The sequence below is a fragment of the Chiloscyllium punctatum genome, chromosome 26, assembly GCF_047496795.1.
Source record: "Chiloscyllium punctatum isolate Juve2018m chromosome 26, sChiPun1.3, whole genome shotgun sequence".
Taxonomy (NCBI): Eukaryota; Metazoa; Chordata; class Chondrichthyes; order Orectolobiformes; family Hemiscylliidae; genus Chiloscyllium; species Chiloscyllium punctatum.
Window position 1 is genome coordinate 39,190,732 of NC_092764.1, and position 1,153,433 is coordinate 40,344,164.

The 1,153,433-nt window shown below is 40.2% G+C and overlaps 10 protein-coding genes and 2 long non-coding RNA genes across 42 annotated transcripts; 3 read left to right on the forward strand and 9 right to left on the reverse strand.

The window, feature by feature from the left end:
- Nucleotides 1-52,883: 52,883 nt before the first annotated feature.
- znf536 (zinc finger protein 536) lies at nt 52,884-650,497 on the reverse strand. 17 transcript variants are annotated; one of them, XM_072596176.1, is made up of 8 exons: nt 650,447-650,497; nt 649,038-649,086; nt 628,423-628,539; nt 426,532-426,646; nt 353,133-355,307; nt 203,673-203,825; nt 170,395-172,047; nt 52,884-55,697 (listed from the first exon to the last, which is right to left on the reverse strand). In XM_072596176.1, exons 5-8 carry the CDS (start codon nt 355,303-355,305, stop codon nt 55,462-55,464), a joined length of 4,215 nt encoding a protein of 1,404 aa, XP_072452277.1. In that variant the 5' UTR covers nt 355,306-355,307; nt 426,532-426,646; nt 628,423-628,539; nt 649,038-649,086; nt 650,447-650,497; the 3' UTR covers nt 52,884-55,461. The 17 variants fall into 17 exon arrangements, with proteins under 17 accessions (XP_072452277.1, XP_072452285.1, XP_072452278.1 ...); XM_072596184.1 differs by lacking the exons at nt 649,038-649,086; nt 650,447-650,497 and adding exons at nt 127,942-128,017; nt 639,965-640,363; XM_072596177.1 differs by lacking the exons at nt 649,038-649,086; nt 650,447-650,497 and adding exons at nt 458,073-458,246; nt 639,965-640,361.
- Nucleotides 650,498-827,052: 176,555 nt separating this feature from the next.
- uri1 (URI1 prefoldin like chaperone) lies at nt 827,053-871,775 on the reverse strand. Its single transcript, XM_072596191.1, has 11 exons — nt 871,386-871,775; nt 863,302-863,336; nt 861,853-861,931; nt 860,293-860,428; nt 848,361-848,443; nt 846,175-846,250; nt 844,714-844,894; nt 836,171-836,444; nt 834,297-834,439; nt 833,952-834,195; nt 827,053-830,009 (listed from the first exon to the last, which is right to left on the reverse strand). The coding sequence occupies exons 1-11, from the start codon at nt 871,476-871,478 to the stop codon at nt 829,815-829,817; spliced, it is 1,539 nt and encodes a 512-aa protein (XP_072452292.1). The 5' UTR covers nt 871,479-871,775; the 3' UTR covers nt 827,053-829,814.
- Nucleotides 871,776-884,777: 13,002 nt separating this feature from the next.
- LOC140496451 (uncharacterized) lies at nt 884,778-905,077 on the forward strand. 3 transcript variants are annotated; one of them, XR_011964263.1, is made up of 4 exons: nt 884,778-885,164; nt 890,937-891,034; nt 900,762-900,919; nt 903,186-905,077. It is a non-coding gene; the product is annotated as an uncharacterized lncRNA (long non-coding RNA). The 3 variants fall into 3 exon arrangements; XR_011964265.1 differs by having other exon boundaries at nt 903,199-905,077; XR_011964264.1 differs by having other exon boundaries at nt 903,202-905,077.
- ccne1 (cyclin E1) lies at nt 903,464-912,754 on the reverse strand. Of its 2 annotated transcripts, XM_072596193.1 has the most exons (11): nt 912,213-912,754; nt 911,990-912,074; nt 911,850-911,909; nt 910,062-910,225; nt 909,807-909,942; nt 906,909-907,055; nt 906,737-906,832; nt 906,381-906,515; nt 904,495-904,606; nt 904,262-904,419; nt 903,464-903,622 (listed from the first exon to the last, which is right to left on the reverse strand). In XM_072596193.1, exons 1-11 carry the CDS (start codon nt 912,224-912,226, stop codon nt 903,479-903,481), a joined length of 1,251 nt encoding a protein of 416 aa, XP_072452294.1. In that variant the 5' UTR covers nt 912,227-912,754; the 3' UTR covers nt 903,464-903,478. The 2 variants fall into 2 exon arrangements, with proteins under 2 accessions (XP_072452294.1, XP_072452293.1); XM_072596192.1 differs by lacking the exon at nt 903,464-903,622 and having other exon boundaries at nt 904,079-904,419.
- Nucleotides 912,755-913,374: 620 nt separating this feature from the next.
- Nucleotides 913,375-940,592, forward strand: LOC140496449 (uncharacterized protein F13E9.13, mitochondrial). Its single transcript, XM_072596194.1, has 6 exons — nt 913,375-913,554; nt 913,637-913,719; nt 922,022-922,202; nt 923,448-923,598; nt 930,508-930,635; nt 933,357-940,592. The coding sequence occupies exons 1-6, from the start codon at nt 913,482-913,484 to the stop codon at nt 933,545-933,547; spliced, it is 807 nt and encodes a 268-aa protein (XP_072452295.1). The 5' UTR covers nt 913,375-913,481; the 3' UTR covers nt 933,548-940,592.
- Nucleotides 940,593-940,884: 292 nt separating this feature from the next.
- LOC140496450 (uncharacterized) lies at nt 940,885-967,343 on the reverse strand. 3 transcript variants are annotated; one of them, XM_072596198.1, is made up of 5 exons: nt 967,117-967,343; nt 966,376-966,509; nt 959,967-960,169; nt 955,108-955,228; nt 940,885-944,931 (listed from the first exon to the last, which is right to left on the reverse strand). In XM_072596198.1, the coding sequence occupies exons 3-5, from the start codon at nt 960,100-960,102 to the stop codon at nt 944,688-944,690; spliced, it is 501 nt and encodes a 166-aa protein (XP_072452299.1). In that variant the 5' UTR covers nt 960,103-960,169; nt 966,376-966,509; nt 967,117-967,343; the 3' UTR covers nt 940,885-944,687. The 3 variants fall into 3 exon arrangements, with proteins under 3 accessions (XP_072452299.1, XP_072452296.1, XP_072452297.1); XM_072596195.1 differs by having other exon boundaries at nt 966,367-966,509; XM_072596196.1 differs by lacking the exon at nt 967,117-967,343 and adding an exon at nt 966,710-966,730 and having other exon boundaries at nt 966,367-966,509.
- A 24,225-nt stretch (nt 967,344-991,568) lies between these two features.
- LOC140496453 (protein C19orf12 homolog) lies at nt 991,569-1,000,338 on the reverse strand. 2 transcript variants are annotated; one of them, XM_072596200.1, is made up of 3 exons: nt 1,000,161-1,000,338; nt 997,122-997,289; nt 991,569-992,238 (listed from the first exon to the last, which is right to left on the reverse strand). In XM_072596200.1, the coding sequence occupies exons 2-3, from the start codon at nt 997,279-997,281 to the stop codon at nt 991,973-991,975; spliced, it is 426 nt and encodes a 141-aa protein (XP_072452301.1). In that variant the 5' UTR covers nt 997,282-997,289; nt 1,000,161-1,000,338; the 3' UTR covers nt 991,569-991,972. The 2 variants fall into 2 exon arrangements, with proteins under 2 accessions (XP_072452301.1, XP_072452302.1); XM_072596201.1 differs by lacking the exon at nt 1,000,161-1,000,338 and adding an exon at nt 999,948-1,000,135.
- Nucleotides 999,608-1,002,165, forward strand: LOC140496452 (uncharacterized). Of its 2 annotated transcripts, XR_011964266.1 has the most exons (3): nt 999,608-999,762; nt 1,001,202-1,001,371; nt 1,001,837-1,002,165. XR_011964266.1 is itself a non-coding variant. In XM_072596199.1 (2 exons), exons 1-2 carry the CDS (start codon nt 1,000,558-1,000,560, stop codon nt 1,001,839-1,001,841), a joined length of 819 nt encoding a protein of 272 aa, XP_072452300.1. In that variant the 5' UTR covers nt 1,000,352-1,000,557; the 3' UTR covers nt 1,001,842-1,002,165. The 2 variants fall into 2 exon arrangements, 1 of the variants encoding a protein (XP_072452300.1); XM_072596199.1 differs by lacking the exon at nt 999,608-999,762 and having other exon boundaries at nt 1,000,352-1,001,371.
- Nucleotides 1,002,166-1,032,287: 30,122 nt separating this feature from the next.
- On the reverse strand, nt 1,032,288-1,045,263 carry plekhf1 (pleckstrin homology domain containing, family F (with FYVE domain) member 1). 5 transcript variants are annotated; one of them, XM_072596205.1, is made up of 3 exons: nt 1,045,143-1,045,263; nt 1,044,927-1,045,013; nt 1,032,288-1,034,980 (listed from the first exon to the last, which is right to left on the reverse strand). In XM_072596205.1, the coding sequence occupies exons 2-3, from the start codon at nt 1,044,985-1,044,987 to the stop codon at nt 1,034,151-1,034,153; spliced, it is 891 nt and encodes a 296-aa protein (XP_072452306.1). In that variant the 5' UTR covers nt 1,044,988-1,045,013; nt 1,045,143-1,045,263; the 3' UTR covers nt 1,032,288-1,034,150. The 5 variants fall into 5 exon arrangements, with proteins under 5 accessions (XP_072452306.1, XP_072452307.1, XP_072452304.1 ...); XM_072596206.1 differs by lacking the exon at nt 1,044,927-1,045,013 and having other exon boundaries at nt 1,045,061-1,045,263; XM_072596203.1 differs by lacking the exon at nt 1,045,143-1,045,263 and having other exon boundaries at nt 1,044,927-1,045,050.
- A 10,028-nt stretch (nt 1,045,264-1,055,291) lies between these two features.
- LOC140496455 (nucleotide-binding oligomerization domain-containing protein 1-like) lies at nt 1,055,292-1,097,338 on the reverse strand. Of its 3 annotated transcripts, none has more exons than XM_072596209.1 (14): nt 1,097,226-1,097,338; nt 1,094,304-1,094,642; nt 1,086,421-1,086,750; nt 1,084,621-1,084,731; nt 1,081,217-1,081,651; nt 1,075,889-1,076,326; nt 1,072,980-1,074,708; nt 1,069,547-1,069,633; nt 1,064,795-1,064,878; nt 1,064,579-1,064,662; nt 1,063,087-1,063,170; nt 1,061,773-1,061,856; nt 1,059,587-1,059,693; nt 1,055,292-1,056,596 (listed from the first exon to the last, which is right to left on the reverse strand). In XM_072596209.1, the coding sequence occupies exons 1-13, from the start codon at nt 1,097,254-1,097,256 to the stop codon at nt 1,059,609-1,059,611; spliced, it is 3,921 nt and encodes a 1,306-aa protein (XP_072452310.1). In that variant the 5' UTR covers nt 1,097,257-1,097,338; the 3' UTR covers nt 1,055,292-1,056,596; nt 1,059,587-1,059,608. The 3 variants fall into 3 exon arrangements, with proteins under 3 accessions (XP_072452310.1, XP_072452311.1, XP_072452309.1); XM_072596210.1 differs by lacking the exon at nt 1,097,226-1,097,338 and adding an exon at nt 1,096,518-1,096,558; XM_072596208.1 differs by lacking the exon at nt 1,097,226-1,097,338 and adding an exon at nt 1,096,350-1,096,506.
- A 9,692-nt stretch (nt 1,097,339-1,107,030) lies between these two features.
- Nucleotides 1,107,031-1,132,669, reverse strand: pop4 (POP4 homolog, ribonuclease P/MRP subunit). Of its 2 annotated transcripts, XM_072596211.1 has the most exons (7): nt 1,132,623-1,132,667; nt 1,119,065-1,119,117; nt 1,116,894-1,117,117; nt 1,115,964-1,116,041; nt 1,111,924-1,111,985; nt 1,109,037-1,109,138; nt 1,107,031-1,107,277 (listed from the first exon to the last, which is right to left on the reverse strand). In XM_072596211.1, the coding sequence occupies exons 1-7, from the start codon at nt 1,132,627-1,132,629 to the stop codon at nt 1,107,141-1,107,143; spliced, it is 663 nt and encodes a 220-aa protein (XP_072452312.1). In that variant the 5' UTR covers nt 1,132,630-1,132,667; the 3' UTR covers nt 1,107,031-1,107,140. The 2 variants fall into 2 exon arrangements, with proteins under 2 accessions (XP_072452312.1, XP_072452313.1); XM_072596212.1 differs by lacking the exon at nt 1,109,037-1,109,138 and having other exon boundaries at nt 1,132,623-1,132,669.
- Nucleotides 1,132,670-1,147,915: 15,246 nt separating this feature from the next.
- LOC140496457 (uncharacterized) lies at nt 1,147,916-1,149,803 on the reverse strand. The gene is made up of 3 exons (XR_011964267.1): nt 1,149,743-1,149,803; nt 1,149,324-1,149,440; nt 1,147,916-1,148,146 (listed from the first exon to the last, which is right to left on the reverse strand). It is a non-coding gene; the product is annotated as an uncharacterized lncRNA (long non-coding RNA).
- Nucleotides 1,149,804-1,153,433: the final 3,630 nt, after the last annotated feature.

A 1,153,433-nucleotide genomic window follows, 5' to 3' on the forward strand; every position in this document is an offset into this window, starting at 1 on the left:
ATCAGACCAAAAATACCATGACTTTAGCACCTAACATTTTCAAATACATTGGAGCTCACTCAAGTTAATTTGTGCAACATGGTAACTGTGTATTTGGAATTGGCTGTCTCAGTGGCACAGACCATTAGGCCACAGCCAGACTACTACCCACAATGATAGTCCTCTGACAGTTTATTCTGAATGAGCCAAGATATCAATCTTTTCTGATTGGGTCAAGTTTGCCCTGATCAAGCTTCCAGTGTACTCAACACAAGGATCTAAGATTGTCTCTTTAGGGAGATGACTGCTTATGTGCATAGTGAGGCAGATGCTACTGCTGTTCCTAGTTTTAAATATCTATACCCGCCTCATCAGCCTAGATGAGAAGGTATTTGAGAGAAAACTATACACTTATGTGATGGACCTACTCTGCAACATGGTGTTTTGGGAGGGATTCTGCAATTGGACCTAGCTGTTCTACAAAAATATTTCAATCAATGAGTGGTGATCAGAAAACTTTCCAATCAAACATCACTGACATCACTGCCTGTCCTTCCCCTTCTTAATCATGTGTTGTCCATGGAGTCCATTAGGGAGGATATGAACATAAATGGGCTGACAATTTTGGGCACTGAGCATGATCAGGTTAAAGCCTTCTTGTACATGAATGGTCATTATCTTCTGCTTGTGTTTGCTGTCAGCATGCACATTGATGATCATCAGTGACTAGTTCAAACTGATAGCACTAAAAGGTAAAAGATAATGTAGTCATGATAAAAAAAAAACTCCCTCTCCATTTTCGAAAGACATGTCAGCAAATGCAAATCACTTTCAATCTCAGTGTATGTGGTACAGGTCTGGTCCGTAACTCAATCCTGTGCCATTGCAAATACTTGAGTTATCATCCATTTTGTCCAGAGATTGAAAATGACTGCGTCTACAGAGATATGGTGTACACGGGGATATGGTGTACAAATTTCTGGACAAAGTCAGAAATGTCACTCTCATCTCAATGGTCACCTTTATGTGTAGGTGTAGCAAATTGTTCATTGACCCTCAGTACACAAATACCAAACATCATTTTGAACTGAGGCTCCAACAATTCCCAGTGCTGTAAAGGTTGGATCTGGCTATGTTGCCATACACTGTTATCAGTTGGACTCTGCTGTACAGCCTGCCTCTTATTTATGCAGAAAAACACTAACCACATGCCAGATAAGCAGTGGTCCACACTGTTACAATCAGAGTGAAAATGAACAGCCACTATTTAACTTTCATCTATTAACTTTGGTATCTCAGACTTTTGTGGACTGAAAATGCTTTCCAAAAGGATACTGCAAACTTAAAATGGCTGTGGCAATCAAATGACAAGTTCAGGCAACCAACATGATCAATAGAAAACTGGCTCCCTTGAACTTACATTTTGATCAAGAAATACTGAAATTCAGTGTAGCATCAAGAAATCTTGCCTTGCCAACATTTTCATGCTCACTTTACGCAGTAAGAGATAATAAATTGCCTACAACTATCCAATTTTATATAAAATAAAGACATAGATACTAGAATCACAAATAAATGGTATTTCAAAAGCAGCCTTTGAACGAAAACAAAGAGAAAGCAATGTGGACTTATAACAGAAAGGACACTGGAAGCTCTTCTCCTCTCTCTCTCAATATATCTCTGCACTAGTTGAGAAGCAACTTAAAAAATTTTAAAAAGGCAGAACCTGAAACATTAACTCTGCTTTCTCTCCACAGATGCTGCCAGACCTGCAGAGATCTTTCAGCAACTCCTGTTTTTGTTTTCAGTTTCCAGCATTTGCAGTTCTTTAGTTATTTTATTTAGAAAAGTCATTGCTCATTGAGAACTCCACTGCAAACTTCATTACTGCTGAACAAATTGGCCAACTGTCTCTCTTGAGACTGCCCATTGAGTATATACCAACCTAGCATCCCACCCAGACCCCTTCCCCACCATACCCCAGAAACCCTGCATTTCCCATGAATAAACCACTGCCCCCCCACCCCCAGCCTACATCATGAAAACTGTACATATTAAGAGTAGAAAGCTTGCCTAAACCATTGAGCTTGAAATGAAACAGATACAATTCTATCAGCAGCCTTTAAGCAAAAAAGGGACAAAACAACATGGACTGATTAGAGCAAAGATACTGGAAGCTCTTTTCTCTCTTTCTCTCAATCACAAAACCCAGTAGTGGTGAAAAAGAACTTGGAAAAATCATTGGTCACCGGGAACTCAATGGTCTACAAGCTTTGACAATGCTAAAAAAGGAAAACAGCTACAGTTGGACACAAGTCTTTTTCACTTTAAATACCCAAGGCACACTTAAGATCTGTAGCGATATTTGCTGTTACCTTTCTGTCTGTACTACACAGTCCTCCTCTCCTCTTTGTAAGCTGGTATTGAATTTGTTTTTTGTGTTATTTGTTGAAGGCAGTACGGAGTAAATCTACACTTGCTTTCATTTAAAAAGAACCTTGGAATTGGTTCTCATGTAGTTTTGATCTGGTTAATTAAATTTAATTGAAGTGTAATGAATGTGTGCTAAAAAGTAAAAATAAAAATAAATTATTACAACCAATCGAAAGTGAAAAATCAAGACCAAAAACATGACCTTGTCTCTCTTTGTCATAGCACACATAACATCCTTGAGGCTCTACTGGAAAGGAGATGGTGCATTCTATTAACTGGTTCCCTGAGAAGACTGTCAAGTCAAGTGGCAGAAAGTCTCATTGCCAGAACTTTCCCATGAACACTGCGATGTAGCTTGGCTAGTGATAAGAAGAGCCCTTCCCTTTGGATCCTTCTGAAATATCAGGAGCTTCACACACCCACATTCTGTTCTCAAGTTGGCTGAGGTTGGGAAGAGACCTTTCTCCACCAACTTATGGACTGTGGCTTTATGAAGCAGACATGGAAGAAAATGTAATGTTTCTTGTCCAGCGTCATCCCAAGCAGCTCTGTGATGCAGGATTTTGTGATTCTGAACTGCTCCAAATACAAACATGGAGATAAGCATATATGGATAGAGGACTTGTGCAAACACTTGCTCGTTACTGTGTGTTCAAAGTTGCACACTCCTAGGTCCAGAACTACATACCTAGCAATGCATAGACCATTGCCCAAGGCCGTTCATTCATCCATACATAAGATCCACATGGAGGGCTTTGAAACTGTGAAGAAAGATGATGGGCTATATGTCTGATAATAATATTGACTTTGAGTCGATTGGCTTTGATATGACTGTTGAGGGTAACAGCACTTTATGTTATGTCAACTTTGAACAATCATATAGTATAATTTTATACATTTTATAACATTGAATTTGTTTGGAAAAATTGTCTAGTATATTGACCTTGTTCCTGATTTTTACATAGCAATTGTCCATTTAACAACACATAATCTTCTGGATTGGTCAGTTTACCCTGATTTAAATTGTACACAAAATAATAGATTCCTTACAGTGTGGAAGCAAGCCATTCAGCCCATTGATTATGCACCAAGCTTATGAAAAGCATCCCACACAGACACCTCCCCCACCATACCCCAGAAACCCTGCATTCCCTATGACTAAACCACCAAGCCTATGCATCCCTGGATACTATGGGCAATTTAGCATGGCCAATCCATCTAAACTGCGCATCATTGGACTTGGGAGGAAATCCACGCACAGGAAGAATGTGCAAACTCAATAGTGGGTAGAACCGTACCTGGGTCCCCAGCACTGATGAGGCAGCAATGCTAACAACTGAGCCACCATGCCATACTCAGTAAAGTCTAGATTTTTTTCAATGATTTGATAAAATGAGCAAATTTTGCTGTGTACAGCTAAATGTGAATCCTTAATTCTCACCTGATTTACAATTGTATGTATGTGTGTTTAAATGGCTCTTTCCGTGCCATTTTGCCTGGAATATTTTGAAAAAATTACTTGTAATATACAAATCCCATTAGCTGACTTGAACCATTGTTAGGCCTGTTCTCAGGCTTCTACTGGCTCTTTCGAGGTTAAACAATTCATCGACTGGCATAAAACTGCCTCAACAGAGCTAATATTGTGATTAGATTAGATTACTTACAGTGTGGAAACAGGCCCTTCGGCCCAACAAGTCCACACCGCCCCGCTGAAGCGCAACCCACCCATACCCCTACATCTACCCCTTACCTAACACTACGGACAATTTAGCATAGCCAATTCACCTGCCCTGCACATCTTTGGAATGTGGGAGGAAACCGGAGCACCCGGAGGAAACCCACGCAGACACGGGGAGAATGTGCAAACTCCACACAGTCAGTCGCCTGAGGCGCGAATTGAACCCGGGTCTCTGGCGCTGTGAGGCAGCAGTGCTAACCACTGCGCCACCGTGATCTTCAGTCAATTTTTTCACTAACATTCTATAAATAGAACATATCTTAAAATATAATCAATTAATGCACTTATCTTTCTGATTTATTTGCTTATCTGGTGCATCTATTGGTATGTGCACATACTGAGGGACTCAGAACTTCAATTTGTTAGTTTGTTCAAAAGATCATGGGGCTTAGTCAGATAGCTCAGGTGTCTCGATGGCTATATAACCTTTTGTCTCTCTCTCTCTCTCTCTCTCTCTCTCTCTCTCTCTCCTCCCAGAGTAAAATCCTTATGGTCCTTTGTGGATTATGGCTAACTAACTTACTTCCGAAGATCAGAGATGGAGTGTCATTAAACAAGTTTTAGGGTGAAACCTGCAAAAAAATCAGTTGCATTAAATATTAATACTATTGTATTGAGAAAACCATGAGTGGGAACAACGAATAAAAATGTATGAAGGAGTTATTAGGGCAATCCTGACAAGTGTATTGGCCTGAAATGGCAATAAGCCAGATAGATTTGTGAAAACCCTGAAGACTTTAAGAAATTCTTACTGATAATCTGCAATGTAAATTCTGAAATATGGCTCAATATCAAGGCCTGAATTTTCACTCCTAACTAAATTTCTTGCACAACCAATTGAGGAAAAAATGCCCCAGGTCATTAGACTTTCATTGTAGGGGACAGGTGGTAACCAGATTCGGACTCAATATCTCCTGAAGGACTTTCAAAACAGCCACAGAGTCTGATAGGTGTGTAGGCTGGCTGTTTAAAAAGACCTGCCTTGATGCTTTGGAACTTCATCCCAAAAAGTAACCGTCCAGCCCTCACATTTTCCATGTCTAATTATTGCCAACCCATTCCTACCTCATGCCCTCAAAACCTACACGACAATTTTTGCCCTTCCACCTACACCTCATGGTACTACATGCCTCCTACTCAACATAGAGCTAATTATGCAAACTATGTCGTACCATCCACCACTCTTTTCCCTTGCTGTCCCCCATGACACCTCATCCAGAACCTATATGTGTTGAAATAGGATAAAGTTCTAAGCATCCATTGATTAATTCACTCAAAAAGTCCCATAGATAAACTGCGTTTATGACAGATGATTTTCTTCAACCCCTAACTCCCTTAAGAAAGCAAGAATTTCTATTCATAACTCCACTTCAAAGACTTTCGAAGCACTTGGAGCTATGAATCAAACCTTGACTTGGCAGGCCCCAACTTTGATAATAGATTATAGAATGAGTCACAACAAATTCTTTATACTATTCCACAGGCCTTTGTTAAGAAGTGAAATAGCAAGTATCAATTTCTTTTTTTAAAATAACAGCAAGCAGTTTTAATCTAAATTGAAGGCTGGGTGTTTTAAATTACTTTTCAGCTTGGCAGTTGCCCTGATCATTCCCTGGATAGATTGGCAATTCCCTTTATAGACCTTGCCTATTCAAATGAGTTTATACACATTCATGCCTATAGTTAACAAGTCCAAAAAGCAACTGACAATCCCAACCTCTCCCAAAGCTCTATCCTGATTCACTCAAAAAGGTACACTATCGCTCCAAGAAATTACCCAAATTCTCCAAAGAACTCTAGCTAGTTTAGACCTTTCCCTCATTTTCTCGACAAACTGTGTTTTAGACATCTTATCAGTAAAAAAAGAGAATTAATTGAAGACAGCTATGCTTTAACAGTGTGCAGGCCTCTGTGGACTAAGGTTGTGTTTGTCACAACCTACTCCTGTTCATGTTACTCTCCAGAAAAAAATGACAAGCAGGTTCAGAGTTGGCAATTCTGGGCTGTGGTACCACTTTGGCTAAGGCAGAGATCCTCTCCACCTTTATGGAAATTCAGGATATAGCATTTATTTTTTTCCAGCACAACAGAGTTGTTGATGCATCCCATCATTTCTGTCGACATCAGTTTAGTGAAAGTGTCTGCTGTCTTGTTTCCATCTTAGTAAGAAGACAGCAGAAGAATGAATGTGATTGTACAGGTCGGGGCCCATAGTGAAAACGCAACAAGGGAAGAGAAATTATTTATTTCCAGCTAACTATCTGTTTTCTAATGTGTACTTTTAAGAACTACAAATACAACATTTTGCCCTGAAGGCTTCAAGTGCCAACAGGCTACAAGGCTATATCATTTTGTGTTTTGAGTGTAAATAGGGCTGATATCCATAGAAATGGGGCACTTTTCTTTCGTCTCGCATTTTGATGACAACATTAAAATCAGTTAAGGGGCACTGGGTAGGTCACCAGTCATTTTGGCATTGCACTAACATTGTAGCCATAACTTCGATCTTAGATAAAGCACCCATAGCTGCATCGAGTTACATTTCCTTTAAACACACATTCACCTTGAATTTCTCATTAGATCTGTGGTTGCTGCACTGAATAATTTTCTACCACTATCCTCCTTTTGTCTCTTGACTCATTCCTTCAGTGCGAGAAGAAACATTGGTCACCTATTTATGACCTTGATTAAAATTCAAGTTTGAAAAGGTGCAGGTTTGCTCTATCATCTATATCTTTCCTAAATTGAAATCATGCGAAAACGCAAATGCTCCAACACTTGAAAAACAATGGTTATCCATGCATGGTAATTAAGCCTTATATGTAGAAGTTTTGTACTGATGAATCTAACAGTTAAGTAATTAATTGTTAAATTTGCTCCTAAAAGGACGCAAATGCAGCGCAAAGTCAGTTTTCAGCTCTCAGAGGATACAAATTGCTCTACAGTTAGGTTGCGCTGTCCAATTAGTGTTCTCATGTAAATTATAGATCTATACATACTAATTGGCTGTAAATCATGCACATTTTTATGCTACATAATTTCCTCTGTGAGAAGTGGTGAAAATCATGGAGCCAGAAGATACAATTGAGAGAAAATGATTTTTTATGTATAAACTTGGTCCTTATTTAGAAAGTGCCGTAAGATGTATTTTACTTTTAAATGGTATCATCTGTTTCAGTTCTTCCAAATCAGTGATGTTAAGGGGACCTTTAGAATAAGTGTCTCAGGGAGATAATTCAATGGGGGGGATTTTTGTGTGACTGCTTCTGCTGTGCAGGATGGAAGTGGTCCAATGCTGAAACAATTTCCTTTTAATATTACTATACTGTTGGTAAATGTCCAAGCATTTGGTGTAGTTTGGCAATTGAGGAGGGCTGTTAATCCAGTATATCGCATTTCAGTGGACATTGGATAGACATATGGATGAAGATAGAATAGTGTAGGATAGATAGGCTTCAGATTGGCCCTGGCAACAGCGAGGGGCATGTACTGCATTGTATTGGTCTCTGTTCTATATCTACTGTGAAGTCCAGGCATATCAGGTAAATTGGAATGTGGAAGGGAAATGTTCAGGGTATTTTTCAATAGACTATCATCTCCTATAATCTTCAGTTCATCTAAACCTTTGCTGCCCACAACAAATCTTGCTCAGCCATTGTCAAGGCTGACTTACTTTAGCTTCCTGGCCGCTGAACTCCTCCAATTTAAAATGTTCATTACATTGTTCCTTGACATTAATGCTCCTATCACTTTATATGCAACCAGTCCTACAATATCGAAGTCTACAACTGTACAAGGCATTGATGAATCAACATTTACAATGCAGCATCCAGTTTTGGACACATTACTCAATAAAAGTGATGCAGGTAACATTCACTGGGCTGATCCATGGGATGAGATAGATGGCCTTTTAAGGGAGGTCTGATTATGGGATACATAATACTCATTGAATTTTTAGAAGAACAAGAGGTGGTCTTATTGAAGCACATAAAATTTTAAAGGAGTTTGGCAGACTAGATGCTGAGAGGATATTTCCCCTCATGGGGGCATCTAGAACAATGGGTACAATTTCAAGATAAGTGGTCCCATTTTGTGCAGACTTAAGCATTTTCTTCCCTCAGAATGTCATTAGTGTTTGCATGTGCAGTGGATGCTGGGTCAATACATATATTTAAGGCTGAGTTAGACAAGATTTTAGTTGACAAGGGAGTCAAGGGTTATGAAACAGGAGAGTGGAATTAAAGCCTTACCAGATCATTGGCTGGCAGAGTAGGTTTGAGACACTGACAAATTCCTATATCTTATGCTGCTCTGTTCCTCCAACTATAGCCAAGTATGAATTCTCCATAGTTGCCCAAACATAGGCAATTGGAATTCCTTCCCTAATCTCCACTGACTCCTGTTCTACTCTCTTCTTTAAATAATATTCACATCTCTGGTGAAGATTTCAATCAGTTCTCCTCATACCTTATTTTTAGGTTCTGCATCACTTCATTTCTGACTACACCTCTATCATGAACCCAAGGACAATTTTCCACATTTAAAGCTCTTTATACATTGGAGTTATTATTATTTTAGTTGTCTATGATCCTGGACCAATTTGAAGACCCAGTACCTCTCCCATACTTCATTGCTTATGCAGTCTTTAATACAGTCCCAATTGCAGATTGAGGAATTTGTACAGTACTGTAATCGAACAGTACAAATGACAAATGTTAGCGAACTAGTAAGTTACAAAAATTGCAAAGCCAATGAATATTATTTTTATCAGATGCAATGTAGCAATGATCAGATGGATATTTGCTTGGAAATGTGGAGGAAATGACCAGAGCAGGAGGGTAGTCAGGAAATTGGATTGGCAGGTTGGCTGTTTGCTGGGATACTAAGCCAAAGCTGCAGCTGAACTGACCTGAGTGCAGAGAAGTTGTAGATTCAGATCGGGCTTTTTGGGGAGAATGGTTGATGTTTGGGGGTTAACAGATGGTCATCAGGATGTTCTGGTCATGAGACGGGATGGACTGATACTGGATCATTTTTTGGCAACTTATTAGACCTGGAGAAAGCATTGCTTCTCTTCCTGAATGGAAAGCAGTGTTCTCAAAGCATTTATAGAATCAGTCGTTCTCACCTCCTTTTTCCTGTCAGTTTTCCTCAGACCATGGATACTTGACCAACTGAATTAAAAATAGAAATAATATTAAAACAAAACCATATTGAATGATTTAAACCCAATTCCTAAGGACAGTTTCATTGCTCACACCCAATTCCACATGCACTCTTAACAGAATTGGGCACATTCAAGGCTGTGGGGTCATTTTCTAGATTTCTAGTTTTTTAATCTATCGCCCAAACCAAATTCACATATTTCTCAATGTTATAGTGAGTATGACATTAGTGGAATGTAAATAGAAGTATGCTTCATTATTTTCTTCAGAGTTAATGACAGCTATGTATCATTCTATGCAAAACTACAGGGAGAAGCCATGTCATAGCTATGAAAATTTTATCAGGAGACTTGGATCAAAACCTCAAAATAGATTACTCTCATTTTTAGAGGATACCAAATCATAGGATTCACTGAATCATTGAATGACTCCAGCACAGCATGAGGCCATTTGGCCCAGCATGGCCTTGCCAGCTCTTTGTAAGAGTTAGTCAGCTAGTCCCAGTTATCTGCCTTTTCTCTGCAAACCTGCAAATCTTTTCTTTTTCTGATAGCCAGTTCATTTTTGAAAGTCCTGATTGAAACGATCTCTACTTTCCTCCCAAGCAATACATTACAGATTCTAGCCACTCTGCACATGAAAAGGTGAACTCTGTGGTAACTGCTCAAGAACACAATATAAGTTAAACAATCATATGACAATACTAGGTGTTATAAAGGTGTAGAGGTGTACTATGTCTTTAAGAGAGTTGAAAAGCTAGCAAGGACTGATAAAGCACATTCCTGATGAAGGGCCTTTGCCCAAAACATCAATTTTCCTGTTCCTTGGATGCTGCCTGTCCCACTGTGCTTTTCCAGCACCACTCTAATCTTGACTCTAATCTCCAGCATCTGCAGTCCTCACGTTCGCCACAGAGAGTCCTTAACAAACTGAAAATATAACACTTGGTCAAAACAGCTGCAGCTGAGTTGCATGAAACAGAAACAAATTCAAATTTAGCCAATCAGTTTAACTTATGCCCCAAGATACCAAACTCCAATCAAATTTGAATTTAATATTTTTATAATATTAAAACCAATGAAACGATCCAATGTTTTGGGGTATAAAACCATACATTTTGAACAGTTGGAAGAAAGAACTGTCAAGCCACCAACAAGTACAGATTGCTGGCAGAACAGCTGTCTGAAAGGTACTTGTCTATTAGAAGTTTGTGCAGCAGAACATTGAGGCTGACCTAGAGAGAATCTATAGAGGAAAATCTACAAAGGAGAATTGACAAAGCTGACAGGTTTTGAAAGATAACTTTTTTTTTGTAAATCTTAATCAGGATTTTTTTATCAGACTAGTATTTGCAGTAGGAGGTAAAAAATAGGTTTTAGAGAAAGGAGTTGTAAATACTTGTTGATTTTAATATTCTCTGTTAGACTTAAAGAATAAAATTGTTAATTTTTACTTTAAATAATGATCTCTGGGATAATTCTTTGCCTCTCGAATTTAAACAGATTACAGTACAGGGTGAATCTTTTCTGTGTTGCTGGTTTAAATTAGCAGAGGGTTTTACCCTGTGTTGTAATGCAAGTATATAACATAGATAGGTGTAAACTATGGCTAAAGAGGGAGTTGAGAGAAACCTAGGAGCCATATTAGACTTGAAATATCCAATGAGTGCAGTAACAATTAACACAACCGATGCCAAGCTGAGCCCCAGTCAGGGAAAGCCATTCTGAAGAAGGGTTGCTGGACCTGAAATGTCAACTCTGCTTTCTGTCCACAGATGCTGCCAGGCCTGCTGAGTTTTTGCAGCGATTTCTGTTTTTGTTACTTTGAATATACTAGTGTTCCAGCCATGTCCCACTTGAACATTATGCCTTGCTAACCTAATTCAGGCACAAAGAACGCATTCAAACATTAAGGTAATTTAGCAAAGGGTGACAAAGCTGATCCGTTGATAGGAGGAAAGACTGAAAGTAACTGAAGCTGTTAAGCCTGGAAAGGCAGTGTTTGTCATAATGTTGCAGAGGTATACAATACGGTAAATGGCATAGAAAACGTAAATGCAGAAAATGCTTGATACTTTAAACTAAACTTTGAAATTAGAACAATGTGGTCCAGCTAAAGGGTGACCAGCTAATAGATTGAATAGGCTTTTGGGTTCACTACTGGAAGGGAAAAATATGGAATAATTTTTCAATTTTTTCCATATTTTTGGAATAATTTTTCAATATTTCCATAATTCTTTGCCTCTCGAATTTAAACAGATTACAGTACAGGGTGAATCTTTTCTGTGTTGCTGGTTTAAATTAGCAGAGGGTTTTACCCTGTGTTGTAATGCAAATATATAACATAGATAGGTGTAAACTATGGCTAAAGAGGGAATTATTATGGAAATATTGAAAAATTATTCCATGCTGCATTGGAGATGGGGGGAAGCACTGTGGGTTCAGTTAGCGTGCATGAACTAAGATGGGCTGAATAATATTCCACATGCACTTATGTGACAAAGGCAAGTTTTGTGCAGCCTAAAGTCAAGCAAAGAGTCAATTTACTGTTTTACAACAATTCAATTGTGCAAAAACAAAACAGCTGTCTTACTAATTTTTCAACACTTTTGAAACATGTAGCCAATGTTACATGTGTGCCAGTCAACTGAAAGTGTGGCAATTAATATATGACAAAAGCCTGTATGCCTGAAAGAAGCCGAACTGTTGCAACTGCCACTGAAACTAGTAGAATTATTTTTCCTTATTGCAGACTGTTAGCAAGGTTAGATTACACAAAAACGCAGCAGGTCAGGCAGCATCCAAGGAGTCGGAGAATCGACGTTTCGGACATAAGCCCTTCTTCATTCCTGAAGAAGGGCTTATGCCCGAAACGTCGATTCTCCTGCTCCTTGGATGCTGCCTGACCTACTGCGCTTTCCCAGCAACACATTTTTCAGCTCTGATCTCCAGCATCTGCAGTCCTCACTTTCTCCTAGATTACACAAAATACAAGGGGAACTAAATATTTGGATGCAGAACTGGGTCAAATGTGGTGGAGGGTTGCTTTTCAGACTGGAGGCCTGTGACCAGTGGTGTGCCACAAGGATCATGCTGGGTCCATTGCTTTTCGTCATTTATATAAATGTTTTGGTTGTGAACAAAGAAGGTATAGTTAGTAAGGTTGCAGATTACACCAAAATTGGAGGTGTAGTGGACAGCGTAGAAGGCTACTATTAGAATAGTTCTGGAAAATCACAGCATGTCAGGCAGCTTCTGAGGAGCAGGAAAATCGATGTTTCAGGCAAAAGCCCTTCATCAGGAATCACAATCAGGAATCAGGCTTTTGCTTAAAACATGATTTTCCTGCTCCTTGGATGCTGCCTGACCTACTGTACTCTTCCAGCACCACTCTAATCTTGACATTAATCTCCAGTATCTGCAGAACCCACCTCCACCCTGTGAAGAAGGTGACCTCAGGATATTGATTAGATGGACAAGGAGTTGCAGATGAGATAAATGAGAGGTGCCATATTTTGAAAAGGCAAACCAGGGTAGGACTTATACATTTAACAGTAAGAAGCCTTGTGGTGTAGGTTCTTAGTTCCTTGGAAGTAGTGTCCCAGGTAGATAGGGTAGTACAGAAAGCAATTGGTACTCTTGTCTTTATTGGTCAGTGCATTGAGTATTGCATTGAGGAGGTCATGTTGCAGCTGTACACGACATTGGTTAGGCCGCTTTTGAAATATTGCATGCAATTCTGGTCTCCCTGTTATAGGGAGGATGTTGTCAAACTTGAAAAAGTTTAGAAAAGATTTACAAGGATGTTTCCAGGATTAGAGGTTTTGAGCTATAGGGAGAGGCTGAATAATTTGGGCTATTTTCCCTGGAGCATCGGAGGCTCAGGGGTGACCTTACAAAGGTTTATAAAATCATGAGGGCAATGGATAGTGTAAATAAACAAGGTATTTTCCCTGCGGTGAGGGAGTCCAAAACTAGAGATCATAGGTTTAAGGTGAAAGGAAAAAAATTTAAAGAGACCTAAGGGACAACTTTTTCATGTAAAGGGTGGTGAATGTTTGGAATGAGCTGCCAAATGAAGTGGTTGAGACAGGTACAATTACAACATTTAAAGGGCATTTGGATAGATATATGAATAAGAAGGGTATAGAGGGATATGGGACAAATGCTGGAAAATGGGACAAGATTTATGTAGGATATCTGGTCAGCATGGATGAGTTGGACCGAAGGGCCTGTTTCCATGCTGGACATCTTCATGATACTTTGACTCTATAACTCAATAGTTCCTTAAATATGGAAGTGCTAATGGTTGTGCTATTGCTCCACAATGTCATGCCCTACCCATCTGCCTATATCCTATTCCACCATAAAGTATACAGGAGTATTCATTATGATCATAATGTCAGACCTTTCAGGTGGGAATATCAAGTGTTCCAATAAATCATAACAAGAAAACCAAACCTGCAGGCATCTATCAAGTGCGTAAAAATAACTTAAGTTCCCTTTCTTTGACTTGCACATAAATATCTAATCACAAACATGATTTTCTCTTTCAATGTATAAGTTTATAGTCCATGTTCACTCCTCATGCAAAGGCAACTTAATTGTTCACTGTTAGAGTATAACCATCGGAAATAACATGCTGTAAGCTTCTTAAGCAACTCAAAATTGGCATATCACTGTAAACATAAAACAGCATGTTAGCGAATAAATTATTTTTGTCCCACAGTGTTTTGTATCATATCTTATGTGGAAACTCCTGATATGTGTATAAAACTATTGTGGAAATTATTTATACACTTAACAGGAATGCACTATACCATGTAATTTTCAGACAACCTCCAGTAGAGATTGGTAATCACAACACTGCAAAATACTAAAGAGGAAGAATATAAAAAATTACTCGTAAAAATGTTGACAGTGATTTATTCCTGCAATTTTAAAAAAATCTCTGATAGTAAAAAAGCAAGCTCAAGCTTAAGCTAACAATAAAAAGAAGCTAGCTAGAATACAGGGAACAATATGAGTTGGGACATTGGACTTGGTGGTGATGTAGAATTGGTCGTCTCCCAGATTTCTGAGCAATTTGTATGTGGTGGTATGAGGAAGCTCATGTTTCAACATTTCTACCCTCCCAGTAAACTGGTTGCAGGGGGCGGAAATAACAATCTACATCTGAATGTCCCTTTTGATAAATGCCCGCCTGAAAGGTATTCTTATTTTTATCCTATTTAATTATGTCCCAGTTTCTCACTATTGCCAAATGTGTCCAGAACCCATGGTGTTATTAAAATGATATGGGGTGTGTCCATACTTCTATGGAAGATTGGATTAATTCAGAAAGGTTCTCAGGTCTGCGTGGTGGAGTGGTGAAGGTCAGAACAATGGGTTTGTTGGGTCAGGAAGTGGAGATTATTGAGTCAGAACTAGGGTTTGGTCAGAGCAGTGAGTGTCATGGACTATAAAAATGTAGTTGGTGGGGAGGGCATGAATGGTGAATTGGGGGTCAATTTAATCATTAATGATTTAATAGTTACCAGTTCTTGCAGTAGATGTTTAATCCTCTAACTTTGCTTGGGCAATTATTAAGCTTAAAGGTGACAGAACTCTCCAAATTCACCAATAATAAGAGCCTTTCTTGGAGGGTTACAGACACAGAGACATTTTCAGTGATGGATATTTCACTCAGAGTTAGACACAATGGGATTTTGGCAATGTCCATGACATGCAGCTCCAGCCTACACTGTTCCAAACAATATCTGGCCATCAGCCTATCAGGGCCATTGTTTTTGAACTTCAGTTGACTGAATGTGCATTCAGCAGGAAGCACTCCTGCTATTTAATACTGATGTGGAGGAGCCGGTGTTGGACTGGGGTGGGCAAAGCTAAAAATCACACAACATCGGGTTGTTGTGGACAGGTTTATTTGGAAGCACTAGCTTTTGGAGTGTTGCTCCTTCATCAGATGGATGCCAAGCGGAGTCATAAGACACAAAATTTATAGCAAAAGATTACAGTGTCATGCAACTGAAATGATATATTGAAAAAACCTAGATTGCTATTAAATCTTTCATCTTTTAGAATGGGTTGCAGATTTTGGTTCATTAATATGCAAATCCCAGAACTTCTTTTAAGTCACTTTCTCGAGATAACTTAAAATTTATTTTTAAAATGTGACATCTCAGCTCAGACTATGCACTAAAGATGTGAGGTTAAAGTTTGTCTGCATCCCAATCTTGAGTCAGATTGGTTCTATTTCCAAAGTTGGAACTTATAAAATATTACATGGATTGACTTCCTGCATTGATTGCCCGCAGGTTTGAGCAAAATAGAATGTTGGACTGGCTGCAGATAATTTGTTCATTTTACACTTTTTCAAAACTGAGCTTTACTCTCTTATGCTGTTAAACAATTTAATACATTGCCCTTACACTTATATCAACAAGAATTGTGGTATGAATGTGTATGTATACGAGCATGAATAAATTTGTGGTGCTGTTAGAATTTGATGGAAGCAACATTGGGCAGAATTTTCTCACCACTAAAGAGGTTAGGCCAGGAATTGTCCCCAATCCTGATGGCTGCCCCATAGCCATTTCATGCTCGGCATGAATTAGCTGGAGGTGGGCCTTTTCCTCTATGGATGTCCGATTTATCTGGCACAGCACAGTGCCACATGGAGTACTGGGACTACTCCAGGTCTCACCAAATGAAGTACTAGAAGCATGGGCCACACAGTTGATTTGAGGACCTCACAATAAGTGCCAGGAGAAAACGCTCAAACAGACCTTTCCCCAGGGCGAGATTGATTAGGTACGAGAAGTCATAGTTTGAAGATATTAGGAGGAAGGTATAAAAGAAACATCAGAGGTAGGTTCTTTACGCAGAGAGTTGTGAATGCATGGAATGCGTTGCCAGCTGTGGTGGTGGAAGCGAAGTCGTTGGGGACATTTAAGCGACAGCTGGACATGCACATGGATAGCAGTGAGTTGAGGGGTGCGTAGGTTAAGTTACTATATTTTACATTAAGATTAAGTCTTGGCACAACATCGTGGGCCTAACGGCCTGTTCTGTGCTACACTTTTCTATGTTCTATGTTCTATGTTCTAGGAGTTGAAGGACCTGAGGGTCCTGGGAGTATGGGTGGTGAGAGGAACCTGTGTAAAGACTAACTATATTTTTCAGGATAGAGACTGGAAAACTTGCAGTTTGAACACAGTGAGGTTGCATAGAGTATTCCAGGTTTTTTTTACAAATTTGAAGGTGAAAAGTGAGATTGTGTGATGTTCTCTTTTGGCTCCACAAGGTTGGAGAAGCTTGGTTTGATGCCTCTGTGAGATAAGCCTGCCTTTGGCCTGAAACGTTGACTAGCATGAGAATTTAGATTATTCAGTTTCAATTTCAAACAGATCTGAGAAGGACCAGTTGAAATCTAATCTCCTGAAAGACTACAAGCAAAGACAGGTCTTTCTCTTTCTTGCTTTCACTAATTGAAAAAAAACCACTGAAGACTCTGAAAAGGTGATAAACTTAAATCCAAGAAAAGATCAAGGTCTGACTGACCAGCTACTGAATTGGAGATCTTCAATCCCATTGTAGTTAATAGCAACACGAAAGCATTGCTAAGAACCAAATTGACTGTGAAAAGGCCACCTTTGTAGTTTGCACTCTTGGTGCACAGAATTTGTTCATTTTTACTATGTTTTTGCACACATGATATTTCTGTAGAACTGTCTGTCTTGTGCATCCTGCTTGTGAGTGATTGCATATTTGGGTCTGAGCAGGATTTAATTTAAATTTGCATAGTTGTTGTTAATAATCCATTTTGTTAAAAGAAAGCTTTATTTATAAGAAATATTTGTTTTTATTGTTTACTGACGAAACCTGATCTGAGCTTTTATAGTCTGATACAGCAAAGTCAGGCAAATCAACCATCTTAATATTTCCATTGAACCTTTTTTAAAATTCATTCATGGGGGAATAGAGTATTGCTGGCTAGACTAGCATTTATTGTCCATCTCAGATATTAGTTAACAGTCAACCGCATTGCTGTGAATCTGGAGTCACATGTAGACTAGACAAGGAAAAGATGGCAATTTCCTTCCGTGAAGGACATTAGTGAACTACATGGGATTTTCCAACAATCGACAATAGATTCAAGGTCATTATTACACTCTTAACTCCAGATTTTATTACATTTCTGATAACTCATGGACTAATGGGGCTTGATTACCTGTGTATTCCTCCTGTCAGAGTCATGTTGTTACCTCCTTGGGAAAGGGTGCTAGTGAGGGGACACACTGAATAAGTTATGCTTCCAGGAATCCCCCACCACTGACCTCTCTTGCCAGGCTAGAAATTGTGGCTGGAGAGGACATAACACCTATGGACTTCAGGCATACTAGATTTGGCCTTAACCATCTCAGAATTAAAAAAAATCAGTGGTTTAGTGAAAATCAGGGTGACAGTGATCACGTCACCGGAGAATAAAAAATTCAGTTTGTGGATGAGAAGCTCTCATCTCGGCTAACGTACTTAGTTGTTTATTTTCCTTGAAATCATAAAATCTATTGTTTATCTTAAAATCTACTTTAACCGGTTTTACTAAATCATAAGATGTAGGAGCAGAAATTGTTCATTCAGCCCATGAATCTGCTCCACTGTTGAATGAGATCATGACTGATCTGATAATTCTCAACTCCACTTCCCCCCTGTTCCCCACAACCCTTGATTCGTGCAATGATTAAAAATGTATCTCCGTCAGCCTTAATTATACTTAATGACCCCACATCTACAGTCCTCTGTGTAAGGAATTCTGCAGATTCATTCAACTCTGAGAAAGAAACTCTTTGTCACGTCTGCCCCAACTGGGTGGCTCCTTACTCTGAAATTATGCTGTATGTTCCTGGACTCTCCCACATGGGGAAATAACCCCTCCACATCTACCCTGTCAAGCTGCCGAGTTAACTTATATGTTTCAATAAGGTTTTCTCTCATTCTTACAAACTCCAATCAGTGCAAGCATAACCTTTTCAACCTTTTGCCCTAAGAAAACCCCTCCATACCTGAATTAATTTTGTGAGCTGATTCTGGACCACTTCCAATGCCAGTAAATCTTTCCTTCGACTAGGAGATCCTTAAGTTCTAAGTACTGGTTTATACAGTTTTGGTAAGACGTCCCAGTTGTATACTCTACTCCCTTTGAAATAAAGGCGAGCATATTCTATGCACTTTCCCTACATTCAGTTGGCCTACTGAGCTATCAGTGTAGACTAATTGGGCTGAAGGGCCTCTTCTGCACTGTGTGATTGTATGATTCTATGATATTGTGCTGAACCTGCATGTTAACTGTTTGTGATTCATACACAAGAACACTCAAATCTCTCTGTTCCACATTTTCTGGAGCCTTTCATCATTTAAGTAACTTGCAGCTCTTCCATATTTATTGCCAATGCGCATAAAATCATATTTTCCTGCATTATTATCTGACAAGTTTCTGCCCTTTCCACTCAACCTATCTGTACTGCTTTGTAAACTCTTTCTTTTGTCTGCAAACTTGGCAATTGCACATTCGCATTAATCATTCAAGTCATTATTACATATTTTAAATAATTGTGGCCTCGGCATTGGTCCCTAGTTACAGAATGCCATCCTAAAAATGGCTGCTTTATCACAACTTCATGTCCTTTATTCATTGGCCAATTTTCTATCCATGCCAATTTGTTATCCTAACACAATGAGCTCTTATCCTATAAGGTGCAGTACTTTACTGAACACCTTTTGGAAATCCAAATATATTACATCTACTGGCTCCCTTTTATCTATCCTGCTTCAAAAATTCAAAACAATTTTAGGCATAATTTCCCCATCATAAACCCATCTTCTCTACTTGATTATATTACAAAAATCTAAATGCTTTGCTGTTAGATTCTTTATAATGTAATTTAACACTTTCCCAATGACTGGTGCTAAGCTAACTGCTTTATAGTATAATTATTGTTTTCTTTATCTTCCCCTCTCTTCTGGCATAAGGGTGTTTGTGCGTAGACCACTCATACTTTCTTTAAAATAGGGTAATGGATACGATATGTGATGAATTTTGTATAGCTTGGCATGTCCATCTGCTTAACAGGCAGAACGAAACTGAAAAGGGCACTTAGCCATTTCATATTTTATACAAAAAGATTAAGTAATTGAAGGGTGATGAAAAGCTTGATTTAAATTACCTGCCATTTCCCTGTTCCTATTATCCATTCCCCAATCACATTATCCAAGGTCCCGCACTCCACATTAGCTTTTCAGTCATCTGCTGCTGCTTCCTTAAAAAAAAAATCCAATCATCTGGCTGACCATTAGTTTGCTCTGCTTGGTATGCCTTAGTTTTTAACTGGATACTCTCCTTGACCACAATAGTTAAATATGGGTGGTCCATCCTTATTTTTGATCAGAATAAACTTTTACTGAGCTTTGTGAAATATCTGCTTATGTGTCGGCCACCCTGACCATCCAGTGACCTTCCCCTTTGTCTATTTTCTCAACCCACACCAGAGAACCCTTTCTTCATCGCTCTGTAATTGCATTTACTTAAATTGGGGACACTGATTTGAGACTAGAGCTTCTCATCCTCAAACTGAATTTAAATTCTCCAGTGTTGTGATCGCTGATCCTTGGATGATCCTTATAAATTGGATCTCTTATTAATCCTACATCATTACACATTTCTTGACCTGCTCAATGCAATGTATTGTTGTTGTGGTTCTGTTCGCCGAGCTGGGAATTTGTGTTGCAGATGTTTTGTCCCCTGTCTAGGTGACATCCTCAGTGCTTGGGAGCCTCCTGTGAAGTGCTTCTGTGATGTTTTATCCGGCATTTATAGTGATTTGTACCTGCCGCTTCCGGTTGTCTGTTCCAGCTGTCCACTGCAGTGGCCGGTATATTGGGTCCAGGTGGATGTGTTTATTGATTGAATCTGTGGATGAATGCCATGCCTCTAGGAATTCCCTGGCTGTTCTCTGTTTGGCTTGTTCTATAATAGTAGTGTTGTCCCAGTCAAACTCATGTTACTTGTCATCTGAATGTATGGCTACTAAGGATAGCTCGTCGTGCCGTTTCGTGGCTAATTGGTGTTCATGGATGCGGATCATTAGCTGTCTTCCTGTTTGTCCTATGTAGTGTTTTGTGCAGTCCTTGCATGGGATTTTGTACACTACATTGGTTTTGCTCATGCTGGGTATCGTGTCCTTCGTCCTGGTGAGTTGTTGTCTGAGAGTGGCTGTTGGTTTGTGTGCTGTTATGAGTCCTAGTGGTCACAGTAGTCTGGTTGTCAGTTCGGAAATGCTCCTGATGTATGGTAGTGTGGCTAGTCCTTTGGGTTGCGGCATGTCCTCGTTCCGTTGTCTTTCCCTTAGGCATCTATTGATGAAATTGCGCGGGTATCCGTTTTTGGCAAATACATTGTATAGGCGTTCTTCTTCCTCTTTTTGCAGTTCTGGCGTATTGTCCTAAGAAACAATCCCTGATGCACTATACAATTTTGTCTTCCTTTGTGTTACCCTTGCTTATCTAATTTGTCCAGTCAACATGCAGATTAAAAACACATAAGACAATTATCGTGCCCTTCTTACATATCTCCATAATTTATATTTTTGTTCTACAGCAAGAAAACTCCTTGAAGGCATATAAATGATTCCTATTTGATTCACCAGCTTACTGACTCCATCAGCTAGATCAAGCAGCTATTGAAGGCTGGTACTGTGCAATGAGAAAGGACATTTTAATAATCCTGCTGTGTAGGATCTTTTGGGGAGGTGAGACCATAATAAGGTATAATTCTTCCTTAAGATGGACAGTGAATTAGTTGAATCAAAACTTAGGGTCCTAAATCTAAATAAAGGGAAATATAAGGTTATGAGGCATGAATTGGCAAAGATCGATTGGCAACTCTTACTAAAGGGGTGATGATGATAGGAAATGGGTTTTATTAAAATAATGCATGTGCGAATTACCATTATTCATTTCTGGTCTGGTGAATATTAAAGAGGAAGGGTGACTCAACCATGATTTATAAAAGAAGTTAGGGATAGTGTTAGATCCAAAAGGGGAAAAGGTGATTAAGGGGGTAAAATAGAGTATGAGGGTAAAATTTCAAGGAACATATAAAATGACTGTAGAAATGTCTCTAAATATGTGAAGAGGAAAAGAAACAAGCAAAGACAAGTGTAGATCCCCTACAGACCGAAACTGGGGAAATTTTAATGGGGATTGAAGAAATGGCTGAAGAATTGGTTCTGTCTTCACAAAAGAGGACTCAAATAACTGAAAAACTTAGGGAACCTAAAAGAAATGAAGCAAGTGGTATTAATAAGAAATGCTGTTAGGGAAATTAATGGGGTTAAAGGTCAACAAAGGCTTAATAATCTACATCCGAAAGTATTGAAGAAAGTGTTCCTGAAAATATAGGATGCATCTTACAAAATTCTATAGACCCTGGAGCAGTTTCTATTAACTGATGGGTGGCAAATGTCACCCCACTACTTAAAAAAAAGAATAAAAACAGATTGACAGACCAGTTAGCCTAACATCAGTAGTTAGGAATATACTGGAGTCTATTATGAAAGATGTGATAACAGACCACTTGGAAAGCACTAACAGAATTGGATGAAGGGTTTGTTAAAGGTAAATTGAGGGTGTAAATAGTAAAATAGATAAGGGAGAACCAGTAGAAGTGGTGTATTTCAGAATGTTTTTGATAAGGTCCCTCATAAGAGGTTGGTGGGAAAAGGTAAAGCACATGGGATTGGGGCAATGCATTGGCACGGATCAAGAATAGATTGACAGAAAGGAAACATAGAATGGGAATAATTTTTTTTCTCTACTGGATAGTTAGCAGTGACTAGTTGGTTACTACAAAAATCAGTGCTTGTGCCCAGCTATTCACAATATGTATAATATATAATTATATATAAATGATTTGAATAAGGCAACTGGTTACATCGTTTCCAAAGTTGCTGACAACACCAAATTTGGTGGGATTGTGAGGAGGATAAAAGGAGGCTTCAATATGATTTAGACAAGTTCAAAGAGCAGGCAAACACTTTGGAGTGAATAACTGAAAGGAAGAGTATTATTTGAACAGTGATATGTTGAATGTAAAAAGGGTATTGAGTGTCCTTGTATACCAGTCAGGCAGGTGCAACAGACAATTAGAAAGGCAAATAGTATATTGGCTTTCATTGCAAGAGGATCTGAGCTCAATAGTAGTTATTGCAGTTATTCATGATTTTGGAGTATTGCATGCAATTTTGGTTCCTGTATCTAAGAAAGAATGTCTTACAGGAAATGCAGTAAGCATTCACTAGGCTGATACCATGGATGGTAGGACTGTCCTACAAGGAGAGATTGGTGTGACCAGGCCTGTATTCATTAGAGTTTAGGAGGATGAGAATGGATCTGACTGGAATGTATAAAATTCTAACAGGTCTACACAGACTGGATGTAGGGAAGAAGTTTTCTCTCAATGGGGACTCTGGAACCAATGGAAATACTCTCAGAATATGTAGTAAGCCATCTGGACTGAGATGGAGAACTATGTTTACACTCAAAAGGTTGTCAACCTGTGGAATTTTCTATCACAAAAGGCTGCAGATGCCAAGTACTGAATATGTTAAAGAAAGAAATAGATATTTTTTGGATTTTGAAGGCATAAACAGTGTGTGGAGAAAAAGTAGAAAAGTAACATTGTTACAGAGGATCAGTCATGGTCATATTGAATGATGGAGCAGGTTCAAAGGGCCAAATGGCCTATTCCTGCTGCTAGTTTCTATTTACTGTATACTTATCTGGCATCTCCTCTTAGTTTCCTCTTCAAGGAAAAACAAACCTATTATTGAGTACAGGGAAGTTGCAAATCTATGCTGACTGTAACTTGGAGTAATAATTGCAAACTTATATATAGATTTACTATAGAACAGTCAAGAATTACCAAATTGTTACAGCGCAGAGGGACATCATTTTGCCTCTTGTTTCAGCACTGGACCTTCAAATAAGCAATTCACTTAATACCAAACTTCTGTCTTTTCCCCATAATCCTGCACATTGTTTCTGTTCAAAGAACAGCTTATCTGACTTTTAAAAAAGATTGTCTGAATCTGCCTACACCATAGGGAAGTGCATTGCAGACCTGAACTACTGACTGGAAAATAATATCTCCATCCTCACCTGGTCTGGTCTATGTGACTCCAGATTCACAGCAATATGATTCACTCACAATTGCCCTCTGAAATAGCTGAGTGAGCCATTCACACATATCTAATGGCTGCAAATGGCAATGAAGGTTTTTCAATAAAAACAAATCCGTAGGTCTATGACTTTTAAAAACAAAATTGTGATCACTTCCACATTAATTATCTTGGGTTTAACCTCTTTTGTATCTTGCTAAGGAGAATGACAATGTGTTTGAACAGCCTTCCCTAAATATTAGAACAGCACACAGAAGTACTGAGAGTGCCCATGGTGTTAAAATTGCTGAGGGGAAAATAAATGTTTAGATCTCTTACATTTTTTTTTACTTTTTTAGCTTTTTATTACATGGGGTGATAATTTCTACCTTTTTAATCATTGACTGTAGACAGGGCTTTCATCTAAACTGCTCTTCCCTTGCAGTCATATCATACTGTAGATAGAACATGTGCAGTTTACTGCTAATTCTTTGCATTGTTTTTTTGAACCTCATAGGTATCACCTGAATGTGGACTGTTCTGTACTATTCTGTTAATATCACAGCCAAGATAGCCTGTGGACATAGAACATCTGAAACCAATACATTCATAATGACAATGTGCAATCAGTGATTAGGTATTGTAGCTCGTGAATGCTTAGAAAGTCAACACGGGGGACTGCAAGGTCATGAATTCCCTAGTTATTCCTTTTAGCTGGCTGCATCAGAAGTTGTAGAATTCTCTAGCTAAATGTGATTCTGTACAGGCTATTGGCCTGTAATCAGTAGTCTGTAGCCAGAGATAGTTAAAATCTTCCCATTAGAGAAGGCAATGGTGCAAGTAACATTCAAAATGGAGAATTGTTCAATTTATGATTAAATCATTCAGATTTTAATCAGCTTTATGACTATATCAAAAGAAAATCTGCCGTGGGAATGTACTTTCTAAAATACAATAATGCCTTTTTGTTGGGTTATGTAATTAGTATTAAATTTTAAAATTAGAGTGGGATAGCCTACAAAATAAAATTAATCATTTTGATCACAAAAGCTGTTGTTACTAAAGTTAAATATGCTTTTTATAATACTATATTTCTGATGGGTCTTATATTCATCATTGCTGAAGTATAGAGGTCACTTTTAGCAGTATAAGTGAAGGAGGCTGTGCTTGTGCAAGTCTCTGTTCAGTTTGGCCTGACCCAAACTGCCCGTAACCTACTGAACCTTAACTTAGATCCAAATGACTAAAATTGCTGTCAGAGTCAATCATACAAGTAAATAGTGGTTGAATTTGAAGTTTTTGTCACTTCAGATCTTGTTGAACCGGAAAATCTGGCACTTTAAATGAAATCCAAATCCACGCATGGCTGCATTCAACTAGCCACATAAAGATGGTTTTTCAATCTTGGCTCTGCATTATGATCAGTCTCACCTGTACTATCATGTTTAACTGTTTCATCAGTGACTTCTTGCAGTTTGGGTAAATGCACATTGAACCAGAAAACCTATTAATTGAACTTCAATAAAATAATAGTGAACCCTAATCAATAAAACTTATACAGGCCTCCAACCACAAGATACATATGTAACTGTCAGTATTTTATGGATCTGTAAAATGCGTCATTTTGTCAATTTTAACAATTGATGTTCAAGACATTCTTTAAAACACTGGATATTGTGAATTGTAGAAACTGAGTTGGAATTTGTTGAATGAAAAATGTGCTAGTGCTGCAAATTGATCAGCGTCTTCTGTTTCAGAAGAAATACCCAAAAAATTGAATTCGACTTCCAATTTGCCCAGCTTTCCCGATAGCTTCCTAAAAGTGGTATTTAATTCTTATTCCCCCAGCAAATTTTCTTTCAAGAAACTGCTTCTTTTTTCATTGAATTTACCAAAATTGTACCCTTTTAATGAAGCAATAATTAGTAATCATTACTAATTAGTAATCTCTCTGGTATGGAAAATGATCAATTAAAATTGTGGAATTTCATTCCTCCAGGTAAAGACTAGTTGTTAGAGATTTTAAAATTGTCAGATTTTATTTTTTTTCTGTTCTCTATTTGTTTTCTTTCCCTATCTTTATATCATTTTGAATTCCTACTTTGAAATTGAACTAACTCACTATATAATTTATTCTCCTTTTAAGTCTGCCCATTGTTTAATTTTGAATCACCAAATCTCATTGGTTAAAGAAATAGACTGATGGTCCCATAATTCAGCAACGTTCTTTCTCTTATTAGTAACTCATACTTCCCGTGTCTTAACAGGGTAAAACATGTTTGAGCAGGAGTATACAGGAAAACATTTATCTAACTGCCCCACTATGTAGTTGTCATGAGACAATTGTTGCAAAAGAAGATTGGAAGAGTAAATTGCCTTTTTAAAATGAATAAATGTAACTCATATTAAAATGTGTCTGCATAACACTTAAAATTCACCTTGTTGAAACTGGACACATACCTGAAGCAACTATATATAATAGGTTTGTTTTGAAGCAGTGAAATAAAGAAATGACCACAAAAATATAAACAATATATAAACAACAAAAATATAAACAAGGTGATATTTTTGGAAAAAAAATTACAATTACGGGAATTTGGTGCTTTGAATTAAATTGCAAAAATGATGATCTTTGCACTTTATTTTACAATAGCAATAAATATTGCACTGTGTTTTTATATATTTCCTTTGTTATCTAGTGACTCTATTATTTAATGCTCATATGACGATAAATGAAACAGACTGACAGTCTCCACTTCTTTCCTTTCTACTAAGATGTCTTCTGATCGACAATAACTTTCAAAGAACAGATGGACATGAAGAGGTACAGCTTGAATAAATGCTGGAATGCTAACATGAACTGAAGGATATGTTGGCATTGATTTTCTGCTCTGGTAAAACCCAGTGCAAGAATTTAAGTACAATTCCACTCAGTTGACCAGAGGCAGGTTAATCTTACTGTAGTTTCTTGAATCACTCTGATTTTAATAATTATACTAAAATCTCAAGTTTGAATGATACTCATTGGACATTTTTCATTTGAAGAGAATTTTGAAGAGTGTATAACTTAAACACCTTCAGAAACTTAAAAATAGAAACAGAAAAAAGTGCAATCAGAGTAAAAAATAATACTTATTGTATCCAACTTTGGAACTTAAATAAAGATTGAGGAGAGAAAACATACATCTCTGTTGTTTCCAGCAATGTTTCCAGGAATGAGAAATTATAGTTAGATAATGGACAATCCGGAGAAACTGAGTTTGTTCTCCAGAAGCAGAGAAAGCTCAGTGATTAGTGAGTTTTGAACAGATAAAGCTAAGAGATTTTAACTAAAATGATTAATATCATGAAGAATTTAGTGAGCTACCTTTCCTGAAGTGTTAATAGCAGAGGGTGCAACTTTAATGTGATTGGCACAATGATCTGCACGTTTTAATGTAATAAGTAATTAGGATTTGGAATGGTAGTGGACACTGATTCACTAGTGTCCTTCACTTGATGACTGAATAGAGACTGAAAAGAGAAAAAAGATTTGATTTTGCAAAGTGTGTAAAGTGAGATTAACAGGATTGCTCTTCAGTAGAGTTGAGTAGTTTGCATGGCCTCCTTCCAGCCTGTGCTATGATTGAACAAATCTATACATTTAATTCATCTCCCTGATGAACAACTGCAACATTCATTTATATAGCATTTTTAATGGAGTAAGGCACCATGGAGTAAGTTTTGTCAAGCAAGATTTGATATGACCTACGTAAGGTGATATTGAGACAGCCAACAAGTTAATTTTTAATTTGAGTGTTTCAAAAGAGAAAAGAAAAGCAATTAGCAGATAGATGTTTAGAGGGAACTTCAGAGTTTAGAGTCTATGCTGCAGCCAAAGGTGACAATAATGGAACAAGTAAAATAGAAATTACACAAGTGTTGGAATCAGAGGAGATTGTAGAGCTGAAGGACATTAAAGAGAAACAGATTAACGAGACCATGGAAGAATGTGAAAATAAGGATCAGAATTGTAAAACTGAAAGATTGTCAGACTGGAAGTCAATGAATGCCAACCAGCACAGGGCCTAGTGAATGAACAGGACTTTGTGTGAGTTACAATATAGGATGCTAAGATTTGAATGAGCTCAAATATGGAGGGTGAAAGAATAGAGTTAACCAGAAGAGTGTTAAAATAATCACAGATAGAGATAACAAAGTCATGGATCAGGGTTTCAGTTGCAGTTGATTTGAGGCAGTGGTGAAGTTGGATATTGCTGTGGAGATGAACGCGGAAGATCTTGGTGATCACATTGATATGTGATCAGAAGGTCATCAGTGTGTCTAAAACATAACAAGATTTGTAAATGGACTAATTCCGAGTTAGATAGTTGTCAGGAAGAGGGAGGAGACTGGTAACCAAGAATTAGTTTCAGAGGTTCTGAAGAAAGGTTATTGGACTTGAAATGTTGACTTTGCTTTCTTTCCACAGATGCTGAGTTGCTCCAGCGATTTCTGTTTTTGGACCTTTTTTTTGCCTTTCCAACATTTAGTTGACAAACATTTTGCTCATCTAGTCAACTGGATATTGGATAAATTGACTGATAATTTAGCAAGAGTGGAGGTTCAAGAGAGGCAATGGTGAGTTAGAACTCAGTGTCATGGGTGCACACATGGAATCTGACACTGTTTCTTAAAGAAACCTATTATGGCAGATACCAAGGAGACGATCAATCACATGTCTGACTGCCAGCTACTGGTCACATTGCCAAAATTATATTCTTTCCTGGTGATGTTGATCTGGATATTTATGAGCGAAGCACAAATGATAAGTTATTAGAGCTTGGGGAACCCTGTCATGGTAAATTGCCATGGTTTATTAGGCTGGCACCAGTTGACCATGCTAATTCTGATATAACTACTGGACAATCCAATTAATGCTCACTTGACCGACCTGCAAACAACTTCAGGCTAACAGATTTCCCAACCCAGATTAGAGTGGTGCTGGAAAAATACAGCAGGTCAGGCAGCATCTGAGGCACAGGAAAATCGATGTTTCAGGCAAAAGCTCTCCATCAGGAATGGAGGCAGGGAGCCTCCAGGGTCCCCTCCCTGCCTCCAATCCTGATGAAGAGCTTTTGCCTGAAACGTTGATTTTCCTGCTCCTCGGATGCTGCCTGACCTGCTGTGCTTTTCCAGCACCACTCTAATCTAAACTCTGGTTTCCAGCATCTGCAGTCCTCACTTCTGCCTAGATTTCCCAGCCCAGCCTAGAATAAATCCTTGGAAAAATAAGGACTGCAGGTGCTGAAGAAAGTCAGAGTCGAAACGTGTGGCACTGGAAAAGCACAGCTGGTCAGGCAGCATCCGGAGCAGGAGAGATGATGTTTCAGACATAAGCCCTTCATCAGGAATGCTGAAGGGCTTATGCCCAAAACATTGACTCCTCTGCTTCTCAGATGCTGCCTGTCCTGCTGTGCTTTTCCAGCGCAACACTTTTTGATTCTAGAATAAATCCTTGTATGGAAATGAAAGCTGACAGTGACCTTCGCACCTAATGTCATGGTAGCAGCTACAGTAGTGGTGGGATTCAGACATGGCTGAGTACGTAGGTTAATCTTGCAACAATTGGCTTTGCATAACAAATTCCAGTGAGAGCTTCAGAAACTAAATAAGCTTGTCCCTTTAAACTTGCAACTACTTTCTGGCTGGTTGGAAACAACCATATCCTCAGCTTTATACAGAATCAAGTGATCTGACATGTAAATGATGAAAATCCAGATGTTATGATGTAATTACATTTTGACAGCTCATTTATATGATTTCATCAAAAATCTGCTGGTGTCTTCACCATCCATGAAAGAAAACCAAATGGATAAAATACGGTCATTAATATGTAATGGAACCCCACCCCATTTGTTTTTCAAAATATAATAAAATTCTTTCTTCCGTATAACATGTAAAAGTCTATAGGCTGTTTGTACAGCTTTGGCTCTTTTAAAAACATAATAATGCAATCTCTCATGTGCAAATAATTTGTTTTCACCCTGAGAGTTTGCTTTCGGACTTTGGATGATATCTTAGTCTCATTTATTTAGATTTTGCTTCCTCTAATGTTAATTTGTGGCTTTGCCAATTGTCATTGCAAATTATATTTATTCCTGGCAATAGTTTCTCCATTGATGCTGTCTATGTTGAAATTTGTCCATTTGAAGTACATTGGAGCCCAAGCACAACTCACTTGTTATATGCAAAATTTCCATGGATTCCAAGAATTTATAATAACCATTTCAGCATTTAGGTGATTCAAGGTAGTCATAATAAATTGCTGGATCATATAGTGCATCTTATCCAGGGATATTTGCTCAGATCTCCTCCATAAAATCCTGTCATTATATCTGTGGCAGCTATAGTTCAGGTGGCCATGAGATTCAAAATCCTGCATTCAAGTCTCAGTCACAGTTTTATGAGGCTGCAGTTAATGCTATTATTGGTGATTGACACTAAGTGGTGCCTATTCCTGTTCTTTCAAACCACAGTTTTAAGAGTCTCGTGGAACGTTGGTATTAGCGTCCTTACCTCTGTATAGCTTCAAGTCCCACCTCAGGATATGATGTTAACAGAGGAAGGAAAGGCTTCTCCTTTCCCCATTTCTGGACCCGTTTCTCCACCATCACGCTCTCCTCCCCCCCCACCTCCCCGACCCCCCTAACTCCACCTGCACTTGACCTAACATCCACTAACTTCCTAGGAATTGCTTCCCCTCCCGCTTCTCTGAACCCACTTCTTCTTTCCCCCTTTCCAAAGCTAGCTCCCACCCCTTCCTTACACCAGACCTGCTTCTTCAGCTTCTCCTGACAATCTCTTCACCTGCGGGAACCAATCCCCATTTCCCCTGCTTCAGATCCATTCACCCCTTCCCCTGCTGAAGGCACAATCTAAATTCAATAAAACTGGGTGTTAAAAACTAGTTTAATGGCAACAGTACCAATCCAACACATGCTTCACTAATACGCTTTAGGGTCGGAAATCTATCATCCTTACCTGGTCTGACCTACATGTGACTCCAAATCAGCAGCAATGTGGTTAATTCTTAACTGTCTTCTAAAATGGCCCAACAAGCTCAGTTGCGTCAAACTGCTACAAAGTTCTAAAGTTATAAATGAGACCAAACACACCACCCAGTATCTACCTGGGCACCAGAAATGACAATGACAAACATATTCCCATTGACCATGCTAAAGCCTTCTCACTGACACCTGGGCCTCCTGTCTAACAGTTTGACATAGTCATACTCACAAAATCATACCTTAGAGGCAATGTTCCAGTCACCACCATCACCATCCTTCAGTCAGGACAGACTCACCAGGGGTGCCGGCACAGAGCGAGGAAAAGAGTTCTTAAGAAAGAGTTGTCCTGCACATCCTCAACATTGACTTGGACTCCATGAAATCTTGTGGCACTGGGTCAAGGAAACCTCCCACTGATTATCGCCTTCTGCCCTGGCCCTGCTCAGCTGATGAATTAGTAACTCCCCCATGCTAAACAGCACTTAGAGGAAGCACTGAAGGTGACAAAGGCAGAGAATGTACTTCAGTTAAGAGACTTAAAATTCCATTACCAAGTTCAGCTCAATATCTCCACTACTGCCTGAGGATGTTTGAGTCCTAAAGAACATAACTGCTAGAATAGATCTTCAGCAAATGGTAAAGGAAAACAACAAAATTTCCAGCTTTGTTCATCGATTGAAATTTTTTTGTTCTGAATTGTTTTTCCCACAGTGACTGACTGGCAGCACTCTGAGTGAGAGAGGGGCTTCAGCTTATTAACACACAGATTCATGTTACAATAGTTTTACCCCTTTCTTTGTACATTTTTGGAAAGCCAAAACACAGTCTTTTTTAGTGTCAATGTGATCACTAATACTTTGTCACTGCACACAAAATCTGGCTTGTATTTTCTATAATGATCAAGAATAGCAACAATCTTATAGATTTTAGAAAATACAGTACACCAGGATTCCTTTAAAAATTGACAAAACATTATTAAATATTCAAAATTCTATCGTAACAGAATTAAAAACAGAAACATTTCAGGAAAAATTGTGGTTGTAATGATTTAATATTGTTTGGTAAATACTCCATTGTGCAAATTGTCCTTGTAGGATATATGATCTATTCAAAATGCCAAGGGATAAAATTAAAGTGTTCTTTCACTTGCTTGAAAAAATTTTATCTCAAGGAGTTCTCTTCCATATCAGTAGGTGTTCATTGCCACTCTAAGAACTGGACCATTATGTTAATAGCAGAGAAACAGATTACATGATCACAATGAGAGAACCTCTTCAGATATTGTGTAAAAAGTCTTTTAGTGCCTTTACTTTCTGCTTTCAATCAGAAAATCTTGAAAAGAAATGAAAAGGCCATATGTGACAAAGATATCAGTAAGAAATAGGATAGGAATAAAGCATTAAGCAACAAACTAGTCATATCTCAGTAGTTACAAAAGACAATATATTTTTAAAGTTAAAATAAAGAACAGTAGGTGCTGGAAATCAGAAACAAAATCAGAAATTGCTGAAAAAAACTTCGCAACTGGACAGAAGTCTGAAGAAGGGTCACTGGATCCAAAACACCAACTCTGTTTTCTCTCCACGGATGCTGCCAGACCTGCTGTGTTTTTCCAGCAATTTCCGATTTAGTCTTAAATAATGTCTCCTAAAATAAAGAACTAGAGTTGGTTCAAGGGAAAAGAACAAAGCTAAACCCAGGAATGTGCACTCTTCTGACCATTAGGCACAATGCAATTGTAGGTCAAAAATAGCATAATCCTTTCCCCTCTTTTCCCAAATGGAGGATTGTCAAAATTATCTTTTTACTTGTCTAGTTTCTTCCATTGATCCACTCTCATTTTTTAATTAATAGTTGATAGAAAGCATTAAGCAGAACCAAAGAAACTAAATCTAAAATGTACAACTTTAAAAGCAATTTTCCAAATATTGTGTGGTAATGTCCAAATTACTATATACATACATACATATGTATAGATTACAACATGGAAATAGCACATTTAGCTAACCAGTCCAATGTTGGCAATTACTCATTTGATGAGTGTCAGCCCTCAACTCACGCTTGCCTTTGTTCTGTTATCAAATGGACCAAATGTCAGGAATCATAGGGCTGAGCTTAAACAGAGTACTTTATTTTTAATGCATGTACTAATCAGATAATGCTTTTAACTCAACAAGGACCAAGATCTTCAGAGATCTTCAGAATGTTATGTGGAAATGCAATGAATTCCAAGTCATTTCATTAAAGCATTTTTATTTTTGTAGGAAAACCAAATATTTATCTCGATAATTTTGAAGGACTAACATATGAGGATGTGATGTAAAAATGATGACCAGGCAAAAATCAGCTCACGCTCTGGACCATCTTGATGAAACAACTTCTCCCATACCCCTGACTGCCTCCCATCACGCAAACCACCCACAGCCATATAACCTCCAGAAAAGTCAGTAAATGCAGTCCATTCTCTAGGTCATGCTTTTAATTCAAACACAGAATATGCAGCTGTACCAAAGGCTCACTGAAAATAAGTTATAAAATGACAATAGGTGCTACAAAAATATAGACTGAGAACTCAGAAACAGATGCCATAACCGAGTACTGGAGGACATCTAAATTTTCAGTACTAATTATTTTCTGATTGAAAGCAGAAATTAAAGGCACTAAAAGACTTTTTACACAATATCTGAAGAGGTTCTCTCATTGTGATCATGTAATCTGTTTCTCTGCTATTAACATAATGGTCCAGTTCTTAGAGTGGCAATGAACACCTACTGATATGGAAAAGAACTCTTTATAGTTCAAGGGATGAAAAGATTAACCACTCTGGAAATGTGCAATGCCAATATCCAACATCTCCAAGTACTTTAGAATATTCCCCTGATATTAGCAAGGTTACATTTTTGAATCCTTACAAACAATCTAAAAAAATGTGAAAAAGCCAGAACTGACAGCATTCGGATTCTAACAATGAACTGAATATGAGAACAATCCTGTCCTCTTCTTCTATAGCCATTACACAATCCAGCCAATCATGCAACCTTAATCATTCTCCTGAGGATAAATGGTGTTTCATCTGTTCTCAATGACCACTACAAGTTAGTTGAATTAAATATATGTATGTATGAAAATATTTGTGGTGCAAGCTTTACTCTAGAACCTGCAAATCCTCCCACTTCCATTCTATTTAATTATTTAGTGAGAGATCTCATTGTGGAACACACCTTCAGTTGGAGGTCACACAGTTGGGAATGGAATATTCTTTGTTGACTGGCTGTTCCTAAATTATGATATGCAGACCCCTGTAGGTGCAAAGATGTCTCCGGGGATACAAGGAAGAAATTGTCGAATAGCAGATGCTGATGTGCTCCATCACTCACATTGTCTCTCAAACAAACTGCCTTGTTTGATTACTCTTTTTTCATTATAGTTTCTTGTGAATTACATTAAGTCAGAGGCTAGAGCCTCAGTTACCTCCCTTGATGGGGTTTTTGGTGATTAAATAAAAAGCTCTTCAGGGTTAGCTGGCAGTATTTGGTCAGACCGAAATATTTTGCTAATTTGATCAGCTGCTGACTTTGTTAAATTCTTTTTAAATTAAAAAAACACTTTTAAAAAGTTACTGTTCCTATTTCTTATTGTTGTATTAGTCGGGGCATCAAGGATTATGGGCAAAACATGGGAAAGTAGGCGTGAGATCTCCAGCATCTGCAGTCCTCACTTTCTCCCCATGAGAAAGGTCAGATCAGCCGTGATCCTATTGAATCGTGGAACAGGCTCGTGGGGCCGAACAGTCTACTCCTGTTCCTAATTCTTCTGGTCTAATGGCAACTAAGAATGCTGTGAAGGTCAGATCAATACTACCTATCAGACATGGCAGTTGCTGATGAGGCAGACACAAACATACTAGTGTATTTGTTAAAGCAATATACCCAGATATTAAAGCAAACACTTTTCTTCTTGTTGAGCAGGATTTTTATTCCTTTGTAGTAACCTTTCCCCTATCTTTCAAGATGTTAATGATGACTTTTTTACTACAATGCAAGTGAGTTAAATCAAAATTGCATAATCCAAAACTTTTTTGTGGCAAAGTTGTCAGCCATTGCTATTGGCATAGCAGGAAATCTCCCAGAAGGACATACAAAGTTAAAAATCACACAACACCAGGTTATAGTCCAACAGGCTTATTTAGAAGCTCTAGCTTTTGGAGCACGGCTCCTTTATCAGATGGTTGTGGAGTACAAGATCGTAGGACATAGAATGTAAAGCAAAAGCTTACAGTGTGATGTAACCGAAATTATATCTTGAAAAAGACCTGGATTGCTTGTTTTTTTTTGAGTTGCAATCTCAGGCGATAGCACTTAAACAAGTGTACAAGTAACAGCAAATGACCAAGCAATGCCCCTGGAGTTTAATGTTTCATGCAAAATTCACCTCAAGACAAATGGTTTTATGGTATATGTAACCTTGTTTATAATTCTAATGTTAGGCTTGTACATATGTAAGATATGTGAAGATGGGGAGGCAGTGACATTAGTGGTAAAGTTACTGGCTGGCAATCCAGGAACTCAATGTTCTGGATATGGTGTGAATCTCATCATGCAAAAGGTGCAATTTAAGTTCAAGAAAATCAGGAATTTTTTTCAAAAGTGGTAGCTTCATGGCAACCATGTAACTACTATTGATTGTTGTAAAAACCCAGCTGTTTCATTAATGCCCTTTACAGAAGGACATCTGTCATCCTACCTGGTCTGGCCTTCAAGTGACTCCAGACCCACAGCAATGTCATCAACTCTTATATAATATATTTTTATTAAGAAAAAATAGATTTTTAAATATTACAACAAATACAAAACAATGCAATTCAAAACAGTACAAAAATAGTACAAAACTAAACCAAAATAATAAAAACAAATTCCCCAACACACCCTCCTATACGAATGTATAAACATATACAGAGAAGTATAAAATTTACAAAAAAACTAAAATAGCTATTTAACTAACTAAATAAATACCTAACAACAAACAAATAAATAGTAATAACTCAGCCCAGCCAAACAAAACACTCACATATTCACAGTTCCTCCTCCCTGGATATTGGACTCATGAAACACAATCGTTATGGCTATATAAAAGCCCTTGTTAGTGTGGCAGATCAATCTGTGTCCAGGTATTTCAAAAAGAGTTGCCATGTCTTGTAAAAATTCTCAGTTTTGTGGTGTACCATATTTGTGAGAAAATCCAGGGGAATATGCTCCATAACAATCTTCCGCCAACCCGACAGGCCTGGAGGGGTTTCTGATATCCAACCCAGCAAGATATTCTTAATTGCACAGAATGTAAGAAAATTGAAAAGTTTTGCCTTATACAAGTCTGCAGGAAATACAATGGGTAGGCCCAAAAGGAGCGAAATAGGGTCCTTCTCCACCCCACACCTAAAATCCTCTCCATTGCACCCACACAGCGCTCCATTATGTTTCAAGCCTGTCACAAGACCAAAGACAATGGCTAAGAGTACCCGTACAGACCTTGCACTTGGGGCATGTTGAAGATACCCCTGGTTTAAATTTTGACAAACGGTCTGGGGCTAAGTGGACCCGGTAGAGAATCTTCAACTGTAAAGCATGGGTCCTATTGCAAATTGATATCTTCCTTGCATTCTCCCAAATATCCTCCCATGCCTCCGAAGAAACTTCAACACCCAGCCTTCTTTCCCACATCTTGCAGAATCGATCAGACTCATCTGAGGTGGCACCCCCAATTGGTGATGTAGCGTACTGACAGAGAGTGTGCTCTTAGCCCTTAGTACCCCTCTTTCTTTGTCAGATTTGTAGGGATCAGTCAAAAGTGTGGTCCTTTTTTGAATAAAATCCCTAACTTGAAAAAAACGAAAGAGGTCTCTATTAGATAACTCGTACTTCCGTACTAACTGATCAAAGGACATCATTACATCTCCCTCAAATAAATCACCCATGCAAGATATACCCCTAGCTGCCCAGCTTTTAAATCCTGAATCTATCATACCTGGTTGAAAACTTGGCATACCCACTAAAGGTGTAAACAAAGATGTTTTGCCAATATTACCTTCCCTCTGCCGAATTGCCCTCCATGCTTCAACAGTATTGATGACTATTGGGTTATGGCAATATTCCCCAACTGTCCTCACCTTGTCCAAAAACAGCAAACTGGTAAGGGGCACCTTGCCTGGGAGACTTCGATATCTAGCCATATTGAAAGAGGGTCCCCACAAACCCAATCACTTATGTAGGTCAAAAGCAAGCTTAATTGGTAATTTTTAATGTCCGGAAGGTCTACTCCCCCCAGTCTGTGAGGCAACTGCAGTTTGGCTAATTTAATGAGGGACCGTTTATGGTGCCAGATAAAGGAGCTGAACCAACTGTTCAGTCTCCTGAGTGTTTGTTTATTGAAAATCAGGGGGAGCATCGGTATAGGGTATAGCCAATGAGGGAGAATATTCATCTTAATAAGCGCTATCCGACCCAACCATGAGACTGGAAGTGCCTCCCATCTTTGGAGATCTTGTTTATTTTTTTCAAATAATTGAGTAAAATTGGCTTTGAACAGCCAATCCAGAACTGGAGTAATGAATATGCCCAAATACACAAAACTCCCTGTGACCAACTAAATGGGAAACTATAGTCTCTCTCAAGAGCCAACTCTTTCGTAAGACCACCCATAGGCATTGCCTCTGATTTAGCAAAATTAATCTTAAACCCTGAAAAAGTGCCAAACATGTGAATACCTTGTATCAGGCAAGGCACTGAGACTGCTGGATTTGTCAAGAAAATTAGAACATCATCTGCATACAGCAAGATCTTATGTAATTTTGCCCCCACTTCTGGAGCTGATCTATTGAGATCCCCACAAATGGCCTCTGCCAACGGTTCAATCACCAACGTAAAAAAGTAATGGTGAAAGGGGACAGCCCTGCTGGCTGCTCCTAGAAATATTATAATTGCTTGAGCGTACCCTGTCGGTAATGACCGCAGCGAGAGGTACACTGTAGAGAACTTTTACCCATCTTATGAAAACTTCACTCAGACCAAGCTGGTCTAGAGTATAGAAAAGGTACGGCCACTCAACTCAGTCAAATGCCTTCTCTGCATCGAAAGAAATCACCAATCCCTGTATTGACTGCTGTTGTCATGCTTGAATTACGTTAAGCACCCTCCTAACATTATTGGAGGATGTGCGACCCTTTATGAAGCCCGTCTGATCCTCTTTAATAATAGAAGGTAACACAGTCTCCAGCCTTAACGCAAGAACCTTAGAAAGGATCTTAAAGTCCACATTTAAGAGCGAGATGGGCCTGTATGAAGCACAGTCTTTCGGATCCTTCCTTTTTTTTAAGGATAAGTGAAATATTGGCCTCTCTCAGAGATGATGGGAGACAAACTTGATTGTATGAATCATTAAACATATTCAGCATCGGGCCTGACAGTATACTTATAAATTCCTTATAGAATTCACTGGGAAGTCCATCAGGACCGGGCACCTTTCCACTCTGAAGCTGCCTCACAGTTTCCTGCACTTCTTGCTCTGATAATGGGGCATTGAGAAAGGACTATTGTTCTTTGGGAATCACACCCGGGAGCTTCAGATCTCTAAAAAAGGATTCCATTTTGGCCTGCCCCTCCTCACAATTCTCAGACTGATATAATTTAGAGTAGAATCTCTGGAACGCCACATTAATCTTTTTAGAATCACATGTTAGGTTCCCAGACCCTTCCCTAATTGCTGTAATGGTTTGTGGGGCACTTCTCTTTCTGACAAGGTATGCTAAGTATTTGCCTGGCTTGTCACCATGCTCGTATAACCTTTGCTTTGCAAAAGCCAGCTCCTTCTTTGTCGTCTGCATGAGCACGGAATTTAGTGTAGACCGCAGTGCTGTAATACTCTGTAGTTTGACCAACGAGGGTCTGTCAAAGTAGGCCTTCTCGGCTGCCTTCAACCGTGCTTCAAGGAGACGTCGCTGCTCACCTTTCTGCCACTTCCTACTTGTGGAATATGAAATAACTAACCCTCTGGCATAAGCTTTGGCAGTTTCCCAGAGAACAGATGAGCTATCAATCGAGCCTATGTTGATGTCTAGGAATGCCTGAAATTCCCTAGAGAAATACTCCATAAACTTGCTGTCCATGAGAATAAAGGGGTCTATTCGCTAGTACCTTGAATCCACTGTAACATCCTTAATTTTAACCATGAGGTACACTGGAGCATGATCAGAGATGGCAATATTACCAATCATACAGGATGCCACCAGATCCAGGGTTACCGCAGGGATCAGAAAAAAATCAATCTTCGTGTGACATCTGTGCAGATTGGAGAAAAACGTGAAATCCCTACCTGTTGGGTGGAGACACCTCCAGACATTCACCCACACAAACCCAATAACTGTTTAGTTTGTGCGGAGAGTATCGAGGGACCTTTAGGCGACCTGTCTACTGTGGGGTCCATGAGCCTTAGTGTCGCATGGTCCACCAAATATAAAAACTACATAAACTAAAACCACCACATTTAACAAACATACAAAATTATTAAAAATAAAAAACAACAAAAACCAGAAAACAAACCAACATATAAAGCACCAATAACGCTGAGTAGGGGAACTCACCCCCTGCCCGGAGGGGGCAACTACCCATCCTGAACTGCCCATAAATAGGCATCTAACCATCTCAACCACCTTCACTTCTCCCAGCTAGAGCCGCATCGCAAGCACAAGCTAAAAAGAATAAACACCCCATAGAATATCAATATGAATAAAACAACATTCTTTTATAAAAAAAAGGGCAATAAATACCCCACCCATCCTTTGGTATGTCCGAACTTAGAAATTTAAAATTTCCATCTTAACCACCGGCAGACATAGTTTGAACCAAATTATTATCAATAGAAGAAAAAAAAGGGAAAAACAAAGCTCCAACCAGATTTCTTCCATTTCTTTTACAGAATGATAAATGCATACCCAAGCAACAATATTTATACATACTACAATTGTTTAAATTACGTTAGTTTGTCCACAAAGTCTCTTGCCTTCTCCGATGTGTCAAAGAGATGCATGGATCCATCTAAGGTGATCCGAAGCACTGCCGGATATCTCAGGGAGTACTGAATCCCAAGCTCCTTCAATCTTTTTTTGACACCATCGTACGATTTTTGTTTCTGGATCGCCGCCGCTGAAAAGTCCTGAAAAAACATGATCTTAGACCCCTCGTAAATTAGGGCCTTTGGATCTTCCCCTGGAGTCTGGAAACCTCCATGACTCTCTCCTTATCCCGGTAATGATGGAACCGCACCAGGAAAGGACAAGGGCGTTGACCCAGACCCGACCTCTGTGCTGCGACCCGGTGAGCCCTCTCTATCTTCAATCCTCTCATGCCAGTCTCCAAATCAAGGAATTTTGGAAGCCAATCTTCAACAAATTCCACAGGCCGCTCACCTTCCTTACCCTTAGGCAGACCGACAATCCGAATGTTTTTTCTCCTGCCCCTGTTTTCAAGATCATCCACTTGGTCACGCAAATTATGAACCTGCGTCTTCAGGGTTTGGATCTCTTCCTTGAATGAACTGGTATCAGTTTCCACCACTGTGACCCTGTGCTCCACCTCATCCATCCTCTTCTCCAGGTCTCACAGCTGCTGCTCATGCTTCTGCAGCATGACAGAGACTGGACCAGCTTCTCTTCAATCTGTTTCCCCATTATCACGCAAGATTTTGAGAGCTGGTTCACCAGGCCCTGGAGAGTAATCGGCTCCAAGTCTGCTGTAGGCTGAGCTGCAGGCCCGGCCTCAGATGCTCCTCCTCCCTTTTTAGACATTTCTGGACAGCTGAAAATACAGGTAAGTCAATTTTTAAATGTTTCTTGGGACTCCACAATCTTTCCAACACCCCAAGAAATCCTGATGACCTGGGTTGGGCGGGTTAAAGGACCGGCCTGCTCCTGTTGCGATGCGAAGCTCTGCAGTGTGATCTTCTCAGATCGCCGCCATCTTAGATCCTCCCCAGATTGCTTGTTAAGTCTCTCATATTTAGAATGGGCATGTTCTTTTAGAACCAACAAGTTCATTCTAAAAGATGAGAGACATAACAAACAATCCAGGTCTTTTTCAATATATAATTTCAGCTACATCACACAGTAAAATTTTGCTATACATTCAATGTCCTATGATCTTATACTCCACAACCACCTGATGAAGGAGCAGCACTCTGAAAGCTAGTGCTTCCAACTATACCTGTTGGGCTATAATCTGGTGTTGTGCGATTTTTAACTTTGTCCACCCCAGTTCAACACTGGCATCTCCAAATCATCACAAAATGATGATCACGATAAACCAAGGTTCCAGAGTGGTAACTGAATTTGTACACATTTGTCCTTTGATCTTGCTAATTAATTGGAGTGAAGCTAGGCCACACTTGAGTGTGAAATTTACAAAGACGGTTAAGCCTGTGAGAAAGTTAAAAGGTCAACTGGAGACAAAGTACAAGTGGTGGAACAAGAGGAAAATGATGGTGTGAAGTGAAAAGCAGATATCGTGCAGGAGTGGGAGATTCCACCATTGAGTTTGTCAAGCAATTTGAAGCATAAGGTGAACATCTTGGAATAGTTCGACAAAGCTGCTTTCTCTCCAACAGGAAAGAAATGAGAAATGACAGTCCATCCTGGCATCAAAGAAATTTAGGGGAAACAAAATATTCAAAGTAACAGTTTGAACAGTATTTTCAGGTGTCTATAATGTTGAGTAAAATAGATTGCATTTTATAAAATGTAACTGGAAGAGAGTAAAGTTAATTTAGAAGGTGGATGTGTTATGGTTTGTAGGTACAGTAGATCCCAGTCCAAATTATATTGATTGCTGAGATTTTGGTTTCCTAAAACTCGTATGGATTTAGTTAGTTTCTGGAAAATTAACTGTCTGCAACCCTGCACTTTGCAGGATATGAAAATGTCATAAAATAGCAAATAAGAATGGGTGAAATAGAATTAGAATGGTGTCTTAATTATTATTGCTTGGTCTAGGTGAAACCAGCTGGATAGATTTATCCAGTGAAATGCAAACAGTTGAGTGTACCACATTTGCATATTGTTTTTAGATTAGATTACTTATAATGTGGAAACAGGCCCTTCAGCCCAACAAGTCCACACCAACCTAGACCCATTCCCCTACATCTAATACTATGGGCAATTTAGCATGGCCAATTCACCTAACCTGCACATTTTTGGATTGTGGGAGGAAACCAGAGCACCCGGAGGAAACCCACACAGACATGGGGAGAATGTGCAAACTCCACACAGGGGGGTGGGAATTGAACACAGGTCTCTGGCGCTGTGAGGCAGCAGTGCTAACCACTGTGCCACCGTGCAGCCCATTTTCTGCAGTGTCCATGCCACAGAGATATCCTGGACATTTTGGTCATATTGGAAACTGGGTACCAATCACTGGTACCTTGAAGTTGAGGTAGATAGCTGCCACTGATCCTCCTTTCTATTGTTGCCTGCCTACTTGTCAATGGTAGAAGATAAAAAAAAACTAGAGAATTAATAAGAAGAAGTGTTAGTTTTGCATAATAAGATGTTGTTTATTGCATGGTAGTAATCGATATAATTACCCCTCACTAGTGAGGCATTAATTATAACAATCAGGAACTAGAGATGCTGCATCCGTCTCCATCAGCACCTTGTGATCGCCTGCCTGATGCTTTACTCAAAGACTGTATTACATTGTTAGATTGGTACTAATGTGAACTCAACATTAACTCTTTCAGAACCATTACCTTACAAACCAATCTCAACTGATAATGGACTCAAAAATGAATTACAATCAATGTTTCCCCTAAAATGTTGTTGTGCATGGAATGTTTTTTTTCCCTTGTGTGGTCCTTTTAAACTTTAGCACTCCTGCACACATGCAGTATTCATTTATAAGAAGGTCTGCATGATACCTTCCAGGCTGATGTGCAGCTGCACATATACGTTGCAGCATTGGTTCCAATAAATGCAGTTGACTGAGTTTTGGGTTCAAAATACAAGCAAACTAAGACAGATTATCAGCCAGAGTGGTCAAGGTTTTAAAATGTTTGTCGTAACTTACCCACGTGAAAGTGGAGATCTTTCATCACTCATAGAGTTGTAAAGTCTTACAGAATAGAAACAAGCCCTTTGGCCCACCATGCCTATGCTGACCAACAAACACCAAACTGTACTAATCCCATTTACCCATGCTTGGCCCATAGCCTTCTATGCTCAGGCATTTTAAATGCTTGTCCAGATGCTTCATAAATGTTGTGAGAGTAATCTGCATCCACTACCCTCTCAGGCAACATGTTCCATATTTCTATTACCCTCTGGATGAAAAAGACTTTTCTCAGATCTCCTCTAAAGTACTTGCTCCTTACCTTAAACATGCCCTCTGGTCATAGACAAGGCTGTCTAGGGAAAGAGATTCTCACAATCTACTCTGCCTATGCCTCTCATGTTTTTGTATACCTCAATCAGATCTCTTCTCAGCCTCCTGTGTTACAGGGAAAACAAACCCAACCTATCCAGGTTCTCCTTATAACTGAGACCTTACATCCCAGGCAACATCTTCTCCAGTGAAATCACATCCTTCTGATAGTGTGGCGACCAGACCTACACTCAGTATTCCATCTGTGGCCTAACCAATGTTTTATAATGAAATCGAAATATCATTAGTGGTTTTGAGCAGAAACAACTTACAACTATCATTCAAATATCGACACATGCTTGAACCAATGCCTACATTAATGGTGAGTTATACTACGAATAAGAACATAAGAAAACAAGAAATAGAAGCAGGAATAAGCCATCTGGCCCCTTGAGCCTGCTCAGCCATTCCAAAGGGACATGGTTGATGGTCTTACATGGACTCAGCTCCAATTGCCCACCATAACCTTTAATTCCTTTACTGCTCAAAATTCATCTATCTTTGCCTTAAAAACATTTAACAAGGTAGCCTCAACTGCTTCACTGGGCAGAGAATTCCACAGATTCACAACCCTTTGGGAAGTGAAGTTCCTCCTCCGCTTAGTCCTAAATCTGGTCCCTTTTATTTTGCGGCTCTGCCCCCTAGTTCTAGTTTCACCCACGAGCGGGAAAAATTTCCCTGCTTCTCTCTTTTCTACTCCCTTTGTAATTTTATATATTTCTCCATGCTGCCCCCCCCCCCTCATTCTGTTAATTTCCAATAAGTATAGTCTCAATCTACAACATCTCTCCTTTTAAGCCAACCCTCTCAACTCCAGAACCAACCTAGTGAATCTCCTCTGCACCCTCTCCAGTGCCAATACCCTATACAGCTGCAGCATTGCCTCCCTATTTTTAAACTCCATCCCTCTAGCAATGGACAATGTTCTATTTGCCTTCTTAATTACCTGCTACATCTGCAAACCAACCTTTTATGATTCGTGCATTAGGACACCTAGATTTCTCAGCACAGCAGCATGCTGCAATTGTTCACCATTTAAATAATAATCCATTTTACTATAATTCCTAACAAAATAGATGACCTCACATTTACTAACATTGTACTCCATCTGCCAGACCCTTGCCCACTCACAACCTATCCTCGCCCCCTGCAGACTTTCAGTGTCCTTTGAACACTTTGCTCTACCATTTATCTTAGTGTAGTTATTTAAAGACATTATTTAAGTTGACTATGTGTTTTATAATTTGTACAATCATTTTTGTACACGAACTATGCATTAAAGAAATTAATTTGCAAACTTTACACTGGTTGCTTTATGTCAGCAGGTGGTGACTTTAAAGTGGGTAGGCAATAAATAACGTGAACCTCTGCACTTGATAAAGTTGTAACTGCTGATTAAGTGGTTGCAGTTAATTTAAAATAAGGGTTTGATTTTGAAATTAGAATAGTCTACATAAAGTGTCATGGAGTGAGGAAGATGTTTCACAAAAAAACAACTGAAATGTGGAGACAAGAAATAATGGAGTAGCTTATTGTCTTTAATGCTTGATGGTAATCTGAGAGAACAAGCAGCCTCCCAATTTCATTCCATTAAGGTTAAAATCATGAAAATCAAGCAAATTTTATAAAGTGCTTCCCAGAGGCTGTGACTCAGTGATGAAGCTTTGAATCAAATGCATTCTCTTACCAACACTCTCAATTCATGGACAGTGACCGTTATGATGAGTTTTGTATTGTTCCTCCCAGAGAGTAGCAGGGCAGCATAGCTGCATGGAAGATAAGAAAGCAGATGACATTTCTACTGAATAGTACAAAGTACCAAAATAAAAGCAAAGTTCTGCAGATGAAGGAGATCTGTAAGAAAAAAAACATAAAGTGCCAGAGAAGCTCAGTCAGCCTGGCGGTGTCTATTTGGAGAGAAACAATTTAAAATTTCACATTCAATTGGACTCAAAATGTTAACTTTGCTTCTCTCTTCACAAATGCTGCCAGATCTGTTCAATTTCTTCAACACTTTTTTTTTATCATTATGGTTATTAATCATTGTACCAAATGGGTAACCCACATATAAATGCCACAAAGTGTTTGTAAACTTGATTTTATACATTTCCGGGTAGAATTTTCTAACAGTAAGATAATTTTCATTCTTTATTTTCATTCAGACGAAATGTTTCATTGCACATTTTTCTTCACAGTTGCTAATGTATTTGTTGCGTGTTTCCAGTACTTTGGGTTTGATATCAGATTTGCAGGCATTTTTCTCCTTTTATCCTAACTCCATGTTTGTCTGGGTCATTTCTGAAGCAGTCAGTCAACATAGTATTAACTGCATTCCCTGCAGTCTATTCCATGTTTAGTGTGGAAAGAAATCCTTCTAATCTCCAGTCTCACTTGAAGCTCATTAATTTTGGATTTATGTCTACCAGTTTTATTTTCACAATCTTAAATTCAGTGCTGTGTTTTTGGGCAGGAGAAATCATCAAAGGTACAGTTATGATCATTACAGAAAACGTGCAAACAAAGATAGTTATGAGGGAATAACAGAGAGGTTTATCGTACTATGTGATTAGAGATCATCTGTGGTTCAAACTAATGCATATCATATGCTTATGAAAATTTGGGGACCTGTAAGTTGCTTACTGAAATGAATCAAAACCCAAAACTATCTCATTACTGTTGTCAGAGCTTGCTGAGCACAAATTGGCTGCTGACTTCCCTTATATTCATGCACTGACTACACATCAAATGTACTTTTGTTTGTTTTAGGAAATTCTGAGATTGTGAAAGATGTCACATAAATCTTTGTCAATCCATAGGAACATCTGAAATAAAGCTCATGAGAAAATTGAAACAAACCTTTCATAGAATCCCTACAATATAGAAACAGGTCATTTGCCCCAATAGGTCCACACTGACCCTCTGAAGAGTATCCCACACAGACCCATCACCCTACTCTATATTTCCCCAGACTAATGCACCTAGTCTACACACCCCTGAACACTATGGGCAATTTAGCTTGGTCAATTCACATAACCTGCACATGTTTGGACTATGGGAGGAAACCGACGCAGACACAGGGAGTATATGCAAACTCCACACAGACCATCGCCTGAGGCTAGAATCAAACCTGGGTCCCTGGTGCTGTGAGGCAGCAGTGCTAACCACTGAGCCACTGTACCACCTTATTCAGAAATTTTCTTCAGTTCCATTCCTACCCATTTGTACATAGCTCACTCAACTCCCTAAATAGCTCCTCTCCCTACACTCAAATTTCCCCAAAGATCTATAGTTGGACCCCACCTCTACCTTGTCTACAAGTTGCCCTTTGTTGACTATGTTGAAACCAAAGTCAGCTTTCACACATTATTGATGATGACTATTCCAACCTCTCTACCATTGATCTGAAGTCAGCTGTCCATTCATTTTCAAACTGCTTCCACAATACCTCACCTCGGATGAGCCACAAATCTTCCAGTTCAGCTAATTGTAAGAGCAAGAACATTGTCCTTTAATCATACCATGAGCTTCATTTCCCTGACACTGACTCTGGTTCCTCCCCATCGCTGTACAGTGGCCAATCACAGCATCAATGTTTTCATTTCCTCTCAACTGACAATTACAATTTTGCATTCAGTTCATTACTATTATAACCAACTGAAAAAAAAACTTGATTCTGCTTCTATCTCTGTCCCACCATCACCTGTAATACATGCTTTCTTCATATTCAGATGCAATTATTCCAAGACTTTCCTTTCTGGCCTCTCATTTTCCCTCCTATATACTCTTATTTAAAACTATGCTAAATCATGTGCTAAAACTGACTAGAAAAAAAGTCAGTGAATCGAGGACTAGAAAGATAACTGATACTCATTAATGTTGATGATCCCAGAAGCTAGCTAATCAACTCTGGTTTCACTAAATCTTGATGACTCAAGGATACCCAACTTGTATATTATTTTTTCTTCTTTTGTACTGGATACTATCCTATTTTAACTTTACACTTGTGCATGTGAGGGTCCAACTGATTGCATTATTGCTGTATGCTTGCTATCATGTCTTTATCACTTTTCTCAGGATTAACAGATAAAAAAATTACACTTTCTTTTCGTGTAGAAAACCTTGTGATTGTCTCTTTACTCCTTGTAGTAGAGATTAACTAACTATATTTAATGTGGAAAATGTATAGCCTGCTTCTAAAAAGGATTAAAACTTTGTTACAATCAATTGAGGCGGTAGTAAAGTGAGGAGGAAGTTTACCCCTTCTCAGTTGTTTGTAAGATTATCTATGAATCACATTTGAACTCATTCCATTCAAATTCGAGATACTTTGCCAGCCCTATATCCACTTCTGAATGCTCCATTCTTCAGATTCTGGTCTTATATGTAATGTACTCTCTTTTTGCCTCATCTCTGGTTGTAGAGCTCCCACTTAAACTAATCTTAAAAGTGATAGATCTCTTCACCTTTGGAAACTTTATCAAAATCCATCACTTGCAAGATTTTGATCATGCTTCCTAATCTCTCTCTTTCTGGTTTGGAGAAATGTTTTACACTTACTTGCAAAATAATTTACGTTTTATTTTGTGCTAAAAGTGTTATGCAAATTAAAGTTATTGCAATTGTTAGTTGACAAAGAAGAATTGTTCTTAATATTTGCTTTTTAGGTGAAAAGTTAAATCAAAGTCTTGTCTGCTTTCTCAGGTGGATATAAAATATCAAATGGCATTATTTAAAGTAGAATGGAAGCTTCTCTTTATAGTCAAGTTAATATTTGTTCCATGAACCAATAACATTATCACAGATTATAAGGTTGTTTATGCTATTGTTTGTGGGAATTATCCATGTGTAAACTGGTGGCTATGTTTTCCTGCCAAAACAGTGACTCTATTTTAATAGTACACCTTTGGAATTATTCAGCTAAGTTTATTTTGGGCTGAGGAGACAATACCATTTTTCAGTTTGGACACTTGTTGGTACCTCTGGTCTCAGGTTGTTTATGGTAAATGATGGCTCCACTTCTGCGAGAGGCAGGTAGCCAATTAGGCCCAATTAAAGTACTATTGAGAGTTGTCAGTCTCCACTCACTGCACCACATTTCCCACCAGATGAAATCCCAGCAAACGGATGGAGGTGGCTTCCCAGCAACAGACCGGGGACAGGAATATCCATTCATTCAACATTGTTGTCTTCAATCTCCACCAGCCTCCAAGTTATGATTGACAGAGGGCTAGAGCTGTAGCTGCAGGTTATTCTGTGATAGACAGCCCCTCCCCAGAGATGGCCTGCTAGCTGTGGCAACATTTAATTTTTAAATTTGCCAAAATCTTCAAAGGCAGTCTCCAGCTTGAGGAACCTCCTTTTGTTTTTTCACGAACATAGGCAGCCTTACCAGCTAAATAATTCAGCCAATGTACTCAATTGGCAATGTGCCACTTATACTTCCTGCTTCACGATCTACGTTTTGATCCAATAGAGGGCTCAAGATCCAAGGCTCATTGTTTCTGATATGGTTTAGGAAGTACTCAAGACATTAACTATACTATGTGAATGTAAGTTCTGTTTATTGATCTAATCTAAGTAACACAACAGTTTTAGAGAACTGTCGCAACAGCAGATGTCCCTTAATCATGGCCATTATCTAATGGCATACCCGGGCTTAATGCATGCTTTAACACTCTCTTTTACAGTTGCTGATTGCTTCTAAAGCTAAGCACAATTGCACTGACTAACAGGGTGTTTCTCAAACAGAGGGGAGTACAGAAAATCTCACTGCTGATACTGTTCAGACTGTTCTGAAACAGAAAGTTGGGTGCAGCACCTTTCAATCAGCTTGAAACACAGTTGGGAAGGAGACCTTGTCTGTTGCTGCCACAGATGGAGACTTCAACTGCTAACAACTCTTGTAATGCTGACCTTGTAGAAGGCTGAACTAAGAGAACAGCTGAGTGCTTCATTCATAATTCCTGTGCAGCCTGCATCCCGCAACCCTAGAGCCTCCACCTTCAAACAACACACACACCCCTGATCCCAGAGATGACCTGTTCAACCTTTTAAAATGGCCATAGCCCTTAAGCTTGAAGTAATCCTCTGAAAAGAAAAATATGGAAGATTTAGAATGGTAATCCTGAATAAACTAATAGAGCCTTTCACACATGCACTGATGTCACAATACTTAAAGTCATTATTCAGAGATTATGAAAAGCTTCACTGCTGAGGAATAGCTCTATACTAATGGGCTTCATGAGGATACTTTGACATTGCAGAAGAACTAAACCTTGAAGACCTTAGATTTCTGAAACTGGGAGCTCACATAGGCCCATTGCAACTGTAGCCATTCCCAGAAACATAAATGCACTATCACAGACTGCCTATATGAAGCTTCTACCTTTCTATCATGTTATGTCAGGAGGGATTACAACCTAGTGAGAAAGAATTGTTATTGCTATCTCTACCAATTTATTTATCATGCTACTCCTGTGGGAGTTTATAAATCTTTGCAAAGCCTGAGGGATACCAGACTTTTTTGTCCAGCTGCTCCCGCCTTGTTTGATAATGGTACGTATATGATAGATGTAGAAGGAAGGAAGACAACTTTGGTCTTTGATTTCCTGACTCAACATACATCCCCCATAGAGCACCCTTTGGATTTTTCTCAGTCAATACAAAATAGAAGCACAACCTCTGAAAAAACAGACTAAAATTTCTCAATTCATTAAAAAACCAAAGACAATCTGAGAATCATATTCATAAACATCTCTCTCCGTTTCACAGTCATCAATAACTGAATTAGTCTGTGCTTCTTATTCCTATTGGTTTTGCATGAATCAAATCTAAAGATATGTAATGCTCTGACCTTGAAATGCTATTTGATGATGTTATTGTAAATAAATAAGAAGAATGGGAAAACTTACAGTCACAATGCCTGGGAATATCAATTGTGTTCAAGGTCTATTATTAATTATTGTCTCAAGGACTAAATCAAAATCAGCTTGAAACACAGTTGGGAAGGAGACCTTAGACTATTAATAGGATTATGCATAGATCTGTGATCCAGTATCTAAGTGGATAAATCCTAACCCTCACTACCAATGGTAACTGGTGATAAGCAAGCATTGTCTGCCTTGGTTTTGATCCACTCTATCAACATCAGCAGAATATCCCAAATACTATTGAGTTCCTGGCCTTGTGAAAAATATTGGGCTTATTATTGGAACCTATTTTCTGACTCTCCAGTGCTCAAAACATCAGTAGTCTACTCTACTTCTCTTTGGTGATTGTTGTTTGAGATAGCATCTTGAACTCATGACTTTCTCCTTGAGTATTGCAATGTTTATTTGTAAAACAGAAACTACAGCTGTTTCCTTCATAATTATTTTAGTGTGAAAGAGAGCATATATGTTGAACTGAGGATAAAAATATAAAGCATAAGTTAGGATGGTGTTTCACTCAGAAGAATCTGAATCTGTGATGTATTTAGAGTGAGAACCTGAAAAGAATTATTTCCAATAGCACTAAATTCAAAACCGTGAATTTTTTTCAACTTCTTGGACTTTTTAATTAATGGAACCAACTAGTGTCCTATTCGGAATTTATAAATTCAAAACTTGTCTGAACGTGCAATACATTTTTCCTGACTTGCACAAAAGCATTGATGATACAGAGCATCATTGACTATAGCTACTGTCTGAGGAGATCTTAATTTCTGGTGAAGCAATTTGGTTCGAGATTTTCAGGCATTAGTTTTATCAACCAAGAATGATGGGCACCTGTAAACTGAGCAAATGAGAGGACAACCAAATATTAAAGAGTGTTCTGATTCATTTTGTTTTCTATGCTTTTTAAATGTGTCCCTAATTATTTTTACTGCAAGCAGTTTGCATTATTAATGTTACCCTGTATTTTGCTCTAACAATTGAAACAGATATCCATTTCATAAAACAAGTGCTATTGATTAGAATGCTGAACTTCCATTAGCTTATTTTACTCACAATGCAAAATAATATTTGTGTTTAAAGCTGTCAGCAGATGTGTTGAGCACAATTCCCAATGAGGGAAAGATTCAAAATCTGCACAGATTTAATCAGTGAGCATATAATAAAATGAAGAAGTTCAGAATTTTAAAAAATGCAATATTAGCTCCAACATAAATAATGCACAATTGTAACCATTCGCAGGGAAAACATTCAAGAAAAAATAAGAGGCAAAGATTTGTAAATCGTCCATTCTACGTAGTTTATTCATCTTGAAGCAATCCTCTTTGGGTATTTCACATTAATGCATCATATTCACACCATAATGTACAAGGTACAGTAAACATGGTGCATTCTGATAATGAGCGAGCATCACAATGTCTTTGACCGGCTGATTAATTTCAGTTGGAGGGAATGCTTGCCAACTCTCTTGACAACCAATCAGTTTGGCAGAATTAAGGGCAAACCTAACCATAGTATGGGTGACTTCCATGGAGTTGGTGTTTCCTTCCACTTTTCTAACACAACAGGATAGCAAAAACTAAAGGAGGGTAGATTATGGTGGAGAGTGCATGAAGAGTTGAACAGTTTTGTGATGCTTTTTTTTTTAGGGGGCATACTCCTTCTACAAAACCACAAATCAGAAGCCAGGAAGGAGATCAGAAGACTTACAGCGATGACCCTATCAGTACTAGCCACATACCAGCTGCAGCAAACCTGAAAGAGTCAATCTCACTCTGACTTCCTCATTTTAACTTGGATCAAAGAACCTCTGCATCTTCTATTTCTCCAATAAAAAAGAATATAACTAGGTTTGGGAACCCTCTGTGAGGAATTAAAAGTGAAATTTTCCATACCCACCACAGATTGCTAAATAATGTACTAAGACTCTGAATTTCTAACTACTTACATGGGAGGTCCCTGGATTTATATGAATAAAGTGTTAGCAAAAGTGTACACACAGGTAAAAACAATGACTGCAGATGCTGGAAACCAGATTCTGGATTAGAGTGGTGCTGGAAAAGCACAGCAGTTCAGGCAGCATCCGAGGAGCAGTAAGATCGACGTTTCGGGCAAAAGCCTTATTCTTGATGAAGGGCTTTTGCCCGAAACGTCAATCTTACTGCTCCTCGGATGCTGCCTGAACGGCTGCGCTTTTCCAGCACCACTCTAATCCTAAAATGTACACACAAACTAGTGTCAGAGCACAGCCTAAATAATCAGCATAATAGATTTCTGGAGTTCAATCATCTTTACCCTTTTAAAATTCTTCTTACTGAAACCATGTGGAACCAAAGACTCAGTGCAGGAACAAGATCTTGGACTATTATCCTTCTTGACCTACTCCAAAGTACTAAGCAGCTTGAATGCCTCTCCTAATAGGACCCCCTCCCCCACCGCCAGTCTGCATAACGACGAAAAAGGAAAGAGTATAAGAGAATGAGGATGCATGACAGAAATCAATTGGTGGGACAGCATATGTATTTGTCTTCACGTACTGGCATAAACAATTGAGGCACCCAGCCAATTTGGGAAAACTGTTTCCTCCAGTCTGCTCAGCACAGAAACTGGCATATATTTCAGACCAAGATGCAAACCAGAAAACTACGATTCATCGTTTACTGAATGCCATGAGCTGGGAAATTTGCACCAAATATATATTTTTAAAAAGTAGCTTGAAGAATTCAGACTGCTTCTGAATGGAAGTATAAGCTATTTTGGCTTTCACAGTTATGAATATTCTGAGCAGCTTCCTCAGACAGGACCCAAAGCAGTAATTTTGCAGGATTCACTCTAAAGAAAGACTTCTGAATTATACAATGGCATGTTTTAAAAGCACTATTACAAAATAACAAGACGAAATCTGCTCTTTCAGAGGTAGAGGTTTTATTGCGTAAAACACTGGATAAAACTGTACTGCTTCAAAGACATCTTGCTTCTAACAGCGGAAAGAAAACAGTCATCGCTGAAAAACAACTTTTATACTTCTATACCAGAATAAAGTTCTGTCAACTGATGTATAATAAATAATGACCAAGAATAAACTTTAAATACAAAGTCATCTACTTGTTACAAGCAAGGCAACAAAATCCTCTACTCTATTGATCTCAGATCTCCTCCAAGATAGGAACTCCTTCATTTAGGAATGTAGACAATATCATGACCAGTTTCACACACTACAGAAGTACAGAGAAATGTTGACATGTTTAGATTTGTGAAGCATGATGTTATTCAGAATCTGACAATGTATCACTGCTGCTGTCACTTGTTTGTATTACAAGTTACAAATGTTCTGGAAAGGTCTACGTCAGAGAAAAAAAAAGGGACAGTAGCACCTGACTAAATGGAATCAACGCACACGTCACAGAAAGGGAAATGTTTCCAGTGTCACAAACAGAATTATTGCCTGTCATCTGAAATGCTGAAAGACACAGAAGAATACTGAAAGATTTCAAAAGTGCAAGAATGGAATGTGTTTGCTAAGATACTGTAGGCGGCACACACTCACACATACACACGCACACACACACACACGAAAGCAAGCGACTGACACAGTCACCAAACACAGTAGTGCAGTTAATATCCTAAAGCTTACTACAGTCGTTCAGAAATGTTTAATAACATTTCGATCCCTTGCTGGGATCTTTAGAAACAGTTGCATTAAGTTTATCATCTGGATTTAAGTAAGGCAGTGAGAACTATACTAGAAAACAATAAAACCAGCTTGCTATACGCCAGATAGGTCTTAGTTAGCGACCTCAATTAAACTGTGGCTTCGGTTGGTTGACTTCCTAGTAGCCAGCATATGCAAACCTTACTTCTCTCTTAGCCTGAGATTTTATCCTTACCTCAGGTTAGTACTAAGCTTTTTTTTTTCTTATTTACACAAGTCATAGATTGCAGTTTCTGATTACTGTAAACTGCTTTAGGCAGAACAGAAGTTTTAAGGCCCTGGGATTTACTTTCTGCTCCCAGCCTACATGGAAAGATATTGACTTTTCAAGTCTGACTTATTTTTTCAGAAGACACCAATACTCATCTACCATTGGAAGAAGAAGCACCAGTTTTGCTTTTGATGAAGGAAGTAAGATTCCAAAGGCTATAAGTTTACTTGATTTCAATTTTCGGGCTGATTTTGTGTTGCTAAAAACCTTCACACATCATTTTCCTAGAATGATATTAATCACGTCATTCATCACAAGCTTCTATTTCTTTAAAAGCTTCCTATATCATGATGAAATTAAACTCTGGAGATTCGGAATTGTACAAAAGCTAAAATTCATAAAAATACACCACAAGTTCCATTGTTTCTATTTTACAAAATAAAACAAAGGAAAAAGACTGAACACTTCAACATTTTTTAAATACACACAGAGCAGGAAATTAAGGATGATTGGGCTTCTTCATCTTCTCTAATATTCAATAACATTTCAGGAAAAACCCTTTTTTTTTGTCTTTCATGTTTACAAAAATTAGCAAATTGTTGCTCCTGGGGATTCTGCTCAAGTAAAAATCATGCTGATCCTTTGCTACAAACAGCCCACTTCCCACTAGTGCCCTCTACTGTCAGACTTAACATCTCTCAGTGCTCAGTAACACTCACCCCCACCTACCCCACCCTCTTCCCCAAAATCCCCTAACTCGTCTATAATTTGATTATTGATAACCTATTTCTCCACAGAAGAAAATTCCTTTAATTAAAGAAAGAAAAAAATGCTTTCTTCACTCCACTACCAACAGATACCAAAAGAAATGGCTAACATGTTTGCATTGTGTTTTATTCTCTTCCATTGATTCATTTGGCTACAAATCGAAAAAAAATGAAGATGCAACATCCCAACCCACTTTACCATAGGTCACTACTGACCCTAGTTCACGGGCCGTCTAAGATTTCTTCTATAGTGCAGTTGCGACACCACTTGAATTGATTTTTTTCTACAAATGACAGCTCCAGTCAGACTGGCACCATGGCAGTCTACCAACACATCTCATTACTATGCTAAGCGAATGACAGCAGCTGGTGTCATATTATAAAGGTGTTTTCAACACTGAAAACACAGCCCCAGATCTTCAAGGCAATGCTAAATCATTCAGATGGTATCATTTTTCTGTTAAGAGCATTATTTTTGGACAAAGACCACTTTAAACTTTTAAATGTCCGGCTTTTAAGTAACTGATGACCTCCTCCCACCTTTTAGAACCACTTTATCCTCCCACCTGTGATGTTTCGAAGTACTTGTTGCTAGGTAACAGTTTGGCAGCCAGTTGGGAGGACTGGAAACTCTTGCTTTTATGTTCTATACTGTCGATCACAATACTGGGGTGTTTATTCTATATAGTTCACAAATTCTTTCCTTGGAATGCCATAAACATTTGCTCATTCTGAATGCATATCAAAAAAGCTCTGTAAAAACATATATTGCAAGTATTTATATTATTCCACTGTATTACTCTTGGTCCTGACTGGTTTCCACTGGCAGTTCACAAGAGCTCCCAGGTTTCACAACACTTGCTTCTTCTGAAATCCCAGGAGCTTCCGTTTCAACTCGCGAGCGCTTGAACCTGCGATCTGGGTACTGGCTGTTGTCAAAAGGCATGCGATGCACACACATAACGTGAGTCTTCAGGTTCCCCTTCTGAGAGGCACTGTATGGGCAGTATCTGCACTGGAAAGGCCTGTGACCTATAATGCAGGGAAAAATAAGAGTCTAGTTTTAGTTCTGTAGTTCAAAAGGAACATGTGGTATAATAGAGGAAGATATGAAGTCCCATAACCTATTTATAAATATACTCGAGCATGTTATTTTAGAACAATCCCTTTTTAAAAAATATTGCATTAAGTATTGCAATAAATGCATAGGAACACACACTGCGCTGTCACAAGGCTTTGAGGAGAGTGAAAGGGGCCATTTGCTGCCACACTAACTCTGCCAATGCAACTCTTAAAATCTTTCTCATTCTGATATTTCAATACACAAAATTTTGGAGTGGTGGTTATAAGGAGAAAATAAAACATTGTAAAGTTGTTTTGGGGAAAAATAAAATGCTTGTTCGTATTGTAAATAAACTCTATTGAATGGGTGCAGTTCTACTTCGTTCACATTTCTGTAGTGCACTTATAAATATTCGACAAATACGGCTTTTAACTTACATTATTGATCATGCATCTAGTGCTCCAAGACAAGTGTCTACATATATGTATATTAGCCAAGTCTGCATAAATACCTGATATGCTATCAAAATAAATAAAGATTGCACATATTGAAAATTAACCCAGTGCTATTCTGTAATATAATTTTCAACTTGAGAGTTACACATTGGCAACACCCAATTTTTGAGCTCTTCACAACCTGAATGTAATCTTTTAATTTCTACATAAAGAACAATGTTCAGTAAAAAAAAAATCAATGGATTTACAGTTAAAATGGTGAACGCGAAGCCAAAGATTGAATGATGGCTGAAAGAGTAACATCTGCACAATATTCATTTTTGATCTTCTCTGATTATGTTAACCAGAATATATGCCTTCCAGCACTTAAATTCAGAGGTATTGGTTCAGCTCCCCCTCTATTTTATTGCAAAAAAGTTGTGCAGATAATTTTGCACATATACTTCAAGCAATACAAAATCATGTTTATTGTACAATAGCCATATTAACAATATAACCTATGGTGTTAAATATTGAGAACATACCTATATTTTTATCCAAACATTAGTGACATATAACAGGAACAAGGAACCTCATTCCACTCATATGCCAACACATACGAGGTATTCTGTGTCTGCAGGCTATTTTATGTCAATCATCTTTTTAAAAAATGGTATAAAAATCCTAAAAATCTCTTTTTGGTTATATAAAAAATAAATACAAGTTTGAATTTTGAAGTTTTTCCTTTAAGTGATAGCGATGTACATCTAAGTGAAAGGCCTGCTTTGAAATACAAAGTTGTGACTCCATTGCATTATTCTATAAGAGGCTGTGCAAAATGAAAGGTGTCAGACTTTGCTTTTTTTTTGTGGCCTGATACTGAAGCCGTAGCTGAGAAATGACAGATGTCTGCAACCAGCTGCAATGAAGCATGGTAAAGTTTCAGTCTAATCCACTTACTCCACTGCAGTCATGTGAACCAAAACAAATGGGCAGCTCCTTACATTATACAAAACACTGCAGTCTACTGATACTCTCTAATGTAACATAGCTGATTCTCCATCTTCTCAAAATTCAGAAGAAAATGTTTAGCAAACCCTCATGACTTACAGCTTATGTACTGTAAAACAGTTCTTTCCTACTTGCCTTTTACGTACAATTCCTCCACCCCCAAAGAAAGGCTCCTTACATCTTCATGGAAAATTGGAACCAGAACAACAAAGGGATACTAGGGCCATCTCTTTTTAAGACTCTGCAGAATAGAATTCATTGGGTCTCTGAGCTCAGAATTGCTTTGAAATTCTTCGGTCTGCAGGAAATTCTCAATCATAAATGTCAGTGAGAACTGAGCGGCCTTTTGTAATATGACTCCATAATGTACCCGTCACAATGCTTTGTTAACACAACGCCTTCATTTTCTCTCCCATCTCCCCTGTGTGTATGTGTATGTATTTGTGTGTATCCTGCACAGTTTAAAACTAGTATGGTTCGGTGAAGTAAATTGCGAGGCTTACTTTTGAACGTATTTGTCGTGCCAGCAGTTTTTTTTAATGTATTGTGTTCTGCATGAGTTCAAGTTTCCCTCTTTTTACCCAAAATTCCCCAAGTGGAGATAAACAGAACAGTTTAACTGAATGAGCAAAGTATCACTTCCTGAGCAGCAAGTCCCCTCCACCCTGCGGCGTGTAGAGCAACAACCTTTTGAACTTTCCCTCCTCCAATCCTTGTAAGGGAAGAGTGAGGACATGAAGTCATATGGTTCTTTGTGCCAAGAGTTCAAACAGCTGTGAAACAGTGTTTTGGTACACATTCAGAAAAAAAAACTACACAGTGGATTTGGCCTGTGGCACAACTGAATAAGATTTTGTTCCTTCAGGCTAAAACAACAAGAGCAGACAGAAAGAAATCTTAAGCTTTTCCCTAAAACTTACCGCAACAACCTTTGTGAAACCACATGACTGCCCTCACACAATTTCCCTTGTGTCTCTCAGGCTACTTCTGGCAGGAAGTCAGAATTACTGTTATATAAATTCCATTTGATGCCAGCACTACCATCTGTGAGTAAAGACTGCCTTACCTATGCCGAGCTGCAAAAAAAAAACGCTCTCCCAGAGATGAGTAAAAAAAAATTTGATTAATTTGCAGAATGCTTGTGATTTGCTCATATATTATTATAACTGCTCATCAGCACATGACAAATTCCCAGCACTCTGCAAAGGAACCCATTCAGCTTCAGCAGATTTTCACCAGCACCTGACAGACTGCAGCCTCACTAATGACTTTCAGCTGCTTACAAACAGTAATTCTATCTTCAGGATAGCATGGAAAAAACTATCGAGAGAGGGGGAAAAAAAATAAAACAGCAGGATTTAGTCTATTTTATATACTCAGCTTTACATCAAACTGAGTTAACTCGTTCTGCACTGGGACCCTTGACACACCTACACAAATACTGCTTCCTTCACAACAATAAAAAGGGTATGAGGAGGTGGTGGAGAGGCAAGAGAACTGGCAATCTCGCCTTGTCCTCAGCCTTTGCAAGATGCATTAACAATGCAGCTAATACCGTCAACAGATATCTTGGTCAGTGAACAATGCTTTTTTTAAAAAAATTTTGCATGATATTTCATTTAAAAATTAATTTTGAGATAACACCCTCCCGTCGTATCAGAGGCACTGTTGAAGATGAAAGCGTTAACATGTTATTTGGAGTTTCTTCGTTTCTTTAAAAGCAATGGCGTGTATTTAAAGGCACAACGCAGTCATTGTGTGAATTCTTGAAACCGAAATGAAAAATCATTCTTCTCCATGCATATTAAACTGCCCTTCAATAAAACAGCAATACTCAAAATGCGAAATTGCCTTGTTTGAGCCACGCGCAGCTTATTACCAATCTCCTTTAAAAAGTGTTATCGCCCAAATTAAACATTAAGTGGCAGATCTAATTTAAGCCTTTTCAAACTGATGAAAAGAATTTTTGCCTGATTGTTTGTAGCTGTTTAACTTTATCTTCTTCTATGCAACACATAAACCTTGACACATCGCAGTGAATAGACCTTTTGTAATTGAACTGATTGATTGTGAGAACTTAGCACACTGTGTTTTCACTCAATATTATATGCCGTTCTGAAGAAAAAAAAGCTGTAATCATTTTTTAAACTGGATCTTCATTATATTCCATATTTTATTTATACCTGCAACCACTAAATCATGCGTGTCCATCCAGTCACTGAAGATTCTGCTATAAGAAATCAACAGCAGCTTTGTGGGCCCTGTGGATTCAATACATATAGCTTAGCTATCTCGAATCTGAAGGGCTTATTTGTCTGCTTTAATTGAAATCACTCCATTCTCGAAAGTCAGTGGAGGACTTTGGGGTGGGGGGGAGGGAGGATGGGAGAGGCCACTCCAAATAAGTTCCATTAATCAAAAAGCAGAGTCTAATGTAACTAATATTTTACAATTAGAGAAGACAAGATGGAGCTAAAAGCCATCTATCTCTCTTACACCACATGATCATCGATTCATAATCAGAAGATTGAGAGTCACAAAAAGATGCATTTACAAAAGGGGGGCTGGTCTGTGCACAAGATAATGAACAGGATGAGAAACAGCGGCTCTGTAGGCTGAGTAAAGATGACACAGTGCTTCAATGGTGACAGATGACACGGAGATGAGTACTGATACCTGACAGACAGCGAGTGATGACTGCAGTCCTTTCCCACCATTATGATCCTCAATTATCTCAGTAGGGCAAAAAACAGAGGCTCAGCCGTCATCTCACTCACAGGCTTGAAGAATATGCAATTGTGCCAGGCTGCTTGTAAGGAACACTTTTTCACAATTTTATCAGTGCTATATTGGTTCTGTAGTTTTAATGTCAGTATTCATGATCGGTGCGAGGTAGACTGGGTGCAGTACTATGTATTCCTACTCTAGCACACGGCTTGATTGCAGATAGGACTGTTTTTTTCTCACAGCACCATCTGCAGGTATAAAGACCGCGATGCTGTGCTCCTTCAGATTACACTTGCCATTCAATATTGCACAGGACACTATATAGACAGTCGACTCTGAGAATTTAATCTGCTGACTACATTTTAATGCAGAAAAGTAAAGAATCTGCTCAGCACTTTTACAAGTATGTGAATAAGTCTGAATATCTTACTCATCCCTCTCACTCAACTGCTCCTCCCACTCGCACAAGAAACAGTTTGAAAATGTGAGATCGCAGCACTTGACCTCTGATTACTCTCCTTGAAGAGAGAAATGGCATTCTCAAGCTCTCGTCCCCAGTAAGGCAATCAGAAGCTGAAGCTGATGAAGACTACTTTCCTATACTTTTGTGTATGGTAAATCAGCTATACGCAGGCTGGGATTTAAGTCCTTTCCCCAGCTGTGTGGAAGGGATTAATTTTTGAACATCTTAGCTCCTGACCACAACTTGTTATATTCCTGGCAGCCATATTTTAATGGCAGCGAATCGTGGAATTATCACAGCACAGAAAGAGGACAGTCGGCCCACTGTGGTTCGTTGAGTGAGCATTATGACTCCATGCCATTCTTCTTTCCCATTACTTTTCACACAGCTCCTTTTCATGTAATTGTCTAACACCATTTTAATGCTATCAATTGAACCTGTCTCCACCTCACTCTCAGGCAGTGCATTCCAGACCTTAACAATTCAATGGGTGAAAATGCCATTTTCTCAGCGCTTTTACTTCTTTTGTCAATTATGTTTAATTGGAACTCACCTTTTTCTCACTCATTTCACATGAGAACAGATCATTGGTGTCTTCATGATTCTGTATACCTTTCTCAGATTTACTCTCAGCCTTTCTTCTCCAAGGAAAACAATCTTAAATGCTCAAATCCATCTGTAGAACTGAAATTCTTCCTCCCTGGAACCATTCTCACAAAGCTGTTTTGCTCTCTTTCCAATGTCCTTACAACTTTCCTTAAATGTGGCACCCAGAACTGAATGCAATACTCCAGCGGAAGCCAAACTAGTGTCTTATACAAGTTCAGCATAACTTTCTTTATCTTGTCTCTATTGTATACTAATTCTGTTAATATAGTTTATTATGCATGATTAACTTTTCTCTCAGCATGTCCTGCCACCTTCAAGTCTCATGCATGTACATACCTAATCCCACAGTTCCTGTATCCCCTTCAGAACTGTTGGCCCTTCGAAGAATATTGCCTCTGGGTTCTTCCCACTAAAATTAATTACTTCAACTTTTTCCACACTGAAATTCATCTGCCACTACTTTATTAGTATTGTCAACAACAATAACTTGCATTAGATATTATTTTTATAATTAAATGTTGTAAGATGCTACAAAGGCATTTCATGAAACAGAAGTTGACCCCTGCTGCATATAACAGCAACTAAAACTTAGTCAGGGGCAGTTTTACTGAGCATCTCATGGAGGAAAAAAAGAGGTTGGTAGGCCAAGAGGTTGAGGGATCGAATTCCACAACTTAGGACATTAGCAGATGAAGGAATGCTGCTTAAGAAAGAATGATGAAACTCAGAATGCACAAGAAGTCAGTCATAGAGTTATAGTATTGATGGAGGTTACTAAGACAGGAAGGGGTGAGATGATGTAGGGACTTGGGTGCATGGATGAGAATTTTAAATTGACCCATTACCAAACCAGAAATTAATAAAGGATTGGGGTGATAAATGTGTGAAATTTTATGCCAGTTATGCTAAGAGCAGCAGAGATTGTATAGTTACTGTTTATGTAGCGTGGAAGATATGAGGCTGGATACGAAATGTTTAAGATATTCAAGATTTAGAGGCATAAATTTGAGGTGCAAATTAGATGAGGCTCAATTTTCCAAAAGATAACTGAGGTTCTACTTAGAAATTCAGAAATCATAGCCTGATGATATCTTTGGCATCTTGATGAAATATTAACTTCCTATCAGAGGGATGTGAGTATTGTATGCAGCCTGGCAATAAGACTATGGAATGAGGGTCTGACTGGCCTGTAGAGGAAAAGTGCTTATTGTAGTACTGCTTGTGTTGCAGGAGGAACCGGAGATCATCCCAGTACCTAGCATAGGTGCTAATGCTTCCCTACCTCCGGGTTCCTCACCAATTACAATGGCACCCTGCACACGATCCCTGATTACCTTCAGAGCCCATTGACTGCTGGAGATCATTCCAGAATACCACCTCCTACTGATCAGAAATCTGGCCAGGCATCAGAAGAGACTGTGGGAGTTTTTACTTCATTAAGGACCTGCTGTTAAGGTTGGCATGACATTCACCTGCCCAACTTTGAATTTACTGCCCACTACTGGTTTCACCCTCCCCATTCTCCCCAGCTTCTCCCACTATGAAAACCCAAGACCACTATTTTGTAGGAATGGAAATGTGCTGTAATATTCTACAGGTAAGGTAAATGTGACCTTTAAGACCACACTGTCATTCTCAAATCATCCAGAGTTAATTGTTGTTTGTTTTTTTGAATTCTGCAAATGGAAATGCACGTGTCAATTTTAGGCTTCAACTGAGAAACATGCAGCATTTTCAGATAGCTTTCCATCTGCAACATATTGCGAGACCTGTGTAAGAGCATTGTCTTATGTTTCATTTTTCATATTTGCTGTTAGGAGCAAAGCAATATACAGTCTAAAACTGGGAGGAATTCACCCAGAGTAGATCCTTTTACAATCCACACAAACATAAATACAAAAATATTGGACAGGTCAATAATTTCTTAAGACCAATGTCTTTCTCTAGAATTTTGAGAATTATATTTATCCAGTAATTTTGTCAGGGCTTTTCTGTGAGTCTTTTTTAACACTATTAGTATCAGGCACTATGCTTTCTGATGGAAGTTGACACTAATGGAGTTAAAAAGACATTATTTTATGTCAGGGTACAAATGTAATGCGATGGAGCATGCCCTCAGATTCATCCATGGATGTTGAATGCACTATGCAGTGCACTAATATACAAAAATACATAATAAAACATTTGCAACACATTTGCAGATAATTTTTCCTTAAGATTACAGTCGTCGATCGTTGTGTTTCATGTGTCAGGGCTGACTTCCTTTACAAATGGTCTATAGGGCCACCTTGTGGGAGTGAAAGAAATGCCAGCTACAACGCTGATGAAAACTGCTGCTGAATAATTGACTGAGGAGACAAGTTCACCCAGGGGTCACCCATCTGTAGGGTTAATACTGTTTACACAGTTGGAATCAGGTTCATCACATGCCTGGTACCAAATGTATATAATTTCCAGCTTAAACATTTAAAGTTCGTCAAATATGCCCCATCTGTAGCTTCATGACATATGAAGAAAACTGCAGTTTAGCGAGGCTTTTATTAATCTACTTAAAATGGTCTCTCCAATTAATTAGGATTAAGAGGACAAAAAGCAAAGCAGGTGTTAAGATATGAAGGCTGTCACTCCAGAGCAAGGGAACAATACAAGTAACAGAAGACTAGGCTTGAACAAAGGGCGTACCTAACAAAAAACATAGTAGAATCAAAGATAACATACAGTCAGAAAAGGGTCATAAAGGTAAGCATAAAATGAATAAGAAAAAAAATCTCTGAATTAGGCAGTGGGAAAATACTTACAAAAGAAGAGTTATGTAAATGATAAGGTACCACTAGCTTTCGAACATCTGTTTGTGTAGGATTCTGCAATTGTTTTCCACCGTCTAATCATCCCTTGATCAGAGCTTGATGAAGACTGCTGGGGAAGGGGAGATGGCAGGATTGGATTTATTGCCTAGTTGTTCAAACTTTAGCAAGGAAAATAAGATTGCTAAGGGGCCAATAGTAGTTGGGATTAGCACAATATCATTCCTGAAAATGTAGCAAGTTTTATACTATTCACTTTGATTCCTCCTCAACAATCCTAATGCCTATGTCATCTGGTGTCATTCAGTCCAATTCACTGTCATCGACTTTATTAAGTGTCTTAAAGTGATAGTATCTGACCCCCAAGTAAGTCTCCACATCACCCTGTTTTCCAATGATTTTCTGAGTCATGAAGACTGGTATAATTCCAGGATCCATCATTGTGTTATCTCTCATTGAACGGAGTCAATTGTTACATGGTGGCAGGAAGCCGTTTAGCTTGTTGAGCCGAGGCTACTTCTCTGCCAAAAACAATTAAGCTAATGCCACTCACACACTCTTTCCCTATAGCCCTACAATGTTGGTTCTTCCTGGCGCTTAACCAATACTCTTCAAAAGCCAGGATTGATCAATGACAAGGGGACAATATTTGACATTAATGCAAAATCAAAATATTGTATTTGCTTGAAATCTATAGTAAAAATATCAAATTGATCGGAATACTCAGCAAGTCAAATAGCATCTGTGAAGAGTGATCCTGAGTTCTGTTCACAAATGCTGCTTGACTTGCACAGCATTTCTAGCATTTTCTGTTTTTTATGTTTGTTCAGTATTTGGTTTAGGTGCCACTGGGTTTATAAAGAGTACAACTGGCCAGAGGAGCCAACTTGTGAACACAGCCCAGTGACTTCAGCTGGAACTGTGAATATCAACTGTGGGCAGGCAGTAACTTGGCTGTATTAACTACTTGCTGGCATTCACCATCAAACCTCATGGGTGAACTGAGAACTTGAACTGAGCTTTCAAAGGGCAACGTCCAGCTGTGAAACTGTAGCCAACAGGAGAGGAGAACATTGCCAAAGAAGAAAATGAAAACTTGATAGGATCCAATCACAGTATTGCTCATGCATTCAGGTGTTGAAGACTTAGAATAGCACAGCCAATAAAACCATGTTATCAAATGTACTCACAACCTGATATTCATATTTATGTGATACATGGTTTACACCCACATATATACCAAAATTAATATTCTTTAGTCTACAAGTGAAAGTTTCTATAAGCTGTACACAGTAAAAAAGTAGCTGGAAGGCTGGTGCAATTGATAAATTTTATATGATGTCGATACTTTGCTTTAAATTGTGTTATTGCTGGTAAAAGGGGTGAACAGTTCAGATGGAACATTTCTTGTTCAAACCACACTTTTTTTTTGTAGAACAACATTACAACAAAATGATGAATCTCTCTCTGAAGTGTTTAGAAAAACTATCTGCGCCATTATGTTGCCAGGTATGGGAGGTTTGAGTTATAAAGAGAAGCTGGATAGTCTGGGACATTTTTCACTGGAGCGTATGAGGTTAAGAGGTGACTTTAGAGAGGTTTACAAATCATAATTTGGAGATGCCAGTGTTGGACTGGGGTGTACAAAGTTAAAAATCACATGCGTACCAGATTATAGTCCAACAGGCTTAATTGGAAGCACTAGCTTTCGGACCGCTGCTCCTTCATCAGGTGATTGTGGAGGACACAATTGTAAGGCACAGAATTTAAAGCAAACCCTATAAATATAAGACCCAATGCAGCAGCGCTTCACAGGAGGCTCCAAAGCACTAAAGGTGTCACCTAGATAGGGAACAAAATGTCTGCAAATCAACTTCCCAGCTCAGCGAACATACCCATAACTATGATAAATAAATATCTATCCAGTGTAAAGAAGGAGCACTGTCCTTAAAGACGTAAGCAGGCGCTAAGCAATGCTTCAGAAAAAAGTATGTTTTTATTTGATCATGGGATGTGGACGTTGCTAGCTAGGCCAGTATTTAATCTCCAACCCTAATTACCCAGAGGCCCATTAAGGGTCAATCACATTAATGAGGATCTAGAATCACATGTAGGTCAGACTAGGTAAGGATGGCCAATATTTTCCTTAAAGGACATGAATAAAAGAGATTGGAACATTAAAAAAGCAAAGGATGGCCTAGAAATTGAAAGGAAAAAAATAGGCAAAAGAGGAAGCAAGCTAGAAATATAAAAATAGATATTTAAAATGGTAAAGAGATAATGATTGAACTTTTTTCCGATAGAAAGTGAGACCAGAGAATTAATGATGAAAAATAAGGAAATGGCAGATGAATTAAACAGGTGTTTTGTATCAATCTTCACTATAGAGGATACAAAAACATTCCAAAACAGCAGTAAATCAGGAAGTGGAAGGGAAGGGGGATCTCAGCAAAATCACAATCAGAAGTGGCACTGAGTAAATTATTGGAGCTATGGGCTAACAAATGCTTGCATCCTGATGGCCTTTGTCCCAGGGTCTTAAGAGAAGTGACTCGTCAAATAGTTGGTGCATTAGTTTCCACTCTCCCTCGATTCAGCACTTGTACAATTTGTCATTGGGAAAGTATTAGGTGCCTTTAAAGCAGGGCATTTGGATCCCAGGTAATGAAGCAGAGTCAGAACGTGGTTTTGTGAAAGGGAAAGCAACAATTGGGTGGTAAACAGGAAGCTGAGATTAGGCATAAATGGATCTTTTTCAGTTTGGCAAGATGGAATGATGGTATGGCGTTGGGATTGGTGTTGGGACCTCAACTGTTTACAATTTATCTAAATGACTTGGATGGAGGGACAAAAGGTATTTTTGCCAAATTTGCTGAAGGTAGGTAGGAAAGAAAGTTGCATAGATGACATAAAGAGACTAAAAAGAAGATAATAAATAGATTAAGTGAATGTGCAATATTCTGGCAAATTAAGTATAATGTGGGAAAATGCAAATTTGTCCATTTGCAGGAAATTTTAAAAAAAATTATCTAAATGTCAATCTCTGAGAAGTCTAAGAGATCTGCGTGCTCTTGTGTTTGAATTACAGAAGGTTAGTGTGCAGTTACAGCAAGTCACGAGGAAAGCCAATCAAATATTATCATTTATCACAAGGGGAATTGAATATGAAAGTAGAGAGGTTATTCTTCAGTTATGCAGTTATACAGACCACATCTGGAGTACTATGTACAGTATTGGTCACCTTTTTTAAGGAAGCGTGTAAGTGCTTTGGAGGCAGTTCAGAGAGGGTTTAGTATACTAATACCTGGAATGACTTGAACATGCTGGTGTTGGAGTGGGGTGGACAAAGTTAAAAATCACACAACACAGGAGCAGCACTCTGAAAGCTAATGCTTCCAAATAAACCTATTGGACTATAACCTGGTGTTGTGCGATTTTTAACTCATACCTGGAATGGGTAAGTTTTCTTATGAGAAAAAGATTGGACAGTTTGGGCTAAGATCTGCTGAAGTTTAAAAGAGTAAGAGATAACCTGATTAAAGCATATAAAATCCTGAGAGGTCTTTGCAGGATGTATATGAAGAGACTGTTCCTGGATTACTTGACCCTGAGACATTACCATCATGCAACCACCACCCTAAAAGTGAGCCCATCTGTTTGATTATGATGTATACAAGTGCAAAGCATAGTGTCATGTGATAGGTACTAGGAGAGCACAATATAATGAAATGTACCACTTGGCATAATATAAACAGATAAATAATTTTAATGATAATATGGTTGTGATTGTACCTGGTACACATGCAGACAATTTTATAGCTCCTTATTTTATGATAATAACAAAACAATGAGAATACATGATACAACAATACCAGATTTATTTTAGTTTATTTTACTATTTTTGTTATTCTGTTTTTGAGCTTTTCTGTATTGAGATCTCCCCATTACTGCTTCAATATGGACCTGACACTTTTCATCACATAGCAAGCAGGAAAGATTTTAAAGAGAAAAAATATGCATGACCTAAGCAAAATGCATGAAGTGAAAATGTACTCATTAATAATCTGATATGGTACTTGGATCTATATTATATATTTTAAGTACAATAGACATGGGAAATGGACTATTTTACAAAAGAATTTCACACAGAAAAATATCACAGATGAACTAACTAACTTCTGATTATTTTTATATCCCCTTTTGAATTAGATGCACATGTGGTTATCTGTGTAGTGTTCAACTGTTCCATGTTTTATGATGTGAATCTGGCAACCGATTTATGCTCACTGTGCTTGGTTTATTAAGCTTGCATGAAGAGTCATGGCAAAGTAAACAGTCAACACAGAAGCTACCAGAAGCTACAAGAAGCTAGAACTGGGATAAGCATACACAGACATTCTGCAATTGCAGAGATGTTTTAAAATGCTTATATATAAACTTGTTGCGCTCATAGGAACTAGTGTCAGCTCTGCACTAGGATATGTAATATATCCATAGTTGGGAAGGATATGAAACCTAATTTTAAACCACTGTTAATCTGACAGGAAGAAAAGAAGTGCTGGAACACCCAGTGACTGTTTGTTCCACCTTCTGTTTGAGGAGATTCCTTGCCTTTTCTCAAAGGTGACCTGCAATGTACAGTAGTTGGAACCAGCACATTGTTCTCCTACACTGATATGCTGCAGTCACATTAAACTGTCAGTCTTATTTTAAAAATGTAACCAAGGCAAATGAGCAAATATACAACCTTCCAAAGGTTGTATACTCGACTTTGTTTCTCTCTCCAAAGGTGCTGCCAGACTTGCTGAGTTTCTCCAGAATTCTCTGTGTTTGTAGCGTACAACCTATGTGGTCACAAAAAGCTGCAGGGAGTGGGCTACACCATCAGATACCAGTTCAATCTTCTTAAGGACAACTTTTGACTTACTAATATAAAGATCAAACATAGCTGCCAGGGAATTAATTTGCTAAATTAAGCCATTTTAATTTTTAAAAATCTTTTAAATGATCCAGACACAGGTAAATGTAATCTCCATTTTTGGTTTGTCAATAATGTGATGGAAAAGGATTGGGTATAAAGAAGGAATGTAATTGAACAAACCTTCAGTAATGTTCATGTGAACACTGCAAAGCTTGAGTGATTTTTTTTTTAACAGGCAAATTAGATTGTATGATTTCTGACTGTATAGTTACACCGACTGGAGAGAGAAAAGGTCTTTCCATATGCCAGTTACAAACATGTCCTTGCACTCAGATGGTAATTCAACCAAGGACTTTATAAGGTAATACTGAGAGCTGATTGACCGAGTGGGTCTGTAGGTTTATATGAATAATTAAAATTTGCTGCAGGGAATGATAGATTTTATGGTGAACTAATTACGAACAATAATCATTGGTTGTATTAATAGACTGTGATATTCCATGTTTGTAATGCAAATTACATACCTTTTGTAATGCATATTATGTTTTAACTTTGTAGATGATGAGTTCAGATAATTCAATCTCATAATTTTACCAAAAAGGTAGGATTTGTACATGATTAAATAGCACATTCCTGCTGCTGTCACCATGCATCTCTGTATGTCATTTGAATAATTAAGCAAGGTTACCTTCAAATAAAAACAACTGAGAGTATAAGGTTGTTACATGAACTGATACAAAAGCAATAAATGGACGTTGCTTGAATTCCAAACCAAAAGGCAGAAAATGCTGGGAATACTCAGCAGGTCTGACAGCATCTGTAGAGAGAGAAACAGGGTTAACATTTCAGGTAGATGCCACTGAATTCTGAAGAAATGCCATTGGCGTGAAACATTGAGCAGGATTTTATGGGGAACTGTGCACCCTGGCCAACTGCCCGAGCTATAAGTTTGAGGGAGGGGACGTTCACCACCGCAATGTCTGTCCTTCAACAAGTTAACTGTGGTAGGAACATTAGTTGCTTTAAGGCAAGACAGCTACCCTTATCTTGGAATGTAAACCAGCCAAAGATGGCCAGAAGTTCAGTAATTCTGTCAGTGACTGTGATAGACACAGTCTATAAAGTCAGTCCCAACAGACTGAGGAGCCCAGTGTGGAAAGCTGGCCAGTTCAAGTGGTTATGTGTATGAGGGTGGAAGGGGGAATGACCTGATTGATGAACAGAGTAGGGCCTAGTTGCCCATGGACCCAGAGGTTGCTCAAAGATGTATCTCCTCTCCCCTACCCCTTTTTCTACCACGACCTCCCCCCTCCCCTCCCCCCCCCTCCCCCCCATCCCCAATCCTGACTGACATCAGCTCACATAGCCAGAGCTTATCATCGGATCATTTTTAAAGTTACCAGCAGGTGGCAAGATGAGACCCTGAAATGCTGTCTCCTTGCCATCCCCAGAAATCCTCAGATATGTCCCGAATGACAGGGAAACGCGAAGTCTATCCCATTAACTTTGTTCTTCACAGATGCTGCCTGACCTGGTGATTATTTGCAGCGCATTTTGTTTACTTTCTGTTACACTAAACAAGATATCCAGGTAAACAGCTTGAGATTTCATTTTTCATAGTGTACAGAAAAACAACTTGCAGATAATGTCACATTAGAATCTGAATGCTAAACACAAAGCAAAAAGTAAAGTAGGAACACGACTGTCTTCCAAGTGATGCTGTTCATTTTTTATATTTTGAGTTATCAAAATAGTACTTTAACATTGGCCTCGAAGGGAAAGCACAGAATCCTGTGCTTCAAGAATGCATTAAATACCATGGCTGCATTTTAATAGTTACCTCTGAAACACTTATCATCCTGTTCATTTAGAACCTCTAGAGTTTAAATGAAATGCTTCTCAATTACAGGTGGTTACCAGTCCTTATGTCAGGATCTCTTAGTGTCACCAATGCTTTGCTTTCATTCAGAAACTTCTAATGGAATAGCAGCATGAAATAATTTGTTTCTTACCATGAAAACTAGTAGATTCTTCAGCCCTTTTAATCAGCTCTGGTCTTAAATTTTAATTATCCTAAAGATGCTATCAAAACAAACTGTGCATTACTTAAACCTGGACATAATGCACCAACATCAACAGAATAGGGAAGATGCCTTCAGTGCCCTAGGCAACAGGCAGTTGGGTAAGGTTTCCATCATAATTAATGACATCCAATTTCAAATATTATTTACAAAACATGACCTTACACTGCATTTTGTTTTAGAAAGGCATCTGCTAAGAAACCCCGGCAATGTCAATCAAAGTATTTATTCCATTCTCATAATGGCAATAAGAGACAGAGTGGAAGTGAATGTCTTTGAACTCCAAAGAAATGGTTTTAAAGAAGCATAAATAGTACATTAATTTTGCAAAAGTCTGAATAGTTCATCATTTTCTGACTATTCACCACAAAACAATATTATTCTAAACACTGCAGATGGAGGATCAAGGGAGATGGCAACTAATTTTTTTTAAACATACTTATATATTTCCACTTCAGTAAACTTCTGCTTGCTGTCAACAGGCATTTGTAAAAGAAGACAGTGTAATAACACTGCTTCACCAGTGAATTGGACACTTTCCTGCAGAATTCATCATATGTAACTCACTTAGCCCACATTTCTAGCAAGGAACAAGCTGATGCCATAAAAATTATGATAGCTACTAGCTACATCTAATTTCACCACTGTCACTGACTCAGTGCCCTTCATATGTAGCAAGAGAAAGGTGCCTCTTTATCTTATGACTGCCCTCTGGTCACTGAAGGATTTACCATCATTTTAACAGCTATGATCTGCTAGCTACTACTTCTTATACCAATTTATATTGTAACACAATTCCACCATAAATTTAAGAGAGCTTCTTTTTAACTCATTCCCTGTTGACTATTATATGTGTTTTCTTCTTGGAAAGGTTCATAGTGTCACTGATATGATCCAGACCTGAAAACAAGCTCAAAGTTGATGGCTTATCACACAGTCAGAGACAACTGGTGAAGAAATTTCGAGTACCTCAGAGGAAGTAATTCTTTAATACCTTTGTTTTGAAGTTGAGTATAAAATATATACCCTTCGTTTGCAATGACGAGTGAAAATCCAAAGACTTTGGAATAAACAATTCTCCTTCACAATTATTCATTAAAAGATCATAAATGAGTTTGGATGTATGCAGTGTGTAAAGAACAAATGGGTTGGTCTTTGAACTGGTTTGATATACCTTGATCAGCAATACAGTATTACAAGACAGGGTAAGTTTTAAGTTGCTCTGTGATATCTTTCTTTGTGCTTTTCCTATATTGAGCTGTCTAAAGCTTCACATAAAGATGAACTAATTCTGTACATTAGCAATGGTCAGAGTGTTGTTCCTACTCAACCAGAGACATCATTGTGAAAGTATATTGCACATCTCTCAATTGATTGTTGGACATTGGTCCAGAATTTGTTGGAACAGGGTTTCTCACAGCATGTCCCATATGTTAGATTATTTTCTGTTCCTTTCAGGTTGAAATTTCTTTGCATTGTAAATTTTTGGAAATGTAAAGCCAATGTGGCTTTGGTGAATGATAGCAAAGCTACCCAATCCCTTAACAAATGAGATTTACATAAAAAGAAATAGAAGATTTAGAAAAAAAATCTTAAAAAAAGGGCAAAATATGATCAAATTAGATGCAGAAATAAAAATAGGGAGGAAAGATCGGAGTAGGTGGGAGATTAAACAAAAAATACAATTTTAAATTTTTAAAAGCTTGAAGAAAATTTGTAACCTGCAGGCCTGAGACTCCATGGTTTCATCTGTTCAATTTTCTAGGCTGGAAAATTTGAGAGGCATTGATGGAACATAAGAACCCTTCCAATTATGATATTTATGTTGTTATGTAGGGTTGGTGACAATTAGCCAAGGCACATTCGCTGCTGCAGATTAGCCACTGCCTGTTCGCCACCAGCGTTTCTCCACTGGGGTCGTTTGACCTCTGGAGAGTATTCGCCACCAGGAATATATATATGTAGTGATTGTTTTCCCTCCCGCCTGTTCTTTCAAACTTCTCAGTCCCCTTTATTTATACAACAACATAATACATATTGATAAAACATGAGGTGAAATAAAAATCATTTTATTGGTTTATACATAAAAATGAGTTACAAACACTTGCGGTGGCGAAGCGTCCTCGGCGGTGAACGGGCTGTGGCTAATCGGCGGCAGCGAATGGTCCCATCCTGTGTTAGTATGTAACAGCCCTTACTTTTTATAGTGAGTTCAAAAAAATCCAGCGATTTTCTGAAACTCGTGGGGAGATTATTAACGAGCCCCCATTTTCACAAGGCTAATGATCCAAGAGGGCAAATTGTTCAGCAATTTGTGGCAGTTCACGACTTGGTGTATTTCTTCCTTGCCAATAAAGTGCTGCGCTGTTTACTCAATAATAACAAGTGCATTAAAACTTGCTGTTACTTTGCAAGCAAATCTGGGCCTTTAAAAAAATGAAATAAAGAAACAATGCCTATAGCTGGACACTACTTTGGAAATAATGCTAATCTTTATTTGTTTCCACTGGGTTATGCTTTTAAAATCCATCAATTAGTTATTTTTGTGACTTCATAATGATATTTTAGTGGTTTTAAGATCTGAAAAATAGGATGATAGGAAGAGACAGATTCTTTCTGTCTGTCTATCAACTGGCTGACTAGATATTGATCATCTTGTGAATCTTGATGGCACGAAATATAAATCACAAGTCCATTAACTTACTAACACATTCAATTATGATGCCCAGGTCACATTCACATTAAAGTCATCAACTAACTGATGTACATCTCCTGATAATGCATTTGGTCCTATAAAATTTACATTAAACATTTCTACAATGTATGTGGAGATATAGAATAAAATCCAAAGCATGTACCTAAAATCTATGTAAACAATCTGCTAAAAGTAATTCCTGTGATTTATGGTTTTGTGCATAAAATATCTCTCATACGCTGATTTTCACTGTCTCCTTTGTAATTGACTGGTCTATATTAGCGGTACATTACAAATGCAACAACTTCCTAATAGTAAATTGAGTATGGGTGTACCTGCATCATGTGACCTGCAGCAGTTGAAGGTGGTGGCTCACCACCAATTTCTCAAGATTCTAATTCTTTCAGCTGCATTTAAGAATATCTTTGCACACCTAATGGGCTCCTTCCTGTGTTCAAATCTTTGTTAAATGAATCAGTCAAACAACCTCTCTGTCCAAAGATGTTAACATCATTTGATATGTTATTTGTTACAATCCCACATTAGTTTATAATACTATATTAACCAACCACCATTATGTAATTGAGTAAAACATTAACCTTAACTGACTAAAATTAATTAAAAGATTAAAACAATTCATTAAAAACTAACTTAAAATAAACGATTAGTAAAAATAAAATAAGAAAATATTAAAACTTAAAAATAATGTAATTCCACAAATAGATGTAAAATCTGGTAATTCACTGGGCAGATAAAAAGTCGTTTAGCTGTCACTGAAAACTGCAAAAGTTCCAGAATTAAAAAAATTGTTAGCCTCAATGGCCTGGGCATAGGTTTGATGTCTATGAATGCCCAGAAGCCTCATGGGACTATTTTTTAATTCCAACCATTTTCCCCTTGCACCCATTACAAAACCAAAGTATGCAAGTTATGTGCCTCATTAAATTAATTATTTCTTGAATAAGATGTTTATACTTCTGAATGTTTTCATCCCAGGCCTTTTCCAGTGATTTATCTTCATTTTCAAATCAGATTGTGACGTCAATAATGACAATTTTCAGGTCTTTCTTAAATATTCAATCAGGCTTAAGGGACTGGTGGATATGCACTCCAATGTCCCTCTGATTTCTGGTGCTTCTCTGGGTCCTACCATTCATCGTGGGTTTTGATTTCGCTCAATTGGCTGGATAGTTGCTTTGCAAAGCAGTGTGATGCCAACAGCATGGGCTCAATTCTTGTCACTGACTGAGGTTACCATTTCCTTCTCAACCTTTCCCCTCACCTGAGTCATGGTAGCCCTCAGGTTAAATCACCACCAGTCATCTCTCTCTAATGAAAGAACAAACCTACGGTCTGGTAAGACTCTGGTGATTTGACCTTCACTATTCATCATGTCTTCTTCCCTTGCCTTATTCACCACTACTTATTGTATGTTGCACAGAATCAAATTGGGTTTCATGCTGTCATGTTTGATCCTGAAGAATAGTCAGTTTACCTCAGGGTGCCTGGAAGAGGAAAGTTTCTCAAAATCTGAATGACAGATGAAGTTAGCCCTTTCACACTGTTACTAGAGACAGGCAACATGATTGATTTTCTCTAAAAGGGGGTACTATTGTAAGTCAAGAAAATCAAGCAAATAAGTAGTATTCAATAAGAATATCACTGCTAGTGTAATGCTGGAAATGTAAGCTTTATGCTAAGTTCTGATGGGAGATCTATTAACTAGTCCCAACAGCTATTTCCATTGGGCAGAGTTGGAACCAGTCCATGCTTCAAATATTAAAATATAGTCTCCAACGTTAGATATGATTCTGTGATTGGACAGCACATGCTAAAAAATCCCAAATAAGCTAAGAATTACACTAACAATTATTTTAAGAATTTCAGTTGGACTCCCATTGTGGCTCACTTATATGTGCTTGAAGCCACATAAATTCACATACAAATTGAAAGAATATATTTGCACATCGTAAATTTGCAAATAAGCAACTGACAAAGTATTAAAATGAATGTTGGACCAAAGGCCAACAGTTTAGCTTTTGAAAGTGCAGTCAGAAGTCACCTTGAGGAGCATCTGTCCAGTGGTGGACACCATTGAAGGCAGGATTTGGAAAGAGACAGCAAGATCGTGGGAGACAATAGAAAGGTGAGATCGAAGATTGCTTTTTCTGTCATTGACATGATGTCAATGCCACATTACTTCGATGAAAAATGTTTGATTTCTGTCTTGAACGTGCTCAATGATTGAGCTTCCACAGTCCTTTGGGAGAGAGAATTCTAAAGATCTTGAATGGGGAAATTCCTCCTGGTCTCAGTATTAAGTAGCCTAGCCCTTATTAAGGGATTATGTTTTCTGGTTCTGGATTCATCAGCCAGGGGAACCATGCCATCTACATCCACCCTGTCATGCCCAGAAAGAATTTTAAAAATTCCAATCAGCACAGTCTCCAATTCTTCGAAAATCTGGAGAATACAGGTCCAGGTTCTTCAAGCTCTCCTCAGAAAACAGTTCTGCCATCCCTACATCAGTTTAGTGAACCTCCACTGCATCCTCTCTACAGCAATTACTTCCTTCCTTAGATAAAAGAACCACAATTGTACACAATACTCCAGGTGAGGCTTCACCAAGTCTTTGTGCAATTGCCTCAAGACATCTATATTTACTCAAATACCCTCATCATAGTTATAGAGTCACAGAGATGTACAGCACAGAAACAGGCCCTTCGATCCAACTCATCCATGACAACCAGATATCCCAACCCAATCTAGTCCCACCTACCAGCACCTGGCCCATATCCCTCCAAACCCATCCTATTCATATACCCATCCAGAGGCCTTTTAAAGGTTGCCATTGTACCAGTTTCCATCACTTCCTCTGGCAGCTCATTCTATGCACATACCACCCTCTGCATGAAAAAGTTGCCCCTTAGGTCTCTTTTATATCTTGCCCCTCACCCTAAACCTGTGCCCTCGAGATCTGGACTCCCCCGCCCCAGGTAAAAGATTTTGTCTATTTATCCTATCCATGCCTGTCATGATTTTGTAAACCTCTATAAAGTCACCCCTAAGCCTCTGTCACTCCATGGAAAACAGTTCTAGCCTATTCAACCTCTCCCTATGGCTCAAGTCCTCCAACCCTGGCAACATCCTTCTAAATCTTTTCTGAACATTTTCAAGTTTCACAACATCTTTCCGATAGGAAGGAACCAGAATTGCATGCAACATTTCAACAGTGGCCTAACCAATGTGCTGTACAGCCGCAGCATGATCTCTCAACTCCTGTACCCAATGCTCTGACCAATAAAGGAAAACATACCGAACGCCTTCTTCACTATCCTATCTACCAGCAACTCCACTTTCAAGGAGCTATGAACCTGCACTCCAAGGTCTCTTTGTTCAGCAACACTCCCTAGGACATTACCATTAAGTGAAGAAGTCCTGCTAAGGTTTGCTTTCCCAAAATGCAGCACCTTGCATTTATCTAAATTAAACTCCATCTGCCACTTCTAAGCCCATTTGCCCATCTGATCAAGATCCTGTTGTAATCTGAGGTAAGCTTCTTCGCTGTACACTGCACCCCCAATTTTGGTGTCATCTGCAACTTACTAACTATACCTTTTATGCTCACATCCAAACCATTTATGATGAAAAGTAGCGGACCTAGCACCGATCCTTAAGGCACTCCACTGGTCACAGGCCTCCAGTTTGAAAAGAAACCCTTCACCACCACCCTCTGTTTTCTACCTTTGAGCCAGTTCTGTATCCAAATGGCTAGCTCTCTCCGTATTCCATGAGATCTAAATTTGTTATCCAGTCTCCCATGGGAACCTTGTTGAATGCCTTCCTGAAGTCCACATAGATCACATCCACAATTCTGCCCTCATCAATCGTCTTTGTTACTTCTTCAAAAAATTTAATCAAGTTTGTGAGACATGATTTCCCATGCACAAAGCCATGTTGACTATCCCTAATTAGTCCTTGCCTTTCCAAATACATGCACATCCTGTCCCTCAGGATTCCTTCCAACAAGTTGCCCACCACCGATGTCAGGCTCACATGCCTTTAGTTCCCTGTATTGTCCTTACCACCTTTCTTAAACAGTGATGAAAGCTAAAATACCACATGCCTTCCTTAATGATTGGTGCACCTACATTTTAGTGACTTGTGAACAAGGTAAGTGAAGTCTTTTTGGGCAGCTATACTATCCACCCAGAGTACCATACAAGACAATGCACTTCACTTGATTGGCATCCCAGCTAACACCATTATCACAATTCATCTAATGCTGACACTCACTGGCAGCTGTGTGTACCATCTACAAGGTGCACTGCAACAACTCACCAAAGCTCCTCAGACAGCATTTTGAAACACATACTGTTGACATTCCTTCACTGTTGTTCGGTCAAAATCCTAAATTCCTTTGTTAACAGCATTGTGGGAGTAAGTACCCCACATGGACTGCAGTGGTTCTGTGAGAATTTTAAAATATTCCATGAGCTTACATTTGGAGAGTACAGGCCCAATTTTGTGTCACTGCTGGGGTCTGGTGTTAGGTTCAGAATGGGGTAGGGTTGGAGAGGTGTAGCATTTGGGTACAGAGTGGGGTAGGTCAGTCCCAAAAGGGAGAGGGGTGTTGGCTCTGAAGCAGGGGAATATCAAGTGCAGTGGTAGGGGAAGGAGTGTCAGGTTTGCTGACAAGGGTTAGGTCCCGAGGGAACAGGGTGTGTTGGGTCAGGGTCAGGTAATTGTAAGGAGTGTGGTGGATGTGTCGTTGGTGGGTATGTGAGATATGTTGCAGTTTATGTTTTACTTTTCCAGAGTTAATACTTACATTTCCTGTTCTCTGATTGAAATTAATATTTCATTGGGTTCCAGACGTGGAGGAAATGGTCCTTTATAAGCTTTCTCTGGCATTTCCATCAGAGCCTGTTATGATGGGTATTCCACAGGGTGCCCATGGCAACTTTCAACTATGCTTCAAAAATGATTTTCTAGCCATTGGAATGTCTGGGCAGTAGAGTACAACTCATGACTTTGATGAGAGCAATTTCTGGATTTAATGTGATGAACAATACCATTAGACCTAATCTGCATTTTGGTTAAGGACAGATCTTCATGTTGTCTGAAATTTAAAATATCAGTTAGCCAGATCACAGAAGGGAAGTTAATTCCCCTGCTTTATTGTAACTGCCACATTGCCTGATTTACAATTAGGGACAATTGAACCATATTATCAGATTTCACTGTCGGGGGATTTTTTGTGAAATTCTGTCAAACTCCACAGGAAATGTTGTTATTTTAATATCAAGGTTTAAGGTTATTTCAGACAACGGTTTAGCATACAATTTGGGCCATCTGCATTAAGGTGTTGATTGCTAATGGCAAATTGGAGCACCATGGTGTATGCTGAGATTTTCAAAAATGCTAGACACAGGTTCTCAGTCACTGGCAGCATAACGTTACCTTCCACCAACTGCCCAATCATATCATGTGAAGCTAGTAAATGAATTGGAACAGATTATTCAGCCAAGTCGACATAGTAACCATGTTTGAACATACCAACTCCCCTATTGTCCACATATGCAGCCTTCTGCACTCAATGTCGATATCAATAACTTCAGATTATAATTTGTTTGCTTTTCTTTAAAACAGCAAGCATTGATAATGGTTCTGTTGTTGTTTAAGCACCATCTACACCTTTTTTTTATTCACTTGTTCTAGTAACAACTACTTTTGCCTTGTCCAAAATGCCCTTTGCATTCTAACTTCTGCCACCTCACTCTGTCACATAATGTATTTTTTTTATTTTCCTCCCCACCTTCTCCTGTTCCCTACTTGTCTGACAAATTCTAACATCTCCAAATTCTTTTGAAATGTTATCAGTCTGAACGATTTCTGTTCCTAGGTAATGCGTGCAGGAGCAAGAGAATTCCTGGCCTTGACCTTTAGAATGCTCACTCCCCAATTCCCATTTTCCACCAGAAGGTCGGGCTGCTTTGGTCCAGGAACAACTGAAGAAGCTGCTAGTTCCTCAGCTTAGCTGAGAAAACCTGCCTTGGGATTCCAGCACTGTGGCTAAATATTTAAATAAAGGGGGAAAAAAATAAGCATTCCTTCAGCTATTCAATCATGTCGCGTGGCTATCTAAAAGTAAGGTACTGAGAACAATCCTGTTCTCACCTACTCTGATCATCACATCCTGGGTTTCAGACACCAGGAACTCCTAAATCTGATTTGGCAGCTGGTCATTTAAATTGACAACTAACTCCACAAATCACCAATATGTAAATTATAATCCAACCCCATGATATATGCCAGCTTCAGGATGTGGGACTGTTTTCAGATACTTTTTACCATTTTCACCATGACTAAGAATATTTCTGTTGTGATTAACATCTAGGCCTGACCCTTTCCCTCCTTCTCCCTCTCTCTCTCTCTATCTTTTGAGGGTGCCTGACCTGCTGAGTATTTCTAGCATTCTCTTTCTGGTAGAAGTTATTGGTTAATATAATCATCAGCATACACGTCCTCTGACACTTACACCCATTTTTAGCCCTGGTGTTTCGAGGCCAATGATCAAATCTGCAATATGACAGGTGCAAAATGTGTGGTTCTCGAAAAGCACAGCCAGTCAAGCAGCATCCAAGGAGCAGGAGAGTCAATGTTTTGAGCATAATCTCTTCAGGTCAGGCATATGTTTATGGAGCTAGTTTGTGCCTTCCCTGTCCTCACATGACTCTGGGGTAAAACATAGTTCTCAGGAATGTCCCACTGCCCTAGGAATGTCTATACTCTATGATCCTATTGGCAGTGTATGAGTCTGTGAAAAAGTACAGCAATTCTGAGTTATTGATAATGGGAATAAAATAAAGAACGATATTTGGTTTGCACACTTACATCTCATCGTCTTTGTGCTGTGTACTGGTAACTCTCCAGAATAAAATATAACTCATGGTGTTTAGTTGTACAAATATCAGACTTCACAGGTGTTATAAATGGTTAGAATTTGAATGGAAACGAGAAGTTTGTGCACTCTCCAATGAGAAAGTCCCTGGAAAATGTCACTAGTCTTATCAGGACACAGTTCGAGAGATTCCTTTTGCTTTAGTGAACACACATAGATTCATTTAATGCATAGTAAGTGGAAAGTATCACGCTTGCAATTGATTTAGGCAAACCTGTTTTTCAGGAAAGTTTTGAAAACACAAATGTAGAGGATAATCATTTCCCAGATAGCTATTGAAACTGACAGTAAAACAAACATGCACTTATCTAGTCCTCAATATATAAAAACATATCTCAATAAAATGGAGCAGCATTTATCTCTCTGAGTACTCCATGTTCCTCTTGAAATATTCATTACATTGAACTATTTCAGGTAAGCTCTCTGCCAATTTTATGATGTGCTGCTATAAAGAACTGATGGTTTGATCATACAGTTGTTGGGTGACAGCCTGAAAATCACCGTGGAGGTGCAAATTAATGGTTAAAAGTCCATTCAGGAGTCTTTATGGGAGAAGGCTCATTGACTGGTTTGATATTCTCAATTTGACTGACAGCAGGTTTATGCTCACAAATTGGCAGAAAATAGAGGTTTCTTGCCCCCATACCATCTGACTAGATGTTAAAATGGTGCCGTTGAAGATCCAAAAATTGCAGGAACAGAGACCAATGTACATGGGACATAGACGATTCCTTCTCGAACATGATTGATATAACAAGCTTGGAAGAAATCATATATAGGATCTATCGTCTACATTCATCAGAATCTGGATCCGAAACTAAAAGGAGTAGGCAGACCTAAAAAAGAAACTGTCAAGCTAAAGCAAATCGTTCAATGCAACATTATCCTATGTCATAATATCCAGAGGTAAATAACAAAAGTTTTTGGATGATCACCATTCATAGTCATACTACAACATTGCAGAAATACATGCTGCAACTTACAACTGAATCTGTTTTACATGGAAAGCTTAAAGAGCTTTACACAAGAAATCCTCTGACTATGATATATTTTCACTTACTACCGTGCAGGATGAGCTGCAGTTTAAACATTTATCTGTCACGCTACCTGCTCCCTATACTGTCTACATTTCAAAAATTTGAAATATTACAAGGTTGCATCTTGACCTGTAGCATAAGAAGATCATCATTAAAGCAAATGTATCTGAATTTGAGGATGACCCAGAAATTACAAATATTTAAATTCCTGTGTGAAAAATGTAACGAGGGCCATCCCCAATCTTAGTTTCATTGCTCTCAGTACCAGTTGTCTTAATGTATCTTGTTCCTTTATTCATTCACTGGATAATTCACTCACTAAAATAAAGTCTGTTTTCAATCTCAGAAACATACACAAAATATGTATGTTACACCAAAACTAAGGGCCACTGACACCAAAACTGGGTGTCAAAAGTAGATAGAAGATCATCCTCAATCTATCCATTAGAGAATTCATGAAAAACATTTTTATTCAGCTTGGTAAAAATCTCACTACAAGAAAGAGTAGCTCAGTCAAAGAGCAGGCATGGATGTAAACAGAGGTTAGATAAGGACACGAAGGAGAAAGGAATGGAAGGATCTGTTGATAGATTTTAGATGAAGGAATGGGTTCACCTATGGAACATAAGCTCAATTAGTTGTGTTGATTGGTTGGTTTTTGTGCTTTACGTTCTTTGTATTTTTGATGATATAAACACTGCCTGAAGCCAGCTTCGATCCAGCTTTATGACATATTTTCCTGTTCTTCTGTTGGAATGAAAGAAGAAGGGCCTGTCACAGGACCATTAATGTCCCCAAGAATGCCAGAGCTATTGTATATTACTCTTACTAACCTCTGAAAGCATTAGCAAACCTGCTGTCCATACCCTGCAGAGTACAGACAGTGAGCATTGGGAGGTAATTGCAAGTGGGACAAAGTACACTAGTGAGGAGAAACAAAATGGAAATTATAAAAACAGCTAGACATATTCTTACACAGGGATTTCTGAGAATATGCTGTAATTTACAAATTGCTAGTGAGACACAGACCATTGCACCAGTTAAAAGTGAATCAGACTGGTACATAAAAAGAAAGAAACAAAAGTATGCAGAGAAGGATTGAAAATACGGATTTGAGTAGTCAGCTCCAAAAAAGCACAGGTCTGGCTGAATGGTAACTAATATAATTTTATTTAAGTGGCACAATACAGGATGAGGAGTAATCTATTGATACAAGAACAATTTGGATTTTTCCTCACCTGTAAGATGCAGGGATTCAGAACTGTTTTTTTTTCCAAAGAAAATTGCTATAAAAGCAATATTGTCCACAGTCTGAGTCTCTAAAGTATCCTGAAATTGTTGGTTTGGCTAAGATTTTGAAGCATTCTGCATCTATCTGTTTAGAGACAGGTTATTGTCCTGTATTTGCATTGGAGCTGTCAATAGCAGAAAGTTTAAGCCAATGTATTCTGCCACTATATAGTTCTTAATCTACAAGAAATTATCTTGTTCAATTACAATATGCTGACACTGTCTGGAGAATAACCTTAAAGCAAGCCTTCAGGGACATTATTGCTTTAGTTTGACGTACTTAGAACAGTGACCATGCTGAAGAATGTTTAGTCTAACTGCAGTAGACACAAATGACACTGCTGTCTTTCAGGTCATTCAATGGTCAAATAAGTAGTTTCAGGTTAGGGTTATACGTAATGGGAAATAATGGTGAAAAATACATTATCATCACTGAAACAAGACACAAAGTATAGCTGAGCTTGAACCTCTTTCACAGAATATATTTTTGATTATGAAGAATAAGCGAGGAGCATGACAAACAATTGTTGACAGCGTTTGATGCCAATTGGTGAGTTATAGTGGAATTGTAGGGCTCCTTACAGATATTGCCCAAACAATTAGCTGAACTACCATTTGATTTGCATGTGGAATGAAGAATTTGGTACATCCAGCAATTGCTATCCTGAAAGACATGATATCATAAGTGTTTAATAGCTCATGTAAACTCTTAACAGTTAATAAAAAAGGATTGTTTCTCAGGTAGAATGTGGCTGTAGATCGTCTTGAAGTAAATACATTACCATTGAAGCTAAATTTTTAGAGGCAGCTGGTGTAAGTCAATGCCAGGTAGTTTTCTCTGAGCTGTAGATATCTTGGTTTGCTGGTGAACCGAGTGAACCCTTGTACCACCTTACACGGTTAACCAGGTCATTTCTGTCCATTAAACCAAGTGACATTAAACTAAGATGAGAAGTGACAGTTAGCTATGAAATACTGAGTACTCCTTCTGTTAGATTTCAAATGGTTATGATTAGTGGCCTGCTTGTGAGTTTGGTGAAGACTCATATATGACAAGTAACCAGAAAACACATGGCCTGCCCTGAAGCACTGTAACAGTTTTTAAGACTGGTGAGAAACTCGAGCATGCATTAGTTTCCTAAGTTGTTTCTCCAAACTATACAACTACTGTTGACGTAGACCATTACCTCAGTGGTGGGAAAGATGCTGGAGTCTATTATAAAGGATGAAATTACGACACATGTGGATAGTAGTAACAGGATAGATCAGAGTCAGCATGGATTTATGAAGGGGAAATCATGCTTGACTAATCTTCTAGAATTTTTTGAGGATGTAACTCTGAAGATGGATGAGGGCGATCCAGTAGATGTAGTGTACCTGGACTTTCAGAAAGCTTTTGATAAAGTCCCACATAGGGGGTTAGTGAGCAAAGTTAGGGCGCATGGTATTGGGGGCAAAGTACTAACTTGGATTGAAAGTTGGTTAGCTGATAGGAAACAAAGAGTAGTGAAAAACTGCTCCATTTCGGAATGGCAGGCAGTGACCAGTGGGGTACCGCAGGGATCAGTACTGGGACTGCAGCTTTTCACAATATATGTTAATGATATAGAAGATGGTATTAGCAATAACATTAGCAAATTTGCTGATGATACTAAGCTGGGTGGCAGGATGAAATGTGATGAGGATGTTAGGAGATTACAGGGTGACCTGGACAAGTTAGGTGAGTGGTCAGATGCATGGCAGATGCAGTTTAATGTGGATAAATGTATGGTTATCCACTTTGGTGGCAAGAACAGGAAGGCAAATTACTACCTAATTGGAATCAATTTAGGCAAAGGGGCAGTACAGAGAGATCTCTGTGTTCTTGTACACCAGTCAATGAAGGCAAGCATGCAGGTACAGCAGGTAGTGAAGAAGGCTAATAGCAGGTTGGCCTTCATAACAAGACGGATTGAGTATAGAAGCAAAGAGGTTCTTCTGCAGCTGTACAGGGCCCTGGTGAGACCACACCTGGAGTACTGTGTGCAGTTCTGGTCTCCAAATTTGTGGAAAGACATTCTGGCTATTGATGGAGTGCAGCGTAGGTTCACGAGGTCAATTCCTGGAATGACGGGATTACCTTACACTGAAAGAGTAGAGTGACTGGGCTTGTATACCCTTGAGTTTAGAAGACTGAGAGGGGATCTGATTGAGACATATAAGATTATTAAAGGATTGGACACTCTGGAGGCAGGAAACATGTTTCCGCTGATGGGTGAGTGCCGAACCAGAGGACACAGCTTAAAACTACAGGTTAGACCATTTAGCACAGAGATGAGGAGAAACTTCTTCACCCAGAGAGTGGTGGCTGTGTGGAATGCTCTGCCCCAGAGGGCAGTGGAGGCCCAGTCTCTGGATTCATTTAAGAAAGAGTTGGATAGAGCTCTCAAGGATTGTGGAATCAAGGGTTATGGAGATAAGGCAGGAACAGGATACTGATTAAGGATGATCAGCCATGATCATATTGAATGGTGGTGCAGGCTCGAAGGGCAGAATGGCCTACTCCTGCACCTATTGTCTATTGTCTATTACAGCAATGGAAACTTCCATTTGGGTGGTTCACTAACGTCTGGTAGGATGACTCACTGATAGGAATCATAATGCTTGAAATATTGAAATAATTCTTTCTTTATACAAAACATATCAGTTAGCTAGTATTTTCAATAATTTTGGCTTACATGTAAAACAAATACTGTGTCCTTACTCTTATTCACTTGTACCTGTTTTGAGTGATCAGATCATGTTTCTAATTCAATGCATTGTGCATTACTGATAGACAATTGCAGTTATTTGTGAGGTTTGATAATCTGTAATAAAATGCTGGGTCCTAAATATGCTCAGCTATTAGAGCTGGAGTGATATAGATGACTGCAGGTGCTGGACTGGAATCTGTGGCACATTGTCACATACAGACATGTGCTGAATGAAATCTGTGACAATACATTGGGGCAAGAATTGTTCTGGTGGTGACATTATCAACATGCTTTTCTGAATATATTAAAGATGTCATCTCAGATCTTGGCCAGTAAAATCTATAGCACCAGTGCATTTTTGTCAGTAATTATTTTTGCACAGGCTCACTGCATTAATATTAATTCTGATCTATGCAAAGTGCACTGATTTTCACAGTTAAAAATATCTGAATCATTTCAAAAGCAATTGGATGCTTTTTTGGACGAAAATCCAAGACCTTTCCAAGTGGATGAACTAAAGGAATAACAGCCACCTCAGCTATATCTAACATGTGCTCTTGTGAATAGCAGAATTTAAATTAAAATGTTCTCAGCTAAAATATGTATGGTTCTAATCATACACATTCCACTTAACTTAGACAACAACATAGAGGCCAAAATGCCACAAGCCTGCCAATCTGAATATTGCAAACACAGTCACTCAGCAGTCACACTCTCACTAACTTTCTTATGAACAGCTTTTACAATTAGAGAAAATCCAGGGGCATGATTTTATGTTCTAAGTGCTAAATGTACTTATAGCTTTAATTTGTGGCCCATGTGATCTTACTCTTAGGCAACACATGAATGTGACCTGTCAGCTGCCCACCCAATGTCACTAAAATGTGAAAGCGGGCTGGTAGATTAAAAGTACAGACAACCAGAGGCTTCCAGCTAGCATTAGTACACTTCACTGGCAAGCAGGTTAGGTATCAGCAGTGGGGCAGTGGTTGAGGCTCTTTAGACAGCATTTGGGACAGGGCAAGTTGAAGTTCTGTTAAAATAATCATAATTAAAACATATTATCATGTTTTTGAAAAGTTAATGATCTGATGATCAATTTAATAGAAATGTAGCAATTGGATGACTGGAGAACTAGTTGATTTCTTTCAGCTTTTTTTAAAGTCAGTTTTTCAGGACTGAGAACGCAAAGCAATCCTTGGATAGCGAGACCAAGCACCTGCAACTTATTAGCGGCAGCCGATGAAGAGACTATCACAGGGACTACAGTCCCTTTTGAGAATAGCATACTGCTTTGTACATTTACTGGTCCAATCGGAGGATCAGTGGGCTAGCAGCCTCGATACAAACAGCACAATTGGTATTGGGGTTGGTTTATGAAGTAAAGGGTATCTCAATTGCAAGACAACTTCAAGGACAATGTTAAGCTCATTGAGCATGATTAATGGGGGTGGCGAGGTGTCATGGGGAAGATGGGATGCAAGGTGACATTTTCCATCGATATTGTATTAGTCCTGGGGGCAGCAATTGAAGGCAGAATGCCTCACAGGAAGCCCACAAGTGGCCATAAAGGACAGCCTCCCAAGAATCTGCTGGGAGGATGGTTGGGTTCACTAAAGCAAACTCTACTGTTAACATTGAAAATTGCACAACACCAGGTTACAGTCCAATAGGTTTATTTGGAAGCAGTAGCTTTCGGAGTGCTGCTCCTTCATCAGGTGGTTTTGGAGTATAAAATCATTGGACACAGAATTTATAGCAAACGTTTACAGTGTGATGTAATTAAAATTATATATTGAAAAAGACATGGGTTGTTTGTTAAGTCTCTCATCTTTTAGAATGGGCATGTTGGTTTCAGTTATTTCATATGTAAATTCCAAAACTTTCTTAAAGTTACATTTTCAAGTGAACTTTAACAATAGGTGCTGTGTTGGCCCAGATAATACATTGAAGGTGTGAGGTGCCCTGTGTGAGGCTGTCTGTGCTCCAATGTTCAGACTGATTCTAATCTAAAAAAGGGATTTACAGAATCTTACATAGGTGTAAACAATTTTTGAGCAAAATAAAATGTAATTCTGCAAGTACAAATTCACCCCACAAACTTATATGTGTGTGTGTATCTGCGCATGTGGGTATGGGGGTGTGTGGGGTTGTGAGCGGGTACTTGTGTGAGTTTGGGAGTGTATGTGTGAATATATGATAGAGAACTTGTGTATGAGAGAGGGTCTGCGTAAGTATGTGGGTCCATAGGAGAGAGGGCGAGAGGGGGAGAGAGAGAGGGAGAGAGAGAAAGAGAGAGAGAGAGTGTGTGTGTGTATATACTGCAGTGCAGTCGGGCCAGCTGTAGTGTGACATGAATCTATTAGCCTCTGCTTGGCCACTTTACGTTGTTGCCTGTCCCAAAGTCTGCCTTGGAGTCTGGTTACACAAAGGTCTGAGGTCAAATGTTCCAGACCGCTGAAGTGCTCTCCGACTGGGAGGGAACACTCCTGTCTATTGATTGTTGTGCAGTGTCCATTCATCCATTGCCTTAGCCTCTGCTCAGTCTCACCAATCTACCATGTCTCATGGCATCCTTGCCTGCAGCGTATGAGATAGACAACGTTGGCATGTACATGGCGGGTACTCATGTGACTCGACCAACGTTGTCTATCTCATACGCTGCAGGCAAGGATGCCCTGAGACATGGTAGGTTGGTGAGACTGAGCAGAGGCTAAGGCAATGGATGAATGGACACCGCACAACAATCAATAGACAGGAGTGTTCCCTCCCAGTTGGAGAGCACTTCAGCAGTCCAGGACATTTGATCTTGGACCTTTGGGTGACCATTCTCCAAGGTGGACTTCAGGACAGGTAACAACGCAAAGTGGCCAAGCAGAGGCTAATAGCCAAGTGCGGCATCCATGGGGATGGCCCCAATCGGGACCTTGGGTTCACATCACACTATAGGTGACCCCACTGTATGACACACACACACACACACTTCTACAGATCCATATACTCACACAAACCCTCTCTCATACACAAGCTGTCTCTCATACGTTTACACTTACACTCCCACACTCACACAAGCACACTCTCACAGACTTATATTCCTTTACACTCACACTCACACATACACACACTCTCTCACAGACACTCATACCACTTCCCTCCCGCACACACCCATACTCACATGCACACGCACACACACACACACACACACGTAAGTTTGTGGGGTGAATTTTGTACTGCAGAATGACATTTTATTTTGCTCAAAAACTGCATGAATCCATGTAAGATTATGTAAATCCCTTTTTAGATTAGAATCTGTCTGAACATTGAGGCACAGACAGCCTCACACAGGGCACCTCACACCTTCAATGCATTATCTGGGTCAACTATTGTTAAAGTTCACTTGAGAATGAAAATTTAAGTAAGTTCTGGAATTTACATATGAAATTTCTGAAACCAACATGCCCATTCTAAAAGATGAGAGACTTAACAAACAATCCATGTCTTTTTCAATATATAATTTCATTTGCATCACACTGTAAACTTTTGCTATAATTTCTGTGTCCTACGATCTTATACCCCAAAACCACCTGATGAAGGAGCAGCGCTCTGAAAGCTCCAAATAAATCTATTGGAATGTAACCTGGTGTTTTGTGATTTTTAACTTTGTACACCCCAGTCCAACACTGGCACCTCCAAATCATGTCTACTGTTAAACAGTCTTGGATACTTCTCCTTAGTATCGCTGGGCTAAGAGGATGCTCCCTTTTCTTTAGGTTTTTTTTTGGTGTTCCTGGTTTGTCTTTATCATAAAGTAAGGCTTTTGACTCTCTTCAGTACTGTAACAATTTTTTTTCACACCTACACAAAATAGATTACTGAATAAAACTCTCATGTGCAGTGTCTAAATCCTCTCTCTTCACACACTTTTTCTCATCTCTCTATTCTGATTTCTTCTGATGTCAGACGAACACTGCAAGTTACACTATAGTCATTTGCATTATGCATTATACTAGACAGTGATATGTCCGCCAAAACCTCATCAAGTTCACTAATATAGCAGCATCTCACCATGCAGAAGAACAGAGAAAGTTTTTACATTTCTACCAGTTTGACTGGCAGTACACTGACAGGGTCCTATTGTGCCTCAAGTTCTGGCGAGAATCACTGGTGATTCATTACTAATTTTGCTTAGTTTTGTTGACCTTCATGAAATTTACACTTTATTTTATATTTCTCTGTCTGCACTTTAATGGTATCAGAATCTGCTACATTAAAAAGAACTCACACAATTGAAATTTCTAAAACATGTTGAGTGATAATTCACCGTGGCTGGCCATCTAATGGTGGTCCCTGTTGTTTGTTAGGCTTGCCCTTGCATGATTAAGTTCTGAAAGCCTTTGCACAACAAGTTGCTGAAAGTGAGTTGATAGAGTCATAAAGAAAGCAACAGGACATTTTGGACCTGAGCGAACTGGGATAACAACTGCATAACCAATCAGATTAAAGGTTTGTGAAATTAGCAGCATGAGGGCTGAACTGAGAATTTATTTAAATTAATATTAGGATTAATATAAAACAGAATTGATATAAAAGTTGATAAATCAGCTCGAACGCAGCGGCCACAAGAGTGGCTGCAGCAGAGACCAATGACTGAGACCCTAGGGCTCATTACACAGACTCCAAGCCTATTACATGCAGCACAGAGCCCATTACAGAGAGCCCAGAGCCCACTATAGGCAGCCAGGAGCCTGTAACTAAGACTCTAGAGCCCGTTACAGAGAGCACAGAGCCCATTACAAGCAGCCCAGGGCCCATTAGAGAGAGCTTGGAGTCTGTAACTGAGACATCAGAGCCCATTAGAGATCCCAGAATGTGTTACAGAGACCCTGGATTCGGTTACAGAGACTCGCAGGGCCCATTACAGAAAGCCCAGAGACCGTTACAGAGACCTGCGGAGCCCATTACAGAGACCCCAGAACAAACTACACAGACTCCAGAAACCCCTGAGCAAGTTACAGAGACCGCGGAGCCCATTACAGAGACCCCAGAGCACATTAAAGCGACCCTGGAGCATGTTACAGAGATCCCACAGCCCATTACAGAAACCCCGGAGCACGTTTCAGAGACCCTGGAGCATGTTACAGAAACCCCAGAGCATGTTTCAGAGACCAAGGAGCACATTACAGAAACCCCAGAGCCTGTTACAGAGACCTCGGAGCCTGTTACAGAGACCTCGGAGCCTGTTACAGAGACCTCGGAGCCTGTTACAGAGATCTCGGAGCCTGTTACAGAGACCTCGGAGCCTGTTACAGAGACCCTGGAGCCTGTTACAGAGACCTCGGAGCCTGTTACAGAGATCTCGGAGCCTGTTACAGAGACCTCGGAGCCTGTTACGGAGACCTCGGAGCCTGTTACAGAGATCTCGGAGCCTGTTACAGAGATCTCGGAGCCTGTTACAGAGACCTCGGAGCCTGTTACAGAGACCCTGGAGCCTGTTACAGAGACCCTGGAGCCTGTTACAGAGATCTTAGAGCCCGTTATAGAGACCCTGGAGCCCATTACAGAGACCCCGGAGCCCGTTACAGAGGCCCCGGAGCCCGTTACAGAGGCCCCGGAGCCCGTTACAGAGACCCCGGAGCCCGTTACAGAGGCCCCGGAGCCCGTTACAGAGACCCCGGAGCCCGTTACAGAGATCCTGGGGCCTATTACTGGGACCCCGGAGCTCATTACAGAGATCCCGGAGCCTGTTACAGAGACCCTGGAGCATGTTATAGAGATCCTGGAGCCTGTTACAGAGATCCCGGAGCCCGTTACAGAGACCCCGGAGTCCGTTACAGAGACCCTGGAGTTCGTTACAGAGATCCCGGAGCCTGTCACAGAGACTACGGAGCCCATTACAGAGACCCCGGTGCACGATACAGAGACCCCAGGGCTGTTACAGAGACCCCAGAGTCCGTTACAGAGACCCCGGAGCCCATTACAGAGACCCCAGAGTCCGTTACAGAGACCCCGGAGCCCATTAAAGAGACCCCAGAGTCCCTTACAGAGACCCCGGAGCCCATTACAGAGACCCTGAGTCCGTTACAGAGACTCCGGAGCCCGTTACAGAGACCCCAGAATCCATTACAGAAACCCCGGAGCACGTTACAGAAACCCCGGAGCCTGTTACAGAGATCCCGGGACCTATTACTGGGACCCCGGAGCTCATTACAGAGATCCCGGAGCCTGTCACAGAGACCCTAGAGCTCGTTACAGAGACCTTGGAGCCTATTACAGAGACCCCAGAGCCTGTTACAGAGAGCCCAGACCCTGTTACAGAGACCATGGAGCACATTTCAGAGACCCCGGAGCACGTTACACAGACCCTGGAGCCCATTACAGAGGTCCCGGTGTCTGTTTCAGAGACCCCGGAGCTCATTACAGAGACCCTGGAGCCCATTACAGAGGTCCCGGTGTCTGTTTCAGAGACCCCGGAGCTCATTACAGAGACCCTGGAGCCTGTTACAAAGACCCCGGAGCCCATTACAGAGAACTCGGAGCCCGTTACAGAGATCCCAGACCCTGTTACAGAGACCCCGGAGTCCGTTACAGAAATCCCGGAGCTCGTTCCAGAGACCCGAGCCTGTTACAGAGACCCCAGAGTCTGTTACAGAGACGCTGGAACACGGTACAGAGACCCCAGAGTCTGTTACAGAGACCCTGGAGCCCGTTACAGAGACCCCGGGGCCTGTTACAGAGACCCTGGAGCCCGTTACAGAGACCCCGGGGCCTGTTACAGAGACCCCAGAGTCCATTACAGAGACCCAAGAGCATGTTACAGAGATGCTGGAACACGTTACAGAGACCCCGGAGCCTGTTACAGAGACCCCGGGGCCTATTACAGAGACCCCGGAGCCCGTTACAGAGACCCCAGAGCCTCAGAGTCCATTACAAAAACCCCGGTGCACGTTACAGAGACCCCAGGGCCTGTTACAGAGACCCCGGAGCACATTACAGAGACCCCAGATCACGTTACAGAGACCCCGGATCACGTTACAGAGACCCCGGCGCCCGTTACAGAGACCCAGAGTCCGTTACAGAGACCCCGGAGCACGTTTCAGAGATTCCTGGGCCTGTTACAGAGACCCCGGAGTCTGTTACAGAGACCCCCAAGCATGTTACAGAGACCCTGGAGCACATGACAGAGACCCCGGAGCCTGTTATAGAGACCCTGGAGCATGGAACAGAGACCCTGGAGCCCGTTACAGAGACCCCAGATGTTACAGAGACCCCGGAACATGTTACAGAGACCTGGGAGCCTGTTACAGAGACCCCGGAGCCCGTTACAGGACCCCGGAGCCCATAACCGAGACCCCAGAGTCTGTAACAGATAATCCAGCCGTTATCAAGCAGTGAGTTAGAACAGCAGCAAAGGAGGAACAAGAAGAGAGTAAGATGAATCCATTGCAGTAACATCTTGCATTCTACCCAGTGTTTCAAGATGGTGCTAGAATGTGGTGACACTTTGCATATAACATGCATGTAGGAATAAATCTAAATTTAAATTCAGGTTCCAAAACATATATGAAGAAACGAAAGCGAATGAAGACAAACTCGAGAGAAAAAGATTTCGACAGATAAACAGAAAATTACATTTGAAAAATTTCCAATAATTAAAATCTGAGAGAATATGATTCCACACTGTTTTTCTGTCAGAGATCAATTTATAGTAATTAACACTTCTCATGAAGGTGGTGGCTTAGCGTTCATGTCACTTGACTAGTAATCCAGGCTCATGTTCTGGGAACATGGGTTTGAATTCTATCAGGGAAGATAGTGAAATTTTAAGATAGTTTTAAAAATCTGGAATTAAAAGCTAGTCTAATTATGAGCATGTAACCATTATTCTAAGAGCTGATCTGGTTCATTAAAGCCTGTTATGGAAGCCTGTTCGTACCTAGTCTTTGCCTGGATATTTCCTGTGTCATCAGGAGGACAGACCACAGAGGTGGCAGCAAAATGGCATATGAGAAGGAGGGAGTTGTCCTGGGAGTGCTCAACATTGAGTCTGGACCCAATGAAGTCTTATGGCAAGATGTCAAACATGGGCAAGGAAACTGCCTGCTAATTACCACCTACTGCCCCCATTACCTTGCCCAATGAATCAATGCTCTTCCAGGTTGAACATCATTTCAGGAAGCACTGAGGTTGACAAGGGAACAGAACATTTGCTGGCTGAAGGACTTCCATCCCTAACAGCAACAGTGGCTCAATAGCACCTTTAGTGATCCAGCTGGTTGAAGCACCTAGATGGTAAACTGGGTCTGCAGAAAGTGGAGAAAAGGAACCAACAAAAGAGAAACACCTACTTGCCCTCATGATCAGCAATAGATAAAATAGATACTAACCCACATTTTTTCCATGTGAGGGATTTGAAGGCTGTAAACAGCATTAAGTACTCCAAGGAATAGAGGGTAGCACTGGATAACATTAAGGATTTTAGGTCAACATCAGCTAATGTACTTAAAGAGTTTTTGTAATTTAAGTAGAAAGAGTTCTTTTTAAAGGCAGTCCCTATTTGTTCTCTTTACTGTTTTCAGACGTAAAATTACAAAATTATTGTATTTGCAGTACAGAGGAGGGTGCCCATTGTGTCTATACTGGCTTCCTCAAAGGGATTTCAAAGAGAAAAGCCTTATTCAACATCTATACCTTCTAGATCGCCAAGATGGCAGTGAAGTAGCAGTGTAGTATCTGTCCGGAGCAGATTGTCTGCTTTTACTACTTTTTTTCTTCCTTCACAGCTTTTTTTTTACTGGAATCTACTTACCTTCTGTGGAATGATTGAGCCAGCGAGGAGGATAGTGAGAGAGTATGGGTGACAGCAAGACACTGAGTCCAATGTGGAGGAGAGCAAGAGCATCCTGGCATCAGCAGTGGTTTCAAGTGTAAGAGATTGAGCCCAACGCAGAAGAGATCAAGCCCAGCACAGAGGAGATCGAAGCATTGTGGGGAGCATGTGCCCACTATGGCCAAGCACTTGAGAAGAACTCTAAAGTTGAACTTTTAATTTTATTTCTTTATTTTTCTACTTTATACTAAGAAGGACTTAATGTTAAACTTTTATATATATTTCCTTATGTTTCTACTTCGTACCTAAGATTTTGTACCTAGGTATTTTTGTACCTAAAATGGCGCCGGGAATCGTGACACTCTGTACACTTTTTACTGCACTCTTATAACCCTATACTTGAATTTACATGAAAATAACATCTAATTCTAATTTTAGATGTGACAGTATTATTAAGAGTGACATAGTCCTTGTGGAGACGAGGTCCTGTCTTCATTCTAAGGTTATCCTCCAATGTCTGAAAACAATAAAGCAGGAGCAAAAATTCAGCCCCTCAAGCTTGCTCTATCAATCTGGGTATGAAACATAATCCATTTCAATGTCATATACCTGTGCTATCCCTACTTTGTTTGATGTCATCCATTAATCTCTGTCAAGTCAATTAACCATCGAAGATGGTTGTAATTATTGAAGATCAATCATCTCAGTCCAAAGATATCACTACAGGAACACCTCAGAATTGTACTGTAAGTCTGTCATCATCAGCTGCTTCATCAATGACATTCCCTCCAACTTGAGATCAGAAGTAGGGAAGTTCGCTGATTACTGCACAACATTCAGCACCATTGTCAAGTCCTCAGATACTGCAGCAGTCTGTGTCAGTATTCAGGACAATATTCAGGCTGCAAAATTGCCAGGCAATGACCATTCCTTTAAAAGAAAGAATTGCACAATCGCTTCTTGTTCAACGTGTTATCATTGTCAAATCTCCCACTGACATCATCCTATAAGAGCAAGCTAAAGCCTGGAAGTTGCATGGTAACTCACCACTCGACTCCTCCACACCTGTCTACCATCATCAAGGCACAAGTGAGAAATATGACAAATACTCTTGCCTGAACAGGTGCAGCTCTAAACACACTCAAAAAGCTCAACACCATCCAGCTCAAAAGAACTTGCTGATTAGAAACATCAGCAATCACTCCTTCCAAACTTTATGATCTCTACTGCCTGGAAGAAGTCAGCAGAGCAGAAACATGGGAACACTTACTTAACTTGCAAATACTCCTCCAAGCAACACATACTGATTTGGAAATATCTTGCTCTTTCTCCAAAATCGCTGGGTCAAAATCCTGGAATTGCCTTTATACCTAAGGGTTCCCCTCACTCCAACAACTACAATGATACTAAAAGGCAGCTCACTGCCACCATCTTCAGGACAGTGAAGGATGGGCAGTGAAAGTCCCTTTCTTTATATTCATTTGCGGGGTATGGGTATCACTGGCTGGACCAGCACTTACTGTCCATCTCTAAATGCCCATCAAACCAAATGGCTTGCTAGGGCCATTTCAGATGGCAGTTAAGTCAACCACATTGCCTGATGTGAAGTCACATACAACATTACCGGAAATTATTTCATTGCTGTGCTATCCTGTGGGTCCATCTGCGGCAGTGGCTCCCACACTGCAGAAACCAGTACACCAGCACGGCAATTGGCAGGCATGGAACCTCCCAGCAACTACAAGGCTGCAATAACCCCATGCACATGTATGCCAGACCAGGTCAGGATGGCCAATTTCCTCCTCGAAGGGACATTAGTGGACCAGAGCTTGCAGTTAGACCAATGTTTAATTCCAGACATATTTTGAATTCAAATTTAACCATGAGTTAAAGTGGCATTCAAATCCATGACCCAAGGATATTAACCTGGGGTTCTGGATTACTAGTTCCAGTGATGTACCCATGACACCATTGCCTCCCCAGTAAGCTGAAAGAACAGTTTAACTTTGTTGTAAGTTTAGGTTGCCTCCATTACATAGTTATTGCAGTGTCACAGGGCTTAATGTATTTTAATGGGGAGGCAGACAGACAGCAAGATGCTGTTCTGAAATTAACAGGGCAATGGCGTAGGTCAAACAGCAACATTTGATTTTTCATACTTAATCTTGTACCTGAAGTTGCCATTTAGAATGATAGCAATGTCATCCTTGTTATGTTCAAAGTGTAAATTATGGTTTGATGACTTCCAGCTTTAATTTTCGTAGCATCAGTAAGATAAACAAGGGCTTTAAGAAAGAAAAGAATGCATGCACGTCCTCAGGCTCCAATTGCTTATGCTGATTTGCACTTGTTCGCTCTCATTTTGTTGTTCTATGTATGTTAATGAAATCCTCAAGAAACTTCAGTGTAAATTGCCCTTGACGATGTCAGCATAAAGAAACAATGTTAATTTCAGCACAATCTTGCTGTGAATTGGATTGAAGGAATTATTGCTGAACATATCAAAGAATCTGATGAAATGACCTATGATTTGAAGTTGGTTAACAAAGTTTGGTGGCTGTCAATTCAGTTTCCAAAACAGCAATGAACTGCTTGCTGTACAAAACTGCTATTACCCACTCCAGGAAATAGGTTGGACTGTGTTCTGTTATTACAACCTGTTCCATAGTGAATTCAAACCAATTAGTTTCAGTTTGAAAATACTTCTTTTAAATTAGTCCAACAGACAGGGTCAGACTGGAATGACCTCAACATTGCTTGAAAACTTCATTGGGTCAAGCCTATTAATATCATTGAGTAACTGAGAAGATTACATAATTTCTAAAAAAAAAGGATGGTAAAGTCGCTGTAGGTATTCATAACACTTGCAAAAAATAAATGAATGTAAGCTATACAGATGGAAGAATGTAACCTGGTAAATTAGTGTGACAATAAGCTGTGTTTCTCAGCTCCAAAAATCTTCATGAATTCCATATTTGTAAAAGTGAAGCATCACTTAAATAGTGTTATCAGTAATGTTGGAGGTTGATTAGGACTTTTGGTAATGACGTATTTTTATTTTTCTGTAAAAGCCATGATGTTTTACAACTGGTAATTAATCACACATTTAAATGCATATTTACCATATTATAAAGCTATATAATATGCAAAGTGACACTGAACTTTATGTGAAATTGTAATTTGGTTGGTCTTTGATTGTTATTGCTTTTAATTACATTAACTGGGCAAGTGATATATATGCTGTGCTTACAACAGCAGGTCAGAGGCAGGTTGGAAATTCTGTAGGAACTAACTCACCTCTTCACTCCTCAGTGTCCGTCCTCCATCAACAAGATGGAATCTTTCTCTAAATGACTACAGCTTCAACAATGCTGAATAAACCTGTCACAATTTAGAATAAATGACTCCTCTTGATCACACTCCATTTATAAATATTGACACTCAGTCCATTCATAACCCATTCACAGTGACAACAGCTTGTACCATCCATAGGGTGCAGTGTATCAACTCACCAAGGCTCCTTCGATAACATTTTTCAAACTCATGACCTTCACAATCTAGAATATCAAGAGTAACAAGTGCATGGGAATCTACCTGTGACAACTTGCCATCCTGACGTGGAACAATATTCCCATTCCTTTCTTATCACTTGGTCCTGGATATCCTTCCCTAACAGCTTAGCAGGTGCACTGATTGACGCAGTTCAATAAGATAAGCTCACCAACACCTTCTCATGGCCAAGTAGGGATCGGGAATAAAAGTTGGCCTTGTTACTGACATTTGCAGCCCAAGAATGAATAAAGTATTAATGTTTTATAACCTACTCTGGTGAGAAATCGCATCATGCTGTTTTCATTGTCTTATTAAACTGTTAATGACTTGGAACATGTGTGGTTTAAAAAATTCAGCTGCTGACTTGTGGATTTATTTTTAATTTCAATCTGTACATGTTTGAAGTTTAAATTCTGAAATTTGTAAGTGTTATTAAATGTATGCCATTTTTATCAGTTACTAAATTGTGAACAGATGTTTTGTAAAATGACGTGCAATATTACTAACAAGAACAGAATATTCCAGTTATTGTGTACAAAATGAAATTGTGCAACTTTCAATAATAAAAGAAAGGAAATGTGATTCTCCATTTCTTGTCCATGTTTTTGGAATTTTACAATTCAATATTCAAATTACGCCACACGCTTTGACCACTAGGTGTCTTACTAATACATAGAGAAAAAGAATTCAAACAAATGTACTGTGAAATAGAATATTTTGTCATTTGTTTTAGAGTTTTACTAAGATCCTACCTCAAAACAAACCTATTGGAAGATGTATAATAATAACAATAAAAATCATAATTAGTATTGTTAACATGACAGACTGGTGCTGTGGACAATGTCAATGTCAATTGCTGTCAGTCTAAATCCTGGAAGATGCTACTGGCTCCCAAAACATTTGTTCAGATACCAGTTGAATTCTATTAGCTCTTGCATTATGATGGATCCTCAGCACAACTCATCGTGATGGAAGATCCATCTGGAGGATTTGCTGTCATCATTCTTTTTCCAGTTAGTGATCTACAGGGCCTACTTGGGCTGTGTGGTAGAGGGAAACCACCTGGTATTCTGACAAGAAGAGGCTCTTGGTTTAAGTAAGGTATTGTTGATTGCAGTGTAGCAATATTGCTATAGTGTACAGCTGTAATGGAAGCTTTTCCTGTGCTTTTGTGTTCAAAATGGAGGATTCCCACCATCTGGAAGTAAAATGGATGATTCCTACCTTTTTTGTAGCTTTTCGAGATGAATCCCACACCTTGTGGCTTTCGCAAAAATTCCTTATTTCTTAAAGGATTTACGAAATGAATAGTGCTCTTCATGGTTCTACATGACAAATCCCATTTCTTTCACAGATTTCTCTAGATGATTCATGGTTTGTGTGGCACTGCTAATAATTCCTGTTGCTTTCATGGTTTTTTCACAGATGAGTTCTGCTCTATGGGGTTGAATAAATGCTTCCTACCTTTATTACAATACGAAGGCTTCTCAATTGCTCTTATATCATTTTAATTTTAGCTTTCCAATGTCCCCAATTCTGTGACCTTGTTTCAAATAGCTTCCATGGCCCTTGATTTCCTTTCTTGTAGCAATGCCTTGTGGTGTCTACTCACTATGGCTGCAACATTCAATCCAAACTGTAATTATTTCGCTTACTTTTAGTTTTCCCCAGCCTGTAAACTCTACCTTTTTTTTAAAGTTTCCCTTATTTGTCAGGGATTTCAACTTTACTCACGGAGCCTTCAGGTGAATCTCAACCTGAGGTCACTCCTCGAGATTATCAGCACCCAATGCAAGCTGTAACTAAGTGTGTCTTGTGTCCCAGCTATATGGTGTTTGTACCTTACACTAATTTCTGCGTCTGAAATTCTTTTCATGTTTCTGGCTTGTAGAATCTTGCTACAAGTTTCTCTTCTGTGTGGTTCTTGAAAGTTCTGATCTTTTAGCAGTTGTCTATTCCAGGAGCAGCCTTCCAAAAGCTGTGCCTGAGATTCTTCATACCTCCATCCCTTAATGTCTAATTGTAAGGTGAAGCAATGCCCACTCATAATGTAAATTTGCTGCCATCATCCTGTTCCCAAGTAGGGCTACAGGATGAACGTGTTTGAAGAAAAGTACTTTGTCGTCTAATGAGAAGAGATGTGGATATTAAACAGGTTTTTTTATTCATTCACAGGATGTGGGAGCCACTGGCCAGGCCAACATTTATTGCCATCTACATTGCTCTTGATCTGGAATCACATGTAGGCCAGACCAAGTAAGGATTCCTTCTTTAAAGGACATTAGTGAACCAGATGACAATAGACATTGATTTCATTGTCATCGTTAGACTCCTAAATGCAGACTTTTATTGAATACAAATTTCACCATTTGCCATGGCAGGGTTTGAACCCAGATCCCCAGAACATTACCCAGGTCTCTGGATTAATAGTCTAGCAATAATATTGGCCATCACCACCCCTATATTCATTTAATGCATGATAGCATGCCAAAGCTACATTATAAATGAATACATATAGGAAAGAGGAAGAGATGTTGGTCATTTGGCCCCTTGTGTTTGCTCCACCATTTAAGTAAGATCATAGTTTGTGCTTTGAATTTTACATTCCTATCTACTCCCAAGAACTTGTGATTCCCATGCCTAACTAGGACTTTTCAACCTTCACCTTAAAAATATTCAATGATCCCACTTTCACCACCTTCTGAAACAGAGTTGAACATACCTCTGAGAGAATGTATTTCTCTTGATCTCAGTCCTAAAAAGGTGACCCTAAATTCAAACAGCACCCCCTAGTTCTGGACTCACTCACAAGAGGAAATATCCTTTCCACGTGTATTCAGAATTATATACACCTTCAATCAAGTCTTCTAAACTTCAGTGGAAATAAGGCCAGCTATTCAAACTATCCTTATAAGATAATCCACTTATTTCAAGTATGAATCTAGTAAACCTCTATTGTACAATCTCCAATGCATTTACATCCTTTCTCATACATGTAAACTAAAACTGTGTAAAATATTCGATTCAGTCTCACCAGTGCCTTATATAACTGAAGCGTAACATCCTTATGTCCCATTAGCCTTCTTGATTACATGCTATACCTTATAGCAACTATTTGCAACTCATACACTTGAACATCTAAATCCCTCGGCAGCTTGGAATTCTGCAGGCATTCTCTGTTTACATAATATTCTGCTTTTTTTATGGTTTGTTCCAAAATGAACAACTTAACAACTTCCCACAAAACACTGTCTGCTAGAATTTTTACCAATTCATTGAACCTTTCTGTATCCATTTGCATCCCCTGATGCTTTCTTCACAACTTACATTACTACATAGCATTGTGTTGTCTGTGAAATTAGCTAACATGCCTTCACTCCCCTCAACTATGTCATTGATGTAAATTGTTAAATGTTGAGGCCCCAGCACAGACCACTGCAAGACTGCACTTGACTTATTCTCCCAATCATCCAAAGTCTCTCTGCTTCCTGCCAACCAATCTTGTTATGATAGATATTGTTACCAAGACAATGAGGGAGACCTTCAAGGTCCAAAATTGTTTTCTCCTAATGTGACATCATCATATTGGATGCTGCTTAATGTGTTCCTCAGTATTAACACTTCCAGAATCTTACACCCTTACACAATAGCTTTTAGTATAAATTTGACAAGAAATTAACATTCCTCGAAAATGCCCCTTTTAACCTTGAGATTTCATCGCTGTTTCAACAGTTTAAGGTCATAAAAAAGATTTTTAAAAACTCAATGGATAAAAATACCCAGATGATAATCTAGTCAAGAGGACAAATATTAATATCAAGCAGAGTTAGGTAGGTGAGGTAATGCCTGTGCTCAAGATAACCTGGCTATTTTCATGGAAGTCTTGTTGGAGGAATGGTTTCCCAAAGGAGAGACATTATTTGCTGCAAATATGAAGGAAAAAAAACACTCAAAATAGACTTTAGCATCCTTAGTTTGAAAAGCTGCCACGATGAAAAGAAAGTGACTCGCTTTAGTATAATGTTCTTGGCCTTTTATTTGTATGATACTTACAGAATGGAATTTCAAGTATTTTCATTGGAAGAAATTTGAAATGCTAATTCAACTCTCATTTGTTGAGGAAAAATTGATGCCTCCAGAAAAGAAGCAGTGACTTTATAAACTTTTACTGTGGGAAGTATTTTATGCACTTTGCATTGTATCTCATCATTCTGGTTATATATATAAAACTGAACAATTAAAATATGATATTTGGTTATTTAGTTTCATACCAGCTGCAGTCAAACATCTATTTTAAAACATTTAGAATGGAAATACAATAATTAATACTTGTACAATTATTATTGAGATTTATTGTGGTTATTAATACTTTCTTTCTTTTTAACCCAAAATGTGTTCAGTGCATTCAATTGCCCGGGCTTTTCTTTAAAATCATACCATACATCACATGAATTCCCAAAGCTTGAAATAGGTCTGAAAGATATCTTGTTCAAAAACTGTAGCATTCATCTTAAAAGCCAATGTGGATTCCTTTCTGTCTGTACATTCTAACAGATATTAAACTATTCCGTGAAAATTCTTAAATAAGCAAGATAGCAAAAGATAGCAAATGACTAACCATGATTAAATCAAAAAGAGACTTATTAAATGCAAAGTTTATAAAAGAAATTGGAATTTTGTTAATGACTTAAACCAAAGTTGATTTTTAAAAATTTAATCTATGCTTACCCAGTACAAACTCCAGTTTAAAGAAATCTTATTGAACTGTACATACATTATTAAATCCTTGATTTAGCCCATCACTGTGCAGTGCATACATACTTACAAGTGGTGCATTCATAATTTATGCTACTTGCGTGAATAGAACTGTTGAGATGTCTTTTAAAAAATCTCACTTAGGTTCTAAATTGAATTTAAGGACATTTATATATAGTTACATATATTTGCCCCTTTTTTTCCACTTTAACCTTTCCCACTGTTGCATCCCAGGAGGGGGACAATGAACTCTCGGTCTCCACTCTTTCTTTACAGCAACTGCATTTCTCAAGAGAGGGCACTGCATTGTTTTCATCTCAATAGACAATAGACAATAGACAATAGATGCAGGAGTAGGCCATTCAGCCCTTCGAGCCTGCACCGCCATTCAATATGATCATTCCCAATCAGTATCCTGTTCCAGCCTTATCTCCATAACCCTTGACTCCACTATCTTTAAGAGCTCTATCCAATTCTTTCTTAAATGAATCCAGAGACTGGGCCTCCACTGCCCTCTGGGGCAGAGCATTCCACACAGCCACCACTCTCTGGGTGAAGTAGTTTCTCCTCATCTCTGTCCTAAATGGTCTACCCCGTATTTTTAAGTTGTGTCCTCTGGTTCGGCACTCCCCCATCAGCGGAAATATGTTTCCTCCTGCCAGAGTGTCCAATCCTTTCATACTCCTATACGTTTCAATCAGATCCCCTCTCAGTCTTCTAAACTCAAGGGTATACAAGCCCAGTCGCTTCAGTCTTTCCGTGTAAGGCAATCCTGCCATTCCAGGAATTGACCTCGTGAACCTACGCTGCACTCCCTCAATAGCCAGAATGTCTTTCCTCAAATTTGGAGACCTCAAATCTCCAGTCCCAATGTTAGAAGAGGCAGTTCCAAGACAGCCCATCCATTGGTAGCTGGTAGGTTTGGGTGGGCAGGTAGTTTGTAAACATGTCCAATGTTATTTCTAACTGAATACTGAGCATGGTGTAAAACTGATCGCACAAGTTACTACACCATGTTTCATTGCCTGAGTCACACAAGTCCGCCCGAGAGGATACCCAGTAATAACAGGCATATCCAAACAAATATTAGCCAGTTTTCCTGCCAGGGCTGGTAAACAGTGATTGTTGGGGAAAACAATGATGCATTCTGATTTTCACAGGGCACTCTTTTAACTAGTCTCAAGATAGGCTAACTATTATTGATGGCTGGTGGAGTCTTGAATTTGGAAGGTCAATTAGAAGTCATCCAGTTTGAAAGGAGTAAGTGGGTTGTAATGGAATGTAACTAATAAAGAGGGCAATTCAAAATGGAATAGCCTCGTTGAAAAAGTAAAAGAAAATGGCTGCTGCAGCCGGGTTAAAACTGTGGGTACAGATAAGAGAATTCTTCTACAAGGTGGCCTCTGGTTGCTTCTGTTCCCAAGCTGACAGAGAGTTACAAGGTTGGCTACCAAATTGCCTTATCCTTGCATCTAAACTAGTCCCTGATGCCTATGGGAACCTTGGGTAGTTTCTAAACAACCTGGGCAAAGTTGCCATTACACACCTCATAGCATGTGGGACTGGAACCCAGGCCTCGTGACTTGGAGGTAGGGACATGACATTGTGTCACAAGACCCCTGACTGTGGGAACCTCAAATCCAACCAGAAAATTCTTGTCACCTTTTAACGTACCTGAAGTGGCTCTGAACGTACCTGATCAACTATCCTACCTCCTCAGAAATGGCCTGGTGGTAGTTTGGAGTCAGGGATCCAAGGTCAAGGATCCAGCACTAGGTATTAAACTTACAGACCTCTACAGTTCCACTCTATGCATTCTAAAACTGCTATACTTTCCACTGTTTGAATGGTCAAATCATCCAAACTGTTCTTTTAGTTTGCAATGAATAAATCCTATTCAATTTCTATGTCACACTTGAGATAATCACCTGGTCCTAGCCCCTTGTACTGAGGGGATTCTCCTTTCATTTTTATTGGGTTGCTAATGAGTAGTAAACATTTGCCAGACATCACTCAAAGTCTCCTTTAAAAGCCTTCACTCATTATTTTTCCAGTCCTTTCCCACAGCCTGTATACCCTGTCATGACAGCTTAAACATAACACAGTATTAACATTAGGAAATGGCATTCGACTTCTATTTGATCTCATAATATGTGCTGCTGAAATGATAATTACCGCAAACTGTAAAAAAAACAAAAATACATTTCAATCACCATAAGGTATTATCTCAGCTGATGAATTCTGAACCAAAAGATACATTTAAAATAGCCCCATCTGCTAGCAACAACAGTTCACAATTCTTTTCAGCTGACATAATCCAGATTGATTCGTTCAGCAGATAAAATTCAGGCCACTTCTGCCCTTTATAGAAGGAACATAATACCAGCCTTTATTCAGTAACAATGTAACATAATGGGATCGGAATGTGCAAAATGACTGGTTCTTAAATTACTGTGACACACAAGGGCCCAAGACAAGCTGTGGTTTAATGTAAAAAATCATTAGACATAAATTACTAAAGCGCTGTAGCATTAACAAGGTCAAGCCAAGGCTGTTTATGATGTTTTTCAGATGAAAACTATTTGCCCATATCTTCAGCTCTATTTCTTTTTTTACAGAAAATGCTGGGCTTCAAATAAACAAGATACTGTTACTTACAATGGCTGACATTATAGTATCAACTCTGTCTAAGAGCTAAACGACTGGGTCATGTTATGTATGGAGATCAGTCAGCAGAACATGTTTTTTGGTAATGTTTTTATCTAGATGGAATATCCTGATTTAATAGCCCCCTGATATAGGCTGTGACATGACATTTCACTTATAAGATGCTTTAGTGATGCACATTTCATGTTGGGCTTCACAGAAAAAAATGACAACCACTGTTGTCCAGTGACAAAACCACATGACAGTAAAATGCCACAGACAGGGAGTGCAGATGTATTATCGTTCTCCTATTTAGACAGAAATGACATCCTCCTATATCTCAAGGGACAATGTCACATACTAGCTAACCTTATTGTGCCAGCTGTGCAGTCAACAATATTGACATCATCAACCACTTTCTTGTAAATTTGTAGCCTATAAACTTGGGTGTATATAAAACCAGTAGATATTCATTTCAAATGCCAAAATTTGGTTCAAATACACATGAGCTTTGAAGATACCTTGAAATGTCAGTAACAATTGGATATCACAGCATTGAAGAAAAAACAAAAATATTTCTCAAGCTTGTGGAAGAAAGACATGTTATTGTGATAATTTTAAGACATGTAACAACTCAAGAGTGATAAATTCTGAGGAAAAAGTGTTCATTTAATTGTTTGGTATCACATTAATATAATTTAAAATATGAAGTCTACACTAATTTTGATATCCAGAAAGAGCTGTACCACATAATTTTATATTTTAGACATATTTAAATGAAAAATGGAATACAGTTTCATAAAAAGAATTAATTACTGGCCAGCCTCACAATGTTCTTGCAGTGCTTAAATTAAATTCTGTTGTAGTTATTCTAAAAATGTAAATTTTTCAATGGCAACATCACACAATCATTTCAATGTTAGTGTTATTTTTCAGTGGGTGATACTTTACCATTGGGGATGACAAACATCCCCCAGCATTTAACAACCTTGAACTTAGTCATTGTTTGACACAGTTATCATTTCCTATTGAGGCAGATCTGATTGGTCATCAGACTGCACCAATGTAACAAATGTCTTCATAGAAATGTCATGTTAGTTTTATCAGAGAACTCAAATTTGTCAAGCCACAGCTCATGTCTCTGTCAAATGGCATCTTTCCATAACTGGGCTTTTCTAAACTCAAATATAGTTTTGGGAAGACCGTTGTTTTGAGACATTAAGGAACAGAAAGCACCACCTAATCATTGCACTGCAACATCACAATCTATTGATTTTTCAGTTGTTATTTATAAAGACTAATTACAATAGCTTGCAATTACATCAGAGATGAAACAGCTCAGAATCTTCTCTTTTTCTGATTGCATGTACAATATAACGTCGATAGCCTACGTTTTTGAGCAATTAAGTACTAGAGTTCCTATTAGATACATTGTTGATTCTCAGGGATCATTGCTTCCCATACTCAGATAAAGTTATAGCTTATGAATTCCAGTAGACGAACTATAAATTCATTCAGTTTGCAGGCTGGCCTTGAAGGACACAATAAAAAAGCTTGTTAAATGGCTGAGAAGTCTACAACACATTAACGGATGAAATGGCGCCTGCTCTGCAAAAACGAATGTAATAAAAAGCATGTCATCTTGCCTTCTTAAGGGACTCTGAATAGAGCCCTTGTATCTAATTACTCGTACAGCAGTATGTATCACTTTCAGAGTATGAAAAGGAATCATTTTTGGTGACACACACTGAATAACTTCACTTACGTGAATGCATTTTACTTTTGGATTAACAAGATTCTGAACCTTGTTGGCTCCAGACCTCTCAGATCTACTTTTAATTTTGTCTTACTGGTAAATGGAATATCATATTCTTTTAGCTTCTGTAAAGAGGGGACAATCTAGTACACTTCCTACATATATACAATATTCATTTTCAACCAAACAGAAGATATTCTAAAAGTTACATTAGTTTAGCAAATATCAAATAATAACTAATAGTTTTCCTTTATGAACATTACATCAGCTCCAATTTAGATGTCATTGAAAAGCACTGGCTATTTGTGTAGCAATATCATCAATATATTGAAATAGAATAGGTTTATGATATTGATGTACATAGTTATCCTGTATGCTTCAACAGGAGCAGCATTTGCTGTAATACAAATGTTTCCAATAATGCATAACTCAACTCCCCATTCAAAGCCCAAATGCCTGAGGATGTTTTTTCTTAACAGTTTCAAACATAGTACATTTCACTAGTTGAGTTGAAAGCAAAATGTTCCATAGACCTGTGCCACAACTGGGATATAGAACATTGCCCTGTTAAAGTTTACTTTTTACTTAGTAAGAAGTCTTATTGCAAATGTACAATGGTCTGGTGAGACCACATCTGAATACTGTGAGCAGTTTTGATCCCATTATTCAAGGAAATATTTCATTTCATTGGAGGCAGATTAGAGAAGGTTCATGAGGATGATCCTCTGTATGGAGGATTATCTTATGAGTAAAGATTAAACAGATTGAGACTACTCATTGGTGTTTGGAAGAATAAGAATGTTCTCATTGAAATATATCAGATTCTTATAGGGCTTGATGGCTTGATAGCTTAAATGCTGCGAGGATGTTTCCCTTCATGGAAGTGCCTAAGAACCGTGTGCATAAATTCAGAATAAGAGGGAACCAATTTAAGACTGAGATGAGGAGGAATTTCTTCTCTCTGAGGATTATGAGCCATCAGAACTCCTTGCCATAGACAGCTGTGGGGACAGAGTCCTTCTGTATATTTAAGACTGACATAGAAAGACTCTTGACCAATACAGGTTATGGGGAAATGCAGAAAACAAATATGAAGGAAGTCAGATCAGCGATGGTCCGATTGAATGGTGAAGCAATCATGAAGGGATGAATGGCCTACTCCTCCTATTTCTTATGGTCTATTCATTCATGAAATGCCAACGTCATTGACAAAGTCAGAAGTTATTACAATCCAAAAATGTGCTTGAGAAGGGGTTGGTGAGCTGTATTCTTGATTCACTGCAGTTCATGTTGTGAAGGAACACAAAGTGCTGTTAAAGAGAGAATTACAGATTTTGACTCAACAACAATGAAGGAATTGCAATACAGTTCCAAGCCAGGATGGTATGGGACTTGGAGGGGAACTTGTGGTGGTGTTCCCATATGGTCACTGTCTCTGGCATTCTAGGTAACGGTGAACATGGGTTTGGATGGTACTGTCAAGAAAGATTTGATGAGTTGATGCAGTGAATTTTGTAAAAATTATACGCAGTCCAGCCACAGTGTGCTAGTGAAAAAGGGAATGAATGTTCAAGGTAGTGGATAGGATGTTGATCAAATGGGATGCTTTTATCTGGATGGTGCTGAGCTTCACATTTTGATCAAGCTGCACTCATTAAGGCAATGGAAAGATATTCTATTCTACTGTCAAATGATAATAATCACTTTCACCTCAGATCTGGAACTCCTTCATCCATGTTTGGATCAAGACTGAATTAAGGTCCTTTAGCCAAATGGCCCTTACAGCATTAGTGAACAAGTTGTTTCTGTCTAAGTGGTGCCTGATTTCACTGTCGAGAGTGTGGTGTTGGAAAAGCATAGTAGGTCAGGCAGCATCCGAACTGTTCCTTGCTGATGAGTCTGCAGGTCTCACTTTCTCCTGATTGCACTGTTGATGACTGCTTATTACAATAATGCAACATTTGACTGAGTGTGGCATCAAAGAACCCTGGCAAAAAAAACTGAAGTCAATGAGAAACAGGGGGAAAATTCTCCATTGGTTGCAGTCATACCTAGTACAAGAAAAATAGTTATGTTTGTTAAAGGCCAATCATCCTATTGTACAAGTTCCTCAGAGAGTTCAAGAAGTAAGAATTCAGAAGAATTGTCTTTACTCATGAGAAAGTGAATAGCTGCAATGCATTTAAGTGGAAGTGAGACCAGCATTTGATGAAAAAATGTATACGTGGTTACGGTGGTAGATTTAATTGAGGGAAGATGGGAGGTGGCCTCTACTGGAACATAAACAATGACATGACTAGTTGGGCAGAATGGCCTAGCTGTTTCTGTGCTGTTAATCCAATGTAATTCTTTATAATATTAATGATTAATAAATCACAGACCACATGAAGTTTCAATAAACTGCTTGAGATTCTTCAACTGAGTGATGCAAGGACTCAGATTTTCCTAAGCCATCCTGTTCTAGAATAAGAAGCATCACAGTAACAACTGCAGGATCCTAATTTATTTTTCTGTTTCTACCTGGTGTTTGTGATTTACTTCATTTTATGCTTTCAGTGGCAGCTACTTACAGTGTTCTATTGTAACTGCAGTTTAAGTAGCTCAACATATTTCAGCATAAATACCAGAGATCAGTCAGAAGGCAAACATAATCTTTTAAGAAAAATAGGAAGAAACTGCAGACACAAATAGAATCACACATCTTCCAATGGACATTCTCACATCTCGTTGTGGCCCCATGTTGCAATTTCTCTTTTCAGAGTCTGTTTGCTGAAGAATGTGGCATTGTTTAATTTTGAGACTTTCACAGCTACAATAACTATGATTCACTGTGATACGATGTTTCTGGCCAAACCTTTATAACTTGAGAATCCATTATGAAAAATTCATTTTGTATCTAATCTCTAACCTTCCTCACTTGCACATGCACCAGATGGCATTGTGTTGCACTTTGGAAGGAAATATATATAGAATATCTCACTGAGAATAAATGATAACTGGGATCCTTTCAAGCATATGAAAGACCCATAACTCATGGGCCTGCTGGGGCAAGCAAATTATGAAGGTTCCTGACAACATGTGAAAGAATTTTTATAATAGTATACTTTCAGAAAGTTTCTGTTTTGAATATGGGTTTTCCTCTGCGATGGGTTGACAAAGGAGAGGGACTGGGTTCCAAATGGATACTTGACTTGGCACTGCCAGTTCCTGCCTATAGATGGAAATCAAAATCTACTCAATGCCTTTAAGTGTAATTGAAACTTTGGGAGATTTGGGCATGATGCACAAGAATTCTAATAACAGATTTCAAATGATAATCACATGTAAGGCAAAGCCTTTTCAATTCGATTGGCCTGTCAAGCTCACTCAGACCAATGTGCTGATACTACACATAGATTCAAGTGTAAATATGCTTTGAAATATTCACACCTTAAATCACATTCCTACCCATTATCACCTTTCCCAAAATTTAAGTGCAGAACAACAGGGAGGCTGTGACTTAGATAATATCACTAGCCAAAAAATCCAGAACCTCATGTTAATGTTCTGGATCCATTGGCTTGAATCTCACTGTCGCAGATTGTGAAATTTAAATGCAATAAAACCTGGAATTAAACTAGCTAGTCTATTGACAACCATGTAACCACTGTTAATTGTTGTAAAAACCTGTCTAGTTCACCAATGTTCTTTAGGGAAGGTGATCTGGCATTCATACCTGGTCTGGCCTTCATGTGACTCCAGACCCATAACATTGTGGTTGACTCTTAAGTGCCCTCTGAAATGGCCCAGCATGCCACTCAGTTCCAGGGCAATTAGGGATGGGCAAGAAGTGCGGGTCCAGCCAGTCAAGGAGAAACAGGGGGAAAACTCATGAGAAAGTGAAGAGCTGCAATGCATTTAAGTGGAAGTGAGACCAGCATTTGGTGGTTCACATCCTGCGAATGAGTAAAAAAACTACTCCTTTCCAGTAGCTAGCAGAAGAGGCAAAGCTTCTTCAGTGCTACAGCAGTAGTCAAAGAGGTGAAAAGTATATGGATGCAAACAAAATCAAAACTAACAATGAACAAAATGATTCAAATTTGAATTTCTATTTCTCCTAACTATTCACAAGAGAAAATATGAGCAACATGCCTTCCCTAAACAGATATCAATAAAATAAAATCCATGAGATTGAAGTAAATGAGATGGTAGTCCGAGATTGGTTAAAATGAGCTTGCAGCAAATAAGTCCCTGGGGAAAGATTTATTTATCTCAGAGTGAGGGAGAAGATTATGAAACAATGAAAACCATCATTGACAGTGTCACTAGAAACTGTACATACGCAGTATGTACAGTTGCCCTTCTTAATGATTAGCTAGCCAGACACAATTAAAGATCCAATAGTCTGACTCATATTAGAGTAAAATGTTTGATCTGTTTTGGTCATTAACCAAACGTTATATCACTTGGCATTCTCCAGATACAAGGAATATCTGTACAATAATATCATGATAAATAATAGCCCATCTAAATTCAGGGGCAGAGCATGTTTGAGATTGTAGGGATTCTACCCCCTCAAAATCTTCAGTGTGGAAGCAGGCCATTTAGCCCATTGAGTCCACACCAACCCTGTGAAAAGTATCCCATCCAGGCCCATCTTGTTACTTTATCCCTGTAACTCTATATATCCCACCTAACCAACACATCCCCGGAAACTATGGGCAATTTAGCATGGCCAATCCACCTAACCTGCACATCTTTGGACTATGGAAGGGAACTGGAGCACCTGATCGCAACCCATGCAGACACAGGGAGAATGTGCAAACTCCACGCAGAGAAACACCCAGGGCTGAATTCAAACCTGAGTTCCTGGCACTATGAGGTAGCAGTGCTAGCCACTGAGCCAATGCACTACCAGCAATGTGAGTTGGAAATGCGGTTTATAAATGCTGTCTCTTTAAATTAAGGTAAATAGAGGGATGAAAGGGGTTGTGTAACCTGATCTGAATTCTGCCCTGTTGGCTCAAGCCTAACTATAATGGAATTGGAGGTCGAGGGGATAGCTAATTGGCATTTCTACTTGGATACATTGCAACGGAGACATGTTTTGTGAAGAGAAGAGTCCATAGCAAGGCATTTTGGTATCAGGTTACACGGCTTATAAAATATTTCTGAGACTCTCAAATGCACGTTAGTGTGCAAGAACTTGAGAGAGACTGAGCAGGAAAATGATAGGAACCAATCTGGCACCTGAGGCAGAGAAAATACTCACTTTCTTACTCACCATGCAAATACAGGTGGGAACCATGGTTCAGAATGAAGGATCAAAGTTCAAGCAGTTTTAAACGAGGTTAAATAATTCATCTGGCTAGAGGGAAGAACCTCCAGGAATATCTTCAAACTGAAAGTCCGTCCTGGAATTAAAATTTACCTGGCTGGGAAATTTGGAACGGTAGGCTATCCAGAGAGTAGCTTTGGTCTGGTTCTGGGAAAATGTGACCACTTATGGGACAGAATAACGTATACCTTTCACATAAGATTGCCAGTTGTATTAAAAGTCACATGGAGAATCTTTTCTGCAGTTTAAATTGCCTACTGAATAATACTTAGATTATACCTTTTAGGTTATTTGTTAACTAAGTTCAATTATCTTCTTAAAAGTTATCATGAGAAGGATAATAATGTGCAAGTGGACTGGGAAATGCCTCTGGGATGGAGCATGTAAACTGTACTCTGTTGGGGAGGTGATCTTAAATGGCAATATCACTGGACTAGTAATCTAAATGTTCTGGTGACATAGGCTCAAAGTCCAGCCATGGCAGATAGTAAAATTTTAATTCAATAAAATCTGGAACCAAAAATAACCTAACAGGGATTATATATTGTTATGAAAAATCATCTTCTTCACTAATGCGCTTTGAGAAATCTGCCACCTATACCTGATCTGGCCTAGATGTAACTCCCAAAACCATTGAAATGTGGTTGACTTTGAAAATGGCATAGTAAGACCCTTAGTTGTACCAAACCTTACAAAGCCTAAAAAATGGAATAAAACTTAAGCAACCACCTGGCATTGACTGAGACATCAGAAATGACAACAGCAAGTAGAGCCTTGAAGATCCTGCAAAAGCCTCCTCACTAAAATCCCAACACTTTGAGGGAATATTGGAAGCTGCAGCATGTAACAGTTATGGAACCATACCTTGTAAACAATGTCCCAATGATCACGATTACCAGAGGTGGGAGAAGATTGGTGTACAGTTTGGACACAAGTGAGTGGGATTCCTCAATATTGACTGTAGACACAAGAAATCTCATGGCATCAAGTGAAATCTGGTTAAAGAAACATCCTGCTGATTGCCATCTACTGACCCCTTAGCTGAAAATCAGCATTCTTCCATTTTGAATACCACTTGGAGGATGCACAGGGTGGCAAGGACACTGAACATACTCTGGGTGGAGGACTTCAATGTTCATTGCCAAGAATTGTCACGAGCACCATTACTGACCAACCTGCCTGAATCCTAAAGGAGATAGCTGTTAGACTCAGTTTGAAGCAGATGATGAAGGAAAAATGTATGTGACCTCATTCTCACTAGTCTATCTGTAGCAGATACTGTCCACAACAATATCAGTATGAGCAACCACCACACAGTCCTTGTCCCATCCTCACATTGTTGGTATCCTCCATCGTGTTTTGTGATACTGTGTTAATTGGGACAGACTTCAAACAAATCTAGCAAATCAAGACTGGGGCTCCATGAGACACTGTGAGCCATCAGCAGCAGCAGAATTGTATTTAACCTCAATCTGCAGCCTCACAGCCTGGCATAAGACCACCTCCATCATTATCATCAAATCAGGAGGACAACCCTGGTTCAATGAGGAGTGCAGGAAGGCATGCCAAAAGCAGCAGCAGATATACCTAAAGATGAGGTGTAACCTGATGAAGTTACAACACAGGGTTCCATGGATGTGAAACAGCAACAACATTTAATAGACAGGGCTAAGTTATCCCACAATCAATGGATCAGGTTTAAAATCTGAAATTGTACCACATCCAATGACAAATGGAGCTGGACAATTAATCAATTACTGGGAGGTGGAATCTCCACAAATATCCCGATCCTCAACAATGGGGGAGCCCAGCTTGGTATGGATTCAAAGATCAATGATTTGTTTCTTTCTCATTAGACTGTGAATGGTCTGTTAAAGAAAGAAACAATAGGGAGAGAAAATAACTTACATTACTCAGGATCCTAAGATGTCTCAAAGTGCTCTAAATTCAATGAATTACTTTTTGAAGTGCAGTCAGTGGATGACAAATTTTAAATAGGGAATTAAAGTAAGTGATAGTACATCAATATGCATATTAAAAGTACCTATTGCCTGTTTCAATTAAGTACTCATACACTTAGTAGTCATCAAATTCCAACTTCGCAACTAATGCAAGAGATACCACCGCCCAACATTCATCTTTGACTAGTCACTTTTCACTTATCACATGATTTAGCTTCACCTTCCACATTTCTGAACATTGTTAGAGTACCTAAATTGTGTTTGCAACATTTACACTTCAAGCCCATATCAAATATATTAATAAAATATTATTCAAAGTAGATGCTTCTTAAGGAGGTAAAGATAAATCAGAAAAGAAACTACATCATAAATAAGTGTCAGATGAACCAAAGTAAAATCTCTGATGTCCTAGACAAGTGAATTAATAAAGAACAAAATTATACATCAATGCATAGACATTAATATTCTCAGAATATATTGACAGCACTTTTGCAAACATCTAAAAATGATAGAGGATTTGTATTGCCTTGTTTAATATTCAACTTATTAAATGCATAACATTCACAATGATTTTAAGCAATAAAAAAGCATCTAGCTTGTATAACTACCAAGAATTGCAGCAAATTAAGGACAAAGGTAATCCTGTTTATGGATTAAAGGTGCTGTGGTACTGCTTAAGACAATCAAGTATTCAGACAAGGAATACATATTTGATAATGCACAGACAGCTGCATCTTTAATTCTCCATTGAACAAACAAAATGAGAAATTCAGATAGTAGTATGTGAATTGCATTTATGATTACTGTGTGTTAGTCACTCACACACCCATGGATATTCAACTACTAACTGATTGCCTTGTAAGACAGCATATCTCTTGGACTTTATGATCAATTTAAAGAAGACTGAAGTCATTGTCCAGCCCAAATATGATTATTTAGGTATAATCCCTGTGTATGCTGTTGATACAAGGTCATGGATTTATTCTGCTCTCTCAGTAGAACAATCAGTAAGATGTCACTCATTGGTCTGGCAAGGTCAGATCTGCTGAGTGACCATGTCACCAACACTGGTTAAGGTATATAATTGGCATCAAGTGCCAGGACAATCTGAATAATATGGATTGGATTATGATCCTAGCACCTTTTCTGAAGCATTCCTAAATCAGGTGTGCCTCTCAGATGATTCCATTCAACTTTATTTTAAGAAGGGTGCATTTTTAGTTGGCGCTGCAAGTCTGACTTATTTCTTCTCAAAGCAAAGGAACTTGCTAAGAATCTTGAAATTCTCGAGATAGCACTTTTAAAAGTTTCAGACACATTGATATCCTGGATATTATTAGGATTCAGGCATAACACCTTTGTACTGAACTGCTCCCACCAAAGAGGGTATGGAATTAGCATCCTGAGTTAGCATTATAGATGATTATCTGAGACAAAATAATTTCTAAATTATATGCTTGTTTCTTGGAAGATTGAACATGCAATTCATAGTCAGTTAAATACAATCAACTGAAACATTAAATAGGAAAAGACAATCTTGTTTTTAGTAGAAAACCTATTTTTAAAATTTAATTATTGTACAGGTTGTTTTGCTATAACTCACATTTCGTTAATACATATTCGTTATAATGCAATTGACAAATTGGGGACAATATTTCTAAAGCGCAAACTTTTAACACGTTTGTTGGCTGTAATGTGATTACAACACAAACACTTTGAATGTTGTTTCTAAAGCGTGATTTTTCAATAATGTGGGGTTGCACAAGAACACAATCATTGCGTTATAGAAAAACTACCTGTAATAACAAAAATGTTTAAGAAGGATGTCCATCAATTAATGAAGTCATATTTACCTTAATCCCAAGTGAATACTACAGAATTAGAGTGATAACTCTACCCCAGTTAAGGAAAGAATTATCATCACCTTATCCTTTATTTTGAGAGATGTTCAAGCAAGTTAAGCAAATCTCAAAATCCAATCTATGTTCTCGACGCATATGATGTGATTTAAATTGCATTGATTTAAATTGATGTGATTTAAAATAGCTAATTTGTGAAATATAGGGATAATATCTTAATTTTAATTAGGTTTTGCTCTTTATACTTCAAATATGGTTTTAATCATTGCTAATTTCTAAATAAGGATAGTTTGATTGTGAGCAAATTGTTACTTTCCATGTAATGGCTTGGGTCTTATTAATTCCAAGCAAGCCAAGCTGCATTTTATTTCATTAGTCAGGTATCTGTGCTATTAGATTATAACGTTATTCAAGAGTTGGTTATCTTATTCAAATTCCAGGTGATCATGGATTATGATTATTAGTATAAACTGATCAAATACTACACTGGAGTGCCCATCTTTACATTCAATTAAAAATATTTATTCCACAAAGTAGTCCTTAGTATAGCCTTTATCAGCTGCCCACTGCTTTAAAGTAGGCAAGCATTCTGTATCCAGGCCCACAAATGGTAAAATGACTTGAAAGTAGGACAGTGTGAGGGAAATGTCCTGATGGAGCTAGCCTTTTAGGCTGCCACTGGACTGTTTGTAAAAGTCTGAATTTAAATTTTGATTTTTCCTTCATAGGTGTGATTGTAGTGTTTAAAAAGCTGTGAGCACCGATGAGTTACAGACTGGATATTACTACATGGACAGGAAGCTCAAACTCTATAATGACACACTGAAGGTCACACTGATGTCTGCTGGTATTAATGCCAATGTCTGCAAAGACATAGCTACCAGAATGGCAGCATTTCCACTAGGTGACTTTCAATAAACTTGAGTTGAGTGTGCAGGTCTAGGGCATACCTGCAGGTGGACTCAGTATCATAACTGGCCAGAATTTGTCAGCCACTGACCACTGAGCTTCCTCAGAATATATAATTGATATAGGTTGAGGTTAGGAATTGGAGAGGTGAGGTCACCCTGTTAGGAGTCTTTTACAGGCCTCCTAATAGTCCTAGAATCGTTGAAGAAAGGATTGCGAAGATGATTCAGGAGAAGAGGGACAGTAATAGGATGGTTGTTATGGGAGACTTTAACTTTCCTGATATTGATTGGGAAAGCTATAGCTCAAGTTCGTTAGATGGGTCAGTGTTTGTGCAATGTGTGCAGGAGAGTTTCCTGACACAATATGTAGATAAGCCAACAAGAGGTGAGGCCATACTGGATTTGGTTCTGGGTAACGAACCAGGCCAGGTATTAGAACTAGAGGTAGGTGAGCACTTTGGGGACAGTGACCGCAATTCGGTGATTTTTACTCTAGCAATGGAGAGGGATAAGTGTGTACTACAGGGCAAGAGTTATAGCTGGGGGCAGGGAAATTATGATGCGTTGAGGCATGACTTAGGATGTGTGGATTGGAAAAGTAGATTCCAAGGCAAGAGCGTAATTGATATGTGGAACTTGTTCAAGGAGCAACTATTGAGTGTCCTTGATAAGTACGTACCTATCAGGCAGGGAGGAAAGGGTCGTGTGAGGGAGCCGTGGTTTAATAAGGAATTGGAATCCCTTGTTAAATGGAAGAGGGTGGCCTTTGTAAAGATGAGGCGTGAAGGTTCAATAGGGGCGATTGAGAGTTATAAGGTAGCCCGGAAGGACCTGAAGAGAGAGCTAAGAGCAGCAAGAAGGGGACATGAAAGGTCCTTATTTGGTAGGATTAGGGAAAACCCTAAGGCTTTCTATAGGTATGTTAGGAATAAAAGAATGACTAGGGTAGGAATAGGTCCAATCAAGGATAGTAATGGGAAGTTGCGTGTGGAGGCTGAAGAGATTGGGGAGGCACTGAATGAATACTTTTCGTCAGTATTCACTCAGGAACAGGACATTGTTGTCGATAAGAATACTGAGGCATGAATAAGTAGAATGGATGGCTTTGAGATATGTAGAGAAGAGGTGTTGGAAATTCTGGCAAGGGTGAAAATAGATAAGTCCCCTGGGCCTGATGGCATTTATCCTAGGATTCTCTGGGAAGCAAGGGAGGAGATTGCAGAGCCATTGGCCTTGATTTTTGTGTCCTCTTTGTCTACAGGAGTAGTGCCAGAGGACTGGAGGCTAGCAAACGTGGTTCCCTTGTTCAAGAAGGGGAGTAGGGATAATCCTAGTAACTATAGGCCAGTGAGTCTCACTTCTGTTATGGGCAAAGTCTTAGAGAGAATTGTAAGGGATAGGATTTATGCACATCTGGATAAGAATAATGTGATCAAGGATAGTCAGCATGGTTTTGTGAAGGGCAGGTCGTGCCTCACAAACCTTATTGAATTCTTTGAGAAGGTGACTAAGGAGGTAGATGAGGGCAAAGCGGTAGATGTGCTATATATGGATTTTAGTAAGGCGTTTGATAAGGTCCCCCATGGTAGGCTACTGCAGAAAATACAGAGATATGGCATTGAGGGTGAGTTGGAGGTTTGGATTAGGAATTGGCTGGCTGGAAGAAGACAGAGGGTAGTAGTTGATGGCAAAGGTTCATCTTGGAGTGCCGTCACTAGCGGTGTTCCGCAAGGATCTGTTTTGGGACCATTGCTGTTTGTCATTTTTATAAATGACCTGGAGGAAGGGTTAGAAGGTTGGGTGAGCAAGTTTGCGGATGATACGAAAGTCGGAGGAGTTGTAGACAGTGAGGAAGGATGTGGCAGGTTACAGCGGGATATAGAGAAGCTGCAGAGCTGGGCAGAAAGGTGGCAAATGGAGTTCAATGTAGCTAAGTGTGAGGTGATTCACTTTGGTAAGAGTAATAAAAAGATGGGGTACTGGGCTAATGGTCGGATACTTGGTAGTGTGGAAGAGCAGAGGGATCTTGTTGTCCATGTACACAGATCTCTGAAAGTTGCCACCCAGGTAAATAGTGCAGTGAAGAAGGCATATGGCGTACTGGCTTTTATTGGTAGAGGAATTGAGTTCTGGAGTCCTGAGGTCATGCTGCAGTTGTATAAGACTCTGGTGCGGCCGCATCTGGAATATTGTGTGCAGTTTTGGTCGCCATACTATAGGAAGGATGTGGAGGCACTGGAACGGGTGCAGAGGAAGTTTACCAGGATGTTGCCTGGTATGGTAGGAAGATCCTATGAGGAAAGGCTGAGGCACTTGGGGTTGTTTTCATTGGAGAAAAGAAGGTTTAGGGGTGACTTGATAGAGGTGTACAAGATGATTAGGGGGTTAGATAGGGTTGACAGTGAGAAACTTTTTCCACGTATGGAGTCAGCTATTACAAGGGGGCATAGCTTTAAATTAAGGGGGGGTAGATATAGGACTGATGTTAGGGGTAGGTTCTTCACTCAGCGAGTTGTAAGTTCATGGAATGCCCTGCCAGTAGCAGTAGCAGTAGCAGTTGGATAGGTATATGGAGGATAGTGGGTTAGTGTAGGTTAGGTGGGCTTTGATCGGCGCAACATCGAGGGCCGAAGGGCCTGTACTGCGCTGTATTCTTCTATGTTCTATGTTCTATGTTCTATGAAACACACAGCTCTTCTGGAAGGTGTGAACATAACTGTAGAAAATATATATTAACCATTCAGCTACTTCAGAAATTATAACAAATGTTTTTTTAATCTAAAAGTTCTCCAAATATTTAGCAAATTACTTTTGGAACAACAGTGCTCCTTTATGTACACCCTGTGAACATACAATTAAAATGGGGAGAATTCACTTGAAGATTGAAAGGAATTGTTTAAGAAAAGGTGTACATTTGTCTGTTTTGGTGCAACTCAGTACCTGTGACTCAAATATATAGTAAACAGCACTTAGTAGAACTTGCTTCAATATTTGTAGAGTAATAGGGATTATAATTTTATTCTAAGGAGAGCTATATGCAAAAGAGATTTACTATAGTGATGCTTCATCTTATGGAACTGAAGCCTGGATCTGTAAGGCTATAGACAGTGTTTCTCTTACAACCATCAGGGCAGGATTAAGCTCAATAAAACCCGCTGTTGTGTACTGACTTGACTGTAGGCTTCACATTACTACATGGTGGGAATAATGACCAGACCTACAGAACTGGAGGCAAGCACTAGTGCAGCCCAGTGACAGTAATACAGTATTACGAGCAAAACATAAAGTCAGCTTGGAGTTTGGAGTGCCAAAGGTGAGAGAAATACTGAAGATGAGCTCAGTGGCAGTAGGGGCCAGCTTGTGATGCACTTCAAAGTTCACCTTGGTCCCAAACTGCAGAAAGGGTAAGCCCTTACGGAAACAGAAGAAACGCTGGAGCAGGTCTAAAGCAGGGTACATGGAAGCAACAGCAAGAGTACAAATTGAGCACATTGAGCAGAGAGTTGCAGTGAACGGAAGAAGTGGGAATCTGTGCTGGAATGGGGAGGGCAAGTACACAAAGGAATAGAAAGATATCATGAAGAAATCCCATCAACAAACCCACTGCAACTGTATTTATAGAGGGTTTCAAGTGACAAGAGAGATTTTGGCAATGCGGAGAATTAAACATGAACTGCAGCAGTCTGCAGGCACCTCTACAGTACAGGAAACACACGAGTTGGATGAACACTTCCTGGGGAATGTGGAAGTCCACTTGAAGATTTTAATTCCATTGATTGCACAGCTCAATGTAAAATATTCTGGTATTAAGATATTGAGGTAACTGACAAACAAACTAATCTTAAGTTGGATAGAAGGGTAGAAAAACCTATTCTTTCAGGTGCCACTGCTTGGTTGAGGCCAAAAATCCCCAGACTATCCTCCATACAATTTAGGGAATCAAGCGGTTTTTAAATCTCTGTGAAAGGGCAGATGCATGTCACACCTTGTTACAATTACAAAAAAGGTTATGGATACAAACCAAAAATGTCTACTTATTTCATAGAATCTAGAAGAAAATGCAGAAACAGCAATTCCAGGCCCAGTTGGATGAAACAAATTTCTCTTTGTGTATAAGGATGGACCCCAACGGGGGAACAGGAACACAACTTTTTACTAGTTCAAACACCGGTGAAAACAAGTGAAGTTTCAAAAACCTCTTCTGACAGCAAAGTGACCACAAAATGTGTGCTCTTCCGGATTATGGAGTTAGAAAGAGATTTTCATTTATGCAGGATGGAGGTCTCAGTGCTCCAACAAAAATTCTGTTCCTTGAAGTTGCAGGTAGGATGGATACATAGGCAGAAGCTGATCATTTGCAATACCTCTTTATAATCTTGCACTGGCAAAATCAACATGAACTTGAAGCATTTAGAAAAGAAGTCCAGTTCTCAGAATAAGCCTGTCAAAAATATAGTTCAACAGCTATGAACAACAAATAAAATGCTACCCTTAGGAAAAGAGGTTCATTATGTCCAAATTGGATCATGCTAATATTCAATGTACAGAAATTGTCAGTCTGCATAAATGGCAGCTGGAGGCTGCACTAGAGTCTCATCAACAAGTCACGGAAACACTGTGACTCTTTTTTTAGGCAGCACCTATTGAACAAAATTATATAGTTCTGAGATAAATAGGATGCTTTGGTGAGATTTTTCATAGAGCATATGAATAAGAGAACAGAGGGACCTATAGGTTCAGAATACTGTGCCCAGTTTTGGTCACCCAGTTATAGAAAGGATATTATTAAGCTGGAGAGGGTTCAAAAGGGATTTACCAGGATGTTGCTGGATATTGAAGTTTTGAGTTATAAAGAAAGGCTCGTGAGGCTGAGACTTTTTTCACTGAAGCACAGGAGGTTGAGAGACAACTTTATTTAAGTTTGTAAAATAATGAGGGGTACAGCTGGAGTTAATAGTTGCTTTCAAGACGAAGGTGAGAGGAGAGAGATTTTAAAAATGACATGGGGGCAAATTATTTTACACAGTGGGTGGTTCACATGTGGAATGAACTTCCTGAGTAAGTGGTAGATGTGGATAGGAAAGATTTGGAGGGATATGGGCCAGGAGCAGGCAGCTGGGACTTGTTCAGTTTGGGATTATGTTCAGCATGGACTAGTTGGACTGTTTCTGTACTGTATGACTCTATGACTCTTACCAGTCTTATAGCAGAGTTAAGCTTCATAGACAGAAAAGGTAAAACTTACAGAAGATTTACAAACCTTCTAAAGTCAGCCTTCTAAAGTCTCACACAATTCTAGATCCTCAGTAATGTTAAATATCTCTGAATGGTCCAGTAAACTACTCTGTTATCTCAAACTGCTACAAAGTATACATATAAAAAAAGACTCAAATAGACCATCTGACCCAAGAACTGGAAATTATAGCAGCAAATTCAACACTGTCAACCTTGCAAAGGCCTCCTTACTAACATTTCGGGCCTCTACCTAACTTAGGAGAGCTTTTGGACTGACTCGTCAAACAACAACTTGACAAAGTCATACTCACAAAATCAAACTTTACAGACAATGTCCTGAATATCATCAACACCATCCCTGGGTTATGTCTTGTCCCACCTGACCCCCAGAAGCACTATCATTGTGCTAAGTTAGATATAATTCATACAGATCTAGCAATTGAAAGCTTGGCATCCATGAGACACTACGGGCCATCAGCAGCAGCAGAACTGTGCTCAACCACAATCTGTAATCTCATGGCTCAATGTATCCCTCACTTCATCATTACTATCAAGCAGGGTGATCAACCCTAGTTCAATGAAGAATGCAGAAGCAAATGCGAAGAGTAGCATTGAGCATGTTTATATGTGAGGTGAAAACCTAGTGAGGTTACAAGACAGAATTACTTGCATTTCAAACAGTGGAAGGAAAATGTAGTTGACAGAGCTAAGTAAGGCCACAACCAACAAATGAGATCTAACCTCTGCAGTCCTGCCACAGCCAATCATAAAAGGTTAAAGACAATCAAACAACTCAACTTGGTGGACATTCCAAAAATATCTCCATCCTCATTGATGGGGAAGCCAAGCACTTTAGTACAAAGACAAGGCTGAAGCATTTACAACAATCTTCAGCCAGAACTGCCAGTGGACAATTCATCGTGGCCTCCTCTTGAGGTCCCCAGAATCACAGACACCAGTCTTTAGCCATTCATTTCACTTGATGTGATAGCACAAAATGGCTGAAGGCACTGACACTGCAAAGGCCAAGGGCCCAGACAACATTCTAGTGTGCCAAAAATGTTTACTCCAAAATTAGCAGCACCCTTTGCCAAGTTATTCCAATACAGTTCCAACGCTGGCATCTACCTGCCAATATAGAAAAAAAATGTCCATGTAGGTAATGTACATAAAAAAAAGGGCAAATTCAATCTTGTCAGTTACTACCCCATCAATCTCTTAATCATCAGCAAAGTGTTGGAAAAGGCACTGACTATGTTATCAAGTGACACTTGCTGAACAGCAGCTTGCTCACTGATGCTCAATAAGGATTCCATCAAGGCTGATCAGCTCCTGATTTCATTACAGCTTTGGCCAAAATATAGACAGAGAAGTTGAATGAGGAGTGAGGTGAGAGTGACCTGCCCTTGATATCTGCATTTGACCAAATTATGGCATCAAGGAGCCTATAGAAACTGGACTCAACAGGAATTAAGAGGAAAGTTCTCCACTGGTTATACCTTACACAAAGAAAGATTGTCATGTCTGTTGGGAGATCAATCATCTCAGTCGCAGAATATCCACTGCTCCTCATGGTAGTGTTCCAGGTTCAAACATCTTCAATTGCTATATCATTGACTTTTTCCATCATAACTTCTGAAGTGGTGATGTATACTGATGACCACATAATGTTCAACACCATTCAGGACTCCTCAGATACTGAAGTAGCCCATGAGCATATACAGTAAGACCTGGACAATTAATGTGTGCCACAGAAGTATGAGGCAATGACCATCTTCAAAAAGTGAGAATCTAGCCATCATCCTTTGACATGCAATGGCATTGTCATCATTGAATTCCCACACTATCCAGATCCAGGGAGTTACCATTGACCAAAACCTGAAGTGGCCAACCATTTAAATACCTTGGCTATAAGAGCAGGTCAGTGAGTAACTCACCTCCTGACTGTCCAGTACGTGTCCAAAACATGCAAGGCTGAAGTGGGGAGTGTGATAGAATACACTCCACCACCCTGGATGGGTGTAGCTCCATCAACATTCAAGAAGTTTCATACTACCCAGGAAAAAGCAGCCAGCTTATTTGGCACTACATCTAATACCCATAACATTCACTCTCTTCACCACCACTGGACAATGGCAGCAATGTGAACTATTCACAAGGTACACAGCAACAAGTCACCCAGGTATCTTCGAACACACCCTCTAAACCCATGATCTCTACTACCCAGAAGGACAAGGATAGAATAGGATGGGAACATCTTTGACCTCCAACCCACACACCATCCTCACTTGGAACTATATCACTCTATGTACTATGTACTGTTGCTGAGGTAAAATCTTGAGCAGCCTCATATTGAATAGTGAGGCTGAATTTAGCATTCAGTTTGAGAGCGAGAAAGTTGGATCAGAAGCTATTGTGCCAATCTGAAATAAGGTTAATTACAAAGGAATGATGGCCAAGTTAGTTGCAGTGGCTTGAAAAAAAGTTTGGCAGAAAGAGTAGCTGAGGAACAATGGCAGATAATAAATAAAAATAGATCATGACTCACAACAGATGTTTATTCCAGACGACCAGGTTTCTAGGAAAGGGTATAAGCCAACCGCGGTTAACCAAGGAAGTTAAGGATTGCACCAAATTGAAAGGAAAACATTTAATGTGGCAAAGATTAGTGGCAAGCCAGAGGATCGGGAAAGTTTGAATAAAACAGGTAATGACAAAACAATGAATAAACTTCTAGTAAACTAGCAAATAATATTCAAAACAAATGGTCATCATGAGCTTCTTTAAATATTTAGAAAGGAAGAGGGAAGCATTTTCAGGATGGTAACCTGTAATTAGGGGAGTGTCACAGGAATCAGTGCTAGAACCACAATTATTTACTGAATATATATACATGAATGACTTGGTGGCATAAGTGAATATTGGCATGCTTACAGACAACTCAAAAATAGGACTGAAGGCAAGTACAGCAGCACAAAGAGTCTACAGAGGGATGCATGTATGTTAAACATGTGGGCAAACTCCTGGCAGATTGAATATAAAATGGAAAAATGTGAGGTATGTGAGGTTTGGCAGGAAGAGTAGAGGACCTGAATATTACTTAAATGGAGAAAGACTGCAGAAACTACATCACAGAGGGATTTGGATATCCTCTTGCAAAGATCACAGAAAAAAAACATACAAGTTGGATGAACAGGTAATAGAGAACGCAGGTGGAATGTTGGTCTTTATTTTAAAGGGAATTGAGAAGTCAGCCCTGATGAAGGGTCCTGCCCGAAATATTGACTCTCCTGCTCCTGTGATGTTGCTTTATGGGCTGTGCTTTTTCCAGCTCCACACTTTATCGAATATAAAAATAGCAATGTTTTGCTAAAACTGTACATGGGAGAAATCAGACCACATCGAGAATATAGCTAACAGTTTTGGGCTCCTTATTTAAGCAAAGATATACTAGCACTGGAGGTAAACATAGAAACACAGAAAATAGGTGTAGAAATAGGCCATTCAGCCCTTTGAGCCTGCCCCACCATTCAATCTGATCATGGCTGATCAGGCAATCTCAGATGCCCATTCCCGCCTTCTCCCCATACCCCTTGATCTCGATAGCCACAAGGGCCACATCCAGCTCCCTCTTGAATATATCTAATGAACTGTCTCCACCAGCTTCCCGTGGGAGAGAATTCCACAGGTTTACAACTTTGAGTGATGAAATTCTTCCTCATCTCAGTCCTGAATGGCCTACCCCTTATCCTTAGATAGTGATCCCTAGTTCTGGAATTCCCCAACATTAGGAACATTCTTCCCACATCTAACCTGTCCAGTCCCACCAGGACTTTGTATGTTTCAATGATCCCCTCTCATTCTTCTAAATTCCAGTGAATACAAGCCTAGTTGATCCAATCTTTCCTCATATGTCAGTCCTGCTATCCCAGGAATCGATCTGGTTAACCTTTAATGTCAATAGCAAGAATTTTCTTCCTCAGACTAGGAGACCAAAACTGCACATAATACTCAAAGTGTGACCTCACCAAACGCCTGTATAACTGTAGCAAGACATCCCTATTCTTATACTCTAATCCTCTCACTATGAAGACCAGCATGTCATTGCCTTTCCTCACGACCTGCTGCACCTGCATGTCAACCTTCAGCGACTGTTCCACGTGACAACCAGGTCTCGTTGCACCTCATCATTTCCTAAACTGCCACCCTTCAGATAATAATGTGAATTCCTGTTTTTGCTACCTCACATTTATCCACATTATATTGTATTTGACAAGTATGTGCCCACTCAGCTAATCTGTCCAAATCACCCTACAGCCTCTTAGCATCCTCCTTACAGCAAAGACTGCCATCCAGCTTAGTATTACCTGTAAATTTGGAGAAATTGCATTCAACTCGTTCATCCAAATCGTTAATGTATATTGTGAATAGCTGGGGTCCCAGCACTGAACTCTGCAGCACCCCACTCACCACTGCCTGCCCCTCTGACAAGGACCCATTTAATCCAAATGTCTGCTTCCGGTCTGCCAACCATTTCTTTATCCATGTCAACACATTACCTCAGATACCACGAGATTTAATTTTCCTTACTAACCCTTTGTGTGGGACCTTGTCAAAAGCCTTTTGAAAGTCCAGACACTGATTCACCATTGTCTACTCTATTGGTCACATTCTCAAAAAATTTCAGAAGATTAGTCAAGCATGATTTCCTTTTAGTGAAGGTAGTCAAGAGGATGTTCACTTGGCTGATAGCAGATAAAGTGGTTCTGTGTTATGCAGAGAGGTTAAGTAGATAGGACCTGTACTCATTAGAGTTCAGAAGAATGAGAGGCAATCTCATTGATATTTAGGTGGTTTGACATGGCAGAGATTATTTCCCTTTGTGGGAGAGTCTAGTGCCAAACGTCAATAATTTCAGCATAAGGGTTACCCTGATAGGACAGAGATGAGGAGCAATTTCTTCTCTCTGAGAGTAGAGAATCTGTGGAATTCTTTACCACAGAGGGCTGAAGAGAGTGTGTTATTAAGTATATCCAAAGCTGAGATAAACAGATTTTTAATCAGTTAGGGAATCAAAGCGATGGTAATAAGGCAGGAAAGTGAAGTTGAAGATTATCAGATCTCATTGAATATTGTGGAAGAACTGATGGGCTGAATGGCCTATGATCTAACAGCACTGTGGGTGAACCCATAGCCCAAAGTCTGGAGTAGTTCAGGAAGGCAGTTCATGACCATCTTCTCCAGAGTAATTACCGATAGGCAATAAATGCTAGCCTGGGCTGGAATGCCCTCATCTCATGAATGAATATAAAAAAAACACAGCAAAGAAAAACTGATGGAGTAACCTATTTGTTACAGAAATGTACAGGACTGCAGGATGATGGTGAACGATTTGTTGTGGAAAACCTTCTGTTAGTGACTACTAATCTTATTAACCAAAATGAAAATCTTGAAAGAACGAATAAATATTTGTTCATTTTCAATCCTAAGTACTTCAAAGGACTTTCCTATCAGCAGTTTATTGTTGATGATGGTGGAGCTTTACTTTCTCCAAAATGTATCATCAGCCTCAAGCCGCAGCAAATGTCAAAGTGTTAACAATACCCACAGAAAGAGAAATTCCTACCCTAGAAGTAGTGGAGAACTCTCTGTTTCCTTGCCTTTGGCACTGTCTTCAGAATGTCCTCCATTTTTCTTTTCACCTGTTAGATTCATCCCCACATCAGAGAGCAAAGCATAAGGGAAGGAAAGCAAGAATTTCAGTTTCTTGTTCTAGTTTCCAACAGGCTGTGATTATTCAAGTCACAAAGTGACTCCGTTTTTCATTGATTGATTTTCACTGCTCCCACTTTCAAGACTTCACAAGTGTCATAATTCAAGAAGCAGCATTTTTCAAAGGCTGTCTTTACAGTTTGCCAACATGTTCACCTTCTAGGGAAATGATAAGACAGCACATACATGTTACCAATCTTCCAACAGGACCAGGAGGTTGGTGACTAAGGACTCAAGCCATTGAGACCTTTGAACAGGTTGGAGGAGTGGAATGGAATAAAACATCCAATGCTCTTTGTTAAATTTGAATGGTTAAAAAGCAGGTAAAAAGAACTTGGGGGGATGCAGCTGTAGAACAAAGGGAATTATACTTGTACTCTACTCTAAGGATAGCTCATGAGCATGTACAAAAGAAGACTAGACTCAATGACATTACACTACGGACTTGTCAGTTTCCAGATAAGGTTTCCAGTTTCTTACCATCCTGTGTATGAAGTTTTAGTGAACCCTGTTTTAGTTCATTCAGAGGGGTGTGGACCTCACATTACCACAACATTAATGTGCAGGTATTAGATTATATTGGATGGCCCCAGTTGCTCATGTGAGGAAACCTTCCGCCCCCCCCCCCCTCCCCCCACCCCCCCCCCGCCCTCTCCACCCACCCCACACCACCCCACACCGCTCCACCACATCGGAAATGGTTGCTGGGCTCCAGTCCTGGCTAATGCCTGTCTCCCAGAAAGGTTACCCAAGTATCAAACCCAGGCAGCTGAGATCATTTTGAAAACAAAACATTTTGGTCTCCTTCCCCTGTCTCTCTCCAGCTCTCAACTTAGCCAGAGGAGCTGTTGATCTGAGAGAGCCGGAGGGTCTCCTATTGACCCTCCAAAAACAGTAAATGCACCCCTCATCCTTGAGAGAATGGCAAATTCACTCCTTAGCTTTTAGTTGTCTCCCTATTTCAAAATAATTGGTATGTTTATGTCTGAAATATTGCACGGAGTTGTGATCCAGACGTGCTGGTTTTCTGAATCCTGAATGTAATTTAGCTCAATATTCCAGGTCAACCTTTTGCCTGCTTTATATTCCCTTGGTCTCAAATCCCTCTAAATTTTAAAGCAAGAATCTGTTAGATAAGGAAGTAGATGTCAGCAATCCTTTACACCCAGTGCTTGAGAAATTACATTAAAATTGTGAAAAATAATGATTTTTATATGACAGGTAGTCTAAATATTCAAGGTAGCATGACAGTTATTTAAACCTGGTCATTGAATTTTAACGTGAACTCTTTGAAAATATATCATTATTAATCATTGCATTACCAATCAAGAAGGAAACACTTGCAAAATAGAATTATTGAAAACTATGAACACATTTAAATCAATCCAACAAGCATAAAATCTATCTCATCTAATGGTTTAGATCATCATTTTTGCCAACAGATTGAGAGAGATGTCATTGAGATAGAACAGGGAAAATAATGTCTAGAGTTAGCACAACAGGAGAAATAGAGTGAAGTACCTGGGTCTGAATGTAGAGAATGGGGACAGAAAAGGTTGCGACACCCTATTAGCCCTGTACAGGTATATGCCCAGTGCGGCTTTCACTGTGACACCCTCCCCTGCTGGTCCCAGCACAGTGCTATGTGTCAGATTCCAGGCTCATCTCTTTTACAAAGTTTTAGCAATGAATGAATAACAGAACAACATTTTTTAAACTGAAGTATTTCCTTGCTCTTGAACTTTTGACACTATTATGCAGCAATTCTAGGAAAAAGTCTAGAACAGAATCATATGGTAGCTTAGTTAAAATACGAGCAGGAAGTAGCTGTTGAAATAACTGCGGAAAAATGCTAAATATGAGATACTTCTGTTCACTTTGCTAGTAACAGCATTAGCCCATTAAATATGAATACCTTTATATCTGTTTTAAAATATTGGCAAAGAACTACATGAACGCTTTAATTGTTCACTAGTTCTCCTGCAGCAATTCCAGATTAACAGTTGGCTTTCACATGTCATTTGAGCAGTTAAATATTTCAAGAGCCATTCTCTCATTGGTCCATTAGGTGGTGCTCTTACTGTTTGTGGCCAATTTTACAGAACAATAAAAAAATTCTAATTTGCTAAAAGGTTATTGTGATATGTATGTAAAATGGAGCCTGTTCAGATTTGGTAATGAAACAAGACGCATTTCTACATCAACATCATCTTTTGAAATGAATCTTATTCTGGCTTAACAAAGAGGCTGAGAAACAATTTCTGGTCAGTTCAAGCTTTCTCAAATCAAAACATCACATGATAGAAAAATTACCAGAAATTATTATTTTTTAAACTATATTCTCAATATGGATAAATGATATGATTCGTTTTCAGCATATGATCCATTTCTTAGCTTGCTATTCACAATGACTGATCTTAAAGCATATCATTTTACATATTATACACAGCTAATTCTGTAAAAATATTACTGAGACACAGCTGTTGGTATCCTACTCTTAACAGCCATATGATTTAATTAGAGCATGGCATATCAGATGGTCTAAATGCTTTATGCATTAAACTAGTTTTATTAACCTGCATGGTTGTTCTGTTCCCTTTGTAAGTGTTCTGTGTTTTCAGCAAAACAAGTTGCCAAAAGTAATGTATCAAGAGAGGAATAACTCTTATTTCATACAGAAAAAGCTATAACTTTAGAAAGGTCTCAGGGTCCACAAATGATCTCTTTTCTGAGTTAACTGACTTCAACTGAAACTCTGGAAAGGTTGCTACAATTGGCTGCAGCATCTCAGAGTGGGGTGGTGATCATCACAATGAGGGGCCTCCTCACTTCTAACTAATGATCTCTGTTGGAAAGTCTACCTGTATGGTGGCTGGCTTCACAGAAATACTTGGTTATACTGATCGTCTGGTGGAAGATCGGTGGGAAATTGGAACGAGGAAATGTAAAATAAATAATACTGCCTACATGGAGATAACATTTTAATGTTATGAATATTTTCAACAGCAATTGGCTCTATTTTTAAAAATTTCTCAAACTAATGAATCCAGCTGTGATATCTTCATGTCCATGGGAAATAGTTTTAACAGCAAGTCTTCATTGTGAAACAGCAGTAGGATTGCAATGCTAATCAAACAGTGGAGCCCAGGCCCAACTCCAGAACATGGCTAATGTTTTATAAGGAGGAAAATCTGCCATCTATCTGGCCTGGTCTCATGTGACTCCACACCCACAGCAATGTCCTCTGGTAATTAGTGATGGGCAATAAATGCCGGCCCAGTGAGCGACATTTATCTCATGAATGAATAATAAACAATAGATGTTGACATTTTTAATTGCAATAGTTGATGTGAACAGTGGGTATAGGAATGGGAAAAGTCAACAAGTCTCTCCTACTTCACCCTCCCACCCAGCAAACCCGCTCCGCCGCCCAGCATCCCCATTTTCACTTGGTCATACACTATCTTGAGGTTGTTATGAACAGTGCAAGTAGGAGATTGTGATCAAATTGCCCGCCTGTGCTTTGGAGCCTGGCCCAAAAATAAGGGAGACGACTCGGGGAGAAAGAGAATTTGATAACAATTACTGTAGTAAATGTTCACAGTTGCCATGAAGATTACAAATTGTGGAAACTGTCACTATATGTAGGTTTGCTTTGATAATACAGCAAAGTTTGCTGGGTCCCTTTACCTTCTCAGATGGAACTACAGGACAATCAGTAAAGCAGAAATCAATGTCGGATTCTACAACACAGTTCAATGCTAATGCTAATTTGTGCATATTTTAAAATGGGAATGATACATATATATGTATTTATCAAGGGTACATTCTGTTGCCCTGGTTACAGCCTTACATCGTCACACAACACAGAGCAGCTGTTTCCAAATCTTATAATTAAAAAAAAGTTATAAGACAGAAAAGATGATAATTAAACTCAGCTTTTTTTCAGTCATAAGTGGCTTTTACAAATATAGCCATCAAATTATTTCCCTGTCGCAAATTTGTTAGTTTATGCTCATAAATGATTTCTGGTATGTTTCTTCTGGCTAGTGGTGTCACTGTGGCTATTTCTGTCACCACCCCTGGTGGTGATAGGTATATTTTCCAGTATGACTGCCACTTACTGAGTTAAATTATGAAAATGCTTAGGAATTGACACTGAACACACCAGTCCTGAGACAAAAAAAAATCTTGCTTTAAACCCATGGTATCCTAAACATTTAAACACAGAATTCTACTGCTTTTGCTATCACCTTCAGTGTTCAAAGCAACATGCAATCTTAGGAAATTGTTCGGAAAGACTTCACCACCTAACTTGTACGGAAGTAAAATCAATTGTACGTTGTAAACAGAGGTATGGGGGTAGAGTGATAATGCTTCCAGACCACAAATTCAGAGGCCTGGACTAATAATCAAAATGGTTAAGTTCAAATACTGCCATTGCAGTTAGGGAATCTCAATTCAACTCACTTAATTAAATCAAGAATAAAAAGCTGTTATCAGTAACGGTGACCATGAAAATTTCAGAATGTTGTGACAAAGTACCTGGTTCACTAACATCCTTTCCAATCCTTTAGGGAAGCATATCTGCCACTGCTACCCTATGTGACCTATAAGTGACTCCAGGCCCAGAGAAATATGTTGTATTGGGGAAGGTCGCACAGCATGGCTTTCTCAAGGGCAAATAGGGGATGAACATAAATGCTGGCCTTGTGAATGACACCCATAAGCTGTAGATTTTTTAAAAAAGATACCGTTGTTGTTGTACATGTCACAGAATTTCAAATGAAGGGGTTAAAACCCTCTGCTCAAAAATATGATTAACTCTCAAATGAGAGTCTTACTGGTTAGACATAAAAAAGACTTTGTAGTAATTATATTAAATAACAATTTTTGTATTAAAACAAAGTGAACTGGTAGGCTGCAAACAGTGCAGATCTCAAGTTCAATGCCTACTGCATCGATACAGCTCCTTACATAGGCTCATTGTTAGCTTAAGCTTGATCTTGTATTACGTTAAATCCCATATAAATACTACCATTATAATTTTAATCAAGGGGATATTGGCTTGATCAGACTTTGCTGACAGGATGTATTTGGGGTGAAAAAGGATATGTGCAGACTGCATTATTTCTTTCATAACATGTTTTTGTTATTGTGTTTAAAAACAAAATGGTTAATGAATTAATCAATAATGAGAGAAGGCATCTGCAGCATTTGAATTTTGTGCAACTTGATTTGTTTTTCAAGATAACATGCTTAGTGTGAAAGCAGATTCATCAATGCTGAAACTTCACTACACCTTTATGCTCATTGTTATGATTCGCTTACACTTACTCTGATATAATGATTGGATTTGCATGTGGCAAAAATCAGGAGAAATTTGTGATATGCTAGAATTTACTGGTGACAAAGGAACAAACACAAAATGCACAAAGTGCTGTGCTGTTATTGTAATTTTTAGCACAGCTGTCAACAAACACAATATGATGCTTTGGCAATGCGTTATCTAATTGAGATTTGTTTCATATAACGACAAACATCTTCTGAAAATCTGTCAAATTTCAAAAACTTGCTGACTTTCTTTCAGGGTGAGTGTAATTAATATTAGCATTACAAAGAATAAGTGTTGAGGATATTTGCATTGATTTTTGTTCAATATGTAAAGATGGAAGAACAAACATTACAAAGAAATGGATAAGCTTTCCTTTTTAAAGGAAGACATTTCCTACCCTCTGAAATGCTTATGTTGGCGTGGTCTCCTGTTGCTAAAGATCAGAATCAGATTTAAGAAAGAAGTCAATTGTCTAGTAACAACTGTTATAGTTATTGCCCTAGACTAAAATGACTATTTGCACATATATAACTTGGAAAAAAACCCAAAAGTGATCCAATCTCATCCATTGATCCTGCACAGATCTATTAGAATAAATGCTTTTAGACTAAAACAGTTCATCTAACGGCTGATGCCTTTTACCAAACACTATAATGCAAACAAACCCAGGTTCCAAGAAGTGATGACACAATGGATCCATGTCAATGTGGGTCTATGATCTGTCCTTAGGATAAGAAAGGTGTTGGTTATGTCAGTTCAGGGAACCAGAACTTCATCTTTGCTCTCTGTAGGTCACTGTGTAAAAGCAGGTCTGCGAAAGTCTAAGACATCAGCTGTTCAGCCACAGTATAAAAGCAAAAGATTGGTACTCAGCAATTGCACTCCTAAAACAAGTGTATTTTCCTGATATGATCATCGACACAAAAACATCTTAATAAAAGGTCTTGTACTGTTAAATGAGTTAAAACTTCACTTTGTATTATGTTGTGTCCAACATCAGGAATAGTATTAACTATTGTGTTTTGAAAATACAGTGCTCTCATATTTTACGAGCAACTTTTTAACAACTTGGAAGCCTTTGCAACATGACTGGGGCTAATTAGTTGCTGATTAATAGAACAGACTACCAGACCAAAGGGTGTAAGTTCACTGCTGTCCTGCATGTGTACAGTGCAGGATTACAAACAACGCCTCTATTTTGGAGAACTGCTGCCTTAAGTATTTGTCCGGCATTGATTCCCAGTTCTCTGATATACATCCCATTCTGTTTAAACTGGACAGCAGTTTCTACATCAAATAGATCAACTTCTGAACTATTCTGTTTGGTGCCAGTGTTGCCCCAATAGTTCTTAAAATAAAGCAATAATAAAATAAGGATTTGAAATAAATACCAAGGTCTCAATTTTGATGCAATCTGTCTTGGTGGGAAAGGAGTGCCTAAGTTGTTAAAATCTACATTTGCAATTTCTCAATTCAATGGCACAATTCCTCATTGACGGAACTTTGGGAAATTATGGCTAATACATCTAGAATTAGTTCACCTACTTCTTTTATATCCTGATGAAAGTGCAGTTCTCTGAAAGCTAGTACTTACAAATAAATCTGTTGGACTGTAACCTGGTGTTATGTGATTTTTAATTTTATCTCCTGGACTAACAGATCATGGAAATTTACCCATCTTTGAACCATTATATTCTTGTTACTATTTTTAATACATATATTAAATTCACAAAACTTCTCTTCTTGACATTTTTATCAATTCCCTTTTACACTTGGTATTTTTCCCCTTTCTTTCTCTGTGAAAATGGATGCCAAATCTTCAATTAACAGGTCTGTCAATTCTCTATTATCCACATACAGCAGTTTGTCTTCATCCAAATTTAATGGACCCATGTTCCCCTCAACCATTTCATACATTTCCAAGCCTTTCCACTGTTTCATTTAATGTCTTACAATTTTTTTCCATATTTTCTTTTGACACCTCTTACTTGCTGTCCCCAGACCACTTGTTTTCTATCTTTGTTTGCATTTGTGCAAGTATTTTCTCGAGTTGGGTAATGTCTACCTCTTAACTCATTTCTAGACTCTATAGGCTGAATTACCCATGTGGAGCTTTTGTCTTTTAGGGATATGTACTGACTATTTTGAATATGTTCCAAGGTTTTTAAGTTTTTCAGCTCCAGATTTCTGCAGTTAATTTATTTCTTTGCTCCATTGGTCCAGCTTTAACTAAATTAGTTTGTAAATCTCCCTTTGCCCTCTCAAAACTCTAATATAAAATATTATAGTCACTACTGGCAAAATGTTTCTGTGCCAACATGTATATTCTTGGATATTTCTAGGAGGCAGTGAGGAAGGAGGCCCCACTTCTTTGCAGTCCGAACAGCCTTTATAGCCCTTTGCAATCTTTAAAACAGGGCCTAAAGCTTGTTGAATTAGAAGGGTATGCCTTGCTAAATGTTTCCAAAGTTGCTTACTACATTTAACTTTATTTGTTGCAGGGAACATCAACCACATCTCCCAACCTTAGTGCATACCAACATCAAACAGATCACCAATACTCTTGCTGCCAGAGCAGAGCTTTGTGATGGTCAGTAACAGGCAGAATGAGAGAGACGTGGATTTGAGGTAGTGTTTGGATTTTTTGGGCATGATGAGCTGCACTCCTGTCACTGTCAGGATACCACAGAAGGTGCAAGTCCCACATGTGGACATGGATTATTCTCCCTCAAAGTTCAATCGGCTTCCAAGCTGCCTAATTCTGCAATTCTCAATTCTCAATTCTCACCCTCACTTTTCCAGGAATATTGAAACATGACTGCTGGCAAACAAAGTTGTTGTCCCCTCTCTAGTTCTACTATATTTGAATATCACAGTTATAAGGAAGCGATGGGACTACCAGGAACAGCATAGAGCCTACCATTAGCATTTTGAAGCAATCATCGGACACCTTGAAAACTCTGAAGGCTCCCTACAGTGTGAGTCAGACAAAGTGGGCTGCAGCATTGTCACGTGTGTCTTCTGCATGACTAGCAGTGTAAAGAAGATTGAATTTGAATGAGGCACCAAGACATGAAGAATACTTTAAGAACCTAAAGAGTTGGATAGGACAATGTAGTGATTGTAACAAGATCAGCCAGCTGGATTATCAAGGATCTCTGGCTGATATAAAAGGGGAATGTTAGTGATATTGCACTGCTGGAATACCTGACTCAGTGTGAGGCAGTTCTATGATTAAAGGCTATACATTTGTAAATAAAGGGTGATTGGTGATGGGATGCAGGTCTCCGAAGAGTTATTCCAGACAATTAATTGCAATGAGAAATATTGGACACACAATTTTAGAATAAGTAGAGAATCAACAAAGTCATTGAGAGAAAAATGTCTTAGGGTCTTCCTTAATCACCTTACCTGAAAAGTCAGAATGGAAAGCTCATCATTAGCAGTCCTTGTTAAACTTTCATAAGAGATTTGAAACATCTTTAAAGAAGATCAAATTAGCTCAACTCTACATCAATGATGTTCTTCTAACATGACTAAGAAGCTATAATGTAAGATCAAAGGGCTTAATATGATAGAAACATAGATTTTAATTCCAAACACCATATTGCAGAGAAGCAGTCTATCATCCATAAGGTTGTTACCAACGATGTGACTCATGGTGGGAATTTTCCGAGTGGTTTTAGTAGGGTTGGCAGGAGGCTGTTGATGGTCATGTAGAGACTCCTGAGATGTTCATGGATAAAGTTCACAGATACAAACTAATTTCAGGTGCAGCCCTCAGCAGTTTGGCGACTGTTAGGAATGATCAGGCCCAGCTGGCTTTGAAGTACCATTCTTGGTATGAGATGAAAGGGGTGTTGAAGAGGCCAGCATTTTGAGAAAGGGAAGATGGCAGTATCGTGGTTATGTTGCTGAATTAGTTATCTATGGAGCAATACCATTGCTCTGCCCCTCTTGGATTCAGGTTTCACCACAGTTTTGAGTGGAATTTAAATTATTAAATTTATAATGTAAAACTAATGTCACTCATGGTAACCTCAAATCCATTGCTGTGAAAACCCAAATGATTCACTAATGCCTGTTAGGGAAGGAAATTTGCCATCCTTTCCTAGTTTGAGCTACATGCAGACCTACAGCAATGTGGCCCTTCGAAAATGGCCCAGCAAGCCACTAAGTTCAAGGACTATTAGGAATGAGTAACAATTGCTGGCCTTGATAATGATACTTAGACCCTGTGAAAGAATGAACAAAATGTGCTGCACACTGCCGTTCCAGTGGGGATGGGGTTCAACACTTCCACTCATCTGTGGGTGATCAATTGCAAAAGACTAGCTGTCTTTAATGCTGTTATCCACTTTCTCCATCAAACTGTCCAATGTAGATATTATTCTGTTTCTCTAAACCAGTTCATAAGGTTGAGCCCAGAGTCTACAAGGCAGCCAGTTGTCCCCCTATCAAAGTTCCAAAGGCTATACCGTGTTAGATAGATTGCAAAGTGCTGGTCTGGGAGACAACATCACACAAGTGGAAACATTGCTAGGCATCTTCTGCTCTGAGACGTGTTTCTAGCTGCTGACAAGGATCTGGAGGCAACGGAAATTGGATATGAAGAAAGACAGCACTAAAGTGCTGGATACCACTCGACAAAATGCATTGTAACGCAGCTTGAAACTGGGTGTTTGTGCATTTCTTGGAGGTCATGATGGGTATTAATAATAGTCAGAAATCTGTTCATCGAACAAATAGCTCCTGATCTTGAGCTCTTGTTGCTCCAACTCTGACAGCATGGTGATGTTTGGTGTTCTACCCCTGGTCTTAAGACTTTTTTTTATCTGTCTTGTTCAGCAAAGTGAGAGATGAGAGAGTGAATATTTCCTGCAAACAAGAGTGTACATGTCAATGTTTCTGCCTAATGTGCAAATACTGATAGTGAAAACTGGAAAGAGGCAATTTGGATGAGGCAGTGTTGAATAAAATTAATTATGTGGAGTAAGGAGCTTGGAAAAAGCTGTCAAGAGAAGTTAGTGATTATGCAAAGACTCCTGAGCTTGAAGAGGAAAGCTCAGGAGCGAAAGTGTTTTTGAGAGGAACTAAGAAGATAGCATGTGTTGGTTATGTATATGAGTAATGGTATTATGTGCACCTATGCTGGGTAATGTTGGATGTGAAGGAGAGACTTGCGAGGAATTGTGAGTAAAGGGAAAGACCTGTCATTATTGTTGGTTCCATCTTTGTTGAGAGTTCTAAAGAAATAAAGAGCAGTACTCACTCTTGCTACTGTTGTTAGATCACACTTCTTGCACTGCAGCCAGGTCCTGGGGGTGATGCTCCAAAAACGGATAACTTCAGCAATCTCTCTTCATGCCTGATGGTTCTGGTATTTGCTGTTCTTCATGCATTTGGGAAAGAACTTGCTCTGACCTGTTACAGCAGCACCTCCAAGGGAGGCCTCAGAAAATTTGGCAGTTTGCCCACAACTCTTCCTCTCTCGTTTCTTGCTGCACCACTCCAATTGCAATGAGTTGCATGAGGAAATATAACCCTGCTGTAATAAGTAAATTCCTGCTTTAAATGCACATGGTGAACAGTACATTTTGAAAGTTGTCAGGTTTCCTGGTGGATCAATGAATTCAGTATGAGATTATAATGAGTCCCAGGGGTTAAATTACCTTGGGCTTATTTTTAGCTGTAGTGACTGAATTTTAGATTGACACCAAAACTTTCCTGGAGTTACAATGGGACCCAAAATTGTTAAAGTACTTAAAGAGTCCATAAGCACTGATAAAGAGAAAAAAATGGCTGATGTTTTAAGAGGAGATTTTCTGTCAAAACTGAGGTTGATTAATAGTTGTAGAACTGGACACCAGCACAAAAAAAAAGCAGGTCTAAATAGTTTTTAAAAGGCCAAAATTGATATACATTATAGAAGTATCTCGTTAAGGTTGTCACAAGGCATGAAAAATAGCATCAACCAAAATGTAATTCCAAATAGAGAGGAATGATTTGAAAACTAAAATGTGAATTAAGAAAATGGGAAAATCACCAAGAACTGAAGTTGCTAAAGTAATGTTCAGGTTGCTGAATGTTCAGGAGATTTTAAAACAAAACAGCTAGGCCTTTCAGTGGTGCCACAGAAAAGCACTTCTTCACAGAAAGGGCAAGGGAAATAGGGAACAGATATCCCCTGCCCAAAAAAACTGTTAGGTTTAGATATTCAAATGGCCAAAACTGGGAGTGATACATTTTCATTAGGTATGGGATGTGAGCACCATTTACAAGACAAGTATTTATTGAATTGAATTGAATCGTATTGAATTTATTGTCACATGTACCAAGGCTCAGTGAAAAGCTTTGACTTGCGAGCAATACAGGAGATCACAGAGTTAAGTAGCATAGATAGTAAATAATAGGTAAACAGTGGCAAAAACAAAAACACAGGTACATGTGAATGTTAAGAGTTTGTGAGTCCATTCAGTATTCTATTGCCCATCCCCACTTATGTTCCTGTGTTGTGGAAAGAACAGCAACATGATTAGAGAGATTCAAATGTGAAGCTCTGGGAAAGATGAACATGCCTTTTAGAGGAGATAAGCTTAAGGACTTTGAAGATGTCAGAGAAGTTGGAGATATGGCAACACCTTGTGGCAAGAGAGGGGTCAAGGTTGGACTTTTGAGGAAGAGGTGACAGTGAGCAGTTTTGGAAGGAAACTTGCCCTTGAACAGCAGACAGTGCCTTGCCAGATCATTCCAGAGAATAATTAAGAGTTAACATGTAGGCCAGACCAGAAAGGACAGCAGTTACCCTCCCTAAAGGACATTAGTGAAGCAAATAGGTTTTTAGAATCGTCAATGATTATTGCCATGGTCACCATTACTGAAACTAGCCTTCAATTCTAGATTTATCAATTGAATTCAAATTGAAGGTTTGAACTGATGTCACAAGAACATTATCCTGAGTTGCTGAATTACTAGTCCAGCGACTTTACCACTATACCAATATCTCCCTCAAGTCACTATTTGTTTCTCCAGAAAAAAAAGTCAAAACACAGCAAGTTAATCAGATTTGAGTTTGAACTAATTTTTCTAAGTTCTCTCTGAGAATGACAACATCTTGTCATGAAAGTGATTTCTGCTCTCTTGAACCCTTTTCCCTCTAGACCATTAGCAGATTACCTAACTTCAGTTCTTGTTCCCATGCTCGCTGAAAGTGTATATAGTTTTCTCTCCTCAAGTACTGTTGATCTTCCTTCCAAAACTGCTCACTGTCACCTCTTCCTCAAAAGTCCAACCTTGACCCCTCCCTTGCCACAAGGTGTTGCCATATCTCCAACTTCTCTGACATCTTCAAAGTCCTTAAGCTTATCTCCTCTAAAAGGCATGTTCATCTTTCCCAGAGCTTCACATTTGAATCTCTCTAATCATGTTGCTGTTCTTTCCACAACACAGGAACATAAGCAAAGACATATATTACATCACTTGTGCCGTGACTGTGGTGTACTAACTCTCTTCATGCTCTCCAATATCTCATTCAACATTGTTAACTAGACACATCATTTTCAAATGGCTCTCTTCTGCTGACTTGCTAAGTGAGATTGATCTCACATTCTTACTAATAAACTCATTAATGAAGCATCTCTCCCAGTTACTTCACTTGAATTGGTTTGACTTGGTCCACTTACCAACTTACATCAGTTCCTGGCCCTCCACAACTTCAAATACAAAATTATTATCCTTATGTTCTTGTCATGATTTCTTACCTCTGAAGGGTAGACCAGTCCTGCAGACCTCAGCACTCTCTAAAACTGGCCTCTCAGGTATCTTGAGATTCTTTCACCACATCATTTGCACTGTGCCTACAATTGTCTAGGTTCTAGTTTGACAGACTTCCTTAAACCTCTCCACCTCCTCCATCTTTAAGATGTGTCTTAAAACCTATCTCTTTGATTAATTTGTCATTACTCCCACTATTTTTACTTTAGCTTGGAATTTTTCTGAATGTATTTTTTGAAGTGTGTGGAAATGCTTTTCGTTATAATAGCACTATAGGAATGAAAGTTTCTGCCCGTTCTTAAAAACAACTATAATTTCTTCGACATCTATAGAGTAACCAGTGGATATAATATGCCTATTTATCTTTTGCCTTCTACTCAATAGGCAAATGCAATCAAATGCACATATATAAAGAACTGGTCTGTGATTTGCCTTTGCTTACAGCTTCTAAAGTAATTAATAGGTTGGTATTTTCAAAACAGTGTAGATTTACACAGCACAAAGGGATAATATTGGACCAGGTAATCTCCCACTATTATGAAAGTTCAATCATAAGCTGAAAACTATAACCAGTTAAACTATATTCAGTAAAATGTTATTCTTCTCTTTCTGATTTACCTTGTACGTACTGACTCAGTATGTGACCATATTACAGACCACAGATCTCACTAGAAATAATCAACGCACTTTGGCTCCAAATGATTGGATAGAAAAGAGGAGTATCCTATTTGTATCTCTGTGCTTTCAGTTGATCTAATCCCTCTGAATCAATAGACCCATGAATGTTTAATATATGTTGTGGTTGTGTCCATCTGTGTCCTCAGTACAACCTGAGATGGCTTGGCGATATTCACTGCCACCAATTGTTCTGAGTATTTTTCTAAGTTACTGAAGGCTGTCTGCAAGAGTCTTCAGCAGAAGAGAGGCTTCCTCTTGATGAACAAAATGACTTTATTACATAAACTTACTAGTTGCATTATATCTGAGTTACATAGTAGTCTCTTGTGAGACCATAGGCTATACTTGAGGACATGTATACATTATTCATTGGTTACACAGAATTTACCACTAAGAACAATAACTTAGAAACTCTAGAACTAGCTAACTTCTCCCAGGAACAGTGTTTCATATCCTGATAGGTGGAATTTACTTTGTGATGTCAGTTAACCAATTCATGTATTAACTGCCTTAAATGATACGGACCATCTTTTTGGATGTATTATAGTTTATAGAATGTGATGCCGGGTCAGTAGATCAAACATCTCATTGACTGGTGTACCATATCAAACACAATGCTCCATTGACCATTCACAGCTGGTAGCAAGCTGCTTGTGCTCAACTAGCCTGTGCTTACAAGCGTTAGAAAAGTATTAGATCCACTATTAGATGTGATTCTGCAATTGGAAATCATTTATTAAATAATTTGGATGGTACTAAACCAGAAACTAATGTAAGATCATTTGCATATGTGATAAGAGACAAACTTAAATGCTTGAGATCCTGTTTTATGTATGCTCAAGGAATTTATACATCCATCAAAACCTTTTTCAAAAGAAGGGATCATGGCGACAGCTAAACTCTGCTGCACCTCCATAGCAATGAGCTGACCAATCAGGATCTACTTGCCGGCTCTGGGAATTAAGATTGACAGTTAACTGCTATGGTTGTATCTCAATGCCAATAATGACCCAACAAAATCAGCAAGTTGTTTCATTTTGCATGAAATGGTGTCTCTTTTTCTTTTTTTTTACTCCCCCCATCCCGAAGTCTGTTTCTTGTGCCATAGTTCAAATAAGGTGCAAGATGAAATAAAAGGCATTTGGATGGGTACATGAATAGGAAGGGTTTGGAGGGATATGGGCCGGGTGTTGGCAGGTGGGACTAGATTGGGTTGGGATATCTGGTCAGCATGGACAGGTTGGATTGAAGGGTCTGTTTCTGTGCTGTACATCTCTATGACTGTATGACTCTATGAAAAGCTTCACTTCTGGTTTCCTTTTAGCAATGTTTAATAAACAAAGATACAGCAACTATTTCCACAGGCTTTTAAAAAGAAACAAAGTAAGTAAAATGAGTTTTGGTCCTCTCGTGTGCAGATCTCAGGAATTCATTGTGGAAAATAAAGACAACGTGGATGAGTTGGATATTCTTTTGCATCTGTCTTCATTGCGAAGCTTGTAAACGACATTCCAGAAATAATTGTGAACTGGGAAAGGGAGTGAGGATCTTAAAACAATCACCAGAGAATAAGTGCTGAAAGAAATATTGGATATAAAAACTAACAAGTCCCAATTTCTGATGGCTGTAATCATGCAGACTATAATAATTACATGGTAGAGATGGTAGATGCATTGATTTTAATTTTCCAACATACTTTGGATTCTGGAAAGGTATCATCAAATTGGAAAAAAAAGCAAATGTGACTTCTCTATTCAAGAGAGGGAGGCAAATGGAGGAAATGATAAGCCACTAACTTTACAGAAAAAATGCTGAAACCTATTAAGGAAGTTATAGTGGGGCAGTTAAATACTCATAATGCAATCTGAAACAGTTAACATTGTTTTGTGAAAACTAAATCACATTTGAGAAATTCATTCAAGTTCTTGAAGGAAGCAACCTGTGAATCAAGTGTACTTGGATAAGATACTACATCAAAGCAAAATGGGATAACATATCAACATATGTGTGTATATAAAGGATTGGCTAGCTATGAAGAAACAGAGAGTAGGCAGAAAGATTCTTTTTCAGGTCGGAAAGTTGCAGCGAAAGAGTGCCAGAGGGACTTAACGACTTACACGATATATCAATTAATTGATTGCAGGAACGAAATACACAATGACAAAGACAGATAGGAACGTAAGTTGTGAAGAGGACATCAGGCAGCTGAATTGAAATATACATAGGTTAAATGAGTGGCAAACATTTGAGTATAATGTAGAGAAAAAGAGAACATTTCCACTTTGCCAGGATGAATAAGAAAACAGGATCATAATTAAATAGTGAGCGATTGTAGAACTCTTGAGGTGCAAAGGGATTTGTTTTGTTCATTCATGGCATGTGGGGGTCATCCCTAATTCTCCTTGAATTGATGCCATTTCAAAGGAAGGCTCAGTGTCATATACATTAGGAGAAAATGAGGGCTATAGATGCTGGAGATTCAGAGTCAAAACCTGTGGCACTGGAAAAGCACAACAGGTCAGGCAGCATCTGAGGAGCAGGAGAGTCGACGTTTCTAACATAAACTCTTCATCAGGATTGTTGGGGAGGGATGGCGGGCAAGGGTCTGAGAGGTAAATAGGAGGGGGTTGGGGCTCAGGGTTAGGTAGCCAGGAATGAAATAGGTCTGATGGTGATAGGTCAGAGTGGAGGGTGGAGCGGATAGGTGGGAAGGAAGATGGATGGGTAGGACAGTTCAAGAGGGTGGTGCCAAGTTGGAGGATTGAAACTGGGAGGAAGAAAAGCTCATCTTCTGCCTTTGGATGCCCAGAGGAAGAACACTTCATAACTGCCTTGAGACCCTCCAACCACACGGGATCAATGTCGATTTCAACAGTTGTCTGATCTCCCCTCTCCACCTTATCCCAGATCCAACCCTCCAACTCGGCACCAGCCTCTTGAATGGTCCTACCTGTTCATCTTCCTTCCCATCTATTAACTTCAACCTATCACCATCACCCCCGCCCGCACATCCATCTACCTTTCGCATTCCCAGCTACCTTCCCCCAGCCCCAAACCCCTCCCATTTATCTCTCAATCCACCTTAGCTGTCACTCCACATTCCTGATGAAGAGCTTATGCTCAAAACATTGATTCTCTTGCTCCTCAGATGCTGCCTAACCATCAGTGCTTTTCCAGTGCCATAAATTTGCACTCTGTCATATACATTGCTGTGAGTCTGGAATCACATGTACGCCAGACTGGATAATGATAAAAGATTTCCTTCCCTGAAGGACACAAGTGAACTTGATTTATTTTACAACAATTGACTGTGATTACCTGGTTGCAATGAGGCTAGCTTTGTTTTATTCCAAATATAACATTGATTTGATTGCCTCTAGTTCATGAATCATAAAAAAGCTAATATGAAGGTCCAGCAAGTGACTATAAATCAAATCTATTCTTTATGCAAGAGAAATGAAATATAAAAATAAAGATATTATTCTACAGTTGTACATGGCACTGGTGAGACCACACTGAAATGCGTCACTTTGTGAGTGAGACTAGAACCAGGAGATACAGTCTAAAAATGAAGGTTCTTCCATTTAAGATGAAGATAAAGAGAATTTCTTTCTCTCAGAGAAGAGTTTTGGGTCTCCAATCACTAGAGAGCAATGGAGCCAAGTGTACTGAATATTTTAAGGTATGTAGATGATAGCATAAAATTTCAAGGTGATAGTGATATCCAAACAAGAAAAGCAGGTTATTATTTGAATGACTGTAATTTGGGAGAGGAGAATGTTCAATATGACCTTAGGTGACCTTGGGTACCAGTCACTGAAGGTAAGCGTGGAGGTGCAGCAGGCAGCAAAGAAGGCAAACTGCATTTTGGCCTTCTTTATGAGAGGAGTTGAGTACAGAAACAAGGATGTTTTGCTGAAATTATACATTGCATTAGTGTGGCCACTGCTGTAATATTGTGTACTGTTTTGGTCTTCTTATCTGAGGAGTGTTCTTACTGTAGAAGGAAGGTTTACCAAGTTGATTCCTGGGATGGCAGGACTGATATATGAGGAGGGATTGGGTCAGTCAGGATTGAATTCCCTAGAGTTTAGAACAACAAGGGAGGGGTCTCTTAGAAACCTATAAAATTCTAACAGGATTAGACAGTTTAGATTGAGAAAGGATGTTCCTCATGATGCCAGAACCAGGATTATTGTTTAAGGGGAAGGGGTAAACCATCGGGGACTGAGATGCAATGACATTTCATCACCCAGAGCACTGTGAACTTGTTGAATCCACTATCACAGAAAGTGGTTGAGGCCAAAACATTGTGTTTGCAAGAAGGAGGTAGATATAACTCTTGTGACTAAAGGGATCGAGGGAAAAGGTGGAATCAGGGCATTGAGCTCAATAGTCCACCATGATCATAATGAATGGCAAAGCAGGCTCAAGGCACATTGAATAGCCGGTTCCTGTTCCTATTATCTATGCTTCTATGTTAAGTGAGTGGGCAAAACCTGTGGCAGAAGGGTTTCAGTGGCAGAAGAATTTCAACGTCAGCAAGTTTTTGATTGATAAAGAATAGATCAGGTTAATTTCTAGATGGTATGAAGTTAAATATAGCAGAAATCCAAAAAAGACTTGAGGATTCAGGTGCATAGATCTTTAAAATGCTCAAAATAGGTGCAGAAACCAATCAAGAAATCTAATGGAATGCTGACCTTTGTATCTACAGCACTGGGGTATAAAGATGTAGAAGTTTTGCTACAGCTGTATTAAACCCTGATTAGATCCCACTTGGAGTACTGTGAGCAGATCTTCGCATTATACCTTAGGTTTGAATATATTGGCTTTGAAGTGATTATAATGTAGGTTTACAAAAATGATACCTGGTCTTTGGGGCTTCAGGTACGAGGAGACATTATACAAATTAGGCCTGTTTTCTGTAGAATGTAGAAGGTAATGGGGTGTTCTGATTGAAGCCTTCAAGAGATTAACAGGAAAAGAAAGGATAGATAAAGAAACAATTTCTATTGGTTGGAGATTCTAGAACTAGGAGACATAGTCTGAGAATTAGGGTCAGACCACTCAGGAGAGATGTTAGGGAGCACTTTGACATGCAAGGGTGGTAGATGTTTTGAAATTTATTGCACAAATAGCAGTTGATGCTAGTTCAATTTTACTTTACAATCTGAGGGATAATTCTTTTGTTAAGCAAAAGGTGTTAAGGGATCTAGGCCAAAGATAGGTTTATAGAGTTAAGCCACAATCACAGAATCCCTCCAGTGTGGCCCATCGAATCCACTCCAATCCTCTGAGGAGCATCCCACCTGGGCCCATCCCCCTACCCTTACGCTATAACCCTGCATTTCCTATGGCTAATCCCCCGAACCTGCACATTTTTGGACTGTGGGAGGAAACCAGAGAACCCGGAGGAAACCCACATAGCACGGGGAGAATGTGCAAATTCTGAATTGTCATCTGAGGCTGGAATTGAACCTGTGTTCCTGGAGCTGTGAGGCAGCAGTGCTAAGTATTGAGCCAATGTGCCACCCTTAATATCACTGAATGCTGGAACAAATTGAAGGGGCTCCTGTTCCTATGATAGATTCTTGACTAACAAGGGAGTCAAATGTTACTGACGGGGACAGGGATATAGAATTGGGGCTACAATCAGATCAACCATGGTCTCATTGAATGGCTGAGCAGGCTTGAGGAGCCAAACGGTTTATTCTTGATCATAATTTATACATTTGCATGTTCCTGCTGCCACTGATTTCACAGTGGGAGACTCACCACCTAGAAAGCCAACAAAACAAGATTTGCTGTCAGATTCAGCTGCAATAATTACCACCCATATTTTGATGCAAGGTCAATGAATGAGTCAAACAAAATCTTTTTGATAAAGTTTCAGCAGCAATGCCAGTCAACAACAAGTTATTGATTTTTACATTGTTGGTGTATTGTGACTAACAGAAGCAGGCATAACAAGGTCACACTGCGTCTGTATCAAGGTCAAAAATGCATGGTTTAGGGAATCATGTTTTTACAACATGCTTTTTATAATGTTTACATTCCCATTGACAGTACAAAATACTAGATTGGCCTGAGTTTCCCAGGACGGCAATGAATGGTTCTTCAGAAAAAGTAGGAAAATCTGTGTGTTAGGGCAGACAATTGTTCCCTGTATACATTCCTAGTGTCTTTTTATTTTGTACATCACCAAGAAATTTAGACTTAGTGAGTCCTTTATTGACAAAGGAGGGAGAAGGAAGCCCACGTGGGGCTACATATTCCTTTTCCCCAATGACAGTCTGACCCCATGGTGGAAACAATTTCTGAATCAAAAAGTGGGCTCTTCAAAAGACTTAGCTAACTTGATAGGTGTCATGTTCAACTCAAAGGAGGTGCCAGCATTTATTAAGCATAGTGGACTAACTAAACCTAATGTTACCAATCCTGATATTGAACACATCGCTAGAAGAGAATCTAAATTTACAGCTATTTATTTGGTGCCTGAAAATGGGAGTCAAAGTTCTGAACTTTGTAGAAGTTCCCCAGATTCTACATTGGCTTGACAACTTTGAGCTGTCTGAGGATATATGTATTAGGCTTCTTAAATCTGTAATTAAAGTGCCTTCTGCATGTGGCAGCATGTGTGTGTAGTTCAGGAACTAAAGGGTGAAGTTCATGGCACACAGGAATTGCAAAGCCTGACAAGCAGTAAGGAACACTAATCCAAGGAGATCGGAATATTTTCAGTGTTTGGTACACCTTGTAGACCCAGAATAAAATGTTGGCACATTGTTAACATGCACAAGGGCCCTGTCTGGATTATTTCTTCACCTCAACCTGGCTCCATGAGACAGCTGCCTGATTTTAGTGCTCTTGCTGCCAAGTGAGATATATTTGGGATTAGGTGCCTGACGCTGGGCTGTGAGATTTAAATGAGGCCCAACATCAAATCTTGTTCTGGCCTTTGGTCTGCCTAGACGAGTGTACAAAGCAGTTGTTACACTGTTATCTTGTCTGCTTGAGGCATGCCTCAAATTTCTCTGCCCATTGATTATTTGATAACTGTCACACTAAAGTTAAAGCCCTTATCTATTGAAATGAAATTAAGAAACAGATCATAGCGTCATACTGCTATTCTTCTAGTGCACTCTCCATACCCTGATGAATGCTAAAAGTGTGGCAAAAAGTTATTTTCTTCTATTTTCGTTTATTGCAGAAACAGTGCAGTCCAGCCCAAGCTACATCACAGATGTAGTCTTTGGACTTTTATCCCATCACCATCTGCACACCAGAGTACAACTGACAATAACTATTTTCAATGTTTGTTGTGCATACTGTCAACAAACACCAAGTTGTCATAATTGTGCTGAAGCAAACTATTAGACTGAAATGCAATGTGCTTTTATGACTGTTTGAAAATTATTGTATTACACTCAGGCAGCACCTATATGCAGTAAATAAATGTCTGCTTTAAGTAAAAGTAGAGTAAATCATCTTTCATTGTGTAACATTATTTTGGCATAATGTGCTGTTAGAGATGAGTCTGACTTCACAATAGAAAACAGTGCTGTGATTAAAGTTTTTTTTAGTACAAAATGATATTTCCCAGCATGTGCACACATTAGACACTAATTTAAATGGTATCTAATGTCACAGCACAGGAACTAACCTCCAAACAGCTTGTTTTGGAATGACCTCATAGAGGTTTAATAAGCTGTTTTGATTCTCCAATTTAATGAACTATTCTATTTACAATAAGCTCTAGAGTTTGTATGTTTTAATAGCAACAAATTTAAACTATAAGGATTAACAGTGGAAACAATTGGTTAAATACTACATCTAATGTTGGTCTTTTTGTTATGACTGGTACATTTCATTTTGAATTAAATGAAGTTAAAGAAAATCTTTTTGTTTTAAATTATCAAGACATAAAGAGGTAGGCCAGTTCATTGAATGACTGGTTGGAAAAGAATATGAAATAACATTTTCTGTAACAAATTGAATCCAGTCTATTGCATTACACCTCAACACCACAAGATATGGTAAAAACAATGACTTCTAATAGTTATGATTGGGACTTATTTCAATCATAGCTTTATTCAACAGAATTAGCAGCAAAGAGCCATAAGCCAATGTGTGCTGATCGTAGTTTTGTATTGTGACTCACATTAAAATAATGAGATTATTGAGATCATTGTGCAATGATTAATATATAATAAATTGCAAAAATCTAAATTTGCACAGTGAGATTCATTCACTGAGAGAAGTACAACTTCCTGCAGGTAATGCACTAATCACTATAGAATTAATCAGATCAACTTTACATGTACCTCTATGTTTAGTGCTTTTTTACCTCTGAAATATATCAAGAAGCAGAGAGTATGAGGCTCTATCAAGAGAAGACAGAGGTTTGCATTAAAAAAACACACAATGGATGAATGGAATGATATGAATTGACCTTGAATAGGCTGAGGATTATATCTTCAGTCATTTTAAACAGCAACTATTGGGCATCTTTCAGTTATTGATAATATGACAGACATTACAGTTACTCTTTATTTCAATGATTTATTTTTACATGGTTAGCAATGAAGGTACGTTATTAATAGGGTAACAATATCTCTAAAGGAGAAAGTGCGGTCTGCAGATGCTGGAGATCAAAGTCGAGAGTGGGAAAAGCACCGTAGGTTAGGCAGCATCCGAGGAGCATTCCTGAGAAGATTTTCCTGTTCCTCGGATGCTGCCTGACTTACCATGCTTTTCCAGCACCCCCACTTTCGAAGATACCAATATATCTATACAGACTGCAATAATGTGAACTTTATCATGTATACTACATGATTGCTTTGAATTAATATAGACCTAAGTAGACACCACATCACAGTCATCTGAGAGTACTGAAATGTAGAAACTTGAGTTCTGTGCCTGAAAAATGTGTTCCACCTATTTAAAAAAAAGCGCCTTACTATGAACCTTGTGTTATTAATTAAGGGAGAAATGCTCACCAGGACAACAGACTGCTCTTCTTTGAATAATATTACATGATCTTTTAATTCTCACAAAATCACTGAGACAGAGAGACAGGACATCAGTTTAGTCTTTAATAACTCCTTTGATGGTACCATCCTTTTTTTACTATTGTATGATGTGTTGGCCTAGATTACATGCTTATGTCTTGAAGTGAAGCTTAAAAATAGTTTAGGACTGTGTGTACCACCAATTGAACCAAGGTGACATTGGATTGAAGGAGGGATAAATTGGGATAAGAATTGAGTTACTCAATCTGAGATATATTGGCACAAACAAAAAAAAATCAATAGTAAATGATAAAATGTGGGATGCAATGAACATTTTGAACCATAATATACTTTGACAGTATAAACAATTCTTGACCTCATTCATGAAGCTCTCCTCTTCAATGTATTTTCCCGAGTTGCAGTAGTCATGGAGACATAACTTTGTGGCTGCCACTTGGCCACTTTTTAGAAAGTCATACTTAAACAAATACAATAATTAACAGACATAGTGGCAGCAACTTGCAGCATCTTCTAAACCTGTAACCACCACCACCTAGAAAATAAGGGCAATAATCGTTTGGGAATATTAAACCAACTTCCAAGCCACACAACATCCTGACTTGGAACTATATCATCATTTCTTCACTATTGCTGGGTCAATAGGCTCAAACTCCACTATTCAAGTCCGCAATTACTTTTGATTTATATTAAAGATATATATTAGAAGACAGACTGTGTTATGGCCAAATTTGCTAAAGGTACAAAGTTTGGTAGGAAAGGAAGTTGCAGGGAGGACACCATTTGCAGAGAAATAAAGGAAGGATAAATGATTGGACAAATATTTGGTAGATTATATACAAGTTTGAAAAATATGAAACTGCTCACATTATTGGGAAGAATAGAAACAGAATAATATTTAAATGGAGAAAGAGCGCAGAATGCTTCAGTATAGAGGGATCTAGGTATCTCTGTATGTGTATCAGAAATGTTAGTATGCAGGTACAGTAAGAAGTTAGGGAGACATATGGAATACTGGCTTTTATTGTAGGTGGCGAGAGAGCATTAAAATAGAGGAGTTTTGCTACAACCATACTAGTTACTGATGAAACGACATGTGGAGAACTGTGCATTGTTTTCATCTTGTTTAAGAAGGGATAAATTTGTGTTGGAGGCAGTTCTGAGAGCATACACCAAGTTGATTCTTCGATTGAAAAGGTTGTCTGTTAAGGAAAGTTCAAGAACATTGGACCTAATCTCTTTGGGAGTTCAGAGGATGAATGATAATCTTATTGATAGATATAAGATTTTGAGGGGGCTTGACTGCAACAGGAGACGTCCTGAACTTCTATGCTGAGGATTCTAGAATGAGTGGGCACAGTTTCAAACTAAAAGCTTTTCATTTATGATGGTGATAAAGAGAAAAAATCGTTCTTTCAAAGGGTCATTTATCATAGGATTCTCTATCCAAGAGAGCAGTGGGGACAGGGTATTAAATATATTCAAGGTTGTATTAGACAGATTTTTGATAAAGGAGTCAAGCATTATTATAAGCAGGCTGAGAATTGAAGTTATGGTTAAGCATCAGATCAATCATGACTTTACTGAATGACATGGTAAGCTTATTAGGTAAATAACCTACTCTTCAAGTTCTCCCTGCCTTGCAGCATTGTGAGTGTACTTATACGAAACCGACTGCAGTAGTTCAAGAATGAAGATCACCACTTTCTCAAGGGCAATTGGGGATAGACAAACACTAGTCTTGTAAATGGCGGTCGCATCCTATGAAAGAACATTTAAAAGTGCATTTTTTATCATCTAAAAACCGATAAACAATGAGCATTGAAGCAATGAAAGCAACAAAATGTATTAATTGTATTAAACAAGGAGATGTGAAGTTGACAGTGCATCTTTGAAACAATCACTGCAGTGTAATGTTTCATTAACCGTACACTTTAAAAAGGAATGGCTAACTTGAGTAACAAATGGAGACACAGTTTCATCCTATCTCATTGGCTTATCTACTTTGCATTTGTTTACCTTCCTTTGCTTTTTGCTTTCCATCTCTTTCTTTTTCGGTCTTTTCATTATTGTGCTGCTTTCTAAACTGATAGATAAAACAGTTCCACACTTGTAACCAAATTTTCATTCACTGTTGCTGTTGTCTGAGAAGTCATACAAAAAGTGACCTTTGAATCACCACTGGACCCATAAAGCACAATACACACCATTGTCCTGTCAAAAATTGAAGATGTTTTACATCATTACAAAATTTAATGTTCCAACTTTTCAAATGTAGTACTTTTCAAAGGCCGCATTCCAATTGAAGCTCATTAAATTCAGGCTCGAGTTTCCTGTGGTGGGGATGAGAAAGAGTTTCTCATGCTTTGTAAGTAATATGAATCACTCTTTTAAAACAGATATGGTTACATACTAGTTTTGAAAGGTACAGTAACTGCTGAGCTCTTACAAGCTGCAACACTGAGGCTTTTGTCCTTTAAAATCTCATAATTGCCTCTTGAACCATTGCACTTTAGTCACTCTGCATTTTATTTACTTATGAATAAATCAACTTTTAAATAAAATTGTTGTTTGAAAGTTCAAAGGTTACCATACGTGGTAATTGCTGGCTTAAAAATGTTCTCAGGATTAATATCAGAATTGAAAACATTATGGAGTTCAGCTACTGTTCTTACTCCTGATAACAGCAAAACATTAATATTCTGGAGCGTTAACCATATAAAGCACACTAAGTATCTAAGTTGAAAAATGCTGACATTAATAATTGATAATTGCAACAAAAGGCAAACTAGGCCAAAAGATTCAAATATAAAACAACTATGTTTAGTAGAAGGTTTCCTAAAAAAAAACTGATTTTCTTGCTGATACTGAGTTCATTTGGATTAAGGCCACATTTTTCACATCATTATTCAGTGGATAAAAAGTATAGTATGATTTTAATAATAGCTTTTGTGGATAAACATCAATAGGCAGCCTGAGTCTCTTTATTGGTTTTTTTCATATTAGTTTTGAAGTTAAAGCAAGACAAATGAAACTCTCGGAACTGGTCTAACTCATATGTATCGCCATAGCTGTGAAAAGAGGTCAGAAAATATCTGATAGGACATGCAGTGTCAGGCTATTAGCACAAAACCACTAATTACCCATCGGTCATTGTCAAATATTTTTAATACATTATTCAGCTTTAACCTACATACCATACTAATTTTCAACAATTTTATAAAAGAAACTTGTTCTGGTTTTGTTACCTTCTAAACACATGAAACACATATTGGGGGAGAAATTCAATTTACCTTTATCCTGTTTTAGCTATAAAATAGTTTCTGGGACTGCACATTTTAGGTAGCAACATTACAGAGCTGATCTCGCCTGGAAGCAAGTGGGTCAAAGTATCGGAAGTAGGCAGTTTATAAATGTTCAGAACTCCCATTTGCAATAGACATTAGGCAACTTTACAATATTTGTCGGTCCCCAATGTAAAATTGAAATCGAAATAGATGAGTTTGCACCAGACAAAGATTGCCCGAGAGCACCAGGTTTTAAGACAGTCAAACCGATGGACTTTAAAAGGACTCCTGGAGGCTGCTCAAAAAAATGGACACAAAAGTTTTGAAAAGCTGCATTTCTGCAGGATCAGTAGGAGCGCAAGTGTTCACAGGATCTTCCTGCTAGTTGGCTCAGGAGCTGTTGGGAATCTGGATCAGGACATCCCCATAGTTAACATGTTTTATTCAAATGCAGGCCAATGCAGAATTTGGTTTTGGTTTTGTGCAGCTTATTTCACACTGGAAAACATGCAAGTTGAACTTCTCCCCTGCTGTTCTTTAAAGCCATATTCTCTCTCAAGGTGAACACAGGGAAAAGTAAGCAACTGCTAATGGTTGTTATTCTTCACATACTGACAAATAGAAATTCTATTTTAAAATATTCCTTTACAAACTACAAATAATCCTTTTTTTAAAAAAAAGCTACTAGACACTGACTACAGTTTGCTGAAGGTCTAGGCAAGATGTTTTCCAGTTTAATTAGCTGCCTCAAACTGGTACTGATACACTGTCAAGGCAATGGGTGGCAGCCAATCTTAGACCCTTCTGAATGGATACTCAGGTTGCTAAGCACACAGTTTAATTAATACATAATGGAGAATTACACTGATAAAAACTGGGAATCAATTACAAATATACCATATTGACAAATGGCAAGTGTTTAACAGAAATCTGGAGGAAAATATGGCTTTAATTTCCATACATTTTATCGACTAGGTTTATATGGTAGGAAGCTCTGATTTTATAATTATGAAAGTTTTCCACTTACTCATTACAGGTTACTGGGAATAGAAGTTAGCTCAAACACATATACAGTAACTGGTTTCAAGATTTAAAATTCCAAGAAACAGATGCTGGTTCAATTTTCATAGCAGTTACCAAAAGTATTAATAAGACTTCATTTGAACTGATTTTTCAGTTGATGTGCCATTCAGACCAGAGGAAAAGCAACTGTCGATGTCTTTCAAAGTACAGGCACATCCTTCACAAATCACAACAGTAATCAGGCATTTAGTTTGTGAAGCTTCAGGCTGGTGTATTCCAAACTGCTGATAAGGAGTTTAGATGCCTGATTGTGTATTTTGAAAAGAATACAATACCCTTGAACTTTAGCACACTTAAAGAGACTTAAATAGTGGGAAAAATATATTTTTTATATCTTTTAGTGTTAGGTATTCTGCTATAGTTATAAGGCATTACCAGCAACTGTGTTCTATCCTTTTAAATTCACAAAAAATGTTATGTCTATTCTTGTACATAGAGAAATCACACCAGTCTTGCATCAGATGTGCACCTGTTCAAAGAGCACTGTCTGGTTTCTAAGCACCATGTTACCATTGCATTCAATTAGAACATTGATGTATGCACTAAAATACACACAGCAGTAAGCAGCCTTTAATACTACAGGGCTGAATGGATGGTGTGATTGATAAAATTATAATATTCCACATTGTGTTTCATTGATATGAGTTATTCAGGTGCAGGGACAACCCCAGGACTTTACAGCTTACGCATTCACAGTTTGATAACAAATATATTTTTGATTTTATTGTATAGGTTTTAGCTTTGTGACTCAGTTGGACTGCAAAATGTTACAAAATTTAAATGAAATTTAACAAAAGGACCAGAAATTGCAGGGTTTGTGATGGTGCGTTAGCGGGGTTCACCATACTTACACCTCAGAGTCTGACCGTGATGGTAGGAAGCACAAGTATAAATGAATGTGAGAATCCTGAAGTTGCCATCTGTCAGGTACTAATCATACATCACTCCCTACCCTGAACACAACTGGCTATCAGTGAAATCAATTGATCTGGTGAGAACATTCCCCTTTTTAAGTGTTACAAACCTTTGTTAGATACTGAGAAAGCTAAGCTTTGCTCAATGAGGTGCATTTCTTAAAACAATAACCTTACCAATAAATATAGCTGAGCAACTGAGTTGACCCTGAAAAAATTGTGGAATGTAGTCTCCTGTATGAATTTTTACTGGAGTTTTAAAACTCGTCATCTTTGTTTTAATTTTAAAGTCTCTTCATGCTATTTCAAACTGGCTTAACTCAGTTTGTATGTGCCAATCTTTATTTTTGTTATGAGTAAAATGCATAAATGTGTGACTGGAGTGTTAGTGCTTTTCATTTCCTAGTTGGTTAACCGAAAAATTGTTAATTTGATTGGCTCCTCGTACAGCTTAGTGACATCACTGCAGCTCCAAGTTTGGAATCCCCATTAAATTCAGCTACAAGCAACTGCACATCAAGAGAAAGGTATAGTTCTTGTCACACAGAGTGCTAGATCTGTTTGCGTAGCTTTCTTTGGAGGTTAACGGCGAGTACTGTTGGTTCGCCACTTTGCTGTTAACCACAAATTACAAGCCATTATCATCCTACTGATAACAGGCATTGTCCAGGCTTCAGTTTTGTATTTGCCATTTAAATTAGAAGACTGTGATGTTGTACTCAATTTTCATTTTCCTACTGAGTCACAGAGCTCTTTGCAGTGACATGCTTGTCTGTAGTTTCTAAATTCAAAAACTGTCATTGCAGGAGCTGCGTCCTGTCCAGGGGCCCAGGAAATTGTTCAGCACAGGGGTCTTTAACCTTAAACAAGCAGAAAATTTGCATGAGTAGAAATGTACTACTACAATTTTTTTTCCAGCATCCCTGTGGGACAATACATTGCTGTGACAGTGCAATTTTTAAATTGCCAGTCAAATATCTCAGATTAAAGGTCAAAATATTCTCAAATAAAGTAGAGAGGAATGATAAAGCACCAACAACACTTACCATCATAATTGCAGACTAAATTGCAATTGAAACATCTACATTTACAACAAAATGATATTGCATCCCATACTTGTATAATTGCAATACTCAGCATTTAGATGTCAAATGGAATTTATACAGAGCTAAAAGGAACAGGCTGCAATTCAGTTCCATGTTTGACACCTAAACAATAAAGACCCTCCTTGGAAACTGTGGATAACAATAAACTGATCTTGGTGAAAATATCCTACTCATTGACTGAGCTCATCCAATTGTAACAAAACATTGCCCTTGAATCTAAGGAAGTTCCTCTACAATATAAAGAAACTCCAGGTGTTGACAGCCACATAATTTTATGTTAAAACTAAGAATCAAATCTGCAAATTTCAGATGTTCTGGTTACAAAACCCAAATTAATCTGAAATTTTAAAATGTCTACTAATACCAAGCACAGGACATATATCCCTGAATACTTTGGTTCAATGAGCCAGGTTAGAAATAACTGTTAGAGTCATCAACTTCTTTAAAACAAAAAATGTGATTATAAAGTACAGTAGTGTTTCATAACTGGTTCTACGTCTGCTTTTGTGGTCTTCTTTAAGCTTGTGAAGACAAGCATAGATAAAGGAAATTATACAACCATCTTATTCATAGAAGCAGGTATCCCCATCACACCATCCATTGCCTCAAGTAATTCAAGAGATTTTTGGTTCCACCAGATAATTTGCAAAGCCAACCCTATATTATTTACTGCGCGTGAAGAAATGCTTCCCTTCAGCGATTCTAAATTTGTCTTTAGGGGTGGATACTAATAATTTCACCTAAATGTTGTTCTCCAATCACTAACAACCTCCATTAATTGACACCCAAACTTTCAAAGGTGACTTTAGCCAAAACTTTCCTTATCCACAAGAACTCATCTGAATCTGTACTTGTGTCGTAAATATTTCTGTAAATGAGATTGGATTTAGAAAAAAAATTCTATCTGCAATTGCTTTTGAACTTCAGATTCACTCAGAGTTTAACAGTTTAAAATTAACTTAAATCTAAAGTCATAACTAGTCCTCATAAGAATTTTCTATCATCTCTTTCAGCTTCTGTCCTCACTGATTTTACAGTACACTTTCTTCATTCCCCCCATAATCCCTTCAAATTGCAACAGCCAAAGGGAAAATTTTGCAGACGTTTTCTGGTAGCTCTGCAGGTGTGGCCAATGGGTGAGATAAAATGATCTGAAGGATCCTCCTATTGAGCTTCCACCCACATTTGGCCTGTCAGCAATTTTATACAAAACAGGAGAAGCCTTAGGCAGCTCACATGCCCTCATCACAATTAAGACCTTGCATTGCCAATTAATGACCAGGGATAGGGGGGGCCCAGAATATCACCTTGTTTGGATCTCACGTGGCAGAAATCGAGAGGCAGCTCTCCCACTAATCCGTTTATGGTCAGATGATTCACTCCCACCTTAAATTCTCCTTCCTACCTCTCACCACATGAGCCCCTTGGATGTTCCCTCTGCTCCTGGCTCTCCAGGACCCTCACACTCCTCTCCCTAGGCACAAATCAATTCTCAAAAACTTTAAATATTATTTTCCCAGTTATTAATACAAAATTAATGTTATTGTTACTGCATCTGAAATTGACAAACTCAAGTTGGTTTTGCATTGTTACAGTATCATTGGTAAGCCCTTTCTCTGACACAAAAGCTTCCAGAATGACAATGCATGTAGAAGTTATGCTAACGTGCTCACAAAATCCTTTTGCAGATGTTGAGGGAAAAAAAAAATGTTCTTCAGAAAGTTTCCTGTCTTTTCCGTATCTTATTGTGGAATCTTACTTTCAAGTCTCTTATAATCTAAGATAACTGCACTATAACTATTGCTTTAATGGAATGCCATATGTAGAATGAGTTGTATTCCCATGCATGATGCTGTAACATCTAAACAACTTGTGTAATGCCATACCAACCTATTGTGTGCATTTCCAGATCAGTATAGTCATGGTGCATTACACCATAGAGTCATACAGCACAAAAACAAACCCTTTGGTCCAAGCTGTCCATATTCATTATAATCCCAAATTAAACTAGTCCCATTTGCCTACTCCTGGATTATGTTCCTCCAAACTTTTTCTATTCATGTATCCATCCAAATGTCTTTTAAATACTGTAATTGTAGCCACATCCATACTTCAAATTTGTGGATTCATAAATAGATATGTGCTGAACTACATTATGAACACAGTTTCAATGTACCTGAGATTACACACCAGTTTTACAGCTTGAAATTTGTTTGGCATTGTAAGCTATAAATTGTCTCAGTGGCAAGGGAATATTCACAAACTACTATTTAAATGTTTGTTTAGTTACTGAACTGCGGACTTCTATTGGTTGAAGTATCAATTATTCTGTTTACAACATGCCAGTTGCTTTGTGCTCATCAGAATTGTTCAACTAATATTGCAAAATTACTATACTTCACTAAATTGTAGCAAGCACCCTTTGAATGTTGCTAGTCAGGTAAAATAGTAATGTCTATTGCAACTGATAGGCTGCTCACTACCATTCTAGAGTATACCCTTACAATTATCGTAGTGCAATAACCTTATTTTCAGTCTTTCTAAAAAAGACACAATTTAAAACCCACCCACTAGGAAACCACTCAAATTAGATCCCTGTGTACCTTATTTTCCACCCAATCAAGCTGGTTATAAGAACAGGCATGATGTAAAAATAGTGGCTTCAAACCAACTCATGTAACACACTTAACAATGTTTTGTTTATAATTACATGAGATGTTTATTGCAGAGAACCAAGATTATATTACATTAAAAATTGGGACTTTAATAAGTGATTATGATGTGAGATACTGAGCATTGTTTTCTTAGATTTAATTAGAAATGTATATTTAATCATGTGTTAATTCTATTGTCCATGTGTTTAGCTTTTCTGAGTATTACTTCATCTAAAATCAACTATTCTACATTGTAATGTTCAAAAAACTAGCACTCAATGTCCAATGTTGCGAAGTGATTTGCACCTGGATCTAGTTTTCACATTAGCCATTGCCAACAAAATGCTTTGAATCTCAAAGTGAATTCAGAGATCAACCCAGATGACTTCATTACCAGCTTTTCCAAAATGCTGCTAGTCAGTATCAGGATAATAAAATCCAGACTGTATCTGTATTACAAAAGAAAAATGCAAGTACTTCAAATTTGAAATATAAAAAGAACAGAAACTGCTAGGAACGGTCAGCAGGTCAAACTGCAAATTCTACAGAAGGATTGAAGGTTGGCCTGTTTCCTTTCTCTTTTCAGGTGCTGGTGGACTTGCTGTGGTTAAGGGTTTTGCATCTTTTGAGGTTAAGCACCTACAACAAAATTCATTTGATTACCATGACATTTTATTGAATCTATAGGTTATATTGAAATTCTGTTAACATCTAACAGAGATGCACCAGCCATGACAAAGCATTTGAGCCTATCATTATAACTTGTGTTTCTTCAGTGAAATAATTTCTGGTCATTTTAATCAAGAACATTTCAGATTTTAAAAAAAATTACATCCAATATTTATTTCCCAACAGACACATTATATGGCATTTTAACTAGCAATAAATGAATATACATCTATACCTCACAGTAACAATTGGGTCAGTTGTACTAACAAAATGTTCCTCATGTTGACTACAGGAGTATATTGCAGTATTTTGGAAGACACAAATAAATTTTGATCACTAGTCATGATAAACCACAGCAAATTGCTTTGTCCCTTTTGGTAATTTATACTACTGAAGGCTGAAATGTCATTGCACCAAAGTTACAGAGCTTGTACATCTGTGGTTTCGCACTGACAAATGCAGCTCCCATGTGCTTCACATTATACTAATTGCTCTAAAGAACCTATTAAACAACAAATCTCAATGTTCCATTTATTAATATGAAGAAGGAATTTCTTTTACTGCTTCATCCTTTTATATTATATATCCTTACAATTCCAGAACAAAATAATGAAGGGTTTTTGAGCGTGAGAAAATTCTATATAAAACACTTGAATTTAAAAAGTGCCACACTATCTGAATTACCTCCCCAACTCCAAATAAACAATCCAAGTGATAAATAAATTGAAGTAATTTGGTTACTAATACATATTACAATGATACAGCACAAATTGGGTTAATGAAGAAGGGTCTTTAATTCATGACTATCGAGCCAATTGCCTACTTGTTCAATGTTGCATTTCATTTAAACTGGATTATGGTGTGTCCTTAAAGCAAGTTATGGTTTTCTCAATAACCACATACAACTCTATAATTATCTAGGCTTTCCACAGTAAATTAGACACAGTTATCTGCCAGACATTTTCCATTCTTGTGAGAGATTTCAGGATATCTGTACCTTTATTTTTCCAGTCAGTTTTCTTTGTTTGTCTAAGTGGAACAGATGTAAACTATTGATGCCCAACCTTTGTCATTAAAGATGCAACTTGTTTCCAGTTGAAATCCTTGCAAAACAACATTTAAAGAGTCACTTTTTGTTCTTTTTGTTCTTACCAGGGTTATCATTGGTATCTCAAAATCTAATTTCTAAAACTATCGTATAATAATACGAGAGATTTTGAATCTATATTTTTAAAATAGAATTTAGGTAGGATAGTTCATGATTTTAATGCGATCATATTTATAATCACTAGTTTCCTGAACTAAACTCTCATCAATAAATCTCCAACCTAAAGCCCATGCATGTTTTTTTTTAAATCAACTCTGAAAACCTTTAAAGGTTCTGTTCACTTCAGCACAAGAACTATTCCGTGTACTAAGATTACAAATAAAAATTAATTTTTCAAAACCCTGGATTTGTGTAATCCTAAATCTGATATTGGTGAATCATGTAGGGAGTTTTTAACTGTACTGAAGTAATTGTCCAACACCAATACAGATGTTGTCCTATCACTGTTTGATCGTAAATATTAAAGTATAACATATATGCACAGTGGGGAGAAAAACGAAGAGGAATTTGAACAAAATGATCCATAGCCTGAATCAGACACTAATCAAGCTCTAAATGTATTAAATACATTGTCCCAGTAGTAGAAAGCTTTTGTGGCAGATTAGTTTGACTAACCTTTCTCTATTCACAGAATAGGAGGAGAAAGTGAGGACTGCAGATGCTGAAGATCAGAGCTGAAAATGTGTTGCTGGAAAAGCGCAGCAGGTCAGGCAGCATCCAAGGGCTCATGCCCGAAATGTCGATTCTCCTGCTCCTTGGATGCTGCCTGACCTGCTGCGCTTTTCCAGCAACACATTTTCAGCTCTATTCACAGAATCTCAGAATAAAGTCACATGGCCCACCTTGCCTGCACTGTCTCTCTGAACATTTTAACTTAATGACAATCTCTTGCCTGTTCCACAGAGCCCTGCACTTTTTCTTTCTATTTATAGAATCACAGAATTATTACTGGAGTTTTGAACTGCACTAGTAAATACATGTTTTGGAGCGCCTACTTTCTAAATAATTGTCATTGGTTAGAAGTGTAGTTAAATCATCTACTGTGAAAAAAGAATGAATAACAGCAAAAGCTAAACGACAAAAATATTCGAAGACACTGCAAGCAATGTAGAATCAATCAAGGCAATAAGGAACACAAACTAAGGCAAGCTGCAGCAGACATCTTTCATAAACATATAGAGTTTATTGGGGCAAGTAAAACATTTGTTAATGGATCGTTTTCTAAATTAATTTAAATATTAATTAAATATATTCAATTGAGTATTCAAACTATAGTTTCTCTAAGAAGTAGGCAATGCAGGCATTTGATAATAAAACACCTAATTTCATTACTTGTCATTTTATGATCTGTTTTCCTTCTAAGCATTAAATACTTCTTTTAAATATCAATTTTGTTAAGTCTGTACTGAATCTTTGGTAAAATGTATCAGTCATTAGGTTTAGTGCTAAGTTCTTGATAAGGTCTAACTTAAAGTTTAGTAAAGATTATGACGATCAAATCAGGATTAATTGAATTGATCACAGCAAGATTAACTGGATGATGCAATATTAAATATTAGAACTGACCTTTTTACAGAGGAAAGTATAAATACTAATTTTATAAATCAATATGATCACTATTTCTTCTGTAATAATAATAAAGTAAATTAAGGCATAATGATTTGCAAAATTCATTTTCACAAACTGTTTATAAACTACCAAAGTTTAGAAGGAGATCTCAATTAATTTTATGGAAATGAAAATAAAGTTAAGGAATTTAAGGGGCACTATATTATGAAATGTGCACCTGCTTGTTTTCTGTTCAGTTCAAAACAGAGTTTGTCAGTGCACTATATTGCCTTATCAATTTTGGTAAATGATTTTAATGCTGCAGCTCTTACCTGTATGTGACCTCATATGGGTCCTAAGGTGGCTGGGCTGGTTAAAGACTTTACCACATTCCTTGCATGGGAACTCATTGTGCTTGCTTTGTGTCTTCCCCAAACCTAGGCATGCATATATTGTGAAAAAATTTACAGTTAGCAGCCTTGCAGAAGAAAGATTCATTGGTGAAAGTAAACAAGATGAGGCAGAAGATCCAATGTAATTATTGGTCTTTTCATTCTCAACATTAAAGCCTCAAACTATTACTTAATTTACAAGGTTATTGGCCCCTAAGCATAAGGGGTGTCATCCACCCACTACTGCTACACCAGTCACTTTCCAGTGCAATATTAAATTACTTTTTTTTTTAGTTTCCATGACATCTCTAGATTGACTGCAAGCAATGGCTAGTCTGAATTTTAAACACTACCTCATCATCATCAGCAGCAAAAACATACTTAATAAGCACATAGTCCACAGTATGTCTGTACTTCTGTTCTGCAGATCTGTACACATTTGAGTGATTGCACTCACTGCAACAAATCATTGCATATAGGAAGCACCTGACTCAAAAAGAACTTGATTATACGTAATACTTTCATGTATAAGGCCCATCACATCATCATTTAGTCTACCAAATAAGCAATAATAAATTTAGAGACCAAAGGCACTACCAACATAAGGTTCTTGTGATGCAGTGATAATGTCCCTACCTCTGGGCCAGAAAGTCTGGCTTTAAGTCCCACTCACCCAGAGATATATACTGCATATCCTAACAGGTCATTAAAAATATTTTTAGGTACTATCTACAAAGCGGTCATGGTGAAATAGTAGTCTCCATATCTCGGAGTCAGTAGATGTAGGTTCAAGTCCCATTTGATGCAGTGGTGTATTATAGCGCATCTGAACAGGTTGTTCAAAATTGTTTGTTTTTTGGAACAGCCCACAATAAAATGAATGGAATGTTGATAGTAGCAAGATTGATTTGCCTGCTGGATCCCTTCAGCCTCATTATAAAGTGTCATACAGTCACAGAGTATGGAAACAGACCCTTCAGTCCAATGGGTCCATGTCAACCAAGTTTCCGAAACTAAGCTCGTCCTACTGGCCTGCATGTGGCCCATATCCTTCTAAACCTTTCCTAGTCATGTACTTTTCCAAATGTCTTTTAAATATTGTAACTGTACCTGCATCTATCTCTCCCTATGGCAGTTCATTCCATAGCTCTGTGAAAAAAGATGCCCCTCACGTCCCTTTTTAAACTTTCTCCACTCACCCTAAATTATGCCCCCTAGTTTTGAACTTCCCCACCCTAGGGAAAGGACCGTTGCTATTCACCTTATGTACGCCCCTTAAAATGTGCCAGCTTATGCAGCCTAAGGTTATAACTCAAACCCTCCAGTCCTGGCAACATCCTGGTAAATCGTTTCTGAACCCTCTCCAATTTAATGATATCCTTCCTAAAGCAATAAAACTCTGAATGTGGTTTGTTTACACCATAACAAAAATGATACAATTAAATATATTTTGTAGGTGTAATGCAAATTATGGTTTGCCAGGAATAATTTTAAATGGAAAGGCAAAGGATTGTTTTGCACTATCTGTAGCCTCTCCATTCAAAACGGACATTTTAAAATAACAAAATGACCGAATCAAACACAAACATTGCATGTTCTAAACAATAGCTGCCATTATAATTTGATCTAAATAGACTAGTAGCTATATGTTAATGTTAAGAAGATTAGCTGGCACTGCGAATTCACTGTTACTTTTAACTTGGAATTTATACACTTATTGTAAATAAAAAGGAAACTATCCTCAATTCATATTCTGGTATGGTCTGAAAAAAGGTTACATTTATTGGGCCACTATTTCAGTATTCACTATACGCCTGTTGAACTTAACACATTGGCTGCCATCATGTCCTACATACCAGTCTTTGAATACTATTAGATTGATAACTGCACACGCTGACAGTTAGTTATATTTCAAACTATAATTGTAAGACAATTGGCAATGAAAGTATGCTTGAGATCTATGTCTGGATTTTCTTTTAGAGTTTCACTCCCTGATGTCTGACTATTAACATAGTGGGAATGATAGAAGTAGTGCTTCCCTTATAATATCTAAAAGAGTCAAAAATAATTCAGCAGGACAAACTCCCTGCACACCATTGAAAATTAGCTATCATCTTTGTGCTCTATTTACTAAATATGAATTATGCTGTGAGAACATTATTGGTACAACTACTGGGGAGGAAAGTGTGTGTGGGTGGGGTGGGTGTTGGGAGAATGCATCACCACTGTGTTTGCTGGTGTCTGTTACATTTCTCTCTTTCCCCTCACTTCAGATCCCAGATTGGCCTCTGACGTTCTCCCCTTTCCATTCTTTAAACATGATTATGCATCTAGGAAGAATTGCAGTGTTCTTTGAATAATATAGGAAAATACAGGCCATTCTGCCCTCAAATCTGTTCTGCCATTCAGTTGGTTCATGGCTAATATTTATTGCAACACCATTTAGTTGCCTTTGTTCCATAATCTGCTGATACTAATATCTATAATGATTACCAGTAGAAATGCTCTGAAAATCTTACTTCAGTATATTTGGGACTCCAGTTGCTGGCTTACCTCTTGTGTCTATATTTGTCTAACTATACATTGATTTTTGTCCATATGAACAGTGATGCTATATAAAAGCAACATAAATTATTGCAGATATCTGGAAAATTTGGGGATTTCAATTACAATATTTATTTCTAACTGACAGATTCTAATTGCATTAATTTAATTTTAGTTCAAAGACGAAAAAGAACCAAACACTTTTTACTACTGTATCTTTGGAAAGTATGTAAAAAGAGCATTTTACTCTAAAGTAGGAAATCTGTTATGAACAGGTTTATTTAACTTTATGAAGGAGTTACAAGAAAGATTAACAATATGGAAAACTGAGATACAGAGTTAATGCATAAAAGACTGAAAATAAAATGCAAGAGAAAAGGTTCTGCCTCCAGTAAGTTTTGGAACTTATAGGCACAGGTGCAAGTGAGGCTTATGCAAGGATGCATACATCAAACTCTCCTGTTCCCAATTTTTCATTCTTTAAATCAATAACCAGGAAATTATGAACCCTACAAATAATTTGTTTCATTTATCTTTTTTCATGGGATTTGGACATACTTTAAGTAAGGTCAGCATTTGTTGCCCCATCCCATATTGTCCTTGAATTAAGTTGCTTGCTCAACCACTTCAGAAGCTGTTAAGAGTTGACCACGTTGCCTTGGGTCTGGAGTCACACATAAGCCAGTCTCGGTAAAGCTGGCAGGTTTCCTTCTCCTAAGAGCATTAGCATGCCAGATGGATTTTTATGACAATCATTTATCGTTTCATGATGATTGTTGCTGACACTAACTTTCAATTCCAGATTCATTAATTAATCAAATTTAAATTCCAACAGCAGGAACCTCCATCCAAACAGGGTATCAGCCTGGACATTCCTGTATTAGTAGCCCAGTGACATTACCACTTTGCCACCACCTCCCCATATGACTTATTCCAAGTGATTCATTCTGTTTTCTCAATTCTGCACTGTCAATGGAGTCTATTGAAACTTAGCCCAATTTTATCAAATGTATAAGATATTTTACAGGAGCTTGTAAAATCCTAAATTCCCCTTTGAATCACTGGTATTATTCCTTACTTGTGGATCAATGGAATATTGTGAACAGCTCATTTAGAAATACCATAAATTATGAAAGCTGTCAATCTGAAATATTTCTCTCTCCACCAGTACTGTCTGACCTGCTGAGTAGTTTCAGCATGTTAAGTTGTTGTTCCATTTTTCTAGCATTTGCAATATTTTGCTTGAACGGTGAAAGGCTTTTATGTGGATTCCTTGTAATCACAGGAGTCATGTTACATTTGGGATATGATATATCAGGCAATTTACAAAGCTTCAGACAGTATCATATCAAAAAAGAACTACTTGGCTTTCTTTTATATGGCATGATCACACTATGTAGTTGCATCTCAATTCCTTGATCATTTCTGGTACTTGTCTCTTGTAAATTATTGTACATTTACCCAAAGTCATACATAACAAACCTACACAGTTAATGGGCATGTTTTAATAATAAATCAAACATGCATGTATAAATTACATCAAACTGCATATAAAAGGTTAAAACACAATCATAGAATTCAGATGACTAGACATGAACTGAATGTTATACTGTATAGTGTCTATAATTTGTTGGGCATGGTTCTTACATACAGTTAATGTATATGTACAAATTACATGGTGAAATGCACCTTCTATTTCCATCTGTCCTTTCTTACATACTTTTATCTTCATGCACCTTCTTTCAGCCTCTTCGAGTGCATGATTATGTTCAGAATTTCCACTCCTCTGTTTTCAAATTACCAAATGCAGTATTTCATCAAGCTGAATGTTTTGCATCTTACAGTCAGAAAGACTTTCTTTTTAAAATAAAAGAGTAACTAGCACTTTTTCTCTATTTTTATCAGTCTTTCGCAATATGGATACATTCATTTCACCTTTGCGAGCAGCAGCAAAGTGAATGTTTGAGTGCAAGCCTAAACCCACAACTTCTGCTTTTGAGTTTGGCAAAAGTTTACGATACTAACCACATTGGTCACTGATAAACAGCAAGTCCCCTACTTCTAGAATAAGACAAGGATTTGTCTCTTTCTCAGTCCCAAATTCTCTACTGTCATGAGACATATATTTGCCCAGTAATCTAATAAAAATCTGTTCACATAATTAATGGGCCAATGTGACAGCACAGCAGGTCACTCAAACTTATCTCTGCTGCAATGTGAGTTAAGTGCCTCAGCTGTAGTAATGTCAGAGCCACTGAAGTAACAATTTCAGTTGTAGCTGACAACTACTGGAAAATGGAAAACCTTCCAATATGGCAGGCAAAATGGTCAGACATACTCGATGTGATGTGGCACACCTCCAATTAAAGTTCTGGTGGCAGACTAATGATCTGTTCCGGGAAAGTCTTTCTGGAACTTTGTCTGCCTTAAACATCATTGGACAAGCTGGGAGAAACATATATCTTGTGGTTTTACAAAAATAAAAACAGGCTTTGGGTATGAGTTCCATTGATACAAATTTAAATAGTGCAAAAACACAATGTTGGGCATGCAGAGTTAAAATTCTGGAATTCCCTATATAACAGCAATGCAGGGTCTTGTTACTTGCAGGGTAAAATGTATGAGCACTGATGCTTGTACACAAGAACCTGACTTTACAAAATTAGTAATGGCTACACAGCTGAAACATCAGAGCAAAAAGCAAGTTCATCCATTGTTCTGCCTGTTTTGAGTTTAGCAAGGCTGTGCATGCCAGGCTTAATACTTCAATTCAATTCAGCTTCACCATGTCTTTTCCTTGTCTGGTCAACTGCATAAAATCGTCACTACTTCATTAATCTGTTAAGATAAAAATCAAACTCAAATCTGCAGTCCACAATTTAGGATTCACTTTGGTCTTTGGCTAATTATTTAGATTTAATTAAATCTGTGCAAAAAACTGCAGTCAAAGTATGCCTGTATACAACAAAGCATAAGATCTATTGAAATAAGGAAGTCTTTTATTCATGTTACAACGATCACATCTCTCAAAGTGTTTCATGTGGAATTAATTATGTTGAAGTGTAGTGACTGTTGTTAAGTCAACAAAATGTAAACATGTCAAATTTATTTGGCAGCACTTCCTAAATCTATAACCTCCACCACCTAGAAAAACAGGGACAGCAAATCCATGGTAACACCACCTTCATGATCCCTTCCAATTCACAGGCCATCCTAACCTGGAAATACATCAGTGTTCCTTCATCACATTGAGTTAAAATTCTAGAACTCCCTACACAACAGCAATGCAATAGAACTTTCACCACATGGACTGCAGTAATTCAATCAGGCAGCTCATCAGCATCTTCTCCAGGCCAAAAGGGAACAGGCAATAAAGCTGACATTGCCAGTGACTCCCAAATCCCACAAATTTATTAAAAACTCAATCAATATCTTTGCCATTTCAAAGTGAAGTCTTCCTTCCTGAAAATTGAGTTGTACAGTACATAAGAAAATCCCATGAAATGGATAACAGTCAGAAAAAAACACCTTGATCTCAACAGTAAATCATTTAAAAGAAAATAATCCATAACATTTACTACACTTTTTTTTCCCCGTGTGTAGCCAGTTCTCTTCTAGGTTTGCAGAGTTTGTACATTATAGAAATAGAATTATTTTCAAGACGTGACAGATATTTAATTGGACTGCACAGTTAGTGTTAGGTTTTTTTTAGCATTTATCAGCTCTAACTCTGTTCTGGTGGAACATGTGTTACAACTAAAGACCAATTGAAAGATTATAAAATCCATAAATAAACTCCTACATCATTTTCTAGTTACTCAGTAGGAAGTAACAATATGTTGCTTCACTTGTAAAAGTATCTCTCTGTAATTGAAATATGTCCGAAGTCTTTTCACTTCCATGGGTGACTCTCTCATTAACTAAACTTTCATTCTATTTTTCTGAAACTGAAAGATTTTGTAAGCTATTAAACATTTGCTGTGAATATCTGTAAAAATTGATTGGAAACAGAATGGCTTCAATTTTGATATGCAAACTCGAGAAAAGGGCAAAGAACAATCGAAAGGAGAGTGCAACAATATTGTGAAGTTATGCTGAAATTCCATAAAGCCATGCTGTAAAGTTTTTTTTAGCTGTCTAATGGGTTCATTGCTTTTTGAAAGTTGGATTTATTTGACACCCACCTGATAAATCTGATCTCTTAGTGCTGCTGCTGCTGCTGACTGAACTATTTCCAATACCATTGAAAGCTGCCATGTTGTCTGTGCTGTAAGCTCTCAGAACAGAGAGCATGTTCATCTGCTGGTCCAGAAGCTGATGGTCATGGACATGCTCCTGTTTGACCAGTCCTGGTGGAATATCATGAGATGGCAGACGATTTAAATTGTGCCAAGGTCCACCTTGAGGTTTACCCATGGAGCTCAAAAGGTTCTGTGAAAGAGCTGCACTATGAATTGGATCTTCCTCGTCAGAACTTTCTTCATCAGAGGTCAACGGTTGGTTTATGTCTGCTAATGCATCTTGATCATCCACATCTTGATCATTTACAGACCCTGTGTCATCACTGCATGGTTGATTACCAACTTCACCAGAAGGACTCATGCTTGCAGCTCCTGCTGAAGCAAGGTTCAGTTTATTTGCAGGTGGACATATCATTTCGGATTCATGAGCTGTACTCAAAATAGGTGTTCCTGGACCACCAACATTTGAATATTTATTGAATTGTTTGTAAAAGTCTGTGACTAAAGAACTCAGGCTGGAGTCCAAGGGGTTAGCAAAAGACTTCTTGTGATCTCCCAAAGAATCACTAGATAGGCCATGTTGTGAAATCTTATCGGTGGAGGAATCAGCCTTGTCAAGTGGCTTTGCAGCTGTCACATCTTGCTTATTAACAACAGGAGAAACTGGCAGACAGGTTTTTTTTGCAACAGAGGAAGGCTCACCTTGAAGATCATTCCCATTTCCAGCAATTCCTAAAAGATTTTCCTTCCGCTTTGATTTTCCCAGGTGATTTGCTTGAAGGTGAAGAACCATTAACTCCATTGATGAAGTTGTGAAGGAACAGAATAGACACCCATGCCAAGTAATATTATCCTGAATGGTAATGGTTGCACCAGGAATTGAGGGAGAATCACGTGAAGGAGGTCTCACAGATAAATCCAATGGTTCATACTGGGATTTTTCTGCAGTTGATCTTGATTTGACAACCGCTTTTGCTGCAGATGGTTGACCTTCAGCCCTTCCTTCACAATCATCCGAGCCTACATTCTTTGTGTGTTTCTCAAGTGTTGGTTTCGAGCTAGCCTGTTTTGCACTTGTGGTTTCATTATAGACTCTTTCCATCATTTCTTTCTCTTTCTCCAAAGATCTCAGTCCAAAAGTATCAATAAAAGCTTGCAAAGACCCTTGAAAGTTGACTCCATTTCCAGCTAGACTCTGGAAAGCTCTACTCAGATCAGAAAGACTGGGAGTTTCTTCACTACACACTTCAGAAGTAGTTTTCAAATTTTCAGATTGATGCTCTGCTGTGACACCAGCTCCAAGTCCATGGCACTCTGCAGATGGAAGAACTCCTATAGGCCACGGCTGTGGGACCAAGCCACTCCTGAGGTCAGTTCCTGGCACACTTTTCGATACTCCTCTCAGTATTTCTGGTCTAATAAAAACCTGGCTTTTGTTTGCTGTCTCTTCAGAATGTTCTTGATGCGTGTGGGATTGACCCAATAAAGGACTTGTTCCATTCTGCCGCTCCCGGTGGTGGCGTTCTAAGTGATACTTCAGGGATGCTGACTGGGTTCCAGCATAGTCACAATGAGGACACTTGTACGGCTTTTCTCCTAAATAATTGAAAGAAAGTAGCAAGCTTTTATTTTTGCAGACAAATATTCCACCACAATTTGGATTCGAACTATTTCTCTAGTGTAATGAAAAAAGAGAAATCATAGTTTTAAAAAGTCTCAATGAGCTTGAACATACCAAATAATTTCAAAACCTTAAACTTTATTACATTCTATATGATATTGAAATGAATGATTTAAGACTTACAATGCAGTAAATCATGGATACAATTAGCAAACGACATGTTGTGCAAGTCATTTATCATTATTTGTAGAGCATTATTCAAGAATTAATTTAACAATTTTTAGAAAATAGTACTGGTTTAAAAAATACGTCTGTGGTTCAAAGTGTATTCAATGCTTGGTGTAAATAAAACACTTTTTTAACATGCACAATGGCTTGTGCACATTTATATCCATTTTCATTTAAATATGCAGATTTGTATTTGCACTGGTTTGATAAATGTTCAAATGAAAACAAATAAAAGGAGTATTATGCTGTGTTCATGTAGCAGGGATTTTTAGAATAATATTCTCCTGTTGTGCATATATTTCCATAATTTATCTGTTTTGAGGGTTAATATATTTCTCTCCTATGTTAGATAAAGGTCATGTACTCATCTTGCTCGACTTTTCAGCAAAACTCTTTATTTTCCTCCATTTCCTTCACAAATTACATTTTCTTTTAAATGGAATATTAAGGACAACAAGGATTTGAAATATAATCACTGCATTCCATCTATTGTGCCTTAATCAACTTCTATCAACAAGTTTCTCCTGTAGTTATAATCTCTTGTAAATCAGAAACAAAGCAAAATGGGTTGAATAGCCTCTAATTAAAACATATCCTTTCACGTTCACTAATCTGAAGCAAATGGGGCATTAGAATGCTGCCCTGGATTGAATCAGCTCAGTTAATAAGGAAACAAACTGAGGATTCCAAACTCTTCCTCAGCCAAAGGTGGTATATTATAATTTTTTTTAACCATAAGTTGTTGCATGATTTAAGTTCTGAAAGTGCTTCATGCAAAACACATAAAACTGTTCAGAACGTTTCCAATGGCTAACCAAGTTGCTATCCTATTTTTCGCAGCTTTAGCCTGCCATTCAGTACTGACAGATATAAAGCCATTCAATGTTTTGTCTTGAAATTCAATGGCACCACCTCTGCATGGTTGTAGGATCATGCATTAAGCACCAGAAGTGAGGTTCCCAACAAATTGGTAAATGTAGAAATAGAAGCCTCCAAGGCCTACAGCTGAAAATGATGTGAGGACCTTTTCATATGCACAGAGTGAGATGAAGGCCTATAAAATTGGTCTGCCCTGTACACATTTGGCAGACATTAAAGGGTCACTTCAGGATCCCAGCACCAAAGGAGAAAAACTTACCTGAATATTGAGTGATTGCACTATCTCTACTTGAACAAGGAACAAAGAAAAATTTAAGCTTATATAGCACCTTTAATATTGTGAAGTACCTCAAAAGATTTGGAGGAGAGGAACAAAGCAGAATTAGTCACAAAGCTTTTGGTACATACAACAACTGCTGGATGAGGACACAGCTTTTAAGGAGGGTTTTAAAGGAACAAAGAGTGGGATAAAAAGGCTTAGGAGTAAACTTCAGAACTCAAGTCCTAAGCAGTTGAATGCACATCCACATATGATGGAGTAGTTAAAATCAAGAGGCCAGGTTTAATTGAGAACTGAGGATGAGTGCAGGAATCTTGGAGGGCTGTGAGCTGGAGCAGATTACAGAGATAGGAAGTGGATAAGACAATGGAAGGATTTGAAAACAGAAATGAGAAACTTAAAATCACCATGTTGTTTGTTTGAGAGTTAATGTAATCAGTGAGCAGAGGGGTGATTGTTGGTGTGAGCAAGGCAACAGGTTTCTGGAAGGCCTCAATTTACTGGAAGGTAGAATATGGTGGCCATCCAGCAATGTGATGGAGCAGTAAACCTAAGGGCAACAAAGACTCGGTGAGGATTTCAGCAGTAAATATGCTGACACAGTTCTCCTTCAGCAACTCTCACCCCAACCATTATCAATTGCTTTCCCCTCTTGTAAGTACTAATTTCTTCCTGATTGCTTCCCCACCTCTCTCTGGAAATTAAAATCTTCACTGACGAGCAGCTTGGGACTAATCTGAAAGTGTCAGGAACTTGCTGGTCTCAAGTAAATGGTGACAGAGACTAAATTTTGGATGTGGGCAAGCATATTATTCCAGCACCTAAATTTGTTTCAATACACATGCATATGGAATTACTGCCCAACTTTGGCTTTGCTAGTTGGCTGACTGGTATGAAAGGTGCTGGGCCATGCAGTCTAGAAACATCAAAGGCTTGATGACAAGTTAGAGCTTAGCTCACCAATTTCAAATGGTCTAACAGTAGGAAAGCTACAAATTTTCATTCTTACATCATGTGTGGCAGCATTGGGAAAATGACTGAATCCTAAAACTCAGCACAGGAGAAACCTCCCCAAATAGTTTTTAAATAGGGAGGTTGGGGGAAGGGTACTAATTGGAGTTAGCCTTGTTACATCCAAAACAGTCTGGGAGTTGCCAAGGGGTTTCCAAGGTGTTGAGGCAGGGTACCTAAAAAGGTCCTCCATGGTGCTCTTGGACACTATTTCAGTGTTATTAAAAAAAACCTCATTACCATTTACCCATTTCAACTTACCCATGTCTCTCATGGTCCCTCAACCCTCAATATCAGACTATGTCCCTCTGTCTTATCATGCATAGCCCTATGCCAACTTAGCACCAACTCATGCCAAACTATGATCACCACTCGCCAACGTTTGAACTTACACCATCCATGCCAACTCATGGATCACCATCAGCAGACCTCAGGGGCCAGACTGAGATGAAAACAAAAGTACTCTAAGTATTCATTACATACTTCATTATGTTAAAAATAAACACTCATTGTAAAATGACAGTTAATACATTACAATTCTTTCAAGTACTTAATCCTATATAAAACTAACAATACTACAATGGTTTGATGTTGCCTTCTGAAAGATGGCTGACAAGGAAATCTGTCCATTCTTATTACCTGGCAAAAGACATTCTGAATGGATTTACAATCAACTTGTTTGGCCACATTACAAATTCACTTTCCATGGCGAACAAATCCTGGTATGGGATATAACCTGCAGCTTCTGGTTGAAGGGTAGGACACATACCAGCATGTCACAAGTCCTCTGGCCCCACATCAAAAGTATATAATCTCTTTATAACTGCTTGGAACTGTCAATCATATTGTGAATTTACTAGCATTCCACCATGTTAATGGTAAAATGTGTAATGATAGCCCTCAGACTGACATCAACAAACATCCACTGATGCTGCAAACACCTTTTTTCTCTAACTGAAACACAACAAGCCTCTTTTTAAATTTAAGGAGCAGGGATTTTGACTTCCTTGACAATTGGCAGTTTCAGACACTTTATTCGCCCTCCATGCGCATTTATGCCCCTGTATAATAATCCAAAAGGGATACCTGACCTCTCCAAAGAGTTTAAACCTTTTCCTCAAATTTATAAATCCCATAAATGGTGCTTCACAGACCTCAGATGAAAATTGTTTCAGAGTGAAGTTGGATGCACGAATAAATGTGCTGCTGCTCCATAAGCGGAGAATGTGCAAAATACATCCTGACCCCCTTCACCTCTGGCAAAAATGGTTGGCTAAGGTGTGGAACTTCTATCCTGTTTTGCTAAGGTATGGGGTCCTTTCCTCTCCATGCAAGTCTCATCTTTGATATCAGATTGCTGAGATTTGTTGAGAAAAATTTCTACTATAAAGTACAGGCTGATAGGCATTGAACGAGACCATAATCAAGGCTCTAGAGTTAACATAGAACATAGAACATAGAAAAATACAGCGCAGTACAGGCCCTTTGGCCCTCGATGTTGCGCCGATCCAAGCCCACCTAACCTACACTAGCCCAATAACCTCCATATGCTTGTCCAATGCCCGCTTAAATGACCATAAAGAGGGAGAGTCCACCACTGCTACTGGCAGGGCATTCCATGAACTCACAACCCGCTGAGTAAAAAATCTACCCCTAACATCTGTCCTATACCAACCTCCCCTTAATTTAAAGCTGTGTCCCCTAGTAACAGCTGACTCCATACACGGAAAAAGGTTCTCACTGTCAACCCTATCTAAACCCCTAATCATCTTGTACACCTCTATCAAATCTCCCCTAAACCTTCTTTTCTCCAATGAGAAAAGTCCCAAGTGCCTCAGCCTTTCCTCATACGATCTTCCTACCATGCCAGGCAACATCCTGGTAAACCTCCTCTGCACTCGTTCCAATGCCTCCACATCCTTCCTATAGTATGGCGACCAAAACTGCACACAATACTCCAGATGAGGCCGCACCAGAGTCTTATACAACTGCAACATGACCTCAGGACTCCGGAACTCAATTCCTCTACCAATAAAGCCTAGTACACCATATGCCTTCTTCACAGCACTATTTACCTGGGTGGCAACTTTCAAAGATCTGTGTACATGTACACCAAGATTCCTCTGCTCATCCACACTACCAAGTAGTCTACCATTAGCCCAGTAATCCATCTTCTTGTTACTCCTACCAAAGTGAATGACTTCACACTTAGCTACATTGAATTCCATTTGCCAACTTACTGCCCAGCTCTGCAACTTATCTATATCATGCTGTAACCTGCCACATCCTTCTTCGCTGTCCACAACTCCACCGACTTTCGTGTCATCCGCAAACTTGCTCACCCAGCCTTCAAGCCCCTCCTCCAGGTCATTTATAAAAATGACAAACAGCAATGGTCCCAAAACAGATCCTTGTGGAACACCGCTAGTAACTGCGCTCCAAGATGAACCTATACCATCAGCTACTACCCTCTGTCTCCTTCCAGCCAGCCAATTCCTAATCCAAACCTCTAATGCACCCTCAATGCCATACCTCCGTAATGTTTGCAGTAGTCTACCATGGGGTACCTTATCGAACGCCTTGCTAAAATCCATATACACCACATCCACTGCTTTACCCTCGTCCACTTCCTTGGTCACCTTCTCAAAGAATTCAATAAGGTTTGTGAGGCACGACCTGCCCTTCACAAAACCATGCTGACTATCTTTGATCACATTATTCCTATCCAGATGTTCATAAATCCTATCCCTTACAATTCTCTCTAAGACTTTGCCCACAACAGAAGTGAGACTCACTGGCCTATAGTTACTCGGGCTATCCCTGCTCCCCTTCTTGAACAAGGGGACCACATTCGCTATCCTCCAGTCTTCTGGCACTATTCCCGTAGACAACGACGACATAAAAATCAAGGCCAATGGCTCCGCTATCTCTTCCCTAGCTTCCCAGAGGATCCTAGGATAAATGCCATCAGGCCCAGTTAACGTCCAAAAGCACTCACTATTGCCCTCACAGATGATGAACTGTTACTTGGATGAGGTAGCTGAGGACAGCTGGTGCTCACTGAATATTACTTCAGTGAAAATAAAAACTCTGTTAATATAGGGTTACTATTGGTAGTAGAAATTGCTGAAGTCACCCTCTCATTAAAGCACAATCCCAGTCATCCATTGAATGGCCATTGGGAAAAAATTTAAATTACATTAAGTTCCAAAAGATGGGATTGCTAGAATCACTTCTATGGTGGATAAAGGTAGAACGTAGTTTTGATTGAGCTGAAACTGAAGGCTCAAAAAAACTGTTCTTTTTTGTGGAACTAAACTGCTGCACTGCATGTATTGTCTACAAACCAGATTTATCCTTATTATGAAAAGCATTATAATTAATCTAACACAAACTTGTGACCGTGGTATTTTTCTACTAACAAGGTTTTACATTAAGACTGCTGAATTCTGATATTTGCACGATGTACCTGATCATCTTTGATTTCCATCATCTAAATTTTCAGTTAATCAGATTCAAGTTAAATAAAATATTCCGCAACTGTGCAGGATGACTGCACTAAGTACAATAACTGACATTCACAGTATGCCAGATACAGGCTCATATCTTCCATAAGTCCAGGGTCACACAACATGGCTATATGACCTTGTGCTGATTATCATTTTTTCTTAAATGCCTGTTTTATTAGTAATGAATGAAGCATACACAAGAATGCTTTATTCATGATGAACAAAGAGGGCATTGAATAACTTATTCAATGGGCGGCTCTCAATTTTCCATTATGCAACCTTGGATTAATATCGGCATACATAACACGAGGTGTCTGCTAGTTATTAATCTTCCAGCAGGTAACATTTTAAAAAATCAGTTCTTCTTTTTGAAAAATTCTTTATGTCCCAGCAAAATTAACACTGAAAAACTACAATTGTATTATTATATATTGGATGATAAATATAAATTCCAACATTTTAAAAGTAATAATCTGAAAACTTTTTTACATTCAAAATATTCAAACTACCTTTTGAATAAAGATGAATGTACTAACTACTACATTTGTTAAAGCCTGGTTAACTATTTCATGAAATCTGTAACATAGTCTGTTCAGCTTTCATAATTAAACCTGTATTAGTTCAAATGGCACATGGCCTAGTGAGAATGTTCTGATAAGATCAAAGGTCACCCAATAGAGCCAAATGACCTAATTTTGACATCACAGTGAAGTTTGGATTTGCATTACAGAAAAAAAAACTGAAAACTGTCATGGTTTGCCCTGGTTATTTAAAGTACTTTCTTGAATATACATCATGCTGATTCAAGAGATTAGGTACATGATTTCGCTCTGACCAAATTTTTTAAATTAGTCTTGGTGCTTTATAAAATATTTTTCAACACAGATTGTCTATTACCAGAGTTACTCATTTGTGATAAATGAATTGATTTTAGAGGCTACAATATAAGCTTTATCACCAAGTGATGAGGTGTGATTTTTGATTTAAAAGAATTTTAATAATCTACAAACACCATTGTTATAATTTTATATTAATGTGTATGCATTACATTTCATCCTAATACTTTCATCATAAAATACTAATACTTTCAAATGTTGAGCTTTATTCACTCAGAAAGGCTGAAATAAATATTCTTCACAGAAAAGCTACAGTGCATTAATATAAATTGTCCACACGATTCCCCTAAGCCTATATGCTGTAAATATGAAGACTATTGCACAGCTGCTTATTGCTAAACAGTGCCTTGACTAGAAGGGGACAATCTGTGTTTCTAATTGCTGTCATTGAAGCCTAGATTCATTTTGTGACTTTCCCATTAAAATGTGAGCATTAATTTGTATAATGAAATATCACCCACTGCGGTATTCATTAGCCATGCCCTACTGTATACTTCACATTGTTAGCTAGCCAGAAACTGTAGCTAATTTCACTAATGGACATCTTCCTACTAAATCTTTGCTGGAAAATTAATATGGTAACATTACCTCTTTAACTTTTTGGAAATTTAAATTCAGTTAATTCCTTTTTGCCAGATTTGCTATAAGCTATTAATCCAGAGATAAATTCAGCTGTATTTGGGAATCTACGCCTTTAAATTGGATGGTCTGGTAGCTTGGACACAAGAACACCTGCCTCCTGACCAGATGGTCATAGGTTTAAGTCCCAGGTTCCATCTTTTATGTGAGTTTACATTTTGCCAGTCCTTGGCCAGGCTGCTGAATGGAATCCTTCAACATAGTTGGATACCATATCTCATAAGCAGCAGTACGAGGTATAATTGACCCTCCCTAGTTGTAAGTATATTACCACTCTATCAAATCCAGAGGGGCATTACTGAAAAATATTAAGCTAAAGTGTCCACAAGAAGTGAGAAATATACATAGAAACTCCATGGATGAATAGGGTTTAAAAATGGAGCTCCAGAAAATTATAAATCAATGTATGTAAGTCTTACTGAGGGAAAACGTGATTAATTGGGTATTAATTGCCAAGGGAGCTAATTGAGCTGCACCTGTTTAATAAGCTAACACTAATCTTGTTGGTTTCATTTTGTCTCTTTCATTTCTTGTATCCATTTTCTTTCATTTGTATATTCCTCTCTTCCATGAAAATAGTGATCTCTGACACATTTGTTATGGCACAAAACCTTTGGTCCTGAGGTCCTTGCTAGCTTCTCACATTTAAACATACTGATAAGTCCCAAACAGACAACTGTTTATTTGTGATTATTTGGATCAATTTTTCAAGGTAGGCTACTCTCTTTATGTTTAGTAATGGAGTTTTGAGTTTCACAAACTTATAAAAAGTCCAGATGGCTGCTCAGCCGATCTTGTACACAGCACCGCATGTGCTGTGCTCACATTAGATATGGAAATAACTTGTTCACAGCAAAACTCTACTTCTGCAACACCATACAGATAGAAGTAACTCCTGATTAGTTTAGAAATGCAGAAACAAAGATTTGAATTTTACCAAAAAGCTTCAAGTGTCAATTTCAGGTGTACCAGTTCAAACACTGCCAGCGTTGAAGACATGTTGAATTGAAAAGATAGAGAAGTGGCATAGATAACATTTCATTGCATTCTCACATTCATAAATGTATTGCTATTTTACATCACTACTTACCTGATCAACTTTCAACGTAACTGCAGCTACCTGTCCTTCTATGAAACAACATGTTGCATAACATCTTGTCATTGTTCAGGACTTACAGTGGCCTACACCCTGACTGACTTGGAAGGACAATCCTGACCAATGAATGATGAGGTCTTTGACTGATCTATGACACCTCTTGACTGACTTACCATTAATCAGCTTACTGTTAATCAGGGCAGAATGTGATCCATTTTCAAGACTGAAATGATTTTGAATCCCTGACCCTGGCTGTCTTAGCGGCCGGCTAACCATCTCCCAGCCCCTGAACTAAGGTCAGATAATAGACAATAGGTGCAGGAGTAGGCCATCCTGCCCTTCAAGCCTGGCTGATCAGCCTTAATCAGGATCCTGTTCCTGCCTTATCTCCATAACACTTGACTCCATTATCCTTGAGAGATCTATCCAACTCTTTCTTAAATGAATCCAGAGACTGGGCCTCCACTGCCCTCTGGGGCAGAGCATTCCACACAGCCACCACTCTCTGGGTGAAGAAGTTTCTCCTCATCTCTGTCCTAAATGGTCTACCCCTTATTTTTAAGCTGTGTCCTCTGGTTCGGTACTCACCCATCAGCGGAAACATGTTTCCTGCCTCCAGAGTGTCCAGTCCTTTAATAATCTTATATGTCTCAATCAGATCCCCTGTCAGTCTTCTAAACTCAAGGGTATACAAGCCCAGTCACTCCACTTTTTCAGTGTAAGGTAGTCCCGCCATTCCAGGAATTGACCTCGTGAACCTACACTGCACTCCCTCAATAGCCAGAATGTCTTTCTTCAAATTTGGAGACCAGAACTGCACACAATACTGCAGGTGTGGTCTCACCAGGGCCCTGTACAGCTGCAGAAGAACCTCTTTGCTTCAATACTCAATCCCTCTTGTTATGAAGGCCAGCATGCTATTAGCCTTCTTCACTACCTGCTGTACCTGCATGCCCCTGATTTACTATGCCAAGCCCATGACTGAAGTCAGTCCCTCTTGTTTTGATTGAAGACTACTCCCCTTACACTTTGCCATTTGGTTAAAGCACATGCAGTGTGTTTGCCACATAAATTGCTGGTACATGAGGCAGGTGTGACACTGACACAGAATAGTGCCTTAAAGCAACATGTCTACCTCCTTGACTGGTCACTGCAGGAACCATGACATGTTGTCTGGCTTTGTGTCAGTGCTAGAAAGGCAAGATGAGAAGTACCATGAGCCTGGAAGTTCTGAATGATGTCCCAATGTGCAAACAGGTCGGGTATGGCTGTGAGCACCCAAATAGATGCAAAATGAATGAGCATGAAGAGATCAAGCTAACAGTCTTGTGATGCATCCTGTTCTCTCATGAGATAGGTGCCTCTCCCTAGGTACCTGGCCACTGCAAAGCTCCCTGGATATGGTGGGAAGAATCTAGGTGTCCATGGTGTGTAACCTGAGGTATGGGGGACTACTGGCTAAGACGGAGGATGGAGAAGAAAGCAGTGAGCTGAAACAGCCAGGTACCCATGTTGACGTTCATGTCTGGAATTGTCAGCATCTATTTTCTCTCTGGCATGTGGGAAAAATTAAATTGCATATAAATGAGGTGTGATTAGGTACTGAGAAGATGTAAATGCATGCTAATAGGCCTCTCTCTACTCACCAATGAGGTTCTAATCTAGCCATTCAAACTTTGGGCGGAAAATCAGACTTTCTTTTCTCAATGTCAAGAGTCTAACTTTTGTGATCTCACCAGATTTTCTTAGTGATTTGCCAATGTCCAGGTCATTCAGGAGCTGGGAAAATACTGCCAATAGATGAATGCATAGAGTAAAAATAGTCCATTTGGCCCATTTTGACTGTGCCAACCAAAAAAGGCTGAAATCCAGCTAAATGCCATTTTCCAGTTTTTAATTCATTGGCCTATCAGTCATGATACTTCAAGTGAGTTCACCGTCAAGTATTTTATTTTTAAAGAAATGAGAAAATCTATCTGCACTACCTTTTCAGACAATAAATTTCAGAATGCCTGCATCCTCTGGATGGAAACATTTTTCCTTAACTCCCCCTCTAACTCTTCCAAATTTAGGTCTATGCTCTTGGAGTTTCCCTTGTTTACTCAGGAAAATGTTTCTTTTCCTCTTGACTGTAAGAGAGAACCCAATATCAAAATCTTTTCACAAAGCTAACATTCTCCGAGACTGGGAATATCCTCGTTAAATTTCTCTCTAACCGCATGAGGACAATAACATCTTTCCTGTTATCAAAATTTTACACAGTACCACAGCTGTAACCAAAGTAGTATTTTATAGAGTTCTAGTATAACATTGCAGCTTCCATACCAATGTCCTTCAGGGAAGTAAATTTGCCATCTTATCTGGTCTGGCCCATAAATGATTTTAGACACATAACAATGTGGTTGACTTTTAACTGCTCTCTTGCAATTAGAGATGCACAATAAATGTTGGCCTAGCCAGCAATGTCTATTAAAAAAACTCAAGGCCTTGGCTAACAATGTTTCCTGTATCATTTCTTACCTGTCCATACCTGTCTTGCTAACTTGAGGGATCTTTGGACATGCACAAGACCTCTCTGATCCTCTATACTTTTCAATATTCTGCCCATTATTGTCCATATATTATTTTATTTGCCACCTCTAAATGACCACTTTATGCATTAGATGTCACTTGTCTCTTGTGTGTCCACCTGGAAAGTTCACGGATATATTCCTACACTCTATAATTTGCTCCCTCCCAATTAATCACATGAACAAACTCCATCATTTTCAAACTTTTCAATTACATCCCCATGTTCAAGTGCTAATCGTTGACATATATGACAAAATTCAAGGGTCCTGGAATTGAGCTCAGTGGAACCTGGAAAGAGAGTACCTGTGTAATGGCTCATTGAAATAATGTGCTGGAAATAGAATCTCAAGATTCCCACAGTTATTAGAAATGCGAAAATTTGGAAAACAAATCATCAAATTGCCCAATTCTCCCTCACTGTCAAGTTCAGCTTAAAATAATAAATATTTCAGGCTTTCTGATTACCAAGAAAGCAACCATTTGTCATAATCAACCATTCAATGAGAGCATGGCTGAATTTAACATCACATTTCTGCATTTTACCCATTTCCCTTGACTCCCTTATCTGTCTATCTGAGCTTTGAATATTCACTAATGACTCAACCCGTACAACTCACTATGATAAATAATTCCACAGATTCACTACCATCTGTGAGGTGGAAATCCTCCTCATCTCTATCTTAGATGGGCAACCCCTTAATCTAAGATAATGTCCTCTGATCCTGGACTCTTCACAAGCAGAAACAACCTTTCCACATCAGTTCTTAGAAACTAATATGCCCGTTATTCTTCTACACTCCAATGGGCATATGCCCAACCTCCACAACATCTCCTCATATGAAAATCCCTCCATATCCAGGATCAATCTAGTGAACTTTCTCTGATCTATCTCAAATGCCTAAAAAAGCCAGACACAGACAACAAAATACAAGACTCACATCCATTCATCCTCTCTCATCCCGTTTACAAGTGTTATACTATTTTTAGAATCATTTTCCTGATAAAGACTTAACTTATTCCAGTTTCTTCCACATTCTGGACAAAGCATTTACTGTCATGTTCTCTCTACCAGCAATGTGAACAATCTTTATCCAATAATTAAATCAATAAGCTCCATCTGAACAATCTCACATTTTTTTAATTTACATTTTTTTAAGCAAATGCTAGTGGGTTATAGTCAGTATATAGTCACATTTCCTTGCTATCATGTGGGACATAGACTTCAAAATGTTAAGTAGCCAAAAATGTTAAATAGCCACCGAAGCCACCTTTCTAATTGTAGAACACTTCCTCTGAGGTTGGTTTAATTCCTTAAAAAAGTATTCCCGCTGGGTTCACTACTTTTTACTGAGTAGCATCAACTGCCATTTTAAAAGGTTTGATAGTCAGGAAAGGCCAACACTGGTTCATTTCTTATAGTTTCCTTCAACTGCTCATTGGCTACTTGGAGTTCTGCTAAAGTTGTTAATGGTATAGGTATAATCTGAAGATAGGCACAAGTTCCTGATAAAACTCTCACATTCCTAAAAATCTCATGATTTTCTGTTTATATTTAGGAATGTGGAATTCAATTAGAATCCACTCTTGCCATTCTTGGTAACACTTTTCCTTTTCTTATACTATGTCCTGGATAAGTTACATTTGATCTTGGGATTCACTTTTAGGGGATTTATTGCAAAGCCAACTAACTACAGTTACTTAAATGGGTGTTCTTTTTGCTTGACTTGCTCACTCCATGTGCTATAGGATATTACAATATTACCAAAATAAATTACACAGATAGTACTCCTGTTACAACCTGATTTATAATCCATTGGAATGTAGCTGTGGCATTTCCAAACCAAAATAGGTTGATTTGACACTGATATGATCCAGTTAGAAGGAAAAAGGCTTAAGATATTCTAGCTGTAGCATGTTTATCTACTTATTCCTTCACTTTTGCTTGTGAAGTCTTCAAATCTCCTGCATGACTTGACGTGATTTTGTGAATCTCACAAGAACCATGGGCATGTAATTCAAGATTGAAGGATCTTTTTGTTTTAAAAACTCTTCCATAATCAATCTTAATAGACCTCTTATCTCTTGACCATATATCAATTCAAATGGATTAATTCTAGTGGACAAATCTGGGGGAATCTCTGATTTGTCCTTTGTTCCAATTAATATCAGTATTAATGTTTCAAATCCATTATGACCTGAGGTAGAACTGAAAGTTCCAAAGAATAGTCAATTTAGACTCAATATGTTAATGCTGTTTCTCTTTCTACAGATGCTGCTAGACCTACTGAGCTTCTGTTTTATCTTTCCTTCTGTTTTCATTTCTTGCCAAATCTCCCTGTTTTCACGAACATTATGCAGTTAACTTTGTTTGTTTTGATTTCAAACTGCAGCTGATGTCCTAGAATACATACAACATAAATTTAGGCCCTTGATCAGATTGTATTTCAACTGGTTGTCCATGATGAGTAGAATATGGAGTTAATTTTTAAAATTACCTTACCTGTAATTTTTGTCAATGAAATTGCTTCTCATGTTCTGTTTTTGTTTTGGGTAATTGTCCTCCACAATCTACGAATACTCAACTGAATGGTTCTTCAAAAATTGTTGGCACTTAGATTGTCTGTTGAGGATTTCCTACTGTCTAACATGTATAACATGTTCCACAGTACTGCACTATACCCTTATGAACCCTTGAGAGGAAAAATGCCTGTTCATCGATGCTTGAGATTTCCATATTCCGACATGTACTGCCATTAGAATTTCATATGCAACTCATAAAATCTCCTTACAATATTTGGGTGGTATAACTATCTGATGAACAATCATCCATTCCTCATACACAAGTTTGTAAGGATACCCCCACCTTCTCATCAGAACTCCATTTTAAATAATAATAGCATTCTGGAATCCTTTTAGCTTCAGCTTCAGTCTGAACTGTCTGTGCTAATGTATTTACTTCCTATCTGGTTTCCCATCTCACTTAATTAAGACATACCAAACACATTCTTGACTTACCCCATGTTTAAATGATGTTTCATCTGCTCTAACTTTGCATGTGGTATACCTTTGTTCAGCCATTACTCTAGTCATCAAACACAATGGAAAACCAGCTTGTTCTTGTTTCATCTCATTAACCTCTTTTGAACTGTCTTTGATTATAGGCAAAACTATAATGTTCACTTCAGCCAAATCATTACCAGGAATAAATTAACTCTGTCTATGGGTTATTTCTTAACATCTACTCCCATTGCTCTGGACAACAAGTCACACTCCAGTTGTACCTTATACAATGAAACAGGAATATATTCTCCAGTTACCTCATGCATTAACAGTTTGGCTTTTATTTCATTTTCTAGAGGGAAAAGATATCCATCTTTTGCATACAAGTTTGAGTAGCTCCTGTGGCCTTATTATAATTACAGGTTTATCTGAACAACTTGAAAAGAAAGATGTTATTTTCCCCTTTGACAAAAACCCTTTTCTCCCTCATTTACCTTATCCACCTCATCTATATTCAAGACAGTATTTATCAACAGGAAAATAACTGCTTATTGTAATCAAACTGTTTTTTAATGAATGGATAAAGTAGACAAGTTGAATTGTTAATCTATAACTCTATAGTTTAAATGTGACCCACTTTAAAAGATTCCTTTCACACATACTGACAGGAACACAGAGAAGTGATCCAGCTGTGGTCTGACTAGTGCTATGTACAGTTCCTTGCTTTCCCTTTGAAATAGCCAACATTTCTTTTGTCTTTCTTATTACCTGCTGTACTTGGATGCTAATTTTTCTAATTCATGCATGAAGATTCCCAAATCCAATTTTTCTGCAGTTTTTTGCAGTCTCTTTCCATTTAAAGGTGTGCAGGTTAGGTGAACTGGCCATACTAAATTACCCATAGTATTAGATGCATTAGTCAGAGAGAAATGGGTCTGGGTGGGTTACTCTTCGGAGGGTTAGTGTGGACTGGTTGGGCCGAAGGGCCTGTTTCCACACTATAGGGAATCTAATCTAAAAAAGATAAGTCATGAGTATTATGGGTGGGCAAAAACAAATCATAAAAACACAGTTCAATAGCACCAGTTTGGACTCCTGACATTGATATTTTCTTTCAATTACTTTGAATTCCTTCCTACTCTTTGCACTTTTACGGATTCTGCCTTTGATTCACTGGTGGAGAATTCACCCTATTAGTTTCTCTGAAGGTGGTTTCCCCTTTTACTATCAATAGAAGATTTGCAGAGAGATGATCTTATTTGTAAGGTGAGGGAGAGTAGCTGGTTATTTGGGATTTCCTATTCCTTCTTTACAGAAGGAAGAAATGAAGAGATGGATGCTTTTTCTAAAGGCTTGACAGTTCTGCATATTATCCACGTACATGACTGTAAGCACTTGGCAGGAACTAAACAAGTGAGTGTTACATGCGGCAATCTCCTGAACCTATTACAACTGTAGGCAATTGAAAAGCCTGGCTTTGGACAAAAGACTGGCTTTGGACAGAATTGTCGCAGACACACCCAGGTGGTGTTAAATTACATGGATCTCTCCATCACTGCTCCAATAAGGCAACATTATAAGTACAACTCACAAGGAACTCCAGTAACATAGTTTTAAAGCATCTTTCCAGATTCCTTGCTTTAAAGCAGTATCTTTCCCAATTTTTATCCAATAAAATTGGTTCTCACACTATTAGGTTAGCTATTGAGTTTTTTTCGGATCCAGGTTGCTAATTTCCCTTCAATCAGCCAGTCAGACCTTGTTAGATAGCTTGCTGTATGTCTTATTTACCACTTGGCTCATGTGTTGCCACTTTTATGGAGCCATGGGATTGAACCAAAAGATCCTTCTGTATATCAATGCTCCTAAGGGTCCTGCCATTTACTGTATACTTTCCTCTTGCATTTGACCTCCCCAAATGACCTGTATCCTTTAAGAATATTCTTCACTATCTATGACTCGCCAATTTTTGTGTCATCTGCAAACGTATTAATTGAACCATCTACATTTTTGTCTAAGTCAGTTATAGTCATTATAAACAACAGAGGTCTCAGGACCTTATGGAACACCACTGGACATAGACCTCCAGTCAGAAAACACCCCAAACACAACCACCCTTTCACCAAGCCAATTTTCTATCCAATTTGCCAACTTAACATTGATCCCTTGCGACTTAGTTTTCTGGACCAGCCTACCATGAAGGAATCCGTCAAATGCTTTAATAAAGTCCATGTAGACAACATCCACTGGCCTGCCCTCATCAATCACCTTTGTCATTTCCTCAAAAAACTCAATCAAGTTTGTGAGGAAAGACCTTCCTCCATAAAGCCATGCTGATTATGCTTCTCCAATAATTTCCCTGTCAATGACGCAAGGTTCACCTGCTTACACTTTCTAATATATATAATGAAATGCCTTGGGATTCACTTTAATCTCACTTGTTAAGGACATTTCATGGCTCCTTCTGGCTGTCCTTATTTCTTGTTTAAGTTCTTTTCTGCTTCCTTTACATACCTCAATAGCCCTGTTTGATTTTAGTTTCCTAAACCTTACATATGTTCCTTTTTTCCTTTTTGATCAAACCTTCAATATCTCTTGTCATTCAAGATTCCCATATCTTGCCATCCCCACTTTTCAACCTTCCATACTGGTCCTGAACTCATGATTCCCACATGTCAGATGTGGACTTACCCTCTAAGATGTTCTCTCTCAGTACAGCTGTGACATTCTCCTTAATGCAACCCCTACCCTTTTTACATCTTTTTGTATCTCACCTGAAACATCTAAACCCTGGAACATTGAGCGGCCAGTCTTGCCCTTCTCTTGACCAAGTTTGTAATGGTTATCACAATGTGGTCCCACATACTAATCCAGGCTACAAGCTTATCTGCTGTATTCCTTGTGTTAAAGTCAATACACTTCAGACTGTCAGACCTGCCATGTCCATTAACTTGACCCTGCCTGTTCTTTCTATTAGACTTCCTATTATCAACCTACCCTGCCCCCACAGCACCTATATCATTTAATTATTGTTCCATTCTATTACTTACTGTATTGGAACAACTAGCCACTGCTGATGCAACCTGTAGTGAACTGGGGGGCTGGCACTGGTGTCATCTTTAAATGACTATGTGCAGTTAGAGAAGCACTGCTAGTCCAAAGCTGCCCTGCATAGTTTCTTACATTTGCGTCAGAAATGGCAGAAAAGGGACACTTGGTACCTTGCTTTGTGGACAGTGACCTGGTGGTCCTGGTGGATGGGTTGGTGCAAAGGTCAAATGTCCTCTTACCAAAAATTGGCAATGGAGGCCATGACACCAGACCATGCCAGCATGTTTAAGTTGCCTTCTGGGTCAGTACAGGTTAAGTTGTCTGGAGTAATGCACAGCAATGCAGAAAGAAAGCCAATGATCTTCTTCACTGTCCACGCAGTTACCACAAACATTCTGTTTAGGTTTTATATTTACTCCATCTCTGCTACTTTACCCATTACTTAGGTGAGATCTGCAAAGAGTTATACAGCACTGAAACAGACTCTTTGGTTCAACTTGTCCACACTGACCAGATATCCTAAATTAATCTAGTCCCATTTGCCAGCATTTTGCCCATATCCCTCTTAACCCTTTCTATTCATATACCCATCCAGATGTCTTTAATATGCTGTATTTGTATTCCCCTCCACCACCTTCTCTGGTAGCTTGATCTACTCAGAGCCCACCATCTATGGGAAACATTGCCTCTCAGGTACCTTCTAAATATTTTTCCTCTCACTGGAAACCTATGTCTTCTAGTTTTGGACTCCCCCACCCTTTCATGCTATCTATGCCCCTCATGATTTTATAAACCTCTACGTGTCACCCCTCAGTCTCTAATGCTCCAGGGAAAACAGCCCCAGCCTATTCAGCCTCTCCCTTTAGCCCAAACCCTCCAATCCCAACAACATTTTTGTAAAGCCTTTCTGAACCCTTTCAAGTTTAAAAACATCTTTCCTATAATAGGGAGACCAGAACTGAACTAAAGGTCATTAACAAGCAATAATCCCTATAATAGGCAATTGCTCACTGCCCAGCGAGTCTCGCTTCGACACCAAGAATTTAGTCAAAAGATATGGGTTTTATTCTAAGTTGAGATGGCAGTTGTCATATTTTTTGCTACCACCCATCTTGTTCATCTGGATAGAAAGTTTCACCGTATTTCTTAAAAAAGTTTATATTGAGTGTTCATGAATAACCTGTGTCTTTCTAAATGACTTTGTATAATGTCTCACAGAATGTCTTTTGCAATTTGCTCCTCTCTGAAGTTAGGGTGGTTAGTCTATAATTATTTGATCTAACCCTTCCTTTCTTTTTAACCACCAATATAATGTTAGCAGTCCTTCAATTTCATGTCTGTAGCCAGACTGGATTATAATATGATAGCTAATTCTTCCTCCAGTGATTTTTTGAACAGCCTGGGATACATTCAGGTTTGACTATTTATTTATTTTAAAATTCCCTCATATTTTTCTGTTGCTATGTATATCCCATCCAGTACTTTGTATTAACCTCTCTAAAGGCAATATCCATTTGTCCCTCTCTTCTGTTAAAGATTAAAACTATTCATTAAGAATGATCCTGCATTTAGTGCAATAAAGCACTGGTTCCTATTTGGTGTCATTAGATTCTACCCTTTCCTTACTCATTCACTTGCTCTTTATGTATATATAGACCATTTTTGGAGATTCCCTAATTTCACTTGTCAAAACTTTTTAATGCCTTTTCGTTGTTTTAACTTGGCTTTTTATTTTCACCTGTGCACTTTGCTCTAGGCTTTCAGCAACATTGAGTTTTTGATATCTGACATAGGGTGTTCTTTCTGGCCTTATCCTATCTTGTATTCTTGAAATCCAAGGGGTGTAGATTTGGAGGTCTCGCTCTTTGTCTTTTTGGGAATGTCACTAAACCCTCTCTATTTCCTCCTTAATTGCCTCCCACTGCCGATCCTGTTTTGGTATTCAAATAACTATTTCCTGTCCAGTTTTGGCAAGTTCTATCGCAGCTAAATGAAGTTGGCATTTCCCAAGTTTAAAGTTTCTACTTTTGTCTTTTTCCACAATTATTCTAAACCTTACTGCATTATGATCACTTTCACTAAAGTGCCCTTCCATTGATGACCCTTCATCTATCCAGATCTATTCCCTAAAACTAAATCTAGGACTATCATTTCCCCCGCAGTTCATAAAATGATCACTACATTGGTCCTCAGGAGACTGCTGGTGGACGCAATGTCAAAAGCTGAATTTCAATGAGTCATAAGATCATAGAATCCCTACAGTATGGAAAGAAGCCATTTAGCCTGCACTGACACTCAGAAGGGAATCCTACCCAGACCCTTACCTTTTTCCCGCAACCCTGCAATTACCAGAGCTAATCAAACTAGCCTGCACATCCCTGCACACTACAGCCAATTTAGCCTGGCCATTCCATTTAAGCTACACATATTTTGACTGTGGCAGGAAACCAGAGCGCTCGAAGGAAACCAGAGCAGACACAGGGAGAATGTGCACACAGGCAGTCACCCAAGGCTGGAATTGGACCTGGGTCCCTGGACTTGTGAGACCTATATCAAATTCCAATAGGACCAGACAGGGTATACATAGGAACCATGTTCCCACTGACCAGGAGTCCAGAACACAGTCTAAGGGTAAAGGTGAAATGATGAGAAATTTCTTCATCTGGAATGATGAAGCTGTAGAAATTTCTGTCACACACAACTGTTGAGATCAAAACATAGAATGTTTTCAGAAAGGAAAAAACTTTAGTTCTTATGGCTAAAAAGATTAAAGGGTATGTGGAGAAAGTGGAAACAGGGCACTAAGTTGGACAGTCGGCTGTGATCATATCAGATGCTGGAGGAGGCCTGAAGGGTGGAATGGTCTATTCCTGATCATATTTTCTTTGTTTCTATGTGCATAAGAATATACGAAGTAAGAGAAAGAATAAACTATGAAATCTCTTGATTCTACTACCCCATATAATAGAAATATCGCTGATCTTCTACCACAGCTTCACTTTTCTGCACAATCCCCATATCCTTTGTATCCCTTAGTTTCTGTCATCTCAGTCCCAAATATATTCAATATCTGAACATCCCCTGCTTTCTGGGATGGAGGTATCCAAAGATTCACAATTCTTTTAAGAGAAGGTATTTCTCCTCATCTCAGTCCTAAATGGTTGACTCCTAGTCCTGAGACTTGACTCCAAGTTTTAGATTTTGCAGCTTTAAGAAACAGCCCATTAGCTTCAAGATTCCTTACTTCCTTGAGCCATCCAGACATTTCAAAAGATTTTCTCCTACTCTTTTAAACAAAATTTTGGGGCACATTCGATTCATTCTATTTTCATAGGATAGCTCCCGCATCCACAGAATCCAGCCACAAAAACTTAAATACAGCCTCTCTAGAAAATTATGTTCTTTTTTAAGAGTCCAACAGTGTGCACTGTATTCTCAGTGTGGATTTGCCAAAGCCCTATGCCATTGAGCAAGACTTTCACACTGACAGAATAATTTTTTTTTCATGGCAGTTCTCCTTGGCTAGCTATGAATGTGCCAATCTTCATTGGATTGTGCTACTGAGGCTGGTCTGGATTAAGTATCCAGCAAAGTGTAAGTATCCAAAATGGTGGAGGATACAGTGGAAAGTCTTGCCAGTGATCCTATGAAGGATGTTTGCCTAGTTCTTCAGAGGTGCAGGAGGATCTGATATCCTGAGGGGCTGGATCTCTCCTCTACATCAACTCATTCACAAGGGCTTCCAAGTCCCCATCAGCAATGCTGTGTGCTAACTTTATTACAAAACACTTCCAATGGTCGATCCTGGCTAGAAGTAGTCCATTGCTGCAGTTTAAACATGGCACCCACATCATTTAGACTGGAAGAGCCCAGCAGCAGCAAACATTTTGCACCTGCAAGTGCACAACTCAACAAAAAGGGTATCATGGAGACCACTGCATAATTCGTGACGTGAACAGCAGATGGTTGTGTGAGAAAAATCACCAGAGCTCACGAAGGGAACCTCTCCATGAAACAGCCCAAAATTGACACTTAGTCAAAATATGGGAAGATACAGCCAAAATTTGACTCCATAGATGGTGTGAGACCTTACTTCAATTCCCTCACACATACTTACAGTGGTCTTTCCAATAGTCACTGTTTACTCCAGGGAAACTTGTTAATATCGAATCTTCCTCACCCAAAGATGTTGACGTTATTCTACTACCCTGACTATTCTTCTTCAAACTTGCCTTTAATAGATGCCAGAAGCAGCTTTCCTTTTTTTTGGAATGGTTCACAGCTGCTTCTGGCATCTATTAAAGGCAAGTTTGAAGAAGAATAGTCAGGGTAGTAGAATAACCTCAACATCTTTGGGTGAGGAAGATTCGATATTAACAAGTTTCCCTGGAGTAAACAGTGAAATGTAAAACTATTACTGAATAACCTTCCAAAGTTCTATAGTGTTTGGAAAAAGAGTCACATTGGACTCAACATGTGAATTCTGTTTCTCTCTTCACATATACCACCAGATTTGCTGAGTTTCTCCATCATTTACTACTTTTATTTTATATTTCTAAATAGCTTTTCTGGATCTAGGATTAGCAAGGAAGAAATGAGGACCAATGTGTGAGCTAGCTGATAAACCTGTGATGAAAATGATTCCAACACTAATAGCAGTTAGGGTTCCTAAAGAAACAAATTCACCTCTCTGCACATTGACCAATCTTATTTGCATTTTAACCTCAGACACTGCTTATGTTTTACCAGAAAACAAGCTCTTCAGTGTCAAAATAAAGTATTTGGATGAGAAAATTAGTAGTGATTCATGCTCACTTCAATTCAGCATTGATTTATCCAGGTAGAAATGGTGGAGATGGATCACAGTTATCATTAGAGACTAGTAAACACAACAAATTAATAAAGGAAGACAAATCAGGTAAACTATTTTAAAAATTAAGATATGATCTCTGTCAATATTTTAATTTCAAATCTTTCTTTTGAATTACGGAGACAGGACAAGTGGTACATTCAAACTTTTCTGGGTTTTTTTTCAAAAATTGTATTGTATTTCAGAGTCATAGAGTTGTACATAACAGAAACAGACCCTTTGGTCCAACTCGTCCATGATGAGCAGATATTCTAAATTAATCTTGTCCCATTTCTCAGCATTTGGCCAATATCCTTCTAAACCCTTCCTATTCATGTACCCATGCAGATGACATTCAAATGTTGTCATTGTATCTGCTTCCACTACCTTGTCTGGCTCATTCCATACACATGCAACCCTTTGCTGGAAAATATTGCCCTCCGGTCCCTTTTAAATCTTGCCCTTCTCATCTTAAACCTATGCCCTCTACCTTTGGACTCTTGCACCCTTTCACCCTATCTATGCCCCTCATGGTTTTATAAACTTCTATAAGGTCACCCTTGAGCCTCTGACAGTCCAGTGAAAATAGCCCCAGCCTATTCAATGTCTACTGATAGCTCAAACCCTCCAATCCCAACAATATCCTTGTAAATACTGTTTGCTCTCTTTCAAGTTTAATAATATTATAAAATTATCAGCTTTGTGTATGCTGCAGTGACTTAATTCAGACTCAGCATCCAATTCCAATGGATAAATTGGTTGGAACTGCCCTTGATGTAATGCCAGGCTGTTACACAATTTTATTTATAAAGGTGTATTTAAATGTGCTTGGCCTTGTGTAAAACATTTTCAGCAGATCCACAAATCGTTTTTAATTTAATCTTGTTCTGTTTTTGGTAAGGGATTTTATAAAGGCTGTGAAAAGTGATGGAGATCTCTCAGAGTAGAAAGTACCAGATGGTGCAGTGCAGGGAGCCAGTTGCTAATAGTAGGATGGAACATGTTAACTAGTAAGGGGAGATTTGTTTCTAAATCTAAGTTTATTCTGACATGCGATTGCATGCATCTCAGTTCGCAATAATTTGAAACTTCAGCTAAGACAAGTCTCACTTAATTCTGCTATTAAGTCAACAGGACAAAAATCATTGCAAATTAATAGCAGATGAATTTTACATAACTGCCGGATGAACTCCATCACCATCAGATAAACGTCAGTAATAGATGACAATTTTAATATAACTATAAGTTGGAACATGGATCAATGCTGTATCGACACAGCTCAGCAGCAGAAGCAGAATACCTGCTGTTCAGACAGATTATTAGAGATTTCAGTTGCCAAAGCTGCCTGTCCTTCCATCTAGCTTGTCCCTGCTGAGAATAAGTTTCAACTGCTCACTTAATCCAAACTGATCAGCTTACCATGGAATGATACCTGGAGTGGTTATAGGAAAATCCACACTCTCAGACCCCTACCATACTTCCATTTTTACAGAAAATCTCAAAGGATTAATACATTTCCAGTCCAAGTTTGCATCCACTATTATATTGAAACTGCTATCTCTGCAGTTTTTTTCTTACAAGGATTCTAGGTGAATTCCACTCCAATATTCCAGTCCTTCAGTCATGAGCTGGAGGAGGACTGAGGCTGATGTCTGCTCCAAAGATGAGTCAAAATAGCAATTTTACCAAAACGGAAAACAAAAAAGGTGATAGATTTGAAAAAGAGATTCTGTGAAAGTTTAAGACAAATTTAAGATTTAGAATCAAGAATAATTGGATGAGTTCATCCACTGAATTGACATGCTGCACAGATCAGAAAAACCTAGTCTAGGCTGGATTATGTGATGTCAGCCAGATTGTAGTGGAAATGCTTTAGCACCCAATGTCAAGGTAAGTAACAATGATTCTTGCTTCTGACTGCTGTTCAGTGAGCTCTGATAGGAGATGTGTAAATTAGGTGAGGTTAGTATCAGGACTAGCTATCATGCTACATGGGCAAATAACCTGCTGACAACACCTGTCAGGTCTCATGCATTAATAATAACATTTCTATTGATATGCAGAGGTGCTTTATTGTTTCAAAACAACAGAAGATGTTTCACATAATAAGTTATTTTTTGAGTGCCGAGGCTGCTGTTTTGTAGGTGAAACATCCTGTGCCAACATCATGTGTCTTTCCCATCCCCAAGTGCTTTGCAGGTTGAAATGGAAGTGTAGGCACTGCTGTTTTATAAACAAATGTGACTGCCAATGTTTTCACAGTAAAGTCCCAGACCCAGCAAATTACCAGTTACTCTCTGATGACTGTTTGGTGAAAGATAAAACAAAGTGAAAAGAAATTGTTCATGAAACACAAAGCATATCATCTTAAAGAATGAGGAAGGCTTTAAAATTTCTACATTAATTATTTTGTGAATAGAGCTAATGTAATGAGAGCCCACTTAAGAGCAAGTTTCATAAAACTACATTTTAAAAAAATTTAACAGTCCACCACATAAAATTGACTATGCATTAAACTAATTGCATTGTTCTGTTCACTCCTCATGGTTACTTAATCATTTCACATGAACTCTTTAACCCTCTTCATAAAATACTCCTTCACCACCAGTAACTACCTTGCCGACCAGCATTACAAATATACTAAAATACTGTTTTCTAAGGCCCCAAGTCACATCCAGTAGAACAGAACAGCACACCATGAACTACTTTCTTGCTGCAATTAATATTAAAGTATCTCCTCAGTTCATTTTTCTTCCCTTTTGGCAAATTAAAATTGATCTCAGAACTGCTCCATTCCACACAATACTTTCTGGTGCTGAACTAAAACCAGGGTAATTAACAATACAGGTAGAGACAGATAGATAGAGAGAGAACTAGATAGAGTGAACATGAGAGCTCCTACCTCACATATAACATACAGACATGCAGGGGTCAAAATTTCAATTCCTTCATCAGCTTTTAAAATTCATTTATGTCACTGTTGACTCAATAGTGTGGTTTATTTGGCAATTGTTTCTAAACATTTTTTTCCCTGCAAGTATTGTTAAGTAAATTGTAGCAGCCTATAATTAGCTTTCAATGACATTAATACATTCCTTTGACCACTATTTTAGCAGATGCATTAATCATTTTTTTAAAATGATTAATTTAAAAATGACTTGAACAACGAATATGGGTTGGCACACTTTGGTATTTGTTAGCATACATTATTAACAATAGATTATATGATATTATTTCATTGAGGTTTTTGTCAATCTTCTAATAAAATGCAGATATCATTCATAAAGTATTGTATAAGATTTTATTTATTTAATAACACAACTAGTGGCACAAACAAAATGTGAGGTTGATTGCAAGGTACCAGATTACACATTATAGGACAGCAGGCAACATTTCTAGGCTGGTGGGAATTTATTTGCAACTACAGTTGACTTCTTCACAATGTGTGCAAAATGCCATATTTCAAAACTTAGCAGCTCTAGATATATGACCAAAGCATTGGGGTTGTACAAAGAGAATCGGTTCAAATCCCAGCTTTCTCTGCCATTTGAACTAAGCTTATTCTCTTTGGGCAAATGTCACTTTTTCTTGGCTTGCACACTAGCTGATTTTGCTATTTTATCTGGCAGCAAATGTGCCAGCACTGTGTGGAATTGCTGGCAAACATTACAAAGTCCACAGTCATGGTTCCTTTGCCAATGCAGATAGGAGGCGAAAATTTTGGAGCAAAATTCATTTTATAATGTTGAGATCTATATTCCTATGTGTAGATATACAGCATCAGCACTTGTTGAGGTAATCTATGGTCTCTCAACATTTTTACAATTAGAGCACTAAGGCCTTTATTTAAATATTTAAATTTGCCATCTGCAAAATTCGAAGCGTTTAATGCCTGAAAAAATTAATAGCAGCAGCAGCAGAACACTAATGGAAGGACATCTGGCCCTATAATAAAAATCAGTCTCTCAGTTATCATCATTTGACACGGCTGGGATCCTGCTCCAGGAAGATGACACTGGCCATTCGCAAGAAAGGATATTCAAAAATAAATAATAATGATGTTGGCTGAGGATGGCTTCAGGTTATAATGGAACGAGCAACGGCGTTTAGCAAAGTAGGTAGTGCCTAAAGCTGACCTATTCCTGACCAAACGTCACAGGCTGAGATTTGTGCTCCACCCTCTGGGGGCGACTGGCTGGCTCCCTATCTCCATCAACAAAAGCTCACAAGACAAGCTCCAACCAGCCACTCTGACTGGTGAGTTTCTCAGTGAATCGTGAGCCTTAGTTATAAAGTTTTGTCCCACCAGAAGTCATTCAAAGTCTGGCAGCTTCTGGGTCCTACAGGCTTTAGCGGCTGAAACAGCAAGAAGGTGAGTGCCTTTCTTCCAGATTACAGGGAGAAGAGGTTCAGGCAGGTCAGAAACAAGGGCAAGAGGTTGGCCTTCAGTGCTGATGCCCTTATGCTCATCTCTGACCCCAGGTTGAGGCCAATGAAACCACCCACCCCATCTGTTGGGCAGACCACCCTGTTTTTCTCAGTGTGGAAATCAGCCAAATTTCTTACCTGCTGGGCAGTCAGGAAGTAGGATGGTGACAAATTGAAGACCAATTAACCTTAAGGGCCTTAATCACTGGCTAGTCAAGAAGGTCAGCCATAGACTTCTCACCCAATACTTGATTGCCAAAGTGGCAAAAAGGCAGGAGTAGGCAATTATCTCTCCATGTCAACCCATCCAATTATTTGTACTTCCTGTCACCTTCCTCATTGTCCTCAAGGAGTGTATAATCTTGCCCATAAATCTCAGTTCAATGCAGCCCATCATAGAGGGACACATGGTGGCTGGCACACTTAAGGATGGGAGAGGCTCAATGATGGGTCAGTCGTTCAGCAGTGGCTGAACTCCCCCACCTCCCTTTATAAAGGAGGGTAGAAGGGGTTTGAATAGGATTCCTGGATGTCAAGATTGGGTTGTCAAATAGGCCTATTATTGAGCTAACTGGCAGCCATTATCCATGAGCCCAATATGATTTAGTAGTGACTCAGGGATTAAATGGGACACAAACAGCTTTCCCATGCCTCCCATCCAGTCTCATTTGTCAGAGACCTTCTAGTTCAGAACTAGATCAGACACTCTACCTGATTGAGAAACATGGCTCTGGGAAGTCTGTTTCCACAAAGGGGAGGGGAGGTTAGTTATGGTTCTGAAAGGGTAGCCTCGCTACCCTTACTTCTGACCCCTCTGTCCTGAGCCCCTACCCCCATGAACCTGAACATTCTCTACACTGATTGAAAATACCCTCTTAGGATATTGAACAGTCTTTTCATGACTCACTCACACATCCTTTATTGGGCTGAATTTTAAAGCGGAAGAGCATGGAAGCAGGAGAGGGTTAAGACTGACAAAATTCACGATGTGTTTTAAAGCTGACTTGTGCATTTCTTTTCTGTTTGTATATGGCATGTGGGTGTCTTGAGCTGGGTCAGCATCTACTGTCCATCCATAATTGCCCTTGATAAGGTGATGATGAACTGCAATCCATGTATGTAGATACATCTACAGTGCAGTTGAATTCCACGTTTTGACCCTGTGACAGTTAAGGCACAGTGCTATATTTCCAAGCTAGGATGGTATATGGCTTTGAGGGGAACTTGCGGGTGATGGTGTTCCCATGCACCTGCTGCCATTCTCCTTCTGGGTGGTAGAATTTGAAGATATGGAAGATGCAGTTTGGTGAGTCGTTGCAAAGAATCTAGTAGTTACTAGACACCATTGTTACTGTGCATTGGCAATTAAGAGAATTAATGTTAAAGATCATATATCAGGCACGGTGGCACAGTGGTTAGCACTGCTGCCTCACAGCGCCAGAGACCTGGGTTCGATTCCCGCCTGAGGCAACTGTCTGTGTGGAGTTTGCACGTTCTCCCCGTGTCTGTGTGGGTTTCCTCCCACAGTCCAAAAATGTGCAGGTTAGGTGAATTGGCCATGTTAAATTGCCCATAGTATTCGGTGCATTAGTCAGAGGGAAATGGATCTGGGTGGGTTGCTCTTCGGAGGGTCGGTGTGGCCTTGTTGGGCCAAAGGGCCTGTTTCCATGCTGTAAGTTACTTACTTACTGTAAGTAATCTAATCTAATATGAGGTGCTAACCAGGTGATCTTCTTTATATTGGAGTTTGTTGAGTGTTGTTGAAGATGCAGCAATCTAGGCAATTGAAGAGCATTCCATCAGACACCTGACTTGTGCATTGTAGTATGGGAAAGGCTTTGGAGAGTCAGGAGATGAGATAGGAGATCCAATACATCTGCATTAGGATGAATGCCCAAAATCCCTTCAACACAAATAGGTTGCCAATTTCAATATATTAATTGGTCATGTACGTTGAAATGAGCATGGATTTTGCAAATTAACTGTGAGTCCATGGATTTCCTGGAGCTGATGAAAGCAAGCTAGGAATACAGCAGCAATTAAGGAACTGAGGACAGGACAGGGAAATATGCCAATAAGTACTGATATCTTACAGCTGCTTTCTTTGTTGGCTGCTTGTGTGAAAGGCTTTGCTCAAAATGCTTGCACTGAGAAATTGGTTTGACAGCTCTGGGGATGTGTGTATCTGATTTCCACTTTACAGCCCTGATCTATCAGATCAGCGCAACTGTCACTTATGGTGTGTGCACAAGGATGATCAGCTGAAGTCATGACAGCACCAATTGGAACATAAGCAGAAATAATCTGCTTGTTACAGATCTAGACTCAAAACATTCGCTTGCTTTCTCTCCACAGATGCTGCCTGACCCACTGTTATCTCCAGCATTGTTGTTTTCAGTCACAGCAGAAAGTTACAGCTCACGGGAGGCTAGACCTACCTTACAGGTTCTACAAGCAGAGGGTAAGATTCATTGGCCTGATGGAAATTAGTATGTCCAGAGGCTCAGAATCCTGTCAGGTAATGACAAACATTTATGTTTTGGATTGAGACCTGTTGTAAAGTGAGCTTGGTGGCCCTGTTCTCCCATTGGCTGTTACTCTCACCACTGCTCTCTAGATCCTATGTTTCTAAATCCTTCAAGAGTAAGGCTTTCTTTCTTTCTTCTTTTTTTCCTTTTTAATTGCTGTCTGCGGGCAATGTCCTTGAATTGGCTTTTGCAAAACTTACATCACAAGAGTGATTCCATTTCGAGAAAGTTCTCTTTGATTATAAAGTAGTTTGGGGTATCCTGAGGTCATGGAAGATGCTATATAAATTCAAGTCCTTTTCATTGCTTTCCTTTTGATAGATATTATTCATCTACGTTTTCATTATAAAATGCTGGCAGATGAACATAAAACACAGAACATAGAATAGTACAGCACAGGAACAGGCCCATCTGCCCACCATGTGTGCTGACCGTGATACTATTCTTAACTATACACATATTAACATAAAAATGAGACAAAATTGTACCTACTAGAGGCATCTGTAAATATGACCAGAATATGTACATTACACATTGCACAAGTCTTTGAATTAATTATTGCCAATCTCCCAAAGCATCAGATATGGATGACGAAATGTAATTTTAAGTTGAAATGGTTAAAAGAATGATGAATAGCCATACTGGGCTTTGTAGATGTAATTCTGGGCTAATTTGTGAGACAATGGTAAATATCCTCTGACATGGGAGAGCAAAAGACTCAACCCATATTTCTGATGCATTTTGGGACCCTGAGGAAGTCCTCAGTTACACTGGGAACAGATGTGCAACACTTACATGGGAAGTTCAAACTTACAGATGCTGTTTTTAACCTGCCTGGATTGCTTACTGAGACACTACTACGACAGTGGGATCAGATAGCCATAACTATAGAAATGTTTGCCATTTACACACCCTGGTTTTTACACAGATTTACTTAGATCTTTTCCCAGCAGATCTAAAACCTCCTTAGGAGCATAATTCTAAGTAAATATGCTGAAGTGCCAAAGCCTTCCAGCACCCAAGCAATTACAATCATATTCATCCCTATCCCAACACTGCTCCACATCCTCCGATAATGCTCAAGACTCACTCTTTCACCGTTACTGCTGTGAAATGCTCAACCATCTTGCAACAATGCTCACCCCTGTTAAAGTACTCAAACTCCTCACAACAATCCTTAGCCCCTCCTGACAGTACTCATTCCTGCCTGGCTCACCATCAATCCTCCTCACCTTCAGGCACTGTTCACACCCTTCAGAATCACTTTCTGGAATCTCTGGCTGCGGTGCAGTCATGTCAAAGGCATTACTATTATTGGGCAGTGCAGGTGACGAAAGGTGAGCATTATTGTGTGTGAGGAGACTGAGCATCATGGGGGTGGGGGGAGGAGGTGAGCTTTTGGGGTCTGTGTCTTGTTGGAATTGCCAGGTCCATTTAAACTATGTGTAATTCAATGAATTGAGGACCAACTTTAAGGATTGGCTCTTTAGTTTACAATAAGTAAAGAAATTCAATTTGACTGAAAATGCACTTCACTACTTGACCTTCCAACTCTGCTGTAGAATCCCTGCTGGAACGAGCACCAGAAGGTACAAATGTTCCAGGGTAAAATGACAAATGAGCAGTGTAAATCATGATCAGCTACAGGAGGGACCCTCTGCGGCTCTCAGCAGTAGATCTCGACCATAAATTCTCTCCTCGCTTTTTATTGATTTGGCATTATTTGTAGTCAATACTCTGATAATTCAAAAAGCAGAGATTGGAGCTTCTCCACAGCACAGATACTCAAGAGCTGGAAAACATATGGTGACACAGTGCCATCACTGGCAAGAGGATGCAAGAATAATGGACAGGTTTGCATGGAAAGCTTGCATTATAGCTACAGTCCGAGGAGTTCCTCATGGACTAATGACAACAGAATATCTAAAAAAAGATCTTCTTAAAAACAAATTTAGCTTTAAAAGAAATTAAGTCTGGCATGATTTATGTTTTAGTGTGGAAAGTATAAGTTTTCTGGTGACAGGTGTCACAGACAAGTTAGTGACTGGTTTTGGATGATTATCATTGACCTGAAATGTGGACACTATTCCTCTCTCACTAGATGCTGCCAGCCTTGCTGATTATTTCCAGAGTTTTCTGTGTTCATTTGTTGATCAAGTATTCGATTTACTTAATTCACAATGATGTAAACAGAAAATACTTGCATTTGTTACAAAATACTGCATGATTTATTAAAATTTAATCTCTGATTGATTAGTGGGACTGTTTCATTTATTGAAGTTGAGTCCCCAAAACTCAAAGCAGTATAATACCATTAGCTTGAGAGGATGCTCACTAAAATTGGTATTAATATTAGTTTAACCAATGTCATATGCACACAAACTAACCTCAAGTGATATTCTTTTATTTACACTAACTTAATCATGTGCTTTCTAACAAGAGTGACCTGTATGTTAGATTTGATGGATAGATTAACTACCTAGTAAACATTTAAATATAGACCCTACCAAAGTCAATCCTTGGCAAAACTATTATCTGCAAGAGAAACAGGTATCCTAAATGCCATTTAAGATTACAGATATCCTAAATGTCATTTAGGTACTATCTAAGTGGAATTTCAAGAAAGTACACGCACCTGTATGTATTCGCAGGTGAACTTTCAGATGATGGGATGTTCTGAACGATTTCCCACAGTAAGGACAATCCCTCGTGGTTGATCCAGGGGCTCGATCTCTCAGTAAAGAAGGCAGTTGTATTCCTGCAGGCCTTCCCACTTCCTCTCCTACATCTACAATGCACACAAATTAGCACCATAATTACAACAGACATTAAACTTTCTGCACTGATTTTGCTAACGCAACATAAAGTCAATCTTGTCAATAGTGCATCTTTCTGTTTCGCATTGGAAGCTGACAGAGTGCTGACAACTCACATGTTGCTTATTTTTTCACTTTTTTTAGTTTATCCCATCATCATCTTTTAGCAGCAGATGGCATATTTCATTTACATTAATAATACAAAAAAAATGGAAACAGCTGCATCAGCAGCATGCCTGATTCTGTATATTATTCAGGCTTCATAGAGCTGTGCAGGGGACTACCAGAGCAAAAGCTGAAAGTAAAACAATAGTTGCTACATGACCATCATATCAGAGGCAGTATTCACTGGTCTCATCTCACTCTAACATTGCCCTGTTTTCAGGAGTTGTATCAACTATAATTTTCAATATTTTGTTTCTGCATTTTAGCCTTCAGTTAATGGTTCCCAATTTAAAATAACCAAGTTCAAAGGTGGCTGAAGTGCACAAAACCATGAATGCAGATACTGCATTAATCAGCACTTTGTGCGATTAAAAATGATCTAACTTGGAAGAGAGATCATAGAGACAATTATTCATCAGAGGTAGGTGCCAGAAAACAATATGGGAATTATCTAAAGAACAAAGAAAATGCACATGAGAAAAACTTGAGGACAGGAAAAGAGCTTGGTGCCTATTAAAGCGTGGTACTCCTATTAACTTCTCTCGCTGAACTGTCAATAAATTCATTCTGAAAATGTGGGTGTCACTGGCTAGGCCAGCATGCATTGCCTATCCCTAATTGCCCAGAGAGCAGTTGAAAGTCAACCACATTGCTGTGGGTCTGCAGTCACATGTAGGCCAGACCAGGTAAGGAGGGCAGTTGCCTTCCATAAAGGACATTATTAATTCAGGTTTGTTTTCTCCCAACAAATAGCAATGATTTCATGGTGATCATTAGACTTTTAATTCCAGCTTTTTATTGAATTCAAATTCCACCATCTGCCATGTACAGGATTTGAAATCAGTTGCCAGAACATTACCTCAGTCTCTAGATTAATGATCTAGTGATTTACCACCAGGTCATTAACTCCCCTCCATGTCCCTAATGATTCTGAATCTTATACATTACATGGAAACTTATTCTCAATATTTTAGCAGAAGAAGTAACATTAAGCATTAGAAAACACTTCTTCAAAAAATTTTAGGTTACCCATTAATTCATTCTAGTTTACATCCTCTGAAGTGACTGGCCTGATTTGGATTGAAATTACGGTACATCAATGCCTGAAATCTGGATTAGAATTCCTTGTTTCCACCTGTAGTGTGTATCATTAGTAGAATGGGTGGAGCCAATGTGTTAACTTCTTCAGAACCATTAGTTTACACAATACCTCCCCAAGCTTTTTACCTCATAGTTGTATAAGCCATTATATAATCATCTATATAACTACATTACGTTGACCCCTATTTCACCTCTCCCCAGATCTCACAAATAGGCAGTCAGCATGTATTATAGCATTCACAGAATGTACTGTCTTCAGACTTGTTAGAGTGGTAGGTCCCTTGTTTAAATACTGTCCACCTAATTCTGATTTGTGGACCATTTCAAAACTGGAGAATTTTTTTATCTCTAGGCACCCTTCACAAAGGAAGTTGTTCTTTGTAAGTGTTGTTGCTGGTCTGTATCCTTGCAAAGTTTGTGAAGGTTTGTAGCTCAGGTTGAGGTTTAGGGTGTAGGTTTGCTCGCTGAGCTGAAGGTTTGATATCCAGACGTTTCATTACCTGGCTAGGTAACATCATCAGTGGTGACCTCCAAGTGAAGCGAAGCTGTTGTCTCCTGCTTTCTATTTACATCTTTCTCCTGGATGGGGTTCCTGGGGTTTGTGGTGATGTCATTTCCTGTTCGTTTTCTGAGGGGTTGATAGATGGCATCTAGATCTATGTGCTTGTTTATGGCGTTGTGGTTGGAGTGCCAGGCCTCTAGGAATTCTCTGGCATGTCTTTGCTTAGCCTGTCCCAGGATAGATGTGTTGTCCCAGTCGAAATGGTGTTTTTTTTCATCCTTGTGTAGGGCTATGAGGGAGAGGGGGTCGTGTCTTTTTGTGGCTAGCTGGTGTTCATATATCCTGGTGGCTAACTTTCTTCCTGTTTGTCTTACGTTGTGTTTGTGACAGTCCTTGCATGACCAACGTCATCTATAAAATTCCATGCAAGGACTGCCACAAACACAACGTAGGACAAGCAGGAAGAAAGTTAACCACCAGGATACATGAACACCAGCTAGCCACAAAAAGACACGACCCCCTCTCCCTCATAGCCCTACACACGGATGAAAAAAACCACCATTTCGACTGGGACAACACATCCATCCTGGGACAGGCTAAGCAAAGACATGCCAGAGAATTCCTGGAGGCCTGGCACTCCAACCACAACGCCATAAACAAACACATAGATCTAGATGCCATCTATCAACCCCTCAGAAAGCGAACAGGAAATGACATCACCATAAACCCCAGGCACCCCATCCAGGAGAAAGATATAAATAGAAAGCAGGAGACAACAGCTTCGCTTCACTTGGAGGTCACCACTGATGATGTTACCTAGCCAGGTAATGAAACGTCTGGATATCAAACCTACAACTCAGCGAGCAAACCTACACCCTAGGTCTGTATCCTTAGCTAGAGGACCCACAATCACCTGAATTTTCTTCCAGCAGGTTAGTTGCTCTTTTAAAATAAGTTCTTTGTTCTTATAGCATCCTGAATTTCTGGACCAGGCCACCATTTTCAAATTAGCATCAAGAATTTCTTTTTTGCAGTATGTTGGATGCATAGACTGGGCAATTTTTTCATCTTAACCATGTTCTTGATGTGTGGACATTGTCTGCTTCCATGGAATCATACACAGTTTATTTTTCTAGAGTTGTTGATTAGGCCAGACATCTTCAGTCACTCATAGTGGTTGTTTGTCTGGTGAATTAAATGTTTTCAGGCTCCCAGCTGTGCTACCTAAAGATTACTGTTTTGTGAGTTTTGAGAAGATTTGTAGCTCAGGTTGAGGTTCTGGATGTAGGTTTGCTCGTTGAGCTGGAGGGTTCATTTCCAGACATTTCATCACAAAACAACATGACCCACTCTCGCTGTGGTGATGTTATTTCCTGTTCCTTTCTTTCAGGGGGTGGTAGATGGGGTCTAACTCGATATGTTTGTTGATAGAGTTCCAGGTTGGAATGCCATGTTTCTAGGAATTCTCATGTCATTTACAAAATACCGTGCAAGAACCGTGACAAACAATACACTGGACAAACAGACAGAAAACTAGCCACCAGGATACATGAACATCAACTAGTCACAAAACGACATGACATACTCTCACTACTTTCATTACATACGGATGAGGAAGGACACCACTTTGACTGTGACAACACATTCATTCTAGAACAGGTCAAACAGAGACACGCATGAGAGTTCCTGTGGAACTCATCACCACAGGAAATGACATTACCAACCCAGAAAAACCCAGACATATAAATAGAAAGCAGGAATTATCAGCAGTGCTTCGCCCAGAGGTCCACTGAAGATCTGACCTAGTAGGGTGATGAAACATCAGGAAATGAACCCTCCAACTCAGTGAGCAAACCTACATCCACAATTACTGCTATGTCTGTAGTCAAAAACAATGACTATAACTGTCACTAGCATTAATGATTTTGTTTTAAAAGACAGGAGATTGAATATTTCCGCCAGTTCTTTGAAGTCTGTGACTTCCCCTCTGTTGACAATGTTAAGCCAATGTAACTAATCTCATTTGATGATGCTTTTTCTGTGTGGGTTCTGCTGTGAGTCTGGAGAACTAAGTCAAGTTTTCTAGTGGGTGTATTTTGAATGGTAGGTCAATAATGATTTATTCTCTCGGAGGTTGTCAATCTGCTCCAATTCTCTGATGAATTTGAGGTCAAGATCCGCTTGCAGGCTCAAAAGTGAACTTGATTAATTGCAAATAATATTTGTGCATTGCCTTCTAGTGCAACCTGCAGCATTCCTATGCTCCTGACAGTTAATCCTCCTGTACCAGGTCTGTGGTCTGTAACTTCGGTTTGTCTAACCATGATAATTGAAAAGGACAGTAACATTTGCTACAGTATCAAACGTACAATCAACAGAGCATCCACAAACAGAGCCAAATTCTGGTTCTTCCTCCTTGCCTGGACTAGATGGTTCCTTTAGGGATACCTCATCTATCTTCGCCAGGACAGGTATCTCATCAAACACAGAGATCTTTTCTCATGATGGTTAATGATCTCTGTATAGACCTATTTTAAGTGTGCGTCTACCAGTACTTCTGCTGTTTGGGAGCTGCTTCTTACTTCTGGAAGGCATCTCCTGATAGTGATCTACGGTTTTGCAAATGTGGCATTCCTTTGTGATGGCAGGGTATTAGGTCTGTGCTTGGTGTCTGTTATTCTACTGGTTTTTAGCATCTGTTATTTCTCAATGTTGAATCAGTACAAGTTCTCTGAAAGTGGAGTCACAAGTACACAGGCAGAAGAAGACTTTTTGCACACTGGCCATCATTAGTCAGGGCATTGAGTATCAAAGTTGAGAAGTTATGTTGCAGTTGTACCAGTTGTTGGTGAGGCCACATTTGAAGTATTGTGTTCAGTTTTGGTCACCTTACTGTAGGAAGGATGTTATTAAAGTAGAAAGAGTGCAGAAGAAATTTACAAGATATTGCCAGGGCTCAAGGGTCTGAGTTTTAGGGAGAGTTTGGACAAGCTAGGACTTTTTTCTTTAAAGCGTAAGAGACTAAGGTGGGATCTTACAGAGGTGTATAAGATCATGATAGGCATAGATATGGTGAATGCACTTAGTCTTTCTCCCAGTGTTGGGGAATTAAGGATTAGAGGGCATCAGTTTAAGGTTCGAGGGGATAGAATAAAAGAGAACCTGATGGGCAACTTTTTTATACAGAGGGTGATACACACACGGAATGAGCTGCCAGAGGAAGTGGTTGAGGATGGTGCATTAATAACATTTAAAAGGCATTTGGACAAATACATGGAGAGGAAAGGTTTAGAACGATATGGCGAAGTGCAGGGAAATGGGGTTAGTGTTGATGGACATTTTGGTTATCATGGACCAGTTTGAGCAGACCACCCTGTCTCTGTGCTGTAGGACTCTGTGACTCTATGCCTCTTTTCAGTATCTATACTTTCTAAAGTAAGTTGACTCTGTTACCCTCTTGAGAAGGGTTGTTATAACCATCTCAGGACCTACCGTTGAATCATTCTAGATTATGTTTTCCACATGATTAGAATAGCTTTCACCAAAGTCAAAACATTTTTGGACTGTAAGGAAGCTAACAAAGTTTTGTCAAGAATTCCAACAATAATTCCATTTCTAATGAACACTGATTCCACAGCTGCATATTCTTGATTTTTCTATTAATCAGCAGAGGTAATTAATGAAAATGTTTTAAGGATTCTCCGAGAAGCTGAATTCCTCTGTTAAATTTTATTTGTTCCTGAATTGAAATAATTTCCAGCTTTCAGGATAATCTCAAAAGTGTCTGTACTCTTTTTAACATTTTGGCTATTAATAACATTATCTACAACTAGACCCACCAACTGTAACAGTACATTTATTCATTCAATTTCAGTCTTTATGTTTAATTTTGAGGCAATGCTGCATCTTAAGAATTGTCACATCAATGAACTCCAGTCTTATATCAGTATAGTCCTTCACTGACCTTGAATCTGATTAGAAGTATTTTCTGTTTTTCATTTTTTTCTGCATGTGCTGATTAATCTTATTGTAAAATTGCGAGGGTGAACAAAACAAATAACAATGGTCCTTTTAAACTAGCAGAGGAGGCATATGGATGAAAATAGGTCATAACGGCAGGTATGAACCATTGAAATAGTTAACTTTGCTGAGTACAAACCCATGCAAACAACTCTTGGAGGGGGGGGGGGGGGGGGGGGGGGGGAGGTGTAATCAAAAGTCATTTGTATCATTTCAACAGAGGTTTAAATCTGCTGTTCTTTAAGTTTGTATTCTTGTATTCACCAATGCTATTTTAAACTGAATGATATTAGATTTTGCTGGACTCTGAATCAAAGCATTGTTAAAATATTTCCTTTATTTGGTCATCTTTTTATTTCTATTTCTGTAATACTGGATTGAATTCTTTAATAAAACTTTATGTTGGTGGCTTATCATGAAGGACTCCCCTTCCCAAACTCTCCCGTCACCTGAGATGTGGTCACCATCTCTGAGGTGTGGTCATCTCTCTCTAATGAGAGAACAGCCATATGATCCATTAGGATTATGGCAACTTTACCCTTACCTGTATTAATGGATGTTCTGTAGTAATTCCCTGATTGCAAACATTTTAAATTGGTTTCTCTATAATACCGAATCCATGTACAGCTTACTGGTTTCTCCCACCTTCCTCAGGGTTTCTAATATTTTTTCATTTTTAAAATGGCTGCCCTGTTTTTTTTAGGGTATATGCTCCATCATCACCAAGATGGAGTTTTCATGTTTCTTGTATAAAATAGGTATTTCTCACTTTTAGTCATTTAAAACACCAAGCAATTTCTTCCACATGAATGATTAAATAAAGTTATCTTGCTGTTACTTTATAAATCTTCTCACTAATTTTATTTTAATTATTGAGGCCTGGTCTTTTTACATTTCTAATTTTTGCTGACTTTTCTTCTTTGTTAGACTCTTTCAGGGGCGACGCGGTGGCTCAGTGGTTAGCACTGTGCCTCAAAGCGCCAGGGACCCAGGTTCAATTCTGGCCTTAGTCTGTGTGGAGTTTGCACATTCTACGTGGGTTAGCTCTGGTTTCTTCCCACAGGCCAGGTGAATTGGCCATACTAAATTTCCCATAGTTTTAGATGCATTCGTCAGAGGGAAATGCCAGTTTCCACACTGTGGGGAATCTAATCTAAGATTTCATTGGATTTGCTTGTTTACAGCTTAAATAAATTTTGAAGCCTTCCCAAATCTCTAGCTCTGGTCTAAATTTCTGGCCCCTTCACTATTCCTAGCAGTTGTGCTTCATTCAGGCTAATGTCCATGGTGGTGTTGCTCATTGTGAGAGGTGAGGTTTCTCTTTTACACCGACTTGAATTCCCTACATGATCATTCCAACATTTTTCATAAAGTTATTTTCTTTTCCTTTAGAGAACCTTAACATGGCCATATTTACTATTAACACCACCATGAGGTGGAGCAATGACCACATTCACACAGGAACACATCAACGTAGTGTGACATTATTGTTCAGCAATATAGTGGTAATAGCAGCTGCCTGCCACAAAGATGGTGTACGATAATCACATTAGGATTGATTATGCACAGTGAGATCTTGTTGACTTCAGTTTTCCTTCCCTCTAAGCAGCCATTTTCCCCATAGGGAACAAAATAGATGGTTCTAGGGACCAACTGGTGGTGCTACCTATGCTCCTGCTATAGACTAAATTGGCACAAGGAGCCAGGAGGGGACACAAGAGGAAGCAGCAAAGGTGGCAAGAGGACTTCTTTTGAAACTAATGAAAATGATATAATGGTGAGGCACTAATGTGTCCGTGCAGAAAACATGTTGACAACAGCAATGCATGTGCAGATATATCATCTGCTCCCAGGAGGACCAGTTCCAAAACCGTACCACCCAGATGGCCTCCTTCTTCAAGGACCGCAATTTCCCCCCAGATGTCCTTGACGATGCCCTCCACTGCATGTCTTCCACTTCCCGCTCCTTCGCCCTTGAGCCCCGTCCCTCCAACCGCCACCAGGACAAAACCCCACTGGTCCTCACCTACCACCCCACCAACCTCCATGTCCAACGTATCATCCGCCGTCATTTCCGCCACCTCCAAACGAACCCCACCATCAGGGACATATTTCCCTCCCCTCCCCTACCAGCATTCCGAAAAGACCGCTCCCTCCGTGACTCCCTCGTCATGTCCATACCCCCCACCAACCCAACATCCACTCCCAGCACTTTTCCGTGCAACTGCAAGAAATGCATAACTTGCGCCCACACCTCCCCCCTTACTTCCCTCCAAGGCCCCAAGGGACACTTCCATATCCACTACAAATTCACCTGCACCTCCACACACATCATCTATTGCATCCGCTGCACCTGATGTGGCCTCCTCTATATTGGGGAGACAGGCTGCCTACTTGCGGAACGTTTCAGAGAACACCTCTGGGACACCCGGACCAACCAACCCAACCACCCCGTAGCCCAACACTTCAACTTCCCCTCCCACTCCACCAAGGACATGCAGGTCCTTGGACTCCTCCATTGCCAGACCATGGCAACACGACGGTTGGAGGAAGAGCGCCTCGTCTTCCGCCTGGGAACCCTCCAACCACAAGGGATGAACTCAGATTTCTCCAGTTTTCTCATTTCCCCTCCCCCCACCTTGTCTCAGTCAAATCCCTCGAACTCAGCACCGCCTTCCTAACCAGCAATCTTCTTCCTGACCTCTCCGCCCCCACCCCAATCTGGCCTATCACCCTCACCTTGACCTCCCTCCACCTATCGCATTTCCAATGCCCCTCCCCCAAGTCCCTCCTCCCTACCTTTTATCTCAGCCTGCTGGACACACTTTCCTCATTCCTGAAGAAGGGCTGATGCCCGAAACGTCGATTCTCCTGTTCCTTGGATGCTGCCTGACCTGCTGCGCTTTTCCAGCAACACATTTTCAGCTCTGATCTCCAGCATCTGCAGTCCTCACTTTCTCCTCGCAGATATATCATGACCAATTGACGTGATAGCTTCATCCAAAAAAATGCCACCAGGCATTTTGGCATTCAGAGTAATCACTTCAATTTAAATTTATTTTCTGGAGCCTTTAGATGTTCTTTGCAAAGACCGTTTTACTAAGGACTCTGTATTTTCTAAGTGTGTCTGTTTTTTCTCTGTTTTCCTATCCCTCACTCTTGTCTCAGCACGTCCTTACAGCTTCTGAATGATGTTAGGTACCTGGAGTGCTGAGCTTGCCTTTTTGATGTTTCCACCACAGTTGCTGTCTCCCTCTTAGACAGTCACAGCTGAAATACAATTGCTATGCTTTCTCTGAGTGGTAATGCTGAGGTTTTTGTATTTCTTCCTCTCTTGCCAAGGGTCAGATCATCACCAGTGTTATAATATGGTATTCTTCCGGATAACCACTCTTGGCATCTTGTGATTTTTCCACTTCTGTCAGTATGTAGTCTTTAGTGTATTCTATCAATTCTATTCATTGCTATCAATTCTCATTTATCTTTGCTCTGTCTTGGGCCTATCTCTTGATAAGTGGTAGAGAATACAGTATTTAAAGAAGGGCAGTGTTAATAGATAATAAGAAAATTTACTGCATGATAGCAATAAGTACAGCTACATTTGATCAATCATAATTATTAGGACCTTGGGGAGCTGATAGAGATACATCTGTTCTCCCTGAAAACTACAGTAGAAATCCTTCTATCTCACCATAGACTGTGTAACATCAGTAGAATGACTGGAACCAATGTCACATGTTAATCGCTTCAGAACAATTATGCAACCGTTATGCAACAATTTTGATTGACAAAAATATCAACACATCAACATGAATGTGATATCAGTTTCTAAATGAGCTACTATTTTCTTTGCAATGATGAAAGCAATATGACAAAATGAAATTCTAACAATACAGCACAAAATGCTGAGAGGTTTTGAAGCTTGGTCTTCCCTAATGGTGTCTGTCTGCCTCCACTCCAGGCTTTTAATACAGTTATGCTTTCAGGCTCTTACTGCTTTACTGTGTGGTCCAGTATTTCCTCTTCAGTTCCTGTGTACCAGAGATTTAAATGTCTTATTTAGCTTTGATTTGCATGAACTGCATCATGAATTCAAGAGGACCATAAAATTCTGATCTTATTCTCTCACAATTGCTTCACTGTCACTTTGAGAATCTTAGCTTGAAACTGAGTGATGTACAGAATAGTGATGTTTGCAGCACCGGACTAAGAATTTTATGGTTCAATTAGTACATCCAATAAGCCTGAATATCAAGGGGTAAAAAAAATAGTACCTTTAAGTAACCAGATGAATAGGTTTTTTTTTATTCAATGTATTGTTGAATTTGTTATACCTTTGAATTTATACAGAAATAATAGTGCTTGCATGCATTACAACTCATGCTGTTATCCTATCCTGTCCTACATCTTTCTTTGCTAACCTGCACTTTATTTTCTGTTTCTTCAATAGTGAACTTTTGCTGCTTACTTTTATCATCTTTATCTTTAACAGCAGGAAGTTTAATTTATTTGTCTACCCAGTTGCATAATAATATTCTCACTGTTAGAAATGTCCTCTGTCTATTTTTCTCTCCCCATTCTAACACTGCCTGTAAAGTGAGCAAGCTTATACCTGAGTCCGCATGTTAGAAAAGCAGAGGTCTGAACACATATATTTGCTGAGCTCATATCTGGTACAATCTTCTGTAACACTTCTCATGAGTACCAATTATTTTCTATTTTTTATCGAATTTCTTAACCAGTTCATTTATATTTTTCCCCCTGCTGGATCACCAAAGGTTCTTAAGTGAACGCACTTTATCTAGAATGGCTTGTCAAAGACTTTCTGAAAGTCTTTATAAACAATACCGAACAGAGTTCCACAACATGTTTTATTTGCAGCAGCCCCAAAGACATTGAGAGTTTAATCAAATAAGATTTTCTCAAGCCATGCTTGCTGTTTCTTATTAATCCAACTACATTCCTCTCCAGTCTGCTCCTTAGATTGGTTTGTATAATTTTAGTAGCTAGACATGTCTGGACAAAATAGATCCCATCTTTACATATTAGTACTGTATCTATTTGCTCACCAGGACCTGGTCATTATTTTTATGACTACAGCCAGTGATCTACAAATTCCAATGAAAAGCATGGACCTCCAATATATTTCAAATAAAGTACTTAAAACATTGAATGCAAGATTATCATTAGAACATAGGAATATAGGAGTCAGCCATTCAGCCCTTCCAGTCTGTTGTGACCATAACATCTGTACTTCATTTATATTTATTCATCTTCATTCTATATAACCTTTTGATTCCCTTACCAACAAAACCCATTGATCCCAGTTTTGAACATTTCAATTGATTTTGTAGCCACAGCTTTTTAGAAAATAATTCCTACAACTCTGTGTCAAAACATAATCAATCAGTTATTTGAAGAATCACTGTCGGCATTTGGATTTCTATTGAGCTATTCCAATACACATATTCAGCTGTGAGTAAATCTTACCTGAGGGGAATCAGGGGGGAAAAAAAAAGTTTATTGATAATTAAGGAGCCTGCTTTACTTTCTAATTGCCCTTAGAGAAAACGAGAAAAATTGCTTCAGCCTATTCCCTTAGACATGAAAATCAGACAAAATATTCCCAATTTAATAGCCTTAGCTTTAGAAGAATTGAGTTTGATTCAAGCTTCATCTGTTCGTTATGGTGTAATTATTCACGGAGTTATAGAGTTTTTAGAGTATGGAAAGAGGCCCTTTGGCCCATTGTGTCTGTGCCAGTCATCAAACACCCATCTAATATAATGTTTTTTTTCAACCAACTCTTGGGCCTATAAGCTTGCAAGGTATGGCATTTAATGTGTTCATCTAAGTAGCTCTTAAATGTATTGAGGGTTTCCACCTCCAACATCTTTTTAAGCAGTGAGATCCAAGTACCCACAACCTTCTGGGTGATTTCTTATTTCTCAAATCCTCTCTAAACCTTATGCTTGTTACTTTAAAACTGTGGTCCCTGATTGTTAACTTTACAATTAGAGAACAGTTTCGCCTTATCTACCACCTCTATGCCCCTCAGAACTTTGTACACTTCAATCAGTCTCTCCTCAGCATTCTGTACTTTAGGAGGAACACACCCAGAATATCTAGTTTCTCTCTATTGCTGAATTATTCCAGCCCAGGCAACATCCTGGTGAATCACTCTGTAATCTCTGTAGTGGAATCATGTCCTTGCTATCTTATGGCAACTAGAATCATCCAAGGTACTCTAGCCATGGCCTACCTAACAAGGTTTACAACTCCATCATAACCTCCTTGCTCTTGTACTTAGTGGCTCAACTAGTAAAGACAAGTATCCCATATGGCTTCTTAACTACCTCTATCTGCCTGAGTTTCTGCCTTTAACAATCTAGGGAAATGCATGCCAAGATCCCTGTGATGTTTTGTACTTCCTAGCTCCTACCATCCCTCTCCCTACTTTGTTCATCATCACAATATATAACATGGTCAAGTCTTGTCAAAAGTCTTACTAAAGACAACTTAGAATACATCAACTCATCTGAACACCTCATTCCCTCCTCCAAAAAAAAATCAAGGGTGTAGACATGATTACACCCTTACTAAACCATGCTGACACTACATATTTAATCCCAGCCTGCCCAAGTGAAGATCAAACCTGTCCCTCAGAATTTTTTCTAAATATTCCCTACTGCTAGTATTAGACTCACTAGCCTGTAGTTTCCTGATTTATCCCTACCTCCCTTCTTAAATAATGGTATTATATTAGTTGTCCTCCAGTCCTCTGGGATCCCTCCTGCGAGCACAGAGGATTTGAAAATTAAAGTCAGAGCCGCTGCAACCTCTTCCATTACCTTCTATAGCAGCCTGGCTGTGACGATGCTGTCACTTTGAAAAGGTGGGTTTGTCCGGGATTTTTTTGAGGAGAGTTTGTAAACATGGCAGTACCAAAGTGCCTACAGGAGACTGCCCAGGTCAAAAATCAGAGGATACCTTTAGGTTTTTTTTTGAAAACAGTTATAACAATGGAAGGGGAGTGGCCAGTTCTCACAGATTAAGCTTTCCAATTTTTTTTAGCTGTAGCAGGGCAGGAGCTGTTTGGGTCCCAGAGTTGGAATTTCAGTTAAATATTTCTTAGCTACTATATTCTCTGAAATCTCTCTTGATATTGTTTCATCCTGGATTGGAGAATTGCCTGTGAGAATCTATGTCTGAATTTACCTTTTTGCCAAGGGGTCTGTTTTTTGGATGTTACATTATTGGAACAGTTAATTAGTAATAGATATTGTATCTATTATTCAGTTAGGTTTTCCAGTAAAGTTATTTTAAATTTCTCTTTCTTTTGTTTGTATTTTAACTATAGTGTTTAAATAAATTGTGTTTCGCTTCATGTAGAGTGGTTTGACCAGTTGCATCACATCTGGTACATGCAGTTCACATTTACCTTTAAAATAAGAAAAAGTTAGGGTCTGGAAACTTTCTTAAAATATTTTGAGGGGGACAGGTCTGGTCCATAACACTGGGATGCATCTCACCTGGGCCTGTAGAATTATTCACTTTCAAGCCCGCTAAAAGCACTAATATCTCCTCTCTTGCAATGTTGATTCATTCAAGTATACACAATCCCCTTTCTCGATTTCTAGACCTAGATCATCTTTTCCTATAGTCAATATAGATGCAAAGAATGCATTTAAAACATCAGAAATGTCTTCTGGATCCACAAAGGTTGACACTTTGGTCCTTATGGGCCCTACTGCCTCTCTCTGGTTATTCTCTTAACCCTAACATACTTACAAAACATATTCCTTTATGTTACCCATCAGATTTTTATCACATCCAGGAAGCAGGGAGTAAGAATAAATGAATCGTTTTCACGCTGGTAGGACATTATGAGTGTTGTGCCACAGGGGCATATTGTGGCTTCAACTCTTCACAATTGATGTAATTTATTCAGATTAAGGTTCCAAAGGTATGGTCAATACATTTACTGATGACACAAAGATAGGTAGGAAAGTAAGTTGTAAAGAGGACAATAAGGAGTCTACAAAGGGATATAGATGGTATGTGAGTGGGTAAAGTTCTAACAAATTAAATATATTGTGGAACATTGTGAAATTATTCATTTAGGCAGAAAAGAAGCAGAAAGATCTGGGTGTTTGAGTACGTGAATTGTTTTATTAGTATGCAGGTACAGCAAGAAATCCAGAAACCTAAAGAATATTCTGTTTTATTTCAACTATATTTGAATGCAAGTTTAGTGAGGGTGTGCTTCAATTTTACAGGGCACTGGTGAGACTACAACCAGAGAAATGTATGCAGGACTAGTCACTGCATTTATGGAAGGATGTAAATACATTGGAAGCAATTGAGAGAAGGTTTACTAGAGCTGGAATGAGCAGATTACTTTATGAGGAAAGGCTATATAGGTTAGGTTTTTATACTCTGGAGCTTAGAGTCAGTGATGGTTGAAACATAAAATCCTGAACAGAACTGAATGGTAGATGTGAAAAGGATGAGCCCTCTTTTTGGAGAATCTAGAACTAGGGATCATCATTTAAAAATAAGGGATCACTCACTTAAGACAGTTGAGGACAAAATGTTTCTCTCAGAGAGTTCAGAGTCTTTGGAATTCCCTCCCTGAAAAGGCAATGGATGCAAAATTGTTAAATATTTTTAAGGTTGAGGCAGATAGATAGATTCATGATTACCAAAGGATGAAAGATTTTTCAAGGATATTCAGGAATGTATCATTGAGGTTAAAATCAAATCAGCCATTATCTTACTGAATGGTAGAGAATGCTCAAAGGGCTGAGTGGCCTTTTGTTCCTTAACAAACACTGGGAATGTTGAATAAATAAAATGCAGCACCTCTGGCAGCATCTTTGGAGGGAGAAACAAATTAGATTATGAATCTGATATATTCTTCTTCAAAATTTCAGGTACCCGGGTAGTCCAGAGAATCTAATCTTTGAGATCCTGCTTTTCAATCTTCTACCTCGCTCCCTAGCTTCTCATTTAAGAACCACATCTCTCTTTCTCCTGATGTTGTCATACCAAGTGTGAACCATGACCTCTAACTGTGCACTCTCTGGCTTCAGAATGCCCAAGGCATTTCAGTGACGTCCTTGACCCTTGCCACAGGGAGGTAACACACATCCTACAGTCACATCTGGGGCCACAGAAATGTCTAGCCTGTACCCTTCACTGTTGAATCTCCTAATGTTATCATTTTCCCTCTTTCTGATGCAGCTGAGCTCTGGCTACATTGCCCAGAAGAACTGAAATGATCACCTTTTCCAACTCTGAAAATCTGTTCTTGAGTAAGATGCACTTTGGGGCTTCCCTGACTATCTGCCTATCTCCCTTCTTTTGAATGACGGTCACCTATTCCCTCTCTGACTGCACTTTGTTAAACTGCAGGGTGACATCCCATTCATTAACACGTAGCATTTTGCCCGCAACCCTATTTTAAAGATGGTACAATTTGCTTTTGTTGTCTTTAAAGCAATAGTTTTTTTGTATAGGCTTCTGTTGGCTAATGATTTATTAATGATTATTTTAAAAATGCTTTAATTTGATTAATTAAGTGTTTCATATATATATATATATATATATATATTGCAAAGCATTATAGGAGCATGGAGTAACTCAAAGACAGCTTTGTTTAATTCTTCCAAGTATAATGAAGCAGATGTATTGGCTTGTGCAGCAGAGGGAGCTCTTCTAAAGCCAAGGACAAACTGCACGAGCAGTCTGATCCCTCTTCACCTTAGCAAAAGCCAACCACCAGACTGATTTGAGCACACAGTATTGCAGCAGCCCTATTCAAACATGCTTTCTTTTTGAAACATTCTTCACTTGTTCCATTAATAGTACAGTTCCATTCTACTTTATATCATTGCAGAGGCATGGAAACCACTGTGAGTATCACTGATGCAAAGAGTCTTTTACTGGGAGAGAGCAATGACCATGCTGAAAACTCCTTGTGAGAAAGCAAAGGGGGTTTGGGGAAAAGTGAAATGAAATCTGTGAAATTACCGATTGCAAATGATTTTACATCTTTAAGTAATACGAGAGAATCACAAGGTGGAATAAAGAGCTAGGTCTCTAGTTGAGTTTCTCCAAATAATCAATTTTTTTTCAGTAAAGAAATTAGAGGAAATGTCTCCATCAAAAGCAGAAGTAGTTCTGAGGTAAGGTTCACACCACAGTGAAGGAATTCAACAGAGATAAAGGGTTCCCTCTACACTAGTTGAAGAGGAAGAACAAAATGGAATTAGATTTGCTGACTATTGAGGTTGCATTGAATGGAGGTGGGGCACTGTTCATGCAGAAGGAGTTTGCCCAAATAAAGTGCTCCTTCTGGACAAGAAGTTGAATGGAGATAAAAGGTTTCGCAGAGAAGAATGGAAAGTTCATTTGAGTTGTTCATCTGAGTCTTGTGGTATGAGTTATATTGAGGTTTGCCCATTTGGCTAGAAATGGTGCAAGTTACAGAGAACAATGAAGAATAGACCAGAAAATACTTAACTGAAGAACTGTTTAATTCACCATTGCAAGTGCACCACACAATCTGTAAAATAATATATTGTACGACAACACTAATACCAAAGTATTGACATGATAAATTCTTGATGTGTGATTTACAAAAGTGATTTGTTCTTACCCAATGAGAACATTGCACCCAAAAGCACAAAGTTTACAGGTCCATTTTGGAGGTATTGCCTTATATTTTATCTTATGATCTCATTTTTATTATTTTTAAATAGAACTTCTGAATCCTAAATCACTGCTATGAACTGAAATAAAGGAGGGGATTGGAGCTTTTAGTTTTTTTTAGCAACAGAACATAATAGAATCAAGACAGACCCATTTAACCAACTGAGCCTGACCTATCTTCCAATAAGATCATGGCTGATCAGAATACTCAAATAAACTTTTCCACACTACCTTCAAATTCCTCGAATTCCTTCGTTTGTAAAAAAATGTACTGACCTCTGATCTGAGTATAGTCAATGACTTAACATCCACAACCCTCTGTTCTAGAAATTTCCAAAGATTGACAACCCCTCTGAGTAAAAAAAGTCTTCTTAACTTGGCCTTAAATGGAAGTTTCTTGAGGCAGTGATTCATTGTACCAGATTTCCCAGCCAGTGAAAACAACCTCTCACAGCATCTGCCCTACCAAGTCCCTTAAGAATTTTGTATGTTCCAAGGAGATCACCTCTCATTCTTCCAAACTCCTCATAGAAAAAAAATCCCTCATTCCAGCTTTCACTTCAATCTTCCTTGGATTGTTTCTTTGGTAAGGAAATTGAAACTCTTGATAGTACTACAGGTGTGGTCTCACCAATACTCTATATCATTGTAGTAAGACTTTGTTACGCTAATGTACTACAAACAATTTGCATTAAACAGAAACATACCATTTGCCCTCCTAATCACTTACTGCACCTGCATGCTGAACTTCTGTGATTTGTTTCCAATAGCCAGATCCCTCTCAATTTAAAAGAAAACTGGCTTCTATTTTTCTTTCCAAGTGCATTAACTTCAATTTCTCCCGATAATATTTAATCAACCATGTTCATGCTCACCCACATAACCTGTCAACACCCCACTGCAGCCTATTTCTGTTGCTTTTAGTGCTTACTTTTCTGTCTATTTATTTCTATTTTTCATTTCCTGTTTTTTCAAGTACTCTTTACTGATGCTAATCTCCTTAAGTTATTTATTCACAGTAAACCCTTGGTTCCTCACAGTTTCGTTAAATTATAGAATGGTCACAGCTTAATAAGGCCATTTGGCCCACCATGTCTGTGCTGGATCTCTGCAAGAACAACAAAGCTAATCCCAGTTTCCTGCCTTTTTCTCCAGAGCCATATTGATCTTCTCTTTTCAGATAGATATCCAACACCCTTTCGAAAGTCATATTTGAATCTGCTTCCACCACACTCTCAGGCAGTGTATTAGAGATCTTAACCACTCATTTTCTCCTTATGTTGCCTCTGGTTCTTTTGTCATTCATCATAAATTGGTACCCCTGGTTCTTAATCCTTCTGAACCCTTTGAGGGCGGGTGGAGAATAATTTCACCCAATCTGCTCTGTCCAGACTACTCGTGATTTTAAGTACAATTCTCTTTTTGTGGAGAACAGTGCAGGTTTCACCAATCCATCCACATTACTGAAGACTCTCACCAATTAATCATTTCTGTACCCTCTGCAAAGCCTTTATGTCCAACCAAGATTGTGCTGCCCAGAAATGGACACAGTACTCTGTTTAGTACAGAGCCAGTGTTTTACAAAGGTTCACCACACCTACCATGCTGTTGTACTCTATGGTTCTATTTATAAATCACAACATCCCGTGTGCCTTATTAAGTTCTTTTTCAACCTGCTTTGCCAGTTCAGCAATTTGTGCACAGAAACCCCAACTCCTCCTATTTCTGTTTCAAAATTGATTTTCTGTATTTTGCTGTGAAGGTTGATGCAAAACATTTCTTTAATACCTCTGCTATCGCCCTGTTCCCCATTACAATTATCCCTGTCTGTCTCTAAGGGACCCACTTTTACTTTCATTAATCTCTTCCATTTCACACACTTCTGGAAGTTTTTATGTCTCTTGTAAGTTTGAACTCCCATTCTCTTATCACTTTCTCAATCACATATGTTTGAATTCTAAAATCCTCCGACTCTTAGGTTTGCTACTGTTTTGAGAACACAGAACACTCTAACCTCTCCTACTAGAAACTGGTGGACCACTATTCCTGAGGTGAATAATGAAAGGGAAAATAAGTAACAAATAAAGATGAGCAGTCAGTAATAGGAAGTCTAAAGATATAGCATTCAACACTGACGGACAGGATATTTCGGCTTTTTAAGTAAAAATAGCCATTTTTCCTTTTTTTTAAGACTGCTTTCCAAATACCAACTATAGCTCAGTAAGTTAGTAGTAATGTGCCATAAATATTTAGGACACTAGATAATAAACCAAAGTAACCTGAATGATTCACGTTATTTACCTGAAATTATCAATTGTTAGGTATTAGATAATTCCTTCTGCAAATTCAGGAAACAAGAATGTTTTTTTTCACTATACGGTATCTCAAAATTGCCTAAAAACTTATGCCAAACCAATGGCACAACCTCAACACTAAAGTGCCAAGCTAATAGTGCACATATGGCTAACTGCTGATATTTGACACAAAATATTGAGGAAATTTGCTCATGCAATTTTTCTTACAGTCAAACATGTTTTGCCTTTTATGTTGATGCTGTAAAACCCCAGTGCAACCCTCTGCTAATCATTAACTTAATTCCACCGCATACAAATTGAGAGCTCATACGTTTCCTGCATTTATGTCAATTCTGATTGCACTGTAAAACATACACCTAAAACTTTAGTTTTTTAATGTGATTTTCTTCAGCAATATTACTCTCCTTCCTTGCCGAGACTTCAAATGTTATTTTCTCTATCTCTGAATGCATCTTTTAAAAAAATAAACTTCATAGTGTGTTTTCTTTAACCTAATTTGAAGATACTTTTACTGTCTTAATTTTTGTGCTAAAGAGAAAGTTAAAGATGGAATAAGACATTAACTTGTCATCTTCCTTGAAGTCTAATTGTTTGTGCTGATTTGTTTTAAATTTTTCTTTAGCTTCTATCAGATGCCAATGGGATTCTGAGGAAATGTTGGTGTAACCTGTAAATGAGCAGACATTTTGATGCAACCTACCAGTTGTCTTGTTTCAGAAAATATCTGGCTGCAATTTCTACTCTGAATATTCCTGTTTATTTTGAGTGTTTATACTTCAAACATTACATAGTTTAGAAGTAATGGTAAACACAATGCAAACAAGGCAGGAAGTTCAAAATCACAACAATGAATAGAATAAACATATAACCTTGCTAATCCTGCCTTCCTGCCATTCTGCCAATGCCACAATGTAAGTGGCACAGACCATACCAATGGCTGGTGATCTACTGCCTCAGCTGAAGAATTACAAACTTGTTCCTTCAGATATTGAAATAGTCCAAAGATTCAGTCATTAATAAGGCACAGACAATATATAATGCAAAGAAAAACACATCTAAGATAAGCCTGTATTTATGTAATCTTTTCTCATGTTCCTATTTTTGTACATGACTTGCACCATTTTGGTGCCTTGTAATATTTTTCAGTGCACATTACACATAATCAATCAACAGTCACAGCAATAACACTACTCCTTTGTTTTATTTCTGGAAGAATAAAAGGTGCCATCTAAAACAGCCAGCGGTTTCTTCTCATCTATTAGCTGGCAAAAATAAATTTCCCTGATGAACAGTGAGATGGGTCACGTCTTTATCTCCTGCCAGCTGGCAGATCCAGGCTTTTAATATGGCTGTTCCAATTATTGTAAATGTCATTTTGTACCTTATAACTACAAATATTGACAGTTTATTGCACAATGCATGTTTGTCAGATGAAGGTCACATCATACACAATGCACTATCTTTTCTTAAAGTACATCTGACTGAAAGCAAAACGACACAATGTTTAAATGCATTGTGTGGCATTTTATCATCAATTTTAAGCATGTTCTTAAAAAAAAGAAATAAAAGAATGCATTTTTCACATTTAAGCAATTGGATGGATCAATTTTTAACTTGTGATCCTTGCTTTTACAATCACATTATTGTTGTCAGCAGAATCTGTAGTATGGAGCTGAAGAAAATTAAAAATGCACCCAGGTGGAAGTCACAACTTGTAGGTTTTTTGTAAAAGCTCAAATGGATAATATCAATAAGAATTGTGATGAAAAATAAATCAACAAATATCATCTCTTACATTAAAATATATTCTGTATCCCTTTAAGAGCACACTGGGGTGAAATGAAAGAAAGGAAAATAGTGTCATTGATATCCTTCCAATTATTGTGTTTTTTTATTAAAAACCTTCTTCTTGGTCACAGCTGATCTTTATAGGAAGTTCACATTTCTGATGTATAAATTGGTACATAGGGTAAATTGATCTTCACTAGCATTTTTGTTGAGTTTCATAATCCATAAAAACAGTGTAGTAAATTTTCAAAAGCTGTGTTGCTTTACTTGATTGATAATGGTCAGTCAGCACTTTGGAAGCCCTTGGGTTTAATAATATTCCAGTTACTGTAAATTTCCCACACATCTTGCTACAGTCTCCTCCTTCAATCATGTCTTCACTTCTTCAAAACTAGAATTGAATCTTTGGAATTTTTACGTTTTTGCCAATTAATAAAAAAATTAGCAAAGAAAGCTAGGTCATTTTAATGACTGATCTTTCCTCAAGTAAGCCTTTTTTCCATGCTGATACAAATTCCAAACCTTTTCTGTAATGAGGAATGAAGTCTCAAACATGCGACATTTTGCTCAGCCATATTTCAACATGTTTCAAAGCTTCTAATACACTAATTTGGAGGTGTAGATCAAGTAGACAGACAGTTGTGCTATATGTGTGACAAGGCTAGCATTATATCCTCATGGAATTCAACTCAGTGCAAGGTGTAACAGTGTTACCTCTCCATATCTTCCATCTCCAACATAATCCATAAAGTTGCAATGCTCTATTCTCCTCATTCTATGCCACAATTCATAGCACGAAAATGCTATACTGTCTAGAGCCTACTGTGTAATCCACAAGGTAACAATGTTATATTTTCCTCATCTGACAGAACCCTGTGTGTAGCATTGTTATTCTGTCTATTCCATACAATCTATAGTGTAACAACATTATAACCTTGCTCAAAACACAGTTCACAGAGTAACAATGCAATTCTCTGTACAACATTAAAAGTCCTTATACTGTCCCAAATCTAGACAATACATAACCAAACAATTGTTTAGTCTCTACATCCTAAACAATTCATAGCATAACAACGCCATGTTCTCCTTGTCCCATTAAAAAAACTCAAATTAGCAATACTGTACTCATCTTTTATAGCACATACTATGGTGTAATAATTTATCTTTCCCACTATACGAAATCCATAGTAAAAACGCTTTACTCAGCCTTCACAAACCAAAGTGTAAGGAGGCTATGTTCTCCTGACTTGTATCACAATCCATTGTGATTTGCTGTAGTTTCCTTATCCTATACCACAATCCAAACAATAATAGTTAATGTATCCTAATCAATCCATAGTGTAGCAATTCATACTCCACCTTTTATAAAATCGCAAGTGTAATAGTACTATATTCCTTATCCTACACAATCCATTGTGTAACAATACTGTATAAGCCTTATCTTATATCTGAAACCATATTCTAGCAATGAATCCCTCTCTGAGTCCTAAACACCAATCATAATGTTGTAATGTTATTCTTTCTACATCTTACATGATCCATAGTGTAGCACTACTATACTTTCCATATCCTATACAGTCTTCATCCTGCATACAATCCATAGGTAACAATGTTGTAATCTCACCTTTCTGCACTGCAATCAAAGGCATCATAAAGCTGCATCCTAATTACTTCTAATTCAGAATTTCCTGCACTCTGATCATACATTATTTTCACTAGTAAAAAGGAATCTTTGTCTAATCAACAATAAAAATTGAGGGAATAGAGGATCATACTATCCTAAACATGTGCCTCCAAGTAGCAAGCTTACACACCCCACTAAGAATTCAGTTCATGTATTTGAACTTCACAAAGTGTGCCTTCAGTAGATTTAACTGTATGATAATTCATCTCCAAAGCTAGGAATATGCTGTATTATTTGGATTTCATCAGTCCATCCATAACAAATGTTAGACACATTTTATTAATGAAGAAAGGACTCAGCTTATTTGCCTTCTGCCTTTTCAAACCACATCAACAAATTATATTCTTGGCACTCATGTACTCTAATATGCAAATAGTGTTAGTCTGTTGAAATAATTAGGTGCCTATTTGTGCATCTTCACAAGTCACTATCACTGAAATGGTTTAAATTTATGCTCCATCCTTTCCTACACAGTAAGCAGCTCTTAATAAAAGCCACAAGTGCTGGCAGAGTTCAGCAGCTCTGACAGTATTTGCAGAGCCAGAAAGTGTTAGCATTTTAGGTTGATGATAGCTATTCATGAATTCGAACCATTCCATTCCAGAGGCTGTCTGGACTACTGAATGTTTTCATCAGTTTGTTTTTATTTCAGATTTCCAGCTATCAAAATATTTTCCTTTTGTTTGGCAAGCTGCTTTATTAGGTGAGGCAGACAGAAAACAGCAGATATCAGGTAGATCGTATACTGTGGAATATATTTTTTTCTGTATTCTTCTATGAAATGTGGACACTACTAGCAAGACTACCATTAATTTCCTATCCCTCCAAGTACATTGGCTTGAATGCTTACTAGGCTATTTCAAAGGATGTTTAGGGACAACCACATTGCTATTTGCCATATTTGTGAGGTGTCTATGCTATAGAAACAACAGGAAAAAATAGCATCATTAATTCTTCCACATTTTATTGTGCTTTACGCCCCTTACTGCATGGCTAGCGGAACAGTGACGCTGATGATGGGTGCCGTAACTTCATCACTGCCTAATTCCAGGATCCATTACTGAAATATATTGGAGGATAAAAGGGACAACCTCTCAAAGTGTAACTTTAATTATTTTTAAAGAATCAATAACTTGATAAATAATGCCTTTTGGAAAAACAACCTCTTTAAGACACTCAATCACTTTATAACACAAAAGGTTACTGTAACATAACCAGCGGAAGTGTAGGTTTGGAACAGTGACAAACATGCAGACAGATCTTCTCTAGGACCAACAGAGAAATACCCTCTTCTTATCAAAACTAATGATTCCATGAAAATTGAAACAATCGGAAATTTTTAATCCTGAGAATCATGGAATAGAAGCACATAGAATAACTAACGAATGAACATGCAGTATTCCAAGCAGCTTAGTTCACTGGGTCCTCAGGCTAAGTCAGAAATGCAATTGAAATTTACAAAACATGACTATCCAATTCCCTTTTGAAAGTCACAGTTGAATGTCATCCACCACATACTCAGCATTCCAGATGTTAATTATTCACTGCATAAACTTTTTGTTTCCTCATGTCTCAGTTGTTTCTTTTTACTATTTGCTTGAAACTGGTGGTCCCTAGTTCTCAAACCCCTCATGATTACACATCTACCAAATCCCCTCTCAATCTTTCCCCCCCTATGGGGAAACAATTCTACCTTCTCCAGTCTGGCCACATTATTAAGATTCTGTATTCCCAGAACATATTTTATCTGGGCATACTTTAACGTCTTTGCAATCTTCCTAAATAATAATGCCCAGAATTGGGTACAACTGAGGTTGTGGACTTGCTCGCTGAGCTGGTAAGTTTGTTTGCAAATGTTTAGTCACCATACTAGATAACATCATCAGTTTGCCTCTGGTGAAGAGTTGGAGTTCTGTCTACCTTGCTGTTTATGTGTCCCAGTTTGCTGAGGTGGGTGGTACCATTTTTGGTTCTGTTTCTTAGTGGTTGGTATATGGGGTCTAACTCTACATGTTTGTTAATAGAGTTATGGCTTGAGTGTCAGGTCTCCAGGAATTCCTGTGCATGTCTTTGTTTGGCTTGTCCTAGGATGGATACGTTGTCCTAGTCAAATTGGTTTCCTTCTTTGTGTGTGTGTCATTTCTCTTGGTGCCAGGTTGGCATTCATGTACCCTGATGGCTTGCCTATGTAATGTTTGTGGCAATCTTTACATGGTATTTTGTATATAAGGAAAGATTGGTCCTGTTAGTTGTGGGTATGGGATCCTTTATACTCGTCAGTAGCTATCATAGGGTAGTTGTTGGTTTGTGGGTTACCATGATACCCAGAGGTTGGAGTAGTCTGGTCATTTGTGATAAGTCCAATTTGACAAATGTATCCAGATGTGTTGTGTCTTTCTGTTGTGGTCTGTTGTGTAGGTACCAGTGGATTATGTTTTTTGGGTAGCCATGGTTTTTGAAGACACCCTTTAGGTGTCCTTCTTTAGCTTTGCACAGCTCCAGAGTACTGCAGGGAGCTATGGCTCCTTTCGACAATGTTCTAATGCAGCTTTGATTGTAGGTGTCGGGTGGTTGCTGTTGTAGTTCTTTATATACGAGAAGGGTGGCCTTCTTGTATACGCTAGTCTGGAGCTCACCATTGGACTTGTATTCAACCAGGATGGGAAATCAGTTGTCATTCTCGTCTTGCTTGGTGAATTGTATGCCGGTAAGGATGATGTTTATGAGTTTATGGGTTTTCTTTCCAGTTGAGTGTGTTTGTTAATGACAAAGTGGATCCAAAGTTTAGGCTGGATAGTGGGAAGGGCTGTCCATTGTAGTTTTTGCTTTACAGCTTCTGCTACTAATCCTGATATCGGTGATCACATGGGTGTTCCATTAATTTGTCTGTATACCTGGCCTTTGAAAATGAAGGTACAGATCCAGTAGTCTAAGGATACTGTCCTTTCTGATGGTGTTGGTGGTGGAGGGTATCTATATCACTGGCCTGTCCAGTAGCGAGGCTAGTATTTCCTCGGCTCAGGAGATGTCTCTGGATGTAAATATTGCAGTCACGTGAAAGGAGGACATAATCTCGTCCTTATCTATTCTGGTGTTCTTGATGATGTTGAGGAGTGGATGGAGTGGGTTGAGTGTTTACCTTGTGTTTCAGTCTCCTTTGTAGTTCTTTTGCTGGTCTGTATGTTTGTGTACCTCAATACAACTCTCCAACTGAAGTTGAAACAATGCTTTACAGGTATTCACAATGACCTTTTTACCTCTGTCCCTATGATTAACCCAACATGCCATATTAATTGCTTTCTAGGCCTTCCTGGTCACATTCATGATCTGTACACATAAGCCTCATCTTTCTTTAGTCCTGTATCCCCCTTGGAACTGTATTCTACACTTTATTTTGTTTCTCATCATTCTTACCACAAAATATTTTTTTCCACATTACATTTATTTGCCATGTCTCCACTCATTCTATCCATGTCTTACAGTCATAGAGTCAAGGAAATGTACGGCATGGACCCTTCAATCCAACTCGTCCATGCCAACCAGATATCCCAACCCAATGTATTCCCAACTGTCAGCAGCTGGCACATATCCCTCCAAACCCCTCCTATTCATATACCCATCCACATGCCTTTTAAATGTTATAATTGTACCAGCCTCCACCACTTCCTCTGGCAGCTCATTCCACACGTACCACCTTCTGAGTGAAAAAGTTGCCCCTTAGGTCTCTTTTATATCTCTCCGTTTTCACCCTAAACCTATGCCCTCTAGTTCTGGACTCCCTCCTCCCCTAGGGAAAATACTTTGTCTATTTACACTATCCATGCCCCTCATGATTTTATAAACCTCTATAAGGTCACCCCTCAGCTTCCAACACTCTGGGGAAAACAACCCTAATCTATTCAACCTCTCCCTATAGCTCAAATCCTCCAACCCTGGCAACATCCTCGTAAATCTTTCAAGTTTCACAACATCTTTCTGATAGGAAGAAGACCAGAACTGCATGCAATATTCCAACAGTGGTCCAACCAATGTCCTGTACAGCCGCAACATGACCGCTCAACTTCTGTACTCAATACTCTGACCAATTAAGGTAAGCACACCAAATGCCTTCTTCACTATCCTATCTACCTGCAAATCCACTTTCAAGGGGCTATGAACCTGCACTCCAAGGTCTCTTTGTTCAGCAACACTGCCTAGGACTTTACCATTAAGTGTATAAGTCCAGCTAAGATTTGCTTTCCCAAAATGCAGCACCTCAAATTTATCGAAATTAAACTCCATCTGCCACTGCTCAACCCATTGGCCCATCTGATCAAGATCCCGTTGTAATCTGAGGTAACCTTCTTCGATGTCCACTGCACCTCCAATTTTGGTGTCATCAGCAAACTTACTAACTATACCTCTTACACTCACATCCAAATCATTTATATAAATGATGAAAAGTAGTGGACCCAGCACCGATCCTTGTGGCACTCCACTGGTCACAGGCCTCCAGTCTGAAAAACAACACTCCAATGCAATGCTCTGTCTTCTACCTTTGAGCCAGTTCTGTATCCAAATGGCTAGTTCTCCCTGTATTCCATGAGATCTAACCTTGCTCACCAGTCTCCCGTGGGGAACCTTATTGGATGCTTTACTGAAGTCCATATAGGTCACATCTACCACTCTGCCCTCATCAATCCTCTTTGCTACTTCTTCAAAAAACTCAATCAAGTTTGTGAGACAATATTTCCCATGCATAAAGCCAATTTGACTATCCCTAAACAGTCCTTGCCTTTCCAAATACATGTACAGCCTGTCCCTCAGGACTCCCTCCAACAACTTGTCCACCACCGATGTCAGGCTCACTGGTCTATAGTACCCTGGCTTGTCCTTACCACCTTTCTTAAACAGTGTCTTGTTGACCTCAATCACTGTCTATCTCAGAGTTCACAATACTTTCCAAATGTTAAGCAATCTGAAAATTTTGAAACTGTACATTGTATACCATGTCGAGCTCATTACTGTAACAGCAAAACAAAAACAGCCATATTAATATGGATTTCAGAGAATATACCTCCTTCAGTCTTAAAAAATCAACTGTTCATCACTATTCTTTGCCTCCTGTCATTCAGCTAACTTTATATCTATACTTCCATTGTCCTATTATTATGTGATCTTTGACTTTTCTAACAAATCTGTTAAGAGATATTTTATTGAGTTCCTTTTAGAAGTCCATGTACAATATATCAGCCCTCTCGTTGCCTGAACAAAAATCTCAAGTTAGTTAAACATGACTTTCTCTAACAAATACAAATCTGTTCAAATAATTAGTAAGTTTTGTGTTCCCACCATTGAGGTTAAACTAGTACGAAGTTGCTTGGCTTTCTCTTGTACCCTTTCTGACACACGATTATAGCATTTGCAATTCTCCAGTCCTGTGGTACCACCTATGTATCTATGGAGAAATGGACAATAATGGCCAATAATAGCCAGTGCTTCTGCAATTTCCGCCTTTTACTTCTATCAGTATCCTACTTGGTCACATCCAATCTGAACTTGGTGACTTATCAACATTAAGTACAAGCAGCATTTCTGATGTCTTCTCTTCATCATCTGTTAACCATTCATTGTTTCAAACACATTCTCTGTCACAAAGCAGCATCTTCTTCATAGAATTGTTACAGTGCAGAAGGAGGCCATTTGACCCACCATTTCTGCACTAACGAACTCTTTAATGAGCATTTTGTTGCATTTTCTGCCTTTCCCCCCTTAGGCCTGCATATTGTTTCTAAAATGTGTTCCTGAACCTGTCTGCACCATACTTCTATGCAGCATGGTCCATAACCCAACTACTCAATGTATGAAGAAGCTTTATCCTCACATCATATATTTATTTTGAAAATTACCATAAATCTATGTCATTCTATTCTCAATCCTTTAATGAGGAAACAATTTTTTTCTGTCCAACTACCTCATGTTTTTGAAAACTTCTGCTGAATCTCCTCTTAGCCTTCCCATCTTCAAGGAGAAAAACCATACTTCTGAAATCTATCTTCATAACTGAACATTTTCATCACTGCAACCATCCTCATAAACATTTTCTGTACTGTCTTCAATATATTCACATCCATCCTATAGTGTGGCACCACAACCGTACACAATACTCCAGCTGAGATGTAACTTGTGTCTTAAACAAGTTCAGCATAACCTCCTTGCTCCTGGACTCTATCCTCCTATTAAAAGATCCAGAATACTATATGTTTTATTAATTGCTTGCTCCACCTGTCCTGCCACGTTCAGTACACATACACCCAAGTATTTGCTCCTGTCCCTTTATTTTGTTAAGTATCCTCATGTTCTATCTGCCAAAATGTATCATCTCTCACTTCTCTGTATTAAATATCATTAACCACCTATCTGCCCACCCTTTCACTGCTTATGTGCTTTCGGAAGATTTCGGGAATCTGTTTTATGTTAACTGCTCCCTCTTTGCAACTCTAATTTTGCTTTTTTAACCTCTTCTTTGAACTTTCTGCATTCAGTTTGGTTCTCAACTGTATTTTCTACCTGACATGAGGACACATCTTTTTCTCTATCGTAATGTCTACCATTTTTTAAATTTAGGGAACTCTCAATTTGTTTGCTTCAACTTACTTGTTTGAGGAAATGTACCTCAATTGTGCCTAAAGTGTCACTTCCTTGAAGTTAACCTATTGTTCAGCAATTGTTTTTCACATCAATCTTCAATTCCAGTCTGTCTGACACTGCTCCATTCTTGCCCCAACAAAGTCAGCTCTCCCCCTGTTAATTATTCTTATTCTGGATTATCCTTTTTACATTTTCCACTGTAATCCTAAAGTGTATGGTACAATAATCCTCTAACTGGCCAACATTGTTCCCAACAATTGCATCTCTAGCAGTATCTCCTTTCTTGTTGGACTGAGCATACACCATCTGCATGAAATTCTCCTAAACTCAATCTAGAAATGCTTGTCCCTCTCTGCTTTTTACATGAATATGATCCCAGTCCATATTTGCGAAGTTAAAATCTCCTATAATAACTACTTTATGATGTTTGCACCTCTGTGTAATTTCCTTATAGATTTGATCCTCTACATCCTTTCCACTAGTTCATGGTTTATGGAAACAATGAACAATGTAATTGATGAAGACAGGTGCACAATTATCCATTCAATATCTCATCATAACTATTGCACCTTATTTTTGGTCTCTTATTTGCTCCACTCCTTGTTTTACTATTCCATTATTGATTGCCTATTGATAGGTGGCTTTGACTTTTCTCATATATTAGCTGCCAGTCTCTTTTTTTCAGGTGAAAGTGAGGACTGCAGATGCTGGAGATCAGAGTCAAGTTTAGAGTGGTGCTGGAAAAGCACAGCAGGTCAGGCAGCATCTGATGAGCAGGAAAATCGACGTTTCAGGCAGAAGCCCTTTATCAGGAATGAGATTGGAATTCTTTTAGTATATCTTTGCTTCTCCTATTTACTCTCTTTTACTTCTCCTCTGAACTCTCCATATTCACCTTGTTTTTGTACTATCCACCTGACATCTGCAGAAGAAGAAGCGTGTGATTGATTTGCTAAACAATCTGACAACCAACAGATCTAAACTCTGTCATACTGTCACATCGAGATGTCAAAGATGGTGGGCACACATATAACTAACAGAAAGAAGAGGTTCTACAAATACCACTACCTTTAATGATGGGGGAACCCAGCACATCAGGGCAAAAGGCAAAACTAAAATGTGTTTGTTTATCTTAAGCCAGAAGTGCCAAGTGAATGATCCATCTCCACTTTCTCTTGAGGTAGCCTCACAGTTGCTCATCTTCAGGTAATTCAACTTACTGTATATGGCCAAAGGCACTGGATTCTGAAAAGAATGGGCCTCGACAATATCCCAGCAATTGTCCTAAAGGTTTGTAGTCCAGAATTACATTCAATCCTAACCAAGCTTTTCCAGCTTGACATCTACTCAGCAATGTAGAAAATTACCCAGGTATGTTCTGTCCAAAAAAAAGGAAGACAAACCCAATCCTGCAAATTACTGTCCTATCAGTCTACTCTTGATCATCTGTAAAATGATGAAAGGTATAGCCGACAATGTTGTCAAAAGGCACTTATTCAGGAATAACCATTCACTGGTGCTCAGTTTGGGTTCTGCCATGGCCACCCAGCTCCTCAAATCATTACTGACTTGGTCCAAACATGATCAAGAGAGCTCATCTCCAGAGAGTAACTGCCTTAACGTCAAGACAGCATTTTACCAAGTATGGCATAAAGAGGCCCTAGCAAACTGGAACCAATGGGAATCAGGGGAAAAACACTGTAATGCTCCTCAAGTTTACTCTACTCACAAAATTCTTTCAATGCAAACAAATGCGCTCTTGAGACATCCTCGCTTATATTAGTTTTTAAAACCTCAGTTCAAGAAATACTGTCAGGTTAATTTTCCCTCACACACACAGACCAGAATCTGCATTCCACAAGTTAAAAATCCATTTTATTTTCCAGGTACATGAATGACTTTCAAATTCTGTTGTTAGAGAATTAAATTTTAATTTAAGTCATAAATTTTTGTTCCAGAATGTTTCAAGAAAAGCAAAAGATTGTGATCCATATAAACAAAATCATCTTCCTCATATGTTTTTCAAAATGATGTTGAGCCAATACAAGACTCAACGTCCCCTTGTCAATCATTGAATATTATTGAGCTGACATGTGGTCAATTTCCTTTAAAGGTAACTGACAGCTCGTTCAATCCCCATCTCATCACCTTGCAGTAAAACAGCCCCCACATTAATGTCACTGGCATTAACAACCAGTTTGAATGGCTTTTCATAATTAGCCTCGGTTAAAAGCAGTTGTCAGCACAGTTTTCAAGTTTTCATAGGCAGACTGATAGTCCTACAACTATTCACATTTTCTGCCTTTGTTCAACAAATTCATTTAAGATACAAAAACAGTGCTGAAGTTTGAGACACACTTGCAATAAAATCTAAACCTACCAACATAATTCAGAATTACATATTTTTCTAGGCATGGGAAACTCTAAAATTGCCCTCACTTCTAATTTTCTAGGTGTTAGTTGACCTTGTCCTTGTGGCTCAAATAACTTTTGCTTTGGCACCTTCAGACCCTGCCAGGTTTATCACCAAATTATCTTTTTTTTAGCCAATCAAACAGTTCGGTCAAGAGGTGTAAATGTTCATCCCGGGATTGGCCAAAAAGAACCAACTTGTCAATGTAAACAACAGTCACATGGTCCTTCATTTACTTTATTGCTTAATCATTGGAGTTTCACTCGTTTTTTTTTTCATTCCAAATTGCATGGATTTGCTTTGATGAAGTCCATCCAGTATTATAAAAGCTGATATTTCTTTTATTCTATCAGTCAACAGAAAGTACTAATATTGAGCAAGTCATTTTTTGAGACAAATCATGTGTGTCTAATTCCTTCAAAGTAGTCTTCCAATCTTGGAATATGACATGAGTCCACTCTTGGTACCACATTGACTATGATAATCTATACTGAATCTCTGTCACCAATTGGGTTTTGGCATCATCATGATAGATTAGTTCAGTAATGTCACTGTTCATCATTAATTTCTTCTCTCACTTGAGCTAAGGATGTCCTTTATGTATTCCCTCTATTACCATAACAAACACTCAGTCTGTTATCTCTGGTCTATTTCCACCAGCTGATTTATAATTGTAAATGAATTATAACAAGTACGATTATAACACGTAAGTCTATTCCAATGACTTTCTGGAAGACAAAAGATGATGCAGTCTAACTTTTTTAGCATCTTCATATTATCCAATGTGATTGCTGAAGGGTCAACTTCAGAATTTTTAATTTCTCATAAGTGCTCCAACTGTTCTGAAATTTTTATTTCACTCCGTACTTCTTTTACTATTGTCAGTATACTTTTCTCCTGACTATCAATACCCATTATAATATCTTTAACATGTCCACGTGACACATATGCTGATTTTTTCTCCTATCTGGAATACTGACTACATAATTCACATCACTGAATTTCCTCTTTTTTATTTGACAAGTTCCAATGAACTTTGCATGTAATTAGACCCCACAGACTGATAACAAGATAAATGACTTAATTTTACTGTCCCCCTTACCCATTTGAATCTATCTCCCTCTAAGGTGACTGCACTGTGCTCTCTCAGTATCAACCCTGACTTTGTAATTAAACCTACTGACAAGGGTGGTGCTATTGTAGTCTGGTGTACTGACCTCTACATTGCAGAGGCTGAGCACCAGCTCTTGGACACCTCCTTTTACTACCACCACACCCCATCCCCCCTCCCCCCCACCCTCCACCCTAGACTAGGTTCCCACCATCGAGTATCAGGCCCTTGTGTCCTTCCTGTCACCAACCTCATTTACATGTATGTTTCAAATCATACGATGCCACCAGTTGTGTAAAATTTGTGATAAGACCCAAAATGTTTGATTTGAGTGATTTCAACAAATTGCAAAATAACAAATGCTATATTAGCTGTTATATGTTGACTACTGATTGTGGATTGATGCTTAGTAAACTTGGAGTGATTTATTCATAACCATTAATACTTTACTGTAGATATTATCACTTATTGATTGCAAGAAGTGCTTTTCTAATTAACACATGTAAAAACGTTACACCAAGGATGATTAAAAATACACACAGAAACTCCCCTCAAAGGCCTAGAAATTAGCTTGCAATGCTTAAAACCTAAGGACTCAATATGATGGACAATTTATACATAATCTTTCCGTTATGGAAGTGAAATTGAACTTAGCCTCTCTACATGTTTAACAATAAGCATACCAGCTATTTTGTTGCCACTTAAATTGGCCTGCAAATGATCACAGACAAAAACAGAAATTGCTGGAAAAGCTCAGCAGGTCTGGCAGCATCTGTGGAGAGAAATTCGAGTTAACATTTTGAGTTGAGTGACCCTTCCTCACAGTTTGATTACAGTTTAGTTTGGTCAGTTTCTCCTGAGACTCATTAGCCAAAATAGAGAATCTTAAAATAGTCACTTGATCTTTGAAAAAATCTTTTAGATGTTTTTGTTGTTTTAATATCTAGTTATGGATCTATACTATCCTATATCCTATCTGTGTGAATTACACTTGTAACACAGTTTTCAGAATTTTGCTCTTCATTTAGCGTTTTCAAAATAGTGGCAATATAATTTTCTAGACTTCAGTGTCACTACTCATGTTTGAGATCAATCACAGCTCCCACGCTGTGCCACTACTATGCTATTATCATTCATATACATGTGTGGAAGTGAATAGTTTCTAACTGAATGGGGACCTATAGCTAATTAAGAACCCACAGCACTTTGGAGAGAAAAGTCTTCTCTCAGAAATGTAAATCTTGTAAGCGATTAATTCTGCAAATGTGCAGATGTAATCATTGAAGATGTCAGAGTAAGTTAAATTGGACAGGTAAGTTAGACACTCACACATACTGGGTTAGACTGCAAATTGCGGTGTAAAGTTAATAAATTTCACTATCAACAAAACACTCACTTCCTCTGATGTAAAAAAGTTAACCAAAGTTTTAATTTGATTGAAGATTACTCACATAAGAGAAAGAGATCCAACAGATTTCAGAATTTATTTGTATTAATGACCTGATAGAGATTTAAGAGATATTGTGGTCAAAATTTCTTTGTGTCTTAAACTGGGCTTTATTCCATAGAATACATGATGGAAATACTCCATCAAGCATTTGGAAAGGTATTTTATAGCAGTTGCTCAGTCATAGGTCTTGTGACAATACTATGGCTTTAAGAGGTTTATTTTGTCCTGTTGTTTTTTTATGAAGAGAAGTAGAGTCAGGGGTAGCAAGTGGTCTGTTCCAAGCCAATAAAGTTGGAATAATGGAAACAGTGTGTGGGTGGAGTTAAGCTCCCACAGAACCAGGATTTTAATTTAAATTTCAGCAGTTGCTTGGATCATGAAGCTGGATGTGGAAGCTATCATTCCTGTCTCTGTCACAGCTAAAAGTTTGGGTTCTCTTTTTGCTGCTAGAATTGCATCTGAGACAATCTATCTCTCTGAATTTGCCTTTGCCAAGGGTGTGTTTATGGGATGTTACTATAAGACTACAAGACACAGGAGCAGAAATTAGCCCATCAAACCTGCTCCACCATTCAATCATGACTGATAAGTTTCTCAATACCATTCTCCCGCTTTCTCCCCGTAACCCTTGAACCCCTTGACAATCAAGAACATATCTCTCTCCATCTTAAATATACTTAATGACCCGGCCTCCACAACATTCTGTGGCAGTGAATTCTATAGATTCACCACTCTTTGTTCTAAAGGGTCTGCCCTTTATTCTAGGGCTGTGCCAAAGGGTCCTAGTCTCTCCTACTAATGGAAACATCTTCCCAACATCCACTATATCCAGGTCATTCAGTACTCTAGGTTTCAATTAGATCCCCCTCATCCTTCTAAACTCCACTGAGTATAGACCCAGAGTCCTCAAACATTTCTCATATGTTATGCTATTCATTCCTGGGACCATCCTGGTGAATCTCCTCTGAACACGCTCCAAGGCTAGTACATCCTTCTTGAGATATGAGGCCCAAAACTGCACAATATAATCCAAATGTGGTCAGACCAGAGCCTTATAGAGCCTCAGAAGTACATCCCTGCTTTTATATTCAAGACCTCTCGAAATAAATGCATTTGCCTTCCAAACTATTGACTCAACCTGCAAGTTTGCCTTGAGAGAATCCTGGTCTAGAACACCGAAGTCTCTTTGCATTTCAGATTTCTGAATTTTCTCCCCATTTAGAAAATACACCTCTACTCTACCAAACAAAGTGCATGACCTGCCACTTTCCAATGGGCATTCCATCTGCTACTTCTTTGCCTACTCTCCTAACCTGTCCAAATACCTATGCAGCCTCCCCAACTCCTCAATGCTCCCTGGCCCTCTACTTGTCTTTATTGGAACACTTGCTTTTTAATAATTAATCTATTATTCTGTTAATTTTTCCAATAAACCTAAGTCACTCCAATTCTTCTTTCCTGTGTTTGTATTTTAACTTTACAGTAAAAATAAAGTGTTTTAAGTTTGTGGCTTTATGCGTGAGAAGTTATGTCTCACAAACTTGATTGAGTTTTTTGAAAAAGTACAAACAGCGGTGGACGTGATCTATATAGATTTCAGTAAGGTGTTCAACAAGGTTTCCCATGGGAGACTAGGTTAGATTAGATTCCCTACAATGTGGAAACAGGCCCTTTGGCCCAACCAGTCCACACCAACCCTCTGAAGAGTAACCCACCCAGACCCATTTCACTCTGACTAATGTACCTAACATTATGGGCAATTTAACATGGCCAATTCATCTGACCTGCACATCTTTGGACTGTGGGAGGAAATCGGAGCACCCAGAGGAAACCCACGCAGACATGGGGAGAACTTAGATTGCAATGTTAGGTCTCATGGAATGCAGGGAGAACTAGCCATTTGGATACAGAACTGGCTCAAAGGTAGAAGACAGAGGGTGGTGGAGGAGGGTTGTTTTTCAGACTGGAGGCCTGTGACCAATGGAGTGCCACAAGGATCAATACAGGGTTCACTGCTTTTCATCATTTTTATAAATGATTTGGATGTGAACATGGGAGGTATAGTTAGTAAGTTTGCTGATGACACCAAAATTGGAGGTGTAGTGGACAGCGAAGAAGGTTACCTCAGATTACAATGGGATCTTGATCAGAAGGGGCAATGGGCTGAGGAGTGGCAGATGGAGTTTAATTCAGATAAATATGAGATGCTGTATTTTGAGAAAGCAAATCTTAGTTGGACTTATGGTAAGGTCCTAGGGAGTGTTGCTGAACAAAGAGACCTTGAAGTACAGGTTTCATAGCTCCTTAAAAGTGGAGTTGCAGGTAGATAGGATAGTGAAGAAGGTATTTGGTATGCTTTCCTTGATTGGTCAGAGCTTTGAGTATCGGAGTTGGGAGGTCATGTTGCGGCTGTACAGGACATTGGTTAGGCCACTGTTGGAATATTGCATGCAATTCTGGTCTCCTTCCTATCGGAAAGATGTTGTGAAACTTGAAAGGGTTCACAAAAGATTTGCAAGGATGTTGCCAGGGTTGGAGGGTTTGAGCTATAGGAAGTGGCTGAATAGGCTGGGACTGTTTTCCCTGGAGCGTTGAAGGCTGAGGGGTGACCTCATAGAGGTTTATAAAATTATGAGGGGCATGGATAGAATAAATAGAACAGTCGTTTCCCTGGGGTGGGGGAGTCCAGAACTAGAGGGCATAGGTTTAGGTTGAGAAGGGAAAGATATAAAAGGGACCTAAGGAGCAACTTTTACACACAGAGGGTGGTAACGTGTATAAAATGAGCTGCTAGAGGAAGTAGTGAAAGCTGGTACAATTGCATCAGTTAAAAGGCATCTGGATGGGTATATGAATAGGAAGGGTTTGGAGGGATATGGGCCGGGATCTGGCAGGTGGGACTAGATTGGGTTGGGATATCTCGTCGGCATGGATGGGTTGGACCGAAGGGTCTGTTTCTGTGCTGTAAATTTCTATGACTCTGTGACTTTATGACCAATCGAATTACATTCACAACATAATGCCTTGCACTTGTTGTTAAAAATAAGAAAAAGTTGGTGTCTAGGCTATCTTGTTAATATATTTTGATGGGGCTATTGTCAGGATCAAAATCTCTAATTCCAGATTGTGTTAGGAGTTAAAGACAGTGAGTGGCATGTGTTGGTGCTCTCTTTTCAGGTGTCGAATTTAGTTGGTTTAATAGGGTGTGGCTTGTGTAATAATGGCTCTTTCAGAAGCTAAGAGTTTCCTGGGTGAGGAAGAAGTCACTTAGAGTGATGTACAGAAGGTACGTAAGGAACAGCTTTTGGATAAGCTGGGGTTACCTTTGTCCGAATGAAAAGGGGAGGTAATTACATCAATAGTTTGACATTTATGATTGCCAGAAATGCCACAGGAATCATTAGAAATTGCTAAAATTCAAATGTCTATATTAAAGTTTTATGTATACTGCACAATGTGATTTGTTTGTCAGCTTTTTCCACGCTTTAAGGATGGTATGAATGAATAAAACAATAAATAAAAAATAAATAAATCCATCAGGCACATTTTGCCCTGTACAAAAAAAAACATTGCTGAGTGTCCCTAATTAGCCCATGCCTCTCTAAATGTCCACTTTCATCCTGAATTATGAAAATCTATCAGCAATTAAAATAAGTTTAATTGGACTGTAATTTCCTGCTTTCTCTTTTGCTTTTTCTGAACAGGAAACAATATTTTGCCTTTGGTTTCAGAAAGTCTTTGGAAAATTATGGTTAGTGACTGTACAGTCTCCTCAGAACCTCCTTCAGAAATCTACTATATAAACTATCCACTTTGCAACTGTTCTGCTCATTGATGTTTTTAATACAATTTCCTTGTGAATAATTGTCAATAATACTCTTTTATATCATCTGCATATTTTCCAACAATTCTACTTACAACATATCCTGTAAGAATGTGAAGCAAATACTTATTCATCTTTGAACATAGGAGCAGAAGTAAGCCATGCAATAAGATCATTACTGATCTGGTTGTGATTTCAGCTTTAGTTTCTTCTCTGCATATGTAACTCTTGACTTCTTTGTCTACCACAAATCTATCCAATTCAGCCTTGAATATCTTTAAAGATCAAACTGTCCAAGGTTCTGGAAAAGCTAGTTCCACACTCTAATGACCCTGTGAAAGAAAACTATTTTCCTCATCGTGGTTTTAATTAACAAAAAGCAGATCTCTTATTATTAATCTGTGTCCCAGTTTTAGTCTCTCATCCAGGGGAAAAAGGTCTTCGGGCATCCACCCTGCTCAGTCTCCTCAAGATCTTGTTTGTTTCAGCAAGTTTGTCTCTTATTTCTTCAAACGCCAAGCAATATAGGCTAACCTATTCCAACCTTTCCTCATAGGATATGTGCGTCATCCCAGAAATGAGTTGAATAAACTTTCCCTGAATTGCTTCTAAAGCAGTTTTTTTTTTCGAAGGAGAGCAAAACTGCAAACTGTACTTCAATTGTGTTTTCACTTAGGCCTTGCACAGCTGCTGGGAAACTTTCCTATTTCAATACTCTGGTTTCTTTACAATGAACAATAATACTCTATTTACTTCCCAAATCACTTGTTGCACCTGCACGTCGTATTAACTTCACATGTTTCATGCACCACGACGCCCTTTGTACCACTAAGTTCTGCAAACTCTTTCCGTTTCTTTTATAGACTTGTGGGACATGGGCGTTGCTGACTGGCCAGCATCTATTGGCCATTGGTAGTTGCCCTTGAGAAGGTGGTGGTGAGTTGCCTTGTTGAACCAGTGCGGTCCATGTGCAGCTGGTAAATCCACAAAGCCCTTAGGGAGGGAATTCCAGGATTTTTACCCACCAACAGTGAAGGAACAGCAATATATTTCCAGGTCAGGATGGTGAATGGTTTGGAGGGGTACTGCAGGTATTGGTGTTACCTTCTGCCTTTATCCTTTTGGATAGAAGTGGTCATGGGTTAGGAAAGTGCTTTCTAAGGACCTTTGATGAATTTATGCAGTGCATATTGTAGATAGTACATAGAAAGAGAAAGAAGTGCCACTGTAAGTCAGAAACAAGAACAGAAATTGCTGGAAAAGCTTGGCAGGTCTGGAAGCATCTATGGAGAGAAATCCAAGTTAACATTTCAGGTCGAGTGACCCTTCCTCAGAAATGTTGGTAACTCGGAAAACTTTGGTTTATGTGCAGAAGATAGGGTGGAGGGAGGGGGTAATGAGTAAACGATAGGTGGGGATAGAGACCAAAGTGAGAGTACCTATTTGCTACTTCTGAGTGTTGGTGGTGGGAGAAGTAGATGTTTGTGGATATGGTGCCAATGAGGAGGGCTGCTTTATCCTGAATGGTGTCAAGCTCCTTAAGTGTCGTTGGAGCTGCATCCATCTAGACAAGTGCCTAATATTCCATCACATTTCTGACCTCTGCCTTGTAGATGGTGGACAGTGGAGTCAGGGGCCACCAATAGTTTCTGATCTGCAATTGTGGTGATTGTTTTTATATGGGGAGATTAGTTCAATTTTTGGTCAATTAACAGTGGATGATTCAGTGATGGTAACACTGATTGTCACTTATTGGAGATGGTCATTGCCTGGCATTTGTGCAGTGCAAATGTTACTTGCCACTTAACAGCTCATGCCTGGATATTGTCTAGATCTTGTTGCATATGAACATAGATTGCTTCAGTGTATGAGGAGTCACGAATGGTGTGGAATATTATGCAACCATTTGCAAACGTCCCCACTTCTGATCTTATGATGGTGGCAGGGTCATCAATGATGCAGCTGAAGATAGTTGCGCCAAGGTCACTACCTTGAAGAACTCCTGCAGAGATGTCCTGGAGCTGAGATAACTGATCCAGCAAAACAACTATCTTCCTATGTGCCAGGTATGACTTCAACTATTGGAGAGTTTGCCCCCAATTCCCTTTGATTCCAGTTTTGCTATGGTTCCTTGATGCCACACTCAGCTGAATGTGGCCTTGCTGTCAAGGGCTGTCAGTCTCACATCATCTTTCAAATTCAGCTCTTTTGTCCACGTTTGAATCAAGGCTGTAATGAGGTTGGGAGCTGAGTGGCCCAAATGGAACCCAAATGGAAGTTATTGCTGATTGATAACCCTGTTGATGACACCTTCTGTCACTATACTGATGATCAAGAAACTGATGGGGCAGTAATTGGGTCAGGTTGGATTTGTCCTGCCTTTTATGTATAGAATATACCTGGGAAATCTTCCACATTATTGAGTTGATACCAGTGTTGAAACTGCATTGAAATAGCTTGGGTAGGGAAGTGGCAAATTCTGGAGCAGAAGTATTAAATACTATTGCCTGAATGTTGTCAGACCCCATAGGTTTTGCTGTGTCCTGCACCTCCAACCATTTTGTGATATCACATGGAACGAATCAAAATGACTGAAGATTGGCATCTATAATGCTGGGGATGACTGGAGGAAGCCAAAATGGATCATCCACTTGGCACTTCTGACTGAAGATTGCTGTGAATGCTTTAGCCTTTTTTACATTGATGGGCTGGGCTCTTTTAACTTTGAGGATGGGAATGTTTGTGGAGTGTCCTCCTCCAGTGAGGTTTAATTGTTGACCATTATTCATGACTGGATGTGACAGGACTGCAGACTAGTTGACAGGTTAAATCAGATCCATTGGTTGTAGGATCTTTTAGCTTCCTGCTTATGCTGCTGGCTTACAAATAGTCCTGTTTGCTAGCTTCACCAGGTTGATGCATCATTTTTGAGTATACCCAGTGCTGCTCCTGGGCATGCCCTCCTGCATTGTCCATTTAACCAGGGTTGATCCCCTGGCTTGTTGGTCTTGGTTGAGTGAGGGAGATGCCTGGCCATAAGGTTACACATTGTGGTAGAGTACAATTCCACTGCTGTTGGTGGCTCACAATGCCTCATCAACACCTGTCTTTCATTTGCAAGATTTGTTCAAAGTCTGTCCCATTTAGCATGGTGATAGTGCTACACAACATGATGGAGGGTATTCTCAGTGTAAGGTGCAATTGCATCTCCACAAAGGACTACACAGTGATCATTCTTACTGATACTGTCGTGGACAGATGCATTCTACAGCTGGCAAATTGATGAGGATGAGATCATCACCTGCTGCAGACCCAGAGTTGATATGTCCTTTAAGATTAGATTAGATTAGATTGCTTACAGTGTGGAAACAGGCCCTTTGGCCCAACAAGTCCACACCGACCCTCCGAAGAGCAACCCACCTAGACACATTCCCCTACATTTGCCCTTTCACCTAACACTACGGGCAATTTAGCATGGCCAAACCTGCACACCTTTAGACTGTGGGAGGAAACTGGAGCACCCGGAGGAAACCCACACAGACACGGGGAGAATGTGCAAACTCCACACAGACAGTTGCCCGATGCGGGAATTGAACCCGGGTCTCTGGCGCTGTGAGGCAGCAGTGCTAACCATTGTGCCACCGTGCCACCCCCAACCAGCTCAATCAATGGTGCTGCTCTTGGGGTAGACATTGAAATCCCCCACCCAGAGTACATTTTGTGCCCTTGTCACCCTCAATGCTTCCTCCCAATGTTGTTCAACATGTAGGAGTACTTATTCATCAACCTAGGGAGGAAGGTATGTGTTAATCAACATGAGGATAAATTGTCCATTTAAATTTCACATAGCTTTTTGATTCTTCCAGACCAACTTTTCCCCACTCACATAACCTGTTTACTCCCCTTTGCACACTCTCTATGTCCTCTTACCAATGTATTTTCCTATCTATAGTGGTGCTATCAATAACTTTAATTATCAGGCATTTGGTCCCCTTATCCAAATGACTGACTGATATTGTACTTAGTTGAGGACCCAGATCCTAGTTACAGCTGAGCAATCTGAAAAGAAAACTATTTCTTCTTCCTCTCAGCTAACGAATCCTTTATTCATGCTGATGTTACCTCCTCCCACCCTGCACTATTTTGTCCTGTGTATTAACCCTTGATGTAGCATTTATTAAAGACCTTTTGGAAATCCAAATGCACCACATCTAATGATTCCCCTTTTCCACCATGGATGCTACTTTGTAAATAAAGCTCCAATAGATTGGCTAAATATGATTTTCTTTTCACAAAGCCATATTGGATTTGCCGAATTTATATTGCGATTTTCTAACTATCTTATTAAGCTTCTTTAAAAATGGATCTTAAAAGCTTCCCGATAACTAATTCAGACCAACTAGCCTATATATTTCCTGTTTTCTGTCTCCCTTCTTTCTTAAATAAATTTGTTATATTTGCTATTTTCTGGATCTTTCCAGAATCTAAAGATTTAGAAGATGATAAACAATGGATGTCAGCCAGTTTTGGGGATTTGACAGCCTTTTAGATCCTACAGAATTAGAATGAGCTTTATTATCACATGTACTTAAATGTGTTCTGTAAAATGTGTACAAGTTGCCACCTATGGCATCACCTTAAGTACAAAGGGCTGAGGTCCAGTTTTTTACAGTTCCAGTTCTTGGAAAACTCGAGAAGTAAAAATGTCCAGCATTGCAGATTTTACAAAAAAAATTATAAAATGGAGAAAATAAAAGTCCAGAACAACTGTCTTCTGACCCAATCCATGCTGGTGCCCACTGACTCATGAGACCGGGAGAGCGCTCTGGAATTATCTCGAGACAGGACGTCCATGTTGAGGCCATGCCAACAGACAGACTACCATGTACTGCCAAATACGAGCACGCTGAGATCACTACACCAGGCTGAGGGGATGCCATGAGAGGTTGACAGGACTTCACGCTGGGCCAGCAGACTGCTACATCAGCCCAAGAGACTGCCATGCTGGGCTGGGAGGCCACCACGCTGGGACCAGAGGATGCCTCATCAGGTCTGTGCTGAGACTAGGAGTTCCGAGGCTGGGAGTTCAAAAGGTCTGAGTTTTGAGGTCAAGAGCCGGGCGGTCAGAGGCTAGGAAGAGAGAAAAGGGGGGAGGAAAAGACAAAACAGAGAAAAAAAGGAACAGACAGAGCGAACGACTACTGGCCGAAGTGTCCTACTTTACTGCCATCTATACTTCCTGGAATTGTTTCTTTGATAATGTGACTGTTTTCTTCCTAACCTCGTGATTTTTAATCATCTTTAGGATTTTTTGAAGTCTTCTGTTGCTGAAGACCAATACAAAATACCTGTTGAAAACTTCTTTGTTTTCTACTTCATTTCCCCTGACTCACTCTCTAAAGCACCAAAACCAACATTAGTTACTGTGTTTCTTCCAATAGCTTTGAAATGTATTACTGTTTTTATATTACGAGTTAGCTTCAATTGTTAGCTAATTATCCTACATTCTGCTTCTGCTTTATCATCTCCAAATTGTATTCAAATAAAAGATCATCTTTTACATCTTCAAGTGGTAATAATGTTTCTATCCTTGTATCTTTTACTTAGTACATACTTATAAATCCCATAGTCATTTCTCTCTCTGTTCACTGTCAATAGTTGATTTGTACTCTGCCTTAATCTTCTTATCTACCCTTCTCTGTTTGCCTTCTCCTTCATATGCCACATAGATTTTTTCTGTGTCAGTTCAGTATGATATCAGTTATTTTAGAGCTTGACTTTTGGACCAATGGAATGTGGGTTTTGGTTTGTGTTTCTATTAAGGGAGTATATGATTAACTTCGAAGTATTTCTGTAGTAGCCATGGTGATTTATTTTGAAACACAGTATAAGAGAGATACCTCCTACAGAGTAATGGGATTTTTGCTGTTTGGAAGAGATCTATGAGTGAACAGATTGAACAGTTGTGCATTAGAAAAATTTGAATTTTTTTTTGTCTGTTGGCTCAGGGAAAACCACCACAACTTGAGGAAACTTTTGGTTTGTTTCAGATTTGCAGAAGTCTTAGCTGAAGTCGGATGTGTGAAACAATAAGAAAGGGGATAGATTGGAACCATTAAGAAACAGTCTACCTCAGTGTAAAGAATTTGTAAGATCCAGACAGAGATGTTTATTGAAAACCTTGGGGTGGTTATTTAAATCTGAGAAAGGGTAAAGCTTAATTGTATGAAGACTCAAGGGAAAAACCATCTGATACTCAAGACTGGGAATTGCAACAATCAAATTAAGTGCTATGGAATTGATACAGAAGGGAATTCTTTCTGGTATAACTACTGTAAAGGTATGTTATTGGAATTAATGGGATTGTAGTCTACCATGTGTTTCAAAATTTTTAAACTTTCATTTTATATAAATAGCTTGATGTGTCCTATTTATTTTGTCTTCTTTATTTTGCATAATAAATTTCAGTTTAATGGTTAAAACTGAATTGTAACATGTTTTTGTGGAGGACGACCTCATTAAAACAAAAAAAGAAACAAAGTCTGATCTATCAAGCCATATTTCAGTTTGAGAACTGATTTATCCAGTAACAGCATCAGCTGGGATTATAACAACATTCAGGCACCAAAGCTCCCTCCCTCTAACAGTATCTCCTGATGTAACATTCCCATTGTTAGCTATTCAACATCACGTATTCTCCAAGCAGAATGTGAAGGAAACCAGCCAACCATCTTGGAGCTCAATTTTCTCTAAAAATCTTCTTCCATTCATTTTAAATTTTCACTTAACATTGCTACCAACATTATGACACAATTCATAAACTGGAGCACTGGGAACTGTTGGAGTAGGTGGACAATCTATTTAAAGTGGCACATTGAGATGTGGTAAAGAGAACTTGGATTTCAAAATTTTTTCATGCAACAATGTCCCTTTCAGATCTTAAGGTCAATTCTGTTGTCCCAAATTAGACCATGAAACACAGCAAGCTCAATGCATAACTAGAGTGCACAGATGAGCCATTTCACCAAATCTTCCTTACTTAAATTATTTCCAGTTGCCCTCATTTTTTTTTTGTAGCTTGGATGATGCTCAGGGAGTAAAATGTTCTTAAAGGGCTGATTCCTACAATTAATTCTCCATCATTTCAAATGTAATATTTTCTCTGGTATGGCAGCTAGTTGCAATGGAAGGAGGAGTGCCATCTTGAAGAGTCAGCTTTAGAGTTATTTATTCCCAGAAATTTGGTAAACAAGTCGACTTTCTTTGAAACTGAGGAGACTTTTCCAACCAAGAGCATAATTTATCCAGCCTGTATATAACAGAGTGAGTCAATGCATTTTCTCATATCTAAATTGGTAGGTACATTAACAGCAAGAGAATTCACTTCCAACTTATTGCTACTTCCCTGAGATGTTATTTACACACCTGGTCCAGAGATAGGGGCACTACTAATGCACCACTAGACCCACTTCCTCGAATCACATATAAAGCATTCTTTCAGCTGATTGGCACTCCTATGCTCATGTTGCTTTGATAGTCTTTGTCAAGAATATGATTTAAAAGTCTTGGACAAATGTTGCAAGCTAAAGTCATCAAATTCCCTGCCAATTTTTCTATACTTAAGTTCATGGACTTACAAACATATCTGAATTTGCTATGAACCTTAGAGGAGAAAATTAAACAAAACAAGCCAGATTGTAAGAGCACAGAAGAGAGAGGTGCAAACTCCCAACAGTCACTGAGAGGAGACAATATTTTAACGTTTGGATTCAGAGGCCAAAGAGGAAATGGGAAACATGAGTAAACCCTTCCTCAATGTCAGGGCTGAAACCACTCTTCTTGTTCTTTCTGCTTCTTGACCATCCATTTATTCTCTGATGAACTGCTCCATGGCAGTAATACACACAATGCTGGATTTTCCTGTAATTACCAGGTTACTGGACTCTTGCCTGCTCATGCTGCAAGGCTGCTAGGTTTTTCAACAAGGGGGCTGAATAATGTATGTCAGGTGGGTTGGAAGTTATAATGCCACTCCTCAGAGAGGATGGGAAATTGAGAACTGCACCAGCATCCATAACACAGTAATTAAAGTGAGATGATATTATTGAGAATACTGTACATATCTGAAGAAACAAAGAACTCATAGGTCTCTGCCAGAAACAGGATTTCCCCAATCGCCAATGTATTATTAACTGAAGGATGAACTAGGGGAGGCACCTCTTGCAGAAAATCCAACAAGTGTGTCTTTCGGGCATTGAACAGGAAACTGCTGAAGCAATCAGGGTAACCTCCAGAACCCCAAAAATTGTCACGCGATGCATGATGAGATTAAGTTAAAACACTGTTCCCATTGAATATGGTATACCAACTGTAAAGAGTTTTTCATCTCTTTAATTCTTGTGCTTATTCGGTGTCAACAGCTGGCTGTGAGAGAACTCCAGACAGGAATCTCTGAAAATCATCTACATGATTGAAAAGTTCTTTGTTTAAGTTCTTGACTGAGCCATATTGCTTCTCTTAATCTTAAAGAAACATTGCTTTAAAGGGACAACTTAGTGGAATATCTCAGATATATCTATTTCACTCACATTCTTTAAACAGGTATTTTTTCTTCTAAAAGGATAAATGATGAGGTTCTATGCCATGATTACAGAAGAAAGTTTAGCAGGGAAGGAAGTGGGGGGAGGATATTAAGTGGAGGGGGCAATGTGGAAATAGGGTTGGGTTATGAGGTGATACCATCAGTTAAAAAAAATCTGAACTTGCACACAGTATGCTCTGCAGATAAGCGACAGGGAGACAGGATTGGAGACAATGAGATTGAAAACACAACAGCAAGAGAAGGCTTTCGGAAAGCATCACAACATTATTACAGTCAGAACTGATTCTTCAAAGGGAGAAATGCTGCATGCATATTTAAACAAGGATTTTTATTTGACATGATAGTTACTGCCTTAGAAGAAGAGAATAGTATTTCTTTTCCAAATTCCTCAAACGTATCACATCAGTTTCCTCTTTGCTGTCCTTTAGCTTAATTAACCTCTCTAATACTCATTCACTGATTATCAAATCTCTCATTTCACTTTTAACTAATTCAAAATTTTTATTCGTCTGAGCATCTTTTTCCTTTGTCTACATCAAAACTATGTATATGTAAACATTTCAGCCATAAGGTGGTGGTTCTTTAGCTTTGCTCATTTGACTGAGCAAAGTCCAGCAACTAAACCTGCGTTCTTCTGGTGTGTTTGGTTTATATGACTTAGTGATCAGCTTTATTATTCTAGTTGAACTGTTTCAGTATAATTAAGACAATAACATTTGCTGGACAATTTGGTAGACATGCAAGCATACCCTAAACACAAAAAACAGATCAAGCCTAACGAACTCAAGTTACACTAATTTCGGTATCATCAATCTTCCTGATTATCATTAGAGTTATGAAAGGAAACATCATCAGCCAAAACCACACTCAAGATGTTAAGTAACATCCAGATGACAGCCATTTCTGCCTCCCTCTGGACTCAATTGTCAATAATTTGATCAACAATATGCTGTTGCGGCATCATGTATGATCTGTAGCATACAATGCAGAAACTCACCATAATTGCACAAACAGCATTATCTTCCCTGCAAGCTCTACCATGGAGAGAAGAGCAATTCTGTAAGAATAGCATCTCCATGTTTCCCTCCAGGACACACACCATCCTGATTTGAATATACATGGCTTTGCACATGCCATTCAGTCAATGTCGTAGACATTACTACAGGTAGTTCTTCTATAATGCGATGGTTGCATTCTTGTGCAATCCTGTGCTATATTAAAAAACACGCTTTACAAACAGCACTTGAAGTGTTGGTGATGCAATTGTGTTACAGCCAACAAAAGTTCGCACTTCAGAAACAGTGTCTCCTATTTGTCAAATGCATTACAGCCAATTCGCGTTGAAAAAATGCACTTTGTAGCAGAATGACCTGTACTTTACACCACATGGAAGTAGCCATCATCAGGAAGACTACACTGGGAGAGGGAGGAGGCCTATCAGCAACTTTTATTGATAATTAGAGAACAGTGTTGCCAAAATTACCCTTATCGCAAGACCAAATAAAAAGAAACCATGGCAGGTACATTTTCTTTGAATTTTTGAAGAGCAATACTTAAAAGTTTCCAGTCAAGATGGCAGCAGGGGACCAGTACAGCGTGTGGATTCCTGAGCCTGGAGCTAATCTGCTCCTATTTTGTCACATTTTTAACCTTACTGACTTCCTGTGAGAGCTCAAACAACATCAAGGTGTCTGGCAGTTCAGTCAGCATCAAGGTGTCTGGCAGGTCGGAGGCAAAGTTTGTTCCTGGTGGTGGCAGAGGGAGGCATGTTTGAGACCAGTGCCTGGTGTGGGACACGACAGTTTCAGCGGTAGCTATGTTGCTAAGTTCAATCTAGCGCAGGGTCATGGCTGTGATGTCGTTGGTCGAGACAAGATGGCGGTGAAGAATGGTGACACAGTTCAGCGGCGCAGCCAAGAGACTCCAAGTTGGCTGACTGTTTCCTACCAGTGATGGTCTCAACTTCGGGGTGGAAGGCCCTAGATCCAGGTCCATGGCTAAGCTCTTACGAAGGAATGCCATATTGAACTTTTAGCCTTATTTCTTTATTTTTCTACTTTATACCCAAGATTTTGTATCTAGGTACCTTTGTACCTATGGTGGTGCTAGAGAATGGTTGCTTTGTACACTTTTCACTATAGTTCTGTACCCCTGCACTTGAGTATAAGTAACAATAAAACCTTATTCTAATATCAAGATTTCAAGCAAAACATGAAGACAAACAGTGGGAGGGTCCATGTACATCAGCAATGAGAAATGGAAAGAAAAGACTCTAAATCAGGAAAAAAATATTATGGCAAAAATGAGGGAGTGCAAAAAGATGGGAGTACTCGCGCAAGTAATCGTGAATCTGGCTCAGTGGGAAAACACATATGCAGAAAGAGGGACTGTGGACACTAAATCAAGGAGAAGATTTCATTATGTAAAATGTGTTCAGAAACATATATTTGAAAAACTCTTACCTTTCCATGAATCGATTGGATGCTGTTTAAAAAAAATCTACAAACGGTTAAAAAAGCTCAGAAAATGAAAGCTCCAGTTTACTTAGATTTTTCAATGTAATAAAAAACATGCAGCAAGTGTAAAAGAAAGGTCAGCTTAGGAGACGGCCAAACTCAATTGTTTGAAATGTAAAAATTCTGATATTGGCTGAGTGTCATGAGAGGATGTGTGGTTAACAAAAACAAAGATTAGGTTCAAGCTTCTGCTGATAAAATTATGGGAATTGGACAGCTGAATGAAGGTTGTTTGGTTATCTCATTGTAGTTAGATTTGGAGTTCCAGATCTGGATCCATATCCAATTGCCCTGACTCCTTTGGATAAAGACATATGGAAATTGTGCAGTTCAGTCTCTCACTTCGAATTGCAGAAAGCTTCCTCTTTACACAAACATTTTAGCCTTTGTCTCAACTTCAGGTCATTCCACCTGTTGCAGACAGCCTTACCTGCCTTATGCATTTTAATTGTTCATTCAAATGTTGCATTGTGTCTGCCTTTGTAACAAGAGGTTACAATTTCTTTTATGCTGCACCAAAAATGTCGTTATTCCGTACTGCTTCTGTCACAACAAAATCCAGTTCTTCCTCATTAAAATATATCTTCCTTCACTTTGACCCTTCACTAGCAGTATTGCTGTTTCTACCATGTTATTGCACTGTATGATATTTTAAGAGCTTCAGTGTCTACTCCACCTCTCTATAGTGCCTCTTTTCTCATTAGAAACAGCACCTACTCAAATAGTGGAATATAAAAATGTGCCACGTAGCGAGTCAAAAGTGCATTGATAAATGTGCACTTTGCAATACCATATGTGGCAAGATTAATATACATTCTTTTTGTAGAAAGGAGGAAACATCCCAGCTGATAAATGGATCCAACACAGTCTCATACATCTGGTGTAAGACTAACAGCAGTTCTAAACAGCAAACTTCAGTAACCCAGTTCAAGTGGACACACCTATTCAAATTTCACGACTCAGAACTTGAGGAGTTTGCTTGAATAAACAAACATTGCATTTTGCCAGAATAGTCACAGACTGATAGAATTAAAGTAAAACAGTGTTGGACTGATTTGTGGTTACTCAAAAGGGGTTTCCTTTTAGATTTAATTAAAATATAAGGATGAGGAACAAATATATTCAATAATAAGACAGTGGCAAATTGTATGCTGAATAATATAAATATAAAATACATTTGTTATATCTGCTGAACATCAAGGGAGGCTGAGAGTTTCTTGGATCATACAATCCAGAATGTCGAATAGGGTGAGAGTTCAAGGTAATAGGTGGATGAGAGAAGATGAGGATGAGGCATAGTACTGGAATCCTCACATCATGAGTCACTCTCATTCGTATTCAACATTGTAAACTCATGAGAATGATGAGTTTTGAGATTTGTTGCTCAGGTTGAGGTTCTGGATGTAGGTTTGCTCGCTGAGCTGCAAGGTTCATTTCCAGACGTTTTGTCACCCCACTAAGTAACATCTTCAGTGGGCCTCTGGGCGAAGCACTGTTGATAATTCCTGCTTTCTATTTATATGTCTGGGTTTCTTTGGGTTGGTGATGTCATTTCCTGTAGTCTGGCACTCATTCCTGAAATGTCTTTGAGGTAGGGGTGAGTGACTAAGGTTTCTGAGCACGTTTTGTCTGCTTGTTTGGGTTTGATGCTGAGAAATCTGCAGACCGTGTTCATTGGGTACCTGTTCTTTTGAGTACACTGCATAGGTGATTTTCCTCTGCTCTGCAGAGTTCCTCTGTGCTGCCGTGTGTGGTGGCTCCTTGGAATAATGTTCTGATGCAGCTTCACTTGTGGATGTTGGGGCAATTGCTTCTGTAGCTCAATATTTGGTCTGTATGTGTTGTTTTCCTGTAGATGCTAGTTTGAAGATTGGTCGTTCGCTCTACTGTGACATCTAGGAAAGGCAGTTTGTTGTTGTTTTCCTCCTCTTTAGTGAATTTTATGCCTGTAAGGGTATTATTGATGGTCTTGAAGGTTTCCTCTAATTTGCCAACCATCCAACGCAAACTTTGGGTCTGCTACGTGGATGGCACCTTTGTCATCACTAAACAAAACAAATTAGAGGAAACCTTCAAGACCATCAATAATACCCTCACTGGCAAAAAATTCACTAAAGAGGAGGAAAACAACAACAAACTGCCAATCCTAGATGTCACAGTAGAGCGAACAGCCAATGGGGAACTTCAAACCAGCGTCTACAGGAAAACAACACATAAGGACCCAATATTGAACTATAGATGCAATCACCCCAACATCCACAAGTGAAGCTGCATCAGAACATTATTTCAATGAGCCAACACACACTGCAGCACAGAGGAACGGCGCAGAGCAGAGTAAAATCACCTATACAGTGTATTCAAAAAGAACAGGTACCCAGTGAACACAATCTAGATTAGAGTGTTGTTGGAAAGGACCACAGGTCAGGCAGCATCCGAGGAGCAGGAAAATTACATACAGAGGAGGAAGGACATCACTTCGACTGGGACAACATATCCATTCTAGGACAAGCCAAACAGAGACATGCACAAGAATTCCTAGAAGCATGGCATTCCAACCGGAACTCTATCAACAAGCACACTGAGTTTGACCCCCATCTACCACCCCCTGAGAAAATGAACAGGAAATGATATCACCACAGGAAATGACATCACAATCCCAAAGAAACCCACACATATAAATAGAAAGCAGCAATTATCAACAGTGCTTTGCCCGGAGGCCTACTGAAGATGTTACCTGTTAGGGTGACAAAATGGCTGGAAATGAACTTTCCAGCTCAGTGAGCAAACCTACATCATGAGGATGATCTCACTTTGGAAAAGTGAGTCCAGGCCAAAGTGATAATAGAAAGGAAAAGCATTACTTTTCTTTGGATGGGATTGTTTGTAGCAGCAAGGGAAAGCAGTTTTATTTTAGGAAATTATATCATTCAGGGGCTAGACAAAGTTGTCTGTTGTCTTTGTTGTAAGTCGTGTCTGGTGTGCTACCACCCAGGAAGCTGGGAACAGGATATCACAGAAAGGGGGCAGAATGTTCTGACAGAGGAAGAGCATGATTTAGATGTCAGTACCAATGACATTTATGGTCACATTTCACAATTGTCTTTTGAAAGTAAGAAAAATCTGCCATCCTCACCCTGGTCTGGCTTACATGTGTCTCCAATATCACAATAATGTGATTGACAATTATCTGTCATCTGAAATGGCCTAGCAGGTGATGTGGTTGCATCAAACTGCTGCAAGTTGAAACCAGACAACCACCTGGTAACTACCAAGACAGTGAAAATGACAACAAACATGGCCTAATAGGGCCTATGAAGTTCTCCTTACTTACATCTGGGCTGCATGTGCCAAAATTGGGAACGTTGTCTATAGATGTGTCAAGCAACAGCCTAACATAGTCATACTTATAGAATCATACCTTACGAAGTCCCAGGCACTGCCATCTCCATCATATATCCTGTTTCATGGGCAGGACAACTCCTTCAGGTTGGAAGCATAATGCTATCAAGTCTAGGAAGAATTGCTCTGAAAGTCCCCAACACTAACTCTGAACCCCATGAAATCTCATGGCATCAAAAGCAAGAAAGGAAAGCTTTCTCAGCTGTTGCACTGCTACTCCTCCATGTCAAAAACCACTTGGGAGATACATAAAGGGTAGCAAAGGCACCGACTGACTTCTGGGTGGGGAACCTTAACCTTCATCACAAAGAGTGGCTTTGTAGCATCACCACTGACCAAGCTAGTCAAATCCGAAAAGACATAGCTGTTAGGCCGGGCCTGCAGTGGAAGGTGAAGGAACCCACAAGAGAAAAGTATATACTTGAACTCATCCTCACCAATCTACCTCTAGCAGATGCATCTGTCCATCACAGCATTGATGGAAATGGTCACCACACAGTTGTTGTGGGGAACAAGTTCCACCTTCACATTCTGAATGCTTTTTATCATCTATGCATAGCACTACCAACATGCTGAATGGGATGGATTTCAAGCTGATCTCATAATTCAAGACTAAACACATGTGAAATAGTAGTGCAATTGATTTTACCATAACATATACCATCATGATCTTGTATATCCCTCTCTCATCATCAGCTTCAAGCTGGGGAATCAACCCTGGTTGAAAGAAGAATGCAGGAGGACATGCCACGAACAGACCCAGGCATATCTAAAAATGGGGCATTAACCGAGTGAAGCTACAACAAGGACTTTATACATGAAGCAGCATAACCAGCATGTGATAGAGCTAAGCAATCTTGCAATTGAATGAAGCAAATCTAAGATCTGCAGTTCTGCCACATTCAGTCATGAATGGCAGTAGGCAATTTAATTAAGCAAAGGATGAATCTCCACAATGGTGGCTCGGTGGTTAGCACTGCTGTCTCCCAGCAGCAGGGATCTGGGTTTGATTCCAGCCTTGGGTAGAGTTTGCACATTCTCTTGCGTCTGTGTGGGTTTCCTCCTGGTGTTCCAGTTTTCTCCCACAGTCCAAAGACGTGCAGGTTAGGTGAATTGGCCGTGCTAAATTGCCCATTGTGTTTCGGGATGTGTAGGTTAGGTCCATAATCAGGGGTAAATGTAAGGTAGGGGGAATGGGTCTGGATGGGTTACTCTTCAGAGGGTCAATGTGGACTTGTTGGGCTGAAAGGCCTGTTTCCACACTGTAGGGTTTCTATGGCTTCTTTTTTTTAAATTTTTTTTTTCTTTTTTTACCCCCACCCTACTGCCTAACTGCAGTAGTGCTTATTTTCCCCCAGCACCCATGTTGTGTGTGTGCAGGTGTGAGACCCAGTGAGAGACACAAGGTGCACAAATCTTTATTCAGTTTCCACCACCAAAAAGAAACAATTCTATGACTTTTATTCTATGGTGAAATATCCTCATGCTCCATGGGGAGCCCAGCACAGCAGTGCAAAAACCAAGGCTGAAGCATTTGCAGACATTTTCAACAACAAATGGGAAATAGATGATCCATGTTGGCTTTCTCCGAAGGTCCCAAGCTTCACAGATGCCAGTCTTCAAATAATTTGATTCATTCCTCAATGTAAGCAACTTAGTTCACAAGCTCCAGATTAAAAGTATTTGATTAAAACCTTAAAGGATCCAGGAAGAGGCTTTTAGATTCTCAAGAAGGAGAATTAAGGCCACAGTGAAACTAAGCCTTTTGGCTAGAAAGTGAAGTAAACTCTCTCTCTCTCATGTGAGTACTGTAACGGGATGTTCTTGGGATTGATGGGATTGTACTTTACTGTTTGTCCTGAAGTATTTTAAATTTATATTATATATAAATAGTTTGGTTTATTCTATTTATCTTTTTTGTGTAATAAAATTCTGTTTTATTGTTTGACCTGAACCAGCAGCATTGTTTGTTAGTATTTCAATAGAAGACCACTTTGTTAAAACAAGAAATCATTGGAAGCATGGAATATTGCAAAGGCCTGATAACATTCTGGCAAAAGTATTGGAGACTTGTGCTTCAGAACTAACTCGAGCCAAACCGTTCCATTAATTTACAACAATACATCTACCTGACCATGTAGAGAATTGTTCAGGTGTGTCAAAAGCAGGTCACATCCAGCCTAACCGATTAATGCCCCATCAGTTGACTCTCAGTCACTAGCAGAGTTATGACAGTTGCTACCAATAGTGCTATCAAGTGGCACTTATTCAACTATAATCTAACTGGCCTCTCAGCTCCTAACCTCATTACAACCTTGGACAAAAATGAACCAAACAGCTTAACTCAAATGGAAGTAAGGGTTATTTCCTTTGACATCAAGGCAACATTTAACCAACTGTGGCATTATGGAATCCTAGCAAAATTGAATTCAGAGGGAATCAGTGGTGAACTCTACACTGGTTGGATTCACACCTTGTACAAAGAAGATAATTACAGTTTTTGGAGCTCAATCATCAAAGTCATAGGAGCTACAGGCATTCCTCAGAGTAGTGTCCTAGACAAAGCTAGATTCAGCTACTTCATTGAAGATCTTTCCTCCATCAAATGCTCAAAGTTTGAGATGTTCACTGATGCTTGCAAATATTCAGCACCATTAGTGGGCTGATTAGTGACAAGTAACATTCATGCCATGCAAGTGCCAAGCTATGACCACCTCTAACAAGTTTTGATATAAGGATTAAGATTTATATTAAGTTTAGACTTTTGTATTTAAACAGGTGGCATTTGGATTTTTTGTGTGTTTGAAGGGATTTCATGATTACCCAGTAAGTTTTTCTGTAGTCATGGTGATTTTTTCGAAAACAAATTATTAGAGAGAGGTTTTCTGGAGAGTACTGGGGTTTTGTTCACATTGAGAGAGTTTACAAGTGAGCAAATTAAACTTTCACATAAAGGTTCTGGATTTTTTGGGGGGTGAGGTGGATTTGCAAGAACACCTACAGCTTGGGGAGAAGGCTTTATAGTTTCAGTTTTGGGAAGTTTTTGGAGGAAGCTCTTGATCTGTTCAAGTTTGCTCCAGAGAATGGGAGGTAGTTTAGAACAGTTAAGAAAGAGACTACCTCAGTGTAAGGAAATTAGTTCACAAGCTCCAGATTAAAAGTATTTCATTAAACCCTTAAAGGATCCAGGAAGAGGCTTTTAGATTCTCAAGAAGGAGAATTAAGGCCATAGCGAAACTAAGCGTTTTGGTTGCAAAGTGAAGTAAACTCTCTTTCTCATGTGAGTTCTGTAAATGGGGTGTTCTTGGGATTGATGGGATTGTACTTTACTGTTTGTCCTGAAGTATTTAAATTTGTGTTATATATAAATAGTTTGATTTATTCTATTTATCTTTTTTGTGTAATAAAATTTTGTTTTATTGTTAGACCAGCAGCATTGTTTGTTTGTATTTCAATAGAAGACCACTTTGTTAAAGCTGGAAAGCATGTATGACCTATCAAGACATATTTCAGATTTGGATCTGACCTGTCCAGTAATTACATCAGCTGGGATCATAACACAAGAGAGAGAATCTAATTAGCTCCCCTTGACATTCAAAGACATTACCATTGTTGAATGTCCCACCATCAACAAAATGAGGTTTAAATTGACCAGAAAATGAATTGACATGTAAATACTATGGCTACAAGAGCAGGTCAGTAGCTGGAAATTCTGCAGCAAGTAATTCACTTCTTGACTCGACAGTCCACCATTTACAAGGCACAACTCACTAGTACGATGGAATACTTTCCTGGAGAAGTGCAGCTCCAACAAATTTCAAGAAGCTCAATAGCATTCAGGACAAAGCTGCTCACTTGATGCACTGCAATAACTCATCAAAGTGTTTGTTCAATTTGGAATTCAAAAGCATTCTATTTTGATGCACCCTTTGAAGAGTCATGCAATTGAATAAATTAAAAGAAATAGTGTCACAATTGTCTGTCACCTTTGTAAAGAGGAAACTCTACCCCACACTTGTCTGTGGCAACAGCTGATGTCCAAAGATGGCTAGTCTCTGGTAAAGGATTAAAACAAACTACTCCAGGAACATACTAGGCTTTGCCGTCCGTTGGGGTTCCCTCCACAAATGTGAAGATCCTTGCAGTGTGCAACTTACCCACAAATGGACAATTAGTCATTCAGATTGGTGACTGTCTGTCCAATCTTTCAGGTGCTGAGCATCCTCAGTGAAGATTGCACAGAGGCAGAAATATGACAGCCTTCTGACCTGGCACTCACATCCCTGAAATTCTCCCTAGTCCACTAGAATACTAAAAAACCTTTACTTCTAATCATAAGCCTGATGACTAAATGCACTATTTAATAATAAAGTAAGTTAGAAACAGATCCAAACTGCAAACAAACACAGAAAACGCTGGCGAAACTCAGTAGGTCTGGAAGCAGCTGTGAAGAGAGAAACAAAAGTTAACATTTTGAGTCCAGTTCTTCTGACCTTGAACTGAGTTCTGAAGCAGAGTCATACTGTTCTCAAAACATTAAATGTTTTCTCTCCACAGATGCTTTTTAGATCCTAATTGTATTTATTATTTTAAACCAATGTTGTTAAATTATCAAATTGTTACTCATTGTGGAATCTCCTGATTTATACTTCCACTGATATCAAATAATGGCCATCAGAATTGCAAGATCCATTTTACCTCTAGGCAGTAAGTTGAATGGTACCCTAATGGGTTTACAATTTCACTAGAGGTCGCACCATAAAATAAGTTTCTCTTTAACCGACTGATGCCTCTCAGCATAGACCTGTTATACCATTTATGTAGTTAATGGATGGACACATTTGCCACCTCACCGTTTTCATCACGAACAATCAACACAGATTGTCAATGTGGCTGATAAATATCTTATTTTCCCCTCAGTGACAGAGGAAAATACTGTCTACCTTTAAAGCATAGAAATTGTATGCAGCTTCTGTATGTCAAAACAATAATAATGATAATATGGCTTTTTGAATTGGAGTTATATTCATTCACCAATTCAGTGTTTTACATTACTTTAGGTAATCCACCAGACTGTGGAAGTGTTAGTGTCACAATAAACTGTCATCAATGTTTATCATTACACACATGGCTTTTCTTCTATTCAAGAAAGCAAAGAAAAAACTTGAATTGACATGGCACCTTTATCCTTAGGGTATCTCTAGGCACTCTGTATTCAGCAAATTTCTAGTTATGTAGTTAGGGAGTCACCTCGTGCATAACTGATTCAACACCTCATCTAAAGGACAGCATCTCTAACAGAGCCACAATCTATACCACTTTATGGTGAAGTGTCAGCCTCAATTATGTGCTTAAATGCTGAACTGTGGCTTGAACTTAAACATGTCTCACCCAAGAGGCAAGATTGAGACCAAGTGAACTAAACTCTCATGAGGCACGAACCTTCTCTTCAGCCTAAAATACATTGGAAGTTGTAGCAGAGATTCATTCTTCCAATTCCTTGATCTCCTTAAGATTCCTGAGATTTTAACCCAAAAATTATATTGGATGCTCACAAGATGCCTCCAGATGAAGCAGGACATTTATTAGGCCCGTTATACATATCTATTCAAAAAGCCTATACATTAATTCCATTGCAAAATCTCATTATTTCTTAAATTATTTCAGGAATACTGTGTCTGGAAGCTCATTCCAAATGTTGATTATTTCTGAAGAAAGTATAATTCCCAATATCAGTCCGAAAATTGTCTTTTTCAGATCAATTTAAAGTAATATTCTGGAGTAACCTTTTACAGACCATTTACTATTTTCTTTTATATAAGAGGACCCCCTTGAGCACCATCAGTATAAAAAGCCCAAGTTTCACTAATATTTCCTCCTCGCTGTAACACTCTCACTAGAGTGAGCCTCTCACTAGAGGCTCTTCTCTGCAATGTCTCCAGTACTTCAACACCTCCTTAGCTTCTCAGTAACAAGAACATTATGTGGTTTGATTATTACCTCCTCTGATTTGTGTTGTATTGTTTTGGCTACGTAGTTCAACATTCAATTGATGTTGCTAATTGCCACTTTGCATTGTCTGGATGCATTGAGTCTACTAAGACTCCTGGCTGCTTCAATTTTATTTTTAGCTGTTTCAACATTATCCATAGAACATTTATATTGTTATTATGTGACCCACTCGCAGATTTTGTTTAGTCAAAGTTGTTGTTTCTAAGCTGCCTCCTTTAATTTTGCTTGGTATTTTTGTATCACTACAAATTTGAATATAGCGATTTGATTAACTACACAGGTGCCTACAAATTATATTTTACAACATGACATCCTGCTCTAGCATATTCCTATGGACACATCAGTGCAGCATTGAGGTGCCAGAGGTTCTAATGTCAAGTAAGGCATTAATGGGGTGTATTCCAGAACGATACTGTTAATTGTAAGTTCTTCTTATTTTTAAACCTTAGCATTCGGCATGGGGAAGTGGTTACAAAATTAAAAGGGTTATGTAGCAACTGATCAGTGTTTGAAATACAAGTTACATCCCCAATATAGTTTAAGAGAAGTTTTCTTTAGCCAGCTTCACTCACAAGTGCTCTCTTTCTGCCTACCAATTAGCAAGTTCCCAAAGAAGAGCAATTGTAATATTAACAGTTTGCTATAAATATTATAAGAACAGAAGTTAAAGTTGGGTAGCAGTCGCTAGCACTACAGCCTCACAGTGCCAAGGACCTGGGTTCAAATCCAGCCTCAGGCACCTGTCTGTGTAGAGTTTGCACATTCTCCCCATGTCTGCGTGGGTTTCCTCCGAGTGCTCTGGCTTTCTCCCACAATCCAAAGATGTGCAGGTCAGGTGGATTTGCCTTGCAAAAATGCCCGATAGTGTTGGGTGCATTAGACAAAGGGAAGTGGGGCTGTGTGGAATACTCTTTGGAGAGTCGGCATGGACTTGTTGGGCTGAAAGGCCTGTTTCCACACTGCAGAAGTTCTAACCTTAAAGAAGATAATTCAGGCAACCTGGCTCTAATATTTGCATTCAAGGAACATATTTTTGTATCTTTAAACTTTTAGACAAGTTTTTATGGAAAATAAGACTGAACTTCAGAAGGTCAGAGTTTCCACACTGAATAGCAATTTATTGCATTTTGTAAAATATACAGAAGATTTGTTCTGGGCCATCATCTCAGGGTGACCCACTAATTCCAGAGTGGACCCTGACTTATTGCATCGGTCAAACATCTCAGATACAACAAAATGGCATATTTCCCCACTCACTTTATATAAATATCATGGTCACAGAACTTCTGACAGGGTTAGGGGTACCTCAACCAAATGGATGAAAATGATGAACAATATGATAGTGGGGAGAGGAAGGTGATGAGGTTTAGTAACGTTGGTTGGGTCACTGGGAGCTTCAGATCAGCAAGAGTGATTGCCTTGAATTTTGACATATAGGGGACAGCACCTTTGGTATATGATTTACAGCAGTACTTTCACAAGGTGTTTGGAATAGAGAGATAATGGAATGTTGATGACAAAGAGTTGAACCATACAGGTTTGCCTTGAGCAGGGATACATAATTAAGCAGGAGATGAAAGGTTTGTTTCCTAAGAGTGGGAAAAGTTTTGGTGTTAAGCTCTCAGAAACCTTCAATGGGTTGGCTTTCCTGACTTTGATGGCGATAAACTTGTTTTATATTTATTAGTATGTCATGAATACCTGTTCAAACACCAATCCACCAGAATCATGTTCACAGGAGCTATTTTTCAATCTGGAAACTGGTGTGTTATAAAACCCAACATTACAAACCATTCATGTACCTGGTGTTAATAAACTTGCCCAGCTTCATTACCTAAAATTAAGTCCAGGGTCACCCCTTCTCTTATAGGGCCTTTTAAGTATTGATTTAAAAGCTCTCCTGGATACATTTTAAGAATTCTTAAACCTTTCACACTATGACAACTTCAGTTAATGTTGCAGAAGTTGACATCCTCTCCTATATTTATACTTCTCTGAAATGTGCCTGCTTATCACCTCTTCTATTTCTCTTGGACTGTTGGAAGGCCTATAGTACATTCCCAGCAATGTGATTGCTCCTCATTTTGGTTTTTAAGTTCTACCCAAATGGCTTCACTCATAAAGCCTTCTAAGATATCATCCCTCTTTACTGCTGTAATTGATTCCCTGATCAATACCGCAACACCTCCTCCTCTTTATCTCCTTTGCTGTCTTGCCTGAAGACCCTATATCTTGAAATATTGAGCTGCCAATCCTACCTTTCTCTCTCAATCTTATTGTAGTGATTATATCTTACCCCCATGTTTTAATTTGTGCCCATGACTCATCTGCCTTGTTTGTCAGATTCCTTTCATTAAAATAAATACCTTAACTGACCAGCAATTTCTATGCCTTTTTGACTCTTTTGTTGAATCTTCTAATTTCAGCTGTACATCTCCCTATGCTGAACCTTCTCTCTGGATCCAACTTTCCTGCCTAGTTAGATCAAACCCTCTGAACAGCACTAGCTACTCACCTCATAAGGGTGCTGGTCCCATTCCAATATTCAGATGTGAGCCATCTGCCTTGTACAGGTCCCATCTCCCCCAAAAGAGAGGGAGCAAATTGGCTTGTATACGGCAAAGTCAAAATTAGACAGACTATGGGCATAATGAGGGTGGAAAAACAGGAGCGGTGTAATTGAGAGAGGTGGGGGCATAAAAAGCCTTTAAAACTGAATCAGGGAATACGTGATGGTCAGTGTGGGCTTTGGTATCTCAGGTTTCTGAGGAAGTTCCTTAAAAGTGGAGTAGTAGGTAGACAGGGTGGTGAAGAAAGCATTTAACACAGTTGCCTTTGTTGGGCAGAACATTTAAAATAGGAGCTGGGACGTCATGTTGCAGCTGAACAGGACATTGGTGATGTCACTTTTAGAATAGTGCATACAATTCCGACAGCCCTTCTATGGGAAGGATGGTGTTAAACTTGAGACGATGCAGAAAAGATTTACAAAGATGTTGTTGGGACTGGAAGGTTTGAGTTATAGGGAGACGTTGAATAGACTGGGGCTGTTTTCCCTGGAGCATTGGAGGCTGAGGGGTGACCTTCTAGAAGTTTATAAAATCATGAAGGTTATGGTTAAGATAAGATCTGTTTTGTCAGGTGGGACCATGAAAAAAAAACCAGACAATTGATCTTCTTAACATGTACTTCCTTTGCCTGGGCCACTCAAGAGCAATGTTACTGTACTTGCCAGACAGAGTCTCCACAATAGAGTTTGCTGCATCCTGCACTTGCTCAGTCACTGGTGAGATTTTAGAAGAAGGGGAATGAACCAGGAACATGTCACCTCAGACAAAGAAGCCTGACGGAGACATTACAGAAGCTGGCACTTATGCACTGAGGTCTGCAAAAATCCAATAGTAGCTCAAATTGAGAACGTGTGACATTCCTTGACTATTTAACACTTAGAAAGAAGCCAATTGTAATGCGTATGAGTGCCAGCTTTAAAAGACAACCACCTGATGAAGGAGCAGAACTCCAAAAGCTAGTACTTCCAAATAAACCTGTTGGACTATAACCTGGTGTTGTGTGATTTTTAGCTTTAAAATGGAATGCTTAATAAGAGAAAGTAATCCTTTACTTTGCTCTGCTGGTCAAATATTGCACATCTCTTTGTTTCCTCTGCATGAATGAATTCATGCTCAATTTGTTTGACAGAGCATGAGGGCACAGTTATGTGGGGTTACATGAGCGTGGCATTTTTATATCGCAGAGATTTATATGGGTTACACCAAGGTGAATGACCATGAAATACAACCATCTCACTTCCATTCACACACCCCAGAGGATTTCCACCTTCCAGAAGCGATATTTGAACGAGAACCTTCGTGTTCCATAGAATTCTGTACCTGAATCACATGTGTGCATTTGAGTTTCTCATGTTTTTCTCAAGAGAAAATGCAAACTGTCTGACATTATTACATTTGGAGAGAGAATATAGGAACATATTTAAAGACTTGTGCATTTAATTATAATAGTTTGGAAAGGTTGGTACCTATGTACTTAAAGTGGCTTCGGTGTTCTTTTATCTTCCTTTTCCTCACATTACCTTTGGGTGATACCTCAGCATCTAGAGCTGAGATATTTTAAGACTGATATCAGCTTTGTCACTTTGCCATAGATGAGTGCGATGGATGTCCTCTGGTAGATCAGGGCCTAGAGGCCTCTGGTCTGCTGGGACAGATGGAAACCTCTCCTGCACAAGTCAATGTGCAATTTCCTCAGCCTGAGCTGAAGGAAGCATTTGAGTCATAGAGTCATAGAGATGGACAGCATGGAAACAGACCCTTCATTCCAACCCAACTATGCTGACCAGATATCCCAACCCAATATAGTCCCACCTGCCAGCACCCAGCTGATATCCCTACAAACCCTTCCTATTGATATACCCATCCAAATGCTTTTTAAATGTTGCAATTGTACCAGTGTCCACCACATCCTCTGGCAGCTCATTCCATGCACATACCACCCACTGTGTGAAAAAGTAGCCCCTTAGGTATCTTTTGTATCTTTCCCCTCTCACCCTAAACTTATGCCCTCTAGTTCTGGACTCCCCCACCCCAGGGAAAAGACTTTGTCTATTTATCCTATCCATGCCCGTCATAATTTTGTAAACCTCGATAAGGCCACCCCTCAGCCTCCAATGCTCCAGGGAAAACAGCCCCAGCCTGTTCAGCCTCTCCTTATAGCTCAAATCCTCCAACCCTGGCAACATCCTTGTAAATCTTTTCTGAACCCTTTCAGGTTTCACAACATCTTTCCGACAGGAAGGAAACTAGAATTGCATGCAATATTCCAACAGTGGCCTAACCAATGACCTGTACAGCCACAACATGACCTCCCAACACCTGTACTCAATACTCTGACCAATAAAGGAAAGCATACCAAATGTCTTCTTCACTATCCTATCTACCTGCGACTCTACTTTCAAGGAGCTATGAACCTGAGTTCCTGGTAGAGAGGAAAGAGAGTAGCAATGTTTCTCTGGATGCCTGTCTGTCATTTCTCCTCCTTGTCAGTGTGTATTCTTTGACAAGACTGGGCACTTGGAGTGAGATCAACATCATTCAGTCATCTCTTTTTGTCCCATTGAATGAATGTCCCCATGGAATGGATAATGGAGTGAAGGTCCAAGCAGTTTGTCTGGAAGTTACGAACTGTTTTGCTGGATCTGGTAGTCCACAGCAGCTGCCATCCAGTCCATGGAGGCAGACATGCACTCCCATGCTGGAGCTAAGGTATCAGATACAACATGATGAGACTTATTTGCTCATTGTTCCAGCACCTTCATGGTTTCTGACACCTCTGTTAGATGTTCTCCCATTTGTCTTTGTATCTCCATTAGCTCATGATTAGCAAAGTCCATAGGTTCATCATCTGCAGGACCTTGATTTCCAGTAGTCCACCCTGTGAGAGTCAGAGACCTCAGCTATTTCTTCCATCTCTAACTTCAGGCCTTGTCAGTGCTGTGTTCTCCAGACATTGACTCCAAGTCGGGTCTAGATACATTACGTTTTGAGGTAGAGGTCCCTGCACTAGTGGAGGGTGGGCAGAATGTCTGGATGGTACTTCTACTGAGGGTCCTAGTTGTTCTTCCACCGTGGTGTTTGTAAGGAGCTGGGATAGAAGAGTCTGGGAGGAATGAAGCTGTTCCTCATAGTGAGTTTTGAGAAGGTTTATAGCCCAGGTTGAAGTCAACAAATACATTGAGTTAGACCCCATCTATCACCCCCTGAGAAAAGGAACAGGAAGTGACTTCACCACAGAAAATAACGTCACCACAAGAAATGACATCACCACCCCAAACATATAAATAGAAAGCAGGAATTTTCAGCATTGCTTCGCATGACGCCCACTGAAGATGTTACCTAGTAAGGTACCATAACGTCTGGAAATGAACCGCAAAGCTCAGTGAGCAAACCTACATCCAAAACTGTTCCTCATCTTTCACAGCTCTGCAACTGGGATCCTGAAGTTGGAGAGAGCAACAGAAAGCTATGTTTGTGTTGCGAGATGCCACCTTTACCAAAGGTAAAACTTCGGTACACAATGTGCAGATATGAGAAGATACTTGGAGGATTTTTGATTAAATAGCTAGACAAATCTAATTCCATACAGGCAGGCAGCCTGCTCCTTGAATGTGGTGAAGATCCAGAGATCAGGCCCTTTTTTTGGCACACTCTGCCTGGTTGTGTGCATCTTCTCCCATTGAAGGCTTGAGGCATTTAAAGACATTACCATGGGCACATCAATAATTTGCCTGCTTTGATAACTACAATGTAGATGAGAATCTGTAAAGCTGCAATTTTCTATGTGTGCTCAGTGGTTTGCCAGAATTTATAATTGAGATGGTTCTGAGTGAAGGGTGGCAGGGTATGGTGAAAGAGCTGGAATTGATAGATTTCAAGTTAGTATCATAAGATGTGTGCAAATTATATTAATCAGATGTGTTGAAGCAGAAGCCACCTTCTGTGGTAGCGTCCTTGTCCCATTCAAGTCTTTGGTGACAAGCCATGTAATGCGTAGTTTCATCTCATTGTGATGAAGGTCATTGAGCTGGTGGTGTGGGTGTTATGGGTGCCTTCATGTTTATAATTAAATGAGACCAAATGCATGATCACTGTGCTATTCTGAGTACAATCTAGGTAGGTGCAATGGACATTGATTAAACATAAGGTAAATGACAAAGGCACCTGTGGTCTGAGAGACAGTTCTGCACAGAGACACACTTACTATTGTAGGACACAACTGGAGGGGCTGAGGGTTTAGTCAACACAGGCATACTGCATTCATCCTCTGTGGCATTGTCATGCCTCCAAGTCGATTTTGCTCTGATTGCCCTAGCCACCCCCATCCACACTGCCTTCAAGAGGCAGGATGGCCTCTTGATGCTATTGCTTAGCATCCCTTTGCTCATACCTGCCTCACAGGAGCAAAGCTAGAGGATGCTCACTAAATTTCATGGTTAACTTCTGCTTCTTCGCTCCTGTCCAGGATTGGGTGGTGGTTAGGATGTAAGGTCCTCCACTTATCCTGGGCTTCAAAGAGTGCGGTTCTCTCCTATTAATATGGTTTCCTGTCAATACAATTAGGAATTTTAAGCATACATATATGTGTGATGAGCATTAAAAATCGTTATTGCACAAGAAAATATGACTTGCCCTTACCAGCCTGCCATAACACTTACCCCGGAACAGAAAATTCCACCCTGGTTGTGAGATAATTAGGAGGAGAATGATAGGGAATAATAACACGAGGGGTGTCAGGTTACAGCTGGGAAGAACAGAGTAGCTGTGTTTGTGGATGTGACTTGCAAGAGGTTGTATATTCAAGCATCGTAAGCATTTTAAGTCAGTGAAAACACATTCCAAGGCAGTGCAGTATAATAAACAAAACACCTGAGTACAGGTCAGCACTGGGAAAGAAGTGGTAAAGTATTGCAGGAAAATGAGAGATGATAGTCTCAGGAGAGGCAGAAATCAACAGCCTTGTTTTTATAAGTGGATAGGAGGGAAAGTAAAAGAGAACAAATGCTGTAAGTCTACATTAGCTCCCCCTCCCACCTGCGAAGTTTCAGAAGAGAATTTCCCAATAGAGTGCTGAGAAATCTGTCAGTTAAAAGTGTGCACCCTGTTTATGTAATAATTGCCAGCTTCAGTTGGTAATTACAGCATAAGCAAGGCTTTAACTAACTGATGCCCCCAGCTCTGTGCTGGAAAAAGCCACAAGGGAGTCCTACCCTGGAGGTACAGAAACCACAATCTCTGTTATGAGCATGAAAGACCAGAGTTTGCATTGTTTAAGCACTTTTGTTGTAGGAGTAAATTCACATAATGTTAAAACAACAACTGAAAGCGTATATCCAGCCATTCTTAGGAATATGGTTTTTACACTGTTGAGCCAGTAGGAAGGGATCAGTCATTGAATGGCATAATGTAACATGGAACCACACAGTGCAAGAAAAGCAGACATCCCCCTGGCCCCAAGGACTATAGGTAACCTGAAGTACGTAAAAAGTAATGCCCTCACAAGACCATGCCCCATTCTTCGGTATTTGTTTATCAGGACACAGGGAAGTTTCTGTCTCTTGATGAACTCCTGCTATAGTTACCTTGAATATGTAGTCATAGAGATGTACAGCATGGAAACAGACCCTTCGGTCCAACCCGTCCATGCCGACCAGATATCCCAACCCAATCTAGTCCCACCTGCCAGCACCCGGCCCATATCCCTCCAAACCCTTCCTATACATATACCCATCCAAATGCCTCTTAAATGTTGCAATTGTACCAGCCTCCACCACATCCTCTGGCAGCTCATTCCATACACGTACCACCCTCTGCGTGAAAAAGTTGCCCCTTAGGTCTCTTTTATATCTTTCCCCTCTCACCCTAAACCTATATAGTTCTGGACTCCCCGACCCCAGGGAAAAGACTTTGCCCCTCATAATTTTGTAAACCTCTATAAGGTCACCCCTCAGCCTCCGACGCTGCAGGGAAAACAGCCCCAGCCTGTTCAGCCTCTCCCTGTAGCTCAGATCCTCCAACCCTGGCAACATCCTTGTAAATCTTTTCTGAACCCTTTCAAGTTTCACAACATCTTTCCGATAGGAAGGAGACCAGAATTGCACACAATATTCCAACAGTGGCCCAACCAATGTCCTGTATAGCCACAACATGACCTCCCAACTCCTGTACTCAATACTTTGACGAATAAAGGAAAGCATACCAAACGCCTTCTTCACTATCCTATCTACCTGTGACTCCACTTTCAAGGAGCTATGAACCTGCACTCCAATGTCTTTTTGTTCAGCAACACTCCCTAGGACCTTACCATTAAGTGTATAAGTCATGCTAAGATTTGCTTTCCCAAAATGCAGCACCTCGCATTTATCTGAATTAAACTCCATCTGCCATTTCTCAGCCCATTGGCCCATCTGGTCCAGATCCTGTTGTAATCTGAGGTAACCTTCTTTGCTGTCCACTATACCTCCAATTTTGGTGTAATCTGCAAACTTGCTAACTGTACCTCTTATGCCCGCATCCAAATCATTTATGTAAATGACAAAAAGTAGAGGGCCCAGCACCGATCCTTGTGGCTCTCCACTGGTCACAGGCCTCCAGTCTGAAAAACAACCCTCCACCACCACCCTCTGTCTTCTACCTTTGTAGTGAAATAGTCATTGATTATTGGGACAAAATGTATGTGTTTAAAATTCTGCAATTATTTCAAATTTATGAATTCCTTTGTTCATGGTAATAATAAAAAAAACTCCCTGTGTTCACCTTTCAGGCTGTAATTACCCATTCCAATAGTTGTGCTGTAACATTTCTAGCAGAAGGACAATATATTTACAACATGACAAGTTTACAGAGGCAGTTTCCATTGCAATTGTGGACAGAGGAATTTATGATCGAGAAGTTGCAAGGAAGTTCACACTTACATAAAATATATGATAGATTATTAATTCATCTCTCCTGATGTTAAATGCAGTAAACTGGAGAACATGATTTGTCCGTTTTAGCTCAGACTAGCAATCCAGTGTCGGAATCAGAAAGGTATTAGTCCCACTTCAGATGGCAGGCCCAAGATTCCGTGGCATCTTGTCATCCACAAAATCCTCAACCAAACTAAAAGGTCAGTCGGAAGCCCCCCCCCAAAAGAGTGGCTTTGCCACACCCTGTTTACGTTCAGCAAGGTATTCATCAGATAAGGATGGCCTTCCCCATCTGGGCAGGACGTCCCCGCATAGAAAACTGCTGGCTAATCAAATTGGCTCGTAGCTCTGGAGTTGTCAGTCACGCTGGATTAGTGGTGGCCAGTGCAGGGACTTTAGTCAACAAGGGAAGATTCAGGAAAGTGAATTTAAAGCAAGTTTGGGTATGAACATCACCTGGGTGGCAGGTACCAACAAGGTGGTTGAGGGGGGCAGGCTTGAGACATGGGAATGTCATGGGGGTATATGTCTCCATTGGGCAGGGAGGTCCCAGCCAGAGGAGATCACTACCCTTTCTCTTTCTTGCCCAAAACCAGTCTGTTCAATTTTAACTGTCATTCATTGACTGCTTAAGGATTTTAATAGGTCTAAGGGAAAGCTGGTTGTCCAATGCCCTCACTGTTTCCAGTAGAATGGGAATGGGTTGAGAAGTGAAAAGGCGGGGGTAGGCTGCATAATGCATTTTACCAGCCTCCACCCATACCTAAACATGTGGCAGAAGACTGTAAAATCTTGTCTATGGGCACACAATCAAGACTGGTACCTTGCAACAGTACTAGAAGTATGTTAGACTGTTGGAGCTGCTGCCTTTTGGAAGAGGTGTTAATTTGATACGTCATCTGTTTAAAAGATTCCAAAGCACTGTTTATAAAAGAGTGGGAGAGTTTTCCCCAATGCCCCTACCGATATTTATTCCTCAGCCAATATTATAATCAGATTGTCTGATCAGGTTATCTCGTTGCTGTGTGTGAGAATTTTCCATGTTCAAATTGGCTTTTACACTTGTTACATTGTTACAGAGACTACACATCAAAGTATTTCATTGATTGCAAAGTGCTTTGGAATGTCCTAAGGTCATGAAAGGCAATGATAAATACAAGTTCTTTTCATCTTTTACCCCTGCCTGTTTCTTTGTTTCAAATCTTTTTTAGTCTCCCCCTTTTGTTGTGCTTCTCCTTCTCGCTGCTTCTGCTTCTCTTAAGATATTAGTCTTGGCTCAGTGATAACCTCCTTGTCTCTAAATCGAAACACAAGACTTGCTCCAGAGACCTGAGCAAATGATTATATTTCAGTGCATTACTGAAAGACAGTGTTGCAATGCTGGAGGTGTTGGAAACAAAACTGAGCTCAATACACATTGTTTTGGAACCAACATGATATCAAATGCATGCTTCACGTTTCTGTTATGAACAGCATCGAATGTCAAATTGGTAAAGACATTGGGATGTACACAACTAACAGCTGCTAGGAGTGGAGTAGGCATATTATGCTGCCAATCAACATGCAGCACTGACTTGACATTGCCATTTTGGAGCTCAATACTCCAACAAGTACTCCTGCTTAATTAAACTCTCAAAGCTGCAGGAGGTTAGCTCCAACTCCATCATTTAGAAGGATCATCATCCATTTTCAGGTGTTTTTCTGGTTTACTTCTTATAGCTGTTGGTGCAATTTTACAATTGTTTGCTGCTTTCAAGTCTTAGAATGGAATAGAATATCTTTTAGTGTCACGTGTACTTAAGTACAGAAGTAAAGGAATACAGTGAAAAGTTTACAATGTTGCCTCTTATTAAATCTACGGGCATAGTGTGGCAGGTGCTAAACGATATTGTCCTAAATTCAAGGTTTCTAGAGAACTGAGATCCTAACAGATATTATTGTACTAGAAAGCCTTTACTTTGGAATATAGCATGACTTGGACAAAGAGCAGAGAGCACATAGAACAGAACAAACTGCTTGAAGTGTGAGAAGCAAAAGGAAAACAGAGGAAGCTTGGAACACTGACACCCCTTGTTTTATGGGGTGTCTGCAAAAAACAATTTCTATGAAGAAATTACCTATAACTGTAACCAAGATTTTCCATTCACCAAAGGTGTCACATATTGTCCGCCATTGACAATCTCTCACCTGTAGTGACTGGAGTTGTCAAAATGCAAACAACAAAACCACTTAAAAACTTTCCAAACCAATTGCATAAATGTTATCATGCTATTTCCATACAAACTAATCAATTCTTTGTATTCACTTAATGCCTATCCTCTATGTCCCAGTGTTTCTACACAAGCTTTCCCAGTGGCTGCTGCATGGCTGATGAAAGGACTTTGAATCCACCAGACTGCAGATGGTCTTGTAAGAGTACGTTGAGCAATTTGAGACCTGGAAAACCAAATATCACACCACTCCGTCTTGTCATGGTCAGCAGCAATTTCAACTGCAGGTTGACTGACAAGGAACAGTAAGGACACTGCTGGAGTACATACTTAGTACACGTGACAAAATATTGTCTTCCTAGAGAGAGGACAGCTGGTTCATTTTCCATAGGGTCATTGCCAACTCCCCCAGGAGGTGCCTCAGCAATCCAAATAGGCTGTTGATTACAAATGTTTGGACCACCATGGAATTCTCAAAGGTGCTTCAAACCAGCAAGTTAGCTATGAGGATTTATCTCCCTCCCACTCTACCCCTTTGTACTGTTACCTCTGGTGGTTACCAAAAATCTATCTTTAACCGCCTCCTATTTGTCATCAACATAATCCGAACACACCAATGTCAGATTGCATACTGACGGCACCAAGCTCTAATGGAGCTCCATTTATTCCTTCATTGTCTTCAAACTGTTGTATACTTTTCTAACAAACTGTACTTGATGTACAAAGTTTAATTTTCAACTAAATATAAAGAACATCAAAGTTATGATTTTTCATGATTACCATGAAATCCATCCCCTGATGACTGACACCAACACTTTCTGTGGTATCCACGTGAGGCTGGACCAGACTTTCTCAAGCTTGATGTCATATTTGATGCAGAGATGAGTTCTAGTAGTATATCTGCAACATCTGTAAAATCACCTTTATAATGTCACTCAGTGCCATCCCAGCCTTAGCTCATCCACTGCTGAAACCTTTACTTATGACTTGGTTACCTCCAGAACTGATTATTTCAACGCCTGCCTGACTGACCTCCTGTAGTCCACCCCATAAAAACCAAATGTCATTCAAAACTCTGCAGACCACTTCCTAATTTGGACAAAGCCCGATTTACTCATCATTTCTGTGTTCACGTCCTATCTTGGCTCCAAATTTTGCATGAGCTGAAAATGTGTTGCTGGAAAAGCGCAGCAGGTCAGGCAGCATCCAAGGAACAGGAGAATCCACGTTTCGGGCATCAGCCCTTCTTCAGGAATGAGAAAAGTGTGTCCAGCAGGCTAAGATAAAAGGTAGGGAGGAGGGACTTGGGGGAGGGGCGTTGGGAATGCGATAGGTGAAGGGAGGTCAAGGTGAGGGTGATAGGCCGGAGTGAGGTGGGGGCGGAGAGGTCAGGAAGAAGATTGCAGGTTAGGAAGGCGGTGCTGAGTTCGAGGGGTTTGACTGAGACAAGGTGGGGGAGGGGAAATGAGGAAACTGGAGAAATCTGAGTTCATCCCTTGTGGTTGGAGGGTTCCCAGGCGGAAGATGAGGCGCTCTTCCTCCAACCGTCGTGTTGCCATGGTCTGGCGATGGAGGAGTCCAAGGACCTGCATGTCCTAGGTGGAGTGGGAGGGGGAGTTGAAGTGTTGGGCTACGGGGTGGTTGGGTTGGTTGGTCCGGGTATCCCAGAGGTGTTCTCTGAAATGTTCCGCAAGTAGACAGCCTGTCCTTCATTTTCAAATTCCTTAAAAGTTTTGGCCACTCGATCCGTTTAATCTCATTCACCTCTGCCACTGGTGTTCTCTGTTCTCATCTACCTGTTCTCTGCTAATTCCAACCTATTGATCCTCCCTTATTTTAATAGCTTCACCATCTGCATCTATACTTTCAATTGTCAAAACTCAGTTTTGGAATTTTTTTCAGAACCTCCCTTTGTCTCTGCTCCTTTAAGATGTCCTTAAAACTTGCTGCTTTGACTGTGCCTTTCGTCATCTGCCTCACTGTCTTGTGTAGTTCGATGTCAAATTTAGTTTGATACAGTTTCTAAGAAGCACTTTGGAACTTTATGGTAAATTAAAAGTGCTACAAAAATACAAGCTGTTGTTGTGTGAACACTGATGTCTGCAACCATGATGCCACCAATTTGAGTTTGCATGGCAACATGCTTATCATTCATAAACTCAGCCTGTGCTTTCTGGACTCAGTGCTGAGTTTTGGTGGAAACTGCTTTTACTTCAGTGGAAGTTGAAACATTGACCATCTGATGCTGTGGCATAACTGGGTGCACAAAAATAATAATGGAGTTTGGTTTGCACTTCCAGGCTAGAAAAGATGGCCACTTAGCCCTGTGCTTGCACAAGAATATTAAGTATGAATCGTTATTGGTAGGTGAGTGATTGGGAATATGGTGAATTGAGCAATGTTGAGGTTACATTTCACTAACCTTGACCATTTGTGTGAGATCACTAACTGTCCTGTGGCAAAGCAGGCTAGTTTTAAGTGGTGCTGGGAAGTTAGGAATTTGCCACCCTAGCTGAAGTGAACACCCAATGAACTTTGCTCTTAGTTTTGGCTGCACGCAGCAATTGTTCAGTTGCATGTTACATACGTTTTAATCAATAAGCATGGGTTAATTGTACACAGCAATTCCCTATCCATTTTCAGGCTGTCCAATCGAGTTTCCATTATCTGTAGGATGAGCCCAAATGAAAAAAATTCTTGCCTACATTTTGAGGTGGGCATTTTTTAGCTTCTCAGTTACAATTGGCAGCTACAGAACATATACCACCTGTCATGCCTGTTACACAGGGGATGCATTCTTACATATGATCAAGAGCAATTTTGAATTCAGTTCGATCATTCATAAAGTACATTTCAAATGGAGTACTCTATTCCCCCATTCAAAAATTTACAAGTAAGTACCTTTATACACATATTTTCAATTAGGTCACAGTTTCTATCATTGCAACCTACAAGATATTCAAAAATTATCAGAGCATATGTTGAAGTGTAAGCGAGGCAACTTCAGCTTTATGTCTGCCATGAGAGAAAAGGTCCCACATTGTCACAGGTGCTTGGCCTAGCAACAAATCTCTCAGCCAGAACAGGTAGCGTATACATTATCTCAACAATTTCAACCAACCCGACCTTTTGGTTAGAAAGCAGCAGTCCGAGTACTGGCCGAACAAACCCTTCTTCAAACATCACAGGCTGTGACTCCATTAGACAAAAACATTATTACTTAAAACCCATTGAAAACGTATTGATTTTTGTTGGTTCAGATGGTTCATTTTTACTTTATAAATGACTTCTATGAAGGATTTAATTAATTTGCTTCAGATGTTTTGAATACTTCAAATAATTTGTATCTGTTTAATTAAAGAAATGAATGACACACAAACAAAATACCTCTGAAAATTCACATTCTTTCAAAAAAAACATGAAGATTTCTTTTTTTTAACCAACGGCCATTGACCTAGTTTTCCATTGTTAAGTATAAATCTAAGTGAAGGAGTAACTTTCTGCTGGACAAACTAAGCGGATTTGCACTTCAGAAAAGCAGAACTTGAATTTCAAAGAGAAAGGAAAAATAATATAACTCAAATTTCACTGAAGTCAAACAAGCCATCTGGGAAACAAGATAAACATCAATCGACTTGCATGTCTGAGATATCACTGCAGTGCCACTTATGGCTCTACAGTCTCACAAAAAGCTCCTTTCACTCAGGGAAAAAAAAGCAGCATCATAAGTTGTTTATGTTTAAAGTCTGAAACAGATGATTTTAGTTAATGCTAAAACTGGTGACAATGTAAATTGTTTTTACTTTTGGCTAAAGCATGTAAACCCACATTGCTTCTTGAAACTGTATCTATAGACTATGTGCAGTAAGGAAACAATGAAACCTTCAATCAGCCACACCCTTTTTGTATTAATTGCAAAAGAGCAGCAGCTCTTTTCCACTGGCGCCCCTGCAATAATGCGTTGCTGCTAAATCGTTTTGTGGTTTTAATGCTGTGATTTAAAAAGCATTCCATTATTCTGATGTTTGCACATGATCTGCCAACCACTGGTAACATGTTCAAGCTTTTGTACACATAAAATATGGGAAAAAACAAAAAAATGTTAAAAATGATGACATCATTCCAAATGAGTAAGTTCTTAGAAATGCACCCTGAGGGGTTTTATTTCCTTACTCCAGAGCAACATAACACCATCCGGCTGATGTGCCGTTCTCTTGCTTTTGGAATGAAGCCATCTTTGTGAACGCCTGGTTCATGCAAGTTAATCAATTTGAGGTTTAGTTACACTGCTGAGGCTGGCATTCTGTAAATTGGTAGAAAGTAATTCTAACTTGTAAAACATATTAGCCATATAGTGGTTACCTTCAAACATTAACATATTATGTCACCATACTACCTGATTAAAAAAAACTTAACATCTTAGAAACATATTCTTCAGCAGTTGATTTATTATGTGGAACTCTAATGTAGCCCATGTACAGATGCTGGTAGCTGCACTTTTCAAATGGTTTACACAAGGGATCTTTAGCACTCAGTGGTATCACAGCAACCAATGCAGCCCAAAGAAAACATTTGATTTTTTTTAAACAGAGCATTACACATTACACTGTGGCAGGATTTTTCTGACCTGTTATGGCAAAACAGTTTAATGTCCAATATTTGGAAGATGAAATGCATGTAAAGTATGTTACATATAAGGCTTCAGAGTAAACAGGAGCACCAGATGTTCTTTGATGTTAATAATGGCATTTATTATTAATATTAATTAGACTGCATTCAGAAATACATTTGGGCCATTTCCAAGTCAATTAACCAAAACGGCATTCGGGAGATAGTCTGGGCGACATTTTAAGGCAGGTGTTCTGCAGTCCCTAAAAAGACAATTTTGGAGATTTAGAAATTGCAGTCATTGCTAACGGTACAGTTTGGTTAGTTAAGTGTTATGTCTGCACCCACAAATATAAACATTTATTCATATTTTATGCGTAAGATGATTAAATCTTCTTTGTTTTATATTTTCAGCAGAGGCAGTACCATACACTGGCACATTAACAAGCTGTACAATTATTTATCAACAACATGCTTTGGATGGTATATTTATGCTACAGTGCACTTTTCACTGCTGAAAATTAATGAACATGCCTCTCACACAACACACAAGCACCTGAGCTGCCAGAAAGATAATCCAAATTCATTTTTAATACTATACGCTTGGGTGACATCATTTTACTTCTGATTTTAAACAACCTGGTTTTAAGCCATTGATCACAGAAACTGGTATTGATAAATTACAAAAAAAGTCTTTTTCACAGGTGTTTTCAACATGTTCCTTCGACAAAAATGTCTATTTTGAAACTAAATTTGTATCTTCCAAGGTCATTCAGATATTGTTTTCTTTAAAAATTCATTCTTTGTTTGGGAGGCTTAACATTTTCAGAATGCATTCTAATTATCCCAGAGTGAAATGATACATAAAAGCCCTCTTCTGATAGACAATTCATCGATTTCTCCTGTCAGTTCTTCCAATATTTGCAGAGCTGCAGGGAAGAAACTAAGTAACTGATGATAATAGAACAAGCATACTGAAATAATAGTCAGGTTTCTAGTAAATTTACAGCCAATATGCTTCCATATAAGGACAAAAAGGAATGTTTACTTGCAATAAAATCATTGTGGACAATATAAGTAACTAGAACTGGGAGCAAGTCATGATCTATTGTGACTTATCATTCTTTCTTCAATGATTCAAACCTTCCCTATTGAGTGAACATAAAAATTGATGATCTCAAATAATCTTTGGTATTGATAAATAGGATAATTTTTGTCAGTATGTTCTGTTTTAACAAACAAACACAAACAGAGATACTAAATATCTCCAATTTAATGGTCTTAAGTCTGAGAAGAACAAGATGAGCAAAGCAGAATGTAGAAATGATCCAAAAAGAGCAGGTATCACCCCTGGTGCTAAGTAGTACCAGTAACCCTCACAAAAAAGAAATTATCCATTATAAAAATTCACAAAGTTGACTACTTAATTTGACAGCAAAAACCTACCTGCAATATGGTAAATGTTTCCTTGTACCCAATCATCAATTTTAATTGAACACTTAACCAATTTTTAAATACCTCAATTAAACCAATTTCAATGAGTGAAGATCTAGCTCATTCTTCTCACATATTCTTTACTTCTGCTGCAACAACTCTTTAACTCTAAGTAACACAAGCTCATTTACTAACAGTATATCTTTCTAGAAATGGAAACCCATTTATACTCCAGTGCAGTGTTTTGAATTTTGCATTCAATCTTTCCATAACTGTGTAAAAACACTGTCCAGGAAAAGTGGAACACAAGTTTATGCCCATGATTCCTTACCACATTAAGTGCCCAATGACAGATAGGTTGCTTAGGAGAACCATCAACCAGAAGCTGGAACCTTTGTAAGGTGGAATAAAAATGAATAGTGTGTTAGGATGCATTGGCCAAATACTTTCTTATAACAGCATGGAACAGTTTAGGAGAAGGTAGCTTTGCTATTTCCATCCTGTTGTGACTGTACCAGAAAAGCAAATATTTTCTACATTAAAAATAATCTGTTGGTTCCTGAAAATGTGACATTTACACCAAATTTGAGCTATAGAATTCTAGATTCACAAATATAGGTAAATGAAATGAAAACAAAAAGGTGTGTGTTTCTAACAAAACGCAGACATGACATATAATTTTGCACACTTATGTGTCTAGCTTTCATTCAACCTTACTGTATTACTTTAGCCAAAGCAATGAATTACTTAATTATGAACTTCTTATGTCAGTGTTACCACATTTTCCTCAACATCAATTAATTATTGACATGCCTCATGAAATGTGTCTTTTGATAGGAGCTGCATAAAACTGTCCCAAACTGCTGGGGTCCAGATTGTTAATTCCTTAGTAGAAACAAACCTTTTGCACCGTTGAAGAGAGGAAAAGGTGGATACGACAACCTAATATTCAAAATACATCTCTCTTCAGAACATCATGGGATTCATTTTGGTCTCCCAGTGGCAGATGTGAGTAACAGCTGTCCAGAGAAGTTAGCTGGGGATCCACCCTCTGATATCCTGATCCACTAATTTTTGGGTTATCCTCTAATATACATGCTTCAGGCAAGTCACCAGTGAGAAGTGCATTTTCTATAATAATCTCACCAATTCTGAGACAAGGAAATGGAAATACCTCAGTTCTTGAGGCCCTGCAGCAAATTAAAAGGGGCGATCCATTTTTGTGGCAAGAGCAAGCTTCAGAAGCAGCCTGGAGGTAAGAAGAGTTGCAACAGGCTCCAGGGTTTGCAAATTCACCTGTGGAGGTGCTGATTAAAATCAAAGGTGCCCAAGAGATCAGAATTGAATGAGGGCAGATGTTTTGGACGATTGTGAATTCAGAGGAGGTTATAGAGAAAGGCATAGAGGGATTGGAAGAGAAGTATGAGAATCATAAAGCAAAGAAGTTGCTCGCTTGGGAGCAAATGAGTCATTGAGAAGTCAATGTACGTGAATGAGAACTGCAGTGATTGGGTAACAGGACTTGGTACCAGGTAAGATGCAGGCCACAAAGCTCTGGGTGACCTCAAGTTTTATGGAGGTTAGAATATGAGAGATCATCAAGGTCTTTGCTGAGTTAGTCAAGTCTAGATATGACAAAGACATTAATGAGTGCTTTAGCAACAGATGAATTTGGGTAATGTTACAGAGTCAGAAATAGATGGTTTTGGACATGATACTTCTTTACATTTGATATTATTTCTTCACAGTTCTGTAGATTCTCAGCACTGTTGTATATGGGTTGGAAAGGGACTGAAAACATTAATACTTTATCGAGTGCAATAAAAACCACACGTTGTGATAGTGGACTTGGTCAGATTAAAGAGGAGTCTGTAAGAGACAGATCTGAGGCTTTTGTGTTTCTAACTGTCTCTGTGATAAAGTAGGCTATGGGGTGTAGGTTTCCTCACTGAGCTGTAGGTTTGATATCCAAACGTTTCATTACCTGGCTAAGTAATATCATCAGTGGCGACCTCCAAGTGAAGCGAAGCTGTTGTCTCCTGCTTCCTATTTATATGTTTGTCCTGGATGGGGTTCCTGGGGTTTGTGGTGATGTCATTTTCTGAGGGGTTGATAGATGGCATCTAGATCTATGTGTTTGTTTATGGCATTGTGGTGTTTTTTTTCATCCGTGTGTAGGGCTACGAGGGAGAGAGAGTCGTGTCTTTTTGTGGCTAGCTGGTGTTTGTGTATCCTGGTGGCTAACTTTCTTCCTGTTTGTCCTACGTAGTGTTTGTAGCAGTCCTTGCATGGAATTTTGTAGACAACATTGGTTTTGTCCATGGGTTGTACTGGGTCTTTTAAGTTTGTTAGTTTTTGTTTGAGAGTGTTGGTGGGTTTGTGTGTGACTAGGATTCTGAGGGGTCTTAGTAATCTGGCTGTCATTTCTGAAACTTCTTTGATGTATGGTAAGGTGGTTAGGGTTTCTGGCTGTGTAGGCTATATTAATAGCTGCAGTAATGCAATAAATTGTTCACTCACATGGACTCTTCTAGTTGGACCAGATATGTAGTCATTTCAATTCGCTATATCACTTCAGGCTTAAAGGAATGCACAATTAGTTCTTTCTATTGCCACTTGCCAGGACTACACACAGGTAAGCATAAAAGTTAATTTTGTTTTACATACAACTGCAAATGCTGCTTCTGCCCAATTTTAACAGGATAAGCTGGAACACAATAGCAGAGAGACAACCAGCACTGGAAGAGGTTCTGCCAATGCAAACTGAGAGGGCAACCTGGAGTCCCCACACCGAATTTAATAACATGCCCTCTTCCTTTTCTCTTACACCCTAACTCTGTTAATCATATATAAGTTGATCTCTTTAATATGACAAGTTGATGCAGTATGAACTAAGCAGATTTCACCAAACATGGCTCTTTCTGTTGGTTCTCTCTCAGCTGCAGGTTTGGTTACTGTTTTCTCCTCATCTTCTGAGGGTTTCCTATAAATTCCTCATCAAGAAGCAATTGCAATGCCAGAGATACAGTGCAGAATGTTCAATGGTGAAGTCCTCAAACTACTTCAAGAACAATTCCTGCTGTATCATAACTTCATCTTAGACAGCTGAGGATCTCTTTAAATGGTCCTTGAAATAACTAATTCAAGGTTTTGTGCAATTAATGGTTAGTCGGTAGGAGCAGGAAGTGGTATTAATTAGGGTTTTTTTTAAACGTTGCTCATTCAGGAATATAAGTGTCCAGAGCTAGGTCAGCATTTATTATACATTGTTAATTACCCTGAGTAAGGAACTGGTGAATCACCTTCTTGAACCACAGATGTTTTTCCTGTTCAACCTACACACCACTACAGCAAGTGGGGCTTGAATCCAGGCTCAGAAGTAGGGATACTATCACTGTACCACAACAACTCTCACAGTACTGTTCAGAGATCTTTTTTTAAATCAACCTGTCTCGATGTATTATGGCATCTCTGGAGCAGGTGGGACTTGAACCCAGACCTCCTGGCTCAGAGTTGGGGCACTGCCAATGTGTCATGAGAACCCCCACAGCAGTTAGGAAGGAAAAATGTGAAATGGCATCACTTGATGACACTTGGAGTTGTATATCACGAAAACAGACCCTTCAGTCCAACTCATCCATGCTGACCAGATATCCTAATTTAACCTAGTCCCATTTACCAGCATTTGGCTCATCTCCCTCTAGAACATTTCTATTCACATACTCATCCAGATGCCTTTTAAATGTTGTAATTGTACCAGCCTCCACCACTCATTCTGGCAGCTTGTCCCATAGGTACACTATCCTCTGTGTGAAAAGGATGCCCCTTAGGTCCCTTTTAAATCTTTCTCTTGGCTTGACCCTGGTTTGAATTTATACACAAGGCTCCTGTCTACCTTAGATGGGAACTATAGCCTCCAGGAAGTCCTCCCTGCAAAAATACAGACAAGTTTCAAAATCAACCGGAAATGGGTTGGATAGAAAGATATTTTAATTTCCACCTGCCATTGATCCATTTTTATGTGCAATTGTGTTGCTAAGACTAGAATGATGACCTACGCATCAAACATGCAGTGCCTCCTCAACGGCTGAGATTAGTTTAAGCTTTATTAATTTGTGGACTTATTGACAGATGGAAATTCTCAGCAAGACATCCCAACTTGTAAAGGTGGAAACCACTGACATCATCACCAGCCTCCAGTCAGCTCTCACTGAGTGACACAGATAAAGCTTGTTGTGAAAATTACAAAGCAGGCTATTCGCATCCTTCTTGTATGTGAGAACAAAGGGAGAAAGTCAGTTATAAGAAACACCTATTACGTTGGAGTTAATGCTTTTATTCCCATCTGCTCAATGTTAGGACTAATTTGGTAAATGTTGTTGGTAATACAAACCAAAAAAAAATCTATATTGATAAAGCCGTTCTCACAAGAAATTATGCATTTGGAATTTGTATGCATAATATCAAAAATTACAGAAGTCAAAATAAAAGGAGCATGATTAAATGTAAAGTTCACGTCAAGAAGAAATCAATGAATTAAGTAAGATGACATTTAATGCAGATAGATACTATCCTGTCCTGTCCAGAATTCTGTTATCATGGTATGTTGTTCTTATCTCCTCTACTGCATCTTCACACATCTGCTGCAGCTCATCATTGACCATCTGGTCATCCAACAAGGTTGGTGTTTCTATTGTACATCATTTTGCCATTTCCATCTCCAATCATGGAGTCATAGAATTGTATAGCATGGAAATAGACTCTTTGGTCCAACTCGTCCATGCTGACCAAATATCCTAAATTAATCTAGGCCAATTTGCCAGCACTTGGCTCATATCCCTCTAAACCTTTCCTATTCAAATACCCATCCAGATGCCTTTTATTTGTTATTATTGTATCAGACTCCAGCACTTTCCCTAGCAGCTTATTCCATACGCACATCACTCTCTGCATGAAAAAGTTGCCCCTTAGGTCTCTTTTAAATCTTTCTCCTCTCACCTTAAAGCTATGCCACCTAGTTTTGGACTCCCGCAATCCCAGGGAAAAATAAACCTTGACTATTCACCCTATCCATGTCCCTCATGATTTCATAAATCTCTATAAAGGTCACCTCTCAGCCTCTGACACCACAGGGAAAATAGCCTCACCCTATCCAGCCTCTCCCCATAGCTCAAACCTTCCAACCCTGGCAATGCCCTTGTAAATCTTTTCTGAACCCTGTCAAGTTTCACAACATCATTTCTACAGCAGGGAGACCTGAACTGAACACAGCGTTCCAAAAGTGCCTCACCAATGCTCTGTATTGCTGAAACATGGCTTCCCAACTCCTATACACACTGCAGTGACCGATAAGGGAAAGCATACCAAATGCCTCCTTCACTATCCAATCTACCTGTGACCTTACTTTCAAGGAACTATGAACCTGCACTCCAAGGTCTCTTTGTTCAGCAACACTCCCCAGGACCTTACCATTAAATATATAAGTCCTGCCCTGACTTGCCTTTCCAAAATCCAGCACCTCACATTTATCTAAATTAAGCTACTCCTGGGCTCATTGGCTCATCGGACCAAATTCCCATTGTACACTGAGGTAACCTTCTTCGTTGTTCACTGCACCTCCAATTTGGTGTCATCTGCAAACTTACTAACTCTGATGTTCACATCCAATTCATTTACATAAATGATGAAAAGCAGTGGACCCAAATGGTCCATACGTATACCACTCTCTGCATGAAATGCCCGAGCTGTCATATTTTCTTTTTTGGGTGCCTGTTTTCGAGATTTTGCTTACTTTTGCAATTTCAAGCATCTGTCAATTTGTCTTACGGTTGTTTTAATACAATTTTAGGCATACACCGTAACATCTGTATTTCAAAGGCCTCTTGCTCAGTGGTTAGCACTGTTGCTTCACAGGACCAGGGACCTGGGTTCAATTCCAGCCTTGGGTGTCTATCTGTGCGGAGTATGTACAATTTCCCAGTGTTTGCATTGGCTTTCTTTGGTGTTCCGTATCTTTCCATAGTCCAAAGATGTGCAGGTTAGTTGGATTGGTCATTGAAAATTGCCCCATAGTGTCCAGGGATGTGTAAGTTAGGTATGGGGATTGCAGGACTACAGAGATAGCTAAGGGTGGGGGTGGCTCTGGGTGGAATGCTCTTTGGACAGTTAGTATGGACTCAATGGGCTGAATGGCCTTCTCTCATACTGTACGAATTTATGATTCGATGATTATTTTCTTCCATAGACAATATTTGGCCAGGCTTATGAAGCATATGATACATGAAAAAGTGAAAAAAAAAGTCTCATTCCACAAGTTTTTTCCTTGTTTTAAGTTTAAGGTGTTTTTAAAATAAAAACTTTTCAGAGAGTGTGGGCATCATTAGCCAGAATTTGTTGCCCTGCCCCAAATTCCCTTGAGAAATTGGTGAAGAGTCACCTTTTTAAACTGCTCCAGTCTATGTGGTTTAGGTACACCCACCATGATGTTACAAACAGAATTCAATATTTTGACATAGTGATACAGCAACACAATTCCAAGTCAGGATCCTTTTGGGCTTGGAGATGAACTTGGAGCTAATATTGTCTCATTTGTCTGTTGCCCTTGTCTTTCTAAGTTGAGTTCATGGTTTGGAAGGAGCTGTGAAAGGAGACTTAGTGAATTTTTGCAGTGCATCTTGTAGATGACACTTCTGCCACTGTACATTGTGGTGGAATCAGTGAGTGTTGAAGGTGGTAGATGCATGCCAATCAAGCAGCTGCTTTATTCGAACTGGTTTTGAGTTTCTTGAGTAGTGTTGAAGCTGTACTCAGAGACAAGTGGAGATTACGCCATCAAACTTCTTATTTGTGCCTTGTAGATGGTGTAATAGCTTTAGGAAGTCAGGAAATGAGTTATTCACCACAAAATTCCCAGCCTCTGGCTCGCTTTTGTGGCTACATTATTTATATACCTGGTCTAGTTCAGTGTTTGTCAATGGTGACTTCTAGAATATTGATCGTAGGGGATTCAGCGATCCTGATGCCATTGAATGTCAAGGCAACATAGTTAGATTCTCTTGAGTTGGACATTGTTATTGGCTGCTGCATGCATGGCTTGTTGTTAACATATCCTTCATCTTTATGAAATTACTTCTTCTCGCTATCTCCATCCATCTCCTGACTTTGACATCGCACCTACCTTTCTTTTTAATTATCAAGTAAAATCAAACACTCACTTGTTCTATGTGACACCATCCACTTCAGTCTTAAGTCTAGTTTATTCTAATGTATTTTCACTCAATATCACTATCCTTTCTTTGGTGTTTACAGATTCACCCTCAATCCATATTCTAATCTCTTTTTTTAAATAGGAGGCAAATACATTGTGAAGAGGAAATGTGAACAAATGGTAAATTCAAAAAAGAAAGTGAAAGAATCAGGGGTTCAGATACCAAAGGGTTTTTTTTAATGCAGGAGAACACGTTTGATATCGGATCCTTATTTTTATCATTCAAAAGTAAAACTATAATGTTGAACCTCTTCAAGTTATTTGTTCACTTACACTTAGAATATTGCATTTTGTTTTGCATATTCTCTTTTGCAAATCATGTCAGGGCCACGATTGAAGCAATTCACTAAAATGATAGCAGAGATGAAATAGTTTGGACCTGGAAAGGGATTCAAGAACCTGCCATTCAATTTTAGCAAACAAGTTAAAGAGGAAATCTAATAGGTTTTTTTTTAAATCAGGGAATTTTGGCAAGACAAATGAGAGGAGAAATCTGTTTGTACTGATTTGTACTGAGGTAGTAATTAAAGAGTACACTTTTAAGATGGTCAGCAAAAAGAAATGAGTTTTTCCATATAGACCGTTATTAGAATTTGAAATACACTAGCATAAATTGAGAAAAATAGAATGCATAAGGGTTTTTAAAATGAAGAAATAGTTAAAATGTAACAATTTGTAAAAGGAAATGAAACTAGGTGATGTGCAAAATGGAGTTTCTGTGCTGTAAAATCATTTTATGTGATATTTTAATGTATGGAAAGACAAAGGAACAGGGATTAACTGTCACTAAGTACTGGTCCATTATTTATTTCAAATACAACTGTAAAATAAATGAAATTATGTAAATTAAGCCATGGCCATGCAACTTTCCATTACCAATTATAAAATCTTATTGTAGATCAACAGATCAGTGCTAAATTAAAGCTTTAGTAGATAATATTTGTTGGTCACAATAACTGCATCTATCTAACATGGACATAAAGTACAAGTTGAACAGAAGCCAAGTGTCTCTGATTCTGTTAATTAATCTGCCGTTTAGAGTGAAGAAACAGCTGTACAGGTCTCAAGGATGACATGCCAAAGGGACAATGATGTTGGGCTTATGATACTAAGAGCTCTCCAATATAAAGCAATGAGCTTGAAGTTAACTGCAGTGACACAATATACAAAAATACATTCCCGTTCCTCTCTAAAGCTCCTCTCCGATATGTTGTTGCCTCTCAAATCTGTCAAATTCTCTTTCAACTCTACATCGACCCTTCCCAGTTGGGTTTAAGGTCCTGCTATTAGTATTAAAACAGTCCTTATAGAAGTCACAAACTCCATCTTAGGTGCTTGATTGTGGCAAATTAACACCATTCATTACTCTTGACCTGTCTGCAGCCTTTGGCACAGTTGAAAACATCATCATCTCTGCTCACTTCCATTATCTAAATGAGTATGAATGCCTTGCCTTGTTCTACTCTTATCTGGCCAGTCACGCACAAATAGCGTCTCCTGTGAGGGTTACTTTTCCCCGCTTCTACACAGCCACTTATGGTACACCTCTAGGGTTTATCTTCAGATCTATATGCTGTCTATATGCAGATCTATATTCCCATCTATATGCTGTCCCTTGACTACACTGCCTGAAAACACCATCAGGTTCATATGTGTGCTGTTAACACTCAGCTGTACCTCACTGACACCTCCCTCAAAACCTCCATTGCATTCAATTCTTTTTAATGTTATCGAAATTCTGTATTCGATAAACAGAATTTCTATCCAATTAAATAATGGGAAGACTTTCTTTAGAAAGGAATGAATATCCATGCCTCTCGAACCCTCCACAAAGTTAACCCATATATCTTGTTGATGAGAGAGTTGTTGGAGTGGCCTCAAAGCAGCTGATTCTGTGGGAATTCCCTGAGAAATTGAAACCTCCGGACCACTGCCCTGTGAATGGAAGTTCCAAACATTGGAAACTTCAGAGGGTTTCAATTTAGTCAAAATTCATATTTATGCATGAAAGAGTTAAAAACCTACTCTAACTCCTGGGTAATTATTAAACTGACATCATCCTCGCCTTCCCAAATCACTTCTGACACTCCACCTCATATACCCCATCGACAACTGCAAATCTTTCTGTTACCAAACCACCCCAAATCGACCTGATTCCACAACCCATTCATCCAAATGTGCTGGACTTGATCCAATACCAATATTCCACTTCCTCTCCCTCCCTCACCACCTCGCCCTGTCAGACTGAACACCCCCTCCCCCAAATAGCCTACCCTCCTGAACCTGTTACCCCTGTCCCCCACTTTGACTGCCACCCCCACCACTGATTGTTGGACGTTGTAACCTAAAGCTATATATCATGATGGTCAAAGCTCCAATTACCTGACATTGGAATGTGATGCAAAGATTCAAAAGTTGGTACACAGCCTATTCTGGCCACAATATGAAGACACCTTCCTCAGTCATTCAGGTATGGGGTGGGACTTTAACCTGCAGCATCTGTCTCAGAGATAGGGATGCTACTATAGCACTGCAATACCTCCTTTGACTGTACATTATCTCAAGCCTATTCTGTGTTCTCCACTACAGATCTTCATAGCCAGAAGACAGCTTGTCCAAAGCCTGCAACAGGCCACTTCTGTGGTTGATGATAAGGTATGTTCAGAGGAGGAACCAGCACAGCCTTCCCTTCACCCACCAACAGCACTGAGACAGTCAGATTAGTGTTTGGGATTAGACTTGGAGTCACAGTTAGAAAACCACATTATTGACTTTCACAGTTGCTGAAGAGAGAATGCAATGGCCAAGTTTCCTGATAGTCAGAGGGACTACTGGAGACTAAGCCCTTGTAAACTAAGTCCAGCAATATACAGATGCCAGACCACTAAGATCTTGGTTACTTTCATATGATGTTCTGACTCTGATCCTGCACCATCTTCAGGAGGCGCTGGGCTAATCATCAGAGAGGAGGAGCAGTTCAAGTCATCCCCAAACAATCCGTTAGAGATGGAAAGATAGGCAGTGGGAAAACCTTCCAGAGGTGCTGCAGCTACATGCAAAGTCTCGTCAAACAGTAGAGCAGGTATCCAAACCATTAGTTTTGTCTTGGCTCTGACACGAGGGAATGTATTCATCCCTGAACAGTTTGGTGACATCAATGGAAAGCTAGGTTAAGGAAGCTAAAAATCTCACAACACTAGGTTATAGTCCAACAGGTTTATTTGGAAGCACTAGCTTTCAGAGCGCTGCTCCTTCATCAGGTAGGAGGATGAAGGAGCATCGCTCTGAGAGCTAGTGCTCCCAAACAAACCTGTTGGACTCTCACCTGGTGTTGTGTGATTTTTAATTTTGTCCACCACAGTCCAACACTGGTACCCCCACATCTAGGTTAAGGAAGACACTCGTGGCTGACAAAAATGAGCTTAGACCTACACTCTTTTACCTTGGTCATGAGATCCGCACACCACTGGTTAGGTAAGAAGGAGATGAGGCACTTCATTCTCTGTCCAGATGCCCATCTTCCTCCAGGACTCAGTGAGATGCCACTCTGAACCAACAGGGGGTAGGAGCACCAGCAAGCTCACTTGAGGGCATTATCTCGGCCATTCTAAGGTTGACTCATTTGAAACCAGAACAAGGCATTCCAGAAATTGACGCTTCACTGGAAGTGAAATGTGGGTTATTGACATCCATTTTATTGTTGAGCTTTGGAGATCAGGGCTTGTTAACATACAATGCATTTCTATCTCTGTTAAGTCAGTGAATTGGAACCTCACTGACAAGTCCCATATATTGTTCACGACATGTATACTGTGATGATGCTGCTCCTTTAAGAAGGTTATATTGTCCTTGGTGGTTTTTTTTCAGAGGGGTTGTAAAGACATAGGTTCCGATGTGTCTGGTTTGGATGGGTTTTCGGGCCAATTTGATTATAGCTAACAGATACTGCCTCAGGTAAAAGGCTTTCAAGTTAAAAAAAAACACTTGTACAATGAAAGGGGAGTGGTAGTTCCCACAGCTTAGCTTTTCTCTGGACTGGTTTAGTTTTAGCAGTCTGGATGTTCAGAGTGCTGGTCAGCTGTTAGCTGGGAATCCAAAAGAAACAGTTACATGGAAGAAGGTGTTCCATGCTGAATCTCTCTGCTACCTCTCTCTCTCCTGTAAGACCCTGTTTTTGTTTTGCCCAGGGATGTTTATGGGAAGTGTTGCAGGAATTTGGAACAGCATTGTTATGTTGGCATAGTCTGTTGGGTTTTCAGATAGGTTGTTTTTCTGTATTTTGTTCTCTTTTGCTTGTATTTCATTTGATACTCTGTAAATAAGTTCGGCTTTGTTTAAAACTGAGGGGTTTTGACTTGTTGCATCACTCCTGGAATATCCACTTACACCTGCTCAAAACAACTAGAAAAGTTAGGGTGCGGGCTACCTTCTTGAAATGTTTTAAGGGGGGTCTGGTCTGGTCCATAACAAAACCCTTTATAAGCTGTTGTCTCTGTAACTTTTGCAGTTGAGGAAATCCATTTTTGCAGCTGAATGCAAAGCTCTTAACAAGGCCTTGATAGGATTGGAGTGGCCATGGTTAAGGCATGTGTGACCCTCTCTCTCCTGAACAGCAATGCGAGTATTGCTGCATGGACTGTCATGGCTGAAGAAGGTACTTCACAACCACTTCCCTGGGGTTAAATAAGAGTTAGCAACAAATGCTGACCTTGCCAATGTCCACATCTGCAAAAGGATCAAAGAATGCATAGAGGTTTGTTCATCAAGACCTTTACTTACTCGGTGGCCAGAGGTCATGGGAGCCTGTCGGTTGGCCTGGAAAGAGTGCCAAGATATGGGTGCCAAGATAAGATAGAAATCAAGAGAATTTGCAGGGGCATCACTTTGGCTGGAATCAAGATTCAATAGACATCTCAATAAACACCTGTTACATTGTTCCATCATCCAGGCATATGCAGTTGGAGTCACACCATGCACCACCTCAGGGCCTTCTGATATTTTTGTTTCCCTTCACCGTTGTTGGAGGATGAATCCTTTTGGTGCACCAAATTATGTCGGGCACAGCAGACCACAATGATACAAGGGATTCTTTGTGGCACATCATTTATGGCTAAGACCTGAGGTAGGCTGGAGAAAGGCATCTTCAACAGTCAAACAGTCTATTCTACAGTTGCTCCTGTGGAGGTCTGAGAAGCATGTATCCTGCTCCTCCCCTGGGCATTTTCCGTGACCAGATGTATTGAGCCAGGTTTTGTGAAGACAGACTATGTCACCCTGGAGCCATCCCTGTAGTTAAATGAGGAGAACAAACAGTTGTGACCACACTAAAATGACTATGAATGCATGGGCCATGAACGTTTCATTAGAAGTGAGCAAGCACCAGCAGGATTCACCTGCAGTGGCCACAAATAAGCTTCATATTGATGGAGTGAAACTCCTTTTGGTTTATAAATGCTGCTGTGTGTGCCGAGAGAGCCCACTGCACCACTGACATGCAATCAGTTGTCCCTTCTGCACGTAAACGTCCAAATCTACAGCCAAATGCCACAGCTCTGGCTGTCTGGCTCTCAGTAGCTATGGTATATCATTTTATATCATCAGCCCTTGATGAATTCTCTAATGTGTGTGTGTGTTTGTGTGAGAGAGAGAGAGAGACTGACTGGGAGGTCACATATATGTCGCCAGTGAAATGGTGACTTAGAATTTCAAGGCAGTAGTGACTTAAGGTTACTGGCATCTTCCTGCAGGAGCTCACAAAGCTCAGTGACTGATTGCTATGACAAACCCAGATGTCTTTGACCTTGCCTCTCTGACCTTAGGTGGATAGTTACTTTGTGTGCAGTATTGCAGCACCATGCTGGCCCCGGGTTGGCAGAACACTCTCTCAGATACCTTTCATTGGCTTTTCCTCCATTAGCTCAGCTCTGCCTTCAGTGACCCTTGAGCCACCTATCATCAATCTTGATCAAGCTGTCTATCTCAAGCTGTCCCCAGCATCCTGGACATATACCCTTACATACCTGACCCCCTATCAAATATCATCCTTGAGTTCTGAGGAAGGGTCACCAGACAAGGAACGTTAACTTTCATTTCTCTTCACAGATGCTGTTAAACCAGCTGAGCTTTTCTAGCAACTTCTATTTTTGTATCATCCTTGATTTTCCCTGTATCACATTTGGCCTAATCTTGATTGTTCTTGAATCTCCCAAACTCACCTCTGATCTGGCCTCAATCACCCTTAATCTCACCTCTAACACCTTTAGCAGAGATTAAGCTACCGCCTGTTGTTCAGCTCCCTCCCTCTGTTTCCCCACAATCCTTCTTAGGCCTGTCACAACCTGACCTCTCTCCCTCAGATAGCCATGCATCAGCTTGTTTGGACAGTGAACATTTTTCCCTTTTGGGTAGCTTTGTCTTGACCTCTTAAACCAAATACCACCCGAGTTCAATGTAACCGCAAGTCCTCCTTTCTCTATAGTTCCAACAAAACCTTCCAAACAGCTTCTACTCATTCGAAATTGTGCTTGTTGCATGCCACTTTTAACTAGTCAAGAATCAAAGACACGTTTTTCTCATTTGCTGCTGACTTATTTGCAAAGGTACAATTTAATGTGGCAGCCATGAATTTTAATTAGTATGCATGACATGCTAATACATTCAAAATAGGCCCCTGCCACTTGCCATTCAGAAGCAAGATCTGTCTTTAACTCACCACCAACAGGATTTCCAATTGCACATCCCACCATTGGGAAGCTGACGTTTTGCTTTCTGCACAATTAAGTGCCCGCACCCGTCTCATTTACTACTCCCGGAAGCTTCACTAGATTGCACCCAATTTGTATTTGAACAGAAAAAGCACCCTTCTATGGTATCAGCATACACTCTGTCCTTATATGTACATATACACTTTTCCAATTACAATATTAGGGAGTGCTGGAGACAGTCAGTCACAGTTGTGGAATGAAAACTCAAGACTCAAAAAGATTTCTGTTATGTTTACTGCAATAAATAAATAAGCACTGCACGCAATTCTATGAACTGATTCTGTTTTAATTACAGAAACCATAAACATAAGATACTTATTAGCTGTACGACTTTAATGGACCATTCCTTCGTAACTAGGCTCTCAGACATTAACATTACTTGCATGCACATTAATTCTGCAAAGGACAGGAGTCTTATACACAGTCAAATAATTCCAAAATTTAATACAGAATATAAACACGAATTATGGAGCATGCCTCAAATCTGTACAAATGTCACTTTCTGTTCAGCATCATGAGGCACTAGTTTCCTTGTCATGATCATCCCCATCAGGAAACATTTTCCATCCCTTATCCTAAGAATCATGAATTAGCAAAACTGCTAATTTTTCATTATTTGTATTGTGTATTTACATGTTTTGAGACAGGATTCCTTTATAGAAACTTATAAATTGGGAATTTCAAGCACCACTCAGTTTGATCACTGTGGCCTATCAAAAGAAACATAATCTCATTTCCTAACATATTCTTCCCCTCTCCTCAAATCAGGGTGTAACCCTGGTTTAATGAGGTGATTTGAATACAAAGCTTAGAAGTTAGTTATGCTTTTGGACTCTCTCTTTAATTAAGGTATAATTTTGTTATGACACGTGGGGACATGTGACTTTGCCAACGTTGTCTATCTCATATGCTGTAGGCAAGAATGCCTGAGGCATGGTACTTTCTGAACAGAAAGAATGGTCATGTGACCTGTCCAGAATTCTGCCCAATAATAAGTCACACATCGTCCTAACTTGGAAATATATTGTCATTCCTTCAATGTCACTGGGTCAAAATCCTGCAACTTCTTCCCTAACTGTATTGTGGGTCTGCAGCAGTTCAAGAAGGCAGCTTACCATCATCTTCTCAAGGGCAATGAGGGATGGGCAATAAATGATTGTGAAATGACCACGCCTATGTCCTGTAAGTGAATAAAATAATTTAAAGGAGACTGGAAGATTCACCTAACTTGGACTGGTGTGAAGGTACCTTTAGTGTAACCATCACAGTGAAAGTCAGTTTTGGGATTAGAAGTTATCTAGTTGGGAAAGGAAATAGGTGACAGGTCCAAGGGAACAGAATATCTTTCAACTACCTCTTGGAGAATAAAATGTTCAATAATGATAAATCATAAAGTAAAACCATACTGTGTGATTTTTGGTTATGCTAATAAATCGGGAAGATTTTCTGTACTTTAGAGTATAGTTTGCCCACTGAATAGTGTTTAGGTAATAGAGTTCTAAGATGCATCTTAATTAGTTCAAAACATTAACTCTGTTTCTCACTTCACAGAAGCTGCCAGACCTCTTGGGTTTTCAGTATTCTCTGTTTTTATTTCAGTCTTGAGACAATGTTGCTTTTAGTTTGCTTGTTACAGTAAAGGTCTTAAAACTTGAAATCCTGTTGCATGATTCTTTCAATCAGACACGGGAAAAAATGACTCTCTCTCTTTAGGAGTTACATGTGTCTATGGGGATCATAACAGAGGTATTTAGATGAGCTTACAGGAGCTACAGCCACTATACTTAAACAATAGGCACCAATTTGGCAAAGTCACAACACAACATCACATATATACTGAACAGCATTTTATAGCTATGACGAAGTAATCCCACCACCAACGGATCAGATGAAAGCTCTGCAGTCCAACCCTGATTGCAGAAAGACAATTAAGCATCAAACCAAAAGCTCCACAAACACCTCCATCCTTAATAAAGGACAAGCCAGCATATAACAGGTGAAACTGCAGCCTTTGCACACATTTTCTGTTTAAAAATGTCAATTGGATGATCTCCATCAGTCTCTCCTTAAGGTCACCACCATTATAAATGCCAGTCTTTGGCCAATTTGAATCACTCCAGAAGCTATTAAAAACCAGCGAGAGAGAGAGTCTGTGTGTATGTCAGTGAGTGAGGGAGAGAGTGTGTTAGTGTGTGGGTGTGAGAGTGTGCGTGTGTGCGTGCTTAATAGAGTGTGTGTGTGAGTCTGATGGAGTATATGCCTATGAGAAGGTGTGCGCGTGGGTGTGGGTGTGTCTGTGAGCACGTGTGTATGAGGGGGGAATGTGTGATCATGTATTAAAGTGTGTGTGTATAATGTAATGGGGTCACCTACAGTGTGACATGAAGCCAAGGTCCCAATTGAGGCCATCCTCATAGGTACCGAACTTGGATATCAGCCTCTGCTCGGCAACTCTGCGTTGTTGCATATCCTGAAGATCTGAGGCTGAATGTCCCTGACCGCTGACGTGAACCCTGACTGGAGGGGACATACCAGTCCAGCAATTGTTGCGTGGTGTCCATTCATCTGTTGTCATAGTGTCTGCTTGGTCTCAGCAAAGTGCCATGCCTCGGGCATTCTTGCCTACAGCATATGAGATAGACAACATTGGCCAAGTCACATGTCCCCATATGTAATGGTGGTATCCATACGGCACTGTGACACATCTTGCAGTGGTTGCCATGACAGTGTTATTCAGTGTTGTGGTCGATGCTGTCCTTAAGGCTAGGTAGTTTGCTGCGAACAATTCTAAGTGATTAAAGACTTAACAGCAATCTAGATTTGTTCAATACATTGCATCAGTTGTTTGACACTTTGATCTTTAACTATAAATTCTGTGTCCTATGATTCTGCCCCACTAGCTACCTGATGAAGGAGCAGCACTCCGAAAGCTTATACTTCCAAATAAACCTGGTGGATTATAACCTGGTCATGTGAATTTTTTAGCTTCGTCCAACCAGTCCAATACTGGCATCCCCACATCATGTCCTTAATCAAGTTCATCCAGTACAGCTACACCAGAGGCATCTACCTGACCAATCAGAAAATTGCCCAGGTTTGTCCTGTCTACATAAAGGATAAATCCAATATGACCATTTACCACCACATTAATCTACTCTCAATCATCAGCAACTTAGAGGGCATAAAAAGGCATTAGAAAGAGTGCATAACCATAGGGACTTCAATTATATGTGTTGATTTGAGAACCTGGGCTTGTAAGGTTGAGAGGATATCTGACAGAATTGTGAAGCTGTTCTAGACAGAATAGTAAAGTATTTGTATAAGAGCCTAAACCAGAAGGCACCGGCTTAAGGTGATTAGCAAATGAAGCAATGGGACCAGAATGGGGGAAAAGTATGCAGTAGATGGCTAGGATTTGGAAATGCATTGCTTAAGAGTGATGTGGTTGCAGATTCAATTGTGGTTTTCAAAAGGGAGTTGTTTAATTATCTAAAAACAAAATGATTGCAAGCTACAGGGAAAGGGCAGGAGTGGGATTTGTTGTGTTGCTCCTGAATTGATGGCATGGATGAAACAGGCTGAATGACCTTAATCTATATTGGAGCATATTTATGGTTCTATTCTATAAGAGATGAGGTGTAATGTTGTCAGTGCTATCAAAGTCTACTCACTCTTCCAGAACCAGGTCACTGGAATTCAGTTTAGTCTCTCAGGGCCACTCAGCTCTGAACATCATTAAAATGTTGGTCCAAACATGATCCATAGATCAAACCATGAGATACTGTTCCAGCAAATTTCCAGAAGTGAGTTGAATGTAACTGTCCTTGACATCAAGGCAGTATGAAAATGGCATCAACAAGTCTGAGTAAAATTGAACCAAATAGGAACTAGGAGGAAAATCCTCCACTGAATAGAGTCATGGCAAGCACAAACAAAATATTTATGTTTGTTGAGGGTCAAACTCAGAACATCACTATGAAGTTCCTCAGACCTAACCCAGTCTATCTTTAGCTTCTTTATTAATGACCAATTGTACAGAAAGACCTGGACAATATTTAGGCTTAGGTTGATAATTAACATGTAACATTTGTGCCAAACAAGTGTGAGTAATGACCATCTTCAATACAAGGGATTCTTTGCACCACCTTTTGAAATTCAATGGCATTACTATCATCAAACTCCACCTTCAACATCTTGGGTCACCATTGATCAGAGGTCTAACTGCACAATACAGATAAATACTGTAGCGACAAGAGCAGATCAGGCACTGGCCCAGTTTCATGGCCAGTAACCCATCTCCCAATTCCCCCAAATCTTTCTTCTTCTACAATGCACAAGTCAGGAGTGTGAAGGAATGTTTCCCACTTCTTTGGATAAATACAACTCCAACAAACTCAGGATCTGAACAACATCCAAGATTAAACTATCTGCTTAATTAGTGTCCAATCCACCGACTTAACCATTCACTCACTCCAGCACTGGTGCAATGTAAGTTAACTGTGAGCCTTCTGCAAAATACTCTGCAGTCAATTGCCAAGTTTCAACAATAGCACTTTGCAAACTTGCATAGAAACAGAAGGACAGCTGGTCAATGGAAAAGAAACATCACATCCAACTTCCCATCTCAGTCATACACCATTCTGACTGGAAAGGAGTTGCCATATTTTCAACATCAAATGTCAAGTTCTTGCACCTCTCAATAGCTGAAGAAAGAGACTCACTATCATAAGGCAATCCCAGGCAATAAATTGCCAATGAGGCCAAATACTATGAACAAACAATAAAGTTACAAACAAAAGTAACAAATTATTTAAATAATTATAACCACTGTTTCTCACAAATTATTCCTCATAAATAATATGGAAGTACAATCTTCAGGAAACCTTGAAGCATATTATAGACCACATAAAGAATCTTTTGGCTCTACACAATGACCAGAAAAGAAAGATTTCTTGGAAAATAACTAACCTTTGCAGGAGTTTTCCAATACTTAGATAATAATTGTACAGAGGAATTTGTGTTGAGAAATAGGCACAAACTAACAGAAAACTGTGATTGACCAAATAAACTTTAAGTTCTAACATTCTCCAAAATATCAAACTAAATATGAACTGGACACATAGTTCACTTTTTTTAACTCTGAAGTTTACATTTTAGGTTTAGTGTTCAGATCTTGCTAAAATAAGTATTTAGAATGGAGTATTATTTTTCCCTCCTATTTAGATCATTTGATTTGTGGCCAATGTTTTTGGAGGATTACTTAAAACTCATTAACAATCACACCTTACCTTATACTCCTTTCTCATCTTTCATCTCTATTCTACATACTGTACTCACATAAACTTGATAAAAGATGGAAACTCCAACTACAACTAAGTCCTCATTAATTAACCATTTCAGCAAACAATTTCACAAGTTGAAAACCAAGCAAAGCATTTTCTGCAATGCTCGGGTAAAGATGATTTCTTGCTTATACAATTGGTTAACAATGACATAGTTGAGGTCATGGGGGAGTTTTGACATGTAAGATAAACAGCTTTGTCCAGGAACAATTAGAATTGATATTTATGCTGCTCTTTTCCGATCTTCAGGCTTAAATTAAAGAACTAAGTGAAAGAGTCTACAAATGGATAACAAATGATGATGCTTCATAACTCACCACTAGTTACATCATATCCATTTGTTTAGCTAGTCATTTGCTAAATACCGAATATTAATATAATGGTTATTTGTGAAATTGGGGTCTAACAGCTCAGGATGCTGTTCATTTCACAATAATCATTTTAACTGTGCAATAATGATGCCCAGTTGCATGGCATATGGACAATTTTTGCTCCCCTCCTTCTCTCCACATTATCTTAACAGCTGGATATTTAATAACCAGGGAGGAAGCATGAAATAGTTCGAAGATAAAATCAACCAGTAATGCTTTACTTCTGCTTTTATGTAATGCAAATTTCCGGGAAAAGAGCCTGAACTAGGAACATTTCCAGTATCTTTCAAGATTCTTGTCCAGACCAAAGAACCCCAATTTTGAACAGCCATGGAATATACCAGTTTTAAGCTATACTTAAACATTTACAAAATAGAAAAAATATCTCTGGTAGCTGATTCATTTGTACTTCTCAAGCTTCAGTTACATTAATATAAAAGGTTAAATAAAGTAGATTTGACAGCGAAGCGTAATTTGACCTCCAAAAGGACATTTTTGAAGGACATTTTTGCTATCTCATTGGTAAACAATCATAAGCATTTTCATCCTGGTCAGGGAGAGAGAGGACTAAGGAAGCAGCTATGAAAACTAAAAGATACAATGTTGGACAGTAAAATGCAGAATTCTGCAATACTTGCAAATAATGTAACACCCAGGAAACTGAAACTTTCCATAAAGTACTGCAGACAAGGTCTTTTATTGGATCAGATAGATCACTTCATTTGGTATGGCTGGAAAGTCTTTTTTCAGTTTCTTGCCAAGTGATGGGATCTTGGCAATCTGAAAAGTTATTGTGATTAAATACCATCAAGTTTTCCCAACAAAATGCATTATACAATAGTTTAAATTATCGCTCTGGAAATATTAAGTTTGGTACCTGAGTAAATGACTCACCGTTAACATCAGAAACTGCATAATGTGACAAGGATTGATATAATTCTGAAATGTGGACAGTGCTTTACCTTGCTGTTAGGTTTGGTAATACCGAGAATAAAAATGCAGTTTGAGATATGTTATGAAGGCATGTTATATTTAGTAATGCTTGTCGGACTAAATTTTTGAAGGAAATTATTTCAAGCTTTGTGGACATACCTAGAGCGGTTTTCTTAAAAGAGTTCATCAAAAGTTCACTGTGGATATTGGAGACTTTTCTAAAAAGATTTCCTAGAAATCACATGACTGGTGATAAATGCTTGCTTTCCTAGACATCCTACTAAGGCTGTTTTAATCAGTCACTGGAGAAGTTTTTGTTTGGTTCAGTTGGACAGAAGCCTGCTAAGAATAATCTGAGTTGGAGGAAAGTTTGATAAAATTAAGGCACCCAGCTGATCCCTTCCAATTCTGAAAAGCAAACCCTCTGCTTGATTTCAGAATAAAGTTGCTTGATCATTTGAAGGATCATCTCAAGATTGTATTTCCTCAGCAAGACTTAGAGACATAAAATCCTTATAGAGTGGAAAGAGGTCATTTGGCCCATCACGCCTGCACCAACTCTCCTAACAGCATCTCACTCAGACCCAGACCTCCACCCTATACAGTACCCAGTAACCCTACATTTACAATGGATAATCCACCAAGCCTGGACATCTTTGGACTGTGGGAGAAAGCCAGAGCACTCAGGGGAACCAACACAGACACAGGTAGAAAATGCAAACTCCACATAGACAGTCGCTCGACTGGAATCGAACCCAATCCCTGGCATTTGAGGCAGCAGTGTTAATCATTGATCAACCATACCAACCCCAACCAAGTAAATTAGTGACCTGACTGCAGCAGCTTGATCATCAGAACAACAGACCCTTAACATTCTACATTTTATTCTTTTACCTTCAAGAATGACCCATTGGCCAAAGTGTGCATTTTTTTTTACAGAAAACTTATCTCTGCAAAGAACTCTGATCTTTTTTTCCTCTCTTTTTCTGAACAGTATTTTCATGTGTATATGTGTGTATTTGGGGATATTTATAGAAATAACAATTTATACTCCTTTATCACTGACTCTACATATTAACCAATTATTGCATCTTTATTGAATAAGTATTTTTGATAATAAACCCATAATTGTGCTTATTTAAAATCTGATCAATGGATCTTTTTGCTTATTTACCACTGTGCCACTCAAAGAAACCATGAAATATTTGTACTATATCACGATAATCTAAATGTACAATTTGAATCTGTCTTCATTGAACTCATGAACTCAGCAAATCACACGCTTGATGACAAAATGTCTAACCAAATATTTGGTATTGCCAAGAGATCCCATTTAGGCCTAGGTCTTGCTAACATCTTTGTTGGTTATTATGAGAAGGGCACCTTCAGTGGAAAGATCACTGACCTCCTACCCTTGCACAGTTCTGATATGCAGAGGACACATATGCAATAGTTCTGCAGCAAAATCAAAGAATTTCTAAACACAGCTAAAAAAAGCTACATTCTGCACCCAGATTTACCATTCACATGGAACAGTCAAATGAGTTTCCCTTCCTCACTGTATTAGTTGAGAAATTGGAAAACAGCATTTTAACTGTTATTTACTTAAAATCTATGTCCATTGGTCAATATACACATTGGGATTCACATGATCCCATGAACTACAAATCAATCTTATTGGCAACCTTATGAGCTTGATGTTGAGTAGGGCATAACAAAACTAGTCTGTATGACAACGGATGTCTTCATAAAATCGTTGCTTGTTGTATATTTGCACAACCTCATAAATGAATCTATGCCCAAGACCTTTGGCCCTGAGCAGTGCCCAGGCTACCTGAGATTACTTGGATAAGAAACATATCTCAAAAATGTGAACAACAGGTGAAGCCAACCACCAATATGCAGAAAACTCATACTAATACGATGCTGCCATCAAGTCAAAAATATATTTACTCACCACACAAGTGAGTACTGTTATATATGAGTTCCAATGCCAATGTGATGCCAGCTATGAAGGTCATACATTCTGAAACTGGTGAATCATACCAAACAATGCATCCCACTTAATATCTGCATGGGCATAGACCACTTGTGCTCAAACAGCCCCTGTTTACAAGCCACAGAAAATGTATCCACAATTAGGTGTGATTCTGCTATTGAGAACCATTTATTGAATAATCCAGACTGTGCTAAGAAGTACTCCAGAAATGTCTATGATCATCAGTCAGACCAGCAGAATAATGCATGTGCATGAAATAGAAGCTCCATGACTAAATGCTCATGAAATGTGGGCAAAAGGAATTTATACATACATGGCACCATCTTCAAGGAAAGTGATTGTGGAGACGGTCAATCTCTGCCGCATCGTCATAGCAAAACTCTGACTGATCAGAACCTATCTACCTGGTCTGATAATATAGATTGACAATTCACTGTTCCTGCTGCATCTCCATGTCAATGAGTCCACCAATAAGTGTCCACTTTTCATTCTGTATACAAGTCTGTTTATTGTGTCTGAGTTCTGATGAGAGCAGCACTAGTCTCCTTTCAGTAAAATTAAAGTTTTGTTCGACCAAGAATTTATATAAGTTTTTCATTTAAAACCTGATACGAATAAGGGCTTTAATTGGTTATCTTAATAACTGGAAAAAGTATTTTTATTTTATGTTGCAACTTGCAAACTTGTGGGACTAGAATGACACTCCTCTAGGTTCAGTCATAAAAGATACAATTACCTGCAATGCTGGTGCAGTACTCAACAGACCTAGTCAATTTTGGCAAGATTCTCAGTGAATACCGAAAACTGGTTTGTTTGCTGCTGACTGATCTAAAAAGGTGCCAAAGTGCCATAGTTATACCCTTAGGATTTTATTGCTGGGATTTTTAAGAAGAGATCAATGATTTTCAGAAAGAGATAATGTTACCTCCTATTCAGAAAGGAATGACATATCACACTTACCCCTCAAGAAATGATGTGCCATATAACAACTGCACATTTGAGTTTTATAATCTGTTCTGCAACACTCTACCATGAAGGAAAATGACTAAACCATAAAGGCAAGTTTACCACTGCTATGACTCCGTAATACTGACATGAATATGGTACTCACAGTTCTTATAATCCACCCCAATTTATACATGCTTATAAGAAACAAAACCCATTTCAGAGATTGCCACTGATTACACTTTGACATTTAATTGGTGTCATGCTTTCAGTAAATCTCTCAATAACAATTTTGCTTTATTAAAATACAAGCCATCCTTTCTTAAAATAAAATAAGTTTCTTAAGGGAAGCATGGTAGCTATCAATTTACCAATTTGGGGCAAAACAGCTAAAATCATACATCTCCTTAGACTATTCTTTTCAATTATAGGATTAAAATACAACTAAGAAAATATATTGAAAAGAATGCTAAACTTTAAATTAACAATCTTGGATTTGAAATCCAATCTCAATTGACTTTCTGACAAAAGAGTTAAGGTTTAACCAGAGTTCAGGCAATATTCAAAGTACAGCATTTCACTGAAGAACAGAGGTATGATAGGGAGATGAAGGAAGCATTCCTTTTCAAGTTAATGGCAACAGAGATTATGAAGAAATTTGACCCATCGAAAACCCATTGGTTTAAGGAAGAAAGAAGATACATAGGTATAACAATGAGCAAACAAATAGGAAAAAGACTGTCATTTTGATGAAACATGAAGAAAGATTATATTTTAAAAGCTATAGATCTGTATCTAAATTTTTAAAATAAACTTTCCTGGATTAAAATGTGGACACCACAAATCAAGTGATGCAAGTGAACAGTAATTTCTGGAAAGTTGCAAGCAGAACAAAAGTTAGACCATCTAAGCTTAGCTGCAACTCACCATGTCCCATATAACGAACAATGGGTTGGCCAGCCACTTTGAAACTTAATTTTATTATACTTGGGGAGGTGCTAATAGTCCCAGTTATCTCCTAAGGTGAATATTGGACACCTGGCAAGCAAGTTAGAAACCAATTGTTGAAATGAAACTGACTCCGTAATGGTTGCATCACGTATCCACCAACCCTTTTGGCCTCTGGAGAGATTAGTTACAGTTTCTGGACTTCATTCCTTCAGTCTAATAACAGGGAGTGTACTATTAATATCACATCAGGCTACTAAGAATATAATTAGTGATAGCACAGCCAGACTTCAGGTCTAGCTAAACCTACCTCAAGTCTCAATCTCTTTAAAACCTGCTTTCTGGATGAAATCTTGTATCCACCGGCCAAGTGGATACGAATTTATATCACTGCACCTTCAATAACTTTAAATAGGTTTCTGCAACTTTAGCCACCTACACTTGCCCAAACAGAAAGATCAACGGAAAAGTATTTTCACTGGACTTAAAAAAAATCAGTTCACTCCTCCCTATTGCCCAAAATAGGAATTGTCTGGATTGATCCATTAAGTTGTATCGAGTTTGATTAAAATGCAGAAAGATCAGATGCAAAAAAACTGAAGGAAAGGCAAAATTCCATGGTTGTAATTTTTTTAAAGCAAATAAATATAGCACAACAATTCTCTTATGCCTACAATTAAAGCAAATGTTAAATTGTGTGACAAAGCTGTGTATAGAAAAGGAAGAATTAACTGGTGCAAACTCCACCTTCCTAAGCCTGAACATATGAAAATTGTAGCTAGGAGAACACAAATGAAAATGCTTAACGATGCAAAAAAAGAAGATTGTGTTACTTCAGATACTTATCAAGTATTAAAACCTCAGTTCATATCCAGAATGTGTAGAAGAGTTAAAATCTAAAATTGATTGGGATACTCTACCTCGAATTATTACTCTAGCCAAAAAATGGTGGATAAATATTCAAAATAAGAAATTGTTGTGGCAGTTTCAGGAGCAAGAAAGAAAAAAAGCAGGGTTCATGAGAAAGGGAATCTCGAGAGAGAGAGAATCAGTTTTCAAGCAAAAGTTGCAGGACATGAAATTAAAATCAGAAATGAGACAGATGGAATTAGTTGTATGACTATGAAATAATCAGAACCCAAAGCACTATGTCTAGAGAACCCAGAGCAGTCCATGGAGTATAAGAAAAGCAGAAGGGAACCAGAAAGGTCCTGATCAGCTACAGAAGAGGTTCCAACCATCCTCAAAGGGATGAAAAAGCCCATCATTATTTAGCACAATAGAGGGAGAGCCACCTGAGTTTGAGGAAGCTAAGTCATCATGGTTGGCACAGTGGCTCAGTGGTTAGCACTGCTGCCTCACAGCACCAGGGTCCCAAGTTTGATACCAGCCTCGGGTGACTGTATGTGGAGTTTGCATATTCTCCCCGTGTGTGCTCCGGTTTCCTCCCACAGTCCAAAGATGTGCAGGTCAGGTGAATTGGCCATTCTAAATTTCCCATAGTGTTAGGTGCATTAGTCAGAGAGGAATGGTTCTGGGTGGGTTACTTTTCGGAGGGTCGGTGTGGACTTTTTGGGCCGAAGGGCCTGTTTCCACACTGTAGGGAATCTAATCTAATCAGTTTGTTGGATTAAAAGGGTCACAATGGAGTGCACAGGAATTAAACAAGGCTAGAAAGAGCCTATCAAGTTAGAAAGGGTCAGCATTGACCTCGAGACCAGAGTCCAAAGTGGCTGGACAAACCAAACTGTTTTAGCAGAGGTCTGCAGAAGGTACAAAAGCCTGGAAGAAGTTCAGAGACTCTGATAAGAGGGCTCGAGACATGACCTAGTTTTTTGACAAATGCTGTAATCATGTTAGTAGTGTCAAAAGGGACATCACCTATAGATTTTGGAACGGATAATGGGGGTGAACCAGAAATTAGTTAACAAATGCCCTCATTGCCAAATGAAATGGGCATTAGTTCCCATACAGATAAACTGAGCAATGAGGGAGTGGTCTCACACAGTGGAAAGACCCAGTGTCCAGCAGTGAAATCTAGACTGCCCCAGGTTAGCCAGCTGTCCCAAAAGACTTGTGAGAGAATAGGAACTGTCCCACTCCCACAATAGCCAAATTTAAGAAAACATTAATCAATAAACAAGACCACATTTGAAATCACTTGAAAAGCAATTCAAGTGTTGCTGATACTCCTCAGGCATCCAAAATCAGTGTGCAGTACTTAACTGAGGGGCCATAGGGAAGCAATGGTGCTGAGATGAGTCACAGAGTTTTAAGGTGATGCAACCAAAACATGGCTGGCAGAATCACTCTTCCCAATGATAAACAGGGGCACAGAATGTTTGTAGACCTGGCCAGAACTTTTAAAAAGAAGGTAGCCCATACCCCTATTTGATCAACAAGAATTGTGGTTAAGCAAAACCCCTTTCCACCTTTAGACCGACACCAGGAAATGTCCCAAACAGAGACATAAATGCCTCCCTAATTTTAAAAGTAAAGTGCAGTCAGTTTTCCTATAACATGATGGTTGCATATTCTTATGCAACCCACATTATAGAAAAATAATTCTTTAGAAGCGGTGCTGAAAGTGTTGGATTTGTAATCGCATTATGGCCAGCATGTGTTTTAAACATTCACACTGTAGAAAACAGCATCCCCAATTGATCATCATGTTACGGTGAATTCACATTGATGAAACACATTATAACAGAACGACTCGTATCCCAAAAGCCTCCTGAGTAGGACATATGTTTGCTGAAACCTTCTTTTCAATTCTAGAGGTCTACAAGGGAAGTTTCCGAATAACAGTAAGTGAGGAAAAATAACTGGCCTCGATTTAAAATCGAAGACGACTACACTCCTATTGGATGAGCAGGATGCCTGGAAAGCCAACAAGTTTCGGATCTGAAAAAGTGAGGGAAGTTCCCAGATAGACACAAAGTTGGTGAGAAAACTGTGTCCCTCATCCAAGGAATCTTTGGGCAGTGCAATTGGACCTGGTCAGCCAAACGATGTGAAGAAAGTTTGGGGACCAACGACTCTGTAAAGTAATGGAACAGGGAATGTTAGTAATCCTTAAGTTACACTACACTTTTGAGACTGCTACAAGAGGAACTGAAGTGCAGATAAAACAGAATCCAACACAGGATCCTATTAAGTGGTGAGTATCTGCTACAACATTGACATAATTGAGGGTAGCCAAGACAAGTCAGCTGAGGAAGAACAATGAGAGGCTTTCTTAAACTCAGGTAGCTTTTCCTCTAATTTACAAAAAAACGTAAGGGATCTTTCATTTTTTTGAAGATGCTTGGGACTTATTTTTAGCTCCCTGCAACTGAAATGAACCTTTCTGATTTTTCCCAGATTCTATGGACTGCTCTGGGTTCTGTAGACACAATCAAGATTAGTGGTACTGGAAATGCACAGCAGATCAGGCAGCATCCAAGGCGCAGGAAGAAGGACATTTTGAGCAGAAGCCCTTCATCAGGAATGAGGCTGGAAGCCTCAGGGATAGAGAGATAAATTAGTGGGGGTGGAGTTTGGGAGAAGGTAGCTGGGAGTGCAATAGGTGGATGGAGGAAGGTGTAAAGGTGATAGGTTGGAGAGGAGGGTGGAGCAGATAGGTAAGAAGGTAGATTGACAGGTGGGACAGCCCATGAGGGCAGTGCTGAGCTGGAAGTTTGGAGCTGGGGTAAGGTGTGGGGAGGGGAAGTGAGGAAACCGGTGAAGTCCACATCCAGGCCCTGGGGTTGAAAGGTTCCGAGGCAGAAGATGAGGCATCTTTCCTTCAGGCATCGGGTGATGAGGGAGTGGTCGTGGAGGAGGCCCAGGACCTGCACATCCTCGGCAGAGTGGGAGGGAAGTTGAAATGTTCGGCCACGGTTAATTACTGCGGGTATCCCGGAGCTGTTCCCTGAAGTGCTCTGTGAGAAGGCATCCAGTCTCCCCAATGTAAAGGAGACCACATTGGGAGCAATGGATACAATAAATTACATTTTTGATAGTGCAGGTGAAACTTTGATGGATGTGGAAGGCTCCTTTGGGACCTTGGAGGGGATGAGGGGGGAGGAGTGGACACAGGTTTAGCAATTCCTGCGATGGCAGAGGAAGGTGCTAGGAGGGGAGGGTGGGTTGTTGGGGGGCATGGACCCAACCAGGTAGTCATGGAAGGAATGGTCTTTGCGCAAAGTGGATAGGGGTGGGGAGGGAAATATATCCCTGGTGGTGGAGTCAGTTTGGAGGTAGCGGAAATGTCAGCGGATGATGCAGTTTATGCAGAGATTGGTCAGGTGGAAGGGGAGGCCCGGGGTGTTCTGTCTTTGTTGCAGTTGGAGGGGTGAGGTTTGAGGGCGGAGGTGCGGGACATGGGATGAGTTGCATTGGAGGGCATCTTCAACCACATGGGAGGGGAAATTACGGTCTTTAAAGAAGGAGGCCATCTGTATTTCCGCCACCTCCAAATGGATAAACTGCATCATCTGCCAACATTTCCATCACCTCCAAACTGACCCCACCACCAGGGATATATTTCCATCCCCATCCCTATCTGGTTTCTGCAAAGACCATGTGGAAATGTCTTGCAGATCTATTTCACAGTAATATGGCTAATTCCCTGTGTCTCGTTTCTGATTTTAATTTAGTTTTAGTTTAATCCCTGGCTAGCAGACACTCGAATCTTAAATATGAGTACCCAATTAGTATCCCGAACAAAGAGCAATGGGAGGGTATAGCCATTCCCAGGAAATTCAAAGATATCCACATGGATCTGCTGAAATGTATCCAAACGTTTTGGTCCCCTTATTTAAGGAAAGGTATAATTTTGTTGGAGGCAGTTCAGGGAAGGTTCACTAGAATGATCTCCAGTATGGAGCCATTGTCTTATGAGCACAGGTTAACCAGATTGGGAATCTACAGATTGCAATTTAAAAGAATAAGAAGTGATTTCATTTAAGTTTATAGGATTCTTAAGGGGCTTGACAGGGTAAAAGATGAAAGGGTGGTTCCCCTCATGGGAGAGTCTAGGACCAGAGGGCATAGTTTCAGAATACTGGGCGCCAATTTAACACTGAGATGAGGGCAAATTTCTTCTCTCATAGGGTTGTGAGTCTTTGGAACTCTTTACCACAGACAGCTGTGGGGACAGTGTCCTCATGTATATCTAAGGCTCATTAAGGGAAATCAAGACTTACGTGGAAAAGGCAAGAAAGTGGACATCAGATCAGCCACGAATAGTGGAGCAGTCTTGAGGGGTTGAATGGTCTACTTCTGGTCCTATTTCTTGTGGTCTTATGGTCAAAAACAATCCATGATTTTGATGTGGAAGTGAATCTGCCCAACCAGCTGAACCCAACACACTGACAGTTGTCAGGCAGGAAATCCAAACCATATTTGTCAACAAAAGACAGTAACTGACCCTAGCCCAGCACAGTCTGAATTCCCCATTGCAAACTGGGTCTGAAAGCCACACAGATCAAATCAGCTCCGTATTTACTACTGGAAAGTAAATACAGAGACCAGCATTGACTCCTTACCTTAAGTAAATATTGGGAATTTTAAAAACAAAGAACTGCATATGCTGGAAATCAAAAACAAAACCAGAAATTGCTAGAAAAATTCAGCAGGTCTGGCAGCATCTGTGGAAAGAAAGCAGTGAAAATTTCAGGTCTGGTGATTCTTCTTCAGAATTCTTCAGATTGTGAAGACCACTCAGCCTCCATCAGCAGAACCAAGCTATCAACAAGGTACTAGCGAGTCCTCATGACTCTGTGAGCAAGATCTCAGTCTTTGTCATCCTAGCAGGTCTACACTAGGGATTAAAAATTGAATACTCCAGCAATATTTCTGAAATCGAAAATACAGGTAATAGTTGGACCCCGCTTGTGCACTGTACTTGGGTGATCTGATCATCTACAGTGCAAAAACGAAAATCATAGGTGAAGGGACATAGCAGTGTCAAGAGTAATTTTAAAAAATTAATACCATGCTTCTGCACAAAGCATAACCCTCTGTTAAACAATGTCAAGTTGTTGCATTGGAGTTTTCTCCTGCAGCCTTTTAACCTGAAAAAGAATCACTCACTTTGCAGGAAAGGATAGTGTCCACGCTGGCACCACATCATGTAAACACACAGAATATAACAGGACATTGTACCTGATAATAAAAGCAAACTACTACAATGCTGGATATCTGAAATATAAACAGAAAATATTGTGTCTGGAGAGAAAGACAAAATTAATGTTTCAAGTTGAACCACAATAGCTGTTAATGAGTTAATGAGCAAATGAACATAGAGGTGTTTACTTTTTAATTTCTGCAGGAAAACCAGTTAAAAACAATGAAATAGAATTCATTTTTGTTTTCTTTGTGCACCAGAAGAATGTCAGAAACTCCTTTAAAATCTGTAGTTTCCTGTCAAAATTTTAAAATTAAATTTGCCGGATTAAAGCATGGATACTGCCATTGAAGCAAATGGACTATGATTTCCAAGCTTAGACCACCGTCCTGGAATTTCACAGCCTTGAATTGTGTGGAAGTTGCAGTCAGACTAGCATGAGAGAATGGGTGGTACTACTGTTGAGGAGAAAGTGAGGACTGCAGATGCTGGAGATCAGAGCTGAAAATGTGTTGCTGGAAAAGTGCAGCAGGTCAGGCAGCATCCAAGGAAGAGGAGAATCGACGTTTCGGGCATAAGCCCTTCTTCAGGAATGAGGAAAGTGTGTCCAGCAGGCTAAGATAAAAGGTAGGGAGGAGGGACTTGGGGGAGGTTCCACAAAACGTTTCAGAGAACACCTCTGGGACACCCGGACCAACCAAGCCAACCACCCCGTAGCTCAACACTTCAACTCCCCCTCCCACTCCACCAAGGACAAGCAGGTCCTTGGACTCCTCCATTGCCAGACCATAGCAACACGACGGTTGGAGGAAGAGTGCCTCATCTTCCGCCTAGGAACCCTCCAAACTCAAGGGATGAACTCAGATTTCTCCAGTTTCCTCATTTCCCCTCCCCCACCTTGAATCAGTCAAATCCCTCGAACTCAGCACCACCTTCCTAACCTGCAATCTTCTTCCTGACCTCTCCGCCCCCACCCCACTCCGGCCTATCACCCTCACCTTGACCTCCTTCCACCTATCGCATTTCCAACGCCCCTCCCCCAAGTCCCTCCTCCCTACCTTTTATCTTAGCCTGCTGGACACACTTTCCTCATTCCTGAAGAAGGGCTTATGCCCAAAATGTCGATTCTCTTGTTCCTTGGATGCTGCCTGACCTGCTGCGCTTTTCCAGCAACACATTTTCAGCTCTGGTACTACTGTTCCCAGCCTATACTGAGACAGGAATGCTACTGAAATCATTATGTCTAAAGTAGTGCTGACAGCTACCCGTTTATGTAATACAATGAACAAACAGTTGATCAGGGCATTAAAACTAAAATATAACCTTCCTGATTGTTCCTAACCATTCCCGATGAAGGGCTTTTACCCGAAACATCGATTCTCCTGCTCCTCGGATACTGCCTGACCTGCTGTGCTTTTCCAGCACCACCCCCTCGACTCTCACCTCCAGCATTTGCAGTCCTCAGTTTCGCCTAAAACATAACCTTGTTTTACTTCAGGCAGTGCTTTAAGTCCAGTTATTGCCTTGCGACCCCTAGCAAGAGAGACAGGAACCAATTGTTGAGTTGATGCTTAATTTTTAATTGGGTGTGTCATATGACCAATTGTCCCTACCCATTCACTCCTGGAAAGGTTAACTGTGGCACATGGACACTATTAGTTTGCTGCTGACATTGAATCAGTAAGCTAGTTTGCAAAAATCTAGCGATCAACATGACAGCCAGACTCCAGGTGTAGCTAAACCTGCCTCAAATCTCAAATCCTCAAAACCCTATAAAGAATCCTTGTATCTGCTGGGAATGTGGACACCAACCTTACCTCATTGTGCCTTCACCAGCTTTAAAAGGAATTCTGCAAATTTAGCCGACTTCACCCACTTGAATTGGGACAACTACAGAAAAGAAATACCACCGAACATGGATCTTCAGGACTTCTCAAAAATCACATAAAAGTAGTATCCATATCTTTTTAGTTATGGATTAATCCTAATTATGAACTCTTTCCTTCTTTGTATGCTTTTGTGTGTGTATGCGTACATATTGCAATAATCATTCCAAGGTTTGACTGCATGAACAAATCAATCCCAACTGTAAAGAGAGGTTGTTGTGGGTCATTTAGAAACGGGACTTCACAAACAAAGGGTTTTGGGTGAAACATTCCCCACCTATTACAAAGCAAAAGCAAATGAAAAGGAGGTTGCTTCTGGACAGATGAGATGAAAAACAAAATAATTCAATTTATGTCTCCCTCTTGTCTGTAACAAGGTGATTAAGTGATACCTAATTATTGTATCAATCAATACAAAAAACAAAAGAACAAAAGATGCTGGAAATCTGAAACAAAAACAGAAATTATTGAAGTATCTCAGCAGATCTTGCAGCATATGTGGAGAGAAAGCAGAGTTAATGTTGAAGGTCACTGTATCTGTCGTTGTTTCAGTATGCCATTTGAGTCAGGAACTGCCCACCTATGCCAATTTATCCAGATAGTTAAGATAAAATTATATCCTGTTGCAAAGGACAATGGCAAAGCCAAACATCTAAACAGTTCATACAACCAAATACCATTCCATGTAATGAAGACTGATCTCCCTGGATGAATCTAAAAGTAGTCCAGCCAGAATAACCAAAATGAAAGATTGCAAAAGGTATGACTTTTAATTTATATGTGATCAATCTCTTCTGATGCTAACCCTTCACCAATTTGCAATATGAAAACATGACAAAGTCAACCAACTGAGATGATACCTTGCACATCACTAACAAGATGATTTAATGAGTAAAAACAATATTATTTACTGATTTCCAAATATTTCACCAAACAACCAAGAGGTGCAGAGGAGAATAGAACTGCTGTGTCATGGATGGTGGAGGCACAGGAACCAGCTGATTGTTATGGCAAATGCAGAACCAAGCCCTGAAGGGCTGGATATATTAAACACAAAAGTTCACATATCCAATGACCTCACACAAAAGGTCAAGGTCAGCGAATTCATCTTCAAGTAACACATCTCACCAACCACAACATTAGTCTCAGACTCTTCTCAAGTCAACACTACACATCTCCCACATCTCTATCGCCCATTCTGACACTGAATGCTTCAAGCTTCTCACTCTAACTCACAGTTTGCACACAGTGCTAATTATTCAATCTTGACAGACATCACCCAAACACATTGCATCACACTCATTGACATATTTCTCTCTCTCTCGTACAGGAGAGATTGGCACATAATTGGATGCAGCACATGCTAACTGGTGAGGAACAGACAGTGTTCACCATCACTGTCCACTGCTCATGGCATGGCCAACTGCAGGAGTGAAACCATAGAAAATTAAAATGTCCTTTCACACCCTATTTCCTCCCTCATCATAAATTTTACCTGATTTACAGGTTACAGATGGGGTAAATATGCACGATTTACCTTCCTCTCTTGCATCACCATTATATTATTCATGTCCCTTTTCCCATTCAGAATTGTTCCTTCAGAAAACAGGAAGTATAGAACACTGAAGTTAAATTCCATTCACTTAACTTGTAGCTGCAGAGCTACACATTACCAACAACCTCTGATGTTATATGCTGTCAACCTGCTTATTTTATATATATATAAAAAGTGTGTTTTTATGTGTGTGTACACACACGCGTATGTATACAATATGAGCAGAGATTAAACCAATTAAATCCTGCCACCTGAATATGGCTGATACCCTTTTGATAGGTTAGCCTGTTACACTTCAGGTGTACTGATGCCTGCAATGTAAATTTTGATGTAGGGCTGAATTTATGCTCTCCTTGGTTATTTTTACTTATAGGGACTTGTGGTGCAGTACTACAGTCCCTATCTCTGAGCCAGGAGATACAAATTCAAGTCCCACCTGCTCTAGAAGTGTGGCTAACACATTGGAATGGGTTGATTATAATAATTTTACAATTACAGGCAGCAATGGAGCAGCAACAGATGTGAGAGCAACAGGACATTGATGATGAAGATACATGGTCACTTGATTAACATTTGCAGTTCCAGCTCAGATACTGCATGTCATTTAGAGAAAAAAGCAGGGCAGCCTCTGCCCGTGCTGATATCAGGTATGAGTGGCTATCACCAGGGCAGGGGTTAGGCCCTTTTCAGGTACCAGTTTAGACATACTCCACCACAGAGAACTCAGTGCATATTAATCTTTTATTCCTGATGAAGGGCTTTTGCCCGAAATGTCGATTTTGCTGCTCCTTGGATGCTGCCTGAACTGCTGTGCTCTTCCAGCACCACTAATCCAGAAGCATATTATAATGAAGCAGGCTACAGAAGATGATTAATGGACATGCACAACAAACGATCCTGATGAGGGGCCTATGCCTAAAATATCGACTCTCCAGCTTCTTGGAGGCTGCCTGACCTGCTGTGCTTTTCCAGCACCACACTCTCGACTCTGATCTCCAGCATCTGCAGATCTCACTTCCTCCTATGCACAATAAAATGTTTGGTCATTCACAAGCCTGCAAGAAACCCCATGTATAATGTGAAACAGCGTAGTGGAGACTGGTACCAACTTTAAACAGGGGTTGTATGGAATGTGAAGTCAATCCTTTTCAGCATGGAAGTGGTGGCCAACTTCTTTAACACATTTGTGAATTCAGCCATGGTGCATTGTCTGTTGGCTGTTGATTGGATTCCAACTGGAGCACAAGTAGAAACCACCCAAAGTCTGGATGTTGCAGTGGAAACTCAATTAATTCAAACGTTGTTGACTCAAAGTGCTACCAACATGAATGCAGAGACCTGGACTCAACGGGGTTTCAGGGCTTCGCAGCTGAGCAAAACCTTGTCATTCAATGTGTTATTCAGATTAGTTATGTGGAAAGACTGCACAGATTGGGGTTATTTCCTGAAAGTGAGAGGAGACTGAGAGGAGATTTAAGTCAGATTTGTAAATTATTGATGGACTGAGATAGAGTAGATAGGAAAGATTTATTTCATAAAGCAGGGAGATCAATAGCCAGGAAGCATTGCACCAAAGTAAATGGTACGAGGACGGGAGGGGATCTGAGGAGGATTTTTAAATCGAGGGAGCAGTTTGGAACTCATTCTCTGAGAAGATGGCGGTGGTGGGGGGGGGGAGCGGATTAGGCTGGACAACTTGGTTGACACAGATTGTCCTGTCACCAATGGAAGGCTGCAGCCAGTGTTCTCAGCCTAGAGCTGGTAGAAACCATTCTGTAAGACCATTGATGGTCTCCCCACTGATACCTTCCACTGATCATGCTGCAAACATTGGGATATTACTGTACAGAAGCATGAAGACAGGCAAAGACAAATGGAAGACAGGCACTATGTGAATACACAGATTGATTAATATACATGTATATGCAATAGGTACATTTTGATTCATAAATTTGATTCTGAATATTTATTTCAAGTTGACTTTTATTTTTGCTTTGTGGCCTACTGTGGTTGTCAATATTAGAGGGAAATTCAGATGTGAGACTGTTAATAAATGGCAAATCTGAGTTGTATTGTTAGAATCACACATACATGAGTTTTTTTTTATGGATAGCCCAGCTGTGGGCCAGGAGTAACAATGTAGGACAGCATGGGTAAGGAGCCAGAACCATAAACCCGCATCACCACTGGCATTTTTACAGTGACTGGCAATGCCACCTTACACTGTTCTAAGCTTGTACCTGTGGGTGCAGAAGATGGCCACTTAAGCTAGGACAGTTTGTACCTTGTAACTTATGGAAAGCCTGTCCTCTCCATTTTCATCCTCCTTCTTCTAGCACCTAGCTCTATTCGGTTTGATCTCTGGTCATTCTCTCTAAATCATGCTGTATTACATGGGAAAGGTCTACTAGCACAAGCAAGTGGCTTACGCACAAACAAAAACAGAAATTGCTGGAGAAACTCAGCAGCTTTGGCAGTAGGTGTGGAGAGAAAAGAGTTAATGTTTCAAGTCCAGTGACCCTTCTTCAGAACTAGACTCAAATCATTGGCTTCGCTCTCTCGCCACATATGCTGCCAGATCTGTTGAGTTTCTCCAGTAATTTCTAGTTTTGTTTCAGATTTCCCAGCATCTGCAATTCTTTGTTTTATGTTCGGGTTTGTGCAGAAGCTTTTTAAATCAGCAACTGGCATATCACTCTTTATAGACTTTAGAAATTTTAATGAAGTTGACATTTACAAGCAGTAACCAGCAGCTAATTCATTCTAATTCTTTTGCCTTCTTCCAGCCATATAAGGCAAATCTCTCAGAAACATGAGAAGGCTGCAGGATGCACCTCTTTGACCAGAGACAATCTCCATCTCACAATGCCAAACATTTCTTTTCGATGACAGAAACTCTGATTGAGATATTCACTGATTTTTAGGAAGTCTGCAACCTGATTGCAATAATTGTTTCCCTAGCTCTATTCCTCATGATAATGCGAAGCACACTAACCTGCATCCAGGTAGAAATACTGATTAGCTGTTTTTAATTCTAATGCCTTTTCATCTTGGAACTGAATGGACAATTTATAACATAGCTGTTAACATCCAGATGGCTTTGAATTTTGGGAAATTCAGAGATTGTCAGCAATGCATCCAAACTTGTTTGTCGGAAAACAATCTATGTCTTCCTTTCATTTACAATAATTAAACCATTCAGGCTTACAGTCAGGCATATTACCTTACATTTACCGCTTTATTTAAAGACACAGTTTAAAATTTTAAAAAATCCCGTAAACTTTACAACTGGAATATAGCAGAAGCTCACTGCACACATATTGATGCCCTCACTGATATGTTATTTGACCAACTCACACTAATGTCATTTTGAACCTCTAAGGGCAGTCGTAGAGTCAAATATTCGCATTACAGACTTAAATTTTACACTGCTGAACTTTTCTCACCATCTATACATTCTCTCTGTTTAAACTGCAGATAGCTGATAAGGTACAATAAGGGCTATGTTCCTTTAATTTCTTTTATTCATTCACAGGATGTGGACATTGGACAATTAGGGATGGGCAATAAATGCTGGCCTTTCCTACAGAGGGCAGTTAACAGTCAATCACATTGCTATGGGTCTGGAGACACAGATTAATAATTCAGAGCCTTAAGATAATTATCCAAATCTCATCATGGTAGCTGGGGTATCCAAATTCAAAGAATAAAATAAAATCTAGAATTAAAAAGGAACTGCTATCACTAATTGTGACCAAAACATTGTCAGATTGTTTTCTAAAAATAAACCCTTCTGGCTCACTCAAACATTTTAGGGAAAGAAATCTGTTGTTCTTACCCAGGTAAAAACAATAACTGCAGATGCTGGAAACCAAATTCTGGATTAGTGGTGCTGGAAGAGCACAGCAGTTCAGGCAGCATCCAACGAGCAGCAAAATCGACATTTTGGGCAAAAGCCCTTCATCAGGAATAACGCTTCAGGCTCACTGCCTTTATTCCTGATGAAGGGCTTTTGCCCGAAACGTTGATTTCGCTGCTTGTTGGATGCTGCCTGAACTACTGTGCTCTTCCAGCACCACTAATCCAGAATGTTGTTCTTACCCAGTCTGGTCTATATTGGGACTGTGTGTGTGTAAATTCATCTCTGAAATGGTGTAATCAACAACTCAACTTTATCTAAGAAGTTGGCCCAGCATCACTGTCCTGAGGGATAGACAATGTATGCTGATAGTATGAAGATCGATGGTCACATTCAAATAACAACAAAAAAAACTGAAGGAGTTGAAACTGAAAATACCAGCAGGGGGAGAACTTGAGTTAATACATAGTTTATTGTATAGATCAACTTAAATCCTGAATCTGGTCCAGTACTTTCTCACTTAGGAGCTTTATGAAATCCTCATAAATAAATATAAATGCTGAAACATTTGAAACAAAAAATTCCATACTCACAACATTCAATAAGCATTAACTGTTTACTGCAGCTGGCTTGCACAAATATCTTCTTGATATTTATGTTAAGCAGAATCACATTTCTTGAGATTGACAACAGGATAGTTATTGCAAATCATAAGTGGTGAACTATTTCCATAAAAGCCAAAGCTTTTGACACAAAAATGTTGACCACTTTCAGTAGCTGCAATGACCTTTTTTTAATCAAAGCTAGTGATTTGCAATTACATGCTGAACCCCTGCCAAGTTATTTTATAGGCTTGTACCCACATCAACTTCAATGTAAGCACTTACCCCAAATGCTTAGTTGTGTACAACTCTTAGCACTGCAAAATAGCATCAGCTTCTGTAAACCTTTTGAAAACATGAGCAGCCTCAGTGTACAGAGCAGCAGTGTTGAGAAGCCACATATGGCGTTCAGCTAAAACTGCTGAACCCTGTAGAGCTGTAATATAAAGTGCATCAATGCTGTTTAGTTGCCAGCTCTCTATTATTATATACATTTGGCTATTTATACATTACATCTGTTCTTTTGTTTTACCCAAATTACAAATATTTCTCACAGTTGTCTCAATGCAGAAGAAAAAAAATGCATAAATTAAAAAGAATTAGATTAGTAAATTAAATTTACGTGCAGGTCTCGTGAGCTTTTAGTTTTAAACCAAACTAGAACACATGGTTTTTCATCGTGAGCTTTATGGTTCCAATCTGTATCCTACTTTTAATTTTTTTCATACAGACTATTCGCATGTACATTTTTTTAGAGATTTGTTTGTTACCCATTCCTACAACCTAAAGAAATTCTTTACAGGAATGGGTCAGGCATATGGCAGGAATTTAACCCAGAAAACACGTTTCTTTAAAATCTTCCAATTGCATCTCATTTGTTATTAACTATAAGATGGCACTAACTTTCATCTTTTACTTTGGCTAGCAACTACATCCCTTCTTCCCAACCCCCTGTTGCTACATGCAGACCTAGAGTTTAGCATAAAGTTTAGATGCGGCAGCTCTGAGCAGCTGGGCTCAGCTACGAGGGAATGATAATGACCTCAGAAATCTGCTGTTAGTTTGACAACAATAGGGCACTCACTAGAGTGGAAAATTGTGTTCGCTGGCTAGCTCTGCTCAGTTACTAATTGACATTGCCAAATATTTTAAGAACAATTGGAATGTAGAAGCTAAAGAAAATCTTAATCCTCATAGTTTTCAATTTTATTTTTGTCTACTTTTTCTCTGTGCTGTATTAAATGACTATCACAGAGTTGGAACATATTTTCATGTCATTATCTATCCTATGTCAATGCATTGATGCTCATTCCAAAATATTTTAAGTGTCTGGTCAATGAGTGTCCACATAAGTGGCAGAACCACGGGGCTAGGGTGCAACTATAAGGCAACAGACTGCTCCAATGTCTATAAAGATTGTGAAGCAGCTGACCAAATACACTCTGCAAATATCAATACTGTAGAAAACAAACAAAAGGCAAGCTGAAATTAAACCAATGATTACATTTCATCTAAGCTCAATTTGAAAGCTTTGCTTTCAGCAATGCACAGGCATTCCATGTGTTAAGCATGGTTGTGGTGTAGCCTAACTTGGCCTGTCAATATGGAAATGGCCTCAATTATGCAACACTGCAAAGTTAGAAGGAATAATTAATTTTTCAAAATATACTTTAGTTAATCATTACAATCTTTATTGAGATAATAATGGCTCTCAGAAATTTTTGAAAAATTATTTCAACTCATATAAAACAGTTTAGACTAGACCAGGAAACATTTTCCATTAAGTATATAATTTGAAAATTTGACCGATGTATGTTACAATTATTTCTGCGTACAATGGTGCAGTTTCAAATGTAATGCACACTGGGAGGATTTGATTTATCAGGGTTTTTTTTCCTTTTCTCTATGTCTGCAAAGTTAACTTTGACTTTGCTCTTGAAAAGAGTACAGTTCTGAACTGGAAACGTCTAAAGGAATGTTTGCAAGAAGATATTTTCTGTGAAATGTTCCTGAATTGGTTCACTATTATCAGAACATGGATTTGAGAGAAATAATCCTTTGTTGAGAACAAAACATTGGGGTGTACACTTGCAGCAGAATCAAAGATCCATTAAAGCTGCAATTATTCCTGACACCTGGGCAATCATTGCTAGAACCAAGCTTCTCATGAACTGTACAGTTTCATTAAGTTTGCATTTAGACAGAAGCAGAAATCCCAGATAATTGCTATCATAAAGTAATTAGGACCCAATTTTAGTTCACTAAAAACCCATTCACTTACACAGAGTTAAATCAGACTCTAAGTGTAAATGACAATGATATTAGAGTCATTTTATTAAAGCTATGGAGTCTATGCTCCACCTGTAAACTTGGGCAGTTGCATGGAGATGTTATAGGAGGGGTTATACATCAGATGCAATCCAATTCTCAAACTTCAGTAAATGTCTAATATACCTAACTAGGCAAAAGTATGGTATATGTACAGTATAAACATTGATTTTGGAAAGCAATGATTCAGACTGTATCTATCAATTTGATCAGTAATATTAGAAGAGTAATTGTTCTCCTTCTCAATCTCCTTTATCTCTCTGCTGAGTATCTCATACCATTTCCCATTTATGCAATCTCTCAAATCAATGGTTTTCACTTCATTCTATCTCATTTCCATTTCTCCACTCAGCTCTATTTTCTGCCTTTTCAACAAACTTCATGCCATTTATCTTCTCTCTACTTTTGTTTTCAATATTATGTTTAACCAATCTAACTGTCCCCACTTCCACAAATGCCATTCTATTCTCCTTCACAGTCTCCTGCATTCTCCATATTTTCTATTTCATCCATTAACATTGTTTTCTGTATAACTCACCCTCTTATTATCTCATTTGAATTACCTTTCACTAATTCACTCTCTCTATGCTTTTATTTTCAAACACTTCCACCCCATGTGAACTCTCTGCAACCAAGGTCTCAGTGAGTACTGTTGCTATTCACTCTATCATTGCCCTGCTGTTCTCGGAGCTCTCATCCCATTCACCTGCTCACTAACCTACTTCATATTCCATTGCCTTCACACTCTTAAATGCTTTTTCTTTCAATACCTTGCAGTATTAATCCCCTTGAGTGACTGCTCCCTGTATCTTTCTCACCTTCTACTGGCCAGCTACCATTTCAGTTTCTAGCACTGGAATAAGGTGATTACTATTTAGTTTTCATGTATGAAAATGTATGCCTTCTTGAACCCTGGACCAACCTGTGACATGTTGGTCACCTACCCTTGATGAGGTATTATGGTTCTGTGTGATTTGAGAACAACTTTGAAAGCACTTATTGCAGGGTGCAAAGGATTTTGTCCCAGACGTTGATTTAAATCATTACTGGAGAGCATATGAGCTTCAATTTTAATTCTTAATCAAATTTGATTTTAGAAAGTCAAAGGATATGCTAGTCTTTCTCATGTTTGTTCGATGATAAAAAGTTGACTCTGAGTAAACTTGCTGGGTACAAGTCCTCGTTCATAGATGAGAGTATAACTGAAGTATTCCCTTTTACAGGATGAAGTGCCAAACTACAACATGCATTTGTAATGGGATTTGCGTAACAGATAAACAGCTATATAAATTGAAGGCTTGGCCTATGGATTGTGTTATGAAGATAATTCATTACGAACATTTTTAAGGATTCACGTTTAAAGGATTGTGAGCAGTGCTTCATTTGAAAAGGCTCAGAAGATACTGGAATCTGTGTTTTTAAAAAAGTTCACTCAAAGAATATTAGCTCACTATTTTTTTAAAGATGCTTATCGGAAATCACATGGTTTTAGCTAATTGCTTAGACTTATTTGTTAGAAATCATATGCCTGGGTTTATGGCTGTCAAGGGTCAGTCTTTGTTTTGGACATTGTTTGGAGTTCAGGTTACAGCCTACTGAGAGAGAAGCTTTCCAGTTTATACTCTGCCTTTCTGAGAAAACCCTTTTGAGGGTCCATTGTAAACTACCGGATCTTCTGCAAAGCTTCTGAAAGAGTTTTCCTCCAGGTTTCTTGAATGGACTGTCTGTGAAGGCCCCAGATACGGTTGCCTGTGCTTAAAGTCATCTATCCACATGTGCTGGGATGCCAACTTAAAGTCACTTTGAACATTTGAGACCTTATTCCTTTTCTTTCCTCCAAAAATTGGCCGTTATTTGGCTACAGTGATTTTCAAAATTAATCTTGACAGAGAAAGTTCTTCATTTTCTGCTTATATGTGTGTGTAAGTGGAAGAGGTGCTTTTGTAGACAGTTAAATATTTATAATTTCAATCTCTAAATGGTGTTAATTCAATTTACATCTTTGCTAAACAAGTCTTGATCTTTAATAAATCAATATTGTTTATTAAATATGTGATTTTTAAATTGTAAACATAATATAGATAGATATAATTGGCAATATCGGTAATTGGGTAAAGTATTTAAATATACATTGTGACTCGTGGAGTAATGGAACTAGAGAGATACAGTGCACTCTTCCAACCTCAGTCATAACTGTGTCCTGTTTCTTAACACTGCAACACTCTGCAAGACAAGCACATCTTTTTGTCAAGAGTTTTACTTGGGTCCCTACATTAAGCAGGTTGAGGAAAAATAAGCAACAACCAAAGCTGCTGGAAAAACTCAGCAGGTCTGGCAGCATCTGTGAAGAGAAATCAAAGTTAACATTTCAGGTCCGGTGACCCTTCCTCAGAATTCCCAATTCTGAGGAAGGGTCACCAGACCTGAAATGTTAACTTTGATTTCTCTTCACAGATGTTGCAAGACCTGCTGAGCTTTTCCAGCAATCTCTGATTTTGTTTCTGATTTACAGCGTCTTCAGTTCTTTTGGGTTTTGAGGAGGAATAATGCAGGACAGGACTGGGGTGGCTCAGTGGTTAACACTGCTGCCTCACTGCACCAGGGACACTGGTTCGATTCTACCCACAGGCGACTGTCTGTGTAGAGTTTGCACATTCTCCTCATGCCTGTGCAGGTTTCCTCTAGGTGCTCTGGTTTCCTCCCACAGTCCAAAGATGTGCAGGTTAGATAGATTACCCATGGGAAAAATGGGGGTGTGTTTGGGTGGATGCTCTTCAGAGGATCATTGTAGTCTTGATGGGCTGAATAGCCTGTTTTCATACTATGGGATTTCAATGCACTTGGGCATCCTTAGGACTAACATGCTGTTTAAGAGTTTTACCACCATTTTGATCATGTAAGTCTTTCAAAAAGCTATTCAAGAAGTTCTAGTTCTTGAAACTACAGTTAGTGTATTAAAAGGGACACAAAGATGATAAAGATTGCATATTTATTAGGAGAATCATTGCTGTTTTCATAACAGCTCTTGCACAATTTAAGGATGGCACCTACCAAGGGTAGTGAGCTTCTGCTGATGATCTTCATGTCACTGATTAGGTCAATTCTCAACCTGCATATCTTTGGATGCAGAAGGACAGGATGTTCCTTAAGTTAGTAGGATCGAGATTTACAGGTTTTGCCTCATTTTCAATCTCATCATTAAGACATTGGAACTCAAAGCATGATGCATCTTAGTGGACAAGATATTCTCATCCGGAATGATTGGTATCAATTCTTCCAGTTCATTAAAGTAAATGTGCCCCATCTCACTTTGTGAAGAGCTTTAGACAGTCCTTGAAGTATTTTCTTTGTCCACCCCAAATCACTGGCCTTTTGAACTGTTAGAAACAGGATCTAGCAGAGGAGGAAGTTTTTGGCTACCCAAACATGATGTCCATTTCATTATTGTTAATTCTGCAGGAGTTTTAGCTGAGTGCTTGTTCAGTCTGTTTGAGAGCACTAGTATTTGTTTGATGAACCTCCTGTTGAATTTAACCAATACAGTGAAAGCATTATTGATGGAATTTCTCTTGAGATCTTAAGTATCATCCTGGCAAAACTGGAGTCAGTAGAAATCAGGGGAAATCATGTTTGCAATTTACCTGGTGAATAAAAATATATTTCTGATTATTGGAGGTCAATCATCTTAGCTACAGGACACTATTGCAGGAGTTCTACATGATAGTGTCAGGGGTTCATCTCCTACTGCTTCATGAACAATCATCTCTGTTGCATAAGGCCAGAGGCAGGGTTGTTCGCTCATTGCCACACAACAATCCATGTCATTCACAACTCCTCAGATACTGAAACATTCCATAGCCAAATGCAAAATGACCTGACAAAGTTCAGGTTTAGGTTGCTAAGTGCCATGTAACATCCATACCACAAAAGTGCCTGGCAATGACCATCTTCAACAAGAGAGATTCCAACCATGGCAGCAGTGTGTATCGTTTACAAGATCCATTGCATTGTTTCACTAAGACTCCTTAGATGGCATCTTCCAAACCTATAGCTCACTATCTGCAGGTTCCCCTCCAAACTACAAATGTGCCTGAGTTGGAACTCCGCCGACATTCCTTTACCATCAAAAGCCTTTAACTCGCTAACAAGATTATGGATATACCTACACAACATGGACTGCATGAATACCATCGCCTCTCAAGGTTAATTAGGGATGGACAATAAATGCCAGCCAAGCCAGTGATGCCAAGAGCCTATGACTGAACAAAATAAAATCCCAGTCCAAATCTCACTGCAATACAGGAGGGTAGTAACAACTATTATTCTATACACTGGGACTATTGTTGACTTGTGGAGTTCTGTTGTAAAAGCTTGCTGCCATGGTTTGTAGAAGATGAAACTGGTGCAGCTAATTTGGTTTTGGAGCTTCAGCAGCTCCACCTCTCTGCTAATTACAATGTGTACCCACACTGTGATCCAAAAGATGCAGTAAAGTACCCACACATTTTACACTATGCCTTATTGTTCATCATGTTACTCAGGAGGAGTTCCTGATATCTGCTGTTCTATCTGTGCTTCTGAGTTGTTAAATGGCAAACTGGTATTTTCTTTGTTGGGTGGCTAAGAGGTAAGCAAAGCCATTTTTAAAGCATTCGTAACTCCCATGATGTAGCTCTGGAATTGGCATATATGCAAATGAAAATTGGGTCATAGAGTTGTAGAGATGTACAGTTCGCCCATGCCGACCAGATTTCCCAACCCAATCTAGTCCCACCTGCCAGCACCCAGCCCATATCCCTCCAAACCCTTCCTATTCACATGTCTTTTAAATGTTGCAACTGTACTAGCCTTCACCACTTCCTCTGGCAGCTCATTCCATACATGTACCATTCTCTGCATGAAAAAGTTGCCCCTTAGGTCTCTTTTATATCACCCTAAACTTATGCCCTCTAGTTCCATACTCTCCCACCTCAGGGAAAAGACTTTGTCTATTTATCCTATCCATGCCCCTCATGATTTTGTAAGGTCACCCCTCAGCCTCCAACACTGCAGGGAAAACAGCCCTAGCCCATTTAACCTCTCCCTATAGCTCAAATCCTTCAACCCTGGCTACATCCCTGTAAATCTTTTCTGAACCCTTTCAGGTTTCACAACATCTTTCCGATAGGAAGAAGTCCAGCATTGCACACAATATTCCAACAGTGGCCTAACCAATGTCATGTACAGCTACAATATGACCTCTCAACTCCTGTACTCAATACTCTGACCAATAAAGGAAAGCATACCAAACGCCTTCTTCACTATCCTATCTACCTGCAACTCCAATTTCAACGAGCTATGAACCTGCACTCCAAGATCTCTTTACAGCATCAGGGTCAGGAATCATTCCAGTAATTTTCACTTGTCTTGCCCTCTAACAATTGGTAGCAAACAACACACCTTTATAAATATGGGTAGCCATATTGTACTCAGGTGAGGGAAGTTATCCTTTTCCTGTATTGTTAACATTTTTATCATTACCTCGTAGGTGTTGAGTTGGGCACGGTAGGAAGAAAGATGTGTTAGAGGAAGCGTGAAGAAAAGATGTTTAAGTATTTTTGAAAAAGATTTTAACCATTGTCTGCTAGCTCAGAGATTACTAACACTGTGCCATGTCTCCAAAACCTGATGCTGTTAAACTGGCTGTTGTCATTAGTAAGGGTTGAGAAATCCACCAATAATACATTAATAGCCTTGAGCTTAAGGGCACAGTTCTAAATCCTGCCACACTGGAAATGTGTCCCGAATTGGCAAAAAGGAAGACATCTCCAACATAACACATCTATCTGAGGTGTGGCAATCAATTAGCCTCTTCCATGGGAGACTCAAAAGTCTGATATCTGATGCAGAGGGATCTAAGGTACTTTACAGTTTTATCTGAATAATCAGCCTGATTCACTGATAGGATCCTGAGTCAATAATTGTGGGTATCAGCTTATAGTCTAATTACTAAATTGTGATTTTATCTATGCAGATTTCAATCCAGGAGCAGAGTCTCACATAATTCCTCTGTACCCAGGACATTATTTTGAACCTGTGTGACATATATTAGGAAGGCCAAATATAGAATAGACTAGTTTTGAATATTTTTGCTTCAAAAATAGAATCAAGCCCTAGAGAGAGTGCAGGTGAAAACACAAGCATAACTCTGGGGTTGAAAGAATTTTAAACTCAGCAAACAAGATTGCTTTCATTTTTAGAAATAGATCGAGTATAGTATGGATCTTCATGATGCTAAAAAGCATGAATAATACAAATATAAGAAAGTTCTGTGACTACAATACTAGCCTTATGTGAATTAAACTTGAGTTTAGGAGTCTTTTTCTTCCCCCTTGAGAGAAATAGATTATGTGAAGTAGATTTCTATCAAAGCCAGTTAAAGTTGCATCAATTAGTTCCTATAAAAGAATGTTGAATGAAGACCTGGTTGAAAGCAGGATTGAAGGTTAAAAGAAATAGTACAAACATGAATAGTTAAATGCCATATGGTTCTGTGAGGGCCTTGGCAACTGGTTCTGTGGAATGCAATTAGTCCATCTGAATAGATTGTGTTCGTAGATTGATATCCTGCAGTTTTTATTCGATTACATTCAAGTCTTACAGAAAAAAAAATCCAGAGCTTTATCTTCTCAGAGATTTTATTTTATACTATTCACAGTGTTCATAGTTAACTGTTTAATAAGTTTTGTGCTGATAAAGTTTGAAAAGGGTTGATCTTCAAATTCTCTGCCTGCAGTGGCATGAATATACATTTTAAGAATCATCTCAACATGGATGCAAACAAGGATACTTTTCTCTTTTTTGCCAATGCTATCATCGGTGTAACTAGTTCATCCAACCCTGATTTTTTTTAAATTTTGAGATTTTTTTCTGGATTAAGGATTAACTTCCAAAGCAAATTTTCTGGATTAACTTCCAAAGCAAATGTTTGGAAGTTTACTGTTTTCTAAATGCTCTGGATGAAGGTGCACCAATGGAATATAGCATCAATTTTGTGCTGTGATCACCATGCTGCAACCCTATTTATAATGTAGTGACTCAATTGTTTAGAATATTGCTTTCAATGATATTTTCCATCTCTCTTGTCATCATTATATTTTGTGTTGATATGGCTGGCTTTCATTGCAACTTGAAAATCTGTTTGAAGTCTGTTTTAAGCTTTATTTAATATGGATGCATTTTAAACTGCTTGTAAAGAGAAACAAACAATGGAGCACTGAATTAAATTGCATAGTCTAAATGAAGATGTATATATATTAAAAGTTTGCTGTATCAGAACACCCTCACCTTTTTCATGACTGTCCAAAATCACTACCCCACCTATCTCTGATTCTTTATACAATGGCGTACAGTCTTTTTAAATACTATTTAGTTTCAACAGTTTAGATTCTAAATAGTGATTGTAACATGCCCCAGCTCTGTGACATCTATATTTTTCAGCAGGAAGTTATTAGAATATTAAATAGAGACCATAATTATAGTTTCAAACTGCTCAAGGAGAATAGCGACTGAATATTTGTTGTAGAATCATAGAATTACACAATGGTTAAAGCACAAAAGAAGGCCATTTGGCCTTTCTTTCTGGCTCTCTGCATGAGTAACTCAGCTAGTCCCACTCACCCGCCCTCTCCCCATAGACCTGCAATTTTTTTCTCTCACATAATTATCTAAATAATTATCCAAATCCCTTTGAAACCCATGATTAAATCAGCCTCAACCACACACTGAGAAAGAACATTCCAGATCATAACCAATCGCTATATAAAAAATCCTCTTCCGCATTTCACATTTGGCTCTTTTGACATTTTTCTGAAATCTGTATCCTTTGGTTTTTGACCCTTATATACCTCTCTCTACTTACTCTGTTCAAACCACTCATGATTTTGAACATCTCAATCAAACTTCCTTTAAACCCACTCAAACAGCCCTGGCTTGTCCAATCTATCCTGGTAACAGATGTCCCTCGTCCATGAATCTATTATTGTAAGTCTTTTCTGGACCTTCTGCAATACTTTCACATACTTCATGAAAAGTGCGGTGCCCAGAATTAAATGCAGTACTATAGATGAGGCCAGACCAGTGTTCTGTTAAATTTTACCATAATTTCTTTACTTTTCTGCTCTTTTAGGCAGAGCTTTCCCAGACCCATAATGATGTGAGGAAAGTGAGTCAGTCGGAAAGATGTGGCAGGAAAGGAAAAATGAGATTCTCGACATTGAAGGAGAAAAGAATCTGATTTTCCACTCAAGGTTTTTAACAACTAGATGAGAATCTCACTAGCAAGCAGTGATGGGCTTATTTACGTGCATTAACATCTTATTTCACAGCCTTCTCTCATTTATATGCAAGTTGCTAATCTTCAAAGTGGCGGGAGCAACTCGATGGCAACAATTCCTGATGTGCACTGTGAAATCTTGACAGGTACCCAGCAGCTGCAAATCCATGGGTCTCCATTTTGACTGGCAATAGAAGGGTGGCATGGTGGCTCAGTGGTTAGCACTGCTGCCTCAGTGTTTTCAGCCTTGAGCAACTGTCTGTGTGGAGTTTGCACATCCTCCCCATGTCTGTGTGTGTGCTTCGGTTTCCTCCCACAATCCAGGTTAAGTGGATTAGCGATACTAAATTGCCCAGTGTCCAGGGATGTGTAGGTTTTGGTGGATTAGCTGTGAGAATGCAGGGGTACAGTTTGTGGGTCTGGGTTGAATGCTCTTCAGTGGGTCAAAAGGCCTGCTTCCACACTGTAAGGATTTTATAGTTTGCAGTTCATTGAACCTGATGGGCTACTTTGCACACAGGGATAGGCACCCACACACAAAACAGGATACATCTTGGAGCTCATAAGACTATAAGATGGAGGACTAGAATTAGATCATTCAGCCCATCAACTCTGTCCTGCCATTCAATCACGGCCAATTCTCAACCCCATTTTCCTGCCTTCTCCCATAGCCTCTGATCCCCTTACCAAACAAGAAACTATCTATTGTTCCCTTAAATACACTCAATAATTGGCCTCCACAGTCTTCTGTAGCAATGAGTTTCACAGATTAACCACCTTCTGGCTGATGAAATTCCTCCTCGAAGCTTGCTTTCTAAGTTCTCACTGACTCAGATGCTCACAGCATCTCTGCCTTTCCTTGTTTTGCCTTTTTGTGCACTGTCACCTCATTCAGAACTTACCGGCTCATAATACTGAGGCCACACTGCCCTGAAGAAGGGTCATATCAAACTCAAAACATTAACAGTGTTTTCTTCTTCATAAATGCTGCCAGATCTGCTGAGTTTCTTCAATATTTTCTGTTTTTATCAAAGTACTTCTGTCTTGACTTGTGTTTTAGCACAGACTCAAAGAAAAGTGGTCTGTGTGTTTGGCAGTAATGAATAGTCAAGGGGGTGGAGATGTTGTTGTATGGCACCACACTATGTCAAGCTCACATTCACACCATGTGGCAGAAATGTACACTGCAAGTATATTACACTTCTTTTAATCAAATAGCTACATCTCAATTTCAGGCAAAAAGTCTTCAATCAAGTGAAGGAAGACAATCATCAGTAAGCAAGTCCCACCACAATCAGAGTGTCTAATCTCAGTCCAGTGCCTCAGTCAGGATTAGTCAGCCACTTGTGTGTGGTGCGGCGGGTTTCTGAGTCAGAGGTTCAATATCATTTCAGTCCAGGGAATGGGCCATGGTGAGTCCTTCATGTCCAATACAGCTAGATTATCACTAAGTCAGCTGGGGATCAACACAGAGATCAGTCATGCATCTGGTCAAACCTCTGGTCAGAATGCAGGTTTTGGGTAGGGGGTGCAGGTGGTCACCTAGGTGAACAAGCTGAGGCTGCGACTTGTTCTGTGAAGCACAACATGCATTACCTTCCATTTTCATCTGAATCACAAATGTGCAATTGAAATTAAAAATAGCTGCCATCACACATGGAATAGCAGATTCAATGCTTTCTCTCTATCTGAGGGAATCGACTCCATTTGCGAGCAATGTGAGATCCTTCATGGGGTAATTGTGTTAATAAGACACTTAAGCAGCATGGGTTAAAAATAGCTGTAATCACAGAATTCAGCATGGGAACAGCATGCAGTGATCAACTATATTGAAGACAAGTCCGAGCCACCATCATCTGATCATATCATTAGTCATTTTAAATTAAACCTAATCATCTTTGTGAAGCATGTAATCATAGGTGACCTTTAAAGTGTCACCTGTAGGCCACAATTCACAAACACAATCCAAGGTCTTATAAGCTGCATAATGGCCTACAGCTGCTTTCCTCTCATGTTGACCTGCAACATTTGGTGACCTGCCCTTTTAATGCAATGTTACCTTTTTTTTGGTTGATATAGGGTAGGGGGAGGGGGAGTAGTAGAGTGGGGAACAATATTTCACATACATGTGAATAAGTTCTACTATGTCAAAGGTCCAAGTACAGACATCCTATGGTCTTGTTTTTAGAATCCTCCATATTCCACTGTGTTGAGGACTATAGTAAACTGTCCTCTGCTCATGATGTGATTCAAGACTGCTCACATTTGTAAACAGTGTTTGCTTTCTGATATTCTCCATGTACGTTCATTGGACCATAACTAATGGATACAGACAAAGCAGGGGCTATTATAACAAAGGTGCAGAGATAAGAAAAAGGAACATGTGAGCCAGCCAACCCAGGACCATCAATAACCTCCAGCAGATGCTAAACAGTCTCCTCATGAACAAGTTGAAGCTGAAGGTCTCCTTTAGGCAGGAAGTACAGGAGGCCCAGAGTTTATCAAGGCTCAGTTCCACAAACACCTGAGAGGATTCTGTCACTACAGAATTTGGTATCTGCTGTAGCAGGATTGGTTCAAACTGATGATTAGAAATCCCTTCCCAATAGTCATCAAGGTAAATATTTTTGCAACTGGTAATTTTCAAATATCCATTGGGGACCTACATGGGATCTCGCAGTCCTCAACCCACAAATGTATCAAAGCTATTAAGGATGCAATTTGTGTCAGATTACACTCTTCATCTTGTCTTCCTGGGGATGAGGTCAGTCCTGCAGCCTGGGCAGTAGGCTTTGCCAATGTAGCTGGCTTCCCCCAGGTACAGAGCAAGATAGACTGTACACATTTTACACTAAGAGAACCATATAATGATGTAGCTGAACTCATAAAACAGATCCATTTCATCCATGTACATGACACCTGTGATCATCAGCTCCACATCTTAGAAATCAAAGCCAAGTACCCTGGGAGCTACCAGCAAGATCAAATCTTTGATCTTTTCAGGTTCCTGTTTCATTTCAAAGGCCAGAGACACTGTTATGCAACCTCCTGACCTGAGGCTTAGTGTATGTACAATACTGCCCATTGTTCCACCAGGACCCTCACGGATTAGTCAACAGGTTTCCTGAAGATGCGATTCTGACACTTGAATCAGACTTGATGGGGAGAGGGACGTACGATATACCACACACAGTGTGTGCTGCATAATCTTAGCTGGCCCTACACAACTTGAGCAATAAAAAGGGGGATGTTGTGGATGCTGAGGATCTCTGAGAGCAGCAGCTGTCTTCTGAGCAGGAGGATGAGGCCATGGAGCAGGAGGAACATCATCTTCACTGTGACAGAGCAGTGCAGCATTGGGTGTAACAGCCCAGGCAGGACTGATTAGAAACCTGCTCCCAATAGCTATGAGTTGGGTGAAGTCATCATTCATTGACTGTAAATTTTTTGATGCTTAAAAAGCAAACACCTCCTTTTATCCCAGTAGCAAAGGTAGCTTTTTTTGTTGTCACTTCTTTACTTTTCCTGCGTTTAATACAAGTTGACATTAATAACTGTTTGACAGTTTTACAATGTGTGACGCTTCTACATTCAACAATGTCAAGATGAAATGCTATGATGGGCACTAGCAAAACAGTAATAATGCTAAGGATGTGTAGCCTCTATAGCTTCTTTATTGAAGCCTAAGCTGCTAATGACAGGTGATGATTTAAAGTATTAACGTGTTTTAAAATGTGATATTCTATTTACAATGAAACGTCATCCATGCCACTTTTCTTCCCTCTGTGTGCTGTAAAGGGCTGCTCTTAGCTGGCAGCATTTGAAATATTGCACAGTGGGGCTTTAAATACAGTGCTGCCAGCTGAATTCCAGAAGGTCTCAGCAGTGTAAAGTACTTCTGCCACAGGCACCCCCATGATAATGTGAGTGTGGTACCATTGTGGCATGGTGAAGTGAGTTATATACATCGGGAGAAATAACTCACTGAAACTTACAGGGAGACACCTTCCAGGGAATTCCTGGAAATTGTGCTTAGTTGATTTTTTGGAAAATTCAGCCTAAACTCTCCATCTATAAGGCTTGGTGTCCCACACGCCTTATTAAAAGTTTTCTCAACCTGCAAACTGTCCTGTCATTTTCAATGATTTATGTACATATATCCTCAGGTTCCCATGCTCCTGTGCACCTGAATCCTAATGGATAGACTCTATTGCTTAGGTGAATAAATAACCAGTTAGTATGTTCAGTTGAGCACACTACAGTATGGACAGCTTTACATAAGTGCTGAATCAGAAATAGACATTTAACCACAATTACTAATCGCATTTCTATAAATGTATAGCTTCTGGGACACAACTCTCAAACCTTTCTGGGTTTGTGGATGAAGAGCTAATACCAAGCAGAGGGGATATTACAGAAATAGGGGAGGTTCGAGATACCAGTAATTATTTATTTTTAGGATTTTAATAATGCAGGAAAGCAATATTTATTGTCCTTCCCTGGATGTTTTCAGCACATTTTACATCAGTATGTGCTGAGAGCCAGGAATCACAGATTCACTTTCCTCAAGGTGCATTAGTAATGTTTTTTTTAATGACAAACTTCCTCTGCCCTCCATCCCTCCCTCCCCCACCCCAATCACCTCACCACTCGTAGGCAGCTTTCTGATCATTTTCCAGCCAATGACGATCAGACTTTGTGAATTAGTAATAAGTGGCGATGTTAGCATGGTGTTATTATCATTATACTAGTGTTGCAAAGTCAAGGTTAATGTTCTAGAATCATGGTTAAAATCCCACCATGGGATTCAATCAATAAATCTGGAATGTAAACATAGTATCAGTCATGAAACTATCATAGATTGTTGTGAAAATCCATCTATTTTACTAATATCCTTTAGGGAAAGAAATTTGTGATTCTGACTTCCAAGTAATCACAGACCTATGTCAATGGACTGACTCTTAGTTGCCCTCTGAAACTGTCTACAGACAATTTGGTTTGAGAGTAGTTAAGTATAGGCCACAAATACCACTGATGCCCACATCCCATGAAAGAATTTTTAAAAATCACAACTTGCCATGACAACAACAAATAGGCTTCCTCACACAAGGCCAAAACATAATAGGATATTGAAAGGTAGTGAACAAAAGAGAGGTCCCTGTATCAGACAATTTTGAAGAACAGCGACCCACGGCAGAAACTGAACATCATTGGCTTTGACAAGACACAAAATAAGGTAAGATGAGCAATAAGGAGATTCTTGATGTCCAGAGCAAAAAAAATCTCATTTGCCAACCTCGCTCTGCAGTAACAAGGAGCCTATTTCAAAGCAGCTTCTGTTTATTTTCTTTGCTTTGGCTGTTACTGTGTAAAAGTGAAGCTTTTCAACCATTTGAAGGCTTTCCAGTATATGATTGTCCCATACTAAGCAGTGAGGAATGTTAGGCTACACAGGCCAATGGGGAAATTTCCTTAAATAAGATTCCAAGATGGGCTGAGGGTAGGGACAAGTAAGCGGTGTAGTTTTGCTGTTAGCCAGCAGTTCATTTACAAATCTGCATTTGTTTTTGTAATGAAGTGTGAGCATTTGTATTTGTAATGAAGTAACCTAAAACAAGTACTTTTCAGGACTTTTACATCTTGAAAAGTACTTGTTTTATGTTACTACCCACTACTTACAACTCCTGGCTGACAACACCTGTCCATGCGCACAGCTATACCATTGGCACTGGTAGTGAGATCCCCTGCAAGATCTAGCAGTGGTAAGTACTTCTGCCTCTGCTAAGAGGGAGGATGTGACAGGTAGATTTCATGGTGCATGAGTAAGGAGACAGGTTTACGACAGCAGCTTGCTTGTCCTCACCTAGAGAAGCCCTCCATGAAACTCAACAAAACTGGCACAGCCAACTTCTGATAAAATTCAACCGATAGACATTGAATAAGCTATCACTTAGGGTGGTGTCAGAGGAAAAGAGGCACTTGAGAGCATTACAAATATGAGGTGAGCACAAACAAGTATTGAAAGAGAAGGTGAAGTTCTTAAAGTCTATTTGCCAAAACATGATGGAGTCTGATTAAGTCAGGGGTGATCGTGATGCAGGCTTTGTTGGGAATCAAGTTCCAGATGAACTGTAAAGTGGAACGTTATGCAGAGGTAGCAATCTTGCAATCAGTTGAAAAGACATGAGCACTCTGTCTCCACTTTGCCAGATAGCCCATCACAATTTAGATTAGATTCTTTACAGTGTGGAAACAGGCCATTTAGCCCAACAAGTCCACACCGACCTTCCGAAGAGTAACCCACCCAGACCTATTCCCCTACCCGATATTTACTCGACTAATGCACCAAACACTATGGGAAATTTAACATAGCCGATTCACCTAACCTGCTCCTCTTTGGACTGTGGGAGGAAACTGGAGCACGTGAAGGAAACCCACAAGATGTGGGGGGAATGTGCAACCTCCACACAGATAGAAATCGAACCCGGGTCCCTGACGCTATGAGGCAGCAATGTTATCCACTAAGCTAACGTTCCACCACAACTATTAGATCCCTGAAAGTGGCAACACAAATGGTTAAGCTGGTAAAGAAGGCGTACAGCATGCTTGCCTTCATCCATCAGGTATTGAGTGTAAAGGTTTGTAAATCATTTTACAGCTTTATAAAACTTGAGTTAGGCCATGTTTGGAGTACTGTATGCAGATCTGGTCACCACACTGTAGGAACAATGCCTGGAATGTAATGTATTAACTATAAGGAGGTTGGACAAACACTGATTATTTTCAATAAAGCTTTGGAGGCTGAGGCCAACCTGATAGAACAAAGAACCCTACAGCACAGGAACAGGCCCTTTGGCCCTCCAAGCTTGCACTGATCCAGGTCCTCTGTCTAAATTTGCCACATTTTTTTTAAGGATCTGTATCCCTTTACTCCCTGTCCATTCATGTATCTTAAATGATGCTATTGTTCCAGCCCCTACCACCTCCGCTGGCAATGCATTCCAGGCACCCATCACCCTCTGCGTGATGAACCTTCCCCCACTCATGACCCCTAGTAATTGAGTCCTCCACTCTGGGAAAACATTTTTTGCGATTCACCATGTCTACACCTCTCATGATTCTGTAGGCCTCAATTCGGTCCCCCCTTAACCTTCTTCTTTCAAATGAAAATAATCATAAACTACCCAAATTCTCCTCATAACTTGCACCCTCTATATCAGGCAAATCCTGGTGAACCTCCTCTGCACCGTCTTCAAAGCATCCACATCCATTTGGTAATATGACAACCAGAACTGTATGCAGTATGTAGTTTTCCAAATGTGTCCGAACCAGTCTTATACAACTGTAACATGACTTGCCAACTCTTGTACTCAATACACCATCCGATGAAGGAAAGCATGCCTTCTCCCTTCTTGTCCACTCAACTGATGTGCATTGCCACCTTCAGGGAACAATGGACCTGAATACCCAGATCTCTCTGTATATCAATTTTCCCCAGGACTTTTCCATTTACTGTATAATTCTCTCTTGAATTGCATCTTCCGAAATATATCAGCTTGCATTTGTCCGGATTGAACTTTAACTGTCATTTCTCTGCCCAGTTCTCCAGTCTATCTATATTCTGCTGTATTTTCTGATAGTCCCATTCACTATTTGCTACTGCACCAATCTTAGTGTCAACTGCAAACTTGCTAATGAGGCAACCTACACCTTCTTCCAAGTCATTTATGCATATCACAAACAACAGTGGTCCCAGCATGGATCCCTGTGGGACACCACTGGTCATAGGTCTCCATTTTGAGAAACTCCCTTCCACTACTACATTGTCTCCTGTTGCCCAACCAGTTCTCTATCCATTTAGCTAGAACACCCTGGACCCTGTGCGACTTCACCTGCTTCACCAGCCTACCATGGGGAACTTTATCAAATGCCTTACTAAAGTCCATGCATATGACATCTACATCCCTTCCCTCACTAATCAACTTTGTCACCTCTTCAAAGAATTCTATTAGGTCTGTAAGACAGGACTTTTCCTGCACAAAATCAAGTTGCTGATCACTGCTAAACCTATTTTCTCCTAGGTGGGTATATATCCTATCCCTTAGTATCTTCTCCAGTAGCTTCCCTACAATTGATGTCAGGCTCACAGGTCTGTAATTCCCTGGATTATCCCTGCTACCCTTCTTAAACAAGGGGACAACATTAGCTATTCTCCAGTCCTCTGGGACGTCCCCCCCTGTTCAAGGATGCTGTTAATATATCTGTTAAAGCCCCAGCTATTTCCTCTCTTGCTTCCCTCAGTAATCCTGTGATAGATCCCATCTGGACCTGGGGACTTGTCCACCTTAAGGTCTTTTAGAATACACAACACTTCCTCCCTCCTTATGCCAACTTAACTGAGAGTAATCAAAGATTTATCCCTAATGTCAACATCCGCCATGTCCCTTTCCTTGGTGAATGCCGATGCAAAGTACTCATTAAGAATCTCATACATTTCCTCTGACTCCACGCATATCTTTCCTCCTTTGTCCTTGGTATATAAAATTATGAGAGGCATGAATAGGGTGGATAGTCTGAGTCTTTCTCCCAGGGTGGAAATATCAAACACTTTTGGGCATAGGCTTAAGGCAAGAGGGGGAAAGTTTTTAAAAAGATGTGTGATGCAAGTTTTTTTGCAAAGGAGGTATAGGTGCCTGGAATATGCTGCTAGGAGGGTCTGTTAGAACCAAATACAACAGCAATGTTTAAGAGGCACTTAGAGAAACCCATGAACAGGCAAGGAATAGAGGGATATAGACCATGTGCAGGCAGATGGGAGTGGTTTAGAATGGTATCATGATAGGTGCAGATATCGTTGTCAGAAGGGCCTTTTCCTGTGCCTTATTGTTCTATGTTCTGCTTACATATATAGAGAAAGGAGGTGAAAGCATGTAGTTTTGGCAATACGTTAGATATGAAAGCTGAAATTCAGTTTGGTGACAACGGTATACAGAGATTCAGCGTTTCTGGCTTTTACCTGGAGTGACACTGAAGGTTGATGTCATTGACACTGTTGCTGTCCCCATGTACCTACTGCTGACTGCAGCATAATTCTCACAATAAAATGTTAAAATATACCATTCTATACAAAAAAAAAATCAAGTTTCATTTTCTGTAGACATGAATGTTACTGCAGTTCCCACAGTTTTAAATAACACTGACTTTTAGGGTCAGAAGAATGGGAATTATTTTTCATCAAGATTGGCAAAGAACAAAATTGTGTCTGTGTTAGTTTATTTTAAATTAGAGTGAGACAACATAACATGATACCTAAAGCAACATGAATAAAAGTCAATTTTCTGTATTTTTATTAATAATAGTTCAAAACTGTGTAATCTAACTTTACAATACTTGAAGATTATAATTGATATGTACTAAGGATAACATCTTAATGAATCATGATAATTATGGCTACTTTACATATGCAAAGCAGGTTAATTAAAAAACTATCCTTGTGCCTATAACTCTGAAAGCACAATCCTGTCTTTATCAAACTTGAAACATATGAATATTATTGGAATGTGGATAATATACTGATGATGCATGTTAATTAGAGATAATTTCTATATTAAATTCATTAATTAGGAAATAGACTTTCTCTTGAAATGCAAAGAATTGCAAATACTATCTTTATGCTATAAAAGATAATGTTTTAATTAGTTATACTAATTAAATTAAATTTACATATGTAAATTGTGTTAATTAAGAACCTACTTTCTCTGAAACATCAAAAACTTCAAATTGTATCTCTAAAATTTTAGACATTCAATGGATATTAAAATATTTAACAGAATGAAATTACACCACATCTTAGTGCCAGACTTTGCAACTCCTATCACTTCCTAGTATTTACTTATACTACCTGTTCTATAGCTTTGAGCTTCCTGGTTCTGAAATTTTTTTTTGTTAAAGGTTTGCCATGTTTCATAACAAAATGAGTGTGGGGCAAGTTTCTCGGGATATGGTTTAAATGAGGCACATGAAACTTGAAATAGCTTACTCAATATCAGTCCTCAGTTTCTTGATAACAGCTGACAATCACTCAATCAGCTGCAGAATAAAAGGGGCAGTCATGAAAAATCTCCAAAAACGGATACGGGAAATGTGATAGGTGATTAATCCATGCCCAAACAAGGAAGGATGTGGGTGCAAATTACTGTACATAGTTCCTGAGGTTATATATTCACAGAGTCATAGAGATGTACAGCACGGAAACAGACCCTTTGGTTCAACTTGTCCATGCCGATCAGATATCCCAACCCAATCTAGTCCCACTTGCTGGCACCTGGCCCATGTCCCTCCAAACCCTTCCTATTCATATACCCATCCAAATGCCTCTTAAATGTTGCAATTGTACCAGCCTCCAACACTTCCTCTGGCAGCTCATTCCATACACGTACCACCCTCAGCGTGAAAAAGTTTATATCTTTTCCCTCTCACCCTAAACCGATGCCCTCTAGTTCTGGACTCCCCATCCCAGGAAAAAGACTTTGTCTATTTATCCTATACATTCCCCTCATGATTTTATAAGCCTCTATAAGGTCACCCCCTCAGCCTCCAATGCTCCAGGGAAAATAGCCCCAGCTTATTCAGCCTCTCCCTATAGCTCAAATCCTCCAACCCTGGCAACATTCTTGTAAATCTTTTCTGAACCCTTTCAAGTTTCACAACATCTTTCCAATAGGAAGGAGACCAGAATTACACACAATGTCAGGATCAATTCCTTCAAGATCTGTTGCACACCTTGCAAAGTTTAGAAATATTGAACAGCTGAACAAACCTCCAAACAATTCTATAAACTCATCAATGCTAAGTAGAAATAAATCTGCAACTAAACCACAAGTAGATGATAACCCCTTTAAATAATACTAATGGGATCCTGTGAGCTGCTAATTGCATGTTTGACTGTTCAAGGTTGAAATGATGATTGGTGCATTTTGGTCAAAAATGACAGTGCTGGCATTAACAGGGTTATATGTTGACTGATGTCATGATCTGTTTATTCTACATACTTATGCTCATGCTCCTTGTGCCTGTGTTAATGCCCTATCTAATATGCTAACTGGTATTGAGGTGGCAGGCAACTGGAAGCTCAGGGTCAGAATAGAGAATATTTGTGAACAGAGAATAGGTGTTCTGCAAAGTGGTCACCCAGCCCACATTTTGTTTCCCGAGTTTCTGTTTATGTTCAATCTCCAGCATCTGCTGTTTTTTGTGGTATGATCATGCCTTTAACTTGCTCAACCGAGCAGGTGACATGTACAAAATTACCAGTTTAAAACAACCAGGCTTTTTGGTATTAGATGCAAGCTTGGAGAAAAGGTAATAACATGGAGGAACTCAGCAGGTTTGGCAGCATCTGTGGGAACAAAGCAGAGTTAATGTTTACCAACTTCAACCCAAATCCCCATCACCCTCCCAACATCTTTGACTCTCCAATCCAGTAGATGTGGAGAGTTAAAGTCACCTAAGTTAGTTACCCATTCTTAAAGCAGTAGACACCAACTGATCACGATTTCCAGGTTGCAGGCTCCAGCCATCTCCTCTTCACCACAGATGTGCAATCCCTATACACTTCCATCAGGATGGTCTCAGGGCAACCCAAAATGTTCCTGAAAAAAAGGCCTGAACCATCCCCATTCACCACCACCTATCTTTGTCTGGCTGAGCTCATCCTCACTTTGAACAACTTCTCCTTTAACTCCTCTCGCTTTCTTCAGGGCAGAGAGATGGCTGTGGGTACCTGCATGGGCTCCAGTTATGTCTTTCTCTTTGTAGGGTACATGGAATATTACTATTTCCAATTCTACATAGGTCTATCTCCAGTACATCAGTGATATCATCACTGCTACTTCCTTCTCTTGTCTGGAATTGAAAAAAAAATTGATCAATTTCACTTCCAATTTCCACCCTGCTCTTACCTTCAGCTGGTTCATCTCTGATTCCGACATTCCCTTCCTCAACATCTCAGTTTCATTTCTGGGGATAGGCTGGCCACCAATGTAATCTACAACCCATCGACTCCCACAGTTACCTCATGGAGACATTTTCACACTCTGCTTCCTCTAAGAAGTCCATTACATTCTCCCAGTTTCTCTATCTCCATCACATTTCTTCTGATGATGCTATCTTGTACTGCGGGGGTCTCAGAAATGTCCACCATCTTTCTCACACGGGATTCCCCCTGCCTTAGTCAACAGGGCCCTTAACTGTATCCAGCCCATCTCCTGCACTTCTGCCCTCATCCCTTCCCTTCCCTCCCACAACAATGATAGAGTCCCCATGGTACTCACCTGCCATCCACCAGCATCCACATCCAAATCATTAGCCACTACTTCTATCACCTCCAATGGATAGCCACAACCATTCACATATTCCCCTCCCCTCCCTTATCAGCCTTCCATGGAAACTGTTTCCTTCTGGGCACTCTGGTGCACTCCTCATCTACTTTTAACTTTTCCTCACATTCCCACAGCACCTTGCCAGAAGGTGTAATATCTGCCCATTTAACTCCTCCCTACTCACTACTCAAGGCTCCAGGCATAGCTTCCACTAATTCACTTGTATTTTATTCAATTTATTCTACTGGATTTACTATTCACAATGTGGCGTCCTCTACACGGGAAAGATGAAATGTAGGCTGAGTGATCACTTTGCGGAATGCCTATGCTCTGTCTGCAAAAATTCTCTGTTCTGACCCTGAGCCTCTAGCTGCCTGCCACCTCAACACACCACCCTGTTTCCATGCCAACATTTCCAGTAAACCTCAGTACAAGCTCAAAGAACATATTTTGTTTTCCACTTGGGGACCTTGCAGGCTCTAGGACTCGACGTTGAGTTTAATAACTTCAGAGCCTAATTCCATCCTTCCATGTTTTTTACCCACCCGCACACCCGGTCCTGTTATGACATGGGTTGCTTTTAGCACAGGCACACAGTCCTCGGCCTATCTTCATATTATTTGGGTTGCATTCAGCACAGCTAAATTATTTTCTCACTCCTAGGTCTTATTATCTCTTGTTCAACTTTTCTTAGGTCCTGGCCTGCTGTCCATCATCTCCATGTTTACCTATCCTTTTCATATATCTCTTGCTCTTGAGGTCCCGTCTACATCTATCTGCTCACCTCTCCCACCCAACTTTGGCTTCAGCTTCAGCTTCAAAATATCACTTTTCCCTCGCTACTAAAAGCTCCGCTGAAGAGTCGCTGGACTCAAAACTTTAACTCTGCTTTGTTTGCCAGACCTGCTGAATTTCTCCAGCAATCCCCCTTTTGTTCCAGATCTCCAGCATCCACAATCCTTTGTTTTATGATCATGATTTTAACTTGCTTGACTGAGCAATATACATCTGCTGAAAGCCAGTCTATTTTTGCATGCACATGGAAGGGATCAGGATAGAACATTTTCCACTGTTTGATGTCACACATAGCACATGGTCTTTGGAGGCCATTCATCACAGCACAATAAAATTGCTGCAGGAGCTCCGCAGGATAGTTTCCTGGACCCAATCATCTACAGTTACTTCATAATAAGCTTTATTCCACCAGAAGGTCAGAGATGGCGATGTGCACAGATGCTTTCATACTGTTTAGCACCATTCATGACTCAGATACTGAAGCGATCTGTGCCAAATGCATAAACACATGAACAACATTAAGACTTGGGTTAATAAATGGCAAGTAACATGCATGCCACACCAGTGCCATCTCCCAACAAATAGAAAATAGCCATTACTCTGGATAGTCAACAGCATTTGACTTACTGAATTCCCTCTCATCAGCATCATTAACCAAAGACAGAACTAAACCAGTCACTTAAATATAACGTTCTGAATTTTCATTTCCAAGTCAAAAGAGCAGAGTTGATAACATTCACGGATCTTCAAACCTGATTTCAGAGAAAATGCATGAATAGGCAGACTTTTCACACCACAGGGGTTTAGTGGTAGCTGCAGCTAGGCCTGCTACCCCTAGGAAGGGTTCATAGGCAGTTGGTGCTGAGGAATGTAGGATTGAAGTATTTTTCAATATTTAACCATTTTGAGTTGATTAAGTGAGTGAATAATTAAATTATATTTAGATTAATTACAGTTAGTTGTAAAACAGTTTCTGTAAGAAGCAAGTAATATAGCCCAAGTCAACGTAAAGCCTTTGGTTTATGGCTCTATTGCCAATTAATGGCTCAGGTTAATGCAAACTGAGGCTAATATATGTGCAAATATTTTGAAGTGAGCTGCTTTTACACAAGGACACAGCTATGTTTTAAAGTGGTTAATTTTGTACATTTCAATGTGTAACATCCCTACAGATACTTGTACCATCTCACAATATTTGTTCCATTAGAATTAGGTTCTGTCATTAGTTTGCAGGCTTGCAGTTGTGTTGACTTTTATTTATGTATCAGTTGAGACATTTGTTATGATAGTAAATCATGAAGAGGTGATACTACAGCCTCCAAGCAGAAGCATACATTGTTTACTGATGTCACCTTGCAATGGCAAAGATCTATGGAGTTAGTAAGCTTTACAAAAAGGATGATCTCACGTAATGATTGATATGCCAGAATTTATCAGAAGGCAATAAGAAATGATATCAGTAAGATGACCATAACTTTTAAAGAAGCCAGTCAGAAATTGGGCAGACATTACCTAAGCAATACAAGATTGACTACAAACTATCCATGCATAAATAATCCAATTGGTCTTCAGAATGTCTCTGAATGTATAGGGGGAATGGCTAGCAAAGTCCAGTAGGTGTCCATTCTTAATGGTTTGACACACAAGAAAGGAAAACAATTAAAAGGAGAATTTCAGTCAATGCAACAACTACAAACCTGCCTCCAGTCAACTGGTGTCCCAAGATGGATCCACTAAAAAAGAATGTATTTATTAAGGATTATTTCTTTTGTACTTAATAGGTTCTGTAAAAATTGTGAAAATACACTGGGACTTGTCAAAGGCCATGATCAGGACCGGTAAACCTTTAGATTGAACTTGATGGAGCCAATCTATAAGTGTAATTGATTTGGGTCTTATAATTAAATTTAAAGTGAACCCCAGAATCTTAAGGCAAGATGTGAGAAAGGCTTGCCTCAATGATCCTGAACTTACTGGCAAAGTTGTAAAAAAAAGTAAAACGTTTTCCCCCAACTTTCAACCTTCACTTCCACACACATCCCCCATTTCCCATGTATGCCACCTCATGACCCCTACCAAAGTCTATGGCCCCTACCAAAGATTCTGCGCTGTACCTCTCCCCTCTACCCAGATCTCTGTGCTTGTAGGTCTATTGTCAAGCTATGCCTCTTACTCAATCCCTGTGGTTCTTTATAACCCCTCTGCCAGTCCATTCTAGCCTCCCCCCCCCCCACCTCATATTTCTCTCACATCCTCAATGCTAACTTAAAATGCCTATTATGAGCAGATTTTAGGACGCTTGCTGAGATAAAATAAAATACACTTCTAAAGCATTTATTGATTACTTCATGGTTTTTCTTTAAAAACCAATAAAAATACAGTGTATTTAACTCTTTAAATTATTAGTAATTTTTTAAAAAATATAAGCATTCGTATTCCTCTCCTCATTTCAAAGATTTTATCAGCACTTGGGGCTTTCAATTAATTGTGGATTGACAGGCTCCCCTCTGTGATAATGGTAAGTTGTAAAATCAGTCATGTAGCAAAAGTTCTAAAATGATAGGCCTAGGGAAGCTCTGATGATTTTACTCTGCATACAACTTTTGTCATTAAAAATCTGGAAATTTCAATTGTGATAACTTGACAATTCCAATCAGCTGGACCATTCCAATAAGCTCATCTACATTTAGGCACATTCATGTCTACTTTTAACAGCCCTAAAGGGCACTTGATCTTTCCTAAGGGCCTTGACCTCTCCCTTTAGCCCCAAGACCTCCACAAAATGTTACCTTACCTCTCTAAAAGGGTAAGCTACCTCTCCAAAGAATTCAGGCAACAACTGAATGTCTTCTTGACAATCCAGTCCTGAAAACAACATAACTGTTTGAAGGTAGCTGCACTTGTGCCGCCACTGGGATGTTTGTCCAGGTGGCAAGGTGGCACAGTGGTTAGTACTGCTGCCTTACAGTGCCAGAGACCTGGGTTCATTTCCTGCCTCAGGCAACTGCCTGTGTGGAGTTTCCACATACTCCCCGTGTCTGTGTGGGTTTCCTTCGGATGCTCTGGTTTCCTCCCACAATCCAAAAATGTGCAGGTTAGGTGCATTGGCCATGCTAAATTGCCCGTAGTGTTAGGTGCAGGGGAATGGATCTGGGTGGGTTGCTCTTTGGGCCTGTTTCCACACTGTAAGTAATCTAATCTTTAATGTGTGCAGCTGCAATTGTGAATGACAGGCACACAAAGCACAATATCCTCTATCCACCCAGTGAGAATGGTGGGTTCTTTTTCTCCAGAACTATTTTGGTTAAGCAAGGCATCCTCTCAATCTTCACCAAAATTTAAACCAATAGCTGGAAGAATTCTGTAAGGAGTAACTTACTCCTAAACTCCCCAGAATCACTCTACCACTTAAAAGGTATCAGTCAAGAGTATGATGAAATACTGTCTGGAACACTGCAACAGGTCTACGACAGAAATATTAACATGATTGCAAGATGATGCATTGAAATGCCAAGCAACCAGCAGTTCAGGACACACTTGCAGACAGCCTAAATAAAAAGTGAAAGAATTGCAGATGCTGTAAATCAGAAACAAAAAACAGAAGTTGCTGGAACAACTCAGTATGTCTGGCAGCATCTGTGGAGAGAAATCAGAGTTAACGTTTTGGGTCCGGTGACTCTTCCTCAGAACTGATGGTAGCTTGGAAATGCTGGTTTATTTACAGAAGATGGGTGGTGTGAGGGGGTAAAGAATAAACGACAGGTGGGGGATACAGCCCAGAGAGAGAGAGAGAGAGAGAGAAGAGCAGTTAGACAGAAAAAGGAGTCAATGATAATCTGGTTTGGAGAGTGAATAGTTGTTAATGGAGATCGTTAGTGGCTAACAACAGGTCGTGTGTGATGACAGACTACAGCAGTATCGCATTCGCTGCTCACAATGTAGTCTCCTCGACATTAGGGAAACAAAATGTAGACCGAGTGACCACTTTGTAAAACATCTACGTTCTGCTCGCAAAAAAGATCCTGAGCTTCTGGGTGCCTGCCACTTTAACGCACCATCCTGTTCCCTGGCCTCAGGCTTGCTGTGAAGCTCAGTGCTAGCTGAAAGAACAACACTTCTTTTTCTGCTTGGGGACCCTGCAGCCCTCCAGAATCAACATTAATTTTAGGGTTTGAACTCCCCCACGTCGTAGCCTCCTACCCCACATACCTGGCCTTGTTATCACATAGAGTAGATTAGAGTGGTGCTGGAAAAGCACAGCAGTTCAGGCAGCATCCGAGGAGCAGTAAAATCGATGTTTCGGGCAAAAGCTCTTCATCAGGAATACAGGCAGAGAACCTGAGTTCTGAGGAAGCGTCACTGGATCAGACACGTTAACTCTGATTTCTCTTCACAGATGCTGCCAGAACTGCTGAGCTTTTCCAGCAACTTCTGTTCTTGTTTGCAGACAGACTACTATTTCTGAAGTAGTGGCTTAGTTACATCGCTACACTCATTGCACAAAAGCAAATATTCAAAAGTTCAAGGAAGTCACAGATAAATGTAACACTGTTGACTGTATTACTTGCACACAGTGGATTTTAAAAATGGATAACAGTGGTATAACCTTCAAACACACTCTATGGGTGCATCGACACTGTGTGGATGACAGCAGTTCAAAGGTGTAGCTCATCATCTTCTCAAGTGCAATGAGTGCTGGGCAACAATTGTTCTCCTTGTCAGCGATGTGCTCATCCCAAAAACAAATAAATATCAATATACGCATCTTAGTCCCCGATATCACCATCAGAACAAGTGATTTAATTCAGTGTTTTAGTGGGAAGTAGTTGAACAGTCAATGCCAGTGATGGAAGATCAAAAAGGTAATCAACTCTTTTTCTACTATCCTTTTGGGACCAAGAAGAACAAGAGAGCCTGACCATCTTCTGCCCCTTTGCCATTCACATCATGGGTTCCGGCATGGTGGCTCAGTGGTTAGCATGGCTGTCTCACAGCACCAGGGACCCAGGTTCGATTCCTGCCTTGGATGACTCTCTATGTGGAGCTTGCACATTTTCCACATGTCGGCATGGGTTTCCTCCAACAACCCAAAGATGTGCAGGTCAGGTGAATTGGTCATGTTAAGTTGCCCATCGTGTTTGGTGCATTAGTCAGGGATAAGTATGGGGAATGGGTCTGGGTGGGTTACTCTTTGGAGGGTCAGTGTGGACTTGTTGGGCAGGAGGGTCTGTTTCCATTCTGTAGGGAATTGAAGCAAACTAATCCCTCTATTTTGCTGGGCAGTGACCCAATTTTGCAGCACCTCTTGCTGGGTGTGGGGAATTCATTGGTGTAACAGAACTGAGAACTAAAATACATTCGGAATCAGTTCTATGCCAGCAGGTAATCCTCTAAAACACATTTCTGCTCATCCAAAGTCAACCAACTTGCAATCAAACTCAGGATCTGAGAAATCAAGGGTGGTCATTGGACAAAGCAGGAAGTGAGGTATGGGTGTCAGCAGGTTTGTGCTCCAGAGAAATGAGAAGTCTGCCAAAGGCTAAGAACACACTGCATTCCACACTGAAAAGCTCAATCTAGAACAGGGAAAATCTTTCTAGCTGAGAAGTAAACCATAGTTCTCAGATCACCTGCAAAGTCTTCCAATCCAAGTACTACTCTCTCCATAATTCAAGCATCAATGAATGGTGGTCTGTTCCTAATTTTACTACCCAGCAGAGCCCAAGTGTATCTCAACCAGAACAGAACCCAAACTCTATGTTGTTCATCTTATTCTGTATCACAACCAAGTCACCTAGATAACCAGCCCCTTAACTAATAATTACTTACATTAATAGAATACATTATTATTATTAATCCCTGAATTAGACTTTTACTAAGTATTCAGTTTATCATAAAGCAAAACAGCAATACTTGGTGGCTTTCTGAAGTATTGTCCAATTATTACAATGGGCGATGGTATGTTACAACTCAAGTTTCTATATTTGTTAAAGGTTGACTTGTTTCAGTCTCCTTGACACAACCCTTGGGCAAGCTTCTTCAATCAGAAATCAGTTGTAATGTTTCATGTATTGCGATGTAAAATTAAATCTTGAAATGAATATTTCTATTATTTTAAAAATGAATGAAATGGTCAAACGTTGTTCAAATAGAACTTGCAGGATACTGTAGAGTGACAATGACTTTTTAACTCTACACAGACTTAACTTGAAATTTAAGAAAATCAAAGTAATGAGAAAGTGAGAAAGTCACCTGAATGGATCATTAGGCCTCAAACCTTATTATGGTGCAATAAATCACATCTAAATTTTGAATACCCAAACCAATCAGCATGGATGTTATTCAGAGTTGAGAATGTGGTGCTGGAAAAGCACAGCAGGTCAGGCAGGAATCATCAACCGAGGAGCAGGAGAATCGACGTTTCAGGCATAAGCCCTTCATCTGGATGTTATTCAGATGATCAGAAGACTTAAGTTCTCTTCACTTTAAAGTATAATTGTATTATAGCTATATCCATCTTACAAAAATAATGCATGTTTTGTGAAATGAATGAAATGTCATTGGAAGCATACCCACTCTTTCCCCACTCAAGAGTGTGCATTTTAATTTGGATCCTTTCAATGTTTGCCATTATTCGTCCATGAAGGGTAACATTATAGAGATTCATATTGGAAAGAAATTGCAACAGGGAAATTTCCCCACCTGTTCATATTTCAAGTAGTAATTCTCATCCCATGTACCGTCTATATTCCCAAAGGAGTTCCTATGCCCCAGGTAGTGCCCTTGCCTCTGAACCAGAAGTTCAGAGTTCATGATCTATTCTAGGACATGTTGACCATGGAGTGACTACTCATGAGAACGTTCCAAAAGTTGATAATCAGCTGTTAATCCTTCAAACATTTCCTCACCATTCCCCAAAGTGAAAAGGTGTGTGAATATACAAAACAAATAAACAAACAAATTTCCTATCTCCTTTTATTTCTCTTTTCCTTCTAATATCTAATCATGAGCTTTGTAACATTCTTGTTCAACATTTTCACACATATTGCTTGCAGGAATGGTTAGCAAGCAAGAGTAAAAATTTTAACTGTTCCTCCTTTTGACAATCGCACTGCACCTCCTACCCCACCAACCAATAGTCAAAGGATTCAAATTATTCCCCATTTGAGTTAAAGAAGTAGTTATCAATGCTGTCACGTGTAAAATCAACATGCTTTAACCTAGATTGAGCAATAGCATTTTTGAATTAAAACATAACTAAAATATGTAATTAGTGCAATGATTATTTAATTGATATACCACTTATAATTTGTCTGAGGAATTCCACATTTTTATTTGATGGCAATCTATATGAAAAGCCCTATCTCACAGGACTTTGTTACAAGAACTATGTTTCTCAATTGAAAAGTTGCAGCACAAGTGTGTTCTCTTGCTTACTGGTGTCATTTCACACACTCATTGGATCACACATCTTTTCCACCTAGAGAACAAATGGTTGGCTGCTGCATTGTTTCTGTATATTGTACTCACCAGTTTTAGTCAGGACTATTTTAATTACAATATTTACCCCATTTTGGTTCAATCAAGGCCACGTACTTAACAGATACTTGACTCAGAATTCACAACACAAACCACTCCGTGATGTGATAATTGCTTTTCTTTGTGTTGTTTACATGTTTTCCATCTTATTGGACTCTATGCTCAATAGCAATGTAATAAAAAATGTTTTAAAGTGACTTAAGTGTTATTAAATTCAAAACGTTAAGCAGCAAACACAACATTTATTCTATATGTCAGATGCATTCCCCAAATTAGGAAACACAAAATAGCAAAAAATTAACACGTGAACAGAGTTGAAGAACTGGTGTATTTACTTCATGGACCCATGGGAAAGTTCACTCAATAACAACAAAAACTATTCTCCACACATTTGGTAATGTATTTAACATTTTTATGGATGCACATAATGTAGTTGATATCGCTTGCTGTGGCATCAAAGCTTCAAATGAACATTCCTTCTCATAATCTCTTAGATATGGGCTTTGCTTTGTATTTAATCTGTTTACTACATATTTTCTCATCATATTTTACAAATATTGCCTATATTAAAGTTTCAGTTATTTCTTAGCTTAGTTTTCTATTGAAGTGTTACCTACTCAGACAATCGTTTATGTTCATAAAGATTCAAGAAAATTCACCTCATTATCATTAATCCGTACAAGTTGCCAGCTTGTTTACTGCCTATTTTAAACATTTTATGAGAAAAGACAAGAACAAGGAAGTCAGCTTTCAATAACAATGGAACACTTTTTGACTTCTCTCCTCACGTTGTAAGGAAGTGCAATGATATCAATACTTTGTGCTGACTTCAGGATCTCAGCTCATCACAACACATTAGTGCTATTTTTTATTATGAGAAAATGTAGCAGAAAGCCCAATCTTGTCTTGCTAATTTTAAGGATTTAATAAACACAACTTAAAAGAAATCCAACTTAAATCACTGTACTTTCCAGAAACTACAGCATAAATGAATGAATGTTTAAAACAAATACTGTAGTAGACAGCACTTCGATCAGTTTTACACTATGACCATTTTGTTTATGGAATACCCAGAAAAGGAATACACGATTTAAAAGATTTTGTTTCTGAAGTGCAAGCCAATATTAATTCTACCAACTATGTTTAATAGAAGATACTCCATACTTTTGAGCTATACCTCCCTTTTGTTAGGTCTTTAAAACTGGCTTGTAAATAATAAGTTACAAATTAGACCACTTCAACAGCAACGAGCCAGCACATTTCATGGATATTTAATCAACAGTTATAAGTATTGTAGGCATCTCTGGAATGTGCAGTGTGGATTTTACTGTTCTAACAATTTCCTTAACATTTTCTTTAAGTTTTTAATATATTGATCAATAGCAAATATAAGAATTGTGTACCAGTCCAAGGAAGAATTGAACAAAGGTGATGTATTTAGCTTAAATGTATTGTTACCCTACTATTACCTCCTCTGTCCTCATGTGATGTTTTCTTTATTTTGTGATTAGAGCAATCTGTACTGTCCTAATTAGGTCTCTTGGGTTGAATTGACATTTTTTTTGGCTGGAAATTCTCAGTGTAATATTTTCAATGAGACCTGTTGACTATACATACCACTACCAGTGCTGTCATCAGTAGAATTATTCTTATCAATACAACTAGTTATCACCCTAAATGGAATGCAGATATGACAACAGAGAAAGCATCTCTAGTTATATTTACAAATTAGCCCAAATTCCAAAAATACAAAGTGGTTTATATCACTGTTCAGGCAACATTAGCAGTAGAACAACATCAAGATCACAATGATGGAGCAAGAGGTGAAAATAGGGAGGACTTGTCACAGCACCAGGAGCAAAACCTCCTGCTAGTTAGTTATGGAGTAACATGAATGGTGAATAGAGAAAGTTTGACAAAGCAGACTATCTCACATTATGTCCCACACCACACAATGAAAATGGAATCATAGTTATTATATGTAGGGATAAGAAAATACCTCAATCAAAATAAAAACAGTTAAACTCAGAGGGTCTGGCAACATCTGTGGAAAGAGGAAAAGAGTTAACATTTCAAGTCTAGTCACTCTTCTTTGGAGACAATTTTTGAAGAGTCATATCAGACTCAAACCATTTACTCTGCTTTCCTCTCCACAGATGCTATCAGACCTGTTGAGTTTCATTGGCAGTTTCTGCTTTTATTTAAGATCTCTAATATCAACTGCACTTTTTTCTTTATCTTGAAATACAAATATTGGGGTGACGTTGACCTTTGAACAATGCAGAAGGAGCGAAAGCGGATCAATGGTTTATCTCACATCTTACCTGACTTTCTTTTCCATGAAGTCGATATAAAAGACATTTGTGCTTAGTGTAAAACAGATGGGTCATTCTCCATCATCTCTTTTGTGCCTTCACTGAAGACCAATTTTATCCCCAGTAGCTTTGATTTAATAAAACAAAGGATAGAATGCCCTAATGTTCAATTTGTTCAGAACATTTTGGTACAATGGCAAATATTGCAATGTTCCCACGCTTTATCTTCCACTGCATTACAAGCCTCTTCATTCATGATTACACATGACTTATTTAGGAAAGAAACAGTGACATAAAAAATACCCACAGTTAAATGAAAACCTGTAGTATATTCACCACATTCAACCTAACAGGTCCCTCTGTCAGTCTCTACATACTTCTCCGTGTATCTTGCAGCATATACATAAAAATACTTCTGATTTGGTTTGGTGGCTGATTTAAACCATAATATTCAGTGAAAGAAAATATATCTTCCAACTGAATCGCCTACTTTTAAATTGTAATCTGAATAGATATTGGTAATAGAAAATATACATAAAATCCATATTATGAATTATAAATGTTGCTTGTCATAAATATTCAAAAATCCAATATCTCTGAAACCAAATAGAAATCTTAACATTTATTGTACTCAGGAGAAACACACACATACCTCATAATATTCTTCAAGAAATTCAACTCCCCCATGTGTGAGATAATTGGCAATCAGTGAATTTATCTAAAATTGCAAGAGAACGGACATGGACCAGAAGTAAATGGACTACTCGGAGGAGACAATTCACTTGCAGGTAGGCCCAGGCAAGTGAGGAATTGTTTAAGATCAATTTTAAAATGGATGTGTCCACTGACAATGTGCCAGCAATTGATAAATTTTGATATTCGTAATAACATTGTCAGCAGGAAAATGTTAAGCTTGAGACTTTCAGGACATGCATTTCATTACAATTGTCATGTGACAATTACAGAACAACGTCTTTCAGCTTGACATTTTTGAAGAGTATAAAAGATAGTATGAAAACCATAATGAAGAGTAGCATATTTATGTTACCTGAAGAAGAAGGAGAAGATGGGTTTGGACTATCTTCTTGTGTATTTCCAGTTACGGAAAAGCCACCTACAGTTGTGTTATCCTCATTTATGTTGGATGATCCTGGTGTAGTTGACCTGCTAACTGATTGGGAATCTTGGTCACTTCCAGATCCACGGCGCTCATCCAAAGCAACCTGGATGGCTTCATCTCCAGGTTTCCTCGCTTTCTTATGCACTCTGGAATGCACAACAACTTGATGATAGGTACGAAATACTCTGCCACAGTCTGGGCATTCAGTTGGCTTTTCTTTCATATTTCCCTGGTTCTGTCCTAATCCAGAAATTTTATATTCCAGACCTTGATTCATTCCTTGTGTCATAAATTCCCTGCTTCCCATTAAATCATCTTTACCCAGAACTTCATTCAGGTTACTTCTTCTGGTGTTTTGAATCAGGTCACCATCTAGTTTCTGCTTTGATTTCTCTCCAGCCACAGATACAAATTCGCCTTTCTCTTTGTCAATGTTGACACTGGCATTGGTCAGATTTTCTTCCTGACCAGGGTGCAGATGCTTCTTTGGCAGCATTGCTTGCTCCATTGCCATTCCTCTTGTCACCAGCTGCCAAGCCTGGTAGCTGTTTACTGGATCAAACTCTGCCACCCTGGCTACTGCTTGCAAACGCTCCATGCAGCTAGCCTTTAAAGGAGGTGCCAGTGACAGACATCCCAGTAAGGAACGTTTTTCCCCTTCCATGACAGCACGGGTTGTGCTACTCACAGGTACTAATAGCTTTCCAAGCATTTCTTTCTCCTTCCGTGCAATTTCTGCTTTATTATAATGAAGTTGGCTTTGTTCATTTAAGCTCAGTTTATCAGGCGATAAAAAACCACTCTGTAAACAAGACACATACGCTGAATAGACGTTGGAATGGGAATCTTGCACCATATTATTTAGAGTCACAGGCACCTCTGGATCACTCTGAGTTGTGTTCTTTACAGCTAATTTGTTAAGATGCACCTTCATGTGGTTTTTGAGAAACCAGGGCTCCTTGAATCGTCGTCCACAAATCTGACAGCTATGTTCAAAAGAGTCCTTGTGCTTTCGCATGTGACCTTTCAGGAACCAGGCCTGGCTAAAGATCTGACCACAGACTTCACAGCGGAATTCATTACTGGGCTGCTCTCCATTTCCACTGGACCCTTGACCTGGCACTGATTCAGCAGTTATGTGTGCTTTCTCCACATGGCTGATCAGGTCTTCTTCTTGAGAGGCAGCAAATTCACAAAGGGTGCACTTGTAAGGTTTGTGGAGTATCCGAATATGACGGTCCAGCTCCTCGCGTTTCTTAAACTTCCCCTTGCAAAATGTGCACCTGAATCCCACAGTAGCAGCTGCTGGTTCTTCCTGTGCACTTGTAGGCTTGGGACTACATATTGTGTTAGAAACTTCAGAACCACTCAGACTGGCTGGTAAAGGCAAGTTACTGGGGTTAACAACAGCTTGATGCTGCTTCCCATCGGCTCTTGGCTGGCCCAAGCCACTTTTCATCTGTTTATCCCTCAGGATAGCCCTTTCTTCCAGCTCATGCAGAAGCCTATTTTCCTCTCTGACCCTCCCACGACCTTTTCCAAGATTCCCAAGTTTGTGAGTCCGAAGATGAATCTTCAAGTTACCTTTCTGAGCTGCTCTGTGATCACAGTAAGGGCATTTGAATGGTTTTTCTCCAGTGTGAGTGCGCATGTGGAGTGACAAAATGCTGTTAAACCGAAAGCGCTTACCACAAATGGGGCATGGGTACTTTCTAGATTTTTTTGCATCATCTTCTGTGCCATTTATCTGTGAAATTATGCCAAGGTTCTGTCCGTTTAAGAAATGCTGTAAGTCAACTCTCCCATTCAGACCCAAGTTACTGTCAATGTCTGTATTCAGCTGACTTGACAGCATGGTCATTTGGCTGTTTATTGGCTGGTTAGCTGCAGTCACATGATGCTTTTCATCCAGTGATATTGCTGCTTTGTCCTCAGGGGTCTGTCTGGTCTGGAGTTCTGGAAAGGCATGTCCCAGTTGAGTTGTCAACTGATGCAGTTTCTGGGTTATTGGATACTGGCCATTCAATACTGGTTTGCTGAGTGGGACATCAGCTTCAGGCACTGCTGAAGATACACCAAGGCACAAACTTGCTTCCTCCATTCCTAATATTGAAAACAAAAGGTTTGTGTTAAATAATTAGAGCAGCTTAACATAACAGAGAAACATTGTTGCTCCACAAAATTGCATTTTAATTTCAATAATAAAAGTCTCGATCTAACATTATACTGGCTTCACAGCTCCATTTCTGGCTTCTAACAATATGGAACAATGAACCTCTTTTATATTAATTTCACAAAGCACAGATAAAACAGCCAGGCCTTAATTTCAAACCATCAAACAAAAAATATTCAATTACGCTTCTGTAAATTCAAGTTTAACATTTGATTTCCTCCTTATTATTCTCTTGATTATTAACATTTGCAATTCTGAATAAACGATGAGCCACACTGAATGATTCCCTATTTTAGCATCTACTTTATCCAATTGTGGATCAGTTTATCATGCTTAACAAAAATGGTCTGATACTTTCTTTCCTTCGTATATCAGGACCTTAAGGTTATATTATTTCTTTCAGAGCCATACAACATATGTAAAATGCTAAAAAGAGAAGTGACTGAATTGGTGTTGTCTCATTGTCTCATTCAAAACAACTACATTTCTATAATGAAGTTAGGTTTCTCACTAAAGATTAGAGATAGTTTTGTTTTGGTTAACTAATAACTTTTAAATCTGATTGTTTTGCTGATTTATTATTGGCTCCTGTAACACATGATTATAATCATAAAATGGGTATTTTTAATTTAACTTCAAAAATACATTTTAAATTTAAAGCTGAAATATGTGAGAGCCAAGCCTTTTTAGTTTGTGATTTTTTTAAAAAAATCTCTAGACTGAAATGAGAAAGAATTGATTTAAAATCACAGTTTGAAAGGGTGTTTGCAATTTTGTAAAACAAGTAGTTGATGCCCATGGCAGGCATTGCATAACAATTGTTTGAACAAGTAGTTAACTGAAGTTTGAATTACAGATGAATTGAAGCTGAGGAAGTGTATAGATGCAGATTTGCTGCCAAAAGAGTTTGATAGGTCTATGGACTAGTGACTGGTTATCAATGAGAAAGGGCTTTTTGTTTGCCAACAAGTACATGGTTGATTCTTAGGAAACTGAACAGCTTGGAGCTAAGAATAAATTACCCCAAGAGAAAATTGTTCAGTTATTTTCCTGGACAGGAGCAGTCTCTCTGTTCTCTGTAGTCAAACCACACTGTAAACCTAAAGAAAACTATGTATCTTTCCTGCAACAAGTTGTTGCTAGCTGCGACTTTTAACTGATAAATTAAAGACCATTTATAAGGGAATCAGCCACCTTATGTCTTTTACCAACCAATGGAAGAAACAAGAGAGCCAAAGTGCTGGCTAGTGGAAGAGGCATAAGGATCCCCTTAAAAACAGACCCTGGAAACAAAGACGACTGAATTGTCTTTTCAATTTTTTTCCCCTTCATCCATTATACAGTTTACCCTGTCTGTTTGTCTGTCTATGTGCATAAGGGGAGTTTACAACACAGTTAGAATTGTAAATAGTAGTGTTATATGCCAATGGTTTATAACTGTTTACCTCTATCAAGGGCAGCACGGTGGCACAGTGATTAGCACTGCTGCCTCACAGCGCCAGAGACCCGGGTTCAATTCCCCCTCAAGCGACTCTCTGTGTGGAGTTTGCATATTCTCCCTGTGTCTGCGTGGGTTTCCTCCGGGTGCTCCGATTTCCTCCCACAATCCAAAAATGTCTAGGTTAGGTGAATTGGCCATGCTAAATTGCCCGTAGTGTTAGGTGAAGGAGTAAGTGTAGGGGAATGGGTCTGGGTGGGTTGCGCTTCGGTGGGTTGGTGTGGACTTGTTGGGCCGAAGTGCCTATTTCCACAGTGTAAGTAATCTAATCTAAGAGTCTGGTTACTAGTAATACATAGTGATTATTGCTCAGTACAGAAACCTGATCCACGCTTTCTATCGGCCTCCATTTACAAGTCAGTTAAAATGGGGAAATTTACATACTTCACAAAATCTTTAACTTTTGTGATGACTTTTAGAATAGTGGGGTTTGATTTTTGGCGTGCTGTCCCAATGAGTTGTAACAACTAAAATCGCGAATGTTTAATATTATGCAAACAGCGTAATCCTTTACAAACAGCAAGCCAGATTTCAGTGGGTACAAAGCAAATTATTTGGCACTTCACACATTTTTCTTAAACAGAGCACATTGTAATTTGAGTGATATAAACACCTCACATATGTATGGATATAACTGCTACAAAGAAAGTTAAAAGACAACAGTGCATTTTAGACTTTTTCAATTTTCAGCTATTTTAATATTGTCAGACAGACCACCTTCTGACGAAATATTTACATGAACACCATTTTTGTACTCATGTCAAAATTCCACAGAACTGTTGAATGTGACCAAGTCCTTACATGTCCTTGCTCTGAATAGTTTGGTCCACTTTAAAAAAGACCAATGACATATTAAAGGCTGCAAATATTATTACTGCACTAGACAGCTGATATTATGATAAACCTCTGTTCAGGGTCATTAAGCAGCCGAAAACATTTCAGCAAAATATAGACCAACAATTTAAGCTTGCATATTAGCCCAGAGGGTTGGGATACAGAACAAGGACATTTTATTTTCTGCCTGCTAAAATCAACATTGTGGATGTTTTGAAGTTTAAAATAACAGTGGACCACAAATATGCAGCATCTCAGTGAAGTTTATTCTGTTGCACAATATACAGCATTAAATAAGATTCAAAGTGTTTTTACTTAATTGGTAACGTGCTATGCATTCGAGAATGCTAAAGCAAAACTAGGTAAGCCTAGTTTGGCATTAAAAAAAAAGAGACTGAATGCTAAGTTTAATGCAATTATGCGTTATACATTAATCCAACTACAGCTCCTGCTTCAGATCAAATCCCACATAGTTGGCATACTATTCTGAAGATCTAATAATATTTGAGCAAAACAAAATGCTATATGAATTCAATATTAAAAAAAATCTGTTCACTTCCACACCTCATAGCCCCACTCCTTTATGCAATTGGGAAGATGAACATATGGGCTGCAAACATTAGGACAGTTCTGTCATATTGCCAGCATAATGCTCGGGTCCTAAGATGTGATGAACAGTATCAGTTTTCTCACTTAGCAGCCTGACTATAAACTGATCAAAGTTGTCACATACGTTGGTTAGTGGCTTTAAGTGTCAGCAACAATCAGACCATGAACCTACATGAGCAGCACTGAGTGTCCAACTTTTAGTTGACCATCCAATACAAATTTCCCCACTCACAGGCAAATTCATTCCATTGGAATACTCTTCCACAATGCTAACACCATGAGGACTCTGAATGATTCACTGCAATTTAAACTATGCATCCTAAAATTTGGATAGTTCCTGGTGAAAAAGATTGATTATACAAATCTTTTTCATTATAACATTATCTATTATGCATCTGTAATTAGAGGTTACAGTAATACATTACAGCAAATCACACACGACAGTTAACCCCTTGAAAACTGAAATATTTCTTAAAGTTTATTTTCTTCCATTCTAGTTTAATAAAATTTGCCTTTCTTTGACCAATTTTTCCCCTTTACTGTATCAACTTTTTGCTGGTTTTACAGAAGTTGATAATCTTCAATCCTTCACCTGAGTGAGCATGATTAATTTAGTAGCAAGTTTTATTCAAAGCACTGAGGAAGGTAAAGGAGAGAGGATGCAGGAACTGGGTGGTGCTGGGTTCAGTTTTGCCAAGTTGGAACTGAACAGAGCTTTGAAAATGATGAACAGGATTTGGATTTGGAAGACCTGCCCCTATTTCTGGGGAACACCATTGTTGTTGGAGGGGAAAGGGGCATGTTATGAGTTGCACACATGAAACTCAAATCTGCTAAGTCTTTTGAAAACAACGTAGAGTTTATCTTGACCCAGTTTCTGGTTGTCAAATGACCTACCCCATGACTTAAGGCTTAAACACTTCTGAAGGCTTCATTAACATGTGTAAGTCAAAAACTCAAGGTATGATAGATTGTAAACATGTCATTATCAGAGGACAATCACAGAGTTCTGAAGGATCCATTCTGTTAACATGCAGGTTGTTTGTGACTATAATAAGGTCCTCATGCACCTATGTGCTTTACATCCAGAGTCTGTCATGCCTCTTTCATTCTGAGGCAGCCACATTCTTGAATGAGTTAATGTTTCTGATGGGCTTAATGCTCATGTTACAATAGTTCCAATCATTCCACTATGCCAAGCACAGTCACTGCAGACGTGGAGACAGGAAGCTCTACTGTGGTTTTTAGAGGGAGCAGCTGTATCTGCACCAGCTCCCAAAGGTGCTTGGCCAAATGTAGGTACACATATTGTTATCATTCAATTAAACCTCTTGTTATCTAAGATTGGTGCTTCTTCTGTAAGTAGATGGTGAATCCTCTACAACTAATCACAAGATAAACCCAAGTAAAAGCAAAAGACAAAGGAAGATTAGTGGCAGCAAACTACTTCAAACAACCCTTAGCCAGGAGCACTTACTGGTGCAGGGGCCAAATACCACAAGGTACACAGTGGCCACAACCTTCCCAAACTAGACTCATGGTATGTGGCTGGTTACTGAGCTAAAAATACACCTAGTACAGAGGTGTCTGTTTACGAAGCCCCAATAACACTACAATACCAGCCACCTGCAAGAGAGAACCTGCATTGAGAAGGCTTTGGTTTGGAAAGATTGCATTCAGGTATCTTTAAATATCTTTGAGAAAAGACTTCAATGATACAGACTACTAGGATATCAAGGATAATGATGGCCTACTGCATAAGTGAATACAGTGAAAGAGCATTCTTATGATGAGGTGGAGGAGGATGAGGAGATACAGATGGTATTGAGACAAAGGACCACAAGAGGAACTCAAAAGGGAAGCCCCAAGTGTCCATGGTTACATCTGTACAAATGTGCATTGTCACCGAAGATACTATCTTAATACAGAGAGACAGTTCTCCCACTAGTCGTGGCTAATTTGTAGCACATTTGACAGCAAGTGCCAGACAGGCCATTGCCATTTGAGTGTGCAACAACATTAATACCATGTATCTTCCTGGAGATGCCCACTTCCAACAAGTGTGAATACCACAAGCCCCTGACAAGTAGTGGCATCACAACAGCAGAATTCCACACTCCCAGTATCATGGGGTCACCAATGTTCAGGAATTAACCTTGAGATTTCCTCTGACAGAGGGACTTGCAAGTGTATATTAAAGGCTGGACCTGGACACATCTTCATGTCATGCCTAGTCCACCATGCCAAAAGTGAGAAGCACTTGTACATATCAGTGCTGGTGACTGAAACGCAGTAACACCATGCTGTACAGGACAAAGTTGTACATGTGATCACCAAACCATCTACTTACATTGAATCTCACCCCTACAACTACTGCACAATGTGACATCTGCTACAATTAGTACAGCAACTCACCAATGAAGAGTTATCTAGACTCAAAACATTAGTTTGTTCTGTCTCCACAGATTCTGCCTGACCTGCTGTGATTTCCATCACTTTTTGTTTTCAGCAACTTCCCAAGCCTTCTTGTCAGCACATAGCCTCTGCCACTTCAATGGTCTGAACCTGTGGGAGAACTGCTGTGCCTTCATTGAGTAACTGCCTTCAATAAGCCGCTTTGAGTTGAGCTACACCAGATGGACTGATGCTTCCCCTGAAGTTTGATCAGTACAATTTTCTCAAATATATTATGCATATGCATACAATGGTGAAATAGCCTGCAAATCCATAAACCTAGTAGACAACTATCTGCATTGAAAGTCTGAGGGAGGATCAGCCCTCCATTATTGAACATGTATGACGACATCTGTCACAATTGTTTCATCATTGAGAGATGGACTGCTGACTGGAGGCTCCATTACCACAGGTAAGAACATACTGCTTTATGTTTATCCAGCAGCTTTCATTATCACTTAACTATGACAGAACACCACATCCATTGAGAAAATACAGTTTCTAAATAACATGTATGAAAAAACTAACCATTCATATTGTGATACACAACATTACTTAGACCTCATCAATGTTTGAGTTGATATAATGTCTAGTGATCACAAACACTCCTATGTAGTTCTCCCTGTATTATCTTAGAGAAGATGGAAGCAGGCTACTTACCTCTCCAGTTATAAAGCATCAAGAAGCATAGCAGATGGACCTTTTGTACAGAAATCCCTTGGTGACTTATTTGAGACTGTGGTCTCTGCATTTTTGCAGGGACAGCCATGGCGCTCAAACACATACAGCAGATGAGGGCTTGCTGGCAAAGGGGCTGGGGAACCTGTGAAAGTTGACAGTGCAGAAATGTTCTCAAAACACTTATCCTCCTGTCAGCCTTCTCAGCACGGAGTTGGCTTACAGAAGAGTAGGATGGCATCTGGTGGTCTTTCAAGCTATCATTATCCCACCAGCATGAAGTTCTGTTGTGGGTTCCTCAGGTAATCAATGGATATCAGGGTTCATAATCTGAACCATCTACTTCACTGCTATGAGTGAGACATAAACCCTTTGCAGTCATCATCATGCTGGTCTTGCATGCATGAGGCTCTCCAATGAGATGGCCATTTCCTTATGGGTGATCAAGCTCCTAAGACACGGTTGAGCTCATCAGTGTGATAGACTTTTTTCCTTCTCTGTGAGGAGTGTACACAGCTGTCTCTGACTTAGACACACCTCCACTTTCACTCTAATAAGAAATTCATGCTAAGCCTTTGGTCCACCTGATGTGCTAGCATCTATGTTGGTGGGGTGTGGAGTAGTCAGAAGTGATGGTGTGTCCTCAGACAACTCTTCCTCCTCCTGATGCCTGAAGAATAACTTGATTGAAGGTTGGGGAAAACAGGTGAATGGTGAAGGGATCAGTGTGAGACATGGCAGTAGTTAATTAAAGTTTAGACATTTTGAGAACACATACAGCTGCAGGCTCATGCCTTCAAACCTGTTATCAGAACAGTTAGCTGGCAAACCACACTTCATTTTCCACTTTGCACCATCTACTTAATAAGCTCCATCCACCTCATCTGTGTACGCATCACCCCCACCACTAAGATCAAGCTTGAATGTGTCTCTAACAATGGCTTTAAAACCTGCTTTGAGCAATTTACCATCTCTAAAGATGGAAAACTATGTGGCAGGATGAAGGATCTGCACTGATACATAAAGTTAAACATAACTTACTCCTTTCTGCTGGCACTTGCTGGAACTGCAACCATCTCCATCTCCATGTCTGGGTGGTGAAAGGCTTTGCCAATAGGGCATAACTACACTGTGGGCATTTCTTGAACAAATTCAATAGGCACCATCAAAATCTATAAGGTTGATTTTTTTTTCCAGAAATCAGCTAAATGTCAATTTTGTTAGATTTTGCAAAGGGTTTCTCCCTATGAGGTTTACTGAGATTTCTCATAAGATTTTCCCAAACTCACCTCATTACTTATACACCTCACTCCTACAGCATCCGGCTCTTGTATCCTCCACCTTGTCACAGGCAGAAAAGCTCACCACTGATACTCTCTGTAAGCTGCTCGGAGGTTCTGTGCACTTGGACCAGCATGCTGCCACACTGACTTCAGATAACAAAAGAACCACAAAGGCCTTTGCAGCAACAGAGAAATATACAATGAAAGCAGCTTATTACTGAAGGGACCTCCCCGGATTCCAGGTGCAGACACCATTCCAACAATAGTTGTGCACCAGGTGAAGCATGGTCAGTCTGGAGTTGCCCTCTATGGTTTGTGTGAATTGCCCCAGACATGTCAGATAGAGGGAAACTGGCATGGCACTTTGCAGACAGATACCTGCAGGTCCTAGTGGACAGGGTGGTGATCCATGTCTTTCAGCTTTAAGAGTATTTTCTGTTTCTCCTCATTTACCTGCTTTATGATGGCTTCTCCTACAAACATTGAGAAGTCCTGTAGATTTAATATCTACATAAATACACACATGCATATAATCTGGCCCATGATGAGAAACGCCAGCCTCCAGACTGTAGCCCACTCTCACACCTCCAAACTGGTCTGGGGTGAGAAGGTGCAACTCTAGCCCAGCCTTGTCTCCAAAGAAATAGAACAGTAAGGGGCACCTTATACTGAGGTGAATCTGCTAAATCAAGAAACCTGCTGACTCAAGTGACCTGCGTTAGTAGTGGAAATCTGGCCCAACTATTGAACATAATAATGCCCGAATTGTACCTTCAGTGGTGGTTACTGAATATTCATCAATGAAGTTAATTCAGGTCTATCTTCCTATCCCTCGCCTACGTATGTACATATACCTATACTAAACTTAGCACCTCTCTTGTCCCCTATGGAACCTGCTGACCACAGACTAGCATCCAAAAATGTGCAGGTCAGGCAAATTGGCCATGATAAATTGCATAGGGTTAGGTGCATTAGCCAGGGATAAATATAGAGTAGGGTAGGGTAGGGGAATGGGTCTGGGTGGGTTACTCTTCAGAGGGTCAGTGTGGACTTGTTGGGCTGAAGGGCCTGTTTCCACACTGTAGGGAACCTAATGAAATCTAAATTTGGGATTTTCACAGTTTGAAAAGCTTAGCTTCCCTTTGGACCTTGGACTTCTAACCTTGCTAAGAAACCGCTAAATTCATAATTTAAAGGAATCTGAATTGTAATACTGAATTTCATAAGGTATGGCCATGGCAAATTCACAGAAACTTGAATATTACACCCGATCTTGTGCACCCCAAGCTTTATCTGGAGTCTGATTAATTATTTATGGAGAACCACAGCTTTCTGTCTGAATATCTGAGTTTAAGTCATGGGACTGTTCCTCATTCAAACCAAAATAACTCATACAGATTGGTCTTACAGATTCTGAACCAAACCACTGCATGGAAATACCACTGATAGCACAACATTGTATCTCAGGTGGAGTCACCAAACCTTGCCTTTTAATAAGAGCCTCCTATTGATTTAGACAGATTTGCAGTATTTGTAGTTGAACTGCATACTATCTATATTGTTGTCGCTGAAGAAAGAAATAGTGGAGATAAGAAAATAAAAAGAGAGGCTCACGTGGTGCTTTTCACAACTACCTTACTCAAAACATTTTACAACCAAGGAAGTAAATGTAATCACAGTTTTAATGAAAAAAACTAAAGAGTACTGAAATAATACTATAAACTATACTTTTAGTTTTATGAAAAGTTGAAACTTGTTTCTCTGCAAGCAAAATATGCAATTTACATTAAGTGTACAGAACTATGTAGTTGTCTGCTTAAAAATACTTTCATTGCTACATTTTGCAGCATAACATTTGTAAATTTTCAAGGCCAGTGCTGTAGTTTTAATGATTAGAGTTTTGAAAATGAGTCCAAATTGTGCGACCAGGTTTTTCAGTAGGGGTTGCATGGAAGCCCTCAGGCAAGAGGACTAATGCTGTTTTTCCCTTTTCCTATTCTAAAGATCCTTAAATAATTGTTAATGGACACACCATTGCCATAACTGGTCAGTACTGATCATAAATTGACCCTTTCACTTTCAAATTATATTTAGCCAATGCTGCAGCAAGTCACTGGGAGCATTTTAAATTCCACCTTCTAAAAAAATTCAGTAAATATTTAAATATTATTCATTAATTATTACTTAACTAATACCACTAAACACAGCAGGTTATAAATATGTCATAAAATAAAAGCAGCTAATTAGAAAACTCACACTATGATAACTGTTATGAAAACCATTAACATTCATATTTAAAATGAGCTGGCCTATTTAGTTCAATTAAAATATCAAATTTTTAAAAAACTTCGGTTTTAAAAAAGTGCAAATTTGGATTTGGTGAGGCTTGTCCAGAAATGAAAGAATATCCACAAATTTCATATACTTCTCACGAAGTCAAATTAATTAAACTCCTGAATTCTTTTCCACTGCCCTCAGATATCAGCTTCTGTAGAGATTGGCCCACATTGTCAAATTCACTTACATCCAATTCAAAACTGTCCAATATCCATTTACACATAAGTTTTAAATGTCTTGATTTGTCCTTTGTCATTTCAATCACTTTCAAGATGCCTTAATATAACCCTATGCAAATTATATAGAAAATAAAATTAGTGTGAAATGATAGAGAAACATCCAATTAAATGAAAGTCAGATAACATTGATGAAAAGTTCTGTTCAGAATGCAGCAGTAAAACACAGAATTCTCGTTTTCACGACTGACTCTAGATATGAAAAACCACATCTTATTTTACAACAAACCTCTTCTTCTTTTATAGAGTGGCACAGGCACCAAACCAATTGTTTATAGTGTCATTGAGATGTACAGCATTGAAACAGAACCTTCAGTCTAACTCATCCGACCAGATATCCTGAATTAATCCAGTCCCATTTGCAAGCATTTGGTCCATATCCCTCTAAACACTTCCTATTCGTGTACTCATTCAGATGTCTTTTAAATGTTGTAATTGTACCAGCCTCCATTACTTCCTCTGGCAGCTCATTCCAAATACGCAGCACCGTCTGCATGAAGATGTTTCCCCAAAGGTCCCTTTTAAATCTTTCCCCCTTTACCTTAAACCTATGCCCTCCAATTTTGGACCCGCCTACCCTGGGAAAAGGACCTTCACTATTCACGCTATCCGTGTCCTTCATGATTTTATAAACTTCTATAAGGTCACCTCTCAGCCTCTGACACTCCAGGGAAAATATCTCAGCCTATTCAGCCTCTCCCTATAGCTCAAACACTCTAACCCTGACACCATCCTTGTAGATATTTTCTGAACACTTTCAAGTTTAACAATATTTTTCCTATAGCAGGAAGACTAGAATTGAATGCAGTATTCCAAAAGTGGCCTAACCAATGTCCTGTACAGCCACAACATGACATCCCAACTCTATACTCAAAGTACTGACCAATAAAGACAAGTGCACTATATACCTTCTTGACTACACTGTTTACCTATGACTGCACTTTCAAGGAACTATGAATCTGCACTCCAAGGTCTCTTTGTTCAGTGACAGCCCGAGGATCATACCATTACGGAGATATGGTTAAAGGAGGGACAGGACTGGTTGTTTAACGTTGCAGGATATCACTGTTTCAGAAGGGACAGAAAGGGAAACAAAAGAGGTGGGGGAGTTGCATTGCTAATTAGGGATCACACCACAGCTGTGTTGAGGGAGCACACATTGGAGGGATCTTGCAGTGAGGCATTATGGGTGGAGCTCAGAATACGAAGGGTGAAATCATAATGTTGGATGTTTTCTATAGACCTCCTCACAGCACACAAGAGACAGAGGAGCAGATATGTAGTCAGATATTGGAAAGGCGTGAAAAAAGCAAGGTAGTTGTGGTAGGTGACTTCAACTTTCATCTTATTGACTGGGACTCCCTTAGAGCCAGGGGCTCAGATGGAGAGTAATTTATTAGATGTATTCAGGAGGGCTTTTTGAGACAGTACGTTGACAATCCAACCAGACAGGAGGCCATATTAGGCTTAGAATTAGGGAGCGAGCCAGGACAGGTGATTGACATTTCAGTAAGAGAGCATTTTGGGCTTAGTGACCATAACTCCACAGGAATTCACGCAGTCATCTACAAGGATGAGAGTAGCCCTTGGGGAAGGGCCCTCAATTGGGCAAGAGCCAATTACATCCAAATCAGTTAGAAACTGGGGAATGTAGATTGGGAGCAGTTATTTGAGAGCAAATCTACATCTGCCATGTGGGAGACTTTTAAAGACCAGTTGATTAAAGTGCAGGACATGCATGTCCCTGCAAAACTAAAGGATAGGAATGGCAAGATTCAAGAACCATGGATAACAAGTGAAATTATAAGCTTAGCCAAAAGGGAAAAGGGAGCATTCAAAAGGTCTAGGCATCTACAAACTGATGAAGCCCTTAGGAGTGTAGAGAAAAATTAGGAGGCAACTTAAACACAGAATTAGGAAGGCTAAAAGGGGCCATGAAATGTCTTCAACAAACAGGATCAAGGAGAATCCCAAGGCTTTTTATGCATATATTAGAAGAAAGAGGGTAGCAAGGGAAAGAGAAGGACAACTTCTGGACAAAGGAGGGAAATTATGTGTGGAGCCACAGGAAGTGAGACAGATTCTTAATGAGTACTTTGTATTGGTATTCACCAAGGAGAAGGACATGATTGATGTTGAGTTCAGGGATAAAAGTGTGTGAATACTCTAGAGAATTGAAGGAGGAAGTTTTGGGTATCCTAAATTACATTAAGGTAGACAAGTTCCTTGAGCCAGATGGGATTTATCCTAGATTACTGAAAGAGGCAAGGGAAGAAATAACTGGGGCATTAGCAGACATCTTCACATCCTCTTTGACCACAGGCAAGTTCCAGAGGACTGGAGATTAGCAAATGTTGGTCCCTTGTTTAAGAAGGAAGCAAGGATTATCTAGGAAATTATAGACAAGTGAGCCTGGCATCTGTGGAGGGGAAGATCTTGGAGAAGATACAGAGGAAAAGATATATATGCACATTTGGAAGAAAATGGACTGGTTAGTGACAGATAGCATGGTTTCATACAAGGAAATCATATCTCACCAATCTGACTGAATTTTTTGAAGAGGTGACAAAGATAATTGATGAGTCATAGAGTCATAGAGATGGACAGCATGGAAACAGACCCTTCGGTCCAACCCGTCCATGCCGACCAGATATCCCAACCCAATCTAGTCCCATCTGCCAGCACCCGGCCAATATCCCTCCAAACCCTTCCTATTCATATACCAATCCAAATGCCTCTGAAATGGTGCAATTGTACCAACCTCCACCACTTCCTCTGGCAGCTCATTCCATACACATACCACTCTGTGAAAAAGTTGCCCCTTAGGTCTCTTTTATGTCTTTCCCCTCTCACCCGAAACCTATGCCCTCTAGTTCTGGACTCCACGACTCCAGGGAAAAGATTTTGCCTATTTACCCTATCCATGGCTGTCATAATTTTGTAAACCTCTAAAAGGTCACCCCTCAGCCTCCGACGTGCTCCAGGGAAAACAGCCCCAGCCTGTTCAGCGTCTCTTTATAGCTCAAATCCTCCAACCCTGGCAACACAATTGTAAATCTTTTCTGAACCCTTTCAAGTTTCACAACATCTTTCCGATAGGAAGGAAACCAGAATTGCACGCAATATTCCAACAGTGGCCTAACCAATGTCCTGTACAGCTGCAACATGACCTCCTAACTCCTGTACTCAATACTCTGATCAATAAAGAAAAGCATACCAAACGCCTTCTTCACTATCCTATCTACCTGCGATTCCACTTTCAAGGAGCTATGAACCTGCACTCCAAAGTCTCTTTGTTCAGCAACACTCCCTAGGACCTTACCACTAAGTGTATAAGTCCTGCAAAGATTTGCTTTCCCAAAATGCAGCACCTCGCATTTATCTGAATTAAACTCCATCTACCACTTCTCAGCCCATTGGCCCATCTGAGGAAAGGGCTGTGAATATAGTTTATATGGACTTTAGTAAGGCAGTTGCTAAAGTCCCACATGGCAGACTGGTACAAAAACTAAAGTCCTGTGGAATTCAGGGTGGGCTAGCTAGATAAATACAAAACATGCTTGGTCATAGAAGACAAAGGGTAGTGTTTAAGGGTGTTTTTCAGAATGAAGACCAGTAACCTATGGTGCTCCACAGGGTTCGGCCTTAGGTCCTCTGTTGTTTATAGTATATATAAATAATCTGGAGGAAAATGTACATGGTCTGATTAGTAAGTTTGCAGATGTCACAAAGATTGGTGGAGTTGCTGATAGAGCCAATGATTATAAAAGGATACAACACAATATAGATAGATTGGCGACTCAGGGACAGAAATGGCATATGGAATTTAATCCAGACAAATTTAGGTGTGAGTTATACTGTAAATGGCAGAACTCTTAGGAACATTAGCATACAGGTGGATCAGGGTGTGCAGGTCCACGGTTCCCTAAAAGTGGCAACACAGCTGGCCATGGTGATTTAGAAGGCATATGACATGCTTTCCTTCATCAGCCAGGGCATGAGTGCAAGAGTTGGCAAACAATGTTGCAGCTATATAAAACCCTTGTTAGGCCACATTTGGAGCATTGTGTGCAGTTTTGATTAACATTACCAGAAGAACGTAAAAGCTTTGGAGAAAGTACAGAGAAGGTTCATCAGGATGTTGCCTGGTCTCAAGGCATTGGCTAATAGGAAAGGGTAAATGACTATGATTGTTTTCACTGAAAAGATGGCAGCTGAGAGGAGACTAAATAGAGGTCTACAAAGTTAAGACAGGCACAGGTGGACAGTCAGAGGCTTTTTCCCAGGGTGGAAGTTTCAATTACAAGGGGGCACAGATTCAAGGTGAGAGGGGTAAAATTTAAGAGAGATGTGGTAGGGGCCAGGAATGCACCTCTAGAAAGATGGTGGAAGCAAGCACATCTGTGACATTGAAGCGGCATTTGGCCGGTTACGTGAAAAGGAGGGGTGGGGGAGGGGAATAGAGGGATATGGACCAAATAAAGGCAGATATTTTTCTCTAGTTTAGTTTGGAAATGATGATTGGCACAGACTTGGAGAGCTGAAGATCCTGTTCCTGCACTGTACTTCTCTTTTGTTCTTATTAAGTGTATAGATCCTGCCCTGATTTCCCTTACCAAAATGCAACAGCTCACATTTATCTAAATTAAACTCCATCTGCCACTCCTCGGCCCACTGGCCCATCTGATCAAAGTCCCTCCTCACACATTTATGAATTCCAATAGTAGGGCTTTTATTCTCACACTTTATCATCACAGTGCAACAGAAGATGTATCTTGAAAATAAGTCAATCACTTCATGAAAGTTTGTGCATGGGATAGATGCTTGAGGGAGCTCAACAGACATAGCCCCTCCAATGAGAAATTAATTTGAAATGTTGAAAGAGTTCATGTGTTCATGACACAACATGTGAAATCTCCAATAATAAAATATATTACATTTGAAAAAGTTGAAAAAATTGACAAGTCAGGCTTTCAAAGTAGCATGTGTGACTGAAAATATGCAATATATGATCAAAATCGAAAACTGGGACTTAGTAGTTCAACAATCACATGAAATGGATCAACTCTCTTAACTCACTGCGTGATGTAGACCCCACAGAAAATAACTACTTCTGAGCAGCAGCATATAATGGAACTATGTACAACTGAGAACAGCAAAGTACTCAACGAGACACCACACCAAAGTCCTCACAACAGTCACAACACATAACATCATTCATGACTCTTAGAACAGAGGATTTAATTTAGTGACAGATGGCACTGTGGGCAACTTTCATCATGCCAATCAATGCCAAAACAATCAAAACAAAATCTAAAAATCTGCATTGCCTTTATCTGATGAGACAAAAAAAGACAGAAATCCAAGTGAGCATTATTCTTATGAAATGTTTTCCTCTCAGTAAAATAGCATGATGCAACAAAAATAGACACTACAGTACCACATTCCATTATAGAAAGTACTGATGCATACCTTTGATCCAACAATACACATTCACAGTTGGCACAGACCCTTACTTTTCAAAAAAGATTGAAATAACAACAGAACTAAATAAATGGGGAAAGAATGTGTAAACTCTTTCTTCCAAAATGCTATCAACAGAAGGACAGACAAACTACAAGAAAGGTGATGACTCAGACAATTGAAAAAGCAACTAAACGGCACAGATACTATATTATACATGGGTATGTGAAGTGTTGGGCCTTCATAGTCTCAGCTGAAGGCTGGGACATTGCTTTAATACTAAAGAAAATAGACATGAATTCCTGGAATAGACAGAAGAATCATTGATGAAAACAGCACACAAAAAAAATGCGAGCATCTACAGGAAATATTAAATCTCACCTCCAGTAACTGTGCATAAATATTACATGTTCGTGGGAATAAAAACACATGACACAATAATCTTTTCCACTTTAGTATTGATGTACACTCCTGAATCTGATCAACATTGGTAATAACATGAAGATCAGTTGTATGTAAAGTCAGTAAATTTGTCGTATAATAATGATAACTATAATGTGAATAAACTGTGAAATAGAAATCAAGTCAAGAGATAACAAAATGCTCACTTTTCATGCACTTTGTTCAACAAAAATATTACAGAGAAATCTTCACAATTGCATTACACAGATCACTGGACCTAAATTTCTATAGAACGTTAACTCACGTGACATTAAAACAATCCACTTATACTGAGAATGTGAAGAGGAGACTGTGTCTGGAAGGAAATAGGCTTGCATTCCGGAAGTACTGGATTAGTGGTGCTGGAAGAGCACAGCAGTTCAGGCAGCATCCAACGAGCAGCGAAATCGACGTTTCGGGCAAAAGCCCTTCATCAGGAATAAAGGCAGTGAGCCCCTCATTCCGGAAGGCCAATTGGCCTTACACAACCAAACTTATTTACGATCATTTCCATAAAGCTTCCATAACTGCTGGAGTTTTACTTATCAAATCACAACATATCAGACAAATGTAATTACTAAAATTTGGAAACTGTTTTTATATTTCCAGTGGGCAATTCTCATGCACACTGAGACTGTGAAACACCCTGCTACTCATAACATGATATCCAAAAGATTTTAACACCAAGGCCTCACCCACAATGGCTAAAGACAAAAATGGTTAGAAACAAAAACACTGCAGATGCTGGAATCCAAGGTAGACAAGCAGAAGGCTGGAAGAACACTGCAAGCCAGGCAGCATCAGGAAGTGGAGAAGTCAATGTTTCGGTATAATCCTTTTTCAGGTCCTGCAGAAGGGTTACACATGAAACATTGACTTCTCCACCTCCTGATGCTGCCTGGCTTGCAGTGTTCTTCCAGCCTTCTGCTTGTCTACCTCAACCGCATATGGCCAGCCAGTTTTCCACCATCTGACTGATGGAGGAGTGTGATATACCAGGCAGTAGAAGACTATCATCAGGCAATCTGGTAAGTGTTTGGGAGATGATGTCAATGGCATTGCAGTCAGGGAGGGTGAGGAAAGCCCAAGTTGTACATCCCTGTTCTTCCCTATACACAAGAAAACAAAACAATAAACTAATTCACCCTCTGGGGCTTCTGCTGGGCCTACCATCTTGTGCCAGTTTGTCCAGGGGAGGAAACTCCTATCAATTCCCTAACACTAATGCTAGTTAAAGTGGTCAATATTATTTATCAACCTGTGCAGATATGTTGTGTGTTATGATACTCCTCTGTAGCAGGTGAGACTTGAGTCTCTGTGTTGCAGGCTTCTGGAGTTGTTTTCCATTTAAATAACATTCAGCTTTTCTATTCTTCCTGTCAAATTGCATAATCTCACATTCTCAGACATTATATTCCATCTGCCAAGATCTTGCCCATTCACTTACCCTGTCTTTATCTCTTTCCAGCTTGCTTTGCACTTATGTTTGAGTCATCTGTAAATTACGTTCACTTCCCCCAGCTAAACCATAAATACATATTGTAAATTGCAGCTCCACCACTGATCCTATGACACAGCACGAGTTACGCGTTGCCATTCTGCTTATCTCAACTCTAACTCTAATCTTCTCTTATTAACCATTTCTCTCCCCATGCTAATATACTACTCCAGTACAGGGGTTATTATCTTATTAAGTATCCTTATCTATGGCAACTTATCATAAACTTTCTGGAAATCGAAATATATTACATCCATTACCCATCATTCCATTATTTATTCTTTTGTTATTTCTTATAAATTTATCAAGCATGATTTCCCCTTCATGAAGCCACACTGACTGTTTGATTATATTATATATTTCTAAGTGCTCTGCTACCACATCTTTTATAGTAGGCTCCAACATTTCCCCAATAACAGATGTTAAGCTAACTTGCTAACCTGTGTTTGGTCTTCTTGCATCTTCGAATGAGGTTGTCACCTTAGTAGTCTTCCAAACTTCTGGGGCTTTTCCAGAATCTAAGGATCCTTGCACGATTACTACCCAGTGCATCCAATGTCACCTATCTACTTACTTTAATGTCCTAAGATCCCACCAGGACCAGGGGACATACTGATGTTTGGCCTCATTACTTTCCACAGTACGTTTTTTAGTGCTTGTGATTGTATTTATTTCCTCTTCCCCTTGATAATTTAGTATTTCTGGAATGCAAATAGTGTCTTCTACTGTGAAGACTGATGCAAAGTATTTAGTCAACTTCCCTGCCATTTGCTCCTTTCCCATTGTCATTTCCGCAATCTCATGTTGACTTGATGTCGTTCTTCCTTTTTATGTTTTTAACAAAGGTCTTGCTTTTGATGTTGATATTACTTATATTTTATTGCTTCATGTCTATTTTCTCTTTTTTGGTCAGGTTTTGATATTTTTCAAAACTTCCCCAATCCTCTGGTTTAACAATAATCTCTGTCACATTGTATATCTCTCCTCCAATTTAATGCGATCTTTAACTTTCCTGGTTAGCAAGGTTTGGCTTATCTGCTTCCTCAGATACTTCCTTCTCACTGGATACGAGGATATTGAATTCTTTCCTCATTGTTCATCAACCACTTTGTTAATAAACTGCTCCCCCCACCCCCCCCAGTTTACTCCAGGTAGTTCTGTCCTCATTTCTCTGTCATTACCTTATTTAACAGTTGTTTCCAACTGGGGTTTCTCACTCCCTGGATGAATGCTAAATTCCACCATGCAATGGTCACTTTTTCTGCGATCATTTATTAAACTTGCTTCATCTTGCATCACCAGACTCAAAATACCCCTGATCCCTGATTGAATACATAACATATTGTTCTAGGAAACTGTCCTGAAACACTGTATGACTTCTTCCTTGTGGCTACCCATGATTAATCTACTGACTTTTTAACACACTTTTTCAAAAATGTACTTTAAGTCCTCCAGAATAGTTACTGTTAAGGGTGTTTATAGTGTACTCCCACCAGTATTTTCTTCTTTGTTATTTCTTACCTTCATCCATATGTATTTTACACCATCTAATCCAAGATAACTGCTTGCTGTCATACTTATTTCATCTGATACTAACCAAGTGACTGTACCACCCTTTCTTCCTTGCATTTTGAAATAACTCTCCAAAGGTCATTATTGCATCACAAAATTGCCCTTTATTTTCAACTGCATAGTACATGACACTGACCCAGCTAGCTCAGAACTGAATACTAGAGTGCAGAACCCCTGACAATCCTATTTATATCTGTCAGCCAGAGCTCCCTGATTGGGCTGGGCTAACAGGCTAATCAGGGATCTCATGCTCTCGGAGATCGACCTGGTTGACCTCATTCCAATCACATCCATCTTTTCAGAAAGTCAGATACCCCTGAATATTTTGTTCTCTACTTTGATCTCCTTTTAACCATGCCTCTGTAATAGCTAGAAGATCATACCCATTAATCTCTATTTGTGCCATTAATTCATTTAATTTGTTCTGCATACCATGTGCATTCAAGTGAAGAATCATTAATTTTTCCTTTTTATGACTGTTTTCACCTTTGACCCTATCTGGATATTGCTATTGAAACAGATGTCCTGCAATGCCACCCATATCTTTTTACTTTGTATGTCTAAATTTCACCTCTCCCAACCTTCCCCCACTCTAGGTTGTTTAAAGTTCTCTCTACAGCCCTAGTTATTTGATTCACCAGGACACTGATCCCAGCATGTTTCAAGTGAAACCCATCCCTTTAGAAGAGTACTGGTGCCAGTGCCCCACGAACTGAAATCCATTCCATCTACACCAGTCTTTGGATCATGCATTTAATTCCTTGGCTTTACCAACTTAACTAGATGCCAGTATGCCTATAGCTTGAGTAGTAATCCAGAGATTATTACTTTGGGAGGCTCTGTTTTTCAATTGAACTCCTAAGTGTTCAAACTCTTTTACCAGAAACTTCTTTCAAGTCTTGTCACTGCTGTTAATGCCAATGTGGACAACAGCAACTGGGAGCCACCCCTCCTACTCAAACATTCCTGTTCAAATCCAACCCCAACCAGTGACACTTTTCTTTCCAAGATGCTTTCTGACGAGCATGAGTATTCCCTAAAGTTTCTGCTTTAATTTCAAGAGTAAAATTGGAACAATTCATGTGGGCGGCAGGGTGGCTCAGTGGTTAGCACTGCAGCCTCACAGCACCAGTGTCCCAGGTTCAATACCAGCCTCGGGTGGCTGTCTGTGTAGAGTTTGCACATTCTCCCTGTGTCTACGTGGGTTTCATCCGGGTGCTCCGGTTTCCTCCCAAGTTCAAAGATGTGCAGGTCAGGTGAATTGGCCACGCTAAATTACATGCTAGTGTTAGGTGCATTAGTCAGAATGAAATGGGTCTGGATGGGTTACTCTTCGGAGGGTCGGTGTGGACTTGTTTCCACAGTGTAGGGAATCTTAAAAAAAAATTCTTTATGCAAATATTGGTAGAGGTTTGTAACTCATTCCCACAAATCTCAATCACAGCTAAAACAAAAACAGAAATTGTTGGAGGAACTCAGCAGATTTGGCAGCTTCTGTGAAAAGAAAGCAGCAATTAATGCCAGATCAATTGTTAATTTTAAAGCTGAAATTGTTCTGTTATGTCTCAACATCACTGTGCTTTAAAAGAAATCTCATGACATTGTCTGAGGGTGACCTGAGGGTATAGAGGCTTTATACTTCCTTCCCCATCTCATATAGAAACATATAAGATAGGAGCGGGAGAAGGCCATTCAGCCCTTTGAGCCTGCCAGCCATTCATCCCGATCATGGCTGATCGTCCAACTCAATCACCTAATTCTGCTTTCTCCCCATAACTCTTGATATCATCCCCTACCAAGTGCTATATCTAGCCATCTCCAGGATGCATTCAATGTTTTGGCATCAAATACTTCCTACGGCAATGAATTCCACAGGTTCACAACACTTTGGGTGAAAAAATGTCTCCTCAGTGAAGAAATGTCTCCTCTCCTTGCTGTAGGAAATACTTGAAATATGACACATTACCCAAAGTAGGCTGCTGTGTTGTAACCTATGAGCTTAATATCATTTCCGGTGCTTTGATGTATGAGAATGTAATGTTTGTGCATAATAGTTGTCTGTAATGAATGTCTGTTGGATTATTCAGTGCCACAATATCCGTACTTTGTTTCTTACATTTTGGGTGATAGCATAAGCATTGCCATGTAAGATAAAATACCCTGTTGGGGGCATACTCACACCATGGTTAGCAGTGGTAGCCATGTATCAAAGGCTCCAAGACTTGGCTGGTAGATATTTGGAAAAGTAATTGAACAACAACTAAACAAAAACTTTGGACAGGAGAAAATTCAAACAAAGTGACAGTATTTTCCCCCTTTCAGCAACAATGTTTTTGATGACAGAAAGCCTACAGATAGGTAGGTAGGGCACTGACTACTATGGAAAACAATGATTTGGAGATGCCGGTGTTGGACTGGGGTGTACAAAGTTAAAAATCACACAACACCAGGTTATAGTCCAACAGGTTTAATTGGAAGCACACTAGCTTTTGGAGTGACGCTCCTTCATCAGGTGATAGTATAGGGCTCAATCATAACACAGAATTTATAGCAAAACTTTGCTAATTTTTACTGTAAATTTTTGCTATAAATTCTGTGTTATGATCAAGCCCTCCACTATCACCTGATGAAGGAGTGTCGCTCCGAAAGCTAGTGTGCTTCCAATTAAACCTGTTGGACTATAACCTGGTGTTGTGTGATTTTTAACATGGAAAATATTGTTAACATCAGAATTTTAAAACAAGTGAAAATCATAATTTTGTATTTTTTTCAGTTGCATACATTTAAATTTCTGAAAGGTTATGTTGTACAAACCTTACTGGGTCCTTTTCAGAAGTACCAGATATAGACAAGAACACCGCATTAGATGTAACATATATGAATTTTCAAAAGCCCTTTGATGAGATAACTTATAATGCATATGGAGTCAGGATAGTAGAATAGATTGAAAGATGCTACAAAAAAAAAATGTGGTTTTAAAGGGACATTTCTCAAACTGGCAGAAAGTGGCAAGTGGTGCCAGGTATCCACATTAGGATCAATGCTGCAGACCAATGAATACTTATTGGAGGAATAGATCTGAAGTCTCAATTGCCATGGGGCAGGAATGATCGTGGGGATAATTGGAAAGTTGCACACCCAAGGTTAACACTAGATACTGCCACTTCCAGGCCACTCCATTGACTTGTAGAGTTATAACATGAACTGAAAGAATCAAATGGCCTCCTTCGTTACTGTACCCATTCAATGACTTGATGAGAAGACAGCTGTCTTTGAGAAGGCAGCTCCTAACTTGGCTGCCACCTATCTTCACTGTGGCTGGCTGAAAAGATGCGCCCACCTCCTCTCCAATCAGCCTCATATTTAGACATAGGACTGTGATCCAGTATTCATCTGGATGTCAGGTTCCTGACCCATCTGTGAAAATTCATCTCATGGTGTCACAACTTGAGGGGATACTAAATTTGGGTGTTACTAATAAAATGGAAGGAAGCATCAACATGGAGAAAACATTTGCAGATTTTAGAGTGAATGAATAAATAACAGTTGGAATTCGATACAATAATATGTCTGGCAATTAACTTCAGTACAACAAATTGGTAGGAGGAGTATCCTTAAAGAACTAAATATGGTGGAGGAACAAAGAAATCTGGGAACACAGGTATTAAAATTTCTAAAAGTTCAATCGGCTGATGACAGAATAACATTTGTGAACAAAAGACTGCAGTTGACTGCTAGAGGAATAGAATCCAAAAGTAAGGAAATGTTATTCTATTTACATAGAATTGTGCTCAGGTTGCACTTGGAATACTGTGCACGGTTCTTGTATCCAAATTACAATAAAGCTGAAGAAAGTGCACAAAATATTTACAGGATGTCACTAGAATTGAGAGGATGTAGCAATCAGGCAAGAATGAGAAGACTGTTTCTTGCTATTGAAGAGATCCAATAGAGGCTGTCAAATCTTGAAGTAGTTCAATAGGATCAACAAAAATCAATTATTTCCACTTGTGGTAGTGTCCAGGAAGCATCAATATAAACAAGTTACAAATGGATCAAATCAGGAATTCTATATGAATTTCTTTAATCAGACAGTGCAATTTTTCTCATTTTCAGACTAAGTGGGAGGATGGACTTAGAGTCATAGAGTCATAGAGATATACAGCATGGAAACAGACCCTTTGGTCCAACCCGTCCATGCCGATCAGATATCCCAACACAATCTAGTCCCACCTGCCAGCACCCTGCCCACATCCCTCCAAACCCTTCCTATTCATATACCCATCCAAATGCCTCTTAAATGTTGCAGTTGTACCAGCCTCCACCACTTCCTCTGACTTGTTGGATATCTTCCCATTCCCAAGAAAACTCATCTGTTTGTGTGCCAACAGCTTGTTAACAGCTGACTGGTGAAGTTCAGCAAATAACTCAGCCTAACTCAGGCCTCACCAATGATTAGATTCCCTACAGTTTGGAAACAGGCCCCTTGGCCCAACAAGTCTACACTAACCCTCCGAAGAGTAACCCACCCAGACCCAATTCCCTCTGACTAATGCACCTAACACTATGGGCAATTTACCTGACCGGCACATCTTTGGGCTGGAAACTGGAGCACTCAGAGGAAATCCACGCAGACACGGGGAGAATGTGCAGACAGTTGTCCAAGGCCAGAATCGAACCCGGGTCCCTGGTGTTGTGAGGCAGCAGTGCTAACCACTGAGTCACCGTGCCACCAGATCCCAGTGGTATCCCAGATCCTGTAAAGTTGCTGGCCAATTAGAGGTGCATGACTTCTGGGTCCTAAAGACTATTGGTTGTGGCCGACACCTCAAGGGATCCTATAGTGAAAAGACAGATAATTTCTTTTACTTGTCACTTGGTGGAGATATTAATAATAAGAGGGGCTCAAGAGGACAATGGCAAAATCAGGAGATTGGCTTTCAGATTGGAGTACTTGGAGACCTTCTCAAACTATTCAGGCAGTTCATCGTTTCTTAACTTTTAGGAAGGCAGGTAATTGGAGAGGTGGCAAGTTGAGGCCCTGAAGTGACCATTTATTGACCACGTAAAGGTGGCAGGTCAAGGAAGACCCACCCCAATGACCTTTTCACCACAATTTCATAAATGAGATGGCAAGAAAGTTGAGAGTATCCCTCCATGGCCAAAGTACCCAATTACTTCCTCTCTTGCCACCTCACTTTTTGGGAGAGGAAAACTGTACCCAGAGAGTGCTGAAAGATGGAACCTTGAATTAATGGAGTGATTGAAGGAGACTGCATTGACACATTAAGATATCCACATGAGGGAAAAGGATTAGAGTGTGGGAACAGATTAGACTTGGAGGAGGTTCCTGTAGATTACCAACATTGATAACTGATAAGCAATAATAGATAATAAGACTTGCTGGGCTAAATGGTCTGTTTCTATGTTTTAGATTCTATGCATGTCAGGGACATGTCATGAAACAGTGACATGTAGAAAATGTATCACTCATTTCACAAATGAACTTGTTCACACCTATACTGCAGTCAGCACCACCTGGTGATTTATTTTTCATAAACCATTTGGCCCTGACATGCATCTCCCCGATCAGATGTTGATAACATGCTGTAGCATTTAGATAGGGTTACATTACACCAACCTAGCTTGGTTCATATCCTAAGTAAAATAAAAAGAAAATGAATTTATACAGTACCTTTCACTATTTTAGCAAGTCCCAAAGCATATTACAGTCAATTCATTACTTTTGATATGAAATCATTGTTGTAATGTTGGAAACACCACATCACACACTAAGCAGCTCTACAAACACCAATCAAACTTGATATTAATCAAATAATCAGTATTAGTGATTTGATAAAGGAATATGTATTGGCCACATTAGCTGGGAGAACTCCCTGTTTTCTGTTAATTCTGCTCTGGGATCTTTTACATCTATCTAGATTCCCATTTTAAACTCACACCAAAATGACAGCCCTTCTGACACTGAAGTATTCCCTCAGTTTCACACCGAAGTGTCGACATAGATTATGTGCTCAAGTCTATAAAGTGATATTTGAACTTACAACCATTTGACTTTGAGTTGAGTGCTATTGGTGAACCATTGCTGATATTATTAATATTTGTAGGACAGAGTTTTTCACTGCATACTTTACTAAGTCTCAGTTTAAATTTAAAAAATTAAATTACCATTATGTTCACTCAATTTAACAGCTTGATATTTATATTTTGTTTCAAACAATGTCTGGTATCTCAGACTTGTGATATACTCTGGGCCAAATTTTCATCTTGATGGTAAGGATCGGGAGCAATGGGATTCTTGAAATCATGATCTCACTTCCTGATGGGCAGTGCTTGATTTTGGGGGTGTGTGCTGAAATCAGGGCCATTGCTTCCTTCACGAGTGTGGAGGCACCTTTGGAGTAGAATCAATGTCTGGTAAAAGGTGTGTTCATACAGACTTGGGCCCATCTCTTGTATCATGCTGATGCAACATGAATTGAAAGGAAGATTTTGGATGAACTAATCAGAAGCAGTGGGTCAGTTGAATGAATTTTAGACTGTGAATACTTACTGTTGTGAATAATGTCACTTCTGATCAATAGCTTGTTGCCTCTGTGAGGATTGTCCCAGTATGAGGGAGCTCTCTGTCAACTCCTAACCTATAACATCACCAAATGCTGTAGGAATCTCCTGCCTATGAATCCCCAGCTCTGCGAAATCCAGTTTTGCTCTGCACTGCCCTATAAGGAAACATGATTACAGTACAATGTTACAATCAGGTGAGGAAAGGTGGACCGGTTCCCACTTTCTTCAATCTCCTTTGCTGATTGTAACAAAACCACCATTCAATGAGTTCATGGATGATCTGATAATCTTCAACTCCAGGTTCCTGTCTATTCTCTTTAACTTTGAATCCCTAATTGATTAAAAAGCTGTCTATCTCCACCTTAATATGCTTAATGACCCTGCTATGACAGCCCTCTGTGGTAAAGAATTCCACATATTCACTAAACACCAACAGAAAATTTCTTTTCCTCTCTCTCTGAAATGGATCTCTTACTTTGAGATTATGCCCTCTTGACTCTCCTACAAAAGCAAACAACCTTTGCTCACCTACTCTGTCAAGTTCCTAAGAACCTTGTATGTTTCGTATGATCATTTCTCATGCAACCTCTCCAATGAAGACAGGCCCAACCCACTCAACCTCACCTCATATCAAAACATAAAATCAACCTCGTGAAGCTTCTCTGGATTGCCTCCATTGCTATCATATTGTTTCTTATATATTGAGACGATTTTATATTCCATTCTCTTTGGAATAAAAATAAACAGTCCATTTACTTTTCTATTTACTGCTGAAATTAGACAAGCTTTTAGTGATTCATGTGCAAGGAATCCCAAGCCTCTATGCCATAGCTTTACCTATTTAAATAATATTCAGCTCTTCTATTCTTCCTGAAAAAAAGTGTATGATGTCTCAATTTCCCACTTAAGATTTCATCTGATAGTTTTTGCTCACTCACTTAAGTACCTATCGTTACGGACCACACCAAACTTCTCAAAATATATGAAGATAACCTAGACCTTAATTTTATTTCTATTTTTATGGTAAGTGTAAGACGTTGCATTCTAGATGCAATGTGATTGCTTAAGCTACTCAACTTTAAGCAAAATACACTTTATTCTTACACAACAGATAAAATATAGACAAAATAAAAATACAATTGAAATATGCTAAATTGTATCTCTATCAAAATGCTGAACAAAATAAGACATGTTAACTACTATTAATTAGCTGTTTCAAAAAAGTAATATTCCATAAACACACCCTTGGCAAAGATAAATTTAGTAAAACCGATTATCTTACATGCAATTCTAGTAGCAGGAAGAGAACCCTAGCATTTAGCTATAACAGAGAGAGGAATAAGAGCTTCCACACCCAGCTTCAAGACACCAGCAACTGCAGAAAGCTGAAAATAAAAATCTTGATTCTGTGGGAGTTTGACACCAACCCTTCAGGCTGCTTCTAATGTTCCAATGTTTAAAATAAAACCAAGGCCTCGAAAGCTGTTTATTGGCTTTGAGCAGAGCACTTGGCAGAATGCCTCAACTTTTCTTCATAAAACAAACCATGACCAAAATACATTTCTTAAAGCCATAGTATTGTCACACTATATGACTCTGTAGAGACTTTGTAAAATCCTCACATCTTATCTTTCCACCTATTTTTGTGCCTTCTCCAAACTTGGCGATGGTACATTCACTTCTGTCTTCAAAGACATTTATACATATTGTAATTAATTGTGGCCCTAGCACTGATTCCTGTGGCATCTCAGTTGTTACAGGGTGCCATCCTAAAAATTTTCCCTTCACCTCAACTGTGTTCTATCGGTTAGCCAATACCCTACCCATGCTAATAAACTACCTCCAATACCATGGTCTCTTGTCTCTTGCTTTATGTGTTTTACCCTATTGAACATGTTTTGAAATTCCAATTATACTACATCTACTAGTTTCCTCCTCAAAAATGCTGATAAATTTGTCAGGCATGATTATTCATGAAGCCACACTGACTCGGTTTAATTATATTATGTGTTTCTAAATGCTCTGCTACTACACTGTTTATAATAGACCCTAATATTTTCCACAATGACAGTTGTGAATGTGTTTTTTTTTAAGATGCAAATGTGTTCTATCTTCAGCAAGTCAGAGTGCCTTAAACCGAAACACTAAAGATCAGTAGGCCCACTACAACAATGGTATCCTGCCTGATTCCTCTCCACATCTCTGATCTGTGGTCCACTCTGTAGCTCAGCATCCTCTGCATCGGTGTCTGCTGTCCCTTCTTCTCCCATCTTTCCTCTGATGAAATGAGTGTCTTATGGTCTGTCTCCTCAAGCCACAAATCCCTCTCCTGTGCCATTTTGTGCAATATCCAGCATTACAAAGTGATCCAATAAACCCCTGGCAATGTGTGTTGGAGAACTTCACCAGGCCAGTCAATGTATTATCATCACACTTGCGTAGACCTACCAGCCCCTTGTTTCCCAGAATCCATCTGCATCTGCTTTATTACTTATTCTGTGGGGGGCCATTGATCATTGGACAGAAGAGCTGTGGCAGTCTGCACTCGCACAGTAAAAGTGCACCACGGAAGCTTCCTGTGAACATGAACAGCTGTGCAGAAAGTTCTTCCTGTGGTTATACACCACCAGCTGGACATCGATGTAATGGTATTCAGGAGGGTATAAATCTCCCTGAACAGCTAAAGTCACCTCCTGTCTAAATGCCCTGAATATGTGTGTGTGCGCGTGTGTGTGCGCATGTGTGAACGAACCACATTCCTGCTGTCTCCCCTCCAATGTCCAAAGCCAGTGCCTTCACAGAGACTTTCCAATTGATATGCTGCAAAACCCTCCATACTTGTTTTGAAAAGTTTCCACAATTCGGAGGGGTTGTTTGTTACATTCCAAACTGCAATGCTGTAGTTCACAATGACTTCCAAACCCTACAACACGCCTTCAATATTTTGAAATGACTGTTTAAGCAGTCTTTACTATGATTAGGGTGACACATCCCCACTGTCTCACCCATTGTCTGGACCTTGAAGGTGGCCAACGCCAGAAACAAGGGAGGGATTGTGAATGTAGGTCGTGGCCACTTCTGTAATGCTCAGCCAATAGGAGTCAGTCTCACAACATCCCACTTTCCAACTTAGTATATTTAATTTACTAGGTGATATTCCAGTTGACTCCTTTTTTCATACATTCAGTAGATTTTTGAAAGCTTCAGGATGATTATACTGATTTTACCATTTCACAATGACAATGCCTTATAATTGGAAAATTAAAACACCATCAGGCAGCCAAAACTTGCACTGGGATTCAAAATAAGAAAAAAAGGGATAGTTGAATTTGTACATTGTCTTATCACACAGTGGTTTATCCTTTAGAGTTTACTAACTATTACTATGTAGGCAAAAAGTACAGCCATCTATACCAAAAATATTTTCCAAATAGTATTGAAATGAAGGACTGACTAATGTGCTTTGTGTTGGTATTTGGTGAAGGGGAATCTTGGATTGCAATCCAGGCTCTCTGCAAATAATGTCCAAGAATCTGTTCACCCAAAGGCAAATAAAGCTTTGGTATAACAGCTCATCTAATGCCTGATGCCACTGAAATTGCAACTCTTACTCAGTATTACACCGGAGTGCCAGTCTAATGTATTTGTGCGTAGGGTTCTAACCTGCACACCTGTGATCCATGAATAAGAGGCCCATGAATGAAACCGATTGTAAAATTAAAGTCTGCAATAATTAGAAGCTGCTGCTTTTTGCCCACAGCACATTCAGTTTATGCATTGCTAATAAGGAACTGTAACCTCTGTAATCCCTATAAAAGTAGCAGAGGGTGTTACTGAAGTGTTTAAAAAGAAGTGTTTACAAGCTTAACTGTTAAAACCACTTTTCTGTCCAGAAACCAGTTTATACATGAATCTTTTAAATCAAAGATTGTGAAAGGCTTGAATCAACACTAATGCTGTAGAACTGTGATCACAAACTGAGTTGTCGATGGGTGATTTACATTTTTAATGGCAGTCAGACAATATTTTAAGGAGCTAGATACATGCCTGCTGTTATTAACATTCAACAAGGAAATGCTTGTTGTTCATTGCCAAAATACCACAACAGAAAGCACAAACGTGGAATAGAATTAGTTTCACCTCCGTTCAAACTTCACTAGTTACACTTGCGGTATTGTCTCCTGCACCATTACATTTTAGTACAATTCTGCAGCTTATAAGAGATTTGCACAGTGCCAGTCTTATATCTTAAAAAACAGTATTTTTTTAAAAATCCACAAATTAAATCTCTTTATTTACTGCATGTTCATTGATAAATATGGTAATCAAAGGGATGGGGGGAGAAAACAGTACAAACCAAACTATAATTTTTCACAAATGGCAAAAACAGTGATTGACAGCACAGGCCACACATGCATAATGCATCTTATCCACTTTTGCAGATTGCCTTGTTACTGGTAATGGGAATAGTATGTCATAAACCATTTTTGAAGCTGAAGTAAGAATTCTGTCAGACAATAAAATAGTAGAATAACCTTGACACAAAATATTTCAGTGCAATTTTTAACATATTTGGTTTTTTGTTTTGCCAGAAAGAGTAAATATTCTCCAACTTTCAGTTAAAATGCAATTAATCTATTCGGTATCACAATTTTAAAAACTGACATTTACATACTATAAATCACAGTGTCACAACCCACAAATCACAACCTTGCACTTCATATAAGACAACATCTTATTTCATCAAGGGTCCTTTCTTGCCATCAGGCATGCACACCAGCAATATCATTTCACAGGCCCAATAATCAGCTTATTTATTATATTGCTGAATTTCAGTCTGCGCCATGATTACCTCAAAATGTATCCTTTACTGGGCAATATTTTGATGTAATCATCTCAAGCACAGGTGAATCTATTGCTTTGCAATGGTTATTTAAAAATGTAGGTGCCCATATCATTTGGCTTATTACTACCCAGCACTAATATCATAGTAAGTAACGACCATGCTTTAATGTAACAAGGTTCTCTAATTCACCTTAAAAAGGAAATTCCTCCACCAGCCTAAACTTAGCCAGTAACTAGAATTCCAATTACTGCCAACATTTTAGCTTAATTTCTTGCCTGTTTGCATGTAATTTTTGCGTATTTCTGTATCAGCAATGGATGTTAATAGGATTGCTGTAAACCTGCAAAAGAAGGTTTACTGAACCCTGTCTCTAATATTGATTGTTGTGGTAGTTCTGACATTCTAAAAAAATGTTTTTTTGTTATAAATTGTTACAACCAAACTTATGGCTGGAAAAAAATCTTAATTTGACAGACTTTTGGATCCATCCATTTTCAATATACCAACAACATTTTAATCAACTTGTAGTTTGGCTCTTGTGGATATGTGTTTATGCGTCGGGGGAAAAGAATTGGGTCACAAGCAAGTACATACATTGGCTGGCTTCAGATTCCCATAAACAACGATCCATCTCTAGTGATTTAAATTATGTGGAGAGATTGCAAATGCATTAATCTAGACTCTAATTCCAATGAAGTCAAATTGTGTTTGATTAGCTATTGTTTGTTGAAGGTGTTTACATTTATGGATCCCTTTGTCTCTGGTCTGTCACTGTAGGAAATATTTTCAAGTGAGATGGCTCTTGATTTATGATGAAGTATACCTTTTATCCTCTAATGCAATGACTTGGAGATCAGAGAACAAAGAATCATATAACTAGGCTGCTACCCCGTGTTCGTTAGTTTTTTTCGGGCTTATTGTGCTACTATGACAGACTTTGGTATGGAAAGGAATTCCATGTTGCACATTTTACAAGTAATGCTCTTTGTTTTGGATTTATGATCCATGTTTATTTACAAAAAAACCCTGCAAAAGCAATAGAACTTTTATTTTTTGAAATGAAATTGAAATAACTCCACAGAAGCTGGTATCCCGAAACTGAGTCACCTTTTACTTACATGTTAAAAGTCCTGGATACTTATCCAGCTTCCTCAGAGCCAGCTCTCAGAGTGAACAGAACCTCTGACACTCCTGTTCTTGCCTGTCAGCCAGGGCGCTAAGATTGGATCAGATTAACAGCTCCATTCAGTGAACTCATATTCTATGAGGTCCACCTGGCTGACCTAGAGTTCCAATCTCTGCATCCCTCCCCCTCTGAATCAGAGGACATAGGCTGGTTCTTTTATTTGTAGCTCCTCCCTGGGGTGTTTTAGCACTGGGTGAAGTTCCCCTCTCTAATACAGCAGGTGTATAATACACAGTGACTCGCCTCTTGCACCCAGTGCCACCTGGAATAAATTCATTTCCCCCTTCAGGCAGCAACATCCACCGTGTCCATCTCAGACCCTGAGGTATTTCAAAGCTTGACTGAAGGGGAGAATCCACTGGTTCTGGACCAGTCGCAAAGGCTGTTGAGGAGCTGGGCACATTTTGCTCCCGCACCTTTTGTGAGTTTGCAGCTTTCATGTGGTCCACATGCTTGTTCATGACCATTGCAATGACCCAAACTTTCTCCGTCACTGGGCTTGACCTCAGATCAACCCTGCCTCTTACACGTGCACGGGCATTCCCACTCTTTTGACACCATCCCCTGAAGTAAACTGTCTCACTCACTTCGCTGAGTCTTGTATCTAGCATTGACATTCCTGATGCCATTTCCCCATTCTCTCCCAACAGGTGCGGGAAGATCAGATTTAACTTGGTGTTGAGTCTTCTCCCCATTAGTAACACTGCTGGAGCTTTCCTTGTATTCGCATGAAGGGTGATCACATAATCAAATAGGAACCGGGACAGTTTGGTATTGAGTGAGGCTGTAGACTGTTCCTTTAAACCTGCCTTCAAAGTTTGGACTACTCTTTCTGCCAGATCATTGGTGATGACTGGTATGGAGATATCCTTATATGACAAATACCATTCAACGTCAGGAAATACTCAAATTCCCGGCTTGTAAATGATGGCCCATCAGCTGTTACCCACACTCTGGAAGTCCACGTATTACAAAAGATGTACGCAGTTTTTTTTATCTTCGTCTCTGTGTTTGATGGATGCACTCTGTGCATGTCCAGCCACTTTGAGTGGGAGTCCACAATGACTATGGACATTGAGCCTGTCAAAGAACCTGCATAGTCGACTTGTAAACAAGTTCAGGGTTTACCCGGCCATTCCTACGAATGTGGGGGAGCTGCTGGCTGTAATTTTTGTCCTTGTTGGCACTCTGGGCACTGCCCCAATAACACACATATGTCTGCATCCAGACCTGGCCATCAGACATAACTTTTCACCAACATCTGCATCTTGGAAACCCCTGGATGATCCTAGTGAAGCTCGGGACAACAATTCTTGCTCCCCGTTATAATATGCTGTTCTCTACCCATGGTCTGGTCTCTCTGGGTCCAAAATAGTTTCAGTTCTGATTGTGATGGCCCTTTGATATCCCCCATCACCACCAGCTGGTTCAGATTTCCTGGGACGGCATCTTTCTGCATCCAAAGTCTGATGTTGTCAGCTGTAATTGGAAGTGAGTTCAGAAAATTTAAAATCATTACGGACTCTTCCAGTAGTAGTAGTACCATCGATGCCAGCAGGAGGCAGCTCAATGCACCCACATTTGCTACTTGGCCTCCCAGACCGTGTTCCAACTTGTAGTTATACGTATATAGTATTAGAGCCATTGCTGAATATGGCCTGTAGCTATAGGCAGCACTGCTTCATTTTCTTTAAATAGACCTAGCAGGGGTTTGTGTTCCATTATTATTACAAATTTACGTCCGTAGAAAGATAATGGTGGAACTTCCTGACTCCAAATGTGGCTGCTAAACCTTCCTTCTGTATTTGGGCGTATTTGCATTCGCCAAAGTCCTGGTTGCATACACGATTGAGCATTTCTGTCCATTGGGCCACCTATGAGGTAATACTACATCAATGCCATATAGGAAGGCATCACATGTTAATGCCGTGTCTCACGTTGGACCATAGTGTGCCAACACTTGAGAATGATAGCAGTTTTGTCACTTCACGGAAAGCTATGGCTTGGCTACCTGACCATGTCCAAGGCTGACCCATTTTTAAGAGTTGATGCAAAGGTGCCAGAATGGAGGCCAGGTTGCCTATGAATTGAATTTATTGTCACATGTACCGTGGCACAGTGAAAAGCTTTGATTTGTGAACAATACAGGCAGATCACATAATTAAATAGCATTGATAAGAAAATAATAGGTAAACAGCTGAAAAAACCAAAACACAGGCATAGGCATATGCTAAGAGTTTGTGAGTCCATTCAGTATTCTAACAACAGTAGAGTAGAAACTGTTTCGAAACTGGCTGGTGCGTGTGTTCAGGCTTCTGTACCTTCTCCCCGATGGCAGAGGTTGTAGAAAAGCATTGCCAGGGTGCAATGGATCTTTGATCATGCTCGCGGCCTTTCCTTGACAGCGGGCCTTGTAGATCGATTCTATAGATGGGAGATTGGCCTTTGTGATTGTCCGGGCCGAGTTCACTGTAACCGTTTCCGATTTTGAATGGTACAGTTGCCATACCAGGTAGTGATACATCCAGACAATGCTCTCAATGGCGCACCTATAAAAGTTGACAAGGGTATTCGCCATCATGCCAAATTTTCTCAGCTGCCTATACCAGCCTAAGGGAAGACATAAGCACAGAACTGATGGCACATTTGATCACCCTCACTTTATCTTCCAATGGATGTAATGGAGTGGACAGTCTTGTCTACTCTCTAGCTCAAGTGCACTACTTGGGACACCTTGAACACATTTTTCCCTTCTAAGGCATTCATCCATCTGGGAGAAATGTCTCAGGACTATGTCCAAGTTGTCTAAGTGTTCCTTATTGGCCTTTCCTGTTATCATTATGTCACCTAGATAAATAGCAACCTGAGGTAGATCTCGTAAGATATTCTTCATCGTCTGCTGAGAAAGTGCATAGGCTGACAATTCCCCAAATAGCAGTCTCATGTTGGTATAAATCCTTAAGGGTATTATTTGTAGCATACTTCTGGGAATCTTCATCTAACCACAATTGCAATACACATGGCTCATGTCCAGTTTTGTGAAGGATACATCCCCTGCCAGCTTTGCATATAAGTCCTCCATGATTGGGTATTTATCCAGCTGTGAACAATGGTTTACTGTTTGTTTAAAATTCCTACAAAGACAATCCATGAGGCTTCACAATTGGTACAAGCAATTCTGCCCATTCCACAAACTGGAATCGTTTGGTGATTCCTTCACTTTCTAGCCTTCTAATTTCTGCCCCTACTTTTGCCCTTAAGGCAAATAGAACTGGGTAGGCCATGCGGAATCCTGGGTCAACATGGGAGGTGGCCTTGGCTTTTGTGATAGTCCCTAGACCTTCCTGAAAAATGTCCATGTATTTAATTAGGGCTTCACTCAGGCAGTCATTTTCTAATTGAAAAATGTTGAGCCAATCTCGGTGAATCTTTCTCAACCAATTGCACTCCATCAAGCTTGGACCTGAGCTACAATCAATGGTAACTGAACTAGCTGCTTCTCAAAGAGACCAGAACCAAAGTTACACCCTTAATCTGTAGAGGTTCCCTGGAATAGGTTCTCAGCCTAGCTGAGGTCTCAGGTAAGCTTAACGTTTGGAGTCCAGAGCAAATTTTGTGAAAGACTGGTTCTGCGACCACTGAAATGACTTTGCTGGTATCAACCTTCATTCGAATCAGGTCACCTCTTAACCAGATGTTTATTTTGATTGGTTCTGATTTGGATGTTACTAAGCCATTTAACTATTCCCCTTCCAGGTGCAGGTGAACTTTCTTGGGTGTGCACTCTCCTGGATTCCGGCTCTGAGTTTTTTTTTAACTCAATTTAGGTCCAGTGGAAGCAAATTGCTGGAGATGCTGGAATCCGTACTGAAAACAAAAAGTGCTGGAAATCACAGCAGCATCCATGGAGACAGAGTGCAAGCTAACATTTCAAATCTAGATGACTCTTCATCTGAGCTGTTATGAAGAGTCAACTGGACTCGAAACATTACTTGCTCTCTCTCCATAGGTCCAGTGGAACACTTTTGCTGTCTTGATTCTGCATACTGGTAGCAACTACAATGGCTTGCTGGCCTGGATCATGATAAAATTTAACCTTTTTCCTAAAGGTTGGCTTTGTTTTGGCATAATGCTGTGAACTTACCTAGAGGCCCTCTTGTTCAGAATACATCCTGAGTGAGACTATGCAATTACCTTTACTCAAGTGGTGCTCCCCAAGCACAGTCAGACTGGTGGGGATGTCCACTTTCATCAGAATAAACTGCAACCCATATGCTCCACTTGCCACATTGAGTGATGATAAATCCAGTTGTGGTGCCTGTAACTGGACTTCAGCTAGAAGGCACTTTTGTATGGTTACATCATTAATCCCACATACCAAAATGGTCTCTCAACATCTCAACAAGGGCTAAACCAAAGTCACATGCCTCTGCAAGTCATCTTAACCGAGTCAAGAAATTCTGATATGGCTTCGCCTGGTTCTCAAATTGCCACATAAAACCGCTAATGTCTTAGATATAAAGGAGGCTTGGGGTCATAATCTTCCTTAACAAAATTCCTCGACTCTTGAAAGATTTTAGTATCAGGTGCCTCAGGGAAAATTACACTGCTAATAACTGAAAAGCTGCAGGTTCACAAGCTGTCAGCAGAATTACTCGTTGCTTTTCATCTGCCCCAACGTCATTTGCCCAGAAAAAATAACGCATTCTTTCCACACACTGGCCCCAGTCTTCAACAGCAAGATCGAATGAGTCAAGCTTCCCAAATAGCGGTATGATGTCAGAAATGCTTACCCCAGCTCAAAGAAGACTGTTGCATTTAAATTTCGCCACTGAAATAACTCATTCAGAGGCTGGTAGCCCATTACCTAATTACGCTTTATTTACATGTGGTGAGTCTTTGACATTGATCCAGCTCCCTCAGAACCAGTTCTCAGAGTGAACAGAACCTCTGACACTGCTGTTTATTTTCTTTTCTTTCTCCCCCCACTAAGCTGCTGCAGTGCTTATATTTTCCCCAGCACCCATATTGTGTGTGTGCAGGTGTGACACACAGTGAAAGACAACAGGTATACAAATCTGTATTCAATTCCCAGCACCGGGAAGAAAGAAATTAGTTAGTGTCCCAAGTGGCCACTCACAAGCAGTGCCCTTCCTAGAGGGCAATGTTGTGTGACCAAACAGTGAAGGGGAGGGCAGGGATTAAATCAAAATAGAGTTGGAGGGGGAAATAACACACTCCATTCCCTGCAGTGCCCACCTCTCCCTGAACAGCTCGAGGGTGTTGGTGGACACTGCGTGCTCCTTCCCCAAAGACACCCGGGCTCTGACATACCCACGGAAGAGGGGCAGGCAATCGGCCCGAACAACCCCCTCCATGGCCTGCTTCCTGGACCTGTTTATGGCCAGTTTGGCCAGGCCCAGGAGCAGACCCACAAGGAGGTCTTCAGACCTGCCCTCCCTCCTCCGTATTGGGTACCCGAAGATCAGGAGCGTGGGACTGAAGTGCAACCAAAAGCAGAGGAGAAGGTTTTTAAGAAAATCAAAAAGGGAGGGCAAATGCCCACACCCAATATATACATGGTCCACGGACTCCACAGCACCACAGAACAAGCAGATGGGCCGGGAGTCCGTGAACCACCGCAATCTGCGGTTGCAGGGGACTGCTGCGTGCAGCACCTTCCACCCCAGATCCCTGAGAGAAAGGGGGGGCACCGCTGTTTATTTCTGAGAGCCAGGGTTCCCTGATTGGACCAGATTAACAGCCCCAATCTGGGAACTCATTCTTGGAGGTCCACCTGGCTGACCTTGTTCAAATCAGTACAGAGTTAGAAATAGTAAAGCGATGGTTTATGAGATAAAAGACACAAAGCAGGAACAATCAACAGGTACTCAAAACGGAAAGCAGAGATAATCATCATCCTACAGGATCTGTGCGGAGGAATCAGCCATTTATTATATTTATTAATGATTTAGATAACTAAATAGAGAGCCATTTATCTAAAATTGCAGAAAACATAAATATAGACAGCAGTAACAAGTTATGTGGATGAGAGTATGAAATTATAAAGAGACATTAATGTATTAAGTAAGTGGGCAGAAATTGTGGCAGATGGATTTGAATGCAAAAAAATGTAGTCATGCATTCTGGTTGAATACATTTTTGATATGAGCAAAAGATAAAAAGATAGGAACTACTGAGATATAAGGAGATTTAGAGGTTCTTTACAAAGATCACTAAATGTAGTACACAGGCATAAAAACAATCAAAGTGGAATGTTAGCCTTTATGTCTTCAGGGAAAGAATAGAAAAGGGAGGAAGTTTTGTTCCTGATATAGAAAGTCCTGGTCAGACCATATCTGGATTACTGTGTACAGTTCTGGGAACCAATGATCTGGAAAGAATATGGATTCAGAGTTAGCAGCATATTAAATCTGAGAAGCAATGATATAAGCTAAGCTTGTATTCCCTGGAAGATTGAAGGTTGAGGGGAATTTGTTGAAGTTTGAAAGAAATTGATAAGATAGAAACACAGAAACATTTCCAATTAGTATGTGAATGAAAACCAGGCCATGCAAGAGAGAATTTAGAAAAATGATAGAATTGTGAAACTTTTATCGACAAGTGTAATAGATGTTTGCATGATTAAAATTTTTAAATGTAATATATATTGTCTTTTTCCAGTCAAGGGTTTTAAAGGACATAGAGAACCAAGAGTTATGTCACTAGAGATTAACCGTGATCACACTAAATGGGAATACACTGAAAGGGGTGAATGTCCTATGTCTGTTCCCAAGGGATGAGTTTGAAGTTGGAAGGCAGGTAAAATCTTGCAGGCAACTTACCCACTGCCCACCCACCTGAATCTGCCCCCTCCACAGACAAGACAGCTGGCAGCTTCTTAGTCTGCGCTTAGACAAATTGAGGCCTTTATGTGGCCAATAAATTACCACTACAGGCCTCATCCTCCTGCCATTAGTACCTCACCTGTGTTGAAGGAGACTGTTTGGGAAAAACTGGGCAGCTTAGTTGAGCAGGTTGGAGTCAGGCAAGGTGGGGGTGGACCTTCCTTTGTAGGCCCCCTGGGCTCAACAGTAGTCCCTCCACAAGAGCACGAGCTTTCTTTATCTCTCTCTAGCCTCTAAGCAGTGGCCATTGCTCCCATCTGAGCTGCTGGGATAAGAGAGCTGCAAGTCATCTGATTGGCCAGCAACTCTCAAAGTTGGAACATGCTCCCCACTTATGAGGACAGAGGAGCAGAATTAGGATTGGGTCCATTGAGCCTGCTGCCATTCAATAAGATCATGGCCGATCTAGTTTTGGTCTGAACTCCACTATTCTGTCTGCCCTCCATAATTCTTTATTTCCTTGTCTCTCAAAAAATCTAATTTTGCCTTAAGTAAATTCAATTACACCAATTTCTGAGAAAGAAAATAAAATCTCTTGAGGGAAAAATAGCCTCCTTATTTTTGCTTTAACAGGAACACTTGTATTGTTAAAAGATGTTCCATCATTATATCCTCCACCATAACACATCCTCTCAAGATCTTGTATGTTTCACTAAGATCACCTCTCATTCTACTAAACTCCAATGGTGACATATCCAACATGTGCAACCTTGCCCTCATCCCAGAAATGAATAGAGTGAATCTTCTCTGATCTACACTGATTGCAATTATATCCTCCATTCAAATAAGAAAACCAATGCTGTACACAGTACTCCAAATGTGGTTTCACCAAGGCCCTGTACTAGCTGTAATAAAACTTTTCCACTTTTATACTCCATTCCCCTTGCAATAAATCCTTGCATTCCATTTACTTTCCTCATAACTTTCTGTACGGGCATACCAACATCTTGTGATTCATTTATTAACACACAAAAATTGTTGTGTACCTCAGAGTTCTGCAAATGCTCTCTTCTTTGTAAGCAGTACACTGCTTTTCGACTTTTCTGCCTGCATCTTCTCATGTTATACTCCAGCTCAGAAAGTTTTGCCCACTCAACTCACAGATGCTCTATCTCCCTTTAACAACTTGCTTTTATATCTATCTTGGTGTTTTCTGTAACTTTAGCTACTATATATTCACCCCTGGATCCACATCATTGATTGATAGTGATCGTAAATAATTGAGCTATAAAATGTGATGCTTGTGTCACCCCACTAGTTACAGAGACCAACTTAAGAAATATCCAATAACCCTACTTTCTGCTTCTTGCTTGCTAGCCAATTATGTATTAAATCTGATATATTACAATTTACATAATGTGTCCTTATCTTGTTTCACAATCTTTGATGTGACATATTGTCACATGTCCTTTGGAAATCCAAGTGCACCACATCTATTGGTCCCCATGCACGCACGTTATGTGTTACTTCCTTAAAAAACTCTAATAAACTAGATAAACATGATTCCCCTTTCTCAACGCCATGTTGACTCCTCCTGATCATATTAGGAATTTCCAAATGTCCTGTTACAACCTCCCAAATAATGGATTCTAGTAATTTCCCTATGACAGAGATTAAGCTAAATGACCTATGATTTCCTATTTCCTGCCTCCCTCCTTTCTTGAATAAAGGTATTGCTATTGTTATTTTCCATCCCTTAGAACCCTTCTAGGACCAAAGAAATTTTGGAAAATGACAACCACACTGTCTGCAACCATTCTTTTAAGACCACAGGATGCAAGGTTCGATCATGGAAATTTGTCAGCTTTTATGTCTAATAGTTTGCAACATCATTTCTATTTAAATACTTGTACTTTTACCATTGCTCTTTTAAAAACCAAAAGAACTGCAGATACTGTAAGTCAGAAATGAAAATAGAAATTGCTGGAAAAGCTCAGCAGGTCTTGCAGCATCTGTCAACAGAAAGCAGAGTGAACATTTCCAGTCAAGTGACCCTTTCTCAGAACTGATGGTAGCTAAGCAAATGTCAGTTTATATGTAGACGATAGGGTGAGGGAGGGGGTAAGAAGTAAATGATAGGTCGGGATAGAGGCCAAATGAGAGAAGAACAGTTGGACCTACAACAAAGTGGAGAGTGATCTGGCTAGGAGGATAAATAGCTGTTAATGGAGACTGTTAGTGCCTAATAATGAGTTGTGTGTAATAGCAGACTATGTGATAAAAAGGCCAGATATGTAGGGGTTGAGGTACGGACATGGGAGAGCTCAAACCCCAAGGTTATTGAACTCAATATTGAGTCTGGAGGGTTGCTGGGTCCCCAAGTGGAAAATGAGGTGCTGTTCTTCAGCTTGCACTCAGCTTCGTTAGAATACTGCAACAAGTCTGAGACAGAGATGTTGGCCAGGGAACAGTGTTGTGTTGAAGTGGCAGGCGACTGGAAATTCAGGGTACTTTTTGTGGGCAGAAGGGAAGTGTTCTGAGAAGCAGTCAGTCAGTCTATGTACGCTTTACTTCCCCAATGTTTTTACATTATTAGCTAGCTTTGTCTCATATTCCACTGACCCACCACTAATCTTTAGACTCCCACCTCTAGCATTCAACACTACTCAGCATCAAAAGGCTTGCAGGGCTGCCACCGGGAAAGAATACATGCTCCTTTGCCTGACATTTTGCTGGGGTGAGCAGGTCCACAGCACTCCATTACAACCAGTCTTTATGTTCATGAGTTAAGTACTTTTCTTTCACTGGAAACTGTTATAGTTTGATGTTGAGGTTAACATTCTGCTCAATGGCTTCAGTTGATGTAGTCAGAATGGATATGATACTATCAGGAACAATACTATCATCATATTTCAGTAAATGGGTGATAATCTAATTTAGATCCACAGTCATAATAATTTGCATCATTGCTCATATTTCCATGTAGAGCAAATAGTAACATGTGCCCCAGTCCATCCTCATGCATTTGACCATTATCCAGACTTTTCATGAAAGGTTAAATCTTAGACTTCACCACTTGGTTCAACCACTTGGGTGTGGTTGCAGTCAACTAAGAGCTGCACATGGAGAGGGGGGGATGATTTCAGTTTGTTGGGTATGGAATATGTTCGAGTAAGGACTCTTGGACGTCAGACAAATGGATGGATTTTTGTTTAGGTCCTGTGTTAAATACTGAGTGTTTCATTCATTGAAAGGCAAAGGTGTTCTTTGACATGTATGTTTATTTACTGTGGATATCAGGAAGTTCAATACGTGTGAGCACAGCAAGCCTCTTGAATTGTGTTTCTGATAGCACAATGAGCCATGACTTACTGTCAAAATAACAATGGGGCTAATGGCCCTTTCAGTTATTGGTTATTTATACATAAATTGTACAGGAACTTCATTGGGAAAGTAGATGAGTGCTTCATGCAACTGTTCAAATGTTCTCTAAATTGTATTATGACATTTCACTGCTTGCCTCACCAATGAACTACGTTGAATTTCCTAAAATTACTAGGTTTGCAAATCAAAAATGAACTGAAGACACTGCAAATATGTATGGCTGGTAATTTGTACTGTAAGTACCCTTGTAATGATATGATCATAGTTAGTTACAGTAACTCAACTTCTCTAGCATGGAGAGTTAGTTTCACAAATGTGGAATATCATTCCTTCAAGTTTTGAATCTTCAAAGCCATTTTGTCAAAGGTTAACTTTAAAATAAAATTCTTACTTTTCTTCTCATATTATTTCACTCTGATTCTTAATCAAATCTACCTTTCCTTATTCATTTCTCTTTGTATACTGACTTACCATTGAACCCACTGATTTAGTTTGTCCTCTTTCTTTGTCTTTTTGTTGTTTATTTCCTGCTCATTAAGTCTCATTGGTTAAGGAGATCTGCACTTGCTTGCCCTACTCATTTCTTTCATATTACTCATAACACCTCACACTTGCAGCAGCTTTGCGAACAATAGTGTTTTGAGCTGAATAGTGCAGGGTTAAGTAAAACCAGGGGTATGACAGGATCTGTTCAGTGTCCTTTTTACAGCACTATCGAGCCCAATGTTGTTCTTACACTTAACTGCTTACTTCCAGATGTTATTGTAATTTTACTTCAAAATAATAACAAATGAGTAACTTTTCACCGGACCTATATGGTTTGGTAAACTATTTTTTTCCAAATGTTCAGAGACAATCATATATGACTGGGCCGCATCATTTAAAAATGTGAGGTGATGCATTCTGAGAGCACTAACAAGGCAGGAAGGTGAATGGGAGAATTTAGGGAGTATAGAGGATCAGAGGGACCTTTCTGCGTATTTGCATTGATCTTTGAAGGCAGCAAGACAGGCAGGTTAAAAAAACATATGAGATACTTGCCTTTATTAGTAAAGGTATTGAAAATAACAGCAAAGAGGGTATGATAGAATTGCAGAAAATTTTAGTTAAAGCATGGCTTGACTACTGTGTGCAGTTCTGGTCGCAAGACTGGAGGAAGAATGTGATTACACGAGAGACGGTTCGAGGAGATTCACCAGGATGTTGCCTGGGCTGGAGCGAATCAGCTATGCAAAGAGACAAGATAGGCTGGGATGTTTTCCTTACAGCAAAGAAGACAGAAGAGTGACTTGATTCAGGGGTACAACCCCCTAGGTGCAATAGATAGGGCAGAGAAGGAGAAATGAATTAGTCGAGGGGGTCAACAACCAGGGACACAGGTTAAGGCAAGGAAGAGGAGGTTTAGAGAGCATGTGAGAAAACATTTCATTCACCTGAGGGTGGTGGGTGTCTGGAACTAATTGCTTAAAAGGGTGGTAGAGCCAGCAACTCTTAAGACACTTCAGAACTATTTAGTTGAACACTTGAAATGCAAGGCATCAGGCCAAGTGCTGAAAAATGGGATTACAATAGATAGATGTTTGATGACCAGCAAGACATGATGGACCAAAGGCCCTTTCTCTGTGCTGCAAAATCTTTACGATTCTATTTTTAGTCCAAATGTGACTACAGAAGGGTAGATAATTCAATATGTAGCATCACTGTACTAAATATTTCATGTATATGGTTAATTCAATTCATGGTAAGTGTGTGCTTGCTTATGGAAACTGCTAATATAAATAAAGGGCATTGGCCAGTAATTATAACACTTACATCAAATCAATATTTAACAACTGAAATTGGGCCTGTTACAAAGAATTGGAATTTATGTTGCTAATTACTGTAACAACTCTGAACTTCACTCATTAAGAGACTTATTAATCCCATATCAAAATATCCATCCTCACAGCGGCATATTGAGAAGAAATGTGCCTTTAGCATTTTATAAATAGATAGGTCTCTACAATTCTACTCATTCTTGAAATGAATTTCAATTTTGCAAGCTAGAAGAATACCAATTTTATTCTTTAATTATTTTGATAAAATTACATTATCATTAGTCTCATTTTATAAATTGCTCTCTTCGCTGACTAGTATTTACCCAGTATACAATAGTTTAAAGTTACCCTCGTACATTCCGCTATATCTAAAAATTTTGACTGTTAGAAGATTCCTAGTGAGGAACGCCTCTAATTCATTTGTAACAAGTGACCCAGCTGCCAGTTCTGAGAGAGAACTTTCTGCAAATGCCAGTAGGTACAAGATACAAAGATAATTGAAAAATGACAAAGATAAATGTCAATCAACATATATTCATACCTGATGTTGTCCTAAAACTGCAGAAATAATAGGCAATGAGTACACAAATAAATGGCAGAAATTACCAATTGTCTGAGAGACTAAGGATAAATTATCCACTAAAGCAAAAAAAAAGGAAAGACATTTAGTCTTATTAGCCCAAATGAGCTTTAGACCTATAAATGTGCAGTGAATTTTAATAATAATCATGCTATCCATATTGTACATCTTTCACAGAAGACAGCACCCTCTTTTAGGTCCACTGACAGTGTTTAACAATATGTTATTGATAGAATTTGAGGACACTGTCATCAAATAGCTCAGCTTTCGCTCAACCCTGAAGATCAGGATAAGGAGAAAGGTAGGTTTTCATCCTGTAATTCTTACACAGTTGAGTACCTTTGCAGAACAAACTCGTACAGATGCCAGGATGATTTGGATAAAAGGCATACAGGTTCATAGAGTGTAACAGGCTCACAAGGCTAAAAGGAGATCTCACACATTCAGAAAAAAAATCTATAATGAGGTACTAATGTGTATAAATAGTCTGTTGTCAACCAGTCTCATAATCTGTGCCTGTGTCTAGGAGTGAATTAACAAAATGGTCTGTTTACTACAGCATTCGCAATAGTAAATGAAGTTAAAGATTGCTTGGTGGATGCACCTTACTTGGTCATATAAAACTAAAAAATTTGAAGTCCCTATCTTTGGTATTATGATTCTATTGCATTGTTTCAGATCTTTAAAGGTTAAAATCCATGAACCTGACTTCCATGTGACCTAAAACAAGTCATTCAAGAGGAAAGTAAGAAATAATTGCTGTTTTCTCTTTCTCTGCTGTATTGGTATAACGATTGTGCATAACAGATTGAACAAAGTGCTGTTGTGACAGGTGGTAGAACTCAGCTAGTAAGCACAGAGACAGGGTTCAATTTAGTTTGGTGAATCCTTTAATTGTAGTGTGGCTAATTAGAGAAGATTCTTTACACTCAAAAGTGTTTACACTCACTAGTATGAATACATGAATGATTAAATGGTGCCTTTAAAGGCTTGGAACTGCCGCTACAACTAAAAATTATTTTGATTATATGACAATATATTTTCTAGTTTTACACAGTGCTCACATTTAAAATATCCCATAAGCTTTTTGTGAAAACAAAAATGGGGAGCTAATTAGAATTGAAAACCACACCTTTTGTAATGTTTATATTGTAGATTTTCAGTTCCCATAGAAGGGAAATAGTAAATAAATTCATTTACCAGTCTCTATACTTTAACTGAACTCCACTGCTTGTATTATAGCCATTTACTTGGTTAATTTTCTGTATTAAATTTAATCTGACTAATTAGGAAAGAGGATATAACTAAATAGCCAAACTATATTTCTGAAAACCATTAATTTGATTTATAGTTATCACTAGCTGATCAGAGCATCCACAGCCATTTATTGCACTTTATATTTTCTGACTTTGGGCAAGAAATATATTCGCGTGACAACTCTCAAATATTAAAGAAAAGACCATTGTAATGTTTTAGTTTCACTGTTTATACATAATGGTAAATGGCTTTGAAAGAATGTTGTTATAGTGACTTGATAAGTACAGCAAGAGACACTCAGGCTCTGAATAGGAGAGTCAAAGTTGAAGTTCCAGTCTCTGGGACATGCCTACAAACCCTTTCCCGGTGGGGACTTGTTGGTTAGTTTCAATCAACTTAACTGTGCAAACTGAAAGAAATAAACCTACTTGGGAGTATCCTTGTTGTATTACATAAATTCAACACTCAAGATTAACAATGGTCGTGCCTGTGGACAAGTTCATAAGGCTGTTCCGTTCTAGTTTCTTAATAATGGATACAGATTAGCATGTAGGAGAAAAAACAATCGAAGGAAAGAGGGGGGAAACAGTGGCAGAGTGAAAATATCACTGGGCTAATAATCTACAATCCAAAGGGACACAGGTTCACTCCTACCTTGGCAGATGGTGGAATCTGAATTCAATAAACTCCTGGAATTAAAAAAGCTGGCCTACTGATGACCATTTAATCATTGTTAATTGTTGTTAAAAGCAAAATCTGCTGTCCTCATCCGGTCAACCCAAGAGAACCACTGCAATATGGTTTACTCTTACTTATCCTCTGAAATGGCCTAGCAAGTCATTCCATTGTAACCAAAACTGCTACAAAACAAAGAATGAATCCAGATGGACTACTCAACTTTGATCTGGATGCCAGATGTAAGCACATCTGTTGGCTCTGCAAAGTTTTTTCCCATCTGGGGGTTTGTCAAAATTGAGCGAACTAACCTACAGGCTAGTCAAGCCATAATCAGAAATAATCATAGTCATGGCATCATACATTATGGTCAATTGCCTAGACACCACCTTCACTATTACAGGATATGTCCTGTCCCACCAGAAGGACATGGTCCAATATATCCCCAACTTTACCACCACCAACAAATATTCCCTTCATTAAGAAGAAGGGAGTTCAACTCATAAGTGTAAAAAAATAAGCAATTTCAAAATATTGTAATATTTCCATCTACATTCTGCCAGAAGCACTAAGCAGATGTTCCATCTTGGCCTTTTCTTCAGGTCTCCAACGTTCATAAATGCCAGTCTGCAGCCCATTCGATTCACTCAATGTGACACCAAGAAATGACTGAAAACAAAGAATACTGAAAAGTCTGTGGGCCCTGACAACATTCCAGCAATAGTATTGAAGACGGACACAAAACTTGTGATCCAGATCCAGCCACACCCCTAGCCAAGCCATTCTAGTACAACTACAACACTGGCTTCTGCCCAAGTATGTGAAAAAGTGCCCATGTATGTCTGGTCCACAGAAAAGTCGCTCCATCACAGCCTTTTGCCAGCTTATCAGCCAACTTTAGTTGGTTAGCAAAGTGGTAGAAGAGGCCATGTACAGTAAAATCAAGTGGCATGTGTAAAGGAATAACCTGCTCATTGGTGCTCAGTTTGGTTTCTGCCAGGGATACTCAGCTCCTCATCTCATTTCAACCTTGAAGCTGAACTCTAGAGGTGAAGTGCCCTTAACATCAAACTAGAATTCGACCAAGTGTACCATCAAAGATATTGAGTAACATTGGATTCAATAGGAATCAGAGGAAAACTCCACTAGTTGGAAGCATACCCGTACATAGGAAGATAGTCATGGTAGTTGGACATCAATCAGCTCAGTTCCAGGACATCTCTGCAGGAATTCTTCAGGATAATGTTCTAGGTCCAACCATCTTTGGCTGCTTCATCAATGACCTTCCCTCCAACATAAGGTTGGAAGTGAGGATATTTGCTCATAACTGTACAATGTTAAGCACCATTTACAACTCCTCAGATACTAAAGCAGTCCATGTTCAAATACAACAAAACCTTGATGGCGTCCAGGCATTATCAACACCCTAAGAGCGCAAAAGGATCATCTATCAACTTACTTTGGCTACAAGTGCAGACCAAGTATTTGGAATTCTGCAGTGAGTAACTTACCACTGTCCCCCGAGTGCTTGTTCACTATTTAAAAAGCACAAGTTAAGAGTGTGATGGAATACTCTCTTCTTGCCTGGATTGATACAGTTTCAAAAACACTCAAGAAGCTTGACACTATCCATGTCAAAACAGCCTGCTTAATTGGCACCATGTCCACCACCTTCATCATCCTCTCCCTTCACTCCCTACAATTCATAATGATATCAGCATGTACCATCCAAATGTTGCACTACATAAAACCAACATGGCTCCTCTGTCAGCTCCTTGCAAATCCTGGACCTCTATCACCTAGAAGGTTAGGGGTAACAGATACATGAGAATACCACCACCAGCAAGTTCTCCTTCAAGCCAGACATCATACTTGAAACTATATCACCATTCTTTCATTATTGCTTGGTCAAAATCCTGAAACTCCCTTCCAAACAGCACTGAGGATCTCCATACACTTCAAGGAAAATACTGATTGAATAAGGCAGCTCACCATGACCTTATTGAGATGATCAGAGATGGGCAATAAATTCTAGCCTTGGTAGTGCAGCCTATGTTCTATGAATGAATAAACAAATTGAGAAAGGAAAATGAAAAAGATGTTTACCACTGATTTGAAAATTACAATGGAAAGTAAAAGATTGTTTTTTCTTGTATTTTACTGCTGCTGCCTTAATATTCTACAGTCTCTTCTTTCTTCATTATCTTTAACCTCTTGTCTTTAGCCAGAAAAATGGCTTCATGAATCTCAATCTTTTTGACAACAATATAATTGTTATTTCAGATTTATCAACAAATAGTGCTGGGTACATTTTAAGAATCCATATTAAATAACAGAGGTAGAGTGTTTCACCTTTATCAGATGTTCATTCCATTCTCCATCCAAGTATCACCTGTGCATGGTGATCTCCAAGTGACAACTCTTTTGTGTAATGTACCTAAATTGTTTGCTCTTTGATATATAGTACCAAAAGGGTGGATGCACTAGCCTTTCTGCTGCTATTTCTCCCAGTGATTACTTCTAATGTCATTTCTGTACACTTTCCCCTGATTGCACTGCAATTCTTAAAGATTTTCCTAAAAGGATTTTTTGATCAGTTTAGTGGGAATGTTCACTTCAGAGTAGGGAGCGTTTGTATTTCAGTGCAGCTCTGACAAGTGCTGCATTGTCAGAGGGGCTGACGTTTGGATGGGATATTAGCCCAAACTCTTACTCCACATTCAGAAGGTCATAAAACATCTTTGGGATTTTCAAAGAATAGCAGTGAGCTTTCCATATTTAAGTTTATTGTTGAAAATTATGTATGATGTTGCATTTCAACTAATTAATATCAGCAAAGTTAGAAATCACACAACACCAGGTTATAGGCCAACAGGTTTATTTGGAAGCACTAGCTTTCAGAGCGCTGCTCCTTCACACTCACACGCACACTCTCTCTCTCATGCACGCACACACATACAAGTCTACGTGCAGAATTATATTTGCAGATATATTCCATTTTGCTCAAAAATGCACAGCTTGCAGGCAGTCAATAGATGTAATATTTTGTAAATTCCACTTTGGAAATAGAACCAGTCTGTCTCAAGATTGGGATATAGACAGACTCTGACCTCACATCTTTAATGCATTGACTGAGCGAAGATGTCACTTTTTGTTATAAAACTTTACGTTATCTCGAGAAGGTGAATTAAAAGAAGTTCTGGGATTTACGTATTATTGAATTGAAACATGCATTCTAAAAGATGAAAGAATTAACAATCCAAGTTTGTTCAATATATTACTATATGTTACTCATCTTTTGCTATAAATTCTGTGTCTTATGATCCTATACTCCACAACCACCTGATGAAGGAGCAGCGCTCTGAAAGCTAGTGCTTCCAAATGAACCTGTTGGACTATAACCTGGTGATGTGTGATTTCTAACTTTGTCCACCCCAGTCCAACACTGGCTCCACCACATCATCAACACCTGCAGACCTTTGATTTGCATCTGCCATGCCTATCTTTTATTGAATTGCTCGGTATGGGACAAAAAAACTAACATTTTACAAAGAAGAAAGTACTCCAGGCCACCTTTTTTTTTGGAAAGCTAAATATTATTGATAGAACAAAGAACAATGAACAATACAGCACAGGAACAGGCCTTTTGGCCCTATAAGCCTACACAGTCACATTTTGCCCTTCCATGCTAAAACCGTCTTCATCTCCAGGATCCGTACCCCTCTTTTCCATTCATATTCATGTATTCGTCCAGGTGCTTCTTGAATGCTACTATTGTGTCTACTTTCACCACCTCCTCTGGCAACACGTTCCAGGCACTCACCACCCTTTGTGTGAAAAACTTGCCTCACACATCTTCTTAAAACTTCCTCCTCACACCTTGAACCTGTGTCCCGTAGTAATTGAGGAGAAAGTGAGGACTGCAAATGCTGGAGATCAGAGCTGAAAATGTGTTGCTGGAAAAGTGCAGCAGGTCAGGCAGCATCCAAGGAACAGGAGAATCGACGTTTCAGGCATAAGCCCTTCTTCAGGAATGAGGAAAGTGTGTCCAGCAGGCGAAGATAAAAGGTAGGGAGGAGGGACTTGGGGGAGGGGCGTTGGAAATGCGATAGGTGGAAGGAGGTCGAGGTGAGGGTGATTGGCCGGAGTGGGGTGGGGGCGGAGAGGTCAGGAAGAAAATTGCAGGTTAGGAAGGCGGTGCTGAGTTCGAGGGATTTGACTGAGACAAGGTGGGGGGAGGGGAAATGAGGAAACTGGAGAAATCTGAGTTCATCCCTTGTGGTTGGAGGGTTCCTAGGCGGAAGATGAGGCGCTCTTCCTCCAACCGTCGTGTTGCTATGGTCTGGTGATAGAGGAGTCCAAGGACCTGCATGTCCTTGGTGGAGTGGGAGGGGGAGTTGAAGTGTTGAGCTACGGAGTGGTTGCAAAATGTTTCAGAGAACACCTCTGGGACACCCAGACCAACCAACCCAACCACCCTGTAGCTCAACACTTCAACTCCCCCTCCCACTCCACCAAGGACATGCAGGTCCTTGGACTCCTCCATCACCAGACCATAGCAACACGACGGTTGGAGGAAGAGCACCTCATCTTCCGCCCAGGAACCCTCCAACCACAAGGGATGAACTCAGATTTCTCCAGTTTCCTCATTTCCCCTCCCCCCACCTTGTCTCAGTCAAATCCCTCGAACTCAGCACCACCTTCCTAACCTGCAATTTTCTTCCTGACCTCTCCGCCCCCACCCCACTCCGGCCTATCACCTTCACCTTGACCTCCTTCCACCTATCGCATTTCCAACGCCCCTCCCCCAAGTCCCTCCTCCCTACCTTTTATCTTAGCCTGCTGGACACACTTTCTTCATTCCTGAAGAAGGGCTTATGCCCAAAACGTCAATTCCCCTAGTAATTGACCCAAGTTCTATTAAGCTGCAATACAACTTTCTGTCCTTGTACTCAATGCACCTTCCAATGAAGGCAAGTATGCCATAAACATTTTTTGCTACCTTATCTACCTGCACTGCCATCTTCAGTGATCTATGGACCTGTGCACCCAGATTCCTTTGCATATCAATTCTCCTAAGGGTTCTACCTTTCACTGTATAATTTCTATCCATACTTGACTTCCAAAATGCATCACATCACATTTGTCTGGATTAAACTCCATCTGCCATTTTTCTGCCCATGCCTCCAACTGATCTATATCTTCTGACAATCCTCCTCACTATCCACAACTCTACCAATCTTTGTATCATCTGCAAACTTACTAATTAGACCAGCTACGGTTTCCTCAAATCATTTACATAGAACATGAATAGTGGAGGTCCCAACACTAATCACTGTGGAACACCACTTGTCGCAGCCCTCCATTCTGAAAAGCATCCTTTCACCCCTACCCTCTGTCTCCTATGACTAAGCCAGTTTTGTATCCATCTTGCCAGCTCATCCCAGTACCATGTGCCTTCACTTTTTGTACCATCCTGCCATGAGGGGCCATGTCAAAGGCTTTTCTGCCATCCATGCAGGCAACAAACACTTTTCTTCATCAATCATCTTCGTCATCTCAAAAAAACTCAATCAAGTTAGTGTGAGGCACTACCTCACCCATACGAAACCACACTGTCTATCGCTAATAAATCCATTTGCTTCTAAATGCATATAGATCTTGTCCCTGAGAATCTTTTCCTGTAATTTCCCTACCACTGACATGAGACTCACAGGCCTGAAATTTCCAGGATTATTCCTGCTACCCTTCTTAAACAAAGGGACAATATTGGTTATTGGCCACTCCTCTGGGACCTCACCTGTGGCCAAAAAGGAAACACAGAGGTCTGTCAATGCTCCAGCAATTTGTTCTCTTGCCTCCCTCAATATTCTGTGATAGATCCCATCAGCACCTGGGGACTTATCTATTTTAACACTTTTTATGAAGTACAACACATCATCCTTTTTAATAGCAACTTGGCTTAGAAATCCAACACTCCCCTCCCTGAGATCATCCTCCACCAATACCTTCTCTTTGGTGAATACTGACACAAAGTATTCATTTAGGACCTCACCTACCTCTTCAGGCTCCACACATGGATTCCCTGCTTTGTCCTCAAGGGGGAAAACCCTTTACCTAACTACCTTCTTACTTTTTATATCTATATAAAAAGCCTTGGGATTCTCCTTCGTCCTGTTTGCTAATGGCTTTTCATGACTCCTTTCAGCCCTTCTAATTCCTTGTTTAGGATGTAGTATGAAAAACAAGATTCAACTCAACAATGTTGTTCCAGTTAACGAGTGGCACTTAAAAGCAGTGTGAGTTGAGAAATCGTGCTGCAATGTTCAAACAAAACCAACTGCACATTTTTGAGAATTCTGCCACAATGGGAGGGCTAGATTTTCTCCAATCCACACTGTTTAAAATTATAGGCAACATAGTGATGGATGTAGAGCCTTTATATATAAGAGAAGGTCTAAGACATAACTTGAAGGAATATGGTTATATTAACGATTCTTCTGCAATTGCCTTTTCGATTTTAATAAAGTATGGAAACTCAACAAATATAGGATTGGCTTTCCTACTAAATCAGTCGGCCATTCTTCCTTAAGACTGTGCTTCAATGTTACTGCTATTATGTACATAAAGTACCTAACAGTACCGTGTTGGTTTTCAGCTTTTACTGGTGGTGCTCAGGGGACAATAGGTGGCATATTTGTGGTGACCATAGACTTTTCCAATTTCAGTGCTGTCATCACAGGAAAAAGCAAACAAAGACCAGGGATTGTGAGAATGGCCAGCAAGCTCAAACCAATCTCATGCACAATACATCTCCGAAGTGACTGTGCTTATCATGCAGCACTGGCAGAGGTGGGCTTCTGCTCATCTAAGCAAAGTGATTTTGTAAAGAAAAGAAAACAAAAAGAAAAATGTTTGTGCCCCTTGATATAATATTAAAAAGCAATATATTCTCTATTGTTATTGTACAGGTATTAGGAGAAAGTGAGGACTGCAGATGCTGGAGATCAGAGCTGAAAAGTATTTTGCTGGAAAAGCACAGCAGGTCAGGCAACATCCAAGGAGCAGGAGAATCGATGTTTCGGGCATAAGCCCTTCTTCAGGAAACAGGTACTGCCAATTTTAACTAAATTAACGTTTTCCCTATAGCAGCTATGAAGTTGGGATCCGAGTTCAAGCCCTGTGAATGGGCAATGGAATGCTTCATGATTAGTGTTTTATGCCTTTGTGAAGCATCTTTGATAAATATTCATAATGCCTAATAATTTTATATGTAAATAGTTGATAGGAATGAAATAATGCCAAAAATGATTTGTGCCATTTGTCACATTTGTTAGAAAGTTGCACAGAGTTGATGATCCATTAAACCCACAATAGTTAATACTACTTATATTTATAAAAAGATATTTTATTATATGACTTAACATTATCAATTTGGTCTCTCACAGTTTTAAAGACACAAAAAGCAACAGGTTCAGAACAGAATAAGTTTATGAATCTTATTAAAAATACTAACAAGCAGGATAATTTAACACATTGAATGGCCCTCTTAAAACTCATAAAATTCACCTAGCTAATACAGGTAATCAATTACTCATAAAGAAGGTCTGGCTCCCAGCAAAATTCACCGTAGGGCGAGGGAAAATTAAGACTGTGAATAGGGCACTGTGCAACGCTGAAGACTGTTTATGCTGTATGATTTTCACTCTACAGTAGAAAAAACAAGACAGATCTGGACTGATGAATAACATTCTGATGACAAATGTGGATTCTTCACCTCAAAGCTGTATTTAAAGATTTTGGCAAGTTTACCAGTTTGTACCAAAGCATATAGCAGTCTAACAAGGCAGATTTATGACCTTAGGACAACACCAAAAGATATGAGATTTTCTACCGTCTCTACAGCTACTGCCAACCACGAACTTGTACATAGATCATCATTAAAGTCTGGCATATCTTTTCCTCAACATCTGATTTAGTTAACAATGTACTGCTATTTGCATGCCGATTTTTCAGGCCTTTCTCTGCAGCTGCTCCTCAGGCTCTGTCACTGTAATATGATAGCAAAAGAGTCAGTAAATGTAATCTTTGTCAAGACCAGGTGTGCTCTTGACTTTTTCTGTTTCATTCCAAGCAATTTTTCTCTCACTAGCTTCATAAGGTTCCATTATAGTCACATCTGGAGCTAACATTCCTTTTAATTATTGGCTAAATTTGCTGTGAATCAACCAAAAATTGTCATCAAAGAAGGGTGCACTGCAATTTTCTGTCTTTATCAAACCTAAATGTCAACAGGGTATACAGTTGCATAATTCAAGCCCCAGTCACACCATTTTGCTGATTTCAATAAATCATCTATAGTTCTAAACTAGGGTCTCTGTATATAACAGACAGCTGTTGGGATTGCAATTACTCCATGGTGTTATGCCAATTTAAATTGTGACGCATGTTGATTTTGAATCATAACAGACAAGAGAAAAGGGAAAATGAAATAAGGAAAAGAGGACTGGAGACGGCTATGATTTAAAAAAACAAACACCTCAAAAACAAATCTAAAAGAAATGACAATATATGAATAGAAAGGTCAGAATAAGTAATGATTGATAATTTTCAAACAAAGCAAAGAATTGTATATTTCAGTGATGTGAACATTACAAAATTTTGATTAACATACCATTGTAACGAGAGCTGTTTTAAGGACCTCATTGTTCTATTGAATCAGAAGCTCAGCTGCCTTTGTTTAAGTCACTTGTGCTAAAGCCAGCACAGGTTTTCACTCCACAAACACCATCTCTGTACATGTTGATATTTCCGAACAAAGAGATGGCATATTGTCATCTGTGTGTCAGTTTCAAATTGCAGAATTTTTGAGCAGTTCAAGTTGATATTTATGGACAAATTAACAGTCACATTCAAGCACTGCTTGTTTCCTGATATAATGGATAAATGCAGATAGTAGGCAAATGCGCAACTATAATGACATTATCCTGAAAACAATGTCATGAAATTTAGGTTGGTCAGTTAATGGAAGCCTTTACTGAGATCAATAAATATTCTAACAGCTTCTTGTAGTAAAATGGGATTTTTAAAAACTCAGTCAACCATGACATCTGAGTAATAAGAGTACACAAATCTGCATGAATTGCCATAATTACTGCAAAAAATGATGTAGAAATAGTACAACAAATATTATAAGGATATTTTGTATTGGCCAAAAGCTGTATCTGTGTCTTTGAAGAAAGAATGTCCATTTTAATTGACCAAATATAACGTAACCAAAATATTACTTCAGTGTTTTGAGGTTATAACTTTAGGAATATCTTTTGAAACAACATCCCCAGCCTATTCATGCTCACTGAGTTAGAAATCCCTTTTCACTTCACTCAGCAATCCTTATTACTTTAAGTGATCAGCATTGGTGTTGTCCAGAGTGTTGCCATTTGATCACAATTCAAATCCATTGTCTTTAAGGCACAAGGTTTGAAGATATTAGCCAGTCTACAAGGCATCACAACACATATAAGTAATACTCTGTGAGAATCACAAGACAAACATGCAAATTTGCATGCATTTAGTACTTAAGGGAAGTGAGAGAGTTCTCATACTCAAGGTAAGACTTGACAAAGGAATGAATACTGAACAAAGCCAGCCTGCAGAGCACCCATCAAGCTTTCATATGGCTTTGAATACACATGACAATCCTGAACTAACATGCTTACATCAACACAGACTTTTTAATACATTTTGTGACTGCGTTGTTGTTTTGAAATAATAAAGCAACTTCTTTAATTTAAGCCTTTGATGAAAATGTCTGAATCTAATGCAACTGAAAGATAGGCTTTACTGGAATTATAATAAATAATATTTTAAGCTAATATACACGTCAAAACAAAAATAAAGTGCTAAAGCAAAACAAGGGCTACACCCAGTCATGCAATATGTTCTTAAGTAATCAGCATTTAACTCTTTCCTGGCATTTATTCTGCTCAGTATGCCATGTTTATGTCTTTTTAACACTGCAGGATTTTGTTCCATCAACCCAAAGAAGAAATAACATAAAACGAAATCAAATATTAGAAATGACAGCCTATGTAAGTGTTGTGAGTAACTTCTGGGCGCGGAGGGAGGGAAATGCAGGCAAGTTGTCAGGCACTATCTGTCAGAGTGAATTAGAAACAATCAACAGAGACTGAAAGGGAAGGTGATTGTTATTAAGGAGCAGGGCTGTGAGCAAGCTACCCAGATGTGGTCATGCATATAAAGGACAGGAAACAGCAGTTTAATTCAGGAAGCACTGGTGAACAGGGCAGCACAAAGGATAAAAGTCTTTTGTCACTAATAAGCTGGAAGTTACTTTGATAACAGCAGGGCTAGCCATGAATAAAGCAGATCTTTCACTAGTATGAAGCATTCATATCATAGGAATATAGTCAAGAATAGGAATTCTCTATGCAAATAATGATCTTGTAACTTGACATACAAAATCGATTCTATATGTGCTTATATTATAAAATAAAAATGATACATTCATAACCTACACAAAATCGTACATTATTCAAACTGTTTTTAAGGTCTTACAAATTCCAGTTAAAGGAATTGATGGGAAGCATAATAGTTTCAGTTGCCAATCCCCACATTCTGAATTTCTCGGCACTCCCAGCACAGTATGTCTCAGGTCCATGCACCTTACAGCTGTATTCATTCCTCTACCTCCATGGATCTCATGTTCCTATCTGAATTGTCAAAACATATACCCACACTCATCCTGTTGCCCCTCACATCCAAGACTCACGGGCACCCTTCACAATGTTGTCCTTTCCTCCTCTGTGCATGTACCATTCCAAACATCACTTTCTTTCTTTGTGTCATTACAGGCAACAGGAAGAGACAGAGATCTAGTTGCAGCTGGCCATCAGGTAACAGATTTCTTGTCAGATGTTGACAATGCATGCCGACTGGCTTCACTGAGAAGGAGATCTTGGTCTAAGAAGCTGCAAGACCTGTTATGAGAGCCTGAAGATCACAAGGCAGTGGTGTGAAGAAGCTAGTAATCACTTAGCAAACTGGGAAAACTCTCTCTGAAAATGATCATGACTTGAACAGCAGCCTTTCATCTGACCATGACTGGAATTCTTCAGTTTCACTTTTCAAGGCTGACTGTTTGATAGTTTCACTGAAGAAGCTCATGTCATTCTGTGCTTGCCCTGGTGGCCTGACAAGGTGCATACTTAACCTTCTAAAACTATCCTGGGATAAACTAGAAGAGTGGGAGACACCAACTTCATGTCAGTTTCAAGGATTTGATCTGCTTTTGTAATCACAGAACTTATATGGTGTGTCCAGTTCAGTTTCTCGACAATGGTAACTGCCAAGTTATCAACAGTGGAAGATTCAGTGATGGTAATAGCATTGTATATCAGGGGAAATAGTTGAATTCTCCCTTGTTTGAGATGTGGGCATCATTGTATACTGCCAACTGTTAGAAAGTTTAGAAGTCAGAGCAGAGTCGTGATTGCTAGTGATGGGACACAGAAAATCAATGATATACAAAAAGGTCATCAGAGGGTTGTGGGCCTGGATAAAGTTACAGAGGTAGTGAGGGGTGGTAGCATGGAAGGGTTTTACACAAGTGTTAGAATTTTAAGTTTAAAGCGTTCCTGGACCAAGAGCGATTGTTCAGGGGGCGTGGGTATAATGGATGAACTGAACTTGGTGTTAGTCAGGATGTAGGCAACAGAATTTTGGATGAGTTCACATTTCCAGAGGATGGAAGGCAGGAGGGCAATCCAAAGGTCATTGTCTAAATCTAGAGGGAACAAAGCCTCTGAATCTTTTCAAAGAATGAAGTCAAACAGAGATGAGGAGAGACCAGGGATGGTGGCAGGTGTAGTTTGGGACATATGGTACCTGCCTGACCTCAGTCACATGGCTCTTCCTAAGCAGCTACACAGCAAAATGGATTTGAATCAATTTCTGCACAGCGAGAGCAATGAGGAGGAAAGGTCATTTTAAGAGAAAATCCCAAAAAATAAATACTTAGGTCAGACATTATACTGGTATAGTTGATTGCCCTCCTATATTAAATAAAAGCAACTCTAACTTTAGAAAACCAATCTTTGTCTAGATAAAATTCACAAATTTAATTCAAAACAATCACTCATTTTTATGAAACCAGCTTCTACAATATTTTATGTGCATCAAACTTTGAACCTGTACAAGTTGCTGCAGATCTACTGCACACAAACTTCCAATCCTGACCACACCACTGCACCACTCCATCAATTTTCAGTGGTATGTGGGAAGCGGATGTAGTTGGAGTAGAATTAGGGTAGATTTCTCCCTTTCCAGTCAGTATTATATGATTCAGTAAGATTCATGGTGCCCAGTTTTCCATCACTTTTCTTACAAAGGAGATAACGTAAAGTATACAGGGGTTTGCAGCTTTCAAGTAAACATAAATTAGTGAGCATTAGGAAAGCATATTACTGGCCATGCGATATATTCGGTGTAGGTGCACATGCTGCACGTACAGCACTGTGGACGAAGCAACCTGGTAGAAATACACAGGAAGTAGGTATCCTTGAGCTGCAAAGCAAAGTGTTAAAGGGCTGCAGTGATGTGTGAGTTGGTCTGAGAGCAGGCATGTTGATGTGGTGAGACTGGTTGTTTGCTGATGCCAATTTGCATAGACAAAGGGGCAAGGAGAATGCTGCCCATATGACTTGCAGGGAGGCTTTCATTGAGAACAATTGGAAGGTGGCCAGGACAAGCAATTGGTGAGCTGACAGCTGACAGGTATCTGCTCTGATTTACCGTGCTGGAAATGTGTCCCATCTAGTTTCTCAGGGAAAGCGAGGAGAATTGGAAGTGTCACCGTTGGGGCTTTAATGAGATGCAGTCAAGTTCCTGATTTTTCAAGTCTCTCCATATTTTCTCACCTTTTCCATCACTGCTTATACCACATCAGGTTAGGGAAAGCTCTGCCATATGATTGCAAGAAAGGAACAGGGTTGTTGGTTACTTTTGTTCTTACAATCAGTCCTGTTAAAGAGAGAACAGCCCTCTGTATGTCATCCTATTAGATCATTAGCCATTTTAAATGCTCTACTTAGTCTGCTAGCATTTTCTCAATGTCTTCCTCCAAACCAATTTGCCTCTAAATTCCCAGTAATTGCTACAGTACCACTCACTATTTGTAAATCGAAGAACGTTTACTGTTAAAATTTAGATAATAATGTAAAAAACAAAGTATTATACATATAAGGACAGCATTTTGTTTTAAAATGTGGCTTGGATTGCATAAATGCATGCTGACCTAATTAGTCCTATTTCTGATCCTCCTTTCATCTGAAGCCATCATTTAATCGTGATTGCCTGTGATATTCAGCTGGCAAAGTTTTCTTTTAAAAGTCTTCCCTCCTTTCCTGAAAATAAGAGATGAGACAATGATCTGGTGATATTATCACTAGACTATTAATCCAGAGAACCCAGTATTTATCTGGGGACCTGGGTTTGAATCCTGTTATTGGCAAATGGTGGAATTTCAATTCAATACAAATCTAGCATCTAACAATGAAATCATTATCAATAGTCAGGAAAACCTCACCTGGTTCACTAGTGTCTCTTAGGGAAGGAAACTGCCACCCTTGCCTGGTCTGGCCTACATGTGACTCCAGACCCACAGCAATGTGGTTGACTCTTAACTGTCCTCTGGGCAATAAGGGATGGGTAATAAGTGCTGGTCTAGCCAGCGACACCCTCATCCTGTGAATGATAAAACAAAAGTAACTCATGGCCAGACAGAGGCCTGAGTAGTACCAGGTGCTCAGCCAAGAAAGACATGGTATACCAAATCCTACCTTCACCTGATGTGCTTGCACATATACTTTGTGGTAATAACAGCAGGCATGTAATGTGACAAAGCTCCCTTGAAATTATCCTGATTGATGTGGCTCAATCCCACCTCACAATGGATCCTTTGGAATATTTTTGACTGACGTTTATTTACTTAATTTATATTTTTAATATAATGACAACTCAAAGAAATGGAGGCCAGGTAATATACATTATAAATCAATTACGAAAAGATATCCTAAAAGGGAAGATAAATAAGTAAATAGCAGATGGATAATGACACAAGGGGTTTGACATGAATGTGTGAGGGGGAGTTTATGTCAAAACATTTCTTGGAGTTCTTTAAGCTGAAATAGAACAGGATTAGGTTGGCTGCTATTTACAGGAATCCACTGAGGCTACCTCCTTTTCTAATATATAAACCATTTTGGATACTGTTGGGGGAGATCACTGTGCAGGGCAAGCAGTCAACTTTACGGGTGCATGATGGGCAAGTACACACAAGAGGGAGGAAGGAGAATGGCAGGTGTATTGTGGTAGTGGATTCAATTATACAGTGAATAGTCAGGGCTTTCTGTAGCTAAGAAAGAGATTCCAAGAAGTTTTGTTGTCTCCCTGCTCCCTATATCAGCGAGGTCACTGAACAGCTGCAGGGCATTCTGAAGAGGGAGTGCAAACAGACAGAGATCTTAGTATATATCAGTACCAATGACATAGGGAGATAAAGGTCCCAAAACCAGAATTTATGGAGCTAGCAGGGAGATTAAAGAGCTCAAATGCAAAGGTTGGTAGCATCTGGATTGCTTCTTGTGAGTATAGAAATAGGAAGTCAGTCCAGATGAATGTATGGCAGGGTAGATGGTGCAGAAAGTAAGGCTTTCAATTTCTGGGAGATTGGGACCATTTCTTGGGGATTTGGAATGGTTGCAATTGCTATCACTGAGACTTGATTGAGAGAGGGACAGAATTGGCAACACAAATTTCCAGGATGCAACATCTTCAGGCAAGGCAAGGAAAAATGTAAAAGACAAGAGGGTATTGCAAAACCAGCTATGATTTAATCTAGGGCAGTACAGTGGCTCAATGGTTAGCACAGTGCCAGGGACCCAGATTTGATTCCACCCTCAGACAACTGTCTGTGTGGAGTTTGCACATTCTCTCTGACTCTGCATGGGTTTCCTCCCGGTGCTTCAGTATCCTCCCATAGAGCAAAGGTGTGTAGGTTAGGTGAATTGGCCATGGAAAATGCAGGGTTACAAGGATGGGATAGGAGGTGGTCTGCATGGGATGCTTTTTGGAGAGTCAGTGGGGACTCGATGGGCTGAATATCTTGCTTCTGCACTGTAAGGATTCTATGAGTGGCCAAATAGCATAGAAGGGCAAAATAGCTTACTCCTGTTCCTACATTCCTAATATTGGTTAGGGAATCAATTACAGCAGTAGAGAGGGATGACATCTTAGAAGGTTCCTCAAATGAAGCCGTTTGGGTAGAACTTATAAACCAAAACAAGGAGCAATCACATTGCTGCTATAGGCCCCCTAATAATTAGGGAGAAATAATAGGGTAGATACACAGGCAAATTTCAAAGAAGTGTAAATGTAATAAGGTGATGATAGTATGGGATTTCAATTTTCCCAAAATTAACTGGGGTATTCATAGTGCGAAATTTTTGGATGGAGTGGATTTCTTAAAATTTTGCCAGGAGAAATTTTTAAGCTAGTTTGTAAAAGGTCCTACAAGAAAGCGGGTGATCTTGGGCTTAATTTTAGGTAATGAAGATGGGCAAATTACTGGCATAGTAGTGAAGGAGCTTTTTGCACACAGTGATTATAACTCAACAGATAGACAGGATTGAAGAAAGAGAAAAAGGGAGGCTATTGGCATATACTAAGACCTCCAAGTAGCAAAAGCCCCAAAGGAGTCCAGAATGTGCAAGGGGAAGCTTAAAAGGAAGTTAGGAGAGTAAAAAGGAAGCAAGAAAGAATAATGGCAGGTAAAGTAAAGGAAAATCCTAAGTTATTTTATAAGTGCATTAAGGATGAAAGGATAACTTGAAATAAGGGCCCATCAAAGACAGCAGTGGTAATTTGTGTATAGAGCCAGAGGGCATAGGCTGAGTTCTAAATGAATATTTTGGGTCAGTTTTCACGAGTGAAAGGGATGATGTGGGTACAGTAATCAGGGAGTACAACTGTGATTTCAGTAAAGATGTTGGCATAGTCAGAGAGGATGTTCTGAGTCTAGCAAACTCAAGAATAGATAGGTCTCCAGGGTCAGATGAAATGTAACTCAGACTGTTGATTGAGCTGAAAGAAAATAGCATGGGTGCTGGCAATAATTTTCAATACCTCTCTCACCACAGGAGAGGTGCCATAGGACTGGAGGACAGCCAATGTGGTGCTGTTATTCAAGAAGGGAACAAGGAATAAATAAGGAAACTACAAGCCAGTCAGGCTAATCTCAGTGGTGTGGAAAATATTGGAAGTAATCCCAAGGGATTGAATTTTTTTCTAGTTGGGTTCTACAGGCTCCTCAAGTGAAGCCATTTGTGTAGGACTTATGAAGAAATTTTAAAATATTGTTCTGTACTACGGTCTAAATGAACAAATAAAGCTGTTCTAAAGGATAGCAAGGAGGCATTGTTCAATGATTTGGTCTGCCTTTTTACTTGCAACAGTTAATGGAATCATTTCATACTGCTCACAATAAGTCATAATAAATCTATACTTTGATTGTAGTTCACTGTTTCTGAAAAACATAATGTACTATGTTGCTCAGCAACTGGAACATTCTGAATGAAAACATATTTTTAACAGAGTGCTTTTATCTGAAAGTCACCTTTGCAAGGATACTAAGTGATTCCAAGTTGGACCTTGTGTTTGAGTAGTTCTTAAATGACACAGTCTTACCTAAAATAACCTGTAGCCCACAGAACGCTACAATATTTTCAGCAAAACACATTGCTCTGGTTATATGTAAAGGGAGCGCCAAAGATGTCAACTCTGCAGAAGCAGATTTACATATATAGCTGACAGCAAGGTAAAAAGGCCATCATAGAAATGACAGCACTCTGATGTTGATGAAAACTCAACTGGAGCTACATAAATCTTGAAATTATGCTCTACAAGACAATTGTAAGAGCAGTTAAAACATTTATATTAAGTTCCTTTGTTCACAATTCAGCAGAGATTAAATATTTTAATCTTATTTTAAACAAACAAATGGAATCCCATTTAAGTAGCAGCTCGGGAACTTAAAATGAACATGTTCAACGTTCATAAATTAAGCTTTGTGCAGTGTAATTTCAAGGCCTGCATTTTAGGCTGCATAGGAGGAGTGCCCATTATTAACTGTATGATAATGCAATGATGCTGTTTACATGAACCTATCACTGTGTGATGCATTATCAAGTGAACAATCTGTAAATAGGATCAGCTTGCTGTTTAATGCAGCTGGGTCCACAATACACCAGTGTGAAACATTGGGATTGCGGTGTTATTGCCTGCACTAGTGCCACACAGTTCATGGCAGTTACAATGCACCTTTGGGACTGGATTTTAGCAGATGTCAGCATAATACCAGTCCCAAAGCGTAGGATATGTGAGGTGTTATTAGTTAATTGTCATTTGTCTCATGAGGCAAATCCTAAGCATTAAAAATCCGCACTACCAAACTAAAGATACTTTAATATACAGTGCATGTTGCTGATTACAGGCATAAAGTAGTGCACTGATAAAAAAAAGTGGGTGGAGGGGGCTCTGAGGATCAGGTGGTATTAGTGATGCATCCTTATATGATTTTAGCCAGCAGCTACCATTTGAATGTAAGAATGGCGAGTAGATTCTCTCCATTTTTCCAATCAAATTGGAGCTCCTTTGCATCCAGCGAAGCTTGACTGTTGTGCTGGCAACAGCTAAAGCAAACTGGGGAATGGTTCATGGAAGTTACGGGTCTCCATTTGTACATCACTCTCCAGGGATCCATCCCAGCAATGTATAAGTGTCCTAAGATGACAGGTCAACTTCTTCTCCTCACCTTTAAAGGACAAGCCATTAACACATTCGGTGGCTTTTGTTATGTGACACTGGGTCAGTAACGGGTGAATAATGAGTCATGCTTGCAGACAGGAGGTTGTAAGGTCATCTTTAGATCACTGGAGTGCACTGTAGTGGCATAAAAATATTTATAAAGGAAACTGCAGGAATTTAGAAGTTTAGTGGCAGAGAATGGCTGGAATCTACTTTGCTTTTAAAATAAAATTAATTTTTATCAGACTTATTCTTAAGTGGAAAACCCTGTAACTTTATTCCCTTATGGTTGTGGTTTACAAATATATGAATCTTTCAAGTCGCTGATGGTAATATAATCAGGTTATAAATGGCATTTTTATTTGGAATACTCCTAGCCCTTGGAGAGCCAGACTCCCTGTGGATTTCACATATAATCTAATAATATACACTACTTCAATTGGGCAATTATAATCTTTTCAGAAATAGGAAAAACAATGGCTCCTGATAATTTCTTGAAAGAACATTCGGGTAAAGAGGCAAACTGTTGTTTAGTCCCAATTTATTTGTAATGATTTGCATGATATCATGTAATCCAATGGGATGAACAAATGTTGCATGGATTCAGCGGCACATATCAAGGAAATGATTTTGTGACTTTGTATCGACTGGTGCTGTGTTTATACTGGGACCAGGACCCAATGGAGTAATCTGAGCTCACAGCTCATATTTGTTTAATGTATTATGTTATTTCTGTTTGAACTGTTTCCATCGAATGGCGTGCTTTTCTTGGCACTTTTCACATTGATGTTAAACTTGTGCAAAAGTGTACAGCCGTAAATATCAGTATTCTTTATGGGTTACATCAGGAAAATTGTCCACAATGTTTAAAGGCTAGAAAGCTGTGACTACCAAGAAGATTGATTCAACAGCAAGCCAACCTACAAAATGTACTAATTTGAATCAAAACCAGCAGGACACTCAACCCTAAGTTGGTTCTGTTCTAATGAAAGATGCCTAGCTGAAATGTCAACTCCCCTGCTTCTCTGATGCTGCATGACCTGCTGTGCTTTTTCCAGCTCCACTTTGTTTAGAACTGGCATTGACTGACACATAGCTGCCTTACTTACATTGGCAAGTAGACATTAGATATTAAACAAAAGAAAACCATAGAACCACAGATGCTGGAAATCTAAAACAAAAAAAATTCTGGAGAAATTCAACAGATCTGGCAGTATTTGGACAGGGAAAGTAGAGTTAATATTGTTTCAGCAATTTCTGCTTTTAGTTCAGACATTGAATGTTATTCTGCACCAAGTTTGGGTAAACTGGTAGTAATTGAACAGAATAGCAGTTCAGATACAAGTTCTTCTAGTCATGTAAATTTATGCAAGAATTTGTAAGAAATATCTATAATCCTAGTAGATTTTGTCCCAAATGCACTGATTGATCAATTTAAGGGGCATGTCAGTTGTTGGATTTATTTGGTGGGAGCACATTGAGTGCATGAAAGGCTGGATCACATAATAGCAAGGCAGCATCGGGAGAAGTAAAAAAAACGTTAGCTGAAAGTAAGGGCGTGCAGCAACACAGTTACTGGGGCAGACTTTTCCCATAAGAGATAGGATGGGATTTGATGGGAGGGATGAGATGCTTAGAAGGAAGGAAGGAATGGGATGAGAGGGTTCAATAAGATTATGGAATGGTTCAATTGGATTATGAAAATGGCAGGGTCAATTCTTTTTTTAGAACCTATTTTTTAGAAACTAATTTGTGCTCAAATTAACATTTCACTGGACTTGAATGAAAGAGTTTTAGTAAAGCTTTCAGATAAATTGAAAAGAATTAGCAGTGATTCTATCGAGGAATAAGATGACACTGGTCCATAGCCTTCAGGGTTTCCACTGTTCAACTCCAATGGGTGTGCCACTGCACAAGTTTAAATGCAAGGAAGGAGGAGTTATAATGTTGCTATAAGACTTGAATCCTAAACAATGATGTTGTCATGAAAGATGATTGATAGTTAAGAATGTGTTATTTTGGTAGATACTGAAGTTAGAACAGGCAGATTTTAGTTCTGAGAAAGGGTCACCGGACCCAAACCATTTAACTCTTGATTTCTCTGCACAGATGTTGCCAGACCTACTGAGTTTTTGTTTTTGTTTTAGATTTCAAGGAACTAGTGTTTATTCTCAAATGATATTGAACTCATCAACTTAAGCCTACTTTTCAACATAGGAAAAATACAATTCCCAATTAAACTTTCATATTCTATAGCTATAAAAAAAAACACCCAGATACTTGACAAAATTTGTATTTATATTCCCAGGTCTGTTTTGTTTAATACACATGTAAAACTCTACATAGAACATTTTGTAAAATGATTCCTTTGATTCTGTTAAAGTAGATGGTGAAAACATGTTACTAAAACATTCCTGTTTCAACAAAAGCTAATTTGACTGCAAATGTTTTGTGTGGCTCTGCCTGGTGGTTTGCTAAAATATACTGTATTGGTAGTTAAAAATATGAGCCCTTTGTATAAGGAAGTTGTAGGTGGGGGGGTGGTGGGGGGAGGGGGGAGGTATGCATTTTTAATAAGTTAAAATCTCAGTATGAATTTGTGAGACCAGGTGCTAAAGTGATAAGGTAGATCCAGTCCTGAAAGAGTTAAATGTGCAACTCTATGAGACAGATATATATTTGCAAAGCAACAACAGATTCTATTCAATGGAAAACAGAATTCTAGTGCAACAGATGGCCACCAGCAAATGCTGGTCACTTGGTTCAAATTGCCAAAGAACACTTGGGTTGCTGAAATTGCCAATAAGGCCTTTGGTTAACAGAATAGTGCAAAAGAAGCAAAAACAGTAGCGCATACTGCATTGGTTTGAGTTTCATCATTGGTTTACTGATGTTAGAAAACTCACCGACAGCAATTGTTTGCCAGCCAAAATCAGGAAAGAAACTCAACCCTCACAAAAACATCTCCAAGATTGACATAACGGTGAAGGAAAGAAGCTCCCTAGAAATGATTGCTAAAATTCAACTAATTGGCTTGCATCTTCGCAATACTCTTATGTTACAGAATCTCAAAATATTTTGACAATTGCTAAATGTATTTTTTTCAAGTTCCAGATATTAATTTGGAGTGATCAATCTCCTAACGAGAAGTGGTTAAAAGTCACATTAGAAGCCAGAAAGTTTTTTTTAAAAATGAGTTTTCAGAATAAGATCACGGCCAAAATGATTGTTGTTAATTACTGGGATGAGTAATTGCGATTTAAAAAAATGATCGCAGCTGTGTTCCAGAATTCAGCCTCAGGACTTTTTCTTTTATCAAAGATGTATGTGTAAGTTGGCAATGACAAATACGAATACTTGCCCAGGATGTTTTTGTTATCCAAGGTTCTGCATTAAATTTGTAATCTGGGTATTCATAAGAAGTATTTACCCACAGTTATCTAACCTTCTCTAAAAAAAATACAAAACTTTCTGTGAATGCAATATCACATAACTCTCTTTAGGCACATTAAATCTGATGGGAAACAAACTCATTTTCTACATATTCAGCCACATGCATCACCCACTCAACCGTTAACATTACAACTGCAGGAAGGAAAATGTATTTACCTCAGGTTTGGGACATGTAATGAAGACTTGACATTTGATTAGTGAGACATGGGGATTTTAATCACCATTGTCATATGCATGGGATTTGAGATTTTACATTACTGTTCTCAGTGATCCTAGAGCTGACAATACTCCCAGTCAAATATCTATTACACATACTGGACATTTAGTCTGTGTTTTCATGAACAATCTTGCTGTCAATAAAAATTCCAAGACAAAATGCACAGGACATGTTTTAAATTAAGCTACACAAATACAATGACATATTTTCTTCAAAAATATGTGGACCTTAATTTGCACAACCAATTTATCCACTTGGATCATGTGGCGACCCATTGGGATCCCCTTTTCCAAGTGACTACTGAACTGAATGCTTGAATGAAGCTCAGCAAAAAGTTGAGGAGGAACAACTTCTCTTCCAATCAGCACTTGTTTTTCCAACCTTAATGACTCGACATTGATTTGAATAAATTGTTTTCCCTCAACATTACATGAAAGAAATAAATTCAAGTGAAAGTCACAGAACTTAGGCTTTCTCTTCAGAGCATTGGATGGGTAATTTGAAATGGTTGAAGTATTGCTATATTTTGGATATTGATTGTGTTGCTGCTCTAATCAAGGTATAAAAGTAACATTTATTATTCGGAGTATATAATATCCTCAGCTAAATCTCCTTTTGTTGTGAAAGTTTTTTTGCAGTAACTCTGAAGAAGCTTCTTCGCTGCTGAGATGAATGTGGACAGATCTTTTCTTTTGTATGTTCTACAATGAAAAACAGATGCTTGCTGATTTAGGGTGTGCAGGTGGTGACAGAAACTCCATCGGTGCTCTGTGCATGCTGTTAGACAATGAACAGCTGTTTCCTTGCTCTAGTATCAGGTCCAAGTGTAAGTCAGTGTTCTAGTACAAGTTCCCTGCCACAGAACGGTAAGATATCAAATAGAGGAGTTAAGTATCATTCCTTTTATATCAGGCAGCATCTCTTCTTCATTTTTAAAATCAATTTTCCTAAACTTAAAATAGCTCACCGTACAGATCTGTGCCAGATGAATTGCCGTAAGTTCTACAGAACCTTTACAAGAAAAATGAAATGCTAAGACAGGATGCAATTATTTATTCTGCATTGGATTCTGATATCTCATATAAAAGGATAGAAGGTGTGGAATTCAAGTTTAAGAACAGAGACACTGCAATTCAAGAGCAACAATGTTCAGGTACAAGACCCTGGTGACTCAGGATTGAATTTTAATCGTGACTTAGTTATTAAATGGGCTTCTCCGAAGAGAAACTGTCCTTATTGGTAAGGTTATTTTGTAAAAGGTGCAAAATGTGGAAATAATGAATTTACTTTTGTGTGCTTTCAGGATTTATGGAACAACCTTCAGACAAAACCATCTAGATCAAAGATGAGAGGTGAAGGGAAGCAATGGGAAGGAGGGAAATAAAATCAAAGGTGTAAAATCCTATGAGAATCTTCTTGTCTGTTAGTAATGTCTGTACGACATATACCTGCCATTATAAATATTATTTGTAATCTGAAGATTGGGCCGTCAGACTGCATCTTCAGTACCAGGGGGTTCAGTTTTAATCAGTGCTCAGCTGCATTAACTTGGCACAACTTATTTTGATTTAATGGAATATATCAACTTCTTTTTACAAAGTGAACCTCTTGCCGCCCCTCAACCCACGTATCTTCGAATGAGGGGAAGCAGCCAAGTCTGATCCAAGCTTGATCCACTTGAGTATGACAGTTTAAATGTGCCACAGAATTTATTACGCCAAGAGAAAAAGTCTAAAAATATCGCTTACAGAGCTTCTGTTAGTACAGATTTGATTCTGTTTCTATTTAAAATATCAGCTGAAATTCTATTGTGAAGTACAACATTTAATTGTCAAAATCATTTTCAGTTTTTATGTATCTGTGATTACTGCCGTAAATCAACTCATTGCAACTAAAAATGTAAAACAGAAAGTTGGGCCTTCTCTTATGAGCAAATTCAGAGTTTTCCACAAAGGTTCAACTTAAAAACTGAGCTTTGATTAAAAACTGTTTTCCAGTTTGTCCATTTTGTCCACACCAGCCACAGCTTTCAGAACAGTTATTGATGTATTTGTCATCTCCAGCGTTGACTATTTTAATGACCTCCTGGCAAACCTCCTAACCTCCATACCTTTGGTCCTTAAAACCCATCCTATACCAGGTACCCATTATCCATGATGCATTTGAGTGCTGGGTTACACAGTGGGGTTTATGGTCTGCATGCTGTTATCCATCCATTTATCACCTCCAGTACAGAATATTCCAATTAACTCCTGATTAACCTCCTATCTTTCATCCTTCACCCACACTGTTCATTGTACTCTATCTTGCACCAGGTTCCCCTTAAATATCAACTTCATGCATGCTGTTCTATATTGGCTCATAGTCCCCAGTTGCATCAAACTTAACATTCTCATTCCTCTGCTCAAGCTATTCACGGTCTCACTCTCTCCCCATCTTTGTAACCTGCTCCAAACTGACAACCATCCAAGTAATCTGCATTCCTCCATCCCTAGCCTCTCATACTCACCCCAACTCCTACTCTTCCTACCAATACCAGCACTAGCCTATTACTTAAGATTTTGAATTCCTTCCATTAACCTCATATCTTCTCATTCTCTCTTTAAAATCTAGCTCTTTGGACAAGATTTTAACCATCTCTCCTGAAAGCTCCCTCTTTGGTTAATTCTTGTCTGACTGTATCTCTGGAAAGCATCTTTGGACAACTTTTCATTAATTGAGCTATCTAAGAGCTGGTTGTTAGTGTTGTTTTTATCAATTAATAGGAGAAAGTGAGGACTGCAGATGCTGGAGATCAGAGCTGAAAAATGTGTTGCTGGAAAAGCGCAGCAGGTCAGGCAGCATCCAAGGAGCAGGAGAATCGATGTTTCGGGCATGAGCCCTTCTTCAGGAAGGCATTCCTGAAGAAGGGCTCATGCCCGAAACGTCGATTCTCCTGCTCCTTGGATGCTGCCTGACCTGCTGCGCTTTATCAATTAATAACTTGGACAACTTGGGAAATATATTTTTAAAAATATTTTCCTCACAGCATTGATGGCAGACCGATTGTCCTGAGCAGTTTGCCAGTTGCATAAATTTGAACCTGACACTTTCCACATTATAGAAAATGCATCTGATAATGCTTGCAAAAGAAAAAGAAGTTTTGAACTTGAAGCCAAAGGTACAAAACAGCATAAAACTACATTACAAAATTAGACAGAAACTGATTGTAAGGCATTAAGTTATTGAAAAATGGGACAATTGATTAGAAAATACTTCACTTACCTTTAATCTGAAGTGGCAGCTATATTCACATGGGCTATCTCAACATCAGCTAACAGCTAAAATGTACATAAAAGAAATCCTCCCTGTCATGCTGTGGCTCACGTAATAAAATGTATCATATTTCATTTCCACACAATCCTCATTTTGCACCAAGCTTTGTTTGCTTACAGCATGCACACGTGCATGCATATCTCCTCATATTTATATATGTAAGATCGTATGTATTCATTTTTAAAAAGTAAAGATGTCTTACCTTAGTAAATGAACTGCATACTTGTTTTAGGACTGTTTGGCTAGTTGGCAAACACCACAGAGTTTAATAGCTGAGCTTTGCACTGAAAGGTTGTTGAGAGGGGTGTTCCACTTCCCTATCATAAAAAGAAAAATACATAAAGATATGATGTAAAGTGAACTGCAACAAATTCTCCAAATCACAGCTATATTCAGAGGTCAAGGAAATTCAACTGAAAAGGTTAAAGATGAAATAAAATCTAGCAAGTGAGAATGAAAATCTATCCTGAAGCAAGGCCACTGGTGACGTGTTCTAGACAAGAAGCTAAATACTGCATAGCACTGGGATCTTTCATTTTCATCAAATCAATAAAAGCTTATATTTATCAGGATTCCAGGCAGCTGCCATTTCTGACAGCCTCCACTTTATTCCCCATCTCTCGTGTTAAATCAGGCTAAAGACTATAAAAGAAGTAACCTTCTATGCTACTTACACCTGAAGAAACAGTTCCATTAAGAGCTTTCTTTTTTTATATGGTAGAAGCAGGGTCTGATATCATTATATTAGCTGGATCTGTTAAACCTCTTTGTTCTTCTTCCCATGCTGCAACCTAATGCCACCCAAAAACTAGCAAGGGGATTTTTAGACAAAAGTGAAAGTACTTTTATTTTCCAGTCATACTCTAGTAAAAAGGAAAAGCTTGCTGCTAAAACAGTGGCCATTCTAATCATCTACACAACAATATTTGCTATCAGGCATTCTAAATAGATTATCAGCAGTCCATCTGTGTCATTATTGATTTATAAGGCTTTAAGCTGCTTTCGAATGGAAGCTTTCCCACTAAGGGGCTTCTTGTACAAATCAGAGCCACACTCGGATACAGCAGTCTTTGCTCAAGCTGCAAAAAGATTGTACTTGAAACACAGGCATGCAGACCACAAATTTAGATGCCATTTATTCCTATTCTTTTTCCAATGATATCAAAGTGGATGCACAAGTCATCCACATCCAAGTTATTTACATAAATATGTTACTAGTGTATAAAACAGGCATCATTAACATATGAATACCATATGCAAATGATAAAGGCAGAGCAGATGTTAGTGCATGTAATTGACCTATATGTGAATTGCTTCTGAACTCCATACTGTATTAATACTCCACACAGTAACTAGATATAGCCTAAAAAGTGCATCTTTGAAACACTACACTAGAAATGAACCTGACAGGGTCCCAAAGATGTTAAAACAAGGTCACTGTCACCACTGTATTTCGCTGTCATCTGCATTCTGTTTCTTATAGATGACATCATCATGTGGCTGTGTAAATCGATAACTTAATAGCATTTGGAAAATGCTGCAGTCTGGAGCAGGTTATAAAGAATGTCCCAGTTTTATTCCTTTTGTAGCCAAAATGTCATATGTCTTAAACTCAGGTCCTTGCATGAATGCACAGTGGAAAACAGATGCCATTTTTTTAACTCTCAGGCTTTATTTTTCACTTCTTCTCAGAATAACATTAAATTGTAGTAAATAGCCTTTTGTCAAGAGGCCAGGGACCACCCTGTATATGATAATGCATTAGTGACCAGCTTTCCAGCTCCTGAACAGAAACATTCACAGACTTAAGAGATAGATACGAAGCAGTATTGTGTACAGCCGGTGAACAAATGCAGCACATACTAATAGAAGCGCACATAATAAATGATTGTGTTGGGGTCTAACAAGGAAATAATAGGCAGTCCGTCTGTGAAAGGATCAGCTTTTATAGATGTGATACAAAACAAAATTACACTATGTGTTACCATTGTATTTTTCACATAAATAAAAATCCTTGCATTTAAACTTATTTTCTCATGTCAGAATGTCTAAATTCTTGGATAAATCATGTTAGGTTCTATGATACTCACTATTCAGAGCATGATTTTCCACAGTATTCACAGGCTTTAAGACCTTTTACTTTAAATGAATTGAGGAGCTGGCCAATCTATAGACATGGTTTTAAACCAACAACCCTGCCTACCCTCCCACTGCTTCCTTTTCTTCTTAGCAATTCTAGCATCTTCCTCACCTGCATTCTAAAATTAACAAGATCGATTGCAGTCATGGATTAGAATTCGAGGTAGAAATCTATTAAAGTATTAATGCTCCTAGTTTGGTAAGCTTCACATATTTCAAAGTGCAATCCATTCTGTTTCACCCACGACCAATAAATCAACAAACACTCAGAAAATTAAAATGCGAAGTATACCTGGCTTAAACAAGTTTTCCATGTTTCTCCAGTGATGTTTGTTTCTCTGGTTTTGTTATTCATTCAATCTGTATTGATTAAAGCCGTATTGTACTTTAATATCCTTCAGGAATGCAACTAACATCTTCTGTAACTTCATCTGCTGTCTGTTTTCAACAGTAAAAGCCACAATGTTGTCCAGTAACTACAATATTAGCTCCTTGGGCTGTCAACCAAGAAATCCCAGCTTGAATCCTAGTATCAAGCAATACATTTGAGGAGTGGTACGATCTAGATTCACTTTTCCACAATTTTTGAAGGGTGAGTTAGATCCATCACAGCATTTCTAAAGAAGAAAGGGCAACTTGACCTGTGATCTTTTTCTGTGTGGATCAAATGTGGATTACGACCATACAGAACTAGCACCTATCTGTGTAATTATTCAGGAACTATGACATTTCACCAAGCTATTCTTGCCAATGTTAAAGGTAACAGAGAATGGATGAAAACGGGAAAAAACGTATAAACTAAAATGTATAAAATAAAGCCACAGTAGTTTGTAAAAACCAAAAACAGCTTAGAACAGAAAACTATATTTCAAGCACAAATGGATAAATATTTATGATAAGCCAATTTGTTCATATTATGTTATATCTATGAAAAATGCAGAATGGGGACCTATTCAATTTGCAAGCCATATTCTCCCAGGCACCAAATTGATTTTGCTTGCCTTGTCTTTTTTTAAGAACAGACAGGCTGCCAGCAATCTTCACACAGTTTGTTTGCAGCTTGCTTAATGGCTAAGAGTATTGTATGTTACTAATATCAATAAATCATAATCTGCATCCCTTATAAGGTAAGGTGCACCTTCGCCGTAACCAACTATGACTAAAGAATTATTAAAATGGCAAGCAGAGGAGAACCACTTATGCTAAAATAAAGGCGAGCAAGTCCAGGGATGAAGGGATTGCTTACATTCTAGCCCTACTGCAGAGGACACAAATGAAGACTTCAGACTGCAGAAGAAGATTGATGCTTATCTTTTAGGATGTTTTAAGTACACTAGACTGTCAGTACATTTTGCCTTGCACTCATTGGCAAAGAGTATGGGGCCATCAAGTTCAAACCTTGTACACAGCTTTGTTGGTGTACAGTCATCAAGAACCAGTAGTCAGCTCTATGAATACTGCAGCACAGCCCAGAGTGATGGAATCTCTGGTGGCACCTCTCACAGCTTCAATGAGAACTCAGATCTCTGTCAACTGATATAATCACATCACTCCTGCGCTCTGTACTTAAAGAGTGCTGAGAGATTTGAGAGTCAGACACATAAACATGGTAGTGCTGCCCCAGGAGAGGCAATCCCTGAACAAAGTGGTTCTAGGAATCCAACTGGCCCAAAATGCCTGGCTCCGACTAAGACTCAGCTGACTACAGCTTGGCTTTCTATGAATAGGGTTCCTTGGGGTCATTGTCAGGACCATTGCAAATGACTTCACTACAAATTCAGTAACTCTCAAGCAGAAGGCACTGGAAACGATCTCAGAGAAACCGACAAAAATAGAAGGCAGGATGGCAATGGTTATTTTATAGCTCTCAATTATTAAATATTTAGAATCCAGTCTGAAAATGATAGGTCGTGCCTGATGAAGCTGATTGAATTTTCGAAGAACATATAATATACAGCAGTACAACACAGGAACAGACTCTTTGGCCCACCATATCTGTACCAACCATGATGCAATTCTAAATAGTTCCCATCTGCCTGACCATGGTCCACATTTCTTTATTCCTTGCTTGTCTATGTGTCTCTCTAAATACCTCTTAAACATTGATATTTCATCTGCTAAAGGTTACTGAAGTAGTTGAAAGGAGAATGTCTACGAGTGTTTTTTTATATACAGTTTCAGAAAGCATTTGAAAAATCACGCATAAGAGACTGTTAGCCAAAGTTAAAGCCCATGGAAATAAAGACAACTTATTGACTGGTGGGGAAATTGGCTAAGGACCAGAACATAAGGCAGAACATAGGGATAATGGACATGATGAGGCTTTACGGTTCTCTAAGGATCCGTGTTACAATTATTGACCATATGTATTATCAATTTAGATGATGGAATAGAAAGTTACATATCCAAGTTTGCAGAAGACAGGAGAAAAGGCATCATTGTAACCACTGTAGATGGAACCATAAAACACAGGGATATTGGAACAAACCTCTGCAGAATGGCAATCGTGTCACATTGTAAATCTGCATCTATCTTTTTACCCATTAATGTAGCTCCACATTTTCTGACTGGGTTTTCGAAACTTGGCCTCTTCAGAAATGTGGAGTGGTCTTCCATCAAGGGCCCTTTATAACATACAATCATTGGTGGTGGCAGGGGGAAGTAGGTCAAGCCCCCTATAATATCAAAATATACTGTATTCTGCTAAGTCCTCATTCATGAACACACTGAAGAGTTTTGGGCAGTATAAATAGCTTTTCAACGTGTTAGTGAATGAGTGTGCATGAGGAAGTGAGTAGAGTGGCAAGGGCGATAGGGTGCCAGTTAGGAAGAGTGATAGGGTGTAATCATGGACAGGGTTACAGGGTGTTCGGGAAGGTAGGTTGCCAGCTGAATACAGTGGCAGGATGGTGAAGTCAAGGTGGAGTCAATGGCTTGGCAGGGCAGATGGAGGATCAGGCATCAGAGGGTCAGGAGAGAGTTGAAGGGTCAGGAGCAGGGAAAGCCAGATAAGGAGGGACATCAAACGAGAGTGGGGGAAAGTTACAGTGTCAGCAGGGAGTCAGGGAATCAGTGGAGAGTGGAGTCAGATTGGACAGTCATGTTGTCACTGAGAGAAAATGAGGACTGCAGATGCTGGAGATCAGAGTTGAAAAGTGTGGTGCTGCAAAAGCACAGCCAGTCAGGCAACATCCGAGGAGCAGGATAATCAACATTTCAGCCATAAGCTCTTCATCAGAATTCATGATACCCGAAACGTCGACTCTCCTGCTCCTTGGATGCTGCTTGAACTGCTGTGCTTTTCCAGTGCCACACTTTTCAACGGTCATGTAATTAGCCAAGAATTAGACATAAGCTTGATTGTCTAACATTTCCTAGGCAACTATCCACAGGATTCATGATGAAACATTGATTTTCCTGCTCCTCGGATGCTGCCTGACCTGCTGTACTTCTCCAGCACCACTCTAATCTCCAGCATCTGCAGTACCCACTTCTGCCAACTGTCCAGATAAGTCAGATCTGTTCCATCTCAGACTCTAAACCAAATTCAGAGAGATTTTGTGCATAGTGCCAGGAAATTGGAGAATTGTCCATTAGTAGTGTAAGCTTCCCAGTCAATTCCAGCAGAATCAGTGTGTCAGGTACCAACACTTAATTTTAGTACTGACTACCTAGATACAGAACATTCTCGCTGCTGATATATTAAGTGAATGGGTAAAATGATATCAAATGAATTTCAACATCAAATTTGTGGTCATGCATTTTGCACCTAAAAAGGTAGAATAGGCTACTACCCAAATTGCAAATACCTAAACAAGTGGATGTTTCAAGAAGGAACAAATTACTGCACATGATGGAATCTGTATTGATAACAACAAATGCTGAAGTTCACAGCAATTCAGACAGCATCCTTGAACAGAGAATAAGCTAACTTGGAAAACTACGTACCTAGCTCATTAGAAAGCCATAATCAATAAGCTATGGGAATATGGATTTTTATTTCCAGATGTTTAGATTATGTATGGGTAGAAGTCATACTTCAGCAATTCAAAACCCCAGTTAGAGCATACTGGTGAGCAGTTCTGAGCCACACATATTTGGAAAGATATATTGACATTGAAGGGAGTAGAGTAGATATACCAGAATGATACCTAGACTTTGAGGCTTAGTTCGTGAGGTGAAATTACACAGGTTATGGTTGTATTTCCTGGAATTTACATAGTTAAGGAGTGATTAGGTCAGGGTTTTAAAAATAGATAAAGTTGGAGAGTCTAGAAACCCAGGAACATAGACGAAAAATTAGAGCAATGCCATTCAGAAGTGAAACTCAGAGATAGTTCTATATGGAAAGGATAATAAAAGTTTACTTAAAAAATGACAATGGATTCAAGATCAACTATTAACTTTGGATAGATTTTTTTAGTATGCAAAGGTATTAAGGGATATGGTGCGAAGTATATATGGAGTTGGATCACAGATCAGCCACTATCTTGCTGATAACTGAACAGGCTTGAGGGGCTGAGTGGCCATTCCAGTGCTCTTGTGAAGACTTGATGTAGCTTTTGATGTTTTAAATGTTTTTGCCAATTCCAGTTTCCTTTTCTTACTGCCACACTGTGGTGTAGAATACCTTCCTACATTTGTGGACTTTTTTTTCTATCCATTCTGTGCAAAGTTACTGCTGTCGAAAGTAACCTAATTTATTTTGTGTATTGTCATAAACAAAGCTAATGTAATGAGATGACATGTCTGATTTACACAAGGTCCATTGCTCCAGTACAGTGGCTAGGAAAGTTTCTCAGCAGAGAACGGTCAAAATTTAATTCCTGGGATTTGTAAATAGTGCCTTGGCATTTTAGCAGACCTTGCAGAGATTATAATTATATCTCAATACCGAACTCACATGTAAAGTTTATTCTATTAGCATGACATGGCTCTCATATCGGTAGATCACATTCCTCCTTGAGCTCCATCTTGTATTTCAAGATTAGTATATAGCTGAAGTGAGATCTGAGACATAGCTGTCTAAACGATATTACATGAAATTAAATATTCCTTTTTTTAGCAGAATAGTCATTCTAAACATTAAGTAAAACCTTCAGTCTCTGTCTTCAATCTATCTGTAACTCTTTGTATAATACTTGGGCACTAAAATGCAACAGCAATCAATACAAATAACATTGTATGATTGGACTATAATCGTGAATCAAAAGAAAGTTTAAGGAAAATCATTTAAATCAGAAGCATGTTCAGAACAAAAAGCTTTTACTGTTCTTGAATGAATGAAGTAAAAGCTGCATCTCACTGTTTGTATGATATTCTCCTTCTGTTCTGTGGTGACTCTGGTGACTATATAATTAACTCATCTGTTATGCTGCAATTTTATGACTGTTTCCAGATATATACAAATTAGCCTATTCAGCCAATATTATGAACTAGCCTGCATCTATATGGTCACCATAAAAGCTTCAATCAACGCACCAGGGATCACACTTTGGCCACAGCCAATGATCCTAGTTAATTTGTTCTTCCTCTTCTTGAGAAGTATATGGTGAACAGCTGACATATGCCTGTCAGCTGGACTTTCTGTGGTTGGGGAAGATTCCTCAATTTGTCTAACAATGGTGGATATTACAGCTATCATGGGTACACCCAAGGTGATTGAAATCATGTGGGGAAGTCCAGTGGAAGTGTCAGTTTGACAAAAGTGATATGTCCACACATCCTTCCCCTCCTCCCGTCCCAAGAGGGATGTTAAAGGTGCTTCAATGGTTCTGTTCGAAGTGTGGGTGGGGGTGGGAGGGGGAGGTGTCACTGTGTAATAATTCTTCAAATAATAATTCCAGTATTTCCCAATCTGGACTCCTAGCTGAGATCCACATGGACTCTAGTCAGCCATTACTGTTGATTGGATTAGTCATACCTCAACTATCCATCTGTTGGAAGTAACTGTGAGCTCAAGATGTGAGCTCTCCTTTAGTCAGGAGACTGACCCATCATAATGATGATCACGTTTGGAATGGCACTAAAAGTTTGTGTGAAAGGCCAGGGTATTCATGTCCCAGCCTAGACTTTATTTCTGGTAAGCTCTTGTCAAATTTAAGGTGGGATTGGAGCAAAGGAAGTCTGTTGAATTTTAAAAACAGTTATTCTCAAAATGGTGGAAATACTAAGCTGGCCCATCAATATGAGGAAACATAAACTATCCATTTTCAACCAACGTTTAATTACAGCATCTGAAGGTTCTACATGTCATCTTTACTGAACATTAAGATAGCTTCATTCATTCTACAATATCAATATCAATACTGCAGTATAACATATGACAGCAATAGACATGAACTTTCTTAAATTCACATGATAGTTCTTTAAATGAAGTACAAATCTGGAATATATTTTTGCTATAAATACAATTACACTTGTTCTGAATTTCAAGTTGGAAGAAGTCCCCAAAATATGGTACTTGTGAATAAAGAAAATGGTTTAAATGCATTTAAGGGAGACCTCCCCCTCCCACCCCCACCCACACTTCGAACAGAACCATTGAAGCACCTTTAACATCCCTTAAATGATGGGAGAAGGGAATAGATGATAACAATTCTAGATTAAAATGAGGGAATGTGGAAGGAAGCTTGAGTGGAGCATATACACCAGCCTGGTATTTCTGTGCAATGCAGCCAACGTAATTCTATGCAAGTATTGTTTACTCCACAGGCTCATGAGTATGTGTTACCAATCCTCTGTGCCATCTTTTAAAAAGAGATTTTTGCAGGTACGCACATTCCTATTACTGACTTCAGAGATTCAGCCTCTTGCGTCTTTCACTCTCTTAAACTGGTTCCTTCCAGTACACTACCTAAAAAGAAATTTTGATAAATGCTCTATGGTTTACCTGTAACAATTCAAAGTCATTTTTCATACTAAATAAATGGAAATAGCACAGCAAGGTGAGCATTTAATGTATATGAATCATCAGGTGATTTATATAAGCAATTCTGGATTAAGAACAAACTAAATAACTTCCACCAAATTGATCCATATAATTCACCATCCTGAGTAGAGATACAGAAACCACTTCAGTCTGAAGTGAATCCAAATAAATTGATGTTAGTTCTTCAAAATTCCTGCAAAGTTGATCATTTCTACGTCATGAGTCAAAGACCCATATTGCTGTCTCATAGGTTTTTTTCAATGAGATTAAAAAAAGGATTGTTTTTTAGCATTGTCAAAGTTATGCCTCTGAGTTATGGACTTGACATACAAGTACGATGAGATCACTGAAGCTTGTAGTGACACAAACCCAAAGGCAGAATGTGCTCAAGAACAGCACCTCATTTTTCTATTGCTTAAACACATTTATGTAAAAAGGACCAAAGTTCGTTTATCTTGATTTCCAAGAAATAATGTTTTTACATATATTGACACTTTACCTTCTTTGACTTTCAAGGTCAGAACAGGTGTTCCAAGTAAGCTCCAGATAAAAAAGCTCTGGATTGAGAACACACCAGTTCCCAATTCAGTTCACACTATCAGGGAAGGATATTTCATTTGCATGAGGGTAGGTGCCACTTTAGAGATCTTTGATTCTCACCTGTCACATGCACTTGAAAGCATGGAGACCTACTCACCTATGGAGAGTCAGGGTAGACTTACCCAATTACAGTAGTGGAGATGAAATAATTCAATGCTGCAAAGGTTACAATGTTTTTTTCTGAATGGGTGAGCTAAAGTGTTCTCCCTCTGTCATATTTATCTTGTGCAGCATAATGGAATTGGCTGTGGATGGTAAAACACCATTCTGTATAAGAACTACATTGTCTGAGATATACTTAGCCATCAAGCAGGAAGGGAGCTATTTTACATAGCTGGATTCTTCAAGATTCAAAGGACTTTGGATTGATGGAAGAAAAATTGGGAAGTGACTCATAAGTCTATATATTTGAAGAACTGAAAAAGGTGCCTTAGTTTTACTAGCCACAATTTCAGAGCAGATTATGTCAAACTTGAGTTGAATCCAGATTTGTGAAACACACAACTGCATTTGACAGCAGAAAATCAGGTAGATCACTTTCTAATCTCACGAAATGTGTCCTGACATTTTTGTCAGTTCAAATGATGAGTAAGAATTTACAACAAAAAACTCAGCAGGTCTGGCAAGATCTGTGGAGAGAAATCAGAGTTAATACATCGGGTCCAGTGACTCTTCCTCAGTAGGTAAGGAATTGAGTTCTGATTTCCCTCCACAGATGCTGCAAGACTTGCAGAGTTCTTCCAGCAATTTCTGCTTTTATTACAATTTCCCGTATTTGTAATTCTTTCAGTTTTTATTAAGAATTTAGAACAGAGAGACTGTTTATGTTTACAGCATGACATGCAGCAAGATCAGTGTGACCTCGAGCTGGGAAGTGGGATACAACATTTGTGCACATAAGAGCCAAGCAAATCCCAACAAGTGAATATTTAATGATTTTCTCTTGACACTTGTTAGTATTATGATTATTAAGGCTCTCATCAACATCCAGAAGGTCACCCTTGACTACAAAACTGGTTCCTTGAAAGTAGAGTCTTATGTAGACAGGACAGTGAAAAAGGCATTTGGTATGCTTTCCTTTATTGGTCAAAGCATTGAATTTAGAAGTTGGGAGGTCATGTTGCGGCTATACAGGACATTGGTTAGGCCACTTTTGGAATATTGCCTGCAATTCTGGGCTCCTTCCTATAGGAACAATGTTGTGAAACTTGAAAGGGTTCAGAAAAGATTTACAAGGATATTGCCAGAGTTGGAGGGTTTGAGTTATAAGGAGAGGCAAAATTGGCTGGGGCTGTTTTCCCTGGAGTGTCAGAGGCTGAGAGGTGACCTTATAGAGGTTTATAAAATCATGAGGGGCATGGATAGGATAAATAGGCAAGGTCATTTCCCAAGGGTGGGGGAGTCCAGAACTAGAGGGCATAGGTTTAGGATGAGAGGGGAAAGATATAAAAAGGATTTAAGGGGCAACATTTTCCACACAGAGGGTGACGTGTGTCTGGAATGAGCTGCCAGAAGAAATGATGGAGGCTGGTACAATTACAGCACTTAAAAGGCACCTGGATGGGTACATGAATAGGAAGGGTTTAGAGGGATGGCAAATGGAACTAGTTTAGGTTGGGCTATCTGGTTGGCATGGATGAGTTGGACCGAAGGGTCTGTTTCCATGCTGTACATCTCTACGATTCTAAGTGAGTATTTTTCAGGGAATAGCTCACCTCGTGATTCCCCAAAATCTCTCTAGGACTGACAAAGTGCAGGTTACAAGTACAAGAATATGTTCCATTTGCTTGAATGTGTGGAACTTCAAAAACACTTAAGAAATGTAATACTATCAGAAGTCTTTATAAATACTTAAATCAACAGCATCCTGTATCTGTATCACTGGTGTACCATTTGTACAAGAGGCATGGTTATTGCTCACCAAAGGCTTCTTTAACAGCACTTCTCAAACCAACAGTCTCCACCAACTTGAAAATAATCACAGCAGGTGTATATTGCCTCCAAGCTCCATTCTATGTGACACATCATACGTCTTGACATATTGCCATTGATTCATCATCATTAGATCAAACACTGGAACTTTCTCCCTGGCAGCAGGTTATAAAGCATCTTCATGACCATATCCACAGCATTTCAGGAAAATCCACCACCACCATAAAAGAAAAGCTGGGATCAGGAAACAATATTGGTTTTGTAGTGATGTCCACATCCTGAGACTGATATTGACAGATGATTGTCACCAGATACAGTCAAGAGTTTTGGTTTCTCAGGCAACATTGCTGACTTTCGCCTGATTGGCTCAGTAAAGCAAGGTTCTGCTAAGCAAAGATTTTAAGCTAAAGCAGATTACACGCAGGTTTTTCTGACTTTCATTCCTTTATGTGCTTTCATAACACAGGATAGCAGAAATACTTTTGTCTGAAGAGGTTTCTCATGCACACCACCAAGATTTTAAAGCCCAGTAAATATATACTAATGCAAAACAATGCATACTGGGTCTTTCCCTCCCACTGATATCTCTATTCAAGCTCATTTGTTAAGATATTAGTCCAGGTAATGGTCATTATTCCACATCACTGTTGTGATTTGTGGTTCTTCTAATTTCTGCTGTGTCAGTGGCAGATATTTTGACCAAGCCCCTCTTGTCCAATGCGAGATCAATTCTCCCACTCACCGAATGTGGAAGTTCTGAACACTGTCAGGATATCCCAGGATCCCTGTTGCCAGCAGAATTTTTGACCCACACCAGGCATTCAGACAAACAATGACAGTCTGGATTTGCCTTCCCCATCATCATAGTGGCCCAGCAGTCTTGGAGAAACCTCTCACAGCACAGAGGTTGAACAGTGGACACTGTCTTGTACATACAACTGCACATTCCTATCTCAATTACTGTTTGAGCACCGGACCACTCAGCTAACCTGTCCTTAACCACATTTCCCATTACAACCCTCTACATCACTGTTACTCTATCCCCTAAGCCCACTTGTTAGTGTTATCTTATATCAACATGTTGTTGTTTAATGTGGGAATATTACATACAGGAAATAACTCAAACAGATCAAAAATTCATCTTTATTCACCAACACCAAAGCAAACGGAAATGAAATGACCAGAGGTTGCATTTGCCTCAGAACAGAAATCAATGGCTTGCACATCGAGTATCAACAATTATACAATCAATGAATGATCACTGCACTCAACTCTCATCTACTGGAACTGGGTGTCAATTATAATCTGTCTGGCTTGAAGCACTTGACACTATTGTGCTCTATCCTGCTGAAGATGATAGTCGTCTTGCTCAATCTTCTCATCCTCCTCTTCCTGAAAAAACTGCTTCTGATGTCCCAACTTGTTGCTATCCACCATATCTGCTGTTTGTTCCAGTTGTGCAGCATATTTTCATGCTAGGATTATACAACAGAATTATGTCCACAGCATACTGTGAGAATACTAGATCAATCCAAGCAGTGGAACCTCATCTTCGGGTGGCCTATCTTCTGCTCCACCATAGCCCTGGTCAAAGAATGGGCTACATTTTATCAACCCTTAGCCTGAGTCAGGAGGTTACATAACAGTGTCATCAGCCATGGTCACAGTGGGTACACCTTGTCTCCCAGTAACCATCCTCGTAAGCCATCAGAAGACAAGGATTCTCAAAGAGTGTAGGCATCACAGTAGCTCCCATGGAACATGTATTGATGAATTCTGCCATAGAAGGATATGGCCCTCTCAGCACGATATATGTATAGTCTGTAGTACTCTGCACCTGAGTGTAGACAGCTATGTTGGTGAATCTTTCTACCCAAGCTGCAACACTGATCCTGGGAAATAAGATGAAATGGTGTGATCTGTCACAAATGGCATTGGTAATAATGTTAATGTAGGTGGATGATTGAGAAATCCCTTACAAGATTACAACAGTTCCTTGAAAGAAGCCTATTACATAAAAGTTCAATGCAGCTGTCACCTTGACAGCCACCAGGAAAGGATAGCCAGCCATTCCTCCAGGTGGCAGGGCCCACTCCAGCATTTGGCATAGTTCTGTAGCTGTGTCCCAGGACATCCTCGCCAACACTGTAATCACTCATCCAAAGGAAATGGCATCTAAGATAAAAGACTTTGACCTTGCCATCACTCCTGAGGGGATCTTCAGCTGCAATCTCTTCATGTGGTGGTAGCTTATCATCTGCTGGAGATTGCTATTAGTACTGGGTTTGCTGGCTCAGCTGGTCCTCTTGCACTTCACTGCTCTCAAATATGACAATATCAGCGACTGTGGCTGGATCTATCAGTCATAAACTGTATGGGAAACATAGCGATCAGCCAGGTCCTTAGTAACGTGAGCTGTCAGCTTTCACGTCACTCAAAATAATGGCCTTGCATATTATTCCATACAGTGGGAGCACTCGGACAATGAAGGCCATGGAATGGCTTCGTGTGGAGCTTTGATATAGGACCATACTCTGATGAATGACCACAAGTCATGTCACAAAAAGACAGTGAGACATCACAAGTACTGTGTGATTACTGAGCCCTTCCCTTCCCAGACTCACACCATCCACAAATGCATATAATAGCAACTTATACTTACAGATCAAATTGAGAGGAAATTACTTCTGTGCCCCTGAGCAGCCAATGAAGTCTTGTACTTGTTTTGTGCTTTATGGCTCACAGCTGCCTATTTTCAGATCACCTGGAATTACTTCTGCTCACTGAGATGTTCATCTCCAATCTTCAAGGACAAACAACATGGTTAAGGTTGTTTGTGACCAGCATTCTCACCTCACATAGATAGACACTGCTTGAATTCACATAGACAATGATATGATTGCAAATGACCTAAAAGTATATTCTGCACGGGCAGATTGATGCAACTGTCCCTTGAATTGTTTCCTGTCACTCACATGTTAGGCCCATATTTTGGCCTGGGGAAAAACAGACTCCTCCCAGTCCAGGTGAGGTCTCAGCCATTTCCCATACTTGGATCCCATTTAGGAATTGAGGAATCATGGAAGACAATGTGGGGTGGGCTGACCCAACTGATCCTGACAGTGTTCATTGGATCTGCCAGACTCTCTGTGGCCACCTGCCCGGACTGTAGTGAGTCAGAGCCCCTGACCCTGACCTTTTCAAGCAGGTGCCTGACTCTGCTCGGACCTCTTGACTATCAGTGAATGTTACCCTTGATTGCTTGTACCAAGACCTCCTGATTATTGGCAGCTTCCCTTGATATGACTGAGGACTACTCATCTTTAACTTTGAGACATGGCAAATTGGTTGATGCACATGTAGTTTGACTGATAATTGCTGACAAACATGTCAAGCTACTTGGCTTTGTATCTGTAGTAAGGATAAGCCAAGACAAAATTACTGAGGGCAACTAAACTCTGGCTGAGGGGGCAAAGTGCAAAAAGGCAAGACAGTATAACAAAGCCAGGCAGGGATGCTGTGAGCATCTAGTTAGGCATTTACTAACTGTGCAGCCTTGAGATGCAGCCTTATCCAGTCTGTGTGGACCTATCCCAAGCTGCCGAGTGTCAATGCAGCAGCATCATGATGAATGGTGCCGGTTAGGCTCCAAAGTGAGATCAGGAGATGTGCCACGGTGATGCAGTGAAACTTGTATCAGATGGTGATTCAGTGGTTAGCACTGCTGCCTGCCAGTTCTGGGTACCTGGGTTCAATTTTAACCTTGGGTGGCTGTCTGTGTGGAGTTTTCACATTCTCCCCACATTTGCGTGGGGTTCCTCGGGGTTCTCCGGTTTGTTCCCGGGAATCCAAAGATGTGCAGGTTAGGTTAATTGGCTATGCTAAATTGCCCAAAGTATTCAGGGATGTGTAGGTTAGATGAATTAGTCAGGGGTAAATGTAGAGTAATAGGGCAGGGGAATGGGTCTGGGTGGGTTACTCTTCTGAGGGTTGGTGTGGACGTGTTGGGTCAAATGGCCTGTTTCTACATTGTAAAGGTTCTATGACCTGTTGACATGAAGGGATTGCAGCCACTACCCATGGAGCATGCTCTGTGATGTTGGCTGGGGGAGCCCAAGATGGAGGTTGGGAGGAGCAAATGTTGAGCTGGAGTTGCTAGGTAGCTGCTCAAACTTTCATTTTCAGTTTCTTACCATTGGGTGGGGAACCTGCAGGTGTGATTGGACAGTAATGGTGATAATGAGCAATAATCCCCATTAATAATGAAAACAAATGCTGAAGATCACAGTGGGTCAGGCTGCATCCATGAGGAGAGAGCAATCTAACAATTCCAGTCTTGGTGACTCTTCATCCGAGCTCTGATGAAGAATCATCCAGACTCGAAACGTTAGCTTGCTCTGTCCCTGTGATTACTGCCTGACACGTTGTGATCATCAGCATTTGTTTTCAGTACAGATTCCATCATCTGCAGTAATTAATAAGCGCCATTAATAAGCTTCTAACCATCCAGTCAGGAGAATCCTGTATAGACTTGGAAAAATGTAATTTTTGACCTCAACATCAAGAAGGACCTCACTTGACATCTCACCTGATTTTCCCAAATTTTCCACCATAGCCCACACATTCCTAGTGCCTAGGAAGATCACCCTCAAGAGATTTCAACCTTTACCAATAATGCAATGGAGAAGCCTCTTGACATGATGAACCTCAAATTCCAGCTCTTCAGAAGTTAAACTATAAGGGTTCCTGGTGGTTTAAGTGATAAATGCCAAATGTATAGCTAATTCCAAATGTTTTCAGATTCTACAGCAGGATTTCCTCATGTATCCTCCATCCAGTGCAATGAAAAATGAGAGCATCCAAAGAAACAGCCTCTTATAGAAGCTTTAGCTTTGTTTCTTCTTCTAGAGTGGCAAAGCTCACTGGAGGGACAGGGGTTTGCCATTATTAGATGGTTTACTTGCAGCTATTGACATGGAATTAAAAATAAATAAAAAGAAGTCAATCTCCATCAATGATTGTTGTCCAGAATATATTCCCTCTGCTTTTGTGTATTTTTTTCACTACGTCAGAAATGCCATCACACACACAGTTTTCTTCCTACCAAACCACCTGCGTATTTTATATCTGCTACCAACCATCAGTTAAGCACCTGCGTTTCCACTTCGAGTCACAGAGTCATGGAATCCTACAGCATGGAGACAGACCCTTTGGCCCAAACTGATCCACGCCAATCAAAATGTCCATGCGTGCTAACCCCATTTCCTTGTTCAATTTATGTGCACTGCTTTGGTTTTATTTAAAAGACTATAATTTCCAAAACCTGACCATCCTCTTCATAAGTGCATTTTGCCAAAAAAAAACTGGAGGTAGTAAGCCAGGTAATGATTTAACCTACCCATTTCTGGGACGTCCATGGATTGCTTACTCCAGAAAGTGAAGGAGTTGTTGAGTATGCTGAGGACTGAGATGGTAGCTTTTGAGTAGTAACAGAATCAAAAGAGGAAGGTTAGGAAGGAAAGTGGAGTTGATGTATAGGTTCAGTTATGATGTTATTGAGTGTTGGAGATGGTTCAAGAAGTTGTATAATACTAGAATCACAGAATCCCTACTGTTTGGAAAGATGTCATTCGGCCCATCAATTCTGCACAGACCCTCTGAAGAGCACCCTGTCTAGACTCCTACCCAATCCCAAGCTCTGCAGTTTTTTTTTCACCATGGCTAATCCTGTACAATGCTGGACACTATGGGGCAATTTAACATGGTCAATCTGCTGAACTTGTTCATCCTTGGATTGCAGGAAGAAGCCAGAGCACCTGGTGGAAACCCTGCAGTCATCCAAGGCTGGGATGAAACCAGGGTCTCTGCCGCTGTTAGGTAGCAGTGTTAACCATTGAGCCACTGTGCCACTCTGGTCTCCTGCTCCAAGTTCTTACATCCAGTATTAAAAATAGTCCACGGCTGCTGTTTTGGACATCAGTGTGACTGTTAAAGCCAGACAAGTAGCAAGAAATCAGGAGGGTCAAAAATCCCATGTGTAGGATCAATCTGATTTTGGTCAGCTGTTCTCATTTTACTTGCATTTAGCCAAAAGTGCTGGAAGTTACTGGGTGTTTTGGAATATTGGTCAGCTCTGAGTGTTGAACCTTCCCAACTACTGAATAAGATATGAGAAAGTGAGTAACATTGTGTAACATGTCCAGTGAGGAGCTTCTCAATGCTGAGAGTAAAAGTCACATTTTCCAGCCAAGTGTTGAACAGAGTTCTGAAGACGAATCAGGTCAGACTCAAAACATTACCTGTTCCTCTCTCCACAGATGCTGCCAGACCTGCTGAGTTTCTCCAGCATTTTCCATCTTTGCGATAGTGTAACTGGTTGTCCTTGGAGTTTTAGCCAGACAAGTCTGGGGACGTTTGGGTCTAAAGTTTCGGGACATGTTGTGCGTGTCCTGCCTAGAGGTAGGTTCATCCTCCTCAGCTTGAACTCCCACAGGGCTGAAGGCCCAATCACCTTGGTAATGTTCTGCGTGGAGACTTCAGTGAGAAGGCTTCCCTCCCATTGGGTGCCTGCAGTGATTGCTCTGTCTCCTTGTGAGGGAAAGGGCACCTTGGGTGAGGTAAGTGCCCTCATCTCCCTGTTGTGATTGAGCACCAGTGACTTTGATTTTATTGTCACGTATATTTTACAGTAAGAATACAATAAAATACAGTGAACTGCTTTCATTTGTCGCCATTTTGAATAATTTAGAAGTAATTCAAAAAAAGAGAATGATACAGGTTGAAGAGAGTCCATCAGTCCTGAGTCAGCTCATCAAAATCAATGATGCCTGTGCAGTCAGCTCTCTGCCACCACTTCGCTGCTATCGATGGACACATCCTCAGATGCTATCTTCGCCGCTGGGATGATTCACCTCACCACTGCCTCGTCACCTCCCGCACTAGCCCAACCAATGTCACAGTCGCGTCTCTCACTGCTGGGCCCACCTCATCAATGTTATTGGAGCGATGGAGTCCAGGTTTGTGCAGACATCAGAGGGCTGTGGGGAGCACGAGCATTGCTCTCCATGACAGCCAGATATTGACATTCCACAGGTTGCAGTCCTGTAACGTCAGGTTGCCAGTGCCCCTGACAAACCTGCCTGCCACTCCTGTATCTTCCGTTAGTAACTAGCAATATAAAATGTTTACTCAGGTACCTGCACTTATTCACTGGCAAGAATTCCAGAGGAATTGCCTGACTGTGAAACACTTGATTTGACTATTTATGCTATTTGTATTTTGAAGATTCCTATCAATTTTTGTTAAAGGACAAGAATGCTCAATGCTGCAAAAGCTCCAAGGTGCTACTAGTGAACTGTGAGCTCACATTTAAAGAATGCAATAACTGTAAACATGTGGGAAAACTGGATCATCTGTTTGTTAGTTTGTTGTTACCATCTATAATTCCTGTCTTAGCAGCTATGTTGACAGCTCCATTTTCATAGCTGAAGTGGAATGGGTGCCTTACAACCAACCTCTGCTTTGAAGCATCGCCAGATTTTTGACTTTCATTTCCCTTGATCACAGTACCCTGAAGAGTTGGCTGTAGGGAATTTCAGTTAGCAAATAGAAAGTTGGAATTTTAGATGTTTAGGAACTTTGGGGTGAAGGAAATTAATATCTGTGCTAATTCCACACAGGCAGCAAATTGGTTTCATGCCAGTAAAACATTATTGGCAAATACATAAACAGCTTCACACTGCTGAGGTCACTATGAAGGACTCTGGTTCTCAACCTCTCCCCTCGCCTGAGGCATTGTAACCCTCAGGTTAAACCACCACCAATTCTCTCTCTAAACAGGGAGCAGCTTTATGATCTGGTAGGGCTATGGCAAATTCACCTTTACCTAGATCATACCCTATACAAAATAGACTCATATGAAATCCATATGTTTTTTCTTTTTAAATGCGACCTGTATATGAAATCATATATTGCACATGTAACTCAAATAATTATGTAAAAATAATATGAATAGCAAATTGAAGCCCAAAAAGACAGCATGTGGCAAAAGTAATGTGGTCCTCAGAAAAGAAATCAGGACTTCTACAGGAAAAGCAACTTTGGTGTTAAAGAGTACAAATGTGTGAGTCCATGCATGGTCATTGTGTCAAAAGAAAATGCAGTAAGATTGAAAGCAGAGTTTGACATCAGGGATTGCAGCTGCTGCCTTGGGATCTTAATATGATTATATAATCTGCCTTCTGTATATTCTGAATGTTGGAATTAGCCCCAAGAGATATAAAATGCTTAGTTTAGGAAACAGAGACAATGGCTTTGTAGCATTTTACAATGTCTAAAAGGGCAGTTTATGCGACATCAACAAAACCCTGTTCTATCCACCTCTCATGAAAAATAAAAACCAAAATAAGTTCACTTTTTCATAACAGAAAGGCATTTTTAGCATACAGAAAAAGTTTATTTTAAGCAACATATTTAAATAACAAGGAAATGGTACCTGGTTGTCAGGCACTGTGTGTGATCATTCCTCCTCTGTGACACTGCTAAGTATGGTGATTTGCATTCAACGACATTTTGTTAAATTAAGATTTGATCACTCAAAAAGCTCTTTCATTGTTTTCATTTCCATTGCAAATCCATCATTACCATCATAGTATGAGCAAATGTATCTGTTTCATCAATTAGGTCATTCAGTATTTTAATAAAAAGTCAGTTTTGCACCCCAAAAACAGAAAATGCTGTAAAGTTCAAAGGTTGTGGCTGTCATCTTTTGATTAAGAAAAGGAAATGATTTCACTAAACTGCAATTCGCTCTTGTGTTGTTTTGTTTTAACTGACTTTGTAGTTTCCAGTGAACTGGACATATTTATTGAAGCACATAAGTTACTTCATGGTTACTAACATCTTGCTAATCTTAACAAAATATCTTCTTTCCTGCCAATAGTCGAAATGTCATAAACTATAAAATACCATTAACAAACTATTTTCTAAACATCTCTGTTGCAAGTCTTTAAATGCAAACACTGAGATGCATTAGGTTTTTTTAAAATCATTTGTAAACTGACTTATAAAAGGACTGAACAAAAAAATGTAGAAGCTTCCATCTGTTACATAATTTTCCATTGTAGTCCTGTGCATGCCAGTTTACTGAACCATAGCTTGCTAAAGAGACTACTGGGTCACAGATTGAAAAACAAAGACCAAGCTTTTAATGACTGCATTTTTCTCAAGCACCTCTGACATAAAAATAACTGCACAAATACAAAACTGATGTGAATAGTACCAGAAAGAAAAAAATGCAAATCTCCTCAAAATACAAAAAAGGGCAAGCAGCCACATATTAAAGGAACAGAGTTGGCATTTCTTGCTCAAGTTACATAATTACCCATAGAACAGTAAATATTTTCGACAGTTTTGCGCAATACCTAAAATATTCTTGAATAGAACTTTATTTCCTTTTTTAGGATGACTGTTACTTCATAAGCACAAAAGCCTGAATTATCTTCCACATTTGCTACCTGAGATGTACCTGTAATTAGCCACAAACAAATGGTGTAGTTGAAACATTTGTGAAATTATGGATCAGACTTACGGGCCTAAACATATACACCAAGTACTTTTAATTTTCCATGTCTGAATAAGTCTTCAGACCACAAGACTGATCACATCCATAACTCTCCCATGTAAGTATCTTCAGTTGTGCTTGTTCAGGGGTCTCTCGACTTTGTGACCAGATTTTGCAGCAGGAAATAATCAATTTTCTGGTCTTTTGTTTACAGACTTTCAAAACAAAAAATTCTATTAATTGATCTGCATCTCGATCTGCTCTGCATTTTAGGATTTTACATTACAGTAGGAGGCTATTTGATCCATCATATCTGTACTAGCTCCCAAGAGAGCTACCAAGTTAGTCCCATTCTCCAACCTTATCTCCATAGCCTTCTAAATTCATTACTTACAAATATATCTCCAATTCCCTTTTGAAACCTCCTACGGTCTCTGCCTCCACCACTTTCCAGGCAGTACCTTCCAAATTCTGACAACTCTCTTAGTAAAGAAGTTTGTCTTTATCTTACTCCTAGTTCTCGGTGAAAATCCTGAAATTGTGATCCTCTAGTTGCTGACATGCTAACTAGTGGAAACAGAATATCAACCTTGGTTTGTAGAAGAATGTAGGAGGACATGCTAGGAAGAGACTCAGGCATATCTAAAAATGGGGCATTAACCTGGTGAAGCGACAATATGGACTTTATATGTGAAGCAGCATGTGATAGAGCTAAGTAATCTTGCAACTGAATGAATCAAATCTAAGATCTGCAGTTCTACCGCATTCAGTCATGAATGGCAATAGGCAGTTTAACTCAGCACAGGATGAATCTTCACAATTGAGTTGGCACAGTGGCTCAGTGGTTAGTACTGCCGCCTCACAGCATCAGGGACCTGGGTTCGATTTCAGCCTTGGGCTACTGTCTGTATGTAGTTTGCACGTTCTCCCTGTGTCTGAGTGGGTTTCCTCCCACAATCCAAAGATATGCAAGGTGGATAGGCCATGATAAATTGCCCATAGTGTTCACGAACGTGTATGAGTTGGGGTAAATGTAGACTAATGGGTTTGGGTGGGATACTTTTCAGAGAGTCATGTGGACTTTTTTTTAAGATTAGACTACACTTACAGTGTGGAAACAGGCCCTTCGGCCCAACAAGTCCACATCGACCCTCCGAAGAGCAACCTACCCAGACCCTTTCCCTACATTTACCCCTTCACCTAACACTACGGGCAATTTAGCATGGTCAATTCACCTAACCTGCACATTTTTGGACTGTAGGAGGAAACAAGAGCACCCAGAGGAAACCCACACAGACACAGGGAGAATGTGCAAACTCCACACAGACAGTTGCTGCCTGAGGTGGGAATTGAACCGGGTCTCTGGTGCTGTGAGGTAGCAGTGCTAACCACTGTGTCACCGTGCCGCCCACTTGTTGGGCTGAAGAACCTGTATCCATACTGCAGGGATTCTAATTCTAGGAAATTGTTCATAATTTTGAACACCTCAATAATGTTACCTCTTCATCTTCTCTGCTCCAAAGAGAATAAGTCCAATTTCTCTGATCTTTTATCGTATCTAAAATCACTCATTCTTGATACCATTCCAGTAAATCTCCTTTGCACACTCTCCATGGATGATAAATAAGGTGACCAGAACAGAACACAACACTCCAAATATGGTCTGACCAATGATTTGCACCTGCCTGTTACTTTAATGCAATTTTCCTAATGTCACATGAAAACTACGGGTGATCTCAAATAAAGGGCGTTGTCTGTTCAAAAAATACAAAAGTTGCAATATCTTCAGCTTTCTCTCTAGGTAAATGCAACACTTATTGTTGAAGAAGCCCCAAGTTTGGATCATTGGTCAATGTCAGCTTATCTTACATCAGCCATAAACACTCCTTCTATGGTACAGGATATATATACAAATAGCATGAGTAAAGGGAAAGCGATAATGATATTAATGTTGAGCTCTTATTAGAGTAGGAGAAAGTGAGGACTGCAGATGCTGGAGATCAGAGCTGAAAATGTGTTGCTGGAAAAGCGCAGCAGGTCAGGCAGCATCCAAGGAGCAGGAGAATTGACGTTTCGGGCATGAACCCGAACCAACCAACCCAACCACCGGGAGGCTCAACACTTCAACTCCCCCTCCCACTCCACCAAGGACATGCAGGTCCTTGGACTCCTCCATCGCCAGACCATAGCAACATGACAGCTGGAGGAAGAGCGCCTCATCTTCCGCCTAGGAACCCTCCAACCACAAGGGATGAACTCAGATTTCTCCAGTTTCCTAATTTCTCCTCCCCCCACCTTGTCTCAGTCCCAACCCTCGAACTCAGCACCACCTTCCTAACCTGCAATCTTCTTCCTGACCTCTCCTCCCCCACCCCCACTCCAGCCTATTACCCTCACCTTAACCTTCTTCCACCTATCGCATTTCCAACGCCCTTCCCCCAAGTCCCTCCTCCCTACCTTATATCTTAGCCTGCTTGGCGCACTCTCCTCATTCCTGAAGAAGGGCTCATGCCCGAAATGTCGATTCTCCTGCTCCTTGGATGCTGCCTGACCTGCTGCGCATTTCCAGCAACACATTTTCAGCTCTTATTAGAGTAGCTAAGAAATTGTTACTGTTCATACAGCACAGCTATCAGTAAAAGGTACTGTGTTTTGAGTGTTGGATGTTTGGGTACAGTTAGTATCTTGTGGTTGTGAACAGTTGAAGGGACATTGGTTAGTATGATTTATTACAGCCTCCATGGCACTGAAATTGAGACTATATTATTTACATGTTTTATAGATGGAACCTATTTGGCTTCACTGCAGCATCATGTTGATGGTGAATACCATGGATGTTGATACTACATTGTACCAGTGTGTAACAGCGACCTTCACCAGTTGTTCACAATTTTGATATATCTTCCCGCTCCAAGATAACCTAAGGTAGAATGGGTACTTTTCAGAACCTAAAGAGGTGGCCTTAGGTCTCTTCATGAGTTTGCGCCATATATACAATGAGAAATTATCTGTTCAAGGTAGCCATTTTCTAATCTAACCAGCAAACTATACCTTCTTGACCCACTGCAGTCCATCTGCTATACGATGACTCACAATGCCCTTAGAGAAGGAATTCCAGGATTTTGACCCAACAATGGTGAAGGAATGGCAATATATTTCCAAGTCAGGTCAGTAAGTGGTTTGGAGGGTAACTTGCAGATAGTAGTGTTCCCATGTATTTGCTACCCTTGATTATCCTGATGGAACTGGTCTTGGTTTTGGAAGCAGCTGAGTAAGTATCTTGCATGAATTTCTACAGTGCATCTTACAGATATTACACACGGCTGTACTGAGCTTTGGTCGTGGAGGGAATGGATATTTGTGGATATGATGCCAATCCAGCAGGTTGCTTTATCTTGGATGGTGCCAAGCTTCAAATGTTGTTGGAGCTGCGCCCATCCAGTCAAGTGAGAAATATTCCATCACACCATTGGTTTGTAACTTGTAGATGGTGGACAGGCTTTGGAGAATCAGGAAGTGACCTGCTCTTGCAGCTAATGTATTTATATGGTTACTCTAGTTGAGTTTCTATTTACTGGTAACTCAACGGATATTGATAGTGGGAGATTCGATAATGGTAAGTCTATTGAATGTCAAAGAGCGGTGGTTCGATTGCCTCTTATTGGTGATGATCATTGCCTGGCATTTGCCACTTGTCATCCCAAGCCTGGATATTGTCCAGCACTGGTTGCATTTGAATATGGACTACTTCAGTATCTGAGGAGTTGTGAATGGTGCTGAACATTGTGCAATCATTAGCGAATATCCCCACTTTTGACCTTTTGATGGAAGGAAGGACATTGGTAAAGCAGCTGAAAATGTTTCGGCCTAAGACATTATCCTGAGGAACTCCTGCAGACATGTCCTGGAGCTGAGATGACTGACCTCCAACAACTACAACCACCTTCCTATATGCCAGGTATGACTCCAAGCAACAGAGAGTTTGCCCCTTTACACTCATTGATTCCAGTTTTGCCATGGCTTGTTGATGCCACACTTGGTTAAATGTGGTCTTGGTGTCAAGGGCTGTCACTCTCACCTCACCTGGGGAATTCAGCCCTTTTGTCCATGTTTGAACCAAGGGTGGACCCCAAAATGGGTGTCACTGAGCATGTTACTGCTGAGCAGGTGCTGGCAGTTGGCACTGTTTATGACACCTTCCATCACTTTGCTGATGACCGAGAGTAAACTGATGGGGTGGTAGTTAACTGGATTGGATTTGTCCGGCTTTTTGTGTATAAGATATACCTGGGCAATTTTCCACATGGTCAAATAGATGCCAGTGCTGTAACTGTACTGGAAGAGCTTATATAGGGGAGCAGCAAGTTCTGGAGCACAAGTCTTCAATCCTATTGCCTGAATGTTGTCAGCGCCATAGCCCTTGCATTATCCAGTGCCTCCAAAAGTTTCTTGATATCACAGAGGGAATCAAATTGACTGACGATTGGCATCTGTGATGCTGGGGACCAATGGAGGAGGCTGAGGTGGATCATTCACTCAGCTCTTTTGGCTAAAGATTGCTGCAAATATTTCAACCTTATCTTTTGCACTGATGTGTTAGGCTCTTCCATCATTAAAGATGGGGATATTTGTGGCAACCCGTCTTCTAGTGAGTTGTTCAATTGTCCACCACCATTCATGACTGGATGTGGCAGGACTACAGAGTTTAGATCTGTACCATTGGTTGTGGGATCACTTCGGGTTTGTCTTTCATGTTATGCTGTTAGGCACGCAAGTAATCCAGTTTGGTGGCTTTATCAGGTTGACACCTCATTTTTTGGTATGCCTGGTGCTGTTCCTGACATGTCTTCCTGCACTTTTCACTGAACTATAGTTGACCCCTAGCTTGAATGTAAGGGTTGAGTGGGGGATATGCCAGGCCATGAGATTGTAGATTGCACTGGAGCACAATTCTGCTGCTGTTGGTGGCCCATATTGTGTCATCGATGTCCAACCTTGAGGTGCCAAATCTGTTCAAAGTCTATCTCACTAAGCACGGTGATAGTGCCACACAACACGATGCAGGGTATTCTCAATATGAAGGTGGGACTTCTCCATAAGGACTGTGCAGTGGTTGCTTTTATCAATACTATCATGGACGGTGCATCTGCAGTTGGCAGATTGGAAGGATGCGATCAAATATGTTTTTGCCTTTTGTTGATTCCCTCACCACCATTCTGCAGACCCAGTCTAGCAGCTATTTCCTGTAAGACCCGACCAGCTCCATAAGTAGTGCTGCTGCTGAGCCACTCTTGGTGGACATTGACAATCCCCAGTCAGAGTATAGTTTGTGCCTTTGCCATCCTCACTGCGTCTTCCAAGCATTGTTCAACATGGAGGAGTACCGATTCATCAGCCGGTTTTCAGCATAATCAGCAGCAGGTTTTCTTACCTGAGAGTTCATGGGGTTCGGAGTCAATGTTGAGGATGCCCAGGGCAACTCCCTCCTCACATTGTGCCACCAACTCTGTTGAGTCTGTCCTGCTGGTGGGGCAGGACCTATTCAGGGATGATGACGGTGGTGTCTACAACTTTATCTGTAAGGTTTGATTCCGTGATTATTATGATATCAGGTTGTTGCTCAACTAGTCTGTAAGACAGCTCTCCCAATTTTGGCACTACACCCCAAATGTTAGGAAGAAGCACTTTGCAGGGTCAACACAGTTGTCTTTGCCTTTGTCATTTCCAGTTGCCTAGGTCAATACCAGGTAGCCCATCTAGTTGCATTTCTTTGTTGAGACATCATTGTTGCTACAACTGAGTTGCTTGCTTGGCCATTTCAGAGGGCATTTGTGAGTCAAGCATATTAGACCATAAGACATAGGAGTGGAAGTAAGGCCATTCGGCCCATCGAGTCCACTCCGCCATTCAATCATGGCTGATGCGCATTTCAGCTCCACTTACCAGCGTTCTCCCCGTAGCCCTTAATTCCTCTAGCCCTTAATTCCTTTAGCCCTTAATTCCACATTATTGTGGTTCTGGAGTCATATGTACATCAGACCAAGTGAGAATAGCAGATTTCCTTCTGTAAAGGGCACTTAGCTGGGAGAAAATATTGGATATGCTGGTCTTGTTTACTTTAAAACAGAAGATTGAGCAGAGATTTACCTGAGTGCACAAAATTAGGAGGAGCCCAGACTGAGCAGATAAGAAGAATCTTTTTCGCTCCACAGACTGGTCAATAACCAGGGTGCCAGACTTAGGTAATTTTTAGAATGTTTAGTGGGAAATCAAGGAATAATTTTTAGCTCAGATGTTGATGGGAATCTGTTAGGATGGTAGAGGCTGAAATATTCATCAAATTAAACAAACACTTGGACACTTAGTTGTGGTGCTGCAACTTGCAGGGCTAGAGTTGGAGGCAGGGATTAAGACTGAACAGCTCTCCTAAGACTGATACAGATACAGTGTGACAAATAGCCTCCTTCAGCACCATAAATGTTTACTTATATTACAACTTATATCAGGTCATGCTGGAGACAGAGGTCCCGTTCACTAGTTGGTGAATAAGTGGTTAGGCCCCATTTGGAGTACTGTGTCCAGTTTTGGTCCCCATACCTCAGGAAGGACATACTGGCACTGGAACGTGTCCAGCAGAGATTCACATGGATGATCCCTGGAATGTTAGGTCTAACGTATGAGGAACGGCTGAGGATCCTAGGATTGTATTCATTGGAGTTTAGAAGATTAAGGGGAGACTTTATAGAGACGTACAAGATAATACATGGCTTGGAAAGGGTGGACGCTAGGAAATTGTTTCCGTTAGGTGAGGAGACTAGGACCCGTGGACACAGCCTTAGAATTAGAGGGGGGTAAATTCAGTACAGAAATGCGGAGACATTTCTTCAGCCAGAGAGTGGTGGGCCTGTGGAATTCATTGCCGCAGAGTGTACTGGAGGCCGGGACGCTAAATGTCTTCAAGGCAGTGATTGATAGATTCTTGTTGTCTCGAGGAATTAAGGGCTAGGGGGAGAATGCGGGTAAGTGGAGTTGAAATGCCCATCAGCCATGATTGAATGGCGGAGTGGACCCGATGGGCCGATTGGCCTTACTTCCACTCCTATGTCTTATGGTGTCTTATGGTCTTAAGTGGGAACCCCATTTCACCTTTCCTCAGGAGGCCTGATACAATTTCAAGGCAAGCTACACTTATCTGGATGGTACTGGGGCTCCCAGTAGGATAAGAAACCCTGCCCTGAAGTTACTGGCAACTGAGAGAGCTCCAGTAGCAGGAGTGCCACAGTGGGCCTCTGCCAGTAAGCACTGGGGCCTTCAGCCAGGATTGTTGCTGTATTCCTGAAGAGAAGGCAGTGCAATAGGGAGCAGGCTGATGGTGTGGTTTACCAGAAATGGAGGGGGGGGAATAGGTATTTGAGGGCAGTGGAGTTGACTCATTGTCAGGACCTACCTCTATGTCCCAATGCGTGATATGTCCATCTGGCATGGAACATCTATGAATGAAAGACAATGTAGTAGGCCACTGACAAATCTGATAGGATTTGCTGGACAGTTTCCTGGTGGGATGGGTGATATTTGTGAGGCTCATGTAGTCCCTGAGCTGCTATTAAATCTTGATGGGCTCAGGGATAATTGGATTTAAGTGGCTCATTAATAAGCCTAATTGGCTTCCCACTGCTACCAGGCAGTCTCCCATTTCAGTCCCCTCCCATCACTGACTAAATGTGAGGTAGTGTTCTCTCAACGGTGAGCTGGTTCACATCCTCCTTGATGATTCTCCCAGTCAGCCAGTCTGTCCATCATTCTCTCTGCTCAAGGAGCCTCACTAACTTTTGCCCAATGTTTCCAAAGTAGACACCCTAACAACATTGCAGTTTAGTCATGTGTCCATGCATTATCACTTCTGGCTGTCTAATTAGATTGCCAGTCCAATTGTTGATTTTAAAATACATCCAAATTATAGCTACATAATTTTAATTTGCCAAATATCAGAAGATAAGATTCCTTGGGCAATCCAACATTGTTCTCTTCATCACAGTATGAAACAATTTTTCAAGTGATGTATGGCTTTGTCTTTGACACCCCTACCTGGAAGTCCACCCCAAATGTTAGTCATGCTCGATAAGACTTCTAGCCACCAATTCTAAACTTGCCTTTCACCAGTTTGACCTGTAGATTCTTATTCTAAATCCTCACAGCTTCACCTGTTCCAATAATATAATGAATGATTTTCAGACTGTTAGAGTACCATTATTCTGCAGGTTATTACAGTGGGATTTGTCTTTTTCTGCACAGTTTGTATATTATAGAATCAAGTATATATTATAGAATCTTCTTTTAAGAGGCGATAGCCCAAGTTTTTTCAGCTTTTTCTCACACCTCAGTCTTCTGACAGAAAGGATTGATCTCATTGCTCTTTTTGCAAACTCTCCAGTGTTTTTAAGTCATCTTCATGTCTCAAAAACTATAACTGGGTGCAATACCGCAGATGCTACCTGATTTGAGGTGATATAATAGCAGACGGATAAATACCAGACAGATAAATACCAGAAGAATCCATTACTTGATTTACTTTCTTAACTATGAATGATAATCCTGCTAATAATCCTTAACAATATTCATTAAAACATAATTAAACACTGTAGCTAAAATAATTAACATTTTTTGTAATTATATGTCAAGGACACTAAACAGAATTGTATACAAAATGAGGAATCACTTTATCCAACAGCAACATCTCGATCGTAGGGAGCTTATTCCGACCCAGAAGATAACACTTAAATGATTGGGAAACATTAAATGTCACTTTGAGTAAATTATCTTGCTTTTCTATTTTAGATCCTGAATTCTCCCAAAATGGTACCTCTAAAGAGGAGGATATACATCTGTGTTAAGATTCAAGACAGGAGCTGATACAGCTTTGTCAAACAATGTGTCTTTCTTTGTTATCGCATCAAAGTCTTCCTGTAAGCTCCTAAACCGGGTGGAATCCTGAAAGCATCTTACACAAGAATTTTGGGAGTGGTCTATATATTCCTCTCCTTATAGGGGCCTAATTGCTACTTTATCCAACTTCCAAATGACTAATAGATCCAACTAGTGCCAATACTAAGACCGAGTATCAGCACATTATTCAGACCATAGGTCTGAAGAAACAACCCAGTGATATGTTGTTTTATTTTAATTTTTATTCACTTGTGGGTGTCACTGGCTGGCAGCATTTATTGCCTATTCCTAGTTGTCCTTGAGGAGCTAGTGGTGAGCTGCTTTCTTGCTGGTAGGTTGACCTACAATGTCCTTAGGGAGGGAATTCCAGGAATTTAACATAGTGACAGTAAAGGAACAGAGACGTATTTCAAAGTCAGGATGGTGAGTGGCTTGGAGGGCAACTGGTGGTGTTCCCATGTATCTACTGCACTTGTCCTTCTAGATGGAAGTGATCGTGGGTTTGGAAGGTGCTGCCTATGGATCTTTGGTGAACTTCTGCAGTGCACCTTGTAGATAGTCCACACTGCTGCTACTGAGCATTTGTCATGAAGGGAGTGAATACTAGTGGATGTGGTGCTAATTAAGCAGGCTGATTGGTCCTGAATGGTGTCAGGCTTCTTGACTGTTGTTGAAGCTGCACTCATTCAGGCAAGTGGTGAGTATGTCATCACACTCCTAACTTGTGGCTTATAGATGGTGGACAGGCTTTGGGAATCAAGAGTTGAGTTATTCATCACAGTATTCTTAGCTTTTGACCTGCTTTTGCAGTCAGTGCATTTATGTGATGAGTTCAGTTGAATTTCTGGTCAATGGTAACCCAAGGATGTTGATGTGGGTGAGATTCAGTGATGGCAACACTACTGAATATAAAGGGACAGTGCTTAAATCGTCTCTGGTCACAGCCTGGCATCTGTGTGGTGCGAATGTTCCTTGCCACTTGTCAGCCAAACTTGGATATTATCCAGATCTTGTTGCATTTGAATGTGGACTTCTTCAGTATCTGAACAGTCATAAATGGTGCTCCACATTGTGCAATCATCACCAAAAATCCCCTAAAGATGGTTGGGCCTAGGACACTACCCTGAGGAACTCCTGCAAGCTGAGATGACTGACTTCCAACAACCCACGCCCATCTTTCTATGTGCCAGGTATGATTCCAAACACCAGAGCATTTACCTCCTGATACCCACTGATTCTAATTTGATGACACACTCAATCGAATGCAGTCCTGATGTCTACGACTGTCACTCTCACTTCACATCTTTTGACCATGTTTGAACCAAGGCTATAATGAGATCAGGAACTGAGTGGTCTTGGTAGAACACAAACTGGGCATCACTGAGCAGGTTATTGCTGAGCAGTGCTGCTTGATAGACACCTTTCATCACTTTACTGATGATCAAGGGTAGACTGATGGGGCAGTAATTGGCTGGTTTGGATTTGTCCTTTTTTTGTGTACAGGACATAAGTGGGCAATTATGTCCTGGACATAAAAGTAGAAGCAAACATATACCATCATGGAATCCTAAAATTAAGAGATAGGCAATTTTAAAAGACAAATTTTAAAATCTGTCCATCTGTGATGGTTGCATACTTATAGTTTGGTTTGGAATTCCCAAGATCACACTCATAAACATCCCTTAGGTGTAATTGTAAAATTCTTGTCCTGTGGTCCTCTGCAAGTTAGAGAATTAGCATCATCTTGGGGTACCATGTGACATAATTTCCTGTTGACTCTTGCCTTGTAGAGTTAGGTAAAGACCCATTTCTGAAAGAAAAGAAAGACTTGAAAGCCCTAGTTTTCTTAACCAGAGAACAACATGAAAATTATTAGTGTTACTTCTTATATTGTGTTTTTTTTCCTGAGAACTAGGACGATGATAAATAACAAATTTAACAAGGAGCATACAAAGTGTCTGTTATGCACAGAATCTAGCACGAGTCTGAGCATTATGGAAATGGTAAGATTTGTAGAAATGTCAGATGAAAAGTCTAGCGAGGCCCATTTTGATGCTGGGAGAATATCACTTCAACTTTTATGCTTTTCACAAGCAGCAAGGTGAGACTCTCACTGTGTGAGTGAATGAGTCATATAGCGGTGCATTACCAATTAATGGTGGTTAAAGCTTGTTAGGTGCCTTGTTAATGTCCTAACTTGCCTCAATAATATTCAGCTTTTTACATTACCAAACTAGTTGAGAAAATGTCACAGAGAAACCAAAACACATATGGCAAATTCAGCTTCCCTTCTGCTTGCCCTGAACAGTCTCCATTTTGGATAATGGGCATCAACATCTCAGGTCATGTTCCATAGGCATCAGTCAAGCAGACCCCACATTTTGAGACATTAGGATTCAATAGGTATCAGCCTCTAAGAATCCTCATAGCAAACCACCACTGAAAGGCATCAGCAGATTGTAAAGCTGGGTTGAATTTTTGTGACTGACCAATTTCTTTTCAAATTAGTTCAGATTGATTGATTGCTGACTGGACTATTGTTTAAAGATGTGAAGGATTGAAGTGGTTACTTTTATTCAATTCATTGAAATTTTAGTTCTAAGTGTAACATTCACTTTGACTCAGACTTGATAAAACACCATTGACTCTGTTTCCCTCTCCAATATAACCTGCCAGCATTGCTGAGCAGTTCCAGCATATTTACTTTTTGTGTTGTTGCACTTACTCGATGAACAATAAAAAAGAAAAAAAAAGAATCCTTATAGCATGTTTAGAGGATGCTTCAGCATTTCAATGCTCCACCAGAAGCTGCATTGGCATCTATCATTGTAATGCTGCAGCAAGGACAGCGTGCTCTTAGAAATATGCACCCAGCTCATGGAGTGGATCTGGCTGCATCTCTGGGTTTTTTGCTTGCTGCCATGGTGCTTAGTCAATCTGAGTCCAGCAGAATTAAAATGATGTGATTTGTCACAAACTTGAGATGGAACTGTTGAGTAGTTGGTTAGATAACACTTAAATCCAATGCATTAATGCCCCATTTTTGTCAACAGATTATATTGCATATGGCAAAGGTATTCCTGATTGTCAACATTGACATTTCAAGGCGATATTTTAATTGCATTTAATCCAGTGAAATGGGCAGGAGGGTCAGGTGTTCTACCTGCTCCTAAGGTCAGTTACCTGAGGTGAGTTGCACAAATCAATGGTTAGCCAAGTGTGCAAATCACTGACCTCATGAAAACTATTTTGGTATGTCACGGGTGATGCGAATTTTCCAGACATCATTCATCAGAGAAACACTTTTGCAGGTCATTGCAGGCTTAAATGTACCATTTTACACTGAACGCTGAAAAGTAATTTTGAGATGCGAGGAGTTGAAGGAGTATCAATACAGCAATATAATGTACTCTTTGCATATGAACCTGGCGTCAGTGAGTGAACATACAACATGCAGTTACAGTTGCTTTATTAAGGACTTTAAGATATTTTTCCCTTGAGGGTTGTAAATTCTGTTAAGGCTTTTAATTGTGTCTTGAAATATGTTCTCTCCCTAAGTACAGGTATGTGCAAGGTGAAACTGAACGTCTTTATATTGTTTGAGGGTTTGACAAAGGTGAGCACGAGATTTTAAATAAATTAACAAGCAACTTTTTAACAGGATGCAATCTTGGGCCATCTGCTGTATCCACATTTATGTAGAAAAAAATCCCAAGAGACACTCCAAATATGAGGCTGCTGCATACCATGCTGTTTACTTGTTCATCCAGCCAGTGTTGCCACAGTAAGTCAACATAGTCTGGTCATCACTCCCACCACCCAAATGATGCAATTCCATTCCCTGAGAAGTAAAGGTAACTACTGCTCACTACTTCATCTTGCAGCTAAATGTCCATTTTTGTTCCAGCTATCAGACTTACTTTAGGTATCTCATTACTCCATTAATTGCTCACAGAGTGTGTATCATCTCTTCATTTGCTTACTTCATGTAATCTTCCCACTCTAAACATTTAGAAAACTTTAAAATTAATTTAAAAGTAAATTATAAAGGCTGACATTGCTTAATGTCCAGCCCTCAAAAGCACATATTTACCTTCAAAACTACACATCACTTTGACATGTTAGACTGGTTTTCCATTCTGATGATGGTGCATAATTCTGAAGCAGTGTGCATATATAGGAATAAACATTGCAGTGAAGTAGCTTTGGCAGGTTTGGGGCAGTGGATTCACTCTCTCATCAGCTATGCTTATACTTGCAACCATGCAAAAAAACCAACACATGGCTAGGAAAATCAGACATTTAATTGGCATTCTCAGCCAAAGAAGTTTAAGGATGGTTGTTGCCAAGATTGGAAAAAGTGTTGCCCTATTCTACTAGTAAATGCTGTCTTGATGATGTAAGCTTAAAGAGAGAATTGAGAGTCTTCAGCACCTTTGAGCAGTATATGGAGTGAAGATATCTTGAAAGTATTGCAGTTACCTGCAAATGAGTATAAGGCAGTGCTCATATGGCTCAGGAAGCCGTCACCTACATCTGCTGCCTCCTGCAGGCAGATCTGCAGCCACGCGGCCTGGGAGGAAGCACAATACATGTGATTCTGATTATCACCGTGGTATTGAACTTTCTCATGACTGACTCCTTTCAAACTTCAGTTCAGAACACGGGTGGCATCACCCAATCAGCAGGACACAAGTGTAATCTGGAGCTCATCAAAACCCTTTACAAGAAAGCAATATGGTTTGCCAAGTTCACCGTGGACCCAGACAACCAAGGGGCCCAAAATATGGGATTTGTAGCCAACACTGGGCTCCTTTAGGTAGATGGGACAGTACTCACTTTGCTCAGAACTCCCTTACGTCCTCCAGCCAGATTCCTGAACAGAGGGGGATTTCAGTATCTCAATGTCCTGCTTCTCTGTGACTGCAAGAATTCTTGAAGCTATGCATTCTGAGCATCTCCCAGGCTTTTTGCAGTGACCGCCCCCTCCCCCACATGCCCATGTGTGCGCGCACACACACACACACACACACACACACACACACACACACACACACATACGCAGTCACCTCCAATGTTGGTTCATGGGTGATTGTGAATATGCCCAAGAGGCATAGCTAATGACCACAGTGTGTAACCCTCAGACTAATGCTGATCAGCACTACAATCCAGAACATGCATCCATTAGGACTGTGATTGAACAGACAATTGCCATTCTGAAGATGTGTGTGGGCCACTCAGGAGGAGCACTCCAATGCTTGTTGGGCTGGGATTGATTGTTTGCTGTGCCTTGCCCAACATCACTCGACGATGACGTGAAAGAAGAAAAGATAGACCGGTCGTCTGTCTCCTCAGATAAGGAAGGGAAGGGCATCTCATGAGACATTTAGGGAGCTAACGCTGATGATCAGAATGCTAAGAAAGCCTGAGTATTAGTAAGAAGAGAAAGAAAGGCATGAGAGAATCTGGTAGTTTCTAGACTTGAGAGCAAATGACTTTGCATCAATACATATGGACACTCAGAATTATGAGCCAGTTGTGGGAAAGAGGTACTTCTGCTCTCAAGGGAATACTTGGTTTATGACTTTAAAACATTAAACTACTTTGTTTCACATAAATTGCAAACTAATTTATTTCCTTTCCACTAATAACTTCTTGTTCAGTTTCCTGGCCAGTGCATCTATATGGAGTGACGCTGGATTATAATAGGGACTGTGCTTGTGATTCATTTGCATCTCTTCCATCACTGGAGATATGAAGGGACTAAACCAGGTTGGTTGACTCACAAAACATAATAGTCTAGCCTAAGACCTCACTTTCCAGAGGATATGGTCCAGAGGCCAGCAGAGAATGAGAGCCTTTGTGATTTCTGCAAAGTGTGGAATGTAATCAAGGCCCCTCAGGATAGTCCATGATGAAAGCATTAATGGTCAGAAGTTTTAACAGATTGACATAGATCACAGGATAATTGTACAAAGTGCTAGATCTATATGTGAGGCAGTACAGAACTTACACAATGTTGCACCAATGCTTCTTAATCTTATTCCTATCAGTCGAGTTTGGTGCCCTGCTGAACTTGAGAAAACCTGCTTTCTGCTTTGCCAGCTTATATCAGATGTCTTTGCTAGATGTACTATGGTGGTCCAAGGTTTAGACAGCTCTCTCCTGATGGGCATCTTGTATACAAATGCACCTGAAACCTTCTCAGCCTGGAAGCAGATGGCTCCCTGCTGGTTGGGAAGTGGTTTGGCAGTACACCTGTAGGGTGTCCTATGATGGCAATCCCTGGGCAACTGTCTGTCCCAACCCCCTACCCACCCCACCCTGCTCTCTGTGTGTAATGGAACCTCCCTCACCCATTGAGGGAATAGAACACCAGGACAGGGATCAATGTCCTAGGTGTCTTACACAGCCAGTGAAAGAACACATATATATTTTGAGCCATGGATCAAATATCCCAGTGCATATCTGGTAGGTATGGATTACAGACTCGACTCTCTGTGACCAGCACCTGGTCCATGAATACATCCACACACATGCATGCCAGAGCCCACGCCATTAGACAGAACCTGGACAGACTCTACAGCATTTGATTTCAGACTGTACATTATCTCTGGCAGCTCTACCAGACATTCCCCAGCTTGTTTATACAATTCTGTCAGCTCATTATGGGCTGAGACCAGAGGCCCATCAGCTGTAGTGGGTTCAGTCATGAGTTCCAAAGGACCAAGTCATTTCTTCCTCCACTAGCTGCAGGCCCATGTCAGTGGTATGTTCACCAGAATGTGACCCAGTGTCTATTCTGGGTACATTACACAAACGTGAATGTTTCCTGCACTGCTAGAGAGTGAGGAATAATGCATTGATGGTGCATCTCTATGCCAATAGTGGTGGGCCTGAGGGTTTGGGCTGTTCTTCCTTTGATCTTGGCTTGCAAGTGTTATTGGCTTAGAAGATGGATCAGGGGACTGCATAGAAAAAAAAAGGTTTGTTAGTGGTGCAGGCCATCACTCTTGCCCACAGCTTTGTAACGGTATTGCTGCTAGATGGCTGTATCCTATCTCCCATTCTCCTGCCAGCTCAATAGTCTGCTCCTCAATAGGAGTTAGAAGCTTTATGGCACTCTGTCAGATGTTCGAAGCTTTATGTCAAGCGTCACCATTCTCCTAACCTGCCCCCACCTGTACACAACCATAAGGTAGGGTATGTTTTTCTTAGCAGGAGAAAAGTATTAAGAGACACTTGAAAGGGTATATGAGTATTTTCCCTGCATTGATAGATACAGAGATTTAGTCCACAGAGCTGTGAATGTCCATCTGTACTACTATAAGGAGAAGAGAATATGGGGAAATTTAGGATTTAAATGGTTCTGATTGCAAGATGATTCATTATTCTCACAGAGCGAGCATTGGTGCACAGCAAAAAGGCATTTGATGTATGTGCCTGAGTTATCTGTGAGGTACTGAACTGAAGTCATGATTTGTGATGGTGTCTTTTCCCATGCCACCTTTGGTGGAAAGATATCAGATGTATAAGCTCTCTTAGTTGTTACAGAAGATCAGTGAGCTTCTGGTGTTCTATGTCTTTTCTGTGTGTCAAGTGAACCCTTGGAAGATGTATGAGAGGCAGTAACAGTGTAATGCAAGTAGTGCAACTTTTTTGTAGCTGCAATGAAGTGTTATTTTTGTACAAGACATCTGATGAAGAAGCCTGGCTCCCAGTCTTGTGTGTGACAGTAGTAAAAACAAAATATTGCAAATGTTGAAAGTCTGAAAGAAATACAGAAAATGGTGGAGAAATACAGCAGTTCTGCAGCATATGTGGAGAGAGGAACACATATAAAACATTTCAAGTCTTGCATGACTCTTCTTCAGAATCTCTAGGAAGGTGCCATTGAACTTTGGTGCTACCTTTCCAATGCTCCAGGGATAGGTGGAGTGATGAATAGACTTGAGTGATATTCCTGAGTTTGAGATTGCCTGGTGCCTTTGAAATGTGGTGCCTGGAAATTGGAACTCAGAAGATCCTAATGATGGGTGAACCTTTCTGCCCACCTGCCCATAAAATTTACCATTTTACCTGTGCATAAACATAAAATTATTTAAGAAGTACATAATTGCACAAGAAAACTCAACCCAACCCCAAGGAGAATTTCCTTAATTTCACACTTAGTCTCAAATAAACAAGATACTGCCACTCATGGGTGATAGTTACAAATGTACAGTTAATGATAAATGTGTTATATTTATATCAAGGGTAGAAGTGAGTTCTGTAGCTGCTCAGTCTGGTGCATTTCATGATGCCGTGGCAGCTGATCATCTAGAGAATGTTAGAATAGATTGAAGATGAATTCCTCAAGACCATGGATTAAAAACAAATGTAATCCTCTTCAGAGAAAACAATATTTCTTCTTCCAGGAAATAAGGCATTACAAAACCTAATGTTACAACAGAAAAAAAATGTATTCTTCCACATTATCCTATCGAGGAGAACTGCAATGTCACAAAGCCTTGGAGCCTGAGGTACAGAAGTTTAACTGAAACATTGAAATTATGCCATTTCTTTAGAATGCTTTTGGCTATTGTTTCCCCTAGCAGTACCCAGCTCCCACTCCCAAACAGTACATCATTATGAAACAGTATATATTTTTATGAAATAATTGGAACTTACAAGAAAGAGACTGTAACAACTGAGACCAATTTTAGTCTTTATATAGATTGGGCATCTGAAATTAGCGATGGTAGCTGTGCTGCAGTTATGCTTTATATCAAAAATTCACTGCCTATAAACCACTGATCAGATTTTGAAAAGACTGAGGCAACGTTCCAGTGATTTAAAACCACAGTTTCTAAGATTGCTGAATGTTTGCTTCAGTGCACATGACAAATTCCAAAGTCATTAAGTGGGGCTAAGCTGCCTGCAGACAGGAACAGAAAAGACAGCAAGATCCTTGGTGGGCCTCCTCCTCTTTGCTGTCACCCCTCCAATGTGGATATTTGAACCCTGTTTACAGTTTGACAATCCATATGCCATGGAAAGATACTTTAAAAAAAAATCTACCTTCCAACTGCTGGCTGCAGCAGCAATGATATATTGGCAGCAAAACTTTTATATCACCTTGTTACAGAATCCTGAGAAATCATGGAGCTCAGACTAGATCCATTAAATTTATCAACCCCAGAACCTGCAGCAACCATTCCTATCCCTGCTCTGTCCATGTCTCTGAAATAGCCACAACATCGAAGTCCCAGGTATCAACCCATGCTGCAAGTACACTCCCCTTATTCCGGATGCTCCTGGCATCGAAGTAGACACACTTCACACCATCTTTCTGCCTGCCGGTATACTCTTGCAACCTTGAAACCTTATATATGACCTCACTACTCTCAACCTCCTGTACACTGGAGCTACAATTCAGGTTCCCATGCCCCTGCTGAATTAATTTAAATCCATCCTGAAGAGCATTAGCATATTCCCCCCCTAGGATACTAGAACCCCTCTGGTTCAGGTGTAGACCATCCTGTTTGTAGAGGTCCCACCTACCCCAATGAGCCCAGGTACCTGAATCCCTCCCTCCTCCACCATCCCTGTAGCAACGTGTTCAATTGCTCTCTCTTCTCTCTCTCCCTATTAGCACGTGGTATGAGTACAAACCAGAGATAACAACTCTGTTTGTTCTAGCTCTAAGTTTCTATCCTATCTGCCTTACATCCCGATCCCTTTTCCTACCTATGTCATTGGTGCCTTTGTGGACTACAACTTGGGTCTGCTCCCCCTCCCCCTTAAGGATCCTGAAAACACGATCTAAGACATTACAGCCCCTGGTACCTGGAAGGCCACACACCAGCCACGAGTCTCTCTTGTTCCCACGGAATCTCCTTTCTGTCCCCCTAACTGTGGAATTCCAATGACTAATGCTCTACTCCTTTCCCTGAAATATAGAATTCTGACCAGGACAGGAATCTTAAGAATCATCTCAACAACTCCTGTGAACAATGACAAGAGAGTTGCTTTCCCCATGTTGTCTTCAATCATAGCACCCATTTTTTTATTGTCTATGTCTGTCTGACCACTTGGGAGTGTAACAGAGGATGATAGTTTTAATTAATTTGCCAACTTTTCATAACTGTTTACCTGTAGCTAGATGCAGTATACCTGTAAAGAATAGAAGCTTTGTTTGGTATAGATTGTGTACTTTCTGTCAATCTTCATCTCGAACACAGATAAATTGAAGAACCTTTGCCCATTTATTAAAATGTTTACCTTATGTGATGAGTCGAGACAAAGCAGAGCTTGATTTTCAGCACGCAACCCCAGTGAGTCATGGCAAAAGGAACTTCTCTTGCATAAAGTTATAAATTTTTGGAATTCTCTACCTGTTGCAGCAGTGGAGCTGTGTCACTGAATATATTCAAGGCCAAGTTACATTTTTGATCTGCAACGCAGTCAAAGGTTATTGAGCTTAGACAACAAAAGTGGAGTTAGGACCACAATCAAATCAGCCATGATCTTATTAAATGATGGAGCAAGCTTGAAGTTGGAGCAAGCCATGCTCCTGCTCCTATTTCTTGCCTTTAACAGTCAAAGTGTACAGAAACTTAACCTTGAAAGCAGTCATTGCTTCAAGAAGTCCTACCTTGACCTGCTGTTCAAGTCAGTGGAGTTTTGACTTCAGCATTCTGGCAGAATTCACCAACAGCGGAATTGTTATCTGATGTATTTTTCCACTCACATCACTAACAACTAGCAAGTATTGCCCAATACATGCCCTTAATGAATAGCTTATTAGGATATTTCAAAGGCCGCGAGGAGTCATCCAATTGCTGTGGGTCACAAATAGGCCTTACAAGGTTATTGGGAAGATTCCCATCTTAAAGGAGATTAGCTAGCTGCCCTGGTGCTGTTTAAACCCATGGCTTCAGACCATTCGTCCACACCTTTGGATTATAAATCCCATAATGCAACCATTATGCTATGATTAGTGAAGGTCTTCTTGTAATTGAATCAGAATTTGAAACTTAACTGAATGATTCTCAAATTTCTAACTGAAAATGAATGTGGAACTATTAACAGAAAACTTTTTCCTTTACCCAAGGGACAGTAGAAATGTGACTGCATTAATGGCAGAAGAAGTATGTGAGGGTGCTTTACAGAGAACACAAGATGTGGGAATTATATCCCTTGTGATTTCACCCATTAACTTGCTGAACTTATTCATCATACCTTGATGATGATGAATGAAGCAGAATTTATTTCTAACAAAGTGCAAAATTCACTTAATTTATCATTTTAGTAATTAACATGTTTTCTTCTGGTAACAAGAAACTAAACATTTCAAAATATACCACAAAATATTGAAATTGCATTTAAAATGTCATTAAGAATCCCATCCCTCTTGAAAGAAATTACATTAAACGCATGCCTTAATGTTATAAATATAACAGAGCTCATTGTTAAAGGTTAATGTTTGGAAAGGGTATTTTAGCAAAACTTTTTACTGTAAATAGGATTATGGAATCTCTTCAAACAAGCCTATCAAAAAATACAATAAATGGATAAAAGATCGATCATTCAAGCATTCATCCTGGAACAGTTCTAGTCACATCACTTTCATGCCATGCAGCTGCACCAATGATGTAAACAGTAAAATGTAAAGTTGATGCAATTTCTATTGGCCATATGCAATAACTTGATTTCACTTTCAGAAACAGTTTTTTTTTCACTTTTTACATCAAAGAATCACAGAATGATACAGCAGGGAAAGAGACCATTTGGTCTCTTATGCCTGTGCTGACTCTTTCGAAGAGTTATCCAATTAGTCCTATTCCCCTGCCCTTTTTTCATAGCTCTAGCACTTTTTTTCTGCTTCAAGTCTTTATCAATTTCCTTTCAAAGTTATGAATGAATCTGCCTCTATCAACCATTCAGCCAGTAGTCCCAGATCATAACTCACTGTGAAAAAAGTTCCTCCCTCTCTAGTGTCTTTTTTCCCTTTTACCAATTATTTTAAACCTATTTCCCTTAACTACTAACTTTCCTATCACTGGAAAGTATTTTCTCATTTACTCTATTATGCAATATTGTCAATCCTGTATAAATATGTTTTTGAAAACTCAAATTCAATTTTTTTTTACTTAAAAACTGTCATTTTGTTTTATTTCCTTGTTCCACCTGATTTTCATTTTAAATCTTTACCTTTCTTATGGTGGCCCAAATCAAGACAGCAGGCAAGCAAACTGCACCCAAGCCTCTGCAAACACCAATCTTGTGCCAGCTGTTCAGAGGGTTCTGGCGTGTGGCATGGACGCAGGTGACACAAACACCAATCTTCTCCCTTCATCCCAATGGAGAACTGCTTAGTCTCCCTTCAGCTATTCCTCTACTGGCACAGCTGAGACCAGAAACTCACCATGGGCAGAAACTCAAATCAAATCACATCAGTGAACCGTGCCACCATGCTGTTTCATTTACTTTACACAAACCTATCAGACAATGCCAGTTAGAAAAGGTATGAGTTGCAAGCATGACTTCAGTTTCCACACATATTTTGAAAACACCCCACTCAATTCCATTACTATCTCTGGATCCTCTAACATCAGGATATGAATTAGCCAGAATTTTCTCCAGCTGGATTCGTTTATTTAACTTCAGTCAAATAGCTGCACACCCATGTGTCTGATACAATATAAAGCAATGAGCACCTGAAAGATCGAACTAACATGATAAGATAAGTTCTGCCTATCAGGATATGGAGGATTTTCAGTATGTGTTGTCCCAGTCTTTTCCAGTGTGCCAGAATGTATTAACAACAGTAACACATACTTGCTTTTAAGTACAATCAGCAATAATCAATACAACTTTGTCAGAGGATGACGATGCCAAATAAATATTGATTGAGTTCTGGAAGGAGGTGATCAGGTATGCGGTTGATGTAGTCTATATGGATTTCATCAAAGTCTTTGAAAAGATGACACATGGAAGACTGATAAAGAAGGTATACATGGTATCCAGGATAACTTGGCAAATTGGATCCAAAGTTAGCTTTGTGGTATGAGACTGAGGGTAATGGTAGAAGGCTGCTTATGTGACTGGAGTACAGTTTCCAGTGGTTTACCACAGCATAGTGTTGTGTCCCTTATTGTTCATAATATATAGAAATAATATAGATGACAATGTAGGGATTGAGGGTGATGGGAGGGGGAATGGATGATAAGTAAGTTTGTGAATGACACAAATATTGACACTATGGTTAATAGTGAGGAAGAAAGTCTTAGGTTACGCGAAATATAGAAGAAGCTGGTCAGATATGCAGATCAATGTTAACCCTGAAAAGAGTGAGGTGATGCACTTTGGAAGAAGTAATAGGACAAAAGAGTGTTCAATGAATGGTAGGAAGGTAAGAAGCTAAGAGGAAGAGAAGAATCTTGGGGTCATTGTCCACAAATTCCTAAATGTGGCCAGACAGATTAATAGGGTAGTTAAGGCGGCATACAGGACATGTGCCTTTATCAGTCACAGCAAAGATTATATGAGCAGGGAGATTGTCTTGGAGCTATACAGAAGTTTGGCTAGGTCACAGCTGGAGTACTGTGTGGATTTCTGGTCACCACACAATAGGAAGGCTGTGATTGCACTGGAAGGGATGCAGAGGAGATTCACCAGGATGTTGCTTGGGATGGAGCAGTTTAACTATAAAGAAAGACTAGATAAGCTTAGATTGTTTTCTTTATAGCTGAGGGGCACCTGATTGAGGTGTATACGATTATGAGGGGCATGGACAGATGGATAGGAAATGGCTGTTCCCTTTAGTGAAAGGGTCAATGTCAAGAGGGCATAATTTTTAAGGTAAAAGACTGGTGGTTTAGTCAGGATTTGAGGGAATCCTTTTTCACCCAGAGGGTAGTAATCATCTGGAATGTGCAGTATGGGAGACAGGAAATCTCAACTTTTAAAAAGTACATAGATGGGCACTTATAATGTCATGATATTCAAAGCTATGGGCTATATCCTGGAAAATGGAATTAAAGTAGCAGATCAGTATAGACTTGCTGGCCGAAGCACCATTCCAATGCCCTTAGCTCTTTAAGCTGAAATCTTATTACAGGCTGGCATGTATCTCAGAATTAATTTAACTAACTATCAAGTACTATATAATCAACTGATTCTGTATATGAACACTGAATCCACTTTCTGCTGAAGATATTGTGTGGCGATTTTTTCTCACTTGGTATCAGTACCTTGGATTAATACCAAGAAGATGGTTTGGAGGTGGTGAATCTAAACAACGATTCTCAGATGGTCCAAGTGGACACAACTATAATGAATATCACGTGAACTCTGTTCTTTAATCCAGTTGACACTCAGGCTGAACTAGATGGTACTCAACTTTAGTAATGTGTTTGGCCATAGACAGTTTCCTCATATCCTATTCCTTGCTATTGACTTCCACTTCAGCAACATATCTCAACACACGTGCTGACAATGACACTCCATACCGATTGCCATTTTTCCTGAGATTCATCCTGCATAAACTTCAGTTTGATTAACCCTACAACCTGTCCACCCTTCCATGATCTGAAAAACAAAAAACAGAAATTGCGGGAGAAACTCAACAGGTCTGGCAGCATCTGTGGAGAGAAACACAGTTAACATTTCGAGTCCAGTGACCCTTCTGCAGATATCAGATCACAGATTCAAAAAGTTAACTCTGCTTTCTCTCCACTAACACTGCCTGACCTGCTGGGTTTCTCCAGAAATTCCTGTTTGTGTGTGTATGTGTCAGATCTCCAGTTCTTTGTTTTATTTCATTTATACCCATCCATGATCAGTCTGGCTTGCTTACTACTGCCATACACTAACTTCCTATTCTAAATCCCATCTGAAAATGCTTGCTTTGTTCCAGATCCATCCATACCCTTTCCCTTCCCACCTGTACAGTCTTCTCCAGCCCTACACCCAAGTCCATTTTTTATGATCCTGTAACTTCAGACTCACGTGTACTTGACTCTTTCTATCTTTACTCTGTATTAACTGGAACGGTAGCTAACACAATATTCTACATAGCGTTTGGAACTGAGACCTAGGCCACTCACTAACAAGAGACGACAGGCAGAAGCATGTGGAAGGTAACTGCTGTCACCTCTACCTGCAGCAGAATAAGCAAGGGCCAGTTCAAAGCATGATTTTCATCCAAGCACAGAATTGCAATGTGTCAGTATAATTCGCTCTCATTGTATAAAAGTTCTAGTTCAAGCATGACATTTTAGTACAATTATTATGTATTTATCAGGATTCAATTACAACCGAAATGGTCTGCCAGAATCCATTTTACAATTATAGTAGATTAGAGCCATATTTCCCTCTGTGTATTACTGGGAAAGGAGCAGTAAGTTAGCAGGTGAACAAGACAGGCAGGTCAGAAAAGCTGACATTTCCTCTTTTTACTGCTTCTTGGCATCTAGCTTCCATGTTAAAATATGTAAATAAATAAAAAAGGAAAATGTGCAGATTTATTCACAGAGGATAATGTGAAATTGTATAATACTAGCAAAGTCACAGAATCACACAGCATGGAAACAGGTCCTTCGGTCCAACCAGCTAATGTCGTACATAATCCCAAATTAAACTAATCTCACCTGCCTGCTCCTGGCCCATATACTTCCAAATCTTTCCTATTCATGTACTTATTCATATGTCTTTTAATTGTGCCAATATTCACCACTTACTCAGGAAGTTCATACCACATGTTAACCACCTCCTGTGTAAAGAATTTGCCCCTCATGTCTTTTTAAAATCTCTCTCCTTCACCTTAAAAATGTGATCCCTAGTCTTGAAATCCCCCATCCTAAGGAAAAGACACCAACCATTAACCCTATCTGTGCCCATCATGAATTTCTAAACTTCTATAAGGTCATCTTTCAACATCCTATGCACAGTGAAAAAAGTCCCAGCCTACCAGCCTTTCTTTATAACTCAGGCCTGACTGAATTCCAAGTTATGTCCAAGTGGATGTCATTAAAACAAAATAAATTCTTACAATATCAATAGAACCCAGTTGAGTTTTGAACATATCTCAGCCCCTTTGAACATGATCCACCATACTATCTTGCTTTAAGCCCAACAGCACAGTTACTGGGAAATATATGACAATGCAGCCAGATCTAAAGGATAGGCCAAGTGCTTGGAGCTTAGAAAGTACAAAATTCAAAGAATAAAATAGCTTAGAGAGAAGACATACTGCAATTCAGTAACTTCAGCCTCCACATGGAGCTAAGTAAAAAATGCCCATGATCAGAAAACCTCTCTATAAGAGGTGAGTCTGAGGAGAAAGCCTTTCTTCACAAATGGCACAACAAGTTACCATTGTTCCCCTTTTATAGGAGAAATCACAGTTTCAATCACAGTATTCTTATTGCCATTAAGGAAATAAGATAAGCTCGATATCAATGTGCATTGATGTTTCTGCATTGCCTCAGCTTGTAGTGATTGTAACAAGGTCAGCAGGGTGAACATCATAGAATATGAGTTATCTGATTGGTGCTGTTGATCTGGTCCAATCAGAGAGCCCTGGCTGACAGATATAAACAGGAGTATCAGAGGTTCTGTTCACTCTGACAGCTGGCTCTGAAGAAGATAGGCCAGTGACAAGTACTGTGTAAGTGTTAACAAAGGGTGACTTGGTGATGGGATACCCGCCTCCATGGAGTAAATTGATAGGGCTTATCATGGAGAACTTTGTGAAGAATCTATAAAGTCCAGCAGAAAAAAACTAGCCAGTCAAAAATAAAAAGTTGAAAGCAGCACAATGATCATAACCAAGCAAAATAAGTTGCCTCTAAACAGTATGACAGTACAGCTGAACAACTTGGAAGAAACCAGCAGATTTATTTGGAGTCCCCCATTTTGGAGTAGTCAAGTCTCTATGAACTGATACAGACTGCTCCAATCTTGCACTGAAAACAATATATTCCAGTCATTCTCCACTGAGAAAGTCGAGTGAGTATTGATTTCATGAACACAAGAAGAGCTTGTGGCCTTGATAAGAGTTCTCTAAAATATTATTATAGAAAGACTTTCAAAATGGATGTGTAACAGGCAAATAATCTTCAAGTTGGTAAATGTACAGTGGTACCATTTGGTAGAAAAAAATAAGAAAGCCACATAATCTTTATAATGGAGTTTATAAAGAGATCTGTTTAATGGAGTTAAGAAAAGGGGAGATCTGAAGGGTATAGGTAAATAAATCACAAAGCAGCAATGCAGATTTATAAATCAATAAATAAATCATGAAAAGAAGGATAGAAAGCAGAAAGAACCTTGGCTGGATCAAACTTGGAGTACTGTACACAATTCTGCTTTCTCTATAGAAAATGGTATAATCCAACAGATAGAGTACAAAAAATATTTACTCCAATTATACTAAAACTGAAAGCTTATACTAGTCAGCAAAGATTGAATGGCTAAGAGCACTTTGAGATTATAAAACATCAGAGTAGAAACAGGCCATTTGTTCCATTGAGTCTGCTTGACCATTCAGTGAGATTAAGGCTGATTAGATAATCATCAACTCTACTTTGCTGCCTTTTCCCCTATAATCCTTGACTCACTTATTGGTTAAAGATGTGTCTATCTCAGCGTTGAATATACTTAACAACCGGCCAGCCCCCACAACCCTTTATGATAAAGAATTCCACAGATTCACAACCCTCTGAGAGAAAAAAATAGCTGAAATGATAGACATATATTCATGTGAAGCTTAAGCACAGGGGAAAGAAAGGAATAGCAGTGTGCATTAATACAGGTGCATGGAGAAGGTCAGGATTGTCATCCAAGAAGGCAAGCTGTGTAAGATATGTGAGAAAGTAGGATGTTGGTCAGACCAAAAATTAAGGAAAACCTCTCCCTTTCAATGAGTTAATGGCCTTTCAAACTTTTAAACAGTACTTGCCAACTTCTGAAGTGATTAATTCAGTGAATAAATGTTAAAGCATGCTGCACAATATTATCATGAACAGAGGCCTCTAACCATGGAAAATCAGGAAGAGAATGGTATGCAAGAATGATGTAAGAAACTCCACAACAAAACATACACCGGGTATAGGAGGGTAACGTCAATGCAGTAAGTCTCTCATGAGCACTAGAACTGGGAACATTTTCCATCGACCATATCAAGAATTACAGAACTGCCAGTTATCTAATTTTATTTTGTTTTTGATAAGAGCTGTATATGTTCTTTCAGCTTTACTTCTGAAAACAAAACAATTGTTTTACAATGGAAGGATAATAAGGCTTATTAAGGACACACCAACAACAGGATTAAGCAATGGATAAACTATTGACACTCTGCCACACAACAAGACCTGAGCTAGTCTTCTACCTCAACTCTACCCTCCTGCACAATAAACTAATGACAGGTATCATTTAGTGATTACACGTACATTTCAGAGCAGATGGTAAATGTCTTTGAACATAGAACATAGAACATAAAACGTAGAACGCAGAACATAGAACAATACAGCGCAGAACAGGCCCTTCGGCTCTCGATGTTGTGCCGACCTGTGAACTATTCTCAGCTCGTCCCCCTACACTATCCCAAAATCATCCAAGTGCTTATCTAAGAATTGTTTAAATCTCCCTAATGTGGCTGAGTTGACTACATTAGCAGGTAGGGCATTCCACACCCTTACCACTCTCTGCGTAATGAACCTGCCTCTGACATCAGTCTTAAATCTATCACCCCTCAATTTGTAGTTATGCCTCCTTGTACATGCTGACGTCATCATCCTAGGAAAAAGACTTTCACTGTCTACCCTATCTAATCCTTTGATCATCTTGTATGTCTCTATCAAATCCCCTCTCAGCCTTCTTCTCTCCAATGAGAACAGACCCAAGTCTCTCAGCCTTTCCTCATAAGACCTTCCCTCCAGACCAGGCAACATCCTGGTAAATCTCCTCTGCACCTTTTCCAATGCTTCCACATCCTTCCCAAAATATGGGGACCAGAACTGTACACAATATTCAAAGTGTGGCCGCACCAGCATTTTGTATAGTTGCAGCATGATATTGCAGCTCCGGAACTCATTCCCTCTACAAATGAAACCTAACACACCATATGTCTTCTTAACAGCACTATCAACCTGGGTAACAACTTTCAGGGATCTATGTACCTGGACTCCAAGATCCCTCTGCACATCCACACTACCAAGAATCTTTCCATTGACCCAGTACTCTGCCTTCCTGTTATTCTTCCCAAAGTGCATCACCTCACATTTAGCTGCATTGAACTCCATTTGCCACCTCTCAGCCCAATTCTGCAGTTTATCCAAGTCCCCCTGCAACCTGTAACATTCTTCCAAACTGTCCACTACTCTACCGACTTTAGTGTCATCTGCAAATTTACAAATCCATCCACCTATGCCTCCGTCTAAGTCATTTATAAAAATGACAAACAGCCGTGGTCCCAAAACAGATCCTTGTGGCACACCATTAGTAACCGGACTCCAGGCTGAATATTTTCCATCAACCACCACTTGCTGCCTTCTTTTAGAAAGCTAGTTTCTAATCCAAACTGCTAAATCACCCTCAATTTCATGCCTCTGCATTTTCTCTAACAGCCTACCATGCGGAACCCTATCAAAGGCTTTACTGAAGTCCATGTATACCACGTCAACTGCTCTACCCTCATCTACATGCTTGGTCACCTTCTCAAAAAACTCAATGACGTTTGTGAGACATGACCTGCCCTCGGCGAAACCATGTTGACTATCTGAAATCAAATTGTTGCTTGCAAGATGATTATAAATCTTATCTCTTATAATCCTTTCCAAAACCTTTCCTACAACAGAAGTAAAGCTCACTGGTCTATAATTACGTGGGTCATCTCTACTGCCCTTCTTGAACAAGGGCACAACATTTGCAATCCTCCAGTCCTCTGGTACGAAAGCTGTAGACAATGACAACTCAAATATCAAAGCCAAAGGCTCTGCTATATCATCCCTAGTTTCTCAGAGAGTGCTCTGATAAATCCCATTCAGCCCCGGGGACTTGTCTACTTTCACTCCTTCTAGAACTGATAACACCTGTTTGTAACTAACCTCGATCCTTTCTAGTCTAATATCTCATACCCCATTCTTCTCCTCTACAACATTCTCCTTTTCCTGAGTGAAAACCAATGAGAAATGTTCATTTAGCACCTCTCCAATCTCCACAGGATCCACACTCAACTTCCCACTTCTGTCTTTGACTGGCCCTATTCCTACCCTAATCATCCTTTTATTTCTCACATACCTATAGAAAGCTTTAGGGTTCTCCTTTATTCTATTTGCTAAAGACTGTTCGTGTCCTCTCTTTGCTCTTCTTAACTCTCTCTTTAAATCCTTGCTAGTTGATCTGTAACTCTCCAACGCCTCTTCTGAACCATTTTGCCTCATCAACACATAAGCCTCCTTCTTGTTCTTAACAAGAGATGCAATTTCTGTAGTAAACCACGGTTCCCTTACCTTATCACTTCCTCCCTGCCTGACAGGGACATACCAATCAAGGACATGCAATATCTGTTCCTTAAACCAGCTCCACATTTCAATTATCTGCATCCCCTGCATTTTGCTACCCCATTCTATGCATCCTAATTCTTGCCTAATCGCATTATAATTGCCCTTGCCCCATCGATAACTCTTGACCTGTGGCAAGTACCTATCCCTTTCCATCGTTAAACTAAATGTAACTGAATTATGGTCACTCTCTCCAAAGTGCTCACCTACAACTAACTCAAACACCTGGCCTGGTTCATTACCAAGCACCAGATCCAGTATGGCCTCCCCTCTTGTTGGCCCTTCGACATACTGTGTCAGGAAACCCTCCTGTACACATTGGATAAAAACTGATCCATCTGACATACTAGAGTTATAGCATTTCCAGTCAATGTTGGGGAAGTTAAAGCCCCCCATAATGACCACCCTGTTCCTTTCACTCCTACCCAGAATAATTTTGCTAATCCTCTCTTCCACCTCCCTGGAACTCTGCAGAGGCCTATAAAAAACTCCAAGCAGTGTGACCTCTCCTCTCCTGTTTCTAACCTCAGCCCACACTACCTCAGTAGACGAGTCCTCATCAAAAGTTCTCTCAGCCACCATTATACTATCCTTGACTAACAAGGCCACACCTCCCCTCTTTTATTGCCTTGCCTGTTTTTAATGAAAGATCTAAACCCTGGAACCTGCAACATCTTTCTCTATCTTTCTCTAGTCTGTTATGGTTTTTAGAGTTTCGCAAAAATGTTAGACAGAAACTCCATCTGTGTAGAAGTGCAAAACAGGTGGCATCTGTTTGGCCACCCATTGTGTAAGTGACCTGATTTTCCCCTTGTGACTTCAATATGAAGGAAGGCAGGTTTTAGAGTGGGTGGCCAGTCCAGATGGTGGCAGAATAAGGACGTTCCAACTGGACCTCTTCCTCTCCTTCTGTTTATTTCTCATTTCCTTCTCTTTTTTCCACTCTTTTTCCCTTTTCTCCCCTGATTTAGTGTTTTCCCCCTCTTGGTATTCATTGCCCGATGAGACATATTTCAGCCTGGTCTCTTGGTGGCTTATGGTGGTATCTCAGCCCGGCATGTGATTGGATCCTTCTCAGGCATGTTCCTGAGCCACAGAGGGAGATTGGAGAGGCAGCAGTTTCAGCAGTGCTGACAGCATCTGCAGTGGCAGTTGTGAGATCAGGTAGCTGAGGTCTCCCGGAGAGTGAGATAAACGGAGAATTCATCGAAGACTATTGAACTTTTAACTTATTCCTTTATTTTCCTCGTATGAAAGTATGAAAAATTATAATGTTAACTATGACTTTATTTCTTTACCTTTCTACTCATTGTATGAAGTAATGCTTGACCTTTTAACTCTCATTTGTCTTACCATTTTGTACCTCGGTTTTTTTGTACTTAGGTACTTTGGTAGCTAAGATGGCACCATGTGTGGTGACATTGTACACTTTTCACTGTACTCCTGTATTTCTGGACTTGAGTACACATGACAATAAAGTCTAAGATCTAAATCTAAAATCAGCTACCACTTGTGTTCACATCTCTACTAAGATTGCATTACACCTCCATTAAAACAAGATCACATCAGTTTGGCCAAGTGAATGATAAAAGAATGGAGGAACTTGCACTGAAATAGCTACCTTCAAATCTTCAGAATTGCTTGTTTGCACCTCAATAACTTCATCCAATTCTGCTCAACTTCATGCATCTGAGATTTAAGCACGCAGTCATGCCTTTGTTATCTCTGGATGTGTTTATTCCAAATAACTTTTCCACTTTCTGCCTACTGCATGCTTGAACTGATCCAAAACTTCACTGCCCATGTCCCAACTTGAAACAAGTCCTACTCACAGACCTACACTGGTTTCCGATTCATCAAAATCTCAATTTTGTAACTTTGATTTTCAATTATTCAAGATCTCACCCCTCCCTAACTTTGAAATATCCTCCAGCTGCATAATCCTCCTCTTACAACTGTTCATCTAATTCTGACCATTAAGAGTCACACCAATTTTAATTGCTCCATCATTAGTCACTTCGGCCCCAAGCTTGGGAATTCCTTTCCCAAATCTGATTTTCTATCTCTTTCGTTCCTTGGGCGGCACGGTGGCACAGTGGTTAGCACTGCTGCCTCACAGCGCCAGAGACCCGGATTCAATTCCCGCCTCAGGCGACTGACTGTGTGGAGTTTGCACATTCACCCGTGTCTGCGTGGGTTTCCTCCGGGTGAGGGTCAGGTGAATTGGCCATGCTAAATTGCCCATAGTGCTAGGTAAGGTGTAGATGTAGGGGTATGGGTGGGTTGCGCTTCGACAGGGCGGTGTGGACTTGTTGGGCCGAAGGGCCTGTTTCCACACTGTAAGTAATCTAATCTAATCTTAATATGCTCCTTAAAACCACCCTTATTGGTTAAGTGGCACGGTGACTAGCACTGCTGCCTCACAGCACCAAGGACCTGGGTTCAATTCGCAGCCTTGGGTAACTGTCTGTATGGAGTTTGTACATTCTCCGCATGTCTGCATGGGTTTCCTCTCCAATCCAAAGATGTGCAGGTCAGGTGAATTGGCCATGTTAAATTGCCCATTGTGTTAGGTGGATTAGGCAGGAGTAAATATAGCGTGGGGGAATGAATCTGAATGGGTTTCTCTTTGGAGAGTCAGTGTGGATTTGTTGGGCCAAAGGGCCGGTTTCCATACTGTAGGGAATCTAATCTTGCCAAGCATCTCTTTAGTTTCCTTTATAACAAATTTTGCTTTCCAGTACCTTCGGATATTATCACATTAAAAGGTGCTACATAATTAGAAGTTGATGTTGTTTCTGTTATATTCCAACCTCTGGTCAGATTTTGCCCAATTGCTGTATGTAAAACATGAGGTAGGTTTGAAGTAAGGGAAGCAAATTCAGGCAGTTTCTGTAAATGCAAGCTGATCTACAATGCAGGTTTACACTTAATCGTAAGTTGTGAATCTACCCATGGTGATTTGAGCCATGGAATTTCCTTCCTTTGCCATCTTGCCATTTTCCCATGTTTTGGCATATTTATTATGTTAAGTTGCATGACAACCCTTGTTAAAATTCCAAGTCAGTCCATATATGTATAATCAATACCATGTTCTTAAATTCATTACCTGTACTTATGTCTGTGATCTCCAAAATAAAGCAACTGATTTTACTTCTGAGTATATGTTGATTTCTTGATGCAAATGCTATTTTCTTTGTCCTGCAAGTAAATTCCAACTGTTAAAGTCAGTGGCTGGGAATTCTGCAACAAGTGATTCACTTTCTGACTCCTCAAAGCCTCCATTATCTACAAGGTACAAGTCAAGAGTATAGTGGAATACTCTCTCCAGTTGCTAGAATAAGTGCATCTCCAACATACTAAGTAGCTGCTCAAATGGCACCCCATCCACCACATTCACCAATGTAAGTTGTAGCAGTGTGTACCATCGATAAGATGCACTGTAAGTCATCAAGGATCCTGTAGCGATGATTTCCAAAAGCATGACCCCTGCCATCTAGGAGGAAAGGATCAGTATATAGATGGGAAAGCCACCAAGTGCAAATTGCTCTCAAAGCCATATGCCATTCTGGCTTGGAACTACATCAATTTCTCTGTCACTGGGTCAAATCTTGGAACAAGGATCCTGACACCAAGCAGACTGCAACAGTTCCGTAAGGCAGCTCATCATCACCTTCTCAAGGACAATTAGTGATGGGCAATAAATTCTGGCCCAGCCAGTGAATTCCACATCCCTGGAAAATTTATGAAAAAAAGCGAACCAAGTGAGAGTGGGAAGGGGGCAGGATTTTCAGACACAAATTCTTGAAGTAGGGGTGTCTTCAGAAATTAACCAGAGGAGAGTTTTTTCAATTTTTTCAATAGGTTTGCCACTGAAAAGCCAGTCGGTTTTACAAGCTGGCTGTCTGACAGGGGCAAAATGACTCTGAGGCAGTGGTCAGTTAGGTCTTTATATAACCAGCTAGTCAATGATAGTCACACATCATTGGAGCACATCAAGAGGGAGTCGTCGATTCAGGATAGTCATCACAGGGGCTAATTGGACATTCTGGGGACTTCTCTGGGGAATTTTAGATTATGGGGAGGGTAAAGTATCATAAAGGGAGGGTCAGACATTGCAAAGAATTTGGAGAATGAATGGGTTGGGCATTTTAAGGATTGGAGGTCCAGACATTGTTGCAGTGGGGACAAATCAACTATTTTAATGATGAGGGAGACCTCATAGGGGTAGGAGTGAGACAGACATCACAGGGTCAAGAATGAGTTAGACAGTTTGGGAGTTGGAGATGAGTCAGACATCACAGTGATGAGGGGGTTGGTTGAAGACTGGAAACATTGCATTGAAGTCGGCATGTTGGACATGGGGAATCTCTGCTAATGTTCACCAGAAGTGTAATAGCATGCAGTGCTAATCTTTGGGATCTGGAATGTCACCTGTTTCACCAGGTAGCATTTCTGAGACCTGGAAACCTAAACGATCATAACATAAAAATGCAATTAAAATGGAATCATCAACTCGCATCCTGAAAGTAGATTGATTCACTTGCTCCTAAAATTCTCTCCATTAAAGTCAGAAGTGAATGGGTTGGCCTTAATTTGAGAAATTTAAAAAAAAATTGCTTTCCCATTCTTCCCAACCCACCCATCCTTTTGTGGCAAAAAATCTCATTTCTTTTAACGGACATTAAAAGAGCTGAAATGGAGAGGGTCAAGAGTGTCAAGCTCCTAGGAGTGACGATAATTGACAATCTGTCCTGGACTTCCCACGTAGATGCAACAGTCAAGAGGGCACAACAATGCTTATTCTTCCTTCGGTTGCTTAAAAAAACAGCTTATCCATTAGGACCTTCACCACCTTTTATAGATGGATCATAGAAAGCAAAATATCCAGGTGCATAATAGCTTAGTATGGCAATTGCTCTGCCCAGAGCCATCAGAAACTACAGAAGTATTGTGTGCACAGCCCAGACTATCTTGGAAGTCAACCCCCTAATCATGGACTTTATTTACATTTCTTGTTGCCATGGTAAGGGTGCCAACAACATCAAAGACCCTCTAACCCTGTTAATGTTCTCTTCCAACCTCTCCCACTTGGCAGAAGATACAGAAGCTTGAACGCACACATCAACAGGTTCAAGAACAGCTTCTTTCCTGCCGTTATTAGACTGCTGAATCGACCCCGCTAACTTCAAATAATGTTGATCTTTCTTTGTGCACCTCCTGTGACCTGCATGTCTCACTCAGTCTAAGCATCCTACGATTCTGTATGTCCTTGTTTGCTATGATCTGCCTGCACTGCTTGCAAAACAAGGCTTTTCACTGTACTTAGGAACATTTGACTACAATAAATCAATTCAATTTCTTTAAATCAAACCTATGGTTATCACTTCTCACTTCTTTCACACCTGCATCCATCATCTGCATAATAAGACAGACTGATTTGTTACCAGATAATTGATTAATTTCTCGTTTAAATGTTAAATTTCAGAATCATCAACCCAACCATATAACCGGACAGTATATTATACTTGTCTTGGGTTAATGTTCTTATTCTAGTCATGGTATACTTCCTAGCTATTTTCCCAAGTCCTCAGAGTTGTAAAGTTTGAGTTGAGCTAGAATATGAGAGATTTACCAAGCTCCGTTACTCCACAATAAATTTAAGCCTGCCCAAACGGCACAACCTATTTCTTTTTCAAAAGCAAGATTTCCAATAGTTGGTCAGAGAAACAGACTTGGAGAACACTCTGAGACATTATTTTGATAGAATATTGCAATCACTAAGTATGGACAACATGCCCATCCTTTATGCCACTGGTTCAAAATGTGTTTTGGCATCGCCAATGCATCATTATTGTAAGTGTAATATAATTGGCCAGTTTTCAGTCATTTCTGTTAATGACTTTCTTTTACCATGAAATCAACCACAATAAGGTTATTTTCAACCTCTTGTTGAGTCGTTAGCAAAAGCTGTGCAAAAAGAGTATTTAACACTTTTCCAAACAAAGAGGAAGAAATTGGCATCTTTCAAGATTTCTAGTCTAAAATTATGCATTGTTACTTTCTACAAAAATCACATGTCGAGAAATTAAGACCACATTTCTCAAAGCATTAGTTATATTGACAAAAAAAAATTATTCACTTTCCTATAAATGGTTTAAAATAGAAATGAATCTGCTGACATCCTATGGTGTAGAAGCTGTCATCAGATGAGGATGTCAGAATAATAAGATCTGTCAAGTAAATAAATATGATGGATAACTGTTACAATACAAGATTTCCAAAGTCAGTAACTTACATGCACAATACACCAGCACAACATTTTGTTCCTCTCCAAGCATTGGTAAATAGCAATGAAAAACTTCTACATTTAGAACATGTATTTTACAACTTAGGTCCTGAAAGATTGTATTTTCTTATATATATATATAATATAGTTATTATCAATACCATTTTGCAACAGAAATTATTCCACAAAAGTTAACGGTGAACATTTTGAACTAAGATGCTGACAAATTTGAGTATTATTCCTTGAGAAATTATTCTAACCTAACAGTATGACTTAGCTTTGTGGGGAAAAAAACTCACCCCATGCAAATAGAACTTCCTGTGGTAACTTTCAATCCCTAGCAATTGACACACAAAATTCTTTTGATTTCTTAAAAGAAGCATAGCTCAGTGGCTCTGTGGTTAATGTTCACCTCATGCTATGTGGTTACAGATTTAAGTCCCTGCAGGAGCTTAGTGCTGCCTAGAATCTTATGTGTGATTAGTGCACATTATTATTAAATCTGCTAGTTTGATCACTACGAATTAAATAATAATGTTTTGTGTCACAGAAACATCACAATACAATGAAATGAAATCCAGAATGTTTTAATCATTAAAAAAATAAACATTTCAAACTTTTATGAATCAACAGTTTGACATTATTTTTAAAATAATACGACTGAATCTGCCTCCCAAGCAATTTTTTTTCGATCGTCCCATTTAATCCCATCCTATGGGATATTCTCTTTATAATGAATCTCATTAAAACATCCAAAACTCATGACTCCTGAGGAATGTGTTATAGTGACAGCATGGTGGTTTCTCTTGACATTAGGCTTTCTAATCGGTTTTGAAACTAACAGTTTTTCTTTTTTACAATCCAGTCCTGATGTTAGAATGGGCTGTTTAAGACAATTTGTTCAGAATAAAAGGAACCAATACACAGTCAATCCATTTTGCCTGCAAACTGTGGCAATTTTGTGCAATTATCCTAAGTTAAACATGACACCATTTTCAGAAAGAATTTGACATCTGTCCGCAAAAGGAATAAACCATAATTCTTCCTGAAGTCTGCATTAAATAAAAAGGGAGTTGATTTCTATAAACCGAATTACTGTGGCTAAAGGCTGATGATATGTCTGTTTTCTTCTATGCCATTATCTGAGTACTTGAACTCTGGATAACAATGACTTCATACAGAATGAGAAGTGCGAGGCTTTAATTGTATGTATTTAGTCACGCAAACAGAAGCAATGGCCTGAGAATGGCTAGTTAGCCAATGACATCATTGAGCTTCCTGGGCTTTAGAAATGGCTCAGTAGAGCTATTGCAAATTTGCACTGATATTAGTTTGAGTTAGCTTGTAAATCCCAGATTTAGGTCAAACAGTAGAGCTATGACTTGTCTCCAAACATTCCTTCCATCCCCTCTGCTGTTACTGGCAGCCAAATACATACAGAGAAAAGCAGAAAAGAAAAGGAAAACATCAGGAGACAGGGTGGTTTATGCAAAAATCCTCTCTGTCAATCAATTCACTATGTCTGCATGAAACTGATGATCGCATCATCATGTTAGTTTGCCTGACTTGCTTAACACAAAGAAGGTGGGAAAATTTTCTCAAGCAGGGATGTTAGCACTTGAAAAATCAATCACCATCTGTGCTCATTTTCTGAAGAGAAGAAAAACAACCTCTGTTTAAAAATACACCAGAATAAATATCTCTTAATGTTTGGAAATAAACTACAAGGTCATGGAGTACATGGCAATTACAAAAGAACAAACAGCGGCTGCTTTTAGTGACTTCATTATTTAATATCTCATCTAAACGTATGTCTCTGCATTATAGTCATGCTCCCATAAATAGATTTTCAAGCCACCTACAGAGTACCAGTATGTGCAAGGGTTACAAAAAAAAAGTTGTGGGAAGAGAATCACCACATAACTCTGTAAAACATGTGATGGTAAGGCCTTCCATACTGTACAGCTCTAAGCCGATACTGCTGCAGTCCTCCTTCTTTTCAGTAGCACAGCTGTGTGAAAACAGCCAACAAAAAAGTGTGCTGAGGCAGCAGAACCATTAAATACTCAACAAACAGTTATCTGAGCCCCTTCCCCATAACTGGCCACTTGCACAGCAGGACTACTTAACCAAACAAGTTTTGAGGTGTCAGAAGGGAAACAAAAATTTTGAAAGTTCACCCAGTTACAAATAAATTTCCTTTTTCTTCACATTCATTCCACACAGGTCAACAGTATATTTAGATACTTCAAAAAATGTAAAAGAAAGCATATTATCACCATAAAGTGTAAAAACAACCATTCTGTTCATTGCTAATTAAAATCTACTGGATCTTTGGAAGCTTATCATAATACAGTCATTAGTTTTATTTTGGGAGTGAAAATAAAGTTGAATCCATGCTACAAACGCTTTATCTTTGAATATGTTTCACAGGCTAAGAACTGTATGGTTTCCTTTCAAAGAACCTTCAATTTAACAATAGAAACCTTTCATTAAACTTGAAGGACAGTTTTGGAAAATAAAATTCTGTACACCAATCACTAAAAATCACCAGCCATGCTGTTGTTAAAGGGGATAGCAAGCAGAATTAATCAATCTTTAATTTTTTAAATCAAAGATAAACCACGAACTGATAATTGTGTAAAATGTTGACTACAGTATTTCATATAGTCAGCAAGTTACATCACTTCTCTATAAGATAGCAAAAATATATACTTCCTGTAAAATTGTGTTTTGACCCTTTCAGACCTAAAATAGCATTTCTCAGAATTATATATGAATATATTAACTAAAACACTCTGAACAATGGCCCTGTATTGAACAAAAGTGAGAAATATCTAAGAGCTAAAAAAAAATGAACCATACTTCATCGGTAAGAAAGCACCTTCAGGTTGGGACTTTCACTTGCCCTCTTTTCACCCATTTGTGAGGTTTCCAGTTGAGTTCTGCAAGTTCTACCAAGACAGCATTCACCTGTGCACAGAGGACAATCTTGACTGGACCAGGTTGCAACATTGAAAGACCTTAAAAGTGCATGACCCCTCCAAAAGCTCAGAGTGCATGCAAATTACGTAAAACTTGAATACGTGAAAGATTTTCCCATCCTCTTGACATCAAATAGGAAAAGTGTCTGTTCTGTTGGATGTCAATATATTAAGTTTGCATAATAAGTGAAAATACTTTCCTTGCCCCTTTTTCTTTCTTTATCCATCCTTTTCTCAATGTAAGACCAGAGTCAAAGAAGCTGAAGTAGGCCATTCAATCCATTAAACCTGCTCTACTATTCAATGAGATCATGGCTGATGTAATAATCATCGTCAAAAGGTGTGGCACTGGAAAAGCATAGCAGGTCAGGCCGCATCCGATGAGCAGGAGAATCGAGGTTTTGGGCATAATCCCTTCATCAGGAATGTTGTGGTGGAAGGGGACTGTGAGATAAATAGGAGGGGAGGTGGGCTGGGGGAAAAGTAACTGAGAAGGAGATAGGTGGATGCAGGTGGAGGGTGATGGTGATAGGTCTGAGAGGAGGATGGAGTGGCTAGGTGCAAAGGAAGATGGACAGGTAGGACCGGTCAAGAGGGTGGTGCCAAGTTGGAGGGTTGGATCTGGGATGAGGTGGGGGAGGGAAGAAACTGTTGAAATTGACATTGATGCCATGTGGTTGGAGGGTCGCAAGGTGGAAGATGAGACGTTCTTCCACCGGGCATCAGGTGGCTTGGATTTAGCGGTGGAGGAGGCCCAGGACTTGCATGTCCTTGGTGAAGTGGGAGGGGGAATTAAAGTGTTTGGCCACGGGGCGGTAAGGTTGATTGGTTCATGTGTTGCAGAGATGCTCTCTAAAATGTTCTGCAAGTTAGCATCCTGTCTCCCCAATGTAGAGGTGACCACTTTGGGAGCAACAGACACAATAGATGAGGGGTTTTGATGTACAGGAAAATCTCTGCTGGATGTGGAAGGATCCTTTGGGGCCTTGGATGGAGGTGACGGGTGAAGTGTGGGTGCAGATTTTACACATCTTGAGGCGGCAGGGAAGGTGCCAGGAGTGGAGGGTGGGTTGGTGGAGGGTGTAGATCTAATGAGGGAGTTGTGGGGGATATTTTCTCCGCAGAATGCTGATAAGGGTGAGAGGGGAAATATATCTCTGGTGGTGGGGACAGTAGGTTGTAGAAAAGGTGGAGGACGATGTGCTGTATCTGGAGATTGGCAGGGTGGAAGGTGAGGACCAGAGTTCTGTCCCTGTTGCAGTTGGGTGGGGTTCAAGGCAGAAGTGACAGAGATGCTCTGGAGGGCACTGTTGATCACGTGGGAGGGGAGATTGTGGTCCTTGAAGTAGGAGGCCATCTGGGATATTTTGGAGTGGCATTGCTCCTCCCAGGAGCAGATACAGCAGAGGCTGACAAATTGGGAATAAGGATAGTGTTTTTACAGGAGGCAGGGTGGGAGGAGGTGTGGTCCAGGTAGCTGTGGGAGTCAATGGGTTTGAGGTAGATGTCTGTGTTGAGTCAGACATGAGGAGAGGAAAGGGAGGGAGGTGTTTGAGGTGGTCAAGGTGAACTTGAGGTTGGGTGGAAGGTGTTTGTGAAGTTGATGAACTGTTCAACCTCCTTGTGAGAGCACGAGGTGGCACCAATACAGATATCAATGTAGCAAAGGAAAGGTGGGGAATGGTGCCACTGTAAGTGTGGAAGATGGACTGTTCCATGTATTCTTTGAAGAGGCAGGCATAGCCGGCACCCATGCAGGTGCCCATGGCTACCCTTTTGGTCTGAAGGAAGTGGGAGGATTCGAAAGAGAGGTTGTTGAGGGTGAGGACCAGTTCAGCCAAATCAAATGTGGGTCAGCGGGAGAGGAAGAAACGGAGGGCTTGGTGGCTTTCTCCATGGCAGATGGACATGTACAGGAACTGGATGTCCAGGGTGAAGATGAGTCACTGGGGACCAGGAAAATGAAAGTCATGGACGAGGTGGAGAGCGTGGGTGGTGTCCCAAATGTATGTGGGGAATTCCTGAACCAAGGGGGACAGGACAGTGTCAAGATATGAGGAGGTAAGCTCAGTGTAGCAGTTCAGGTGGAAATGATGGGTCGACTGGGACAGTCAGTTTAGTGAATTTTGGGTAAGGGGTAGAACCGGGCAGTGTGGGGTTCTGGGACTATGAGGTTTGAGGCTGTGGATGGGAGATCCCTGAGGTGAAAATGTTGTGTATGGTCAGGGTGATGATGGCTTGATAATGGGAGTTGATGTCATGCTCAAGGGGTCAGGAGGAGGAGGTGCCCATGAGTTGGCTCCTGGCTTCAGCGGTGTAGAGGTAGGTGCACTAAACTACCACTGTGCCTCCCCTTGTCCGTTAGTTTAATGGTGAGGTTGGGGTTGGGACAGAGGAAGAGGAGGGCTGCACGTTGCAAGGGTGAGAGGTGTGGACAGGTTGTTGTGGGTAACAGACCAGCAGAGGATGTCCAAGTAGATGGAATATATTGGAGGCAGGAGAAGGGGTCCTTGGAGTGTGGCTGGGAGCCCTGACGGCAAAAGTAAGCATGGAGGCAGCGGAAGAAAAATTTGATGTCGTAACGCGTGAGGAATTTGTTAACCCATGCGTGTAGTGAGATGAAGGTGAAACCTTTACTGAGGACTGATTGTTCAACCTCAGTACAGGGATGGACTGTCTCTGGACAGGGTATGGTCGTGGTATTATGGGTGATGTCACCAAAGGACGTGACATATACCATGGGGGTCGGGGGCGGAAGTGGTGCATTCGGTGGCATCCACGTGGACAGAAGTGATGTTGCGTGTGATGTTCGCGATGCCTTTGGCAGCGGCTGCAGTGGTGTGTTCATTAGCGGTGTTCCAGTGAATGACATCGATGAGGGTGGAAGTGGCTGAAGGGGTGGAAATGATGCAATGGGTACCATTCACGGTGGATTCAGTGGCAGTGAACCTGGCGGCAATCACCAAGCTGGCGGTTCTGACGGTGATTGCGGAGGTGATGGTCCAGGCGGTGAACACGGAGGCAATGGTCCTGGCGGTGATCACAGAGGCGATGCACCTGGCAGTGATCGTGGAGGCGATGGTCCTGGCGGTGAACGCGGAGGCGATGGTCCGGGTGGTGATTGTGGAGGCGATGGTCCTGGCGGTGAACGCGGAGGTGATGGTCTTGGCGGTGAACGCGGAGGTGATGGTCCTGGTGGTGATTGTGGAGGCGATGGTCCTGGCGGTGAACGCGGAGGTGATGGTCTTGGCGGTGATCGTGGAGGCGATGGTCTTGGCGGTGATCATGGACACGATGGTCCTGGCAGTGATCGCGGAGGTGATGGTCCTGGCAGTGATCGCAGAGGTGATGGTCCAGGTGGTGAACGCAGAGGTGATGGTCCTGGTGGTGATCATGGACGCGATGGTCCTGGCGGTGATCGTGGATGCGATGGTGCTGGTGCTGATCATGGAGGTGATGGTGCTGGCAGTGATCGTGGAGACAATGGTCCTGGTGGTGATCATGGAGGCGATGGTCCTGGCGGTCATCGTGGAGGCGATGGACCTGGCGGTGAATGTGGAGGTCCTGGTCCTGGTGGTGATCCTGGAGGCAATGGTCCTGGCGGTGATTGCGGAGGCAATGGTCCTGGCAGTGATCGTGGAGGTGATGGTCCTGGCGGTGATTGCGGAGGCAATGGTCCTGGCTGTGAACACGGAGGTGATGGTCCTGGCAGTGATCGTGGAGGCGATGGTCCTGGCGACGATCGTGGAGGCGATGGTCCTGGCAGTGAATGCGGAGGCAATGGTCCTGGCGGTGATCGCGGAGGCGATGGTCCTGGCGGTGAGCACGGAGGCAATGGTCCTGGCAGTGAATGCGGAAGCGATGGTCCTGGCGGTGATTGTACAGGCGATGGCCCTGGCAGTGAATGTGGAGGTGATGGTCCATGTGGTGAACGCGGAGGTGATGGTCCTGGCGGTGAAAGCAGAGGTGATGGTCCTGGCGGTGATCATGGACGCGATGGTCCTAGCGGTGATTGTGGAGGTGATGGTCCAGGTGGTGAACGCAGAGGTGATGGTCCAGGCGGTGATTGTGGAGGTGATGGTCCAGGTGGTGAACGCAGAGGTGATGGTCCTGGCGGTGATTGTGGAGGTGATGGTCCTGGCAGTGAAAGCAGAGGTGATGGTCCTGGCGGTGATCATGGATGCGATGGTCCTAGCGGTGATTATGAAGGTGATGGTCCAGGTGGTGAACGCAGAGGTGATGGTCCTTGCGGTGATTTTGGAGGTGATGGTCCTGGCGATGATCGTGGAGGCGATGGTCCTGGCAGTGAATGTGGAGGCAATGGTCCTGGCGGTGATCGCGGAGGCGATGGTCCTGCGGTGAGCAGGGAGGCAATGGTCCTGGCAGTGAATGCGGAAGCGATGGTCCTGGCGGTGATTGTACAGGCGATGGCCCTGGCAGTGAATGTGGAGGTGATGGTCCTGGCAGTGATCATGGACGCGATGGTCCTGGCGGTGATTGTGGAGGTGATGGTCCTGGCAATGAAAGCAGAGGTGTTGGTCCTGGCGGTGATCATGGACGCGATGGTCCTAGCGGTGATTGTGGAGGTGATGGTCCAGGTGGTGAACGCAGAGGTGATGGTCCTGGCGGTGATTGTGGAGGTGATGGTCCTGGCACTGATCCTGGAGGCGATGGTCCTGGCGGTGATCGCGGAGGCAATGGTCCTGGCAATGAATGCGGAAGCGATGGTCCTGGCGGTGATTGCGGAGGCGATGGTCCTGGCAGTGAATGCGGAGGTGATGGTCCTGGCGGTGATCGCGGAGGCAATGGTCCTGGCAGTAATGGCGGAGGCGATGATCCTGGCGGTGATTGCGGAGGCGATATTCCTGGCTATGATTGTGGAGGTGATGGTCCTGGTGACGATTGCAGAGGCAATGGTCCTAGCTGTGATCATGGACGCTATGGTCCTGGTGGTGATCTTGGAGGCGATAGTCCTGCAGTGATTGTGGAGGTGATGGTCCAGGTGGTGAACGCAGAGGTGATGGTCCTGGCGGTGATTGTGGAGGTGATGGTCCAGGTGGTGAACGCGGAGGTGATGGTCCTGGCGGTGATTGTGGAGGTGATGGTCCTGGCAGTGAAAGCAGAGGTGATGGTCCTGGCAGTGATCATGGAGACAATCGTCCTGGCGGTGATCGTGGAGGCGATGGCCCTGGTGGTGACCACGGAGGTGATGGTCCTGGCGGTGATCGTGGAGACAATCGTCCTGGCGGTGATCGTGGAGGCGATGGTCCTGGCAGTGATCGTGGAGGTGATAGTCCTGGCAGTAATTGCAGATGCAATGGTCCTGCCTGTGAACGCAGAGGAAATGGTCCTGACAGTGATCGCAGAGGCAATGGTCCTGGCTGTGAACGTGGAGGTGATAGTTCTGGCGGTGATCGTGAATGCGATGGTCCTGGCGGTGATCGTGGAGGCGATGGTCCTGGCGGTGATCGTGGAGGCGATGGTCCTGGTGGTGATTGCGGAGGCAATGGTCCTGGCGGTGAACGCGGAGGCGATGGGCCTGGCGGTGATTGTGGAGGTGATGGTCCTGGCACTGATCCTGGAGGCGATGGTCCTGGCGGTGATCACGGAGGCAATGGTCCTGGCAATGAATGTGGAAGCGATGGTCCTGGCGGTGATTGCGGAGGCGATGGTCCTGGCAGTGAATGCGGAGGTGATGGTCCTGGCAGTGATCGCGGAGGCAATGGTCCTGGCAGTAATGGCGGAGGCGATGATCCTGGCGGTGATTGCGGAGGCAATAGTCCTGGCAGTGATTGCGGAGGTGAGGGTCCTCGTGACGATTGCAGAGGCAATGGTCCTAGCTGTGATCATGGAGGCGATGGTCCTAGCGGTGATTGTGGAGGTGATGGTCCAGGTGGTGAACGCAGAGGTGATGGTCCTGGCGGTGATTGTGGAGGTGATGGTCCATGTGGTGAACGCGGAGGTGATGGTCCTGGCGGTGAAAGCAGAGGTGATGGTCCTGGCGGTGATCATGGACGCGATGGTCCTAGCGGTGATTGTGGAGGTGATGGTCCAGGTGGTGAACGCAGAGGTGATGGTCCTGGCGGTGATTGTGGAGGTGATGGTCCTGGCAGTGAAAGCAGAGGTGATGGTCCTGGCGGTGATCATGGACGCGATGGTCCTAGCGGTGATTGTGGAGGTGATGGTCCAGGTGGTGAATGCAGAGGTGATGGTCCTGGCGGTGATTGTGGAGGTGATGGTCCAGGTGGTGAACGCAGAGGTGATGGTCCTGGCAGTGATTGTGGAGGTGATGGTCCTGGCAGTGAATGCAGAGGTGATGGTCCTGGTGGTGATCATGGATGCGATGGTCCTGGCGGTGATCGTGGATGCGATGGTCCTGGCGCTGATCATGGAGGTGATGTTCCTGGTGGTGATCGTAGAGGTGATGGTCCTGGCGATGATCGCGGAGGTGATGGTCCTGGCGGTGAGCACAGATGCAATGGTCCTGGCGGTGAATGCGGAGGCGATGGTCCTGGCGGTGATTGCGGAGGAGATGGTCCTGGCAGTGATCGCAGAGGTGATGGTCCTGGCAGTGATCGCAGAGGTGATGGTCCAGGTGGTGAACGCAGAGGTGATGGTCCTGGCGGTGATCATGGACACGATGGTCCTGGCGGTGATCGTGGATGCGATGGTGCTGGTGGTGATCATGGAGGCGATGGTCCTGGCAGTCATCGTGGAGGAGATGGTCCTGGCGGTGATTGCGGAGGCAATGGTCCTGGCTGTGAACACGGAGGTGATGGTCCTGGCGGTGATTGTGGAGGAAATGGTCCTGGCGGTGATCGTGGAGGTGATGGTCCTGGCGATGATCGTGGAGGCGATGGTCCTGGCAGTGAATGTGGAGGCAATGGTCCTGGCGGTGATCGTGGAGGCGATGGTCCTGCGGTGAGCAGGGAGGCAATGGTCCTGGCAGTGAATGCGGAAGCGATGGTCCTGGCGGTGATTGTACAGGCGATGGCCCTGGCAGTGAATGTGGAGGTGATGGTCCTGGCAGTGATCATGGACGCGATGGTCCTGGCGGTGATTGTGGAGGTGATGGTCCTGGCAATGAAAGCAGAGGTGATGGTCCTGGCGGTGATCATGGACGCGATGGTCCTAGCGGTGATTGTGGAGGTGATGGTCCAGGTGGTGAACGCAGAGGTGATGGTCCTGGCGGTGATTGTGGAGGTGATGGTCCTGGCACTGATCCTGGAGGCGATGGTCCTGGCGGTGATCGCGGAGGCAATGGTCCTGGCAATGAATGCGGAAGCGATGGTCCTGGCGGTGATTGCGGAGGCGATGGTCCTGGCAGTGAATGCGGAGGTGATGATCCTGGCGGTGATTGCGGAGGCGATATTCCTGGCTATGATTGTGGAGGTGATGGTCCTGGTGACGATTGCAGAGGCAATGGTCCTAGCTGTGATCATGGACGCTATGGTCCTGGCGGTGATCTTGGAGGCGATAGTCCTGCAGTGATTGTGGAGGTGATGGTCCAGGTGGTGAACGCAGAGGTGATGGTCCTGGCGGTGATTGTGGAGGTGATGGTCCAGGTGGTGAACGCGGAGGTGATGGTCCTGGCGGTGATTGTGGAGGTGATGGTCCTGGCAGTGAAAGCAGAGGTGATGGTCCTGGCGGTGATTGTGGAGGTGATGGTCCAGGTGGTGAACGCGGAGGTGATGGTCCTGGCGGTGATTGTGGAGGTGATGGTCCTGGCAGTGAAAGCAGAGGTGATGGTCCTGGCAGTGATCATGGAGACAATCGTCCTGGCGGTGATCGTGGAGGCGATGGCCCTGGTGGTGACCACGGAGGTGATGGTCCTGGCGGTGATCGTGGAGACAATCGTCCTGGCGGTGATCGTGGAGGCGATGGTCCTGGCAGTGATCGTGGAGGTGATAGTCCTGGCAGTAATTGCAGATGCAATGGTCCTGCCTGTGAACGCAGAGGAAATGGTCCTGACAGTGATCGCAGAGGCAATGGTCCTGGCTGTGAACGTGGAGGTGATAGTTCTGGCGGTGATCGTGAATGCGATGGTCCTGGCGGTGATCGTGAAGGCGATGGTCCTGGCGGTGATCGTGGAGGCGATGGTCCTGGTGGTGATTGCGGAGGCAATGGTCCTGGCGGTGAACGCGGAGGCGATGGGCCTGGCGGTGATTGTGGAGGTGATGGTCCTGGCACTGATCCTGGAGGCGATGGTCCTGGCGGTGATCGCGGAGGCAATGGTCCTGGCAATGAATGTGGAAGCGATGGTCCTGGCGGTGATTGCGGAGGCGATGGTCCTGGCAGTGAATGCGGAGGTGATGGTCCTGGCAGTGATCGCGGAGGCAATGGTCCTGGCAGTGAATGCGGAGGTGATGATCCTGGCGGTGATTGCGGAGGCGATATTCCTGGCTATGATTGTGGAGGTGATGGTCCTGGTGACGATTGCAGAGGCAATGGTCCTAGCTGTGATCATGGACGCTATGGTCCTGGCGGTGATCTTGGAGGTTATGGTCCCGCAGTGATTGCAGAGGTGATAGTCCAGGTGGTGAACGCAGAGGTGATGGTCCTGCTGGTGATCATGGATGCGATGGTCCTGGCGGTGATCATGGAGGTGATGGTCCTGGTGGTGACCACAGAGGTGATGGTCCTGGCAGTGATCGTGGAGACAATGGTCCTGGCAGTGAATGCAGAGGCAATGGTCCTGGTGGAGATCGCGGAGGCGATGGTCCTGGCGGTGAGCACGGAGACAATGGTCCTGGCAGTGATTGTGTAGGTGATGGTCCAGGCTGTGAACATGGAGGCGATAGTCCTGGCGGTGATCGCGGAGGCGATGGTCCAGGCTGTGAACATGGAGGCGATAGTCCTGGCGGTGATCGCGGAGGCGATGGTCCTGGCGGTGATCGTGGAGGCGATAGTCCTGGCGGTGATCGCGGTGGCGATGGTCCTGGCGGTGATCGTGGAGGCGATAGTCCTGGCAGTGAATACGGAGGCGATGGTCCTGGCTGTGAACGTGGAGGCGATAGTCCTGGCGGTGATCGCGGAGGCGATGGTCCTGGCGGTGATCGTGGAGGCGATGGTCCTGGTGGTGATCACGGAGGTGATGGTCCTGGCGGTAATCGCGGAGGCGATGGTCCTGGTGGTGATCGTGGAGTCAATGGTCCTGGTGGTGATCATGGAGGTGATGGTCCTGGCGGTGATTGTGGAGGCAATGGTCCTGGCAGTGAATGCGGAGGCAATGGTCCTGGCGGTGATCGTGGAGGCAATGGTCCTGGCAGTGAATGCGGAGGCGATGGTCCTGGCGGTGATCGCGGAGGCGATGATCCTGGCGGTGATCGCGGAGACAATGGTCCTGGCAGTGAATGCGGAGGCAATAATCCTGGCAGTGAATGCGGAGGTGATGGTCCTGGTGGTGATCATGGAGGCGATGGTCCTGGCAGTGATTGTGGAGGCAAAGGTCCTGGCGGTGATTGCGGAGGCAATGGTCCTGGCTGTGATCACGGAGGCAATGGTCCTGGCGGTGATCGCGGAGACAATGGTCCTGGCAGTGAATGCGGAGGCAATAATCCTGGCAGTGAATGTGGAGGTCCTGGTCCTGGTGGTGATCCTGGAGGCAATGGTCCTGGCGGTGATTGCGGAGGCAATGGTCCTGGCAGTGAATGTGGAGGTGATTGTCCTGGCGGTGATCACGGAGGCAATGGTCCTGGCGGTGATCGCGGAGGCAATGGTCCTGGCAGTAATTGCGGAGGCGATGATCCTGGCGGTGATTGCGGAGGCGATAATCCTGGCAGTGAATGCGGAGGCGATGGTCCTGGCGGTGATCGTGGAGGCAATGGTCCTGGCAGTGAATGCAGGGGCGATGGTCCTGGCAGTGATCGCAGAAGCGATGGTCCTGGCAGTGATCGTGGAGGCAATAGTCCTGGCAGTGAATGCAGGGGCGATGGTCCTGGCAGTGATCGCAGAAGCGATGGTCCTGGCAGTGATCGTGGAGGCAATAGTCCTGGCAGTGATTGCGGAGGCAATCGTCCTGGCTATAATTGTGGAGGTGATGGTTCTCGTGACGATTGCAGAGGCAATGGTCCTAGCTGTGATGATGGACGCGATGGTCCTGGCAATGATCGTGGAGGTGATGGTCCTGCAGTGATCGCAGAGGTGATCGTCCAGGTGGTGAACGCAGAGGTGATGGTCCTGGTGGTGATCATGGAGGCGATGGTCCTGGTGGTGATCATGGAGGCGATGGTCCTGGTGGTGACCACGGAAGTGATGGTCCTGGCAGTGAATGCGAAGGCAATGGTCCTGGTGGAGATCGTAGAGGTGATGGTCCTGGCAGTGATCGCGGGGGCAATGGTCCTGGCTGTGAACGTGGAGGCAATAGTCCTGGCAGTGATCGTGAACGCGATGGTCCTGGCGGTGATCGTGGAGGCGATGGTCCTGGCAGTGAGCACGGAGACAATGGTCTTGGCAGTGATTGTGTAGGTGATGGTCCTGGCAGTGAATGCGGAGGCAATGGTCCTGGCAGTGAATGCGGAGGCGATGGTCCTGGCGGTGATCGCGGAGGTGATGGTCCTGGCGGTGATCATGGACGCGATGGTCCTGGCGGTGATCGTGGAGGCGGTGGTCCTGGTGGTGATCACGGAGGTGATGGTCCTGGCGGTGATCATGGACGCGATGGTCCTGGCGGTGATCGTGGAGGCGGTGGTCCTGGTGGTGATCACGGAGGTGATGGTCCTGGTGGTGATCGTGGAGTCAATGGTCCTGGTGATGATCATGGAGGCGATGGTCCTGGCAGTGAGTGCGGAGGCGATGGCCTTGGCAGTGAGTGCTGAGGCGATGGTCTTGGTGGTGATCGCGGAGGAAATGGTCTTGGCAGTGATCGTGGATGCGATGGTCCTGGCAGTGAATGCGGAGGCAATGGTCCTGGCGGTGATCGCGGAGGCGATGGTCCTGGCGGTGATCGCGGAGGCAATGGTCCTGGCAGTGAGTGCTGAGGTGATGGTCCTGGCAGTGAATGTGGAGGCGATGATCCTGGCAGTGAATGCGGAGTCGATGGTCCTGGCAGTGATTGTGGAGGCAAAGGTCCTGGCAGTGAATGCGGAGGCAATGGTCTTGACAGTGATCGTGGAGGCGATAGTGCTGGCTGTGATTGCAGAGGCAATGGTCTTAGCAGTGATTATGGAGGGGATGGTCCAGGTGGTGAACAAGGAGGTGATGGTCCTGGTGGTGATCATGGAGGGAATGGTCCTGTCGGTGATTGTGGAGGTGATGGTCATGGAGGTGATTGCGGAGGCGATGGTCCTGGCAGTGATCATGAATGCGATGGTCCTGGCTGTGAACACGGAGACGATGGTCCTGGCAGTGATCGTGGAGGCGATGGTCCTGGTGGTGATCGTGGAGGCGATGGTCCTGGCGGTGAGCACAGAGGCAATGGTCCTGGCAGTGATCATGAAGGTGATGGTCATGGGGGTGATTGCGGAGGCAATGGTCCTGGCTGTGAACGCGGAGGTGACTGTCCTGGCGGTGATTGTGGAGGTGATGGTCCTGCCAGTGATCGTGGAGTTGATGGTCCTGCAGTGATCCCAGAGGTGATGGTCCAGGTGGTGAACGTGGAGGTGATGGTCCTGGTGGTGATCATGGAGGCGATGGTCCTGGTGGTGACCACGGAGATGATGGTCCTGGCGGTGATCGTGGAGACAATGGTCCTGGCGGTGATCATGGAGGCGATGGTCGTGGCGGTGATCGTGGAGGCGATGGTCCAGGCAGTGAATGCAGAGGCAATGGTCCTGGTGGAGATCGCGGAGGTGATGGTCCTGGCGGCGATTGCGGAGGAAATGGTCCTGGCGGTGATCGTGGAGGCAATGGTCCTGGCAGTGATTGCGGAGGCAATGGTCCTGGCAGTAATTGTGGAGGCAATGGTCCTGGCCGTGAACGCGGAGGCGATGGTCCTGGCTCTGAACGCGGAGGCGATGGTCCTGGCAGTGATTGCGGAGGCAATGGTCCTGGCGGTGATCGTGGAGGTCCTGGTCCTGGCGGTGATCATGGAGGTGATGGTCCTGGTGGTGCTCGTGGAGGCGGTGGTCCTGGCGGTGATCATGGATGCAATGGTCCTGTCGGTGATTGTGGAGGTGAAGGTCCAGGTGGTGATTGCGGAGGCAATGGTCCTGGCTGTGAACGCGGAGGCAATGGTCCTGGTGGAGATCGCGGAGGTGATGGTCCTTGCGGCGATTGCGGAGGAAATGGTCCTGGCGGTGATCGTGGAGGCAATGGTCCTGGCAGTGATTGCGGAGGCAATGGTCCTGGCAGTAATTGTGGAGGCAATGGTCCTGGCCGTGAACGCGGAGGCGATGGTCCTGGCTCTGAACGCGGAGGCGATGGTCCTGGCAGTGATTGCGGAGGCAATGGTCCTGGCGGTGATCGTGGAGGTCCTGGTCCTGGCGGTGATCATGGAGGTGATGGTCCTGGTGGTGCTCGTGGAGGCGGTGGTCCTGGCGGTGATCATGGATGCAATGGTCCTGTCGGTGATTGTGGAGGTGAAGGTCCAGGTGGTGATTGCGGAGGCAATGGTCCTGGCTGTGAACGCGGAGGCAATGGTCCTGGTGGAGATCGCGGAGGTGATGGTCCTGGCGGCGATTGCGGAGGAAATGGTCCTGGCGGTGATCGTGGAGGCAATGGTCCTGGCAGTGATTGCGGAGGCAATGGTCCTGGCAGTAATTGTGGAGGCAATGGTCCTGGCCGTGAACGCGGAGGCGATGGTCCTGGCTCTGAACGCGGAGGCGATGGTCCTGGCAGTGATTGCGGAGGCAATGGTCCTGGCGGTGATCGTGGAGGTCCTGGTCCTGGCGGTGATCATGGAGGTGATGGTCCTGGTGGTGCTCGTGGAGGCGGTGGTCCTGGCGGTGATCATGGATGCAATGGTCCTGTCGGTGATTGTGGAGGTGAAGGTCCAGGTGGTGATTGCGGAGGCAATGGTCCTGGCTGTGAACGCGGAGGCAATGGTCCTGGTGGAGATCGCGGAGGTGATGGTCCTGGCGGCGATTGCGGAGGAAATGGTCCTGGCGGTGATCGTGGAGGCAATGGTCCTGGCAGTGATTGCGGAGGCAATGGTCCTGGCAGTAATTGTGGAGGCAATGGTCCTGGCCGTGAACGCGGAGGCGATGGTCCTGGCTCTGAACGCGGAGGCGATGGTCCTGGCAGTGATTGCGGAGGCAATGGTCCTGGCGGTGATCGTGGAGGTCCTGGTCCTGGCGGTGATCATGGAGGTGATGGTCCTGGTGGTGCTCGTGGAGGCGGTGGTCCTGGCGGTGATCATGGATGCAATGGTCCTGTCGGTGATTGTGGAGGTGAAGGTCCAGGTGGTGATTGCGGAGGCAATGGTCCTGGCTGTGAACGCGGAGGCAATGGTCCTGGTGGAGATCGCGGAGGTGATGGTCCTGGCGGCGATTGCGGAGGAAATGGTCCTGGCGGTGATCGTGGAGGCAATGGTCCTGGCAGTGATTGCGGAGGCAATGGTCCTGGCAGTAATTGTGGAGGCAATGGTCCTGGCCGTGAACGCGGAGGCGATGGTCCTGGCTCTGAACGCGGAGGCGATGGTCCTGGCAGTGATTGCGGAGGCAATGGTCCTGGCGGTGATCGTGGAGGTCCTGGTCCTGGCGGTGATCATGGAGGTGATGGTCCTGGTGGTGCTCGTGGAGGCGGTGGTCCTGGCGGTGATCATGGATGCAATGGTCCTGTCGGTGATTGTGGAGGTGAAGGTCCAGGTGGTGATTGCGGAGGCAATGGTCCTGGCTGTGAACGCGGAGGCAATGGTCCTGGTGGAGATCGCGGAGGTGATGGTCCTGGCGGCGATTGCGGAGGAAATGGTCCTGGCGGTGATCGTGGAGGCAATGGTCCTGGCAGTGATTGCGGAGGCAATGGTCCTGGCAGTAATTGTGGAGGCAATGGTCCTGGCCGTGAACGCGGAGGCGATGGTCCTGGCTCTGAACGCGGAGGCGATGGTCCTGGCAGTGATTGCGGAGGCAATGGTCCTGGCGGTGATCGTGGAGGTCCTGGTCCTGGCGGTGATCATGGAGGTGATGGTCCTGGTGGTGCTCGTGGAGGCGGTGGTCCTGGCGGTGATCATGGATGCAATGGTCCTGTCGGTGATTGTGGAGGTGAAGGTCCAGGTGGTGATTGCGGAGGCAATGGTCCTGGCTGTGAACGCGGAGGCAATGGTCCTGGTGGAGATCGCGGAGGTGATGGTCCTGGCGGCGATTGCGGAGGAAATGGTCCTGGCGGTGATCGTGGAGGCAATGGTCCTGGCAGTGATTGCGGAGGCAATGGTCCTGGCAGTAATTGTGGAGGCAATGGTCCTGGCCGTGAACGCGGAGGCGATGGTCCTGGCTCTGAACGCGGAGGCGATGGTCCTGGCAGTGATTGCGGAGGCAATGGTCCTGGCGGTGATCGTGGAGGTCCTGGTCCTGGCGGTGATCATGGAGGTGATGGTCCTGGTGGTGCTCGTGGAGGCGGTGGTCCTGGCGGTGATCATGGATGCAATGGTCCTGTCGGTGATTGTGGAGGTGAAGGTCCAGGTGGTGATTGCGGAGGCAATGGTCCTGGCTGTGAACGCGGAGGCAATGGTCCTGGCGGTGATTGCGGAGGCAATGATCCTGGCAGTGATTGTGGAGGTTCTGGTCCTGGCGGTGATCGTGGAGGTGATGGTCCTGGCAGTGAATGCAGAGGCGATGGTCCTGGCGGTGATCATGGACGTGATGGTCCTGGTGGTGATTGTGGAGGTGATGGTCCAGGTGGTGAACGCGGAGGTGATGGTCCTGGCAGTGATCATGGACGTGATGGTCCTGGCGGTGATTGCGGAGGCAATGGTCCTGGCAGTGATCGTGGAGGTCCTGGTCCTTGCGGTGATCGTGGTGGTGGTGGTCCTGGTGGTGCTCGTGGAGGCGGTGGTCCTGGCAGTGATCGTGGAGGCGATGGTCCTGGCAGTGAATGCAGAGGCGATGGTCCCGGTGGTGATTGCGGAGGCAATGGTCCTGGCAGTGATCGTGGAGGTCCAGCCCTGGTGGTGATCGTGGAGGTGGTGGTTCTGGCGGTGATGGTGGAGGCGATGGTCCTGGCAGTGAATGCAGAGGCGATGGTCCTGGCGGTGATTGTGGAGGTGAAGGTCCAGGTTGTGAACGCGGAGATGATTGTCCTGGCAGTGTTCATGGATGCGATGGTCCTGGAGATGATCTTGGAGGCCGTTGGTCCTGGTGGTGATCACGGAGGTGATGTTCCTGGTGGTGATCGTGGAGACAGTGGTCCTGGTGGTGATCATGGAGGCAATAGTCCTGGCGGTGATCGTGGAGGTGATGGTCCTGGCAGTGAACACGGAGGCAATGTTCCTGGCAGTGAATGCGGAGGCGATGGTCCTGGCGGTGATCGCGGAGCCGATGATCCTGGCAGTGATTGTGGAGTCAATTGTCCTGGCAGTGAATGCGGAGGCGATGGTTCTGGCCGTGATCGCGGAGGCAATTGTCCTGGCAGTGATCGCGGAATCAATGGTCCTGGCGGTGATCGTGAAGGTGATGGTCATGGGGGTGATTGCGGAGGCAATGGTCCTGGCTGTGAACGTGGAGGTGATGGTCCTGGTGGTGATTGTGGAGGTGATGGTCCTGGCGATGAACGTTAAGGCGAGAGTCCTGGCAGTGAATGCAGAGGCGATGGTCCTGGCGGTGATCATGGACGCGATGGTCCTGGCTGTGAACACGGAGGTCCTGGTCCTTGCGGTGATCGTGGAGGCGGTGGTCCTGGCGGTGATTGTGGAGGCGATGGTCCTGGCAATGAATGCAGAGGCGATGGTCCTGGCTGTGAACGCAGAGGCGATGGTCCTGGTGGTGATTGTGGAGGCAATGGTCCTGGCTGTGAACGCGGAGGTGATAGTCCTGGCGGTGATCGTGGAGGCGATGGTCCTGGCAGTGATTGCGGAGGCAATGGTCCTGGCGGTGATCGTGGAGGTAATGGTCCTGGCTGTGAACGCAGAGGTGATGGTCCTGGCAGTGATTGCGGAGGTGATGGTCCTGGCGGTGATTGCGGAGGAAATGGTCCTGGCGGTGATTGCGGAGGAAATAGTCCTGGCGGTGATTGTGGAGGTGATGGTCCTGGCTGTGAACACGGAGGCGCTGGTCCTAGTGGTTATCGCGGAGGCAATGGTCCTGGCAGTGATCGAGGAGGTGATGGTTCTGGCAGTGATTGTGGAGGTGATGGTCCTGGTGGTAATAGTGGAGGTGATGATCCTGACGGAGATCGTGGAGGCGCTGGTCCTGGTGGAGATCCTGGAGGTGATGGTCCTGGCGGTGATCGTGGAGGCGATGGTCCTGGCAGTGAATGCAGAGGTGATGGTCCTGGCGGTGATCACGGAGGCGAAGGTCCTTGCGGTGAATGTGGAGGCGATGTTCCTGGCAGTGAATGTTGTGGCGATGGTCCTAGCTGTGATCATGGAGGCGATGGTCCTGGCTGTGAATTCGGAGGTGATGGTCCTGGCAGTGATCGGGGAGGCAATGGTCCTGGTGGTGAACACGGAGGCGAGGGTCCTGGCGGTGAACACGGAGGTGATGGTCCTGGCGGTGAACATGGAGGTAATGGTCCTGGCAGTGATCGTGGAGGCGATGGTCCTGGTGGTGAACGCGGAGGTGATGGTCCTGGCAGTGATTGTGGAGGCGATGGCGCTGGTGATGAATGTGAAGGCGATGGTCCTGGCGGTGATCGTGGAGGTCATGGTCCTGGCGGTGATCGTGGAGGTGATGGTCCTGGCGGTGATCGTGGAGGCAATGCTCCTGGCGGTGATCGCAGAGGCGGTCCTGGCGGTGATCGTGGCGGCGATGGTCCTGGCGGTGATCGCGGCAGTGGTCTTCCTGGTGGTGATCATACAGTTGCAGGTCATAGAGTCACAGAAATATACAGTTTGGAAATAGATCCTTCGGTCCAACCCATCCACGCCGACCAGATACCGCAACCCAGTCTAGTCCCACCTGCCTTCCTATTCATCTACCCATCCAGATGTCTTTTACATGTTACAATTGTACCAGCCTCCACCACATCCTCTGGCAGCTCATTCCATACACGTACCACCCTCTACGTGAAACAGTTGCCCCTTAGGTCCCTTTTCATATCTTTCCCCTTTCACCCTAAACCTATACCCACTAGTTGTAGACATACTTACCCCAGGGAAATGACTTTGCCTATTTACCCTATCCATGCCCCTTATAATTTTATAAACCTTTATAAGGTCACCCCTCAGCCTCCGACGCTCCAGGGAAAACAGCCCCAGCCTGTTCAGCCTCTCCCTATAGCTCAAATCCTCCAACCTTAGCATCATCCTTGTAAATCTTTTCTGAACCCTTTCAAGTTTCACATCAACCTTCCGACAGGAAGGAGCCCAGAATTGCATGCCATATTCCAACAGTGGCCTAACCAATGTCCTGTACAGCCGCAACACGACCTCCCAACTCCTGTACTCAATGCTCTGACCAATAAAAGAAAGCACACCAAATGCCTTCTTCACTATCCTATCTACCTGCGACTCCACTTTCAAGGAGCTACGAATCTGCACTCCAAGGTCTCTTTGTTCAGCAACACTCTCTCGGACTTTACCATTAAGTGTATAAGTCCTGCAAAGATTTTCATTCCCAAAATACAGTACCTCACATTTATCTGAATTAAACTCCATCTGCCACTTCTCAGCCCATTGTCCCATCTGGTCAAGATCCTGTTGTAATCTGAAGTAACCCTCTTCACTGTCCACTACACCTCCAATTTTGGTGTCATCGGCAAACTTATTAACTGTACCTCTTAGGCTCGAATCCAAATCATTTATATAAATTATGAAAAATAGTGGACCCAGCACCGATCCTTGTGGCACTCCACTGGTCACAGGCCTCCAGTCTGAAAAACAATCTTCCACCATCACCCTCTGTCTTCTACCTTTGAGCTAGTTCTGTATCCAAATGATTAATTCTCCCTTTATTCTGTGAGATCTGACCTTGCTCACCCATCTCCCATGGGGAACCTTATGGAATGCCTTACTGAAGTCGATATAGATCACATCTATCGCTCTGCCCTTATCAATCCTCTTTGTTACTTCTTCAAAAAACTCAATCAAGTTTGTGAGACAATATTTCCCATGCATAAAGCCATGTTAACTATCCCTAATCAGTCCTTGCCTTTCCAAATACATGTACATCCTGTCTCTCAGGATTCCCTCCAACAACTTGTCCACCACCGATGTCAGGCTCACTGGTCTATAGTTCACTGGCTTGTCCTTACCATCCTTCTTAAATAGTGGCACCACATTAGCCAACCTCCAGTCTTCCAGCACCTGATGATACAAGTATCTCAGCAAGAGGCCCAGCAATCACTTCTCTAGCTTCCCACAGAGTTCTAGGGTACAATTAAACAGGTCCTGAGGATTTATCCACCTTTATGTGTTTCAAGACATCCAGTACTTTCTCCTCTATAATATGGACATTTTGCAAGGTGTCACCATCTATTTCCATACATTTTTTATCTTCCATATCCTTTTCCACAGTAAATACTGATGGAAAATACTCATTTAGTACCTCCCCCATTTTCTGCGGCTCCACACAAAGGCCATCTTGCTGATCTTTGAGGGGCCCTATTCTCTCCCTAGTTATATTTTTGTCCTTAATGTATTTGTAAAAACCCTTTGGATTCTCCTTAATTCTATTTGCCAAAGCTATCTCAGGTCCCCGTTTTGCCCTCCTGATTTCTCTCTTGAATATACTCCTATATCTTTATACTCTTCTAAGGATTCACTCGATCTCTCCTGTCTATACCTTACATATGCTTCCTTGTTTTTCTTAATCAAACCCTCAATTTCTTTAGTCATCCAGCATTCCCTATACCTACCAGCCTTTCCTTTCACCCTCACAGGAATATAGTTTCTCTGGATTCTCGTTTTCTCATTTCTGAAGGCTTCCCATTTAGCAGACATCCCTTTACCTGCAAACATCTGCAGTGGTCCAGGCAGTGATCGTGGAGGTGATGGTCCTGGCGGTGATCACGGAGGCGATGGTCCTGGCGGTGATCGCGGAGGCGATGGTCCTGATGGTTATCGCGGAGGCGATGTTCCTGGCGGTGAACGTGGAGGCGATGGTCCTGGCGGAGATCGTCAAGGTGATGGTCCTGGCGGTGATCCTGGAGGCAATGGTCCTGGCAGTGATCGCGGAGGTGATGGTCCTGGCGGTGAACGTAGAGGCGATGGTCCTGGCGGTGATTGCGGAGGTGATGGTCCTGGCGGTGATCGCAACGGCGATGGTCCTGGCGGTGATCACGAAGGCGATGGTCCTGATGGCGATTGCGGAGGCGATGGTCCTAATGGTGGTCGTGGAGTCGATGGTCCTGGGGGTGATCATGGAGGTGATGGTCCTGGCGGTAATTACGGAGGCGATGGTCCTGATGGTGATCGTGGAGGTGATGGTCCTGGCGGTGATCGCGGAGGCGATAGTCCTGGTGGTGATCACGGAGGTGATGGTCCTGGCGGTAATTACGGAGGCGATGGTCCTGATGGTGATCGTGGAGGTGATGGTCCTGGCGGTGAACGCGGAGGTGATGGTCCTGGCGGTGATCGCGGAGGTGATGGTCCTGGCAATGAACACGGAGGCGATGGTCCTGGCAGTGATCCCAGAGATGATGGTACTGGCGGTGATCGCGGAGGCAATGGTCCTGGCAGTGATCGCGGAGGTGATGGTACTGGCGGTGATCGCAAAGGCGATGGTCCTGATGGCAATTGCGGAGGCGATGGTCCTGATAGTGATCGTGGAGGCGATGGTCCTGATGGTGATCGTGGAGTCGATGGTCCTGGTGGTGATCGTTTAGGCGATGGTCCTGGCGGTGATCGCAGAGGCGATGGTCCTGGTGGTGATCACGGAGGTGATGTTCCTGGCAGTAATTACGGAGGCGATGGTCCTGATGGTGATCATGGAGGCGATGGTCCTGGCGGTGATCACGGAGGTGATAGTCCTGGCGGTGAACCCGGAGGCGATGTTCCTGATGGTGATTGCGGCGGTGATGGTCCTGGCGGTGATTGCGGAGGTGATGCTCCTGGCGGTGATCATGGAGGTGATGGTCCTGGTGGTGATCGCGGTGGAGATGGTCCTGGCAGTGATCACGGAGGCAATGGTCCTGATGGTGATTGCGGACGCGATGGTCCTGATGGTGATTGCAGAGGTGATGGTCCTGGCGGTGATCGTGAAGGTAATGGTCATGGGGGTGATTGTGGAGGCAATGGTCCGGCTGTGAACGCGTAGGCGATGGTCCTGGTGGTGATTGTGGAGGTGATGATCCTCGCGGTGATCATGGAGGCGATGGTCCTGGCAGTGAATGCAGAGGCGGTGGTCCTGGTGGTGATCATGGACGCGATGGTCCTGGCTGTGAACGCGGAGGTGATGGTCCTGGCGGTGATTGCGGAGGCAATGGTCCTGGCAGTGAATGCGGAGGCAATGATCCTGGCGGTGATTGTGCTGGCGATGGTCCTGGCGGTGATTGCGGAGGTGATGATCCTCACAGTAATCGTGGAGGCAATGGTCCTGGCAGTGAATGCAGAGGCGATGGTCCTGGCGGTGATCATGGACGTGATGGTCCGGCGGTAAACGCGGAGGTGATGGTCCTAGTGGTGATCGCGGAGGTGATGGTCCTGGCAATGAACACGGAGGCGATGGTCCTGGCAGTGATCACAGAGGTGATGGTACTGGCGGTGAACATGGAGGCGATGGTCCTGGCGGTGATCGTGGAGGTGATGGTCCTGGCGGTGATCGCGAAGGCGATGGTCCTGGCGGTGATCGCGGAGGCGATAGTCCTGGCGGTGATCATGGAGGCGATGGTCCTGATGGCGATTGCAGAGGCGATGGTCCTGATGGTGATCGTGGAGTCGATGATCCTGTGGTGATCGTGGAGGTGATAGTCCTGGCGGTGAACGCGGAGGCGATGTTCATGATGGTGATTGTGGTGGTGATGGTCCTGGCGGTGATTGCGGAGATGATGGTCCTGGCAGTGATCGCGGAGGCAATGGTCCTGGTGGTGAACGCAGAGGTGATGGTCCTGGCAGTGATTGCGGAGGCGATAGTCCTGGTGGTGATCGCGGAGGCGATGCTCATGGCAGGGAACCCGGAGGTGATGGTCCTGGAAGTGAACGCGGAGGCGATGGTCCTGGTGGTGATCGCGAAGGTTATGGTCCTGGCGGTGATCGCGGAGGTGATGATCCTGATGGTGATCGTGGAGTCGATGGTCCTGGCAGTGATCGCGGAGGCGATGATCCTGGTGGTGATCACGGAGGTGACGGTCCTTGCGGTAATTACGGAGGTGATGGTCCTGATGGTGATCGTGGAGGTGATGGTCCTGGCGGTGATCGCGGAGGTAATGGTCCTGGCAGTGAACACGGATGCAATGTTCCTGATGGTGATTGCGGTGGCAATAGTCCTCACGGTGATCGTGGAGGTGATGGTCCTGGCGGTGATCGCTGTGGTGATGGTCCTGGCAGTGATCGCGGAGGCGATGGTCCTGATGGTGATTGCAGAGGCAATAGTCCTGATGGTGATTGCAGACGCGATTGTCCTGGCGGTGATTGTGGAGGCATTGGCCCTGGCAGTGATTGTGGAGGCAATGGTCCTGGCAGTGATTGTGGAGGTGATGGTCCTGGCAGTGATTGCGGAGGCAATGGTCCTGGCAGTGATCATGGTCTCTGGGACAACAGGTGCACAAGTGACTTCATCATTTGCCACAGGGGTGGCTGTTGTAGCAACCACATGGCTAATGGCATCCGAGCAGTTCCTGAGGGTGGGAGAAGTTTCTGGAATGATCATGGAATCCTGGGTTTGGAGGTAAATACGTGAGAGTTTGGTGTACTTATGTTCCTTGGATGTCCTTTTGGCTGGAGAAAAACATTTGTGGAGTGTGTGGATCCTTCTCAGGATGAAGAACAGCAGAGGTCCTTTGCAGGTTTCGGAGAGTGTGACCCTAAGCTGGGGCAAGGCTGACTGCAGGGAGAGTAGGTGATGACCCATGATCTGATAACCCTCAACTTCACTTTCCTGTGTCTTCCCCATAACACTCAATTTCTTTACTGATTAAAAATCTTTCTACCTCAGCCTTGAATAAAGTTAATAACTGAGCCTCAATGGCCGTGTGTGGTAAAGACTTCCACAGATTCACTACTCTCTGAGAGAGGAAATCCCTCTTATCTTCGGAATACATGTGCAACCCCTTAGTCGGAGAATATGTGCTATCTTTCTGGCTTTAGGTTTGCTCACTGAGCTGGAAGGTTCCTTTTCAGACATTTCATTACCCGACTGGGTCATATCTTCAGTGAGTCTCCAGAAAATATGTCCTCTGGTGCTTGAGTCTCCCAGAAATGAAAACAACCTTTCTGTATCTACCCGGTGAAGTGCTCTAAGAATCAACAGCTCAGGCTACAATATTATCAACATTGGGTTTAGGCATTAGTGATAATGAAGGCCACAGCAATTTAAGGTCCTCCCAGCCTCCTATCCCCTTCCTCCCAGGGCTTCAACTAAGGCACGATCAGTTGATGAGAAGAGAAGCTCAAAAAATAATATCAATAAATATATTTTTTAAAGAAATGCCCTCAAGAAAGCATCAGTGCTTACCAAAGGTGTTGGGAATCAATTCCAATGGAATCTGAGCCATGTAATGTTTGTATTTGTGTTCTCACATTCCAGGCTCTCCTTCATCTTCCTGTCTTATGGCCAAATGATTTATTTTACATGTACTCTTACTATGCCATAGTTGAGCAGTATGCGTAGCTGTGTAAGGCACTTCCTATCTGAAAGGTTAACTAAAATTACAAGATAAACTGTACATATGAAAACATAAAGAACTGCTCTGGGGAGGAGCTAAGCAATGTTCTAGTTTGGTTCCAACTAAGTGCTAAATCCAGGTAGCTCACAGGAATCTCACTTAGTTCTTAAGTCTGACAAAGCACTGTCACATAAATCAGAAGAAATATATTTTGCTATTACAAAATAATTTGTATTGTTGAAGTTTTAATAAAAAATAAGGTGTATTATGAAATTAACATTTTCTGTTTGTCAAGACTGTGACTCCCTTTCACTGAAGACAGATACCATGCTAGCAGAGCTAGGATCTGAAAATACATGTGTATGTTGATCACTTTTTCTTCAAAGCAGTTAGAATGCCTAGAACTCACTTATCAAAGTGAATCTTCTTTGAACAGCATGACTCTGAGGCACACAATCATGGTGATCAATAGAAACACCATCAGGGTATTCTGAAGGTTTCACAAAGGAGTGTTCATATCAACTGAGAGCCTGTAAGAAGGTTATTTGGCATCATTGCACCTAGTACAACCAAATACAAACAGTACAGACCTCTCTTGGGATCAAGCACATATCAGAGGGAAAAAAAATGCAAAGGAAGGAAATCCCAAGCATGCAACTCAACAAAAATTCAAATATATGTGCTGGCCTGTCCAACTGGACACAGAAACATCTGGATGCACATCAACCTTAGCAATCATTTACATGCCCACCAGAACTGCACCAAGCACCCCAGAAAAATGAACATGGTGACATTTGCCTTGAAGGATGAACAAGACAAAGAATGGAAAGTTACATAAAACTGTTCTTGTCGCATCTGAAAAACAGGTAGTCAGGGATTGAAAATTAGAAAGGTTCTCAGACACCTTGTTGATGCTCAAGGACTGCTTGACACCACATATATAGAAACTGAAACGCGTTCACAAAACAAATTAATTTCTCCTTGTTTCAGTGTATTACTCATAAATTATTTGTCATTTTCATATTTTTTAGGACAATTATATTTTTAATGTTACAGTGTCATGTTGACTGGCACCCTGCTGCAAACAGTTGTCAATTTTAAAGTGCTCCCGTCGTCTAATCACAGATAAACACGTGATCAAACAAACAAACACAATACAATGTCTCAAGCAGAGCTCTTAGGCATCTAATGACCTGCAGTAAATAGGATGTGCAGTTAAGGGCAGCTCTATTTAGCAAACAAAGTAATAATCCATGAGATTGTGCATAATGTCATTTTCCCGCAAATTACAGTGTCTGCACTTCAAATGTATAACACCTCTGATGCACTGTGCGGAGACCCTGAAGTTGAAATATAAATTGAATTTCACTTTTTCTTTCTGCTTATGACAAGATTTTGAAACAGTTATTTAGAATGAAATTATTCCGCAAAAGTTCAAGAACAGTTCTGAAGAAAATAATAATTAAAATACTCATTTCATTGAGTTATAAGCACGCAAACATGGCTCCAGTCTTTAAGCTAGTAACGCAAAGTGGAGCAGATGTAAAACATCTAAGGTTAGCACCAGGATGACAGGCTAAACACTCAGCTCAGCCTTCCACCCATTTCCCTCACACCAAAGGGGACATGTTATTGGCACAAATAGCTGTCAATAAAAATAGATTCCAAACACAGCCCTTGCAGACGATTTGTATCTTTGCAGCTGATTCCAGAGTAGTTCTGTTATGACAAATAATATCTAGCAAACAATACCAGATTTTCCTTATCTTACAGCATAATCAACAATTTTTCCATAGCTGGATTTGTAAAGTGTTTTCCATGTTTGCTCACACAAGAATGACTGCAGATCAAACCAAGTCTTTATACATCTCCAAAAATCTGAAGCATATCGGAGGTCCAGCACTTCTACAGCATTTCATTGTGTTGCATTTGAAGAATGGAGATTGAGACAAATACAGAAATGTTTGGAGGTGAAGGGAAGTTTGGGCTGAGAGGTGTTCTAGTTAAGCATCTTTTAAAGAAAGAGTGGGAGTGGATACTTAGAGGGATGTAAGTAGAGCAATCGAGAAAGAGGTCTTGGCTGTTATGGATCAGCTTTCATGGGTATAATGGAAAGGGCAGATATACAAGAGGCCAGGATCAGAAGTTTAAAGAAATTGGGGGTAGGCTGTTAGAGGAGAGGGCATGGAGGGATTTAAACATAAGGATGAATATTTTAAATTTGAGACATTGGGAGACAGGAGGTAATATAGATCAGTGAGAACTGAGTGAGTGAATGGATCTTACTGCAGGATAGGTCACAGCAGAGTGACAAATTGGTGAGCTGACGTTTATTGAGGGTGAAAAATGGATGTCTGAAGTGGAGGGCATCGGAGAAGGTGAAAATTTGAGGTGAAAAATGCAGGATGAAAATTTATGCAACATTCAAACTAAAGTATGAGTGAAGGTGTTACAGATGCAATTAAGTGGTCTTTTGTGTTGTGAACTGATAAATTCAGATTAGGATTGAAAAATGGCAAAGTTGTCAACTTTGAGTCATCTGGTTTAACCTCAGAGTAGTATTTTTGATTGAGGAAGACATTTGATGACAGCGATGAAGGATGATATCAGTCTTTGCAAGTTTTTGTTGCATGCAGTTATGGCTCTTTCAGGACAACACAAAAAAAAAACACAGCATAGATGGTGGAGGAGGTGAGAGATAGAGAGGTAAGGCTGGATGTCATCAGTGTACATATGGAATCTGACCTCAGGGCAGGTTTCTCTCTGCAGACTTCTGAACCCCGAGGTTCAGTAGGGGGCTGAAGCCCACATTGTGTGGGAAATGGACATTTAATGTCGTCCTCCCCAGGGTGGTCAATTAATGATGAGGGGGGTGTGGTACTCCATTAAAGATGGTAGACTGCTAAAGGTGGAAGGCCACCCAAAGACCTTCCAATTTCAGCCATAGCAGCAGGATGCTAATGGGTGGATATGAGAGCATTCAAAATAGAGACCCCTTTTCCCAACTTATCAAACTTGAAACTACAACAATCTTCACAGCCAGACAGCAACTGTTGACTCAGTCATGACAGTGGAGCTGTTAGGGTGGAGCGATAGGGTGGAACCTTTGGGTGGCCTTGGGCTACTGCAGAATCCAGGTAGGCAGACAGGGCCACAGCATTTTTCACCCTCAATAAACGTCAGCTCACCAATTTGTCACTCTGCTGTGACCTATCCTGCAGTAAGATCCATTCACTCACTCAGTTCTCACTGATCTACATTACCTCCTGTCTCCCAATGTCTCAAATTTAAAATATTCATCCTTATGTTTAAATCCCTCCATGCCCTCGCCTTTTCAAATCTCTAACAGCCTACCCCCAGTTTCTTTAAACTTCTGATCCTGGCCTCTTGTATATCTGCTCTTTCCATTATACCCATGAAAGCTGATCCATAACAGCCAAGACCACTTTCTCGATTGCTCTACTTACATCCCTCTAAGTATCCACTCCCACTCTTTCTTTAAAAGATGCTTAACTAAAACGCCTCTCAGCCCAAACTTCCCTTCACCTCCAAACATTTCCGTATTTGTCTCAATCTCCATTCTTCAAATGCAACACAATGAAATGCTGTAGAATTTTCTTTTGCATAAAAGGCACTTTATAAGTACAAGATTTTATTATATTTGGAGATTTGAAGAGATACAGGAGAATACTGTATAAATGCAAGTTATAACTTCCTAATTGCAGAAGATGTCCAAGCAGTTATGACAGAATCTAAATTTATACCAAAGCAAATCTAATCTGATCTGCAGAACAAATTGTTCATAATAAACAACAGGCTGAGTTTGGTAACTAGATATACTTGTAAACAATTGATAACTTGCTGAATCTCAAACATTTTGCAACATTCTTCATTTATATTCATTTACCATGGTCACCAACCACTGCAGTGTTAATTTTATTAGCAACACTTCAGAACAATCAACGTTGTGTTTTTCTCAATGACCTTGAAAATATTTTCTCACAATTTTAATTAGGACTCTATTCCAATGTTTTCAGTTCCACGTTGACTCATGTTTTCTAAGTTGTGGAGCTGCTTTTATATTAGTTAACTAAAACATGTAATCCATTATTATAATTATTGCTTCACAAAAAATATTTTGAATTCCTAACTAAATTTTGTTGGAAGTCATCAGTAGTAGATGCCATTGTCCTGACAATCCAGCCTTAATCCTAAATTCAGCAAAGAGCTTTCACTATTCAGCTGTCATTTCTGTTTTGTATTTAACTCAAGCCTTTAACTGGAAACAAGTAATCAATTTCTCCCACAAAAAAAATTGCTCACCACAGTACTAAATCTCCCAAAAAATAACACATCACCGCAGCAAAACCTATATTAAGGTCTATGGGTCAGGAAGTTGAAGATCTAGTTACAGAATGTTGTGGTGGGGAGTGGGGGGGGAAGGGGGGAGGCGGGTAGCTGAAATCTAGGCCGGGGAGTTTAAAGATATGTTTATTTGGAATTATGGTGTTGAATGTAGAGTTGTAGTTAATAAGTAGGAACCCAATATTCCAGTGGTGATTGTAAAAGCAGGGAGATAGCGTTTGCTATGGACCTGTTGCACCAGTAGGAAAATTGCATAGGATCAAGGCAACTTGATAGACTAGACTTGATGTGAGCCATGACTAACCTTTGAAGCACTTCATAATTATGCAGGTCAAGCCACCAGGCGGAAGTCATTGAGGCATGCTGCATCCCTTCCTAAGGACAGTTTCACCATTAAGTGTGCAGTACCTTAACCCTTCCATCTATTTGAAAGCCCTAACTAGATGCCACAGTTACTCTCTCCCACTCAACCACCCTCTCATGTGTGGATCCTCAAAGGTTTCAGATTCCAAACAGCAAACTATCCAACAGCATCCCTTGCCCAGTATTGATGTCAAATGTCAATACTTCGCACTATCACTAATGTGGTATACTGAGATTCATGTAAATCTTATGATATTGTAATTGGTCACATGACTGAAACGAATAAAAGAATAAGAGCAGAATAAGCATGTGAAGTGTGAGGTCTTAGACACTGTGCTAGAGGTCTGTATTTAATAATCTATGATGTATAGATTCATTTTTTAATAAACGCGTTACAACACAGAAGGAGTTGAAGAGCCTTAATTGTTGATAAGGAGAAAACAGCCTCTGGGCATTGTACAGGCAGACACCCACAGCCTCAGATATTCCAGACTGCTATCTCAATGTATAAGTGGCAGCATTGGCTGAAAACGCAAGAGAAAGTGTGGTAGCAACCAGGGATAAACATCCAGAGCCAGGGTCTGGTTAAAATCGAGTCCACCTCGGGACATAGGTGAAAAGAGAAAACTCTGAAGGCAACACCGATCGTAAAGAATCTGCAATTGAGTAAAAAGCTGAAAGATTATGAAGACACGCCAAGATTCTAGAGGAGTTTAAGAAACAAACTGGAAATGCAGATGACTCCAAATGCAGTGAAAATATCTCAGAGGACTTGGACACCCTGCAGCAGGAAAATTTAGAACATTTCAATAGTCAGAAGGAAAAAGTCAAGTACCCACCCAGATCAGTCCAGCATTATAGTCCATAGAGATGGCAACTCCAGTAAAGACATTACCACTATCATATGATAATACAGCAGGTCACCAATGAGACCAGACATAGAAGTTTTTGAAAGAGGTAGTTTCAGTGCTATAGAAAACCTTCAGACTTATGAGCAAAGGAACATGGAGATGGAAGGGAGCACTACAGAATATGAGGTTGAACAGCGAACTGATATAAGTTTATAAAATAATGAGAGGTACAGATAAAGCTAATGGTAATTGTGTTTTCCCTATGATGGGGGATTTCAAGACTAGGAGACACATTTTTAAGGTGAGAGGAGAAAGATTTGAAAAAAGATGAGGGGGAAATGTTTTACACAGAGAGTGGTTTGAATGTGGAATGAATTTCTTGAGGAAGTGGTGAATGTGGGTACAAATAAACATTTAAAAGATATTTGCATAAGTACACAAGTAGGAAAGATTTGGAGGGATATGGGCTAGGAGCAGGAATATGGGACCAGTTTAGTTTAGGATTATGTTCGGCATAGATTGGTCGGACCAAAGGGTCTGCTTCCATGCTGAATGACTCTATGACTCTGTTTAATACATTAAATGCATATTGTAAACCCAAATGAAATTTAATGATAGAACAGAAGAGAGAATATGGAAAGGCAGGTTTGGGGGTCCTCATGTATGAATCACAAAAAGCTAGTATTAAAATTCAGCAGGTAATAGGGAAGATAAATGGGCTGTTGGCTGTTATTTCAAGGGGATATGAGCATAAAAATAGGTAAGTCTTGCTAAAACTACACCAACCATGAGTCAGACCACACTTAGAATGCTGTGGATAGTTTTGTTCTCCTTATCTAAAGAATGCTATGCTGTAACTGGAAGCAACCCACAAAACGGTCACTAGGTTGATTCCGGGTATGGAGGAATTTTCTTCTGAGGAGTGCTTGATTAGTTTGAACTTGTACTCATTGGAGTTGAAAACAAATGAGAAGGAATCTTCTTGAAACATACAAGAATCTTACTGGGCTTGAGAGGGGAGATTGTTTCCCCTGCTGAAAGAAACTAGGACCAGAGGGCATACTTCCAGGCACTATGTCTAGCCCTGAAATATGGCTTACATCGCTTCTGAGACACAGAGAATCAAGTTAACATGTTTATCCCAATATCTCAACCCATAAGAAACCATTTGAAAAAGATCACAATGCCATTAGAGTCAGAAAAGACTGCAACCGTTTGCTAAGGTTAGGAGAAGTTACTTTCTACACATGTTTAAGCACATTACAATCCAGGTTTATGCACTCTCATAGTTGCAGATTCATCGTCCACCTGATAAGGAGCACTCCTTATTCAAGTACAAACTGACAGAACATGAAAACTGATCTATTTTACATGGAGAACTTAGACAAGAGACTGAACAGGAACGTGTAACCATAGTGAAGGAAGATTTAGCAATTACTGTGGATGTGAAAGATTCTCAGTCCTTATAGGACTGAAATTTCAGGTTGAGATGGATGGCAAGCCTTTGTTAACATCTTTGGAATCGAAAGAAAACAAAGATTCAGGCTTAGATTGAAGATTAATTATGAGAATGGAATAGTCTATGGTTCAGGCAAGGCACAAGTGATGGCAAATACCTGGCAACTGCAGATCGAGCAGAAAAAGAGAACCTTATTATTTTACAAGATGCAAAGACTAAATCTACAGCAATAACCAACATTTCACCAGCAACTGAGAGACAAATTGTCTAGCTGAAAACTCCGAAGAACTGCAGAAATGTCACTTTCTTGCAAGGGTGGTAAAAATATAGTCCGGCAGACCAAATGTGTTATATCTGCAATTAGAAATTCTACAGAAATTATGAGAGGTTATCTAGGTATCATGAAGTGAAGATCAAAAGCACAACAGTGTGGTTGCCAAACGCTTTGAAAGACATGAGGGACAATTGCCTTCACAGTCAGTGATTTCAAAGGCCATGGTGAAACCAGCAGTGGATTTATTTGACTTTAAGAAGGATGGTATATTTAGTCCTGGTCAACCATTATTCAAGATGAAATGAAGTGCCAAGACCTTTCTCAACCACAGTGAATGCTGTGAACAGAGCTCTGGAAATGTTCTTTCTGATTCTCAGTTAGCTAGAAGAACTAGCATCAGATCATGGGCCTCAATTCAAAACCGAGGATTTCAGGAAGTTCACTTTGGAGGCACTTCAGGTGACAAGTTCTCTACTTCATCTTCAGTTGATCAGAGAAGCAGAGAGTGCAGTCAAACTGTGAAATTACTAATGCATAAAATCCCCGACTGGAAATTACCTCTACTCAGTTACAAAGCAACACCATTGATGACTGGGTACTAGTGAGCAGAGTTGTTAAAGGGTTGGTTAAAAACAGATATTCCAGATTTAGAACACAACTTCAAGCTAAACATAACCTCTGAAGACTACCAGAAGCTAAAACAATTGGAGAAAAGTTACAGTAAATAGCAGCAGAGGGGGCACAATGCTAGATGCAGGGTGAAAGCTGTGTCAATCCTAACACCAGGGTTGAAGGTTTAGTTAAGGAACAGGAAGCCAGAAACCATGGTCATCAGAAAAAACAGATCAACCAAGGTCTGATATTGTCAGAACTTTGGAAGGGACATTCAGTAGGAACAGGAAGACATTCTTTTATTTATTCACAGGATAAGGGCATCACTGGTTAAGCAGCATTTATTGCCCATTCCTAATTGCTCAGAGGGCAGTTAAGAGTCAAATGAATTACTATGGATCAGGAGTCACATGTAAGCCAGACCAGGTAAGGACGACAGTTTTCCTCCCTAAAGGACATTAGTCAACTAGCTGAGTTTTTCCAACAATTGATAACAGATTCATGGTCATCATTAAACTGTTAATTTTAGATATTTCTTGAATTGAAAATTCTACTATCTGCCATGTTGAGATTCAAACCCAGGTCTCCAGAACATTATCTGACTCTTTGGGGTTAACAGTCCTGTGATAATTATATTGTTTTCCCGATCTTACTCGAGTCAAGAGTGAATGCAGATATAAATAAGGGAGTATTACATAAGCAGTTGAAATGTCTTACTTTATAGTAAAACGCAAGCAGTCTCATCAACAGTATATATGTAGAAAGCCAGAACACAAGGTACTCCAGGATCATGTTTCAGTATGCAAGTAGCAAGATTGGCTTAAAGTATATGATAAAGCTGCTAGAATGAATGCTACCTACCAAAGATTTACCAGAAAGTACTGATGCTGTTGAAGCTTGGCAATCAGTGAGTGCATCATTGGAAGTATCATTTGATAAAGACAGATCCTGCAGCAAGCCTGGCTTTAGACCTGCTCAACTGAGGTGATACCTGTCATTGAAGCAAAAAAAGTCTACATGATCCACAACATAAATGCAACTATTCAAACACTGCCTGAACTAAAAGCAGCCAACACAGCTGTGAAAAAGATAGGAATATGCTGCACAAATAAACACTGTATGTGACAACAGAAACACAGGAGGTGTGTGTGCCAATATAACTATTGTAATATATGCATTTGTTCCTTAAATATTTGCCAATGCCTATTTATCAATCCACCAACATATGGTGCAATGAAGTTACTCAATCTTTCAGAGTACTTACCCATGAAACCTTTGTAGTTTTCTTTGTTTAGCTTTAGCCTAGTTTTAGATTGGCCTACATCATTTTTCATCTGAATGAAGAATTATATCATGTTATGATCACTCTTTCCTTAAGGATCCAGTACATCAAAATTATTAATTAGCTTCTTCTCATTGTATAATACCAAACTTTGGATGTTTAGGAACCCAGATGGTTCCTAAACATACTGGTCTATAAAGATCATCTTTGTATACACCCCACTGTATTACTGCAAATGCTGGATGCCTATTCTAATATGTAGATTAAAGTTACACATAATTAATCTGCCATGTATGTTACATATACCTCTAATTTCCTGATTCATGATGTCTCCTACCTGACCACTGTTGTTTGGATGCTTTTGAAGAACTCCCAAAAAAACATTCATTGTTGTTTCTCAACTCCATCTCAATGAATTCCAAATTTGGATTTTCTAAATCAATAATCTTTCTCATTATTGCACTAATATAATTATTTTCTAAAATGCCATCCTACCTCCTTTTATTTTCTTTTCCTGTTCATCTGAAATATTGAATATACTTTGACATTCAGTCCCCAACCTTGGTTACCCTGCAGCCATGGCTCCATAATCACAATCATATCATACCTGTTTACAACTGTTTGCACTATTAATTTATCTACCTTATGGTGAGTCTACTACTCATTCAGATGTGATACCTTTAGATTTATCTTTTTAACATTTGTTCAGATAATTCTTGTATTATATCCTATTTGCCATGGTCTTTGTTTTCTCTGCCTCCTGCTACACTTTCTACTTTTCTGCCTTTCATTTCTCTCTTCCTTCTCTTGGATATCCATTTTAGATTCCCACTCCCTGCTACTTTAAATCCTCCCTCACCTTACTGGAAAATGCCTCTGTGAGGATACTGGATTTGGTCCTGCTGGAGTGCATGCCCATCTAGTTTATGTAGGTTCCCTCCCCAGGAATATAAATTCTTTGCTCTAACCCTTCTAGCCATGCAATCATATAAATCCTTTACTCTTATCCCCTCCAGCCATACATTTATCCAATACATTCTCCAATTCGTGATCCTACTAGCATGTCACATTGGAATAATTCAATGATTATAACCTTTGTTATTCTACCTGTTAAATTTATTTCCTAACTCCCTATAAACTGCTTGCATGACCATATCCCTCTTTTTTACCTGTCAGTACTGATATGGATCTGTTCTACTTGATGTCTCATCCAATATATTTAAACAGCCCTGAAGCTTTACTACAAATCTTAAATTCCTTTTTCATTTTTTTCTGCCATTCATTGCTCATATTCTACAGAACCTCCCTCCCCACAGAAAATCAACATACATCATAAAGATGCCTGCCAATTTCTCTCTGCAATAACAGTAGGACATTGCTGAATCAGCTTTAAGTTGAATTCAACCAACTTTCAGCAAGAATGTCCCATCTGAGAAATACCATACCAATATTGCATCATTCAACCCATAAACAGATTTGTTTAATTTCCATATTTTCCTTCTATATCACCTTCATTGCGTGATTTCAAATATACTTCTTTTGAAAACCTTTCTTTCAGCAAAAACGTACCTTTCACCTTGATTGACCTTGGAGTATGTTGCAACAAGAACTAAGAAAATTATTAAGGGGAATCCAATTTAGCATCTTAATCACTGAGCTTTCCTTTGAAACTTCAAGTTACTAGTCTGGCTTTAGTCTTACAAGTCCCATCAGGGAGCACATTTTCTCTACATATCTAACTATGATAAGGCTGGCTGTGCCCTAGTTAGTACTCTAATGTATACAACAAATTCTTTCCAGCTTTCAACACTTGTTTTTTGGTCACTGCTAATCAACTTATTTTTTTTTCTTTGAAGCTAATAAAACCTATTGATCATAAAGGTTTTTATGTCTCATGGTGTTCCCTGCCCGTTTGATGAGACAGAAAGCCATGACACCTTCCTTCATAGAAAAGGTTTATTGATATTTAGTCTTACAACTCCTTCAATCCCTGACTGTTACAGGTACTTCCACAGATGATCTGTTAATTAATAGCAACCACCTGTGTCCTCTTAACCTTGAATAACTACATTAACAAAATTTACTGCTGGGCAGCAGGGATCTCCAGTGGAGGTCTGTCTAAGCAGGAATCCCTCACTTTCCATCAGGGACCAGGGGTGAAGTGTATTGCATGCAGCAGTCCCGTGTAACCGCAGACTGTGGTGGTTCATGGACTCCCAGGCCAACTGTTTAATTTGTGGTGCTGTAGACCATGTTTATATTGGTTGTGGGTGATTGCACAGCCTTGTTAGTTATTTGAAAAAGTATTTTGTTGTACTTTTGATTGTTCCACACTCCTGATCTTTGAGCATCTGGTGTGGAGGGGTGTGGACACATCAGAGGACCTCCTCATGGGTCAGCTCTTGGGCCTGGCCACATCAGCCATTAACAGGTCCAGATGGCTGTGGAAGGGGTCATAGCTGCTGACTGTCTGCCCCTCTATTGTGGCTATGTTTGTGCCTGGGTGTCTTTGGGGGCGGGATCACACAGTGATTATAACCTTTGTTATTCTACCTGCTACATTTATTTCTATCTCTCTATAAACTGCTTGCATAACGTCATCCCTCTTTTTTACCTGTCAGTACTGAGGTGGATCTGTTCTATTTGATGTCTCATCCAATATATTTAAACAGCCCTGAAGCTCGACTACAAATCTTAAACTCCTTTTTCCTTTTTCCTACCATACACTGCTCAAATTCTACAGAACTTCCCTGCCCACAGAAAATCAATATTATAAAGATGCCTCTCCAGACCTTTAAAGAGAGTTGGCACTGAAGAGGGTGGAGTACTTCATCTCCCCTGCCAACTCCAATTTTGATTTATCCCACCCTCTCTCCTTTACCTTTCCCTCACCTTTGATGGGCTAGATTGTCCTTACGGTCTTTGCATGTAAACTAATCTACTGGAAAACACAATGATTTTACTAGTGGCTGTTAACAGTTGAAAACAATACCACAGGTGATTTGGTGATAAAACTTAAGAGCTCTTCTGGATATAAAATAACTATTTTAATAAATTTGTGGGTCTTGTGGTGTAGCAGTGATGTCTCTAGGGACCAGGGGCCTGGGTTCAAGCCCCACCTGCTCTAGGGATGTGAAATAATATCTCTGAACTGGGTGATCAATAAATATTGACATTAACAAACTCAATGCAAGTGACCAAATATTAAGAATACACACTTCATCAACTTTACACTTAACACTGTTTAAATTAAGCTTCCGGTCAAAATTAGCAATTTATTAATAAGTGAGAGATATCAGAGGGACAGGTTTGATGGGTGAGTGTATGAGTGTTAGGCTCCTCTTCGCTCAAAAGGATACTGTCAACAACTTTAAAGAAGCTATCTTTCTTGATTCTCTTCTAATCTCCATTTATTGAACATCAACTTCTTCTGGTGAGCCTGTAGTCAGAGACACAGTTCCACATTTTGACGGCACTGGGATTTTAACTACATTACTAGACAGCACCATTTACAACACTCCTGTCTGTCTGCAGTGAAGACTTTAGTCTTGTTTTAAAACCTAAAAATTAAAATTACAGCCTGTGAGACTTACTGTAAGGGTTCAATGTCCTCCTTCGAATTTAGTCTTCATCTTCAAGCTCCATTCTCATCTACTCCTAAACCATAAATGAATTTGCTAATACGGTTGCTTAGTACCATAGTTTCAAGGTTAGAGTGGTGCTGGAAAAGCACAGCAGGTCAGGCAGCATCCGAGGAGCAGGAAAATCGACATCTTGGTTTTTGGAGGGCTTTTGTCCAAAACGTTGATTTTCCTGCTCCTCGGATGCTGCCTGACCTGCTGTGCTTTTCCAGCACCACTCTAATCTTAACTCTAATCTCCAGCATCTGCAATACCCACTTCCACCTAGTACTAAAATTTCTTTAGGCACCAACATTTAATATGCTTGCATTGTGTTACTGGCACCAATCATTAATATTTGTTCAGTAACTTAACTCCACTAGCTGACTACATTGGCAGAGTTAGCATCACTCCTGCCCACTCGTTAGGTCTCTGTGCATATGGCTGTATTGCTAGTCTGAGGAATTGTGAGATTAGTCTCCTTGTTACCTTTTACCTTCCCATGTGATAGAATACCTTTCTTCCAATTAGCTCCACCTAAGCTGAGATGAGGACAGACGTTGAACATATGGTTATTACAACCAGACAACATTCATGCATAATTTAGCAAGGGCCTGTTCATACTAAACATGACACTGCCACAACTTGGGGACTGAAATATCTGAGCATTTGACCTTATCAATCAATGTTTGTTTCTTAGTTGATCTGAAAGATAGCAGTCAGGAGCACCAGGGACCTACTAAGTTACTCAATTTGCTAAAGGAAGTGCTGCAATAGGAACAAAAAGAGAAATGCAGTGGACAACATAATTTATTGTATGAACCTTTGGAATCGGACAGCAGGTTAGTTACTCTGAGACTTTGTAACATACATTCTGGCAGCTGCCTCTATGACAACACTGAACAAAAGCTAGAAGCAAATGATGTCCGTGCACTCTCCATGAAGAGAACAAAATCATATTTAAAACAGAGAAACATATTTATCTGAAATGAATTCCTCCGTGATAGCAAAATGCTTATAGACTGAGCCCTACCTAACTTCAGAAATATCATATGGATAAAGCTTCTTAATGTCCAAATGAATAAATCACATAAGAATGCTTAATTTACTCAGCTTCAAACTGTTGGAGAGCAAATCTGAAAGAAAAATTATATTCCACATGAAGAGTACTTTTCTGGAAACTATCTTCCCATCACAGATACTTTAGCATGATGTCATGTTATATCTGTAATATAACTACAGACTGAAAATTTTCCCACTGGATCCGAGTATTTCACACACTTGTATTTATTTAACACCATGCATATAGTCTTAAGATATTTGTCAACCTAGATTCCAATTTTAATTAGCCAGATCTAATATAACAGATATCAATCAAGATGAAGTTTGTTTTAAAACTTTAATTAACAACTGGTAGGCAGATCATTTGTTCATACATCTTAAAGATAGATTATTCAGGGCAGTGTTTGAATGTTTGTTGCACATTCTAGCAGATCAGTAAGGAATTTTTGTCAGCTTACCCCATTCTTCAGAGTGCAGACCACATAATAATTCAAGGTGTCAATTTATGATAAAGTGCTGCATACAGTAAAATTTATTGGATGATGTAAAACAAATCTTACAACAAACAGATTTTTAGGTACCAGTTAAATGACTTCCTGCTCAATGCCACTTGTAACAAGCACATGAAGCAAAATGTTCAACATGTCACAAGGTGATTGTTTGCCCTCTTTGCTTGATTATATTAATTCAAAGAATAACAGAAGAGTTTTGTTGGCAATGTATCACAACCTTTTTGAAGAATAACATTAAATTATCTAGATTATACTGTTTATAACCTGTCTGTCCCCCCTTCTGGCTTTTAAAATTCCACTTTTTCCTATTAAAAACGTTCTCCTTTCTTATTAAAGACCACTCCCTCATATTATCCAAGTCAATTCTTCTTCCTCTTTTTAAACTTCCATTCCATCTACCCTTATTTAAGACCCATTTCCCCTGCTCTTATTAACCATTGCTCCACCTATTCTTTTTGAAGTTCAATTTCTCAGCCCACCTGGCTCCAACCATCCCTGTTGTTTCTTATAAAGAAGTTCTTGTTGCCATGGAGTGAAGAAAAAGAGGTAATAAAAACTTGTTGAGGCAAAATGGTCAAAGAAATATGAGCAATGCCAGTTGGGAGAGATTTGCTAGTAAAATCCAAAGCAAAAAGAAAGGGAAAGAGAAAGAAACAGATGGCAAAGACAAAGAGGAAGGAAAATCTGAAGTGAAGGAAAGAAGTAAAAATCAAAAAAGGAAATGTAAATAGAAAAGTAAAAAAAAATGAACAGGAGATAAATTATTGTAGACTTGTTCCCAGCAAAATCCTCAACTAAAGTGGTTGTATTTGGTCCAAAAACATTTGTGAATCATTGAATCAGACAGTTTCATAAAATGTATTTTCTAGAATAACAGATAGTTTGTTCAAGATTTGAATTAAGGCAGTTAAGATAGGTGGGGCATATAAGAGCCTTAAAAATCTCCATAGTTATTTTGTCAGTGGTTTTACAGATGCAAAAGCACAAAGTTCCTCTTGCTTTCAGCTGAAATAGGGCGGTAGGGGAGTTAGAATCTTCTTCCTGGGACTGGATGTGGAGCTGTAATCATGGCTATCTTCACAATGTTGGAGATCGGGAGATTGGTGGAAGTACAGAATGCTAGCCAAAGGACAGTTTGAGCTGGTCCAAAGTCGTACTGTCACCAGTAGGACTCATCACACTGCCACATGGCACATAACTATCACTCACATGGAATGAACAATAAATTAAACGTCATGATCTACGCAATGCAAACTTGAAAGGTTATTTCGGGAACTTTCATCACTAACTCATATTTTAGATCCACCATTGGTGCATCTTTAGTTCTGTGGTTAGAATTGACAGAGGAGTCCTCGGACTTTCCAGAGAAGAGCAAGTTGTCTGTGGATCCACTGTCGTATGACTGATGTATACCCTTCCACTGTTAGCATTGCACACATTATAATGGATGCAGCATCTCAGATGGCTAAGGTGGCACGCATTAGGAAGCACATCATACTGTAAGCAATGACAGGTGCTGGAAACCAGGACAATGGCAGACAGTCCCCTTGAGGGTGGGAGGGAAGGTGGAGGATAGGAAGAGAGACAGAGACGTACAACACTTCAGTCTTTGTTTGGCGGGATAGATGCTGAGTCTCAGGGATCTCCCTATGCAAGTATTGGGGAAAGTGTGTGTTTCCAAAGATATTTTGGAGATTGGAAAAGTTCAACATGAACAGATTTCCAAGGTATCTCACACTATATCACCTGCAGTAATTCCCATCTCCATCAGAAGAGTGAACAACTTGATGAAAAATCAGATATGACAGAACATCAGATATGGTTGGCCCATATTAATGGCTTGCTCAAACTGGCTGCCAGCTTACACAACACCTCACTTTCCCATCTACCCAAGTGCCCTTCTACCTTTGGTTGGCAGAGAAACACACCCAATCCTAAGGGAGTAGGTGGAGAGAGGGCTCCTGACACTGAAAGCTCTTCTCAAGGTTCCTCCACTTCTCAGCCAATGCCACTGGGATTTCACCATGCAGTAGTATTACAAAACTTTGGGTGCAAAAATTCTCAGTTGTGTGACAACACCCAGTTGGGTGTTTTTCACAGCGTAAAAGTATATCATTAATGCTCTGAATTTTAAAGGAAGTAGATGTGGAATTTTTCCATTTACAATTGCTCTTTTACCCTCCAACATCAAATGTGGGGATGTTCGCTGATGATTGTGCAATGTTCAGCAATATGTTGTCAAATTCTTGGAATTCCTTCCTTAACAGCATTGTGGATCTACCAAAAGCATGTGGTCTGCAGCAGTTTAAGAAGACAGCCCTCTACCACCTGCTCAAGGGCAACTAGGGATGATGACCCAGCAAGTGATGCCCACATACCATGGATAAATGAAAATAAAGTTTATGTCTTGTCAAGATGAGATTCCTAATGCTAGGTTCTACCATGGCTCAGACTGGCTTTTCGCACACAATCTTCCCATGTTCACTTTATTGGTTATGAAGCCAAACTCTTGGGCTCCTTCCTCAAGAATCATGTATCTGGGGAAGCAGAAGTATTCATCACTGCTGGAACCTTCAGCTTTTCCACCTCTGGTTTTATGTATATAAAGCTGGGCCGCATGGCACTTTACAGAATTACATGTCAGAAAGTGGCCCTCACATTGTGGGGCTTGAGCCTCAATATTCAACCCATGTCTGAGAGGAAAGAAAGGCTCACCTTGCACTTCATAGATAGGGACCTGGAGTTGTTGGTGGATGAAACAGTGGAGTGATAACATGTCTTCTGTCAGCCAAAGGCTGCAGAGGCCACATCAACATCTAGAGTAGACTTCAATTGCTGCCCAGGTTGGTGCAGTGTCCTGAATGAAGTGGGATACCCAGCAATATAGGAAGATAGTTCTGTCAATGATCTTCTGCTCTCACAAGGATAAGTGGCACCACCTTCCCTCTGGTAGGGCCTCTACTCACTCTAATTCTGCCACCACACAAGCATCTCACCAGGTTTCATGGACTACAACATTCATTTTTACATGCATCATCTTCACTCATTGGCTCGCACACAGCTCACTCTCCCAAATTACTACCTCTTCCTGCCCCCTGTGCTTCCCATTCACTTACTGCGGACACCTCACCACCTCTCCTGCTCACTGCCCATCCATCATATACAATCCTGCCTTTGTCACACTGGAGGAAAGACTGGCCCAACCTCCAGACAAATAGTTCAACAAGGCATTCCCAGATCTATCTGTAATCCCCAGACTGGTTGTATTTTACCTGACTGTGTGTGATCTAATCCCTGAACTGTATAAGCATGGATCCCCAGACACTGGTGGAACCAAGTGCCTGACTGAATAGAACATAGAACATTGACATAGAACATAGAACATAGAAGAATACAGCGCAGTACAGGCCCTTCGGTCCTCGATGTTGCGCCGATCAAAGCCCACCTAACTTACACTAACCCACTATCCTCCATATACCTATCCAATGCCCGCTTAAATACCCATAAAGAGGGAGAGTCCACCACTGCTACTGGCAGGGCATTCCATGAACTTACGACTCGCTGAGTGAAGAACCTACCCCTAACATCAGTCCTATATCTACCCCTCCTTAATTTAAAGCTATGAATGCATCCAAGGCACTGATTCGAGATAGGATAAGCCCATTAACTGATTGTGGTGGAACCCCCTGACAATCTGTCACCTCTCTCTGCCCATATTAGGACTGTTACCCTTTAATTTTCACATATGGGAATTTGTTCGAAGCTTTTTTTTATTCATTCATAGGAAGAGGGCATCGCTGGCCAAGTCAGCATTTATTGCCCATCCCTAATTGGCCAGAGGGTAGTTAACAATCAACCACATTGCTTTGGGTCTGGAGTCACATGTAGGCCAGATCAGGTAAGGATGGGAGTTTCCTTCCCTAAAGGACATTAGTGAACCAGATGAATTTTTCCAACAATCAATGATGGATTCGTCATCATCATTAGACTCTTACTTCTAGATTTTGCTAAATTCAAATTACACCATCTGCAGAGACTGGGTTCGAACACGGGTCTCCAGAACATCACTGGGTCTCTGGATTAACAGTTGACCATCTATTCCACTTTGGCCATCGCCTTCCCTAGATGCAGGCAAATGCTTGCACATTCTCCAAGTGCCACACAATGACATGTTCACCCCCCTGGACTGTTCAGTGCTCCTTATCATCACAAGCTCCCTGCCTCCCCTCTATGCCAAAAAGCAACGCCAGCTGCAGAGACTGGCAGCCTGTACGTGAGCACTAAAGACCTTGTGCACTAAGAACACAATGTGACTCGCACAAAAGCTGGTAGCATTCAAGTAAGCTAAAGTAGGACAGTAAGATGCACCTTTCCATGTGAATGCAAAAGTATCCTGCATAGATACACGAGACTCTATCCCCATGTGCAAAGTGACATGGCAGAAGCATGGCAAATGTGTCTGTCAGCTCCAAAGTGTTGACAGAGTGAAGTGGCTCTTAGTTGGTCCACAAGGAGGCATCAGTACATGGTGAGAGGCTGGTTACTTGCTGAAGCCGATTTGAATAAATGAAAGGCCAAGCAAGATTGTGGTCAAGGAGTAGGAGCATTGCTCAGAAGAAGCAATTGCATGGTGGTTAGGACAAGTAATTGGCTGACTGCAGACACCAGGTACCCATTCTGATTTACATGTCAGGAGTTTGTGATGTTGGTATCTTGGTAAAGGAGACAGTTGGGGGTTTTAATAGAATGCAAATGTATTGTAATAAGGTAGTCATCACTCAATTGCGTCATTCTGAAGTTGCCATTTTAATGACTATTCTGGAGAATTTGCTGGGGGCAAGTTGATGGATACCTCCAAATCTATCAAAGTACCAAAGCCCCATCTTGATCATGCCAATGGATTTCTTGACTGTTTTTCTGACGGTGATATTCATCTCCAGTACCTAGGTAGCAACTTTTCCTTATTAGCCAGGTCTTGAGTGGATATCCCTTTGTTCCCCTAGAATCCCTCTGAGGTTGTCTGGTGGAGAAAACATTAGATTGCCAAAATATGAAAAAGAGCTGTGGGGGCATTCCTAGAAAATTATCAACACCGTCTTATGATGGTCAAACACCAACTGGACGTTAAGGCAGAGGAAACCATTCTGCTAAACAAAGAATATCTGATTGTGTCTTGACTGCCACATAAGTACACCAGCAGATCCCTAGAAGGACCCAGACACAAAGATGTTGAGGACTGTGGTCACTTTGACAGCTTTCAGAAATGCACGGACACTTATTCCTTTCAGACTACCCACATCTGTGACTATTTGCTGTGGGAGCCTGAGCTCGCACTGCAAGAATCCTAATTGCCCTGTGTTGAAGGTATCACCTCCTTTGAAGTTCTGCTCTGTGCCCATCCCTCTGCGCTGAGTAACAGTATGTAGCTGTGGGGGATGTGGCTGCTGCTGCTGGACCTGTTCTCTGTGATCCACAGTATGTAGCCCCTATGTTTCAGGGAAGTCCCACACTCAAGAAATTGAGATTGCACTCATTGAATTCCAAGGCATTTAAATAGAATTGGACAAAGTTGCTGTTCCTAAAACAAATTGCGGATTCTGGCTGAAAAAAACTAGACCTGTCAATATTAGCTTTTTACAAGCTTGCTGGTTTCAGCCTTTATACTGTAGCTAATGGGTCAATTTCAGTTAACAATGACTTCCCATTGTGTATCTGTCTCCTCTAACCTGGTGAGATGTTGAAACAGCATGAAACCCCTCACTGGCAGGAAAAGACAGTATATAGGGTTAAAGAGGCTCTTACTCCATTATTTAATTGTTGTAATTGGTTTCCCAGCTGAGCCAAGGAGTTTCCTGCTGACCTCAGAACTCATCTCATCGAAGGAAGGAAGGGGATGGAATGGGTTCAGGACCCCAGCCCAATGTCTCTTTTAGGGGATTTAACTCCCCCCATACACACCAAATCATAACTGGGAAAATTCTAACCTAAGGGCCAACAGCTCTTGGATGTTCATTGGATGCTAGGTTCAAGTCACATCATGCAAAACATAGACTATTTTAGCCACTGTACCACAGAACCTAACAAATATGTACATTATGCACGTGTAACCTGTGCATTGTCCATGTGTCAGGTCTATTTGTGTATCAAATTATATTTCAATAATTGGATTTTATTATAATACAATTCAATCAGTTCATTCAAGACTGCAAAAATAAAGTCAGGAAAATACTATACAGCACCTTGAACTTGCTTCATCAATGAGTAAGATCATGACTAGCTCAGCCCCACTTATTTGACATGCCCAATATCCCTTGCTCCCCTTAGAGAACTAAATTCTGCCCATCTCAGCCTAAAACAGATTCAATGACGAAGAATCCACAATACTCTGGGATAGAGAATTCCAAATTTTCACAAGTCTCTGGGGGGAAAAAATTCTACTTACTTAAATGATCAGTCCTTTTCCCTAACAGTGTACTCCCATGTTCTAGATTTCCCATTCAGAGGAAACAACCTCTCAGTGTCCACCCTGTTAAGCTACTTCTGAATCCTCTGGGTTTCATTAAGATCATCTCTCATTCATCTAAACTTCAGAGACTACTGGTTCAATTTACTCAGTCTTTCATTACCAAACAATCATATCAACCTATCTTCTTGTGAATCTTAGCTGTGCTGCTTCAGATAAAATTATATCCTTCTTTAAATATAGAGCACAAAACTATGCACAGTACTCCAGGTACGGTCTGACTGAAGCCTTATACAACTGTAGCAAGGCTTCCTTAACCTTTACTCCAATCCTTTTACAATAAATGCCAACAGACTATATGCTTTCCCAACAATCCTGTGGTTCCTTTGTGTGAGTATGCTTAAGTCTCTCTGAACATCAACATTTAGATATTTCACAATTTTTAAAATGTATGGTACTTTTTTGACAGGTACATCTGGGCCAATGACTGCAATCTGGAACTCTAAATGCTCCACTGTGCTTGGATTAAGGGAGGGACCACTGTGCTTAGGTTGGAGAACCCAAGGGCTCGGACAAGGAGCACTGGGACCCTTGATTTCTACCCCTTGTCCTGCAACTAAAGTCAATAACCTCAAAACTGTACACATTATACACCATCTACCAACTTTTTGCCCACTCACTAATCCTGCCTATACTGCTTTCTTCCCTCCTCAAAACTTACATTCATACATAGCTTTGCACCAGCAGCAAACATAAATACAGCACTCCTCCTTTACATTGTGCATGACAGAGGAGAGCAGTTCCCTTCAGCTGTGTCTTTGTTCAGAAAGGACATACTGTTTTTGCAGAATTTCTCTCAGCAATGGATTGCTTCTGCACAGCTTTGGCCCTTGGATATCTGAAAACTTTTGGAACTTTGCTCATTGATATATTATACAGCACTGCATCTTTTGTCATTGACTGTATAGCTGTTGTTATAGTAGTTCTTTGCTGACCATGTGTAGGTATTCCTATGGGCATAATTTTGTTCAAGAGGAAAAGAACAAGATTCAAGGAGGGATGAAATTCACCTAAAATTTTACTTTAGATATTCCATACAGACAAATCCTGATGTTGATGTTCATAGATACAGAGTCACAGGGCTAATCTCAACCTGTTAGTAACCTACCCATGCAGAATTTAGTTCCTGATGCAACCATTAATGAAAATTGCACATTACTATAGCCAGGCTCATAAACTAATTGCAGCAATGGAATAGCTTTTGCTTATGATTATCAAGTTTATAATGAAGATCAAATCTGACAAAGACCATATTTTAACATGCTGTCACATGAATATCATTACATCAGTGCATGTTTACCTTGAAACCTTAATCAGATCAAAACACTTTTCATCACCTATCCACAGTTTCAAATGATGGGTGAGGTAACATCATTTTGCAGTGTCTCCTGAATCCTGCTTCTTTTGGAATGTTGCACTCTCCTGCAAATAGCGCTACTTGCTGCCACTGGAGCATCTCCAGTAAGATCTCAAATTCCTGATTGATGAATGGTGTCAATCTTTGACCAGTCTTTTTTCACACATACGCAATAACAATTCCAGCTTTAAGAGTAAGCAGTAACCCTTTAAGAGCTGTTGGTGCTAGGAATCTGAGCTTGCAATGTCTGCCTGTTCCCTGGATATCATGACTAATGCACCACGAATCCATAAAAACCTCACGTGTTAACCAATCCTCAAGTTCACATTTTCTCAAGGATGTGGAATATCTCAGCGGAGACTTATATGGGCCACACAATCAGTCCAAGTTACCTTTGTCAGCTAAATTGTAATTACCAAAGATACTAAAATGTACGCCTTTTGTGGTTAGACTTGTCCCACTGTGATAACACATTAGGAACTCATCACTATTTTCTGACCAGTCTACTGCTCCAAAATGAATCTTCACCAAAGTGGGAATGATAAAGAAATGATACCAGAAACAGAACATTACAGGGTGGACCTTCTAGGGCTAAAGTACAATGAAAGAGTGTGGCAGCAGCTTTTGTCTTAGATTCCCCAAAGGGGAAATAGCAGTCTACTATGTCGACAGAGACACCAAACAGTTCCTCATGAAGTGAACTAACAGCATTGGTGAAACTTGGAATCAGGTCCCCAACAATAATTATTGCAATATGAATAAAAATAGTAAAATAAATTTGAAAAAGACAACGAGAATGATGTTTAATGTTAGCCAGCCTGAGGTCTAGATGCCAGCAACAAAAGCTAACTGTGCAGTGTGAATTTTGTCAACGAATGTTGAGAAATTGAAAAAGACATGTATTGGTTTAGCTCCCTTGAATGCTCAATTAGTAAAGGTAGTGTGTGACTGTGCCATATAGACTAGAAGCTTCCAGGTTTGATTGCCAGACTGCACTGAATTAGTTGATCTCAGCAAGAGTGGCAGAAGGAGCACTGCAATTGGCCTCATTACTCCCTCTTATTGGATTCTGTTACCTTTCTCAGACATTTAAGCTAATGCTTTCATTTTGCCAACTTCCTTCACTTTTTTTCATTTTCTGAAGGCATTCATTCTTGATCAGGTAATGTCATGTGAGTTCCAAGGATATGCAGGACAAAACCTAAGTGGTCAAACTCCAATTGTGAGCTTAATGTGTATTGGCACGTTATCTGACTATAGAGGGTATCACAGTCAATCCCAAATTTGACCTGATATTAACCCCCATGTAGAAGTCTCTTAATAGCTTTCAGAAATACGAATAATTAATGATTTTTTTCATCTCAATACAGTTGTGTGTGACCTATTGCAAAGCTCCTAATGCCACCCTTCTTGAAACTAGGTAACAGAGGGTGGGATTCAAATTTGGAACCATATGGTCTGCAAGAACTCTGTAAAACACTAACTTTTTAAATCAAACAATGATGAGAATGAAGGAAATGCTGTTCATCAAAATCTATATCAGAATACACACTTAAAGTTAGTCTGTGCAACAGTCTGGAATACCTGGCATGACTACAGATGTTAAGAGCAAAGTCTCATCATTAAAAGGCTTCACACCGTGGAAAACTAAGATTGGGGAAAGGCAATTCAAGTTATCCAGCTCCACTTTACACCACCCCTCGCCCCCTCCCGCAACAGACATATCTAATCTTATTATAGTATTTTTACAACTCATACAACTCACATCCTGTACATGAAACATAACTAATGCTTGTCTGACTATCAACATAAAAATTGAAGAAGAAATTATGAGAGACAAACTGTATCAATGTGCTTCACAAAGCATGTGAATGAAAATGTCACATAATGGGTTACATACCATGCAGGTCAAGAAATAGCCAACTTGAAAACAGTCCAGGCCACCCCACTGCCACAACATCCACCATGATCTACATTGGCTTTACAATTTTATTTGCAATTAATAGAATTAATGAAGAAAAACCTTCCTTTTGTCAAACTGGACATTTTGAAGAAGCTGTGAGAATGCTTCACAGCCTTTAATTGCGAAAATTCAGAGATCAGAGTTGGAATGCTAACAAAATGGAAGTATGCATTCCTAATCAGAGGGAGAATGGAACAAAAAGTCGGCCAAAAGTTGTTTTTATTTAACAATATGCAACGAAATTGAAACATAAAAAAATTTAAACTTAGATTGTTTTGTTCGTTCAGAAATAATAAATTCCAGGCCACTATTTCCAAATGTCATAAGAAACTATTAGAACATATTTGTGAAATTTGAATAGGTTGTTGGAGCACATTTAGCTAAAGCTGTTACCGAGATACAGTACTGGAGTATTATTAGATCCCATTAATCATCACTCTGCTAAAGGCATTGACAACAACTATGAAAAGGGTTTTTACAGTATATAAATGATGTGTTCTCTTTCATAGCTATTGTATGATACAAAGGAATTTTAGGCAAGAATAATGCCAAAGACTTCAGTTTTAATTAATATTTACAAAATTGAGGACCTAAGTCTAAAATATTATGCAATACTAACTGCTACAGCAGTAAACCATAAAACAATTACAGAGGTGTTAGGGCCAAAACCAGAAGGTTCAACTGGCATCTAAAAATGAAAGAAAACCCTTGAGCTGGCATTTGAAAACCAGCAGTAAGTCCAAGTTTTTAAAAAATTTTAATATTTATTCAATATTGTTCAACTTTTTCCTCAGTTCGTTATTCCCTTTTATATGGACACAATCAGAGAGTGCATCTGTCTGATTACTGGATCTTTGTGAACACCAGTGGGACAACTTCCTGATCAAATTGTTAAGAGGTGCATCTTAATGGAATCGTAATCACCTTAATGCCAGGACTAAACAGACAAAACTTGACTCCAATTGAATCTTGGTACAAATGTTACTATTTGCTAATGGAGCAAATACATATTCTGATGGTGTCATTATGATAGAATTCATTCAGCTGAAGGAGTCTGGTCATTCACCCCATTCCTATTCTTCTTCTGGTTGGGCATCCAAAGTGCTTAAGGCAACATCACATTATATATTTATCGAACCGTCATATCAAAATAGATTTAGTTCAATAATATTAACTTACTTTAAAAAAGGTTGTTATAACTTTTGAGAGGATTTTACCAGTTGACCGCATAACAATGACAGTTGATCGACAGAACTGTGCCAATGTTGTAATGAGTTCTGTGATGATGTCACGAATCATACAAGCGGTGATATTGAAGGGATCTCATAATATAGACTAATTGAAAGCAGGATAGATTCATAGCACCACCAAAATAAAGAAAACATTGTGTAACTTTACAGCATGAGCTAACTTCAGTATAGGGAACATAAATGGAGACATTTAGAGACAAGTGGCTTTGTTTTTCCTTTCTTTTTGAATATTCATAAATAAGTAGATTATACATGATCCAATGTTTAGATATGTTGTTGCCTCTCAAATCCACAGCCACTTCTTCTGCAACTCTACATTGACTTCTCTAATCAGGCTTCCACACCTGCCACTGCACTGTCACAGTTGAATCAAATAACATCCTCTGTGACAGCAAACTATGGTAGGCTATCTCACATTCTTTATCTTCACCCATCTACAATCCTTCATAGATTTGACCATACCAGCCTTCTCCAATGCCTCTCTTTTCTAGTCCATCTGAATTAGACTTCTTACATCTGATTCCATTCTGAACTATCAACCATAATAATAGAATGTCCTACAATACCTTCTCTTTGTACCCAAAGATCTGGTGCTGGCTCTTTCTTATTTTTAAATTGTGTGCTTCTCTTCTTGAATTCAAAATACCAGATTCTGTATTTGTGCTAACACTCAACTCCATTTCTTCACCACTTTTCATTACTGCAGCACTGTGTCTATGTCGTCAGCCTCCTTATCTAATATTTGCTTTCTGATGAGTTGGCTCTCCTCCAATTAAACATTAAGACCACAAAGCCATTGCTTCCAGCCCTTCCCACAAACTTCTTTCCATTTCAACCATTTCTCCCTTCCGTATGACAACTGTTGCAGGTCAATCCGGACTGTTTTCAGGCTTGGTGTCCCAAATGGCCATAAATTAAACTCCTGTTCACAAATCCCCTACAACTCAAAGACTGTATGTTTCCATTTCCAAACCATTGCTGCTCATGTTGTCCTTGTCTCGGTCCATCTGCTGTTAAAAACCACATTCACAACATTGTTACTTTAAAATTTGACTATTCCACATTCTCCTCATCAGCATCCCACTAACAACCTCCCAAAACATGAAAGCAATACAAAACTCTGCCATCCATGTCTTAACTTGGACCACACAACAGCCCTGTGTTTGATGACCTTTCTCAGATCCAAGTCCACCAATGACTTAATTTTAGAATTCTAATTTTTGTGTTCAAAACATTCCATTATCTCAGCCCTATATGTTTCTATCCATCGAACCTTCTGGAACTCTCTCCTCAAATCTGGCATCTTGTGCATCTTTCATTTTATTTGCCCCACCATTGGAAATCATGCCTTTAGACATCTCTGCTCTGAAATTCTATACTCAAAAATCTGTCTCACTATTCACTTTTCCTTTGAGACACTCCTTAAAACATACATTTTAACCAAGCTTTTAGTAAATCATCCCAATATCTCCTTTGGCCTTGTGTCAATTTTTCTGATTATGCTTCCTGAAACTCTTATCCTACATCATAGGTATGACATACATGAAAGTTGCAATTAAATAATTGTGTTTATTTTACACTCACAATGATTGAAAACATTTTAGTTTTCTACAGATCAAAGGGACAATCATTGCCTCTTAGCAATTGGCAAGCAATACTATACTGGACTGAAATTTCATATGAATTATCAATAGATCTGGTTTTGAATTTACTATTCATGAAAGAAGAGATGCATGAATATTCCTCATTATAGCAATTACAATTATAGCATTCAATTGTTCCACTTTTCATGATGTGTCTGTTTACCATTGATGTTCACTTTGCTTGATTAGTTAAGTTGGGTGTGGTCACAGAGAAAAGTAAACAAACAGGAAGCTGAAACTGTAAGCATTGAGCAGACATTTTAAAGTATTATGAACAAAACCTGCTACGCACATAAAAATTAATGTCATCTCAGCATAGCCTCAATGTTTAAAATATACAGCAATAATGGCAATAGGGTTCATGCACCTGCCGGCTCATATCACTTTTAAGTACAAAATCAACAGTATTGTTAACCAAACATAATTTCAAGTTCATCTTATATTGTTCTTGATCAACTAACCGATTTTTAACAAGTATACATTTTAACATAATTTGAGATGCAAAGGCTCATGTCCTTTCTTGATATATGAAAAGTTGTTATACAAGATCACAACTTATCGAGCACAATTTTCTGCCAATTAAAAAATGAAAGCAGTCAGTTCTCAAATTAATTCATTCAGAAATCTTAAGTACATTGAGCAAGGAGTGAAGACAGCATTGAAGAAACTTAAATCCTAGTTGACTGGCTTCAAAGTAGATTAGATTACTTAGTTACAGTGTGGAAACAGGCCCTTTGGCCCAACAAGTCCACACCGACCCTCCGAAGAGCAACCCACCCAGACCCATTCCCCTAAATTTACCCCTTCACCTAACACTACGGGTAATTTAGCATGACCAATTCACCTAACCTGCACATTTTAGGACTGTGGGAGGAAACCGAAGCACCCAGAGGAAACCCCACGCAGACACAGTGAGAATGTGCAAACTCCACACAGACAGTTGCCTGAGGCGGGAATTGAACCCGGGTCTCTGGCACTGTCCGGCAGCAGTGCAAGCCACTGTACTATAATATGAACATCAATGATGTATCGTGTCCCTCCCAATGCCATATATTATATCTTACAGGGTGTGTCACATCACTCCTTCAGGTTGTACAACACAAATTCAAATAAAATGCAGAGATAAAATCATGAAAAAGACCACATTTACTGCAGGAGTCACATTCAGTATCATTTAAAGATATTCCAAATAAGTTCATCTCCATTTCTTAGTGCTGTGCATTACATTTAAGCACTTTTCTGCTCTTGCTTACCCAAACAATGGACTTTACAAATAACAGAACACCAAGGAGTCGTTAGGGCTCTCTCTTCATTACCTTGAAAAAAACAATCATTAGACACCAGAGTACATACGTAATTAGAAAATCACTTCCTTTGCAATCCAGGCTAAGTACTTTACATACTGTAATTACAGGGACAAAATCAATTTTTAATCATTTCACTGATTGGGCTCATCAGCTCTGTGGGAAAATTGTATCCTGCTTGTTGTGCAAAAGCAACATCTGGGAAAAAACAATTACCCTTTGTTTTCTACTACAACACTTTAAAGCTTCTTATTTATAAAAATCTGAGGGGAAAAGACTGAAACTGATTCTTCCAGAGGACATTATGTCCTTGATTATTTATGGAACGCTCAATGCATTTTTGTGAAGCTATTTCTTTTTTGTACTGATTTATCATTACTTTTTTGGAATTAATTATGGTGCGTTATGCCTACCAGTGATGTTTTGTCATAGGACAAAAATAAGTTTGATTGCTTGCATTCAGTTGTCTGCTCATTCCAAAGCTGAAGTACTTAATTCATAGCGACCCACACACACTGTAAGAGCTCATCTTGCTAATAATGGATAATCTATTGTGTTGTTTGGGACCTTTGAGAAAAATTAATGACTTATGCAATGTAAAGAAATACCAATAAAATAGTCTGTCTACTGAATGCAATCAGGAGGAGATGGAGTTGGCAAGTCTTAGCTAAACATTCTGTCCCTTTATTTGAAGTCTTACCTCATTTACATTGCAGTAATAATTAGTGTTGCAAAAGCTGACTTCACTGTGAATTGATTATAATGCGAAGTATCACTGCATAAGGTAGTATCTACAGATGAATGCACACTTATCATTCTCTTTAAAAAGTCTGGCATACTTTTTGCCAATTTTCGTAAAGCACAAATAAATAAATAAAAAGTATTAGCTACCATACCCCCTTTGCATTCACCATGAGACATAATCTAATTTTAATAAAATCTACTTTTTTTCAGGAAGTGTAAAGAGCTTAAAACGCTTGAATAATTTAATAGAAAAATATGACTGATAGCAAATTATCAGCAAGAACAATATCTCATTGTGATACTGCAATGTGACCAATATTACAATAATACCTTGTGGATGTAAGGATTTAAACCAGAACTTTGTTGGAAACAGTGATGTGCCAGCCTTTATCAGCTCAAACAGCATAGCATAGAACAGGAACAAGAAGTCAGAGAGTGTTCCACCATTCATTTCAACACCCAGTCAACAATTGGTTACAGAGTTCTAAACATAACACAGGAGGTAGATTCAGGGGAAACAGTAACAACAATTCAATTTGTACTTGTACACCAATTTTAATGTAGCAAATGTGTCAAGTCATGTCAGAATAATAAAAGCAGATAGAAAGTGACACCAAGCTAAATATTGAGATATTAGGGTGGGTTACTGAAAGAGCAGTCAAAACGTTAAGCATCTCTTAAGGAAGGGAAGTGTACAGGTGGAGAAGTTTAGGGACAGAATTTGAGAATAAGACCTTAGGCAGTTGATAGCATAGCTTCCATTGGTGAACATTTAACATGCCAGAGTTGGAGATATGAGGAGTCCTCAGAGTTATAGGAATTTACAATGACAGTCAGACCCATAAATGGTTAGTAATGTGAGAATAGAAATTTAAAATTTGAGACATTAGTATATTGGAAGTCATCGTAGGTCAGTGAGCCCAAGGATGATGGAACAGCAACATTTACTGTAAGTTAAAAATGGAGAAGGTTATAGATCTAGGGATGGGCAACTTCTTAAAGGGATTTGAAGACGTTCTTTACAATTAGCTCTAAACTCTTATTGCTAGTGCATTTGTATACTGCAACAAATACAAATATCTCAAAATTTGACCAGAAAAAAGGGCCAGATTAAAAATAGCTCAAAATGACATAGGCTGGATATAATGTAGCTAACTACAGTAAGCTTGTAGTCAGGGCCACAAACTCACAAACCCAATGGTGGTAAAAATTAGCCCTCATTAAGGCAGCGGCAGAAATGGCCTGATATTGTAAACCCACTCTCTGGTTAGATTCACAGTTGAGCCATTTAAAGGTTATTATTCCTGATCCCACCCAAACTTAATTGTGGTTCTGAGATTCTCCTGAACTTGAAGTGTTTCTGTGCATCCTGAAGACCAGCCAGCAAAGCCTATTGGGTTCGAGATCAGCGACCCCTCTTTCAGAGATACTTAGCGCCTGATTTAGGGTTGCAACATTGAGAAATGCAGTGTCCTTGCTGAAAGGCACCCCCATTCTTTGCATCTGAGCACCAAGCACCAAACTTCCTCCATCTACATGCTGGCCAGTGACCAATTCCCTATGAACCCTCACTCAACTATCTCTAGGGATCCCAAGATGATTTTTGGTGAAGACAATGGAGGGTTGTTAGCTTCTGAGTGACCAACAGCTCCTGGTGATAATCTGCCATTAGCCAATTAAGTGCCTAAGCTTCATTTAATTTGTTCAAAATGGAAAAAAATCCCCCATATTTGAGGTATTGGATGAGTTCCAAGACACTCTATGCCAACACTATACACTCAGGGACAAGCAGAGGCAGATTAGGCTGTATGCCTAGAGTTTTCAAGAAGCAAGAGAAGATAGTTCAAAGATTCTATATTAGCATTGATAAAAATAGAAAAAGGTTAGGATCCAGAGGTGACAGAGTAATCATTCACCAATTAGCCAAGATATTTTCTTGAATATCATCTGGATTTGCAAGAAACTGTTGAAAGAAATATTATATCATTTAATTTTGTTTTTGATGTTTTGGATGTTCTGAAATGCTCCACATGCATATTTATTTGATATGATAATGCATTTGCCCCAGACACATTTAAATATATGAAGAAGGCTTTATGAAAGCAGTCAAGCAGTACTTATTGCTACTTTTAGTGTTGCTGTTGAAAACCATTAAAAAATATTGCATGTGATAAGTGACAAAGTAGTATAAAATGATCCAGTATCGTTACTTTATAATTTGCAGTCCCACTGTTGTGAACAGCACACAATAACTCAAGGGCAAAACGGCATTAAAAGTCCATGAATTTTTGGCCCACACACACCATAATTCTTGTAGGGGTGTTACAAAACTTGGATACCATCCTGATCTTATAATGGGGCTTCTGTGGGATTTTCATATACCAGCTTCACAGGGTCAGAGCAAATGATCGATAAAATTATAGTTGCCAGATGGTACATTGGACTCCAACTGGAGTTCAGCTAAGCATAATTGTTGAGATCTTTCAAAAAAATCAGCTTCTTAAAGAAATATTTAAATAATCTCTTTTATATGGGGACCATTCAATACTTCATTTTTTATCCCCCAGATAAAATCAAACCACATGCCACTTCCCAGGAAACAGCAAGTTGTGATATAGGTTGCAGCCTATGGATATCGATTAATAGCATCTCATAGGGTCATGTACACACTAACGTGTTCCTTCAACAAGAATACTGAGGTCAGCATGTCTGGTGTGGATTTTCTTCATGACTTAAATAAAGCTCTGTGTGAACAAATTATACTAACCTTCCCCTTCATGACTCTAGTTTTCATTCAAAATATGTGCCTGTTATTAATAATACTGCAGCTAGTTAAAATAAACTCTCAATTTTTGCCCTGCACTCATTTTAATGTTAAATGCTTCTTTTAGGTTCTCAGTTAACATTCTTAGCTCAAATGAATATCTTTTACCAAGTTTCTAAACATATAACTCGTGACATCATCAAATAAATTTTCTGTAGTGATATAATTTCTGTAATATAATTATTGTATCAAAAAGATCCTTAGCTATAATATTTGATACTCAATATATAAGAAGATTTACTCTTGTAGAGCCATACCCATCACCAGCACTATTTTGGGAAATCAGCATAGCCCAAAATCACTTCAATCTGATGTATTGATAATTTATCATTTAGGGCATTTTTTATTCTTCTTTTTCTGAAGCCTACAACTTTACATTTGAACTGTATTTAACACACTCTGTGTTCTCCTTAATTGGTTTTGTCCTGCAATAGTCTTTTCTGAATTTCTTCAGAAAGATCCATAGGGTGAAGACCTCAAAACTGACACCCAACATTCCTCCAATGTTGAAAGAGGGCTATTGGTGGTGGTCAACCTGAAGTCTAAGCAGAGTAACTTCATGGCTTTCCCATGGTCCTGAACTCTTCTTGAGAGCCTGAAGGTTAAGGCTGGTTGGGAAATGGCCCTTAAGTTGGCTTAATTAGACATTTAAGAGCCTTAACTTGGGCAAGGGTGGTCGGGTTGTCCTCGTCCACCCCACCAGTGGTCAGGGTGGGCAGAGACTTGGGGAAAGCCCATCTAGAATATTTTACACTTGCCCTACTGTCACTAAATCTGACAACAAGGGAAAGTAAAATTCTATCCATAATCTTTACAACAAATCTGTGTCACTTTACTAAGGATTTCAGAAAATCCAAAATATCCAAATTTGCTGCATTTGTTTTGTCCAAACATTTGGTAGTTACATCAAAGAATTTCATGACTGGGTTAGTTAAACATGGCCTACTCTTTATAAGTCACTGATGAGCTTGAACCTTTCTAATGCTTTCAATCACTATGTTCTCCAGCAGTTTTGTTCTAACCAATTTAGATTAAATGATCCATTGTCGCCTGGCGTAATGTTTTCAATCTTTTCAAAAGCGGTGTAACTTTTGTTAGCATCCAGTCCATTGGACCAATTCTTGTTTCAAAAGAAGTTTGAATAATTATGGTGAATGTTTGTTATTCATCACTTTTTCTTCAGTATTCTGGGATCTAAACCATTTGGTCTTCGTGACTTATCAGTTTTCATTTTCATAATCCTGTTGCTGTTGTTTATTGTGAAAATTATATTTATTAGATCTGCCACTATAATTACCTCTACTACCCCTAATGGTCTTCCAATAGCCATCTTTATGAGAAAGCCAAAATATTTGTTATGCATCTTCTTAGTGATTTTCATGGAATTATTTTTGTAATGGCTGTTGTGTCATTGCTTTCCCTCCTTTGAACTTCACAGGGGCTAAATTTGAGAGATATTATAGAACATAGAATGTGACAGTGTCGATCTGTGGAACCAGTGTGAAGCCCATCATCCTACACTATTCCATTTTCATCTGTATGTTTATCCAATGACCATTTAAATGCTCTTAAAGTTAGCGAGTCTACTACTGTTGCAGGCAGTATGTTCCATGCCCCTACTACTCTTTTAGTAAAGAAACTATCTCTGACACCTGTCCTATATCTATCACCCCTCAATGTAAAGCTATGTCCATCATGCTAGCCATCATCACCTGAGGAAAAAGAGTCTCACTGTCCATCCTATCTAACCCTTTGATTATCTTATATGTCTCAATGTACATCTCTATTACTCTATGACTAATGAAAACAGCCTCAATTCCCTGAGCCTTTACTCATAAGACCTTCCTTCCATACCAGGTAACATCCTAGTAAATCTCCTCTGAACCCTTTCCAAAGCTTCCACATCCTTCCTATAATGCGGTGACCAGAACTGTACGCAATACTCCAAGTGCAGCCACACCAATTTTGTACAGCTGCAGCATGACTTTGTGGCTCCAAAACTCAATCCCTCTACCCATAAAAGCTAACACACCATATGCCTTCTTAACAGCCCGAACAAACTGGGTGACAACTTTCACGCATCTATGTACATGGACACCGAGATCTCCCTGCTCATCCACACTACCAAGTATCTTACCATTAGCCCAGTACTCTTTATTCCTGTTGCCCTTTCCAAAATGAATCAACTCACACTTTTCCACATTAAACTCCATTTGACACCTCTCAGCCCAGCTCTGCAGCTTATCTATATCCTTCTATAACCTACAACATCCTTCAGCATGATCCTCAACTCCACTGACCTTAGTAACGTCCACAAATTTACTAACCCATTCTTCTCTGCCCTCATCGAGGTCAGTTACAAAAAGGAGAAACAGCAGTGGCCCCAGAACAGATCCTTGCAGTACACCATGAGTAACTGAACTCCAGGATAAACATTTCCCATCAACCACCACCCTCTGTTTTCTTTCAGCTAGCCAATTTCTGATCCAAACTGCTAAATGACCCTCAATCCCATGCCTCCGTATTTTGTGCAATAGCCCACCACAGGGAACCTTATCAAACGCCTTAATGAAATCCATATACACCACATCAATTGCTTTACCCTCATTCACCTGTTTGATCACCATCTCAAAGAACTCAATAAGGTTTGTAAGGCATGACCTGCCTTTCACAAAACTCTGTTGACTATCCCTAATCAACTTATTCCTCTCTAGATCATTATAAATCCTATCTATTATAAGCTTTTCAAATACTTCACCCAAAACCGAGGTAAGGCTCACTGGTCTATAATTATCAGGGTTGTCTCCACTCCCCTTTTTGAACAAGGGGACAACATTTGCTATCCTGCAGTCTTCTGGCACTATTCCTGTGGACAATGACGACATAAAGATCAAGGCCAAAGGCTCTGGAATCTCCTCCCTGGCTTTCCAGAGAATCCTCAGATAAATCCCATCTGTCCCAGGGGACTTATCTATTTTCACACTTTCCAAAACTGCTAACACCTCCTCCTTATGAACCTCAATCCTACCTAGTCTAGTAGCCTGTATCTCAGTATTCTCCTCAACAACAGTCTTTTTCCAGTGTAAGTACTAACAAAAAAATATTCATTTTGCGCTTCCCCTATCTCCCCAGACTCCACGCACAACTTCTCACTACTATCCTTTGTGGTCCTAATCTTTCTCTAGTCATTATTTTATTCCTGATATACCTAAAGAAAGCTTTAAGGCTTTCCTTGATCCTACCTGCCAATGACTTTTCATGTCCGCTCCTCAGCCTTCTTAGTTGTGTCTTCAGGTCTCTCCTGGCTAACTGTAACTCTCAAGCGCCTTAACTGACCCTTCATATCTCATCCTAACATAAGGTTTTTCTTCCTTTTGACAAAAGATTCAACTTCTTTAATAAACCACGGCTCCCTCACTCGACCACTTCCTCACTGCCTGACAGGTACATACTTATCAAGGAGATGCAGTAGCTGTTCATTGAATAAGCTCCACATTTCAATTGTGCCCATCCCCCTGCAGTTTCCTTCCCCATCCTATGCATCCTAAATCTTGCCTAATCACATCATAATTGCCTTTCCCCCAGCAATAACTCTTGCTCTGCATTGTCTACCTATCCCTTTCCCTCGCTAAAGGAAACATAACCGAACTGTGGCCACCTTCACCAAAGTGCTCACCTACCTCCAAATCTAACACCTGGCCAGGTTCATTACCCAGTACCAAATCCAATCTGGCCTTGTCCCTTGTTGCCTTGTCTACATAGTGTGTCAGGAAACCCTCCTGCACACATTGGACAAAAATTAACCCATCAAAAGTATTCAAACTATAGTATTTGAAAAGTTAAAGACCCCCATAACAACATCCCCATTACTCTCGCTCCTATCCAGAATTATCTTTGCTATCCCTTCCTCTACATTTCTGGAACTATTCAGAAGGCCTATCGAAAATTCCCAACAGGGTGACCTCTCCTTTCCTGTTTCTAACCTCAGCCCATACTACCTCAGTAGACAAGTCCTCAAATGTCCTTTCTGCTACTGTAATACTGTCCTTGACTAACAATGCCACACTTGCCCTTCTTTTACCATCTTCACTGTTCTTACTGAAACATCTAAATCCCGGAACCTGCATCAACTATTCCCGTTCCTGCTATATCCATGTCTCTGAAATGGCCACAACATCAAAGTCCGAAGGTACCAATCCATGCTGCAAGTTCACCACCTTATTCTGGATGCTCCTGGCGTTGAAATAGACACACTTCAAACCACCTTCCTGCTTGCTGATGAATTTGTGCAACCTTGAAACCATATTTCTGACCTCACTAATCTCAACCTCCTGGACGCTGGAGTTACAATTTAGGTTCCCATCCCCCTGCTGAATTAGTTTAAACCCTCCCAAATAGCATTAGCGAATTTCTCCCCCAGGATACTAGTACTCCTTTGGTTCAGACCATCCTGTTTGTAGAGGTCCCACCTACCCCAGAATGAGCCCAAATTATGCAGGTATCTGAAACCCTCCCTCTTGCACCATCCATGTAGCCACATGTTCAACTTCTCCCTCTCCCTATTCCTCACCTCTCTAGCACTTGGCACAGGCAACAAACCAGATATAACAACTCCATTTGTTCTAGCATTGAACTTCCACCCTAGCTCCCTGAATTTCTGCTTTAAATCCCCATCCCTTTTCCTACCTATGTCGTTAGTACCTATGTGGACCACAACTTAGGACTGCTCTCCTTCCCTTCAAGAATCCCAAAAACACGATCAGATACATCACGAACCCTGGCACCTGGGAGGCAACACACCAACCGTGAGTCTCTCTCATTCCCACAGAACCTCCTATCTGTCCCCCTAACAATGGAGTCCCCAACGACTAATGCTCTACTCATCTCCCCCCTTCCCTTCTGAGCAACAGGGAAAGACCCTGTGCCAGAGACCTGTAGCCCATTGCTTATATCTGGTAAGTTGTCCCCCACAACAGTATCCAAAAACGGTATACTTGTTATTGAGGGCAACAGCCACAACTGTTCCATGCACTGCCTGCTGGTTCCCTCTCCATCCCCTGACAGTAACCCAGCTGCTTCTTTCTTGCACCTGAGGCGTGACTACCTCCCTGTAACTCCTCTCAATAGGCCCCTCTGCCTCCTGAATGGTCCAAAGTTCATCCAGCTCCAGCTCCCGTTCCCTAATGCGGTTTCCCAGGAGCTAAAATTGGGTGCACTTCCTGCAGATGAAGTTGGCAGGGACACTTGTGGTAACCCTTAACCCCCATGTTCTGCATGAGGAACATTCAATTGCCTTAACCACCATCCCCACTGTTCTAAATTCCCAAAGAGACTGTAGAAAAATAAAGAATCTAAAAAAATCTAGTTACCTTCCCAATCAGGTGCACAGAACCTTTTTTTGGGTTAGAAGAGAACTGAATGGAATTGAATTAAAGTGAAATAAATGTATTGTCACGTGTACCGAGGCATGGTGAACAGTTTTGTCTTGCGAGCAATACAGGCAGATCATATAGTTAAGTAGCATAGGTAAGTAAATAATAGGTTAACAGTGGCAAAAACAAAAACACAGGTACAGGTGAACGTTAAGAGTTTTTGAATCCATTCAGTATTCTAACAACAGTAGGGTAGAAACTGTTTCGAAACCAGCTGGTGTGTGTGTGTTCAGGCTTCTGTACTTTCTCCCCGAAGATAGAGGTTATAGAAAAACATTGCCTGGGTGGGATGGATTTTTGAGAATGCTGGTGGCCTTTTCTTGACAGCGGGCCTGGTTGATGGATTCTATAGATGGGAGGTTGGCCTTTGTGATTGTCCGGGCTGAGTTCACCACTCTCTGTAATCATCTCCGATCTTGAATGGTACTGTTGCCATACCAGGTAGTGATACATCCAGACAGAATGCTCTCGATGACGCAGCTATAAAGGTTGGCAAGGGTATTCGCCATCATACCAAATTTCCTCAGCTGCCTGAGGAAGAAGAGACGTTGTTGGGCCTTCGTGTGTCCACATGAAGAGTCCAAGGAAGCTTTTTGTGGATGATCACTCCCAGGAGCTTGACACTCCCCACTCGTTCCACCTCTGTGCTGTTAATGTGTAGGAGGAGGATGGTTGGGAGACACTACGTAAGTAGTATTTCGGATAACGCAACCACCCAAATATATTACTTCACCTACTCAGCAGCCCCGAGTCCACTCCAGCTCCAGTTCGGCATGCACTCCGCCTATTCACAAGGTACGTTTATATACTTTTAAATGTATCTTCCCGGCAGGCCTTTGGTGAGGACAGGGATTCTGATTTACAATGATCCCGTTCCATGGATTGCCACACAGCAGATCACCAATTTACCTAATCACTTTAATGATTTCAAAACCTATCCAGTGTTAACCATGCTGTTGAACTGTTTGATGCATTATATGACAAACAGCAGGCATCACTTTAGGCTCGGAAGCCTCCAATGTGTCAGTAGTGAACTGGATGCCCTGGTGGAGGAGTTAGAAAGCAAAGGAAATGTTCTGTATCCACTGGTAGCTAGGACAATCTCCTGGCACATTGCAAAAAATGGAGCAGATAGCCATTGGGAGTCAGGAAGTGCAGGCAACAGCAAGAAGATAGAAATTATGAGGATGTAACCACTTGGAGCTCACAATCACTAGTTCAAATATTGACAATGTCTATAATTTAAAGGAAGGTGAAGAAAAAATGTCTCTATATGGTGACAAACTGGGCATGTGTAGCTCACAGCAAAGGGAGAGGCCAAATACTGCATAGGTGCCAGTTCACCATTCCAAGCTCTCATTTGATTTGCTCTAAAAGACACAGATTATGTGGATTACGATTCTTTCAGTTGACATATAAGGTAAAGGTAAAGTACAGCACCTGCAAGAGAACAAACATTCTATCATTGGCAGCCTGAAATTGGTCTAAGTACAACATGGGCTGTTTTTGAAAACACTGTTGATGCAGTAAGGAGAGACACTTGATTTTCTGTTCAATTGTTGGAATGTACAGAATAACAGTTAGACTCCCTTACCAGTGAACACTTTGCCATTCTCGATATTCTCTATTTCCTGTGTGCTTGAAGGATTTTGCCTACTCAGATACAGGAAATAGAAATTCTCCACAATCTCAGAGCAGGATTTTCATGATAGGTTCTCTACCTGAGGAAGGTTAGAATAGAATGCATGCTTGTTTTTCAAATCTACCATAACACCAACCTATTTTCTTGATAAAATATCAGCTTCTGTCGAAGAGTGAGTAAAAAAGGTTTTAGTGCAATAGAAAAACATCCAATGTAATACTTGAGAGGAGAAGCCTCAATTAAAGTAAGGAGTAGGGGGTGGAGAAGCTGGTGGTGGTAGAGGAGGTGAAGAGCCTGCAGATTTGCAAACAAGTGTAATATTAGGTTTCAGGTTGAGGTAAAGCCTAAAAGAGAATGATTTGGGGTTGAGGAGAGGGGAATGTGGCTATTACAGGAGCCTCTGCCTTCACGTGAGTCAACAAGTGGGCCTTCTACTCTTTTCCAAAGACAACTTTAACTAATCTCCTGGTAGCTTCTGGAGTTGATGGTACCCTTGATGGAGGGGTGTGGAATCAATGGTTTTCCTGCCATCATTATAGGGTAGCTGCAAATCCATTGTGGTTTGGGTAAAACTTTAAGAAATGTATTTAATATTTCCTGCTGAAATTGTGCCATTTAACAACTAAATTATTTGCAATTAAGATATAAGCTTTTCATATATGAACTCATAAACTATGTATTAACATAATTCAGCACTATGGTCATATTGCTTCAATGTAAAGATCCACGCTAGCCATTTTCATTTTTTACGTGTGTAATTGAGACTGATAACATCCTTAATATCTCAGCAATAGCAATTAAATTTGGCGAACTACTAGTTTAATTCAAGTGAAAGTCCATTGCGAGGTTTTAGGCTGTGGCTCCTTTGTGCAATTAAAAATAAATTTAGTCCATCTTCCATCTTTTTTTATGTTGTAGATGAATTTATTTTCAAGTGTTCTGTTTACTGTGATTGCTGTTTTTTCATCTTTTCCTCTTTAATCATCTGAAGTGTTCATCCTACAGTTTGATTTTATTTCGCTTCTTTCATTATAGTTCTGAGCTGTTCTGTTTTTTAATAATCCTTTTTTTTTTCATTTCTGCCTTGTTTTGTTTGTTGCAATTCTCTAACATATTTATTGTTTCTCTTACTAACTTTCCTTCCCTCTTGCTGCTCCTTTTCTGTCTCCCTAGTTTGGTAATCCTATCATCTGCAATTTAATTGCATCTCTAAGACCAGGAGACCTTGGAGTCAACTCACTATAACAATTGGACATATGGCAGTAGCTCTTTAACAATTATGCTGCTACAATGTACAATAATCTCCATTTCCCTTTAACACAGTGAAATAAGACACAATGGTATGATATTCTGGCATGTGACCATTACATCAATTTAGACAGTTATGCAACAGTAAATGCAGGCAAGAATGTGTAAATGCTGATCCATAGCAACTTAAATCACCACTGGCAGTGAGTTAAAAGGTCCAATCAGGTTTTAGTTGGAATGATCCAAATTTACTGCCTCAGTGAGCAGAAATGGGGTATCTGAAACTTACTAATGAATGTGACATCAAATTCCAGTGGGAGAAGCAACAAAACAAAGACTAAAGTGTGAAATTGACCAGATTTTAGAGAGGATTCAATGTTTATTTTGGTGACTTCACCAACCTCAAAACATTGAAACCATGTACGATCTATGTTGTCACATGTATAGTGTGCTATTCCTCTGTAAGCTGCATTGGAAATTTCCATTGTTTGCAAATACAAATTGCAACAGAATAGTGCAAGTTCAACTGAATTTCCAAAAGATGAATAACCTGAAATGGATGACAAAAGGAAAGATGGAATAAGATTAATTCTCAACCATCAGGAAAGCACCAAAGTCCAAAAAGCAATTTAGGCCCAATATTGGTCACATAGTCCATGGGTGATTATAATTTAGAACATAGAACAGTACAGCATAGTACAGGCCCTTCTGAGCTTGATGTTGTGCCAGCCTTTTATCTTACTCTAAGATAAAATTAACCTACATACTCTTCATTGTACTATCTTCAATGTACCTATCCAAGAATGACTTAAATGCCCCTAGTGTATCTGACTTTACTACCACTGCTGACAGTGCATTCCACGCACCCACCACTCTGAGCAATGAACCTACCTCTGACATCTCCCCTAAACCTTCCTCCAATCACCTTATAATTATTCCTGCCTTGTGATAGCCATTTCCGCCCTGGTAAAAAGTCTCTGGCTATCCACTCTATTTTTGCCCCTCATCATCTTGTACACCTCTATCAAGTACACCTTCTTCGCTCCAATGAGAAAAGCTCCAGCACCCTCAACCTTTCTTTATAAGTCATGCCCTCCAGACTAGGCAGCATCCTGGTAAATCTCCTCTGCACTCTCTCTTAAGCTTTCACATCCTTCCTATAATAAGGCAACCAAAACTGAACCGAATATTCCAAGAGTGGTCTAACCAGGGCTTAATAGAGATGCAGCATAACTTTGCGACTCTTAAACTCAATCCCGCTGCGAATGAAAACCAACACACCATATGCTTTCTTAACAACCCTATCAACATGGGTGGCAACTTCGAGGAACCTATGGACGTGGACCCCAAGATCCCTCTGTTCCTCCACACTGCCAATAATCCGGCCTTTAACCCTGTATTCTGTATTCAAATTCAACCTTCCAAAATGAATCACTTCAAAATGAACTCCATTGGCCAATTATCAGCCCAGGACTGCATCCTGTCAATGTGCTGTTGCAACCTGCAAATGCCTTCCACACTATCCACCAATCTTCGTGTCATTCGCAAATTTATTAACCCACCCTTCCACTTTCTCATCCAAGTCATTATTAAAATCACAAACAGTAGAGGTCCCAGACCAGATTTCTGCAGAACACCATTGGTCACCTAGCTCCAGGCAAATACTTTACATCTACTACCACCCTCTGTTTTCTATGGGCCAGCCAATTCTGCATCCAGACAGACAGGTTTCCTGTATCCTATGCCTCCTTACTTTCTGAATGAGCCTACCATTGGGAAACTTATCAAACACCTTGGCAAAATCCAATTACACCATATCCACTGTTCTACCTTCATCAATGTGTTTTGCCATATCCTCAAAGAATTCAATAAGGTTTGTGAGGCATGACCTGCCCCTCATAAAGCCATGCTGACAATCTCTAATCAAGCTATGGTTCCAAGTAATCATAATTCCTGTCTCTCAAAATCCTCTCCAATAATTTGCCCAGTACGTACATTGTATAAGCAATTTAATCAAACCCTGGTCAGGTTGGCAAGAGCTTGTGGGTTTGCTTGTGCCTCACAGATGGAAATTGGGTTGATCAACAGTAAAAATTTCCAGTGGGCTTCACTTACTAAAATGCCACATTGATGCTGTGGCAAAAAGTTAGTCTGTCTTTAGGTGACAGAGGCTTAAGAGGAAGGACAGGCTCTGATTATGTTACTAGGACCCCAATTGCTATTTTAACCAAGTAGTGAAAGCAGAGATGGTGTTCCTACTGAGTCTATCTTCTGGGGAAGGGAATCGGGGTCAGAAGCCTTGTTTTTGTGTTTACATGTGCAGTATGAGGGAGCTGAACTGCTCCTTTGGGCCTTGCAAAAAAATAGTTTAGATCCACCCTGCCTTGGATTTCTCTGGGTTCATCTCAGTAAACGGACAATTTTTATCCGATCAGAATAATCCATTGCTATGATTTAATGCAAAAATGATTCATTACAAACATTGTACAAGGCAATTAACAGGACAAACACATATGGTATTCACACATGATCCCTCCATACTGCATGCTCCTTTCATTTTGCAGATCCTTCTGCATAACGATAAAAATAATTTTAACACCCTTGATCTGCTAACTTCATATTAAGTTCTGGGCCAAGTTAAACCAATAACACTATGAGAGAACACTGCATAATGATTTAGAAACGTATCCACTTCAATCGGTCTGCTTAGTTCACCAAGGTAAAACAATTTACTGCTATGTTAAACCTCCATTGGAATTTGGAAACCAGTTAAATACTGCAGAAAGAAGTCTTATAGCTACATTGTAATTTTCCAGATGGCAGTAAGCCACTTCAAAAATTACAAACAGTTGAAATTCCATTCCCTTTATTACCGTTTAAATAACGCAGTACAATCCTTTAGTTCAAATCATGCAATTTGACAGCAAAAATCTGTAATCTAGAGCTGACTGCCATGACTTCCAATACCAGCAAAAAAAAACAAGAGTTCAGATGATGTTAATAAACCACACAAGCATTGCTTCTTAGTTTACCTCTTCTCGACCTTTAAATGCATGGCTGCCTTGTGGCACATTCCAACCTACATGCTGCATATTTAGCATAGATACAGATTGCTTGCTCTATTTTAATTATGGAAATTGACAACCACCAGAACTAATGTAGAGCAATGCAGCTAATCAGAGATCAGAAATCTGAACAGAGGTGATTGTTTTTGAAAAAAGCAGATTCTTTTGATATTAGGTAATATCAGCTACTGTGGCCTATTTTTAGAAAATGTAACATATCTACCAATCTATAAAGTGCATTAACATCTTAGTGAGTTTCAATCCAATCTGCTCCAACAAACGCCCCATCAGTTTTATCAGAATCATCAACAAAGTGATGGAAGTTGTCGCTTCTCACTAATAACCGGCTCACTGACACTCAATTTGTCTTCCGCTAGGAGCATTCAACTCCAGACCTGATTGAAACCTTATTCAAACATGGCAAAAAGATCTGAATTTCAGAGGTGCACTAGGTGACTGGCCTTGACAGGTGTGACAACAAGACAACAGAGTAAGGCTGAAGTTGGAATCAAGGATAAGATTTTCCAAGCGCTGGAATTATACCTTGCATAGAGGAGGGTGTTTGTGAATGGCAGAATCTAATCATCTCAACCTTAAAATATTGCTGCGGGAGTGCCTCTGTCATTATATTAGGCCAAACTGGCTTCATTATTGATCCTTCATAACAAGGTAAAAGGCAAAGACCTTTGCTGATGATTACATACCATTCAGTAAAATTCACAATTCCTTAGATGCTGAAACAATCTAAGCCCACATGCAGCTTGAACTGGAAAACAATCATATTTGAACTGATTATGAGCAAAGAGCATTCATGACACATGAGTTCCAAGCAATGCCCTTCCACTCCCCCACAATCCCATTTAACATTCACTAACATCACCATATCTCATACCATTAACATGTTGGGATTACCACTGACCCAAAACTAAACTCTTGGTAGAAAAGCCGTTCAAAATCTTTAAATTCTGCAGTGGAACCAAGAATAAAACTTTCCTGACTCCTCCTGACTGTCCAAATACTGTCCACTATTAGAAATTAAATCCTCACAACAGCTCATCGAGGTATCAGGTATCTCAGGTAGATTTACTACTAATGCCTTCTTTCCTTGTAGGGATCCATAGGGCCTATTTAGTCTGGTGTAGCTGAGGAAAACCACTTGCTAGTCCATTGAGAAAAGGTTTGTTAAACATGATGTAGGTTTTTGGATGTTAGCAATTATTCACAAGATACATAGACTTAATAGACATTGTTACTAAAATTGTGAAGGTGACCTTGTTGTTAGGTCTTACTCCTTTGAAATTCAAAGTTGCTCACCTGCCTGAACACATGCGACATCCTCATATTGGGTAATGCTCAATGTACCCCTCTGCATTTGCAGGCCCATATACCCTTATTACAACATCTCCCCCCATGTAAGTTTTGTCCATATTTACATTTACTAATACTCTGTCTTCTCCAAGTTTCTGCTGATTCTTATAGTCTGAACTCTCATTTGCGTTGATAGCATTGGAAAACTTTTCAGTCAACCTTGTAGAGTCACAGATTTCCATCTTGTAGACTGTATGAAATTAATTTCTTATGCTAGCAAAGCTAATTCAATGGCTCCTGTCTTCTGTTTAGGTTCTGCAAAAATAATTGGATGGTCTATGAAAGTTTCTACCAGTTGCTCCTTCATAAGTTGCTCAGTAACCAAAATTTATTTGACTTGCTGTTCCCTGGCTGGCTGTTTCTTGATCAGCTCTTCCATAACTGGCTGATCCTTGACTTTAACTAATTTGACTCCTGCTATCTGGATAAGATATTGTCAAAACATGAATTTATGTTCAAGAGTGAAGATTCTTGACTGTGAAGCAAATATAAGTTCTCCACCATTATTCTCCCTTTATGGTGCATGTTGCTTGTATCATAGTTTTAATTATCAGTGCTATACCTCCTGCACAATGAATTTGCACAGCTGTAGATTGTAAATAGTGCTTTTTCAACCATGGTACACTATCTGCTAATGTACTGATACTCATCTCTGGTTTAAGCTTAATGTTGGTGAGATGTCCATTGTTATAAATATCCTTTTGCCAAAAGTCTTGGTCTGAATCACCTATTTTCCACAAGTACATGTTTGACTTTTCTTCTATTGTAGTATGCTTGAACTCACTTTTTTCTTGATGTGAGAGGCTTTTATCATCTTGCTACTTGGTGAAGGCCCTATATCAGCTCAGTTTCATTTTCTTTAATTAATGTTTTGTGGGATGTGGGTCACTGGCTGGCCAGTATTTATTCTCATCCCTAGTTACCCTTGAGAAGGTGGTAGTGAGCTGCCTTCTTGAACTGCTTTGTGCAATGTGGAGAAGACCTTCACACCAGGGAAACAAAGAGTAGACTGGGTGACTGTTTCACAGAACACCCAAGTTCTGTCCACAGAAAAGACCTTAAGCTCCCAGTTGCCAGCTACTTCAACACACCACCCTGTTCCTTGGCCAATGTTTCTGTCTCAGACTTGCTACAGTGCTCCAGCGAAGCTCAGAGCAAACTGGTAGAACAACACCTCATTTTCCACTTGGGAACTGTGCAGTCTTCTGGACTCAATACTGAATTCAACAATTTCAGGGCTTGACACACCTTCTCCCATGTCCTTACCCCAATACTAATACCCACACACCAGACCTTATTATCACATGGTCAGCTACTAAACATGGATGCACCATAGAAAGCATCCTATCCAGATGCATTGCAGCTTGGTATGACAACTGCTCTGCCCAAGACCACAAAAAACTACATAGGAATGTGAACGCAGCCCTTCATGATTTTATCATGAAAACCAGCCTTCCTAAACATAACCCATTGTTAGCCATTAATAGTCTCCATTAGTAGCTATTCACTATTCTAGACTAATCATTATTCACTCCTTTGTCTGTACAATGGCTCCTCTCTCTCCTTGGGCTTTAACTCCATCTACCATTCACTTGTTACCCCCCTCCTCCCAATCTTCTGCATAAAAAACGATTTTTTTCCCCAGCTACCTCAAGTTCTGAGGAAGGGTCACTGGACCTGAAATGTTCACTCTGATGCTGCCACACCTGCCAAGCTTTTCCAGCAATTTCTGTTTTAGTTTCTGATTTTCAGCATCCACAGTTCTTTCCGTTTTTATGTATTAAGTAACTGTTTATCACCTCAGTTCATCCTCTGAGCCGTGATATACCACATCATCATGCCAGCCATAGTTGTGCACTGTCACCCCTCTGGTGGTGCTGACCACCAATGGACCCCTTCTACGATATTCTTTCTATACTCCCCCTTTTATGTTGAGTTTCCACCTTCACCATTTTTCTTTCTAAATCACAGCATGCTGCCTCCAATCCTCACACTCGCGTTTCCCAGCTATCCAACCACAGCACTTGCCCCTGATAACACCCTTGTGCTTTTTAGTGCATGGACCCCAAGAAATGACTAGAGTTCACTCCCTTGACTGACTTGGACATACAGCTCCAACTGATGTCTGACCAGTCACTGACTAAACTCTGTTAAACTTGTGGATTGACTTACCATGACTCATCGGACTGACTACATGGTACATTCGAGCCTGACTGTTGCCTGTACCCAGACTGCAGTGATACTAACTCCCTGAACTTGACCGCTCCGATCAACCAATTGATTGAATCCAAGCACCTGGAATGTTAGTGGACACTGCCCATGATTTATTATAGTGGTACCCCAAGACTGAAGGCTGTGTCCCTTGATCTGACTGAGAACTACACCCCTTAGACTTTGAGGTGTGGTCTTTGGGTTGAAGCATATCCAGTGTGTGGACACAACAGGAAAATGGCACAGGTGTGAGACTGATGTAGCATGGTCAACCCTTGACTGATGGCTGCTGACAACCATGACAAGCTGCCTGACTTTGTGTCTATGTTAAATGGCAAGACAAGACAGAAGCACTGTAAGCCTTTAAGTTCTGGCTAAAAGGGCAAAGTGCAAAATGGCAAAGCAAGACAAGTCAAGGTTAGGCAGAGATGTTATGAGCACCCAGATCGGCCTCACGTAAGTGAGCACTAACAGAGCAATCAAGGATCCCTAAGATGCACCTGGTTGATTCCATGAGTTGATTCTGTGTGCATAGTGTTCTGGCAGCAGTATTACTTTTGAAGGTGCTGATGTGTTTAAAATTGCAGCATTGAATTGCAGAACTGTATTGTAATTGAGGACAGAGATCTGCTATGAGGGTGTGGCACATGTCTGATGCCAGCATCCGCACAGCAAGCTATTGCTGCTCATGACCTGAGGTCTTCATGACTGCTGCCCTCAAGATGAAGACCTGGAGGAGCAAGCAGCAAGTTGGAACCACCTAGTACCCACTCTGAATTTCAACTTGGGAATTGTCACCATCTAGTTTCTATTCAGTGGGTGTGGGAATTTGAAAGTACAAATCAATGAGCTAAGTTTAGGTGATAATGGCATTCAAAATATGGTTGGAGAGTTGAACTATTTTTCTTGACATTGAGAATCTAACTTCTGCAGATCTCACCTTATTCTTCCAACCTACTTGACATTGTCTAGGTAGTTCTTGGGCTAGAGGTTTTCACCCATAATTCCATATCCGCCTGTCAAGGATCTTATGAACTTCAATTAAGTCACCTCTCCCTCTTATAAGTGCCAGTGGAAACAAGCCCCATCTGTCCATTCTTTTCTTATAAGACAACCCCTGCATTCCAGTATCAATCCAGAAAACCTCCTTGGAATTTCTTAAATAAGGGGACCAAAATTACACACAGTATTCAAGATGTGGTCACACCACCGCCTTGTGTAACTGAAGCATAAGAACCTTATTTTAATTTTTGATTATTTTCAAAATAAACAATAGCCTTCTTAATTTTGTCTTGTAGCTGCACATCAATTTTTTCTGACTCATGCACCAGAACACCAGGATCCCTCTGCACATCAGATTCTGCAGTTATTCTCTGTTTAAGTGATTCTGTGCCTTTTTATTTCTCCTGCCAAAGTGAGCAATTTCAGATTTACCAACATAACAGTTCTACTGCCAGGCTTTTGCCCATGCATTCAACCTCTCTACATCAGTCTACAACCTCTTGACATCTTCTGCATTATATATTTTCCTACCTACCTTTATGTCATCTGCAGATTTAGCTAAGCTATTGATGTGAATTGTAAAAAGCTGAAGTGCGATCAGAGACCTCAGCCAGCACCCACTTGCCATGTCCTGCAAATCAGAAACATGAGTTTTCTCAGATCCATTGGAGTATCATTAATCAGGGTTGAAATGCTTGTTACCATCAATTTGGGAGATACTAAAAGAGTATTCTGCATCAGTGTTTACTGTGGAGAAGGACATGGAAGATACAAAATGTGGGGAAATAGATGGTAACAACTTGAACAATGCCCACATTACAGAGGAGGAAGTGCTGGACGTCTTAAAACACATAAAGGTGAATACATTCCCAGGACCTGATCAGGTGTACCCTAGAACTCTGTGGGAAGCTAGAGAGGTGACTGTTGGACCCCTTGCTGAGATATTTGTATCATCGATAGTCACAGGTGATGTGCTGAGAGGCTGGAGGTTGGCTAACGTGGTGCCACTGTTTAAGAAAGGTGGAAAGGACAAGCCAGGGAACTATAGACCAGTGAGCCTGTCAAGTTGTGGGAGGGAATCCTGAGGGACAGGATTTACATGTATTTGAAAAGGGAAGGATGATTAGGGAGAGTCAATATGGCTTTGTGTGTGGGAAATCATGTCTCACTAAATCGAATGAATGTTTCGACAAAGTAATGAAGATGATTGATGAAGGCCGAGCGGTGGGCGTGATCATTATGGACTTCAGTAAGGCATTCAACAAGATTCCTCATGGTAGACGGGTTAGCAAGGTTAAATAACGTGGAATACAGGGAGAACTAGCCATTTGGATGCAGAAATGACTCAAAGGTAAAAGACAGAGGTTGGTGGTGGAAGATTCCTTTTCAGACTGGAGGCCTGTGACCAGTGGAGTGCCACAAGGATCAGTGCTGTGTCCACTGCTTTTTGAAATTTATATAAATGATATGGATGTGAACATAGGAGATATAGTTAGTATATTTGCAGATTACACCAAAATTGGAGATGTAGTCGACAGCGAAGAAGGCTACCTCAGAGTACAACAGGATCTTGATCAGATGGGCCAATGGACTGAGGAGTGGAAGAGTTTATTCTGGATAAATATGAGGTGCTACATTTTGGAAAGACAAATCAGGGCAAGTACTTATACACTTAATGGTAAGATCCTGGGAGTGCCACTGAACAAAGAGACCTTGGGTTGCAGGTTCATAAATCCTTGAAAATGGGGTCTCAGGTAGATAGGATCGTGAAGAAGACGGTTGGTATGCTTTATTGGTCAGAACATTGAGTACAGGAGTTGGGAGATCATGTTGTCGCTGTTTGATTAGGCCACTTTTGGAATATTGTGTGAAATTCTGGTCTCCCTGCTATAGGAAGGATGTTAAGAAACTCAAAAGGGTTTAGAAAAGATTTACGGTGATGTTGCCAAGGTTGGAGGGTTTCAGCTATAGGGAGAGGCTGAAAAGGCTGGGATTTTTTCCCTGGAGCATCAGAGGCTGAGGAGTGACCTTATAGAGGTTTATAAAATCATGATGGGCATGGATAGGATACATAGACAAGGTCTTTTCCCTGGGGTGGGGAATCCAGAACTAAAGGGCATAGAAACGTTTAAGGTGAGAGGGGGAAGATTTAAAAGAGACCTAAGGGGCAACTTTTTCAGGCAGAGGATGGTGCATGTATGGAATGAGCTACCAGAGAAAGTGGTGGAGGCTGGTACAATTACAACATTTAAAAGGCATCTGGATGAATATATGAATCGGAAGGGTTTAGCAGGATATGGGCCAGGTCCTGGAAAATGGGACTAGATTAATTTAGGATATCTGGTCAGCATGGACAAGTTGGACTGAAGTGTGTGTTTCCATGCTGTACATCTCTATGATTCTCTGACTGGCTTGATGAATTTTGCCAGGAGGTCCCAAAATTTTGAGACCGAGATCTCTGCTCCCCCTCTGCAACTGGATCCTCGACTTCCTGACCCATAGACCACAACCAGTAAGGATAAGCAACAAAATCTCCTCCACAACAATCCTCATCACCAGTGCCCCAGCCCATTACACAGTACTCAGCCCATTACTATACTCTTTATACACTCAAGACTGTGTGTTCAAATTCTGCTCTTAATTCATTTACAGGTTTACTGACGGCACCACTGTAGTGGGTCAAATCTTAAACAACAATGGTACAGAGTTCAGAAAAACAATGGAGATCTTTGTGGTATGGTGTAAAGACAATCTCTCTCTCTCTCTCTCTCTCTCTCTCTCTCAATGTTAGCAAAACAAAGAAGTTGGTCACTGACTTCAGAAAGTGGAGTGGAGGACACGCCCGTGTCTGTATCAATGGTGCTGTGGTGGAGATGGTCAAGAACCTCAAGTTCCTAGGAGCAAATATCACCATAAATCTGCCGTGTCAATTCATGTTAATGCTACTGTCAAGAAACCTCATCAATGCTTCTACTAAGGAAATTCAGCATGTTCATAATGACTCTGAACAGGTTTTATGGATGCACCATAGAAAGCATCCTATCCAGATGCATTGCAGCTTGGTATGACAACTGCTCTGCCCAAGACCACAAAAAACTACATAGAAATGTGAACGCAGCCCTTGATGATTTTATCATGAAAACCAGCCTTCCTTCCATTGACTCCATCTATATTTCCTGCTGCCTCAGGGAAGCAGCCAACATCATCAAAGATTCTGCCACCCTCGTTATCATTTCTTCCAATTTATTCCAACCGACAGAAGATACAAAAGTTTAAAGACACATACCAACAGAAGATACAAAGATTTTAAGACAGGTACCAACAACTTCATGAACTGCATCTTCCCTACTGTTATCAGACTTATAAATGGATCTATCATATATTAAAGTTGATCCTTCTCTGCACCTTCTCTGTAACTTCATTCTGTTTTTATTACCCTGATGTATTTATGGAAGGTATGATTTGCCTGGATTGCACACAAAACAATACCTTTCACTGTATCTTGGTACATGTGAGAATAATCAATCAAATCTGCTCTGCAGGATTCTGGAATGTTCAGTTTTCTTTTCAGCTGCTGACTGCTTACGCAGCCTTCTTCAAGCTGTCTCTGAAGAGTCTTCCAATCTCCACAGCTACCAGCATTTTCTAAGCTTCAGCAACAAAGAGTCTACACCATGTCTTCACAGTCACTGGGCCTAAATTCTGGAACTCCTTCTATAATGGCACATGGAATGTACTCACATCACTTGGACCACAGTGGCCCTGGAAGCAGCTCACCGTTACCTTTTCAAAAGTAATCAGAGATGGACAGTAAATGCAGGTCTTACCAGAACCACCCACATTCCACTGATAAAATAATTTAGAAGAACTGTCAAATTTGGCAAGGGCTTATTGACATTGAACATATGAATGATCATATAAAAGATAGTGTAATAAAAATAATCCCCAATTTTAAAAGTTACACTCAGCGTTGGAAATAAGTAGCACATGACAATATGTGGTTTGAAGACAATAGTGAGTGTTACTATTTAAGTGTCACATTGTTAAAACAGCTGCAAGAGTTATCTATTGCTGCTTTACAGCTTTTCTGTCGAACAATGATATGACCCTTAAGCTTCTGATGTTGACATATCACTATTTCAGTTAAGTGGCAGTTTTCCTGACAATGTTAAAAATTGTTATTCCACGACTCTTTTTGTTTGTAGCTATCAGTATCCCATAAAACAAGCTGCAAACAAGGCAGTCCATGTCTAACTGGATTGTTGGACTAAACTAAATTTAGTGTTGATTAGTTTTGTTTACTCCAACAAAATTTTACTTACGTAAAATCCTCAATGGAGTAAGCTTTCAGTAATTTAGTTATGTTAACAAACTGTCAAAATAGTAATAGATACTGTTAAACACAGCAAACAGGTACAGAGAATTCCAAATCTGAGAAGTGGCAAAATAAAGTCTAAAATAAAAGATACTAAAGGCATGTTAGAGCCTGTACAAACAATTTGCAGAAATGTCTATGAAATGTGTGAAATGGACAGTATTATACAGTGAATAGTCTGGAACCTCTGTCTGAAATAAATGTTTGCAAGAACTTGGGGTTTTGTAGATAGTATAGCTTATAACATTATTCTTTTGTTTGAGGGCAAACTAAATTGCCTTGGAAAGTCTCAACCCAGTTTCGATAAAATTGTTAGTAATTGGGAAAGAATTGTCACAAGTGTTTCAAATTTAACATATAAGCCTTACTTTAGGATCTGTCAATAACCTTGGTGAAAAGATTCTGCTTGAAACAATGGATGATGATGTTCAACTTGAGGTTAGGTTATGGTATGTTGGGAGAACAGAAACGAGAGCACTTTTTTTTTGCTTTACAACCCATGTCACAACTTTCCAGGAATGATTTGGTGCTTACAGTAAATCCTAAATCGGTAAAAGATTTTCAGAAGGAAGATGTTGAGAGGAGGAGCTTCAGAGGTGCATGCTCCATGCATCTCTCCAGACATTGAAAATACAGTAGCTATACTGAAATGAATGTTTTCCCAATGTCTTGCTTTAGCCTGGAAAACATCCATCAGGAATCACACACAAATCTTCAGTCTCTCCATTTCTAACCAATGGACTGGGCAGGTCTTGCTGCCTTACTTCACCACAGATACGTCACCTCAAAACAAGATTGCAATTGGAACTATAGATTGGATTGAGTTGAAGTTTAAAGATGGAAATAGAGAAAAAGACTGGAGAAGAGAGAATGAGAGGAGACCTCTGAAAGAAAAAGGAATGCAACCAACAGATCTTTAACTTGATTTAATTTTCAGTGTTTAACTTAGAATGAATATAACATTGCTGTTTTGGGACTCAAGCTGAGGAAATAGTTTGTTTTCAAGAACAAAGACATCTCATTTGGTGTTTAAAAAAAACAATACGCACCACTTTCTGGATTCATTAGTTTAGAAACAATACTTGTATGACATCGGCAATATATTGGTTGTAATTAACTTCTTTGGCACATAAAACATGGTTCCTTTTGTTTGCAAAAGCCAACTATTTCTTCAGCTCAGTTCTCTTATATTTGTATGCAGAATCATTAATGCAAGCAGCGTTTTTAAATAATGATCTACAAAAGCAGCAGGCTTCAGCAGTCAGATGATGTAAATAGATAACTTACCTACCTGTCACATGACCTCCCATCACTCTAACAGATCTAAATATATTGCCACAATCTTTATGAATAATGAGTGCACCTGTTTACAGTGTCACCTCTGTTTTCTCACTGTCTCCTTGAGCTACATTTTACTTCTGATGCAAATTTTTTGACAGCCAGCATCAATTTGGAAATCACAATATATGGAGCATGATTGTTCTTTTGAGGATTTTTATTTTTGTTTATCAGAACAATTAAATGTTGCTAACATAATTGGTAAATTGGACCAGGAATTGTTATTTTGAATAAAATGCAGATTACATGACCTCCAAATCAATGTTTAGAACTCATTTCATATATGCATCAAATGCACCTTCACATTGAACGTATTTATTCTTGGGGCTATGAATTATGAAAATTCCCTGAAGTGCTCACTTTTACCAAACCTTTTCACCAAATGTCTTTACTCTTGTTTGAAAGTGCTGGCTCATACTCAAGTGCACTTCTAAAGCTGCCAGGAATTCAACAGGACCTTCACCAATGTATATTATTCACGCTTAGCCTGCATAGTCAATATTGGCAGGTTATTCTACCGTTCAGGATTTGGATCTTATCCTTATCTATTCATGCACACACAGTAAGTGTCACTAAATACCATGGCTGAGTTTTTCTCCCCTCTCCATTCCAGGGATAGTGAGATCAATTTTAACACTCTATCTGCTGCTCCAGTTGAATTGATAACTGAACGCACACCAATGATCAAATCAGAGACATCCTTGTTCTTTACGGTTCAATTCCATGTTGGATATTACACTTGCCAACTCTACCCCCATTCAGAAACTAATTTCACTTTGTGTGGTTGTAAATTAGATTTTTTTACATCCACTATAAATCCGCTGTGTAAGAGTAACATTAACATTTTTTCCCCTGGTAATTATTACATACCGATTTCTCAATTCTCCTTTTAAAGTGAATGACTTGTGTTGGGTTACAGTTCCATAACCCTCTGAAAGTGGGAGTTCTTCATCAGATAAATTCAACAATTTCACAGTTTAAACAGGGCTGATGTTCGAAGTGAGCACAGGTCTGAGACAGGGCAATAACAGTGAAGAGGCAATTCTCCAATCAACCCTCTTTAGGTGCAATCGCTCAGAAGAACTGAAGGATCGGTAAAGGTTCCATAGTGAATTCAAATAGTGAATTCTGTCAAGTTTTTCTATCGTGGAAACAATATGATTCCTTGAATTTAAACCTTGCTTTCAAAATCTCCCACAGGATTTGCAGCATTTTCTTTAAAATAGGATACATCTTCGGAAAAAGCCATCAACTCAGCAACTGCTTATCATGACCGATAAAGTCAACATGCTACCTTCTTGTCAGTTCCAAATTCACTTGAATAACTCACATTCTTAGAAACTGTTTAGTCTCCTGTTTTTGGCCAGTTAATGCTGTAAAACAAAATTTCTGCATTCCAGTCTTAGCATTTACGAACAGTCTTGTGTAAAGAATATTTAGGGCTATGCTTATTACATTTTTCTTCAATACTTGGAAGATAACAACTGGTATTACAATGATATGTGTTATAAGATGTGTTGTTGAAAGCGTGTGTGGGAAAGGCTTGTGATTTTACAGCTACAAACCTATTCAGTTACACTGAGGGGGTTGTATTTAAAAAGAAAACAAATGTGCAACTGCACTGCACATTCTTAAGCAGCTCAATCACTAAGTAATGCTGCACAATTTAGATCTTTAAACTGGCACTATAAAACAATGACTTTAACAAGGAAACATAATATGGCACCTTTGTGGTAAATACAAATCAATGTATTAGACTTCATGCTGGGCAATAGTACAATTTCTATAGTTTGTCTGTGATTAGGTTGTGCAAGGTTAATGATGCTGACATGTCTGAGAAATTTAGATTAACTTGCTTCTCTCAATGTTTGTGGGGGCATTTTATACAAAGACTGAGACATGCAAAACAGAGATGTTCTGCAGCCATGGATTATATCTGAAATGCAGCTTTTGTAACCTGTAATCTCTTACAACTTTAAAAGAAATAGAACAAAGCAAGAGAAAACAATCATCAGCAAATGTGAGAGAAGTGTTCAGGGACCAAAAGAACAATAATGAAACAACCAGATCAGTGGGATTGCAAGAGGTGCTACCCTCTGCTTGGTGTCAGTATGCAACTTTCTTACATTTACCCAGCTGGTTACAAGTGAGAACAGCTCTCTCCACAAATCAGCACAGATGCAGGTCTCAATGCAGGCCACCCTTTGTGCTTGCTAGGGAATTCCAATCACCACTGCTATTTCTACAGTGTGCCAAAAGAAACAGACACAAAAAAGCTTTCCTTGCCTTGAGTCACTTTCTAAATTGGCTCCCAGGAGCTTTCTCCTACCTTGTTCTGTAAAATAGACGATTATATATGCGTTTTTCTCTTGGTATTTAATATACACACTATAACCTGAGCAATTTGCATGCCATGATAGGTTTTCCCTTAGATTTGAGTGCCAATATGCTATGGTTCAATGTGTTCACTGCCATCAGTGCCAGAGATAAGGGATGGTAAGAATGGCAGCAATGGCTGTGATTTGAATTCAATCAACACATACAGTTAGCTATATTGCCTCTCCATGCTAGGTTGGATATATCAGCAAAGATGTCTCACGTGGGACAAAAATGTATGAAAACTGCAAAAGGGATCTTTGACCTTTTCATCGTTCAGAGAATTAGCAGAGGGAAGAAAATCAGTCACTGCTTTAAAGCACTACAGATGAATGTTATCCCTATTTGCTCCATAAAAGAGCTCTTCATTCTCACTTCCAGGTGGTCAATTTCATAGCTACTATCAAATACAGCACAGAGATAAACCATCAGAAGGTAGATTTGCAGCAATTTAAACCTGTAAAGTTTTGTCTCACCTTTCTGCCCCTAAAGTATGTCAAAGGCCCTATAGCAATCTTTTTAGCAGTGACTACAGATCTATGTAGAGTCAAATGTGTGGCGCTGGTAAAGCACAGCAGGTCAGGCAGCATCCAAGGAGCAGGAGAGTCGACTTTTTGAGCATGAGCTCTTCATCAGGAATGCATCTGCTGTTCTCACTTTCTCCTACACATCTATGTAGTTCATTGCTGGGAACTTGCAGGCAAGGTAACTATCGAGGTCAGCCCTGAGAATGGCATGATCCATGACACTAAGCTGAACAGGAAGGTTGCTGTGTTTATATTAGTAAAGACGTTCTAGTTAAGAACAATTAGCTCCTTCTTCAAATGTAAACATGATCAGTATATGTACAACCAATATGAAGTTATCTGTCTTTGGAGAGGGTGCAGAGAAGGTTTACGAGTCTGTTGCCGGGTATGGTAGGTGCTAGCTATGAAGAAAGGTTGGGTAGGTTAGGTTTATTTTCATTAGAAAAATGGAAATTGAGGGGGGAACCTGATTTGAGGTTTACAAAATCATGAAGGGTATAGACAGGGTGGATAGAGACAAGCTTTTTCCCAGGGTGAAGGATTCAATAACGAGAGAGCATGTTTTCAAGATGAGAGGTGGAAAGTTTAAGGGGGGATACATGTGGCAAGTACTTCACACAGAGGGTGGTGGGCATTTGGAACACGTTGCCAGCAGAGGTGGTAGAGGCAGGCACTGTAGATTCATTTAAGATGCGTTTGGACAAATGCATGAGTAGGTGGGGAGCAGAGGGATAAGACGCTTAGGAATTGACCGACAGGTTTAGACAGTACATTTGGATCAGCTCAGGCTTGGAGGGCCGAAGGGCCTGTTCCTGGGCTGTAAATTTTCTTTGTTTCTTTGCCTGCCATGTTTTTTTTCTTAAAACTAGTGACAACAAAATGTACCTGTGACATTTCTTGCTAATGGATATTATCAACTGCACTATCTTTCTCTAGCATCTTAGAATCATAGAATCCCAATAATACAGAAGATGGCCATTTAGCCCATCCAGTCTGCACTGACCCTCCAAAGAGCAACAAACTCAGACTTTATCACTGTAACCCCACATTTGCCATAATACACCTAGCCTGTACATCCCTGGACACTACACAGCAATTTACATTGACCAATCCATCTAATCTGCACATTTTGGACTCTCCCTAATTAACTATTGGGAAAGCCATTGTCTTTAATCTCTCACAACCCATTCTTCATCGATCATTTCCACTCATCTTCCGGGCAATTGTCTGTGACTTTGGTGTTATACCTGCCCCTGAAATGAGCTTCCAAACATATATCTGTGCTATTGTTAAGCTCACCCATTTCTAGCTATGACGCATCAAATAACTCTGACCAGATCTCATTCGTCTGTTGCTAAAATCCTCATCTACCCCTTTGTTACATCCTGACTTGTCGACAGCTATTCCAATGCATTCAAGGCTGGCCTCCAATGTTCTGCCCTTTGTAAATGTGAGCTTCTTGGAAACTCTACATCCTGAGTTCTTATTCCACTAAGTCATGTGTATCTATTGCCCCTCTATCCATTGATTTTTATAATGGCTCCCAGTTAAACAATGCCTCAATTTTAAAATTTACATCCTTGTTTTCAAATACCTGCATTGTCTTGTTCCTCCCTATCCCTATTTTGATGCTGCTCTAATTGCGGTCTCTTGAGTTTTGCTGTGCTTTCAATTGGGCAAAAACAAGGACTGCAGATAGTGGAAACCAGAGTCTAGATTAGAGTGGTGCTGGAAAAGCACAGCAGGTCAGGCAGCATCCAAGGAGCAGGAAAACTTTCCTGCTCCTCGGATGCTGCCTGACCTGCTGTGCTTTTCCAGCACCACTCTAATCTAGACTGTGCTTTCAGTTGGCCAGGTCTTAAACTCTGGAATTTCTTCTTGGCACATCTCTGTCTCTTTACTTCATTTTCCTATGTTAAGGTACTCCTTACAACCTACTTCTATAGCCAAGCATTTGGTCATCTTCCCCGAAATCCTGTGTGGCTCACTATTAAGTTTTACTTGCTGATATTTCTTTGAAGCAACAGAACATTTTATTGTGTTAAATGTTCTAGATCAATACAAGTTATTCTTGTTATTGTTAGAACTCGACATTCTCAGTGCAAACTATTAGAATTGCCTTTTCCTTTAAGCAGTATTTGGACAAAACTTGGGATCTCTGTTTGGGTTACCTATGTATTTCACTACTTGTAATATTGAGTCACTTTATTGATCTATTATCATGGCATGTAGTGCTACTAAATTCAGATGCTGGGCTGTGGCAGGGGCTGCATGGATTATGTTTATGAAAGATGAAAATGAGCATTAAATAAATAAGACAATCCAATGTTCAAGTCTGATTTTGGCATACAACTTTGGTGGTAATTGCTGAATAACATAATTTAATTTGCCTAGCGGCATTAAAATATTAAAACCCTGATTTAAGAAGGTATTTTGGGGGAGCAATATATGTGGGCTCTTTCCTTCCACTTGCACTGAAGATGTGCACTGCAAATTCTGGATGTACAGCATCTATTTGTTTTTGGTTATGACAGCAGATCTTGACAAAGCAAAGCAGCAACAGTGGCAACATGCAAACTTCTGGTGCAAGTCCTGTTAGATGCCATTTTGTTGACAGAATTAGCACACTTGAGCTGAGTATCTTTCAGAAGTTTCAGGGTATTCGGGTCCCTGTCACCTGGTGAGTAACTGCCATGTAACAGCACTGCCATTTTGGAACTCAGTGCTCCAGTTAATGCCCTCTCTTGATAATGCATCTGCATTAGCTGCCCCCCCCTCCTTGCTCCAGACCAAAGATTTTTAAAGAGAGGATTGATTAGTTTCAGATTATTTTCTGATTGATTTCTACGGGCTATTACCATGATGGTAAAAATGTTTTCTAATTTCCAGAGTTCTTTAAAGTTGGTGAAGTATACAGTGTGATATGACGGATGCTGAAGGACTTTTGCGGATTTCAAAATTTCTGGACGTGATTGTACGAATTGGAATTCTCCTTGGAATACAGCATGATAAGGAGAATAATCAAAGGCAGCACAGAACAGGTCAAGCTGTTGAAGGAGGAGAGGAAAAAGGCTTTCAGTTAGAGGCTTAATCCACCAAGCAAGCAATTCACCGACCTGAACCTCAATGAGAAACAACGTATCAGATTTTGTACTTCACTGTACAGGACATTGGTGAAACCACTTTTAGAATTTGGTTCATCCTTCTATAGGAAGGATGTTGTTAAACTTTGGAAGATGCAGAAAAGATTTACAAGGATGTTGCTGGGACTGGAGGGTTTGAACTACAGGGAGAAGCTGATTAGCCTGGGGATTTTTTCTGTGAAGCGCAGAGGCTGATGGGGGACCTTATAGAGGTTTATAACATCATGAGGAGCGTGGATAGGATGAATTGCCAAGGGTGGGGTGATCCAAAATTAGAGAGCAAAGGTTTAAGGTGAGAGGGGAAAGATTTAAAAAGGACCTGAGGGGTAATGTTTTCATGCAGAAGGGGGTGCGTGTGTGAGAATGAGCTGCCAGACAGAGTGGTGGAAGTTGGTACAATTACAACATTTAAGAGACATCTGGATGGGTGTATGAATAGGAAGGGTTTAGAGGAATATGGGCCAAATTTGGCAAATGGAACGAGGTCAAATTGGAATGTCTGGTTGGCATGGATGAGTTGAACCGAAGGATCTGTTTCTGCGCTGCATGATTCCATATCTTAATGCAGTCACAAGTGAAACCTTAGTGTGCACCATTGACAATGGGCATGAAGTTGATTTTGGCCTTCAGCTTTTATATGTCTGGCTCAATCCAGACTAGAATTGAAGATATTTGCAACATCTTCCAGTCTGCCATCCAATACTACATACAGGAGGTCACAGCATTCTCTCTTGAAAGAGAACAGATTTTGTTTTGTCTTGCCAGGAAGCAGCAGGTAAAGCAACCATGCAACTTTGAAAGGATTGCCGGTTTCCCCAGTTTGCAGATTGCAATTGACTGCACGTACTTTGCTTTGCAGGTGATATGACAATTTTGAAATGTACTGCCTCACCGTGCAGTTGATGTGTGACCATACAGAATGAATCATTTAGATCGATACTGCCCAGTTTCCTGGCAGCAAGCATCATGTCTTCACTTTGTGGTTGTCTGCTGTGCCATCTGTACTGAACCATCTTGACAGATCAAAGGGTGGCAACACTGGGAGACAACAGCTACTTACTGACCACGTGGCTGATGCACAGCCTTCACGAATATTCACAACATTCATATTATCGAAAATCATTCTGCCTTATAAAATCTGAGAGGGCAGACCATTGATATACAGAAACAATGTTTCACTTATCTAAACTACTTTGGAGGAGCTCTGCAGTAATCAGCAGAGTGGATGTCAAGAGTCATAGTGATCAAATACAAGCTTTTTATGAGGGCACAGCCACAGGCAGCAGCTACATAGTGAACTCTTGGGAAGCAAAAGATGAAAGTGGAGAAAGAAGAGGAAGAGGAGGAGATAAATCAAAGAAAAGTGGAGAGAGGACTGAATAACTCATCATACTGCCAGCTAAAACCTACCATCAATGGTCCTGTACCATCTCATCTTGCAAGGGTTCGGGGCTTGATTCCTGACATTGATCACTGCAGTTATCTGGTCCTACTGCTCTTGAAGAGGTTGACTGAAAGGCCTCCTGATCCTCATAGATAAATTGTACATGTAACAGCACTGCCATTTTGGAGCTCAGTGCTCCAGTTAATGCCCTCTCTTGATAATGCATCTGCATTAGCTGCCCCCCACCCCCCTTGCTCCAGACCAAAGCTTTTTAAAGAGAGGATTGATTAGTTTCAGATTATTTGCTGATTGATTTCTATGGGCTATTACCATGATGGTAAAAATGTTTCCTAACTTCCATCTGATCTTTCATCTGAATCTGATCAAGGGTTCCTGTGCATTGTTGGAAAATCTTGGAGCCCACTCCCTCTAATGTTGCGGCATTATTGAGTACTACCCAGGTCAGAACAACTTATTAAATGACTCCCGAAATCTCCTTCAGCCGTAGTCTACCTCCCTTTTATGAGTTACAGGCTGGTGTTATTGAATGCAGGCGAGCAGGCTGACGATAACCTTCCATCTTCTGGATTAGTGGTGCTGGAAGAGCACAGCAGTTCAGGCAGCATCCAAGTAGCTTCGAAATCGACGTTTCGGGCAAAAGTCTTTCAGGCTTTTGCCCGAAACGTCGATTTCGAAGCTACTTGGATGCTGCCTGAACTGCTGTGCTCTTCCAGCACCACTAATCCAGAATCTGATTTCCAGCATCTGCAGTCATTGTTTTTACCTCGTTGATGATAACCTTCCACCATTTTGGCTCCCCTGCTAAGGTGTGCAGACACTCAATGATATATGGCTCTTGCTATATGTTGCAATCATGTTAATTAAGTGACATTACAAAGTGGGAAAGCCATTGGAGTGGGCTAAATGTGATCTAAACCAGCATTTCAACTTCACAGCCACAGTTTGGCATCCTTAAGTGTTCCTTACCTTTTCAAGGAACAGTTGAAAATCACTCATTATGACTTCTTCAACAATCTCAAGTAGACTCATGTCATTTTTTTAATGTTCGAGAAACCACACCCCTTGTTTAACAATTTTTTTTATATTTACTAGTCAAGGAGAATGAATCAACAATTTTACCTTTTATCATTTTTAACAACAGGCTTGAAAATAATAGATTGGTTCAGGTTAATACTATGGTATAGTTAAAGGTGTCTTGAGGTAATTCTCTATTAAGTTTGTGTTTGTGAAGTTTGATTTGGTCATTAATGCTCATGACTTAGCTGTGAGTTGATGGTGCTTGCCAAACTGTAAGTGAACATCTTTATCTATGTGGACAGTCTGATACTTTGACACAGATTACTACAGCAGCAGTTTGTCCTATATATGTTTATTGTGTAAGTAATATAGCGACAATGAGAAATTCTCAGTACTAAATATCACAACTTGATGATTAGCCATGAGTAACAAAGGGGCAGTCAGGACTGGAAAAGTCATTGCCAGCCAGCAAAGATTTTACCCTAGCCAGCCCAATTCACTCCCAGAAAGTGAAGTTGGGTATTGTGAAATTTAACCCAGACATTAACCTAAACATGTCAAAAACAATTTTTTTCGGTGCAAAACACGGTAGACGAGTCACAGAGTTTTGCATAAAGACGCTTGTGCTTGCAATCATTCTTTCTAATTCATATTCCATCTTTGTTCATTAATCATTTTTAAAATTAGTGATCCATTTCTTCCACTCTGCCATCTGTACTCAGTGTTGTAACAAACATGACACCTTCCTGCATAATAAAATCTGACAACTATGAAGTTGCATTTCTAAATAGCTTCCCTTACACATATCTATGCATTTCCAGAGCAGATGCTGTTAGCAGAATTTTAAAAGAGGACGTTATTTCAGCCAAGTTCTTTCTTTACTTACATATCTGTATGAGGGAAATATTCATCAAAGTGGCTCCTTATTTTACACTATGATAATTATAAAATTCATTGTAAATAGATCTCAGCTTTCATTGGTGGCTTTACCCACAACTTCCTCACAGTAAGAATGGAAACATTAAGTTAACCTTATTTCCCATCGCCACTCCTTTTGCATTTTTGCTTTTTTAACTACATTCTGACAGATTCAATTTAAAGTTATCAGCAGAACTGAATTACAGAATACTGATGGGGATATAGGCCAGGCCTCTCTGGACTGATTAGCATCATTTAAGAAAGCATTCAGTTGCTGGTTTGATCATCTCAAGAGACTCCAAGATGGGTGGCCTTTTAGCTTTAGGAGTCACCATTAAACACTGATTTGAGTTCAATGTGCATGAAAAGGAGCTTAATAAGAACTCACGATTGTAGGTAGTTAAGTCTCAGTTCTTTCTTCCTGTCTTAAAATAATCTTCTAGCATTACTGTTCAAATAAACTGTTCAAATTTAGCAAAAGTTGAAAAGTGCACCTTTTTAACTGTGCATTTTCTGAGAGTTGCATTTACATAAAGATCATAAACTGAGTTTATTTAGTGTCACATTTAATTGGTTTAAAAAGCAATCATCTATGGAATTATAGAATTGTAAGAAAAGCTTTTCTTTAAATCCATGTCGGACAAGTCAGTTAGGTATTAAAAGTTTAAAAGAAAAACGGTTTAAGTTGGTCAGCTGCTAACCACATGGTAGCAATAAGTATAATAGAGTAGTTTGAAGCCACAATTATTTCAGCTTTACTCACCTCCCGATCTTGGTTTCATCAGCAAAGCACTGCCTGATTGGGAAACAATATGAAATGGAAGGAATAACGTAGAAATACAAAGACTGACAGCCACCAAACACAATATTGTGAAAGGGAAATGCACAGATCTCAACCTTGACCCTGAACTTTTACTATCTTTTAACATTAAACATTTATCCTGCTTTCCAAAATATAAATGTGCCTTTTTGATGACAGCCAATGTTATTTGAGGATTAAAATAGTACTCTCACAGCCCTCAACATTAAAGTCTTCCGCATTTACAAAATTACAAACAGATGCAACTCAAGTACCTGCAAATAATCTGCCAAGAACAATTTCAAAAGGGAGATTTCAAAATATGTGGAAGTCATTAGGACGTGTATTATTTTTGCAGTGAATAGGCGCCATGAGTGTCTGAAGAAGCAGATGCATATAACTTTTTTTCTTTAAATCATGAATGACAAATTAGTTTAACGGGAATACTGTTTTTTTTTACTCAGTTAGCCAAAAATGTTGGGGCCCTACTCTGGTGCTGGTGGTGCAGAACAGTAAGATTCCCTGTCTCCTGCAGAAAAGGTGGATCTCATCTCAAAGTGGTCAGATTGTGTCTTCACCTTGACAGGCCACTTTGACTACGTAGCAGAAAAAATAATGGCACAGAGGCACTCTGAAACAGGTGAGCAGGCCACAGAGTAAATTGCTCCTCAAAGTAAAACAGAATGTTCAATTCTGCTGCACAGATTGTAATAAGGTCAGGTAAAATCAAGGACTGCAGATGCTGGAAACCAGAATCTAGATTAGAGTGGTGCTGGAAAAGCACAGCAGGTCAGGCAGCATCCGAGGAGCAGGAAAATCAACGTTTCGGGCAAAAGTCCTTCATCAGGAATAGAGGCAGGGTGCCTGCAGAGTAGAGAGATAAATGAGAGGGGGCTGGGGATGGGGAGAAAGTAGCATAGAGTACAATAGGTGAATGGGGGTGGAGATGGAGGTGATAGGTCAGAGGGGAGGGTGGAGTGGATAGGTGGGAAGGGAGATTGGCAGGTAGGACAGGTCATGAGGACAGTGCTGAGCTGGAAGGTTGGAGCTGGGGTGAGATGGGGAAGGGGAAATGAGGAAATTGGTGAAATCCACATTGATGCCCTGGGGTGAAGTGTTCTGAGGCGGTAATAAGGTCAGCCTACTGGACCTCATAGAATATGAGTTCCCTGACAAGGGGCAGTTAATCTGGTCTAATCAGGGAGACCTGGCTGACACATAACAACATGAGTGTCAGAAAGGTTCTGGCATTCTGATAGCTGATTCTGAACGGCAGTACTAAAGTCAAGGACTGTTCATGTGGAAATAAAGAGTGACTTGGGGATGGGATACCAGCCTCTGTGGAGCTATTTCAGTGGCAACAAGAGTAAGAGTAAGAAGTTCGCTTGCAACAATTGTCTTTGAGATAGCATAAGCATTCCTTACATGATGCCTTTGTTCGGGAGGCTTGAGAAGCTTTACTCCTTCGAGCCTGTTGTCGAGGACTGGAAAGAATGTGTTTTTATTTCGGACAAATGAAATTATGACAGAGGAAAAGCAATGGGTAAGTCTCCTGACAGCATGTGAAGTCACAGCTTTTTCTGTTATTAGAAGCTTTTTCTTTTCCCTGAGTCACCAGGTGCTAAAACCTTTCAAGAATTGGCAGCCACAGTGAAGGAATATTACAACCCTCTAACTCTGAGACGCTATCATTTTTACTCAGCAATTTGGGAACCAGGGGAATCTAAATCAGAAGGTTTGATTAGATTAAGCTGACTGTCAGAAGCATGTGACTTTGGTTTAACCCTTAATGAGATGATGAGAGACAATTGGTATGTGGGATTAATGATGCAAAAACACTCACTAGTTGAAGACCAACTGGACTTCAAACAGGTGCTACGACTGGCTTTATCATTGGAAAATGCAACAAATGGAGCATAAGAATCACACAGTATTCTGATGGAAAAGGACCCCCTCGCCAGTCTGACTGAACTTAGAGAACACCACATAAGTGAAGGCAATTGCAGAGCCTCACTCTGGACATATCCTGAACAGAGGGACTCTAGGTCAGCCCACAGCAAAATCCCAAAAAAAGACAAGCCTCAGCCAAATGGTTACATTTTCTTCAGGATCCTGGCTAGCAAGCCATTGTAGCTGCTGCCAATATGCAGACAGTTAAAAAGTCCGAGTAGACCCAAGTTCAGTAAGATAACTCAATTATCTTATAAGGGTGACATGATGGCTTACTGGTTAGCACTGCTGTCTCACAACACCAGGGACCCAGGTTTGATTCCAACCTCAGGCAACTACCTGTGTGAAGTCTGCACATTCTCCCTGTGTCTGCGTGGGTTTCCTCCAGGTGCTCTGGTTTCCTCCCACAGTCTAAAGATGTGCAGATTAGGTGGATTGGCCATGCTAAATTGCCCATAGTGTTCAAGGATGTGTAGACTATGTAGATTAGCCTGAGGAAATATAGAGTTATCAGGATAGGGTGGAAGGGTGGGTCTGGGTGGAATGTTCTTCAGAGGGTCAGAGTGGACTCAATGGGTTAAATGGCCTGCTTCCACATTGCAGGGATTCTATAGCCCAGTATCCAAGAGAGTGCACACCCTGGAAAGTCCACCTACATCTGGTTTGGAACAGTTAAATTGCTTAGCAACATCCAAATCGGAATCAATCAAGATAAGCATCTGGAACAATGGTCACCCGGTTCTAATGAAAGGTGATACTGGTCCGGCCATATCAGTGTTCGCAGAACCAGTCTCTAACAAAATCTGCTCTGTCCTCCAGCCCTTAACACTGATGCAAGACCTCAGTCAGGCTGAGGAGCGAAACAAGGGAACCTTTACAGATTAATTATAGAGTTAGAATTAGGTTTTGTTGCCATGTGTACTCAAATACAGGGATACAGGAGGACGGTGAATAGTTCACAATATTGCCATCATAGGTACAATCTACCTAGGTATAAAACCTCAGGTAAAAAGTAGAAAAATAAAGAAGTATGCTAATACTTTAAACATTACAGTTCTTCTCAATATAAAGGAGTAAGTAAGAAGTGAAGTTAAAAGTTCCAATTTATAGTCCTTTGTTAGCCATGGGCCTACAGTCGCTCCAAACTGGATTTATCCCGTGCTGGGCTCAATCTCTCTCCCCTGCGATGGGCTCGATCTCTCTCCCCCCACCCCGCACTAGGCTCAATCTCGTTCCCCTGTGACGGGCTCGATCTCTCTCTCCCGTGATGGGCTCAATCTCTCTCCTAGGCGATGGGCTTGATCTCTCTTTCTCCTTGCTGGGCTTGATCTCTCTTTCTCCTTGCTGGACCTGATCTCTCTCCCATGCGATGGGCTCAATCTCTCTCCACCCCCGTTCTGGGCCTGATCTCTCTCTCACGTTATGGGCTCGACCTCTCTCTCTCTCCGATAATTGGCTCGGTCTCTCCCCTGCGTCAGGCCTGAGCTCTCTCTCACACAGTGGGCTCGATCTCTCTCCCCCCACACTGGGCTCGATCACGCTCCCCCTGTGCTAGGCTTGATCTCTCTCCCCCCACACTGGGCTCGATCACGCTTCCCCTGTGCTGGGCTTGATCTCTCTCCCCCCACACTGGGCTCGATCACGCTCCCCCTGTGCTGGGCTTGATCTCTCTCCCCCCACACTGGGCTCGATCACGCTCTCCCTGCGCTGGGCTTGATCTCTCTTCCCCATACAGGGCTTGATCTCCCTCCTGCGCTGGGCTAGATCTGTCTCCCCCATGATGGACTCGATCGCTCTCCCCTGCACAGGACTGAATCCGACTCCTCCATGAAGGGCTCGATCTATCTCTCCCAAGCTGCCTCAATTTCTCTCGCCTACGATGGGCTCGATCTCTCTCTCCCTGCTCCGAGTTCGATCTCTCTCCCACCCTGCCCTGGGTTCAATCTCTCTCCCACCCTGCGCTGTGCTCGATCTCTCTCCCCCACTCCAGGCTCGATCTGTCCCCTGTTCTGGGCCCAATCACGCTCCCCCGCACTGAGCTCCATCTCTCTCCCTGCGGTGGCCTTGACCTCCCTCCCCCTGCGTTGTACTCAATCAATCATCACCCTGCGCTGTGCTTGATCTCTCTCCCCTGCTCTGGGCCCAATCTCTCTCCCCTGCACTGGACTCGATCAATTCCCCCACCCCCCCCCCCCCGCTGGTGATCATTCTCTCTTTCCCGCACTGGGCTCAGTCTCTCCCTCCCGCGCTGGACTCAGTTGATCTCATTGGCACTGGGCTCGATCTCTCTCTCCTCCCCCACCCCAACCTCACCCCTGCTGATGTGCTCGATCTCTCTCCTCCACACTGGACTCGATTTCTCTCCCCCGCACTGTGCTCAATCTCTCTCCCCCACGTTGGGCTCGATCTCCCTCCTGCACTGGGCTCGATCCCTAACTCCCGCACTGGGCTCGATCTCTCTCTCCCTGCGCTGGACTCGATCCCTAACCCCTATACTGGGCTCAATCTTTCTCTCCCTGCGCTGGACTCGATCCCTAACCCCTACACTGGGCTCAATCTCTCTCTCCCCCGCGATGGGCTCGATCTCTCTCTTCCCCCGCGATGGGCTCAATCTCTCTCCCCTCGCGATGGGCTCGATCTCTCTCCCTTCGCGATGGGCTTGATCTCTCTACTCTCACGATTGGTTCGATCTTTCTTCCCTCACGATGGGCTCGATCTCTCCCCCTGCCATGGGTCAATCTCTCTCCCCCACACAGGGCTCAATCTCTCTCCCCCATGTAGGGCTCGAGCTCTGTCCCACCGCAGGGCTTGATCTCTCTCTCCCCGCGCTGGGCTCCATCCCTGTCCCCTGCACTAGGCTCAATCTCTCTCTATCCCGTGCTGAGCTCGATCTCTCTCTCCCCCGGGTCTGGGCTCGATCTCTCTCTCCCTGCGCTGGCCTCGCTCTCTCTCCCCTGCACTGGGTTTGATCTCTCTCCCCTGCAATGGCCTCGATCCGTCTCCCCTCCACTGTGCTTGATCACTCCTCCATACCCCACCCCCATTGGGTGCGATCTCTCTCTCCCCCGCTGGGCTCAGTCTCTCTCCCCCTGCATTGGACTCAATCACTCTCCACAACGTGCTGTGCTCGATCTCTCTCCCCTGCACTGGGCTCGATCTCTCCCCCTGAGCTGGGCTCGATCAATCGCTCATACCCCGCTGGTGATCATTCTCTCTTTCCCGCACTGGGCTTAGTCTCTCCCTCCTGTGCAGGACGCAGTCACTCTTCCCCGCACTGGGCTCGATCACTCTCCCCCATGCACTGGGCCAGTTCTCTCTCCCCTGTGCTGGGCTCGATCTTTCTCCCCTGCGCTGGGCCCGATCTTTCTCCCCTGCACTGAGCACGATCTCTCTCCCCTGCACTGGGCTCGATCTTTCTCCCCTGCGCTGGGCCCGTTCTCTTTCCCTTGCACTGGACTCAATCTTTCTCTCCCTGCACTGAGCACGATCTCTCTCCCCTGCACTGAGCTCGATCTTTCTCCCCTGCGCTGGGCCCGTTCTCTTTCCCCTGCACTGGACTCGATCTTTCTCCCCTGCGCTGAGCACGATCTCTCTCCCCTGCGCTGGGCTCGATCTCTCTCCCCTGCACTGGGCTCGATCTTTCTCCCCCGCGCTGGGCCCGTTCTCTTCCTGCACTGGGCTCGATCTTTCTCCTCTACTCTGGGCTTGATCAATTCCCCCACACCTCGCTGAACTTGTTCTCTATTTCCCACATTGGACTCAGTCGCTCTCTCCCACACTGGGTTCAATCTCTTCCCTCCGCGGTGCACTCAATCTCTCTCATCTGTGCTGGGATCGATCACTCTCCCCTGCGTTGGGTGCGATCTTTCTCTCCCTGCTCTGGGCTTGATCACTCTTCCCCGGGTCTGGGCTCGATCTCTCTCTCCCTGCGCTGGCCTCGGTCTCTCTCCCCTGTGCTAGGCTCGATCTCTCTCCCCTGTGATGGCGTCCATCTCTCTCCCCTGCGCTGTGCTTGATCACTCCCCCATACCCCCACCCCCATTGGCTGCGATCTCCCTCTCCCCTGCTGGGCTGTCTCTCTCCCCCTGCATTGGACTCAATCACTCTCCACATCGCACTGTGCTCGATCTCTCTCCCCTGCTCTGGGCCCGATCTCTCCCCCTGAGCTGGGCTCGATCTATCGCTCACACCCCACTGGTGATCATTCTCTCTTTCCTGCACTGGGCTTAGTCTCTCCCTCCCACGCTGGACTCAGTCACTCTCCCCCGCACTGGGCTCGATCTCTCTTCCCTGCACTGGGCCCATTCTCTCTCCCCTGCACTGGGTTCGATCTTTCTCCCCTGCACTGGGCTTGATCTTTCTCCCCTGCTCTGGGCCCGATCTCTCTCCCCTGCACAGGGTCGATCTTTCTCCCCTGCACTGGGCCCGATCTCTCTCCCCCGCGCTGGGCTCGATCTTTCTCCCCTGCGCTGGGCTTGATCTTACTCCCCTGCTCTGGGCCCGATCTCTCTCCCCTGCACAGGGTCGATCTTTCTCCCCTGCGCTGGGCTCGATCTTTCCCCTCTGCGCCCGGATCGATCTTTCTCCCCTGCACTGGGCTTGATCTTTCTCCCCTGCACTGAGCCAGTTCTCTCCCTGCGCTAGACTTGTTCTTTCTCCCTTGCGCTGAGCTCGATCTTTCTCCCCTGCGCTGGGACCGTTCTCTCCCTGCACTGGGCTCTCGATCTTTCTCCTCTGCTTTGGGCTCGATCAATTCCCCCACACCCCGCTGGACTTGTTCTCTATTTCCCACACTGGACTCAGTCGCTCTCTCATCCACACTGGGTTCAATCTCTTCCCTCCACGGTGCGCTCCATCTCTCTCCCCTGCGCTGGGCCCGTTCTCTCCCTTGCGCTGAGCTCGATCTTTCTCCCCTGCGCTGGGACCGTTCTCTCCCTGCACTGGGCTCTCGATCTTTCTCCTCTGCTCTGGGCTCGATCAATTCCACCACACCCCACTGGACTTGTTCTCTATTTCCCACACTGGACTCAGTCGCTCTCTCCCGCACTGGGTTCAATCTCTTCCCTTCGCGGTGCACTCAATCTCTCTCCCCTGCACTGGGCTCTTGATCTTTCTCCTCTGCTTCGGGCTCGATCAATTCCCCCACACTCCGCTGGACTTGTTCTCTATTTCCCACACTGGACTCAGTCACTCTCCCCTGCACTGGGTTCAATCTCTTCCCTCCGCGGTGCACTCAATCTCTCTCCTCTGCGCTGGGCTCAATCTCTCTCTCCCTGGCTCTGGGCTCGATCTCTCTCTCCCTGCTCTGGACTCAGTCTCTCTCCGCTGGGATGGGCTCAATTTCTCTCCCCTGCACTGATCTCAATCGCTTTCCCCCACACTGTGCTTGAGCTTTCTCCCCAGCTCTGGGCTCGATCTCTCTGGGCTCGATATGTTCCCTGTTCTGGTCTCGTTCACTCTCCCCAGCACTGGGCTCGATCTCTCTCTCTCCCTCGCTGGCCTCAGTCTCTCTCCCCAGGGCTGGGCTCAATCTCTGTCCCCCACGCTGGGCTTGATCTCTCTCCCGGCTCTGGATCGATTTCTCTCCCCTGCACTGGGCTCCATCACTGTCCCCCCGCACTGGGCCCAACCTGTCCCTGGCACTGGTCTTGATCTCTCTCCTCGTCACTGGGCCCGACCTGTCCCTGGCACTGGTCTCGATCTCTCTTCCCCCACACTGGGCCAGACCTGTCCCTGGCACTGGTCTCGATCTCTCTCCCCCTGCACTGGGCCCGACCTGTCCTTGGCACTGGTCTCGATTTCTCTCCCCCCTCACTGGGCCCGACCTGTCCCTGGCACTGGGCTTGATCTCTCTACCCCGCACTGTGCTTGATCTGTCTCTGGCTCTGGGCTCAATCTCTCTCCCCCTGCGCTGTGCTCAATCACTCTCCCCCACTATGAGCTCGATGTCTCCCCAGTGCTGGGCTCGATCTCTCTCCACTGCGAATGGGCTCGATGTCTCTCCCTCGCTCAGGGCTCAATCTCTCTCACCCACGCTGGGATCGATCTCTCTCCCTCAGATTAAATCTGATCTTCCCAGACCTGGGGTAGATAGTGGCATGGCATCAGGAGTGCCAATGCTGGACACAAGACTCTGCCAAATGAGAGAGACAGTATGATACAGAGGATGAAACTTGGTGTAGGAACCACAGAAATGGCCCTGCATGGGAAAGAGCCATGGTCGAAGTGGGGTCATGCATAAAGTTTGGGTAGGTACAACGGTCCTGAACAAGCTCATGGACCATATGAACGCTGCAAATTCACAAAGGGTTTGGGAGTAAAACATGTCCTGCCCCTTCGAAAGGCTAGTGGAACCTATGGGTTCACCCTCTTGTACAAACATTGACAAGTCCTCTGAATCAGTGATGGACACAAAGGATGTACCTCACAGCTTTGCCACTGGAGGAGGAGAACGAAATGTTACCGAGGCGTTCCTGGTGAACTCCTGTGCATTATACACCGCCCATATTGGATATCAAGTCCAAGGAACATGACCTGGTGCTAAACTGCCCCAGGAGGCTCTTCAAGGCCTATGCCTTTGTACTCATGAGGAAAGATCTCATGATTGTAATGAGGTCAGCCAGATGTTGACGATATTTGTCAGAACTCATTATTTGTTCTCCATATTATTAGCTCACTTTCTGTCACACTCCTTTTTTTTCAGTTATTCTTTGCTGATTCTTAAAATCTGACCAATCTTCTGACCTACCACTAATCTTTGCAGATTTAAATATGTTTCTTGCAATTTGGTACCATCTTAACTTCACCATTAACCACAGGTGACATATCCTTCGAAAAGAGCCTTTGTTTTCCTACTGAGAGAGACCTTAGCTGGAGTCATTAAATATCCCTTAAAAGTCTGCCACTGTACTTCGACAGTCCTACCTTTCCCAGTTTGCCTTAACTAGCTCTGCCTTCATCCAGTTATAATTACTGTTACTCAGGTTTAAAACACTCATTTTAGATCCATACTTCTCCCCTTCACACTGGAGCTGAAACTTTCTGAGCTTGTTGATAGCAAACTTACCTCTGACCCAGAAGGTTGTGGCTTCATGTACCACTCAAGAGACTTCAGGCCTGATACTTGTGTTTCGTACTGAATGGATAGAGGTACTATCTATCAGGTGATATGCTAAACCAATATCCTGAGGGGACTTGACAGGGTGAATGCTGAAAGGGTATTTCCCCTTATGGGAGAGATGAATAGAACACACTATGTAAAAAATAAGGAGACTTCCATCTAAGACAGCGATGTGGAGAATATTTTTCTTTGAGAGGGTTATTATCTGTGGAATTCTCTTCCCCAGAGAGCAGTGAAAATAGGGTCATTGATTATATGTAAGGCTGAGTTAGATAGTTTCGTAACTGACAAGGAAGTCAACAGGTATTGTGTAAACTGGAAAGTGTAAGCTACAATCAGATCAACGTGACCTCACTAAAAGATGATGCAAGCATTCAGGCTGAATGACTTACTCCTGTTCATAATTTTTAGGCACTTATGTTTCTTTGCCCTCTTGAGTAGGCATGGCAATCTTTGAAGAAGAATTTTCCTGTGTCCCAGCCAATATTCATTCAACATCTAAAAATGATCTTGTCAATCATTTTGTTTTGTGTTTGTGGGAGTTTTGTTTGTATTTATGGGAGTTTACAGGGACTAATTTGGCATTGTGTTTCTCACATTACAAGAATGGCTAAATTTGAAAGGTTCTTCACTGGCTGTAATTCCTTGCATCATTTTGAGGTTATGAAAGGTACTATGTAAGTACAAACTTTGTATTTTCCTTTCTAGAAAGATCCAAAAGAGATCAAATGAAAATGCTCACTCTTGAGAGACCTTTACTGAGACTGAGAAGAATCTACTGGCTACTATGTCTGGAGAGCCTCATGACCAGCTCTCAAAGTCTGAACTGTTGCTTAAGCAATATTTTTAACAACTTATGATAGTCTTCTCAATTTTAGAAAGCAAATTATTCTAAGTGCAAAGGAAACTGTCTATTCACTGCCATTTAGATCCTATGCTGAACTGTTGATGTAAATAATATTCAGAATGTAAACAGGATAATAAAGCTTTCAGAGGTTACAGTATATTGACATAACCATGCCCATTATGTATAAAAGAAATATGAGTTACATGATAGATGGTTGGGGATACAGAGAACTCACCAATTGATCAATTACTTATAGCTTCTTCACATATTCATTGGCCTTTTCAAGTTGTTAAAATGTTGAGATAGATTGTAATGTTTTGGGACTGAGCCTTTACTTTGCTATAATAATGAAAAGGGTCACATAACCTGTTCTGATATCTGCCTGACAATAAGTGTGAATAGTTTGATCCATATTTTAATCCAACTAGTATGAGGGGACAGCGAAATAGCTCCAAGTCAGAATGATGTATCGCTTGGGAAGGAAGTTGTAGTGATGGCATTGCCATTGCATTTGCTGACCTTGTTCTTCAGTATGATAAAGGTTAAGGGTTTGAGCTGTTGTTGAAGGAGCCTGGTTAATTGCTAAAATGACCACATTAATAAGACATTAAACAAGGCTGGAGGATTCACCTAGCTTGCTCCAGAGGAAGAATCTCCAGGAAGCCAGCCTCACTGTGAAAGGCTGTTGTAATATTAGATGTTCCCAGGTTTAAAAAAGAAAAAGAACAGAAATTAACCAAGAAACAGAAGTTAAAGAATCAACTTGGACTGGTTCTGAGAAAATGTAAAATATGTCTGTGAAATATGTTGAAAGATAAAGGAATGTACTACCCAGTGTATAGGTTACCTAAGAGGTTAATGCTTGATCAGTGTTTTAGTATTTCTTATAATAAAGGTCTTAAAACATGAAGTTTGTAATGCTATCTTTTCAGCTATTAAATGGAAGTTTAAATTTCATTTTTATAAATTGTCAATCTCTATAAAGTTTGTAACAAAGTGTATGTTTATTTCATTTAAACTTATTTTGTGTTACTAAAATTCTTGCATTTTGAAACCATCACATCTTACAGAAATGCAATTGTTTAGCGAAGAGGCAAAACTCACAATATTTAAGACAGGATGATTGTACTCAAGATACCATGCCTAATAAAGACAACAACTGATAAGTAACAATTCAATTGTTTAATAATAATAATATAAAAATCAGTATTAGAGTTTCATTTAACCTAATTTCGTGAACTATATAAAATTCAAAAGCAAACGCCCAGAAAGCTAAAGTGATCACTATCCTCTTGTCAATCATAATATCTTGCCATGGGCCTAAATTTACTTGTAAACTGTGATAAGCAAAATGGTTGATGCATTGAAGGTCTCCTCTCAACGTTGTTACTGGGAAACTTCATGTATTGAACTCAATTCTGTGAAACGTTAGAGGCCAAGGCATGGGGAGACTAGGGGCATAAGCAAGAAGCTGTCTGATGGATTTTAGCAAAGGAACAATGAAAGGCTGGGGTCATGTGGAAATGGGAGTTTGGTACAGAGAGAAGATTAAAGGCTGGGGAGAGATTGGAAGTGTTGGGGATTGGAGTAGGAACAAAATGGTTTCAGAAGGGAAAATTGAAACTTCAGCCTGATCAGGTGAAGGCATCCAATTGTTGGGATGGATGAAACAAGTAAACAGAATCCAGCAAGTCACTGATAGGGCCTTGTGGGTCAAACAGTTCTCATCTCCCATTAACTGCTGGCTTTCCTGATTCCAGAACATTCAGCAGCCAGGTTTAAATAAAAAACAGTAGTTAATTCTAAAATATGCAGTCTCTTTATAATAATTAATTACTGACACACCTGCTTCAAGTTGGTTAGTTTTTGAGGTAGAGATTTAGATTTTTACACCTTTTTGGTGGTGGGACATATTTGCCCTGAATGTCACTGCTGACACCTTATGATATCTGCCACATTTGCATGTACACGGCATAGGGTGAGGCTGGTTATCTATACTGTGTCCGGTGTCTAATTAATTATCAATGTTAGATGATAGAATCTTAGCAGAGAGGCACTTGTCTCAATCAACAAGATGCTTTATTGCACGATAGCAAAAATATTGCTAATCAGACATAATTACTAGGACCCTTTAGCTGGGTAGAATATATCTGCTCCGTAAAAAGCTAGTGTCGAGCTTACTGTCTCTATTCACAGACTGTATGACATCATTAAATTAGGTGGAACCAATGCAACTTCAACATTAACTCTTTCAGAACCTTTACTTTATACAAAAGGTAGCTGTTTTGTGGGAACTATATTTTCTCCCATTTTCCCACCCAGTGGAACCAACTAATTGAAGAAAAATATTGACATTTTAAAAGCTCTATAATTAAATTCCTTTTGCATGTGCCTCAGTTTTGAAGTAAAGATTGAACTGTGTTTAACAAGGCTATGAGCGAGCTCTTTGCATTTTGAAGATTGTGCATTTAAGAGGCTCCAGGCTGGAGACAAAGGTGGCAAAAGCCCACATGCCTCAGACAAAGCAGTTAAGGCCATGCTTATGGCTGAGGCAGGAAGGGAACATAGTTTAACAGAAACTTACAGGGAGATCCTTCAAGGGGATGAGGGTGAGTGGAGATAGAACAATTATGTGGGTATGAGAGGGAATGAACAGATGTCAGAAAACTGACTGTAAAGGCCTTGTGAAGGATGGGACATTATTAATTCAGTACATTCTGAAATGTATTGCAGCTAAACTTGGTGCATATCTATTGTGGATAGATGTAACCTTTCATTTAAGACTCCCCAAGCTAGAAATAACTATTATCAAAGATATTGCTCCTGGCCTGAGTCAAAGTGAGGAGTGTTCTAGAAGTTGTATCTGCAAAGTCTTTAAATGGTAATAGTAATCAATTATAGAGCCTTAGTAACACCATACTGCAACAGAACTGTATTTACCCCCTTGATCAAATTCATTGAAGAATAATACACTGGAATGTAGTTTGCTTCATATTATTAGCCTGCTGCATGGCATTCCAAGAGCCTTGTCATTTTCATACATTTTCCTTTACTATATCTCTCTGTTTTAATGGATCAGGAAGGATTGTATCAACAGTACAAGGTTCTCAATATGCCTCAATCTTAATATTAAGCTGGCTTTGTGCTCTGTACAGGTAAATAATAATTTGTTTGCAAGAATATGAAGGTATTAAAGATGAATAGAGAAAAACAATCACAATGACAGTTTCAGTGATGAGAAACTTCAAATGATGCTAACAAATGCTAATAAATAGATTAGAGAAGTTCAACTGCTCTCCTTGGAGAAGAAAAGTTTGAGAGGAGATTTGAAAAAGGAATTAAAATCATGAAGGGTGAGGACAGAGTCCATAGGAAGAGACTGTTCTCGTTGAAAGAAAAAGCAAAAACTGGAGCGTAACAATTTACTGTGACTGACAAAAGTACAAACATAATTTGAGGCAAATTCTGTTATGCAGCAATTATTTACGATCTGGAATGCACTGCCTGAGAGTATGGTGGAGACAGATTCAATCAGGGCTTTGAAACAAAAACTAGATCATTACTGGAGAGGAAATATTTGCAGGAATATGGGTAAAGGACAATGCTATAATCAGTACCCAAGTCATTATCATTCGAGATGAAACATCCCAAATTGTTGGGTGATGGAGGGATGAACTGGCTTACCCACTTTATTCACCACCCCTGCCCCCTGTCCCCCACCCCAGGTGATCACAACAAGCTACATTTACAAATGATCCCCTCTCTTGAGGATACCTTTCACCCAAAGTAAATTAATTTATGATTTAAAACGAGTCAACCTTAACAGGTTTTCTTGAGTTAACAAGAGTGTGCTTATGAGTTTCTAAATGCGAAAAGAAATAATAATGCAACACCCGTAAACACAAATTAGAAGTAAGAAGTGAGTTCAAGAAAAGCTCAAAATTAAAGTTGAGTTTCTTAAAGATAATCAAAATTAAAGTTGTTAATGAAGAGAAGTTAATACAAAACAGTGGCTGTTACCATGAAAGCTCTCAGTAGCGATGACATTGAGCAGTTGATTTTGAGTTTATTCGCTCTGCAGGGTAATTGAAACTTCTTCATCACGGTTCCTTTCTGCAGTGGCTAGCACTTAATGTCTTCCCACTGAAAGAGAGTCCTTTCCCTTTACTTACCTGCAGTACAGTGGTGAATGGCTGTTCTCATTAGTGTAACTTTCACAGCATATTAGTCCATTCTGACACGAGAATGTCAGACCACCAACATTTGAGGGTTGAAGTGTGCTGTCCCTGTGTATTCTTGAAAGGGGAAAATGTCAGGATGTCTTTTGCCCAGACTGACACCATTTCTCACCATCACATATACAGTCTAAGACAGTCACAAGGGATTACAGTTCAGCTCGTAACACATTTCTCCATTTTTAAGTCCATCCTTTTGAAAGCTCCTTTGACACCTCATCAGGTGTGATGATCAAGAATTTCTCTTTTGAGACTGCCGCATAATTTACATCTGCAGCCAATTTTGACTTTTTAAAAATAACAACATATTGCAATTTAAACTCAATATGTTTATTGATGATTCAGTTATGAACCGTGGTCATGGCAGCTGAACATTGGCCTTTAAGTAAATCACTTCTGCAGAGAGCCAGAATAAACACACCAAGCAGAATCGTCCCTGTCCCTGAATGATGTGGGTAATGGCGAGAAAGGTGGAAGAATCCCGTGAGATGACCAGCGAGGGGCTTCCCAACATCGATAGCAAAACGACCCATATTCCAACCAAGTATTGAACAGCAAGATGGGACTCTTATTAGTGAGCAGCAAGAGACATATTTCCATTTATTAAATACTTATTATGATATCTCCTCATCTTATGGCATGCAGTTTCCTGTTCTCCCTGCTGGATAGCAACTCTCTGGCAACAATTCCTGGCATGAAAGTCAGAATGGTTACCTGGTGAATCCAACTTGCCACTTGCTCTACTGACTCTCCATCAGTCACCAACATCCCAGGGCACACTCTGTGAGCCACAACTACACCATATATCATTGGCTAGGATCTCCAAATCCCCACTAACAAAGTGGGGCCCCTATCTGCCTCTGTCTATTGAGGGCAATTGACAGCAAGGCAGCTGAAGACTGCAAAATGACCGGGTTTCAAGATGATACTGGCACCAGGAATCCCAGAAGATCCTGTCAGTGGCCGATACCTGTGTCTGTGGTGAGGTGGGACACTATAGAGATATGGTACATTGTTTCAGGAGGCAAATTTGAGAAAATAGCATTAGAAAATTAAAATTGTGCTTGCAGACAGAAACCCTTGAGGGCTTGGACTGATATCAGAAGCTGCCCTTGACTTACTGCGCGGGAACCCCCAAGCGGAGGCCTGCTGATGACAATGAGAAGCTCCCTAGCTTTACAGAAGTGTTAGCCACCACTGAAAGACAGGAGAAGTAGGTGCTTAGTATCTCTGCCTAAGGGAGAAAATTGCATAAAGGTAAGGCAAACAAGCAAGGATGCTGTGAGCATCCAGATAGGGTCAAAGTGAGTGAACACTATGACAGAGAGAGAAGAGGCCCAGTGCATGAGCACAGTGTCCTTGCTGCAGAATCACAAAGCTAGTTGCCAGAGCAGCTTGCATGACGGCATTGAAGTGCAGAAGCATAAAAGCGCCCTGTAAGTGAATCAGAGATATGCCATGATGGTTCTGAGATGCTAGCACATACTAGATTCCACTACCAATGGACTTGAGGTGTGTGTGACCAGTGTCCATGGAGCATGCTCCAAAATGTTGGGGCCTGAATTCCAACAGGGACATTGCTCTGAGCCAGCAGCGAGCTCTGCATCTGCCAGGTGTTTTGCCAGATCTGGTTTCCTTTTGAGAGCTCCCAGTGTCTAGCTTGTTTGATAACTTTGGTAAGATGGAAGTCTGAACATTGATGAGAAGAGTTGTGGTATTAACAGGACATTTAACAATCAATCAAATTGGCATTGCGCTGGTGCAGAGCGAAAATCTCATCACAATGCCTGTGAAAAGTATTAACGGTGCAGATGGAACTTACCATACCTTCCACCTAATTTGACCATATGTCTCACCATAGGCCACATCACTCAGACCTTATAAGATTTCCCCTAATGTTACTGTGTGAGGGGACATCAATCCAGACGATTTGGACGATCCATCTCGGCCTCCAATGGTCCTTAGCATCAGGGATGCCAGTCTTCAACCAATTTGCTTCACTCCACATGGCATCAAGAAACAGTTGGAAGCAATGACAATGGGCCCTGACAACATTCTGGCAATAGTACTGAACAGTTGTACTCCAGACATGTTGCACCCCTCACCAAACTACTCCAGTACAGTTATGACACTGGCATCTACCCAACAATGTGGAAGATTATCCAGTTTTGTCCTTGTCACAAAAAGCTGACATATCCAACCTGGCTAATCAGTCTACTCTCGATCATCAGTAAAGTGATGGAAGATGTCACCAACAGTGCTACCAAGCAGTAGCTGCTCAGCAGTAACCTGCTCAGTGACACCCATTTTGGGTTCTATTGGGCCACTCAACTCCTGATCTCTTTACAGCCTTGGTTCAAACATGGACAAAAGAGATAAGTTGGAAAGATGAGGTGAGAGTGACAGGCCTTGACATCAAGGCCACATAAAAACAACTGTGGAATCAAGGAGCCCTAGGGAAACAGGAATCAGTGGGAATTGGGGGATAAACCCTCCACTAATTGGAATCACACCTGGCACATAGGAAGGTGGTTGCAGTTTTTGGAGGTCAGTCATCTCAGCTCCATGACATCTCTGCATGAGTTCCTCAGGATAGTGTCTTAGGCCCAACCATCTTCAGCTGCTTCATTGGTGGCCTTCCCTCTATCATAAGGTCAGGAGTGGGGTGTTCCCCAATGATTAGACAATGTTCAGCACCAATCATGACTCGCAAATTCACCTGCGTTTCCACACACATCATTTACTGTATCCGTTGCACCCGATGTGGTCTCCTCTACATTGGGGAGACAGGCCGCCTACTTGTGGAACATTTCAGGAAACACCTCTGGGTCACCTGCACCAACCAACCCAACCGCCCCGTGGCTGAACACTTTAACTCCTCCTCCCACTCCGCCAAGGACATGCAGGTCCTTGGCCTCCTCCATCACCAGACCCTGACCACAAGAAGCCTGGAGGAAGAGCACCTCATCTTCCGTCTAGGAACCCTCCAACCACACGGGATGAATGTAGATTTCTCCAGCTTCCTCATTTCCCCTCCCCCCACCTTATGTCAGTCCCAACCCCCGGATTCAGCACCACCCTCTTGACCTGCAATCTTCTTCCCGACCTCTCCGTCCCCACCCCTTCTCCAGCCTATCACCCTCACCCTCACCTCCTTCCAACTATCGTATTCCCAGAGCCCCTCCCCCAAATTCCCTCCCCCCTACCCTTTATCTCAGCCCGCTTGGCACACCAACCTCATTCCTGAAGAAGGCTTATGCCCAAAACGTTGATTCTCCTGCTCCTCGGATGCTGCCTGGCATGCTGTGTTTTTCTAGCACCACATTTTTCAACTCTGGTCTCCAGCATCTGCAGTCCTCACTTTCTCCTAACCAATCATGACTCCTCAGGTACTGAAGCAGTCCATGTTCAAATGCAACAGGATCCAGATAATACACAGCTTGGTCTGACAAGTAGACAAAAGTGAGGACTGCAGATGCTGAAGATCAGAGTCTAGATTAAAGTGGTGCTGAAAAAGCACAGCAGGTCAGGCAGCATCCGAGGAGCAGGCAAATCGACGTTTCGGGCAAAAGCCCTTCATCAGGAAACCCTGATGAAGGGCTTTTGCCTGAAACATAGATTTTCCTACTCCTTAGATGCTGCCTGACCTGCTGTGCTTTTCCAGCACCATTCTAATCTCGACTCTTGGGCTGACAAGTGGCAAATAATATTTACACCACACAAATGCCAGGCAATGACCAATTTCATCAAAAGACAATCTTAACCTGCGAGGAGAAAGTGAGGACTGCAGATGCTGGAGATCAGAGCTGAAAATGTGTTGCTGGAAAAGCGCAGCAGGTCAGGCAGCATCCAAGGAACAGGAGAGACGTTTCGGGCATCAGCCCTTCTTCAGGAATCTTAACCTGCCCTTGACATTAATGATGTTACCATCACTGAAACTCCCACAATCAACATCTTGTGGGTTACCATTGACTAGAAATTCAACTGGATTCACCAAATAAACACACTGGTTACTGGAGCAGGTCAGAAGCTAGGAACACTGTGGCAAGTAACTGACAATCTGACTCACCAAAGACTATCTACAAGGCACAAATCAGGAGTGTGATAGAATATTCGATTGTTTGGTTGGGTGCAGCTCCTTCCTGAAGAAGGGCTTATGCCCGAAACATCGATTCTCCTGCTCCTCGGATGCTGCCTGGCCTGCTGTGTTTTTCCAGCACCATATTTTTCAACGCAGCTCCAACAACACTCATGAAGTTTGACACTATCCAGAAACATGCAGCCTACTTGACTGACACCACAACCACTTCCTCAACCACAATGTTCAGTGGCATTAGGGTGTATGATCTACAAAGATGACCTGTAAAATTCATCAAAGATCCTCAGACAGCATATTCCCAACCCACAACCACTTCCATCTCAAAGGGTAAAGGTAGCAGATTCATAGGGACACTACCACCTACAAGTTCCCCTCCAAGCCACACTCCATGCCAACTTGGAAATATAGCACCATTCCTCCACTGAGTCATAATCCCTGAATTCCCTCCATAAGGGTATTGTAGGTCAACCCACAGCAAATGGACTGCGGTGGTTCAAGAGGGCAGCACACCAGCACATTCTCAGGGCAATCACGGACAGGCAAAAAATGCTGGCCTAGCCAGCGACACTCATGGTCCCATGAGTGAACACAAAAAAGTTGACTCCACTTGTTGGTGAACCTGCCCAACTATACTGGTGGTTAGGCTTTTCTGCAGATCAACTGGGGTGGATATGAAAGAACAGAATGCATTGCTGAAAAAGCACAGCAGATCAGGCAGCATCCGAGAAGTAGGAGAATCGACGTTTCAGGCTTAAACCATTCAACAAGCTTATTGATGAAGGGCTTATGCCTGAAACGTCAATTCTCCTGCTCCTCAGATGCTGCCTGACCTGCTGTGCGTTTCCATCACTACACTCTTGACTCTGAGCTCCAACACCAGCAGTCCTCATTTTCTCCCTCCTCGATATGAGAGAAGTTCACTTAACAACAGCACTGGGATAGGCCCCTGAGAATGAGACCAGTTCTGTGAGTAAACAAGAGCAGCAGAGACAACCTAGCTTTTGAAAGAAAAGCATCACGATGTAGCTCCACTACTTCCTGTGATTGAAAGGTACCTGTAAAATCAGCTACAGTTTACTATTCTCATCCACATTTTCCAACTAACTGCTTTTTCTATGTCTCTGCTAAAAGAAAGACAAAGAAAACATTCTAGGTCATTAAAAGGATCAATTCTGAACCAGTGACTGAAAGCCTGAACTTTGGTGTAAACAACCTCATGTCATCAGCAAAGAACTATAAAGATATTAAAGGATATTGGACAACATCGAACTAAAATCTCTCACTGAATACCATACTCCAGATTGGTACTATTGGACCACAGTATCCCTCTTTGATTTTTCACATTAATATATGTCAATTAATGTCTGTGTGAGTCATTCATAAGGGGTAAAGCTATAAAGTTTTATGTTAGTAATTCATATTGCTGTGTCACCATAAATAGAAGGTAAGTTGTTCACAAAAAATAGTTTTCCTCTGGTTAAATATACAAACATGGTGGCATATATTCTTTCAAACAGAGTTTGTCAGTTAGATAACTTGGATATTCTAACTAAATCTTTTCACATTTGTGACAATTCTTGGAATAACAGGACTTCACTTCCAGTGTGTTACCCCAGTGGGTTGTAACACTTCCTACAATTGTTTCAAATAGCAGATGTCTACAAAGTGAATGGGTGTACAATTAGCCATTCCCTTTGGAATACAACATGTCCTGGAAAATAAGCAGAGGATGAGCTGCTGGAAGAGAAAGGAAGAGGATTGCAAGATTTTGAAGAAGTAACAAAGAGGATTGATGATGGCAGAGTGGTAGGTGTGATCTATATGGACTTTAGTAAGGCATTTGACAAGGTTCCCCATGGGAGACTGGTTATAGAGTCATAGAGTCATAGAGATGTACAGCATGGAAACAGATCCTTTGGTCCAACCTGTCCATGCCAACCAGATATCCCAACCCAATCTAATCCTACCTGCCAGCACCCAGCCCATATCCCTCCAAATCCTTCCTATTCATATACCCATCCAAATGCCTTTTAAATGTTGCAATTGTACCAGCCTCCACCAATTCCTCTGGCAGCTCATTCCATACACGTACCGCCCTCTGTGTGAAAAAGTTGTCTCTTAGGCCTCTTTTATATCTTTCCCCTCTCACCCTAAACCTATGCCTTCTAGTTCTGGATTCCTCGACCACAGGGAAAAGATTTTGTCTATTTATCCTATCCGATGCCCCTCATAATTTTGTAAACCTCGATAAGGTCACTCCTCTACCTCCGACGCTCCAGGGAAAACAGCCCAGCCTGTTTAGCCTCTCCCTATAGTTCAAATCCTCCAACCCGGGCAACATCCTTGTAAAGCTTTTCTGAACCCTTTCAAGTTTCACACAGAGGGCGGTACGTGTATGAAATGAGCTGCCAGAGGAATTGGTGGAGGCTGGTACAATTGCAACATTTAAAAGGCATTTGGATGGGTATATGAATAGGAAGGGTTTGGAGGGATATGGGCCAGGTGCTGGCAGGTGGGACTAGATTGTGTTGGGATATCTGGTCAGCATGGACGAGTTGAACTGAAGGGTCTGTTTCCATGCTGTACATCTCTATGACTCTAAGGGTCTCAGCAGGGAGGCAATGACTGCCCAGGGCATGAAGAGAGAGCGATTCTCCCCATTGAACCACAGCATGGAACAAAATGTAACACATCTATGATGTAGTAGGGATGTTTCATGACAATCATTGACTGCTGTAACAATTACAACTACATGGCTGACCTGGGACCACATTGCCAGTGTCTGCAGAAGACAGTGGCAATGAACATATACGTGTTAGGCTCCTTCCAGTTTGGAGCTAGAGATAATTGTAACATCTCAGTTTTTCATCCATTATGCATGAAGGAGGTCAGTGAGGCTTTCCATTCAAAGAAAGCTAATTACATTTCATCCACCCATGCCAAAGAGAAGCAGGGAGAATGAGAGCATGACTTTAAGAGGATTATAGGCTTCCCCATGATGCAAGGTGCCATTACCGACATGTACATTGCCAGTAACATGCCAGTTTCAAGATGTGTGATAACAGAAAGGGATTCCATTTCCTTAATGTGTAACCATTGCATACCTATACACACTGTATCATCAAGGTTTTCAGGCAATAGTCATTTACGACTGTGCAGGAAACCATGGCCTTCCATTGCCTTGCCTACTCTATGGAGATCTGCATTACTCAGAATACCGGTGTCAAGATTTGGGGTAATCTGTGGGATGTTGCACAACAAATAAGATGCAATCCTTGCCACTGGTGATACATTGAGCAGCGGAGGAGCATGAGGAGGAGGAGGAGGAAGAGGTGTACAAGACAGATTGGAAGAACCTAAACAATTGTATTCTGCTATATAGTTCATGAAATACTCATCCAAGTGCCATACATGGAACCTTGACTCCAATGAAGCTTTTAATAACCTTCTCTCACCTGAACCTCCCTCTGTCACTAGTCGTCATCTTTGGCCAGAATGCAAACAATAAAAACATCACAAAATTAGCATTACAAATGGTATTTATAAATTAAATCATGCCATTTTGCATAAAAGACAGCTCATTACCCTTATGCAGTCTCTGTGTGACAGTTTTCCATGTGCTTTTAGAATGTCTTTCGACCTGGGGGAATAGTGAAAGAAAGACCTTTTGCACAGGAAAAGTACACTGCCAAATCAAAGTTATCCTCTATCATTACTGTTTTTTAACCAGTCAAAGTAAATTACCTGTGTATTTTAAAAGAATGTAAAGTCCTTTTTTTCCCAAATCTAAATTGAATCAGACAAAATAATCAATATTAGCTTAGAGAATAGAGAAAGAAGATCAAGTAAGAACAGGATCAATTCAAGACGCAATGCCTTTGTAGGTCTATTGTTTGCCACTACACTATGCCCAACTATGTCATGAGAAACAGGCACTTTGTAAAGCTGCTGGGGAATTATTGGCACCTCTGTACAAATCAGTGCTTTTCGGAGATGAAAGGATGATTGGGAAATGGGTGGGAGTGAGGGATCAAGTAAGTGGTAAGGAAAGGAAGGAAGGAGAAAGGGAAAAGTCATAACTGACATGAATGCAACATCAGCAAAGGTTATGCTAGGGCTTGATGAAATTAAAGACAAAAAACAACTTTTTAAACACAGGCACTGCCATATTCAACATTACATCATGATATTTCTGTCAATGATAAACAGTGATTTCGTTACTAATAACAATGAAATTACTTCAAGCCCAACAGCAGTGATATCTGTGTATTAGATTTTACATTGTATGCTAGAATTGAAAATATAAATAAAAAAAGAAATTGAATGTTTTGGTCAGCAAAAACCAACATTAATGTAAGATTATTTTAAAACAGTAGACAGAATTTCTTCGAAATGGTAGAAAGTAACGATTCAATGCTATCCCTGGAATTTAAAAGTTAGAAGTAACTTTGACACTTGATTTTAAGTTTACGTACAAGAGTCAAGCAATCTATTTAAATATGGTTCTAAAGTAGCAACATCTAGTGATTATTTGACTTTAATCTGATTCTAAAACAATTAAGTACCAACATGGTTTCTACAATGTCCTTAATGGAAATACTTCACCAGGAAATTTCTAAGTATGTCATCAGCTGATCTGTCACTAAAACATAGTGATGCTGCATTTTATTTTAATAGGGTTTTAATCATTATGTTATGTTGACAATTGTATTGATGCAGAATTCAATCATCTTAAATTATTAATGAAAGTTTAACCACCTCTGTCACAGTGAATAACTTATTTTATTAGACTTGCTCCTTGCTGGGGTGGTGCTCAACTTGGACAGGAAAAGCAACCTTGCAACACTGAACAGAGATAGAGTGACATTCAGGATTAGTTGGGTCTTTTCTTTTCTGGTCATTCACCTTTCCCTACGTGATTATATGCTTCTAGGTAGGTGGAAGTGAACACTACGAATCACGACTATATGGCACAGTCAGTCTGGGTGGACCAAGAGGTTTCTCTCTGATTATTTATTTTTCATATATTTATCTTTCAATCTCAATCTAGTTCCCAATAAAGTGCATTTGGAATATCAGGGAACATCGAGAATGTTTGTCATAGGTTTTATTTATCATAATAATATATGCTTTAAATGTGAGAGGTCTAATGTACAGAGATGACCAGTTTGTCATCTGCAGGATAGGGCCTATGAACTCTATTAATAATAGATCATAACCCGCAGCTTAGGCCTATTTGAACGTATACTTATTATTTACATGTTTGTTCAGTTTGAAATGTTGAGAGTCTGGGGATTCGTAAATGCCTGTGACCTTGTTGTGGGATAAATCAGAGATCAGCCTGTTCATATCAGCAATTATGACATACCTCACATGACTTTAAACCAAGTGATCATTCCCAGTGAAATCACAAACATTCACATTGCGTCAGCTGACGGCATTGAATAGGCTGTTAACCTTAACAAACCATAACTGCCTCCCCAGCCAAATAATGTTTAAAAATCATATGTAGCTTTGTAGATTTGTGTATTCAATGGTCCATAATGCTCAGGCAACTCTGTACACTTTAACCCCTGGGACCTGTATCAAGTATTTCCTCTCTTGCCAGCTTCCAATCTTTTGTGAAAGAAAGAAATTCCTAATGACCAGGAACTGATCCCTCGTGTAGCACAGAGATAGATATCGAACATGTAAAAGAAAAATCACATTCACATCATAGAGAGCATCTGCTCAGAATTTGTGGCCAAAGAACATTATTGGAGCAGAGGTCATTCAACCCTTGGCAGTCACCTGAGTAATACCATGGAGGAAAATTGGCAAACAATTGAATTTATCAGAACATATTAATGAAGTTATTTCAATGACAATAGATTTGCTAATTGGACAAAGAAAGCCAAGCACTGTGGAACAATATTTGTTTCTAAGATCAATGCAAGCTGAACAACTGTGTTAAATCCTCAGAAAAACAGAACTGTAAAGTTTTATTGCTTCCTTAATCTTGATTCAAAATGTTTGCGTTCAAGTCAAACTAATGTTCCCACAATTGGATTGAATATGCCACATCTACTTTGCCTCCATTGCACAGTATTGTGTCTGTTGAATTGTACAACATTATTCATGGTTAGTTTGTATCATTTACATCAGTTCTTTGTCACTTGGTTAAACTGATTTTTATTATTTATTCTTGTTATTCAATCATTTAACATGTACTATAAAATCAAATTGCCCACTGATCTGGCCAATTTTTTAAAAAATTCAATCAAAATATTTGGTTGGGATGCAACATCCAAGAAGAAACAAACCCTCACAGAGAACAAAACAAATCAAGAAGGGAGATAAAGAGAAGCTATCTCTGCTGGTTTAGGAATTTAGGACTGGGAGACATAGAGTAGCAGTCCATACCCATCCCAAGCCTCAGTTTAAAATTCTGAGGTAAGACCAGCCCAAACCCAGTTCTACAGCTGTCAAAGTGTTAACGGTTTGAGCCAAGATTTCTCACCCCATCTAGAAGGGATTGCTATCTTGAAAAACATATGGCCAGCAAGCCTATAGTCCATAGAGCATTATCAGGGACAATGGCCATTGCTGGAACTACAGGCAGTTCCCAACAATGACTGCTATTGGAGTTGAATTAGAAGGTGAGTTGGACATGTGGTGTCTACTGGAATGTGAACAATGGGCACCCTAGGGGCTGGGATCCATCATCAACCTCCAAAATCCATCCATTTGACTGCCTTGTTGATTGTTACATTGCAGTAAATCATCCCTTTTATGGCCGTACATATCAACGTAATTGTCCAAAACATCAAGGCATTTATTCTGGAGACAGACTCCTCGAAACATAATAATGCATTGTGTCTCTGGACTCCCCAACTACCACCATTACCTCTGTTCAGCATTTACGTCTAGCTGAGCAGGGAGTGTCAGGTGTCAGTCATTGTTCAATACATTCTCTATCTTCATTACATTCTCCTTCTCACTTGTGAAGTGTGAAGTGCCTTGTGATAGCCGAGCTTTGTCCCCCACTGTATACATATGTGTTGGTGGAGCCTGTGCATTAGTCAGATAACAGACCACCTTCAGAGTGAATGACTTCCTCTGAGCAGTCTTTATCCTATTCCAGCTCTACTACTCAGGGAAGCTTGTTGGACCATTTAGAAATTAAAGACATTAGTCAGAACTGACAAGTTTGTGCAGCTCATGATATTTCACTGGCTGCTGATATCACATTGATATGAATGCTATGTGCCACTTCAGTGTCATCAGGTAGTTGGGAGACCAAAATTCTCCATCACAAATAATCAAGTCCGTGGAGACCTGGTTTACTTCCATTGCTTCCTCCTCCGCAGCTTTTAAGATGGAAACGAATTGAAGGCTAGCCTGAGTTCTCTGCCTGTCACTGCTGTTCTGTATTCTCTTCTCCTGCAAGTTTGGAAAGAATGTGAGATGGACAATGCTTTGAGAGGACAGGTAGACAAACATTTGTGGAGGGTCACTGTGAGGGACGGGTGCAACACTGCAATAAGATGAAGCTGAGTGTCAGTGGTGGATGGTGAGATTGGGGTGTGAGGAGATAACAGAAGAGTGGTAGATGGCTACAACAGCAAGATATGTTGGTCAAAGAAGTAATTCATAGTGCAATGCTAACAACCAGATGATAAGGGATTTTGTGCCGTGTCACACTTTTTTCCAACCCTGATTAGGTCATTCAACCACTTCCAGCACTGTATCCAAGAGTGAGGCACTATAACCTGCAGCTAATCTTCTTGGCCATTGCAGCCCTGCCTTCTAGTTTTCTAAGGTTGCTTTCTTCCTCCCACCCACTAGCAACAGGACCTCCCTAAGGGTTCTTACACCCTGCAGCAAGATGCTCAGGTATACAAACAAGATGAGTGCTGCTGCCTTTCTATGTTGAGACTCCATTTCTGACGTCCCAGAAATGACAAAACTTTCATTGAGCCCTCTTAGGGTGCCTCGAACTAATGAAGCTGAAAGAGACTTTAGCAGGTTGTAATCAAAGTGTCCACTCCAATTGGTGTAGAACCCCAGACATCAAATTCAAATGCCATGGTTTATTATAGAAGCCAGTGACAAATGCTCTGCTGGAACTTTTGTGTTTTTGGATGCGATTCCAGCCTCCGCACGGCCAGTATATCTGTCAGTTAAAATTCAGATCCATCTAATTCGATGCCCTGATGATCACTGGGAATATATGAAGAATGCCTCGTATATGGATTTCTAGGACCCAAATAAATTATAACAGCAAAAATGGGTGTGCATATTGAGGGGCAAATCATTTTTTTAAAATACAAATAAAAACATGATAATGGCTGCTACCGGTGACTTATGAGATGGAATCGAATTTCGAAGAAATTGGTTTTGAATGGGATAATAAAAATTAAAACCAAATATTACTCTTCTTGCCATCTCTCAGAATAAGGGCATTTCATGGTTTGGTACAAAAGTCAAACAGGTTATTTGTGAATTTGCTTGGGGCCCTGTGCTGATTTGGCTAACCTATGCATTCAGGCAATCAGAGTGGTACGATCTTTCATAATATGCTTGTGTTATGAACAGTCAAATCGAGATTACTGTTTCTGACTTCTATTCAATGATCTCTGCTAGATGTACATATAGATAAACCAGCATTGGAGACAGAAACAAGTTCAGCTGTCTTGGTCCCTGTTGTCAAATATCCTTTTGGCATTCACATTTTAGACTTATGCATGTGGACTGGCTGCCAAGTCACAGTGCCAGGAACAATTGGTATGAGTAGATGCCATAATTCAGCATCACTTTGAAAAGAGGAGGACAGAAGGGGAAACTAAAGGGCAAAATATAAAGAACAAAAGTGATTTAAATTGCAGATTTGCCGCAACTTTTAAGTAACTCAGTCAAATCCATTTCAGTGAACTGAAATCAAAAATGCAAAATCTGTCACTGTTTGCACACACTGTATTCATTGCTACTAATGGAATAATTTTGGTTGCAAATTCGTTATTTTCCAAATTATGCATTTTTCAATGCTTACAGCCCAAATCACAGTCACCTTCTGTGTAGCATGCTGCATGACTTCTGTTATTTGTATAATTTGCCAAATTACAGCAACTTAAAAGAAATTAACTGTACGAAGCAGTGTATTTTGGAAAATTTTCCATTCCAATTAAAAGTAGGCAAGTAAATGTGCAACAGAAAATTATTAACATATTACTGTGAATTCTTGATAAGCTAATAAAATGTCGTGACAAACTGGTTCTTCACTCAACAGGAATTGACTGTATATCATTTGGAATGTAAGATTTTGCATAATGTTACTTTGCAAATAGATATTCTTATCAGACCATCTGCTTAAGATAGACTGTGTTTCTGCCGTAGCATAATATTTCTCAATATGAATTCATGGAATGCAGGCTTTTGACAATTTCTTTCAACCACTCATGAGCATTCTTTCCTGTCTCATTCTAGTTGGCAGAAGAACATATTATCAGTTGAGTGGTACACTACATGTACCCTCCTGTTAAAAGACAACAGATGGATAATGATAACTTCAGATCAGAGCACTGGGGAGGAGACTGAGCACTTGACCTTTAAATGTTTACTCCAGGGGAATGACACTGGTATATAGACTTGTAATGATAGAGAATAAAGAATGTATATTTTGCAAAAGCAATTGGGCTATTCCATTTCGATGTAGACCATTTTAGATCATCAACTTTTTTGCTACAATGAAAATATTAATATTTAACAAAGACTGTTTTGTTTCAGTAAAGCTGAGGTTGAGCTAGAGCTGAATTCTTGTCACCTATTGCAAAGAGTTAGATAGTCTGGGTCTTTACGAATGATCAGAATCTCAAGTAAGTGTAATCATGCAGAATCAGTATAGTGACTGGAATTAATCCCAAATACAATAAAACTAACAAGATGGCTTTTGCACTATGGGAAGGTGCCAGTGTGCTTCACAGGTCAGCCACCCAAAACTTAAGATCAAATCCTCCAAAAATGTTGTGAAGTAACCATAATACATTAACAAAAGCCTAAGGAGCAATCACTCAATTACATCATTTATGTGCCATTAGTTTTCCTGAAGCTGCTGGTCATTTTTTGTCCATTTTCTAGATTGCCATGTTGATTACATGTATTGTATGAGTGAATAATCACTCAATTGCAAAAAAAGCAAGATGGTCTGAGAATCTACCTCTGTAGTTAACTGAAATCTACCAATTCTAAGTAAAAAAATCTGATTCCTTCCATTAAAGGGTAGGTTATTCAAGTACAATATTGTTGAATGATATGACATTCTTAAAATAATCAACGGATCATACTTAAATGCCCTTGACTCTGTAGCATAGCCAGAATTGACATCAAACTATCACTTCTTATACTAGTTCTTGCTTCATTCCTAAGCCATGTGTGGTAGTTTGGATAATGAGTCCCAGTTCACAAGCAATATTTTTTCCTTTAGGGCATAAGGAGGTAAATCACCATTTCCTTAGATATTGTTTAATGGCAAGTGATACAAACATATTTAATTTTCGATTAGTTGCCTGTGGCTAGCTACAATTCTGCTCAGTAGCCTTAGGGGACTACGTTCCACAATTATAATTGCAAAATCTGATTAAATAAAGCCAGACTCTGATTTCTATTTAGTGTGATTGTTATCTTTGTGACTTCCTTTGCATGAACTCTTTTAAGTAACTATTACAGTATAACAAATCATTACATTATGTAAAAACAAAATTACTTTTTTTTTGTTTCTTTTGAAAAAAATGTTTTCCTTTTGAATGTATTGCTTCCTGTTTTAACTGATATGGACAACCAATATGTTGGTTATATATGCCGAAGCCATTTAACTGCTCCTAGAGATAACATTTAGAACATACTGTACAAAAATGTGCAACACTCAGAAAGAAGAAAAAAAATCTACTGCAGCTTTGAGTTACAGATATGTGGACCTAGATTTACTAATCACATCAGAGTGGGTTTTTCTGATAATTCTGAGACAGACAACATAAGAGCAGTACTTAGGAAAACAACTGACCATACACGGGTTGGTGCATGCAAATTAAATAATAGAACAGCTTCAGCATATTTCCTGTAATTTGCCCTGTTTGTACACTGGGCAGCTCAGGCTGCTGCAACCCACTGAGTCTGGCAACTATCAGTTCAAGTATCAAAAGAAGGGTCTTCAACAGTTTTCCAGAGATGGGCTTATGCAATTGCTCTCAAATCATGCACATCTGAAATACTTTGCCCAAACTCTGAATTTTGCAAACTGTTGGGCATTTGCCTTTTCTGCCCATGCTCAAACCCTTCAAAATCTGATATAATAGCTTATAGCTTACTGCAGCTTTGTTAATGCATCCCTTGGATACCTCTCCACCAATACAAAGCAAACCCTAAGGTTTACTGAAATCGATAGATTACTGCCCCGTCACATCACACCCTCAACCCCTATGTGGCATCAGTTAGCCTAGGCAATGTTATGGAACAGACCAAACCCCGTAAAAATATATTAACAAGATAGCCTAGACCCTAAGTGTTAGTTTAAAGGTAAATATAAGCCATTGCGCTCTAGACACAATTTGGTTAGTCAAACTACTTGACTTTATGCAAAACACAGGTTATTTTTACATTACACTTAAAATACAGACAAAATAAAAACTGTAACTGTAACTCTATCAAAATGCTTAACAAAATAAACATGTTTATTAACTACTATTAATTAATTGTTCCAATATAGTACCATCCCATAAACCCATCCTTGACAAAGTCAAATTCAGTAAAATAGATTGTCTCACATGCGATTCCAGCAGAAGGAAGACAGCCACAGCTTTTAGCTGTAACAGAGAGAGGAATCACAGCTTTCACGTCCAGCTTCAAGACCTCAGCAACCGCAAAAAGCTAAAACTAAAAATCCTGGTTTTGTGGGAGCTTGACCCCACCCATTCAAGCTGCTTCTATTATTCCAACTTTTAAAAAAACCCAATGCCTCACAAACTACTTATTTTACTGACTGCTCATCACCATTGTCTCAACCTTTCTTCATAAACTAAAGTAGGACAAAATACATCTCTTCGAGCCATAATATCATCACAGCAAGATTACTAAGTAGGTCCACAATCATGTTTAATTCAGTAATATAACTGATTGGAAATGAGCTTTTCACATAGAGAAAATGGTGAAAGAATGGTAATTTAAGAATATTGTTTTATTTATGGGTAAGTTTGGTAATTGAGGTTTGAATGTTCTGGCCCTGTTGCTTTCATGATTCAAGTAAAATCATTTCCACCCTTATGGAAACATTCTCTTCTATTCAATATCACCTTGTAATGACAATTTAAATTTTCGATGTTGCTTTAAATAAGCAAACTGGTGAAGTGATCTGCCATGAATGTTGGGAGCTGTAGTATATTTACCACTGAAGTGCAGCTAAATCATTGTATTTTCCATTGATATTGTCTCTTATTCTCACTTTGTACTTACTATCAAAAACATAAGGTTTGGTGAATTAGTGCCTCATGAGAACTAAATTCCTTCTTGTAAATTCAGCTTGTTAAAGTTTAACAGACGCTAAACAGATATATCATTGATGGGGGGGATAGTCAGCAATTGTGGGGATATAAAATGGGAACTGGATCAAAATTCCTTTGCACGCCAAGATTGATATTTCAATGAGAAGGAAAATCAGGTCAGATGTACAACTGACTGTTGATCTATTAATGCCAACTTTTGATGATGCTGAATTTGGACTTCACCCCCAATGAACCTACCTCTCCTGAAAGGTAGTTTACCAGATCCTAGTGCCACTGGGAAAGACAAGACATAACAGATAATGTATTTACAATGCACACAAAATAAATTGTAGCACATTATATAAATTCAAGGCTGATGGGCTTTGAGACAGATTTTCTAAAGTGCTTAATCTAGAGGAAAATGACAACCTACAGGACTTTACAATAGTCCAGATAATTGATGTTTGAAAAGTAAATTGGCTCAAAATGCTGAAAAAATAGAGGACCTCTGCCCTTAAGTAATAATTGCATCATTATAATCTAAAGGATACCAACTTAAAACAGAAGCAAGTTGAAAGAACAAAACATTCTTGTTACTAAGTAATAAGAAAGTTCCTTTCCTATAATTCCTGGCTAACAGGTTTGGACAAACAAAATGTTTTAAACAGAATGAAGTTCAAATCATTCAAAGAAACTAAGGGTGACTAAAAGGCTACCAACCAAATACATGTTAAGAAAATAGAGTGCATTACAAGGCTATTATTGCATTGAAGACTTCATAAAAGCTTATGATTGGGATTCAGATTTAACTTTGAAATCAATCTCACTTCTCTATGACTTCTTCTATATTTTTCACCCTACACCTTACACCCAGCTGAAGGCAATGAGCCGTTGCCAGAACCTGGTTCATCGGTATTTGACACAAACCACTTCCTCATCTAATAAGTCATTCTCCTCAAGTGAACCCACATGGCATGTTTTGATGCAATATTTAAACATCAGATCATCATAGACAAACCCACCTTTAGTGTCAAATGACACTCATATGTACTGACTTTTCACCAGGAAGTCATTGGACAATCATCAGGAATAGAAGGCCTTGCCAATTTGCCCTTTCCCAACCCAATAGTGAAGTAAAGAAGCTGAAAACATGTTCCCTGTTGAAAGGTTAAGAGTTTTGCACTACTCACATTGGTAGATCTTGGTCATTGGTAACTAGAATGAATAGAGGTAACACATACTTATCAGCACGCTGTTTTTTCTGCACGGTATTTAATCATTTGGTTTTTAAGGTAAAATGATAGTTGATAAGCATACAATATATCTATTCATTTAAGACACAAAGAAGATGTGTTTGATATCAATGCATAAATTTTGCAAAACTCAAGTGTAAAATAGAAAATGGTCACTATGAACTGTATGAAAATTATAAAATATGTATAATGGAGATTAAAGACTGAGAACTATTAATACAATTAACTGACTACAAATGCATTAGGCAGTCATCCACTGCTGAGGCATCCAGATGAATCCTAAAGTTTTAGTGCTCAGTTCAAGCATTTTAAGTATCAGAACCTCAAGTTTCTATTAATGTAACTATTGTTGCTTTGTAGTTATATGAGTTGCAACGTCATGTTGCAGCTGTACAGGACATTGGTGAGGCCAGTTTTAGAATACTGCGTTCAATTCTGGTCTCCCTACTACAGGAAAGATGTTGCTAAACTTGAAGGAGCTCAGAAAGGATTTACAAGGATATTACCAGGATTAGAGGGGTTGACCTATAGGGAGAGGCTGAATAGCTGGTACTATTTTACCTGAAGCAGCAGAGGCTGACGGATGACCTTATGAGGTTTACAAAATCATGAGTGGTATGGATACAGTAAACAGACAATTTCTTTTTCCAAGGGTAGGGGAGTCCAAAACTAGAGAGCATAGGTTTAAGGTAAATGGGAAAAGATTTAAAAGGGACCTAAGGAGCAACTTTTTCACCCAGAGGGTAATGTGTATATGGAACAAGATGCCAATGGAGGTTGTGGAGGTGGGTGCAATTACAACATTTAAAAGGCATCTGGGTGGCTACAAGAATAGGAAGGGTTTAGAGGGATGCAGGCCAAATGCTGGCAAATAGGACTCAATCAGTTTAGGATGTCTTGTTGGCACAGATGACTTGGACCAAAAGGTCTGTTTCTGTGCTGTATAACTTTAACTCTCCAACATAAAATAACCTAAAGTAATAAACAGGATAAGCAATCACAATTGAAATTGCTATTTTTTACATTCAGTTTTTAGTGCTGTTTGTCATGCTTTTAGCTTTAATTTGGCATCAACCAACATAGCAAGATGAAACAGTTCTTCTTTTCCACCTTGTTGCTGAAATAATTGCCATTTTGTACATTTTTAACCAGGTAGAAAATGTTAGGTAAACATTTTCATCTAGCTCACTGGAAGTAGAGCAGTCAGTTACTCCGACAAAGTACCTATACTGTCAGGTGGATGAAGGTTTTTCCAGGATGGTTTATTAATCCTCCTGTCATTTACATCATGCTATGATGAGTGGTCTTATTTTCTTCTCAGTAGCCTTGTGGAAAAGCATTAAAACAATAGAACAAGCATGGTAAAATTTTGAGGGTATTAATTTGTAGAATGTATCCTGATGTCTGTGTTTTACTTTAAATTTACAAATAAGAATCTCTCATTTACACTGTGACTATCTGCATAACATATTCATTAATAACAGTGTAACATTTTTACTGTGAAAGATCAAAGTGTGAAGGCTAAAAGCTCCCTTGGCAGCTGTGATTTAACCTTGTTTCTTTTTCTTTTCCCCTAATAGTTAACATAGATATATAATTTGTAGTTATGTTTCAATGTAAGCAAAGATTTGTTAATGTGCAGTTATGTGCTGAACTCCTTTGACAAACAGTCCAGTTGGGTCTAGTAAATAAATACACAGCATGTCATACCATAGATACAGACAAAAACGACCCGGATTTATGCTATGGTCTGAGGTGAGTTAGCTGATCAGGACCAGAATTGCTTTTCGCAAGATGCAACCAACTTCAGTCCTCAGACAAACTGGTTGTTTCAATCCTGTCCAAAGCGCATTTTTACGAATAAATGCAAGGGCATGATTGGGATAGGTAACAAGAATCTTCCTTAATCAAATAATTTACATAAAATGATCATTATTCCTCATGCCATCAAGTATGTGAAGCAGCATCTTATTTGAGTCATCTTCACTTTCTGGAGAGAAGGAAACATACTAAAGAAAACTGAAATTAAGCTTATAACATAGTAGTTCATTGAGAAAGGACACACTCAAAGGCAGAACTGAAGCAACTTTATTAAACTTGGTAATAGTCGAACCAAGAGGCTTGAAGGAAAAATCGGCACAAGGCTGTAAAACATCATTTGAGATTTCCAGTGGTTGTGAAAGACATTATGTAAACATAAGTTTTAATTTTATAAAAAGAAGTGTTCACCCCTGGCAGAGTATATTGTAAATTCAAATCTGTTAAGGGGACATGCAAAATCTAAAAACTGGTTTTAGATTATTAGCTCAAAATGTAATTATTGATTAAAATTTTATTTGTCAAACACATGATTTCATTTAAGTACACAAGATTCTTAAGGGGATTGACAGGGTAAATGCTAAGCCGATGTTTCCCCTCATGGGCAAGTCTAGGACCAGATGACATGGTCTCAGAATAAAAGGCTGCTGAGTTAAGACTAAGATAAGGAGGAATTTCTGCCCTTGGAGGGTTGTGAGTCTCTGGAGCTCCTTGCCACAGAGTGTTTCGGGACAGAGCCCTTGTGTATATTTAGGGCTAAGATCAAAACACTTTTGAACAGAAGGGGAAATCAAAGATTACAGGGGAAATGCAGAAAAGTGTACCTGACAAAACTGAGATCAGCCACGATGTTCTTGAATGGCAGAGCAGACTTCAGGAGCTGAACAGCCTACTCATATTCCTATTTCTTGTGGTCTTACAAAAGAGATTTTGTTCTTGGGTAAAATTATAAATTAGTCTTGCATTAGAAGTAAGTAGATTTTCATGCAACAGAAAATGTTTCAGGTGCCTTCCATTCTAGGCTGGTGCAGTAACAGTCATTATGATACTAAGTAAATGAAAATTATAAATGATTCAACTAGTCTTTAATCCATTTCATTGTCAGTCATGCCATGATGCTGCATGTACCATTTTACCCTCAGTGTTTCACCTCCCTCATTTGATAGAATAGGTCCAATTATGAAAAATGAACTAAATCCATTAGAAAGGCAAACTCATACGTTGAAAGTGTTTTTCTTGGTTTGTACTTTCTTACATCTTTGACCTAAACATGTTTTAAAATCTATTAGTTGATATAAAAAATATTGACTGCAATTTATATTCAATTTCAGGGGATACATATAATGCAAGCATTTAACTAGGTTGCTCAAATAGCATATTTTTAAAATTTGATATAACCACTTAGATTTATATCAGCATTTCTGAACCAGAAAGTAATGTTATCTCATAATTTACTGATTCGTTCAGAAAAAAAATTTAAAACTATAGATGCCATTCTTCTCGTTTTGTAAATTGCTGTAAATTTACTCTAGAGAAGTCATCAGCATAGTCTGAAAAGTGTAGTGCTCAAAGTGTTAAGGACAAGCTGGTCTATTTGCTTTGGATTTTTAAATTATGTTTAAACAACTCCATGCATCCATGCATGTGAATAACATCTTTAACATTTTATTGTGTTTATTCATTTTAGAAAGCCTTCGAAGTTCCAAAGTAGAGTCAGAAAACAATTTTAGGCAGTAAATGGGTGATTAAAAGCAGATTCAGAGCTGCATGACAAGTGGGTGGTGAGCAGGACTGTTATCGTTGTTGCACAAGCATTTGAATATATTTAACTCCTCCGAGTATCTCTTCAGACCTCTTCACATTATAAGCACAAATAATCTTCAGATTGATTTTCTTTGCTTCTGAACTCTAATTAATTCCTTTAAGATGCTTACCTGCAAACAATTTCAAGGCATTTGTGATGTTCCATGATAAGAAAGTCCATGGGGCAACATGGTGGCTCAGTGGTAAGCACTGCTGCCTCACAGCACCAGGGACCCAGGTTCGATTCCACCCTCAGGCGACTGTGTGGAGTTTGCACATTCTCCTTGAGTCTGTGTGGGTTTCTACTAGGTGCTCTGGTTTCCTCCCACAGTCTAGAGATGTGCAGGTTAGGTAGACTGGCCATGCTAAATTGCCTAAAGTTTCCAGAGATGTGTAGGTTAGTTGGATTGGCCATGGGAAATGCAGGGTTATAGGATAGGGATGTGGGTCTGGCTAGGTTGTTCTTCACAGGGTCAGTGTGGATGTGATGGGCCAATTGGCCTGCTTCCACACTGTAGGGATTCTACGAGTTTATAAACGCTCCTCCTCAAAGCAAAACTAGCAAGGACAACTGTAATTTTGTAATTTATAATAAGTACTAAATTATAATATTCCTGGTACAAAAAGGCTTACTACATTTATATATATCAATCAAAAACAGATTTTAAGGCAACAGACTTCAATGATTTTGTCTTTGTGAAAATGAATTGTTGGAAGTTAATTAAATAAGCAATAACAGAAGCTGAAATGTTTATCTTTACCCAATCTTTTATTTGCAGTTAGAACTGAGTAAAACCCCATAACTGACTCAAATTTATTCAAGGTCCCAATGCTCACTCAGGTTTTGAAAAATTATTCTAATGGAGTGCAACTTGAGTTTACAAATTGGGCATCACTGTTTAAATCTCTGCAAATTTAAGGAACATAAGCACTGAACCACCTCGAAGAGATCTACATTTACCTTTTTAACACGGCTATAAGACAGTCCCACAAAGTCGTTTTGTCACAAGACAAGTCATTATCATTGAGCTGTCAGCTTTCACCACTCTCTCCTTGTTTCCATTGTTCAGAAGGTCTTCAGACAATGACATAAGACCATACATTCTTATGTATTTCATCCAGCACCTTTCTTCTATTATAAGATCAAAAGTGGAGATTTTCACTCATTTTTGCTCAATGTTGAGCAACCATTCATAAAATCTGCAGAAACTGAAACAGTCCATGTCCATGTGCTTCAAGACCTGAATAATATTTAAAATAATTTGACTTGATCAATGGCAAACAACATTCATGTCTCGCAAGTGTGCTGCACAATAACCATACTAACAAGGAAGAACCTAACCATCATCCTGGACATTCAATGACATTACCATCATTGAAAAACCCATGACCAATAATTTGGAGGTTACCTTTGACAAGAAATGGAACAGGGCCAGTCTTGGTTAAAACAACAGGTCAGATCTAGGAATTCTGAGGTGACACATTTTGTGACTCCCAAAAGCCTACCTGTAATGCGAAGGTCTGATGACCACAATTCCAGCAACACTCAGGAAGCTCAAAAACCTCAAAATCAAAGCAGCGCAATTTATTGGCACGTGATTTTTTATATTATATTATCTACTATTATGTCTTCATTCTCACAGGCACTGAAGCACAGTAGCAGCAATGTATACCATCTACAACATACAGTGCAATAACTCAAAAGGCTCCTTTTGACACATCTTCCAAACCATCCTGAATACTATCCATCCTGAATAGCACTCCAGGTCCACTAAACTACGTGAACTGCATTAATTCAAGAAGGAAGTTCACGACCACATTCTCAAGCACAATTAGGGATGAGCAACAAATGCTCAAACCAAATCATGAGCATTACATCTAAGATGGTTGCAAGCATCTCAAACTGGTTTTAGGTGAAGCTATATGAACAAAGGACAGGAAATAATTCATCTCCTGGAGTTACGGTCAGTGGTATGGAGCATGGTATTACAGAAGCAGGAAATAAAACTTTTTGAAATGAGACTTTAGTATTTAGGGATACACAACAGAACTGAAGGGGTGAACTTTTAGCAAAGAGGATGGTTCAGATTTGAAGCTGTATTCCAATCTCTCAGGGGAAAGATTGCATTTAGATTGAAATGAAGTTGAATGGCACAGTTGATTAACACATTGAGAACCTGGACTTTAATTTGAGAATTGAGTCCAGCTGACTAGGCTGAACATCTCCTCTCTCTTATGTAGGAAATAAAGGTTCCTGAAGGGCATACGATGATAGGACAACAGTGTCATTATTTGGAACTAACTGACAAGTCCATTCAGAGAGGCCATAAGTTTGATGCCAAACTTGAAAATGTCAACTGGGATCATTATCTTAAAATAATTTTTAAATTTATGTAGCAAACATATAAGTGCAACACATAAAATTAAGCAGCCTGGTTGCAGCAATAAAGCAACTCGGATGCTGTCATAGTTGAGTTTTCCAACTTTCTCTGAATGTTAGGCTGAGGACGAACGATCAGTCCTCAGCAAAGGGCTCACCTTCATCCCCCTCCATCCACGCATCAATGAATTTAATACACGACGTGACATCGAACAATTCTTCCGTCGCCTCCGCCTCCGAGCTTACTTTCACAATCAGGACTCCCGCCCACCTTCCGAGGACCCCTTCGCCCACCTCCAACACACTGCATCCACCTGGACACCCCGCGCTGGCCTATTACCTGCCCTCGACCTCTTCATTTCCAACTGCCGCCGGGACATTAACCGCCTCAACCTGTCGTCCCCCCTCCCCCACTCCAACCTCTCACCCTCACAATGCGCAGCCCTCCAATCCCTCTGCTCCAATCCCAACCTCACCATCAAGCCAGCGGATAAAGGGGGCGCAGTGGTAGTCTGGCACACTGACCTCGATACCGCTGAAGCCAAACGCCAACTCGAGGACACCTCTTCCTACTGCTCCCTCGACCATGACCCCACCCCCCATCACCAAACCATCATCTCCCAGACCATACAGAATCTCATCACCTCAGGAGATCTCCCACCCACAGCTTCCAACCTCATAGTCCGGGAACTCCACACTGCTCGGTTCTACCTCCTTCCCAAGATCCACAAGCCTGACCACCCTGGCCGACCCATTGTCTCAGCATGCTCCTGCCCCACTGATCTCATCTCGACCTACCTTGACACTGTCCTATCCCCCCTAGTCCAGGAACTCCCCACATACGTTCGAGACACCACCCACGCCCTCCACCTCCTCCAAGACTTCCGTTTCCCCGGCCCCCAACGCCTTATCTTCACCATGGATATCCAATCCCTCTACACCTCCATTCGCCATGACCAGGGCCTGCAAGCCCTCCATTTTTTCCTCTCCAGACGTCCCCAACAGTACCCTTCCACTGACACTCTCATTCGTTTGGCCAAACTGGTCCTCACCCTTAACAATTTCTCCTTTGAATCCTCCCACTTCCTCCAGACCAAAGGCGTAGCCATGGGCACCCATATGGGCCCCAGCTATGCCTGTCTTTTTGTTGGCTATGTAGAACAGTTGATCTTCCGTAATTACACCGGCACCACTCCCCACCTCTTCCTCCGCTACATTGATGACTGCATTGGCGCCACCTCGTGCTCCCGCGAGGAGGTTGAGCAATTCATCAACTTCACCAACACATTCCACCCTGACCTTAAATTTACCTGGACTATCTCTGACACCTCGCTCCCCTTCCTGGACCTCTCCATCTCCATTAGTGACGACCGACTTGACACTGACATTTTTTACAAACCCACCGACTCCCATAGCTACCTGGATTACATCTCTTCCCACCCTATCTCTTGCAAAAATGCCATCCCGTATTCCCAATTTCTCCGCCTCTGCCTTATCTGCTCCCAGGAGGACCAGTTCCACCATAGGACACACCAGATGGCCTCCTTCTTTAGAGACCACAATTTCCCTTCCCACGTGGTTAAAGATGCCCTCCAACGTATCTCGTCCACATCCCGCACCTCCGCCCTCAGACCCCACCCCTCCAACCGTACAAGGACAGAACGCCCCTGGTGCTCACCTTCCACCCTACAAACCTTCGCATCAACCAAATCATCCACCGACATTTCCGCCACCTCCAAAAAGACCCCACCACCAGGGATATATTTCCCTCCCCACCCCTTTCCGCCTTCCGCAAAGACCGTTCCCTCTGTGACTACCTGGTCAGGTCCACACCCCCCTACGACCCACCCTCCCATTCTGGCACTTTCCCCTGCCACCGCAGGAACTGTAAAACCTGTGCCCACACCTCCTCCCTCACCTCTATCCAAGGCCCTAAAGGAGCCTTCCACATCCATCAAAGTTTCACCTGCACATCCACCAATATCATTTATTGTATCCGTTGCTCCCGATGTGGTCTCCTCTACATTGGGGAGACTGGGCGCCTCCTAGCAGAGCGCTTTAGGGAACATCTCCGAGACACCCGCACCAATCAACCAAACCGCCCCGTGGCCCAACATTTCAACTCCCCCTCCCACTCTGCCGAGGACATGGAGGTCCTGGGCCTCCTTCACCGCCGCTCCCTCACCACCAGACGCCTGGAGGAAGAACGCCTCATCTTCCACCTCGGAATACTTCAACCCCAGGGCATCAATGTGGACTTCAACAGCTTCCTCATTTCCCCTTCCCCCACCTCATCCTCGTTTCAAACTTCCAGCTCAGCACTGTCTCCTTGACTTGTCCGGACTTGTCCGACCTGCCTATCTTCTTTTCCACCTATCCACTCCACCCTCTCCTCCTTGACCTATCACCTTCATCTCCTCCCCCACTCACCCATTGTACTCTATGCTACTCTCTCCCCACCCCCACCCTCCTCTAGCTTATCTCTCCATGCTTCAGGCTCACTGCCTTTATTCCTGATGAAGGGCTTTTGCCCGAAACGTTGATTTCGCTGCTCGTTGGATGCTGCCTGAACTGCTGTGCTCTTCCAGCACCACTAATCCTGCTTCTGCGTATGTCCAGGCACAATCAACCTTGAGTCACACATTTTATTGATGTCTGTGAATGCATCATGATACTGAAAGCCTAAGCTCCTGTATTAACATTTCCTTTTGTCATTCTGCAATGTTTTCTTGATAATCACTCTCATGTGGTACCTTTGGATAGTTTAATCTATTAAGGTAACACCCCTATTCAAAAGGGAAGGAGGCCAAAACTTGGTAACTATAGGCTGATTAGTCTAATGTTGATTTATTGGAAAAATGTTGGAATCAATTATTAAGGAGGTTTTAGCAGCACATTTGGAAATCATAATCTAATCAAGCAGAGTCAGCACGGCTCTATGAAAGGGAAATCCAGTCTGAATACTTTATTGGTGGTTTTTGAGGAAGTCTCAAACAGAGTCGATAGAAGGGAACCAGTTTTATCTGGATTTCCAGAAACCATTCAATAAGGTACCTCATAAAAGCCCAAGTCATAAGATCCTATGGTGTTCAAGGTAGTATATTGTCATGGATAAATAATTGACTGATGGGTAAGAAACAGTAAGTGGAATAAGGGGTTCTTTTCCAGGTTGGAGACCTGTATCCAGTGGGTTCCACAGAGACAAGTGCTGTTCCACAGAGAACAGACTTCAACTGTTTATGATATATATTAATGATTTGGAAGAAGGAAGCAAATGTGCAGTAGCCAAATTTGCAGATAATACAAAAAGTAGGTGGAAAGATCATTTGCAAGAGAGATACGACAGTTTACAGAAAGGCATTGATAGGCATTGCTAAAGAAATGGGCCAAAAGTTGGCAAATGAACATAATGTGGGAAAATGTGGAGTTCTTCATTTTGGAAGGGAGAACAAAAGAACAGGGTATTATTTAAATGGAGAAAACTCCAGAAAACTGTAAAAAAGGGACTTAGGGGTGCTTGTGAATGAAACACTGAAAGCTAGCACACAGGAGCAGCAGATAATCAGGAAGGCTAATGGAATATTGGCCCTTATTTCAAGGGGCTTGGAGTATAAGAGAGTGGAACCCATACTGCAACTGTACAAGATGCTGGTGAGACCACATCTGGATGACTGAGAGTAGTTTTGGTCCCCTTATTTAAGGAAATGATATTATTTTATTGGAGATAGTTCAGAGAATGTTCATGAGGATGATCCCTGATATGGAGGGATTGATTTATGAGCGAAGTTGAAGAGATTGGGTTTCTACTCACTAAAATTTAGAAGAATGAGAGGTAAACTCATTGAAACAAAACGGATTGTTAAAGAGGATAAATGGTGAGAGGATGTTTCCCCTCAGGGGAGAGTCTAGGACCAGATTGAATTGTCTCAGAAAAAAGGGATTAGGAGGAATTTTTTCTCTCAGAGGGTATTGAGCCTTTAGAGCTTCTTGTTATGGGGGGGGTAATGGGGACAGAGTTTTCATGTGAATTCCCGGCTGAGACAGTTAGATTCTTGATCATTAGAGGAATCAAGGATTACAGGGAAAGGGCCGGGAAAGTGAATGCAAGGAATGTTGAATTAGCCATGATCATATTAAATGGCAGAGCAGGCTCGAGGGATCAAATGACCTTCTCCTAATTACATTTCTTATGGTCTGAGGTTTTTATACAAGTTGTTATTGTTAGGCTCACACTAGTGTTAAAATCTATTACCATGTTGTGACATACATTAAATAGTGTTACATTTCATAGAATCCCGACAGTGTGGAACCAGATCACTTGGCCCAACAAATCTACACTGACCCTCCAAAGAGTATCCCACCCAGACCCATTCCCTTACATTTCCCCATTCACCTAACCTGCATATCCTTGGACTGTGGGAGGAAACTGGAGCTCCTGGAGGAAACCCATGCAGATACGAGGAGAATGTGCAAATTCCATATGGACAGTCACCCAAGGCTGGAATCGAACATGGATCCCTGGCTGTGATGCAGCAATGCTAACCACTGAGCCACTGTGTTGCCCTCCGAGACAATTTCTGTTTCTATCCTGCACCCATTTCCTTAGGTGGGTCTTGTTGATAGTAGAATGGACCTTTTAAGATAATTGGTAGCCTGTGTGCACACATTGGTAAAGGGAACTTGGATTGCATGATGCACCACCTCATTCCCTGGACAGCATATTCCTGCATACCAAAGCAGCTTTCAAGAAACATTTCAGGCAAATTCGAATCACAATCAGCGCACCATACTTCAATTTTTGTTCGACATTGCCATTGGTAATGTTCCAGTTCTCAAAATTAGCACTGCATGGCTGGATAACCACAAGAATTGATTGAAGAATCAGAATTTTTGAATAACAGCAAAGGTCTTTTTGAAAAAGTACCTTATTGACATTGACATTCATTGCATTCCAATGTGAAACATAAACAGCAATGAATCAAGCCTGCTTTCATGGCAGAACATACATGGATTGAAACTTTTTTATTCATTCTGGAATGTGGGCATCATTAGCCAGGCCAGCATTTATTGCCCATTCCTAACTTCCCAGGAAAGGTGGGTCGTGAGCTATCTTTATGAACCATTATAATCCATGTGATGCAGAGGCACCAACAGTGCTGTTAGAAAGGGAGTTCCAGCATATTAGCACAGTCACAGTGAAGGAACAGCGATATAGTTACAAGTTGGGATAGCATGTGACTTGAGGGGAATTTGCAGGTTTTGGTGCCATCATATGTCAAAGATGAAGGAGTAAAATTTAAAGGTGGTGGATTGGGAGCTAGTCAAGTCAAAGATTTTGTCCTGCATAGTGTTGATCTTCATGAATGTTATTAAGACTTGCATCAATCCAGACAAATGATTTTGTGTCATGTATCTGAAGACAGGCTTTGGGGAGTCAGGAAGCGAGTTAAATGCCACAGGATTCCTAGCACTGACATAATCCTCCAGCCACAATATTTATTGCCAATCCAGTTCAGTTTCTTGTCTATGGTAACCCAGGATATGTAGAGTGGAGGATTCAGTGATGTCAACACCATCGAATCTCAAAGGGCAATGGTTATATTCTCCCTTGTCACTGGTATTGTGGACAATTAAGTGCAATAAATGTCACTTGTCGCTTATCAGGCCAAGCCTGAATATTGTCCAGGTCCTAATATTTTTGGACATAGACCTTTTTTTTAGTATCTTAAGAGTCATGAATGGTAATGAACATTGTGAAAATGTTCAGTGAATATTCCCATGCCTGACCATATAAAAGAAGGAAGGCCATAGAGCCATAGTCATACGGCATGGAAACAGAACCTTCAGTGTAACCAGTCCATGCTGAACATAATCACAAACTAAACTAGCCCTACCTGCCTGCTCCTGGCCTATGTCCCTCCAAACCTTTCCTATTCATGTATCTATCCAAATGTCTTTTAAACGTTATAATTGTACCCACAGCCACCACTTCCTCAGGATTTTCATTCCACACGCAAACCAACCTATGTGTAAAGAATTTGCCTCTTGCCTTCTTTAAACCTCTCTCCTCAAAAATGGGCCCTTTGTCTTGAAATCCCCCACTGAAGAAAAATCTGAAAACAGTTAGGCCTAGGACACTACCCTGAGCAACTTCTGCGGAGGTGTTCTGGCACTGAGGTAAGTGACCTGCAAGTATCACAACCTTCTTCTTTTGTGCATGGTATGATCCCAACCAGCAGAGAGTTTTCCCCTATTTCCCATTTATTCCACCGTGTAGGGCTCCTTGATGCCACATTCGGTTCAGTGGAACCTTGATGTCAAGGGTTGTCGCTCACACTCTTTCTCTGGAATCCATGATTGCACCTGTAATCGGATCAAGAGCTGTAGTACCCAAACTGAATATTAGTGAACACGTTATTGATGAGCAAGTGCCACTTGATAGCACTGTCAACAATACTTTACTGATCACCAAGTATATTTAATGGGCCTATAATTGGCCCAGTTAGAGTCACCCTGTTTTTTGTGGAATAGAGGTACCTGGGCAATCTTCCACATTGCTGGGAGAATTCCAGTCTTGTAGCTGTAGCAGCTTGGCTTGAGATATTTTTGGAGCAAATATTTTCATAACTTTTGCTGGAATGTTGTTAACCATAACCTTTGCTGGTTATGGTAGTTTCTTGGTATCATGTGGAGTGAACTAAGTTGAGGGTGTGATGCTGAACACCTCAGGAGGAAGCTGAGATAAATGATCTACTTGGTGCTTCTAAGTGAAAATGTTTCCAAATGCTTTGGCTTTGTCTATTGCATTGATGTATTGGGCTTCCCATCATTGAGGAAAAGAATATTTGTGGAGCCTCTACCTCTTGGTAGTTGTTTATTTGTCCACCATTCTTAATGACTGATTGTGGTAGGATTACAGAACTTAGATCTGGCCCTTTGGGTGTAGACTCAACTAGCTCTGTTGACTGCACGCTGTTTCCATTATGTGGATGAAAGTCGTCCTATTCTGTAACTTCACCAGGTTGACATCTCAACCATGACTCGTGCAGCACCTGATATGTCCTCTGCAGTCTTCATTAAACCAGGTGATGGGTGGAGTGAGGAACACACTGGGTCAAGAGGTAGCAGATTGTAGCTGAATATAATTGTGCTACTGATGACACAACAACTCATGGATGCCCAGTTCTGAGTCACTAGATCTGTTAAAATCTGTCCCATTTATCATAGTGGTAGTGTCAAACAACACAATGAAAGATATACTCTCAATGTGAAGATAAGACTTCATCTCCACAAGAAGTGATGATCCCCTTCCAACTGTATACAACTGTGACATTCGCAGCTCTGCTAGGTCTGTCATGCCAATGGCATGATGATGTTAACGTCTAGGAAACTGTCTGTCAGATCTCATTCCAAGAGTAAGCAATGTCAGGCTATTACTCAACTTATCTGAGCTCTTGTAATTTTGGCATACATTCCCAGATGTTGGTAAGGAGTATTTGCTGAGTCAACAGGGCTGGGTTTTTCTTTGTCTTTTATGCTGCCTGTCTGTCCAAATTCATTCCTTTAGACTTTGTAGCAACGTATTTGAGTAACCTGTTAAACAATTGCAGAGGATATTTAAGAGTCAACCACATGGTAGCATTGCCATGGGTCTGGAGTTACATATAGACCAGACCAGGTAAGGATGACAGATATCTTTCCCTAAAGAGCCTTAGTGAACCAGATGGGTTGTTGCAATAATCAGTTGTTTTCATGGTCATCAACAGACTAAGTTTTAATTCCAGGTTTATGTACTGAACTTGTATTCCAGCTACCCTGGTGGTATTTGAACTCAAGACCACAGTGTCTGCTGATTACCCAGTCCAGTGACATTACCACAATACCAGTGTCCTCCTATGGTGACCAGATGATAACTAATCCATTTATGGCATCAATATGGGAAATCATTCAAGTGGACAATTACATTCTGCATTACATAGAAACATTTTGATTAACTTTGATTGAGTTTTGAACTGATAATCAACTTATCATTTGGTGTACATGTAGCAATTATGTCTGTGATATTCTTTCAGCGTGACTATGATTATCTGCTGCTGACTTTGAGTAGCTGCTCACTGCTGTCTGTCAAGACACTTAATATTACTGAAAGATATAAATGGAGTCAAACTGATTCACAAACTGTACATTTTGTATGACATAAGTATCCACACTATTGTGAAGCTCATCTCTGTCATTATTATTGGAATTTGTAAAGTTATGAGTACCATTAGTAGTATTTTTGGGATGTATGGCCTAAACACCAACACTGAAACTCACCTATCACATTATTCATTTGCACGGAAGGCAAAACATATTTTTAGCTTGATGGCAGTAGTCTCTTGTGGAGAAAACTCCTTGTGGATATGCTACACAGTAGCAGTGGGAGACAGCTAGCTTCACCTATAGTTCAAACTTTTGAGATATTGTCCCCTTCCAGGTGATCTGAGGTGGAATACACACCGTTCTGGATTAAAATTTCCAGACGTAGACACTTGCATGAGTTTTCGCAATATACAATGAGTGATGATTTGATTGGCATTATCATTATCATGCAGAATAGCTTTGATGTGCCTGCTCAAAGCAGCAAGGTTATACTTTGAGCAAATGACAAGAGCTCTATTTTTACCAGGTTGCCAATAAGATTGATTTTGCAGCACAAGACCGGAGAAATCTCAACTTATATATTGACCAATCAAATAGGCTTTTGGTAGATAATAGTTAAGAATCCATTGTCAGCCTTAATTTGATTACTCCGGTATTATGCCAGACATATAGGTCTTGCCATCCCTATGACTGGCATACCATATCAAACATCACATCCCATTGAACATTCACAACAGGCAGCATACTTCTCATGTGCATCAGCCCATATTTGCAAGCTTCAGAAAAGTACATCCTCTTTTGGATGTAATTCTGTCACTGGAAATATTTATTAAATAATCTGGATAGTGCTAAGAGAAAACCAATTTACCTGCCTGGTCTGAAAACTAAGATTGAGAGTTAATTGTTCCCACTGCATCTCCAAACAATCAACACCCTGTTCTCAGGTTGGATAAAATGGTGTCTCTTTTTACTGAATCTATTTCAGGGGTGCTAGTTCTGATCTGTGCAAGATAAAAAGTTTCAATTTCTTCATCACTCATAGCAATACTTAAGTTCTGTACTACTGTGCATTTATGAAATAATGTCAGTGAGGCAAGTAAAAGTACTACTTGAACATTAAGCCTCATCCAAAATTGTACTCGGGGACTCATGGATGTTGGAGATACCATATTTTTGATATGTTTTAAAGCATAGGCCTCTTCTATCTGGTTAGTTGGACATTAAGGATAGATAAATATCACATGACACAAAAAGAACAGCAGAGAGGTCTTTCAATCCACTTACCAATGTCAACGCCACCAATAAATGAGAAAGTCCTTTATTGTTTATGGGATCAAATTTTGTACAAGTTGATTTCTTTTCTCTCTTCAGAACTGTATTACAAGATCATAAGAAATAGAAGCAGGAAGAAGCCATTTTGCACATCACTGGTCCACTATTCAAAGGATCACGGCTGATCTGATTATACTCTTACCGTCCCTTTCCTGGCTAGTCCATATCCCTTGAATTGCTTGTCAATTAAAAGTGTAACTGAGACTGGAATGTATTCAATGAGCCAACCTACACTGCGCTCTGGACAAGAAAATTTAAAAGACAAACAAGCCTCCAAGAGAAGAAATTCCACATCTCCATCTTAAATGGGAGACTGTTTACTTTTAATCTGTGTTCCCTAGTCCTAGATCCTCCAATGAGAGTGATTCACTTCAAAAGCAACCCTTTATTTTCCATGTCTTTGCTGCATCTTGAATTAATTTTAAGACACTACATAAGTGTAATAGCTTTGATCCCTGAAATAACAGAAAGACCACACAATCTTATATTTTAGTTTCAGAACATCTCTTATGATAACAGAACTCAAATTAGTGGATATTGCAGAATGAATAGAACCTCTAATAATTGCATGATTGTGACATAAATGTAATTTCAAAATGGTAGCAAATATTCAGCCACAAATCTAAGATTTAACAAAACTAAAGTTACTTCAACAATAATTTGCAAGTAGCACATTGTCTTTTTGAAAGTTGAAATGTTTCCACAAACATATCTTCCATGAAAGGTACATCAGTATCAAATCATTTGACAAAAGTAGTAAGTTTCATATCTCCTGACATGTATATCAGCAACACATGCCATTATCACATCATCGGACAAGTATACTAATCTCATACGTCTGACAAGTACACTGCACTCCTATTAGTTTACTGGTATTACGTTTCCTGACAGGTACACCAGAGTTATATAATCTGACAGATATATGTTTATCACATCATATGATAGCCAATAGTAATATTACACCTCCTGACAAATATATCAGCTCACAGTAACACAAGCATGCTGCTATGTAACCTTCCAAGAAGAATAGCAGTGTCAGGTTTCCTGACATGTATACCAACATTAGATTTTTCAACGAGTACACCAAAATCTTATCCCAATAGAAATAAAGCTGTCTGAGGAATCTAAATGATTGCTAGACAATGTTGTTACAACTTAGTTTGAAATAGGTTTCTGTAATTACACAACAACAAAAAATGTATAAAGTACAACAAACTGTTTTCATTGTAAACTTACTCTGCATTTTTTACACAAACAAGTAGTATCAGAAAACAGGTGATAAACTATCTATTTTGCACTTTAATATGTTGGTCTACCCTTACACATTTTAAAAGTCTATTATGAATGAATGAATGATTTTATTGTCACATATATTTAGGAATGATTTGGAGATGCCAGTGTTGGACTGGGGTGTACAAAGTTACAAATCACACAACACCAGGTTATAGTCCAACAGATTTAATTGGAAGCACTAGTTTTCGGAGCGCCACTCCTTCATCAGGTGGTTGTCACAACCACCTAATGAAGGAGCACCACTCCGAAAGCTAGTGTTTCCAATTAAACCTGTTGGACTATAACCTGGTGTTGTGTGATTTGTAACTATATCTAGGAAGATACAGTGAAGGGTGCTTTGCTGCCACAATCTGCTGCCATTTTCAGTTATAAAAATAATATAAATAAATTACTTAAATAGAGTTCACCTTCTGTTCAAACTGGATCTCAAACATGGTTCCATGGCTTCTGTGAGGTGTTCTGGGCCTACTGCTACCAGAGTCCCCGCTCCAGGCACTATCGCTGCTGCCAAGAGCCCAGGCTCTGGGCCTACTGCCACCAAAGTCCCCTTTCCAGGCACTGGCACTGCCACCAGGGGTCCCGATCCACACTGCTGATGCTGCATTCACCGCCCCACTGACACCATTCCAGCGTCAGAGATGAACAAAGATAGAAGACGAAAAGGAGAGAGAAGAAAGGATGCCACCAACCTGGAGTGGACGGGCTCAGGAGTCCGACCACTACCTATCATTCCCGCACAGGCATCTTGAAAAATTATGAAGGTGGATGAATTGACATTTCCAATTTCAGGCACATATGGACACAATGTTTAGGGAGGTACAGTTAGTAAGTTTGCCGATGACACCAAAATATGAAGTGCAGTGAACAGCCAAGAAGGTTACCTCAGAATACAATGGGATCTTGATCAGATGGTCCAATGAGTTGAAGAGTGGCAGACGGAGTTTAATTTAGATCAATGTGAGGTGCTGCATTTTTGGAAAGATAAATCAGGGTATGATGTATGCGCTTAATTGTAAGGTCCTGGGGAATATTGCTGAACAAACAGACAGTGCAGGTTCATAGTTCCTTGAAACTAAAGTCGCAGGTGGACAGGATAGTGATAAAGGCATTTGGTATGCTTTCCTTTATTGGTCAGTGCATTAAGTATAGGAGTTGGGAGGTTATGTTACAGCTGTACAGGACATTGGTTAGGCCACTTTTGGAATACTGTGTTCAATTCTGGTCTCTCTGCTACAGAAAGGATGTTGCGAAACTTATAAGGTTTCAGAAAAGGTTTACAAGGATATTGCCAGAGTTGGAGGGTTTGAGCTATAGGGAAAGGATGAATAATCTGAGGATGTTTTCCCTCAAGCATCAGAGGCTGAGGGGTGACCTTATAGTTTTATAAAATCATGAGGTGCATGGATAGGGTAAATAGCCAAGGCCTTTTCCCCAGATTAGCAGAGTCCAAAACTAAAGGGTATTGGTTTAACACGAGACTGCAAAAATAAAAACGGACCTAAGGGGCAACGTTTTCACACAGAGGATGGTACGTGTATGGAATGAGCTGCTGGAGGAAGTGGTGGAGACTGGTACAATTACAACAATTAAAAGACATCTGGATGAGTATATGAATAGGAAGGGTTTAGAAGGATATGGGCCAAATTGGACTTGACTAATTTAGGATATCTGGTCGGCAAGGACAAGTTGGACCAAAGAGTCTCTTTCCATGCTGTACAGCTCTATGACTTTATGTGACCAATAATCCAGTAAGATTACACAAATATAACTGAAGTCACAGATGTAAGATATCCTTGATTTCAAAAACTTTTATCTATTCACATAAATTTTCATGCTTTTTCAGTGAGAATGATTGATCATTTGCTTAAACAAATTTTAAAATGTGATTTCAATAAATTGGGGGAACACTTCAATTGTAGTTCACAGTACTAACTGTGCAAAAGAACAAGCATTCTTCTTACAATTAGTTCAGCATACTCATTAAACAGGTCCAAATTCAAAAGGGAGCAATTTTGTCTTTCATGTATTATTGGTTGTTATTTTAAATTATTCATAACCAAATTTCAAACAAAAAAAGTTGCATTTTTGCAGTAAATGAAAATAAAAGCAATATTGGCAGTATATATTACACACAGAATGCAAACAGATGACTTCAAGGAGAATTATTGACCTTTGATTAATTTCAATGTTTATTATCCCCATAGCATCATATACCAAAAATGTAACTTGTTGTTGTGGAGGTCTTTTTTCATTATTATTACTTTAGTTTATTAGCACATTTAGACAGGTTAATCCAATTACACAAGAAGGCCATCTAACATTATTTTGTGGTCTCAAGATAATTAAAAAGAACAAATGCCCATGAGGCCATGTAAAAAACAAGAATGCATAGCCAATATAAAAATTGTAACATATTGTAATGAACCTGTAACAAAACCAGTAATTCTCTTGCATATTGAAATTATGTCCACTATAAATGCTACACACTTCAAAAAACTGTAATTGTTCACTCTCAGTTGCAATGAGTATCATTCCTAGCCATTTTCTTCAAATGTTTTGCCTTTTTTAACCAAAACATAGCCATTCTTATAAGCCTAGCTGACTGAGGTGCTGCTTCCTCCTTCAATACAATTGATGCTATTTTTTGGACCATGCAGAAATTGATAAAATTCATCTGTGCAAACTCAGTTGTGCCAGACGTTTGTTCTGTCCAAGAGGGAGAATTTTGCTTACGCGTTGGTCTTCAGCTAAAATCCCAGCTAGGAACTATTGACGTTCACTCTGTTAAGTGAGATTTATAACACACTTAAACCTGTACCATTCTTCATTGAAATCCTCAAACATGTTAACTGCTGGCCAACAAAAATCTATCTATATTCAGAAACATACATATAAATGCATCAACGTACCTGTATTGCACATGAACACATATAAACATTCCAAATTAGCTTTACCAACAGATATTAAGCTATTAACTATCAAAGTTATGGCAAATTCTGGAGGAGATATTGCTATAAATGGATTAAATTATGTTATGCACTTGAATCTACTATGTATATTTGCTTTAAGTACATCTAGAAGAGCTGTCGGGTATATTCCCCTTCAAAATCAAAATGCCTAAATAGGGTCTTGTGCATGGATCTGAGTTACAATAATGATATCATGACCATAAAGTTTGAAAATTCAAAAACAGACAGTAGATCATGATGTCTGATTAACCAATTGCTGTTGCTTCTGATACCATCTCCAGATTTAAACTTCGCAGCCTGCAACCTAATCTAAGTCCACGGTTGAGTGGCTGCACATCTGATCAGGGACTCAAAAATCACTGGAGGCCAATGCAAGTGTAAGCTAGCTCAAAGTCAGCCGGCACACTCTGGCTGGAATGGGTTGTTAAAGCATTGGGAAAGCACATCTGGGAAAGGTGCAAAAATGACACAACATAGTAGACAGCAGGTACCAGGATTTTCCGATGCTTAGTGGAGGCCTTGGAATTGCAAGTGAGGAGACACTTCACCAATTCATTATGGGAGGTGTGTGGCAGGGCAGTAGGGAGATGGAGAAGTGCAGAAAGCCCTCTTGACAAACTGACAGATGTTAACATCAGGAATCTATCCCTGAGGCAGTACCACAACAAGTCCAATGACCTCATATGAGTGCAGGAGACAGGATCTGCAAGGGATTGTACATTCTGCATGAGGAGGTTGCATTCAGACTAGGTTGTAGGAGAGTGAGCTGATGTAAAGTTTTCTGCAGAGATCTGAGGTAAGTCTTTAATATAAGTGTATATAATAATAAGGCGAATGGGTACAAACTGAAATACTTTGTGTATTGACAGGCCTGGCAAAATTTGAAAGGAGCATGGAGAAGACCAGTTCCATTATGGCCATAATTCACCACTATGCTCAAAACACCACTGTGCGAGTCAGTAACAGAGAAAAGGTAAAAGTGAATGACTGTTAGAGAATAGGAAATTGAAGTTGCATTCACTGATACAACAGGAAGATAAGTCAATCACAGAAAGACCAGCCAGAATATAGGTTTGTGCATGGAACATCATGTCTCACAAACATGATTGCGTTTTTTGAGAAATTAACCAAAAAGATTGATGAGGGCAGAAATGGTAAACTTAATAAAGCCTTTGACAAGGTTCCGCATAATAAATAAAGTTAGTATTAATTAATAAAGTTAGATCACATGGGATTCAAGATGAGCTTACCAATAGGATACAGAATTACTTGACAGTAGGTGACATAGGGGGAGGGTTGTTTTTTGGAGTGAAGATCTGTGACCAGCAGTGTTCCATAGTGGGTCCACTTTTGTTTCTCATTCATGTAAATGTTTTGGATGAGAATATCGAAGGCCTGTTTAGCAAGTTTAAGGATGACTTCAAAATTGTTGATATCGTGAACAATGAAGAAAGTTATCTAAAATTACAAAGTGATCTTGATCAATTTGGTTAATGGGCTGGTGGAGTATAATTTGATGAATGCAAGGTATTGCATTTTAGTATAGGGCAGGACTTATAGAGTTAATGGTAGGGCCCTGGGTAGTGTTGTAGAACAGAGAGACCTCATGGTTCAGTTATACAATTCTTTGAAATTTGCATCAAAGGTAGACAGGACGGCTAAGAAGGCATTTAGTCTGCTTGCTTTCATTGCTCAGACCTATAAGTATAGAAATTGGGACATTATGTTCAGGTTGTACAGGATGTTGCTGAGGCTTCTTCTGGGGTACTGCGTGCAGTTTGGTTGCAGGGCTAGAGGAAGCATATTATTAAATTGGAGTGGGTTCAGAAAACATTTACCAGGATGTTGCAAGGAATGGAGAGTTTGAGTTATAAAAATAGGCTGAATAGGCTGGGAGTTTTCTCGCTGGAATGTAGCAAATTGAGGGGTGACCTTATAAAGATCTATATAATCATCAGCGGCATAGATAAGGTAGCGTGGGTATTTTCCCGAGAGCGAGGGAGTTCAAAACTAGGGGGCATATTATTAAGGTGAGAGGAGAAAGTTTTGAAAAGATTGTGAGGGGCAACTTTCTTTTATACAGAGTGTGGTATGAATTGCCAGAGAAATTGCAGGTACAAATTCAACATTTAAAGGACATTTTAGTAAGTACATGAACAGTAAAGGTTGGGAGCGATATGGGCCAAAAACAGATGAGAGGGACTATTTTAATTTGGGAATATGGTTGGCTTGGATTAGTTGGTCCAAAAGGTCTGTTTCCATGTTGTATGACTCTACGACTCTATAACAGATATCTAAATTGCCTTCTCCCTCTCTCTGTTCTCCACAGCTTGTTGTCATATAGCTTTCAGCGATGCTTGCTTCCTGGTGATTGTAAGGTTGTAAAGCATGCAGCAGACCACATTGAATTTTGATATGCCCTCTACCAAGTAGCACAGGGCTCTTCCAGAGTAATCTAGGCTTCCGAAGTGTTGCTTAAACACACCAATGATCTGATCACCTTTTCTGCAGCAGCATGGCTTTTGCTGTACAATGCTCACAAGGACAGGGTTTGTATGTTGAAGTCCTGATTTATCATATCAGTAGATTTCCTATCATTAATAGCCACCCTTCTGATTCAATGTGGTGACATAATGCAAATAGTAAAACATACTGCTATAGAATGAAGACATCATGCCCTCAAGGCCAGTGGATCATGTTGGAATTATAATAACACCCATTGTATTAAGCATCCAAATATTGCAATCTTTGACTTTGAAGTAAAGCTTCATGTTCCATTTGTGGAATCGTAAACAACTCTACAACTTTGTTGTGAGCTTTAAAAGCAGATGTTGTCAAAAGTTTTAAACTGAGCAACCTTTGCAATGCATTCAAATATTTACTGAAAATAATTCTGTATCTCTTAAGTAATATCCTTTACCAGTACAAGTTAAAAGTGACATGCAGCATAAACAAGACTCAAAATACCACAAAGCATCAGCTCTCTCACACTAGTGCAATTTGGTGAAATTTAACAAACTAACTCAATTTCAAACTCATTTCTGGTATACTGAAATGGAACAGCAAAGTGAGCTTGCAATATATGAGTCGAGACATTCATTTCACTAATGTGCTCACAGGTTTAAGTCCTGCTGGAAGCTGATGCTACACTCTGCCAGCTGTGCTTACATTGTATGTTTTATGCTAAATTGAAAACTCTTCAACTACTCAAGATTGAAAATTCAGCATATTTGGCAGTGGTGTCACTTGTGTTTAAATCCTGGGTCATTGACCTCTGAATAATGACCAGAGTTATGCAGCCTCTTCAACAATGTAATTGCTTTTCTTGAAATTGCAGATGACAATCAGACTTCAAATGAGGATCACACATCAGGATTAACATATGAGAGAGAAAGAGGACCTTGTCTCCATCTTCTTAACCCAATTTGAGATCTCATAAAGCTTTCAGCCCAAAGTGCATATTTGACTTACATTTTATCTTTTTTGGTCCCTCAAGAAAGATGAAAGGGAGGGGGAGGGGTTCAGTGACGGTAAGGATTATAAAAGTGAGGACAAAGCTCAATCTCACATGAATTAATAACAGAGAGTGACATGCCATTGAATACGAAACATCAGACCTCTCCTCATTTTTACAAGCCTCCCCAGCATATGAAAATTCTATTAATATACACAAACATCATCACACTAATTCCATTGAAGATTTGACAATAAATTTATAAATACTAAAACAGCATCAGCTGTCTCACCGTGGTTGAATTATATGTCTTGCCAGCCAACAGTAGAATAGTTCTGACGGTGATTATGCCAAGACTCAAATCCTAGATTGTCCCACAACTCAATGGTGATGTGTCTTAGCAGGTAACCTACAATGGAAGAGAAATAGCAGAAAATAGGGAGAAAAAATATATCAAAACAATTATTGTTAATTCAATAATAAAGTCCACTGACCAGGAATTTTACTGCGCAAACTTAAGCAATAATTTCACCAATGAAGGCTCTTAGGTTGTATTAGATTAACCATTTCATTTAGTAATATGATCAGTTATCAATTATCACACCTAATTGCAGAGTAGTTTTCTGAGTATTTGCAGAAAGCAAAAACATTTCACACAAACCCAGGACACTTTGAAAATTATGGTATGCTTCCTGCTCTATTCTCTCCATATGAAAGGTTGAAGCCCCAATTTGTGAATTAAGCACAAAATTTATTTGACACCCTTCAGTGAGTGTAGAATTGTTGCCGGTGTTGTATTTTGGTCCTACCTCTGGAGCTATAAACACAACATACTGTTGAACTATATGACAAAGAGCAAGTAAATTTCCTGATTTCATGTACAATGAAAAACTAGTTAACTGATTACTCATATCATATGGGATATTGCTGTACACAGAATGATTACCATCGACAAAATAAACAGAAATGCACTTCAGTGTTTTTGAATATCCAAAGGACATAGTAAGGAACTTTATAAAATAGTCTTGCATTTAACCTTAAACTGTTTCGTTTTGTAGGCCAGTATAATTTAACTGCAGTTCATGTATTTCAAAAAAATACTTTACAAAATACAAAGTTGAAATTTTGCAAAATGTATATTATTTGAGTAGTCAAGAGAATAAAGAAGTGCCTAAATTTGATTTCTTTTTGCAGCACAACAGTTGCAATTGCAGTTGTGCATTCTACTTGCTACCCAATAAACATATTTTTCTACTGTCACTTTGGATAGAATTTAGCACAACACATTGAAGAGTGCATCATAGCACAAAGCACCATAGAATTGGAGAGATGTAGATGAGCAGTAATCCTAGCAGTAGAAATGGGTGGTTGAATTAACAGCTATCAAATAGCAATGAGATGGCGAACCTACGTCAATCGATAGGAACTTGTAATCCATTGTCGCCACCTGTCAATTACTCTCCAAAACACTCACAATCCTAACTTGGAACCCTATTGCCATTCCTCCAGTATGTTTAAAACCTGAAATCCCTTCCTACAGCACTGTGGTGTACCTACAACATATGGGCTGCAAAACTTCAAGAAGACAGGTCGCCACCTATCTCCACGTTATAATTGGAGATAAGCAATAAATGCTAGTTTAGCCAGTGGCAGCCCCATCCTGTGAATGAACAGATAAAGGCTGTGGACAATATGCATGCAGCTGACCTTTTGGGATTATGCAACTGGGCCATCAGATCCCCAACAAGTGAAAGCTGGTGGCATTGAAACATGGAAGGACCCACCTAGTGGAAGGCTAGATATTTCGCTGTTACATTCCACAAAAGGCCAGAAGGATGACCCAAGAGCAGTATATCTTTGCATTCCAGAATATAGTCGCCTCTCATTATTTTTATTGAGAGTAATCTTACTGTACTGGAGCATGGTTCAAGATTAATTTCTATGACCAGGGTAGTTCAGCCTTCTTTTTTTTAGGAAGATCACAGTTGGCCACATGAACAGAGCATTTCCAAGATGGGTGCCTGCAAGGACCACAGATACTATTAATAGTGAGTGAAATAAAAGAGAGCCTGTCCTCATCACATAAGAATAGCCAACACTCTTCTACTACTCTGGAGTCTGTGCGACTTTCTGCTCTGCCAGCAGGATCCCATCTCCCAGACGAAGTAATGTCCCATGTGATTGTTATATTCCTTCCATTTCATTACAAGCCATTGTCCTTCATCTCCATTCAACCTCCCCTCCACACCCCCCCCACCCCCACCCCCCACTCCTTTTACTGGTCACTATCTCAGACTGAAACAAACCATTTGCAACCGTAACATCTGATTTGACCTTGAATTGTGCTTCTGACTCTTAATCTACAGTATCACAAAATTGGATAACACAGTCATCTTCAGCCCTATCTCATCTATGAGATATCCTCATTCATGCTTTTCTTACCCTGAAACACAACTACTGCAGGCTGGGCCCTCATTTTCTACCCTCCATAAACCTGAGTTTATCCAAATTCTAAAGCTTGTATTCTAACACAGTCTAGGTTCCAGTTGTCAATTTCCCAGTGCTCACTGACCTATAGTAGTTTCTTATCCATCAATGATTTCATTTTAAAATTTTTATCCTCAAGTTCAAATCTCTCAATGGTTGCACATCTCTTTACCTATGAAATTTATTTTGCCCGACATCCCACCAAGAAGCTTGCAATCCTCAAAGTCTGTTTCTTTTGTTTCAGTCACTACTTTTACCCAATCATTGGTGCTATGCATTCAGCTGTACAAGTTCTAAACTCTTAAATTCCCTTCATTCTGGCACACCACCTTTCTCTCTTCCTTCAGGACATCCTTTAAAATGCTCTATTTTAGATGAACTATTCATCATCCAGGCTAATACTCCATCTTGGGTTTGGTGTCACTTTCTCTCTGAGTACACTGCATTGAAGTATTTATTCCTATATTAATGATATTACATAAATGCTAATTGTTATTGAAGTTTCCATACTTTAAAAATGTGGTGGATTGTGATGGGATTTGGAATAAGTATTATTAATAATAAAATTATTCTTATCTTTCCTGTGCAATATTTATTTCTGATCCAAGGTGTCACACAATCAACAGCAACACCAAAACAAATTTGCTACAGTTAATCGATGGAAAAGAACTGGTGGCTTTACCATATCCAGCAATTTATTTCGGGATTGTCATTAACTGCACAGAAAATGTGTGTCAGGAGCTGGTTCATTAACACAATAAATTATATTAAAACTGCTGTGACTTGCATATGTTTTTGATCAAATTATTTGATTATAGTGCAAATTCACCTATGCCAAGCAGCAGGTAAGAATCTTCAAGGAAGACATGATTTCAACAAAGGAACCATCGATTCCTTTTACTTCTCTGCTGAGGAGAAATCGTACAATAAAGCTCTAGTTCCACTATATCAGAATGACAAATAGATCTCACATAAAAGTTAACACATGGCTCTTTATCAATTCTGATTAAGCTTTATAATTTTTTTTAAAAATCCAAAACTTCTGCTATACAATGGCTTGTATATAAGCACCGTGTTCCTGTTTAAAGCACACTGGAATCCGTTTCTGATTGACATCAAATAGAGATCATGAATCAGATACAGAACCAGCTGAGGAGAAAATGCTCACAAATGACAGATGACTGAGCCTAACCAGAACAGAATCAAGAGTATTCTACTTGAAGAATAATATGAGTATAAAAAAGTGACGGCAATCACATGGAATTATTTGAAAAGCTGAACAACCCTGGATGAGGTGTAAGGCGTGGTGTCATATCCAGGTGAAATTAAAATCAGAAATTATTTCCTTTTTACTGATGTCCAGTATTTTGTCTCTTCTATCTTTTTTCCAACCCTCATGCTGTGTTGTCTGAGATGAAAAAGTTGGTAGTCAGGATTGTGAATGTTTGCAGGATTGTCCTTATGCTGACCACTTTTAAATAAGGCCACCTTGAAGAGTTGGAAAATTGTCCGCATTAATGCTTCCTTTCTTCCAACCTGCACAATCTACCCAGGAACATTGAAAATGCATGACATCTTGGAAAGCAGTTAAGTTAACAACCAAATCTGGACCTCCTGCCGAAGATCTAAATGAGAATGTATCATTCATTGTTAGTATCGCAGTAAAGCACAAGTTGTGGATGAACCAGTAGTAGATTCTAAATGTAGATAGAACAGTAGAAAGTTAACTTTCAAATCAAAACCGAGCATATATTTTGCAAGCACAGGAGATTACTGAACATACTGCATGCTCATTGCTGAAATGAAGGTGAGGAGCAGGAGTACCCCATTTGGTTCTGCCATTAGACAAGGTCAGAATCGATCTAATTGTGGTCTGAATCCATTTTCTTAGCTACCTTGTGGATAAAGAACCTATCAATCTCTACCTTAAAAATATTCAGTACTCCTGCTTCCAGCACTGTCAGGGAAGAGAGTTATGACCCTCTGACAGATAAAAAAAAACCTTCCTCTCCACCTTAAATGAGAGACCTCTCATTTTTAAACTGTGTCCCTAGTTTCAGTCTTTCCAATAAGTGAACAGATATCTTGTCAGCATCCATCCTGTGAACTCCCTTCAGGATCTGTGTGTTTGAATAAGATCACTTCTGATTTTTCTAAACGCAAAGTATGCTCTTTCCTAAATAGGGAGACCGAAACTAATAATGTCCAATGTTTATCAGATCTCTACCTTTAGTAAAATAAATATAACATTTTGCAACATTCCATAGAGTTCTTTGCTCTCATAATGCTTGGATTTTGATTATAATTTTTGGTTCTGCAAAAATGTGAAGAAGCTTAACTCTAATAGTGAAATTTTCTCTGGTACAATCTTTTGTTATATATTTTTCCTTTGTGATTTTTATCAGAGTAGTGTCCATTTTAAATAATATTACCCCAGATCTGAAAGTTCAAAATGATTTTGCCCAATGTACATCAATGTCACTGTCAGGAAAACGCCTCAGACTCAATCAATGTGACATTTTCTGAGTCCCACTTCACCCATGCCATGGTTAGTCAGTGTCACATTCTGAACAGTTTTGTGTTGTAGTCAATGTTCACTAAGATATGGATGGTAATTTCTCAAACTCATCTTACATCAACATTTTACAAGTTATTATCTTAATAGGATTCCAATCCAAGCCCAAAAGGGCAACAGTCATTGTGTAATTCAGTAGATCACACAACTCCTGTGAATCACCCCTCATCACAACTTTCTGTCAGGTAGTGACATGACATGGTAACAGTCATCTTGAAAATGCTCAATTGTCACAAACTGTCAGCAATGTTCCAACTTTTTATCCCTCTACCCTAATATTACTTTATGTGAACAGGGTGGGACTGTTTTCCCTGGAGTGTCGGAGGCTGAGGGGTGACCTTAGAGAGGTTTATAAAATCATGAGGGGCATGGATAGGAGAAATAGGCAAAGTCTTTACTCTGGGTGGGGGAGTTCAGAACTAGAGGCTATAGGTTTAGGGTAAGAGGAGAAAGATATAAAAGAGATCTAAGGGGCAACGTCTTCGTACAGAAAGTGGTGCATGAATGAAATGAGCTGCCAGAGGAAGTGGTGGAGGCTGTTACAATTGCAATATTTAAAAGGCATCCAGATGGATATGTGAATGGGAAGGGTTTAGAGGGATATGGGCCAGGTGCTGACAAATGGGACTAGATTAGGTTGGGATATCTGGTCGGCATGGGCAAGTTGTCCAAAGGGTCTGTGTCCGTGCTGTACATCTCTATGACTCTATGACTTGGTCTCTAATTTTTTTCAAGTTCCTGTTAAGCACCATTGGGTGTTTCATTACTTTTAAGGTACTTTACAAATATAATTTGCTGCTCTTTTGTTGTGGTGTAAGCAGGGTGTGTTTGAACAACTGTCACCACAGAATGCTCAGTGGCAGTTATTAGTTGTGAGTTGCTACAATTACTGCTGGCACCCATTGTTGCTAGCCACAGAATTGATGGAATTTGTTCAATTACCTTAGCCCTTTAGTAGCAGTAATAGTTATTTCCAGTTATGTCATACATGTTGCCTTCTCCATGGTAAAAAAAATCACATGGTAATGTTGAATTGTAGAAGATAAAGCATAAAGTATTCTGGGAAACAATCTGAAGATTATTTTTATGATGAAATGTCAAAATTGCATGTTTAATTTATTGTGAAACTCATCTCCATATTGAAGGGACACAATATGTAGTATTACAATGAAACCCATAAAAGGTAGCAGATTGTGTTGTTAGGCAATTTTCCAAGGGACATGATAACTAGAAATTACATTATTGTTACAAATTGCTGAATTGCATGTGAAAGATTAAATTGATGACCATAGGAATCTTCATAACTTATGCAGCTGTAATTGTTGTCAGTAAACTGATGACCAACCTGAACAGTCAATTCAGCGTCTAGGAAAAGTCTGAGTGTGAATGCAAGTGAGAGGCCAAGAGATCACAATAGACCAGTTAGTGATGTGCAGATGGAAGCAATACAACTTTGTTATTTCAAAGAAAATCAATTAATATCTCAAATGCTAATTGTAAGATTGTTAAAAGTTTCAAAACATTTCCTTTCTTTTTAGATCTTTGGTTGTTCTGAATACCACATTATTAATCAGAAGATTTTGATCCATCGTTTCGCAAATTTATTTGGTGAGTGGCTGGCTTCAGAGAGGTTTATGTTTACTTTATACCTTGTTGCATATCACCAGACAACTTGCATATTCATTAAATGACTTCGCTGGTTACATGATCACATCATTGTTTAATATCACACAAATCTCATGTGGTTAAAAAAATGGATGTCTGGAACACACGAAGGCTCAAGGAAAATTCTTCAAAGCATCCAATTTCATCGAGTTCTGTGTTTAAGTGCTTATTATTGCCTCCTTTTGGATTTCAAAGGAAATCAGTAATAAGCCAAGACTTTTGCCGTGGTTCAAGATTGAAATTCTGAGAGTTGAACGGAAGCAAAGGCAGTGATTTGTGTATTTCATGCAAAACTCCCTACCAAATGGATACAATTTGGTATCAATTTAGTACAACTCTGGATGTAACACGAACTTATGCCATTGGCAATCAACTTTGTTCACAATTGACTGGTGCCATTTCGATACTTGGGAATATTAGCTCTATAATTCATATAGCCTCTGTGTGTGTATATATATACATATATAAACTTATATACACATATATCAGTTGAGAAAGTTGACGAAAAGACCTAGGCTCAGATGATTGGGCAGCACTGACTATTACTTCACTGTTGTTAGCATCGTGTTCTATGTTCCTTAACTTTGCCTTGGTTTTTAAATCATCTTCGCAGGTGTTTTAAGCCTGTTGTAGTTCTGTTTTGTAGTTAATATTTGACTAACCCAAAATGAGATAACATGGCATATGAAATATTAAATCCAGTAGGAGAGTATTGTTAACTGTGATAACGTTGGGTAAATGTAAATCGACAAAGATAAGACTCCAAAAACATCTGAAATTTCAGGAGCTATAAATATGGACAACTTTGTTCGCGGCACTGCAATCAAGTTGTTCAACAGGATAGACGGAAAAGTATTTGAAACTGTAACAGGATAAATGAAATATTTTGCAATGGCGTGTTCTGAAGAGGGTGTAACTAAATCTAAGTTTCCTACTCAATAATACAGAGGGAAAACATAAGGACCGAACCATGAATTTTACATTTCTTGTACCCGTAATGATTTCAGATCATTAGGAGTCACATTAATGATATATATTTAACATGTTCTGGTGATCGCTGTCACTTTGACGTACTCCTTTATCTAATTCTATTCATTGCGACGTGTCTATGACCAACATCAATAGCACTTGATAACCAACTCATTTTTTGTTTCACTCTCCTCCAGCCTGGTTACACACACCCGTAAAACTCATCCCCGAAATACCTACGAAGTTAGGAAATTCACAGTTAATTCCTTCCAGTGGCCCAGGCAACCTGTTTGCTCTCTGGCGCCAATTAGATTTTTTTTATATTAAAAAAAAGGAACCTCTGTTATGAAGTTGGTTCCTCTTCTTAATGACTGTCTGGTTTTACCATCATGAGATATAAAACTGAATACACAGTACCATAAATCCCTCCTTTCAATGATTTTGCAAGAAGCAGTGAATTGTCTGAACGGTGCATAAAAATGTTGGGTATGTATCATTGACAACAAGACATTCAAATAACTATTAACTCTTAAAAGGAAAGTTTGTTCAAGGGTTAGTCTAAAAATGAATTTTAAGTGAGTCACTCAATGTAACAATGACCGTAATCCTTCGCATGGCTTGTGATACTGACATATTGAATTAAGTGAACGTATTTCGCACCAAACAATAATCTGACATTAATATTGCAGTTATGTCTCGTGCACACAGGCACCCAGTTGTGCCTTGTGATGGTACGTGCTTTCTTTTTGGTAAATCAGGGACAGTATCAAAGTCGATCCGTAGGTTTTTTTTATTATATGGTACGGCACAAAGAACAAATAAGTTGAGGGAACACAAACACGCTACATAACAATTCGTCAAGTGTACCGTAACTTTGCACCGGCAGCGCTGTTGTTAGTTTCTTTCTAGTTTCTTATCGGGTCTAATGAGTTAGATATGGGTATAAAACGATCCGGAAGGCCATAAAGAAGAGATAATCTACATTTATCTTAGTTGCAGACATGCTACCTTTCCAAAGGTAACTTGTGTATCATGCCTTGAGTAGTTTCCACCACCCCCCCCCCCCCCCCCAATTCCGGGACTAAAAATCGTGCAAACGAGAAAGAAAGCAAGCGATTGTTACAGCGATCAAGCTCCCCTCTCTGGTCAAGAGATGCTAATTCACAGGGTTTGGAACTGTCTGTCTGGCGGTGCAATGCTATCATTATCAGGCAAATCAGCCAGGCGTTTAATGGTGGAATCAGGAGACATTTGCACTCCCAAGATCACCATGACATCATATGTGAAACAGCCAGGCATTAGTGCTTGTCAACTGAAGAGGTCTTAACCACTCGACTAATGTCTTGGAAATGGATGTGCACTTCTCTCCCACATTAGCCACCAGACGCTGCCTAACTTTTCAAGAGACCAAAAGAAAAACCGAACAAGATGCAAAGACACCACCATGCACCAGCTTCTCTCTCTCTCTCTCCTCCCTCCCAAACAAAAAACTCCTCGGCAATATCCTGATCGCTCTACAGATTAAACTACATCGGAGTAGGCACGTTGGAAACGGGAGGAGATTGAGAAAGTGGCGCGTCAACTGCAGCGAGATTTCTCTTTTTCTCTCAAAAAAACGATCCTTGCATAATTAAAGGCGTGGGGCGTCAAACTGCTGCGCGGTCAAAAAAAAAGCTGCAGTCTGTAGTCTATTGTGACACGGTGACTGTAAACAGTGAAGGCTGAACTGGCAAAGTGTTAGCAAATGAGTGTTTGTCCTCCCTCCTTTCCCCTCCCCTCACTGACAGCACTTCTGTTTGGAGTCTCTCCGTGTGTGTGTGTGAGATTCCAGCACTCCGCCTCACCTGTAAGCAGGCGGGAAGTTATGAAAGTCGACAGAAAACCGAAAAATCCCTCAGGCTAAAAAAAAAAGTCCCACTATTGTACTTTAATAACCCATGGCACCAGCCTTTGGAATGTTCGAAACAGGCTTTGCTCAAACACTTCTTCTGCTGGAACACATGCGGCTGAGCTGCCGCTGCAGGTCGCTCGGGTCATTTTCTGTTTTAATGGTGGGGGGGGGGGGGGGGGGGAGGTGGGAGTTTGGTACAGAAGATGTTTTACCTTAACAATCATGCACGGCCCCCTCCGTATGACTTCGCCTTTGGGCACGACAAGTTTCATGACATGTAGTGTAAGAGGCTAACGAGATGAAGGTTAATGCGATGATGTACAGTAAGCTTCAACACAATACTGCTCTGGGGATGGGGGGGGGGGGGGGGGAGAGAGAGACAGACACAGAGAGAGAGAGAGAGATTTACAATACGACGTCAGCGTTACGTTTCAAATCATGTCTCTCTCTCTCTCTCGAAATTAATTAAAGCCCTTTTTTTTTGCAGGCGACCCCCAGGGTTGCCAGCAGCCCCGGAGAAAGCGGAGCTCTTTTCCCCCGGAGCACGACCCCCACTTTGGGATCCCGGGGGGAGGGGGGGGGGTCTGGCCGTGCCTTCTGAAAGCTTGGCGGGCCGAGACTTGGCCAAGGGCCCCCGGTAGGGTCACAGGGCGCGATCGCTGTTGAAATTCCGAGCACTCTATCATGCGCATTTGTACAATAAAGCAGCAGAGCCCCGGAGCTGACAAATCACGTCTACACCCGCCACTATCCCACTCACAAACAGCCAAAAGGAACCGTTAAACAATACAGCGCCCAGCGCCGCTGCAAGGCTCCCCAGTCACTTCCAACTCCCGGGCTCTCGACAACTACTTCAGGCAAAAGAGCAGCAGCCGTTGGCTTTGCACTTGGATTTGCAGAGAGATAGATCCGAGAGAGGCAAGGCGATCCCGCTCGTTAATGTGGAGCGCAGCTTGGCACTCCTTAATGAACACAGGGATGTGTGGAATACATGCATTTATTTCCATTATTGTTCCAGGCTCTCTCTTGCTCGTGTTGAGTGCACGGCTGCAACAGATGGGATATTGAAACCATCGCGTTAACCTCGTTTTGTTTTATTTTTCCAACGTCCCCCGGCTTAAAGGGAGACGCTCTCCCCCCCCCCCCCAAAAAAAAAGTACTTGGGGCGTGTGTACCTCTGTCATTGTAAAGTCCCATTCGTTCGACTTTTAAAATGAAATGTTAGACTGGAAGAATTCAGCGGGAGTCGGGATAACCGAATGTACAGAAGGTAAATTAAACATAACGCCGCCCCCCCCCCCCAACACACACAAACACATTCACATTTGAGAAGGAATTACAGTCTTGATGGCTCGAACAGGTGTTTCCCACACAACCTGTGTTGCCCACACCCCCTATCCCTGACCATGCATGTGCTGGTTCCCTTTTAAAACGCTTCCGATCTGACTGGGACAGTTCAAACATCTCAGAAGTGCCACAACCTCACTGGGCGGCTGGTGCGAGGCTACGACTCCCAACTGAAGGGTCGGTCTGAGTACAAAATGGCAGGTCGCGGCGGTGCTCGCCTGTCCCTCCGGTTTTGACACATGGCCCACACTCTGGGGAGAGGGGGGGGGGGGGGAACACCTTGCTGCTGATCTGGATGGAGTGCAAAGTCAGGTACGCGGAGGCACCAGACTCCTGTGTAACAACAGCAGGAGGTGGGGGGGGAGGTGGGGTGCACGGAGGCTTGTGCAGGGAGGCGGGGAGGGTGGGGGGGGGGCGATTGGAGGTGGAGGGATTTCATGCGAGCGGCTCAACAAAGTTAAGTGGATAAAAAAAATTCGCCAAAAGTTTGGCTGAGTGCCATTTTGCATTGTGAATAACTGTGGAATGTTGAGCACTTCAACCGGCTGTTCGTTTGCGAACTGGATTAATTCATTCCCACTGTGCTATTAAAGGCAGCAACATATTTTGTTGTTTAAAATTAAAACGGATGATTTACATACGCAAGTTCTACAGCGCCATTCAATGGCTTCTCGGCTGCTTTTATTATTTTCTGCTTTTTCCCCTGACAGCCCTGCATGCAAACGTCACTGGCATGGATATTTAATTATACTGTATTTTTTAATCACGGTGGAAAAGTAGGCCCCGTTGCGCTGCGTACAAAGAAACAAAAAAATAGTACAAACTGACTTTAAATCTCCGCAAATTGGGCACAGGGTGCCCCCAAATCTCAACACGACCCGGCGCATCCTTCTCCCTTACCTTAATTTTAACAGCAAAGCCTTGAAGAAACTCCTGCACGTAAATGAAGCGTTGTAAAAGATTGTGTTCAATGAATAATGAAGCATGTCCACATGATTGACTTGATCATTTTCTTGCACTGAGGGGGAAATAGTGGCTCTGCGTGTCACGTTTGCCCTTTAAGGATTGCTCTGCTAACTCTATCGCGCACATCCCGAGAAACAGTCTTTTATTTAATCTGTCCCTTTCGGGATAAACGCGCTCAGTGATACTGATCACAGAACATCACAAGACATTCCCATGTTTTAGCTTTGACTCCCCCTATCTGGTAGGTGAAATGCATTGTACCATTAAAAAGCACTCCATTGTCGTCTTGGCATAATTCACAGCAACTAGATAGGTCTTGCGGCATTTAGCTTTGATGAGCCAAAGCTCAGCGCTTGATATAATAACGTACAAAGAATGTTCTATAGTCTACCATGTTTCCTCAACGTAGCGACTGCTAATATTAAGACGGAACAAGGCTGCTGTTGACCTTGAGCTCCTGTAAACACACTTATTTAAATCTAGGTCCTATCATTCTCCCTATCCCCACTCTGATTGTCAGACTTGTTATTCAGACATAACACATCTAGCTTTTGACTACCTCCCTGCCAGCGGCAGCTGTACCGTTTTCGCTGGATACAAATTGATCCTTTTTACAAACTAGTGTCTTACCTTTAGGGGAAAAAAACAACACTATTAAAGTATTTTCTCGTCAAGATTGTGAGGTGAAATCCTCGTGGACAGTGGGTCACAAGCATCAGTCACAGCTTCGGCGCTTAGGAGAAGTAATCAGCGATAAAATGACGTTGATCTCCACTGTAACCTTGTCGCGTATTTAATGTAAATAAGCTAGTTCTTTTCCCAATCGGTTGCGTATAAACATTAAGTGTCTTCAGCAGAGCTTCATAAGACTAGCATTAAACACGGACTGTGCACAGGAGCGACATTTAAAAAAATTGAAATATTTCAAGTGAACATCAAAATATAATTTTCTTAATTAATCACGTAGCTACCAGGGAAATTAGCATACGGTAATTAAACTTCGAGGGGGAAACGTCACAGTGGGCTGTGTGCGGTAACAATTCTGGTCCATCTGGAAAAATCCATCTCGATTTTTCTATCAGTAAACTTCTGGGATAAACTTAAGACTCAGTTAATTGCGTTTACTTTCTTTGGAGGTGTATGATCTGGAAGTGCTACAAACGGCAGATTTCCCGCAGTCTGGACGGGTTATGCTTCTGTAGCACTGAATGTAATAGCAAAAGGCTGAATAATGCAATTATGGATTCAGTGTCCCTTAGTTGACAAAAAAAAAGCTGGTGCCTCAATAGAGGCTTTGTTGTGGGATTATATAATGATTGTGTTGTAATTATGGGAAAACGTTTAGTAATAAAATAACGTATCAAAATACTGGAATGGGCATCTTGTTGGAAAGCTTGTGCTCGAATGTGACATTGGTAACATGCTAAGAACAAACACACATGATTTTGAAGGCTTGACAATAAATAAAGGCTTGTCTGATGCGCATGATTAAAGTCAACAGACAGATGATTCAAGACGTCGAATTGCACCGTGTCATTCAGCGTTCTTGCAGGTAAACCTGTTTCCATGTTTGAATGACTGATACAAATTAAAATCTGGAAGGAAATCGGATTACATATGCGTTTTATGTCCCATAGCTATATACTCCCACAAATTCCTCTGACATAAACAAAATTAAGAGGGAACCATAAAAAAATGCTAAACTAACAGAAATTATATTTGTCAAACTTCTCCATATTTCCCGGGGCATTAAGCCAAGACGCCGAAATGGGTGTTCTAAACTCTTGATACAACTGTCCACCCCAGTCACAGCTTCACTTTTTTTTTTAACATTTGTAAGTTTCCAGTATTAGAATGGACATTCTTTACTGATTTGATTTATAGTGTGAAAGAAAAATCCCTGATCGCTATCGAGTCAAATGCAGACGTCCAGGGTCAGGGACAACCTGTAAATGTCAGTGCACGCCCGGTGCACACACACAAAAAAAAAGTTTATTTCCAACTTATGCACTGGGATAAAAACAGCACAAGGCGGACAGAAACAAAGTCTATATTCACAGATCGCACGTGGACTCTTATAACCTGCATCTTCCCACGTACTCCAAGTTCACATGATACACATTCTGCAGAGGTGTCAGCTTCAAGAATATAACTTGCCTTTAAAAATGCTCGGGCAGTACAACAATCAGCACAGACATCACATCAATAATAACACCACTTCAATTAGAATGATAACAAAAAGTGGAGGAGGACCAATGGGACATTCTTTACTCCAATTCTTCATGGCTTCAGCGATTATTTTCTGTTTTCTTTTGAACTTGTTATTGTAAGTCAAGTTGCACCATGACGATTCTTTATCGTGACAGAGTCGACAAAGAAAGTGGGATGGGAAAGCAGGTCGAAATGAAGTTGCCATATGGGCATCAGTAAAGGCATTTTTGAACAATACTGGGAATAAATTCAGTTCATTATCAGCAATAATAAATTTCGATCTAACCTTTTTGAGCAAGTTACGTTTCAAAATCAACTCAAACACGTGGTTAATTGCGATCAGAGCTTGACTCGTTTAAAATTAGTAATTTAAAAAAAAAACAAACTCCATTTTTTAATTCAATGGTGATAATGGATTACACAAGTGAGAAGATTTTAGATTGGTAAATTAAAATAATGTAAGTCTGGAAAACGCAAGAATCATCAATCACACTTGCCATATTTTACAAATAAAAGTATTAGAAAAGTGTGATTGGAGGCAGTGAAGAAAAAAAAGTTTCACGACTTTTTCAGCGCGAAAATGCAGATCGACCTCAAATACAATCCTAATGATAAATTCTAGGTTTAAAAACATTTCAGTCCATGCAAAGTGGTACTTTCAAAGGTAGACTTTGGTGCTCTAAAAACACTTGGAGCCAAATTAAGCTTCGGTTAAAAGGGTTACTCTGTGACACTGCAGCTCAATAAATTTACTATTCTATCCATCTCGTGTTTCGCCCTAATTTCTCATGGAGATACAATTACACACACGTTAAACTAGACTCTTAAGACGATTTGTGCTCACCAAAAAACTTTGGAGTCTGTAAATAGTTGAGTTTCAGTCTCTAGGATTTCTGAATAAAATCTAACCTTTATACATGTTGCATTTAATACTAAGTGCAACATCGTGTTTTTAAAGTCCACCCAATACTACATGGTCAACAGATGCTCGCTTCATAACCATTGCGTTCATGCGGAAATGCTGGTCAGCTGCACACCAGTCGTGGTTAAGATCACTATCTCTCACTACACAGACGGGTACTCTCAATCTATCCAGGAGTGTCCCCATTACCTGAACTTTCAGTAACTTCATGCCACTAATAACGTTATAGACTTTAGTGTAACAAACCTTCATTCTCACACGTCGTCCTATTTGTTTTCCTTTTGCAGTATCTTCAAATACTTTTTGATGTAATGCACCTAATTGAGTTGACTCAATGACAAAATAGGAATATGGAAACATTGGTTTTTAAATCGGATGCAAGACGACTCAGTGAGGATGCAGCTTCAATGGAGCATTGCCCAACAATGGGAAGAAGGCAGCACGCACCGGCCAATTGACAAGCCAATTTTTGTCAATTTTTGTGGTCAGAGTGCGCAAGAGCTGTAAGTGCTGGAATTTGAGACATGGAGAAAGTCTGCATTTCTAAGACGTGTACCAGTTAAGGCAAATGCATTTGAGTGTCCAGTGGTCCATCAGATCGGCGTTATATTACAATTAGCTGTAAATTTCTTCAGAACACACACACATATTTGTTATTGAGGCGTACTTATGTTTCGTGCAAAGAGGGTTAGAGACCTTTTCAGCTTTCTGGGAGAGCAATGGATTCTTCTGGATCAAATAGACCGAATGCTTTAAGAGAATTTTAATTAGCTTCCAATACTCTTCGCATTATCTGCAACAGAACTCTGGCCGTTATAACCACTTTCTATGCACTGGAACGTAGGTATTAAACATGAATCAAATAACTTTTCATCCTAAAGCGACAACAAAATACTGTAAAAGCTGGAAATCTGAAATCAGAACAGAAAATGCTGAAAATCTAATGGAGTCTGTTTCTCTCCCCACGGGTGCTGTCAGATCCACTGAGTACTTTTCATCATTTGAAAACGTAAAACTCCCGTGTTCTAGAGAGCTAATTGCCATCATGAAACAGAAACGTAGATTTCAAAAAGAGTTTTTTTTAAACTTGTGCTTCAGGGATCATATGGGATTGCCAAATTGAAATCACATAGAGAGGGAGTGTTGTAGTTTGCATCTAAGGAATGGATTAAGGCAACCTAACACATTTGTATACAGACGCTGAGACTCCTATCCTGTTTATTGCAGCGGTGGAAAGTCAATGGTTGGATCAGTCTCCATATCAGTCAGTCTGAACGGAACCTTGCACACAAAGGCCATGACTGTATTAAAGGATGATTATCCATTTATCTCATCGGTATTCTACGGAGACAGCAAACAACAGAAGTTACAACAGTAGGGAATTTCTTTAATTAAGACAGAGTTTGAGTGAGCTTTTCATAGTGCAACATGTGTGTGTATCGGCATACAAGTTGTGTGCTTAAGTGCATGTGCAGGGGATTTTGGAGAATGTGATTGACAACTTTTATTAGAATTGTGCAAACTGGATAATTAGTTGGTGTCTTTTCACAACACACAATAAAGAGTGCTAACCGATAGTGTAGCTGCAATATTAGATAAATAGCGTTGTGGATTAGGTGTAATGGCACGGTTTATATTGATTCGGCATGGTTTTCATATCACACCATGATCAGTCCTGTAACTCTGTTTAAAGCAATTGATCAGAGATAAATCATTTAACAGAATGGTGTGAGGCCATTTGAAAGAAGTAGTACTAAATCCAACACTGGTACACTGAAGCCAAGCATTCCATTGCTAAAAGTGTATTGAGATCAGAATGTCAATCATACTGGGAATTAGAAGAATATACCCCAACAACAAGGGGTTCCAAACCTAAATTGCAGACTCCTAACCATAGTACAGGAAGGATTTCTTTCCCCTGTTGTGGTCCTGGCAGTCCAACATCACACAGTCATAAAATGAAAACATCAGGCCACAAGAAATGTGTTTCAGAACACCATAAGTTCAAAAAAAGTTAGTTTTGTAGAAAATAAGTGAATTTGACTATCCAAATCTGTAGCAAACTCAAAAGAAATGCAGCTGTTTGTTGTACACAGTACACCAAGGAGCCAAACATGTAACTCAATTTTAAAAGTTTTTGTTTACAACACCAAGCATCCCATCTGCAGCTGCAAAGCTTTCTCTACTAGTTTGAGACTGGTTCCACTTTTAGTGACACTTATTGCTTATCACATGACCCAAAATATGCTCACTATATTTTGGGCCATGTGATAAGCTGACAATGTAAGTTAGTACATTCAGAAAAAAAATATTATGGCAACAAGACACAAAGGACACCTTTAAAAAATCCTTAAAATCGCTATGTAAAAGTTTCCAAGAGACATCTAGAATAAATGTCACTCAAGCATTATCACAACATCGTAGGGATTTTATTCTAATTGTTTTGCGTGGAGTTGTGTTCAAGAATGCATGCAGACCTTGACTAAGCCTGAACAAACAATGACGCTAGCAGGGCAATATGACTTGCTCTGACCATTCACACTGTTCTCAATGCAGGTCAAACTGATACCTACAGCACAAGTTTCTAATTACACTAGACTCTTCATTAAAAAAATCTCAGGCGCAGACATTATAATTGCTCAGTGTTTTCCAACTGTATTATATCATGGTTAGAGATGTTTATACAAATAAATGAGTTAAATAAATTGCCTATTAAAATAGATCAGCTGACACACTGACATTGTAATTCTATAGAAAAAATGCATTTCTGAATTGTTTCTTATTTATAAATAAGAAAATGAGTAGAAAATAATTACATGAATACTTCAAGTATGTATGGTTATGGCTAATGTTTCTTTCATTCAAATTTCTATTCTGCCTCACCCATGATATCCACCATTACTGACTTGTGGAAAACTGAATGATGTACAGTGATCATGAAGCAGAAATGCAGCATCGCAAAAAAAGCAATTCTCTAAAATTGTACTTCAGGGCTCCTATGGGATTGCTAATTTGACATTAAATATGGAGGAATTTTGCAGATTACTTTGAAGGAATTGATTAAGGTAGCCCAACACATTTGTACACAGATGCTAGAGATTTCCATCCTGCTCATTTCAATGGTGGAAAGTCAATGGTTGTAACCAATCTCCACATCAGCCAATCCGAGCAGAACCAGTACAGTGATTATGCCACTTTTCCACTGCCTGTCAGTTAAGTTAAGGGTTTTTTTTTGGTACTGATTCAATTGGGTAAATTAAAGAATTGAGCTGTATTTATACTCTGACATATAATATTGCATTTACACAAATGAAGAAAGAATAAATTTCATGTTGAGGTTGTGCAGGACATTACTGAGGCCTCTTCAGGAGCACTGGTGCAGGTCTGGTTGTCTTGTTGTAGGAAGGATATTATTAAACTGGAGAGAGTTCAGAAAAGATTTACCAGAATGTTGCTGGAAATAGAGGGTTTGAGATACAAAAATTGATTGGAAAGGTGGAACTTTTTTTCACTGGAGCATAGGAAGTTGAGAGGTCACCTTATTCAGGTTAATAAAATCATGAGGGGCACAGATAATGACAAGGGTCTTTTCCCTATGGAGGGGGAGCTCAAAACATGGGGGCATATTTTTAGGGTGAGAGGAGAAAGATTGAAAAAAGAACATGAGAGGCAACATTTTGTTTTTACAAAGAATGGTTCGTGCGGGGAATGCACTGCCAGAGGAGTGATGGATGGAGATAGAGTTACAACATTTGAAAAACATTTGGATAAGTTCATGAATAGGAAAGGTTCAGAGGGATATGGGTCAAGTGTAGAAAAGGTGGATTAGTTTAGTTTGGGAACATGGTTAGCACGGACTGGTTGGACCAAAGGGTTTGTTTCCATGTTGTATGACTCTATGACTCGATTCCTAAATGTTCACAGTTTAAGGGTATGGAGTAGATGACTTAGGACTGAGATGAGGAAAGCTTTCTTGACCCAGAGAGCAGTGAGCATATGGAATTCTCTGCTATAGAAAGAAGCTGAGCCAAAACATTGGATATTTTCAAGAAGGAAATAGATATAATTGTTAGAGTTAAAGGGATTGAAGGATATGTGGCAAAAGTGGGATTGGATGATTAGTCATGATGATATTGAATAATGGAGGAGCCTATTCCTATTTTCTATGTTTCTATGGTATGCGTACCTGTCAGAGTAGCCAACTTAGTGTGAAATCATGTTCAAAACAAGGTACTCAGAATGGCCATATAATCTCTCTTTGATAATTCACAGACTTACTCTTATGTTTTCCATAAAGAACATTCCAATTATTAAAGCATGATTACTGAGAGAAAAGTATTGTTTTGAATTCTAGCTACACAATAATTCACAGCAAGAGCATACTGCTGTACATCACAGACCTCGTTGACTTGCATTTTTTTCAGAATTGTGGTTTACAATAACAATTATCAAAATTAGCTGATACAAATAATCCTGAAGGCCAAAATCATATGAGTAAACTTTGGTGTATATGTATGTTCACAATTGGATAAACTATGCTTCTTTAGAAAATAATGAGAAAAATCTAACATCCAATCTCTTGTACAGTTAAGCAAGTTATGTGAGCGAGTAAATAATTTTTAACGTAAACTATTCAGAGCTAACAACAAGGTAGATTATTCTGACTTTGCACATACTTTTCTGTTCAGTATGCTCATAGATGATATTCTAAGGGTCTACAATGCTTCTCCATTCCTATAGCCCTTGAATCTGAAAATCTATCAATCTATTTTCTTGAAATATTCATCAACTGAGAACAGCCATCTCCAGAGGTGAGAATTCCAAAGATTCACAATTGTTTGAGTACAGATATGTATCCTCATCTTCATCCTAATTGGCCAAGGCTGACTGCTTATTATTAGACTATTGTTCCAATCACAGGAAACATCTTCCCATTCTTAATATCCATACCTGCTAAGGGAGCAACAACTTTAAAACAGTAACTTAGAGTAAATTATTATTTGCTTCATGGATGTAATGGCCACATTAAATCTTGTGATAAAGATTACCACAACACAGATTTTAACTGTTACTTTTTATCTTTTAACAATACATGGTCTTTGCAGTAGTGTTCAGAAGATGTTACTAATTCTACTTTTATTTCAGTGTTTAATTTGACATATCTCATAAGATATTAAGCACATTGTAAGTCTATAGCTCAATCAAGGGGTTTTATTGATTCTCATTTACATGGTGATTTTGGTAGTTTATAACAGCCAAAATACCTTTGAATGAATTGAAAATACATATCTTCTTGAACTGTCTTCTGTAGCATCTGTATATTTATTGCCAACTAGCATTTTTACTAGTCAGTAAATGTTATGTCCAATTGGTATAACAAGTATAACTATTATACAAGGACCTTTTTCCTGAACAACCTTACATTCATTTCCCACTATTTCTCAATACAGCAAGTAAGATCTTGCTTCAAAAATCTGCAGTTGCTTCAAGCTTTATTATATATTTACTGAAGTTGATAATATCGTGCTATTAACAGGATGACATTGCAACATAAAACAAGGAATGTTGGAAAAGCTATGTATTTTTCCCCTCATTGCATCCAAATTATTGAGATTAAGTTTTTCCAATCCCATTTGCAATACAAAACACAAAATCCAGGGATCAGCCTTAGGTTTAATTTCCTGCAAAACATGCATTTGATACACATTTACATTAAGTAGATTTGTGTTCAATAATTGATACCAACATCAGCCACAAAGGATTCAGTAGTACCTGTCTCCAGGAACAGAAGGTCTATGTTCAAGACTCACCTACCCAGGAGGTGTGTTATAACATGTCTGATTTAAGATTGACATTTTAAATACAAAGAGTCACCTTCTCCCTCCTGAATCCATGAACCCTCCTGATATGTTTGTTGCCATCACTGAGAATAAGAATAATGTAAAACTGTTTATTAATGTCTTCATCAGAATATATTGGACAAAATAGCATGTTCTTACACATAGCAGGTATATACTAGAAAATGTCTATAAATGTAGAAACAGAAATTTTTGCTTAAGTTACATGCAAGAGGTTTACAATGAGATCTTACCAAAATCGTGTAAAAACTAATTATCAGAATAAATAATATTAAAATTATATTTATGTGAGTTCCAGTGTGCAAGTTTTAACAATTATTTAGTCTATACAATCTACCCCAATACAATTTATCTAACAAGATAAGTAGAAAAATGACTGCTCTTTTCTCAGTCATTGTCCTAACTGCATAAGTAATAACTGGGACTATATGGCCCAAATTGTGTCACTGTCCTGGCACTCTTCCTAAGGATATGAGAATGTAGATTTTCAGATAACAGGTATAAAAGCAACATGAATTAAAATTAAACTTTAAAATTCCTATCTACTTGCAAATTTTGAATTTGGTTATAACAGTATACAGTAATCAAAAATTCAATCATAAATTAATATGTTACAATTGTGGTTGTAAAGTTTTACAATTTGTTTTGTTACTGATTCATTGCCTGATCTCCAGCAACAGCATCATACATAAAATAAGGCAAAAAGGGAAATTACTTCAAAGGTAATGCATTATTCAGTGATTAACATTGTCTAATGCAACCCAGTGTGGACAACTTTTAGAAAATTATTTTAATGCAAGTAGATGAATATTGTTTACATTTTAATTTATCATAAAGCTGAATTCCCAAACATTTACCAGTTTTTCTAACTGAATGCTGTCTTTATTCAAAATTAATTTAATTGACATGCTGATTTTTATAATGGTTCAAGCAACACTGCCTGCAAATTTTACACATCTAGCTAAATGATTTGTGTTCAGTCACAAAAGCAAGGCGGCACATACAGTAACTTTATTTGAAAGCAATTGACAGAAGCTGGAGATTATCATTGTTATTTACATGTTATTGTATTATCTGTAACCAAATATTACTGATAGTAAATCAGCATCATAAAAAAAAACTAACAATGTAGATCTCTGTATTCTAACAGTCTTTTTTTTCTGGCTTGCATAAACTAACCTTAATTATTCCTTTCCTTTTGATACTTATCACTGAACCAATTTATAAACTAGTACAATTGAATCAAACTAATCTGATACACAGATAGATAAGACTGGCAATGGCAATAAAAAAAACAGGTTAAGACACAGTACCATACAGAAAACATACAGTGTTGAAGTTGATGGATGCTATTGCAACGTAGTGTATTTTCGGTGTAAAATACGACTTCAGTGTTTGCAGAAACGTTTTGGTGAGTGTACCTACCTGTTGCATGAAGTGTTGGTTTTAAATTCATTCTTCAAAGCTTTGTGGAGACCGACGTTGTTCGTTGGTTACGAGATAACAATGAGTTGACACCAACATAAGGCTTTGCCACTGAGCGACTCCACTGACTCGGTTGACATTAGTATCTAAATTCGGTCCTATATGCATATCAACAATCATCAGTCATTTGGAAATCCAATCCTGGCGAAGTGCTGCCATGGAATACTTATAACACTGTAATTCACTCAAGAGAGTTCTGGTGTTATAATAAATCGTAAGATCAAAAGAAGACCCGTTTGTGCAGTCATCAGAACCCATGAGATCTAATTACAATTGTTCAACTTCATTTTCTGTAGAAATTTACTGCCTTATATCCCATGAGATCCATATTGTGAACCACTTCCTTTTGCATGCTCCAAAACGTGTTCTGATGGCATCTTCCTACAAACTGTTGATGATAAAGCTCGAATTCGAATTCGACACATGAAAGAATATCACCACTTCTATTGGCAAAGAAATACTTCTCTTAAAAGTGTTTCAATAATACCTTGCTCAGATGAATAGTTGTGCTAACAGAGTGAATATTCTCCTATGACAACTCCGAAGAGTTTAGAACAATTACCGCCACGTGACTGAAATTGTCTGTAAAGTTGCATTAAATGTCCCTATAATAATTAGATTGTTTTGGCACCACGTTCATCGTTTTGCAGTATAAAATGATTACATTATTGATGCAAGGATTATTACCTATTTTCATAAACTGACCCATCTCTGACTTTGCTGAAGTCACTCACGAGAATTAGATTAAATCAGATACATTGGTTCGAGCTAACGCGCATTTGACGCGTTAGATTCAAAACAACTCTGAACAATTAAGATCAAATACTTCAGGTATTCTGTAAGACAGATTTCTGATAGAACAATTTTATCCAGGGAAAGCGTACTGTTCCGAAACTGCCAAAGACAGCCACTGAATGGAAATAAACTCATACGAAGATAACTAGTTAGTGAGTCGTCAACCCGTTTTATTCCACCAAATCAATCAGATTTATTTGCAAGACTCAGACTCGATTAGAAAAGCGCAATGCACCCTTAACTATGGAAGCGAGTTGTTATCAGATGAAGTGAGCCTTTCCATGGACCCTCGGGATACGTAGGGATCTTGAATCTCCTGCCGATAAATCGTCGTTTACGTTTCCAGATAATGAAGTAAATCGTTAAAAAAAAACTTGTTTTATGTCAAAATATGCGGAATTAGACATCCCAAGTAAATCATGTGCAGATGTTTGAGGTCGAAGTACTGCAATGGGGAAAGAAATCGATTTTTTCAATCAACATGAAATTCAAATTATTCAACTTGATGCCTAACAATACATTAATATGAAAAACATTGTTTCTTCACACGTTATCCTAATAATGATTGGAATACGTATGTCCTATTTTCTTGTTTCCAGTGTTCACTCCTGAAGGCATTGCTTAATATTTTCAGCGAAGTTCAGTCACTTGTCCTCGTTATCACCGCAACAAGTGCAAGTTCTCTCAGCGTGAAAGGAGGGGGAAACCGGACACCTGGAGGTAATCCACACCCAACACAGATCATTGCATAACAGTCGGGGGAGAAGTGTGTCCAACGATTGTGCTATTCTCTACAACAGAGAGGGGCTAAAGTGAAGAGTTCCGCCCCTCTACTTGTCAGATGGGAAATGCATCAGTTTCCACGTGCAAAATACTTCGACCCGAACGTAATTCTAGGCCTCACCCACCTAAAGCTTCCCAAAAGAACCCTGATTTCCCAACAATCTCTCAAATGTGTGTCTTTTTAGCAGTTTGCTAAATGGCATAGATAATTGGGCAATACCTTGGAATTATGAATCTGCATTATACCTGAAAAGAAGGACATGCTGCTGAAATGTGATTGCCTTGCACTCATCCTGACAAATACAAGAATGCCAAATTTGAGTTTATTACAATTGTTTTGGGTTGTGCACATGTGGGCTTGCATTTTCCTTGGTAAAAACTCCTTGGTAAAAACAACTGAAGGAAGACAAGATGTCTGCTGTTTGCTGTGATTCTGCAATTGGACAGCATTTATGGATCAATCCTGAGTTCACAAATAGCTACAATAGCAAATAATTTACGATAATCATTCACTTTAATAACATAACTCATTTATGCTTGCTAGATGACATGCATTCATAAGTGAGGATGCATTCTCCACAGTGAAAAGAATGTGTTCGAGCCTTGTCACTTCTTGGAGTCTACAATGCTTGCTCTCTCCCATGGCAATTCCTCACCCAATCAGAGTAACTTACCAACTAATCAGCACCTTCCTCTCCTGAAGCATAGCATGTTTAGTATCATTTCAAATTTGGCAATTTTATATTTGCCCTGATGAGTTCAAGGTGAAAATCTTCAGCAACATGATTGTTTTCAGCAATATTCAAATCCGTGCTATCAGGTTACTGAATTTATAATATATGGTAGATAAACTTTAATTCCTTATGAATAACTAATCATATGTGGCCTTCACAAGCTTTCAGTGCCCTTTAGTTCATAATCATTAATAAGAAAATATTACAACTTGTCTTGTCCAAACAGCAGTGGATGACATCATTCTCATCCCCTTCCCATGGATTCAATCTTCAATTGTGTTTTTCTCAGTTAAGCTATCAGGGTTCCATTGTATCTTCCTGCTCCTGATCTACACAATAACTGAATATCCTAATTTATTGTTAGCAGTAAATTTGGATGTATGAATCAGTTCTTTTATCTATCCTAGTCATTAACACATAGAATGAAATGCTGAGGTCCCAGTACAGATCTTTAGAGATCACATTTTGTGTATGCTGTCAATCAGAAAATAGCCTTTTTATTTCACCTTTCTGTCTTATGTCTCCCAACCATTTATCAAATCATTCCATTAGGAAATTGTCACTTCCGTGTACGCAGTGTAACCACTAGTGTGGGACCTTGTACAATGTCTTCTGGAAATTCACACAGATGAATGTATCAATAATGTTGAATCATCTGAACTCCATGTTGATTGAATAAATCCTGTGTTTTCATTTTCCATTTTAATACTTTGATACTAAACACTTTCCTTTGAGATTTGCTCTTTGGGATGTCTCATTCCCTTTTGCAGAAAACAAATTTCTTAAATGTTGACATCATTATTTGGAAATGCAACTTTCGTGTTTATCATGCTAACAACATCAAAAACTTTAATTCAATTAGATTAGTGTTGTTCACCACCTCTTAAAAATCCTTGTGGATTCTCTTTGATCTGCTCATATTCATTAGATAAGTCAAACATTTTTCTCTGATGATAGATTCCAGTAATTTCTCCACAACTGATGTTAAACTGGCAAGTCGGTATTTATTTGGTTTTTCCCTTTTTTTAACTAAAGAAGTCACACTTCAAAATCCCTCAATCAAGAAAGAAAAATTGCTGAATGCAGAAGGCTTTAGAAAATTGTGGCTTATGCCCTTTAACACTGTTTCTTGTATAATCTATTGATCATTGTTTCTTACGTGCATTAGGGATGCTTTTGTCTTAGTGAGTTTTGAGAAGATTTGTAGCTCAGGTTGAGGTTCTGGATGTAAGTTTGCTCACTGAGCTGGAAGGTTCATTTTCAGACGTTTCGTCACCACGTTTGTTGTTACCTAGTCTGGTGACGAAATGTCTGAAAATGAAACTTCCAGCTCAGCAAGCAAACTTACATCCAGATGTTTTGTCTTTTGGAGGTTTTTTATAGGATACCAAAATGTTCAGCAGCCTTTGGAATTTCAAGCATGGTTGGAGTAGGACATGAAACTATCATTTTAATGCAGCACATAGTATTCTTCTGTCTCTGCAATTGGCAGGTTGCTGGCATTCAGAAAAGCTTTAGCATTCATACAGTCAATGCAATATCAGCTCAGAGCAGTTCATCAATGAGAAGAAAAAATACAGGTGTTTTCATTTATCAGTGTATATGTACTTGATCCACATAAAATTAAGTAATAAATAAATTTAGATTTGAATGCATTTTATATAGTTCTGTCAAACCAATTCAGCAGCATGTTCTGCTTTGAAGATGGCATGTACAATACATCTGGAAGTGATAATCCTTTCATGTTTTGAAATTCATAAAATATTATTTCTGACGAAGAGGAAAGGTACATTAGTATTATTTACTTATAATTCCTGGGATCCAGTAATAAAAAGATGTTTCTCCCTTTAGGTTTTTCCATACACAGAGACATGACTTCTGCTCAACAACTTCCCAAAGCAGCATAGTGAAGTTGGGGACATGGAGAAACAGATACACTAAGATAGGTCAACATCCAGCATCAACACGACCAGAGAAATGGTTCACATAGAAGTTTTACATTTACAGTGCAGAAAATCATTAGTTATTTTATCAAGCTGAATAGTCAGTTTCATTAGTATTGTTGAACAAGTGGCATGAAAAACACAAAAATTTCTAACTTCTCAAGTTTCAGAAGTTTCTACATCATATTAGCCAGTCTACATGTGAGTTTAATGAAACAGCATTAGGACTGCTGAAAGATCTCCATGTCCTTGAGATAAAGAAAACAAACTGTCCTGTGCTTCATTTTTCAGAAATCTTCATCATTTAAAAGCACAAAACTTTCCATATTCTAAGGAGAGGTACAATTTGTGAAATGATGGATATGCTTATAGGTATGGAGAAGGGTTGCTTCCTCGTGAGAATAAAAATTGTGGAAATGGAAGTGACTAAAATAAAGTGACTAATCTTTGGCCCTGACAAAGATTGAAAAGATCCAAATTTTCAGTTACTCATACATTTGCCCACCATATTAGGTAGTAGATACGCTAGAAGTAATCTGACTTTATCTCATACATAACACAGACACGGGGTGCAACAAGGGACAGTTGGGGCAGGCTTGGACAGCTCAGGCATTCAACGTTTCTCTATATCCCTAATGTTCTTTCACCCTCTTCGTAATCAAGAAGATTTCAACTCTGCCATAAAATTATTTAAAGATTCTCCATCCACAGTCTTTGACTCACAGTATTTTGTTAAAAAAAAACTCATCTCAGTTTTAAAAGGGCACCCCATATTTCTAAACTATGACATAGTTCTAGATTCTCCCACAAGAGGAAACATTCTTTCAACATCCACCTGGTCAAGTCCACTCTGGATCTTATATGTTTCAATTAAGTCACCTCTAATTCTTCTAAACTCCACAAGATGCAGGCCTAATTTGCCTAGTCTTTCCTCACAGGGCAATCGTCTTTCCATATTAGCCTAATAAGCCTTCTCTGAACTTCTTCCAATGCATTAACATCCTTCTGTAAACACAGTGGCTAGTACTGTACACAGTCCTCCTGATACAGTCTTCCAATACCTTGTATAACTGAAGCAAAATCACACTCTTCTTGCATTTAATTCACCCTTGCATCCCATTTGCTTTTCCAATTACTTGCTGTACCTGCATGCTAACCTTCTTTGAATAATTTGCTAGGACACCTGGGTCTCTCTGCATTACAGAGCTCTGCAACCTGTCACCATTTAAATAATATGCTTTTACCATTTTGTTTCTGTCAGAGGACAATTTCATATGTTACGTTTTATGATGACGCTTATGTAATATTTCTGTTTAAATTCATAACTATGTAATTTCAATGTGTGTAATGAAGTTCTTTAAAACAACGTTAAAGTTACAGGGAAATATTATTTTGCAGTTACAACAAAGATAATAAGCAAAATCTGGTGGCTGTACCAATTCATTTAAGAAATCTTGGGTAACTAATTAGCTGGGAGGAGAAAGTGAGGACTGCAGATGCTGGAGATCAGAGCTGAAAATGTGTTGCTGGAAAAGCGCAGCAGGTCAGGCAGCATCCAAGGAACAGGAGAGACGTTTCGGGCATCAGTCCTTCAGATGGTAATGATTACACAAGTTAACACCATATTCAAGGATTACAATAATCTTGGTTGAGGTGTGGGGAAAAAAATCTCTTGCATAAGCATGAATGCTATTTTCAATGCAAACAATACCAAAGCTACGTTTGCACCAGAGAGCAAAAGTTTTATTGTTACTCCCAGCACCAGCTGCAATTATTAATTGTGTGTGAAGTAACCAGCCTCACAAACTCAGCTTATTTGTTATCTGATACCAGTTATTTTGAAACTTTGCAGTGAAGGGAAGTTGGAATGTTTGTCAAACAACATTCACCCTTTATCAGTACATACATGTATTATTGGAAAGAAACTAAGCACTGTCATTATTCTCATCAGACCCTGCTGGCACCTTTCCTTGCACTTGCTACATGGTGAGTTTCCTTATGGACTTTTTTTTCAGGGCTGTATAATAGGAGATTGCAGAGGCAGCAGAGGATTAATTTCAGTATGCTTATCTTCATATACTTCAAAATATTCTTGTGTGGTTATGTGTAAACCACATAACCAGTGGGCGGCACGGTGGCACAGTGGTTAGCACTGCTGCTTCACAGCGCCAGAGACCCGGGTTCAATTCCCGCCTCAGGTGACTGACTGTGTGGAGTTTGCACGTTCTCCCTGTGTCTATGTGGGTTTCCTCCGGGTGCTCCGGTTTCCTCCCACAGTCCAAAGATGTGCAGGTCAGGTGAATTGGCCATGATAAATTGCCCGTAGTGTTAGGTAAGGGGTAGATGTAGATGTAGATGTATGGGTGGGTTACACTTCGGCGGGGCGGTGTGGACTTGTTGGGCTAAAGGGCCTGTTTCCAACTGTAAGTAATCTAATCTAAGTAATCTAATCTAATCTAATCTAATCTAAACCATGGCTCAAGTGACTATCAAGTGGGTGGCACGATGGCACAGTGGCACAGTGGTTAGCACTGCTACCTCACAGCGCCAGAGACCCAGGTTCAATTCCCACCTCAGGCAACTGTCTGTGTGGAGTTTGCATATTCTCCTCGTGACTATGTAGGTTTTCTCCGGGGCCCCTGGTTTCCTCCCACAGTCCAAAAATGTGCAGGTTAGGTGAATTGACCATGCTAAATTGCCCTAAGTGTTAGGTGAAGGGATAAATGATTAGATTACTTACAGTGTGGAAACAGGCCCTTCAGCCCAACAAGTCCAGACCCATTCCCCTACATTTTACCCCTTTACCTAACACTACAGGCAATTTAGCATGGCCAATTCACCTAACCTGCACATTTTTGGATTGTGGGAGGAAACCAGAGCACCCGGAGAAAACCCAAGCAGACACACGGAGAATGTGCAAACTCCACATAGAGAGTTGCCTGAGGCAGGAAATGAACCCGGGTCTCTGGCACTGTGAGACAGCAGTGCTAACCACTGTACCACCATGCTGCCCCTGGGGATTTGTCTGGGTGGATTGCTCTTCTGAGGGTCGGTGTGGACTTGTTGGTCCGAAGGGCCTGTTTCTACATTGTAAGTAATCTAATCTAAAAAGTAATCTAATCTAATGCCTGGTCACCTAGATCCAACTGCTAAATCCAAATATGTCACAAAAATGGGGTTAGTATTGGTAACTGTTGTCAGACTCATCCATCTTGGCAATTTCTGTTGCAGACGTAAATTATTTGTAAGATGTGGCATGAATGGTTACATACAACCCGAAGTTTATCAAATAGAATCCTTCCCATTCAGAAAATGCATCTGTATACTGTTGCACCTTTGAAATCAATTCATATGCTCCATTGTATATTTGAGATTTGTACTTCTATGAATCAAGCCATCCTAAAAACAATTAACAGCTCCTCTGCTGGAGAATTTCAATTTCAGTTTTAAAAATGATAGTCATTTTGGGAGTCCAATGTTAGCAGCATTACTTGAAGATGGCCTGATTTGGCAAATATTCCCTGAAGCATGTGACAGGAACCAGCTACCTGGAAGTTCAAAGTGGTGTTGACATTTGTGGTATATTCCTGAACACTACCCTTGAAGCCTTGTGGGATTTGCCACCTCTACCAGCTCAAGCTCCAGATATTGGAACTTGAGCAGCATCTGGGGGATGCTACGATGCATTCATAAGGCTGAGAATTTGATGGATAACTCACTTCAGGACATGGTCACCACATATGGAAGTGTGGCCGGAGAGGGAATGGGTGACTGCCAGACAGAAGAAGGGGACCAAGCAGGTTGTGGGGGAATATCCCAAGTGCATCTTGCGTACAAACTAATTTTAGCTTTGCAAAATAGCGAGATTGACAGTTCTTCTATAGAGCCCAGCCAGATCCAAGGCCTTGGCACATTGTGGTCTGACTGCTCAGAGGGAAGGAAAAAGTGTGCAAGGGAAATAATGGTAGGGGATTTGTAGAGTTGGGAGTGGACAGGCACATCTGCCATTGTAGAAATGACTCAAGGATGGTATGTTCCCTTTCAGGTGTCACCATCTGTGATGTCACAGAATGGTTGCACTCGGTAAAGAGACGGGAGACAGCTAGAGATGGTGATCCATGTTGGGACCATTGACGAAGTAAGAAAGAGAAATCAGTTCTTGTAAGCAGACTTTAGGGAGTTCAGTAGGAAATTGAAAATCAAAACTTCAAAGTTAGTAATGTCTGGATTACACCTGATGCCAAGCAGTAGAGAGTATAGGAATATACAAGGAGAGAGCAGATGAATGTGTGGCTGGAGACATGGTGCAGGAAGAAGAGCTTTAGGTTCCTAAGGTGTTCAGAGAGTTTTTGAGGGAGGTGGGTCCTGTACAAGTTAGACAGATTACACCTGAATAGGAATGGAACCAATTTGCGAGGAGACTGAGACATAAAACAGACAATCTGAGGACACAGATGACAGTATGATAGCATAACTATGACCAAGACTTGGTTGAAAGATAGGTTGGATTGGCACCTCAACATTCCTGGTTATAGATGACTTAGAGAGTGGGGGAGACAGAAGAAGGTTGCAATATTGATGGAATCAAATATAGCAGTGAAGAAGAATGATATTTTCTAGGCATTGTCAATGTGGTCATATTGGTGGAACAAAAAGCTCAACTGGGGCAAATATGCTGTTGGATGTGTTCTAAAAATGAGGAAGAGATAGAGAATCAAGTATGTAATCAAATTTCAGAGAAATGTAGGAAGAATAAGGCAATAATAGTCAGGGACTTTAACCACCAAAATATTAACTGGGATAGTGAGTGTGCAAAGTAGGGAGGGAGCAAAATTCTCAAATTACATCCACAAGAACATTTTCAACCAGTAAACAGAATTCTGGACAAGGCTGGGTGGCTGTTCTAGATCTAACATCTGGAAATGAGTCTGGACAGATGGAAGGTGAATCAATAAGGGAGCATTTTGGAGATGGTGACCATTATTCAGTTAGATTTAAGATAGTTATGGAAAAGGATCCGGATGTTCTAAACTATAGAAAGGTGAATTTTGTGAAGGTGGGTATGATTTGACTGGAAGCATCTATTTGTAGGTCAAACTGTTGTCAGAGCAGTGGGAGACATTTAAGGAGGATATATCCAGCATAAAGGGCAAAAAGGGCCCCAAAAGACAAAGGTTGAGACCAAGTCAAGAGAACTCTGAATTTCAAAATCAGGGTTAAGAAGAAAGAAGAGGTTTATGACAGATACTGAGATTTAAATATGGCAGAATCCCTGGAGGGGTATCAATAGTGCAGGGGGTACTTAAAAAGCAAATTAGGAAAGTTAAGAGAATGAATGAAATAGCACTGGTGACTAGGATAAAGGAAAATCTAAAAGGTTATTTTCAAATATATGAAGAACAAGAGAATAGCTAGAGAAAGAGTAGGACCCATTAATAACCAAAAAGATAATGTATGTGTGGACCTGGAAGATGGAAGTACAGTTCTTAATATATACTATGCATTGAGCTTTTAAAGATCTGTTAAAGTAAGATCATGATTGACAATTTTGACCAAATGTTTTGAGGAGATAACTGAAAGTTTGGTGAGGGTAATTCATTTGATGCGTTGCACATGGACTTTAGGAAGACTTTTGTTAAAGTCCCTCATATCAGGCTGATAAAGAAAGTAAGAGTCCTTAAGATCTAAGGCAAACTGGCATGTTGGATCCAAAATTGGCTGAGAGGCAGGAAGCAGAGTTGGATGATAGATGGACATCTCTGTGACTTGAATTCTGTTTCCAGTTGGGTTCCACAGGGCTCGATGCTAAGACCCTTATTGTTTTTTTGTGTGCATTAATGATTTAGGCTTACATTTAGTGTGTATGACCAAGATATCTGTGGATGTAACAAAATTTGGTAGGGTGGTAAATAGCAAGAATTGCAGAAGGTTGCCAATGCACTCGTCAGATGGCAGACCAGTGACAAATGTAATTCAATCAAAAAGTGTGAGGCAGTGCTTTTGAGGAAGGCCAACAATGCAAGGGGTTACACAATGAATGGCTGGACCCTGGCAATTCCTGAAAATCAGAGGGACTTTTGTATGCATATCAACAGATCCCTGAAGGTAGACAAGATGTTAAGAAGGTATATTAGATACTAGCCTTTATGGAATACAAAAAATGCTGGTTAAGCCACAACTGGGGTACTGCATGCACTTCTGGTCAGTACCTTGTAGGAAGGATGTGATTGGACGCAGGGGAGATTTACCAGGATGCTGCCTGGGCTGGAGGGTCTGAGCTGTGATAAAAGATTGGATTGGTTGTGTTATTTTCCTTGGAGCAGCAACGGTTGAGATTGAGGTACATAAAATTATAAGGAGCTTAGCTAAGCTGGATAGAAAGTACTTTTTCCATTAGTAGAGAGGTCAATAGCCAGAGGACATAGATTTGTGGTAAGAAGCACAAGACTGAGAGGAAAGTTGAGGAGATAACTGTTCCTCACAGATTGGCGGATGTTTGAAACTCACTGCCTGAAAGGGTGGTTAAGTCAAAAAACTCTTGTAGCATTCAAGCAGTATTTATTCACTTGCATTGCCATAGCCTTCAGGGCTATGAGCCAAAAGCTAGAAAATGGGATTAGTATTGTCAAATCTTTGTTGACCAGTGCTAACAAGATGTGCCAAATGGCCTCCTTCTGTGATATAAATATCGATGAGTGAACGTTTGAATTTGGTTTTGGGATCAGAATTCTTGGTTGAAAGGAATCCCAGGGTTTCACGGGGTCTGAATGAAGGGTGAGGGATTTAATCAATCCCATGTCTTTAATTTGGGTGAAAACAATGCTCTGCTCTTGCTAGTGTTTAATTGCAGGAATCCTTGACTTCATTGTCATTTAGGCAGTCTGATCACATCAAGAAAGTAACATTTTACACTTTAATTAGTGGAAAAAAATAGTTGATAAGGAATTTTATACCTCCAAGATTTTCTTTTCCATTATTGTTTAAACTGTGATGAGCAGCTTAACAACCCATTTTTCATGATCACCCTACAATGAAGTTAAATTACCTCAGAATGTTAGAAACAATAGCAAAATAAGGAAAGGGAATCTGAAATTTGTGATTTTTTTGGTCAGTCTTTAACAACTCCTTACTAGTATGCCTGTCGATGGTGATGGTAGATTATTTATATAAAGGCTATTAATACACACACAAAAGCACATGTTTCTAATAATCCACTGAGACCACAATTTTAAATGTTAACTGACTACAAGAACAATGGTTAAGCTTTCCCAGCTACCTTCAATCAGCTTGATACTATTTGCTAGACTAGCTGTGGCTAGCTGATTGTCATCATTTGACCCAGAACTGAGAAGATGAGAAGCAGAAATAAACAAGTGCAGTATATCTACTAATGCAGAAATTAAAAAGCTTTTGAACTAACATAATACGCAGCACTAACCAGCATGCTGGTTTAATATAATTGTACCATGACAGAATAGAACACTCACTATTTCCTGCACGCTGGAGTAAGTAGCAAGTCTTGTCCCAACATTACGTATGATTCTGAACTCGGAATATCACTTAAGGTCAGCAACATGTCCTACTTCAAATCCAGCTCCAACATCTGAACTGCACAGGATTTTGTGGACCCTGCAATTGTCTGAGAGATTATATTATTCTTTGTTTTGATTTAGCAAAAAGATGCACTATGCTGTTAACATGGGGCAATCAAAACATTTAGAATGTGAATGCTTATGTTTACAGTCTGTTTGTACTTGTAATGCTTTCTATATTCCTTCGATAGATTATTTCCATACAAAGACAAAAAAGGGTATTCTACCCTCGATAATTTACATAAACCAGTAAATGTCCTGTATAGTTGATCAGCATGAGTCAGGGAATTCACTGTTTGATGAACTTCTCTGCATAATATAAGGAAATGTAATTGTGACACTTATGGGTCATGTATATTGTATTCAAACCTTTAATGTATAGACCCCTCACAATGCTCACGGTAAGTTGGAGTTATGTTGCAGTTTGCCTTTGATTTGCCTGATCTGCCTCTGTTCTCTTTGTCCTCCTCTACTGCTGCACATCTATTTGCTCTCCTTTCCTGTAATTTTCTGCTTCTGTTGATATTTTCAGAAGCATGTGGTTTGGTACAAATCAGTAACTACTTAATAAGTTGCATTTTTTTGAAAAATTTGGTGTTAATTATATCCCCCTCATTCTCCTCAGTCACTTTGGCGTCCCCTAGCTAACATGCATTGGAAATTGGATTTTCTTCCTCAGAGGTATATGATTTAAATATTGATCATTTCTGTCAACCAAACAGAAGGTGACGTTTTAAAAATTATTTTACATTCGGGGATGTGGGCTTCACTGACTAGGCCAGCATTAATTGCCCCTCCTTAGTTGTATTTGGGAAGGCACTGGTGAGTTTGCTTTTTAAGCCTCTGCAGTCTGTTTGTTGTGGGTAGACCCACAATTCTATTAGGGAGGAATTTACGGGATTGTAATCCAGTGACATGAAGAAACAGTGATACGTTTCCAAGTCAGGATGTTTGGTGACTTGGAGAGGGACATGAAGATTGTGGTGTTCCCATGTATTTGCTGACCTTGTCCTTCTTGATGGTAATTGTCATGGTTTTGGAAGGTGCTATCTGACGGTTCTTGGTGAATTTCTGCACTGCATCATGTATATGGAACAATGCTGCTCTGACAAGCATTTGTGTTGAAGCAATGAATGTTAGTGAATCTGATGCCGCTCAAACAGATTGCTTTGTCCTGAATAAGTCAAGCTTCTAAAATGTTGTTGGAGCTGCACATATCTTATAAAGTGGAGAGTATTCCATCACATTCCTGACTTGAACATTGTAGATGGCGGACAAGCTTTGGAGAGTCAGGAGGTGAGTTAATCTCAACATGGTTCCTAACCTCTGACCTGCACTTGCAGCTATATGGCTAGTCCAGTTTAGTTCCTGGTCAATGGTAAGCCCCCAGGATGTTGATGAAATTCAGTGATGGTAATGCCATTGAATGTCAAGGGGCAATGGTTAAACTCTTTCTTCTTGGAGATGGTCATTGTCTGGCAATTGTGTGGTGCAACTGTTACTTAGTCACTTACAAAAAATAATTTAGGAGCATATTACTGAAGATGCTGGACTCATCTAGACTTGAAACATTAGCTTGCCCTCTCTCCATAGATGCTGTCTGACCACTGTGATCTCCAGTATTTGTTGATTTCAGTACAAAAAGTAATTGTTTGGTTTTAAGTTAGGGTGACAATAAATGAAGTAATTATTAGCCAAGGCTCATTTTCAGGATTATCTTAATTGTCAAGCATTTAGAGGCAGGTTAATCCACATAGGTTACGTCATAGTCTTCTGATAATCAGCTGCAGATTATATTGCTCCATATGTATTACAACCATAATCATGGTAAAAAACTAATTACATACAAAGCAAAATTAAGTTTACAGATTGCAATGTAAAAAGTAATAGCTACCTCGGAAATACTTCAAAGTTCTCATCCTTCTTTTGGGACTTATGTGGCAATTTTAAACCACTTAAACTCTCGTTGCATGGTTTCTGATGTTATCGGAATTCCTAAATCAGATTGTTATCTTCTTGTTGGTTGAAGGAATCTGTAAGTTTCTAACCAAGGGCCTATTGACATTTATTTTTATCTCACATCATGATGTAAGACAATATACATTCAGAACGATACTCAATCCGTTTTGTGTACAATTACATGATTAAGACTTTCCACACAGATAACTGTTCAGCACTGCCCCTTGCATTCTATGCTTACCCAGGGTCATATTGAGAATGCTATAAATGATTGTATTCTATAATATATTCAGCATGATAAACCCTGGTAAAGTTATCAGACTTACATTTACTGTACTATCTCAATTTACATAAAAGGATTGTTAAGACAGCTATTTCAAGTTTATCCTATTACACGCGTTCACAATGATGTTTGCTACAAAATCACAACAGATTCGATCAATGCACCCTCATCATTGCAAATCCTCCACCAACCATTCTGTAAATAGCCAGGGTGGTTTTGCGGAATTTTCTTTATTTGCAAGTATAGAGTTATTGAGACACAAGGCCTTTAAATGTTGTGAGCTTTAATTTAAACTGTCCTTGGTATCATCAAGACATGGTCTTGTTTATTATTTTCCGACAACATAATTGTCAAAGTGTAAGTACTGTTATAACTCAAAAGCTGCTGATCTGCATTTCTGATTGGTAAAATGACCTTTTTTAATGTCATATTTAACAGGGCTTTCTTTCATATTTTGACAATGTGTCAAAAAATGAACTTTGTTTTTGCTTTATTAATGTTTTCCAGTGTAAATATGCTAAACATACTTTTTGCTCAATAAGACATGGGATGTCAGTGTTAGAGAATGCAAATTTTTCTAAATTTTCATCTAGTTACAATGAAGAGCACCTCTAGGGTCAAGTATGACATGCGTCCTGAATGTTACAGTCTTATTGTAATGCTCTAAAAAATATCCCAACAGTGCACTCTGTTGCAGCAGAGTGGAATTTATTTCCTCAACTGAGACTCTGAGTACTCTGGCTAGTGAACTAATGTAGAATCTGAAGTCAACTACTCATAAGGCTATAGGAACTCTTCATCAGAAATTTATAATGCTGACATTTATCTAAAGTCTTCCGCTGATTTGAACTCAGTCTGAATCTTCAGATGTAAAAGGCAATGATTGTGGTTCATAGGATAATTTAGCAATCCCAGCTAGCATCAACTGCACAGATATTTATAATAAATTTGTTACAAGGGACATGCATTCCATTAAAATTATTTGCAACCAACTCTGGTGGAAAATCTCATTTGATGCGTCCATAATTTTTGTAGTTACCTTTGATGCCTGACGGTGGCACTGTGCTGTCAGACCTTGTCACATAATATCCAGGGTTTTAATTAAGTTCAATACAAATGGGTGTCCTTACAGCTCAATGACTAAATAGCATTAAAGTATAGAGGAGAGGTAGGTTCCAATGTAATTCATTGACTTCCTACAAATTTGTTAGCAGTCACAGAGTTGCAACTTGTCTAACAAAAGCAAAAATCAGTTGTATTTCCTCTCTTGTTTTGTTATTTAGTAGGCCCTGTGTTAAAAATGTGCATGTGTGGCTGTATGGTGAAAACAGAATTGGACTTGTCTATGTCATTTAGTCAAATAATGTACCAATACTTGGGTCAGAACATTCAATGTCAACAAGAGCGTAAACTGGGCAGTAGCAAAGTAGTTGCTCATTATAGAGACTATCTGATTTCCTTATCCATTGCCACCATAAAGGGCAATCAACTGATGTGTATAATATGTGACCAATCCATTGTCACCTGTTTTACATCCCCCTATAGCTAAAAGTTCAACCAATGATGTCCTTGTCCATACAAGATGAATGTTTGACTAGGATAAAGTGATGGAGAACTGGCAATGCCAGTTTGAACAAAAACACAAAAGTAGCGGGAGAAACCAGAAACAAAGAGATACGTGTCAGTTCATTCAATATTAAAACTGAACAATCATATAAAAATGATTTTAGTTCTGAAGGTCTACTTTACCTGTGAAATTATGTTTAAAAAATTAACCCTATTTTAGAAATGGAAATCTCTCCCTATTGATTTTCCATGAACTATGACGAGCAATTTTGTTAGATAGATAGCTTATTGGTTTGTTGAAAAATCAATACAATGGCAAGTGGTGAATTGCTTTGAAAACACAAATAAAATGAGTCACCATCATTCATAACAGAGTTACATACAATCATTAAAAATAAAAAATAAAGCATAAAAAATTGCAACATTGTGAACACTTCAGTGTACAAGTGATCACATTTTGTAATAAAAATGAAGATTTTTTTTTAAAACTTGCTGAATAAAAATGAAAGGTTGACTGCAAACTGCATTTTGCATTAAGCTCAGGTTGAGTTCAGTAAATTCCCAATCATTTACGTATTATTTATGAGTATTATAAAGAAGGTGACTGTGTTGTCTGGTAGTCTCGCCTTTCTGTATATTATTTGCAGAATGATATCATTTTCTTTAATTCCATTATACATGTACTTTCTTTGCTCTGCTTCCTGCTCTGTCACTCATCACACACTATCACCATCTGATATCAATTAAACAGCAATCAAGAAAACTATTCTCTCACATAATTGTTTTTGCACAATCAAATTTCAAATTTCAGTTTGCGTACATTAGGAATAACACTATATGGCTGAACTTTATAGTGGTTGGAAAAGATCTGCATTACACAACAGATCTCCTGACAGGATTCTGACCAACACCAGAAACAGTACCAGAATCATAAACAGTTATCAACATAATCTTATAAGCAAATGTCACCGATTATAAGAAGGAATTACTATTTAAAGATGAGATTTATTTTGCCATTGCATCATGACTTTTAAAAATTCTTTCATGAATGGAAGTGTTGCCAGCAGGGCCAGTATTTATTGCTTATTCCTAATTGCCCTTCAGTAGGTGGTGTTGAGCAAGCTTCTTGCACTGCTGCAGCTCATGTGGTGCAGGTACATTATGGTGCTGTTAGGAAGGAAGCTTCAGAATTCTGACCCAATGACAGGGAAGGAACAGCCATAGAATTACAAGCCTGCATGGTATGTACCTTGGAGGCAATATTCAAGAGGTGTCACTCCATTGTCCTTGGCTCTCTCAGTTATACATGTTGTAACATTCCTGTCAAAGAAGCCTTGGCAACTTGCTGCAGTGCATCCTGAATGTGAACATACAAAGAAAAAATAAGAATAAGGCACTTGATTATTTGAGTCTACCCCACCATTTCAATGGTTGATCCGATTTTAATCTCAAATCCACATTCTTGCCTGCCACCAATAATCTTTCATCCCCTTGGTAATCAAGAATCTGTCTACCTCTGCCTCAAAAATAATTTAGTATTTTACATGCACTGCCTTTTGAGTAAGGATATTCCAAAGACATACAAAACTCATAGAGAAAAAAAGTATACTGTGCTGCAGTAATAGACAGAGGAAACATTTAAGGTGGTAGATGTCAATCAGGCTGCCTGCTTTGTCCTGGATTGTGAAAAAGTGTTTTAAATCTCAGGTTGCTATTTGCAGGAGCACTGAATGGAACATCACCAAACAATTTGTCCCTGATGGAAATTGCTCAAATCTTTCTACAATATAAATTGGAAATAATCCAACCAAATATAACATCAAACAGAATGTGGAATTTAAAATACAGTGAAATAGTTGATGTCAATTTATTCTGTTATGAGGCTGATTGGCATAACTCAAAAACCATAATTACCTATGACTTTCGCCTTTCTTGATTTGATTCAAAAAGTTGAATCTTTGATGGGTTGCTGTCAACAATGTGTGGCACTTCCAAGAATTATTAGACAAATAATTGTACCCCACCATCACAAATTTTCCATACAGTGAAATTCACAAACAAAGACCCTTGGGTATGCACCTTACAGAGCATCCAAACCAAGAACCAAACCTTCAATGCACACCCACACTCCTCCACCCTATCCAAACCCCTAAGCTTCACTGTTCATACACTTCAACTCATCCAAACTCTGCTGTCTACTTCCTGTACTGTACCACAACCTCTCATTGATCAGCCTATACCCACCAATCTCTAATGGCTCTTTTTATCTCCTGCCATTGAATTCAAATGGCAGAATCTTACAGAGGCCTGAATGTAGGGGGGTGGGGGGGGGGGGTGGGGGTTATGATGAGATGTGTGGCAGAATTGGACAAGAAGGACAGCGAGGCCCATCTCAATATCAAAATCATTTTTCTCCATCTTTTATATTTTTTCACAAGCTGATTGGCAAACTTCTTATTTGACACTGGCAAGATGCCAGTTGATGGGGTCAATGTTTGTTGAACACCATGTTACAGTCACATCTCATCTCATCTCATCAATATTCAGGCTACCATTTTAGCAAAATCAGCAAAGAAGCTCAACAACAGGAAGCCTTGACAAGGAAACCAGAGTGTGTAGCTGTCAGGTTCAGCTCTCCGCCTGCTCCATGTTGCCTGGGAGCAAACAGCAGTCCAGGGCATGATCAAGAGGTAGCAGGTGCATGCTCCCCTCCTCCACAGACATTGGCATCTGAAGTCTACCAACCCATCACAATCATTCTGATATTTCTGTTACACTACCAGCATGCTTGGAATGCACAGGCTTGCACTGCAGGGTACATCGATAACTAATATTGAAAGGCTGCAGAGGGTCACTAGTGCATGTTCACCAGTTCAGAGACTAGATCAGGCTGCATCACGAGCTGCCCACTTACTATGTCAGCACTCATTCACTTAGTGCCAACCTGATTGCTTGAGGCATCCTTTTCTTGCCTTGTCATTTTAATCGGCGCAGTCACAACAACATGCAGTTTACCTTGCTGATCAGCAATCGGTCCTCAGTCAAGGGATACACATCTTGTAGAATCACAGTGTGCAATATCAATCTCACACCTGCAATGTGTACCAACAGCTTATACAGCAAACAAACTGCATGTGCAGCAAGCAAGCAGCCATGACTCAAAAACTCAAGCGATTAGTTCTCACTGAAGCCCATGGAAGCACCTATCAATCAGGAGGTTCTAGCACAGTTTGTCTCAGGTGGCCTCAAGGGGACTGGCTATGGTTAGGCATCCAATTGGGGTATTCTTGGTCAGGAGACCCATGCCCTGCAGTCTAGAGAGCAGATCATGGTCAGTCTTGTACCTGAATAGAGGCAAATCTGTGCAGTAGGTCTAACACTATTGAGGAGATGTATTTTCTACCAGTCAGGGATCTGAGTACATCTCACCCAGAGCAGTCAGTCATGTCGATATAGCATAATCAATCAATCAATCTGTCTATCTGCCTGCATAAAATAAGAGTGAAGGGAAGAGGGGGAGGCAAGCATAGGCATTACCACAAGACTGAATCTTGTTAGTTTCCTCTGGGTCTTGGGGTGACAAGCTTAGCCAAGCTGCAGTAGAATTATGAAGGGTGGGCAGCAGGATTTGCAAGGTGGGTATATGGTAAAGCAAGGCTGAGACGGGGTAACGCTGGAGAGCAATGGTTGGCCACCGTCAGGACAACTCTGGTTTCAAGGGGGCAGGGGTCAGTGAATGACCACAGCTGGCATGGTTACCATATGCCAGGCGCTGGGTAGCAAAGGTAGGTAGAGGCAGATGGCATGTGAACAGGTCAATTGGGGTCTGTATGAATCCTGTGGGTATCACAGGGTGGGCTGCTCTGAAGGGAATGTGGATGTCTGAGGGCTCACTGACACATTCAGGTTGAGGCTGGCAGCCAGTAACAGAGGAGCACACACTGCTGTCTTCCATCATCCATCACGGTTGGAAATCGAAAGTGAACAATGGGGATAAAAAATGGCTCCAACTATACTTTGTGTGGGCTGGGTAAGTGACTTAAGAGAGGTGACTGCAGCTAACATTGATCATTGGGCTTTTAAAGGGAAATGAAATAGGTCGCATGCCCCTGTAATGTACAAGACCCAGGCATCCTACTCCCTGGCCAGCCTACAGCAATGATCCTCCTGGTATGTTGCACCTCCTTGGCACAGTCACTGCTGGACAACTCTTCGTCAGCTAAATCTTCGTGTCCAGAGGGAACCAAACAGTAGAATGTTGAACAAAGAGGGACAAAAATGTTACCATGACCTAGTACCATGTATGCACAGTACTCCCTTTGCTTCCAGGTAGGGCAGTAGGCACTTAGCACAGTCAAGATTAGAGGTGGTGCTGGAAAAGCACAGTTGGTCAGGCAGCATCTAAGGAGCAGGAAAATCGATGTTTTGGGCAAAGGCCCTTCATCAGAAATTTGGCTTTTGCCCAAAACATCGACTTTCCTGCTCCTTGGATGCTGCCTGACTGGCTGTGCTTTTCCAGCACCACTCTAATCTTGACTCTAATCTCCAGCATCTGCAGTACCCACCCCTGTCTGAGCTCAGTCCTCCATCTATGCAGCCTGTCTGTTGCCCTGATGTGCTGCTGGATGGTGTGAAAATGTGTTCAGTGTGTACACAGAAGGACATACAAATGCAGGAAAACTATCATCTGAGACATTTATGCAGAAACTGGCAGCGACAAACAAGCATTTCTCACTCAGCCACCAAACTGCCCGAAGTACATTTCCTCCTTTCACTCCCTCCCACGATGTCTTTATGATCTCCATGGGCCAGAGGGAGCTACTCAGTGTTGAGTTCATTGGCACTGGACATTTGTGAAGTGACCCCTGGGACACTTGTATCCGCATGGGCCAAACATGCCAAGGATGTTCTTGCCTCAGGCAAATGGACCCTCCAGGATTTGAATGTCCAAGGATCGGAAGTAAGCAGGTAGGGTGCTGGTGGAAGGCCAGGCCATTCTCTGGAATACCTGAATGGAAAGTGCAGAGGGGCCAGTAAAAGGAGGCAGCCTTGCTGATGTTTCTTTTGAGATCTTGGTGTTCTCATCCTCAGCAATGCAGAAGGGTGCTTCTGGGAAAGCTGACTGATTCTCCACAGAGGTCATGGAGAGACTAATGGAATCTACAAGACAAAAAAAGATACAAGGCCTTGTGGCCAGTGATTAGAAGTGGTATGCAATGATTACGAGTGACTGCAGTGTTAATGTAAGAATGGCTGTGCAACAAAGAATAGTAACCCCTACAGATGTTAAACCATCCCTCAGGAGTGATCTTTTGCAAGGCCAGTATTCTCTACTCATAAGGTGTGAGGATCAGGATCTCAGGTTTCCTTCCAAACATAATTTCTCTCTCTGGCCTCTAATGGACTGTCTTCTCCTGTAATGAGGAAAAGGGGAGCAATAAGGGAGGTTACAGTAGGTGATACAATGTTAGCATGAGTGTATCTGGGGAAAGATGGCAAGATGTACTGAAGAACTGAGCAGGTAGCACACGGGGCATGAAGTTTGGTGGTGCAGGAGGTTGGAGGATGGGAAATAGTGAGTGAAAGTGTTGCATGCAATAATGACATTGTTAGAGCATAGGTCTTATTTGGGTGGGGGGGGGCGGGGTGGTGGGATGCATGATGGGAGCAGCCACAGAGATCGAGTGTGTTTGAGGTAGCAGAAAGTAGAGTGTAGCACTTACCCTGATGGAGTGGAGAAGGTTTGCTGACCATTCATTTGTATCCTGGAGGCTACACTGACTTGGGTGGCAAATCCAGACCAGGCTGGCAAGGTCTGATAGAATAGCCTCCTCTGCTAACCTGTCAGGAAAAGGATGCCTTTCTTCTGGAGTACCCCGTTCTCCAGGGTCTCCAGGACCCCATCGGAGAATTGACCTGCCATCTTCCCCTTCTCCCACATGTTCATACTCTGTCCTTGACTCAGCAAGGCAACTTCAGAATGCTAGTGCTCATCCAAGTACAAAACGGGCATGGCCACAGGGAATCTGATACTTTGGTGGATGTCCGATGAGTGGTGAATTGATCCAGGAACAGCCCATTGTAAGGTGAGGCAGAAACTGAGAGATGCTATGTTACCTCATGTGAAGACAGTTTGGGAAGATACAATAAGAAAATCTGATATACTCTGTGGTGAAAAATCCACCAAAAACTCAACACAACTCAGACTGAGCTAAAAAAACAGATTAGGCCTAAATCCCTCACAATTCATTACCCTCCCACACTCTGACTCTGCAGTACCTACCAGTGTTTCAACAGTCAATAAGCTTTGATCTTTTGATTCTAGATGCCTTGTTCATTCCTTCTTCTTGTGATTCGAGAGCCAGCAGGAAGTTATATTACAAATCCTGCACATAGATAACTTTTATTGTTTAGGATTTTGATTCAATACTTTAAAAAAAAATTGGTTATAATGGTTTTTAGTTGTACTGTTCAAACAACGCTGGGCTTGTTTCAGATATTCAGCCTCACAATGATGGTCCAGTGAAATTAGCAAATTGACCATGGACTAAGTGCAATGAGAATGCAATTGAAATGTTTCAAAGCTCTGACACCAACAGCCTGTCTTTGCAATATCACAGCTGGCTAGTATATGCCACAGCTGGGTAGCAATATGATTGCTTTTGAACTTATCCTACTGGGACTTAAACATTCTGCTTCTGAGTTGACAAGTAAGGATCATACCTATGTTCCTTCAGTTCTTGAAGTATATTGTGTTGTATTAATCAGTGCTTTAACCTCATTGACATGTATTCATCTGTACCAGAACCAGTTTTTACCTTGTATTCAAATTCAATTGAATTGAGAGCTTGAGCTACATTTGGATCAAGCTGAATCTTTCTTTGTCAAGTGCCCTTTGATCACCATTTACTATCATATAAAAAGCTGTTCTGTTTAATTCCTGAGGAGAAACTTGGTGACAAATATTAATAACTAATGTCCCACTTGGGTGAGGTCAGTTAAAATACTAAACTACACAGGAAGAGGAGACAATATTGGTTGCCAATGCATCCCACCTAGATAAAGATGTACTTTTATCCATCACCCTCATGACTGTTGTCTTATACTGAAGGTATAATAAGCCTAATGCTTACCCTCAGTTTTAGAAACACCAATGCATAATGGATAGATCCACGGACTTTATTGGAAATAGGGATCAAGAAAATTGATAACTGGAAAGGAAAATCTTGCATTTCCATGGTGCCTTACACAAAGCTTCAAAGGTTTACAGTTAAAGTACTTTTGAAGTACAATTTTGTTATAATGTGGGAATGCAACAGCCATGGTGGGGTTGGGGAGAAAATAGCTGAGAAAATGATAGGTAGGTGAAGGTGAGGGAGAAGGTGATAGCTCGGGGGGGAGGGTGGCGCGGATAGATGGGAAAGGTAATGGACAGGTCAAGAGGGTGATGCCGAGTTGGAGGCTTGGGACTGGGATAATGTGGGGAGAGGGGAAACGAGGAAACTGTTGAAGTCTACATTCATCCTGTGTGGTTGCAGAGTCCCAAGGCAGACTATGAGGTGTTCGTCCTCCAGGTGTCGGGTGGTAATGGTTTGACGATGGAGGAGACCCACGACCTGCATGTCCTTGATGGAGTGGGAGGGGTAGTTGAAGTATTCAGCCATGGGGCAGTGAGGTTGGTGGGTGCGGGTGTCCCAAAGATGTTCTCTGAAACAATAGACAATAGACAATAGACAATAGACAATAGGTGCAGGAGTAGGCCATTCAGCCCTTCGAGCCTGCACCACCATTCAATATGATCATGGCTGATCATTCCTAATCAGTATCCTCTTCCTGCCTTATCTCCATAACCCTTGATTCCACTATCTTTGAGAGCTCTATCCAACTCTTTCTTAAATGAATCCAGAGACTGGGCCTCCACTGCCCTCTGGGGCAGAGCATTCCACACAGCCACCACTCTCTGGGTGAAGAAGTTTCTCCTCATCTCTGTCCTAAATGGTCTACCCCGTATTTTTAAGCTGTGTCCTCTGGTTCGGCACTCACCCATCCGCAAGAAGGCGTCCTGTCTCACCTTATGTAGTCACTGTCCACTACACCTCCAATTTTGGTGTCATCTGCAAACTTACTAACCATATGTCCTACGTTCACACATCCAAATCATTTACATAAATGATGGAAAGTAGTGGACTCAGCACTGATCCTTGTGGCATACCACTGGTCATAGGCCTCCAGTCTGAAAAGCAACCCTCCACTATCACCCTCTGTCTTCTACCTTCGAGCCAGTTCTGTATCCAATTGGCCAGTTCTCCCTGTATTCCATGTTATCTAACCTTGCTAACCAGTCTTCCATGAGGAACCTTGTCAAACACCCTACTAGTGTCCATATAGATGGTGTCTACTGCTCTGCCCTCATCAATCCTCTTTGTTACTTCTTCAAATATAAACTAAAACATTTTTCTGTGTCTATTTAAAAGCATTTTGGTTGTTTCTCCAGAACCAAGTTTTCTTTCTTCATTATTTTACACTCTGTCACCCTCTGTCTCTCTTCCCTACTCACCTATTTTCTTAGTCCTCATTTGTCACTCAGTCTGTGGGCACCTAGCAGTGATCCATAATGCATTGCACGTCAAAATATTCATTGCTTTTTAAACCAGTCTCTCACAATCTATTTAACCAGTCAGACAACATCTTAGATCCTGCCAAAACTTGGCTTTCAGAGGACAACTCTCCCTCATGTCAATGCCATACTGTTAAACTATTATTCAAGGTAATTAGCCTCAAGGAATTTTGTTTTTGATTGAGGCTCTGCCATGAACTTATGGAGCACCGTCAAATTTTCTTCTGAGTCTTTTATGACCTTTGTTGTTCAGCCTGATCCAGATATCATATGAGTTTTAGGTCAATACGTGCCTTTCTGCTCAGGAGTGAGAAATCCTGATTGCGAAGTATATGTAGGTTTTCTGGTATTTGGCATCCCCTATTTGTTTGTGGAATTACTTTGATATTCCATACAATGCTTCTGCACCATGTGATTGATCTTTTGTTGTCTCTATGCATTGTTTCATTTACTGAGGCTTACTATCTAATAATATTGTGACAATTGCTCCTGTATCTAATTTGAGGTTCAAGATTGCCTACTTACATAAATGTCACCATGTCAAAATGTTTGGTTTAGTTCACTGTTTTCCCCTCAGAAATCTTTACATTTCTCTTCCACTGGAAACATTTCTACCTCATGTACCTCCTTGTTTTGGTAGTTCTTTGGTGAGCTTTGCTGCAGCTATGCCCTGCTTCAGTAAATTTACTGCAAGTGACATATTGTTTAAAAATTAAAGCATTCAGTTTTAATAATTAAGCATTTTCCAAACCTGTGAAGTTTCTTTGCTCTTTCGTGTCTGTCCTAACTGTCACATTGACTTGTCACACGTCTCTTTTGTTGTTCTACACCTAAAGTTTGGGAAGGATCCTATGCCAAGTTTCATCCTCTACTCTTAGAATTGAACTGTATTTCTTTCAGATCTCTGCTTCACTTCTGATCGAGATGGCTTTCTCTAGAGTCATGTGTTCTTTGGAATATAATAAATAAGGCTCATCTGTCTTGTCTACAACAAATCAATCTCTTATGAATGATTTTAAGTCATTATTGATACAGCTCCACTAGTCTATGGAGACCATTAAAAAATCATTTTCAGATTACCATGAATGTTGTATTCCTCGGTAAAATCTTGCTGTTTCAAGAATTTTATTGGCTCTTAAGTTGAAATGTTGTCAAAGTACCTCTTTGAATACTCCTGTTGCTTCTTATACTGTTTGGCAACTATAGCATAGTCTGCTGTCCTCCCAAATATGTATTAAAGTGTATTTACTAATTCACCTTCTGACTTCATTCAGTTTAGAAGCTATACTATGTTTCAAGAAGTATGCCTTCTTGAAACATAGTATAGATATTATGTCTTCAACTGAACTCCCAATTGTACACAGAAGTGGATTTGTTTGCTCATCTTCTAACTTTGTAATAAATGTTGGGAGATGTTAAGGATTGTTTTCTCAAAGATATTCAATTCAATGTTCTTAATTGCCTCATATTTGAATGTTCCTGGCAATATTATTGCTATTGCCCTGTCTTCTTATGTGAGCATTTATTTTCATTGCATAAAGGGCTTTTAATTTGCAGTAACAATGGAGAATCATAAAATCCCTACAACATTAAAGTACGCTATTTCGCCCATCAAGAACATACCAAGCCTCCAATGAGCATCCTACCCAACCCCTGTAACCCCGCATTTCCCATGGCTAGCCATCTACCTACTCTGCACACCCCTGAACAGTATGGGCAATTTAGCATGGCCAATCCACCTAATCTGCATATTGTTGGACTGTAGGAAGAAACCAGATCACCGAGAGGAGATCCAAACAGACACAGGGAGAATGTACAAACTCCACACAGACAGTATCCTTGTCTTTTCTGCCCCTTCACTGGATGATTCCCTTTGTTTGAGCCCTTAATGTGGTATTTCCATTTTCTTAACAGCTTTACTGAATGAATTCTGTAGCCTGCAGCTTTTATAACAATGCCTCCTTTCATCGTCGTTTTACTAAATGACTCCTATTATTCATTTGGGTTTAAATAAATGCTTTGTACCTTTAATGCAGTTTTAGCAAAGTATCTCACTCATTTTCTGTGGCCTTAATAAAGTCTCCTAACTTTCCTCTTTTGTTATAACAGGGCTGCTTAGGCTTCACATTTTCCTCTGTATTGATTTAATTCTAACTTTGTGATGCGTCTGTGGCTGAGACCTTGATTTCCATTGCTGTGGCCATGCTTTGTGAAGCTCACTTTCAATGACGGAACATTTGATCTGAGCTGTGCGGACTTTTTTTATCTTCCAATTTCTCAGCCTGTAATGCCACACCATTTTTAAAAGTTTTCTCTTATTCACCAAGGATTTAAACTTTACGCTTGGAGTCTGTAATGTCCGTTCAGTCTCCGAATGAATCTTGACTTGAGACTGTTCCAATAGAACACTATGACATGATGCAGTCAGTATCTATTCTGGAATGTCTAGTTCTCCTTGCCCAGCAAGTACATAACCTGCTGCTGTGGTACATCTTTTACCAGGTGTGAAATGATTTTATCATTGACTGTGGATATTTTTTCTTACTGAATCTTGCCACAAGGGTTTCTTCTGTTATGATGTTAAATATTCAGCTGTTCTCTGCTGTTTACAATCTGCATGACCAGGGAACTAAAACGGAGTCTGAAGATGCTGAAATAGGTTCTGATGCTCCCCCCCACCACCACTGCCAGCATGGTGTATGAGAAAGTTAGATGCTTTTCATTGCATTGTGTATGCAATTAAACCAAGTCTGCAGCTCATCATGGGATATATTTGTTGCCACCTTCCTCTTTAAGTGGAGGAATTCACAGGTACTGCTTGGTTTCGCATGGTCTAATGAGAAAAGGCTCTTGTCTTGAGCTAGAATTAACTTATTACAAGTTAGCAACGAGTTATAGGTTGCATTGACAGATAGACATTGTTCCTCTGAGATCCTCCAAGCTGTTCTGCCCATGACAAATTGACCATCATCAAAGTGTGTGTGGCATAAGGCATTCCTCAATATTAACACTTCCAGACCTTTGTACCAGTATATCACAACAATCAGCCTTGATCATATTGATTGGTACATCAAGCATCAAGCCAACGATGCTCACTCCCTACGAGTGAATTAAAAAAAAAGTACTTTTGATATGTTGTCACTTATAAGTGTAGCAGTCACTGTGCTAACAAATAATCAGATAATCTGTTTATCTAATGATGATTGATGGATAGATGTTGAACTGGGCTCCAAGAGAGCTCAAAGCACTTTTCAAAATAATGTTATGGTACCTTATACGTCCACATAAGGGGACAGAGTATATGCCTCTGACAGTGCAGCATCTCTCTCAATACTGCACTGGACTGTCAGAGATGTGGACTCTTACGCCTCACATGGACAAATAAAGACCCATAGCATTATTTTGAAAAAGAGCTTTGTGAGCTTTCCTGGTGCCCTGGACAAGAATTATCCATTAATCATCATTAAGCAATTAGTCAAAATTAAATTTTGTGTTGATTCCTCTGGAGTGGAAATTTTACCCATCAGCTTCTGACTTCAGTTTGATTCTAGTAGGGATTTTTTTTTCTGACAATAATTGACAAATCAATAATGGGCAATTTAGTATTTGGAGAATATCTTCTGGGCTTGGATACTTGGATGCCAGAGCACATACTATGTTTCAAAGTGGTTAAAGTATAGTGTCTTGTTATTACGTCTGAAAGAAAGTGAGGCTATTTTTGGTTAACACAGACATGTGATAACTCTGGCACAGAATTGTGAAGGTCGTAGAGAAAATGCCCTTAAAATAATTGCAGCCTCTCACATGAAAAGGGATGGAGGCAGGCTGTCAAAGGTATCTAAGCAATGTGAAAATACAGCCAGCAAGAAGAACTCCAGTCACAAGATTGTGGGACACACTGCACCTCAACTTTGTTCACAATGAAATATCAGGTTAATGAGCTAGATCAAAGAACAGGGTTAGCTCACTAAATCTTAGACTCTGCTTATGTTGTAAAGGTGTCTTTGCATTTTAAAATGGTTCCAAAGAACTGCATTAAAGGTCAACTCTTTCCAGGCCTTTGGAGATGGATTGAAAGTGATTGGGCATTTGAAAACCGGTGATCCAAATCAGATTAGCCCGCGATGCATTCTTGCCTCTAGGTGACTTTTCCAGGAAGGGCTAGGAATACGACAATCTGCTCCTCCACAGAGGATGAGTCAATTAGTCCAATTGAGGTCCCACATGGGAGCCATTTTATTGGTGATCCAGTATTGTTACTGACAGACATTACTATAAGTAGATGGTGTCAGTTCAATTGAGGCCATCTCTCACAGGCTCTGGCCTCAGCAATGGGGACACAGGGATTAAAGTCCACTGCCTCATCTGTCACTGCTCCTGCAGAGAGGGTCCTCTTCAAACCTGACATCAGGCCAGGTCTTTTGAACCTGAGTCTTGCAGTCTTAGCCTGTGGAGGCCACCTTCAGGAAGCTTGTGTGCATAAAGATATAGAGATGGCATGAGCAGACTTGGAAACTGCAAATGGGCTACCTATTCTGACTAAGAAAATCTATATGCTTTATAAATTATGAAGTTGTCAGGTTTTAAATATTCATTTGTTAAAATATATCTCATATTATTTTCCAATCCACCATTCTGCGAATAGCTACAAAATGATAAATATGTAATGCTAGTTCTCATTATAAACTCCATGAATGGTAGAACAATCTCTAAGATCATCCAGCTAATGGATCTCTTCCTTGAAGTAAAATTGAAACTGGAGACCATTGTTCAATAAAAGCATCCTGGCTGCTTCTTGGGAAAAGGAATTTACATGTATTTACAAGTATACTACATCCCCTTCTGGCCCTGCCTAATGTCTCTGACTGCAACTAACCAGATATCCAAAACCAACAAGCTCCACACTGAGCAGTTTATAGAGCCATAGAGTCATAGAGATGTACAGCATGGAAACAGATCCTTCGGACCAACCCGTCCATGCCGACCAGATATCCCAACCCAATCTAGTCCAAACTGCCAGCGCCCAGCCCATATCCCTCCAAACCCTCCCTATTCATATACTGCCTCTTAAATGTTGCAAATGTACCAACCTCCACCACATCCTCTGGCAACTCATTCCATATACGTACCACCCTTTTCGAGAAAAACTTGCCCCTGAGGTCTCTTTTATGTCTTTCCCCTGTCACCCTAAACCTATGCCCTTTAGTTCTGGACTCCCCGACCCCAGGGAAAAGACTTTGTCTATTTTTCCTATTCATGCCCTTCATAATTTTGTAAACCTTGATAAGGTCACCCCTCAGCCTCTGACGCTCCAGGGAAAACAGCCCCAGCCTATTCAGCCTCTCCCTGTAGCTCAGATCCTCCAACCCTGGCAACATCCTTGTAAATTTTTTCTGAACCCTTTCAAGTTTCACAACATCTTTCCGATAGGAAGGAGACCAGAATTACATGCAATATTCCAACAGTGGCTTAACCAGTGTCCTGTACAGCCGCAACATGACCTCCCAACTCCTGTACTCAATACTCTGACCAGTAAAGGAAAGCATACCAAACGCCTTCTTCACTATCCTATCTACCTGCAACTCCACTTTCAAGGAGCTATGAACTTGCACTCCAAGGTCTCTTTGTTCAGTAACATTCCCTAGGACCTTACCGTTAAGTGTATAAGTCATGCTAAGTTTTGCTTTCTCAAAATGCAGCACCTCTCTTTTATCTGAATTAAACTCCATTTGCCACTTCTCTGCCCATTGGCCCATCTGGTCCAGATCCTGTTGTAATCTGAGGCAACCCTCTTCGCTGTCCACTACACCTCCAATTTTGGTGTCATCTGCAAACTTACTAATTGTACCTCTTATGCTCGCATCCAAATCATTTATGTAAATGACAAAAAGTAGACGGCCCAGTACCGATACTTGTGGCACTCCACTGGTCACAGGCCTCCAGTCTGAAAAACAACCCTCCAATACCACCCTCATTCTTCTACCTTTGAGCCAGTTCTGTATCCAAATGGCTAGTTCTCCCTGTATTCTATGAGATCTAACCTTGCTAATCAGTCTCCAATGGGGAACCTTGTCAATCTACTGCTCTGCCCTCATCAATCTTCTTTATTACTTCTTCAAAAAACTCAAGTTTGTGAGACATGATTTCCCACGCACAAAGCCATGTTGACCATCCCGAATCAGTCCTTGCCTTTCCAAATACATGTACATCCTGTCCCTCAGGATTCCCTCCAACAACTTGCCCACCACCAAGGTCAGGCTCACTGGTCTATAGTTCCCTGGCTTGTCTTTACTGCCCTTCTTAAACAGTGGCACCACGTTTGCCAACCTCCAGTCTTCTGGCATCTCACCTGTGACTATCGATGATACAAATATCTCAGCAAGAGGCCCAGCAATCACTTCTCTAGCTTCCAACAGAGTTATCAGGTACACCTGGTCAGGTCCTGGGGATTTATCCACCTTTAACCGTTTCAAGACATCCAGCACTTCCTCCTCTGTAATCTGGACATTTTGCAAGCTGTCACCATCTATTTCCCTACAGTCTATATCTTCCATATCCTTTTCCACAGTAAATACTGAAGCACAATATTCATTTAGTATCTCTCCCACTTTCTGATGGTCCACACAAAGGCCGTCTTGCTGATCTTTGAGGGGCCCTATTCTCTCCCTAGTTACCCTTTTGTCCTTAATGTATTTGTAAAAACCCTTTGGATTCTCCTTAATTCTATTTGCCAAAGCTATCTCATGTCCCTGTTTTGCCCTCCTGATTTCCCTCTTAAGTATACTCCTACTTTCTTTATACTCTTCTCAGGATTCACTCTATCTATCCTGTCTATACCTGACATATGCTTGCTTTTTTTTCTTCACCAAACCTTCAATTTCTTTAGTCATTCAGCAAACCCTATACCTACCAGCCTTCCCTTTCACCCTGACAGGAATATACTTTCTTTGGATTCTTGTCATCTCATTTCTGAAGGCTTCCCATTTTCCAGCCGTCCCTTTACCTGTGAACATCTGCTTTCAATCAGCTTTTGAAAGTTCTTGCCTAATACTGTCAAAATTGGCCTTTCTCCAATTTAGAACTTCAACTTTTAGATCTGGTCTATCCTTTTCCATCACAATTTTAAAACGAATAGAATTATAGTCGCTGGCCCCAAAGTGCTCCCCCACTGACACCTCAGTCACCTGCCCCCTGCTTTATTTCCCAAGAGTAGGTCAAGTTTTGCACCTTCTGTAGTAGGTACATCCACATACTGAATCAGAAAATTGTCTTGTACACACTTAAGAAATTCTTCTCCATCTAAACCTTTAACACTATGGCAGTCCCAGTTGATGTTTGGAAAGTTAAAATCCCCTACCATAACTACCCTATTATTCTTACAGATAGCTGAGATCTCCTTACAAGTTTGTTTCTCAATTTCCCTCTGACTATTCGGGGGTCTATAATACAATCCCAATAAGGTGATCATCCCTTTCTTATTTCGCAGTTCCATTCAAATAACTTCCCTGGATGTATTTCCAGGAATATCCTCCCTCAGCACAGCTGTAGTGCTATCCCTTATCAAAAATGCCACTCCCCCTCCTCTCTTGCCTCCCTTTCTATCCTTCCTGTAGCATTTGTATCCTAGAACATTAAGCTGCCAGTCCTGCCCATCCCTGAGCCATGTTTCTGTAATTGCTAAGATATCCCAGTCCCACGTGTGAGTTCATCTGCCTTCCCTGTTCGGCCCCTTGCTTTGAAATAAATGCAGTTAAATTTATTAGTTCTACCTTATCCCTGTCTGCCCTGACTGTTTGACTCACTTCTGTTCTCAGCTGTACCCGTCTCAGATTGATCTCTTTCCTCATTATCTCCCTGGGTCCCACCCCCCCCCCCCCCACCCCCCACTCCACCACCGCCCCCCACCCCCTGCCCCCCACCTTACTAGTTTAAATCCTCCCAAGCAGTTCTAGCAAATTTACCTGTCAGTATATTAGTCCCCTTCCAATTTAGGTGCAATCTGTCCTTCTTGTACTGGTCACTTCTACCCCAAAAGAGATTCCAATGATCCAAAAATGTGAATCCTTCTCCCATACACCAGCTCCTCAGCCATGCATTCATCTGATCTATCTTCCTATTCCTGCCCTCACTAGCTCGTAGCACTGGGAGTAATCCAGATATTACTACCCTTAAGGACCTCCTTTTTAAATTTCTGCCTAACTCTCTGTAATCTCCCTTCAGAATCTCAACCTTTTCCCTTTCAATGTCGTTCCCTCCACACTATGGAAACAACAAGTACCCTTAGACATTATGGAAGGCAATGAATAAAATTTATTGAGGACATCTTGGTGGGACAGGAGATAATGCACTTTAAATGATTATAAACATTTAAATAAATTTATATGTTTTACCCATTATATTTGATAATTAATCTCTCTGTGTAAGCCTGAAAGTCTTTGTTACACCATTAGGTACTAATTGTGAAATGCATATAAGATGGAAACATGAAGCTTCTCATGTTGAGATGGCCCTAGGAAAACTTCTTATCTGATTCTGCCACAAATTGCATCATAGCCCACATTCCTCAGGCCATTTTTAGTTTCTGCTCGCAGTCTATGATTTGTCTATCTTTGAAGCTATGCTACAGTTCAGCTAAGTCTATAGATATGTTGGATACGCTTGTTACATTTAGCCACCTCAACAATGGTACTCTTTCTCAGGTTGAAGGAGGCTATCAAGTGCATTGATTATCTCCTTGATCATTGCTTTTTCCTCAGTTATACCCAGTCTGAAGACGATATCATCTGCAAAGCCATCTATCACATATAACAACACATTGACCTTCTCACTACTCTCCCTCGCAGTGAAGGACAAGGCGAGTGATTTTTGGCAAATCTTTGGTGTCAATTTAGCTACGTTTATACTCAGCTGAAACTTGTAACCTGATTGCTTACTAACAGAGACTTTTCCATGCTTGTTTTTTCACTAGCTGTTACCACAGAATATTCATGGTATTGTTTGGCTAATACAAAAAATTTACAGAGCTTTCTGAGACAAAACCAACATTAATTTTATTTGGATTTCATCTTATTTTGAACTAAGTTTTTCTATGAAATTGTACAAGAAAAGCGAAGATTATGTGATGATGCATCATTTCCTGTGATGGTACACACTACACTCAGGTGTGTATTACACCATGAGAATTACTCCTCATATTAGAAATCCCCTTGTACTCTTGGGGCCATGAGTTGATGTGAAGTAACCCAATGTTTACACAGATATTACCTCCAGTGCATTGCACTGAAGGAACTCTCCAAACGGGTGAATGTTGTGTGCTTTCTCCAGCTTATGCTCCATTTTATGCTCCCACCTAATGGTCAGATCCCAAAAAGAAACTTGATCTAATAGACTATAAGTTTTATTTTTCTTTGAGTTTACTATGCAAGTTAGTCACTAAACATATTCATGAGAAGCTGTCAATATACTTCTCACAGAGAATGTCAATGTTTCTTAAACACAAAAGAAAAATAAAAACTTTGTTACACCATATTCATCCCTTTTAATCCCATAATAACATTATACCAAAATCTCAGTGAAAGTCACCCCAGTCTCCATACTGTTATGAAGTTGAAGCCATGGTCTCTGCATTTAAGAGATAGTGAATGTTGTTCTGCACTGAGGGCTTACAAGAACCTGTGATATGACTAGATAGCACTCTCTGAGTACACTGGAAAATTGAAAATATGTAACATTTGGCTGTGAAAGGGATACCTGAGTTTTGGTTGCTGTTTTGACAGCAATTTGAATTTAATCAATCAGTTTAACTTATGGCCCAGGATATTAAAACCCAATCAAGTTTGAATTTATTGTTTTGTCAACATCAAACCAATGAGACAGTCTAATGTTGAGAATATAAAAAAGGCAGGCATTTTGAAAATCATACAGAGCAGCTGTCATCAACACAGATCCAAGAAATTAGGAAACACTCTCTATCAAAGGCATCTTTTCATATGAAACATATTCACAGTAAAAAGAAAGAGGATGATCCAGGGAGATCTTCAACTGGAAGAAAACAGGCACTGAAGATGACAGCGGCTGGGTGGTTTTGAAATAAAGTTGATGTAATTTTAATATGTGTTCTTTGGATATGTGTTGGGGGCAGGTAATAAGCTTTTAAGAGAAGGGGGCTTAGAGCTGTAAATAGTTATTATTTAATGTTCATTTTTAGAGTTAAATAATAAATTGATATTATTTTGTTTAAATAGTGGAATTTGGGACTTCTCTGTCACTCATATTTTAACAGATTACAAGAAGAGGTGAGCTTTTCTGGGTGTTTAGTTTAATTAACAAAAGGGTTCACTGCCGCGTCGTAACAGTTTGGGGGCTTGGGTCTAAGATTTGGACAGGTTTAGACAGATCTAGTCTGAGATTTTAACAAATTTGGGGTACAAAGATTCTAGCAGATTTAACAACTTGCCGATTCGTGTCCTAGATCTTTAAATAAAACATAGCGGAGACAATTTACATAATTGTGGTTACGTATGATTGGTTAAATTAAAAGTGAAGGAAATTACTCTTAACATTGCTAAAGAGGTTCTGGGGTTTGAAGATGCTTCCCAAATTTGCCAAGAAAGTTTAGAAAGACAGAGGAAGGACGTACTTTTAGAATTAGCAAAGAGGTTAGAATTGGGTTTAACCAGGGACAAAAGGAAAGCTGAAATTGTAATGGAGTTAGTCAAGCACTTAGATGTATCAGAGAAACAGACGAGTGCAGTGGAGTTAGAAAAACTTAAATTGCAATTGAGGCAAATGGAGTTAGAAGATAAAGAAAGGGAAAGAAGAGCCATGAATGAAGAAAGAAAGAGAGAGAGAGGAAAAAGAAACAGAGAGAAGGTTCTTAGCTGAGCAAAGAGAAAGAGAAAAGGAGAGAGAATTTGAACTTCAGAAGTTGTGAATTAGTCAAGAAAGTCAAGTTAACAGGATGGAGATGAAGAGAGAAGGTAGTGATATATACAAATATGTTAAAACATTGCCACATTTTGATGGGAAAGATGTTGAAGTCTTCTTTATTTTATTTTTAGAAAATGCCTCGGCAGATGGAATGGCCAGAGAAGTTGTGGGTAATGATAGTTCAGACTAAGCTGGTAGGCAAGGCTGATGAGGTATTTGCAGTGCTGTCGGGTGAGGGATCAAGAAGTTATGCAGATGTCAAATAGCCTATTTTGAATGCTTATGAATTGGTACCAGAAGTGTATAGATAGCGGTTCAGAAACCTAAAAAGGAACCACATCAGACTTATGTTGAGTTCTAAAGAATTAAACATAGTCAGTTTGTCAGATGGGTGCGGGCCTTGAAATAGATAAGACCTATGACACTCTAAGAGAGATTATTCTGATGGAGGAGTTTAAAAACTTGCTTCCAGAGATGATAAGAATTCATGTGGATGGACAGAAAGCTCAAGAAGTGAAAACAGCGGCAGAGCTGGCAGATGAATATGCATTGGTTCATAAGGTGAAATTTAGCTTCCGGCAAGAATTTCATCCTGCGGGGGACAGAAATTGGGATAAGAGGAGACCCTACACTACAAAACAAAGAATAGGGCACATTGGTAATAGTTTAAGGAAAAAAGAAGCCCAAGAGGGTGAAAAAGAGGTGAAAGGCCTCAGGTGTTTCCACTGTGGCAAGGTGGGGCATGTAAAATCACCATGCTGGTTGTTGAAGAAAGGCACTGTGGGAAAAGACATAGTAAAAGGGGCATTAGTGAAAGTAGTAGAGGAAACCCCAAGAAAAGCCAGGGAGCTGCAGGACAGTGCATAGCCTAGTTCAGGTAGTATGGCTAGAATTAGTTTACATTCAACAAATTTCTGCATTCACTTAATGCTATTTTCTTCAGTTAATATGTCTTCCTGTGATGCTTAAACAAGTTATTCATGTTTACAATTTAAAGTGTTGCTTAAACTTATGTTGTTGAAAGCCTTGCAGGATGTTTCTCCTCCCTGACACCTACATAACCTTCTTCTAAGCAAAGTTAAATTTCACACAATACCAGGTTATAATCCACCAGGTTTATTTGGAAACACTAGCTTTCGGAGCGCTGCTACTTCATCAGGTGATTGTGACCAACCACCTGATGAAGGAGCAGTGATCCAAAAACTAGTGCTTCCAAATAAACCTGTTGGATTATAACCTGGTATTGTGAGATTTTTAACTTGGTATCCTACAGTCCAATACCAGCGTCTCCAAATCATTCTTCTAAGCAGCTCAGAATATTTTCCCAACCTTGAAAGTTCAGATTGCTAAGACCAATACATCTCTCATTAAAGACCTTTTTGACTGAACTGGTTTCTGTCTGAATGAAATGCTTTCATTCTGCCTTGGGTTCTTCTCTGGATTGTAAACCTCAAGTCAACAAATATCTCATTAATTCTCTCCCTGGGGGAGTGGGTGATGCTTGCTAGACATTTAGCTGGAGTCATATGATTTCTTAGAAGTGCTATCTTTAGCTCCTTGTTCAGCAAAAGTACCCTATTATCACAGAGTCTTCACCACATGAGCTTCACCATGGCAAGATGGCACATTTTTGACTTGCTACAGCACACTTCTATGTACAGGAAATGTGAGACTGTCTGAAGTGTGGATCACTTAGTGTTGCTGATAGCCCTGAGATGTTTGGAGTAGATGCCAACTACACTCTTGCTAGTCTTCTCATTGAGCATCCCTTCAGAGGGAAGAGGCAAAAAGACTGATGGGGGGGTGGGCAATCCTCAGGCATTATCATTCCTGAACTTAGCAACTCCTGTGGTTGAGGTAGCTGAGTCCATGACAGCAGCTGCCCATGTAATAATGCGCAAACATAGCAGCCTGTGGTGGAGCCCCCGTGAGCATGTCAAAGACAAAGATCCAGGTACTTGATACTGATTCAGATACACTGGAGATGCCTGCCTCCATTGCCATCTCAGGCACAATGTGAACACTTTGCAGAAATTGATGGTAACACAAGGTGCCATACCTTTAGCGTCGCATTTGATGAACCACTTGGTAGCTATTTTTTCTCAATTTGTTTGTTCATTAGATTTCACTGTATATAGCAGTTTTTAACACTTCTTCTCATGTGTGTTTAATGTCAAAACAGAAGTGGATTTCAGGAGTGTTCTGTGGTGCCATGCTTTATGATGCTAAACAATGTTGAACCCTATAAGAGACAGGATTGAATGAAAGTCAGCCTCTGAGGTATGCTAAGATGTAACTGTGACCTCAGTGATCCTGTGAGACAGACCCTACTGGAAGGCTGGAACTAGAACAACAGCAGAGCTCAGTGCTTTGAACATGAGCATCATGTGCCAAGTCTTAAGAAAACAATATTCAAATAAATATCTTGAAGTCTAACCTGAGCTGATCAGAACAGACCAATCCACACTAAAACAGCACTATTCTCAGTGGCTTTGGACATGAGGAACAACCAAAGAGAGTAATCCTCACTCCCCAGTCTAGCTGAATAACCTGGAGAGTCAAAAGGACTCTGAAAGGACAAAGGAAACAAAACAACAGTCCAGAAGACAAGTGCTGACCTGAAAAATACTTTGGTCACAGACAAGATGGACATTCAGGGGATGGAAGACTCTCCATTCAGGAATCTGGCAAAATGCTCTGAATGTACCTTGAAGGTTAAATGAGTACAGTCAAGGAGTCCCAGACCTGAGGGCATCTGTCAATGACAAATAAGTCCAACGCTCCCTGTGTTTGCTTTGGCTCATCTGTCTCAAAAAGAAATGTACTCCTCCACCTCCTGGAGTAGAGCATCCTTAACCTGCCTGAGAGCTTGATGAGCTGCTAACTGCAAAATGCCTTCTCATTTCTACAGCTATCCACTGGAATTCAATGACCTGGATGCAGGTGACCTAGATGATGCAGGTAGGAGGGCTTCCATGTGGAGAGGCAGCGGGTGTACATGAGGCATCAGATCAATGTGGAACAGGGCACTGATATTAGAGCCTACTTACCTGGACAGGGACAGATCAATGTAGCACTGCCACTTACTTTTAGGTGATAGGCCCAATGTCTTTTGCAGTGCTTTATTTTCCTTGCAGCCCTTCTCTGTATTCTTCTGACCCCAATCCTGACCTGGAGTATGTATCTGTTGAAGCTTTTTCTTGCTAATATCAGAGTAACCTGCTCTCATCTCAACTCCCACAACTGGTGTTCACTGGTTTACCCAACATCTGCTACCCAACTGATGCCAGCAGTCTAAAGCTTCTGTCAAGAGTCCCAACAAACACTCTAATCTTAGCACCACTGATGTGATTTGTGTCACTGACTGAACAGCTCGATGTTGAGAGTTGCATCCATTAGGTCACATGGCTGCCCATTGTGTTGACAATGTTTATGTCTCGGAGATGGCTTTTCCCCATATTTGGGGGTTGATTGAAAATTTAAAACAGTGTCTCTGAAGCTTTTTAATGAGCTCTTTAGTGAGCTAAATAACCATTAACTGGAGGTGTATGGGTTTTTGACTCTCCAACTCTTATCATACCTTGGAAAATTGTGTGCTGTTCCAGAGGCAATGGTATCCAGTGACATCCTCTAAGAAAATGTTTTTCAATACCGCCTGCTCCATGCTGGTGCCCACAGGAAATTGAAAATCTCGTCTCTTCTTTCCTTTATTTAAGTGCAATTAATTAACATCAGCAGATGCAGTTTTCCCCGACAGGTCTGGGCTTGGAAAAATTATACAGATGTAACACTGAAGGTCCCCCAATAGTATTTGCCTCTTACTTCCTCAAGTTCATCGAAAAAGATCAGCACAGCAGAGGCAAAAGGGAAAGGCCAAATGTCAAAGGTTAAAAGGATAAAAGTATGCTACTTCAATTTATTAATGTAACTTGGTCTTATGACTTTGCCTTCAGAATTATCGTTTAATCTTTGTTTTATCTTTCAGTAAATCTAAATCCATGTGAATTTTACAATTGTAGCTTGTGTTTACATACCACACCACACAGCTTGATGCCAGAGTGGATCGTTTTCATATGTTATAACTTTCAATTCATACATAGCACTTCCTGTACACATTATGTACTTTCATCTTAGAGGCTAAGCCGAGTCCTGATTTTTTTCCCAGTCCTAAGATAAACACTGCTTACATACAGTCTTTAATGCTGTTATTCTGAAATAAAACCTAAATTATTGCAACTGAGAGCAATTGAGCTGCACTTAAAAAAATTTGTTTGAAGTCCTCTTTGAAACCAATTTCAGAAAACAGCTATTTGTTTAACTCTAAGAAAACTATAGAGGTGTTTCAGTATAACCTTTATTAAAACAGCGCTTCCTATACTAAAGCTATACATATGAACATAAGAAATACAAAATACAGCAGAAGTAGACCATTTGGCCCCTCGAGTTTTCTCTATCATTTGGCTTTCAAATTCCACGTTCCCATCGACACCTTATAACCTTGATTCCCTTGACTAACAAGAGTCTACCTACTTCCACCATAAAAACTATTTAATCACCCCACTTCCACTGCCTTCTGAGGCAGAGAGTTCTAAAGTCACACACTGAGAGAAAAAAATATCCTCTTCTCAGTCCAAAATGGTGACCCCCCTAATTTTAAATTACTCACCCACAGAACGAAACATGCTTTGCACATTTACTTTGTGGAGACCATTTAGGATTTTATACACCTCAGTCATGTCAACTCTTGTTTTTCTAAATTCAAGTGGAAACATGTCCAGCCTGAACAACCTATCCTCCCTCATATGACAACCTGCTCATTCCAGGTATAATCTTATAAAATTCCTCTGAACCACCTCCAGTGCATTTACATCCTTCCTTAAACAAGGAATTAATATTCAAGGTATGGCCTCATCAATGTCCAGTGTAACTGAAAATCACATCCTTACTTTTACATTCAATTCCTCTTTCAATAAAGGATAGTGTCATATTAGACTTTTTCATGATGTTTTGTATATTTTTACTAGCTTCTTGTGCTTTGTGCATGAGAAAACATAAATCCCTTTGCACCTCTGAATTCCACAGTCATTCTCCAGTTAAATAATACTGTTTTTTTAAAATTATTCCTACCAAAATTAACTGAATTGGCAATGAAACAGCCAGATCGTCAACAAGATGCTGAGATTCTACCATGAATAACAAGGGAGAGACTAATATGGCTTTGAAACTATTTAAAACCATCTGTTAAAAATTTGTGAAATCCTTTTCAGACAAGTCACTTTTACTTGCACCATACTGCTAAATACAAATCTCCAGGTAAAGGGCCAAGGTCCCAGCACATTTCAGCCAATAGCAGGCTGAACTGATATTGCAACCTAAGTTCCATATTTTAATTTACATTGGCTCCCAACACTTTGGAGCTGAAAATGTGTTGCTGGAAAAGCGCAGCAGGTCAGGCAGCATCCAAGGAACAGGAGAATCGACGTTTTGGGCATCAGCCCTTCTTCAAGACAATAGTCGGGCTGATGCCCGAAACATCGATTCTCCTGTTCCTTGGATGCTGCCTGACCTGCTGCGCTTTTCCAGCAACACATTTTCAGCTCTGATCTCCAGCATCTGCAGTCCTCACTTTCTCCTCCCAACTCTTTGGACACAGGTAAGTTGAGCCAGGCCTTTACATGGGCAATTGCAAAATCTGACCAGTTGACAGCTTTTCAGCTGATGTCACCCAGTTTGAATTGAGTCAAGATCGGCACAGCTGTTACAGTGATCACAGAACCAGTCTTTAACAAACTTCACTCTGGTCTCCAGCTCTTAAGTTTGCGCAAGACCTCGGCTGAACTGAGAACCTATATCACTGAACCTTTACAGATTGAGGGTACAACTTTGGTTCTGGTATTTTTGAAAGACAGGATCGACTGGGCTTGTAATCGCTGGAATTTTGAAAAATGGAGGGGGGTGAGGTATCTCATAGGAACATATAAAATCCTGATGGGAGTGGAAAGGCTAGATGCAAGAAGAATGTTCCCAATGCTGGGAAAGTCCAAAACTACAGATCACAGTCTAAGAATAAGGGGTAAGTTATTCAAGTTTGAGATGAGGAAGAATTTCTTCACTCAGAGTTGTGAACCTGTGGAATTCTCTCCCACAGAAAGCTGTTGGAACCAGTTTATTAGATATATTCAAGAGGGAGCAGAATGTGGCCCTTGCAGCTAAAGGGCTCAAGGTTACAGAGAAAAAGCAGGAATGGGATACTGAGATTACATGATCAGCCATGATTGCATTGAATGATGGTGCAGGCTCAAAGGGCTGAATGGCCTATGCCTGCATCTATTTTCTATGTTTCAATGAGAAGCAGCTAGCTCAATTACCACTGATTGTAGTGAAAGGCTCAGGCCCAAGATTGGTGGGTGAAATTGGGTTGAGAAAGATTCACCTAGATTAGCTCAACATTTTTGATTTAGAAACTGGCTACTTGAGTGAAGTCCTAACTGAATTTTTTCAGGAAGGTCTCGGGACTATGAAAGAAGACAAGGCCACCTCGCATGTTGACTAGGAAACAAACCCAAGATTTTGGAAGGCCTGACCAGTGCCACTTGCCTTATGGGCGAAAGTAGAGGTAGAAGCCAGAAGGCTGATAAGCGGAGGATTAATCAAAGCAGTCCAATTTGTGGGATGGACAGCACTGATCGTGCCGATAGTGAAGTCTGATGGGTCAGTTTGCTTTTCTGGAGATCTTAAACAAATGGTCAACAGCCTTTCACATCTGGATAAATACCCAATCCCTCACATAGAGGATTTATATGTGAAGCTGGCAGGTGGGATGCTCCTCATGAAGCTGGGCATGAGCCATGTATACTTGCAATTGCAGTTACACGAGGATTCCCAGAAGTATGCTACAATTAATACCCATAAGGGTTTATACCAATATACAAGACTGCCATTGGTCATATCATAAACCTGCAATTTTGCAGTGGATGCATAAAGTTCTGGTCCTGGCCAAACTGAAATAACTGGTGGCGATGGGGAAATCCAAAGGACTGTCACAACCAGAACTGAAACCTTTTTGGGACCAAGAGTGACCAGATCACAGTAGAGGGTGGCATATTATTATGGTGAACAAGAGCCAAAGTCCTCGCTAGATAGTGGCTGAATTCCACCAGGGTCATCCAGACGTTTCCAAAATGAAGATGTTGGCAAGTCAAATAGTATTAGTCATGTAAGGACAACTCCATACCATCTATCATCCAATGGTCTGGCAGAAAGAGCATTCTGGATTTTGAAGGCAGGCTTAAAGAGACAGCCTACAGCTTCACTAGATACCAAACTCCTAACTGATTATAGGATAACCCCTCATGCAACTACAGGGATAGCTCCAACAAAGTTGCTAATGGACAGAAGACGCCACACCAGTTTAAATCTGATCTTCCTGACTGGGTTGGTGTGTGTGTGTGTGTGTGTGTGTGTGTGTGTGTGTGTGTGTGTGTGTGAGTGTGTGTGTGTGTGTAGTGAAATAGCATCAGGAATTGTAAGACTCCACTAAGCGAGAGGATAAGGTTTGGTGTAGAAACCACGGGAATGGATCTGCATGGGTAAGAGACAGGGTTGATGTGAGGTCCGGTCCAAACATATAAAGTTCGGGTGGGTACAATGGTCCTGAACGAGCACATGGACTATATGAAAGCTGCAAACTCACAAACAGTGCGGGGGCAAAATGTACCCAACTCCTTGACAGCCTTTCCAACTGTTCTGGAACCTGTGGATTCTCCCTTTCCGTCAAATGTCAAAGAAATCTCTTAATCTGAGACAGACATGTCGGGTGTCGCCAACTCGACATCTTTGCCACTTGAAGAGAAAAATGAATTTCTTCGGAGATGCTTCAACCACAAGAGGTGAACTACTATGTGTTACATGCCGCCTGTATCAGAGGCAGGGTTGGAGAAATCTGACCCGCTGCTGAAACATCCCAGGAGGAGCTACAAAAAAGGAACCAACCTATGTCCTCAGACTCAGAGGGGGAGGGATGTAGTGATTGTAATGAGGTCAGCCAGGTGGACCTCATAGAATATGAGTTCCTTGATGGGACCAGATTAACAGCCCCAATCAGGGAGCCCTGTCTGACAGATATAAACAGGAGTGTCAGAGTTTCTGTTCACTCTCAGAGTTGGCTCTGAAGGAGCTGGATCAATTTCAAGGACTCTCCACATGTACATAAAGGGTGACTTGGTGAAGAACTACCAGCCTCTGTGAAGTTATTTCAGGCTTGTCAGATAATATAGATGGCTTTCAAGAGGATTGACACTGATATGTCAACTGACCTTTTTCAAGATGGGTTCAAACACTTGACAATAGCTGTTAAGGCTCAGTATGTATGAAAGCCTGAACACACATGTCATCCTGATGAATAATATCACACTGGCAGGAAATATTTAGTACCAAAACAAGTGAGTTTCATGTTTCATTGTTTTGTCATGAGATATATAAGGCATATTCACTCAAACAATTTTCATTGTAGCACTACAACAAAGTAGAATAAAAATCCCGTGACACACAGTGAGTGAAATTTTCGTACTTCAGTTGTAGATTCTAATGGGTGTCTTACTTGTGATAGTTATTTTCTGACTAGGACCTTCTTTTGATTGTCAAGATCTCAATACATATTAATTCTTATTCACACACGTACAAACATTATTGTATAGCAATGATTGCAGCTTTTCAATTCCTTTTTTTAATGTAAAAAGTCAAGTTAACTACACTAAACTGATGCTCTCATCACCATAGCAACATACTATTGACAGTTTTACAGCGAGGTAGCCATCATAGTGGTCTATGTTTCTTACAAATTTTCTATCCTTTTGAACATATTTTGCTTTACTTATCTACACAGTATAAAATGATGATATGCAGTCATTTATTAAAAAATACGAAGAGTTCAGCCCACTAACTTCACAAGGCCTTGTTATAACTTAGCATTCATACCTTTCGAGAATATCATTGATTTGTGATCAATCAACACCTTTAGAATGAGTCAGGTTGGTATTTGTTAAGGAGGAGTATTAGGAATTATAGAAAAATTTGGCACAGAGTATCTGCAATTCCAAAAGCAACAGGGTAACGGTCTTTTTAGACTTAGGTTCATTTAGGCACTCTGACTGCATAACTGCACAGTCAAAGTAATGAGAAAGGGTGAGATCAAACATGGGGAAGGGCCTTGTTTGTGCAAATTTATCTTGCAATGTATTTGTTTTCTGTTTTGTGTACAGCAATTAATTTTTTGATATGTATATTTTTTAAAAATAAGTATCAATGTAGCTTTAAATATGAACTGTGACTCAAAGTCTGTGAAAACTGTACAAGAAATGTGGGATCTTAAGTGAAAAGAGAAATTATGAGATTGATCTGAAAATCTTCATGGAATATTGTGCTGACTACCAAACATAGCATGTGTAAGATCAATTGGGTAAAACTGCAGTGGAGACTGTGTCTATCTTGAATCTTGTTTTCATAAGCTGATAAAGCGGCCTGTGTAGTTTTAGTAAATATGACTGAAAACAGACAGCTTTACTGTGCATTTACAATAACATACTTCTTGCAGGAACCAAGATGTACGACTACTGAGTCTATTCAAAATTACATTTATTGCAGAATTGTAATATGTTGTCACTAATTTCACCATAATTAAACATGCTGCTTGTTAGTATATCTTCATATGTGCAATAAAGAAAGAAAGTGATGCTAAGATTTTAAACTATAATAATATTTCAATCAACCTATTGTGCTTTATTGTGCATTGTCTGTTCATTTTCCTCAATGTTCTATTTTCCAATTTTATAATGGCCTCCAATTGGTATTATGATTTTTTTTAAAAGTTCTATTTGTATGTACTGCAAAAGGTGGTTAAAAGAGAAATTAAATCACAAAGTTAGCTTTTGCTGTTCATTTTTAAGATATACAGTACTGATATTTAAACTTCCACTCCCAAGTTTGGCTATGCATTATTTTAATAACTTAATGATAACAAGAGTAGATATGGGAAGAAAAATTAATTTGCAATGATATACTTTTAAAATGTCATCGCTGCAAGTCCACAGAAATCTACTGTCACTCTAAATATAATAGTGAGAATAAATAATGATTTTTACAGGTAATAAAATTGCATGTAATTAAATTTTGACAGCAGCTGTCCCATATAGAAATGTAATATTCTGAGTGTGACACATTTATTTTACATTTGACTGAATTATTTTGAATTAACATTTGAACTGATCAAATATTCAATAGACATCAGTTGATATTTTTATTTAAGTCATAACAAAATGCAGTAATACATGTGTGCAAAAGCATAGAGGTACATTCACGCTTATTTTTTTCTGAGAATGGATTCTCGGCTGCTGTCTGTGAAATCAACAGGATTAACCATTTTGATTTTTTGGGCAATGTACAATTAGTTATCACACAGAAATTCTATACTACCTTGGCAGATGGAGTAAAGACAAGATTTATCAACAAATCTTTTCATAGTTCAATTTACCACTTTATCATTTTTACATCTGAGCTGATTAATTATGGCTTGTAATGAAGTTGTTCCAAATGGCTCAATATTTCTGTTGATAAATCCATTCTACAATGTCATATTGAGCTGTATAGGCTAGAAGGACTCCGCGTTTGACCTTGCCTTGTGTGGAATTATATTTCAGCTAAACACAGTTGAGTCATAACAATTGGCTTTAGTGGCCCTCAGATGTCGTGGAGTGGGGGTGGGTGTGGGGGGAGGGGGTAACAGTAAGTCAGGATTTTCATACCTGATCATTAGCCAATGATCTCTAATGGATGTATCAACATTAGGTAATGACAGGTTTGGATTCAACTTCAGTTCCAAACTCATGGCATAGAGTTCTCTAATGAAGGTATTGTAAATTGTTTCTACAGTGAAGGGGTGGCAGCAAGAATACTGTTTTTGCTATCTGACAATATGAATGGGTTTGTAGTAGATCTGATACAATGGTGCACCACTAGGAGACTTGCTGAGGAGAAGATTGAGAAGTGGTTTAGAAAGTTGATGTTTCAGCTCCATAGTAAAATTAATATTCAAATGTTGACTGTTAAAATATTGTGCGAAGTTTTCCTTGATCATGTAACCAAGTGACATACCTTTCATCGACATATCAAAATTAGAATTTAGTTTTAAGGCCAATTGGTTGAAATATTTCTGGTTCAAACTCTCATTAGAAGAATCTGCTCCCTCAGTGAGCAAACAAATCCATAAAAAGAACTTCACGGTATTAAAAACTGAAAGAACATTGATGCTGTAAATCAGAGACAGAAATAGAAATTGTTGGAAAAGCTCAGCAGGTCCGGCAGCATCTGTGGAGAGAATCAGAGTTAATGTTTCAGGTGGAGTGACCCTTCCTCACAACTGGTAAAATTCTGCTCACTCAATGGATTCCCTTCTTACCAAATTGACATGTGGCCGCTAGTAACTCATAAAAAAATTATTTCTGTTAAGACAAAAGTCAGCCTCTCATATCTTGGTTCCACTTCATTCAGCCGACAACAGATATTCAATTCAATAGAGAAAGAAGTCCAACCCATCACCTATGAAACCCCACTCCAATTTTTATATCCATGTGAGAAAACCATCTGACAAGAAGCCAGCAATTCATGGCATTCCACAAGATTGTGGACTTATCTACATTGAGGAAAGAGAATGTAGTTTATATGCTAAACTCAGGAGCATCAACTGTACTTCAAATATAGTGAGTGGGACAAGTCAGCTATTATATCAAGAAATTCTCAGTAACTACCAGACCCAAGGTACCAACTCTAAACTTATCGATCATACAATGGCATATCAGATATTGCAAGGAGGATATGGACAGTGTTTGTGAAATGGGAACTTCAGGCTCCATTTTAAAGTGCCTTATTCTTATTACAGTTACTGAGTTGACATGGCAGGAGGCAATTATTGTGTACAATGTAATGGTCATGATTGTTTGAGACAATATTTTTTAATGTGTATTCTTGGACAATTGATGTTCTGCCAAAGAAATACAAATTAAAGCCAGATAGGTGGGATAACTGAATCAGTACAAACACAATTCCTACAATTACCCTGAGAAGGACCTCCTATTCCAAGAGTTTTATTTCAGCCCTGAAAACAGGGACTTAGCTCAATACTTCACATGCAGTGTTAGCCATTTTGTGTAGTCATTGCACATATCAATCTGACATGGCAAGGTTCTAACTTTATTTCAGAATGAGTGACTTGCAGGCTCTGTAGGTCATACACAAATTTTCCCAGCTCCATGTCCCTTTTTCTGTTGCTGTGGCCTTTCAGCCGTCTTCAATTCCCATAAAGAACCTTCATAGAATTATTAATTTGCCCACATTTCCCCTGGAATCCATGCCATTAGAAATTTCCATACCCTTGCCTGGCATCCTCCTCATGAAGGGCCAGAGTTAGTGTGACCTGATTAAACACACACCTCCTGGAACACTTGGGTCTGTCCTAATCACTAGGAGGTCCAAACATTTTATCTATAATTAACCATGTCTCAAACACTCCAGTAAGTTGTCCTCAGTCAAGCAAGGGAGACAGCCTTCAAACAGGAACCCTAACACTGTACATTCATGGCATGATCCTTTATCAATCTAGTGGTTCAGACATGACCTGTCAGCTGCTTGGAGTGGTCAGGTTCAGGCAGAAGTATCCCTACAGTCTGTGGTCTGAGCTACAATCAGTTCTGAAGGTCCAGTGAAACCAGTCCAGGAAGCTACAATAAGTCAGTCAGGGATTTGATCAATCATTAGTCAGGTCTGACCATCCAAATCAGGCAGAGAGCGGACCACACTCAGTTCAGGGCTGACCTCAATAAAACTCAAGAGGGGTTATCTGGGGTCATGCTGCAATTGGGAAATTGGGGAAATTAATTGTGAGGATTGGAGGCAGCATGCTGGAACACCGAGAGTGCAATATTTGGGAATGAGGAGGAATTCAACATACAAGTTGAGGAAAATATTAGTTGGTAAGAAGACACTGGTTACTTTGAGATAGGGTGGTCTTAGCCACCCTGGCCTCAGTAGTAGGACAGTGCAGTAAGCTATAAGCTACACCAGGCATTGAGAGACTAAGGATGAGTAACTTGTGTACATTTTATACCTTTACAAATGCACTCTTATAATTGTAATGAAGTGTCAGCCAGGATAGGTGATCTATTGAGTATTTCGCTTTGGTTTCCTACACACTACATGCACGATGAAAGGCATTTCCTGCCTGGCAGTGCTTGATGTGCTGTATAACTGAGCTTTAGAAATGGCACTGTGCCAAGAATTCCAAGAGGTGTCAGCAATAATGAGAGGGAACATGGATCAATTGGAGCACCTTACAGGCACTGAGCATAGTTGCAGAGTTGGGTGAGTTGGGGTTAGTTGCAGAGAATAGCATGAGGAAACTAACTAGTGCTCATGGAGATAACCTCTCCATGCTACTTCATGAAATAGACCAGAGAATTTTAATTGAAAGGAACTTTAATTGCTGTAGCACCCTCTCTAGAAAACATTGGTGGCAAGGTGGTTCAGTGGTTAGCACTGCTGCATTACAGTGTTAGGGACCTGAGTTTGATTCCACAGTGGGGAGACTGTCTGTATGGAGTTTGCACGTTCTCCCCATGTCTATGCAGTTTTCCTCCGGGTGCTCCAATTTCCTCCCACAGTCCAAAACTGTGCAAGTTAGATGGATTAGACAAGCTAAATTACCCATAGTGTTCAGGAATGTGCAGGTTAGGTGCGCTAGCCATGGGAAATGCAGGGTTACAGGGATAATTTGGGGGGATGAGTCTGGGTGGGATGCTCTTTGGAGGGTCAGTGTGGACTCATTGTGCCAAATGGCCTGTTTCCACACTGTAGGGATTCTGTGGAAAAGGCTAGATTGTGGTTTGAAAAAGATTGTCTCCATAAAAACAGCTTAAATCAGTCAGTCAGAGTACCACTTGAGCTTTAGGACAAATTGAAGAAGTATATATTTATCCCAGTCTGATCTGAGCACGTGTTAGAGCAATCTCAGGACTCTGGAGGAATGTCTAGCAATGCAGGAAGAAAATTAATGTCATTCTCTACTTGCCCAATGTAAGTGACATTATCTTCTCTGGGATCACACACTGTCTTCAATCTGTGGTGTTGTATCTAGTTAGCACCAAGGTTCATTCTCTACCACTCTCACTATTGCCCGCTACATGTTCTCCACCTTGCTGTCACCCACCACAACTCCTGACGCCATTAACGCTTAACTATAGCTAGGCACAATAGTTTTCTGTGATGTAATATCATAGTCTCTAGGGTCATACTTTTCTAACCTGACCTGTCTGTGACACAGTTGCATGATGTGATTGCTCATGAAATAAATACTAATACCTCAAGTGTAGTGTCAACAATGTTTTACATTTATATAATCTTACATATTACAAGTCTTGTATCTGTATGCACTTCCTGTTGTCTTATACATGCTGCAATTCCATCCCTTGTCAGTCATATTTGAACTGTTCATTTTTGTCATCAAGCTTTTTGAAAGACTGAAAGTAAAACTTAGGGTTTGACAAAAGATAAAAAATTAGGCAAAGCAAAAGTGAGGAGAGAGGCTAAAAATTCTATGAATTAGAAAGGCCATGATCTTAAAGCAATATTTTAGGATAACCTATGGCCAAAAGTAAAAGGAAAGTAAACAAAAAACACTGAACATACTTTAGAAATATACTTACATCTGTCAATTTCCTTCTCACTAACTGAAACATGATCACATTTTAATGTATTTAGTGCCTTTGATAAACATTTTACTTTAAGGCTTCAACCACTCACAAAAGCTTAAACACTAGCCAATTATTTTTTCCTTGGATAGTTGAAGAGAATAATGATATTGATATGCTCCCACGAGGAGGTTGAACAGTTCACTCACTTTACTAACACCTTCCAGCACGACCTCAAATTTACCTGGACCGTCTCAGACTCCTCCCTCCCCTTCCTCGACCTCTCCATTTCTATCTCGGGCGACCGAATCAACACGGACATTTGCTATAAACCGACCGACTCCCACAGCTACCTAGACTACACCTCCTCCCACCCTGCCCCCTGTAAAAACGCCATCCCATATTCCCAATTCCTTCGTCTCCGCCGCATCTGCTTCCAGGAGGACCAGTTCCAATACCAAACAACCCAGATGGCCTCCTTCTTCAAAGACCGCAATTTTCCCCCAGACGTGTCGACAATGCTCTCCACCACATCTCCTCCACTTCCCGCTCCTCCACCCTTGAGCCCCACCCCTCCAATCGCTAGCAGGACAGAACCCCACTGGTCCTCACCTACCACTCCACCAGCCTCCATATATATTGTATCATCCGTCGTCATTTCCGCCACCTCCAAACGGACCCCACCACCAGGGATATATTTCCCCCCCCTCCCCTAAGAGCATTCCGAAAAGACCACTCCCTCCATGACTCCCTCATCAGGTCCACAACCCCCACCAACCCAACATCCACTCCCGGCACCTTCCCCTGCAACCACAAGAAATGCAAAACTTGCGCCTACACCTCCCCACTTACTTCCCTCCAAGGCCCCAAGGGATCCTTCCATATCCACCACAAATTCACCTGCACCTCCACACACATCATTTACTGCATCCGCTGCACCCGATGTGGCCTCCTCTATATTGGGGAGACAGGCCACCTACTTGCGGAACGTTTCAGAGTACACCTCTGGGACACCCGGACCAACCAACCCAACCACCCCATGGCTCAACACTCCAACTCACCCTCCCACTCCACCAAGGACATGCAGGTCCTTGGACTCCTCCATCACCAGACCATAGCAACATGACGGCTGGAGGAAGAGCGCCTCATCTTCCGCCTAGGAACCCTCCAACCACAAGGGATGAACTCAGATTTCTCCAGTTTCCTCATTTCCCCTCCCCCCACCTTGTCTCAGTCCCAACCCTCGAACTCAGCACCACCTTCCTAATCTGAAATCTTCTTCCTGACCTCTCTCCCCCCACCCCCACTCCGGCCTATCACCCTCACCTTAACCTCCTTCCACCTATCGCATTTCCAACGCCCCTCCCCCAAGTCCCTCCTCCCTACCTTTTATCTTAGCCTGCTTGGCACACTTTCCTCATTCCTTAAAAAAGGCTCATGCCCGAAACATCGATTCTCCTGCTCCTTTGCTGCCTGACCTGCTGCGCTTTTCCAGCAACATATTTTTCAGCTCTAATCTCCAGCATCTGCAGTCCTCACTTTCTCCTATTGCTTATAAAACAAAGTTAAAAATCACACAACACCAGGTTATAGTCCAACAGGTTTAATTGGAAGCATACTAGTTTTCGGAGCGACAAACCATGCTCATAAAACAGAACTACAGCATGTCACTCCATTTTTCATTATTGACGAAATTCAAAAGAAAAATGTTCTTCTTTGAGGAAGCTATTTTCCTGGCTTAAAGGTAAACTGTAAACATACAGACTTGGAGACATCATAAGCAGTAAGTTTTTGACATTGAATTTTTATTTGTTTGTACAACTCTATGAAAGATAGTTAAGTTGGCATGAGCCCTAATAATGCACCGAGTCATTTAGGGCAGGGATCGGAAGTGGGCGAGCAGGTAAAGCAGCAGCAAACAAGGAGAGAAAGAGTTCTGCAGATACTTCTAAGAAGAAGGGTGACAGATGGGTTCAAAAGAATCCATGAGCAGTACAAAACTATTATTTAGATCATGTGCTTTTTTAGCTTCTATACCACTGATCTGCTATATTCCCAAATCTTCACTTCCCTCACTTTTTTCTTGAATGCCAGCTCTCAGGTCTTCTACATGATGAGATCACTCCTCATCTTCCAGACCAATTAACAGATCCTGGGACATTCCTATCCCGAGCTTAGAAGCTTCACATCCACTCCCATGCTCCCAGATCCCAGGTTCTTGTTCCAGCAATCATTAATTTGAGCTATACAAATATAGTGCATTGTTATAAGAATTTGGATCCCTTCCCCATATTCCCGGACCCAAGGATGTCTCCCGTGCTGACAAGTTAATGTTCTATTACCATTTGCAAAATTCATGACAATTGTAAACTTTTTTTATCAATTATCATAACAAAATCCTTTTCATTTAACAATAACCCTTGTATTCTATCTTTTTGTTCAGAATTTTTCTCACTAATATGTGGTGCCTCGTATTTCCAGTGTTACTCATCATTTATGTGCATAGCTGCCAAGTGCAGCTATCTAAATAACGCATTGTTTTCTTCCATAGCACTAACATTAGAAGTAAAATGCTATCAATATATGGTGAAATAGCCACACATTTTAAACTAAATCCTACATAACCACAATATTTTGTGTAATTCACAAATGTAATCATTCTCCATGTGATAGTCTCAGGAAATACTATTTATAAATATATTATTAATTAATGAAAGAGACTGCAAGAGTAATCCTTAAAAATGTCTGGTCAATACTTATCACTGACTATATACCCAGAGTTATTTAATACTTAATCAGTTGTGTTACCCAATTTTGAATGTTTTCAATAATTCTCTGCACCTTCCTTTCAGACATGAACATGTCAAAATAATAATTGCATTAGTTTCATTTGCTAATCCTTTTACACTATTTACTGAATTCCAATAGGTTCATTAAGTTTGGTATGCCTTTTATAAATATGCATCGGTTTACATTTGAAGGGACAGATTTCACGAGAGCTGAGCACCTGACAATATTTTAGATTAGTTGGACAATTTCATTTAGATTTTAAAGTATTATAACAAAATAATCCAAAAAGATGGCTGAAAGTGCAAACTGATAATGACACAGCATCTGGGACCCTGATGAGCAGCAAGACAAATTGCATCTTTTTATCCAATGGGATTAAAAGATTAAGAAAAAAAAACTGGAATTACTGTAAAGAGGTTGAATTAGAGTGGGGATGGTGAAGAAGAAACAGAAGGAAGCAATGATTGGATTAAGAGACAGAACAAATGCGAAAAAGGAAACTGATGACTAATTGCAATACAAAATTTGATTACTTTTAAATTCCCTTTGACAAATAATCACATTATGAATGAAATCCACAACTTTAATTGTTCACTTTCTGGACAAGAGAGGTTGATTGGAAGTAATTAACAATTGTGTTGTTTAAATGGTACTTACACTGTTAGTTAATATACTCATGTTCCCCTGACAAGCTTAATGGGCTATTAATGTGCAAATGTAGAAATTTCATAAAGTAAATCAGAGCAAATTAAACATAAGTTGCCATATTCACAAAGTTAATGGTGAAACAGCACAACTAGGCCAGCAACTTGTGGGATCCACAATTCAAAGCTATTTGTGTATTAATGACACTGTACATTGTGCATATGCCATTGATTCTTAAAGATATTCTGACACATTAGCTTTCATTTCAATGGATGTTTTTAAATCACTTACCTTTGAATAGACTTGAATAATGTTAGTACAATAATAAGTACAATAAATACCATGCTACAATATTGTAATTTTCTAAGTAATATTTGTCTTTTTTTGGAAATTTTAACCACATAAATTGTATTCTAACTTTGATATTCTTCTTCTTGTTGAACGACGTTTACAATTTCCATTGCATATTCAACTTGTTTCTTCTGTGCATTTTCAAAATGTTCTATTTTATCATGTTAATTACTGCAAATATACTGTCCTTTGTCATGCATGCTGTAATGTCTCCAATTAACTGTTTAGGATCATAGGATCATTCCAATAAGGCATTAGCTTAGGTCAGTATTTTTAACTTTTTATGGAAATATTTCCAAGTGTTGCTTAATATTTTTGTATCATATATATTATGTTAAAATGCATGTTTCCAATATTTTTCCATTGCCTGCAAATCAGCTGGACTGAACTGTAGCTCATCTTTTTATTATCATTTGCTTTGCTCTACCAAAATGTCAAATCAAGTCAAACAATTATAATAAATGCTTCTCCAGCTTTCATCATTTTAGATTCCTTACTAGCTCGTAGATTAAGTGTAATCTTTACATTGTTTCTTAGTTGGCTTTTATTGAGTTGGCTTTTTCTTTTTCACTTTAATATAGGGCAGTTATGGACCTCCACCTTCACGCTAATTCCAAAAGTACCCATAATTTGTATCCCTCCACTTCTAAGTTCATTTCTAATTGGTGAAAATTGTACCCCATTCAGATATTTTATGTTCATAATTCTCAACCGAACAACTAAAGTAGATTGCTTGACCATTTGTTTAATTGCTGTATTTGGGAGTGCAGTATGCAAACTCATTACTTCAAATGCACTAGTGGCTAAACTTCATTGGCTGTGATGTTGTTTTACTTTTTTCATGAGCTCATGGAAAGGCCCGATGCAGATCTAAGTCATTCTTTCATTTTACTCTTTTATCTTCCCTTCTACCTACTGTTACCTAAATTTGAAAACAGCTCAAACAAGCCCATGGTTATCCTGTGTGATAAATTGCAGTCCGCTCCATTGGGCAACCCCTGAGATCCTCTTGGTGGTTTGCTGTATCAACTTACTGCGAGAATCAATTTGAGGATTTTTCTGAAAATGGAAATCAAGCAGCTCCAGATATTCACACTTGCATTTGCCCCAGAGATGTTTTATGAAAGTTTACATACTTTGGATGGGCAGCTAGGTCTGCAATAATGCAAATTTCCTCAGCCTGAATTGGCTATAAAGCGATTGATGAATTGTGCATGTTGTTTGGATAATGTGAACTTTAGGCTGAAGGGTATAGTGATTTTCTATTAGCAGTCTTCTACAATGTGATTTTCTGTAGCAGTTTTCCATAGCACAATTTTCTATAGCACGAGGTTGCAGAGGAACATAACTGTCACATTATAGCAGAACGACCTGTATTGACATCAATGGTAGTCAGTATATCAATTGAAATGGCTTCAATTTCCACTGCTATTCTGTTACCTCTGATTGCCCAAAAAAATCTATCTTTTGTTGCTCCCATATTCATCTTAATTTAGATATGGATTTTTCATATAAGTGTTCTTCTTTGGTGATATTATTTGAAAACACAGCATTTTCTTTTGCATGTGCACCGACAACACTCAATTCTGCCACAACCCAATGCTATAACTTGAGAAATATCACTCCACCTCAAACATGGCTGACCAGAAGACTCTCCCAATCTTATTTCCTACCATAGGCACATTGGAAGGATTTACAGATTGATAATCAACTTATTTGGCTATGTAACAAGTGTACCTCCTATTACCTCATTTATCATAGAAAACTCAAAATTATAACTTAAAATATTACTTGGCCTGTTATAAATCCCCATTATGCAAGCAACACAACTTTAAATTTCCTATATTGCAATGGCAAGCAGTTATAATGGGTTTTCTGGAGTACTAAGACAATTAGGGCAGTAACTTTTTGATTTCACATTTAATTATGCATGTGTGATCAGTCAGTAGAGAGAGAGAGAGAGAGAGAGAGAGAGAGAGAGCGCCACAACTGGTGGTGGTAGTTTAACCTGAGAGTCACCACACCTCAGGCAAAGGGAGAAGCTGAGAAGGACAGTCCTTCATAAGAAGCTCAACCAGCGCAGAAATTGAACCCGCAATGTTAGCATCACTCTGTATCGCAAACAAACCATCATGCCAACTGAGGTAACTGACTCCCACAACTGGCTGTCCAATTTATGTCTTGATAATCTTGAATGTTGATAGTTGCACCATTATTTTCATGGCAAAATTCACACCTCATGATTGGCTTTTCTAATAGTTTTTTTAACCTCATCTACAGGAGCAGAGTTTTGTTCAGAAGTTTTGAAAACTGAAGTATAGAAAACAACATCAACTGATATAACAACAAATGAGGTAACCAGACCAATTATACAGATACTGATGATGTGGTGTATATAGATTTCAGCAAGGCATTCGATAAGATTCCCCACAGTAGGCTATTGTACAAAATGCGGAGGAATGGAATTGTGGGAGATATAGCAGTTTGGATCAGTAATTGGCTTGCTGAAAGAAGACAGAGGGTAGTGGTTGATGGGAAATGTTTATCCTGGAGTCCAGTTACTAGTGGTGTACCGCAAGGGTCGGTGTTGGGTCCACTGCTGTTCATCATTTTTTAAAACAACCTGGATGAGGGTGTAGAAGGGTGGGTTAGTAAATTTGCAGAGGACACTGAGGTCGGTGGAGTTGTGGATAGTGACAAAGGATGTTGTAGGTTACAGAGAGACATAGATAAGCTGCAGAGCTGGGCTGAGAGGTGGCAAATGGAGTTTAATGCAGACAAGTGTGAGGTGATTCACTTTGGTCGGAGTAACCGGAATGCAAAGTACTGGGCTAATGGTAAGATTCTTGGTAGTGTAGATGAGCAGAGAGATCTCGGTGTCCATGTACACTGATCCTTGAAAGTTGCCACCCAGGTTGACAGGATTGTTAAGAAGGCAAACAGTGTTTTAGCTTTTATTGATAGAGAGATCGAGTTCCGGAACCATGAGGTTATGCTGCAGCTGTACAAAACTCTGGTGCAGCTGCACTTGGAATATTGTGTACAGATTTGGTCAGGGAGAAAATGAGGACTGCAGATGCTGGAGATCAGAGCTGAAAATATGTTGCTGGAAAAGCGCATCTACAGGTTTAGTCACCGCATTATAAGAATGATGTGGAAGCTTTGGAAAAGGTGCAGAGGAGATTTACTAGGATGTTGCCCGGTATTTAGGGAAGGTCTTATAAGGAAAGGCTGAGGGACTTGAGGCTGTTTTCATTAGAGAGAAGAAGGTTGAGAGGTGACTTAATAGAGACATATAAGATAATCAGGGGGTTAGATAGGATGGACAGGGAGAGCCTTTTGCCAAGTATGGTGATGGTGAGCATGAGGGGGCATAGCTTTAAATTGAGGGGTGATAGATATCAGAGGTAGTTTCTTTACTCAGAGAGTAGTAAGGGTATGGAATGCTTTGCCTGCAACGGTAATAGATTCGCCAACTTCAAGTACATTTAAGTCATCATTGGACAAGCATATGGATGTACATGGAATAATGTAGGTTAGATAGGCTTCAGATTGTGACAGATCAGCGCAACATTGAGGGCCAAAGGGCCTGTACAGTGCTGTAATGTTCTATGTTCTATGTTCTATATTGTGTCTACAGGAGTAGATCAGTGACTGGGAATTCTGCAGTAAGTAACTCACCTAATTTCCAAAAGCTTATCCATCATCTAAAAGGTAAGATTCAGTATTGTGATGGTATATTCTCCAACTACTGGGCTGATTGCAGTTCCAAGTACACTCAAGATTCCAGGATAAAGCAGCACACATCCATCACCTTAAACATTCACAACCTCCACCAGCATAAAGTAGCAGCAGTGTGTGTACCTTTTATAAGATTAGCTGCCCTTACCAAATCCTCTTTGATCGCTTCTTCCAAATTCACAACCACTACCTCGAAGAGGGAAAAGGGAAGCAGCTGCATGGACCCACCACCACTTAGAAGGTTCATTCCAAGCCATATACCTGACTGAAAAATAAAAATGACTTCATCACTGCTTGGTCAAAATCCTTGAAGTATGTCCCTAACTGTACCTCAAAGTCAAAGGAAACAACAATTAATACTCCATGAGAAAAGGGTGCTGATTTGTTGGTAAGTCAACTTTGATTGAGGCATTACCATGAAGAAAGCATCAGGAAACAATTACTTCCTGTCATTTTGTTGAATTCAAAAAAGGTGTAATGTCTGGACATGTTCTTTCTCTGAGATAGGGCCCTATCTCCTTCTTTTGGGAGGGAACAGAATGTCCCCGTGTCAGATTTGCAATATCAGTTCTAGGAGGTCTGTGAAGTAAAGAATTAATTATACATTTACTCTAAGATTAACTTTTGATTGTGTGCAAAAGATTCCATGTCACAGTGATGTGACTTTCCATGAAATTGGAGCCTGAATTTGTAAGGCTGTAGCAGTATGTCCTCTCTTACCGTACCTTACAATTGGTTAATATTTAATAAAATCTGTTAATATGCAGTCAGATGAGTATAGACCTCCATTTTTTTTATATGCCCCCAGTGAAATGTGCCACTAACATGCAACATTGTAGGTCTAATGTTTCAGTCATCTCATCTTTGGAAATAACTAAACCATTCCTCAAGTTTCATCCTTGAAAGATCAGTAAAAATATTTCAGATGAAATGGACTCATGAAGCTTATTATCATTTCTGCTCACTTCAACCAGTGATCTCAGAAATCAGGTGCAAATACAAAAATCTTATTAACAAGCCACTAGCAAATGCACTGCTGGGTTCCCAAGCACCCCACTGCCAGTGGTCGAAAAGTTAAAATCGAGCTCTTTCATTGTAATAATTGCCTGGAGCATGAGAAATTTGGCTTGAACATGCAATTCACCAGCCCTGAAACTCCACATTCTCAAAGTTTATTACTTACTGTGATCCCATATTTGCACTACAGACAATTAAACATGGCATCTGCACATGAAGGTTTGCATATTGTGTTCACCCCCTCAAGAATATAAATGTCTGTGAGAATTCACTGCAAAATTAGGCATGGACAGGTATTGTGTCATAGTTTAATATTAATTTAATATTTTTCTCATGTCTAAATGCAAGCATTTACCTTCTCAATAGGCATTTAAAATTGCCAAACTGTCATATTTCATTGTGATAATACTGCAGGATGTACAAAATTAGTTTTTTGTCTTTTAAAAAAATGAATACAAAGTAATAATTTTCCAAATCCAATATTCTCTAAAATTATATTATAAAGCATCTATTATATCTTTAAGCATTCCGATTTCCCATTTCTGCCCTTTTCAGAAGCTAAATTATGTGCATTAGTACATAAATGAGCTAATGCCTGCCTGTATTTAGAAGACTGCATGCCATGAATATATTCCCTGCATCAAGTAGTAATTGGTAATTACAATGGTCATTTAGGCAATCACTGTCTCTGGTAGATTCATGTCATTCTTAAAAATAACTAGCTCTTAACCTTTGACAGAATTCTTCAGAAACTGTTCATCATCGCCCACACTTTGATTAATTCACATGCATACAAACCTGTATTGATATAACAGGCAGTTCCAAATTTGTTAACCACAGCAATTTACCACACTCATCAAAACAATTTAATATCAGGTATGGTTGTTGTACAAATCTCATTAATATTATTTTATAAAATGATTGAGCACATTGTATAAATAATTTGAAAAACACAACACAGGGCATTTTTGGACAAAGTTTTCAAGTTTGGTTCTGTTACTTTGATGAATGCGGGCTATAATGAATAGTGTGGTTTCAGGCAACTATCTGTGAAAGGCGACAGACAAACATGACATTGTTTCAAATTATCTGCCTGAGTTAATGAAATTTTGATGGCACACCTCGAGCCATAGCTCAGTAAAACCACCATAAAGGTAAAAAGTAGACAGTACAAGAGATCGAAAAGATTCTTTCAGACATTAACCACAATAAATCTCATCTCATTTATAAACCCGATAACAGTGAAAGTATATAATAACAATACTTCTTAGAAGTAAAAGGCTTTGATGGATCCATGTTTGACTCTTGTATTTTTACACACAAATGGACCTTTAAAATATAAACGTAGTTTTCATGATTCTCCATTTTTACCTAATCAGTTGGCTATTGTTTGTATATATCGATGTTCAACAATTTACCAGCAGCAGATCAACAGTTAATCTCAGATGGTCTCAAAGTAGAAATCAATTTTACCATAAAAAAGTGAAGCCACTTTTAACCCTTCTCTGACTGACGTTTATTTAGGACTAAGTTGCAGGTAAGATACGCATATTTCTGAAAGCAACATAATTTTCAAAATTATATGCTTTTCAAAATCAAAATGCTACTGATGTCCATTTCAATGATTGATGTTACATTGGAACACAAAAGGTAAACTTTCATATCAATTCCTTAACTCACTGATGAAATGATTGAACCCTGAGAAGCATTTAATATATTCATTACATTACTTTCATCTGGAAGATTTTTAAGTTGTAACCACCACTCATGTTTAAACCAGAGGAAATGGCAACCTGTGATCTAATAATAAAGCACAAATGCACCCCACACCTAGCAACATTGATATTTAAGAGGTAAAAATTCAAAATAACAACTCAGATGTTTTGATGAGTATAGTTGAAAATTTTCAACAGAGTAGTTTAATGAGAATAATTGTATGTGAAACTTTTTTTTTCATGTATTCCATACGGTTTATATTTAGTTTAGCACTCTCATTGTGTTGACTATTACATTGCCATAGATATTAATGACTTTAATAATAATTTTAAATATCTACTTAATAGCTGATGGTATGGTACAACAATATTTCATATTTTAAGACTTCTTATTGTAACAAAAGAATGAAATACTATGACCTAAACACTATCTTTTTAGGCAACATATGCTTCAAACAATAAAACAGAGCACTCCTCTTTAACTTTTAGCATAACTGAAAAGATACTGCCCCGATATACTTTACACCTGCTTTTAAATAGAATTTCAACTCTGCCAGTCCAGCCCAAGGTGAAACGTAGCATGCAAGTATAGAATTCAGTTCTTTTCTAATCTCAAAATTGTGGAATTTCTTTTTACAGGAGTTCCTTTCTCCAACACAAGTTAAGACAATCTTCCAGCCTTATTTAAATACACCTAAATTCAATCCTTTCACTCTGAGCACGAGGTATCTCCTGTATTAGTACATGGTGAACATCTTGCAGCCTATAGCTTCTCTCCCTCTGTCAGATCCTGGCAGGTATAACTTACCATTAATTTTCAGGATATTTTAGACATTTACCCTCTCAAAGCCTATCTCCAAGGCAACTTGAAATACATGGGCCTTATATCCATGTAGAAATATTGATTCAATATCCTTGAGAGTCCAAGTCTCTTTTATCTTGGAAGTAAATGGATAGTTTAAAACGGAAATGTTTACAACCTAACATTCTTGACATTTTTCTGGAACTTAGGAGACTCACACTTTATCCATTGTTATCACACAGGATGATGCCATTGCCTTCAAGTATCAACAACGTTAGACTTCTTCTGAGTACAACACAGGCGTGTTTCAATCTCTAACAATGAAATCACCTAGGGTTACCATAAAGCAAACTTCGGAGCAGATTATATGACATCTTTCTCTTTTCCTTAAAAAGATAGATTCTATTTTGTACAAAAAGCACACAAACCTGTAGGCAGTCTGTTCTTGTGTCATTTTATAAATTCCTACTTTGGAAATAGACCCAATCTAACTCAAGGCTGGAATAAGGACAGACTCTAACCGCATACCTTTAATGCATTGTCTGAGCTGAGATGTCACTTCTCTTATATAAAATCTTAAATTACCTCAGGAATGTGACTTGAAAGATATTCTGGGATTTGCATATTAATGAATTAATAAACCTGCATCCCCATTCTAAGTGATTAAAGACTTTACAGGGATCTAGGTTGTATGACATTTTGATCTTTTTCTATAAATTCTGTGTTCTATGATCCTGCCCCACTAGGTGCAAAGGAGCAGCACTCCGAAAGCTTGTACTTGCAAATAAACCTGTTGGGCTATAAACTGATGTTGTGTGATTTTTAACCTTAAATTAAAGACATTGTTCCAAAAATCATAACCTTATAAACATCATAAATGTTACATTCCTTCAAAGGAATGATAAGTGTAAAGTCATTCCATGACAATGAGTTTTCATAAACACTATCCAAGATATCATAACTTGTAACATCTGTATGCTTTTACAACTAACTCACTACATATAATAGAACTGATATTCTTACCCAGTGCTGTCACATGTTTCCATTGAACAGTCAGCCTTAGTGGTATCACAACCTGTATCAACAAAACGCATGTAACAGTTTCAAATTTAAATTGCTAATTTTAAAAGTTCTTCCTCTCAAATATGTGAGAACTTGTTTCTCTGCCAGTGGCAACATTTCATTAGATATCATTATAAATTTACTATCATGATGATTAAAAGTATATTTTTTATATCCTTGGTCCATTTGGAAAACCTTGTCAAGAGTAGCATTGCTAATTTCTTATACAGTAGTCGCACTAGCTTTTAAATACTAATAGCAGGTACTCTTGTGACTCGGCCAATGATGTCTATCTCATATGCTGCAGGCAAAGATGCCTTGGCAAGACTGAGCAGACGCTACGACAACAGATGAATGGACACCACGCAACCACTGCCAGGCAGGGGTGTTCCCTCCATAGAACATAGAAAAATACAGCACAGAACAGGTCCTTTTGCCCATGATGTTGTGCCGAGGTTTAATCCTAATGTGAAATATAGTAATTTAACCTACACACCCCTCAACTCACTGCTATGCATGTGCATGTCCAGCAGTCACTTAAATGTCCCCAAATGACTCTGCTTCCACCACCACAGCTGGCAACACATTCCATGCATTCACAACTCTCTGTGTAATGAACCTACTTCTGACATCTCCTTCATACCTTCCTCCTAGTATGTTCAAACTATGACTCCTCGTACCAGTCAAATCTGCCCTGGGGAAAAGTCTCTGGCTATTGACTCTATCTATTCCACTCATTATCTTCAGTGATCAAGGACATTTGGCCTCTGATCTTTAAGTGACCATCCTCCAAGGTGGACTTTGGGATATGTAACAATGCAGAATCGCTGAGCAGAGACTGATAGCCAAGTTCAGTACCCTTGAGGATGGCCTCAACCGAGACCTTGGGTTCATGTCACACTATAGGTGACCCCACTACACTGTACACACACATACGCACACACTCTTACATACAATCACACATACACACTCACACGGACCCTCTCTCTTACACACACTTTCTCTCAGACACACACACACCCACATTCACGCGCATACTCTCACAGGCATATACTCCGTCACACATGTGCCCACATGTACACACTCTCTCACACATAGACACACTCACACTCTCTCTCTCTCTTTTACTCTATTACATGCATGCACACACACATATAAGTCTATGGGATGAATTGGAATACAGACAGACTCTAACCTCACACCTTTAATGCATTGTCTAAGCTGAGATGTCACTTTTTTTTATAAAACCTTAAGTTATCTTAGGAATGTGACTTGAAAGAAGTTCTGGGATTTACATATTAATGAATCTAAACCTGCAACCCATTCTAAGTGATTGAAGACTTCACAGCAATCTAGATTTGTTCAATACATTGCATCAGTTATATGACACTTTGATCTTTTAGTATAAATTCTGTGTCCTATGATCCTGCCCCATTAACTATCTGATGAAGGAGCAGTGCTCCGAAAGCTCATACTTCAAAAAAAACCCGGCATCTCCGCATCCTGTAAATTCCGGACCAAGAAGAACATTTTTTGTCATAAAGCTTTTTATCCTTTGAATTCAGTGTTTCCTTTCTTTCTTCTTTAAAACCCAACTTACACTTTCATCAGTGAGTTAACTTCAGAACTCAATCTTTGGATCATGCTTCACTTTCAGATCTATAAGTTACTTAATGTTTGCATTCAACATAAAGTCTCAGCTAGCTATCCTTCCAGTTTATTTTTCTCCTATTTTTAATGGAGGACTATGATTCTCTTTTGCTTCTTTAAGAACATAATTGAGATTGTTTGATGTTCCAATAAAAAAGAACGTTTTTTTTTAAGTCAGTTCTCTCATTATTTTTCTTTTTTTCTGTTTTTCAACATCCCACCCAGTATGAGCTTTATCCAATTCCTTCCAAGAAAGAGCCAAATTAAATTCATTTTGATATTTTTGTTTCCCTAAGACTTAAAGCAATGCTTGTAGTTACAAAGAAACATCATTGATTAGATCCAAGTCATTTTGTTTCAAAGTTCTGTTTCTCTTCCTATGTGCATTAGCTTGGGATTCTGATGCTGTATTTTGTTTTGACACATGGTGGAGGTTCTGTGGGCAGATTCAATGCGTTGCTATTGTTTGTATTTCTATACTGTCAACCTGAAGTTTGTGTTTTTAATTTTAGAAGTCTGAGCTTTAGATTCTTTGAATTCATCTTGAAACAAAAATGCTCTTGCCTATATTCCAGAGAAATGGCAGTGCTTTTATCTCCTGCTGGATCATCTCCCAGTATGAAATCAACATAACTGAAAGTCATCTTCATCAGCACTCCCACAATATTAGGTTTATTGACTGAACCACAGTTCAAATTCATTCTACAGCATGGATTTGGCAAACAAGTTCCATGTTTACATTCTCTGGTATCATCAGGTTTGATCTGGAAGTCTATCTCTAATCCTTTATCATTCAAAGGTGGAGTGACATATCCTTCAAGCCAACTAGCTATATTTCATAGCTGCTATATAGGATCAATTAGCTGAATATATTAACTATTTAATATTGCTTTGTTTGACCAAGATTTCCTGAAGTGTACTTTTAAGGACCAAAGCTTTTCTCTATTGTTTTTGTAGTCCTATAGTCCTCAAAAGTTTAGTGTGATTGCATTGTGACCCTTCTGCTTTTCCTCATGCACAGTAACAGGAAATGATTTCCTTCTTAGATCAGCTACATATTGCTTTATTTTCTGAAGAATATTATATCCATCTCCATATTGTGTGGCATCTTAATTTTTCTTTAATTTCAGGTGTTGAAACTGATTAATGAATGAATCTTCCTGTTGTTCCTATACATTTGACAAGCTTGCAACCAACTGAGATCATATTGTCTCCACCTTGCAGTCAAATACCGACTGTCTAATAGATGAACATTTTATCTTAACTCTGTGGAATGAGACCAGATGCTTCAATACAATTAATATAAAATAACGGCATGTATTTCCAGTTGAAGAAAGAAAGTAAAATAAATTATCATCAATGAAAGATCTCTGTAAACCTCGAATTTAAATGCATCATACCTTTTAGCAATTCTTTTGCAATATATTAGCACATGCAATACATTTTGGAAGAGCTTGTAAAAATAATAGCTCCAGGTTTTGTACTAGTTTATTAATATTTAACAGTAATATGCAATCACTTAGAAAATATAATTTCTTCTGCTGTTGACAATTCAGCATTGCAGCATGCAGTTTATTTTCTAAAATTTGTTCTGAACATTCTTTACGAAAGTGAGTAACTTAGCATTTCCTCTATGTACTTGGAAGACCTATTACAGATTTCTGTAACACAACTGGTTATCTCCTGCATGATTCACATGACATGATTGAATTAGAATACATGTGTGTACATCCACTGCATCATCCAATAATCTCCATTGTGTGTGCCATGATCACAATGTGAGTATATCTCGTAGAAATATGCTCAAGATATCAGAAACATATAACAATCTCATATTCCAGTTTACCTTGATCACTTGAAGCATGAAACTTTATTGGCAGAATGCTTCTCTGTTGTACCTAATAGTTCAATATTAGCCTAGACAATACTGTGGGTGCAGCATGTACTCTTTGTGCATAATACTTTACTGTAATAAATGTCTGTTGAATTCTTCAAGACTGTATTCATTTCCGGTTTATGTTACAGGAAACGACATGAACATTGCTGCCCCGTGTAATAACACACTGTTGGAAACAAACTCACACCAGCTATCATATGCAGGTCCTTGGCCTCCTCCATCGCCAGACCATGGCAACACGAAGCCTGGAGGAAGAGCGCCTCATCTTCCGCCTAGGAACCCTCCAACCATAAGGAATGCTTGCAGATTTCTCCATGTTTCTTATTTCCCCTCCCCCCTCCTTTTCTCAGTCCCAACCCTCAGACTCAGCACCGCCTTCTTGACCTGCAATCTTCTTCCCGACCTCTCCGCCCCCACCCCCTCTCCGGCCTATCACCCTCACCTTAACCTCATACCACCTATCGTATTCCCAACGCCCCTCCCCCAAATCCCTCCACCCTACCTTTTATCTTAGCCTGCTTGGCACAGCCTCCTCATTTCTGAAGAAGGGCTTATGCCCGAAACGTCGATTCTCCTGTTCCTTTGATGCTGCCTGACCTGCTGCTCTTTTCTAGCACCACATTTTTAAGCTCTGATCTCCAGCATCTGCAGTCCTCACTTTTTTCCACAGTAGTTTCATTGTTGGCTAATTGTGTTTGATACAATTCTAGCATGGCCTCCATGCTGTTGCGTGAATATTTGGCTACATCTACACGTCCCACTATCTATGGACAGCATTCCAGGGTTTGCCTTCTTCAACACATCTCAATATTCTACCATTTATTTAGAAACTTTCTGCCTTGATTTCCCCCCCCCCCAGTACTTCACACTTCTCCAGATTGAAATCCTTTTGCCACATCTCTACCTGAATACCAGTCCACTAATTCTTCCCTGCAAACTATATCTCTATTCCTTGTAATTGACTACTTGACCAATTTTAGTGTTATTTGTATAGCTCTTTAACATGCCTCTATATTTAACCTGAAGTTGATTCTAATTAATTGTTATATACCATGAAAAGGTACATGCTTCTGGTGCAGTGATAGTGTCCCGATTTCTGAGCCAGGGAGGCCTAGGTTCAAGTCCCACCTGCTCCAGAGATGTGTAATACCTCTTCCAATCAGATTGATTGGGAAAAAAATACCAATACCACAGAATGGAACTAACCTTGAACCATGCAGAATCCTATTAGAAACAGCCTACAGTCAAAAAAGATGCACTTGCTCTTTTCTTTCCTGCCACTGAGCCAATTGTAATCCAACTTCCCATTTTCCAATGGATTTTATCAGCTTATAATTTCTGACCAGTTTAGCACATGTTATTTTGTTAAATGCCCTGTGAAAATTCATGTGGACAACATCAAATGTGCTATCATCATTGACCCTCTTGTTACTTTCTTAAATAATTCAGTCAAGTTAGCTAACTATGAAATTCCCTTAACTGGGGTGGCATGGTGGCTCATTGGTTAGCACTGCTGCCTCACGGCACCAGGGACCCTGGTTCCATTTTTAGTTTTGGGTAACTGTCTGTGTGGAGTTTTGCACATTCTCCCTGTGTCTGTGTGGGTTTCCTCTGGGTGCTCTGGTTTACTCCCCCAGTCCAAAGATATGCAGGTCAGGTGAATTGGCCATGCTAAATTGCCCAAAGTGTTAGGTGCATTAGTCAGAGGGAAATGGGTCTAGGTGGGTTACTCTTTGGAGGGTTAGGTGGACTTTTTGGGCCGAAAGGCCTGTTTCCACACTGTAGGGAATCTAATCTAATTCTTGTTAATGGACCTTAACTATGCTATGCCTCTTTAAATGATCCAAGCAGAGGACTATTTTGAGGCCAGCTTATATCCTGTTTTGGAGATGTTATTTGAAATGCTGGCTTGACTTCAAATTTTGTTTTGGGGGAATTAAAATTCAGCCCAATATTTTATTTCCATGGATATTTAATTTTTTTACTGTCTGTAACAGAAGCTGTTAACTATTATCTTTTCAATGCACAAATTCAAGACGAACAAGGGAAAAGTCAAAATAAATTAGTTCAATTTTATTCACGACTGTCACTGGTGCTGTAATACTTCAACCCATTTCCATTTATTCAACTCAATAACAGCAGATTTGACTTTAAATTAAAATCAGAATGTAAGCGTTTTATTCCCCTTATAAATCAGGCTAGGTGGGAAAGTGGGGAAGTCATTATTGCCCTAAGGCCCAGGCATTTTTAACTGCTGGTTCTCATTTCTTTTTATACCCTTGTTGTTGCATGTTTGCCTCCAGTAGGATATTTTACCTGATGGGGCGATATTTATGTTATCTCCCGTGATATAAGAAACACGGGAAGGATATTATGGTATTGAAGAATCCAATAGACATTTCATACAATTAACTACTATGCACAAACATTACATGTCACCTTTATGACACTTGTAATTTCCAGCACAACTTACAAAAGGAGGTGTTTGTTTCTTTTGCTGAGATTCAATTCCCCTGTTCGGTTTCTACTTGCAGCAATTTCATTACAAGAGATGAGCGGGAGGGTTGCTCCCAATATCACCTTTTTCTAATGTCACCATGAAACCACCTATAAAGGAAATGGAGGCAGGGAAGGAGATGCTGTTTGCTGTGTATTGTCAGTATGTCAACATCCTTTTCAGAGACATGCTCATGATATCACTGAACTGTAGAATGTACCCAAAGACTATGAAGATCCCATACTCCATCCTATCCTATGATCAACTTGAAGCATGTTAGCTTTAATTTTTAGTCTTATGCTTGCCAAGTGACTAATCTTCCTGAGATTTACAATTGACTTTAATAATTAGTTGTATTAAACATTGTTAGATTCTTCAGTACCATCTTATCCAAGCTTAGTTTTTCGCTGTAAGGATAACATAAGAATTGCCACATAAGGTGAAATATCTTGCTGAACCCAAGGAACTAGAGGAGCATTCTGAAGGTCCCCGTAAAGACATTCTGATCAAAGATATCAAACAATATCAACATTAACACAATCACATCTTTTGTTAAGCTCCAAGAAAGAGCAGGAAACCAATGCTTTAAACAGCTGGAGCTTTATTATGGAAGTGTTCATTCTATAGGCAGCAAGACGAGACTAAGCTGTTTCCCATACAAAATGGCTGATGACGTCATCATTCTATCACATGATCAAATTCTTAAACACAGCAGACCACCATAGTTATCAAATGCACAATGCCTTTGACCTCGTTTCAGCACGAGTTAAGAGAGGTAAGAGATGAAGGCAGGTAGTGCAGGAGTCTTCTGTGGCTATCTCCATTTCAAACAAGTATGCTGTTTTGGAAAATGTAGGGGGTGATCGATTTTTAGGGGTATGTAGCACAAATAGCCAAGTTTCTGGTATTGTGGCTGGCTCTAATTCAATGAGGGGTACCTTGAGTACCAAGAGATCAATTGTGTTAGGGGGACTCTCTAGTCCCAGGTACAGACAGACACTTCTGTGGCAAGCAACAAAAAATCAGAATGGTGTGTTGCTTCCCTGATGCCAGGATCAAGGGTGCCTCAGAGAGGGTGCAAAATGTTCTCAAGGAGGAGAGAGCCCAGCAGGAGGTCATTGTAAACATTGGAACCAACGACTTAGGAAGGGAAAAGGCTGAGATTCTGAAGGGAGAACACGGAGAGTTAGGCAGGAATTTAAAAAGGAGGTCCTCGAGAGTAGTTATATCTGGATCACTCCTGGTGCTACGAGCTAATGAGGATAGGAATGGAGGATAAAGCAGATGAATGCACGGCTGAGGAGCTGGTGTATGGGAGAAGGATTCACATATTTGGATCATTGGAATCTCTTTTTGGGTAGAAGTGACCTGTACAAGAAGAACCGATTGTACCTAAATTGGAAGGAGACTAATATACTGGCAGGGAGATTTGCTAGAGCTGCTCGTGAGGATTTAAACTAGTAAGGTGGCGGGGTGGGACCCAGGGAGATAGTGAGGAAAGAGATCAATCTGAGACTGGTACAGTTGAGAAAAGAAGTGAGCCAAACAGTCAGGGCAGGCAGGGACAAAGCAGAGAACAAGATAGTCCTGATAAATTAAACTGCATTTAAGGGGCCTAACAGGGAAGGCAGATGAACTCAGGACATGGTTAGGAACATAGGACTGGGATATCATAGCAATTACAAAAACATGGCTCAGGGATGGACAGGACTGGCAGCTTAATGTTCCAGGAAAGAAATGTGACAGGAAGGACAGAAAGGGAGGCAAAAGAGGAGGGGGAGTGACGGTTTTGATAAGGGATAGCATTACAGCTGTACTGAGGGAGGATATTCCCAGAGAAAACATCCAGGGAAGTTATTTGGGTGGAACTGAGAAATAAAAAAGAGATGATCACCTTATTGGGATTGTATTATTGACCCCCGAATAGTCAGAAGGAAATTGAGAAACAAATTTGCAAGGAGATCTTGTGGGCGGCACGGTGGCACAGTGGTTAGCACTGCTGCCTCACAGCGCCAGAGACCTGGGTTCAATTCCCGCCTCAGGCGACTGACTGTGTGGAGTTTGCACGTTCTCCCCGTGTCTGCGTGGGTTTCCTCCGGGTGCTCCGGTTTCCTCCCACAGTCCAAAGATGTGCAGGTCAGGTGAATTGGCCATCCTAAATTGTCCGTAGTGTAGGTAAGGGGTAGACGTAGGGGTATGGGTGGGTTGCGCTTCAGCGGGGCGGTGTGGACTTGTTGGGCCGAAGGGCCTGTTTCCACACTGTAAGTAATCTAATCTAATCTAATCTAATCTTGGTTATCTGTAAGAATAATAGGGTGATTATGGTAGGGGACTTTAATTTTCCAAACATAGACTGGGACTGCCATAGCATTAAGGGTTTAGATGGAGAGGAATTTATTTAGCATGTAAAATTTTCTGATTCAGTATGTGGATGTACCTACTATAGAAGGTGCAAAACTTGACCTACTCTTGGGAAATAAGGCAGGGCAGGTTACTGAGGTGTCAGTGGGGAGCACTTTGGGGCCAGCGACCATAATTCTATTAGTTTTAAAATAGTGATGGAAAAGGGTACATCACATCCAAAAGTTGAAGTGCTAAATTGGAGAAAGGCCAATTTTGACAGTGTTAGGCAAGAACTTTTGAAAGCTGATTGGGGGCAGGTGTTCACAGGTAAAGGGACAGCTGGAAAATGGGAAGCCTTCAGAAATGAGATAACGAGAATGCAGAGACAGTATATTCTTGTTAGGGTGAAAGGTAAGGCTGGTAGGTATAGAGAATGCCAGATGACTAAAGAAATGTAGGTTTTGGTTAAGAAAAGTAAGGAAGCATATGTCAGGTGCTTCTATCCCTGTCAATAGGATAGATCGAGTGAACCCTTAGAAGAGTATAAAGGCAGTCGGAGTACACTTAAGAGGGTACCCAGGAGGGCACAAAGGGGACATGGGATAGTTTTGGCAAATAGAATTAAGGAGAATCCAAAGGATTTCTACAAATACATTCAGGACAAAAGGGTAACTGGGCCCCTCAAAGGTCAGCAAGGTGGCCTTTGTGTGGAGCTGCAGGAGATGGGGGAGATACTAAATGAGTATTTTGTATCAGTTTTTACTGTGGAAAAGGACATGCAAGATACAGAATGTAGGGAAATAGATGGTGACATCTAGAAAAATGTCCATATTACGGAGGAGGAAGTGCTGGATGCCTTGAAATGCATAAAAGCGGATAAATCCCCAGGACCTGATCAGGTGTACCCTAGAACTCTGTGGGAAGCTGGGGAAGTGATTGCTGGGCCTCTTGCTGAGATATTTGTATCATCACTAGTCAGAGATGAGGTGCTGGAAGACTGGAGGTTGGCTAACGTGGTGCCACTGTTTAAGAAGGATAAGCCAGGGAACTATAGACCAGTGAGCCTGACGTTGGTACTTTTCATCATTTATATAAATGATTTGGATGTGAGCTTAAGAGGTATAGTTAGTAAGTTTGCAGATGACACCAAAATTGGAGGTGTAGGAGACAGTGAAGAAGCTTACCTTGGATTCCAATAGGATCTTGATCAGATGAGCTAATGGGCTGAGGAGTGGCAGATGGAGTTTAATTTAGATAAATGTGAGGTGCTGTATTTTGGGAAAGCAAATCTTAGCAGGACTTATACGCTTAATGACAAAGTCCTAGGCAGTGTTGCTGAACAAAAAGACCCTGGAGTGCAGGTTCATAGCTCCTTGAAAGTAGAGTCACAGGTAGATGGGATAGTGAAGAAGGCGTTTGGTATGCTTTCCTTTATTGGTTGGAGTATTGAGTATAGGAGTTGGGAGGTCATGTTGCAGCTGTACAGAACATTGGAATATTGCGTGCAATTCTGGTCTCTTTCCTGTTGGAAGGATATTCTGCTGCTTGTAAGGACTCAGAAAAGATTTGCAAGGATGTTGCCAGAGTTGGAGGATTTGAGCTATAGGGAGAGGTTGAATAGGCTAGGGCTGTTTTCCCTGGAGCATCGGAGCCTGAAGGGTGACCTTATAGAGGTTTATAAAGTCATGAGAGGCATGGATAGGGTAAATAGACAAAGTCTTTTCCCTGGGGGGGGGGCGAGTCCAGAACGAGAGGGCATAGGTTTATGGTGAGAGGGGAAAGATATAAAAGAGACCTAAGGAGCAACATTTTCACACAGAGGTGCTGCATGTGTGGAATGAGCTACCAGAGGAAGTGGTGGAGGCTAGTACAACTGCAACATTTAAAAGGCATTTGGATGGGTTTGCAGGGATATAGGCCAAGTGCTGACAGGTGGGACAAGATTGGGTTTGGATATCTGGTCGGCATAGATTAGTTGGACCGAAGGGTCTGTTTACATGCTGTACACCTCTATGGCTCCATGAGAAACATCAATGCTCTCACAAGAAAATTCCTGATAAATTTACTTTTCTCACCAGTGTAAACCAACAGGCTGCTTTTTAGAAGCACCTAAGTTAGCTCAGTTAGAAAGCCACTATGAGCTTATAGTGTCCTACCTTTAGTCTGTTTTTCTGAAAACCCAGCACAGGATCCACTCCAGACCAAGAGATCCTCTTTATATAAGTATATCATATCCATATGGGTATGCAATGACTTAGTGGTATTAATACTAGACGGTTAATCCAGAGACCCAGGTAATGTTCTGAAGACCTGGGTTTGAATGCTGCCTTGGAAGATGGTGTAATTTGAATTCAATAAACTCTGGAAGTAAGACTCCAATAATGGCCAAGAATCCATCATTGATTGTTGTAAAAACCCACCTGGTTCACTAATGTTCTCGAGGGAAGGAAAGCCTACATGTGACTCCACACCCATGACAATGTGGTTGACTCTTAACTACCCTCTGGGCAATTAGGGATGAGCAATAAATGCTGCCCTAGCCAGCAACACCCTCATCCTGGAAATGAATAACAAAACAATGATGTCATTGGGACCTGATTGCAATTTTAACTGACAATTCTTTGATCACAGTAGTAACAGTAATGTTCCTCTCAATGAAAATAATGGGAACCAGGACCAGATGAGGCCGAAACCAATTTAAAGAAATGTTGGTTCTTGAACCAGGAGGAAATCTTAGGACTTCTTGCCACTAACTCTCCCAACCTGGCCATTTCCCTCTTCACCCTCTCTGGTTTCTTGATTTCTTGAGAGTGGTCTAAAGTTGATCTCACCATGTACTTGGTTTTAGCAGGTAGCCTCCACACTCAAGGAAAGGTTGATCACCATAACTGTATTTTACAATTTTTTCAAATTATTTTCAGACATAACACCATATTGTCCTTTTTAATACAATGTACATTATAAGGCCATGCAGCAGAGATTAAAGGCTTTGGAATGCAGGGAGCCGTCAGCATGTTTCTGCCATTATTCATTTAAAGACATGATACGTAAATACAACACTGTCTTAGTGAATTGACATGAAAACATGGTTACAAAGAGAAAACATTTTTTTTTAAATCCTTTAAGGAATAACAAACTCACATGACCTTTAATTGTCCATTACAAATATTTCCAATGAATCTATAACAACATTTTTTTGATTATCGCCTGCTTATAAGAACCACTTTGTTTGGTCTGAATTCGTGTTTTCTGCATCTTAGTGCTGCTAGGTTCATAGCTGCAGCACCACAGTTCCCATCAATAATAATGGCTTCTGAAACAGTCAACAGCTTTACAGACTGCCTTTCTTCAATGCTACAGACTTAACATTTATTTGTTTGTCATATTATATGACCCTATAGTCTTCTATATCAAAAAGAAACACTAAAATTTACTTCAATTTATTTGCTGGATTTTGAAGGACCTTACCATAATGAATGAACTGAAGCTGCAGATGATATTTGAATAATGGCAGAATGATACATTGTTTTCCAGTATCAATATGCAATACCATTATTCAATACAATGATTTACTTTTATATATGACAGAAATACCCTGAGGGATACATTACGTAATAATGAAAGCAGATTGCCCGGTGCGTGGAGAAATCTATAATTCATATATAGATTTTAAAAAAATTAAATGTGAAGATTGGCAAAAATCCATTTAAAGCTTTAGTATAGCATTTTGTGAAATCAGTTACACCTACAGTGTATCTGTGGTATTGTGACCTCCATTACAAGGACCTTCTTCCTGCATGTTGTGATCTGTGTCATAAATCTACAAATAGATCAATTATCCATAGTGTATGAAAACTTACAATCAAACCCTGTGAGATATATTTTAAATGCATCAAAGAAAATGCTGCTATAAGTGCTTATTTTTCTTATGTTAGTTTTCTATGCAAATAGACAGTAACATATGATTAAGTAAATATTTTAATGCTGAGTTTGTCTTGCTGTACATTAAGTGGAACCATGCCATTAACTTTAACAGCATCATTCAATTACTTTTCTTATTTATGTTACAGATTAAGAAATTTGGTCTAAAAAGACCGATAATGCAGTTTCAATGACAGATTGCCCAATTGCAGCTTCATATTAGTGTTTCATTTTATTGTTCATACTAAATTGATTTCTTTGCATTAGGTTTGCTCCTTCCCCTGTAGCCAAGTCACAAATGGACATTGTTAAGTATAATACATTTCTCAAAATTCTGAATCTGTTTGTTAGGCTGCCAATGTATATGAGAAATACTGGAAAACTTTATCATGTTGAATCTTATGCCCAAACACACAAACCAACATAATCAGTATTCAAGAATTATCTAAATTTATAAAATTAACAAATATTACATATTAGCATGGGAACAAGATGCGTGTTTTTTTTTCTAAATTGCATTTCATTCTCTTGAATGCAAATGTATGGGATTTAGAATATTTTTAACATATTACTTGAATTTGCATGTAGCATTTATGAAATTTATTTAGACACTAACCAAGTAAAAGGATAATGTGATGGAATGTTTCATTTAAAGCTGCATTGCTTACGAAATTCTTCTGGACAATTATACAGCATATATTTCATCAGAATTGCAGCGTGTTTTATATCACCAAAGTAGAAAACATGCTACATAATACTGCCAATTTAAACTCACAGCACATTTGGGATATCAGTTGGTCTAGTCTTGCACCAGTGGTCTCTGGTTGCAGTGTAATTGCAGTTAAAGCAGAACCTTTCGTTTAACTCTCATGCTTTAATGCTTTATATGATGGTGGTCAATTAAATTGCCTTTCTATCTATAACAATAAATATTCCCTCCCTCCACCACTTAGGTGGCATACTTACCATCTATAAGTTGGCCTGAAGCAACTCGTTTCTTCAACATCACCCTTCAAGCCACAACTTCTTCACTCTGTCAAAGTCCCAAGACATGTGAGTTGGTGGTGCTTACTGCACTAATCAGTGTTAACCCTTTCAGACTCACAGATATCAAATCATCAATAAGATGTTTTTGCTAATAATTATTATATTGTTGTACATTTGTTTATATGTTTACATTTACTATTACTCCATCTCCCCAAACCTTTGACTTTACAAATTCAGAAAATCTGGAGGCTTGATTATTCACTTAAATATGTTATCTTTGGAGAGGGAAGGATTTTAATTTGTTGGCTAAAAAATAATTGACTAAACCTTCTTCCCAATGATCTGAGTTCTTACTTCTGTCTTGTACTGGGGGGTATTTAAACACCTATGTTTCTTTTGCTGAGTATTTTGGTGAACTTTAAAGTTGCTGGTGTGGTCCCTGCTATTACAAGATACTTTTCTTCACCCTATTCAGATCCTTGCATATTATTTACTTCTTCTTGGTGCGGTCTTCTGTCAAGTTATATGCACCATATCTCTGGGCCTCAATTTGTATCAATGGAATTTGGTTATCACTCTGCCTGTAGATTGGTGCTGACAAAAGCAGTTTGGGCTTGCACTTTTCCTCTTAGCAATTGAATTATTAGTTAAACCAACTTCTTCACTTCCTCAGATGTGCTACCTGGGGAATTACTCTCATGTAATGTCGTTGAGGATAACTCATTGGAAGGTGGAGAGTTTGGCTATTTTGTTTGAACTTACCATTTTATAACCATCTCAGTATGTAAGGTCAGACTGGAATTTGGAGTAGATAGTAGCTGTCTGTAGTAAGTGGCAATTTGACACAATTTAGTTGTTGATGCTTTCATTGTCTGACTACCACTAGAGATCTTCTTGAGTGGTGTTGATGGTATCAATCTTCTCTTGTGCTTGAACTTTGAACTTTTTTGCACCTTAAGGTATGAGCGATCTTCAGTTTTGATTGTAATGGAAAACATTCCAGCCAAAATACTATAGTTACTTAATTGCATCTTTTAGATACTATGAAATTGATTTTTCACTTCCCAGTAACTAACCTCGGGTGGTTTTGCTTTTGTTTAGGTTCCGTAATGGGTTTATGAAGCCCAGCAAACTTTTTCTTGGTTTTTCCTTGACTTTTCCTTGTTTAACTTCTTCCACCATTTGAATGGGATTGAGGTCAATGCAAGTTCTTCTATGTAGGAGGAGAAACTCTTGGCTGTGAAATAAATATAATTGTAGTAGTAGTTGATCAGCTTTATATTGGAGAGATGCTTGTAGCCTTTAATAATAAATTCAATGCCCTGGACCATGTCTCAGCCATGTTATGAACCAAATATCTCTATCTGAAAATACTATGACATTTGCTCCCATATACAACTTGAAATTCATGAGATCCTCTTTAATATAAATAGTTATATGCCAAAATATTTGATCTGAGTCATTGATTTGTCTTCTATGAAACTACTCTATAACATTTTCTCTTTGCATATGCGTTGGTCTTTGTTTTTTTGCTTTTCAGCAGCTGTGGCCTACTTCAGTACATTTTGTGAAAATGAACTGCTTTCTTCCAATAAAAGCTTTTAGACTTAATAACTGGGCATTGTCGGCACTGTAAGGTTTCTTTCCTTCACAGCGTTGAACTTGTAATATCTGGTGTTTGTCCTCACTGCAGCATAAGCTTATCTGGTGTATCATCTGTAGTTTTGTAACCTAAGAAATAAACAGATTCTATGGACCTCCTGTACCAACTTTATTTGCCATCTGAATGGTTTTTCCTTCATTGATCTGCATTGAACTGCAAAAAAAGGTGATGAAGATTTATGAGTAGTACATCCAACAATCTTGTCTCTTCTGAATTCTGACCTTATGTCATCAATGGATTAATTGGGATGCTGTACTCTTTTGTCAAATCTTTTCCTTTCATGAATGTTATTAATTTTGAAGTTGAGGTAATTATCAAAAGTGTTCAGTAGCTTCTTGAATTTGTCAGATGCTTGTGTTATCCATTGACAAGCAATAACATCTGCTACACTAACAATTGTGGACAGAAGTGTACTTATGTATTCAGCTTCTATCTGACTGAAGATACTCTAAACCTGAAAATTTGTCTTCTCCAAGATATCTAATGTTGTGCTCTATTTGGTCCATCCTTGAAATTGTGTTGCCGCTGAGCAAAGAGACCTTGGAGTGCAGGTTCATAGCTCCTTGAAAATGAAGCCGCAGGTAGATAGGATCGTGAAGAAGGTGTTTGGTATGCTTTCCTTTATGCGGTCAGAGTTTTGAGTACAGGAGTTGGGAGGTCATGTTGCGGCTGTACAGGACATTGGTTAGGCCACTGTTGGAATATTGCATGCAATTCTGATCTCCTTCCTATCGGAAAGATGTTATGAAGCTTGAAAGGGTTCAGAAAAGATTTGCGAAGATGTTGCCAGGGTTGGAGGATCTGAGCTACAGGGAGAGGCTGAACAGGCTGGGGCTGTTTTCCCTGGACCGTCGGAGGGGTGACCTTATAGAGGTTTATAAAATTATGAGAGGCATGGATAGGGTAAATAGACAAAGTCTTTTTCCTGGGGTCAGGGAGTCCAGAATTAGAGGGCATAGGTTTAGGGTGAGAGGGGAAAGATTTTAAAAAAACCTAAGGGGCAATGTTTTCACACAGAGGGTGGTACGTGTGTGAAATGAGCTGCCAGAGGAAGTGGTGGAGGCTGGTACAATTGCAACATTTAAGAGGCATTCGAATGGGTATATGAATAGAAAGGATTTGGAGGGATTTTGGCCGGGTGCTGGCAAGAGGGACTAGATTGGGTTGGGATATCTGGTTGGCATGGACGGGTTGGACCAAAGGGTCTGTTTCCATGCTGTACATCTCTATGACTCTATGAACTCATCTTGTTAATGTGATTAGGTAATTTTTCTTCATTCAAGATTTATATTCTACAATAAAGACCGTTCTCTTGCCCTCAGCTGCTGTGAGGAGGTTTCCCATCCTTTACAGGAGGTTTTCCCATTCTTTGGAGTCTTACTGTGACACCAACTGAATTCTCTTTAACTCCCAAAAGAATTTCAGTGTTAGACCAGAATCAAATGCTTCTTTAAACTGTCCAACATTTATCTGCTTTAGGTGGCTTGGTTAGTGATTTCTCTATCTCTCCACTCCTGGAAAACACAGTCTTACAAGGTTTCTGTCATGCTTTGTTCTTCTAGTTCTGCCTCATGGAAGCTACTCTATTGTCATTAGACATGTACGTCCTGTCAAAGCTTCACGTTTTGTTTTTCATTACTGCATGAATTTCCATGCAGTTAAAATTTCCCATTTTGGAAAAGGGATTTTGCTTTTATTTTGACTCTTGCAATCCTAGATTAAGATTTGGAAAGCCCATTGATGTTCCTGATCACCAACCTGTGACCATTGCTGGATGTCCGTGATCTTGAATTTTACTCCAGGCAAGTCAATAGTATATGGATGGCTGGGTTGGTTAAGAACTCACCCACTCCTCTAGAAGTGACAAATGCTGGTTCTCAATAAAGCAATGCTCTGTTTTAAAGTCCCCCCTTGGCCTTATCCCTCTCTATCTGTGCAAGCTTCTCCAACCCTATAAGTTATTTGTATTCGCCTAATTCTGCTGTCTTGAAACAACCCAATTTCAATTGCTCCACGTTAGTGGCCATGCCTAAGTTTCCAGACTCTAAGCTTCAGAATTCTCACTCGACACATCTTTATCTCTCTACCTCAATTCCCTCCTTTCAAGGAACATTAAAAACCTACCTCCTTTGACTAAGCTTGTGGTCATCTTACCTAATATCTTTTAATGGTGCTCAATGTCACACTTTATTTTTAAATGCTCCTGAAAAGCACCTTGAAACATTTTATTGCCCTGAAGTTATTATATAAAATACATGTTATAGTTATAAGTTCTAACAATTAGTTTCTTTAGCCAAATACTTCCAAATTTATAAGTGAGTCCTGGAAACTGTCCACTTTAAACAGAAGCACATTTTCTGTAGGGTGGCTGGAAAAGTTGGATTGCAACTTTAAGCATCTTCTGGTTTGAATGTTGTAATTTACATAAGGCTGATGCTGAGAGGATGCATGCCTCCTTGAAACTTTTACTGGGGCTTTTTTTCCAACAGCGTTGTAGTGTAAGTTGACCTCCAAAGAAATCCCAGCCCTCCAAACAAGCCCCAGTTTACACCAAAGTCAAGAATTTAAGGATTTTCATTCTCTATCAGCATTATATCAGTGTCATTTATTGTTAAAGCTTTGGGAAAGTTTTGCAGAATCAAAATAATGCAAAACAAATGTGATACAAAACCCTAACATATGGAAGGGCAGAGATCATATTCACAAGAGTCAAACTATTTATTCAAATCACCTTAACCTCACGATGTGCTACTGCTTCAGTACATATTTCAGAAGCTTATATAATATTTTAAAATATATATGTCAATGAATCAACTGCAGTTTGTGTAGCAAACTATAGGCACAAGAAGAGTTGCACCTCAGTTAGGTAGCATGATATATCAAGTTTTAACTTATTGGCTGAAAGCTGATGACTCATATCTTATAAAAATCATTATTCATGTGAATAATAAGAATTAATAATGTAAAGCATTAATATTAATTTTCATTCATTATCAACAGGATAGATTAATTAGTGTGAAATACTTAGTTATATTTCACTAGGGAGGACAAACAAATAAATGATTAAGTTACAAGTAAATTGTGAAAGCTCAGTGTATAATTCCAACAAAAATAGATGTGCCGTACACTTTGTAATACTTTGGGGTTCCTAAGCAACATCTTGATTTGGATTCCCAAGAATGAGGTATTCAAGTCAATCAGTTCCTGGTTTGATACAGCTGAGAAACCAAGGATTCAGTTACTCCCACATTCAGTGTCCATAATGTTTCCCATTCAACTGGTATTTTGAGAAGTTTCACTTCTTTCAAGGGTGAGCGTGCATTCTAAGTAAAGTCTGGGATTGACATGTTCACATGGGATTAAATAGAGAGTAGATTGAAAATATAGCAGAGAACCATAGAATTTATAGGGTCAACCTCATAGTAGTTGCTGGCTGCTTATTAAAGGTATGTGATGACATATGATCTTTTTGCGACATACAGGTGGGTGGCAGCAACCCTTTAAAGGAATGTTGATTTTAAATGACTGGCCAGATTTATATCTGATTGAAAGCTATTCTCAGAATGCAGGAATACCACTTGGCCTCAGAGGTGCATATGGTTGACATTAGCATAGATGCAAGAAATGCCAATAACAAGAAAAATGCTTCATGTTGGGCAACTGGAATTCAATGATTGATCGTGTACTACACAGAAAGGCCAAATCTAACCATCGCTCCAAACTATTTCATGAAAACATTCCTTTATTCCTTTGGATTCATCCTCTTATGTGTTAAGTGATGAATGCACAAAACTCTTAAGGCATTCTGTGTGTAAGTGGCATTGTGTTATGTCTTACAGTCAGTATGCGGTATACCTTTAAGAGACAAGCTCATGATATCATATGGGACCTAAAGGTATAAAGATCTCAGATTTCATCTTAACTGGGGCCATTTCAAGCTTGACATTTTGATGGAATCATGCCTCTATGTTTGATTGAATTAGCCAAGACACCAAAATGCCTGTGACAATAACATACGAGTTTATCATGTAATAAACATGTGTCAAATTTTTCAGTACTGTCTTACTACATCAGGTAGAAATAACCTGCTGGACTAAACCCACACCATGATGACAGCTCACAGCAAGTAGCAGTGGCCATTTGGAAACCACATTGAACATCAGCTAGATGACAGCCCTGGGATTCAAAGGATTCTGAAAATAGCACTAACTGCTGTCAGTTGTTATTAGATTCCCCTACAGTGTGGAAACAAGCTCTTCGGCCCAACAAGTCCATACTGACCCTCCAAAGAGTAACCCATCCAGACCCATTTCCCTCTGACTAATGCACCTAACACTATGGGCAATTTAGCATGACCAATTCATCTGGCCTGCATATCTTTGGACTGTGGGAGGAAACTGGTGCAAACCCATGCAGACATGGGGAGAATGTGCAAACTCCACACATAGTCACCCAAGGCTGGAATTGAACCTGGGTCCCTGGTACTGTGAAGCAGCAGTGCTAACCACTGAGTCTCCATGCCACCCCTTATCAGTTATCAGTAAACTGAATAGCCAGTAGGTATAAATAGTTTCCTTCTGCTTACAACGTAAGTTCAGTCAAGCTGCAAACCTTGTCTCTCTTTTTTTTTGAAAAAGAACCATAAGCCTGTATGCAATTTAAAATTATAAAAAGCCAAAGCCATAGATACAGAGCTGTCCTAAGTAATAATCAAAAACATTTAAAAACCTACAAAGTTATTTCCACACCTTTGAGAAAAGGTGAGAAAATTCTTCAGGCATTATGCATGTCAGTAGCATTGTGTTACATTTCACAGTTAGTATGCTGTATACCTTTAAGAGACAAGCTCATGATATCATATGGAACCTAAAGGTATAAAGATCTCAGACTTCATCTTACATGCGTACAAGTAAGATTTCATGAAAACATTACCTTATTTCTATGCTTTCATCTAATATGTGTTAAGTGATGACTGCCCACAAAATTCTTAAGGGCACTATGTGTATAAGTGGCATTGTGTTATGTCTCACAGTTGTGCACAAATGTCTGGGTAAAAATTAAGTTATTCATTTATAAACAATAATACACTTTCACCAGTGTGTCATGCTTTAAGTGGCCCCAGTGAAGATGGAATCGAAGACTCATTCAGGTCACATACCATGACTCAGTGAGCAGGGCTGTTTGTCTCACATCCATACAAAGTTCCATGCACTCCATGAATGAAAGTGGAAACAAACTTATTCAGAAATTACATCCTTGTGATAGGTTGCGCCTCTAAATTTTCCATTGTTTGATGACTTAGCAGCATTATGAGTAAAACCAATACAGGCACAATGTGTAATAGTTTATTCAGTGTTTGGAATGGATAGTGTCTGACAGTGGACTGCAGGTTACTGGTAAACCATTTCAAGATGTGTAACAAGTGGGGAGTGACCATATTACATCATTACCCTTCTACCTTTGTTCAAATAGCCTAGCAAAATATATGGCATATACTATGATCATTCAGTGTGGAAATACAAAACATGGTTTTTGCATTGCATTGCTGCAATCATCCAAAATAAAGGACCCTGCTTAATTTGTGTAACAGCACTAGGATGATTTTTCTTAAAGGATTGCTGCACATTGTGAAAAGCAAATAACTTGACACTTATGCCAAGCACTGTGCAAATAGTTGTCTGAACAAGCAGTACTTGAATTGATTGCAAATTGGAACCAAAGGGTTGGGCACTAATGAAATCAGGTGGCAACGAGCCAATGAATCGTCTATGGACTAGTAACCAATTATCAATGACAAATGTATTTTGCCTGTCAACAAACATTTTATTGGTTCACAGGTAACTGAACAGCTTCTGGCTGGGAACAAGAGAGAAGTGTTTTGATCTCCACTAGCACAGGAGCTGTATGTTTGTTTTCTAGTCAAAACCTACTTTAAATCTCAAAAAAAATTAATATTTCCTTCAACAGATTACATTAGATTCCCTACAATGCAGAAACAGGCCCTTCGGCCCAACCAGTCCACACCAACCCTCCGAAGAGTAACCCACCCAGACCCATTTCCCTCTGACTAATGCACCTAACACTATGAGCAATTTAGCATAGCCAATCCACCTGACTTGCACATCTTTGGACTGTGGAACGAAACCGGAGCAAACCCAAGCAGACACAGGGAGAATGTGCAAACTCCACACATAGTCACCCAAGGCTGGAATTGAACCTGGGACCGTGAGGCAGCAGTGCTAACCACTGAGCCACCATGCCACCCAGTTGTTGTAAACTTGACTTTTAACTGATCAGTCAGAGAGCTTTCATAAGTGAACAAACCATTTTGTGTCTCTTGCAAACCAGTGGAACATCTGGTGAAAAGTGATTGAGAAGCAACAATCTGACCAGCAGAAGAACCATAAGGATTGTCTTAGCAACTCATGAATGGCAAGTCTTTCAGCTTTTGTGTGTGTGTGTAAGGAGGAGTTCATTAAGGGATTAGTTTTCATTTGAAGTGTCATACCTTAATGATTTATTGTTATTTACTTGTAGCTCTAGTATAATTGCTTTTTTTCTGATAAATAATAACTCCTGTTAATTACAGAAACCTGATCTGTAATTTCTATCAACCTGGATTCGGAAATCAGATAAATTGGGGAATCTTGAGTGTTTCTTTTACAATCTTTAACTTTTGTGATGGCTCCAGAAAAAGTGAGGATTGATTTCCAGCACAGTACCTTGGTAAATAGTGACACTACCATCTTCTCTCTGATACCTCACACTTAGTCTCTGTTACTGCATTATATTGTCCTCATCTCCCACCAAGACTTGTGTTCTACTGCTTCCAATATTGCCTGCAGAGTCTTCCACAATCACCCTCATGCACGCATAATCCTATATGACCTCTGTGGTACCTACTTGCTTGCTTGGAACACATTCCCACCTGCACCTACAATAATAGCTATGCCACCCACTTTTGTTTTCCATAATACCTTCCTCATTCCAGGAGGAAAGAGCCCCACAATAGGAGAATAAGAGTTAAGGAGGGTGGTGTGATGCTTGTCATTTGGCTCCTTATTCATTAGAAGGAAGAATCTTGACATTGAGTGCTCTCGGCAAGCCCTAGGCAGGTATTAGAGGCTGTTCTTGATTTACAATGTTGGGGGTCTGCTGAGCAAAACAATTCCCCTTGACCTGACTGAGGCTTCCTGGCTGGATGGCAGTACTAAATGGCAAGCGAGGAAGTAGGAATATAAACCCAGCGTTTCTGACTGAGTGGGCAAAGTGTGTAAAGGCAAGGCAATGCAAAGCAGGATGTTGTAAGCGCTCAAGCAGACTCAGAATAACTAAGCACTATGACACTGTGATAGGAAGGATATTATTAAGCTAGAGAGGAGTTCAGAAGAGATTTACCTGGATATTGCCAGGTATGGAAGGTTTGAGTTATAAAGAAAGGCTGGATAGTCTGGGACCTATTTCACTGAGACATAAGAGGTTGAGAGTTGACCTTACAGAGATTTATAAAATCATGGGCAGTATAATGGGTTAATAATATGTTGTCTTTTCCCTAGAATGGGGGATCCAAGACTAGGGGGCATATTGTTAAGGTGAGAGGAGAGAGCTTTAAAAAAGACATGGGGGCATTCTTTTACACACGTGTAGAATGAACTTCCGGAGGAAGTGGTGAAAGTGGGCACAGTTACAACACTTAAAAGGCATTTAAATAAGTACATGATTAGGAAAGGTTTGAGGGGAAATGGGCCAGGAGCAAGGTTCAATTTAGAATTATATTCATCATGGACTGGTTGGACTGAAGCATTTGTTTCCAATTTATATGACTTGATGAATTTATGACAGTGAAGAGCCCAGAAATGGAGACAGTCAATGGGTTGGATTCATGTCCCTGAGTACCCAGTGTCCTTGCAGCAGCATTACAGTGATGGTTGCCAGAGTATACTAAGGTGCAGAGATGTTCTGTAAGTGGGTTAAAAATAGAATATAGAACATAGAAAAATACAGCGCAGTACAGGCCCTTTGGCCCTCGATGTTGCGCCGATCCAAGCCCACCTAACCGACACTAGCCCACTATCCTCCATATGCCTATCCAATGCTCGTTTAAATGCCCATAAAGAGGGAGAGCCCACCACTGCTACTGGCAGGGCATTCCATGAACTCACGACTCGCTGAGTAAAGAATCTACCCCTAACATCTGTCCTATACCTACCACCCCTTAATTTAAAGCTATGCCCCCTCGTAATAGCTGACTCCATATGTGGAAAAAGGTTCTCAGGGTCAACTTTATCTAAACCCCTAATCATCTTGTACACCTCTTGTACACCTCTATCAAGTCACCCCTAAACCTTCTTTTCTCCAATGAAAACAGCCCCAAGTGCCTCAGCCTTTCCTCATACAATCTTCCTACCGTACCAGGCAACATCCTGGTAAACATCCAGTGCCTCCACATCCTTCCTATAGTATGGCGACCAAAACTGCACACAATACTCCAGATGCGGCCGCACCAGAGTCTTATACGACTGCAACATGACCTCAGGACTCCGGAACTCAATTCCTCTACCAATAAAAGCCAGTACACCATATGCCTTCTTCACCGCACTATTTACCTGGGTGGCAATTTTCAGAGATCTGTGTACATTGACACCAAGATCCCTCTGCTCATCCACACTACCAAGTATCCGACCATTAGCCCAGTACCCATCTTTTTGTTACTCATGCCAAAGTGAATCACCTCACACTTACCCACATTGAACTCCATTTGCCACCTTTCTGCCCAGCTCTGCAGCTTATCTATATCCAGCTATAATGTGACACTTCCTTCCTCACTGTCAACAACTCCACCGACTTTCATATCATCCACAAACTTGCTCACCCAACCTTCTAGCCCCTCCTCCAGGTCATTTATAAAAATGACAAACAGCAATGGTCCCAAAACAGATCCTTGCGGAACACCGCTAGTAACTGCACTCCAAGATGAACCTTTACCATCAACTACTACCCTCTGTCTTCTTCCAGCCAGCCAATTCCTAATCCAAACCTCCAACTCACCCTCAATGCCATACCTCCGTATTTTTTGCAGTCGCCTACCATGGAGAACCTTATCAAACGCTTTACTAAAATCCATATACACCCCTTCGACCGCTTTACCCTCATCCACCTGCTTAGTCACCTTCTCAAAAAATTCAATAAGGTTTGTGAGGCACGATCTGCTCTTCACAAAACCATGCTGACTATCCTTGATCACATTATTCCTATCCAGATGTTCATAAATCCTATCCCTTACAATTCTCTCTAAGACTTTGCCCACAACAGAAGTGAGGCTCACCGGCCTATAGTTACTAGGGTTATCCCTACTCCCCTTCTTGAACAAGGGAACCACATTTGCTATCCTCCAGTCTTCTGGCACTATTCCTGTAGACAACGAGGACATAAAAATCAAGGCCAATGGCTGTGCAATCTCCGACCTTGCTTCCCAGAGAATCCTAGGATAAATGCCATCAGGCCCAGGGGACTTATCTATTTTCACCCTTTCCAGAATTTCCAACACCTCTTCCCTACATACTTCAAAGCCGTCCATTCTAATTAATTGTGACTCAGTATTCACATCGGCAACAATGTCCTGTTCCTGAGTGAATACTGACGAAAAGTATTGATTCAGTGTCTCCCCAATCTCTTCAGCCTCCACACACAACTTCCCACTACTATCCTTGACTGGACCTATTCCTACCCTAGTCATTCTTTTATTCCTGACATATCTATAGAAAGCCTTTGGGTTTTCCCTAATCCTACCAACTAAGGACTTTTCATGTCCCCTCCTTGCTGCTCTGAGCTCTCTCTTCAGATCCTTCCTGGCTACCTTATAACTCTCAATCGCCCCAATTGAACCTTCACGCCTCATCTTTACATAGGCCGCCCTCTTCCCTTTAACAAGGGATTCCAATTCCTTATTAAACCACGGCTCCCTCACACGACCCTTTCCTCCCTGCCTGACAGGTACATACTTATCAAGGACATTCAATAGTTGCTCCTTGAACAAGCTCCACATATCAATTGCGCCCTTGCCTTGAAGCCTACTTTTCCAAGCCACGCATCCTAAGTCGTGCCTCACCGCATCATAATTTCCCTGCCCCCAGTTATAACTCTTGCCCTGCAGTGCATCCCTCTCCATCACGAGAGTAAAAGTCACCGAATTGTGGTCACTGTCCCCAAAGTGCTCACCTACCTCCAATTCTAACACCTGGCCTGGTTTGTTACCCAGAACCAAATCCAGTATGGCCTCACCTTTTGTTGGCCTGTCTACATATTGTGTCAGGAAACCCTCCTGCACACATTGGACAAACACCGACCCATCTAACGAACTTGAGCTATAGCTTTCCCAGTCAATATCAGGAAAGTTAAAGGCCCCCATAACAACCACCCTATTACTTTCACTCTTATCCTGAATCATCCTCGCAATCCTTTCTTCTACGTCTCTAGGACTATTAGGAGGCCTGTAGAAAACTCCTAACAGGGTGACCTCACCTTTCCTATTCCTAACCTTAGCCCAAACTACCTCAGATGGCGAGTCTTCATCCATCGTCCTTTCCACCGCTGTAATACTATCTTTGACAAGCAATGCCACACCTCCCCCTCTTTTACCCCCACCTCTGACCCTACTAAAACATTTAAACCCTGGAACCAGCAACAGCCAATCCTGTCCCTGTTCTACCCATGTCTCTGTAATAGCCACAACATCGAAATCCCAGGTACCAACTCACGCTGCAAGTTCACCTACCTTATTTCGTATACTTCTTGCATTGAAGTATACACACTTCAAGCCACTTTCCTGTTTAGAGGCACCCTCCTTTGAGATTGATGCCATGTTCCTAACCTCCCTACACTCCAGGTCCTGCACCCTAAAGCTACAGTCTAGATTCCCATACCCCTGCAGAGTTAGTGTAAACCCCCCCAAAGAGCACTAGTAAGCCTCCCCCCAAGGATACTGGTGCCCCTCAGGTTCAGGTGTAGACCATCCTGTTTATAGAGGTCCCACCTTCCCCAGAAAGAACCCCAGTTATCCAGATACCGGAATCCCTCTCTCCTGCACCATCCCTGTAGCCACGCATTTAACTGTTCTTAAATGTGACATGAGGGTTCTTGGAGGCTAGTTCATGTCAGATGGTAATGTCCGTGGATATGAGAAGCATGTGGCTGATGCCACACATCTCACTATTAATCTTATCACTCAGACTCCTATAAGATTCCACCTAAATTTCTGTGATCAATGGGTTATGGTACTGGAAGAGTTGGTAATGCTATGAAGTTCAAAGCGGGTAATCTTTTTATTGGAGGGGATATGAAGTAGGGAACATAACTTGGATTTAGGCAGGATATTGTGGTTGCCATGCTGTCAGTCCCTGGCCTCGATTAACGCACTAACTACTTTCTCAGACTGGACCAGAATCCAGGAGGTCCCTGATTTACAAATGTCCAACTTATGAATGTGATCCCATACATAGGGTGTTTTAAAAATAGTTTTAAAGATCCCACATATGAATGTTTCTCTGTACTTATGAATGGCTATTTTATATTATCCTGCATTGTATTCCAACTTGCATACAAATTGACCTGGAATGAGCTCTGTTCTGGAGTCCATTCCAGGTCAATTTGTACACAAGTTGGAACACAATGCAGGACAATATAAAATAGCCATTCATAAATACAGAGTAACATTCATATGTGGGATCTTTAAAATTATTATTATTACACTCTATGTGTAGGCTCACGTTCATAAGTTGGACATTTGTAAATCAGGGGCCTCCTGGATTCTGGTCTAGTCTGAGAAAGTAGTTAGTGAGTTCATTGAAGCCAGGAGAAAACACATGGATATTTATGGAGGCAAAATATAATGACTCCTGTCTTTCTAATGCTTGGGTGGTAAATGTTAAAGTTGAATGTTAAATTTGCAGTCTTACAACACTGAACTAGATGAAAGGTTGAGAGAAATGGTGGAGAAATGTTATCGGCATTTATCAAACATTGAGTGCTGTAGGTTTCCTTGATACTTTTGAACTCTAGAGCTCAGAATACGTGGCCTAAAATAAGTTACAACGCACAGCCTTTAAGTTTAACTCTATGATCTCTGAAGATACCCTCAGTGACAGTAAAAGCTCATAAAGAGTGCTCCTAAATGATGTGACAATCATTCTGAACTCGACAACTTTCAGCCTTTACATCTTCCCCTCACACTCAGAGAAAGTCAGACAGACATAAGCACATTGAGAGCTGAATTTTAATCTGGAAATATGTGTAGGTTTAGAAGCGAACTGGAGATTAAAATCAGTGAAAATATACAATGGTTGGGAAACTATCTCCAACCCGCTGGCTTCTGCACTTAACTGCAGTGTGTTAGGCTGTGTATGAGCAACCCCCTCGGGAGAGACAGGTTGTCAATTTCAATATGTTAATCAGTCAATTACAGTGATATTATTATGGCTTTTACAATTTAACTGCAGGTCCACGTGGTTTATGGGCTTACTGCAACTAGTGAAAGCAAGGCAAGAGCACGATGGCTATTGAGGCTTGAATTATGATGGGGCAAGTGACAAGAACACACAAGCACCTCACAGCATCTTTCTTACCCAGCTTGTGCAAATAAAGATTTGCTACTACCAAGTGAGGACTAGAGGCATTTCTCCCTCTTTTCCACTCTTCAATTAACTGTGACAGTATTCTTATCTAAGAACATGGGACAGTGAGGATGAATGTACCCATCTTGAAATAACTCCAAAGAGGCCAGTGTCCCGTGACCAAGTCACCTTTTATTTACACATGGCAAGTGTTTGACACTGATCCAGCTCCCTCAGAGCCAACTCTCCAAGTGAACAGAACCTATGGCACTCATGTTTATGTCTGTCAGTTAGGGCTCCCTGATTGGATCAGATTAACAGCCCCAATCAAGGAACTCATATTCAACGAGGTCCACATGGCTGACCTTGTTACAATCACTACACATCTCACCTTCAGTCACTCTCTTTCTGTAAGTCTCTGCAGTAAGGACAGACTGACGGGCAGAGGGGGTGGGGTGGCCATGTTGGTAAGGGATGATATTCAGTCCCTTGCGCAGGGGAACCTAGAATCAGGGGATGTAGAGTCAGTTTGGATAGAGCTGAGAAATACTAAGGGTAAAAGACCCTCTTGGGAGATATCCACAGGCCCTCAAACAGTAGTCTGGATGTCAGATGTAAGTTAAATCAGGAGCTGAAATTGGCCTGTCGCAAAAATGTTACTACAGTAGTTATGGGGGATTTCAACATGCAGATAGACTGGGAGAATCAGAATGGTATTGGACCTCAAGAAAGAGACTTTGTGGAGTGTCTCCGAGATGGATTCTTAGAACAGCTGGTGCTGGAGCCGACCAGGGAGAAGGCAATTCTGGATCTGGTATTGTGCAATGAACCAGAATTGATCAGGGACCTCGAAGTGAAGGAGCCATTGGGAAGTAGTGACCATAATACAATAAGCTTCAATCTGCAATTTGAGAGGGAGAGGGTACAATCAGAAGTGACAATATTTCTGTTGAATAAAGGGAACTATGGAGCTATAAGGGAGGAGCTGGCCAAAGTTCAATGGTGTAATACCTTAACAGGGATGACAGTGGAGGAACAATGGCGGATATTTCTGTGTATAATGCAGAAGTTGCAGGATCAGTTCATTCCAAAAAGGAAGAAAGATCCTAGGAGGAGGCATGGGTGGCCGTGGCTGATAAGGGAAGTTAATAAACATATAAAGTTAAAAGAGAAAAAGTATAACATAGCAAAGATAAGTGGGAAAACAGAGGACTGGGAAGCTTTTAAAGAACAACAGAGGATTACTAAGAAGGAAATACGCAGAGAAAAAATGAGGTACGAAGGTAAACTGATCAATAATATAAAGGAGGATAGTAAAAGTTTTTTTAGGTATGTGAAAGGCAAAAAAATGGTTAAGACTAAAATTGGGCCCTTGAAGACAGAAACAGGGGAATATATTACGGGGAACAAAGAAATGGCAGAAGAATTGAATTGGTACTTCAAATCTGTGTTCACTGGGGAAGACACAAGCAATCTCCCTGAGGTAACAGTGGCTGAAGGACCTGAACTTAAGGGAGTTTATATTTGCCAAGAATTGGTGTTGGAGAGACTGTCAGGTCTGAAGGTTGATAAATCCCCGGGGCCTGATGGTCAACATCCCAGGGTACTGAAGGAGGTAGCTTGAGAAATCGTGGATGCATTGGTGACTATTTTCCAGAGTTCGATAGATTCGGGATCAGTTCCTGCGAATTGGAAGGTGGCTAATGTTGTACCACTTTTTAAGAAAGGTGGGAGAGAGAAAACAGGAAATCATAGACCAGTTAGTCTGACCTCAGTGGTGGGAAAGATGCTGGAGTCGATTATAAAGGATGAAATTACGACACATCTGGATAATAGTAACAGGATAGGTTAGTGTCAGCATGGATTTATGAAGGGGAAATCATGCTTGACTAATTTTCTGGAATTTTTTGAGGATGTAACTCTGAAGATGGATGAGGCAGATCCAGTAGATGTAGTGTACCTGGACTTTCAGAAAGCTTTTGATAAAGTCCCAAATAGGAGGTTAGTGAGCAAAATTAGGGCGCATGGTATTGGGGGCAAAGTACTAACTTGGATTGAAAGTTGGTTGGCTGATAGGAAACAAAGAGTAGTGATAAACTGCTCCATTTTGGAATGGCAGGCAGTGACCAGTGGGGTACCGCAGGGATCAGTACTGGGACCGTAGCTTTTTATGATATATGTTAATGATATAGAAGATGGTATTAGCAATAACATGAGCAAATTTACTGATGATACTAAGTTGGGTGGCAGGGTGAAATGTGATAAGGATGTTAGGAGATTACAGGGTGATCTGGACAGGTTAGGTGAGTGGTCAGATGCATTGCAGATGCAGTTTAATGTGGATAAATGTATGGTTCTCCACTTTGGTGGCAAGAACAGGAAGGCAGATTACTACCTAAATGGAATCAATTTTGGTAAAGGGGCAGTACAGAGAGATCTGGGTGTTCTTGTACACCAGTCAATGAAGGTAAGCATGCAGGTACAGCAGGTAGTGAAGAAGGCTAATAGCATGCTGGCCTTCATAACAAGAGGGATTGAGTATAGAAGCAAAGAGGTTCTTCTGCAGCTGTACAGGGCCCTGGTGAGACCACACCTGGAGTACTGTGTGCAGTTCTGGTCTCCAAATTTGAGGAAAGACATTCTGGCTATTGAGGGAGTGCAGCATAGGTTCATGAGGTCAATTCCTAGAATGGCGGGACTACCTTACGCTGAAAGACTGGAGTGACTGGGCTTGTATACCCTTGAGTTTAGAAGACTGAGAGGGGATCTGATTGAGACATATAAGATTATTAAAGGATTGGACACTCTAGAGGCAGGAAACATGTTTCCGCTGATGGGTGAGTGCCGAACCAGAGGACACAGCTTAAAAATACGGGGCAGACCATTTAGGACAGAAATGAGGTCCAGTCTCTGGATTCATTTAAGAAAGAGTTGGATAGAGCTCTCAAGGATAGTGGAATCAAGGGTTATGGCAATAAGGTAGGAACAGGATACTGATTAAGGATGATCAGCCGCCATGATCATATTGAATGGTGGTGCAGGCTCGAAGGGCAGAATGGCCTACACCTGCACCTATTGTCTATTGTCTATTGTAGTCAGTGTAATGTCTTCAGTTCATGAGGTATGCATTTGTAACATAGTAATGTCAGTAAACATAGAAGTCAGACTCTATGTAAGTCTGTGACATTGTAATCCTGTAATTAATGTTGTAAATAAACTATAAAATATCTCACTAAAAAGAAACCAGTTGGCATGATAAATGTTAAATAAGCATTTTAGGAAGACAATGGCCTAGTAATATTATAGCTGGACTATATATCCAGAAAATCAGTTAATATTCTTAGGATCTGGGTTCTAATGCCACTTTGGCAGGTGGTGGAATTTGAATTCAATAAAGATGTTGGAGTTCAGGGTCTAATCATGACTCTGAAACCATTGTCCATTGTTGAAAAATCCCATCTAGTTCACTAACATCCTTTAGGGAAGGAAATCTGTCATCTTTACCTGGCCTGGCCTACATGTAACTACAGAGCCATACGTATGTGATTGACTCTTTAACTGCCCTTTGAACAGTTAGGGATCGGCAATAAATACTGGCCTAGCCAGAGATGTCCACATTCCGTGAGTAAATTAGAAAGCTAACATACAAAGTGCCTCATGATTGTATTCAGACAAATGTCTCTCGTGACAGAGTCTAGCCTCTGGCTTGCTGGTGGCATTAGCACTACACCAGTACCTACACTCAATCTGTGCTATACAAAAAGAGTTAATATTAATTTATTTTACTTAGAGTTAAATTTAATTAGATCAGTAAGACGTCTGACTCACTGAATAGCATGTTACCAACAAATTCGTATTATTCTGTAGAGCCTTGAAAACCTCTTTGTTGCTTCCAGTATATGCATGTGGGTTTGTATTTCATCATTTTCGGTGACCGTTTCATTCAAAGCTTATATTGGATGTACCTGCACAGCAGTAAAACAATCTGAATCCTCACTGAATTGATGTGCACTTTATATCAACAAATGGTGTAAAGCAGAAATAGGATTGAAAGGTTTATGTATAGTTATTCAGTATGTCATTTGACAGCAGGCTCGTGTACCATTCAAGGCAGGACAAGATACAGGAGACAAATTTAGTTGATTTGATAAGTAAATGCTTATCTCTAAGTGCTCAGTAGACTCTTGTTAAACAAATACTCAATCCTAGCTAAAGTGTAACATGTTGTTGAAAATTGCAATATCTCATTCCCAATTTATTCCTATTCAATAGGAATTTTGACTCAACAAAATGCATTTCTTGGCAGATTCCTCATGCATTTATCAAAAGTCGATAACATGCCAGTGTTACAAGAATTGACTGCAGTTGAGCAATGTAGTGGTAAGCTATTGACCTAAATATTATTACAGTAACTGAAGGTTTACTAAGGGAGTGGAGATAGAAGAAAGTGAGGACTACAGATGCTGGAGAATCTGACTCGAGAATCTGTGGCACTGGAAAATCACAGCAGGTCAGGCAGCATCTGAGGAGCAAGAGAGTCGACGTTTCAGGCATAAACCCTTCTGTAAATTAAAATCAGTATTTGTTTGAATATAGCTTAGAACAAAATTACTTGCAATTTAAGGGTAGGGGGAATGGTGAGAAGGGGAATTTCTCAAGTTGAATAATTTCAGATCACCCAAATAAATGGTGTAATTGTCTTAAAGGTATTATTTAAGTATTTCTTCAGGGGTTGCACCAATCTCCTTCCTATTGTAGAAAAATTCCCCAACTCCCCACATCTTTTCAAATATCTGCACACAGAAATGAACATGGCATTCCAGCTGATGTCCAACTATTGTCTTGTATAGATTCAGTGTACCCCTTCCATGCCATACTCTATACCCTGATGAAGAAATCCTAGGATACTGCTTGCTTTATGAACAATGGTCCCATCTGTCCTGTCATCTTTAATGACTTATAAACATACACACAAAGGTTTGTCTGCTCCAAAATGTCCTTGAGAATAATACCCTTTATTTTATACAATCTCACCAAGTTCATTCTACCAAAATATAGTATCTCACAACTCTTCACATTGAACTTCATCTGTCACTATCTACTCCATCAAATAGTCAATGACCTTTTGCAAACTAAATAGATGTCCTCACAGTTTACAATCTTTCCAAGTATGGTATTTTCTGTAAAGTTTTAAATCGTTCCCTACACTTTAAGATCTAGGTCACTAATTCTTTTTATTCATTCATGGATTGTGTGTGTCACTAGCTGGGCCTGCATTTATTATCCATTCCTATTTGCATTTGAGAAGATGGTGGTAAGCTGCATTCTTGAATCTCTGTATTTCATTTGGTGTAGGTAGACACACAATATTATTAGGAAAGGAGTTCTAGGATTTTGACCCAGCAACACTAAAGGCACAGTAATATATTTCCAAGTCTGGATGCTGACTAGCTTGGAAGGAACCTTGCAGGTGGCAGTGTTCCAATATATCTGCTGCCCTTGTCCTTGGTCATGGCTATCGACTTGGAAAGTGCTTCAATAAATTTCTGCTGCACGTTTTGTAAATAATTCATGGTACTGCTACTGCTAGTGGTGGAAGGAGTGAATGTCTGTGTATCAAGTGGACTGCTTTGTCCTGGATGGTGTCAGGTTTCTTGAGTGTCATTGGAGCTGCACCCATTCAAGGAAAATGGGGATTATTCCAGCACACTCCTGACTTGTGTCTTGTAGAAAGTGGATTGGTCATGGAAAATCAGGATGTCAGTTACTCCCTTCAGGACTCCTGGCTTCTGACCTTCTCTTGTTGTCACACTATTTATATGGCAAGTCCAGTTCAGTTTCTGGTCAATGAATCCTTCCTCCCCAAGGATGTTAGTAGCGGAGACTCACAGATTCTCTCTGGATGGAGGTGTTCATTGCCTGGCATTTGCGTGTCATTATTGTTACTTGCCACTTGGGCATAGACTAATTCAGTTCTGAGATGTTGGATGCAGTGCAATCATCAGCAAACATCTTCACTTCTGACATGATAGAGACAAGGTCATTGATGAAGCAGCTGAAGATAGTTGGGCCTAGGGCACTACCCTGAGGAGTTTCTGCAGAGATGTCCTGGAGCTGACTTGCCTGACCTCCAACAACCACATCCATCATCCTTTAAGCTAAATATGACTCTAAGTGCCAGAACTGACTCCCATTGCCTTTACCTATATTATAGTTTAAAGATATGCTTGATTTCAGATAAGCCCCACAGAGGTTTATTGGAATTGTGGCCAGCTGCAGCAATGGTCATTATTACTGTGGCTATGGTGTAACAAAGACACCATTATATTCTCCAGTGCAAGCTTCTGACTAGCATTAATTTTCTTTAATTCTTTATTCTTTCCAAATCACTTGTCTTCTAATTATGAGAGATTTCTTGAATTTTCCTCAGTGAAAACAGAAAAGGAATTCTTTAGTTTGTCTGACAGAGTGCTGCCCATCCCTACTTGCCTTTGAGAAGGTTGTGGTAAGCATTGGCCTTGAACTGCTGCAGTCCTTTTGCTGTGGGTTGACCCACAATACCATGAGGGAGGGTATTCCAGGATTTTGGCCCAGCAACGGTGAAGGAACAGCAATTTATTTCCAAGTCAGGATGGTGAGAGGCTTGGAGGAGAACTTGAAGATAGTGGTGTTCCCATTTATCTGTTGCCCTTGTTCTTCGAGATGGAAGTGGTCATGGAAGGTTATCTCTGAGAATATTTAGTGAATTTATGAATTTCCAAAGCAGGTTGAGAATCTTTGGAGTTTCCTACACTAGATAGTTGTAGAAGTTCAGTTTATTAGTTTGTTTAAAGTAGAGAATGATAAATTTCTGACTACCAAAAGTGAATAAGGCTATGGAAAAAGGGTGGACAAAATGCATTGAAGTGCTCAATCAGTCATGATTGTATAAAATGGCAGAGATAGCAAGATGGGCTGAATGGTCTACTCCTGTTCTTATGTTCTCTGCACCTCTGTTGCACTGCAATCACGGTGATAGTAACCCCTGCTGTGGTTGGATCCATTATTCATGGTACTAATTAACCAAATGTGGGGGATATCAGAAGCAGAATGGGTTCTTATTAACAACAGTTTAGCATAGTCCTTATACAGCCCAAGCTAGGCCACACAAATACAATAGGAGTTTGTAGTGTGGTGGGATTATTGAAATCTTGCCTCCCCCCCACCCCCCACCCCACCCCCCCCCTGCAATTCCAACCCCTTGTATCATTCAAGAAAGACAGCACTATACAAGAGAGCATGTTGGCAAATACTTAAGCTCTGTGTCCTTGAGCAGTGTATGAGATCTTGAATGGTCATTGCAAATTGTGGCTTACAGGTGTTACTTTTAAAGTTGTTCATAATTTATTCTACTTCACAGAGATATGATATATTTGTAATGATGATTAAAATGTTTAAGATTGCCCAAGACCAAAATCTTTAGACCACATAACTGATCACTGCATGTATTTCACATACAGGACTCTATGGTTACCAATGTCTTTAACCAGTCATGTGCAAGTGCTTGATCAATGCAATTTCCGCTTGAATGGCCTCACATTCCTCTCAAGTACAGCTAGCATGCTCAGAAAGGAAAAGGCCAATGACCCCAGCCACTCCACAGTGTCACAAACATTTTCCATTTCTATTGCACGTTTGCAACTTGCAAGGGAAGGAAAGGCAATGCAGGTTGTGCATCAAGGAATGAGTTGCTGTGTCAGCATGTAAATTCAGGTTTACCCCCCCACCACACCACCAAATCTTTATGTTCCTTCTAGTGGGAACATACTCCCCATGTTCCCATTCAACTCTTGGGTTTATGTTTCCCATGATTGCCCCTGCAACCCAGCCCTACAGCTTAGTCATGCTAAACATTGTGAATTGATCCCTGTCAAAGTCAAGTTGCTGGTGACTCACAATGACACCTTCCTACCACAGTAACCCATGTTCTACAATATAGTATTACTTATCATTATATGTTGAGTTCCCGCCTTCACAATTATTTTCCCCTCTGCATCTCAGTAGGCTCCGTCTAATCCCCAGAATTGACTTCCCAAAATTCCCGACCACAGCATTTGCCCCCAGTAACCCACCTTGACTTTCAGTGAATAGACCCCAGGATGGACCATAGCTAACCTCCCTTCCTGAATTGGAAGGAGAACCTTGACCAATGGCGACTAGACGCCTGTGTGATTGCTGTTTATTTCATCACTTTATAACAGATTCCCAACTGACTTACAGCTAATTCCATGACTGATGTTACTGAACCCGAACTACCCCCAAATGACTAACTGACCATGTTTTGAGCACCTGGACTAAGATCAAGCATCGCTGTTGACTTACTCTAATTGATCCACTTGACTGGTGGTAATCCCCCTTGACTTGACTGAAGCCTATTCTTCTCAGATATCCATACATAACCATTTGGTTGTAGTAAGGTATGTTTGATATGTAAACAGCTGGTACATGCTGTCGGTGCAAACTGCACAGTGCCATGCATGTACACCCCTCCCCCCCCAGCTAATTTTTACTGACTTTAGGGAGATTTAAACAATCCTTAGATAAGCACATAGATGATTTTAGGATAGTGTAGGGGGACGAGCTGAGAATTGTTCACAGGTTGGCACAACATCAAGGCCAAAGGGCCTGTTCTGCACTATATTGTTCTATGTTCTCTATGTTAACCATGGCAAGCTGCCTGGCTTTGTGTCAGCATCAAAAGGCAAAGTTTGGAGATGCCAGTGTTGGACTGGAGTGTACAAAGTTAAAAATCACACAACACCAGGTTATATCCAACAGGTTTAATTGGAAGCACACTAGCTTTTGGAGCGACGCTCCTTCATCATGTCATGACAACTACCCGATGAAGGAGCAGCTCTCCGAAAGGTAGTGTGCTTCCAATTAAACCTGTTGGACTATAACTTGGTGTTGTGTGATTGTTAACTTCAAAAGGCAAAGTAGGACTCAAGTGCAAATATGCGTGGAACTACTATTTGAGATGGATAGGCATAAAAAAACAAGGGAAGGTAAACATACTGTGAACATCTAAATAGGCATGAAGTGAGTGAATATCAATAGAGCAATCGAAAAGCCTTGAGATGCTCTATATTCCAGTCCACAAGATGGGTACCTGTTAGAGTTGCAAAGCAACTTAGCAGCACCATAACAATGGAAAGGGCTGGTGTGCACCAAAGCATGGTACTAAAGTGGATAATTGTATTCTAAGTGAGTCAGACACGTGCCCTGATGATATGGTGAGGATAGTGTGGGTCTGGTGCCAATCCCCGTGGATGGGACAAGGAGGCAAGAAGGGGGTCACCAAGATACTCTGAGATGTTGTGATCTGCCATGATGTAGATCTGGAATAACATATGGCAGAAAAGGACCACCAGCTACCCCCTCTGATCTTCATGTTGAGGGTTTTCACCATCTCGTTTTTGTCTGCTGCAGTTGTATGACAAATGCTTGTAATGTTTCCCCAGAATATTCACGTAAGTGTATCTTCTAACTATTTTATTATATAATGTAATCATTGATTCATTCTTCGACTCATAAACTGTTTAAATGATGATAATTATTAAGGAATTGTAACTATTTTACAGTAGACAGAAAAGGGCAGCCATTGCCTAGGATTATAGAGTTTGGTATTAGGCTACAGGTAGAATGTTACAGGAAGACTATGAATGGCCTGGATGCAAAATATGCCAAACATCAATGATTTAAGTTCTGAGGATAGAGAATAAAACTGAACTTTTCATTGGAATAGAGAATTATGGCAACAGCTGACAGAACTGAGTAAAGTTCTGAGAGGTTTTGACAAAATAGGACAAACTGCCAAATGGAGACAATGAGTCAGTTAGAATAAAAAAATCTAAAATATGTGCCAAAAGAACAACAAAGTAATTTGGAGATTTTTTTTCATGCAGAGATAGGACATAAAATGCTATGTTAGAATCAATGATGGAAGCAGACTTATGAAGTGGTTCACTATTAGAAAAATGAAATGTTTTATGAGTACTGAAAGTGAGACTACAGGGACTTTTTCTTCCAACTGTTGCAGATCTAATGGGCTGAATGGTCCTCAGGCTGTAAATGTAAAGAAATCTTCTTGGAATGTACACGTTAATAGCAAAACCGCCATTTAATGTTGATGGCTAGATGCCCTCGAGAAGGTGAGAATGAACTATTTTCTTGAAACATTGGATGCCATCTAGAAAAATATTTTGATTCTAACAGAGCATCACTGTTGCAATTTACCTGGTCAAAGTTCACTTAACATGGAATAAATAGTATATCTATTATCAAAGGTTAAGGTTAAGGTTATATAGCATATTCTAAGCCAAATATCATGTGATTTATAATGTATTTTCGAATTAATTAATATTATTAAATATGCTTAACAGACAACATATCAAACATCAGGACATTAACGTTTAAAGTGATGAGAATACTTCGGACCTACATACGGAAAATCTCGATGTGAAATAAATTCACAAAGTTTCAAATGAAATAATGTCACTTATATGAATGAAGAATGAATGAAGAGACAGTATACCATTTTGTGTTTATTGTGGGGGTGAGGTGATGGTTTGCCTGCATATTTTCCATTGTTTTATACATATTAAAGTACGCAAAAACAACCTATGCTGATTCACTGACTGAAGATCTCCACCAGTAGATAAATACTTTAACCTTGCTCCATTGTCAAGACCTCATCCATTATGATTTTGATGCTCCATGATATAAAAGCACAATACCAATCTAAAGATGGACTATACATAACAAACGTGCAAGAATTATTTGATTATACCTCAAATGCCAAAAATATTAACTTGGAAAAAATATTAAACTATACAACATTTCATTAGAATAACATTTTGATCAATAAAAATTGTAAGCTTGATTCAAAAAAACTATTCCCAAAATATTACCATTATTCTTAGCAAGGTATAACCTGGATACTTTATAGAACATTGCTATACCTCCATGCTACACCAACCTACCAAACCAATCTGAAGCCAATCCATCCTACACTATTCCATTTTCATACATATGTTTAAACAATGACCATTTTATGTCCTTCAAGTTGGCGAGTCTACTACTATTTCAGGCAGCGCGTTCCATGTCCCTACTACTCATCACCATCCGAGGAAAAAAGCTCTCACTGTCCACCCTATCCAACCTTCTGATTATCTTATATGTCTCAATTAAGTCACCTCTCAGCCTTCTCTCTAATGAATATAGCATTAAGTCCCTCAGCCTTTCCTCATAAGGCCTTCCCACCATACCAAGCAACATCCCAGTAAATCTCCTCTGAACCCTTTACAAAGCTTCAACATTCTTCCTGTAATGTAGTGACCAGAACTGTACACAATACATTGATCTTAAGTGCTTCATGACCACAAGTCAACATTATGAGATATACAATTTTCTGACACCTTTTCACATGAAACATAATTTACTCTGCATAATATGCTTTGCTTGATAGTGTATAAAGAATATAAACACTTCTTGTATAGAACTGTGCAAGAGGTCAGAACATATTTGAAGGGCACCAACTGTAAATGAACAGTGATGATGTTTAATTTCTAAATTGGCCAGATTGAAGCTTCCATGTGAAGACTAAATGGTATAAAACAAGCATTTCACTTCATTCACAAAGGTGCTGAGACGAGGGAAAATAAAAGCCAACTGTAGCTATGCAAATAGTTGAACCCTTGCTTTTTTACACAATGATTCGCAATAAAAATGCTAATGCATCCATAGGGGAATTTCATAACATGGACACAACATAAAAATAATTTATTTAATGAAACACATCATTTAATCTAGCTTTTATTCTACTGGATTATTCTAAAATAAAACATAAATAATTTTGTAGAATTATTTTAAAGTCTGAAATGTACTTTGATTATAAATTAGATTTTCATTATTGCATGAGTTGAATTTCATAAATTGTGAAATTTACACATTCCTTACAAATATTAAAAGTTACACAATGCAAATGTATGTGGTCTGCAGAAGAAATATCCTGCAGCTGTTTTAATTAGTGATTAAAAGGATGTTAATCAGCTGTTTAGCTTTTCCCAGTCTGAAATATTTATGCAGCGATTAGAATTTATGCTATTCAGCTTTATGCAACAAGAAGCTCCTCCCAAACAGAATGTCCTTGAAGGTGTAAGTTGAATTTGTGTGTCCTTAGGATTCATTCATTACAAGACTCAAGGGTCGCTGCCAACAGGAAGTACATTTCATGTTTTTAATGTGGTTTTCAACCAGCATCAATCATTCTGTGCAATTAAGCAATTCTCTCACATTTCTGCTGCGACAAACTCCAGGATACAAAATACACTGACAGCTGTCTTAAATAGGCTGACACAAATTAGGTAGTGAGGGCGCAGGCCTAAATGTCGTCATTGTAAGGATATCTGCCATTTATTCTAGACACATCTGCCTGATTTATTGAACCCTTTGAAGCCTAGAGTAATCTGCATGATGCCAACAAGCATAACCTAGGTGAGTGTATTATTTTGAAACCATATATTTCCATCACAATACTCACACAGATAAGTGTACTTTCATCATGGGGATGGATTTTTTTTTCAGCGTCCTTTATCAAGGCTCCTTAACAACCAAATAATTTTAAATAATTAAGTAAATTACAGAAAAATAAACTAAAGAACTAAGGCCAGCATTTAAAAGCAAATCATATACATTTATTTAGAAATAATTGTAACACATTAGTAGCTGAAGCAGAATGACTCCAACACACAGATCTCCAGTTCAAATCTTAGCTTCAACTGGCATTGTTGTACACTTAACCTCACTATGTGATTCTCACTTATTGTCAGCAGAGTCATGAGACACAACACCATTTAACAGGAGAGGATTCCACCTTGAAAGGTGAGGAAAAGCAAAAATTGTTTATGAGCAGCCTTGACTCACTGAGGTGCATTTTCTATTCACTTAACCTGGCGAGCATGAACGACACTGATCATATTGAAACCCGTCACTCAGATTGTTCTGCCCTTTCTACTGAACTAAGAAATACAGTGGCAGCAGGGAGCATGAGTAGCCTCAAAGAGAAATACGTAGCTTCTTTTAATTTGATACAAAAGGTTGCCACATAAATGTAAAGTCACAGTTTTAAAGACATTTAATGAAAGTTAGACAAGACAATTTAGCAACCTTGTTTATCTAATATGATGTGCTAACAAAAGATATGCTGGCATTATTGATTTATGACTGTATTTGTTCAATAATTAATCAGCAAATGAACAGGTTACTATTATAATATTTTGGAATCAAATAAACATATTAAATGTAAAAGATGAAAATAGAGGTTTTACATTGCTGAACTTTAAAGTTATTTTAATCTCAAATGTAATTCAGTATTTTCTTTTTAATTTTTTACTCACATAGATATAAATGTATATTTTTCAAAAATAGATATGAAAAATGAAATTAATGTACTTTATCAAAAATTTGCAATGGAAATCAAGCTTGTTCTGCATGGAAAGGCCATTTGCTATCAGTAATATTGACAATACTTTTTAAATTTCATCTAGTTTTGTTTGCATTCTGTGTAAGATGTTTAAACACATAAGGAATGGCAATGAACCAATATAGATCTTCAGTACTTTCCAAGGCTGCTGAACATATGAATTTATCACAAAAATGATTGAAATTCATTGGCAGTGCTGTGTCTTTTCCATTAAGACTTGTTATCAGACAATGACAATAAACTAAATTCTGTCCAAGGCTGTCTATATATACTGCCTTTTGACAAAGAATGTAGATTACGTCAAGGAGGTTGAGAGAATGATGTTTGTATTTGTCAATATGCCACATCTGTATTGAAAATAGGCCCACAGGAGTATTATCAAACTTGTTTTTTACTTTGTTTTATTTTAACCATTAATAGTTGTTTCTTCTTGCAGGATTATTAGTGAACCATTTAAGATAAAAGCTTTTATCCTTGGAAAGTGAAAAATTGTTTGGGATATGGAATACCCATTTCTTTTGAGCATGGCTCTATTACTTGTCAGCTACAATGATAGGATGTAACAGAAATGTGCCTTGTCCTGATAACAACATGATTTCATTGCACACAGATAATGTCAATCTTTGCCTCAAAGGCTGAACTTTACATCCCATTTAAAATGTGTTTGGTTTAGTTGTTTACTAAAAGTTATAGCAGGATGTACCAGGAATAAACTGTTCAACTTCTTTGGCAGTACAATCTAACTCCTCTGATTGCAGACTACGAGCCAACATAATCACATATAATCAAAAGGATGAGATTGTGAGCAAACTAATTAACTCAATTTAACAACTGGCTACTCAAGTTCAAATATAGATGAATTCAAATTTCATAACATGTGTGAGATTATGGTCAAATTTAAACTTTATACTTCTGTTGCATGTTGTACTATGAATCCACATTTATTTCAAATTTTAAAAGAATGAAAACAATGTGTTAATTGCAAATAATGTTGATTAATTTATTTTGAGTTTAGATCTATACAAAAACTATTACAATTTGGGCATGGTAAAGCCTGGAATTGTAAGGGTACAAATTTGCATCAGCTTAGTACAAATCACTGCAGAAATCTCTTGTTGATTTTAACAAGAAGTCAAAACAAAGCACAGCAAATGTTAAACAAAATAAATGGCAGGTAACGTTATACATGCCAGTGCACAAACTGAGTCTCAGCAGCACTCAGTGGGAGGTTGGAGAGGAAATAACATCTATTTCAGGTCATGCCGACCTATGCAGACTACAGTAAGTTTCCATCTGAAAGTCTAAACAGAGCTTAAGAATATTTTGTATTTTCTTGTCATCTGCACATTTGGAAAATAGTGGAATGAGCTGCTTACTAACTGTAACAACAGGGTGCTATGGTCTTTGTTATGATTGCCATGGAGACAAGAGCTTTTAAAAAGAAATTTTAACTTCCAGTTAATAGCTGAAAGGATGACATGACAACATTTCATGTTTTAAGACTTTTACTGTAACAAAGTCAAGAAGGACTAATGACTGACACAATGTTGGAAACTTATTTTTAAAATACAGAGCAGAGAATTCCACTTTACATCTTGCCACGACCAAAAGCACACTTCACTGCCTAACTTCATCCTTTCCTTAAGTAAACAGTATATTCTCCTTGAATCAGTCCAGATGATTCTTAGCTTCTGACACTTTTCTTCGATTATTTTCCTTTCTCAGCGAAAGCATTTTCAATTTCAGAACCGTCTTTAACTGAGTGGTCTTTTCCCTCAGTAATTCTTTCTCTACTATATGCTACACAAATCTTCCAGCTTTGTTTCAGCGTAAGTTCCCACTGCATATCTACATATAGAACCGCAGTATTTTGCAGCCTATAAACTCCCAGATTCTGGTCCATGGCCTGAGAAACTCTTTGAAACATCTTCCTCTCTAGAGCCACCTCCATAATACTGTAAATCACATAATCCTTGTACACAAGTAGAAATGATGTGTAACCACATTCAAGAGCCCACCCCAATTATCTTGGAAGTAAATATACATTTTGAAGCACAATCATTTGCACCTAGCGTTCTCAAAAACTTTCTGAGACTTTGGAGACTCCGTGTACCCATGGTTCACAGACAAACTACTGTTATTGTATCTAAGTGCAAACACCATGCATCTTCTTCCCAGTAAAGCAGCATTGACCCACTTTAATTCTAAACAGTCAAACTAACCAGTGTTGATGTCAGGCAGACTTCAGAACAGGACGCATGACCCCCTTCATTCTAACTTAACATAAAGACACAGTCCCAAAACATAACAATCTTGTAAAGCACAAAGCAAAGAATACAAAACCAGAGTGAGGGTGGAATTATCCAGACGCACAAAAATGGGTTATCGGTCACAATTCATGGAGTAATATCGTTGGTGAAAGCAGTGATCATGTCCGAGGTATGTTCTGTCTTTTCAGCTGGAGGAGGAAGCAGGTCACTGTAGGAGAAAGGGAGAAATTCAATTTGGGGGGTTTACGTGTTCCTCAGAAAGCTGTAACTCACAACTTCACTTCCATAATCAGATGATGGTCGCTTTATATGTGTTGTTAGAAACTGATTTCACTGCTGAGTTTACATCTAAGTTATAGCCTTTTGTTTTTTTACTTCATATGAATTAATAAATTTTTGCCAGACAATGTTACATTGTGCAAATACATCAGCAGTCATCACTCATAGCTGTGTGATAGCAGAAGGGAAGCAGTATATCCTTTTATTGCTCTCTAAGGTCAGTCACTTAAAACTATTGCCCTCTGGACACTGGTTATCAGGCAATGGAGAAAACTATTTTTAAGCATGTTTCTACTTTTCAGGTAGTCAAATTGAGATTCTAGCCTTAGGGTGTAATAATACCAAATGATGCTAATTAGAAAGGGGATTTTGTAATGTACTAGTGGTTATGGATTGATATGTGTGGGGATTTGTGACCACAGGAGGTATGAGTGCAAGCAAAGTCCTCCAGCAATGTGATTGATGTCTAAATTTTTCCCTTCTTTAAAGAGAATACTGAATGTTTCTTTTTAGCATTTATATTGTAGGACCCAAAGCCATTTGCAGCGCAGCCGAGATAAAATGATAATGTGCTAAATTAAGGGCATAGAATAATTTGTAATACAGTGGAAACAACATTTGAGATTATACATCTGATGATATGATCAAAGGAACTAAATCTAAGTTAGAAGTGTATCAATAAATATACAAGATTCCCTTTCCAGGACTCTCCTTTCCATCTCTCTTTCTCTCTCTCTCTCTCTTACTTAGGTCTAGATCTTCTGATCAGGATCAGAAACGTTGAGCTCAATTTTGCCAAACACCAAACAGCATTGTTGAGACAATTGGGAAATTACAGCGAGAATAGAAAAATTAGATTCTCTACAATTAAAAAAAAATACCTGATTCTGCGCATAAAGTTTCAATGGCCAGGTGAAAATCTCCAGTGAGTTGTGAGGGGCTTATTTGCATGCATTAAATTTTCTTTAGTACCTCATCCCACCTCATTGATATGCAGCTTGCTATTTTCTCTGGCAGTGAAGAGAAACTAGATGGCGACAATTCCTGACATGAAAGTTGAAGTAGGACTCGGTGATTGCAATTCACCAGAGTCATCTCTGGGCCACCATCCTGCCCAAACATTTGACAACCCCTTGGGCCATTCTCCATGTGCAGCAATCTTCCACCAATGGAGACTACAATCAGCTTCATCACATCATCAATGTACTTTTCCAACTCACATAATACAGTTCATTGCTTTTATACTACACTTTGGAGCTCACCAAATCCTTACGTTACAATGATGCTGCCAGGTCATTTTGTGCGCAGGGCACATGCTCATCTTATGCAGTTAAATGAAATGCATCTCCAATCCCTTAGCTCGCTTACTTATTATTTATTCACTTTACATTTACCATACTTCTACATTGCCTTGCCTTTTAGCACACTGCCGTTTCATTCAGAACTTTCAGGCTCACAGAATTTCTGCCTTGCTTTCTTTTTTAACCAGAAAGGAAGATGAACTCCCCATATTACCTCATTACTCCTTCATGCCATTGCAGAACCCTCATGGCACCACATCGCCCCAGATCATCTAATACCACACGTCATCTAGCAGACCTCATGACACATGTGGAAATGAAAATATAAGTTTCTAACAATCTAAGCGAGGTCTCACTCTAATCCTATTTTTGATCCTGAAAGAAAATCTCCCATTCAGAGGTCTTAACTCCCCTAGAGTAGTCAATTGATTATAAAAGCAAAAATCTTCTATTCATTAACAACCCAAAATCAATGAAATCTTTAATGGCATCTGAAAACTATCAATAAAAATTGAACTCAGGAGTTCCATCTCCACCTGTGCTTAGTTAAGTGTCTTTTCAGTTTTTGAAACTTTGACAAGCATTCATGTTGGCCTCAGCTAAAATAGTAACATTTGGGAAATGTCAGCAATGAGGTCAGCTGTAACTGCAGAAACAAATGGTAGATTTGTCTTCCCTCAGTATCAACAAATGGCTTGCCAATCAATATACCTGAGCTGTGGGTATTTTCCTTTTACTTTAACTGACAGCTGCAGATTGTGATTTTTTTTCATGCATTTTGGGCTGCAGATATAAATGGCATCAGATCATGTCACTTAAGCAGATCCTGTCCACCCTTCTAAGTGAACTTATGCCTCCTTCACAATTTTGTGACTCCCACACTTCAGATTAAGCCCCTAAAATGAACATGGGAAGTCTGTTTGAATTCAGTACTAATTTCAGAGGTCTTTGCTGAGTTCAGATTTTCAACCTGATCTTCCCATTACCATCCCTTTCCCCTGCTAACAAACAAAAATGTGATCAGCCATGTTTGGCATCCTGCCCGCCATTTTTAAAGGCTTTCAGAGTTGGGCTGACTCCACAAAAATCTGTCCCCATGTCTTTGACTGAAAACAACATAAATATAAGTAGTTTGTTCCATCATAGTAATCTATGTTGCCTTTAAATCTTCCTTCCACTTCACCAACCTCTGAGGTCCATACACAGCACTGACTTCCAGAACCACAATTTAATGTGACTGCATGCCAGTTGGCGAGTTTGCTGATCCAATGAGGGGCCACACAGCCAAAGAGCCACACAGCTTGGAGGCAACATTGGTGGGAATGAATTCAAAATGTACTATCGACAAATCAATTTAACATTAAAGAAAATATCAAGATCTACAAGTCTAACATAACTTAGGAGTTTAAATTATATATTTCAAGTTATATTTCATGTTCATTCCTGGTAAAAGATTCATAATGAAATGCACACTTTAACAGCAACATTGTCAGTGTTTTGCAGTATTCAGAAAAGCTGGCACTTTTAAAAATTCATACACTTCTATTCATTTTCATTTCACTGACAAAGTTATGAATTTTAGCAGTGCCATGTACCTTTTTTTTCATTGAAAGTAATCACAATTTCCCCCAGAACTTCTATGCTTACATTATGAGGGAAGATAAAGCTTATCACATAAAAATAAGAAACTAGTTTTAGGAGCCACAGACCACGTTAACTTTAGCCTTTCAGCACATGGCTTATGTAAAAACATAGTTGGTATATTGAATCATCAAATTTATGCATGGACATTTAAAAGCATTTTTATCTATAAAAAATATTTTTGACAAATACAATCCAAAACTTTGCTGAATGCTGTCAATGCTATATTTCCATTATGTGTATAACAAAAAAACATGTAAACCCATTTCAAAAAAGATTTTGCATGAATCTCCAGAAAAGATATTTTATAACTGTGAAACATGTAACTATTATTTATTATAGTCTTTAATGGCATTTTTGCAAAGGTGAAATTTTGGGTCCACTAAATATGAGAGGAGATGAGTCTAACAACTATTGTTTACTGAGCCTTTATTTAAGTGTGTAATAATCTTTTGTCTATATTAACTTGTGTTTGATGAGAAAAACAACAAATGTACCCAATTTTTATCAATACTTCCTTAGTGCTGATGAGTTTTGTGTTTAACAGACATACAGTCAGGACAGGTCAATGCGGAGAGTAATTCCCATTAACAGATTTTATTGGATTTTTGAAGAAAAATAAATCCTGCTGTCTTCATTTTTTTTTGCCTTTTGCAAACAGCCATTTCATACTATAAAATATAATGATCCATTTTAGTTTTGACATGTATTTTATATATGTGTAAAAATATATGTGACATATCTTACATAAATACACACATTTTAATTCTGCTGAAGAAATGCATTTTGTATTCTTTCATGTAAAATGTCATTCTGTTCTGTATTCCGTCCGCACATAATTCATTTTCTAATGGAAATATTTATTTTGTAAATCAAATATGTACTATGCACAGAATGCAAAGCACAAACTACATTATGTTAATGAAATGGAAGAGATATGAAATGCATATTTCATGGACAAAACAAAAACCTTAGCACACATGCTTTTCTTGATAGCATCTTTAAACAAAATCTCATTTGGTGGGTAACATATTGCAGAGGCAGGCAATACCTTATTAAAATAGTTTCCTTTAAGATTGCTGCATAGTATATAGAGGACTGTAAATAACCACTGAGGAGGAAGAAACAGTAATGAAATATAGTATTATCTGAAGCTTGGCACTTATGTCAGCAGAAATTAGTAGTATTTGGTTATTGGAAAAGGGTATACAAAAAACAAGCAAAAGACTGTCAATGATTGCATACTTTTATAGACAAAGCAGGCCGCTGACTAAAGCAGAGATGATATGGATAATAGTTATAGTCAGGAAATTGTGCTGACCTTACAATACTATAAAGACAATGCTTTTATATTGCATCTCAGTTACAGTTAATGAATAATATATTCCGGAGGCGTTGCTTGCCTGATCACCAAAGTTAATGAAACTGAATGTAAGTGTCTATTACCCTACTATCTGACAAATAAGAGAGCTGATAGGTAGATCTATGATAACTTTGTTGCACATATAGAGAGGTGCTACTTGCCAATCAATTAACTTTGCTTGTGCTTTTAAGTCTTACATTAATCTCCCAATGAATTTTGAAGCAATTGAGTTGATGTTCGGTTAACTTCAGAAGACTGAATGTTTCACCTGAAGAACAATTGAGTTAGCCATCTTAGATCTCTTAGACTTTTTGTTGAAGTATTGAAGGACCAGAATAATTTCCAAAATTTGAATGCAATAAAATCCTAGTAAATAGTTTCAATTTAAAAGATATTGTAGAAAATGTTTTTAAAAGAGACAATATATGTATTTTTGGTGCTGACTCTTAAACAATTGAGTTCTTTTACTGGCAAGCAGCAGGCTTTGAGTCCCACCCAAAGCTGCTTATTTTTATCTGGTGATTATTGGCAGTTTCAAACAAGCTGATAGATGGGGGATCTCCTGTACTGGAATGAATCAAATCTTACATTGTCTCCCCTAGAAATGTGCCTTTTGCCAGTTGGTCTCAATGTGGCATATTTGCATTTTTGATTTTCTAAATCCCCAAATGAAGATGGATTGTACACTGCCAAAGTACCCAATCAAAGAAAACCATGTTTTGAAAAACATGAAATAAAAAATTACTACAAGTTCATTCAGAATGCTGTATTACCTTCAATGAAAAACAATCTAACATCATTCCAAGCAACCTATCCAACTTAAATCTTCTTAGAACTTCAAGGAATGCAAATTAAGACTGAAGCCACAATACCAAATAAAGTGTATATTACAATCATCCACTTAAAAATTCTAAACCTGAGGCAATTCCTTCAATGAGTTCAGTATTCTTATCCCTTCCTAACCATCCTTAACTCAAATTAAACCTGGTGAGCAGGAGGATTGCCCAGGTATCCTCTATTCCTGATGAAGGGCTTTTGCCTGAAATGTCAATTTTCCTGCTCCTCCACTGTTGCCTGAGCTGCTGTGCTTTTCCAGCACCACTCTAATCTAGACTCTGGTTTCCAGCATCTGCGGTCCTTGTTTTTACCCAGGTATCTTCTACGGCCACAAAAAGCAAGATAAAGTTAGCCCAATCAATTGGTGACTCATCAGTCCCCTCACAATCATGAATAGCATGATGGAACGAGTCACCCGTGCTGCCATCATGTAACATTTTCTCAGTTCAAGTTCCACCAGAGCCATACAATTTCAAACCATTTCATATCCAGACATGGAACCAAGAGATGTGACTGAGGTAATTATCTTCAATATCAAGGCAGCTTTCAACTAAATATGGCAACAAAGGATAGCCCAACACATTGTGCCCTTACCAGTATCACTCATCTCCTCCAAACATTTTTTAAAAAACGTCCTGCTTTCAGCCACTTTTAAAATCAATTTATTCTGGTTTCCATCTGACTCAGAACATTGACACAATCTTAGTCAATATTACCAATTTAATTCAGTAATGTAATATCTATAACCCTTTCCTTGATCGAGTGACTGAAAATGCACTTTGTTCGTAAGACAGTATTTATTCCACATCCGAAATTGCCTTTGAAGAGATGGTGATGAACGTCCTTTTTAAACTATTGCAGTGCCTGTGGTGAAGCTGCTGTTGAACGTGGAGTTTCAGGATTTTGACCGTAACGATGAAGGAACAGCAACATGGTTCCAAGTCTGGAAGGCTAGAGGGGAACTCAAAGTAACGGTTGCCCTGGTTTCCCTCGTCCTTTTGGGTATCAGAGGTCATAGGATTGAAAGGTGCTTTTGGAAATACCTTCCTTTGTTGCTGTAATGCATCTTGCAGGTATGCACTGCAGCCATGTGTACTAGAAATGGAGGGAGTACATGTTTAAGGTGATGGATGAGGCACAAGTCACATAGTCTGCTATGTCCTGGATGTTTATGAGCGTCTTGACTGGTGAAGGAAATTATAGGCTGGTTAAGGGGAATTAAAAGCCAGTTAGCCTGACATCAGTGGTGGAGAAAATGCTGGAATCAATTATTAAGGATGTAATAACTGAGCATTTGGAAAGTAGTGACAGAATCTGTCTCAGTCAGCATGGATTGACTGAAGGGAAATCGTATTTGACAAATCTTCTGGAATTTTTTGAGGATGTTACCCGTAGAATGGGCAAGGGTGAATCAGTGGATGTTGTGTATCTGGACTTTTAAAAGGTTTTCGGCAAAGTTCCACACAAGAGATTAGTGAGCAAAATTAAAGCTCATGGTATTGGAGGTCATTTATTGACGTGGATAGAGAACTGATTGGCATACAGGAAAGAGAGACCTGGAATAAACACATCCTTTTCTGAATGGGAGGCAGTGATGAGTAGTATATCACAGGGTTCAGTGCTAGGATCTCAGCTGTTCACAATACACATTAATGATTTGGACAAAGGAATTGAATGCAATATCTCCAAATTTTCAGATGACAGTAAGCTGTGTGGCAGTGTGTGCTGTGAGGAGGATGCTAATGGGCTGCAGAGTGACTTTAACAGGCTGACTGAGTGGGCAAATACTTGGCAATATATTATGGATAAATGTGAGGTTATCTAGAAAAGCGGATTATTATTTGAATGATGGCAGTTCAGGAAATGGTGAAGTACAATGAGACCTTGGTGTCCTGTGGAACAGTCACTGAAGGTTGGCATGCAGGTGCAGTAGGCAGTGAGGAAAGCTAATGGCATGCTGGCCTTCACAGCAAGAGGATTTGAGTATCAGAATAAGGATGTCTTGCTGCAGTTATGTAGGACCTTCCTGAGGCAACACTTTGAGTATTTTCGACTCTGAGTCTCCGGCATCTGCGGTCCTGACTTTCTCCTCAAGTTTTGTGTGCAGTTTTGGTCTCCTGCTCTGAGGAAGGCCATTCTTGCTATTGAGGGAGTCCAGCCAAGGTTCACCAGAATGATTCCCAGGATCAATCAACTGGGCTTGTACTCACTAGAATTTAGAAAAATGAGAGGGGACCTCATAGAAACAAAAGATTCTAATGGGAGTAAACAGACCAAATGTAGGAAGAAGATTTCCTGTGTTGGGGAAGTCCAAAACTAGGGTCACACTCTAAGAATGAGGGATAAGCCATTCAGAACTGAGATGAGGAAGAATTTCTTCACTCAGAGAGTTGTAAACCTGTGGAATTCTCTCCCACAGGAAGCTGTTGGGACCATTTCATTAGATATATTCAAGAGGGAGCTGGGCGTGGCTCTTGTGACTAAAGGGATCAAGGGATATGGGGAAAAAGCTGGAATGGGTTACAGAGATTGCATATTGAATGGTGAGGCAGGCTCTAAGGGATGAATGACCTACTCCTGCACCTATTTTCTATGTTATTATGTTTCTATGAATCTTGTTGGATCTGCACTCATCCAGGCAAGTGGACAGTCTTCCATTAGTCTCCTAACTTGAGTTTTATAGGCAAAGGAGAGTTTTTGGAAAGTCAGAAGGCAAGCTAGTCACCTGAGGATCCCCATCCTCTGACTGCTTTTAAAGCTATAGCATCAGCGCAACTTGTCCAGTTGATTCCCAGTCAATGGTGACACCCAGAATGTTGATGTGGGAGAATTCAGTGAAGGTGAATGTGGAGGTGAGGTTCTCTGTCTGTTGCAGATATTAACTACCTGGCACTTATGGGCCATGAATGTTATTTGTTACTTAATAGGCCAAGCCTGGATGTTATCCAGATCCTTTTGCAAGCAGGCATGGTCAGCTTAATTACCTAAAGCATTGATTTCAGTTTTGCTAAAGATCCATGGTGCCATATTTGGTCAAACATTGCATTGATATGGGGACAGTCATCCTCATTTCACATCTGGAATTTAGATCTTCCATCCATTTTTGGATCAAGGCTGGAGTAAATTCTGTGGCCTCTGCAAACCTCACATAATCCAAATGGAGCAGCATTGTGTGGATTATTAGTGAGTAAATGCCACTTAAAGCACTATTGATAGCATGTTTCAATATTTTGTTGATGATTAAAAGTATGTTGACAGGTTGAAATTGGACAGATTAGATTTGACCTGCTATTCGTGAGGAGGACATATTTGGGTAATTTTTAGCTTTGTCAGGTAGATGCCAGTATAACTGAGGTTGTAATGGAACACCTTGACTGTGGGTGTATCTCATTCTGGAGATCAAATCATAATCATTACAGCCAGTATTATTTTTGCTGTATCTGCTACATTCAGCTGTTTCTTGATGTCAAATGATGTGACTCAAATTGGTTGAAGACTGGCATCTGTCATGTTGAGAACTCAGGAGGAAGCAGAAATGGATCATCTACTTGGCACTTACACTGAAGATACTGGCAAAACTGATAGCTATTCACTGATTGATGAGTTGTATTTTATCCCATCCTCAATCTCTTTGGACGATTTAACAAGTTTAACCAGAACATCCTCCTCCATAGTCTAAATATGTAGCAATATTTCTATGATTTTCTTACTTCAGCTATCCCAATTCCACAATTGTCTCAGTTTCTTTTGACTATCTGTATGACATCAACATTTTTCACCTCAGCATTGGAAAGGCTAATTCATCCTTTTTGCATCACCTTTGCTTTAGTCTCCAGTCGTATCAGCTATTTGAATATTCAATGTTTTGATAATGGCAAATATGAATTTTAACTTCTATCATCTGGTTGTTATAGATATGAACTTCCACGGGCTGATATAATTTCAAAAAAGGCAAATACTGGTGTAAATGCTGTTGTGGTCACCTGAACACAGATTGAAGCAAGTTCAGGAGACCAATGTTTAAGAAACAAAACTGTCTGCCCTGAAATTATCAGTTTATCTAAAGACAATGAAATGAGGCAATGGAGTCAGCATCAAGAAATTTGAATCTCATATTTTAATTCACACTTGTAAAGGTACATGCTAAAACTCAAAGGCTGCTCATATTCCACCAAACATAAGTTACAAATGATCAAGGAATTTGCAACCTACATCCTGTTTCTGACAAAATTGTACTTACTTATCACAAATCTTCCCCAATCTCCACTGGTTCCCCATTTCTTAGCATATATATTTGAAAATCCTCACTTACAAATTCAAGTCTTGAGTAGTCTTATTCCACCCTCTCCAACACTTTAAATTCTCATGTTTCTACTTTCTCTCTCTTCTCAGCTATTGACAATAGAACACTTTGGAATTTCACAGTCACTCTCTGGAACTCTTTCCCTCTAAATCTTATCAAGTTTTTGCATCTCCTTCCACCTTTTAAAAACAATCACTTTGTCTGCTTTACCTAAAGCTTTAGCTGTTCCTGCTTAAGGCCCAACATCAAACTGGACTGTCCTTTTGATGTTGGGTGACAAAGAAGAGACCACATTAACATCGGTTGGTGTAATTACTCCTCGGAAGCATTAACCCAGCGAATAATAAAGAAATTGTGTGATGAAAATCTTCAAACTAAAAACCTGTTTGGAAAGGCAATATGCAAGACCATGAAGAAAAGAAAAGGAACTTGCATATCAAATTAATAATTAACTAACTAACTACTCCACTCATTCATCAAAGTATTTTTTTAAAACGCAGAATTTCTTATCCAATGATTCTTCAGCTCATCCTGTGTGTCTATGGAGTCACTAAATGCTGCATGCACTACTGTCTAAACTGGGTTGGTTTGTTGAATCTAATTGTCTCTAGTTGCCCATTTTTATATATACTGTAAGCTTTTAATGGAATAATAGCTTTTACAATTTCTACTACTTTTCTTGCAACAAGAATGATGCAGGAGGGAAGGGAGGCATTCAGGTACCTGTATAATTGGAGCTCATTCTGGGGTAGGTGGGATCTCTCCAAATGGAATGGTCTACACCTGAACCAGAGTGGTACCAATATCCTGGGGTGGGGAGGGGAGGTTTGCTAATTCTCCTCGGAGGGTTTTAAACTAATTAAGCAGGAGGTTGGGAACCGGAATTGTAGCTCCAGTGTACAGCAGGTTGAGAGTAGTGAGGTCATAAATAAAGCTTCAAGGTCGCAGGAGTTTACCAGAAGGCATGAAGGTGGTGTGAAGTGTGTCTACTTCAATGCTAGGAGCATCCGAATGACGTGGGTAAACTTGCAGCATGGGTTGGTACCTGGGACTTCAAGTTGTGGCCATTTTGGAGACATGGATAGAGCAGGGACAGCAATGGTTGTTGCAGGTTCCGGGGTTTAGGTGTTTCAGTAAGCACAGAGAAGGTGATAAAAGAGGGGGAGCTGTGGCATTGTTAGTCAAGGACTGTATTACAGTGGCAAAAAAAACATTTGATCAGGACTCATCTACTGAGGTAGTATAGGCTGAGGTTAGAAACAGGAAAGGAGAGGTCACTCTGTTGGGACGTTTCCATAGGATCCAAAAAGTTCCAGAGATGTAGAGGGGAGGATTGCAAAGATGATTCTGGATAGGAGTGAAAGTAACAGGGTAGTTGTTGTGGAGGACTTTATCTTTTCTAATATTGACTGAAAACACTATATTTTGAGTACCTTAGATGGGTTGGTTTTTGTCCAATGTATGCAGGAAGGTTTCCTGACACAGGACATAGATAGGCCGACAAGAGGCGAGGCCACATTGGATTTGGTATTGGGTAATGGACTGGGCTAGGTGTTAGATTTGGAGGTAGGTGAGCACTTGGTGATAGTGAGCATAATTCGGTTATGTTTACTTTAGCGATGAAAAGGGACCGGTACGTATCGCAGCACAAGAGTTATAGCTGACCAAAAGGTAATTATGATGCTATTAGGCAAGATTTAGGATGCCTAGGATGGGAAATGAGACTGCAGAGGATTAGCACAATTGAAATGTGGTGCTTGTTCAAGAAACAGCTACTGCATGTCCTTGATAAGTATGTACCTGTAAGGCAAGGAGGAAGTGGTTGAGTGAGGAAACCGTGGTTTACTAAAGAAGTTGAAGCTCTTGTCAAAAGGAAGAAGGATGCTTATGTAAAGATGAGATGTGAAGGCTCAGTTAGGATGCTTGAGTGTTACAAGTTAGCCAGGAAAGACCTAAAGACAGAGCTAAGAAGAGTCAGGAGGGGACATTAGAAATCTTTGGCAGGTAGGAGCAAGGAAAACCCTAAAGCTTTGTATAGGTATGTCAGGAATAAAGGAATGATGAGAGTAAGAGCAGAGTCTGTCAAGGACAGTACTGGGAAGTTGTGTTTGGAGTCTGAAGAGATAGGAGAAGTGCTAAATGAACATTTTCGTCAGTATTTGCACAGAAAAAAAGACAATGTTGGCGAGGAGAATACTGAGATACAAGTTATGAGACTAGATGGGATTGAGGTTCATAAGGAGGAGATGTTAGCAATTCTGGAAAGTGTGAAAATACATATGACCCTGGGCCAGATGAGATTTATCCTAGGATTCTTTGGGAAGCTAGGGAGGAGATTGTAGAGCCTTAGGCTTTGATCTTTATGTTGTCATTGTCTACAGGAATAGTGCCAGAAGACTGGAGGATAGCAAATGTTGTCCCCTTGTTTAAGAAGGGGAGTAGAGACAACCTTGGTAATTATAGACCAGTGAGCCTTACTTCAGTTGTGAAAGGTTGGAAAGTGTTGGAAAGGACTAAAAGGGATAGGATTTATAAACATCTAGAAAGGAATAATTTGATTAGGGATTGACAACACGGTTTAGTGAAGGGTAGGTCGTGCCTCACAAACCTTATTGAGTTCTTTGAGAAGCTAACCAAACAGGTGGATGTGAGTAAAATAGTTCATGCGGTGTATATGGATTGAGTAAAGTGTTTGATAATGTTCCCCATATAGGCTATTGCAGAAAATACAGAGGCATGAGATTGAGGGTGATTTAATTGTTTGGATCAGAAATTGGCTAGCTGAAAAAAGATAGAGGGTAGAGTTTGATGGGAAATGTTCACCCTGGAGTTCAGTTATTAGTGGTGTACCACAAGGATCTGTTTTGGGGCCACTGCTGTTTGTCATTTTTATAAATGTCCTGGATGAGGACGTAGAAAGATGGGTTCATGAATTTGCAGATGACACTAGTTCGGTAGAGTTGTGGATAGTGCACAAGGATGTTGTAGGTTACAGAGGGACATAGATAAGCTGCTGAGCTGGGCTGAGAGATGGCAAATGGAATTTAATGCAGACAAGTGTGAGCTGAATCACTTTGAAAGGAGTAACATGAATGCACAGCACTGGGCTAATAATAAGACTTTTGGTAGTGTGAATGAGCAGAGAGATCTCGGTGTCCATGTGCATAGATCTCTGAAAGTTGCCAACCTAGTTGATAGGGTTGTTAAGAAGGTATACAGTATGTTAGAGTTTATTGGTAGAGGGATTGCATTTCAAAGCCATGAGGTCATGTTGCAGCTGTACAAAACTCTGGTGTGGAGTAACATATAGTTCTGGTCATCGCATTATAGGAAGGACGTGGAAGCATTGGAAAGGGTGCAGAGGAGATTTATCAGAATGTTGCCTGGTATGGAGGGAAGGTTTTATGAGGAAAGACTGAGGTACTTGAAGCTATTTTCATTAGAGAGAAGAAGGTTAAGAGGTGACTTAATAGAGGCATACAGGTTGATCAGAGGATTTGATAGGGTGGGCAGTATGAGCCTTTTTCCTCGGATGGTGATAGCTGGAATAAGGGGACATAGCTTTAAATTGAGGGGTGATAGACGTATGAAAGATATCAGAGGTAGGTTCTTAGAGAGTAGTAAGGGCATGGAACAGTAGTAGACTCGCCAACGTTACGGGTAGGAGCTGATGAAGGGCTCCTGCCCGAAACATCAATTTTCCTGCTCCTCCGACGCTGCCTGACCTGCTGTGCTTTTCCAGCACCACTCTAATCTTGACTCTAATCTCCAGCATCTACAGTTCTCACTTTCGCCTTGCCAACTTCACAGGCATTTAAATGGTCATTGGATAAATATATGGATGAAAATGGAATTGTGTAGGTTAAAGGAGCTTCAGATTAGTTTCACAGGTCTGTGCAACATCGAGGGGCAAAGGACCTGTACTGTGCTGCATTGTTCTATGTTCTAAAGTCTTTTGTTTTCTTTTTATGTTCTTATGTTGAAGGATTTCAATGTTGGAAAACCCTGGCACAAAAGTCGAGTAGGTACCATTTAGGCATAGCATGGACAAACACAGTATAAAATCCTTCTTGTTGGTCAATCTTAGCAATAGGTGTAAATATTTCTAGGTTATCCTTAGAAGTTTCATGGCATTATGGATTTATGTTAATCAGGTACAGTTTTATGTATGGTATATTGTCCCAAATTAATGTAAGGCAAAATCATTGCCTGGATGATCTCTATCATTGACAGAGACAAGAACTTTTGTCATTAGCCTAATTGCAGTTGAACCCAGGTGCCAGAGCTTAGAAGAAGACAGAATGTGGAGTATTGTACTACCCGTGTCATTATGGTTTAATTTTATAAAGAGGTATTTCCGTGATTTGTACAGTGTCTCAACTAAATGATACAGGCCAGAAGGTTGAAAATTAATTCTCCAATTTGTCCAAAATTTAGTATTGCATTTAGCCTTGATACTCCTTGATTAGGTAGGCAAAAATCTAACATGACAACAACTCCCAATTACTAAACCCAAGTGGAAGAAGAAGCTGCTCACGTTTCAAACGACATGAATAATGGGCCATTGGTGTCTGTGGAACAATGAAAGGAGAGAAGAGGAGAAAATTTGCAGAAAAGGTGTATGTAATTTCCCCGTAAACACAAGGTTATGTATACTAAGATATGACATAAAATACAACTTATCCTTTCTCCAAATAAATACATGTTATGAAATGTCTAATCTCTTTACCTTACATTGCTAAACAATTTTAATATACAAATAGTTAAAGAAACATAGAAAATGTGCATTAAATATTAAAACAGATATAATGTAATTTATTTGATTTATTGTGTGATATTCCTGTTGACAAGAACAAATTTGGCAGATAAACAATGAATGAAGAAAAGATGATTCCTGGGGGTTATATAGGACACTCACTGCATGTAAACAAATAAGGTAATTCTAATTTGGGCTGAACCATAAAACCAAAACAGTTCCTACACTTTGCAAGATAAAATAAAATATGCAATGGAGTTGAATAGTTTGTAGATGTTCTAATAGTGAAGGTATTTTCAAGGGTTTGTAGTCCATCAAAGATTTTCTTGGCAAGATCCCTATATTCAAGACCAAGTGATTTCTCAATTTGATATTCTTCAAATTAATTTCAGAATGGTCTACAAAGTGGGGAATATTTTGAACATTGTTCAAAGGTTAGTGGAGGGAGAGGGAGGAGTATCCCATCAGTGTCGTTTATTTTTGTGAACAATATGACTGGGAAGAGTAAGCAAGTGGTTCTGTTTGGACAGAACCACGAACTAGGAACCACAAGAAAGAATAGGACCTCAAGGATTGTAACCTCTGAATTATTTATTTCCTGAGAAATGTACATAAAGCCAAAGGGACAAATAGATTATGGTGGTGAAGATGATACTGAAGATATGGAATAGGGAAGAGAGAGGCTATTTCATGAGAGACTGACAACAATATTGGGGCAGGAAGGAACTGTTGGGTTCCACCTGAATTAGATTTGGATCAGGATCTTAGCAGGATAAAGGGAAAGGTTGTAATGATTTTAAACTAGTATGTGGAGGAAGAGGAGGTTGGGTAGGGAGGTGGAATGCCGAATGGTCAGGTTGATCTGAAGGTATAAATAATAGTTTGGAAACAAGCAAAGGGAGGATAGTCAGAAACTGTGCTCAAGACACCATGAGTGAAGGAAAACTAAAAGGTGCAATTGACACAAAATACAATGCATGAATAAAACACTAAAGTTGAATGACAGCTCAAGGTGTGTGACTAAAATAAACAGTCTGTACATAAATGCACGGTTTATAAAGACAAAGTTAAGTGAATTGCTGGTCCATATTTAGTTTGAGGACCATGACATGGTAGTGTCTAGTACTCATATACAAATGCAAGATGGTCAGGACAGGAAATTAAATGTATCAAATTATAAGGTCTGCTAGCAAGATGGGAAAATGGCAAAGGAATGGAACAGCCTCAGTGCATAAGGATGAAATCATTACAATGCTGAGAGAGATAAGCAGGCAGTGGAGATTGTATGGTAGAGTTCAGAAGTAGAAAAGGAATTGAGACTGTAAAAGGAGTTCTGTACAGGCCTCCTGGCATCTATGAAGGGATAGGATGTCAAGCAGAAATTAGACAAATGTGTAGTTTTAATGGAGGATTTTAACTTTCATAAAGATTGCAAAAGCAGAATCTAATTCAAGCCAGAAAAGAAGTGAATTTCTTGAGTACATTCAGGATGGTTTTCTATTATTGAACTAACAAGGGACCATGCCATATTAAATTTCGTAACAAGTAGCAAGACAGTAGCTAATAAAATAACAATTAATAAATATTACAACATGATCAAATTCAAAATCATGTTTGAAAGGGAGAAATGGGGAAGCACTAATAAGTTTCTAAATTCATGTGAGGTTGAGCCAATACGATGCCACAGAGACTTTCCACTGTAAATTGGGCAAATCTGTTAAAGGATAAAATAATGTAAAAATCAGTGAGAAGAGTAGGAAAAGAAGTAAATATACCAAATCAGTCTATAGTTCCAAGTAACAAAAGCCCTGCCTGCTCAAAAACAGCCATGGGTGACTAAAGAGGGGAGTGACAAAATAAATCTAAATGCAAAACTAAATGCAAATAAAAGAATGGACACTCATCCTTCAGATAATAAATGCATCTGATCACTCCAGCAAATAATGCATGTGAACACCAATGTGTATCAGTTACTGCATGATGCTCAGCAGAGCAGACATTGTTACAATCACTGCTGTTGACCTTTTTCTTGTACAGGGTCAGATATATCCTGACTTATTGCCCATCTTTTCAAAAGAGATGGAAAGTTTGCGTAGCGATTGTAACAAGTCCATCCAGCTGGACCTCATTGAATATGAGTTCCCTGACTGGGGCTATCAATCTGGTCCAATCACAGAGCCCTGCCTGACAGATAAGAACAGGAGTGTCAGGCATCCTGTTCACGGAGAGCTAACTCTGAGGAAGCTGGATTAGTGTCAAGGATTCTCCACATGTAAATGTGGTGATGGAATGCCTGCCTCTGTAGGGTTATTTAAGTTTGTAGGGGTTGGGTTTCCGGTACTTGATGAGTCAGCTGGTAGAACATCATCACCTGGAGTTTTGCTGAGGGCAAGTGAGTGAATAGCTTTGCTAACTGCCTCCACTGTGGTCTCATTATCTGCCATGACAGGCAGGTGTTATACAGTCATACAGTCATAAAGTCATAGAGATATACAACACAGAAACAGATCCTTCGATCCAACGTGTCCAAGCCAATCAAATATCCTAAATTAATCTAGTCACAGTTGCCAGCACTTGGCCCATATCCCTCTAAACCATTCCTATTCATAGACCAATGCCTTTTAAATGTTATAATTGAACCAGCCTCCACCACTTCACCAGGCAGCTCATTCCATACATGCACTACACTTTGCGTGAAAATGTTGGCCCTGAGATCCCTTTTAAATCTTTCCTCTCTCACCCTAAACCTGTCCCCTCTAATTTTGGATGCCCCCACCCCTGGGCAACGACCCTGTCGATTCACCCTATCCATGCTTCTCATGGTTTTATAAACCTGCATAACGTCACCCCTGAGTCTCCAATGCTCCAGAGAAAACAGTCCCAGCCTATTCAACCTCTCCCTATAGCTCAAATCCTCCAACCCTGGCAAGATCCTTGTAATTTTTTTCTGAACCCTTTCAAGTTTCACAATATCCTTCCTATAAGAGGGAGACCAGAACTGCACACAATATTCCAGAAATGGCCTAACCAATGTCCTGTACCACTGCAAGGTGACCTCCCAACTCCTAAAATCAATGCTCTGATCAATAAAGGAAAGCATATTAAATGCCTTCTCTACTATTCTATCTACCTGAGACTCCACTTTCAAGGAAGTATGAACCTGCACTCCAAGGTCTCTTTGTTCTTCCACACTCCCTAGGGCCTTACCATTAGGTGTATAAGTCCTGCCCTGATTCGCTTTTCCAAAATGAAGCATCTCACATTTATCTAAATTAAACTCCATCTGCCACTCTCAGTCCATTGGCCCATCTGATCTAAATCCCATTGTACTCTGAGGTAATCTTGTTGGCTGACCACTACACCTCCAATATTGGTGTCATTTGCAAACTTACTAAATATACGTCCCATGTTCACATCCAAATCATTGGTATAAATGACGAAAAGCAGTGGACCCAGCATCGAACCTTGTAGCGCACTGCCAGTCACAGGCCTCCAGTCTGAAAAGCAACCCTCCACCACCACCCTCTTCTATCTTTGATCCAATTCTGTATCCAAATGGCTAGTTCTCATTGTATTCCATGTGATCTAACCTTCTATGGTGTTGAGAGCTCCATCATTGACAGTGTTCAGAATGTAGGTGAACAATTTTTCAATCAAGTCAATAAACTGTTTCTTTTCTGCATAGCCAATTTGGCTGACATTGGTATGAGGATAGCATTTGTACTTTGAATGAAAAATCTGTCAATATTACACCCTAATCCTGGTGCACACATGGGAGTTTTCTGTATTGCAGTGAGTACTATAATATCTGCTAATGTAGTGTGTTCAGATGCTCTTGAGAAAGTCTCACATGGAGACATTTGGATCCAACTGGAGCAAATGCCCTGATCTTGGATGCTACCAGCAAACCCTATGGCATGGTTTGTTGTGGAAGAAGATGTTACTTACACAAGTCTCATAGTAGCAATAAAGTTCAAGCAGTCTCTTTCCATTTTCATTTTTCTTTCCCAGGCTATGATATCTGAGGAAGGAGGGCAATGCCTCATTTCTGTTTTAAGACCATGAGACCATAAGACATAGGAACAGAAATTAGGCCATTCAGCTCATGAGTCTGTTCCACCATTCATTCATGGCTGATAAATTTCTCAAACCTATTCTCCTGCTTTCTCCTCGAAACACTTGATCCCCTTGATACTCAAGAACCTATCCATCTCAGTCTTAAATATGCTCAATGACCTGGCCTCCACAACCTTCTGTGGCAATGAATTCCATAGATTCACCACTCTCTGGCTGAGGATATTTCTCCTTATCTCTGTTCTAAAAGGTCTTCCCTTCAGCAATTTGGGATGAGAATCAAGTGTTGGCCTTACAGAGAATAAAACATTTGGATTATTGTGCACAGTTTTGGGCCCCATATCTCCTGAAGGATGTACTAGTCCTGGAGTGTGTTCAGAGGAAGTTCACGAGAATGATCCCAGGAATGAAAAGCTTAACACATGAGGAACATTTGAGGACTCTGGGTTTAAACTCAGAGTTCAGAAGGATGAAAGGCAATACTGAATAGCCTGGACAGAGTAGATGTTGGGAAGATGTTTCCGTTGGTAGCACAGACTATGACCCAAGGGCATAGTCTTAGAGTGTGGCGGTGCTACCCTTCAAATTCCATCATCGTGTCTCATCTAGATACAGATACAATGTTGCTTGGATAGGTCTTTGAATCAGCAACAGGATATGGTTCCAAGTTAAGATGATGAGTGTCTTGAAGCTGAACTTGCAGGTGGTGGTCTTCCTACACATTCACTAGCCTTGTTTTTCTAAGACTTATGGGTTTGGAAGGTACTATTGAATGAACTTGGGTGAATTGCAACAGTGGATCATGAATCTATGTTGGAAGTCTGTTTCTGTGATGTATGCCTCTATGACTCTAGTGGCACCCATCCACAATAGAGTCATAAGGAAGGGTCCTTTGCCCCTAATGTGTCGAATTTCAGTGCTGTTGGAGATGCATTCATCTAAGCAATTGAAGAGTCCTGACTTGTGCCTTATGTGGACAGTTTTTGGAAAGTTTTTGCAGTCAGGAGGTGAGTTACTCAGTGTAGAATTCCCAGTCTCTGACACATTGGTATGGCCATAGCAAATAATTGCATTCTCTCTTTCAGATATGATCATTACCTGGCACTTCTTTGGCCTATAAACCAAAGCCTTTCAGGCTTCAGTATCTGAGGAGTAATAAATGGTATTGAATACCATGCAATCATTAAAGATCACACTTACGATAGAGGGAAATTGATGAAACTATTGTAGATGTTTGCACTTTGGATACTATCCAAACAATTTCTTGGCCTATGATCTTGAAATTCAGATAATTGATCTTGAATAATCACAAACACCTTTCTCTATTCTAAGAATTATTCCAACTGGTGAAGAGTTTTCTTACTGATTCCCTTTGATATCAATTTTGCTTGGGCACCTTGGTGCCACATTAGATGACATTCACTTCACATTTAGAGTTTTACTCCACGTTTGGAACAAAGCTGCTTTGAGGTCAGTAGCTGTCTGGCCTGAGAAGAACTTGTACTGGACAATAGTGAGCAAGTTATTGCTGTTCAAGAGTCACTCAATAGCACTTTGCTGCTGATCATGTAATTGGCTGGGTTTGATTTGTAGTGTCTTCTATGGATTGGATCTACCTGGGAAATTTTCCACATCACTAGCGTTGTTGCTCTACAGGAACAACTTGGGTCAGACCCTTGGTAGTTCTGCAGAATGTGGCTTTAATACTGCCTTAGTGTTGTCAGAACTCATAGCCATTGCTGCATCTAGTGCTGTTTCTTGACATCACATGAAATTAATCAAATTTACTGAAGACGAGCATCTAACATATTGGTGACCTCAGGTGGAACATCTATAGGAACATGGGAACAGGAATAAGCTATTTACCTTCGTCAAGTTTGTTCCGCCATTCAATTAGATCATAGCTAACCATCCATCTTCTTGCTACTTTCCAACACTATCTCTGCATCGCCATGATGCCATTGATTTCTATATTGAACATGCTCAATGGTTGAGTTTCTACAGCCCTTGGGGACAGATAACTCCAAAGATTCACCTCCCTTTCAGTGAAGGCATTTTTCCACATCTCAGTCTGAAATGATCTACCTCTCATTCTGAGATTATGTCCCCTGATTTTAGACTCAAAAGCCAGAGGAAACAGTTAATGTATATCCATCCTGTAGAAATTTCACAATTTTCAGTGAGGTCATTCCTCATTCTTCCAAACTCTGGGAGTAGAAACTAGAGTCTCTCCAACCACTTCTCACATGACAATGCTGCTTTCCTAATTTGGTGAACTTCTGGCACATTTCCTCAGTAGCAAGGTTATACCTGTTTAGATGAGAGAACTAAAGCTGTTCACAATACTCCTGGCGGGCTCCCATCAAGGTACTATACAGTTACAGCAGGACACCTACATTTCCTGTACTTAAATCCTCTTGACATAAAAGTCTTCTGAATTGCATGCTGTACCTGCATGCTAACTGTAAATGACTCATTAACAAAGATACCCTGGTCCATTCAGACCTCTGCTCTGCCTAACCTCTCACCACTAATATTTATCCTGTCTGCTTTTTCTAATCAGTGAATAATACTGATTCACAATATATTCCATCTACCACGTTCTGGCCAATTTACTTAAACTATCCAAATCTACTTCAAACGCCCTTGTATCTTCCTCACAACTTATACTACAACCTAGTTTAATATCGTCAATAAATTTGGAAATATTACAACTGGCATGCACATCCACTTATATAGATTTTGAACAGCTAGTATTGACCTAGCACTGATCCTTGTGGGTAAGTAACAGCCTGCCATCCTAAGAACTTTCTACTTGCTGCTTATTAACCAATTCTTAATCAATACAGAGACAATTCCTCCAATCTCATTTATTTATTAACTAATGTGTGAGATATTATCAAAAACTAGCTGAACATTCAAATACACCACATCCACTCATTCTCTTTTATCCTCAAACCACTCCAGTACACACATGTTGACTCTGCTCAATTTTATCATTGTTTTCTAAACATCCAGTTGTCACAAACTTTCTAATTTTTAACATGTTCCTGCTACTAATGTCAAACTAATAAGTCTGCAGTTATCCTTTCACCAACTTCCTCCCTTTTTAAATACCAGGGCTACATTTGCCACTTTCTAGTCTGCATGGAACTTTCTAGAATCTACAGCCCTCATTATTTCTCAAGCCACCGCCTTCATTCTCTGGGATGAAGCTCATCTAGTCCACTGGATTTATCATCCGTTAATTCTGTTGGTTTTTTAAGTTCTATCTCATTACCCAATACTAATTTTTTTTAGTTTCTCAGTGTTGCAAGTACCTTGGTCACTGGTTATTTCTGGGAGATTTTCTGGATCTTCTTTCTTGATGACAAACACAAAGCAAATGTTAACTTTCTCTATGATTTCCACGTTATTCACTATAAATTATCCTGTCCATATATGCAAAAGCTTCACATTTATCGTAGATAATCTTTTATTTTTTACATACCTAAATAAACTTTTGCAGTCCTCAATTATTTGCATTTTTATTCTTTTTTCCCTTTCTTAATGGTAAGACCATAAGAAATAGGAATAAGAGTAGGCTTTTCAGTTCTTCAAGCCTGCTCTGCCATTCAATGGGATCATGGTTGATCCAAAATTCTTCACGTCCATTTCCTGCCCTTTCCCTCTTTTTTTTATACTTTCTACTTCCTTTAATCAGTTCCGCTTCCTTCAAATCTGAGCTGCCTCTCACGTTCCAATCTCCCTGACAATCTAGTTTATTTGTGGGTGCGGGTTTGCTTGCTGAGCTGGAAGGTTCATTTTCAGACATTTCATCACCATGCTAGGTAACAGGTCCAGAGGCTCACTGAAGGTGTTACCTAGTATGGTGATGAAATGTCTGAAAATGAACCTTGCAGCTCAGCGAGCAAACCCCAAATCCAGAACCTCAACCTGAGCTACAAAACTTCTCAAAACTTGTTAGTTTATCTGTGCTCATGCTTGTGGAGAAATCCCTGTAAAGATAAAGAGGTTGTGAGTAAGGGATTCAGATCTCCTCATAACTCTCATCTTTCACCTCTCTAGTGAGATAGAATATTGAGACATAGGTATTCAAGAGGTTAACCTGCCTATTTTGGTTAAGAGGCAGACAGAGGACCATTTATTGTATGTGGGGGTTGTTCTTTCACCAAGTGTAATAATTTCCTGACTGCAGAGCCTATACCTCTTGGCATGCATGTCTGTTGAATTCTAGCCCTGCCAGATGAGCAAGTCATTTTTTCCCCCAGTGTGCCCCTCCCAACAAACCTGATACCTTGTTGGAAAGTTTTGTCAGTGTTCAGCATGTCAATCTGTACATTGATCAGAACTGACATTGACATCTTATTAAGCAGCTGTAAGTCATCTGTCAATCTCCTGCACATAATCTTTGACCAAGCTTGCCAAGCAAAGAGTTGGCATCTTTTTTCTTCTCATTTGATCTGCTTGCCTGGTGTGACTTTATGTCACTTGTTAAGTACAGATTCTAAGCTCCAAGCATCATTGAGGTGAGGCAGCTCAACACCTTTCTACTTGGGACCTGCCCAGCCTGAGAGGGTGCTGGCTGACCAATGAGATACAATGCTCTGTCTCACTATTGATTCCCAATACCTATTCTCCACACCAGTAAAACTGGGTTTAATTATTTATGACTTATGTTTCCCAGTTTGTGTAAATAATCTGTAACAAAAATGGAGTGCCCTTACCTGGGCTGAATTTATGGATACCCTGGGCTGCCCAATCATCAAAGTCACTTTCTCAACATCACCAATTGAGCACAAAGGAATGTAAAGCACTAAATTTGAGACTGCCTTGATTGCAGGAGTTGTTGGAAAGATTACATATTTAGAAACCTATCTGGCTTTAAGCTCCACTCCAAACTTTTGTCAGGTTTATGCCTTCAACTCTTCCAAGGTATCCACAAAGCAGTGGAGTTATTTGCCCACAGCTGGGATTTTAGTTTGTTAGTGGCTGAGCTTGTCCACACACCAGCGGGTCTGGAAACTGTATGCCTGGAGCACAAACACACCAGATGTTTTGGCATGGGGCTACAGGGATGCACTGCTGAGAACTTACCAATGGAGAGGCTGTGGACTGACAGGAAAAGACTCCCACTTGGCTCTCTTTTTCACATTGCTGCTAGTGGAAGTGAAAAGCAAAGTAGCACACAAACAGAAGGCTGCATGCTGACTTTCATCACCCACACAACTGGACTCACCATATTGACTTGTTCAACACATTTGAAGGTATATTGCAAATGAATTAAAGTTGTACTTATGGCGAAACAAGCAATATACACTTAATGGATGGAGGCATAAAATGTAGTTTCCATTTTTCTAGTATCTTCGAAAACTTTAGTTCAAGCGATTGACATTCTATACAGCTTGAATTGTCAAATAAAACAATTAAACAGAGCTATTCCAGTCACACTAGTGACACCACATGGTCAAGCATTGTAAAGCAAATACAGATCATGGACACTAAATTAAATGTCAAGGTTTGCTATATGCTTATGTACTTCCGGGTAGTTATGTAGGTCAGACCTCTAAAAGTGCAACATTTGTCAGTCACAGAAATACTTGGTACTGTAACAAAATTAATTATTTTCATGCCAGGTTTCTTGTTGTTGATGGTAATAGACTGGGAAAATATTGAACTGTCATTCTCTTGAGGGGAAATAAATAATTTCATTCACAAATTATACTGAACCACAGTGAGAAATATCTTGATCTTATGTTCTATTGACTGTTTAGCAGCCCGTTCATGAGTGTTGAAGTGAGGCCATTTATAATAATGTTCCTCATAGTGCAGTCATTGAAAGTTTAGTATTCAAACAAAAACTTTGGTTTGGCTAAATTCAATGTACTTAACATAAACATGTTACATTATTGAAGCTCATATGTCTCATTTGCATTTTTAGGAAGGCATAATTTATAGTGAGTTAATACAGCATTGCACAATGCCAGCTCGATTTTACATTTAAGGTGAGCATGAATGATCTGAACAGTTCACAAATCTGTAGAATATTTACCTCAAATCTTTTAAAATGCTAAAATAACACATCGAACTAAAAGCATGCAAATATTTCATGCTGATGCATTAGACATTCAAGCTTTTAAAATACATTTGCTTTTCATGTTTACTGGAGAAGATAGACAAATGATTTGTCTATGACACAAAAATTCAATTTTGTGTGCAGTATGATAGCATTGCTATCAAACTAATAAGTAAGTATCACAGAACGGATATGAATAAGTTTACCCATATTTGTTCCTGGTTAATATTAATAAAATTATAAAAAACTAGCATCTTAATTGTATTACTGAACATCTGTGCCACAGAACTAGACACACCCTTTGCCATAGTGCAACTGTATAGTTCGACACAAACAGTTACCTAAGTACCACATACCTTCTGTCCATCAAAAGCACGACAAATCCAATCCAACCCAATTAGTGCCTCATCAGTCTACTCTCAATCAGCGAATACTGGAAAGTGATATTCACAGTACTACCGAGCAGTCTAACTCAGCTCAATCTGCTCATCAATGCTCAATCTGGGTTTCACCATGGGCAGCCGAAGAATGTGATGCTGGAAAAGCACAAGCGATCAGGCAGCATCCATGCAGCAGGAGAATCGACATTTCGAGCATCAGCCCTACACCAGAATGCTGAACCAAAAACCTCAGATGCTGCATGACCGGCTGTGCTGATCCAGCACCAAACACTTTGACTCTGATCTGCAGTCCTCATTTTCTCTTGATTTTCACCATGGGCATTCAGCTCCACACCTTGATACGTCTTGGTACAAATATATACCACAACTTGAATTCTGAGATAATGTGACATCAAAAATGCACTTGCCAAAGTGTGGCATCAAGAAGCCCAGGCAAAGCTGATGTCAATAATAATCAGAGGGAAAACTCTTCACTGGTTGGAGTCACATCTAACACAAAGTAAATAGTTACATTTGTCCAAAGCTAATCATCTCAACCAAAGATATCAATGCAAGTGTTTAACCAGGGTAATATCCTCAGCCCAACCATTTATTAGCTGCTTCCTCAATGAGCTTTCCTCTATTATACAGTCAGATATTGATGTTCACTGATGATTGTGCAGTGTTCAATACGATTTTCAACTTCTTGGATCCTAAAGCAAGCTGCGTCCTTATCCAGCAAGACTTTGACACTTTTCAGGTTCAGGCTGGTAAATGATAAGTGCCATTCTTGTCATGTAAATGATCACCACCATCAAGATAGAATTGCTGCATCTTCCTTTGACATTCATTGCCATTTCTATTGCTGAAGTTAACCACCATCAAAAGTCCTACAGTTAACATTGACCAGGAACTTAATTAGACAAGCCATATAAATGCTGTGTCTACAAGAACAGATCATTGGCTATGAATTCTGTCATTAATAATTTACAACATAACTCCCCAAAGCCTGCCCATTATCTACAAAGCACAAGTTAGGAGTCTGATGAAATGCTTTCCAGTTGTTTGGATGCATGCAGCTTCAACAATACTCAGGAGGTTCAACACTAACAAACACAAAACAAGTCAATTGATCCATAACCTTAAACATCCATTCCTTCCACCACCAGTGAGAACAACATGTACCACAAGATATGCTACAGCAACCCACTAGGGTTCCCTTGACAGCACCTTCAAAACCCATGACTTCTGCCATTCGGAAGGACAAGAGCAGCAGATGAATGGGAACACCACAACCTCCCTCCAGTCACTCTCCTGACTTTTAAAATTTATCACTGTACCTTGGCTGTCTGGTTTATGGAACTCCCCACCAGCATTCTGGGGGTATCTGTACTAGATGGACTGCACTGGTTAAGAAGGCAGTTCCCTCCACATTCTCCAGAACAATTGGGGATGGGCCATAATTGCTGACCAGAGTTGTTCACACTCCAAGTAGAACAAAAATGGGGGCCAGTACATTTGCATTCATGTCAATACATAAAGCAAAATGAAATACAGCCTTTTTTCTTGACAGCAATCTAATATTTAACTGTACAGCATGTGGTACTTACATTAAAAAGACACAAAACAAACTGAGCTCTAACGTATCAAGAAATGCATGTGGGATCTAGGACTAACACCACACTATTGTATATAGGTATTGAATGAAGGCCAATTTGAGATGTGTTTTTTTTTGGAAAAGCAGCAGTGAGTTATACCAGCAAGAGAGGCATTTAACTCCATGTTTTTACTTTTATGAAAACCTGCAGGGATCTGCTCTCTTTTAACAGCAATGAAGAAGATTCAATAATTTGAGTGAATTGAGGACAAGCCAGCTATCTAGTAGAAAAAGAATTTCTAAAAGATTACAGAAGTGTTTTCTTTTTTATAAACTCATGGGTGTAAATGCTTGTGTAGTTCAATCAATTACCCTAGGACTCTGTAGTCATAACATTTACTATATGTCATTTTCAGGTATAACAAAGCTTGCTGATTTTTTCAAGCTCGATTTGGTCTTTGAAAGTTTAGGTCAAAAATGGTATTTATTCTAACATATTAGCCTTGGCATTCAATTCAAGCTGCAAAAGCTATGTTTTTTCCTTACTCAAAACCAGATAGATTAAGCTCACTTTTGCTAGCTATGATTCTGAGATACAGTTTGATCATCACAAATTCGGAATATATTATAATACATGACCTATTATAAAGATGAGTAATCTCATTCTGCCTCATGCAACTGATAGTGAATGAAAGATGTAAAATACTTTGCTTGAATGAAATCAAAGCTCTGTTAAAGAAGAATCTTTTTAATGTAACACAAGGGATATTAAATATACATTAAAATCAGGAATTATCTTATCTTTCTGAAACTGTAATGTAAAAAATAGACTAAGACCCATATTAAACTTAGTCACTCAGAAGATATAGCAGCTATATAATAGCAGTATTGTGTGTCCTGATAGGCTGAAGTATGTTATGCATGACTAACCCATCTCTCTGTATTTTATTCATTCTATTCTCTTTACACTTTTGATATTTTAAGTAGTTTTCTCTACTCGGTAAAGATAAGTAAATGCAATATCACACTATTCAAAAGTTTTAAAAGGCCTACTGAGAAGCTGCAATCAAAAGACTTTTTTATAGTTCTTTACTTAGAAAGGAATATCATTATAAAGGAAAATGAAAAGAATATTTGTCTTTCTTTAATTTAAGGCATAAGAAATTCTAATTTCTCGTCACAGGAGACAACATTTCTGTTGGATATTTATATTTCTTTGGCAACATTTACTTAACAAAAGCAAGGGAACAACAAGAAAGTCCTGCTGATCTTAGTATTAACAAGAGGCAACTGGAGTTTAATAAAATAATTACACCTTCATGTTTTCTGTCACCTTTATAGGTTTATCGCCTTGAAATTCCCATTCATATTCCTGGGACTCTTATTGAGCACCGACTATTTACTGTGATGGCAGTAATTTGATATAACAACTCACCATGTTTTTACAAATTTTAGATATATAGGAAATATTCATTTTTTTCTGTTTCTGAACGAGTTTTCTATTGGCAGCCAATCAAGAAAAAAAAGTCTTGCATTGACAGCTTTCCTGCTTATGTTTAATGGAAATTAATAGACATAGAAAGAAAGTAAAGAAATGAAGCTGTGTGAAAATGGGAAATAATAGAAGTATGACTGCATAAGTCAGCGTATCGATAGGCAGAATCTTCAAGACCCTGAATGACATGGGAATGGCAAGTCAATTGGGAAACTATGGCAATATTGGAAGTGATGGGATTCTCAATGTTAAGAAAAAGGATTCCAATTCGGCTGACAGGTTTTGAACGATAAGATAAAAATTTCACTGGAGAGCAGCAAGTGGTTTATTTGCTTGTCATTATCTAATATTGCTTCATTTATAAGCATTTTCTATTCTTCCACATGCTGGGTAGAAACCGGACAGCTATGATATCTGACATGGAAGTCGGAACAGGTGCCTGGCAGATGTACCTTGTCATTAGGGCAGCACAATGGCTGAGTGGTTAACACTAATGCCAGGGACCCGGGTTCAATTCCAGCCTCAGGCGACAGTCTGTGTGGAGTTTGCACGTTCTCCCTGTGTCTACGTGGGTTTGCTCTGGGTGCTCCAGTTTCCTCCCATGATCCAAAGGATGTGCAGGTTAGGTGAATTTGCCCATGCTAAATTACCCACAATGTTCAGGAATGTGTAGGTTAGGGGCATATGTAGGGTAGGCGACTGGAGTTAGGTGGGTTACTCTTCGGAGGGTTGGTGTGGACTTGTTGGATGGAAGGGCTTGTTTCTAAACTGTAAGGATTCTAATCTGCTTCTCCAGGCTTCCATCTTGGACACAGGTTACACTCTGCGTGGGTTTCCTTTGGGTGCTCCGGTTTCTTCCCACAGTCCAAAAATGTGCAGGTTAGGTGAATTGGCCATGCTAAATTGCCTGTAGTGGGTAAACATAGGGAAATGGGTCTGGGTGGGTTGCGCTTCAGCAGGTTGGTGTGGACTTGTTTCCACACTGTAAGTAATCTAATCTAATCTAACCTAATCCATGGGCAGCAACCACCCATAGTGCCCACCCACAATGGTTGGCATTGGACAGGTACCAACCTCACTACATCGTAATGGCACATCTCCATTTCGATTTTAACATAGTTCTGCACTTTGGACTACAATATCACCTTTCATTATAATGCTGTTTCCAGGACACTTTGTGGGCAGGGACAAGCACCCACATAATGGATTGTACCAGGGTGCACCTCAGGGCTCCTCACTTGCTCCATTAGTGTTCACACATTCTGCGACTTCTTGGATGCTCATAATATCGCTGCTTGCTTTGTCTTACCTTTTTGCACTTTGGCACCATATTGAGAACTTAAAGATGCACTGTACTTCTGTCTTGATCCCCTGTATGACAACAGTCCCCCTTCTTTTGACTGAGGACTACTCCCCTTAGACTTTGCAACTAACATGGCTGTGTACATACCGTGTAAATTTCTGGCACATGTTGTGGCTGTGATACTTCTGTAGCACAGTCTTGTAAATCAACATGTCTGCTGCCTTCACTGCCCATAGCTGGAAAATATGACAAGTGCCTGGTATTGTGTCTGTAAGACAAGAAAGTATGGAGAGCCTGTAAGTTCCGAATAATTAGGGTGGCACAATGGCTCAGTGGTTACCACTGCTGCTTCACAGCACCAGTGTCCCAGGTTCAATTCCAGCCTCAGGTGACTGTCTGTGTGGAGTTTGCACATTCTCCGTGTCTGCGTGGGTTTCCTTCGGGTGTTCTGGTTTCCTCCCACAGGCCAAAGATGTGCAGGCCAGGTCAATTGGCCATGTTAAATTGCCCATAGTGTTAGGAGCATTAGTGAGAGGGAAATGGGTCTGGGTGGGTTACTCTTCGAAGGGTTGGTGTGGACTGGTTGGGCCGAAGGGCCTGTTTCCACACTGGAGGGAATCTAATCGAATCATAATGCAGCAATGTGCAAAAATGTAAGTCCAATCAGGGCAGATATGCAGTAAGTATCCAAGCAGGTGCAGAATGAGTGAACCCTAAAAGAGCAAGCTACGAGTCTGAGATGCACTGTGATCTGAAGTAAGAGATGGGTGTCTGTCCCTGTGCACAAAGCAGTATTACAACCTAAGATGTTAGTGCAGTCCAAAATGCAGCGCTGATGTGGTAAACTGTGTTCAAAATTAGTGTGAAATGTACCATGATGCAATAAGAGTGGTGCATGTCTGATGCCAACCTTGGCAGAAAGAGGGTGCAGATGCAGGTAACTGCTGCCCATGAAACATACCCCGAGATGTTGGAGCCACCAGGAACTCACTGTGACCATTGGCTATGGTGGGCTGGGCACGTCGTCTGTAATACTGATACAAGATTCCCAGAGCAGGTGCTCTACTCTCAGCTGTGAAATGGCAGGTGAGCCTCAGGTGGACAGAGGAAGCGCGTCAGTGATGCCCTCAAGGCCTCACTGGCAAAGTGCAACCTTCCCACAGACACCTGGTAATCACTGGCCCAAGACCATCCAAAATGGAGTAGGAGATCCAAGAAGGTGTCGAGCAGCTCAAGACTTGCCTTTGGGAGAAAGCAGAAGCCAAGTGAAAACGGTGAAAGGAGCATGCTACCACACCAATGTCTCACCCACCTCTTCCGGTGACCACCATCTGCCCCAAGTGTAACAGAGTCTGCGGAAGCCACATTGGCCTATACAGCCACCTGTGCACTCACCCTGAGAATAGAAGAGAGTCATCTTCATCTGTGAGGGACCACCAATTACTGTGACCATCATGTTCAGAACTGTCACCATCTGGTTTCTCTCCTGTGTGTGGGACTATAAATGAGGTGAGATTAGATTGTAATGAGAAATAATATATGCAAATTGATCTCTGGCTGCTCATTGGTGATTTTCCCATCTCACCATTTACACCTTGGGTAGAAAATCAGACTTTTATCTTGACATTAAGAATTTTACTTTCTTAATCTCCTAATTCACTTGCTGTTGCCCACAGCATTCAGGGGTTGGGAAAATAGAGCCTAGTGACTTTTTTTTCTCTGTGATCAAGCTAAAGAATCCATCTTGATATATCAAAGACATTTTAACAGCCTAATTGTACTTTCAATGTTTCCCATTTACACAATAACATTTTTGTTTTTATAAATCAAGATTAACTGTCAGGACAAGGTTTAACCAAAATAAAGAGCAAATAACATTTTTTTTTAAATTGCTCGCTCAAAGAACTAAAGTTAAGTGAGCAGGTATAGTATTTATTATTAAAGACAATGTTAAACTCATAAATTGCTTTAGAAGATGATTAATAACTAGATTACTAATTGTAAAATCTATTTTGCACTGATCTGCTGCTCATTGGTATTTTTGTTTAGGGATTGTTTCTGTTGATGATAAGTGCTATGTGTTGGAGAATGAAATATTTTTCACTATTATCATATATTATTATGCCTGCCTAGCATGGTCATAAGAAGTGTCAGATACCCATGAAAGATTGCTCTCATCTCTTTAGTCTGCCACTTAAGCAAGAGCTTGTTCTATATACTAATCATGAAAGAAATGTTATTGGGTAATCTTCAACTTTCCACCAGGCATAAAACAGACAGTTGTGGACCAGCACCAATCATAGAAAACATTCAATTTTAATTTCCATTTGAATTAATTGCACAGATCCTTTAACAGGCAGCTCATTAAAGATTTGTGCACCTTGTGTCTTTTGCTGTGTCTCACACAAAAAAAAGGAGTGTGAGAGGCTCTGTTCACTCTGAGAGCTGGTTCTGAGGGAGCTGGATCAGTGTCAAGGACTCTTCCATGTGAAAAAAAAGAATAAAAAACAGGCAGTTCATCAGCATCTTTTCCTGTTGAAAATCTCCTCATACAAGAATAAAGAACAATACAGCACAGGAACACATCCTTCATCCCTCGAAGCCTGAGCCAACACATTTTGCCCCTCCATATTAAAATTGTCTTTATTTAAGGGATCCATATCCCTCTATTTCTTCCTATTCATGTATGCATCCAGTTGCCTCTTGATTGCTGCTATTGTGTCAGCTTCCACCACCTCCTCTGGCAACACGTTCCAGACACTCACCACCCTTTATGTGGAAAACTTGCCTTTTCATGTTTTTTAAATTTGCCCCCGCCCTGCACCTTGAACCTGTGTCACCTAGTAATTGACCCCTCCACCCTGGGGGAAAAGCCTCATAATTTCCACTCTATCCGTGCCATTCACAATCTTATAAACTTCTTTAATTTTGGATATTATGAAACTCTTGCCTTAGTGTGCCTTAGTCCCATTCAATAAAGGTTCCACAACAATTGTTTTTCCCATTTCTCACATTGACCATCTTTAAGCTTCTACGAACAGTTTCATTATCCTGGTGGTAATGGTATGTTGGTGGTTGTGAGTTCTAATCCTACCATGGCAAGTTGGAAAACTGAATTCATTAAGACCTAGTATTAGATAAAATTATAGTGAAAATTATACTAAATTATTGTAAAAACCCAACAGTTTCACTAATGTCCTTTTAGTAACTATAGCCTGTCAACTTAACACAGTATGGCCTACATATACCTACAGTACCAAGATGCCCATGGTCTTGGTTAACTAGAGGTGGATAGTGAACATGCCTGGGAAAAGCTATATTAAATGTACAAATATATTGAAAATTACCATTGGTTTTATGCTATGTTTCAAACCCACCAGAAACTGGGCTGAGGCCAGCCAAGTACATTTGATATCAAAGCCTTACATTTGACAGAGTCATCCCACTTACTGAGCTGGTTTTGGCATGAGGCCCAATAAATAAAAGATGAAGTAAACATGAGTGGCGTATTCTCCATGTGTTTCATTGTGATTAGATTTCGAGAACAACATTGAGAGAGGCCTGGGAAGAACATTATCAGGGACAAAAACTCAAGGAATAACAGAAGGACAATGTATCTTCAATAAAAGTGTATTATTTGGAGTGACATTTCATGTATTTTCTCCAGAGCTAGAATCTTCTGTACTCTGATCAGGCTACAGCTATACATATTATGTGACTTGATTTTTGATTTAAAATAAAAGCAGCCATGATAATGGTTCTGATCACCTAGAATAGAACAATATCAGGCTGAAATATGAGCAGTACAGAAACAAATATGTGATTGCTTTCAAATTTAATTCAGCAAGCTTCCACTTTCACATTTCAAAAGCTAAATTTGATTATTTTTTGTTTGCTGCAGCTATGTTTTTGAAACAAATCTTGATTTCTAAAGAAAATGCTGTAAAATTTCAAAATTTAAGTCTGCACTCATAGTTGTGGTAATTTGAGAGAAAGGACTGGGTAAGTTAGTTTGTCAGACTATAATATTTAGAGTTTAGGTGATGGGTTTTTAACCACTAACTTCAATTTTATTGATTTTTTTTGATTCAAGGAAAAAGAATCCTTTTCAAAGTCTCTCAGACATTTCATTATCTCCATTGCTTTCTTCTGGATATTCAACTTCTGCTCAATATCACCTACAGACTGGAGATTCAGCTAAGTGGGAAATTAGCATGTGTTCCAGTGTCTGGCGATGCCATGTGGTTATGTTGAAGTAGCTGTGTAGTATTGTATTAGAATCTAGTAAGCGATAGATATTTGTCACATTAGTAGCCTGTGCAACTTACAGAAAAATAATTGATGCAGTGCAATGATCTTGCTAAAAGAAAGAATAATAATATTCTTTTTACTGTGGAAATTACGTAGTAAAATGGGAACTGGTGGGTGATACTTCCGGAATGTACAATTTTAAACATTAAATAGAAAGCTTAGAAGAAAAAGAACCCTACCTATTCCTTTGAAAATGATGGACTTAAAAGTATTTAAAGATTGTGGACAGTGGTGAGACAGTGGGGAAAATACAGGGGAAACAAAAAAATAAGATGTTTGACATTGAGAACAATGTCCAATTTTGCACATAAAGTTTTAAGTACTTGACGAAAATTGCAGTAATGAACAAGATTCTTTCAAAAACATAGCTGAAACAAACAAAAAGTAATCAAATTTACCTTTCCAGGCATTAGCATCGTATTATTACCGAAGCTCGTCTCATTTACACAAATATTGCTATTTTCCCAGATAGCGAATAGAAATTAGATGGTAGCAATGCCTGGCTTGAAAGTCAGAAGTTACCCAGCAATTGCAGCTCGCTAGCATCTTACATTGGCATCAAACACGATCAGTAATTGCTAACATGGTGGGAGACAATAGATTATGGGAGGGCACAGGACATTATGGGAGAGATGTTATCGACGATCACCACCCTAGCTTTGATTTGGGGGCAGTGCATTATTATCTTGGCCATTGCTACGTTGTCGGCTTAGGGCTTGGGGGTAAAGTGGGGAGATGAACACTTTTTTAAAAAAAAGAGTTGAGTGGAAACGGGGTGGGGGGGGGGGGGGGGGGGGGGGGGGGTTGCCAGGGTGTGCAATACAGAATGGAAAATGAAGATTGGGTGGGTAGAGATGGAGGAGGATTGCCAGGGAGACAATGAGAATAGCAAGTGGAGACTGCAACAGATTTTCTAGAACATGAGCTGGGAAGTTTTCCATTTTGATCTTTTCTCAACTGGACAATGCAAATGAAAACTGGCTGCCAAAGCACCCAGTGTAGGCGGACTTTTTGTGTTGTTTTGGCTGCAGGAATAAGTACCACTTGTGGACAATATACTGCCCATTAAAGCAATTGCTTTAATTAGGCACTCTCGGATTCCAGGTTAAAGACATCTACAATCACAAAATTCTGCATGTTCACCTCATGTATTTACCATGTCATTAGAACACAATTCCTAGCCAAAACCAATCCTTTCTAGGACATTGATTATGACAGATTACTCCTAGTCATTTCTGTGAAGAAGAAGTGATCACAGGCAATTTTTAACATTCCCTCTGGAATCCATAGTTCCCAAACACATTCCAGAGTCTGATATATTGCATTAAGGTGTGGAGCAGATTTTGCATGACATTTAACTGTAGGTGTATTGGAAAAGGCTCTTTTATGTAATGCTCCATTCTTGAGTGACGTGCAGAGAAAACAGTTTCAGCGAACATACTGCACTTACCATCTCTTATCGTACTTGAGCAGCATGGATTTTCAAGTATACATAGGAATAAGATCTACCATGTCAAAGATCCATGTAACAGTGTCCCATGGTCTCCTTGTTGAAAGCCTCCATGTCCCACTGTATCAGTTAATATGTACATTTGTGTGTACATCAACTGCTGAGTGATCACAATTCGAAGGATCTACCTTGATTTCAAGACCCCCACATAGGCTCATAGGAACCATCACTAATGGATTCAGCCACAGCAGGTTTTTTTTGCTACCACTGCTACCTTGTCCATAGATAGTAAGGAGGATTACATCAATTAGTGAGCAAGGCCAGTCACCACTTCCAATAGTTGCTTACAGCCTCCAAATGAAACAGTCACATTAGAAAGTCTCCATAGGATTTGGAGGTGGTACAGGACACCAATAGTCTTTCAGCCACAATGTATTCATTCATAGGAAAAGTTTCCATTTAATCAATATCCAGGTCATTTGTGATCATCCCTTCCACATTATAGAAGTCTCCAATATAGCAGTGGTAGTAAGTTAGGCAGTGTTCAAGTTCCTTGCCCCATTCACTTCAGGTGGCCACTTCCCCTTTTCTTTCCTTACCATTTTTGTCTTCTTTCTTTTTCTTTGTCTTCTTCCTGTTTGTAGTGGCAGAGGGGGTAACATTGTAGAGGGCCGGAGTGGGACTCTTGGTGAGATGGCAGCCTAATCTGGTGACTAAGAACTCCTGCTTGTGGTGGGCCCAGAGGGAGTGACTTCAGGCATCAACAAAGCAGCAACAGAGCCAGGGACTCCTGGTTGTAGTAGACCTGGAGCAGGGGCACTTGGTTATCAGTTTGGCATGGGCAGCAGCTCCCAGTTGTGGGATGCCCAGAGCCAGGCTCTCCTGGTCGTTGGCAAGGTGCAGCAGCAGCAGAGGGCCAAAACAGTCCTGCATGGCACCCAGCACCAGCAGCCCATCGGCGAGGTGGGCCCAACGATGAAGAAATGGCATCTGAAGAGTGGCGACTCCAAGGTTGGTGGGTCCAGTGCAGATGTCAGTGCGGGTGTTGTTGGTTAACCAGCTCAGAGCTCATGGTGGAGACGGCAGAATGAAGATTGACTTTCTTTCAACTTTGTCTTTTTATTCTTGAAGTATTCAAATCACACCGGATTGTGGCGACAGTTGAAGATTTTCACTGAGTTTGACCTTGTTATTCATTGTAGAGTACGTATGACAATGAGTCACTCATTCATTCAATAATTCATTCAAGTATCCAAAGGTATCCTGGAAGCCATGATGTCTATATATTTAATAACTCTCAGGTTCATTCCAACCAACAGGTGCCATACAAAGTCAGTTGATTGGCCACATGGACTACATTTGGCAACCATGGCTAATGACTCCATTACACAACATTGTGGATGGAACTGAGCATTGATAGAATTCAGGCAGCACTGAATCAACAGCCACTTCCAATACAGGTGAGTTAGATGAAGTCATCATTCATTGACTGTACACTTGTTGATTCTGGAATGGCAAGCAACCCTTGTTTATTTCCAAATGCAAATAGAGCCTATTAGTTTCCTCATTTTTCATGTTGTGTAATACCAGTTAACATTAACAACTGTTTGAGTGCCTTACAATATTTGATGCTCCCATGTTCAGCAATTACAAGATATTGTGCAATTGCGAGCAATAGAGTAAGAATAGCATTCCTTCAGCCTTCCAACATCAGCTGATGCTAAGACCATAAGACATGGGAGTGGACGCAAGGCCATTCAGCCCATCGAGTCCACTCCACCATTTAATCATGGTTGATGGGTGTTTCAATTCCACTTACCTGCACTCTCCTCATATCCCTTAATTCCTTGCGAGATCGAGAACTTATCAATCTCTGCCTTGAAAACATTTAATGTCCCAGCCTCCACTGCGCTCCATGACAATGAATTCTACAGGCCCAACACTCTCTGGCTGAAGAAATGTCTCCTCATTTCCGTTCTAAATTGACCCCTTCTAAGTTTAAGGTTGTGTCCACAGGTCCTAGTCTCTCTGCCTGACGGAAACAACTTTCCAGTGACCACCCTTTCTAAGCCATGCATTATCTTGTAAGTTTCTATTAGATCTCCCCTCAACCTTCTAAACTTTAATGAATACAATCCCAGAATCCTCAACCAATCATCATATGTTAGGTCTACCATTCCAGGGATTATCCATGTGAATCTCTGCTGGAAACGCTCCAGTGCCAGTATGTCCTTCCTAAGGTGTGGAGCCCAAAACTAGACACAGTATTCTAAATGGGGCCTAACTAGAGCTTTATAAAGTTCCAGAAGCACATCGCTGCTTTTATATTCCAACCCTCTTGAGATAAATGACAGCATTACATCTGCTTTCTTAATCACAGACTCAACTTGCAAATCAACCTTTAGAGAATCCTGGACGAGCATTCCCAGATCCCTTTGTACTTTAGCTTTATGAATTTTCTCACTGTTTAAAAAATAGTCCATGGCTGTATTCTTTTTTCTGAAGTGCAAGACCTTTCATCAGCCATTTCTGAGACCACTCTCCTAAACTGTCTAAATCTTTCTGAAGCCTCCCCACTTCCTCAGTACCACCTGCCTGTCTGCCTAACTTCGTATCATCAGCGAACTTTGCTAGAATGCCCCCCGTCCCTTCATCCAGATCATTAATATATAAAGTGAACAGCTGAAGCCCCAACACTGAACCCTGTGGGACCACACTTGTCATCGGCTGCCATTCCAAAAATTAATCTTTTGTCCCAACTCTCTGCCTTCTGTCAAATAACCAATCCCAATCCATGCCAGTAGCTCACCTTGAACACCATGGGCCCTCACCTTATTTGGCAGCCTCCCATGAGTCACCTTATCAAAGGCCTTTGGAAGTCTAGATAAATAACATCCACTGGGTTTCCCTGGTCTAACCTACATGTTACCTCTTCAAAGAATTCTAACAGGCTTGTCAGGTATGACCTCCCCTTAATAAATCCATGCTGACTTGCACTTCCAAGAATTTAGAAATCTCATCCTTAATGATGGATTCTAGAATTTTACCTACAACTGAGGTTAAGCTAATTGCCTATAGTTTGTCTTGATCCTTTCTTGAACAAAGGGGTTACAACAGTGATTTTCCAATCAGCTGGGACTTTCCCTGACTCCAGTGATTTTTTGAAAGATCACCGTCAGCACCTCCTCTATTTCCTCAGCCACCTTTCTCAGAAATCTAGGATGTAGCCCATCCAGACTGGGAGATTTATCGATTTTTAGACCTTTTAGCTTGTCTAGCACTTTCTCTTTTGTAATGGCTACCATACTCAACTCTGCCCCCTGACTCTCCTTAATTGTTGGGATATTACTCATGTCTTTCACTGTGAAGAATGACACAAAGTACTTATTAACTTCTTCAATTATTTCCTTATCTCCCAGTCTTCCAGCATCAATTTGGAGCTGCCCAATTTCTACTTTTGCCTCTCGTTTGTTTCTTATGTATTGAAAGAAACTTTTACTATCATTTCTAATATTACTGGCTAGCTTACCTTCATAATTGATCCTCTCCTTCCTTATTTCCTTGGAGAAAGTGAGGACTGCAGATGCTGGAGATCAGAGCTGAAAAGTGTGTTGCTGGAAAAGTGCAGCAGGTCAGGCAGCATCCAAGGAGCAGGGGAATCAATGTTTCGGGCATAAGCCCTTCTTCAGGAACCATTCCTGAAGAAGGGCCTATGCCCGAAACGTTGATTCCCCTGCTCCTTGGATGCTGCCTGACCTGCTGCGCATTTCTAACAACACATTTTTCAGCTTCCTTATTTCCTTCTTTGTTATCCTCTGTTTGTTTTTGTAGCCTTCCCAATTTTCTGATTTCCCAGTGCTCTTGGCCACTTTATAGGCTCTTTCTTTTTCTTTGATTCATTTCCTGACTTCCTTTGTCAGCCATGGCTGTCTAATCCCACCCCCGGATAATCTTTCTTTTCTTTGAGATGAACCTCTATACTGTGTCCTCAATTACACCCAGAAACCCCTGCCATTGTTGCTCTAATGTCTTCCCCACTAGGCTTTGCTTCCAGTCAATTTGTCAATTCCTCTCTCACGCCCCTGTAATTACCTTTATTTAACTGTAACACATTACATCCAATTTTGCCTTCTCTTTTTCAAACTGCAGACTGAACTCTACTATATTAAGATTGCGAGGCGAAAGTGAGGACTGTAGATGCTGGAGATCAGAGTCAAGATGCTGTCTCCTAAGTGTTCCCTAAGGAAGGGCTGCATCTGTAGCTTCATTCTTGTAACTACAACTAAAATGACAGGCGATCAGATAAGTGATGATTTAAAGTGACAATGTATTTACAAATGTAACATTCCATTTACAATGTCATGTCACCAATGCTATCTACATACCCTCAAGAATGTCTTATTTTTCTGTGCCCTTCACTATATCTAGGTTCAATCCTGTGATTTGCGGTTGGACTGGAGGATGCCTGCCTTATAATGGAGCTTGCTGGCCTTGAAGATTTGTGTAGGTGACCCTGGGACATTTGTAGCTAGAGGGCCCAGATGTACATAGAGCGTCCTGGACTAACTCAGGCTCATCCTCCTTGGCTTCTACTTGCTCAGGTCTGTGGGATGCAGGCATGAAAGAATTGGAGAGTCCAGGAATTTCTGGAGAGTCTTGAAAGGAGACATTTAAGAGGCTGTATGTAGTTCCTCCTCTGGCTGGGTATTCCCTCACACCACTTTGATTCATTGAGGGGAATTCCTTATGGAAGTAGTTTGAAGCGAACTTGAAAGTTCATTGAAGTCATGTACACAGTGTTCCTAACTCAGCTTGTGTTTCACTGTGATCATTCAAAGCATCCCAAATTTTTTCAGACTGATCTATAATATTCTATGGAGATCTTAGAATGGGAACTTGTTTTGTTTGCCACCCTTCCAGTAAGAAACAAAACAGTTTTAGTTTGAAGAGTCAAAAACTGAATAAGTGCTTCTTAAAGAATAAGACAGACTAATAAAATTACTTTGTGGTTCTGACGCAAACCTCTTCTGAAGCAGTTGCAAAAAGTGAACCCATGATGTCTCAATCTCAAACAGGAAAGCATATGAATGTCAATTCATTTAGATTTTAGAACACTGTTACAGTAATATCTAACTAAATTAACCACATTGAATGCCACAGACTACAGTTTGAAATATAAACCACCAAAACAACTTAATGATAAGAGAATATAACATCAGTGTGGTGGAATCCAAAGAATCCTAATCGCTATTAGCATTAGCATTGAGGACTTCTGAAGGCACATTTGCTGTATCATCGAGGTCATCTGCAGGAGGAAAAGAAAATTATTTAGAGGGACTCCAACACATTCTAAATGTTATTTTTTTTCTATATTAAGTCAAGGTAGGTATGATTGGAAAATGTATAGGCTGAGCCCTCCCACATTATGTTTGTGGCAAGTCATAAAAATGTGTTCACTTTGAAGAAAAAGGTTAATGCATTCATTTTGCATAAGCTCTGGCATCATAATCTTCTGCAGCAGAAAAGGAAACAATACTCAATTTGTTTGAGTTTGTAATGATTACTGTTGTACGGTGTTACTTTTTTAAAAATGCACAAGTGAAACACATCTAATTCAAAAACAGAAGAATCATTGTTGTCAATTCATAACAAATTCTTTATCCAAAAATACAAAGTTATTCCTATTTATTTATGGACTCCTCGTGATCAGCAGAACAGATCACCGTCATTCCTGCATGTTTTTTGCACATTAATTAGTAAAAAGATTATTTTGTACAATAGCATTTTATCTAAGATTTGATTAAATCTTGATTGATTAAAAGAGTTGAGGCAAATTGCAAATCTGATTCCTGGTATGTGGAATGGCACTGTTAAACGCATTGTGCCACACAGTGGAAATGTATGGGTCTGCACTCATTATCTGAGGTGCAGCGTGGAGGACAAAACTTGCACATAGCAAAAAAATAGCTTTTAGAAAATCTGAGTAATTCTTGAATATTTTTTATCAACCTGTTCTGGAGCAAGTAAAGCCAAGGTGCATAATAATTCACTGCTTTTCAAATTGAGCAGTTCTGAGGTTTTTTTCAAAAAGATGCAGCATGTTTCTATGAAGTAACTATTTTTAATAATAGTTTGATAGTTCAGAACTTAGACATTGTTTATTTATGTGAAGACACAATGTCTTCTCAGGTTGACAGAATGCCACTCCTGCGTTTACTGCACAAAGTAGCAGTGTGAGACAGGTAGCTTCACCTGTTGCTCAAACGTTTGAGACACTTGCTCATTCCACAGGAATCTGAGGTAGACTGGACATCTTTTAGGACCAAACATAGCAGTCAAAATTCTTTCATGAATTTCTGCAACATACAGCAAGTGGTGATCTGAACAGTGTAGCCAGTATGATATGATAGTTTTTATAAGATCTGATCTGATCTTAGCATTTAAGCTTACATGGTGAGCAGATGACAAGTGCCCTATTCACAAAGTTGCCAGTCGGGATGATCTTTTACCACATTGAATTATAGGAATCCCAACATGCACATTAACCAGTGAGCTTTCATTGGAAAGGAGTAGAAAACACACTGGCAGATTTGTCAACTAACATATTATGAAAAAGGAGCTCATTTGATTATTCCACATCAGTCATAAATTTGAGCACAAGATGGAGTTTATCAGGCTGTGTAAAGAATATCTTTGAGGCATCTGCAGATTCAGATCTGGTAAATATTTCATTTAGATATTAGATAAATGCAAAGGGTAAGAGGAGGGTTGTCATTACCATCGAAACTTCCTTCTCATCGTAACCAAATAGCAAGGGCTGAACCTAGGGGGATCCCATGGCAACACCACCTATTTGGCCATATATATTTGTCTATAGAAATTCTAATCCTGCATTCTATTTCTTTGTGAACTTCTAAATTTTCTTCTTTAGAGTTCAACTTTATGAATAAGCAAGAAGGAAAGACTTAAAAATATATAGCATCTTTCACAACCACTAGATGTCCCAAAGCATTTACAGCTATGAAAGTACTTTTAAAGTGTAGATACTGTGGTAATGTAGGAAATGTGGGCAGCCAATATGTGCACAACAAACTCCCACAAACAGCAATCTGTTTTTGTAATGTTGATTGACAATTACCTATGAACTTGGGAAATTAGAGGGAAAGACAGGTTTCATAGAAGTGCATGTATATGTTGTTTATTCTCACTGAAACACAATATCTCATGATAAACTATTTCTCATTATTAGTATAAAATGAGTCCAATAAGTAAGTAATAAATCAAACACACATGAAAATGACAAACTTACAACACCCAAGCTTTAGACTGTAATTTTCTGAATTACAGGCAAGAACCTCTGTCAGCTGAGACACAACTGTCACTATGGGCTGAATCTCATGTATTTTAGTTGACTTTTTTGGAGTTCATGGCCATGAGGCCTGCCAAGTTTTCTCACTGTAACTTATCAAACGAACTACATTAATTACCTACCCGACTCCTGTGGTATCCCTCATAGACAATCTCGGCAAGACTGACCCTCCACTCAGCAGATATCCACTGGAAGCATGGTAGCCCTGTGCCCATCTTCAAAAGGCTGTTGGGCATCCAGACAAATGCTGGCATTCAAGACTGTTCTGCTCATGGATGGAAATGACAGAGAAGGGGAAGATGGTGCTCCAATTCTCCCACAAGGGCCTGGGATGATCCTTGTCAAGCAGGTGGTATAAAGGAGTTCCTTCTTGGAGGACCAACAGATGAGGCTACACCTGCAGACTCTGGCAGCCTAGTCTGAGGTTCCTCCTCAGGTCAGTGCCATCTCCGCTTTGTGGAGGAACAGCCAGCCATGTCAATAGAAGGTCAATGACCTTCTTTACTGTGCAAGGGTAAGTGCCACACTTTTGTTTTCCATATCACACTCACTTCATCTCTTCTACTGTACCACCTCCCACCAAGGTTCAGACTCTGCTACTCTCCATATTGCCTGTAACATCATCCTTCACTCACTCTCGCCTCCCAAAGGCCCGCACCACTAACTCTGCAGGCTGGCACTTCCACTACTTCTGCAGGGAAACATTCTGCTCGACCAAAAATCACCTCCTCAATCTCTGAAGGTAAGAGTACTGAGGCCCCCAAAGGAAGCTCTAATCAGGCTGACTCCTGCTTTACCCAACAACTCAGATACTGCTACCTCAATGGGAAAGTTAGGCTTGGAGAGTGTGGGATTACAATCTAGTGAACACCTCACTCTGCATCTGGCTGGGGAAGAAATGCCCAGGTCTCTGACACTCATATGACTGCCACAGACCAGGCACTTGCTCAGTACCGGGCAAGAACGGACACTATGGTGTCAGCAATGAGGGTCTTTATCTGCATGCACAGGACAAATAGCAGACAGGCATGTGAGATGCAATGGCCCACATTGCTAGAATCTGCAGCAATGCAGCAAACAAGCAAACAGTCTGCTCCTGGGACAGCCACAGACAGCCATCCAGCACACTCTGCTAGAGAGGTACACAATCTCTCATTCCAATACCTCACCCATTGGTCCTCAGGACCTAGTACTTCGAGACTAAGGGATAGAAAGCTGGCATGCACTGTGCTGCCAGGAGGAACTCAGCTGGAGGTGAAGGCACAGTGAGGCCCCTCAATAGTCTCCTCTCAGGATACCGCAGAGGTGGTCAGGGCCTCCAACTCCACCCTGCCTGCCCACCTCCCAAACTTTAGAAGTTCAAATCAAGGAGGTTAGTTTGCCTCTGGCAAGGGGATCCTCAGCATGTTTGGCCCATCCAGGCCATAAACATCCTAGGGGTCACCTGGCCAAACCTCCAGGGTTAGGGCTCTACTGCCAAGCAGACTCTGTCCATCTTGGCTGTGGGGAGTGCAGTAAGATGCAGTCAAAGTGAGAGGAAGAAAATTTACTGAGGGCATTTTGGTGGAACAGGTGACAATGACTTATGAATGATTGATTGTGAACATTAGAATAAAATTTCTTTTGCTTTAACCGTACATCCAGTTGTTAGTCTTTCTGTGTCAGACTATATAGTTACACTCTCTGGCAGCATTTCATAGCAACAATTAAGATTCCATGGATGAAAATCTTCTATTTGGAGAGCCTACTGCATCATGGGAAAGCAAGATGAACATTGTGTACACATGCCCTTGTTGGCTGCTGGCACCTTTGGCCCTCCTGGGAAATACACCTCTTGTTTTGCCACCTCCATGGCCAACGTGCTGCTGCTAAAGAGTCACTCAGCAATGTCTGTGGCAGTGAGGTGCGATACACAGACAGGGCCAAAGGTTTAGAATGGCCAAGGAATAGGGACCCTCAGATCTATGTCATGGATAGTACATGAATCTTTAAGTGTAAAAGACCTAACATTTGGGGCCCCCCCTTCCTCTGAAGTAGGAACACTTATCCCCAACCCCCTATCTAGAGTACTTTCTTCTACATTGCACACTTTTGATTTCTAATACTATTTACGGAGACAGTTATCACTTTTCGTCCAATGGCTTCCAACCTTTGCCTGAATATGTCAGTGACCCCTGAACAATCGCATCCTATTTCTGGTAGTCCATCTCCCAACTCCCATAAGCTTCACACGCCCCTAACTCCCAAGTCTACACATGCCTGCATTCCACCTTTACCATCAGCTCCTGCCATATGCGATGACCATATCAGCTACAGTCATTCACTGTCCTTTCCCCAATGCCCTCATAACACTTCCTTCCTATGCTTAATCAAATCAATCTTTTGTAGATACTGACCCCCTTCATAATTATAATTCTTTTCTCCCCACAGCCTGCTGCCTCCAGTCTCTATGGATTAACTCATACAGAGCCATAGAACTGACAGTGACTCAAGCTTGGACTTCACAGGTACAGAATCCCTGACTGGAATCACCTTGAGTTGATTACTGACCATGTCCAAACCCTGGACTGGTATTGGGGGTAGGATTGCCCTTGACCTACTGAGCTCCCTGACTGACAGGTGCATCCCAGGACTCTGGAAAGGATGACTCCTCTATGAGTTTGATACATGGCTGTGGTTTGCTGCACAGTGTGTTTATGATATATGGTTCTGACATAGGGTGCAGGTGTACCTACTACATGGCCATACAGCAGATGTATGCCTCCTTGATGGAGACCACTAAGTGAGCAAGTGCTGAGAGCACATGAGCAACCTTGGGTTACAATCTGGGTCAATCTATGAGCAGGGTGCCTTGTCTGTGCATACAAAGCGTCCCTTTCAATCCTAATTACTGGGGGACCCTCCAAAGCAAGTCTGCATTTCCTGAGAACACTGACAGTGTTTCAGAAAGGTGCTACAATAGTCATGAGGGATTGCTAGATGCTGGACATCTATTCTGTGAATAAGAGGAGTTTGCAACTGATGCCTGTGGACTGTTCCCTGAGCTACAGTTTGGTCATGCTCAACATGGAGGGCATTTGGAGCAAACTGCAAGCTAAATCCGCCAAGTACTATAACCACACTGGTCTCCATGTCTAGTTTTTTTTTGATTTGTAAGATAGGAAGCTGAATATTAATGAGGTAAGTTGTGTTGTCAACAAGGCATTTAACAAACAACAACTCCCCCTTAATTGGCAACTTGCCGCTGTCTAGCGAGAAATTTTCCAAACCACCTTTGAAAAGCATGGAAAATGGAGGGAGTTACTTCTGACTTCAAGATGGGTCTGATTGAACTTCTCATCTGATTCTACCACTCATTTTGCCATAGCCCACATCATTCAGACCCCTGTACAATTCTGCCTTATAGAATGCACAAACTGTCAGTTCATTATATGTTAAGTAGATGAAATCTATCAGATTTGTAATAAGCAATATTTCTCCTTATTTTAACAGAATATTTGTGATTCAAATATGTTCTGATAAAACTTGAAAACCTTATAAAGATACAACAAAATTACTCTTGTTGAGTTGTGAAAACTGGACCAACTAATCACCAAAGAGATCTAAAAGTTGTACAACTGGTGATTCAGCATGGTACTTTATACACGACAATATAATTAGAATTTGCTGACAATGCATATACACTAAGTAATTTTTTAAAATGTCTGTACTGTATATCCACTAAATTGATCTCTAAACCCCTATCTGAAAAGACTAATTAGAAGATTGCATTTAGATAATTGTACCTAACTTAAATTCAAGACGGCTTACCCAAAAACAGTAAGTAAAACATAAGTGTATATGGCCTACAAAGCTAAAACACGTTTATAATGGAGAAGCTCAGTTAAGTGCAATTATGCAGTTATCATTGTCCGTCATGGCACACTCAATTATGTGCAACTAATCTGGGACTGTTAGAGTGAGTAAATCTGGGTTAGTATATTATCAATAATTAGCATCTTTAAGAAGACTCCAAATAGCATCAACTTGCATTCAGTCGAAATGAGTACAGTTTAAGGGGCAATGTTAATTTAGCTTAGCAGTCCTGCACAACTGTGTTTATTAACTTCATAAGCACATAAACTGCAAAGTCAAGTGCACACAAATATGTAGACTGCCACAGTAATTTCAGCCAGTCACTGTCATTGCAATATTCTTTAAACAGGATTAAATTTAGTTGCTGATTTTGAAAATTTCCGGAACATTGATGCTCAAGTTTTTAGACCAGAGCCACATTGAGGGGGTCACATAATATTTTCAAAACACTAAATTAACAATAATGAAATTGAGTAGGTAATGAGCAAGCAAAATCATGGCTGCTTTCTTCTTGACTCTGTTTCCTTCAACTGTCTATTAGAATGTGCTCTGTTAGACTGTGCACCTAATTTCACCCTCAGTAACGTGAAAATATTGCAAAAACGCACATTCTTTGGCTTTTCGGTTTGGATTGAAGGTGTGAAGTAAAAGTATTGATTAGTGGTGCCAAAATATACTCTTATGCCAGCCTTTGCATTTACAGTAGATTGCATGTTGAAATGTTGTTACTAACCTCAAATCTGCTGCAACAGCAGGGCAACAAACCTCAGAATACAATTGTTCCATTTTACAGAAATACAGTCAAGAAGAGCATGAATGAGGCAAGAAAGGTTGCCTAGGAAACAACTCAGACTAGACAATTATTATAGTACTATGTTCACATCTCATGCTAAGACTAGAGATGGACTTTGAATTATGTTACTGACTGGTATCTGTCTGGTACAATTACTCACTGCTGCCACCTACCAGCAAAAAGCATAACCTGCAGCATTTTAAGCAGAGCAAAATACGCTAAAGATTGTTGTATTGATTTTAATGTATCAGTAGATCTAAATATGGAAATAAGGATCAGTTACAGACTGCAAAAATTGCATAAAACATATAAGTGAAACATGAACCTTGCCTTATCCCGAAACATGATATTGCTTTACAGCACATTGCATAGTGTGACATTCCTTATTATACTCATCCCAGCGTTTATTTGACTAATTTTCATTTTTTGTTGTGGTGAATGTCATGTTGCCAGATATGGATAAGCTGTCCTAGATAGAATCATGTCATTTGACAAAGTTATATCGTCCTAATGGTGGTAGACCTTGAAAGGCTAGAAATTGTCTCATGGAAGTCCTTCGTGATGCAATTACGAATGTAAAAGGATCAGAATCCAAACTGAAAAATACATATAGTGAAGATTGAACAATTTATATAGGTGTTACAAATATTGAATAATAAAGATTCCTCATATCTGTTTTTAGGCTTGAACACTCAGGATGACGGTATTGCTAGCATTTATTATCTATCTCCCGTTGCCCTTGATGAGACGAATTCTTGAACCACTGCAATTTTGTGAAGAAAGTACTCCATGCTGTTAGGTAGGGAGTGCCAAGATTTTGACACAGTGACTATGCAGGAACAATGAAAATTGTCTAAGCCAAAATACTGTGGATGATGGAAGTGATGCTGTTGATATATAAGATCATGGTTTTAGCAGCTGCTGCTATGCAAACTGCAGATATATATTCACAGTGTATAAATATTGGAGGGAATCAATGTTTAAACCAGTGGATGGGGTACTAACTGGATTATTTATTCTGGATATCATTGGATTTGGATTGATAGAGCCACAATCATCTAGCAAGTTGATAAATATTGCATTGAACTCTTGATTTGTGTTTTATAGGTGGTTTTGAATGTCACTATGGAATACCCAGTTTTGGAGTTTCTGTAGAACCACTATGTTTATGTGGCTGGTTCAGTTTGTTGTATGTGAATCTGAAAGGGGTAACACGGAGAATCGTCAACAATAACGGTGTTTTATGACCTTGTGGGCAGAACAACTTAGGATCTCGAAGAAGTGATATCCAACATCTGGCCCTCCTATAAGTTTCTGTGACAATATCCAACACGTCAAAGTAAACTGTAGCTAGTTTCTAACATTCAAAAAGAAATGCTGTTAACTACAAGAGACTCTAGTTAGACCAGGAGTAGTTTTCCTCTTACACAACAGGCACTGTAGTTTTGTATTCTTAAGGAGGATGGTGGTAGGGGCTTATACAGTGGAGTGTGCTGGCTTGTTTATATAACACATTGCAGTATTTGGTCAATGATAACCCAAATTTGCAAATAAATGTTAGAAATGTGAGATGAAAAAAGATAGTTGTTGATTCAAGGATTTCATCAAGACCTCATTACTCAGTCCTTTAAGTATAGGAGTTGGGAAGTCACATTGAGGTTGTAGAGGACATTGGTGAGGCCTCTTCTGGAATACTGTCTCTAGTTCTGGATATTATTAAGCTGGAGAAGGTTCAGAAGACATTTACCGGGATGTTGCTGGGTATGAAAGGTTTGAGTTATAGAGAGAGCCTGGATATGCTGGGACTTTTTCACTGGAGCATAGCAAGTTGAGAAGAGGCCTTATGGAAGTTTATAAAATAATGAGGGCTATAGATAGAATTACTGGTAGTTGTCTTTTGCCTAGGATGAGGAACTTCAAGACTAGGGGACACATTTTTAAGATGAGAGGAAGTGAGGAAGGTGGTGGATGCGGGTACAATTACGTTAAAAGACATTTGGAAAAGCACATTAATAGAAATGGTTTGGAGGGATCTGGGCCAGGAGCTGGTAGAAGGAGTAGTTTAGTTTAGGATTATGTTCCATATGGACTAGTTGGACTGAAGGGTCTGTGTCCGTGTAGTATTCACCACATGTTTCAAAATAATAAAATGATTGAATGATCTGATAATGTGAATTTAGAAAAAGACACTGATCATTATTTCTCTTCCTTAAACATAAAGGCAAACTACTTCCAACATTGTCAAAAATCACACAACACCAGGTTATAGTCCAACAGGTTTAATTGGAAGCACACTAGCTTTCGGAGTGACGCTCCTTCATCAGGTGATAGTGGAGGACTCAATCCTAACCCACAGAATTTATAGCAAAAATTTACAGTGTGATGTAACTGAAATTATACATTGAAAAATTGATTGTCATACAGATTTTTTTCCTTTTGCTATGACTCATCTTATGTCTCAATGTCAGCATGTTAGTAGTTTTAAGAGACTTGTTCAAAATGGTCATCACTGCATGTTACCTGAGGGTATAAAGTGTCATACTCCACTTTACCCCAGGATCATATAGAGCATGACACTACTGGAAGCATGTTGCTCTTTGTAATCTAATAGTTTTTCAATGTATAATTTCAGTTACATCACACTGTAAATTTTTGCTATAAATTTTGTGTGTTAGGATTGAGCCCTCCACTACCACCTGATGAAGGAGTGTCACTCCGAAAACTAGTGTGTTTCCAATTAAACCTGTTGGACTATAACCTGGTGTTGTGTGATTTTTAACTTTGTACACCCCAGTCCAACACCGGCATCTCCAAATCATGTCCAACATTGTCAGCTGAGTGGGCTATGATGATTGAGAATTCTTGACTTAACTTCAACATAGGATTTGGATACTTTTGTTGCCAAAACCAATGGCATATGACAGACCAAGTGTTCATCTTTGTTTAGAATGAACGTACTTGGGGCAGCTGTTGTTCAGTAAGTCCTTTTGCTTGTGGAAATGAAAATTTGGATTTTAGGTCCTACTCCAAAACTTGAGCCCAAAACTCAAAGTTGCAATGTTATACAGTGTGACAGAATTCAGGACCCTCAGAGATCCTGTATTCAAATGAGAGACCAAGCTGAGGCTCAGGTTACCCTCTTGCTATTCTACAAGATGCATCACATTAGTTTGAAGAAGCAGCAGCATTATCACAGGTGCTCTGCTAATATTTAGCCTTCTATTCACATCACAAAATGTGTCTTGACCATATTGTTTACATCTTGCTATGTGCATATGGGCTGTCATATTATCCACATCACAGAAGTAACCACACTTCAATACTTCATTCACTAATGTATGATTTGAGATGTTCAGAAGTTCATTTTATTTAGATTATGCCTGCTTCCACTGTATGATTTAATCTTAAATATTGAAATCTATCATAAGGAAAAATTCTGTAAAATTTGAAATTTCTGCTGGAAACATATATAAATACAGATTTTTTTCCTTTTGCTATGACTCACTGTCAGCGTGTTAGTAGTTTTAAGAGACTTGTTCAAGATGGTTATCACTGCATGTTACCTGAGGGTATAAAGTGTCAGACTCTATTTTACCCCAGGAACATATAGAGCATGACACTACTGGAAGCATGTTGCTCTTTGTAATCTAATAGTTTAATATTAGCCCTTATACTTATTGATTTATTTATATTAACATATACTGAAGTACACTGAAAAGCTTTGTTTATGAGCAGTACAGGCAGATCATAGTAAGCAAGGATGTACGAATCAGAAACATTTAGAGGCATACAGACTACATTGCACAGGATGTGCACTAGGTGAGAGAAAAGTTAGCAAATTTAGCAGTATTTAAGGCTAGAGAGACAATAGACAATGAGTGCTGGAGTAGGCCATTCAGCCCTTCGAACCAGCACCACCATTCATTATGATCATGGTTGATTATCCACAATCAGTATCCTATTCCTGCTCAACTCTGTTCTAATTGGCCTACCCCTTACTTTTAAACTGTGTCCTCTGGTTCTGGACTCACACATCAGCGGAAGCATGCTTCCTTCCTCCAGAGTGTCCAAACCTTTAATAATCTTATACGTCTCAATCAGATCCCCTCTCTTCCTTCTAAACTCAAAGAGTACACAAGCCCAGTCGCTCCAGTCTTTCTACGTATGATAGTCCCGCCATTCTGGGAATTGACCTCGTGAACCTACGCTACATTCATCACTCTATTCATCAGTCTAATAATGGCCAGGAAGAAGCTGTTCCTGAATCTGCTGGAGCATGTGTTCAGGCTTCTGTATCTTCTGCCAGATGGAAGACATTGTAAGAGATCATTACCAAGGTGTGAGGAGTCTTTGATCAAGTTGGCAGCCTTTCTGCGGCAGTAAGCTGTGTAAACGGAGTCTGTTGATGGAAGGTTGGCATCCATGATGGTCTGGGCTGTGCACACAACATCCTGTAGTTTCGTACGGGGGTCCTGGGCACAGCAGATCCCGGGCCAGGACAGTATGCACCTGAACAGTATGTTTTCAATGGTGTAGAAGTTGGTGAGAGTCCTTATGGACATGCTGAATTTCCTGAGCCACCTGAGGAAGAAGAGGCGTTGTTGTGCCTTCTTGACTGTCAAATTTATGTGGGAAGCCCAGGACAGATTGTCAGTTATCATCACTCTAAGGAACTTAGGTGTCTGAGATACATAATGTTTGTCTATAATAACTGTAATAAGTGTCCATTAGATTCTTTAGTACTGAAGAATCTACACGGATTTGTGTTACAAGAGATAAGTAAAGGATTGCTGTAATAGGAAAACATATGTTACACAGTGGTGCCTGTCTCCAATATGTTGGAGACAGATATTTGAAAACTGAATTGAAGACCAACCCGACAGCAACTTTGGACAATAGATATTTCGGACTAAAGGAAGAGTTTCTCACCCTTCATTATTATCATTATTCTGTGTCTAGATATGTTAGTAAAGCATCACTCACCAAGAAGACATAACTAATTTAATTTTAGATTAGATTATCTGTGCTTTCAAGATAGAATTTTATTATAAGAGTATCTTACTTAATAATTAAAAGGCTGGAGTTAGAAAAACCAGCAAAACCAGAGAATACATATCAGCATTGAAGCAAATTAGAGTGCTCATTCTCTCTCTTGGACCATAAGAATTGATGCATCTGGCAAAATCTGAATCTGGAGGCAATCTTACAGTAAAGTTTTTAGTTCCATTTTGCTGTAGGTCGACAGAGCTAAAGACTTTTGTTGAGTTAAGACGGTGTCTTCTATATGCAAGTAGAAGGTATAAAGTTTGTTTTGATAGGTAAAAGATTTTTGAAAATTATACTAAAAACTATAATGGCATTTCACTGAGTGGGATGTAAGGCTGTTACAGAAAACCAATGTGCCAGCCACATTGCTGTGGGTCTGAAGTCACAGAGTCCAGAGTGGGTAAAGAGTGCAGATTTTCTTTCCTAAGGGACATTTGCTATGTATAGAAGATTGGCTAGCTAACAGGAAACACAGGGTTGGTTCGCAAAGTATAAAGAGTTGTGTGCCATAGGAAGCTGTGCTGGGCATCAATATTTTGTAATCTCTATAATGACTTGAATGAAAGGACCAAGGCTATGGTTGCTAAATTTCCTGATGTAATAAATATTGGCAAGAAAGTATGTTATGAAGAGAACTTAAGGAAGCACCAAAAAGCATATATGCATTTACCCACTCACCTGTCTATAATGCGGGCAAGTGGGAAATGGTTAATTTTGGAGTGAAGAATTAAAAAGCATATTATCTAACTGGGAGAGACTGCAGAACTGTAAGATGCAAAGTGGTCTGGGTGTCGTTGTGCATGAATGAAAAGAGCTAGGCAAAGCAAGTCATTAGGAAAGCCTACAGAATGTTATCGTTTATTTATTTTTGTATTCACTTCACAATATCATTTGCTTCAGTTATATGGGGCATTGGTGAGATAACATTTGGCATGATTAAGTAGGTGTTTCACTTACTGCACTGTTGTTAGGGGTCCTTAATGCCACACTGAAAAATGCAGCCTTGATGTCAAGGACACTCATTTTTATCTGACCTCTAGAATTCACTTCCTTTGCCCATGATTGAACCAGAGCTGTAATGAGTGGCCCTGGCACAATCCCAACTGAGTACGAATGAACAATCAGTCTCAGAACAAGAGGTAGGCTATTTAGAACTAAGGTGAGGAGCAATTACAGTACTTAGCTCCGAGGATGGTGAATCTTTCAAATTCCCTGTGCCAGAGGCCAATGGAAGCTTAGTCATTGCAAATGTTCAATAGATATTCACATATTAACGACATCAAGAAACATGGGTTTAGATGCTAGCCCTGAAGTATTTCTATCCATGATGAGCCATTTCTATCAGTTTCACTACTTTTCTGCTTATTTTTGGTTTTCCATGTTTGAAGCATTCTGGGAGCAGTAGGCTTAGTTCTGTGGCTTCAGGTTAGGGTTAGATTATTGGAGTTTATTGCGTTTTGTCTCAGTCAGTATATCTAAAAAGACTTTAAGAGGGACAGGATCATTATATAATCACTGCACCATAACATCTGGTCTGAGGGCATAAAGACCATTCCCTCCACTATACCTCAGATCATTTCAAAAACATGACACCGCACAGAAAGCATGCTCCTCTGTTGCAACTAAAAGCCATGTATTACCCAGATATTTGTGTGGAATGTAATGATTGTACATAATAGTTGTAATAACTTCTGTTAGATACTTCAATAACAATACCTATGCCCAGTTTCTTATATGGGGCTAAAATAAGCATTGCTGAAACCAGATAAAATATATAATTGGAGGCAAACACAGACAATGGCCACAATGTGCTCATCTCCAAAAGACTAATATCTTGATATTTGGAAAATTGATTGAAAAAGAAAAAAAAACCAGCCAACAGCTCTGGACAACAGAATTTGGACAAATTCATGCTTAAACAGTATCAGATAATTATACAGGTGTTTAGATACAATATTAACTACCAAAGTTCTTCCTTTTTAAAAAAAATTAATCATAGAATCGTAGTTATCTATAGAACAAAAAAAAATCTTCAGACCATTACATGCATGCTAGTCAAAAACAGTTCTATCTTAATCCTGTTTTCCAATCCTTGGCCCATTGCCTTGTAAACCTTGTCAGACAAGGATACATCCAAGTACGTGTTAAATTTTGAGGATTTCTGCCTTTAATACTCTTCATAACTTTATACATCTGAATCATGCCCCCTTTCAAACTGTTCTGTTCTAAGGAAAATGACTCTGGTCTACTCAATCTCTCTTCATAACTGAAACACTCCAGTCCAGGCAGCATTCTGATAAATGTCCTTTCATCCTTTCTTGTGCTATCATATCCCTCCTATAATGTGGATTTTATGCAGTTCCTCAGATGTCAGTATTGCTGGCTATGCCAGTGACGGTTGTCCATCTTAATTACCCATGGCAAGGTGTGGGGCAAGCTAACTTCTTGAACTGTTGCAGTTCCTATGATGTAGGTATACCCACAGTGTTGTTAGGAATGGAATTGCAAGATTTTACCCCAGCAGCTGTGAAGAGACAGTGATATTTACAAGTCAGTATGGAGAGCGACTTAAAGGGAAGTTTGCAGGTGTTGGTATTCCTTTGTATCTGTTGTGCTCGTCCTCTACGAGGTAGTGGTCTCAAGTCTGTAAAGTGCCATTGAAGGAGACTTGGTGATTTTCAGGTTGCTGTTTTGCCCTGGATGGTGTCAAGATTTTTGAGTGTTGTTGGAGCTGTGTTCGTCCAGGCAACTGGGTAATATTCCATCACATTCCTGACTTGTGCCTTGTAAATGATGGCCAGATTTTGGAATGTCAGGAGGGAAGTTAGTCACTGCTGGATGCCTAACATCAGACCTGTTAATGTAAACAGCTTGTCTTGTTCAGTTTCTAGTTGATGGTAACCCCCAAGATGTTGATAGAATGTTATTTAGTATTAAAGATAAATTTTAAAGCCAGCTTTAATTAAAGAAAAGTAAAAAGGATTTCAATAGATTGTAGTGCACTTTTGAGCTGAAACAAAAAACAGTGGAGTGTCACACAGAAGTTGGAGGCTAGAATGCTCTATTTCTAATGGCTAATATGAAAGTGAGAGTTAATCAAAACAGAAGCTGTAACGCCTATGATTTTTTTTAAAGAAAATAGTCATTTCTAACCTACCCTGACACAACATTAGGGGCATATGGCTTAAGGTGGCACATTTCAAAGTTTTTCAGACAGTATTATTGATAGCACAAACTTCATTAAAGGCTGGAGATTCAGTGATAGCTTGCTGAATTACAATTGTTCAAATAACATATGGGTTTCATTTTTAAAAATTAATCAATAGATGATCCCATGAAAAGACCATTTTAAAAATCTTGATTTTCATTAGCAAGGAGGGGCTTTGCAGAGTTAACACATCCTGTCTTTCCATGGATCATCAGAAAAGATCTAAAAAAATGCTCAAAGAAAAGCTTAAAAAAAAGCTTCAGGATTAACGTACTCTAACCAGTGTCATATAGACAACAATCCCAAGAATTTATTGTCAACCTTGTTGAACAATACTATATCAAAGGAAATGAATGGGATTTTTCCAAAGAGGAAGTGTCAGAGAGATACATTGATTTAATCATTGCCTCTATACCAATTAAAAGGCATTAGTTAGGATCCATCGTGTAAGACAAAAGGCCATAGCATTGATGCATTACTTGAAGGTGGACTCAAGAATAAAAGACATAAATAGAAAATCTGCAACAATTACATGCCTTAGTTACAACCAGCACAATTGCAATGGTCAGTAAAGCTCACCAAATCAGCAAAACTTGTAATGTGGATTACTGCCCCAACTCAGATTTGTTTGATAGCTGTAAAGCATATAGTACCAGACGATATTTGGATATGCATAGAAATTTGGTTTCCAAGACAAAGGCAGACCCCAGAACCAAACACAAGTGACCAACAAGATGGTACAGAACCACAACACGGGCAGTAAGGAAAGTATCAAGAAGGTGCATGATTGCAAACACAGCAATTAGTTTCAGAATCAAAAAAAAAGACAAATTTCAGAATATGTCTGTTGTTTCCATATTGTTAACCATACACTAAAGATAAAGTTACAAGAGTCTTACCATTCTTACCATAGGGCTGCTCTCTCATTAGAGACACGTGACTGGTGGTGGCTTACCTGGAGAGTTACCATGCCTCAGGTGAGGGAGAGATTGAGAAAGACGGTAACCTAAGCTGGTGAGGGAATTGAACCAAACCTGCTGGCATCAATAATGCAAACAATTAACCACTGCACATCTTGAAAGACATGTCTCTCGGCAAGTTGGCACTCCATGATACAATTAATGAGACACTGACTCCTAATGGATCACCAATTCTGCATTTACAGAATCAGACTGCAGTGCAAATACATAAGTTTATCTTGTCTTCCCAAAATCTTCTATGTGGTAGACATGAAGGGTCCACCATAGAACTTCTTGTCTAGGTCTCTGGATAGCCCTAATTCATGAGATTCAAGGCCACATAGGAAAGATTTTAATTTACATTCAGTACCCATTATCCTCAGCACAGTTCCCAATCTCTCTTCACCTGGCTGGATTAAGTGACAACTTCTCCTGGGTTAGAATATCATTAGGGTTCTACTGCTATAATGAGGGCACAATGTGCATGAATTTATGTGGCTACCAACAAGTTTCAACAAGCTTCTTGGCTACCTAACAGTGAGAAAATGATGACCAGTGGCAATTCATTGGAACTGGGAATCTCAAGCTGAATGCTGTATTTTATCATCCCCTTACCCATGTCCAAGACTGTTTTTGTCAGGAAGGGTGTGTATTAATATTAGTACTAATATTAACATGAGATTCAAACCACACTTATAATGAAGCCACCACATGTGATACAATTGAATCAGTCCATGACCTGCAAGGATAAGATTTTGAAGTGAGATATACGGCAAATATCAGCATGATTATCTCATATACTGCATAACCCACACAAAAACCAAGATATTCCTCTTGATCTTCATTTGGGTTGCCTAAATTGTCAACTTGAATACATTTAAGGTAAATTTGATATGCTTTGTCCAGAGTTTGTGTGAACAGTTGCAATTGGCAAAGATAAGCAGCTGCAGGAGTTACAAAAGATCAATATCCATGAATGATAAAAGTGAAGTACTGAGGGTGCTGGAGATCTGAAATAAACACAAAGTGCAGGAGAAATTCAATGGCTCTGACAGCATCTATGGAGAGATAAACAAAGTTAAAGTTTTCAGCAAGATATGACTTATTCAGAACTTTGGTTTTGTAAGCGGCTTACAGCTACATTTGGCACCAAAATAGACCCATAGAAGCTTAATTGGCATGACTATACCAACAGTATTAGCTTTTTCCTTTGGTTTGCTATTTGTCTGGCTTCCTAGGCATCAATGAACTCTTTCTGTCCTGTGGGAGACTAAGTCAAATAATAAATAAAACTTTAGCTTTTAAGGTTGCCTCAGTAGTTAAACTAACTGAACTGGAGCTTTTGTTTAGAAAACAGCATCTTGAAATCTCCACAGCTGGCAGTCTTCCGATGATTGAATTCAATGACTAAAGGCATTAGAGTCATGAAAGTCAAGGGGTTGTGCCAACATTTTGGAAGTAATGAAAACTAGAGTGAGCTGTACTCTTAGCTAAGCTATTCCAATACAACTGCAAAACAGGCATCTATCTGACAATGTGGAAAATTGCCTTGATATGCCCAGCTTACTCTCCATCAATAAAGTGCTGATTAGTGTCATTATCAGTGTTATCAAGATGTACTTACACAATAATAACCTGTAGCTGCTGACCCCAATATACCCTTAGTCTAAACATGTACAAAGTAACAGAACTGCAGCAGTGAGGGTAAACGTAGTTGTCCTTGACATGAGGACTTCACTTGACCACATGTGCTATCAAAGAGCAAGAGCAAAATTAAAGTTAATGAGAATTGGACAAAAGTTTCCATTGTTTACATGTACAAAGGAAGATAATTGTGCTTATTGGAGACCAATATTCTCAGCCCCAGACCATACCGAAGAAATTCCTCAGAAAAGTTGAGTCTCAGGCTTAATATTTTAGCAGCTTAATCACACCCTATCCTCCAAAACAAAATCAGAAGTGGAGATTTCTGCCGATGATTACATTCAATACAATTTGTAACCCAGGCACAGAATTTTCACGGCGTTGAAGAAAGTCTTATGTCCCATTATATCTGCATCAGCTCTCCCAGTGAACATTTAATTTAATGCCATTCTCCTGACTTCTCACCATAGCCCTGCACATTGTCAGTTGGCAAGGAACATACCATTTTCAATGCCTCAATTGAATTTATCTGCACCGTGCTTTCAGACACGCACAACTGACCCTAATCACTTGTTGAGTGAAAAAGCTCGAATTTTGTTTCTTTGGCTAATTACTTTAAATCTGTGGCCTCTTGTTCTCATTGATTTCATGAGTGAGAATGTGTCCGCATCGCGTATGAATTTGACCACCTGCAACATATCTCCTCTCAGTCTTCTTTTTTTTAAAATAATTTCTTAATTTCTCCAATCTATCTCCATATTTGAAGTTCCTCAGCTCTGGAAACATTTTCATAAATGTCGTTTGCATCTTCTTGGAAAGCTTCACTTCCTTCCTAAAGTATACTTCCCAGAACTGGATGCAATATGCTAGCTGATGCAGAGCTAGTGTCTTATAAAGTTTAACATTATTACCCTGCTGCTTAGATACTGAAACAGTCCATGTCCATGTGCAGCAAGATATAGTAGACTTGTATAGCTAAGTGGCAATCAACTACTCATTTCACACAAATGTCAGGCAATGACCATCTCCAAAAAGAGAATCTAAGCAACTCCTTATGAATTTAACTCTTCCACCGCTCCCCCCCCACCCCCAACAATATCCTATATGTCACCAGCGACCAGAAACGTAACTGCACCAACCATGTAAACAGTGTAGCTGGGAATTCTGTGATGATTAACTCACCTCCAAAGTCTGTCCACTATTTGTAACACACAAGGTAGGTGTGTGAGGGAATATTCTCCACTTGCCTGCTTGAGAGTAGATCCAACTACTTTCAAGAAGCTTGACACTATCACAGACAAAGACTGAATCCATCAACTTAAATATTCACCACCAATGCACACTGACAGCAATGTGTACCATCTACAAAATGCACTGCAGTAATTTGTCAGGTCTCTTTCAAGAACAGGTTTCAAGCAAGTAACTTCTATTGCCTGGAACAACATTGGAACACCACAATTAATCACATCATCCTAACTTGGAATTATTTCATGATTCTTTCACTGTTGCTGGGTTAAAAAAACCTGGAACTCCCCAACATCTGTGGATATATCTACAGCACATGGGTTGCAATGGTTAAAGAAGACCAAAGCTGTTAAAATGGGCAATCAATGTTGGTCATGCCAAGGATACCTACTTCACAAGATTGAATAAAAAAGTTAATTCAATATGTTTTAAATATTTTTATGAACTGCATTTATTGAAATATATTAATCAGCAAAATAACACCCAGGATGATTATTGCATAATCACTGGAGTGCCCTTATCAATAAATGTAGGTATTCCTTCAGGAAGTTCAATGCATTGAAACATCAATCGCTATGAAGCCTCAGTTGATTATTCATAGAATAGTAATATTTTGAACAAGAGAATATTGAACTTCATATCCTAACCCTTTCAAGCAGCACAGATGTCTGCATCATAATTTTGAAATTCACAGTCAACAACCTAGTGGTATCATTGTGAGACTAGGTGATTTCTGGGATCTCCACTATGCCAGATAGTGGAATTTGAATTTAATAAAAACTTGGAATTAAAAGTTTAACAGTGGTCACAAATCTATTGACGATTGTTAGAAAACCCCATCTGGCACACTAACATCATTTAGGGGAGGAAACCGCCATCCTTACCCAGTCTGGCCTACGTGTGACTCCAGACCCATAACATGGTTGACTCTTAACTGCCCTCTGGACAATTATGATGGACAATAAATGCTGGCCTAGCCAGTGACATCCTCTTCCTGTGAATGACTGGAAAAAAAATCACATATACTGTCTTGCCCATTAGAAATTTCTCAATTTTATCTTTCACAGGATGTGAGCATCATTGACTAGGCCAGCATTTACATCTGTTTTTAATTGATCTTAGTGGTGAGCCACTTTCCTGCTGCAGACTATATGGTGTAGCTACACCCACAGTACTATCAGGGAGTTCTTGGTTATTGACTCAGCAACAATGAACCAACAGCAAAGAGCTGCAAGTTGATGGTGGTGTTCCTATGCATTCCTTTCATTCTAGGTGGTAGAGGTCACAGGTTTGAAAGGTCCTATCGAAAGAGCTTTAGTGAATTGCAGTAGTGGATCTTGCAGATGATGCTCACTGCAGCTACTGTGCATCAATGGTGGAGGGAGTGAATGTTTAAGTTATGGGTAGGGTACCAATTGTTGTGTTACTGCTTTTAAAGCTGAGTACACTAATGAACCAAGGAGCAGGATGAAGCCACATAACTATCAGCCATGAAGAGTCCAACCAGCAGCATGCTCCACTAGGACAGGTACATAGATTGCACAGCAACTGAAAGGTATCAATTGGTGTGTTATGTAGATTGAGATTTTTAAGTAAATTGAAACTATGCTACTGAGCAATCCATTATTCTGGTAATTCTGTGTGATGGAAAACACTTGAAAATATGATAAGGTGATCAGTGGCAATTTTTCTTAAAAAATAGCACCAACGTGAAAACCATCAGAGAATGTCTTAGCCAAGATCTGAAATGTTTCAGAAATCACATTTACTGAAGGACCCCAAACAAAAATGAGTGGGTCACTTTTCAGAGCCTGAGCTGTCGTGAGTGGATGACAAAGCTAGTTATATTCAACATTGATCAAAGCTTTCCCAAAAAAGACACACGGTTAGAAAGAAAATGTTACAACATTAACACTCTGCTAAAAGATGACAGAAAATATGATACTATTTTAGCCATACAATGTAATAAACAAAGTACCCTACAAGGACTGCAACAAACATGACATTGGACAAATCCGAAGGAAACTAGCCACCAGGATAAATGAGCACCAGCTAGCCACCAAAAGACATGATCAACTATCACTGGTATCCCCACATACAGATGAAGTTGGCCTCCAGTTCGACTGGGACAATGCATTCATCCAGGGACAGGCTAAACAAAGACACACATGAGAATTCCGAGAAGCCTGGCATTCAAACTGGAACTCCATTAACAAACATATAGATTTGGACCCTATTTAGCAACCCCTCAGAAACAGAACTGAAAGTGGTATCACTCACCAACAAACCAAAAGACATAAATAGCAAGCTGGACAGATCATCAACACCTCACCGGAAGCTCAGTGATGATGTTACCTAGCATGGTGATGAATATCTGAGAATAAATCTTCTAGCTCAGCTAGCAAACCAACAACCTGAGCCATACAGCAATATCTGTAAGTATTATGTGCAGTTTATTGATTGAAAGGAGTTTATAAAACAAAGTACATTCAGTTTTAAGTCATGGCAGATGAAATCAGCTGAGTAAAATGTGTGGCTTGTCATATGTGGGAAGTCATAGACCTGACTGACATCTTAGATAACCACGTGTGCAGAACCTTGAGCTCTGTGTTTTGGAGTTTGAGCAGTGGCTGAAGACACAGTGGCACATTTATGAGGCTGGGTGTTATGTGGATATCTCGTGTTGCTACTGCACAGCACTGTAAAATAACTAGCCTTAGTTGTTGCTTACATTTCTGAAAACTTTTGAGATGTGAGTTGGAATGTCATGTCAAAGCTGTACAGGACATTGATGAGGCCACTTTTAGAATACTGCGTACAGTTCTGGTCACCCTTATTTAGGAAGGATATTGTTAAACTTGACAAGGTGCAAAATTGAGAAAGGCTAAATAGGCTGCAGCTTTTTTTCCCTGGAACATCGGAGGCTGGGGCGTGACCTTATAGAGGTTTATAAAATCATGAGGGGCATGGATAAGATGTATAGCCAAGATCTGATTAGATTACCTACAGTGTGGAAACAGGCCCTTCCGCCCAACAAGTCCACACCGACCTGCCAAAGCGCAACCCACCCATACCCCTACACTTACCCCTTCACCTAACACTACGGGCAATTTAGCATGACCAATTCACCTAACCTGCACATCTTTGGACTGTGGGAGGAAACCGGAGCATCCGGAGGAAACCCACACAGACATGGGGAGAATGTGCAAACTCCACACAGTCAGTCACTTGAGGCAGGAATTGAACCCAGGTCTCTGGCGCTGTGAGGCAGCAGTGCTAACCACTGTGCCACCGTGCCCCATCGTGGGCGGCACAGTGGCACAGTGGTTAGCACTGCTGCCTCACAGCGCCAGAGACCCGGGTTCAATTCCTGCCTCAGGCGACTGACTGAGTGGAGTTTGCACATTCTCCCCGTGTCTGTGTGGGTTTCCTCTGGGTGCTCCGGTTTCCTCTCACAGTCACAAAGATGTGCAGGTCAGATGAATTGGCCGTGCTAAATTGCCTATAGTGCTAGGGTAGGGGTATGGGTGGGTTGCGCTTCGGCGGGTCGGTGTGGACTTGTTGGGACGAAGGGCCTGTTTCCACACTGTAAGTAATCTAATCTTTTTCCTATGGTGGGGGAGGTCAAAGCTAGCGGGCATAGATTTAAGGTGAGAGAAAAAAAGTTCAGAAAGGATTTGAGGGTTAGATTTTTCACACAGAGAGTGGTGCAAGTATGGAAGAAATTGCCAGAAAAAGTGGTGGAGGTGGGTAAAATTATAACATTTAAAAGATACCTGGATGAGAATATGAAAAGGAAGAGTTTAGAGGGATATGGGTCAAATGCTGACAAATGGGATTAGATCAGATTGGGATATCTGGTCAGTGCAGGTAAGTTGCACTAAAGGGTTTGTTTCCATGCTGTATGGTTCTATAATAGGCTGCAGGAGTATTTGGACAGGTTAGGAGAGTGGGCACAGAAGTGGCAGATGGAGTACAACGTGGGAAAGTGTGAGGTCATGCACTTTGGTAGGAAGAATAGAGGTATGGACTGTTTTCTAAATGGGCAGAGAATTTAGAAGTCTGAAGTGCAAAGAGACTTGAGAGTTCTAGTCCAGGATTTTCTCAAGGTAAACTTGCAAGTTGAATCAATAGTTATGAAGGCAAATGCAATGATGGCATTTATTTTGAGAGGACTTGAATTTCGAAGCAAGGATGTACTTCTAAGGCTCTATCAGGCTCTGGTCAGACCACATTGGAGTATTGTGTGCAGTTTTAAATCCAATATCTCAGGAGGGATGTACTGGTCCTGAAGCGTGTTCAGAGAAGGTGCACAGGAATGAAAAGCTTAACATATGAGGAATCTTTGAGGACTCTGGTTTTATACTCAATGAAGTTTAGGAGGATGAGGGGGAATCTAATTGAAACATACAGAATACTGAAACGTCTGGACAGAGTAGATGTTGGGAAGATGTTTTCATTGGTAGGAGAAATTGGGATCCAAAGGCATAGCCTTGGAATAAAGAGAAGACCTTTTAGAATGGAGATAAGGAGAAATGTCTTCAACCAGACATTGGTGAATCTATGAAATTCACTGCCTCAGAAGGCTGTGGAGGCCAGGTCATTGAGCATATTTAAGACTGAGATGGATATGTTCTTGAGTATCAAGGGGATCAAGGGTTATGAGGAGAAAGCAGGAGAATGGGGGTTGAGAAATTTATCAACCATGTTTGAATGGCGAAGCATACTCGATGGGCTGAAAGGCCTAATTTCTGCTCCTATATCTTATGGTCTTATTCTTTTACGATTGCATGTTCAGAGAGTTAGTAGTATTGGTGCAGTGGCAATGATACAAGGAAAAATCAATGCGTGTGGCAAGTATGAGCTTTTGCACCCATCGAAAAGCTGACCTCAGTTCTAAGATCTCACAAATTTTGAGTTATAATTAGACAATGGGCTCAAACATGCAAGAAATCTGATTCCAGAGATGTAAACAGTGGTGCCAATAGGATGCAATCAAATAAAAAGCATGCACAGCATACTAGCAGCAGCAGCAGCAGCAAAAGCAGTAGCAGCAGCAACAAATCCACTAGAGACCTGCATAAACAGAAGCAGGTTTACATGGTTTGCAAAGGGACAGACTAGCATCTTTCACCATAGTGTTGATGTTGTAACATTTCCTTTTTTCCTCAAAGATGTCTTTTTTGGAAAACTTTGATGGATGTTAAACATAACCAGCTCTATATCCAATGCTGTATGTTCCTCAATATTCCAGTGTTCACTGGATTTGATGGTTCCATCCTTTTGCTTTATTGGAACATGTTGACCCTGTATTCTCCATATTTCCTTTCTGAATGCAACCCACTGTTCTGAAGCACATTCACCTGAAAGTATCTGCTCCCATCAGTCACATTCAAATCAGTCAAATCTTATTCAAATCAGTCTTCGCCAACATCTTTACTTTGATTTCAGGATGATCCTTATCCTTTTCCATAAAAATCTTAAATCTAACAGTTTTACAATTGTTGTCTGCAAAATGCTCTTTTTTAAAATTCAAATTTCACCATCTGTTGTGATGGGATTTGAACCAATGTCCACAAAATGTTAGTCTGAGAATCTAGATTATTAGTCTACCAACATTAATACTGCACCACCACCTGCTCTGACTGCTGAAGAACAGTTACTACTCAGTTTCACTAAGCAAAAGAACCTCAAAAATTACTCTTTTCAGATGCTGCTTGGAAGATATTGATTCCGGATATTATTTTTCAGATTGTCAATCAACAACTGCTCCAGCAACATATGGACAAGATTACAGAAAGTATTCCTGACATATATGTGTTGCTGAAGATAATGTAGTGATTGACAAAATCAAAGAAGGACACTACTAAAATCCACACTCACTAATGGTGACAAGTCATTGTGAAGGACTAGTCTTCAATAATAAGAAGTCCCAAGTGCATGTTGTGTCTCTATCTATTTAGGTTATGGGATCTGTCTTGGCCCAAGCAAAGTTGAAGACATAACACATGCATATTCTACAAGATAAAGAAGATGTCTTGGACTTTTTAGCTTCTTGACCACAAACACACCATACCTTTTGACAAAGGCTCATTATCAGGTGAGCTCTGAAAGAAAGATATTCCATGTGCATGGCAGGAGGACAATCAAGATATTTGAATTACTCAAAGAAACAGCGTCCACAGAAACTTGTTCTTTTGCTTAGTGAAACTGAGTAGTACTATGATCCAAGGATGAATACAACCCTGGAAATCAATGAACCAAAGAGTGGTCAATGAGCATGTGTCTTGCCACAGACAGTATGAGCATGAAGGTAGAAGATGTGCTTAATGTAAATCTGATAAGTATTGGTTAATAACCATGCAACCTACTTCAGCAACAAACACAATAATCTCTGACTGAAGGCACTATGGAAACTCAACATAGAAGGATGATCTGAAATAAGGTAAGAGGTGCCAGCAATCCTTAGATGGTTTGGCCATACAGAGATGAAGTAGGTGTCTCAAAAGAATTCCCAAGGCTTTGTCTGGATTGTTAATCTGCTGTGTGCCCCTGATGTGACTATTTTACTACCAGATCATTTTCTTTCTAGCACTGAAGCATGGTCGGATACAAGTTTCTGCTGACAACACTTTAAGTTGTTCAAACATTATGCTATTCTTCTTACCATACAAATGGTATACTATTCCTTACAAGTTATCTCAGTGATGATGCTTTATTAGAAATATTTGGAAATTTTGGTGTAAGGAAGTTAAAAGAAGAATTCAAAACGGCTATGCAGACCTTCTCGATATTGGATCGAAATGGATTCCATAACCAGAATAAACAGAGTCAAAAAAGTTGTTTTGATCTATCTCCATCACAATTTCTTGCTGTTGGAGACAAGTTCTTCACAATGAGTTGCCACCATTAGTAAATGTAGATTTCAATCATGCTTTTCTCTGGTTTTGCCCATCATCAGCAATACATAAACCTCCAGTAATACTTACTGTAATTTTTCCATAAGCTGCTGGAAAAGGTCTTCACAGACAGGTAGACCAAAATATTTCTAAATGCAACAATCTCCAAATGGTGTTCTGAAAGTAGTCATTTTTTGAGATTCTTTTGTTAAGAGAACTAACCGATATTGTGTTTGGCATCGAGATTGGAGTAGAATTTACCTCCTCCAATGCTCAAATTTTACATCGACATCTCTTTAGAGAAAGGTTTAGATGTCTTGGATATAAACATTCCCTGATTGTGCCACCTTACTTCAGCATGAACTGCATCAATCTGATTCGATATACATGACACATTATGCCATTACATTCCATATCATTTGACTCCCTCTTAATCATCTATACACCAATTTTAGATAATGAATTCTAAGGATTCATTACATAAGGATAGCTTTCCAATGTTTCCCATGACTTGGTAAGATTTCGCTGGTATTTTTCAGACGGACCGGAGGTATTGGCTTTCAACACCTTATTTCCACCGGCTATTTTTAAAATTTTCATAGCTGGTTAAATCAGTTCTGCATTGGCCAAATCTTAAAAAAAAAACTGTTGATTGTATGCCTAAATCCAATCATTACTAGGCAATTTGTTATTCCATTTTCTGATACTCCCTGTCATTTGAAATTACTATTGATGCCTAGGATTGCTTCTTTTTCTCTCTGCCTTGTGCTGTTTTCAGCTGCAGGTGGGTTTTTTTTGTTTGCAAAGATAGTTCTCACTGTTCCAATAGCATTTCTTTTCTGGTGTGGCAATATACATTTAACATCTACATTCTTTGAAGTCTCACTGCACCTCTCTCATGTCATTTTCAAGCATGCATTAATTTTTAAGAAAAAAAATCACCGATACTACACACCATCTTATTTTCTTGCTTTATTGTTAAATAACAGGTGAATTAGCACAGATATAGTTTATTTGAAAAGTTCAAATTGATTTATTAACAGGTTGTACTACAACATGCAGTTAGGCAACTACATACAGAACTTTCTGAAAGCACACTTCTTGCTGGATTGCACATGGCAGTTGTTTTCATTCTGATCTTTGGCTCATTAGCATATCAAGCACTACAAACAAAATGTTCTTAAAGCACTTACACAACAATGAACACATACAAGTCAAGAACAACCATGAGCAAAATCTAGATCCCCAGTTTATATCAAAATCCAGATCACCGAATCAGACTCAAACTTGCAATTCTTGCTTCTGTGTAGTTATGCAACAACCTAATATATATACTTTTAGTGGATATAATTTTAATGGGGGTGGGGGGAGAAAAGGCACAGTCATATTACTGCATTAAACACTGAGCATGAGATAATGCTCAAGATGAACCCACAAGACCAGCAGCCATGAGTTAGTCATTGCCTCACAGTTATGTGGCCTGAATGTTACTGGCCAATTATCAGCCCAATTCTTGATACATATGATGACAACTGCTTCAGTATCAGAGAAGTCATAAATGATGTAGCAGATTGCATTGAATTGAATTTATTGTCACGTGTACCTAGGCACAGGGAAAAGCTTTGTCTTGCGAACAACACAGGCAGATCACAGAGTTAAGTAGCATAGATAAGTAAATAATAGGTAAACAGCAGCAAAAACAAAAACACAGGTACAGGTGAACGTTAAGAGTTTGTGAGTCCATTCAGTATTCTAAGGACAGTAGGGTAGAAACTATTACGAAACCGGCTGGTGCATGTGTTCAGGCTTCTGTATCTTCTCCCTGACGGTAAAGGTTGTAGAAAAACATTGCCAGGATGGGATGGGTCTTTGAGAATGCTGGCTGCCGTTCCTTGACAGTGGGCCTGGTTGATGGATTCTATAGATGGGAGGGTGACCTTTGACATTGATGGGTCGAGTTCACCACTCTCTGTAACTGTCTCCGATCTTGAATGGTACAATTGCATATCAGGTAGTGATACATCCAGAGAGAATGCTCTCGATGGTGCACCTATAAATGTTGGCAAAGATATTCACCGGCATGCCAAATTTTCTCAGCTGCCTGAGGAAGAAGAGACGTTGTTGGGCCTTTGTAACCAGTGCGTCCACATGAAGAGTCCAAAAAAGCTTGTGGTGGATGACCACTCCCAGGAGCTTGATACTCTCCACTTGTTCCACCTCTGCTATTAATGTGTAACATGTGGGGCATGAGTAACATCCTGCCGAAAGTCAATGATGACTTCCTTGGTTTTGCCAACATTGAGAGCTAGGTTGTTCTCAGTGCACCATTTTTCCAGGTCTTCCACCTTCTGTCTGTAGTCTGTTTCGTCACCATCTGAGATTTGACCGACTATGGAGGTATCATCACTGAACTTGTAAATTACATTAGTCTGGTACTTGGCGTGGCAAACATGGGTATACAGTGGGTAGAGTAAGGGGCTGAGTACGCACACCTTGTGGGGGGGGGCACCAGTGTTGAGTGTTAGTGAGAATGAAATATTGTCCCCAACCTTCACTGACTGTGGCCTGTGGGCCAGGAATCTGAGAAGCCAGTTGCAGAGAGTGGGGCTTAGTCCGAGATCACTAAGTTTCGTAATCAGTCTCAAGGGGATAATCATGTTGAAGGTTGAACTGCAATCAATGAGTAGGATTCTTACATAGCTGTTCTTGGTTTCAAGATGTTTTAGGGAGGAGTGAAGGGCAAGTGACATGGCATCTGACGTGGATCTGTTGGTCTGATAGGCAAATTGGAGTGGGTCAAGAGAAGTGGGGAGGTTGGAGTTGATTAATTCCATGACCAGCTGTTCAAAGCACTTCATGACCATTGAGGTTAGGGCCATTGGGCACTAGTCATTGAGACATACTGCGTGAGCCTCGTTAATCATAGGGATGATGTTGGCCCTCTTGAAACAGGCAGGAACAGTGGCCTGCTGCAGGGAGAGATTGAAGATGTCCGAGAATACCTCTGCCAGTTGATCTGCGTGCACGTCCTGATACTCCTTCTGGTTCCACCGCTTTCCTTGGATTCACATGAAGGAAAACTGAATCTCCACTTTTGGCGACATGAAAATAATTAATGAAATAGCTAAAGATAGCTGGGCTAAGAACAGTACAGAGGAACATTTTAAATCATAAAACACTTCTTTTCCAAGTTTATGAGAAGATTTGTAGCTCGGGTGCTCGTTGTTGTGGTTCTGTTCACCGAGCTGGGAATTTGTGTTACACACACAAAAGAAGTTGCATCAAGACACTGTTCAAAAGGGCCACAACACAATGCAGCACACCAGAACTGCAAAAAGAGGAAGAAGAACACCTCTACAATGTATTCGCCAAAAACGGATACCCCCACAATTTCATTAACAGATGCCAAAGGGAAAGACAACAGAATGAGGACATGCCACAACCCAAAGGACTAACCACGTTACCATACATCAAGAACATTTCTGAACTGACTGCCAGACTACTACAACCACTAGGACTCATAACAGCACACAAACCAACAGCCACTCTCAGACAACAACTCACCAGGGCAAAGGACCCGATACCCAGCATGAGCAAAACCAACATAGTGTACAAAATCCCATGCAAGGACTGCACAAAACACTACAAACAGGAAGACAACTAATGATCCGTATTCATGAACACCAACTAGCCATGAAACGACACGACCAACTATCCTTAGTAGCTACATTCGCAACACTACTATTATAGGACAGGCCAAACAGAGAACAGCCAGACAATTCCTAGAGGCATGGCACACATCCACACCTGGACCCAATATACCAGGCCTCTGCAGCAGACAGCTGGAACTGACAACCGGAAGCGGCAGATACAAATCACTATAAATGCTGGAGGAAACAACACAGAAGCGCTTCACAGGAGGCAACCAATCACTGAGGATGTCACCTAGACAGGAGACAAAACGTCTGCAACACAAATTCCCAGCTCGGCAAACAGAACCTCTTTTCCTCCTATCTTTTCTACAAGTCTGGCACCCCTTCAAAAATGTTGTCTGAATGTCCATTCTCTTTTGACACCCTTAAGTTTCTTCTATTCACTGAGGCTGGTGCCCAACAAAATTACTTCCTTACATCTACATTCAAATAAGGTGAGCATATCATTTGCCTTCCTAATTACCTGACACACCTGCACGTGAACTTGACATAACTCTTGAACAAGGACACCAAAGACCCCCTGGATATCAATAATTTCCAACCCCTCACCATTAAAGAAATACTGCCTGATAAGTCATGGGACTCGCAAATCAAGGGGCAGATAAGTCTTCTGAAAAAGATGAGAACTGAAGATGGCATCAAAGGTATTGAAGCAAAAAAAGGCTCATGCTCAAGGCAGAGGGATCCTGGAGGGGAAGCCAAAAAATGATCTCAATATTGATTAATTGTAAGAGACAGAGTGTAAGAAACTCTTTTACACAAATAGCTTTGAAGGAGTAAGCAGCAGAATAACTCCACGAACTTAAAAGCAACATATAGATATTTAGAGTAGGTTACATAGGAAGTGGAAGAAATGCTATTGATTAGACACGTGGGATTAGTACCTACTTGTCCGAGGGCAAAACGTCACTGGTTGAGCCAAATGCTCAATTTTCATAATGCAAATTCCATGAAATTCTAGGCTATTTTACCAAATGCAATGCACACACAATCTCATTTCAGTATACTGCAACAATGTGACTCAAATTGAAAATCATAACAGGTGCCTTAGTAGTAAGGACATGAATTGTGGAAGTTTGGGTTGACAGAACAGGATACTTCTGGACTGGATGAAATCAAAGTAAGGGAAGTAAAGTTTTCCACAAAAGTAAACTTTCACTTTAGTTAAAGCTGTTGCACCTGCCAATGTGTTTTAACTCTCATATCTAACAAAACTGAGTCGACTCTAAATAGTAATGAAGCAATTTATTTATTTAAGTTAATACTATCACAACAAAATACACGATACAGTAACAACCTACGTTACGAATGTTATCTCTTGCTTAACGTAATTCTGGATGATCATAAGCCACCACACTAGAACTTGGCTATGGCTCCACATGGTGATGTTGCCTGGTCTTCACCCAATGATCTCATGGGTGCCTTCTCTTCTCAGCGGTTGGTCTTGGGTTACCACACTGAGCATGGTTTGGCAGCAATTCCTATACTCCAAAGTCTTTGCACTCTTTTGGGAGGGTCTTCATCGTTCACCAATGGATCAATCTGGCTCGATCACCCTGATTGATCAGACCCAAACAGATATTGGCATATTGATGTGAGGATGATCCTTAGGCCTCCATTACTGGAGGTGCTGGGCACACATAGCCTTTTCCAAATAAGAGTATGAGGCACCCCCATGTCTAATATAAACCTCCATGTTTCCGATGACATTCCATTGACTCCATTCAAACACAATTACGGGGTGTATTGCATGATCTGCAGCTATTAGGTCAATTGTGTACTGTTGTAGCTGCAACCTGTCGAGATTCAGCAGCACGTTTATTAGCAGTCACTTTGGTCAAGACTTGCCTGAGTTTCCCAGCATATCTTAGTTATTGTCCAATTTTCTCTAAGTCCAGCATAAATTCATCAATTTAAACAGCCACCCAGCTGCAAAGCAAAGCAGCACCATTAAAAATCCATGCATAGAAAATTCTGATGAAAATGCATAAGAGCCTTTTAACATTTTGTGTTATAGGGGAAAAGTCTAACTTGGCATTGCAGATGACCACTACTTTGGTGGTGAATATGAACGTTTGAGTTGTGATTTTTCAATACGTGAATATACTTACCCCACAATGAAATTTTGCTGCTAAAAAGTCTAGAAATTCCATAGATAATTAACACACGATGTGTGGCTATCAAAATTAAAATATGTGAATGGAAAATTCCTGCCAAAAAACCACTGTAATATTTCCATTGTAAGGTAATTCACATCTTTTATAATGAATGCTTTATAGTTCTTATAAAACTCTTACAATGAAAAGTAAATGTAACCTTCAATCATAGCATTATTCCAAATGCTTTAAGTTCATTGGTATATCGTTGAATTCCCAATTGATGGTATCAACTACTGAATGCAGCATTCCAATCGATTCCAGTGAGCATGAAATAATGCAAGTCTAAAACGAAAACGCATCTAATCTAAATCATGTATTATTGAAGCACTGAGTTAAACACGTGCCAGCAATGTAATATTGCCGGTAAGATGGCATTAGAATTGAATGCTCTACCTGGAGCTCCTCTGCTCCATCTGTTCTTTCTTTTTCTCCTCTCTCTTCCCTCCCTGCTCTTAGCCTTGGACACCCCCCTCCAGCCTCTAACACAGGGTGCACGGATAACAGTGACCCAATGTGAAGTGTGATGGTAGCAGCTAGTGGTCAGACCACACAGAGGCCACCTACACTGGTCTTCTGAACTTTTTTTTTCTTCAATTCTCCATTCTGTAGCTATGGATTCTACCTAGATACATAGTGCCTAAGAAGGCACTGTAAGTAGTGACTTACAAACTTTTCACTGTATTCATTTGTATATGTCACAATAAAGCTAATTAAAATCAATTTCAAAGTAATACAAGAAGCTGCACAAAAACATAAGACAAAGTTGATACAGTACAGTATTTTACATGGCAGACATAGAATTTCCGTGGGATTACAACAGGTTTGCCAAGAACAATTTTCAGTCAATGATATCAATCATTTTGTGCTGCATTTTTTTTGTTGAAGGCCATGATTCCAATCAGTGTATTGCTTTAGGGCATTCATCAATCTATTACATAGCAGAAAGATGCAACGGAGACAAAGATATGACGTGAAACGTGGCTTCCACATTCATTAAACGGTGGGGACTTTGCCATGTGCTAAAACAAAACTGAATTAACGACAACTAAAAATTCAACAACGGAGATGCAAATATCTCAACATTCACAGCTAATGGTTATGAAAGGAGATACACTGAGCACCAGCATAAACTGGACCTTGGGGAAGTGCCTATGGACAACAGTTCAGCGGTATGTATTGATTGTTATAATGTAAACATTTGGGTGCATTTGTGTCCAGAAAGTTGGTAAATGATGGTCACTTCTGCTCTAAAAAAACAAACCCACATAAAATGGAAAGCGCTAAATTACATACTGTAAATCATAAACGACATCCAGGAATTAAATATGGTCTACCATTTTACATCTCAATGCATTAACACCCACATAGATTTTTTTTCAATGTACAAAGATATACTTTGCCATGCAAAAGTTTATTAAAATGAGACTAACGCATAACACAATTCTACAAATTATGAAAAATTGATTTCCAGTGAACACTTTTACAAAGACTTAAGATTGTACACAAACTATTTGCTTAAGACAGTTGTAGCAGTTGTTTTAATTTATTCTGTATGTCAAAATAAACACAGTTAAGTGTAAGAAGACTAAATTCATAAAGAAACATGGGTGTAACTTGGTTTATGGGCAACCTAAAAAAAGGCTAGAAAATGTTGCATTGTGGAAGTTTTATAAAATCAGATTTCTTTTGCAAAAACATTTAACTTAATGTACAAAAAAAAATCAAGTCTTAAAAGAGGTTTTAACAAGAAATCAAACAGGACTTTGTGTAAACCTGGATTGTGCAAAGATCCTGTTTCATTCACAAAGTACGAAACCAACAGTATTGAAAAGCATTCACTTCTGCTGCTGCATCCTGGCAGCTTTAAATTTCGAAACTTTTTTTGGAAGTTCTTGTGAAGCTTCAAGAAAACTTTCCTCCTCAGAGACTTTCTTTTCAGGAATTGTAGGTAAAACAGGATGAGCAATAGTAGGATATGGCATTAACGTAGGTGAGATAGGTTCTTTTTCCACCACGGTTCCTGAAAATGCCTATTAAAAGCAAGAAATGATATGTTTAATATCCCTACAACTAATAAGATTTTAATGAAGATGTGAAATAGTTATTCCAGCTCCCAATAACCTGTAACTTAAGAACCAACCATTAAGATATTATCAGCTTTCATTTTCTGATCATGGATTTTAGCTGACACGAGAAAAGAAATAAACATTCATTTGAGAGCACAAACTTGAGTACTGTTGAGAAGAGACATTTTGTTGAAGGGCTTGTCTTGTATTTATCAGGACAATTCACAAGCAGCACCAAAATAAAAGGAAAATGCCATTTATACTAAGAAGAATGTTTAACGGTTGGGAAGTGGTCTCTGACTCCCAACATGGTGCATTTAAGTGTACAGGAAACTACATTTATTAGTACACAGGGTGCTGTTCTTTTCAGACAGAATGAACATGTACATACTGTACCTGGTTCATGACTCCCAACATGGTGCATTTAAGTGTACAGGAAACTACATTTATTAGTACACAGGGTGCTGTTCTTTTCAGACAGAATGAACATGTACATACTGTACCTGGTTCAATGCAACAAAATAGGTAACAGCCATTCTCTGGTTCACTTATTAAGGTAATGCTTTGAACAGGGTGAACTTGCCTTGTTAAAACGTAAGCAAAACTTGGCAGTTAACCATCTGACACTAAATGGTGCTTTCTCCATGGCAATGTGTCTACCAGAGTGCATTTCTAACCAATCAGTACTTTTCTCTCAACTATGCCCTTTGTATCTCTTGCAAGTTTGCTTGATGATGGCCAGATGGAAAGCTTCAACAAAATGTGTTTTCCTTCTAGATCGGAAATAATTGTACAGGCAATAAGTAAGAAATTATTCAAGTGATCTCTGGGTCCAACCTACCTGCAACCAGAAAAATTACATTTGAGCTGGAGGCACTGTTTGAAAGTTGTCCATTACCAAAAAAAACCACAAAATTTTGGCCATTCTTTTGTTTGGTAAAACTTTGTTGAAAGAACCAAAAAATATGGTTGACAATGAGTGTAAGATTTCCTACAGTTTTGTATATCATAGCTTCACTGCTTTTCTAAATGGACTTTCCCTGGATGTTGGATAAAGTTCTGGCATTAGCAGAGCAGTTATTATTATAAAGGATGAAATTACGGCACATCTGGATAATAGTAACAGGATAGGACAGAGTCAGCATGGATTTATGAAGGGGAAATCATGCTTGACTAATCTTCTTGAATTTTTGGAAGATGGACGAGGGAGATCCAGTGGATGTAGTGTACCTGGACTTTCAGAAAGCTTTTGATAAAGTCCCACACAAGGGGTTAGTGAGTAAAATTAGGGCGCACGGGATTGGGGGCAAAGTACTAGATTGGATAGAGAATTGGTTGGCTAATAGGAAACAAAGGGTAGTGATTAACGGCTCCATTTCGGAATGGCAGGCAGTGACCAGTGGGGTACCGCAGGGATCCGTGCTGGGACCGCAGCTTTATACAATATATGTAAATGATATAGAAGATGGTATCAGCAATAACATTAGCAAATTTGCTGATGACACAAAGCTAGGTGGCAGGGTGAAATGTGATGAGGATGTTAGGGGATTACAGGGTGACCTGGACAAGTTAGGTGAGTGGGCAGATGCATGGCAGATGCAGTTTAATGTGGATAAATGTCTGGTTATCCACTTTGGTGGCAAGAACAGGAAGGCAGATTACTACCTCAATGGTATCAAATTAGGTAAAGGGGCTGTTCCAGAGAGATCTGGGTGTTCTTGTCCACCAGTCAATGAAGGCAAGCATGCAGGTACAGCAGGTCGTGAAGAAGGCTAATAGCATGCTGGCCTTCATAACAAGAGGGATTGAGTATAGAAGCAAAGAGGTGCTTCTGCAGCTGTACAGGGCCCTGGTGAGACCACACCTGGAGTACTGTGTACAGTTCTGGTCTCCAAATTTGAGGAAAGACATTCTGGCTATTGAGGGAGTGCAGCGTAGGTTCACGAGGTCAATTCCTGGAATGGCAGGATTGCCTTACACGGAAAGACTGAAGCGACTGGGCTTGTACACCCTTGAGTTTAGAAGACTGAGAGGGGATCTGATTGAAACGTATAGGATTATGAAAGGACTGGACACTCTGGCAGGAGGGAACATATTTCCGTTGATGGGGGAATGCCGAACCAGAGGACACAACTTAAAAATACGGGGTAGACCATTTAGGACAGAGATGAGGAGAAACTACTTCACCCAGAGAGTGGTGGCTGTGTGGAATGCTCTGCCCCAGAGGGCAGTGGAGGCCCAGTCTCTGGATTCATTTAAGAAAGAATTGGATAGAGCTCTTAAAGATAGTGGAGTCAAGGGGTATGGAGATAAGGCTGGAACAGGATACTGATTAGGAATGATCAGCCATGATCATATTGAATGGCGGTGCAGGCTCGAAGGGCAGAATGGCCTACTCCTGCATCTATTGTCTATTGTCTATTTAATTTAATTTACTTTAGAATACATAGCTGTTTTGAAGTAAAAACTACGCCCAAAATAACTGGGGTGGGTTCCACCACTGGCACTGGGAGAACTACTACTTCAAGTGGCCAGGTGCAGAGATTTGCTTCTCAGCATCGTACAGATTAGGGAAGTCCCATGCTTGTCACTTGTAGCTGATCAAACGATTAGACAATGAGCACAAATATGATACGGATTGGTCTCAAAACTTTGAGCTCTACAGTTTAAACTGAAGGTTACTTTCCAGTAAAGAGAGAAAACAACTACCTAATAGTCACTGTCAAAGTTCATATAAGAATGAGCAACTTGGGTAATAAGCACACACAAGATGTACAGCTGCTTTTCCTCAACTGAGTGTTCACAAGATCATTGCCCTGCCTTAATCTTGCATGCATGCATTTCTAAACTTGTCAACAATGATCAAATAGAATCAAAGGTAGCGACAGAACAGACACAGGCCAATCAGCCCATTATATCAATAATGTGAAAGATACTGAATCCACCTACAGCAGCATTTCAGGCACAGAATTCCAAGTCCCAACAATATTTTGCCCAATTTGATTTAAATCTTCTGTCAACTCTTGTTCTTTTACTTAAAAACGTTCAATAAGTATCTCTGGTTACTAATTTGAAGAGGAGACAACAGATTCTTTTATTTACTTTATCAAACAGCTTCATAATTTTGAAAGTCTTGTAAAATCCCCCTCAACTTTCCCTGCTGTAAGAACAATCTTAGTTTTTTTAACCCCTTAACTATCATCCCTTGTACAATTCCATTAAACCGTTTCTGCACCTCCTAAGATCTCAACATCCTTTCAAATATAGTACTCAGACATTGATAATAGGCTATCAATTATAAACCCAAAGATTCCAAATGGTTTCATAACTGCCTGCTTGAACTGGCTTTGAAATATTTTACTTATTCAAGAAAATCTTTGCAATGAACTAGCACGTGGTGTACACCCTTTGCAAAAACAAAACCATGATTGTATGAATTGAGTTGCAAGCAAAGGTTAAAGAAGTTTTTTTTGTTTTCTTCACTCTTTCATGGAGTGTGATCCAGTGTTTGTTGCCTATCCCCAATTATCCCAAAACTAATGTGTATACTTTGCTTCTTCATAAGGAAAAGTCAACTATATATGGAGGATTTGGAGTTGAATACAGGCCAGGGAGATAAGGATGGCAGATGTCTTTTCCTGAAGGTCAACAGTAAACCAGATAGATTTTACAATAAGTGATGATAGTTTCATTGTCATTATTACATGCTATTCTCGTTTGTTCATTTGAATTAAAATACAACTGGCTGCCTGAATGGAATATGAGCTCTTACTCCACCAGCATTAGCCTGGGTTGTGTATCACTAGTTCAATGACATTAGCACTACCGTACCATACCTCCATGAATAAGCTGCTACTTCAAGAAAATTGAAATAAACCAAAAATCAAAATAAGCATGACCTCTTACCTCAAAGGAACTTGGCCAAGGGAGAGGTTTACTAGAAATGTTTTCTTCCTCCAAAATACTGCATTCACTAGCATCACTGTGTACTGCTTCTTCATGACTTAGAGATCGTAAGGTACACCGTCTGTCTTCAAATTCTGTCGTGCTACTCTCACTTGTATCACTGCATACACTGTTCTCACGACTACGTGATTTCAAAATGGATTTGCGAGGAACGTATTCTCCGTTTACAACATCAACAAAAAGTCTACAACAAATAGAAAAATATAACAACCAAGCTTAGGATGATATATCAAGTGGCATTCTAAATTCAGAAAAATTAGGCTAAAGTGAGAACTTGGCAAGTACCTGTAAATATCTGCAGGAGTTTTGATATTTGGCAGCTCTGGAGTGGTGTTCCCATTGCCAGTGCTATTTTTCCTTTTTCGCTTGGCCTCTTCCTTCTTTTCACTGAATTTTAAGGTTGTGTTCTTGCCAGTGTTTATTCTTACCTGAAAATATACAAATTCAAAGACACAAGAGAAATTATAGTAAAATACCTCATGATGAAATATAAATATTTTCACATGCAAGTACAAATGAACAATTAATGTTTTGATTTTTTAATTTAAACACTGAACATCTGAAAACATTATGCTGATAATTGCAACAGCAAACTGTATACAGCTTTTTCACTGTCTTAAAAACAATAATAAAGTTAGAACAATTCTCAAAATATTAAATTATTTAAGTATTTAACGAGCTGCTATTTAGTAACTGGTCACAGACCAAAATTGCAAACAGTTTTTAAACTGGCTTTATCTCAGGATAAGCACAGCTTGTGGATCTCATCATATTTTCAAGGTTTCTGTTCTCTTTTCTGGTTGATAAGTTAAAGTCACAATACTTAAACTGCACAGAAACTAGGAAGTAATAGCCTACAAATTTAGGAAATGCATACAGATATAGATTAAGAGCACACCAAGCATTGGTGAAATTCGTACAACTTTTGAACTTTTGTTTCAGACTGTGCTCATGCTTTTGACAAAAGAAACAGCATCACGTCAGGGTCTGTAGTTTTAAAAAGTGACTTAAGTGTCAACTATTTTAAAATTAGAAATAAAGTGTAGTTTATATCCAAGGAGGAGTTTGGAGAGTTTATAGGAAACGGGAAAATATGACTGCATGAGATAATTCTGCTGCAAAGCTAATCTTCTGCAGAATCCCAACTGACGTAAAGGTACTGTCTGGTGAAAACGCTGGTATTTCTTTCCAATCAACTAAATAAATATTATCAATTCAACAGTCAACATTCTAAGCTTCCAATTTGTTGCTCTTTGAAAGGAAGGAGAAGCACTCACTGCTGAACCGACCATTTACCAACCATCCAAGAAAGGTCCAAATATTCATAATGCTTTTATTAAAGCACAGCTGGATCCAGTAACTGAGTACATGGGGAATTGCAGCATTCCAGTGATTATTTAAATAATAACCACTGTACCATATTAAAGAATATACAAATTCCACAAAACAAATGTGTAATGCTGCATATTTTCCCTTGAAAATAAACCATTCGTATACAAAAAACTTGGATTGTGATATCTTACCTTTAAAAAAGGTATGTAAAGTTGCTACTCAAGCAACAATTAAACAATTTTAAAAAGTTTGATTCTTGTGCTGCAACATCTTCAATAAGAAGGAAAAAATTATCTCCAAAAAAACTGAAAACGATTTATGCCTTTGAGACCAACTGTCGTGTTAAACTCTTGGAGATATTGTTCAGGAAGTTCATTTTCAACTCTGTACAATTCTGGTGTTGAACAACAAGCTTTCATGGAGTAAATTATGACAAACAACACCACACAAAATAGGAGTCTATTTGACATCTGCTATATTGCATAATTATTTCAAATTACTGTCCTTATTAATAGCATAAAAATGAGAATTAAATTAATATTTAATGAGACCTTAAGAGTTGAAAGTCATAGGAATTAGTCTGGCCTCATCTGGGTTTTCTGAATAAGGTAAAAACAATGACTGCAGATGCTGAAAACCAAATACTGGATTAGTGGTGCTGGAAGAGCACAGCAGTTCAGGCAGCATCCAATGAGCAGTGAAATCTATTCCTGATGAAGGGCTTTTGCCCGAAACGTCGATTTCGCTGCTCGTTGGATGCTGCCTGAACTGCTGGGTTTTCTGAATGGTCTATTCGAAAGGCTTTTTAAAAAAATCAAAATACTAACTCTCTTTGGTTCCACTGTATGTAGGAAGTGTATGGTTGGGACATTGTCGTCATCTCTGGTAACTTCCTCAGCAGCATCATCTTGACTGTGCTTATGGTCCAGACCATTAATATGGGTAATAGTTGGACTCAATTCTGATGCTTCTTCAGAATCATCATTTTCATGAACATCCTTCCAATCAGGCTTCTCACCAATGTTGAGCTTTATGTTTTTGTCTTTCTCTTCTTCAGAGGAACTACTTTCTTCAGTATTTCCATCAGCTGAGTCAGACATTCTGATGTAAAAATAATCACAGATTACAAGAGTCAAGAGCTGACTTGTTCAATTGAGTTAATTTATTCAAAGCTTTTGATATCGTTTTGCAGTTAGCTAATAGGAACATGCGCCGAGAATTACAATACACAAACAGGAAACTGGTACCTGCAAGGATTTCCTAATGTACCTAATAATCTACTTTACTTACAGATTAGATTAGATTACAGCGTGGAAACAGGCCCTTCGGCCCAACATGTCCACACCGACCCGCTGAAGCGCAACCCACCCAGACCCATTCCCATAACACTACGGGCAATTTAGCATGGCCAATTCACATAACTTGCATATTTTTGGACTGTGGGAGGAAACCCACGCAGACACAGGGAGTATGTACAAACTCCACACAGTCGCCTGAGGTGGGAATTGAACCCGGGTCTCTGGCACTGTGAGGCAGCAGTGCTAACTACTGTGCCACCATGCTGCCCACTTCTTGATAAAACAAGAACAATACAGTACAGGAACATACTCTTTGGCCCTCCAAGCCTGCGCTGTCACATTTTGCCTTTCCACGCTAAAATTCTCTCATAACATTCCACTGCATCCATGCCACTCACCACCTTTTAAACTTCTATTCGGTCACCTCTCAACCTTCTCCATTCAGTGAAAACAAACCCAGTCTACTCAACCTTCCTTTGTAGTTAAAATTCTCCATATGTCTTTTTTTACTACCTTATCTATCTGCACTGCCATCTTCAATGATCTGTGGACCTGCACATCCAGATCTTTCTGCATATCAATGCTCCTAAGGGTTCTGCATTCACTGTATAATTTCCACCTGCACTTGACCTTCCAAAATGCATCTCCTCACATTTGTCTGGATTAAATTCCATCTGCCATTTTTATGCTCATGCTTCCAACTGATCTATATCTTGCTGTGTCCTCTGACAGCTCTCCTCACTATCTGCAGCTCCACCAATCTTTGTATTGTCCACAAATGTATGCATTAGACCAGTGCCTAGAAGTGTGGTTGACTTCACCTAACTCTTCTGGCACCAACTCATTTATGTAGATCATGAATAGTTGAGGTCCCAGCACTGATCCTTGTGGAACATCACTAATTATGACCCTCCATTCCAAAAAGCATCCTTCCAATTACCCTCTGTATCCATCTTGCCAGCTCATCCCTGATGTAATGTGGCTTCAGCTTTTGTACAGTCTGCCCTGAGGAACTTTGTCAAAGGCTTTATTGAAGTCCACGTTGACATCAAACGTTTTTCACCACCTCAAAAAGCAACCAAATTAGTGAGGCATGAAACTATGCTGTCTATTGCTACTAAGTCCATTGTCTTCTAAATGTATATAGATCTTGCCCAAGAATCATCTTCAGTAATTTCCCTACCACCATGGCACACTCAGACCTGTAATTTCCAGGATTATCCCTGCTACCCTTCTTAAACAATGGGACAACATTGGCTATTATCCAGTCTGCAGGGACCTCCAATCAAAGAGGATACACAAATGTCTGCCAGTGCTACAGCAACTCATTCTCTTGCCTCTCTCAATATTCTGAGAGGGATCCCATCAGGACCCAGGGACTAATCTACCTTCATTCTTTTTAAGACAGACAGCATCTCTTCCTTGTTAATAGCAACTTAGCTTAGAAACTCAACTCTCCCTTCCCTGAGATGATCCTCCTCCAATTCCTTCTCTTTGGTGAATACTGACACAAGGTATTCATTTAGGACCTCATCTACTTGTTCTGGCTTGACACATAGATTCCCTGCTTTGTCCTTACTGGGCCAACCCTTTCCCTAGCTACCCTCTTGCTTTATGTATAAAAAGCTTTGGGATTTGCCTTATTTCTGTTTGCTCATGACTTCTCATGACCCCTTTTAGTCATTCTAATTCCTAGCTTAAGTTCTTTCCTACTTTCCTTACATACTTGAAGGACTTCATCAGTTCCCATCCTCCTGGACCTCATGCATGCTTCCTTTTTCTGACCAAAGTTCACATAATTTGCTATACGTACCCTTCATTCATGCAGCAACGTGCTGCTCCTGAACTCCTATCAACTGTCATTTGAAATACTCCCACATTTCTAATGTACCTTTGGACAGCTGCCTAAATCAAAATTCTCCAATTCCTGCCTAATACTGTTGTAGTACACCTTCACCAGAGAACTGCTTTCATCCCTACCCATGAGTGTCTTAAAAATCATGGTACTATGGTCACTCCTCCTAAAGTGCTCCCCCACAGAAACTTCACTCATCAAGCTGGACTCATTTTCCAAAAACAAGTCCAGTATAATCCCTTCCCTGGTTGGACTGTTTAAATTTTGTGTCAAGAATCCTTCCTGAATGTTCCTTACAGATTCTGTTTCATCCAAGCCCCTAGCAGATAGTAAGTCCCAGTCAATATAGGGAAAGTTAAAATAATTCACCACAATAACCGTGGTGTTTTTACATCTTTCCAAAATCTGTCTACATATTCTCTCCTCTATTTCCCACTGGCTGTTGGGAGGCCTATAGTAAATCCCACCACCCCGCCCCTCACCATTGTGATTTCACCATTCCTCTTCCGGACCATCCATCTCAAAGCAAATTATACAGTATGAAACATTATAAGTAAATGAACCATTGCCACTTTAAAACCAAAAGTGGCAAGAACATTTCATGTTTGAATCAGCCTTAAGTACACACAGCTAAGGCTCCCTGAACTCCAGCAGTGACCCAGATGGCCAGTTAGTCATTATGCCAATGCAGACAGAAGTTGTGCATGGGAACCTTGCAGAATCCCCATCACAGCAGATTCTGAAGAAATTGGTCAGGAAACTGAACTTTCCACTACACCTGAAATCCTTTGATATTCTCCAATTAAATTCCTGATGTCAGATGACTTGAAGTGTATAAGGTACTAGGGAGTGTTGCTGAACAAAGAGACCTCGGATTGCAGGTTCATAGCCTCTTGAAAGTGGAGTCGCAGATAGATAGGATAGTGAAGGCGGCATTTGGTATGCTTTCCTTTATTGGTCAGAGTATTAAGTGCAGGAGTTGGGAGGTCATGTTGCGGCTGTGCAGGACATTGGTTAGGCCACTGTTGGAATATTGCATGCAATTCTGGTCTCCTTCCTATCGGAAAGATGCTGTGAAACCTGAAAGGTTTCAGAAAAGATTTACGAGGATGTTGCCAGGGTTGGAGGATCTGAGCTACAGGGAGAGGCTGAACAGGTTGGGGCTGTTTTCCCTGGAGCGTCGGAGACTAAGGGGTGATCTTACAGAGGTTTACAAAATTATGAGGGGCATAGATAGGATAAATAGGCAAAGTCTTTTCTCTGGGGTCGGAGAGTCCAGAACTAGAGGGCATAGGTTTAGGGTGAGAGGGGAAAGATATAAGAGAGACCTAAGGGGCAACTTTTTCATGCAGAGGGTGGTACGTGTATGGAATGAGCTGCTAGAGGATGTGGAGGTTGGTACAATTGCAACATTTAAGAGGCATTTGGATGAGTATATGAATAGGAAGGGTTTGGAGGGATATGGGCCAGGTGCTGACAGGTAGAACTAGATTGGGTTGGGATATCTGGTCGGCATGGACGGGTTGGACTGAAGGGTCTGTTTCCATGCTGTACATCTCTATTACTATGACTCAAAAGAAATTATGGAAAATAGTTACTCAGAGTCCACTCCGGCCCCCCCCCTCAAAAACCTGTATCCTATTGATTTGGAACCCTAAGATTACACTTGCCTTTTGTACTTACAGCTTCACAGCTGTTATCAAAATTTCAGAATACTGAAGCTGACTGCTGCGAAAAGGGGTTGTGGTTTGCCTTCCTCTGAAATTTCTATGCCACAAAAGAACGGTCAAGAATGGAAGTACAGTTCTGGATTTCTGAGGAAGCTCCGAGTGGATTTTCTTTTCAAAAATGAAGAGCACTGTCTCTTTTGTAAAAGGAAAAAGGTTCATATTGGCAACTTGCTGCATGAGATTGTTGTTTCTTAGAAAACCTGAGCAAATGTGTTTTTCTCCAAATGTATATTAACTTTGGAAAGTTTGCTAATCCATAGTTTTATGGTTAACAGTTTAAAAAAGAGTGTCCTTTAAGTTACAATGGTATCATACCTCTCACTGAACAATGATGATTCATTTCCGTAAACCTCATCCCGTGCTCAACTACTTCATTTTTTTGGAAACAAAGAATAATGAGTTTGTGGGACAGGTTAGAAACGTGGAATTAAGGTAACACGGCTGAACATTTAATCAACTGTGCAGTTGCTTTGAGGAACCGCATAACGTATTCTAGTTGATTTTTCTTATGCTCTTGTATTTCTAATCTTCAGCACTTCTCATGAAATTATTCACTTTAAGATAATTTTGATTGTTACTCTATAAATAATAGAGCAATTCTATTGCTAATTTCATTCTACATGACAATTACATAATGAACACCTAAGTTTGCTGTATGACATTTTTAACAATGACATTCACCTTTTATACAACAGGCTTCTCAAAACAAAAAAAAAACACTTTATTAATGACTGACCCTACAATGCTTTTTTTAAAATATTGCTCAGAAGGAATAGAAGAATTGCAAATGTTTGAATAAGCAGTCGGGAAGCTGAAAAGAGTCAAACTTGATTCAAGGTACTTCTAATAAAATTATAAATTGTGAATTATCATAAACGCCAAGAAAAGTGATCAGTGCAGTTTGGAAACCAAAATTTAAATTAAATACCAATAACAGTTCTGAAAGTTTGTCAATAAAAATGTAGAAGAAACCCTCACTTAAACCTAGCAAATCTCTCAACAATAATGTACTGAAATCAAAAGCTATTTGGGTGAGTGGAAGTTTAGCATTTGAATTTTATTTAAAATAGTTAATACCTAAGCTGCTTCCAGTTCAACTCATGAATGGGTACATACAGCTGTTCGAGAATAACAGATGAAATAACAATCTTCACTACTTATCGAGAAATTTAGTCAATTTCATAAACCACAATACTAAAAATTCAAAGGATCTGGAGTGTGAAATGTGACTAATTTTATGCAAACTGCAAATTTCTTTTTTAAATGCAATATGCAACCAAGTTTTGTTTTAAAGCAAATTTCTTCTCTGCTGACTTCTCTCTTTGGAAACGATAAAATTTTATCCAGGATTACAACTTTTTTTCTAGTCAATTACATGCTACTATAATAATACCGCATTATAGTGCACTAGTTTCTCAACAATAATTTTATGCCCAATTTTACAACATTTATAGCGCTCATAAGTGTAATGGGGTGCCCAGCAGTGGAATCCAGATTCCATTAGAATAGCAGGATGTCGATCAATACTTGAGACTCTCCATTCAGAGCTGTCAGTTGGTGACATTAGAGAAACACTGACTAAAAGACTGCCACCTTCCCAGAAAGCAAGAGAAAAAGTAGTTAATTCCAAGCATTTCTCATGGACCTTCTTGTAGCTAGCTCCAGAATGCTAGGAGCTGAGCAACAGATGGTACATTGCAGGCAAAGATATTTTTCAGTCAAGGAAAGTAGCAATGTGGATTTATCAGACAGTAACTTTAATGAATAATACAATACATCATGGCTGCTTTGAGGATTTTAACTCAAATGTCATTACAGCTTGAACATTCATCTACAAACACAGAAGGCCTTAGTTGCTACAGAAATGAAGTGAGGAAAAAGTTGCTACTCAAGTCAAAGAAAATCACTGATGTTTTCATTTGACTGTCGTTAAACGTTTTCAACTATCTCAAAGCATTTGGTTCCAAGGTTTCCACGTGACACATTGTAAATAATAAAACCTTGCCTGGTCCACTTACAAGGCAGTGTTTTTTTGCGCATTTTTAAAACATGCTATCTCTGTCTCATTTTTGTTACAATATCTAGACTGCAGAAAAGGACTTTGAAAATGATGAATGAAGATGTGCGACTGGACCTTTTGGAACATGATCTAGATTCCAATTACATTTCAATTCTCCGGGTCCACCGGTTTCCTCCCACAGTCCAAAGATGTGCAGGTCAGGTGAATTGACCATGCTAAATTGCCCATAGTGTTAGGTGCATTAGTCAGAGGGAAATGGGTCTGGGTGCGTTATTCTGCGGAGAGTCGGTGTGGACTTGTTGGGCCGAAGGACCTGTTTCCACACTGTAGGGAATCTAATTTAATCTAATCTAAATCGATGTGAGGTACTCAGTTGAGCACTTGACACCAAACGTGGATAGTAACCAGCAAAAATAAAATGGAAATTGATATAACAATTGTAGGTTCAGGCCTAGAATGCAATAGAGTGCACAAGCAATTGGTGTACACCAGTTTTTGCTCATGGACTAACCTTGCATTCAAACCAGAAGTCATCCAATCCCAATGAAACCTATAAGTGGGGAAGTTTAATTTAATAACATTTCCCAAGGCACTTCACAACATTCTCCTAATCAGATCTCCCAGGACCAAATTTAAGTGGACTGGTCAAAGAAAAAGGTTTCATGGAGCATCTTAAAGGAGAAAAGAGACGCAAGGAGATGGAGAGATTCAGCTATGTGTAGATGCTCGGCATTTGAAGGCTCAGCCAATGAGAAACCAAACCCTCCAACATTCTAGATGCCAGAATTAACGGAGTGCCAATACCTGATGTTTGAGAGGCTGGTGAGAGTACTGAATTAGAAGTGCTACCTGACTTGGAATCAAGTCAGCAAACAGAGGAACATTAAGTCTCCGACACCCAAGTACACAAAAAGCAGAGCTTCCGATAGTCTCAAGCTAAAAGAGGGATAGAATGTGGTCTTAATGCTGAAAGAACTGAAATTACTTTGGATCTTGTGGTTGGTGCAGGTTTGAGCACTTTCAAAAGGGAATTAGATTAGCATCTTAAAGGAATGTAATTGTGGGCTAAAGGGAATGCTGGGCAATGAAACATCTGCTACATTGCACTTTGAAAGCTGGCATTGAGTCAAAGTGCCAAATGCACTCCTTTAGAGCTGTAACCAATGACTCTGTGGTTAAAGGCCCTTTATGTTACTTTCAGTTCAGCTTTGATTAGATTAGATTAGATTACTTACAGTGTGGAAACAACAGGCCCTTCGGCCCAACAAGTCTACACCGACCCTCCAAAGAACAACCCACCCAGACCCATTCCCCTACACCTAACACTAGGGGCAATTTAGCATGGCCAATTCACCTAACCTGCACATCCTTTGGACTGTGGCAGGAAACCGGAGCACCCAGAGGAATCCCACGCAGACACGGGGAGAATGTCTGTGTGGAGTTTGCACAGTCACCCGAGACTGGAATTGAACCTGGGACCCTGGTGCTGTGAGGCAGCAGTGCTAACCATTGAGCCACCATGCCTTGGTTTTGGCGAAGGTGGCAAAACAGAATGAGTGGTGAGGGCAGGGTGGATTCTCAAAAATCTCAAGCTAGATGTTCGTTCTGGTGTAAATCCCAATTCCATTTTTAAAAATCAAAATGCCTTTTGTCCTGGACGAAAAATTATTAGGCATTTCTCAGCAACAGTTGTCAACTCCCTTCCTACTGATCATTCTCCTTGCAAAGAGATAGTAAACAAACACACTTGCATTTCCATAGCCTACAATAATGCATCCTGTCACAAATTTTGTGGGACAGTACTTGCCTGCTTCAGAACGCTCTCTCCTGTAGTCCCAGACCCAATGTTCACCTGTTTGTGTCACTATATCAAAATGTCAGGTTGCTTCACGAAAACCTAGTCACATGATTCTACATGTAACACCTACAACCTACCTGCATTCTCTAGCATCTTCCTCTGTATCCTGAGCTTCAAAAACGTTAGAGGCAAAATTAGCTTTATATTTAAGCTTAATCAACACCTTCATAAAATGCAAAATGCAGTTTGACCTGAAAATATTAGGAACATGGCAAATAATACTGTACAATAAAATTATAATGCACATCAATAACCCTGATAACATTGTAACAAAAATGCAATGGATATCATCTGACGATAACATTAATAACATGAATGAAACTTTAAAGTTTAGAAGTTAATATATATTAGATTCTCAGTGAATGAAATGAAAAGCTGGCAACTGCACTTCTTTCTCAAAACAGCAGATATTCTCACATGCTGAGCCGCAGGTCCCAGTACAACAATGCAACTCATCATTACTGGAAACCAAGTGGCATCACAAACAATGGGAAACATTTGGTATCACTGACCTCGTTTCACAAGTTAAAATCAAAACGCGTAAAGAAATTTTACAACATCAGTCTAAGTAAAACGTTGCCACCATTATCTAAGCATCGAATAAATTACCTATAAATTTCATCCTGCATCTCTTCCTGCTGTTCCAGCTCATCAAGCCTGGCCCACAACTCCTCCTCAGTTAAGAAGCTTGATTTGCAGTCACCACCACCATCACCACCCTCCAACTCTGACACAAAAACCTCTTTTGGTTTGGGGTTTTCTTTAGGTTTATGTGCTCTTCTCTGTTTACCTGTAATTTTGATTTTAAAATTCATTATCAAAATTAAAATTCAAGTGACAAGTATTTACTTAAACACAAAATGCTTCTTCATCTAAAATCCATCAACTTCTTTTTAAGCACCATAAATGATTCAATAATTTAATGTTGCACAGACGTTGAAACCACATTTATAACAAATAATAATCATTCAACAAAGGAAAATTCACAATCTTGTACTCAGTTCTAAAATTATTTGAACAGATGGTGATAATCAATGATTCAACAAAAATATATTGGTGCAGATAATCTGATTACCATTCAATCTCTGCAGTATAGACTGGAGTTGAATGTAGGGACCAAGCAGAAACCTAATGCAGCTGATTCAAATGGAATTGTTTCGAGAAACTGAAAACTGATTGGCAATTCCAGAGTATGGAATCCTCCTCAGAAATGCCCCAAGAGCCAGAAATGACAAAAGGTTCTGTCTTAAGTTTAATTGCCATGAAAAGCTAGAGGATTAAAAACCCACTCCTGGGTAGATATTAAACTGAATTCCCAATTTACCACAGACTCCCTCAACTACATTCTCCCCATCCTATTCTCAACACCCCCACATCCCACTAGATAGCTGCTGCCCCCCAACCTGATCCTAAATGCCACCTCGTCCAGTCACCATCCCAGCCTCCAACGCACTGGACCTGATGACGAGTCTCAAATTTCCAGACCATTGTAGAGCTATCAAAATACACACGAAACTATTCAATAGGGTAATTTAAAGAGCGTATAAATCCTGATGTAACTGTGAATTAAAATTAAAGGAAGCAAACATTAATTAGATCTGGTCAGTTGTAAGGTTATTTTCTCCTTTGACTCAAATGCCCAATATTTTCACCATTTTCATATAAGGAACAAAGTGGAGAGAGTCAATACATCTTTATTGAATATTATTTGTGACTTATGGCTTTAAGACATAACCTGATGTAATACAACATTTTTGAAAAAAAAAAGCTACAAATCTTGAGAACAACATTATGGTCCAGAGACAAGGCAGCAAAATGGTGGGGTGGGATGGGGGGGAACTGCACCAAGTGGATTAAGAGTAGAAAAATCAAATGTGGAACTGCTCCACTTTTTAAAAACAAAGGAAATCATCATTCAGTTCATGCTGTCCAAACATGGGATTGTGGCCATTCTCAATTTAATTCAAGTACAAGATTGAAAATAAAATGCTTCGCTCCCTCACTTCAACAGCATTTGGAGTTGCAGTTATTGGAGCTTCAATGCAAAACAAATGACAGAAACAGAAGTACCTTCTGAATTTAAATCGTCAGTTTCTCTCTCTTCATTCTGAATTTCCTCACGTATTTCTACAAAACCTTCATTTGCCTAATTAGAAAAGAATGTAGCATATAAATTTCAGTTTGATTTGTATCCAAAGATTTCAGGAAAATAAATAATTGCACAGAAGATTAATTGCAGTCCATTTATGTACATTTTCCTTCAGTGGCGCCAAGCTGCAAAGAAAGTCTTTTTAAAAAAAATACATGTACCTCTCAACCTAAGGCATAATTTTATGTGGTAGCCTTTAGTCTCATAAGATGTCAGCTTGCTGTGCTGTGTTAAGCTTTACTTGATGTGGCTCAGTAGTCCCATTCTGGCATGATGATCTCCATTTCATTTGCTGAAAAGGCAACAGACTGAGAAGAATCACAATGTGCTGGCCTGTATTTTCTCCAGGCTCTCTTCTCAGCTAGGTGAGGTTTTAATTCCTGCTTGCCTCTTCCAACGTCCTTCCAAAACATTAGTCTCAAAGTCAGAGCCAGTCTCCTAGTTTTCAGTGTCAACACCTGCCATTTTCAAATTTCACTTAGCATGACATTGCAAGGGACAAAACATCAGTGCATCATTACATGGAGGCACAACTAAGGGGGAAGGCTATGACAAGGAGAGATTCCTCAGAAAGGAGACACTTGCATCTGACTCGCTTTTTTTTAAAAAAACATTGCTGCTAGCCAGTACTGCAAGCTGAAAATGAGAATTGGTATTAATTGCAAAAGGACAAGTCGATCACAAATTCTAACTTACAAAAAAGATGTGACTCGTAATAGTCAAAATTTCATATTTCAATGATGTTGGATATACCAGTCTCTAAACAAAAGAAGAAATATTTGGCACATGATTCAGACAGGTTATATGCTTTTACATAAAACAAAACTTGATGTGAGTATCAGTTCAAAAGATATAACAAGAATAATGCTTTCATTTCTAGATCAAAAATTATGTACTTTTCTCTTGCCTTCAACTTATAATTTGAAGAGGTTAATTAAAATTCAGAATTTAGCAACACTAGTTTCTGAAATAGTTATCCTTAAGAGATTGACAACTACAATTCACTACATAATTGTATTAATAGTCAAAATTCATTTGGAAAGTTATACTTCAGAGTTTGAACTAAGTGAAAACTTCAAATGACATGCGAAAATAAACATTTATTGGCAATGTCTTGAATTAAAGCAATTAGGTCACATAAGAAAATAAAATTCAAGCCTTCTGAAACATCATTGAATGAAGGGGTTCACGACACATACTTTGTACAGTTCCATTCAGAATATGTATTAATTTTTGCAGCTTTTGAAATATTCATTTTTAGATTTCATCATCCATCATAAATGTAATCCCTTCATTGATAACATTAGAAAGAATAATGTGCATTTTTCAAGAACTATTTCAATCAAAATTATTATTATTTGTTCATTTGTGTATTTTTCAACACAGAACTTTGCAGAGTATTCGTAAAAGAAACCAAAGAAAAGTCAATACACATACATTTTTAATCCCATTATTTAGATTCTGTTATTCTAGGTCTTAGCCTCAAATTTGTTCCCTTCTTGTTTTGTTTTCGGATTCAGAATCTTTTCATTTGTCTTTAAATGTTCACATTTATGATCCACTAATCCAAAAAGTCTATTAATCCTAACAGTTACAAGTTTCGCAAAGTCACTTGTTGACCATAAAAGTGTTTGCAAGGTAAGTCTCTTTGATTCTTTGCATAATTTTAAATATTTGATGTCCAAGAAGAAACAGATCTCCACTCGAGTCAAAGCCCTTGCATAGCTAGCCGCCAAGAGATAAATTTCATGTGAAGTTTTTATTTTTCAATTTGAAAATCTCAAATTACTTGTAATAATTATTGGCATTTTGATGACTAAATATGGTCTTGAAGATGCTTCACTTGTTTAGGAGCACAGGAACAAATTTTCCCCAATCAGAACTTCATTCACAAAAATAGCCGATTAATTTCACAGTAGCGCTCAAGTCAGCCAAGAGACTGATACATGAATCTATTTATTTTCCATCTTGTTCTAAACAAGCTGTAACTTGCTTCCATATTTCAGAGGTGTCAACAATCCTGTTGAAAGCATCTTACAATGCAGAATATAGAAACAACATGTACGGTTAATTGGACCTAAACAAAAATTGCCAAAACATCACATACCAATTTCTCCATTTCAGTGAACTCGACCCTGGATTCAAAGTTCTTCATAACTTTATGAAGATCATCCAATGCTTTTTGTACATCTGTACATAAAAGAATGGATTCATTGCTTATTATTCAAAGAAGAAAACTAGCATTTTATACAATCTCTAAGATTGGTTTTAAAACTAATTTACAAGGTACTTTATGTGGAGCAATATGTAAAATTTCAATCAAGTAATGATATTGAGGTTTAAATGTCAGCATATCATAAAGTTAGCAGCTCCAAGATTTATACATATGCCACTTGCTAATTAAATAAAATTGCACAGAACTTACAACACAGAAATGGGCCATTTGTTCAATCTAATCTTTGTGGTCCACTCAAGCCTCCTCCCAGTCCACTTAATCAATTCTATCAGAAATTTTGACCCACTTCTCAAGATTTGACTTCAATTGAAATGCATCCAATTCCATTTACCTATTCTTTTCACGTTAGTAGATATCACATTCTTTTTCCGGGGTGGGGTTGGGGGTTTAAATAATCTTCATCTTGAATTTACTGAATTTAATAGTGACAGTAATATATTCTTAACATCTCTAGTTCCACAAAAATAAACAGTTAGAGGCAGAGGCTTCAACTGAAGCTATTAGGCTACATAAGACATAAATAAAGTATTTTATTAGGCCCTACATAGTTTCAAAAAAACTTCATCAGTCACCAGAGTCATAGGCTGCACCATCTTTCCAAATGAGCAAAACCTCTCAGTCATCTCCCTGCAAACCTTTTCTATAATATGGAAACCCAAAATGAATACTACACCATGCAGTTTTAACACTGTTCTACACAAGCTCAACATAAATTCACTGTTTTTCTGTTCTAGTCTTCTGGAAATAGCTTTAATATATAATATGGATTTATTAATCTATTACTTGCCAATTATAAGTTGCAGGAGAACAGCAGCCCACGAGGAGTTTATAAATAATACTTCTACACAGATTAAGCTTCATTTACAACCACATTAACTTGTAGACAAGATTTCATAAACATACTAATTTCCAACAGTAAATTACGTACAGAGGCCACTTTCATCTATGTCTAGCATTTTTAATAACAGGAGAATCTTTAGTTGACTAACTTTTTGAAGAAGATCTAATGCTAATAAAGCCTATTTAAAACAGACCAGTGCTAAATCTTAAGAAATGTAGTCCATTCAGTCACTCAAGTCTATCCTCATAAGCAATCGCACTGTGGCTGATGTGTTCCTCAACTTATTCATCTTTCTTCTATTAATCCATCTTGAAAATTTCGTGTTAACTATAAGCCACTGTCTTTTATTGACAGCATTCCACGTTTCCACTACTTTACTAAAAGGGGCTTCCTCCTAATTTTGTTCTTACATGTCCTACTCTAGACACTTAGTTCTTCCAGTCTGAAGTAACCCAGAGAAAACCATTTGTGTCTGTTTCTATTCAAGTGCATCTTATCTTCATTTTAAATACTTCTATTAGATTACACTATTTCCTTCTAAACTTAAAAGAACACAACGTAAATTCAGAGTCCTGGTATAATTCAGGTGTGTGTTCTAGCCCTGCCAAATACAATACGTTTCCTGATGTTTTGTACCTAATCTCAGAACTGCTTGAGATTTGAATTCTAACCTGCTTGATATGAAGACTAACATCCTATCAGCCTTTGACTACTTTTTCTATATGTGCTTCCAATTTTAAACACATCACCTCCAGCTTAACAGCAAAACATTTACTGTCCATTCCTAGTTACCTTGGAAGGATAGCGGTATCCTGCTTCTTGAACCACTGTGGACCACCCACAGTGCTGTTTGACTGGGAGATTGAGAATTTGAACCCAGCAACAAAGATGGAACAACAATAATTGTTCAAGTCTGAGTTAGTGTGTGAGATGCTGTTGAAAAAGCTTTGCTGAGTTACGACTGCACGTACATAATACGTTTCACTCAAACACAGAAGATAGCAACAAGCCATTCAATGACTCGAACAAACTCAACAACTTAACATGTTCATGACTGATCATTGAGCTCAATAATCCTGCCCTCCCCCATATCCCTTGACCCATTTAGTCATAACAGCGTTATTCACCACCTTCTTGAATGCATGATGTTTTGGCCTCAACCACTTTCTGCAGCAGTGAATTCCACAGGCTCACCACTTAGTAAAGACATTTCTCCTGATATGTCCTAAAAGCTCTATCCCTTACCCTTAAACTATGACCCCTGGTTCTGGACTGCACTCCCCCCCCCCCCCCCCCCCCAAGAGCGATATCCTTCTTGCAGCTAATGTGCCTAATTTTATTAGAATTTGAAGTTTCTATCAGATCCTCCCCTTGTTTTCCTGATCTCCAATGAATACAATCGTAACTGACTCAAATCTCTTCATATATGTCAGTCTTGTCATTCCAGGAATCAATGTGGTAAACCTTCACTGCACTCCCCCAATAGTAAGAGCATCCTTCCTCAGATAAGGAATGAAACTGCACATAAAACCCTAGATGAGGCCTCACCAATGGCCTGTATATATGCAGCAAGACATTCTTGCTCCTATACTCACATTCTCCTGCTACAAAGGCTCACAAACAGTTGCCGTCTTTACTGCTTGATGCACCCATGCGCTTATTTTGTGACTAGTACACAAGGAACACAGATCTTGTAGAACATTTCCCCCCCTCCCAGCTAAATAATAATCTGCCTTCCTATTTTTGCTACCGAAGTGGAAACCTCACATTTATCAATATTACTCTTCATCTGCCATGCACTACCCACTCAGTCAGCCTGTTCAAATCACTCTGCATCCTCCTCACAGCTCACCCTTCCACCCATCTTTATGTGCCAATGTTGATATATTGCATTTAGGTCTCTTATCTAAATCATTAATATATATTGTGATTTGTTGGTGTCCTACTCGCCATCCCAGTGGTTACTGGTTACTGCCTGCCATTCACAAAAAGACCCATTTATTCCTACTGTTTCCGGTCTGCTAAACAATTTTCTCTCCATCTCAATACACTAACCCTAATCTCATGTTTTAATTTTACACATAATCTTGTGTGGGACTTAATTTCTAAATCACAATAAGTCACATTGACTGGCTCTACCGATCAACTCTATTAGTTAAATCCTCAAAAGAATTCTAACAGATCTGTCAAGCATCATTTCCCTTTTCTAAATCCATGCTGGCTGTGTTTGTTTCTATCTGTTTCCTAAGTGGTCTGCTATAAAATTCTTGATAACAGACTATCATCATCCCCACTACTGATGTCAGACTCACTGGTCTACAATTTCCTGTTTTCTCTCTACCATTTTAAACATTGGGGTTACATTAGCTACCCTCCAATATGTACGAACTGTTCCAAAGTCTGAAGAATCTTGAAAGATGACCACAAACGTATTATGTCTAAGGGCCACTCCCTTAAGGATTCTTGGATGTACACTATCAGGCCCTGGGGATTTACCAGCCTTCGTACGTCATTTGGGTCCCTCTTTGTGAAATTAGAAGCAAAGTATGAATTTAGGTCATTAGCCATTTCTTTGTTCCCTATTGTAAATTTCTCAGTTTCTGATTGTAATTAGTTTTGTACTTGTTGTCATTAATTTTCACCCATATTTTTCTCTTCACATACCTATAGAAACTTTTACTGTCAGTTCTTATGTTTCCCACAAGCTTACTCTCAAACTCTATTTTCCCTTCCTTAATCAATCCCTTGGTCCTCCTTTGCTGACTTCTAAACTGTTTCCAATCTTACAGTCAATTGTTTTTTTCTTCTTGGCAACTTGTATGCATTCTTTTTTGGCATTTTATACTATCACTAACTCATCTCATAAGCTATGGTTTGGCCACCACTCTCTTTGCACTCTTGCATCAGACAGAAAAAAAGAGCTATTTTTGTAGTTCACTCATTCACCCTTTGAATGTTTGCCATTGTCTATCCACTTCCTTTCAACATTTCCCAATCCAGAGCTAATTCATACCATCATATAGTTTCCTTTAAGATTCATAACCCTAGTCTCAGAGTCAGCTACCTCACTCTCAAACTTGATGGATAATTCCATCGTGTTATGGTCACTCTCAACTTCATTATCAATTATTCCTTACACATTATTTAATACCCAGTCTATGACGGCTTGGTCTTTTGTTGGGTCCCCACTATATTGGTCCAGAAAACCATCCCATATACAGTCTAGGGATTGCTCCTGTACAGTATTGTGACTAATTTGATTTGTTTAAGCTATAGGCAGACTAAAGTCACCCATAATTACATGTGATCTTTAAGCACATATATCACTGATTTCTTGTTTAATGTTCTTCCCAACATCACCGTGACAGCTTAGTGACCTATATACCACTCCCACTAACATTTTTTGCCCCTTGTTTTTTCTTAATTCAACCCACACGGATTCTACCTGGTTTGAACTAATAGTTTTGATCAGTTTTGTGTTTATATCCTCTAGTTATGCAACTGCACTGCACTGCCATTTCTTTATCTATTCTTCTAAAATACTGAAACCCCAGATATCCAATTCCCATCCTTGATTACCCTGAAGACATGTATCTTTAATCCCAACTAAGTCATATCTATTGACAGAATTAATTCATCCACTATTTCAAGCTCAGGCACAAAGCTTTAAGTCTTACTTTTTTTTAAAAAACAAAACATTCCTTGTCCTTCCCACTATATATGTTTTCACTGTGGCCTCATTTGACTCCTCTGTCTATCACTTTTCTTTTCCCATTTCAGTATTTTGTTCTTAACCTTAATTCTCTCTCCTCTAACTCCTTACATTGGTTCCCATCCCCTGTCAATATAGCTTTAAAGCCTCTGCATCCACTTGAGCAAAAATTCCCCATAACCTACCCAGTGCAACATCGAGGGCCGAAGGGCCTGTACTGCGCTGTATTCTTCTATGTTCTATGTAACCTACCCAGTTTATGCTGGCCCCACTTCCCCCAGACCCAGTCCCAATGTGGCAGAAGTCTTAAATCTTCCTCCTCAAACTCTCAAAGCCACATATTCATCCAATATACCTTGCTTTTTCTACTAATCCACTACTTTTTAATGTTCTATTTTTCAGCATGCTTCTTAGCTCTCTATATTCTGCCTCTAGGACCTCATCTATTTTTATACTTATGTTGTTGGTACCAATGTATACCACGACAACTGTCCTTTCAGGGTGCCCTGCAGCTGTATAGAGACACCCTTGACCCGAGCACTAAGGATTCTGGATTAGTGGTGCTGGAAGAGCACAGCAGTTCAGGCAGCATCCGAGGAGCACTAAAATCGATGTTTCGGGCAAAAGCCCTTCATCAGGAATAAAGGATCTGGTTTCCAGCATCTGCAGTCATTGTTTTTAACCTAGCACTAAGGAGGCAACATACCATCACGGAGTCTCGTTTGCGGTCACAGAAACATCTGTCAACTCCCCTAACAACTGAATCTCCTAGGAACATTGCATTTCGCATTTTTTTGCACTTCTACTGGGCAGAAGAGCCAACCCTAGTGCCATGAATTTGGCTGCTGCTGTTTTCTCAAAAGGCCATTCCCCTCAATAGTATGTAAAGCGATATATCGGTTTTCAGAGGAATGGTCACAGGAGATACCTGCACTCCTGGCCCAGTGCTCTTACTCTGCCTGGTGGTCACCCATTCCCTGTCTGCCTCTAGAGTCTAAGCTTACTATGCTTTCAACTTTGTAAATGCTTCAGGGTTGCCCCAGCTCCAAAACCCGGGTTTCCAGGAGCTGCAGCTGCAGACATTTCCTGCATACACTGGTGCCAGACATAAGGACACACCAATCTTTGAGCTCTCCTGCCGTAACATCCCTTTAAATTAAAACTTTTGGAAGATGCTTAATATCAAATAGCAATTTCTCTAGGGCCTCTCTTTACAGTCCTTGATAGTTGAGAATACATCCCTTAGAAAGTATACATGACAAACACATTACACACTAGAAGTGATAAAAATTATGAATATTTACCTGAACTTATCTACTACTTACCACTCAGCTCTTTCCCTTGGAGCCTCTACTCCTGCAGAAGGGTAAGACAATTTGGATTTTTTTTGTGATGTCACACATTGTTTTTTTTTCCCCCAACAAGCAGGACACTGCCCATGCTGCTTCACTGTGGCACTGACCACAAGGGCACTCTTCCCAGCCCTCTTAGTGCATAGATGGTGGATGGGTATCAATCAACTGTCCAGTTTTGTTATGTACGATGGCAACCTTGCAGTTGTACCAATCCAGACAAGTAAAGAATATTCCATTGCTCTCCTGACTTGTTCCTTGTATGCAATGAGACCATTTTGGAGAGTCAGGTGGTGAGTTACTTGTTGCTGAATGGCCAATCTCAGATCTGTTCTCGCTGTGATGGTGTGTTTGCACATAGCTAGTCCAGTTGATTTGTTACTGATTCAGCAATAATATTGCCACCGAATGTCATCAGGCAATGTTTTGACCTTCATTGCAAGAGGTTATTCTCTGGCATTTCTGTGGTATTTACCATTCATCAGCTCAAGCCTCTAGGACCTTTCTACCTGTTCTCTGCCAAGATATTAAATGACCTCATGTGTTTTTGTACAGTAAAATCTTCCTTAGTGACCTGGTTTGACACAGTCACCTTGATAAATTGTTATGATCTCTCTACCTTAATTAGGTTCGACAGTTTTGGATTATTTATTACTTTGGTCAGATCCTCGGTATGTGACTCTTATACCAAAGATGTTATTCCAGTCAGTTAGCTTGGCTCCAGCACCACCTTATTTTTCATTTTTTGTAATTATCTCCCTGCCTCATTTAATCAGATTACTAGTTATCCCTTCGCTTGTTATTCAGCTGTTGACACTTTACTCACACTGTCTAACACTCTTGGTCACCTGCAGAGACTTATTATTCGATACTCAACTCACACCAGCTGTATGATCTTTTGATATCTCAGCCCTTGATCTCTGTCTGTAAATTGTGCGTGTGTGCGCGCGCTCTTCTCTCACTTCACCTGACAAATAAACCTGTTGGACAATAACCTGGTGTCATGTGACTTCTGACAAAGTACTTGTAAACATTGATCACAGGTGAGTGAGCAGTTTTATAATCCTGTTCAGGTTTATTACTGTTTGCAAAGAAATCTAAACACTTAATCAACCAACAGAACTGGCTACAAGATTTCATATTTTTAAATAAAACATGTAGTTCAAAAAATATGTTTGATGGGATGTTGGTGTCAGACAAAGCTACCATTTGCTGCCCATCAACAACTGCCCTTAAACCGATTAGCTTTCTTGGATGTTTCAGAGGGCAGTTAAAAGTCAACAACATTGCTGTGGATCTGAAATCACACACAAGCTGAGACAGATAAGCATTGGAAAGTTATTAATGTCCTAATGGACATAAATGAACCAATTGAGTTTTTATCTGAAATGTAACAAATAATCAAGGCCAACAGCATAAAATGGGAAATCACCTTCAAATTGGAAAATTGAAAATGCAGCATTACGACTGCATAATCAAAGGAAAAAGACAGGGCTAACACGTCATTAAATTACACAGCCTTGAAGTTTGGTCTAGATCATTACACTGCTGCAACAATTAGACTTTTTAACAGCAGCAAATTGGGTATGGCTACTATAGCAATCCTGAGCTTTGAAAAGATTTGTAGCTCAGGTTGAGGTTCTGGATTTGGTCTGCTTGCTGAGCTGGAAGGTTCGTTTTCAGCTTCCAACACAGCGAGCAAACCTTTGACCTAGAGTTTGGAAATATCAGACTCAGACAGTCTAATAACTCAACAGTTGTTGGACAGATTTCAAACCAAACATGATCAAATAATAATGGAAAACCATGTATGTGGTTGTTGAATGCCAGAGGTCAGGGAAAAGCTTAAGGTTCGGGAATATTTTGCTTAACTCAAAAAGGTGATTTGAATTTCTACACCCAGGAAGATTGCTTTAGGTGGGACATTGAAGTTACTGGAAAACACTACACCTTCAAAAGACATTAAACTGTCAGCCAAATCACTGATGTTATTTTACGGCAAATCTGACCATGAATCAAAATATAATCAATTAGATATCTGCTCAATACAAATGAGAAAAGTATTGAAATTATAGATGCATAAATCATCTTTCTTAAATGAAGACAAATGAACCAGGGCTAATTATTAAGCCATTCTAAATTATTTCTTTAAAAACGCTTACTTTTCAGCACAAAATCTCCTTTAGAAACTGGCACAATCAGTAATTTGACAAAGGTATATATTTCTGAACATTGAAAAATCAAATATTATACGCGTAATTTCAATTTAAAAAGTATGCCCTTTTACGTAGAAAAAACAATAAATTATTACTCAGCTCAAAACTTGTTCTGCTATTCAATTAGATCAGAGTTAATTTTACATTAGATTTAAATCAACATGTTCATCCATTTTGTGACACCTCCAGAGGCTGGTGAGACTTCATCCCAGAGTTTCTGGCCCACAGATAGGGAACTATCACACTGCAATGAGACTAATTTAGGCTGCAATTCCATTTACCAACATTTTCTTGATTTTCTTAACTCGCTGATGTATTCAAATCTATCGATCTTTAACATGAAAAGTCAATCAAGCATCCATAGATGCTTTTGGACATTGAATGCCTGATTCTATCACTATGCGCATGAAGAAATTATTCTTGATTTCATCCCTAACCGGCTCAAGTTTCATTTTCAGTGAATCCATACAATGGACTTCCCCACCAGATACCATTCCTACTAAATTCCCCCTTCATTTCAAATACCTCAATTCAATAATACTTCAATCTTCTCAACTCAACTGAATACAAACAAATTATGCCACTCCTTATAACTTAACCTTTCAAATCCAAATCTGATTCTAGTGAATCAGTGCTGTACCTCCTGCAAATGCATGGAGGCAACAACAAAATACAGGAAATAAGTATGGAATCTGATATTTTAAATTCATTTTTTTATTTTAACATTCAAAGGTTTAGTCCCCAAACTAAAATACAGTAATCTAAGCAACTGCACAATTTAAGCAGCACTTTCACACTTCTGAATTGTTACTTTTCAAGATAAGAAAAAGCGTTATTGTTCGAGTATGTTCCTTATCTAGATTTCGGTTTATATGTATACATGGCTCCTGGTCCCTCAACATAAAAGCAAATCAAGATTTTAATGACATTGCGAGATGTCCAATAGCATTGGCAGACATTCCGTTACTATTAATATCCTGGGGATTACCGCTGACCAGAAAGTGAACTAACCATATTAACTTGTGGCTACAGGAGATCACAGGATAGGAATGCTAAAAATAATTCATCTCCTGACTCTCCAAAGTCTCCGTAATTACAAGGCACAAACCAGGATTGTGACTGAACATCCCCCCCATTTGCCTGAATGAGTGCAGCTTGACGCCATGCAGGAAAAGCAGACCACTTGATTATCTGTGGATGTGGTGTGTCAGTCATTCCACCCACCGCTGACAGTGTTAGTATCATCTACAAGATGCACTGCAGAAATTCACTAAGGGTCTTTCAAAATAACACCTTCAAAATCCATGACTTCTTCCAAAGGAAGACAAAGACAATAGATATATGGGAATACCTCTATCTCAAAGTTCCCCTCCTAGTCACTCACCATCCTAACCTGGAACTATATCACCAGACTAAAATCCAAGATCTGTCTCCCTAACAGCACTGTTACTGTCCCCACACCAAAAGGACAGTAGCAGTTCAAAAAGGCATCTCACAATATAGGCAACAAATGCTGGGCCCACCAGTGATTGCACATATCACCCAAATAACAAAAACAAGTCTCTCAGAACCATGTACGTACAACCTCAAATCTCTATTGTGAACACTGACAGATTTGCCAACTTATTTAACTTGTGATCCTTTCTAACATCCTGCTTTCATTTACACTTACTACAGCTCCTAACAGTGTCACCCGTGAACCCTTATATACTACTACAAATCCTTCAGCCAAGGCATCACATTGCAAAGTTAAGTCTCAGTTCAGATGCCCGAGACACCTAATAAAGAACATAACTCTTATTCCTACTATACCCTACCTTCCAACAAAATACAAATTTATATTAAATTTTAGTGAACTTTCAGTTTTGTTAATAATCACATTTTTTTGAATTGTATGAAACATCCACAAACATTTCTGAAGCACTTAGTGACTCCCTCAAAATGTTTAACTCAATTTGCCAGATGTGGCCCCACTTTCACAAATGTATGCTGAATGATCGTATTTATGCTTGTACCAGCTTTGAGTCATACTATTCTTCGTGAAAAATTTCTAATTTATTTCCTAATTGATGTCAAACCTGTTTGCTCCAGCTTTCTTAAATAATAGAGCTTTGTTTTTAACTCTGCATATACAGAGGAATCAAGATTATCTGAAGGTCAGGGACAGCGAGAATTTTGTTCAGTTAATTGAATGCCGGATAATCGAATGCTGGATAACAGTTTATCTATGCATCAGGACCCTGCGATCTTGTTCGGATAATTCGAAATTCGGATAATTGATGCCAGATAATAGAGGTTCCTCTGTGTACAGTTTAATGTCGCCACCAAATATTGCCAGGTCAATTAAATTCCATTTCCCAATGAATTACCTCAAAGCATTCATCCCATGAACTAGAGCTTAAACAAATTAGTCTAGGTTTGCAAAATCTTCCATTGACATGACCACTACTTTCTCCTATAACAATGTTTTGACTACTTTACGGAGTGAAAAGCCCCTGCAACTGCAAACAAATTGCAGAATGGACAACTGATTTAGCCAAGTCCAATGTGGATGCATGTGAAGTTTAAAAGTATAGGCACAGCATGCAGAAAAAAGTACTTTTACTTCACAGCTATCTCTATGTTACTTTAGACATCATAATCTCTTAAATATTTGGAGATTGTTTCCCTTGGTTAAGAGCAAGCAGTTAAGCAAAACATAAGCAATAACCCAGGGAGCAAATGGAAAGTTAAACAATCCCACACGTGACTGGCTTGAGTCAATTCTCCGAAGCATTTGGATTACATACTTGGAATCCTAGATTTGTTGTATGTGATATTCTTTCATTGAAACTCATGATGGCATTAAAACATGAATTCTGATAAATGAATTCCTTTTCTTTATCACCTGTATTTAGACACCACACCAACTTTGATACCAAGCTGAATTATTAGACCAGAGTCCAGTCAAAAGTACCTTTTAAGGAAATGTCTTAAAAATGGAAAGAAAAGTACAAAGGGTGACAATTTGAAAGGGAAAATTTCAGACTCAGCATTTAGACAATTGAAGGCAAGGCCACCGATGCTGCAACAATTAAAAATTGGTAATTCTCAAGAAGTAAAGATTTGCAAAATGAAGAGCTCTGGGGATAGAGGGTAGGGGTTGTGAGGCTGGAAGAAATTACAAAGATTGGCAGCAATAGACCTTTGACAGAGTTAATGTAAGCTATGAGCATCAGTGTGGGTTAGAACATGAGAAAACGTTTAAATGGCCAAATTTGTGGAGGGCAGAAGAGTAGTAGCTGTCCATGAAAACATTGGGATAGTCAATTTAGCAGAAATATTGAGGATGGTTTCACAAAAAAGCCATGGTAAAGGCAGAGTTGAACTATGTTATACAGGTGGCAACAGGTGGTCTTTGTGATGGCACCAGATGTAAGAAGCTCACCTCAGAGTCAACAATAAAACTGAGGTGGTCCCGCCTCAAACAGCTGTCAGTAAGATGAATGATGCCACGATCAAAGTAGAATTTGTGATGGGGACCAAAGACAATATTTAGCTGGAGGAAATTTCTGTTTGCCCAGAACAGTTCAAAGGCAGTTGAAGGCTCTCAGAATTGAGATAAGGTAAAGTTAAGGTAACATTAAATCTCAATTTATTGTCACCATAGTGTATTCAGGTTTTTAATATTAAAGTAACTTACGTTTTTTCCTGTGCTCCACTAGGCCAAGTGCTTGCTTTGCAGAGCACTTAGCAAACCAATTGTCACCTAATAAAACCGTGACTTCATTTGTATGGATTAGCTGTCCTGGCATAAATGCAAGAGGGCCAAATGGCACCTGTCACAAAACAAAAATGAAATAAAAATGTCAAGCCTACAATGATAAGTTGAATGTTCTATAAACCAAAACAGCAATATAAATTCATTGGTATAACCTCTTTAAAAATAAACCTTTATCAGTTTTATGCAAGAAAAATATATTTCACAGTCGTCTTCGGGAGATCCAACACTTCAAACTATCAAAAGTATTGCAAAAAATAGCATGCTCTTCAAACTTGGAGTTGAAAATTTATAAATGCTGTACATGATTCCCATGACCAAAACAGTTTCATTTTAAATAAACATTGTACATGCAATAAGGGATCCAAGAAGACAGCTCTGAAGTGAAAATGTTCAGTGCCAAATCTGTCTCAAACAAGATTAAAAGGAATTTACATAAAGCATTCTGCAGCATTCAAACTCTTAAAATGCAAATTTAAGGCCAGTTAATTGCTAATCCTATGAATTAGGCAGGAAAACAATGATGCTCTTGGTTAAAAAGTTACCATGTTCAAATGTTTCAATTATACTAGAACTGAGAAATAAGGCCTTCCTGGTAATCTACTGTTCAAGCAGGAAATGATTCAGCCAAACAGGCTAGGAAGACTTTGTCTCCAGTATATTTTGTTTCTGACAAGTTTGTTCTCATCCATAATCACTACTTAGAATCTTCAAGTGGTTTTGGAACAAGAAGGTGCTCAAATGTGACAAATTTTATATTTTAGAAGATTGAGCTATCTTCCATCTGCACTTTAGCATAATAACCTCCACTTGTGCAAAGCAACTAAAGGCAGGATAAAACAAGGAGTAAGCAAGGAATCCTGTACCTTCAAGGAAGAAAGAAAAATAGTTGCACAAATTACGGCAAAAATGTAGCCACTAGTGGTCATAACTTTACTGACTCAACAGACCAGGAATCCAGTCAATTTAAGAAGATTTGACTTAGGCGATCACAAAAGTGGAGGATGGAGGAATGAAAATCAAAAGGATGGAAAGTACAGTAGAATCAGCAATATTCTTCATAGATACTCAATTGCAATGAAGTGTCACTTCCATTGTGATTCTAATTTCATAATTAACTGACTCTAATTTTGATAATCTTGAGACGGTTTTTCAATTACGACAACCTAAACATCTTTTCAATTTTGACAACTCAAAAACTTAATTGCTTGCAGCTTGGATAGCCCAAAGCTAAAATCCTTCTGTAAGCGTGAAATTCTTCTGAACTGGAAACTGATTCAGAACTGAACAAAGGACATAATATAAGTTTCACTGAGGAGAGTCAATGACACTTGGCTAACAGCTCTAACTTACAAGACTAAAAATCAGAGAAGCTCTCAGAGAAACAGGTTGAGTTTTCACACGTTTCAGGGAGAAAAGAAAAAGCCCACAAACGTTTGCAAGGGAAAGCTAAAAAGCTTGTCAGGAAGATTTCATACTCACCATAACATCATATGACACCTTATCAGGCAAATTTTTAAGCCTGCCTTGCAGGGCTTCATAGTCGTTTTGCACTTTAACCCTAAAAGTTAACAGTTAATTTTGAGTTATTCAAATTATTTATGTATAAATATCAATTGCTTTCAAAACATGCATAATTCTTGACTTTTAATATTACACCTGTATATAGACTGCTAACAGAGCTTATATGCAATGTGATTACAGGGACTTTAGCAAAGTACTTAAAGACTTTTTGCAAGAGGAATATTGTGTAAACAGTAATTAGGATTCAGTGCTGATAATGCTCTACAGAACATTTGAGACAGCTGAAAATCGCGCTCATACAATTTCCAAATTTCAAAATTCCAAATATTAAAAAGCACTATTCTAATTCTATAAAAATAGTTCAACAATAACTTTCTAATTGTTTATTTCAAAATAATTACACAACCTAGAACTTACTGCATTACTTCAGAACCTGGAACATCATAAATGATAAATTAATCTGCCAATGGAAGGAGGATGCAATGCCTATTTCCAATGGATCAGTGGGTAAATAACTGGCAGGTAAGGTAAGAAATCAGGTTCAATTGCTGTTCTTATCAAAAGCTCGACAGTGTCAAATGATTGAAGGCAGCACAAATGTGCTCAGTGTCCTTGAACTTGAAAAGCATTGAACAATAACAAAAAAAAAGGCCATGCAAGCACACTGAAAATCAACAGCAGAAATCCTGATGAATTTCTTCCATTGTTAATCAGAGGCAAAAATTCTATCACTGATGCGAAAAATGAAGGAGAACAGATGGGAAGAGATGTGAGAATTTCTACAATATCTTAAATTTGATTTTCTCCCCGTCAACCTCATAAGAAAGCTAGCCGATTCTATGCATAAATTCTGGGTTACAGTGGATTCAGATTTGACAAATCCAAGTATATTTACATTTACATTTATATTAATACAGTAGTTCACCCACCCATCTATTACTGTTTAAAATAGCTGGGATCTGGCAGAACAAAACCAAGAACACAAACTCCAAACCATAATATCTGTTCTCCACATCAATGAGATAATTCTTTAGTTTGCCAAGTGAATGATCTTGAATTTAAGCTCTGCACCCGAAGTACAAAATAACTCAGCTGTATGAACAGTTTTAAAACTTCATTTATGTTATTTACAAAGTACAGGATATTCTTTAACTCTCAGATCAGGAATACTAAGTTCAGTTATTAATAAAGAATTATTAGGAGTTTCATATTGATAGCCTATTTAGTATTAAGTACAGCAAGAAAATTACTTTCACCCATGAAAACAATGAACAAATATTAAGATACATGTTTTTCCATGTTGATCAATTTCCACTGACAGGATATATTTCTAATAATTGACAAGCAAAATTTAAAAATGTGAAAGACTATAATACAGTAAACATGTTCACAAATGTTTGAGCTTACCAGTGCTGGATTTTTTCCTTGCAGCTTGAAACCACCTGTTATTAAAATAGACAACTGCTCATGAAAAGCAATGTCAAGAATTCCAAGACTGTTCATACTGTAAACAAAAATATAGCAAAAAAACTGCAACTTAATTGACCAAAAAACCTGAAACAAAAGATTTTGGGAAGACTTTCATTTGTTTGTAAGCAATATCGGTGTCTCATGGTAATATAAATGGATACTTTATGTTTTCCTTCACAAACATTTCACTAAAAAAAAACTTTAGTTAAAATAATGAACAAGGGAGATAAAAAGATGTTGCTTTCCTCAAATTGGGTATACAAATCTCTCATGAATTCCTTATCTTTCACATGTGACCAAATCAAATGCCTGCCCAATTTCCTAAGGGAAAATTATCTGAACTCAAGGCATATTCCCCCCCTTTGCCTTTCTTTCCGAATGAGTTAATTGTTTTTTGTGAAAGTTATTGACATCACTTCATATGAGCACAATTTGAAGCAAAACAATTAGGTAACTGCAATGAACAAGATCACCTTTAGGTGAGATGTGATCACAAAAAAAAATACAAAATGCAATGCAATCTAATCTTCAATTAAAAAATTGAATACTTTGCAAGTAATGCACTTCATAGACAACCTGAAGAACTGTTCATTGAAAACGTGACAGGCTAAACATTTGGTACTACGAAGGAGCTCAGGAATATTCTGACAAGGACATTTTTTCAGTTTGTATCAAAAGTTGATTAACTTGCTTCCAATTATATAAGCAAAGTAATTCTACACAAGTTGTACATCTAAAAGAGTAAAACGTAAGTCTGAATTAATTTGACACAATTCTTCTATACAAAAAGCAGTAGAATGCAAATGAACTTCAAAAGACAGAAAAGCAAACAGATAAGGCTATTCAAGGAACCAAGAGAGTTTAAAGTTTGATTGTCATAGGAGGGAAGGATCAAAGGTTGCTAAAACACAAGGGAATGATCTCCTTGGTTACACACAGAATTACTTTAAAATCAATCACCTCAATGTTCCTTCAGCCATAAGACTGAAACACTGTCAATACTTTATTTTAAATTAATTAGGTTCTTGTCCAAATCATTTAAAAAATGTGCTGCTACATATACACAATCTGCCAACATAAAGACAGACTACATGTGAATACTTTTGAAAATTTAGTATGGACATACTATCTTGTTCTTTCACTGCTCTGTTGAGAGTTAATAAATTTGGTCCCCTTAACAGGGAAAGCAAAAATTAAATCCTGTTCTATCATTATCCAATAAATCTTAGTGACATCTTGCATGTGGAAGTATTAGATCACAAAGGGACAGGTTCAGCTTCAACATTGTGGCTGAACTGCCTGCGTCACTGTTCATGCTAGTGCATGACATTTGGCTATGTAAGCAAGATCCTGGCTCTCACCCATAAATACTTCTCAAACAGGTAGACAAAAATAATTGAGGGACATAAGAGATAACAACAGTAATTGGAGTATTGATTTTATTTGGGGCTTCACAATGTGGGCGGCATGGTGGCACAGTGGTTAGCACTGCTACCTCACAGCGCCAGAGACCCGGGTTCAATTCCTGCCTCAGGCGACTGACTGTGTGGAGTTTGCACGTTCTCCCAGTGTCTGCGTGGGTTTCCTCCGGGTGCTCTAGTTTCCTCCCACAGTCCAAAGAAGTGCAGGTCAGGTGAATTGGCCATGCTAAATTGCCCGTAGTGTTAGGTAGGGGTAGATGTAGGGGTATGGGTGGGTTGCGCTTCGGCGGGGCGGTGTGGACTTGTTGGGCCGAAGGGCCTGTTTCCACACTGTAAGTAATCTAATCTAAAAAAAATGATTTTTCAAAACGGCAAAATTATCCAAGTGCAAGTTCTCATCATCCCCAATTTCCAAAATCTGCTTTCAAAGGAACAGACACACTTGCCTCCTTCCCCCACTGCCAATCCACTTGTCAGCACTCAAATTATTATTTCACTCCTGAAGAGTTAATGGACTACATTCTGACCAAAAGTTCTGAGACTTGCTATCTTGGCAGCAGGTGAAATGCTGTCATCATGTGGAAGTCTGCTGCTCCTGCTGTCATCGAAACAGCAGAAAGAACTAGAGGTAGTTGTTTTCAACAAAAGACATTTCAATGCAAAGCTGAAGATACCCTGAAGATCACAGACAATGAGCAGCATGAGAAATAGTTGATGGTACAATATTAAACTTTTCAATAAATACAGAGGAAGTGACTGAAAACCTGTTAGTTTAAATTTTGTCCCAACCAATAAATGTTCAGTTTATACCAAAAAAGAATGATTCAACAAACTTTCATTATTTTTACCTCCATAAATGGTAAAGAATATTAACTGCACATTTGCTTTTTCTACGTGAAATATATTAAAATACAGAAAAGAACATCTTTACACTTATTACATATTACTCTCCACAGAATTAGTGTTCATAGTGAACAGTTCACAGTTGTTCCCAACTTTGAATGGATTTACGCTTCCCCTCTGCTGTGAGTTAAAGGAACCACCTGTTTGAAGTAAATTTTTGGAGTGGTTCCTAAAATCATTTCCAGCAAAAGAGCCTTTGCCTGTGGTGTTCCCCTCCGTTATGCTCCTGGAATCCATAAATGGATGGCTTCAACAAGAGACCATCTCCCTCTTATGGTAGCTGGCAAAAGCCAAGTCACTTCTACTCTGACCATGTAAGACTCTTTTTTTTTGTGATACTCATTGATATCTAAGCCTTCTTTACATTCTTTTTCACAGATGGGAGTTGTATACAGGTATTGAAGCAAGAGTCAGGATGTAGGGAAGAAAATAAATCAGGAAATAGGAAAGACATATTAAAAAAGGTCTCGTTATAACAAGCATGGACTTCAATGTGCAGGTGGACGAGGAAAATCAGGTTGGTAGCAGATCTCAGGAAAAATAAATTGTGGAATGTCGAAGAGATGATTTTTTGGAGCAGCATGTGGTAGAGCCCTACTAAAGGACAGGCAATTCTGGATTTGGTGACTGGTACTGCAAGAGACTTGATTAGGGAGCTTAAGGTGAAGGAATCCCAAAGGAGCAGTGCCCACAAGATAACAATTTCCCTCCAGTTTGAGGGGGAGAAGCTGGAATCAAATGGTACTACAATTGAGCAAAGATAACTACAAACACATAGGAGAGGAGCAGGCCATAATTAATTGGAAGGGGGACCTACCAGGGAGGATGTGGAACAGCAATTGCAGTTTCTCACTGAATTTAGGAAGCATAGCAGAAATGTATCCAACAAAAGAAAAATGCGAAGAGAAGACAAGGCAACCATGGCTGACAAAGGAAGTCAGGGGCAGCATACAAGCAAAATAAATAGCATACAATTTGAAGATGATTACTGGAAAACCAGAGGATTGGTTGGCCTTTAGAAACCAGCAGATGGCAACTAAAAAAGCAATAAGGAAGAGAAGCTAGCTAGTAATAGAAACCAAGATTGCAAAGAGTTTCTTTAGATACCTTAAAGGGAAAAGACAGGCATGAGTGGACATTGGATCGCTGGAAAATTAGTCTGGAGAAGCAGTAATGGAGAACAAAGAAATGGCAGAGGAACTGAATTGGTAATTTGCATCAGTTTTCACATTAGCAGCACACCAGAACTTCAAAAGTCAAAGGGCAGGAGTGTTGTGGTCTTCACTAAGGAGAAGGTGCATGGGAAGCTGAAAGGTTTGAAGGTGGATAAATTACCTGGACCAGATGAACCTCACCCAAAAGTTCTAAAGAAGATAACTAAGCAGATTGTAGAGGTATAGGTGGTGATTCTTCAGAAATCACTGGAGTCAGGGAGGATCCCAGAAGACTGGAAATAGCTAATTAAACATCCCTGTTTAAGGAAGGGAGGCAGAAGACAGGAACCTATAACCTATTTAGTGTGACCTTGATCATTGCTAAGGTTTCATAGCACATTATTATGGATGAGAAGTATATTTGGAAGTGCACGCTAACATAGGGCTGGTTCAACATGACAGTCGCACATTAGGAGGTCACACCTGACAAGTCTGTTAGAATTCTTTGAGGTAACAAACAAGTTAGAGAAAGGAGATCCAGTTAGACAACAGACAATAGGTGCAGGAGTAGGCCATTCTGCCCTTCGAGCCTGCACAACCATTCAAACGATCATGGCTGATCATCCTTAATCAGAATCCGGTTCCTGCCTTATCTGCATAACCCTTGATTCCACTATCCTTGAGAGCTCTATCAACTCTTTTTTAAATGAATCCAGAGACTTTCCTGCTGCCAGAGTGTCCAATCCTTTAATAATTTTGTGTCTCAATCAGATCCCCTCTCAGTCTTCTAAACTCAAGGGTATACAAGCCCAGTCACTCCAGTCTTTCAGTGTAAGGTAATCCCGCCATTCCAGGAATTGACCTCGTGAACCTACGCTGCACTCCCTCAATAGCCAGAATGTCTTTCCTTAAATTTGGAGACCAGAACTGCACACAGTACTCCAAGTGTGGTCTCACCAGGGCCCTGTACAGCTGCAGAAGAACCTCTTTGCTTCTATACTCGATCCCTCTTGTTATGAAGACCAGCATGCTATTAGCCTTCTTCATTACCTGCTGTACCTGCATGCTTACCTTCATTGACTCGTGCACAAGAACACCCAGGTCTCTCTGTACTGCCCCTTTACCTAAATTGATTCCATTTAGGTAGTAATCTGCCTTTCTGTTCTTGTCACCAAAGTGGATAACCATACATTTATCCGCATTAAACTGCATCTGCCATGCATCTGACCACTCACCTAACTTGTCCAGGTCACCCTGTAATCTCCTAACATCATCACATTTCACCCTGCCACCCAGCTTAGTATCATCAGCAAATTTGCTAATGTTATTGCTAATATCATCTTCTATATCATTAACATATATTGTAAGAAGCTGCAGTCCCAGTACTGATCCCTGCGGTACCCCACTGGTCACTGCTTGGATTCCGAAATGGAGCCGTTTACATTTGACATTATCTGTCTGGGTTTCCAGAAGGCCTCTGACAAGGTGCCATACAGGAGGTTGCTCAATAAGATAAACGCCAACGGTGTTAGGGGCAAGGTACTGGTATGGATTGAGGATAGGCTGGCTGGCAGTAGGCAGAGAATGGGGCAAAGGGATGTTTCTCAGGGTGACAAGCAGAATTCCAAACACTTCAGTTTTGGGACCACAACTAGTCATGTTATACATTAACTACCTGGACAAAGGAAGAGAGGTTATTGTTGCTAAGTTTGCAGATGACACAAAGATAGGTGAAGAGACAGGTATTAACAAGGGAAGTGGTGAAGCTGCGGAAGAATTTGGACAGTTCGGAGAGTGGCAAAGAAATCGCACATGGAATACAATGTGAGAAAGTGACAGATTGTGCACGTTGTAAGGAAACCTACTGCTGAAGCTGTATAAGAGTCTGGTCAGACCACATATGGCATATTGAGCCTGGTTAATTTGTGGAACTCATTGCTGCAGAGGAGTAAGGTCACCAAGTTATATTTAAGACAGAGATAGATTCTTGACTGATAAGAGGATCAAGGATTACAACAAAAAGGCAGCAGAATGGGGTTGAGAAACTAATCAGTCATAATGAAATGTCAGAGGAGACACATTGGGTTGATTGGCCTAATTTTGCTATGGCATATAGACAATGAAAGAAGCATGTGTTTTACAGAAAGAGAAATACTTATCAGCTACCTTGATCCAAATTTTTTCCAATCCTACTAGTAACTGGACAGTTGACAGCACAATGGTTGACAACCTAATATTTTCAACATCTTTCTCAGCCATTGAGTCACAGTGGTTTCCCTACTGTGATCTCAGAGACTGATACCATTGTCTCCAAGTGTGAACACCTTACACCATCATCCCGGTGTCATAATGTGAGCTTCCATGGGATCTTGAAATATTCCTGGCCTGTTAAACAGGTTACACAACCGTTATTGTATTCTTAAATTTAAAGATGGCCATTGTAGCCTGTGATTCAAGCATAGATATTTGATAAAACTTTGATTTGCATGAAAAAAAAGCTGCCAACTCTTAATACAAATATTCATTTAAATTTTGCATATCAACTCTCCAAGATAAGCTTGGCTCAAAAACTTGGGAGTCAGTCCTTTTTTCTACATCACCCGATGTCAGTCATTACTAAATTACATAATAAAACATGTTTGGCAAAATACATTAGAACAGTGTGATACAGGAATTATTACTTTTAAAACATATTATAAATTATTAACTATTTCCACAATTTGAAATTACTGCAATTGAGTTCCTGTTATGAAACTCTGCCAGAATAAACCAATTACTTATGAATTACTGGATCAACTAGTCCAATAACTAAAAAGAATGTTTACCCAGTCATTCAAAAAGAGTTTATCCAGAAACTAGATCAGCCATACATCGTTTCAATTGTACTGTCAATGAAGCTGGGACTTAGGTGCACTCTTCGCTGCCAATTATGGGCTATGAAGCAAAAGATCTTCTGATTGCTATCATGAGTTCCCTGCTGATTGTGAGCATATCAAGAGAGAAATAAGCATGTATAGTGGTAATGCCCTGCAGCTGACTATCACGGTCAGGCCTGTACATAAATTACTACTTGAAAAAATGAGGATAACTGCAAGCATGCTTGGGCATGAGCCTATGGATTGAACAAATTGAACAAATAGAAAAGAGAAAATTAGAAAAACAAGGGAATTAGAGGGAACCATTACAGAACAATGTGTCAGGAAAAAGCAATTGTCGGAACTGTCTCAATGTGAGTGATATTACAGAAAAAAAGCAACAAAGTCAAATGGCTCATCAAGCCTGCTCCACCATTCAAAATGATTATGATTGGTCTTTAACTTCACCTCCAACTTCCCACCTGATCTTCATATTCCTTCATGCCCATAAAATTAAACATTGAACACAAGTAGAGGGCTGAAGGGCCTGTTCCTGTGCTGTACTTCTCTTTGAACCGACAGCAGAGAATTCCAAAGATTCACAATCCTGTGAATGAGGAAATTCTTTCTGATTTCAGTTTTGATGATTGATTTGTTATTGAGACACTATTCTCCCTAGTTCTGCATCTTGAGGAAACCTCTCAGTGTCTTATGTCAGATATACACTAAATCCCGAATGTCAAAAAAAAATCAGAAAATGAGTCAAGCATCATATATATTAGAAGATACAGAAGCCTGAACACACACACACACGCACCAACAGGTTCAGGAACAGCTTCTCCCTGGCTGTTATTAAGCTGATACATGAACTCTCTAGCCTCAAACAATAGTGAGGAGAAAGTGAGGGCTGCAGATGGCTTATGCCCGGAAACGTCGATTCTCCTGTTCCTTGGATGCTGCCTGACCTGCTGCGCTTTTCCAGCAACACATTTTCAGCTCAAATAATAGTGATCGCGTTAAGTGATCTCACCGACTGCATCCCCTGTGCGAGGTAACCTGTATGCCTCCGTCTTTTTACTACTTCAGATCTATACACGCTTGATCTGCCTACTGCTCGTAAACACAACTTGTGTACTTCTGCACATGTGACAACGAACCAATAAACTTTTCAAAATATTGAGTATAATTGTTTGCGTTGACAGCTATTAGAGTACTACACTAGACAACGGTTTTGGTCACTAAAAGTGGAAAACGTTATTCTTTGAAAGATGAGAACCAGGTTACTCATCTCACTGGGGAGATGAATATAAATAAACTCCCAGAAAGACGGAAGCAACATGTAAAAAGTATTCCCGTTTCGCTGACGGGAGATTTCTACCCGAGCTGGACCGACTGCCCTTCAATCGATGAAAACAACAAGAAAGGGATCTGAATCACAGCCCGGCCCAGACCCCGCTACACCGGGGGGGGGGGGGGGAATGAGGAGGTCTGTCTGAGCCACCAGTAAACAGATGACAACGGATCTGAGCAGACCGGGCGGTGACACTTTGACCAAAACATAACCTGGGCCCGCAGCCTGGAGCCTGAAACAAAAACCCCGCTGCAGCCCAGGCTCCTTCTCCTCGTTCTTCCGCCTGATTTTAACACAATGGCCGCCGCCGCTGCTGCCGCTTATTTACGGCCTTTACCTTTCCGTGCTCTTCTCGGAGCCGTGAGAGAGTCAGTGGCTGGGAGTGCGGCGGTTTGCCTGCGGCACAGGGCCGATGCTGCGAGTCTGCCATTTCCTCCAGAGCCGGAGCCGGAGCCCGAGCTTGTGTTTGATAAACACTCAGGAACTGGGAGTCCTAAAGAAATGTTTATGTATGTGATAACTGCAGCTGCACAACTCCTCACTCCTCGTCCGCATAGAGAGAGCAGGTCTTGTCATCAACACTGTCGGAGCGGAAAACATTTCACACTCGCATTATTAGCACAAGTAGCCCGAAGCGCAGCTTTTCCTTTTTTCGCCGAAGCCGCTCGGTCTCAGCAAATCCAACCGCCCGACGCCATCTTGCTCCGGGACGGTCTGGAGCGCGGCACGTGACACAAGGGGGGCGGGATGCGACTCGACACGTGATACAAAGGGCGGGGATGTAACACTACAATTGACATGGGGGTGGCGGGGATGCAACTCCACACGTGACACGAGGGGCGGGGATGCAACGCGATACGTCGAACAAGGGGCGGGGACCGTCTTGAAAAGTCACTATTGAGCACGTGACAACGGTAGGGAGTCTCGCGAGAGGGAGAGAGTATGCACCTGTTGTGAAGTAGTGCAGGTGTGGTGAACAGGTGCAGGTACGGTAGATTGCTGTGAGAGGAATCAAACAGGTGTGTCACTCCTCAAAGCACTACCATTGTTCTGTCTGGAAAGGTTTCTACCATTAATGACTTCACGCTAAGTTTATGAATGTAATTTTTCAGATCTGTCTTTCATATTCAAAATGATGTGGGGTGCCGGTGTTGGACTGGGGTGGACAAAGTTAAAAATCACAACACCAGGTTATATCCGACAGGTTTGTTTGGAAGCATTCGTTTTCAAAGTGCTGTTCCTTCGTCAGGTAAGTAGTGGGGTAGGATTATAAGACACAATGTATAGCAAAAAGTCTCAGTGTCATGACATTGTACAAACCTAGAATGCTCTTAAGTCTTTAGATCTCACTCATGAATGGACACACCTTGGTAAAGACTGTTTTGGTTAAGTCTTAACAGCAAGCTAGATTTGTTCAGTATATTGTTTTAATTGCATGACATTGTGACCTTTTGCTATAAATTCTGAGACTTAGGAGCCTGCCTTGGACCCCAGCTATTCACAATATGAAGTAACAAAATACAGTATCTTCAAGTTTGCAGATGGTGCAAAGCAGAATGGGAGAGTGAACTGTGAGGTGGATGCAGAGATGCTTCAATGTGAAGTACTGAAAACAAAAAATGCTTGAGATCATAGCAGGTCAGACAGCATCCATGGAAAGAAAGCAAGTTAACATTGAGTCGAGAAGACTCTTTGTCAGTGCTGAAGTTAAATGTGCAGGGGGCAGCATTTATGCAATAGTAGGGGGAGTGGTCATGCTTGCACATTGGCTGGCTATGTTCTGCAAAGTGGTCACCCAGTCTGTGTTTAGTTTCTCCAGTGTAGAATAAGTCACATTTGGTGCAGCAAATATGATGTACAAGATTGGAGGGGGTACAGGTGAAATGCTGCATCACCTGGAAAGACTGTTTAGGCCAGTGTGATTTGGACAAGGTTCTTGATGGGTTCAACTAGCATTTGCTCCAAAAGACTTCCATGTTGAACATTGGGCACCAACATCTTGTGAATGCCCATGCATACCAGTCACTTGTGCCCTACATCATCTGTGATCCTCATGGCACATCTTTGATCTATTTACAGGACTCTTCTGGACTTCATAAATAAACCTTTGTCTGCACAAGCACCTATCATTGTAACGCTGCTGCAAGTACACTTTGCGCTCAGGATCACAAGCCTAGTTCACAGACTGGACTATTTTTGGGCTCTTTGCTTATTAACATGGTGTCTACTGTGAGCCTATCCAAATGCTCACAAAATGCTTGATTTTCCTTTTTGCACATTACCCATTAACAAAAGATAGCAGGCTCATATTAGAAATAAAATCAGAAATAGCTGGAAAAACTCAGCAGTTCTGGAAGCATCTGTGAATGGAAAGCTTAGTTAATGTTTTGGGTCCAGTGACCCTTCTTCTGTTCTGCCTCACCATCCAACTCCACTTTCACTTGAACCAATACTCACTGATATCTCAGGTTCTGCAACACCCATTAAGTTATTTGCTTTGCTCAATATCATTTGCCAGGACTACTGATGTCAAGATGGGTGTTGGACCTTCCTGTATTGTGCAGTCTACTAATGTTGAAGCTGTGGGAGATCCTCTTGTGAGATAGATGGCAAAAGTGAGACTACACCTGGTTCTACCAGTTTGGACTTAGTTTGGAGCTCACCCATCAGTAAGGATGTGCTGAATTGTAGTCTGAGCATCTTAAGAAATCAGTCAGAGTCACCTTGGAACAGCTTCAGCCTCCCTCACTGACATTGTCAGTTTCAGCTCCTTAATCTCATCTCCCATATCTTGATGTCTGCACAGTAGAATCCTGCCAACTCTATCAGAAATGTAACACGAAATTTTAACACATGACTCAGAAATCATGAAGCAGGGGTTTTAAAATTATTTATTGATTCTTTATTCCACTGGCATCAGGCAAACAGAAAGAGATGTTGAGGATAAATAAGCAACTATTTATACTATGTAAATGGATTCACTGTGTGGGTTACATTAGGCCATGGAATTGCTTTATCTGACTTTGTTCTCATCAACCCTTTCACTAAATGCGACATACTTTCTTTGTATGTCAAGTGTCTATTCAAATGGAATCCTAGAAGCTCTACATTGTGGAAACAGGCCTTCGACCCAATATGTACACACCTACCCTCCAAAGAGTAACCCACCCAGACCCATTCCCCTACCCTATATTTATCCCTGACTAATGCACTTAACCTACACATCCCTGAACACTGTGGGCAATTTAGCACAGCCAAATCACTTAATCTGCACATCTTTGGATTGTGTGAGGAAACCAGAGCAACCGGGGTAAACTCACACAGACATGAGGCTGGAATCGAACCTGGATCCCTGGTGCTGAGGCAACAGTGCTAACCACTGAGACGTCATGGCGCCCCACTACTCGAGCTGCCTTTCTCCATGTTGCTGATTGCTGCCAGATGTCTTTGAAATCTGCTCTGCTCCCTGCTCAATGCTAGGAGAAGTGAAGACTGCAGGTGCTGGAGAATCAGAGTTGAAAAGGGTGGTGCTGGAAAAGCACAGCAATCCCAGATCCACCCCTCCAACTTGCACCGTCCTGTTGACCTGTCCATTTTCCTTCCCATCTATCTGCTCCACCCTTCCCACTGGTCTATCACAATTATCCTTCACCTGCCCACAACTGTCCCCCCCAGCCCCACCCCCACCCTCTTAGTTATCCCCCATCCACACCCACATTCCTGATGAAGGACTTATACCTGAAACATCAACTCTCCTGCTCCTCCAATGCTGCCTGACGTGTTGTGCTTTTCCAGCACCAGCTTTTTCATTTCTTCTCGGTGCCCCCATCACCGTTGCTGTCTGCTGTTTGAGGTCTTGATATAAAAAGAAATTGTGATTGTCCATATATTAAGTGTTTTTTTGAGTTCTGTTTGGCATTGATGTTACCAAAATCACGTCATATATTAGCCATCTCACCGATTATTTTACAAAGCAGTATCTTCATATCAGTACTGGCATGATAGGCAAAGAGAAACAGAATCACAAAAATAAAAGAATGAAATATGGACCTACAGAATTAATTGTTATTTTAATCAAAGCTTAGATAGACTGGTTTTGCTTTCTTTCTGCAATTTCACGTCTTATGTTGAAAAGACATTATATTACTTGCATACAATTTGTATACAGATAATGCAAATAAATACAAGTGACTGTGTGAGAGATTGATCATGCAAAACATTTTATGTTATGCCAATGCAAGGAAGATTAGTTCAAGGTTTCAGACATCTTTCATCAAATGCATTTAAAATAGCATTCATGCAATATTCAAAATGTCACAAATTAAGTTAACTTATTGAATAACGTGGAGTAACAAGTCATTGGTTTCCACTAAAATAATATGTTGTAGGAAAGTCGTAATTTTAAAATGGATCAGTATTTCATATCCTTTCTGAAATCCAATTTTTGTTTGAAAGTAATATTTTGATCTTGTGAATGATGATTATTGTGTTTGTTCTCTTCCTTTTTAAGTTTTGTATTATATACTAGCATTCACAAATAAACACACATGCATTTCCTAATTTTCCAGCTTTGCACATAAAATATGGAAAAGAGAAATTAGTTCAGCCCGCCAGGACCAATGTCTTTATTTTTAAAATTTAATCGTTTATTTTCATAAACAAATGTTTCCTGATAACAATTTTGGTAATTTATTCTGTAGGAAATATGTTTTAATCCATTAGATTCTTCACTCTTACAAGTGTTCAATCATTGTATTGAGAAAGTGGATTTGAGGCCTGAAATCAGCCACAATTGTATGCAATGGTGAAGCTTGCTCAGTGGGCCATATGGTGTGTTCTTAATGTGCATCTTCTTGTGGAAGACTGGCAACATTACATCATTTGGATATGCCATTGTTATTATGTGAGACAGCTCCTTGATGCAAGATCTGCTATAAATGCTGTTGGGTGCGAATCTTACCAGATCGAGTGGATCGGTTGGAGAGACAGATAGAAGCAATGAGAATTTGCAACAGCAACAGTATGTGATGGATGGCAGTTATAGGAAGGGGGGAAAGTCTCAGATACAGTCGCATAGATGGGTTAACTCCAGGAAGGGTAAGAGAGGTAGGCAGCTAGTGCAGGAGTCTTTTGTGGATATACCCATTTCAAACAGGTATGCTGTTTTGGAAAATGTAGGGGGTGATGGATTCTCAGGGGAATGTAGCACAAACAGCCAAGTTTCTGGTATTGAGACTGGCTGTAATGCAACGAGGGGTACGTCGGCTTCCAAGAGATCAAATGTGTTAGGGGATTCTGTAGTCAGATGTACAGACAGACATTTCTGTGGCCAGCAGAGAAAAAGCAGAATGATGTGTTGTTTCCCTGGTGCCAGGATCAAGGATGTCTCAGAGATGGTGCAGAATGTTCTCACAGGGGAGAGAGGCCAGCAGGGAGGTCATTGTCCACATTGGAATGAACAACATAGGAAGGGAAAAGGTTGAGATTCTGAAATGAGATGACAGAGAGTTAGGCAGACATTTAAAAAGGAGGTCCTCAAGGGTAGTAATATCTGGATTACTCCCAGTGCTACAAGCTAGTGAGGGCAGGAATAGGAGGCTAGAGCAGATGAATGCATGGCTGAGGAGCTGGTCAATGGGAGAAGGATTCACATTTTTGGATCATTAGAATCTCTACTGGGGTAGAAGTGACCTGTACAAGAAGGACAGATTGCACCTAAATTGGAAGGGGACTAATATACCGGCAGGAAAATTTGCTAGAACTGCTTGGGAGGATTTAAATTAGTGGTGGGGGGGCGTGGGGTGGGGTTGGGACCCAGGGAGATAGTGAGGAAAGAGATCGACCTGGGATGGGTACAGCTGATAACAGAAGTGAGTCAGACAGTCAGGGCAGGCAGGGACAAGGGGAACTAATAAATTAAACTGCATTTATTTCAATGCAAGGGGCCTAACAGGGAAGGCAGATGAACTCAGGGCATGGTTAGCAACATGGGACTGGGATATTATAGCAATTACAAAAACATGGCTCAGGGATGGGCAGGACTGGCAGCTTAATGTTCCAGGATACAAATGTTACAGGAAGGATAGAAAGGGAGGCAAGAGAGGAGGGGGAGTGACATTTTTGATAAGGTATAGCATTACAGCTGTGCGAAGGGAAGATATTCCTGGAAATACATCCAGGAAAGTTATTTGGGTGGAACTGAGAAATAAGAAAGGGATGATCACTTTATTGTATTATAGACCCCCCCAATAATCAGAGGGAAATTGAGAAACAAACTTGGAAGGATATCTCAGCTATCTTTAAGGATAATAGGGTAGTTATGGTAGGGGATTTTAACTTTCCAAACATCGACTGGGACTGCCATAGTGTTAAAGGTTTAGATGGAGAGGAATTTCTTAAGTGCGTACAAGACAATTTTCTGATTCAGTATGTGGATGTACCTACTAGAGCAGGTGCAAACTTGACCTACTCTTGGGAAATAAGGCAGGGCAGGTGACTGAGGTGTCAGTGGGGGAGCACTTTGGTGCCAGCGACCATAATTCTATTCGTTTTAAAATAGTGATGGAAAAGATAGACCAGATCTAAAAGTCGAAGTTCTAAATTGGAGAAAGGCCAATTTTGACGGTATTAGACAAGAACTTTCGAAAGCAGATGTTCACAGGTAAAGGGACGGCTGGAAAATGGGAAGCCTTCAGAAATGAGATAACAAGAATCCAGAGAAAGTATCCTGTTAGGGTGAAAAGGAAGACTGGTAGGTATAGGGAATGCTGGATGACTAAAGAAATTAAGAGTTTGGTTAAGAAAAAGAAGGAAGCATATGCCAGGTATAGACAGGATAGATCGAGTGAATCCTTAGAAGAGTACAAAGAAAGTAGGAGTATACTTAAGAGGGAAATCGGGGACGTGAGATAGCTTTGGCAAATAGAATTAAGGAGAATCCAAATGGTTTTTACAAATATATTAAGGACAAAATGGTAACTAGGAAGAGAATAGGGCCCCTCAAAGATCAGTAAGGCGGCCTTTGTGTGGAGTTGAAAAGTGTGGTGCTGGAAAAATACAGCAGGCCAGGCAGCATCCGAGGAGCAGGAGAATCGACATTTCGGGCATAAGCCCTTCTTCAGGAATAAGGCTGGTGTGCCAAGTGGGCTGAGGTAAAGGGTAGGGGGGAGGGAATTTCGGGGAGGGGCGCTGGGAATACAATAGGTGGAAGGAGGTGAGGTTGAGGGTGATAGGCCGGAGAGGTCGGGAAGAAGATTGCAGGTTAAGAGGGCGGTGCTGAATCTGGGGGTTGGGACTGAGAAGGTGGGGGGAGAGGAAATGAGGAAGCTGAAGAAATCTACATTCATCCCGTGCGGTTGTAGGGTTCCTAGGCGGAAGCTGAGGCGCTCTTCCTCCAGGCGTCATATGGTCAGGGTCTGGCGATGGAGGAGGCCAACGATCTGCATGTGTGGAGCCACAAAAAATGGGGGAGATACTAAATGAATATTTTGCATCAGTATTTACTGTGGAAAAGGAGATGGAAGATATAGACTGTAGGGAAATAGATGATGACAGCTTGCAAAATGTTCAGATTACAGAGGAGGAAGTGCTGGATGTCTTGAAATGGTTAAAGGTGAATAAATCCCCAGGACCTGATCAGGTGTACCCGAGAACTCTGTGGGAAGCTAGAGAAGTGATTGCTGGGCCTCTTGCTGAGATATTTGTATCATTGATAGTGACAGGTGAGGTGCCGGAAGACTGGAGGTTGGCAAACGTGGTGCCACTGTTTAAGAAGGGCGGTACAGACAAGCCAGGGAACTATATTCCGGTGAGCCTGACCTCGGTGGTGGGCAAGTTGCTGGAGGGAATCCTGAGGGACAGGATGTACATGTATTTGGAAAGGCAAGGACTGATTCGGGATAGTCAACATGGGTTTGTGCGTGGGAAATCATGTCTCACAAACTTGATTGAGTTTTTGGAAGAAGTAACAAAGAAGATTGATGAGGGCAGAGTGGTAAATGTGATCTATATGGACTTCAGTAAGGTGTTTGACAAGGTTCCCCATGGGAGACTGATTAGCAAGGTTGGATCTCATAGAATACAGGGAGAACTAGCCATTTGGATACAGAACTGGTTCAAAGGTAGAAGACAGAGGGTGGTGTTGGACGGTTGTTTTTCAGACTGGAGGCCTGTGACCAGTGGAGTGCCACAAGTATCGGTACTGGGCCGTCTACTTTTTTGGCATTTACATAAATGATTTGGATGCGAGCATAAGAGGTACAGTTAGTAAGTTTGCAGAAGACACCAAAATTGGAGGTGTAGTAGACAGCGAAGAGGGTTACCTCAGATTACAACAGGATCTGGACCAGATGGGCCAATGGGCTGAGAAGTGGCAGATGAAGTTTAATTCAGATAAATGCGAGTTGCTGCATTTTGGGAAAGCAAATCTTAGCAGGACTTGTACACTTAATGGTAAGGTCGTAGGGAGTGTTGCTGAACAAAGAGACCTTGGAGTGCAGGTTCATAGCAGGTAGGTATGATAATGAAGAAGGCTTTTGGTATGCTTTTCTTTATTGGTCAGAGTATTGAGTATAGGAGCTGGGAGGTCATTTTGCGGCTGGTTAGGCCACTGTTGGAATATTGCGTGCAATTCTGGTCTCCTTCCTATCGGAAAGATGTTGTGAAACTTGAAAGGGTTCAGAAAAGATTTATGAGGATGTTGCCAGGTTAGAGGATCTGTGCTACAGGGAGAGGCTGAACAGGCTGGGGCTGTTTTCCCTGGAGCGTCAGAGGCTGAGGGGTGACCTTATAGAGGTTTGCAAAATTATGACGGGCATGGATAGGATAATTGGACAAAGCCTTTTCCCTGGGGTTGGGGAGTCCAGAACTAGAGGGGAGAGGTTTAGGGTGAGAGGGGAAAGGTATGAAAGAGACCTAAGAGGCAGCTTTTTCATGCAGAGGATGGTATGTGTATGGAATGAGCTGCCAGAGGATGTGGTGGAGGCTGGTACAATTGCAACATTTAAGAGGCATTTGGATGTGTATATGAATAGGAAGGGTTTGGAGAGATATGGGCCAGGTGCTGGCAGGTGGGACTAGTTTGGGTTGGGATTTCTGGTCGGCATGAACGGGTTGGACCGAAGGATCTGTTGCCATGCTGTACATCTCTATGATAAGCTCCAATATCAAAGCCCTGATAAGTTATTGGAAAAGGATAAGTATATTTTTGAAGGGAGAGAGTTAAGATTTATTCCTGCATACATTACAAATATATCCCTTCCAGTTTGTAATGACCTGATGCCAATGGAATAAGAATATAAAGAATAAACAAATAATTTAAAAATCCCTGCTTCATGATTACAAAGACATGACCCTCCTGATGCACTTAATGCTTTCTATGCTTGGTTCGAGCAGAATGCCAGCAGAGTGGTGTCATCTGCCTCAACAGCCCTCAACAAACCTGTGCTGACAGTCACCACTGCAGATGTCAGATCGGTCTTCCTGGGAGTAGTCGAGCACTCAGATTCTGTGTGGATCAACTGGCAGAGGTATTCACCGACATCTTCAACCTCTCCCCAAGCCGAAGTCCCCACCTGCTTTAAGAATACCACCATCATCCCAGGATCTAAGAAAGCACATACAACCTGTCTTAATGACCACTGCCCAGAGGCTCTCACCTCAATAATCATGAAGTGCTTCCAAAGGCTGGTCATGGCTCACATCAACTCCAGTCTCCCAAACTGCCTCAATCCGTGACTAATGGCATAAGTCCACAGGGGATACCATTGCCCTAGACCTGCACTCATCCCTGGAACATCTGGACTTTAAGGACACATCAGACTCCTGCTCACCTTCAACACCATTGTCTTCTCCAGATGGATCTTAAAACTCCAAGACCTTGGTCTCAGCTCCATCCTCTGCAACTGGATCCTTAGCTTTCTGACCCAAAGACCACAGTCCATGAAGATAGGAACTGCACCTCCTCCACAATAACACTCAACACTAGAGCATCCCAAAGGATGTGACCTCAGCCCCTTTACTCACTATAAACCCATGACTGTTGCCAAATTTTGAAGGAACACCGTCTACAAGTTCAGTGATGACACCACCATATCTAATGACGATGAGTCAAAATATCGAAGGGTAGGTTTGCAGATGACACCACAATTGGAGGTGTAGTGGACAGCAAAGAGGGATACCTCAGATTAGAACAGGATCTGGAACAGATGGGCCAATGGGCTGAGAAGTGGCAGATGGAGTTTAATTCAGATAAATGCAAGGTACTGCATTATGGGAAAGCAAAACTTAGCAGGACTTATACACTTAAGGTAAGGTCTTCAGGAGAGCTGCTGAACAAAGAGACCTTGCAGTGCAGGTTCATAGCTCCTTGAAAGTGGAGTCACAGGTAGATAGGATAGTGAAGAAGGCATTTGGTATGCTTTCCTTTATTGATCAGAGTATTGAGTACAGGAGTTGGGAGGTCATGTTGCGGCTGTACAGGACATTGGTTGGGCCACTGTTGGAATATTGCATGCAATTCTGGTTGTCTTCCTATCAAAAAGATGTTGTGAATCTTGAAAGGGTTCAGAAATGATTTACAAGGATGTTGCCAGGGTTCAAGGATTTGAGCTACAGGGAGAGGCTGAGCAGGCAGGGGCTGTTTTACCTGGAGCATCGGAGGCTGAGGGGTGACCCTATAGAGGTTTACAAAATTATGAGGGGCATGGATAGGGTAAATAGGCGAAGTCTTTTCCCTGGGGTCGGGGAGTCCAGAACTAGAGGGCATAGGTTTAGGGTGAGAGGTGAAAGATATAAAAGAGACCTAAGGGGGAACTTTTTCACGCAGAGGGTGGTATGTGTATGGAATGAGCTGCCAGAGGAAGTGGTGGAGGCTGGTACAATTGCAACATTTTAAGAGGCATTTGGATGGGTATATGAATAGGAAGGGTTTGGAGCGGTATGGGCCGGGTTGGGATATCCTGTCGGGTTGGACCGAAGGGTCTGTTTCCATGCTGTACATCTCTATGACTCTATGACATAGAGGACTTGGTGACAAGCAGTTAGAACAACCTTCCCCTCAACATCGGCAAAACTAAATATTGGATCATTGACTTCAGAAAAAAAGGACTAGAAGGAGCCCCCATCTACATCAATGGAACTGAGGATGAGAGGGTGGAGAAAATCAAGTTCCTCAGCATGCTAATAATTGACAACCTGGCGAGGGTGACCAGGGTTCGGGGACATGCTGGGTGCCAGGGGCCTGGGCTGGATGCTGCCGCAGGACATAGGGAGCAGGGCAGTGGTAGACGTCCAGTACGTAGCCACCGCCATCCGACGCCTTAAAATTGCGGTGCTCAGACCCGACATGGTGCACCAGTTGGAGGATGCTCAGGTGTGCTGTGGAATCCCGTCCGTGCTTACCTCTGCCCGGACGGAATTTCACATTGGCTCTAAGGTCCCGTACCTCCTGCAGGAGCCTGTGCCTCACGACCTGAGCCGCCTCCGGAATTTTAATTTTGTCCCTTTATAAGGACGTAAAAAGGCGGGCCCTGTATCGACTGCTGCTGCACACCATCCATCTCTTCTCCCTCATCCACCGTCTGGACACGTCTTGGCATGCTACTAAGTGGTGGGGATCCCCAGTGGAGGGCTCCCTATGTGGGATCTCCCCCTTTCTCTCGGGGATCTGGGGTTGAGGGTGCTGCACGCAGCGGTCCCCTGCAACTGCAGATTGCGGTGGTTCACAGACTCCCAGTCCAATTGCTTGTTCTGTGGAGTCCGTGGACCATGTGTATATTGGGTGTGGGCGTTTGCACTTCCTTTTTGATTTTCTTAAAAACCTCCTCTGCTTTTGGTTGCACTTCAGTCCCACGCTCCTGATCCTTGGGCACTCGGTACAGAGGAGGGAGGGCAGGTCTGAAGACCTCCTCGTGGGTCTGCTCTTGGGCCTGGCCAAACTGGCCATAAACAGGTCCAGGCAGCGGGTCATGGAGGGGGTCGTTAAGGATGACTGCCTGCCCCTCTTCTGCGGTTACGTTAGAGCCCGGGTGTCTCCGGAGAAGGAGCACGCGGTGTCCACCAATATTCTGGATTGTTCAGGGAGAGGTGGACACTGCAGGGAGTGGAGTGCATTATTTCCCCCTCCAACTCTATTTTGATTTAATCCCTGCCCTCCCCTTCACTGTTTGATCACACAGCATTGCCCTTTGATATGAAGGACACTGCTTGTCACTAGCCACTCAGGTGTTTCCTTTCTTCCTGGTTGTGAAAACTGAATAAAGATTTGCGCACCTTTTGTCGTTCACTGTGTCTCATACCTGCACACACACATGGGTGCTGGGGAAAAAATAAGCACTACCGCAGTTAGGTGGTAGTGTGGGGGGAAAAAAAGAAGAAAAAAGAACAGGAGTTCAAGAGGTTCTGTTCTTTCTGAGAAAGAAATAATTGACAACCTATCCTGGACCTCCCACTCAAGAAGGTACAACAATACCTCTCCTTCCTCAGGTAGCTGAGGAAAATTGAAATGTTCACAAGAACCCTTACCAACTTCCAAAAAGATGCATCACTGAAAGCATACTGGCTGGGTGTATAACAGCCTAGTGTGGCAACTGCTGTGTCCAGGACTAAGAAACTACAGAGGCTGTATGCACAGCTCAGACCATCACGGAAGCCAACCTTCCATCTGAGAACTCCATTTACACAGCTCGTCGCCACGGAAATGCAGTCAACATCATCGAAGACCCATTGCTCCCCAGTAATGATCGCCTACAATCTCTTTCATCAGGAGGAGACACAGAAGTTTGAACACATGCACTAGCAGGTTCATCAACAGCTTCTTCCTGGCCGTTATTAGATAAATGGATTCTCTAACCTCAAATAATGCTGATCTTGCTAATGTTGATCTTGCCTTGTGCAGTGTAACCTACATGATCTGTACATCACTGCTTACGATGAGCCACCTGCATTGCTCATTGAGTGATTAATTTATTTTCACGTGTACCAAACTAATGGTCACGCGTGTTTGCTTGGCAATTCTAATTTCAATTGTTTCCTTCAGAGAATAGTAGATATTAGGAATTACTAAAGAACAAAGTTAGCATCCTTTTATTTTAATATGTTTGTAGCTAACTTTACAGCTGGTGAACTTGAAGTTTAAATCATTCAACTTGGATTACGCAGCACTTTTGTGGTAATGCACCAAGCACTAAGAACGGATAATAACAGGACAATGCGTGGATTCACCACAATAACAATAACGTGCACTGTAAAATGGTGGTGCACCAAACTTAAAAAAACACAGAAATTGCTGAGAAAGCTCAGCAGGTCGGGCAGCATTTGTCGAAAGAAATCACGGTTAACATTTCGGTTCGAGTGATCCTTCCTCAGAACTGATGGTACTCCGAATTGGTTTTGAATGAGTGTAAGAATTTTAAGAAAATGACAGCGCCTTGCAGCACCTGTCACTGGTAGTGTTTTAAGCAGTCAGACACCCTTTGTATTTACCTTCCGAGTCACGTACTCTGCTGTCACCGTGCGGATTAGTCATGTGACCTTCAATTACATGCTCACCACCCCTCGTGCACGTATGGAGTTGCAACCCCGCCCCTTGTTCTACGTATCGCGTTGCATCCCCGCCCCTTGTGTCACGTATGGAGTTGGGTCCCCGCCCCCCCATGTCAATTGTAGTGTTACATCCCCGCCCCTTGTATCACGTGTCGAGTCGCATCCCGCCCCCCTTGTGTCACGTGCCGCGCTCTAGACCGTCCCGGAGCAAGATGGCGTCGGGCGGTTGGATTTGCTGAGACCGAGCGGCTTCGGCGGAAAAAAGGAAAAGCTGCGCTTCGGGCTACTTGTGCTAATAATGCGAGTGTGAAATGTTTTCCGCTCCGACAGTGTTGATGACAAGACCTGCTCTCTCTATGCGGACGAGGAGTGAGGAGTTGTGCAGCTGCAGTTATCACATACATAAACATTTCTTTAGGACTCCCAGTTCCTGAGTGTTTATCAAACACAAGCTCGGGCTCCGGCTCCGGCTCTGGAGGAAATGGCAGACTCGCAGCATCGGCCCTGTGCCGCAGGCAAACCGCCGCACTCCCAGCCACTGACTCTCTCACGGCTCCGAGAAGAGCACGGAAAGGTAAAGGCCGAAAATAAGCGGCAGCAGCTGCAGCAGCGGCGGCGGCCATTGTGTTAAAATCAGGCGGAAGAACGAGGAGAAGGAGCCTGGGCTGCAGCGGGGTTTTTGTTTCAGGCTCCAGGCTGCGGGCCCAGGTTATGTTTTGGTCAAAGTGTCACCGCCCGGTCTGCTCAGATCCGTTGTCATCTGTTTACTGGTGGCTCAGACAGACCTCCTCATCCCCCCCCCCCCCCCCCCCGGTGTAGCGGGGTCTGGGCCGGGCTGTGATTCAGATCCCTTTCTTGTTGTTTTCATCGATTGAAGGGCAGTCGGTCCAGCTCGGGTAGAAATCTCCCGTCAGCGAAACGGGAATTCGTTTTACGAGGTAGAAGAGTATCTGAGCATTTTCTAAATTGGCGGAAAGACAGCAGTGATTGGAAACGCGAAATTACGAGATAGCATTCAAAAGTGTTTTTACTTCCGATTTTAAACGTGTGCATTTGCCTTTTAGGGCAGTCGTTTTCCTGAAGTCGAGTTCAAGCTATAAACTCGGAGATTATGTATTCCTGAAAGATCCAGGGATGGCGAACAATTTTTCCATCATCAGGATACTCACTTATATATCAGATGAGGTGTATCTAGGAAATAATGAATTAGTCTAATAATTAATCTAAATATGATCACGTTTTTATTGGCGACATTTATTTGCTGCAAAACGATTACGTTAAGCAGGGTTTTATAGCTATCAGAAAAAGCAACAATAGTTGCTGCTGACCTTAAATTTGTGCACAGTTTTTATAATTATGATTTCCTGATCTTTTTCATGTGACATTTTCATATTCTCCAAGGCAGCAAATCAGAAATTGTCAAATTGCTGAATTGATTTATTTTTAATTTTTATCGAAAATATTGGAGTGTAGTAATTAGGTAACTTAAGTTATATACTTTAAAATATAGGATTTCTTTCAGAATGGGAACGTTGACATTCAGCAAAAATAATGTTAGATTAGATTACTTACAGTGCGGAAACAGGCCCTTCGGCCTAACAAGTCCACACCGACTTGCCGAAGCACACCCACCCAGACCCATTCCCCTATGTTTACCCCTGCACCTAACACTAGGTGGAATTTAGCATGGCCAATTCACCTGACCTGCACTTTTTTGGATTGTGGGAGGAAACCGGAGCACCCGGAGGAAACACATGCAGACACGGGGAGAATGGGCAAACTCCACACCGTCAGTCGCCTGAGGTGGGGATTGAACCCAGGTCTCTGGCGCTGTAAGGCAGCAGTGCTCACCACCGTGCTGCCCTCCTTTAATGGCTTAAAGTGGGGTTGTGGAGGTGGGATGCTCTTCAGAGGGTTGGTGGAAACTTGGAGTCATAAAGATGTACAGCACGGAAACAAGACCCTTCAGTCCAACTTGTCCACGCCAACCAGATATCCTAACCCAATCTAGGACAACCTGCCAGAACCTGGTCCCTCCAAACCCTTCCTGTTCATATACCCATCCAGATGCCTTTTAAATGTTGCAGTTATACTAGCCTTCACCACTTCCTCTAGCAGCTTATTCCATACAAGTAAAACCCTCTGCGTGAAAAAAAGTTGCCCCTTAGGTCTTTTTATATCTTTCCCCTCTCACCCTAAACCTACACCCTCTAGTTCTGGACTCCCCCACCCCAGGAAAAATACTCTGTCTATTTATCCTATCCATGCCCCTCATAATTTTGTAAACCTCTATAAGGTCACCCCTCAACCTCAAACTCTGTAGGGAAAACGGCCCTAGCCTATTCAACCTCTCACTATAGCTCAAATCCTCCAACCCTGGCAACATGCTTGTAAATCTTTTCAGAACCCTTTCAAGTTTCACAATAGGAAGGAGACCAGAATTGCACGCAATATTCCAACCGTGGCCTAACCAGTGTCCTGTACAACTGCAACATTACCTCCCAACTCCTGTACTCAATACTCTGACCAGTAAAGGAAAGCATACCAAACGCCGTCTTCACTATCCTATCTACCTGCGACTCCACTTTCAAGGAGCTATGAATCTGAACTCCAAGGTCGTTTTGTTCGGCAACACTTCTGAAGACCTTACCATTAAGTGTATAGGTCCTGCTAAGATTTGCTTTCCCAAAATGCAGCACCTCACATTTATCTAAGTTTATCTCCATCTGCCACTTCTCAGCCCATTGGCCCATCTGATCAAGATCCCGTTGTAATCAGAGGTAACCTTCTTCACTGAACGCTACACCTCCAATTTTGGTGTCGTTTGCAAACTTACTAACTATATATCTTCTGCTCACATCCAAATCATTTATATAAATGATGAAAAGTAGTGGACCCAGCACTGATCGTTGTGGCAACCCACTGGTCACAGGCCTCCAGGCTGAAAAACAACATTCCACCACCAACCTCAGTCTTCTATCTTTGAGCCTGTTCTGTATTCAGATGACTCGTTCTCCCTGTATTCCATGATCTCTAACCTTGCTAACCAATCTCCCATGGGAAAACCTTGTTGAATGCCATATAGATCACTGATGAGACAGTGAGGTCTGCAGATGTTGGAGATCAGACTTGAGCAGACTTGTTACTGGAAAAGTGGAGCTGGGAAATCGACGTTCCAGGCCGGAGCCCTTCTTCATCTATGTAGATCATGTCTACTGCTCTGCCCTCATCAATCCTGTTTGTTACTACTTCAAAAAAACTCAAGTTTGTGAGACATGATTGCCCACACACAAAGCCATGTTGACTATCCCTAATCAGTTGACTTGATGCTTACACACTGTAGGGATTCTATGATTCGAAAGAGGCTCCATATGAGTAATTATGGACTTTTTAAAAACTAGTTTTATCTCAAATCAGCATGATGTCACTTTTTCAGAATAAACTCTGAAGTATGTCATTAGTCATCAGAGGTGTCCCTCCGTGCAGTCCAGTAGAATGCACTGAACTGAAGAAATGTCAAATTCCAAACAGTAATTCCTGGGTTTCTGCATTCTGTGCATTTCTGGATTTCAGACATTGCTTTTCATTTCAGAGGAGCAATGACTGTAATTGCCAAGTTTACTGCCATTGCTATTGCAGAAGGACAAAACTAAAAGTTCTCCACTTGAAGTAACATTCAAAATGAAACCGATGAGCTGATAACACAAATAGGAATAAGTATGATCTGATCTGATGGTTATTAGAGATATTGCTGAAAGTTAGATTGGGAACTGAATGTTGAAGGTTACGGTCCCCTTAGGAAAGAAAGGAAGCTCTGAAAAGCTGGCTGTGTTAATCATTGGTATCAGTACAATAAGGGGCGATGATCTAAGTGCAGGGAATCAGGATATTGATGTGGTTTGGGTAGAAATAAGAAATGATGAAGGCAAGAAGTAACTCTCGAGTGATATGTAAAATAAAAAGCTGCCCTAACCGTAACTGCGTGGTAGTATGGAACATAAATCAAATATTAATGTGAGCTTGCCAAAAAGATAGGGTGATAATTATAACTTACTGGAAAAGTTAGATGGGCAAAGGTAGCTGAGATGAATTTGTAGAATAAAAGCAGAATATTCTGGAGAAATTCAACTACTCTTCTGAAATATCATAATCATCTTAATGTTAACTGTTTCTCTCTGTGGATGCTGCCAGACCTGCTGGGTTTCTACAGCACTTTGTTTTTATTACATGAGTTCCAGCTTCAGCAGTAGTTTACTTTTCTTTGAATTTTAATGTTTTGGGATAGAGAACAGCATGTTTTGGAGCCAACAAGAGAACTGTCTGTTTTGGCATTGTGCAACAATGTGCACCAGTCTTCAGTGGAAGATACAATTATTTCTGGCATGTCAATTTTGAATCAGTGAATGGAAATGAAGGAGGAACTCTGGAAAATTAGTCACTAGGGAAGTGGTGCTAGAAATTGGAGCAACGGGCTGACAGTTCTCCAGGACCTTATCGACTTCGTTCTAGTATCTTAAAAGGAGTGACGAGTGAAATAGCTGATACGTCAATTTTAATTTTCCAGAGTTCCTCAGATTCAAGAAAAATAAAAGCTTATGACATCATTAGTAACACATTGAGTAGGCAATCTTGCAGCTATATCAACAAGAAACAGAACATAGCCAGAAAGGATCTCAAGATGTTACAAGTGTTGTGCCACAGTGCCTGCAGCCTTTAACCTTTTATAATTTATACCAACAACCTGGATGAAAGGAACTGGACGTTTGCTTGCTAAATTTGCTGATCACGTGAAATTGGGTAGGAAAGTAAGTTGTAGAGAAGAAGTAAGGAGACTGTCAAGGAATATAGACATTTGAAATAAGTAGGTAAAGATCTTGCAAATAAATTATATTGTAGGGAAATGTGAAATTTCCATTTTAGAAGGAAGAATAATAAGTGTCATGTGAATTGTGAGAGGTTAAAGAGCGGAGATAGAGCGAACTGTGTTTCCTAGTACATAAGTTGCAAAAGATTACTATGTAGGTATAACCTAATGGCAATGTTGATTTAAAAAAAATACATATTGTAAGAGAACCAGAATGCAAAATGAGGAAGTTTTTTTTGTGTGGGGTGTTGATGGGACCAATCCTGGAGTACTCTGAATAATATTGGTCATCTTATTTTAAAGAAAGCAGTTCAAAGAAGGTTTACTCGACTAATATCTGGAATAGGTGAATTGCCTGGGGATGGGTGGTTAGGTTGCTATTGTATTTCCTGTAATTTAGAAAAGCCAGAGGTAATTTGATTCAAATTAAAGATCTTGACAGGGTGGATGCATTGTTTTGTGGAAAATTCTAGAACTAGGGTTACTATTTCTAAATAATGCCTTGTTTATTTAAGGCAGAGAAGAGAATTTTCTTTAGACCAAGAGAATAGGGTAGGTGGAAATGTGAAGTAATTGGAATAGCATAATTGTATCAAATGGTGAAACAGGCTCGAAGGGATGAGTAAACTTCCCATCCTCATTCCCATGTTCATTTGCAAGTAAAGTCTGGGCTAATGAAAAGTCATCCTGAATGAAGAATCTATTATATTGTCACTCAATTTGTACATGTACCATATTGTTTTCATTTTCCTGTTTCATTTATACAAAGCGTTGATGTTGAATGATGTATCCTGACTTAAAACATCAGCCTTTAAGCCAATGTCATTGTTATGAAAAATGCTGTCAGGCTCCCCCCTACCCCATGTGTTCTATGGGACATATAAGAAGAAGACAAGTGTTGTGTTGATGCTAAATTGCTCATCATGTCCAGGTTAAGTGGATTAGCTGTGGGAAATGTACAGTTACAGGAAGAGAGTGGGACTGGGTGGGATACTGTTCAGAGGGTCAGTGTGGGCTCGGTGGGCTGAATGGCTTGCGTCCATGCCGTAGGGATTCTGAGTTTCTATTTTCAATGACCAGTTAAAGCAATAGTATTCCATTTGCACTTGATTAGGTTTTAGGGAGAAGCGATCTCTGTCAATCTTACTGTGTACTTGTTCCTTTTTGCTTGGAAATTATTTAGAAAATGCAATTTTATGGAAATGTTTTCCATATTTGCTTAATTGCTTTTGAGTACAAGGTATTTAACTGTAATTTTGATATGTGAATTATCTGCTGTCTGGACCTGAACAGCCATTAGTCAAACCTCCCTGCTTGAATTCTGTGAAAATAGGCAGTTTAAACTAAGTTGTTAGAGGTGGATTGTGTTATTAACTAGCTAATTTGTTATTGTAATTTTTAAAAAATGTTTTGTACAATTTATTATTTTTAACATTTATGGCACTATTTTGATGTAGTGATACTGCTCGTTTTATTCTACAGCGACACTAAAAATTGGGCATTTAATCTACAATCTTTGCAGTTCTGCATATTCATCAATATCGTTTTTAGTATGGATGAGTGGAAGGCATTAACTACTGGTGAGTTATGAGGAATATTGTATTGCTACTGATCTTGTCTTAGAAAAACCTTTTTATGAATGTATTGGATTGACACAAATAAACAAAGTGGAACAGCTCTGAGGAGATCTGGGCTCCGAAGAAATAATGACTGGATAGTAAGTCAGTAGGATGAAATGTGGGGAAAAGAGATTATCACTTTGGGAAAAGCAAAGCATTTTTTTCACGGTATTAATTTTTAGAATGATATTCTGATAGATTTGGTTGTTCATTTTCAAGCAGCACAAAGTTCACATGCAGCTGGGATATGATAGTGTGGTGGTAGTAATCTAGTAATCAATTGTTGTAAAAATTGATCTGGTTCTGTAATATCCATTCGGGAAGGACATCTGTAATAGCCTGTCTGATCTACATGTTATTTCAGACCCATTGCAATGTGGTTGACTTTTAACCGTCTTCTGAAATGGCCCAGCAAACCAAGGTTAATTAGGGAGGTCAATAAATTCTGACTTTGACATTGATGCCTATATCCCAACAAAGAATAGAACAAAATATAGCAAGCAATTCAGGTAAAAGACATTTTGACCTTTGTTGTAAAGGGGCTGGAGTACAAATGCAATTTTGTTCAAGGTGAGGTCGCATTTGAAGTGTTGTGCATAGTTTTGTTACCCTAATCTAAGAAAGCACATATTCACTTTAGGAACAGTACAACAAAGGCTTATTGGATTGATTCCTGAAATGAGTTCTATAGTGTGAGATTAAGTAGCTTGGAGTTTATACTCTGGAATGTAGAAGAATGAGAGGTGATTTCATTGCAATTTGTAAGATTCGTTGTGGGCTTGACAGGATGCATGTTGAGAAGTTGTTTCCCCTACCTAGAGAGTCTATAAATGGAGAGCACAGCAAAGACTCAATGTTTAATCACTAAATTATAGAATTGTTATAGTGCAGAAGGAGGCTTTTCATGCTTGTGCTAACTCTTCAACTGAGCATCTCTTCTAGGACTAATTTCTTGTTTTTTTTTCCATAATCTACGCATTATTTCTTTTTAGTAAGCCATCTAATTTTCTTTTGGATGCTCCACCAAACTCTCAGGTACTTCATTCCAGACCCTAATCCCTTGATGTGCAAAGTGAGTAGGGAAGGAAATCTGTAATCCATAGCCAGTCTGATCTACATGTCATTCCAGACCCAATGCTTTGTGCTTGACTTTTAACTGTCCTCATATCACTTTTACTTTAACTAATTACTTTAAATCTGTGCACTGTCATTTTTGATCCTTTCATGAATGAGAACTATTTTTTTCCTATTTATTCTATCCAGACCCCTCATGATTTAATAAATGCTTGAATTAAATCTCCTCTCAGCTTTCTCTTCAAGCTATACTGGGCCAATTTTTCCTATACATCTCCATTTCTGAAACGCTTCTCCCTAGAATCATTATTTTAAGCCTGTTTTGCCCTCCGTCCAGTACGTTTGCATTCTTCTGAAAGTGTGGTGGCTAGAACTTGATGCAGTACTTCAGCTGAGGAGAGTACCCTTCACACCAAGGCTTAAGTTTCCTCACAAGAATTCCTAGCAAAAAATACATTCAGTGGGAGTGAATAGAATTCATTGGAAAAATTATTCAACAAATGGAATCATTTCTGACACCAAGGAAGATGATTGGGATTGTTGAAAGCTATTCATTGAAGCCAAACGAACATCAATGTGGTAGTTCTTTAGAGAAGCATGTTTGGCATTCCCACCATCAGCTGCATCCTTTCATTTATGATAAGGGCAGTTGTGGGACAGTTTCTTGAAGTGTCCAGCTGATTTCAAAATGGCTTTTAATAATTAACCACCTCAATTCCCTTGACAGCAAGTCTTGAATAACATCCAGTGACACAACTGACAGACAATGACCATTTCAAATAAAAATCTTCTGACTCCTAAAACAAGTCTCCAACCTGGAGTGTTGAGCTTCCCTTACGGGAAAGTGCCTTTGTGTATGCTCTTGAGTGTCTGCATTTCCCTCCCACCACCATCCTTTCACAGGTCTACTTCCTTATCCCATCACCACTGCCAACTTCTCTTTCTCTGGCAGTTCTCATCGAGGAGTGTCTCAGCACTTTTTCAGTCTTGTAATGAGGTCCCATTTGGAAATGTTCGGGGAAACAATGATCTCAGGTGGAAAGTCAATAAATAAAACTATTGGTAACTGGTTCACCAGTCAAATGAATTGCATTACATCGCAGTCCTTTGTAATTTTGGATATCCTGTTGTGAAACCCCTGGCTCATTTTGCAGGAGCTCATTGAAGTTCACATCTAACACTTGCAAGCCTTTACAGAAGTTCAGATGTGCATAGTTTTGGTCCTAATTACTGACGTGAAGAATGGCAAGATACAAAATAACAAATCAAAAGCAATGTTGAGCATTACTTAGCAGGCAACCTGTAAACGGTAGAAATAATAGATTTCATTAATGTCTTAAAATGTTAACCCCACAGGTAGTCAATTCTCCAAGGGATTTCAGTCTCGAGACAAATTCTGGATGATATACACTTATCAGTTAGTAGTTCCCTTCTCTGTGGTCTTTTAGAAATTGCTTAATACCTGTATATAGTTTGTTCCTTCCTTGAAATTGTTCATCACTATCCCCATTACCCTAAAGGTTTAGCTGTTAAGCTGGAATGATTACCAACCAGTTGCTTTAGTATTGATTGTTATGCAGTGTTTTAAATGTTTAAGTTGAAGTGCCTTTAGATCCTCTTATTGTACGTGTTGTTTAGTTACGTTTTCCCGCTCAACCGCATGAGTGATGCAGTTCTGACCTTTGTCCATCTAACCCAACAGGATATAGATAGGTTAGGCAACTTAGTCCATTATTGATTTCTCTTCTGCTTTTAATGTTAAAACAGAAATGCTTGATATTAATCCTACTCTTCTACTTTGGATAATGAGTTCCTTCACAATGGGATCCAACAGGTGTTGGGTTTTATAATTTACTCAAAACTTGTGTTTCCAGACATTGGATCTCCTGAAGGGCTATGTACTACCACCTTTCATCCAGTATATGAATAATTAATTGATAATCAGATTACTGAAGTATGCTGTATACTGATTGTGGGTGTCATCAGGAATAAAAAGTAAACATAGGTCAAGTTTGTAAAATAATGCAGTATGGATTCTTTGAAAATCAAAAAAAAAGAACTAAATTTAGAAAAAAGCCAGTTATTTATATACATTAGAATAGGCAAAAGTGAGGACCACAGATACTGGAAATTAGAGCCGAGTGTGTGGTGCTGGAAAAGCACAGCAGGTCAGGCAGCATCCGAGGAGCAGGAAAATCGATGTTTTGGGAAATTTAAGGACTTTTGGCTGAAATGTCGATTTTCCAGCACCACATTCTAGAAATTACAATAGTTAACTACAGTAATCCATGTGTCAACATGGATGATAAATGACACACACATTTGTATAGGAAGTGACTGTTGAGAATGCTGTCTGTTTCAGAAGCTATGCTGCACGCTGCTGCCTGAGGAAAGCAGACTCTAAGGCTACATAACTACTAAAACAGGCACAAAGTATATTTGAGTTGATCTTCCTTTGTTGAATCAACTTTGATCAAAACTCTTGGGGAGAAGAGGGCATAAATAATGGGAATCACTAATTGTCTCAATAACACTGTTCGAGTTCAGGGTAAAAGCTACAATCCTTCAAATGTAGGACAAACTGTGTCATGAAGTCATTTGTGCCCTTAAGCATTTTTAACAGGAGCAGATGTTCATAGCATGGACTCATTGATAAATGATTCTAATGACTCAGTTCAACACATATTTAAATTATATGTTCGATTTCTTTGATCATGTATTATTTTCTCCATTTTCTAACAACGAGAAATTTCTGTATGGAATTTTCTGTTGAGGCTACAAAGTGGAAGAAGTGTGTGTGTTTCGAGGAAGCAGTCCATCATCACTCCCTACTTCCATTGGGTACACGTTTCTCCCCTTCATCAATCATAACATCAGATGATTGTCGAAAAGTACGTTCATAAGTTTTTGGAGAATATTTTTAACAGACTATCAGCAGTGAGACCAGTTGATTTTTTTTTCCCTCTATCAGTGTTGCCAGGGCAAATCTTTTGGAAAAGTGAGGATTGCCGATCTGGAGATCAAGTCAGAGTCTGGTGGTGGGAAAGCACAGCTGGTCAGGCAGCATCAGAGGAGCAGGATTTCCCCTACCCCCACCTTATCACAGATCTAACCTTCCAACTGAGCACCGCTCTCTTGAACTGTCCTACCTGTCCGCTTCCTGTCCCACCTATCCGCTTCACCCTCCTCTCCGTCCTATCACCTTCACCCCCACCTTCATCTACATATCGTATTCCTAGCTATTTTCTCTCCAGCTCCACCCTCTCCCATTTATCCCTCTCCTTCGACCACAAGCCTCATTATTGATGAAGGGTTTCTGCTTGAAACGTCAATTCTGCTGCTCCTTGGATGCTGCCCTGACCGGCTTTGCTTTTTCAGCACTACAAATCTTCTGGAATCTTGTTATTGCCCTGGGATGTGTCTCTTTGACCAGATTACCCCCTCTCCTGCATTTTTCCTGTAACTTGGAGAGAACTTGCACCTGCCTTACTGTTGCTGATCATACTGGCTGCAGTTTTTTGTCTCTGTGAGATGCCTCTTTTTTTAATATAAGAACTTGAGAGACAAAAAGTCTGACGACATTTAGCGCTCTTGATTCTTCCGTTGTTTTCCAGTGTGAAAATTTGCACTTTGCTAGTAACTCTCCACTTGTTCTCTCTTGCTACCGCTACCCCTGACTCCCAAACTGTCAGACAGAATTTAAAGCAGATGATGTCACATTGTTCTTCTCTTTTATCTTGAATTAAAGAGACCGCTATAAACACTATTATATAAAACATCACATTTGTACCATTCTTCCCATGTTATAAAATTGTTTTCTGTCTAATTCAAGATTAATTTATGGGCAATTGAGAAAGAGATTGGAATGTCAAAGGTTGTTAAAGGTTGTTGAGTTTCTAGTCAGAATGATGGATCTGATGCTATGGGAAATAAATGATATATTTCAGTGTAGCAATAGAATAGAAACCAATTTTAAGGATGTAAAATTTGAAATACTTTTTATTCTCAATGCTGAATGTACACTTTTTAAATTATTTTCAAATTGCAGTCTATCTTAATTTAACAACAAAACTTTGTGATTTCCTTACTTCTGCAATAAAACCCACACACAGGGATCACATCTGAAACACATACCCACACGAGAAGTTGCATTAGGACCTTGTTCAAAAGGGCTACAACACACTACACTATCCCTGACCTCAACGAAAGTAAGAACACATCTCTAGAGTCTTCACCAAGAATGGATAGCCCCGCAACTTCATCTGCAGATGCCTCGCAAACAGACAATGTGACGAGGACATGGTAGCCGTGCTACCATATATAAAAACATCTCGGAACTAACAGCCAGACGTCCCCAACCACTCGGATTCCTGATAGTCCACAAACCAACAGCCACGCTCATAGACAACAACTCACCAGAACAAAAGACCGTATCCCATCATGTGCAAGACGAACATTGATTCACAGGATTCCATGCAATGACTGCATGAAACACCATATAGGACAAACAGGCAGACAACTAGCAATCCACATACACCAACACCAACTAGCCACTAAGTGCCATGACCAGCTGTCCATACAAACAGATGACACGAACCACAAATTTGACTTGCACAACACAATGATAATACTACAAGCTAAACATAGGACAGCCAGAGAATTTCTAGAAGCATGGCACTCATCCACAGGCTCCGTTAACAAACACAGACCTAGACCCAATAGCTACTACAATGAACTCCCGGAATTGGCAACCAGAAGCAGCAGGAATGGAACCAAATAAATTCCAGAAGAGAGTACAGCACTTCACAGGAGGGTCCAAAGCACTGGAAATGTCACCTAGATGTCTGCAAATCAACTTCCCAGGTTCTTGAACATAGCCACAATCATGTAAATGCTAATGGCTTTGAATTTGGCAGTTTGTACTGTCGAAGGTAAAAAAAGTCATTCTTCTATGTCCACAAGGTTCCATTCCACATCGATTGAGACATTGCTCCAAGCATTAAACTATTATTATCAAACATCCCTGTTGAACCATTTTCCAATGCCGTAAAATATGGAGGTTTCGTTTTACACCTCTTTTCCTGTGCTAGCTGTCACTATGGTCATTAAGAAAATCCTAACTTCCCTTTTTCTCCCTGATTAAAATACCTCTGAACTTCTCACTTGACCTATATATTGCCAATGATTTTGATACTGGGGGAAAGAATGGGTTTGGCTATCTACTGAAAAACGTAATATAGGATTTTTAATTCTCCAGCGTGACAGCTGACTCAATGCAGATATTTTTGCGACATTTATTGTTAGATTCGGAGTCATACAGCATGGAAACAGATCCTCAGTCCAATTCATCCATGCTGATCAGATATACTGGTATGAATTAGTCCCATTTGCCAGCATTTGGCCTATATTGCTCTAAATACTTCCTAATCGTATAAGCCACCAGTTATCTTTTTGAATGTTGCAATTGTACCAACCTCCACCACTTGCTCTGGCAGCTCATTCCGTCCGTGATTCACTCTGTGTGAAAACAAGGCCACCCCTCATTCTCTGATGCTCCAGCAGAAAGAAACACCAACCTATTCAGTCTCTCCCTATAATTCAAACCCTCTAGTCCAGGCAACATCCTTGTGCATATTTTCTGAACTCTCCATTTTAACAACATCCTTCCTGTAGAAGGGTGACCAGATAGGAGGAACATAAAACAATCACCATCACTGTTTGATAAGGAGTGGTGTGTTATCCTCTTGAGCTACTATAGTCTGTGGTGAAATTGTCCACACAATCTATTGGATGGGGAATTTTGATTCAAAATTGCATGTTTATGTCAGGATGGTATATGATTGAGAACGGTATGTGGAAATGATAGTCATAGAATCACAGAGATGTACAACATGGAAATGGATGCTTCAGTCCAACTCACCCAGGCTGACCAGATATCCTAAATTAATCTAGTTTTATTTGCTAGCTTTTGGCCCATATCGCTCTAAACCCTTCCTATGGATCTACCCATCCAGGTGCCTTTTAAATGTTGTAATTGTACCCACTCCTCCACTGGCAGCTCATTCCATACACACACCATCCTCTGTGAAAAAGTCACCCCTCTGGTCCCTCTTAAATCTTTCCCCTCTCCCATATGCCGTCTAGTTTTGGACTCTCTTACCTTGGGGACAAAACCCTGCCCCACATGTTTTTATGAACTTCTATAAAGTCACACCTTGGCCTCCAACACTCCAGGGAAAATAGTTACAGCATATTCAGCCTTTCCCTCTAGCTTAAATCCTCCAACCCTGGAAACATCCTGTTCATCTTTTCTGAATACTTTCAAGTTTCACAACTTTGCTATAACAGGGAGACCAGACTGAATGCAATATTTCAAAAATGGCCTAACCAGTGTTCCGTACAGCCGCAACATGACCTCCTAACTCCTATACTCAATGCCCTGACAAATAAAGGCAAGGGTACTAAACACCAACTTTACTATCCTGTCTACTTGTGTTCTCATGCCTGCTGCTTTTGCCCTTCTCTTTAGTGGATGTTTTGAATTTGAAAGCTGCAACAGAAATTCAGCTTTGCTGTTTCATGTGATTCCTGAAGATGAGCAAACGTTTGATTCTGGCCACAGTAAGATTTCTACAATTTATCTTCGTTCTTATGAAAGAGTTAGGGAAAGGACAAGACAAATAGCCCACCGACACTGGGTGTCTAGCCTTCAGCTAATTAATCCTGGGATGAAGCACTGAACATTGTACTAACCACAAAGTTGCATCTTTAGTATAATTGTGTGTAGGATAGAGTGAAGAAGGGAAACAAAATTTTATTGCTGAAGTAGGTTTTAAAATAACTGTTACAATTAATTGCAAAATGGTGGTCCTGCATTGTTTTCTCCTCTACAAATTTTATATTAGTCACCTGCATTTAATCTATCCACAAAATCAATAAAAACCTGAATGTACTTAATTTTAATGTCAATTTATTTTATCCTCTTGTGATGCTTGGTTTAAATTTCATTCAAGTTACTTATTTCAAAATGATTGAGTGAAATGCAGACTATATATTTATCTCCATTTTATTTGGTCACATAAAGTTGATGGTTTGGTGACTTGGAATATTTGTGCATTGAATTGTGGGATGCATGTGTGTGTGTCTCCCAACTCTGTACTTAATTCCCATTCTGCTGTATTGCTTTGTGGTACTGAACACAGGTCAGTTGTTGCTACAGTAAAGAAGGAATACTGCTAATTCACAAGATGAAGGAAACTGGTGGCAACTTGGAAGTATGTTACTTGCCTGTTCCTCTGTGGACAGAAAAGAGGTGTACAGAACTAGGGGGCAAAATAACGTGAAAGATCTAAATAAATTTTCAAGTCAAATCCATGTCAAATCTCATATCTAATCAATGAATGCATTTGCTTATTTTAAGTTTAGGACCCTTCCCTCTGCCCTTCAAAATAATAAATGATATAGCAATTTCAAAGAGAAAGTTAAGAAGTAAATCTGTTAACTTTGGCAATATCAATCTTTAATAAACTCATAATTTGCTTTGTTTTTACCTATGCTATCTCAGCATCATTTCATGAATGTCAAAATTAACAATACTTGTTGAAATCATACACTGAAGATCTAAACTTCCATCTGTTGTTTTTCCTATATTCTAATTTTAATTCAATTAGGATCTTCTGTTCAGGGAAGAAAGAGTGTCCTAAAATGCTTTACTACATTTGTTTTTGAAGCCTTGTAGGATAGACAGAAACCAAATTGTGTACAGCAAAGCCTTACAAACACAATTGAAATAAATGACCTGATCAATTGATCTCAGTGCTGGTTGAAGAATAATTGCTGGCCAGGACATTGGGCATACTACTTTGATATTCAGATCTTCATTATCCAGAGGAGCATCTATACATTTGTTCAGTTTTATTTTCTGTTAGAACATCCCTGTGCAAATGAATTAAATAACCATCCCTGTGCAAATGAATTAAATAACCACTGTATAAAGATGTCAATGTACAGAAGCACAAATATATAAATTGTCAATGTGTATATATATTCCACTGTTATTTCTTTTAGCTTATTCTTTCATAAGCCTGGACAATTTTTTAAAATCCAACTTAATTTTTCAAGCAACTAGGTACAAAAGAAAATTCTTATCAGAAAATGCCATTTAATATTCAGCCCATGTCAACCACTCTTTCCTCTTGTGCAAGGTTTGTGAAGATTTGTGGCTCAGGTTGAGGTTTAGGGTGTAGGTTTGCTCGCTGAGCTGTAGGTTTGATATCCAGATGTTTCATTACCTGGCTAGGTAACATCAGTGGCGAACACCAAGTGAAGCAGTTGTCTCTTACAACAGCTTTGCTTCACTTGGAGGTCACCACTGATGATGTTACCTAGCTAGGTAATGAAACGTCTGGATATTAAACCTACAGCTCAGCGTGCAAACCTACACCCTCTTTCCTCTCGTCTTGGATCATAGGAAGTAGTATTGGTATACCAATTTCACTATTTAAACTGTAGATCCAAATAATTGCAAACACAGAACAAGCTACATGTAAGATTTATATTTGGACTATTGCTCAAATGTGAATGTTTGTCAATTTACATTTTCTTTTGCCTGCAGACCATTTCATAGTGGAAAATCAATGTGAAATGAAATGAGAATTAATTGAGTGGAGGACTTGGACACCAGGAGAGAAACTCTGCCAAATAGCGGCCTATTTATGTTTGCTGCCAGTTGCAATTTGTTTTCACAGATGGGAAGCAAAACTGTTTCACAAGGTGATGTATGCTCTGTGCCTCCAGACCTTTTTGCATTATTGCATTAGCTCTGGCAGGGAACTATAAAATAAACAGATTAGACTGAACAAAGGAGAAGTTTGTTTTGGATGTTTTGCTTTGCTTTAAAGCTTGCCCCTTCACACTTCTAATCCAAATCTGAAACCCTTTTGGTTGGTGCAGGTAGTCGGCTTGCAGCAATTCACCGTAGTCAAATTGGCATAACCAGCACCTGTTGCTGCCACCTCTGTATGTGTTAACAGAACAAAAGCCCATTGAATGATCAACAGCTGTTATGTTGGTTCTGAACTATCCAGGGGGCCAAGTTTAGGGTTTCTGTGTAAGAGTGCAAATGATTCGAAGAATTAGAATAATGTAAGTGACAGATGTGTTGTGTTCTGTTCTGATAGAAATAGAGAAGCTTGCATTGCTGTTTGTTTGTATTTCTAAAGGAGTTCTTTTTTCATTTTGGTTCAGTGTTCAAGTGCAAAATCAGAGTGTAGAGATAGTTGTATAAAAAGGTGATGAAACTACTTCAATTACGGTCGATGAATTGTTACTGATCTTGGAATTGAGTCTTGTATAAAAGCAGTTAATTTGGCTTTAGCAAGTTCAAAGTATTTCATATGTCAGTTTTAGTCAGGTCTTTTGAACTGTTAGAACCTATTGAAATAATTATGGAGGATGTTTAGCATTTTTTACCATTTATAATGCAAGTTTCATGGCTTAACCCTTCAACTTGTATTTTTGTAAGTATTTCAAATGTTGTGGTACAGTAATAATTCCTAATGATTTGACTCATGTTACAAATGGTTTGGGAAATCATAAGGATCACAAGATCATAAGCTTATGTTTTTAAATCTAACAATTAAGTAATGCCATAAAATAGAAGAATGTGGATTTCTGTGTTAAATTTGGAAATTTCATTTAACTGTCTGTTATTGGTGAACATTCTATATGTCTCTGCCCAAAATCTGCTGAGATGATGTTCCAGTTCAGGAGAAGCTTCACTTTTACTCATTGTAGGTAACTCATTACTTCTGTACATTTTCTTACTAGAAGGAAACAAGAATGGGTAATAAAAGATAATGGGGTACAAAAGCAGAGATCATATTTGAATAGACTTTCAAACCACCCTGTACATTTTATACCCTGCCATCATTACTGAACCAGGTGCTTCTACGCCATGCATGATGTATACATATTGATTTGTTTCTCCAGATTTGTAATAACTGTGATAAAAGCTAAAACCTACACAAGTACAGTTAACTGTGGCTGAATTGATTGCTGTGTACAAATCTTTTGTGTACTTATTTATAAAAACAAAACTTGGGGTTGGTGTAGTTTGAGTAATTAAAACAGCTCTTGGTTTTATTAAGAACACCTCTGCTTGTATTTAAATTGGGCTAAAGGTAAGAATTCTGCAATCAAGTTTGATTAAAAGATCAGCCAGCCCATGATGTTGGTGTTTCAAATACACTATTTCATAGTCTCAATTTCTGTCATTATTCCCCTACTTGGGGACCTACTTCATCCGCTCAGTGGATGTTTGAGTCCATTTAAAAGAAAATACTAGCAGTTATAAAAGACCTGAATTGATATTCTTAACAGGTCTCAGGATGGTGCATAGAATTGGGATAGAAATAAGAGCAGCTCAGAATTTCAGCTTGATCAAAGAAAATGCAAAGCTAGAAACAACTATCTATTAGGTATTTCTGAGGTAGCTTGATCAAAGGCTTCAAAAATGCCAAAACCACAGGCTTTGGTCTTCCTAACAAAAGGAAAATGTCCTGACAAGTAGTGATAGCTCATTTGGTATTGAGAAAGGAGGATAATTTAAAAACCCATACAATCTAGCAGCTGGGCATGAATGTGTCCAGGTGATTAAGGGAAAAAGGCCTGATTTTAGCATACTGATGGCAATTTTTAAAGAGTGGGAAGAGAATTTCTGAGTACTAGAAAAGAACACTTATAAATCAGTCAATTTTACCATAGCCAGAAATGACCCTGCTCATTCTATTGTCCCTTCTCCTGAGGGAGAAGGTCCAAGTCCCACCTACTACAGAGCTATGACATACGTACTTTCAAAACAACCTGTTGGGATGTTATTTTAGAAGTGAACCGATTCACAAAGAATACAGCTGCAGATGGCATCTATTCTGATGGTACCTTTTATTTAAAATAAACAGCAGCTTTAAGTACATAAAACAATTTCATCAGTCAATACTTACTGTATTCTCTTCTTTCTCCTCCCCACCCCCTCCCCAAGCCACCCTCCCTAGCAGCAATTAGGATTACTTGAAAAGCACCCTTTATTTGGTTGGAGTTCTTGGCAAAAGTCCACCAATTTAAAAAAGGTCAGTATTAAGAACCAAGTTATAGAGTTCCAACATCCAGAATTGAGAGATGCTGGCACCACAAAGAATGCAATTAGACATCTACAGCCATCTTCTGCTTTCAAGAGGATATATGAGTCAAATCCATTTAACTTCTGTTCGTTATTTTAAAGCATTTTCTTATTCAGACTTCAAAAAGGTGAATGAAATTCACCCATAATCTGTTTCAGGGTTGCAAGTGTTTGAGATCTTCATGAGGACCCAAAGTATTGTTTTTCTTACTGCTTTGTGGAGGAGTTAAAATTCCAGAAGGTACAGGTGAACATCTACTCTGTTCCAATAGTAGTGCCTGCGTTGAGAGAGCTTTATCCTAAAGAGGGAAAACCAAAATTAAAAAAGAGGGTCTGTTCAGTTTACTTAGAGCAATAAGTTTTCCAGGGAAAGACCCTTTCAGTTTCAGACATGTTCATCAGGAGGCAAATGTTAACGAGAACTACTCCAGTCAATTGCATTGCTGACTTGTCTTGTTTCAATAACTTAACTGATTTGCATTTAGACATTCATAATCATAAATCACCTGAAGTGCTTTGGAATATTTAGTATAGTCAGTATTGAAAGAAAAAGCTTCTCAAAAACAGTGGCACAATTACATGATACAGGTAGAGAAAGAAGCATCCTGTATAGAATATCCTGCTGTTCAAAGGATTGAAATTTTAAAGTCACAAGCTTTGACTATGTAATGTTCATTGGTTCAAAGAGTCAGTTAGAGTGAGATGAACCCAAAAATCAGTGGTCATTTATAGATAAAGCTAAGGCCCCAGGAGTCTCAGCAATATGCTACAATTGAATTTTTTGGGAGAGATTTCAAAAAGCTGTCTAATTCCCCACGAACAATAAATAGACAGGAATTACTATCCTTAGTGCATGGAGAAAGTTTTACAAAGGAAGCAGCCAAGATAAGTGGTTCACTAATAATTTTGCATATGACCACATGAAAAATTAATCTTACCAGTAATAATAAGCTGTTAGAATGTGTCTGTATGTTGTGCAAATCTTCTGGACAGACACCGTTCAAGTTTTTGAGTGTTATACTTCCCAGTTCTCTCAAGGCAATAGCAAATGGAACCATCCATTTCACACATCCTTCTATTTCACTCCATTCAAATCCTAAGCATTAAACAAGTTATTAATTGTATTATAAACAGCAATTAAAATTTGTATTTAGTTTGAAGATCACCCTACCTGAGACTTTGTGAACTAATTCACAAGAAGAAAAGTGATACAGAGCTGAAGCTGCTGTAACCCCATATGTGAACTCCAAACATCTGAAATCCAAGATACAGAGATCCAATAGCTGCAGATAAGAGTAGTTAAGGCTATTAGTATTGCAAGGTTGGCTTAATTCAAACAGAATAGGTTGATATTCATAAAGAGGGGAAATAGATTACTGTACCACAGGGTGTAACACTTTGCTCAAATGAGTGGGATTGGATGAACAAAGACTACTGGAAAGAAACTAGGGATGGAATTGTGCCCCAAACCCTAAATTCTATACAGAATCAATCTTTGGCTTACAGTACAGTGGAGGAGCTGGGAAGATGTACACTTCACTACATGCTTACCCTACTTGATACCTTTTGTTAGAAAATTGAAAAGAAAAATACCAAGTGTCTTGGGAATCAATGCACTTCACAGTAAGCTTTTACACTATTGATTTTCAGTGACACTCTACAAAAGATGTTTATTTTTATTACAGTTTTTGCATTCAGAAATGCTTGTCATTGACGCCATGATTATGAATAAAATGCACAAGTTGGGAAATTAACAGATGGAAAGTGTTGATGATTTAATGCACTCAAGTGCTGTGTTCATGTAAGCTAAGAAGCAAATACTTTCGTTCCATACTTTAACTTGCAACATAAAGAACACTAGATACAATCTAGAGTAAGATAATGGTATATGCTGTCTGGACTATAATAGTTTACGCTAGCCTGAGCTCCTTACCCCAATCCTCTCACACCAGCCTTTATCTCACAGGTTGGTACGTTAACCATCCTGTGGGCAACTACTAATTAGTAGCTATTGAATCACCCAGGCTGACCTTGATCCATTCCTTTCTGTCCAATTATTTCTCACTGGGCTTATCTCTACTTATTTACTCCTCCACCCACTCCATCCTCAGTGCACAACCAAACTTTATCGTAGCTGTAAATTAATTCTGGAGGGTCACTGAACCCAAGCCATTAATTCTGCTTTCTGTCCACAGATACTGCCAGGCCAGCTGAATTCTCTCTCCCACTCCCTCCAACCACCAAGGAAATTTTTGATTTCTAACATCCACAGATTTTTGGTGTGTGTAGCTGGACCATAGTAATTGGATATTTATAGACAGAGTCTCAGCTACATAGCAGATGTCTATTCTGAATTTCAGGTTCAGAGCTAGTGAAACTTGCAGATATTCTGTCAGAGGAAAGATAGATACTTGATCAGATTGTAGTTTAAGACATTGCAAAGAACAGATCTTATGTAATAGGTACATGTGCTTATTACTGGATTAGTGGTGCTGGAAGAGCACAGCAGTTCAGGCAGCATCCAATGAGCAGTGAAAATCGACGTTTCGGGCAACAGCCCGGTGCTTATTGTCTGACTGTTGGAGAGACAACAGGAATGCAAATTTTGGTCACTGGAGTGTGCACAAGGAAGCAGCCATTTTTGTCAGTGGTTTCCTAGGCAGGATTGGCAGTCTTGTGTGTATTGTTATCCTTACTATTGTAAGGCAAATGGGCAAAACAAACCAGCTTAACAGTATGGGAATGGGCTCAACCTGTAGGACAAAGCAAGAATCTGTTTTCATTTCTTGAGCAGTAGTAAGAATTTATCATGGATAGGAATAAGGTAACACCAAAATGTCAGCCCAGATTGTTTATGCTTGAACCCACTGTTTTGATCGTAGTTAAGGGAAAAAAATGCCTCAAAGTTCATTGTGGCTGTTTTAGTCCACTTCTAGAAATACTACCATTTAATCACTAGATTAGAATTGAAACCAGTTACATTATGAAATTAAACATTGCTGATCAGCAACTTAGAGGGACAAAATAGCTAAATGTAATAAGATATCTGAAATTTACCTCCATTACTTGAATAAACATTTCTTGTGGATACTGTGGTATTAATATTTCATACATTTCCTGCAAATATGCAATTTGCATGTAGATGTTGAGCCAAGACACAATTGTTATCGGGCACAAATTCCACTTGAGAGCCTAGAACAATATGAATACTGCAGGTCAATTTGACAATTGTACCTAATTAGTTTTAAGTCTGTTATGATAAAATGTTTGCAATCAGAGGAGGCTACATTCTCCTATTAAAAGAAGCCACCTCCTTCTGGTTCTCAACCCATCCAAACATTTTACTTTAAGACTATAAAGAGAACAAGTTTACCAAATCAGGTAGAATGTTAACATTTCCATTTATGAAGTACCTTCATAACAACAAGTTCCATGTTAAGGATTTCTTCTTCTGTGCAAGCTCCATCAGTAACATAGGCAAACTGGTGTAGCTTTGGTGGGTAGATTTCCTACAAAAAGCAATCATTAAGTGCACTGAATTTGCATTTGAAATAATACAAGATTTCATTATAATTATCCCCTTACCTCTAGTTTTGCAGCGATAAATAAAGCTGATATACCAATAAGCTGTAATCGAGTCTTCACAATGTTTTTTTGTGTTGCCATAAATCTATCGAAAAAGTCTTGGGCTAAATAAAGTGTCTCTCTATGTAGCTTGTAGACTTCACAGACCTTTAAAATAGGGAAAGTCAATTTTAAAACTGGTCAGAAAACTTCAACAGTCAAAGGAAAAATTGTTTCAGACAAATTGAAGCTAGAGAAGCATTCCTACAAAATAAATCCAGAATTGATTTCTCAAAATGTGGCCTTTGACAGGTAGATGTCAATTTCACTTCAAAACATGAAAACTTGCTGTTTGTCTCAAACAGCAGTAGCTTAGCCAATGTAATATTTAACTAGAAGTTTCTGGAATTTGAACAGTCTGAATTCAAATACCATACATTCAAGTACTGCATTAAGCTATAATCAAAACCTCCGATCCAAGATAATGTGTTGCCCCTCAATGTAAAACAGCTCGACAGTGAAGGGCTGGTTGGTAATATAAATATTACATGCAGGTCAGTAATGTGAAAGACTATGGAAAGAGCAACATTATACCCTCACTACTATTTTGGGACTTCTCATTTTTCTAAATGAAACTTCAATTAAAATTGGTGTTGCATCTTGGCAAGGCAATTCAGGACAGGACTTAGGCAGCATGGTGGCTTAGTAGTTAGTGCTGCTACCTCATAGCATAGAGAACCAAGTTCTATTCCAACCTTAAGCAACTGTGTGGGATTTGCATGTTCTCCTCATGTCTGAGTAGGTTTCCTCTAGGTGCTCCGGTTTCCTCCCATATTATGTGCAGTAGGGATATATAGGTTAGGTGCATTAGTTAGGAGGTAAATATAGGGTAGGGGAATGGGTCTGGGTGGGTTACTCTTGGTAGGGTCAATGTGGACTGGTTGGGCCGAAGGGCTTTTTTCCCCCCACACTGTGGGAATTCTATTCTTAAACATAGAAATGGTAGGATCCTGGGCATTGTTGCCAAAAGACCTTTCAAGGTTCATAGTTCCTTGGAAGTGGAGTCACAGGTAGACAGGATAGTGAAGACAACGTTTGGTACGCTTGCCTTTAATGGTCACTGCATAGAATACAGGAGTCAGGAGGTCATGTTGCGGCTATACAAGACATTGAAGAAGCCACTTGTGGAATATTGCATACAATTCTGGTCTCCTTAATATTAAAATTATTTTGTTAAACTTGAGGGTTGAGAAAAGATCTAAGGATATTGCTGGGTCTGGAGGGAGCTATAAGGAAAGGTTGAATAGATTGGGGCTAATCTCCCTGGAATTGAAGAAAAGTAATCTCAGTCAAAGTCATGAGGGGCATGGATAGGGTAAAAAGCAGGGGTCTTTTTCCAGGATGGGGGGAGCCAAGACTAGAGGGCATAGGTTTAAAGGTGAGGGGAAAGTTTTAAAAAGGGACCAGAGAGATCACTTTCAGAGGGTGGTGAGTGTATGGCCATGAGCTGCCAGAGGAAATTTCAAAATTTAAAGTGGCATCTGAATCAGTACATAAGTTGGAAACGTTGAGGATTAGGGGCCAAATGCTGGCCAATGGAATTAGATTAATTTAGGATATCTGGTCAGCATGAACAAATTGAACCAAAGGTTTTGATTCTGTGCTGTACAACTGACTTGAGGAGTACTGGGAGAACTAGCCATTTGGATTCAGAACTGGCTGAAAGGTAGAAGACAGAGGGTGATGGTGGAGTGTTGTTTTTCAGACTGGAAGCCTATGACCAGTGGAGTGCCACAAGGATCAGTGCTGGGTCCACTGCTTTGTCATTTTATATAAAATGATTGGGCTGTGAGCATAAGAGGTAAAATTAGTAAGTTTGCAGATGACACCAAAATTGGAGGTGTAGTGAACAGGGAAGAAAGTTACCTTAGATTACAATAGGATCTTGATCAGATGGGCCAAAGTGGCAGGTGGAGTTTACCTTAGATAAATGTGAATTGCTGCATTTTGGGAAAGCAAATCTTAGCAGGACTTATACAATTAATGGTCAGGTCCTAGGGAGTGTTGCTGAACAAAGAGACCTTGTAAGTATAGATTCATAGCTCCTTGAAAGTGGAGTCACAGGTAGATAGGATAGTGAAGGAGTTTGTTTTCTTTTATTAGGCAGAGTATTGAGTATAGGAGTTGGGAGATAATGTTGCAGCTGTACAGGACATCAGTTAGGCCACTGTTGGAGTATTGTGCGCATTTCTGGTAGTCTTCCTATCAGGAGAATGTTCATAAAAGATTTAAGGATGTTGCCAGGTTGGAGGATTTGAGCTTAGGAAGAGGTTGAATAGGCTGGGACTGTTTTCCCTGGAGGGTCAGAGGCTGAGCGGTGACCTTTATAAAATGGTTTATAAAATCATGAGGGACATTAAGGTAAATAGACAGTCTCTTCCCTGGGGTGGGGGAGTCCAGAATGTATAGAAGACAGGTCACTTAGTGACCATGTAACCTACTTTAGTGATGTTGGTCAAGGTTCAAGTTATGGTCTTTAAACCCATGCTTTTCAAGCAGGATCATGACACTATTCTCATCCAATGAGAGAATAACACAGTGCACCATGGTCAGTCTTTGTGCTGTTGCTTTGAGTGGGCTTGAACCCACTTTTGAATGAGGCAGTTTTCCCTTTTAAGATTGGATTGAAGTAATTAAGAATAGCTATTTTAAATTGAATTCTGTAAGTACCAACATTGCTTAAATTCAGTTCAAGCTTGTGATCCAGCAATTTTCAGATCACTTAATGGGACTTGGTCCTGATTACAAAAAAAAAGGTTACTACATGAAAGTGTACCTTTCAGGGGAGTATTTCCAATACTTGTTTAAAAAGAAATTATCCACAAGCAAGAATTTGAGTACTCTTTATGCAGTCCTTACCTCCATTAACCAGTCAAGAAGAATAGCTCTCATCTTAGGTTGCAAGAGTGGGTGCTTTTGAAAAACATCTTTGTCTCTCGAGTAAGCCTGCTCCTTCTTCAGAAGGATATTCCATACTTCTTCATGATTTCCCCAGCTATTTGATATTTAATATGATAATGTCACCATACTGGACCTGTACAAAGCTCTTTCTTGCATTGTGTTTATGGCTTCTTACTCAAAGGCACTGGAAATTTAATGTATGAATATACTTACCAGAATACTGGTAATGGTGAAGCTCTAGTTGGAGTGGCTAAAACATTTTTAAACCTGCACTGCATATAACTAGAAGAACTTGATGTAACCATGTCATCTGGATTTGTGCATGTTGAATGGAGTCTGTATGGACTCATACAGTTGGCTACAGATCTCCAGCAAGCCTGCAATTAGTCAATTTTGCAAACATTAGTTCTTAGAATGTCAATTTTCAGACCGAATTCAGCTTAAAATAGTGGCAAAAATCAGATCTAATCTCAGTCCAAAAGTCTGTTGAACTGGCTAGTGCCCCTCAATTAACATCCTACGCCACCATCCCAGTACTGCCATGTTCTACTCAGCTCATAAGAGTAATCATTCAAGGTTAACTGGTAATGTGGGAACCATGTTGGAGTGTCTTTAAAGTTAGAGAAGGGGAAATCAAAAACTGAACTTAAGTGTACTAATGCTAGATAGAATGAGATGGTTATTGGTCAGACAGAGGACAAGTGGCAACTAAAATGTAGGCCATTCTGGTAACTTAGTGAAGGAATAGTGTGAATGTTACTGCACAAAGGAACCATAAAAGTGTAGGGAAATTTGATAAAGTTAAGACTTTGTAACTTGATGTAGGAAGTGTTCAGAATTAGATTAGATGCATTGATGAGCGAAGAGGTAAATGAATATATTTCATCCATTGCAGGGAGATCAAAACTGGGCATTTAACATTCAGGGATATTTGACCTCTTGGAAAGGTGGTAGGAATAGAAAAGGGGGATCAATTTAAGACTGAGGTGAGGAATTTCCTGAAGGTTGAAGCATAGAGTCCTTGTATAGATTTATAACTCTTCATCACGTGGAAATCAAGGCTTTATGGGTAAAGGGAAAGTGGACATGAATTTGGATCAGCCATAAACCTAATTAGCAGAGTAGGCTCAAGGGACCGAGCAACCTACTGCTATTTATTATCAGCTTACATTTATTTCCCACGTTGTACCAGTGGCTTTCCAGAATGAAGTTTTAAATTGTGTAATTTAAGCAGATTTGGAAGTGTTAGATTCATCTAGATCCAAAAAAGGAGGTAAAACATTTTAGAATTTTGAGACCAAAATTTCTGCCCAGATGGCAGATATTTATGGTAAACAAACTACAGTCCATTAATCTTATGCTGGATTAGTGGTGCTGGAAGAGCACAGCAGTTCAGTCAGCATCCAAGCCCTTCCTGATGAAGGGCTTTTGCTCGAAACGTCGATTTCGAAGCTACTTGGATGCAGCCTGAACTGCTGTGCTCTTCCAGCACCACTAATCCAGAATCTGGTTTCCAGCATCTGCAGTCATTTTTTTTGACCTCATTAATCTTATGGCGTACCTGCTTCACAAGATCTATTGGTAATGCCACATTAGACTTTTCGGGTTGCTAGATACTCTTAACTAGTACAGTACTGCAAGATAGTAAACCCTAGATTTTTGTTTGAAGTATGAGGAAGAAAGTAGTTAGAAAAATCATTTTGTAATAAATATACCAGAATGGTGGTTTCCAATAACTCGTTGGATTATCGGCTTTACAGTAAGCAACCAAAATGACCGAGTCCAAAACATTGTATTTTACCAAAGCCTTCTTATACCTTATTATAAGGTATGTTACCTTAAAGCCTTATTATAAGGTATGCAGAACACTGCAATTCAGTTAGTGGCAACATGTTGACTGTAATCGAAATAGTTTAAGATGAAAAGTTGGCTAAAAATAATAATGTATCAATGGTAAAAAATCTTGGTTAATTAAAAATTATAGACCCCTATATACAGTACCTCCTTTTCATATGGTTTCGCAGACTGTCCTTCCGTAACTTCATCCAAGTCTTGCAAACACTACGATCAGAAAAGACCGATTACCAAATTTAGAAAACGTGCTAAAGCACAATGATATATTCATCTGCGGTTAAACTTACAGTGGCAACGTCTGCTTTTCGCTTTCGGGTACGCAGCACGACCCTGTTCGTTTCTTCGGTCTTTGTTGATTGGTCTACTAATTCACTAAAAAGAAATAATAGCTTAAAAGAACACATATTTGCTCATTATGGCGAAACTCCTTGTATAGATTAGGCCTCTGGGGATACCCACCGTGAACTGTAACTAGTAGCACGCACTACTTCAACTCAAGTTAAAATGTACCTTTTTCTGGGCATCTTCGGAGTTAGTTGTGCGGGTTAGAGATCTCCTGTGGAAGGAAGAGGATCAGGGCTGCATTAAGTCGCTGTCGCTTCTGGAGGTAGTGGAGTGGTTGTTGCTGCTTACTCGCAGGAGTTGCCTCAGGTTTGGGCGCGGGATGGGGAGGGAGGGGGATGGGGAGGCGGTGGTGGTGGGGGTGCAAGGTCCTCCGGCCCAGTCACATTACTGGTGTTGGGAAAGGAGGGGATGAGCGGGATAGTACTCAGCCCCAAGCCAGCCTCCGACCTCGGCGGCCAGCCGAAGATGGCCGAAGCCGGGACCCCGCGCTGCCCGCTCTTCAACCGGGAGTGTGTGGCTTACGACCACCCGGGGCTGGCAGGGAGTCAGCTGGTGCTTACCACCAGGTGACCCTGATCTGAATCCCGTTTCTTGGGTGTTATTGTCCCCTGTATTCTTGCTTGGCGGTCCTGCTGATGCTTCCCTCCAGTCAGCCGGCTCCCGCTCTTAATACAGCTCCGCTCCACAGAGCCGGGTAGCCGCACCCCACTGCGCCTGCGCCGATCCCTTTAAATCGCTGGCGGGAGTCGAGCGCGCGTTCTCAGCCGGAGGAAGTTGTCACCAGGCCACGCCCCCTTTTACCTCAGGCCACGCCCCGTGCTCCTTTTCTCGGGCACGTTCCTCCTCCCACTTGGGCCCATCTCACTCAAAACCTCACACGGACAAAACTCCGTCAAACCCCGCCCCTGTGTGGGCCCCACCCACACAAGACGTCATCAGGCCGCATCCTGACCCCTTCTCTGGCCCGGCTCTTTCAGTCCTTCACCAGTCTTTCGTCCCATGACTCGATTTGGAGATGCCGTTGTTAAAAATCACACAACACCAGTTTATAGTCGAACAGGTTTAATTGGAAGCACTAGCTTTCGCAGCGCTGCTCCTTCATCAGGTGTTTGCGGCCATGTCCCAGGTCTCCGCCCCCTTCTCTAGCCCCGCCCTTTCAGTCCTTCACCAAACCTTTCCCCTTGTCTCCGCCTCCTTCTATAGATACGCCCTTTCAATCCAACGCCGGACCGATCCCGACCCCGCCCCATTCCTCGGCCCCGCCCACGCAGCGTGATGTGGGCGGAGACAATGACGCGGGGGTACAGCGCGTGGGCCGAAGGTAAACAAAGGCCGGGCCCGGCCTGGAGCTTGGCGGTCGCTTGTTGTGTGTGCGGGGTTTGGGCCGTCCCCCTGGCCTTGACTTGTCTGTCAGAGAGGCCCGTGTCGGTGGTGATGAGGCTGCAGCAGCTGTGGGGCCAGGTTCGTTGTGTTGTGTTGGGGATGGTGCATCTGCGGGCGATGCCAGGTGAGAGTCCGGTGCCGCGGCTGATCACGGTGAGTCACTGACTGACTGACACTCTGAGTCAATGTCGACATTGTCTTTTCAGGGACTCCTCTCAGCAGCTGGTCAGTGTCTCAGATAACCAGGAAGGCCTGTGAAGAGGTGGAGGTGTACGTTAGTGCCGGAATCGTACGTATCTCTTATTTTTTTTCCCTATCTCCTAATCCCCCAACTGGCTTCAGCTCTTCACTGTCTGTTGTCGTTTTATTTATGTCGCTGTGTCACAGCAAATCTGAACACCGAAAGATCCTTCTCACGATGGGCTGACATATTATTAAGAACCATTTTATGGTGTTGCAAACTCTTCACGTATTTTGCGATTATCCTTAATTGCTGATCACTCAAGTTCCTAACTGCAATTAAGGGAAAACAAAAGGGGTTAAAACTGTTAATCTACAGGCCTCTTGCTAACAGGAATGTTTTAGTTCAGACATCAGGAGGTTTGAAGTGGAAGCAAAAACCTTTTGTCGAAGACTTCAATTTCAGGTCCGTTAGCAGAGCAAAGTGGCTCGAAGTAAAGATTAAAATGATAGAGCTATCGAAAGGGTGTGTGTGTATGTATCTTCTCACAACTTGGGGATGACATCCAGGAAATCCATTGCTGTCAATGAATCAAGACTGGTAATCTGAATTGGTTTGAATCAGCATTCTTTTTTTGTTAGTAATTCCTTCTGTAAAAAAGCTTGGAAAAAAGTTAGAGTTGAATGAGGTGAACTGAGTTTTAAACAGTGCTGAACAAACTTTCTGGGTTCATTTATATTTGTGGAACATTATTCTCATTCAATGATTTTTAAAAAATCTACAGACTTTTAAAGTGCAATTTAAAAACAAAACTTGTATTTGTTCTCCCACCTGGATCTTATTTATTTTGCTTTCAATAATTTAATAAAACATAAATGTGTAAAACCTGCTTGTTATTTCCTGGTTTTGCTGACAGTGAGAACTCTGCATTCTTATTGGCTGCTTCCTAGACATGGTTGCATTGCTTTTATTGAATCATCCTCAGAAGCTGATTCCAAAATTAATGTAAAAAAAAATCAATTTCTTCACACTTGCTATCTCTTTATGGACAGTTTTCTTTGATGGCAGCAACAAGCATCATCATTTTGTCTCTCAACATAAGTTCTGGCAAAATGTTTTTATAATGTCAGAATTATGTTGGAAGAAAATGTCTAATTGGCAAAGCTATACTTTTTGTTAAAATAAATGCTTTTACTGTTACAAATTAAAACTTGCTGAGCAGATGTATATGGATGAAGGAACTAATGGCAGTGTTGCCAAGCATTCAGATATTACAAAGATAGATGGAGGGAGATCATATTGAGGAAACAGGGAGGCTGCAGCAGGACTTGGACAGGCTAGGAGAATGGGCAATGATATGGCAGATGGAATACAATGTGGGAAAATGTGAAGATATGCTCTTTGGTAGGAAGAGGAGACATAGGCTATTTTCTAAATGGAGAAAAGCTCCAGAAATTTGAAGCAAAGAGGAGCTTAAATTCTGTTCAGGATTCTCTTAAGGTTAACATGCAGGTTCTGTTGGCAGTTAGGAAGACAAGTGCAATGTTGGGATTCATTTCGAGAGGGCTGGAGTACATCAGGATGTAATGCTGAGGCTATATCAGGCTCTGGTCGGACTACATTTGCAAAATTGTAAATGTTTTTGCATCCCGTACCTAAGGAAGGTGTGCTAGTATTGGACGACTTCAAAGGAGGTTCTCAACAATGGAGTTTTGAAGGATGGTGGGAGGAGGAGGGAGTGGTGTTGTCATTGAAACTTACAGAATACTGAGAGGCCTCGTTAGAGTGGATTTTGTTCAGTGGCTAGCATTGCTGCTTCACAGCACTTGGGATCCAGATTCAATTCCATCTTTGGACAACTGTCTGTGTGGAGTTGGTACGTTCAGCCAGTGTGTGTGTGAGTTTCCTCTGACTGCTCCAGTTCCCTCCCTCAGTCCAAAGATGTGCAGGTTTGGTGGATTGGCCATTCAGGGATGTGCATGTTAGGTGGGTTAACTATATAGTAATTGTGGGTTTATAGATTTAGATTAGATTAGATACCCTACATTGTGGAAACAGGCCCTACGGCCTAACAAGTCCACACCAAACCTCCGAAGGGCAACCCACCCAGACCCAGTCCCCTACATTCACCCCTGACTAATGCACCTAACACTACGGGCAATTTAGCATGGCTAGTTCACCTAACCTACACATCTTTGGACTGTGGGAGGAAACCGGACCACCCGGAGGAAACCCACGCAGACACTGAGAATGTGCAAACTCCACACAGATAGTCGCCCAAGGCTGGAATCAAACCTGGGTCCCTGGTGCTGTGAGGCAGCAGTGCTAACCACTGAGCCAAGGAAAGGATGCTCTTCAGCAGGTTAGTGCAGACCTAATGAGCTGAGTGGCCTCTATGACTAGTAGGAAAGGCTAGTATCCAAGGATGCAGCCTCCGAGTGAAGGGACTACCCTTTAGAACTGAGATAAGGAGGGATTTCTTCAGCCAGAGGGCGGTGAATCTGTAGAACACATTGCTGCAGAAGGCTGTGGAGGCCAAGTCATTGAGTTTATTTAAGACAGAGAGATGTGTTCTTGATTAGTTAGAGGATCAAAGGTTACAGGGAGAAGGAAAGAGAATGAATTTGGGAAACATATCAGATGTGATTGAATGGCGGAGCAGACAGTGGGCTGAATGACCTAATTCTGCTCTTACTATTGTTGTCCATCGTAAACACTGATATATATGAGAGATGTGTCTGAATATATTCCATTGAAATAAAATAGTAATTTAAGGTTTGGAACTCATTAAAAATTTACAAAACCTTTTGACCTAGTGGTGGAAAAAAAAGTCAAAACAACAGCAGTTTTAAAAGGGAGAAGAATAGACAAAGGAAGCACATGGTGAGGTCAGTGCAGGAGAGAGAGAGAAAGAAAAGAAACGAACACAGCCTTTATTGTTTGAATTCATGTATCGTTGGACATCGGAGTGCGTCTGGGAAAATTGACAAACAGTGAAATTCACAACTGATCTTGGAGGAACTATTGGGCGAAGTTCACCGCACAGAATCAGATAAGTGAATTGTTGTTTTAAGTGTGGCCTACAGAAAGCTTACATTAGTGAGTAGAGTGGGTTCTTTCTTCATTATATGCTTTTGAAGATATGTCTCTTGATTAAGCTTAAAATATAAGCCATAATTATTAATTTAACCTGGGGTAGTGTTTGTAGAGGAATAAGTGTTATTTTCTGGGTTTATAGATAGTGAAGAGCAAACATGGCCTTTAGTAGAGTGTTTTGTGCTTCTTGTCAGATGTGGGAGTTTAAAGGGCGTTTAAAGAGAGTTTAAGGGTTACTGCAGATTATACCTGCCATAATCAGATCAAATGGATCAGTTGGAGAGACAGTTAGAAGCAATGAGGAATTTGCAACAGCAACAATATAGTATGTGATGGGTGGCAGTTATAGGAAGGGGGGAAAGTCTCAGATACAGTCACATAGATGGGTTAACTCCAGGAAAGGTAAGACAGGTGGGCAGCTAGTGCAGGAATCTTTTATGGCTATACCTATTTCAAACAGGTATGCTGTTTTGGAAAACGTAGGTGGTGATGGATTCTCAGGGGTACGTAGCATGAACAGCCAAGTTTCTGGTATTGAGACGATCAATTGTGTTAGGGGGATTCTCTAGTCTGTGGCACAGATGTTTTTGTGGCCAGCTGCGAAAAATCAGAATGGTGTGTTGCTTCCCTTTGACGGTATTAGGCAAGAACGTTCGAAAGCTGATTGGGGGCAGGTGTTCACAGGTAAAGGGACGGCTGGAAAATGGGAAGCCTTCAGAAGTGAGATAATGAGAATCCAGAGAAAGTATATTCCTGTTAAGGTGAAAGGAAAGGCTGGTAGGTGTCGGGAATGCTGGATAGATCGAGTGAATCCTTAGAGTATAAAGGCAGTAGGAGTATACTTAAGAGGGCAAAAAGGGACATGAAATAGCTTTGGTAAACAGAATTAAGGAGAATCCAAAGTGTTTTTACAAATACATTCAAGGACAAAAGGGTAACTAGGGAGAGAATAAGGCCCCTCAAACATCAGCAAGGTGGCCTTTGTTGGACCTGCAGAAAATAGGGAAGATGCTAAATGATTTTCCATCAGTATTTACTGTGGATAAGGATATGGAAGATATAGACTGTAGGGATATAGATGATGACACCTTTCAAAATGTTCATATTACAGAGGAGGAAGTGCTGGATGTCTTGAAACGCATAAAGGTGGATAGATCCCCAGGTGTACCCTAGAACTCTGTGGGAAGCTAGCGATGTGATTGCTGGGCTTCTTGCTGAGATATTTGTATCATCGATAGTCACAGGTGAGGTGCCGGAAGACTGGAGGTTGGTTAACGTGGTGCCACAGTTTAAGAAGGGTGGTAAGGACAAGCCAGGGAACTATAGACCAATGAGCCTGACCTAGGTGGTGGGCAAGTTATTGGCGGGGATCCTGAGGGACAGGATGTACATGTATTTGGAAAGGCAAGGACTGATTAGTCAGCATGGCGTTGTGCATGGGAAGTCATGTCTCACAAACTTGATTGAGTTTTTTGAAGAAGTAACAAAGAGGATTGATGAGGACAGAGTGGTAGATGTGATCCATATGGACTTCAGTAAGGTGTTCGACAAGAGTCCACGTGGGAGACTGATTAGCAAGGTTAGATCTCATAGAATACAGGGAGAACTAGCCATTTGGATACAGAACTGGCTCAAAGGTAGAAGACAGGGGATGGTGGTGGAGGGTTGTTTTTCAGACTGGAGGCCTATGACCAGTGGAGTGCCACAAGGATCGGTACTGGGACCTCTACTTTACATAAATGATTTGGATGCGAGCATAAGAGGTACAGGTAGTAAATTTGCAGATGACATCAAAATTGGAGGTGTAGTGGACAGCGAAGAGGGTTACCTCAGATCTTGACCAGATGGGCCAATGGGCTGAGAAGTGACAGATGGAGTTTAATTCCCTTAAATGCAAGGTGCTGCATTTTGGGAAAGCAAATCTTCGCAGGACCTATACACTTAATGGTAAGGTCCTCGGGAGTGTTGCTGAACAAAGAGACCTTGGAGTGCAGGTTCATAGCTCCTTGAAAGTGAGGTCGCAGGTAGATAGGATACTGAAGATGATGTTTGATATGCTTTCTTTTATTGGTCAGAGTATTGAGTACGGGAGGTGGGAAGTCATATTGCAGCTGTACAGGAGATTGGTTAGGCCATGGTTGGAATATTACGTGCAATTCTGGTCTCCTTCCTATCGGAAAGATGTCGTGAAACTTGAAAGGGTTCAGAAAAGATTTACAAGGATGTTGCCAGGGTTGGAGGATTTGAGCTATAGGCTGGACCTGTTTTCCCTGGAGCGTCGGAGGCTGAGGGGTGACCCTATAGAGGTTTACAAAATTATGAGGGGAATGGATAGGGTAAATAGGCAAAGTCTTTTCCCTGGGGTTGGGGATTTCAGAACTAGAAGGCATAGGTTTAGGTTGAGAAGGGAAAGATATAAAAAAGACCAAGGGGCAACTTTTTCACGCAGAGGGTGGTATGTGTATGGAATGAGCTGCCAGAGGAAGTGGTGGAGGCTGGTACAATTGCAACATTTAAAAGGAATTTGGATGGCTATATGAATAGGAAGGGTTTGGAGCGATAGGGGCCAGGAGCGATATGGGACTAGATTGGGTTGGGATATCTGGCCGGCATGAACAGGTTGGACCGAAGGGTTTGTTTTCATGCTGTACATCTCTGACTCTTGAAAGGAGTTTTACAGTGTATATGCAGCTCAGAAACAGACCACAGGCTCAACAGGTTCATGCCGGTATTGATACTGCATGAATCTCCTTCATATATCTTTTATCTAACCCCATTTGTATATCCCTCTATTCTTCTTCCCTCATGTATAACCACTTTAAGTGGTGTTATACTCATTTCTTCATTCTAATCACTCTGGGTAAATAATTCACTCGTCATTTTCCCCTTTGGCCTCTAATTCCATTTGGTCCACATGTGGATATACATTCTCTATGTCTACCCTATCAAATAATTCCATAATCCTTTAGCCCCAGTTAGATCAGATAAAATTAGCATTGCTACCTTACAGCGCCATGGACCATATCTGCATACCGATTCAATTCCACCTTTCGGCAAGAATGTGTGGAGCTTGCACATTCTTCCCATGTCTGTGTGGGTTTCTTCCAGGTGCTCTGGTTTTCTCCCACAGTCCAGTGATGTGCAGGTTAGGTGGATTGGCCATGCTGAATTGTCCCATGGCATGCAGGGATGTGCAGGCTAGGTGAATTAGCCATGCGAAATGCAGGGTCACAGGGATAACATAGAGGGATGGATCTGGGTGGGGTGTTCTTCAGAGGGTTGATGTGGACTCGATGGACTGAATTGCCTGCTTCCACACTGTAGGGATTTTTAAAAAGATTACCCATCATTTTTGGAGATTCAGAAATTGTCTATTTGAGTTGGAAAATTGAAAATGTAACTCCACTTTTGTGAGCGTACCAATTGTTGGTAAAGTATTATTGGCACCTATTAAGGATAAAGTGAGAAGTGAGCACTTAGACTCAACATGAATTTATAAAGGATGACTTGTGTCTTATAAACCTTATTCAGGTTTTAGAGTAAGTTGAATATAGTAGATCCTATTGGGTGTTTTTTGTTTAATTAATTCACGGGATGAGGGTGTTGTTGCTGGCTAAACCAGAATTTATTGCCCATCCTTCATTACCCAGAGGGTAAGAGTCAACCACATTTTCCAGCAATTGACAATGTATTCACAGTTATCATTGGATTCTGAATTCCAGATTTTTATTGATTTCAATTTCTACCATCTGCTGTGATGGGATTCAAAGACAATTCCCCAGATCATTACATGGATCTCTGGATTAATAGTTTAGTGATGATATCACTAGGCCTCAAGTGTAGTTTATGTGAGCTTGCAGAATGTGTTTAATAAGATCCAACATAAGAGACTTTCAATTAAAACTAATTTTTGTGGAAGTGAAGACAAATTATTGATGTTGTTAGGAAATTGGTGAAATGGTACAAGACAGAGTAGGGATAAAGGGTTTATATTTGAATTGGGAGGAAGCAATTAGTGGTGTCCTACAGATTCTAAATTGGGGGCTTTATAACCTCGCACAATAGTATAACATTACAAAAAGATGTTTATAGATGAAATGAGTGTAACAAATTGTGGCAAATGGATTTTAATACTATGAAGAATGAAGTCACACATTTTAGACCAAGAAAAGTGTAAAATTGAATCATTTCAAATGGTGAGAAATTAGCAACACCTGTGAATTGAATACACTTAAGAATTTGCGAACATTGATCACTAATATGAAGAAATCTCCATGGATTAGTTGGACTGACTGGTCTGTTTCCGTGATGTATGGCTCTATGATTGAGCGAAATCTAGGTCAGTGGAATATAATATCAGAATCAACACATTCAGGTTGCTTCACAGTAGCCTCAATTTGCACACTGAACAGTCTAACTGCCATATATATGGGATAAGACATCAAATCTGGTTTCTAGCAGGTTTGGGGTCCACAAGGTGCTCGGCAGAAGTTAAGGACTGTAGACATTGTCCTAGAAGCTGCTTGATTTCCTTTTCCTGTACTCAGGACAGCATGGTTGCACAGTGGTTAGCACTTCTGCCTAACAGTGCCAGGCACCCAGGATCAATTCCAACCTTGGTGATTATGTGGAGTTTGCATAAGTTTCTGCCAGGTGTTCCAGTTTTCTCCCACAGTCCAAAGATGTGCTAGTTAGGTGAATTAGAAATGTTATCATGTGCAGGCTAGGTGGATTAGCCAATGTAAATGCAGTTACAGGGTTTGTGTGGGATGCTGCTCAGAAGGTCAGTGCAGAACCGATGGGCCAAGTGGCCTGTATCTGCACTGTAAGGATTCTGAGTAATGCGTATGTTTCCAGTAAATTATACTTAATTTGCACCTTTTTTAACCGAGAACAACATCACAAGAAACCTCATAAAAGCATAGTCAGATCAAACTTTGAGATTTTAAGCAGACATGACTGAAATCTAGGTCATAGTGGATTTTAAGGAGTTGTGAAATATATCTTTGCATAACTATGCATACTTGGCTTGCAATATTAAAATCTACTAATCAGCTACTATATACCTAAGCAGACAAAATTGTAAGAAGAAATGGAGATGCAGAAGTATAAATAATTTTAATAACTGAAATTGCATTCTTCAGATCCATTTATTTTAAGTGAAATAAGCTCACTGTAAATGAAAAGTTTCATTTTTAAAACTAGTTTGAGTTTTGCTGAGTAAAATATTATGACATTAGTTGATATGAAATAAAGATATTACAATGAGTATAATTATTCACCTAATCTTTCTGGATGTATTTGATCTCCAAAGGATGGATTGATTGTGGAAAATATGCACGATATTCCTTACAGCATGACTGTTGGTCCAGAAGTAACTGCCATCATGGCAACTATCTGTGCTACTGTGAGAAATTCTTATCCCAATATTCCTCTGGGTATTCAGGTTCTTTCTGCAGCCAATCAGCAAGCACTGGCTGTTGCACTTGCTGCAGGTATGTATAGCAGAGCAAAAAATTGCATTGTCACCATAAGTAGAATACTGAAACAGAATGCTTGAATTTACAAGTTGATGCATAATCATAAGATACAACAATGATAATCTTCAGTTTTGTTTATTTTATCTTTCAAGGAGTAACCAAGGTGCTTTGGTAAATACTTGTGAATCTTGAAATTCTGATATAGTAGTCTTCATTTCAAAAGATTAATGGTCAATTTCTTTGGCTGTTGTATCTGAGTGGTCAAAATCAAATATAATCTTCAAATTAGAGATTGAGGACAGTTGTAGAGATGAATCCAAATAGTTACTGATGTTTTAAATATCCAATAAACCAATCTAGATTGGAATTATTTCTATGATGTAAATGTCATGAATTCCTCCACTTGCTGAGATCACAGTCAAGCCTTCAGAAAGACCTCATGAGAAACAGTTTCAAAATGCCATGAGCAAAATGTTTTGATAATTAGGAAAATTTTCAGACAGTTCTAAAACCATGGACCTTCTTTAGGAGTAAAAAGAACATTTTTTCAGACATGCTTGCATATCTTTTTATTAGAAAAATAGCAGTAAAGCAGCACCAGCACAACCTGTATAAGCAAAGTCAAACCTTAACATATCAGATACAACTGCTTTCTGTGTCTTCGGTAATATTGTTCGGTAATATTTATGCTGAAGTTATTGCTCATGTAAAATATGTCAATATCTTGGAAACCCATGTGCAATCTATTCCAGCCATAAATCATCATCTTTGTTCTAGAATCAGACATAACTTTCTCTGACAATCATGTATTAAAGAACATAGAATCGAAAAGAAAATGAGACCATGAGACGTAGGAGCAGAGGTTAGGCCATTCAACCCATTGAGTCTGCTCCATTATTCAATCATGGCTGAGAGGTTTCTCAACCCATTCTCCTGCTTTCTGTCTGTAACCCTTGATCTGCTTGACAATCAAGAATCCATCTCAGTCTTAAATACACTGGATGACCTGGCCTCCATTGCCTTCTGTGGCAATGAATTCCATTGGTTCTGGCTGAAGAGGTTTCTCCTTCTCTTGTTCTAAAAGGTCTTCCCTTTACTCTAAAATGCCATTTATTTGGTAGAAGTTTGAAACCAACAGGAAGTAAAACAATGTGGATGAATATAATTGCTGTACTTAGCTATTCTGTAATATTTTTGTTTTAGAATATGTCTCTCCTCAGAACAAACTTAATGACTGTAAATGCATATTATCTTTTCTAGATGCTGATTTTATTCGAGCTGAAGGTTTTGTGTTCTCGCAAATTTCAGATGAAGGTTTTTTAAATGCATGCGCTGGTGACCTTTTGAGATATCGCAAACAAATAGGAGCTGAACACATTCAAATTTTTACTGATGTTAAAAAAAAACACAGGTATTGCTAAAAGTGCTAATTATTAAAGTTCATTTAATTTATTGGTTAATATCAGACATACAGAGGTGTGTGAGATAGTTTCCTCTTTGTAACAATCTGATCACAATCTTCCAGTCGTCCTCAGATATAGAGTTGGTGCAATGGAACTGGAAAATAAAAACTGTTGCACGCTTGTTCAAAAAAATGGCAAGAAGAAACCAAAAATTACAAGACAGTCAGTCTAGCCTTTGTGGTGAGAAAGCTTTCGGACATAATCATGACGTAATTAATGAGTCTCTCAGAATACCATAAGACCATAAGACATAGGAGTGGAAGTAAGGCCATTCGGCCCATCGAGTCCACTCCGCCATTCAATCATGGCTGATGCGCATTTCAGCTCCACTTACCAGCGTTCTCCCTGTAGCCCTTAATTCCTCTAGACAACAAGAATCTATCAATCTCGGCCTTGAAGACATTTAGCGTCCCGGCTTCCACTGCACTCCGTGGCAATGAATTCCACAGGCCCACCACTCTCTGGCTGAAGAAATGTCTCTGCATTTCTGTTCTGAAATGACATGAAATGAAATGAAATTCTAAGGCTGTGTCCATGGGTCCTAGTCTCCTCGTCTAACGGAAACAATTTCCTAGCATCCACCTTTTCCAAGCCATGTATTATTTTGTACGTCTCTATTAAGTCTCCCCTTAATCTTCTAAACTCCAACGAATACAATCCCAGTATCCTCAGCCGTTCCTCATATGCTAGACCTGTCATTCCAGGGATCATCCGTGTGAATCTCCGCTGGACACGTTCCAGTGCTAGTATGTCCTTCCTGAGGTAATTGTAATAGGTATTGTAATAAATATTATAAAGCTGTATCATTTCTTAAAGGCAAATCATATTTGATTAGTTTCAAAGCATTATTTGATTAAGCTAATGCTATTACAAAGTTTATGATAGAATTTTATATAACAGTGTTGTCAGCAAAGTTGAAGCTTATGGAACAAAAGGGGCAATGATAGTATGGATACAAAACTAGCTGAGTGTTTCAAAACAGAAACTAATGGTAAACAGTTTGTTTTTGGCCTGGAAACATACATACATTAGAGTTCTGCAAGGATTGGTACCAAGACCATTTTTATGGGTACTGTGTATGTGAATGACTCAGACATGGATGTGCAGAGCAAAATTTCAAAATAAGCAGATGATACAAAATTTTAAAATATTGTGAAACTATTTATCATAAACCCAAAGTAGACCTAACAAAGCTGGTGGAATGGGTGAATAACTAGCAGATGAAATTTAATGCAGATGTGAAATGGTACATCTTGGTAAGAGCCAAGAGAAGCACTTGTGATTAAAGGGAAGTGATTAGGATTTACAGGAGAAAAATACATTGAGGCAATTCATTTTTTTAGGTTGAAAGGCTATTATGTGCAGAAAGCTCAGCCAACATAGTACATAGAAGAGAACAGCACAGTACAGGGCCTTTGGCCCTTGATGTTGTGCCGACCTTTTATCCCACTCTAAGATCAAACTAACCTACATACCCTTCATTTTACTATCATCCAGGTGCCTAAATGTATCTGACTCTACTACCACCGCTGGCAGTGCCTTCCACGCACCCACCACTCTCTGTGTAAAGAACCAAACTCTTATATCTCCCCAAACCTTCCTCTAATCACCTTAAAATTATACTCGCTTGTGATAGGTTATAGTCCAACAGGTTTATTTGGAAGCACTAACTTTCGGACTGCTGCTCCTTCATCAGGTGGTTGTGGAGTATAAGATCGTAGGACACAGATTTTATAGCAAACATTTACAGTGTGATGAAACTGAAATTATATATTGAAAAAAACCTGGATTGTTTAAGTATCTTGTCTTTTAGAATGGGCTTGTTGGTTTCTGGGATTAGATATGAAAGAACTGAAATTCCTTAAAGTTACATTTTCAAGTGAACTTTAAGAATAGGTGCCATGTTGGTCCAGATAATGCATTGAAGATGTGAAGTGCCCTGTCTGGGGCTCTCTGTGCCCCAGTGTTCAGACTGATTGTAAACTAAAAAAGGGAGTTACAGAATCTTGCTTGGATTCATGCAGTTTTTGAGCAAAATCAAATATAAATCTGAAAATACAAATTCACCACACAAACTTATGTGTTGTGTGTGCACACACGGAGCGGGGTGGTGTATGAGTGTCTGTGAGAGAGTTATGTGTGTGAGTGTAATGGGATATAGGTCTGTGAGCTGGCACATGTGTGCATGTGGGAGTGTATGTGAGAGCGTATGAGAGAGGGTCTATAGGAGTGTGTGTGTGTGTGTGTGTGTGTGTGTACAGTGGGGTCACCTGTAGTGTGACATGAACCCAAGGTCCCGGTTGAGATCATCCTCATGGATACTGAACTTGGCTATTAGCCTCTGATCGGCTGTAGAGTGAGAGAGCGTCTGCGTGAGTGTATAGGTCTGTAGGGGTTTTTTTGTGTGGTGTGTACTGTACAGCACTCTCACTCTACTAAAAAGTTACAAATCACACAACACCAGGTTATAGTCCAACAGGTTTAATTGGAAGCACATTAGCTTTTGGAGTATAACCTGGTGTTGTGTGATTTTTAACTTTGTACACCCCAGTCCAACACTGGCATCTCCAAATCATGTCTACTGAAAACCCATGGATAACCTCACTGTGCTACACTTCTCCAGCTTCCAACTGAAACATTAAAACTGCCACCCCTATGGACAAGCCCTGTGCACACACAGGATCTGTTCAGATGAGGAACGTAACGTGACAGCACTTCGAAGTACTCAAGGATGCCCTCACAAGAATGGGGTACAATGTTCAATTTTTCGACTGCCAGTTCCAACATGCCACAGCAAGAAACTGAAATGACCTCCTCAAGAGACAGACACAAGCTGCAACCAGCAGGGTACCCTTCATTGTCCAGTACTTCCCAGGAGCTGAAAAACCACGCCATGTTCTTCACCGCCTGCAACATATTATCAATGAGATGAGCACCTCACCAAGACCTTCCCCACACCTTCACTTCTCGCCTTTAAACAACCATAAACCTCAAACAGATCATTGTTCACAGCAAACTGTCCGGCTTTCAGGACAACACCATACAACCTTGTCACAGTAGACACTGAAAGACATGTCAGAGTATTGACACCGATACCACCATTACACGTGGGGACACCTCCCACCATGTATGTGGCAGGTACTCATGTGACTCAGCCAACATTGTCTATCTCATATGCTGCAGGCATGGATGCCCTGAGGCATGGTACATTGGCGAGATCAAGCAGAAGCTACGACAACGGATGAATGGACACCGCATAACAATCAACAGACAAGTGTTCCCTCCCAGTCGGAGAACATTTTAGCAGTGTGGGACATTTGACCTCGGACCTTTGGATGACCATCCTCCAAGGTGGACTTTGGGACAGGCAACAATGCAAAATGGCTGAGCAGAGGCTGATAGTCAAGTTCGGTACCCATAGGGATAGCCTCAACCAGGACCTTGGGTTCATGTCACACTACAGGTGACCCCACTGCACTACACAGACACTCTGACAGACACTGCTACAGACGCACACGACTTCAGACCCATACATTCATCCAGATCTTCTCTCATACGCTCACACATACACTTCCACACCCTTACAGATATATACCCCTTTCCATCCACACTCTCACACATACACACACTCAATACCTCCACCCCCACGTGCGCACTCACAAGTTTGTGGGGTGAATTTGTACTTGCAGAATTACATTTTATTTTGCTCAAAAACTGCATGAATCAATGTAAGATTCTGTAAATCTCTTTCTTAGATTAGAATCAGTCTGAACATTGGGGCACAGACAACCTCACACCGGGTACCTCGCACCTTCAATGCATTATCTGGACCAACATGGCACCAATTGTTAAAGTTCACTTGAAAATGTAACTTTAAGAAAGTTCTGGGATTTACATGTGGAAGAACAGAAACCAACATGCTCATTCTAAAAGATGAGAGACTTGACAAACAATCCAGATCTTTTTCAACGTATAATTTCAGTTACATCACACTATAACTTTTGCTATAAATTCTGTGTCCTACAATCTTATATTCCTCAACCATCTGATGGTGGAGCAGCACTCTGAAAGCTCCAAATAAACCTGTTGGACTATAACTTGATGTTGTGTAATTTTTAACTTTATACACTCTATCTATGCCTGTCATTATCTTGCACACCTCTGTCAAGTCGCCTCTCACCCTTCTTCGCTCCAATGAGATGAGCATTGGTTCACTCAACCTTTCTTCATAAGACATCCCTCCAATCCAGGCAACATCCTGGTAAATCTCCTCTGCAACCTGTCTAAAGCTTCCACATCCTTCCTATAATGAGGGGTGACCAGAACTGAACACAATATTCCAAGTGTGGTCTAACCACTCAATAGAGCTGCAGCATAACCTCGCGGCTCTTAAACTCACTGATGCTAATGAAAGCCAACCTGCCATACACCTTCTTAACAGCCTTAACAACTTGGGTGGCAACTTCAAGGGATCTATGGACGTGGACTCCAAGATCCCTTTGTTCCTCCAAACTGTCAGAATCCTGCCTTTAACCCTGTATTCTATATTCAAACCCGACCATCAAAAATGAATCACCACACTTTTTCAGGTTGAGCTCCATCTGCCACTTATCACCCCAGTTCTGCTTCCTGTCAATGTCCCATTGCAACCTACAACAGCCCTCCACACTATCCGCCATTCTACCAACCTTCATGTCATTGGCAAACTTACTAACCCATCCTTCCACTTCCTTATCCAAGTCATTTATAAAAATCAGAAAGAGCAGAGGTCCCAGAATAGATCCCTGCGGAATACCACTGATCACTGAGCTACAGGCTGAATACTCTCCATCTACTACCACTCTCTCTTCTATGGGTCAGCCAGTTCTGTATCCAGACAACCAAATTTCCCTGTATCTCATGCCTCCTTACTTTCTGAATGAGCCTACCTTGGGGTACCTTATCAAATGCCTTGCTAAAATCCATGTACTTCACATCCATTGCTCTACCTTCATCAATATGTTTTGTCAAATCCTCAAAAAAAATTCAGTAAGGCTTGTGAGGCATGACCTGTCCTTCACAAAGCCATGCTGACTATCTCTAATCAAACTATGTTTTTCCAAGTTTTTCCAAGTAATCATAAATCCTGTCTCTCAGAATCCTCTCCAGTAATGTTCCCACCACAGATGTAAGACTGACTGATCTGAAATGCCTAGAATTATCCCTATTCCCTTTCTTGAACAAGGGAATAACATTTGCCACCCTGCAATCTTCTGGCACTACTCCAGTGGACACTGAGGACGCAAAGATCATCGCCAAAGGCACAGCAATCTCTTCCCTCACCTCCTGTAGTAACCTTGTGTATGTCTTGTCTGGCCTAGGACACTTATCTATCCTTATGTTTTTGAAAACTTTCAGCACATCTTCCTTCTTAGCATCAATCTGTTTGAGCATATCAGCATTTTTCATGCTGTCCTCACAAATGGCTAGGTCCCTTTCAGTAGTGAATACTGAAGCAAAGTATTCATTAAGGACTTCCCCTACACCATCTGACTCCAGGCACAAGTTCCCTCTGCAATCCTTGATCAGCGCTCCCCTCACTCAGGCCATCCTCTTGTTTGTCACATAAGAGTAGAAATCCTTAGGGTTTTTCTTAATCCTACCCACTAAAGCTTTTTCATGCCACTTTTTAGCTCCCCTAAACTTCATCTTTAGTTCCTTCCTGGCTACCTTGTAACTGTCTGGAACCCTGTCTGATCTTTGCCTCCTCAGCTAAGCTTCCTTCTTCCTCTTGACTAGATGTTCCAGATCTCCTGTAACCCAAGTTACTTCACCCTGCAATCCCTTCCTTGACACAGTGGGGCAAACCTATCAAGCACTATCAGCAAGTGCTGATAATCCCAGAACAGGTGAGGGACTTTACTTGTCTTGAATAAACATATTGTTTTAGCATCATCTTGCATTGATGCTAAAGGTGAATTGATATTCAATCTTTAATTGCCTAATCCCGCACTGCAAATAAGAGAAAGTGTGACAACTGCCACTTTGAAATATCTCTGCTGTGTTGGAAACAAGCCAACAAAGTGCCAGAACTGTTGGAGAATAGGTCATTGTACAACAGCCTGTTGTTTTAAAATGTGGACAAATTGCACTCAGAACGATAAATCCTTAAAGCAACATCACATTCAAGCAGTTGCAAAACCACAAGGTCAAATCAAATCCTTGTTGGGAGAAATAACTGATACTGGATATAGATATTGTAGTATTACACTAAAATGGATGGACACCCTTTAGAGGTTAATTTACATACAGATGCTGGAGTATTTAGTATTATTTGATCAGCTAAAGTAGCTTAAACAATTTAAATTATAACCACCATCTATCAAATTACAAGGCACTGGAGGAATTCTTAGTTAAAGACAGGCTCATGACAAAGTGAAAATATGAATACTGAGAAATTTCTGAACCTCTCTATGTAATTAAAAATCAAGAATGTTCTACCTGAAATACAAGGCAATGCTAAAAGCTGAAATTGATCCATAAAGTTGATAAGATGTTAATGCTGGTCTCACAAACAAGGTTCAAAGTGAGTTTCCAACATTGTTTTCAGGATTGAGGTAATTAAATATTGAATATCAGCTCATCTTGCAAGATGATGCTAAACCAATGTGTTTATTCAAGTTAAGAAAAGTCTTTCACCTATTCTTGGACAAAATTAAAGAAGAACTGGCAAAGAGTCACCCTGCATGACAAAGCACATCATTATTGCAAAAATCAAAAGGAGTGACAAAAATAACTTTCCATTTTGCTGTCTGAATTTCTGATCTTCAGAATTTTATTTGGTGAGATTCATTTAAAAAGTCTTGATTTTTTTTCAGCTCACATGCTGTGACATCAGATGTCAGCATATCAGAGACAGCCAGGGCTGCTGAATTCTTCCTGTCTGATGGAGTCATACTGACTGGAATTGCAACTGGAAAGCAGGCAAATCCTGAGGAGCTGAAGGGTATGGAATTACCTGTAAATTTCTGTTGGCATTTGATTTTGATAGTTTCTTGTCTAAATAAACAATATTCAGCTACCTTTCTCCTCCACCTTCAAAACATTCTCAGACATACAAACAATAATGGACAGGAAAAATACCCTCCAGCCCATCCACCCTCTTCAACACAATTGTAATACCTTTATATTAGGTACATTTCCCCCACCCAAAACCATATGATTTCTTGAAAGGTAAAAACCCAGAACAAAAAAAAAGGACAATTTATGGTACAAATTTAAGTATCATCTACAAACTTGAAAGTCATAACCCTAACACCTTCATCATCAATAAATAGACCAAGGGCTCAAATCTTGTGAGGTACCACTGGTGGCCAGTCTGCAAACAGCTCCAAATCCATCCAAAAATCCTTTCTGCCCACAGTCTTCTACTCAATTTTTAATCCATCTTGATACATTAATGACTGAAGTATCTGATATTAGTGGTAAAGAAATCTCTTGTACAACACTATGTCAAAAATATTTTGGAAGTCTTTGAGTGGAAAGTACCTACTTTATTGATGCATGGGATTTGAATGTTGCTTTTGGCAGTTATTGTCCATCACCAGTTGTACTTAAGATGCTAGATGATGAGCCCTATTTTTGAGTCATTGCAGTCTGTGTATTGAAGGTAATCCCTGCTGTTTGTTAGGGAGTTCTAGATATTGACCCACTAATGATATGCATTTGAAATATATTTTCCTATCTCTTAATACTGTGTAATTATCAGGGAACTTGAAGTAATGGTTCCCATGTGCCTGCTGTCTTTGGTCGAGGTGTTAGATGGCATAGGTTTGGGAGGTGATGTTCAAGAAGTGTTCGAAAATTTCTGCAGTGCATCTTGTGGGTGACATCTTGTGACTGCAGTGATAGTGTGCTGATGGTGAAAAGAGTGAATGTTTAAGGTTGTGCTCGGGGTTGTAGTCTAGTGGGCTGCTTTTTCCTGGATGGTGGCGAACCCCTTAAGCATTTTTGTGGATCCATTCATGCCAAAAAAAAAGTATGTTATCTAATTTGTGCCTTACAGAGAGCAAAAACCTTAATATTGTCAGGAGATAAGTTATTCGCTGAAGAATATTCAGTACTTGACCTGCACTTGTAGTAAAATTATTTATGCTCTTGGTGCAGTTAGGTTTTGGCCAGTGCTACCACTTTCCCAAGTTCAGAGCTGCTGACCCCAAATTCAGAGCTTGTGCCAACTGATAACCCTCCCTCTCAATGTTGTTTCTGTTGCTTGGCATCCTTTATTGTATCACCAAGTTGACATCTCATTTTTAGGTATACCTGGTGCTGCTTCTGACCTGCGTTTCTACAGTTCTTATCAAACTCAGACACTTCTCTGGCACGATAATAATGGCAGGGTGAGGGATATACTGTGCAATGAAGTGACAGGTTGTGGCGGAATACGATTCTGATTTTGCTTATGGTCCACAGTGTCTTTTGAATGTGTAGTTTTCAGGTGCTTGATCTGCTTGATCCATTTAACGGCGTGGTGGTGCTAGATACTAAGATGGAGGATGTTCTCAATGTGAAGTCCTGCTGAGTTTCTCCAGCAATTTCTGATTTTGTTTCAGGTCTCTAACATCTGCAGTCCTTTGTTTTATTTTAACCAACTCCACATCCAGTTGCTCTGTGGTTCCTGTGGCACCTAGTCATGAATGGTTGTAAGTGATTAAACAAGTATCATCACAAAAGAGGGGGATGATGCATATGTTGTAGTTAAGGAGAGAGTGAAATATTGGATGAGATATTCAAACAAAAAGGTCATGTGAATGAGTTTACATCTTTTGAAGATCAAATGTCAGGCCTGGAAGAAATGTATCTTAAAAAGAAGCAAAGGAGAAATAGCAGAGGCTCTAACTATCATCTGGTAATCCTTTCTGGCTTTGGGTACAGTGCCATAATACAAAACAGTAAATATTGTGGAGTTGTTTAAAATAAAGAAAGGGATATGAATCTTGTAGCACCCTACCCTCATGTTCTCTCTTCACTTACTGCGAGTAGAGGAGCTGCATTTGTAGCAGGAGTCTTTTGGCAAAATTTCAGAGCCTTTCAAAAATGCCTCCATAATTACCTAAACTGTTTTTCTCTCCTGTAGCATGTGGCTTCCATTGCTGTACTGAAGGTACCTCCTATAAAATTGGGAGGAGTAGGGAGCACACAAGGGAGTTAGCCAAACACTTTTTCTTTGCCATTTTCAGAATGAGAAAGTATTCATTTGATATTTTCATTATAGTCTTTGTCCTTTGCACCCTATCCTTGATAACTTGACCTGACTGTTAGAGTCCTTGATTCTTCACATGGCTGATATAGCTTTTCCTAGTAATTTTAAAATTATCTACAGTCAGGTTTTCCAATATTCTTTTAGGTGGTTTTGTAGCTGCCTTTGATAGCTTTAGCTGTTCTTTACCCTTTGCTGAGCTTTTGATTTTTCTTCTTGTTTCCCTTCTTCCTGCTCAGTGTTCCCATTCCTTCAGTAAATTATTTTGGAACACTATTTTAGTAAATTAAAGGTCTGGAATGATATAAATTGTTTTGAATTCTTATGTAAGGTCTTTTTAAGAGCTACTGAATCTATTGTATTTTGCAAGATATATTGACTGAGAATTTCATTATACACATTAAACTGAATAGATTGTACATATCAAGGAATGGGAGGCATTAATTGATTCCCTGGTCTTAATTGCAGAAGTTAAACAGGCTGTAAGAATTCCTGTCCTAATTGGCTCTGGTGTGACAGTTGAAAACATGGAGGAGTACATGGATGCAGATGCCATGATTATTGGCTCACATTTCAAGAAATCAGGATACTGGGCGAACGAAGTTGACTTTGAACGGATTAAGAAATTTATGACCAAGATGAAGAAACTCAGAAAATAAAAGTTGAGCAAGATACTTTGAAAGCAAGCTATTCAATGAAACAAGTCTGATTTTACTGGTACCTCTTAACTATTTTAAATATAATAAATTAGAAATATTTAATAAATGCAGTTTATTCATGTTCTGAATTCTAAAGTTCTATTTTTAAAACAGATTTATCTCTAGATTATTGATAGTGACATGGTGCAGTTTGAATCAGCAATATAATTGTGAAGTACACAAACAATATGAGTACCTGAAGTTAAACCAGAATGTGTTGGATTACACGATTTCATTCAGAATCTGCAAAAAATGCAGTTACACTGTTTTAGGTGAGTACTGACTATTGTGCTTTAGGTGCATACCAGTTAACAACTGATGTCTGAAGGGCTGTTGCTTTGGTTTCAAGACTATAAATAATTGGCTTTATATCTGCAGATTATTTTTATTCACCTGTAAGATGTGGAAATTGCTGGCTGGCTAGTATTTGTATTAGCATGTTTTGAGAAGATTTGTAGCTCAGCTTGAGGTTCTGGATGTAGGTTTGCTTGCTGAGCTGGAAGGTTAATTTTCTGACGTTTCATCACCATACTAGGTAACATCATCAGTGAGCCTCTGGATGAAGCACTGGTGGCATGGCCTGGTTTCCTTGGGTTAGTGATGTCATTTCATGTGGTGATGTCACTTCCTGTTCTTTTTCTCGGGGGTGGTAAATGGGATCCAAGTCAATGTGTTTGTTGATAAGAGTTCTGGTTAGCATGCCATGTTTCTAGGAATTCTCGTGCATGTCTCTATTTGGCTTGTCCTAGGATGGATGTGTTGTCCCAGTCGATGTGGTGCCCTTCCTCATCTGTCAGGTGATGGTGTTCCCATGCAAATATCTGAATATCACATAAAACAAGATTGGCTTATGAAACTTTTAGTCTTCGAATTCATGACAGAATTGTAAAAATGCCAAGACACAAAGGAAACAAGAAAGAGAGTTCTGATTGAACTCTATTAGAGGCTGTGAATAGTTAGCTTCTGCACCTCTGCTTAAATTCAAATAAACAAGTAGACTCTGGTCAAAGCATTTAATGGGGAATGTACCAGTGAATGGCTGGTCCCAAAGCTTTTGTTTGGCTGAAACAAGTATAGTGTGTGAACATGTTTGGTTTTCTTCCGAGAGCCCTGAGTGTGAATAAACATAGCTTCTCACAGTCTACTAAAGATACACTGAGAGTCTGATCATCTTAAATTGGTTATAAGTGTAATTCTTAGCACAAGCAAGATTGTTTAGCAAGTATTGTCCATTCACAGAATCACATCTAATGTTAGAAACTATTTGTTCTGAGTTTTCTAAGTGATCTTGTTGATATGAACAGTAGTCTGCCTGTTACAAACATCCAAAGGGATTTGCCTTTGAATTTAATCTGGCAGATACTGAGACTTTTGGCTTGGCATCACATCTACACTGAAGTTTACGTATGACATTATACATTTATGCAGTAGACAGAATGCCTTTTTAATTTGATAGTAGCAGTCTGTTGTTGGAGAATATTACTTACATTTCTACAGCACAGTGGTGGAATGAAAGAGTTAGCTCAATCTGCTGCTGAAATATTTGTGACACTTTATCCTTCCAGTGTAGTCTCAGGTAGACTGAGGACTTTACAGGACTGATAATGGGATCCTTCAGTCCATTGGTGAGTTTGCATAATACACAGCAAACAGTGATCTAATTGGTGTACCCATCGTCTCACAGGATTCAATGTGCCCTATTTCCTTACCAAGCTTGCACCGTGAGCAAATGGCTTGGGCTGTATTAATGAGCTTTAATAAGATCAATTTTACAGTGCATGCAACTGTAGAAATTCCAACACGTATTGACCAGGGAAGATGAGCTTGTGATAGACTGTAGTACACAGCACTTTAGCCAGTTTCCTATCTAGCACATCAAGAAAGGGAGCTCAATGGACTGCTCCATTTCAAAGATTAATTGGATATGGTATGGAGTCGATTAAAGTGATGTAAGCATATTTGTGCATGTCACTACAGGTTCACAAATGGCAATTGTATCATCTGTATATTGGAAATATTGTAACATGTGCAACATTCATTAAAGATGCAACTCTTATAGAAACTAAATAAAGTTTTAGTGAGAGCTAGGGCTAGAACCAATCCTAGTGCACCTAGTTCCCTGGATTTTCAGATGGCCAGATAATTGTTTCTGATGTAGATGAGTGTTGCATATAGGTCCCTATGGAACCCACATCATTGCAGACTGCAAATTAATTGTTCAGAGAATTGTAGATGCTGCTGGATAATGCCTCTAGGATTGGAACCCTCCAAAGCTGTCCATTTAAATTAGAGAACTCTGGTTCTGCTGAAGTTCATTAAATAGTTACTCAGGAAAAGTTAGACTATTAAGTACCTGTGAGTAACTATTAAACTAACCATTAACTTATCTGTTACATCCCCAACTCTACCTCCTACAAAGCCTTTGTCCACCTGGGACCTGACATAATTCATGATAGGACTGGATAATCAGACAGGCCATCCCAGCTCTTCTGCTTCAATTGCTGTCCTGTCCCTATCAACCCTAACGTGCTGGACCCAGATCCACCTTGACCTACTCCAAATACTCAAATCACTTACCTTGCCACTTGCTATTTGGAGGACACTCAAATGAGTGTCTTGTCTGGGTTTTCTTGTCGCTCGTCGTCATATGAGAATCTCTAGTGGAAAACTATTATTATTACAGAAGACAGGAATATTGACAAAGCAGGGGCTAAGGGGCTTACTAACCGAGCGTTTAGGATATACCCACTAGTCAGAAATTGAGACTGTTTGCTTTTTTGGTTCATGTACTAACTGATTTGTATCCAAGAGCTACAGATCATGTCATTCCTAAAACAACTGATTGCAATCTTTGACTTGATAATTTATGCATCTCCCAATCTCTCCATCTACCATGATCAACAGGTGAATCAGACTCTGTTATAATCTGTTCCATGCCTGGTTGTCCCTGGGGCTCGACACTTGCTGTTAGGAGATTGGCTTTCTGTTCAGAAGGAAAGGTCTCTACTACTTTTAAGATCTTAAGTTCTCTCAATTTCCTCGTGATGTCTAAGTTATTAATGTTTGAGAATTGAAAAGAGGCTCTAATTACCAGATCCCTGGAGGCTTGCAAAGATTCTCTCTTTCTTATGATACTATCCAGATTTTCACTTCCAGTTTCTGTAATGCAAGTTCTCCATTCCTGTTTCTGGCATACAAAATTCCATCTGTTGTGTGCAGCGGGAGGTGGTGATATTGTTTGGTGGTTTGTTATGACTAAATTGAGATTACTGAAAGTGTTCTGGGAGGCTTCTGTAAAAATAAGATTATAATGTAGTTTGAGGGCAAATGTGACCTGAGAAGCATGATCTTTTGATAGGGGTGGAGAGCAGCTGATTTCACATTGACTAACCAGGTCTCTAATTTTCTAATGCACTCTGCATTGGCAGCCCCCCTGTCAATATGCACTCTGAGATATTTCTCCAGGCCTTGTGATGGATAAATTCTGATCCTTCCATCACCCAAAATCCAGCTGCCTTCAAAATTATACAAAATGGTCTTCCTTTTGTACACAAAGTGGAACCCTTTGGATTTAGCAATGATGATGGCCAACCAGGTGCTCTCTCAGAAAGACTGGATAATTTGAAGGTTCTTTCACATCTCAGCATAGGAGTCGCTCATCAGGGCTATGTCCATTTATAAAATTTTAAGTAGAGCAATTAACTCTTCCCTCTTCTCAGAGTAGTGTCACTGCTGATCTAGTTTCCTCCAGAGTACGTATTAATGGAATCAAAACTATAGATGATAAAGAGACCCCTGATTAACTCCTCTATGAACTTCAAATACAAACCTAATATTGGTCATAGGGAAGGTGTTAGGATCTAATAGAATATTAAAAGTTTCTTAAAAAATTATGATCAGGCAGCGCCAGCATGGCTTTATGAAAATGAAACTGTGTTTAACTATTCTGTTGAAAGGATTTGACCAAGTAATGTTCATTATAAATAGACGGGAGACCAGAATGTGGTAAGCTTGGATTTCCAAAAAAACATTTGATAACGGCAGCAACCTTTTACCTGGCATGTTATGAAGGTGTGGGTGTACTGTACCTTTGAGAGTTAAAAGCTAGCAGAACTACCTGACAGCATTACATGTTCTGAATAAGACACAATATAACATATGGTCCAGATACTGGGGTAGCTGGTTGCCTGGAGACAAAAACAGATTTGAATTTGGCCAATCAGTTTAATTTATACCTGAAAAAATACCAAATTCCAGTCAAGTTTGAATTTAGTATATTGACAATCTTAAAAGCCTGATGCTTTGAGGGTTTAAGACGGAGGAAAATTGAACAGTTGGGAGGAAAACTGTCACGCAACAGTTGGGAAGAGACTGCCTGAAAAATAGCTCGCTTAAAAGTACCTTTATCGATCTGTGAACTGTGAAGCATAATCCCTAAGAAGAGAAGACACCGGAAGATCCAAATAGAAGAGTCGACAGCTGGTTGGTTTTGAAAACTTGAATTTTTGGTAAAAACTCGGGGGGTTTTATAGGACTAGTATTGTAGAAGGGGAAGGTAAAAGATAGATAAGAGAAAGGAGTTGTAAATAATAGTTAATTATTCTCTGTTATACTTTAAGAAGTGCAGTTGTTAATTTTTACTTGAAATAGTTCTTGGCCTCTCTAATGTTCACAGATTATTGCATAGGATAAATACTTTCTGTGTTGCTGGAATAAATTAAGCAGGTGGGTTTACCCTGTGTTGTAGCACTGCCCAAGATAAGAACACATGTTGTGGAAGTAACATATCAGCTTGGTTAAAGGATTGGAACGCTAACAGGAAACAGAGAGTGAGTCTTTTTTGGGTTTTCAATGGAATGCTACAGAGAAAAGAGGTGGGTCCTCAACTATTTACAATCTATGTCAATAATTTGGATGCAGGGACCAAACGGTAGTTAAATTTACTAATGACACCAACAGATACAAGAGTAAATTGTCAAGAAGAGCTGGACGGAATAAAAACATAATGTAAAATGTGTATTCGACAAGAAGAATGGAAAAGCAGTATATATTTAATGAGGGGTTAAATAACAGGAGTCAGTATGACAGAGGATGTTCTAGTAAATGAATAATAAAGTTAGTATACAGGCACAGGGAATGGTTAGGGAGGCTGCTGGCATGTTGGTATTTCTCTGGGAATGAAATACAAATGTCAAGAAGTTTTACTACAGCTCTACCAGGTGTTTGGTGAGATCACATCTGGCATACTGTGTAGAGTTTTGTTGTTTATATTTGAAAAAAGTGATATTGCTTTAGACGCAGTTTAGAGAAGTTTCACTTGACTAATTCCTGAGATGAAGGGCTTATCTTAAGAAAAAATAGTTGAACAAGTTAGGTCTATATCAATAGACGTATAAGGGGTGATTGGTGATCTTATTGAAGCTAATAAGATTGTAAGGAGATTTGATCAAGTGGAAACCAGGAGGGTGTTTCCCCTCTTGTGGGGAAGGATAAAGAAACAAGGGGATGTAGTTTAAGGAAAAGAAGTGTCCCTTTTGTTGCCAAGACTAGGGGAATTGTTTTCCAAAGTGTTGTCAGGGTGTAATTCTCTTTCCCATAGGGTAGTGAAGACTTCTTAAAAATTTATTCATCACTGCACTTTATAGGTTTTTGGTGGAGAAAACCTATAAAGGAAATGTAGATGAGGCCAGGACCAGATCAGCCATAATCCTATTGACTTGTGGAACAGTCATTATCAGCCATATGGCCTTCTCCTGCTCCTAATCAACTTCGCTGCACAGATCTGCATCTGAAGTTGTGAATATTTGGGCAAGAATACGATCCAAAGCTTTTGTGGGAATTGCAAGTTAAATGCAAAGAGAGTTGATTAAAATAGAAGGGCAGGTTGTTGTACACAAAAGTTCTGATTGCCTTAAGAATCGAAAAGACGTCTCTTCACAAGAGACAAAACAGGTCTGTATTCCACTGCACTGGAGGAAGTATAGGCAAACGTGAATGCGGGCAAGTGCTATCTTCACACCAGTTCAGTTAGTTTCATGGAGAATCGCACAGCTCCTCATTTGACTCATTACTGACTCGACTTTTTGTATTTAATTTTTCACAGTCATTGCCAAATTAGTGCAAAAAACACATGGAAAATTAATTGCTGTTACTTATAACTAATCCTCTTTGTAGGTGGTTGATCACATTGACATGCCATCTTTTATTTAGAATAATCCAACAAAAAGACCTAGGGCTTCTCACACAACCATGGTATTGCATCTACTTTCAGGTTCTGTATGAAATAACCGTCTGCAAGTGAAATCTATCACCTGTTTGCAGATGCAGTTTTGTAACAGCCAGAGAGTATGCATGGAACACCTATGGATCTTGGCCTTCTGATGCAGCATAACTGCTCTTCCTCTTCCAAGCACTTCATAAAAGTGGGTACAAATTGAGAGGGAAAAAAATAGTGATGTCCATGAAGAGACCGAGAATAAAACAAAAAAAACACAAATTACATAAATGCTGAAAGGAATCTATATCCCAAAACAAATTCTGAATAAAAAAAAGTGGGAAGATAATTAATCAATCTCCCTTTTATCTCTTGAAACTTGTTCAGTACCATATGGGCAGTCAGAAGCACTATTGACAAAGGGTTGCATTCTGAGCATGTAAAATTGGCGACAATATTATGGTCAGTGTAAGGAATGCATCATTTTGGAATCTGAAGTTATAATGACAGCTGATATTTTGATGCTCATCATCATGATGGTGTAAAACTCAGCAACTGGTGTCATCCGCACGTGCATATTTAAGCTCAGAAAAATTTAAGCTGTTGTCGGCGATACCCTGTTATTTAATAGGGTCTTCATAGATTCAGAATGGAATCAATGCTAATCATTATTTCTTAACATCTCTGGTTCTGGAAACTTTTTTATAATGTTGAATGTAATTTCCTGCACAATTGTACAGAAATTTAACTGTTCAATTTTTGTTTGAAATAAACTTGTATTGTTAAAGTTTACTATTTCAGTGGCTGTCTTAACTGAAATTTTGCATTCTAATGTCACAATTATTTTGCAGCTTTCATAATGATAAAAAGTAAGTTAAATTCCATTCTTTATAACTTCATGATTTACTGTTTGAAGGAATTCCTTCAATGTGATTGGCAACTCATCTTGCTGACTGCCATCACTGTTGCTGACTATCATAATCCCATATATAGTGTTCAATTTAAAGTCACCTCAGAATGGGAAGCAGGAGAAAAATGGGGTCAACTTGACAAACTGATACAAAAAACTTCAGCAAAACAGGACAATGATCATTTATTTCAGACATACATTTGGAGAAGAAGCCTTAACATTGAAGTGTAAAGCTCGCTCTATTGGGTTACAGAAGCTTTATGCAGATTACAATATGCATATCATAAATTCCACACTTCATTATCTATGTACTAGACATTATCAGGATTAACATTAAAGAAATTCCCAGCATCTCAAAATATGAAGGCCTTCTCCTATGTCCCATGAACTGGAAAATAACTAATCTAGTTTATCATTACAGTACTTAGTGTTAGGCATAAGGATCTATCGCAGATGCAACTGTCTGAATAAAACATGCGCATTTGTGGCTATTTCACAAACCTTATTATAATACTAAACTTGAATAAAACAGGAATTTTACACAATGTATAAATATTGAAGTATGTATTTTAAGCATCAGTGTAACTATTGGGATTTATTCCAATGTTTCAGCACCTCAATGTTGAGAGTAAACTTGTCAAGTCACTTATAATGAATAATACCCTGATACTTCTTGCATTTAAGCTATAACATTTTGACCCCTTGTATGAGTACAGCAGGTAATACTTTCTTAGGAAAGAATCAATTATTTCGGTCACCTGTTTTAATAAACATAATAACTACCACTTATGCAACTGCATTGTCATTGAGTATTTAAGTATTGTTTTTAATCTTTTAATTGGAGCATTCAAGTAATTTAAAAAATATAGACAATGGAAACAATTACCCTGTCAATATGTGGTAGTGCCAAAATGCCCCCGTTAAGGCAGGGACAAGGGACAGGAAGGGTCTACTGTGAAATTCCTGGCCTTTGGCAGGATGTTAATTAAGCTTTCAATGGGTCTGCTAACACCCATTATCCCTGAGCCCACCTCAATTTAGTAGTGACCATGATTAAACAGTTGGGTATGATTTACTTATGCCTCCTGAAGGTTGTCCAACAAATTCTTCCCATTTTGCAGAGGCCGATTTAGGTGTGGTGTACTTCATTGTCAAGTATTTGGTGTCTCACTGAAGGATCCAGCATGTATGGGAGAGATGGGTATAAAGTCGACTTCTTGACTTTGCCCTGACCATCCTAAAGTCCCTCTGTTACCCTTGCTGGCTGATGAGTTTATTGCCAGCAGCTGCCACTGTTCCCAGTGGCACTGACAGCAGTGAGGCCAGTGGCTCTCAGCAAGTGGGATTTCTGCCACCTAGATCTTCAATCCTAAAGAAAGCTTAACAGTAGTACTGTGTTCAAAGGGCACTCAACACTAATCAGACTTCCACCATGGAACACATAGGGGTTCCCAGTCAGCTTTCTGATCAGTGCCATTTAAATTCTGCCCCATATGTCTATTTATATATGTGGTTATATAGCAACCAGAAGAAATCTCATTTCAATACTGCTCTTTTGACACATTTTTCAAATAAAATGCTACAGTAAGTCAGTATATTTAAGAGAAGTGTTCCAATGCAAAATAGTGAAGTATCCTTCGGTTATTTTGTTTTGATAACACTGGTAATCATAAAAGATTTCTTTTGGCCATTATTACTGAGCAAGTTAAATGTTCTTTTTGAAATAATGCTTTGAGAATTTTGTAGGAAATTGCAGATATAGAAAATGTTCCCACTGTTGTAAAGTTACTAATATAGAGCAACCAGAAGAAATCTCATTTCAATACTGCTAACCGACTATCTTTTAATGCCAAATAAAAGACAAAATGCTGGAAACATAGTGTCTCTTGGAGAATGAAAGAGTTAATATTTCAAGTGGATGATCTCATCAGAATTACCAGGCATTGATACTAGTAACAATTCATCAGTTGCTTTATAGTACTCCGATCACTTACAGATTTCAGACAAAACAAACTTAAGAAATCTCAGACATATTCTGCACTAAACCCATAAAAAGGATCTTAATGAGATCAATTTAACAAGATAGATTGAGGGTTCTTTGTATGAATGTGAATATAACAAATTCTTTTAAATGTATAATGAATAGATTCCTTAAATTTTGTCCTAGATTTCATCTGATAAGAGTTCATAAAGTGCTATCACAATATCAGTTACACACTTCACAATATTTGCTATCTGCAAGAATTTGTAACTATTTAATTGGGAAACTGTCACCTTTTATCATTTATTCTTTGAAGCGAAAAGGCGCAGCCAGAAAATCTAATGTGGAATTGATGGCTGTGTGGGGTGAGCAGTCACAGCTACATTGAGAATAATTGTGTAGATTTACTGTTAAAGGCATCAGTTGTATACTATTGATTGCGTTCTAACAAAAAAAAATGAATGAATGATGATTATCTGCTGAAAGACATGTACACCAAGTGGAATATATCAAGTTCTTTGTCAGGAGGGACTGACATTAGAAATTATGCAATCATTCTCCTTTCAAACCAACTAGCATGGGTTCCAGCACCAGGAAATGCTCAAAGCATGAGGTTAAAAAACCTGTTTACATTTTAGCACCCGAGTTCGTGCCACTGTTATGATGAAAGTTGTCAGTTTTAAAACATATGCAGAAATCCTCTGCTTAATTAAGAGATAATTAAGAAATCCAGTTATTACCATATTATAACAAGCATTTTTTTTTTGTTAAACCCTCTCTCTGTAACATGCAATAGATGTACCAAATCAAAGCTTGGCAATATCTCAGTCTCCAAGGGTCATGTTAGAGTCTAATTATATAAAACTTTGCAACCTATCAGATCGAAATGCCGGCAAGCTTTCTGCTGTTTGCCCACTTGGGACTTCCCTGCACATCAGGCGTTGGATTCCAAGGCTGAGATTCTGCAAAGTCATGGAGAGGACAGGGATCATTAAAAATGGGTAGTGGGACCCAGATTCAGAGGTCCTACCCCAATTTTTCATAGATCCAATTTTACCAACTGGGGAAAGGGGGACTAACATAGATCACATGATGAAAACTCAAATGAAGCAGGGACATTTATATACCAATGAAGCAACGACCTTATCTTGCAGTGTATGTTGAATATTCAGATAGACATAAATATTCTTGAAGGGGTGCAGAAGACCTGTGGAAGAGTTGCCAGCCTGTATCTGAGAGATGGAAAAAAATCCATGCTGGCAATTTCAAAAGCTATTTGTTGCCAAAACCCTAAGTGCTATTATTATAGCATTATCACACATGCCTTGCTTTCCACAAATATCATAGTGAAGGGATTGTAAATTCGCAGTTTGACAGCTCAAAATAGTAATGAAGGATTAGCTGTTTGTCACGTTGGGTTATAGTTTAGGTAGAGTCATAGAGATGTACAGCAAGGAAACAGACCCTTCGGTCCAACCCATCCATGCTGACCAGATATCCTAACCCAGTCTAGTCCCACCTGCCAGCACCTGGCCCATATCCCTCCAAACCCTTCCTATTCATATACCCATCCGGACACCTTTTAAATGTTGCAATTGTACAAGCCTCCACCACTTCCTCTGGCAGTTCATTCCATACACGTACCACCCTCTGCTTGAAAAAGTTGCCCCTTAGGTCTCTTTTTGCTAAAGGCTGTCACAGGCAGCGGGGCAATGTCTGCACATTGCACACCCTGTTCAGGTGTGAAAACCTCAGAATTTCCTTTGCAATTTCACATAAGCAGACAGCCATCAAAATATTACATCTATATCTCTAGAAAACTTAACTATTCTAAAGAGAGTGAGGGGAGGGTCAGCAAAATAAGCACACCATACACATAAGCACTTTGGGGTAAAATTTCTGTAAGGATTCTCCAGATCTCCTAACGTTCAAATGTGGGATCCCCTGGAGAAATGATATTCTTTGAAATTTACCACCAAAACCAAGCAGCTTGTCCTTATTGCCATGAATATCTGGAAATGCGTTGACGAGGCTGTTTGAAATGTCTGGCACTGGTCTCTTTAGTACAGTGTCGTTTCCTTGTTCGGTTTTGCCTCAAAAGTTGATTCCGGCTTAGCTTTCTTCGCTCAGCATATAATTTGGCACGCTGCATGACACGCATCTGATTGGTATGTACCATACCACAATCTCCAAACAAAGTGGACATTCTTCGAGGGATATAATGAGCGACTGGAACAGCCCTAAAGAAAGTGGAGAGACATTTACCTGAACAGTTTTCAGAGTATTAATTCTGTCAACTATGGGACAAGTTACAGTGTAACTACTTTAATATCACTAGAAAGGTAGCACATAGGAGAGCTATTTTGACTCCTAAAGCTGATTTGATATTAGTACATTTGAACTATATAAACTTTGAAGAATTTATGTAAAGTTAATGATGGAAGGGAATCAGCTCAGGATTTTCGAAAGTCTGACGAAAACCGTTTACAATGTAATAGATTAGGTTAGATTTCCTACAGTGAGGAAACAGGCCCTTTGGCCCAACAAGTCCACACCAACCCTCCGAAGAGTAACCCATCCAGACCCATTTCCCTCTGACTAACGCACCTAACACTACGGGCAATTTAGCATAGCCAATTGACCTGACCTGTACATCTTTGGACTGTGGGAGGAAACCCACACAAACACAGGGACAATGTGCAAAATCCACACAGACAGTCACCCAAGGCTGGAATCAAACCTGGTGCTGTGAGGCAACAGTGCTAACCACTGAGCTACCAGGCAATGGATTACATAATAAAATATTTGAAAAAGTTTAAAGATTGCATTTGTTTCTCTTTCAGGGAATCCTCTCAAGCCAGATACACTTTTTGCTTACAATGCAAATATCATGGAAAAAAAAGAACAGGAAATTGAGTGTATTTCATATTTCATGAAACATTTACCTTTAATGTTTTAATCCCTTATGAAGTACACACACTCTCCATTTTTAATATTCTCTATGTTAGAGTTCTCTTTCAAAAGGACAACTTTGATGTTCATAACAGCGGTAGGTCATTCAACACTACCATTCAGTGACTCTGGGGCTTTGCACCTATCATGACATTCTATTGTCCTTGGCAAAACAAGCACAAAAATATCCTTCGAAGCAAATTACTGCAGATACTGGAAATCTGAAACAGAAACAGAAAATGCTAAAGAAGCTCAGTGAGTCTGGCAGGATTTGTGAAGAGACCAGCAGAATTAATGCTTCAAGTCCTTGGAACTGATCTTGCACAATATTATCTTGCCTTGCACTGACTTTCTTTTTCTTTCACCACCCTATAAACCTGACAAACATGATAAACATCTGTTGGAAATGCATAAGTGGACTACGTGAAAAAAAGGAAAATGTCAAACTTAAGACACTTTCTAAAATAAAAAAAATCTTTTTGCTTCCAATTGCTGAATGACCTGTGTTTGGAAGAGATAAAGGATCCTGCAAGCCGATGATTGCCGAGCAATCTTGGTGAGATTTGACTTCTGCTTCAAATACTTGGGAAGCCAGAAGGAATTAAAAAATCAGGAAAGGGCAATAAGATTGCAATAGCTCTTTCTCCTGGTTGAAATTTAGGAACCTAATAATGTCAGCACCATTGCATTTAACTACCTCGCAAACTCTGAAAAGCTGCAATGTGACCAATATTAAAAACCTGGGATCCAGTTTGATTTTCAGTTGACCTAAATTTTGTTTAAAAATCTTCCACAAGTACACAGCTGTTAGAAATTTGATTTTGTCAGGCAGAAGCTCAGTGGGCTATGAGAATTCAACAACTACCTTTTTGCTTTACAAACCATTGGTCAGTAAGGGTGTGTGGATGCGTATGTATCTGAAATTTAAATTTTAAATTATAACTTATAGATTCTCTTAAAAAAAAGTTGCAAAACTAGTTGATAGGTTTTGCATAACGATAAACAGATTTTGAGATTTTTTTGAAGAAGCTTGTTGAGAGGTTCTTGGATTCTGGATAGCAGTATGAAAGGGAGACAATTGGCCATTTTGCTGATTAAATTTAAACATTTCTGTTCATGGTGTGATGCTTGGAATAGTGGGGCATGATTATCAGTGCATTTCTCCCATCATAGTTGAAATGGGTCATATTTTATTTACAATTTTAATTGTGTCCTTTATGTGTTATATTAGTTGAGTGGTGTCCACTTATTATTGACCCAACTTCCCTGTGTTTTTGTATCCAATTTCCACTCTGCTCCCACTTTCACCTGGTCTCTCTCGGACTCCTCTCTTCCCTTCCTGACACCTTTGTTTCCATTTCCAGGGATAGGGCATATCCACTACAAACCCACCAATTTCAACAGTTACCTGGACTATACATCCTCACACCTTGCTTCTTGTAAAGACTCCATTTCACCTCTCTCAGTTCCCCATCACCACCACATAAGTTCTGATGATGCCAACTTCGACAAGGGAACATCCGAAATGTCCACCTTCTTCCTCAACCAAAGATTCCTCAGCACTGTTGTCAACAGGGCCCTCAACAGGGTCCGACCAATCTCCCACATTTTGGCCTTCACCCATTCTCTTTGTTCCTACACAAACAATAGGTTCCCTCTTATCCTTACCTACCACCTCACCAGCATCCACATCCAAAAGGTTCATCAGCCACCATTTCCTCCACCTCCTGTGAGATGCCACCACCAGACACACATCCCCCTCCCCTCTCTTGTCTGGCTTCTGCAGGGACTGTTCCCTGTGGGACACACTGGTCCACTCCTCCTTCACTCCCAACAACCCCATCCCCTGCCCCCCCCCTCCCCCACACCCCCATGGCACCTTCCCCTGCAGATGCAGAAGGTGTAACACCTGTCCATTTATCTCCTCCCTCCTCCATATCCAAGGGCCCAAACATACCTTTCAGATGAAGCAGCACTTTACTGCATTCGCTGCTCACAATGTGGCCTCCTCTACATTGGGGAAACAAAACCTAGACTGGGTGACTGCTTCACAGATGACTACATTCAGCTTGTGAAATACCCTGACCCTCAAGTTGCGTGCCCCTTTAACACACCATCCTGTTGCCTGGCCAGTATCTCTCAGGCTTGCTGCAGTGTTCCAGCAAAACTCAGTGCAAGCACCTCCTTTTCTGCTTGGGGACCCTGCAGCTCCCTGGACTCAATACGGAGTTCAATAACTTAGGGCTTGAGTTTCCCATGTCCTAGCCCCTTCTCATACACACCAGGCCTTGTTATTACATAGTCTGCTACAACACACCACCTGTTGTTAGCCACTAAAACTCCCCATTTAACATAGAAGAATACAGCGCAGTACAGGCCCTTTGGTCCTCGATGTTGCACCGATCCAAGCCCACCTAACTTACACTAGCCCACTATCCTCCATATGCCTATCCAATGCCCGTTTAAATGCCCATAAAGAGGGAGAGTCCACCACTGCTACTGGCAGGACATTCCATGAACTCACGACTCGCTGAGTAAAGAATCTACCCCTAACATCTGTCCTATACCTACACCCCTTAATTTAAAGCTATGCCCCCTCGTAATTTGTCACTATTCAGTCTCCCAGCCAGATTCTCATCCACTCCTTTGTCTTTCCCACTGTTCTCCTCTCTCTTTGGGCTCTATCCCTACCTATCCTTTACTCCTTAGCCCCTCCCCCTACACTACCATCAGCATATACAGTAAACTGACAATTTCCTAGCTACCATCAGTTCTGAGGAAGGGTCATCATACACAAAATGTTAACTCTGATTTCTCATTGCAGATGCTGCCAGACCTAAGTTTTTCCAGCAACTTCTGTTTTGCTTCCAACTCCCCAGCTGAAGTTTTTTTTGAAAATCCATTTTGTCAAAAGAAATTCCAACCTACATTTGCCTGCAAAATTGAGTCTATGAAGGCCAATGCATTCTCCTTGTAACAATGGCCTAGAATTCTGTTTCCATAATAACAGTAGTGGGCAATTCTTAAAAATATCATAAAAACAGGTGACCTAGTTTATGTATATCTTCAAATTGAAGGCAAGTTCCTGGTTGCTGTGATAATTACTTTTGTCATTGAATATGCAGTTTTAGTTATAGTCTTTTTTTTAAAAAAATCACTTGTGTTTTAATCAAGATCCTAATGGGTGGCACAGTGGTTAGCACTACTACCTCAGCGCCAGGTTCAATTCCCGCCTCGGGCAATTGTCTGTGTGGAGTTTGCACATTATCCCAGTGTCTGCATGGGTTTCCTCCCACATTCCAAAGATGTGCAGGTTAGGTAAATTGGCCATGCTAAATTGCCTGTACTGTTAGGTACATTAGGTAGGGGAATGGGTCTGGGTGGGCTGCTCTTCGGAGGGTCAGTGTGGGCATATTTCCACACTGTAGGGAATCCAATCCAATAGCACCATTGTGCTTGGTGCATTCCCAGAGGGAAATGGGTCCGAGTGGGTTACTCTTTGGAGGTGTGCACTGGTTGGGCCGAAGGGCCTATTTCCGCACTGTAGGGAATCTAATTAATCATAATGGATGTTTTTCAGTTGCATGCGTAAAGGATGTTCCCTATTATGGGAAATTACAGAAGTTGAGATCACCATTTAAAAATAAAGGGATTGCTGATTTAAGACAGAGGTGAAGGAAAAATTGTTCTTCAGGATGATGTCATTTTTGGAATTCTTGTCCTCAAAGATAGTAGGAGCAGAGTTTTTGAATATTTTTAAAGGCTGAAGTAAGTAGATGCTTGTTAAGCAAGGATATGAAAAGTTATTAGGCATAGGTAGGAGGTGAAGTAATCAGATCAGCGATGATCTTATTTAATGATGAAGTAGGCTCAAGGGTCTATGGGGCTTACTCCTGCTCCTAAATCTTTAAGTTCAACAATATTAACAATGATGGAAGGTTATCTAAAGAGGAAGAAAGAAAAATAAATTTTCTCAGCTTCTTTGAGGCAAACAGGCTGGGTAAACTTCAGGTTTTAAATAAAGTAATAGGCTAACTTGCTGGCAAAATTAGAAAAAGGTCCCACTTCCAAACAGTTTTCCGAAGAGCAAACTGGATGCAAATATAGCAACCCAGAGAATTGCCAGTTAAAAGGGCATTGAGGGACCAAGTTATCAGCATTGTCATAGCAATGATGACAATTTGCCAGAGGGGAACAAGACTGCCACTGTGTCTGCATGAGATGAAAGTATATGCTGCAGGGCTAGAATGTTCAAACTCTAATCTTTGGAACGTCGGATGGGTTTTCCCCTAACAATCAACAAGGGTTTCATGGTCATCATTAGACTGTCATTCTAGATTTTCATTTTGGAATTCAAGCATCGCCATCTGCACAGTGAGATTTGAAACTGGGTCCCCAGAATATTACCTGGGTCTGATATTCTAGCAATAATACCATGAAGCTAATGCCTCCCCTGTGACTGGTGGTCACTTCTTGGAGCTAAAGGATCTTAGGCCAGCAAGACAATGTTGTTATCTTCTAAGAGCTGCAGTGTAGCCAGCAAAGTTGCATCCGGAGCTGCAGCTGCACTGCTGGGGGTCTTGGATTTTCTGAATGTGGAGACAGCCCATTAACTGGATACTTTACATAATATTAAGCAGGTGCAATGCTGAAATAAATGGAATTGAGATCCGGAAATGTTACAATCCTAAAATCCGCAAAATACTCAGTCACAATTTCTCTGAATGGAGACTCCAATTTCAGTGTTTTTTCTTCTGTTAGCTTCCTGCCCTCCAATTTGCAGGTTCCTTGGGTTTCATTGAAGCTATTGCCCTCTACCTTACCAACATAGTCATTCGAGCGAGAGAGAGAGAGAGAGAGAGAGAGAGAAATCAATCCACTTACTCTTATAGAGTTGGAACTTGAAGGATCGGGACCTCATGGTATAATTTTTATTTCATTTGAGATGGGCACAAGACAATCTTTCACTCATCTTTCCTTACGTTTTAGCAATGGTGTAAATGGTGAATAACGATCAATAGTCATTAATTTCCAGGAACAACATTTAGGCAATTCTCAATTAGCAAACAGAAAAACAGGTTTTCACATTGATGGTTTATTAAAACATGCTCTTGGGGTGAATGATAGGAAACAATAAGGTTTCTGACATTTGCAATCATAAGGCCTAAAGCAAAACAAAAGGTCAAAAGATATTGTCATGCTACATAACAGATGTCACTTTTGTCGCCCTCAACAATGTATTTCAGGCTATTGCCAGCAACTGAGTTATTTTTTCATTAACTTTCAGATTTTGTGAACTGCCTGCAGCAAGATCATGCTGCTAGTCACAATTATTCATGTCTTTGTAATAACAGGTTATAAATACTTATGGCAACAAGTGACAACATCCTAACAGTGAAATTACTATGCATCTTATACAGCTTCATAACACATGAAATGCTTATTTTCCGAAAAAATCCATGAGGCTGAAGAAAGTTATATTCTGTGCACAAATGATGTTATATAAACTTTTGCTTAAGATATTAGGTAAAGCTAAATGAATATCAAAAATAAATGTTACGCAATTATAAGCTATTCAGAAGCATATTCACCATTAGATGAGATTCTGGCAATGCAAATCATTTATTGAATAAGCCAGACTGTGCTAAGGGTTACATCAAAAACCTATTTAGGATTATCAATTGTAATGTGTAATAGTGTAATGCATTTGCCTATGGTAGAAGCTAACATTTATAAATACTTAGGACCCCGCTTCATTAAAAGAGGGGACATGGAGATAGAAAATCTCTGTTGCATCCCCGTGGCAAAACCTTGACTGACCAATACCTGTCTTATTGGAGAATTAAGATTGACAATTAACTGTTCTGCTTGCATCTCCAAGACCCAGTCCGTCAATCAGGACTGCACCCACACCCCTTCTCATGTTCTATTAACTCTAACTAGTGTGCTTTTTAGCAAGTTTGTTTCTTGTGTCTTAGGTCTGATGAGTGCAAGGGTGGCACAGTGATTCAGTGGTTAGCACTGCTGCCTCACAGCACCAAGGACCCAAATTTGATTCCACCCTCAAGCGACTGTGTGGAGTTTGTACATTCTCCCTATGCCTAGGTGGATTTTCTCCCACAGTTGGAAAATGTGGAAGTAGGTGGATTGGCCATACTAAATTGCCCATAGAGTCTGGGGAATATGCAGGCTAGGTGGATTAGCCATTGGAAATGCAGGATTACAGGGATAGGTTAAGGAGGTGGATCTGGGTGGGATGTTGTTCAGAGAGTTGATGTGGTCTCGAATGGGCTGAATGGCCTTCTTCCACACTGCAGGAATTCTGTGATTCTCGGTGAAAATCTTCAACTTTGATTGTCTCCTTTAAGCAAGTTCTGTACTACCAAACAATTATTCAAATGCCTTGGTCAATGGACTCCTTTAAAGTTCTACTTTAATACAAGTTTAAAGCAAACTAGTTAAAAACAGATTTTAGACCAGCTATTTTTTAAGCAAAAAGTGAATAATGTATGAAATAGGTTTCTGGGCAATGTTCTGGAGGCCAGAATTCTGGAATTGTCCAGTAAGCCATTGATATTGCAGTGGGCAAACGAGTATATATTCATCCTTTAATTATGCAGAATTCAAATATTACTGAGAAAAAGGGGCATGCTATCAAAGCTGACCTTGCAAAGGCCAGAATACTAGAGTCAAGGGGAGCAATAACGTACATTGCATGAGAAAGATGCTGATTGATTAACAAGTCTACTCCAACTGGATGAGGTGTTGCTTCATATTAGCTGCTGTGGTTGTGGTATGTTCACTGAGCTATGAAGTTGATTTGCAGACATTTCATCCCCTATCTAGGTGACATCTTCAGTGCTTTGGAGCCTCCTGTGAAGCTGTACTGTGTCTTCTGAAATTTATTTCATTCCGTTCCTGCTGCTTCCAGTTGCTCAGTGTAGTGGCTGGCATTTTGGGTCTAGGTGTACATGTTTGTTGATGGAGTCCATGGATGAGTGCCATGCCTCTAGAGATTCTCTGGTTATCCTTTGTTTAGCTTGTCCTATGATCATTGTTATCCCAATCGAATTTGTGGTCCTTGCGTCACAAAGCTAGTCCCTTTTTCTTCTAAAAGCTGTTCCTTGGCTCTCAGAGATTCTGCCCTTGATATTTTTCAGAGGTGCAACAAACCAGGCCAGACTTCGATCAGTCTGGTTTGGTACAGAGATGAAAAGAATTTTGAGAAGTCTTTTGTTTATACGTAAGCAGATGAGACTTCAGGCCAAAGTGGTCATGTTTTTAAAATGACCTGTATAATGAAACGGGAGTGGTCAGCTCTTTAGCTAGCTGAGCTGAGCAGGTTTTAGTTCAGTCTTGAACTGGGAAGTTCAACAGGGAGCTGTGTGGAAACTTTCTCTTTTTCTGCTCTTCAACTTCAACACTGAGAGGTGACCTTATAGAGGTTTACAAACTTATGAGGGGCATGGATAGGGTAAGTAGGCAAAGTCTTTTCCCTGGGGTCGGGGAGTCTAGAACCAGAAAGCATAAGTTTAGGGTGAGAGGGGAAAGATATAAAAGAGGCCCAAGAGGCAACTTTTTCCCACACAGATGCTGGTACGTGCATGGAATGAGCTGCCAGAGGAAGTGGTGGAGGCTGGTACAATTGCAACATTTAAGAAGCATTTGGATGCGTATACGAATAGGAAGGGTTTGGAGGGATATGGGCCGGGTGCTGGCAGGTAGGACTAGACTGGTTAGGGTATCTGGTCGGCATGGACAGGTTGGACTGAAGAGTCTGTTTCCATGCTGTACATCTCTATGACTCTTATATGTTTCATTTATATACTGGGTTTTAAAGAGTATTCGGAACAGCAAAAATTAAGTCTAGCTGGATAGGCGGAGTTCTGGATGGGTTCTTTATTCTGATCTTTGTGTTTCATTGTGTAATTCTGGGAATACATTTTTGTCGATTTTAAAATCTAGTAGTCAACCTTGCTATCTTACTCCAGGTAATTTTCACTGTACACTTACTGAAACAAATTGCAAAGTTATGGTCTGGGCTGCCTGCTTAAGAATGTTTTGAGTGGTCTGGCCTAGTCCATAGCACTTGTCATCTTTGTGTTTGACTACTGGGGACAGCTGGTTGTGGTGTTTCGTGGCTAGTTGGTGTTCATGGATACGGTTTGCTGGTTTGTCCTAAAGTGTGTTTTGTGCTGTCTTTGTAAATTACATTAGTCTTGCACAGGGTAGAGGGTATTTTGTCCTGGTGAGTTGTTGTCTGAGTGTGGCTGTCAATTTATGGGCTATCTTGAATCCCAGTGGTCAGAGAAGCCTAGCTGTCAGTTCCGAGATTTTTTTTATCCAAGGTAGCATGGCTAGTGAGTTAGGTCATGGCATGTCCTTGTCATGTTATTAGTCCTAATGCAGCTTCTCTTGGGTGTTTGGTGTTGTAGGCTATTTACAACGGCCACTACAATGACCAACTGGAAGCAGCAGGAACCGAACCAAATAAATTCCAGAAGACACAGTACAGCAGCACCTCACAGGAGGCTCCAAAGCATAGAAGGTATCACCTAGACAGGGGATAAAAAATGTCCCAGCTCGGCGAACATAACCACAACCACAGCAACTGGCACTGAAACGACAAATCTTTAGAGCAAACCTTGAATATATACAGCTTCTAGTAAGTATAAGTGAGACACATTAAGGGTTAATCTGATGATCTTACACTGATTGTTAATGTAATTTTTTGAGAACTCGGTTGTTCAACAAATACTGTCTAATTGCAGAATTACATTTCATGTTAGAAATCATGTTTGAGATTTGTAAGCATGGGCTTGGTGAGTAATGAACGTACTTAACCTCTTGGCAATTGCTGAAAAAACATGCTGTTTGACATGATCTACCATTCCTTGTGATATACAGCATATGTATATGGGGACAAAAGTTCCATGCTGTTTTGTCAATAGCAATGTGTCAAACAAGCAGAATCAAAAGTCTGGGCATTAGCATCCCTTTCTAATAGAGTATAACTTTTTGTTGCCTTTGAATTTTGTGATTGTTCATCTCCTTGGTTAGTGCAAAATGAGAACTTTTCCAGCCTATCTACTTTCTCACATATTTTAATAGTCCAGAAAAAAAAGTATAAGTTGTGTCAAATTGCCTTCCTGACCAATATCGTGATCCAATGTCAGTTTGAATCTTTTTCATTCCTTCCAGACCCAAATGTGATAGCAAGACTAGTTGAAAGGAGCCTGATCACCTTGCTTCAAAAATCTGTTGTTTGGCAAGTTGCGGATGGATCCACGAGAAGGAGATGGAGTAATAAATGAATAACTTTACACATTCAATAAAACAGTTTGAAAGCTCTTTAGTAAGCCAAGTTAAATATTTACAGAAGGAATTTTTAGAACCTGATTGATTATGATGAATTTTTGAATAGAAACATGTAATTTAGTGTTTTCCAATATCCTATTACTAACCTGTGACCTTCTAATTTCTCTGTCAATTCAGTTGCTTCTTCACTGTCATGGTTATTACTACTTGGGTGTCCAAGTTGGTCTTCCAGAGGATTGATTTCCAATCTTGTCACAGGATATTCAACTGTATTGAAAGAAAACAAAATAACAAATAGTTAAATACAAATCATGGAAGGAAGATGAAACTCTTTGTGCTCTGTGTTGTCTACTGATTCTGCTCATCACCTGCGAAGACTAATTATTTCTGACTTGGCTCCCTAATGGAGCAATAAAATAGTCAACAAAACCCCAAATTCTTGCAAGGTGAATGAGTTATAAAATACTTACATAAAGAAATTAAGCAATTCTGAAAAAAAGCAGCAATGTTCTACGTTCTTCCAGTGGTTCATTTAGCATTAGAGTCTCACATACCAATATGGTTTCAGATTTTGGAGGTGCTGGTGTTGGACTGGGGTGGACAAAGTTAAAAAAAAAATCACAACACCAGGTTATAGTCCAACAGGTTTATCTGGATGCACTAGCTTTGGAGCGCTGCTCCTTCATCAGGTGATTGCATTCATCCACAACCACCTTAAGGAGCTATCAAAATGAACAGAAGGCAGACCAAGCCTCCTGTTAGTTAAAGAGTGATCCATCTGAAGAAGATAGCAAGAATCAACCTTGCCTGTGGTACCTCTCTATATTCAAACTAAAGATCCTGACATTTTTTGTCTTATCTGCATAATTTTATGCTAAATTAGATATCATAGGATTAAACAATTGCCCACGAAGTATTTACCCCTTCAGTAGGGGAGAGAACTGCTGGTGGACAAAGGAGGAATGGGGAAATACAATGCTGTGCAATCTACTGTGAATTAGATCATAAGAAGTACTGCTCGGTACATTTTAATATATCTTGTTATTCTAACTGAGTTAGTTATATCCATTACCATGCCCAGAAGGCATGAGGAGGGTTTTTAATTTGAAAATTATAGTCTCATTTCTTATTTTTTTTAAAAAATGGACATTTGATGGACTTCAAATTGCGACTGACCTCAATACGTGGTTCAAGTGGACATATGCTGACCCATCATCCTCCCGGATGTAACACTGCTGTATTGTATAGACAGACATTCTAGTCAAACCTACATAAAGGAGCCATAGATAATGCACTTCCACAGCCAGGTTTAGTTTCAAGAAAACCACTGAAATTCCGTATGCTGAAGGCACTAATGGCCTCCTCAGGTAGCTCCTACAATACATAACGTTTTTGATGAGATACATGAGAGCCACCATATTAACCAAGGCAAATCTTCCAGAAAGCCTGGTCATGTGAACGAAATCTCTGGGACTAAATTCTTTTTTTGGCAAAGCACTTTTGCGTAAGATTTATGGCACCCAATGTCAACTTTTCTCATACAATCTTCCACTCTTCATTGAATTAGTTATGCAGCCAGACCCTACAATGCCATTGCGTAAGGTTGCATGGCAGGAAAGGTGGAAGTGCTCACCACAGCTGGAACTTTGCAATGTTCACATCAGTGCGATATTTAAATTCAACTCTACAGAACTTCAAATGTTGTAAGCCAGTAACTGACCTTCATACTGGTCCTGCACCGTTGTCCAAAAGATAATGGCCCAGGAAAGTAGTTTAGCTCATCATTTTAACAACAGGAACCTGAAGATGCCAATGGATGAATGGTGGAGAGAAGGGAAGTGCTGTACCCTGCTGCCCAGCAAGGCAGTGCTCACCATCAGACCCACTTGACCTGAACTAAGATAATGGCTCACATCAATGTGGTGCCCCAGGTGAAAAACAATGTACAGCAGTGCAGGAACAGTAGCTAAGGTAAGTTCCACCATCTTCTTTCGGATAGTTGACATCCACAGGGTCCCCACTCACTAACTCTGCCACTTCACATTACTTTCATTAATGCTCATGGATTACACTGAAAGCAAAAACTGCTGGAGTGAGAAACAGCGTTAATATTTTGAGATAATGGACTAAATCTCTCATCATTGCATACATTGTGTCCATTCAATGACTGTCATCCACTTCATTCTCACAAACTACTAATCCTTCCTGCCCACTGCACTTCCGACTCACTCACTGGGTAACATCTCCCCTTCTCCTGTATCACCACTATGTACCCTTCCATGCATTGTCATTATACTCAGTCCTTCACTTCACTTGGAAAAATTGGCCCTAAACCAATGTCTCCACAACTAACTTATCTGTAATCCCTTGTTTTGTTGTACTTGACCTGTAGCATAAACAGTGGTGATCCCCTAGGACTAGAATCAAACAAATTCCTTGACTGACTGTGGCAGTGAGGGAAAAACAATGACTGCAGATGCTGGAAACCAGATTCTGGATTAGTGGTGCTGGAAGAGCACAGCAGGTCAGGCAGCATCCAAGGAGCTTCGAAATCGACGTTTTGGGCAAAAGCCTTTCATCAGGAATAAAGGCAGTGAGCCTGAAGTGTGGAGAGATAAGCTAGAGGAGGGTGGGGGTGGGGAGAAAGTAGCATAGAGTACATTGGGTGAGGGGGAGGGGGATGAAGGTGACAGGTCAGGGAGGAGAGGGTGGAGTGGATAGGTGGAAAAAGGAGATAGGCAGGTAGGACAAGTCCGGACAAGTCATGGGGACAGTGATGAGCTGGAAGTTTAGAACTAGGGTGAGGTGGGGTAAGGGGAAATGAGTCTACATTGATACCCTGGGGTTGAAGTGTTCGGAGGCAGAAGATGAGGCGTTCTTCCTCCAGGCATCTGGTGGTGAGGGAGCAGTGGTGAAGGAGGCCCAGGACCTCCATGTCCTTGGCAGAGTGGGAGGGGGAGTTGAAATGTTGGGCCACGGGGCGGTGTAGTTGATTGGTGCGGGTGTCCCGGAGATGTTCCCTAAAGCGCTCTGCTAGGAGGCGCCCAGTCTCCCCAATGTAGAGGAGACCGCATCGGGAGCAACGGATACAATAAATGATATTAGCGGATGTGTAAGTAAAACTTTGATGGATGTGGAAGGCTCCTTTAGGGCCTTGGATAGAGGTGAGGGAGGAGGTGTGGGCGCAGGTTTTACAGTTCCTGCGGTGGCAGGGGAACGTGCCAGGATGGGAGGGTGGGTTGTAGGGGGGCGTGGACCTGACCAGGTAGTCACGGAGGGAACGGTCTTTGCGGAAGGCGGAAAGGGGTGGGGAGGGAAATATATCCCTGGTGGTGGGGTCTGTTTGGAGGTGGCGGAAATGTCGGCGGATGATTTGGTTTATGCGAAGGTTGGTAGGGTGGAAGGTGAGCACCAGGGGCGTTCTGTCCTTGTTACGGTTGGAGGGGTGGGGTCTGAGGGCGGAGGTGCAGGATGGAGAAGAGATGCGTTGGAGGGCATCTTTAACCACGTGGGAAGGGAAACTGCGGTCTCTAAAAGAAGGAGGCCATCTGGTGTGTTCTGTGGTGGAAGCAATATGGTCTGACTAATCATTATATTCTTCTGAGCCCACTGAGGACTGGTTCCTTTTGACTTTTAGAGATGGCCATTTGGTTAAATCATAAACAATGTGTTTGTCATATAAACTGGATTTGCTGCAGAAGTGAGACTTTGACATAACACCGCAGCATACAGCAATATGCCCACTCCTTTGACAGTTGTGCCCTAAACTGTGACAAGCTGCATTCTTCTTCCTATGCACTAAAACAAAATGCAAGCAAAAGAGGGTGGCAGCATTGAAATAAAGGCAGGATGAGTAACCACTAAGAAATGAAATCAAGAGCCATAGATGCATCTTGTGTAGTTGCAGGTGATGCATGGATGTCTTAGTGTAAAGCGACCTGTCAAAAGCAAGCAATTTGTAGGTGTCCCTGGGCTCCAATGTGAAGTCCTGAAGGGCTAAAGTGGTCAGACAACAGGCATTATTGGTAGTTTGTCATTGCCAACTTGTTTGGACAAGGGGTGAAGGAGGACAAAGCCAAGGGAGCATGGTGGGGCCTTACAATGAAGGTAGAGTGGGAATGAAGACCCAGATAAGCAAATAGTAAGCTGCTGTCGCCAGGCAACTGCCCTGACCATCATGTCAGGAATCAACACTATCTAGTTTCCTGGGGAAGGAGTTAAGAATTGGAAACTGCATAGAATGAGGAAAGTTGAAGTAATGCATGAAATAATTACTCATGCTCATTAGTGAGATTCTGAACTTGGAGCTAACATTCAAATTTATGTTGAATTCAAAGCAATATATATTTACACAATCTTCGCCATTTCAAACAATATTATTGGACTTCAGTTATTGCCCTTGCACTAAACCTTTGTGCAGGAGTAGGCCATTCGACTCCTCAAGCCTGCTTCAACATGATCATGGCCGATCATCGAGCACCATACTCTAATTCCACTTTATCCCTCATATCCCTGAAGACTCAAGACCTACATTTACCTCCTTCTTGAAAATACAATGTTTTGGATTCAACCACTTTCTGTGGTAGTGATTCCACAGGCTCACTACTCACTGAAAAAATTTCTCCTCATCCTAGTCTCAGTCCAAAAGCTTTACCCCTTATCTTTAAAAGTACAACCCCTGGTTTTGGAGACCTTTGCATTCAAAATATCTTTCTACATCTAACCTGTCTAACCTTGTTAGAATTGTACAGGTTTCTATGAGATCCTCACTAAAACATCACCACTAAGATTACTTTATATTAATTATAAATATAAAAGGACATGAACTTAGGTTTGTGGGGAGGGATAGTATGTTATTATTCATTGACTTAATATATATTAAAAGTTGTTAGCATCTACTATTAATATATTTATTATTAGTCAAATAATAGTGCACAAGATCGGATCTATAAATTTTTCACATCCATTTAGATGTGGAGGTATGATTTAAATATCCAAGTCTTACCTTGGATGTTCACGATAATCCAGTCATCTTCCTCATTCTCGTACAGAATATTGTTCATTCCACTCATTCCTTCATTGTCTTCTCTGTCCATCTCACCCAGAAAGAAACGGGTGAGTTTGCCAAGCATGTTTGACATGCGTAAAGTTACTCTGAGCTATATCCTTCCAACAGGGCTTCAATAATGATTGTTGTTCCCTTAACTCCTATTTTAAAAAAAAAGTACAACTTGCAGTTTAGAAAAGTAATATACTGTAACTCAAATTAGGATTGAGGATTGGACCATGCCATCAATTCACAACAGTGAGGGGTAAATGAAATGTTGCAGCCTTTTAATACCAGAACTTTATGACTGATGTGTGCTTAAATCTCCAAGCCAACTGCACAGCAGCAGCTTTAAATGAAAGTCATCATTCAAAATACTGGGTCAATATCCTACATCACATTTATAATAGTGCCTTTTCTGTAATATTACTTTCCAATTATGCTAGCATTAACAAGTTTTCACACGTACAGAGGTAGTAGGATCTGGTCAGAGATGTAAGCTTTAAAAGGAGCTTCTTAAAAAGGAAAGAGAAGTGGGAAGTTTAAGAAGAAATTGTGGATTTAATGCAATGGTTAATGGTAGGATAAGGAAAAGTGAGGATGGACAAGACATCAGAAATTGACGAGTGCTGTGCAACGTTGCCTCACCAAAACAATATTGGAAATACTATCACTACAAGGACCACAATTGTTCAAGGAAAAGACCAATCATCATCTCCTGAGGAGGATTAGGAATGGCAATAACTGTGGCATTTCCAGATCCACCCTCATCGTGAAAACAATTTTTTTAAAAAGTGTACAATTAGCAGATAGATTTGTGTCCAACACCATCAATACATAAATGAAAATCTTTCTGGTGTTTATGACCACTACATGAATGCTCTGTGAAGAAATGTAGGGCAAGGGAGTAGTTCAGAAAAAACATTGGCAGTGATATGTTTTGTGGTGATGTGGCTACAATTTCACGGCCTATTTTTTTTAAAAAAGTGGCCTTACAGTCCTGAACGCAGAATGCTTATGCTGTCCACACGCACAGATTTAAGTCTGAAGATGATGGCCTAGATTTCATTCAATGGCAAGGGAGTGGGTCTAAGTGTTCATCATGCTTACATCTGCCCACAGTCTTCGCTTTTGAATCACAATTTACAATTTCTGGAGATAATTTCCAGTGTGCATCCTTCATTGGCCATCTGTATTGTCTCAGTCAGGACAAACAATAACATCTCTCTTCAACTAAACTCAATAATCCTCAGTGGAAATGCATAGGTCTGAACCAAGAAGTACAAGTTTAAATGTTCAATTAATGCAAAGCCATGTATGGAAAGCAAATAATATGGAAAGGATGACAGAATTGAGACAAAATTTAAAAGTCCAATCCTTTGCCATAATTTTCTTAGATGTGTTTAGCCGATTGTGAATGTGCATCTCACACTATCCTTGCCTTTTGCTTGAGTTTGATGATTGTCCGCATCACAAACAACATTGCAGACTGGTTGATGTGTGTGTGTTGCTACACAAAATCAAATCTTCTTAAAGTAATACCATACAATGTTCTAATTTCATTCCTGTTTAAAAATGAGACGTATTGCCACTGTTTGATAGGGCCAGACCATGATGCTCCTCTCACTGGTCAATTTCACTTTTAGGGAATAAAAAAATCCAGAAAAAACAGACCGTGGGCAATGTAAAAATATCTAAATAAAAGGCATTAAATCTGTTCTGATAGAAGCAAGACTATCTCAAATGATTCCGGGCCCTGACCTCAAAATGCTTGTATGGCTGACTAACAATACTTTAACTGTTCTTGGGAAAACAACAACAGCATCTTAAAAAGAAAGAAAAAAAAAACAATCGCGAGCTTAGAAAAGGAATTCCACAACTTAAGTGTTATGCAACTGAAGACATGGAAGATACTAGTGAACCTCTTTGAAATATCCCTGTTTCATTTTTATTTTAAGAGGCCAGAATTAGAAGAACACACACACACCTAAGAGGGTTGTGGAGCTGGAGGGGATTACAGAAAAGGTCATGATCACTTTTGACATCAAGTATGAGAATTCTTTTTCAAGATGAGGCATTGTTTAACAGGGAGCAATTATAGGTCAGTGAGCACAAGGATGATTGGGACTTGTCATCATTTAGGACATGGGTAGTTGTATATACAGAGGTATTGTTAAATAATGCAGATGATTAGAATTTATTATCCTTTTTGATTGCACCAGTAAATTGCATATTCCTTTGTGCACATCTCACTTTGTAGTGAGGGATTAAAAGTCAATGTTGCAAAGGTAGGGCTACATCAGGCAAGGGATATATGGGGCCCACTACAGTCGGTTTGACAGGCCTCCACAATCATGGAGGAGGCTATGCATCACATTCCCATTGGCAGGAAAATGGACCTCCATTATGTAAGCATTGGGAAAGGGCTGACACAAGACACCCACTCTCTGACTAATGGAACTTTAATTAGGTTTAATAATGAGCCATCTTAAAATCATAATCACTGAGATCATGAGGATTTAGTAGTAGCTGAGACTCTCTCAAACTTGCATCGGTTTCTCGCGACTCCTGAAGGTCACCTTGTTAGTGGACTCCTTTCACAAGGCACATACTGTCTGATGAGGGATTGTGATCTTGGAAAAGGGAGGTGCCCAAAGAAAGCCACTTCTTACCTATGCCTCCAAACCATTTCCCCAGCAGCACAGCCCTCATTCCCGACTGCCATGCATCTGGGAGATGCATGACTGGCAGGAGCCATGATTCCTAGTGGTGCTGGCAAGCAGTGGAGAGCCGCCAACCTCTGATTGGCCAGCAGTTAGAAGGAGGGGATTTCTACTGCTGGAATCCTAATTCTCAGGGAATACCTAATACTTACTTCATATGGACCTCCCTCACTGGTTTTCTAACACCAGTGTGCAGGACTTGTGTCAGGACCACTATATCTATATCCAACAATAACAGCATTAAAAATGGGCCACTAGATCCTGACGGTTTACCAGTTATGGAGAACATTCACCATTGCTGGAGATAGAATCCGGATTTATTTTTGTCCTGTCCTTTAGATGAAGACAAGGAAATGAATATGTATAACTAACTGTCCCAAACTGTTTTTAAAAAATTCAGAGCCGAACAAGGACGGCATAGTGGCTCAGTGGATAGCACTGCTGCCTCACAGCGCCAGGGACCCGGGTTCGATTACTAGTCAGGAGTGTGATGGAATAGGGTCCATTTGGCTGATCAGGTCCAACTGCAATAACACTCAAAGCTCATACACAGCACAAAAGCATTCCACCTGACCAGTGCCTCATTCACCAGGCTTCATGTCGGTTTGTTCTATCGATGGTGAATTGTGGCTACAGCATGTTTCATCCACAAAATGTACTGCTGAAACTACCAAAAAGATTCTTCTACAGCCCCTCAGCCCCCACGACCATGAAAAGTGAATATCACAGTTGAACCCAACCGAGCAACCATGTGCACCTTCTTAAAAACAATCAGGAGATAATCTTCAGAAATGGGAATCATGGCTGTTACTTCCTTTGCGCAAACATAAACTCAATTATATAATTACTCTGGTTGAAATTGGACCATGTAGTGCATTTACCCACAGAACCATCATTAGACTAACTCTTAATTTTTAATTCACTGCTTTAAAACTAACAAAACATATGCCTAGAAAGTGGATTTGAACATATTCCTGCAAGATCAACAAAGTAGTATACTAACCTGTTAAATGAGATAATCAAAATTTTAAAAAAGGCACCAATAAAACCACAGAAACAAAGAATATTATGCAGTATTTAAAATGTCAAATCAATCCATAGCCAGGTCTGCTATTTCTACAGTTGTATAAACCATTTTCCCAACCAAATTTGGACTGTGCTTATAAAGTATGGAATATGTAATCATCCTTATTGAATGACTTTTGTTTTAATTTAAATCACTGTATCAATTTTAACTTACTACACTCAAGACCATAAGACATAGGAGTGGAAGTAAGGCCATTCAGCCCATCGAGTCCACTCCGCCATTCAATCATGGCTGATGGGCATTTCAACTCCACTTACCCGCATTCTCCCCATAGCCCTTAATTCCTTAAGACATCAAGAATTTATCAATCTCTGCCTTGAAGACACTTAACATCCCGGCCTCCACTGCACTCTGCAGCAATGAATTCCACAGGCCCACCACTCTCTGGTTGAAGAAATGTCTCCGCATTTCTATTCTGAATTTACCCCCCTCTAATGCTAAGGCTGTGTCCACAGGTCTTAGTCTCCTCACCTAATGGAAACAATTTCCTAGCGTCCACCCTTTCCAAGCCATGTATTATCTTGTAAGTTTCTATTAGATCTCCCCTTAATCTAAACTCCAATGAATACAATCCCAGGATCCTCAGCCGTTCCTCGTATGTTAGACCTACCATTCCAGGGATCATCTGTGTGAATCTAGTCTGGACACGTTCCAGTGCCAGTATGTCCTTCCTGAGGTGTGGGAACCAAAACTGGACACAGTACTCCAAATTGAGTCCAACCAGAGCTTTATAAAGTCTCAGTAGCACATCGGTGCTTTTATATTCCAACCCTCTTGAGATAAATGACAACATTGCATTCACTTTCTTAATCATGGATTCAACCTGCATGTTTACCTTTAGAGAATCCTCGACTAGCACTCCCAGGTCCCTTTGTACTTTGGCTTTACAAATTTTCTCACTGTTTAGAAAGTAGTCTATGCTTGTATTCTTTTTTCCAAAGTGCAAGACCTCCCATTTGCTCACATGGAATTCCATCAGCCATTTCCTGGACCACTCTCCCAAACTGTCTAGATCCTTCTGCAGCCTCTCCACTTCTTCAGTACTACCTGCCTGCCCACCTAACTTCGTATCATCGGCAAACTTCGCTAGAATGTCCCCAGTCCCTTCATCCAGATCATTAATATATAACGTAAACAGCTGCGGCCCCATCAGTGAACCCTGCGGGACACTGTTTGTCACCAGCTGCCATTCCGAAAAAGAACCTTTTATCCCAATTGTCAGACAGCCAATCCTCAATCCATACCAGTAGCTCACCTCGAACACCATGGGCCCTCACCTTACTTAGCAGCCACCCGTGTGGCACCTTATCAAAGGCCTTTTGGAAGTCTAGATAGACCACATCCACTGGGTTTCCCTGGTCTAACCTACTTGTCACCTCTTCAAAGAATTCAAAACAGGTTTGTCAGGCACGACCTCCCCTTACTAAATCCATGTTGACTTGTTCTAATCCGACCCTGCTCTTCCAAGAATTTAGAAACCTCATCTTTAATGATGGATTCTAGAATTTTACCAACAACCGAGGTTAGGCTAATTGGCCTATAATTTTCCATCTTTTGTCTTGATCCTTTCTTGAACAACAGCGATCTTCCAATCATCCGGGTCTTCCCTGAATCCAGTGACTTTTGAAAGATCTCAACCAACGTCTCCGTTATTTCCTCAGTCATCTCCCTCAGAACTCTAGGATGTAGCCCATCGGGGCCAGGAGATTTATCAATTTTAAGACCTTTTAGCTTTTCTAGCACTTTCTCTTTTGTAATGGCAACCATACTCAACTCAGCCCCCTGACTCCCTTTAATTGTTGGATATTATTCATGTGTTCCACTGTGAAGACTGATGCAAAGTATTTATTAAGTTCTCCAGCTATTTCCTTATCTCTCATCACTAGGCTTCCAGCATCAGTTTGAAGTGGCCCCGTGTCTATTTTTGCCTGTCGTTTGCTTCTTATGTATTGAAAGAAACTTTTACTATCATTTCTAATATTACTGGCTAGCCTACCTTCATCTTTGATCCTCTCCTTCATTATTTCTCTCATAGTTATCCTCTGTTTGTTTTTGTAGCCTTCCCAATCTTCTGATTTCCTAGTGCTCTTGAGCACTTTTTGGATCTCTTTTTCTTTGTCAGCCATGGCTGTCTAATCCCTCCCCAGATCGTCTTTCTTTTCTTGGGGATGAACCTCTGTACAGTGTCCTCAATTATACCCACAAACTCCTGCCATTTTTGCTCTATTGTCATCCCCTCTAGGCTCTGCTTCAGTCTATTTTCGTCAGTTCCTCTCTCATGCCCTCATAATTACCTTTATTTAACCGTAACACCATTACATGATGCGGAATATAAAGGGCTACCCAAAAGGGCGAGTTTTAGGTGACTTAAAACAAAACACCTACAAGATATGAAACAAGACATTTCAACCAGTCAACTACATAATTCATAAAAAATATTGCTGGGTTTTATACAGAATGCATGGCAATACAAATAGATTTTAACTTCGATTTGTAACCCATTTTGGATCAGCGTGTCTCCAATCGAGAAAAAGTATTTGATACGTACACAGTGTACCTGCTAAACTTGATTGGTTGAGGAATGTGCAGTCTCTGCGTTCTGAATGGAGAAATGGGTCAAATGTGATTGGCTGTGGGAGAGCCTCCAATTCTATAAACTCAGTCGCTGGACAGATTCCTTTTACGACAGACCTTCATTATAAAAACAAACATTTTTACTTCAACCTAAAACTTCATTTAACAAAGTCGGCTAGTTCCTTCAATAATTAAAACATTGCAAGAGTCTTGGAATGGCGGAAATGCAGGGTTTTCTTTAAAAATAAAACAAAACCAATAAGGATACACGTTGGGCTGACTTTTATCAAGCTGCCGAAAGAAAGTCTCACTCGTACTGGATTCGCTTTCACACAACAGAACAGAGCGATCAACTCGGAAGATTTCACACGTTTTGACCTTGAACTTTGGATAACGTAACTTGAAAATATCGATCGTAACATCTCAAAACGCTGTGTGATGTTCTCAGTCACGACTTTCAAACAGTAAAGACATGTCTGAACATGCTCAAAACAGAAAACAATAAAGACGTCCTAAGGTATACATCACCGAAAATTACATTCCCAAGAACAACTCCTCGTTACAAATACATAGCAAAACTTCTTGAGATGATCTAACGGGCAGGGGGGTAACTGTATTGATTACCGTTGGAAAGAAGTCACCCAAGTGACCGTCCTCCACACTTAAATCCACTTTAAAATGACATTTCCTAGCAAAAACACGAATGTTATCGAATTCAAGTTACCTTTCAAACTATCCTGTTGACGAAACGGAGGAATTCTAATCTAAAATGACCCTAAACCAAGCTCGACCTTCAGAACAACAAAACCATCTCCAGATTTATTTTGATCAGCTGTTTGCGTAATCTACCATTTACAAATAGCGTCACTGACTCCGCCTGTCAAAGGCCAATAAGACGGTATCAACTTCTCTCGTTACCCAGTCCAGTACCACAGTGTTCTGTCTGAGCAGTGCAGCTGCTCCTAATGTTTGGTGAAGCGAAAAAAAAATTGATCCTGAGAGTGTTGACTCCGCCCCTCTTAGAGACGTTTTCCTTGTCCTGCGTACTTACCAATAAATGCATTGAAAATATAATTCCTGTTTGAATTTGGATCGACATTGGTGATGGTGTGTTTAATAACGTGTTGGAGGAGGTTTGAGGTTTATTGTAAACCTCCAGCGTCTCACTGCTCCAGCTGATGGTCTGAAAGATAGCATACATAAAGATAGCGAAATAATCAAATACATATAAATTCACATCGATGAAAAAGCATTTTTCATGAAACACTTTTGCTTCAACATTAGCTGTTGTCCCTAAGCTGTAACGCCGTTCACACACTTTTTCCTACAAACGTAGTATCACACCAACACTTCTGCTGAGTGAAACATTTTTGGCTTGTTTTGTACTGGAAGATTTAGGTCATACTCTCTTTACAGATGAGGGAAGTGCTTTGTTACCTTCAACTATCATTACTATCTTTGAATTACCAACTGGGTACTTTAAAATTGGACTGCGATTACTAAGTCCCTTTCTTTTGTAAGTGGGAAGGTTTAAAAAAAAGCTTCCAAAATTCAGAGAACCCGTACAGTGTGGAATCAGGCCCTTCGGCCCAACAAGTCCACACCGACCCTCTGAAGAGTAACCCACCCAGCCCCATTGCCCTGACCCTATATTTACCCTTGACTAATGCGCCAAACCTGCACATCTTTAGACTGTGGGAGCACCCGGTGGAAACCCACGCAGACACAGGGAGCATGTGCAACCTCCACACAGATAGTTGCCCCAGGCTGGAATCACATCAGGGTCTCTGGTGCTGTGAGGCAGCAGTGCTAACTACTGAGCCACTGTGCCACCCCAAATTATTTTAAATCGTCTAAAATCATTTTAGACATTTTTTAAATTATCAAAATTGAGAATATAATGATCATGCATTAATTGTTGAACCTTTATTACTGTTTTATCAACTTGCGGAATCTCTGAAATGAAATAAAATAATAAGATTATGGTATTGTTTGGCACCAAATCAAACCTTTTTTCTTCCATTTTTATTTTTGACACCTCTGGGTAAAATTACTGAAACTGTCTGGAATTTTAAGTTACTATAAAAATGTATCTACTAGTAATGATAACTTTATTTCCAACACAGTAGAGTTCATAACTGAATGTATTTTGAAGTGTTTAACCAAGAACTGAAACTGAATGTAAACTTGGCTCCTTTGTGTGGAGATCTTTACTGTGAAAGGAAAACCATTTCTAGAATAATGCAGCATACAATGAGACTATTGAGCCCATCATACTTGTTCCACTGTTCGCCAAGCTGGGAATTTGTGTTGCAGATGTTTCATCCCCTGTCTAGGTGACATCCTCAGTGCTTGGGAGCCTGTTGTCTGTTCTGTGTGTCCAGCAGGTTGAACCTATCAACTAAGACGACATACTCAAACTACTGGACCTGTGCCTCACAACACACTTCACATTCAACAACCAAATACATGAACAAATCAACGGCACACCCATGGGCTCATAGCAGAAGCAGTAATGCAAAGATTAGAACAAACAGTCTTACTGCAAATTCAACCCAAACTCTGGGTCAGATATATAGATGACACCTTTATAATCATTAAAAACACAGAAATAGAGAACACACACCGGATCATCAACACCACACTCACAGGAATCCGATTCATGAGAGAGGAAGAAAAGGACAACCAACTCCCATTCCTAGACGTGATGGTACAGAGAACACCAAACGGAGAATTCACCACAAAGGTATACAGGAAAGCCACACACACAGACCAAGTCCTGAACTACGAAAGCAACCACCCGAACACACACAAAAAAGTTGCATCAAAACACTATTCAAAAGGGCCACAACACACTGCAGCACACCAGAACTGCAAAAAGAGGAAGAAGAACACCTATACAATGTATTTGCTAAAAACGGATACCTGCGCAATTTCATCAACAGATGCCTAAGGGAAAGACAACGGAACGAGGACATGCCGCAACCCAAAGGACTAGCCACACTACCATACATCAAGAGCATTTCCGAACTGACAGCCAGACTACTGTGACCACTAGGACTCAAAACAGCACACAAACCAACAGCCACTCTCAGACAACAACGCACCAGAACGAAGGACCCGATACCCAGCATGAGCAAAACCAATGTAGTGTACAAAATCCCATGCAAGGACTGCACAAAACATTACATAGGACAAACAAGAAGACAGCTAACGATCCACATCCATGAACACCAACTAGCCACGAAACAACACAACCAGCTATCCTTAGTAGCCACACACACAGATGACAAGCAACATGAATTCGACTGGGACAAACTACTATTATAGGACAAGCCAAACAGAGAACAGCCAGGGAATTCCTAGAGGCATGGCACTCATCCACAGATTCAATCAATAAGCACATCGACCTGGACCCAATATACCAACCACTGCAGCGGACAGCTGGAACTGACAACCGGAAGCAGCAGATTCAAACCACTACAAATGCCGGAGGAAGGATCACAGAAGCGCTTCACAGGAGGCTCCCAAGCACTGAGGATGTCACCTAGACAGGGGACGAAACGTCTGCAACACAAATTCCCAGCTCGGCGAACAGAACCACAGCAACGAGCACCCGAGCTACAAATCTTCTCACAAACCTTGAATACTTGTTCCACCTTTTGCCTAATAATTCTGCTGAATTTTCCAATTTAAGTATTTATCCAATTCCCTTTTGAATCACCTTCCATCTCCCTTTCAAGCAGTGCACTCCAAATAATTATGCTCCAGATCTTCTGGTCTCCTGAAGATCCACGTCAAGGGCTTTCTGAAATCTAATGTGTGCATAGATTGAGCTGCCAGAGAAAGTGGTGGAGGCTGGTACAATTACAACCTTTAAAAGACATCTTGATGGGTATATGAATAGGTTTAGAGAGATATAGGCCAAGTACTGGCAAATGGGACTGGATTAATTTCGGATATCTGGACGGGTTGGACCAAAGGGTCTGTTTCCATGCTGTACATCTCTATGACTCTATGACTGTGCAATAATTGTCTGGGAGCTGAAACTTCTCATGGCTTCCTGGCACAATCCAGAAAATGTCCACAATCCTGAGTTGAGACGTTGAGAAATTTACCAGGTTCTGACTTACTTATGTTAATAGTTAGCAGGAAACATTGGAATTCTATTAAAAAGAGCAAAGCAAACATATATAGAGAGAGATCATTTCATTAGCACTTTATTCTTAAATGTAATTGTTGAGCTACTATAAAAAGAATCTAGCTAAACTTAAAAAAAAAAGATTTTATGATAAAAGCAATGTACTGTCAGGGCCAAGTCCAAAAATCCATCTGCCAACAAAGGTTTCCTACAATCCAGCCAGCTTTTTCCAGTTTTCATGAACATCAGTATTTGTCATAACTCAGGAAATCCAGGCAGTTAGCTCATCATTTGTCTTGTTATATAAACATACAAAACATTTAGTGTGGTATCATCTAGAGTCATCGAGTCATAGAAATGTACAGCATGGAAACCCTTTGGTCCAAACCATCCACGCCGACCATTTATTCAATGTATGAAAGATTTTTATGCAATTTGGGTCCTTTAATATTAGTATCAACTGTTTAAGTTAATTTTTGCATTGTCTTTAGACCTAATTCATTTCTCAGATTATTCATATATGTGTTATTCCCACTTGCTTTGAACTATTTGCACTGTTCTGTATAGGTCTGAAAGACTTAATACACATTTATAAACATCACCCACTATGATGATTCCATGTGAACTTTTGTCAGAATAGCATTCGTGTCCAATCTGACACCTGATCCTCCTCAGAGTTTCAGTTACAATGTCTGTCACATTAAAATAACCTGTAACTAGTCACGAAAAGTGATAAATCAATTATTGTTAATTACAAGGGACTCTTCAAGTTACACTAAGATGTTTTCCTCTATGACAATGGACCAAGTAGGCTGCAGTTTCCTACACTTGGCTGATGGGGGCAGCAGCTGTCATCATGAGCAGCAGTTTATAGTGTAGTGAGTTGACCTGCCACACAAATGCACTAAATTTTCACTCTCACCAAATTCCTGTTGTTGCTAACTAGGAAATTGATTCAGTCCTCACCAGGCTAAGTGCTTAAAGTATTTGTGTCAGGCCCATTCCTCAAATCATTAAAAGTATAAATATTATGCAAAATGAATTGAAGGTTTATTTGACTTCTTGAAATAAATAATCTATTCTCCAATATTGTATTTCTGCTGTTGGCAGAGGTACAACCTTGTGAATGTTCTCTTACACCCTCTGCTGGATATCTATATGTAGTTTTTTTTCTGGATTGGTAACTATTCAAATGTAAGATAAAAGTTCCAGAAAGTAGAATACAATTTGTAATTAGAATTGCAGATCATCAAATTTTCAATGGCATTTGCAGAAATACTGTTGAACTGTTGTACAAATGCAAAGTACCACAAAAATGTTTCAGTATGTCCATATCCATATTCAACATTGAGAATAATACCAGTATCTAGATTCAGAACACAAATAATCCAGCACTTACACTGGAAAAAATGGTTATGACTGTCTTTCATTGATGGATTTTAGGTTTCACAGCTACAGCTATTTCTGGCCAGAAACTACATATTCCCATCGGCCTGCACATGGTCCATATTCTTCTATTCCTTGCCTGTTATTAACAATGCTATTATCACTGCTTCTACCAGCTCTCTGGGCAGCATGTTGCAGGCAGCTACCACTCTGTGTAAAAATATTTGACCCACACATTTCTCCCTCTCACCTTAAACCTGTGCACCCTAGTATTTAACATGTCCACCCTCAGAAAAAGACTCTGACTATCTAACCTGTCCATGCCTCTCATAATTTTATATACTCCTATCTGATCACCCCTCAGCCTCCAATGCACTAGCGAAAACAATCCAAGTTTGTCCAACCTCTTGTTATAGCTAATCCAATCCAATCCAGACAATTGTGCAATTTTTATACTTGTTGCCCCGTCTGCTGATGGCAAGCATGCTGTATGGCTTCTGCACCACTTTACCCACTAGTGTTGCCACTTTCAGGGAACCAAAGATCCCTCCATATATCAATGCTCTGAAGGGTCCTGTCAGGTCAAGGGGGACCAACCAGTTATTAATACCATTAGATTTCCTAATAGTTTTTCCTCCAGTGGCAGTTATTGAATTTATTTTTTCTTCAACTTTTGTGTCTTTAATAGCATTTCAAAACTAAATAACTGTGTTTTCTTATTCTCTAGCCTTATTCTCTAAGGGTATTGTGTTAATTTTGGCTTCCTTCTTCCTTTTATATATTTAAATAAATTCTTGCTGTCTACCTTGATATTACTTGAAAGTATGGTCTCAAAGGTTATTTTCTCCTGCTTTTATTTTAATAATCAGTTGTTGGTTTTTAAAAACTTCCTGATTCTCCAGTTTACTTCTAATCTGTGCCACAATGTATGCTTTTTAAAAAAATATATACTATTTTTAACTTCCCTGGTTCACCGTGATCAGCTTATCCTTTCCATGAATCCTTCATTCTCATTGGGGTATATCTTTGCTGTGAACTGTTTTCTTGAACATCTGCTGTTGTTCCTCAACTGTTTTTGCTGCTAATCCATGTTTCCAGTCCAAAACCAGCTAACCCAGCCTCAGTCATTTTGATTACCCATATTTAAATTTAGCAAAATTGTTTCGGATCTAAGTTTCTCACATCAAAATTGAATTCTCATTTCTGCCATGTTATGCTCACTGTTTTCTAGGGGATCTTTTACTCCGAGTTCATTTATTTAACCTGTCTCATTACACATCACCAGATCCAAAATAGTGTAATCCCTGGTTGGATCCATAGTATATATTTCTTGGAAACTGCCCAAAATACACCCTCCCATAAATTATATGCAGTACCTACCCGAGACAATTTGTCTTTCCCAATCTATGTGAAGTTTAAAATCCGCCCATGATTATTATACTGCCCTTTATCCATGCTGTTATTATCTCTGCATCTACTCTCCATTCCACAGTATAACTATGTTAGGGAGCCTATTGATAACTCCAACCAGTGTTTTCTTCACCATGATATCTCTTACATCCAACTAAATGGACACTACATCTTCTGATCCAAGATCATTTCTTGCTATCGTACATATTACATCCACACTAACAAAGCTACTCCATTATTCTTTCCTTCCTGCCTGTCCTTTTCAAAAATGATATGTCCCTGAATATTTAGTTCTCGACTTTAATCTCCTTGAAAACATGTCTCCATAAGGCTATAAGATCATACCCGTTAACCTCAATTTGTACCATAAATTCACTTAATTTTTTTCAAATATGACATGGATTTGATTTGATTTGATTTGATTTGATTCATTGTTGTTACATGTACCGAGATGTAACGAAAAGTGTTGGCAGATTGTACCATACAAAGTGCATCAGGGTAGCAGAACAGAATGTTGAATACAGTATTAGAGCCACACAGAAGGAGCAGAGGGAGAGAGAGATCAATATAACATTTGAGTAGTTATTGAAAAGTCTGATAACAGTGGGGAAAAGCTGTTCTTAAATATAATCATGTGCATATTTAAATTTTTATATCTTCTACCTGACAGAAGAGGGTGGAAGAGTGTATAAGCAGGGTTGGAGGGGTCTTTGATTTTTTATTTGTTTATTCATTTTTGTGGGATGTGGGCATTGTTGCCTGGCCAGCATTTATTGCCCATCCCTAGTTTGTTGCTTTCCCGAAGCAATGGAAAGTATAGATGGGCTCAATGGGATGGAAGGCTGCTTTATGGGTTGGACTGGGCTGTGTTCATGATCCCCCGTAGTTTCTTGCAGTCTTAGGAACAGCAGTTGCAATATCATGCTCTGATGCAAACAAATAGGATGCTTTTTATGGTGCATCTATAAAAAATGGTAAATGTTTTTATGGATGTGCCAAATTTCCTCTGCCTCCTGAGGATGTCGAGGTGTTATTGTGCTTTCTTGACTGCCATGTTGATGTGGGTGGACCAGGACAGATTGTTGGTGATCATCAGTCCCAGGAACATGACGCACTCAACCACATCTCCCTCAGCACCATTGATGCATGTACTCCACTCCGCTTCCTGAAGTCAATGACCAGCTCCTTCATTTTGCTAGCGTTGGTGGAGAGATTGTTGTCTTTACACTCAGCTGCTAAGCACTAAGTAAGTAAAGAGCCATTCATTTTGCCTTTTTCCCATCTCTTTGACTAAATTTGCTGCTGTTATTTTATGTTTATACATTCTGTCCTTTTCTGTTCCACTCAAATTTTGTTTTCCAAATAGCTGCCCTGCAATACTTGAATATCCTTTTCCCTAATAAGCCGATAATTCCTCTCTCCCAAACCCTTCATCCCCACCATCCCTACCCTCTAATTAGCTTAATGCCTTCTGCAAAGCCCCAGTTGTTCAAATCACCAGGTCCCAGGTTCCAATATGGTTATCTGACACTTTATATTAATTCAATGTTCTCCTTCTGCAGTCAGCTCCATTCCAACAGTTTCAACCTCTTATCACCTGCTACTCTGATTTTGTTTTAATCACTTTTGGACAAGTGTTGCAAGCTGGGGCCAGCATTTATTGCCCATCCCTAGTTGCCCTTGAGATGGTGGCAGCAAGCTGCCCCCTTGAACTGTTGCAGCCCATATGATTAGATTAGATTAGATTCCCTTCAGTGTGGAAACAGGCCCTTCCGCCCAATAAGTCCACACCAACCCTCCGAAGAGTAACCCACCCAGACCCAGTCCCCATATTTATCCCTGACTAATGCACCTAATACTGTGGGCAAGTTAGCATGGTCAATTCACCTGACCTGCACATCTTTGTGACTGTGGGAGGAAACTGGAACACCCGGAGGAAACCCAGGTAGACACAAATAGTCACCTGAGGCAGGAATGGAACCTTGGTCCCTGGCTCTGTGAGGCAGCAGTGCTAACCACTGAGCCACCATGCCACCCCTGTAGGTAGATGCTGTAGGTAGACCCACAATGCCATGGTGGGGGGGGGGGGGGGGGGTGGTTGGGGAGTGGTGCGATTTTCACGATTTTTACGCAGCATCGGTGAGGCAACGATCACATATTTCCAAGTCAAGATGATGAGTGGGGAGGAATTCAACATGGCGATGTCCTGTTAGGACCACATTTGCTGCAACACTGACCCAACAGAGCCAGGACCTATCCCAAACACTTTACTGTCAGTAAAAACACAGTAAATGAGCTAGAAACCTGAAAAAAATCTACTTACCTTTGTCCTTGTGGCTAGAGAATGCTGAAGAAAGGAGGAAGCTCTCCCAGGGCTGAGGCCACAGCCCTGCCCTCTGAAGCAGTGGGCCTGGTTACTCACCAGGCCCTGGTTGAGGAGCTAGCCAAATCTCTTGAGGACCTGGGGAAGTAGATTCAGGAAAGAATCGAGGAGAAGCTGACTCCTGTATCTGCTCTGCTGCAAGACCTAGGAAAAAGGACTGATGAGCTCAAGCACCAGGCTGCAGGGTTAGAGGCAGAGACTGACTCCTCCAAGAGCCGGATTGAAGCCCTGAAGACACAGGTTCGTGGTCTGTTGGATCTGGTGGACAATCTCAAAAACAGGGAGAGAAGTAAGAACCTGCATGTAGTTGGCATACTGGAGAGGATGGAAGGTGAATGGCCGGTGGAGTTCTTTGAGAAGTGGTTCCTGGAGTTCCTTGGTTTGGAGGTTGAGAAGGGAAGGATAACAATTGAAAGAGCCCACCAGATCGTGACATGAAAACCAGGTGCGATCAGCGCCCACGCCCTGTCCTGGTAAGTTTCCATCACTATAAAGATAAGCAGAGAGTCATGGAAGCCTCTAGAGCCCAGAGGAGGGACCTGAGGGCGTTGGTGTGTGGCAGCTCCAGGGTCATGTGTTTTCAAGACTTCTCGGCAGCAGTGGTCCGGAAAAGGAAGTCCTATGATGGCATGAAGAGGAGATTGAGAGAGCTTGGCATCCCATATTCTTTAAGATATCCAGCGGATCCATACATTTGTTCGACTCACCAGAGAAAGCGAAGAACTTTGTGGACACATTGACTTAAGTCGAACGGCTGAATAGGTGTAGAGGATAAAGCTGTTCGGGTTTGCTCTTCTTTAGAAAGGACTTGGTGGAGTCTCCTTTCTGGTAAGTTGCGTGAAATGATGTCTGGGATAGATAGACTATTTATCTTTAATCTCTAAATTATGTTAAGGGATGGGTGACATATTTATTCTTAGTTTACTGTTTATAGTACTAACCTTGCTCATGGATGGGTTTCTTTTCTCTACCGGGTGGTCGGCGTATTTGGCACGACCCTAGTTGGTAGGAGTTGAGAGGGCTGTTGGGATGGTTAGTAGGGTTGTAGGATGTGTAGGTACCCCCTTTGAAATGGAGGAGTGGGGGTGTAAATTCCTCCAATCAGTGCCTTTGGCGATGTTTTTGTTTTTCTGTACATATATTTATAAGTTTTGTAGATTTGTTGGCTCTAGTTATGTTAGTCTGTGTAGTTTTGGGGTTTTTTTTTGTTCTTTTGCATCAAAGCTGAGTGATTTAGATTAGATTAGATTAGATTAGATTACCTACAGTGTGGAAACAGGCCCTTCGGCCCAACAAGTCCACACCGACCCGCCGAAGCGTCACCCACCCATTCCCGTACATTTACCCCTTTACCTAACACTACAGGCAATTTAGTATGGCCAATTCACCTGACGTGCACATCTTTGGACTGTGGGAGGAAACCGGAGTAAACCCACGCAGACACGGGGAGAATGTGCAAACTCCACACAGTCAGTCGCCTGAGTCGGGAATTGAACCCAGGTTTGTTGTTCAGGTTCTCCCTCTCTGGAGTCTAAATGGTATAACAGAAAGTTATGGCTAAGGATGTGTTTAAGTCGTGCACCTGGAATATTAGGGGGAGTTATTCACCTGTCAAAAGGAAGAAGGTACTTTCCAGCTTTAAAAGGGAGAGGGTGGATGTTGCCTTATTACAAGAAACACACTTGGATGATGCAGAGCATTTGAAGCTGCAACAGAATGGGTATGACCAGGTTTATTTTTCATCTTTCAATACAGGGAGTAGGCAGGTGGCCATTTTAGTTCGAAAAAAATCTCCCATTTAAGATATTAGAGTGCATTAAAGACACATGCGAGATTTGTAATCCCTAAAGCTTGGGGAAGAATATGGGATTTTAAATATTTACTGTCCCCCAGCCCACCCCTTAAATTCTTGATAGACACACTTTCTTGACTGGTTAACCTTGCATCTCAACATATCATCGCGGGAGGGGATTTCAATTGTCTCATAGACCCTACGGTAGACAGATTGCTCAAATGCCTGCCGATATCTTCTTTCTGATCTAAACAATTAAGGGATTTGTGTGCTGAATTGGGGTTGGTAGATGTTTGGAGGCACCTTCACCCTACTGGCAGGGACTTCATGTTCTTTTTGAACCCACATAAATGCCATACCAGGATTGACCTTTTTCTGACCCCCACGGCACATCTAGGCTCAGTGGTGTATGTACAGGCAATATCACTGTTTCCAATCACGCCCCAGTGTATTTAATGGTTAAAAGTGAGGATACCGTGGTAGGCTCGAGGCACTGGTGACTGGACCCCTTCATCCTCAGGGATAGCAAGTTTATTGAATTTTTTTTCCACTGAGTTCAGGACTTTTTTAGATATTAATTCAGGTTCGGCCAGTAGCCCATCCAACCTTTGGGAAACAGCTAAAGCCTATGCTCGGGGGGTTGGTTATCTCCTATTCAATCAGTAAAAGCGACAGAGGGGTGAGCAGCAATGCTTGCTCGAGGTGTGTCTGAAAGCAGCTGAAAAGGCATATTTTGACAGGCCCTTGCTGGTTAAACTGCAGAGGATCACGGCGCTCTGGTCTACGCTGAACTCCATGTTCACACGGACAGCCAAGGGGGAGCTTACATTTGCAAGTCAAGGGCTGTTTGAGCATGGGGATAAGCTGGGCAAGTGCCTACCATATCTTGCTGGGAAAAAGAGTGCCCCCCCCAAGCCATTACCTCGATCAGAGAGGAGACTTGAAATTTGACCTATGATTCTGAAAGATATAATGCAGCATTCCGGAAACCTTACTCTGAATTATACCAATCTGAAGGCTGTGAGAGTGGGTGGGTTAGGATGGAGTCTTTTCTTTAAGAACTTGGCCTTCTGGCAGCGATCCCTGAACAAGAGTCTCACTTCAATGCCCCATTGTCAAAGCAAGAGGTGCAGGAGGCTGTGAGGCAGCTCCAGACTGGGAAGGCGCCAGCTCCTGACGGGCTCCCCAGTGAGTTCTATAAATAATTTATGAGTACATTGTCAAGGCCAATGCTTGGCATGTTTAATGAGTCACATATTTGTGGCCTCTTCCCACCATCTCTAAGAGGTGAATATCTCTCTCATTCTTAAAAAAGGGAAGGCCCTGGAGGACTGTGCTTCCTATAGACCCATTTCACCCCTGAATGTTGACTTCGAAATCCTATCCAAGATCTGGCATTAAGGTTAGAAACTATACTGCCCGCCATCATTAAGGAGGATCAGACAGGGTTCATAAAAGGTTGCAGATCGATGGAAAATGTCAGGAGATTACTTAACATGATCCAAGTATGTCAACAGCAATTGGTACAGGGATTGGTGATCTCATTGGATGCAGAAAAGGCATTTGACGGGGTCGGGTGGTCCTATCATTTTCATACTCTGAAGCAATTTGGCCAGGGAGGGACCTTCATCAGGTGGGTGCAAGTTTTGTATAGTGATCCTCTTGCCACAGTCCTCATCAATGGTGTATGGTCAAGTAATTTTAATATTTGTAGGGGCAGTCAACAGTGCTGTCCCTTGTTATCATTGCTTTTCACAACGGTGATCGAACCGTTGGCAGAGGCAATACGCAGGGATCCCAATATAATTGCTCCAGAAGTGGGGACGAAATCACATAAGATCGCACTGTATGCAGATGACGTTCTTGTCTTCTTATCAAACCCAGCAGTCTCAGTGCCACACCTGATACAATGCATCAATCTAACTGGTGGCTTCTCGGGTTGTAAGATCAATTTTACGAAGTCAGAGGCCATGCCCATGGGTGGTCTCCCAAGAGTGACTGATCCTGAGGGCAGATCTCGGTTCCACTTTAGATGGTCACAGGAGGGCTTTCTCTACTTAGGGATATTTATTACTCCTGTTTTTGATCAGCTATTTAAACCCAATTTTGCCCATTTATTTGACAGAATCAAGCTGGACCTTCGTACATGGGAGGCGCTTCTGATCTCGTGGTTAAGTCAGATAGCCCTCACTAAAATGAATATTCTGCCCCGCCTGTTGAATCCTATGCGAATGCTTCCTCTGCTTTTTACTAAGTAAATATTTAGAAGACAGAACGGCTGGTTTAGTTCTTTTATCTGGTATTGCAAACGGCCCCTAATTAAATTGATTAAATTGCAGTTCCCTGACAGACTGGGAGGAGTGGGCCTCCCAGATATCAAAAACTATCAGTTAAGTTTGTTACTATCTTACATGAACGATTGGGCCCAGGGGGACCCTCACTCACTATGGTTGGACATCGAAGCATCTCAGGCAAGATGCCCCCTTGTTAGCATGCTGTTCTTAGACAAAATGAGACAGTTAAGGAATATTGCTATAGCCCAATAGTCATCAATACCATCAAGGTGTGGAGGGCAATGTGTCAGGGTGAGGGCAATATTGCCAAAACATCATTTTTGACACCCATTGTTGATATGCCAGGCTGATGGGCTCTGGGTTTAAAGTATGGGCAACGAAGGGCGTGTGATTTATTCAAAGGGGCCATATTGATGTCCTTTGACCAGTTGGCTTAGAAATATGAATTGCCCAGTAGGGACCTCTTTTGTTTCTTTCAAATTGGAAACTTCATACAAAAAAAGACCACACTTCTAACTGATCTTTATAGGTCCGACATGGAGAAGAGCATGTTGAGTGCTGAGGATACGTTATCTGTCAGCAACGTTTATCATCTACTGGGAGAGTGTCTCTCGGACAAGACTGAACAGCTCTGTAAGGTATGGGAGAGGGAGTTGGACATTGAGATGTCTTCTGAAATATGGGAGGTTATCTGGGAAAATGCAAGAAGGATTTCAATTTGCAACAGGACCCAATGCCTTGCAATTGTAGATTCTCCACAGGGTCATTCTGGCACCAGACTGTCTTGCTAAATTTAAAGTGGGAGCATCTCCAATGTGCCCTAAGTATAAAGTGAGCATGGGCACACTTACTCATTGTCTTTGATCCTGCCACAGACTGTGGGCATACTAGAGTGCTATGGTAGGCAAAATAGAGAAGGCCTTGGGGACGGAGGTGGAGATGGATCCGGTATTTCTTCTTCTTGGCTTTGTTAATTCACTTTCTTTAGATGCACACAAAAAAAGGCTTTTTAGTATCCTCACTTTTTGTGCCAGAAGGAACATTCTTTGAGGTTGGGTGTCGGAAAATCCCCCGGGGCTGGCGGGCTGGTGTCAGCTAGTTATGGAGCACATCCCCATGGACTTTCTTACGAGCATGGTGCACCATAAGCCTGAGAATTTCTATGACGTGGCATCTCCTTTTGGACTACCTGGGTACAGATTTGTCTGCCATACGAATAAGAGCCTTTACATAGCCATGGAAATTCTATGTAATGAATCTGGTATCCAGAGGGGAGGAACTACGCACACGTGAATATGTATAAACTTTTGCGCTCGATGAATGAGGGCTATTGCTTTGTTTTGCTGAGCTGTGTTGTGATTATTATCATTATTATTGTTAAGATTTTCTTTTTTAGCTTAGTTATCAGCTATTATTTATTTATGTAATTAGCAGGTTTATTTTTTAATATTGGTTTGAATTGTTTGGTTTTTTATTTGTTGTAGTATTCAAAAGAAAAATACATCCTTTTTTTAATAAAAATATATTTTAAAAAGATGATGAGTGGCTTGACGGTGCACTTGCAGGCGGTGGTGTTCCCATTTATCTTTTGCCTTGATGTGAAGGTGCCGGTGTTGGATTGGGGTGGGCAATGTCAGAAGTCACATGACACCAGGTTATAGTCCAACAGATTTATTTGAATTTATGAGCTCTTGGAGCGCTGGTCCTTCAGCAGATAAAGCTAGGTGACTTCACCTGATGAAGTATTAGTGCTCCAAAAGCTTGTGATTTCAAATAAACCTGTTGGATTATAACTTGGGTGTTGTGTGTTTTTTGCCTTGAACAAATCTGTTTTTTGCACAGAGTGACTCATCAGAATTTACAATTGATATCTGTATCTGTTTGTCACGTTTCCTTATAGCCAAACACATTTGCAAAATGATCTAGTTTTTTGCAGAGAGCACACTATTCCCCGCCTTGGACATATCTTCTTTTCCCTTACGTGATGTCCTCTACAATATTGTGTCCTGCCATTTGTCTGTGTCCTTTCAGCCTGCAATGTCAGTAGATCTTGTAAGGTCTGGTCACTTCTGCCAAGAAATTCTCTAGCTGCTGATTTACAAGCTGTTTTTTTTTTAAAGAAGGGGGAAGAGAAGAATGAAGAAATCAAATATTTGCACATTATCAAATACCAACAGTTCAACAATAAATCAGGTTCTGATCTCTACCTCAATGTTTAAAATACATGGGAGGATGTGGAACTTCTGGAAAGTCTGGGTTGTATTGTTTGATTCATGCATTCACATTTCAATCTCTAATGCTGGACTATACAATTTGGCACTAAGGTAATGCAATGATTTTGCAACAGAGCTTGCTGAAAATGTGCCAAGGTGTTAACACGATTCCATGATGTGGCTGCTTGGATCAAACACACGGTCAGCACATATGGTCTGAGTGCTGCCCTATATGTGAGCTCACATAACTTAAATATTATACAGACTGACTTCTTGTTGAGACAGATGTCTTGAAGTTTATTCATAACACTACTTACTTTGCTTATTATTAGACCCTTCACTGATTTTTCATTACATTTACTTTATTATTTCATCAGTTTTGGTTTGGAGCTGCAAAATGAGAGTAAAGAGAACTTTTTGACTGGGTAACAGTCGCATTGAAAGGAAATCAGACCGAACCAGCTTTCCCTTCGTATCTGAGGCCAGGCCTGGAAGTTAATTGCAGGTTGGTTCCTGGACAAAAGGTTCTGCAGATGCTTTGCCATTGGGAAGGGCATTATGTTTATGCAGATACTAAAAGTTAACTATTAATGATATCAGTACCTGGGAATTGATTCCAGCTAATCTGGAAAAGACACAAACAGATGGCAGATGTTGAATTACAACCAGGAACTCGTGGAGGAGATGGTCAGTCTGTCAAGGAGTGGTCAGAGTTTGAATTGGGTTTTGGACTGTGTTTTGTGATGCTCTAGCATAAAGGTTTGAAAGTTCCAAGCCTAACCTCCTATGAGCAGTTCTTGGAAGCTTGGAGAATTGAAAACGAAGTATCACTGCAATTGCCTGAGTGAACTGTAAAGGTGATCAACATCTTCAGAAAATCAACCAAGAAGTCATCATCTATATCTGTGGAACAATATAACATGAAAACTACATATGTAACCTGGCCAGTTTGTTATTTTCTTTTATTTATCTCTTAACTGTGTTTATTTAGTTGTCTATCTTTTGTATGAATGAGGCTGAAAACAAAGATTTTCGGGTTTATAGCAAAAACCAATTAAGTTTACTTTGTTGTTTGATTTTACTCTGCTGAAGTTACTATGTTGATCACACATTGCTCGGTCTTTTGTTTAAGATACAAGATGGTGTCTGCAATTGATTATTCTGAGAGTCTGGGATTGTTTCTTCAAAAATCTAGTGAGGAATGATTAGAATCAACAGTGAAGCTCATTGAAGATTTTAATTTCACTGTGTTACAAATACAGAGATTGATTTAGTTCAACTCTCTTTCGCCATGTTGTAAGACTAAAATATCACACAAACTGGATTCAGTGCTTATTAATGTTATTGTATGTTACACAGACATAAAAACTGAGAGTGACTTAGACGAGGCACTTTTTATAATGATGTGGAGGCGGCGATATTGGACTAGGGTAGACAAAGTCAGAAATCACATGACACCAGCTTATAGTCCAACAGATTTATTTGAAATCACATGCTTCACCTGACAAAGGAGCAGTAGTCACAAGCTTGTGATTTTAAATAACTCTGTTGGACTATAACCTGGTGTCATGTGACTTCTGACCTTTTTATAATGAAAGATTAAGTGTTGTAATGTTATGTAGCTGTCTTAAAGGTACGCTGCCTGTCTGGTCTGAGAGTCTATGCAGAGATACCCATTTTTCCCTTTAAAGAATAGAAACCCCTTTTGTGATAACATGTATAAGGGTGCATATAGATCCTACATTAGTAGGATTTTCCTAACACCTGAATAACATAAGTAATAGTGAGAAAGTTAGAAGAATATGGTGAGAATGCTTATCAGCATTTAGCAATCTAGGGAGCATACATGTTGCTGTACAGCTTCATGCTACATCAGTATCATAACTAAGTAGGTGTCAGTAGCTTATTGCATTTGCTTCAGTCAACTGTCTAGGTGTGTCTAAAGGGGTGGTTCTTGGTCCAGTCAAAGGAGATTATTATTAGATAGGGGTTGCCATCATAGTCAGTCCAGGGCACATTCAATCTCAATTCAGGGGTTTGGACTACAGGCCTTTACATTGAGTCCAATCAGTCCAGGATTACCAGAATGACAGTAGCTACACTGAAATCAGCCATGGGGCTGGTCTGACCTCTGTCCCTGCTCTTGTTTGAAGATAGTCCAGGGGATGGGCCATGGTCAATCTGGGATTTGTGCATGAAACACTGAAATGACGTATTAGGCAATTGGACCATGTTGTAGAAATAGGATAAACAAGTGTGGAGATTGGACCCAGCAAGCTGTGATGTAGGGGGGCTATCACTGTGAAAAGGGTGGAGTAACTCCAGTTACAAGCTTGGGGGCCAAAATATCATAGGTGGCCACAGGCAACTGCAGTAAGAGGGATGTTCATTGATGATTACCACTACCCTAGCTTTAATGAGGTGAGGGACGATGGATCACAATTATGGGCATGGTTATGCAGTAGGCCTGGGGGAATCAGGGACAGTAGGCATACAGTAACTAAATAAAAGTGTTGGGTGATAATGTGGGGAGGTTTAAAGCTGACAGGTTTTACAGGGATTGCAGTTTGGAAAGGGACATGAAGATTGGGTGGGGGTTGCAGTTGTGGGTTGCGGATAAGACTTTGAAGATCACCTGTGACCACTTCTACTTCACATGATTAGGATTAATATGTAATGATCAACAACATGACTAGCATTGTTTGTGGGTGAAATTTGATTTGCAGGTTACAAAGATTACATGCTGAATTCTGTGATGGTGGAGGTATTTAATCTGAAATCTATGAATGCAATTGCCCCTTGAAGAGCCTCACATCACTCACAATCAGAGCCCACATCCACAGAAATTGTATCTCCTCACTATGCATGTTCTGGTGATCCTTTTTCATGTCTATTGCATGGTTGCAATTTTGGGTGGAGTTGGAAAGCTTTCCAGAATGCATTAAGAGAGAACGAGAGCATCGAAGGCCACACTTGAATCTCAGGGATTTAGGCATTTTACAGATTTCATACTGAGGTGGTCAGTGAGCTCAGGATTGTATTCTCCACGGTGTGTGGACTTGCATTGTGCACCTCACTCTCATTATGAAGTTCATATCAAGCAGATTGGACTAGTGAGAGGTTTTGGTTTTGCTCCATTGATCTCCCAGTGGGTAACCCTGTTCTTACCTCATAGTACACCTCTGGTGGTTGCCACCAGTTATATCGGCTGTACAGGATGTTCCCTTTCCTTGCAATTTGGCACCAGGTTTTCTCTCAACCTGTGCCACTTTCCCAGCAACTCTGTTGCCAGCAGGTGGATGTTCAGCTTCTGCTTTACTATTTTGTTATTCTTCTTCTAAGTAAGGCTTCACCATCAGATTCTGCTGGTTCTCCTCTCAACCTGCCCTAAATTTACCAGGAGTATGTTAACCAGATCTTTGGCTCTATCCTGTCACCTTTCCTGATCTATTCTTGATTTTCATTTTGGCCTCTTTGCCACCTTCTGCTGATTTAATTGAAGTGACCCTTCTTCAGCCACTCCAAATTAAAATGGTGGTAAATCACTGTTAGTAAGGCTCCAGAGATATTGGGTTGAATTCTCCCGCTTTTTGGCTGAGTTAGTTTTTTTGCGATAGCCCATTACAATTTTCCTCAATTCTTCTCGACGATTATGCTTTTGGGTTCGTCCCAATCAGTCAGGAGACAGAAGAGCTCATTCCTACTGGGATATTGTGCTGCTCATGCCATTAGCATTATCCTTGAATCATGGCTTCACACCACTTCAAACAAATGTACGCCAGGATCTATCTTTCATAGTCCGCTGCCCCATCGTTCTAGACTAGGGGATACATCAATAAAGAAATAGTGGCAGGTCTTTAAGGAGATATTTCAGAATACTCCTACTGATGGAGAAAAATTCTAAAAGGAGGACCTGTCTTGTGGGGCTTTCCTCTCGGCACAGTTTGGTTTCAAACCTGTGTGAGAGAGAACCGGGAACTGCACACAAATACAGCAAGATTAGCCAACAGTAAGTTGCAAATGCATGGAAATAAAGGGGTCGCTGCTCATGTGAGATTCTGATCTATCTGTGTGAACCTTAAAAGGAAAGATCATACACTTTTTCCTCAAAGTCAAGAATTAAATTTCTACATTTTTACCACATGTTCCAAAATTTCTGTTCACAGGCTAGGAAAATACATTTTTTAATGTATATGCATTTTTGATTTATTCTGAAGCTGTGAGGACATTTAAATTCCCTTTCACTGAATTGTACTCAGTATCTCTTTTTGGCCATTTGTTTCTTGGTGTACTTTCAAACTAAGTATTCTCACTACTGCCATGGAAATGTGTGTCAATCTTCACCAAGTTTCGCAGGTTGTTTGCATGATGAAAATAGAGATTATTCTCCAATCCATTAAATAAGAAACCAAGTGGTTGACTAAAGTAAGGCTTCAAATGGAACTTTAAATTAAATATTTACACAATACATTGCAAGAATTTCTAACAATGTTCCATTATTACATTTTTTAACCTAATTGACAACATGCATCATATAATTAAAAACCACAATAAATTATAAACATTTTAGTCAATCATCACAAAGATTTAAATATGATTTCCTATCAAAATACTAGGTTCAAAAATTAACATCTTCATATTTTATTCAATGGCTAATTTTTGTAACCACAAATGTTTTGAAACATTTTAAAAATCACCGCTACTTTTACAGCTAACTTTCCAATCAGAGACAATTACTTCCATACTGTCCATGAATCAATGACGTTTGACTATCTTGAGGAAGCTTTTGTTTTCTATAAAGTTACAAGAATTCTGATCATCACTGAATCTCATGAGACTTTCCATCAAAATTATTTCCTTCTAAAATGGGGCAAGATAAGTGGGGAAAGAAATCAAGACGATTCCAATGGCATCTACCATTTAATTTTCTTTTCATATTGGCCAGTGTCTTCCAGAATCATTGGCTGACTTGCTGAAAAGGTGCTCATCCTGACTTTTCACTGCAAACCCAGTGCCTGCAGCTCTGGATTGTGGATACTGCTGGAGAGACAGCCACAATCGCAAGGACCAAGGTATCAGATAAATGCATTTTGGGGAGATTAATGAGGGGTGTCAGGCTCTTTGTGACCATTTCCTTAGGCCTATGTCCAGTCCTTTGATCATGCGCAAATCAGCTGCACATTAGGCCGATCAATTGTTCCCCCTCCCCCACCCCCGCCACACTTGGAGCTGAGATAATCACAGTCCTGGTGAGAATAGGCCATTGTGAGGTCCTTAATTGACCACTTAAAAGATCTCAACTGGTGGCAGGGTGTGAAGATCATGCTTGGGCCTTTCAACCTCCAACTTAATTCAGGTGAAATAGAAAGGTGGCAGGTTTCTGGTACACTGCCATCCAGTCTCCAGAACAGGAAGATTTGCCCAGAGTCTCCAATTTAACAGGAAATCTTCTGCACGAGTAAGCCAGGGGGTCATTGTTAAATTAATTTTTAAAAAACCAAATCAATCAATGTTAGCGGTACTGTTATTAACATGAAATAGAGTCAATCAAAAATCTTGTTCAACTTCAAACATTAGTTCATCTTCCTGTAAACAAAAGCAACAGGCTGCCTTGTCATGACCCATGAGTACATCATAAGTACAGATTGTACTTTAATTAGTTTGCTGTCATACTCTCCACAACACATGCAATGGCTCTCAAAATTCCAGAATAAAAAAAAGTAGGTTAGATTTTAACTCACTTAAAATATATCCGTTTACACAGTTAAAAATTTGGGCCTAATAGTGGAATATGCATATTATTAATAAAATTAAAGATCTTGATTCTGGATTTATAAAATATGATTAAAGAGACAATGGCAAATTGTTGATATGTTTTGAGTGGTCAAAAATGTGGATCTGTTCAACATTAATATTTATCAATTGCTATTACAGATCTAAAATAGATAACCTTGGAATATGAATTCTATTGCTGGTCTAATAATCACATACAACATATTATTAGACCATATAACCAGCTGACAAAGACAAGGTGCACCTTTTTAACATTTTCGTAACTTTTACTATTTGTAGTCATTGATGATACAATCAGACATGTGAAAATGATATGTTGCATTGTTAAGCTTCAAAACAGCTTTTGATGAATAGTTAATTCAATGAATCATATCAGCACCTTTATGTGTTTTAAAATATTTTGTTAAATCTACAATTTTCCAGTTAAATTATACGTAACATACATCCTTCTATTCCCTGTGACTGGTTGACTGTATCCAGTGGTATGGAATACCTCATTATGTTCAATATTTTGATATACAGAGTGTCTTTTTGTCCAAACTCCTACTTAAAAAGTAAAGTGCTATTTAATGTGTACCATGCAAAAAATGATTAATGCAATCTTGTTCATGAATTCCTAAATGATTTACACATTCCTTTCAACTATATTTGGAAAGCTTTTAAAAAAGAATGTTTGTGACTCTGGTTATCAAATAGTAACAATTGAGGTCAGCCTATTACTGTATGGAAGAACACCCTATTTCTAAGTTCTTGACCTGAAACACTAACTCTATTGCTCTCTCTACAGATTCTACCAAATCTGCTGAGTATTTCCACCACTTTCTTATTCTGTGTCTTCTAGTTTTCAGCTGAGAGCTTTACGACTCCTCAGACCCAAAAACAATTGTCCTCCAGATGTCTTAAGGATATATTTTTTCACTTGAGAAAAAGAGTTTTGCCTCCACTCTTTGAAGTAAATGCTAACTACACCATCTCTGGTCGATCTTATCAACTTAGGGACAATTCATTTCCCACTCTACCAATAATTTGCACATCCTAAACATTCAACTGACAGAAACTTCCCAAGCTTACCATCTTTAGGTTTTTTTTTGTACTGTAAGAGATTTCAAACCATCGATAGGGGCTGCTTTCAAACCAAGATAATTATCAACGCAGTAAATTAATCTGTAGTGCCACCCAGTAATTGATGTTTACTACCCAGCTATGCATTTCTGAATTTCTGTCTATAATGGATGGAACATTATGGGTAGTGTATGGCTGATGCTCTTCTGTGTGCTGGGGACCAGAATTCTGTGCCAGGAGAGTTAAAGACATTGTACAACATATCATGAAGACAGCATAAAATTATAGACAAAAACAGACATTTTGATACAGTTTAGCAATTCAACCTGTTACGATATTTTAAGAGTTTTTCATATTTTGCAAGTAACTGCAAATGGCAATAAAAGAAAGAAAAAACAGGATTACCTTAACTTATTAAATTATTCCTAAAACTTTAGTTCAAGAAGTCATGGAAAATATCATCTTATAATCTTTAAATAAATTGCCTTTGAATAAAGGCTCTAAGTTAACATCAGAAAGTGTATCATCTTGTAGAATAGATTGCAGCCTCTTTGACCGATGCTGGCAATTCTCAAAATACATGAGAATAAGACACTGAGACATTCATTAAATAAATTCACTTAACTCATTTTCATTCCTTCACCTTTGCCATAGTGCACCTTTCTTACTATGGACTCTCTTCAGTTCGATTTTGATCGAGATTAATTTTCCCCAAAATAAATGTCTTAAACATTTCAAAGTAAAGCCAGGTAAGTATGACTGGTAAGGAGGAATTTCATGGAACATTCACCAGTGTCGATGTTGAGATTGGCTTAATGCTGATTTAGAATTCAGAATGAAATTCTAAAAACAGCATTAAAATGGGAAATCTGGGATCTCACAATAATGGCAAAGACCATAATGAAATTAAGCTTCATTAGTATTTTATAGAAGAAAGTTTCTTTTTACAAACTGTAAAACTTGTGGCCATATAATTTAGTTAGAATGGGAACACAATGTTACCACAGGTTGTCCAGCCATTTAAGTTATATTTGTACCTTGGTCTGCTCCACAGTATATTCACCTCAATTCATTTCATTAATTGTCTTACTAAACCACACATAAAAACAGAAATGCTAGAAATATTTAGCAGGTCAAGCAGCACCTGTGGAAAAAGATCAGTCTGACAAAAATAAGTGGAACTCATTTGCCACTGATGCTGCCAGAACAGCAGGGATTACAAACATTTTCTGAATTTATTGCAGATTGCCAGCATTTACTGCGTTTTATATTTATACCAAACTACAAAATTGAAAATCACAAATTACATTGTTCAACAAAAGGTGACTTTTGTAAGGATACAGTGGACCCCATTTTCAAAAGTTTTGTGATCTTGCACATATTAACAAAGACGTGCAGGAATATATTTTCAGTGCATTTCTTGCATCAGCTCAGCCTAGTCCTTTTCTGCATTACCAACTTGACCAGTAAAGCACAATCATTTTAGAATGTTTGGATAACTCAATCTCCATCCTAATTACTATATTGGCTGAAGGTAAAAATGTTAGAATAGAGACTAAGGGGTGATTTGATTAAGGATCTTTAAACTTAGTGTACACCAAATGGATTCAGGTACAATGTTTCAAAACAGGCGATCTGAAACACAATGAAGACCAAAAAAACCAACATTTTGTTTTTAAGTTGTTATGCATGAATCTGAATTATTGTTAGGAGTGAGAGAAATTTCCAGATTGAAAAGGTACTCCACTGTCACAACAATGAGCCTGCAAATTATTTGCTTTTTGTGTGCCTGACAGTTTCTATTGTCCAAGAGACTGTTGAACTCACCCCGCCCGCTGCAAACTGCCTAACCTGAATTGCTTAACCCCCAAAATAAAGCAAAACTCAAAATCCACCATACCTCTCTACTTGGATTGCTGGTTTTGAGACACTCCTTCCTCAAATCTAATCCATCCTCCAATATCCTGCCTCTTTTTCATAGTTCTTTACTGAGGCAGGGTGATATCACCTGTCAGAGAAGTTATCTCTTTTGCTTTTCAATGTCTATTGATCATTGTAAAACATTTGGAGGCATCCTATCACTCGCTAAGTGCACTGCTAACATGTAGTTTGCTTCTACTGTTACTATTATTCATCCGCTGTCCATTTTCTACCTGATCTAATTTGGGACTAGGCGATCCCTTTTGTGGGTTCTTCACAGTCCATAAGCACGAGTTCTGAAATATTATATATGCCTTTTTATACTGGATTATTTCTTTAAGGACAGGATATTATATTATTTCAAGAACATTCTTAGCACTCTGGGAGAAACAGAATTTATTCATGGTTGTTATTGGTTGATTGTCAGCTTGTGGTATATGGTGGTATTCCAATGGCCTTATGGATTTTGTAGAGCCAATTGCAATTCTGCAGGCGAGATCTATACCTTATGATTGATCCAAAAAGGCATTAGAAGCTATTGCTATACATGAGACTTAGGAAATGGTTGCTCTGTTATTCTTCTTGAATTACATTTGATCACTGGGATTTCAGATCAGATGTATGTTTTCTTTCCTTGCATCAGCTCAAGTCAGGTGAATAGTCAAATTCAATTCTTCCATCTTCAGAGAGAGCCCAGGGTCTGTTACATATTAGCCTACAGCATTCCAACATGCATCCAGCCAATATGTTTTAAATGATTATATATTTGTTGTATATACCAATTTTGTGATGGAATTGCCAATTTAATTCATTGCACACCAATTTGCAATACAACTGAAACAGTATTAACAAGACTTTGAAAATAGGAAAATTAAGGATAATTAGATCTTATGTATATCCAAACAGAATTATTCTTTGTTTACAAACCAGGCTTAATTCCAAAATACTACTAACATCATCAACAGGACATGGCTATCGAAAAGTTAAAACATATTTTGAGAACGCTGAATCCAAAGTCAGCTATGTATAAATCTTCGTAATGAATCCTGCACGTTAAAGCCATTGCAGCATTTTCCAAAGCCCATCCTTCAAAGATCTTTGAACTTGCATAGGCAAAATGAATGCTCTTATATTCCAGCAAATGGTACTTCATTTAAATTTCTAGAAAAAGCTGTTCATATAGGTTTCAGTCAAAGTGTCGTACCTCAGCATTAAGTTGCCTCAAAAAAAACGCACTTATTGCTGACACCACCTCCTGCTTCAGGGCAGTATTTCCCATCACCAATGATATCAGTTGTACTGCATCAGTCCAGTCTAAACGCTGGACAATGTTACGCACATCTTGAGATAATATCAGCTGTTGATTTGGTGGAAGTTCCATAATAATCTGCGGTAATGGTTTAAATTGTCCACTCGTCATCCAGGCACCCAACAATCCACCAACTGCACCACCTAAGGAGAACAAAAATCAAGAAAAGTTTAAGATTATTTATTTTCTACATTTTGAAATGAATTATTCCTCTTTTTGAAGAGGAAATTTATTTTTGGCTATTTTCTGAATTCCAACAGCCATTAAATCCCTTGACGAAAAAGATATTGTTGAGACGCAGAATAGTGAAAACTCTCAGGTGATTTAATTACAAAGGCTATCACAGCCAGAATTAATCGTATCCACAAACAGCATCTGCATACGATCACTTTTCAACAGTTTAAAGAATCATATAGCACAGAGGGAGGCCATTCAGCCCATCATGCCAATATGGGAAGCCATTGTATATGGTGTACCTAGATTTCCAAAATTCTTTGACAAGGTGCTGCATAAGAGGCTGCTGCATAAGAAACGTATGCATGGTGTTACGGCTGAAGTATTTTGCATGGATAGAGGATTGGTTGACTAACACAAAGCAAAGCTGGCAATCAATGACTAGTGGTGTGCCTCAGGGATCAGTGTTGGGACCATAATTATTCACAATTTATATAGATGAGTCGGAGTTGGGAACCACGTGTCGTGTGACAAAGTCCGCAGATGACACTAAGATGAGTGCAGAGCAATGTGAGCAGGGGACTGTGAAACTTTGCAGAGGAGTATACATACTTTAAGAGAGCGGGCAAAGGTCTGGCAGATAGAATACAATGTTAATAAATGTGAAGTCATCCGTTTTGGTCGGAGTAATGGTAAAAAAGGATTATTACTTGAATGGTAAAAAAGTTGCAGCATGCTGTTATGCAGAGGAACCTGAGTGTCCTTGTGCATGAATCACAGAAGGTTAATCTGCAGGTACAACAAGTTATTAGGAAGGCAAATGGAAGTTTGTCGTTCATTGCTGAAGGGATTGAATTTAAAAGCAGGGAGGTTATGTTGCAGCTGTACAGGGTGCTGGCAAGATTACACCTGGAGTACTGTGTGCAGTTTTGTTCTCCTTACTTGAGAAAGGATGTACTGGCACTGGAAGGTGTGCAGACGAGATTCACTAGGTTAATTCCGGAGTTGAGGGTGTTGGTTTATGAGGAGAGACTGAGTAGGTTAGGATTATATTTGTTGGAATTCAGAAGAATGAGGGAGGATCTTATAGAAACATATAAAATGATGAAGGAAATTGATAAGCTAGAAGTATAGAGGATGTTTCCACTGGCAGGAGAAACTAGGACAAGAGGGCATAGCCTCAAGATTAGAGGGAGCAGATTTTTTAACTGCATTGAGAAGGACCTTCTTCACCCAGAGGGTTGTTAATCTATGGAATTCCTTGCCCAGTGAAGTAGTTGACGCTACTTTAGTAAACGTTTTTAAAGCTAAGATAGGCTTTTTTTGAAAAAATAAAGGAGTTAAGGGATACGATGACAGCACTAGTAAGTGGATCTGAGTCCACGTAAAGATCAGCTATGATCTTATTGAATAGCGGAGCAGGCTCGATGGGCCGAACGGCCTACTCCAACTCCTAGTTCTTATGTTCTTATATCGACTTTTTGAAGGTGTTATCCAACTAGAAACCCCATACATCTGTTGATTTCCCATAGCTCTGCAATTTTATTGTTTTATTCTTACGAGCATGGAAAGCCAAAAGCAAATGAATTGTTCTAAATCACCCAATGAAAATAAGTTAAGTCAACATTAACTAGGGATCAAACTCTTCCTCATCCATGTGACTCAGTTTCCCAAAATGGTATATTTATCTACTGAAACCATGAGAGGAAATTAGTCATTATGGACTTTAAATTTGTTTCATAATGATCAGAAGCTTAATGGATTTAAATGCTGCAGAAAATGTATAAACAGTGAATGGCTCAAATAGCTGCATTATTCAGAACTCTATTCAGCTGTATTATTCACACATGAAGCATTATTGTCAATCAATTCTGGCATGTTCATCCCATTTTAGTAATGTGCAGGGAAACCCATATTGTCTCCCTGTCATACTCCACACAAGGACTGAGGGTGTACCATGTTCTATATCCTATAATACAAATATTCTTAAACTTGTAGAAATATTAAGTAAGGTTTTCATTAAGAATAAAATTAAACTTTTGTAGTAGAACTTCGGTCTGTTCTGTAATTTGATTGTAATATATGGCGAAAAAGAAATGCATAACTCTCTAATATGAAGTAATGCATCCTGCAGCAAAGAACTCATTTCAAGAGGACACACAAAAACACTGAAGGGAACTAAGTTAGTACAGGGAGACTTTGAAAAGAATCTGTTAGTGGTATTAGATCCAGCATTTTCAATGTTAGGAAATATTGGGATGCTTCATTAGAATTGAAGCACATGTATTGACTGAATTAACATGAGATTTAATAAGCCACTGGTTACGACATATTTGGAACAAGTGCCTTTCTGGTTATCATCATTTAAGAAGGGATATACCTGCATCAGAGAAATATTGCAGATCAACAACAATGATCTAATATATAAAGATTTAATTGTAAGGAAAGAAAAGAGAGAAAGCTAAGATAATTGTTATACTGGAATCCAGGGAGAGCTAGCCATTGGGATACAAAACTGGCTTGAGGGAAGAAACAGAGGTTGATGGTGCAGGGTTGTTTTTCTGATTGGAGTCTTGTGACCAGTAGTGTGCTGCAAAGATTGGTGCTGGGTCCACTCTTTTTTGTCATTTATCTCGATGATTTGGATGTAAATATAAGAGGAATACTTAAGTTTGCAAATGACACCAAAATTGGTGGTGTTGTGGACAGTGACGGTTATTGCAGTATAATGGGACCTAGCTCAAATGGGCTGAGGGGTGCAGATGGTACTTAATTTAGATAAATGTGATGTGTTGCATTTTGTTAAGACAAATCTGGGCAGGACATGCACATTTAATGGTAGGATCCTGTGGAATGGTGCTGAACAAAGAGACTTTGGGTGCAGGTTCATGGTTCCTTGAAAGTGGAGTTACAGGTAGATAGGATAGTGAAGGTGCTGTTTGGTACACTTGCTTTTATTGGTCAGTGCATTGAGTATAGGAGTTGGGATGTTATGTTGCGGCTGTACAGGACATTACTTAAGCCACTTTTAGAACACTACATTAAATTCCATTCTCCTTGCTATAGGAAAGATGTTGTTAAATTTCATAGGGGACAGAAAAGATTTACAAGGATGTTGCCATGGTTGGAGGGTTTGAGCTATAGGGAGATGCTGAATAAGTTGGAGCTATTTTCCCTGAAATGTTGGAGGCTGAGGGGTGACCTTATAGAGGTTTATAAAATCATGACGGGCATGGATAGAATGAATAACCAAAGTCTTTTTCCAAGGATAGAGGAGTACGTGACTTGAGAGGATAGGTTTAAGGTGAGAGGGGAAAGATTTAAAAGGGACCTAAGGGGCAACTTATTCACACAGAGGGTGGTATGTGTATGGAATGAACTGCCAGAGGAAGTGGTGAAGCCTGGTACAATTACAACATTCAATTACAACATCTGGATGGGTATATGAATAGGAAGGGCTTGGAGGGATATAGCCCAAATGCTAGCAAATGCTTGATTAATTTAGGTTACCGGTTGGCATGGACTGAAGGGTTTGTTTCTGTTCTGCAGACCTCCAAGCCAGCTACCCAAAAAATAGAATTGTCTGAAAACTGCACATTTAGAAACACACCGTACAATTTTAATTAAGTGAATTTGTAAAGAATAATTTATTTGAGCAATTTGGCTTTGCACTACACAGCCGTGAAGCAGAGTTTCACAAACTTCACCACTTGAATGACAGTCTATTCTCGTGCTCCAGTGACCCTTGACCCCACCTGATCTGGTTTGGCCCAAACTGTTCACAGCCTAAGCTTCCTGACTTGAAATCCAGCAAGATCTAAAATCTTACATGGCTCCAATTCTGAGGTTGCCAGTGTTGACACACGCTGTTTATACATTATTTACAAGGAAGCAAACTTTGTGCTCTGATCAAACAGCTACATTCTAAAATGAGGTGCACAGGACCCCCAATTTGCATTGTGTTTAAAGCAGCATAATATCTGAAACACATTGGATCTCTCATCAGTAAACTCCCTTAAAGATGGGGTCAATTGGAAAACCAAATAATTGCACTTTGAGGTCAGTTCTAGTCTCTGGTTCTTGGGATTCTGGCAAGGCCAGATTTATAGTTCACTTCCAAATGCTGTCAGGGTATTTAAAGTCAACAGTGTAGGATTAGAATGATGCTATATAATATTCTAGACTGGCAGAGTTACAGGATTTAATTCTCCAAGGGAGCTTTGTGTTCCAGGTGGCATCTTGTTTACAACAGTCTAGTAACTTTTTTGGCAAATTTGTGGGGTTACCAGATTTACTGAGTTAGATTACACAATTTGCCATTGTGGATCGCTAGACCATAACTAGTATGGGAGCCTAATGGTTAAAACAAGCTGTGATATCTCTCCAGTTTCTCAAAGAACTTCTTTCATTTGCTACTTCTATTTACAATGTTTCGTACATGTTTCGTTCATTAACAAATGTTATGAATGCCAGAATCTCTCAGATCCCTCAAACATATTATTCATTTATTTATAAGTCTATTTGGTGGTAACAAAGGTAATATTTGATAAGTTATGGATAGTGGTACATAAATGCTCAATGTGCTCTCACAAATTCCTCCACCACAGTATTTAAGTTGAGGCATTATTCCACTTAAGCCACAGAATTACTATTTCCATATGTTCAGTGACTTCCATTAACTTCATTGTTGTAGGAGCGACCCATTTAGGAATAAGTTTCAGAAGACAGCAGAGTTCAGGCACGTGGTAACTTATTTGAGCAATTACTGGTAACTTGCAAAGAGGCATACGCGTTATTCCTACATTTGTCATTTTCAAACTCTGTTCACTTAAGGTCAATCGCAAAAACTTACCAACTGCTATTCCTGGAGGACCACCGACCAAGCCTCCTGCAAATGCTATTGCACCTGCCAAAAGTGCCCCTTTTCCAGAATTTTTCACTGCAACTTGCAGCTTCTCCACCTCTGAAATGTGGCGCACTAAGTGCATCACATCATCAATATGCACAGGCATCTCAGTATCTAAGGAAATCACATAGAACTTTGTTAATTATAACAAAATAACTTTTTAAGCTGACATCTTTGGAGAAGCAATAATTTATAAAATATGCGTTTTTCTGAATATTTGATGATTACGTTGTCTTTTCAGTAGTATTAGACCTCTCAATTCAAAGCTGATACCGTTAGCAGTTTGTCTAACAGTTCCTGTACAGCTATATCAGAGGGCATTTTGTCTACTGAATTTAAATCAAAGCACGGAAACGATGGGTTGACGGCTAATGGCCACTTAAAGAGTATGAAGTAATTACTAAAAGGCTGCTTGGCTTGGGGAAAACATTGAAATCAATCGACATAGAAACGGAAGAAGCAGCCTCAAGTTATTATTTAACATAATTGATTTTAGACATAATGATATAACCAATGTTAGTACATTCTTAGTGAGACAGAGAGAGGCAGACATCTTTACACATGATCAAAAAAAATTCAATATAAAATCACCTTCCAGCATTGACTTTTATTTTCCCATGCTAAGTATAACCACTGTCTTTTATCTCTACCTCTGCTACTAGAATAGGAATGATTTGTTATTATAACTTTGCACATTACCCTCCAAGTTACTCATATACTGAAAATATTAATGAGTTTTCATTGTATTATGATTTTGGAAGAGACCAAAAATACTTTAATAATTTTTAGAACCTGAAAACAAAGGTATTTATTGAAAGAATGTGTGCCCACTAAGCTATACTGTTTAAAACAAAACGTCATTATATAAAAAAGTGAATTTCAATAGTAATAACTACTGTCTTAACTTGTGAGCTGAATACATTAAAATTACTACTATGCTGAACGAAACTTCAAGTCAAATTTCTTTCAACACCCAAGTGACTTAAAAAGTCCAAGCAAAACAAAACTCACCATAAATTGGGAGGCTCACCATTTGATCTGAAAGCTGTTCAAAGGGGTCAAGAGTTCTTGTACCTTTGTTACTTCTGCTAAGGTTGTCACTTTAAATTTCCTCCAACTTCCCTCAGTTGGAATTTCCTGATTAAATATAGGCGTCAGTATCATCTTAATCATGCTCACCATGTCTGAACTTTCTTGATCTGATGTTCTTTGCTCTGGAGTCTTGCATCTAGAGATTCTTGACACCTCTTTTTCTCCTAAACTTCACTGTCCAATGTCCAACTCATTCATTTAGAGGTTTTGAAACTTCTTTAGACTAGACACAATTTACTTAATCCTGTTTGAAAGTGATGTTCCCTGCATTCAACATGTTCTAAAAACCCAAGTTTTCTAAACACAGAACAAGATCCAAGAATCTGCATGTTCTTTTAGTTAAATTTTTGATTGACACTTTTTAATATTATTTATCCTCCCAAGCAGTTAGGTCACACACCAGTTGCAGGAGTTGTGTAGCTTTTTACAAGAAACCTTCTATCAGAGAAAAATATTTCTTAAAAGAAAGAGGCTTTCATCCCGATATAAATATATTTGGTACCTAAAGCAACTGGGCACAATTACAATTGCTATTTTCAATTTTTTAAATAGGTATATTTTCTGAAAACCAATCACCAAAACAAAGTCTTCTTCAGATCAAAAAAAAAATTTTTTAACATCATAAAACTCTGTGGGCCTAAAAGTGATGTTTTCAGGGTGCCAGAAAATACTGCAGTTCCAGTGATGTTTGCAAGAATTTGGAGTACACATCATTAGCAGTAGAGTTACAGTTATTGTAAAACATTCACTGAATTTAGAGGAATCCAGCAATTCTGAAAAACCATAATAGGCCATTCATGAAGAAGCTGTTGTGGAATCCATGACCACAACAGTGGACTAAAGTCAGTTAGGTTACGCATCAGTTACAGGAGAAAGTGAGGACGCAGATGCTGGTGATCAGAGCTGAAAAATGTGTTGCGAGAAAGGCACAGCAGGTCAGGCAGCATCCAAGGAGCAGGAGAATCGACGTTTCGGGCATGAGCCCTTCTTCAGGAATGTAACACATCAGTTACAGCCTGGAAGAAGCCAAGGACATAAATGATGGGGGTGTAATGCATGCAATTGTATTAATAACAAGGTCAAGCATGAATTTTTGATGGGAATGGTTTGTGTTATATGGGTCTGGTGCAGTGTGCGAGGCTGATAGTGCACCTGGTTGGATATAGCTCTTAAGATAAATTTGCTAACCTCGATTACTTGTGTTAGGTTATGAAACCTTTTTTTCTACAGTGTTTCCAAATTCACACTAAACTCCTAACACTGACCCCAATGGCTGTTTTCTCTTTTGAAGATTTATCTAGAGGGCCTCCAATCTCCCTGTGCATACTTTGCAACTTCCGTGCATCCAGTGTAACGTCCCAGAACCTTGGATGGAGTAGTGTGCCTCGTGTTTGTTGTTAATCAGTCTTTTCATGTCCTCCCCAGGCCTATATACAGGACCTGCATCTCTTCATCAGCTCCGTCATTGTTGTTGATGAGCAGGCAGCAGCACCAGGTTAGTATGTGGCTAAGATCACACTGAACTGACAGATATAGGTTCAGCGTACATAATGAAACCTGTTGTCGTTTTGACCTTTTTTTATTGCTTTACCCGTACACGTTGGTTTCACTTTAAACAGAAACCCCTTATTGTTAATTACACTCCAGGGCTATCTCCCAGTTCACACTTCCCGTCAATACCTTCAAAGCGATACAAGCTTTTCAAATCCACTGCATCTGCTCAGCTCGCATCTTTTGTCACTGTTTCCCGTTTGACGTGTAAACATCAGGGCCGAGAATCCCGCTTTCCCAACTGGGATATATAAACGGGAAACACTCCCTCGCGGTTAATTGATAAATAAAACTGCACTCTACAGTTTTCCACCCACGAATAAATATCTGGGCACACGGTACCTGGTTTAGGATCCTCCTTTGCAGGGAACAAATGCAATCTCCGGGCAGGCTCCAGATTTTCCAATATTGGGATGGGGGAGCGGTCAGCTGTAGAGTTTGTATCGCGTGATTTCCCGGTACTGGTGGAAAGTGACAAGTATAATAGAACTGGAGACTCAGCGCAATGTGCTACCACCGCTTACAGTTAACAACAGTAGATTTTATTCATATAGCACCTCCACAACATATTGTCACTAGCACGTAGAATGACTTATGGGGCGGTGCTAGACCTAGGTTTACGGAACACTTAGCGAGACATTTGGTGGTGGGGGATCATTTCCGTGATAATGGCATAATTCAGCAAGATTTAAAGTCATTATGGCGAAGGACAAACAGGGTTTGGAAATAAAAGTTCTGAATGGGGAATCAAGGATGGAACCTCAGCACCCCACTCTACCGCAAACCCACAGACAACCTCACAATGCTACACTTCTCCAGCTTCCACCCAAAACATATTAAAGCAGCCATTCCCTATGGACAAACCGTACGCATGCACCGGATCTGCTCGGAGGATGAGGAATGTGACGGACACCTGGAAGTACTCAAGGGTGCCCTCACAAGAACGGGGTACGATGCTCAACTCATTGACCGCCAGTTCCCTCGTGCCACAGTAAGGAACCGTAATGACCTCTTCAGGAGACAAACACGGGCTGCAACTGACAGGGTACCCTTCGTTGTTCAGTACTTCCCAGGAGCTGAAAGATTATGCCATGTTCTTCGTGACCTGCAACACATTATCAATGAGGATGAACACCTCACCAAGACCTTCCCCACACCTCCACTGCTCGCCTTTAAACAACCACCAAACCTCAAGCAGATCATTGTTCGTAGCAAACTGCCCGGCTCTCAGGACAACTCCATACAATCCTGTCACGGTGGACGCTGCAAGACGTGTCAGATTGTGGACATAGACACCACTATTATGCGTGGGAACACCTCCCACCTTGTACATGGCAGGTACTCATGTGACTCAGCCAACATTGTCTATCTTATACGTTGCAGGCAAGGATGCCCGGAGGCATGGTACATTGGGGAAACCGAGCAAAGGCTACGACAATGGATGAATGGGCACCACACAACAATCAACAGACAGGAGGGTTCCTTCCCAGTTGGGGAACACTTCAGTGGTCCAGGACATTCAGCCTTGGACCTTTGGGTGACCATCCTCCAAGGTAGACTTTGGGACAGGCAGCAGAGAAAAGTGGCCGAGCAGAGGCTGATAGCTAAGTTCGGTACCCATAGGGAGGGCCTCAACTGGGACCTTGGGTTCATGTCACATTACAGGTGATCACCATTGCACTACACACACACACTCTCACATACACATGGACACAGGTACACACAGACGCGCACCCTTATAGATACACACACTCCAACATTCACACATGCATCCTCTCACAGACTTAAGACACTCTGCACTCACTACACACACACTTTCTCACACTCACAACCCCCATCCCAGACAGACACACACACACAGACAGACAAAGACCCACATGCACACATATATTTTGTGGGGTGAATTTGCACTTGCAGAGTTACATTGTACTTTGCTCAAAAACTGCATGCATTCATGTAGAACTCTGAGTTCAAAAACTGCATGAATTTGTGTAAAACTCTGTTATCTCACTTTTCAGATTAGAATCAATCTGAACATCATGGCATAGACGGAGAACACAGGGGGCCAACACCTTCAACATATTGTCTAGCTATCACCATTGTTAACAGCTAACCTGAGAATGCAACTTTAAAAAAAAGGTTTTGTGATTTACACATGAAAGAAGTGAAACTATCACTGTATTCTAACAGGTGAAAGGCTTAACAGACAATCAATTTTTCAATGTATAATTTCAGTTACATCACACTGTAAACTTTTGCTATAAATTCTGTGTTACGATCGAGCCCTCCACAATCACCTGATGAGAGAGCGTTGCTCCGAAAGCTAGTGTGCTTCCAATTAAACCTGCTGGACTATAACCTGGTGTTATGTGATTTTTAACTGAATGGGGAAAGCTGTTTTGATGTGTCATGTTCTGGCCTGGGAGGAGCTACTTGTAGGAAAATCCACATCAGAGCAGGAGTAGACATTCAAAAGGGTAATAGTGAAAGTGTAGGGCCACCATAAAGATAAAGGGCGGGCAAGATTGGAGAAGGAGGAGGCTTCTTGCAAAACAGCAGTTGCCCGAGAAAAGTAAAGAAAGTTCATGGAGTTGCTTATAAAGGAAACTGGTGCAAGAGAAAAATGAAGGAGAGTGTAGGGCCCACCAAAGTGATAATGTGGCTCGATCCAGTGGACATAGCTGAAATGTTAAATTAATACTTTCTATCTGTCTTCACTCGATAAAAGAATGATGCAGGTCTAGAAATCCAGGAAGGGGATTGTATATGCTTGAATGAATTAGCATTGACAGAGAGGTATTAATGGTTTTAGCAAGTTTGAAAGTGAATAAATCCCAGGTTGCTCTGGGAAACAAGAGAGGAGATTGTAGGGGCTCAGACTTTAATTTCCAAATTCTCTTTGGTCACAGGAAGGGTGCCAGAGGACTGGGGGACAGCTAATTTGATACGATTATTTAAGAAGGGAGCCAGGGATACACCAGGAAACCACAAGCTAGTGTGTGTAACATTGGCTTTTAGAAAAAATTTTGGGAGGACAGAATTGATCTCCACATGGAGAGGCAAGGATTAATCAAGGTTCTGAGGGAGGGTCACTGGACACAAAACGTTAACATTAATTTCTCTGCACAGATGCTGTCAGACCTGCTGAGCTTTTCCAGCAACTTCTATTGTTATTTCTGATTTACAGCAGCTGCTGTTGTTTTGGTTTTTATTAACCAAGTATAGTCAGTAAGGAGGTAATCATCCTAACAAATTTACTTAATTTCTTGAGGAGGTGACCAGATGTACAGATGAGGCTTGTGCAGTTGATAGCTTTTGACAGGTGGTTAAGAAGCTAAGAGTCCATTGGATCCAAAGCAATTTGGCAAACTGGATTTGAAATTGGGCTTAATTGCTGGAAGCAGATGCTGGTAATTGAGGCATGTTTGTGATGAGAAGCCTGTGTCCAGTTACAAAGCACAGGGTTCAGCTTTGGGTACTTGTTTGTTGTGTAAAAGAATGATTGAGATATGACATGAATGCAGAAGGTATGATCAGCAAGTTCATAGATGATATAAAATTTGGTGATGTGGTAAATAGTAAGGAGGAAAGCCTTAGGCTACATGATTATATGGATGTGAAAAGTGTGAATTGATGCATTCTAGGATAACTAACAAGGTAAGTGAATATATATTGAGTGGTAGGCCCCTTAGAAATATAGAGGTTTTGGGGAATTTTGGTGTGAAATTCCATAGATCCTTGATGGTTAGAAGACAAGTATATAAGGTGCTTAAGAAGGTATAGGATATTTAACTTTTATTAATAAAGGTATTGACTACAAGAGCAAGGATGTAATGTTGGAGCTGATAGAATGTTAATTAGGCCACAACTACAGTGGAGTGTGCAGTTCTGGTGCCATACTAGCAAGAATGTAACTGCAGAAGAGATTCACCAGGATGTTCTTGGCTGATGTGATTCAGCTGTGAAGAGAGATTAGGATAGGCCAGGGCTGTTTTCCTATGAGCAGAGAAGCTGAGGGGGAATCTGATTTTGAGATGTATAAAGTTCTGAGGAGCATAGACAAGCCAGATGGGGAGATGCTTTTCCCCTTAGAACGGTCAATAACAAGGGGGTATAATTTTAAGGTAAGGAACAAAATATTTTGGGAGGGATTTGAGAAAATCCTTCTTCACTCAAAGGATTGTGGATACCTGGAATTCACTACCAGAAAGGCTGGTTAAGGTGGGAAGACATTTAAGAACTGTTTAGATGGCCACTTGAAATGTGATCATAGAAAAGCATACGAGGAGCAGGAGAGTCTGTGTTTTGAGCATAAGCTTCCTAATGAAGGGCTTATGCTTGAAACATGAACTCTCCTGCTTCAGATGCTGCCTGACCAGCTGTGCTGCTTCAGCACCACACTTTTTAACTCTGATCACCAACATCTGCAGTCTTCTCCTTGTCCTACTTGACATGTGATAGGATGCAAGCCAAATGCTGGAAAATGTGATTAGAATAGGTAGATAAAACAAGGAACTGTGGATGCTGGATATCTGAAACTTGCCTATGTCTGTAACAGAAAAGTGACCCTATTATGTTTGACTTGTAGGTCCTCATGATAGCTTCGATGAACAACTTCAACATTGAAAAAGAAACTCAGATACAATGATTTCATGCATCTCTGTTCTGCAGGAATTTTGTTGTTGATACCAATCCCCAAACTGTTAGAAAGATCTGTTGAAAACCTCTCACACCTCCAATTTCTTCTTGTGAATGTCCAAAGGTATAACTTAAAAATATAATACAAATAAGATCCTCATAACTATTTCTGCTATTCTTGCACGACTTCAAACTCTGCTAAGAACAAATATATTCCTTTAAATCTACAAGTGCACATTATTAATTCTGAACTAGAACAGAGTCCCTACATCAATCTTGTACATTTTAGTTCAAGCTAAGCAAAGCAAGCTATTTCAAATACTGACCAACTGTAACAACACAGTCTCTTCAGTGGGTAACCTTAATGTATCAATCTGGTCTAAATGAGCATGCTCTTTCTAATCATTCATGGACAAACTAGGAATATCTCTAGGAATATCTTTTTTTCAATTGCTTTTTATTGATTCACAGGATGTGGGCATCACTGGCTAAACTAGCATTTATTGCCCATCCCTAATTGCCCAGAGGACAGTTAAGAGTCAATCACAGTGCTGTGGGTCAGGAGTCTCATGTCAGCCAGACTAGGTAAGGATGGCAGTTTCTTTCCCTACAGGACATTAGTGAACCATGTGGATTTTTCCTGACAAATGGCCATGGGTTCATGGTCCTGATTAGACTCTTATTTCCAGATTTTTACTGAATTCAAACTCTACCATCTGCTGTAGCAGGATTTGAACCCAGGTCCATAGAAATGTTACTTAGGTCTCTAGGTTAACAGTCCAATGAAAGTACCACTAGGTTGTCAATAATCCATGAAGAATACAATCTTCAAACCAAGGGATAATTCCACAAGCTATCAAGACATGCTACGTCACATGGTTGTGAAATAAAACAAGACATTGACTCACGGAAGCTGTCAGTTGCTCTGGGAACAGTGCGTGGTAAAGTTAAACCACAAATTAGTCACAATACTCACATGCAATGTCAATTAAAATATTGTTTGGTAAGATTTGACAAGAAAATCTTTAGTCTTGGAGCAAGAATCACTCCACAATGGTCAACACATCTTGTACTTAACCAAAGATCTGTAAGATTCAGCCCATGGATTTGAAACAAGATGCCAAATAGTTGTGCCTACTATTGGTCATATGATGTTGCCATAGGCAATAGTCAAGTGCTGAAAACACTAAAGGATCATATCTGAACTGCTATTTTTCAACCATTCATCACAGGATGGTGACATGGAAATGAAAGGCACCATGTCAGACAACCCTCACCCATACAAATAATACATTTCCCGACTGATGACAGAGTGAAGCTATGCATGGGACTGAGTGTTACCAATTTTGTTTTGCTATACAGTTGGAAAGGACATGGATACAAGAGGTAATATTGCACTCTGCTTTACTGATAGAGAACTAAAGCTCTTGGTGAATGGGGTTGTGAACCTTGGAAGCAGCCAGCTGTGTTTAATTTTTATACAATGTCACACTGGGCATCAGGTTAGGATGCCCTCTAACGCATCTCGTCCACATCCCGCACCTCCGCCCTCAGACCCCACCCCTCCAACCGTAACAAGGACAGAATGCCCCTGGTGCTCACCTTCCACCCTACAAACCTTCGCATCAACCAAATCATCCACCGACATTTCCGCCACCTCCAAAAAGACCCCACCACCAGGGATATATTTCCCTCCCCACCCCTTTCCGCCTTCCGCAAAGACCGTTCCCTCCGTGACTACCTGGTCAGGTCCACACCCCCCTAGGACCCACCCTCCCATTCTGGCACTTTCCCCTGCCACCGCAGGAACTGTAAAACCTGTGCCCACACCTCCTCCCTCACCTCTATCCAAGGCCCTAAAGGAGCCTTCCACATCCACCAATATCATTTATTGTATCCGTTGCTCCCGATGCGGTCTCCTCTACATTGGGGAGACTGGGCGCCTCCTAGCAGAGCGCTTTAGGGAACATCTCCGAGACACCCGCACCAATCAACCAAACTGCCCTGTGGCCCAACATTTCAACTCCCCCTCCCACTCTGCCGAGGACATGGAGGTCCTGGGCCTCCTTCACCGCCGCTCCCTCACCACCAGACGTCTGGAGGAAGAACGCCTCATCTTCCGCCTCGGAACACTTCAACCCCAGGGCATCAATGTGGACTTCAACAGCTTCCTCATTTCCCCTTCCCCCACCTCACCCTAGTTCTAAACTTTCAGCTCAGTAACTGTCACCTTGACTTGCCCGGACTTGTCCGACTTGTCTATCTTCTTTTCCACCTATCCACTCCACCCTCTCCTCCTTGACCTATCACCTTCATCTCCTCCCCCACTCACCCATTGTATTCTATGCTACTCTCTCCCCACCCCCACCCTCCTCTAGCTTATCTCTCCATGCTTCAGGCTCACTGCCTTTATTCCTGATGAAGGGCTTTTGCCCGACACGTCGATTTCGCTGCTCGTTGGATGCTGCCTGAACTGCTGTGCTCTTCCAGCACCACTAATCCAGTATTTGGTTTTCAGCATCTGCAGTCATTGTTTTTATCAGGTTAGGATGACCAGCCACCCTTTCAGACCTGCTCCAGCTGGTAACACAGTTCTATTATGGTGTTCCAGGGCATGTTCATTCAGTGGTAGCATTGATCTTCAATCAACAGGGAACTTGATTAAACTTACAGAATACTGAGAGGCCTGGATGGAGTTGAAGTGGAAAAGGTATTACCGCTGGTAGGAGAGACGAGAACCTGAGTTCACTGCCTCAGGTTGATGGGATAACCCTTTCGAACTGAGATGAGGAGGAATTTCTTCAGCCAGAGGGTGGTTAATCTGTGGAACTTATTGCTGCAGAGGGCTGTGGAGGCGAAGTTATCGAGTGTATTTAAGACACGTGCAGAGGTTCTTGATTAACAAGATGATCAAGGGTTATGACAAGAAGATGGGAGAATGGGATGGAGAAACATATCAGCCATGATCAAATGGTGGAGCGAACTCAATGGGCCAAATGGCTTAAACCTGCCCATATGTATTCTGGTCTATGGCCTTATCTGGAAGAGATGGCAGTATGGCCTTCTATGCTCTTTGCCTCTGGAATCCCCTCCTTAAGTGGAGGGTACCTTCTACTGTGATTTCTTCATGTGGAGACTGTTCAACAGCAACTAGAACTTGTTGCTGGTCCTGGGCTTGCTGATGCCTTTAAGTGCCTTCGATTTCCTTTGTTTAACTACAGCCACAGCAACAATGATGTTCACTGTGGCTGGGTCCATTGGGGATGGTTCCAATTAACCCACATGGGAAATCTCAGAAACAAAACAACTTCATAATGTAAGCAGTCAGCATTTGCAGCACACACAAATGAGAGTTTACCACAGTCCTCATTACAGTAGGACATGGAAGCCTCTGACAAAGACAGCTTGTATGTGGATCTCTGATAGATTAGACCATATTCATTCATATACGCAGCACATATACCACACAAATACAACAGGAAACTTTAAGAGTGGTTGGATTACTGATACCTGGCCCCGCTCCCCACATTACCCAAGAATCACAGCATTTCATATAGGAACATGATCTGGCATGTTTGCAGTTCAAAGTGAGTGGAAAGCAGCTCCACAACTTTGTGTAGTCTGTAAGATCTTCAAATGCGTTGGACTGGGTAAATAGATAATAGAACTGGGTAGAGAAGAGCTAAAACTCCAAAGGCAGTGTAGATGAGGGAACTTGCCATTCCCTATACAAGTTTGAATAAAGGGAATGAATACAGAATGTGTGTGCATTGCTGTCCCAACGTTTTTTGCATTGTTGTTTCATACTGACTTTGTAATGGAACACTTACAATAAATAGAAAGGAGAAATACTTTTCATTTCCCAAAGTGGGGAAGTGGTTCGATCATTGTCGAAATAGTCTATTAACTTCCATTGCCTGATTTTAATATCTGCCCTCCTTCATGGACTGTAAAGGAAAATTACTGACTTATGATGACCACAGTGGTCACCTCACCAAATTAAGCTAAGCTTATACATCAACAATACACAAGACTCTGCCTGAACTGAAGTTAACATCATTCAGAAGGGTCACTGGATTCAAAACATCAGCACTGCCTTCTGTCCACAGATGCTGCCAAATCTGCTGAGTCTTTCCAGCAATTTCTAATTTTGTTTCTGATTCCCAGCATCTGCCTTTTTTTGTTTAACTTTATTATAAAAAGTTTTGAAACTCATTTGTATGTTTTGGCTGATTCACATTATTATGAAAGTCACCTGTAGATTATCCAGTATGAAGTCAGATCTGGGTATAAGCTTATTATTTGAAATGCAGTCAGAGAAAGAAAATATGTAGGTAACAGAAGAACTGGAGGCTTGTATGTCTCTTTACATTCTCACAGCCTCTCAGTGCTGGGTGAAAAAATATCCATTCACCAAGGACTCAGTAATAAACAATATGCTTTGCAATTGCTGAATATTCAAAATTGCAATTAGACTGCTCTGGTTTAGATTGAAGCCATCACTTTGAGGAGTCAGGAATTTTCAAACTGCCTATTCTTGATCTTCCATTTAGTACTTGACATTCTTTTATTATACTTTATACTTCTGTTGTGTATTTTTCTTGATGTGTTTTATGATATTTCTAAAGGTTATTAAGTAATAAAATTCTTCTTTTACCCATGAAAATCTTGTCGTTGACTTCTTAATTTTAACTTGGACTACATTTCAATCAATTTGGAGAAAATGAGGATTGCAGATGCTGGAGATCAGAGTCAAGAGTGTGGTGGTGGAAAAGCACAGCAGGTCAGGCAGCATTTGTGGAGCAGGAGAATCGACATTTTGGGCATGATACCTTCATCAGGAATGAGGCTTGTGGGCCGGGGGCCTGAGAGATAAATGGGACGGATATGGGGCTAGGGGGAAGGTAGCTGGGAATATGATAGGTAGATGAAGGTGGTGGGGGGAAGGTAATAGGTTGGAGAGGAGGGTGAAGTGGATATCTGGAAAGGAAGATGAACAGGTCAAGGGGGTGGTACCGAGTTGGAGGCTTGGGGACTGGGATAAGGTGGAGGGAGGGTAAATGAGGAAACTGGTGAAACCTACATTGATCCCCTTGTGATTGCAGGGTCCCAAGGCAGAAGATGAGTTCTTTATCCAGGGATTAGATGGTTAGGGTTTGCTGATGGAGAAAGCCCAGGACCTACATGTCCTTGGTGGAGTGGAAGGGGGTGTTAAAGTGTTCGGCCATAGGGCAGTGGGGTTGATTTGAGGCGGGAGTCCCAGAGATATTCTCTGAAACTATCCACAAGTTGGCGTCCTGTCTCCCAGATGTAGAGGAGACCACATCGGGTGCAACGAATACAGTAGGTGATGTGTGTGGAAGTACAGGTAAATTTTAATCAGATGTGGAAGGATCTTTTGGGGCCTTAGACGAAGGTTAAGGGGGAGGTGTGAGCATAGGTTTTGCACATCTTGTGGCGATAGGGGAATGTGCCAGGTGTGGGATGTGGGCTGGTGAGGGGCATAAGATCTGACAAGGGAGTCGCGGAGGTAATGGTGTCTCTGAAACTAAGATAGGGATGTGTAGGGAAATATATCCCAATTGATGGGAACTGTTTGTAGGTGACAGAAGTGGCTGAGGATGATGCGATGTCACCAGAGGTTGGTAGGGTGGAAGGTGAGGACCAGGGATTTCTATCTTTGTTGCGATAGGAGGGGTTGGGTTCAAGGGCAGAGGTGCAGGAAGTGGAGGAGTTGTGCTGAAGGGCATCATTGACCACGTGGGAGGGGAAATTGGGGTCTTTGAAGAAGGACGCCATCTGAGATGTTCTATAGTGCATTTGGTCCTCCTGAGAGTAGATGCAGTGGAGGTGTAGGAATTGGGAATAATGAATGGCATTTTTACAGGAGGCAGGGTGGGAGGAGGTGTAGTCCAGGTAGCTGTGGGAGTCGGTGGGTTTGAGGTAAATATCCGTGGTTAGTCAGTCACCAGAGATGGAGAAGTCCAGGAAGGGGAGGGAGGTATCCGAGATGGTCCAAGTGAATTTAAGGTCTGGTGGAAGGTGAGATTTTTTTTTTGATGAGCTGTTCAACCTCCTCGTGGGAGCACAAGGTAGCACTGATACAGCCATCAATGTAGCGGAGGAAAAGGTGGGGAACAGTGCCGGTGTATCTGTGGAAGATGGAATGTTCCACTTATCCAACGAAGAGGCAGGCGTAGCTGGGGCCCATGCGGGCACCAATGTCTACCCCAAAGGATCCTTCCAGACCCAACATAAATTTACCCGATATGGTCTCCTCTACAATGGGGAGACAGGATGCCAACTTGTGGATCATTGCTGAGAACATCTCTGGGACACCCACACCCCAACCAACCCCACCGATTACCTTAACTCCCCCTCCCACTCCACCAAGGACACGTAGGTCCTGGGCCTCCTCCATCGCCAAACCCTAACTACACAATGCCTGGAAGAAGAACACCTCACCTTCTGCCTTGGGAACCTGCAACCACACAGGATCAATGTGGATTTCACCAGTATCCTCAATTCCCCTCTTCTTCCCCCCCCCCCCCCCCCCCACCTTATCCCAATCCCAAGCCTCCAACTCGGCACTGCCCTCTTGACCTGCCCATCTGCTTTCCCACCGATTCACTCCACCCTTCTCTCTGACCTATCCCCATTCCCCCCATCCTCATCTACCTATCATATTCCCAGCTACCTTCCACCCAGCCCCACACCCCTCCCTTTTATCACTCAGCTCCCTGACCCTGCTGTAGGACTCATGCTTGAAATATTGATTCCCCTGCTCCTTGGATGCTGCCTGACCAGCTGTGCTTTTCCAGTACCACACTCTCGACTACATTTCAATTAATGTATGGTGTTCATGCATGCTTAAAAAAAAAATTAAAACCTTTTTTTATGGATAATTGAAGGGAGCTACAAAGAGACAAGCTGATTGTCCTCTCCTCATCTGGCCATGACAGGTTTCCACAGTTAATGAAATTGATCTTTTCTTTTTTTTTGAGTCAATTTTTTTCCCCACCACTTACCCGTTCTAAGCATAGATCTGGTGCATCAGATACCCTTTTTGAAATGTACCTTTTTGAAATGTTGCAATTCAAACCAGCCCACACCATTAAAAACTCCTAATGAAAATCAGAAGGCTGAAGAATGTGATTAGGAATCCCACAATTGAGAAGCATCTATCATTTTTAAAGGGCTCCTTAGTCATTCTGACTTGGTACATATCCACCTCATATCTAATTATGTCTTCCACTTAATAACTGCTTCATCGACAGATGCCGCTATAGAGACAAGCTCCATGGTAATTATTACTGCACATATTTAGCAGCATCAGATGTAAGAACCTCACAATGTTTAAGGCAGTTCTGTGTCAGTATGATTGGCCCTAAACACATTTGATTTTTCTTTACTTGCTGGCAAACCCAATGTCCCATCTCCTGCCAATGGAAAAGAGGTGTATAATCGGTAGTTGAATAATAGAGTCATAGTGTCATGGAGATGTCCAGCACGGAAACAAATCCTTTGGTCCAACTCGTCCATGCTGACCAGATATCCTAACCTAATCTAGTCCCATTTGCCAGCACTTGGCCCATAAACCTCTAAAACCTTCATATTCATATACCCATCCAGATGCATTTTAAATGTTGTAATTGTACCAGCCTCCACCACTTCCTCTGGCAGCTCATTCCATACATTCATAAATAAATTGCCCCTTAGGTCTCTTTTATATCTTTCCCCTCTCACTCTAAACCTATGCCCTCTAATTCTGGACTCCCCACCCCAGGAAAAAGACTTTGTCTATTTATCCTATCCATGCCCCTCATGATTTTATAAACCTCTATAAGGTCACCCCTCAGCCTCCAACATTCCAGGAAAAACACCCCAACCTATTCAACATCTCCCTATAGCTCAAACCGTCCAACCCTAGCAACATTCTTGTAAATCTTTTCTGACCCCTTTCAAGTTTCACTACGTTCTTCTGAGTGGAAGGAGACCAGAATTGCACACAATATTCTAAAACTGCCTAACCAACATTCTCTGTAGCTGCAACATGACCTCTCAACTCCTATAATCAATGATGTGCCCAAAAAAGGAAAGCATAACAAATGCCTTCTTCACTATCCTATCTACCTGTGACTCTACTTCCAAAGAACTATGAACCACTCCGAGGTCTCTTTGTTCAGGAACACTCCCTCAGACCTTACCATTAAGTGTATAAGTCCCGCTAAGATTTGCTTTCCCACAATGCAATACCTCGCATTTATCCAAATTAAACTCCATCTGCCACTCCTCAGCCCATTGGCTCATCTGATCAGGAACCCATTGTACTCTGAGGTAACCTTCTTTGCTGACCACCATGCCTCCAATTTTGGTGTCATCTGCAAACTATACCTCCTATATTGACATCCAAATCATTTATATAAAAGACAAAAAGTAGTGGACCCAGCACCAATCCTTATGGCACTCCATTGGTCACAGGCCTCCAGTCTGAAAAACAAACCTCCACCACCACCCTCTGTTTTCTACCTTTGAGCCAGTTCTGTATCCTAAATGCTAGGTCCCCCTGTATTCCATGAGATTTAAATTTGATAACCAGTCTCCAATGGGGAAACTTGTTGAACGCCTTACTGGAGTACATATACATTACATCTACTGCTCTGCCCTCATCAATCTCTATGTTACTTCTTCAAAAAACTCAATCAAGTTTGTGAGACATGATTTCCCATGCACAAAGCCATGCTGACTATCCCCAATCAGTCCTTACCTTTCCAAATACATGTAAATCCTGTCCCTCAGGATTCCTCCAACAACTTGTCCACCATCGACATCAGGCTCAATGGTCTATAATTCCCTGGCTTTTCTTTACCACCCTTCTTAAATTGTGGCACCACGTTAGCCAACCTCCAGTCTTTCAGCACCTCATCTGTGACTACCAATGGTTCAAATATCTCAGCAAGAGGCCCAGCAATCACTTCCCTCGCTTCCCACAGAGTTCTGGGATACACCTGATCAGGTCCTGGTGATTAATCCACTTTTATGCATTTCAAGACATCCAGCACCACCTCTTTTGTAATATGCACATTTTTCAAGATGTCACCATCAATTTCCCTACATTTTATATCTTCCATGTCCTTCACCACAGTAAACACAGATGTAAAATACTCATTTAGTATTTTCCCCATCTCCTGCAGCTTCACACAAAGGTTGCTTTGCAGATCTTTGAGAGGCCCTAATCTCGCTCTAGTTACCCTTTGGTCTTTAATGTAATTGTAAATACCCTTTGGTTTCTCCTTAACCCTATTTGCCAAGGCTATCTCATATCCCCTTTTTGCTCTCCTGATTTTCCTCTTAATTATACTTTGATTGCCATTATACTCTTCTAAGAATTCTGTCAATTTCTCCTGTCAATACCTGACATTTGCTTTCTTCTTTTTATTAACCAGAACCTCAGTTTCTCTAGTCATCCAGCATTCCCTACTCCTACCAACCTTTCCTTTCACCCTAACAGGAATATATTTTCTCTGGATTCTCGTTATCTCATTTCTGAAGGTTTCCCATTTCCAGCTGTTTTTTTACCTGTGAACATCTGTCCCCAAATAGCTTTTGAAAGTACTTGCCTAATACCATCAAAATTAGCCTTCTTCCACTTTATAACTTCAACTTTTAGATCTGGTCTATCCTTTTCCATCACTATTTTAAAACTACTAGAACTGTGGTTGCTGGCCCCGAGGTGCTCCCCCATTGACACCTCAGTCACTTGCCCTGCCTCATTTCCCAAGAGTAGGTCAAGTTTTGCATCTTCTCTAGTAGGTACATCCACATACTGAATCAGAAAATTTTCTTGTACACACTTAACAAATTCCTCTCCATCTAAACCCCTAATACTATGGAAATCTCAGTCTATGTTTGGAATGTTAAAATCCCTTACCATAACCAATCTATTATTCTTACAGATAACTGAAATCTCCTTACAATTTTGTTTTGCAATTTCCCTCTGACTATTGGGAGGTCTATAATACAATCTCAATAAGGTAATCATCCCTTTCTTATTTCTCAGTTCCACCTAAATAACTTCCCTGAATGTATTCCCAGGAATATCCTCCCTCAGTACAGCTGCAATCCTCTCCCTTATCAAAAACACCACTCCCCCTTCTCTCATGCCTCCCTTTCTGTCCTTCCTGTAGCACGTGTATCATGGGACATTAAGTTGCCAGTCCTGTCCATCCCTGAGCCATGTTTCTGTGATTTCTATGATAGCTCACTCCATCGTTCCTAACCATGTCCTGAGTTTATCTGCCTCCCTATTAGGCCTCTTGTATTGAAATAAATGCAGTTTCTTTACCAGTCCGACTTTTGTTCTCTGCTCTGTCTGTTTGACTCGCTCTTCTTCCCAACTGTACCAGTCTCAGATTAATCGCTTTCCTCACTATCTCCCTGCATTCCACCCCCTCACCTTACGAGTTTAGATCCTCCTGAGCAGCATTAGCGAATCTCCTGCCAGTATATTGGGCCCCTTCCAATTCAGGTGCAATCCATCCTTCCTGTACAGGTCACTTCTATCCCAGAAGAGATTCCAATGATCCAAAAATGTGAACCCTTCTCCCATGCACCAGCTCCTTAGGCCACATTCATCTGCACTATCCTTCTATTCCTACCCTCAGTAGCTCGAAGTACCAGGAGTAATCCAGATATTACTCACTTCGAGGACCTCCATTTTAAATTCTTGCCTAACTTTCTACATTCTCCCTTCAGAATCTCATCCTTTTCCCTTCCTATGTCATTGGTCCCAATGTGTACAATTACCTCCTGTTGGTCCCTCTCTCCTTTGAGAACATTCTGAACCCTCTTTGAGATATCCTTGATCCTGGCACCAGGGAGGCAACACACCTTTCTGGTTTCTCGCTGCTGGCTGCAGAGAGGTCCGTCTGTGCCTCTGACTAGAGAGTCCCCTATCATAATTGACCGCTTGGAACCCGACATACCCCATTAGAGCCAATCTCAACACCAGAAACTTGGCTGTTCTTGCTACATTCCCCTGAGAGTACATCATCCATAAGATTTTCCAAAACAGCATACCTGTTTGAAATGGGAATGCTTACAGAATTATCTGCCTACCTCTCCTACCTTTCCTGGAGTTAACCCATCTATGTGACTGTTTCTGCAACTTTTATCCCTTCCTATAAACTGCCTTTGATTATACCCCTTGCTCTTGTAAATTCCTCATTGCCTCTAACTGATCCATTCGATCTGATAGGATTTGCAACCAATGACACGTCCTGCAGCTATAATCCTCAGTAACATGCAAACTCTCCCTAAACTCCCACATCTGACAAGAAGAGCACATCACTCTACTGAAGGCCATTTTTGCTCCTTCACAATCTACAGACCCACACAATGGAATTATATCATCTGGAGTAAAAATGACTCCTACTGTGTGTTTTCTTATGGGATAGGCTTGGCTATGCGCTTTGTCAAACTGTCAAAATGTGTCTCAGAAACATTAACATAACGTTGATTTATTGAAATGTGAATATGCACTTTTAATTTCGCCTGATTTTCCACTTCTAAATCACTGGCTGAATGTGCTATGAACAGATGCCCGACTTTGCAACTCATTAAATGTAAGACCCAAGATTTGGCATGAGTTCTTGTAAAGTTTTCTGATACTTTAAAGTTTGAGTTGACCAGGATTTGCCAGGTATGTAGCTCTTTTCAGCTCTTTATCGTATTTTAACATCTTTTTTCAGGCTTAGAAATACAATACCTACTTCTTTCTGAAAGCAATTAACAAATCTGTACCCAGTGTGTGCTGTTCTTCTGAATGGACAGCTCTTAGTTCAGGCGTTGTCTTACTAGGCCATAATACTTGAGACAAAGGGGATCCATACCAGACTTTTCTTTTCCTGATGTTGATTGAACTAATCTATATTCGTATACTTTTTTCCATATTTCACACTAATCTTTTCATAATTGTTTTGGTTGATGTGATACACATTACCTCTTACTCAAACTTCTTTTAAAAGTTGGACACATTAATATTTTTGGAACATTAAAGAACTCCCTTCTGCTGGACTTTCTCAAAGCTTTGAAATCTGATTAGGGCTATATATAATTCCGTTATCCAGTGTGAAATATAAGACAGAAAATGATTGGGTATAAATATAAGCACTCAATTGAAAAATACATATCATATGTAGTATGTGTCTATATTTAGTGTTTTACAAGGAACATAACTTTAGAGTTGCATTCAGCAATAACAAATTTGACCTCCTGAGACATTGGGTTCAATGGGGATTGTACAAGTCTTCCACAAGTGCATTGTGAAAACTGGTGAAAATGGACGAAAATAGCCTTTCCTGTCATTTTCCTGTCGTTCCTCCATTCTTCCACCAGTATTAATGTGGGATATCAACTTTAGTGTCATATCCTTTAGTGACATTTCACGAAACTGTTAAAAAGAATTATACATCTCTCAGATCATTATTATGAAATGTTTTAACTGTTGTTCTTGTCTCTGACTAATGTGGTATTGTACTTTTTTATATAATACATGTATATATGAGTATTATTTCCAATAATGAATAGTTGATTATCTTTTGCAGTGATTGATGACTGGTGGATCTTTATCTGCCGTTTTGAGTGTGATTAAGGATTAGTATTGAATTGGAGAATAGGAGTGAAATCTGTGATGGCTGAGGTTGATGGTTTTGAACTATCTAGCATTGGATGGAATGAGTTAAAATTCTTATGGGATTGAATATTAAACCAACAGTCTGTCAACACAGAGGGTGTGTGAAAGTTGTAAATAGTTAATTAGTGTTCGATAAAACTGTTCATATGTGAAATATATAACTGACACCATTGGATAAGCTCCTCTAATCAGGATATAATAGACTGATTTACTAGTTCACTCCTCCTAGGAACAATGTTCTCTAAGTAGTTGTTCTAAGTGCATTCCCTGAGCCAGGTTTCCTGCATCCCTTAATGCTGATTCCCTTCCCTAAGAGCTTGCATTCACTCACCATACAATGTGGAATATTTATGCTTCTCATCTCTGAGTTCCTCAGTTTTAATACCTGGGAAATGACTTTCCACTGACCTTCTGTCTGTCTGGCCATAAGATCATAAGATATCGGAACAGAGTGTGTCCATTTGGTCCATCTAGTCTGAACTGCCATTCGACCAGGGCAGATATGTTTCTCAACCCCATTCTCCTCCCTTCTCCCCAAAACCGTTAATCCTCTTAACAATCAAGAACCTAGCTATCCCTGTCTTGGAGACCTTCAATGACTTGGCCTCCACACCCTTATCTGTCAATGAGTTTCACAGACTCACCACCATCTGGCTGAGGAAATCCCTCCTCATCACAATTCTAAAAGGTCATCCCTTCCCTCTACGGCAGCGCCCTCAGGTCTACTAGTGAGAACATCTTCTCCATGTCCACTCTATCTAGGCTTCTCAGTATTCTGTAAGTTTCAGTAAGATCCCTCTCATCCTTCTTAACCCCAAGTACAGATTGGAGTCCTTAACTACTCGTCATATGACAAGCCCTTCATTGCTGGAATCATTCTTGTAAACCTCCTCTGGACCTGCTCCAAGACCAGCACATCGTTCCTTACATACAGGGCCCAAAGCTGCTTATACTATTCCAAATGGTGTCTGACTACAGCCTTATGCAGTTTCAGCAGTACATCTTTGCTCTTGTATTCTTGTCCTCTCAAAATGAATGCTAATGCTGCATTTGCATTTCTAACTGCTGACTGAACCTACATGTTAACCTTAAGAAAATCCTGAACCAGGATTCCTAAGTCCCTTTGTACTTGAGATTTCCAAAGCCTTTCCCCATTTAGAAAATAATCAATGCCTGTAGTCTTCCTACCAAAGTGCACAATCTCGTTTTTCCTCATTGCATTCCATTTGCCCCTTTGCCCACTCCCCAGGCCTGTCCAAATCCTTCTGCAGCCTTGCCACTTCCTCTCACCACCTGTCCCTCCACTTAACTTTGTGTCGTCTGCAAACTTAATAACAATGCTCTCAGTTTCTTTGTCTGGATCATTAGTGTAGAACATGAAAATCACTGATCCCCGCAGAACTCCACTAGTCACCAGCTGCCATACTCAAAAAAAACCCTTCTCCCCTTTTGCCAGTTAGCCAATCCTCTATCAATGCCAGTTACTTGCCCCTAACACCATGGACTCTTATTTAGCAGCCTCCTGTATAGCACTTTGTCAAAGGCCTCTGGAAATACAAATAAATCACATCGTCTGGATCTCCTTTGCCTAACTTACTCATTACCACCTCAAAGAATTAGGTTGAATGGAATTTGGTTTGGTATTTGGCAAATACCATTTTACCATAAAGCCTATAATAACATAATAGATGCCTAGAAGTGCTCATAATAATACCATAACGCTTAGCCATTGGAAGTGGCCCACACTCCCCATAGCCAATCCTGGACAGGCTGGAAATTTGTTTTCTCTGTTTTGACTCAGGAGTTAAAATTTGCCTCAGAATTTCAAGTTTAATTTCTTTCTATTTGCTTTATGTTAAGCCAAATTGGTGCAATTAGCATGATTTTTCTTTGTGTGCAGTTTTAAGTATTTAAGGTTTTTTCCAAATAGCATTAGCCAGCTTGTAACTAATTTTGGGACACTGTTATAAATGGACTCCTGATCTCTATGATCCAGTACATTTCCCCATTAATATCCAATAACTTGATACTGTGATCTGGAGTCTATAATAATAGCACTGCTTCTTATGTGTATTATATTCCATGATCTCACACATGCCCCATGCAGGTTTCTGCTATTTTGGTCTTTTAAGGATTCTGGTGAATTGAGGTGAATTGTAAGCCAACAAATTCCCTTATTTTACATGAAATAGATAACTGCATGACTGAAATTCTATTTTCAATTTAATTCAATCTTTTGTTGTTCTGTGTAACATCAAAAATAATGAGTTCGACAAACGTTGCTGCTGATATGGGAAGAATTTCATTTTGTAAGGCAATATTTACTCAATTGGCTGACACTAACTGTAGGAAATGTTGGCCTTTCAGGCTGTTTCAAAGTGAAACTGTCTCATGTGGAGTGTTGATCTGTTGTCTGAATGGCTTGTTTCTGTGTTGTTATCTTCCAATCAATCCGTTCAGAAATGTTGTGACACACCTCTGCAACAAGTAGGACTTTAACCCAGGCCTCACCCTGTTTTCCAGAGACATGTAGACAAGGCAACCTGACCTCTGACCCTTTTCAACAAATTTCTATATCGGGTATTGACCCAATGAGCTGCTTTTCCAACCTTTATCCCCACCTCCTTTTGTATGGCAGTCATGATAGCATTTTGGGATATTTTTTCATTGAGGTATATGGCTCAAATGGTTTTCATTGTAGTTCAATCACACAAATAGTTTGTGAGTGTCATCAGTGTCCATGGTTCATTTACTGTCTTGAAATAATTGTCTTAGTATTTTTAAATCTACAATCAACACGTGCAACACAAGGGAATGAGTGACACCGTGTGTTAGATCTTGTTGCAGAATCTGACTCAATTTATAGATGTCGTAGTGGACATCATCTTTGCCTACCTGGTGTCAAGATATAATTCACCTTGGAAAATTAGGAATGGTTGATGTAAAAATGCTAATACCTGATTGATACAATAGGGTGCACTAGTGAAGTTGGACTATAATAATCTAGGGAGGAATTCAAGGAGGTTTGTCTGCTTGAATTGACCTAGAAGACCTCAAAACCCGGCCAATGCCTGGAAATTATAAGGAACCTAACTGAGAAAATGTGTCAATGCTTGCATTTGAACTTTGATTTCATAACTGAAGCTGAATATTTTCTTTGTTGCTTTAGCTACTAGCTTCCACTTCCCAAGTGGCAATGTCTAATCATACGCTATATAATAGTAACCTGCACTTCCTGTGTAGAAAAATGTAAACGTTTTCACAATTAACTACGAACACAAAGTCACAAACTCAAGCTTATATAAATCTACTGACCTAGGATCACAAAACTGAGGTTTTAAAATATCTTGATCGAGAGTAATACAAATTCTTAATATAACTCAGACTGCACAAATGCATTAAAGTTTAAAACACATAAGCTGAATGTGTTAGAAGCTGCCACAAGAACCTGCATCGAGATGTTATAGATTCACATCTTTCTGTCTTAGAGCTGCCGATAAATATTGACATTGCATATCGTTGACACGGCTGAATTTGTTACAGATTGTTGTTTTATTTTTAGCTCATGTCTGTATTTCATTACTGAATCAGTGTACCGCAGACCAATGGAACTTAGTACATCTGTGTGAAATGAGGATTTTTGCATTTTTTTAAAGTCTTCTGCAATTAAAGTGAAGATTTTTAGTCATTTATGAATCATCCTTAATATTTCTCTTTACTTTGGAGAACTCTTGCAACCAGGTGCTTTGACTGTAATCTGATTTAAATACATTACTTATCTATTTAAGCTGTTTCATTGATCATGACTTACAATGATAGTCACTAATCACAGCAAGATGTTCTCAGCATTAAGCAGTTTTGATACAAACACCTCCATTTACCACTAAGTCAAGTAGAACTAATCAACCAATCCTTTAGCCAGACAGTGTCACTGATAATGTAATGCTTATTTAAAACATCAGTCAGTATTTCCAATATTTGAGGTCAGCCATGCTGAGTTCTGAGGCATTCCTGAGTTCTGAGGAATTCTGAATATGGCATCAAGGAGATTTAGCAATACTGGAATAAATGGGAATCAAGTAGAAAACTCACCACAGTTAGAATTATACCTAGCACAAAGGAGGATGGTTTTAGTTGTTGGAGGTGAATCATCTCAGCCCCAGGACACTCAGGGTAGTGTCATGGGAACAATCATGTCCAACTGGATCATCCATAACTTTTCCAGTATCATAAGATCAGAAGGAAATTTGCTGGTGATGACATAACATTCATGACACCTCAGACATTGAAGTTATACATGTCCCTCTGCAGGCAAGAACTGGCAACTTCCAGACATGGGCTGATACACAACTAACAATCCAGCCTTGCAAATGCCAGGCAAGACCATCTCCAACAAAACAGAATCTGACTATCATCCCTTGATATTCAATGGCATTACCATTACTGAATTCTCCCACTATCAACTTGAGGGGGGGAGGGGGAGAGAGGTACGGGGGGCTACTATTGACTAGAAACTGAACTGGACCTGCCATGTGAGTATATTGGCTACTAGAGCAGGGAAGTAACTCATCTTATTGTTTGTGATATACTTAAATGACTTGGAGGAAGGTGTAGGGGGTCTGATGAGCAAGTTTGCAGGTGACACTAAGAATGGTGGAGTGAAGGGGACTGTCAGAGAATACAGCAGAAGTTAGATAGATTGGAGAGTTGGGCAGAGGAGCGGCAGATGGACTTTCATCTGGGCAAATGCACGGTGATGTATTTTGGAAGATCCAATTCAAGAGCGAACTATGCAGCAAACAGAGAAGTTCTAGGGAAAATTGATGTACGGAGAGATCTGGGTGTTCAGGCCCATTGTTCCCTGAGGACGGAAATGCAGTTGAATAGAGTGGTCAAGAAGGCATATAGCATGCTTTCTTTCTTTGGATGGGGTATTGAGTACAAGAGTTGGCAGCCCCGCACCTCCGCCCTCAGACCCCACCCCTCCAACCATAACAAGGACAGAACGCCCCTGGTTCTCACCTTCCACACGACCAACCTTAGCATAAACCAAATCATTCGCCGACATTTCCGCCACCTCCAAACAGACCCCACTACCAGGGATATATTTCCCTCCCCACCCCTTTCCGCCTTCCGCAAAGACCGTTCCCTCCGCGACTACCTGGTCAGGTCCACGCCCCCAAACAACCCACCCTCCAATCCTGGCACTTTGCCCTGCCACCACAGGAACTGTAAAACCTGCGCCCACACCTCCTCCCTCACCTGTATCCAAGGCCCTAAAGGAGCCTTCCACATCCATCAAAGTTTTACTTGCACATCCACTAATATCATTTATTGTATCCGATGCTCCCGATGCGGTCTCCTCTACATTGGGGAGACTGGGCGCCTCCTAGCAGAGCGCTTTAGGGAACATCTCCGGGACACCCGCACCAATCAACCAAACCGCCCCGTGGCCCAACATTTCAACTCCCCCTCCCACTCTGCTGAGGACATGGAGGTCCTGGGCCTCCTTCACCGCTGCTCCCTCACCACCAGACGCCTGGAGGAAGAACGCCTCATCTTCCGCCTCGGAACACTTCAACCCCAGGGCATCAATGTGGACTTCACCAGTTTCCTCATTTCCCCTTCCCCCACCTCACCCTAGTTCTAAACTTCCAGCTCAGTAACTGTCCCCATAACTTGTCCTACTTGCCTATCTTCTTTTCCACCTATCCACTCCACCCTCTCCTCCTTGACCTATCACCTTCATCCCCTCCCCCACTCACCCATTGTACACTATGCTACTTTCTCCCCACCCCCACCCTCCTCTAGCTTATCTCTCAACGCTTCAGGCCCACTGCCTTTATTCCTGATGAAGGGCTTTTGCCCGAAACGTCGATTTCGAAGCTACTTGGATGCTGCCTGAACTGCTGTGCTCTTGCAGCACCACTAATCCAGGTCATGTTACAGTTGAATAAGACTTTGGCTTGGCAACATTTGGAATATTGCATACAATTCTGATTGGCTCATTACCAAAAGGATTTGGATGCTTTGGAGAGGATGCAGAGGAGGTTCACCGGGATGTTGCCTGGTATGCAGGGTGTTAGCTATGAAGAGAGGTTGAGTAGATTAGGATTATTTGCATTAGAAAGATGGAGGTTGAGGGGGCACCTAACTGAAGTCTGCAAAATCATGAGAGGAATTGACAGGGTGGATAGCAAGAAGCTTTTTCCCAGAGTGGAGAAAATGTCAATTCCTAGCGATCACAAGTTCAAGGTGAGAGTGGGTAAGTTTAGGAGAGATGAGTGTGGAAAGTTATTTACGCAGAAGATGGTGGTTGTCTGGAATGGATTGCCAGCAGAGGTGGTAGAGGTGGGCACCATAGTATCATTTAGAATGTTTCTAGACATATACATGAATGGGCAGGAAGCAGAAGAATTCAGACCCTTAGTAAATAGGTGACAGGTTTGGATAGAGGATCTGAATCAGCGCAGGCTTGGACAGCCGAAGGGCCTCTTCCTGTGTTGTAATTTTCTTTCTTCTTTGTTCTTAACTCCTCAGTGCCAGTCCACCATCTAAAAGGCACAGTAAGGAGTATGATGGAATAGTCTACACCAGGCTGAATGGGTGCAGATTCAACAAAACTCTAGGAACTCGATACAATCCAGGTCAAAGAATCCCCACCACCTTCAACATTCATTCTGTTCCCCACTGATGCACAGTGGCAGAAATGTGTACTCTCTACAACATGCACTGCAGTAACTCACCAAGGATATTTCAAAAACATCTGTTAACCCTACAACCTCTACAAGGCAAAGGGCAACAAATGCATGGGAACACCACTACTTGCAAGTTCCCCTCCAAGCCACTCATCATGGTGACTCAGTGCTTAGCACTGTTGCCTCACAGCGCCAGGGACCCTGGTTTAATTCCAGCCTTGGATGACTGTCTGTGTGGAGTTTGCACATTCTCCCTGTGTACGCGTGGGTTTCCTCCGGGTGCTCCAGTTTCCTCCCACAGTCCAAAGATGTGCAGATTAGGTGAATTGGCCATGCTAAATTGCCTGTAGTGTTAGGTGCATTAGTCAGGGGTGAATGTAGGGGAATGGGTCTGGGTGGGCTGCTCTTCAGAGGGTCGGTGCGGACTTGTTGGGCTGAAGGGCCTGTTTCCACACTGTAGGGAATCTAATTTAATCTAATCATCCTGACTTCAATCTATATCGCAATTCCTTCACTGTCAGTTGGTCAAACCTCAATCGTCAAACTCCCTTCCTAACAGCTCCCGTGAATGTTCCTCTGTCCACAGCACTGTAATGATTCAAAAAGGCAGCACATGATCATCTCCTTTAGAACCATGAAGGATGAGAAATAAATGCGGCTAACCAGTAAAGTAAAGTCACCATTTTCCTACCAGAACATAGCGCTGCAATCTCATTAGAGAGAGACAACCAGTAGTGATTGAACATGCCTCAGATAAACATAGAAATTGAGAAGGAGAGTTCTTAATGGTGACCTCAGCAAGTGCAGGAATTGAACCCACAATGTCAGTATCACTCTGCATCACGAACCTCAGATGTCCAATCAAACCCCGATGCCCACATAGCAGGAAAGAATAACTAAAAAGGATGACCTTTCAAGATAATATCCTGAACTGAACTTTAAGTAAAATTTTGCTTGCCTCATGGCTAGTGTCTTTCTCTTTTATTTCATTTAAACATGCAAGTTTTTCAAAAGTTACATTTAGCAGTATTTGTTTTGTTGCATATCATTTCATATTTAAAAGACCTTGATTGAAGAGATAGTGCAGATGCCAGAATGAAATCTATTAGCCTTGAGATTCAATAGAGTGTAATAGGATTAAAATGACTAACCCTATGTAGCAATAGTATCTCAAAGACCATCCATTTAAAACTAGAGACAATTTCAATTCAGCTCATTGTCACAATAGTAACCTTTCACCCACAACAGACATTAATATCACTACCTAACCCAAATTGTGTACAAGATGATAATTACTACAGGAAGCGAGAGAAGAGATTGCTGCACTTTTGGGCTAATCTTTCATCCTCACTGCCCACTGGAGTAGTGCTAGATGATTGGAAGGTGGCAAATGTCATTTCCTTGTACAATAAAGGTAATTGGGATAACTCAGGGAACTACAGACCAGACTTATGTCTATGGTGGGCAAATTATTGGAGAGGATTTTGAGAGACAGGATTTATGATTACTTGGAAAACCATAGCTTGACTAGAGATAGTCAGCATGACTTTGTGAGTGGCAAGGCATGCCTCACAAACCATAATGAATTGTTTGAGGATGTGAAATAACCCGTTGAGAAGGTAGAGCAGTGGATGTGGTGTACATGGATTTTAGCAAGGCATTTGATAAGGTTCCCCAGAATAAGCTCATTCAAAATGTAAGAAGGCCTGGAAACAAGAAAACCTGGTTGTCTGGATACAGAATTGACTGACCCATAGAAGTCAGAGGGTGGTAGTTGATGGAAAGTATTCAGCCTGGAGCTCGGTGACCAGTGGTGTTCAGCAGAGATTGGTTCTGGGACCTCTGCTCTTTGTGATTTTTATAAATGACTTAGATGAGGCAGTGGAAGGGTGGGTTAGTAAGTTTGCTGAAGACACGAAGGTTGGTGGACTGGTCGATGGTGTGGAGGGCTGTTGTAGGTTGCATGGGACATTGACAGGATGCAGAACTGGGCTGATAAGTGGCAGATAGAGTTCAACCTGGAAAAGTGTGAAGAGATTCATTTTGGAAGGTTGAATTTGAATACAGAAAATAGGGTTAAAGGCAGAATGCTTGACAGTGTGGAGGAACAGAGGGAGCTAGGGGTCTTTGTCCATAGATCCCTCAAAGTTGCCACCCAAGTTCATAGGGTTGTTAAGAAGGTGTATGGTGTGTTGGCTTTTATTAGTAGGGGATTGAATTTCAGAGCCATGAAGTTATGCTGCACCTCCATAGAGCTCAGGTTAGATCACACTTGGAATATTGTAGTCAGTTCTGGTTGCCTCATTATTTACCAGGATGCTGCGTGGACTGGCAGGCATGTCTTATGAAGAAAGGTTGATGGAACTAAGGCTTTTCTTATTGGAGCGAAGAAGGATGAGAGATGACTTGGTAGAGGTTTACAATGATGAGAGGCATAGATAGAGTGGAAAGCCAGAGATTTTCTCCCAGGGCAGAAATGGCTATCACAAGGGGGCATAATTTTAAGGTGATTGATGGAAGGCTTAGGGGAAATGTCAGAGGTAGTTTACACAGAGAGTGGTGGGTGCATGGAAAGCACTGTTAGTGGTAGTAATAGAGTCAGATACATTAGTGACACTTAAGTGACCCTTGGATAGGCACATGAAAGATAGTACAATGAAGAGTATGTAGGTTAGTTTGATCTTAGAGTAGGATAAAAGATTGGCACAACATTGAGGGCCAAAGGGCCTGTACTGTACTGTTCGATGTTCTTTCCATAGAAGTGTAGTAGACTTGTATGCAAAGAGAGTGGGTTGGAGGTGGGGTGCTGGAGGTAGCAGTGTGCAGAGGGAGAAAGGGGTGACCAGTACAGACATGAAGGTAAAGGCATTTGCAGTTTCCAAGTTTTTTAAGAATCTTTGGAATGCAGGAGTGAAAATGAGTCCAACTTTTTAATGACCGCCTTGTTTACTGCATTATGACAAAGCTGCAGATGTACCTTGATTTTCACATCAATAGTTGTTTTCTTTCCCTGACACTTGTTTGCCTCACCAATGTCATGTACATCTGCAACAAGACATCCTAACTCCTATACTAAATGCCCTGACTGATGAAAACTAGCATGCTGAAAGTGTTCTTCACTTCTCTGTGCGTATTAGATTAGATTACATTCCCTACAGTGTGGAAACAGGCCCTTCAGCCCAACTAGTCCACACGGACCTTCCGAAGAGTAACCATTCCCCCTAACCAATGCACCTAACTCTACGGACAAATTTATCAAGACCAATTCACCTAACCTGCACATCTTTGCTTTGTGGGAGGAAATCAGAGCACCCGGAGGAAACCCACGCAGACACGGGGAGAATGTGCAAACTCCACACAGACAGTTGCTCGTGGCTGGAATCGAACCCGGTCCCTGACATTGAGAGGCAACAGTGCTTACCACTGAGTCACCATGTCTCAATTTTCAAGGAGCTATAAACCTGTACTGCTAGATCCCTTTGTTCTATAACACTCCCAGGGCCCTACAATTGACTGTCTCAGTCCCATTCATTTTCTTTTAAAGAAAGCCTTGTGTTATTCGTTTTCCTGGAATGAATAGACTACACACAAGTTTCACAATTGTTATAATTATAGCGTGAAAATCGACAATCAACACGACTTTCCTCATTTCAGATTAATACTTGACACTTCCATGGGTTAAAATTGCTTTTAAAAAGAACACCACTGATCTAATATAGTTGCTGTGATTATTTAACAAGCCTAGGCAACTACATGGCATGTATAAAATCTGACTACCTCAGAATTTTCTTTTAAGTGAAGAAATACTGAAACCTCATACGATGTCAAGAAATTTGCTGTCTTATTTACATTTGCATATTAACTTCATACATGGATGCTGAAAGATTACCTGCAGAGATTTCAGCTCGCTCTCTCTATCTCAATCTCAATCCCAGCAAACAAGTGCCAGGGAAAGAAAGCAACTATTGACATGAAAATCAAGGTACATCCGCAGTAATGTCATAATGGAGTAAACAAGACGGTTGCTAAAGATTTGGACTCATTTTCACTCCTGCATTTCAAAGACTCTTTAAAAAAATTGCAAACTGCTTTACATTCCTGTCTGTACTGGTCACCCTTTTCTCCCTCTGCACACTGCTGCCCTCCCCCACCCCATTCTATTTGTAAATTCATTTCCCTTTCTTTTGACGTGTATGTTTGATGTTGAGTGTTTTTTTTTAGACTAATGAGGCATCTATAAGGTGTCATGGGCAATCAGTATTGCCCTGTATATCGATATAATAGATCCAATAAACGATCTGCGATGTGCAGCAAAACTTTATGTAGAGCTGTAAATACTTTCTTCAGATTTAGAGAAGCATTATCTGAATGCAAGAATGCATGATCTTTTATTCTTGCACCATGACACCATCTGGCCTTTTTTTTTGCTCAAACTGCCACCCAATGCCAATTTAAAGAAACAGCAACAGAAAGGACAATGACATTGAATGTCATTTAAACCACTTCAATATATCCTTTGTACGAGTATTCCATTCATCTCAGTTATGCACCTTACTCTTCACCAGCCTTGAACAGAGGAAAGTTGTTGATTTTTAGTTTGTTTGGAATCATGTGTTTGTTTACTGCTCTCTTACTAGGTCCTATGGTCATTTATATAGTACGTTACCTTAAGTGATGTCACTTGAAATAATCTCATATAGAATTAATTAGGTGGATACAGGTTGGAATGCTGATTAAGGTCCTCATCAATATGAGTTATTTTAAAATTTAAAACTTAGTGTCAGGGAAACAGCTTTTTCTACCAGATTTCTGAACCAATGCTGACCAATATGTCTGCAATGGAAACTACTTTATTCAGTTTATGGGTCAACACTTCTTATAGTGTTAATTTGTAATCATCACCTATTTGCTGCAATGGCTTTAGTAAAATACTTATGTACATCAGGAGCTGTTTAGAGAAAACAAAGTTGCATATTTCTTGTACTGCTAGTCTTGTAAATATAATCCCCTCTTATAAAAGCTCCAGTGATTGGCACTTTGTTGCAAATAAGAAGCTTGTTGTCTTATGTTTTGTGATTAGCTTTGTAATTTAGGTTAAAATGGAGGAATGAAGAGAATCACATGATGCATGCTGAATTCTGCCCAACTGAAGGTTAGGTAGTTTGTTTGTGAGGGGCTCAAATTCTCTTCCTGGGAAGAATATGCTAGCAGAGGCGTATATCCAGCAATGTGAAAAATTGTAGGACTTCTTCACAAAATGCAGAAAATCCAACTCAGGCAATTAATAACACAGCAGTGTACTCTTGATCATCAGTAAAGTGGTGGAAGGAGTGGTCAACAGTGCCATCAAATGACACTTACTCAGTGATATTCTGTTTACTGGCACAGTTGGGGGTTCGCGAGGTCCACTCAATTCCTGACCCCGACATAGCTTTGGTCCAGGTACCCACAAAAGGATTGAACTCATGTGACTACCCTATCTTGACATCAAGGCAGCATTTGACCGAGGTAGCATCAAGGATCCCTACCAAAACTGAAGTAAATGGGAATCAGAGAGAAGACTTGCCACTAATTGGAGTCCTGTGGTTGTTGGAGGTCAATCAGTTCAACGCCTTAGCATCATTGCTGGAGTTCCTCAGGGAAGTGTCATAGGCTGAACCATCTCCAGTTGCTTCATCAGTAGGGTCACAGTCTAGGAATATGGGATAGGCCATTTAGGACTGAGATTAGAAGATAGTGGTGCGCCTGTAGACTTCTTTGCCACAAAAGTGGTTGAGGTCAAAACATTGCATGTTTTCAAGAACCAGTTAGATGTAGTTCTTAGGCCTAAAGGGATCAAAGAATGTGGGAGGAAAGCAGGAACAGGATACTGAGCCATGAGCATGTGGAATGTTGAAGGCCTGAATGGCTTACTTTTGCTCCAATTTTCTATGTTTCTAAGTTATCATGACCTTTCCTTTATCATAACATCAGAAGTGAGGATGTTTGCTGATGTTCAATGTTCAGCACCGTTCGCTATTCCTCAAACAATGAAACCGATAAAAGGTCGGCACAACATTTGAGGGCTAAAGGGTTTGTACTATGTTGCACTGTTTTATGTTCTGTGTCCACATCCATGTACAACAAGACCTGGATGATATCAAGGTTCAATTTGAGCCCTTAAGTGGTAAGTTCCTATCACACAAGTGCAGGCAATGACTGTCTCCAACAAGAGAGAATCTAACCATCTTTCCTTTATTCGTGTTCTGATGAAAGGTCATCAAGAGGAAATGTGAAGTTCTTCAGTTCACAAGTGCTGTCTGACCTGAAGGAATTTTACAGCATCTTCAGAAGTTTATCTGCATCATCATATTTCAGAAGTTTAGGATTTTTATTCTTTCTTTTAGATGTGGAACCAAGTTATGTGATCCTTCCTGCCAGCCACTGAAAATTGAAATATGCTTCTAGAGGTTATTGGTCTCTAAGGAGATTATAACAATTTTTAAAACAATTTTCTGTTAGTTATTAAGAGAGTGCCATCAGATTTGTTAACGATCTTGGATATATATTTTTGTGCCTAGCACAGGTCAGTTCAACTACTTATTACATGATGAAGAGTAACCCAACTCAAAACATTAACTCTGTTTTCTCCCTACAGATGCTGCCAGATCTGCTGAGTTTTGCTAGCAATTTCTGGTTTTGTTATATATTACACTGACTGCTTCAGCATTTAGCATAGCTAAAAGTATTGGAAAAATGCCTTAAATGGGAGTTAAAGTGGGATGAAGAACAATGTTTCAGAGTCATAAGTGAAAAAGAAGTGACTCCAATAACTTTCCGTAGAAATCTGTTAAATTAACTATAAATCTGATGAACATTTTTGAAAGTCGATCCTAGCCAACTCCAACATATTTTCAGGAAAATCTTGACCTAGATCTCCAAATAATCCATCTTTGGCAAACGTTGCTTTTATCAGAGTAAACTTTTTTTTTGACAGTTGTGTCATGCCCAACCACAATTGACACTCATCAACGAGATCATTGTGGTTTGACAGTGAGGTGAAAAACAATCACTTAAAATAGTTATATAAGAAGATTGGGAGGGTCAGCAAATCTTCTAATCTTTTAATTAAGCATTTCTGGTCTCAACATTATCACTGCTCCCATGATTATTAATAGCATTAAGATACACAGTGCTGACTGACTAGTACTTTCACCGCACCCTTAAATCCACACAACTCTGATAAAGGGCTTTTGCCCGAAATGTCGATTTTGCTGCTCCTTGGATGCTGCCTAAACTGCTGTGCTCTTCCAGCACCACTAATCCAGAATCTATATACTGCTCCCAATCTCTCTCTTCAGCACAGCTATCTCAATCTCTTCCTGTTTGTGGTAGCCCGTCAAAACAAAGAGCATGGTTGCCTTGGGGTACAGCCTGTGGTCTTGTAATGTGGGGGTGTGGGGTGCTGCTGAGTTGCAATTATCATACAATTCTAGCTGACCAGGACACCAGGAAGCTCTTACTACCTTTTCTATGTGTTAGCAAGTTGATAATTAACTTGTTTGGCCTTGTTACAAATGCACCTCCCTTGTCATGGAGTGAAACCTGAGCTTGGAACGACTGACTCAGAGGGAGGGATTCTTCCTGTTCTGCACTCGGCCTCAAAGTTATCCTAGATAGAAGTTTTATATGATCATTTGCTACAATAATACTTTCTGGGGTCAAGAATCACAAGTGTGCATAGACATAGATATACCCTCTAGATTCTTCCTCCTCTTTACCTTCCTTTGACCTCATTTCTTCTTCCAACCACATTTTTATTGTGTCATTCTTGTAAGTCTGAACAATGTGTCATCAGTAAAAGCCTCAGCTTCATCTTCTTATGTCCATACCCTGATGATTTTGAGCTGAACTATTGTTCCATTGCCTTTGTCTTCTGAATGTATTTCAATAATCTAGGCGTTATGTTTACCATATATGCATGGCACAGTTACTGTAACATAGGAACTACATCATGAGATCCTTTCAAAGTTTCCCAAAGCCAAAATGTCTTCTTCAATCTCTGATACAGTTCCCAATCTATGATTCAATAAACATAAGGTAACTTGAATATATATTGAAGTAGGCATAGAAGACAGTTTCACAAAAAACTGAGAATAATAATTTGGAATCTAAAAGGCTTATTTTGATTAGTAAAAACATTGCTTTTAACACAAATAACTTGGAAATTGGAATGCAATCTCCCCACATCCAACCTCTCTCTGATGCCATTGCTTTTGCCTCACACATCGCTCTAATTTTCCTCAAGTTCAGTTAAATCAGAATCAAATCAAATTTGAGACAGAGTGCAGAACAGGAAAATCCCTCTCTCTGAGTCAGTGGTTCCAAAATCGGGTTTCACTCCATGACATGGGAGGTGTATTCGTAACGAGGCTAAAAACATTAATTATCAACCTGCTAACATGTAGAAAATGTGGTAAAAGCTTCCTGGTCTCCAGGGGCAGCATGGTGGCTTAGTGGCTAGTGCTGCTGTCTCACAGCACCAAGGACCCGGATTCGATTCCACCCTCAGATGACTGTTTGTGTGTGACATTCTCCGTGTGTCTGCATGCATTTCCTCTGGGTGCTCTGGTTTCCTCCCACAATCCAAAGGTGTGCAGCTTAGGTGAATTAGCCAAGCTAAATTGCCCATTGTGTTCAGGGATGTGTAGGTGCATTAGCCAGGGTAAATGTGGAGTAATGGGGAATGAGTCAGTGTGGGTTACTTTTTGGAGGGTCGGTGTGGACTTGTTGGGTCAAATGACCTGTTTCCACACTGTAGGGATTCTATGAATTTTGGTGAAAATCAATTGTTTCTTGTTTCATCAAAGGTGACAGAGCTTTAATATAATTCTGAGTGATTTGTAGACTTTGTACAATGATTATGTTCTAAATGTAGACATACAATTGCACTTATTCAGAAATCTCATAAGCATAACATAATGTTACTTGACCATGTTACAAATTGCAAATGCTACATGATGCAAGACTTGTACTAAGTTTTCCAGAAGCAATATAAATGTTGAAAAGTTCTAAGTCTAATTATTTTGGGACTGTTGCAGTGCATGGTGTGGCGATGTGCATTGGTTCCATTTTTATAAATTTGTCCACCTTCTTTTCTTTCTTATCAGCGGTGGATACTTAAACCTGAAGCACATTTGGTGGTCCAGGAGCTGAGGAACAAGTATTCATGTGTAAACACAGAGAATATCTGATCTTGGCTATTGTCAAATTCAAGTTTAAGTCTGATTTCATCCTCATTTGATTAAGAGTGGAAACCTTTGTTGATTTTCTGCTCCATTTTCATTGATTTTCTGCTCCCTTATCAGAGGTGCAGAGACAAATTATCATACTTTGACCGTCCCCAAAGTTGAGATCAGCTAACTAATTCATCAGGAGCCCAACCAGATGGCTTCATGGAATGTGACATTCAGGATTAAACACAATAATGGGTATACGTACAGTGTTTGTGTACGGAGATATGAGGCAGAATTTAATATGGCACAGCTTACTCCAGAGGTGGAGGTCCCACTCCACCCGAGAGTTTCCAACCAAACAGAGGTCAGCAATTCTACATTATCATCAATGTTACTGGAGACACACGGAGGGTTGCCAACTGTGCATCCATTAAACCAGCATGGGATGCAGGATAGAAGTGAACAAAAGTAAAACAGGAGTTGCAGAAACAGGATCAATGACTTGCACATGAGTGGATTTAGAAGAAAGAAAGGTGGAATGACTTTCAAAAACATCATGCTGCCTCCCTTCTCATTGCCAGGTCTCTGGGTCCCTCCTAATGATAGACCGCTCTCTGGGAGCCCCTAAAACACACATTTGGGCTTCTTGTATAGAAATTTGGATTTCAATTAGCAAGGACTTCAATTGGCATTTGGACAGGAAAGCTTGTAGACAGCTTTCCCACTTGTCTCCCCTGGAAATAATCAGGGCAGAGGTGAGAAGTCAGTGGCGTCTCCATCTGGGAACTTTATGTTCAGTTAAATAACCCCTGTCTCAAAACACACCGGGGGGCGGGGGGGAAATAAAACTCTACCCACGAAATGTAAATTGTATAAATTCTCTTATGGTAATGGCAAATCAGTTAAAACCAGTTTGTATAGAATACAACAAGAAAGAAAAACATGCACTGTAGTGCAAAGCTCAATAAGCATTTTAAATTGGTTAGTATGAAGTAAAATTAGTGACACATTTCTCTGAAAAATTGCTTAGAAGAGGCCTGTTTTCACTTCATGATGCTATTATTGAGTTAATTGGCTGTGTATGTGACTAAGTGTGGAAAGAGGACCAAGAGAGATCTGTTAAAAAGAGTGGCTCCTGGCCCAGCTCTTCCTTCTCGTCATCACTGGATTTGTCATCACCTTCATCATCATTCAGGTCAGTTATCTCATCTGCTTTTCTCTCTAATGTTGAGATTTTATCCTTCTCTTCCATCAAGTTATTGTAACATAATGTGCATACCCTTAAAGGCTTTGATGACAGCTTGGGCATGAGAAACTTGTGCTTTGAACAAGAATGGCACACCACAAAGCCACAGTTCCGACAGTGATGCCTGCGAATTAAAGTGTTGAACTTCTTTTGAGTGCACCGCATGCAGATTTCTGTCATCTTGTCTGGTATCCAAGGGGCTGCATGTTCAGTAGATGGTGCCTTTCCTGTCTTTTCCAGCAGTTGTTTGATACATTTGTTAATATGCTTCATCCAGTCCTCTTTCTCAGGGCGGGTTGCAGCACACACTACGAATGATTTTCGTGAAGTTTTTATCATCCATTGATTTTTCAGACTGTCATTGTCTGGAAGATCTTCAACACTGACATCCTCCAATGGTATTATCTGTTGACTGGTGTACTTTTTCTTGTGGATAATAATACTTCCATATACAAGGATGTCATTAAACAGGAAAAACATCCGGGGTTTTGGTTTTTTGCGACAGACTTTTGTCAATAATCCTTCACCCACAAGCACTCGGCCATGCAAGACCAGAGGTTGACCTGTTGCTCCAAAGCAATTTTCAACTGCAACAATTCGTTGTGTATTAATCTCTGTATTCATTAGGCGGTCCACCATCCTACTCACCAATCCTTCTGTCAAAGTTCTCCCTATTGTTTAAGAAAGGGAGAAGGGTGATTAATGCTTAAATAATTTTGCAAATTTTATAGGCATAACATTGTATTAATGATAAAAAGGCTTAATATTTATCCAACAAGCATTCTGACTGGAGTAATTCCGTAAAGTATTTATAAATTTTTTTAAAAACTCGTCTGACATATTCATTGTTTAGGAGATGCAAGTCTGGCTTTCAATCCACTGCTACTTTCTATTGAACTATGAAGAATCAACGAGTTCTTTAATCTTCCTTTCACTCAAAAAAATGCTTCATCTTCATCTGGTTGCTTTTTGATGGGCTAGCTAGGGTTAACATCTTGATATGTGGCCTAAATCATTTCCTGACACTTACGTGCTATTGTACTGAATCCTGTCCCAAACATTTTCCATAAATGCCAATAAATTGTTGCTACATTTTGGAAAAATATATTGTTTAGTTCAAAATATGTTAAGAATATAAATATTCTGAATTTGATGTCAAACTGTTCAAATCATTCCCTGTACAAAATGGTTAACTTTATATTCTTCCTTAAAATTTTTCATTTTGGCTTATGGAAATTGCATAAGTTATGAGAGTTTCATATTTCATAATTAGTAATTAGGACAATTTTACTGGGTGTTCAAAGGTTATTATTTGCAAAGTTCAGTTGGTAGCTTTATTTAATTAATGTCTGAATTATACTTCAGTATAAAATATATTTCATTTGAACTTGAAAAATTCATACAGTGTTATCTTCCATTTACAGTCCTGCACATTCTCATTCTTTCAGTAAGTGCGTAAATACTGATACTTATCCAATCACTACAATGCTCTCTAAATATCTAATTATTGGGTCCATCTTTGTGAGACTTTCCATCTTTCATGTCTGACACTTTCAGTGCATCCTTTATGACTTTCCTATCTTACCAGCACTTGACACTATTCCTGTAGCTCAGAAAATGTCCAAATACTAGATCTTGTCTTGTTAGTCTCTATCATTGTTTCACTGAAAAATCTCTAGATCCCTGTTTGTTTCCCATAAAACTGTTTTAAATTATTTTATTCAACCTCAGATCACACTGCTCTTTGATTTTTTTTACTAGTTTCCCATGTATACTGTACTTTTATTTTGTTAATTTATCAGGCATCACACAACTCCAGTGTCACTTCTCTCGTTAGTAAGGTGTTTTGATTGTCAGTGATCTATTTGTAAAAGTATTGTTCTCTCTTACTGTAAGTTAGTGACCCCTTGCAACACAGCTTTCACAAATTGGTAGTTTTAGTTAATTCTTCTGCAAATACTGTTCTTTGATCAGCAGCCAAATACATAATTCAATGGTGAGCAACATAACATCTAAACAAGTTCCAAGTAATTTTGATATTGTGACATGCTAACATTTAAGAAAGAAAGAAGTTACATTTGTACAACACTGTTCATGACCTTAAGGCTTACCAACTCACAGTGGCTGGAGCTTTTTTCTGAAATTTAGTTATTATTGGGAAGTAGGATATTCAGCTGCCAATTTGGCTGCAGCAGAAGTGTATAAACAATGTGACTAAGACCAGTTCATGTATTATATTGATGTTGGCTATGCAATAACCATTGGTCAGAACACTGGGAGAACTCTCCTACTCTTCTTCAAAAGGTGCTGTATTAGTATTTTTGTGATCACTTATTTAAGAGATGGCATTCCACTCAAATTTGGCACTTCAACTAATGCAACACTCTCAGTACTAATGTGCCAGTCTAGTTTATGAACTCAAGTCATTAATGCAAAGGTTAGAGTCACAGCCTTGAGCCACATCTGGTGCCTGACTGATAATAGGAAATTAATTTCTTGCAGTTATTGAGACAACTGTAAATGATTGCATATTTTGTGGGAGTGCACCTGACATTTTATTGCATCATTCATTCCATCACTTAGGTTGTCTGCACAATTTTAAAAAAATTAAAGCGGATATTGTTTTCAGTGCAGTATGTCCTGACCTTTTTTTTAAAGAGAACCTCACAATTGGTTTGAAAAATGTTCAGGAAATATCAAATCCAGCCCTTGATGTATTAATTGATTCATACCTGGTCACAACTGTAAACATCGTCATCATCATCATTAGCCAAGGGAGAGAAAAAATGGCCTTGGATTTGCTGCATTGCTAACTAGAGTTGTGCTGAGACCCTGGGCAAGGTTTCACAATCTATTACAGTTCTAACCGGATATCCCAAATTGTTAAGCTCCTGAGTAAATGAGGATGAACTGACTCCCTTTTTTTACTCATACACCTTCCCATTTAGAATGAGGTTAATTTGAAAAGGACCCCTCCTTGGTACATGCCATTTTTCCAGGAAAAATGTATGTTTTGAAAGGAACAAATTTAATAAGGCTTTCTTGAGTTAACATAAGATGGACATTATTAGTTACTAAACATAAAAAAAGGCACACATATACAGAGATTATGAACAGAACGTGAGTTCATAAGAAGTTAAAAAAAAAATGAATCAGTCTGTGTGGGCCATTTGTAAAGTGTAGACAATGGAACATTATTAGTTGAACAGTCGATTTTGGGATTTTTAGCTTTTAGATTTTTATCTTTTTCTCCAATCTTTTTTTCAGTTGTGGTTGGCTGGCAGTAGACAGAGTGAGAGAGTCTTGTCCTGACAATTTCTGGTTGACTTCTAGCACACAGAACAAGGGAATCCTTCTACTCGCAATGTGGGGCTTCCTCAACTGTGACCTACACAGCACACCAGTGCTTGAACCCAGCCTAGTACACATAAACACCCAAATTCACTAAAACCTTTCAGATTTGTCAATTATTATCCCCTTTTATTGTATATTCCTGTAAAGGCAAACCATTATAATATCTCAAAGGTGGCTTTCCATTGAGAGGGGGAAGATAGTCAGCAACCTCATTGTCTCTTCCTTATTAGTTTCTCTCTCCCTTTTGAGATTTCCTTGGCATTCTACAGGTATGACATTCCATGAGTTCCTGACATGACTCTGCCAGAAAGCACAACATTTATATCCACATTTTTCCTTTTGTTCATAATAGTCATCTTTTAATAGTCATAATAGACACATTTGGAATTAAAAATTAAATATGTTTGTAGTAAATCAGGGTTTTTATCCATTGTCATGATATATGTAATGTTTGATGCAAATGCATAGTTATCATTTCTGAATTAAACAAGACAGGTGCATGACCGATGTTTATGATTATTAAAGAACAAATTGACACCCTACCATCACCCTAAACACACACTCATTCTACTAGCAATAGAAGCAGCAGTATACTATTTACAAATGCAGAGCAGCAACTCACCAATGTGTCAACAATACCTCCCAAGCCTGTGATCTCTACAAAGACATGGGCAGCAGATGAATGGGAACACCATCACTTGAAAGTTCCCTTCGAACCACATACTATCCTGACTTTGAACAATACAATATTTCTTCATCATCATTGTATTAAATCCTGAATCTCCCTTCCGAAACATAGCTGATAATGTCAACAGCAGATGGACTGTAATAATTCAAGAAGGTGGTTTATCACCCCCTCCTCTAGGACAATTAGGGAGAGGTATTAAATACTGGCCTAGACAGTGGTGCCCACATTCCATGATAAAATAAATTAGAGAACAACTTCTAGTGACTGCTCATTCATAGTTAAATGCTTCATTTAGAAAGTCATGGTGTGAATTTCCCTGTGCCTTCGATGCTGCACTATATCTATATCATTGAGAGACTCATCATGGAAACACATGAAATGCATAACATGGCACTCCTTATTCACTAGATATCCACAAAACAGATTGGAAAATGTTAGTGTTTGCACATTCTCATGTGTCAATATTTAACAGTGTGTAAGTCTTAAGTAAAGCAATCTACATTTTTAATACTGAAAAGAAAACTTCTATAAGTGTAGACATTGTAAAATATGTCATCGGAAAAAAGAATCATTTGCTTTCTATTTTTGATGAATTAACTTTTTATGACATCAATTGAACATCAACAGAAAAGTTGTATTAATTTAGTGAAATATTGGAAGAGGCTTCATGGGAGCACAATCAAAGTTTTTTTTTTCAATTCTCAAATTGTTAAAACATGGGTTTCCTCTTTATACAGAAACATTTTAACACTTACCTGTCATTCTCACTGTTTCAGCTATTATAATTAACTATCTGATTGTTCTAATAAGTATCCCCCACACTGATCATTTTTGGAATATAGTCCTAAAGGCTTGTCATTCCTGTAATATAAGTCTTTTGAGAAATAATCAGCAGATCTAACATTATTCTTTCATGCGTGTCACATGAGCCTGCTGATACACTACGATTATAACTATGCTCTTGTCAGTTTGCTAAACCGGTTATTCCAGTAATATCAAGTGAGCAAAACAAACTTGATATATCTTAGTTGCGAATCTGACTTTCATTTTGAACATGAATTCTGGTTTCCTGAAGTAATGCGATATTACTCTATGCATATAATACATCAGTCTAATTATCAACATGTAGCAGAATAATTCTGATCAGAATAACTCAACAAAGCAATTCTTTTTTTAAAATTTTAAGCTCATTCACTTAGTTTAATAGTATCATGTGTTTACTTTGTTGCTGTTGGAAATATGTTGAAAGTCTTTGCTCTAAAAGCTTCAGTAACCGTCTCAAGAATGCATTCCCTCCTGACTCTGGGGAAACAGAGGTAGGTTTAACTCTTCATCCTGTCACATAGGATTGGTCAATTTAGCATGGATAAGGAAAGAAACCTAAAATTTTATTGGTCGATCCATCTCAGCACACAATATTTAGCGCATTTACCTACTGCGTCATTCACATGCTTCAGATGCTAAGTTAACCATTGCTTGTGGAGATTGAGTTGGGAGAGTTCCATTAAAGTCTGGGAGTATTCACCTATCTATAATCCAATGTAATTTTACCAAGTGAACCCAGATCTATGTGTAACGACAAGAATTCAAATTAAGAAATACATATGAATCTTATAATTATATGCTGTTTCAACATCTCTCCAAGCAATCCAAAGTAAAACAAATATCAAGGATCTTGCACTAACTTTTGAATATCACACCTCATTTGACTGGAATGTACAGTTAAAGGCTGTGTCTGTGAGTAGGAGGAACTAAAGGATAAAGAATCATTAATCTTGGGCTCACTGGGAAGCTGCACTAAAAGGGAGATAAATTGATGGATGATTTTAAAGGAAGAGAGAGCACTGAGGAGGCACAGATATTTAGAAATGGAATTCTGGATCCTAGGGCCTGAATGGTTGAAGATGTGTTAGGTTGAAGCAAGTTAGATAAGAAAGACAGAAAATTACAAAAATGCATTTTGGCATAACAACAGGGGCAAGACTTATACAATTAATGGTAGGGCCTTGGGTAGTGTTGTAGAACAGAGGGACCTGGACGTTCAGGTACGTAATTCCTTAGAGATAGCATCACATATAGACAGGATGGTTAAAAAGGTATTTAGCACACTTGCGCTCATTGTTCAGTTCATTTGAGTGTAGGAGTTGGGAAGTCATGTTGAAGATGTACAGGATATTGGTCAGGCCTTCTCTGGAGAACTGTGTCTAGTTCTGGTCGCCCTGTTATAGGAAAGACAGTATTAAGCTAGAGAGGGTTCAGAAGAGATCTACCAGGATATTGCTGTGTATAAAAGGATTGAGTTATTAAAAAAGGATGGATAGGTTGGGACCTTTTTCACTGGAGTGTAGTAGGAGGTTAAGAGGTGACTGTATAGATATTTATAAAATGATGAGGAGTGTAGAAATGGTAGGTGTCTTTTCTCTAGGATGGGGTGTTTCAAGACTAGGTGGCATATTTTTAAGGTGAGAGGGAAGAGATTTAAAAAAGACATGAGGCACAATATATTTACACAGAGGGTGGTTCGCGTGTGGAATGAGCTTCCTGAGGAAAGGGAGGATGTGAACACAATTACAACTTTTAAAAGACATTTGGATAAGTACGTTAGTAGGAAATGTTTGGAGGGATATGGGCCAGGAGCAGGCAGGTGGGACTAATTTTGTTTGGGATTATGTTCAGCATCGACTGGTTGGACCAAAGGGTCTGTTTCTGAGCTGAATGACTCTATGACTTTTGTTGTCAGAGGATTGTTGGACGAGAGAAGATTTGAGTTATTGCAAAGGGCGAGACCATGGAGCAATTTGAACAAAGACTGTTTTTAATTGACAGAAAGACAACACAATTAGAATGGGGGCATGAAACAATGATATTTGTCATTTCAACATTTAATTAGAGGAAATTGTAACTAACTCAAGTTGACCAAACAACCTGACAGTCTAGAGGCAGTGGAGCAGGTGGTGAGATAGAGTTGTTGGAGAGGTGGAGCATTGAGTAGGTGAACAGGAGATTTGGAAATTTGGGTTCAAAGAAACCATATTTGATAACAAATGGTTTAAGGAGGATCTTGTGGGAGCATAGGAGATGGTTTGGAATGCAGGGATCAAAAGTTTCTTTGTGGGGCCTGGAGATGCAATTTGATACATCTGATTCAACAAATAAAAATGCAACACAGCTTAAGCAAAGCTTATTTGTTTGGACGTTGACCCTGATCCTCTACCCACTGTCATGGTCTAGCAGGAAAATCGCAAGAGTTTCTCTTCATGGCCACCTGTTGACATGGGTCAGACCGTACTCTGCATTGTGAAAACAGGACTTCACTGGATTTTGCAAATAGCAGAGCCAGCTCTGGTAAACATGCTGTAATAAAGTATGGCTGAATTGCTGGTTAAGACAGATTTTAATTAAAATAAAAATAGCAAATACTAACACTGGTAATCAGGCGCCATCTGTGGAGAAAAAAATTGAGTTAACATCATCTTTCATTAGAATTGAAAGAACTCAGAGATATGATAGGTTTAAAGCAAATACAGAGGCAGGGAAAGCAAGAAAGAGAGGCAACATGATTGTGCAATTATATATTTTGTAAAAAATGTCTTTAAAATGAACAATGTTACTTACAAAATGGGTTCAAAAGATCACATGATTTTGGTTGTTGTTTCATAGCAGCCAAGATAAATAGACTCATGTGTTATCAGAAGAGTCAATCACAAAGGATCATGATGGATTCAAGGGATTTCAAGCTGTCCATCTTCAAGAGGTGTGAAGAATCAGAGACTTCAATTGTATTGGAGAGTAGTTTAGAAAAGAACAAGGAAGTTCAAAGGAGGGGAGTTCCAGCATTATTGACTTTCCTTAGTGGAACATTGATTAATCAAGTTTCATGTCTGCATCCATTTTGCTGGATTGTGATCAAGAGCTTTCTGAACGTGTCATAATGTCTGCAGTCACCCATTCCAAGTGAACAGTATTTGAGAGTTGGGTTTTCTCTCCTTCACCAGCTACTGTGTGGAGAATGCACCCAGAAAACCTCTCTACTTTGCTGAAAAGAACTCCAGGTTGTTTTCAAGTGCCATGCCAACAAAACCAGTGAAGACAGGGATTTTCTTCACTCAAGGGAACTGAAGTTACTCTATCAATTAAGTCTCCCCTTTAAAGCAAAATATGAAAGCTCCAACTATTTAATCACAGAAGCTTCAGATTTTCAATCCTTTCACTTCAAATAAGCCCGGCCTGCAATTGAGACTGATCTTACGTAACTGTTTAAATCTATGCTTCTGTATTTTAGCATGATCTTATGTAACCTTTAAAATCTATGCTTCTGTGTTTTAGCAACTCACTATCAACTTTTTACTGAACTATCAGTGACACTTGTTAATAGACTAACTGTTTAACTTGTTAACAAACTAACTAACTAACTGTGCTGCTAGTCATTTTTCAAATTGAAAGATTCATAGGCAAGAAAGTGTCTGTGGAGGAGCTATATAAATCTCACAGTTCACAGACCACTCTGAGGACAAACGTGGTGTGGTCTTGATAGAGGAAAAGAACAAAAGTAAAGGCCTGTGATGGAGTGGAAGAAAAAGTAAATGACAAAAGATGGTGCGAGACAAAAATGACAAGTAAACAAACAGAAGGTAGTTTTAAGGGAGAGGTGAATGGAAATACTAATGATTCTGAAACAGCATTTCTTTGATAATTAAAATTATATCACTTCTAACCTTATAATCAGTGCACAATTTTCTGACTTATTTCTGTAACTACTATCTGTATTCATTCTTGTAACCCTTAAAGCGTACATTTACTTAGTGCGTCTCCCACTCCTCTGCTATAACTCTGGCAGAGTGCTGGAAAAATAACAGCAAGTTTGCAATGCACACTGTTATTAAGGTAAAAATTGATCAGCAAGTCCAGGTGATGAAGAAGTATATTGTGAGGATATTTAAAGAATTTGCTGGATTTGACAATGAATTACCCATTAAACTCACCACAGAAACTGTACAGCATAAATACCTTTTAAACAATACAGTAATTGCTAACGTAATATCAATCACCTTTTTCAGCCCCATTGCATTTCATTTCTCCATGTAATAAATTCTTCCTTGTGCATTTTGCAAACTGAAATGCTTGTTTTATATTTTTCCTACTTTACGTTTGTTTCTCTTCTGCCTCTTAATCTTATTTTTCAATCCCTGTATTTTTGTACCTGACCTAGCTTTAATCACTCTCCTACTCTGCCAGTCATTGTACTTTCTTCTGATGTTGAATATTATTCAGGAGGTAGAATGTGATCACTTTCCAGGTCAGCTGCACTGTTACCCTCCCTCCACCATTATCAGCTGTTACAGCAGAAATAATATTTGAGCTGAAGAGTGCAGGAAGATTTCTATAAGCAAATATCACAAAATGTTCACTTCAACAACATCATAAAATCATGGCGACTAGGCTCCTCCTCACTCTGCTCACTCTCGAAAGGAACAGCTCACTGATTTGCACTCAATAAACTTCCACCGTCACCTGCAAATATTTTCTTTTTGGGTAATCATTCAATTTCCTCCAAACAATTAGGCTGATATTGCTCTACTACACTGTCAGGTAATGTATTTCAGATTCTAATCATTCCCTGTCTAAAAAGACATTTCCTCGTATCATTGCTGGCTCCTTTTGCTAATCACTTTGAGTCGATGTTCCCAATTCTTGACATCTGCTGATGGGAAGTTTCTTTGTATCTCCTCTGTATATCCACCTCAACCAAATTTCCTCTCAAAACCTTCCCCTGTCTGTGGAGTCCCAGTTGTAACAATCTATTGGTGTATTTGAACTCCCTCATCTCTGGACACATTCTCATAAATCTTTTCTGCAGCTTCTTTAAGGCAGTGATATTTTTTCCAAAGTACCCAGCCTATATTTGATCAATGCTCCATTACTTTGTCCCCTTTTGCTAATCCTTTTAAATGCTAATCAGTTCAGCTATTGGAAGATAGCTCCTATCTTATGTTTTACACAAAATAATCTCCAGTTCTGCATTCAAAATATTTCCTTACATCACACAAAAGCTCATAGCCAAGGCACTTTCTTTGTAGATACTTACAAGACACAGCAGTCAAACGTCTTCTCTGGTGTTCTTTTATTTGATGTGAATAAGACTTAGGACACCCAGGCTGATCTTTAGTTCTGCACTGCAGTGTTTGCTCAAAGGGCATTGTTACATTTAATGTGCCAGGCTATTTTTCTTTCAGATAATTTTAATGCATTCGAGTCAAGCATTCCATTACTGCTGGCTCAGTTAAGCCTTCAAACTACGTAAAGCTTAGCCAGTGACTGAACTGAAATACTGAACGACTGTCTAATTTTAGTACCATTCACTTCACACAGCTTGAACTAAAATATATTGAAAAGACACGCACCTGTTTTCTGTTGAAAGAATTCTGACAGTTGCTGATATTGCTCTTGATACCACTCCAAGCAGCGTTATAGTCGTTTGAGTGAGGTTTGAGTTACTGGTGTATTTTTGTTAATGTGCTTCAGGACGGAAGGAAGGAAGTGCAAAACTGGAGTTATATTTTATTACCTAGCCCTACCTTCTCTTCCTCTTGCTTTTTGATTAAATCCACAGAGTTGTAGCGAACATGCTGATTTCATTTGCCAATTGCAATTTGATTGGGATTCTGTCAGGATCATGAAAGCACACATTCAATGATTTAATTTGACTTACCACTGTCATGTAATACTGAGTTACAGTGAAAGTGTTGTCTCATACTTTACAGGCATGAGATTTGAAATGAAGTTGACTGTACCTTTTAAAAAAAACTAAGATATATTAAAGGTTCAATGCTGAAAAACAAAATCATAATTGTATTTCCAAAAAAGCTACAATTTTCTACTGTTCTTCCCAAAGTCTCCTTAACATGTCCCGGCTTCATAATCACTGTACACGTAATGGCTCCTCCCCAAAACCAGTCAAAGTCCAAAGCTGTGAGCAGGCTTTATTTATCTTGATTGAGATAATGACAAAGTAAAATATTCTAATTCCAATGATAAAACAGTGAGTCTTAATTGAGTAACATCTTTAGGTATATCACAGATATCTTAGTGAAACACAGATTTGAAGTGAACGAATGATGAGGTTAGGATTCCATTTCATTTACTGATTTTCAGCATTTCAAAAGTTAAAATTCACAAAGTAAGGCCTCAAACTACAGATAAGCACAAGCCACTGACTTACCCTGTTTTCATTGCGACATTACAATAATTAAGCATTCAAGTTTAGAAAAAAACATTTCCTGAGGAAATCTCAACAACAGATGGTTAAAAGCTCCAGTAGGCTGACTGGCACCTCACTGAAGGCCGTACCATACTGTTAAAAGTTAAAGTTATAATCAAAGCCCAATTTTGTTAAAATGAGTGGGGGAAAAAGCCACATTCCCTCAAAACATTTTGACGTTCTGATCTAAAATAACAGCTTCATCTGTAGTTTTCTCAGACTGTGAAACAGAAGAACACAGACCAAAGACCACTAAAGAAGACAAAACAGAAATAAAGATTGTCAAGAAAAATGAAAAACTGAGAAAAACTGATGGAAAGCAGACTATATTGTAATCTCATTATGACTAATTTTATGGCTTTGGGAATCATGTTGTACTTGTAAAGATAGAACAGAGGAGGAATTGTACTCATATTTATTTCTCTCAAAATTCAAGTTTTAAATGGTTTTCAGCTGATATCATGTTCCATTTCGTTTGCTATCAGAATATCTTGATTATTCTCATTGCATGAGGTGGTTTATTGTAGAACAACTTAAACAAACTAATCCAGTTTTTTTTCTTCAGTCCTGGATAGCAAGAGGTTTGACATCTGTAGGTATACAGTATACAGCAGAGGGAGGGTTGTGGATTTCTGGAAAATTGAGGCTCTTTCTGGGGTAGGTGGGACCTCTACAAACAGGATGGTCTTCACATGAACCAGAGGGGTACCAATAACCTGGGGGGTAAATTTGCTAATGCTGTTTGGGTGGGTTTAAATTAATTCAGTAGGGTGATGGGAACCGAAATTGTAGTTTGAATATATGGGAAGATGCGAGTAGTGAAGTCAAAATTAAAATTTCAAGATCGCAACAAGTTACTGGCAGGCAAGAGGTTAGTTTGAAGTGTGGTGTTGGAAAAACACAGCATGTCAGGCAGCATCCGAGGAGCAGGAAAATTGATGTTTCAGGGAAAGACCCATCCTGCTGAAGGGCTTTTGCCTGAAACGTCGATTTTCCAGCTCCTCGAATGCTGCCTGACCTGCTGTGCTTTTCCAGCACCACTCTCATCCAGACTCTGGTTTCCAGCATCTGCAGTCCTTGATTTTACCTAGTTTGAACTGCGTCTACTTCAACACCAGGAGCATCCGGAATAAGGTGGGTGAACTTGCAGCATGGGTTGGTACAACATTTCAATGTTGTGGCCATTTCAGAGACATGGGTAGAGCAGGGACAGGAATGGTTGTTGCAGGATCCGGGGTTTAGATGTTTCAGTAAGAACAGAGAAAATGGTAAAAAGTGGGGTGGTGTGATACTGTTAGTCAAGGACAGTATTATGGTTGCAGAAAGGATGTTTGAGGATTCCTCTACTGAGGTAGTATGGGCTGAAATCAGAAACGGGAAAGGAGAGGTCACCCTGTTGGGAGTTTTCTATAGACCTCCAAATAGATCAAGAAATGTAGAGGAAATGATAGCAAAGATGATCTTTGATAGGAACGCGAGTGACAGGGTAGTTGTTATGGGGTCTTTAACTTGCCAAATATTGACTGGGAATACTCCAGTTCAAGTATTTTAGATGGATCAGTTTTTGTCCAATGTGTGAATGAGGGTTTCCTGACACAGTATGTAGACAGGCCAACAAGGGATAAGGCTACATTGGGTTTGCTTTTGGGAAATGAACCAGGTCAAGTGATAGATTTGGAGGTAGGTGAGCACTTTGGTGATAGTGACTGCAATTCAGTTATTTTTACTTTAGTGATGGAAAAGGATAGATATATACTGCAAGGCAAAAGTTATAGCTGGGGGAAAGGCAATTATGATGCGATTAGGCAAGATTTAGGATGCAAAGGATGGGGAATGAAACTGCAGGGGATGGGCACAATTAAAATGTGGAGCTTATTCAAGGACGAGCTATTGCAGGTCCTTGATAAGTATGTACCGGTCAGGCAGGGAGGAAGTTGTCAAATGTGGGAGCTGTGGTTTACTAAGAAAGTTGAATCACTTGTCAAGAGGAAGAAGAAGGCTTATGTTAGGATGAGATGTGAAGGCTCAGTTAGGGCACTTGAGAATTACAAGTTAGCCAGGAAAGATCGAAAGAGAGAGCTAAGAAGAGCCAGGAGGGGACATAAGAAGTCTTTGGTGGATAGGATCAAGGGAACTTCTAAGGCTTTCTGTAGCTATATCACGAATAAAAGAATGACAAGAGTAAAATTAGGGCCAATCAAGCATAGTAGTGGGAAGCTGTGCATGGAATCAGAGGAGATCGGGGAAGCACTAAATGAATACGTATTGTCAGTATTCACACTAGAAAAAAACAATGTGGTCAAGGAGATGACTGAAATATAGGCTACCAGACTAGATGGGATTGAGGTGCATAAGGATGAAGTGTCAGCAAATCTGGAAAGTGTAAAAATAGGTAAGTCCCCTGGGCCGGATGGGATTTATCCTAGGATTCTTTGGGAAGCCAGGGAGGAGATTGCCAAGCCTTTGGCTTTAATCTTTATGTCGTCATTGTCTACAGGTATAATGCCAAAAGACTGGAGGATAAAAAATGTTGTTCCCTTGTTCAAGAAGCACAGTAGAGACAACCCTGGAAATTATAGACCTGTGAGCCTTACTTCGGTTGGGGGTAAAGTGTTAGAAAGAGTTATAAGAGATAGGATATGTAATCATCTAGAGATGAATAAGTTGATTAGGAATAGTCAACACAGTTTTGTGAAGGGTAGGTTGTGCCTCACAAACCTTATTGAATTCTGTGAGAAGGTGACCAAACAGGTGGATGAGGGTAAAGCAGTTGATGTGGCGTATATGGATTTCAGTAAGGCATTTGATAAGCTTCCCCATGGTAGGCTAATGCACAAAATACGGAGGCATGGGATTGAGGGTGATTTAATGGTTTGGATCAGAAATTGGCTACCGGAAAGAAGACAGAGGGTAGTGGCTGATGGGAAATATTCATCCTGGAGTTCAGTTACTAGTGGGGTACAGCAGGGATCTGTTTCGGGTCCACTGTTTTTTGTCATTTATATAATGACCTAGATGAGGACATAGAAGGATAGGTTAGTAAATTTGAGGATAACTTGAAAGTCGGTAGAGTTGTGGATAATGACAAAGGATGTTGTAGATTACAGAGAGACATAGATAAGCTGCAGAGCTGGGCTGAGAGGTGGCAAATGGAGTTTAATGTGGAAAAGTGTGAGGTGATTCACTTTGGAAGGAGTAAAAGGAATGAAGAGTACTGGGTTAATGGTAGGATTCCTGGTAGTGTAGGTGAGCAGAGAGATCTTGGTGTCTAGCTACATAGATTCTTGAAAGTTGCCAACCAGGTTGATAGGATTGTAAAGAAGGCAAACGGTGTGTTAGCTTTTATTGCTAGAGGGATTGAGTTTTGGAACCATGAGGTCATGCTGCAGCTGTACAAAACTCTGATGTGGCCACACTTGGAGTACTGCATACATTTCTGGTCATCGCATTATTGGAAGAATGTGGAAGCTTTGGAAAGGGTTCAGAGGAGATTTACTAGAATGTTGCCTTGTATGGAGGAAAGCTCTTATGAGGAAAGTCTGAGGGATTTGAGGCTGTTTTCATTAGAAGAAGGGTGAGAGGCAACCTAATTGAGACATGTAAGATAATCAGAGGGTTAAATAGGTTGGACAGTGAGAGCCTTTTTCCTTGGATGGCGATGGCTAGTACGAGGGGACATAGCTTTAAATTGATGGATGATAGATAAAGGACAGATGTCAGTGGTAGTTTCTTTATTCAGAGAGTAGTAGGGGTGTGGAACGCACTGCCTGCAACTGTGCCAACTTTAAGGCATTTAAATGGTCATTGGATAGGCATATGGACGAGAATGGAACACTGTAGGTTAGTTGGGCTTCAGATGGTTCCAAAGGTTGGTGCAATATCAAGGGCCAAAGTGCCTATACTGCGCTGTAATGTTCTATGTTCTATAACACCAATTTTTAGTAACACTAAAGGCCAAATGTTTGGTCCCACATGGGAGGACAGAGTTGGGATGAATTTCCAACCCCTCTAATCGGACTCGGGAGAATGTCTCCCAAATCGTAGCATTTTCTGGAAAAGAGGTTTTAACAAGGAGTTGGGCCCATTGATCCTGAGAGCATTGGGGAACAGCTACAGTGGTTAAAAAGGCCTGTTTTGGGAACTTTTTTCCCAGTTGCGTAAAATACAATAAAATTAAAGACAGTGTTCTAAATTACACCTGACACATTGCCTCAAGCACCCACACATTCCCAATACCACATCCACAATAACTCACCTTGGCCTCTCATACCCTCTACCTATGCCACTCTACTCACCCCATGGCCCTTTATAATCCTGAAAACTTAGCACCAACTGAAGCTAACACATTCCTCCACCCCCCTCCCCCCAGTCATCAATATTCCCCCTAAGCTGCTTGAATGGTCTGAGATTGCTGATTGTCTTGTGATTGCATTCACATCCTATTCACATCCTATTCCAGAAGCTGCTGCTGCACTCAGACCTCGGACATTCATGCAGCGAGAGGAAGAATTTGCCCTTATACTCTCCATACTAATTCACCCAGTATCCATCCTGGGCAGATATCAGGAATCATTTTGAGATGAGGCAAAGGTTGAAATGTTCATTGAAGACTTTATTAAAATAAAACTCTCACTGAAACAATACCTATTCAATAAACGTAAACTCATCCAAGTATTTAATCCCTTATGAAACCAACTGTTTCCTTCAAGTACTTAATCACTTATGAAAATGTACATTTTTGTTCATAGCCTGATATCAAATATTTGGAGCTATTCATCAAACTACAAACTTGCAACCCTTCCCCCTGCTACGCTAATACATTATTCCTATAATGTGTTATCGTATTGCCCTTAAGTGAATAGCTGCAGATCTGCCAAAAGTGGACCTCTCCAAATGACTCCCATATATTTAAATCTTTTGCTGAAATGTGTAAATCCCATAAATTACGTTTTGCATGTCCCACTATTAATAACGGTACCTGGTTGAAGGCATATGCAGCTGCTTTTGTGAACTGCAAGGTACTACTGAAGTGCCTGGCGAAAATGGTGGGTGTCAGGTTCGGGGCAAGGCTTCTGAAATCGGGGCTGCAACAAGAATTTGGCAAAGTCAGAGACCTCCTTCATTCCCATGAACATCCTAACTGTTGACAAAGTAATGTCAAGAATTTGGCCAAAGATCAGCAAAATCTGGATTTTTAATCAACAGCACAATTTGGTTTGGTACATTTTAATCATTCTAACCTGTTATCTGAAAGTCAAAGTAAATGTGAGCTTTTAAAATAGGCGGATTAACAACGATTTTAAAATAGCACATCAAACAACACAGTAATGGAGGGGATCTCCCTTGACATTTCTCATGGTTAGCCTACAGCAAACCTTTGATGATGAGCTATGAAAATGGCTCATGCAGACCTGCTGAGCAGAAGTGTTGCATACATTATTCTCAGCTCCTGAGATCAAAGAGACAGTAACTTTATTGATTATTAATTCCTGATTACAAATAGGAAGAATCACTATCTCCTTCAGCTTTCATTTTTTTACAACTATATTATTATGAATGCTGAACTTTGCAAAATGCTTCTGTTAAAATACATCCTTAATTGAATGTATAATGTTTCACTCTGAAAGGTGGACGTTGAATTGGTAAACACCTCAGTCTGGAGAAATGCCTGTGAGACTTGAGGTTTCATGGGTGATGAGCATTGAGATGAAAGAGAAATGCATCAGGAAACCCATTGAAAGCCATTGGGATGATTGAGGACTCTGGGTCTATACTTGATAAGAGTTTAGAATAGAATCCCTACAGTGTGGAAATAGACCCTTTGGCCCAACAAGTCCACACCAACTCTCTAAACAGTATCCCGCCCAAACCCATTCCCTTACATTTGTCCTTAACTAACACATCCCTGAACACTACAGGCGATTGAACATGGCCAATTCAATTAACCTGCACATTTTTGGATTGTGGGAGAAAACCAAAGCACCCAGAGGAAACCCGCGCAGACAGGGGGAGAATGTGCAAAATTCACACAGTCACCCGTGGCTGGAATCAAACCCATGTCCCTGGCGCTGTGAAGTAGCAGTGCTAACCACTGAGCCACCATGCCACCCCACAATGATGGATGAAGGAGGATCTCATTGAAACTTACAGAACACTAATAGGACTGGATAGAATGGATTTGGAGATGTTTGCACTCGTTGAAGAGACTAGGACTTGAGGGAATAGCCTCACACTTTCTAGAACTGAGATGAGGAGGAATTATTCAGCCATGATCTTCACAGATTAGGTGGCTTATCTGTGGAACTCATTGCCAAGGAGAGCTGTAGAGGCCAAATCATTGAATGTCTTTTAAGACAGAAATAAACAGGCTTTTCATTAGTTGAAAAATGTGATGCTGGAAAAACATAGCAGGCCAGGCAGCATCCGAGGAGCGGGAGAATCGGCGTTTCGGGCATAAGCCCTTCTTCAGGAATGAGGCTGGTGTGCCAAGTGGGCTGAGATGAAAGGTAAGGGGGAGGGAATTTGGGGGAGGGGTGCTGGGAATACGATAGGTGGAAGGAGGTGAAGGGTGAGGGTGATAGGCCAGAGAGGGGGTGGGGGCGGAGAGGTCGGGAAAGAAGATTGCAGGTCAAGAGATGCTAAATCCGGGGGTTGGGATTGAGATAAGGTGGGGGGAGGGGAAATGAGGAAACTGGAGAAATCTACATTCATTTACTACAAACCGACCGATTCCCACAGCTACCTAGATTACACCTCCTCCCATCCTGCCCCGGTAAGAATGCCATCCCATATTCCCAATTCCTCCGCCTCCGCCGCAGGAGAACCAGTTCCATCACCGTAAAACCCAAATGGCCTCCTTCTTCAAATACCGCAATTTCCCCTCCGATGTGGTCGATGATGCTCGCCACCACATCTCCTCCACTTCCCGCACCTCCAACCTTGAACACCACCCCTCCAATTACCACCAGGACAGAACCCCACTGGTCCTCACCTTCCACCCCACCAACCTTCGGATACATCGTATCATCCTCCGTCATTTCCGCCACCTCCAAACAGACCCCACCACCAGGGATATATTTCCATCCCCACCCTATCAGCATTCTGGAGAGACCACTCCCTCCACAACTCCCTCAGCAGGTCCACACCCCCCACCAACCCAACATCCACTCCCGGCACCTTCCCCTGCAAAAGCAAGAAGTGCAAAACTTGCGCCCACACCTCCCCCCTCACCTCCCTCCAAGGCCCCAATGGATCCTTCCATATCAGTCGCAAATTCACCTGCACCTCATACACATAACTTACTGTATCCACTGCACCCGATGTGGTCTCCTCTACATTGGGGACACAGGCGCCTACTTGTGGAATGTTTCAGGGAACACCTCTGGGACACCCGCACCAACCAACCCAACCACCCCATGGCTCAACACTTCAACTCCCCCTCCCACTCCGCCAAGGACATGCAGTTCCTTGGCCTCCTCCATTGCCAGACCCTGGCCACACGACGCCTGGAGGAAGAGCGCCTCATCTTCCGCCTAGGAACCCTCCAACCACACGGGATGAATGTAGATTTCTCCAGCTTCCTCATTTCCCCTCCCCCCACTTTATCTCAGTCCCAACCCCGGATTCAGCACCGCCCTCTTGACCTGCAATCTTCTTCCCGACCTCTCCGCCCCCCCACCCCCTCTCCGGCCTTTTACCCTCACCTCCTTCCACCTATCATATTCCTAGCGCCCCTCCCCCAAATTCTCTCCCCCCTACCTTTTACCTCAGCCCGCTTGGCACACCAGCCTCATTCCTGAAGAAGGGCTTATGCCCGAAACGTCGATTCTCCCGCTCCTCGGATGCTGCCTGGCATGCTGTGTTTTTCCAGCACCACATTTATCAACTCAGGTCTCCAGCATCTACAGTCCTCACTTTCTGCTAGGCTTTTCATTAGTAAAGGGATCAAAGGTTATAGGGACAAGGCAGAACAATGGGGTTGAGAAACATAGCCATGATCAAATGACAGAGCAGACTTGATAGGCTGAATGGCCTGATCCTGCTCCTATATCTTATGGTCTTATAGTTGAGTTGAAGTTTTTAAGCACCTCTCACAGAACAGACAGATGTTACTGCTACAAGGCAGGGAGAAGAAAATTGGAATTTTCCAAGCATTGGTCTTCTGTGATGTGGAGTGGAAGTAAGATTACTGGAGTCATAGAGATGTACAGCATGGAATCAGTTCAACACATTCATGCCAACCAGACATCCAACCCTAATCTAGTCCCATTTGCCAGCACTTGGTCCATATCCCTCTAAACCTGTCTATTCATATACCCATCCAGATGCCTTTTAAATGTTGTAATTGTACCAGCCTTCACCACTTCCCCAGGCAGCTCAATCCATACATGTACCACTCTCTGCGTGAACAAGTTGCCCCTTAGGTCCCTTTTAAATCTTGCCTCTCTCACCCGAAATCTACACCCTCTAATTCTGGACTCCCTGTCCCCAGGGAAAAGACCTTGTTTATTTACCCCATCCGTGACCCTCATGACTTCATAAATCTCTATAAGGGTCAACAGTTTTACCAGTGCTGACTAAAACATATGCAGGTTTGTTTACAAAACTCTCTGGAATTCTAGATTGTCAGTATTACAATGACTTGGGTGAGACAGGAAGTCAAAGCATACATTGCTGGTATTAATTGGATCTGGAAAGCTCAGGCAGAGTAGACCTATTGGTGAGAGGTACTGGAATTGTATGCCTAATGTTGTCCAAAAAACAATTCTGTGCCACCACATTCTGTCTCCTGCCTGCATCTCTCCTGCTGGGACTCCTAGCAGTCACCAACCTTTTTCCACCAGGTGAAAGATTACAGCTGGGTGTGAAGTGACAAGAGGTCGATTGGTGTGAGAGCTAGCCACCTGAAGCCTTGCATACCCCTTAACTTGCCAGGTTGGGGGAGGGAAATGTAGGTACAGCATTTGGAAGGACCTACATGTTTACAAATACACCTCACTGGGGATTGTAATATTCTACCCTACATTTCTTAAAATTGGATTATGATCAATAACTAAGCAGAGATAGAAGTTTCCCTATGTTAATAGTTATCCTGAAATTCAAATGCACAGAAGTCTTTAATGTCAAATACTTGGCAGTAAACATCATCTGGTGCTAATGCTCTCTCCACAGCTCTCAGTGGCAGTGTAAAGGAGTGATAATCACTTTCATATTTAGTTGTGAACTAAGCAAAATCTTTAGGCCCCAAATATCTGAAAAGCAGAATTATTTCTCATTTTCAGGCAAAAGGTAGGGTTCTACTCGGCTGGAAAATAGTTCCAACTAACACCATTGCTGACTTCTTCAATTAGTGATTAAAATCATTTTAAACGTCAAAATTATGAAGAAGAAAAAGAAGGGAGAGGGATTAAGGAGAGGGAATGAAATGAGATGGATTATCCGGGTAAAATATTGACAGACTTGACCATTTCTGGATTACAGTATTCTATGTGTTGCCTCAAACAAGAATTCCTTGGCACATATTAATAACTTCAGGAGCAGAATGTACCACGAGACCCACTCTCCAATTTCACTCAGTTAAACTGCATATGCACTCTTCAAAGGGCATGGTTTAGATGAGAAGATTTTCATCCCAATAATGATCAATTGCTCTGTCCTTGCAGAATAATGACATTTTACCAGATTATCAAAATAATTGCATTTATTTTTGATCACAGAATACAACTTGGATACAATATCATTATTGTACAACATTGTTGTATACAACTGAAACACTCTTGCAGTCCTTATATCATGTGATTGTCAATGCAGTATTCCCTGGCAGAGATTTGCTTCTTATACTGTCGTACAAAGTGGCCAGGACAGAACAATAAGATCCTGGCTCAGGTTCTAGTTTCTGTAAAGTCTGTTAATTGCAGGATTCTCACTGTACAAAGACCAGGCATAGCAAATTGGGTAGATTTCCTCTTCAAGTGAATACTAAGGAGCAGGAAATACACGTGTTCAGTTGCTGCTTGAAAGCATGTGCTCTGCACTGGGGCTTTCTGATTTGCTCCAATCAGTAAAACAGTGTGGATACCACAGAAGCATCCTTTGAACTTCTGAATTCATATCAATTAGAAATGTACAGGATTTAAATTGCATTGTTGCTGTTAGAAAAAATATACAAGGTACTTATTTTAAGTTATTTTCTGCATTGTTCTAATACTGACAGCTTAATATTTGTGCTGGAAAAGTGCAGAGAGGAATGTGGTATAAGTGCTTTGGAATTTCTTAAGTGAATAACGCTAATCAAAGTTTTGAAACTCATCAAGAAAAAACAAAATACTTCAATCAAATACTTCAAATCAAAATAAAATTGTACATTTAAAAAAATATAGTATTTATACATTTCATATTCTTTTAAACCCATGTTATAAGCAATAACATTTAAAAGAATGGAGGATATTGTCCTTGCTATTGTAAGACTAGCATTCATTAACCTTGTTCAGTAAAGTAAACTTGTCTGGTCCATAGGTTTGTGTAGCCCCACAATACATAGTTCGCATAAACATCCTCCAAAGTGGGATGAAGCATGGAAGGTGTCATTTCCAAAGAGCATACTTTATTTCGAAAAAGATATGTAAGAAACAAAGCATACATTTCACCCCAAGATACTTCAACTGAAGGGTGCTGCCTGTGCTGGGTGTTTACGATGGGTACTTTCAGATGTGTACCTTAAGCTGGCACCAACAAACCAAGGCATCAACAACACAAACATGTCCTCTTTTATAAGCCACTGTGTTTTAGACAGTTCATTTTCAAAAGTGATTGCACTTTCTTAAAGACGAATCATACCACGGAACTTCCTCCGTGTCAACAAAGGTTTTCAGTTTGTCAATGTTGCTTTCTGGATAGCCATCTTTTTTTTTCTGGAGACAGTCAGGAACACTTCCCATGGTGTAAACTCGCTGATCCTGGAACAGTCGAGCAGAGTTTGTCCCTGAACCTGTTCATGCCAGACGAATGCTGAATTAAATAACAGCTTGTGTCTTAATGAAATACATTTTCTTGTCATATAGCTCCTGAACATGATTTAAGGCAAAAGATTAAAAGTTTCAGGAATGGAGGGAACAAATACCACTAAAACAAAAGCAAGATATTGAGGATGATAGAAATTTGAAATAAAAACACAAAGCACTGCAGAAACTTAGCGGGATTGGTAGCATCTATGGAGATAGAAACAGAGCTAACCTTTTGAGCCTGATTGCACTTTTCAACAGAAGTAGTGTTGGACAGGACCCAAAGCACTAACTGTATTGCTGAATCCACAGATGCTCCCAGACCTACACAGATTTTCCAGCACTTTGTTTCTATCTTAGAACAAAGGTCACTACTCCACAACAATGAACACTGCCTATCAATACATGATAGAATAACAATGGTTTTGTTGTTCACCCATCAGAGTGACCCAAACAGAGCCTACATGTGAAGCTTTCTGCATACATTCCTGTAGCACAGCCAGGCTGCATCATTGTTTGAATGCATACATCTATTAGGCTACCTAACTAATCATATGCTCTGGCCTGAATCAGTGTTGGAGAATGATCTTCCTTTTAAGCTCCAAGTCATATTTATAGAAATACAAGAATCAGATCTAGTAACTGGATTGTATATTTCACTCAAATGTTTGCACATCTTTGATAGCTGAAAAATGTGTTGCTGGAAAAGCGCAGCAGGTCAGGCAGCATCCAAGGAGCAGGAGAATCGACATTTTGGGCACAAGCAGACCTTGAAATATATCGTACATGTATATATGTAATATTTCATGGTTTGTGCCATTCTTTGCTAAGTTGAAACACAATCCACACAAGATTTCTACCTCAGTAAGACTAAATTGCTCATGAAGGGCTTTTGCCCGAAACGTTGATTTCGCTGCTCGTTGGATGCTGCCTGAACTGCTGTGCTCTTCCAGCACCACTAATCCAGTAAATTGCTCAATGTCAGTTTCCATTTGAAATTGGCAGAGAAATCACACACAATGAAAATTGATCAAAACTGACCCTGGGGCATCAGCAGCAAACCGTAGACAGTAATTTGGTAGCTCATGCAGCTTATGGTGTTGGAGGGTTTGAAATTTTAGTTAGCTTGGCCCTGGAGGTTTGTGAGAGGATATTGCAGACACAAGGCATGGAAAGGCCTATTGAATCTGAAGCAGCACCAACCTAGAGAATTTCTCTGTGAACAGGTCAATGTCTGCTTCGCCTAGTTTTACAGAAATTAAAATCCCAAAAGAAAAATTCCTCCCCTGTTTTTGTGGTTACCCTGCAATCCATATAAAAGTCCTAAATTAGCAATTAAAGTTCCAGAACAGATAGAGATGCATAAAGTGTGCAGCTGAAAATCATTTTGCAGCCGTGTTCAAAATGAACACCAAGACCTAAATTTTGAACATTCATGGCATTTGACTAGTTACTAGGGCACTAAGAAGTCACTGTGCTCTTCTAAGGATCTCTGGGTATAAGAGATTGCTGCTGGATATCTGTACCTCAGTGCTCACTGTCAATCAGAAAAGAGACACACATCTGTCCAATGTGCATCTCCATAGTTTCAATCTACAAGTGGAGATGGCCTCAGAGCACAAAATGGCTCCCAATTCAACACTTAGGGGATATTTCTATTTCTCTCAAAGTAATAAAAAGTTTGACTATTATTCTTTACCAGTTATTTGTTGGTCTAGAAAGTAAAGATTGATTCTTTCTTTAAATAACTAAAATTCTGATGGAATGTCAATGGTGTGCTAATCCATGCATAGATTTCCATCTTTACTGTCCTCTTTAAAATTGTCAGTATAAGATTCCATATTGCAACATAGGTATTTTTTTCTGTTGTTATTTTAGCATTGGTTTCTTTTTTCCTTGCTGCTTTCAAACTAGCAGACTTGTACCTTTAGGTGTGTTTTCTACAAAGAAAGAGTCATGTGGTCATTCTTGTTTGTGTTTTGTCTGCCAAAAAAGCAAGATGGCTGAACAGACTGATGTCTGGGCACAGGTATGTCTTCATTAGCATTAAAAAACTGCCATTTCCCCCTTTTTGTTTGTACTTTGCCTGAATATTATTTTAGTAGATTTTAGCTATGCTGCAGCATTGTAGAAGACCCATTTTTAAAAAGTGGATTATCTGTGATAATCCTATTTAAAAGGGAGAGACTCTAGATAAGATAGGTGTCCTGAAATTTATCAACAATATTAACTGTTTAGATTGTTAGCATATCACATATTTAAACATAGTCTGGGTGTTGTGCTTAATGATATTAAATACCTTACATACGCATAGCTAATTGACTGAACACATTACACTGATGTCAATGCACCAAGGGTCTTTTAGAGGTTAGGTGGACACCTTTATTTTGGAATGTCACATATTATGACATCATATAATATCTTAAGGTACATACGCATTAACATAACCCTGACCTTATGTTTCTTACCAGCAGGGACTGCTGGCACTTTCTAGAAGTATTCAGTTCAGAGGGTACCCCAGCATTGTTGTCAGGATGGCAGGTGGGAGGGTGATTTTGTTCGTAAAATTGGAAAGGTGGCTAAGAACAACCGACAAGCTGAAAACAGGGTTCCATGTGCAACCTGAAAGATTCCATTATCCTTGGAAAATCATTGCTAATTGCTTAACAACATCAATTGGCTTTCACTACTGCCTGCTAGGTTACCATCAGCACTTTGAACGTGCCTCTGGACAGGGTAGGAGGTACTGAGATTGTCCAGTCAAATGTTAATCCCTTGTATCCAATCCTATACCTAAAGACATGATAAAATTCCTTTACATGTTGCTTCTATAATCCTGACAAGGACACAAAAAGAAGAATTATGTTTTTTTAAGGCTGATGAGCTTTTCTCACCAAGCACATTACTTTTGTACTGATAATATAAACACACAGAAGAAACTTTTATCTTTAGCTGCACACCTGTACAAGGTACATACCTATGCGCTTAATTCTCCCAAATTAATTCAGTCGAATATTTGGGTTTTTATGATTGGCATTTTTCAGTCTTTCCTTTCCATCATTTGAGATGTTATTCACCAGAATCCTAAAAGAGAAAGACATCAAATGATTCTAAAAGTAAGGATCAAAAGTCTTCAGTTCTTCAATGAGTAAAAGGGCCGAACACCAGGATAATGAAATGAAAGACCACTTTGTAAAGGCTGTTTTTTCTCTGTAGTTCTTTCTTCATCCACAGGGAGGAATTATGTACCTTTTTTAAAATTTTGTTCTTGTACTTGCTTGGATGCAATATAGAAAAGCAAATGAAGTGGGAAATCTCATGTATAAAATGGTGCACACCCAATCTTCTTTTTGGCTTAAGTGCAGCCACAGAAAATTCTGCTTTAAATGTGACCAAAACATGCATTATTTAAAAAGAAAACTACTTCCATTCCAAGTGGCAACTGTAACATCTTTTAACTTGTTACAACAAACACTATAAATGATACATGATTTCTTCTGACGCTGCAAAAAAGTCATGAGAGACTGTGTAAATATGTCAGTATAATTATTATATACTGGATGTTTTGAGGCAATTCTGAACTAACTATTTCAAAGAACAAATGTATCCTCCTGTTGATACCTGAAATAATTCCGCAGAGGCTGATCTTCCATCACCATTCACACTTTAGTTACATGTAGAAAGTTCTTGTCACTGATCCAGCTCCCTCAGAGCCAGTTCAGAGTGAACAAGACATCTGGCACTCCTGTTCTTATCTGTAAACCAGGGCTCCCTGTTTGGACATGATCAACAGCCCCAAACTGAAACTCATATTCTATGATGTCTATCTGGCGTTACATTCACTACAATATCCAACATGAGCAGTTCTGTTCAACACTGTGTTATTGCAGTGTGGTTTTTTTTCAACACAGACTGAAATTAACTTTTATTTATTTTTAACTAGAACTAATTATAAATATTAAGTTATTTGCCAGTTAAGTAAAATAAACATACCTATTATATCTTACACTTCTCTTTTAACTCAGTAGCATTTTAAAAAGGAACTTTAATTCCTTATCACAATGTGAATTTCATTCTTAATGCCACACTAAGTAATCTAAAAAAAACAAAGGTCAAATTAAAAAATTTGTGTTATTTTTGCCTTGCTTTCCAGTGGGATCACAGCATAGACACACCGATAAACACAAACGTTAGCACAGGAGTTGACATTTAGTCCACTAAGATTATATCACCATTCACTGAACTTGTGACCGATCTGTGAACTAACTATATTTACCTGCCTGCATTCCAAATTCTTTGGTGAATGAAAATTGATTACTCTCAGTTTTGAAATTAACATTTAATCCAGTATCGGTTACTTTTTGTGAAAGAAAGAGAGGGTGAAACCTCTAGCACCTTTTTCACGAAGAAATGTTTCCTAATTTCACTCCTGAAAAATTGTGCCTACCTTTTTTTAACTATGGTCCTAGATGAATACAACATAACTAGTGAAAATACTTTCTCCCAATCTATTTTACCAGTTTTTCTTAATACCTTGAAAACTTCAGTCAAATCACTCTTAAATATTCCAAATTCTAGGGAATACAACATAAATTTATGTCATTTCACCAAAAATTTACTCTTTATGTCCAGGTATTATTCAGATACAGCTATAATGCACTGAACCAAAACCAATACCATATTATCCACCTACGGTGTGGGGCTCAGAACTGCTTACAGTGGTCTAGGTGTGGTCTAACCAGGATATGCATAGCTATGTTTCACCCTCTTGCACTCTGTTCCAGTAGAAATAAGAACGTATTAACTCTTTTAGCTATTTTCTGAAACGGGTTATATCTCTACATTCTGCACCCCATTTCATCAGGTCTCTTTGGATGTCCGAGACAGTTAGACAGTGCTCTGTTTTATTCTTTTACATTTGACGATACTGAAATCTGTTTGCCACAATTTTGCCAATTCACCTAAATGATCAATATTTCTTTTGCATTTTCATTTACACTGATTACAATTCTACACATCTTTGTTTCATCATCAAGTCTGATGAAGAAGGTTCAAAATACAATCTTCTAAGAAAATGCCAGCCTTCTATCTATGACTGTAATCAACTAAAAAATTTCAAAGAAAGAACATTTTAATAAATGAACAATAAAACAAAATTCTTACCACAACTCTTCAAGTGTGTCATTCACTTCTAAAGCACTTCTAAAATAATCGCTCCCTTTCTCACTGATACCATTGTCTCCGAGTCTACAAACAAATATTCTCCATTGTATTAATGAGCACCCACAAAGTACAGCAATATGTACAATGAAACCCCTTAAATATGAAAATGTATGAATCACAAATACATATAACAACAAGAAAATAACAGAGCACTTTTAAAGGAGCCATTCTCTTAAAAACAAATAATGACAAACTTTTCCCCCGGGTACAACAGAGTGTTACAAGGGGACATAAATTTAAGGTGAAGGGTGGAAGGTATAGGGGAGATGTCAGGGGTGGGTTCTTTACCCAGAGAGTGGTGGGGGCATGGAATGCGCTGCCCGTGGGAGTGGTAGAGTCAGAATCATTGGCGACCTTTAAGCGGCATTTGGATAGGTACATGGATGGGTGCTTAATCTAGGTTAGAAGTTCAGCACAACATCGTGGGCCGAAGGGCCTGTTCTGTGCTGTATTGTTCTATGTTCTATGTTCTATGACCTGCCTACAGCCAAATTAATTCTAAGTGGGAAATCAGATTGGGAATTTGCTGAACCACCACTAACTGAGGCTTTTAACTGGGAAACGGATACCCACGTAAGCCTCTCATAGCACCATCGCTGGTATTCACCCAGTGGTGAGGCTAGGTGGAGTGGTGCAGAGGGAGATCTGACCACGTTCGGAGCCCACCGAACGAACCTTAACCGGGTGTGTATGTGTGTGTCCATCCTTCCTCATTGTACTAACTCAAAGGATCAAGCATCACGACTCAGTACTCCATTGAGAGACTCATCTCTGTCCTATTTGCCAATCTTTCTCCCATGCAGCCCACCACCTCCTTGGCTTGTGCCCAGTGGATACCTGAAGCAGCAGATACCAGCTCCCTTGTGCCATTTAATAATTAGCACTGCTGGCTTCTGGAGGGTAAGCAGTTCTTGCTGGGTGGGATGTCTGCCCTTTGGGTCCTTGATTCTGGGAAAGGCCCACCACTGCCCAGTTAAATGACTGATCAGATTTAACAACAAAGATGGGACAGATGGTTTGCGCCATGTTTCCAGCTCGCAGGTGGCATTCCCAATGCCTCTGTCCAATGTAGCCAAAGCTCACTGCAAACATCAGCCAGGCTCAGCCCATGAGCACACAGACAAGTGCTAAACCACCAGGCAATAAGAAATGTGGGTAAAATCAAACTTAAAAGCTCACCTGAAAATAGGTGAACCTGGGAGAGATTGTGATTGGAAAAAACATTCTTCTGTGAGTGTACATTTAAGCACTTACCTTAGTTCAACCAAGCTGCGATTTTTTTTCATTGCTTCTGCCATATACATTGCACCTTCATCCCCAATCTTGTTAAATTGCAAGCTGAAACAGGACACACATATATTTAATTTCCCTTCAATAATGAGAACAGCCCTCTTGGCACCAAACTAACTCAATTCATTAATATTTTGAGCACTTTGGGGGGAAAAAAGGAAGCTCATTACACTCCTAGGTTCAATCTTCAACAGATACTAAGTTAGCTCATTTAACTTGAGGTGGTCATGGAGCATTGGTTCATAGCCTGTAGGTGAAAGAGAGATAATGACATTGAACCAAGCTTTCTAGTTTTTGAGCTAGTGACTTCTACACTGCCACCTATTGATACCTGAAGCATCAGCTTCAGGTATCAATAGGTGGCAGTGTAGAAGTCACTAGCTCAAAAACTAGAAAGCTTGGTTCAATGTCATTATCTCTCTTTCACCTACAGGCTATGAACCAATGCTTCAGGTATAGTTGTAATAATGGCTGTGAATATTAGAGATTCATGGATGAGGAAATGCATCCACAGCATGATGGAACCATCCTGTGCTTTCAGAAAGGGAGGGGGAAATGGGGATTTAGAAAAAGGAAAGTTGAATTCTCGAGGGGTAATGGTGCAGTGCTTTGGAACATCAAGCGCTCTGCCATTCATTTGTAGAGTGCAGGACCACAAGTACATCGTCTCATATGGTGGGAACCTTTCTCTGGCCAAGCAAAATGAAGACCATGAATAAAGAGAAAAAAGCTCCAGAATTCCTCAGGTGGGAACGATCTCATTAATTTGTAAGGTAGTCTTATTTGCATGGATCAGGTGTAAGGCTGTTTTTGAAAACAGTTTCTCCATTGTTGACAGTAACTTTGGTGCTCATTTTCCCTTTGTAGTGGAAATTTCCCAATGCCATTTGCTACTGCCCCAGGCAATTAGTTCTATAGACAAGGGTGCTAATTTGAGCTACTATTGGGGTCCATAGTCAATCCTGTGGAAGCCAATATACCAGCACTCTGTGGACTACCTATTATCAATACACAGTCACATTGCAGCATTGTAGTGAGAGCCCCTAGCTTAAGGAAAGCCAATCAACAGTTCTAACAGTGAGTACTTTTAACTTAGCAAAGGACATAACTTCCTCTGAGGTATTGAGGAAATGGGTGGTGACAGAGCATGTCTTCCAGTGGTTTCAGGCCCTATTTTTAAATAAACACATTTAGGGAACATTTCAAATATTAATAATTTAATAATGTAATTATGTCTCTAGTTATAGCTGGGTGATACAGTTACTTTTATCTTGGGTTTATTAAGTAATGAAACACACAAGTTAATTTGTCAACAGTCCAGGAAGTAGAGTATTGAGAATTCCTCTTCGTCAAGACAAGGATCCACAATGGACTTGAAATGGGAACCACGAACAGTGCTGTCATAAAATCTAGTAATATCCACGGGTAGTGCACAAAAGATTTGAGGAAACAATACCCGAAAACTCGCAACGTTGTGTTCATCTCCAGGGCTTCAGCAATCAAACGGGTACCTTTAGCTCGGACAGAATTTGCCCTTAATCTAGTGAAATCAGAGAGATTTTGTTAAAATAAACAAAGTAAAACCGTCAGTCATCATAACAGCAGTTAATTTTGTTTATAAATTCTCCTGCAAGTTTGACAAACATTTGATTTTGCTAAGTTGAATACATACCCCAATGTTTTCAGACTCCTGTTTGTTTTCAATGCATCAGCTATTTGAGCTGCTCCTTTTTCCTGTATGGAGTTGTGTTTCAACCTGTGAAGATCCCAGATATTCAGACAGTATAACATTTGTATCATTTGCCTGGACCTGAAGCTAGCAATACACAAATATCCATGGACACTGTAGTCCATCAGTTTACTGATAGCATCTGAATTACTTATAACTGATTTGGAAATTTCCCAATTAATTTAGGATGCATGGCATACAGGGAAATTATTTATTGCAGTTAAACAGTGAAATGTAAGCTCTTACAGTACAAAACACATCAGAAACAGTTATTTTCATGTGCTAAACAGAGTTACTTAATTTAATGTTGCATTTATTACACTGCTTTTAACTTGAATCAGAAACACAATGGTGTAAATACATTTTGGAGTTACTTAATTTTGAGAATCAAGATTATTATTTACAACCAGCTAAAACTAATGATATGATATATTCGAAAAAATAAGCAAGACAGGTCATCGGCTTCTATTACAAAAATCAATTAGAGTCATAGTCATAGAGATGTACAGCTTCGGTCCAACTCATCCATGCCAACCAGATATCCCAACCCAATCTAGTCCTGTCTGCCAGCACCCAGCCCATATCCCTCCAAACCCCTCCTATTCATATACCCACCTAGATGTCTTTTAAATGTTGCAATTGTACCAGCCTCCACCACTTCTTCTGGCAGCTCATTCCATACACATACCACCCTCTGCGTGAAAACGTTGCCCTTTAGGTGTCTTTCATATCTTTCCCCTCTCACCCTAAACCTATGCCCTCTAGTTCTGAACTCCCCTACCTCAGGGAAAAGACTTTGTCTATTTATCCTATCCATGCCCCTCATAATTTTATAAACCTCTATAAGGTCACCCCTCAGCCTCCGACGCTCCAGGGAAAACAGCCCCAGCCTGTTCAGCCTCTCCCTATAGCTCAGATCCTCCAATCCTGGCAACACCATTGTAAATCTTTTCTGAACACTTTCAAGTTTCACAACATCTTTCCGATAGGAAGGAGACCAGAATTGCATGCAACATTCCAACAGTGGCCTAACCAATGTCCTGTACAGCTGCAACATGACCTCCCAACTGCTGTACTCAATACTCTGACCAATAAAGGAAAGCATACCAAACGCCTTCTTCACTACCCTATCTACCTGTGACTCCACTTTCAAGGAGCTATGAATCTGTACTCCAAAGTCTTTGTTCAGTAACACTCCCAAGGATCTTAACATTAAGTGTCTAGGTTCTGCTCAGATTTGCTTTCTCAAAATGCAGCACCTCACATTTATCTAAATTAAACTCCATTTGCCACTTCTCAACCCATTGGCCCATCTGATCAAGATGCCATTGTAATCTGAGGTAACCTTCTTCGCTGTCCACTACACCTCCAATTTTGGTGTCATCTGCAAACTTACTAACTATACCTCTTATGCTCACATCCAAATCATTTATATATATGATGAAAAGTAGAGGACCCAGTATCGATCCTTGTGGCACTCCACAAATCACAGGCCTCCAGTCTGAAAAACAACCCTCCACCCTCTGTCTTTTACCTTTGAGCCAGTTCTGTATCCAAATGACTAGTTCTCCATGTATTCCATGAGATCTAACCTTGCTAACCAATCTCCCATGGGGAACCTTGTCGAATGCCTTACTGAAGTCCAAATAGATCACATCTACCGCTCTGCCCTTGTCAATCCTCTTTGTTACTTCTTCAAAAAACTCAATCAAGTTTATGAACCACCCACAAAGCCATGTTGACTATCCCTAATTGCCTTTTCAAATATGTGTACGTCCTGTCCCTCAGGATTCCCTCCAACAACTTGCTCACCACAGAGGTCAGGCTCACTGGTCTATAGTTCCCTGGCTTGTCCTTACCACCTTTCTTAAACAGTGGCACCACGTTAGCCAATCTCCAGTCTTCCGGCACCTCACCTGTGACTATTGATGATACAAATATCTCAGCAAGAGGCCCAGCAATTACTTCCCCAGCTTCCCACAGAGTTCAAGGGTACACCTGATCAGGTCCTGGGGATTTTACCACTTTTACATGTTTCTAGATATCCAGCACTTCCTCCTCTGTAATACGGACACTTTTCAAGATGTCACAATCTATTTCCCCACATTCTATATCTTCCATGTCCTTCTCCACAGTAAACACTAATACAAAATACTCGCTAAGTATCTCCCCCATTTCCTCCACACAAAGGCTGCCTTACTGATCCTTGAGAGGCCCTATTTTCTCCCTAGTTACCCTTTTGTCCTTAATGTATTTGTAAAAGCCCTTTAGATTCTCTTTAACTCTATTTGCCAAAGTTATTTCATGTCCCTTTTTGCCCTCCTGATTTCCCTCTTAAGTATACTCCTACTGCCTTTATACTCTTCTAAGGACTCACTCGATCTATCCTGTCCATACCTGACATATGCTTCCTTCTTTTTCTTAACCAAAACCTCAATTTCTTTAGTCATCCAACATTCCCTCTACCTACCAGCCTTTCTTTTCACCCCAACAGGAATATACTTTCTCTGGACTCTCATTATCTTGTTTTTGAAGGCTTCCCATTTACCAGCTGTCCGTTTACCTGTCAACATCTGCACCCAATCAGCTTTTGAAAGGTCTTGCCTAATACCATCAACGCTGGCCTTCCTCCAATTTAGAACTTCAACTTTGCTTGTACACACTTAACAAATTCCTCTCCATATAAACCCTTAACACTATGGCAGTCCCAGTCGATGTTTGGAAAGTTAAAATCACCTACCAGAACCACCCTATTATTATTAGAGATAATTGAGATCTCCCTACAAACTTGCTTCTCAATTTCCCTCTGACTATTAGGGGGTCAATAATACAAGCCCAATAAGGTGATCATCCCTTTTTTATTTCTCAATTCAACCCAAATAACTTCCCTGGATGCATTTCCAGGAATATCCTCCCTCAGTACAGCTGCAATGCTATCCCATATCAAAAACGCCACTCCCCTCCCTCCTCACAGCGCCAGAGACCCAGGTACAATTCCCGACTCAGGCGACTGACTGTGTGGAGTTTGCACATTCTCCCGGTGTCTGCGTGGGTTTCCTCCGGGTGCTCCGGTTTCCTCCCACGGTCCAAAGATGTGCAGGTCAGGTGAATTGGCCATGCTAAATTGCCCATAGTGTTAGGTAAAGGGGTAAATGTAGGGGAATGGGTGGGTTGCGCTTCGGCGGGTCGGTGTGGACTTGTTGGGCCGAAGGACCTGTTTCCACACTGTAAGTAATCTAATCTAATCTCTTTTGCCTCCCTTTCTCTCCTTCCTGTAGCAATTTATATCCTGGGACATTAAGCTGCCAGTCCGGTCCATACCTGAGCCATGTTTCTGTAATTGCTACAATATCCCAGTCACATGTTCCTAACCATGCCCTGAGTTCATCTGCCTTCCCTGTTAGGCCTCTGGCATTGAAATAAGTGCAGTTTAATTTATTAGTCCTACCTTGTTCTGTTTTGTCCCTGCCTTCCCTGACAGTTTGACTCGTCTTTGTGATCAACTGTACCAATCTCAGATTGATCTCTTTCCTCACTACCTTTTTGGGTCCCATCCCCCAACCTTACTCGTTTAAATCCTCCTGAGCAGCTCTAGCAAATCTCCCTGCAAGTATATTAGTCCCCTTCCAATTTATGTGCAATGCGTCCTTCTTACACAGGTCACTTCTACCCCAAAAGAGCTTGCAATGATCCAAAAATGTGAATCCTTCTCCCATGCACCAGCTCCTCAGCCATGCATTCATCTGCTCTATCCTTCTATTCCTGCCTTCACTAGCTCGCAGCACTGGGAGTAATCCAGATATTACTACTCTCGAGGACCTCCTTTTTAAAATCTGTCTAACTCTCTGTAATCTCTCTTCAGAGTCTCAATCCTTTCCCTTCCTATGTCGTTGGTTCCAATGTGTACAATGACCTCCTGCTGGCCCCTCTCCCCTGTGAGAACATTCTGCACCCTCTCTGAGACATCCTTGATCATGGCACCAGGAAGGTAACACACCTTTCAGATTTTTTGCTGCTGGCCACAGAAACGTCTGTTTGTACCTCGGACTAGAGAGTCCCCCTAACACAAATGATCGCGTGGAATCCATCATGCTTTAAGATTACTATCCTGACTTATTCATTGATTTGTTTAACATTTGTTTAAAGATTTTGTTTTAAACAGTGAATGCTGATGTTACTGTAAGAAAACTCGTTTGGAAAAGTTAGCATTGCAAAATACCTACATATGTGATATAATAATCACTGAAAATCCAATGATTAAATACTACTTCTATGCTAACAGATTTTTTTAAAAATCATTACTTCAATGAGTCCTCCCAATTTCTGTACTGGCGTTAGCTACAGTACAATCTAATAAAACAAAAATAACAATAGAATAGTTATTCATAATTAATCATAACTTTTAACAATTTAATCTTTAAGATATACAAAGTAAGTGCAGGCTTCTATAAAGTATAAAGTTAAGAACCTGAAAACAAAACTGTTGATCAACACAATGATACAACAGTTCAAGAAAAGAGTTTAGAATTAACTTTGTTATTCTTTGGCTGTGAATTTTAACTCTTAAAAAGTCAGTTTTTAACGAACAACATTTCGTTTAGTTTATATCTTCATCGTGAACCAAAATTTGCAATTGATATTTGATTGTATCCACTCTGCCATTTTTAAGATGTGAAACAGATGAAGGCAATTTACCTTAAAATTTCTATTCTGCACATCTTACTTCTGAGTGCATTTGCGATGATCTCTGCTCCTTCATCTTCCAGCATGTTTCCCTCTAAACTGTGAATGAAAGGAAAATTATCATCGTTTTGTTCACCTGGTATTTGTGAATATTCTTCAGCTAATGAAATATTCATTCCTGTAGCTGCACTGGGTGAATAACTCAATTTTAGGTAGCTCATTTCTGTTCATGGCATGGCCTCCTATGCTCCTCATTGACCCAGGACTGACCCCTGGCTTTATGGTAAGGATAGAGGGGGTGATATGCCAGATCATGAGGCTGCAGACTGTAGATGAGTGCAACTGTGCTCCTGCTGATGGCCCACAGTGACTCATGGATGTCCAGTCTTGAGTAGTAGGTCACATTGAAATCTATTCCATTCCCCACAGCAAAATGGACAGCAGCCTCAATACGAAAGCAGGGCTGTGTCACCTGAAGGACTAGTGGTGTTCATTCCTACTGGTATTGAATGTATGTACCTGCTACAGGTAGATTGGTGGGGATGAGGTCAAGTATGTTGTAAGGCCAGTTTTACAGTGGTGGGGTGGGGGGATGGGGTGGTGTTAAGGGAGTGGCAAAGAATGGTAGTTGGCAGTAAGATTTCACAAGGACCAGAGTAAATGTTAAAGGGCAACTCCCTCCTGACTGTGTTACCATCTCTGCAAATGGTGATTGGTGCCGTCTGTAGGATTTTATCAAGCTGGTCTGTGGAGCAACTTGCAATTTTTACACAAGCTCACACCTAAGATTAGTAAAGAGGACTTTGCAGGGTTGACTGGGATGGGTGCCCTCTTGTTGTTTTTGGCAATGCTGTAATGTCAATCCAGTTTCACTCCTTTTATTATACTTTGTCGCAGTTAGGTACAACTGAGTGACTTGCTAGACCACTTCAAGAGGGGAGTAAAGACTCAATGACATTGTTCACAGTCAATCACATTGCTATGAGTCTGGAGTCACATGTAGACCAGACAAAACAAGGAATGCGGATTTATTTTCCTAAAGGGCATTAATGAGTCAGACTTATTTTCACAGATTTGTTTCCACAAAGCTTTTCACTGTGTCTCGGTACACGTGACAATATATTCAATTCAATTCAATTCAATTGTTTTTATGACATTCGACAATGGTTTTATGGTGACTAAAAGACAAGTTTCTAATTCCAGATTTATTAATTGAACGAATAATTCACCATGTTACATGGTGGGATTCAAACTTGTGTCCACCAGCATTAGTCTAGGCCAACAGCACTATGATATTACTAACACTAGGACATTAGAACTGGGCCACTGACTCCCTGTTGACCTGTAGGAAAAGATACAGAGAATTGACCTAAGGCTGGGTTATGAAATTGGGATTTTGAGGAGGTAACAGGCAATGGGGTTTTAGATCAGAATTCCAAAATATCGGGGCTGATAGCACAATTGCCAGTTATGGGTGGAATGCTCATGAAACTAGAGTTTCCAGGCAGAATTACAGGGAGTTAGGGAAATTAGGAACAATAAAATGATTGGCAAATTCAAATTAGAAGGATGAGAATTAATTTGAGGCACTGCTGGATCTGGAGCCAACACAGGAAGGAGGAGTGATGGATCATGGATGAATGCAGGCAGGGGAGTTTGCTGAGTTGAAATTTAATGAATTATGAAGCCTATCAGGAGAACATTAGAACAGCCAAATCTACGTGACAGGGGCATGGATGGAAGTTTTAGCAATGGCTGTGTTTGCCGACACCAGCATATGTGAACCATGTGCTGCTTTAAATTACATTGGGGTTGGGGTCTGTTGGGGTGGGAATGAGGGGAGACTGGGAGGACCATAGAAAAAGAGTGTCCGCCCGCCCACCAAAACTGTCCCATGCACCCTTTGCCCACCACTGAAACCCTATTCAAATTCTTGTGCACAATACTTTTGCATGTGATGTCACACATAAACTACATCTATGTGATGACACTGTATTTGGAATTGTGCACATGCACATTTCTAAATGAGCTCACATGCGTAGTTGCCCTCAGTTGCCAGTGTCAGCAAACATTGCCTTAAAGTTAATAACATTGAAAGTTTTGTATTTAATAAGATAGTATTCGTGACTTCAAGATGTTCCAAGCACTTTGCACCCAATAAAATATGTTTCAAGTGTAGTCACTTGTGATATGAAAATCTGCCAAACAACTTGAACACAGCAATAAGGTTACAGGCCAGATAATCTTTCTTAATGATGTAACTTGAGGGATAACTATTGACAAGATAGCTTATTTGAATATTAACATGAAATCTTCTAAGTCTTCCTGAGAGAGTACACAGGCCTTAGTTTAATGCCGAATCCAAAAGATAGTGCACTATCTGCTAGTACGCAGAAAGTCAGCCTGAAGTATGTGCTCAAGGCTAATCTAGAATCGACTGACTCAGAGATGATAATGTTACACAGCAATAGCTGACATCATAACGAGCGGCTTGCACCACTGTGGCACATAAAGGATCTGCCTCAAGACACACATTTTCAGAGTTTGCTCACAGTCACTTTATAGTCATATACCAATTGAAGTTGTTTATGGGACCTGCATGTAACTATGTTAGATCATTTTTCTCTAAACTATGGTAAATACCAGATTAATACAATATATGCAATCAAATATTTTCATTTTTTTTGTTACTGTTTAAGAAACTTCAATATCAAATGTCTGAATTGTAACAAAAGTAGATATTTCCGGTTTCTAGCTTCCATGGATGTTTAAAAATATGAATTTGTAATAAAGATTTTAAAATATTAGCCACAATATAAATGTATCAATTGCAGAACAATTCAATTTGAAAACAAAAAAGCAACCATAATATTTAATGTATGCATATGTCAAGGTTGTTGACAGCATCATTTCAATGTCGAGAGTGTGTTGCTGGAAAAGCACAGCAGGTCAGGCAGCATCCGATGAGCAGGAGAACCAACATTTCAGGCAAGAGTTCTTCATCAGGAATTGAGGAGGTGGAGAGATAAATGGGAGGGGGGGGGGAGGTAGATCTGGGCGGAAGGTAGCTGAGTGAAATAGGTGGATGGAGGTGGGGAGAAGGTGATAGGTCAGAGAGGAGAGTGGAGTGGATAGGTGGGAAGGAAGATGGACAGGTCGTTAGGGCGGTGTCGAGTTGGAAGGCTGGATGAGGTGGGAGAAGGGTAAGTGAGGAAATTGGTGAAGTCCACATTAATGCCACGTGGTTGGAGGGTCTCAAAGTGGACACATTCTCCTAGCATCATTTAAATGCAATGCATGACACTTTAGTCAACTAATTTAATATTAAACATAAATCTATTAAAGTCTTATTGCTGTATCTTTAAAAGATAAAATGACCAAGTCACTAAAATTCTAGAGCATTCCCAATTCTTCGAGTTCATATATGAAAAACACATTTTAATACCTCAGTGTCTTGACTCTTGAGAAAACAGACTCGAGTCTTTGGAAACCCAAAGGTCCAGCTTTACATCCATCTAATTCTAGTGTTTCGATTGTTGTATGGTAAGACAGAAGGTTTGCAATTGCAGTGCAGTCAGTCACATTCAAAGAGATGTAAGAAAAGTTTACAGTATCACTAGTTTGGGAAGCAACTTGTTGTGTTAAATTTTCATTTGCTGCCTCATAGAGACAATGTGAGGCTGTAAGTTTTTGTCTTTTGTGTGTTGTGTACTTTACAATGTTTTCTGGAGTCACCGTGTCTTCTTTAGGAACTTCAACTGCAGCAACATTTTTGATAGCATCAAATACTTCCCTATCTTTAACCTGATAATTAGGTACCAATTGCTTCACAAGCTTTCTGTTGCTGAGAGACACCAGGCCAGCAGTGAATCTCAGTACAATCTCAAACACACTGCTTTTTGAACTGAAGGCTTTATGAACATGATTTACTCCAGGTTCATTTGCAGAAATGCAATATAGTGCTGCAAAAAACTCTTGGTGCGTCAAGTGGAAAAATTGCCAAATGTGAGACTGCATCATCTTCAGGCTTTCTTGTGTGAGAATTTTTTTCCAGAAGGAACTTTTGCCTTGAGTGATATTCTTTTCAACATCTTTTGCTGAGAATATTATTGTTTTATTGGTGACTCCATCCCATGCAAGTTGTGCTAATTTAATGATCTCATTTTTGTCTTCATCATCTTCTAAGCAGAAGGACTCAGGGTCTTCTTCCTCATCATTGTTACAGACCAATAAACACTTGGTAAATCTGAGGAACAAATCTGTGATTGTCCTGGGAAAGGAAGACAGCTGAGACCACTTGCCTTTACAGTGAAAGGACTTGTGGAGGTAGAAACACAGAATGTCACAAAATGCAGGAACGTAGCAAAGTCCAAATAAGGAATCAATGCTCTTCACCTTTTGAAAGACATGCTCAGCAGCTGTTTTATCCTTGAGACACTTCACAAAGTATGCAGCAATTTCATTTTTGGAAAATCCTAAAATTTCAGCACAACGATTAAAATATGCTTTGTTATCCAAATCAATTGTGGTTGGGCGGGATGTAATAAGGATGGTTGCGTTGTGAACAAGGTCTCCCTTTATGATACTTGCAATCAAATGGTTCATGTGTTGAGCAATGGAGATGTCAACTTGTGAATAAATGCCAAAATCAAGAGAGGATTTGAATTCATCCAATCCATCAAATAAAAACAGAATCCTACTGGGCCATTCTAATATCTTTGTGCACACTGCTCTCAGATGAGGGTAACTACGTATAATAAGCTCAGTTAGACTAATTTTCTCCTTGATTGTGTTCAACTCCCGAAAACTGAAATACAGCAGTATATTAAACCCAGAATAAAGTGTTCCACAGGCCCAACTATGAGCGACTTTTTGCATCATAACACTTTTGCCTATTCCTGCCACTCCTTGCACTAGACAGACTCGTGGTGGTTTTTCCCCAGGTGCAGATGGTGAAAGGAGCTGTCTTAAATCAATACGTTCACATGCTGTATAATCCCTGTGTTGTAGGAGTTCATGCTCTGTTTTATTCCTTTCTCGAACATTAAGAATGACTAAACTGGTGAAATGTTCTTGTAGCAAAGGTCTGGAGTTATCAAATGCAAAGTATGGTTTAATTCTCTCCATTTGTGCTTTTATTGTTCCTTTATGAATGGCCACAACTTCGGAGATTTCTGTAATTACAAGACAAAAGTAATGAGTCATGGTGAAACTTGCATTTTCTCCTATAATGGACAAAGCCCCAGCAAATCTGACAGTGTCACCATACTTAATATGTTACAAATATTGTACATTTACTTAATGAAAACAAATAAAGCAAACTTAATCTTTCTTGCTGCACAAGGTTGATTTATGTTTAATTAAAGAGATTAGTGTTTGTGCCTATATGACAACATCTGCTACAGGACTTTGCCCTACAAAAACGGTTTATCTGAAAACAAAATAATTGGAACCTGAATAATGGAGGCTTACTTGTGTATATAAAGGATTGTAAGGCATCTGATAAATTGTAGGTCATTTTAGGAATTCAAATACCTCTTGTAGAAAGATAATAAGGTACCCAATAAACTTGTTTAAACTGTAAAGTACTTCATTCCACAATGTAATAAACACAGTATGCTATAAAAATGAACACTGGTGCACTCAGTATAAGAAGACAAGACATCAAGGAATTGAAAGCTGTCCTTTGTTTAAGTAGCTAATTCTTTCTGATGTACCATGCAGAATAATAATGACATGGCTTCCAGCCAACCTAATCCAGGAATCCATGATGTTTGCAATGTAAATCAATTAGAACTTTGAAAAAAAATCAAAGAGAATGAAATGTGCAGAATTTTTCAGTGTAACTGTGAACTTAATATAACCGGGCACTACACAAGCCAATGACCATCAGTAGGGTGGAAGCATGCTATTGTGAAGTAGATGGCCTGGATTAGATAGTGACCTGAATGTGAATGGGGTAGCTGATGGGGAACATGATGAAGAGACCAATTTAGGAGGAGTGCCTGTAAGTAACTCTGGCTGGAAACTGATGTTGGGAGTTTCCTACTATGATACCCACTTCCAAAACTGGGATGCAAACTGCTCTCTTTAAGTGTGAAGACATCAAACCAAGCAACATCAATACAGATATGACAATGGGTCCAAGTCTTTCATCAAAATTAGTGAACTGAAACATTAGGATAATCTATATCAACACAGATTTATCTATAATGAGTTTAAATTATGTTCCCACCAATATTAAATAATTTCAAAATCAATGGATCCAAGCTAGTAACAATACTAGAATACTAAATGTGGAGATGCCATTTGTTACTAACACCCAAGAACTTATCTTTTACAAATCATTCCTACCTTCAGGGAAATCGGTTATTTGGATTTTTTCATTGGTTCCCTCAAATGAAACAATTGGTAAGTTTTCATGGAGAAGATCAATTCTTGGCCTGTCAACTTTGTCAGTGTAGGATTCCAGTAGTGTTGTTATAAACTGTTTTAAACCAGGATAATAGTCTTCTGTGTCTTGCAGTACATTGAGAAAATTAGCACATGATCCCTGACCTCTGTGGCTTAGCATGTCGAGAAGAGTTCGTCCTTTATCAACGTCTGGTTTATCTTTTATTGCATTGTGGTCATCTTCAGATATTATTTTCTTATTAACTAAAAGGTTTAAAAGTGGCAGTATATTTGGACTGATGTAATTTACCACTGTTCGACGACCTTCTTCTATAGCATTAATTGCCCAGTCAGCACGCTTCAATTGTGATGGAAAATATCCAGGATCCTCACAAGCACCTGTTAAGAATGTTACAAAATCATTAAAAATCAAACTAAGCTAAATTTTAGAACTAAGAGGACCATTTTACACAAAATTGACTGACTTATTGTTTTTTTTTCAATTTTGTAACCTACTGCATTAACTTGTCTGGCAATTTTAAATCATGGCTTGAAGTTCTAATTATTTCACAGATTAAGTAATGCAGATACAATATTTATTTCCCAAATAATCATATAAGGGTTGCTATTGTCTATTTTATTTATGTGTGTTTGACCTTCCAGTGAACAGGTATTGGGGTCCCCTTAAATGTTTGAAGCTATTGCTGCTAAAAGGAAGTTACCTCAATCCAGGGAACGTTCTTCTTCCAGAGTAACTCTCAGATACCTCCAATACTGAGTAATGCAATGAATGTGCTAAAGGTTGCTCACAATTACATTATCTACTTCAGGAACTTGTATATATAAGTCGGCGATTTTTGCTGAGTTCTCTGGAACATAGTAGGTAAAAGTCATGGGAAATTGGGTAAATTATTAAAAATAGCCAGTTCTGCCTTTCCTCCAAGGACTCCACAGTCTGTAAGTTGCTGGTATTTCAGGATCATAACTTGGAATGGAATATGAAATAATCTTTCTCCTCTATCTCTTGCATAAGGCATTGACTCCTTGATCAAGTGCAGAACCATGGATGTCTATTGGTTTCTGATACCGGATCCATTCTTTACAATTGAGCAGAGACTGATTTGCACCATCTGACATTCACACTCGGTGAACGGCAAGGATTGCTGCAAACAATTCAGATGCTGAGTTTAATTTTGGTAGCCCAACTCCTCTCTATCATGGATAAGCTGATTTTACAAAGGGCTAAAATTTAATCTTAGAACCGCTTGCTGCTGAAGTAAACAAGTCAAGGGTGTGTTTTCTGATTTGCAAAGTTAGTTTCCAAAATGCTTAGAATACTTGGACAATATTGTAGAATTCTGTGCAGAGGAGCAGCATTTCTGGTTAAGGCAGGGTACGCTCAATCTAAAATCCAGTGGAATTGGCTGCAGATAGAAGATGCTCCCTTTTTGCAGAGTGCCGCATGTTTGCAAACAACAGAATAAGAAGATCAGAATCTGCTCTCAGAAATTCCATCACTTAAACAAGAGTTATGGTTGACTCATTTAAAAATGAAAGAAAAGTGATTGAATTACCTGCTTGACAATTTCTATTTAAAACATAAACTTTGAAAAATAGAAAAAATAATATTTTCAGTTGGATATCATATATATTTTAAGTTGGTTTCCCACAATTTCAAGCAGGTAAAAGTTTCATGCTCAGCTTTCTGTACTGGAGTTTTTGATCATAGTGTTCACCATGGGCATTCCCATAAGAGGAACTGGAAGAAGAAATAACAAGGGCTTACAGGCTAAGGCCACATCACTGGAAAAGGAGGAAAAACTTCCACCAGCACTAGCAAACCATTTCCCTCCAGGTAGTGCTGCACTGTCAATGTCATGTTGGATACTGCGATTGAAAGTTGTCATGATTCATGCAATCTATCAAGTTGTCCAAAATGGCCCACTTTTTGAATAAGATGTTCATCCAACTAGTTTAGTTTCGAACCACATCTTAACCAGTTTGAGAAAACAGGCAGAAAAACGTCCAAAAAGCCTTTGCTTGTCACTATAAGATCTCATTTTCATCTTTGAATCCTCTGCAACTGTGAAGATATTGTACACATACACAAAGAGATTGTAGTGAAAGGTAAGGTGGCTTTAAATAGCTTGTCTTGGTTGCTTCGGTGAGGTTACAAAACTTCTTTTCACATTGCAAAGAAGTTCTACTTGTAGAAAGCGCAAATCACTATTACGGTAGAATTCTGGGCCCAGCCCCCAACAGAACATCTTCAAGCACCACATTTTTATCGGAAAGTTGAATATGATTTAAATAGACAAAGATTTCTAAAGGCTGCAGTGCAGAAAAAATTGGGGGTTCTTGCGCATGAATCATAAACAGGAAAAGCTAGTATTCAATCTCATAGAATCCCTACAGAACTGCTACAGTGTGGAAACAGACCTTTTGGCCCAACAAGTCCACATTAACCCTCCGAACAGCAACCCACCCAGACTCATTCCCCTACCCTATATTTACCCCTAACTAATACACGTAACCCTGACACCATGGGCAATTTAGTATGGCCAGTTCACCTAACCTGCACACCTTTGGATGTGGGAGGAAACCAGAGCACCGAGAGGAAACACGGGAGAATGTGCAAACTCCATACAGACAGTTACCCGAGGGTGTTCGGGAAGGGAACTGCAATGTTGGCCTTTATTTCAAAAGAAATGGGAGCATAAAAGTAGGAACAATATGATAAAATTATACAAGACACTTGTCAGACCATAGCTGGAACACTGAATAGCTTTGATCCCTTAATGGAAGAAAAAGTATACTGTCACTGAAAGGTTCACTTGGTTGATTCTGAGTATGAAGGGTTTTTTTATGAGGAGAGGTTGAGTAGGTAGTGCTTGTACTCACTGGAGTTTAGAATAATGACAGTGAGATTGATAGATTCTTGTTGTCTCGGGGAATTAAGGGCTACGGGGAGAATGCGGGTAAGTGGAGTTGAAGTGCCCAGCAGCCATAATTGAATGGCGGAGTGGACTCGATGGGCCGAATGACCTTACTTCCACTCCTACGTCTTATGTCTTATGGTCTTATCTTATTGAAACATAGTGGATTGTTAGGGGTTTGACAGGGTAGATGTAGAGAGAGTGTTTCCCCTTGTGGGGGAATCTCTGACCAGAGGGCATAATCTCAGAGTGATGAGTCATTCATTTAAGACAGATAGGAGGAGGAATTTCTTCTCTCATGGGATAATAATTCTGCGGGATTCATTATCACAAAGAGGGTTGTAGAGACTGGGTCATCAGGGCTGGGGGGAACGCGGGTCTAGAGTACTGAGTTGAATGATCAGCCATGATCAGCTTGAATAACAGAGCAGGGTCAAAGGACCAAGTGGCCTACTTCTGCTCCTAGTTTCTAAGTTTCTACATTCAAAGTTGAGATGGACAGAGTTTTAACTAGTAAGACAATCAAGGGTTAAAGGGATCGGGTAAAAAGGTAGAACTAAGGAATTATCAGTTCAGTTATGATTTCATGAAATGGTGCAGCATACTTTATAGACTGAATGTCAACTGCTGTTTCTACATCTTACTCTCTTAAGACCGCCATTAGAAAACATACAGACCCAGCCCAAGTTCTTTCTCCTGATGTTCATTATCGGTATCTTTGATCTGTCTGTCACTGTTCCTGCTCAGATTTCTTGTTTTTAAGTCAATACACAGATAGACTTTTTAAGCAAGAGCAGTTTTTAACCACAGCCATGCAACAAGATCCAGATCTTACTGCAAATAGTTTTGTCCAACATTTCCTAGTCTCCCTCTTTGCTTTATCTTTTAAAATTGAGAAAAATGTAAGAGCAATGACCTGACAACAGTTAAAACTTTTGTTTCTAGAAGAACCATTAAGTGCTTTGAAATTTTGAGACCAAATTAGTTTCAACAAATTGCTTAGCTTACAAAATAATGTTTCTGTAACTTACTACGCAAAGAACATTTACCCTTCAATTACCACTAGTTTTGTATAAAATCAGGAAAATGTTGAGAGAAATCTGCTTGCTGGAAGCCTGTTAATTTAGCCACACATTCGCTCATCATGTTTAAAGGCTGCTCTTTGAATCATTCCAACAGGAACACACTTTGTTTCTCTCTATTGCTGGGCACTTCTTTCACTGTTTATCCTCTTTACTACAACTAAATTTCTGCTAATTGGACAAAGGAAATCACATTAAGGTTGTTGACATGGGTAAAAGGAGCAGCAGATGAGCTACCAAAACTGCAAACTTAGCAATCTAGTTAATATTCTGAGGCCCTGACAGTACCTTCTGTTCACTTTATTTGGGACATATTGGCAACAAATTTTCAAATATACCGTAAATGTCATAGTGTGATGTTAAGAGATGAGTGTACAAGGTATCTGCATAACATTTCATTGACCATTATATTAAGTAAATAATCTACCCATGTAAAATAGGTTATTGCCCTGCCTTCCATGACATCTACTAACTCCATTCCTGCCTCAGTTTATTTGCTGCTGAAACAGTCATCCATGCTTTTGTTACCTCTAGCCCTGACCTATCCAAAACTCTCCTGATCGGCTTCCCATATTCCACCCTTCATAAGCTTGACCTCATCAAAACTCTGGTGCCCATATCCTAACATACAATAAATAAGTCCTGATTATCCGTCAGCCCTGTGTTTGCTGACCTATATTGACTTTTAGTCCCACAATGTCTCAATTTAAAACTCTAATACTTGGTTCAAACCTGTGCATGATCTTCCTGCTCAATATTGCTGTGCACTTCTCCAGACAAACCTTTACAATTCCCAGACTACTCTAATTCTGGCCTCCTGTGCATCTCCAACTTTAAGGGTGCCACCATTGGTGATCTGCTGCCTTAGTCCTAAAGTTCTGAAACTCTCTATCTTAACCTGTCTGCCTCTCTATTTCGTTCTGTCCTACCATACACAGCTTAATTCTTCACTCTGTGCCCAAGTTTTTGGTCAACTGTCCTAACATCTCCTACTATCTCAGAATCAAACTTTGTAATGCTCCTGTGAAGTGGCTTGGAAAATTTTATCATGTTTTACGTTAAGTGTCAGTTGTACCTGTTATTAAAATATTAGACAGAGGAATTAAATTAAATATGTGAAGTCTTGTCTGCTAATATTACACACAATAATTTAAAGGCTATCATATGCATAGCTATGTACTGTCAAAGAATTCCTATTTTGTTATTTAATCAATTTTGACACTGACTAATACAATTCTAATTTTATTATGCAGTAAATAAATGTAACTCACCTTTGGTTTCTAAAGCAATAACTTTTGAAATACTATGTTTCAGAGCATCATGCTGGACTTCAAAAGAATATATCAGCTTTCTTTTTGTAGCTTCTGTATTTCTGAAGGTGAGCTGAGATACTAAACTGTATGCTCCACTTCCTTTGTGATTTTCTAAAGACATGGCAATGTCATGTTCTCCTTCCGTGAAGTACATTGTTTTGTCTTGTTCATTCTGATAATAATCGCTGATTTTTCTGTATTCCAATTGTTTTACAGATGATGAGGTGCTGTTCCATTTACTGATGAGAACTTTCTGGAAGTTACCCTCTTCCTCTCTGTACCAAGAGACTTTGACAGCTTTCGGCTTGAACCAGAGAACTGCACAAGCCAGAGAGACTGAATCATCTGTATGGAAATAGTTTGGTTTGATGATGTCTGTCACTTTTGGAGCAACTGAAAAAAAGAACAAAGAGGAACAGAATCTCTTAAACAAACTGCCATTCTTGTAATGTGCTGTATTGATCATTTTCCTAGCTTTTGAACTTATTTTTATGCACCATTTTCTTTGGGTAGGCGCTCGAAGATATTCTTTGTAAGCAAATGCATTATATTGTATCAATTGTCTGATGTAAACCAATGTATTAGTTACATTTGTATTGTATTGCAACAAAAGCAGCCAGGTGGACCTCAGAATATGAGTTCCTTGATTAGGGCTGCTAATCTGGTCCAATCAGGGAGTCCTAGCTGACACTGAGAGCTGGCTCTGAGGGAGCTGGATCAGTGTCAAGGGCTCGCCATGTGTAAATAAAGGGTGACTTGGTCACGGGAGACTGGCCTCTGTGGAGTTATTTCAGTAATCACTTTTAAACACATAACTGTGTTATTGTGTTTTCCCCAGCAATGAATGTGAACTGGTTGTGAAAGAGTCCTATTGGTGAAAGCTTGTCTCATCATGGTGAAATTGGACAGCCATGAAAGAAGGAAGAAAGTCTCTGGGCTAACCATGCTATTGGAATTAATACACAACATACTTGGAAATGTCAGGCCAGGTCCCTGAAATGGAGATTTGTCACAGATGCCTTGTTGATATTGACAATGAACACTCAGACAGGTGCCAATATGTTTTTTTTCACCCCAAGGTACAAGTTGATTAGGTTGCAGCTAGAGTGTTTTCTGCAATTCTAGAATCCACAATATAGGAGGGATGCTATTGCACTGGAAAGACTGCAGAGGAGATTTACCAGGATCTTGCTTGGGCTGGAGAGTTCGAGTCATGAACAGTTATGAGATTGGCCGGGATTTTTTTCTTTGCAGCAAAGGAGACTGGTGGTTGGTGGGGGTATGATTGAGATTACAGAAGTATAGAGTCATAGACATGGTAGATAGAAAGGAACATTTACCCTTGACGGAAGAATCAATGACAGGTAGCATAGATTTAGGGTACGGGGCAAGAGGTTTAGAGGAGAAGTGAGGACATTTTTTTCCACTCAGGGAGTGATGGGAATCTGCAACTCACTGCCTTTAAGGGTAGAGGAGGCAGAAACCCTCACATCATTCGAGATGTATTTAGATGTGCACTTGCAATGTGAGGCATAGTAGGCTATTGGCCAAGAGCTGGAAAATGGGATTAGGAAAGTTAGATACTCATTTTTGACCAGTGCAGACTCGATGGGCTAACGTGCCTTCTTCTGTGCTGTAGGCCTTTGACACTACGATGCTAATGTCACACTCATTGTTAACATAGTTCTGGAAGACAACCCGTACTGAGAGCAGGATATGATGACGTGGAGGTGGTCCCAGCACAGCCATGGTAGGATTAACACTAGAATCAGAGTTGAGAGTGTGTTGCTGCAAAAAGCACAGCTGGTCAGGCAGCATGCGAGGAGCAGGAAAATCGATGTTTTGGGCCGAGGCCCTTCATCAGTTCCAGCTCGAAACGTTGATTTTCCTGCTTCTCGGAGGCTGCCTGACCTGCTGTGGTATTCCAGCACCACACTCTCAACTCTCTGATCTCCAGCATCTGCAGTCCTCACTGTCTCCTAACAGTAGAATCAGATAACCCAATTTAAGACTTTGCCTTATTTGCCATGGGGCAGGATCAGAAGTGCATATAAAGACAGACCAAATAAGTCAGCTTTGTTAGCCAAAAACTGGGTTCTCTGAAAGAGGAAGGGTAGACTGATCATCCATCAAAAAGATATGCCAGGAGTTTCAAGGAGCTCTGACCATCTGAGATAAACCCAAGCCTACTAGTGCCTGGGACATTAGGGGTATGTATAAATTCATATACTACATCTTATAGATTAAATAAACGCATTCTACACAAGTGGAACAGGATCTAATTTTCTATGCCATTTCAATGCCTACAGTGAAACCCACAAAAATGTGTCTTATGACTGGGTCCCTTTCCCTTATATCCTCAACTAATCTAAATGGGTAACAACTTTCAATCCCAATGGACAAAAATTGATTTATCTTCTGAAATTCAGGATTTAAGCAATTAAAAAAGAAACCAAATTTCAAAGCAGGGTTGAGAACCCAAAATGTGAATATTTTCCAGGCCTCATCTTAGTAATCCTCAGCTATTTTTAAAAATAAATGCCTGATTTGGGCAGGAGATATTCTCAGCGTCCAACTGGCTGCACTGAAGATCTCTATGAGGTGGGAACGGTCAGCCTGGTACCAGCAGCAAATGTTTACAACAGCAATACTCAGGTCTGTCGCTTTCTAAAGAGCAGGTTAGCTTGCCTTAATGGAAGGAATGTAGATGTGCAGCCAAATGCAGATAATACTCATGCCACTGCCCCACATGTCCTGCACAAACACTTTTCAGTCAATGTAAGTACATTTTCAGGTCTCCCCACTATGAACTGACAGCTGGTTATTACCAGCATCAGATTGTTCAGGTTCACTGGACCTCCTTTTGAAAATGACAGTGTTATCCTCCCTGCCTCTAAAGGAGCTTAATGAGCTGTTATTTGGAGATGAGATGCTTCCAGATTCTCTCTTCTCTGCTTTCACTCCTAAAAATAGCAACCTGTCCCTGAAGTGTCAGGATCCAGATAGGATCCGTGAATGTGATTTTTAAAATCATTGCTACGCAAGGTGCTGATCCCACTGGGAATTGAAAAGTGAGAAAGTGTCAGCATAAAAAAACCCATCAGGAATGTATAGTTGAATGCTGTGGATGATAAAAATAATTACAATCTACGGTACCAGAAACAGCAAGATATAGTCCTATCTTTAAAAATGATTTATATTATAATATCTTCTACCTTAAATCATTGACAGAGCATCACTCTTACATGAACTGCTGAGGGGGCCAACACCTTTTAGGGAAACTAGAAATGCCAATTAAATTCAGTCTTGCCAAATTCACCCCATTCCCAAAATACCAAGTTCCAGAAAGTCTGATCATTTACCTTTTCCTTTTTTGTTGCAAAAAATAAATGTTCCAAAACAAATGGCCATAGTGATCACAAAGGTTAGAAGAAAAGTGAGCAATGTTCCTGATTTTATTCTTGGGTTGGATCCTAGAGAAATGCAAGACCAAAGACGTGTTAGTGTTGATTTAGCCAACACAGACAAACAGCAGTGAATAACTAGGATTCATTACAGGAAACAGAAAAGTTCTCACAACACAGTATAAGGCAGCATTACACCTGACGAATTGTAAACCTCCTTTATTGATAAATGAAGCAGTGGCCCCTCTTCTATTTATAATCTCTGGTGAATAGCCCAAATATTTTGTAAGTCAAATGGCCTTACTATAGTCCATCTAATATATTAGATAAGCTTGAAATTTTAAAAATGTATTTCAGAGGACACCCATTAGTGGAATTCTTTCAGTAGGAATAGAAACGTGAAATGTGTGACAGTTCAGCATCTGCACAGCAATTTAGATTATGATGTCAGTAAGAAAATAATTACTTATTGATTCAACACTCTACTCAGTCCCGCTCTGCACCCAAGATACACTACACCTAAAGTCTGTTTAGAAAATAAAAGTTTTCATCTTTTTACCCTGAGGATCCAAAGCTGGCTTTATCAAAGTTTGCGTTTTACGGATATTAGGAGTGCAATTTGGTGATCATAATAAAAGCCATATGTTGATGAGTAGTACTATGACAATGAGATGGAAAAGAACTGCTTTGCCAGCGGTTAGAAAAAAAAAGTCATTTTTAACTGTTGGGCAATATAGTTAGCACTGCTGCCTCACAATGCCAGAGAACCAGGCTTGATTCCAGCCTTGGGTGAGTGTCTGTGTGGGGTTGTACATTCTCCTTGTATCTGAGTGGGTTTCTGCTGTTTGCTCTGGTTTCCTCCCACAGATGTGCAGGTAAGATGGACTGGTCATGCTAAATTGGCCTATTGTGTCGAGGGATGTGCAGGCTAAGTGGGTTAGCCATGGGAATTGCATGGTTACAGGACTAGGGTAGGCAGGTGGGTCTAGGTGGGGTGTTCTGAATATCGTTGCAGGCATGATGGGCCAAATGGCCTCTTGCACGGGGTAGGGATTCTATGTCTCTGTATTTAAACATTTAGGCATGCAACAGTAAGGGTTATTTTGGCTTGTATGTAAGATTCACTACCAAACCCTGAAAAGGATTTGTGATAATAGAGGCTCCAAAGAGTAATTTTCCACTCTACACTGATACCATTGAGGGAAAGTCAATTTCATGCAGACTTTGTTAATAAATCCTCTGGAATACACACAAAAAACAACTGGGACTTGGGGTAAATAGTAAAAATGTACGTTTCCACATTTTGACCAAGGAACAAAAGAATCCACTTTAAAAGTTCCACATAAATTAGATTGTTTACTAGACATAATGGAAGGTTATTGCTTTGTCATCCTGTAATTTTCACATGAATTTGTGTGAAAGTCTGGCAGTATTTCTATTCAACTATCCCTCTGAAATGTGAAAAACCTTCATAAATCCTCTGCAAGTTAAAAGAACACGTAAGCAGAGAACAATCTGAATGATGAAACAAATCTGTGACAAAATTAAAATCTGGCAAAACTTTTTATAATGAATCAATGTTTATACTTGAAGGAACCTAATAATGTCTGTTACTTATAATGATCCATCTGTTGTATGGTTCTCTTATACAAATTCAAGCCAAGACCCCCAAAGTGGAAAAAATAGAATTCATGTCATATTAGAATTGAGAAGTGTTTCATGCCATTTTCTAGATATCATTCTCTTTTAACTACTCACCCTTGATTGTCAAACTAACAACCTTTTGTACAGGTATCTTTAAAGCTTCATGGATAACTTTGCAGACATAGGAAGCCCCATCATCTGTTTGAATGCCTTTGATGATAAGGAACGAAAGCAGATTAAATGTCCCATCTTCATTTTGTTGAGGTGATCCTGTAACCGCTCTTGATGTAACATCAAGTTGGTTTTCACTGTTTTCTGAGCCACTTTTTAACCAAGAGATAGAATGATTTTTTGGATAAAAGTTTTTCATCTCACAAATGATTACTTTGTCTTCACCAGGTTCAATTACAATGTTTACAGTGTTCACTGAAACTGTAGGAGGTGCTACAAAGACACAAGGAAAAAGGATAAATATTATATTATTTTCATTAGCCTTATTGGCATTACTTTGCAATACATCATAACAATGTTAGCCAATGTAGCCCCTCAAACCTATTCTCCTACTTAATTAGTTCAGTGTTGGTCTGTGATTTAACTCCCAATTTGTTCTTTGTCTCATATACCTCAATAATATTGCTCAATGAAAGTCCAGCTATCTCAGATTTAAAATTATTATTTTACTAAGTGCAAAAGTGAGTTAAAAATTCAATCATAATTTGCATGAAGTAGGATTTCCTAATTGGACTTCTGAACAATCTGGCTCTGATTTTGGATAATACTCCCTCTCCCATCAGTGGAAATGACCTCTCCCCAGTGGTCATATCAATGCCCATGACATCTTGAATATTTGATGTTTGTATAATCTGTCTTTTGTAATTTATTGCTTGCAGCTCAGATCTTCTGACAAATACACACAATACTCTCCCAAGACATCTGGTTTTCACTTACAGCAGATTCTAATGATTATGGATCACTTTTGGGTTTAATTAAACTGTAGGTTCAATACCCATTCTTTACATATTTCAGTATTTAATAGCAAGTGGAGAAGAAATTCTGTTTAATTTGTTCAACATTTTTGATGGAAGTTATTGACCTCCAGGTGAACTCCATTTCTCCCTTCACCAATACAGTCAAACTTGTTATTTCCAACATTTTCTATTTCTACTTCAAACTTCTAGCAGCTTCAGTACTTTCTTTTTGGTTTAGTAAAAAGCATTCTCAGGTTGACAATTTTGAACTTGGATGGTCAAATGTCAGGAATTTAGTTTTCAGTATTAAAGCTGTGTCATGGAAATGGTGACAAAGCCAAGAATATTGTATTCGGGAAAACAGGTCATTTTGACTTGTTGATTTATGTCCACGAGGTATGAAACTGCACTGTTCAGTTATTTGAAGAAAGGACCTACAATTGGCCATCAGGGATAGTAAATGCTTCACCCCAATAGTTCAGTTTGCTGAATGTAAACAAAATCAATCCAACTCACATTATTGCTTCTGTTTTTTTTCTAACTTGCAAGACAGATTAGAGTAATTTTACAGATATTGCACCATAGCTAAGTAAAATATCTACCCTATGTCTTTAAGAAGAAACACAATGGTCTGTACCTTGTGGCATCAGCAAAGCACCAGCATTCACCTTTGACTTTCATGAAAGTTATACACAAAAATCTACCAATTTCTGTGGCAATTTCCTTTTCCAAGGTCAGTTTTATTGTTGGTACCAAGTCAATGTGTCTCAAAGCATCAAGCAACAGTGGATGTGATCGATTTGGATTTTCAGAAGGCCTTTGACAAGGTGCTGCATAGGAGGCTGCTAAATAAGATAAGGACCAAAGGTGTTGGAGACAAGATCCTGGCATGGGCAGAGGATTGGCTGACTGGCAAAAAGTAAAGAGTGGAGATAAAAGGGTCTTTTCTAGCAGGGCAGGCAGTGATTAGTAGAGTTCTGCAGAGGTCAATATTAGTATCACAACCATTCATGTTATACATTAATGATTTGGTTGAAGAAACTGAGGGTACTGTTGCTTAGTTTGCAAATGACACAAAGATAGTTGGAGGGACAGGCAGTGTTGAGGAAGCAGGGAGACTGCAGAAAGAGTTGGACAGGCTAGGAGAGTGGGCAAAGAAGTGACAGATGGAATACAATGTGGGAAAGTGTGAGGTTATGCACATTGGTAGGAAGAATAGAGATGTGGACTACAAACAATTTGTAGATGTCTATCAAGTCACCCCTCAGCCTCTGTCGTTCCAGGGAAAACAATCTCCTCATAAGTAAAACCGTCCAGACAAGGCATCATCCTGGATAAACCTTTTCTGCACCCTGTCCAAAGCATCCACGTCCTTCTGGTTGTGTGGCGATCAGAACTGCATGCAATATTCCAAATGTGGCCAAACTACAGTTTTGTACAGCTGCAACATAAATTGCCAACTTGAATAATTGATGCCCCGGCCAATGAAGGCAAGCATGTTGTATGCGTTTTGACCACCTTATCTACCTGTGTTGTCACTTTTAGGGATCTGTGGACCTATACATCCGGATCTCTCTGTATGTCAATGCTCCTAAGGATTCTGTCCTTTATTGCATAATTCACAGCTGAATTTGATCTTCCAAAATGCATCAACTTGCACTTGTTTGGATTAAACTCCATCTGCCATTTCTCTGCCCAAATCTGCAATCTATCTATATCCCACTGTATCCTTTGACAATCTTCTTCATGGTCTGCAACTCTACCAATTTTGGTATCAATAAACAATATAGACAATAGGTGCAGGAATAGGCTATTTGGCCCTTCGATCCAACACCACCATTCATTATGATCATGGCTGATTATCCACAATCAGCATCCTGTTCCTGCCTTATCCCCATAACCCTTGATTTCACTATCTTTGAGAGCTCTCTTTCTTGAAAGTATCCAGAGACTTGCCCTCCACTGCCTTCTGGGGCAGAGTATTCCATATATCCACCACTCTCCGGGTAAAGATGTTTCTCCTCAACTCTGATCTAAATGGCCTACCCCTTATTTTTAAACTGTGTCCTCTGGTTCTGGAAACATGCTTCCTGCCTCCAGAGTGTCCAATCCTTTAATAATCTTATACGGCTCAATCAGATCTCCTCTCATCCTTCTAAACTCAAGTGTATACAAGCCCAGTCGCTCCAATCTTTCTACATTATGATAGTCCCACGATTCTGGGAATTGACCTCGTGACCCTATGCTGCACTTCCTCAATAGCCAGAATTTCCTTCCTCAAATTTGGAGACCAAAACTGCACACAATACTTCAGGTGCAGTCTCACCAGGGCCCTGTACAGCTGTAGAAGGACCTCTTTACTCCTATACTCAATTCCTCTTGTTATGACGGCCAGCATGCCATTAGCTTTCTTCACTCCCTGCTGTGCCTGCATGCTTGCTTTCATTGACTGATGAATAAGAACACCTAGATCTTGTTTTACTTCCCCTTTACCTAACTTGACTCCATTTAGGTAGTAATCTGCCTTTCTGTTCTTGCCACCAAAGTGGATAACCACTGATTTATCCACATTAAACTGCACCTGCCGTGCGTCTGTCGACTCACCTAGCCTGTCCAAGTCATCCTGTACTCTCATAACATCCTCCTCACATTGCACCCTGCCACCCAGCTTTGTGTCATCAGCAAATTTGCTAATATTACTTTTAATATATTGTAAACAGCTGCAATCCCAACACTGAACCTTGTGGTGCCCCACTGGTCACCACCGGTCATTCTGAAAAGGACCCGTTTATCACTGCTCTTTGCTTCCTGTCAGCCAAGCAATTTTCAATCCAAGTCAGTATTTTGTCCCTAGTACCATGTGTCCTAATTTTGCTCACTAATCTCCTATGTGGGACTTTATCAAAGGTTTTCTGAAAGTCCAGGTACACTACAACCACTGGGTCTTCCTTGTCCATCTTCATGGTTACATTCTCAAAAAATTCTGGAAGATTAATCAAGCACGATTTCCTCTTTGTAAATCCATGCTGACTCTGGCCTATCCTGTTACTGCTATCCAAATGAGTTGTTATTTCATCTTTTATAATTGACTCCAACATCTTTCCCACAACTGATGCCAGGCTAACCAGTCTATAAATCCCTGTTTTCTCTCTCCCTCCTTTCTTGAAAAGTGGGACAACATTTGCCACCCTCCAATCCACAGGAATTGATCCTGAATCTATAGAACATTGGAAAATGATTACCAATGTGTCCATGATTTCTAGTTAAGTACCCTGGGATGCAGACCATCAGGTCCCGGGAACTTATCAGCCTTCAGACCTAACAGTCGATCCAACACCATTTCCCACCTAATATAAATATAAATTCCCTTCAGTTCATCCATTATCCGAGGTTCTTCAGCCACCAATACATCTGGGAGATTGCTTGTGGCTTCCTCAGTGAAGACAGATCCAAAGAACCTATTCAACTCTTCTGCCATTTCCTTGTTCACCAGAATAAATTCACCCATTCCTGTGTTCAAGGGACCAATTTTAGTCTTAACCTTTTTTTTTCTATTCACATACCTAAAAAAGCTCTTACTATCCTCCTTTATGTTTTTGGTCGGTTTGCCTTCGTACCTCATTTTTTTTCTCCACGTATTGCCTTTTTAGTTATCCATTGTCGTTCTTTAAAAAGTTTTCCAGTCCTTTGGCTTCCCACTCATCTTTGCTATGTTATACTTCTCTTTTATCTTTATACAGTGCTTAACTTATCCACAAACTTACTAATCAGACCGCCTATATTTTCCTCCAGATCATTTACATATGTTTACATTTATTTACATAACAAGCATGTTAGCATTCATTTCAAGAGGGCTAGAATAAAAGAGGGACATATTGCTGAGGATGTACAAGGCTGTGGTCGTACCATATTTGGAATATTGTGAGCTGTTTTGGGCCCGTATCTAAAGAGGTATGTGCTAGCCTTGGAGTCACTCCAGATGTTTACAAAAATGATCCCGAGGATGAAGGGCTTTCCATATGAGAAGCAGTTGAAGACCCTGCTCTGTAATCAATGGAGTTTAGAAGGCTGAGAGGGGAATCTTATTGAAATTTACAGAATACCGAGATAACTGGAGAGAGTGGACATGGAGAAGATCTTTCCATTAGTAGGAGAGACTGGGATTCAAAGGCACATGCTCAGGGAGAAGGGATTCCTTTAGAACTGTGATTAAGATGAAGTTCTTTAGCCAGAGAGTGGTGAATCTGTGGAATTTGTTGCTGCAGAATGCTGTGGAGGCCCAGTCATTGAGTCTATTTAGGACAGTGATTAGAAAAGGGATCAAGGGTCATGGGGACAAGGCAAGAGAATAAGCTGAGAATTGTACCAGCCATGATTGAATAGCAGAGCAAACTCGATGGGCCAAATGATCTAATTCTAGTCCCATATCTTATGGTGTTCATGGCAATGCCTCAACCAATTAGCACCCTTGTTCTCATACACTATAAGCTGTTTCAAAACAAAGATGTTGGAGATCTGAAACAAAAACAGGTACAAAAATTGCTCAAGAATAGCAGCAGGTCTGGCAGCATCTGTGGGAAGAAAGCAGAGTTAACGTTTCAAGTCTGAACTGTTAGTAAATGTTTAAACAAAAATGGTATTTATGCGGTGGAGGGGTAAGCAGATAGATGGAGATGAAACCGAGAGAGAGAGAGAGAGAGATATGAAAGGGGTAGATAAACAGGGAGATAATGGATAGCAGGCCGGGACAGTGGCATTATAACGTATATATTCCATATCAATGGTGTTTTTTCCTCTCTCTGGTTTGACAGTGCTTACATATAAAATTGTCATATTTCTATTTTAAAACAAAGCAGACAAGGCAATGTGCTGTCAGATGCAGACTATAAGTCACAGCAAATGATTAGGTCTGAACCATAGCCTCAGATGGGCAAACCTTTCTGTGCCAGTTCCAATCTTTGCATTTGCTTTACTAGTCGTTATTATGACCACTTTGAGTCATCAGGCCTATTTTTATAGCCAGATTTAAATGTATGCACACTAGAAAGTAGGCTGGGAGCCTTAACATCTATCACTATGACAAACATTACTTTGGTATTAAAAGACATTAGCCAGCTAAAGACAACACTGCGTAGTTCCAGAACAAAACTTCTAATAGGATTGAAACACACAAAAATAGTCTTGGTGGGTATCTTCTCTTTTCTTGCCCACTGTGGGAGGGAGCACATCTCAGCATCTATAGGGATCTCATCACAAGACACCAACCTTCCATGCACCTCCCCGGCCCCCATGGTGCTTAGTTTAATGTTGAAATTAGTACAGTGATTTTCTTCCATTAATAGTAGAAATAGCCTTGTGACTTACCAGTTTATGCCAAAGTTGACATTTTCCAATTTGAACTCAGTTTAATTTAGAATAGTTTTTCATAACTGAAAGAGCAATTTGTAGGAATACAAACAACAATTCAGGAAGTACTGTAATGTGTTATTTCTATTTCTTTGTGCCACCTTTATTTGGAGCTTCTAAGCATGATTTCTCGATTAGGTTTGAACCATAAGCAGTTATGGATTGCACTCAAAATCCTTAAGGACTTTCAGGAGCTGTCAGGCAGAGGTGACTTTTAAACCTCTTAACGTAAATTAGATTATATTCAAACCAGATTAGATCAAATTCAAACCCTGAGGTGACTGCTACTAACTTAATGCTGTCAAACCTCTCTTTCATACACTTTGACTTCTTTACATTTATTCGCCCTGAGATACTAAAATTTAACTTTTCTCATTCTGTCAATAGGCTGGTTTTTGAAGCTCTTTCATCTTCAGACAGTTTTTCTGTTTGATCTTCACAGCTACCTATTTTTACACATTGTAGATAATTTATCAGTCTGCCAGCCAGAATGAATCACTTTTGCCATTCAGCTTCATTTTGTTTCATATAAATTCCCTCCTCCATTAATTTATTTGGGCAGGAGTCTCCCTGTACATTACAAGTTTACTTTCCATAAACCAAACTTGTTCACTCACACATTAAGTATAATTTTTTCAGGCTCACTGCACAAAAGTGTGAAACCTGTTTCACTCCAGTCGCTCAGTAATTTTAAAATTCTTTACCATCTTTTCCATAACATGAAGTTTTGACTGGCAATTCCTAACCAGCACATTGTAGTTAAGTCTAGTTTCCAACCTGAATTGTTCCCACATTAGAGCTTTACAAGAATGACCCTGGAAATGGAGGGCTTGTCATATGAGGAGCAGTTGAGGACTGTACTCGGTGGGGTTTAGAAAGATACGAGGGCTCTCGTTAACATTTACAGGATAGAGTGGACGTGGAGAAGATGTTTCCACTAGTAAGAGAGACAAGGACCAGAGAGCCCAGACTCAGTGAAGGGACAACCCTTTAGAAGTGAGATGTGGACAAAATGCTTCAGCCAGAGGTTGGTGAATCTGCAGCACTCATTGCTGCAGAGGGCTTTGGCAACCAAGTATTTAAGGCAAAGATAGGTAGATTCTTGATTAATGAGGGGATCAAAGATTATGAGGAGAAGATAGGAGAATGGGATTGAGAAACACATCAGCCATGATTGAATGGCAGTGCAGACTCAGCGGGCTAAATGGCCTAGTTTTCATACCTTACGGACTTACAGAAACTCACCTGGTAGAAATGTTGGCATCCAGAAATGTACCTTCTCCACTGAGGTAACTTGAAATGTTTTCAATTTGAGTTTGGAAGTGCTTTTCTTTCATCACTTCTTACTGACTGTTACATTAAAAACTGTGAATGGGTCTCAACAAAATCATGGTCAAGATCTTTTAGTTTGATCAGGTGATGTCAAATTAATTGTCACTTTACATCAAACCTGCTTCCAACTGACAGTATTCACATCTGTATAATTTTCTCATCCTACATTTTAAACTTCTCACCATTATGAATGCTTATCCACACCATTAATGTTTACAGAGAAGACAGTAAGTAAAGGAAAACCTCCAGAGGTCCTAAAGGTTTACACTTTAGGCATTATTTTTCACTCACCTGTTACCGACAAAGTAACTTTCCCTGTGGCTTTGTCGGAAAATACTGTCACTGTGCAGGAGTATGACCCAATGTCGTAAATCGTAACATTTTTTAGGAGTAAAGAAGCATTTGCTTTGCTTATTTCATTTATAGAGAGACTTGATCCTGGTCTATAGCTTTCATATTCTCCAAAGTCAAACAAACAAACAGCTTTTTCCTCATTTCCCACTCTATGGTTCCACTCAATGACAATGTATCTCAAATCAACTGCAACTGCGCCTGAAAACGTGCAGCCAAGGAGGACATCTTCCCCAAAGGTGGCACTGACAGCTGGTGTGAGCATCACCTCCAGTGAACCTGCAATAAAAATAATAGACATCAAAGGAGAGTAGGGTCGATACATTGTTTATTAATCATTAATTTTATTTGTCAGCATTCCAAGGAGGGACAAATGGCTAGCAGTTTCAGGACCCAGGAGCTGGGAAACTCATTGGGTCATGTTTCATTCTTATAGTTGCTACACTTCGGAGAAACACTTGACTGGCTATAAGGCTTATTATTACACAGAGACCTGGGAAAAAGGCTGCATTAATACAAGTCCGATGTCTCCCCCCTCCACCCCACCCACACCTCCAGCCAGATGAGCAGAGGCATTAAGTAGTGATGTGGGTGGGAGAGAAGGAAGGGGAGGGGAGAGGCAGGCAAGTTTAGCTGCCATTGGGTTGAGGGGGCTATGCTGTCAGCTGCCATTGCAAAACCAGACAGAAGCTTGTTTCGGGTTGTGCTGGACACACACAATTTGCCTGTTTTGGCTCGAACTTACACTTTTAAAAAATCTGTCTCTTTGGTGAAAGTCACTTGCTACATTAGAAAGTGGCAAAATGACACTGTACCTCAAACAAATATATTAAATATGCTCTTTGCCTGACCTGCTGAGTTTTTACAGCAATTTCTGTTTTTGTTTCTGATTTACACCATCCACAGTTCTTTCGATTTTTATTTAGTATTAAATCTGCTATTTTGCAGGGTTCTTCATCTAGGTGAATTTGCAGGGAGCAGTATGGACAAGACAGTCAAATTGTGACTTCTTCTCACTGTAACAATTCTGTGATTACAGGTGACTTTAATGTTTCAGTTCTCAATATCCATGAGGGATTGGGGCATGAACTTCCCATGTATAATAATAAGCACGATACCACTCTTATGTACCTCAAAGGACCACAATGTTTACTAAGGCAAACTGGTTGAGACAATGGGATAAAAAGAGGTCTGGGGTAGACTTCACAAGTACGAGGGTAGCAGATAGCAAGGCGTGAGCACACCACAGGAAGTTTTGAAGGGCTCAAATACATATTTGAATACTGCAGTGACTCTTTTGGAGTTTAGTAGATAATTACTTAAATTTACTGAGTGCTGTCGCTTCAGGATAATATTTATTGTCAGATTCATAAAAAGAGTTTGAAGCTTGCGCAAGAAAGAATCCAATTCAAGGCAGACATGTCTGATGGACGAAGGGGAAAACCAAAACTGACAAATTACAATACAGTAGCCAGAACTCTTTCACTTGTTTGTAAGTCACTGTGTAGGTCAGCCTTGGCTAGGGTGATGTGCTTCCTCTCCAAAGGGTGAATTTTTAACCAAACAACAGTAGTTACAGAGTCACTGTTTAGCTAGCTGTTATTCCAGATTTTTACTGAATTCAAACTTCACCATCTGCTATAGTAATATCTAAAGCAATGTCCACATCTCAGAATGCTGTTCTGGATTACTTGTCCAAAGACGCTAAGACTATGCCACTGTTTCCTTATTTTCTCTCCTGCCTGAAGAAAAATAACTTCAGAAACCACTGTAGTCTTTAGATATTTAATTGCTTTGAGTAATGTGCAACATACCAAATATCATATTTATTGCTTCACTAAAAGAACTTTCATCAAAATATATTTCCACTTTCTAAGCCTGAAATGAAGGCCTATACTTCACATCACCCCTTTCATATCCGAAAAGCTGCAAAGAAATGACTTCCTTGTTTACAGTAACAGCGAGATAAAGCAATTCTCCACTTACCCGCTAAGGGGACAAAACAAAATATAATCAGTTCTACTAAAAAGCAATTCATTGTTCCATGCGTCTCAATTTAAAGCAGAATTATGATAACAATACATAATCACCAAGCAAACTACAGCCCAACATCTTAGCCGAAAAAATGAAAACTAAAGCGAAAGCAAACAGCACCGGAAGTTGCAAGTATGAACGCATTCATTTATGAAGGTTCCTGGTCCACCTCGAAAGTTATCTGCATGATAGCGCTGAGCATTCGTAAACTCATAAAAAACATCAGGTTTGCCAAAATCTTCATGAAAGATGTGCTGTTTTAAAACGGACCATTACCACGTGGAAAGAAAGAGATTTTGAAAGATAGAACTCCTTTATATCATAACATAGCAAATATCAAATAGCGAAAATCTGAGATAAAAACTGAAAATGCCGAACTATTGAGAAGACACTGAGTAAACTCGGACAGGTTAATGATTCAACCTGAAATAAATAATTTAAAAATAATTAAAACAGAAATGTGAGAACTACAAATATACGAATATGAGAAAAGGAGAAACAAGGATGCAGTGAGTCTGAGGTATGGTGTGATATAACTTTGATCTCCAGAATCATGTATCAGAGACTCTGCTAGAGGATTGTACCAAAGCAACTGTAGGGCATAGATGTCTTCTGAGGTTCTTCTGCTGATCGTAAAAATACTGTTTGAACACAGACCTTCAGGTCTAGTTGGAGATTATTGAAACAGATTAAACGTTAAACAAGATGTGCTATTTAAAAATCCACCAGATTCAGTTAAGGTTGGAAAAAGAGAAATTTTACATGAAGTAAAAACAAACAAATACTGTGGCTGCAAGAGCAACTTAGAAGCTGGGAATTCCACAGTACCTCGCTGCCTGAATTCTTTAAGCCTGTCCATCACCTGCAAGGCACAAGTCAGAAGTGTGGTGGAATAATCCACACTTGGTTAGTTGGGTGCAGCTCCAACAACACTCACGTAGCTTGACACCATCCAGGACTAAGCAGCCTGCTTGCCTGTAAGATCCTTTATGCACGCCCAGACTCTCAACCACACCGCATGCTGCCCTCAAAGCGGCTGTTGGGGGTGGGGGGGGGGGGGGGGGGAGGTGGGGAAACGAGACTGTCACACACCTCCTTCTGGAATGTGCCTATGCAGAAGAAGTCTGGAAAGGAATGCAGCGGTGTTTGTCGAGGTTCGTCCCGAGCAGTGCGGTGACGCGGGACTCCATGCTCTACAGTCAGGTCCCCAGGACGCACACCGAGACGAACATCAACTGTGCCTGGAGGATCATCAGCTCGGTGAAGGACGCTCTCTGGGTGGTCCGAAACCTGAATCTAGATTAGAATGGTGATGGAAAAGCACAGCAGTTCCAGCGGCATCCGAAGAGCAATAAAATCGATGTTTCGGGCAAAAACCCTTCATCAGGAATACAGGCAGAGTGCCTGAAGGGTGGAGAGATAAATGAGAGGAGGGTGGGGGTGGGGAGAAAGTAGCATAGAGAACAACAGGTGAGTGGGGGAGGGGATGAAGGTGATAGGTCAGGGCGGTGCAATGGATAGATGGAAAAGAAGATAGGCAGGTAGGACAAGTCATGGGGACAGTGCTGAGCTGGAAGTTTGGAACTGGGATGAGGTGGGGGAAGGGGAAATGAGGAAACTGTTGAAGTCCACATTGATGCCCTGGAGTTGAAGTGTTCCGAGGCGGAAGTTTCGGCGTTCTTCCTCCAGGTGTCTGGTGGTGAGGGAGCAGCGGTGAAGGAGGCCCAGGACCTCCATGTCCTCGGCAGAGTGGGAGAGGGAGTTGAAATGTTGGGCCACAGGGTGGCGTGGTTGATTGGTGCGGGTGTCCCGGAGATGTTCCCTAAAGCACTCTGCTAGGAGGCGTCCAGTCTCCCCAATGTAGAGGAGACCACATCGGGAGCAACAGATACAATAAATGATATTGGTGGATGTGCAGGTAAAACTTTGATGGATGTGGAAGGCTCCTTTAGGGCCTTGGATGGAGGTGAGGGAGGAGGTGTGGGCGCAGGTTTTGCAATTCCTGCAGTGGCAGGGGGAGGTGCCAGGATGGGAGGGTGTGTTGTATGGGGGCGTGGACCTGACCCGGTTGTCACGGAGGGAATGGTCTTTGCGGAAGGCGGAAAGGGGTTGGGAGGGAAATATATTCCTGGTGGTGGGGTCCATTTGGAAATGGCAGAAATGTCGGCGGATGATTTGGTTTATGTGAAGGTTGGTAGGGTGGAAGATGAGCATCAGGGGCATTCTGTCCTTGTTACGGTTGGAGGGGTGGTGTCTGAGGGTGGAGGTGCGGGAAGTGAACGAGATGCGTTGAAGGGCAACTTTAACCACGTGGGAAGGGAAATTGCAGTCTCTAAAGAAGGAGGCCATCTGGTGTGTTCTGTGGTGGAACTGGTCCTCCTGGGAGCAGATACGGCGGAGGCGGAGGCGGAGGAATTGGGAATACAGGATGGCATTTTTGCAGGAGGTAGGGTGGGAAGAGGTGTAATCCAGGTAGCTTTGGGAGTTGGTGGGTTTGTAAAAAATGTTGGTGTCAAGTCGGTCGTCACTAATGGAGATGGAGAGGTCCAGGAAGGGGAGGGAGGTGTCAGAGATGGTCCAGGTAAATTTAAGGTCAGGGTGGAATGTGTTGGTGAAGTTGATGAATTGCTCAACCTCCTTGCGGGAACACGAGGAGGCGCCAATGCAGTCATCAATGTAGCGGAGGAAGAGGTGGGGAATGGTGCTGGTGTAATTACAGAAGATGGACTGTTCTACGTAGCCAACAAAGAGACAGGCATAGCTGGGGCCATACGGGTGTCCATGGTCTGGAGGAAGTGGGAGGATTCGAAGGAGAAATTGTTAAGGGTAAGGACTAGTTCGGCTAGACGAATGAGTGTGTTGGTGGAAGGGTACTGTTGGGGACGTCGGGAGAGGATGAAACAGAGGGCTTGGAGGCCTTGGTCATGGCGGATGGAGGTGTAGAGCGATTGGATATCCATGGTGAAGATGAGGCGTTGGGGGCCGGGGAAATGGAAGTCTTGGAGGAGGTGGAGGGCATGAGTGGTGTCTCGAACGTATGTGGGGAGTTCCTGGACTAGGGGGAATAGGACAGTGTCGAGGTATGTAGAAATGAGTTCAGTGGGGCAGGAGCATGCTGAGAAATGGGTCAGCCAGGGTGGTCAGTCTTGTGGATCTTGGGAAGGAAGTAGAACCGGGCAGTGCGGGGTTCCCGGACTATGAGGTTGGAAGCTGTGGGTGGGAGATCTCCTGAGGTGATGAGGTTCTGTATGGTCTGGGAGATGATGGTTTGGTGAAGGGGGGTGGGGTCATGGTTGAGGGGGCGGTAGGAAGAGGTGTCCTCGAGTTGGCGTTTGGCTTCAGCGGTGTAGAGGTCTGTACGCCAGACTACCACTGCGCCCCCTTTATCTGCTGGCTTGATGGTGAGGTCGGGATTGGAGCAGAGGTATTGGAGGGCTGCACGTTGTGAGAGGTTGGAGTGGGGGAGGGGGGTAGGCAGGTTGAGGCGGTTAATGTCCCGGCGGCAGTTGGAAATGAAGAGGTTGAGGGCGGGTAATAGGCTGGCACGGCGTGTCCAGGTGGATGGAGTGTGTTGGAGGTGGGCGAAGGGGTCCTCAGAAGGTGGACGGGAGTCCTGATTGTGAAAGTAAGCTCGGAGGCGGAGGTGGCGGAAGAATTGTTCAACGTCACGGCGTGCATTAAATTCATTGATGCGTGGACGGAGGGGGATGAAGGTGAGTCCTTTGCTGAGGACTGATCGTTCGTCCTCAATGAGGGGGAGGTCGGGGGAATGGTGAAAACTCGGCAGGGCTGGGAGCTGGAATCTGGTGTGGGTGTGGAGCTGGGAGTGGGGGCGGAGCCGGTAACTGGAGTGGGTGTGGTGGTAGGGCAATGGGGGTGGAGTCATGAGCAGGGGTGGTGTTCCTCTCAGGATTCTGGGGGGTGAGGATGGTGACAGTGGGATCTGTGGGGGGCGTGTCAGCAGAATGTAGGTGAGTTGTGTTGGTGGGGGCGGAAGTGGTGGCAAACACAGCAGTGGGGGGGGTGGAAGTCACTGAGAGTGTGACATCAGCGATGATGTGAGGGGCGGAAGTGATGTCACATATGGTGCATGAGGAATTGTGAGGGGCAGAACTGCCTGTGGAAGCGGCCATGATGGGGGCGGAAGTGACATCATCAATCAGCGTGGGGATGGTGGCTGCACGAGCCGCTTGGCTAATGGCGTCCGAGCAGTTCCAGAGGCCAGGGGAATCTACTGGAATGTTTGAGGAGTGCTGGTTATGGAGGTGGGTAGATAAAAGTTTGTTGTACTTACAGTTTTTGATGTCTGAGATGGAGTTGAAATACTGTTCATTAAGAGTATGAATTCTCCTGAGGATGTAGTACAGAAGGGGTCCTTTGCAATTCTGAGAGTGTGGCCCTCAGTTGAAGCAGGGCAGTCATTGTTTTTACTGCAGTCCGAAACCTGTTGATCTTCCAGCTGAAGGAGTTGACCCTGACTGAGTGTTGCAGACTGGCGCATTCCAAGGTCCAGGACTATGTGTTGAGGGACGCGCTGAAGCTTGGGGCAGATGCCGCCAAGGCGTGGTGGGGAAAGACCACTGTATAACATCTGCTTTCCTAAGAAGAACAAGGGACCCATGCAGTCATTTGGGCTCCATTAACGCCTCAGCTAAGTATGTGGATATATGATTGATAAACGTACAGACCTGTATATATGAATGATAAATTCTGATCTCTGTATGTAAATGTTTATGTATGTATGGCATGACCAACTGTACAGACCATCAAATTATTTATGAATAAAATATATTTTTGAAATATAAAAAAAGTTCCATCTAACACCTACAACATTTAGTCCCTTCACCATAAATAGAATGGTAGCAGAGTGTGCTATCTACAAGATTAGATTACTTATAGTGTGGAAACAGGCCCTTCGGGCCAATAAGTCCACACCAACCCTCCAAAGAGCAACCCACCCAGACCCATTCCCCTACACATAACACTACAGGCAATTTAGCATGCTAAATCACCTAACCTGCACATTTTCTTTGGACTGTGGGAAGAAACCAGAGCACCCGGAGGAAACCCATGCAGACAAGGAGAGAATGTGCAGACTCCACACCAACAGTTGCCTGAGGCGGGAATTGAACCCAGGTCTCTGGTGTTGTAAGGCAGCAGTGCTAACCACTGAGCCACCGTGCTGCCTACTGCAGTAACTCACAAAGGCTCCTGCTGACTGTACCACAACATCTTTCTTACCTTAACCTACCAATGCCAGTATCAAGGTCAAGGTGGCAAAATAGGTATTGTGCAGTGGCGAACCTAGCTCTGTCAACCCTGTAAAAGCTTCCTTACCAACATCTGGGGACATGTGCTGCACCTCAGTACCAAACGAAGACCATCACCATGCTCGAAACCATCCAAGGGACTCCATTCACCACCAAAAACAGTAATCTCTGCCAATATATACCATATACAAGATACACCATCCACAAGATGCATCACAATAATCCAGCAACTGTCCTATGACAGTAAGTCAGCACCTTCCAAACTTGTGATCTTTGCCACCTGTAAGGACAGAGTAGCAGATGCATGGAAACACCAAATACACCTTCTCCTCCAAGCCAAACCATGCTGACTTTCACAGGATGAGGATGTTACTGGCTAGGCCAACTTTTATTGCCCATCACTAATTGCCCCCATTGCTGTGAGTCTGGAGTCACAGATAAGTCAGACCAGCTAAGGATTTACCTTTTTAAAGGGCGCTAGTGAAGCAGATGGGTTTTTCCCAACAATGGATTCATAATTAGATTGTTAATTCCAAATCTATTATTGATTTATTTTATTCTGGCACTTGCTGTGGCTAGATTCAAACCCCAGAATGTTACCTGGGTCTATGGTTTAATGTGTCAATAATAATACCACTAGGCCATTGTCGCCACTTGCAACCATATTGCTATTCCTTCAATTTTACTGGGGCAAAACCTTGGAATCCCTTCCTTACAGCATTGCGAGCATTTCTATTGTCACAAAGCATGTCCTTTTTTTTCTCTAAAAACTGTTCCTTGGCTCAAGGAGACTCTGCCCTTAATTTTTTTCAGAGGGGCAATAAACCAGGCTGGATTCCAATCAATCTGGTTTGATCCAGAGATGAAAAGGAATTGAGAGACTTTTTGTTTATATGTTATCAGATGAGACTTCAGGCCAAAGTGGTCATGTTTTAGAACTGACCTGTATAATGAAAGGGGAATGGTTAGCACTTAGCTAGCTCAGCTGGGCGGGTTTTAGTTCAGTTTTGAACTGGGAAGTTCAACAGGGAGCTGTGTTGAAACTCTTTTTTTCTGACCTTCAACTTCAACTTGCAAGCACGTGTTCCATTTATACTAGTTTTTAAAGGGAGTTTGCTTATTGGGACTGTTGTATATATTGGGAACAGCATAATTAAGTGTAATTGGATAGGCTGAGCTCTGTAGGGTTTCGTTATTCTGTTCTTTGTGTTTCGTTGTGTAATTTGTGAATAAATATTTTGTCTGTTTTAAAATCTAGTAGTCAACTTAGCTATCTTACTCCAGGTGATTTTTACTGTATACTTACTGAAACAAAGTTAGGTCTAGGGCTGCCTGCTTAAGAATGTTTTGAGTGGTCTGGCCTAGTCCATAACACGATGTCCTAAGGACTATAGCAGTTCAAGAAGGCAGCTCATCACTATCTTCTCCAGGCTATTAGGGAAAGATGCCCATATTCTATGGATTAAAAAAAGGTTCTGGTCAATCTTCCCTGCTAGCTTGTATCTGTAGTCACAAATTAGACTACATGTTATTGAGCATAGAAAGAACATAACTTTACAGAGAACTTTGATGCTGACCACCCCCAATATCACAAGAACTAATCTGAATTGAATGCTTACAGTTTATTCAGCAGTAGTAATTGCCAAAGTTAAGTCTTACCTGCTCTTACCAACAGGAGCATACACACATCCTTCTCACACAGCAACCTTTACTTTATATTGGTGCTTTCTTTATTTCAGCAATGATAAACCAAATCAAGGTTTCAATAGTGGCCCTGCCCTTGAGCCTGTCAGCCTGGGTTCAAGTCCCAGCTGATCCAGAGGTGTGTCATAGCACATCTGAACAGGTTGAGCATTCAGATTAAAAAGTATCTTCAGTGACAAGTGTTAGGTTTTTTCATTTTTTCTTTAACACTGAATTGTGGAATATTGTGTGCAATTCTGGTCTCCTTCCTATCAGAAGGATGTTGTGAAATTTGAAAGGGTTCAGAAAAGACTTACAAGGATGTTGCAGGGTTGGAGGATTTGAGCTATAGGGTGAGATTGAATAGGCTGGGGCTGTTTTCCCTGGAGCATTAGAGGCTGAGGGGTGACCTTAGATGTTTATAAATCATGAGGGGCATGGAAAGGGTAAATAGACAAAGTCTTTTCCCTGGAGTGGGGGGAGTCCAGAACCAGAGGGCATAGGTTTAGGGCGAGAGAGCAAAGATATAAAAGAGACATGAGGGGCAACGTTTTCATGCAGAGGGTGGTACATGGATGGAAAGCTGCCAGAGGAAATGGAGTCCAGAACTAGAGGGCATAGGTATGGGGTGAGAAGGGAAAGATATAAAAGAGACCTAAGGGGCAACTTTTTCACACAGAGGGTGGTGCGTGTGTGGAATGGGCTGCCAGAGAAAGTGGTGGAGACTCGTACAATTGCAACGTTTAAAATGCATTTGGATGGGTATATGAATAGGAAGGGTTTGGAGGGACATGGGCTGGGTGCTGGCAGGTGGGACTAGGTAGAACATAGAACAATACAGTGCAGAACAGGCCCTTCAGCCCTCGATTTTGCTCCGACCTGTGTACTATTCTCAGCTCGTCCCCCTACACTATCCTATCATGATCCATGTGCTTATCTAAGGATTGTTTAAATCTCCCTAATGTGGCTGAGTTGACTACATTAGCAGGTAGAGCATTCCACGCCCTTACCACTCTCTGAGTAAACAACCTGTCTCTGACATATGTCTTAAATCTATCACCCCTCAATTGGTAGTTATGCCCCCTCATACAAGCTGACATCATCCTAGGAAAAAGACTTTCACTGTCTACCCTATCTAATCCTCTGATCATCTTGTATGTCTCCATCAAATCCCCTCTTAGCGTTCTTCTTTCCAATGAGAACAGACCTAATTCTCTCAGCTTTTCCTCATAAGACCTTCCCTCCAGACCAGGCAACATCCTGGTAAATCTCCTCTGCACCTTTGCCAATGCTTCCACATCCTTCCCGAATTATGGCGACCAGAACTGTACACAATATTCCAATTGTGGCAGCACCAGCGTTTTGTATAGTTGCAGCATGATATTGCAGCTCTGGAACTCATTCCCTCTACAAATGAAACCTAACACACCATATGTCTTCTTAACAGCGCTATCAACCTGGCTAACAACTTTCAGGGATCTATGTACATAGACTCCAATATCCCTCTGCACATCCACACTACCAAGAATCTTTCCATTGACCTAGTACTCTGCCTTCCTGTTATTCTTCCCAAAGTGCATCACCTCACATTTAGCTGCATTGAATTCCATTTGACACCTCTCAGCCCAATTCTGCAGTTTATCCAAGTCCCCCTGCAACCTGTAACATTCTTCCAAGCTGTCCACTACTCCACCGACTTTAGTGTTGTCTGCAAATTTACAAATCCATCCACCTATGCCTGTGTCTAAGTCATTTATAAAACTGACAAACAGCAGTGGTCCCAAAACAGATCGTTGTGGCACACCACTAGTAACCGGACTCCAGGCTGAATATTTTCCATCAACCACCACTCACTGCCTCCTTTCAGAAAATCATTTTCTAATCCAAACTGCTAAATCCCCCTCAATTCCAAGCCTCTGCATTTTCTCCATCAGCCTACCATATGGAACCTTATCAAAGGCTTTACTGAAGTCCATGTATACCACGCCAACTGCCCTACCCTCATCTACATGCTTGGTCACCTTCTCAGAAAACTCAATGAGGCTTGTGAGACACAACCTGCCCTTCATGAAAACTTGTTTGAAATCAAATTGTTGCCTGCTAGATGATTATAAATTTTATCACTTATAATCCTTTCCAAAATATTTCCTCCAACAGAAGTAAGGCTCACTGGTCTATAATTACCTGGGTCATCTCTACTGCCCTTCTTGAACAAGGGCACATTTGCAATCTGCCAGTCCTCTAGTACTAAACCTGTAGACAATGATGACTCAAATATCAAAGCCAAAGGCTCTGCTATCTCCTCCCTAGTTCCCCAGAGAATCCTCGGATAAATGCTATCCGGCCCAGGAGACTTGTCTACTTTCATACCTTCTAGAATTGATAACACCTGTTTGTGACTAACCTCGATCCTTTCTAGTCCAATATCTCGTACCTCTTTCTTCTCCTCTACAATATTCTCCTTTTCCTGAGTGAAAACCGATGAGAAATGTTTGTTTAGCACCTCTCCAAACTCCACAGAGTCGGGTTGGGAAATCCGGTCAGCATGTTTGACTTGGACTGAACGGTCTATTTCTGTGCTGTACATCTCTATGAGTCTATGTACAATCATCCACAGGAGCACTAAGTGTCCTCCTTCCATTGGGCCTCTTATCCTCTAGACTCTGTCAACTACAGTTCATTGACTTATGCATGTTCATGTCCATGATCTAACTTGCACCAAGTTCTACTCATTCAGCAGTCTTCATTAACCTGCACAGATTTCCACTACCAACATGTCTTGATCTTAAAAGTTTAATTTGTAAGTTCTTCCTTGTCCTTTTACCTCAACTCTGTAATCTCCTCCAGCACATCACGCTGCATCCAGTCCCTGTACAGTTCCTTCTCATCCATCCATTAACAGTCATACCATCAGCCCTGCAAGTACTACACTCTGGAAATTCTTCCAATCCTGTATCTATCTACTCCCCTGCTGTTTTTATTCCCCAAAACCACCCTTAAAACACACCCATTTAACCCTCTGTGTCTTTTTTGATTCACTTCCTCTTGTGTCTCTGTGATGTGCACTGGAACACATTTGTATGTTAAAAGGATATGAAATGCAAGTTGTTGGCGCTTCTAATATAAATCAACAATGTTTTTCACTTTTACATTTGAATGAGCTTTAATAAAATTAAACATTTGATAAATAAATTACTTGCAGTAAGTGGTTATTGTTATAGTATATATTTGGTACACATTAATGGAATGTTGGGACAGCACACTGGCTTGCACTGCTGCCTCACAGCTCCAGGGACCCGGGTTCGATTCCACCCTCAGACAGCTGTCTGCGTGGAGTTTGCACATTCCCCCGGTGTCTGTGTGGGTTTCCTCTAGGTGCTTCGGTTTCCTCTCCCCAAAGATGTGTGGGTTAGGTGAATTGGCCATGCTAAATTGCCAATAGTGTCCAGTGATGTGAGGATTAGCCATTGGAAATGCAGGATTACAGGGATAGGGTCAGGTGGTGGATCTGGATGAGATTCTCTTTGGAGGGTCAGTGAACTTCATGGGCCAAATGGCCAGCTCCCACATTTTAGGGATTCTATGATTCTAGCATTGCTTTGATTAATTTCATTGTCCTGAAATCTGAGAGGAAACTGAACTGCAAGTTTGCTTTTTAAAAATGTGACAAAGCAAGATAATAAATTCATGTTTTTATTGATACAATTAAACATACAGGGCCACATCTCTTCCAATGAAGCCATGCTAAGGAGTCAATGTCTGCAGTTGGACCAGCTGCACAGCCCTGGATTTAAAGGTCAATGCTTCCTTTTCCTTTAAATTTCTTGGCAGAACGTTCACTTGATCTCAGCTGAAACTTGCTACCATAGATATAGGAAACAAAGCCGTCGATTTCCACACTGAAGATACTAGCTTGCTTGGGAATAACTGGGTTGCAGAAGGGGAAAAAAATTTAGTAATTAGAACATTATATGAAGTCCAGTTGCTTCAAGTTTTTTGTTGTTATTTCAATATGTGACAACAAAAGTTATGCTGTATCAAAAATATGCAGGAGCCACAGCTGGTGATGTTGCTGCCAGAACAAAATCAATGCTTTTAAAAAATAACATTTACAATTTATATGTAAAACAGAGAATAATTGCTATCTGAGAGTGATTATAAACTGTTAACAAAAGGAATTGAAAAGCCCAAAACCAACCATTAATTTATGCTTTGCAACCCACCAATTATCCACATAAAATTTCTAATGAACTGCTTTTGACTGCAATTAGCTACAAAGTTCAAAGTTCAAATTGAGTTTAGTCCCTGGTGTTCACATTTCACTGAGCACAGATGATGGAATATGACTAACTATCGGAACTTTATCTCGCTCAGCTGTACTTTGGCTTCCTCTGCCAGGAACAGGCTGACCACAGGAGGACTGTACATTGTATAACCCTGTCAGGCTTGATACCTATTTTGTCACAGCAGAACAATAGTATGAATTTCAATAATACAAACATTTAGAATTACCTTTTACTCAATCAGGTCTAGGTCCCTTCACAATTCAGAGGAAGGAGAAAAACAATAGATAAAAGAAGTTGTTGACTGTTTCTATCACATACCATTTCAGACTGCAACAATGTGTTGTTTACCAAATAAAACTGCATGTATGAAGGATAGGTTAACAGTATAAGATAATTGCTAGAAATCTTCATCCAAGAGGGAACATTAATTTACTTGGCCAAACCCAAGACCAGAAGTAGATCCAGTGATCAATTTGCTGATTATTTTTTGAAGGGTCACTGTCCTCGAAACATTAACTTTGCTTCACTCTACACAGATGCTGCCAGACCTGTCGAGTTTCTTGAGCAATTTCTGTTTCAGATTTACAGCACACACATTTTTGTTTTATTATTATGCTGATTGTTTTTGTACACTAAGGGAATGAGGATAAAGTAACCTAAGGCCAGTTAGCTTTGTAGAAAAGCTGGAAATAGCAAAATAAAGTACTTGTGTTTTCAGCTCATAACTGGTCAGAAACCTTCCAGTTGCAGCTCAGTTGGCTGCACTCATGTCTGATTCAAGTCCCACTCTAGAAACTAAGCATAAAGATAACCAAGGCTTACACTCCAGTCCAATACTAAGAATGCTAAGTTGTGGGAGGTGTTCTCTTTTGGAGGATATCGTAAATCAAGACCCTATTTGGCCTACAGATAACTTGCAACTATCTATACCAGAGAGTAGGCCAATTGCACCCTCTCAAATTGGCCTACTATTTGCTACAGATAGTTGCAAAAGATTTATTAGTACGAGTTTGAAAAAGTGGCAAAGACATCATCCCCAGTGTCCCAGCTAAATCCAATCCCTCAAAAGACACAGAAAAAAAAAATTCTCATCATTTTGTATCTGTGGGAGCTTGCTGTTTGTAAAGTTTATGCAGCATTTCCAACATTCATACTTCATATCTTTGCGAAAAGTATTGAGCTGTTACGAAAAGTACTAAGCTTAAGAGTCAGAGATAATATATCACAATACAAAATGTGAACAAATGCAAGAGAGTTATCTTATTCTCTTTATCCTTGAGCTTTTTGTTTGCTATGAGCCATGCTACAACTGAGCTAGATACTAATCTGTAAATGTAAAGTTTCCATTGTAAGGGCTGTGAAATACGCTTATCGGACAGATCCAAAATTCGCAACAGTACCTTTAAGTTTATTTTCCTCAGTAATAATCTTGAATATATGCTTCATTTCCTGCAAAATAATGCCTGTGGCCCCTACATAGGAAGGACATTTGGATTTCACCACTGTAATGCAAACAGATTTTCAATATAAAATTTTAATCACACTAAAATATTTAGCTGTAGTCTTCTTTAGGCAGAGAGAATGGCATGTTTAAGTTATTACTTGCTCATGTGCACTTTTCAAAGAAAAAAATCAATCTAGTATTTCAGAAACTTGCTGGATTTATCTGAAAAAAAATAAAATTCAAACTGAAGTCAAAAATTTGCGAGGTGCTGATGTGCCATAAATCAATAGACAAAAAACTTTAAATTCCATGAGATTTGATATAAAAATCATTTGTTCCTATTTTTGAAAAACAAACTGAGATAGAATGATAGTTGGTTTATTAAGCTGAATGGCAGCTTATTTAATAGTCAAACTATTTTACAAAAACAAACTGCATCTGAAAATAGTTTACAAAAAAGACTTAACAATTTCTACCTGTTATCCCTACATTTGTTAAAAAAAAAAAATCCACTCTTCCACAGGAATGGAACTACAGCACAGAAAGTAATCATTTGGCTACGATTGAGGTGGTCATGTATTCATAAGTTAAACTTGGACACTGACTGCATGATAGGCCAAAATTAAGGTTCAAGGACTTCTTGAAAATGTATTGCAGGAAATGTTTCATGCCCACAACTGATTGGGAGACATAAACTAGGAAACAATCTTAAGCAGTAGCACTGTTTCCTCAAAGCATAAAAGAATACAGGCAGGAGAGGACAAAAGGCAGTTAGAAAGATTGGCAGTCCCAATAAAATCCAACAATTCATATCTACACTGTGGAAAACCACGCAGGGCTGCAGAGCCTCCACAGCCATGTTAGAATGTACAATAGATGATGTTACACATGCAAAAAAATGGTGAATGCAAACTGACATCAACATCTGTGCCCACTCATTGGGAGAACAATTCACTCAACCTTACTCCTGTGCTCTTTACTACATTCTTGTGATTTCTTTTCTCTTCATGTATTTACTCAATTCCCTTTTCAGGATTACCACTGAATCTGCTTTCACCACCATTTCAGGAAATAGTTTCCAGATCCTAGTGATAATTCATGATGGAGAAATGAATGAAAGGAAGTTCTGATAGGATCAGATGAAATAAGGTAGAAGGCAGTTTGTGTAAGTGGAATTACAATTCAGCAATGTGGAAGACAAATTATGCTACCTACTTATGCCTTCCCAGCATTAGTTGAAGGATTCTATTCCATGGCACACATTTACAGCATTCAGTATATCTTATGAAAAGCACACTTGAGAATTAACTTTAAAAGAAAAGACTTTATCAAAGGGACAGGCTTCAAATATTTCCTTCACCCCCTATGACTTTCTTTTAAAGATGAGATAATGTTTATTATTTATAATATATTTTCTTCTGCTCAACACTGTCAAGACTTGCTAAGAAACAGCACTTTGATAGTTATGATAATCTGCACCAAAGACAAAGAAATTAATGACTCTTAGTAGAAGTCAGTAAAGCTGTTTGTCATTTAAAACAGTACAGCACAAAAACAGGCTAGAAGCTGTTCACAACTGCCTTAGCTTTTTCTTCGAGCAATCCAGTTAGTTTTATTCCTCCATTTTTCCAATATCCATGACATTTTCCTCCTCCAAGTATTTACAATTGATGAGTAGGAAAATATGCCATGAAAAAGACAAAGACGTTGCAGAGAACTACAGATAGATTGAGTGAGTGGCACAAAAATCTGGTAAATGGAATATAATGTGAGAAAGTGTGAAGTGTTCACTTTGGCAGGAAAATGAGGAAGCAGTGTGTCACTTAAATAGAGAATGGCTTCAGAATTCTGAGAGACAGAGACATCTATCTGTTCAAGTGCATGAGTCACAAAAAACTAACATACAAATCAAAAAAGCTAATCGGAGATTGTACTTTATTACACGAGAAATCAGATGTAAACGTATGGATATTACGCTTTAGGTATACAGGGCATTGGTGAGACCATGTCTCAAACAATGTGTACAGCTTTGGACTCCTCATGTGAGGAAGCTGTAAGTGGGTTGGTGGAGGTTAAGAGGAGGTTTATTTGATGGACACCTGGAATGTCTGAGTTGCCAATGATATTAGATCAGGCTGGGCTTGTTTCTACTGGAGTTTGAAGGGTGAGCGGTGACTTGATTGAAGTGTATAGATCCTGAAAAATGTTGACAAAGTGGTTGTGGAAAGGATATTTTTCTTTGTGGGTCAGTCCAGAAGTAGAAGGCACCCTTTATGGGGTTGCCCTCTTTTGGAAGAAATGAGGACTTTTTTTCTTTTTATGGAATTTGAAACATGTTCAGATCAGCCATAATCTTAATAAATGGCGGAGTGTGCCTAAGGGCCTAAATAGCCTCCTTCTACTTCTATTTGGTAAATTCACATTACCCAATTCTCTTTTGAGGACTACCATTGAACGTACTTCCATTAAAATGATCTGGTAGTGCATGCCAAATTCCAAGTATTCGCTCTGTCAATAAATTTTCCTCAAGTCACCTTTGTTTCTATTGCTATAATAATCTCAAAATTGTATCCTCCGATTGTTGACTACCTATTGGAAGGAGTTCTCTGTACTTGCTCATTCTAAACCTGTTTGAATATCAGTACCAAATTGCCCGTTAGGTTTTTTTTCGCTCTCAGGAGAACAGCCTCAGCTTTTCCAGTTTTACTTGACGAATTTAGCTGAGTCAAACATGTTACCTTACACACAAAATTGCTGCATGTTCTCTGTCTTGGATTTATCTCCCTTACTGCAGATTCTTCACAATTTGCCAAATTAAAAGCCAAATCTAACTATATGTGCACCTGTCACAATGGCTCCATGAAAATCTGCCTTCATTAATTTGGTCTGGATCGTCTGTGTCTGCCTAAAAAATATTAAAACAAAAGGATAAAAATAAAGCAACAAGATTGGCAATTGATTATATATTAGACAGTTGTTATTCTGTGGGATTTATCAGCAATCTGAAATGCAGTAAAGCATTTATTACAATACAATATTCAGCTTAGCCAAAAATAAATGAGACCTTTTCAAAAAAATTATAGCTTTAAGATTTCAGGATAGAAGTGATACAAAATGATTATCAAATTCTCCTGAACTCTCTTCCATATTTGTAACAACTTCCATGGAGACTGGCCACTTTTAATTAGTCAAAATTAATTGTTATTTTATTAATGTGGCAAATGTTACACCCACTTTGGAAACCACATTGATTTTCAAGCCTCACTACTCCCAGGGTTGCCAGAAAAGTTAATGTTTCAATCAAAGCATGCCATGTCCCTGATTTACCTGCCATTTGGAATCAAGTTATAGAACATAAAACAGTCCAGCACAGTGCAGGCCCTTCGGCCCTTGATATTATGCCAACCTTTTATCCTACTCCAAGATCAGACTAACCTACATACCCTTACATGTGACTATCCACGAATTGCTTAAATGTCCCTAACGTATCTGACTCGACTACCACTGCTGGCAGGGCATTCCACGCAACCACCACTCTATGTAAAGAACCAACCTCTGACATCTCCCCTAAACGTTTCTCCAATCATTTTAAAATTATACCCTCGCGTGACAGCCATTTCCGCCCTGGGAAAAAGTATCTGGCTATCCACTCTATCTCTATCAAGTTGCCTCTTATCCTTCTTCACTCCAACCTTTCTTCATAAGACATGCCCTCCAGTGTAGGCAGCATCTTGGTAAATCTCCTCTGCTCCCTCTCTAAATCTTCCACATCCTTCCTGTATGAGGTGACCAGAACTGAACACAATATTCCAAGTATGCTCTAACCAGGGCTTGTAGAGATGCAGCATAATGTCACGGTTCTTAAACTAGATTTCCCCCTGCCAACACATGATACACTTTCTTGACCACCCTATTAACATGGGTGGCAAATTTGTGGGATCTATGGACATGGACCCCAAGGTCCCTCTGTTCCTCCACACTGCCAAGAATCCTGCCTTTAACCCTGAATTCTGCATTCAAATTCAACCGCCCAAAATGAAGCACTTCACACTTTTCCAGGCTGACCTCCATCTGCCACCTTTCAGTTCTACATCCTGTCAATGTCCCGTTGCAACCTACAACAGCTCTCTACACCATCCACCATTCCACCAACCTTACTAACCCACTCTTCCAATTCCTCATCCAAGTCATTTATAAAAATCACAAAGAACAGGAGGTCCCAGAACCAATCCCTGTGGAACACCACTGGTCACCAAGCTCCAGGTTGAATACTTTCAATCTACTCTGTCTTTTATGGGCCAGCCAATTCTATATTCAGCTAGATTTCACTGTATCCAATACCTCCTTACTTTCTGAATGAGCCTACCATTGGGAACCTTATCAAACGCCTTGCTAAAATCCACGTACACCGCATCCACTGCTCTACCTTCTATGTGTTTTGTCATATCCTCAAAGATTTCAATGAGGCTTGTGAGGCATGACCTGCCCCTTTCAAAGCCATGCTGACTATCTCTAATCAAACTATGGTTTTCCAAGTAATCATAAATCCTGTCTCCGAATCCTCTCCAATATTTTACCCAGCACAGACGTAAGACTGATTGGTCTGCAATTCCCAGGATTATCCCTATTCCCTTCTTGAACAAGGGAATAACATTTGCCACCCTCCAATCATCTGGCACTACTCCAGTGGACAGTGAGGATGCAAAGATCATCGCCAAAAGCATGGGAATCTCTTCCCTCACTTCCTGTAGTAACCTTGCATATATCCCGTCTAGCCCAGAGGATTTATCTATCCTTATGATTTTCAAAAGTTTCAGCACATCCTCTTTCTTAACATTGATATGCTTGAAGACGTTAATCTGTTTTCTGATGACTCAGAAACATCAAGGTCCCTCTCCATAGTGAATACTGAAGCAAAGTATTCACTAAGGACCTCCCCTTACCTCTTCCGACTCCAGGTGCAAGTTCCCTCCACTATCCCTATCAGCCCTCACTCTGGCCATCCTCTTGCTCCTCATAGAAGTGTAAAATGCCTTAGGGCTTTCCTTGATCCTACCTGCTTAAGCTTTTTATGCCCCCTTCTAGCTCTAAGTTTGTTTTTCAGTTCCTTCCTGGCTACCTTGTAACCCTCTGGAACCGTGTCTGATTCTTGCCTCCTCAGCCTTAAGTAATCTTCCTTCTTCCTCTTGATGAGATGTTCCACATCCCTTGTCACCCACAGTTCCTTCACCTTACCATCCCATTCTTGCCCACTCCCCCAATTAAATACTTGCCCATTGTGTCTGCTCCTACCCCTCTCCATGAGGATAGTAAAGGTCAGGGTGTTGTGATCACTATCACCAAAATGCTCTCTTACCGAGGTGAGCTGACACCTGGCCTGGTTCATTGCCATGCACAAAATCCAATATGGCCTCCCCCCTAGTCAGACTATCTACATATTGAGTAAGGAACCCTTCTGGACACACCTGACAAAAACTGCTCAATCCAAACTATTTGAACTAAGGAGGTTCCACTCAATATTAAGAAAGTTAGTCACCCATGACAACAACCTTGTTACTTCTGCACTTTTCCAAAATCTGCCTTCCAATCTGCTCCTCTATTTGTCAGAAAACACTGACCACATTTCTACACTTATCAAGAACTACTCTCCACCACTGACACTCAGTAGCCGCAGTATGTACTGTCAACAAGATGCACTGTAGAAATTCACCAAAGATTCACCAAAAACCCGCTATAACTTCCATCCAGAAGGATAAGGGCAGCTGATACATGGGAACACCATCACCTGCAAGTTCCCCAAACCACTCACCATCCAGACTTGGAAAAATAGCACTATTCCCTCATTGTCACTGAGTCAAACCCTGGAATTCCTTCCCTAATGGCATTGTGGGTTTACCTACAGCCAGCAGAATGCAGCAGTTCAAGGAGGCAGCTCACCACCACCTGCTCAAGGGCAACTAGGGGCAGGCAATAAATGCTGGCCAGCCAAAGACACCCACACCTTAAGAATTAATGAAAAGAAATTGAAGACAATGACTTTTAAATAAATCATAAATTAATTATTTTATTTGCAAAATAATTGAGAGATATTCTTCCTGATCCAGAAACCATTCAAATTAAAGTGGACATCCTGCCCCTACCCTGCTCGCCAGAAGAACAAAACAAGTACCCTTTATTACATCAATAAATATGAGCAATACGTCTGGGGCAACTGGCACATTCATAGATTTAAAGCATTTTTTTAAAGAGCAACATTAATTTGAGCAAGACTTTAGATAATATTTTAAGTACAAACTTTCACATTGATTGAGAAGCAACAATTAAAGACTGGAGAAAATTAATCTATGTTCTACGAAAACACCTTTTTGCATTTTTATCCCAAAATAATTACATCATTTTAATAATCAATGCTTGAAATACTAATTAAACTCTTGATGGATTATTGTGAGATCACTTGGACTCCCAAACAGCTCCATCATCATCCACCCCGTGAGAGAACAAAGAGTCTTTATGGGCGGCACGGTGGCACAGAGACCTGGGTTCAATTCCCACCTCAGGTGACTGTGTGTGTGGAGTTTGCACATTGTCCCAGTGTCTATGCAGGTTTTCTCTGGGTGCTCCGGTTTCCTCCCACAATCCAAAGATGTGCAGGTTAGGTGAATTGTCATGCTAAATTGCCCATAGTGTTAGGTGAAGGGGTAAATGTAGGGGAATGGGTCTGGATGGGTTGCGCTTTGGTGGGTCAGTTTGGACTTGTTGGGCCAAAGGGCCTGTTTCCACACTAAGTAATCTAATCTTTCCAATTTCATGCAGGTACAATAGAAAATTTCAGTAGCCAATGACAGTGAATGTGTCCATTTTACAGTACAAATATTGTACTTACATGTCAGGTTTGAAGCCATTGCACAAGTCACGAATGTATTGTTTCCATAACTCATGCAAAGGGAGAAACAATTCATATCTGGAAAAAGAAAGAATTATATAGTTCAGTATCTTGACACCTATAAACTAACAATCTGAATCCTACCAATCCAGTAGGAAAGAACTACAAAATCACAGAAATCCTCTTGAAACAGAGGAGATGTATCTGATGTAGCTAACTCAGAGTACAAAACAAGGTTCATGACCACATTACAAAGAATTAAACGGTTACGCTTAAAAACTGAAAATAAATTACAATTAAAACAGGAATACTAATGTATTTTCTCCCAGACAATGACAAAAGGTAATGCAGAGATTAGGTTATAGCTATCCAGCATTTGATTAAGATAACCACAGACAACAAATCCAAATGAAATCAAAAAGAAATGCTGTTATTCACGTATTTAATACACAGATCAAGAAGCATTTTCAAAAGCTCCAAGTTATAAATGAATGTCACTGTCACAACTTGGAACAGAAGTTATCTGTATAACTACCACTGATTTCTAATTAAAGTTGATTTTTAAATTTTTTAATTCTCCTATGTGTTTTAAAAAATGAATTTTTCTACTTTCTCAACTGTATATGATCCTCAGTTTGCATAGCAGACCGGATTGTAGATCTCACCATCTGCAATAGTTCAGATTATTATCAATGGATAGAAAGCACATGTCCAGCATGAGAAATGGACTTCAAGAATCTTTGTGTCCATCAGTAACCACAGCATTTTCTCAGTCAATTAACGCTCAATGAAATTCAAAGCAGCAATGTTTGTAGAAACTAGGAGCCAATGCACCACAAATCAATATTGCAGATTTCACTTTGTAATGTACCAACTTAGATATTCAAAACTCGAAGGAAAAATTTCTCAGCATCAACATCACCCTCTTACCTCTGTTCTTCTGGTTTAAGTTCAAATATTCTCAACTCCCGCCTCTCTTTGGCAGACAAACATTTTGCTTTTCTCCTTTTCTGTTTCTTACGTCTCTTTAAGACATGCTCGAGAATAACAGCTTTTCTGTGTAAGTGTGTCTGAATCTGCTCAGCACTCAACCGTGACAAACTGTTCTTGAGAAAGGCATTGACAAATGCTTCAGCCTGTTTGGATCCCTGAGGCTGTCAGAAGGAATTCAGAATTATCTGAAAGCTAAAAACAACTTTTCCTGAGGGTTGATAATTGCACCTCCCCCAAGCAAATAATGTCTGACTTCACCGAATATTAATATTACTCTAAAGCAAAATAATTTGTTTTAAAGTTATGCATGTAACTAAATTGTTATGAAATTATACAGTCATCACTTATTACTGTGCACATTTACATACAATTATAAGATACAAAGTATAAGGCATAATCAATAACAAAAAGAAAGAAACCAGATACACTCATGGTTGGCCTAGACATCAGAAGTGGCAACAACAAACACAGTCCTGTCAACTCTGCAAAATCTTCCTTACTAACATCTGGGGACTTGTGCCAACATCGGGAGAGCTATCTCACAGAATAGTCAAACTATAGTTTGATATAATCACATTCACCAAATCATAAATTACAAACAATATCTCAGACAAGATTATCATCATCATTACCCTCTTCCTTGGTATGTCCTGTTGCAGTCTCAGGAGACACCCACTGGAGGTGCAAGCACAGTGGCAAACAATTGGTAGGAAGTTGTCAAGTGACTCTGGATCCTTACAGCCTCATGGCATCAAGTCTTACATGAGCAAGGAAAGCTGCTACGGTTTCTCCTTACCCTCAACTGATAAATCAGTAGTTGTGAAAACCAGTTGACAGAAGCACTGAGCTGGGCAATGGCATAGTATGTACCCTGGGAGGGGGGACCTCAATGTCAATCAGCAGGTGTAAGGGATATAGCTGCTTTAAATATTATGGCTAAGAGCAGGTGAGATGCTGGGAATTTTGCAGGGAGTAACTTACCTCACATTTCTCCTGCTCAAGCAGGAATGTAATGGAATATTTTCCATTTACTTGGATGACTGCAGCTCCAACAATACTCATGACGTTTGACACCATTCAGGATAAAGTGACATGCTTGTCGGAACCCTATTCACCATCTCCAAAATTCATTCCCTCCAACACTAATGCACTGTGGTAGCAATGTACACCAGCTACAAGATGCACTGCTGCAACTCTCCAATGTTCCTTTGACAGTATCTTCCATACCTGCAACTAAACCACCTCGAAGAACAAAGGCAGGAAATGAATAGGAACATCATTGGTCAGCACACCGAGTATCAGAGTTGGGAGGTCATGTTGTGGCTGCATAGGACATTTGTTACGCCACTTTTGGACTACTGCGTTCAATTATCGTCTCCCTGTTATATGAAGGACGTTGTGCAGCTTGCAAGAGTTCAGAAAAGATTTACAAGGATGTTAGCAGGTCTGGAGGGTTTAAGCTATAGTGAGAGGTTGAATAGGCTGGGGCTATTTTCCCTGGAATATCAGAGGCCAAGGGATGACCTTATAGATGTTTACAAAATTATGAGCGGTATGGATAGGGTGAATAGCTAAGGTCTTTTCCCCAGGATGGGGGAGTCCAAAACTAGAGGGCATAGGTTTAAGGTGAGAGGGGAAAGATTTTAAAAAGGGCCTAAGGGACAACTTTGCCATGCTAAAGGTGGGGCATGTATGGAATCAGCTGCCAGAGGAAATGGTGGAGGTTGGTGCAAACAACATTTAAAAGGCATCAGGATGGGTATATGAATAGAAAGTGTTTAGAGGGACATGGGCCAAATGCTGGCAAATGGAACTTGATTTATTTAGGATACCTGTTCGGCATGGACGAATTGAACTGAAGGATCTGTTTCTGTGCTGTACAACTCTAAGACTCTATCACCACTTGCAAGTCACACACCATCCCATGGATGTCAGCAAATCAGGATTTCTGCGAAACCCCTAACGTGCATCTTGGGTCATACGTATACTTTCTGACTATCTTGAAACTGGAAGGTAGTGACTGTTGTGCTCAACCTCTCAGCGTGCGTCCTCAGCACTGACAACACAGAAACACCAGAGGGCAGCAGTGACTACAAAGTAGCATATACCTGAATGTCCAAATGAGCTGTCTCTTTCGCTGAAATCGTCCTGTAAATGATATCTTCAAACAGGGAAACAAAAACCTTCAGTTAAATTGGGTAAAAAGATGGCAACAAGAACCAAAAAAAACATGCTTATTAAATCATGCTAAAGCACCATTATTTCAAACTGAAATGTAAATTTGCATTTATTCTGCTAATCAAAAATATTCTGATGGGATCTTTGGCAAATGTGACATGTGATGCAGAAACTTATAGTTAAAAAAGAACGTAATGAAGCTGCAAAGCAAAACTTTACTTCCCATTAAGATCAGAGGCAGAACAACTTCATGAAATTCATTGATAAAACAACAAATCTGCTGGGTATTTTCATTCCCTTCACACCCGGAGTTCTTCCAAGCTAAGATGCTTAAGTCTGCACAGATCAGAAGCTGAACCTGCTTTGACTATTTGACTTGATGCCACAATGGGCTCCAAACACACTAGTTATCTGGAAAGTTTTATGGTACTTCTGAGAAGGATTTGTGACATATTTTGGTAGTAAAGCCTGGCTAAAGTAACATATTTGTCTGCTAAAGACCATAAGGTCTCTTTCCATGCTATATGCATCTATGACTTCTTAAGGAATCTTTTCTTTTGTAGATGGGGCTAGGGAAAGAAAAGGAGAAAAGTAAACCCTGATTTAAAACCAAGGCAACATCTTTGCCCAGTTGCATGCTTTCTAAAACAAAAAGATTTTAATGTGCATTTTTCCAAAATTGATTTAACATATTAATAGAAATATCCCACACAATTTAGGTGATACTTGATTTACTTGTAGGCCCTGTATTTAACTGCTCCTTGTACAAGCCTCTTTAAAGGTTTTCATTTCAGTCATCTGCCAAATAGGACATATTTTTGTTTTGCTGAAGCTGTACAATTTGCACAACACATCAAGTCCAGTGACACTCAAAGCATGACAAACAACTTCTGAAACGCTCTGTTGGACACTGAGCAAATCAAAAATCAATTCAGAGCTAAGCAGAGTAATATAAAGCCTAATTTTATTGCCTAACCAGTTTGTCATTGAACAAAAACTGTAAAGCACTAATGACAAAAATAATTCCAGAATTAATTGGTGTTTTATCAGGATTCCATTTCCATTGATCCCTGACTGGACAGAGCTGACTCCCAATTGTATTATTCCCATATCAGCACATTTTCTGGCCTTGTTCTCCAAGGTAAAAGTAAGCATTTTAAGAACTTGAGATTTTCTTGAAAAGTTTATTAGACCAGTCAGATCTAAGCAGCTTATTTAGAATACCAGAAAGCAACAAGTGGGACACTTATTAGAACTAAATAATAGTTAATGTGATGCAGATGTCACTTTTAGCAGCCAACTTTAGAGAATTGGAAGGGACAAAATAATTAAAATGTACATTTGGATGCATTCATGAGTTTAAGTATTGATATTTTCAAATCCCAATCAAAATCACACAGAAATTCTGTTTTGAGAAGGCAGAAAGACAACACAAACAAAATAAATGAATAGCTTATGCAAAATAAAAAGTCAGGTCATGAAAACAAGCTCTTTTTTACATATTAAATCACATAAATATACAGCCTACAGAAAATGCCTCAAATCCAATATCCCTTTTCAAATGAGCACCGAGGAATCACCATCACATTGCTATGGAAGAAAACCTCAAAACCATTACTCTTGTATCCAACAAGACCTTTGGCAGAATAAATAGATTTGGTGGTAGTGGAGTAATCTTGACAGAACTATTTGCTTGATATTTTCAGCTCTGGAAAGGAGAAGCATGTCCGCTTGATTAAATTGCTCAAAATGAAGGAAAATGTTGATTAAATAGAAACAGGTTTTAGTTGATTATTCACTTTAATTTCATTCCAAGATTAAAATTCTCACCAACTGCAGATTTATGAAGTTCAGGCCATACAGTACTAGCTGATTGTTTTCTAAATAAACATGATACCACATACATTGCCTCCAAAAGCACTATAAGCACTGAAAATTCATTAATATTTATTGTACTGGTAACTTAAAACAAATATGTCAGTTTGCCCCAAATGTACAAAATGATGGTGTATTATAAAATGATAGCAAACTGTTGTCCACCTGCACAATCCAATGAAAATAAGACAAATTCCTCAATACTACTTCTTGCTGTGTCACCTTAATTAGCCTTTGTGTATTGGATTATTAAATCATAGCGTTTCCAATTGCTGTGAAAGCACACGTTGCTGTGAAATGAGAACCTTCACTTTACAACAGAATTAGTTGCCATAGTTCAGTGAACACCCACTCACCACTAACAGAACCAACATGATGCTTTACTCGAAAGGAGAACAAAGTGTGGGTTAGTGACTTCTTCCTATACCAGCTCAGAACAATCTTTCTTATTAGTGGAAGAATGATTCAGTCATAAAACCAAAGCTCCCAAATGAGAAGGCTTATTCATTGACTGAGAACACTTGAAAAGATATATACATAAATGCATGAAAGTAAATGACAGGGTGACTTATGGCTCTGGCTGTTATGTGGACTTAGTGTTTTAAAGGTTATTCTATTTACAAATACATGACTTGGAGTTGTACAGCATGGAAACAGACCCTTTGGTCCAACTCATCCATGCCCACCAGATATCCTAAATTGACCAGCATTTGACCTATATCCCTCTAAACCCTTTCCATTCATGTACCAATCCAGATGCCTCTTAAATGTTGTAATTGTACCAGCCTCCATCATTTCCTCTGACAGATCATTCCATATATGCATCACCCTCTGCGTGAGAAAGTTGCTTCTCAAGTCTTTTTAAAGTCTTTCCCCACTCTCCTCAAACCTATGCCCTCTAGTTTTGGACTCACTTGGGGAAAAAAGACCTTAGCTGTTCACCCTATCATGCCCTTCATGATTTTATAAACCTTGATACACTCCGGGGAAAAAAGCCCCAGCCTATTCAGCCTCGCCCTGTAGCTCAAATCCTACAATTCTGGCCATGATTTGGAGATGCCGGTGTTGGACTGGGGTGTACAACGTTAAAAATCATACAACACCAGGTTATAGTCCAACAGGTTTAATTGGAAGCACACTAGCTTTCGGAGCAACGCTCTTTCATCAGGTGACAGTGGAGGGCTCGATCGTAACACAGAATTTATAGCAAAAATTTGCAGTGTGATGTAACTGAAATTATACATTGAAAAATTGATTGTCTGTTAAGCCTTTCATCTGTTAGAATACAGTGATAGTTTCACTTCTTTCATGTGTGAATCACAAAACCTTTTTTTTTAAAAAGTTGCATTCTCGGGTTAGCTGTTAACAATGGTGATAGCTAGACAATGTGTTGAAGGTGTTAGCCCACTGTGTTCTCTGTCTATGCCATGATGTTTAGATTGATTCTAATCTAAAAAGTGAGATAACAGAGTTTTACATAAATTCATGCAGTTTTTGAGCAAAGTACAATGTAACTCTGCAAGTACAATTTCACCCCAGAAAATGTGTGTGTGCATGTGGGTCTGTGTGTGTGTGTGTGTGTGTGTGTGTGTCTGTCTGTCTGTCTGGAGTGGGGGTTGCGAGTGTGAGAATGTGTGTGTGTGTGTGTGTGTGTGTAGTGCAATGGTGATCACCTGTAATGTGACATGACCCAAGGTCCCAGTTGAGGCCCTCCCTATGGGTACCGAACTTAGCTATCAGCCTCTGCTCGGCCACTTTCCTCTGCTGCCTGTCCCGAAGTCCGCCTTGGAGGATGGTCACCCGAAGGTCCGAGGCTGAATGTCCTGGACTCCTCTGCTGTCTGTCCCACAATTCACCACAAAGGTTTACAGGAAAGCCACACACAAAGACCAAGTCCTAAACTATGAAAGCAACCACCCCAACACACACAAACGAAGTTGCATCAGGACACTATTCAAAAGGGCCACAACACACTGCAGTACACCAGAACTGCAAAAAGAGGAAGAGGAACACCTATACAAAGTATTCGCCAAAAACGGATACCCGCGCAATTTCATCAACAGATGCCTAAGGGAGAGACAACGGAACGAGGACATGCCGCAACCCAAAGGACTAGCCACACTACCATACATCAAGAGCATTTCTGAACTGACAGCCAGACTACTGCGACCACTAGGACTCATAACAGCACACAAACCAACAGCCACGCTCAGACAACAACTCACCAGAACAAAGGACCCGATACCCAGCATGAGCAAAACCAATGTAGTGTACAAAATCCCATGCAAGGACTGCACAAAACACTACATCGGACAAACAGGAAGACAGTTAACGATCCGTATACACGAACACCAACTAGCCACGAAATGACACGACCAGCTATCCTTAGTAGCCACACACACAGACGACAAGCAACATGAATTTGACTGGGACAACACTACCATTATAGGGCAAGCCAAACAGAGAACAGCTAGGGAATTCCTAGAGGCATGGCACTCATCCACAGACTCTATCAACAAACACATCGACCTGGACCCAATATACCGGCCACTACAGTGGACAGCTCGAACTGATAACCGGAAGCGGCAGAGACAGGCCACTATAAATGCCGGAGGAAACAGCACAGAAGCGCTTCACAGGAGGCTCCTGAGCACTGAGGATGTCACCTAGACAGGGGACGAAACGTTTGCAAGACAAATTCCCAGCTCGGCGAACAGAACCACAACAACGAGCACCCGAGCTACAAATCTTCTACCAAACTTATGTTAGTTTTGCTCCTGTGCACAGTGACTTGATATTTGTGAATTATTTGTGAAGGAGACCATTCGTATCCCATCGTATCTGCACTGGCTTGCTGAGTATTTTGACTTAGTGTCAAACTTCTGCCTTATCCCAAGAACCCTGCATGTTATTCCTTCAAGTGACTCAACTGAACCTGTTTCCACGACACTTCCAGGCAATAGATTCCAAAGACAGACCAATCGCGGTGTGTAAAAATGATTTTTTCACCTCGATTTTTCCTTCCTTTGGAAAACCCTTTAATATTTGTTTGCTTCTGGACCATGATCCATTTACCCACAGGAAGCTTCTCCCAATCTACTCCATCAAGACCCCATATAATTTTGAAAATTTCTATCAAATCTCCCTTCAGTCATCTCCACTTTCTTCCTAAGTGCAGTTTCTCATTCTTGGGAACATTTTTGACAACTTCATCTGTTCTCTCTCAATGTATTCACATTCCTGCTAAAGTGTGGTGCCCAGAACTGCATACAATACTCCACGGAGGTCTAACTGCTGTCCTACATAAACACTCAGCATTTCCCTCCTTTCTCATGTACCCTGTGCATTAATATAGCTCAGTATGGTGTATGCTTTATTTACAGCTCTGTCTACCTGTCCTACCACCTTTAATGACTTATATACACATAGTTTCTTGTCTCTGTGCTCCTTCACACTCTTTAGAATGTTACCCTTTACTTTGTATGGTCTCTCCATGGTCTTTAATAAAGTGCATCAGCTGTCACTTCACCACATTGATCTTGACTTGCTGTTCATTTCGCACTACCAACATCCTTCTAAAATTCGACACGGTTTTCCTCACAGCATGCTTAAAAGTTTTCTGTCAGCTGCTAACTTTGAAATTATGCAAAAGTGAGTACTGCAGGTGCTGGAGATTAGAGTCAAGAGTGTGGTGCTGGAAAAGCACAGCAGGTCAGGCAGCATCCAAGGAGCAGGAAAACCAACATTTCGGGCAAAAGCCCTTCATCAGGAATGAGGCTGAGAGCCTCGGGGGTGGAGAGATAAATGGGAGGAAGTGGAGCTTGGGGGGGGGGGAGGTAGCTGAGAGTGTAATAGGTGGCGCCGATGCAGTGATCGATGTAGCAGCGGAAGAGGTAGGGAGTGCTGCCGGTGTAACTACGGAAGATGGACTGTTCTATGGAGCCGACAAAGAGACAGACATAGCTGGGGCCCAAACGGGTGCCCATGGCTATCGTTTTCATCTGGAGGAAGTGGGAGGATTAAAAGGAGAAATTGTTGAGGGTGAGGACCAGTTCAGCCAAATGAATGAGTGTCAGTGGGAGGGTATTAATGGGAATGTCGGGAGAGGAAGAAGCGGAGGGCCTGAAGGACCTGGTCATGGCAGATGGAGGTGTTTAGGGACTGGATGTCCATTCTAATGACGAGGCATTCGGGTCCAGGGAAACAAGTGGAGGGCATGGGTAGTATCCTGCACGTATGTGGGAGTTCCTGGATCGGGGGGATAGGAAAGTATCGAGGTAGGTGGAGATGAATTCGGGGGGTGGGGGCAGGAGCAGGCTGAGACAATGGGTCGGCCGGGGTAGTCAGGCTTGTGGATCTTGGGAAGGAGGTAGAATCGGGTGGTGTGGGGCTTCCGAACTCGGAGGTTCAAAGCTGTGGGTGGGAGATCTCCTGAAATGATAAGACCATAAGACATAGGAGTGGAAGTAAGGCCATTCGGCCCATCAAGTCCACTCCGCCATTCAATCATGGCTGATGGGCATTTCAACTCCACTTACCAGCATTCTCTCCGTAGCCCTTAATTCCTTGCGACATCAAGAACTTATCAATCTCTGCCTTGAAGACATTTAGCGTTCCGGCCTCCACTGCAATGACTTCCACAGGCCCACCACTCTCTGGTTGAAGAAATGTCTCCGCATTTCTGTTCTGAATTGACCCCCACTAATTCTAAAGGCTGTGCCCACGGATCCTAGTCTCCTCACCTAACGGAAACAATTTCCTAGCGTCCACCCTTTCCAAGCCATGTATTATCTTGTAAGTTTCTATTAGATCTCCCCTTAATCTTCTAAACTCCAATGAATACAATCCCAGGATCCTCAGCCGTTCCTCATATGTTAGACCTACCATTCCAGGGATCATCCGTGTGAAATCTCTGCTGGACACGCTCCAGTGCCAGTATGTCTTTCCTGAGGTGTGGGGACCAAAACTGGACACAGTATTATAAATGGGGCCTAACCAGAGCTTTATAAAGTCTCAGTAGCACAACGGTGCTTTTATATTCCAACCCTCGAGATAAATGACAACGTTGCATTTGCTTTCTTAATCACGGACTCAACCTGCATGTTTACCTTTAGAGAATCCTCGACTAGCACTCCCAGATCCCTTTGTACTTTGGCTTTATGAATTTTCTCACCATTTAGAAAGTAGTCCATGCTTGTATTCTTTTTTCCAAAGTGCAAGACCTCGCATTTGCTCACATTGAATTCCATCAGCCATTTCCTGGACCACTCTCCCAAACTGTCTAGATCCTTCTGCAGCCTCCCCACTTCCTCAGTACTACCAGCCTGTCCACCTAACTTCGTATCATCGGCAAACTTCACTAGAATGTCCCCAGTCCCTTCATCCAGATTATTAATATATAACGTGAACAGCTGTGGCCCCAACACTGAACCCTGCGGGACACCGCTTGTCACCAGCTGCCATTCCGAAAAAGAACCTTTTATCCCAAATGAGGTTGTGTATGGTCTGGGAGATGATGGTTTGGAGATGGGGGGTGGGGTCATGGTCGAGGGGCGGTAGGAGGAGGTGTCTTCAAGTTCGCACCTGGCTTCAGGGGTGTAGAGTTCAACGTGCCAAACTACGACTGCACCCCCATTGTCTGCTGGTTTGATGAGGAGGTTGAAGTTGGAGCAAAGGGAGCGGAGGGCTGCGCATTCAGAGGGTGAGAGGTTGGAGTGGGGGAGGTTGATGAACAGGTTGAGGTGGTGAATGTCTCGATGGCAGTTGGAAATAAAAAGAGGTCAAGAGTGGGTAACAGACTGGCACGGGGTGTCCAAATGGATGGGGGTGTATTGAAGGCGGGTGAAGGGGTCCTTGGAGGGTGGGTGGGAGTCTTGATTGAAAAAGTGAGCTCGGAGGCAGAGGAAGAAGTGTTTGATGCCACAATGCATATTGAATTCGTTGATGCATGAATGGAGGGCAATGAAAGTCAGGCCTTTGCTGAGGACTGATCGTTCATCCTCAGTGAGGGAGAGGGTGGCGAGGAAAAGAGAAAAGAGGTGGGGCGGATGGTGAAAACTCAGCAGGGCTGGCACCTAGGAGTTTTGAAACTATCTCCTCCATACCAAGTTCTAGATCATTTACATATCCAAACTCGAAAACCTAGGACTCTGCTCTCCCCTCTGCAGCTGGACTCTAGACTTCCTGACCCTCAGGCTTAAAACAGTAAGGATAGGCGATATCTTTTCCACAATAATCCTCAACATCAGTGCCCTGCAAGTCTGCACTCTCAGCTCTTTACACACTCATGAATGTGTGGCCAATTCTGCTGTAACTCCATTTACACATTTGCTGGTGACACCAATGTGATGGGTCAGATCTTAAACAATGATGAGGAAGACTACAGAAAAGAGATAGAAAGCTCAGTGGCATGATGTAAAGACAACAACCTCTCCCTCCACGTCAACAAAGCAAAGGTAATCAACTTCAGGAAAGAGTGGCGGACATTCCGTCTATATCAATGGTGCTGAGGTGGAGATGGTTGAGAGCTTCTAGTTCCTGGAGTAAATAGCACCAACAACCTGTACTGGTCCATCCCTGTTCACACTGTGGTCAAGAAAGCACATCAATGCCTCTACTTCCTCAGAAGGCTAACGAAACTTGGCATGTCCACAATGATTCTAATCAATTTTTATAGATGCATCATAGAAAGCATCCTAGAACATAGAACATTATAGCACAGTACAGGCCTTTCGGCCCTCCATGTTGCGCCGACCAGACTATCTGGATACATCACAGCTTGATATAGCAACTGTTCTGCCGAAGATTACAAGAAATTACAGAGAACTGTGAACATAGTCCAATCCATTTGACAAATCAACCTTCCATTTATTTACTCCATTTATACTTCCCGTGACCTTGGAAAAGCAGCTAACATAATCCAAGACCCCTCCCACCTCTTCCATTAGGCAGAAGATACAAAAGTTTTAAAACACGTACCAACAAATTCAAGAACAGCTTCTTCCCTACTGTTGAAATTTTTGAATGGACCTCTTATGTTACAGTTCATTTTTACCTGCATTTTCTCTGTGGGTGTAACACGACATTCTGTATTTTATTCTATTACCCTGATGTACTTATGCAAGGTATAACTTGCCTGTATCGCATGTAAATACTTTCGCTCTATCCCGATATATATGACAATAAATCAAATCAAAATACATCAGAAAAAGCACTGGTCCCAATTCCCACCCTTGGAGAACTCCCTTCTACAAACTTGCCTCCAGCCAAAACAAAAAGCAGCTACTAATTACTACTCTCTTTTCCTTTCAGTCAAACACATTTACATCTACAATGCCACTGTCCCTTTTGCTCCATGACCGAGAATTTTCCTCAAGTCTGGCAGGACTGAGTTGGCACAGTGCAGTGTATTTTGAACATCTTTTGGAAGTTTATGTACACCACATCAACATTCTTGTCCTCATCAACCTTCGCTTTTATCTCTCCGGCAAATTTTCCCTTATTAAGTCCAGGTGATTCTTTTGAATTAAACCAAATGTTTCCATGTGACAATTCATTTATCCCTAAGCATCATGGGTTCTTGGATTCCCTGTCACAAGAAGCTGCAGCTTTTCAGTGCCATTCATATTGATACTGACTATAGTACAGGTAGGCAAACCTTTATCCGAAAAGCTCAGAAGTCCGAAGGTTATTTTGTGAAGTTTTTTCTCATTAACAAGGTTGTTTGGCATGCAAACAGTTAACCCAAGTCCACACCCAATCGATACGTGTCACTCAGATAACATGTGGGGGTGTGGCCCAGCACTGGCAGGCCACACTTTTGTTTCACGGCCCATTTTACTCATATTAAGTCTTCTTTGGAAAGATTTTTTAAAACTTTCACCAAACTGCCACTTATTCTGAAATTCGAAAAATTGTGAATTCCGAAAACCAGCTTGTCCTGAGCATTGCGGATAAAGGATTGTGCACCTGTAGTAACTTTCCTTATTCCACTTTCCACCATTATATGCTTCACCTTTATAACATCAAAACTTGAGCTGAAGAAATTTGGAAAAACAGTCCACTTTCATCCATGTTAAAAGTGTCTCTTGGTACATATCTGTTCAAGACATGGACAAGACCATATCCTTTCTGCCATAAATGCCACACTCTCACTGCTTACCATCGAGAGGACAAATGCTGTGCTTCACCTTGAATCGGTTCAGCCATCCATTACAGCAGGTGAACTTCATGTGCCCTGCTTTATCAGGGTGACTCCACTTTCCTTTGGGATCAGGCTAGAGATGGGAACATACTCTGCTCAAGCTTACTTGAATCATGTTAGCAAAACTTGTTGGATAAGGAACCGTTCTCACTTTCTTCCTTGCTGGAGAGAATGCCTGCGCGGCGTATTGTCCCAAGGTATTTACCTTGTGTTTCAGAATGATGCCCAAATTTGATGGCGAAATCTCCCACTTCTTTGGGTTGTGTAAATTCTATTTCATGCCATGATTTTCCACTTGCTGCAGCAACTTCACCTTCGCTCCAATCAACAACACCTAACTTTCCAACAGGTTTAACCATATCCAAACAATTTGCGTGTTCTTTCACAGCAAGATCTTGGTGTAAAAATCATGGCTTGCTCAGTGTTGCATGATTTTGTGCTTGTGGTATAACTGTGCTGATTGGTTAGCAAGCTGCCTACCAAATCACTTGTTATGATTTGCACACATATCGCCACTCCTTTGGTGTCACTAGATCAAAATCTTAACATCAGCAGAGTGGTGGGTATACCTACACCAAACAGACTGCAGTAGTACATCAAGATAAATCATGCCAACTTCTCAAGGCGAATTGGAACAGGGAAGAAATGCTGTTCCACCCAGCAAACCACACATCTCATGAATCATTTTTGTTTTCAGAAATGAGAAATTTACAGAAATTTGGCTAATTTGGAATTATTAGCAAGGAATTTTCCATTTATCATGAGCATTATTACATTATTATTCCTATTTTGTAATTCTGCAAATGGGAACTGTTGAAAGTGAGGACTGTAGACGTTGGAGATCAGAGTCGAAGAGTGTGGTGCTAGAAAAGCAAAGCCAGTCAGGGAGCAGGAGACGATTCCTGATGAAAGGCTTCCGCTTGAAACATCGATTGTTAGATTAGATTACTTACAGTGTGGAAACAGGCCCTTCGGCCCAACAAGCCCACACTGCCCCGCCGAAGCGCAACCCACCCATACCCCTACATTTCCCCTTACTTAACACTACTGGCAATTTAGCATGGCCAATTCACCTGACCTGCACATCTTTGGACTGTGGGAGGAAACCGGAGCACCTGGAGGAAACCCACGCAGACACAGGGAGAACGTGCAAACTCCACACAGTCAGTCGCCTGAGGCAGGAATTGAACCCGGATCTCTGGTGCTGTGAGGCAGCAGTGCTAACCACTGTGCCACCGTGCCCTGCTCCTCTGATACTACTTGACCGGATGTGCTTCTCCTGTACCACAGTCTTCGACAATAGGAACCGTTAGCTACTTTGACAGAACCAGAAGTTGGTGACATCCAAACACGATACATTGCACTGTAATTTGAAACAATCACAATGTGAAACAGTAGCAAAACCACTGAGGAAAAGGAACAGAGGAATACAGAATAAACCATAAACACTGGAGAAAACATTAAACACATACCCAGCTGACAGATCACAGAGGTGTAGCAGAACCAAATCACAGGGACACCTTAGGAAGGATATATTGACCTTGGAGCAAATACAATTTAGGTTTGAATGATACCTGGACTTCAGGGGTTGAGATTATTCAAATTAGGCCAAATTTCTCTAGAATTTAAGATTAATTGGAGGGGGGGGGGGGGGGGGCAGCAACTGTCACTGGACTCAAAATGTTAACTTTGATTCTCCTGCCACAGATGCTATTACATGTGTTGAGTTTCTCCATCAATTTCTGTTTTTTTTTGCTTCAATTTCAAGCATTGACAATTCTTTATTTCCTTTAAAGGTTAAGGGGTGATCTGATCAAGGTCTTCAAGAAATTAACAGGAAAAGACAGAATAAAGATAAACTGTTTCCAATAGTCGCTGTTTCTAGAACTGGGGGCATAATTTGACAATTAGGGCTAGACCACTCAGGTAAGATATTAGGAAGCACTTCTACATAGAAAAGTGTGGTAGCAGTTTCAAACTCTCTTCCACAAATATCAGTTGATGTTAGTTCATTAATTTTCAATGAGGTGTATAAGTTCTTGTAAAGCAAAGGTTTTAAGGGATTTTTGACAAAGATAGGTATATGGAGAGAAAGCAGAATTAATACTTTGGTTCCACAGATGCTGCGAAACATGCTGAGTTTTTCCAGCAATTGCTGGGTTTGGGCCACAGATCAGCCATGATCGCAGTAAGTGGCAGAACAGGCTCGAGGGGCTGAATAGCTTACTCCCGTTCGTCTGAATTAAAGATGGCGTTTTAAAATCAATTTACAGCAAGCCAGCTAAGCTGAATGGGGAGAGGAGCATGCAGGGAAGACACAGATTATGAACTTTTGCTAAATGAAGTTGTGGAGAGTGTCTTCAAAGTAAAAGGAATTTCAGAGATTCAGCAGGGGTTTAAGGTATAAAGATTGGGGCAAACAGATGTGTTGGAGACAGTACAAAACAATGGGTCAGAAATGAGAATGAAGCTTAAATCAGGGTTGTAAAATTCACCACTTTTGGACTAGGTGTCATATCATAGCTAGGAAAATTCCAGAGCCATAGACAGATGTTACAGTAGTTGGAACCAAACACTGCTTTAAATACTAATTATTCTGGAAGAAATGAACAAGCACCTACTGTTTGAAAAAAGATAAAAGCACTGGTTACAATCTGATATAGCTGAATGTCGTGTTGAGTCCAGAGACTAAATTAAAGAATTAGCTTTGTCACATGCAATTGAATGAGTGCAGCAAAAAGTTTGCTGTCACTGCTTACGGCTTTAATTGAGAAATAGGCAGCTGGAGATTATAGGAACTACTAGAGAGGTTGAGGGAAACCAGAGGCAGAAAAAGCTGGCTGCTAGCAGTGTGTATGAAAAATGAATACTGGATTAGTGGTGCTGGAAGAGCACAGCAGTTCAGGCAGCATCCAACGAGCAGCGAAATCGACGTTTCGGGCAAAAGCCCTTCATCAGAAATTTGCCCGAAACGTCGATTTTGCTGCTCCTCGGATGCTGCCTGAACTGCTGTGCTCTTCCAGCACCACTAATCCAGAATCTGGTTTCCAGCATCTGCAGTCATTGTTTTTACCTGTATGAAAAATGAAGCTGTGCCTATGAAGTCCATCAATGAGGATGAGAAGGGCTTTGCTAACTGAAATTTATTCTCTATGAACCTTGGACCTGTTCATGAAGTTTTAACGAGCCTATTCACCAATATGTATGTCACACTGGGACAAGTGGGGCCAGTGACTCTGCGTCTTTCCTAACGGTCGGAAATGCCGATATTCTAAAAGCCAGCGGCTGAGGAGTGGGAGTGGGGGTGGAGAGAATAGGAACTCGGTTAGTGCTCCAGACCCGGAGCTTTCCGCGACCAACCCGCATAATCCGACCCTCCCCACCAACACGGCGGCGAGTTAACGACTTACTGCTCATGGCGCGGCGTGATGACGTTCACTCCCGACGCAATAAAATGTCGTCATTGCAGGCTCTTACCACAACCCCCCGCCCCCCCCCCAGTGATGGATGGCAGCCAATGGGAGGAAGGTGGGTGTGTTGACATTGGAGCAAGTAAACAAACAAACAAACTGTTTCCAGAATGGCTGGAAGTGTCAACAACAGAAATGTACCAGCAGCTACTGTTCGAAAAAAATAAAAGCACTGGTTACAATCTTAAAAAGCTGAATGTAGTGTTGAGTCCAGAAACTAAATTAAAGAATTAGCTTTGTCACATACAATTGAATGAGTGCAGCAAAAAGTTTGCAATGTCACTGCTTACAGCACCATTTTAGGTACAATATACTTAAGTATTTGATACAAAATTGAAAGAATAATTGGTAAAAGTCCAGTGTAAACATAAACACAAAGAAAGTAATTGACTTACAGTCCTTTCGCACTAGTCTGTGCCAGCACCAAGTCTGCACTCTACGATGGGCTTCAAAACTACAGACTACAGATTCAAAAATACCAGCAACGGTTCTCCTTCAAGATGCTCTGCTCCACGCTCACAGCAATGCGCCAGCACCTAACCTCTCTACAGTCATCCCTGCCTCAGCTGACGGGCACACTTTCTCAAAATTGCAAAGGACCCACTCTGTACTACATCCTCAGGAGAATTCATACTCTCAACAAACAGTATTTCAATTCCATCTCAAACATCAAAAACTGTAAGTACAACAAACTTTTATCTACCCACTTCCATAACCAGCGCTCCTCAAACATTCCAGAAGAGTCCCCTGGCCTCAGAAACTACTCAGACGCCATTAGCCATGCGGCTGATGCAGCTGCCACCCCAACGCTGATTGATGATGTCACTTCCACCCCATCATGGCCACTCCCATAACCACTTCCGCCCCTCACAATTTCTCATGCATCACACGTGACATCACTTCCGCCCCTCACATCATCGCTGATGCCACCCCAACTGCCGTGGTTCTGCCCCCACCAGTGCCACTCACCTGCATTCTGCTGACACGTCCCCCACAGACCCCACTGTCACTATCCCCACCCCCCAGAACCCGGAGGAGAACACTACCCCTGTGCATGACTCCACCCTCATTCCCCCCACCTCCACACCCACTCCAGTTCCAGATTCCACCCCCACTCCCAGCTCCACACCCACACCAGATTCCAGCTCCCAGCCCTGCCGAGTTTTCACCATCCCTCCAGACCTCTCCCTCACTGAGGACGAATGATCAGTCCTCAGCAAATGACTCACCTTCATCCCCCTCCGTCCACGCATCAATGAATTTAATACACGCCATGACGTCGAACAATTCTTCCGTCGCCTCTACCTCCGAGCTTACTTTCACAATCAGGATTCCTGCCCACCTTCCGAGGACCCCTTCGCCCACTTCCAACACACTGCATCCACCTGGACACCCCGCGCTGGCCTATTACCTGCCCTCAACCTCTTCATTTCCAACTGCCGCCGGGACATTAACCGTCTCAACCTGTCTACCCCCCTCCCCTACTCCAACCTCTCACAATGCGCAGCCCTCCAATCCCTCTGCTCCAATCCCAACCTCACCATCAAGCCAGTGGATAAAGGGGGCACAGTGGTAGTCTGGCGCAAAGACCTCGACACCGCTGAAGCCAAACGCCAACTCGAGGACACCACTTCCTACTGTCCCCTCGACCATGACCCCACCCCCCCATCACCAAACCATCATCTCCCAGACCATACAGAACCTCATCACCTCAGGAGATCTCCCACCCACAGCTTCCAAACTCATAGTCCGGGAACCACGCACTGCCCAGTTCCACCTCCTGCCCAAGATCCACAAGCCTGACCACCCTGGTCGACCCATTGACTCAGCATGCTCCTGCCCCACTGAACTCATTTCTACATACCTCGACACTGTCCTATCCCCCCTAGCCCAGGAACTCCCCACATATATTCGAAACACCACCCACGCCCTCCACCTCCTCCAAGACTTCAGTTTCCCTGGCTCCCAACGCCTCATCTTCACCATGGATATCCAATCCCTCTACACCTCCATCCGCCATGACCAGGGCCTCCAAGCCCACCGTTTTTTCCTCTCCAGATGTCCCCAACAGTACCCTTCCACTAACACTCTCATTCGTTTGGCCGAACTGGTCCTCACGCTTGACAATTTCTCCTTTGAATCCTCCCACTTCCTCCAGACCAAAGGGGTAGCCATGGGCACATGTATGGGCCCCATCTATGCCTGTCTCTTTGTTGGCTACATAGAACAGTTGATCTTCTGTAATTACACTGGCACCACTCCCCACCTCTTCCTCCGCTACATTGATGACTGCATTGGCGCCACCTCGTGCTCCCGTAAGGAGGTTGAGCAATTCATCAACTTCACCAACACATTCCACCCTGACCTTAAATTTACCTGGACCATCTCTGACACCTCCCTCCCCTTCCTGGACCTCTTAATGACGACCGACTTGACACTGACATTTTTTACAAACCCACCAACTCCCACAGCTACCTGGATTACACCTCTTCCCACCCTATCTCTTGCAAAAATGCCATCCCGTATTCCCAATTCCTCCGCCTCTGCCGTATTTGCTCCTAGGAGGACCAGTTCCACCACAGAACACACCAGATGGCCTCCTTCTTTAGAGACCGCAATTTCCCTTCCCACGTGGTTGAAGATGCCCTCCAACGCATCTTGTTCACATCCCGCACCTCCGCCCTCAGACACCACCCCTCCAACCGTCACAAGGACAGAAAGCCGCTGGTGCTCACCTTCCACCCTACAAACCTTCGCATAAACCAAATCATCCGCCGACATTGCCACCACCTCTAAAAAGACCCCACTACCAGGGATATATTCCCCTCCCCACCCCTTTCCGCCTTCCGCAAAGACCGTTCCCTCCGTGACTACCTGGTCAGGTCCATGCCCCCCTACAACCCACCCTCCCATCCTGGCACCTTCCCCTACCACCACAGGAATTGCAAAACCTGCGCCCTCACTTCCTCCCTCACCTCTATCCAAGGCCCTAAAGGAGCCTTCCACATCCATCAAAGTTTTACCTGCACATCCACTAATATCATTTATTATATCTGTTGCTCCCGATGCGGTCTCCTCTACATTGGGGAGACTGGGCACCTCCTAGCAGAGCGCTTTAGGGAACATCTCCGGGATACCCGCACCAATCAACCACACCGCCCTGTGGCCCAACATTTCAACTCCCTCTCCCACTCTGCCGAGGACATGGCGGTCCTAGGCTTCCTTCACTGCCGCTCCCTCACCACCAGACACCTGGAGGAAGAACGCATCACCTTCTGCCTCAGAACACTTCAACCCCAGGGCATCAATGTGGACTTCAACAGTTTCCTCATTTCCCCTTCCCCCACCTCACCCTAGTTCTAAACTTCCAGCTCAGCACTGTCCCCATGACTTGTCCGGACTTGTTCTACCTGCCTATCTCCTTTCCACCTATCCACTCCACACTCTCCTCCTTGACCTATCACCTTCATCCCCTCCCCCACTCACCTGTTGTACTCTATGCTACTTTCTCCCCACCCTCACCCTCCTCTAGCTTATCTCTCCACGCTTCAGGCTCTCTGCCATTATTCCTGATGAAGGGCTTTTGCCCGAAACGTCGATTTCACTGCTCCTTGGATGCTGCCTGAACTGCTGTGCTCTTCCAGCACCACTAATTCAAAACCCAAGGCCTTGTCTCCAATCTGCAAGGGCCTCGCATCTCTGTGGTGACCTCCAGTCTAGGATTCACCTCTGGCTGGGGAGTTGCCTTCTTCATTCCTCTCTGAGTAAATCTAAAGTCAGAAGTTTAAAATAAAATTCAAGAAAAGAATAAAAAGAAGACAAAGTGGGTGTGGAGCAGAGGATCTCCAGCTGGGGCTTCTTTTGAAAGTTAAATCTAAATCTAAGTCTATTTTAAACCTGCCTTTTGTTATTTTGAACCTATCCCTTTGTCCTATTAATAGTTTAGTCATGAAGTAACTTTTTGAACTTAGCTTTTCGTTATGCTTTTCGTAAGGTTTTAGGTTGTCTCATTAAAGTTTACAAATTGTCATCTCTTTGGAAACCCATAATGTAAGTCACTGTATAGCATCAGGGATCAATGTCATTGGTCTTTGACTTCATATCAGAGACTGGGAGCTGATTTTAACTTTGTATAAGTGAATGGATTTTAAGTAGGTTAAATCTTTGCTGGAACATTTCTCTGGAATTTGGTGATCAGAATTGGACACAGAGCTGAAGATATTGCTTAATCAGAGTAACTTGCAGTTTGAGAATTTATCACAGTTCATGTACACGAGTCAACTTGCTCAATCACTCCTTTCTCTCTCTTTTTGGCACAACAACAAGAAATGCTTAACACTGATTTTGATTGTTTCACTCGTCTTATTTTCTGCTTTCTAATGAAAGGCCATTTTCAACCAACCTAGCCAATTTCACACAAATGGTAGGATCATTAACTTGCTTCACAATGCTTTTTGATAATCAGAGTAAGTGATATGCAAGGAACAGCAGTTTACTAGTTTAGTTACCTCCTCCAAAGAATGAGACACAATATACTGCTACATACAATCTTAGGGATGCTCATTTTTTTTAGTTTAGATTATTTAACAGTATGGAAACAGGCCCTTTGGCCCAACAAGTCCACACCGATCCCCCGAAGAGGAACCCACCCTTACCCATTCCCCTACACCTAACACTATGGGCTATTTAGCATGGCCAATTCATCTGACCTGCACATTTTTGGACTGTGGGAGGAAACCGGAGCACCCGGAGGAAACCCATGCAGACACGGGGAGAATGTGCAAACTCCACACAGACAGTTGCCTGAGGCAGGAATTGAATCCACTGCTAACCATTGTGCCACCGTGCAGCCCACTTTATTTGCACTCTGAATAAAGATAGATAGAATTCTATATAAATGTCCCAGTATTAGTCCCATCAGTTTCATTTTAACTTCTATGTTCCTCCTATTTCTGTTTTGAATATCAAGGTAACAGGTGATTTTCAATTTCTTGTCTTTAGTTAATTACTTTATTTAGCTTTTCCTTGAACCAAAGGGAACAGGAGTCAGCCATTCAGCCCCTTGTGCCTGGCCCACCGTTCAATGAGATCATGACCGATCTGTGATTTAACTCCATACTTTAACCTTTGGCCCATACCTCTTAATATCTCTGCTTAACAAAAACATTTCTATCTCTGGTTTAAAACTAACAACTGATCTAGTGTCAGCTACCATTTGTAGAAGTGAGTTCCAAGCCACCACCCTTTTCTGTGTTGAAGTGCTTCCTAAATACTGTCCTAAATGTTTTGACCATAATTTTGAGACAATGCCCACAGGTTCTACAAACCTCAACCAATGGAAGTAATTTATCTTTATCTACCCTGTCTTTTCCAGTTAATATCTTGAAAGCTTCGCTCAGATAATCCCCTAACCTTCTAAATTCTGGACAATATAGGCCAAATGTGTGTAATCTTTCCTCATAACTCAACCCCTGAAGTCCAGGTATCATACTTGTAAATCTGTTTCATGTTCCATCCAAGACCATATATCCTTCCTACAGTGTTGCCCAGATTTGCTGACATGCCTTCAAGTGGAGTTTAATCAGGGTTTTGTACAGCTACAGCATAACTTCTGCATCCCTATACTTCATTCCTGTAGATATAAAGGCCAGAATTTCATTAGACTTTTTGACTGTTTTCCGCACTCTATGGCATTTTACAGACCTGTGGACTTCATTTCCAAAGTCTCTTTGGACACTTGCTTAATTTAACTTCACACCCTGATCTATCCTTTACCTTCTATTATTTTCATGATGCTTCATGGACAAACTGCAGGTACATTATAAACACTTGAAGATAAAAATCACAAAACTTGGCTCTTTAATTCCTGCAGTTTCGGAGCTACCAGTGCTATTTTCATATCAAAATGTTGTGCATAAATAACACAAGTGTGACTCATGCTGAATGCTACTTTGATGGGGCATTTGTACAAGAATTAGAAGCATGCAACTGGAGTTTGCAGCATAAGTTAGATCATGATTTGGATTTCAAGAAGGCCTTTGACAAGATGTTGCACAGGTGGCTGCTAAATGAGGTAAGAGACCATGGTGCCAGGGGTAAGGTACTGGCATGGATAGAAAATTGGCTGAATGGTAAAAGACAGAAAATAGTGATAGAGGGCTTTTTTCAGGATGCCAACTGGTGTTTAGTGGAGTTCTGCAGGGGTAAGTTCTGAGACCACAACTATTCACTTTTTTTGTTAACGATCTGGACAAAGGAACTGAGGGCATTGTTGCTAAGTTTGCAAATGACAGAAAGATAGGTTGAGGAGGAAGTGTGGTTGCAGTAGGACTTGGACAGGCTAGGAGAGTGGGCAAAGATTTGGCAGATAATATAATGTAGGAAAGTATAAGGTTGTGTACTTTGATAGGAAGAATAGTGGGTATAAACTATTCTCTAATTAGGGAAAAGCTTCAGAAATCTGGCACAAAGGGATTTGAGTCCTAGTTCAGGATTCTTAAGGTTAACATGCAGATTCACATGGCAATTAGGAAGGCAAATGCAATGTTATCTTTCATTATATGAGGCTAGAATGTAAGAGCAGGGATGTACTGCTGAGGCTGTATAAGGATTTGAAATATTGTGAGCATTTTTGGACCCTGTATCTAAGGAAGGCTGTACTGACATTAGAGGGGGCTCCAGAGCAGGTTTACAGGAATGAGCCTGAGGATGAAGGGCTTGTCATATGAGGGGCACTTAAGGATTCTAGGTCTGGACTCAATGGGAACTTAGAACGAAGTGGGGGGATCTGATTGAAACTTACAGAATACCAAGGGGCTTGATTAGAGTGGACATGGAGAAAATGTTTCCACTAGTAGGGGAGATTAGGACCCGAAGGCACAATCTCAGATGGGATAACCCTTTGTATTTGCGATGATGAGAAATTTCTTTAGCACGAGGGTTGTGAATCTGTGGCACTCATTACTATAGATGACTGTGGAGGGCAAGTTGTTAAGCATATCTAAGACAGAGATAGATAGGTTCTTGATTAGTAAGGGAACAAAGGTCCCAGGAAGAAGGCAGGAGAATGGGGTGGAGAAACGTTTCAGTCATGATGGAATAATGTAGTGGAATCAATGGGCTGAATGGCCAAATTCTGCTTCTGCATCTAATGGTTTTATGAAGACAGGCAGTGTGTAATACTTTGCTTTGATACTAGCATGGCCATTTTCAACCTCATTACACACATATTTAAGTATGTTCATCAGGAAAAAGGATCCTTCACAAGCGCTATTGAAAGACACCATCAACAAATGTTACTGGGAATTGGGTTTTAGTTGTGCTGAATTTGTAGAAGTGCTATGAATCTTCTACTGCTGTTTAAAGTTAGTGAAGTCACAGAGTATTTGTATTAAAAGATGCATTCACTCACCTTGACAATTCATATATGGCCATTAAGTTTCTTGTGACCCTACACCCAGCTTCACAGTGTTGCAATGCTGGCAATTTGCACTCACTACCTTCCTACTGTCTTTCTGGAGGATCTCCTGGTTACCTGTGGATAGCAGACACTTCCCCTTTCTATCTCCTGCAGCACTCCTCCTCCTGTGTCGCATTAGTGTTACTTGCAGCATGTTCCCAGGCCTGTTGTGTCTTATTCATTCTTCTTGCACATCAGATACTCTACCACAGCTACAAAAGCTTGTGTGGTCAGGTTGCATATACCTATTAAGATGCATAAGTTATTTTAAGTATTTCAGACAAGCTTTAAATGCTGCAGGACTCTTGGGCCCGCTGTTGAGATGTGCACCAATCTGCAGCACATGTAGTGGTGGATAGTGAAATAACTCCACAAAGGCCAGTATCCTGTCACTAAGTCATCCTTTATTTCCACATGGAGAGTCCTTGACACTGATCCAGCTCCCTCAGAGCCAGTTCTCAGGGTGAACACTCTGACACTGCTGTGTATTTTTAAAAATTTGTTTTATTAAACAGTACAGTTTATAAACAATTAACATTAACAGCTGTATATGAAGAAACAGCAATTTTACAAGGGGGAGGAATGGCAAAGCCAGGCCTTAAACCCTACTGTTCAACCAGTTTTCAGGAAAATGAGGACAAGCCTCAAATCCCACTTACAGTCATCACAACAGTAACAGTAACAAATACATGCAAGACAATCCAATTAGATAAAAAACAGTGCATAGAATACACCCCCCACTCCACCCCAGCAACCCAGCAAGCCACCTATCCCTCTCACCTTCTGGCCACTCTAAGGCAGCCTGCCCCTATGCCCCTTCCGGCTCTCAGTCAGCCCCATACCCCTTCTGGCTTTTGCCCTGACACACCTTCCAGCCACCTCTAGGTCAGTCCGTCCTGTTTTCCCACCTTCCCCCACCCCCGCATGACAGCGATCAGGACGGCATAACCCCTTCCAGCCCCGGTACCTGCCCGGGGTGACAGCGCTGACAATTGCCTACCAGTCTTCCGGCCTGCCCCTATGTACCATCCAGCTCTCACCCACCCCGACGCACCACCCAGCCTGTGGACTGCCCTAACACACCTTACGGCCACCTCGAGGATAGCCCACCCCTTCCCTGGGAAGGTGGCGCACAGGGCAGCCCACAAGCCTTCTGGATCTCGGCCTGCCCCTACGCGCCTTCTGGTTCTCAGCTGCTCTGACACACCTTTCGGCCACCTCAAGGACAGCTTGTCCCAGTTACCACTTCCCAGGACGACAGCGCTCAGATCCGCCTACACACCTTCTTGCTCTAGATGGGACTGGCATCAGGGCAAGCCTACTCATCTTCCAGTCCACAGGATGGCCTACCCACCCTCACGGGGTGACAGTTTTCAGGATGACGTATGGGCCTTTCATCTCGCAGTGAGGCCTGCCATACCCAGGGACACACCAGACAGTGCAGGTGATAAACCCAACAACCAACACGACAGAGTCAATTATTGACAAAGAGAGTCCCTTCTGATACACAGAATCCATTAACATAAACAATTCTCTTCAAAATGTAGAGTCCATTCCTAGGAATGGGGTCCACTCCAGTATACAAAGTGCATTGTCAGAAATAGAGTTCACTCCAGTATACAGAATCCATTGCCAAAAACAGAGTCCACAACTGAGGGCAGAGTCCATTTCTGAAGGCAGCAAATGCTCACCTCCCAGCACACACACAGGTGTTCAGTCTTTACTGAGGCCTAGTCCACCGACAAAGGGACAGGCCTAACCACAGGAACAGCTCATCTGGAAAGGTGCAATTTCTCACAGGGGCTCAGCCCAAGTGCCAAAAAAAGTGAAAACACACACAAAAAAGAAAGAAAACCAGAGTGCAAGGGCTAAGCCTTGCCACAAAATTAGCATTTCCCTTTTCCCAAAGTAAAAGAGAAGGGTAACCACACCGGCAATATCCAGCCAATGAAACAACAATTCCTTAAGGAAAACTGAGTTACACCTGAAACACATTGACTGTGTCGATCAGGAAGTTTAAAAAAAAATCAGTCCTCAATAAGAAAGTAACTGGCTGTAAGTACAACAAACTTTTATCCACCCACCTCCATAACCAGCGCTCCTCGGAAATGCCATTAGCCATGCGGCTGACGCAGCTACCACCCCCACGGTGAGTGATGATGTCACTTCCGCCCCCATCATGGCCACTCCCACAACCACTTCCGGCCCTCACATCATCGCTGATGCCACACGCTCAGTGACTTCCGCCACCCCTACTGCCATGACCACCACCACTTCCGCCCCCACCAGCGCCATTCACCTGCATTCTGCTGACTCACTGAGGACGAACGATCAGTCCTCAGCAAAGGACTCACCTTCATCCCCCTCTGTCCACGCATCAATGAATTTAATACACGACGTGACATCGAACAATTCTTCCGTCGCCTCCGCCTCTGAGCTTACTTTCACAATTAGGACTCCCGCCCACCTTCTGAGGACCCCTTCGCCCACCTCCAACACACTGCATCCACCTGGACACCCCGCGCTGGCCTATTACCTGCCTTCGACCTCTTCATTTCCAACTGCCGCCGGGACATTAACCGCCTCAACCTGTCGACCCCCCTCCCCCACTCCAACCTCTCACCCTCACAACGCACAGCCCTCCAATCCCTCTGCTCTAATCCCAACCTCACCATTAAGCCAGCGGATAAAGGCGGCGCAGTGGTAGTCTGGCGCACTGACCTCGACACTGCTGAAGCCAAACGCCAACTCGAGGACACCTCTTCCTACTGCTCCCTAGACCATGACCCCACCCCCCATCATCAAACCATCATCTCCCAGACCATACAGAACCTCATCGCCTCAGGAGATCTCCCACCCACAGCTTCCAATCTCATAGTCCGGGAACCCCGCACTGCCCGGTTCTACCTCCTTCCCAAGATCCACAAGCCTGACCACCCTGGCCGACCCATTGTCTCAGCATGCTCCTGCCTCACTGAACTCATCTCTACCTACCTTGACACTGTCCTATCCCCCCTAGTCCAGGAACTCCCCACATACGTTCGAGACACCACCCACGCCCTCCACCTCCTCCAAGACTTCCGTTTCCCCGGCCCCCAACGCCTCATCTTCACCATGGATATCCAATCCCTCTACACCTCCATCCGCCATGACCAGGGCCTCCAAGCCCTCCGCTTTTTCCTCTCCTGATGTCCCCAACAGTACCCTTCCACTGACACTCTCATTCGTTTGGCCGAACTGGTCCTCACACTTAACAATTTCTCCTTTGAATCCTCCCACTTCCTCCAGACCAAAGGCGTAGCCATGGGCACATGTATGGGCCCCAGCTATGCCTGTCTCTTTGTTGGCTACGTGGAGCAGTTGATCTTCCGTAATTACACAGGCACCACTCCCCACCTCTTCCTCCGCTACATTGATGACTGCATTGGCGCCACCTCGTGCTCCCGCGAGGAGGTTGAGCAATTCATCAACACCAACACATTCCACCCTGACCTTAAATTTACCTGGACCATCTCTGACACCTCCCTCCCCTTCCTGGACCTCTCCATCTCCATTAGTGACGACCGACTTGACACTGACATTTTTTACAAACCCACCGACTCCCATAGCTACCTGGATTACACCTCTTCCCACCCTATCTCTTGCAAAAATGCCATCCCGTATTCCCAATTTCTCCGCCTCCGCCGTATCTGCTCCCAGGAGGACCAGTTCCACCATAGAACACACCAGATGGCATCCTTCTTTAGGGACCGCAATTTCCCTTCCCACGTGGTTAAAGATGCCCTCCAACGCATCTCGTCCACATCCCGCACCTCCGCCCTCAGACCCCACCCCTCCAACCGTAACAAGGACAGAACGCCCCTGGTGCTCACCTTCCACCCTACAAACCTTCGCATAAACCAAATCATCCGCCGACATTTCCGCCACCTCCAAAAAGACCCCACCACCAAGGATATATTTCCCTCCCCATCCCTTTCCGCCTTCCGCAAAGACCGTTCCCTCCGTGACTACCTGGTCAGGTCCACACCCCCCTACGACCCACCCTCCCATTCTGGCACTTTCCCCTGCCACCGCAGGAACTGTAAAACCTGTGCCCACACCTCCTCCCTCACCTCTATCCAAGGCCCTAAAGGAGCCTTCCACATCCATCAAAGTTTCACCTGCACATCCACTAATATCATTTATTGTATCCGTTGATCCCGATGTGGTCTCCTTTACATTGGGAAAACTGGGCGCCTCCTAGCAGAGCGCTTTAGGGAACATCTCCGAGACACCCGCACCAATCAACCAAACCGCCCTGTGGCCCAACATTTCAACTCCCCCTCCCACTCTGCCGAGGACATGGAGGTCCTGGGCCTCCTTCACCGCCACTCCCTCACCACCAGACGCCTGGAGGAAGAACGCCTCATCTTCCGCCTCGGAACACTTCAACCCCAGGGCATCAATGTGGACTTCAACAGCTTCCTCATTTCCCCTTCCCCCACCTCATCCTCGTTTCAAACTTCCAGCTCAGCACTGTCTCCTTGACTTGTCCAGACTTGTCTGACCTGCCTATCTTCTTTTCCACCTATCCACTCCACCCTCTCCTCCTTGACCTATCACCGTCATCTCCTCCCCCACTCACCCATTGTACTCTATGCTACTCTCTCCCCACCCCCACCCTCCTCTAGCTTATCTCTCCACGCTTTAGGGTCACTGCCTTTATTCCTGATGAAGGGCTTTTGCCCGAAACGTCGATTTCGCTGCTCGTTGGATGCTGCCTGAACTGCTATGCTCTTCCAGCACCACTAATCCAGTATTTGGTTTTCAGCATCTGCAGTCATTGTTTTTACCTATATAATTTAGCCAGTTTAGGAATCAGGTTTCCTCCAAAAACAAACAGAAACCAACAGGAACAGTACACACTGGATGTGGCCCAGCCAGCACAGAGTCAGTCCCCTCCCTGACACAAATTGGAGAATCCTGAACACTGATCCAGCCCCCTCAGAGCCAGTGCTCAGGGTGAGCAGAAGCTCTGACACTCCTGTTTATATTTAGGCAAAAGTGAGGGCTTCAGATGCTGAAAACCAGAGTCTAGATTAGAGTGGTGCTGGAAAAGCACAGCAGGTCAGGTAGCATCTGAGGAGCAGGAAAATCGCCATTCCTGATGAAGGGCTCTTAACCTGCTGTACTTTTCCAGCACCACTCTAATCTAGACTCCTGTTATTATTTGTCAGCCAGAGCTCCCTGATTGGACTAGAGTATCAGCCCCAATCAGGGATGCCTAGAACACATTTTCCAGTTCTAGGGAATGTGCCTGCCCTGGAGAAACATCTAAGGACTTTGTCCAAGTTCTCTGCATGCTCCTTATTGGTCTTCCTTGTTATTAGCACGTCACCTAAAAATTGGACAGGCTGATGATACCCTAAATGGCAGTCTCATATATTGGTATAAGTCCTTATGTTATTAATTATAGCATATTTCTTGGAATCCTCATCTAACCACAATTGCAAGTAAGCATTGTTTATGTCCAGCTTTGTGAAGGACTGCTTCCCTGCCAGCTTTGTGTATAAATTCTCTATATAAGGGATTGGGTATTTATCCAGCTGTGAACAGTTGTTTACTGTTTGTTTAAAATCCCTACAAAGGCCAATCGACCCATCGGGCTTCACCAATGATACAACCAGTGCTGGCCATTTTTCAAACTCCACTGACTTGATGATTCCTTCACTTTCCAGCCTTCTTATTTCTGCCGTAAAGCAAAAGGCACTGAGTGGTCCTTGCAGAATCAAGAAATTGCTTCCTGGTCAACATGCAAGGTGTCCTTGGCTCCATTAATCATTCCTAGACCTTCCTTAAACACATCCGGGTATTTCATTAGGACTTCATTCAGGCAGTCATTTTCTAATCAAAAAATGTTGAGCCAATCAAGGTGTATCTTTCTCATCCAATTTCACTCCATCAAGCTTGACTCAGCCTTTTACTACAATTAGTGGTAACTGAACCAGCTGCTTCTCATAAGAGACCAGAACTGAAATTGTACCCTTTAGACTGTTTTGGTTCCCCAGTTAAGTTTCTCAATTGAGCGAAAGTCTTACACAAACCTAAAAGTTGGTGACCAGAGCGAATTTTGTTCAAGACTGGTTCTCTGATGACTGAAACGACCGTGCTGATATCAACCTCCATTAGAATCGGGATGATCATTTAACCAGCAGTTTATTTTGGTTCTGATTTGGATGTTGCATTTTAACCATTCCGAACCAAATGTAGGTGGACTTTCTGAGGTACACATGGTCATGGATAGCAGCCTATGAATTATTTTACTTAATTTAGGTCTAATGGAATTCTATTGCTGACTTGTCCACATACCGGCAGCAGCTGCCGGCCTGGATCCTAAAAAAAAACTTTAATTGTTTGACTGAGACTAGCTTTGGGATTTTGCTGTGGGCTGACCTAGAGTCCTTATGATCAGGATATGTCCTGAATGAGGCCATGCAATTGCCTTCACTCAAGTGGAGTTTTCCAAGCTTAACTGGACCGGCAAAGTTGTCCACTTCCATTGGAAAACCTTGCAATTCATGCACTCCACTTGCCACGTTTTCCAATAGCCAGTTACAGTGCCTATTTGAAGTCCAGTTGGGCTTCAACTTGTAGGTACCTCTACATGGATACATCATTTATCCTAAAAACAAATCATCTCTCAGCATCTCATGAAGAGTTAACCAAAGTCACATTTCTCTGCCAGTTATCTTAACTTAGTCAAAAATCTCAATTAGGAATCCCCTGGTTCTTGAATTGCTTAGTAAAAGTGATAACGTTTCAGATTAGAGGAGACTGGGGGTCATAATATTTCTTACTTAAAGAAAAGCTTTTCATATCTGGTACCTCAGGGAAAGTAAGGCTCTTAATAACCAAAAAGGCTGAGGGTCTACAAGGCGTCAGGGGAGTTACTCATTGCTTTTCATCTGTCTCATTGTCATTTGCTTTGAAACAAACACAAATTCTTTCCACATACTGGGCTCAGCTTTTGACAGCAGAATTGAATGAGCCAAGCTTCCCAAATAATGGCATGATGTCAGAAATAGTTATTCCAATTCAAGGATGACTGTTGTGAGTAAATTTCTTCAGGAGGGTGCCCTTTCTCTTGAAGCGACTGAAATAATGTCACGAAGGCCAGTGTCCCATGACCAAGTCACCCTTTACTTATATGTGGTGAGTCCTTGACACTGATCCAGCTCCCTCGTAGCCAGCTCTCAGAGTGAAAAGATGTCTGACACTCCTGTTCTTATCTGTCAGCCAGAATCCTTCGTGGACCAGATTAACAGCCCCACTCAGGGAAGTCATATTCTTTGAGGCCCACCTGGCTGACTTTTTTTTTGCAATCACTTTACAGATGTAATGCTTTAATGATTTAATTTAGAAGGCAGCATGGAATTTTACCTGATCTTTGCAGTACCACAAATAATGTCAGCTCATCTTGGATCGCAATCCCTATGCCTCATTTGTGGGTCTGTGACAATTTTTCTGCTAAGCTGACTCCATCTATCTTCCCAGAAAAACCTTGTCTGACATGAGCCTAGACAGCAAATATACTCAAGTTCTTTGAGATCCTTGATAATTAATGCTTTTCAGGTGCTAACATGTGTTTAGACTTTTGTGCAAAATGCATTTACCTTCTAACTGTATGTGAAAAGAACATAGAAACACTGGGACAGGGATCAGTACAATGCAGTGATTACTCTTTCAAGGCTTACAATTGACAATCATAATAAACAGACATAAGTTTTCATCAGAATTGTTGAATTCTCAGAGGTTCTTTTAATTATCCACAAGAGAGGTCCTTGTTAATTAACCTTCTTGTTACCAACTGAGGGGTGAAGTAAAAAAGGAGTTGAGCAGTTCGTCCCTCCTCAGCCAGCAGCTCGACAATTTGGAGTATCCGTCCTGGAACAGTAAAAATTTGGGGAACCTTATTCCAATCCACAGACTGGTCAAACCACCTGAAAATCTTTTCTGCTCTTACAGCCTGTGTAAAATTCAATGAAAATTCAATATTACTGAAATGTTCTCCTCTCCCATATTGGATATTGATATAGCAAACAGATAAAGTTCAATTTAATGATCCATTTGCTTTGAAAAAGTAATGAATTCTTTCCAAAATTGATTCCAAAATTCCACCAAAGAATTGAACAGTTTGCTCATCCAGAAAGAAGAACCAGTAAAACTGGTGAATGAGAACTACTGGTCTGATGCATCTTTTGTACTTCAGTTGGAGCTCCAGCATGACTAGAGCATTCATTTACAAATAATACTGTTTATTCATTAGTTTTCTCCGTCCTGTCAGGGAATCATCCGTTAGAATCCAGCCTTTTTCTATACATATCAAAGACAGTATATGTGGAGCACTGTCTGATGACCTAAGGTCAAAGATCTTTTCCTATGTAAACATTTCCACCAAGGGGCACGTGGTGTGGCACATTTAACTGAACGGGATCCTCTATTGTAATGGCGCAGACCTGTCCTTTACAGCACAGTAAACTGAGAGAATCTGTTTAAAGCAACACTGTGTTTGTGTCCTAAAGGTTAGATTAGATTACTTACAGTGTGGAAACAGGCCCTTCGGCCCAACAAGTCCACACCGACCTGCCAAAGTGCAACCCACCCATACCCCTAAGCTAACACTATGGGCAAATTAGCATGGCCAATTCACCTGACCTGCACATTTTTGGACTGTGGGAGGAAACCCACACAGACACAGGGAGAATGTGCAAACTCCACACAGTCAGTTGCCTGAGGTGGGAATTGAACCCAGGTCTCTGGCGCTGTGAGGCAGCAGTGCTAACCACTGTGCCACTGTGCCGCCCACAAAGGTCTGCCATAGCTTCAAACAACCACTATTGAAGTGATCACTGGTAGCACTTCAACAACTAAAGATGGTGTCCTGTTTTCCCCAATCTTCCTCACATTCATTTTTCCCTTATCCTTTAGTCTACAAGTTATTTTTTGATTTAAAAGCTGCCGTTGGTCTGAGCATCACCTCTTAGATTATCCCTACCCTCAACGCAACCTTTCTCCTTCAAAACCTATGAAATTCAACCTGAGCAGGCAGTGGTGGAACAGATGTAGATGGAAGCACATCAGGAAGGTAATTATCTAAAAGAAACATGCTAATTCGGCCCAGAGGAAATCAATAAACAACTAACCTGAAAGTAGTAGATGATACCTTTAAACAGCACTGGTGGGGGTTCAGGTTCTTCTTCCTGTTGCTGAATGCATGTACAGCTATATGAAGTTCTTTCTGAGAGGGAGCTATTTGGAGCCTTCAGAAAATAGCAGTGCAAGAGTCAGTACAATATTATATTGTGCTAAGCTCTGCCTACCCTACATAACTATCTATCAATGCTCAATCCTCCTGTGCCATTGCCCTTGCCAAAATGGCACCTGGAGTGACTTGTCCTAGAAGCATTAACACCTGGCACAAATGCCCTTTTGCTACAAAAATAACACACATTTGTTAACGATACAGGCATCATGCAACTGTAGTTTGCAAACAGTGTGATATTCAACATTGAACACCACCAATAAGTCATTTGAATATCAAGGACTTTGCGGAAGACATTACCTTTACTTTGACATGGAACAGGGGTGGTCTTCTTTTTTCTCAGCACCAATGTTGTCTGGGGCTTTTGCAGCAGTTACATGTTGAGAGGAAAACAAAAGCAGCTTACGGGATTTTAAAGTCATTCATTAGCGCACCATCTGGCATCACAGGAGAAAAATGGCATTTAATATCACAGCTAACTATTCCTCAAATATCTTCTTTTGCCAAGAAATGGAAAAAAATGTAATGGTCAGCTTGCTAAATTTCTCCAATGAAATTGAATACAGTAACTTTAATACAGTGTGGAAAGTACATTGATTGTATTAGCAACTTGTGAGTACTATTAATTTTCTTCTTATTGAAACAAGTCAAATGATTTTGGACTGACTGGACTGACAGCCTCATTCACACCTTTATTAATAGCTAGATGCAGATTGGCAGCCTCTATAATTCTAGTGGCATTGGTTAGAAGAGTTTGAAAGTTACATTTATATTTCTGAATTCCAGAAACCACAGATAAGCAAGTCTGCATTTAACAAAAATGTTCTCTTTAAACTGATAATTAATAGACTCTGTATTTTCATGTTCATATAATCATTCTTACTTTATATTGACTGATGTTTTAAATGTTATTTATTACATTATTCCAAGCTGTTTTCTTGAAGAGGATTTTGTCTTGAAGAGGCATTCTTACTGTCTAATCATATCTGTTGCAATTCCTCATGCAGATACATTTGCGCCATTTGGATTCATACTCTGTATTTTTGTCATAGAATTAAAATAAAATAAAATGGGATTTTTTTTTAGTTTTTATTCCATCATTCATTTCTAAAATGTGCCATTTATTTTGACAGAAGGTAATGAATCCCAGAACAGTCTGCACCCCATTACAACAGTGCAAAATGTGAAATTGAATTCTGTGATATTGTGTGTGAAGTCGAAACCGAAAAGCAGAGAGACATCTGCATTCAGTTGGGATCATATATCCTCAGGCAGATTGTCTCATCTGATTAATAGGATAATGTGAGTCATCCACAGAGATCTCCAGAAATCACTAACTAACCACACAGCAAAACCCTTAGCAGTATTCTGCAAGGAAAACAGCAGATTCAGAGGAAACATGATTGTAATCAACCAGAACACACAGGTAATATGCTGTGCCAAATGCTGGCAATAGAAAAAAATATTTTCAAATACAGGAAAGATTATATAAAACTCAAAATGTACAATGAGGTCCAGAAAACATTCCACAATACAACTAACAAAGGTAAAGCATAATCCTGATAACAAATTCAGACTCAGGGAAATCAAGATATGTATACAGACGTACAAAAAGTGTTAACTACTGATTTAGACTTCGCACTTTCTGATTAATTATCAACAGAGTGTAGTAAGGTTGACCAAAGGAGCTACAGATGTCTCAGGTTATTAAAGGACAAAACCACATTTTTACATTTGGACTAGATTTTAAATGATATCACAAATACTGCTGGAAATTGCACTGCAAATGTTGACCACGCCAAGAACATAGATCTCATCTCAATGATGGAATATGTTATACATTGGGTTCCTAGATGAAAGGCAGTTTATTTATGGACAAACTATCTGTTACAGTTGTGGACCCTACAAAGGGTAGACCTAATTTCTTATTCATTTGCATTTTTAAAACACACTTTTGTTTATAGTTGAAGCTGTAATTTAACAGATGAAATAGACAGGTTCCACCTAAATGATCATGGTGCCTAATTTTCAGCCAGTCAGATTGAAATTAACAGAGCAGCAATAGCCTCAAAGTAAGCTCATGAGAATTATTGTTCCATATGCTGAGTCTTGGCGACCTTTTTTGGGAAAAGGGCCTTCCTCTGGGGAACAATGACCAGTTATATCAGTTTGTAAGTATCTTGGCTATGCAAAACAGTGTTGTTAAGATTTGGATTGTAATGTTATGTGGCATGTTAATGAAGTATACCTCATACTTAATCTCCCATGTAGGAGAAAGTGGGGGCTGCAGATGCTGGAGATTAGAGTCAAGAGTGTGGTTTTGGAAAAGCACAGCAGGTCAGGCAGCTTCGGAGGAGCAGGAGAATCGACGTTTCAGGCATAAACCCTTCATCAGGAACCGTAATTTCCTGTGTGTCCTGATACTGTCTGTGGCCTAATAATAGAACTTAAGAGGATTGTTAGCTTCTCCCAAAATGGTTCTTTTATATTTTGGAATAATGTACTGCTTTGCTTGTCCCTGTCTGTTATTATTTCTCTGACATCATATGAACTGGCAAGCTGCAGCATGATACCCATTTGAAGTGTGATTTGGATGAAACCTGAGCTAAAATGGCTGGGGCCTTATCAGACTGGTGGGTAGCTAAATTGCTGTACAGCCATCGATGAAAATCAGTCACCATTTTATGTTTGAGGTGCATCTGTACCCTTTTGAATAATAAGTGTGGATAATGACGTTCAGAACTTGGCTAATGGGAATTACACATCTAATAGGGCAAAGGCTGCATCAACATACACAGTTGACTTGTTCAGCTCATTGAACTACGTTATGATAATGACTACCTTCGCTGATGTTAGTTCAACTCCGTCACACAATTATGCACAATATAATTTCCAGTCAGTTCCCTTGGTGACACTTATCACTTTTTGTTTAAACACAAATATTCTAAAATATCAACAGAAATGAGCAGAAACAAACATAAAATTAATAACTAAACTTTATAACTCTGTGAATCGACTGCAAAACTTGTTCATAAGCAGGCTGCAGAAAATATATTCCCAATCCCACTGACTTTTCCATTAATTTGTTCCCCACTTCCCACATTCATAGCCGTAGGAGAACAAATGAGCATAAAGATGATTTGTGTTGATGACCAGGACCACCCTTTTGGATAACAAGGAACAAATGGTACTTTTTCTTCACTGCAGTGATTCAGCAACTCCACCACTTCATAATAATAACAAAGAATTATCTTAAATCAGATAAAAGATCTCGAGCAAGAAACATAACTGTTTGAGGGAATCGTATTGCTCCATTGCTGAGTATGATTACTCAGCTCTAAACAAATAACTTACCATTATTCAAAGTCATTTTGGTTCAATTTTCACCTGATTTGAATAAGCTGAGAGACAACGAATGCTGTTTCGAAAGGGCTCTTGCAGTACAATGGTGGTGTCCATTCCCCCGGACTAAAAGGCCCAGGTTCAAGTCCCACCTACTCCAGAGATGTGTAATAACATCTCTGACCAGGTTGATAAGGAAAAATAGGTTAAATTAACAAAAAAGGTCAAATGCTAATTTAGTGGCTAATAGATGAAAAAAATACCAAGAGTCATTTGGATATTAAAAAAATGCTGATTTAGTGAGGTGATGGCCTAGTAGTATTATTGATAGACTATTAATCTAAAGACCCAGGCAATGTTCTGGGTTTGAATTCCTTCATGATAGAAGGTGAAATTTAAACTTAATTAATATTTGGAATGAAGACTCCAATAATGACCTTGAAAGCGGTGCTGATTGTCAGGGGAAGCAACTAGGTTCATAATGCCCTTTAGGGAAGGAAATCTGATTCCTTACCTGGTCTGGCCTTCATGTGACTCCAAGCCCACAGCAAGGTGGTTGATACCTATATGACAGGAAAACAAATATTGATTTGGAATGTTTTTGTGATGCAATGGTAGTATTCTTACCTCTCAGCCAGGAGGGTCTAGG

Coding starts and splice junctions, on each gene's coding strand:
- znf536 (XM_072596176.1), bottom strand. CDS start 355,305: ATGGAGGAAGCAAGTTTGTGCCTTGGTGTATCTTCAGCAGTGCCTGAA. Junction 203,826..353,132: donor ATCTTCTCCTTCTTCTTCAG/GTAACATAAATA, acceptor TGTGCATTGTAG/ATGTAGGAGAGGAAGTGGGA. Junction 172,048..203,672: donor TCACCTGCGAATACATACAG/GTGCGTGTACTT, acceptor TCAATTATTTAG/GAGAAAAGCCGTACAAGTGT.
- uri1 (XM_072596191.1), bottom strand. CDS start 871,478: ATGGCAGACTCGCAGCATCGGCCCTGTGCCGCAGGCAAACCGCCGCAC. Junction 860,429..861,852: donor AGGTGTCATATGATGTTATG/GTGAGTATGAAA, acceptor GTTTTGTGACAG/GTGCCATTTGGCCCTCTTGC. Junction 834,440..836,170: donor ATACAGTGGAACCAAAGAGA/GTTAGTATTTTG, acceptor GTATATTTTCAG/GTAAGAATAAACACTGGCAA.
- ccne1 (XM_072596192.1), bottom strand. Junction 906,833..906,908: donor TTATCGCTGCAAAACTAGAG/GTAAGGGGATAA, acceptor TGCTTTTTGTAG/GAAATCTACCCACCAAAGCT. Junction 904,420..904,494: donor ATTAGTTCACAAAGTCTCAG/GTAGGGTGATCT, acceptor TTTAATGCTTAG/GATTTGAATGGAGTGAAATA.
- LOC140496449 (XM_072596194.1), top strand. CDS start 913,482: ATGAGGCTGCAGCAGCTGTGGGGCCAGGTTCGTTGTGTTGTGTTGGGG. Junction 913,555..913,636: donor GCATCTGCGGGCGATGCCAG/GTGAGAGTCCGG, acceptor TTGTCTTTTCAG/GGACTCCTCTCAGCAGCTGG. Junction 923,599..930,507: donor GATGTTAAAAAAAAACACAG/GTATTGCTAAAA, acceptor ATTTTTTTTCAG/CTCACATGCTGTGACATCAG.
- LOC140496450 (XM_072596198.1), bottom strand. CDS start 960,102: ATGTCAAACATGCTTGGCAAACTCACCCGTTTCTTTCTGGGTGAGATG. Junction 955,229..959,966: donor GATTATCGTGAACATCCAAG/GTAAGACTTGGA, acceptor CTTTCAATACAG/TTGAATATCCTGTGACAAGA. Junction 944,932..955,107: donor GAGAAATTAGAAGGTCACAG/GTTAGTAATAGG, acceptor CACTTTCTTTAG/GGCTGTTCCAGTCGCTCATT.
- LOC140496453 (XM_072596200.1), bottom strand. CDS start 997,281: ATGCCTGTGCATATTGATGATGTGATGCACTTAGTGCGCCACATTTCA. Junction 992,239..997,121: donor TCCTCCAGGAATAGCAGTTG/GTAAGTTTTTGC, acceptor TGTTCTCCTTAG/GTGGTGCAGTTGGTGGATTG.
- LOC140496452 (XM_072596199.1), top strand. CDS start 1,000,558: ATGGGGAATCAAGGATGGAACCTCAGCACCCCACTCTACCGCAAACCC.
- plekhf1 (XM_072596203.1), bottom strand. CDS start 1,045,038: ATGTGTGCTTTCATGATCCTGACAGAATCCCAATCAAATTGCAATTGG. Junction 1,034,981..1,044,926: donor AAAAGCAAGAGGAAGAGAAG/GTAGGGCTAGGT, acceptor CTTAAACAATAG/GGAGAACTTTGACAGAAGGA.
- LOC140496455 (XM_072596208.1), bottom strand. CDS start 1,096,401: ATGAATTGCTTTTTAGTAGAACTGATTATATTTTGTTTTGTCCCCTTA. Junction 1,064,879..1,069,546: donor TGCAGAATAGAAATTTTAAG/GTAAATTGCCTT, acceptor GGATCTTCACAG/GTTGAAACACAACTCCATAC. Junction 1,063,171..1,064,578: donor ACAACGTTGCGAGTTTTCGG/GTATTGTTTCCT, acceptor GTCCTGTTTCAG/CTTGCAATTTAACAAGATTG.
- pop4 (XM_072596211.1), bottom strand. Junction 1,111,986..1,115,963: donor AATGGCTTCAAACCTGACAT/GTAAGTACAATA, acceptor AATATTTTTTAG/GCAGACACAGACGATCCAGA. Junction 1,109,139..1,111,923: donor TCATGGAGCCATTGTGACAG/GTGCACATATAG, acceptor TTTGCATTACAG/TGGTGAAATCCAAATGTCCT.